This window comes from Ambystoma mexicanum, chromosome 10 (assembly GCF_040938575.1).
Source record: "Ambystoma mexicanum isolate Mex_15411 chromosome 10, UKY_AmexF1_1, whole genome shotgun sequence".
Lineage (NCBI taxonomy): Eukaryota > Metazoa > Chordata > Amphibia > Caudata > Ambystomatidae > Ambystoma > Ambystoma mexicanum.
The window spans coordinates 372,341,572-373,495,004 of record NC_090932.1 but is presented as its reverse complement, the minus strand read 5'-3'; the positions used below and the strand labels follow the sequence as shown (position 1 = coordinate 373,495,004).

The following is a 1,153,433-nucleotide window of genomic DNA, read 5'->3' as shown; positions in this document are numbered from 1 at the left end:
TTCAATAACCACTCTTGAACCTTGCATCTTTTGTTTCTGTCTTCACTTGTGATACCATGCCTTCCTTACACATCTGACGGCATGTCTGGAAAAAGGACAATCCAGGTGTGCATCTTAATGCAGGGCAGTTGTGAAGCCAGAGAGCGTAGGGTGGTGACATCGCCCTTAGGTCCTTCATTCATGTCTGGTGCACCCCTTCTACCTCCCACTTAGCTGGCACTGCTGGACAAAATCATTTTTACTGATTTTGTTTTATTTGTTTTGGAGAAACCAGATTCAGACATTAATTTCAGATGATGACAGTGTTATTGTTGTTTTGCAAGGCAAGAAGACCAGCTTCCTATGTCTATTGGGAGCTGATTGTTTGAACCTGGCACATCCTCCAGACTCCTGACCTTCATAGGTCTCTTGTCATCTGACCAGTTTGCAACCTAGGAATATTCTGAAAATTACTACAAGGCATTCTGGCAAAACATCTTTCCTCCCACCCATTCAATGCATCCTTTTATTCACATGTAGTCCTTTCTCAAGATCAACTTCTGGTCCTGTGGCTGTATTACATACATGAGGAGTCTTCTTTGGATGCATCCCATTGGGGGTCATTCATCACCCCCCCCCATCATGTTGTCATTCGTGCTCACTGAGTGATTCTTTGTCCGTAACCATCAGAGCCAGTCTATGCAATCATGTGTACCTAAAAGTTCATGGCTGCAGTTTCTGCAAAGCATCGGAGGTATGGAAGGACTTTCCGAGTATTTTAAACTGAAGGTACCCTTTTGGAACATTGCACTTACTTGTGCTTCAGCAGACAAATATGCTGATATTGCAAAACCCAGGTTCTTAACCATAGAGACTGGTGTAAGAAATGGACAAAGAGAAGGGGGACAAAATAAATGAGTCCATTTGTATTTGTATTGTACTTTATATAGCGCCTTTGTCCAAAGCGCTTTACATAGATAAAAACAATGGTACAAAGCAATGATACATCGTGATTGTCAAAAATCAAACACTTCCGGTAACAGATAATCAAGGGCAATGAAGCAGGTGAATTTTCAAAGAAGAGCGGAACAAAGAGTAAGTGGTAATGGAACAAAGAGACTCGTGATGATTGTTCAAAAGAAGAGGAGCAAGGAGCTGAAAAGAACAAAAACGGGATTGAGCACAGGGGGTGGCAGGGGACATTCAGCCTGAAGAGACAGGAGGAATGAAGAGAATGAGATGGAGTATAGAAAGAAAGAAGAGAAGCAAGGTAGTCAGGGGCAAGCCCATAAAGAGATTTAAAAACTAAACAAAGAAAGTAATATTTAAGTTGGGAATGAAAGGGTAGCCAACCAAGAGAGACAAGAGATGGAGAGATTGAGTCCCGATAAGGAAGAAGACAAAGTAGACAAATAGAAGAGTGCTAGATTCATTTGAAAGGAGCAAGACGTGAGCAAGGAAGACCAAAAAGCATGACAGAACAATAAAATAGGCGAGAAAGAATTAGTGAAGGTATGAGACGTTTCATGGCATGAATAGTGGGAAAGGGACAAACTCTGCGAATATTCTGGAGATGAAAGCGACAGGAGCGAGATGTCAGAGAAATGTGGTAAGCAAAAGAAAGATTAGAATCGAAATAGAGACCAAGGTTACGCTCAGTAGGAGAAATAGGAAGAAGGGAGGGAGGAAAAGAAATAGACAGAGGAGTGCGATGTGGAGGAAGAGTGTTAGCAGGAAAGAATAAGACCTCAGTCTTCCCTGCATTCAAAGTGAGGAAATGAGAAGCCATCCAAGATTGGATGCCAGAAAGACATGTTGAAAGAGTGTGATGAATATCAGGAGTGAAAGACGAAAAAGAGAGAAAAAGCTGAGTATCGTCAGCATAAATGTGATGCGATATTCCAAAGGAAGAAATTACAGAGAAATTACAGGAGCAAGTAGTGAAGTGTATAGCAAAAATAGAAAAGGGCCCAGAACTGTCCCTTGAGGGACACTGTGATCAAGAGAAAGAGGTGCAGAAGTCGTGCCACCCCTGGAGACAGAAAAAGTTTGATTAGATAAGTAAGAAGAAAAACAAGATAGAACAGAACCCCGGAGACCAAGAGAAGAGAGCGATTCCAGAAGCAAAGAATGATCCACGTTGTCGAAAGCTGCAGATAAGTCAAGAAGAATAAGTACAGAAGAGTGTCTAGAATAATGAGCTGTAAGGAGAGAGTTAAGCACACAAGTTAAGGCTGTCTCGGTAGAGTGACGAGGACTAGAACCGGACTGAGAAGGAGGAAGGAGAGATAGATCAGTAACAAATGTTGAGATTTGTGAGTATAGAAGGCACTCTGGAAGCTTGGATAGATAAGGTACAAGAGAAATAGGATGAAAGTTTGAAACAAGAAGAGGATTAGCGTAGTCATTTAAGAATAGGAATAATGATAGCATGTTTGAAAACAGAAGGAAAAGTGGAAGTAGAAAGGCAAATATTAAAGAAGGAAAGAAGAAACTGTACTGGGAGCATATAGACTTAAGGAATAATCATAGAAGGAATTGGATCCGTAGGGGCGACAGTCGGGTGGGCCTTAGCCAAAAAAAGTATCACATCAGAGTCGGAAGCAGGGACAAAGTTAGAGATAAAGTAAGAAGGAGTAGGAAAAAGTAAAGGAGAAGAGCTAAAAGAAGATGAACATAGAATATCCTGGCATAGAGAGTGAACTTTAGAAGAGAAGAAATGTGCAAAGTCAGATGCTGATAGAGATGAGTTAATAGAGGGATCAGACATAGGGGGGGAGAATGCCGATTTAGAGTTTGAACGAGACACCGAGGGTGAGCAGATTGATTGTGAAAGTCGAGATAAACATCAAGTCAAGAGTAGAACCAGAGGTGTGAGTAGGAGAAGTGGAAAGTGGAGTGAGTAAATGCGAGTGAAGAATAGAAAGAAAGGGAGATACTAGATGAGTAGAGGAAACATGTAGATTAAAGTCCCCAAGTAAAACAAGCTGAGTCGGACTAGGTAGAATGTTGCAAAGAAGGTGGTCAAGGTCCTCACAAAATGACCAAAGTGGGCCAAGTAGACCGTAAACAATAAGAAAGGAAATGGCATGTGGAGCAGTAAAAATCTTAAATATAAACTCAAAAGAAGAATAGTCTGGAATAGGAACACGAGAAGGAATGGATAAGTAAGTAGAACGATAGAGTAGACCAATGCCGCCACTGCGACCATTGGCTCGGGGAACATGGCAAAAGGAGACAAAAAAGAAGTAAGGGAGGCAGCAACAGTTGAGTTGTGAGAAAGAATCCAAGTTTCAGTAATGCAAAGAAAATGAAAACGCAATGTGAAAAGAGGTCCAGTACTGCAGAAGTCTTATTGCAAAAATACCTAGTATTGCACAGGCCCAGGTCCATGGCAGTGGAGGTATCAGTAAACTGTGGATAAATGAGGTTGGGATCATAAATCTGTGGCTGAAGGGGGGCAGACTAGAAGCACCTCCGTCTTGTAACCATTCAGCATGAGCCAATTATTGCACATCCAGGCTCCAACGGGTGCCAGGAAGATTCTCAACCTGTAAGCTGTATCAGTAAGAGACAGGTATAAATGCACAAACACTTGTGTATAGGCGCGTATAGGCGCGTTATAAATGCCATATCATATCATATCACAATGATCTGCGTGCCATCCACATAGGAATAGAACAGGAAGTCGTGGGAGAGGATGAGCTTGGTCAGAGGTTGAATATAGATGTTAAACAAGACAGGTGAAACAGCGAAACCTTGGGGAACCCCACAAATAAGCAGGGTAGGTGTAGAACGAAAAGAACAGAGAGTCCGTTCTGGTAAAAAAGAATGAAACCAGGACAGCTCTGCACCTGAGAGGCAGGCCCCAGCCAGTCGCTCAAGAAAGAGAGAATGGTCAATTGTATCAAAGGTAGCAGATAAGTCGAGCAGAATCAAAGCCCCCTTTCTCTCTTGATAATAAAGCTGAGCCAGATCATCCACTGAGACTAGCACACTTTCAGTGTCAAGCCCTGGATGAAATCCAGACGGAGAAGAGTCAAAGAAAAAAGATCCTTCCAGAAAGGTATTTCACAGAGGGCGAACTAAGGATTCAAGAAGTTTCATAAGAAAAGGAAGCAAAGATATATGATGAAAATTAGAGGGAATAGTGGGGACCAAGGAAGGCTTTTTCATGAGTGGTTTCACTAGAGCGTGTTTCAAGACTGGGGGTATAAAGCCAGACAGAAGCGAATGGTTGACTGACTGAATACCATTGGGGCAATCAGAGACATTGGGCCTCATTACACGGTAGGCGGAGGACCAAGGTGCTATTAGCACCTTTTCCATGCCGGTAAAATACCGGCACCGCCTTGTTGGAAAGGGGAATTACCGCCCTATTCCAAGGTTGGCGGGGCGGTAATTCCCCCTTCCCCCATTGCCCTTCCCCATTCCCATTTTTGCCCCGTAGGGCATAATGGGAATGGGGAAGGTGCTAATTACGGCACCGCAAATTGCGGTGCTGTAATTAGCTCCCTGGTTCCTTTGCGGGTTGGTTTTTAACACCTGCAAAAAGCAGGCGTTAAATTCTCCAACCCACAAAGGGACCTCGTAGTAAGGCGGTAAGGGTTTACCGGTACCGGTAAAATACCGGTACCGGTAAACCCTTACCGCCGTCCGTGTAATGAGGCCATTGTCTCTGTCAGCACCGAAAGAGGAATAGGGTCGAGGGGAGAGGCAGATTTCAATCTGTTAGTAGTTGCAATGATATCTGCAGGAGTGAAAACAGGAAAACAAGACCAGTAAGAATGGCTGTCAGCAAACGGCTCACCAGTCACTTGTTCTTCATACCTCAGGAGAGTATTTTCTCCTGGATGGTTTCAATTTTCTCAACAGAGGTACTGTGAAGGAGAGACCACTTCAGATGGAACTGAGAGAGAACATCCTGAAAGGTTCCTTGGGTTGATTCAAAGTGGACTCAAACTGTTGAGTATAAAAGCTTATTTAGCTTCAGCAATGGCTGTATGGTAAGTAAAAGAAGCTTGTTGTATAGTGCTTTGACTGCAGGGCAGTAGGCGACCCACCATTTCTGCTCAGCCTGTCTCTGCCGAAGCTGAAGTATCCTAAGGTTATCACTGAACCAAGGTTCAAAAGGGTGGGACCTTAGCTTAGAAATTCTAACAGAATCAAGGCAGTCAGGCCTAGCAGTACATTTCATTTAATTTTGTCTTTTGTAATGCACCTTTCGCCATAGGTATGGTCCCAATGCACTATAGGTTGAACCCCCTAGGAGGGTCTGAAAATCCAAAGTACTGGAAATTGGTAGGTGCTATTATGCATGTGTGCATACTGGCCATTAAAGGTTACGAGGGGTGGCGAAGTCCCTGCTAGCCACCCATGTCTAAATGGAATGTGAATGGGAGGTGAGTGGTATACTAGAGAAATAAACGGGAGTGGTGTGCAAGAGGATAATCACTTATGTGTGTAGCCACAGTTTGATTTTCTTGTTTGCGAAAGGTAGCTGCATTCTTGTGGTAGAAGTGTTGTGGAAAGTGTCATTTGAGTTGTGTGTGAAAGCGGATGCGTGCCTGAGTGTGGCCGCGCCATTGGCTAATTCCATAAACATGGGGTTTGAAAGACTAAATGTAATGGTTATATTCAAAGGAATGTTTAGAATTGTACATTCGGCAAGATTCTAAACATCTGGGTAGATAAATTACGGTGGAATCATTCTGCATGCATCCAGCTATCATAAAGTGGCTACATTCTAAACCCAAAATGACCATAAAGGCTGCATTCTGCCAACACCTGCATTGCATGCATTAGACGTGTTCTACAATTGCCTAGAATCAATAAATTGGATACGCTTATAGGAACGACTAGGTGCAGCACCCTGGCCAGCTCCACAACTTTTCAAGTGCCATGTGGAGGCTGACGCATGAGATCTTCTAGGTGTAATGGCTGCAATCTGTGCAAAACAATGACTACCCTCAAAAATCTTCAGAGAGCAACACTCAGGAACCCCCTCATGAAATTATTGCAGGTGCATCACCTTAGCCAACTGCTAAAATCCTCTAAATGCAACACGTTGGATGTTCCTCGTGGATTTTGTAGAGCATTACCTTGGCTGCACTTATACATCATCTAAGTGCAATACATTGCCCACCCCAATAATCCTAGCAAGTGCAATGCATTGCCCATCCCCAATCCATCTAAGTACAATACATTGCCTACCCCCAATAATCTGTCTAACCGCGACACATTGCCTACCCCTAATAATCAGGCTAACCGCAACATATTGCCTACCCCTAATAATCCATCTAAATGCAATGTGCAATACATTGCCTGAACCTAAAATACATCTAAGTGCAGAACATTGCCCACTCCCAAAATCCATCTAGGTGCAATACATTGCCTACACCCAATAATCCATCTACGTGCAGTACATTGCCTACCCCTAATAATCCATCTTGGTGCAACACATTGCCCACCCCCAAAATCTAAGTGCAATACATTGTCTACCTCCAATAATCCATCTAAGTGCGATACATCGCCTACCCCCAATAACGCCTGGATAATGCAGTTCAGATCAAGATCTTGATGGTTCGTACAATAATCTTCCATCTGAGCAGAATTGCTAGAGCAGGAAACTGCATGCCATTTACGTTGGGGCAGAGGACACACCTTAGAGCTAGTAGAAGAATACCTTACCACCATAACAAATGGGATAATAAAATGATCCGTCCAGGGAACACGAAGGGCCGGGTAGATAGTGGTCGAGCAATATGATTAAAAGATTAGGTCTAATGGTTTGCCTTATTGATGAGTAGGGCCAACAGCCATCTGGGATAGAGCAAGATCATTCATAGCTGAGATAAAGCGGAGAACCTGATGGCCAGAAGGATCATTACGTTTAAGATTAAAGTCACCGACCACCAGAAGATTAGGGAAATAAAGCTGTAGCTTGACAGCTAATTTCAAAAAGGAATTATCCTAAACCCAGAATCAGAACGAGGGGGACGATCAGAATATGTAGAATCATAGTAGCCAAAATATCAAAGCAAGTTAAAAGTGCTTTGATTCTGATGATATGACAGAAAGTTAACCTGGAACCTGTAAAAGCAGATCTGTGTAAATCATGGCAACCCCACCACCAGGATAGGCAGAGATGCGATCTAAAGGTAAAATATTAAAATTGGCCAGTAAAGACTGTACCACTGAAGGACGGCTGACTCACAGAACTACGTTTCTGTGATGCAGGCAAAATCCAGAAGGCTATCATGAAAAAGATCATAACAGTGAGCTGCATGAGCAGCAAAGGAACGAGCATTAAATAGAAAACATTTCAGTTCTTTAGTCAAAGAAGGCTGAGAAGCCAGGCAAGGCACCAAAGAAGTAGTAAAACTGACCGGACTTAGTAGTAAAACTGATTTGGGTGGGGCAAGCTGTAGCTGAGCACTCCGGGAGAGTGACTGCTTTGAAGCAACATCAGGCTTGGCCCATGGACTGGTGGTCCGTGGCATGTTTGAGCCACAAACGGGAAAAGAGGGGCTAGACTTCGGCACAACTTCAGGAACAAGGTGCGTTCCCGCTGCACTTGTCCGCTGTGCTTCTGGGTACCAGACTGTAGATAGGCGCACATGATATCGCAGGAGCCAATCCGTGTGTTCCTGACAGATAGGCAGGGAAGAAAGACTGAGCAGAATGCGTGCCTGTCTGAACTAAAACAGTAAATACGATGGACGCCAGCGAGCACCCGGAGCGTCGAGGGAGGTCAGGCACCCTCCGGCGACCTATGGTTAAACATAAAATAACACCAACTAAATGTAATGAAGATTCGTGCAAAGAGAATGCAAACAGGTAGCCAGTCTCCCGCCAAGGCATGGCATTGATCCGTAACCTGAACGGAAAATGTATAATATAATGTAATAAAATGAAATAAAAGCAAATCGAGACAAAAAAGCAGAGAGGCTGACATATCCGTACCGGCCGAGTAGCTGGTTGAGGGATTGGCGAACTAAAGAGCCAGTCAACAGTCAATCCGTGTGTTCCAGCCAGATATGCAGGGAAGAAAGATTGAGCACAGTGCCTGCCAGTCTGAACTAAAACAGCAAATACAACAACCGGGAACAAAACCCAGGAAAAAATAATAAAATAATAAAATATAAAATAACACCAACAAAAATAATGTATATGCGTCACCCAGTCACCGCCAAGACACAGGAGTTATCCGTAGCCTGAAAGGAAATGAAAATGTATAATATAAAGTAATACAACTAAATAAAAGAAAATTGAGATTAAAAGGTAGAGAGGCTGACACAGCTGTACCTGCCTCTGTATTGGAGGTACGCTTGTCATCCAAACCATGCATTCCATTAATGATTGTGTGCTCTTGCAGGGGCATGACTGGCACTCACTGAGGCTAGTTTGACACTTACCATCAACAAGTGTGAATTTCTTAAGCCGCCATTGAAATTCTTTGGCCACATATTGTCGTGCGTAGGCATGCAGCCAGACCCTGACAAAGTAAAGACCGTTACAGAATCCCTGCACTGTCAGATGTCAGTGGAATTTGTTTTTTGCTAGTTATGGACATTTACAGTAACATGTACATCAGTGACTTTGCTACCACAAGTACACCGTTAAGAGAACTTGCCATACATACTGATGGTCAAATGAATGTGAGCATGCCTTCAGACATGTGAAACGCGGCATTGCTTTAACGGAACACGTCCTATTTAAACCTGTCTCTTTGCACCTATCTGACAGTTGATGCCAGTCCTGTTGGTGTGGGAGCTATTCATGTTCAACATATTGTGGAAGTGATTCCTCAGGGCATGTGGTTGCACATAAAACAGAAAACATACACCAGGTGTTGCCAGCCGGTAACCCTGTGCTGCACTCTAAATGGGATATCATTCTGGGTACCTTTATGGCCAGTTGAGAACAGGGGCCTCCTCCCTGGAGACCGCTGTCCCAATTGGTCAATGCGACTGAGATATTTGGCTGTGTGGATTTCAAAATTAAATTTCCTTATGTTTGTCAAGTGATGCACATCCGTGCAGAGATAAACCTGTCCTCCTGATTGATTTTGCACAGTCAGGAACCAACAAGACTGCAGATACAGGTCGAATAGGTAAACAAAATATTAATTTATTGCAAAATTCATAGACAACAAAGAACACACTGATTAAGCGTCAGTGTGCAGAACACAAAGTAAAACAAAATAGGCATTCAACAATATAGTTGAAAACAGTGTCATATCCAAGCTGCTAGTCTACTCTAATAAACCAAAAAATTAAATTGAATTCATGCATTCAGGATAATGACAAAAAAGTAATTAATCAAATTGATATATGTGCATCTCATTCATATGTGCAGAACATTTCCTTCTCCTTAATCACTCATCCTAAACACTCCTATATATTCATGAGTGCCTACGCGTTTCGGATTTCAGCAAATCCATCTTCAGGGTAGGACGTGTTAAGTTTCATGCTATTTTTGGGACAAAATCTTAAGTGATCTTCCTAGAAAAATGAAGATAGACTAATTAGCGCTATGTCGTTCACTGGTAAGATGGAAATATGGTTTCCTTTAAAAAGGCACTAACCTTATCGTTGAAGCAATAGAAGAAAATCACCTCAACCTGCATTAAAAACACAGAAATAGCCTCTCTCAGCTATCATTCACATAGGATTTAACTCACGTAGGTAAAGGAATGTTGGTAATACAGGTATCCGTACTCACCCCGTCTGAAGGTAAGCTCCTCGCCCGAGTATTAGTATGCTGCAGGACTGTTACTCCCAAGTAAGTGAGCTAAAAGAGTCAAAAGAGATATAGGGCACTTGAGGGGAGCCCAAAGGGTCACTCGTCATGTCTCAAATAACCTGGATATGCTGTTAGAGCAATACATACACAGTAATATCACCAAGTGCTGTAAACAGATCAGTACACACATAATACGTGCGTATAACAGAGGTCTGGGGCTTATCATGCAATATCTCATTTGTATGCGGTAAGTAAACTAACCGAGCATGATCTTCACGCTCGTACATGTGAATTCTGAATGTCGCTCAAAAAGAGCGCCCTGGATATGCTGCTAGAGCTATACATACACAGTAATGTCACCAAGTGCTGTGAGCGGATCGGTATACACATATTACGTGCGAATAACAGAAATCTGGTACTTATCACGCAACATCTCATTTGTATGGGGAAAGTGAACTAACCGAGCCTGATCATCACGATCGTACATGTGAATTCAGAATGTCGCTCAAAACGCGCGAGTTTGGAGGGAATCAAGCAGAAGGGCAAAGCAAGGTATCCTGCCGTGACATCTGAAGCATCATACCTTAATGGATTCCAAAGAACACTAGACTCGAGCCTCCCGTCAGCCAGACGCGCTGCTCAATTCTGCATTGTGTTTGTAGGTTTCCATGGGAGCGGCACGCACGTGCACCGTGACCATTGTCGCCATGTTGGTATGGGCACCTGTTCTGAATTGATGCAATCGCATAGAATTAATAATCGACGTGTGGAGATAACATAAATGTAATCATTTAGTCATCCACACCGCACCGGCACAAATGTTCCAAGTGGTAGAAGGTAACTAGGTGTCACAAGTGGAACAGGTTGCCATGGGAATGACACGCGCATGCATCGCCGGCCACGGATACCCTCCTGTGTACAGAATAAAGTACAGCGGACTGCCCATAAGTAAAGCGCCAAACAAGTACAAGTTGGTTCGAGAGGGGGAGATGTACACATGCGACTGTTCGAGAGGGGGAGATGTACACAAGCGACTGTTACAGAGGGAGATTGTTTGGATTGATCTATTAGATTGTTTGAGCCCAAGAGGCATGAATTGCGAATTTGACCTTATGTGCTTTGTGTAACAACATGTGCTTTTCGCTTGATTGAATTGCCTTTTAGAATACTACACTCTGATGTAGAAATGGATGCATGACTCTAGCGTATCACAATATTTAGGATAGGTGAACCAGTATGGATAGGTAATATGCTCCTTTGGTATTGATACATTACGGATGAGTTTACTCCATGTAATTACCACCTATTGTATTGCACAAAATTTATTGAATTACTGTAATCACTGAGTCTGTTGTGACATAGGAGAGTTGGATTTACTGTAAACACTAAGTCTGTTGAGATATACGAGAGTTGTATTTACCGTCTATGAATTTGATGTATCATGCCACACTTAGGCGGACAGGGACGTGGGAATTCTCTCTCACTTAGCCCGGTGTCCAGCCTCAGTGGGCTCCTAAATTACGGGTGAGAAGTGGGGCACCACGCAGTCACTGACTGTGGTGGTGCCCTGCCACCCGCGTTTGTATTCTCCATCAATAACCCCCAAAGTCCTCACTCCATGCTGTGAGGGGCTGTGGATGGTTTATCCGCTTTAATAAATAGGGGGGTCAGTCCCTTTACGCTTTTCTTTTCTTCTTTTTCTGGACCTATTTCGGTAGTTCTGGAGAACAGCGCTTTACTTATGGGCACTCTGCTGTACTTTATTCTGTACACAGGAGGGTATCCATGGCCGGTGACGCACGCGCGTGTCATTCCCATGGCAACCTGTTCCACTTGTGACACCTAGTTACCTTCTACCACTTGGACCATTTGTGCCAGCGCGGTGTGGATGACTAAATGATTACATTTATGTTATATCCACACATCGATTATTGATTCTATGTGATTGCATCAATTCAGAACAGGTGCCATACCAACACGGCGACCATGAACGTGGCACGCATGCATGCAGCTCCCATGGAAACCTACAAACACAACGTAGAATTGAGCAGCGCGTCTGGCTGACGGGCGGCTCGAGTCTAGTGTTCTTTGGAATCCATTAAGGTATGATGCTTCAGATGTCACGGCAGGAACCCCTGCTTTGCCCTTCTGCTTGATTCCCTCCTAACGCGCTCGTTTTGAGCGACATTCTGAATTCACATGAACGAGCTTGACGATCAGACTTGGTTAGTTCACTTTCCCCATACAAATGAGATATTGCGTGATAAGCCCCAGACTTCTGTTATACGCACGTATTATGTGTGTACTGATCCGTTTACAGCACTTGGTGATATTACTGTGTATGTTTTGCTCTAGCAGCATATCCAGGTTATTTTAGACATGATGCGTGACCCTTTAGGCTCCCCTCAAGTGCCCTATATCTCTTTTGACTCTTTTAGCTCACTTACTCTTTACTTACGCGAGTTAAATCCTATGTGAATGATAGCTGAGATGTGCTATTTCTGTGTTTTTAATGCAGGTTGAGGTGATTTTCTTCTATTGCTTCAACGATAAGGTTAGTGTCTTTTTAAAGGAACCCCTATTTCCATCTTACCAGTGAACGACATAGCGCTAGTTAGTCTTTCTTCATTTTTCTAGGAAGATCACTTAAGATTTTGTTGCGAAAATATCATGAAACTTAACACGTCCTGCCCTGAAGATGGATTTGCTGAAATCTGAAATGCGTTGGCACTCATCAACATATAGGGCCTCATAACGAGGTAGGTGGTAAGGGATTACCGGCACCAGTAAGGGCACCGGTGCCGGTAATCCCTTACCACCCTACTATGAGTTCCCTTTGCGGGTCCTCCCTTAACGCCTGGTTCTACCAGGCGTTAAGAACGGGACCCGCAAAGGGACTTTGTAGCTAATAACGGTAGCGCAATTTGCGGTACCGTTATTAGCGCCTTCCCCATTCCCATTGAGCCCTATGGGGGCTCAAATGGGAATGGGGAAGTGCCCTGGTGAATGGGGAATTACCGCCCCCGCCAACCTTGGAATGGGGCGGTAATAGCTCCATTCACCAGGGCGGAGCCAGTAAGGATTTGGAGGCCGCCATGGCGCTAATTGCGCCATGGTTACCTCCAACCTCGTAATGAGGCCCATAGAAGTGTTTAGGATGAGTGATTGAGCAGAAGGAAATTTTCTGCTCATATGTATGAGATGCACATATATATCAATTTGATGAATTACTTTTTTGTCATTATCCTGAATGCACGAATTCTAATTGAATGTTTTGGGTTTATTAGAGTAGACTAGCAGCTTGGATATGACACTGTTTTCAACTATATCACTGAATGCCTATTTTGTATTACTTTGTGTTCTGCACACTGACGCTTAATTAGTGTGTTCTTTGTTGTCTATGAATTTTGCTATAAATGAATATTTTGTTTACCTGTTTGACCTGTAGTTGCAGTCTTGTTGGTTCCTGACTGTGCGAAATCAGGAGGACAGGTTTATCTCAGCACGGATGTGCATCACTTGACAAACATAAGGAAATTTAATTTTGAAATCCACACAGCCAAATATCTCAGTCGCATTGACCAATTGGGACTGCGGTCTCCAGGGAGGAGGCCCCTGTTCTCAACTGGCCATATAGGTACCCGGGATTATATCCCATTTAGAGTGCAGCACAGGGCTGCCGGCTGGCAACACCTGGTGTATGTTTTCTGTTTTCTGTGTTTGGATCTCGAGTGGCCTCAAGGTTTACCCAGCTGCACCTGAAGTTGAACTAACTTACGACTAGGAATAGATACGAAGGAGGTCATCACTCCTTATTTACCTTACAAAATATCTGTGACTTTTGTTGTGCCTCCCACCCCACATTTTCTCCCCATGTGGTTGCATATGCCAGCAGAAGTCTCATGGATGGTGAAAGGGCATATTCACAAGCAGAGAAAGAAGGACTGGTTGTGGTATGGGCATGCAAACACACATTTGACTCTTTGGAACATCATTTACAATCATAACTGATCATAAGATCCTGGTGATGATTGATGGCAAACTGTGAAATGTCTCCATGAATTGAAGCATTGGGCTTTTGCTCCCAAGAATATAACTTTCGCACCATCCATACTCCTGGTAAAGCGTTCAGCCCTGTGGACTTCAGTTACTGGCATCTGGTGCTACACATAAAGAACAATGGTCTTTATCTGACGAGTATGTCAATTTCCTCACACACACCCTCTTCCACTGGGGCTTGTGTCGCTGTCCCAGCTTATCAAACACACACAGGCTGCTCTGAACCTATACAAAGCGATAGCAGCTATTTTCCTCTGCCAGTTCCGGACGATGTTATTCTGGTACAATCTCTAGCTTTCAAACATGCACATGATGAACCGTCTGTGTCATCATGAGCATGAGAGGATCTCATATGGACACACCAAGGACCCTAAGCAATACAATTGTGGATACTGCACATCAGGGACTTCATGGAGTGGTGGCCAACAAGCAGCAAATCAGGGACACCATATGGTTCCCAGGACTAGATGCAATGGTAGAGAAAATAGTTAACACCTGTCATTTGTGTCAGTGCACTATGAATCCTGGTAAATCACAACTGATCACGTACAAATTGCCTGATGCTGTATGGAGTGAGGTGGATATTGACTTTTTGTGAAACTTGAGAGATGGTAAATATCTTCTATTGGTGCTGGGGGCGCAGCCAATCAGGTTCCTCAGATTGCGGGCTGATACTCCAGTTCTCAGCTCGCGTTCCATGTAACCTGGTGGTTGCTTCCCCAGCCCTGCACTGCCATCTACTCCCCACCCTTCCTGTCCTTTTTTAACTAATTCCAACCCCCCTCCCCAGCCCCATTTACCTGATTGTGGCAGCAGCACCGCCGACCACCACCGCAGCTTTCCTTCATCTTGCTTTGCCGGGCACCATGGAAATGGAAGAGGGGCTCCATAAAGAGCCCCTCCTTCCACATCCATGATGGCCATCTTGTCACAGTATTTTCATTTGTTGAATGGGACGCTGCATGCATCCCGTTCTTTGAATTAGAATACATTTGTTTTAACACCCCGGGTTACCGCTTTGGTAACCTAGGGTGCTACTAACGTTAACTACCGGCCTAGCGTTAACTACCTGGGCTATACCGGGGTTAACGTCCAGGTGCCTTCGTTATACGCCTTTGATTCACTTGGGCCTTTAACTCGGACTGCGGGGCTGTTACCCCCTCCCCCTACCGGAGTAACCTGTGGAACGGGTAGTTCACACTATATTCTTAGATGATTTCTTGGGTCCTATCCAGTTAAAAGCTGATTGATAGTGGTGAGATAAAAGGTAAACCACTGTTGTATTGAAACCCATGCACCTGGCGAGGATGTTGAGGAAGGCTTTGTGGTCAATAATATAAAAAGCGGCACAGAGGTTGAGTAGGGTGACTAAGCCGGAATGCCTTTTGCCTAGGATGTGTAGAGCATGATCATTTACTTGGATGGATGCAGGCTCTGTGTTGCATCAAGCTCAGAAACCAGATTGGTAGCCTGGCAGGAGATTGTGCTGAGTAAACCTTTCATGCAAATGGATAGCGATGGTATGCTTAACGACTCTGCTGAGGAAAGGTAGATGTATGATGGGGCAATAGTCGGACACGTTATGAAACTGTGGGTTTCTTTAGCAGGCAGAGGGTCTATCCCATTTTCAGTGTGTCAGGGAAGTTTCCTTATGTAAGGAATGCTTTGATGACGTTGCAAATTGGGGTGAATGCTACAGCTGTGATGACCTTCACAATGCAGATGGGGAGGAGATCGTTTTTGTAGATGTTGGCTTTGAAGGCTACAAGAGTTTGGGTCAGTAATTGACCTCCTTTTGGTCAATCTAGATATGCTGCAGGAAGGTACGGGTTGTACATCTGTTGCATGTTTGGATAGGTCAACATGTTGCCTTATCTAGTCCATCTTGCCTGTGAAGAAGTTGTTGATGGCGTTGCATTTATCAGTGGATTGCGGTATTTCAGGGGTGAGCAGGGGGGCAAATCAGGTGGACAACACTATACATATTGCTTATACATCAACGGAGGTATGGTGGGGTTAAAGCAAGCACATGATTGGCACTTGGTTCATATTAAGACAAAACAATGCAGTTTGCTACATTACTCAATTTAAATCCATTGTGTGTTTAATATGCTGAGTATTGTGTTAATCTAGAAAAGAGCTCAGAATATAGGCAGCCACAGATTCATAATGAAAAGTGTGTGCACATTCAGAAATGTGGCGGATGCAAATGCAGATATCAAATGCATGGTGATTCACAAAGAATTTCCATATGTACCAGGCATAGTTTGGGCCAGTGCATTTTGGATGCGCAAATAGGCCTGATTGTTAAAATAATCTCAAATCACAAGGCGCAAATCTTGGAAATTAAATGTTAAGATGGGAAATTTAACAGTAGAACAAAAACCCGCATTTTTGGTTGTCACACTAAGGGAGAAGTGTGCCACTTTCAGGGAATGTGTTATAATGCATTCCTGCTGATTGCCTGCATCTCAAATCTGAATGTCCCATGACAAACAGGTATGAGCATGAAATTGTATGTTTGTGTGAACCTGCTTTACATTGCCCGGCCATTTCCTCTTCTTTGGACACCGGCCTTTTGCGTATGAACAGTGGAAGTGCACTCCTCTCCGCTGATTAAGTCGCAGATGATTTTTATTATTATATAACTGGTCGCAAATGGCCTTTTTCACTATTTTGTGAATCAGATACAATTTGTACCAGGAAAAAGGTGTGTTTTTTTTCCAGCTGCAAATCAATTTGTGTGTGGAAAATATTTTGTGAATTGGTCCCTTAGTGTTTGCCGAAGATCACAAGGCTACAATTCAAGGCATGCCCACCACTTCCCTGAGAGGGCTGTTTTCTTCTTTGAGCTATGCACAAAGGGCCTGATTTACAGAGAGTTTTACGCAGTGCATAATCAAATTGCTCCAGAAAAAGGCACTATGCGTCGCGCAAATATGAATCCACCGATTTGCAGATCGGACATGCAGCATGTCCGCGAGTCTTGCGTGAGGCGGGCGGGTCTGCCCAGTGCAAAGACCAAGAAGGGGCGGAATATGCAAACGCCCTTATTAAATCAGAGAAATGATGGATAACATGGGCGTGGGAAGGGAGGCACTGTGATAATGCACAAACACGCCCCATGAAGTGCAAACAAACCGTATTTACAGATTCACCTCTGCATCTGTGCAAACAAAAAAGCAAAACAATCCTACCGCCATCCATGACCAGGCGCAAGGTGAGACTGCACCATGCATTTACAGGTTTAGAACACGACATGCAATCATAGCTAAAGCTTGGCACCATGCCTGTCCCGGCTTTGCTCGCATACCTACTGCTGCATGGAAGGAAGAGGCGAAGGAGGAGGGCAGAATCTACCATACACCCACAACAATATTTGTCATGCCCGATGAGGAAGTGTATGGCACAAATCGCTTCTCCCCCAGGTCATCCTTGAATTGATCAGGGAGTGGGAGAATGACCTGGTGTCACGAACCATGTGCTCACAACCAATACCACCCGTGGGGAAAGTCCTAACTGCAATCCGCTTCCTGAGGACAAGCACATCCCAACGGACCAGAGCCATTATAGGGGGAATTTCTCAGCACACAGAATCACACTGCCTCAAACAGGTCACAAGCTTCATCATTGCACGTGTGCACAGTCACATAGGCATGCCATGCAAGGTGCAGGCAAGGCAAAGTGTGACACAAGAATTCTATGCAGTTGCCCAGTTCCCACGGGTACTTGGGGCAATAGATTGCACACATCTTGCACTACAGCCTGCACGAGCCGCTGAACACATATATCGGAAAAGAAGAAATTGGCATTCACTGAACACGCAGGTCATCTGCGATGCCAAGGGTCATATAATGCATGTGAGTGCAAACCATCCTGGATGCACCTACAACAGCTACATCTTACGACATTCTCTCATCCACCAGGCACTTTCATCGGGAACATTCAGTAATAAGTGTCTCATTGGTGAGTATCAGCCAGCTCACACACAAAACCACACTGAAGGGGGTCACATGCAATACAAACCACCATACTGTTACATCCCATAACAAAATTCTGTTGTTGTCATCCACAGAGAACAGTGCATATCCGCTATCACCATTCCTGATGACACCTATGCAAAATCTCACCACACCAGCGGAGACCTGCTACAATACAGCACACATTGCGACCAGAGGCATAATTGAGCGGACATTTGGAGGCTGAAATCATGGTTCCACTCTCTTGACCATTCAGGTGGAGAACTGTTGGATGCACCAGCTGTGTCATGTAAAATCATATTGGCATGTTACATCTTGCACAATGTAGCCACACATTGTGGCATATCAATGGAGGTGCATGAGGGGTTGTAGCCGCAGCCACATGCAGTACCCATACCAATAGCAGGCCAAAGCGTGATGGACCAGCACATACACAATCAGCTTGTCCAAACATACTTCACATGAAAAATATCCAGTGTGAAAGTCACACCATAGCCACATCCCTGAATGCCATTGACAATGAAACATGGCAAGTCCAGTTGAGCTATACACAACTACCTGAGATTGGCATGTCAGGGTGGACATGTGGTGTGTTCCCCATACCTGTAAAAACACACAGATGTCCTGCATCTACAAATTCATAGAAAAACATGAAAACATGGACAGTGTCTATTGTATTACACATTGCATACCCAAAGTCACTCACAAAAGCATACAAACACAGATAACAAGGTCACTTGACAACACACATCAACTAAAAAAGTAACATGGACATGAACCATCAACCAATGATAAACCAAGAGCATGGCACACCATCCCATATTGAGTCACTACCATTACTTGTTGACGAGGTATTAACCCTCAATGAGTACAATGTAAACTGACTGATCCTGACCCCGATAATGAGCATGTACCACTGAAATTCCACTAAAAGCACCCCAGGCACCCCTGGCGGGGGGCCATGGGCTTGTGCGGGCTGTTACCATGGCAGCAGGAGAACCGGCGGCTGCAGGCAGCATCCACCCAAGACTGGCTGGGGGCAGCTTTAATGCTGTACCAGCAAAACAATGCATGTGCAGTTTCTGACTTGGTGGTTGTGAGCCAGCTCACCATCACACTGGGTGTGCTGGTGCCTCATCGGCAGGGCCACGTGTGTACAGGTGCCTCCATGGCACCCTCCCAGGGGCGTCCATAGGGCACCTATGAACTTGGCCCTCAGGATTGGGTGGGTTGGAGCAATAACCTAGGCTGGCAGTGGGCTGCAGAGCCAGGGAGAACTCCCACAGTAGGTTTACAGCATGGCATGGCAAAGAGACGTAGCTCACAGGCTGTACTTTGCCCTGCACTCTTCAAGAAAATAAGAGCAAAATTCACACATCACGGCCATGCAAACACCTGAAAGGTCAAAGAATGCTGCTGCATGTCACTGAAAAAAACTCCCCCATGTGGAAGGTGAGACTCGGGTGTGCAGGATCACATGAATGATGGACTGGCTACCCGACAACAATCATAGCAGGACATGGCATGCAAGGAACACAGGACATGACACCTAATAATCCAAGAACAAACCAAGATATCAGTGAATGGGCCAGCACCAGAAACACGTGCACATAAGCCCTACAAGTGGGCAGGTTACCACCAGCATGCAGCAAATTCCTAAACAACGTACAGCATAATGAAAATGGTACCACGCCCATGTGAGCTGCCTGTGACAATCACCCAAATAACACCAAAAAGACACATTCATGCACAACCCTACCTGTGCCACATCAGGAGATTACTGGAATGCATAGGACAACAAACATGCCAAATCCTGGCATGCACTACCATACCTTGTGTCACTGCCGTTGTGTTGTGCATCCCCACCACCTCCACCTAACACTATGCCTCCTATTTTGTTTCAGGAGGGTCAGTGTCCAACAGAGGAAATGGGGAATTGGATTAAAGGAGAGTGTCCTGTTTGCATTCACAGGGTGGGTGACCTGAAATGAAAACAGATGCATGACCATTAATAATTCACATCATGGGTCCACATTCTGTTTACCTGTATGTCCAATCATGTCATTTGGGAAACCAGCATGCCATTTAACGTCACTGAACATATCAGTCTGAACATGCCACCTTCAGCATCACTTGCAAGTTCCACCGTGAGAGATCCAGCTGCACACGGTGCAAGATGGCAATGTCCATCAAAGAAAGAACATTAGTCCACCCTGGACAGCAATTAAATCATTAAAAGAAAAATATCCATGATCGTGCACATAGTCAGCAGGTGTAAAAGTATATTTTGCATGAATACCGCCTGATAGTAAACGATTGGCCTAAGCACATTTGCATCGCACTATAAATTGCATTGAATGAACCTGAAACAGGCTGACTACGCCGCCATTTTGAGTTATCCGCCATTTTGATCCCCTCTTGCTTTCTGTCCCATGTTTAGAATTGTGTGTTTGGCTCCAGCAGAGCAAAATGAACTTTGTACTATTTCCAAGGATGTCAACGTATATAAGAATGTTGAAGCTGCTAAAGTGGATTGTTTGTCCTACACTGAGAAACCTTGGAGTTAAACAAAAGCTGTACTAATCAGTAATTTAGATACCATCTGTTCCAATAGTGCCTTCTCTGTTCAAACAGCAAAGTAGAATGATGAATAGTTGAACGTGCTCTTCTTGCAGAAATCTTTGTTTTCGCTCCTTGAAACCAAGCTGATTTTAAACTCAAGAACAAATGATAGACAAATATATAAGCGAGCAAAATAAGGAATGTTATCTTTGTGTCTTATATTTGGAAAACATGTCAAAGATGTTTAAGCATGACTTAGTTATGTGGATAGGCCATGAACCCTAGGTAAATGTATTACATGAAGAGGGGCTGGACGATGTGTCCGGGCTTGTGGAAAACTTAAATATTTGTGTTTTTGAAATGTCCAACACTCTCTCATCCCACGGTGTCTGCTTGCATGCATTGCAGGGTGTTGAGAGCCAGACAGCTGCCTGCTAATAAATGTACATTATACTTTGACCTCATGACCGGCGTATTTCTATTATGTGGTATTAACCCTCGACATTCTTTAATCTTTCAGATGGTGCCTGAATAGGGACCCTCAAGATTGATGCCACATCGCTAGACGAAGACGAGGCTACCGGACCGGGATCGGAGAGTGATGGGGCGCCCTGCAAAGTGAGACACGATTCCCCTGCAGTACTGCATGCCCGATCCCTGGACGGTGAGCAGCGTTTCGTGGGCATCACAACGAGGGTCCCCGTATCAAGGCCTGTTTGTTGAAAACGCCAGCCATGACGATTTGATGTCCGATTGGACCTTTTGATTGATTTGAAATCAGGTGAGTCGTACCCCGATTCCTAAAATCCTGATATTTGTTACAAGCGTTGTCTCTGCAGAAACAAACGTAGGCAGGTAAGATCGCGATTTAAATATGCCTGGGAAATTGTCATCCTGTTTCAGGGTATTATTCCGCAGGGAAAGGAAATCTTTGAAACAAGGCCAACCGGCGCCACCTGAAGGGTCGCAGGCTTATTTATTGTATTGTAAGTATGGCCTGGGAGCTATCGTATTTAATTAAATTGTGCACAGACAGACCAGACATGTTTCCGAACTTCAGTGGCCAGTTTATGGTAGTTTTGAAATTACTCGCCTAGATCATTTAGAATCTGTATTGTTGAGAAAAAAGGCTATGCCTGCAGCATTTGATACATTTAAAGATTGGATAAAGGAAGCTATGCAGCAACTCAAAAGTAGAGAAAAGCATGCACGTAGACACGTTACGAATGCTGAGAAAGCATTATTGCATGATCAGCAGAGCAGTCAGAATCCGTTAGAGGTATGGATAGGGCCTCCAACTAGATGTGCAAAAGATATATCCCTCTCAGGATTTTCATACATCAGACGAGTTAATTAATACATTATTGAATTAATGTAGAACTGTTTCAACTGCACCACCTGCTAACGTGCCTCCCCATTGTTGTTCCTCCTCCTCCCATTCTTGTTCCTCCTCCTGCACGTCCACCCGTGCCAACAGTTGCCGTCCCCATAATTCCGTCTGCACCACCAGCGGTATTGCCTCCGCTACCTATTGAACAAGAATTGTATGAACCCTCTTTGCGAGGTGGTTCTGCTCCACCTGTTGTGGTTGAGGGGGCGGGAGCTGATCCAAGAATAGTGACTTGTGGCACATTATCTAAGGACAGTAAGAGAGAATTGTATATGTGCGCTAAAAAGTAGAAGAGAGTGGTGAATTGGCTGTTTTAGTTGTGATTTCTGATCAAGGGGGTATTCCTGAACAGAATATTTTTATAGAATGGATGGGAACGTATTTAGTTGATATATGGAGTGATACGACGGATTTGAATGTCCCACAGGGGTTGAGGGATTTGAATGTCCTTGCCCGCTCAAGGGACACTGCGGCGACAGTATATGAGCATGTAGAGAAGGTATTTGAGTTTAAAAGGGAGCTTGATCGGTTACAGAAAGATGAGATGGATGATAATCGACGGCAGACTTCATATGTGCAGAAGCGATTTCTTCCCCCATTGAAACCAATGAGTGAAGAAATGCACATTTGCACAAGGACGCTCTTAGATGGATTTCGGATGTTTCAATTTCTCCCATTGAAGTGCATGACACGTTTAGTCAGTATGCTCCGGCAATGCAAAGGAAAGTGTTACAGGTGATGGTTGAGTATTTGCAGGATGAATATATGAAGAGAAAGGAATGTTGTCCCGCAGATTTGATGGTTATTTGTAAAAGAGCATTTTCGCCCGATACTGCATTGACTTCTTTGTCACTTGATTTAGCCTTGTTGCTTAATAGATGTTCAGATTTGCATACTTTACAATTGCGGATGAGGGAGTTTCCCCCAAAATTTGTTCCGAAAGTAGAGATTCCTGCTAATGCTGCAGCAGGAACACCTGCCACTACTATTGAAGCACATTATGTCTCACAGTTTGTCCATGTCCCGTTTTCTAGACAGGAAGTGAATACCACTAGGCAATCAATTCCAGCTATTAGGAAGAATCCAACAGGATTTTATAAAGAAATTGAATCTGTCCTGCATTCGTCAGTTTTCACGCTGCGTGATATAGATTTGTTGTTTCCTGTGATCCTTCCTGCTGATTTATGGATGCAGATTAGAACTGTAGGTGATCAGGCAGGGAAGGGTGATACATGGGATGCCTTAGTACGAGCAGATGGGGAAATGAATGCCGGTGAAACCCGCCACAGGTGATATTGATGTTGCCAGACAGAATAGTGACTAAATTAAAAACTCTGGTTCCTGAAAAAATAATCATATGGGATAAGCTTACGGCTTGCATGCAAGGGAAGTCAGAGGGTGCAACTGAGTATTTTAACAGATTTGAGCAAGTATTTTCAGATTTTAGTGGTCAAGATTTAAGTGCAGAGCCAGGAAAGATGCTATTTGTTGATAAGTTTGTGTGTGGATTGTTGCCTGAAATCCAATCACAGATCATGACTTCTGAGAGTTTGTGGCAAGCGAAATCACAATCTGAAATGTTACACATGGCTCAGTATTATGAAAATAGGGTTAATACAGAGAAGGAGAAGGTGGAAAAGAAGAAAGAAGACCGGAAGACTAGAGTGTTATTGCAACAGATAGCTAGAGGAGCCAGAGGTGGGAATACACAGTTCAGAGGCCAACTGGGTCCCGTACACATAAACCAGTGTGCATATGGCAGACAGGAGGGTCATTGGCGAGCACAATGTCTGACCCTATAGCAGAGATCAAATAATACGTATGGTGCCATGGGTAGACGATCCAGAGGCCATCCTGGTATAGGGGGTCCTGGTAGAAATCAGTTTGCACAGAGCCAACAGACACCCTCACAAGATAATCAGCAACAGAGTGTTAGTAGTGGTAATATTTTTGATAATCCTTTCGAATGTCTATTTGTCTGAGGATTTTGCATCTGACGACATACTGTTCTGTTAGGACAGGCCGAAGCAGGGTCTGGAACTGATACCTATTCCCGTCGAACAGAAAGGGCCCTACGTTGAAATGAAGGTGGGGAATAGGGAGCTTCTCTTTTTGTTAGATACAGGAGCACAGAAGTGTTCTATTGATCATTCACGGATTTCAGATATTCCACTGTCAGGGCAGAACAACATTTCTGTAGGGTTCTCTGGTACGCCGGTGGTTAGGCTGGTCTCTCGACTGGTACCAATTTCACTGGGACCATTTACTGATTCTTGTCCATTTCTTCTGACGACAAATTATGGTGAAAATTTGTTGGGATTGAATTTATTATAGAAATTGAATGCTGTGATTTACTGTTCTCCAGATGGAGTGTACTTAGCGATTTTGCCCCAACAAACTTCCGTTCCACAATTTTTGTCTATGCCTTTACCAACTGAATTGAATAAGGTTCCGACATGTTTCTTGGCAGTTAATGACAATGATGTTGGAATTTTACAGGTTGAGCCAGTTAAAATTGTGTTGAAACCAGGTGTTAAATTTGCCACGTATTCCGCAGTATAAGATTTCAGTCGAAGGTGAACAGGCTTTGAAAAGTATTATTTCTGATTTCGTACACTGAGGTGTAATTGAAGAAATTACGGGGAGTGTGTGTAATAGTCCGATTTTACCAGTCTACAAGAAAGGGAATAATGCGATTCCTTTTTGTTTTATTATTGATTTGCACGCAATTAATAAGGTGGTTGCTCCACAGCTTCCGATTGTACCCGATGTCACCACAATTCTGTCTATAATTCCAGCCATGGCTATACATTTTAGTGTCATGGATTTGAAAAACGCTTTCTTTAGTATTCCTGTGCATGTTGATAGCAGATATGTGTTCGCGTTCACCCTAGGGGGACGCTCGTTCACATGTACTCGTGTACCGCAACGGTACACTGAGAGTCCATGTATCTACAAGAGAGCGTTGAAAGAGCAGCTTGATACGCTCTAGTTGTCTTCCACTTGCACGTTTGTTGCAATATGTTGATGATCTACTTCTAGCTTCTAATTCTGAAGATGCCTGCAAAGAGGGCACCGTGTTGCTGCTAATTAATTTAGCAGAACATGAGCATAAGGCTTCATTGAAGAAGTTTCAGTATTGTCGACAGGAGGTCGCCTGTCGAAGGAGGGAAGAAGACTGACACCTGAACGGATACAAAGCATCTCTGATATGTATGTTCCAAATACACAGAAAGAGGTCAGAGCTTTAATAGGCATGGCCTCATATTGTAAACGGTGTATCCCAAATGTTTTGCTGTTGATAAAACTTATGTTGGCACTGACAAAGAACGACATTTCTTTGCCTTTACCGTGGAACATGGATTGCCAGAACACTTTTGATTTGCTTAAGGCTGCGTTGCGTTTAGCACCAGTTTTGGGCACACCAAATTATGAAAAAGGGCTTTGTTTTGTATGTGCATGAACGTGAAGGATGTGCTTTGGCTGTTTTGACACAGGAACATGGGGGCAAGAATAGGCTGTGCGGCTATTTTTCCTCCATGCTAGACCCTGTTACATGTGCTTTGCCGAGATGTTTGAGAGCTGTAGCTGCTGCTGCTGCATCTGTGAAACAATGTGAGGGTATGGTTTTAAGTCACTCTTTAACCGTGATGGTACCCCACTCCGTAGACGTTCTATTAAACAGAAAGCAGACACAACATCTCACATCAGCTTGACTAACAAGGTACAAGCTGATTCAATTTGCTCTGCATATTGAAATTAAGAAATGTTGTTCATTGAATCCGGCTGAACTATTGCCTTTGCCACAAGAGAAGGATTGCAGTGATGAAATGTCACATGATTGCCTCTTTATTACAGAACAAGAAACAAAGGGCAGAACTGATTTAATTGACACACCTTTAGCGAATCCACAAGGGGAGCTATTCTGTGATGGCTCCTGTTTTAAACTACTGGATGGTACATCTACCGAGGCTTATGCACAGGCCCGGCTCTAGGAATTTTCATCTGGGTGGGCCAGGGTTGTGATCAGGGGGGCCCACATTCCATTGGGTGTGGGTCTAGGAGTACCCTAAACAAAGTGCTGCCGTTGATCCAGATTTCCCAGATCCGTGATCCAGCAGAAAATCTCTTCTCAGATAGACTGTACATAGCAAAAGAGAAACAAGGAAAATAGTGTTGCAACATCAATCTACCTATGTTCCCTTCCCATCTGCTCTCCCCTTTCTGTTGTATCTGATCCTCCTTCACCTTTCACCGTCCAGTCACCTTCCTTCAGCTGCCCTAACTACGTTCTCATTTACCTCCCCTCCCACCCATTCACACCAGCACCCAGCATGCCATTCGTGGACTGGCTTGGGAGAATTGAGGGTGATGCCACCTCCCCCTCCTACTCTTCCTCTGAGAGGGCTGAACATTGAGGTCCCCAGTCTTTGTACCATCTCAGAAGGTGTCCGACCAACAATATCTTCCTGAGCACTGTGGCTACTCCCAGCAGGCCCCAGAAGAGATGCTTGTGGTCCCTCCATCTTGTTGTGACCCCCCACCCAGAATACTGAAGCAAGGAATAGGAGATTTTGTTTCCTACAAAATTACATATTTTTCAAACTTCTTTAAATTTCAAGAACAGTACATACCATGTCCAATAAATACAGGTAGTCTTGTGGATCTTAACAATATTTCGAGCACAACTACATATCCTCCAATAACATACACATGTATACAATCCACCCTTCACTCACCCATTCCACAGCCCCCCTCCTTTCCAGCTGAACCCCTACAGTAGTCCCACTCTGAATGTCTCCCATCAATGGTTCATGTCCAAAATTACATGTTAAACACAAAATGTTATTTTTTGTTGCATTTTTGCAGCACATTTTAATTGAGTTGGGTGCAAGGGAGTGCTAGGGCTGTAAGGGCTGTATCAGGAGGCAGACAGTGCTGGTTTAGGGGTTTGTGGCCTCCTGGTATCGCTCCTGGTGGGGCGTGTCCCTGTACATCATTGTTTGGTATATACTGTTTACATACTGGCTATATAATATGCAATTGTCTATGGTGACTCTTTGTTTGATGTGTTTACTTTGATTTCCTATTGAATGACACCAATGTGTTCAATAAAATGGGGCCTGGATAGTTTCAAAGTTGGATGTGTGTGTGTCCTAATTCCTGTGCTGCCCATCTATCAAACCATGAGTGAGGCTTTTTAGAATAGCTTATAATGCGAACTGAATCACTTCTAGTGGAACCTAATTTTAACAGATAAGGCATAGTGAAATTAAAAAATATGCCCAGGATCACACACTTTGGTCAATTGGTAAAGCCATAATTTGAGCCTAGCCGGAAATGTAGCTACTTGACCACACATCTTCCAAACTCAAGTTGGTACAAATATGTGTTGAAGATTTGCTTTGAATACCTAAAATAATACTACATTTTATACAGATTACTTTAAAAATGCACAAGTCACATGATACACCAACCTGACAATGCATTCATCATTGTAGAAACATGTTGATGAAAAGATTAGGGGGTGGCGGGGCATTTTGTTTTGAATTCTAAATTGCACGGATCAGAATTCTCCTGTTTGCACTTTTTTGCAAAAGGGGACATTTATTAATTTTAATTGTTTCCACCAAGTGCTGGATGAGTAAAGAGTAAAACACAAGCGAAAATCGCCTTTGCTCTTGAATTTACCACTACGTGTCTGGAAAAGTGTAAATCACTTCCACAATTAACGATTGTGGGAGCCATCCACAGTGGTTTCCTTTGGACTCTGCCTGCTTTTATTGCAGGTGTAACAGTCAGGCAGGTCCCATAGGAATCGATTGGTTTTCTGCCAACGTAAAAATATATGCTGGTGGAATACCAATCTGATTTGGTAGGGGGACCTTTTTTAAGTCCTATCTGCTCTCCAACTTCACCTGTCAAATCATACAAAATCTTGCAGCTCATAAAAAGTGGAGCTACATGCATTTAGCACCACTTCTTCCACTCCGCTTGACCTGGAAAATTATCCCCTATGACTGTAGCTTTATTTCCCCCATCCTGAATGGAAGCCTGCAAGCTCCAGGTTATTGTTTCACAGAGCTTGTTCTGTATCCCCTTACTTACTAATCACCCAAAAATCACACTAAAATAGCTTCTTAAAAACCTATATAATTGTTTTTTTTTAAAGTGCCACAGCAATGGTCACTGCCTTTGTACCTTTTCTCATCTCTAATCACTTCCTGTTGTAAATAATCTGTCTCTCAGACAAGTTAAAAAGATAAGATATCACAGGTAGGGCCTGATCAACCCTGCTGTTTGTATTTGAGGGCAAAGAGTAGAGCAGTGGGGGGTGGGGGGGCGGGGCATTGGCATTTTCCCCTTGTCCAAATGTTAAATCCACCTCTGATTGCACTCTTTAGAAAATATTTAAATACTGCTTTTTAGTAATAAAAGATGTACACATTTTATACTTTGCCCGCAACATTATAGAAAACGCTCTTCTTTTTTGTTATTTTACGGGTGTTTATGTTTTATTTCTGGCACTGCCTAAACACCCAGCACCCATGATTTACATCATACTTTCCAAACAAATCCCACAACACACATGACATATTCTGTTTGCATGCAAACTCTGTAAAGTTACTCAAACAGAATGAGGTTATCAAGTCAGTACTCATCAGTTTGAATCATGAAATGTCCAGTCAGAGTAGACTAGGCTTCCAAACAAACCTACATTGTATTTTGGTTGGATCCCCACTGGTAAGTATGCATGAGAAGATCTGAAACTGGTCAATACTTGCCAACCTAGCCTGATTTTCAGGTAGGACCTTGTTGCACCAGCTTAGTGGGGTGCAGCTTGATTCCCTAGGCGTAGCAAGCAAGACACCCACATCTGGGCATATACACATTCACTTAGGGAGACAAACGGAAGCCAGCATACATTGGCAAAGCCCACAGCTTGGGCTTGTGATTAGGCATGGATAGGCATTTGCCAAGCACTGCCATAAGGGTACCACCTGGCATAAAATGGGAACAGCTGGAAAATGGTGCCAGTAACTGGGCATATGATGGCATTGCCTGGCAAATGTCTGCTAATACCTATACGCAAGCCAAAACTGCTGGGTCTGTGATTTCTTGTTTAAGACAGGACTTCAGTGCAAGTCACAGAGGCATTGACAAATATATTGCTTATTAAATCAACTGGCTGAAAACATCAAGAGAATTGTACTACATCAAGAGCTCATATACAGAGGCAATTAAGTAATTAAACACTCAAAAGAATGCTTAGATATACCACTGGCAGGCCCTATACAGAAGCACATTTGGTGTTACTTTGTGATAGAGCTTGCTCAAAGAGTTTGGTTAGGTTTTGGTGGTGAGGCATTGACATAGCCATGGCTAGTCGTTAGGTGGGTAAATGACCAGACACACCCATAGGATGTGTGTTTCTCCTCACATTTTATTGCCATTCTATCTGTGTTCCACAGCATGCGTTCTGGTTGTATCTAATAGGTAAAAAGTCTTTGAATCAATTAGAACCCCCGTCATTGCTCTGGCCATCCTTCCATACCATTGTTTGCATATCAGCCATAGACCTTTCACTAATGTCAGAAGCCCTTCCCAAACTGCTAGACAACAGGGCCTAAAAATGCATGTGGTTGCTTGTCTTCCAGTGGAAAGGGAACATGGCCTAGCCATTCAGATTGAACTGCACCTTTTGGTGGCAGCACCAAAAGTAATTTGCTGATGGCTTGTCGCCTTCTGTAATCGCACAGACATACTACAGAATTATGGCATGGAATATTGCAAAGGGCAACAGTATGGAAATGTTTAATTCAAAGCCTTGCATTGATCACTTTTTGATTTTACTACACTCTCCCCTCCAGAATTACATTTTTGTTACTACCAACCCTATCGTTTCACTTATACTCAAGTAGTTAAAGCCGCAGAATATATATTTTGAATGGAATTTGTAAGGGCCCCAGTCAGTTGACGCACCTTCTGCAGAAATCTGTGTTCAAGCAACCTTACCTGTCATTTATTGTTTGATATAGTTAACCCTTTTATTAAGCATGATGTGAAAAAACATTATATTCCCACAAAAAATAAACATACTTTAAATTACGGAAACCAACATTGTGATTTTAGGTTTGAGAAAATAGTTGTAGGCAGCCTGCTTGAATAAGTGCTACCTCACTTAGAGGTGTGACTGGGCCTCCATCTTCATGGTCAGTTGTACTTTTATGGCTGTGGGTCATAAATCATTGTCTAGGGCAAGAAAACAAATCCTGGCTGGGCCTCCTGCAATTCAGCCTCTCATAATGAAGTCTCTGAGGTTACTGATGAATGATTAGAGTGACATCTACCCCCACTCACTCGGTTACCAGTGCTGACATGGTCTCCTTTCTAGGGGGGCCAGAGGCTGGCTCTGGGGGGGCCTGGCCCCCTGGCCCCCCTGCTGGAGCCGGGCCTGCTATCGATGCGGACGACCGCACAGTCAAAGACAGGGCTCTCCCCCTATGAGATTGTCATGGGGAGACCAGCCAACGTATGGAATGCACCGATGCCCAAACAGTTGAAAGATATTGAGTATCTGCTTTTGTCTGATTATTGTGACCAGTTGAGTCAAAACTTGCGTTTGATTCACCAACAGGTACGAGGAGCCCTCCCTGTAAAATACGAGGGTCCAGGTCACTGACTCAGACCTGGTCAGTGGGTCTTGGTGAAAGATTTTGAGGGGGGCACCTGCCTTGCACCTCATTGGAAGGGACCCCAGCAGATCCTTTTGGCTACGCAAACTGCAGTACGAGTGACCGGAAAGAAACATTGGATCCACACGACAGATGTGAAGAGGATTCCTTTTCCTCTGCCCTATGACGAAGGGGAGGAGAAGGGTATTCATGATCCTGATGCTCATAACGAGCCTGCTTTGAGTAACACAGAGAGTGCCACGAAAATTCTTCCTGAGCCTGTGAGGCCTGGTGAGATTGTTGCTTCTTCTTCGAAAGTCCTTCCTGAGCCTGTGGGGCCTGGGGAGATTGCTTCTTCTTCTTCAATTTCTTCTTCACCGTCGATCGAACTTGTTTGTGCTTCTTCATCTTCTTCAGGAAACAATAACACTTTGTTCCCTGATCATTCTGTACCTGGAGTTTTAAGGTACAATCTGCGACCACGGAACAGGATTTATATTTAGGGCCTGCTGACATTACATTAATGTAAATAGAATAGGAAAGTGGAGCTAGGATTCTGTACCCACAAGAACCCCAAAAGAAAGCAACGTTCAGCCAGTCCCTCGTCATTCCTCTGCTGCATACGATAAGAGTCAGGGACCAGCAAAGTTACCTTCAATCAAGATAGGCTACGTGGGTGGTTAAGTGCCCCCACGGATGAACTAAAAGAGCCTAACAGTGAGGCTTCTTAATGAACACTGAGAAACTATGCCTGTGTTTGGGGCAACTCGTACTAATAAGGATACTGATCGTTTTGCTGATAATGAGTCCGCCCATCAAGGGCCATGGTACCCTAGGACCAAATGGATACTGATCACAATAATAGCTTGTATTGTAAATTACATTGACACTCATATTTTGGTATCTGGAGAGTGCAAATCCGCTTGATATTGTATTGCAAACTTCAAGTGTCTCCACTGTGTCTCCATTTTATGTGCATTCGCACACTCTTCATCCTCGAGACCTTCAACACAGAGGGGTTTATCATAACAACACCCTCTTGATGATTATGAACACCACACATGCCATTCTAAATAAGACCAATTGTTGGATATGTGCACATCTGCCACAACATGGGGAAAAAGTATTGGTCTGGTATGTACATACTCTCCCCCTAACTACTGCTTGTTATGCTTTATTTAGGGCATTATTCTTAGGCAGGTGGAACGATAATGTCAATGGGAATTTTGATGGGACTAATCTCAATGAGTTTGAAAAAAAATCCAAGTTTTAGTGCCTTTAGGATGTTCTTTGTTTACAAATAGGAGCAAGCTAAAAGTTGCTTCTATTAGGCCTTCTGATAGACTCTCCAGACCTTTCCAATCTATGATTACCTTTAAAATGGCTCCCGTAGGTAATAGGGATGCCATGCCTCCTTCCTATACCATTAACCATAGTCCACACTCTGTTCCAATTTGCATACAAAGAGAGGGTTCCCAGCCAATGGGTACATTTGAGGGATGTATGAATACTGCCGTACTAACCAGTGAGGATAGACCTTTGTATGTTGGAGATCCCATTTACTTTGTTTGCGGTAATGAAGCGCATCCATGGTTGCCAAGAGACTGGGAGAGTACTTGTTATTTAGGAATACTGTTACCAGGTGTATGTGTCGCCACCACTGCTGAGGTTTCTAGAACTCATCCCAGGCGGTATGAGGATGGTGACACTCCCTCACAGATTCTGGTTGACGTTGCTAAATCCTTTGTACCATTTTGGGGACAGATAATAAACTCCCAAAATATTAGAACATTTGCAAGGGTTTTAGAGAAAACCATCAATGAAACCACTGACATCCTATATAACCCTATATAACATGACATTAGAGCAAAAGGCTATTAGATTAGTGGCTCTCCAAAATAGAATGGTGCTAGACATCATTCTAGCTGAGCATGGTCGGGTGTTCAAAATGGTGGGATCCACGTGTTGTGTTTTTGTACCCGATTCCTCCCCCACCATATTTAAGGCAATTGAGAAATTGCACACTTTAAGTATGGAAGTACACATTCCACAGGGAAACTGGGATATTGGCACATGGTTATGGGACTTGTTACGATCCTGGGGCTGGAAAATCTTTGCAGTCCTAATGGTGATCCTTGGCATTGTACTGTTTTGCTGTTGTTGCATACAGTGTCTTCCTGTCATCTGTTCCATGATAGGGGGAGGTTGTGCACAGGCAGTTGGTAAAGTAGAACCTAAGACACATAGGCTGGGAAAAATGACTAATGCCTTGGTAATGCAGGACATCGCCATAAAAGAATTAATGGTGATCAATGTTTTTGAAGATAGCGATTCTGGATGCTCTGATGATGATGCATGGTTTTCGGATGATGCTAATGCTAATGTTTGAGTAATGCTCTTGGCTTAGGCCAAAAGGTGGGTTTGTAAAAGTATATTTTGCATGAATACCGTCTGATAGTAAACGATTGGCCTAAGCACATTCGCATCACACTATAAATTGCATTGAATGAACCTGAAACAGGCTGACTACGCTGCCATTTTGAGTTATCCGCCATTTTGATCGCTTTCTGTCCCATGTTTAGAATTATGTTTTTGGCTTCAGAATGTTGAAGCTGCTAAAGTGGATTGTTTGTCCTACACTGAGAAACATTGGAGTTAAACAAAAGCCGTACTAATCAGTAATTTAGATGCCATCTGTTCCAATAGTGCCTTCTCCGTTCCAACAGCAAAGTACAATGATGAATAGTTGAACGTGCTCTTCTTGCAGAAATCTTTGTTTTCGCTCCTTGAAACTAAGCTGACTTTAAACTCAAGAACAAATGATAGACAAATATAAGAGAGCAAAATAAGGAATGTTACCTTTGTGTCTTATATTTGGAAAACATGTGAAATGTTTAAAGGAAAACAACAAACTATTCAAAGATGTTTAAGCATGACTTAGTTATGTGGATAGGTAAATGTATTACATGAAGAGGGGCTGGACGATGTGTCCGGGATTGTGGAAAACTTGTATAAACACTTGTGTTTTTGAAATGACCAGCACTCTCTCATCTCACGGTGTCTGCCTGCACACATTGCGGGGTATTGAGAGCCAGACAGCTGCCTGTTAATAAATGTACATTATACTTTGACATTGTGACCAGCGTATTTCTATTATGCGGTATTAAGCCTCGATATTCTTTAATCTTTCATGGGGGTGATGAGGAAGGGACGTGGTGAGGTGAGAGGTAACATAAGAATGTAGTACAGCGAACTCAAAAGATAGTCTAACTTGGCAAAATCCCAGCTGCAACCCACCCTGTGGATCATCATGGGAAGGGTGCCCCTGGCCACACAAGGAAGATGCCTTGTCCTCCTGTGTGGCTGCCACACATGACACAGAGCCATACAACTGGCCGCCCAATGCAACATGGTCCCGGTGACTCTCCTTCCATGTCTCACTCATGTCTGGCTGCATAGCAGCCCTTGATGCATCCATCTGGACGTTGATGGTGTTATTCAGGGAAGACATCTCAAGACAGAGACTCTCCCTTGAGGCCTTCATCTCATCATGCAGGCATGCCCTCAAGGCAGAGATCTCCCCACACAACAGCTGATATTCTGTGCACATCTTGGTATTGAAGGCAATTATGTTGTCAGGGAGGTGATGCATGTCTCTGCCAATCTCCTGCATTATCTTGCCCTGCTGCACGATTTTGTGGATCACCTCCTCGTCCCAGTCAAGGCATGGAGCAGGCATATGTCACCCAAGTGTGCCCGGGCACCAAAAATGTGATGATGCAGTGCATCCCTGCCTGAGTGGTTGCACTGGCACAGCCTGCATGTCTACATGCCTCCCATTACCAGCACACATCTCCGCTGCCACCAGGATGGGTGTTGGTAATGTTGCAGGCACAGTGCCATCCAAAGATGCATGGCTCACCACAGACAGGACCATGGTCTCCTGCCCCACCCACCCCAGGCTCAGTTTCCTCCATGAACTCAAGGAGGAATGTGGGGTTGGGACTGCTCAGTGGTTGCTGACCCACCACCTGCCTCAAAATTTCTGCAAAATGATCATCCCCATCCTCTGCCATGATGATGCCTGTGCATACATGCCGAGGATGGCCTGCAACAGCTGCAGGTTCTTACCACACAAAGCAGCTCGCCCACTGCTGGTGCCTGGTTGTGCATCCCCTGATGAGCCCTCTGACACCTGCTCCCCCGCAACTGCAGCTTCACCTACAAAAAGTAAGACAACACAAATTAGAGCTGCATCTGGAAATACATCCATGCCTCACATGAAATGCATGCAGCACAAATGGCCTACAGACTCATGCAACAGAATCCCAAACGGGTCCCTTAGTTAGTCCTGTACCACATCCATGCCAACCCTAGCATAATCCATACAACTACGACATGCCATGTAAGCCTCCAGGATGCACATTTCGTACACTGTCAGTGGCATGCATATGAATCTGGGCCACATAATCTGGAGATGCAAGTGCCATGTCCTATACAGGCAGACACTATCAGCTTGCCATTGAATACTTAGCAGTCATGACCGTGCCACTATGATTGGATGCGCATTTCAAAATATGCATGCATGTGTCTGTTACATTATACACACATGTGACCAGGATCATGTAGCTACACTGACAGAGCTGAAATGTGTAGTAAATGCACAATTTGATGATCAATGGGACGTGCAAGTAGGGGAATAAATCTGGTAGGAGTATGAAATGGAGACACTGTGGCATAGTTGCAAATGCAAGAACTGTGTGCCAAGGCAGCAAGAGATCGGCCGAGTTGGATACGAAACCATGCAACCCGTCCAACAGATAATCAAGTCTACATGTGTGGATGTGGCCATGTATAGTCAGGTGCCAGTGTAATCAGAATACTATCCCTGTGTGGACAGGCAATGCCAAGGTGACAGTCATCCTCCCTGCAAAGGTTACAGTCGAGGTTGCATCAAGTGACAAACGCACACATGTACCACAGCAAGTTGTGCCAAGGACTGACAGAGAGGTCACTGGTGTGCACTTCCATGTTCAACAGAGCATGGACACTCCAAATGCCCGAGCATCCTGAATATACATGGCCATGCTGTATGCTACCAGCATAAGGGCTGCAGTGGATGCACCTCCGCCCCCACACTACAATGGCATTACACCTGTCCCTGGGTCACTGTATGACCAGAGCATTGAATGACACACACATGCATGAGACACTGCCAGTGGAGGAGTCATGTGAGTGCATGCAACATTGAGAAAACACACTACATAGACATGGCACAGATGCTGTGCACGCTGGTATGCAGCACCTGGACACATTGCCAACTAGGCAATGCCATTCACATCTACACCTGCAAGGTGCAGTGAAGTGTCCTCTATGCATCCAACATCCACACTGCATTTCACATGGATTGGACCCACATGCATGTACAGCTGGAATGTCAATCCCATGACGTGGATTCCACTATGCAACACCAAATCACTCATCCCTTGTCATGCACAGTGGCATCATGATCACTTGTATCAGTCACACATATCAGTCACCTGCAGCATGTCCAAATGTGTCGATGCCTCCGACGCCAACAACCTGTTCACTTGAGATGAAGCCAGAGGCTACCTCCTCAAAAGGAGTGAGATCTTCAATATGTAGAGAACCACCACCAGTCGCCTGTGTAGAGGACACATTTGCACCCAGCTTCTCCTTAGTACAGCTGGTTAGGTCATCCATCCACTTATGCTCCCCTTTCACAGTGCGCCTCTCCACCCCACAGGCATTCACCAGGTCAGTCACCTCCTGCCACTTCCGCTGATGTTGGGCCAGTGTCACGGTGCTTCCAGCCCAGGGGTACAGCTCAGACTGGTGTTCGTCCACATAGTCCGTGAGGACTTGTAATTCCTCATCTGTACATTTCCTCTTCTGGCTCTGCCCATTCCCAGTGACTGATGGCTGGCCCTAGGTTGTAGGGGTACCAGTGGCACCTGCAGTGACTGCACTGGTGCCTGTCTGTGCGAGTGGTGCTTCTCCAGCATGTGGTGGTTGTGCTCTCCCCCTGGCACATCCTGGTCCCCTACCCTGCCAGTTTCCCTTCCATTGATGTCAGGAGTCTGGAAGATGGATATTTGCAAATCCTGCTGTTCGGCACTTGCACCGCGTATTCTCCGCTTACACCCATAATGCCAACAAGGAATTGCTTTGCGTCCTCCGACCATTACGATTATGCACTGCAGATGCATCCTGCGCATGCGCCCATATTCCTTGTAAGCCGTGCATGTGTGGTTTGCATGGCGTGACACGCAGAAATTACGTGACACGGCCCAGCTTGTTTTGGCATACAGAGTTGCATGAGTCCAGAGACAGCTCCCTGCCACTGGTTCATGACCCATCTTGACCTGCTCTCACACTCCTACAATCCCTCAGGTGTGGACTTATCGGACAGTTTGCTGTACATTGCCAGTGGCGCATTGGTACAACTTCACTTCATTGCTGCCTTCTGCTACTCAGTACATTTGATTGGGGGAATAGCAAAAGGGCAACTGGTGGCTCTGTGGCTGCATGCAGGAAGATGCAGGTGGGATGGTAGCACTCAATGGGAGGGGGTACTGATGTGGGGGGCACAGTGTTTTGTAGGTGTGTGCTTACCTATGCAATGATATGCACATATTGCATGGTTTCTTTTGCAATGCGTTTTAGTTAGCTACAAATTGTACCCCCGTGCATATGGGAGCTGCTGCAGCAGATGCATGAATTGTGATGGCAAGGTGCCTGAGTTGGCTGTCCTGCATGACATGTACAACTGGTCATTGTGTGCGCATGTGTGAGTGTGTCAGTCCATGCCAAGGTGTCACTTCTGACATTGGCAGTGGCTGATTGGCCATGTATGGCTGAATCAATATTGGGGCAGGCATGGGGGACCACATCCTGGGAGCATACTTGGGGCCATGAAGTGTGGGCGCGCTCTGTGGGGATCAAATGGAGTGTTGTACGACGTCACATTGAAGGTTGTTACAATTATGTATCTGTTACAGGTGCATCCCAGACCCTGTACCAGTCCACCAGCGTCAACATCAACATGTTGGCCACCTCCACCTCAACCTCAAGGGTTGCGCAGATGAGGGCAGCTGACTCTCAGGGGCAAAAGTTGCTATAATATCATTCCCATCTTAAAGAAACCCACAGCCAACCATCTTCTTGTTTCTAACTTTCGTCCTATTTCTCTTCTACCCTTTCTATCTAAGCTTCTTGGACACCTTGTATATTCACAAATCTCTTTATTCGTCTCTGATCTATCTCTTCTCCTACCCACTCAGTCTGGTTTTCGTCCCATCATTCTACTGAAACTGCCCTGACATGCGTACTTGATTCGCTTCTCACAGCTCGTTACTCTTAACACTCTTGAGTCCTCATTCTTCTTGATCTATCTGCTGCCTTTGACACAGTGGACCATTCTCTACTTCTGGACTCTCTCTCCTCCTTTGGATTTCATGGGTCTGTTCTGTTTTGGTTCTTGTCTTATCTATCTAATCGCACACTTGCTGTTTCCTGGGCCAGCAACACATCTCCTTCCTTCTCTCTCGCTCACAGTGTTCCTCAAGGGTCAGTTCTTGGCCCATATCCTTTTTCCTTATATACTTCCTTTCTTGCCACTATTATCTCATCCTTTGGAGTATCACACCATTTCTATGCTGACGATACTCAACTTTTTCTTTCTTTCTCATCTTTCACTCTTGACATTCATCACACTCTCACATCCTGTCTCTCTGGTATTAAAACTTGAATGCCTTCCCATTTTCTCACTTTAAATGCAGGAAAGACTGAAGTCTTATTCTTTCCTGCCAACACTCTTTCGTCACTGTTTTCCCTTCTTCTCTCTCATTTCCCCCATCTAGTCTTCCTATTTCTCCGACTGCCCGTATTCTTGGTCTTTACTTTGAATCTAATCTTTCCTTTGCTCATCACATTTCTCTTACATCGCGTGCTTGTCGAGTTCATCTTTACAATATCTGCAAAATGTGTCCACTTCTTACCTTCCACGCCACAAAACCTCTTGTTTGCTCGCTAGTTTTCTCCTGACTCTACTGTTCTGTCTTATTCTTTGGTCTTCCCCGTTTACATCTTGCTCCTCTTAAATCAGTCTATCATTCTTCTATCCAATCACTTTTTCTTCTTTCCTATCGTGACTCAAGTTCTGCCTCTCTAGTCTCACTTGGATGGCTGTCCTTCTACTCTCAGATCAAATATAATTTTCTTTGCCTATTTTTCAAATCTCTCTATGGTCTTGCTCCTGACTATCTTGCATGATATGATATGATATGGCATTTATAACGCGCCTATACACAAGTGTTTCAAGGCGCGACGAGGCAGGAGTGGGGGAACAAGGGAGGACAGACAATGACCCTACTATGCCAGGTGTCATTCAGATTGCAAAAAGTGCATGGGAAGGGGAAGGAGGAGAAGTGCGAGGGACAAGGGGGAGAGGACAGTGCAGTACATGGGATAAGAACCAAACAAAAATAAATAAAAGATAAATAGTAAGTAAAAGTACGGCCCACAGGTGGCAAGTGCAAGGATAAGTGCAGACATCAGGTGTCAAGTGCTGGTGGTGGGACTGTAGGGATACAGAACCAGTCCCCAAGTGCGGGGGTAGCTGGGAAAGCAGTGCAGGAGTGCGACTGGCAGGGGAAGGGACCTGGGCCCGAGATCAGAGGGTGACCAGGTAACCAGTGCAAATTCAGTGTCAGCCACGAAGACAGCAAGGGAGAAGGGGAGAAAAACCAGAAGCAAAGATAAAGGTTTTGAGGTGCTTCCGGAATCGAAGAGGATTCTCCTCAAGTTTCAGGGAGGAAAGCAGGCTGTTCCAGAGGGAGGCAGCAGCTGAAGAAAGAGATCTACCACCAACTCGTTGCTTGGAGAAGCGACTGACACTGAGGGAGTTTGAGGTAGATGAGCGAAGAGCTCGAGAGGGAAGGTGTTTAGGGAGAAAGAGTTGAAGGTATCTAGGCCCCAGGCCCCAGAAGGCCTTATGGACGATGCAGAGGGTTTTGAACTTAATCCTCGCAGCCACTGGGAACCAGTGCAGAGATTTCAGTCCTGGAGAGATACCATCCCTGGGCTTGAGGCCAAAGACAAGTCTTGCGGTCCTGTTCTGGATAAGTTGCAGAGGGCGGAAAGTAGAAGCAGGCAGATTTAGAAAGAGGCTGTTGCAATAGTCCAGCCTAGAGAGAATCAGAGCTCTGGAGACAGTGAGCTTCTGGGGGAAGGAGAGGAAAGGGAGTATACCTCTGAGGGGGTGCAGCTGGTAGTGTGACTTCTTAGAGATGTCAGAGATGTGAGGAGAGAAGGAGAGTATAGAGTCGAAGATGACCCCAAGATTTTTAGCCTTGCAGGTGGGAATAGGAAGATGGCCAAGGGAGGCTGGCCAGAGAGCTGAAGGGAAGGAGGGAGCGAGTGTGCCGATGAGGAGAATCTCAGTCTTACTGGCATTAAAGCAGAGGTCATTGGCAGCACACCACTCCTGGATAGCAGACAGTCAGAGATGAGGGAAATGGAGGAGGAGGCAGAGGTTAGCCTGAAGATGAGCTGGGTGTCATCAGCATAGCACTGAAAATTGGGGCAGAGAGAGGTGATGCAGTGAGCCAGGAGTGCCAGGTATTGGTTGAACAGCCAGGGAGAGAGGTTAGACCCCAAGGGGACACCACAGGTAGAGAAAAAGATAGCAGAGAGGAAGGACCCAAGTTGGACCTGGGAGGGTCGGTCGGAGAGGAAAGAAGTCAGTCACTCCAGAGCCTGACCAGTGATACCCAGGTTATCACAGAGACTGTTGAGCAGGATGGCATGGGTGACTGTGTCAAAGGCAGAAGAGAGATCAAGCAGGATGAGAATGCACGGGGTGTTAGAGTCAAGGTTGGAGAGCAGGTCTTCACGGATGTTCAGGAGAGCAGTTTCTGTGCTTCTGCAGCTCTGAAGCCAGGCTGATGGTCATGAAGACAGCCGATAGATTCAGTGTGATTCAGTGCATCCCTTCTCTTGTTCTATTCTCCTTTTCGTACTCTTCGCCCTGCTGGTCTTTTCAAACTCAGTGTTCTCCTTCCCCCCTGTGCTCAATCCCGCTTCCTCTCCTTTTAGCTCTTAGCTCTTCTTCACTGTAATCTCCTTCCTATTTCTCTCTGTTCTATTACTTCTTTCTCTCTGTTCCGCTCTTCATTTAAAACCTTCTTGCTAGAGCTGCCTTATCGATCGATACTGGCTGTCCTTGAGTACTGTTTCTCATTGCTGTTTTAATGTACCATTACTGACCTATGTAAAGCGCTTTGGTGAAAGGCGTTATATAAAGTAAAATAAAAATACAATACAAAATACAAACACTATGTGAACAGGTGCCCTGTTCCACCCGGAGCAGCAGCTTGGGACGGTTAGTCGCAGGGGGATATGGTGGGACATCGTCACAGCTATTAATGTTGAGGATGTGGCCATACAAACCCGTGAAAACATTAAAAAGAGATGGGACGATATGGGACGATGTGAGGATCCGGGATTCCAATAGAAGGCCATTGCGACCATCGAGGCAAGGAGCATGCAGAGGTGCACTCAGGCAGACGCCATAGGATTTTGCCTTTCCATCTCAGAATCCAGCAGAGGGTGAACTTGGATCTTCACACCTAGATCCTCGTACTGCAGGACAAGATCCAAGCAGCAGGTGAGTCCACATGGTCAGTTCAAAGGAGCAGTATGTGTATGCAATGTGATGGGAGTGCATTTTGGGAGGACGCTTTTCGATGGACACAGCAATGTTTTGTAACCTAATGGCGCATGAATGGTTGCACTCTGTGTGGGTCCTCTGGGTGTGAGCACCTTAGGAGGGTGTGCCAAGGGCCTCTGTGTATTCCGCCGTGGCCTTGTGCAGTTGCAGGTTGATGTCAAGGGTGTTGGGCCATGTGTTACAGGTCAAGGGACATTCACCATTCATGCCCACTTCCCAGTGGTATATTTATGGATGGACACATGTGGTCCAATTCATGGCTGTGTGCCCTGGCCGCAATCTGCGTTGCAGGATGTGTGTTTAACTTTGGTGGATTTGAGGGCTTGCGTTACTCATCTGGTGCGGGTGCATAATCGGTTGTTGACTGGTCTATTGCTTGTGAGGGGGTATTGTGCCCTGGATGGCCATTGATTAGGATGGGTGAGTGATTGCTGACTTGCCATGAGGCAGTGGTAGTCTTTGATGGGGAGCATGGAGTCTGCCATTTCCACCTTACCCATGGCCATGTATCATGGTCATATGCGGGAGGAGGGTCCTGGGTCAGTGGAGGGTGAGGAATGTTTCTGTCGATAGTGCAATGATGATGGCTATGTGTCTTAGTAATATGCTCCAGTCCTCACGTGTGCCCCATCCATGTTCCCAGTTGGCCATGATGACTGTTGTGCCCTTGGGGTGGTGAATGCTCATTCTCTGCAGATCCATGCATGCATTTGAAGGGGGATGACATGTTGTATTTCGTGCTCGCATGTCTCTGTTCACAAAGATTTGTTGCAGGCGTGTTGTGAATGGGCTGTGCCATTTGTGTGTGAGATGGCGGCATGGTACCATGCAGATCTTTGGACATGCACATGTGCACACACATTCTGAACTACCTCTCTTCTCTCCCTTCCCATCCAGTGTCGCATGCAGATGGGGAGACCAGCAAGGAGGACGATACAGTTACAAGGCCAAGGCATTTCCGAAGGCTGCATAGACCACGACAACGGATACCATCATTCACCTCATCTGAGGGACAGGTGACTGCCGAGGGTACATCTTCTGATGGCACTCGGGATGACATGAGGGATGTTGGCATGAACCTGGAGGCTGGGGTGCTGGGGGATTCAGCCATCCCCACAGGCAGGCCAGTTGCCACAGAGGTGCCATCTGGTGTGTCAGTATCAGGTGTGGTGGAGGGGGAGGGTGCAATTGGGGGCCTCGCCATGGTGTCTGCTGGAAGTATATCATCCGATGTGCAGGCTTGGGACATGTGCCTGGGACAGGACGTTGTGCAGGACACATTGGTTGGGTCAGCTATTCATACTGTCCTAGTGCCATCGTCTACAAGGCTGCACACATATGTCAATGCCAAAACACAAACTACCCCAGCAGTGAGTGCTGCTGAGGAAATTCAGGATGGCGTGTTGCCCATTCTCATATCGGGCCATGCCCGGTAGGTGGCTGCACTGGAGTCATGGAGATGATCAGTGGCCAACTGGTTAGCCATCACGGGCAGGTGTACCACATCCTGTCGTAGATGGCTGGTACACTGCTGGGTGTGGTGAGTATGGTACAAGCAACACAAAGGACACCCACCTCCTCCTCAGCATGGCACCTCCTCAGCATGGCACTAACAGGTGTGGCCTCCATGATGGCAACCGTCCCATGCTCCTCTGCCCACTGTGAGAAACCTGAAGGTGTCTCACCCACTAGTCCCCGGGGATCTGTCATCCAGGTGGCCAGGACATGGCCATCGCTTTTGGATCTAGTTACTGGGGGTGAACCAGTGTGGGAGGATCACCTGGATGAGGGGTGTTTGGGGAGTGGGAGTGGGACACCGGATGGTGAGATGCGGTATCCCCTTCCCTGTAACACATTTTCCCCATCCTACCAGGTAGGATACTTAGGAACTCAACCCCCACCCCCTTTCCCGACACAAACACTCTCACAGACAGCTTACCGGGAGCGAAAACAGACTAACACCAGAGCCGTATATCTGACATGTCCCAATTCAATGGCCCGGCAAGGTGAGGCAATTATGGATCATTACACACACCTGAGTTGCATCACAATTCCCCACACGGATAAAAGGCGGAGCATGAAAGCACACACTGAGCAAGACAAAGCACACGAGGAAGCAGCAATTTCAAGATGGAAGTTTAATATGAGGAGAAAGACGGCAAGACCAGAAAGGGGTGCAAGAAGGGAAGTGACCTTGGCTTTTCTGATCATTGTTTCGTGAGCATTGGAAAATAAGAAACCTAAGACCTGGGACTAAAGGTGAAGAAACCTGCATTGTGTGTTGGAGGTACCTCGGGCTCTACTGTGTCGATAACCAAGGTGTGAGGAGCGGTTGCCACTGTGGTACTATTCTTGGCTCCTACAACATAGCAGTGCCAGTAAAGACAGCAAAGCTGGTGAGTCGAAGAGACTGATACCAGACCAGCCTGTGTAAGAACCAAGGTTGCAAGCAGCAACATTGTATGAAGAGATCTAAAGAGAACAGTGTGTGAAATGTATGTGAAGAGCAACACGGATATAATTGGAACCCAGAGGAGAGATTGAACTTTGGAGGCCAAGAAAGATACCGTAGACAGAATGGTCCAGGCACAACCTGGGTGCTCATTCGAAGGTCTCTGTTAGGTATCCAACTGGTTTGCAATTGTGAGAAGGGAATCCTGAGATTGAAGTGGTCCTGCCATGGGTCAAGCTAACCCTTGTGCACATTCGAAATTCTTCAATAGTTTTGATGCAAACTGAAATTGGTCCAAGCCCAGCTGAGGAAAACTAATTGTTGTAAAGAAGAAGGATCTGAGCCCAGCTGAGGGGGGATCCGGGGTGAACCATGAGTCACCCAAGAAGGAATATTCTCTGAACCTTGTACAGGGGGATCTGAGCCCAGAAGAGGGGGATCCAAAGTAACAAGCATTGTAAAAGGGTTATGAGCTCGGCTGAGGGGGGTCCACGGTGAAGAGTGAATCATCTGAATTGAATAAGTGTGAGAGGATAATTACTCTTTTGTTTGTTTTTGATACATCGGGATCTCTGAATCAAGAGACTTTAATAAGTAAAGAGACTTGGGCACAGAAGGCCCTGATGCTGGTAATGGAACTGTATCCTCGTGCCAAAGAAGCCAGAGTGTGTGCTTTGATCGAGTTAATTGCCTTGTCCCGTGCTGAAAACCTGGGGAAGGGAGACCAACGGCCTGACTATTCTGACATATCATTTTGTGAACACTTCCTTCTTTTCATGAACACTATCCCACACTATTTGTATTTAGCGATAAGGATTGGCAATAGGCTTTTTTAGTATAGGCCCTTTTATTTTGACGAGACTCCACTAGGACTACATTATTATTTGATGGCCGTAGCTTGCTCCCATCTGTAGATTTAGGATTAGATAGGCGTTTATCACACCCTTGTTGAAGTTCAATAAACACCCTTGAACTGTGGTCACTTGCATCTCTCTTACTGTTGTTACCATGCCTTTCTTACACCACATACACCCATTTGCTTGTCTGCTGCCTGCTTCACGATCAGTGGGGGTGCACATGGCCACGGAGAGCATTCCGGTAGGACACGGCTCTGTAATGTCAGTCAGGCAAGATTAGGCAACGCTGGTGGAGTTGGCACTTGAGGGAAGTGGTGGGGCAATACACCCCTCCAGAAGTCGGTCATCTTTCCGCAGGCAGCCCAGCACCATAGGCGGGCTGCCAGGTGGCAGGAGCTGTTGCAGCAGCAGAGGCAAGCACAATGGCGGCTCTTGGCATGGAGGGCACAGCAGGCATTCTTGCTCTGGAAGGGGAGGCAGGTGGCAAGGCAACGGATTCATGTGGCCACAACATGCCAACTGCAGCATATGTGGCAGCAGGAGGCAGACAGCCTGCAGGCTATTGAGGAGGCAGCTGCCAGGGATGCAGGAGTTATGTGCTGCCATTCTGGGGGAGAGCAGGACGGCTGCCGAGCAAATTGATCAGTCTATTCATTAGACCCTGCAGCCCCTCATTGACAACACAGAGGCATCATTGCGGCAAGTGGAGGCAGAGCCAGAAGCAGCATTGGAGCTTGAATTGTCAGGACTTGGACTGCAGCAGTGACTATTTATGTTTATTGTTTTGTGTGTTGGCCTCATTATTGTTGGTTTTTGAAGGAATATTCCGGTACATTTATTTTAGACTAATAGTTCCATGCTTTTTGTTCAGCTTCAATACCAATACAGTTGTGTTATTTGTTGAATCAGAATCATGTGGTTATTTTGTCTTATTTTTGGATATTCACTTTCTACAATGCTTATGTGTATGTGCAGTCATCTTTTGTAGTGCACGTCACACTGGTCTGTTTTTGAGGGTGCATGCCACATAATCATGTGGTATGCCTCTTGGGGTTCATGTGCCATCACTCAGCCTATCCTAGTTTTTGCGTTAACAAGGTTCTGTGTGGAGTTTGTACATGCATCTGTTCAATGTGCATGTAGGATTCGGGCTTATGTGTGCACATTGTCAACAAGCGACATGTGTGCTGTGTGCACGTGTCAGGATCATAGAGATGCACTGATGGCTCAGCATATGCGGATGTATTCATTGTGGCCTTCTCAGTCCATGCATGTAATTGATGCATGTACATGTGCTTGGTACATGTATCTGTGTGGTGTGCAGACTGTTATGTGCATCTGTGGCTGTATGTGTGTGAGGGTGGTGATTGTGTGGTATTTTTATTGTTCGGCATTGTAGATGTCAGTGTTGTCCTGCATTATATTCCTTGCACAGATGGTCATGTATCCATGTGTGTTGCCTGTACGAGACTATGTTTCACTATGTGTGATGATGATGACTGTGCCTTGCAGTGGGCATGGATGTTGCACTGGAGATGCATGTTTACATGTAATGTGGTTGATGTATATGGCCCCACTACTCATATTTGTTTGGGATTGTGCCATGGATATGGGTGTTCTATCATGGGTGATGTTGCTATCGCCAAGGCTTTGTAGATGTTGCATGGGTGTCACAGGTGTGTTGGGTGTGGTTATGTTGCCAGTGATGGTGTTTGTTGCTCTGTTATTTTGATGATCCCAGTTGTGGTCACTGTCATGCTCAGTATATGTATTGAGAATGTCTGTGCTCACGGATTTGTACTTTTGTGAAGGGTTGAATTCTTTTCACGCGCTGTGGTTACTGATGCATGTGTTATTCACCAAACGGCTGTCCAACATCTGTAGGTCTTATGGGTGTGTGCATAAGAGTGTGTGAGGCTGTGCTTGTGCTTCAAGTGAATGTGTGTCAACACCATCACATGTGCCTCTGATGTATGTGGCCATTGATTCCTCCATGGCATACATCATGTGAGACACATCTGTGCATTATTTGTATCTGTCCGACTGGTGTACTAAGGTTGTTGGGGATGTGATGGACCACTGATCACTCACACTTCTATGGATAGTGTGACGACACATTCATGTGGATGTGCAGATACACTCGGGTGGTAGTCCTCCCCCATATTTTTGTGGTGGGACATATGGGGCCTCATTACAACCCTGGTGTTAAGGGGTTAACGGCGCCGTAAAAGGCTGCGGCGCCGTTAAACCCTTAACGCCATATTCCCACTTTAACGCCTGCTGTTTGCAGGCGTTAAAGTCGAAGGCGCTAAGCGACCTTGGTGCTAATTACGGCACCGTAATTAACGGTGCCGTAATTAGTGCCTTCCCCATCCCCATTGAGCCCTATGGGGCAAAAATGGGAATGGGGAAGGGGCAATGGTGAATGGGGATTTACCGCCCCGCCAACCTTGGAATGGGGCGGTAAATCCGCCATCCACCATGGCGGAATCCGGCATGGACCATGGTGCTAATAGCACCATGGTCCTACGCCAGGGTTGTAATGAGGCCCATGAAGTCAATTTGCTCAGGAGTGGTATTATTGTGGACCAGTAGTTACACCGGATATACAGTGACAATGTCAGTAATTGGGGTTGTGACAAATACACGTTGCGTTAGTGATTGTGGACACTCATTTGTATAGAAACATGTGCAGGTTGTAGTTTAGATGATGTTTGCTCAATGTTCATCAAAAGGTTACAGCAGGGTGGTGTGGTTGCACACTGGAGGTGGTGACACCTCTGGTGGAATTTGTTGGGTATTGGGCTGTGTACATGCATGCATTGTATTTTTAATTGTTGCACAGGGCTGAGTTCTTGTGGGATGCAGGCCCAGGTGGACTCTGCCTGTTGTGGCCCTGTCCAGGGCCACGATCCAGCCCACACTACATTGTCCTTGCATATGCGTCCACTTGATGTGCTTAGTTGCGACTCACATTCAACACTGCTCATTTTGTTCAGCTTGGTGGGTGCTCAGTGGTCAGGATTGATGGCAGAGTGTGTCATGTCCAGATCACAGTGCACATCAAGCTGTTCTCCTGGACTCCTGCCAGGGGCAGGGACCCACATGAACCACACCTTCGGGTCTCACTTCAGCGTCAATCTGTCCAATGGGGTGGTGCATGCGCTGGGGGCACACAAGCCTGGTGTGTGGTGGTTGCCTTACTGCCTTCCTGTTGCACGCATACAGGTGCAGGTGGGGCATCCACATGCTGCACCACACAACCGCTGGGTGGGGTGGACAGTTCTCATCCACCGTTGAGCCCCCACTGGTATGTGATGATGGTGATAGCCATGTGACATTTATATGGTTTGGACTTGTGCCCTATTTTTGGATTCAAGGGGCATATATGGGTGATGTGTTGTGCAGTTTTGTGGTGCACCTTGTGTGTGCTGGTCCTTTGAGGGAGATGCGTGGGTGTGGGGTTATGTGTGTGGTGATTGGTTGTGGTACAGGGGTTATGTTTGTTGTGTGTAGGTGCACTTTGCATGTGGCTGGCTCTGTTTCATGGGTGTAAAGGGGGTGGGAATAGCAGGTGTAGGTGCTATTTGCATGTGGCTGGCTCTGTTTCATGGGTGTACAGGGTGTCAGAATAGTGGGTGTAGGTGCACTTTGCATGTGGCTGGCTCTGTTTCTTGGGTGTACAGGGTGTGGGAATAGTGGGGGCAGGTGCACTTTGCATGTGGCTGGCTCTGTTTCGTGGGTGTACAGGGTGTGGGAATAGTGGGGGTAGGTGCACTTTGCATGTGGCTGGCTCTGTTTCGTGGGTGTACAGGGGGTTGGAAAAGTGGGTGTCGGTGCACTTTGCATGTGGCTGGCTCAGTTTGGTGGGTGCACGCAGAGTAAGAATAGTGGGTGTAGGTGCCCTTTGCATGTGTGTGGCTCTGTTTCGTGGGCAGGGTGTGGGAATAGTGGGTGTAGGTGCACGCTGAATTTGGGGTGCGCAGATTTATTTAATTCATGGGGTTGTTGATGGTTGGTATGGGTGCTGCTAACGGTGCTTGCTTGTGGCTACTTGCCATGCTATTTGTGTTTTTTTCACTGCATCTGGAGTCACAGTTCGTAATGTGCGCAAAGCGAACGGTTTTGGTGGCTCATTGGTTTGCACTAGGGGCGTGCCCTGGCATGCCAGGTGCAATCCTATTTTCTTTGCACTGTTGCTTACTTCTGTAAATCACCTTGTCACACAATGCATTTGCGCTTTGCAATCCTAGCGCACGCACTAACATTTTTTGCAATTTATGTAAATCAGGCCCAAAGTCTTACGAGGGGAATGCCCGTTACACGCTGATGGCTTGGCCAGGCAACTGTGCAGCACTGAGTTGAAACTACTGACACGTCGTCTTGTGTCTTGGACCGGCGTCAAAGCACCAATAAACGATGAAGGCAACATCCACAGAACCTACAGTTACCCAAACATATACAAGACATTTTAGGAGGGCTGCAATCATTGCTCCCCACCCCCATCCCTCCTTGCCAGTGGACTCCTCCCAGGCAGCAGACAACATTGTCCCTCTATAAGACTGGAACAGCTGAATACAAAGTAACAATTCTAAGTTCAGCTGCGAGGGCAAACTGTCAGACATTTAATTTAACAAATCATAAAAAGGCAAAACATAGTTTCCATCACTGAACGCAGCTCAGGAGAAACAGCAATGCTTGCCCTTGGCAGGCCTGGCTTATCTGAGCATTTGATAAAAATGATTTACGGCCTTCCCACTCATTTTTAGTTTTCATAATTATGGGGAATTAATAAACTCAATGCCTCCCTTTATGGGTCAAATACGATTTACATGGGAAAACGTCTTTTTACAAACGTTCTTTTCATAATTTCTTCTATGAAGTAACTCTACGTTAAAACTACTTGCACGCCCAATGCCACACTTTCTTACATGTATCACAATGAGGGCCTTTGAATTCATAGGCTATCATTCAAATCAGTACAAGGAGTTACAAATACGAAGAATAACAGCATTAATGTGGATAGCTATTCAAAGACGCCTCCACGTTCTTTGTTTTGCCTCTTAATGCATGTTAATTTCTATATATCACTTGAAATTGGGCAGCATGTAGGTATTTAGTGTAGCTATGAGTGGCCGTTCACAGTTGCAAAGCCAATGAAAGACTGACACCTTGAAACTATGTGTGAGAGTGACACAAAGGAGTTCATGTTCGATGTTGCGCAAAATAAGCAAAATGCGTCATAACGTTTTTTTACGCATATTGCTTATGCTGTGCAACACTTTTATTTATTTGGATGGTGGAGCGGATGGGCGGAGCGCAACTTGCGTTTCCGCTGCACGTTTTCCTCTCCACCGTACAAATGCCTTAGTATTTGGCCCAGCATATAGCAGGTGGAATCTATAGGGATCCCTTGTAAACGCTGCCTACCATGTTCGTATGGTAGGCAGCGTTTACAATGAGATGCCTCCTGCCATGCTTGCATGGCAGGTACCGTTTAATTGTAATTTAAAACACTGGTAGGCAGTGTTTACTCATTTGCACGGCAGAGTGCAAATGCAAAAGACAGTGTGCACGTGTGCATGCTGCCTTTTGCCCTACAAATTTGTCCTCGGCTGCGCATATGACCAAAATTTGGCAGTGGGGAACCGCCTACGGGTGTGTCTACATGTAAAGGTTCCCCACAATCAAATTACGAGCTCCAAGAAAATTAGCTCCAAAGGGGTCCATTTTTATAATGGGTGGAGTGCAACAGTTGGGGACAAAAGCAAATAGTAACCTGTTTATGCTTTTCTTTTACACTTCAGAGCATTTTTTATATATTTTAATCAGGATTATTGGCATGAAGATGTAGAAACAAAACAAAAAGAGGATGAGAGAGAATCACAACCATCCCACAGGGAGTTACAAGGGATACCAAAATGGAGAGAAGAGGATACAGATACTATAGGGACAAGGATTGAGACTTTATATAAGCAAATGAGGGATAAGAGAGGATATAAAACCCAAGAGGGTGAGCAAGAATCTTCCTTTAAGGAAACAGGAGGAAGACTGGATGACGTCATAACAGACAACCATAGAGCAATGTCTCTAACCAGGTTACATCTTGACGATATATAAGAAGATAGCAGTCATACGAGTTGGGGCATAATGATGTTAGATGAAGAAAGGAAGAAAAATGAGAAAGCACGAAGAAAAGACACATATAGATTTTCAAGAGAATCGAGTGTAGATAAAGGGGTAAAATGGTCAGATTTAGAAGACCCCATAGAAAAAACACCAGAACCAACACCATATACAGAATGACCGCAATCAAACTGTGCAGTACTGAGAATGTATCACTGCCTTATAGAAGCTGATTAAGGGCATTGCCAGGACCGAAACAAGCAGGCGAGGGCAACACTGCTTGGAACACAAGTAGTGTGGGTGGGTATGATTATGAATCAGGATGTTCACAATTCCCACTATTAGGGAAAGAGGGGGGTCGACCACAATATATTCCATGAACCCAAATGGATAAGGGAAATTTAAAGCGCACACTACCAAGTTTATCTTTAGTTGTGGGGAAAATTAATTTCTGAATTAGAGAAAAGGACGCCAGGAGTGACTTCAGCCATAGGCAACATTAAATGCCTATTATCAGCCATTCTAGGGGAGAGAGCTGACATTTGGAAAAGAGCAGGATATCTGAAAGTCACTGCACAAAACACAGTGCACGATGGAGCGCCATTTAATAATTGTAGAGCAGATGTATGGCGATCACTTAAAATATCCTGATACATCATATACTGGGCCAATAATGACTAGGAACATTGGAGAGGATGAAGACCCCATTATCTTAATGCAGGAGATTCAGGGCAGATTTAATTTGGAGACACATGAATCCTGCGATAAGATGGTAGCATTATTTTACCACATTTTATGTCAAGGTCTGCCAGAGCTGGTGCAACATCAGCTAAAGAAACAGGTGGGAATGGAAGCAAGGCCATGGCCAGAGATACCATTGGCAATTGTGTATTACTGTAGAATATTAAGGGATAAAGATAAAAAGAAAGCCGAGAGTAGGGAACAGGAAGAGGCAAAGGTGGTGTAAAAAGAAAGTATCAAAATCACCATAGAAGGAACGGTATTGACAAGTAATGAGGGAGTGACGGCACAAACAGTACAGTTACCGCAGCAGAATAATAAAGCATACGTCATGGATCAGAATGGGTATCATTTTAGGTCGAAATGCAGAGGGAATGGGCCACGAGGAGGATGGTGAGGTGGATTTCAAAATCCTCAATGAAGGGGCTGATTTAGTGGCAGACAGCCACTGCAATGTCGGAATTGCAGTAAATTAGGGTATTTAGCTAGAGTATGTAGAAGCAGGGAGGCATGCCGCAACAGAATTGGCAATCTCCAAGAGGAGGAATGATATATTCTCCACGGTATAATACCGATTCACAAGGATATTATGCCCAATATCACATGCAAACTATACATACGCACGCAATCACAGGAAATACAACAAGTCACAATGCAGATGCAATCACCACAAGGGCAACAACAGCAAGCACCTATGCAGGTGCAACAGGCACTGAGCCAACAAGTACAATACATTCCAATGCAACAGGCTGGTGTGTTGCAATGGCACATGGATACAGGAGCCGCGCAAGTAGCCCCACCCAAATCACGGCATGTGACTATGGTAGTAGGAAATCCTTTCACAATTATGTTGATGATTTTATGTCCACAATAGCACAGCCCAAAGAAGGACCTGATGTGTTCAGTATTATCTGTAACACTGGACCGCTAAGAGGAGCCAAGGGTCAAGGTGACAATAGGAGGCAATACGTTTTTATGTCTGGTGGACACTGCAGCAACTTGTTCCTGTGTCTGTGAGGAAAAATATCCAATGTCAGGCAATGCCATGAATGCGCAGGGATTTTCTGGCACGATTAATTTAGTTCCATTTACAGACGAATTACCAATTTCTATAGGTGAACACGACCTGTCTGTGTCATTATTATACTCTAGACAAACGCTGGTAAACATATTTGGGCGTGACTTAATGACGAAACTTAACATGACAATATCTTTTACTGTATAACTAATAATGTGGTCTACTCCAGGTATACATTATGTAAATATGACAGAGCTCATATTAGCATTTACAGGAAAGAAAGCTTTACGAGGAGTAACTCAAGATGAGGAGGTGTTTTCATATGGAGTGACTGTCTTATTATCATAGTTGCCTAAATTGATCGGCAAGTTATTGAGAATACCTGATACATTTTTGTTATGGCCATAGATTCCTATGGAGGATGAGGAAGGGCAAATTATCCCTTTAGAACTAGAAACAGAAATAGTCAGAGAAGAAAGGGTGATGCTTCATGGGACAGATGATGAGGGAAGGTGATGGAGAACAGTGATAGCCCTGTATGAAGGTTATAGGTTGACACGTTTGACATACAAGGAGTTATTTAGGGATAACTATTCAAATGATGAGTTAGTATTTTTCATAAATCTCACTTATTGAATCAAAGTAGAGAATGTAGAAATACCACAGAGAATGGCATTGGTAAAAAAGAAGACACCATTTTTTCAGGAAGACCTGGAAAAAGTACCAAGTATCTTATGGACTACAAGTCCATATGACATGGGACTGTTGAAAGGAGTGGGAGCAGTTCATATTAAGCTCATACCAGAAGCAATTCTGCCACATGCTAAACAGTATCCAATGTCCAGAGAAGAGGATGAAGCTATATTCGAAACCATATCCGCTTTAATGAAGCAAGGCATTTTGGTACCATCTGATTCTCTGTGTAGCACGGCCATGTACTCTGTCAAAAAATGAATGGGGGGTCATGGAGATTTATAGATTTATCCAGAAACTTCATCCTATGAACAATATAGTCAAAGCAGCGTTGCCCTTTGTTCCAAATCCTGCAACATTGCGCAATATCCTATCAAAAGTAATTTCACTGGTGTAGATTTAAAAAATTCATTTTTCTCAATTCCCCTTCATGAAGACTCACAAGATTTGACTTCCTTTTCATATAGAATGAGCTGCCTGAAACATACTCATTTGCCCCAGGGGTAATGTGAGTCCCCATCCATTTTTAATAGAGTCCTTCAGATGGTCTTGCGTAATGTTCAACTTGAAATACCATAATTCAAAATGTTGATGGCATTTTAGTGTGCAGTTAGACAGAGGAAGGATACAGAGATGAATCTGTGAAACATGTGACTATAATGGCAGAAAAAATGGTACAAAGTAGATAAGGAGAAATGACAATCTTATCAAGAAGAAGTACTATATATAGGACAGTTGATCCAACACAAAGGAAGAAAAGTGACAGCTAAAAAGGCAGAGGCTATTATGAGGACTGAACAGTCAAGAACATTGAGACAAATGCAACAATTTGGAGGCCTGTGCAATTATTGCAGTGCATGGATCTTTGATTACTGTACATACATCTGTCAACCTTTAAAAGAACTCAAAGAGGCACAGATGGCAATAAATAAACTAATGTGGACAGAAGAGATGACTGAAGGATTTCATTAATTAAAAAAGGCAATCAGCACAGCTCCTGTTTTAGGGATTCCGAACTACAGTGAAGAGTTTTACTTATTCTTTCATTCAAATTCGAAAGTCATGACAGCAGTGCTTTTGCAGAAAAGAACATTAGGATAGGGTCATAAACCAAGCTGCATTTAGGATTGAAAAGGCCTAGCATAGAACCATGGGGTGTCCAGTAAAATTGTTCATAGAGCATACATTATTTGCAATTTTGGAGAAACCTAAAAGTACATTGACCACACAAAGAGCATCCGAGTATGAGGAAATTATCTCAAACTGTAATCAAAATTGTTAGGTATAGCACAGTGAATCCAGCAATGTGTATAGCTGAACCAGTGAGAAAAGATGATGATGTGCATGACTGTACAATGTATACTGAATGTTATGATGATATTTCCTGAGTTAGAGAAAATGCTCTACGAAGAAGGGAAGTGGCTTTTCTTGATGGGTCATCGAGAATAGATCAAAAGATGGGGGTGAGACATATGGATCGGCAGTGGTAAAACTGAACTGAGAGTGTAAATTTAAGGTAATGATAAGAAGGAGATTGTCACCAAATTACTCAGAACAGACTGCAGAATTAGCAGCACTTATTGACGCTCTGCAAAGCTTTGAAGATGAGGAAGTGATGGTGTACTCTGACTCAGGTTACGTGACATCAACTGTACATGAAGGCATGTCACGTTGGAAAAGGTGGGGATTTAGAGGCCAGAAAAGCAGCATAATACCCAACCACATTTGAAAATGAAGTAAAAAATATAAGGCAGGCAACAGGGCGATGCATGCTGATTAAAGCAGGATTTAATATGACATGCATTGTGCAGTTAATTGAAATACAAGGATGAGCATTGTCAGGGTAATTTCTGGGACCGGCAGAGCCGTGCCAAGGGTAAGCGGACTCCCAGCTCACGTAGGGCCCTAACTCCCTCCCTGGTCCCAAGAAGTCGAGGTACACACAAGCAGCAAAGGTTTACTGTGGTTTATTAGAGAAACGCACAGGCGTAACATGCTAAACAAAATCCAGGCACATCTCGGCACAGTCTGGCTTGCAGGCCAGTTTTGTATTCTTGTGACATAACAACCTTCGTCACTTGGCAGACTCCCTCCTAAACCTATCGAGGCCTGGGATTGGCCCCTGACTGGTAGGTCCAGTGTAGGACCCTATAGGAGAGGAACATGAGTGGACAGCTCTGCGTCAGGTGGTATACTTGGATCATCCCCGAAAGTTGTTACTCTAAAAAGGTTACAGTGAGGAAGCCTGGTAATTGGTTGGCAACCCTCGCTGTCTGCCCCCGAAACTTAGGGTACTGATTGGTCAGGCTGTGGCTCCCCAAGTCTGGGACAACCGTTGTTCCCAGCCCACAAGACACCTGTTCTAAGTGCGTGTCTACTATGTCACAGAGATTGCAACTATGTGTCTGCGTATAACAATAGTGTGAAGATGACTAATGCCATGAGAGTTCTCCATTCCCATCGTAGATGGTGTCTGGTAGGTAACAATTGTGTTGCGAGCCGCTGTCTAGCAGTGGGGACGCTGCTCGTTCTCAGCCTCTAAGTCTTGGCTTGTTCAGAACTTGGCCGGGTCACGTGGCCAGAGACCACTCTCGCAGGCACAATTGCCCTGAATTAGTGTGTATTTTACAGGGAATACTTGGTGCTGCCGCCGATGTCATCTTGGCTCAGGATATAGAATGTCGCTTTGCAACATGATGTTCTAGGTAGTCTGTGCTTACATCGTAGGCTATTCTGCTAGCGCAGCACCTTACAGTCTGGGATTTCTCTGTCATCACTGCGGCCTACTGTTTCCTCCTGGGGCCTGCACTGGCTTCCAGTATGGAGTCGTCATAATGTGCATATGTTAGTAAGAGCTTTACAGTTGGTCAGGTCCCTTGAGTGCTCCTGTCCTTCCATAGGGTTAGCTGCGTAGAAGCATCAGCAAGTGTATATGAGCTCTTCTTGCTTCTTGCGTTTCTGCAGTGCTATAGTGAGCCTAATGGCAAAATAATAAATGTGCTGATAGTGTAGGTATCACAGTCCTCTATCTCATGAACTGGACACGTTCTTCGTGTAGATTGCTGTGTGTGTGTGTGTGTGGATTGTGCGGATGGGGCGTGTGCTTCGTGTCTAACTGATCTATGTCATCGGGATATCTCTAACGACCTGCATCATGCCGGCTTTAGTACAGTGCCTTAGCCAAGTCGGTCCATGCGGTTCTCCTCAACTCTGTCTTGTGTCTCTTCATCCATTGTTGGCAGAGTTCATATTATGGCAGGATCGTATGGCCGACTGGCAGGATACCACTCGCAGTAGTTGTTCCTGGTTGGAGCAGTGGGGAGTGGCATAAGTTCATATGATCGGCGGCCATGTTGCTGCTGGTGCTTCTTCCGGTTAGGGGGTCATCCTGGACTGAGAGTCTGCCTGGAATTTTCCTCTTCAGCATCGCAGGAAGAAAAAGAGTTATAGAAAAAACAGGGATGTTCTCTATCCCCCACTGAGGCAACTTGGAGACAGGATAGCACTGGAAAGCCAATTATGTCTCTAGCATTATTGAGGGTAGCATTGGAGCTGCTTCACTGCCTGGCGCATGTGACTCAAGAGAGTCTAGCTGCTACTATTGCAGAAGAATGGTTCTTACCGAACCTCTGTGAACATGTAGCACAGTTAATTATAAACTGTATTATCTGTGAGAAATGTACTGCAGGATACACTTTGCGAACAGTGAGAGAAGTAATGCCCAGACCTAATGGATCATTTCAACATCTACATGTAGATTATGTAGATATGCTGCAGACTTCAAATGGCTATACATACATGCTAGTTGTAGTATGTCCCTTTTCTAGATGGATCGAAGCGGGTCCATGCGCACACCGCGGTGCCGTGTGCGCCACCAGGATGGACTATGTGTGAGGTTTTCCTATACGATAATGGAATGCATTTCGAAAATGAGCTATTTGAAAATATAGTTCGGCTATTAGGCATAAGACACAAGTTTGAATCAGTTTATCATCCACAAGCAAACAGTATTTGTGAGAAATAATGTGGTTGTTTGAAGGAAAGGATAGCAAAATTAAAAGTTACTTTTAAGAAGGGATGGCTCCATTGCCTACCCCTTACGCTATATGCACTGCAGAACCAGCCTGTCTCAGATCACCATCTGGCTCCTCATGAGTTGGTGACTGGATGCCATATGAGAACTCCTCTCTCCCCTAAAAAGGACAAATATGATATGATATGATATGTCATTTATAACGTGCCTGTACGCAAGTGTTTGTAGGCGTGAGATACAGATTCCCATAGTGTAGCGAGGGTCTTAGGTGATGAAATGCATGATTACTTGAAAGCAACGCCTGCAAGTGTTTCTTGTATGTCTCAACAGCTCCAGAACCGGCCGGTGGGGATAAAGGGAAGCAAAACTGACAACCAGCCTATTGATTTGGAGGAGACACTCAAGCCACTGAGCCTGTACCCAGTGCACAAATTCACACACACCTGGAGTACCCCCCACTTTGAGGGCCCCCATACAGTGGAGGAAGTAAGTCCTACTGCTGTGATACTACAAGGAAGGTGAGTGTGGATACATTTACATGATGTCAAACCCTACAAATGAGAAACCTTGACCTCCCCACAACTACCCCTACTGAAGCAAGTGACAAATTTCAGCATGGATCTATAACCAAATGCCAAAGCAAGACAAGGGAAGAAGAAGCAAAGCATTTAGATCAGGGTTTCTTGAGGACTGATGGACTTGCAGTGATCCTGCAACACCTTCCTGAGACTAGGATAAAAGAGACAATGGGACAGAAGCGGTAAAAGCCAGAAGTTACCTATTGTACACACGCTATTAGTTCCTGTTTTCTCTTATATACTACAGTGTTATCCAGCTTTAATAGGAATACCACAAACATTGTGACATTTCTCAGAAACCCAATAAACAACATTATTGTTTTAAGAATTATATTGGCGATTATTCTGCAGTTTTTGTTATAAATTCATGTATCATCAATAACCGATAAACTTCATATATTAAAAATAATTGGAGAAATGGAAATGATTCAAGAAGTAAAAACTGCAGCTCCACAAAAGAAATGTACTCTATGTAGGATCATTATTGGAGCTTTTTGTGGCATTTTGATTTGAGCTGTTATCCTTATTACGTTGGCATTCACACATATTAGAATCAGTGATGAACAAGAAATCAAGACCTCTACCATTGCCCTAATTGCCCCCATTGTCCTCATTAAGAGTACAAAAACCCCACTGATCTCTGATGTTAAAAGACATTTTCCTTCAATAAAGAGAGATGCTGAAGAAGACAATTAAAGTGTACTTAGACAAATCAGCTCATCTAGCTAATAACCTGCTTATGAAAGAAGTGGGAGAGAGAACATCAGTAGAAAGTTGTTATGTCTGTTCCTTAATACTGTATGCCATGAATGCGGCAAGAATATTTATTGCAAGAGAAATGCCCTCACATGTCTCAGTCACCTGGCAGCATGAACCACCAGAGGGCAATTCAAAGGAAAATGGGCAACTCTAAGATGGTGATCAAGACAGACCTTCCCATACGAAGATACATATGTGAAAACAATGAGAATGGAGCCTCGAATGGGGTGGACAGGCAAAGAACGTATATACCCGCCCTAGTATGGAGAACAAATAAAAACTGTTGAGATGAAAATAATGAATTGCTCAGACATCACTGAGAACTCAGGAGAGGCAGGATGGTGGTAAAGAGCACAGCTGTTGATGTATGGGTGTGTAGGAAACCAGTAGTGGATGGTAAAATGGACTAATGTCATGCCCTGCACACTTATTGAAGAAGGAAGCAGTTCACAAGGTGCAACAGGTGAATGATGAGTGCCTGGAATCATGGGCCAAGTAGTCAAACCTACTAACCTGGTTTGAAAACAAAGCAGGACCAGTGCATATATTACAATTGCAGAATGCAACAACATGCTTTAAGAAATATGGCAAGGTCTGTGTTGGCAAAAATAAAGGTTGTGGAGAAATAATCAAAGTGCCAGGAAAATGGAGGAACTTCAGTACTAATGGATCAATATTGGGTCTGTCGATCCATAGCCTACATGCAGTTGCCTAAAGACTGGGGAGGAGTGTCCTCCATTGTGATGGTACATGTGCCAGTGGTAGTAATTCCTCAAAGTAACCTCTATATTGAGGAGTTTCCAGAAATGGATGAACACCAAACAAAGACGAGATCTGTTCATCTTCATCGACTAAAAAGAGAGAACTATTTCTTATCAAAATCAACAGGCTTATGAAGACATTTCTGATTAACACAAATTATTCAGCAAGACTGCCATGATAATGACATCTATACTTATGCCAGGACTCCAAGCTGCAGTGAATGCCAAGTGGTTGCAGATAACTAGGTGGGAAATGCTTCAGATGATCAATGCAAAAATAAAAGGATTTAGTGCAATCAAAGAAGAATTGAGAGCCATCAGGCTGATGACCCTCCAGAGCAGCTATGTTCTGGATCAAATAACATAACAGCAATGCAAGAAGGCGTGTGTGCCCAGGCCGGGCCATCTTGCTGTACGTTAACACCATCTCATGATGGAGACAATGGTACCCTAACAGAAGCAATAATCATGCTTACAACCCTGCATACAAAGATGGAAGAGGAAGCTGATGAGACGATTGGTTCTCATCTCTGTTTTTATGGATTGCATCTTAGTTGGTGAATGCTTTCAAATTACTTGGAGGCACACTAGTGTTAGTGCTAGGATTCTGTCTAATAAGGATCATCTTGGGACAATGCCAGAAGACAGCCAAGAAAGTTATTGGAATGAAGATAATGATTGACATTTAACAGTGGCACTGGAGAAACAGTTTAGACATAAGAAAGTACTTGAGAAAACATCAAGAAGAGTTCTCTTGGACCTCCAAGAACAAGGTTTTACTATAAGCAAGATCAGAAGAGGTATGTTGTACGATGGATATTCTGCTCATCAGCCTGCGTGTGTCGATCTATAACCTGGAGTGTGGATGAACATATAAAAAATGCAGGTCACCTGGGGGGGTTGACGAAAATATGGGTCCCGAAGAAAAGAAATTATGATGAGATGATAGAAGAAGATGAATGAGGAATTGAGGAAGATGAGGAGAAGAAGGGTATGGTTGAATATTCAACAAGAGGGGGGAATGTAGAGGAGCAGGTGGATGCCTCTCTTTGGTCCTCACCCCCTCACTACCATCCTATTGGAATAGCAGATGAAGAGATACATTTGGGAACCCATGCATGAATCCATGCAGCATTTCTATAGCGCATCAAGTGTACGAAAGACGATATGCACTCAGGCAGCCATTCAGAATGTACCCTCACTTTGAGGCAGTGGAAGGATGCTACCAGGAATAATTTTCACTTCCAAGATGCCAGAATGCGGCGTGTGGTAATATAGATGAACTCTACGTAAAGTCTGACTACAACAGAATAATGTCATAAAGAAGATGCATGAACCTATGCCAACAATACTTAAGACTGATGATGTAACTGGAGCACTAAGAGAAACATGTACCTAAAGACGAAGTAATCATGAATATAAGAAGATGAAGTAACTTGCTGACCAATAACTGTAAATACGCCGTAACGCAAGGTAGAAAAGGCAGATATAATCTTGCTAAAAAGAGGTATATACATAACATTTAACGACCATTGGAAGAAAATGAATGACGGCCCATGTTAAGAATCAACCTTGCTACCTCAAAATACAAGCCTAGGATTGCAAATTGAAGAACTGATAAAGAAGCTGTTTTTGTATGCAGAATAAGGGAGTACCTTGGCCTGGGGTCAAGGAGGCTATTTTGACAGATGGGTGCAAGGCACAAAGGGAGTTGAATGAACAGCCAAGGTGCGTAAGACATGTTTCCACTAAGATTAGGAGAGACAAGGGCATTTGCAGGTGCCAAGTGTTGAACAACCATGAAGGGAACAAAGGCTTATGTGAGGTGGAGTGAGCAAGTCCCTAAAGTCCAGCAAGGGTAATGACGCCCTGTTTAATGAAATCAAATAGCAGTAAATGAGAGGCTGAAATGGACAAAATCATAGGGGCCGATTCATGGAACAAACGTGCGCCGAAAATCTTCGCGCAAGCAGGCGCAAGCAGGCGCAAGCGGAAAAAAACAGGCGCACGAGCACGCGTGCGATTCATGGAAGTCCCTGCGCGTGTACACCTCGGGATGTGCGCCAAACCCGTGCATGGCGCACAAGTCACTGCAACATCCCGAAAGGCGTGCGCGACGCGCACTGTGAAAGCGCACAACCTCGGCGCATACACCAGAAAGTGGGCGGGACACGGGGCGTAACGCGCGGAATGGGGAACAACGCGCGAAAATAAGGGCATAACTGGGGATGTACTGCAGGGAAGCAGACGGAACGCCCACACGCACTCGAACCACACGTATTCATGGAATCGAATAGGGCAAAGCCACGCACAGCCAAAGACACGCACAAGCTGAAACACGTCCGCCATACGAAGGCAGGCGGTAGAGTCCCAGCGCATCACAAAAGTGGCAACATATAGCAATTGGGCCTGTGCGAGCGGGGTACGTGTATTTCGGGGGCGCGCGGGAAGTTACACACGCAATTGAGCGGGGTACGTGTATTTCGGGGGTGCGCGGGAAGTTACACACGCGATTGAGCAGGGTACGTGTATTTCGGGGGTGCGCGGGAAGTCACACACGCGATTGAGCGGGGTACGTGTATTTCGGGGGCGCACGGGAAGTTACACACGCGATTGAGCGGGGTACATGTATTCCGGGGGTGCGTGGGAAGTTACACACGCGATTGAGCGGGGTACGTGTATTCCAGGGGTGCGCGGGAAGTTCCACACGCGATCTCATCAGGGTACGTGTATTACAGGCGTGCGCCGGGAGCAGCACACGTGAATTGCACGTGTGGGTCCTCCCAAGTGTTCCCTCTACACCCTCCACGGCCCCTGCAGGTGGCTCACACCACAGGGGCCTACCCAGCACATGTCCTGCAGGCACCCCATCCACCATGGCCATGCCCACCAGCCAACCCACATGTCAACTTGCACTACTGCCCACCAACGCATGTCCCCCTGCACCCCCAGCCACCAGGGGCACCCACCACCAGGCCCCCACCCATGTCTCCTACCACCCCCGCCCCCCAGCAGTGCAGGGGCAGCCTCCACCAGGCCCCCACCCATGTCTCCCAGCACCCCCACCCCCCAGCACTGTGGGGCACCTGCCAGCAGGCCCCCACCCATGTCCAACTCATGTCTCCCACCACCCCCACCCCCCAGCACTGTGGGGCACCTGCCAGCAGGCCCCCACCCATGTCCAACTCATGTTCCCCACCACCCCCACCCCCTGCACTGTGGGGCACCCACCGCCAGGCCCAAACCCATGTCTCCCAGCACCCCCACCCCCCAGCCACCAGGGGCAGCCTCCACCGGGCCCCCACCCATGTCTCCCACCACCCCCACCCCCCAGCAGTGCAGGGGCAGACTCCACCAGGCCCCTACCCATGTCTCCCAGCGCCCCCACCCACCAGCCACCAGGGGCAGCCTCCACCAGGCCCCCACCCATGTCTCCCACCACCCCCACCCCCATCAGTGCAGGGGCAGCCTCCACCAGGCCCCCACCCATGTCTCCCACCACCCCCACCCCCCAGCACTGTGGGGCACCTGCCAGCAGGCCCCCACCCATGTCCAACTCATGTTCCCCACAACCCCCACCCCCCAGCACTGTGGGGCACCTGCCAGCAGGCCCCCACCCATGTCCAACTCATGTTCCCCACCACCCCCACCCCCCAGCACTGTGGGGCACCTGCCAGCAGGCCCCCACCCATGTCCAACTCATGTTCCCCACCACCCCCACCCCCCCAGCACTGTGGGGCACCTGCCAGCAGGCCCCACCCATGTCTCCCAGCACCCCCACCCCCCAGCCACCAGGGGCAGCCTCCACCAGGCCCCCATCCATGTCTCCCACCACCCCCACCCCCCAGCAGTGCAGGGGCAGCCTCCACCAGGCCCCCACCCATGTCTCCCACCACCCCCACCCCACAGCAGTGCAGGGGCAGCCTCCACCAGGCCCCCACCCATGTCTCCCACCACCCCCACCCCCCAACACTGTGGGGCACCTGCCAGCAGGCCCCCACCCATGTCCAACTCATGTTCCCCACCACCCCCTCCCCCCAGCACTGTGGGGCACCTGCCAGCAGGCCCCCACCCATGTCCAACTCATGTTCCTGACCTCCCCCACCCCCTAGCACTGTGGGGCACCTGCCAGCAGGCCCCCACCCATGTCCAACTCATGTTCCCCACCACCACCACCCCCCAGCACTGTGGGGCACCTGCCAGCAGGCCCCACCCATGTCTCCCACCACCCCCTCCCCCAGCCACCAGGGGCAGCCTCCACCAGGCCCCCACCCATGTCTCCCAGCACCCCCACCCCCCCAGTCACCAGGGGCAGCCTCCACCAGGCCCCCACCCATGTCTCCCAGCACCCCCACCCCCAACCACCAGGGGCAGCATCCACCAGGCCCCCACCCATGTCGACCACCACCCCCACCCCCCAGCAGTGCAGGGGCAGCCTCCACCAGGCCCCCACCCATGTCTCCCACCACCCCCAACCCCCAGTCACCAGGGGCAGCCTCCACCAGGCCCCCACCCATGTCTCCCAGCACCCCCACCCCCCACTCCCCAGGGGCAGCCTCCACCAGGCCCCCACCCATGTCTCCCACCCCCCCCAGCCCCCAGCGTTGCAGGGGCAGCCTCCACCAGGCCCCCACCCATGTCCCCCAGCACCCCCATCCCCCAGCAGTGCAGGGGCAGCCTCCACCAGGCCCCACCCATGTCTCCCACCCCCCACCCCCCAGCAGTGCAGGGGCAGCTTCCACCAGGCCCCCACCCATGTCTCACACCACCCCCACCCCCCAGCACTGTGGAGCACCTGCCAGCAGGCCCCCACCCATGTCCAACTCATGTTCCCCACCACCCCCACCCCCCAGCACTATGGGGCACCTGCCAGCAGGCCCCCACCCATGTCCAACTCATGTTTCCCACCACCCCCACCCCCCAGCACTGTGGGGCACCTGCCAGCAGGCCCCCACCCATGTCCAACTCATGTTCCCCACAACCCCCACCCCCCAGCAGTGCAGGGGCACCCACCACCAGGCCCCCACCCATGTCTCCCACCACCCCCACCCCCAGCAGTGCAGGGGCAGACTCCACCAGTCCCCCACCCATGTCTCCCACCCCCACCCCACTTCCCAGCAGTGCAGGGGCAGCCTCCACCAGGCCCCCACCCATGTCTCCCAGCACCCCCAACCCCCGCCCACCAGGGGCAAGCTCTACCAGGCCCCCACCCATGTCTCCCACCACCCCCACCCCCCAGCAGTGCAGGGGCAGCCTCCACCAGGCCCCCACCCATGTCTCCCACCACCCCCACCCCCCAGCAGTGCAGGGGCAGCCTCCACCAGGCCCCCATCCATGTCTCCCACCACCCCCACCCCCCAGCACTGTGGGGCACCAGCCAGCAGGCCCCCACCCATGTCCAACTCATGTTCCCCACCACCCCCACCCCCCAGCACTGTGGGGCACCTGCCAGCAGGCCCCCACCCATGTCCAACTCATGTTCCCCACCACCCCCACCCCCCAGCAGTGCAGGGGCACCCACCACCAAGCCCCCACCCATGTCTCCCACCACCCCCACCCCCAGCAGTGCAGGGGCAGCCTCCACCAGGCCGCCACCCATGTCTCCCACCACCCCCCCCAGCACTGTGGAGCACCTGCCAGCAGGCCCCCACCCATGTCCAACTCATGTTCCCCACCACCCCAACCCCCCAGCACTATGGGGCACCTGCCAGCAGGCCCCCACCCATGTCCAACTCATGTTCCCCACCACCCCCACCCCCCAGCACTGTGGGGCACCTGCCAGCAGGCCCCCACCCATGTCCAACTCATGTTCCCCACAACCCCCACCCCCCAGCAGTGCAGGGGCACCCACCACCAGGCCCCCACCCATGTCTCCCACCACCCCCACCCCCCAGCAGTGCAGGGGCAGCCTCCACCAGGCACCCACCCATGTCTCCCACCCCCCTACCCCCCAGCAGTGCATGGGCAGCCTCCACCAGGCCCCCACCCATGTCTCCCAGCACCCCCACCCCCCCAGTCACCAGGGGCAGCCTCCACCAGGCCCCCACCCATGTCTCCCACCACCCCCACCCCACCAGTCACCAGGGGCAGCCTCCACCAGGACCCCACCCATGTCTCCCACCACCCCCACCCCCCAGCAGTGCAGGGGCAGCCTCCACCAGGCCCCCACCCATGTCTCCCACCACCCCCACCCCCCAGCAGTGCAGGGGCAGCCTCCACCAGGCCCCCACCCATGTCTCCCACCACCCCCACCCCCCAGCACTGTGGGGCACCTGCCAGCAGGCCCCCACCCATGTCCAACTCATGTTCCCCACCACCCCCACCCCCCAGCACTGTGGGGCACCTGCCAGCAGGCCCCACCCATGTCCAACTCATGTTCCCCACCACCCCCACCCCCCAGCACTGTGGGGCACCTGCCAGCAGGCCCCCACCCATGTCCAACTCATGTTCCCCACCACCCCCACCCCCCAGCAGTGCAGGGGCACCCACCACCAGGCCCCCACCCATGTCTCCCACCACTCCCATCCCCCAGCAGTGCAGGGGCAGCCTCCACCAGGCCCCCACTCATGTCCAACTCATGTTCCCCACCACCCCCACCCCCCAGCACTGTGGGGCACCTGCCAGCAGGCCCCCACCCATGTCCAACTCATGTTCCCCACCACCCCCACCCCGCAGCACTGTGGGGCACCTGCCAGCAGGCCCCCACCCATGTCCAACTCATGTTCCCCACCACCCCCACCCCCCAGCACTGTGGGGCACCTGCCAGCAGGCCCCACCCATGTCTCCCACCACCCCCACCCCCCAGCCACCAGGGGCAGCCTCCACCAGGCCCCCACCCATGTCTTCCAGCACCCCCACCCCCCCAGTCACCAAGGACAGCCTCCACCAGGCCCCCACCCATGTCTCCCAGCACCCCCACCCCCCAGCCACCAGGGGCAGCATCCACCAGGCCCCCACCCATGTCGACCACCACCCCCACCCCCCAGCAGTGCAGGGGCAGCCTCCACCAGGCCCCCACCCATGTCTCCCACCACCCCCACCCCCCCAGTCACCAGGGGCAGCCTCCACCAGGCCCCCACCCATGTCTCCCAGCACCCCCACCCCCCCCTCTCCAGGGGCAGCCTCCACCAGGCCCCCACCCATGTCTCCCACCCCCCTCCCACCCCCCAGCAGTGCAGGGGCAGCCTCCACCAGGCCCCCACCCATGTCTCCCAGCACCCCCACCCCCCAGCCACCAGGGGCAGCCTCCACCAGGCCCCCACCCATGTCTCCCACCCCCCCCACCCCCCAGCAGTGCAGGGGCAGCCTCCACCAGGCCCCCACCCATGTCTCCCAGCACCCCCACCCCCCAGCCACCAGGGGCAGCCTCCACCACGCCCCCACCCATGTCTCCCAGCACCCCACCCCCCACTTCCCAGGGGCAGCCTCCACCAGGCCCCCACCCATGTCTCCCACCACCCCCACCCCCCAGCACTGTGGGGCACCTGCCAGCAGGCCCCCACCCATGTCCAACTCATGTTCCCCACCACCCCCACCCCCCAGCACTGTGGGGCACCTGCCAGCAGGCCCCCACCCATGTCCAACTCATGTTCCCCACCACCCCCACCCCCCCAGCACTGTGGGGCACCTGCCAGCAGGCCCCACCCATGTCTCCCAGCACCCCCACCCCCCCAGTCACCAGGGGCAGCCTCCACCAGGCCCCCACCCATGTCTCCCACCACCCCCACCCCACCAGTCACCAGGGGAAGCCTCCACCAGGCCCCCACCCATGTCTCCCACCACCCCCACCCCCCAGCTGTGCAGGGGCAGCCTCCACCAGGCCCCCACCCATGTCTCACACCACCCCCACCCCCCAGCCACCAGGGGCAGCCTCCACCAGGCCCCCACCCATGTCTCACACCACCCCCACCCCCCAGCACTGTGGGGCACCTGCCAGCAGGCCCCCACCATGTCCAACTCATGTTCCCCACCACCCCCACCCCCCAGCACTGTGGGGCACCTGCCAGCAGGCCCCCACCCATGTCCAACTCATGTTCCCCACCACCCCCACCCCCCAGCACTGTGGGGCACCTGCCAGCAGGCCCCCACCCATGTGCAACTCATGTTCCCCAGCCAACATGTCATCACAATCTAGATCCCTGGTCCCTATGGTCAGCCTCCAAATGCAAAACACCCACCCGAGTATTGCATCCACCCACTCATAATTTGTAATTACATCACAGAACACCAATTGCAAGTTCCGAAACAAACACATTTCCCTCACATACACCCAATGGGTTTCAGTGAATCTCAGAACACATATCATGAAATGCATGAAACCAATGAGATACCACACATTGAAGTTAAAAAAAAAATATGTATTAAAGGAAACATAAATAGAATAAAAAATGAAGAAACATAAATGTGAATGTACAAAAATGAAAAGAAGCATGTCCGTTAAAAAAAGCAAAACCAAAAATAAAATTCCAAAGTAATGTTGTCCAAAGTCAATGGGCCTCATTACACGGATGGCGGTAAGGGTTAACGGTCACCGTTAATGGCAACGGTGACCGTTAACCCTTACCGCCGTACTACGAGGTCCCTTTGCGGGTTGGAGGATTTAACGCCTGCTTCTTGCAGGCGTTAAAATCCAACCCGCTAAGGGACCTCAGAGCTAATTACGGCACCGCAAAATTGCGGTGGCGTAATTAGCGCCTTCCCCATTTCCATAGAGCCCTATGGGGCAGAAATGGGAATGGGGAAGGGCAATGGCGGAAAGGGGATTTACCGCCCCTCCAACCTTGGAATGGGGCGGTAAATCCCCTTTCCGCCAAGGCGGTGCCGGTATTTTACCGGCATGAGCCATGGCGCTAATAGCGCCATGGCTCACCGCCTACCGTGTAATGAGGCCCAATGTCCACAAAACAAAATCCAATGGGAAATAAAAAAGAAAGCCATTGCTCCATGGTTACATGGGAACAAGCCAGGGTCCATTATCCCAACAAAATAAAGGAAACCTATCTAACTACACTAACTAATAAAATAAACTATATACAAAAATGTGGCCAATGTCCGAAAGGTCCAAATAAAATAAAAACAAAAATGAAACCTAACACTACCTACATAACCATGTACAAGGGCAGCGGGCTAGTTTCACGGCTCACTTGTGGATGTCCCGGGCCAGGGCATCATCAAACTCCTCCTCAATGTCCCGGAGGCGGTCCTCCCCCATGGCCCCGAGGGTCCGCAGGGCCGTCGACGTCTCCACCTCCAAACCCCTGCGGATTGCCTCGAGGCACTCGGCCCGCCTCAGGGCCCTCCGCATGGAGTTCTCCGCCCTGACCATTGTGAGCCGTGCCTCTTCCGCCCGCTGCCGCTCCGCATCTATGGCGTGCCCCAACCGCTGCCACACGGAAGACACTCTCTGTCCTGGGTCCTCCTGCCCTCAGGCCGATGCCTGCCCCTCCGATGTTGAAGGCCCCGAGCCTTCATGGCTCCCACTACGTTGCTGCTGCTGCTGTGCCTCTGCCCGTGCACTGCCTCCTGCTGCCTGCACATCCTCCGCCGGCTGGGGTGCAGTCGTAGATGTGGCCACCCCTGCTGGACGTCCGATTCCCGACTGTGGCAGGGATGCCTCCTCTACCAGCCTGGCCGCACCGTCAGAGGCAGCTCCACAGGGCACACAGGTGACTGATGGGTGGGAAGATGGCACAGAGGACGACTGGCGCGTAGGGGGTCCAGTTGAGGAGGGGGTCGTAGCAAGCCCCATCAGACGGAGGAATCCGGCCTGGGTGGCCTGTCCCAGCAGGCTGACATGGTCAACGAGCCATTCGAGATGACGTGCAGTCTCTTCATGAAAAGACTGCAGGTCACCTTGCATGGCCCGTTGACGCAACGCCACACCAGCCAGGACAGGCTCAACCCGGACCTGGATAGCCACGTCCGCAGGCAGAGGAAGGCCAGTTGACGTGAGCTCATCCCCTGCCTGAAAACGGGTCTGGACGTAAGCATCCCTGCTGGTGCAAGATGATGCAGGGACAGGATCAGGGACAGGATTGCACACAAGCACCTCTGCGGCGGCCTGTGCTGCCTCCTGTCCCTGGTCCTGCACTGCACCACTAGCACCAGTGGGATCCCCACCTCCAGACCCCGTCTCTGGTGCTTGCATGGCCTCCTCCTCCACCAAACCCCCCACCAACCTGGATGACTCCGTGCCATCTTCCCCTGTTGGGCCGTGTGGGGTCCCAGCTGCCCCTTCTGCTGCTGAGGAGTCCAACTCCAACCTCCGCCTCTTGGACCTCCCCCCGGCAGCTGCGGCCTGGGACGCGGCACCGGACTCCTCACTCCCCGACGAGATGACAACATGGGAGGGGAGCCGGGCCTTGCGTCTCCTGCTGGCGGTGGGATCCCCGCCGCTGTGCTCCACAGCACCTTCTCCGCCCTCTTCATCAGTTGACGCTGCAGACAGGGAGAAACAAAACACAGGCATCAGGGCACTGTACAATGGACACATACACACATGACAGTTGTACATGAGTGGCATTGGCAAACCTCAGACATGTCATCACAATCCCCAACACACATGTCATTACAACTCGCACACATGAGCCATACCACAGCCATATCGCAACTGCCACCACCATCCATACACATACAACAGCATGAGCAGCCAAAGGTGAGCCAGACATCACATGCAACACAGGAAGTGCACCACACATGTACACACACCACCACACTTGCATGCATGTGTACACCTCTGCCAAGTGTCGCAGTGTTCAGACGGGCATCCATGTCACATCTGCCAATCAGGCTTCCACATACCGCTGTCACATGCATCCATGTTGCATAACTGTTGCACTCTTGTCAAATACACACACATGCACATGTACACAGTGCTGATACATGCAGCCAAAAACAACATACATGCGTGACATCACGGACATATCTACTTACATACACATTCATCCAAACATGTGTGCCCACACAACTGCATTTGGCATGCAAGCCTACACACACAAGCACCATCCATGTCTCACACATTACAGCCCTCGCATGTGTAAGCCCCACGGCCCTGTACACCCCCACCCATACTCGACCCCATACAAACAGATGTGCAACCTGCACACTACTGAATAATCACCACACGCACTGCTCACAATCAGGATGCATGTACACTCACCGCTCGACTCCATCCAGACGGGTCTGCTTCTCAAGGACCTGGACGTGGAGCGCTTTTGATATGTGTTCCAGGACCCTCATCTGTTCTTCCGACAAGTGGCCCCGGCGCCCCTTGGCATCCGCTGCCTTCAAGAGGCGCCGGGCCTTGTTCAGGGTCCTGGACCTGAAGTCCTCCCAGCGCTTCTTGACATGTTGTAAGTCGCGGACTGCCACCCCCTCCGTGTTGATGGCAGTCACGATGTCAGTCCAGATCCGAGTCTGTCCTTGCTTGTCAGCGTGGGAACTTCCGAAGAGGGCATCATACTGTCCCAGGACTTGCTCCACCAGGACACCAACTTCGGTGGCACTGAAGCTGGTGCCCCTCTGCCTCTCTGGCCGGGGGTTGTCAGTGGTCCCAGATGGTGTTTGCCCCGACATGACAACCCCAGAGGCAGGAGTGGGTGGGCAACTGGGTCCTGGGGCTGGGCTGTGGAGCGATGGAATCCCAGTCGGGAGTCTTCGGTTCCAGCAGGGGTGGTCACAGCAACAGCACCCCTGGCTGATGTGCAGGCAGCAAATGGCAGGGCACGTGGGCAGCAGGCAGTCAGGCAGCAGCAGATGGCAGGTGGGAGCGTGCTCGGGGCTCTGGGGGGGCAGTAGTTCGGCCTTCTGGGCAGGAGCGTGGTCTTCCGTGTGCATACGCGTGGCCAGCTTGATACGGAGTGATTTGGCACGTGAAAAATCTGCACGTCAGTGTGTAATTCGAGGAAAGGCCCTTAGCGCGTAAGCGTGTCTGCACGCATACGCATTTTCATTGGACAGAAGGCCCCTCAAGCGCAAGCGCCCCTGTGACGTGACGCGTACATACGTGCATGGGCATTTCAGCGCGCATGAAAAACTGCACATCCGCGTGTAATACGAGGAAAGGGCCCATGCGCATAAGCGCGCGTGGAAAACTGCACGTCCGCGTGTAATACGAGGAAAGGCCCTTAGCGCGTATGCACGGCAGCACGCATATGCGATTTCATTGGACCAAAGGCCCTTAGCGCATGAGCGTGTCTGTGATGTGACGCGCGCAGGTGTTTCCCTCATTGCACGTGATGACAGAACACACGTGGATTTCCACCAATCGCGTGTGAAAGTTCCCGGCACCCCGGAACACACAAACCCAGGCTAATCGCGTGTGGAACTTCCCGCGCACCCCGAAACACACGTACCCAGGCCAGTTGCATGTACGCTCACTCCACTCCGATCACACGCGATGACACTCGGACCGTATCCGAATACGGGAAACCTGCGCACGGCAAAAGACGTGCACAGGCGTCAACGCGTCCGCCCACATGAAGGCAGGCGGAGCCGTCCCCGCGCACAGCATAAAAGTGCGCGCAAACAACAAACGCGTATATACAGCTACGATGAATGCCCCATTTGTCGCTGCACTGATCGTGGGACACCGCAGGAGGAGGAGAATAGCCAGGGCACGCATTTTCGCACCACGGACAAGCCTTTTTGGGATGCCTGACGACCAGGTCTATGGCAGGTATAGGTTTCCACCCCATATCATCCTAGACCTGGTCAGGGAGTGGGAAGATGACCTCACATCCCCCACCCTTTGCTCCCAAGCATTGAGCCCCTTGGAGAAGCTGCTCAATGTCCTGCATTTTTTGGCCACTGGGTCATTTCAGCGGACCACTGCCATAGTGGGGGGGTCTCACAGGCCACGCAGTCACGCTGCCTACACCAGGTACTGGCAATCATGACAGCGCGCCCCTCAGTCCGCAGGCACATATACATGCCCAGAACACCCGCAGAAAGGCAGGCCGTTGTCCTGGATTTTTTCAGGGTGGCACACTTCCCCAAAGTGCTCGGTGCCATAGATTGCACCCATGTGGCCCTACGTCCACCTAGGGCCATTGAGCACATTTACCGAAACCGCAAGCACTGGCATTCCATCAATGTACAGGTGGTATGTGATGCAAAGGGAATCATCACCTCTGTCTATGCAAACTACCCTGGCTCCACCCATGACAGTTTCATATACAGAATGTCCGCCCTGAGCCGGGCCCTGGAAGCTGGGCAGCATGGCGACACATGGCTCCTAGGTCAGTACAAATGCCCTTGCACATGCATGCAAGTCACACACAGACAAATATCCAAACCCTAATAATCTCTACTATTATCACCTCCCCAGGGGACAGTGCCTACCCTCTGAGCAACCACATGATGACGTCAATCCGGAACCCCACCACACCACCCCAGGTAAGATACAACACCGCCCATATTGCAACCAGGGGCATAGTGGAGCGCACATTCGGAGTGCTCAAGTGACGTTTCCGCTCCCTTGACCGCTCTGGTGGGCAACTACTCTATGCACCACCAGTAGTGTGCAGGATCATTGTGGCAGCATGTGTCCTGCACAATGTTGCAACACGGCAGGGTGTCCCGGTGGACATGGTGGTGCCCCCACATCCCCAACCACAGGCACAGGCGCTGCCCATGGGAGGGGACAGGGCACGTGGCGAGGAAGCCCGGACCCAGCTTGTGGCCACATTTTTCACCTAAACTCCCACCCCTGCGGAGTGCGCACAGGCCTGGCACATACCAGGTGACAATCGATGATGACAAAGAGACAGTCAACTGTCACAACCCTACCACCCTGAGATAGTTGCCATGGAAGTGCCACATAGTCTGCATCCCTAGCTACTTAAACACAAGCTATCCTGTGTGACCAAAAGGCACACATATGACATATGACATGGTATGGGCCATACACAAGTATTCCAAGGCACAATGAGGCAGGGAGGGGGGAACAAGGGAACACAGAGAACGGTACTACTAGGCCAGGTGTCATTGAGATCGTGCAAGTGCAGGGGTAGGGGGAATGGGAAAAGTGCAAGGGGAAGGGTGGGGGGGAGTCCAGTACAGGGGAAGTAGCCCAAAAAAAGAATACATAGGTCGCCTCGTGGCAACTACAAAGGTAAGTGCAGACAAGTGCTGGGAAGGGAGGGCTGTAGAGATAGAGAGACAGTACTGCAGTGCAGGGGTTGCCAGGGAGGCAGTGCAAGTGGAGAGTGGCTGGGCCAGGGACCAAGGTCGGTGAGAGTGGCCCAGTTGCAGCTCCTGTGCAGTTCCAGTGGAGAATTCTGCAAGGGAGAGGCAGACAGTAAGCAGAAGCAAAGAGGAAGGTCTTGAGGTGCTTCCAGAACTGGAGATGGTTCCCCTCAAGTTCAAGTCAGGCCGGATGTCTGTTCCAGGGGGAGGGCCCTGCTGCGGAGAGAAATCTACCCCCAGCTAGTTGCTCTGAGAAGCGGATGACACGGACATGCAAGGTGTGCATCACACACACCTGCAAAACAGGCCATGGCCATCACTGTCATGTCACTCAAACCCTCCCAAACATCAACATGACATGGCAAGCAATACCCATACACCAATGCAGTAACGATAAGGTACACATTGGCGTGTCCTAAATGTACAGTGGCATCGGACACTGCTGCCTGACCTGGAATCAGATGAAATGACAGACCAACAAAATCTCCCACCCAAAATAAGTCATTTCCAAATGCATTACAACAGTCGTAGACGTAACATCACAATGAATGCCTGTCTACATGCACATTATGCATTGCAAAATCAACACTGCAGCTCATGTGTGCAGTGTCCTACTCCTGCATCACACTGCTCAGCGCACAGCACAGTGAACAGCCATTGTGTGTGATGCACACCCTGAGCATCACATCTAAGTGACAGACCACGTCAAACATCAAATTAGGCATGTACTGGATCCATGATCGGTCACAGAACATGTGCTGCCGGGACACAGTGGGCACCAGAAGGCAAACAGTGTACACGTGGATATGCAAGGGTGGGAGTACATGTAGTGCATCAGAGTGCAAGTGTGTGGTTCTGCAAGGACATGCACTCCACATATGCATGTGTACTCAAGTGACCATCAGTGTTCCCTACACATCACATGTGAACATCCACCATGTGTACACCCCAGCATGTCAAACCACAACTATCCCCTTGCACCTGAAAGGAAAACACAACACATGAACAGGCATTGATCAGCAGAACACAACATGTACATAGGATACCACCATTACTATGTCAGAGTTCCCATCACACTGCAGGGCAAGGCAACTATCAACAACAACCCCCCCCCCCCACCCTCACAAATTACCATGACCCACTGAACAACTGCACCTGGGTCATGGAGCCTCCAAACCTCAATTCCACCTGGCCACAGGATCACCTTTACCCTTCGTCACCATCTCCCACCTTGTGTGTAAAAAGATGCCTGAACCCTCAGAATCCACACTCATTTCCAAAATCACAAAATCCAAGGCATAAAAACGAACCCGAACACCCTCCAGTAGATGACTTGACGTAGCAGTACCTCACAAAGGCCAAGTACTACCACAATGATGCAACAACCAAGGTAGCACAGAAAAACAATGTCACGACAGGATGTGAGACATGTGTGGTACATGACTTAGGATGATGCACCATGAATGGATGTGTACTGTCACAGGTCCCCTGTACAGGCGTGGGAGTGTCACGAAACAACCACCCCCACCATGTCCCGGGTGCCTGCAAGGTCAAACTCACACAGGCCCCTGAGACCCTGGTGGGGAATGAGGTTCAGGGATATGCAGTCGGGACAGGTGTTGACACACTGGATGACTGGAATGAGTGGCAGGAGAGGGGAGGAGGAATGACACATGAAACTAGGGAATGCACGAAAATGTACTACCTGCATGAACACATACACAATCCAAACAAACTTGGACATCATTGTCATGGCCTTCTGTAGTCCAGGCTCAGGAGTGGTACGAACCAACCACCCCCTCTAGGGTTTTGGCGCCTGTAAGTTCCGGGCTTACACAGGCATCCGCAACCCCAGTGGGGAAAGAGGGTCAGGGAACGTTGCTTGGATAGGCACGGGAAGCAGGAACACCGGGTATAGGGTACAGGTTTTAAAATTGCATAGGATCACGGGTGATTAGGGAGAAAAAAACATACCAAATTGAACCACACATACATCCATGCATCAGTACACTCCCCAGCAAGCCTATGCAGAGCAGTTCGTAAGAAAAACAACAAGACACTTAGCTCTGGTTTTGAGTGCTGGCCTCCTGCCTGCACACTCTCAGGTCCGGTTACAGGAGCACTGCAATGCTGCAAAGAGAGCCACAGTCAACAACCTGTACGTGCCAATTACACAAAAACACATCACCAAACATGCCTCATAGCAACAAACTACTCTACAAACAGACAATCTGTGGTTGATGCTTCGTACCCATATATAACATCACCCCTGTGACGGGTCATACACAGTCAATGCAGTAAGTCAGCCGCTGGTCGGTGCGTGGCAAATGGAACACCAATGTGTCACAATTCACACAACATGCAATGTTCCCTGGGTAAGCAGACAGACCCATATAGCAAGCCGTGACTACAGAGCAAGTTGCATACCACCATGACCGAAACAAAGTTGGCAGTGCATTTATCATGAAGTACGTGGAAAAGACATGCACTGCACCCGAGTATGTCCCTTGCTGTATGTCCCTGTGAGCTGCCCCTTTCCATGTCTCGGAAGGCTACATGGTTGATACAAGTGCCTCAATGGACCTTGGTATACCGGAGGGTATGTGCCACTGCCCCTGCATGTGTCCCAGACAACCCTACTATCAACAGCCATCAGTCCACAAACACATCTGAGCTGCATTGTGTGCTTCAACACCAATATTCGTCTAAGCTCACCCTCAGTGCTGTGACTAAGCCTGCATGTGCAACTCGCCTGGTGCAAGCTTTGCTGTGTCGTGGCCCCCCTGTGATGCTCACCTTGCCTGGAGTTCCTTGGAACATGTCAGCAGTTCTAGGATGTGGGTCTGCAATCACTGTGCCTCTGCTTGTGCACACATGTGCATGTGGGCACCAACAAACGGGTCCAGAATTCCGTCGTCCAATGGGCCATGTCTGCTGGCAAAGGTGCTCTGGAGGCTCATCCCCCTGCAGAAAGGGCACAAAACACATGATTAATGCTTCAAAGTCATCTGTGTGTGTCTCATCAGGCATCTCATTACTTGACCATGTCAGAGAGTCACATCACAAATCACAGCATCAGTCCGTCTTTCACCTCCAAAGTGTGGAACACTATCTACAGCATGAATTGCAACAAGCACATGTACAGGAAAGATATGAAACATACTACACAATGCATAGCAATCAATGTCCACATTTATCATGATACATCCCATCTAGCAAAAGCTGAACAGTGGACAATGACACCTAAATCATCCCCACTAGGGGTGTCAACACAAGTCACACAGCACCAGACATGCCACAGATATGACAGTCCAAAGCCCTTGTATAAAATGCTGTAACACCGAACCATCCTTGCGAGCCCATGGATAAGGGAGGCAGGAGTGGCATATGTGAGTCAAGGACCCCAAGCAGCAAACACATACACAAGACAACCATGAAGGGCCCAGCTGGAACAGACAGTGGATGCCTTCAAAAGCCACAAAGCACCGCACCGTCACATGAAAGCACAATAGACTAGCAATTTTAAACTAACTCAATTATTAACTAATTACACTAACTATGGAAAACCTACATTACCTATTTAAACTAACTATCAAACAGAAACTTAACTAACTAAACTAAATGAAAAATCAAAAATGGCCACATACGACCCGGGGGGGAGGGGAGGCACCCAGGAGGGGGGAGGTACAGGGTGCTGCTCAACATCCACATGCGATGATGCTGAGGCAAAAAAAAAATCCTCCATGTGCTCAACGCCTGCACAGCACGACCTATGTGGGAGATAGATGGTCGTCCGAGTCTGGCTCATCCTGGAAAGGAGGATGTGGCACAGTAGCCTGGCCACGCCTAGTCGCAGCTTGCCCCTCGTCGGCAGCAAGTCTGCCGGACGGGTGAGCCTGGTTCTGTGTTGATGTGACGTAGGTCTGCATGCAGAACCTCACGTGATACACGTGCTTCCTCTTGCAAGGTAGCACATGTAAAATGGAGTTCCTCCTGCAAGGCCTGGCTGGACAATCGCTGCACCTCCCGGCAAGCCTGTAGCTCAGCCGAGATGGTACGCTCAAGCTGTACAAACCTCTCCTCTGCCTGCTGCCTCTGGGACATCATAAGGACACCCAGAGTGGATCTGAGGGAAGCATACTCCTCCCTCAGGGCATCCATGTGCGCCTCTGCATGAGCAGCAATTGCTTGACACAGAGACGACATTTCAGCCTGGCGTGCCCTGTCTGAGGCCGCCATGCCCAGCCTGAGCGAGTGGGCTGTGGACCGTGCCGCCTGCTGCTGGAGAAGCACCTGCCTAGCAGTGGGGAGCACAGATCGGGCCACACGCTCCATGCTCTCAGCAATGTTCTCCATTGCTGCCCCCTGCCGTTCGGAATTGGCAGTCATGTCTTGCTCCCACTCAGTATACAGCGGTTGCGTGCGGCGACCACGTTGCCGGGCTTGACCCCTGCGGGACCCAAGGACCGGGGGTCCTCGCTGTGTTGGCACCGCCTGCGGCTGCACGACTACATGCCCCCGTCGACGTGATGTCCCAGGCACATCAGTGACTGGTGTGGAGGGTGACCCTGCGTCCCGATCCACCACGGGCAGAGGAACCAAGACTGTCTGATCCCTCAGTGCAGGTGTCGCAGACAGAGGAGTGTCCACATCAGAATCACTCACCCCTGACACATGGACTTGATGCTCATCCAACTCAACATGGACGTCAGAGTCGTCATCAAGGCTGGACTCATAGGCAGCCAGAGACAAGATGGACTGCAGCACTTGGGGGTTTTCGTGGCCTACCACCCCACGACCCCCACTAGTGCCGGGTTGATGTGGTGTTACCAACCCTGTGTCTGGCATGACAACACCATCCTCCGCCTCCATTGCGTCATCACCTGAAAAATAGAGAGAAAAAGGTCAATACACATGTCAGAAGCACACGACACACACACACACCGACATCAAAGGCATCCGGCAGACATGTGACACACAACATATGACCTGGCATGCATGCTGGGTCTATTTTGAATAGCTTCTGTGATCAGACCTGTTGAAAGGTGGCAGTTTCCATGGAAGTGGGTCTATGCAGTGCAGAAAATGTGTACGCCACTCACTACCTACATGTACAAGCACTACATGGTGTTTGCCAGGAAATGTGAAGGCAGTGCAATGTCAAATTCAGACATCACATGCATTGTGCATTCAATGTGTACCATGTCTAGAAGCCAAGCACCCCTCCACCCCAGTACCAAAGCAGGGATGCCTAGCATTGGTATCAAAAGGCTGACCATACACCTGTGTATTGACAGGCAGTGTTGACTGGCATCAACAGCTTAATGTGATTCAAATTACAACACTGCAAATGATGCTGGGACAGTGGGCAGGACACATGATGGAAACTCCGGAGGCCGCCCACGTGTGAAGAAGACACAACAAGAGTTGGACAGAGTCATTGGCCATTGAACAGGCTGAGGCCTGTGAGCCACACAGATTGTCAGAGCCTAAACATGTGTGCAACGCAGGACTGAGCCACAGTTGACATGGGAAGGCTGATGAGATGGCAGGCAATGTATGTAACCAAGGACTTATATTACAGTGATCATCCAGTCAAGGACACATAGGGGCATGCGTGCAATGCACATGGAGCATGAATGGGCACTCATGTCCCTGCAGGACATCTGACCCATGCACAGTACAAGTGAGATACCCTGCATCGAGTACTAAGGCTGTACCACACGGCATATGTCTGGCAGATTCTACGCTGGAAGTTAGCATCTACACAGGACACATGAACAAGAAAGTACACATTGGCAAGATTGAAGCAGACCAGTGCAAAGGTGGAACTGGGGTGCAGAGTGGCGGAGGAGGGGCAAGGGAGCATGCCTACATGGAGTCCCACATGCAGGCAGAGGAGACATGCATGACGGTAGCATTGCATTACTTACACATCAGAACCATGTACACTTCACATGTAGCAGCAATCATGCACAACACATCCCACAAGTGAAACACACACGTCCTCAACAAACACGCATCAACACTCACTGGACTGGGCATCAAAGTCCAGCATCTCTCCCACTCCTTCGACCAATTCAGGTGGTATGAACTGCGCAGCGAGAGCCTCATGCCGAGTGAGTTCTTCCTCCTCTGGTGCAGGCCCACCGCCAGTCACCAGAGTCAAGTTGTAATTTGAGGCATGCTTGGCCTTAGTGCTGCGCTTGATGTCATTCCAACGCTTTTTGCACTCCTGCGCCGTGTGCACCTCATGGCCGAATGAACTGACATGTTCCGCAACATGCTTCCAGTGGGTGTCACGTTGGGCAGCCGTAGTCTGACTATTGGCACCCACTAGCATGTCACAGCTGTGGCCCCGCACGTAGTCCACGAGGTAGTCCAGTTCCTGCTTACAGAAAGGCTTCTTCCTCGACGTGCAGGAGGTCGTGGCTGTGTGTGGGGTCCCAGCCTGTGCTGCAGGTGCAACCTTCCTCCTCTTGGAATGTGGCGCAGACACTGGCTGGCTAATGCCGCCCTGACCAGTATGGCCAGTGGGTTCGGTGGATTGAGCCAAGGGAGTGGCAGGTGGAGGGATGACCAAAGGCCTGACTTGTGTCAGTGGCAGCTGGGTGCCCACTAATGGACCCTGCGCAGCAACATCAGCTGTGGCAGGGTCATTGACCGCAACGGTCCTGGTTGGCAGACTCACAACCGGGGTGCTGTTGGGTGCATCTGCCCCTGCACTTGCCAACACCCGGCTGTTCGGGGCAGCAGATGACATGACTGCCCTAGGGACACGTGTCTTGGTCTGAGCAGCCCGGCCTGCCCCTATGGTTTCCCCCCTGGCCTGTTGGAGATCTACCAAGGGCTCTTCAAGTGCCAACGCAGCCTGCGCTGGCAGACCCTGAGCCTGGGTGGCGGTGTCCACAGCTGCACCTGCAGCTACCACTACCCTTGGGCCCGTGGCAGTCGATGGAACGGACTGCCGGGTCATATGGGTGCCAGTGCCAGATGCAGGAGCTGCATCCCCCGGAACCACAGGGGGTGGTGGCATGGCTGCACCGACACATGGCACAACATTGTGCTTAAGTGGCGCACCCCTGCCTCTTCCCCCTCTGTGGCTGCCCTGGACACCCTGGAGTCCCCCTAATCCCTGGTCACCATGGCCACGTCCCCGATCACGCCCGCCACGAGGAGTACACCCAGCTGAGGCGCACCTCACCTTTGGTGGCCTCCCAACCATGGCACAGCTGTAGTAGTGCTGGCACAGATGGAGTGGTGCCAATGGGAGGTGTACACCACAATTGACCTGGGCAATTGGGGTGAAGGTGGTGGGAAGCAAGATGTTAACAGCCCCCCTGCACCTGCAAGGCTGTATGTGACCCCGGTGATGTGGTGACGGGTCACGCAATGCTCAGGCACCCCAAAACTGCAGTAAAACCCTGCACGCAACCCTGCAGCCTATGTGCGTGGATTCAACCTCCCGCAGTACGCGGTGGCACCCAGTAACACGAATAACGCGTACGCGTGGGACACGCAGGCTACTATGACATCGAAAATGGGTGCGATACACAGGGGCACCCGCAGTGGGAAAAAGAGCATGTGCGACTCACCGTCTGACTAGCGCGATGCAGAAAAACACGCGTAGCCAATACCCCCGCTAAAAGAAGAGATAAGTCCTTGATAGCTGTGAAGTTGTGATGGCGCGCAAAACAACAGGAAGCAGCAACACACGTCTGTCTCCACGAAAGGCACGTACAGCGAACTGCTGGGCCCGCTCACCTTTAACCCATGCTGAGGGAAACGCATGCGCGCGTCACGTCACTTACGCGCATGGGCCCTTTCCTCGTATTACATGGGGACGTGCAGTTTTTTACGCGCATGGGCCCTTTCCTTGTATTACACGCGGACGTGCAGTTTTCCACGCACGCTTACGCGGATGGGCCCTTTCCTCGTATTACACGCGGACGTGCAGTTTTCCATGCGCGATTACGCGTATGGGCTCTTTCCTCGTATTCCACGCGGACGTGCAGTTTTTCACGCGCGCTGAAATGCCCATGCACGTCTGTACGCGTCACGTCACAGGGGCGCTTGCACTTGAGGGGCCTTCTGTCCAATGAAAATGCGTATGCGTGCAGACGCGCTTACCCGCTAAGGGCCTTTCCTCGAATTATATGCTGACGTGCAGATTTTTCACATGCCAAATCACTCCGTATCAAGCTGGCCACGCGTAAGCACACGGAAGACCACGCTCCTGCCCAGAAGGCCGAACTACTGCCCCCCAGAGCCCCGAGCACGCTCCCACCTGCCATCTGCTGCTGCCTGACTGCCTGCTGCCCACATGCCCTGCCATTTGCTGCCTGCACATCAGCCAGGGGTGCTGTTGCTGTGACCACCCCTGCTGGAACCGAAGACTCCCGACTGGGATTCCATCACTCCACAGCCCAGCCCCAGGACCCAGTTGCCCACCCACTCCTGCCTCTGGGGTTGTCATGTCGGGGCAAACACCATCTGGGACCACTGACAACCCCCGGACAGAGAGGCAGAGGGGCACCAGCTTCAGTGCCACCGAAGTTGGTGTCCTGGTGGAGCAAGTCCTGGGGCAGTATGATGCCCTCTTTGGAAGTTCCCGCGCCAACAAGGAAGGACGGACTCAGATCTGGACTGACATTGTGACTGCCAGCAACGCGGAGGGGGTGGCAGTCCGCGACTTACAACATGTCAAGAAGCGCTGGGAGGACTTCAGGTCCAGGACCCTGAACAAGGCCCGGCGCCTCTTGAAGGCAGCGGATGCCAAGGGGCGCCGGGGCCACTTGTCGGAAGAACAGATGAGGGTCCTGGAACGCATATCCCCAGCGCTCCACGTCCAGGTCCTTGAGAAGCAGACCCGTCTGGAGTCGAGCGGTGAGTGTACATACATCCTGATTGTGAGCAGTGCGTGTGGTGATTATTCAGTAGTGTGCAGGTTGCACATCTGTTTGTATGGGGTCGAGTATGGGTGGGGGTGTACAGGGCCGTGGGGCTGACACATGCGAGGGCTGTAATGTGTGAGACATAGATAGTGCTTGTGTGTGTAGGCTTGCATGCCAAATGCAGCTGTGTGGGCATACATGTTTGGATGAATGTGTATGTAAGTAGACATGTCCGTGATGTCACGCATGTATGTTGTTTTTGGCTGCATGTATCAGCACTGTGTACATGTGCATGTGTGTGTATTTGACAAGAGTACAACAGTGATGCAACATGGATGCATGTGACAGCGGTATGTGGAAGCCTGATTGGCAGATGTGACATGGATGCCCGTCTGAACACTGCGACACTTGGCAGAGGTGTACACATGCATGCAAGTGTGGTGGTGTGTGTACATGTGTGGTGCACTTCCTGTGTTGCATGTGATGTCTGGCTCACCTTTGGCTGCTCATGCTGTTGTATGTGTATGGATGGTGGTGGCAGTTGCGATATGGCTGATGTGTGCGAGTTGTAATGACATGTGTGTTGGGGATTGTGATGACATGTCTGAGGTTTGCCAATGCCACTCATGTACAACTGTCATGTGTGTATGTGTCCATTGTACAGTGCCCTGATGCCTGTGTTTTGTTTCTCCCTGTCTGCAGCGTCAACTGATGAAGAGGGCGGAGAAGGTGCTGTGGAGCACAGCGGCGGGAATCCCACCGCCAGCCGGAGACGCAATGCCCGACTCCCCTCCCATGTTTTCATCTCGATGGGGAGTGAGGAGTCCGGTGCCGCGTCCCAGGCTGCAGCTGCCGGGGGGAGGTCCAAGAGGCGGAGGTTGGAGTTGGACTCCTCGGCAGCAGAAGGGGCAGCTGGGACCCCACAGGGCCCAACAGGGGAAGATGGCACGGAGTCATCCAGGTTGGTGGGGGGTTTGGTGGAGGAGGAGGCCGTGCAAGCACCAGAGACGGGGTCTGGAGGTGGGGATCCCACTGGTGCTAGTGGTACAGTGCAGGACCAGGGACAGGAGGCAGCACAGGCCGCCGCGGAGGTGCCTGTGTGTAATCCTGTCCCTGATCCTGTCCCTGCATCATTTTGCACCAGCAGGGATGCCTACGTCCAGACCCGTTTTCAGGCAGGGGATGAGCTCACATCAACTGGCCTTCCTCTGCCTGCGGACGTGGCTATCCAGGTCCGGGTTGAGCCTGTCCTGGCTGGTGTGGCGTTGCGTCAACGGGCCATGCAAGGTGACCTGCAGTCTTTTCATGAAGAGACTGCACGTCATCTCGAATGGCTCGTTGACCACGTCAGCCTGCTGGGACAGGTCACCCAGGCCGGATTCCTCCGTCTGATGGGGCTTGCTACGACCCCCTCCTCAACTGGACCCCCTACGCGCCAGTCGTCCTCTGTGCCATCTTCCCACCCATCAGTCACCTGGGTGCCCTGTGGAGCTGCCTCTGACGGTGCGGCCAGGCTGGTGGAGGAGGCATCCCTGCCACAGTCAGGATTCGGACGTCCAGCAGGGGTGGCCACATCTACGACTGCACCCCAGCCGGTGGAGGATGTGCAGGCAGCAGGAGGCAGTGCACGGGCAGAGGCACAGCAGCAGCAGCAACGTGGTGGGAGCCATGAAGGCTCGGGACCTTCAACATCGGAGGGGCAGGCATCGGCCGGAGGGCAGGAGGACCCAGGACAGAGAGTGTCTTCCGTGTGGCAGCGGTTGGGCCACGCCATAGATGCGGAGCGGGAGCGGGCGGAAGAGGCACGGCTCACAATGGTCAGGGCGGAGAACTCCATGCGGAGGGCCCTGAGGCGGGCCGAGTGCCTCGAGGCAATCCGCAGGGGTTTGGAGGTGGAGACGTCGACGGCCCTGCGGACCCTCGGGGCCATGGAGGAGGACCGCCTCCGGGACATTGAGGAGGAGTTCGATGATGCCCTGGCCCGGGACATCCACAAGTGAGCCGTGAAACTAGCCCGCTGCCCTTGTACATAGTTATGTAGGTAGTGTTAGGTTTCATTTTTGTTTTTATTTTATTTGGACCTTTCGGACATTGGCCACATTTTTGTATATAGTTTATTTTATTAGTTAGTGTAGTTAGATAGGTTTCCTTTATTTTGTTGGGATAATGGACGCTGGCTTGTTCCCATGTACATAGTTCACAGTTGGATTGTATTTTTTTTTCACTTTTTAACCATGGAGCAATGGCTTTCTTTTTTATTTCCCATTGGATTTTGTTTTGTGGACATTGACTTTGGACAACATTACTTTGGAATTTTATTTTTGGTTTTGCTTTTTTTAACGGACATGCTTCTTTTCATTTTTGTACATTCACATTTCTGTTTCTTCATTTTTTATTCTATTTATGTTTCCTTTAATACATATTCTTTTTGGTGAACTTCAATGTGTGGTATCTCATTGGTTTCATGCATTTCATGATATGTGTTTTGAGATTCACTGACACCCATTGGGTGTATGTGAGGGAAATGTGTTTGTTTCGGAACTTGCAATTGGTGTTCTGTGATGTAATTGCAAATTATGAGTGGGTGGATGCAATACTCGGGTGGGTGTTTTGCATTTGGAGGCTGACCATAGGGACGAGGGATCTAGATTGTGATGACATGTTGGCTGGGGAACATAAGTTGCACATGGGTGGGGGCCTGCTGGCAGGGGCCCCACAGTGCTGGGGGGTAGGGGTGGTGGGGAACATGAGTTGGACATGGGTGGGGGCCTGCTGGCAGGTGCCCCACAGTGCTGGGGGTTCGGGGTGGTGGGGAACATGAGTTGGACATGGGTGGGGGCCTGCTGGCAGGTGGCCCACAGTGCTGGGGGGTGGGGGTGGTGTGAGACATGGGTGGGGGCCTGGTGGAGGCTGCCCCTGGTGGCTGGGGGGTGGGGGTGGTGTGAGACATGGGTGGGGGCCTGGTGAAGGCTGCCCCTGCACTGCTGGGGGGTGGGGGTGGTGGGAGACATGGGTGGGAGCCTGGTGGAGGCTGCCCCTGGTGACTGGGGGGGTGGGGGTGGTGGGAGACATGGGTGGGGGCCTGGTGGAGGCTGCCCCTGGTGACTGGGGGGGTGGGGGTGCTGGGAGACATGGGTGTGGGCCTGGTGGAGGCTGCCCCTGGTGACTGGGGGGGTGGGGGTGCTGGGAGACATGGGTGGGGGCCTGGTGGAGGCTGCCCCTGGTGACTGGGGGGGTCGGGGTGGTGGGAGACATGGGTGGGGGCCTGCTGGCAGGTGCCCCACAGTGCTGGGGGTGGGGGTTGTGGGGAACATGAGTTGGACATGGGTGGGGGCCTGCTGGCAGGTGCCCCACAGTGCTGGGGGGTGGGGGTGATGGGAGACATGGGTGGGGGCCCGGTGGAGGCTGCCCCTGGTGACTGGGGGGGGTGGGGGTGGTGGGAGACATGGGTGGGGGCCTGGTGGAGGCTGCCCCTGGTGGCTGGGGGGTGGGGGTGCTGGGAGACATGGGTGGGGGCCTGGTGGAGGCTGCCCCTGGTGACTGGTGGGGTGGGGTGGTGGGAGACATGGGTGGGGGCCTGGTGGAGGCTGCCCCTGGTGGCTGGGGGGTGGGGGTGCTGGGAGACATGGGTGGGGGCCTGGTGGTGGGTGTCCCTGCACTGCTGGGGGGTGGGGGTGGTGGGAGACATGGGTGGGGGCCTGGTGGAGGCTGCCCCTGGAGAGTGGGGGGTGGGGGTGCTGGGAGACATGGGTGGGGGCCTGGTGGAGGCTGCCCCTGGTGACTGGGGGGGTGGGGGTGGTGGTCGACATGGGTGGGGGCCTGGTGGAGGCTCCCCTGGTGACTGGGGGGGTGGGGTGGTGGGAGACATGGGTGGGGGCCTGGTGGAGGCTGCCCCTAGTGACTGGGGGGTTGGGGGTGCTGGGAGACATGGGTGGGGGCCTGGTGGAGGCTGCCCCTAGTGGCTGGGGGGGTGGGGGTGCTGGGAGACATGGGTGGGGGCCTGGTGGTGTCTGCCCCTGCACTGCTGGGGGGTGGGGGTGGTGGGGAACATGCGTTGGACATGGGTGGGGGCCTGCTGGCAGGTGCCCCACAGTGCTGGGGGGGTGGGGGTGGTGGGGAACATGAGTTGGACATGGGTGGGGGCCTGCTGGCAGGTGCCCCACAGTGCTGGGGGGTGGGGGTGTTGGGAGACATGAGTTGGACATGGGTGGGGGCCTGGTGGAGGCTGCCCCTGCACTGCTGGGGGGTGAGGGTGCTGGGAGACATGGGTGGGGGCCTGGTGGTGGGTGCCCCTGGTGGCTGGGGGGTGGGGGTGGTGGGAGACATGGGTGGTGGCCTGGTGGTGGGTGCCCCTGCACTGCTGGGGGGTGGGGGTGCTGGGAGACATGGGTAGGCCTGGTGGAGGGTGCCCCTAGTGACTGGGGGTGCAGGGGGACATGCGTTGGTGGGCAGTAGTGCAAGTTGACATGTGGGTTGGCTGGGAGTCATGGCCATGGTGGATGGTGTGCCTGCAGGACATGTGCAGGGTAGGCCCCTGTGGTGTGAACCACCTGCAGGGACCGTGGAGGGTGTAGAGGGAACACCTGGGAGGACCCACACATGCAATTCACGTGTGGTGCTCCCGGCGCACCCCTGTAATACACGTACCCTGATGGAATCGCGTGTGGAACTTCCCGCGCCCCCCTGGAATAAACGTACTCTGCTGAAATCACGTGTGGCACTTCCTGCGCACCCCTGAGATACGCGTACCCTGCTCGCACGGGCCCAATCGCGTGTGGAAATTCCCGCGCACCCTTGAGATACCCGTACCCTGCGGAAATCGCGTGTGGCACTTCCTGCGCACCCCTGAGATACGCGTACCCCCAATCGCGTGTGGAAATTCCCACGCACCCCTGAAATACACGTACCCTGCTGAAATCGCGTGTGGCACTTCCTGCGCACCCCTGAGATACGCATACCCCCAATCGCGTGTGGAAATTCCTGCGCACCCCTGAAATACACATACCCTGCTGAAATCGCGTGTGGCACTTCCTGCGCACCCCTGAGATACGCGTACCCTGCTCGCACGGGCCCAATCGCGTGTGGAAATTCCTGCGCACCCCTGAGATATGCGTACCCTACGGAAATCGCATGTGGAACTTCCTGCGCACCCCTGAAATACGCGTACCCTGCTCGCACGTGGCCAATCGCGTGAGGTATTTCCCGCGCACCCCAGTGATACATGTAGCCCGCTTGCCGTGCTGGTACAGGGTTAGCACAGGGTATATTGATGGCTTTTCCCTGCGCGAGAGGCGTTCTTGGGGGGCGTAACTGGCGCTGCTGCAGGGTCGCTGCGCCACTGTGCGCCACGGCTGGTTTTGGTGGCTGGAATCCATGAACACGCTGTGCGCGGAAATGGATTTTAGCGCACGCGGCTGGCGCAGGGATTCGCACGCGCACACTGTGCGCCAGCCGCGTGCGCCACTTGTGCGCTGAATTCTATGAATTACCCCCATAGTCTCCTAACACGTGATGAAGAACTCAAAACAAGGGCTATTCATTAAACTGCCCAGATGGAGATAGGGGTGCTCATAATCCCTTGAATGTTACAGAACAGTGAGCAGACTATGATGTCAACTGCAAACAGAAGACCGTGGCTAAGGATTAGATTGATAACATATGATGGACTAATTGGGAAACCAAGGAATGAACTGACACATCTCAAGCTCACGTGCTGCTAAACAAGCCAAACGTCCAAGGTTGGATGGGGTTGCCAATGAATCATAAAGCATGCCACACACTTTTACATAAAATGTTGCATTTACAAATCCGCTGCCATATTCTATGCTATAATCAATATATTACGTGTGTAGAAGTAGCTCAGGGTGTGTCCTACAGACAAGGGGCAGCCAATGAGATATTAACCCATATATAATTCTATAAATCAACATGTTGCCCTAATCCAATCCCTCCCGCAGAGGCATTGCTGGGGGCGCTGTGGGGGCTATAGCCCCGGGTCTTTTGGTTGTTGCCTTGGATAGAAGCTTACGGGTTACAACCAAAAAGGCTAGCTAGCCCCCAGTCCCCACAGTCCCAAAATGAGCATAGCCCTGGATCTTTTCCAGACCTAGCAACACCCCTGCCCTCCCATTAATGGGTTTTGCAAATTCCACGCAGGATGATGTCATAAATGATATATGTAAAAGTATATAAACTCTGTACAAGCAAGATAAAGTGTAAATACGCATGCATCTATTTTGATAGCTGTATTATCTCGCTGCTTTCTTTCACTGATATATTTAAAGCAGTATTTTACCATCTTCCTTGGGTCTGTCAGTTTATTTGGTCTAAGATGTTTACTGAAAATTCCCTCTAGCACACAGAAGACGCTTCAAAGTGCTAGGGCACAAAGAGATTTAGGGGGTTATTCATGGATTATTTGCGCAGAAAAAAATGGGATTTGTGCGCCATTCTGCCCGCAAATCCCCATTTGTTAAACAGGGATTTGCGGGCAGAATGGCACACAAATCCCATTTTTTTCGGCGCAAATAATCCATGAATTACCCCTTAGCATTTCTACTGAGAATCTCTCCTTCTTCAAATATCGCCTAGTATAGATATAAAACAAGTGGATTCCTATTGAATCTGCCTGTATTTTGCATCTTCTAAAAGCAGGAAGATTCCAAGCAATGCGTTCGAAATGCCATTGCAAAGACGAATTTACAGACAGCATTTACACCTTTTACAAAACGCTGGGTAAAGTCAAAAAGTAAAGGCAATTTCTCCTGTTATGACTCCTTCATTTTCCACTAGATTTTGCAAAAGTGGAAAGTTCCATAGCAGGGACCCAACAGCATGTGCCTAGGATGGTGTTGGTGCTTACTGGGTCATGCATGTGTTGGGTGCAGTGAACATATTAATGCAGGGGGGTAAATCTTTTTGGGAACCGTCTCTGGTTGGCAGGTCCTATTTGAAGAGGCATATTATACACCTCAAAACCAACAAAACCACAGAAGCTGTATGAACAGGACCCATGCTTCATGGCTTGCACAGGGTAAGAGGGGTTGGTAGCAGTTGTGGAAATGTGGATGAACTGGAAAGGGGGTTAGAGGATATAAATGGATGGCTAAGAGGATTTGTTGGGGAACACAGTATATGCACATTATGCATGCAACGATATGTTTTGCTTTATCGCCTTGAAAAACACACGGAGGAGCTCATTTTATAAAAAAAGAAATAATTTGGTGACAGAGAGTTGTTACGTCTGCACTTAGGTCTGCACTGCAACATAAACGGCTGCCTACTGCCATATTTTCCATCATTTCCACGGTGGGGTGCAAAAGTGCAGGGAAGAAAAAGGCGACGTGCACATGTGTACACTGCCTTTTGCACTGCATTTTGCACTCCGCTGTGTAAACAGAGTATACGTTGCTGGCGAGTGCTGCTTGCTGCTTAAGCATGTCGGGGAGGATTCAATTTCAGTTGTGAGCACTACTTAGCAATGTGCGCATGGTAAGCATTGTTCACAATTCAAAACGAACGCTATATGACATGCAAACATGTCAGACAGCATTTATTTGTAATTGTAAACTCTGCCTGCATGGATCCCTATGGGGTCTGCCTTCGTTATGCCAGTGCATAAAGCTTGCAGACCTCATAGGGGTCTCCAGCATTTGCGCCTGCATTAAAATGCATGCCGGTGCAAATGCTGGAGCATTTATATGGTGGAGAGGAAGGAAGGAGGTGGAAATGCAAGTTGTGTTCCGCCTCTCCTCTCCACTATACAAATGAATTCAAATGTGGCATGGCATTTTACGACTGCCATTCAAGTTATGCCACAACGAGCAGGAGCTCCTGATTCACTTACTTTCATAGGGCCTCATTACAACCCAGGCGTTAAGGGTTTAACGGCGCCATCGGCGCCGTTAAACCCTTAACGCCTGATTGCCATTTTAACGCCTGCTTTTAGCAGGCGTTAAAATGCAAGGCGCTAACCCGCCTTGGTGCTAATTACGGCACCGTAATTTACAGTCCCATAATTAGCGCCTTCCCCACTCCCATTATGCCCTATGGGGCAAAAATGGGAATGGGGAAGGGTAAATGGGGAATGGGGATTTACCGCCTCACTCACCTTGGAATGGGGCGGTAAATCCGCCATCCACCATGGTGTAAACAGAGTTTACACCATGGTGGTAAAGTAGGGAACTTACCGCCTGGGTTGTAATGAGGCCCATAGTCTCTGTTAGGGAGAATATTAATTTCTGTGCTAATTCCCTTCAACCTTCGAGACCCCTAGCTCTTTTGCTGGATTGAGGGTTTGTGATGTTTTTCTTCCTGAGTGCGTGGGACCTTTTTCTCACTCTCTCATGTATTTTTCCTGACTAGGATTTTTTTATTTTACTGTTTTGTGCAGTCTGACGAACTCCATAGGCATCTGCTTTTTTATAGTGACACACAGCACCTTAGGTGCAGTGCCACTAAGAAGTCCCTTGGACTTCTCTTAATGTTTAATTACATTTTCACGGGTGAACTACCATTCCCAAGTATAGGAAGATGATCCCTGTTTTACTTACCTTTCTCTTTGTGGGACCAGCTCACACCACCCTATGTGGTGTGCTGGGGGGTTACTTAGTAATTCTCTATCCCACTTCTCATGTATATTTTTTTGGGTTCCATGTGTTAAAATACCCGCAAAAATATTGCCATACAAGAATATCGCCATGTTTTTGCAGCAATATTAAGCCATGGAAACTGCGGGGGACACCCCTGCAACCCCCATAATTCTTTTAATGGAGCGGGGGACACCCCCGCAACCCACAGTCCCAATAACCCTATAAATTATCCCCACTAATAATATCGCCTGTGGCCTTACCCCACGACCATATATATGGCGATATTATTAGTGAGGATAATATTACCTGATACCTTTTTTTGTTACACTAACATACTTTAAATGGCTGGTGGCAGTGGTTTACCTTTACTACCAGTGTGCATTTTACCGCAGGCTGAATCCTCAGCTACAGTACAGCACCCATAGGTGACCATTTTCCCAAAATGGCCCCTGTCTTTTTTCCCCACCATTTTCTGTTTGTTAGTTTCTTCTGTGCTTTTACTCTATTAGTTGAAACCAGTCTGAGCTCTTTGTGTGTGTGTTTTGCTTTTGGCGGGCTTCGCGTCAGCCCTGAAGCCCCCCAGGCTCCAGTGTGTCTGGAAAGGCAGGAAGTGAGGGAGGGCCTCCTAACTCCCTTGCTCTTTGTCTCTAGGTGTGCCTGAGTCCCCTCACCAGAGTCCAGGACCGAGGGAGCAAGCTTCTTCCAACCAGAGTTTTTGTTTTTCATTGATGCAGAGGAAAAGGTGGCAAAACAATGAAGTGCCACTGAAACAAAGGAAATCCATTGCTGGGGAGTCCTTCTCCAAAGTACTGCTGCAGGAGCCTGCCAGACGTCCTCCCTTTCATCACCACGACGAAGGTCCAGGAACAAGGGTCTACAAAGCTGTAGCAAGGAGGAATCCAGCTGGAACATTTTTCTTCAAATCACAGGTACTGTGGGGTTTGGGGGTTTCACCTTTTAGCCATAAATCATGATTCCTTTCTTGCAAAGTACTTTTTGGAGTTGATCTCAACTCACCTGCATTGGCCTAACAGCTTGTGCCCCCTACAACATAGCTCACTTGAGTTATAGTGATTTCTTCTGAACTTAGTAATTTTTTCAAGACTTTATCTAAGAAGAAGTGCATCAGAACTATTAACTTTGTCCATTGACGTTGGCTGTCGTGGCTTCCTAAATGCACTCCTCTGAACATACTGGCTTTGGCAGTACTTGTTCACTCATAGGTTATAATTGTTGACACTATTATTGCTGGGATACATGTTTACCTGCCTCCATTTAGGAGATTGTAATTGTTTTACAAACTGTTGAAAGTATGTTTTAAATCTTATTCTAACCTGCCCTTCCTGTAACTGAAATAAGTGCAATACTGACCTTTACTGAAGTCACTCTGTGTGCTGTAAAATTTGTAAACAAAAGCAAAGTATTTACCAACTTTTATTGTCTTTTAAAAACTGCATCCTAACTTTGATTGAATGTTACTAGTAGATTAAGGTTTTTAAAGAATGCTTATTTAAACCTTGTGTATATTATAAATAAATATGTATATATAGCTTTAAGTGTGTAAGTGTTACTTGGCTACTTGCACTTGCTGATTTCAAATGTACAGATTTGGAGATCACATTACCCTTCTTAAGGTAAGCCTGGCTGCTCAGTCACATTACCAACTTGTGTAATACCGGTCTATATTAAAAGGTGAGTTACCTAATACCAAGAAGATACATTGTGTGTAGTTCTCACGAGTTGGACTGCACTCATTCTTACCTAATAGTCTCACAATAGGTTATTTTGACCTCGGCTTGCCCATACAGATCTCCTTCATAAGCCATGAATGTTTGATCTACCTAGTCTTTTAGTTTTCCTTAAGTTTCATTAGTATTCTGTGTTTAGATCATCATTGTCTACTTAACATTTTTTTTTAAAATGCAACATATTACATTTAGCACCGATTTTCCAATATCTATATCAGGACAATAAACTACCTTTTATCTAAGAAGATTTTGGCATCCAGCTTTATGTGAAGTCTATTAGAAGAACATGATGTAATCATTTAACAACAACAATTATATACAGCCGCTGAACTCCAGGTAGAGCTTGAGTGTTGATTACATCAGGTTATCAAATTCAGGAATTGTTTCTTTGCTTGTATTGTGAGCCCGATGTACTCCTATTCTAGTATGACGGGTTGTCTCTTCACTCTTGTGCTTTGCAGACCCTCACTTTTAAATGTTGGCCACTCAGGCATCTGCTGACCGGAGCTAAATCACAGACATGGAGCAAGGGCAGAGTATTACTTAAGCAGTGGCAACTCCAAGATGGCCATGTCCTGGAAATTCTGGGTGATGTAGTTCTGCGCTTGTTCCCTAGCCAACCACCTTGTTTCCAAGGCAGTATGAAGAGGCTAAAGCCAAGAAATGTATCCTCTTTGTGTCACAAGCTACTTTCACTTGATAGTTGTGGTAGGTAATTGCTGATAACAGCCGTGACCTGATTGCACTCACCCTAACTGTGGTGAGAAGTGGGTTAAAGTTAGTCTGTATGCGTTGTATGATATTCACACTGAAGACATGGAGCAAGGATTTTGCTGGTTTGTTGTCAAGACCTCTTCTCTTGTTCATATCTCACAAGTGAAATAGCACAAGTTACAACTTCTCTATTTAGAATACCATGTGCTTTGTGTTGCACATGTCCTTCCTTCATGATTGGTAACAGTAGTTGTAGACATACGCGTTGCTGGTCAGGTTGGTTGCATACTCTCTGTCAGTTGTCATTTTAGCACAGTTTGTGAGAGGAATTTTTTCAATAAAAAATGGGCCAATACAAATTGGAGGAGGTACTTTAGGTTCCAGTGGCATCCAGCATCCCCTAAAATATATCAAGAATTGTCTGATGGCATTCAGCCATGAAGGGAAATATGGTGGTGGCAGGTAAAGCTTTAGTAAAGCATCTGGGATGCTACACCTAAATGCACAAAAATGGCCACGCCCTTAAAGAGCTCAGGGCGTTAGTAACAACATTTTGCAATCCAAAGCAAGTCCATCAAAAAATGATGTCTTCGTGAGAGCAAACAATGCAATTGATGTTAGACTGTCACAGGTTCACACTTTCTGCCTGCTCATCTCTCTGGGATGGGAGCTGTAGGACAATTTGTGGTCCATTCTGTGAGAAACCAAAGGGTGTCTCCCTTACTAGTCCCAGTGGAACTCTTTTTCAGGTGGCCAGGGCACGGCCATCGCCTTTGGATCCAGACCGTGGGGGTAGACCAGTCCGGGAGGATCACCTGGGTGGGGGATCTTCAGGGAGTGGGGGTGAGGCAACTGATGGTGAAACATGGTATTCCCCCCTTTCCCATACCCATAACCCATCCTATTATATCAGATCCGCCCCCCCATTCTACACAAACACTGGGCTGAGGAAGAGGGTGGCTGAGGGTAGAAAGGCTCACACTTACATATCTCATTGGACATGTCCTGCTAATCAGGTCAGGCAAAATCAGGGAATTGACTTTAACCACATCCATCTGATACCCATTAGCTCTCCCCACATGGATAAAGAAGCATATCTTCTGGGGCGAAATCGAACCCACTGTAGCAGGACGGCGGTTCGAGGGACTAGAGCAAAGGGCAGAGAAACCCAAAGTTCCCTGCAGGCGGTCGTTTCCTCCGGGAAGCCATGAAGGAAATGCAGAGAAAGACAAATTGCAGACAAGAGGAAACCTGCATTGTGTTTCAAGGACACCAGCGACCCTCCTGGGTGAACAACAGAGTTGGGGAGGCGAGGCTAAGGCTGTGTTATCAACCTTGACTCATGAATCAAAGCCACAGAGACAAGAAAGGAAAACGCACAACCGGTGAGTTAGTGAAAGACATGAAAGGCCAGATTGTGTCAAGGAAAGATTGAAGCCACAACAGTTTATCTCACAATTGAAGGTTGCGCATATGTTGATGAGACGTGAAAGAAAGCTAACCAGGGATGAACTGATAACTGTAAACTCAGAGATGCAGAGTAGCGGATTGGTGCGGCAAAAGGAAGTAGCCCACTCGAAAGTCTCTGCGAAATGTTTCATGTCTTGTTTGATGTTGTGTTACAAAGCAGCAAAGTGAACAAACTATGAAATGCGCAATGGTCAAGAATAAACCCAGCGAAAGAGGAAGTGAAAAGGTGAATGCTTTAAGAGAAAATTTCTTTGATCTTTTGTGCTTCTGATGTGGAACTACAAAGACCAAGAGACACTGGGGCAAACAACATAAAGGGAGAGCTGGAGTGAAAATCGAATGGTCCTGCAGTGGTCTACAGTAAAAGTCTTGCATATTCAAAAGTCTTTGATGTCAGTGAAAGGTCCAAGCCTGACTGAGGGAGATCTGAAATATGAAATAAGTTAGGGTAAGAGAACCCCTAATGAAAGTGACTAAAGATTCGGTGAGGGAACCCCTGCAAGTGCTGTGATTGTGAGGTCCGAACCCGGCTGAGGGAGACCTACGTTGCATCAGGTACTTTTTGTTTGAACGGTCCGAGCCCGGCTGAGGGAGACCTGCGTGAACTATTCATGCCTTTAGAGGTCCAAGCCCAACTGAGGGAGACCTATGTGAACTTTCGCTGAACTGTGAAAGAACTTTTCAAAAGCTGGTATAAGTGACTTTAACGTGGAAGGCCAAGCAGGCCTCGACCCACATTTTGAACTGTCTTTTTTTTGATAAACTGAGCCAGAGTGTGTCATCCTGTCGACTGGGCCGCCTTACTCTGTGCTGTCCAACATGGGGAGGAGAGATGTCACAGCCATTTTAATCCTTTATGTTGTAACAAACACCTTCCTTTACATAGACATTCTCCTTTCACACTTTTTGTTTAAGAGCTAGGGCAGGCATTAGGTTTTGTTACTATAGGCCATTTTGATTTGACAAAGACTGACTAGGACTGTGCTTTCTTTATTATTTGATGGTAGAGACTACTCCCATCATAGCTATAGGGCAGGTAAGACGTTTTTTCCAACCCCAAGAATTTAATAAAGGTTTTGAAACTTGTAACTCATGTTTCAGTGTCATAATTGTGATACCATGCCTCCCTTACAATTCCCAGGACTTTAAACAAGGCTCTCCAGAATGTTCTGTAAACCGAAGTCCTAAATTAAATGATATGCCTGGCAGTAGTCCATATAGGTAACTATAATCTTTATGAAAGATTCTGTTCATTTCCGTCAGTTGGTATCCTCTCACATGGTATAAAAGGGCCATCTTTGTCAGATAATCTACCACTGCTCAGATGATGTCCCATCCCTCTGCAGAAGGTAAATCATACATTAAAACTATTGAGACTGTTTGCCTGGGAATGCCGGAAGTAGGCAAAGTCTGCAGTTGGCCTGCAGCTCTTGCACAGTTTGTATGCATCAATTTACTTGATAATTTATTTCTAACCATCTAAAATAATAGAAACGGAATGTTTTTCCGTTCCCTGGATATTCGACAAAAGTGTTGCATGACACCTGTGACAGGTCAGAAATGAATGCTGGACACACCATTGTCATGTTTTTGGTTAAAGACTTTTATTGACATCAACGGGTTGGGAAAATGCCTCTCTGACCCTACTCTAAGAGGAATTTCCCTACCTATAACCAAAAACGAAGGATATGGCTTTGTCAGGATGTCAGAAATCAAACTGTCCTTGTGTCCAAAACTTTCTATCCTGACCCTCACTCTTATACTATATATTAAAGTGAAAATAGAAATGTGTTTAACCTGGTATTTTCAAAATGTTCTTAAACAAAAATATAATAGCTCTAACACAAAAGTTCTCCATGGTAACAGAGCCTTGCTTCCAGAGGGTGGTCCCTTCCCCTGGATTATTTAATGGGATGGCAATGTCCCTTGATCTAACAGTTCTTTGTACTTTTCCTTCATTCACAATAATTCTGTTAGGTATAGCGTTGTTTAGCCTTGTAATTTCCCTCTTTAAAAAGTTACTTCTTAACACAATATTCACAGCGAGTGACAAGCCTTGATTCCAGAGGTTTACTCCCTTCCCCTGGATTCTTCTTCAGGCTTAATGACTTGTGTGTTTCTTTTCCAACCTCAATGTCTCTGGTGGTTGTCTGGTCTACTTTGTCCGGTTTAACGTCAGCCAGGATCACATGACCTGAAAGGACATGTAGGCCAGGCATGCAAAGGGCACATGGTGAGCAGACCGACAAAAAGGCAGCCTTTCAGTTTCAGCTGCTCCATTAAAAAAGCTGCATGCAAATCAAGGGAATGATACTGATTCAAAAGGGCTTTGCATGTGATTGACTAAGCCCAGAAATATTAAAGGACGATTCTACACGGAAAGCAGGGCTTTGCGAACACTGAAACTGCAATGTCTAAACGTGTGTGCATTTCGCATGATAATAAAGACAATTGGGCCTCATTATAAGTTTGCCAGTCCGGGAACTACGGTACCGGCAAGCATGCCGGTACTGTAGTTACCGGACCGGCAAACTACGAATTGTGATTGCGGGTGCCTTTCTGCCCAGACCTGGCGGGCAGAAAGGCACCCGCGAGCACAGCATGTCGGATGCACCGGCACCATTACAAAGAGGTGCCGGTGCATCCGACCTCCCCATTCCCATTCGGCCCTGTGGGGCTGAATGGGAATAGGGAGCATCTTTTTTCCAGCGCCCGCAAATGGGCAATTACTGGGTCCGGCAGGGCCGTAATGACCCGGTAATTGCCCATTTGTGGGCGCCGGAAAAAAATTGCAAGTTTGGCGGCAACCTGCTGGTTTTACCGCAAGGCTACCGCCAATCTTGTAATGAGGCCCAAGAAGAAAAAATGTCTTTTGCTAAAATGAACATTTTATTAAGCAGGGCCTTGAGCAGTGACAGTGAGATACAATTTAGAAAAAATACATTGACAGCCTCATTTGTAAAGATAAATGTAACATTCTAAATGTGTGTTTTCAGGCATTGAAAAGGAGGGGTCAGCCCAATGGACTAACAGATCTGCTTAGCTCTCTATCTGAAAGATAATCTCTTTGATGTTTCAGGGCCGGAGAAGATCTGCATTCATGCATGACAGATAGCCAGCCTGGATGCGTATTTGTAAAAAAATACATTTTTTCATGAAGGACTTTTTCAGTGCAAAATTACATGTGTAAAAAAATATGTAAATGCTAGTAGGTGTGTACCTAGGTCCCATCAATTCAATTTCAGAACACCAAGATCCTATCAGCACGAGAGGGGTTGAACCGTGGGGGAGGAGAAGGGGATAAGCCTCCAATGAAAAGTCAGAACCAATAAACTAGCACCCTCCACTTTTAATGTTTCCAATGTGTGGCTTATAGGGTAAAAGACCCTGGCACTATGGGGAAGGAAAGAGCTGCCTAAAATTCTTCAACATCAGACTTGCCTAAAAATCATCTGGTTGAAATACTATAGGAAGGTGGCAGAATTTAACTTTGCCAGGACAGATGCCTAACCATCATCTGGTAGCCAGTATTCAAAGCTGGGTGGAGACTTAACATTGTATGGGCAACAGCAAATGGGAAAGAGAAAAAGAGACTGTTTTTATTAAAGGAGCGCAGAAACACAGGGATGAAGGTTGCTGGCTATCTATGATGGAAGTGCCTCACCAGGCCTCTGTGCTTCTCCAAGAGAGGGTCCTGAAACACTGAAGCCTTTCCTGCATGCCAAACCCAGAGAAATCCAGTGTAAGTAGCATTACACATAGAACAAAGTGTGTGAGTGATCTATTTGACCTAATATTTTCCCTTTAATAGTGGGTGGGAGGATGGGAGGGGAAACTGAGTAGGCCCATAGCATATTTTACTGAATAATAATTTAATTAACTCCTGTAGAGGAGGTCCCAAGCAGGTTTCATACTCCAAACGCCCATTTTTGAAGTACTAGGAACGTCCACACCGAAATATGTGACGTATGATGAACAAATAAACCAGCAGAGAGCCGCAGTTGGGCTCTGCCCAGTACCTATCAGACTGACAGCACCTATTGAAGTACCAACACCTAAGAAAACCTGGACCGTGAGGTACCTATTGAGAAAACCATATCGAAAAAATGAGACAGAATGATGATTGTCAAAATGCAATACCTGAAGAAGCCAAGAAGAACCCAGACTGACTCACATATAGAAGATATGACGACCTATGAATGATGAAAAGAGACGAAACACCATGGATAAGTGACATCCTGAGTTTAAAGTGAAATAATTGATGTCAATTGTCAGAAACTTATGCCGTGAACATGATGAGGATGGATATTCAGCAAGTTAAAACATGTACATATGTAAGGAACCGCAAGAAGCAAGAATTAATGAGGCTTGCTTAAGCTTAGTACTAAAATAGATTGCAGCACGTGCCACCTATACATATCTACCTCAAAAGGAGCACTTTATACAAATATACTTCCACTATGCACAAGAGCAGAATCAACCAAGGGTTATTAAAGGTCTCAAGGAGAGAGCCTTGCAGCAAGCAAATCAAGAATTAAAGACAGAAAGAAACTCAGACGAAGGCAAGTCATGCCAAGAAGCCAAGGTCGTATCAGCTGAAATACCCCAACAGTGAATACAATTAATGAAGAGAAGAACAGAGTATCCTATTCTGAAAGGTCAAGATAAGCCACAGAAGGCAGATGGCTGGCAAAATTAAATCAAATAGACAAATTGCATGCAGAATAAGACGATTTCACAGTGTCAAAATCACGTGACTGAGCAAGCAGAAGTGATGAAACTTTCACACCTACGCATGGACTTGTGCCATGCCCAGACGCCTTAACTTTTCCAGACGAAGAAGCAGTCTCGAGGCCAAAATACAAAGAAATAATTGACACATGACCACTGAAGTGATGATTGATTGTTTCAATAATTGGAGGAAGGCTGGGGGTGCAGACAAACTCCCTGCACCTGGCTGGCTATTCTGCAAGCTTCTAAGCTACTGGAAAAGTATGAGTAGGGTTGATACCAACCCAATCGTAGTGGACCAAATAATCTAGGGTCCTATAGTTAGTAGAACCAATGAGACGTTGTACTTTTAGTGATGTCTACAGTAGCCATTTTGAAGGAAGGGCTTAGAAGCCCCACCTGACACTGTTTATCCAATCCCCTCACTTCGTTACCATATACAGATATAGCACCTATATTAAAGTTACCTTCCTAGAACCAATAGAATTGCATGCCAGATTTTAAGTGTTACACGTCAGCGATGATGAGTTTTTAGTATAAATTATGTGTTTTTTATTAAATTAATTGATCTTGAAGCGTGAAGGAAGATCGAGCGATTGCTGATATTCATGAACTCCCCGTTTTTTGTACTTGTCATTAAACGGACTCCCTTTGCCAAACCATTGAGTTGTCATTATTGATTTGATGTGAGAATATTAATCTGCATCCCCATCCATCTCACGGGTGCTGCTGCCTCATTTTAAAGTGCTATTGGGTAACCACCAGCTCTGTGGGCTGGTGTCCTGGTGCACACTCCCATATAGACTGATGCAGGGGGAGCTGGGGGCGTTTGAAACCTCTGCCCTCTTTCATAGTGCTAATTCAAGTTATATATGGGCCTCATTACGAGTTTGGTGGTATCTGGGTGGTAAATCCACTCATATACCACTAAACTGAATTATCGTTACCACCTCTTTGTCCAGCAGAATTACTGCCAGATTACAAGTGGCGGTGGTGGTGTAAATCCCCCTATTTTCAAGTCCTTAGCACTCTATGGGGCTTGTTTGCTGAAATGCCAGCTGGTAATTCCACTGCTGTAATTCTGCAGATCTTGACTATTTTTTGGCAGAGAGTTGGAGGATTTACCTCCAGCATTTTGCTCGAGGTAAATCTTCAATTCCAGGACCATACCTGTAATATGGCGGAACAGGAAAAGTGGCGATAATTCCATTATCACCAATGTATTCCCGCTCTGCCATACTTGTAATTAATTGGGTACATCTATTTTCCTGTCAACCCCAGATTTCCATAAAGGAAAGGGGTGTCCTTGTCCAAAAACGACATTCCTAACAGTCAGCAATCCCCAGATCTGGCCTGTAAGCGGAAGGGTGCTGAATGTAACTGAAGTTGGGGTTTTTGGTGCCAGGTAGTGAAGTGCTGTGTTAAATGAAACAAACTGTAATTCCTAAATGAAAATTTCACACTCTCTCCTGAGAGTGAGAAAGTGACCTTGAGAAAAGAAAAATGTTGTATTGCTTTGGGGTGAAGAAGGGAGAAGTGTGCTACCAATTCAAAGTAGTATCAAAAGTCTGTTGTGTTTTCAAATCTGCTAGAGTTTTTAGGTGTGCTGGAAAACTAAATACACAAAGTGCTGCATGTTTGCAATTTCTTTTTGAACACAGAAAATGTTGCCGTTGTTTTAAATCTAAACCTTATCAAGAAATGCTAATGCTCATGATTTGGTAACGTTCCACAGAATTGTTCAAATTTTGACATAAAGGGGTTCGTGGGACAAGAGGATTACACTGTTTATTTGGCCTGTGTTCCATGTACCTGAGACAAAAAGGAAAAAGTGTGTTTTGTATTGAAGCTTTGTTTTCTGCCACAGAGAAGGTGGTGGGTGTAATCATGTAGGGCAGCTGTTCAAGGAGCCTGCTATTTAATAAATATATATTCTTTCTATACCCTGGCCTGGTTCTTGGCTCATTGGTGGCACAGGGGGAGGAGTCTACATGGCTCTTTATGAGTCAACGACAGGGCTAGCTGAACAGAAATAACCAATGTGTTGTGTGTCATCTTAATTAGGGGGTGGGGTACTTCCCATGTTAAGGTTTGTCTCCCAATATATCTTTACACCGTGTTTACCAGGATTTCCTATATGCAATAGCAACATTTCTTTCTTTACTTCCACAATCTTTATTTTACAGATACTTTATTTTCTTGAGATCTTTTGCTGATCTGTAGTTGCCTGGTATACTCCCCTGCTGCCAGGACTTCATATGCACTTCCCAATGGCTGGTGTATTCCCTTGCTAGGACTTCTTAAATAAGGTCCTTTTTTGTTCAATCAAAACACAGTACTTTCTTGGGATTTCTCTGTAGGTTTACAGTTAGCTTGGCATACTCCACACCCAGAGAACCTATGCACTTCCAACTGCCTAGAGTACTCTCCTGCCAGGAATTCTTATATAGTTGTAGCTGCCTAGTTTACTCACCTGCCAGGAGTTCTTATCTCCATACATGTGTAATTGTTTCTTTCACAATCGTATACCCCTCTCTCAATTCAGTATTTCTGATCTCTTCAATGCTCACTTTCAGTTTTCCCCATAATGGCATTCCATGCACTCATACATTGTTAGGGTTTGCCTTTGTATTCCACCTTTTTGTCTCATAAACGTGTTCTTATCGTCTCCCACTCTGTGGCGTTACAAAGTTCAAATGGTGTTTGGCACGGTTGCCGAAACATCCCGGGGTCTCCAATACACTTCGGCTGACTCACTGGCTCTGTGTAGTGTCTTCAGTTGCATTTGCACTTACGTGGCAGAGCTTCGTCTGCTTGCCTCCAGGTCCTGGTGAGGGTAATGCTGCTTCCTCCAGCGACGAAACGCCCAGGAATTGTCCTGCGATTCCTGGCGTTTCTGTGGGCTAGCTTGCTCTCGCAACAACACCTTCCCTCTATGCTGGCGAACCCCTTGGCTCCACCACAGTGGCTCGTGCCTCCGGCTGCCACCCGGCTCCATGGGAGATACAACGTCTTCTCCTGAGCGCCTTCTCACAGACCGTATTCCATTTTCAAAAGCCCCATGCACCGGTGCTTCCACAAAACAACTAGCACGCTCATTAACCATGAGGCTCCCATTGCTCTGCATTCTTCCTTTCATCGTCCTCATCTCAGTACCTAGGTGGTGGTGGGACAGTCCATTGATGTCAATTAATGCATAGTACTTGGAGAGACTCTCTCAAAGGTCCCATTTGTCTATCCAAATGAAAGATCAGTTCTAAATTAAGGCGAATTAGAACAAAAGAAATGTTTTCTTTGAGCTAAAGGGTGAAACAGATGTATGGCAATAGGCCATTAGGGTATTGGATATCAGGGGGACTCTTCCATGGGCACATGGTTGATGCCATGTCTCATCCAATGAAGCCATGACATCTCCCCGGTGGATGTCTCCTCCCATGTGATCCACCCTCTTATAACTGCTCCCAGGATCAGGTAGCAGCTGCTGTCCCCTGGCCACATGGGAGGAGGTACCACCTGGGTTACTGGGAGGTACCATTGGATTCATCACACATCCCTGTGTAGCCTGTGTCAGCTGACCTCTAGTAGATAGATACAGTTTTGGCCCATGATATGACAAAACCAAACATGCGGAATGACAAGAGTCTTGTGCCATCAGTTTGTGTAACTGTTGTTTGAGAATGTGTATCTAATTTAGCCAATATTTGTTGAGGCTGTCTGAGTGATGATGAGACTAGACTCTTGTTAGTGTCAACAAGGTACAGTGAGAAGGTAATTGCCTTTCCAATGTTCCTCCCTGGACAATACGTGGTTACAAAACTGTATTCTGCAAAATAAAATACATTAGTGTGGTTTCCAAGTGCTAAACATTTTGACTTTTTTATTGAGTAATTGCTGTTATAGTATGCTGTGGCCCTATTAATTATTGGAACCAGTCATAAAATTCTGCCTTGTCAGGCAGCAGTTATTTATCTGCGTTTTAGTACTTTCTCTCACACCCAGTGAATTTATGAAAATAGAATGAAATTGAATGAGAAGTCCCATTCTGGCCTGTTTAGGACAGTTTAACTCTGTTAGGTTGCCATTTTGCATTTTGTCTTACTACATTCCATTATCTTAAAGCTGCACTCACATAAGCCTAAATAATGCTTGCACTTAGAAAAGTTGTTTTTTGGGAAATGTGCACATGATCACAGGCTGATACAATGGGAACCAAAACCTGATGTCGCTGCAAAGTCTATCTGTCAGTAGATGATAAAGCAAGGAGTCTCCCGAAGCACAGTTCAGCCCAAGGCCCGACATCTTACTTTTAGAATAAAATGTCACAAGTCAGGATGACTCGTATATTATGTCCTCCCTAAGAACAGTTCAGCCCAAGGCCGGACAAATTTCTTTTGTATAAAAATGGCACAGTCAGATGAGTTGTACATTATGCCCTCCAGCTAATCTCTGTCCTTTGAAAATGTAGTCATCTGACAGGAGTTGGTGGCAAGGGACACTATGGGCCTCATTACGAGTGTGGCGTCCGGAAACAAGGGTGCCAGTAACCTTACTGGCACCCTTGTTTCTGGACCGCCATACTACAAGTCTGCCTACCGGGGCCGCCACGCCTGGCAGGTCTGACCCTGCCAGTCGCAATGGCCCCGGTAGGCAGAGTTGTCATGGAAGCACTGGCACCATTAGCAATGGTGCTGGGGCGTCTGAGTCCCCATTCCCGTGGAGTCCTATTGGACTCCACGGGAATGAGGACTTACCGAATCCCTGTTGCACCAGGAAGTCAGGTGGCGGATTCAGTGTTTTGAGGTCGGGGGCAACCTGCTGATAGCACCGGCAGGTTTCCGCTGACCTCGTAATGAGGCCCTATATCTTATCAAAACATGTACTTTACTTCTGCAGATTTTGTGTAAAAATATGCCTTTGAAAATAAACGAAGTGCATACACACTTGTTATCTGTGTGTGGAGGTCGTTATTATGGAAATTAGAGTATAGCCCTTCTCCAAAGAAATCCTCTTCAGACTGACGATCACAGAGATCTTGTACCCGACAGTGCTGCCCCGTGTCTCTGATAACACATGACGAGTCAAGTTGCTGCTGGGGGAAGCATAAACGTGTACTCCAGACGGATACGTCTTAAAACGGTTGGCTTCTCCATTGCTGGTGTGTAAGCCTTATTTTTAATCCCTGCTGTCGTTTTATTTACACAACACACTCTCTAGTCCGAAGGGAAATGTTTGGGCTAAAAAGGTGAAGTTTGTTAGAATTGGGGAACTAATTGGGTTTAACAGCTTTCTCACTGCTTAGTTTGTTTCAGGGGTGTTTTTTTGCCAGCCCCTTCCCTTGTTGTCTCTGATCGATGTTCGCCAGCCCCTTCCCTTTTAATTATGAGAAACAAACCTCTGCACATTTGTTATACCCAGTTTCAGCAGGACACTCCTGCTGGACAGATAGAGACAGTTTATGGGGAGGACTTAGTCAGATTTGTTACTAAATGGAACAAACACATTTTCCGCAGATGTACACATTTCAGAACCACATTTGAACTCTGTATGTGTTTTACTGGACTCCAAGGGGTATAAACCACATCCAAAAGAATGGTTAGTTTGTGCACTCTGGACTAATGAATCTGTAATACGAACTACTGCTGGAATGTAGGGAAGAAAAACTTAAGTTATAAAAATTGGATTGGTTTAAACTGCCCAATCCCTGATAGTTTAGTGGGTTGCCCTCCTCCATTCCTGGACACTGTGGTGATATAATGAGCCTGCTAGATGTTCATACTTGAAAGAATATGGTTGTAGGGGCAGGAACCATCTCAAAACTCAGGCATTTGTGTCCGTGTTTCTAGCCATCCAAACCAACTGTGCATGATCTGTTGCCAGTTTGAATTGTCATCCAGCCAAAAAATTGTTCAAGCTAGAGATGGCCCATTTCATGGCCAGGCACTCAAGTTCTAAAATAGGATAGTTTTTTCCCTTGGAAACAGTGTGCGACTTATAAATATGATGGGTCCTCACTGTCACATATTTGGGAGAGGACTCCTCCCAGGCTGACTCCCGAGGTATCTGTTTGACTGTTTGAAGGACATATTCTTGGTTAATGTTTGACATAACAAAAACTGGACTCTTATATAAGGCTTGCTTCAATTCCTCCCAGGCAGCTTGAATCTTGGGATCCTAGTGCAAAGTATTAGATTGGTTGTTGGCCAACTTGTCTGTAAAATGGGCTGCTTTTCCTGAGAAGTTTGCAATGAAACACTTATATTATCCCACTAGTCGGAGAAAGGCTTGAATATACCGCTTGTTCATGGGTCGTGGGACATTCTGTATTGCCTCTAGCATGGCTTGTTGAACAATAGTTGGGGATTTTCAACTTAAAAATTCCAAATACTTGACCGAAGGTTGGGCTAGATGATACTCAACTGGGTTGGCTGTTAAGTGGGCTTCATGTAACCAATTACAGATGCTGGTTAGATGAGCTAGTTGTCCATGTCAGGTGTTACTGTAGATGACAATATCATCCAGATAATATATATGTTGAAAATGAGCAGCAAGAGATTTGATCCCTTGTGAACTCCACAGGTGATAAATAGGCTTTGTGTTTGAATTGGAAGGGGAGCACCAGATGTTCTGTTGTGTCTGTTAGGACAAATCCCATTGATTGTAGAGTTTTGCTATGGGGTACGGTTTCTTTAAGCCTTCTAATTAGTGTGCTTTGTCTCAGGCTTTAATGGCTTATTGTAAAAGTTCCCTCCCACTGCCCACAAAACCTGCTAAAGACTTATTCCAGTGTCATGTAGAAAGAAAACCCAGGAAAGCCCAACATTTCCATATGTGTAAGAATACTGAGACAACGAGGATGAAGGGAGCAATGCAGATCAACGATGCAGAGAACTACAGACCATGCTGTAGTAGTTATGAGTGCTTGACAGGTGCGGGGAGAATTAAAAGGCAGAACCTGAATGAACACAGAGAGAGCTACCTGTGGAGGCCGTGCCCACTCATGGTCGATCGAGGGACTGCTGAGCGACTGTAGAGGAGTCCATGGAGCCAGCCACCAAAAGCAGGAGGAGGAAGGCTGCAGCAACCGGTGTGCTGCGCTGGGACCACACCAGAGGAAGAAGGCAAGTCTGGTTGGTAGTCGCGGGAACTGGAGAACAGCACCTCAGCCACAGGAATGCAGAGAGAGGTTCAACCACAAGGCTTGAGCCGCAAAGGATGTGGATGCCGCTGAGTGAGCCTGGTGGACCTGCAAACTGGAGGCGAAGCACGGACCGCCGCTCCCTGTTCACCACTAGGGATCCGAAGAGCACTGCAGAAAGCTGGTGAGTCCTATTGAGAGATATTGGTTCACCAAGGAGCTTTCGCAGCGATACTGAAGAATGCTAAACAATTGTAACTGGAATTAAAGAGAATCATATTGGGAGGCAAAGTCTGAGAGAGGTCAAAGGGGGAGGAAAAGAGAACTCACCCCATGAACATTTGCAAAACCATAAGCGTCAAGAGTCTGGGACCCGAACCCATGAGGAGCAAAGCCAGAGAGAGGTTAAGGGGAGAGAAAGAGAGCCCTTCACCTTGAGAACGTTTGCAAAACCACAACTCTGCAAGTGTGTGTAAAGTTTACCACACTGAAAGCCCTGGCAGGAGAGTATACCAGGCAAGTCCAGGTCTGCAAGTGTGTTTAAAGTGATGCACGTTAAAAGCCCAGGCAGGAGAGTATATCAGGCCAAAGCTAAAGTTTTTAATTGTTGAAAATAAGACCACCCAAAGAAGTCCTGCCACAGGAATATACAAGGTAAACCCAAGACAGTGAATGAAGTGAAATTGAAGTGAAAAGAACCTGACAGGGGAGTACAACAGTCATCCTGTATAGTTGGAACTCATATCTAAAACTGTTTTGGCAGATAAGTATGGGTGCATACAACTCAAGCACTGGGTGACAAATACAAGGCTGGTGAATCATGCCAAAAGGAAACGTCCAGGTTTGAGGACTTGTTCATAGGAGACTCCTCATCTGGACTGGTCTCATCTATCTATAGAGTCTTGAACGCTAATATGTTTAACCCCCCCCCACACATATATGAGCAAATGGGAGGAGGATATTGGAAAACCCATGGGTGACCTGGCATGGTATGACATCTGGACAAGAGCTGGGAAATATTCTAAATCAGTTCAATTTAAGGAGAATGACATCAAATGGATGCTTCTTTGGTATTTTAGTCCAGAGCGCCTGCATAAAATGAACACAGCATATTCCCCTACATGTTGGCGGTGTTCTAATGCTATGGGGACCCTCCAGCACATGTGGGGGACATGGTCTGTTACCCAGGTGTTCTGGAAAGAGGTGTTAGCCTAAATTAATATAATTACTGGAATTGAACTAATGGCAGACCCTCAAGTGGTGTTACTGGGCGATGAGAATCCACAGGGACATTACACTTTGGGGACCAAGCTATCCAAATTAATAACTCACTTCCTGGTAGCAGCGAGACTGGTCATAGCAATGAACTGGAAGTCCCTGATTACCCCAGATATTAAGGAATGGCGGACTAGAGTCTGGTATGTGGCAGCAATGAGTAAAATAGACGCAACACTTAAAGGGGAGATGGATCCGTACCTCCAGGAATGGGACCCCTTCATTGCATATGTAAACCAGCATGATAACCCTGGGATACACCACAAACCTCACATGATGACATCCTTCTCATGGGTTTAGAGTTTTGTACTAGGCAATACAACATCCCCTCCACCCCCATTTTATTTTGGGTCTCCTTTTATTTGACCTCAGTTTTGATCTTGCTACATCTGACTGTTATTGGGTTGTTCTGGTCTTTGTCAAATTGATGTCTATGTTATGTTTCAGTACAGTATTATGATGCAATCCTACCGCTGGGACTGTCGACGGCAGTGAACCTTACAGAAATGGGGTTACTCTGTCTTAATAAAATTTGAATTGTAAAAAATAAAAATGTTTTGCAATACAAAAATGTTCGTTATTAACCAGGAAACCTCCAAGGAGGTTTTGTGCCTTTAGGAGTTCAGGGAAATCATGAACAGCAACCTGGGGAACGAAGCCATCCCCTGGAACTGTGAACCTTATTGATTGGGAACTTTTGTGTGGAGTGCATTTATATTTCTTTTGAACTTGGACAAATGTTCACTTTTCAAGACCAGAGACATTACCTCCTTTGCACAGTAGAGTTAGAATGTAAGGGCAAGGATTGGATTTTGGAAAAAGGACAGTTTTGCTTTGGACATCTTCACATTGGACCGAACCTTAGTTTTGGTTCAGGTAGGGAAATACCTCTTAGAAGTAGGGACAGTGAGTCCTTTTCCAACCCCTTATCATTTCATAAAAGTCTGTAACAAGAAATATGACTTCTCTGTGCCCAAGTCTCATTCCTGGCTCCTCACAGTTTCCAATGGCGTTTTTCAGAAGTGGTTTGACTTAAGCATTCTTTAATGCTTTTGGGGCAGTTCCTGCTTTGAGGTTGTAGTTTATTCATTTGTGAAAGTAAAAAGTTGGTGTTTCCTGGTTAAGAATCTCTCTAAATGTTCAGGGAGCATGGGGTAATCAGTGACCCGGCTCTGTTGCTAAAATACCAATTTTTTAAAGTCTGTTTTGGATATTGGTTTAAAGCTATTCATCGACATCATTAACTCATATGGGTTTGACAAATGCCTGACTATGCCTTACGTAAAGAGGATTTCCCTGCCTATCAAAATAAACAAAAGGAAAACACTCTAATAAAAAGGAATATGTCCCTCACACTTATACATACATCAAAATCATAAATGTAATATATGGCAATTCAAATTTAACAGTAATAACAGTTATATTCAACCTAAATCTAATAACTGTGTATCCTTGTAACCTGGGTCAGATCCCCTTCCTCAGATTCAAAGCAGGATTTTCAGTCAAAATTTCAAATAGGAAAGTTCCTTGTTGTAGCCATGTTTTAATCATAAATATCTTCTTACTCCAAAAGTCTTTCACTTGAACTTTTAACAAAGGTTCAACCCAAACGAAAAGTCTTTATCTCTCCACACACAGACAAACGTTCAACACAACTTCTTCTCCTGAAGCAAAGAACAACACTTTCACAATTCTTCTGTATCAACAAAAGTGTTTTGTCAGGATGATTCCACCACAATATATTGAACACTTTAGTGGTCTTGTCAATTCTTCTTCTCCACAACCTTGAAACACAATACAGTACTTCAATGATTTCTTCCAGGTCCACTAACCTGCCAGGACTACCACTAAAAGGTTCCTTTCCTGGTATACTTGTCTGGCAGGACAAAAGCTACTTACAATACTGCAAGTTCTCTGTGGTGAGGTTTAATTTAAACATTTTGGAAAAGTCTTTTAACCTTCAACATCATTGAAATTCATAACTTCTTCTGGGAAGACGTGATACACATTGGTGCTGTTTGTTCCACGGTTGTCTTTGCAACATGCAATGCAGGTTATGCTCATCTTCCCTTGATACTTTCTACCAGGAGGGCTTCTCTCCTGCCACTCTTGCTTTCCCACTTACACATCAAATAACTGCTGACAATGGGCCTCATTACGAGACTGCCGGTCCGGATATAACGGTACTGGTAAGTTTACTGGTACTGTTGTATCCGGACCGGCAAACTCTGAGTTGTGCTCGCGGGTGCCTTTCATTCCACCAGGCCTGGCCTGGCAGAATGAAAGGCACCCGCGAGCACAGCAAGCCTGTAGCACCGGCACAGTAATGAACCATGCTAATGCTGCAGGCATCCCCATTCCCATTTGAGCCCTATGGGGCTCAAATGGGAATGGGGATCTACCGGCACCGGCAACCGCCAAAGGGCAATTACTGGGTCTGGCGCGGCCAGAATACCCTGGTAATTGCCCATTTGCGGGTGCTGGATGTTCTTGCTGGTTTTATCGGCAAGGCTACCTCCAACCTCGTAATGAGGCCCATGTTTCTTTATTAATCTTGCCCCTCTTCAGCTTAGGCAATGCGTGTTGATGTATTGTTCAACTTTTGCCTCCTCCTCACTTTGGCAATAATGGTCACAATCTTTCTGCAATAAATTGCTCTGGTTATTTAGCAAATATGGATTACATGCCTTTTCAAGTATTGCACACTTTTTACTTTAGCAATAGTTATTGTTAGCTTGCTTCAATACTGCAGTTCAATGATTGTCTTTGCAATAATGTTGGCTTTGATAGCAATGATTATAACCTTTCTTTTCTTGTCTTTTACAAAGTTCTTATTACACCTATGATAGTTTGATATTAAAAATTGTTATTACTGGCCAGTGGTTGATTACGGAGTTTAACAGGATTACCTGACAATGGTAAACTTACTGGTGTCGGCACACGTGTCTGTTCAATCCGCTGCCACTGTTTGTCTGCCTCTGCGGCCTCCTTCACGGCGAACTGCTTCAGTTTTCCCACAGCCAATGCCGATCAGTAAAGGAGATTTTCTTGCTCCTAATGCCCTCCGGTGCTCGCCAGCGACCAGGACACAACACGCAAAAAGGAGAGCCTCTCTCGCCAAGGGAAGAAGTTGCTACAGCACTGCTTCCCGCTGTGCAACCTCTGCATTTAAGGCCATCAATCTTGGAGACCCACTAAGGCCCACCATCCACTTCAAAGATAGCAGTGGCTCTGGCGTTTCCGTTTCCTTTCTTCTTCCACTACAACTGTGCCTGGCAACCTCTGCAACTACTCCATCCCCTTGTTCTAATGGCCTGCACCTGACGGTGCCTTAAATACCAACAAGGACTGCTCATTCTTGTGTCATTAGGATCATTTAACTGCACCTTGCAGTTTCATGCCTCTGAACCCCTCTTCTTCGTCGAAGTACCTAGGGAATTGTGGAACTTGAAATCCCTAATGTTCTGATTACTTTCTATGTTCTGAATATTGCATTCAACTTTACTCAATTATTAATTAAACCTTTAAGAAGAGTTTTTAGAGGGATCAATGGTTGATTCAGACTTAAGCGCGAATTGTAGTCATCAGAAGGCAAAGAATTGAGCTACTTTTTTCTATGTTGATCATAATAGTTTTCACAACCAACAAGATGGGTAGCTTTGGGAAGGGATGCCTCACTCTGACAACAAGCCATTATATATTCTGGTATCATAGAAATCTCTCTGTTTGAGGAAGACAAATAGTGCATCTCTCCCAACTGAGTCCTCCTATTCCCTTGGTGCCCTTCTTCTCCCTGCTAATCCCACACCAGGGTTAGTATCAGGTAGCAGCTGCCCCCGGCCACCTGGGAGGAAACTTTAGCTAGGGGTTCTGCGAGGACTCTGCAGGATTCATCACAGTGGTTGTCTACCCTTTGCAAATCGGGAGTTGACAAATGGGCATGTTGGTAGTAAAAGGAATCATTGGATGATAGTATGTGAATGGGGAGGTGGTTAGAAGGCCATCCTCACAAAAAAATTGATTACATCAAGGGGATGGCCTGCAATGTATGTTGCTCCTTTCACCGTTTGTTTGAGCTGAAAGCTGGTCATGTAAGAGCTCAAGATTTTTGGGTTCTAACTATTTGCTCATCAAACACCAAATGTTGAGGTCTCCGAGGACCATTAGATAGTTGGGTTGTATTGATAGGTTAGCAGTTACATCTGAATTTTTTCTGTGAAGGCTGGGTTGCATGATGGTGGTCTTTAAATAAGTGGGAAGGAGAGGTTGCTTTGGTGGTTAAGTGTGAGGGGGATCAGGAGTCCTTCACAGTCCAGGAAATCCATGTGATGTGAAGTTAAGATTTTGAGGTGTTCTTTGTGTCCTAAGGTGATTTCTCCTCCTCTCTAGCCAGTCCGGTTGACTTGTATCAGTTTGAGGTTGGTGGGGATGGATTTGTGTGCTTTTATCTTGTCTGACAACCAGGTTTCTGTTATAAAGAACATGTTGTTTGTTCTTTTGCTAAGTATTTACTGAATCTCAGTTTCATGTTTGGAGATAAAGCAAGCATTGATCAGACTGCTGTGAATCAAGTCTCCTGCCTCTGATCCCGTGTTAGTGACAATGGACGCCCTATGTTGCTTCCATGTTCTCTGTGCATGAGAGACATCCAAGATGTCAGATGGTAGACTGGTTGTGGTCAGCTGCATAGAGTCTGATGTTTTGTTGTTAAAAATGTCCAGAAGGTTGCGGGTTAACCTATTTGTTTTGTCTGATTCCAGCAAGAATGTGGCCGCTGGGTTCTCTGTGGGGATAAAGGCAATGTATAGGTTGGGGGGCTTTCTAAGGTCATGTTCTCTCTGGCATCTGTGCTGTGATAAGTGGTCCAAGGTTCTGAAGCTGGTGTTCTAAAATTGTATTCTTCAGTTGGTGGCATGTAAGGTTGGCTGTGGGAGGTTTCCATGGTTCTGCTTCTGGTTCTTGTCCTCATGTATCCAATTTCCTGAGCTGTTTCTTGTGGTGTGCTCCATGAAAGACACTGAGCATGCTGGCAGGTCGAGAGGGAGCATAAAACAAAGTGGCCTTTGGATCTGGCTCGTACTCTATCTCCCCGAGCGGCACGTGGGTTATTGTTGCTCGGTGTTGTATATCTGAGGCAGTTGGTCGAAGGTTGGGCAGTGTTTGTAGTATTGGTGGTGTGCCTGTAGGTTACTTCTCTTCTGACTCTGCAATACCTTAATGGGTGTCACATTGCCACTGCAGAGTACCATACGCTTAGGTCTTGGAAACTTAAAGATGGAGATGCTGACAATGTTTCACTATCATGGGCTATATCTTATCTGAGGATGCCTGGGTTTGTGGGGTGAGATATTTAGATTGCAGCAGCTTTTACTGTAAGGAAGCCCATATAAAAACAGACGGCAAGGCATTTTCTATATGTAAACACAGAGTATGATCTAGAATGATCATGATGTAGAAGAAAATACTGCTGGTGTAAAACAATGCAAGGGCTTCATTTAGGGTTATGTAGGTGATCGAAGTGTGGACGCTGTGATCTCGTGGAGTGAGATTCCCTAGTTAAGCATGTGTACATTCGAAGCAAGCAATATACAAAGAATGTATGGGCCACACTAAGGGGGTGGGGATCTGCTCATCTGCACTCAATCTGGGTATGAGGTTTTGGACATGCAGACTGGATCTTCAGAGAGAATGCCCAGCGAGGGCGGTTAGGGGAATGCCATGATAGTGAGACATGAGATATGACTCTCCACCAGTAACATTGGCACCATGTGTCAGTAAATAGGGGTACCCTGTTCGGTGTGTCTGGGTGAGACAATATGAAATGTAAACAAATCAATGCTGGAGTGTTTCTATAATACTCATTAATATAGGCCATTTTAAAGGTCATTGGGGTCATTGTAGTGGCAAGGGAGTCAGAGTATCTGATTCTTTTCAAGAGGGTCCAGTTATGCAGTGAGGTGGCATTACTTCTTGTCTTGGTGTATCCAGTCAATATTGGTCCAAGTCAATGTATGGTCTTGATAGTATTCATCAAAGAAATGTTGGAACAGGACGTTTGGGTGTTGAGTGTTCCAATTTTTGAATGTTGCTCACCAATTTGTGCAGTAGCTGGGCGAGTTATCATGTGAATGCATATCATGCCACCTGGGCGTTTTATGAAAAAGATTACATTTTTGGTTTGATAGTGTATGTGGTGCAGTTGTACATCAGGGCATTAGTTACAATGACCACAAGGATAGTGACCTTTCACTGGACGTAGATTAAGGAAGTACTTAATTATGCCACCTCTTTTCGTCTTGGAAGGGCATGCATGGATAAGTCTACGTTTATTCACTCATTGCAATGCAAACATATGTTTAGGCATTGTTTTTCATGATGGCAAGAAGATGCCAATGCTTGTGAATAACTTGTTTTTGAGGGTGTGTTTAGAACAAGTTGTGGCATGCAAGAGAGTTGTGGAATCTTTAGAAGGTTTGGCGGATAACCCATCTCAGCTGGTGCACCACTCTCTTATATCTGCCTATATTACTAAGGGGGTAATTCATAGAATTCAGCGCACAAGTGGCGCACGCGGCTGGCGCACAGTGTGCGCGTGCGAATCCCTGCGCCAGCCGCGTGCGCCAAAATCCATTTCCGCGCACAGCGTATTCATGGATTCCAGCCACCAAAACCAGTCGTGGCGCACAGTGGCGCAGCGAACCTGCAGCAGCACCAGTTACGCCCCCAAGAACGCCTCTCGCGCAGGGAAAAGCCATCAATATACCCAATCCAGCGCAAAGGGCTGCGGTAACCCTGGACCAGCACAGCAAGCAGGCTACGTGTATCACTGGGGTGCGCGGGAAGTACCTCACGCGATTGGCCCTGTGCGAGCAGGGTACGCGTATTTCAGGGGTGCGCGGGAAGTTCCACACGCGATTCCATCAGGGTACGTGTATTTCGGGGCGCGGGGAAAGTTTCACACGCGAAATCAGCAGGGTACGTGAATTCCAGGGGTGCGCGGGAAGTTCCACACGCGATTCCATCAGGCTACGTGTATTACAGGGGTGCGCGGGAATTTCCACACGCGATTGGGCCCGTGCGAGCAGGGTACGCGTATTTCAGGGGTGCGCGGGAAGTTCCACACGCGATTCCATCATGGTACGTGTATTTCAGGGGTGCGCGGGAATTTCCACACGCGATTGGGCCTGTGCGAGCAGGGTACACGTATCTCAGGGGTGCGCGGGAAGTTCCACACACGATTCCATCAGGGTACGTGTATTTCGGGGTGCGCCACGCGATATCAGCAGGGTAAGTGTATTTCAGGGTGCAGGGGAAGTTACACACGCGATTTCCGCAGGGTACGTGTATTTCAGGGGTGCGCGTGAAGTTCCACACGCGATATCAGCAGGGTACGTGTATTTCAGGGTGCAGGGGAAGTTACACACGCGATTTCAGCAGGGTATGTGTATTACAGGGGTGTGCGGGAATTTCCACACGCGATTGGGCCCGTGCGAGCAGGGTACCCGTATTTCAGGGGTGCGCGGGAAGTTCCACACGCGATTCCATCATGGTACGTGTATTTCAGGGGTGCGCGGGAATTTCCACACGCGATTGGGCCTGTGCGAGCAGGGTACACGTATCTCAGGGGTGCGCGGGAAGTTCCACACGCGATATCAGCAGGGTACGTGTATTTCAGGGTGCAGGGGAAGTTACACACGCGATTTCAGCAGGGTATGTGTATTTCAGGGGTGCGCGGGAATTTCCACACGCGATTGGGCCCGTGCGAGCAGGGTACGCATATCTCAGGGGTGCGCGGGAAGTTCCACACGCGATTCCATCAGGGTACGTGTATTTCGGGGCGCGGGGGAAGTTTCACATGCGAAATCAGCAGGGTACGTGTATTCCAGGGGTGCGCGGGAAGTTCCACACGCGATTCCATCAGGGTACGTGTATTACAGGGGTGCGTGGGAATTTCCACACGCGATTGGGCCCGTGCGAGCAGGATACGCGTATCTCAGGGGTGCGCGGGAAGTTCCACACGCGATTCCATCACGGTACGTGTATTGCGGGGTGCGCGTGAAGTTCCACACGCGATATCAGCAGGGGACGTGTATTTCAGGGTGCAGGGGAAGTTACACACGTGACTTCCGCAGGGTACGTGTATTGCAGGGGTGCGCGTGAAGTTCCACACGCGATTTCCGTAGGGTGCGCGTATCTCAGGGGTGCGTGGGAAGTTCCACACGCGATTCCATCAGGGTACGTGTATTTCGGGGCGCGGGGAAAGTTTCACACGCGAAATCAGCAGGGTACGTGTATTCCAGGGGTGCGCGGGAAGTTCCACACGCGATTCCATCAGGGTACGTGTATTACAGGGGTGCGCTGGAATTTCCACACGCGATTGGGCCGTGCGAGCAGGGTACGCGTATCTCAGGGGTGCACGGGAAGTTCCACATGCGATATCAGCAGGGTACGTGTATTTCAGGGTGCAGGGGAAGTTACACACGTGACTTCCGCAGGGTACGTGTATTGCAGGGGTGCGCGTGAAGTTCCACACACGATTTCCGTAGGGTACGCGTATCTCAGGGGTGCGCGGGAAGTTCCACACGCGATTCCATCAGGGTACGTGTATTTCGGGCGCGGGGGAAGTTTCACACGGGAAATCAGCAGGGTACGTGTATTCCAGGGGTGCGCGGGAAGTTCCACACGCAATTCCATCAGGGTACGTGTATTACAGGGGTGCGCGGGAATTTCCACACGCGATTGGGCCCGTGCGAGCAGGGTACGCGTATCTCAGGGGTGCGCGGGAAGTTCCACCCGCGATTCCATCAGGGTACGTGTATTTCGGGGTGCGCGTGAAGTTCCACACGCGATATCAGCAGGGGACGTGTATTTCAGGGTGCAGGGGAAGTTACACACGTGACTTCCGCAGGGTACGTGTATTCCAGGGGTGCGCGTGAAGTTCCACATGCGATTTCCGTAGGGTACGCGTATTTCAGGGGTGCGCGGGAAGTTCCACACGCGATTCCATCAGGGTACGTGTAATTCGGGGCGCGGGGGAAGTTTCACACGCGAAATCAGCAGGGTATGTGTATTCCAGGGGTGCGCGGGAAGTTCCACACGCGATTCCATCAGGGTACGTGTATTACAGGGGTGCGCGGGAATTCCCACATGCGATTGGGCCCATGCGAGCAGGGTACGCGTATCTCAGGGGTGCGCGGGAAGTTCCACACGCGATTCCATCAGGGTACGTGTATTTCGGGGTGCGCGTGAAGTTCCACACGCGATATCAGCAGGGGACGTATATTTCAGGGTGCAGGGGAAGTTACACACGTGACTTCCGCAGGGTACGTGTATTTTAGGGGTGCGCGTGAAGTTCCACACGCGATTTCCGTAGGGTGCGTGTATTCCAGGGGTGCGCGGGAAGTTCCACACGCGATTCCATCAGGGTACGTGTATTACAGGGGTGCGCGGGGAGCACCACACGTGAATTGCACGTGTGGGTCCTCCCAGGTGTTCCCTCTACACCCTCCACGGCCCCTGCAGGTGGCTCACACCACAGGGGCCTACCCTGCACATGTCCTGCAGGCACACCATCCACCATGGCCATGACCCCCAGCCAACCCACATGTCAACTTGCACTACTGCCCACCAACGCATGTACCCCTGCACCCCCAGTCACCAGGGGCACCCTCCACCAGGCCCCACCTATGTCTCCCACCACCCCCACCCCCCAGCAGTGCAGGGGCACCCACCACCAGGCCCCCACCCATGTCTCCCAGCACCCACACCCCCCAGCCACCAGGGGCAGCCTCCACCAGGCCCCCACCCATGTCTCCCACCACCCCCACCCCCCCAGTCACCAGGGGCAGCCTCCACCAGGCCCCCACCCATGTCTCCCACCACCCCCACCCCCCAGCAGTGCAGGGGCACCCACCACCAGGCCCCCACCCATGTCTCCCACCACCCCCACCCCCCAGCCACCAGGGGCAGCCTCCACCAGGCCCCCACCCATGTCTCCCACCACCCCCACCCCCCAGCAGTGCAGGGGCACCCACCACCAGGCCCCCACCCATGTCTCCCAGCACCCCCACCCCCCAGCCACCAGGGGCAGCCTCCACCAGGCCCCCACCCATGTCTCCCAGCACCCCCACCCCCCAGCACTGTGGGGCACCTTCCAGCAGGCCCCCACCCATGTCCAACTCATGTTCCCCACCAACCCCACCCCCCAGCAGTGCAGGGGCAGCCACCACCAGGCGCCCACCCATGTCTCCCAGCACCCCCACCCCCCAGCCACCAGGGGCAGCCTCCACCATGCCCCCACCCATGTCTGCAAGCACCCCCACCCCCCAGTCACCAGGGGCAGCCTCCACCAGGCCCCCACCCATGTCTCCCACCACCCCCACCACCCCAATCACCAGGGGCAGCCTCCACCAGGCCCCCACCCATGTCTCCCTGCACCCCCACCCCCCCAGTCACAAGGGGCAGCCTCCATCAGGCCCCCACCCATGTCTCCCACCACCCCCACCCCCCAGCACTGTGGGGCACCTGCCAGCAGGCCCCCACCCATGTCTCCCACCACCCCCACCCCCCAGCACTGTGGGGCACCTGCCAGCAGGCCCCCACCCATGTCCAACTCATGTTCCCCACCACCCCCACCCCCCAGCACTGTGGGGCACCTGCCAGCAGGCCCCCACCCATGTCCAACGCATGTTCCCCACCACCCCACCCCCCAGCAGTGCAGGGGCAGCCAACACCAGGCCCCCACCCATGTCTCCCAGCACCCCCACTCCCCAGCCACCAGGGGCAGCCTCCACCAGGCCCCCACCCATGTCTCCCACCACCCCCACCCCCCAGCAGTGCAGGGGCTCCCACCACCAGGCCCCCACCCATGTCTCCCAGCTCCCCCACCACGCAGCCACCAGGGGCAGCCTCCACCAGGCCCCCACCCATGTCTCCCAGCACCCCCACCCCCCAGCACTGTGGGGCACCTGCCAGCAGGCCCCCACCCATGTCCAACGCATGTTCCCCACCACCCCCACCCCCAGCAGTGCAGGGGCAGCCACCACCAGGCCCCCACCCATGTCTCCCAGCACCCCCACCCCCCAGCCACCAGGGGCAGCCTCCACCAGGCCCCCACCCATGTCTGCCAGCACCCCCACCCCCCCAGTTACCAGGGGCAGCCTCCACCAGGCCCCCACCCATGTCTCCCACCACCCCCACCCCCCCAGTCACCAGGGGCAGCCTCCACCAGGCACCCACCCATGTCTCCCACCACCCCCACCCCCCCAGTCACCAGGGGCAGCCTCCACCAGGCCCCCACCCATGTCTCCCACCACCCCCACCCCCCCAGTCACCAGGGGCAGCCTCCACCAGGCCCCCACCCATGTCTCCCACCACCCCCACCCCCCAGTCACCAGGGGCAGCCTCCACCAGGCCCCCACCCATGTCTCTCTGCACCCCCACCCCCCCAGTCACCAGGGGCAGCCTCCACCAGGCCCCCACCCATGTCTCCCACCACCCCCACCCCCCAGCAGTGCAGGGGCACCCACCACCAGGCCCCCACCCATGTCTCCCACCACCCCCACCCCCCAGCCACCAGGGGCAGCCTCCACCAGGCCCCCACCCATGTCTCCCACCACCCCCACCCCCCAGCAGTGCAGGGGCACCCACCACATGGCCCCCACCCATGTCTCCCAGCACCCCCACCCCCCAGCCACCAGGGGCAGCCTCCACCAGGCCCCCACCCATGTCTCCCAGCACCCCCACCCCCCAGCACTGTGGGGCACCTGCCAGCAGGCCCCCACCCATGTCCAACTCATGTTCCCCACCACCCCCACCCCCCAGCAGTGCAGGGGCAGCCTCCACCAGGCCCCCACCCATGTCTGCCAGCACCCCCACCCCCCCAGTCACCAGGGGCAGCCTCCACCAGGCCCCCACCCATGTCTCCCACCACCCCACCCCCCCAGTCACCAGGGGCAGCCTCCACCAGGCCCCCACCCATGTCTCCCACCACCCCCACCCCCCCAGTCACCAGGGGCAGCCTCCACCAGGCCCCCACCCATGTCTCCCACCACCCCCACCCCCCCAGTCACCAGGGGCAGCCTCCACCAGGCCCCCACCCATGTCTCCCTGCACCCCCACCCCCCAGTCACCAGGGGCAGCCTCCACCAGGCCCCCACCCATGTCTCCCACCACCCCCACCCCTCAGCAGTGCAGGGGCACCCACCACCAGGCCCCCACCCATGTCTCCCACCACCCCCCCACCTCCCAGCACTGTGGGGCACCTGCTAGCAGGCCCCACCCATGTCCAACTCATGTTCCCCACCACCCCCACCCCCCAGCACTGTGGGGCACCTGCCAGCAGGCCCCCACCCATGTGCAACTCATGTTCCCCAGCCAACATGTCATCACAATCTAGATCCCTGGTCCCTATGGTCAGCCTCCAAATGCAAAACACCCACCCGAGTATTGCATCCACCCACTCATAATTTGCAATTACATCACAGAACACCAATTGCAAGTTCCGAAACAAACACATTTCCCTCACATACACCCAATGGGTGTCAGTGAATCTCAAAACACATATCATGAAATGCATGAAACCAATGAGATACCACACATTGAAGTTCACCAAAAAAAATATGTATTAAAGGAAACATACATAGAATAGAAAATGAAGAAACAGAAACGTGAATGTACAAAAATGAAAAGAAGCATGTCCGTTAAAAAAAGCAAAACCAAAAATAAAATTCCAAAGTAATGTTGTCCAAAGTCAATGTCCACAAAACAAAATCCAATGGGAAATAAAAAAGAAAGCCATTGCTCCATGGTTAAAAAGTGAAAAAAAAATACTATCCAACTGTGAACTATGTACATGGGAACAAGCCAGGGTCCATTATCCCAACAAAAGAAAGGAAACCTATCTAACTACACTAACTAATGAAATAAACTATATACAAAAATGTGGCCAAGGTCCGAAAGGTCCAAATAAAATAAAAACAAAAATGAAACCTAACACTACCTACATAACTATGTACAAGGGCAGCGGGCTAGTTTCACGGCTCACTTGTGGATGTCCCGGGCCAGGGCATCATCGAACTCCTCCTCAATGTCCCGGAGGCGGTCCTCCTCCATGGCCCCGAGGGTCCGCAGGGCCGTCGACGTCTCCACCTCCAAACCCCTGCGGATTGCCTCGAGGCACTCGGCCCGCCTCAGGGCCCCCCGCATGGAGTTCTCCGCCCTGACCATTGTGAGCCATGCCTCTTCTGCCCGCTGCCGCTCCGCATCTATGGCGTGGCCCAATCGCTGCCACACGGAAGACACTCTCTGTCCTGGGTCCTCCTGCCCTCTGGCCGATGCCTGCCCCTCCGATGTTGAAGGCCCCGAGCCTTCATGGCTCCCACCACGTTGCTGCTGCTGCTGTGCCTCTGCCCGTGCACTGCCTCCTGCTGCCTGCACATCCTCCGCCGGCTGGGGTGCAGTCGTTGATGTGGCCACCCCTGCTGGATGTCCGACTCCCGACTGTGGCAGGGATGCCTCCTCCACCAGCCTGGCCGCACCGTCAGAGGCAGCTCCACAGGGCACCCTGGTGACTGATGGGTGGGAAGATGGCACAGAGGATGACTGGCGCGTAGGGGGTCCAGTTGAGGAGGGGGTCGGAGCAAGCCCCATCAGACGGAGGAATCCGGCCTGGGTGACCTGTCCCAGCAGGCTGACGTGGTCAACGAGCCATTCGAGATGACTTGCAGTCTCTTCATGAAAAGACTGCAGGTCACCTCGCATGGCCCGTTGACGCAACGCCACACCAGCCAGGACAGGCTCAACCCGGACCTGGATAGCCACGTCCGCAGGCAGAGGAAGGCCAGTTGACGTGAGCTCATCCCCTGTCTGAAAACGGGTCTGGACGTAGGCATGCCTGCTGGTGCAAGATGATGCAGGGACAGGATCAGGGAAAGGATTGCACACAGGCACCTCCACGGCGGCCTGTGCTGCCTCCTGTCCCTGGTCCTGCACTGCACCACTAGCACCAGTGGGATCCCCACCTCCAGACCCCGTCTCTGGTGCTTGCACAGCCTCCTCCTCCACCAAACCCCCCACCAACCTGGATGACTCCGTGCCATCTTCCCTTTCCTGTTGGGCCCTGTGGGGTCCCAGCTGCCCCTTCTGCTGCCGAGGAGTCCAACTCCAACCTCCGCCTCTTGGACCTCCCCCCGGCAGCTGCGGCCTGGGACGCGGCACCGGACTCCTCACTCCCCGACGAGATGACAACATGGGAGGGGAGCCGGGCCTTGCGTCTCCGGCTGGTGGTGGGATCCCCGCCGCTGTGCTCCACAGCACCTTCTCCGCCCTCTTCATCAGTTGACGCTGCAGACAGGGAGAAACAAAACACAGGCATCAGGGCACTGTACAATGGACATATACACACATGACAGTTGTACATGAGTGCCATTGGCAAACCTCAGACATGTCATCACAATACCCAACACACATTTCATTACAACTCGCACACATGAGCCATACCACAGCCATATCGCAACTGCCACCACCATCCATACACATACAACAGCATGAGCAGCCAAAGGTGAGCCAGACATCACATGCAACACAGGAAGTGCACCACACATGTACACACACCACCACACTTGCATGCATGTGTACACCTCTGCCAAGTGTCGCAGTGTTCAGACGGGCATCCATGTCACATCTGCCAATCAGGCTTCCACATACCGCTGTCACATGCATCCATGTTGCATCACTGTTGCACCCTTGTCAAATACACACACATGCACATGTACACAGTGCTGATACATGCAGCCAAAAACAACATACATGCGTGACATCACGGACATGTCTACTAACATACACATTCATCCAAACATGTGTGCCCACACAACTGCATATGGCATGAAAGCCTACACACACAAGCACCATCCATGTCTCACACATTACAGCCCTCGCATGTGTCAGCCCCACGGCCCTGTACACCCCCACCCATACTCGACCCCATACAAACAGATGTGCAACCTGCACACTACTGAATAATCACCACACGCACTGCTCACAATCAGGATGCATGTACACTCACCGCTCGACTCCAGACGGGTCTGCTTCTCAAGGACCTGGACGTGGAGCGCTGGGGATATGCGTTCCAGTACCCTCATCTGTTCTTCCGACAAGTAGCCCCGGCGCCCCTTGGCATCCGCTGCCTTCAAGAGGCGCCGGGCCTTGTTCAGGGTCCTGGACCTGAAGTCCTCCCAGCGCTTCTTGACATGTTGTAAGTCGCGGACTGCCACCCCCTCCGCGTTGATGGCAGTCACGATGTCAGTCCAGATCCGAGTCTGTCCTTCCTTGTCGGCGCGGGAACTTCCGAAGAGGGCATCATACTGCCCCAGGACTTGCTCCACCAGGACACCAACTTCGGTGGCACTGAAGCTGGTGCCCCTCTGCCTCTCTGGCCGGGGGTTGTCAGTGGTCCCAGATGGTGTTTGCCCCGACATGACAACCCCAGAGGCAGGAGTGGGTGGGCAACTGGGTCCTGGGGCTGGGCTGTGGAGCGATGGAATCCCAGTCGGGAGTCTTCGGTTCCAGCAGGGGTGGTCACAGCAACAGCACTCCTGGCTGATGTGCAGGCAGCAAATGGCAGGGCACGTGGGCAGCAGGCAGTCAGGCAGCAGCAGATGGCAGGTGGGAGCGTGCTCGGGGCTCTGGGGGGCAGTAGTTCGGCCTTCTGGGCAGGAGCGTGGTCTTCAGTGTGCTTACGCGTGGCCAGCTTGATACGGAGTGATTTGGCACGTGATAAATCTGCACGTCAGCGTGTAATTCGAGGAAAGGCCCTTAGCGCGTATGCACGTCAGCACGCATATGCGATTCCATTGGACCAAAGGCCCTTAGCGCGTGAGCGCGTCTGTGACGTGACGCGCGCAGGTGTTTCCCTCATTGCATGTGATGACAGAACACACGTGGATTTCCACCAATCGCGTGTGAAAGTTCCCGGCACCCCGGAACACACGTACCCAGGCTAATCGCGTGTGGAACTTCCCGCGCACCCCGAAACACACGTACCCAGGCCAGTTGCGTGTACGCTCACTCCCCTCCGATCACACGCGATGACACTCGGACCGTATCCGAATACGGGAAACCCGCGCACGGCAAAAGACGTGCACAGGCGTCAACGCGTCTGCCCACACGAAGGCAGGCAGAGCCGTCCCCGCGCACAGCATAAAAGTGCGCGCAAACAACAAACGCGTATATACAGCTACGATGAATGCCCCATTTGTCACTGCACTGATCGTGGGACACCGCAGGAGGAGGAGAATAGCCAGGGCACGCATTTTCGCACCACGGACAAGCCTTTTTGGGATGCCTGACGACCAGGTCTATGGCAGGTATAGGTTTCCACCCCATATCATCCTAGACCTGGTCAGGGAGTGGGAAGATGACCTCACATCCCCCACCCTTTGCTCCCAAGCATTGAGCCCCTTGGAGAAGCTGCTCAATGTACTGCATTTTTTGGCCACTGGGTCATTTCAGCGGACCACTGCCATAGTGGGGGGGGTCTCACAGGCCACGCAGTCAGGCTGCCTACACCAGGTACTGGCAATCATGACAGCGTGCCCCTCAGTCCGCAGGCACATATACATGCCCAGAACACCCGCAGAAAGGCAGGCCGTTGTCCTGGATTTTTTCAGGGTGGCACACTTCCCCAAAGTGCTCGGTGCCATAGATTGCACCCATGTGGCCCTACGTCCACCTAGGGCCATTGAGCACATCTACCGAAACCGCAAGCACTGGCATTCCATCAATGTACAGGTGGTATGCGATGCAAAGGGAATCATCACCTCTGTCTATGCAAACTACCCTGGCTCCACCCATGACAGTTTCATATACAGAATGTCCGCCCTGAGCCGGGCCCTGGAAGCTGGGCAGCATGGTGACACATGGCTCCTAGGTCAATACAAATGCCCTTGCACATGCATGCAAGTCACACACAGACAAATATCCAAACCCTAATAATCTCTACTATTATCACCTCCCCAGGGGACAGTGCCTACCCTCTGAGCAACCACATGATGACGCCAATCCGGAACCCCACCACACCACCCCAGGTAAGATACAACGCCGCCCATATTGCAAACAGGGGGATAGTGGAGCGCACATTCGGAGTGCTCAAGTCACGTTTCCGCTCCCTTGACCGCTCTGGTGGGCAACTACTCTATGCACCACCAGTAGTGTGCAGGATCATTGTGGCAGCATGTGTCCTGCACAATGTTGCAACACGGCAGGGCGTCCCGGTGGACATGGTGGTGCCCCCACATCCCCAACCACAGGCACAGGCGCTGCCCATGGGAAGGGACAGGGCACGTGGCGAGGAAGCACGGACCCAGCTTGTGGCCACATTTTTCACCTAAACTCCCACCCCTGCGGAGTGCACACAGGCCTGGCACATACCAGGTGACAATCGATGATGACAAAGAGACAGTCAACTGTCACAACCCTACCACCCTGAGATAGTTGCCATGGAAGTGCCACATCGTCTGCATCCCTAGCTACTTAAACACAAGCTATCCAGTGTGACCAAAAGGCACACATATGACATATGACATGATATGGGCCATACACAAGTATTCCAAGGCGCAATGAGGCAGGGAGGGGGGAACAAGGGAACACAGAGAACGGTACTACTAGGCCAGGTGTCATTGAGATCGTGCAAGTGCAGGGGTAGGGGGAATGGGAAAAGTGCAAGGGGAAGGGTGGGGGGGAGTCCAGTACAGGGGAAGTAGCCAAAAAAAAAAATACATAGGTCGCCTGGTGGCAACTACAAAGGTAAGTGCAGACAAGTGCTGGGAAGGGAGGGCTGTAAGGATAGAGAGACAGTACTGCAGTGCAGGATTTGCCAGGGAGGCAGTGCAAGTGGAGAGTGGCTGGGCCAGGGACCGAGGTCGGTGAGAGTGGCCCAGTTGCAGCTCCTGTTCAGTTCCAGTGGAGAATTCTGCAAGGGAGATGCAGACAGTAAGCAGAAGCAAAGAGGAAGGTCTTGAGGTGCTTCCAGAACTGGAGATGGTTCCCCTCAAGTTCAAGTCAGGCCGGAAGTCTGTTCCAGGGGGAGGGCCCTGCTGCGGAGAGAAATCTACCCCCAGCTAGTTGCTCTGAGAAGCGGATGACCCGGACATGCAAGGTGTGCATCACACACACCTGCAAAACAGGCCATGGCCATCACTGTCATGTCTCTCAAACCCTCCCAAACATCAACATGACATGGCAAGCAATACCCATGCACCAATGCAGTAACAATAAGGTACACATTGCCATGTCCTAAATGTACAGTGGCATCGGACACTGCTGCCTGACCCGGAATCAGATGAAATGACAGATCAACAAAATCTCCCACCCAAAATAAGTCATTTCCAAATGCATTACAACAGTCGTAGACGTAACATCACAATGAATGCCTGTCTACATGCACATTATGCATTGCAAAATCAACACTGCAGCTCATGTGTGCAGTGTCCTACTCCTGCATCACACTGCTCAGCGCACAGCACAGTGAACAGCCATTGTGTGTGATGCACACCCTGAGCATCACATCTAAGTGACAGACCACGTCAAACATCAAATTAGGCATGTACTGGATCCATGATCGGTCACAGAACATGTGCTGCCGGGACACAGTGGGCACCAGAAGGCAAACAGTGTACACGTGGATATGCAAGGGTGGGAGTACATGTAGTGCATCAGAGTGCAAGTGTGTGGTTCTGCAAGGACATGCACTCCACATATGCATGTGCACTCAAGTGACCATCAGTGTTCCCTACACATCACATGTGAACATCCACCATGTGCACACCCCAGCATGTCAAACCACAACTATCCCCTCGCACCTGAAAGGAAAACACAACACATGAACAGGCATTGATCAGCAGAACACAACATGTACATAGGATACCACCATTACTATGTCAGAGTTCCTATCACACTGCAGGGCAAGGCAACTATCAACAACAACCCCCCCCCTCCCTCACAAATGACCATGACCCACTGAACAACTGCACCTGGGTCATGGAGCCTCCAAACCTCAATTCCACCTGGCCACAGGATCACCTTTACCCTTCGTCACCATCTCCCACCTTGTGTGTAAAAAGATGCCTGAACCCTCAGAATCCACACTCATTTCCAAAATCACAAAATCCAAGGCATAAAAATGAACCCGAACACCCTCCAGTAGATGACTTGATGTAGCAGTACCTCACAAAGGCCAAGTACTACCACAATGATGCAACAACCAAGGTAGCACAGCAAAACAATGTCACGACAGGATGTGAGACATGTGTGGTACATGACATAGGATGATGCACCATGAATGGATGTGTACTGTCACAGGTCCCCTGTACAGGCGCGGGAGTGTCACGAAACAACCACCCCCACCATATCCCGGGTGCCTGCAAGGTCAAACTCACACAGGCCCCTGAGACCCTGGTGGGGAATGAGGTTCAGGGATATGCAGTCGGGACAGGTGTTGACACACTGGATGACTGGAATGAGTGGCAGGAGAGGGGAGGATGAATGACACATGAAACTAGGGAATGCACGAAAATGTACAACCTGCATGAACACATACACAATCCAAACAAACTTGGACATCATTGTCATGGCCTTCTGTAGTCCAGACTCAGGAGTGGTACGAACCAACCACCCCCTCTAGGGTTTTGTCGCCTGCAAGTTCGGGGCTTACACAGGCATCCGCAACCCCAGTGGGGAAAGAGGGTCAGGGAACGTTGCTTGGATAGGCACGGGAAGCAGGAACACCGGGTAGAGGGTACAGGTTTCAAAATTGCATAGGATCACGGGTGATTAGGGAGAAAAAAACATACCAAATTGAACCACACAGACATCCATGCATCAGTACACTCCCCAGCAAGCCTATGCAGAGCAGTTCGTAAGAAAAACAACAAGACACTTAGCTCTGGTTTTGAGTGCTGGCCTCCTGCCTGCGCACTCTCAGGTCCGGTTACAGGAGCACTGCAATGCTGCAAAGAGAGCCACAGTCAACAACCTGTACGTGCCAATTACACAAAAACACAACACCAAACATGCCCCATAGCAACAAACTACTCTACAAACAGACAATCTGTGGTTGATGCTTCGTACCCATATATAACATCACCCCTGTGACGGGTCATACACAGTCAATGCAGTAAGGCAGCCGCTGGTGGGTGCGTGGCAAATGGAACACCAATGTGTCACAATTCACACAACATGCAATGTTCCCTGGGTAAGCAGACAGACCCATATAGCAAGCCATGACTACAGAGCAAGTTGCGTACCACCCTGACCGAAACAAAGTTGGCAGTGCATTTATCATGAAGTACGTGGAAAAGACATGCACTGCACCCGAGTATGTCCCTTGCTGTATGTCCCTGTGAGCTGCCCCTTTCCATGTCTCGGAAGGCTACATGGTTGATACAAGTGCCTCAATGGACCTTGGTGTACCGGAGGGTATGTGCCACTGCCCCTGCATGTGTCCCAGACAACCCTACTATCAACAGCCATCAGTCCACAAACACATCTGAGCTGCATTGTGTGCTTCAACACCAATATTCGTCTAAGCTCACCCTCAGTGCTGTGACTAAGCCTGCATGTGCAACTCGCCTGGTGCAAGCTTTGCTGTGTCGTGGCCCCCCTGTGATGCTCACCTTGCCTGGAGTTCCTTGGAACATGTTAGCAGTTCTAGGATGTGGGTCTGCAATCACTGTGCCTCTGCTTGTGCACACATGTGCATGTGGGCACCAACAAACGGGTCCAGAATTCCGTCGTCCAATGGGCCATGTCTGCTGGCAAAGGTGGTCTGGAGGCTCATCCCCCTGCAGAAAGGGCATGAAACACATGATTAATGCTTCAAAGTCATCTGTGTGTGTCTCATCAGGCATCTCATTACTTGACCATGTCAGAGAGTCACATCACAAATCACACCATCAGTCCGTCTTTCACCTCCAAAGTGTGGAACACTATCTACAGCATGAATTGCAACAAGCACATGTACAGGAAAGATATGAAACATGCTACACAATGCATAGCAATCAATGTCCACATTAATCATGACACACCCCATCTAGCAAAAGCTGAACAGTGGACAATGACACCTAAATCATCCCCACTAGGGGTGTCAACACAAGTCACACAGCACCAGACATGCCACAGATATGACAGTCCAAAGCCCTTGTGTAAAATGCTGTAACACCGAACCATCCTTGCGAGCCCATGGATAAGGGAGGCAGGAGTGGCATATGTGAGTCAAGGACCCCAAGCAGCAAACACATACACAAGACAACCATGAAAGGCCCAGCTGGAACAGACAGTGGATGCCTTCAAAAGCCACAAAGCACTGCACCGTCACATGAAAGCACAATAGACTAGCAATTTTAAACTAAATCAACTATTAACTAATTACACTAACTATGGAAAACCTACATTACCTATTTAAACTAACTATCAAACAGAAACTTAACTAACTAAACTAAAAGAAAAATCAAAAATGGCCACATACGACCCGGGGGGGAGGGGAGGCACCTAGGAGGGGGGAGGTACAGGGTGCTGCTCAACATCCACATGCGATGATGCCGAGCCAACAAAAAAAATCCTCCATGGGCTCAACGCCTGCACAGCACGACCTATGTGGCAGATAGATGGTCGTCCGAGTCTGGCTCATCCTGGAAAGGAGGACGTGGCACAGTAGCCTGGCCACGCCTAGCCGCAGCTTGCCCCTCGTCGGCAGCAAGTCTGCCGGACGGTTGAGCCTGGTTCTGTGTGGCGATGTGACGTAGGTCTGCATGCAGAACATCACGTGATACACGTGCATCCTCTTGCAAGGTAGCACATGTAACACGGAGTTCCTCCTGCAAGGACTGGCTGGACAACCGCTGCACCTCCCGGCAAGCCTGTAGCTCAGCCGAGATGGTACACTCAAGCTGTGCAAACCTCTCCTCTGCCTGCTGCCTCTGGGACATCATAAGGACACCCAGAGTGGATCTGAGGGAAGCATACTCCTCCCTCAGGGCATCCATGTGCGCTTCTGCGTGAGCAGCAATTGCTTGAGGCAGAGATGACATTTCAGCCTGGCGTGCCCTGTCTGAGGCCGCCATGCCCAGCCTGAGCGAGCGAGCCGTGGACCGTGACGCCTGCTACTGGAGAAGCACCTGCCTAGCAGTGGGGAGCACAGATCGGGCCACACGCTCCATGCTCTCAGCGATGTTCTCCATTGCTGCCCCCTGCCTTTCAGAATTGGCAGTCATGTCTTGCTCCCACTCAGTATACAGCGGTTGCGCGCGGCGACCACGTTGCCGGGCTTGACCCCTGCGGGACCCAAGGACCGGGGGTCCTCGCTGTGTTGGCACCGCCTGTGGCTGCACGACTACATGCCCCCGTCGACGTGATGTCCCAGGCACATCAGTGACTGGTGTGGAGGGTGACCCTGCGTCCCGATCCACCACGGGTGGAGGAACCAACACTGTCTGATCCCTCAGTGCAGGTGTCGCAGACAGAGGAGTGTCCACATCAGAATCACTCACCCCTGAAACATGGACTTGATGCTCATCCAACTCAACATGGACGTCAGAGTCGTCATCAAGGCTGGACTCATAGGCAGCCAGAGACAAGATGGACTGCAGCACTTGGGTGTTTTCGTGGCCTACCACCCCACGACCCCCACTAGTGCTGGGTTGATGTGGTGTTACCAACCCTGTGTCTGGCATGACAACACCATCCTCCGCCTCCATTGCGTCATCACCTGAAAAATAGAGAGAAAAAGGTCAATACACATGTCAGAAGCACACGACACACACACACACCGACAGCAAAGGCATCCGGCAGACATGTGACACACAACATATGACCTGGCATGCATGCTGGGTATACTTTGAATAGCTTCTGTGATCAGACCTGTTGAAAGGTGGCAGTTTCCATGGAAGTGGGTCTATGCAGTGCAGAAAATGTGTACGCCACTCACTACCTACATGTACAAGCACTACATGGTGTGTGCCAGGAAATGTGAAGGCAGTGCAATGTCAAATTCAGACATCACGTGCATTGTGCATTCAATGTGTACCATGTCTAGAAGCCAAGCACCCCTCCACCCCAGTACCAAAGCAGGGATGCATAGCATGGTATCAAAAGGCTGACCATACACCTGTGTATTGACAGGCAGTGCTGACTGGCATCAACAGCTTAATGTGATTCTAATTACAACACTGCAAATGATGCTGGGACAGTGGGCAGGACACATGATGGAAACTCCGGAGGCCGCCCACGTGTGAAGAAGACACAACAAGAGTTGGACAGAGTCATTGGCCATTGAACAGGCTGAGGCCTGTGAGCCACACAGATTGTCAGAGCCTAAACATGTGTGCAACGCAGGACTGAGCCACAGTTGACATGGGAAGGCTGATGAGATGGCAGGCAATGTATGTAACCAAGGACTTATATTACAGTGATCATCCAGTCAAGGACACATAGGGGCATGCGTGCAATGCACATGGAGCATGAATGGGCACTCATGTCCCTGCAGGACATCTGACCCTTGCACAGTACAAGTGAGATACCCTGCATCGAGTACTAAGGCTGTACCACACGGCATATGTCTGGCAGATTCTACGCTGGAAGTTAGCATCTACACATGAACAAGAAATTACACATTGGCAAGATTGAAGCAGACCAGTGCAAACGTGGAACTGGGGTGCAGAGTGGCGGAGGAGGGGCAAGGGAGCATGCCTACATGGAGTCCCGCATGCAGGCAGAGGAGACATGGATGACGGTAACATTGCATTACTTACACATCAGAACCATGTACACGTCACATGTAGCAGCAATCATGCACAACACATCCCACAAGTGAAACACACACGTCCTCAACAAACACGCATCAACACTCACTGGACTGGGCATCAAAGTCCAGCTTCTCTCCCACTCCTTCGACCAATTCAGGTGGTATGAACTCAGCAACGAGAGCCTCATGCGGAGTGAGTTCTTCCTCCTCTGGTGCAGGCCCACCGCCAGTCACCAGAGTCAAGTTGTAATTTGGGGCACGCTTGGCCTTAGTGCTGCGCTTGATGTCATTCCAACACTTTTTGCACTCCTGCGCCGTGCGCACCTCATGGCCGAATGAACTGACATGTTCCGCAACATGCTTCCAGTGGGTGTCACGTTGGGCAGCCGTAGTCTGACTATTGGCACCCACTAGCATGTCACGGCTGTGGCCCCGCACGTAGTCCACGAGGAAGTCTAGTTCCTGCTTACAGAAAAGCTTCTTCCTCGACGTGCAGGAGGTCATGGCTGTGTGTGGGGTCCCAGCCTGTGCTGCAGGTGCAACCTTCCTCCTCTTGGACTGTGGCGCAGACCATGGCTGGCTAATGCCGCCCTGACCAGTATGGCCAGTGGGTTCGGTGGATTGAGCCAAGGGAGTGGCAGGTGGAGGGATGACCAAAGGCCTGACTTGTGTCAGTGGCAGCTGGGTGCCCACTAATAGACCCTGCGCAGCAACATCAGCTGTGGAAGGGTCATTGACCGCAACGGTCCTGGTTGGCAGACTCACAACCGGGGTGCTGTTGGGTGCATCTGCCCCTGCACTTGCCAACACCCGGCTGTTCGGGGCAGCAGATGACATGACTGCCCCAGGGACACGTGTCTTGGTCTGAGCAGCCCGGCCTGCCCCCATGGTTTCCCCCCTGGCCTGTTGGAGATCTACCAAGGGCTCTTCAAGTGCCAACGCAGCCTGCGCTGGCAGACCCTGAGCCTGGGTGGCGGTGTCCACAGCTGCACCTGCAGCTACCACTACCCTTGGGCCCGTGGCAGTCGATGGAACGGACTGCCGGGTCATATGGGTGCCAGTGCCAGATGCAGGAGCTGCATCCCCCGGAACCACAGGGGGTGGTGGCATGGCTGCACCGACACATGGCACAACATTGTGCTCAAGTGGCGCACCCCTGCCTCTTCCCCCTCTGTGGCTGCCCTGGACACCCTGGAGTCCCCCTACTCCCTGGTCACCACGGCCACGTCCCCGACCACGCCCGCCATGAGGAGTACGCCCAGCTGAGGCGCCCCTCACCTTTGGTGGCCTCCCAACCATGGCACAGATGTAGTAGTGCTGGCACAGATGGAGTGGTGCCAATGGGAGGTGTACACCACAATTGACCTGGGCAATTGGGGTGAAGGGGGTGGGAAGCAAGATGTTAACAGCCCCCCTGCACCTGCAAGGCTGTATGTGACCCCGGTGATGTGGTGACGGGTCACGCAACGCTCAGGCACCCCAAAACTGCAGTAAAACTGTGCACGCAACCCTGCAGCCTACGTGCGTGGATTCAACCTCCCGCTGTACGCGGTGGCACCCAGTAACACGAATAACGCGTACGCGTGGGACACGCAGGCTACTATGACATCGAAAATGGGTGCGATACACAGGGGCACCCGCAGTGGGAAAAAGAGCGTGTGCGACTCACCGTCTGACTAGCGCGATGCAGAAAAACACGCGTAGCCAATACCCCCGCCAAAAGAAGAGATAAGTCCTTGATAGCTGTGAAGTTGTGATGGCACGCGAAACAACAGGAAGCAGCAACACACGTCGGTCTCCACGAAAGGCACGTACAGCGAACTGCTGGACCCGCTCACCTTTAACCCGTGCTGAGGGAAACGCACTCGCGCGTCACGTCACTTACGCGCATGGGCCCTTTCCTCGTATTACAAGCGGACGTGCAGTTTTTCACGTGCCCTTACGCGCATGGGCCCATTCCTCGTATTACACGCGGACGTGCAATTTCCACGCACGCTTACGCGCATGGGCCCTTTCCTCGTATTACACGCGGACGTGCAGTTTTTCACGCGCGCTGTAATGCCCATGCACGTCTGTACGCGTCACGTCACAGGGGCGCTTGCGCTTGGGGGCCTTCTGTCCAATGAAAATGCGTATGCGTGCAGACGCGCTTACGCGCTAAGGGCCTTTCCTCGAATTTCACGCTGACGTGCAGATTTTTCACGTGCTGATTCACTCCGTATCAAGCTGGCCACGCGTAAGCACACGGAAGACCACGCTCCTGCCCAGAAGGCCGAACTACTGCCCCCCAGAGCCCCGAGCACGCTCCCACCTGCCATCTGCTGCTGCCTGACTGCCTGCTGCCCACGTGCCCTGCCATTTGCTGCCTGCACATCAGACAGGGGTGCTGTTGCTGTGACCACCCCTGCTGGAACCGAAGACTCCCGACTGGGATTCCATCACTCCACAGCCCAGCCCCAGGACCCAGTTGCCCACCCACTCCTGCCTCTGGGGTTGTCATGTCGGGGCAAACACTATCTGGGACCACTGACAACCCCCGGCCAGAGAGGCAGAGGGGCACCAGCTTCAGTGCCACCGAAGTTGGTGTCCTGGTGGAGCAAGTCCTGGGGCAGTATGATGCCCTCTTCGGAAGTTCCCGCGCCGACAAGGAAGGACGGACTCGGATCTGGACTGACATCGTGACTGCCATCAACGCGGAGGGGGTGGCAGTCCGCGACTTACAACATGTCAAGAAGCTCTGGGAGGACTTCAGGTCCAGGACCCTGAACAAGGCCCGGCGCCTCTTGAAGGCAGCGGATGCCAAGGGGCGCCGGGGCCACTTGTCGGAAGAACAGATGAGGGTCCTGGAACACATATCCCCAGCGCTCCACGTCCAGGTCCTTGAGAAGCAGACCCGTCTGGAGTCGAGCGGTGAGTGTACATGCATCCTGATTGTGAGCAGTGCGTGTGGTGATTATTCAGTAGTGTGCAGGTTACACATCTGTTTGTATGGGGTCGAGTATGGGTGGGGGTGTACAGGGCCGTGGGGCTGACACATGCGAGGGCTGTAATGTGTGAGACATGGATGGTGCTTGTGTGTGTAGGCTTGCATGCCAAATGCAGTTGTGTGGGCACACATGTTTGGATGAATGTGTATGTAAGTAGACATGTCCGTGATGTCACGCATGTATGTTGTTTTTGGCTGCATGTATCAGCACTGTGTACATGTGCATGTGTGTGTATTTGACAAGAGTGCAACAGTGATGCAACATGGATGCATGTGACAGCGGTATGTGGAAGCCTGATTGGCAGATGTGACATGGATGCCCGTCTGAACACTGCGACACTTGGCAGAGGTGTACACATGCATGCAAGTGTGGTGGTGTGTATACATGTGTGGTGCGCTTCCTGTGTTGCATGTGATGTCTGGCTCACCTTTGGCTGCTCATGCTGTTGTATGTGTATGGATGGTGGTGGCAGTTGCGATATGGCTGTGGTATGGCTCATGTGTGCGAGTTGTGATGACATGTGTGTTGGGTATTGTGATGACATGTCTGAGGTTTGCCAATGCCACTCATGTACAACTGTCATGTGTATGTGTCCATTGTACAGTGCCATGATGCCTGTGTTTTGTTTCTCCCTGTCTGCAGCGTCAACTGATGAAGAGGGCGGAAAAGGTGCTGTGGAGCACAGCGGCGGGGATCCCACCGCCAGCCGGAGACGCAAGGCCCGGCTCCCCTCCCATGTTGTCATCTCGTCGGGGAGTGAGGAGTCCGGTGCCGCGTCCCAAGCCGCAGCTGCCGGGGGGAGGTCCAAGAGGCGGAGGTTGGAGTTGGACTCCTCGGCAGCAGAAGGGGCAGCTGGGACCCCACAGGGCCCAACAGGGGAAGATGGCACGGAGTCATCCAGGTTGGTGGGGGGTTTGGTGGAGGAGGAGGCCGTGCAAGCACCAGAGACGGGGTCTGGAGGTGGGGATCCCACTGGTGCTAGTGGTGCAGTGCAGGACCAGAAACAGTAGGCAGCACAGGCCGCCGCGGCGGTGCCTGTGTGCAATCCTGTCCCTGATCCTGTCCCTGCATCATCTTGCACCAGCAGGGATGCCTACGTCCAGACCCGTTTTCAGGCAGGGGATGAGCTCACGTCAACTGGCCTTCCTCTGCCTGCGGACGTGGCTATCCAGGTCCGGGTTGAGCCTGTCCTGGCTGGTGTGGCGTTGCGTCAACGGGCCATGCGAGGTGACCTGCAGTCTTTTCTCGAATGGCTCGTTGACCACGTCAGCCTGCTGGGACAGGTCACCCAGGCCGGATTCCTCCGTCTGATGGGGCTTGCTCCGACCCCCTCCTCAACTGGACCCCCTACGTGCCAGTCGTCCTCTGTGCCATCTTCCCACCCATCAGTCACCTGGGTGCCCTTTGGAGCTGCCTCTGACGGTGCGGCCAGGCTGGTGGAGGAGGCATCCCTGCCACAGTCGGGAGTCGGACGTCCAGCAGGGGTGGCCACATCTACGACTGCACCCCAGCCGGCGGAGGATGTGCAGGCAGCAGGAGGCAGTGCACGGGCAGAGGCACAGCAGCAGCAGCAAGGTGGTGGGAGCCATGAAGGCTCGGGGCCTTCAACATCGGAGGGGCAGGCATCGGCCGGAGGGCAGGAGGACCCAGGACAGAGAGTGTCTTCCGTGTGGCAGCGTTTGGGCCACGCCATAGATGCGGAGCGGCAGCGGGCGGAAGAGGCACAGCTCACAATGGTCAGGGCGGAGAACTCCATGCGGAGGGCCCTGAGGCGGGCCGTGTGCCTCGAGGCAATCCGCAGGGGTTTGGAGGTGGAGACGTCGACGGCCCTGCGGACCCTCGGGGCCATGGAGGAGGACCGCCTCCGGGACATTGAGGAGGAGTTCGATGATGCCCTGGCCCGGGACATCCACAAGTGAGCCGTGAAACTAGCCCGCTGCCCTTGTACATAGTTATGTAGGTAGTGTTACGTTTCATTTTTGTTTTTATTTTATTTGGACCTTTCGGACATTGGCCACATTTTTGTATATAGTTTATTTTATTAGTTAGTGTAGTTAGATAGGTTTCCTTTCTTTTGTTGGGATAATGGACCCTGGCTTGTTCCCATGTACATAGTTCATAGTTGGATTGTATTTTTTTTTTGCTTTTTAACCATGGAGCAATGGCTTTCTTTTTTATTTCCCATTGGATTTTGTTTTGTGGACATTGACTTTGGACAACATTACTTTGGGATTTTATTTTTGTTTTTGCTTTTTTTAACGGACATGCTTCTTTTCATTTTTGTACATTCACGTTTCTGTTTCTTCATTTTTTATTCTATGTATGTTTCCTTTAATACATATTTTATTTGGTGGACTTCAATGTGTGGTATCTCATTGGTTTCATGCATTTCATGATATGTGTTTTGAGATTCACTGACACCCATTGGGTGTATGTGAGGGAAATGTGTTTGTTTCGGAACTTGCAATTGGTGTTCTGTGATGTAATTGCAAGTTATGAGTGGGTGGATGCAATACTCGTGTGGGTGTTTTGCATTTGGAGGCTGACCATAGGGACCAGGGATCTAGATTGTGATGACATGTTGGCTGGGGAACATGAGTTGCACATGGGTGGGGGCCTGCTGGCAGGTGCCCCACAGTGCTGGGGGGTGGGGGTGGTGGGAGACATGGGTGGGGGCCTGGTGGAGGCTGCCCCTGGTGGCTGGGGGGTGGGGGTGCTGGGAGACATGGGTGGGGGCCTGGTGGTGGGTGCCCCTGCACTGCTGGGGGGTGGGGGTGGTGGGGAACATGAGTTGGACATGGGTGGGGGCCTGCTGGCAGGTGCCCCACAGTGCTGGGGGCTGGGGGTGGTGGGGAACATGAGTTGGACATGGGTGGGGGCGTGCTGGCAGGTGCCCCACAGTGCTGGGGGGTGGGGGTGGTGGGGAACATGAGTTGCACAAGGGTGGGGTCCTGCTGGCAGCTGCCCCACAGTGCTGGGGGTGGGGGTGGTGGGGAACATGAGTTGCACATGGGTGGGGGCCTGCTGGCAGGTGCCCCACAGTGCTGGGGGGGGGGTGGTGGGAGACATGGGTGGGGGCCTGGTGGAGACTGCCCCTGGTGGCTGGGGGGTGGGGGTGCTGGGAGACATGGGTGGGGGCCTGGTGGAGGCTGCCCCTGGTGACTGGGGGGTGGGGGTGCTGGGAGACATGGGTGGGGGCCTGGTGGAGGCTGCCCCTGGTGGCTGGGGGGTGGGGGTGCTGGGAGACATGGGTGGGGGCCTGGTGGTGGGTGCCCCTGGTGGCTGGGGGGTGAGGGTGGTGTGAGACATGGGTGGGGGCCTGGTGGAGGCTGCCCCTGCACTGCTGGGGGGTGGGGGTGGTGGGAGACATGGGTGGGGGCCTGGTGCAGGCTGCCCCTGGTGACTGGGTGTGTGGGGGTGGTGGGGGACATGGGTGGGGGCCTGGTGGAGGCTGCCCCTGGTGGCTGGGGGTGGGGGTGCTGGGAGACATGGGTGGGGGCCTGGTGGTGGGTGCCCCTGCACTGCTGGGGGGTGGGGGTGGTGGGGAACATGAGTTGGACATGGGTGGGGGCCTGCTGGCAGGTGCCCCACAGTGCTGGGGGGTGGGGAACATGAGTTGCACATGGGTGGGGGCCTGCTGGCAGGTGCCCCACAGTGCTGGGGGGTGGGGGTGGTGGGGAACATGAGTTGCACATGGGTGGGGGCCTGCTGGCAGGTGCCCCACAGTGCTGGGGGGTGGGGGGGGTGGGGAACATGAGTTGGACATGGGTGGGGGCCTGCTGGCAGGTGCCCCACAGTGCTGGGGGGTGGGGGTGGTGGGAGACATGGGTGGGGGCCTGGTGGTGGGTGCCCCTGCACTGCTGGGGGTTGGGGGTGGTGGGGAATATGAGTTGGACATGGGTGGGGGCCTGCTGGCAGGTGCCCCACAGTGCTGGGGGGTGGGGGTGGTGGGGAACATGAGTTGGACATGGGTGGGGGCCTGCTGGCAGGTGCCCCACAGTGCTGGGGGGTGGGGGTGGTGGGAGACATGGGTGGGGGCCTGGTGGTGGGTGCCCCTGCACTGCTGGGGGGTGGGGGTGGTGGGGAACATGAGTTGGACATGGGTGGGGGCCTGCTGGCAGGTGCCCCACAGTGCTGGGGGGTGGGGGTGGTGGGGAACATGAGTTGGACATGGGTGGGGGCCTGCTGGCAGGTGCCCCACAGTGCTGGAGGGTGGGGGTGGTGGGGAACATGAGTTGGACATGGGTGGGGGCCTGCTGGCAGGTGCCCCACAGTGCTGGCGGGTGGGGGTGGTGGGGAACATGAGTTGGACATGGGTGGGGGCCTGCTGGCAGGTGCCCCACAGTGCTGGGGGTTGGGGGTGGTGGGGAACATGAGATGGACATGGGTGGGGGCCTGCTGGCAGGTGCCCCACAGTGCTGGGGGGTGGGGGTGGTGGGGAACATGAGTTGGACATGGGTGGGGGCCTGCTGGCAGGTGCCCCACAGTGCTGGGGGGTGGGGGTGGTGGGAGACATGGGTGGGGGCCTGGTGGTGGGTGCCCCTGCACTGCTGGGGGGTGGGGGTGGTGGGGAACATGAGTTGGACATGGGTGGGGGCCTGCTGGCAGGTGCCCCACAGTGCTGGGGGGTGGGGGTGGTGGGGAACATGAGTTGGACATGGGTGGGGGCCTGCTGGCAGGTGCCCCACAGTGCTGGAGGGTGGGGGTGGTGGGGAACATGAGTTGGACATGGGTGGGGGCCTGCTGGCAGGTGCCCCACAGTGCTGGCGGGTGGGGGTGGTGGGGAACATGAGTTGGACATGGGTGGGGGCCTGCTGGCAGGTGCCCCACAGTGCTGGGGGTTGGGGGTGGTGGGGAACATGAGATGGACATGGGTGGGGGCCTGCTGGCAGGTGCCCCACAGTGCTGGGGGGTGGGGGTGGTGGGAGACATGGGTGGGGGCCTGGTGGTGCGTGCCCCTGCACTGCTGGGGGGTGGGGGTGGTGGGGAACATGAGTTGGACATGGGTGGGGGCCTGCTGGCAGGTGCCCCACAGTGCTGGGGGTTGGGGGTGGTGGGGAACATGAGTTGGACATGGGTGGGGGCCTGGTGGAGGCTGCCCCTGGTGGCTGGGGGGTGGGGGTGGTGGGAGACATGGGTGGGGGCCTGGTGGAGGCTGCCCCTGCACTGCTGGGGGGTGGGGTTGGTGGGAGACATGGGTGGGGGCCTGGTGGAGGCTGCCTCTGGTGGCTGGGGGGTGGGGGTGCTGGGAGACATGGGTGGGGGCCAGGTGGTGGGTGCCCCTGCACTGCTGGGGGGTGGGGGTGGTGGGGAACATGAGTTGGACATGGGTGGGGGCCTGGTGGTGGGTGCCCCTGGTGCCTGGGGGTGCACGGGATCATGCGTTGGTGGGCAGTAGTGCAAGTTGACATGTGGGTTGGCTGGTGGGCATGGCCATGGTGGATGGGGTGCCTGCAGGACATGTGCTGGGTAGGCCCCTGTGGTGTGAGCCACCTGCAGGGGCCGTGGAGGGTGTGGAGGGAACACCTGGGAGGACCCACACGTGCGATTCACGTGTGCTGCTCCCGGCGCACCCCTGTAATACACGTACCCTGATGAGATCGCTTGTGGAACTTCCCGCGCACCCCTGGAATACACGTGCCCCGCTCAATCGTGTGTGTAACTTCCCGCGCACCCCCGAAATACACGTACCCCGCTCAATCGCGTGTGTAACTTCCCGCGCGCCCCCGAAATACACGTACCCCGCTCAATCGCGAGTGTAACTTCCCGCGCGCACCCGAAATACACGTACCCCGCTCTATCGTGTGTGTAACTTCCCGCGCGCCCCCGAAATACACGTACCCCGCTCAATCGCGTGTGTAACTTCCCGCGCACCCCCGAAATACACGTACCCCGCTCAATCGCGTGTGTAACTTCACGCGCACCCCCGAAATACACGTACCCCGCTCAATCGCGTGTGTAACTTCCTGCGCACCCCCGAAATACACGTACCCCGCTCAATTGCATGTGAAACTTCCCGTGCACCCCCGAAATACACGTACCCCGCTCAATCGCGTGTGAAAATTCCCCCGCGTCCCTGTTATACACGTACCCCGCTCAATCACATGTGTAACTTCCCGCGCGCCCCCGAAATACACGTACCCCGCTCAATCGCGTGTGTAACTTCCCGCGCGCCCCCGAAATACACGTACCCTGCTCAATCGCGTGTGTAACTTCCTGCGCACCCCCGAAATACACGTACCCCGCTCAATTGCATGTGAAACTTCCCGTGCACACCCGAAATACACGTACCCCGCTCAATCGCGTGTGTGACTTCCCGCGCACCCCTGTTATACACGTACCCCGCTCAATCGCGTGTGTAACTTCCCGCGCGCCCCCGGAATACACGTACCCCGCTCAATCGCGTGTGTAACTTCCCGCGCGCCCCCGAAATACACGTACCCCGCTCAATCGCGTGTGTAACTTCCCGCGCACCCCCAAAATACACGTACCCCGCTCAATCGCGTGTGTAACTTCCCGCGCACCCCCGAAATACACGTACCCCGCTCAATCGCGTGTGTAACTTCCTGCGCACCCCCGAAATACACGTACCCCGCTCAATTGCATGTGAAACTTCCCGTGCACCCCCGAAATACACGTACCCCGCTCAATCGCGTGTGAAAATTCCCCCGCGTCCCTGTTATACACGTACCCCGCTCAATCACATGTGTAACTTCCCGCGCGCCCCCGAAATACACGTACCCCGCTCAATCGCGTGTGTAACTTCCCGCGCACCCCCGAAATACACGTACCCCGCTCAATTGCATGTGAAACTTCCCGTGCACACCCGAAATACACGTACCCCGCTCAATCGCGTGTGTGACTTCCCGCGCACCCCTGTTATACACGTACCCCGCTCAATCGCGTGTGTAACTTCCCGCGCGCCCCCGGAATACACGTACCCCGCTCAATTGCGTGTGTAACTTCCCGCGCGCCCCCGAAATACACGTACCCCGCTCAATCGCGTGTGTAACTTCCCGCGCACCCCCAAAATACGCGTACCCCGCTCAATCGCGTGTGTAACTTCCTGCGCACCCCCGACATACACGTACCCTGCTCAATTGCATGTGAAACTTCCCGTGCACCCCCGAAATACACGTACCCCGCTCAATCGCGTGTGAAAATTCCCGCACACCCCCGAAACACACGTACCCCTCTCAATCGCATGTGAAACTTCCCGCGCACCCCCGAAATACACGTACCCCTCTCAATCGCATGTGAAACTTCCCGCTCACCCCCGAAATACACGTGCCCCACTCGCACAGGCCCAATCGCAGTATGGGACATTCATCATTGCTGTATATTGCCACTTTTGTAATGCGCAGGGACGCTACCGCCTGTCTTCGTGTGGCGGACGTGTTTCGGCTTGTGCGTGTCTTTGGCTGTGCGCAGCTTTGCCCTATTCGATTCCATGAATACGTGTAGTTCGAGTGCGTGTGGGCGTTCCGTCTGCTTCCCTGCAGTACATCCCCAGTTACGCCCTTATTTTCGCGCGTTGTTCCCCATTCCGCGCGTTACGCCCCGTGTCCCGCCCACTTTCTGGTGTATGCGCCGAGGTTGTGCGCTTTCACTGTGCGCGTCGCGCACGCCTTTCGGGATGTTGCAGTGACTTGTGCGCCATGCACGGGTTTGGCGCACATCCCGAGGTGTACACGCGCAGGGACTTCCATGAATCGCACGCGTGCGCGTGCGCGTGCGCCTGTTTTTTTCCGCTTGCGCCTGCTTGCGCCTGCTTGCGCCTGCTTGCGCCGAGATTTTCGGCGCACGTTTGTTCCATGAATCGGCCCCTTAGTGTCATGGATAGCCCCAGTCAATTTACCCATGAGATGATTGGTGTGTGCAGTCTACTCATTTTTTAAGGTACTGTTCCTTTTGATTCTAAGGAATTGACCATAAATTATCGAGTTGGGTTTTAGTGGAATAGCTAAAATAGCAAAGTCGACTGTTTCTATGAGTGCTTTTCCTGTAAGGAGTCATGTGTAAAGTTCCATCATGATGTCCAGAGAGGCTATTCCCACTGCATGGTATGGAAGCGGGACTCTAGGGACTCATTACGAGTGTGGGTCCGATAAAAACGGTGCAGGTAAGCTACCAGCACCGTTGTTACCAGACCGGCACACTCCGAGGTCTGCGAGCGGGTGCCTTTCCGCCCGCCAGGTCTCCAATGGGACTCGAATGGGAATCGAATGGAAATGGGGAGTAATATTTTCTGGTGCCCGGCAATAGGGAATTACCGGGACCGCCGGGGCTGTAACGCCCCGGTAGGTCCTATGTCCTTATTATGAGAAATACAACAAACATTGAATTTCAACATCATTTTAGTGGGACCTTGCAAGTGTATGAAAATATAATCAATAGATATGCTCCAATAAATAAAATGGCTGTAAAAAGAATAAATGAAAATGAGCCATGGATATATCAGTCAAACTGACCTCAAACCCAGTACTCAATGAGGTTCCTTAGATCGGCAAGTAAAATGTGTCTAATATGTGAAGAAACTCTTACATAAAGCAACTTTAAGAAGTTTAATTTTAAGATCATTAAGGAGTTGACAGAGCACATGTGCTTATTTGAGCCTTGTCGTTATGGATTGAATGCCCTTATTTTGGGCATGTTAGAATGTAACAAGTTCAAGTAAAAGGGAAACAGACCCTTGACTTCCTTGATAATGCCTCTGGTGCTCTCTCCATAGGAGCGGACAGCCACGGTCACAAGTTGTAAACATCTATCTACATATTTACCCTCAGGCTGAAGGCATGATCCACATAGGTATAGAGTAGGTTGAGCCAATGGATTTGTAGGGTTCTTTTATAGCTAAGGACATTCATATAAACACTCACATCTGGTGCACATGAGAGCTGATTCCTGTTGACTGACACTAGTTTCCAATGCACCCTCACTAGTGATGTTGATTTAGTTCAGCAATTATTGTGCAGGGTTGGAAGGATATCTTGTATATAGGTCAAGATTGATTTTAATATATTTGATCAAATACATCAGGTCAATAACTTTGCCTTCTTCAGCCAGTTTATTGGGCATCGTGCAGTTTTTCTGCAGGGATGATGGTTCTGTCTCACATCAGAAGATACATTCCTGGAGACATGGAGGAGTATAATAATTGGCCATGGTGTCTTCCCTCATGACTCTATGATTTGTAAGATATTGTGGCAATAAGACCCGAGGGGGCGGGCCAATACCGCCCAGGTAATACACCCGGAGCCCCTAGTTACAGGCCTGAGCATAGCATTGGCCCACCGCCGAGGGTCTTATAGCCATTAGTACCCCTGCCCATTAGACTGGGGTACTTATGGCATTTTTTTCTGTTCCGAAACACTGCCGCGTTTCAAAACAGAAAAAAATAAACAAATAAAAATGTCAAATAAAATACCCGCCGGGAAAGGGAAAACGTAGTCCGTTTTCCCTTTCCATGGCGGCCATCGGGAGCGGGCGCGCTGGGAGCAGAAGTGTTCCCAGTGCATTCACTCCCGAGGAAAAGAAAAAAGAAGGTAAGTGGGGGTGGGTGGGTGGGGAGGGGATAGTTTGCGGGGAAAGTGGGTGGAGGGCACGGCTACCTCCAAACTCGTAATGAGGCCCATTGGGTCCGGAAGAAAGTGGGACAGAAGACATAAAAACCCACTGAAACTGGTCGACCACAGATAGATAGAATGTCTAACTGGTAATGAGACATCTTGGTGGAATAACCCTCAAGTTTTTTTAACTCACTGTGAGCAGATAAGTAGGGAGGAAAACAATTGGGTTTACTCCCTTCTGTGCTCCTTTTTCTGGTAATTCCGGATTTTAGTATTTTTTTGGTATTTAGTACTAGTGCAGCCAATGAATCTTCTCTAGACTTTTTCTAGTCAACACATCTAGGGCTAGTCTCTTCTTCTATCCCTTAACCCTAGATAAGCAGCGCCTCAGCACTTACTAGGGTCAGTCACCACACGAGGGATATTTATTAGAGGTTGGAGGCCAGGAATAGCCCATATTCTAGCTTAAAAATATTCAAGTAAGGTTTACATGCCTGGACTTTTTTGCGTGTTGACATATTGGGCCTTTGGTCCAGGTCTCGTGGCCCCTTTGGTCCCATGTTGTATTTTGTGTCAGAGAATGTATGCCACTTTTTTCTGCTGTGTAGGCCGCTGCCCACTGGTTATTGCCTTGGTATCCCAGGGAAGTAAAATGTAATTGGCCGCAAGATATGGGCAGACCCCACAATTCCAAATAAAAGCACCTTTCCAGCCATTTGAAGGATTCCCTAAATAAAAACATAGCACAACTCAACCACGACGCCAACATAGGAGCACTCCCCAAAACGCTATCTAACAGTAGATCAAACATTGTAGACATTGAGGATCACACAAGCTGGAAACAACCTTGTATAAAACAAAGCACCTGCAAGTGCTTTTTCATCTCAAAAGTGCCAGAGCAAAACACCACAAAGCAATCTTCAGTGTCCAAAATAAATATGGTTTCTCTATACACATAAAAGTCACACTTCCGGTTTCCTCAAAGTCCTCAGTGGAAACCGCTATGGTTCCCCTTGCACGCTGAACCTCGCCTGCTAGTTTGGGTATCCTGACTTCTCTATTTCATACCCTCCGTCGCCTATTCCCTTCCTGCTTCTCCTGTATCTTCATTCATTCCTGCTGTTGCTTCTGTGTCCCTGACTCCTCAGTATCTGCCCATACTTCCCTGCAGCTGCATTCTGCTACTTCACCTGTGCAGTACAGATCCTCAGGACCACAGAAGCATTCATTGAGACATCACTGTCTTCCATCCTTGCAGTGTCCAGGGGTTTTGCCTAAACTCCTTTTCCCCTTGGACTTAGTGTCCCCCAAGTCACCTTGGCTCCTGTGCACCCAGAAACAAAGGTGGCTTCTGGGATTCTCCACCATTACTTTCTAGCGACAACCAACAGAAACAAGGTAAGAGCAGATTTGTGGCCTGCCCTTAACAATACAAAAACATCATCAACAGCCCAATGGACCTGTTAAAAGTGTGCAGACATTCATATGACCACAATGCACTGCATCCTCTAACCCACAAAGCTGTCTGTGATAGCCTATCCTCCTACAAAGAAAATTTGCAGAAAATGAGGACATAAACCCCAACTACTAAGCATGTCTCTGGCCCAACACCAAAGAACCAAGCCAGAGGACAACACAGTCAATAGCTTCTTGTTCCCAGAAACATAATCCACTGACATCTTTCCACTCTTCAGAGGCTCAGACCTGGCAAGGACTTGAGTGGCCAATGATGTGGGATATTTTGACCCACTCAGCTGAGCTATGCTACATCACTTTGCTGGATTGGTGCAAGAAACAGCAAAATGGCCGCGCTGACTCCTGTGCGCGCCAAGATCTCTAAACTGCGTTTTTGTAACAACCAAAAATGGCTGCACCACCCTGCCACACACATTTCAGGTGGGGTGGAACAGAGTACTCACTGCAGGAATGTGCCAGTGTGCTCTGCAACATTTCACATGTAGTTAAGTGAAAGAGGCAGCCTTATTTTGCTGAAAACCCAAAATGCCTCTTTAAAATGACACTTTCCCCACCTTAAAAGTGCTGCTTGGTGCTAAATTCATCAATTTCTCATGAACAACTGTGATTAAAAAGGCCCTGCAATGCCCAGGATCATTCATTGTGTCTCAGAGGAACCAGGCCTCATTTGAATGACTGCTCCTGTCAAATGTATCTTTGAAGAATCAACCAGGGGCTTTGTTTTGATTTTACATGGGAAACATGACAATTTTCTTTGCAATAGTATCAAGAATCAACTGTCCAGAGAAAGACTCTAAATCGATGATTGTAACTGTATCCATGCTGCAAAACAACTCCAGCACTCAGGAAAAGAACTGGAGCTTTAGAAAGTGTATATTTGCTGGAGATGAAAACTGAATTTAAAGAAATAGTACAATGTGCTTTTTCCTGACTGAAGGGGGGGAAATCGCCTATTTAAAAGTACATTGTTGTGTAAAGGCCAGCTTACTTAGAAATGTAAAAGTATTTGTTACTGGTAGAAATACACCTATAAACTGCTTTAATTCCATAGGTTTAAAGTAAAGATTTAAAAGGAGAAAATAAAAGCTAAAACCCAGGCTGAGTTGGCAAACTATATATAAAAAAGAACTTGCTCTGCCAGTTGCTAGCCCTGAGAAAGGGTGACACCTCATAAACTTCTGGCACAGGAAAGGATAATTGCTAGCTTGGAGTCGTTGAATACCCAGGACAAAGGGACTTCACAAATTTCATCAGATATTCGTGTTTGCTCCAGGCTGGGACAATAGCAGGCTGAGGCTCTCACCTTTCAAGTGTGAGGGGCAGTAACTTTCAATCAAGAGAGAGGCCCCTCCTCCTGCTTCAAAGGAATTGACATTTGCTTACAATTGGGGAAAAGAAAAAAAACTGATTAAGTGACAATAGACTTCCTTTGGTTTTAAAAGCCTATTTTGTAACTAAACTTTAAAGACATTTACCTTTGCAGCAATAATTAGGAAAAATATGAAACATTTGTAGTTTTAAATCTATTTTTATGCTCTTTCTTTGAAAACTTGGTAGAACTCCTTACTGCATAAGGAACAGAAGTTATAAAGAATAGCAGATTGCGGGGAAAGTATTGATATTGTGAACATAACATTTTGTACACACATCCCTGGGGTAAAGCACATCTGTGTACCAAGTTGGGAAATTTTAGGCCAAATCTTTTGTGGTTAAAATTGCCAAAATGTAGCAGAAAGGCTAAACCAGGTCCCACAGTTGGGGTTTGGATTGAATTATGACCCACAAAAAATGTCACCTGTGTATCTGATTTACTCAGAGGTTATAGCTGTATAGATATGTATTTGTGGGAAAATTAGATTTTGGTTCCAGTGGCTAGGAGAGGTTTCTAGTCATTGTAAAAATCATCCCATAAACATGACATCCTTTTCTGTGATCCAATCAGTGAAGAGCAAGGCTGAAACTATGCTCTTGCCCAATCCTAGCATTATGGGTGTGGGTAGTAAGCCTGCCCCTGCCATATACTTTAGTGATGTCATTTGGCATGATAAATAAGGGAACCTGACAGCACACAGATAAACAATGATTTCTGACTTTCTTCCTGAATTCCCGTGTGGCGTCATGTTCCTGATTTCTTCATCCTGCTTGATCCTGATTCCAGATTTCATTGCAAAGCCAAGGCCTATGCATTGCTGAACCCCTTTTCAGCTAGGCCTCAAATTCTAAAAATCCCCAAAACCCAAGGGAAGCATCCTGATCCAGTCTGGCTTGCTACTACTAGATGCATGCCTGCTGCAAACTCGCCATCCCACTGATCTCCAGTCTCCAGTAACCAGAATGGCCAGTCCATTGCAGTCCATTGACCAGAACTGCCCAGATGATCCTGTTCCGCCAGATTTGTCCAGCTATCATTGGTTAGACCTGATCCGTGTGATGACCAGAAACCTTGATGGTCTAAAATCCTAAATTAAAGTGGACTGCAAGTAGGAATCATAGAAAACCTTAGCATACCTTGCCTTGCCTTGTCCTATCCCAATCTCTAAACCATCCTTACCATAATAACTTGCAACATTGTTAGAATCCTTATTGCAATCCTGTCTTTGTTTTATCTTGCTAAGCACCATTTCTTTAGTCATTTCTATATTGTGTAAATCTTAAACTATCAATCCTACTTCGAGTGATCCGACTGGTTCCACCGGGGCGGACACTGGGGATCTGGTGTTGAAGTCATGAATCAACTCTAGAGCTTACTGTGTCCTTCCTTGGTATTCTGTCCGGAATGCTCTAGCATAGAGTAAAACTATAGTAAATATTTTTTTGTCCAAACTGAGTTTCTTTTCTGTTTTCACTACCCGTTTTTTCTAAAAACGCCTCTCATTCAACCTTGCATATCTTCCTCAGTTTAATAGCTAGAGACTTTATTTCAACTCTGGATTATACCTAAGTCCTATAGCTACATCCCAACCCAGAAACTGCTCTCAAAATCAGTGTATTTCACCCATTGTTCTTAAAAACCGTTTGGTTAATTTTAGGCTGGATCCACAATTTTGCAAAGTTTACATGTGTGATTTTTATTCTAAATTATTTTCAACCTTCCATTCAGATTCATAGCTCATGATTGTTAGTACTTTTCCAATGTTGCTCCCATAGAAATGTGTACTGATTTAAGGATTTTTGAACACCTTCAGTGTTTTACTCAGCCATTTCCAAATGTCATTTTAAAGTGTTAGATTTCAAATCTGTTTTTCTCTCTTTTTTGGGGAGGGAAGGTTGGATTCGAATTCTATGTTCTATTCCTTATTCCTGATTACCTGCTGCTTCCTTATATCTATTTAGAATTGTTTGTTTATGGGTTGAGGAATATTGCAGGATGAAATCCTAACTTAAGTGCTATTTTTCCAAACAAGCCAATAGTGTTATTTTCTCTGGTGTTTTATATTTTGTGTTGCTAAAGAGTGAATTTAAGTGTGTTACATACCTTCCTATCTGTTATTATCACTGCATTGGTAATTGCTGCTCCCTATTCAAAAGTATATGTTTGATTTGAATTTTAAATAAATATTACCTTTACCAACCGGCCTGATTCCTCGTCCTTCGTGACCTGAGGTATTTGAGAAGGGGTGTGTATGGGTGGTATATCACTCAAAATATTGAACCTATATATAAAATAAAATAAGCATTTCAGCTGTGCGCTGCATACTAGGCTGAGACCAGGGTGTATCGCTTGTTAACAGATTTGGGGGCTCGTGCCGTGATTTTGAGTTTGATTACCACCCGTGACAGTCTAGCACAGTGGACTAACCTGCAGGGTAGTGATACTTTGCGTGGTTGGTATACTGTGCTACACTGTACAAGCGTCTCCCAAAACAAATACTCCAAGACCAGGCCGGTCTGTAAAAGTAAAAATAAATCAACCCCGAAATAATTAATAAAGAAATTGATATTTCCAAAATGACTGTTTCTGTAGAAATCAGTATGGCTAGGGAACACCCCATGCACAAGCTTTTTGTCAGGGGTGAGTGGCCAGAACAGAATGAACCTGTCTGGCTGCAAGAAATCACAGAACAGGTCACTGCAAGGGACCTGGATATATGGCAGGACAAGGGCCCATTACACCAAGCTCTCAGTGAATTGGATATGGCCCCAAAAGTTAAAGAGGAGCAAAGCGAAATTGCCAGAATTGCAGCCTATCTATACCTCTGCATAGGAATGATGCGGGAAAAGCATGCTGAAAACATAGGTCTGGCACAGAATCAAATTGAATCACTAGAACCTGCAGAACAAAGGCTACTGAAGAGCCAAGAATTAGAGGCAGAATCTAGAAATTATGTCACCAAATTAAAAGAAGATCTGGCTCTCCTACAGAAAGAAAATGCAGAGCAAGGTACCCAATTACAGGCACTAAAAGAGGAGTGTCAGGAAAGGTTTGACTCTCTGCAACAGAGTCAACAGAAACTGGCACAGCAATTAAATTATAATAGAGTCTGCACAGAACAGATAGTTACCCTACAAAACCAGATGTAAACCTTGAAAGAGGAAAATAATAAATTAATTATGAGAGACCTACACTCTCACACAGAATTTGATGAGGAGCGCCAGAAATCCAATGCCATCAAAAAACAAAGGGACGACCTGGCTGAACAGAGAGGCATCCTAAGGTAGGAGAGGGACGCCTTAGGCCAGGAAGTAAGCCAATTAAAAACCGAGTTAGAAGGAAGAAAGCTGGAACTCCAGGAGCTCAATGAATTAAAGACAGAGTACGGGAAGCTACTGGGGCACACCAGATGGGTAGAAGGTGCTCTGGAAGAGAACACTCAGACCAAATGTGCTAAAACTCAGGAGGTGAGTCTCCTGCAGCAGAAATTGGCCCAGTATTCGCACACCATGCAGGAAGTGCAGAGAGACAATGAGGCTCTATGTGAAAAGAATGATGGGCTCCACCAACAAGTAGCAAGCAAGAGCGAATCATTGAGACCAGTAAGGCCTTGATAGAGGAACAAAAGGCTCAGATGTTTGTTTATCATCAGGAAGTAGAGGCTGACAAAGAAAAAGTAGAGAGGGACAGAGCAACCCCTGATCATAACATAAGGACCCCTGTACTCAGGGACTCTAACCCCTTCAATACCATGAACTCTGCCAGCTTCATGACTACTGGCTCATATGAACCAGGGGCCATGGGGATGGTAGAATTGAATAGAGTTGGTAGAATGGAACTGAATGATCAGCACCGCCCAGAAATTGATGGACGGCGTCCCTGTACAGATCCCCAAATGTTAGGGCTAATATCTCTAACCAGGACGACTTCTATGAGGGAGAGTCAGGGAACTGGACCCACAAAAATACCGCCTTCCAAAAGATCAGTTTGTGAAATCTGATGGGGAACTCCAGGAAATAAAGCCCAAAAAGAGTATCCTGAAGACCTCTACCCAGTTAGGGCAGTGGGGGGGTGTACTCTGCCAATCCTAGGAGTAGGGGAGAGTCAGAAGACTCTTCTGAGCACCACAGGAATAAGGAAACTAGGCCCCAACATTCTGCAACCCCTTCTCAAGCTCACATAATTGGGGAGTGCCTACAGGATCAAGAAGCCACCTCCAGTAGCAGTGCCTCTGAGTCTGAGGATGAGTGGACTCGGATGACTAAAACCAAAAAGGCAAACACAATTAAGAGAGCTATGCAAAAAGATCCCCTTTAGGAGTGTTATAACTCCATATCATAAAAATGGCAAATATTCTGTCTGGGAACACCTCGAATTATATGAACAGATGATGGACACTTTTCATCTGAAGGACACCCAGAATAGCATATAGTACGTGAAGCGGACATTCTCTCCTGAATACTCAAGTTTCTTTGTGGGACTGGAGGATCAGAACCACTCAAGATGGCCCACCTACAGGGTGGCCATCTTAAACCATTTCTCTGCACATAGAATCCCCCAAGAGGCCTGCAAGGCAGCCTACAATCTGCAGTGTGGGGAAGATCAGGCCCCACAAGAATTTGTGCAGGATCTCAAACAGGCCTTTGCGCAGACCACCAGGAGGGTGCGGACAGATAGTCGGGAGTTCATCACCACCTTCTTCCATGCACTCCCCAAATATATAATGACCCAGCTGGTGAGGGACTTTCATGAGAAGAGATCACTGGATTGGGTCATAGAACAGGCGACCCACATTTATGAGGTACAAAAACCTGTAGATAGCAAAAACACAAACAAAACCCCCAAACCAGCCAACACCCCTGCTGCTGCTAAGGTGGTGGAGTAGAAGGTTGCCCCCATTTTAGATCTGGAGATGGGGGACCTAAAAATATACCTGTACAAAATCCATCCAATCAACGAACCAGAAGGCCCTCGGGCCAATCCCAGACAGGCGGTAATCCCACAAATGGGACCCCTAACTCCCCTGATTACATCAGCCCCCGATACAAGAGTAACAAACCCATCCTTGGGTATGTGTGGACTCCCCCAGCCCAATGGGGAGGATCCAACCAGGTAGGTACCACCCTAGGAAACTTCCCTCCTAACTTTCCCCAGGAGGGCAGTAATCCCCCAAATGCCGGGTTGAATTTCTTTCCCCAGTACCCTCAAAACTTTAACCTACAGAACAACCCTCCTTTATTTTCCCACTTTCCAGAGCCCAGACAGCCCAATCCGGGAGAGGGGAGGCCAAGGGTGGAGGGTTACCCACATTTTTCAAACTAGGGTACTATGGGAGAAGGGATAGTTACCCTTCCCGTGATTCCTCTAGGATTGACCAGAGACCCCCGTACCAGCCAGAACGGGTGTCACAACTGGAACACCAGGTCCAGAACCTGTCCCAGGACCTGGGTCGCATGTTGAGGGCTCAGCAGAACCCTCAGATGAACATGACGGCTCAGAACCCCACAAACCAAGGGTCTGGTACTCAAGAACAATGACGGGGAGAGAACCCTGACAACTCACCAGTTCCAGATTAGGAGGCAAGGGGGAAGGGAGGTGTAAAGCTTCCTTCCCCACCTGTGAAAAGCCCCTTGGCACCCAGGAACCTGAACAAAAATCTCTTGCCCCCGAAAGTCTGCAACCCAGGGAACAGAGGGTGAGTAGGAGAAATAAAGAACCCAAAAAGGCCCATTTTGTGGAGGAAGTTAGTGTCCTCCAATTTGAAGGGGAAGGACCCTTAGAGGATTCCGGGAAAAAGATCTTCGTCTTCAGGAACTCCTCCCAAAGAAAATGGGACCCAAGAGATCCTAAAGAAGACTGGGCGTATGTGGGGACTGAGTCAGAATCGCCCATTATTGAACCCCAGAATGATAATCAAGAAAACCACACTGCCCAAACCTATTCTGGTGACTGCCTCCAAATAGGGGGGGTGGCCCAGAACCATAACCAGGGGAGCCCAAAACTCCCCAAATATCCAACTGTCACATTTTTCTTGCAGATCCCCAAGCTCCCACACAGAACCATGCCCAAACTACCCAAGTGTTGGAATCAAGAATCAAGAAACTGACCAACCAACTGGCCCAAAATGCACATTATCTCTGCCCCCTTGAGGAGAAGGAGGGAAGATGTTATGCCCCGGTCCAAATACAAGGGCAGTGTACAGTGTTGGCACTGGTAGACACTGGATCCCAAGCAACTCTCTGTCAAAGAGGGCCTTTGATCAGCTGAATTCAGGAAGGGGGGAGATATAACAGATTCCTCTCACCCCTCTTGCTGGACAACTTCAGAACTTCTATGGGAATGAAATTCCTGTCGAGGGGACTGTGGATCTGGAAATTAAAATTGGGTGACACAAGGTGAAACACCCGGTCATAGTCGTGACTCCGGAGGGCACACCTTGTCTACTGGGGAATGACAATAGACTGGGTAAACAAGGTCCTCTGGACCCAGACTAACCGGCCAATAAAATTAAAACATAGTATCAACCATGTTAGTTTAAATGGCACATGCCACATGGTTGAACAAAATATTGAGTTCCATTTTCAAAACCACCAAAATCCTGACATGACAGTAATTGCTATAGGGCAACAAACTGGTGATGGGAACTCCTCTCCATTTCTGAAAATCACCAAGACTCCACACCAGCCTCTGCAATATCTCCAAAGTGACAGAATCCAGCCCGGAAATGTGAGTAATTCCAGAATTACTTCCTGGATTCTGTCAATGCACGGCTTTCCTGTGGAGGTCATATATGGCCAAAACAAGAAAAGCCCCCTCACACAAGGTCTGGCTGACTTGTGCAGAGAAAACTGTCTCGATGATGAAAGTCTTAAAACCCAGAACAACATGGAGGCGTACCTGAATTCCCTGCACAAAGTTTATGAAGAAGACAAGTGCGAGGGAATGCCCACTGTTTATGTGGATGGCTGCTCCTACCATGTTGACAACAATGGGAAAAGGAACTGGTGGCCGGCGTTGGGAATGCCTGGGTGAATTATGCCCTGGAACCTTCCGCTGGGTACAAAATTGGTCCCTATAGTAGTCAGGTGGCAGAGCTGATGGCAGTTCATCAAGCCATCCTCACTGCCATCCAACACCAACTCCACGAACTGGTCACAATCACCGATTCAGATTATGTCCGAAACGGGTTCATCGAGCACCTGGTTAATTGGAAAACCAGAGGCATGCTAGGTTCTAAAAAACAAACCACTCAAACATGGCAAGCTAAAACAAAATATTGATGATCTGGTCACCTCTACTGGGATGACCATCTACTGGAAAAAGATCAAAGGTCATTCCAGAATAGAGGGACCAGACAATACTGGAAATGACCTCGCTGATCAGCTGGCCAAAACCTGAGCCATTCAGGGGGATCTCCTTGAGATCAAGTCCCTGTTGGGGGAAATCCAGGTCACTGCTATCACTAGGTCCCAGAAAAATGCTCACAATGAACTCTCAACTGCCCAGTGGAGTAAGGAGACCCCAGATGCTGATTTAATCATGGCTCAAAAAGGGGATCCAATCATTGGTAAGTTTTATCAACACATTGAGGACCCTGAGAACTTCCCCTGATCGATACTGATTGCATTGGGAAAGAGGACCTCAGAGTATTGATGAAATGTCCAAAAATGTTCCTCATCCAAGATGGTTTGTTGGTGAGGAAATACATACCTGTGGGTATGTATTTCTGGTTAATCAATGATTGCTCTTTTCATTTACCTGGCGGTATATATATCTTGTTGATGAATTCTTTTAAAATGCATATACATTTGGTATTTATTGCATTATAATACATTTCTGTACATATCATAGCCCTGATGATGGTGCACAGCCCCGAACTGCATTGGCACAATTAGCTTAAGTTCTGATTTGAGGAATCAATGATTCGAAAGATGTGTGAATAAACACAGAATTGTCTTTTTACACCACGCTTGGGAAGAATTATTGATGAACATTTGGAAAAATGTTTGGAAGCGCAGCATTGAAAAAAGATTGAAAAAAGATTCAAAGAATGCATTACATTGACTAATGACTAAAAACTGAAATAGAAGCTTCAGTAGTGAAACGAGGAGGAGCACAGGGTCTGACAGGGAGGTTCCCTCTCCGTTTCTTTATGGCTATGCATTATAGAGCCCTAGTGTTGTTGTGCTCGTTTTTTTACCCAGTTGCTCCACATACTTCCATAAGTATATATAACTAGATTTACTGTATGAAGATGAACAATATTGAATGAAATAGTAATTAGGAAAGTAGTGGCCACCTCAACTCCACGTTTTTCTACAGTTTCTTCTTGACACAAGGAGGTGGAGGCACACACTACCAAAGATTGGATAAACAGAATCTATTGAAGACTACACACGACATAGACATGTCGTTTGCAGATATTGGGGGTCATTACGACCCAGGCGGTAAGTACACCAACTTTACCACCATGGTGTAAACTATTTTTACACCATGGTGGTTGGCGGATTTACCGCCCCATTCCAAGGTGAGTGGGGCGGTAAATCCCCATTTCCCATTTACCCTTCCCCATTCCCATTTTTGCCCCATAGGGCATAATGGGAGTGGGGAAGGCGCTAATTACGGCACCGTAAATTACGGTGCCGTAATTAGCACCAAGGCGGTTTAGCGCCATGGATTTTAACGGCTGCTAAAAGCAGCCGTTAAAATTGGAATCAGGCGTTAAGGGTTAACGACGGCGTTAACCCTTAACGCCTGAGTTGTAATGAGGCCCATTGAGGCACTCACAAATAATAAAGCAGAAACCTTAGGATTTTCTGCAGAAGAGGCAAACAAAATTTTGGGTTTGATAACTGATTCCTCATTCAGCACAAGCTCGACATCTGGACAGGATCCAGCCAGGAAGATAAAACAATTAGAATACTTGATTAGAAAATAAATAAATTGTAAACTGCACACAGTAACCTTGAGCAGATTCTATAAGAACCAAAGGATACCACGTGGTTTACGTATACAACTGTGTCCCACACTTTGTAAAGAAAGTAAAGAGTTTGTAAGAAAATGGGAGGCTATCCTGAATAAGTGCTCCCTTGATCTAATACTCCTCACCATCCAAGAATTGGCAAATGACCTGACCGTATTACATACAGAAATAGTAGAGATCGAGAAGGAACTGGTAAAACTATTAAATCAAGAAGAGGTACAAACAATCCTTGAGGATATAAACAAAAAGCTTGAAGAATATACAACTGAGCTAGAAGCAAAGAAAGTAAGGAAGTTCCGACGGGACACATATGATTATTTGAACAGTGAAGTTCATACGTGGATGGAAAAATACGGCCCCCTAGGAGGCAAACCCAAGTCCAGACCCAGACCAGGAAACGCCAGTGAAACATCTAGCTCTGGATCAGAGAGTACCCCACAAGAGACCGGAAGAGAGAAAGATCAAATATTTGAGAATAGGAGTACAATAGAAAGACCAGACACATCCACGAATAATTCTGCTTCTTCTTCTTCTTTTTTAGAAAAGAGGTCGGAAAGAACTAAAAGAACCAGGACGGGGAAGAGGAAAACCAAGAGAGGGACCGGAAACACGACAGAAGCAGAGAAAAGTCTAGTACTGAATCTGTCTGCAGGGGAATTAACAGAACAAGAGATAAATACATTACACAAAGGTTTGAATTTCGTGCCTACATATAACAGTTCCTTATTTGATACACGCATAGAACTGTTCAGACTTGAGAGTAAAATGAAATTGAAAGTATTTTTCAATGAATTGGAGCAAGCAGAGGGGAGAGAAGCTGAAGAAGAGAATTACAAGGAATTCAAAGGGAAGAGTGGATTTATTCCACTAATCAGTGTACCATCTATTGAGATTTTTAGGAAACAGACTATCAAAGATCTTTAAAGATTTAATTTTAAATCCAAAGGAAAGAAAAATATGAAACCGCACGAATGGGAACTTATCAAAAAACTGTATACTGATGAAAAACTAACTATAAGGAGTGCAGACAAAGGGGGAGCACTGGTAATTCTAGATACAGAGAAGTACGATACAGAATGCAGGAGGCAGTTGAACGACTACAACACATATGCTAAATTGGAGAAAGACCCCACTGTAGAAATAAAACAAAACTTGGAGGAGTTACTTACCTAGACAGAAGAATTGAGTTGGATAAATCACCATACCAAGATTTTTGACTAATAACTTTCCAAAGATTCCACACTTCTACACACTACCAAAGGTGCATAAAGATCTCACGAATCCACCAGGCAGACCAATTGTCGCAGGAACTAACAGCATATTACAACCATTGGGCATATTTATTGACCACTTTTTGCAACCGATAATACAAAAGACTGCAGCCTATGTTAAGGATACCAGTCATTTTTTTAAATACCTAAGGGAAACTGAATACATAGCAACAGACATTCTCTTTACTATTGATGTAAAAAGTGTTCATACGTCTATCCCGCATGACCAAGGGAGAGCAGCGGTCGAGTGGTTGCTTCTTCAGGAAGGTGACATTCCGGCTCAGAAAGAATTCATAATGACCCTTTTAGAATTTATTAGTGAAAATTCTTATTTTCAATACAAAGATGAATTATTTTTACAAACAGCTGGGACCTCAATGGGTGCGACAATGGCACCGTCCTAAGCCAATGCATTTATGCACCACTTTGAAGTGGAGCATGTAATGAAACACGAAGAGTGGAAAAGCAAAATAGGATTATGGATCTGTTACATAAATGACATTTTCGGAAAATGGCATGGTAATGAAGAAGAATTGATGTAATTCTTAGAGTATTTGAACAAGATAGATGAAAGGATCCAGTTTACATCAGAATTCTCTAGAAAAAGCATTCATTTTCTGGACGTAGAGGTCAACAAAGAGATCTCGGGATACATAACTAACATTTATCAGAAACCGACGGATAGGAACAACATTTTACACAAGTTGAGCTTCCATCAACCAAGTCTAATTAGGAATTTGCCTTATAGTCAAATGTAAAGAGTGAAAAGAATCATCAGCGAACCCAGAGATTTTGAAGAAGCAAAAAACAATATGGGAGAGAAATTTCTAAATAGAGGTTATACTGCTGCAGAAATTGCTGAATCAGAAAAGAGACTTGATAAGAAAAAAGAGAGAAGAACTACTCATGAATAAAGAAAAAAATATTGAAACACCTCTGCTAGTATTTGTCTCTAAATTTTCGAAGCAAGTAAGCGGATCAAAAAGATCATCAACAAGAATTGGAATATTCTAGCATTGGATGAGAGGGTTGAAACATTATTTAAGGAACCACCTACTTTCGCCTATAAAAGGAGTCAAGATTTAAAAGACAAACTAGTAAGGACAAGGGAACTCAGGACGAAGCACAACACAACCAGAACTGGAACTTTCCCATGTCTTAGTTGTTCTAACTGCGGATACATACTGAAAGGAAACACAGTTAATCATCCACATACTGGTGAAAAAATAAAACTCAGAAATTTTGGGACCTGCAATTCTACCAACATTATCTACTCAATAAAATGCGCATGTGGGCTTTATTATGTGGGCCAGACTATAAGATCTGCAAAGATGAGATGGAATGAGCACCGCTCATGCATACGGAACCATAATAAAAATTTGGCGGTGGCCAGATATTGGGATCTGAAAAAGCACAATCTGTCGCAAATAAAATTTCAAATTCTGGAAGTAGTGCAAAAAAGAGAACCACACATGAATCTGCAACAGAGACTGGACCAGAGAGAAACATTCTGTATCGATAGACCTGGAACACTTACACCGAAGGGATTGAATGAGGAGATCAATTATGCAAGTTTTCTTTAACAACCACAAGGGTGTCTACATTACAAATAGAGGAGATCTGAATAGATTTTAGAAGAGGAATTCAGTGTTATATGTACGCCCTTTTTTAACATTTACATTAGGAATTAGTGATTGATTTATGAATTACAATGAAAATATCAACTGTAAGGCCAATGTGGGTTTTGGGAAATTAGTGAGCAATTGCCTTGTGATTCGAGCTTGGAGATCAGTGTGGGTCTTGAGAAATCAGTGAGTAAATACCTTGGGGCACTAATTGGGAGAATTTTGTGTGTGTTTTGGTAAAGGATTATGGGAATTGGTGAACTTATAGGTACGTTTAATAATGAACATGGACAATATGAATCTGTGTTGAGTATTCCATAACAGAACTAGCCGTGTTATCAAGTATCTCTATCTTCGAAACATCTTGCGGTTTTCATCCGCATTTGCAGTACACTACAGTCACATCTAGAGCCACCTCACAGTGTGCGAGGGAGATCTAGTTCTGCATTTCATGTTTGGAGTGGCACTATGACTTTAAGTAAGTTAGACATAAACATAGGTGTGCTCACTTAGCTATAACGTCCGTGACACACTAGACTCCGCTTTTGTCGTTTTGTTTATTTGAGCTGCTGCCGCTGAATATACATGAGAGATTTGCATTTTCAATATAAATGCCCAAGTGATTCCCTCCCCGTTGCCATGGCGCTCATTCCCGTCCTTCGACGGCTTGTTGAAGGGTGGGACTGGAGGCACGTTCATTTGGTCCAATCAGGAACCAATGACGCTGCCTCATTTGCCACGGCAATGGTATAACAGATCCTCTTGCAGGCGCGTGCATTCGCATTCGGTCCTTCGAGACACGAGGCGGCATTTGCATTCAGGTAAACTTCGCTAAGCTCACACGCCTAATGTCATTAGAATACTCTGCAGTGGCCTAAAGAAGTAGTACCTTACGGCATGTTTAACTTTACAGGGAAGTCCTCCCGTAATGCAGACAGGTAGAAACAAATCCATTTGATGCCCTGAAAGAAAGCTATGGTAATGCTGCATTTTAAATACATACACATAGTAAGTATTGTTTCATTGACAATCACGGAGATGCTAATGGGTGATTTCGTTTTCCTTTTGCTTTTACTTATCCACACGAATGGACGAAACGATTATTGTAATTTCAACTACCTGTGGGTATGTATTTCTGGTTAGTCAATGATTGCTATTTTCATTTACGTGGTGGTATATATATCTTGTTGATGAATTCTTTTAAAATGCATATACATTTGGTATTTATTACATTATAATACATTTCTGTACATATCATAGCCCTGATGATGGTGCACAGCACCGAAATGCATTGGCACAATTAGCTTAAATTCTGATTTGAGGAATCAATGATTCGAAAGATGTGTGAATAAACACAGAATTGTCTTTTTACACCACGCTTGGGAAGAATTATTGATGAACATTTGGAAAAAAATGTGGAAGTGCAGCATTGAAAAAAGATTGAAAAAAGATTCAACAAATGCATTACATAATGTGTTGAACTCATGATTGACTAATGACTAAAAACTGAAATAGAAGCTTCAGTAGTGAAGCGAGGAGGAGCACAGGGTCTGACAGGGAGGTTCCTTCTCTGTTTCTTTCTGGCTATGCATTATAGAGCCCTAGTGTCGTTGGGCTCATTTTTTAACCCAGTTGCTCCACATACTTCCATAAGTATATATAACTAGATTTACCGTATGAAGATGAATAATATTGAATGACATAGTAATTAAGAAAGTAGTGCCCACCTCAACTCCACGTTTTTGTTGGTGAGGAGATCCATATCTTGCTGTGACCAGTGGGTGGTCCCTACCTCATTCCAAAGCCTGATGCTAAGTCACGCCCATGATGCAGCCACAGCCGGTCATCAGGGGTTTCATACTAGATTAGAAAACTTGCGAGAGGTTGCATACTGGCCATACATGGGGCAGAACCTCAACCAATACTTCAAGGGGTGTCTTGTGTGTGCACAATTTCAGCCAACTTCACTTACACACCGAGCTCCCCTCCAAAAGAGGGGATGACACTGCCTTGGTCAGATTTACAAGTAGATTTCATCTGGCCCGTGATTCGCTCCTCTGGGGGGAACAAGTACAAGTTGACGGTAACATGCTTGTTTACTAAGCGGGTGGAATGTCTCCCGGCCCCAAATTGCAAGGCAGAAACAGCAGCTTCCCTGATGATCAATCACATCTTCTCACGTTTTAGACTACCCCAAAGGATTGAGTCAGACCGAGGTAGTCACTTCACCAGCAAAGTGATGACAAAGATGTGGGAGATACCTGGGGTAAAAAGGAAACTACACATTGCATATTGCTGGAATGCTTTGTGTGTTGTTGTGTGTTTTGCCTCACTGGGTTCTCGTGGCACGGCCATTCCAAGATGGCTTTTTCTTGTTGGGCACCGGAGTGCCTTCTATCCTACTGCTTGTGGTATTGGCCCTGGCCCACTACATCTTGGCCAATGAGGAGGCCGGCAGGCTTGGCTGGCCCTCCTCACAAGGCCTGCTCCTGGCCCTGTAATCTCTCTTGTTGCCTTCTTCCGTCACTTCTTCCATCTTTGGTGACCGGAGCTGCGACTTGATTGCCTCCCCACTTCTATCTTGAGGCCCTGCAATGCACACAGTGCACTTTCGGAACTGCAGGTAAGCCCCCCTGGGCTGATTGTATCAGTGGATGATGGCACCACAGCACACTTTTAAAACATTCTGCTAATTTCACAATTTGACTTTGCCATCAGCCACATGTACTTTCTGGGCTATAATTTGCAGATTGCAGGCATGCTTTGTGTGTTGTTGTGTGTTTTGCCTCATTGGGTTCTCGAGGCACGGCCATTCCAAGATGGCTTTTTCTTTGTTGGGCACCAGAGTGCCTTCTATCCTGCTGCTGGTGGCCTGGGATTGGTCTTGGCCCACTACATCTGGGCCAATGAGGAGGCCGTCAGGCTTGGCCGGCCATACTCACAAGGCCTACTCCTAAGGCCCTGTCTACCCCTGCCCTCCATGGTATCCCTCTAGCCTCCCCTTCTAGGTCCCTTGAGGGTGCACTGGCTCTCCACTGCCCCCCTCCAGTGTCCCCATGTCTCCCCTGTTCCCCGCCAGTGTCCCCATGTCTCCCCTGCCCCGGCCAGCATCCCCTTGTCTCCACTGCCCCCTCCAGTGTCCCCATGTCTCCCCTGCCCCCTGCCAGTGTCCCCTTATCACCCCTGCCCCCTGCCAGCATCCCCTTGTCTCCATTGCCCCCTCCAGTGTCCCCATGTCTCTCCTGCCAGTGTCCTCTTGTCTCTCCTGTAACCACCTTTTCCATGCCCCCTTCTTCTTCACCCTCTATTTTCCCTTTTTCCCCTTCTCTCCTTCCTGCCTTTACACCTTGCCCCCTCTCCCCTCTCTCTCCCTCTCCACCACCTTTCCCTCCCCCCCTTCTGTCTTCCATCTGTCTTTTTCGGGCACTACCCCAATTGCCGCCAGGCATTGTAATTCGTAGCCACCTGTCTTGTACATGTTTTCCCCTCTCCCTCCCTCTCTCCACCCCACCCCTTCACCTCTAAACTTTAATGCACTTACTTTTATCATCGGTCCCTCGACCATTGATAACAGCTCCTCTGCCCCCCCTTTCCTTTCTGTTTTGCTCCTCCTCCTCCCTCCCCAGCACTATCTGGAATAGTCATCGACCTTCAACTGATAGTCACTTGTTTTGTTCCTCTCCTCACCTCTACTCTCCTCTCCCCTCACCCTCCTCCCTCCTCTCCTCTTGTCACTCTTGCACTGCAACAATTGTTGTCAGGCATAGTAATGTTACTGCTTGTTTTGTTTTCCCTCCTTCCTCCCTCGAATCTCCCTTATTGTTACATACACTTGTACTATCTATTATGATTTGATAGTTATTTCTCACATTCTGTACTGTTTCAAGGACTTGTATGAATGTACTGAATTTCTCCCATGTTCCCTCCCTCCTTGAAGCGCTTCAATCAATCAATCAATCAATCAATACCACCAGTCCTCTAGTGGTGGAGTTGAGAGGTACAATAAAACCATTGTGAGCACACTAAAAAAGTTTGTGGCAGATTCTGGGTCAAGTTGGGATATCCGATTACCACTTTTCCTAATGGCCTTCAGATCTACCCTTCTTCTGCAACTAAAATGTCTCAATTTGAGCTGATGACTGGATGAAGGATGGTGCTACCCCAGCATCTGCTCTATAGAACACAAGAGCAGACATTAATAAATGCCTCCACAACTCATGAGTATGTTGAGAATCTGACAAAACACCTTCCACATGCTTTTGCATCCGCTCAGCGGAATCTAGAAAGATCTGCAGACAGTATGAAGACCCACTATGATCTAAAGACAACCAAAAAGGAATACCAAGTAGGAGACAGTGTCTACTTGTACAATTTCCATAGGAACCAAACCAAAGAGCGAAAATGTTTGCCTAGCTGGTGGGGACCTTTTGAAATTGTGGACAAAATCTCACCAGTTGCCTACAGAATCTGCATCCCCAAGTGCGACTTGACAGAAGAAAAGTGGGTCCACATCAATCAGCTAAAGAGTTGCCACCCCAGGCACACTTTGCAGCAAATAGAGGAGTCTACAGAAATCCCAGTGGGAGATACTTCTGAAGCATAGGAATATTTCAAATTGTCACTGAATGCATGTGTATATCCCACTGCTGTCCTCCCGATTGGAGGACAGTTAGTGGGAAAATTGTCATAACCGGTTTGTGTTTTCTTTTATAGATTTGCACTGATTATACCGTCCTTAACAAGGAGGACCTCCTTGGGGACTCAGAAAAGAAAACCCAAGGAATTCCGGGGTGTCGCTCCACACCAGAAAAGAAAACCTGAGAGAAGGCTGGGGGAATCGTTCCACCTTTCATACAGAGGCAGTGAGGAGTGCATGCAACATCATTCGCTGTTGGAAGAAGGACTCATACCAGACTGAACCTGCTTTTTGAAGAACTAAATCCCACTTGCCCGACTCCCCCATGACTGGAAGTCCAGAAGAAGTAAGCGGAGGAATCTGTTGGATATTTTGACCCACTCAGCTGTGCTATGCTACATCACTTTGCGGCATTGGTGCAAGAAACAGCAAAATGGCTGCGCTGACTCCTGTGCGTGCCAAGATCTCTAAACTGTGTTTTTGTAACAACCAGAAAATGGCTGCACCCCCCTGCCACACACATTTCAGGTGGGGTGGAACAGAGTACTCACTGCAGGAATGTGCCAGTGTGCTCTGCAACATTCAACATGGAGTGAAGTGAAAGAGGCATCCTTATTTTGCTGAAAACCCATAATGCCTCTTTAAAATGACACATTCCCCACCTTAAAAGTGCTGCTTGCTACTAAATTCATCAATTTCTCATGAACCACCATGATTAAAAAGGCCCTGCAATGCCCAGGATCATTCATTGTGTCTCAGAGGAACCGGGCCTCATTTGAATGACAGCTCCTGTCAAATGTATCTTTGAAGAATCAACCAGGGGCTTTGTTTTCATTTTACATGGGAACAGCGTATATTTTCTTTGCAACAGTATCAAGAATCAGCTGTCCAGAGAAAGACTCTAAATAGATGGCTGTAACTGTATCCATGCTGCAAAACAACTCCAGCACTCAAGAAAAGAACTGTAGCTATAGAACGTGTATATTTGCTGGAGATGAGAACCGAATTTAAAGAAATAGCACAATGTGCTTTTTCCTGAAAACTACATTGTTGTTTAAAGGCCTGCTTACTTAGAAATGTAAACATATTTGTTACTGGTAGAAATACACCTATAAACTGTTTTAATTCGATAGGTTTAAATTAAAGATTTAAAAGGAGAAAATAAAAGCTAAAACCCAGGCTGAGTTGGCAAACTATATAAATAAAATGCTCTGCCAGTTGCTAGCCCTGAGAAAGGGTGACCCCTCATAAACTTCTGGCACAGGAAAAGCTAATTGCTAGCTTGGAGGCTTTGAATGCCCAGGACAAAGGGACTTCACAAATCTCATAAGACATTCGTCTTTGCTCGAGGCTGGGACAATAGCAGGCTGAGACTCTCACCTTTCAAGTGTAAGGGGCAGTAAACTTCAGTCAAGAGAGAGGCCCCTCATCCTGCTTCAAAGAAATTGACATTTGCTTACAGTTGGGGAAAAGAAAAAAAACTGATTAAGTGACAATAGACTTTCTTTGGTTTTAAAATCCTATTTTGGAACTAAACTTTAAAGACATTTAACTTTGCAGCAAGAATGAAGAAAAATATGAAAAGTGTGTAGTTTTGAATCTAATTTTATGCTCTTTCTTTGAAACTTGGTAGAACTCCTTACTGCATAAGAAACAGAAGTTGTAAAGAATAACAGATTGTGGGGAAAGTATTGATATTGTGAACATAACATTTGTACAAACATGCCAGGGGTAAATGCACATCTGTGTACCAAGTTGGGAACTTTTAGGCCAAATCTTTCATGGTTAAAATTGCCAAAATGTAGCAGAAAGGCTAAACCAGGTCCCACAGACTTGGGGTTTGGATTGAAGTATGACCCACAACATATGTAACCTGTGTATATGATTTTCTCAGAGGTTATAACTGTATAGATTTTTATTTGTGGGGAAATTAGATTTTGGTTCCAGTGGCTGGAGCAGGTTTCTAGTCATTGTAAAAACCATCCCATACACATGACATCCTTTTCTGTGATCCAATCAGTGAAGAGCAAGGCGGAAACTATGCTCTTGCCCAATCCTAGCATTATGGGTGTGAATAGTAAGCCTGCCCCTGCCATATACTTTAGTGAGGTAATTTGGCATGATAAATATGGGAACCTGACAGCACACAGACAGACACTGATTCTTTACTTTCTTCCTGAATTCCTGTGTGGCGTCCTGTTCCTGATTTCTTCATCCTGCTTGATCATGATTCCAGATTTCATTGCAAAGCCAAGACCTATGCATTACTGAACCCCTTTTCAGCTAGACCTCAAATTCTAAAAATCCCAAAAACTCAAGGGAAGCATCCTGATCCAGTTTGGCTTGCTACTGCTAGATGTATGCCTGCTGAAAACTCGCCATCGCACTGATCTCTAGTCTCCAGTAACCAGAAGGGCCAGTCCAGTGCAGTCCGGTGACCAGAACCACCCAGATGATCCTGTTCCACCAGATTTACCCAGCTGTCCTTGGTTAGACCTGATCCGTGTGATGACCAGAACCTTGGCGGTCCAAAATCCTAAATTAAAGTGGACTGTAAGTATTAATAGGAATCATAGAAACCATAGCATAACTTGCCTTGCCTTGTCCTATCCCAATCTCTAAACCATCCTATCCTTACCTTAATATCTTGTAACATTGTCAGAATTCTTATTGAAATCCTGTCTTTGATTTATCTTTCTAAGCGCCATTTCTTTACTCATTTTTATCTTGTGTACATCTTAAACTATCAAACCTACTTCGAGTGATCCAACTGGTTCCGCCGAGGCAGACGCTGCAGATCTGGTGTTTAAGTCATAAATCAACTCTAGAGCTTACTGTGTCCCTCCTTGGTATTCTGGCCGGAATGCTCTAGCATAGAGTAAAACTATAGTAAATATTTTCTTGTCCAAACTGTGTTTCTTTTCTGTTTTCACTACCTGATTTTTCTAAAAACGCCTCTGGATTATACCTAAGACCTATAGCTACATCCCAACTCAAAGTCAGTGTATTTCACCCATTTTTCTTAAAAACCGTTTGGTTAATTTTAGGCAGGCATCCACAATTTTCAACGTTCCATTCAGAGTGTTTACTTTTGCTTAAACTATAGCTCATGATTGTTAGTATTTTCCAATGTTGCTCTCATAGAAATGTGTACTGATTTAAGGATTTTTGCACACATTCAGTGTTTTACTCAGCCATTTCTGAATGTCATTTTAAAGTGTAAGATTTCAAATCTGTTTTTCTCTCTTGTTTGGGGAGGGAAGGTTAAATTCAAATTCTGTTTGCTATTCCTTATTCTTGATTACCCGCTGCTTCCTTTTATCTATTTAGAATTGTTTGTTTATGGGTTGAGGAATATTGCAGGGGAAATCCTAACTTAAGTGCTATATTTCCAAAACAAGCCAATAGTGCTCTTTTCTCTGGTGTTTTATATGTTGTGTTGCTAAAGAGTGAATTTAAGTGCATTACATACCTTCCTATCTGTTATTGTCACCACATTGGTGATTTCTGCTCCCTATTCAAAAGTATATGTTTGATTTGAATTTTAAATAAATAAATAAATATTACCTTTACCAACCAGTCTGATTCCTGGTCCATCGTGACCTGGGGTATTTGAGAAGGGGTGTTATATCACGCAAATATTGAACCTATATATATAATAAAATAAGCATTTCAGCTGTGCGCTGCATACTAGGATGAGACCAGGGTGTATCGCCTGATTGAAATACTTAACAATGACAAGCAGCCGTTGCAGCACATCATCCCAGCATTCCATTACGGAAATCACCAATAGCTAACTATGGAGAGAACAAATACTTAAAATCCACAAATACTCCATTGACACACCATGTCCAAAGTTTTGAACAATTATTGTAGAAGTGTAGGGCTGCAGTGGGAATCAAAGATTCTGAATCACATTTTTACTTCAAGCACACATCGAATCCAACAACATACTGTGCACATACCAGTCAGGGTCCCATCCCTAGCACGCAAAAGAGGGACCGGCGTGGGATCACTTTCTAACTGGAACCAGCATCAAGTGCCTCCAAGCATTCTCATTATGCTTGATCCATCTGCAGACTTTGATATAGTTGACCATATAATCCTTCTACACTTCCTACAAAATGTGATCAGCATCTTACCTCCCACCTGAGATTCTTCAAGTCTAATATGGTTCATGTCCTTCTTGTCTGACTGGAGCCAAAGTCTATGGCTAAAAACTCACCGTCCAAATCCTTTGCCATGGAGTGTGGAGTGCTTTGGTACTCTCTCCTCTTCCCAGTACTTTTTAACTTTGATGTAATACCACTCATGGAACGCCTTACCAAGCATCAACTCCATTTATACTCCTAGGCCGATCAAATTACCTAAGTGTCATAGGCCAACCAGACAAATTTGCGATTGTGATAAATTGACTTAAAGCCACACCAAGATGATTGGGTCAAAACAACTTCAAGCTCAAGGGTACTCACTTTAAATCCTAGCCTTTGGACTTACTCAAAACAAATCCTCATACATTCTTTGGATAAATAGTTCCTATGAAAACCCAGGTTCTCAGCATGAATCCACATGTCAAAGGAATGGTTAAATCAACATGCTTTGCAATGAAATGCCTAATAAGAGCCTTTCTTATTTTCTAACAGGAAACCACCCATTAGCTGACAGCACTTGGAGACTTTGTAAACTCAAGACTGCACTATTTCAAGGCCCTCTGTGAGGGTCCCCTGTTATCAAATGAGAATACTACAAAATGTTCGGAACAGACTTGGAAGGCCACCCATTGAAAAGCCTACACTGTCTTCTGGTATTGGCTTCGGTCTTTATCAAGATCCTGTAATTGCCTACAAATCCCTAGAGTGTTCCGCACCTCAATACTATTATGACCACCTGGTAAGGTGGAAGGACAGGCCTGTTGTCTGAGGAAGGAGAGTCTCCAGGCAGCATGGATAGTTGTGGAGGACTGTCCCTCACCGTTCCCTATGATTCCTGTAGTAAATAGGGCAACCACGAAACCATAAGGGCCATGTCCCTTAGGTGGGAAAAAACCCTGTGAAGGGGAAAAACCCAGTGTTCTTGTAGGTGGTATCAGGAAGGAGTATTTCATGGCAAAAAAGTAGGTTGCTGAAGAGAAATGGTTGCAGGCCCGAGGAGGTAGCTGTGAGCAGCGAGAATCAGCCGCGATGAAGCAGAGGGCGGACGGAGCCACAATGACAGCTGAGGACAGAGAGGAGCAGTGAAGTTCAGCAAGCGGCAACAGCCACGAAGGTAACAGATGGCGACGAGAGCTGTGATGGTCTTAGGGAGAGAGCTGAGAGTGTCAAGAGCCGCGATGTAACTGCAAACGGAGGAGCCACAGGCAGTGAGAGAAACAGCCCGGGGGAGATAGGTGAGAAGGGAAGCCGGGAGATTAACAAGGGAGGCAAAGGCACAGGAGCAAATGCTGAGTGAAAGGGGAGACAGAAGACCTAGAAGAAGCAAGGACGGATACGAACAACGAACAAGTGTTGGTGCTTCGTGGAAACAAGAAGTGATGCAGTTTCCTTACTGCTGGTTATTCCTTAAGTATGGACTTGATGGTGAAGTTCCACGATAATGGGTTCCATCTTGAGAGAGCGCTAGAGCAATGCTTTCAGTTTTGAAAAAGGAGACAACCAGCGGCCATCTTGAATGGTTCAAAATGCTGTGAAGGTGTGTTCTTCGCCACTTATGCTAAATGGACCAAGAGCTGGCCACGGTCCTAACAACTACCTACAAAAGGAACATCTCACAATATCGACCCAAATAAGCACTAGGCTCCACACAGGCAAACTGTCTGATAATCTCAAAACCGGATGCAAGATTCAAAGGGATAGGTGATTCACTGCAATGGCTCTCTACCCTTGGAGTAACTTTCTAGAAGACATGGCACCCTGCCCTACATCAATGTCTGTCAGAGTAAAGACTCATCAGTTCATACAAGACACATGGGAGGAACCAAATAAACATAAACAGCACACAGCCATAGCTAGTATCACTTTTGTAAATAACACACTTATCAGGCTACCGAATCATGACAACAAACCATGCAATCTGAAAACCCTGAGGCAAAATTACCTCCACAGAGTGCCAACCGAAGTGGACTTTAGGAATGTGGGCCCTGACTGACTGGGGAGCAGAAGAGCAGCACAGCAATGAGTCAGACTATCCCCTCTGGACTGAAACATGACAGAGAGAAACTGTCACCTCTGTCGGGTAGGTACACACAACTCATGCCTACATCTTCAGGGGCTTTCCCCCAGGGCAGTGACATGGCCAACTATCTCTGGTGTCTGCCAGCTGTGGTCGTAGCTACGGCACAGGATACAGGACAGTCACCTGCACTTCTCCGGGCTTGTCTGGACAGGTTTATGGGCCTCATTACAAATTTGGTGGTGCAGTTAAAAAGTGGCATTCATTCTGTCATCCTAGAAAAAGATACAAAGTGGGCACCACCTAATTATATACAAACGTAATCTCCTAGTGTCCTGGTATCAATCTTAAAGGGGAGTACTACAGATAGGCCCAAGGCACCTTGGGTTCATAGAAAACCAAAGGAAAACTCTGAGAACCTCTCAGAGTGCTGCGTGCTCACCAAACGGCAGAAAACGTCCTCACTGTATTTGTTAATGTGTAAGATTACATAATGTAGTCCATGATAAACAAAATGGTGTGATCCAAAAACTCAATTTGTAATCATGTAGTCCAATCAGAGGAAGCTGACACAGTTGTGCCTTGCGTTGCCAATGCATTTCGGACTGCTGTTCGTCATCAGGACAATTAAGTACTGTGTCCACAGCAATTGTAGCACACTCTGTGTTCTGGATAACTATGTGTTCTGTCTCATCCCATAAGGGATAAGGTTCTCGCTCAAATCAATGATGCCTCTCCCTTCAAGACAAATGAAAGCCAATTCTGTTACTGCACTTTTCCTGCACCCTCACACTAAAATGTTTTGGCGGACTACCCATTGGCGGAATTACTGCATTGTACAGCCACCCATTTTTGGAGGAAAAGTAGGGAATTCACCTCAACCTTGTTGCTGAATGCAAATCCTCCACTTTACCTCCAGAAATCGTCAGATTTACCCTGTAGTAATTCCACTGGCAGTAAATCCACCCAAAAATTGTCATGGAGTCCAATGGACTCCAAAAATGGGAATTACGACGACTTGTAATCCTGTGGTAACTCTGTGGGACCAAGTGAGTGATGGTAATGGTATTTGAGTTTGGTGGTAATTTGGTGGCTTTACCACTGACTTACCGTCAAACTCATAATGAGGCCCTATGCACTTTAATCAGCACTTAGGTTCTGAAAAATCGTTTTTCAGAATATTGACATGTTTTTACCTCCTATTCAGAATAATGAAAACTTTTTTAAAAAATGCTTTTATGAAGAGAAAACAAACAAAAGGACAGTTTAACAAAATGTATATATACAGTGCTTGTGTTGGGGCTGCAAGGGAACATTTCAGTTTGCATCAGCAGGCAAGCTGAAGCATGGCAGCAAAAAAGACGGACGTCATGGTCGAGGGAACGTAACCACTCCACATGAAGGGAGGGTCAAAGCTGCAGGGCTCAAAAGCAAAGTGTGACTTAGCCAATGGGAAGTGAAGTCACAGAAAGCCAACCTATCCTAAAGTGAAATATGCACATTTCTTTCAGTGGGCCTCATTACGACCCAGGCGGTAAGTTACCGCCTGGGCCGTGACTTTACCACCATGGCGTAAACTACGTTTACGCCATGGTGGTTGGCGGACTTACCGCCCCATTCCGTCCTTGGCGGGGCGGTAAGTCCCCAATCCCATTTACCCTTCCCCATTCCCATTTTTGCCCCATAGGGTATAATGGGAGTGGGGAAGGCGTTAATTATGCCACCGTAAATTACAGTGGCGTAATTAACTCCATGGTCCCTTAGCGCCATGGATTTTAACACCTGCTAAAACCTCGTACTCAGGCGGTAAGGGTCGGCGCTGTTAACGCTGCCGTTAACCCCTTACCGCCTGGGTCGTAATTGTGTCTTTCCCAAGTGAAGAAAGTGCACAGGACAAATAAGAATGTGTCAAGTGGAAGAGTTCTCCTTTTAACATTGTTGACTAGAATAAAAGGTGCACACCATTTATGTCTAGGAATATGTAAAAAACATGCCCTGTATAGCAGAATATCAATCTAAGACTTTCTCCAGCCAGCTTCAGGCGCGTAATTGGATTGCTCTTGTGGCTAAGTGCTTGGCCTTCTGGGCTCCAACCCCAGCCACGGCACTGTTTAACTGGGGGCAGATTTTATTTTAATTATTTGAAAAGACACAGGGGGACATTTTACACCCATTGTCCACCAGCGCGGCCCCTCAACTTGGGCCCTGGGCAAGGGGCAGATTTAAAATGCTGTGCAAAGTGGTGGCAGGGAAAATCGTATGCAAAGGTGTGCAGGGGGCATTGCCGTGGTTTCATGCCTTACTAGGGAGAAAGGCTATGCAGAGTTTTAAGACAGGGTTGGACGTTCGGAGAGGCTTAGGGTGCATGAATAAAATTGGCAGCGTGAGAAGGTGAAAAGAAATGTTCAGAAAAGGACATGTTGCACATTCTGTAAACAGCGTCCACAACAACAGATTTTCAGAGATAGGTCCAGGATTCATGAATGTATATAGGGAAACATGCTTGGCGGAAAAGAGAAAAGAAGGCCTCATTACAAATTTGTTGGTGTTTCAGCTGCAAATGTGCTGAAATGCCACCGAACAGATTTACCGTTACTGCCACTTATTAAAATTGGTGATAGGCGGTTTCACGACCCATTTATTGCTGTCCTTAGGACTTCATGGAGATTTTGGAAGAATTTCCACCAACAGTAAAACCTCTGATGGTAATTCTGCCGATGTTGCTGATTTATGGGTGGTAAAGTGGCAGATTCTCCTCAAGCTTTTAGCTCCATCTCACTGCTAAAGTTGTAGTACGGCAGTGCTTTAATGCGATGGTAATGCAGTAGTAACTGAGTTACCAGTGCATTACCACTGTTTTTTCCACATCACCGTACTTGTAAGGAAAAGGCGGCGATATGGTTTGCACACAGTCTGGATATGCTCAGTGTGATGGGGTCGATGGTCACAAATAACCACACTGACTTTTAGAATCAATTTAAGGGTGTTTATTAGAGACTTCTCATGGTCAGAATGGTTGATTCGCAAGGTTCTTTGGTGTCTAAAGGGGCTGGGGATGTTAGTGCTAGGGCCGGCCCTTTCTTCTCTCGACTTCCCCGGGCTTGGTTCCCACTTCCCTAGCCCAGATATCCCTATCGGGTGGTTAGTAACTGTTAGATTGGTGATACCTATCTGTCTTTCTTCTTCTCTACACTTTAGGTGTTTGCCCTGAGACGATGACTACCTGTCTCCCTAGGGTAATTCTAACTTTCCCTCTCCTGTCATTGGTTAGAACTCAGGGAATAGGGAACGGTGCCTCATTTCGCCCAGTTTCATGCCCACTCCTTTTACACCCTCTCGTACCTGACCCTTCTCTACACTTATCTGTTAAGCTGTTCTCCTCCCACCACGTTACCGTCCCTCCAAGTACTCCCTCTGCCTTTCCACCTCCATCCTTCAATCTTGCTTCCTTTCCCACTGTTATTCTTACTCTCACTTGTACCTTCAACTGTCCCTCTAGCTCTGTTGTTTCCTTTTCCCTCCTTTCTCTCACTCTGTTTCCCCGCCTCTTGCTATTCCTAGCGTTATCATTTTTATCTCACTTAACGTCAATAGCCACTCAACTCTTGTTATTCCTTGAGTTATAATTTCTATCTCACTTAACGTCACCAGCCACTCCTACTCTCCCACTCACCGTAGCTCTTCCTGCTGTACTACTGTTCCTATTCCGCTACTGCCAGTACCTCTCTATTATCACTGTCTTCCTCTAACCAGACCTCCAGGGATATTGTGCCCTGCTCACCTTTCTTGCTAAGCCCTGGTCAGCCAACAGGGACACCAAGGGAGATGGTGGACTGCATACCCCTCTACTACCCACTACCACCTGTCTCCTTCACTCGCTACTCCCGCCACCTACTTTACTTACTTCCAGTTACTACCACCACTTCTAGCACTACCACTACCACTACTTCGGTCCACCACTACTCCTATTCTTCCTCTAATACTCACACTCTCCCTCTCTCACACAGAAACACTCCACAGACCACCTCCTTAACAATAGCCTCTGTACTCCAATCAATCTCACCTCCACTGCTCTCTCGAACGTTTTCTACCGCTTCCTGTACTCACCCAACTAACCCACACCGACACACTCACACACACTTCCTTAAATATCCCAACCATCCCAGGATTGGCTACTTACCTGTCCAATCACTTACCTGCCTCCAAGTGGTGTGGCAGGGGAAGGACATGGGAGGGCTTAAAAGGGCTGGTAAACCCTGCCCCTTTTTCAACAAGAACCATACAGGGTTCCTGGGATGCTGGAACACTCAAGGCCTGCAGGGACTTTAATAATAATAATTGATTATATCCCTGGTGGTGAAAGTGGTTAAGGCCTCTGTGGGGCTGTTATTCCATTAAAACCCCAATCCCAAGTGGCATAGTGGTTATGGCCTTCACAGGGTCTGTATTTATTAATAAAATCTCCCTGGTTGTTAAACCATATTCGCATACTACTGTCTGGTTATGAACATTGGCCTAAGCATATTCGCATTGTACAGATAACCTCATCTAAAAATGCCCTGAATAGAATTGACGAAAGCCGCCATTTTAGAAACGTCTGCCATTTTGATTCTAACCACTGCTTTCTGTCCTGAAATGGTTAACTGTGCTTTCAACTGCCACTGAGCAGAGTGAACTTTGAGCCTATGTCAAAATGAAGGCTGCTGAGAGCAGAATGTTTGTTCAGTGCAAAGAGACCTTGTAATCAAGATGAACTGCCATTCAAAGTGTTATCTGTGTCTACAAGCCTCATCTTCATTCAAACAATGGAACACAACGCAAAGCAACTAAAGCTGTGTGCTTAGGGAGAAACCTTTTGTGGTCATCTCTTGGAATTAGACTTACCCTAAAGCTCAAGAACAAGGAAGAGTCAACATGGCCAAGAAAAGCAAAGAGAGCTATCGGCTTTCATATTTGTAGCTGTACAGAATAAAAGTTATACTTATAACTTTGACTTTGTGACTGTCAGATTTAATCTTTGGTGGTATCAAGCCTCGATATTCCTTGCTGATCTATCAGATGGCACCCGAATAGGGACCCTCAAGATTGATGTCACCTCACTGATCAAACATGTGGCTACCGGACCGGGATCAGAGTGTGAAAAGGGGCCCCTTTTTGTATGAGTTTTACAAAGTTGTATACACCTCTACAGTACTGCACGATCCGATCCCTGGACGGTGAGCAAGCGGTTTGAGAGGGCATCTTGACGTGGGTCCCCATATCGAGGTGGGTATTTTTGCCGAAATTACCAGACATGTTGATCCTTTGTAATCCAATTGGACCCTTGGTATCTTTGAAATCAGGTGAGTCGTGCCCCAGTTCCTAAGAATCCTGATATTGGTTGCAGTTTTGCACTTGCAAGTACAAACGATGCCAGGTAACACCGGTGATCTGACATGCCCCGGAAATTGTCTTCTTGTTTCAGGGTTTTATTCCATAGAGAAAGACAATCTTTTGGACAAGGCCAACCGGCGCCATCCGTTGGGTCGCCAACTTGTTTAATGTACTGTAAGTAGGGCCTAAATAGTATTGTATTTAATGATATTTGGCACAGACAAACTAGACATGCTCCTGAACTTTAGTGGCCAGTTTATGGTAGTTTTGAAATTGCTCACATAGAGTATTTAGAGTGCATATTGTTGAAGAAACAGGCTAGGCCTGCAGCATTTGGTGTAATTAAAGATTGGAGAAAGGAAGCTATGCAACAATTTAAGAGTAAAGAAAAACATGCACGTAGACATGTCAAACACTGAAAAGGCATTATTGTATGATCAACAGAAACAGTCAGAATCTATTCAAACTATGGATAGGGCTTTTCAACTTGGAGTACAGAAAATATGTCCGTCTCAGGATTTTCATACCTCGGATGAACTGATTAATAAGTTATTAAATGAGCGTAGAAATGTTGCAACTGCACCTCCTCCTTATATGCTTCTTCCTGCTGTTGCACCTCCTCCTATTGTTGTTCCTGCTCATCCTGCTGTTCCTCTTCTTCCTTGCTGTTGCTCCTCTTCCTGTTGTTATTCCTCCTCCTGCACCTCCACCCTTACCGATAGTTGCTGTTCCCATAATTCCGTCTCCACCACCAGCGGTAGTGTCTCCACTACCTATTGAACACGATTTGTCTGAACTTTCTTTTCCAAGTGCTTCTGCTCCACTTGTAGTGATTGAAGGGGTGAGTGCTGATTCAGAATAGTGACTTGTGGTACAGTATCTAAAGCTAGAAAAAGAGAATTGTATGCATGGGCTAAGAAATAAATAGAAGAGGGTGAATAATCAGCTGTTTTAGTTGCAATTTCTGTCCAGGAAACTATTCCAAAACAGCTATTTTGATAGAGGGGATAGCAACACATTTAGCTGATATTTGGAGTGATTTGATGGACATGAATGTCCCAAAGGGGTGGAGGAATATGAATGCCTTTGCCCACTCAAGGGACACTGCGGAGAAAGTACATGAGCATGTTGAAAATGTATTTGAGGTTAAAAGGGAGCTAGATCGGTTACAGAATGATGAATTAGATGGTAATAAATTGGAAGCCTCATATGTGCAGAAACGATTTCTTCCTTCATTGAAACCAGTGAGTGAAGAAACTTGCATTTGCACAAGAGACGCTCTTAGATGGATTTCGGATGTTTCAATTCTCCCGTTGAAGTGCATGACATGTTTAGTCAGTATGCTTCGGCAATGCAAAGGAAAGTGTTACAGGTGATGGTAGAGTATCTACAAGATGAGTTTATGAAGAGAAAGGTTTGTTGTCCCGCAGATTTGATGGTCATTTATAAAAGAGCATTTTCGCCTGCTACTGCTTTCACTACTTTGTCACTAGATTTAGTTTTGTTGCTTAATAAGTGTTCAGAATTGCCTACTTTACAATTGCCTATGAGGGAGGTTCCTCGACATTTGTTCCTAAAGTAGAAATTCCAGGTAAAGCCGCAACAGGCGCAGCAGCCACTGCTATTGCAGCATATTATGTCTCACAGTTTGTGCATGTCCCATTTTCTAGACAGGAAGTGAATACCATTAGACAAACAATTCCAGATATAAGGAAGAATCCAACAAGATTTTATAAAGAAATTGAATCTGTCTTGCATTCATCGGTTTTCATGTTGGGTGATATAGATTTGATGTTCCCTGTGATCCTACCTGCTTATTTATGGAAACAGATTAGAACTGTAGATGATCAGGCAGGGATGGGTAATACATGGGTTAACTTGGTGCGAATAGATCGGGAAAGGAACGCTGGTGAAACAATCGCCACAGGTGATATTGATGTTGCCAGACAGAATAGTAGCTTAATTGAAAGCTTTTGCTCCAGAAAGAAGAATAGTTTGGGACAAGTTTACAGCTTGCATCCAAGGGAAATCTGAAGGTGCTACTGAATGTTTTAATCGATTTGAACAAGTGTTTTCAGATTTCAGTGGTCAAGACTTAAGTACAGAGTCAGGGAAAAGGCTGTTTGTAGATAAGTTTGTGCGCGGATTGTTGCCTGAAATCCAATCACCTATTATGACTTCTGAGAGCGCTTGGCAAGCGAAATCACAGTCTGAAGTATTACATATGGCTCAGTACTCTGAGAATAGGGTTAATACTGAAAAAGAGAAGGTAGAAAAGAAGAAGGGAGACTTGAAAACTAAAGTATTGTTGCAGCAAATACTTAGAGGAACTAGGGCTGGGTATATGCAGTTTAGAGTTCAATTTATGCCACAGACTAATGCACAACTGGGTCCTGTATACATGAACCAATGTGCCTATTGTAGACAGGAAGGCCATTGGCGAGCACAATGCCCGGTCCTTCAGCAAAGATTGAATAGCACATATGGTGCCATGGGTAGACGATCCAGGGGCTGTTCTGGGATAGGGGGTCCTAATAGAAGTCAGTTCACACAGAATCAGCAGTCATCTTCACAGGATATTCAGCAACACAATAGTGGGAACATTTTTGATAATCCTTCAACTGTTTATTTTTCTGAGGATCTCGCATTTGACGACATAATGTTCCGCTAGGACAGCCTGAAGCAGAGTCTGGAACCTGTACCTATTCCCGTTGATCAGAAAGGGCCCTACGTTGAGATGCAGTTGGGGAATAGGAAGCATCTATTTTTGATAGATACAGGAGCACATAGGTATTCTATTGATCATTCACAGGTTCAGGATATTCCTCTGTCAGGGCAGAACAACATTTCTGTAGGGTTTTCTGGTACGCCAGTGGTTAGTCCAGTCTCTCAGCTGGTACCTATTGCACTGGGGCCATTTACTGATTCATGTCCATTACTTTTGATGACAAATTGTGGCGAAAATTTGTTAGGATTAAATTTGTTGAAAGGATTGAATGCTGTAATGTATTGTTCTCTGAATGGAGTGCCGTTAATGATTTTGCCCCAACAAAATTCCGTTCCACAGTTTTTGTCTAGACTTTTACCATCTGAATTAGAAAAAGTTCTGACATGTTTATGGGCAGTTAATGACAATGATGTTGGCATTTTACAAATTGAACCAGTTAAAATTGTGTTAAAACCAGGTGTTAAATTACCGCGCATTCCACAATATCAGATTTTGGTTGAAGGTGAGCAGGCTTTGAAGAGTATTGTTTCTGATTTTGTACACATTGGTGTGATTGAGGAAATTGCAGGGAGTGTGTGTAATAGTCCAATTTTACCTGTGTATAAGAAAGGGGATAATGTGATTTCTTTTCGTTTTATTATTGACTTGCTCGCTATCAATAAAGTTGTTGCCCCACAGTTTCCGATTGTACCTGATGTGACTACAATATTGACAATGATTCCAGCTTCAGCTACTCATTTTAGTTCTGTGGATGTAAAGAATGCCTTCTTCAGTATTCCTGTACATGTTGACAGTATATATTTGTTCGCATTCACCCAAGGTGGACGCTTGTTTACATTTACTCGTGTACCACAAGGGTACACTGAGAGTCCAGGCATCTCTAGTAGAGCATTAAAGGAACACTTTAATACACTTGAGTTACCTTCTACTTGCACGTTGATACAGTATGTAGACAACTTACTTTTAGCTGCTGATTCTGAAGTTGCTTGCAAGGAAGGCACCGTGTTGCAGCTTACTCCTCTAGAAGAACATGGGCATAAGGCTTCACTGAAAAAGTTTCAATATTGTCAACAGGAGGTTGCTTATTTAGGCTACCTCCTGTCGAAGGAGGGAAGAAGACTGACACCTGACCGGATACAAAGCGCCTCTAGCATGTATGTCCCAAATACACAGAAAGAGGTCAGAGCGTTGATAGGTATGGCTTCATAATGTAGACAGTGCATCCAAAATGTTTCATTAATGATAAAACCAATGTTGGCATTGACAAAGAAGGGCATTTCTTTGCCTTTATTGTGGAACATGGACTGCCAGAAAGCTTTTGATATGCTCAAGGCTGCGTTGTGTTCAGCGCCAGTTTTGGGCACACCAAATTATGAAAAGGCCTATGTGTTGTATGTGCATGAATGTGAAGGATGTGCTTTGGCTGTGTTAACGCAGGAGCATAGGGGAAAGAATCGACCGTGCATTTATTTTCCCTCCACACTGACCCTGTTGCATGTGCTTTGCCGAGATGTTTGAGAGCTGTTGCTGCTGCTGCTGCATCTGTAAAACAAAGAAGTGAGGGTATGGTTCAGGGTCACCCCCTAACTGTGATGGTACCTCACTCTGTAGACGTTCTATTAAACAGAACGAAAACACAACATCTTACATCAGCACGATTCACAAGATACAAGCTGATTCTATTTGTACCGCATATTCAAATTAAGAGATGTTGCTAATTAAATCCGGCCAAACTATTGCCTCTTCTGCAAGAAATTGCTTGCAGTGACACGACGTCACATGACTGCCTCTATACCACAGAGCAAGAAACTAAAGGCAGAATTGATTTAAATGATACACCCTTAAAGAAACCACAAGGGGAGCTGTTTTGCGATGGTTTCTGCTTCAAACCTCCGGATGGTACATCCACTGCTGCTTATGCAATCACCACTTTAAGCACGATAGTGGAAACCAAAAGAATTCTGCAAAATTCTGGCAGGCCGCAGAGATTATAGCACTGACCAGAGTTTGTGAACTTTCTGAAGGGCTCAGTGTGAACATATATATACGGACAGCCAGTATGCCTTTGGAGTGGTTCACAACTTTGGTCGACTATGGGCAGAGAGAGTTTTCTTGACCTCGCATGGAACTAAAATACAACATGGCACCTTGATTGTTCAGCTACTTTCAGCACTTGCACTTCCTACACAGTTAGCAATAATGAAGTGTGCTGCAAACCAGAAAATAACAGATGATGTGGGAAAAGGAAATGCTTTTTCTGATAGAATAGCCAAACAAACTGCCATTGATTTTCATTCAAAGCTGGATGTGTTGTACCCTACAAAAGGGATCACTAACACTTGTGTGATAGATGAAGGAATTGGATGCATAAAGGACATTCAAGCTAATGCTACTCCAGATGAAATTTAACAGTGGGCTGAGGGTCCACCAAGTTTAGACGATGAGGGTTGTTGGGTAGACACTGAAAAACTAAAATGGATGCTGCCCAATGCTTAGGTTACCGCTATGGTGACAATGGCTCATGGTCAAACTTACATATGTGCCAAAAAGATTTACAAAATGTTAGAATCTGTCTGGGTTAATATAAATATTCCAAAAACTGCTGAACGTCTTGTCCAAAATTGCATGGTATGCCTACAGCATAATATTGGTAACAGAACTTCGACACCAAGGGGTAGTTTTGGTCCCCCCTCCTTGCCTTTTGAAGTCCTACATTTTGAAGTCATCAAAATGGAGCGTTGTCAGAATTATAAATATGTTCTGGTAGTCATCTGTGCCTTTAGTAAATGGGTCAAAGCTTTTCCTCTAAGAGATGACACAGCAATGTCAATGGCGAAAGACATGCTTAAGGAATATTTTCCTAGGTTTGGCTTGCCGAGGGTCATATGGTGTGATAATGGCCCACATTTTATCGCTGCTGTCCTCCTGCAACTATGTGCAGGATTACAGATCGATAAACAGTTCCATTCGGCCAGGCATGCTCAGAGTGCCAGACTTGTAGAATGCCATCACGGCATACTGAAAAATAAGATTGCCAGGATTTGTGCACATAGCATTTTGAAATGGCCAGACGCCTTACCAATAGCCCTACTGTCGATGCGGACAACTGCACAATCAAAGACATGACTCGCTCCCTATGAAATCATAATGGGAAGACCAGCCAACTTGTGGAAGGTCCCAAAACCCAAATTACTGAAAGATGTTGAAAATGTACTTGTTTCTGACTATTGTGACTAGTTAACTCAGAACTGGTATTTGATTCATCAACAGGTGCAAGAAGCCCTCCCAGTAAAGTTCGAGGGTCCAGGTCATCGACTTTGACCTGGTGACTGGGTGCTTGTGAAAGCATTTCAAAGAGCTTCCTGTCTCGCACCATGCTGGAGAGGACTGCATCAAGTCCTCCTGGCTACACAGACTGCCATCCGATTGACCGGCAAGAAGAACTGGATCCACGCAACACATTTATAGATTCCTTTTCCTCTGGCCTATGACAGAGGCGAGGAGAAGGGAACTGGTGACCCTGATGCTCACAACAATCCTGTTCCAACTGACACAGAGGGTGTCCCAGAAATCCTTCCTGAGCCAGTGGGTTCTGGGGAGATTGTTGCTTCTTCTGCAAGCTCTTTTTCACCATCGAGCAATCTTGCTTCTGCTCCCCCATTGTCCTCATTGACTTCAGGAAATGACGACACTCTGTTTGCATATCACACCGTACCTGGAGTCTTGAGGTACGATCTGCGACTGAGAAATTAGACTTACAGTACAGCATCGGCTGTACCTACAAGAAGATCATCGTTGAGTCAGTCCCCTGTCATTCCTCTGCTGCATCTTGGAAGGGACCGACAAAAGCCACGTGGGCGGAAGCCACCAACAGATGAGCTAGAAAAAATGCCTAACGGAGAGGATTCTAAACAGACTCTGAGAAACAATGCCTATTCCTAAATTCGTTTGTGCTGAAAAATCTATTGGTCACTTGTGTAATGATGAATCTGCACATCGAAGGTCGTGGTCCCTGAGGACCTAATGTTTTATAGTCATAGTAGTAAGTTGCTTAATAATGGTATTTACACTTGGGTTTTGGTATCTGGGCAGAGTGCACCCGCTTGATATTCTGCTACCCACTGAAAAAAAATCCCCACTGTGTCTCCACCCTTCATGCATCTGCACACTCTTCCTCCTCGAGATTTCCAACATAGACAGGGTTACCATAATAACACTCTCTTAATGGTTATGAAAGCTACCCATGCAATTCTGAATAAAACGAATTGCTGGGTGTGTTCACACATGCCACAACATGGGGAAAAGGGACTGGGTAGTATATTCATCCTCTTCCTTTAACCACTGCCTGCTATGCCTCACTTAGAGCACTATTCTTTGGTCGTTGGAACGATAGTATTACTGAGAATTTTGATGGAACTAATCTCAATGAATTTGAAAAACGAGTCTTAACACCTTTAGGATGTTCTCTCTTTGCAAATAGGAGCAAGCTCAATGGTGCTTCGATTAGGCCTTCTGATAGACTTTCTAGACCTTTTCAATCATTGTTCTCCTTCAAAATGGCTCCCGTAGGCAACCGGGATGCCATGCCTCCTTCTTATATTATCAATCATAGTTCCAATTCTGTTCCTTTCTGCATACAAAGAGAAGGTTCTCAGCCAATGTGTACATTTGAGGGGTTTACTAATATTGCAAATATAACTAGTGAGTACAGGCCTTTGTAAGTAGGAGACTCTGTGTATTTTGTTTGCGGCAATGAGGCATACCCTTGGTTACCCAGAGATTGACAGGGTACTTGTTACTTAGGTATATTATTGCCAGGAGTATATGTTGCTACCACCTTAGAAATCTCTAAAGCTCATCCAAGGTGGGATGAGCATGGTGATACACCTTCACAAGTCTTGGGTGATGTAGCAAAATCCTTCATGCCATTTTGGGGCCAAAAAATGAATTCTGAGGATATCAGAAGACTAGCAAGGGTACTGGAAAAGACCATCAATAGGACCACTGATATTTTGTACAACATGACGCTAGAGCAAAAGGCATTAGGTTTGTAGCCCTTCAAAATAGAATGATGTTAGAGATCACTCTAGCTGAGCGTGGTGGGGTATGCAAAATGGTGGGATCTGCATGTTGTGTTTTTTCACCCGACTCCTCCCCTACTATATTCAAGGCAATCCAAAGTTTACATACCTTGAGTACTGAAGTACATGTCCCAGAGGGAAACTGGAATCTTAGTACTTGGCTCTGGGATTTGTTGCCATCATGGGGTTGGAACATCTTTGCATTCCTTATGATAATCCTTGGTATTTTCCTGTTCTGTTGTTGTTGTGTACAATGTTTCCCTCTCATATGTTCCATGATAGGAGGATGGTGTGCACAAGCAATGGGTATACTAGGACCTAGGATACATGTGCCTGAGAAAGCTACTAATGCCTTAGTAATGCAGGATATTACCAACAAAGAGCTAATTGCGATTGATGTTTTTGAAGAAAGTTATTCAGGATGTACGGATATTGATGCATGGTTTTTCAATAATACGAATGTTTGAGTGATGCTCTTGGCTTAGGCCAAAAGGAGGGTTTGTTAAACTATATTTGCATAGTTATGAACTGTCACGTCACTTACCTGGGGTGGGGGCGTGCCTGCCGGTCCCGGCGTGCCCCGTCCTGTCGTGTCTACCCCCGATTCAGGTTGGGGGGGCGACAGTTTTCCGTGGCTCTTGCCGCTTCCGGGTCTCCCATTTGTGTGGACTCGCGCATGCGCGGGAAGCTGTGTTTCGCCCTTCGCGCATGCGCCGTCCACAGAGCGCTTGGAAAGCCACAAGCTTGCTTCCCAAGCCTCGTTTTGGGCGCGTCAGCAACCGGTGACAGCACGACTTGCGTTCCAAGCCTCCCGGGTGCTGCCTGCCCTATATTAAGGGCCAGTTTATCAAAACAAACCACGTCTCAATGCAGTTTGTTTCCTGATCGTGTCTTCGCCTGTGCAGCTTCCTGAGTTGCACTTTTTTGCCTGCCTCAGTCCTGTTTTCTCTGCCTCTCCTCCTGGTTTCCTTTGCCAGTTCCTGCAGGGGTAGTTTCCTGTTCCCTTCCTTGCCATTTGGTTTCCTCTGGGGTTCTCCTTCTCTGCTCCCTTCCTGACTCCAGTCACCCCTCCTGGCTGCCTTTGGGTACCTGCCTTGCCCAGTCCATCTCAGCCTTCTGCTCTGTGCTTGTCCACCTGCCTCCTCTGGGGGGTATCTGCCTCCAAACCTGTCAACTGCTCCTGCCTCCTCTGGGGGGTATCTGCCCCCAAGCCTGTCAACTGCTCCTGCCTACTGCTCCTGCCCACTCCAGTTCTCCTATTCAGCATGTTGTTACTTCCTGGAGTCTTTGCTGCTGAATCCTGTTGTGGACCTTCTTTGTTTAGTCAAGACCCGCCTTCGCTGTCTGTGCTTGCACTGTCCTAACATCACGTAAATCAGGGAAGTGTGCATCCGTGGTGTTGGGAGCCGGTTCACCTCTGACACTGTTAATTCCAGGGTGGGTGTTGTGCCGGTTCCTCGCGTTGCACATTCAGCAATCATCAGTCAGACAGCCTGGCGACTTCACCACAACCATGAACCGGAAGCTCAGGTACTCTGCACCCACGGGACGCTTTCCTTAACATGAACATTGGCTTAAGCACATTCGCATTGTATAGAAAACCGCGTCTAAAAATGCCCTGAATAGAATTGACTAAAGCTTTTAGAATAGTCTGCCATTTTGAGTCTAACCCCTGCTTTCTGTCCTGAAATGATTAACTGTGTTTTCAGCTGCCACTGAGCAGAGTGAACTTTGAGCCTATGTCATCATTAAGGCTGCTGAGAGCAGAATGTTTGTTCAGCGCAAAGAGACCTTGTAATCAAGATGAACTGCCATTCAAAGTGTTATCTGTGTCTACAAACCTCATCTTCATTCAAACAATGGAACACAATGCAAAGCAAGTAAAGCCGTGTGCTTTGGGAGAAACCGTTTGTGCTCATTTCTTGGAACTAGACTTACCCTAAAGCTCAAGAACAAGGAAGAGTCTACATGGCCAAGAAAAGCAAAGTTTGTCATCATTGTATTTCTTGTGTAAAGGATTGTATCTTAAACCTGTAAACAACAATGCTGTATTTGCTATGTGAACTGAGCATGAACTCTAGCAACTGTGTAACTTGAAGAGGGGCTGGACAATGTAACCAGGCTTGGGGAAGAAAGTATAAATACTGTGAGTTTTGTAATGTCCCGTACTCTCTCCCCTCACAGTGTTTGCTGGTACACACTGCGAGGTGCTTGAGAGCCAGATAGCTATCTGCTTTCATATTTGTATCTGTACAGAATAAAAGTTATACTTATAACTTTGACTTTGTGACTGGCAGATTTAATTTTTGGTGGTACTAAGCCTCGATATTCCTTGCTGATCTAACATGGTGGGTTAGTGGTGGTTCCCTGTGTAGGACAGACTCCAGCAGACACTGGCCCTCATCACAAGTCTAGCAGTCTAGAAATAAGGGTACCAGTAGCAACGTACCAGCACCCTTTCCAGACTGCCAGACTACTAGAATGCCTGCAGAGGCAGGTGCTACCGGCAGGTCTGGGAGCACCGGATCCTGCAGGCATGGCTTTCACTGAAAGCACTGGCAATGTTAGCAACAGTTCTGGTCCTTCCGTGTCCCCATTCCTGTGTGTACTATGGGACTCCACGGGAATGGGGACATACACTTTTTCCGCCACCTGACATCCTGGCAAGATGACACCTGGAATATCCTGGTGGCACCGGGATATCAGGTGGCAGACAGTTGTTACGAGGTCAGCGGCAACCAGCCGGTAGCAGGTTGAATAGCACCACCATAAAGGATGTGTACATTGAGAAGGAGGGAGGTGGTGATGAGCGAGCGGGAAGTACGGGGTACGGGACAGTGATCTCTGACAGGGACGCAGACAGGGAGCTGAGGGAATACAAATGTGACACTGTAGATGAGATTGAGGACAATGAAGGGATGTACAGCAGGCACCAGAGGTTACGCTGCGGTTGGAAAGTTTGTGGGGACCAAGATTAAGGAATAGGTTTGGTTGGGTGGCAGTGGCAAGGAAAAAGGGAAGTGCTGGATGGAAAGAAGGGAGAAGTACAGGTACCCAGATGCTGATGTTGCATAAAGGCTTAGGCAGGATGTACTATGTGCCCTGGGTGCAAACTGATAAGAAAAATGTGATTAAGTTGTCTCTGGCCCTTACTGCTGGGGCTGGCAAGTGGATCTATGCCTTTGAAAAACAGACAGCAGGGATTCCCTTGGTCATGGGGGATATGAAAAGCCAGCTTGCTGCGATTGTGGGGGACCAGGCTGGAGACATGTGGGTAAAGCAGGGTATTAGGGAGAAAAGTTAGACGATGAGTTACACAATGGTGCGCCCTTTAACAATATCAGGGCGCAGGTGTGGGACACGCTGCGGCAAACGTACCTTGACAAACCATACCTGCAGTCTACCATGCAGTATACCATGGGGGACGAAGAAGACCTTGTGCGATACATTATTAAGGTTCAGGAGATGTGGCGTGCAGAGACGGGAGACCAGTTGGGCTGGTCAGTTCCTCTTTTTTATTTTGTTAATAAAAGGGGTTTGCTAAGGAAGTTCAGATGGTGCTTGACAAAATAGTAGGCATTGAATCGAAAGGGTGGGCTGAGATTCAAACCAAAATCATACACCATTGTAAGACAGTAAAGGAGCGAGAAAAGGAAATGGCCCAAAGGCTGCAGGCTGAGGAAGTGAAACAAGTACAGAAAAAGCTAGCAAAAATAGCAGTTGAAGGGCCGGTATCATCAAGTGCACAAACAGAGGTGGCTGAACAGACCTTGGCAGGGTTTTGGCCAGGGAGAGGACAAGGACAGTGGGCAGCTGGACCTCAGTACCCCTGCCCTGAGTGGCAGCAGGGAGGTCAGTAGCGGAGTAGGGGCAGGTTCAGAGGGGAAGAGGGGGATTTGGAAGTATGGGGCCTCAAGGAGCAGGTATGGGTCCCTCACAATGCTGGAGCTGTGGTAAGTGGTATGTTCAAATAGGTATAAACAGTCCCTATAATAACATCCTACTCTACTGACAGGGATATCAATATGTATAATACAATAAAGAGTAAGATAACACGTCTTGTTTTACTTACATCCAAACCCCTTTTACACAGGAACTCTATAAGGTTTTCCGGCATCACTAGTCCTGACAAAATGGACCGTCTGCTATGATTGATTAAAAAATGTGTATAACAAATTTTTATTCAAATAATTCGAACTGAATTTAAACATAAAACACTACCCTCACCTAACACAGTGTACTAAACACTAAAAAACAGTTACTAAAACATGAAATACAAAATTCACTTATTTGCATGACACAAAAGATATCACATAACATAACACAAAAAAATCTCAATGTGTCTCTAAAACACCAACCATCCCAACATGTTTCTGTTCTTCACTGCCCAGTTCGGGCGAACATTCTTCAGGGGAAATTTTTTTAAAAAAAGCATCCACTAATCTCTTCAACACCGTGCTGAAAGGGTAGATTCAAACTTCTATACAGGCAAAGGAAGGAAAGAACCTCCGAGCCTGTAAGAGTAAAAGGAAAAACTAATGAGTTCCAAAAAGAGGGAAAGGAAGTACTACAAAATGTAGAAAAAGAACATGGCATAGAGGTTATGCCACACTCACACGGGTCCCAACAGGGCACCCACAAATTTACCTTTAAATGGTGAAACTTCAAAGCGCGTCACAGGATGACAAATTCGCTGGTTTCTCGCCAAATGAGAGACCACTACTTCACAAAAGCGTCACAGTCCGCTAAAGTATCGCCACACCTAAATGAGACAGAACCAATACACAGAGACCACATGCTCTGTTATATCCAGAAAGGGGCTTCAAAATGCAATTACACATGAAAACAGGGCTCCAAATATCATAAAATAAATTACCTTCACAGATGTAGGGATCAAGACTGTAACAAGCAAAGCAGCAATCAACGTGTTTGCAAAGGAGAAATCCACACAGTCAAGCCGTAAAGTATCAATCTGGAAAACAATGGATGCATGGCAATGAACACCATATGTCTGGCATCACCCTTCAACATGTACCGATGGGAGTGCTTTTATTTCACCCTCGTGATTAAGACTAAGTGCCCGTACAATATATAGAATGCAGAAAAAACTTCCATGCTGTCCATCCTACACAACGTGGGAAACCCATGGCAAAAGATAACCAAACTACCCCACGCGTACAGGAAGGGAATGTACCGGCAGTGGGAAAATTATCACACACAGAACCACAATGCTAATGACTCACCTGTACACTCAGAGGGATTAAATCACTCTAATGGCAGCTTCCAAACGCACACAGCCAACACTGAATTCAGTGAAACCAAAAACTGCTGCACACTAACAGTACGTCTATGGTCGTGCGGCAACACAAAGGAAGGACTACACTACTCAGTGTAGGAAGAAAAGTCCATCAAAAGGAAGGGCCATGTTGGAACGGACCCGGCAACATAGAAAAAGGACTACACTACTCAGTGTTGGAAAAAAAGTCCATCAAAGGGAAGGGCCATATTGGAACGGACCTGAAGCCTACTGGTGTAGAACAGATTAGTGGACACCACGAGCACTAAACAGGTGTTTTTTTAAAACAATGATATGCTGGCACCAACACAATATGGTATATGCATCTCACACTGTCAAAAATCATACTTGGCTGACCAAATGCCAATCAATGCTTTCGTTGAGACCTAGCACATTACTCTGTAATTTAAAAATAATTTTTTGCTCTACATTCAATAATTTTCAATCCGTTTCAATTTTGGTATGTCCATGCACCTTTTTCAAAATCAGCCATGTGAAATCATTAAAACCATGTTTCTTTTCAATAAAGTGTTTGACAAGGGGAGCAGTAATCACCTGGTTTTTGAGACAGCTGCGATGTTCCACCATTCGAACTTTACATTGCCTATTCGTTTTTCCCACATAATGTAGGCCACACGGGCAAGTGATTAAATATACAACATTGGCTGTGTTACAATTTGTCATTTCACTGAAGACCCACTTTACATCAGGTAGAATTTGCAATACTCTAGTTTCTTTTGTTTGTCCACACATGCTGCAATTCCCACATGGAAAATGTCCTTTCACTTCAGGCATACCCCACAGTCTAGTTTGTCTAACCTGTGGAGTTCGCATTTCTGTCACATCATTTCTGATTAGAATATTCCGTAGATTCTGACTTTTTCTAAACGCCACTAAAGGAGGCAACACTTCTTTACCACAATAGACTTTCTTCCAAGTTTTCATCACAATGGTTTTGATTTTATAGGACAAATTCGAAAAGGTGTTAACAAAAACAGTGCCAATCTTTTTAGTAGTCTTGTTATTTTTCTCCAGCAATGCCTCGCGATTGTTATTGTAGGCTCTTTTTGAAGCATTTCTTATTACTCTAGACGGATAACCCTTGGCCAACAGTTTGTTGGTCAATACATCCGCACTTTGAGCAAAATCATCTTTTAGACTACTGTTACGTTTCAGCCTCAAAAATTGTCCGAATGGCAAATTATTCTTTAAATGTTTGGCATGATGGCTGTTGAAGTGTAATAAAGAGTTCCTATCAGTGGTCTTATTGTAGGGCTTCATTTTCAAAAAACCATTGTGATGAAAAATGGTAATGTCTAAAAAATGGGTCTACAAATCACATATAGACCCAGTAAATTTCAAAAACCGGTTTTGTTGGTTGAGCCATGTCACAAAACTATCAGCCTCTTCTCTTGAGCCATCCCATACAATCAGTATATCATCTATATACCTCAGCCACTTCCTCAAATGATGGATAAAGGGGTTGGTGGCTGGGTATATCACTGCTTTTTCAAAATACTCGACGTAGAGATTAGCTAAATTAGGAGCCATGGCAGCACCCATAGCAGTACCCTCAATCTGTTGAAAAAAAGTACCTTGAAATTGAAAAAAGTTTTGGGTCAAGGCAAACTCCGTACACCACAAAATAAATGCATTGCTCACAGGATGACCATCCTCTCTATTCATCAACACTTCTTCAACCACCTCTAGTGTGGCTCTTTGGGGTATCACAGTGTACAAAGATTGAATATCCAAGCCTATCAGTAGAGAATGGCCCGGAATAAACTCTATGCTTTCTATTTTGTTAATAGCATCAGTGGTGTCTCTCAAATAACTTTTCATTTTCAAAACAGATGGTCTTAGATAAAAGTCTGCAAATTTGGACAAGGGTTCCAAAATTGAATTAACACCAGATACTATGGGTCTGCCAGGGGGATCAACAAGTCTCTTATGTACTTTGGGCAAGATGTAAAAAACAGGTACCCTTCCGTGATCCCTAATTAGAAATTCACATTCCTGCTTACTGATCATTTCAGCGTCAAACGCTGAAGTCACCTTTTCTTTGATAATATTCATAAGTTTAGCAGAGGGGTCATTAGCAAGTCTCAAATAGCTCACATTATCTTATAGTAGTCTTTCACATTCTCTTACATAATCACTACGATTCATCAACACAATAGCTCCTCCCTTATCCGCTTGTCTGATAATCAAGTTATTATCTTTTGCTAACTTTAGTGCAGATGCTTTTTGTAGCCTACTAAAGTTAGAGTTGCGAGACTTTTCACTGGATTCTAACTTGAGAACCTCTGCCAAAACCTGTCTTTCAAAGACAATGGATTCGGCGGTATGGGAATGACTAGGAGCACAGAACGTAGATGCATTACGCAACCCACTGAAATTGTTGCTGACATATCCTTCATGTTCACTGAAGTATTCGTTCAGACGTACTTTGTGCATAAACGCAAAAAACTCCGTTCTAAATTCAAAAGGATCATGTGATTTAGTAATGACAAAGCTCAGACCCTTATTAAGGGTACTTTGCTCTTCCGAGGAGAGGACATGAGAAGACAAATTTATCACCATTGATTCCTTGTACGACTCCTTGTCCTGACCTGGTTGTCCCAGTCTCCCCGATTCGGGCCTTGTCCTAAAAAAGGCATCCTTTGTCTTTGTCTATTGCCCCCTCTGGGACCCTTTCCTCTTCCTCTACTCACACTTGCCTGTGCTCCAGGATCATTATCTCCTGTCATGCTTTCTTCACTCGAACTGTAGGAAGTATCTCGAAAGTGTACCCATCTATTATTTCGCGGAGTTTGAGATGTATTGCCAAATTTGTAACCCTCTGTAACAAATGGAAAAGATTTCTCGTGAGAGAAATTGGTAAGATCTTTCTTCAATCTTTTTACCCTTTCTAAAGTGGTATCATTTTTAAAGTCAACTAGTCCTTTTAAATGTTGTTCAAGTTTTACTTTGAAAGAGTCTAAATCAAGCTCTTTTTTAATTTCTTCTTCAAGTTTAGTAATGTCTATTTCTATTTGTTTAGAAACCTCTGTCGCAGTATCAATAATAAGAACTAGCCAATCTCTCCCACACTTATTAGATATATAACTCCATTTCAATTTAAACTCCTTGTTATCTAAAAATAGACGTGGCTCATTTCTAAACAAATAGAAATAGACATTACTAAACTTGAAGAAGAAATTAAAAAAGAGCTTGATTTAGACTCTTTCAAAGTAAAACTTGAACAACCTTTAAAAGGACTAGTTGACTTTAAAAATGATACCACTTTAGAAAGGGTAAAAAGATTGAAGAAAGATCTTACCAATTTCTCTCACGAGAAATCTTTTCCATTTGTTACAGAGGGTTACAAATTTGGCAATACATCTCAAACTCCGAGAAATAATAGATGGGTACACTTTCGAGATACTTCCTACAGTTCGAGTGAAGAAAGCATGACAGGAGATAATGATCCTGGAGCACAGGCAAGTGTGAGTAGAGGAAGAGGAAAGGGTCCCAGAGGGGGCAATAGACAAAGACAAAGGATGCCTTTTTTAGGACAAGGCCCGAATCGGGGAGACTGGGACAACCAGGTCAGGACAAGGAGTCGTACAAGGAATCAATGGTGATAAATTTGTCTTCTCATGTCCTCTCCTCGGAAGAGGAAAGTACCCTTAATAAGGGTCTGAGCTTTGTCATTACTAAATCACATGATCCTTTTGAATTTAGAACAGAGTTTTTTGCGTTTATGCACAAAGTACGTCTGAACGAATACTTCAGTGAACATGAAGGATATGTCAGCAACAATTTCAGTGGGTTGCGTAATGCATCTACGTTCTGTGCTCCTAGTCATTCCCATACCGCCGAATCCATTGTCTTTGAAAGACAGGTTTTGGCAGAGGTTCTCAAGTTAGAATCCAGTGAAAAGTCTCGCAACTCTAACTTTAGTAGGCTACAAAAAGCATCGGCACTAAAGTTAGCAAAAGATAATAACTTGATTATCAGACAAGCGGATAAGGGAGGAGCTATTGTGTTGATGAATCGTAGTGATTATGTAAGAGAATGTGAAAGACTACTATCAGATAATGTGAGCTATTTGAGACTTGCTAATGACCCCTCTGCTAAACTTATGAATATTATCAAAGAAAAGGTGACTTCAGCGTTTGACGCTGAAATGATCAGTAAGCAGGAATGTGAATTTCTAATTAGGGATCACGGAAGGGTACCTGTTTTTTACATCTTGCCCAAAGTACATAAGAGACTTGTTGATCCCCCTGGCAGACCCATAGTATCTGGTGTTAACTCAATTTTGGAACCCTTGTCCAAATTTGCAGACTTTTATCTAAGACCATCTGTTTTGAAAATGAAAAGTTATTTGAGAGACACCACTGATGCTATTAACAAAATAGAAAGCATAGAGTTTATTCCGGGCCATTCTCTACTGATAGGCTTGGATATTCAATCTTTGTACACTGTGATACCCCAAAGAGCCACACTAGAGGTGGTTGAAGAAGTGTTGATGAATAGAGAGGATGGTCATCCTGTGAGCAATGCATTTATTTTGTGGTGTACGGAGTTTGCCTTGACCCAAAACCTTTTTCAATTTCAAGGTACTTTTTTTCAACAGATTGAGGGTACTGCTATGGGTGCTGCCATGGCTCCTAATTTAGCTAATCTCTACGTCGAGTATTTTGAAAAAGCAGTGATATACCCAGCCACCAACCCCTTTATCCATCATTTGAGGAAGTGGCTGAGGTATATAGATGATATACTGATTGTATGGGATGGCTCAAGAGAAGAGGCTGATAGTTTTGTGACATGGCTCAACCAACAAAACCGGTTTTTGAAATTTACTGGGTCTATATGTGATTTGGAGACCCATTTTTTAGACATTACCATTTTTCATCACAATGGTTTTTTGAAAGTGAAGCCCTACAATAAGACCACTGATAGGAACTCTTTATTACACTTCAACAGCCATCATGCCAAACATTTAAAGAATAATTTGCCATTCGGACAATTTTTGAGGCTGAAGCGTAACAGTAGTCTAAAAGATGATTTTGCTCAAAGTGCGGATGTATTGACCAACAAACTGTTGGCCAAGGGTTATCCGGCTAGAGTAATAAGAAATGCTTCAAAAAGAGCCTACAATAACAATCGCGAGGCATTACTGGAGAAAAATAACAAGACTACTAAAAAGATTGGCACTGTTTTTGTTAACACCTTTTCGAATTTGTTCTATAAAATCAAAACCATTGTGATGAAAACTTGGAAGAAAGTCTATTGTGGTAAAGAAGTGTTGCCTCCTTTAGTGGCGTTTAGAAAAAGTCAGAATCTACGGAATATTCTAATCAGAAATAATGTGACAGAAATGCGAACTCCACAGGTTAGACAAACTAGACTGTGGGGTATGCCTGAAGTGAAAGGACATTTTCCATGTGGGAATTGCAGCATGTGTGGACAAACAAAAGAAACTAGAGTATTGCAAATTCTACCTGATGTAAAGTGGGTCTTCAGTGAAATGACAAATTGTAACACAGCCAATGTTGTATATTTAATCACTTGCCCGTGTGGCCTACATTATGTGGGAAAAACGAATAGGCAATGTAAAGTTCCAATGGTGGAACATCGCAGCTGTCTCAAAAACCAGGTGATTACTGCTCCCCTTGTCAAACACTTTATTGAAAAGAAACATGGTTTTAATGATTTCACATGGCTGATTTTGAAAAAGGTGCATGGACATACCAAAATTGAAACGGATCGAAAATTATTGAATGTAGAGCAAAAAATTATTTTTAAATTACAGAGTAATGTGCTAGGTCTCAACGAAAGCATTGATTGGCATTTGGTCAGCCAAGTATGATTTTTGACAGTGTGAGATGCATATACCATATTGTGTTGGTGCCAGCATATCATTGTTTTAAAAAAACACCTGTTTAGTGCTCGTGGTGTCCACTAATCTGTTCTACACCAGTAGGCTTCAGGTCCGTTCCAATATGGCCCTTCCCTTTGATGGACGTTTTTTTCCAACACTGAGTAGTGTAGTCCTTTTTCTATGTTGCCGAGTCCGTTCCAACATGGCCCTTCCTTTTGATGGACTTTTCTTCCTACACTGAGTAGTGTAGTCCTTCCTTTGTGTTGCCGCACGACCATAGACGTACTGTTAGTGTGCAGCAGTTTTTGGTTTCACTGAATTCAGTGTTGGCTGTGTGCGTTTGGAAGCTGCCATTAGAGTGATTTAATCCCTCTGAGTGTACAGGTGAGTCATTAGCATTGTGGTTCTGTGTGTGATAATTTTCCCACTGCCGGTACATTCCCTTCCTGTACGCGTGGGGTAGTTTGGTTATCTTTTGCCATGGGTTTCCCACGTTGTGTAGGATGGACAGCATGGAAGTTTTTTCTGCATTCTATATATTGTACGGGCACTTAGTCTTAATCATGAGGGTGAAATAAAAGCACTCCCATCGGTACATGTTGAAGGGTGATGCCAGACATATGGTGTTCATTGCCATGCATCCATTGTTTTCCAGATTGATACTTTACGGCTTGACTGTGTGGATTTCTCCTTTGCAAACACGTTGATTGCTGCTTTGCTTGTTACAGTCTTGATCCCTACATCTGTGAAGGTAATTTATTTTATGATATTTGGAGCCCTGTTTTCATGTGTAATTGCATTTTGAAGCCCCTTTCTGGATATAACAGAGCATGTGGTCTCTGTGTATTGGTTCTGTCTCATTTAGGTGTGGCGATACTTTAGCGGACTATGACGCTTTTGTGAAGTAGTGGTCTCTCATTTGGCGAGAAACCAGCGAATTTGTCATCCTGTGACGCGCTTTGAAGTTTCACCATTTAAAGGTAAATTTGTGGGTGCCCTGTTGGGACCCGTGTGAGTGTGGCATAACCTCTATGCCATGTTCTTTTTCTACATTTTGTAGTACTTCCTTTCCCTCTTTTTGGAACTCATTAGTTTTTCCTTTTACTCTTACAGGCTCGGAGGTTCTTTCCTTCCTTTGCCTGTATAGAAGTTTGAATCTACCCTTTCAGCACGGTGTTGAAGAGATTAGTGGATGCTTTTTTAAAAAAAATTTCCCCTGAAGAATGTTCGCCCGAACTGGGCAGTGAAGAACAGAAACATGTTGGGATGGTTGTTGTTTTAGAGACACATTGAGATTTTTTTGTGTTATGTTATGTGATATCTTTTGTGTCATGCAAATAAGTGAATTTTGTATTTCATGTTTTAGTAACTGTTTTTTAGTGTTTAGTACACTGTGTTAGGTGAGGGTAGTGTTTTATGTTTAAATTCAGTTCGAATTATTTGAATAAAAATTTGTTATACACATTTTTTAATCAATCATAGCAGACGGTCCATTTTGTCAGGACTAGTGATGCCGGAAAAACTTATAGAGTTCCTGTGTAAAAGGGGTTTGGATGTAAGTAAAACAAGACGTGTTATCTTACTCTTTATTGTGGTAAGTGGGGACATTTTGCAAGGGAGTGTAGGAGCAGGCAGGGATCAGGATGCAATCCTTACAGCACTTAATGTGCATTGTCCTAGCCCCAACCACCAGTACGGCTCCGAAGGCCAACCTCCATACCCTATGAGGTACATCAGGCCTATGCACAATTACCACCATGAACCCCAGGTGTACAAGGGCAGAACACACAGATGACACAACCACCAATGCCCCAACAGAACACCATGTACAGAAGTAACCTGCCAACGAATGATGCAATGCCGAACGGCACTGTCGTGCCCTGCCAAGGAGTCAGTGTGATGCGGAACAAAACTTTAACGTTTCCTGGCACTAACACATACCCTGAGTAGGACAGCCGACAGAGAACTCTTGCATGCCCAGTCCTATCCATGACTGTCCACCCAGATGAGGAACCTTTGCTGGGCATTGAGATAGGTAACAAGCAATTCATCTTCACGGTTGACACAGGTTCCACTAAATCATGCATCAGTGATGGAAACTTCCCAATATCAGGTGAAACTCTTGAGACACAGGGCTTCTCTGGGGCTGTTGCCACGGTTCCCTCCACAAAGGTGGATATCAAAATAGGAGGGAAGTTGATATATGCACCCCTATTGTATTATGAGAGCTCCCCTATACATTTGTTGGGGCGAGATCTGTCCAGTAAATTGAATATGAGCATCTCCTTCACAGACCAAGGAGTAGTGCGTGCTACCCCGGGCATATGTGCTATTAGAGCAATGAACATAATACATGCAAGGGGAGGAGAAGCAGTGGTTTGCGGTATTCCCGTGGACCCAGATATGTTTTTGTATGGCATAACAGTGCTTCTCGAGACATTGCCCCAAATTGGTAAGGCTTGTTGGCGAGTGCCATCTGGCTTCATTTTCTGGCCTGTGGTAACACCTGAATTGGTTGCAGGAATTATACTGTCCCTGGATTTACAGGGCCTGGTGGTGCCAGCTAAGTGAATTGTTGTAATTGCAACCGACTCAGAAGGGTGCTAATGGTGCACACTGTTGTGTATTGACCCTACAGAGCCTCTTAGAGAAGTAACTGATATAGACTTAATTGAGGATCGACTAGGTGATGGTGAGATTGTGCTAGCGATTTCTATCCCTTGTGACATTATGGTGCAGTATCAAAAAGTGCAATGCCCCTTGATGGCTCTCATAGCCCTGCCCCCCCCTCATTGACACAGACTTAGAGCAGGTGTAACGCTCACCTGATTCTCGCAGAGGCGCCGGTCTTGACTGGGCGACTACCGTATCTTCAAAGGTGATGTGTAGCACCCGGTTGGCTCTTTGGGCTGGACCTCTGTGCACTGTATGCCTGACGTGTAGAGTAAGATGTCTGCAGATAGAAAATATGGGGTTAATGAACTGGGGTTATTGGGGTGTCCCTATCTCTTTCCTCTTCTCCTCTCCTGTAGACCCCCAAAGGTTAACGCTCTCACCTTAGGTAAGTGAATGCCGAGCTCTCCATCTGCCTCGGGGCAGGGTGCTGTAACCAGTTTCTTCACTGGATAGGTAGCGCAGGCCTCTTGACTTCAGAGGACTGCTGTCCGTCGTTTACTGCACGAACGGTAAGTTTCGAGTCATTCAAATGTCTTTAAAGTCTTTAGTAATGATGTCTCTTGTTTTGCAGGGTTCCGGCGATGGCGGATGACGGGCTGAAGTGAGTTGAAGATGGAGCCCGTGTGATGAATAGAAGCGCCTGGAAGCACGTAAGTAAGCGCTTGTTGCCTGCTTCACTATGCGCTCTAACTGTCTTTTTATTTTGCAGGTACGAGTTCGGAGCGGCTGCAGGGTGCCGGAATACCCACTGGATTAGATGTGGAAAGGAGTAATGGCACGTGAGTATTAAAGTTCCCCAATGTCTTTAAACGCACCTTGTTTTGTCTTTCAGATGCGGGATGCAGCGCCGAAGGCCTCCGGAGCGTGCGAAGAGTTGGTAAACTTGCCTTTCAGATGCCGGAATGCTAACCTGTTCTTTCTTGTCTTTATAGGTGTTGCTGAAGACTGGATTCAGGATGGTAAGCCTTTGCCTTTCAGATGCCGGAATGCTAACCTGTTCTTTCTTGTCTTTATAGGTGTTGCTGAAGACTGGATTCAGGATGGTAAGCCTTTTTCCTTAGGCCCAGGACCGGATGCAGAAGACACGATGAGCGTTCTGCTGCAGAGGTTGCAGAATAACGCAAAGCAAGATTCATCCACCGGGTGTGGTTTAAATAGCCTCCTGTAGTGCTTAGGTGTCTCCTTCCACAGCCACGCCTAAGTAAGAAAAGAGTTCCTGGTAAGAAAAGAGTTCCTGCCTTCCAGAAGAGTTCCAGTGTTCTGAATCTAGGGAGTGGCTCCAGCCCCACCCAACAGGAAAAGTAGTTCCAAACAGAAGAGGATCAGAGGCTCAACTGGCAGGCAAGTAAGCAGCATGGTCTGCTGAAGGTAAGTCCACCCAAGCATTATGAGCCCGGCGCTTCCAGCGCTGGGACTGGGCATATTTATGAGCCTGGTGCCACTGGCGCCAGGACTGGGTCCAAAAGGTCCCAATTGGGACTGGTTGGCACTCGGAACCTGGGTTATGGATCTGCTTCCAAGGGAGTTGGGAAAACCCTGACCTTTTGGAAGCAGAGATCATGACAGTACCCCCCCTCAAGGCCCCTCCCAAACCGGGCTTCTCCAGGGGTTTTGGCTTGTCAGGAAATGTTTGGTGAAATCTTTTGATTAGGCGAGGAGCGTGGACATATTCAGCAGGTTCCCAGGATCTCTCTTGGGGGCCGTAGCCTTTCCAGTCAATTAGGTAGAATAGTTTAGATTTGGAGATCTTGGAGTCCAGAATGCTTTTGACTTCAAACTCGAGTTCTCCATCCACTAGGATAGGTTTTGGAGATTTGGTTAGTCGGGTTTGAGGTTGCACGGGTTTTAATAGAGAGACGTGGAAGACCGGATGTATCTTCATGTGCGGGGGCAAGTCCAACTTGACCGCTACTGGGTTTACTATGGTAGTGATGGAATAGGGACCAAGGTATCTTGGGTTGAATGTGCGTGGCCCTTTTAGAGATAGATATTTGGTGGATAACCAGACTTGATCCCCTACTTGATAGTGAGGGGCTTCCTTCCGATGTTGATCTGCTCCTTTCTTGTATTGTTCTTTAGCCCTTTGAAGGTGAGAAACAGCTTCCTTAAAGGCTTGGGTGATTGTAGAATGCAGGTAGTCTACTGCTGGTGTTTCAAGATCTTGGAGGGGATCCAACTCCGAGGTTCGAGGGTGACTGCCGTACAAAAGAAAAAACGGGGTTTTCCCAGTTCCCGAATGGACAGAGTTATTGTAGGCATACTCGGCTATCCAAAGGATATCTTTCCAAGTTTTTTCAGTTTGTTGCAGCATGCAGCGTAAATACTGTTCCAGAGTTTGATTGGTCCTCTCGGTTTGTCCGTCGGTCTGAGGGTGGTGACTGGTCGATAGTCTCACATCAATTTGAGCCGACCGACAGCAACTTCGCCAAAAATGAGAAATAAATTGACTACCTCGATCCGAAATTAGAACCGAAGGAAAACCGTGCAGTCAGACGATGTTTTTGAGAAATTCTCGGGCCAGAGTTGCTGCTGTTGGCAAGCCTTTGAGCGGAATGAAATGCGCCATCTTGGAGAATAAGTCCACGATTACTAGAATCGTATTGTATCCGGAGCATGGAGGTAGATCGGTGATGAAGTCCATAGAAAGCGTATGCCAAGGGCGAGGTGGGATGTCAATAGGGCGTAAGAGGCCTGCTGGTCTTTCCTTTTGACTCTTGTTTTGGGCGCATACTCCACAGGACATTATAAAGTCTCTGATATCTTTTTTCCAAGACGGCCACCAGAAGTAGCGCTTGATCTTTTCTGAGGTCTTGGCTATACCGGGATGACCTTCCATTAAAGAGTCGTGATAACAAGAGATTACTTTTTTCTGTAAATCTGTGCTGGGTAGGTATAATCGTTCTTGGAAATACAATAAGTTGTCCTTTACTGCAAAGTCCTTTCCCTGCAGATGCCAATTCTGTATGTCTGCTGGAGTTACAAGTTGCCTGGCTTTATCCTTAACTTCCTCTATGGATTCTGTGGCGATTACACCCAGAATTCTTTGTTCGGGAATGATTGGTACAGGTTTAGGGTTGACCAAGTGTTCTTCCACTCCCATCCGAGAAAGGGCATCGGCTTTACCGTTCTTTGTACCAGGTCGATAGGTAATTATGAAGTCAAACTCGGCAAAGAATAATGCCCAACGGAGTTGTCTAGAGGATTGGGCTTTTGCGGTCTTCAAATATTGCAGGTTTCGGTGATCCGTAATCACAGTAACGGTGTGTCGGGCCCCCAGCAGATAATGCCGCCAAGCCTTAAAGGCAGACTTGATAGCCAGAAGTTCCTTGTCAGTAATCGTGTAATTGATTTCAGGAGGCGAGAATTTGCGGGACCAAAATGCCACGGGATGCAACTGATTGGTTACCGGGTCCTTTTGTGATAGAACTGCCCCCATGGCAAGGCTTGAAGCATCAGTTTCCACGATGTAGGGGAGTTCGGGGCGAGGGTGTTTTAAGATTGGTGCAGAGATAAATTTAGTCTTCAAATCCTGGAAAGCTTGTTCCGCCTCGGTAGACCATTCAAAACGTTTGTTTTTCTTTAACAAGGCAGTGATGGGCTGGACTATTCGAGAGAATTCGGGGATAAACCTGCGGTAAAAGTTAGCGAAGCCTAACATGCTTTGCACACCTTTTACGGAGGATGGTGATGGCCATTTGAGAACTGCATCGACCTTCTTTGAATCCATACGCACTCCGCCAGGTGATAATATGAATCCCAAGAATTCAACTTCAGTCACGTTGAAAACACATTTTTCCAACTTAGCGAAAAGTTTGTGTTGACGCAATCTTTCGAGGACCATTTTCACGTGTTTCCGATGTTCAGATTCCGATGAAGAATAAACGAGGATGTCGTCAATGTAAACAATAACACATACATCTATGAGCTCTCTGAGGACATCGTTCATAAAATATTGAAAGGCGGCCGGGGCATTGCAAAGTCCGAAGGGCATGACCTGATATTCAAATAGCCCATACTTGGTGCGGAAGGCCGTCTTCCATTCATCGCCCTCTTTTACTCGTACCAAGTGGTAAGCTCCTCTAAGATCCAGCTTTGTATATATGCATGCTTTTCTGACTTGGTCCAGGAGTTCAGGGATCAAAGGTAACGGATATCTATTCTTAACGGTGATCTGGTTCAGGGAGCGATAATCGATACAAGTTCTAAGGTCTCCTTCCTTTTTTGGAATGAAGAACAAAGCTGAAGAAGCAGGGGACTTGGAAGGACGAATAAACCCATTTGCCAGGTATTGATCCAGGTATTGTCGAAGGTGAAGGTTCTCAGGCTCGGTGAGGGCATAAATTCTACTACAAGGAGGAGTAGATCCAGGTATCAGGTCTATCTGGCAGTCATAAGACCTATGAGGAGGTAGAGAGTTAGCCTGATCCTTCCGGAAAACATCTTGGTATTCTAGGTATTCGGGAGGTAACTGGGGAGTCTCTGAAGAAATTGCGGCCAGTGCAACACCAGGTGGAGGGTGACAAGTAGAGACACATTCTGGAAACTGGACCGTTCTTGCTCGCCAATCGATCAGAGGATTGTGTTTCTCTAACCAAGGTATTCCTAGAATAATCTGAAACTGAGGGGCCTTGATCACATCGAACACGATCTTCTCATGGCGTCCATCTTGACTTACTAGCGTCACCTCTTGAGTGGTATGCGTTACTGGCCCGGAGGCTATCTCCGTCCCATCCACCGTAGTAATGACGTCCTTTACAGCCTTGGGACAAAGAGTTAGATTCATCCTCAAAACCATTTCATGATCCACATAATTGCCGATGGCACCGCTGTCGACGTAAGCTTCAATTGCATGTAATCGATCCGGATTATCAGGGCTAATGAGGACCATAGGTATCACGAAATGCGAGGTCACGGAACTGGTTTTCACGCTCGGCAAGAGGACCTCTATTCTTGTCGAGCGAGGTCGTTTCCCTGCTCAGAGTTTGTAACTTTGGTAACTGCAGCTCCTACTGCCTTCTTGGCAGGTTTCACCGGACAGTCTCGAAGAAAGTGCCCTGAGTTTCCGCAATATAGGCATAATTGCAACTGTTTCCTCCTTTCCCGCTCCCTTTGTGTTAGAGGACCTTTCAGACCCCCTATTTGCATGGGTTCCCCCGAGTCTACTCCTTTGGAAGGAGTTGGCGGTTTGGAAAATACTCGAGCATCAAACTTGGAACGATCGGCCTTCCTGTTCTGCAGCCTGTGATCTATTTGAACGACCAAGTCTATATAATCCGAACAGTCTTGTGGGGGATTCACTACTTGGGCTAAAACGTCTTTGAGCTCTCCACGTAGACCTCTATAAAACAGCGTAATCCTTTTGTCCTCAGGCCATTGAGTTTCCACTATTAGTCTATTGAAAGATGCAATATAAGCCAAAAGGTCTTGATTACCCTGTTGCAACGAAAGAAGCTCATTGTCCAAGGCCTGCCCCTGTGAATGTCTTGCGAACAGTTTTTCCATACTAAGCTGAAAGGCTTGAAAATCATGGAGAACCGGATCATCTTGATTAACTAGAGGGATCGACCAGTCTGCCGCATTGCCACTAAGGTACGAAAGTACAAAAGCTACTTTTGCTTGATCAGTTGGAAAGGCTGCTGGCCGGCATAAGAAGTGCAACCGGCACTGATTGATAAATACTGCAAACCTCTTTGGGTCACCAGAAAATCGTTCGGGCGGAGCCAGAGGTACATTCCCAGGTAGGTTGATCTGCACTGGATTCATAGAGGATGTTGAAGGAAGATTTGCCCCTGATGCGGGTAACGGGGTCTGTCCGGCTTGTGACTGTAGCACTTGTCTAGCAAGATTGTCTGTTCTCTCCTTGGAAATAATTAGTTCCCTTCTTAGAGCATTCGTTCCCTGACGAGCTGCATGCACTTCTGCCCTTAGTTCCCCAAGTAACCGGGCTAGGGGGTCAGTATCCGAGGTTTCCATAGCGCCTGGGCGAGAGTTTTGCGGTAGGCTTTGCGTTCTGTAACGCTCACCTGATTCTCGCAGAGGCGCCGGTCTTGACTGGGCGACTACCGTATCTTCAAAGGTGATGTGTAGCACCCGGTTGGCTCTTTGGGCTGGACCTCTGTGCACTGTATGCCTGACGTGTAGAGTAAGATGTCTGCAGATAGAAAATATGGGGTTAATGAACTGGGGTTATTGGGGTGTCCCTATCTCTTTCCTCTTCTCCTCTCCTGTAGACCCCCAAAGGTTAACGCTCTCACCTTAGGTAAGTGAATGCCGAGCTCTCCATCTGCCTCGGGGCAGGGTGCTGTAACCAGTTTCTTCACTGGATAGGTAGCGCAGGCCTCTTGACTTCAGAGGACTGCTGTCCGTCGTTTACTGCACGAACGGTAAGTTTCGAGTCATTCAAATGTCTTTAAAGTCTTTAGTAATGATGTCTCTTGTTTTGCAGGGTTCCGGCGATGGCGGATGACGGGCTGAAGTGAGTTGAAGATGGAGCCCGTGTGATGAATAGAAGCGCCTGGAAGCACGTAAGTAAGCGCTTGTTGCCTGCTTCACTATGCGCCCTAACTGTCTTTTTATTTTGCAGGTACGAGTTCGGAGCGGCTGCAGGGTGCCGGAATACCCACTGGATTAGATGTGGAAAGGAGTAATGGCACGTGAGTATTAAAGTTCCCCAATGTCTTTAAGCGCACCTTGTTTTGTCTTTCAGATGCGGGATGCAGCGCCGAAGGCCTCCGGAGCGTGCGAAGAGTTGGTAAACTTGCCTTTCAGATGCCGGAATGCTAACCTGTTCTTTCTTGTCTTTATAGGTGTTGCTGAAGACTGGATTCAGGATGGTAAGCCTTTGCCTTTCAGATGCCGGAATGCTAACCTGTTCTTTCTTGTCTTTATAGGTGTTGCTGAAGACTGGATTCAGGATGGTAAGCCTTTTTCCTTAGGCCCAGGACCGGATGCAGAAGACACGATGAGCGTTCTGCTGCAGAGGTTGCAGAATAACGCAAAGCAAGATTCATCCACCGGGTGTGGTTTAAATAGCCTCCTGTAGTGCTTAGGTGTCTCCTTCCACAGCCACGCCTAAGTAAGAAAAGAGTTCCTGGTAAGAAAAGAGTTCCTGCCTTCCAGAAGAGTTCCAGTGTTCTGAATCTAGGGAGTGGCTCCAGCCCCACCCAACAGGAAAAGTAGTTCCAAACAGAAGAGGATCAGAGGCTCAACTGGCAGGCAAGTAAGCAGCATGGTCTGCTGAAGGTAAGTCCACCCAAGCATTATGAGCCCGGCGCTTCCAGCGCTGGGACTGGGCATATTTATGAGCCTGGTGCCACTGGCGCCAGGACTGGGTCCAAAAGGTCCCAATTGGGACTGGTTGGCACTCGGAACCTGGGTTATGGATCTGCTTCCAAGGGAGTTGGGAAAACCCTGACCTTTTGGAAGCAGAGATCATGACAGCAGGTCCCTGAAAGGCTCGGGATAGAAAAAATGCCCATGAAGTGGGGCTCCTACAAGGAGTGATGCCAGTCCGAAGAACACTCAAGTCAGGCACCGTGGGTAAGGCAGTATCCTTTATCAAGAAAGGCAGATGAGGGGATATGAGATATTATCTTGTCCCTACTGGATCAGGGGATAATTGTTCCATCCACCTCCCCATGCAACATGTCTATGTACCTGATAAAGAAAGCAAAAGGGGGGAGCTAGAGAATGATTCAGGATTTGCCCCCTCTTAATGACATTGTACAGGTAGAATTTTCAGTGGTCCCAAACCCTGTGACAATACTTTGTAACATCCCGAAATGGGCAACCCACATTTTGGTAAAGTGGTTTGCCTTCTTTTCTGTTCCCTTGCACCGACTCACAATACCTCACTGTGTTTATGCATGGGGGCTGCGCTTTGAACACACAAGACTGCCTCAAGTGTACTGTGAGTCCCCCAGCAGTTTTAACAGGATACTATACGCTGATTTAGGCAATATTCAGGTGCCCAGTACAATTTTTCAATATGTTGAGGATTTACTGGTGTGCAGTGTCAGCAAGCGCCAGGGCAGGAAAGACTCCATAACACTCCTACAGCTTTTGGCCTGCAAGGGATACAAGGTTGACAAAGCAAAATTGCACAGTACTGCCTCCAAGAGGTACTCTATTTGGGTCAATTGATCTATGTAAATGGCAAAAGAATAATCCCTGATCACACCACCTCTGTGCATGCCAACCTGCAACCCAAAACAGTGAAGGAGATACAAACAATCTTGGGACTATGCAACTACTTACTTTAGGGCATGGATACTTGACTATGAAGCATACACAAGGCCCCTTTTACAGGGCCTTAAGGAGGTTCATAAAGATGACTATTACAAAAGTATGAATGGAGGATAAACTTCCAAATGTCAATGACATAAAGGAAGTCATATCCACAGCACCAGTACTAGCAACTCCAGACTACACCCAGGAGTTCTATTTATTTTCCTACTCCAACAGGCAACTGATGACTGCGGTGCTCAAGCAGAAAAGCTTGATGGACTACAAGCCATTGGCCTAATACAGTGGCATTTTAAATTCGGTAATGCAGGGCCAATTTGCATGCAAACAAACACTTGCTGCTGGGCCATTTGCCATTGAGAAGAGCTCCACTATCTGTATGGGATGCTTGGTAACATTGTACGTTGAGCATGCCGTTTTTGCTATTTTAAAACACTCCAAATCTACACTGACCACACAGCAAGCTTCTTCATACAAGGTTATTTTATCAATCCCAAATATTCACATAATGCACTGCAAAAACATCAGCCCTGCTACATTTTTTACAGAAAGGGGTTCTGACAAAGATTTGCCCAACCTTGACTGTATAACTTTTGAGGGAGAAGAAGATGATATTACAAATGCCAGTGATAAACCACTCAAAGGGAGGGCATCTTCTTTGTTAATGGGTCAGTCATAATTGATCAGGATACAGGCTTAAGGCACACTGGTGCAGAAGTTGTCCACCTGGTGGATTGGGAATATGAAACACTAGTGCAGAAGAGATTACCAATGCACTTTTTGGCTCAAGCTGCTGAACTCGCAGCGCTTATTGAAGTGCTATAAGCATCCCAGGGGTACCACATGACCATTTACTCAGACTCAGCATATGTTACTACCACAGTGCATGCAGGTCTTGCACGGTGGAAGAGGAGGGGATTTCGGAGAGCTGATGGGTCCCCAGTTCAACATGCTGCATTACTAGACAAACTTATTCACGCGCTATCACAACCATCTGTAGTGGCAGTCATCAAATGCTCCACCCACATTAACAACACAGAGGAGATATCACTTGATAACGCTGCCATGGATGCAGTACTGAAAACTGCAGCATATATTCCAGTGCCACACATCTCAGAGTATCCTGTGTTGACACCGAACACTGGACAGTTGCTAGCATCATACAACTTCTTACCAATTTGAACAGCTGATTGATTTGCAGGGACGAGCAACACAAGAAGAGAAATAACTTTGGGTAAAAGACGGTGTAAACAGTCCCCGACTGATCTATTGTGGAGGCAAGAAATATCTGGAAAAGATGTTATGCCACTTGAATTACTACTGGTCGCATTCGACCTGTTACACATCCATCACACATCTCTAAATAGAACATTGCAGTAAACATACAGGAGGACTGGTTTGTCCCCAACCTACAAGAGAATTTAAATAAAATGGATGTGTGTTGCACCACATGTCAATGTTACAATACCAGGTTTACATTGAGAACCATCAGAGGCACCTTGCCCCACCCCACTGGGCCGTTCCACGAACTATACCTTGACTATGCGGACATGGGTGAAATGTGCAGTGGATCTCATTATCTCATTGTGGTCATGTGTCCCTTCTCACAATGGGTGGAGGCAGGACCTTGTGCACACCCAAATGCTAAATGTGCCGCAAAACATTTAGTACGGGAGGTGCATGTGTGATGTATCAAGATCAGATAACGGCATGCATTTCTTAAATTAACTGTTTAAAGAGGTTTTGGCATTACTGGGCATCAAGCATCAGATCTGCACCATTTACCACCTCAAGCCAACAGAATCGTGGAACAGATAAACAGCCTATTAAAAAGCAAGCTGTCAAAGCTGTGCACCACATTAAAGAAAAATTGGGTGCATTTCCTACCACTTGCAGTATTCAGTTTGCGCACACAGACCTGCAAAGATAACCAGAGACTGAGGAAGCAACTGGCACTGTAACAGACACGCCAGCAACGTCACCACCTCTGCAGTTGTTCTCTGGCGATTGGATGCATGTAAAATATTTTGTGCACCAGTGGAGTGAGCCCAGATATAATGGCTCTTTCCAAGTAATTTACGCCACTCCCCTTGCTGTCAAAGTTAAGGAACTGTATTACTGGGTGTACCTGTCTGATGTACGCAAGGCATGCCAAGGCCGCGAGCCCACACCAAACCAGTATAGTTCCCCACATCCATAGCACCCGGTGCGCCCCTCCAGAATTGCCCATGTTCCTCTTTTAAAAAAGTGAGCAAATATACTCCAATATCTCCACACAAGCCCAAATACAAAGCTGCTATGCATTAAACTTGCACAGGGGGTGCACTATTATGCTCTCCCATACTCTTTTCTATTGTCTCTTTTAATAAGTCTCTCTCTTTCCCTCTCTCTCTCTCACACACTCTCTCTTTCTCTCTCGCTTTCTTTCTCTGTCTCTTCTCTCTCTCTTTCTTTCTTTCTCCCTCTCTTCTCTCTCTCTCTCTCTCTCTCTCTCTCAAACATATTACTTTCCAGGAGTTTTATTGCAATGGATTCAACTGGTTCTAATGATTGCATTTATATTAAGAAAACGAATGTGTATAGTACTGGACTTTAGCACTTTGAAGCATTTGTTGTGCTAGATGGAATTATCAAGAAAATACTTCGGTCCCAATAACCGGACAGACTCAATGGAGATGGTAAAATACTGGTTTAATTTCAAGAAGTAAAGCAGGGTGAATAAACACTCATCAATCGGAATTCATGCAAGATCACACTATCTTATCATTTAGTTGTAGTTTATATAATGCTATATGCGTCATCTATGACATCATCCTACGTGGCAAACTTAAAAAAACCTATTGAGGGGTGGGATTGGATTAGGGGATCATCTCAACATATAGAAAATGTGTGTGTTAGTTACTCATTGGTGGTCTCTGTTCTGTAAGCACACCCTGAGATACTTCTAATTACATATTGTATGGTATGCGTCATAGCAGAAAATGTGGCAGCGGACTAATATTTTGCAACATTGTATGTAAAAGTGCATGCAGGCTATTCTAATTGGTTGGTAACCCAAAAACAACCTTGGACATTCGGCTTCTTAGCAGCACGCACATAGAATCGAAACCAAGGTGGTTGGAGATAGGTTAGCTTTCCTTTTGTTTCCCAATTAGGCCACCCTCTCCCATCAGTAGGCCTCATGTCAGTATCTTTTGTTTGAAAGTTGACCTTGCCAGTCTGCACTGTCTCAGGCAATTCCAAGGAGTATAGTTACACTGCTATCTTAGCTGCAGGTCTAATGAATAGCCCTTGTTTGCCAGGTCTTCATCACATGTTGCAAGACCATGAAATTGTCTACAGTGCATTTAACCTTATTTGATTCAATTATGCTGGGTGCAGTGTCTCCTCTTGGCCTTTAGAGACTTGCTCACTCCATCCCATATTGACTCTATGCCTTTTAATCATCCAATATTTGGCATCATTAAAGGTTTTTATTCCTCCTAATCTATTGGAAATGTGTCCTTGCGCATTATCTGCTCATAGACTCGCTTTGTACTTTTCCTCCATTTCTCTAAATAGCATCTTTGGTTCAAAGCCAACGTACTCCTCTTTTTTCACAATTAAAACAACTTCTGCGTCGTCTCTCCATGTTTAAGATCCTGGGCTCGTATTTCTGAGATAGTTGGGTTGACTGACTTGAGCCATCGTCCATCTTGTTCTGATGGTAGTCTGAAACATTGCATGTACGCCTCTCATAATCAAGCTTACATGTATTCTTTCTACCTTGCGTTTCAGCATATGTAACATTTTTGACCGGGGGGGGGTCACTTCATTCTTCTTTGTATTTGTGAATAATGCATCATAGAATACATGTTTCTCTTACTGCTTCAGTTAGATCGTCATTCTTAAGTATTTTCTTATTTCATCATAGATTCATACATCTTTGTTGGGACATTCTTTTGCTGTTAGATTTTATTTAATGTACATCCATGTAGCGCACCATTTTATTCATGGCTGCTTTCCAACAGCTCTGCAAGGAACATCCTTCTTGATAGGTTTCCTGTATTGTTTCAACATGAGGATATCTTCTGAATGTCTGCCTGAGTGCATATCGTTTTTCATATAGCCTACCTGGTAAGGATATGTCGCATACATTTGTGCATTGGTTCCCAATTGTGGCTACTCATAGGTCATTCCAATAGGGTGGTGGTGAGGGAGAATTGGCTAGGAAGAATGCATCCACTTGTTCCTCTACATTCCCCCCTGGTTGCATTCTCGACCATACTCTAAGTCGCCTGCTCCTCAATTCCTGCTTCATCTTCTTCATTCAGCTCATCATATTTTCTTTTCTTTGGAACCTATATTTTTGTCACCCTCCTCAGGTGGCCAGCATTCTTTATGTTTTCATCCACGCTCCAGGTCATCAGACGACAATCTTCTGCCAGTGCACAAAATATCCATCATCCCACATATTTTTTCTGATCAAGGGGGTAATAGAACTTTGTTCCTGGAGGTGCAAGAGAACTCTTATTTATATTTTCTCGAGTACCTACTTCTGTTTGCATCTGTTCTCCAGTATGTTTGTTAATGTCAATCATTATTTTCATTCAAATAGCTTTCTTTTGCTGTTTTCTGGCATTGTCTCAAGGTGCTCCTTATGAGACAGAATCCCAACATTACTAATAGTAATATTGCTCCAAGTAGTTTAAAGGCATTTGCCAACCAAGATGGAATCCATCCAATCAATGATGAAAACCGGTTGTCTCCTGATGTTTTATCAGTTTGATCTTCCATCTGTCTGTGTAAGGTTGTCAGCATCATTATTGCCTCTGGAAATTGTCCCATTTTCTCCATCATGAGCAGGTATAAATGTACAGCATGGAGGTCCAGCCTTGGCGCGCACACCTACTTCCATTGTTATCAGATCCAGAACATAACTGTTCTGGAGTGTCATCAGTCTGATAACTCTTCACTCTTCCTTTATTACATTGAATACTTGTATTGTTGCATTGATCTTCTACAACAGCTCCCATCTTGTAATCTGGAGCCGCTTGACATTTACAGCCATTTGAAGTCCTGGTATGAATATAGATGTCAATATCATAGCGGTTTTTCTGAATAGTTTGCACTCATCCAGAATGTCATTGTGAGCCTCTATCGACTTCGATGCAAAGTAATTCTCTTTCTTTAGTCAGCAAAGATTGAGTGATCTCTTCCTTCTCTTATATTCATTCATTTTTGGGAACTCTTCAATGTGGAGGTCACTTTGGGGAATCACTATTGCTGGGACATGTACATTTACTTTGGAGCACACTCCTCCCCAATCCTTAGGCAGCAGCATATAGGCTCTGGATCCACAAGCCCAATATCAGTCCATCAGAACTACAGTTCCTCCATTCATTCCTGGTACTTCAATTGTTTCTCGACATCCTTTGTTTTTTCCCACATAGACCTTGCCTTCATTCTTGAAGCAGATTGTCACATTCTTCACTTGCAATATATGCATGGGTCCTGTTTCATTCTCAACCCAGGTTAGTAGTCTTGAATGCTTGGCCCATGATTCTAGGCATTCGTCATTCACCTTCTGCACCTCTCAGATTCCTTCTTTCTTCAATAGGTGATATTAGGCCATCTTCCCATTCAGTGCTGGTTGCTACACGCCCATACACCAACAGCTGTGTTCTTTCCCAGCATCCTGGCTCTCCCGATTTTTCCGTCATGTCGGAGCAATTAATTCTCTTCATATTAACAACTTGTATCTTCTCTCCAAATTGGGATGGAAGTACAAGGGTTGTGTCTGTCCACCCTAATCCACTCTCCATCCTCTTTATCTTTACATATGTATCCTCGTATATGAAAGTCTGTCTCACTTGACATCTTACATTTTCCCACTTCCCTTCGAATTGGCTTCCCATTGTTCAGGCTGCTAGATGACTGAGATATTTTGTATTGTGTGGAGACATTTCTCATGCAATAAATGTTCTTGCCATATTCATGGCATATGGTATTAAAGAACAGACATAGCAACTTTCATCTGACGTTCTCTCTCCCAACTCTTTCATGTGCTGATAATACACATTATTTGCCAAATGAGACAATTTATCTAAATATGAGTTAATACTTTCATTATCTTCTGCGGCATCTCTCTTTATTCAGGATTTTTTTTTTTTTAAATATCAGAACGTAATGGGGCTCTTGGTCTCTTAATTTTGAAAAAATGAATAATGGGACTGGTAGGAGATGTCTTATTTCCTGGTTTCTCGCTTCCAACGTTATAAGGTGAATAGTCAAAATCAGAATACCATAGAAACGTCCACAAATTATTTTGCATTTGGTATATCTCTCACCTCTTGGAACATTTCTATTGCCACCAGTTTATTTTTAATACATTTCCGTTTTTTATCGTTTTAACTGTAAATCATACATTTATAACAAAAACTGCAAAATGATTGCCAAAACAATTCTTAAAATGATGAAGCCATTTGTTGGATCTCTTAAAAAGGTCACAATGTTTGTATTTCTTCATATTAAAGCTGGATAAGATTGAAACATGCAAGAGAAAACAGCAAGTAAGAATATATGGAAAAGTAGCAACATAAAAAGCTCAAATATGTTTGTTCCTTTTTGATTATTTCATAGTTTTCTCTATTTCATTCTAGAGATGATGTTTCAAGATTATTGTAGATGAATAAATCCATAATTCAATTCTAATCTGAAAGTGTTTTGCTTTCTTAATCCAAGTTCTTGACCATCGATTTGGTGGTCATTCTTTGCTATTCTTCTCTGGTTTCACTGTGGAGACTTGCTTCACTGGAAATGCTTGCTTCACTGTGGACACTTGCTTCAGTGCAAATGCTTGCTTCACTGGAGACCGGTACAAGAGAGGTCAATGTTGCTTCACTTTTATAAGGTTTGACGTCATGCAGGTGGATCCAAACGTTTCTTCTTTTCAGTTTGGCGGCCGTAGGGCCTATGTCCTCCACCTCACATGGGCCTTCAAATCGAGTTGGAGCCAGAGGACCGAAGGACTCTGGCTGGCAGGTATTTAGGGAGGGAAAGGTGGATATAGAGAGGTCCCAGGCACACGACAGCCTTGTGGATGATGCAAAGGGGCTTGAATTTGATCCTTGTGGTCACCGGGATCCAGTAGAGAGATTCTAGGCCTGGGGTGATGGGGTCCCTCGGCTTGAGGCCAAGGATAAGTCTAGCAGTCCTATTCTGTATTAGTTGAAGGGGGAGAAGGGTGGAAAGGGGAAGATTGAGGAAGAGGCTGTTGCAGTAGTCCAGCCTAGAGAGAACCAGGGCACTGGAGATGTTGAGCTTCTGGGGGAAGATGAGGGAAGGTAGAATGCCCCTGAGGAGGTGGAGCAGAAAGTTGGACTTATTGACAAGGTCCGTGATGTGTGGAGAGAAAGAGAGAGAGGAGTCAAAGATGATCCCAAGGTTTTTTTGCCTAACCGGTCGGTTAGAGGAGGGGACCCAAGGAGGATGGCCAGACAGTGGGAGGGAAGCAAGGAGCAGTTTTTTTTGAAAGGATGGAAGTCAGCCACGCCAGTGCCATGTCCGTCATGCCAAGGGTATCATGGAGACGGTTTATGAGGATGAAGTGGTTGACTGTGTCAAAGGCAGAAGAGAGATGAAGGAGGATCAGAAAAGAGGGAATGTTTGAGTCCCGATTAGAGAGTAGGGCCCTCATTACAACCTTGGCGGAGGACCATGGTGCTATTAGCACCATGGTCCATGCCGCTAAGGTTACGATTCCGCCATGGTGGATGGCGGAATTACCGCCCCATTCCAAGGTGAGTGGGGCGGTAATTCCCCATTCACCATTTGCCCTTCCCCATTCCCATTTTTGCCCCATAGGGCATAATGGGAATGGGGAAGGCGCTAATTACGGCACTGTAAATTACGGTGCCTTAATTAGCTCTAAAGTCCCTTTGAGGGTTGGATTTTTAACGCCTGCTAAAAGCAGGCGTTAAACACCAACCCGCAAAGGGACACTTGTAATCAGGCATTAAGGGTTAACGGCGCCGACGGCGCCGTTAAACCCTTAATGCCTGAGTTGTAATGAGGGCCTAGGTCTTCTCAGGTGTTAAGGAGGGCTGTTTCCATGCCTCTGGAAGCACTAAAACCAGAGCAGTGGTCATGGAGGCAGCAAGCCATATTGATGTGGAAGGTCAGTTGGGGGTTACCACCTTCTCCATGAGTTTGCCCAAAAAAGGGGTGACAGATATAGAGTGATAGTTAGCCAGGCAAGAAGGGTCAGCAGACGGCTTTTTTAGGAGAGGGTGCACAACAAAGTGCTTAAGGGGTTGTGGAAAAGAGCCAGTGGCAAAGGAGTGCTTGAATAGGTCACCCAAGAATGAGGCAAGAGAGTCGATGTTGTCTTTGATGGTTCTGGAGGAGCAGGGAAGCACTTGTTTACAGGAGACCTTCATTTAGTGGACAAATCTAGAGATCTCATCAGGTGCAATGGGAGAGGAGGAGAGTAAGGGAGGGAGAGGGGGGCCAAGGGAGGAAAGCGAAGGGGGAGTTTGGGGTGAGCAGATGAAAGAGAGGACAGGGTGTCAAGAGTTTTTGAGGAGAAGTGGGCATTCAGTGCAGTGCAGAGAGCCTGAGAGGGTGGAGCAGACGAGGAGACTGCAGTAGGATTAGCAAGTGCCTTGCAGATTTTAAAAAAGTTCAGCCGTGTTATTGGTGGCTCCAGAGATGCAAGCTTGGACATGAGCCCTTTTCTTGGAGCAGATGGATAGACAATATTGCCTTTTGTCAGAAGATGGGCTAGATCCCTGCCACTTCTGCTCTGCAGCTTTGCACTTGCGCTTAAAAGCAGCCAAGTCGGAGTCATACCAAGAGTTGCATTTGGAGGCAGGCTTCATGTGGATCCTCATGACGGGAGCAAGGATGCCCAGGGTGATAGAGATAGAGAAATGGAGGTTAGCTTGAGCAGAGTCAGAAGGGGAGTCGAGTGAAGGGGAGGAGGAGGGATTAAGGAAGAGGCAAAGTAGCAACTGACACACACTTCATCTGTCGAATGACAGAGAAGGAGACTGGCAGTACGGCTGGAGGCATAATCAGGAGACAGGGGAGGTCAAGGTGGGAAGAGAGGAGAGAGTGGTCAGACCAGGAGAGAGGGGTAGTTAGAAGGCTGGACAGAGGGATGTCTGTTGAGATGAGAGCATACAAGGTGTGTCCGGCAGAGTGGATTGGGCCAGAGGGAAGGATAGTGAGGGAAAGCGTGTCACACAGGTTGCGAAAGAATACAGTAGCCATATCTGGAGAGTCGAGATGGATGTTTGGGTCCCCAAGGAAGATAAGTTTGAGGGAGAAGAAAAGAAGGGATGAGGACAGTGCTGTCAATTCTGAGAGGAAGACAGAGGTTGGTTTGGGTTGCCTGTAGATGGTAGTAAGAGCAAAGGAAGGCAAGACAGATAAACTGCAGATTACGCTTTCAAAGGATGAGTAGGTTTGAGTGGGGATGATGGAGGCAGGAACCCACTCAGGGAAGATCAGAGCCACTTCGCCACAGGATCTTGCAACCGTAAGGGAGAAGAGTGTCAAAAGAAGTGATGGAGATGGCCCTGAACCACGTCTCATGAGGGCAATGACGTCAACGTCAATGTCTTCAAGGAAGTGACAGATGTCAAAGGAGTGTTTGATAGCAGAGTGAGAATTGAGGGTGGCTTATGTGTGTTCATTGATACCACACATATCAGGAGCACCCAAAGTATTGATACCACAAGAAATACCAATTTCAGAGGGTCAATGCCTGGTTCATCTGGCGCTGTGTAGGCTGCGAGGCACTTTCCAGGCACCAAGTGTGTGACTAGAAGTTATGGACCATGATCAGCTGCAATGCACTCAAATTCCTAAAAGCATCCAGTGTTTGCAGAGGCCATACCGGAAATTGCAAGGAGAAAAGTATGTGGCAAGCAAGTGGCAAGAAACATCAATGAGCTGCATTGCAGGAGGGCTACTGGGGTTCGGAGACGAAGTGATGGCCTGAGTGAATACTGCATGTGCACTATTCTGGAACTAACATATAGCAAAGAAGACGTGGATCGAAGCAATGGAAAAGCCAGTTAAAGTGAAAGAACAAGAGACTTGTGAACTGTGTTTTTATAGAGAAGGAACTGTTTTTGTAGTGGCCAACAAAAATGCAATAAAACCGTGCTCATTCCAGATCTCAAGAAAGGCACTGCTGCAGTAATGGACTACTACTGGGTGTGTGGCATTCTTGCAACTCACATGGAGGGGCTATTGCTCACCGGTCGCATAGCACTCACTGCTTCTCGTGATCCCTGAATACCATCAAGCAGTGGGATCGAATCACTTGCTCGCAACAACCGCAGGCTCAACAATAAGGGGGCCTACCAGAAGCTCATTGCAGGCCCCACTCTTTCACTTCTTACCTGAAAAAGATAAAGAACGAAAAGTTGCACAGCAAAAGTAGACCGAGCTACCTGTCTCAAGACTCCTCTGACTTGCTCAAAGAAGTACCCAATGAATGTAGACTGTATAGTAAAGAAGAAACTTTTTTTACATCACTATTGCTGCCCGGGGTCCAAAGAGCCACAAACGCCTAGTGGCTGCAAATTGTATGATGGGAGATCATACAGCTGGCGAACGATATAGAACAAGGTCTTTACGCAATCAAGGCCTAGATTCGTGCCATAAGAATGATGACTCTCCAGAACCGATATGTGCTCGACCTGCTCCCGGCGATGGAAGGAGGGATTTGCCGCAAAATTGGAGATTCATGCTGCACATTCGTACCTCCAAATGACACAGTGAATGGCTCCCTGGTGCAAATAATTGGAGCACTGCACACCCTTGGATTGTACATGCAAACTGAAGCTAGCATACAAAAGGATGACTGGTTTGATGACCTTTTCTCCTGTGCACCATCCTGCATGGGAGCAATCATAAAACTACTGGTACTGGTAATAGTGTTTGTGTTGGTACTCTTCTGCACTTGTTAGCTAGCACTCTGATGTTCAGCAATACCTAACAGTGCTAGGATGATGGTTTCAATGGGGGTAAGAAATACACCTTGCGGTACCAAAGACAGTGCTGCCTAAACAGATGCTCCAAACAACCCATGCATGGTTGCAATAGAGCAGTGTTTGCATCCCCTGGCACTATCACTACACCCCCACCTGACTCTGAGCACTACACAGAACATTGGGTTGATCTAGCAGGTGATGGGGATGCATATATATGACTTGCACCCCTGAGGATTGTGTTCAATCTGGTCAGAGTTTACTTCCTGTGTGTAGAGCATGGGTTCTAAAAGGGGGTCAACACATTACTTAGAAGCTGAGAGGTTGGAGGAGGAATGCTGGCAGGGGACAAATAAAGGTGGGATTTGTGGGCAGTTTGTTAATATAGAATTAACGAAAAGGGGGACTGTTGGGAAGGGGAGACAACCGTCGCACTCCACCAAGCCGTTTGATGTAATGTAAGACACCAAGGGGACAGGGGTGCTTATAAAGTTCTTTACATGACCATATTATTGCATGCTTCTTAGACATAGTGCATATGCGCGAACAAACACCATCTTAGATATTTGCAACCAAATTAGAATACAAGGCGCAAATGTGGCGCAGTGTATCACAGGTTAAGACTGCAAACAGGAGGAAAGGAATAGGTTATATCACAGGCACTGATGAGAAAGTCCAGTGCCACTGAGTTTCATAAAACCTTAATTGTTCTAAAAGTTGCCAGCCTTCATGCTCTGGGAAGAATGTGCCCTGCAAGGTCACAGGAAGAGGGCTGAATGTCTCTGTACAATACAATCCCACAAGAAGGAGGGCACGGGCCTCTGACCCCAACCAGTGCCAATTCTAAGTTATAGTACTCAAATGCCCTAGTCTTAAGACCCCTGAATTCCAAGGTACCCCAGAACACTGATCATAAAACTGTTAGACCCCTGATCGATCAGGACGGATCAGAAAGCAGTGCTTTCTTGCCTTCACTTCATGGGCACGTGATTTGTGCTGCTCGGTGCAAGGAAGGATTAAAAGTATAGTCCAGAATGAGGTTGGGAAACCCTGGAGAGATGCTGGTCTGTCTGGGATCGAGTAATGTTTGTTAGTGTGACCTCAGCTTTCCCTCGGGCCCCTGTCTGCTTATACCAGGTGCACGGCTACATAGAGATGTATTGTTTATTTTTCACAAAATTTCCAATTAGCCGCCACCTCATGACCGATGACGTGTGTAGCATCACCCGCGTGGAAGAAGATGGACAGAAGGGGTTGGACCAATGGCTTAGCATCCCCTATGGAACACACAGCCTATGTATATGGTCTCACCAAACAGTCATGTGGGTTTCTACTGTATGTAATGATGTCACTGATGATACGATGTACCTTCTTAAAGTGTTGCTCATGCAGACTTCGGCAGAGCGTTCGGCAGCAGCAGAGCTCTTTGCTGGTGCACTCCCATTTTGTAGGAATAAACTACTTGTTATCCTTGCAAGAGGGGTCTTGGGTCTTTTTTCTCAAGTGGGTTGTATTTGTTCTGGTGTGAGCATTGAGGGTCTTCCCTACACCTACTTCACTTAACACCTTTGTAGCTCAAACTCTGTCACTAAGTCCCTTCTGTCTTGTATTAAGTACTGCCTTATTCACATCCCTTTTCGTGTTCATTTATTCTGTCTCTGGAATCCCCCCTCCACCCACATCCCCTTCATCTTTGTTTTTACTTTGCCTGAATCTTCCAAGCCTGTGATGATCAGCTGTCCCACCATCCCCTCTGCTCTCAACGAGCTATAACGTAACTGTGTTCACAGCCTGCCTCATATAAACCACCAGTCAATATATAAATACATGCCGGGAAGGACTAGAACAAAGTTCTATGATGAAGGAGAAGGACTAGGAAAAAGAACAAAGGCAATTTAATATGATGAAGGACTATGGTGAAAGATAAGGGCTATAAATAAGCATGCTGACAAAAGAAAATTATTATGATGAAGGGGACTACCAGGACAAAGGATAACAACTATGGCAAAAAACTCGGATAAAGGACTATGACAAATGCTATGACAAAGAGAAACACTATGGCAAATGAGTATGATGGGGAGAAAGCCTAGGATGAGGAATATGATGAAGGAGATGGACTGGGAGGAAAGACTTAGATGAAGAATTGTGACAAAGGAATGTGAAGAAGGAGAAGGGCTATGCCTAAGGACTATGGTGAGGGAGAAGGACTAAGAAAGGTCTACAATGAAGGACTATGATGAAAGAGAAGGTCTAAAATAAAGGACTATGATGAAGGACAGTAATGAAGGACTGTAATGAAGGAGAATGTCTATGATGAAGGAGAAGCACTAGGATTAGACACAATGATGAAGGACTGTGATAGAGGACTCTGACAAAGTACCAGAACAAAGAAGGATTATGATGAAGGATTACAATTAAGGAAAAGGTCTAAGGCGAAGAAGGACCAGGCCAAAGGAAATGATTATGACAAAGTGCCATGACAAAGGACAAGGACTATAATGGAGGGGAGAGGGTAGGAAAAAGGACTATAATGAATGAGAATGACTATGACATAGGACTGTGACAAAGGAGAAGGACTAAAATGAAGAAGGGAATCCAACAAGTACTATGATGAAGGAATATGATGAAGGAGAAGGACCACGACAAAGGAAATGAAGGATGATGCAGGGCTATGGTGAAGAACTATGACAAAGGACAAGGTCTATGTTGGAGAACTTTGATGAAGGATTAGGATGAAGGACTAGGATGATGGAGAAGGTCTGTGACAAAGGACTAGGATGAAGAACTATGATGAAGTCAAAGCACAAGGACAATGATGTAAGACTGTGACAAAGGACTAGGATGAAGCAGAAGTATTAAGATGAATCACTATGACAAACGAGAAGTAGTAGGATGTTAGGCCTTTTTATAAAGCGCACTGGCAACATGCAAGGGCATCTTGGCGCTAAACTATAAAAGGAAAGAAGGTCAAGCAACGGAAAACAAACCAGACTAAAACAACAAAGTTTTCAGCATTCGCTGAAAGGAAAGATGGTGTGCCACAGCCCACAGGGACATAGGTAATTTATTCCATAGTCTGGCAGCAGCAACAGAAAAAGAGCAGCCACCAAGTCTAGTCCGATTAAATCAAGTAACTTGGATCAGGAGTGCCTCCGGAGAACATAACGAGTCAGATGTAATATAGTGACAGATTTTTTCCTACATATACTCCGGGCCAACCTGGTAGTTTGCCCAGTGTACAATACATAGTGCCTTAAATTCTACTCATTTGGAAACTGGAAGCCAATGTAGATGGCGAAGGATAGGTAACATATGGACACGCAAAGGGGTCAAAGTAGCAACTCTCACAGCTTTGTTTTGAAGTATCTGCAGTCGGAGCAACAGATAAGCCAGTTGAGAGAAGTATAAACAATACAATAGTCCAGAATACTAGACATAGAAGAAGAAAGCACTGGTGCGTGAAAACGATCCGGTATAAAGGGAAGAATTTTCCACAAATGTTTAAGTTTGAAGTAGCCCTTTTGGCAAACCACACTTACTTGTTCCTCAATAGATAGGGAGGCCGACACTTTCACACCAAGATTTTTTACAGTGACTTTCAGCATTGGTAAGGCCCCAAGGGAGGGGGGCCAGAAGTCTGGCGCCGATAGGCAAGAAGCCCAGGCGAGTCAGCCAAAAGAACTTTGGTTTTATAACTGTTTAGACACAACCAGTTGTTGTTCATCCATAGGTGGATTTCCTCCATACATGAACACCGAACTACAGTTTCCTGATGCAAAAGCATGAGCTGCATGATGATCTGTGGTCATCAGCATATGAATAGCACCAAAACCCAAAAGATTGAATAAGCAAGACCAAAGGCAAAATGTACACATTGAACAATAAAGGCAAAAGGGCAGAGCCTGGTGGGACACCACAATAAATAGATGGGGCAGAAGAGAAACGGGGTAAAGAAAGGGACGGCGTATGATCCAGAAAGAGAGAGCTAAAGCAGGCCAGGACAGAGCCAGAGAAGCCTGCGGATGATAGCCGAGAAAGAAGGATGGAATGGTCTATGGTGTCGAACTCAACTGAAAGATCTAAGAGAATCAGTGCGCCGACAACACCCAGATCAGCTATCATAGTAAGATCATCTACTGCGGCCACAACTACCGACTCGGTACCCAGGCAGGATGCAGTGCTAGGATGAAGTAGGGCTCCAACAAATGACTAGGATAAAGGACTACAATAAAGGAGAAGCACTAGGATGAAGTCGAATGATGAATGAACGTGATGAAGCTCTATGATGGAGATGGAATAAAACAAATTAGAAAGATTGTGACAAAGAACCATGACAAAGAAAAAAGACAAGAAGAAAGGCTAGGATGAAGAGCTATTATGAAGGGGCTTGGTTAGGATGAAGGACTATGGAAAAGGAGAAAGACTAAGATGAAGGACTATTATGAAGGAGATGGACAATGTCAAAGCACAATGATTAATGAATGTGATGAAGGAGCAGACAAGGACAGAGACAGGAAGGACAATGGTGAAGGAGTATCACAAAAGATATAGGGCCTCATTTTGAGTGTGCCGGTTCGGTAACAACAGTACCGGTAAGCTTACTGGCACCGTTGTTACTGGACTGGCACACTCCAAGTCTGCGTGCGGCTGCCGTCCCTCCCGCCAGGTCTGACCTGACGTGCGGGACGGCACCCGCACACAGACTTCCTGGGACTCAAATGGGAATGGGGATTTACATTTTTCCGGCGCCTCACTTCCAAGAACACCAGGGTTGTAATCCCCCAGTGTTTCCGTGGAGCCAGGCCGCTGGAAATAATCACAACTCTGGTGGCAGTCTGCCAGTTTTACCGGCACAGCTACCGCCAGATTTGTAATGAGGCCCATTGACTCAATTGACCCATAGTCAGAGTCAGGGGGGTCTGGGCTGGCCATGGGGGTGACTGTGGCTGTCTGGTGGTGCGGAGAGGGGGCGCTCTGCCACCGGCTCCACAGCGCATGTCAAACTGACAAGCACAGGGAGCGCGAGGCAGAGTGGCCCTGTCACCAGGCCTCCGGCTCCCGCCCTCCAAGAACACATGAGAGCTTCCTCCAGTCTGGTTGGTGGGCGGAATCCAGAGGACTGGAGACGGAGCACTGCAGCTCACCCAACATGAGAAACAGGTAAGAAAGTATTTTGTTGTGTACATGTAGTGTTTGTATGTGTGTATGATGCGTGCATGTCGGATGTGTATATATGTTTATATGCACACGCGCATGTGAATGGTATGCATGGGTGTGATTGGGCATCTCGTGTAAATGAGAATGCAATGTGTGAATGTTCTTGGTGCTTGAACATGTAGAGAATGCAGTATGACTGTGAGAGAAGGTGTATGGGTGAGTGACTGTTGTGTGAATGGGTATGAATGTGATTGTGTGTGACTGTTCTGGGTGGGTGTGCATGTGGCAATTTCAGTGTGACTGGATGTGAGCGAATGTGTATGGGTGAGTGACTGGTCGCTGAATGGGTATGAATGTGATTATGTGTGTTTATGGGTGTGTCTAAATATTCTAGGTTGGAGCCCTTGTGGAGAATGCAGTGTGAATGTTCTGGGTTTGCATGTGAGTGACTGTGCGAGAAGGTGTATGTGTGAGTGACTGGTGGGTGACTGAGTATGAATGCGATCATGTGTGCGTGTGAGGCGCTTGGGGGCTTAGGGTGCACTGGAGCATTGTTGACATTTCCTTAGAGTCCCATGGCATTTTTCACTGGCATTTTTGGGCAAAGCAAACTTAATTAGTGGTATTACATGGCCAGGCTACCATTTTGGTGCAGCCAGTCTAGCCATTGCTTACTGAGTCTTGACAGTTTGTACAGATCAACTGTGACATATCAAGCAAGAATGGTAAGTGTCAGTTACTACATTGGCATTTTGGTGAAGCCTGGCAAGCCAATATTTATTGAGACCTGAAATGTAGTACTGGGCATCTATCAGAAAGCAAGCAAGTATGGTAAGTGTTATTATATGGCTATATGGGCATTTTGGTGCAGCCAGACTAGACATTTCTTACCGCGGCATGATATTTTTACTGGGCATTTATTGTAAAGCAAGCATGGTAAGTGTTATTACGTGGCTAAAATGGCATTTTGGTGCAGCCAGTCTAGCCATGTCTTGCCCCCTAATACTTAGGTCCATGCACCCTCTAGGCCAAACCCTACCTGGGGCTGCGTGATCTACTCCCACTGACTCCCTCTTGGTTGATTGTAGATTCCTTGCTGCCAAATTGCCAGCCCACCTCTCCCATGTGCTCCCGCTCCCTAGTTTCTCTTCTTCCCTTACTGTATTCTCCCTGCTATGTTTGTAAAGTTTTTAGTTGCTTCCACAGCCAGTGTGAGCATGTTTTTTTTACTTGCATATATTGTGGGGGAAGGCATGAAAATGTGTTGGAAAAGGCTATATTCCAGTGGTTTTGTAGAGGAGCACTTAGATGCCTCTGCAGGAAATCCCACCCACTACCTCTTATATGTTGGAAGGCTGAGATTGTGCCATGCTTAACACCAGCAGTTCTAACCATACCACAGCGAGTATTCGAAAGAAGGTACCCACTGAGACAGCCGTATCGAATGTATCCCAGAAGAGTCGATAATCTGAGGGTGGAACACCCTGAAGGAATATGAAAAGGAACAAAAAGGGGAGCTGGTGACGTCACGAAAGACGAGCGTGACACCCTGAGGATTCTGGCTGAAGAGAATGCATGGATCCTACAGAAGCTGATGACAATGTTAAAAATCGAGTAAACAATCATATGCAAAAAGAAGATTGCATGTGTGCGAAGCACTGCAGAAAATGCAAGCCGTTCAATAACTGTACAGATGCTGTAATGCAAGTAGATTAAGTAATCTTAGAAGCTGGTTAGATCTAGTGAATAGACTTCAGGCAAAGCTGACATTGTATAGAAACTGAACATCAGTGTCATACATTTAGTAAGCCAGGATCCATGGAGAGAAAAGGTGAGAACTGTGTTGCAGCAAGAGTAAGCTGAGATTGTGAAAAGGAATGGCGAGGCTGTCCGCCCTGGTATCAAAGTGGAAGCAGCTATGGTCGGTTATCTATTCTTGAAGGCATTGAACGTGCGAAGCTGAATCATTCCTTGTTAAGGAGCAAAGAAAGAACACCAAGCATGCCATGTTTTATTCATTTAACACATTTAACTGCTGCAAAGTGGACCAAATCGTGGTCTCCTGTTAAGTGAGCCAAGGATGGAAATAGAGTTGAGCATGGAGTCCTAGTATAACGATAGTGAGTGCTCGCACTCCCGTATATTCCCAGGAACAAAAATACTTTGCAAGGTCAAGTTGAAAGACAGTCTTCATGGCAGAAGGCATGGGTGATAAGAGGTGTTGGGATAATTGCGTGTGGAGGTAAAGTCAAGTCCACCTCCTGGCACCTGGGTCTGAGTTTACATGCTACCAAGTGAACCGAATGTTCCAGACATGGCACGAGCGTGCCAACCAATTATAGAGGGCTGTATAATGAAGGGCTTTATAGTTTGAAGGCCAATGATAAACTGTGTACTTTGTAGTGTTAAAGATGACATGTTTTTAGAGGTAGGCATAAATTGTCCACCTGACAGTGGGTAGCCAATCACATTCCTAGTTCCTATGCAATGTTTACTTAGATGTTGCCCTTAAGCCTATCACAGCCTTTGATAGATTTTGTATTATTTGCCACGCAGTATGACGTCACGTCTGACATATTTTTTCCATATAAGGATGTTTTCATGAGAAATGCACTGAGAGCTCGAGCGAACGTCCATTTATATTTGATATTTGATATTTTATTTATATTGCACTCGTACACAAGTGTTTCAATTGATTTCCGTTGTAGCTCCCTGTTTCAGATAATTGTTAATAAAACAGCACCTTTCACATCTTCCTGAGTTGGCTAGATTATTTGGTGTCAGAATTATTCTGCATCCCCATCCATTCCATGCACGTTAATAAAAGGGCCATATGCTCACGTGGTAGTGGTGTGGGTGGTTGGAAAAGATCCAGACTAGTTTGTCTCCAGATTTTCGGACGATCGGGCATCCTCCACCATTAGCTGGAAGATCGCAGGGTTTCCTCTGGAGAGCGGCCGATAGAAATAAACTTGCAGGAAAAACCGAGACAGTGGGCAGGTCTCCCTTTGGCGAAATCCCTGCCCGGATTCCACAGGTGTTCTGTGGACAAACAACGAAGGTGTCGGATTGGAGGAGTAGTCGATACCAAAGGCCTCAAGTAGATTAACTAACGAATGGTGAGTAGACTGAGGGGAATGGCAAATTAAGGGGATGGGAGTGTGATTATTTTTAAGTCACAGGAAAAATTGTGTGAACAAAAGGTAGCGTCTAGGAGTCCTGGCTCGAGGGAGTTTCAGAAGGAGACATTTCAAATCCCAATGGGGTAGAGCAGAAACATATAACGCGTAAACAAGTTTACATAAGGTGACGTCTCAAACCCTGTATAGGGTATAAAGTAAAGGCGAGAGAGAAAAAGGTGATCACAGTGTTTATTAATGTGTAAATGTCAACTAGTCTATATATTGTTTGAGTAAAAATATCAAAGAGCGAAAGAAGTTATGAAGTAATTGAAAATGTTGAGGAGCAATAGTGATTAAGCATGGCAAAGTGATTGGTAGCAATCAAAAGGTAGAGACAGCTAATTAAGAAATTGGAGGCTTGAGTGGCAATTGATGGTGCGTGCTGATATTTGTTGTTTTAAAGGCGTTGAAAAAGTGTGGCTTAAGCAAAAGTATAAAAATTATTTCATAAGTCTGGTAAATATTGACAATCAATTGAGACTTGTCATTATCGGCGATACTCCTCTGATGCACTTATGTAAAACAATACCAAAGCATATGCCCAAGCTCAAACTGTATTGTGCAGAATGGGTGAAAGGCATGGGAGATAAAGGCCTCAATTTATAGAATTCAGAAGTAGCGCAAGTGCCGTGCGCCGAGAAGGAGCAAACCAGCAATTGCGCGGCACGCGTATTCATGGATCTTCCGAGGCATGAGTAGACGTGGTGCAATGAACACCAAGGAGCACCAGTAACACCTCCAACATGCCCCCGTGCGCAGGAAAAAGCCAGTGAAATGCCCAATATGGTACAAGACCCCACGCCATATGTCACCCAGCACACAGCCTCTGCATCGTAATCGCGTGAAAAATGTGAGTGAACCCCGCTCACACCAGCCAAATCACGTGGAAAGGCCCCCGCGTACCCCGTCTGCACCCAAGCGTAATCGTGTATCCCGCTTGCACCAGCCAAATCGCGTGGAAAGGGCCGCACGTACCCACACGCACAACTCCCCTGGAAGCAGACGCCTCCTCACGGGACAGCCAGACCCCAGCAGCCATCACCTGTGACCATACCCTGCAGGCAGCCCACACCACATGGGACCCCCATCACCCGTGTCCATACCCCGCAGGCAGCCCACACCACAATGGGACCCCCCATCACCTGTGTCCATACCCTGCAGGCAGCCCACACCACATGGGACCCCACCATCACCCGTGACCATACCCCGCAGGCAGCCACACGACATGGGACCCCCACCATCACCCGTGTCCATACCCCGCAGGCAGCCCACACCACATGGCCCCCCATCACCCGTGACCATACCCTGCAGGCAGCCACACGACATGGGACCCCTCCATTACCCGTGTCGATACCCCACAGGCAGCCCACACCACATGGGAAGCCCCATCACCCGTGTCCATACCCCAGAGGCATCCCACACCACATGGGACCCCCACCATCACCTGTAACCATACCCCGCAGGCAGCCCACACCACATGGGACCGCCACCATCACCCGTGTCCATATCCCACAGGCAGCCCACACCACATGGGACCCCCATCACCCGTAACCATACCCCACAGGCAGCCCACACCACATGGCCCCCCATCACTTGTGTATATTTCAACAAAAGGAAGGAATATACAACAAACTATATAAAACAGTGAACTTATCCCCTCAGAAAGCAGAAATACATAACAGCCGCTAAATCAATATGGGCTGCATTATGTATTCTCAATAAACATAAAACAGTATTATCAGAAAATATCATTTTTAATATATTAATCTCTAATTCAGCACAGGTAATACAAAAATAGTTTCAAAAACATATACACATAACATAGTCATATACATGTTAAAAACATTCCACCTCGCAGTATAGAAACATTTATGCCGACAATTAGATCAGCATAGCACCAGAATGGCAACTTAATTGATCTCATTTCCCATTGTGTGTCACAGCCCAACTTATATAAGTTTCTGTCCTCTGTGTTCTCAATAACCGGACATTCATCAGGGGCAGAGGTAATCCTGTGCTTCAGGTACATTCTTCCTGTTCAACCAACAACTTGCTATTTCTAAGGAAAAAAGAGAGAAACATGTATCACTGACACCGGCATAATCGGTTTAATTACTCACCAAAGCCACGCCCTAATCACCAATAGGGTACCAAGATATAGTAAATCATATACCTGGTCTAAGATCTCAAGAAATATATAACTTGGACCTCAAAAGCCAACCCATTTATGGCTCTTCACTGCAGAAGCAAAAGGGATTCAGCATCAAGTCCTACGAAATACCTACCCCAACGCTAAAATGTAGAGCTCTCTTACTCATAATAGCTGTTCTTTTCCCCTGAGTAGAAAAAAATCTTAGCATCTCAATCATCGGTTGGATACTGATACAACCCAAAATTTGATGTTCTAATATATAATTTGCTCACCATGGGATGTGGAAGCTGAATTTTTCCTAGATCCAACCAAGTCTCAGTAGTGGTAACCACCCATGGACCCTTTCCAATTCCTCTAGACCTCCAAGTGCCTGAAAAACAGGTGGAGGAAGATAGATTACATTAACCCACCAAATATCCATTATTCCTCACCTCCAACTCAACAAAAAAATCTTACCTATCTAAGGCTTTTGTGAGCCAACAAATATGTTTTGATCGGAGTACTATCTGGATACGGCCTCTTCCTCTTAACGGATGTGAACCTCTCGCTCTTGTGACCATTCCCAGCAGGCAGCCCACACCACATGGAACCACCCCATCACCGGTGTCCATACCCCGCAGGCAGCCCACACCACATGGGACCCCCACCATCACCCGTAACCATACCCCGCAGGCAGCCCACACCACATGGCCCCCCATCACCTGTGACCATACCTCACAGGCAGCCCACATCACATGGGACCCCCCACCACCCATGTCCATACCCCACAGGCAGCCCACACCACATGCTCCCCCATCACCCGTTACCATACCCCGCAGGCAGGCCCCGCCTCATGTAGTCCCCCACACCTGTGACGGCAACCTGCAGGCAAGCCTCACCTCATGTTGTCCCCCCCACTTGTGACGGCAACCTGCAGGCAGGCCCCATCTCATGTTGTCCCCCCCCACCCAAGATGGCAATCTGCAGGCAGGCCCCACAACATGTCTGCACCCCTACCCCCCCAACACACTGTGGACTGATAGACATAAATGCAGCAGATGTAAAATGAAATGCCACCACACGCTGCACATTCAAAGTGCACCTTAATACACATCTATTGGTCATGCACACCACAAAATGCCACATGCCATTGGAAGTCAAACAAGACACATGCATGCATGTGTGCACAAACATGAACAACATAGGCCAGCATCATGGACATAGAACAGAGTAAGAAAGGGTGAATTTTGGCCAAAACCATCGAGACCCGACACCACTTTGATTTTCAATACCAAAATATATTTTAAAAAAGGTATTGAAGTCATACCCATATAAAACAAATAAATGAAACCAGCGTCAAATGAAACAATAAATAAAATATCAGCCAAAAGAAAGAAAATTCTAAGTCAAACAAATTAAGATGAAAGCAAACATGTGGTCCATGTCCATAAAGTAGCTCAAAATGAAAACACAAATAAAAAGAAAACCATTACTCCATGGTGAACTGAAGATGATCCTTGGAAAAGAGAACTATGTACAAAAAACAAGGGTCCATTGTCCCAAACCATGTCCAAAAATGATGACAAATAAAAACAACACAGAACTATATACAAAACGTGGAGTAAAGTCCAAAAACTCCAAAGAAAGAAAAAACAAAAGGGAACTTACCCCAAAAGAACTATGTACAATGGCAGCGGTCTGGTCCTGTGACTCACCATTTCCTCCCCAAGGTCTCGGCCAGGGCATCATCGAACTCTGTGTCGATTTCCAATGGGCGGGCCTGTGCTCTCCCCTTCAGGGCTTGCAGAGACTCCAACGTGCTCCTCTCAAACTCCCTTCAAGACTCCTCAAGGAACGAGGCCCTCCTCTCTGCCCAATACAGGGTATTCTCCGCCCTGGCCATGGTGAGTCCTGCTCCCTGTGCCCGCTGCCACTCTGCTCCGATCTGCTAGCCAAATCGTCCCAACACGGAAGATATCCTTGTTGAAAGATCCACGTGTGCCTCCTGCCCGATGGCCGATACCTGCCTCTCCTCCATTGGAAGCCCTGTGTCCTTTCGCCTCCTACGCCGAGCATGCTGCCGGCGAACAGCCCGGTGCCTGCGCCTCCGGGACAGCCTCCGGGATGATGACAACCCCCGGGGCTATCGTGCATGTGTCCTGCTGCTTGGTGCCTGCTCTTCCATCATTGACACATGTCCTGTCGCGGCTGGATCTCCGTGGTGACCACCTCTGCTGATCCTCCTTCATCTCCCGACTCTGGCAGGGATATGGTCTCCACCGGACTGGCTGCAGGGGTTGGGACAGGTGCACGGGGGGCCCTGGTGATATATGGGCCAGAAGACGGCAGGGAAGACGACTGGCGCACAGAGGAGGCAGACGAGGAGGGGGTCACATAAGTGGACATCCCATGCACCCATTGCGATACAAGGAACTGTGCTAGCCAGTTAAGGAGACGGTAGACCTCCTTGTGATGATGTGCAAGCCCCATATTGGAAGCCTGCACATCATCATGAATGGAGTTTGCCCGCCTCATGATACCGGCTAGCACAGGTTCCACCCTGTACTGAATGGCGACATCCGCAGGCATTGGTGTTTCCGTCTGGGTTTAAACATCCACCGCCTGCGGACAGGTCTGGCCTGGGGCATGCCCGCAGGTGCATACTGGTCAGTCACAGTGCCAGGGACAGGATTAGGCACAGGCATCTCCATGGCGGCCTGCACTGCCTCCGTCTCCTGACCTTGGACTGCACCAGTCACACCTACATCATCAACCCCGTCGGGCTGCATGGGCTGGCTGATGTGGCCTCCTCCTCCTCTCCCTCCCCCGTCAACCTGAATGCTGCCCCACTTTCTTCCACAGTGTCTTGCCCCTGTCCCTCCCACTGCTGAGGAGTCTTCCACCACCTTCAGCCTCTTGGACGTACCCTCAGCAGCTGCGGCCGTTGAGTCGGATGCAGCACCAGTCTCCTCGCTCCCAGAAGATGACAGTACCTGGGAGGCAGACTGGGCCTTGCGCCTACGCCTGGTAGAGGCATCCCTGCTGCCGTGCTCCACAGCACCTTCTCCGCCCTCTTCATCCATCGTCGCTGTGGATAGGGAAACATAGAACACATACATCAGGGTAGTGAACCTATGTGTGTTTGTCACAATGCAAATGTACATCAGGGGCACTGTCAAAGATCACAACCATCAATACCGTCCACTACACACAGGGAAGTGCCATTCACACACATGCAAAATCATGTCTGTCATTCACAACAGACATTCACATCCTTGGGCAAGGCATTGCCAGCTAATCAGAATTGTGCATTCAGCTCACACGCATCATGGGAAATACACGTCTCATTCACACATATCTCCTGACAGTCATGAGGCAGGCCATAGAACTATCACGTCAGAGTGCACTCGAGGTCAAATTGGCAGCGTGAGTCAATCACACAATCAAAAGCTCAAGTAATATACATCACAGAGTGTTGTCCAGTCATACACCAACTACTCAGACACATGCACATGTACACCATGAGGTTGCCCAAAGCACCCATGTGTCAAACCTCTGGCATGCCCCAGTCCAGACTCAGGGATGCAAAATGTGCACGTCGTTACATGCTGATGCGCATCACGCATTTCAACACAGACACCATTGATGTGGCACACGCTTCAATGGACTCACATGAAGCTGTGACTGGGACATGCACACAGAGATCTGTACAGGAGGCATGCCAGACATGAGGCCAAGGTGCACACTCTAACCACACGTCAACATGCACATGCACTATGGTGGACAAGAACACATGGGGCCTCATTACGACCCTGCCGGTCCGGAAAGAACGGTGGTGGTAAAACCGCTGCCACTGTTGTTTCCGGACCGGCTGATTCAGTGTCCTGAAGGCGGGATGTTTCACTCCTGCCAGGTCTGACCTGGCGGGATTAACACCACCCGCCTGCAGGCGGACATGGAAACACAAGCTCTGTCATAGACGGAACCGGTGTTCCATGGTCCCCATCCCCATGGAGTCCTGTGGGTATGGGGATTTACAGAATTCCGCCTCCGGAATTACGGGTCACCGGGGTTGTAATGCCCCGTTGATTCCAGCAATCACGCATTTGGAATGGTATTCCGGGTCCGGTTGTAGCCTGCCGGTTTTTCTGGCATGGCTACCGCCGGACCCATAATGAGGTCCATGAACACTTAGTAGTCGACTCCAGACGGAGCACCAACTCCAAGACTTGGGCGTGCAGCGCTGGGTAGAAACGCTCCAGGAACTGCATCTCGTTGGTGGTCAATCGGCACCGGTGCCCCCTTTGGTCATCACCAGCTCTGATGAGGCGCCGGGCCTTGTTGAAGGTCCTGGACTGAAGTCTTCCCAGCGCTTATGGACATGTTGGTAGTCACGTGGTGCCACCCCCTCCACGTTGATGGCACCCACCATGTCCGCCCAGATCTTCTTCTATCCTTCATTGCCTACCTGCGATGGTCCGGGGAAGAGGGCATCATAATGCCCCAGGACTTGTTCCACCAGGATGCCAACTTCCCTGGGTGAGAAGTTGACAGCCCTCTGCCTCCCTGCGGGGGGGGTTGCCACTTGCCTCAGATGGTGCTGTGTCAGACATGGCAACCCCCAAACCAGGTGTGGGTGGGAAAGGTGGTCCCAGGGCTGGGCTGTGGAGCGGTAGTATGGCAGTTGGGAGTCTTCAGGATCAGCAGAGGTGGTCACAATGAAAGGATCACTGCCAATGGCTGATGAGCTGGCACAGAAATGCAGGGCACGTGGCCAGCAGGCACACACAGTGGGCAGGCAGCAGCAGATGGCTCGTAGGAGGCAGCTTTGGGAAGTTGGAGGCAGGTAAATTGGCTGGTAGGCAGGAGCGTGGGTCTTCCGTGTTACTTGCATGGCCAGCCAGAAACAGAGTGACTGCGCACATGCAGAAACAGCATGTTAGCATGGAATCAGAGGAAAGGCCCTCAGCCCGTAAATTACGTGACACGCGCTGAACATTGGGCGTTGCCATTCAGGATTGGGTTAAAGGTGTGCGCAGGACATTACATTGTCATTGCATTTCGTGGTGGACGGACGGGTGGACTTTGTTTTGTACGAGGCAAACGGTGAGTCGCATACGCATTTTCTATTTTATAGGTCATAGTACCCTAAGTGTTCATCGCATATGCATTTTTTGTGTTGCTGGGTGCCACAGCGTACTGCGTAACGTGTTTACATCACACGTGGGCTACCGAGGGGTCGTGTACACGTTTATTTTTGTTTTTGGGGTGCCCGCGCGTTACGCGACCCGTTATTTTTTCCCAAGGGGTTACATTGAGCCTTGCTGATGCACAGTGGTACGTTTTACATCATGTACCCTGCCCCTTCACTCAAATTGCCCAGGACAATTGATATCTGCACCCCCCATTGCACTTATCCATTAGTGCCCTGGCTGTGAGGGCAACAAGTGGGAAGGGAGGCGAAGGTGGGCGACCTTGCTGAGGTGGCCCAGATGGCCGAGGTGGCCAAGGTGGGCGAGGTTGGCGAGGTGTCCAAGGCGTCCAGGCCCATGCAGGGAGAGCTATGCCCCCCACCCAACAGGGTCAGGGAGATGCAGCTGATGCTGACGTCCCCAGCACCCAGGGTGCCGGACCAGCAGTGTCTTCTGCTGTCCGGAGCAGCAAGAGTGTGGAAGCTGCAGGGGCAGCTGTGGCTACCACCCCCAGGCTCAGGGTCACCCAGCCAGGACTGCAGTGGCCCAGGCCCAGAGTGACTCTGTGGCTGATTTTCACCTCCCTAAGGCCAAGGGACGTGTGGTGCAGGCTACTGTCACCAGCACCCAGGGTCGAAGACCAGCAGTGTCATCTGCTGTCCAGAGCAGCCAGGGTGTGGAAGCTGCAGGGGCAGCTGTGGCTACCACCCCTCAGGCTCAGTGTTACCCAGTCAGGATTGCAGTGGTCCCGGCCCAGGCCCAGAGTGACGCAGGGGCATACATGCGGTGCAAGGTACTGGCACCAGCACCCTGGTACGGATACCTGCAAGCCAGCCCACTGTCATCCCATCAGTGGCTGATGCCATGGCCAACTCCACCAGTACTCCAGCCCCTACTGACCCAAGTGGTCCCAGCCACTCCGGGTCTGCACGACCTTGCAAGAAGCAAAAGCATGCAGTAGCGGGACAGGCTCCAACCCCAGGCATGGTACAGGAGCCCCACATGTCGAGGAAGAAGAGCTTCTGTAATGAGGAGCTCGACATCCTCATGGACTACATGTTGGAGCAGGAACGTGACATGCTTGTGCGGGCAGGGAGCACACATACGCCTGCTCAGCGTATGGGTCACTGGCAGCGCCTCACGGATCATATTAATGCCATGGGCCATGAAAGGCGCACAGCTCAGGAGGTAGTCAAGCGTTGGAATTACCTCCGATGCAGAGCCAATGATAAGCTGGGTGCCGCCTACTCCTCTACTCTGGTGACTGGAGGTGGGACATGAGGAGATTGTCAGTGATCTCATTGATGTGGAGCAGATCCAAGGTGTGGGAGACCTGCCAATTTATGATGGTATGTCCGGTGAGTGGTGATGCGTGTTTGTTGGGGACATGTGTATGACGCTTGGATAAAGTGTCATGATTGTTTTGCAGTTATGCCTACATTTACCTGACTGCCATAGGTTGACTATGTCATGGTGGACTGGCAGGTGCTTGTCATGCAGGCTGCATACGGACGATGTGCTGCACACTGAGCCAAACCTCATCACCACTTCTGCTCACTCATTCCATGTCACTCTCTGTCCAGCCTCTCTTGGCCGGCCCTCTTCCAGCTACAACTTGTTATGGCGTATTGCCTGTGATGATCTTCCTATGCACACTCGCATTCTCTCGTCACATCTCTTCACATCTCTGACAGGTCACCCTGCCAGATGTACCTCCTCAGAGGTATTCTCCCTTTCAGCTCTTTTCCCCAGCAGCACACTGGGCCTCATCACGACCCAGGCGGTAAATTACCGCCTGGGCCGTGACTTTACCACCATGGCGTAAACTATGTTTATGCCATGGTGGTTGGCGGACTTACCGCCCCATTCCGACCTTGGCGGGGCGGTAAGTCCCCAATCCCCATTTACCCTTCCCCATTCCCATTTTTGCCCCATAGGGCATAATGGGAGTGGGGAAGGCGTTAATTACGCCACCGTAAATTACGGTGGCGTAATTAACTCCATGGTCCCTTAGCGCCAAGGATTTTAACACCTGCTAAAAGCAGGTGTTAAATCCGCCATGGCGCTAAGGGACCTCGTACTCAGGCGGTAAGGGTCGGCGCTGTTTACGGCGCCGTAAACCCCTTACCGCCTGAGTTGTAATGAGGCCCACTGTCTCCAGGGGACTGGTCATTCCTATGCTGGCCTACAGCGACAGACTATAGAGAAATGTCTGTGCTTCTACTCGCTTCCCTCTGCAACTCATCCAGGACTGGACTGTGTGAATGGTCCTTTTGTTTTGGGGCCAGGTATTCCGATAGGACTGTGATCATGGCACTGGCTCCCAGGCACCACCCGCACTTGGGGGGTATTTACTATATCCCTCCAACCCACTGACAACACTTTACACCGGATTCATGCACTTGCCCTTACACTGACGTCAGCACGCAATTTTGCATTTCCGGGTTATGTAGTTCTATTGTATGTTGAGCACGTTCCCATGTACTGCAAGGCCCCCTCCCATTTCCAAACCCAGGTCTCCACTTCTACATGCCTATTCACTTGCGTTATGTCAATGTGACCTGGATTTATGGAATCAGTGTGCCTGCAGTCACTCTGTTCCACCACCCTAGCATCGTAGCACCGTGTGACACTTGTGTTATTGGTAATTGTTATTTCCATATCATGTCATGTCATCTCACAAGCTTTGTACATGGATCAGGGATAGTAGGCATGAACTTACATATCATGCTGTTTGACAGTTCAGGCATGGACATGCTACTGACATATGTGTATTTGCATCAGTGATGCTGGTAACTCAACTCTGCCTGTCTGGTGCTTGTGTGTGAAGCAGCTGCTATGCTGTCAGGGCTGGAGCTATTGGCAGTGTTGTGGGGGGCCTGGGAGGAGATAAGGAGGCTTTTGGTGGTACCAGCAGCTTGTCCAGGCATGTTCTCCATCCTTTTTGCAGGAAGAAGGCCCAAGGATGGAGAACCGCCCGGAAACTACATCTCCCAGCAGGCGGTGTGCTTCACGGACCTGCTGGGAGCAACAGGACCACACGCGCGCTACTGCGCATGCGTGAGCCGCGCCCAAGAAGCACCGTTCGCAATCCTGGTCACCGGCAAGAGAGGACGTGTTCTTCCCGAGCTCCAGGAGGCACGCCTACGCGGGGCACGCCCACCTGCTACATCCCCGGCCCCGCGTACATGAAAAGCTAAGTACACGTTTAGTCTAGAGTAAGCTGATTTATTCTGTTGGAGGGAGATGCGCTACGCGCTACAAGACCTAAGTTCCTAGGCTGATTTGAAGCACGGGAAAACCTGATTGCTAGTTGCATGCAGAGCGGGCTGGAGTGGGCTAGGCGGTGAAGTAACCGCACCACTTAACAATCTTAAACCCCGCAGGGAACGTTCTAAAGGAACGACTTTTTCGCACGCACGTGCATTGACTTTGTTTTACTATTCACAGCCTGTTGTTGAATCGGATTCGGTGAGACGTATCACACCCGTCAACACGAAAAGGCCAAAGGACCTCGAACTCACGCAGAAGCCAGAGCTAAGTGTTTAGCACCTTGTGTGCATGTTATTTGTTTGCTGCCTGCACATGGGTTAATGTGGGGTACTTGTGATTTGCATACCATTCATGATATATTAGGCAAGCATTGTGAAACCTAACGTAACACCAGAGCAAATGGTGATTATTGGTTAGAGGCTCCAATACAAAAGCCTTCCAAAAGAATAATCTCAGAGCTGAGTGTGTGATACTAGGATGTGAATGTGTGAGAGGGCGGTGTACCTTCAAACGATTTCCTGCAAGATCGGCACAGGAGTCGAGGAGTACGTTACCCTAATTTCCCCCTACCCATCCACTGTTCTTCCCTGAACCTCTTTCCGGTCATCCTGAACTCCCTCTACCCATCCACTCAACGGGCCCTAACCCTCTTTCCCCAGAGGGTTGCGGAGACCTGCGGTGTCTATTTCCCAGGTGGCAAGACTCAATGGGGAGGGAGGGGTTTGTGCTGCTTCTGCGCCTGTCAAGAGGAGTGAGGACCTGACAGAATTGCGAGCCCACGTATCTTCTGGCGCCCAGGCAGCACAATAATGGCAGACGTAGTAGCCCTTCTCCAAGACTTGAAAGCCGAATTAGCGGCAACCAGGCAGGATTACCAGAATCTAGCAGGCCAAGTTCATAACCTGACTATCCAGACCCAGGCCCAAGCAACGCCTTTGCCTAGACAACCCCCACCAACTCCAGTACAAGTACAGGTAGCTACGGAGCCAACTTTGCCGCTTGCTGCCCCTGAGAGGTATCATGGGGATCCACAGAACTTTGACCAGTTCATCATGCAGTGCCAATTACATTTTTTGACCAAACCCATAGTGTTCAGAACTGCTCAATCTCGTACCGCATTCGTGATATCCTACCTGACGGGAGATGCAGCTTCATGGGCAACACCTTTGGTGCGCAAGGATGATGCCTTGTTGTACAGCTGGGATACATTTTTTGAAGAGTTTGGTAAAATATTTAACCGCAGGGCTGCGACCTTGCCTAAGGATCAGGAGCTGTTGCAGCTTAGACAAGGAAGCAAGGACTTGGTGACGTATGTGAGAGCCTTTAATCGGTTAGCAGTAGAGACCGATTGGCCTCAGGAGAAAAGAATGGCCCTGTTTTATCAGGGTCTAAGAGAGGAGCTGAAGGATTTAGTGGCACAAGTCGACCCCCAGCCTGAAGACTGTTCTACCATGATTGATTTGGCATTACGATTAGACCAGAGACAAAGTGAACGTCGCCAGGACCATCGTAAATGGGACAGTAAACCTATGGTCCGGCTAGATCAACAAAAGCCCAACAAGGTGTCGGAAAAAGGAACCGAAGAACGATGCAGATCGGAACTCTACGAGGCCCTTTGACTAAAGAGGAGAAGGAGAGAAGAAGAAGAGACAAATGATGTCTCTATTGTGGTAAATCGGGCCACTTTGTCCGAGAATGTACAAATAAACCACCCATCAAAGGAATCTCATCGGGAAACGCGGCAGCTCGTCCATGAAGGGGGTGAGGGCGAGCAAATCTGAAGATACCCCAAAGATGCTAGCAAATGTACATCATACTCCGTCTGTTCACATAATGCTGGCCGGTCATCTAAATGTGCAAGGAAAACGTATACCAGTGTCGCTAATGGTAGACTCCGGGGCCACGGGTAACTTTGTGGATGACCAAGTAGCAAGAAGACTAGGACTTCCATTGAGAACTAAGAAACAGCCAGAACCAGTAAAGTCAGTGGACGGATCGCCATTGGTTTCAGGCCCAATCACCCAACACACGCAACCCATGGACCTTGAGTGCGGAAAAAGACATCGAGAGATCATCGATTTCGATGTGATCACGGCACCTCAATTTGGGTTCATTTTGGGCTTAGCGTGGCTACGACTCCATAATCCAGTCGTGGATTGGGTCACAGGAACGCTACAGTTCTCCTCGAACTATTGCCAGACTAGTTGTAGCGTGGAGGAAAATTGTCCCCATTTCGTAGGAGGCAGTACTGATGTAGTTCTACCTGAGTAATATGAGGAGTATCGGGATGTTTTCAGTAAGGTGGCCGCCGAGACCCTACCACAACACAGGCCTTTTGACTGTCGCATAGATTTGGAAGCGGGTGCGGTGCTACCTTGTAGTAGGATTTATGCACTCACCGAAGCCGAGAACGAGCACCTGAAGGAGTACATCGAAACCAACCTGGCAAACGGTTTCATACGGCATTCAACATCCCCTGTATCCTCTCCTTTGTTCTTCATACCAAAAAAAAACGGAGACCTAAGAACTTGTATCGATTACAGGGCGATCAACCGCATCACCATCAAGAACCGTTACCCGCTGCCTCTGATTCCCATGTTATTAGACCAGGTATGGGGATCCACTATATACACGAAGTTAGATTTGCGAGGCGCGTATCATTTAGTGCGCGTCCGAGAGGGCGAAGAATGGAAAACGGCCTTTCGGACCAAGTTCGGCCTGTACGAATATCAGGTCATGCCCTTTGGGCTGTGTAATGCCCCCGCAGCATTTCAACACTTCTTAGATGAGGTGTTACAGGGTTATCTAGATGTTTTTGCCATCGTATACATCGACGACATCCTAATCTATTCTCACAACGCTGCGGAACATCAGGGTCATGTGAAGGCTGTTTTACAGAGGTTGCGTGAACATAGGCTATATGCGAAACTTGAGAAATGCCCATTTCACCAAACCACAGTTGAGTTTTTAGGATTCATTTTATCACCTCAAGGAGTCACCATGGATCAAAAGAAAGTGCAGGCCATTGCAAACTGGCCCTCCCCGAGTTCCGTGAAAGATGTGCAAACAGTATTGGGATTTGCCAATTTCTACCGCCGGTTTATCGAAGGGTTCGCTAAGAAGGTACAACCCATCACTCAATTGTTGCGAAAAGGTGTTCCTTTCTAGTGGAACGAAAAGGCCGAAGCTAGTTTCCAAGCCTTGAAAGAAGCATTTGTGACAGCGCCTGTCCTGCAGCATCCAGACCCTGCTAAGCCTTATATCATAGAAACTGACGCATCTAGTTATGCGGTGGGTGCTATCCTGTCGCAGCGAGACAATGCTGGACAATTACATCCAGTCGCTTATTATTCATGAACATTACTACCAGCTGAACAAAATTACGTGATTGCAGATAAGGAGTTGTTAGCTATTAAAGTAGCCTTCGATGAGTTGTGTCATTACCTCATGGGAGCTCGCCATCCAATCACCATCTATACTGATCATCGAAATTTACAATTCTTGAAATCCGCCAGAGCCCTTAGTCCGAGACAACTTAGATGGGCTATGCAGTTCTCAGAATATGACTTCGTCGTCACATATCGACCTGGAGTGGAAAATCGGAAGGCGGATATTCTATCTCGGTATCCAGAGTCAAATTCAATTCTGTCAAAAAACTTAGAAGAGCCAAAACCAATTGTGGACCCAATCCGCGTAGTGGGAAGTGTGGTGGTGGACATCATATTTGAAAAAATTCGGAAAGCTATGTCTGCACAGGATCTGGTACGATGGGCTAGTGGAGGTCAAGAACAGACCATCAAGGAAGGATTGCCATTTTACAAGTCTGCACTATACTTGCCTACTATACCACTCCGACAACAAGCTATTAAGTGGTGCCATGACTCCCCTTTCGTGGGTCATCCTGGAGCATTGAAAACTAAGGAGCTACTCAAGCGCCATTTCTGGTGGCCTAGTTTACAAAAGGACGTGCAACAATACATATCAGGATGTGAAACTTGTTTGAGAAACAAGACCGAACACAGGAAACCTGCGGGAACATTGCAACCCCTTCCTACTCCTCCAGCACCGTGGCATACAGTGTCTTTGGATTTAATTGTTGATCTGCCACCTAGTGAAGGATTTTCAGCTATCCTGGTTGTGGTGGACTATTTAACCAAGATGGCTCATTTTATACCATGCAAGGGCACTCCAACCGCCACCACAATAGCGGACTTATTTCTACAACATGTGGTACGACTCCACGGCCTCCCTTATGGGATAGTTTCAGATCGGGGACCCCAGTTCACTTCACAATTTTGGCAAGCGTTTTGCAAATCTGTAGGAATAGAGATTCGGTTATCTACCAGCTACCACCCAGAAACTGATGGTCAAACCGAGAGACTAAACCAAACTTTGGAACAGTATTTGCGGTGCCTAATACAAGGAAAAGAAAACGAATGGGCAGAAGTGATTTGGCTGACCGAACTAGCTTACAACAACACAGTACACGCATCAACCAAGGTTACCCCGTTTTATTGTGCCTACGGCTATCATCCCCGATTTCAGCCTGTGCCTCAGGGATCAATACCCGAGGTACCCGCAGTCTGTGAGAGGCAGAAACAGTTGGAGTACATCTGGCGAATTGCACAACACAACCAAAATCTTGCCAAAGCAGCTTATAAACATCATGCTGACAAGAAAAGAAGATCAGGTCCACAATATCAGGTCGGGGATCGGGTGTGGCTTTCGACACGCAATTTGCATATACAAGGTTCTCGCAAGTTATGTCCCCGTTACATTGGTCCATTCCCAATTGAGGCTCTGGTTGGTCCTGTGGCAGTGAAACTAATCCTACCCTCATCCATGAAGATACACCCAGTGTTTCACATCTCTTTGATAAAACCAGCCCCAGCCTCCATAAGATCCAAAAGACCCCCACCTATCTTAATAGATGGCGTCCCAGAATACGAAGTACACAATATCCTGGATTCACACCAGAGGGAGGGGTCCCTATGGTATTTGGTGGACTGGAAAGGGTACGGCCCAGAAGATCGTTCTTGGGAGCCCGCAGGTAACATTCATGCTCCTCGACTCCTCCGCCAGTTTCATCTGTTAAATCCTGCTAAACCAGGGCCTGCTGGAGGGAGGGGGAGTACTGTCAGGGCTGGAGCTATTGGCAGTGTTGTGGGGGGCCTGGGAGGAGATAAGGAGGCTTTTGGTGGTACCAGCAGCTTGTCCAGGCGTGTTCTCCATCCTTTTTGCAGGAAGAAGGCCCAAGGATGGAGAACCGCCCGGAAACTACATCTCCCAGCAGGCCGTGTGCTTCACGGACCTGCTGGGAGCAACAGGACCACACGCGCGCTACTGCGCATGCGCGAGCCGCGCCCAAGAAGCACCGCTCGCAATCCTGGTCACCGGCAAGAGAGGACGTGTTCTTCCGAAGCTCCAGGAGGCACGCCTACGTGGGGCACCGCCCACCTGCTACATCCCCGGCCCCGCGTACATGAAAAGCTAAGTACATGTTTAATCTAGAGCAAGCTGATTTATTCTGTTGGAGGGAGACGCGCTACGCGCTACAAGACCTAAGTTCTTAGGCTGATTTGAAGCACGGGAAAACCTGATTGCTAGTTGCATGCAGAGCATGAATACTAACCCTAAGTTGGAGTGGGCTAGGCGGTGAAGTAACCGCACCACTTAACAATCTTAAACCCCGCAGGGAACGTTCTAAAGGAACAACTTTTTCGCACGCACGTGCATTGAGTTTGTTTTACTATTCACAGCCTGTTGTTGAATCGGATTCGGTGAGACGTATCACAGCCCGTCAACAAAAAAAGGCCAAAGGACCTCGAACTCACGCAGAAGCCAGAGCTAAGTGTTTAGCACCTTGTGTGCATGTTATTTGTTTGCTGCCTGCACATGGGTTAATGTGGAGTACTTGTGATTTGCATACCATTCATGATATATTAGGCAAGCATTGTGAAACCTAACGTAACACCAGAGCAAATGGTGATTATTGGTTAGAGGCTCCAATACAAAAGCCTTCCAAAAGAATAATCTCAGAGCTGAGTGTGTGATACTAGGATGTGAATGTGTGAGAGGGCGGTGTACCTTCAAACGATTACCTGCAAGATCGGCACAGGAGTCGAGGAGTACGTTACCCTAATTTCCCCCTACCCATCCACTGTTCTTCCCTGAACCTCTTTCCGGTCATCCTGAACTCCCTCTACCCATCCACTCAACGGACCCTAACCCTCTTTCCCCAGAGGGTTGCGGAGACCTGCAGTGTCTATTTCCCAGGTGCCAAGACTCAATGGGGAGGGAGGCGTTTGTGCTGCTTCTGCGTCTGTCAAGAGGAGTAAGGACCTGACATATGCACCATGCACTACATGTTGTGCCCTTTGACAAACATCCACGTCTGCTTTCATGTTACCCTTGACTTCCATTCACAATGCGTACGTGGCAGAGTTAGTGACCTCACTGACATGGCCGGTTGATATGTTGCATGACTACATTCTGATACCTATGTGGGTTGTATACGAATTGTTCGTTTTACAACTGTTCGAATTACAATTGACCTTTTCACAATTGACCGAATTGTGAAGGTCAATTGTAACATATATGTGGGGGGAAACCTCCCACAACCCCCCACCTAACGCCAAACCCCCCAAAACCCCAATATATATAAATAAATATATATTACCAAACATATATATATATATATATATATATATATATATATACGGTCAATTGTGAAAAGGTCAATTGTGACCCTTTAAATTCGGTCAATTGTTCATTCGAACAATTGTAAACGAACAATTTGGGTAATACCCCTATGTGTGTGGGCTATGCTATTTACAAGTCTCTTCATGTATTCTTCTGTCCATGTCCAGGTGATGAAGCACTGGATGCAGAGGACAAGGTGGAGGAGGTGCAGGAGAGTGGTCCTCAACCAGGCACCAGTGGAGGATGTGGTGTGGTAGCCCATGAAGATCTACTGGTGCTACAGTCCATCCTGGCCATGACTCACTCTGACTCCGCCTCTGAGGAAGCCTATGACTCTGGTGGTGAATCGGACATGGATTCCTTGGAACTGTCGCAGGTGAGTTAATCAACTGTGGGTGCTGGCCTATCCCAAACATCTGTAGTGGGGGAAGACCCCTCACAGGGCCAGTCAGTGTTGGAACATCGGTCTGTGGTGGTTACGGGTGCAAGGCCACACTCCTGTTGGCTCCTGTTCCTGGGACAGCTGTTCAAGGGAGGGATGCAATCCTGCAGCCACAGACTGCGCCAGCACATCAAGGGCCAGGTTTCCTTGGGCCCAGCAGGCCTGGGGCTCACCCAACACAGTGGCCCTACACCAACAGGCGATAATGTGTGAGAGCAATCCATGTATTCAGTTGCACAGCAACAGGGGGCTTCATATGAAATGTTGGCGCAGGGCATGGATAGGGTGGCCAATTCCATTCTCCCCTCAGAAAAACAGATTGAGCTCCAGCAGCAGGCAGTGCGATCCATATGCCGCTCACACATGCTCCAGATGCAGGCCAGCAGCAGGTGCCGACGGGCAGAACTGTGGTCTCTGCAAAAAGCCATGGCTGCAGAGGGTCGGCCCACAGGGCTGCCCTGAAGGAAGAGGCTAGTTCACTGCAACTTACACTGACTGCACTAGAGGCAGCACGCAGTAGACGCTCAGATGAGCAGATGCAACAGTTGACACACACCATATCTGTGGAACAGTGAGCCAACCGTGAGGTGTTGCACGCAGAACTGCGTGCATTCCATGACGTGGTACAAGCGGAACTGCATGCATCCTGTGAGGTGTTGCATGCAGACATCTGTGCCATCATGTTGCAGATGCAAACATCTGAGTCCTGCATGGCCGCTGCCATGGAGGACCAGACCAGGGCTATACGTGGTCCACCTTCCTTACCACTGACACCTTCTATTGCTACACCAGAGTGTGGCGACAGCAATGACAGCTCTCCAGATATGTGATAGCCGTGCAGACCACGAACCCATGGAGGGGTTTTCTCTTTTTTTTTCTCGAGATCAACAGATGTGGGTGTTGAGGTGCACCATGTCCCTCCACCCTCCTGGGTGGCCCCCCTCACTCTCCTGGTCTACCGTGGGCATTTTTAATTTTTTTTAATAATTCTTTGTCTATTGTGCATTTATGTGACAGTATGTTGCATTGTGTGGCATCCGAGGGCACCCACTGTAGATTCCAGCTGGGCCCTTATAGGCTTGTCTCGAGTTGGTACACTCCTTGTTTGTGCCTTAGGGTCCAGACACATATGTGGCTCCTGCTTCCCCTTTACATGGGCTTGCAAGGAGTGCAGCGTATGAAAGTAACTTACACAGAGGCATTGAGGTTCTGTTCTATCTGTGGGCAGTCTCAAGTCCCACCTATGAATACACCCCTAGTGGGATTCATGATTGTTTGTCCAATGCATGGTTCCCATCCCTTTTTGTTTTGACATTGGGATCCATCATGTTTTCATGTTACATATTGATGTCTTAGCTTGCCGGTCTCCATTATCGTTGACGTTTCTGCTGTATGTGCTTCCCTGCCCCCTATAGTTGGCAGGGACACACTACCAATAGAAGGGTGCAATGGGGTTGTTACAGCACATTGAGGCACTTCTGGTGTTCTGATTGGTGACTATCAGACATATTCACTGTTGGGTCTGGTGTTTCTGTTATGGTATACTGGCCAATTCATGTTCCGTTTTTCGTTGAGCACTTTCTGACAGTACTGTTGTCTGTTGGCCATTAATGTGTCACTTTTGACATTGCTTAGCATGGCATGTTGTGGCAACCGGGTGACATGGATTTTGGGAAGGTTTAGGTTACACACCGGCATTTGGATGTGTATTTTTTCATGGGCTTGATGGCATACTGCATCTTCCATGACTGCCTTTTGTGCACACCATATTGAGTTAGTGTAAATTCTAAGGGATGCACACAATGTAGCACTTCCAAGGACAGATTCTCAGGGTGGTAAAGTTGGGACAGATCATTCTCCCTTTGTCATCATCGATTGTCACCTGGAATGTGCCAGGTCTGTGTGCACTCTGCAGGTGTTGGATTTTAGGTGAAGAATTGTGACACAAGCTGGGTACGGGCAGCCTCGCCACGTGCCCTTTCTCCTCCCATGTGCAGCGGCCGTGCATATGTTTGGGGATGTGGGGGCACCACCATGTCCACCGGTACTCCCCACCGTGTTGCAACATTGTGCAGGACACATGCTGCCACAATAATCCGGTACACTACTGGTGGTGCATATAGGAGCACTCCACCCGAGTGGTCAAGGGAGCGAAAATGTGACTTTAGCACTCCAAATGTATACTCCACTATGCCCCTGGTTGCAATATGTGCTGCATTGTATATTACCTGGGGTGGAGTGGTGGGGCTCCGTATTGGCGTTATCATGTAGGTGCTCAGTGGGTAGGTACTGTCCCCTGTGGAGGGGAGATGTTTTGTCAGTGGTGTGGTTTAGTCTGTGTGAGGCATGCATGCATTTCAGGGCCATTTGTACTCACCAATGAGCCATGTGTTGCCATGCCTCCCAACTTCCAGGGCCCGGTGTAGGGGTGACATTCCGAATATGAAACTATCATGGGTGGAACCTGGATAGTTAGCATATACAGAGGTAATGATTCCCTTGGCATCACATACAACTTGCACATTGATGAAATGCCAGTGCTTGCGATTCCGATAGATGTGCTCAGTGGCCCAAGGTGGATGTAGGGCCACGTGTGTGCAAACAATGGCACCAAGCACTTTAGGGAGGTGCGCCACCCCGTAAAATGTCCTGGACCACAGCCTGCCTTTCTGCAGGTGTTCTGGCCATGTATATGTGCCTGCGGACTGAGGGCCGTACAGTCATGATTGCCAACACCTTGTGTAGGCAGCGTGACTGCGTGGCCTGTGAAACACCCCTGACTATGGCAGTTGTCCACTGAAATGACCTAGTGGCCAAAAATGCAGTACATGGAGCACCTTTTCCAAGGGACTCAGTGCTTGGGAGAAAAGGGTGAGTGATGTGAGGTCATCTTCCCACTCCCTGACCAGGTCTAGGATGATTCGCGGTGGGGACCTATACCTGCCATAGACCTGGTCATCAGGCATCCCAAAAAGGCTGGTCCTGGGTAAATAAATGTGTGCCCTGGCTATCCTCCTACCCCTGCGTTGTGTCCCACGATCACTGCTGCAATAAATGGCACATTCATCGTAGCTGTATACGCGCGTTTGTGTTTTGCGTGTCTTTTTATGCATTGTACTTGTCTGCAGAGACGCTTACGCCATCTTTCGCTTGGCGGATGTGTTTCCGGATTAGCGTGTCTTTTCCTCTGCACCGGTGAGCCCTGTTTGATTCCATGAATACGTGTTGTTAGCACGCGTATGGGCGTTGCGAGTATTTTACTGTGGTACTTCCCACGTAATGCCCACATTTACGCTTGTTGTTCCCCATTCAACGTGTTCTGCCCCCTTTTTAGGTGACTGTGCAAGACGGTATGCCCCTTCGCTGGGAGTCTTGCGCAAGGCGTTCGTAGTGTCACAGTGACATGTTTGACTTGCGCAGATTCCTCGCAACTGTCCGGTAAACCCCACGCATAGTGTTCTATGAATCAGCAAATGGGCGCTTGCACGTATTTTCATGTGCAAGTCCCCCTTTTTACGCGCAATTTATTCCATGAATCGAGCAGAAAATGTTCATGCCGTGGTCACATGGGAGAATCATTGTCAAAAGCGGTATTGCAACACATGACTAAATACTTGCACGCTGTGTACACAGAGAACATATTTGAGAAAAGATTAGCAATTCTAGAGCTCTGGAAAATGTACCAAGAAGAAAGGGAAGATCTTCCACCTGAGGAGTGGATGCTTAGTCAGCGTAAGGAGGAAGGTGTTGAGCCCTCAGCTCCCCTTACCTCACCCGAAGTAAAAGGTGCTAGTATGGAAGAAATAGGGTTATATCCTTTTAATGAGTTGAAAGCAGTGACGGGGTATAGTAATCCAATATGTGAACCCCCGCTTATGGTAGCGATGATAGTCCAGAGGAGATTAAGAGAAAAGAATAGATCTATAAGATCATACAAGACACAGAAGAAAGGAGTGAGTGTCTAATCTGTCAACAGAAATAGATTGGGAAATTAAGCGATGGAAAGGAGAGAAGGATAAAGCTGATGAGATAGGCCTCGTGCAGAACGAATGGATGGGAGGACAGATATTACTTAAAATAGATGGGAAAAGCATTGAGGAAGCTACGCAAAGATAAGATAAGGATGAACAAGAAGAAAAGGCAAAGAACGAGAGAAGAGATTGAAAGACGACAAGCAAAAATGAAAGAGCAGGGAGTGATGAGAACAGATATATCAGGAGGAGCAAGAGAAAAAAGAAGAACAGGCAGAAGAACAAAGAAAGTATGACAATAGACAGGGAGCGATAGAAGAAAGGGATGGAAGAGAAAAGAGTGGGAAGTGTAAAGACTAAGTGACAAAAGATTACAGAGACGAAGGGAAGAAGAGGAAAGAAGGGGAGGAGTATAGAAAGAAGAACAAAGGCAAGAGGAAGAAAGAATTTAAAGGGATGCAAGAAAGCAAAGAGAACTAGATGAAGAAATAGAATGAAGAAGAAGACAGCTGGGTCTTGACACTAGTCTCATTCGTAAGGAACCAGTAGAGCCAAGCCCAGAAATACGATAGGAGAGAATAAAAGAGATTCCTCTGATGAAGGAAGCAATGCCAACAGCATCTAGAGGGGTATTGAAAGAAGAAAGCTTTGATGCGGTGAACATCGGAGAAAAGATCGATAAGGCCTTTCAAGAATTAAAGGAAGGTAAGAAGAAATCTTGTTCACTCACGGACGTAGAGCACTGTCCTTAAGTAGACTGAACTTAGGCAAAGGTGAAGAAGATAATAGTCACACTAGTTGGGGACCCGACATGTCAGACGAGGAAAGAGAATCCAGTCTTGAGGTAGAAGGAGGGAGCACGTGCGCCCCTGAAGGAAGCCTGCAAATGGATAAAGAAGTAAGATGGTCGGATCCCATATCATATCCAGAGCATACCTGAAGACGATCGTATAGTGAGAAGGGAGATTCGCCACCATATGTGAGCAGGTTAAGGTTGTTACAGACAATGAGACAGACAGGGACGATTGTCCCTGTCATGGATAGACTAATGATAATATGATATGAAATTTTATTTGTATCGCGCTCATACCCACATGTTTCAGAGCGCGATGAGGCAAGGGAGGGCAAAACAACGATAGGCCCAGTGATATTGAGAACACCCAAATTCATGGGAGAGGGAAGGGGGAAAATGCAAGGGAGAGGGGAGAGGTGGAAAGTGCTTAGCAAGGGATAAAAACAACAACTGGTAGTGCAGCCAGCAAGGTGGCAAGTGCGAGGCTTAAGGCGCAGACAAGGGGTGTCTGATAAGTGCAATTAAGGGGACTGTAGGGTTACAGATACAGACTCAAGTACAAGGGTTGCCAGGAGGCAGTGTGGTGTGTGCCTGGGTGGGCAGGGACCTGGGTCCAAAATGGGAGGAGACTCTGGGTTGGGGTTTACACAGTTTCCCGTACTGGAAAAAGGGGGAGCAAGACCACATTATATCCCATAGCTGCAGATGGACAAGGATAATTTATGGTGTAAGCTCCCGATTTTGACTTCGGGCATTGGGAAATGGATATATGAATTAGAAAAAATGACAGGAGGAAACACGCTGGCCATATGGGAAATAAAAGGTCTCCTGGTAGCTATTCTTGGGGAAAGGGCTGATGGCATATGGAGGAGTGCAGGCTATTCAAGTGTGATAGCACAAAACACAGCGCATGACGGAGTGCCGTTTAATAATTGTAGAGCAGAAATGTGAAGGGCTCTCAGGGTGCAGTACCCCAATACATCAGATATGGGTGCAATTATGACACATAAGATGAAGAAAGATGAAGATCCTATTGCTTGCATTCAAGATATTCAGGAGAAATGGCAACTTGAAATTCGCGAGCCGTGGGAAAAGATAGTGGCATTATTTTACCACATTTTATGCCATGGGTTGTCTGAGCCAGTGCAGAGGCAGATGAAAAAACAAGTCGGGATGGAAGTGAAACAATGGGCTGGGATACAGCTGTCAATAGTACACTGTTGTCGGTTATTACAAGAGAAAAATAGGAAGAAAGATGAGACTAGGAAAATTGAGGGAGCCAAGTTAGTACAGAACAGAATTATCTAAATTTGCCATAGAAGGGGTGGTATTGACAAGTGGAGAAGGATTGGGATTGCAGGAAGCAATAGGTGCATCTCAGGTGAGTAATCAGCGCCCGATGGATCAAGGTGGATATGCGTTTGTGCGACGAGGTATGGGCTATAGAGGAAGAGGAGGGGGATTCCAAAATAATCAAGGTGGGTTTCAGAATACACAGAATGAGTAACCAGGGAGGATATAACCAAGGGGGACTTGTCAGACAAGCACCCCCATTATGTTGGACGTGTGGGATGACAGGGCATATTTCAATCGTATGTGGAAGCCAAGGGAATGTACAAAATTGCCAATTTTCAGCCTATCCTCCACCATATACCACACAAACTAGAGAAGGGTTCACCCAAGATTACACATTTTACCAGACATATTTTATCAGACACATGAGGAACAGCAACAAGAGCAAGTGCAAATGAATTCATTACAAAGGCAGTCGCACAGGACAAGTGCTGACACCCAGAATAGGAGGTGTCACTGTGGCAGGAGGAAATCCTTTCACCGGGACGGGATGAGCCTATACCCACAATAGGACAGCTCACAGGGTGACTTGATGTGTTCAATACTATCCGTGACACCAGACCCCCAAGAGGAACCAAGGATCGATGTGACAATAGGAGGAACATTTTTTTATTTTCTAGTAGACACTGGAGCTCCTCGTTCATGTATACGTGAGGGAAAATAGTCAGGAATTGCCATGAATGCTCAAGGGTTCTCTGGAACTATGAGTCTAGTTCCTTTTACTAATGAATTATCAGTCTCTATAGTAGAGTTTGACATGTCTTTTCCTTAGTTATATTCAAAACTGACCACGGTTAACATTTTGGGAAGAGATTTGATGACAAAACTAAACATGACAATTTCATTTACTGGTTAAGGAATAGTATGTTCCACTCCAGGAATACACTATTTCAACGTGGGCGAATTTATACTGGCATGCACAGGGCAAGTGGCTCTGTGCGGCGTTCCAGTAAATCCAGAGATTTTTCTATATGGAGTGATCATTCTACTGACATGGCTACCATGTCTCGAGAGGCTGATAAAGGTATACTTTAGACCATTTGAGCATTGATGAAACAAGGGATTCTGGTGCCATCGGAATCATTGTGTAATACCGCGGTGTATCCAATCAAAAAATCTCAAGGAGGGTCGTAACTATATTGTAGATTCAGAATTTCCTCTAGTTTCTAATCTGGTGACAATACTATGCAGTATCCCAGTGGAAGCCCGACATTTCACATTGATTGATTTAAAAAATACATTTTTCTCGATCCGTTGCACAAAGACTCACAAGACTTGACTTCCTTTACAGTCCGCCAAACTCGATTGAAACATATTAGGCTGCCCCAGGGGTACTGTGAGTGCCCATCGATCCGTAAAAGAGTCCTACAGATGGATTTAGGTAATATTGATCTTAAGAGTGCGGTGATACAATACGTTGATGACAGTTTAATTTGTAGCACCATGGAAGATGAGTGCAGACAAGATTCTATTCAGTTGATGACTATTCTAGCAGATAAGGGATATAAGGTAGACAAGGAGAAGTTACAATACTGCCAAGAAGAGGTGTTATAAATAGGGCAGCTGATTTCAAAGGAAGGAAAAAAGGTGACACCTGAAAGAGGTGAGACAATTATGAAAACCTCAAAGCCAAATACAGTGAAACAGATGCAAAGTTTTTGGGGTTATGCAACTATGTTAGAGCCTGGGTGTTTGATTACAGTACACACACAAGGCCCCTTTTGCAAACTTTTAAGAAAGCACAAGTGGATAAAGTGAAAATGGAATGGACTGAAGAAATGGAGGATGGGTTTGAGGAGCTGAAAAAAGCAATTTGTACATCCCCTGTTTTAGGAATGATATGATATTATATGGCATTTATAACGTGCCTATACACAAGTCTTTCAAAGCGCGAATTCCCAATTATGCTGCGAAATTGTATTTGTTTTTGCACACAATTGGGACAGTTATGACAACAGTGCTTATGCAGAGAACTACATTGGGGTACAAGCCTTTGGCGTATTACAGTGGGATTTTAGACCCAGTTATGAGAGGACACTTTCCTTGCGAACAAACTTTGGCTGCTGCTGTGTTTGCATTTGAGAGGTCTGCAAGTATTATGGGCTGCTCCATGACATTCTTCATGGAGCATGCTCTATTTGTCATTTTAGAGAAACCCAATGGCACATTGACACCCAAATAGCTTCAGCTTATGAGGTAATGATTTCTAATCCAACTATTAAGATTGTAAGATGTAAAATAGTGAATCCTGCCATGTTTATAGCTCAGCCAATAGAAGAAGGTGACTATGTGCATGACTGTGCTAATTATGTTGAATTTTATGATGGTATACCCAGAGAGAAGGAGAATGATTTGGCGAGAGGGGCAAATCTCTTTATTGATGGTTCTTTGAAAATTGATCAGACTAGCGGGGAAAGGCATTCAGGTGCTGCGGTAGTGAGACACAGATAAATGGAGAATTTGATGTTGTAGCAAGCACAAGGCTACCATCTCACTTTTCAGCACAAGGAGCAGAATTAGTAGCGCTTATTGTCACGCTCCAGAAACACAAAGCGCAGGAAGTGCTTGTGTACAGTGACTCCGCCTATGTGACGTCAACTGCACATGCAGGAGTAGCACGTTTGAAAAGGAGGGGCTACCTCCGTGTGGAAAGCACTCCAGTGCAGCATGAATCCTTATTGGACAGGATTATTAAGGCACTACAACTCCCAGTGGCCATAGGGGTCGTTTAATGCGCAGCGCATACTAGTTTTTCTCTCTTCTGGGAACGAAGCCGCAAATGAAGAAGCCAAAAGGGTTGCATATTCCCCAGATATTTCGAGTTGTGATACTGGGAGTATTAAAGAAAAAGTAGTTACACCCATGTTAGTGCAAGAAAGGTTTAATAAATTGTAGATAACCCAACTAATGCAGATTCAAGGGAGTGCACCACAGGAAGAGCTGGAATTGTGGAAACACAGGGGATGTTCTTTATCACCCACAGAAGCATTATGGCAACAAGACAGCACTGGAAAGCTGGTGATCCCAGTAGCATTATTAAGGTTCGGGCTTGAACAGGTGCATTACCCCGCGCATGTAACTAGGGAGAGTCTTGCTGCTACAATTGCGGAAGACTGGTTCATTCCGAATTTGTTGGAACACGTTGCACTATTTATGGTAAACTGCATTGTGTGTCAAATGTTTACTGCCAGGCATACACTGAGAACTTGACTGAATAGTCTATTTCAGCATTTACATATCGACTATGCATAAATGCAGCAAGTATATAATGGATATAGGTATCTATTAGTGGTGCTGTGTCCCTTCTCTATGTGGATCAAGGTGGGTCTGTGTACACATCCTGATGCCACTTGCGGAACAAAGTTTTTAGTTCGCAAAGTTTTCCCGAGATGGGGTATGTGTGTGAAGTGCTGAGATCTGTCAATGGGCCACATTTTGTTAATGAGCTATTTGAACAAAAAGTGCTTCTATAGAATATAAAGCACACATTTTCTTTTGCTTATCACCCGCAAGTGAACAATATATGTAAGAGACTCAATGGCCTCCTTAAAGAAGGATTGCCAAGAATAAATTGACTTTGAGGAAGGGATGGCTATATCACCTACACCTAGGTGCCCTTCAGAATCAGCCAGGATCAGACAACCACCTCACCCCGCATGAACTAGTAACTGGGCATCAAATGAGAATGTCCCTCACTCCCCCATCTAGAAGTAAAAGTGACACCTGGAGTGTAGCTAAATCCTTAGGGGATCAGACGCACAACTATGTGACATGTATGAACTCTAGTATTTCTCTCATTTCAGATCAAGTCAAGCGCAAGGGGGGGTTGGCCTCAGAACACAGAAGAAGACAATTCAACAACCAACCCAATTCAACTACTATCGGCACCTACGTTATATGTTGGAGACTTAGTTCTCATTAAAAACTTTACTAGACAGTGGCATGAGCCACGATTCAATGGTCCCATTTGCATTGAGAATATAACCCCTTCAGCTTTAATGGTCCAAGGAAGACGAGCTTGGCTTCACCTGGGTGATGTAAAGGCCTATAAAGGTGAGGACCACCCTCCCACCGTTGCTGATCCAGAAGCAAGACAAGAAGAAGAATTTCAGCATGTGCAGTTTCAATCTATGACGAAGAAGAAGGACAATGAAGCAACCAGCTGATAATACAGATTTTATATTGAACTGAAATACAGTGGATACTACATATAGGTATTTTAGCAGGAGTTCAAAGACTTGCAGAGAATTTCAGGAATTTTGAAAATGAACTTTTAGAAACACATTGAAGCATCAAAGTTATGCCTAAACATCAGTTCTTGATGAGAAATTGAAAACGAGATCCGAATCTGGATTCATTTCATGGTGAATTCCTCTTCTAAACAGTTAAACATATGGTACTTACTGACAGTGATGTTCATCGGCTTGTGCTTGCTATCTTTGTGTTTATACTTTGAAGAGGGAAAATCAGAAACTACCTTTCGTTCTGAAAGACTCCCCAACTGGAAGAAGCACCAACGTCAACATGGCCGCTGATCCTATGAGCTCACACCAATCCCCACTGCTCCAACCATGGACAAGTACCACAAAAGGTACCCTGCCAGCAGACCATACAACCCTGCAGTAATACAAACCCTACCTAGAGTGGATGAGGAGAGGCAACAGAGAGATGGAGACGATTACATGGACAGAATTAACTAAAAGCACCAAGAAGCCATGCCTCAAGTCATTAGAGACATCTCGACGACATAGCTACGTTAGACAGGAAGCACACCTGCAATCCGCACATTCGGGACACTCACACACCCAATCTACACGAAGAACACATGCATACAGCCCTATGAGTTAGAGGACAGTGACATATTCATACTGTTGGCACATTTATTATTTTGTCATTAGGCTTGCTACAGCAACGCAGAAACGCAAGAAGCCAGAAGAGCTTGTGTATATGTGTAGAGAAGGAGCCAAGCACCCCCACCTCAACCACTTTGCCCATATTGCCTATATGTTGGGAACCAGAGTGTGAGACATGTGCAGTACCAGTGAAAATACTGATATCAAAGAGAATCCTGGAAGCAAGGTTCCCATTGAGAAAGCCATACCTACATACGAGACAGCATGATGGCCATTTGAATGAATTCCCGGAAGAAGCAGGACCAATGAATGAAAGGAAAGAATGTTGACATCACATGAAGCAAAGCTGACGTACATGGAAGAGATACAGAGACAAGAGAATGCAGATATACTATTAGACATCATATCAAAGATAAGTGACATCTTCGGATCAAGAAGAAGAAGCTTATGCTGCAGAAATGATGAAGATATCAAGTTATTTTGCACATGTACAGATGCAAAGAAAAGTATTCTTGAGGCTAGCTTTATAGTGAATAGATTGCAGCATGCACCAACATATACATATATATATTGAAGTGGGTAACGAATGGATGTTTCCACCACGTATTATAGCAGAACTGGACCAGTGAAGGAAGGCCTCTTTTCCAGTGTGTCACAGTTAAAAAAGCAAGTGAATTACAGAAGTAGATCTCAGAAGAGATAATGGGGTGGACCAGCAAATGAAGGATGACAAGTCCTACTAACTCAATATATTAAATGCACATTTTATTTCATCAATACAAAAATATATGCGACACTTACTATAATACTAATACATATTCATAACATAAAATGAATGTTTCAAACATAATTCCATATAATCAGGCTCTTAATCAAATAATCTCCCCCATTCATTCACATGCACAATCACAAATCGGCAATGGCTTTCCTTCTTTTTTTCTGTAAACAAAACTTCATATTACACATATCTTAGAAAGGTACTTGTACAACATATTCCGACACTATCCTTAGTACTGGTGTCGTTAGTAGTTTGTTATAATTTCAAAGAGTTTATATAGTCAACACGTGTTTTGTCATGGGTCTAGTAATCATGTCCCTTTCTTTCGCAGACCTTCCTCAGGACGTGAACCCATGATCAGATGTCTTGCCTTTCATGGACTGGAGTAATCCACATCATCTATACAAAAAACATATGATAAATACTCAGGTGACCAAAAAACGAGGGAGCCCTGTGCACCTCGTGGGTCCTGTATAAGAGTACTATTGCTGATTTGGAGTTTCTCCACATTTGTGAGATACTCGTGACTGATATTGACCCACTGGCAATTACTAAACTTTGGAGTACTATACAATTGTGATAGGTTCTTGTCTATGTGTTGTAATAATGCTCTCTGATGCGGAGGAATCGTGAGAACTAGCGTATGATCTGATCTGAGTAAGATGAGCAGATGAGGGGAAACACGATTAAGCCTTTGCTTACTTGGGCTGTATCTACAATGAGATAGGTATGATTGTGATCTGCCTGGATAGTGCATATAGTATAGTCAGGTGGACTGTCAGGTCTGTCCTTTACCTTTTTAGAGCATTACAAGGGTCAATATCCTTATGTGAACATATGGCTGTACTTGTCATACTGTGATAGTAACATGTTATTTGGAAGTTGTGGAAGATTACATATTTGCCTTTGTTCCAGGATTGGTAAACCCCCCCCCCCCCCCAGGCCCGTCAATAGATTCTTTCCATTCCAGTGTCTGACTTTACACAATAGGTACATTATACATTAGCTGGTTTCACCAAACATGTAGAATAATGGATTTTGGCCCATTTTCTGTGCTTATTACTTTGTGCTTAACCGTGGTAGGATTGAGTCCTTTCTTTGTGTTTGACAAGGTGGGATTACGGAATTCTGTTTACCACATCCGGGCAGTCTTCTTTCTATCTCTAATAAGAGTGACCGTAGAAAACTCAGCTGCAATGCTATACACCGTGTCCATATTCTGGCAGTCCCCTTTCTGTCTCTTATGAGACGGCATCATAGTAAACAAATAAAATCGCAGATCACTGCGCGAGTGTCCGGATTCATTGAATATTGTGCATCACAACACGGCTGACAATCACGCGAGTCTTTGGGATACATTGTGACCATGGCGTATGGTGAGTTATCCAGCACCGGGAAGTACGTATAAAAAGTGTACGTGTGATCATTTTTGTTATGGTTTGGCCAAATGATCACTAGCCCTATTAGCTATGCGGGGGTGAACACACACGCTGGTGGGTTGTGAGGTGTAGTAGTCATATCTGGTAGGTGAATGAGTGTATCTGTCACCTTCATGTCTAAATCGCGGCTCTAGACTAAGATTAGGCGGGTCCTTGTAGAAATGTGAATTACAGAGACTATCACAGGCTTAACATAATATTTTTCATAACTGATACAAGAATCTATGATATTCGCCTATGAGAAAGGGCGACTATTGGATGTGCCCAATTTTGAACAAAGGTCATGCTGGACTACTATACACAATGCGTAACAGTGTATCAAGGTGTTGGCATCCATAACATTAATGGACATTGATACTAAGTTCTCTTTTGCCCATAGGAAAAACTAAAAAAGTCAAATCTATCAGACAATGACACATTAACAACAGAAAAACGAAAAAACTGAAACTTTATGGGAAGAGGAAGGACACATCACTAAGAAAATATTTGTTCTGTAACCCGCTCAGAGTGGGTAAGTCCATAATAAGTTCAGTTGAACTAAAGAGTGGTGTATCCATAGTATGGAGATACATGACTCCTTTACTATATTATGCCTCCAGGATACAGAAACAGAGGGCACATGTCAGTTGTTGGTCCGGTTGGAGCACTCATCTCCAGAATAGAACATACTATGGAATACTTATATGGCTCTGTATTGTTGAATTGTAAGCATGTCCGTATTGATTGTTTTTTAATCAATGCTACCATTACTAATGAGTGTAGTTAATTTTGGCTGTCACTCTAGTGAGTAAACGGGCTGTCCCGTTTTCTCTTCTCACATGATCTAAAGTAACCAGGTACCAGTGAGGGATTTACTCCACTACATCTGCTACATCTCCGGATTTATTACACGGAGGTAGGATGTGTGCATCCATTCTGTGGATTGTTTTCGAGTCATTAATAGCGGCTATAAAGAAATAAGGATGACGAGATAGGTTTTATTGATTTTATTATATGTTTTTTGTTTAGATGATGTGGCTTACTCCAGTCTGTAAAGACGCCGGTGGGGGGTGTCTGTAGTTCCGCTCTCTATATGGTAGAGAGGAGGCACAGAGGACCCCTGCCAAGATTCTCCATTATTGGTATCATGGTCGAGCAATCAAGGCCTAGCTTCTCAGGAGGTGATGCGGGTTGGTTCTTAAGTACAGTGTAGTCCCCAAGCACCCACAAAGGAATGTCCACACACTGTATCGATTACAACACAGGCTTTATATAATTAATGTTCAAAGGTATATACAATATCACGATAGCTCACTTTGTACTCTGAAAATCAGCAATGGTAAATATATACAGTTTCTAAAGTGGTACCACTAACGTTATTAGATCTCATTAAAATGCATATGGTCAGAACGACTCACAGATCAGAATAAAGAGGAAACCAACAGTAGAGAGAGGAAGGAAAGCAAGATGGTTGAACAATTGGCAGAATGCTGGCCCCGTACCACTAGACACAGTTCTGTGTGGAGATCCCCCCACCTGGGCAACCTGTAGAAGAAAGATACAAGCCCAGTCCATATATTGTTCCCACTAGACTTTCCAAGAGTTCTGCAACCTACTGTACCTTGCGTTGTAGCGTTCCGCATCGGGGTATCGACGGCCCTTCTTGAGTGTCCTCCCTTTCAGGCAGGACTCACGAGTCGTCGAACGTCCGACGAAGAACAGGTCAAGATACGACAGTGAAGTGGCCGTGTCGTTCCTAGCGGTGCTCGTTGACAGGGAAGCGTAAACTCTTGCAAGGAAGAGGCGTGCGGGGCACCTCGGTGTCGATAGTTCTGGACCGCAAAGAGTTTGAAGAACTGTGGCCCAGCAAGGGCGTCGAGTCATCGGCGTCTCTGTGGTCTTTGGGTGGCGGGAAACCCACCGGTGGATGCTCCTCGGCGCGTCGACGGTCAGGCCTTCTCCAGCAGGATACAGCGCCGACGATGCGGTCGAGAGCGTCCTTGGATCAATGAAGTTCTTAGGCAATGGGAACACGGCGGCCCCAGCCGGCGGTCAGCGACAGTGGTGGACAACAGTCCGGGCGCTTGTCGTTGGAGTTCCGCAGCAATCCCCGTATCGGGTCGGCAGCCTGTCGAAGGTCTGTCTACCAGGGAGATTAGGCAAAGATCAGTTGTGCACGATGGTCCCTCGTAGCTCGGGAAGAGGGCACCTTACCAGGTCCTCTCTGGGTCAATTCTTGAAGCACAGCAGCTTTCAGATGGTAAAGGAGAGCAACGGCAATCCTTCTCTTCCAGCAGGGCCTCAAGGTCAAGCGTCAATTTCACTCCAGTTACTCTCCGTAGTTTGGACTTCAGCTCTGAACACTTCTGAACATGATTCCTAGCAGTGAGTGGTCCCCAGATATACTGTTGATCTCACATTCATTCTGCTGGTCACACTGAAGCATCCAATCACTACAAAGGGCATTCATGCAGCAGGCAACCAATCAGGCACACAGTGCATTCAGGCCATTCACTTCTCTCCAGACACTCACAACAAGGTATGTGTATTGGGACAAGTACCGAGCCATTCAACACTCCAAGCTGCATTCATACCGGTTTCGTGCAGGGCTGTCTCAACCATTGTGTCAACCACCAGATACTAGACAGCCACAACATAGAATGCATATTCGTCACACACTCCATTCACCCAGGTCCCGCCCACAGGCGTACCCACAACATACGGTCGTTGAGAAGGGTCCAGCCATTCTGGTCGGTACTTCCCCACCATATATTGAACTTCCACCCAACAGCCAGTCAGGGGGAAGGGACAGAGGCAGGGCTTACCGGGACTTCGGGAAGATCAAGGTAACAGGCAATGGAAGGCAAGAGGCCATGGGGGCCATTTTGTCTCCATCAGGAATCTACCGATTCCAGTGACAGGGCCTGGGCATCCCAAAATGGAGGACGCTCAGGGCACCAGTCAGTTCAGCACGGAGCTGCCACCAGCCCGTACCCTGCTCTGTGGGCCACACACAGGTGCCCAAAAACATACACTAGGGGCACAGGGTTGTACCCCCACTCATGGGTGCCATAAGGGTATCCCGTGGGTCTGTTCACCAAACCAAAAGGAGAGAGCTGCACCGCCAGGAGTCCCACATGAACTCCTGCGCAGAAAACACAACAGAACACACGATACAAGGCAGTAAAGGACAAGGATACAGAGGCCCTGCCCCTCCGATGCATTTCCAGCATCACACAGTCCATGAAAGGCAAGACATCTGATCTTGGCTTCACGTCCTGAGGAAGGTCGGCGAAAGAAAGGGACATGATTACTAGTCCCATGACCGAAACACGTGTTGACTATATAAACTCTTTGAAATTATAACAAACTACTAACGACACCAGTACTAAGGGTAGGGTTGGAATATGTTGTACAAGTACCTTTCTAAGATATGTGTAATATGAAGTTTTATTTACACAAAAAAGAAGGAAAGCCATTGCTGATTTGTGAGTGTGCATGTGAATGCATGGTGGAGATTATTTGATTATGAGCCTGATTGTATGGAATTATGTTTAAAACATTGATTTTATGTTATGGATATGTATTAGTATTATAATAAGCGTCGCATATATTTTTGTATTGATGAAATAAAATGTGCATTTAATGTATTGAGTTAGTAGGACATGTCATCCTTCATTCGCTGGTCAACCCCATTATCTCTTCTGTTCATTTACCTGAAAGACCAGGAATTCTAGGGCAGGTAACCCCTTTATTGTATAAAGAAGCAGGTCTCAGAAAGGCAAGACTGGATGAGCCAAGAAGCCAAGGTCTTATCAGGTTGGAGTGAGCATACTTTGGGCCTCATTACGACCCAGGCGGTAAGTTACCGCCTGGGCCGTGACTTTACCACCATGGCGTAAACTACGTTTACGCCATGGTGGTTGGCGGACTTACCGCCCCATTCCGACCTTGGCGGGGCGGTAAGTCCCCAATCCCCATTTACCCTTCCCCATTCCCATTTTTGCCCCATAGGGCATAATGGGAGTGGGGAAGGCGTTAATTACGCCACCGTAAATTACGGTGGCGTAATTAACTCCATGGTCCCTTAGCGCCATGGATTTTAACACCTGCTAAAAGCAGGTGTTAAAAGCACCATGGCGCTAGGGGACCTCGTAATTGGCGGTAAGGGGTCGGCGCAGCTAACGCTGGCGTAAACCCCTTACCGCCAGGGTCGTAATGAGGCCCTTTGGATACAAATGGTGTGAAAGAATGAAACTCTTCTTCAGAAGACATGGACAAAAACAAGAAAGACGTCAGCGGTCTATTAGAAAATAGTATTTTAAATACACTATGGCTCTATTTTGTGGTCTTCAGTCACGTGGAAGGATGAAGTTGGATGAACATGATGGCCACACCTACACATGAGGGCAGAGTGTGCCTTCACTTCCCTGAATTCTTCAGAGCAAAAGAACACTCCCAAGGACAAGCTCAAAGCCTTAATTGACAGCAGACCACTGCAGTGATAATAGATGAATATGCTAATTGGTGGGAAGCTATGGTTAAGACTAGCTCACCAGCACCTGGAAGGCCAGCCTGTGTGCTGCTAAACATAGGTGGAAAAGTACTGACAGAGGTTAGAGTGCCAACCAATGGTAGGGGGGGGCGTGTGATTAAGGGTCCTATAGTTTGTGTAACCAATGGGACGTTGTGTATTTAGTGACGTTCATAGTGACCTTTTTAGGGGGAGGGCTTAGTTGCCCCACCTTATGTTAAGAAACCAATCACTTTTCTTCACTCTCTTAGATGAGTATGGATCGTACACTTAGAGGTTCCTTAAGGACCTATCACAATTGCCACTAGGTTTTTGTAGTTTGCCACGTAGGATGACATTAGTAATACGTAGGTTGACATCATCAATGATGATTTTTTGCTATAATAGAATGTTTTTTTTAAAGATGCATTGAGAGATCTTATGCTGAGATGTCCGCTGATGTCCATTGTACTCCCTGTTTTAGATAATTGATATTAAAACAGTTACCTTTTTGAAAATACCTGAGTCGTTTCGATTATTGATGTTTCAGTAACTTCTGCATGCCCATCCATCTCATGGGTATTTCTACCTCGTCTTAAAGGGCTGGAATCCACCAGTTCACGTGGTAGCGGAGAGGATGGATTAAAATCCATGGACCTAGTAGGCTTTGGGCTCCTGGAAATATCGCAAAACCTCTGCCATTCAGCTGAAAGAACGTGAAGCTCACTGTGGATAGCGTTTATTAGTTTAAGGCAAGTCTTGAAAGCTAGGTTAAACGGGTTCCTTGTTTTCAGGCAGAAATCCCTCCCGGCGTCTACAGGAAGCTGAAAGAACAGAAAGTTGAAACGGCTGTTAAAGAGGTGCACGATCCCGAGAGTCGAAAGTTGAAAAACGAATGGTGAGTAAAACTTAGTAAGGTGGCAACATTGTGAATGGGCGCTGGGTGAAGAAAGTGATAATTGAAAAAACGAGTAACGGGGGAGGTTGGGTTAAAGCATGGGTGCACAACATACGGCCCGCGGGCCAGTTGCGGCCCGCCATGCTCTTTTGTCCGGCCCGCGAGGCACAAAGACTTTCCTAATGGAGGGCGGCCCGGGCCGCCCTCCATTAGGAAAGTCTTTGTTGTCTTCCGGGCCGGACAAAACGCTGGCCGTCATTGGCTCAGCACACATGCACCAAGTTGCTCCTACGAGCCACGTAGTGTGTGTGTGCTGACCCAATGGAGGGCCAGCACTACGGCTGGCGTGGTCCATAAGGCTTGATGCCGGAAGGCATTTCAGCCTTGGACCACGCCAGCCGTAGTACGATTCCAGCGTTCCTGCCGCTTACCTGCCTTCCAGTTCCAGCACGTCTCCGGTAAGTGCTCTGTTTGTGTGTCGGGTCTGTTTTACTTTGTTTGTGTGTGTATGTTGCGATGGGGGGGGGGTCGGATGTGTATAAATGTTGGAATTTTAATGTATTTTGTGTGTATGTTGAGATGCGGGGGTGGGGGGGTGTCGGATGTGTATGAATGTTGGAATTTTAATGTATTTTGTATGTATGTTGAGATGCGGGGGTGGGGGGGTGTGGGGGTGTCGGATGTGTATGAATGTTGGAATTTTAATGTATTTTGTGTGTATGTTGAGATACGGGGGTGGGGGGGTCGGATGTGTATGAATGTTGGAATTTTAATGTATTTTGTGTGTATGTTGAGATACGGGGGTGGGGGGGTGTCGGATGTGTATGAATGTTGGAATTGTAATGTATTTTGTGTGTATGTTGAGATGCGGGGGTGGGGGGTGTCGGATGTGTATGAATGTTGGAATTTTAATGTATTTTGTGTGTATGTTGAGATGCGGGGGTGGGGGGGTCGGATGTGTATGAATGTTGGAATTTTAATGTATTTTGTGTGTATGTTGAGATGCGGGGGTGGGGGGGTGTGGGGGTGTCGGATGTGTATGAATGTTGGAATTTCAATGTATTTTGTGTGTATGTTGAGATGCGGGGGTGGGGGGTGTCGGATGTGTATGAATGTTTTGATTTGAATGTTTTTTGTGTGCTGAGTTGGGGGGTGGGGGTTCGGGTCTGTATGGGTGCATGTTTGTGTGTGTGCTGAGTTGGGGGTGGGGGATTCGGGTCTGTGTGTGTGCTGATTTGGGGGGTGGGGGGTTCGGGTCTGTAAGGGTGCATGTGTGTGTGCTGCGTTGGGGGGCGGGGGGTTCGGGTCTGTATGGGTGCATGCTTGAGAGTGTATGTGCTGAGTTGGGCGGGGGTTCGGGTCTGTATGGGTGCATGGTGTATGCTTGAGAGTGTGCTGAGTTGGGGGGCAGGGGGGTTCGGGTCTGTATGGGTGCATGCTTGAGAATGTGTGTGCTGCGTTGGGGGGTGGGGGGGTTCGGGTCTGTATGGGTGCATGCTTGAGAGTGTGTGTGCTGAGTTGGGCGGGGGGTTCGGGTCTGTATGGGTGCATGGTGTATGCTTGAGAGTGTGCTGAGTTGGGGGGCAGGGGGGGTTCGGGTCTGTATGGGTGCATGCTTGAGAATGTGTGTGCTGCGTTGGGGGCGGGGGGTTCGGGTCTGTATGGGTGCATGCTTGAGAGTGTGTTTGGGGTATAGTGTTTGGTTGGGGGTCAGGGGGCCATGGGGCATAGTGTTTGGTTTGGGTGAGGGGGCCATGGGGCATAGTGTTTGGTTGGGGGTGAGGGACAGGGGGCATAGTGTTTGCTTGGTGGGTGAGGGACAGGGGGCATAGTGTTTGCTTGGTGGGTGAGGGACAGGGGGCATAGTGTTAAGTTGGGGGTGGGAGCCATGGGGCATAGTGTTTGGTTGGGGGGTGAGGGACAGGGGGCATAGTGTTTGGTTGGGGGTGAGGGACAGGGGGCATAGTGTTTGCTTGGGGGGTGAGGGACAGGGGGCATAGTGTTTGCTTGGTGGGTGAGGGACAGGGGGCATAGTGTTTGCTTGGTGGGTGAGGGACAGGGGGCATAGTGTTAAGTTGGGGGTGGGAGCCATGGGGCATAGTGTTTGGTTGGGGGGTGAGGGGCAGGGGGCATAGTGTTTGGTTGGGGGTGAGGGACAGGGGCATAGTGTTTGCTTGGGGGGTGAGGGACAGGAGGCATAGTGTTTGGTTGGGGTTGAGGGACAGGGGGCATAGTGTTTGCTTGGTGGGTGAGGGACAGGGGGCATAGTGTTAAGTTGGGGGTGGGAGCCATGGGGCATAGTGTTAAGTTGGGGGTGGGAGCCATGGGGCATAGTGTTTGGTTGGGGGGTGAGGGACAGGGGGCATAGTGTTTGCTTAGGGGTGAGGGACAGGGGGCATAGTGTTTGCTTGGTGGGTGAGGGACAGGGGGCATAGTGTTTGGTTGGGGGTGAGGGGGCCATGGGGCATAGTGTTTGCTTGGGGGTGAGGGACAGGGGGCATAGTGTTTGGTTGGGAGTGAGGGACAGGGGGCATAGTGTTTGCTTGGGAGGTGAGGGACAGGAGGCATAGTGTTTGGTTGGGGGTGAGGGACAGGGGGCATAGTGTTTGCTTGGGGGGTGAGGGACAGGGGGCATAGTGTTTGCTTGGGGGGTGAGGGGGCCATGGGGCATAGTGTTTGGTTGGGGGTGAGGGATAGGGGGCATAGTGTTTGCATGAGGCGTGGGGGCCATGGGGCATAGTGTTTGGTTGGGGGTTAGGGGGGCCATGGGGCATAGTGTTTGCATGAGGCGTGGGGGCCATGGGGCATAGTGTTTGGTTGGGGGTAAGGGGGGCCATGGGGCATAGTGTTTGCATGAGGCGTGGGGGCCATGGGGCATAGTGTTTGGTTGGGGGTGGGAGCCATGGGGCATAGTGTTTACTTGGGGGTGAGGGGGCCATGGGGCATAGTGTTTGCTTGGGGGTGAGGGACAGGGGGCATAGTGTTTGCTTGGCGGGTGAGGGCCATGGGGCATAGTGTTGCACTCCATGAGTGAACTCAATAATAAAGCTAAAACAGGCACAGTTAGGAGATGTACATCCTTTGCTTTTTTGAGGAAACCTGACTCAACGAAGGCCATACTCCTCTTGGGCAACCCAAACAGCAAACTATAGCAGTCCAAAATAACGGAATGTCAAATCAATGGTCAATAAAATATATATAATTTAATTAAACAGACGATATACAATAACTAAATCGAAATAAATTATAACAATGGAAAATGTGTAGTACAAAATGTAAGTTTGAAATGCAATAAAAATCGTTACCCCTCAAAAACATATTCTTTTACCATGTGTTTAATACAAATTGGGGGTTGAAAAAGCCTCCTGACATGTCCCGCCTACCGCCCCGCCCACTTTTACTTTTCGGCCCACTATAGCCCTCATGTAAGGTACTTTCGGCCCTCTGTTAAAATCCGTTGTGCACCCCTGGGTTAAAGTAACTTGAGAAATGTTGAGCATTGAAATATTAAGGTAATTGACTTGAGGAGAGGCCAAGCAATTAAAAGGTATCATGATGGAAGGTGCCATGGTAAAGGATACGCCCAGTTTCCTGTATTTTAAAGAACGTAACAGAAGGAATCATTCCTAGTGCCCTATAAATGGGTGACGTAGACTACAAACTCGATTAAAGATGAGTTTAAAAAGAGTGGTTCACATCCCAATCGGGGTATTTTTTAGGGGTAGGTAAAGGTCGATCTTTAGGAGAGGACTGAAATACACGTGGCCGTCGAGTATGTCCATTTGTCTGTTTGTTTTATGTGACTGAATATGGTGAAAAAACAGTAGAGGAACAGATAGATGTGAAAAGAAAACACAAGATTTGAGAATTCATTATTTATTTAGTGGAAATTGAATTGATGGTGTTTAGTGAAAAAGTAGATTAAAGTAAAAAATGTATTATAGAGGATTTGGAGCCTGCGACGATTGGTGCACGCTCATATTGTGTTGTTTTTGTGAAACGTATTTTTGAAATCTGCAAAGCGTAAAGGAGAGTTTTGACAGTCAAGTGTGATGAGTCAGAATGGAGGATATTACTCCACTTAGGCACCTCTGCAAACAGTTGCCGAAAGGCACACCCAAGCTTAGACAGTACAGTGCGGAATAGGTTAAAAGGACGGCAGACAAGATGTTCATGCCGTGGCCACATGGGGTATCCTTATCGAAGGCAGTTTTGTAGCATATGAAGACATATTTGCATGCAGCATATAATGGAAAAGAAATTGATAAACGACTGGCGAGCTTAGAGCTCTGGAAAATGTACCAGGAGGAGAGAGAAGAGCCACCTCCGGAAGACTGGATATTGAATATATGCAAAGAGGGGGGTGGAGGACAAGGAGAGACCCGCAAGGAGAGAAGTGATCGACCAAGTACATCCGTAAATGTAGGATGGGAAATAAAGAGATGGAAAGGAGAAAAAGATGAGACAGATGAGTTAGCACTTATACAGAACGAATGGATGGGTGGACAGATTTTGCTCAAACTCGATGGTAAGAGCATTGAGGACGTAAGACAAAGGGAAGATCGAGACAAACAGGACACAAAGGATAGAGAAAGAGAGGGGAGATTGAAAGAAACTGGAGCGAAAAGGAAGGATAGACAAAGACGGGAATCAAGAGGAGCAACTGAGAAAATAAGGAAAGAGCAGAGGAACAGAGAAAGTATGACAATAGACAGAAGGTATTCGAAGACCAAGAAAGACAAGAAAGAAAGAGAGGAAGAGGAGGAACAGAATTAAGGGATAAAAGAATACAAAGATGAAAAGGTGAGGAGATACGAAGGGCAAATGAGAGGAGAGATATGAAAATAAAAGAGGAAACAAGAATAAGAGAAGAAGCAAGGAAACAAAGAGAGTTTTATGATGAACTAAAAAGATAGAGGAGGCAGAGAACATGCGATCTTCAACGCGTGGAAAAGAAATTAATAGATCCTAATCTAGTAGTGGCATGTGAAGACATAGAAGAGTTCTTCCCAGCACACAAGGCAATAGCAGGTCTGTCTAGGGCAAATCTAGAGGATGACTTTGATTCTAAAAGCATTGAGGATGCTATCGATAAAGTCTATCATGATATGAGGACTAAGAAAGTGCTGCAGCAGAAGGGTAAAAATGATTGACTAGAAAGAACGCAGTTGTACTACAAAGAAGGAGCCTTGTGCAGTTTTGAGCCAAAGGAACTGTCTTCAGATAGAATGACTCTGAATAGAGATTAAGAGGAGAGAAGTCACACGAGTTGAGGACAGGATACGTCAGACGAGGATAGGGAAACCTTCCATGGGGAGGAGAAAGGGAATGCATGTGGCCCTGAAGGGTGCTTTTCAATGAATAAGGAAGTAAGATGGTCGGATCTAGACCTACCCAAATTCTGGGCGTCAAAATCATTGATACAGCTAGACCCACCTAAATTGCGACCTCAAGGTGAGAGGTGTTACTCGCCACCTTATGTGAGTAGGATAAGGTTGCTGCCAGGTAGAAGGCGGAGCAGAACCAGATAGACAGACAATGGGAGATGAATGTGAGTTTGGAGTCTCACAGTTCCCTTTGTTAGAAAAGGGAGGAGCTAGGCCACAGTATAAACCTTGGCCACAGATGAATAAGGATTATTTAAGGTGTAAACTCCTGAGTTTAACTTCTGGTGCAGGGAAATGGATACATGAGTTAGAGAAAATGGCAGGAGGAAACATGTTAGCTATTGGGGACGTTAAAGGTCTCCTGATTGCCATCCTTGGGGAAAAGGCTGATGACGTATGGTCAAGAGCAGGGTATTCTAGTGTTACCACAAAAAACACTGCTCATGATGGAGCACTGTTTAATAACTGTAAGGCGGCGGTCTGGAAAGTGCTTAGAGTACTGTATCCGGACACATCCGACATGGGAGCTATAATGGGAAAGAAAATGCAGGAAGGGGGGGATCCTCTTGTTTACATTCAGAATTTCCAAGAGTAGTGGGCTTTGGAGAAACCCGCGAGGCTTGGGGGAAATCCATACCTGTATTTTATCATATATTGTGCCAAGGGCTGCCAGAAGCAGTACAAAAGCAACTCAAGAAAATAGTGGGCATGGAAGCAAAGCCATTTGCAGAGATTCAGCTGTGCATTGTGCATTATTGCAGGCTTTTGCAAGAGAAGAATCGAAAGAAAGACGATACTAGGAAAGGTGAAGAGGCAAAGTTAGTGCAGAAAAAACTATCAAAGAATGCCATTGAAGGGCTTACAGTAAATATATATACCGATAGTCAGTATGCTTTTGGGGTGGTCTACAATTTCGGTAGACTTTGGAAAGAACGAGGTTTCTTGACCTCGCACGGAACGAAAATTCAGCAGGGCACTTTAATAGTGCGATTACTTTCAGCACTCGCACTCCCTGTTCAGTTAGCTATTATAAAATGTTCAGCACATCAAAAGGTTACAGATGATGTAGGAAAAGGGAATGCTTTCGCCGATCAGATAGCTAAACAAACTGCCACTGATTTCAGTTCAGAAATGTATGCTGTAAGAGAAACTGTAAATATTTGCACTTTGGATGAAAGTATTGATGCTGTAAAAGACATTCAAGCAGATGCTACCCTAGAGGAAACTAAGAGATGGATCGAGGGTGCAAGGAGACTGGATGATGATGGGTGTTGGGTGGACAATATTGAAGGAAAATGGTTACTCCCTGACGCCTACATTACAATGATCGTTATTATGGCTCATGGTCCAACACATGTTTATGCGCGTAAATTGACTAAAATGCTACACAGTGTATGGGCCAATGATAAGATTTTCAAAACTGCGGAGCGTTTTGTCCAAGGCTGCATGGTCTGCTTGCAGCACAATGTAGGAAAAGGTACCTCGACTCCTAGAGGAGGTTTCGCTCCACCTTCTGTTCCGTTTGAGGTTATTCACTTTGATTTTATTGAAATGGAACGTTGTAACAATCTTAAATATGTGTTGGTTGTCATTTGTGCCTTTAGTAAGTGGGTTGAGGCCTTCCCGGTTAGAGATGCAACAGCCATAACCACGGCAAAAACTCTGTTGAAAGAGTTTTTTCCTAGGTTAGGGCTGCCGAGAGTCATCTGGTCGGATAATGGGCCACACTTTATCGCTACTGTAATCCTATAAATTTGCAAAGGATTACAGATTGACAAACAGTTCCATTCGGCCAGACATGCCCAAAGTGCCGGATTAGTGGAAAGGCATAATGGCATTATAAAGAACGCTAAGACATGTGCTGGCACCAAGTTAAAATGGCCGGACGCCTTACCAATCTTGTTACTGTCGATGAGAGCAACCCCTCAAATTAAGACTGGGCTCTCTCCCTTTGAGGTGGTAATGGGGAGAACTGCTAATATTTGGGGTTTGCCAAAAAGCAGTTCACTACGGGACATAGAAAATGTGCTTCTTTCAGATTACTGTAACCAGTTGACTAAAAATCTGTTTATCACCAGGTGCGAGAGTCATTAGCTGTACGCTACGGGGGTCCCAGTCACAGTCTATGACCGGGGGACTGGATCCTCACGAAGGTTTTTGAGAGGTCGTCTTATCTTGCACCTCGGTGGAGGGGTCCCTACCAAGTCCTGCTAGTCACTCAGACTGCTGTGCGGGTAGCGGGTCGTAAGAACTGGATCCATGTGACGCACACCAAACGGATCCCACAGCCTGTGCCATACGATACAGAAGATACAGAATCCCTTCCCACTACTGTAACTAGCGTGCCTGAAACAGCAACAACCAACAAGGGAGAATCGGAGACCACTCCGGAATCCGCAAGGCCAGATAAAACGGCCATCTTGTCTCCGCACTCCCCAACAGTGGAACTTCCGGATCAATCCTTTTCTGATCCCATTTCCGTTCATTCGCCACTTCCAGGAGGAAGTGACGACACTTTGTCCTCACCAGAAACTGCAAAATATAATTTGCGTCCAAGGAAGTGAACGTACAGCATGGTCTGACTGTGCGATTGAAAAAAAATCATTTGAGGGCTTGTCTTTTGGCCCGACTGTACGGGAAGATTCTTTTGGCTAAGGGTTGTGCGAAAGATATTAAGAAGACGCGCGACTGGAGTCGCCAGCAAATGAACAATTGGTGTTTTTTCGGTTGAAGACTACAATGCCTGCACCCGCTACCGCTCGTACCGAACTTTTAGATAAACATGTGACTAGCAGAGACAATGATCAAGCATGTAAGGGGACCCCCAAAGTGTATAGTTGCCTTTTTGTGATAATTACTGGATTTTTAGTAACTGTTGGTTTTGGGTTATGGTATCTGGAGGAAGCATATCCGCTAGAGGACTTTTTACCTATTGAAAACTTATCTGTTATCCCCACTCCTTCCGTGCAATTGCATACTTTATCGCCTAGAGATTCTTCGCATAGATGGAGCTATCAGAATAATACCCTTTTGCTAATTATGAATGCCACTCATGCAATTTTAAATAAGACCAATTGTTGGATCTGTTCACATCTACCGCAACATGGGTATAAGGGGCTAGGTTGGTATATTCATCCTTTACCTTTGACAACTGCCTGTTACGCTTCTCTTAGAGCACTATTTTTTGGCTGATGGAATGACAGCATCTCAGGAACTATGATGGTACAAATTTAAATAGCTTTGAAAAGCATGTTTTGATGCCCCTGGGATGGCTGCTTTTTGCAAATAGAAGTAAACCAAACGTTGCTTCTGTTAGGCCCTCTCATAGATTGTCTCGTCCTTTTCAGTCTTTAATCTCTTTCAAAATGGCTCCTATAGGCAATAAGGATGCCACGCCTCCATCTTATTCTGTTAACCATAGCCCCGATTCAGTATCCTTCTGCATACAGAGGAATGGAACACGGTCAATGGGTAATTTTAGAAAGTGCGCCAACATTGCAAATTTGACTAGTGAGAACAGACCTCTGTACGTAGGCGAACCTGTCTATTTTGTTTGCGGTAATGTGGCATTTCCATGGTTGCCCAGGGATTGGTAAGGAACCTGCTATTTAGGGATTCTACTACCTGTGGTATTTATTGCCAGTACTGCAGATGTTTCGAAAACTCGCCCACGACGAGGTGTGAAAGGGGATAGCCCAGCGCAAACTCTAGGAGATATCATGAAATCCTTTGTGCCATTTTTTGGGCAAATTACGAATTCAGAAGATATCAGGGGACTAGCGAGAGTATTGGAGAGAACCATCAATCGGACCACTGACATACTCTATAATATGACGATAGAACAGAAAGCGATAAGATTAGTGGCTCTTCAGAACCGGATGGCATTAGATGTCATTCTGGCCGAGCGTGGAGGAGTATGTAAATTAGTGGGCTCCGCTTGCTGCGTTTACGTACCAGACTCCTCTCCGACAGTCTTTAGGGCTATCCAAAATCTACATGTTCTTAGTTCAGAAGCACATGTTCCTGAGGGAAACTGGGAACTTAGTGCATGGTTTTGGGACCTCCTACGGTCATGGGGATGGAAGTTGTTTTCGGCCCTGCTGTTTATCTTGGCAACTTTTCTGTTTCTTTGCTGTTGTATCCAGTGTCTCCCTGGTATATGCTCAGTATTAGGGGGATGTTGCGCGCAAGCAACAAGTGTATTAGGGCATAAAATATACACCCCAGAGAAGGTTTCCAAAGAGTATGTGTTAAAAGAAACTCTGGTGTCAGATCTAATGGCAATAGATATGTCAGACAATGATTCGGGATGTACAGATATTGAAGTGTGGAGTTAGTCGCAAAGTGATTGAAGGTAGTTTAGCGCTTGGCATAGGCCAAAAGGAGGGTTTGTTAGAACTGATATAATATTGTTTCGTCCTCATTGTATATGTTGGCCTATGCCCAGTCGCTTTGCGAGGAAATCCGTATTACAAGGTCATGACCTCAAGTGAATCGAGCCTCCATTTTAGGTTAGAACCGCCATTTTAGTTTATTGTACAAAGTCACCCTGTAGTCTAAAATGGCAGTCTCGTGTGCTCTTGTTCTTGCCTTAACCTCTTCAACCTCTGTAGGAGGGTTAATGTCCAACCTGACTTCAGCCTACATGTTAGGGTACTGTGGACCTTGTCCTTTTTTGACCTCGGGATAAGGGGATTACTTGAATTAGCAATATTAACTTACAAGTATACAAGAACAATAATGCTATCCATATACGACATGCGAAACATTTGTTTGATCTGTATTAAAGCAATATGTAAAGAGTGTAACGTTAAATTAGAGAATAATAATGTCTGTTAGTAAATGTATTTAAAAGCAAACTGCATACACGAGATATGTAAATTAGGAAACGAACCTGGCGCGACCCTAGCCCAGTGTATAATGAACTTGTAAAAGGCTGGATCATTATAACAAACCGTATAAATACGCTGATGTCCAGCTAGCAAATTCTGCTCACTGCTCACATTTAACCCTGCTGGTGGTCTCCGTGATGTATTGACAGCCAAATATCTATTTGTGTACTTTGTTCAATACTGTTCAGTTTTGTAATAAAGATTCTGGGAATCTTTACAAGCCTGTGTCGGTGTATTTTCCTTTGCTTGGTGTAAAAGCCTTAATATTGTATTTTTCTGATTCCGCAATGAAGTCAGAGTCACTGTGTAATAGTGCAATTTTTCCTGTGAAGAAAGGGAAAGTGGGGGTTGTGGTTTTTAATTCAAGATTTAAGACCGATTAACTAGATTTTAGAGGCCAAATTCCCTCTAGTTCCTAATCCTGCGACGATCTTATGTAATATCCCTGTTGAAGCACGATATTTTACTGTGATTGACTTGAAAAATTCATTTTTTCTCAATCCCACTGCATAAAGACCCACAAGATCTGACATCATTTACGTTCAGACAGACTCATCTGAAAAGTACCTGTTTACCCCATCGATTTTCAATAGAGTCCTGCAGATAGAGTTAAGCAATATTGATTTGAAAAGTGTGGTGTTGCAATATGTGGATGACATATTGGTCTGTAGCACCGCAGAGGAAGAGTTCAGACGCGATTCAGTTCAACTGATGATTATTCTTGCATACAAAGGATATAAAGTAGACAAGGAGAAACTACAGTATTTTCAAAAAGAAGTACTATACATAGGTCAGTTAATTTCGTATGAGGGAAAGAAAGTTATTCCTGAGAGGGTTGAGGCTATTTTGAAAACAGTAAAGCCACTCATGATAAAACACAGACAGAGATGTTTGGGATTGTGTAACTATGTAAAAGCATGGGTCTCTGATTACAGGTCATACATAAGGCCCTTGTTGCAAGTTCTGAAGAAAACACAGGCAACTCAGGAGAAAATTGTTTGGACTGAGGAAATGGAAGAAGGGGTTGATGAACTGAAAAAGGCAATTTGCACAGCTCCAGTTTTAGGGATTCCCAACTATGCTGAGGAATGCTTTTTGTTCTCGCACACGAATGGCACTGTTATGACAGCTGTACTTACGCAGAGAACCACGTTGGGGTACAATCCCCTTGCATATAACAGTGGGGTCTAGACCCAGCAATGAGGGGTCACATTCTGTGCGAACATTCTTTGGCTGCCGCTGCATTCACCTTTGAGAAGGCAGCGAGCATACTAATGGGGTATTCCATGACGTTATTTGTTGAACGTGCATTATTCGCCATTTTGGAAAAACCTAAAGATACGTTGACTTCTCAAAGGGGTTCTGTCTACCAGGTTGTCATATCTAATCCAGCAATTAAAATAGTCTCATGCAAAATTGTGAATCCTGCCATGTTTGTAGCAGAACCACTGGCAGAGGACAAACATGCACATGATTGCTTGAGTTATGAGATATTCTGTGATGAACTCCGGAGGGTGAAGGAAAATGCGTTGGCAGCTGGGAAAATTGACAGTTCTTCTAGAATCGATCAGAATGATGGACAAAGATATACAGGTGCAGCTGTGATGAAACACATGGCAAATGGCGAGTTTGAAGTATTGATAAGTGCATGATTACCATCTCACTTTTTGGCACATGCTGCAGAATTAGTGGTGCTGATTATCACGCTCGAGACACTCACAGATCAGGAAGTAACAGTGTACAGTGACTCTGCCTATGTGACATCAACAGTGCACGCGGCGCTAGCATGTTGGAAAAGGAGGGGCTACCTCCGAGCAGACGGCACTCCAGTGCAACACGCAGCCTTATTGGACAGGCTTATTAGAGCACTACAACATCCAGTAGCCATTGTAGTAGTTAAATGTGCAGAACACACTAAGAGAGCAGATTTTATCTCACACGGAAATCAAAAAGCATATGAGGAAGCAAAGCGAGTTGCACGTACAGATATTATGTTGTTTGATACGCCTGATGTGAAAGAAAGCATGGTGGTGATGATGAGTGTGCCTGAATGTTATAATAACTTGTCTAGAACTCAATTGGCAGAGATTCAAGGAGAAGCACCTCAAGATGAGAAAGACTTGTGGACGCGGAGAGGGTGCCCTTTAAACCCCTTCTGAAGCATTGTGGTGACAAGACAGCACGGGTAAACCAGTAATGCCTGTAGCCTTATTAAGGGTGGCGTTGGAACAGCTACACTACCCTGCGCACGCAACTAGAGAGAGCCTCGCTGCAACTATTGCGGAGGATTGGTTTGTTCTGATTATTGTAGAACACATTGCATTTTATGTAGTAAATTGTATCAGATGTCAAACGTTTACTTCTGGGCACACACTGCGCACAATTAGAAGAGTTATTCCAAGACCTAATGGACCCTTTCAGCATTTGCATATCGACTATGTTGACATGCTGCAAGTATGTAATGGATATAGATATATGATTGTAGCGGTATGTCCTTTCTCAAGGTGGATTAAGACAAGAGTGCTGGGCTTAGGGTTACAGCTGGTCTGTTGGGCGACTCGTTCAACATTAACTTAATGCAAAAAATAATTGTAACCAAATCCAAACTGGAGACAGGAATTACCCCTCTGTTTCTCACATTCATTTATGTGTTGCAAACCACTGGACCAATGGTAGGCCACAAGAAATCTTTCAAAAATAGTGAAAAAGATATGCAAAAGCATACAAAAAGATCCAGGATATTGCGCCTTTATAAAGGTAAATGCAGATGTATTTTATTCTCATCTGTAACATGAAAATTGCCCTTCTAATTACAGGTGTTTCGGCCCTTATCAGCCTTTTTCAAATTAGGGCTGGTGTAATCAAACTGATACAAAATTGGATATAAAGAACAATTATTATGGCATACATATTCGAGGCAAAATGCAAAAAAGAAAAGGCAATACATGCATTGAAAGTAATATAATATAAGAACGATAAGGCGGATATACAATTTATTGGTTTAAAGCATGTTACTATGAACAAGAGGGGGGGTAGAGTTCGAGCATTACGCCAAGCAGAAGCTAAAATCAATTGTTTTTTAACACAACTGTACTTGGCTTAAATCTTGATACTGAAATGGCATCATTCTTATAGTTACTTAAATATATATAACTTCACCTATGTGTTTATAATTGTGTGACATGCTGATAATGACCTGTTATGGTATAGGTACCAGTATTTTTTAAAGTTGTAAGGCAATTTCTGTCTCAACTACAATGTAGATTAACATTTGACCCAATACACTTTTTCTGAATGAGAAGTCAAAGACCCCCGGTGTGGGTAAGTTTTGACATGAAGTAGCCGTGGTTTTTCCTGCACATGTTATTTAGTGAATAACCATGACTAATGCATTACTTGTCTTTTGTCTCCTGTTTTATTTGTATGTCTCCCCTCTCTACCCCTTCCCATTCAACAATTCTCTTACAACTTATAAATGAATGTTTTTGTTTGTTATCTATACAATCATTTTGATGGTCTTATATTATATTTCTTTCAATGCATGTATTGCCTTTTCTTTTTTGGTTTTGCCTCGAATATGTATGCCATGTCCTGGATCTTTTTGTATGCTTTTGCATATCTTTTTCACTTTCTCAAGGTGGATTGAAGCTGGACCGTGTACACACCCAGACTCCACCTATGCAGCAACATCTTTAGTATGAGAAGTATTTCCTAGATGGGGAATATTGAAGTATTAAGATCAGATATTGGCCCTCATTTTATTATTGAAGTCTTTGAACAAATAAGCGTGTTGCTTGGCATAAAGCACAAGTTTTCATCAGTGTATCACCTGCAAGCGAACAGGATCTGTGAGGCACTCAATGGGCCTCATTAGGAGTTTGGAGGCAGCCATGCCCTTAATAAGGGCATGGCTGCCTCCCTCCAAACTCTGGTCCGTGGTCCCTGAATGGGGAAATACCGGGCCATCCCAACCTTGGAGGACCCGGCATTTCCCCATTCAGGGAACACATCCCCATTCCCATTTGAGCCTCCATAGGGCTCAATGGGAATGGTGAGGGAGGGAGTTAATAACGGGCCTGTTGTTAGCTCCCTGGTCCCCTCGCAGGACCTGCAAAGGATGTCTGGTCTGACCAGACGTCCAGAGCGAATTCCCACAAGGGAACCTAGTAATAGGGCAGAATGGGTTTAACGGCAACGGCACCTTTACCGGCGCCGTTAAACCAATTCCCCCTGGGTCGTAATGAGGCCCAATGTCTTGCTTAATGATAGAATAGCCAAATTGAAGCTTACCCTGAAGAAAGATGGTTGCATTGTCTACCACTGGCATTGTACGCGTTGAGATATCAACCAAGTTTTTACCACCATCTTACGCCCCATGAAATAGTGACAGAGAGGCGAATGAGGACACCTCTCACACCTCCGTCTAGAACTAGAAATGATGCCCAGACAACAGCAGAATTGATAGGAAAGGATTTACGTGATTACTTAACATTCATGACCTCAAGTATCTCTGTCATTTTTTATCAACTCAAGCGGAAGGGGTGTGGGGAAGCTCAGAACACAGAAGGAGATGCTACAACAACCGGAGTTGAAAAGTTATGTCTTCCCAAACTTTTCCCTGGATATTGAGTCCTAATCAAGAATTCCACCGGGAGGTGGCACGAGCCTCGTTTTAACAGCCCCTTCATAGTGGAAGACGTGACACTGTCTGCCGTCATAGAGCAGGGCAGACGCGGTTTGATATTTCTTGGAGACGTGAAAATATATGTTGGAGAACCCCCTTTACTCCCACCCCTATCGGAAGCAAGCATTTGGGGAAGAACCACAGCACGTGCAGACTAGGTCTATGATGAGGAACAATCACGCAGAAGCTGTTGAATAAAGATAAAGAGTACATTGAAATGTGGCTTATTTCGGGACACTCTTTTCAGTCACTAAAAAAGGAGTTAAGAGAAGCTATTTGTTCTTGAGCCACAGGAGTCTGTTGACATTGGACGGAGACATGTTTAAGTCTTTATCATAAAGGAGAGCATACCAGATTTGGAGATCCTTTTTCGATGACTGGAAGAGGCAACCGCTCCCTGATTCCTTTCGCACTGAATTTATTTTCGGAGGTGCCCATGGTGGTGCCCCATGACAACATTTCACGGATCGTTCTTGCAGTTTTCCTGTTTATTTTACGTGCATACCCTGCTCTTGTGGGGAGAACTACTACCATTCATCTGTTCCTTCAAGATCCTAAGAAAGGTCCAATCATGCAGAGATTGCTTGCAGCTATCATTGAGCATATCCTTCAGCTTCCTGAGTACAGTGGGGAAAATGCAAATGCCCCTATCAGCGGATAATGCACACAGACTGGTCTTTTTGGTGTTCTATTATTTGATTGAGGAATGCCCGTATCTCGTTGGGAGACAAACTGATGTCTGAAAGTTCCTGAGGGTTCTGAGGAATAATGCTGCACTTAATGAGATACTAAGGGACATCATCACGCAGGTGAACTTTTACTCTGAGAGAACACTGCAAACTGAATGAGACTTTCAAGGGGAGAGATCCAAGAGTCTACTGGTCAAAGTACTTTGTCTCATGCTCAAGAAGAATTGTCATGTCTTCTGGTAAAAGGCCAATTTGTGGTATTCACTGGGATCCTTTGTTCACCATCGCATAGTCAGCCAGCCGAAGCTGATCGAGGGAACTTGTGGAGCACATGCAGCAGCTTCCAGTGTATTGCATAATGTAGCACGATTAAAGTTTATTTTTTCCTTCCTTAAAAAAGAGTAAAAATGGGCAGTATTAATAGTAATATTATTATGGCAGATCCTGAGAGACGTTCACGATGTGCAAGAAGCTATTGTTGTAAATGGACTTATCCGTATGTAATTTACTCTTGTATCCTGTTCATAGTGATACTTCTCTCACTTACATTATGCACTACTTACTATATACACGTAAGTGGAGCAAAGACTCCTGTGCATCTTCCTGTAGAGAAGGAGGGTACTGATGTGGCAACTACAAGGCAGCCGAGACCTTATGTGATTTTTACTACACTAGCGATACACACACGGGCACCTGGTCCTGTGATAGATAAGCCTGGGTTACCTTTTGGAGGGAGGTCACATGCGGAGATTATAGCAGACTCCATATGGCCGGCCTTAGCTGCTGCTAAAATGAGGTTTCAGGATAGGAAAAGGCTTTTACATCCTACATATAAAAACACCCAGTCCACTGACAAATGTTTCTAGGGTTGGTCCAGTGAGGAGAAACTATGCTGACATATTGAATGAGATGGTTAGAGAAACTCGCAAGAAAAGAACGAGACCTAACAGAAATGCTAGGGAGGATGATCATGCACTGAATGTTTACCTGGATAGTACAGCACATTTGGGTAATACCATATGGTATCAGCATATGAAAGAAGTGGAAAGAAGAACCTCAAATGAGGAATGCTTTGTATGTGCACCTTGCCCTATAGCATGGGGAAGTCTAAGATCTTCATAGCTATTGAAATAGATGTGCAGACAGTTCACTGTCTATCACACATAGAACTCTGCCATAGAAGAGGCCAGTTCATGGGTCGAGATGCCTATCTCAAATGGGAAACTGAATGGACAGATCCAGATGAAGATGATTATATCCAAGACATGAATATAAGAAATGGGAAGTATACTAAGAATCTTGTGATACGATACGAAACTCCTGGAGTGAAAGGAGCTGAAATCAGACGGCAAGTAAACAAAAGACTGGAGAGTCCAGGAAAATCTGCAGCAGAAATTTGCAGATGGAAGAACAGAGGCCAAATGCAGATCTGAGGATCAGTGCTATCACCGATGGGTGGGAAGAAGGAGTGGTGATCTGCAGAGCCTGGGTGGTTATTGGTTGTTATCAACCAACCATTGACATAGTTCAGAATGGATGCAAGCCACTATGGCCAAGACTTGCTAAGCTACTTACCTGGGTCGAAGATAGAGGAGGACCCTTGCAGATAGTGCCTTTGGAGAGTGCAAAGCTGTGCTTCAGAAATAATGGCACAAGAAAAGTTGGAGAAAATCTGAACTTTGGTCGAATCTTTGATGTACCAGGGATGAAACTTGGAACAGCAGTGATCATGGATCACTATTGAGCTTGTGTATCCAGAGCATATATGAGGCTACCAAAGGATTGGGGAGCACGATGCTCACTAGTGAATGCTAATGTTCCAGTGTTGGTGATTCCTTAAAGTGAATTAAGTCTTGACAGTTTCCCGAAAGCAGATCCTCACCTGAGGAAGAGGAGATCTGTGGAGCTTATTAATCAAATGAAGAGGGAGAACTATTTCTCATCCAAGTCAATAGAAGCTTTTGACTCCATTGCGTATGAGCACAGGCTGTTCAGCCAGACTTTGTTGTATTCACTCTGATCTTCATGCTGAGAATCCAGGTTGGAGCAAATACCAAATGGCTGCAGATTACCAGATGGGAATTGCTGCAGACAATCAACACCAGAAAGGGATTCTATGCTATCAGAGAAGAGATGAGAGCCATACGACTGATGACTCTTCAGAATAGATACGTCCTGGACATGATTACAGCTATGGATGGAGGTGTTTGTGCAAAAATCGGAAAATCATGTTGCACGTTTATACATTCTCATGATGACGAGAATGGCACCTTGACAGAGGCCATAGAGATGCTAACGAAGCTACACGTCCAGATGGTAGACGAAGTAGAAGACATTGCTGATGACAGCTGGTTTGGATCGCTTTTTTCATGCGTACCACAATGGATGGCAGACATGTTCAAGTTCCTTGGAGCCCTGATCCTGTTGGTATTGCTTGGATTTTGTGTGATCAAGATAATAATTACAAAATGCAAGAAGACAGCAAAGAAATCCATAGGGTTGAAAATCATGATTGATGTTGAATCAGGATGGAAGGCCAGAGACTTGACAGACAAAGAAATCTGAAACTTTGTAAAGCCCAGTAACCATGCACCTGAGGGAACGAAGTTCCTGTATCCCAAGAATCATAAGATGTATGTGGGAAAGTGGATCTATTGCAGCCCAAGTGGACAGTGCATGCCTATGACTTGGAACAAGGATGAGCATGTGAAATCAGCTAGATGCCTGAAAGGAGTCATAAAAATATGGATCCCAAAGAAGCATTTCTTCAGACAAGGATGTCTAAATATGAAGGATGATGGAAGAGTGGTTGATGAATAACCCAGAGGGGGAAGTGTAGAAAGGGAGCCAAGTACCCCATCCCAACCACTTCACCCATATTGCCTATATGTTGGGAACCAGAGTATGAGACATGTGTGGTACCAGTGAAAATACTGATATCGAAGAGAATCCTGGAAGCAAGGTTCCCATTGAAAAAGCCATACCTGCATACAAGACAGTGTGATGGCCATTTGAATGAAATCCCGTAAGAAGTAGTACCAATGAATGAAAGGGAAGAATGGTGACATCACATGAAGCTAAGCTGACATACCTGGAAGAGATGTAGAGACAAGAGAATGCAGATATTCTATAAGGCATCAAAAGGTTTCAAAGATAAGTGACATCTTCGGATCAAGATGAAGAAGCTTATGATGCAGAAACAATGAAGAGATCAAGTTATTTTACACGTGTACAGATGCAAAGAAATGCAAGCAGACAAAGTATTCTTGCGGCTAGCTTTATAGTGAATAGATTGCGGCATGCGCCAACATATACATATATATATATTGAAGTGAGTAAAGAAGGGATATTTCCACTATGTATTATAGCAGAGCTGGACCAGAGAAGGAAGGCCTCTTTTCCAGTGTGTCACAGTTAAAAAAGCAATTGAAGCAGATCTCAGAAAGGCGAGACTGGATGAGCCAAGAAGCCATGATCTTATCAGGTTAGGGTGAGCAGACTTTGGATGCAAATCGTGTGAAAGAATGAAACTCTTGTTCAGAAGACATGGACAAAAACAAGGAAGACGTCAGAGGTCTATTAGAACATTTTATTTTAAATACACTAGGGCTCGATTGTGTGGTCTTCAGTCACGTGGAAGGATGAAGAAGGACGAACACGATGGTCACAGCTATGCATTAGGGCATAGCGTGCCTTCACTCCCCTCAATTCTTCAGAGCAAAAGAACACTCCCAAGGACAAGTTCAAAGCCTTAATTGACGGCGGACCACACTGAATATACTAATTGGTGGGAGGCTATGGTTAAGACTAGCTCACCAGCACCTGGAAGTCCAGCCTGCATGCTGCTAAATATAGGTGGAGAAGTACTGACGGAGGTTAGAGTGCCAACCAATGGTAGGAGGCCGTGTGATTAAGGGTCCTATAGTTTCTGTAACCAATTGGACGTTGTGTATTTAATGACATTCATAGTGACCTGTTTAAGGGGAGGGCTTAGTTGCCCCCCCCCTGATGTTAAGAAACCTATCACTTTTCTTCACTCTCTTAGACGAGTGTAGATCGTATACTTAGAGGTTCCTTAAGGACCTATCACAATTGCCACTAGGTTTTTGTAGTTTGCCACGTAGAATGATGTTAGTAGTACATAGGTTGACATCATCAATGACATTTTTTGCTATAAAAGATTGCTTTTTTTAAAGATACATTGGGAGATTTTACGCTGAGACGTCCACTGATGTCCGTTGTACTGAATGTTTTAGATAATTGATATTAAAACAGTTACCTTTTTGCCAACTACCTGAGTCATTTTGATTATTGATGTTTGAGTCACTTCTGCATCCCCATCCATCTCAAGTTTATTGCTATCTTGTCTTAAAGGGCTGGGGTCAACCAGTTCACATGCTTGAAAATGCTTACATGCAACTAACCCTATGGAAGGACAGGAGCACTCAAGGGACCTGACCGGCCATGACGCACACTAACCTATGGACACCATGAAGAATACATAATAGAAGCCAGAGCCGGCCTTAGGACAATACAGTAGGCTATGATCGTCTTAGAGAAGTATCAAGCCACATGATGATGTGCAGGCAGAACAGCCATGGCAGGAGCAACGGCAGCCAAGGCCACAATCCTGTGAATGACATTCCACACAGAGAGCCATGGTGACACCGGCCGCAGAAGAGAATATTCCCTGGAAAAATACAGACTAATTCAGAGCAATTGATCCCTCAAGAGTGGTCTCCAACCATGTAATTCGGCCGTGCTGATACTGGGCCAAGGCTCGGAAGCTGGGAAAGAGCAGCTCTCCCACGACCAGACAGCGGTTCGCAACAAACTCGCTACTCTCCGGCTACCTTGTACGATGCGAATGGAACACTCTCATGGCATTAGTCTTCTGCACACTATTGTATAACGCTGACACATAGTTGCACCTCACTGACACATAGTATACAGCTATTACCAACAGGTGTCTTGCGGGCTGGGAACAGAGTTCTTCCCTGGCTTGGAGGCCCGCGGCCTGACCAATCAGGACCCTCGGGTCTAGGTGCAGATGGCAGGGGCTACTGACCAATCACAGGGCTTAACCAATGTAACATTTTAGGAGTAACAATTGTGGGGCCGATCTAAGCACACCACCTGACACAGCTGCATTCACTAATATCACCTCTCTATAGGTTTCTATACTGGAACTACCACTCAGTGGCCTATCCCGAGTGGCGTTAGGTTTTGGGGAGGGAGCCTAACGAGTGACGCAGAAAGTGATGTCACATGTCATGAACACTGGCCTGTGAGCCAGAATGCAGCAAGATGTGCCTGCACCTTACTCTGTGCATATGGCCCCTGTGTGTTTTGTTGCCTGTAATAAATCCACAGTAACCTTTTGCTACTTGTGTGGACCTCGACTTCTTTGGGACAAGGGAAGGAGTTAGGGCCTTCCGTGAGCTGGGTGTCCATGGACTCCTAGCACGGCTCTGCCTGTCTAGAGGTCCCAATAACAACTTCAAGCTTATCCTGCTCTTGTCAGAAGAGACGTTGATATACACACTTTTTTAAAGGATCCTAAAAATGGCCCTGATATGAAGGCTTCTCATCGCAATAATTGAGCAGATTTTACAGTTGCAAATATAAAGAAATTTGATGATTCTATTGTAGATGAGAATGTAGAAGCTGGCACGGTTCTAGAGAATTAGCAATTGCAACAAGTACCAGGATGGTGCGATAAATGTATGCCTATGTTGTATGCATAATATATGCCTGTATTATTACTCTCTTTGTCTTTCTGTCATTTTTCACAGTCTCTATCGTGTTAGTACTTCCACTGAGGTAGAGGTCCCCATGGTTCTTACTACTATGGGAACTTCCTTTGATATATTTCATGAATGGTAGAAGGCTTCTAAAAGACACAGGACAGATGCAGAGGAAGATAATGAGGGGATAAATGCCTATCTAGATAATGCATCACACTTGGGTAATAACAGGTGGTAGCAGCACATGAGGGAAGTAGGGGAAACACATCTAAGGAGAGTTACTACACCTGTGCTCTCATCCCCTATGCCATGAATACAGTGTGAACTTGTGTCTCCAGAGAAGTCCCATAACACGATGCCAGGTGCCTCATCCATCTTGCAGCATGTATGACCAGAGGACAATTTCTGGGACGTTGGCCCACTTTACGATGGAGATCGAAATGGTTGTTTCCATTCCAGGATGATTACATCAAGACTACAGAGATGGAAAGGGAACCTGGTTGGGGGAGGAAGATGCTTGTGTATCCTGCATCAGGACAGGAAGAGGTAGTCATTGAAGACATGAAGAGAGTGCATTGCCCCAATGTAACAGAAATAGCTGGATCACCTGGATGCTGGAAACAAACTCAAGTCTTAATTTATGGACAAGTGAAGTCCAAGAAGGGATGGGAAGGAGGACTGATGGCCCATGCAGCTCATATACTGAAGTCAGAATATGTGTAAGAGGTGCAGAGAGTGAACAATTGATGTTTTAAGTCATGGACTAAACATGCCAAACTACTGACATGGGTAGAGGATGAATCAGGTCCAATTGTTGTGATCCCATTGGCGAATGCAAAATTGTGCTTCCAGAAGAAATGGAAAGAATCGTGTGGGAGATAACAAAGATTGCAAAACTACAGTTGACGTTTCCAGGATGGGAGAAAGGCCAGCTGTCCTCGTGGATTGATATTGGGCTTGTGGGCCTAGGGCCTACATGAAGTTGCCTAAGGATTGGAGTGGAGTATGCTCCTTGGTGCTCATCCATGTTCCAGCATTAGTGATTCCTCAGAGTAACCTGAACATTGGAGAATTTCCAAAAGTAGATGCCCATTTGAGAAAAAGACTCTCGCTTGAATTTCTTAATCAAACCAGAAGAGAGAATTACTTCTCAGGCAAGTGAATAGAAGCATATGACTCCATTCCTTATGAACACAGGTTGTTCAGCAAGACTGCTTCAATATTGACGACTATATTCATGCCTGGGATCCAGACGATGGCCAATGCCAAGTGATTGCAGATTACGAGATGGGAGCTTCTGCAGTCAATCAACATCAGCATTCAATGCTATAAAGGAAGAGCTGAGGTCCATACGACTAATGACTCTGCAGTACAGATATGTCCTTGATATGATCAAAGCAATGAAGGAGGAGTTTATGCCGAAATAAGGCCATCATGTTCCACATTCACACCTTCTCACGATGACGAGAATGGGACCTTGACAGAAGCCATTACGTTGCTAACAAACCTGCGTTACAAGATGGAAGACGAGACAGAGGACATTACGGATGACAGTTGGTTTGCTTCCATATTCTCAAGGATTTCACAGTAGATGGCAAACATCTTCAAGTTTCTTGGAGCAATATTGGTGATGGTGATGTTTGGATTCTGTGTAATCAGGATAGTGATTGCCCAATGCAAGAAGACGGCAAAGAAAGCAGTAAGAATGAAGATCATGATCGATGTCGAATCTGGGTTTGGACCCAAAAATTGACTGATGAAAATGTCAGAAAATAATTAGAGGCCAGCATCGTAGCACCTGAAGGAACCAAGTTCCTGTATCCAAAGTATCATAAGAGGTATGTTGGACGATGGGTCTATTGTAATCCAAATGGCCAGTGCAACTACATGACCTGGAGTGTAGATGCGCATGTCAAATTAGCCGGCACCCTGAGGGGGCTTATGAAGATCTGTACTCCAAAAAAGCACTTTTTCAAGTGACAATATCAAGATGTGGAGACAATTGAGGAGGAAATTAGAGGCGCAGTTACATGCCTCTGCAGGAAATTCCACCCCCTACCTCCTATATGTTGGAAGTCTGAGATTGGACCATGCTTAACACCAGCAGTTGTGACCAATCCATCGTAAGTATTCGAACGAAGGTACCCGCTGAGACAGCCCTATCGAATGTATCCCCGAAGAGACAATAATCTGAGGGAGGAACTCCCTGAAGGAATATGAAAAGGAGCAAAAAGAGGAGCTGGTGATGTCACGAAAGACGAGTGTGACACTCTGAGGATACTGGCTAAACAGAATGCATGGATCTTACAGAAACTGTTGACCAAGTTAAGAATTCAGTAAACTTTCATATGCGAAAAGAAGATTGAACATGTATGAAGCAGTGCAGAAAATGCAAGCCGTTCAATAACTGAACAGATGCTGTAATGCAAGTATATTAACTAAACTTAGAAGCTGGCTAAATGTAGTGAAAAGACTGCAGGTGAAGCTGCTATTGTATAGTAACAGAACATCGATGTCATGAATTTAGTAAGCCAAGATCCATGGAGAGAAAAGGTGAGAACTGTGTCGCAGCAAGAATAAGCTGAGATCGTGGAAACGAATGGTGAGGTTGTCTGGCCTGGTATCAAAACTGAAGCATCCAATGTCGGTTATATATTCTTGAAGGCAGTGAACATGCAAAGCTGAACCATCCGTTGTTAAGGTACAAAGAAAAAACAAAAAGTGTGCCAAGTTTTATTCATTTAAGATATTCAAATGCTGCAAAATGGACCAAACTGTGGTTTCCTGTCACGTGAGCCAAGGATGGAAATAGAGTTGAGCATGGAGTCCTCGAATAACGATAGTGAATGCTCGCACTCCCATATATTCACAGAAACAAGAATACTTTGCACGGCCAATTTGAAAGACAATCTTCATGGCCGAAGGCATTGGTGATGGGCGGTGTTGGGGTAATCGGGTGGGGAGGTAATTTCAAGTCCACCTCCTGGCACCTGGGTCTGAGCTTATGTGCTGCCAAGTGAACCGAATGTTCCAGACATGGCACAAGCCTGCCAACCAATTATAGAGGGCTGTATAACAAAGGGCCTTATAGTTTGAAGACCAATGATAAACTGTGTACTTAGGTGTGTTAAAGATTACATGTTTTTAGAGGTAGGCATAAGTTGTCCACCTGACAGTGGGCAAACAATCACAATCCTAGTTCCTATGCAATGTATACTTAGATGTTCCCCTTAAGCCTATCACAGCCTTTGATAGGTTTTCTGTTATTTGCCACATAGTATGACATCACGTCTGTCTTTTTTTTTGCATATAAGAATGTTTTTTCTGAGAAATGCAATGAGAGATTGAGGGAACGTCCATTGATGTCCCCCTGTTTTAGATAAGTGTTAATAAAACAGCACCTTTGCCCTCTTCCTGAGTTGGTTTGATTATTTGGTGTCAGAGTTATGCTGCAAACCCCATCCACTGCCTGCATGTTACTAAAAGGGTCATATGCTCAGTTTACAGTGCAATAAACGACAGTAAGGATTCTAGAATGCCTCCTCATTTGAAGATCTTTGGGTGTGTTGTTAAACCTCTTGTGAAAATATTTACTGGAAATCTCCTTTCTGCAAATATAACGTGACCGACCCAGTCCCAGCCATGCCGGTCTCTCCAGAGGAAGGCAGGACGTCATTCGTGTCACGTTAGGCCTCAAGGGTCTTGCATTTTTCCCAGCTGAAAGCATACTGAAAAACTAACTCACACGCAAAACCCTTCGGGCGTCCATCATCGGCTGCCCTGCACTGGGTGGAAAGCGAGGCGAGACCACGCCCCTCTATAAGTGCTTCCTGCTCTCAGACTTGCTGCTGCAGCCGTCTCTGCGGGAAAGGAGTTATTAGAAGTGGTCAGCAAAAAACAGCAAACCCCCTGCAAGACTGCGCTCCAAGAGGTCCTTGAGCAGAACAAAAGATAAACCTTGCAGCACTCACTGACCCACAGCTCTCCCGCGGGGTAGACAGGTATTGAGGTATTTCGCCTCAGAATCTAGGCCCATTGTGAAACTAGAGGCTAGCAAAAGGCCCAGAGCCATACCCGCGTGCACAGGTGATATCGCGACTCCTCAACCAATCGTTGGCGTGCATTGGGTGGTGTTGGTGTAGTCACCTACTTTGATAGGGGCGAGTGTTCAAGGTCAACTAACACCATACTACGCCGGCAGGTCGAGGAAACAAAATGGAACCCACACATCCAGTATAGTTCAGTCAGGAACGATCACATTTCGGCTTCCACCTGTGCAAGAAACAATCTGTGCCTCTAGTAATTATCTAAAACAGTGTTACGTCAGAAGTGAAAGTGTCGTCTCTCAATTTGCAGTGCTGCAAGAGGAGTTTTGCCCTGTTTGGGGTGGGGGGTGGGAGGCCTGGGGAATTCCGCATATAGCAGATACTTATTGACGTCGTTTATTTTAGGCATGGCACCTCAGAATGAAAGATATGCCGGTCGCTGTGGGTGTGCACATATTCACACATAGTTTATCTTCAGTAATCCCAGGAGAAAGGCTCATGATACTATCTTAATGTATAAACAGAGTCACTATACGGACCAGCCTCAAAGATATTGCGCAATCACAGACACACTCTGGTTTGTTTGTGACTTTGTCATTGCGATGGAGCGACATGCTTTGAGAGTACTGTGGCGAGCAAGGGGGGCTAATACCGAACAGCCTCAATAGAACCCCTGTATGCGTGACATTGTGACTCCTGTCTGAACAGGGCCCAGTGAGGAACTTCAGAGTGAGGGCTTTTCCGCGCACCACAGGGTTGAAGGCTGCAGGGCTTCGGGGCAAAGGGAGGAGGGCACGGGCTGCTTTGTGCCGTTGCATTGAGGAGCCCCCGTCTCTTTGGGGAGGGGGTAGTTTTTCATCCTTAAAATCAGCCTATACACAAAAAAACCTTCTGCAACAAGGAGGGGGAGGGAGCGATTCTGTCTAACAAGGGGGGAAAAGTACACTTCAAACAGAGAACTTTCCTCGGCATAATGAGAGACAGCTGAGCTTGGAAGGTCCTGGTGTGCTAAGGTTATACGCAAGGGGGAGAAGGAGGGGGCTGGGGGGGGGGCAGGGCGACCAGCTTTAGGACCCGGAGGGATCCAGCAGGCGGGCAGGCAGGGCTGAGGGGCTTGCGCTGCCAGGAGAGAGGCTGCAGCTCCGGGCTCGCCTGGGATGGAGTGTGTGCAGAAGGCAAGGCGAGCAGAACCGCTATGTGCCATCATTTGAGGAAGCAGGGTTTGAGGGGCAGCTGAGGAGGCGTAGGGGGGCCCGGAGTCAGCCAGGCTTGCACACTCCCCCAAACGTGCAGAGGCGGAAGGAAGGACTCCATTGGACGATAGTGGAAATAGGATATTTTAACGGGAAGTCCTCTCACGCCGGTCAGGGGCTATCGTAAATGGGTGCCAACGCTGCTATCGGGCTAAAGCCCTTGGCCACGTTATGCGGATCTACAGTGTGCCAACTTAGCACCCAGGTGCCTCCGAGCCCCAGACGCGTGCTAGTTTAAGGACTTTCTGGGAACCGTTATTCGAGAAGGGACGCTGCCACCGGGACAGGCGTGCAGAAAGAGCAGTGCCCTTAGCCTTTGCCCGGGGTTAGATGATGCCCGCGGATGCCCTGATAAGGGTACCGGGGTTTCTGCGGGGGCGCAGTCCTCAGTACTGCTGAACTTTCGTGAACATTGTGTTGTTGCAGATGGGGGTCCCCAAGCCATAGCGTAACCTACGCCCCCATCGGACTCTGCCTTTTGCACCACTGTCTCGGGAGATTGGCACCCCTGGCATCCCGCTCTGGGCAGAGGACTGCATCGGCCGGAGCCGGGTCCCCGACGATGGGCTGACAGAACCCGGGTTGCCAGGATGCTGGGGGCGGCCGCGGGGCGCTGGCCGTTGGTGCTGCTCGCCCTGGCATCCCTGGGCGCGGGTGGCCGGCCGTGCCCGGTGCCCCTCCACAACTGCAAATGCGTGGAAGAGCGGGCAAAGCCAGGGCTCAGTTCCCCGCACGCGTCCCGCAAGAGGATCGTCTGCAGCAACGAGGACCTGCTGGAGACCCCGGACTCCAGCCTGATGCCCAACAGGACTGTCACGCTGTGAGTATGCGGAACTTTTACCTTCTTAATGCTTAGTATTTCCCCCAATGTGTCCCCGATCACCTGATGCCTTGTTTAACACCTGACCTTTGACCCCACCCAGACTATGTCCAGTGGAAGAAGTGTACCGAACAAAAGTAGTGGAACTGTGGTCTGGGCCGGGGAGAGGGGAGGTGGCAGCATAGTGCAGCATGTGACACGTGTTGAGGCCGGGGCATTGCAATAGTCTTAGTGACTAGTAACTAAGGCTCCCATTACAACTTTACACTTGCACAGGGACATGAATGGACAAATCCTACACAGAGAATGGGGAATATGTTCATACAAACTAGAGGAATAGTAAACAGAACAAAAAAAATGAAAGTAGTGGAACACCACTCTGACCGTTCCCACTCACTTCGATCGCTCATTCTTTGTTTGAGTTTCAAAAGGCCACTGGTCGAAAATGTGGCATGTGCAAGTACACCCTGTCACCTATCACAGAGTGTCCCGGGATGTGTGTGCGGCCCCTCAGCACAGCGCCTAGAAGAAGAAAAAAATCGTGCTAGACGCTATGTGCATGTGTCATTTATCAGAACGTAGGTGTTTTTTTCGGGTTGTTTGGTTGTTAACCTTGTTTTGTGCCCTCCAAATATTCAGAAGAAGGACACAAGGTAGAGAGAAAGTTCACGTGATTTGCACAGGATCATACGCGTTGTTCAATGGAAGATAACGCGAGTGGAACTCTGGGCTCCTGGGTCCGCAGGCGACAATTTAGCGACAATATCTAAGCTCCTTCTAAGTTCCATGGAAACGACTGTTGATTTTTCATAACTCTATTTTTGTCCCATCTGCCCCTCTGTTTATTCATTTGTGTATTGTGTCATCCCGTTATCTGTCTCGTCTGCCTGTGGTTCTTTCTGACTCGATTCCGTCCATCAGTCACTCGCTGGCGCTCGTCCCTTCTCTGCCCCTTGCAGACACTGGCCTCATTTCCCTCCTTTTACCATCGTCCATGGCATGGTTTCAAACGACACCCCGCAAAGACAGCCTTTTCCATGCCCCCGCAACCACCATCTCGCTCCACTCAAACCTAAAGACAGGATTTCGTCTGTCTACACCAGTGAGATTCTTACATACATAACATAACATACACATGTGTAGGGGAATGCCAGAGTTTCCCGCTTATTGGATTCTCAGCACAGGGAAACCAAAAGCTAGCTGACCACACTCAGCCAATGATTCCCAGTCAGCAGCTAGCGCCAAGAGGCCCACTGATTTTCAGACAGGGCGCCCTGTCACATAAAATAAAGGGAACGCGCGTCGTTGGCTGGGTTTCTCCTGCCCCAGGAGGGAGCCCCAGAGTCTTGCAGCGCGTCCGCCCCTCCCCCAGAGCGCCCCCTGCTGCCACCACTGCATGGCATATCAGCGACAGCTGTCAACACTGCCCCTGCTGGGGATGCACGTGATGTTTGCCTTGGGCAGCGCCCACCTACAGTTGCCAGCTCCCTCCACACCACCATCCTGCTTACCATATTGTGACCAGGGCAGCCTGGTCTACAGGGCAATAGGGTAATGTCCAAAACGCCGACCCGCCGATCCAGTGTTGTCGGCCAGGTTGCCAACTCAGTGCACTGTGCATTTGGCATTGCTGACCAATGTCCCCTGTCAAGTTTATAGTCCAAATGTTCACAATTCCTGCTGATAGCGCCCCTCAGCTACTACTTGAACAGTATGGTATGAAAAGTGGGGAACTGTAGTGCACAACATGTGGGGCACTTTTCTTTTGGTGCTGGGTGAGATTATTGAAATGTCATTTTGAATTTGTTTAGCGCCTCCAGCCACGTGTTAGGGTGTCGAAGCGCTGCGATAGCGGGTATAGTGCCCGAACCGGATTTTGTCCCCGCCTGACTTTGCTAATGAATATATAAATTACCCAGAAATGGGGAGTGACGTGGCCCTCAATATGCTCCTGGACGTTGCGTACTGTTGAAGCACTTTTCATTTTCAATAAAGGAATACCATTGCAAATTGAACACAAACCAGCACACGAGTGCGAACCCCTTTACACATGTAATGTGCTTGGCTCCTGTCTTTCTACGCTTCTCCGCCCATCTTTTGCTGAGATTAATTCGCCAGCAAATCTGCGTTTGCTTATAACTAGCCCTATCCATGAATCCAGAATAAACTGGCATCTTCCTTCACCCTGGCCCTGAATCCCCCCCCCCCCGCCCCCCGTGTTTTGACGCTAGCCACTGGACAGTTTGACTCTGGCTGCGCCCGTTGCATGCTATGACAAGGACAACATTCTGACAACAAACAGCACAGCGGCAACGCTGCACACTGTTTCCATTTGTGGTGGTGGTGCATGGCGCCTCATGGGGGACGTTTTCGAAGTCATGATCTGTACAGACAGTTGTCAACCAGCAGGGACATTGGGGGCAAGTCAGTTTGCACCATGTTTGCTGCTGCTCACGACGTTTTTTTTTTAACCCCTAACGTTGGCTGAGCGAGCAATGATGAAGCGAGTGTTGCACCCTGTTCCATGCCTATGTAGTGAAATAAGGTGCTGAACACCAGGGGCACTCATGGGACAGGGGAGGGGGCACAGGATACTAGTGAGGTGATGGGGTCTGCCACATCTTGATACTACTGCCTTCAGGTGCGCACTGGCCTATATTGGCAATTACATGAGGGATGGTCCGACATGCTGTATGGGCCAGTTCCGCCAGCCATTGTGGGCCAGCTCTGCAGGCCAATATGGGTAAGTTCTGCTGGCCATTGTGGGCTAGCTCTGCAGGCCAATGTGGGTAAGTTCTGCTGGCCATTGTGGGCTAGCTCTGCAGGCCAATGTGAACCAGTTCCACAGGCCATTGTGGACTAGCTCTGCAGGCCATTGTGGGCTAGCTTTGCGGGCCATTGTGGGCTAGCTCTGTAAGACATTGTGGTCTAGCTCTGCAGGCCGATGTGGTCTAGCTCTGCAGGCCGATGTGAGCCGGTTCCGCAGGCCATTTTGGGCTAGATTTGCAGGTAAATATGAGCCAGTTCTGCAGGCCATTGTGGTCTAGCTCTGCAGGTCGATGTGAGCCAGTTCCGCAGGCCATTGTGGGCTAACTCTGCAGGCCAATGTGAGCCAGTTCCGCAGGCCATTGTGGGCTATCTCTGCAGGCCAATGTGATCCAGGTCTGCAGGTCATTGTGGGCTAGCTCTGCAGGCCATTGTGGGCTATCTCTGCAGGCCAATGTGAGCCATTTTTGCTGGCCATTGTGGGCTAGCTCTGCAAGCCAATGTGAGCCAGTTCTGCTGGCCATTTTGGGCTAGTTCTGCAAGCCTTTGTGAGCCAGTTCTGCAGGCCATTGTGGGCTAGCTCTGCAGGCCAACGTCAGCCAGTTCCACCGGCCATTGTGGGCTAGCTCTGCAGGCCAATATGGGCCCGTTTTGCTGCCCATTGTGGGCTAGCTCTTCAGGCCAATATGAGTGAGTTCCGCAGGTCATGGGCTAGCACTGCTGGCCATTGTGGGCTAGCTCTGCAGGCCAATATGAGCCCGTTCTGCAGGTCATTGTGAGCTAGCTCTGCAAGCCAATATGGGTTAGTTTTGCTGGCCATTGTGGGCTAGCTCTGCATGCCAGTGTGAGCAAGTTCTGCAGGCCAATGTGAGCCAGTTCCGCTGGCCATTGTGGGCTAGTTCTGCAGGCCAATGTGGGACAGTTCCACAGGCCATTGTGTGCTAGCTCTGCAGGCCATTGTGGGCACCAATGTGAGCCAGTTATGCAGGTCATTGTGGGCTAGCTCTGCAGGCCAGTGTGAGCGAGCTCTGCTGGCCAATGTGAACGAGTTCCGCAGGTCATTGTGGGCTAGCTCTACAGGCCATTGTGGGCTGGCTCTGCAGGCCAATGTGAGCCGGTTCTGCAGGCCATTGTGGGCTATCTCTGCAGGCCAATGTGGGCCAGTTCCACAAAGCATTGTGGGCCAGCTCTGCAGGCCATTGTGGGCTAGCTCTGCAGGCCAATGTGAGCCAGGCCGGCAGGTCATTGTGGCTAGCTCTACAGGCCATTGTGGGCTAGCTCTGCAGGCCAATGTGAGCCGGTTCTGCAGGCCATTGTGGGCTATCTCTGCAGGCCAATGTGGGCCAGTTCCGCGGGGCATTGTGGGCTAGCTCTGCAGGTCAATATGAGCGAGCTCTGCTGGCCAATGTGAATGAGTTCCGCAGGTCATAGTGGGCTAGCTCTGCAGGTCATTGTGGGCTAGCTCTGCAGGTCATAGTGGGCTGGCTCTGCAGGCCATTGTGGGCTAGCTCTGCAGGCCAATGTGAGCCAGGTCTGCAGGTCATTGCGGGCTAGCTCTGCAGGTCATAGTGAGCTAGCTCTGCAAGCCATTGTGGGCTAGCTCTGCAGGCCAATGTGAGCCAGGTCTGCAGGTCAATTGTGGGCTAGCTCTACAGGCCATTGTGGGCTGGCTCTGCAGGCCAATGTGAGCCGGTTCTGCAGGCCATTGTGGGCTATCTCTGCAGGCCAATGTGGGCCAGTTCCGCGGGGCATTGTGGGCTAGCTCTGCTGGCCACTGTGAGCGAGCTCTGCTGGCCAATGTGAACGAGTTCCGCGGGGCATTGTGGGCTAGCTCTGCAGGTCAATATGAGCGAGCTCTGCTGGCCAATGTGAATGAGTTCCGCAGGTCATAGTGGGCTAGCTCTGCAGGTCATAGTGGGCTAGCTCTGCAGGTCATAGTGGGCTGGCTCTGCAGGCCATTCTGGGCTAGCTCTGCAGGCCAATGTGAGCCAGGTCTGCAGGTCATTGCGGGCTAGCTCTGCAGGTCATAGTGAGCTAGCTCTGCAAGCCATTGTGGGCTAGCTCTGCAGGCCAATGTGAGCCAGGTCTGCAGGTCAATTGTGGGCTAGCTCTACAGGCCATTGTGGGCTGGCTCTGCAGGCCAATGTGAGCCGGTTCTGCAGGCCATTGTGGGCTATCTCTGCAGGCCAATGTGGGCCAGTTCCGCGGGGAATTGTGGGCTAGCTCTGCTGGCCAGTGTGACCGAGCTCTGCTGGCCAATGTGAACGAGTTCCGAAGGTCAAGTGGGCTAGCTCTGCAGGCCATTGTGGGCTAGCTCTGCAGGCCAATGTGAGCCGGTTCTGCAGGCCATTGTGGGCTAGCTCTGCAGGCCAATGTGAGCAGGTTCTGCAGGCCATTGTGGGCTATCTCTGCAGGCCAATGTGGGCCAGTTCTGCAGGTAATTGTGGGCTAGCTCTGCAGGCCACTGTGGGCCAGTTTGGTGCCTTAGTGCACTGCGCAACTGATAGTTTTCCACAATGCTACTGGCCAATGTGTTCCACAATGCGCAGTTTGTCAGGATTAACAGCAGGTCACACTTTACATTACTCCCGCACGCTTGACTCAGACATGCATCCTGCAGCGGTTGCTAAAAGCAGGGCTTTACGCTGGCACAGAAGCTCGGTGATGTAAGTACTTGCCATAGAAATATGTTAAACCCGCAGTCGCAGGTTTGAACCTCGGCCGGGCCATCTCGGGCTTTCAGCCTCCTGAGGTTGATAAATTGAGCCCCGCAACATTGGAGTGCAATGCCTTTCATTGCAGTGCTTAGAAGTAGGAGGAACCGGCATGAACCATTGTATTAAAATAGATTGTTGATTAAATTAGACATTAACAGCACTTACTATCAAAAAGAGTTGGTGCTATTCACTTTGAGAGGCGTGGCATGGAATGAGTGAGAAATGCTGCCATTGTAAGTCATGGCTCTAAGAAGTATCTATCGTGTGTTGTGCGGTACCAGATCAGAAGCGACCGGCGCTATTCTGACACTGAAGGAGTCTGAAGGTTTTTTATATATATATTGCGTTGCAGATTGTCAAAACACTTGAGGTTCACTCCCTTTCTCGTTTTAAACCATTGTCCGAGTTAAATCATAGTTTCGCCTGTAAATGCGGCAGACAAAATCAACTGGTCATTATTTGGCTAAAACCACGAACTAACACACATTGCATTGCTGGGTGCAATAGTCACTGCTGCCTTCTATGTTGCTATGATGACTTGACTTTTATAATACTTATTTCAAAAATGACTTTTTGGCTATGACTTGGTGCTTAAGTGCCACCTATAAAGCCAAAACTATTGCCCTGGGTCGGATTATAGGCAGCAGTTAGATGGGATGTGAGGAATGACACACAGTCTGTGGCTGGTGTTTGGTTTAATCCAACCATTTACTGCCCACGGCCATGCTGATACCTGGAACCAGCTCCACCCACTGCTCAACCTTCCCTGACCAACATACCCCCTCTCTTTCAGCTACTTCTATTGTGCAGTAAAATCAAACTATGGGCTTTTATGGGCTGCCATTGTCATTTCTAGGCAGTCTTGGTAATGTCTTAATGGCAGCTGTAAACGAAACCCGTGTGTAATAAAGCTTACTAACCAAGTGTGCCTTCAGACAATTGATTCTTAAAACACACGTGTCCTTGCATTTTTTTTATTGAATTGAATTTCTGTTAAAAACAAGCATTGGGAAAGCCAACAGCTGTGTCTCTTATATGCACTAAATAGGTATTTACAAGCTAAAACCATCACATGTCTGGAACGGTTACCAGACATTTGGTCGAAAAAATTGGTCGACCAGACAAATGGTCGAACCAATTTGGTCGAAAACCAAATGGTCGAATTTTTTTATTTTTTTATTTTCACCCCTTTTTTTAATTTTTTTTGGGGGGTCCCCCCCCTCTTTTTTTCTCTAAAAAACCCTTTTTTTAAAAAACGAAAACCCGAAAAATAAATATATAAATAAAAAAAAAAATTCGACCATTTGGTTTTCGACCAAATTGCGTCGACCAAATGTCATTCGACCAGTTTTCAGTCGACCAAATGACTGGACACCGTCTGGAACCATTTGCCGGTTGTTGCCATCTTTTGGCTAGCTAGTATAATTGTGGCGGTGCCCAGTAAATGGCTTTCCCATGTCTATACAAGAGCCAAAGCTGTTGGCTTTTGCCAATGATTTCTGTTCCTAATGTTTTTCATTTAGGGGTCTTGCCTTTGTTCTTCTCTGCTTCCTCCATCTTTTGTCTTTGTTTCCCTTTCCCATGGATAACCCTAACCCGCCAACCCTCAACTTTAAATGTACTCACGTTTACCTTTCCATACAACACGCTTCAATCTGTTATTTCACCACAATGGGCCTCATTCCGAGATTGGAGGTAGCCATGGCGCTATTTGCGCCATCGCTGCTTGCAATACCGGGTCCGGCACCAGTCTTGTTCAATGGGGATTTACCGGTGCATTCCGACCGTGGAGGGACCGGTAAATCCCCATTGAACAAACCATTCCCCATTCCCATTTGAGCCCCCATAGGGCTCAATGGGAATGGGGAGGGCGCTAATAACGGGCTCGCGACTAGCAAGCTCGTTATTAGCGCCCTGGTCCCTTAGCGGGACCCGTAAGGAACGTATGGTCAGACCACACGTTCCTTACGGTTCCCGCTAAGGGACCTCGGAATTGGGGGGTAAGTTATTACCGGCACCGGTCTCCTTACCAGTGCCGGTAATCCCTTACCGCCCAACTCATAATGACCCCCATTGTCTCGGGAGGATAGTTCAGGGGCAATGCGCTCGTTTTGGAAGCAAAACGACGTGGAGCAACACAGGTCCGATCCCTGGGTCCGCGCTTAGAAACCTCTGGGTATTCGGTGCGTTAAAATAACCAATTACAAAGGTACTTTTTAAATTCACTTCACCATAGTGGTATTACCGCTGTGATAAAAACATAAGGCCTGAGGGCAAACTGAACTGTGATTACAGCACAGAACTCCGTAGATTATAGGCCAGTTTATGGAGGCTAAAATGGACTTGTTCAAGAATAATACCCTGTTGGGTAGATAGAGAAAGCTATCATGCAGTACATGAGATAAATGCCCCATGGCACTTCTTTCTTGCTGCCACAAACACAACAGCACTCGTTCACACAGGCACTCGTTCAAGCAGTATTTTTTTTTTGTTGTTATGTTGCTTTCTTTAACACAAGGCGCTGTTACAGGAATAGCTTGTTTTTAATTGCGTATTTTATAACGTGCTTAAATACCCTGAGGTTTCTAAGCGCGGACCCGGGGATCGACTCTGTGTTTCTTCGTGTCGTCTTGCAAGCACGTTGCCGCTGAGCTATCCTCCTGCGACAAATTAAGACCCTCTGTCCCCATTCCCGTCGCGAGAGCTTTTTATATTTAAAAACACTTGCCGGTTTTGGGGAAATAGAGGGTGACTTCTTATATCTTTACAATCTACAAACTATTTAACGTAACTTTTATAAACAAACATTGTAATCGTTGTAACCATATCTCTGGCCTCCCGCGAGGACCCCCAACCTTTCAGGGAACATCCCTATGCATTAACTCCACAGGATGTTTCCACAGATAGATGTCAAGGCATGTCAAAGCAAAGGCATCTTTATTTTTTCATGCTTACATTTACAGGTAACGCAGCACAGTTTATATCAAGGATCAGTGCTGCCATTGCCATTGGAAAGTATTTATTATTTACTGTGTGATTCCACCAGTGGCAGCTGGGGAGGGTTGTGGGGGGTGGGGCATGGGGGGTTCTTGTAGTCCTACGTCTATGTTTGTAGCCGTCCAGGATTTTTTATTTTGAATATCTGGTCACCCTAAGTATACCTGTTGCATCACCTGAACTCTCGCGGTGTCCCCTTACTGTTAATAAATGCATCCGCTTGTTAAATGGAAGGTCTGTTTTGCCAACGTAGTGTCCAGGCAACATGGACGCTGCCCGTCACACTATGCCCATACCTCCCTTTTCTTCACACTACGTACGAAAACATTTGCTTTTGCAATGGTGCTAGACCTCTTCATGTCTTCTTACCTTTCATGCCTGGCTATGACAACTCCCTGTTCGAAGGTTTCTTTTTGTTTATTTTATTTGTATTTAATCAATAAAAGTTTTTTACAAAGTCTTTTGCCTTTTTTAATAAACAGCTGTATAGAGAGTACTTAGGACACCACTTTCGACTGTCGTTTTCTTTCAGAAATCATTTGAGCAATCATAATACTGATCCATATCCGTTAGACTTTTGCTGGGTTGGCTTGTTTCAATGCAATATCCAAGAGTTTAGCTGCGGCCCTCAACCATCTAGCTGAGTCACCAGCAATTGGCCGACACCAACCCGTTTCTTCACTTAATACTGATGGCTGGGATAATAGTGGTGCCAAGTACGCCTCTCTTTCTTTAGACATTTCTGGACAGGACGTCAGAAGGTGTCTCACTGTTTCAGGCTGATCTGGGTTTTCACATAAACAACATGCAGATGTTGAAGGTTGTGATCTAATGGCCAAAATTTATCTTGTGTGTAAGGTATTTAACCGAGCTCTCATGAATGTTCTTCTCAATTCTTTCTCAGGAAACTTTTCACAATATCTCAGTGGTGTTTTTGGTTTAGTGTGGCCAGGCGGGAGATCTTTGAGTAATTTGTAAGACAGGATGTTTTCATTGGTCAAAATCCAATCTTGCTGCTCCATTCTTTCTTTCACTCTGCCTGGATTTGAAATTAAGAGTTCTTCTGTAGAGGCTATCACTTCCAGTTTGTCTTTTAATTTCTTTACCCAGTCATTTAGAGGTTTGCACCCGTCTCTTTGTATTTCTTCTGCTACAACCTGGAAAATAGGGAGGGAGTCCGGTAAAATAATTTTTCTAAAAAGTTGCAGCGCACCTTGCTCGACTATTGATGCAAGAGACATAAGACCTAGGTCCCGTCGAATCGGGCTGACTTAGGAATACCCAGCACCGTCTTCCACACAAAACCTTCCAGCTTTAACCACAGATCTTGAGGAAGGGTTAGGTTTGCACTCATTCCATATAATGGTGCTGGAACTATTTTGGACTTGTAGAATTGTAGAGTTGGTGTCCACGAAAACTTTCCAAATTTGTATCCACAGCTTTTAGTTGCGCTGTCAGATTTCTTGTTTTATCCCACAGGGTCTTCGTGATGGTGTTTTCTTTCAGGGAATTGTCGATCCAAACCCCAAGATATTTCTATTCTTTCACCACTTCCAGTTTGGTGTTTTCCAGGAACCAAGCCGGCGAGCTTTTGCGGTCGACTGTCGATTTTGTGAAGAGAAGGATTTTTGTTTTCTGAGTGTTAATTTCCAAGTTGTCACTCGGAGGTTTCCGGAATGCACACTTCTGTGTCCTACGGTTCACCCACAGACCTCTGCCACAGCAGCAGGCGGCCATTGGTACTCGATCCATACAATGACTCTGACTCATATCCCGAACAGTGTTTGATGAGCAGAAGCTGCTACTCGCAGCTCCTGGTACCCAGCATCACCCCGTAAGCAGGGGCTAGAACGGGGAACGAGGAACGAACATTTAGCATGCTGCAAAATGTAACTCCCACAGGCAGCGGTGGAATGAGAACCAAAAGAGGCCCTGGAAATAATGTTCTAAGTAGCCCCATATTACACATTTTCAGCAAGGACAACCCTTTTACTATGAGAAAATGTGGAAATAAAATAGGTTACCACACAAAAGAGGCCCAGGATACAGAGGCCTGCTGGGAAATCTCCAGAGTTCCCTATAGGCCAGTGCACCCTTGCCCACATGTGATGCAAACTATAACTTTGTTTGCCATTATATATGGCCGATCGTTCATTAAATATCTTCTAGATGTGTTCTAAGGTTCTTTTGTACACTTTCCCAAACTCACAGAGTTAATGTCACATAGATATGAATTCAATGAACCAGATGGTGTGGTGGCCGGGGAGTCAAATGAAGCTTCTGGTAGCTGTTGGTTATTACCAGGAGTTAAGTAGCAGCTCCACCAATTTCCAACCCTGTTGACTTCACTGGCTCTCCATCAGCATCACATTTCAATTACCTTTTCTAATACATGCATACACACATACACTTGCCCACAGCACACAAACAGACACACGTGCACACCCAAACACATGTGCACCCAAACTCCCCTACACACGCGCGTGTACACTCACACACACACACAGACACACACACACCAGTCCAACGAATCCTTCAAGTACGGACCCTCTCGGGAGAGTGATCAGTGTGGCAGGGTCAGTGAGTGACACCAGACACAAATATTCTTTGAAAGGCATAAGGCCGCATTTCTTACATCATTAAAGACTGCGACGAAGCCATACAAAAATAACATCATCAAAACTGTTATGTCATCAATTACGTCATCATTATGTCATAATTACATCATCAATTACGGATCATTATGCACTTGAGCGTGAGGGAGTGGCAGTGGCTATCGCCCCCCATGCTCCAGGATGGGCCTGAGTGAAATATGTGACCCCCTAAATCTACTAGAGCCCCAGGTCTGTTGCACCCTTGCACGGACCAGTGAGGAGCGCTATATGAGCCCCTGGCATGACGCCTCACTATTCCGCGCCGAACCGAGGACCATAACCTAAATCAGCAATAAATCTCCCTTCCAGTGACCCAAATGGTTGAGCCATTAGCTGAATTCAATTCAATGTGCCCCAACCTGCCGCCACATGGCCACTGGCCAACCAGCCAGGGGCACTCCCTCCCTTCCTGAACAGTACTTATGCTCATCTCTCGAGACCAACTATGGCCAGACGCCATGACCTCCGACCCATTGCACACCCGATCACCATCAGAACCACATTGCCTCTTTCCTGATGCACCCTCACATCTTCAATCCTACAAATATATACCACAAACTCACTCCCATGCTCCAGGTGCATCAAAGGGTGTTGCATTTGCAGCTCAACGGTCCTGGGTGGGGCAAAAGTGCGGGAGAACCCTTGCACCCCCTCTCTGTATACCCGCCCGAACCCCTTGCCTCTATACTTCGGTGCCGAGCATTAGCACCTGCCAGTGAAGTCGCTATGGCGCTCAGCACCAGGATGGTCCACCCCCTTTCTGGTGTCCCTCCCTTCTTGGTCCGCCCCCACGCTTCCCAATCCACTACCGTGGCTACACGCCAGGACTGCCATTCTTATCTCTCTACCATCTTACAACTATGCACTTGAAGTACCACTGAATAGCACATATGTATCTGCACCCAATCTGTGTAGTTATTATTTTTTTTTTTTACCACAGGTACATATGTCCACATCTCAGTGACTATAACTAGTCATGCGCAGCACTGTGCATTGTAGAGAGCTCCAAACAATCCGTGCAGCTACACTTAGGCTACCAAATTACGGCATGTAAACTGGGACACCAAATCCTGTCCTGGGCTTTGCTTTTACTTCAGGTTTACTTGCGTCCATTTTAGTCAACTGACATTACCCAAAACTACAACTCCCAGAATGCAACTGATAAAAAAGTGAAAGCACAGGACTATGGTAGGTTGTTCCTGATGACATGCTATGAGGCCTTTGCACTGCCCCAAATCACCACTGCAGTTGTCTCAGATGGCCCATGCTTGTCCGTAAGTTGGCCCATTGTGCCCGAGCCATGGGTCTGTGGAAGAAAAAAGAGCACCAGAAAGAAAAGAGGACAGGAAAGAGGAAATAGAGGGTACAGACAAAAAGTAGAGATGGATGCAGCTGGGGGAATAGTGTTTTTTGATAGCATAGGTGGGTCCGGATTAAAATGTATCAAAGCTCGTGGGGGACAATTTTATGTTTGGGGGTCCCCTGACCTACAGCTGTGAAAACGAGTCTAAGGCACTCGTGGGGTGTCAAAGAAATGCAGCGAGGATATTAATAGCTCCGGGTTATCAAGGCACAGGCAGCCAGCAGAGAGCTGAAACACTAAGGGCCTAATTCATGGAGCTTTTAGCACGGTGCAAAGTGACTTTGCACTGCCAACAAACACCCTTATTCACGGATCGGTGTAAAGTATTTTTTTGCAGTGCAAAGTGAACTACTCTTTGCACTGTGATTTAGGCCCATTTAGCGCAGTGCAAATAGTACTTTTGCAGTGCAAAGATTATTTGCAGTGCAAAATGCACTTTGCACCGCTCTGTGAGTCAGGGTGTTTGTTGGCAGTGCAAGGTGACTTTGCACTGCGCTAAATGTTCCATGAATTAGGCCCTAGATGTCCACTGAAAATCTATTGCACTTCTCCCATGCACTTGCGCGTTCTCAATGTCGCTGGGCCTAGTAAGATCGTTGTTTTGTTCTCCCGTGTTCCCCTCCCTTGCCTTGTCGCGTTCTGAAACATTTGTGTACGAGCGCAATAGAAATAAAATATCAATATCAATATTAATCACTCTTTGCCAGCAAGGGACAAATGAAGTGGAAATCGGGGTAAAAAGGCAACAAGGCTATAAGAACGCAGGTGGGTACTGCAAGAGGCAAGGAGGAGGTGATGGCCTGAGGCTACCAGTAAAGACATCCTGTAACATGTGCGCTTTAAAGCGCACATTTAATGCCCTGAATTAAAGGAGCAGGAGGCTGTCTCATAATACTATCGGTATACACGCATTTCGTCGACCACTTTTTCATCGTGGGACTTTTCATCCCCAACCCTTTCATCGGCAAGATTTTTTTTTAAAAACATTTTTTTAGGGGGGTTGTTTGTGCGGGTTGGGGTATGATTATTTAAGTAAGGGGGAGGGTTTGGGGAGGCGCACCCCCCATAAATTAAAAAAATAAATAAATAAAAATGTTGGCGATGAAAGGGTCGGCGATGAAAAGTCCCACGATTAAAAAGTGGTCGACGATATAACGTAGAACCATACTATCCACCTGGGGGCAGCTGGGGATCAGTCCCATTTCAACTAAAACGTTCGAAAGCAGTGACGCCGTTCCAGAGCATAGGTGTATGTCAGTTCTTTTAGGTGGACTGTAGGTATATGAAATAGGGAAAAAGTGGATGTCCTAAAGTGTAAGCGACTCTTTGGACTGTTTTGAGGAAGATGTAGTCATTATATAACCTTAATATGCTTAAGATAATCCTACATTCTTGAGTTAAGCTCAAGAGTCTGCATACGTTGCCCCCATTAGTAAAAATCTCTTCTGTAAAATCGCGCCTGTTTAGTTACCTCTTCGATTGCCCCCCGCCTCGTGTAGCCGGCCTCCTATGCCCCTGGCCGCATGAAATGTGGGACGATAGAGGGTCTGGGAGTTTAGGCGCGGGGTGGGGGGAAAACGGCGCAAAAGCATAGGGAGGGGCGTCCGAACGGCGCCACAAGAAACAAAAGCCCAGGAAAGGGCAGGAAACAGCACCTGGGAAGGTGCGAAATATAACAGCAAGGGGCCAGGGGGGTAACCCGGCCGCCCCCAAGAAGGCACAAAAGGCCGGGGGTGTATAAGTAAGCCAGGAAAAGGAGAGGCGGCACAAACCAGGTAAGAGCTCACCTCTCTCGGGTAGGCTCTTAGTGCCTGGATAAGGGGAAGGAAAAACGTTTGCCACCCAACCCACCCTACAATAATAACAGAAGAAGAGGGGTGCAGGCAGGAGCCGGTATGCAGAGTACTCTTTCGGGACACGGTCCAAAAAAGGAGCAGGCAGAAGTGGGAACACCGAGTACTCTTTCGGTACACGGTCAAAAAAAGAAGGAGCAGGCAGAAGTGGGAACGCCGAGTACTCTTTCGGTACACGGTCCAAGACATGTCGTAGGCGGCATGTGCCCAGGAACGAAGGCCCAGGGATAACAAGGACTCAGGAGGAGCCTTGGGAAACTTCGGGACTGGACACAAGGTGCCCAAAAGCATATGGCAGTGTATTGATTTTTGTTGTGTTGTATTTTTTGTCTGTGATTTATTACTTAGGTAGGGATCTGGTAAGAGGAGCAAAGCGAGCCCACACTACTCAGCCTATGTGATTCCCGGGGCCTCAGCACTTGCAGTTTGTCAGGGGTAACTGCTCTCAGCAGCCACTCCATTTCAGGCATGTGGGCCCCTACGATGATCAGCAGTGGGTCTGGGTCACAGGAACATATTTTAATATTTCTAGGATGTCATGGCATTGTCATTCCATTAAAGAAATACTCTACATGAGGAGGACTGGTCATAAATATCTGCACTTAAAGTGCAATAATAAAAATGATAATAATAATATGTTCTTAGACAGCACTTCATGGCAGACCTCTCCAGCTTTTAAGCGCTGCAATAGCAATGTCATTCTTACCCCATTTTGACACTTCATTTATCGACCTCAGACGGATTTGCACTTGCAAGTGAGGGCGTGAGCTCAAAGCACAGCCAAGCGCTTTGCTCCTGTAGCAGTCCAGCCTTGTGCACAGCTCCCACACGTTTCCTTCTTTTCCTTAGGACTCAACGCTTTGCTGCACACCTCATGTCGTTTTCCTGGGGTTTACCCCCTAATGGGGATCACTATAGTTGTATTTAGGTTGGATGAGCGCAGTGACGTCAAGGGATATCCAAGTGCTGAAAAACTAAGAGCAATACAAACAGGTTTTCAGGAAAACATTGCTCCAACTCCAGGCCTCTAGGGCCGGATCCATGTCGGGATTTCAGGATCCCCCTCATACATATTCATGAGATGAATTTGCATACAATGATTCTAAATGTATGCCCATTTTTCCTCATGAATATTAATGAGGGGTATCCTGAAAACCCATCAGGATTTGGACAACCCTAGAACAACTGTGCGTAGAGCACACAATATCCCGCAGCCAAGAGTGGTCTGCATCCAGATAGTTTGAAGTGTGGGGTGGAGATCGTAATGGCTCTCCAGGGCTGTGAAGAAGTTTGCCGTTTGATGCACAGTTTGAGGCAGGAGGGCGTTTGGCCATAGAGAGTTTTGTACGCAAGAGTAAGAAGCTCAACAATGATTCTGACTCAACAGGCAGCCAATGCAGTTCCCCGAGAACAGGGGCTATACAGGTGCATCTTGGAGGGTTTGTGACTGTGCGCTCTGCTGTGTTCTGCAATGCCCTTAGCTGATGAGTGCAAGATGTATTAGAGAGAAATAGTCAAGCTGATAGCATATGATTGCTCTAGAAATGCTGCACAAGTTGTGCTTCAGAGTCTAGAGGTCTGGGCTTCCTGAATAACATTAGTTGGTAATCAGTAGAAGTGAGCACAACATTGACGTGGGAGTCTACAGTTTAGCCATGAGCATGACCTTGATAAAGGGGGCGCTAGTAATGGAACCTCGCATACATATTGATTTTTTTTGTTGCACAGTTTGGGTGGCGGAGACCAGTATAAAGTCCATTTTATCCTGGGTCCACCTGAGCCAATTGTCCTTCGTCTCTTGGCACGTGCAAAGCTAAACTGTATATGGTAGAAGATGGCCTTGGAATTTCTGTCTAGGCAAGGGATGACCTGAGTGTAGTCACCATAATTTCGAAAAGCCACACCCAGATCCATAAAGAGGTTGTGTGTGTGTAAGGGTTTAATACAGATGTTGAAAAGTAGTGGGGAGATGGAGGTTCCGTGTAGGAGACCACAAAGCACTATCCAAGGTTGAAATACGAAAACCTCCCCTTTGAACTCCACCCTGGTGCGAAATCCTCACCTTTAACTACTCTGATGCCAAGGAACAATGTAAACCAGGCATTATTGACACCATAGTCTGGATGCTTTGGAAGAAAATGGAGTGGTGAAGAGTGTCAAAGCGGCCAAGAGCTCCAACAGCATAAGATGTTACTGTATGTCGCTGTCAACAGTGTAGTTAATCACTGAGGTCTAGGGCGGGCTTCGGTGGTAGCGGCCCAACGCCTGAGCCTTTAGGCCCCACTGAAGCAAGGGCTCAAGGCGGTTACCACCGAAGCGTGCCTCAGACCGAGGAGGAAATCGGCTTCGCTTCTCTAGCGAGTACTGGCTTCCCATAAAAAAAAGTACAATAAATACTATCCACCTGGCAAACAGAAAAGGGGCGTAGGTCCTTTTTTTATTTCCGGGAGTTGACGGATGTGCCAGAGTAGGACTGGGGCATCAGCGTCAGATAAGGCGAGGGAATGGCGGGGTGGGGAGGAGAGGGAAGGCGTGCAAGGTGAGGGGGGGGGTTGTACAGGTGCAGTGGGGCTCTGGGAAGAGTGGGGAGCGGATGTAGTGCACCGGCAGTGGCAGAAAACAAGATGGCGGCTGTGGACCAGCTGGCTCAGAAGAAATGTGGGCTTATACTGACAGATATAACCTGCGTTCTTCCCTGGGTTGTAATATACTAGAGAGGGTCTTCTTTATCTATATGGGCAAGCACAGTACTTCTGGATGGGTGAAATGCTGACTTCCAGTCGCCCAACAGCTGGGAAACTTCTAGAAACGTTCGACTTTGTATAGTGCATTCTCCAATATGTCCAGCAGAATAGCTACCATTGTTATGAGGTGAAAGTTAGCGCGCTTTTCTGGGCCAAGGGCGAACTTCTTCAGAAGAGGATTGACGCAGGCTTGTTGAAGAGAGTTTGGGACGGTTGAGTTTCTGAATGAGGTGTTTATGTATTCAGTGATCATCTGGCTCAGGAAGTCTCCATGTTCCTTGCTTGTGCTTTGAGGGCAAGGATTGCCTGTGGTGCTCCTTGGATTGAGGCTATGGATAATAACCCTGGTGCCTTGGGTCGGTCACTGGGGAATGGATTTAGACCCTGTTAGGACGAACGTTGTCCGCTGTACCGTAATTGTAATTGGTTATTTATAACGCACTTAATACCCAAAGGTTTCTAAGCTGGGACCCGGGGATCGAACCTGTGTTGCCCCACGTCCACTTGCTTTTAAGGCGAGCGCATTGCACCTGAGCTATCCGCCGAGATCTTTCATTGTAAGATTATCACTTCTTTCTCCATGGGGATGTTTTATTGAATTCATTTTCTATGTTTTCTTTTTGTTAATGTTATAGAATATTTATACCGTGCACTATCACCACCGGAGGGGCCCCCTGGCACTCTCGGGCGGATCTGAAAGGTAAGAGGGTGGGATCGGTTAGTACGGTGTAGCGGGACAAAGGTAGAGCGAGATTTGTGATGTCCTGTGGGCAGCTTCAGTTCGGTTAACCCCGTTCACTGAGCATGGGTGCAGTTTATGGATCCGTGGGCACCCACCCATGTGCTGTTCTGCGAGACCATGTGTGGTGTGTTTTGTTGTTGGAGTGTAGTGAACTGCTTGCGGTTTGCTGTGCAAGAGAGTGGTTGCGTTTGTTTGGGGTTTGAGTGGTGCGTGCAGCAAAATTGAGGTTTTAGCAGATGGGTAAGTGTGGATAAATCGGGTAGAAACCTGGACCGGATTCTTTCCATTGCCATTTTAAATATATGTTTCATGTCTGCGGAAGCCAATGAAAACGCAGCATTGGTGCTGCAACAGACGGTGCTTTTGTCTATTTCACCGTAGATCTAGGGGCCTGGAACAGGCGGCCACAGTCTGCTAAACCCAGAGTGCAGCCTGTGTGAGAACTCAGCTAAAGTTTTTTTTTTAACTTTGTATTCCCTTTTCAATGTACAAAGGGAAGCCAAATGTTGCTGAACCCATTCATCTCTACGCCTTTACGTCATCATACATCACCCACTGTGTACCAGCACATCCCATGTGCTGTGCCATCATTTCCCCACCTCCACAACTCCATCACTGTGTACTGTTTCATCTCAATCTTTAGATGGCATTTTATCTCCACCTCTGTGAGCTATACTATCTCCTCATTTGGGTGCTGCCGGCCCATCTTATTCCCTGTGTCACACCTTCTCCCCTGTGTGTCATCACAGCTCCTGCACTGCATGCCATTGCGGCTCCTCCAAAATGTACCATTGTATCGCAAGAACTACTTCCCATAGTATTTCCACTACTTTGTGCCATCACATTGCCTTACTACATGCCAACATATCTCCCATTCCAAGTGTCAGCATCTCTCCCCTACCGTATGCATCACATATTCAAGTATGCGTGCGGTCTCATCGCAAACTTGGTATGCTATCTCATCTCAACATTAGACCCGTAACATCTCCTGCACTGCAGGATTTTGTCATTTCTCGTTCCTGCGTGCCATCGCATCTTCTTCAGTGTGCTCCATCGCAGCTCCTACACTATGTGCCATCACATCTCCTTCATCGTGTGGCATTGTGTCACCTTCACTGCTTGTCAGAAACATGCCAAGCAAGAAATGTACATGTCTTATTCTGGTTCAAAAATCTATCCACTGTAAGGCCCCACTATATCTATCCTCCTCTATCCAACTCTACAAGCCTTCTCGTAATCTCTGCTCTGCCTCCTCGACTACCCTTGTGGCTTGTCGCCCTCCATGTGCTTCCTCTCGCTTCCGCTCTTTCTCTCATCTTGCCCCACTTGAATGGAACTCTCTTCCCACGGACATCCGAGAAACAGTCTACATGGATTTGTTTGAAACAAAACTAAAAGCCTACCTCCTTGCCTCTGTGTTACCCTCTTAAATTAGATCTAATCTACCTGCTAGCTAAAATTTTTCCTTCGCCTCCAACCTGCCTCTGTCCCTCACCTCCTCTGTCTCCAATCTAGCACTTCACCCATCATGGTCACATCCCAAGCATAGATGGCCATACCGCCTACCTGCACTTAAAAATGTTCAATTTTCATTGGCCTTTATGTATCTCTACTTATGTATTGTCCCCGGGGACTGTTCCATTTATTCCCCTCCACAGCCTGGTCAGATTATCCCTCAAGCTCCCCCCATTGTAAGAAGCTCATTGCTTCGGATTCCCACCACTGGGTGCGATCAAAATTACTTACCTTAGAGGAATTTCGATTAATTAAATTGTAACAGGGAGATCCGCAGCCAACAAAACAACTGTCCAAAGACACCCCACACTTTTGGAGTACAGAGTCCCCTTTCTATGTTTGCCGCAGGGCTCGCGGTCAGGGAAGGCCAGTGAAGGAGTATGGACTGGAGTGGTGTTATAAACAGACATGCTGGGTAAAGTTGAGAGTCAATCTGATCAGACAGGCAGGCTGCGTGGGTCGGGGGGTGGAAGTCTGAGGGGTGCATCCCCTCAGTAAAAGTGGATGAATTTGTGGGGCTGACCATCTGGGAATTCGGCAGTGGGGGGAATAGGGGAGTGACTCAAAATAAGGAGGGTTGGGAACAGTTTATTCGTTCTGTCAGAGTTGGTGAGTTGGTGGATCAGGAGGAGGTTTGAGGGTAAGGTTTTGACTGGCGGAGGAGGGCAGGCCAGGAATTCAATCATAGACCCCACACCACTCACTTCTATTGTCAATTACCACATGGTGACAATTATCGCTGTTTTGTAAATTTAATATATACAAAGCATTTCTAATTAATGGATGGTCACAGGAAACTTACACGATTACATATAACATCTACACATGATACAAATAGTACTTCCCCAAAGTGAATGCTTTGGCTGGTAATTTACAACAGATACATTCTCTATGTTTCTACACGGACTAAAATGAGAAAACAAATGTGTGAGAGTCATATTGACTCTCTGTCTCAGTGTTGTACATATGCACTGTTTAAATTAGCGCTACTAGCACTTTATATCACGAACACACATTTGTAGAAACATGGAGAATGTATCTGTTGTAAATTACCAGCCAAAGCATCCACTTCGGGGAAGTACTATTTGTATCATGTATAGATGTTATATGTAATCTTGTAAGTTTCCTGTGATCATCCATTAATTAGGAATGCTTTGTATATATTAAATTTACAAAACAGCGATAATTGTCACTATGTGGTACTTGACAATAGAAGCGAGTGGTGTGGGGTATATGTCCTTGCTCAGTTGTGTTTAATACGTTCACCCACCTGGGTAGAGCAGGGCCTTAACCAGGAGCCCCGTTTATTACAAGAGGAATTCCACCAGCCAGTATTTGACCCAGAGACATATATCTATACCATTATCCCTCATCCAATAGGTCCTGTGTGTGCATCACAACTCCTTTGCTACGTCTCATCATATATGCATCCCCATGTGTCAACACCTCTCCCCCTCTGTATGTGTCACATCCCAACCTTTGTATGCCTTTCCATCTCCACCCCTTACAGCCATAATATGGCCTCCGTTGTTGGTGCTCATCACTTATCGTTCCTGTGTTGCAGCACCCCTTCTCAACTGTGGACCATCACACCTCTCCCACTACCTCCCATCACATCTCCTCATCGGTGTAGCATCACATCTCCACTTCTGTTTGCCACGGCATCGCCTCACAATATGTGCCATCATACTTCATCCTCTGCTTGCCATCATATTGACTTCCCTGTGTGCCATCATATTCCCCGCCCCTTTATGCCTGCCATCATATCTCTACTGCCACACGCCATCATATCTCCACATTTGTGTGTCCTTTCATCATCACCTTCACTGGGTGCCATTAGACCTCCACCTCTGTGTGACCACACATCTCCTCTATCGTATGCCATGGCACAACCACTTTGTGCCATTCCATGTCCTCTTATGTGTGCCATCTCATCTTCTACACTGCGTGCTATCTTACCCCCACCTGTGTGAAATCTTCACCGCATCTGCATGACAAATGATCTCCTTCCCTGTATGCTACCTCATCTTTTTAATGTATATGTATGTTTTGCACCTGATGAAACGTTGCCAGTCATATACCATTCTCGCTACGTAAACTACATTGATGACACTTAACCATCGCTTCAACCTGATCCCACCTCATCCACTGCCAAGACCATCTTCGTCTGATTGAAATTGACCATTGGATGGTGGCTGATACATTGAAATAAAATGTGGAAAAAACAAATATTATGATGGTAGGGTCCATAATCATACTGGCCACATGCACTTTAGCCAAGGGAGCTAGGATCTGTCCCAGTTTACTGGGTGAAATTTGGGAGTTTTCCTATCTGTCAATGAAACAGGAGATTGCAGTAGTTTTCAAATCGGAGTTTTATGCAAGTAGACTTTGCAAAAGATCTTCCCCTTTATACAAAGGCAACCTCAGCCCCAGTGCTCTCCCATTTTGATGATGCAAACTGTGTATGTGCATGTCCGGGTCTCCCAGCATTCTTGATCACTCGCCTGCAAAGATTGCAGAACTCAGCTGCCTATATGGTTACTGCACCAATAGAAGCTGATGGGGTATAGGGCTATCCACATTTCTGCTTCAACTCATAAAACAGGGAAAGGATAAACTGGGCGGCATAGGCTTTGCTACCTAAGGCGGCTGCTACGTCAACAAACGTCCACTTCTCCTGCCAATGCGTCCTGATGAGTGTCCAACCGCAGGCATCAAGGCTTGGAATCCTGACGGGTTTTCAGGGTGTCCCTCATAGAATGTGCATGCTTTTAGAATATTTGTATGTAAATTTATCTCATGAATACTAATGAGGGGTATCCTGAAAATCTGAAATGTTTCCGGCCCTCAAGGCCTAGAGCTGGACAACCAGCATGTTCACATATTTTTAGCACTGAGAAACTTCCCAGCAGTTGGTTGCACTTTGCAAGTGATTTATAACATAATGTCTCCTGCCCTGATTGCGCTCAGACCTCTGTATAGCCGTATGATATCACCACCGGTGTGTACAACGATGTCCCCATGTTTGTGTGCCATCATATGTCCTCCTCTACGTGCCATCTCAATGCCTCTATTTTATGCCAACAGACGCCCACGCCAGTGCAGCAACTGCTCTGCTCTAATGCATGCAATCACATCTCTGGCTGTGTATGCCATCATATCTATCCTGCCCTATGCAATTTCCACATCCGACCCTCCACATATTCGACCCTGCGTGACATACCATTCCCTCTATGAGCATTTCCATCTCTAACATTTATTCCAGCTCATCCGCACTATTTGTGCCACCACATTTTCACATCTGTGTGCCATCTCATCTTCCCTTATGTGAGCCCTGCCCACGCCAGTTTGTTTCCTTCTATGTGCTCAATCTCATCTCTTGCCACACCTCTTCTACTGCGTGCCATATCATGCCTCAAATGCCATCTCGTATCCTTCTGTCTGCCATCTCTGTGCCATCTCATCTTCCCTTCTGTGTGTCATCACATCCTCTGTGTGACATATCCTTTGTCCCTCTGTGGGGATCTTAGCTGCTAGTCTGCTTGCCAGCTCATCTCATCCTCCTCTGTGGGCTATCTTACTCCACCTATGTGTAATGTAATCTCTGCCACGGTGTGACATATCCACTCCCCATCGCTGGTGATCCACGTCTCTTTATGGCATTACAGGTCCTTCTCTGTTTCTATTCCACCTTCTGATCTGTGCGTTGTGTTATCTCTTTCGTGTGCCTTCCTATCAATTCTTCAATGTGTTATCTCATCATCCTCTGAGTGACATCTCTTCACCCTCTGTGGTCATCTAATTCGGCTTTTCTTGCTGGCATCTCATGCCTTTATCCATGTGTCATTCCATAACCTGATGTGTGTGCCAGCCTGCACCCTCCTATGTGGGTGTGTAGCGTGTGGAGAATTGCATAGCATGGGACTAGATGGAAAGCAGGGAATGGCTCTACGAGTACATAGTAGTGGTAAGGGTGTTGGGACTGGCAAGGAGGTATCACGTGTCATCATTAGTCAGTGCAATAATCCTGAAAGAGCAGGGTCCTCAGTGCCTTGGGAGGGAGCCAGCCTGATGTCTAGGCCTACCCTAATTAGACTTCTTGGATTCCAGCGTGGAAATGCTCTCCCTGAGGGACTCTTGTTCTTCACTACATTATAGCCGGCCCTCTGGCATGACACCCCCTGGTTTCTCACCATTTACACCACTTCATGCAGTCAGTAATGGTGGCTGCCAAGAACAAACATGGAGAAAGTTGTTACAACTGTATCTTGAGGTCTGCAAGAATCAGGCCTATCGGTGAGATCAGACCACTGAAGCTTTCGGTGTGAATTTCACACAAGGATCACTGCTCTGTGCCGGAAATCATGTCCAGAATGGGACGGTGTCAGGAAACCCTGCAGGAAACACAGTTTTCCATGGATTTCTTCCTCCCATGCCCACCTCCATTACCATCAGGCTAGATGTGTTTACTTAGCAATTTTATTTTCCATTTGCCCATCTTTCCATCTTCATCACTATGTATTGATTAGCCCATCAGCCTGCACATCTGTCTGCCAATCTATCTGTCCAACCAACCATCCATCATTCTATCTATCTATCTATCTATCTATCTATCTATCTATCTATCTATCTATCTATCTATCTATCTATCTATCTGTATCTAGCTATCTATCTGTCTATCTATATATCTATTTGTCTGTATCTATCTATCAATCTATCTGTATCTATCTATCTATCTATCTATCTATCTGTCTGTCTTTGTGTGTCTGTCTGTCTGTCTCTTTACCTGTCTTTGGATCCATCCATTCATTTATGTAGCTGCAGGACCACCTACCTGTCTGTCGGTCGGTTTGTTCTTTTCCCCTACTGCCTAATTATACTTCAGTCGCTATGTTTGTCTGCTAGAATGTCTAGCTATTAGTCTGTCCGTGTGTCTGTCGTGTCTATCTGTTATTCGCTGTGTCTGCTTGCTCTATCTTTTTTTTTTTTTACATATTTCGGTTTTCGACCATCACGCCAAACTGGGGGTTCGCGTTGCTTTACACGAGCCAAGCAAAGGCTGTTGAGCTGCTCTACAGTGTGGATGTGTGTCACCTTGAGTGACGTACCACGAGTGCACGGCAAGCGAGCTGACCCTGACCTATGGAGGGCCATCGCCAATCCTGCTCAACCCCCAGCCATAAACGCAGGGTACATACCAGCCATGTTATCTGTCCTTGTGCCTCTGCCGGTACCCGGCTGTCAGTCTGCAAGGCTCCTGGTCTGACCTCAGAAGCTGCCCTGTCTGCTCCGTATTCTCGAGCACCTCCTGCTTGGCATCAGAGGGCTGGCTGACAGGGGTCAGGGCCTACCGCTGCCCTTTCAAACCCCTCTGAAGTGCAGTTGGAGATAAGTCACTCCAGGGCCAGGGCCTGGCGCTATCCACGAGATTATGTTGTGAAGTGTGTGCCTCTTATCTGTACCTCTGCCCTGGGGCACCAGGGAAGCTTCCCAAGTCCAGGGCCTATCAGGAGACATCGTCTTTTACTTGAAATGAGTAAAGCCCTCCCCCTGCTGTCCGTCTAGCCTATCAGGACGCCCGGAATCGAGGTGTGATTAGCTGGTGTCAGATCCGCGTTCCGAGCATAAACTAGCACTACGCGTCCCTCCACTTGCTTCACCCTCATCACGCCATTGCCTAGAAAAGAAAACAAGGACTTCCTCGCACCTTCTCGTTCCGCTGCGTCACTTCTTGGCTCCAATCCTGGTATGGAAAGCGAAAAGGCTCTCCTTTTCTCTAGTGTCCTTTTCTTGCCACTATGAAAGATGCTCACAATCGAATGTACGGATGCGCACCTTTGAATGTATTTTCATGAATGGAAAACTTAAAAAAAAAAATTATATCTGCATCCCAGCGGAGCAATTGGGCCAGAACAAGACGGGAAAATTGGTGTTGACGGACCACCGTTCCGTGTAGAAACGAGGCCCAAACACCCCCGATTTAAGGAAGCTCACTGCTCCTGACCGCCATGAGTCTCGCGAAAGCTGTGTCTGCATCTAAAAGTTGTCCTTTGCTCAACAGCCCAAACAATGAAACTGTCTTCTTCTTCTTCTTCTTAATTATCGGAGGCGTGGGCGGACCCACGCAGGCGCTTCCCCATCCTAAAGGATGATGTACACCAAACCCACCAATCAATACTTAGCTCACATAAACTCACAACTCCTCCCACCTCCCAGTCTGCCTCACAATGAAACTGTCCAAAGCTGTCCATGTGTCTCATGCTTTGCAAACCTTTTACTATCAGGGTGACTATTCTGACAGAGGCAATCAGCGCGAACCAAGTTTGCAATGCATGCTCAGAAGGAATGCACATTTGAATGAATTACTAGCACAGACATGTTTGATAAAGTGGTGGTCCTTCTTATGTTCCCAAATTGCACTTTGTCTTTTTGCAAAGCAGCCAGCATCCTATATTCAGTGTATGCACATCATTTGACACTGAGCTCTGCTCCTCAGTCCTGCCCTCACCACTGACAGTATGGCCCAATTCCCGCCCACCTCACTGACAACCCACTATCCCTCCACGCATGAAGAGGAGGAAGAGGTTCCCCTCCTAGAACATGTTGTCCAGCACTGCTGCAACCCGGACATTGTGTCAGAGTTCCAAACAACTGTAAACACCTGGCTGTTCTTGGTAAGGACTAATGGCTCTCGCCAGGGGTGTAACTAGGCATCAGTTTCATGGGGGAGCTAACCATTCAAATGCTGGGAGAGGGATAACCTCAGAGACGGTGATGGAGGGGCAAACTTACTTGCAAGGGGGCATCTAACTTCTTTACTAATGAGACTATTCTAGTGCAGCTTCAATGCCAGAAGCAGTTAACTCCCTCCTTCACGTCTGAAACCACACACTTAAGAACTGCTGTGAAAATGAGCTGTCTCCTTTTCCGCCCCTACCCTTCTAATCACTCCCCTGAGATGAAAGTTCTAGCACCCCAGCACTATTTCACTTGCCTAAAAATGCATGCATACAAATGCAGGTGCAAACAATGAATCGCTTCACATTAGAAATTGACGGGGTCTTTGTTAAATGTGCAGCCACTGGCACCGTTTATTGTCTATGTCCTGTTCTGGTATGCCACGGCTCTGTAGGTTAGCCAGGCAAAGTCTGCATAACCTCAAAACATTTTTGTGGGAGGCTAAAGCCCAATGTGCCCAATGGTAGTTCCTCCACTGGCTCTTGCCGTGTTCAGGCCTTTACTACCTCAGGCTAGTTGGTCCTTAACAGGTGGCACGGCCTATCACTGAGGTGATTATTGCCTTAATGTTGAATGCCCCTGGAATTAAGTCCTTTGTTCATTTGATGAGACAAGCTGAGGGCTATATTCTCATATCTACTCAAGAGTCAAACAGCAGAAGATTTTTAATTCTCTCTCCTGCAATGCAAAAATCACTGTATAAGCCACCCACTGATGAAGACTTCACTAACGTTAACACTACTCTTAACGCTGCCTTCGCCTCTCACTTCCCTTTTACTACATTCACTCCTAAACCCTTCCCTACATGGCCTTGCATTACACCTTCCATCTGCACTATTCAAATAACAATGAGGGAAAATCATGTAGTTTCCAACCGGCTCACTGAGTTCCTTGACACACTCGTCTTCCTCTTCAATCTACTGAGTCAGCTCTCCTCAATGTCAGCAACTACATCTCCTCCGCTCCTCATGCTAACCTTTCATCTAGGCATATTCCTCTCGACCTCTCTGCTGCCTTCAATACCATCAACCCTTCTGTCCTTCTTTCAGCACTATCTCTGCTAAATATCAGGGACAACGTCCTTGCTTGGTTTTCTTAATATCTGACCCCAGACACTTCCAGGTGTACTGGAAGAGCTTTACCTCCCCAGTCACCCCTCTTACTGTTGGTGTTCCCCAAGGGTCATTCCTTGGTCCGCTTCTCCTCACTCTCTATACCTCCGCTCTTGGCACATTGATCTCCTCCTATGGCGTCTCCTATCAACTGTTTGCCAGTGACACTCAGATCTTCTTCTCCTTTCCCTCCTTATCTAACGAGGTACAGTAAATAATGTCTAACTGCATTTCCGCAATCAAATACGGGATGGAATCTCCCTCACTCATGTTCAACTCCACTATGAGCGAAGTTCTCTACTCCCCACCCAAGCAGACTATGTATTCTTCTCCCCCTCTTCTATTCTTCTCCCCCTCTTCTATTCTTCTCCCCCTCTTCTATTCTTCTCCCCCTCTTCTATTCTTCTCCCCCTCTTCTATTCTTCTCTCCTGACCATCTTGCAAGTTCTTGCTCGTCATCTACTACTGTGACAAGACTTAATCTCCTCAACATCAGAAAAAGAAGAAATCTTTTCCCCTTCAACACCATTAGGCATCTCATTTCTTCATTAGTACTCTCTCGAACTGACTATTGTGCCAGTCTCCTGTGTGTCCTTCCCAACTATGCTTTGTCATCTCTCAACAAAGTCCTCAACTTTGCTCTCCATGCCTTCAATCTTCCCTGTTTCACCTCCACCTCCCCAGCCTATCGTCAGTTAGGCTGGGTATCTATGAGACAGGCGGAAAATTATAAACTCATTCTTATCTTCAAAACTATACACTGGCTTGCTTCACCCTACCCATTGGCCAATTTCACTCTCTACTCTCCACCTTACTCCCTACGATCATCTTCGGCTCACCTCCTTGCTGCCTCTCCTGCATCTTGTGCTCCCTCTAATTTCCCCCCTCTCCCTCTCCTTGCTCCCTTACTGTGGAATGATATCCCTCTACCTCTCTGCACCCCTCTGACTCTCTCACTATTTAAATCCAACCTCCTAGCTGCCCTCCTTTCTGACGAAGCACTTGCATAGTGCTCTACGCCACCACAACTCCCTTTTCCCCTCTCCCCTTACCTCTCTACGACAACCCCATGGCGCTTATCCCTCACTGCATCATCCTAAATTTAGCACTTCCTACACTACGTCATGCTCTACTCTCCTCATCCCTGGTTCATGTTTCTACCTCCCCTGCATCATCTTGTTCTTATATCCACATAATTTAACCCTTTGTTAAGGACACTGGTCTTCTGTTCTGTCACTCATTAGTAACATTTTGTATGCATTTTTTGCTTCTCCTGTAATTTCCATAAATAAATAAAATAATAAAGGTTTGGGTGCATTCTACACATTTTTCTGACACATATTTCTTTGTAGCAGGCTTCTAAAGAGAAGCGTTCTAGTGAGTGGGGAACATCACTTCAAACGAGCAGTGCACCCCACTCGATAAATAATAAATGTGATTAGGATGAATTGCTGCATGCCAGTCCATTCCACACACTTCCTCATCTACTGTCCACATGAGCTCTGCGCGGCCTCTGTCATTGTTTGGTGCAATCTGTGGGCCATTGCTCTCCTGTCTCTGTCTTGGGAATCTTGGGATTAATTCACTACTTTTTGTGTATATACTCGTGTGGTGGATCTCAGAAACAGAACATTGCAGCTACTAGTCTTTTTGTTTATGTATGTCAAATGTATTTGTTTAATTATTTATTTACATTTTAACAAACATTACAATATACAATCTAAAATCTATGTGAAGAAGGTCAAATATCACAATTAATATATATGAAAACAGTACATTGAAAGAAAAATGAAACTCACCCCACCATAAACCACCCACCAAAAATAAAATAAAAAAGAAGCAGCAAAAGTCAGTGAATTTCCCCCAAATCCTGTCATATGAGGACAATATAGACATTTCCAAATTCCATGTATATCTCCCTGTCATTCCTTTCGCCTACATTGAGTCTGTCCCTGATTTACGGGAACCCCTCTTGAATCTTAATGCCTCGAGGTCAGAGATCAGTTGCTCGGAGTCGCCCACATTTAAACATTATACCTCTTACCACTGACGCACGTCCAGCAGCAGAGTTTTGAATGCTGATTGGTGGATGCTGAATGTGGGATAATCGATTCCATTTGCATGGCACTGCCCCTTTGTGCTCCGACCAAGCCATGACCATTGCCCCCTTGGCTGTTGAGATAGCTGGCATCTCCATATGAGAAGAAGTCGGGCACTTTTCCTCTCTGACGTTTCCTCAGCATTTCGGGAACCCTGGCAATTTCACACAATGTCATCCGTTTCGGAATCAGAGAGATAACTGTGAATCTAACACAACCTTAAGTGCCAGGCTGTGGTAACTATGTGTGGCAGAGGGCGACATGTAGTTATCGTTGCCATTGGTGCACTGTTACAGTGTGACGATGTTGAAGCTCTTTGTGCCAGAGGGCTACATGGAGTTAGCATTGCCATTGGTGAATTGGAGCAGTGTGTGGATATTGGAGCTCTGTATGGCAGAGGGCTACATGGAGTTAGCACTGCCATTGGTGTATTGAAGCATAGTGAGGATGTTGGGAATCTGAGTGACAGGGATGTTGGAGCTCTGTGTGGAGGAGGGCTACATGAAGTTAGCATTGACATTGGTGCATTGGCTCAGTGTCAGGCTGCTGGAACTTTGTGTGGCAGAGGGCTACACAGACATAGCATTGCTATTTGTGCACTGGAGCAGTGTGAGGATGTTGCGGCTCTGTGTGCTGCAAAATGATGCAGCTAGGTTTACTAATGGCACTGATGCACTAGAGCAGTGTGAGGATGTTGGAGCTCTGTGTGGCAGAGGGCTACATGGAGTGAGCATTGTCATTGGTGAACTGTGCAGTGTGTTGATATTGGAGCTCTGTGTGGCAGAGGGCTACACGGACTTAGCATTGCCATTGGTGCATTGGAGCAGTGTCAGGCTACTGGAACTGTATGTGGCAGGGGGCGAAATAGAGATAGCATTGCAATTGGTGCATTGAAGCAGATTGAGGATGTTGGACCTCTGTGTGGCAGAGGGCAACACGGATTTAGCATTGCCATTGGTGCATTGGGGCAGTGTGAGGCTGCTGGAACTCTGTGTGGCAGATGAATGCGTGGCTTTAGAGTTGCCATGTGTACACTGGAGCAGTGTGAGGATGTTACCGAGCTGTGCTGTGCAAAATGAAGCATCTAGAGTTAGCAGTCACCCTGATGCATTGGAGCAGGGTGCGGGTTTTGGAGCTCTTTGTGGCAGAGGGTGACATGGAGTTAGCATTGCCTTTGGTGAACTGGAGAAGTGTGGGGATGTTTGGAGCTCTGTGTGCCAGAGGGTTATATGGAGTTAGCATTGCCTTTGGTCCATTGGAGCAGGGCCAGGTTGCTGGAACTCTGTGTGGCGGGGGGATACATGGAATTGGAGTTGGTGTCAGTGCACTGCAGCAGTGTGAGGATGTTGCGGCTCTATGTGCCAGAGAGCTGCATGGAGGTCGCATTGCCATTGGTGCATTGGAGCAGTGTTGTGCTCTTGTAACTCTGTGTGGCAGAGGGCTACATGGAGTTAGAATTGCCATTTGTGCACTGGAGCGGTGTGAGGAAGTTGCGACTCTGTGTGGTGCAAAAGGATGCAGCTTGCTTTAGCAGTGCATATTATGCACTGGAGTAAGATGTTGGAGCTCTCTGTGCCACAGGGCTACATGGAGTTAGCATTGTCATAGGTGCATTCTAGCAGCATGGTTCGAAATTAAAGGGAGCTATTGTTATGGCTTGCTGCCATTTACTTGTTGGCACCGGGGACGCGTTTGCATTGCTTTGACCCGTTCATGTGATCTCTTGTCATTTCTGCATGTTTTGCATACAGACAGAATGCCATCCATTTGGCTTTCAAGACATCCACCTTTAAATGCTATTTTTCACTCAAGCTAGGTGATTTGCCCTACGATCTCCAACGTTCAAGGCTCTGCTGCATTATTTTGAAGGAAATTACGAACGTTCCGCCTTCTAATGCGGAGTACTGCTCTCTCCCCCCTTTTTCATGGGAATGCACAGAGGCCCGACTGAGTTTTTACCTGCGGCTTCAGTTGAGAACTACATTACACTCTGCGGACTCACCGTCGTCATTTTCGAATTTTCTTTAATTCGACTACAGTTGGAGATACTCACTCCTTTTCGCCATTCCATCGAGATCCTCCGACCACTTGCAGACTAGCTCAGAAATGTGGAAAGGGTCCCCGCAAAGCAATTGTCTATGGGTCCTGAAGAAGGCATCGGTCATAGAATTTTAGACACCAGCCGAAACGTCAATCAATCATACGGAGAAGCGGCCTGAGATTTGTATTAGGCACCCACTATATGAGTTTATTACTGTGATACTGTATAAGGACTAGCAACACATTTGATATTGTCGTCAGTGTAGGTCCTTTTGACGAAGACCCGCAGAAAGATTTATGTTTTTGTTGAGCTGGCAAATAGTGGTCCTTCGCCTCACTCTTTGTACAGTCTCAACTTATTTACATAGAGTTCTTAAGTTATGCAATTTATGTTATGGACCTATGGTATCTTATAATAATTAAGTGTTGAATTGATTCACATGATTGTTTGTTTGATTTATTTGCATTTCTATGCAATGTTCTTTCGTTATTTTTTTCTTGGCTTTTAATGTTTAAAATTGATTATATGTATTGACACATGAATCACGTTTAATGATATAAAATGTGTTCACGTGTGGAAAAATGTTTGGATTAAATCTGAACATTTATGTTTAGAAAAAAATTGCAACAGTTTAGACTGATTTCTTTGTCAGCTATTTAAGTTTTCGGATAATTGATATACCTGCAAGGGTTTTACTTCATGACCTAATTAAGATACAGGTCCTTAGTCTTTCCTGTTTTTCTTTTTAAAGCGAGGATGGGGTAACTTCCCACCTCAGCCCAAGCTTTAGTTTTGTTTTGAAGTAGGTTTTCCGCTTGAAACTTGATGATATATGTTGGGAACCCACCCTTGGTTCACGATTGTTATAGCCCAAGACAGCCTGGTTGGCTGGACACCAACAGCTACCAAGAGCTACATTTGGCTCCACAGGCTTTATCCCTGTTCATTTAGGAATGTGTATAAATGAGCATTAGGACACATTCAGAAGATATTTAAAACATAATGGCTCAAACATATATAATAAACACAAAACTATAGTTTGCATCTCATGTTGGCAGTAACCCTGGGGCACTGAGGAGTTTTAGGCCATATCTCCTCTGTTGGCCACGTGGCACAAGGGTACAGACCTTAAGTAGTAAAGGATGTTCTAACATTCAGTATTGGCCCTGCAGGTGAGGCTGCGGAATATGCATATTCAACCAGGGTCCCCCAGGGCTGCAAACGCGTCTTCAGGATATCCATCACAAATATGCATGAGATACATCTGCATACAATGGATTCAAGTGTGAAATCATTTGCATATTCAGTAGTTACCTGACAACCTGATTGGGTGGTTGCTGTGAGGACCAGAGTTCTGCACCAGAGTGATGGAGGCTTTGGGCAACTCGAGTCTACACGGACGTAGAGCTTCACTAAGCAGGCCTGAATGCTAGTTTGTGTATTTATTTATTTATTTATGTAATGCATTTATAAAGCGCATCAAACCCATTGGCATCAGGGCACTAGTTACAAAGTTAGGTGAAAAAGGGTTACAACGGTTACACAGGCTAGGTACATGGAGTCATGTGACACAGGTCAGTCCGGCAGGAGGCCCTGTGAGAAAAGCAATCTCTTGAGGAGTTTACGAAAGGTCCAATAAGATTGCTCAACTCTCAGAGCGAGGGGTAGAGAGTTCCAGTTGTTGGTGGCCATGACCAGCTCTTCCCGCCAGCTCTTGCTAGTCTGAATCTTTTAGAGGGGGCGTGTAATGGATACAGCTGCCCGCTATTTTCCCACTGCTCACATTGAAGTACTGAGGGCTTATCCTATGTCGTCGTTTTGCCTTTGTTCTCAGCTTAATTCCTTTCCCAGCCACAGAAATACCTCTCCTCTCGGGAATTTCTGGGTGCAGTAAGGGAACATCTGCAGGTATTACAGCCTGGCCAGTGTCTTTGTTCTTTCCGAAAACCCAGCTCCCTATATAACGGCTGTGCCAGCGGTGCCTCCATCCGTCAATCCAAGTTCGCTTGTTTGGAGCTGAGGGGGCAGGGTAACATCTGCAGACATGATACCTTCAGCCATCCATAACTGTCCTGAGACTAACGCTGCACTCTTTCTCCTCAATCCATGTCTTCGAATCCCCCCCTTCCCCCCGCCCCTCAACCACACCGCGGAAACACGTGCTCGGGCTGGACGCTAGCCGTTTCTGAACCTGGGGCGAGCATGCTGTTTAGGCGAGCATGTCTTTCCCGACCCCATCTTGTCTCTCACCGTCTAAGAGATCACTTTTATGCTAACACGCTGCTTGGGGGAGCGGATGTCTGCAAGGCGACGCACAGGGACGGAGAGCCTTTGACCTCTCGGTGTCAAGGCGCCTAGCAAGGCTTAGGTGTTGGTAGCAGAGTAAGTTCATGCTCTCCTGGCGTGTGGTGCATCGAGTCTGTGGCCATGGAATGAGTCTGCGGTCAGCCTTCCTGACCCGCCAACGGACTGGCTGATGAGGACCTCACCCAAAATGAAGCCTGCGTCACAAATGGCACCATTGTGCGCCAAGAGGGCAAATGCTGGCTCTGCTTAGCGCTGGGGGCATCACGTGACCTTCGTTTGCATGACAGATTGTGGCGCCAAACAGTCTATTGTTGCCGCCTGGTTCTGGGGTTTCAGAAAATAAATTGTATATGCTAGCGTGACCATCCTGTGAACGTTTGTCATGAATTTCCTAGCATGTGTATATCCAGGGCTGGAATGGCCTATGGGGAACTCTGGAGATTTCCCGGTAGGCCTCTGCATCCTGGGCCTCTGTTTTATTTCCAAATGTTTTCATAGGAAAAGGGTTGGACTTGCTGAAAATGTGTAATATGGGACAACTATGAAAAATATTTCCAGGGCCTCTTTTGGTTCCCAGTCCACCCCTGTGTATATTGCCACATTGACACCACAACATCCTTTAGTTTCAAATTTGTTTGGGCATAAAGTCCTTCACAAAACAGAAGTGTCGAGGAGGGGGTTAGGGGAGACATAATGTAAGTGTATCATCTGCTTTGCATTTTCCCCGTTGCTTCTTCCACCACCGGGAGCTGGTGCAAGAATTCACGCATCCCCAACCTGACACCCATTGCCCCTTTAGAATTGAAACAGTGTGGTGGGATTGGTGCCCAAACAGCAGCCCTGAGGCCCCTTCACTTATGAATCCCTAGGCAGTCGTCTACAATTGGCTTATTGTAGCACCGGCCCTGTCACCATGACTAAATAAATGGAGATAAATCATCTACCAGTCCTGCTGGAGAGCATCCAGTTTGACTTGCTCCGCCCAGACTTGACTTCGAAGCCGGTATTGTCAGACGCTGCGATACACTCATTGTCCCTCACGCTGTCAGCCTGATTTCATCTTGCGTCTTATGCTGTCAATGCAATCCCAGCGCTTAATTCATGGGGGTGTTTGCCAGGCTCAATCCTGGCACTTACTGTCTCATACTCAGTTTAATTATGAAATGGTGATAGTGCATCCATCAAACACAATGAGCCGGTGAGAGCTGTACTGTAACCCCACATATTCTGTCATTGCGCGGAGCAGCATCAGTGGTGGAGAAGTGCGCACCCGCAGCATCGCAGGAGTGCTAGGGAATATTTGGAACCTAGCACTTATTTTTTTGTACAAATTAAGCACTGTAGTAATCCAAAGGCGCTTGAAGCATGTACATAAGGGCCAGAGTGTAGGTGAGGCCTAATCAGAAAAAATCCGGCGAGATCAATGGGTTAGAGTGGAATGCATTGTCAGTAGCCCTGATCAGCGTATCATACGCCAATCCAGCACACTCAGCCCCTCTCGCTTTCTCCGTTTCTCTCTGTCTCACTCTATGTCTGCGTCTCTTTCGATGTTGGCGAGAGCAATATTGTCAGGTGAGCGTCGGCTAGAGCCGCTGTAGACCTTTTTTGCGAATCTTAGCATGGTCATTTATAATGTTCACTGCCAGAAAATATTTTAGCTGTAGCAAGACTGTTAAATTTGTCTCATTTTGAAGGTCCCGGGGTTTTGTGTCCCTTCTTTTGTTGTGCTAGATGGCTTTGTCAAGGGATACTTCTAAGCGTGGGTGCTTTCATGGAGACAATGGCTGGTTTGTTCCCTGCATATCACGGTCCCATTTTAGAATGCCCCAAAGTTTTTTAAAGGCTTTGAAGATTTGGTGAGTATGTGTGTTGTCCTCGTCAATCTTTATGCAGCTAACCAAGGGGGCTCTCTTATGTTTAAGATGACAAATGTACATATGTGAATACATTGAATATGTTTACAATTACATTAATATGTATGTCTCGGACGGTTTGTATTGAGGGGTACTTAGTTTTGTGATTTTGAAATGCTGATTTTTACACTTTCTTCTGAGCTGCCCCCAAACTTACTTCACCTTTTTTGCTCGTTGTTTGTTACTGTCTTGTTTAGTTATAATAGTTATCATTCTGATTCAGTTTAAACTACAGGATCATTGCATGTCTACAGCTTTGAAGTGTTTCATGGTTATTGATTAAGTAGCACCCCCCATAGGAACAGGCAGAACTACAGATAAGCAGCATAACAACCACTTTTAATCACTAATCTCAAGGAGTGAAACTACTCCCAACTAAAACAAATTGAAATCAGGCGCATAGAAGCCTGGCCCGTGGTTTCAAACACTTTTCCACGAAAATGTTCAGATGCGTGATACCAGCAGAGCAGTTCCGCAGGAAGGAGCTTTAATGACATCACTGCATCATCTGACGAGGAACTGTAAGGTAAACAGGCTCATATCAATTTCCATGAATTACTAGGTGAAAAGAAGAGCGCGTTATGAAAAGGTATCAGTGTTAAAATATTTATTTACTCACCTGAAAAGTCCTCCATTTAGCGATGGAACGACTTTTTATCCACTAAAAATGATTTTACAGTTGTAGACACTACCTCTTGTAAAAATCACTATGCGATTCAAACAAGTAATTAAAAAATGTTTTAAAAATGATTTCACTCCAAACTTAAAAACATAGAGAGTAAAATATTCCCACATCAGAATCTTAGGACGAGCACCTTTTACATCCATTCAATGAAATTGCAGATAACATCCCTAAACGATATACATCCAACTCCAAATTGTTTTGGAAAGTTTGAATTTCCACCAAGGGGGTCAAATTAAAGTGTTAGGGGAGTGTGCAAAGATGGCATTTTTTGCTCTACCCCTACAGCAAAATACAGTTGTACATATTTACACCAAACCTGCACCAGCAGCTCACATCTGGTCCAGCTTTTTTAGTTAAGGGAAGAATGAGTTTTTAAGGGAAACATGAGTTGGGAATATTTCATGTCCGCAGATATTCCAGGGACCCAAATGCTGAGAATCCAGAGAATGCGAATAATTGTAGCTAAGTGGAAAAAAGGTTTTCCTGGCTGACATTTTGAATGTAGGTAGGTTCTGCACTTGGGAAACGTTTGAAACGAGCATACAGCAGCCCATTGAGGGATAGCCTGACCCAGGAGAGGGCAAGGCCATGCCCCACTGGATTTGCATGTGCATTTTTCAAGAAAACATGAAAGCTAACATTTTGCCATAGGTTCTGCAGGCCCGTAGATAAGTCCACTGACTGAAGATGGTTTGAATGTGCGCATTTTTGTATCTCGTAAGGCTTATAACTTTGGGTCGCACAGGCAGAGTTGCATCAAACTTGACATAATATGCATAGACCCTACTTTAATTCTCTTGAGATGTTTTGTGAGGGTTCCACACAGAGGGGGGAAGTAATAAGGGTGATACCAAGAAAACATTTAGCTTTTAACTTTCCCGCAGTGGGCGGAACTGCATGAAGCATTTCACACACTAGAACCCTGGGAGGCGCCTTCCACCAATGAGAATGCTCAGAATGCAGACTGTATTCACTAAGGAATCTCCACTTTCAGAGCAGTCTCATTGGTGTTGGCGCTTCTTCCCCACTTCCCCCTTCACCTTAGCACACGTGTAGTTACCTACAAGCAGGGACGTTGCTAGGGGGGGCTAAGGGTGCTATAGCCCCTGATCTTTTGGTTGAAGCCCCGGATAGAATCTCAGGAGCTACAGCCAAAAGACTAGCTAGCCCCCAGTTCCAACAGTTCCGACATCAGCATAGCCCCGGGTCTTTTCCAGACCTAGCAACTCCCCTGGCTACAAGTGTGGTAATGGTGTTTTCTTTTTTTTTCAAAATGAAAAAAAGAAAACGTACCTTTCTCTCGCCACCCGATGCTCCACAGTGCTGTCAGCCAGGCAGTCCCTCTTCAATGTCTATGACATTAGTTATCAGCATTGAAAACGGACTTCCTAGCTGACAGCACTGTGCGGCGTCAGGCAGCGAGAGAAAGGTACGTTTTCTTTCTTTTGTAAAAAAGCCAAAATAAAACCATTAGCGCCAGTGCAGGCATCTACAGAGGCGCTAATGGCGATATGCCCATTGATGTCGGGCCCACCATGTAGGTCACAGCCCATCACCTTCGTTAAGGGACTGTCGCTGCGCACAAGCCCTTTACTTGGGCGGAAGGACATTACCTACAGGGTAGGCCCACCACCTCGGGGCATATTGCCTCAACATATGCAGCCAGCTTTACTTATTGGTGGAAAGTTTCATAAAGTGCCAAGTTGGAGGTGAGGAGAATTTTAGAGGGTTGTCATAATATTTATTTATTTATTGTTTGCTTGTTAGGCACTTATACAATAAGAAAATACTGTAAAATACTATAACATTTTCCAGTGGCACATTTTGAGGAAATGTAGCACAAAATAGTCAATGAATTGTTGTCAAACTTAAACAGGAAGTTGCCGGAAGGCTCCCTTTTCCCGTATGGCTGCATGACTTCTACCGGGCGCAGTGTGCAAGGGTCATGGGCGTAGGCCATTCTCAGTGTCAACAATTTCCAATGGGCATAGCCCAGGCACTGTGTCCACTGAGCACTGCTTGTGTGTTTGCTTTGGAGAGGCATGGCTGCAGGTGTTGCCCTGCAGGTGCTGTGAGAAGGTTTGATGAGCCCAGAGCCCCATGCTCATTATTCATTGGACATGACCACATGCCTTGCCCAAAATGCACTGTGATTATGTGTGATGTACCCGATGAGCACTGTGGGTGTGTTTGATCTGACCAGCCTCGGGTCACAGTTCGCACTCGGCATAATATGCCTTTTGGGGGTATCTGGTCATTGCATCGAAAGCAATAACATCAAATACCTTTCCATCTAATAAATTGCATGAAAAAAGCATTGAATGCATGTTTTTTAAAGGTAAAGGGTTTAGTTTAATTTTAATGGGTTTTAAAGGGTAAAACACGGAGAGCTGAGATAGAAGCCCCCCATTAAATAAAAGAAATGCATTTGATGCAATTTTTTTTCGATGCTTTTCTTTTTAGATGGAATGGTCTGTCGATTGTTAATAATTCGATGCAATGACCATAAACCCTATTGGACAGTGCAGGACTTTCTGCTGTGATTGGACCTTGTGTAAAGGCTATGCCATGTGACTATTGTCTACTGGGCATAGCTGCAGGCCAAATACAATTAGCACCATGGGTATGTTTGTTGTGCCCGTGCACAGTTTCCAATGCAGAGTGCAGGGCAAGGGGGCAAGGGCAGGGGAATAACAGGTGAATTCTGCTGGAGGGAAGATAGGTCAGCAATAACCAGAGTCAGGACAGGGAAGTTTATGCGAGTACCCCAAAAAGGAAAATGAGTGGTGGCATGGAAGAGAGTAGGTGTCACCGAACAAGAAGCTTTGGAGGCTTTGGAGAAGACTTCCCATATAAAGGAAAAAGAGAGACTTCATTGCCCTAGCAGAATTTGTTAGGAATGCCCTGTGAAAAGACAGTGCAGTGGCATAAAGGGAACATTAATTGGGAGGCAAAAAGAAAAGCGTGTTGTGTCGAATGGGTGGCAAGAAGATCTAGAGCCTGCTTAACCACAAATCAATGCATACAAGAGGTAGACGCTTTCCCAATGCATGTTCCCTTCTCACTCTGCACATTTGATCAGCAATCATGGCTATAAATAGCTAAACAGTTTGCGAAAGTGTGGTAGGTTTATATTGTGCTACTTCAAGTGGTACATGATCAATATTTTCATCTCTTTTTCTCCACTCTTGCCTGGAGCACTGGTATGGACATACCAAGTCAAGAACGTCCTATTCGACAGCCTCGTGGTCTAGCTCGTAATTTAATAGTGAGTAGAAAACACTGACTCATGAAAAGCATTAGTAGGCAATCATAGCCAAGTGATGGACTGCACATATGGGATACAGGGATTTTTGGTCGTAGACAGCTGAGGATGGGGGGTAGTTTTGGCTGTTCCCAGTGCCATGCCAGTAGTGAGTGGGCAATCCACCCAAAACAACCAACCACACTTATTAGGGCAGCAGGAGGTTAAGGGGGTGTGGTGGGCTGGTTAGTTCACATTTCCCAGGAATGCTTTTGCTTCCCTAGCGTTACCCTACTGGATCATCGACTCTTGTCAACTAAGGCCAGAAATGGTCAACACAATGCATCCATTGTTGCCCCAATAGACAACAATAGGTTGCAGATTCAGCGCGAACATCTCACCTAAACAGTTTAGCTTTCTCTAGTATAGATATGCAGTGGCGATCTTGCATTAATCCTGGCTTGGAAACTAAAAAGATTTGCTCAGTGCTTCTGAAACCGTCTTCATACAGTGCCACCCAACTCAGTATTTCATTCATGACTTTACTATTGGATCACACTCTCTGGCAGACTACCCTTAAAAGACATTAGCAAGTTACAAAGGATCCTACCACCCTTAAAAGACATTAGCAAGTAACAAAGGATCTTACCACCCTTAAAAGACATTAGCAAGTTACAAAGGATCCTACCACCCTTAAAAGATATTAGCAATTTACAAAGGATCTTACCACCCTTAAAAGACATTAACAAGTTACAAAGAATCCTACCACCCTTAAAATACATTAGCATGCTACAAAGGATCCTACCACCCTTAAAAGGCATTAGCAAGTTACAAAGGATCATACGACTCTTAAAAGACATTAGCAAGCTACAAAGGATCCTGCCACCCTTAAAAGACATTAGCAAGCTACAAAGGATCCTGCCACCCTTAAAAGACATTAGCATGCTACAAAGGATCCTACCACCCTTAAAAGGCATTAGCAAGCTAAAAAGGATCCTACCACCCTTAAAAGACATTAGTAAGTTACAAAGGATCCTACCACCCCTTAAAAGACATTAGCACGCTACAAAGGATCCATTCCGCTGCTATCATCGCTTGTCTCAAATAGGCTCAAACTTCCCTTGCTCCTGGTGCTAGACATTAGTAAGTTACAAAGGATCCTACCACCCCTTAAAAGACATTAGCACGCTACAAAGGATCCATTCCGCTGCTATCATCGCTTGTCTCAAATAGGCTCAAACTTCCCTTGCTCCTAGTGCTGGGGAGAATCCGGTGACCACCTCCTCATTAACTCTGCCAGGTATGAGAAAGCTAGGAGCTGCCAGTATGGGGAACCTCTTGTACGATCCCTGACTTCACAAAGCTTGTGACGAGCCAAAGAGTTGCAGCATGCGAGGGAAAAATTCAGAGATGATTGAGCTACGTCGCAGAAAGACAAAGACCTGTAGATGCATAGGAACCCCACGCTGGCAACATTGTCAAGCCCACAAGTCATGCCAATGAAGCATTGTTCCATTGTATGTTTGATCTTATGTCCTGTGCACTGACGTACCTCAACGCCTCTGCCACTGACATAAAGCGACTACCAACGAAAAACAAGTCGGTGTAGCTGGGAACACATTGAATCTTCAACAATAGCACCCTATCCTAAACCACCAACAGCGCCCACCCACAAGACTGACCTTTGGGCTGCTTAGTGGAGCCTAGCCAGCCACCTAAGTCCTAAATCGGTGAAAATTCACACAAGCATCTCTCAATCTAAGCTCTCAGATCCTCCACCACATTGACTGCGGTCACCGAAGGCGTTCCAGTCACAAAGCGTATTGAGGCGATACAAATGGGGAAAGAGCACTATATAAATAAACAAATACAATACAATACATGCTTGTTGTGGAGGCCATACAGCCATATTGAGGAGAGCTTGCCTGAACACCATGTAGGCAGAACTCTTGGCGCGCTCAATGCAGAAGTAACTGACCACGCAGATAGATTCCTGGTGATTGGACCCAAACTCTGGGTGAAGCTGCCCATCACTTACAGATTCATTCATTCACAGAGTTTAGGCTTTAACTGGAACAATCTCACCGTCCAAATGCTTGAACCAGTGGGGGTTCAGGGCATGTACTGACACCACCCAAGGGGTGATAAGAAGGGATCTGCTGGCGACTCAGTTTGTGTTTTACTCAATCAGGTTTGACTGCTCCTCAAATTTGGGGAGGGGGTGGAACTTTAAAAAAAAGGTTACATGTCTGGATGTGGAGATGGGTAGAACATTTTTTGGGGGGTGGTGGGCCATCACGGAAATGTTAAAAAAATAATTGTGAAAATGTTGGTGATAGTACATAAGCAGGAAGAAAGGAATTCACATTTCTATGGCTCCCTCTTCTCAGTTGAAAATCATGAAAAATTGAAACCCGAATGGAGAGGAGCATGGAGGGAGGGGAACAAAACGTGTCATTGTTTGGATATAGACTTTTTCAGGCATGTTCTCTCCGTCGTTGGCTAGCTATGCTGTTGCACTTCGCAATGTTCAATGAGGTTGTTTGGTGCGGGCATGGGCTAGCACCTGTGCCTTAGGCCTTAAGTCAGGGCACTCTGAATCTTTCACAATTTGGGTAAGGCAAAAAACTTGTTAGGGGCCAGAATAGTTGAAGACCACCTTAAATGCATAACAATACGGTCAAGCAGGCTTGCTCCGTTAGCCATATACGTATGATGTTCAAAATGTATTTTGCAATCCCAGTGTCACCACGTAGCCACGCCTTCAGCGTCCACATGTGACATCCACTTCCAGGTCATTTGGAGCTAGTGTCTTGATATCTTTCCCATCTGAAGTGCCTTAGTCCATGGGCTTCCATAGCCTCTGCCAAGGCTCCCAGCCCCAAACCTATCAAGCCAACGACCTGGGCATCTGAACCCAGGTGTATTGTCCACACACAACCGCTTAATGTCACACCCACATCAGAGTCACTGGCATGGGTGTAATTTTAGGGGGGGGCAGGCGTGTTTGTCCCTCCCCCCAACTTTCATGGCACACCATTTTGTCCCCATTAATTTGGCTGGGGCACCTTTTCATCAGATGTCATGTCCCCCCCAACATTTTCAGCAAAGTTACTCCACTGGTCACTGGCATCTGCATTCAAGGTGCCCCGCTCCCAGGTTACAGGTTCTTTCATTCTAGACCTTCACAGGCAACCATGGGTCTGACTCTGGAAAGGCTTCCAGTTCTGTCTTCCATCACTCTTCTCAAACATCATTCAGAAGGCACACACTGCTCACCATTGCATGAACACTCGGGTGTGTATGATAGGTCGGTCATATAAACACATGCAGGGTTACACTGGACATAGCCTGTAGGGGCTGATGCCTCCAAGGATTATGACAAAACTATGATAGAGAAGCCCTGGGCACAGCCATGACAAGGTGTCCCAAGCTCGCTCCCGCAGCATCCCTCACGCTGGCAATTAAGTCTTTTCACACAATCTCACCATATTAAACCGAGCTTTTGTAATAAAGGGCCGCATCAGCCACTTATATCAGCCATTTATGAAATTTGGAAGCAATTCCATTTTATTACTAGTTGAAGCGTTTGTCAAGTGTTAATGTGTGGTAGTTATTTATTTATTTAATCGTATTTATAAAGCGCACATCAGCCTTTGGCCATCACAGTTAGCCCTGTGATGGCATGTATCAATTTCAAAGCCTCCAGTTGGCTTTTCAATATATAACACCTTCAACGTAAAATGCAATTCGGTGTTAAATAGTGACTAAAAGCAGGTGACTTTGTCACACATGTTCTTCTGGTGTTTGTCTTTATATCTCAAAACTAGAATAATCCATAGGACAGATTTACCACAATCTCCAGTTTTCCGATATCAGGTGTAGAATAATCAGCCATACCTGGCTTTTAACCTAATTTAACCTAAGTTTATTCCAGTATTTATAATCTGAAAAAACGGCAAGAAATTTTACAATAATACAGAAGGACGTTGATAAAATGCTACGGTGGCAGATTAAGACTCACAACCTTTTCTGCCAGCTGCTTCATCACTGCTGCTTCTCACTAGAAATGTTTGTTGAGAAAAGTAGTCGGGGATTTGTCAACATTATTGACTCTGCTAGACGTGGGAGTTATGTTACGCTTCTTTACATGCAGATAACTGCTGTGCAGAAAACCACGCCTTATTTACTACAGTTTATGAAGAATGTTTAGAGCTGGGCGAGACGGTGGGGCTCGGGCTGGCCTAAGGCCCACCTACGCTTCTGGCACGAACCTTCTGATTTGATGTGATTTGACTTAATGTCTACATTTGTAGTGCGCATATCTCAAAAAGAACTTGGCAACGAACTGCACCTAGATGCAGATATTAATATAGTTCTGGTAACCTAAGAAGCCAATCAATCAGAATACTACACAAATAGGTTTTTAGGTGCTTACGAAAAATGGTTAAAGAATGTAATTGACGAAGATGTATCAGCCAAGAATTCCAGGCTCAAGTGGTAGTTCTGGAAGGAGGAACCACCAACAAACATTTGTCTATCGAGCGCAGTTTAAACTGTATTTGCTCCTGAATTGGGAGCCGATGAAGGCTCCTCCGAAATCCTGATATTGAATTTCTTTGCGATAGTGAAAAAAATCAGTCGTGGTGTGGAGTTCTGTGTCACCTGGAGCCGTTGAAGTTGGTATTTAGGCAAGCCAATCGACAAGGCATTGCAGTAGTCCAATTTAGTATTTATGAGAGAACCCACCACAATAGGGCGGTCCCTCTCGGAAATGAGTGGAAGCAGTGGCGTGAGTAGCTTCATCTGGTAATAGCAAGATTGTATTATCTGGTTTACCTGTAGTTTGCCATTTGTGTTTGATTGCCAGATAACACTAAGATTCTTTACAGTCTGAGTGTAATCAGCAGGTTGTCCAAACAGAGTAGGGCAGGGTATTAAATCCACCTCATCCTGGCAAAACAATGCTGGGGCCTCAGTGTCGGAATGATGGATTATAATGGAGGCATTCTGGCACAGGGTCACTGGCCCTAGAGATGGAAGGATCCACATTTTGGCAGGATGGAGAATGCGAGGAGGTTCTTTCCTGGTTAGGGGAGGCTGGGCTCTGGTGATGGGAGGGACATGTTGCGAAAGGCTCTGCCCTGGCGATGGGATGAAGGTTGGGGAAATCTGATGGTGGCAGGCTGGTCCTGAAGATGAAAGCAAGATTCCTGTATACACAAAGATGGATGCTGTGAAGCTGAGCCCTGGTAATAGAAAACTCTGTCTTGGTTACAAGTGGCCGGGCCCAGGTGATTGAAGGCAGGGTTGGTTGTTGACTGGGCTGTGGTGTTGAGACTGAGAGGCAGGGATTGTTGGAGGCTGGACACGGGCGATGAGAGTGTTTGTAGAAGGCTGGGCCCTAGTGATGGGAGACAGACATTGTTAGATGCTGGTCTCTGCTGCTATGGGACACAGGGGTTATGGGAGGCTGGGTCCTGCGGTTGGGACATTGGAATTGTGGGAGTCCTGTCCCTGGTGATATGATACAAGGGTTGTGGGAGACTCGCCCTGGGGATGGGACACAGGGGTTGTTGGAGGCTGGGCCCTGGAGATGGGACACAGGAGTTGTTGGAGGCTGGGCCCTGGAGATGGGACACAGGAGTTGTTGGAGGCTGGGCCCTGGAGATGGGACACAGGAGTTGTTGGAGGCTGGGCCCTGGAGATGGGACACAGGGGTTGTGGGGACTTGCATTGGGAATGGGACACAGGGGTTGTAGGAGGTTGGGTCCTGGGGATGGGACACAGGGGTTGTAGGAGGCTGGGCCCTGGAGATGGGACACAGGGGTTGTGGGGACTTGCATTGGGAATGGGACACAGGGGTTGTAGTAGGTTGGGTCCTGGGGATGGGACACAGGGGTTGTAGGAGGCTGGGCCCTGGAGATGGGACACAGGGGTTGTGGGAGACTCGCCCTGGGGATGGGACACAGGGGTTGTGGGAGGTTGGGTCCTGGGGATGGGACACAGGGGTTGTAGGAGGCTGGGCCCTGGAGATTGGACACAGGGGTTGTGGGAGGCTCAGCACCTGGGATGAGACACAGATTGCAGGAGGATGGGCTGTTGTGATGCGACACAGGAGGTTTTGGAGGCTGGGCCCCATTGATGTGATGCCGGGGTTGTGGGAGACTCATCCTGGGGATGGGGCATAAGGGTTGTGGGAGGCTGGGCCCTGGGGATGGAACACAGGGGTTCTTGGAGGCTGGGCTCTGGGGATAGGACACAGGGGTTGTGGGAGGACGGGTCCTGGGGATGGGACACACGGGGGTGTGGGAGGCTGGGCACTGGGGATGGGACACAGGGGTTCTTGGAGTCCGGCCTGTGGGGATGGGACACGGGGGGTTTCGGAGGCTGGGCCCTGCTGATGTGGTGCAGGGGTTGTGGCAGAGGGGCAGTTGTTGGCTGCTCTCTGGTGATGGGAGCCACTAGTTCTTGGAGACCGGGCCCTGCTGACTGGAGTTTGGGCCCTGGAGATGTGTGATTCTGTGCTCTGTGTTTCAGCTGCAGTTAGACTGCAGTGGGGTGGGGGGGGGGGGATCGGGCAGCCTCATGTCACAGGCCCAGAGCTCCAAACCTCTTCCAGATGTGGAATTTGTGAACAGGCCCCGGTTATGAGGCTGATTGCAGTGAAATCAGATCCCGTCTGGGGGAGGTGCAGCCCCCATGTCTGATCCTTCTCCAGAACTGCTCACCCGTCTTCTATAGGGCGCTTATTTACTCTGCGAGGCACACGTCATAAAGCAGTCACCAGCACGTGCTCGCTTTCCAGAGCCGCTCCACTTTAGGAAACCCGAGCCTTCCAGTGGAGCTGAGCACTGAGGGGCGCGGGTCCCCCCAGTATTACGGAATTTAAATAGCGGCACGAAAGGCTTCAAACGAGAGGACGGGCTGAAAGTACCGATGACCAGTCGGAGCATTCGGTCTTGGCCGGCCTTTGCCCGGTGTGTCTGTGTGCGTCCATTATGGACCCGCGTGTGCCGCGTGTGAAAAGTGACGCGCTAGTGTGCACGTCTGCATAGGAAAGCGCCCGGCAATTTGCCACCATTCTCCTCTCAGCTTCAGCCTCTGCGACTTCACGACCCTTAAGCACAACCTTAAAGTGTGTGCCTACGCCAACTATACCCTTCTCCCCACTGGACCCGCGAGTAGCACCTCAGCCTGCTATGCACCTCAGCTGTGCCACGCTCTTGTTTTGCCGCCCTCCACTCCACCCACTTGCCTGTCTGTGAACGCAGTGCTAGCCACATGGCCATCACAGATGAGACGTGTGCAGCATGGGCTAGCTGTCTCGCCTCAGGATGGATCGGCCCATTGCCGAAGAGGGCAGGAGGAGGGGGGGAGGGCAGATGAGGCTGCAGCTGATACAGGATACAGATGTGGGTCGTCATCACAGTGAGAATTCGCAGATGCCTGCGTGACTTCCCACTTTGAGTGTCTGCATATCACAAACAACCGAGCGGTATGCACCCTGAAAATGTTAGTCTAGTTGGGATTTTGTAACATGTTGCTCATGAAACATCAAGCACTCGCCTGCCTCGTGGTGACATGTGGCATCTTGGCTTGCCCAATGAAACCTTAAGTAGCCACTGATAGGGAACTGAGTAGTCATCAGGTTAGGCAGAGCCACAGTACAGTGCATATAAGCCACTGCTTGTGGACAACCCAAGGAGGTGATGATGACCACGTTTCAGCATTTAGGCAATGGTCTATGGAATGATTCATAATAAGATTCAATGACCTTGGCGGTAGCCGTGACGGTAAATACCAGCACGACTGCCGCCAGAATCATGAATTTTCCAGCACCTGGGAATTGGCAATTACTTGGGCATTATAGCCCCGGTGGACCCGGTCATTAATGATGCTGGTGCATCCGTCAAGGTCTGCGAGCGGGTGCCGTTCCGCCTGCCAGGTCAGACCTGGCGGGCTGAGAGGCACCTGCTCGCAGAACTCGTAGTTTGCCGGTCTGGAACCAACGGTACCGGCAAGCTTACCGGTACCGTTGTTTCCGGACCGGCAAACTTATAATGAGGCCCAATGAGTCAAAATAAAACTGTTGCCCATATTTTTCCAAAATGTATTGAAGGAATTTAGTGTGTGCAGCGTCAATAGCTGGCTTACCTCTAGGGACACAAAGGGGGTCATTCCAAGTGAGGCGGTAAGGGGTTAATGGCGCCGGTAACGGTGCCAGACCATCAACCCCTTACCACCTCATTACGAGTCTGCCCGTGGGAATCCGCTAAGGAAGCCTGGTTTTACCAGGCGCCCTTAACGGGTCCTTGCGAGCAGACCAGGGTGCTAATAACGGGACCGTTATTAACGGGCCCGTTGTTAGCACCCTCCCCATTCCCATTGAGCCCTATGGGGGCTCGAATGGGAATGGGGATGTACTGGGTCTAGGTTCCTTGAATGAGGAATTACCAGGCCCTCCAAGGTCGGAATGGCCCGGTAATTCCTCATTCGAGGAACCCGGACCCGGTACCCCCTACCTCGTAATGACCCCCAAAGACTCAAGTTGTTCATATCTTGAATGCCTTTACGGCTTTGGAAAGGGAATACTTCATGGCTTTGTAGAATAGGCCATTTCACCTAATAAAACACACGCACAACATAGGGCTTCCGAGTAGCCATCACTGAGCAATGCATCATGGGTATGTAGATTAGTAGAGATGTAACGGTATAATGGTATGCCGTTAAAGATACCCTGAACAACTTAATTGAACAATAATAACCGCCACGTTGTGTATACCGGTATACCGTTTATAACGTTAAGTGAGATTTTCAATCTGTTTTGGAAAGACTGCAGTAAGCAAGTGCTGCGCAGTCTTGGTCTTGCACTGTTGGATGTGCTGTCTGCCAAGGGGGCCTTGTTTGGCAGAAAAGAGCATAGGGAAAGTGAGGCCGCATTAGTAAATACAGATTTGCTGCTGTCACAGCTCTTTATCTGTGATCAGTAGAGTCGGGTCAAAGATCAGCCGACTTTGCGCAAATTGTGTTGAAAGCTGCGCAGTGCTTGAACCTTTGTGTTCCCCATGCAAAGCTGGTAACGATGAGCTGACTGACTTGCTCTATTAGCATACAGGAGACTCGAGTTCATAGACTCCGCCAGACCCAGATTTCATGGGCAAACTAGAACAAAGTTATTTTGTTTCAGGCATTATTTATTTGAAAGGCAGCATACAGATTATAAATGTTTTCACACAGTCATGCTGCTCCGTGCTATAGGTCAGATCTTCTATGGTGATTGTCCCAATTTTCAATTTGCAATTAGCAAGACCACAGGGACATCATGAGGGTGAGCTTAGGCCCTGAACTAAAAGTGAGCACTTTATTTTTCCTTTTGTTCGTATGTAAACAAATGTAATAAAACGTTCAGTGACTTGCAAAACAGTGGAGCCAGGAGCACTTTGCTTAGCAACCACTCAGCAAGCAGGTGCAGAAATGTATCGATTCAGCTTGACCCGGCATCATGTGCTATTAGTTCAGTAAGTTAAGGTCCTACAGCACTGAGCAAACACACATTGAAACAGCTCTTGCTCTGGCTGTGCAAATTGTAAAAAAAGGAATGGCCAATGAAGTCATGCATATCGAATTACTCTCCCCAAGGTTTAGATTCAAGAAACTTAAGTTTCTTATGGTCATGGATCATGGATCGGATAGCCATCCAGTTATGTTTTAGCTTAGAATTATGGGATTTGTAGTTTTCCCACCAATTTGAAAGATGTGGAACAACACATCCCGGAATTCAAAAGTGGGAATGAACTGGATGCCCTTCTGATGCATGTCCACAAACAACTTTAGCTCTGTAGACCAGGCATGGACTGGCCTTTAGGGTAACAGGTCCATGGTCAAACCAAAAAGGAACCAAAAACGCAAAATGCTTGTGTGGAGCAATATTTTGGCCAAAGTGGGCCAGTTTGATGAGTGACTTCACTATGTGGCTAATAGTTTTGACCACTGTTGCTGAATAAATAGTCTTTTAAATGTACAATTTGCATCACATTTTATCAAAACAATCCCCCTTGGGTAATATTCAAACAGTGTTCCAAAATGAATGAATTCCCATTTGCAACTGTGTGCCACTTTTATGTTGGTGCCCGAGACAATTTTATGCCCCAGTCCGACCCTGCTCTAGACTGTGTGAACACTGGGCCTATCAGTGCTTTCTGCTAGTAAATAACTGCCCCCCCCACTGTCCTCTGTGTAGATTTGCACATTGGCACTAGAGTTGTTGCTTCGCTTGATCCTTCATCTACCTGCCTTCTGCATATGGCACTGGACTCAAGCAGGCAGGACAGATTCTACATTCAATTTGAAGTATACAGTGCAATGGAGGTGAAATATTTCTTAGGTCTATTCTTTATTTGTGACACCACCCATGAAAGCATTCCTCCCTCTGAACTTGCATCACAAGGGTCCTAATGCATTCAGACCTTGGGGATATGGTGAGGTGGTCTAGGCCATATTTGTGCCAATATGTATTTGAACTTTGTCATTTTCAAAGTTTTTGTTTTGCCACTATCTTTAAGAAGGTAAATGAACATGTGTTGCAAGAATCGAGAAAGAAATCAACAGCGCCCACTGAACGCTGTCCCTTTAGGATTACATGGTCAGTGGTGACTCCAACATCAGAACTTCATAATACACCAGGCAGATGGTAAACAAGCTATAGTGATTAGATCACTATGCAACCTTTCGGTGTGTCTGTGTTGGCAATGACATTTTGACAAAAGAAACACAATGACATGGGCTTTTAGACCTCACATGAGTGACTTTTTTTCCCTTTAATGGGATAAAGAGTTGCCAAAACAAACTTTTTGTCGCAGCGAGGGGTCATGATGCCCATGCTATGTGGTTCCAAAAAAAATGCAAGTCAAGGCCAATTTTCTAAGCGATAACCTGTGACTGAGGAGCAAGCTCTATTCTCAAAATGTGCATTATAACACTTCCACTAGTCACTCTTTCATTCAAGGCGATCAACGAGTGAGCGCCATGAGAGACCAATTCTGCAGCCACCTTAGATTCCTGGAGGATCAGCTAAATCTGTGCAGAGACAAGTTTCAAAATGCTACCTTGCTACAGCTGGAAAATCCTGCCTGCATATTCATAAGTTAACTAAAAAGCATTGACTTAATGGTAAGTTAAAGAACTTCAAATTTAAAAAGGCAATGTAAAAAAAAGTTCTTTTTTTTTGGTACACGTAGTTTCAGTTGGAGCAGTTTTTAATGCCATTTCATAAACCACACGTGCCTGACACAAAATCAATATGTTAGCAATAGGAAGAAGAAATACAGTACCAAGAATGAAAAGGATTTACTTTGGGTTGGCGGCTTTGGGGTTAATATATTTATAATGGATAATATTTTCTAAACATATGACAATGGGGGATTTCGCTGGTTCTATCATTGAATTTACATATAATAAGTCACACCACGAAATTCACTCATCTCTGCGGGTATTCCCTGCTGCCATACCAAAGGGTAATATGTCTGCGATTACTGAACACCTTTTGGCCCGCAAGTAAACTAAAGGCTGTAACGTAAAGAGAGAGAGAGTGTGTGTATGCGCACAAGCGCATACTACCATCAGCCTCCATTGATCTGTGGCATGCAGATTATCAAGATGGCAACATGTTCATCTTCACCAATAGCCAGTGGGGGAGCTAAAAGCCTAAATGATCAATTAAGAAAAGCAATTAAGTTTGCTTTGCCAGTCGCAGCAGCCCCCCCCCCGACCCCCGTCTCCACACATGTGTTTGTGTTGTTTGGTGGAAGCAAGGGGTGGATTTTCAGTGGAAAGTATGTTGCAAAAAGCCCAATTCTGGCCCTCGGTGTCTGGTTTTGTTTGTGATGATAAATCTGCCAATTTATGACCTTTTAAGAAAATATTTGTTAAGATTAGTTAACACCACCTGCTATACCGCGATAACCATGATATACCGTCATTTGGCAAGAAGGTTATTGTACCGCCATAAAACTAATACTGTGACACTCCTATAGATTACCTGAACATCTTTTTATTTTGCTCCATGTAGACATTTTCTGATTACCTTATATGGCAGAACTATTTCATACGTAGCTTTATGAACCCATGAAGGAGAGCTCTCGAGGGTGCAACATGCAACCACACACAAGTTTCATCCTAATTGTGGCTTTGTGGAATTCCCAATGATTCTTTTTTCTTCAGGATTAAATAGTTGGGTGCCTTCAAGCATTGCTATTGTAAATCCTGGGTGGGAGTAGAGCGATGGGTGGTTGAGAGGGTGTGGATAGGATAGAAGATTTAGGGCTTGGCAAAATGGTAGGAAGGTGCAGATCCACACCTGGCCCTGTAGAGGTCAATCTGTAAACTTCAGGGAGATGTGGGGATGTCTAAAAGGTTCTCCCTGCCTCCTGATGCTTAGCCATCATTCAACCACGGTCATGCAAGGGGTTTCCAGGAACACAGGGCTAATCTGTTGGTAGTGAGGCTGAATGCTCAGCCTGAAAACTGCAGGCAGTGGTTAGTCAGGTGCTGATAGAGCAGTGTGCAGAGGCAAGCACAATAAATCAGCAGGGTCTGAGCGGGTTTGTATACAAAAATAAAGAGAAACTATCACCCAATAACATCATTTCAATAGTACAGATAATAAAAAAATATCAGCATTGAATAGCACTTAACAATTTTCTTTTAAAAAAAATCTTTATTTTGCATTTTTCAAAATACAAGCAGTGTAAATAACGAACAGTAACTCCAAAAGCAGGCAGAATGTTTAATAGCAGCGTAGGCACAATATCACAGCCAAATACAGGTCTTTATAAATTGAGAAGGGAATAGTTTCTTACCTGTAACTCCATTTCTCCAGCATTGGTATCTTTCATGGATTCACATGCTTTGAATATTCCCCGTCGTCAGGCTGGGAATCCCCGGTACATTATATAGACCCTTTCCCGTAGGAAAACTTTTTCGACGCTTATGTGTCCTATCCACCTCGTTTTGTATCATGCGTGCCCGTACCGTCAGGACGTCATGATATAAATACAGGCCCCGCCCCCGCGCTCCCTCAGATTTCGGCCCCCAAAGTAGTGGGGAAACCGGTTTGCATGTTCAGGGGAGGCAGGTGGGCGCATGTGAATCCATGAAAGATACCAATGCTGGAGAAATGGAGTTACAGGTAAGAAACTATTCCCTTCTCCAGCATTGGATCTTTCATGGATTCACATGCTTTGAATAGATTACATAGCAGTACCACCCCCAAGAGGAGGCGTGCATGCAAACCCATATACTTTTTTCACAAAGGCCGTTCCCTATGATCATGTATACATCAGTAATAGTTAACATAGGAAAACGAACCACATACAGTCATAAATTCCACAGGATGCAACCCCGCAGCCGGGGCTTACCTTATTGGAATAGGTGTCGAAGCACTGCCTGTCCCATCCGGGTGTCTTCGGCATGTTGCTGCGACAGGCAGTAATGGCGGGTAAAGGTGTGTGTAGCCGCCCAGGTAGCCGCCATGCAGATGTCCCCTAGAGGGACTCCGGCCCACAGTGCCGTCGACGATGCCGCTGCTCTAGTTGAATGAGCTCTTGGCCGTCGTAGAAGAGGCTTCCCTGCCCTGGAATGGCAGTACGAAATGGTAGATGACACCCATCTTGATAGTCCTTGCTTTGAAATGGCTTTTCCTCTAGCACCCAACCCATAGGCCACAAACAGCTGTCTCGTTTCTCTGAACGGTTGCGTACAATGAAGATAAAACTTGAGAGCCCTTTTTACATCCAATGTGTGTAGCATGCGCTCCGCTCCCGAGCATGGCTCCGGAAAAAACGTAGGCAACACGATAGAAGAGTGTTTATGAAACACCGAAGGAGCTTTTGGTATGAACTGTGGGTTAGTGGCTAGGACTACCTTGGTCTTGAAAAATCGTAAGTATGGTGGGTCCACCATTAGAGCCTGAACTTCTGAAATACGTCGGGCTGAAGTGATGGCCACCAGGAAGGCCAATTTCCACGACAGAAACTTTAGAGACGATGATGACATTGGCTCAAACGGAGGTTTCATAAGAGACGTTAAGACCAGATTGAGGCTCCACTCCGGTGGAAATTTCTTCTCTGGAGGGAAACTCCGAAAGAGGCCTTTAAGGAAGTGCTTAATCAGGCGGTCGCTGAACAATGGTGCCGAGTGCCGTCGACGAGTAAACCTGGAAATGGCTGCTAGGTGTACTTTTATTGACGACACCGACAGGCCCTTTTGAGCTAATAACAGCAAGTATGGAAGGAGCTGTTCCGGCCTAATCGATTGCGGGGCCAAACCTGGTTGATCCTTACACCATTGACAGAACCTTTTCCATTTGTACGCGTATGAGGCGTTTGTGGAAGGTGCTCTTGCCGCTTGCAGGATACGTCGACAGTCCTCCGGAATCGTTAGCCGACCAAATTCGGCGAAGTCAGGAGCCAGGCCGTCAACTTGAGGCTGTCCGGGTCGTGATGCCAAACGACACCCTCCTGTCGAGACAGAAGGTCGGGGGTCTTCTGGAATCTCATCGGTTCCGCCGCCGCTAAGTGTAGTAGGTCTGAAAACCACACCTGTCTGGCCCAGTATGGGGCCACCAGAATTACCCGACATGGATACCTGAGGATCCATTGCAACGTCCTCCGGACAAGGGGAAAAGGAGGGAATGCGTACAGGAATTTGTTCGTCCATGGGAATGAGAACGCATCCCCCAGTGAGCCCTGCTGAGGCCATCTGCTTGCGTACTGATGGCATTTCTTGTTGTTCTTCGTTGCAAACAGGTCTATGGAAGGGTGTCCCCATTCCTTGAATACTTGTTGAAGTTGTTGGTCGTTCAGCACCCATTCGTGAACTTCGTTCATTTCTCTGCTGAGGGCATCGGCTTCCACGTTTTTCACTCCTGGTAGGTGAAACGCTAAGATTTGCATGTTGTGTTGCAGGGCCCAATGCCAGATTTTCTGTGCCTCCGTCGATAGGGACCTGGAACGTGTCCCTCCTTGTTTCCTCAAGTAGAACATCGTAGTGGTGTTGTCCGTCATGACACGCACCACCGAGTCCCTCAGTTGCGGAAGAAAAGACTTCAGAGCCCATCGCACTGCTCTCAGTTCTAGCAGGTTGATATGCAGGGAGGACTCCTGCAAAGACCACTGGCCTTGTACCTGTAACATATCCAGATGAGCTCCCCATCCGCTCAGCGATGCATCCGTCACCACCGTCTTTTGGAACTCTGGTTCCAGTAGAGGCATCCCTTTCGTTAGATGAGTAGACACTTTCCACCAGCCGAGTGCTTGAACTAGTTGTTCGTCGACGACCAGTCTGTCGGACCAGCGACCTCTGCTCTGCGCCCAACGGTCCGCTAGAAATTCCTGGCAAGGCCTCATAAACAGACGGCAGTTGTTTATTAACGGAATGCAGGACGACATGGTCCCTAGCAGGGACATGTACTTGCGCACAGAGACTTTGGTACCGCCTCTCCATTCCGACGCCTTGTTTTGAAGTTTCTGAATTCTTTCGCTGGATGGTTTCACCAGGCTTGTGTGTGTATGAAACTCCGCTCCTAGAAAGACCAAGGTCCTCGAAGGCTCTACTGAGGACTTGTTGAAGTTTATTGCGAAGCCCAGTTCCTGTAAGATGGACATTGTGGCTCGTAGACTGTCTCGTGTTTGTTCCTTGGATGACCCTCTGACTAGCCAGTCGTCTAGATATGGATAGACATGATGACCATCCTTCCTTAAATGGGCCGCTATAGGGGCCAAGCACTTGGTGAACGTCCTGGGGGAGGACTTGAGCCCGAACGGGAGGACCTTGAACTGAAAATGCTTTCTCCCGACGACGAATCTTAAATATCTCCTGTGTCGTGGGCGTATTGGGATGTGAAAATAAGCATCCTGAAGGTCTAGTGATGATAGATAGTCCATGGGTTGCACCGATCTGATAACCTCTTGGAGTTTTAGCATTTTGAATTTTTGGCTCTTTAGCCCCTTGTTGAGTACCCTCAGGTCGAGAATGGGCCTCCATTTGCCGTTTGGCTTTTTGACAACAAAGAACCTGGAATAAACTCCTTGGCCTTCCTGTGCCACAGGAACTCTCTCTACCGCCCCTTTTCGCAACATAAGCGCCGCCTCTTGTCGTAGGATTTGGAGGTGGGGCTGTGTCGAGAATAAAGGAGGAAGACGCGGAGGCTTGTCTTTGAATTGCAGCGCATGACCCATGCGAATCGTGTCTAGGACCCATCGATCTTTGGTGATGCATTTCCATCGGTCGAAGTGATGAGAGACTCGACCCCCCAGGACGTTCCGAAGGCCGTCATTGGTTGCTGGTTTGCTTGTTCTTCGTTGACGACGGACCTGAGCCTCGCCGCCTGGAGGCTTGATAGTCCCTGCTTCCACGTGCCGACTGGGACGCTCGTCTGAACCCTTGTGAAGAGTACGAGGGCCTGTTAAATCCACGGTCCCTCGAGGCTCCAAAGCGGGAGTTTCCAGAAGCACCTCTGAAGGGGCGAAAAGAGCGAAAATTTCTACCCGTTTGAAGGGCGCCGAGGGACCTAGCAGTATCCGTGTCTTCTTTCATCCCTTTCAGCGCTTCATCAACCTTTTCGCCAAACAGGTGCTCCCCTTCGCATGGCATGTCCAGGACTTTGTACTGTACTTCAGGACGGAAAGTAGTACATTTGAGCCACGCTTGTCGACGAAGCACTACTCCATGGTTGATTTGTTTGAAACCAGACTCTGCTAGGTCAACTGCGATATTAATAGCGTGGTTCGAGGCCTCTTCGCCGTCCCGCACCAGTAACATAGCTGCTTTCCGGTGTTCGTCTGGCAGGTGTTCTAGGATAGGGGCTAATTTGTGCCACATTTCCCTATCATATCGTGACACGATCGCTAAGGAATTGGCTGCTCTTACTGTCGTCGCTCCGACCGAGAGCACCTTCTTTCCAAATGCGTCCTGCCTCCTAGCCTCGCTTTCCGGTGGCGTTGAACATTTTTGCTGGACCCTGGCCTTCCTAGCCGCTGCCGCCGACACCACCGAGTCAGACAGAGGCTGTGATGTTAGACATTTTGGAGTGGACTCCGGAGCTTTAAACTTTTTCTCGATCCGTCCCTTTATGGCTGGTTCCGAGAACGGATGGCGCATCGTCTTGAGACCTTCTTGCCACACGTGGTCAAGGATTGGGATGGCAAATACCGATTTTCTCCTTTGACCCATATGGTCAAAAAGGAAACAGTCTTTCCTCTGCTCCTCAGGAATCAAGCCGAATTCGGAACACGCTTTCCCCATCATTGCATGGAAGGCTCCCACATCATCAGGGGGAGATGGCTGTGTCTGGCTCCTCGTAGACTCCAATTCTACATCCGAATTCCATGTCGGGTCCCTCGACGGTGACAGGGAGATGTCTGACCCCGAGTCATCACGTATAGAGTCGGACTCCGACAACTCACCCTCCTCCTGAGCTCGAGGACGATCTTTCACCGCCTGGGGAGCCGATGGGTGATTCGTCGACGAGCGAGCCGTACAAGTTTGCTCGTCGACGGAAGGTACAGACAAAAGTGACGATGACGTCCCAGGTTGAGGGAACTGGGTATCCAGCCGCTGTAGTAGCTTCTGAAGAGTATTAAGCACATCCAGAGACAAAACTGTCTGGGGGGTCAGTAACGTGGATGATATAGGTACCATACCCCCGCTCGCACTAGTCGCCGTCGTCGTCGACGTGGAAGGCCGTAAGCCTAAATCCGATGGCTGCAGAACCATGTCACCTTCCCCTTCCGCCGAGCAGGCCGTGTCTGGCTGCAGTAAGACCTCAGGGGGGATCGGGTCATAGACCTCAGGCAGCCAAGCCATAGACTGAGTCTCCGTCGACGAAGGAATCCCAACCGCTGCTGCTTGAACGGTAATAGGCATCGTCAATGACACCGAGGTCGACGAGGAAGTCGTCGTCGTCGAGCCCTTAGACTTCGTCGTCGATTTCGATGCCGACTTCCCGGCTGAAGCTTCTCGACTCACGGAAGACCTGGGACGGTCCCCTGAGGAGGATTTAGACAGCGCTAGCCTCTCCGTCTTAGATGATGAGGAGGAGGAGGGCTTTTTATGTGATGAGGAGGATCCAGCATGTTTCCCCTTATGCTTGTCCTCAGCGCGAATTTCTGCTGGCCGCACCTTCTTCGATGGAGGCTCCGACTTGCTCCTGGAGGCCGTGGAGCCAACTTCCGAAGCCGGGTAGGCACCCGCTCCGTCATTAAGCCAGTCGACCAGCCTTCTTTTACGGTCCTTAAGGGTTTTTTGGGAGAAACCCTGGCATATCTCACATGTATCCGCCGTGTGGTGCGGGTGGAGACAGTAGATACAGTCCATGTGGCCGTCTCCTTCATAAACCTTTTTGAGGCCACAGGTTGCACATGGGCGAAATAACGCCTTTCCAGACATAATTCTCCAGAATTTGAACTTCGCTTACGCGAAACAGACAAAAAAATAAAAAACAACCTAGTTTTCACTAGTAGTAAACACGAGGATCCCACTGCTTTGAAAGACGGTTGAAATCTGAGGGAGCGCGGGGGCGGGGCCTGTATTTATATCATGACGTCCTGACGGTACGGGCACGCATGATACAAAACGAGGTGGATAGGACACATAAGCGTCGAAAAAGTTTTCCTACGGGAAAGGGTCTATATAATGTACCGGGGATTCCCAGCCTGACGACGGGGAATATTCAAAGCATGTGAATCCATGAAAGATCCAATGCTGGAGAAAAGGTATAGACAAGTAAATGACGAAATAGTTGAGAAACTCCATCAATTACCCACATAACATCTGGGGATTATATCAGGGAAAAATGTTTGAGCATGTGTGGTCCAACAGAGCGAAGAGGGTACCTTTTGCTAAACTCATGGGGTGGGGGGAGCCAAATTCTGATATGACCAGGGTGGCAGCCCAAGGAGGTAGCACAGATCTTTTCTGCTGCAGCTATCTCCCAAATGTGTTACCGTCACACTGCCTCCCAGCTTCAGTCCAGTGCCATACGGGCAGCCAACACCAACTGTACCTTGGCTCGGTTCATAGGATAAACATTTGCCACTGCATCCGCTGGGGCGGTTAGAAATGGATACAATGGTAAGAGAGATCCGGGGATCTCTTTTATTAAAGCTAGCACTTCCTTCCAAAATGTTGGAGCTTTTCCGCAAGTCCACCAGAGGTGTATGAAATTACCCCTCTGCCACAATCTCCTCAACATTGGGCGGGGGGAGATGGGCTGATCTTACAGAGGCGGGTGGGATACATGTCCCATCTAAGCCAAAGATGATGCGCAAGCTATTTGTTGGTTACGCTGAAGGATGCAGTAGCAGCTCTCATCCACATTCTTCCGCAGGGTTCCTCAGCGATTGGTCACTGCATGTCCCTTTCCCATGAAGACATGTAAGAGAGTTGGGCAGCCGGGTCTGATTTGTCCAGTAGTTGGCAGAGCCTAGTGAGTTTCTGTTTAGGGCAGCCCTCCTTTGCAGTAAGCTCTAGCGCAGTACGTGTCTGTGTTCTGGCATTTTGTGTCTCCGGATTTTAAATCCGGTGTAGATGAGCACTCCTGTATCCTTCTCTACCCGATTTCAGTTCAGAATGTACTCTCCCGAACACCCCTCTATTGCAACGATGAGCATCAAAATGCTCTACAGCTGAGCCTGACACAACATCTCTGTGGTCAGTTTAGGCTCAGTGCTGGTTGTCTGGTAACGGTATAACGTTCTTTCATCGACGGGTGCAATTTCGATGGGTATTATTTATGAGTAGATTTTACTGAAAAAACTCATCGAAATATATGGTGGGGGTCAGAAAAGTATATATAAGGGGTGTTGGGAGTCGGGAATAGGTAAAAAAAAAACATTAGGGGATGGGGGCTTGGTGGGGAATCCCCCCAAAAATAAAAATAAATCAATTTCGATGAGTTTTTTCGGTAAAACATGCTCGTAAAAAATACATCGAAATTGCAACCTTCGATGAAATGACATAGAACCCTGGTAACACATCAAACAGGGTGGACTTGTAGTTCTTCCTGGTCGAAAGGAGGGATTCACCTGGGCAGAGGCTAATGGTGCAGAAGTTGGAGATGGCCAATGGAAAAGTTGCGCTAAGCAGGCTTTGGCCAACCTTGCCTTGGCAGTTCAAAAGATTAGGCAATAGAGCCAAAGGTGATGTATCATGGGATCTATCATAAAGGCGCTCTGTAATACTGTAGCAGTCACCTTAAGAAAAGGATGCACCACAATACAGTCAAGCCTCAGCATTCAAGCCAATCAGACGCTGGCCATGGGACGGGCAGAAGCCGATAGACGTGTGGGGTTCTTTCCCGCCCGCAGTGTGGCCAGGGCACAGTCGGAGTGAGCTGGAATCTTTTTCCCTCACACCATGGACAGGGGGAGCTGAGTTGCGGAGTGGTTTCCTCAGGCGATGGGCAGAAAGCTGATGGGGCTGATGAGGTGTTTTCCCATTAGAATGTGAACAGGGATAGCTCAGAGAAGTTTGGAGATGTTCCTTCTGAGAATGTTGGCAGCGCAATCCACGAGTCTTAGGGATGTCTTGCCTCTCAGAATGTAGATGGGGATATTAGAGCATTGGAACATTGTTTGTTCTAAGAATTTGGAAGGGGGTGTAGAGCAAAGAGATGCAGTGGAGTCCAGATTTGGCTTCCAGAGATTGGTATTGACGCAAACGTCTCACCTTTGTCATCAACTGAGACCTCTCCCTCAAAACGCACATTGCAAGGAAGATCCAGACAGCCTCACTGAAACCCCGGTGCTCCCTCTCCTGAATCAGAGCAACACTCTGCGGGTGTCCCTGCCATCAACCCAACCCTACAGAAAGCTGGCCGGCACTCTGAAGCCCGCCTGGTGACAGGCCAGGTGAAATTCGGCCGGATCACCCTCACCAAGGCACACATCTTCCTGCCCACGGAGCTCGCCACCTTAGGAGGTGAGTGCTGCACCAGGAGCCAAGACAGCTCCAGATTGGAATCCAAGAAGTGCAGGCAGGAGAACAAGCCGAAAACAACAATTGCCTGCTAAGCTTCCACACTATGAACAACACACCTGCAAACATCAGATTGCCCACCCCTTCCTGCGCTTCGGTAAGAAAGTGAAGACTCCACTTTCCAAGGAATCCCACAGCAACCAGTCATGATGGAAGTTCATTCACGACAAAACCCTCAGACCTCTCCCACTCCTTCCCCCACACATCTCCCTGTACAGCTAGCCGGAACTTTCTAGCTAGGTTTGTTTTACCTCTTCTCTCCTCTCGTCTCCTCGCCTAACCTCTCCTATGCTCGCCTCTCTTTGCCTCTGGTCTCCTCTCATCGCCTCTCCTCACCTTTCGTCGCCTTTCCTCCCTTCCCCTCTCCCATCCCCGCCTCTCCTTGCCTCTGGTCTCCTCTCATCGCCTCGCCTCTCCCATCCTCTTCTCTCTTCTCCTCGCCTATCCTCGTCTCACCTCGCCTCTCCCCACCTCTTGTCTCGTCTCCTCTCCTTGCCTCTCCTCACCTAACCTCTCCTATCCTTGCCTCTCCTCGCCATTGGTCTCCTTCCTCCTCTCCTCTCATTGCCTCGTCTCACCTTTCCTCACCTTTACTCCCCTCTCCTCTCCTATCCTCGCCTCTCCTTGTCTCTGGTCTCCTCTCACCGACTTGCCTCTCCTCTTCTCTCTTCTCCTATCCTCGCCTCTCCTCATCTCACCTCTCCTATCATCGCCTCTCCGTGCCTCTGGTCTCCTCTCCTCTCATTGCCTCTCCTCAGCTTTCCTAGCTTTTCCTCCCCTCTCCTCTTCTCTCTTCTCCTCTCCTCGCCTATCCTCATCTCACCTCTCCTCTCCTCACCTAACCTCTCCTCACCTCTTTTCTCCTCTCCTCTCATTGGCTTGCCTCACCTTTCCTCGCCTTTCCTCCCCTCTCCTCTCCTCTCCTCGCCTCCCCTCTCCTCTTCTCTCTTCTCCTCTCCTTTCCTCGCCTATCCTCGTCTCACCTCTCTTATCCTCGCCTCTCATCACCTCTGGTCTCCTCTCCTCTCATCACCTCTCCTTTCTTTTCCTCGCCTATCCACCCCTCTTGTCTTCTCTTCTCTGTTCTCTTCTCCTCTCCTCTCCTCTCCACGCCTATCCTCGTCTCACCTCTCCTATCCTCGCCTCTCCTCTTCGCTCCTCTCCTCTCTTCTCCTCTCCTCACCTCTTCTCGCCTATCCTCGTCTCACCTCTCCTATCCTCGCCTCCAGTCTCCTCTCCTCTCATCGCCTCTCCTTTCCTTTCCTCGCCTTTCCTCCCCTCTCCTCTTCTCTTCTCTCTTCTCCTCTCCTCACCCCTCCTCGTCTCATCTCTCCTATCCTCGCCTCTCCTCGCCTCTCATCTCCTCTCCTCGCCTCTCCTTTCCTTCCCTCCCCTTTCCTCCCCTCTCCTCTTCACTTCTCTCTTCGCCTCTCCTCGTCTCAACTCTCTTATCCTCACCTCTCCTTGCCTCTGGTCTCCTCTTCTCTCTTCTCCTCTCCTCTCATCTCCTCGCCTATCCTCATATCACCTCTCCTATCCTCGCCTCTCCTCGCCTATGGTCTCCTCTCATTGCCTCTCCTCTCCTCTTCTCTTCTCTTTCCTCTTCTCCTCTACTCGCCTATCCTCATCTCACCTCTCATATCCTCGCCTCTCCTCTGGTCTCCTCTCCTCTCATCACCTCTCCTCACTGTTTCTCGCCTTTCCTCCCCTATCCTCTTCTCGCCTCTCTTCTCCTCTCCTCGCCTATCCTCACCTCGCCTCTCCTTGCCTCTCCTCGCCTATCCTCTCATATCCTCTTCTGTCTTCTCCTCTCTTCTCCTCACCTCTCCTCGCCTCACCTCTCCTATCCTCGCCTCTCCTCGCCTCCGGTCTCCTCTCCTCGCCTCTCCTTTCCCTTCCTTCCCTTGCCTTTCCTCCCCTCTCCTCTTCTCTCCTCTCCTTGCCTATCCTCGTCTCACCTCTCCCATCCTTGCCTCTACTCTCCTCTTCTCTTTTCTCTTCTACTCTCCTCTCCTCGTCTCACCTCTCCGACCCTCACCTCTGGTCTCCTCTTCTCTTCTCTCTTCTCCTCTTCTCCTCTTCTCTCCTCGCCTCTCCTTGTCTCATCTCTCTTATCCTCGCCTCTGGTCTCCTCTCCTCTCATCGCCTCTACTTTCATTTACTTGCCTTTCCTCCCCTCTTCTCTCTTCTCCTCTCCTTGCCTCTCCTCGTCTCTCCTCTTCTCACCTCTCCGATCCTTGCCTCTCCTCTGGTCTCCTCTTCTCTTCTCCCTTCTCCTCTCCTCAACTCACCTCTACCATCCTCGCCTCTGGTCTCCTCTCTTCTCATTGCCTCTCCTTTCCTTCCCTCGCCTTCCTCCCCTCTCCTCTTCTCTCCTCTCCTCGCCTATCCTCGTCTCACCTCTCCTATCCTCGCCTCTACTCTCCTCTTCTCTTTCCTCTTCTACTCTCCTCTCCTTGTCTCACCTCTCCTATCCTCTTCTCGGGTCTCCTCGCCTCTTCTCTCTCCTCCTCTCCTCTCCTCACCTCTGGTCTCCTTGCCTCTTCTCGCTTCTCTTCTCTGCTCTCTTTGCCTCTCTCCTATCCTCGTCTCACCTCTCCGATCCTCGCCTCTACTCTCCTCTTCTCTTTCCTCTTCTACTCTCCTCTCCTTGTCTCACCTCTCCTTTCCTCGTCTCGGGTCTCCTCGCCTCTTCTCTCTTCTCCTCTCCTCTCCTCACCTCTGGTCTCCTCGCCTCTTCTCTCCTCTCTTTGCCTCTCTCCTATCCTCGTCTCACCTCTTCTATCCTCGCCTCTTCTCTCTTCTTCTTTCCTCTCCCTTAATGACTGTGCAGCAGTGACACCTGATGCTGGAGTGAACCACATCCCCACCTTCTTTACTCTCCAAGCTTGACGAGTGCACCATGCCACCGAATCCCACAGAGGAAGAAGCACACCTGTGGTTGCTGGCCGTCTTTTGGAGGAGACCATTGCTGACAAGGCAGCGTGGAAAGTGGCACTGCCAGCAGCTGATCACATCATTCCGCTCTTCGCTTGGGCGCAAATAAGCAGTTTGTTGACCGCTGGGAAGTAGGTCTGCCCACTGTTTCTGGTTTTACATTGATTCTGCTGTGAAATGGGTCAATTAAAAAAGCTGCAGTAGCCTTTGTGCTGTTTTTATCTACCAGGAAAGCCATAGCCTTTTGTATGTCTGGGCAAAATACAATGTCCCCTAAAAAAATATGATGAAAAATAAAATATGAGTTGGCAGTCTGAAAGAGTGGCGCAATAGTACCCAGCAAGCGAGAGCAAAGTTGGGTAGAGTGTACGGCCTCTGAGTAAAGAGCAGCCAGGAAATAAACAGACCAGTCAGGCCAGGTGGTGAAAATCTGCTGTCACATTTTGTTTTGCTTCGAAAATAAACACAATGGCCTGCTTTGGTTTTGACTTCATTGTGATTTAACACTCTGGTGCGAAGACCTTTTGCTAATAATACTACAATGTGGTGACAGCGTGTCTACGACGGGTTTCTTCATTTACAGCTGGTGGCCAGCATATGTTTCTCGTTAGCTTGCAAGAAAGGGCCTGGATAGCTAAGCAGCCACGTGCTGCAGATAAGGACCAGCAGCGCCGCCGAATGACCCATCCCCGGGCCCACTGAAGACTCCCAGGCTCTACTTAGTCTACAACCCCGTCTTTGTTCTCGCAGCTAGCATACATGCTGTGTCGATCTTGTGAAATCATTCCCTTTAAACGAATTACAAAATGACAGAGGACGAGCGAGTCACCAGTCACTGCCTGACGAGTGACCGATCCCCGTGCTGCTGAATAGCGGATAGGGCTGGGCCAGAGGACGTGAGATGTGTCACCCCCCCCTCGCTCCCCTCCCCCCGTCTCGCCCCCTACTCTTACTAGCACTTCAGGTGCAATGGCTGCTTGTCAATCGCCCAATTCCCTGAAAGGTTAGTCGACGTCCCCACGGTCCCTGCGGAAACACCCTGACTGGTGCCTGCACTCTCGGCCTCTGCTAGGGAGGATGTTTTATTTTCTCGTTTCTATAGCAGGATGTTTTCTTTCCCTTTCCCCCTCCCTCCCTTACCCAAGATGTTTCTTAAAATATTTAAGTTTGTTGATGATGGGAAGAGGGAAGCGCTGGGGTGCTGTGAGCGAATGCACACAGCCCTGCCAAATCCCCCAACCAAATGAATTCCTGCAGGGGGTTCAAGCACCCTGGGTGTGAATAGTGTTGAAACAACTTAAAACAAAGAGTTTGGAACCCGGTGCAAAACCAGCCACACATCTCCAGCCCACAGGTACCTCCCAATGCCCTTTCTTCCTTGTGGCACCCGGTAGTTTAGGCCACATGTGAAGTATGGTGCCCACTGCCGACGGGGCACGCCTTCAGCATTATTAACACTTTGCGGGGAGCAACAGGAGTATTGGGTATGGTTCTGATGGACAGATGACAGCGCTGTGCCCACTTACAGTGCTCACATTAGGAGAAATGCACCCACTTTTGGAAGCCACCTATGTAGTATTGTGCCTACTTTTCAATCACACATCTGGGCTAGTGTGACTACTTAGGACCACATTTGGAGTATTGTCTGCAGTTCCAGAGTTCACATCTGGAGTATCTGCTTACCTTTTGAAGCCACATTTGGAGCAATGTGCCTACTTCTTAAAGCCACAACTGGAGGGTGTCTCCAGTTGTGCAACCCTCACATGTAGTATTTTCCCCAGTTCTGAAGCTTTCATCTGGAGTATTGTCTCTTGTTCTGGAGCCATCATCTGGAGTACTGCCCACAGTTCTGAAACACTCACCTGCAGTACTGCGCCTACTTCTTACAGCCACATTTGGAGTATTGTCTTACATTCTAAAGTCACCATCTGGAGTACTGCCTCTAGTTTTGATGCTCTCCTCTGGAGTATGGCCTCCAGTTCTGAAGCTTTAATCTGGAGTATTGTTTGTCTCTTGTTCTGAAGTCATCATCCGGAGTACTGTCTCCATTTCTGAAGCACTCATCTGAAGTATTACCCCTAGTTCTGAAGCTTTTATCTGGAGTATTGTCTCTTGTAATGGAGCCCTCACGTGGAATACTGCCTCCAGTTCCGAAACACTCATCTGCAGATTACGCCTACTTCTTACAGCCACATTTGGAGTGTTTACATTCTGAAGTCACCATCTGGAATACTGCATCTAGTTCTGACACACTCCTCTGGAGTATGGCCTCCAGTTCTGAAGCTTTAATCTGGAGTACTGTCGCTTCTTCTGGAGCCATCGTCTGGAGTACTGCCCCTACTTCCGAAGCACTCATCTGAAGTTTTGCCCCTGGCTCTGAAGCTTTTATCTCGAGTATTGTCTCTTGTAATGGAGCCCTCACGTGGAGTACTGTCTCCAGTTCTGAAGCACTCCTCTGCGGTAATGCGCCTACTTCTTAAATCCATATTTGGAGTACTGTCTTCAGTTCTGGAGCCATCCTCTGGAGTACTGCCTCTCGTTCTGACGCCCTCCTCTGAAGTGCGCCTCCAGTTCTGAAGCTTTAATCTGAACTATTGTCTCTTGTTCTGGAGCCATCATCTGGAGTACTGTCTCCAGTTCTGAAGTCCTCATCTGGAGGACTGCGTCCAAACCCGGGTTAGCATCTGAATTATTGCATCTAGTTTTGGTGGTTACATTTCCAGACATTCGGAGTGGCATCATTCCAGGCAGGCTAAGTACCTTAGTAAATATGTACGGTTATTGAAATGAGTAGTGTACAAAGGAATATTAAAAAGGCGTAGCAATTCTCCATGGGGATAAACCAAGTATACACCCATGATTCTTAGCGTGCAAGAGCACTTTTAGAGCTAGCTGTCATACTGTGTGTCTGGAGTAGGGGATCATGGAAAGGGTCTTGTGAATCATTAGCTGAGAAAGGATGGAAGTGGGAGATGGGGACGTATGGAACACAATAATCATAGAAGGACAGAATCCAGGAGATGAGAATGTATAGAGTTACAAGTCAGAAGAAGGGTAGAACTTGGGGGCCAATTAATGCTGGATATCAGAAGAAGACGAAAAGCATAACTCGGAAGCTGAAGCAGGAAGGACCTTAGAAAGTGGGGAAAGTCTGAGTCTGGGATCAGAGAAGGGATTGGACTCCAGAGCTGACAATTATGGAACTCAAGAGCCAAGGAACGAGAAGGATCAGCGCTCAAGGAGGGATTGAACTCGAGCGCTGAGAAAACGTGGAACTCATGAAACGAGAAAGAAGGGCTCTGACTAGCTGATGGCAGAAGAAACACCAGAGCTGTGGAAAACTGGAACCTACGAGTCGGTGAAGGCTGGCACTCCAGTGCCAAAATAAAAGGCTGGAAATCAGAAGCAGAAGCTAGGGGATGAAACTCAGACGCTGATGAAGAATGGAGCGTGCGAGCTGTGCAGGGGTGGAGTGTAAAAGATTACCATTCATTTAACTTTTAAATTAAAGCGTATTACAGCTAGGGATCTGAGGAAGGATTAAACCCAGGAGTTAGGGAAGGATGAAATCACAGAGTGGACTAGGATTTAAAAACTGGTGAGCGGAAGAAGTATGAAACTAAGGAATTGAGGAAGGATGCATGGACAGAGCTGAGGAAGGATGAAAACCACGAACTTTGGAAGGAGAGAATTCTGACACTGCAAAATGTGCCCTTTTGAATTGAGAAAGCATGTAACTTGATAGCAGTGGAGTAACTTTGCTGAAAAAGTTGGGGGGGACATGACATCTGAAGAAAAGTTGCCCCAGCCAAATGAATGGGGATAAAATGGTGTGCCATGAAAGTTGGGGGGGACAAACACCCCTCTCCCCCCTAAAATTACGCCCATGCTTGATAGTTTAGGAAAGATGGAGAATGGGCACAGAGGAAGTAGAAAGCCCGTGAAAGTCTGCCCCTAAGGAAGGGTGGAACTCCGAGGAGCTGAAATTGGGTTGACATCTGAAGCTGAGGACGGATGAGACCCTGGAGTCAAGGATGGATGGAACCTGAGAGCAGAGGAACGCTCAAACTCAAAGCCGAGAAAGGATACAAGTCGTTAGCTGACGAAGGATATAACTCACATCTGAGGGAGAATGGAAGGCGCAGAAATCGGGAGCCAAGTGTCTGGTGATTTCCTTGGCGTCTCGGAGAGACGCGCAGACATGGGGACTACATGCCCCAGAATCCCCTGTGCACCGGCTCGATGTATGCTTCTCGGCACGTAGACCAATGCATGACAGATGACGATGTGTAACATCCTGGGGGCAAAAAGCACTTCATAAGCAGGCAAGACAGGGCAGTCGGTGCTTCTCAGCTGTTTCTATGCATTAAGTTGCTCTTATGTTCGATTTTGTATGTGACTTTGTGTTCTGCTCTTCTGGCCCCTGCTTTCCCTCTACTGGATTGTCCTTGGATCATGATTTTGTACATGACTCTGTGTTCTGCTCTTCTGGTTTTTCACCACTGCTTTCCCTTTACATGATTGTCCTTGGATCGTGATTTTTTTATGTGACTCTCAGTTCTGCTCTTCTGGTTTTTGACCCCTGCTTTCCCTTTACTGGATTCTTCTTGGATCGTGATTTTGTATGTGACCCGCTGTTCTGCTCTTCTGGTTTTTGACCCCTGCTTTCCCTTTACTGAATTGTCCTTGCATTGTGATTGTTCATGTGACTCTGTGTTCTGCTCTTCTGGTTTTTGACCCATGCTTTACCTTTACTGGTTTGTCCTTGGATCGTGATTTTGTATGTTACTCCCTGTTCTGTTCTTCTGGTTTTTGACCCCTGCTTTCCCTTTACTGGATTGTCCTTGGATCGTGATTTTGTATGTGACTCCCTGTTCTGTTCTTCTGGTTTTTTACCCCTGCTTTCTCTTTTCTGGATTGTCCTTGGATCGTCACTTTGTACGTGACTCCCTGTTCTGCTCTTCTGGTTTTTGACCCCTGCTTTCCCTTTACTTGATTGTCCTTGGATCATGATTTTGTACGTGACTCTCTGTTCTGCTTTTCTGGTTTTTGACCCCGGTTTCCCTCTACTGGAGTATCATTGGATCATGATTTTGTATGTGACTCTGTGTTCTCCTCTTCTCGTTTTTGACCCCTGCTTCCCTCTCCCGGATTGTTTTTGGATTGTGCTTTTGGTACGATTTTTGAGCCGCTTGGCTTTTGAACCTTGGTTTTGTCTCTTCGATTGCGTTTGGATCACTCCTTGGTTTTGGAACTTTACAGGAACCCTCTTTACCGGGATACTCTTATAAGACAGCCTTGCTTTGGAACTCTCTGGACCTTTTCTACGCTGATCTTGCACGGGAAAGATGTAATTAACCTAAGAGTGTTTCAGTTTAACCAAAGACTCAGGAGTCCAGTCGGGATCTAATTCCCAAGCACCAGTCCAAATAAACGAAGAATATTTAAGTGCATGTTTTCACTGCATGGCACAGGAAAAATGGCACACTGCTTTTTGGTAGTGTTCATGAGCAAATGAAAAATGAATGCAGTAAATCAGTATCCTATGTAAAAACAAAATCTGCAGCATCCCAATGCATCCATTTGATAACTATAATACATCCTACCTTAGAAAGTACCCTGGACAACAGACCACATTCTAGTTTGGCTATTGCTTGGGGCTGTAAGCACTCCTTATAGGCCAGCACTGTTGTCCTAAGCAGTGAAGACAGAAGAGAGATGGGATGTGAGGAGGGACAGGATGCCAAGTATAGGGCTTGTGCTCTGAGTGTTGGGGAGCCAGGAGCCCAGGTATGGTACTTGTGCTCTGGGTGGGGGACAGGATGCCAGATTTGGGGATTGTGCTCTGGTTAGTAGAGGGGCAGGATGCCAGGTATAGGGCTTGTTTTCAGGTTGGTGAGGGCCGGCCGACAGGTATGGGGCTTGCAGTCCTGATGGTAGGGGGCAGTATGCCAGACATAGGGCTTGTGCTCTGGGTGGTGGGGGGATGAGGTGCCAGGTATAGGGCTTGTGCTCTGGCTGGTGGGGGCAGTGTGTCAGGTATGGGGCTTGTGTTGAGGGTTTTGGAAGTGCTGGGTCATTTTAAGTTTGGACTTGTGGGGCTATATTTCATATATGGTGACTCTTCCAACCATAACATGGCCTTATTGGGGCATTTAAAGCTGGGTGTGGCATAGTAATGCCGTCCGTGCAAGGCTACAGATTACATATAATGGCTGACCAGTACCCTGCAGCATTATTTTTGTGGTAACACCTTGCAACTAATTCTGTTATATTGTGGCACTTCTAAACCCAATGATGTGATATTCTGGCACAATATTAAAACTGGTGTCATTTATGCTGACCTATGATGCATGACCGGCATCATGCTTACAGTTGACTCCTAGGTATCAGAAGTTTTAGAATATTTAATTTTGCCTGCAAAATGACTTGTAAATGTCGTTTTTTCAAACTTTTCCCCCAGAAGACATTGCGCTGTAGAAATGCAGCGTTTTTACCTCCCCGGGGTTCACTTTGGGCTACTTCGCCCATGTCAATTTGGGAAAAACATTCACATGTCCAATTTTAGGTGCCCCACCCCCCATACTTTTGCCTGTGGCACCTTCTGTGCCCTCCCCCCGCCCCACCCCACCTTAAATGTGCTTCTTGGAGACGCTGCTGCCCGTGTGGTCATCTCTCGGAGGTCTGCGCTCTTAGTGCACGGGCTTGGACCTATTTGTGTAACTGAACATCAGTCTGAGCCTTGAATGTATAATTGTGGGTTTCCATTCAAACCTGCCAACTGCTGCGTGCTGATTTAGACACTCAGGAATTGTGGGAACGGGTAATGGCACCCCCTCAGTTTCCACCACAGCTGAGACTAAGTGATAGGGTCTATAGATGTTTAGATGGTAAGCTCTAAGAATAGTCTCATTTTTCGCTTACATATTCCCAAAAAAAGCATATGAAATGTGTGCCCTGTGAACCGCAAATTGATGTTAAAACACATTTATCTCCAGCTGGGAGAGAATATTCTGCCCGTCGGGCACTCGAGGCCAAGTGGTTGCATGGTGCTTAGCACTGCAGCCCGTCTGTCGCCGCATAAGATTTCTGGCAGCGCCGGGGAGCTGTCTGGTGGCAAGGATCAGGCCATTAATGGCACGGGAGCGACTCCATTTATGCCCAGCTGAGGCTTCTATAGACCTATTAGGCAGTTTTGGAGGATGGACCGGTTGTGAGATGGCTTCCTCCGGGAAGGGCCTGTGTGGGGTGACTTTTGCTCCTCCATACTGGCCAGTGCAGAGCGTGAAATGGCTTCGGATAGCAACACGTTTTACCAGACCGCTCGACTAGGAGTGAGCCCCTGAAATAGGTCCCACTGCTTCTTATTCAGCATTGGATGGCTCCGGCTACTCCCTCGCATGCAGAGTAGATGGCGGGAGGGCCTCCATTACTCGTTCTGGTGTATTCCATCATTCCTTTGTGTAGCAGCAGTAGTCTTCACTCACTCATGAGGAGTGCAGAGTTCCCGGACGGGTGTGATGACTTCCACTACACCTTATTGGACATGGAGAGAGTAGAACAGCTTCCATTGCTATCTCCTGGCGTGGCTTTTACTACTCACTCTTGGGCATGGGGGGAGCAGATTGGCTTCCACTAATCTCTGTTAGGTATGGAGAGAGCTGGATGGCTTCTATTATCTGCTGGGCTGGCTCCCCTTCTCACTCTTGGGCATGGAGAAAGCTTGACAGCGTCCACTGCTATAGCCTGGGCTGGCACCCACTGTTCATTTTTGGGCATGGAGAGAGCTGGATAGCTTCCACCACTATCTCCTGGGCGTGCACCCACTAATCACTCTTGGGCATTTAGAGGGCTGGATAGCTTCCACCACTATCTCCTGGGTGTGCACCCACTATGCACTCTTGGGCATGAAGATGGCTGGATGGCTTCCACCACTAGCTCCTGGGCATGCACCCACTAGGCACTCTTGGGCATGAAGATGGCTGGATGGCTTCCACCACTAGCTCCTGGGCATGCACCCACTAGGCACTCTTGGGCATGGAGAGGGCTGGATGGCTTCCACCACTATCTCCTGGGCATGCACCCACTAGGCCCTCTTGGGCATGGAGAGGACTGGATAGCTTCCACCACTATCTCATAGGCATGCACCCACTTCGCCCTCTTGGGCATGGAGAGGGCTGGATGGCTTCCACCACTATCTCCTGGGCATGCACCCACTAGGCCCTCTTGGGCATGGAGAGGGCTGGATGGCTTCCACCACTATCTCCTGGGCATGCACCCACTTCGCACTCTTAGGCATGGAGAGGGCTTGATGGCTTCCACCACTGTCTCCTGGGCGTGCATCCACTATTCATTCTTGGGCATGGAGAGGGCTGGATAACTTCCACGACTATCTCTTGGGTGTGCACCCACTACGCACTGTTGGGCATGGAGAAGGCTTGATGGCTTCCACCACTATCTCCTGGGCGTGAACCCTCTACGCACTCTTGGGTATGGAGAGGGCTGGATAGCTTTCACCATTATCTCCTAGGCGTGCACCCACTACGCACTCTTGGGCATGGAGAGGGCTTCATGGCTCCACCACTATCTCCTGGGCGTGCACCCTCTACGCACTCTTGGGTATGGAGAGGGCTGGATAGCTTCCATCACTATCTCCTGGGCATGCACCCACTAGGCCCTCTTGGGCATGGAGAGGACTAGATAGCTTCCACCACTATCTCATAGGCATGCACCCACTTCGCACTCTTAGGCATGGAGAGGGCTTGATGGCTTCCACCACTATATCCTGGGTGTGCACCCTCTACGCACTCTTGGGTATGGAGAGGGCTGGATAGCTTCCACCACTATCTCCTAGGCGTGCATCCACTATGCACTCTTGGGCATGGAGAGGGCTTGATGGCTTCCACCACTATTTCCTGGGCGTGCACTCTCTACGCACTCTTGGGTATGGAGAGGGCTGGATCGCTTCCATCACTATCTCCTGGGCATGCACCCACTAGGCCCTCTTGGGCATGCAGAGGACTGGATAGCTTCCACCACTATCTCATGGGCATGCACCCACTTCGCACTCTTAGGCATGGAGAGGGCTTCATGGCTTCCACCACTGTCTCCTGGGCGTGCACCCACTATTCATTCTTGGGCATGGAGAGGGCTGGATAACTTCCACGACTATCTCCTGGGCGTGCACCCACTACGCACTCTTGGGCATGGAGAGGGCTTGGTGGCTTCCACCACTATCTCCTGGGCGTGCACCCACTAATCACTCTTGGGCATTTAGAGGGCTAGATAGCATCCACAACTATATCTTGATCTGGAACCCACTATTCATTCTTGGGCATGGAGAGGGCTGGATAGCTTCCACCACTATCTCCTGGCCGTGCACCCACTACGCACTCTTGGGCATGGAGAGGGCTGGATAGCTTCCACCACTATCCCCTGGCCGTGCACCCTCTACGCATTCTTGGGTATGGAGAGGGCTGGATAGCTTCCACCACTATCTCCTGGGCGTGCACCCACTACGCATTCTTGGGCATGGAGAGGGCTTGATGGCTTCCACCACTATCTCCTGGGCGTACCCCCACTACGCACTCTTGGGCATGGAGAGGGCTTCATGGCTTCCACCACTATCACCTGGGCGTGAACCCTCTACGCACTCTTGGGTATGGAGAGGGCTGGATAGCTTCCACCACTATCTCCTAGGCGTGCACCCACTACGCACTCTTGGGCATGGAGAGGGCTTGATGGCTTCCACCACTATCTCCTGGGCTTGCACCCTCTACGCACTCTTGGGTATGGAGAGGGCTGGATCGCTTCCATCACTATCTCCTGGGCATGCACCCACTAGGCCCTCTTGGGCATGGAGAGGACTGGATAGCTTCCACCACTATCTCATGGGCATGCACCCACTTCGCACTCTTAGGCATGGAGAGTGCTTGATGGCTTCCACCACTGTCTCCTGGGCGTGCACCCACTATTCATTCTTGGGCATGGAGAGGGCTGGATAACTTCCACGACTATCTCCTGGGCGTGCACCCACTGCGCACTCTTGGGCATTTAGAGGGCTGGATAGCATCCACGACTATATCTTGAACTGGAACCCACTATTCATTCTTGGGCATGGAGAGGGCTGGATAGCTTCCACCACTACCTCCTGGCCGTGCACCCACTAAGCACTCTTGGGCATGGTGAGGGCTGGATAGCTTCCACCACTATCTCCTGGCCGTGCACCCTCTACGCATTCTTGGGTATGGAGAGGGCTGGATAGCTTCCACCACTATCTCCTAGGCGTGCACCCACTACGCATTCTTGGGCATGGAGAGGGCTTGATGGCTTCCACCACTATCTCCTGGGCGTGCCCCCACTATGCACTCTTGGGCATGGATAGGGCTTGATGGCTTCCACCACTATCTCCTGGGCGTGCACCCACTATGCACTCTTCGGAATGGAAAGGGCTTGATGGCTTCCACCACTATCTCCTGGGCGTGTACCCACTACACACTCTTGGCATGGAGAGGGCTTGATGGCTTCCACCACTATCTCCTGGCGTCCACCCACTATGTTCTCTTGGGCATGGAGAGGGCTTGATGGCTTCCACCACTATCTCCTGGGCGTGCACCCACTACGCACTCTTGGGCATGGAGAGGGCTTGATGGCTTCCACCACCATCTCCTGGGCGTGCACCCACTATGCACTCTTGGGCATGGAGAGGGCTTGATGGCTTCCACCACCATCTCATGGGCCTGCAACCACTAGGCACTCTTGGGCATGGAGAGGGCTTGATGGCTTCCACCACTATCTCCTGGGCGTGCACCCACTATGCACTCTTGGGCATGGAAAGGGCTTGATGGCTTCCACCACCATCTCCTCGGCGTGAACCCACTATGCACTCTTGGGCATAGAGAGTGCTTGATGGCTTCCACCACGATCTCCTGTGCGTGCACCCACCACTCACTCTTGGGCATGGAGAGGGCTGGATAGCTTCCACCACTATCTCCTGGGCGTGCCACCACTACACACGCTTGGCATGGAGAGGGCTTGATGGCTTCCACCACTATCTCCTGGGCGTGCACCCACTATGCACTCTTGGGCATGGAAAGGGCTTGATGGCTTCCACCACTATCTCCTGGGCGTGTACCCACTATGCACTCTTGCGCATGGAGAGGGCTGGATAGCTTCCACCACTATCTCCTGGGCATGCACCTACTAGGTGCTCTTGGGCATGGAGAGGACTGTATAGCTTCCACCACTATCCCCTGGGCGTTTCCCCACTACACACTCTTGGCATTGAGAGGGCTTGATGGCTTCCACCACTATCTCCTGGGCGTGTACCCACTATGCACTCTTGGGCATGGAGAGGACTTGATGGCTTCCACCACCATCTCCTCGGCATGAACCCGCTACGCACTCTTGGGCATGGAGAGGGCTTAATGGCTTCCACCACTATCTCCTAGGTGTGCACCCACTATGCACTCTTGGGCATGGAGAGTGTTTGATGGCTTCCACCACTATCTCCTGTGCGTGCACCCACTACGCACTCTTGGGCATGGAGAGGGCTTCATGGCTTCTACCACTGTCTCCTGTGCATGCGCCCACTACTCACTCTTGGGCATGGAGAGGGCTGGATAGCTTCCACCACTATCTCCTGGGCATGCACCTACTAGGTGCTCTTGGGCATGGAGAGGACTGTATAGCTTCCACCACTATCCCCTGGGCGTTTCCCCACTACACACTCTTGGCATGGAGAGGGCTTGATGGCTTCCACCACTATCTCCTGGGCGTGCACACACTATGCACTCTTGGGCATGGAGAGGGCTTGATGGCTTCCACCACTATCTCCTGGGCGTGCACCCACTATGTTCTCTTGGGCATGGAGAGGGCTTGATGGCTTCCACCACTATCTCCTGGGCGTGCACCCACTACGCACTCTTGGGCATGGAGAGGGCTTGATGGCTTCCACCACCATCTCCTGGGCGTGCACCCACTATGCACTCTTGGGCATGGAGAGGGCTTGATGGCTTCCACCACCATCTCCTGGGCCTGCAACCACTAGGCACTCTTGGGCATGGAGAGGGCTGGATAGCTTCCACCACTATCTCCTGGGCGTGCCCCCACTACACACTCTTGGCATGGAGAGGGCTTGATGGCTTCCACCACTATCTCCTGGGCGTGCACCCACTATGCACTCTTGGGCATGGAAAGGGCTTGATGGCTTCCACCACTATCTCCTGGGCGTGCACCCACTATGCACTCTTGGGCATGGAGAGGGCTGGATAGCTTCCACCACTATCTCCTGGCCGTGCACCCACTACGCACTCTTGGGCATGGAGAGGGCTGGATAGCTTCCACCACTATCCCCTGGCCGTGCACCCTCTACGCATTCTTGGGTATGGAGAGGGCTGGATAGCTTCCACCACTATCTCCTAGGCGTGCACCCACTACGCATTCTTGGGCATGGAGAGGGCTTGATGGCTTCCACCACTATCTCCTGGGCGTGCCCCCACTACGCACTCTTGGGCATGGAGAGGGCTTCATGGCTTCCACCACTATCACCTGGGCGTGAACCCTCTACGCACTCTTGGGTATGGAGAGGGCTGGATAGCTTCCACCACTATCTCCTAGGCGTGCACCCACTACACACTCTTGGGCATGGAGAGGGCTTGATGGCTTCCACCACTATCTCCTGGGCTTGCACCCTCTACGCACTCTTGGGTATGGAGAGGGCTGGATCGCTTCCATCACTATCTCCTGGGCATGCACCCACTAGGCCCTCTTGGGCATGGAGAGGACTGGATAGCTTCCACCACTATCTCATGGGCATGCACCCACTTCGCACTCTTAGGCATGGAGAGTGCTTGATGGCTTCCACCACTGTCTCCTGGGCGTGCACCCACTATTCATTCTTGGGCATGGAGAGGGCTGGATAACTTCCACGACTATCTCCTGGGCGTGCACCCACTGCGCACTCTTGGGCATTTAGAGGGCTGGATAGCATCCACAACTATATCTTGAACTGGAACCCACTATTCATTCTTGGGCATGGAGAGGGCTGGATAGCTTCCACCACTACCTCCTGGCCGTGCACCCACTAAGCACTCTTGGGCATGGTGAGGGCTGGATAGCTTCCACCACTATCTCCTGGCCGTGCACCCTCTACGCATTCTTGGGTATGGAGAGGGCTGGATAGCTTCCACCACTATCTCCTAGGCGTGCACCCACTACGCATTCTTGGGCATGGAGAGGGCTTGATGGCTTCCACCACTATCTCCTGGGCGTGCCCCCACTATGCACTCTTGGGCATGGAGAGGGCTTGATGGCTTCCACCACTATCTCCTGGGCGTGCACCCACTATGCACTCTTCGGAATGGAAAGGGCTTGATGGCTTCCACCACTATCTCCTGGGCGTGTACCCACTACACACTCTTGGCATGGAGAGGGCTTGATGGCTTCCACCACTATCTCCTGGGCGTGCACCCACTACGCACTCTTGGGCATGGAGAGGGCTTGATGGCTTCCACCACCATCTCCTGGGCGTGCACCCACTATGCACTCTTGGGCATGGAGAGGGCTTGATGGCTTCCACCACCATCTCATGGGCCTGCAACCACTAGGCACTCTTGGGCATGGAGAGGGCTTGATGGCTTCCACCACTATCTCCTGGGCGTGCACCCACTAGGCACTCTTGGGCATGGAAAGGGCTTGATGGCTTCCACCACTATCTCCTGGGCGTGTACCCACTATGCACTCTTGGGCATGGAGAGGGCTTGATGGCTTCCACCACCATCTCATGGGCCTGCAACCACTAGGCACTCTTGGGCATAGAGAGTGCTTCATGGCTTCTACCACTGTCTCCTGTGCATGCGCCCACTACTCACTCTTGGGCATGGAGAGGGCTGGATAGCTTCCACCACTATCTCCTGGGCATGCACCTACTAGGTGCTCTTGGGCATGGAGAGGACTGTATAGCTTCCACCACTATCCCCTGGGCGTTTCCCCACTACACACTCTTGGGCATGGAAAGGGCTTGATGGCTTCCACCACTATCTCCTGGGCGTGTACCCACTATGCACTCTTGCGCATGGAGAGGGCTGGATAGCTTCCACCACTATCTCCTGGGCATGCACCTACTAGGTGCTCTTGGGCATGGAGAGGACTGTATAGCTTCCACCACTATCCCCTGGGCGTTTCCCCACTACACACTCTTGGCATGGAGAGGGCTTGATGGCTTCCACCACTATCTCCTGGGCGTGTACCCACTATGCACTCTTGGGCATGGAGAGGACTTGATGGCTTCCACCACCATCTCCTCGGCATGAACCCGCTACGCACTCTTGGGCATGGAGAGGGCTTAATGGCTTCCACCACTATCTCCTAGGTGTGCACCCACTATGCACTCTTGGGCATGGAGAGTGTTTGATGGCTTCCACCACTATCTCCTGTGCGTGCACCCACTACGCACTCTTGGGCATGGAGAGGGCTTCATGGCTTCCACCACTGTCTCCTGTGCATGCGCCCACTACTCACTCTTGGGCATGGAGAGGGCTGGATAGCTTCCACCACTATCTCCTGGGCATGCACCTACTAGGTGCTCTTGGGCATGGAGAGGACTGTATAGCTTCCACCACTATCCCCTGGGCGTTTCCCCACTACACACTCTTGGCATGGAGAGGGCTTGATGGCTTCCACCACTATCTCCTGGGCGTGCACACACTATGCACTCTTGGGCATGGAGAGGGCTTGATGGCTTCCACCACTATCTTCTGGGCGTGCACCCACTATGTTCTCTTGGGCATGGAGAGGGCTTGATGGCTTCCACCACTATCTCCTGGGCGTGCACCCACTACGCACTCTTGGGCATGGAGAGGGCTTGATGGCTTCCACCACCATCTCCTGGGCGTGCACCCACTATGCACTCTTGGGCATGGAGAGGGCTTGATGGCTTCCACCACCATCTCCTGGGCCTGCAACCACTAGGCACTCTTGGGCATGGAGAGGGCTGGATAGCTTCCACCACTATCTCCTGGGCGTGCACCCACTACGCACTCTTGGGCATGGAGAGGGCTTGATGGCTTCCACCACCATCTTCTGGGCGTGCACCCACTATGCACTCTTGGGCATGGAGAGGGCTTGATGGCTTCCACCACCATCTCATGGGCCTGCAACCACTAGGCACTCTTGGGCATGGAGAGGGCTTGATGGCTTCCACCACTATCTCCTGGGCGTGCACCCACTATGCACTCTTGGGCATGGAAAGGGCTTGATGGCTTCCACCACTATCTCCTGGGCGTGTACCCACTATGCACTCTTGGGCATGGAGAGGACTTGATGGCTTCCACCACCATCTCCTCGGCGTGAACCCACTATGCACTCTTGGGCATAGAGAGTGCTTGATGGCTTCCACCACGATCTCCTGTGCGTGCACCCACCACTCACGCTTGGGCATGGAGAGGGCTGGATAGCTTCCACCACTATCTCCTGGGCGTGCCCCCACTACACACTCTTGGCATGGAGAGGGCTTGATGGCTTCCACCACTATCTCCTGGGCGTGCACCCACTATGCACTCTTGGGCATGGAAAGGGCTTGATGGCTTCCACCACTATCTCCTGGGCGTGTACCCACTATGCACTCTTGCGCATGGAGAGGGCTGGATAGCTTCCACCACTATCTCCTGGGCATGCACCTACTAGGTGCTCTTGGGCATGGAGAGGACTGTATAGCTTCCACCACTATCTCCTGGGCGTGCCCCCACTACACACTCTTGGCATGGAGAGGGCTTGATGGCTTCCACCACTATCTCCTGGGCGTGTACCCACTATGCACTCTTGGGCATGGAGAGGACTTGATGGCTTCCACCACCATCTCCTCGGCATGAACCCGCTACGCACTCTTGGGCATGGAGAGGGCTTAATGGCTTCCACCACTATCTCCTAGGTGTGCACCCACTATGCACTCTTGGGCATGGAGAGTGTTTGATGGCTTCAACCACTATCTCCTGTGCGTGCACCCACTACGCACTCTTGGGCATGGAGAGGGCTTCATGGCTTCTACCACTGTCTCCTGTGCATGCGCCCACTACTCACTCTTGGGCATGGAGAGGGCTTAATGGCTTCCACCACTATCTCCTAGGTGTGCACCCACTATGCACTCTTGGGCATGGAGAGTGTTTGATGGCTTCCCCCACTATCTCCTGTGCGTGCACCCACTACGCACTCTTGGGCATGGAGAGGGCTTCATGGCTTCTACCACTGTCTCCTGTGCATGCGCCCACTACTCACTCTTGGGCATGGAGAGGGCTGGATAGCTTCCACCACTATCTCCTGGGCATGCACCTACTAGGTGCTCTTGGGCATGGAGAGGACTGTATAGCTTCCACCACTATCCCCTGGGCGTTTCACCACTACATACTCTTGGCATGGAGAGGGCTTGATGGCTTCCACCACTATCTCCTGGGCGTGCACACACTATGCACTCTTTGGCATGGAGAGGGCTTGATGGCTTCCACCACTATCTCCTGGGCGTGCACCCACTATGTTCTCTTGGGCATGGAGAGGGCTTGATGGCTTCCACCACTATCTCCTGGGCGTGCACCCACTACGCACTCTTGGGCATGGAGAGGGCTTGATGGCTTCCACCACCATCTCCTGGGCCTGCAACCACTAGGCACTCTTGGGCATGGAGAGGGCTGGATAGCTTCCACCACTATCCCCTGGGCGTGCCCCCACTACACACTCTTGGCATGGAGAGGGCTTGATGGCTTCCACCACTATCTCCTGGGCGTGCACCCACTATGCACTCTTGGGCATGGAAAGGGCTTGATGGCTTCCACCACTATCTCCTGGGCGTGTACCCACTATGCACTCTTGGGCATGGAGAGGACTTGATGGCTTCCACCACCATCTCCTCGGCGTGAACCCACTATGCACTCTTGGGCATGGAGAGTGCTTGATGACTTCCACCACGATCTCCTGTGCGTGCACCCACTATGCACTCTTGGACATGGAGAGGGCTGGATAGCTTCCACCACTATCTCCTGGGCATGCACCTACTAGGTGCTCTTGGGCATGGAGAGGACTGTATAGCTTCCACCACTATCCCCTGGGCGTTTCCCCACTACACACTCTTGGCATGGAGAGGGCTTGATGGCTTCCACCACTATCTCCTGGGCGTGTACCCACTATGCACTCTTGGGCATGGAGAGGACTTGATGGCTTCCACAACCATCTCCTCGGCATGAACCCGCTACGCACTCTTGGGCATGGAGAGGGCTTAATGGCTTCCACCACTATCTCCTAGGTGTGCACCCACTATGCACTCTTGGGCATGGAGAGTGTTTGATGGCTTCCACCACTATCTCCTGTGCGTGCACCCACTACGCACTCTTGGGCATGGAGAGGGCTTCATGGCTTCTACCACTGTCTCCTGTGCATGCGCCCACTACTCACTCTTGGGCATGGAGAGGGCTGGATAGCTTCCACCACTATCTCCTGGGCATGCACCTACTAGGTGCTCTTGGGCATGGAGAGGACTGTATAGCTTCCACCACTATCCCCTGGGCGTTTCCCCACTACACACTCTTGGCATGGAGAGGGCTTGATGGCTTCCACCACTATCTCCTGGGCGTGCACACACTATGCACTCCTGGGCATGGAGAGGGCTTGATGGCTTCCACCACCATCTCCTGGGCGTGCACCCACTACGAACTCTTGGGCATGGAGAGGAATGGATGGATTCCACCACTGTCTCCTGTGCATGCGCCCACTACACACTTTTGGGTATGGAGAGGGCTGGATAGCTTCCACCACTATCTCCTGGGCGTGCACCCACTACGCACTCTTGAGTATGTTGAGGGCTGGGTGGCTTCCCCTATGATCTCCTGCGATGGCACCGCTATCCCTCCTGAGCAAGGGAGAGGCTAAAGTGGCTTTCGCTACCAGCTCCAATGCAGGACAGACTGCGGATGGATTCCAATACTGACTCTTGGTCAGTTCAGAGCATAGGATTTCTTCCACAACTACTAGGCAATTCGAACAGGGTGTGAGGGGCTTGCCACGTATAGACAGACAGGCAGTGATTGGAAGTAGAGGCACATACACAGACTGGGTGAGAGCGCCTGGCACTTGGCCGAGATATGTTTTGTAAATAGTCAAATGAAAGTATGTTTCCATTAGGAAACCAGGATATTTTGTTACTCGGAATGAAATAAGGGATTTAACCCGGAAGAGCACGCAATATACTTTTTCTGCCCATACTTATGTTCAAGTCAAGAGATTTATGAAATTAGATTGGGATACTATCCAGCTTTTGGACGATGAGACTGTTCTGTATGAAATATGACCTGATATTTCCGACACCTCACATCCTTTATGCTTACTATTTACAGGGATTTGGTCGGTGAATACAGACTCAATTGCCTTGAGGACGACCCAGTGGCGGTCGAAACGCCTGTCGGCTGAGAAACTTGGCCTTATAGATAATTAAAACTTCTCTGTAAACTTGCATCTCTGTGACAAATGTACTTAACTTATCATCTAAATACTCATAATACTACCTTCAATCAGTAGGGAAGAGACCTGATCTCCAAGACCGGACTCCTTCCTTTTCAGAGTTTGATACAGATAATAGACCTGTACGGGTGGTTTATAGGTCTTGGAACACGCGGACTCCCACCTCACCAATTACTTTCTGGGCCCTAGCGCCTTCCACTCCAAGACCGAACACCTATTCTACTGCTTCTTGAAGTATGTGATGGGTTACAGTGGAACATTTCAAATATTCAGAACGCTTGTTGAAAAAAGATACGATAATTAAAGTCATTTTTAAATAAACAAGCATTGGCAAAGTCAGCAGTTTTAGTTTTTTTTGTAGGCATGTTGCAGAACTGACATAATGGTTACACCAGACCAAAACGTGACATCTACTAGCAAATGGTGGTAGTACATGCCCAAATTAAGGTTCTGCCTGGCAAATGCCTATTGAATGCCTTTCCAAGATCCGAATACCTGCAGGCTAAATTCCCCCGTTACCAACCCACCCGTGTCCTCTGCTCTCAAGGGACCTGCCGACTGATGGTGCCCCATTTCAGATTTGCTCGTAAAGGTGGCTGCGCGTTCTCAGTAGCGGCCGCTAAGGGATGGAATAATCTGCCTCTCCCCTTGTGTCAGACCACCGACCATCTCACCTTTCGGCGCAATCTGAAAACTCTGCTGTTTTAAAAAAACTAGTTCTCTGCCTTATGTCTGCTCTCTTTATCTTGCTCCCTCTCTCCTAGCGCCATGATACCTTAGGGTGTACGTGTGCTTAACAAATTTCAATAACATACACATAACAAAACAATTGGCCTTTCCAATGCTTGTCTTTTACAAAAATTCAGTGCACGAAACAGATACAAGGACAAACATATTATTTTCCAATTAAGTGGTTGAAGACACATTTGGCAAAGTCAATTTTATTACAGAAAAAGCTGGTTTACATCTGCAAATAACCAATTACCTTACAGAAGACTGCTTAAGCATTCCCTTACAGGCACAAAGATACAGCAAAGAGATCTCGGTGAGCGGTGAAGGGTGGGTTTGGGCAGAGAAGGCCTTTGGGTGGTGAATGGGTGACGAAAAAGACCACACAGGCTGGTTGTACCTCCTCAAGTCCCATCCCTGTCTAATTTTCACGTCCCGCACCAGGGAGGAGTGCTATGTCTCGGGAGGATAGCACAGGGGCAACCTGCTCACCTTGGAAGCAAGACGACACGCAGCACCACAGGTTCGATCTCTGTGTCTGCTCTTAGAAATCTCTGGGTTTTAACGCGTTATAAATAACCTATCATATCATATCGATAGTTTTGGGTTATAGGCAGCACTTACAGTTCCACCTTATAGCCAACACTAAAAACCATTAGAGGAGTTGATAAATCACTTGACCTGACTGAATAGAGTGTGCGGGCATCACAGCCATGGTTCTGCTTGACTTTTGACAAGTTGGGATATAGAAGTATGCAATATGCAATATGCAGAGATTAGGGCCCATGGAAAGCATGACGCATGCATTTCCAAGAGGAAGAAAGGTCGCCCTCAGTACTTCAACTTGCCTTCGCGTGGTGGTGAGGATGGGCATAGTCCAAGCGCATAGAAGCGAGCTTTGCACAGTGCAAGAACCATAGACCTGTACTTATTGTTCCAATACCTTTCCATGCTACATTGCTTGCTGACACCACTTGTTACTCAAAAATGTCTGTCACCTGCCTCGTGTAACTAAGTGCATCACCTGTAACAGAGGCAAATGTAAACAATAAATAAATAAATAAATACTGTTGATGCTATGCATTCAATAAATACATACAATTAAAATTGACTCTGGGGAGGCGAATGCCTCTGAAATAGGGACAGAATTTCATCTGTTGCATTTCATTTTATTCTCCTAAATTTTCTCGATACTGACAGAATGAAACCTAATGAAATGCAAAGTTTTGGAAAATGAGGTTCGCAATAAGAGCACTAGAGAGAAGGATGGGGGGAATGTGAAGCAGAACCAATGGGTGAGAGCCAACAGTTAGAAACAGCGATTGGCACATGCAGGCTGGTAAAATAGCTCAGGGAGTTAAATACTTGGTGTGAGGATCTGTCCCACAAGCCGTCACAGTCGGAATCCTGGAAAGGGCTGATTTAGTATGTAGGTTGAGAAGTGTTATGAAGAGGACTCGACAGGAGTCTAGCACGCATGCATGGTGTCCCAGTGGGAAATAACCCTGCATGTGTGTGCATTGTGGAGATAGGTCTTGCCTGCCTCTGTCCTCCATTTGATCCATAGAACAATTGCTAAAAATCAGGGGTAGCTTGCAGTGGGAGCTGGGCGCCTGTATGAGGCCATCACTGCGTGCGCAAATGTGCACGGCGTAGACCACTAATGGCGGTAGGTATGTTTGTGAGGGCTGCTGCCATGGCCGCAATGGCTGCAGCCATCCTGCCACTCAGAATAACAGATGGCTGTTTTGGGCAGTTACCTGTTACTGTTTGGGCAGTGTATCCTGCAGCCCACTGTCTAACACATGTTATGGTAATGTGATTTATACCGCACACCGCGGCCATTTTCATGGTCCACAGGCACACTGGCGGATCTGAAAAGAAAGAGGGTGGGGAGGCGGGAGTATTCAGCCAGAGGGAAAAACAGGGAGAGACATTTTCCCAGTTGTTTTGGTTTTTGAGTGGGACATCTCACTAAGGGACACTAGCCGCCCTACCCCCTCCCCCCACAGAACACCCCCCTCCCCCACCTCCTCTCCGGCCCCAGCCATCCCCCAATTGCAGTCTTTGCATGTGGCAGGGCGACATGCGTCAAGAAGCTTCCATTTGGCGAGGTGGGTCGCTGAGAATTGAATCCCGAGCGTGTTTTCTTCGGAGCACTGAGTGGGGTCAGGAGGACGCCATGTTTGTCCAGCTGTGGACGTCCGGCTTTCTTTCTCCGGTCAGATGCGGCCGTCTCCCCGACAGGATGCTTCCTTCCTGCCGGGTTACAGTAAGACGACTGAGAAAGCTGTCAACGAAACACATCTTTCGTTGGTTGCGATTAATACAAAGCTTGCGTTATCCAGGTGCTCCATGGCAGAGCTATAGGTGGGGAAGTGGGGCTGCTGGCGATACTCAACCAGGCCCCGATGTGCCAACGGTCCTGGGCCCCACAAAGTAGCAACTGGTATGCCAAAGCCTGCCACTGCAGGGGCTGTGTGTACACAGGGAGGAAGAAGGTGTGATTCCGAGTTGTTCCGTGTGGTGTGTGAGTGCTGGTGGCCAGTCCACATGGCTCGCCTGGAGGGAGGGGTGGGGGCGGGGCAGCATTGATGTGGAAACATGCACACCAGAAATTTGCACGTGTCACTGAAAACATATCACTTCATGTCATTGAGCCTCGCATAGGGCATGGCTCTAAATGTACTGTACCAGAGGAGGCAGGAGATTTTCAGGCCCGGGCCCAGGACTCTGGAACTCCACACGAGAAGCACTCAGCGTCTTCTCAGCCTGTACATCCCGGGAAGATCGAAATCATCAGCTGCTCTCTGTACAACATCGCGCTTCCTACTGCTCCTTGTTCTACCGCTCCTAGTCCATGCCCTAGAGAAGAAATACCTCAACGCTCAGAAAGGCAGAGGATTGGCTACCACTGACATTTCTATCTGTGTAGCAAAAAGTTGAGTAATTACATTGAATTGTATCTGTCCTGCAGTAGTGACATAACGACGGCGGTAAAAAAAAATGAAGGAACAAAGATCTCTCACAAAAATACAATTCTTTGTTTCTGCAACGATGTGTTTGCCATACAATGCCATGACAGAGTGGGGGACTATTGAATACCTCTATTTGGGCTAAATACTCACTCATGCACTAAAACACACTCATATTACCGGGAAAGGTTTCATCATGTTACCCTCAGGAACTCAGCCGGACAACAGTACACGAGTTGAACATTGGCCTCTAACCTTACCCCCTTTTACCCCTCCTCCCGCTTTGCCTAATTTTCCAACTTAATCCCTGCTTCCACTATCACATTAATGAGCCAAATCGGGATTTTTTTAAACGTATTTTTCACTCTATATTTTTACCCAGTTAAAATGTTCAAGTGTTAATTTGGACCCTCTTGATATTTAACTCGACAGCCTGTTCTCAGAGAAGGCACATGCGATTGGTTCGATTCCGGACCAATGACAATCATCTCGGGAAGTTTGTGTTCATCTGCTTCCGGGTTTAGAGACCTATTGCGTCGTCGCTCCACAAACAATGGATAAGAGGCAGACTGGGAGGTACCCAGCTGGAGGCACGTGTCTGCGGCCTGTGCAGGGAATCCCATGCTTGAGAAAAAAAAACGTGTCCGCGAGGTCCGTGTAATCCCCTCGTGTCCCCCTTGCTTCTGTAATCCCTCCCTAGGCCTCTTCCCAAAGGGTGGATTCCCCCCTCCAATTGACAGATACAAGTGTCATTAGCTGCTAATCCTCTGCCTTCCTAAACGCTGCGTAGCTGTTACAAAGCGTATAATCACGGGCCCTGCGTGCACACAAAGCCACGTCTCCAGTTAGCCGTGCTAAATGAGCTTAGGGTTACCGTGGTTTAGGCCGCAGACCCTCTCTGGGAGTATTCATCTGTGGCAAAATAGGGAAAGGTTGTGTCCTCTGGGCCCAGGGACAAACCACCCTCAATGGCGGCTAATCAGATTATCATTTTAAAGCAGCCTTCTTTCTTTTCATGATGAGCAGTGCTTGCTAGGTGTTTGTTGGGAACGGAAGTGTGGGGAGCAACGCATTCTAGGTGTTTAAGCCCCTCAAATTTAGTTCCAGAGATAGGAGGGTGAAGTTGGAAAGGACCAGCAGGACAGATCAGGAACTATGCACTGGTCTTGTAAGCAAGATTGGTTGTGGTAAAATAGTAGTATGATCTCGAAATGGACCCAACCCTGCTGCATCAGGAAAACGTTTTCCTCTTAAGAAAGGCATTCTGAATCTAGTCTGTATCCCCGTAACTCCATACAAAACTCCAAATAAATAAAGACAACCTTTGAGGGTTTACGCTTCAATTCACATTCAATTTCAGATAAGAAATGATCAGTTTCCTATTGTGAAACTCAAAAAATCTTCAAGCTCTACCCGTGCTTTCATGTCAAACGACGGACCGTGACTACTATTACAATGTCTGCTGGGGTTAATTTGCTCTTTAAGTATAGATTTGAACAGGTGACCACTGTCTATGGCCACTGTTAGGAATGTTTTCTCTTTTATCAACCTTCCCTCCATTTTCTATGGAACCCCAATCTGTGAGCTTTTGTTTTTCACGCTGACCTGACGTTTTACAGTGAAGTGAAGGCTTCAGCTTCACTCTACCAAGCTTTTGCTCACATGTTGTGGGGAAACTGACTAGTCCTTCTGGCTGTCAGTACTGGGAAACTATGTTTTCCATAGTCTTTTGCCTTTGTTACTTTTTTGGTAACTTTTTATCATTGCACAATACATCTTCCAATACAATGCAATGGTGCTTCTTTTGTATGGCCCTAATCTACACTCACAGGGATTTTTGCTTACCTATAGTGTGCCTAAGGACAATCTGGTGGCAGCAGTTACTTTTTCTGACTTTTTACTGTACTTTTTGTTAGCCTTACCACATTTACTGCATTTGGCTACTAACAGTGTCTAGTATCCCAACATGGCAGTGATATGATGTTTTTTGTTTGTTCCTTGTCCATCTTGTCCCGTGGCCTTCTTCCTGTCCTGCCAGGTCAGGAATGTCCTTTTATGGGCATGCACTTGCCCAGGAAAGGCTTGCTTTTCGCAGGTGAATGCATACCACGTGAGTGGGGTCTCAGGAAGTGGGCTGACAATTTCTTGTCCCAATCCACGTACTAGTGCCCAAGGGTCTGGTGTGCATGCTTGCCTGAAACCCAAAGTGTTCCTTGATTGGACCGCTGCTGGTGTGCATGTGTGGGGCAGATCTTGCCATTGGAGGGCTGAGTCTGATCACTCACCTGACTTTGGGATAAGAAGAGGTGTCCTGCAGCCATTCCAGCAGATCTGAAGAGGAGCCAAGTATCCTGTTTTAGCTGGAACAAACGTGGAAAACCCATGGATGATCCCTGAAGAGGCCCGATGACCGAATCTGGCTGGAGTCCCAGTGGAGTCCTGTCTGGCTACTGATCTCTGAAGACCCTTGTTGGTCCTCTAACTTCTGGAATGGTAGGAACAACAGGTCCCGGCGTCTTCTGGTACCCAAGAAAGTTGGAGCCTTTGGAAGTGTCCCTGCACCACCCAGTGGCTACCCAGCTCCAGATTGGGTTACCGCGACAGAAGTGCCGTCTTTCTGAATTTCAGCACAGAACTCCAGGGGTCTTCAGCTTGTGCAACAAGAGGTCTCCCTGCTAAATTTCAGCTCCCTGCCATCAACGGGTCCTGAGATAGGAGGCTTTCTTCGACTACAATTGTGAGCTCTGTAACTGGCTTTCCCGTGCCTGGGTGAGTGCCTTGAGAAGTGCTGCAGTGTTGGTTCTTGCATTGTTCGTCGAGAAGAGGTTGCACCAAGCTTCCATCCACAACCAGCACTCTTCTTACACCCGCAGCTCCTGGGTTTGGCTTTGGCACAACATGTTGCTAAATGCCCTCAGAAAGCTGCTGTTTTATTCACTAAAATACGACTTCATCTAACTTTTGGACCCATCTTCATGTACCCGGGACTCCTCTGCTAATTTTTTCCCACCTCCTAAACAACTGGAAAACTTTGAACTTTTGGGCACAAGGCCCCATACATCTTAGGGTTGGACTTCGAAAGTTAGGATTCCAGTCCTGTGGACAGTTGGTGCAAACCTAATCACTTGCCTTCGTTTACAAGTATTGGGGGGTGGTATTGTTTTATTTTGCACCAACTACAGTGACCGTATGTTTACCATATGTTTTATAGTGTTTAGTATTGTGTGATAATATTACTTGCCATTAGGCATCGTTCATGTGTTTTCTCGGTCTATATTAAATGTGCTTTTTTTTATAACTAACTGTATAAGTGCAATCCTTGGTGTTTCACTGTGTGAACTCATTGTGGACTCATAAGCCCACTCACCTCTCCTGAGATTTAACCTTGGCCTCACTCCATGCTACCTTGAGTGGTGTGGTTGAACTCCTAGAAGTTGCTCACTGTTCACTAAAACAACTGTGTCCTCCTAAACATTTGTCCACCAGGACAGAGTTTGGAAATCCATTCTAAGAGCCACCACTTTTGCATCCCTGCAATCTGGGCACATGTTAGACCTATAACCACTACCAAATCTGAGTGCTTAGAAGCCAGACTAAAAGACCCCACCTTAGCATTGTCTAAAAAGTGCAAAGTAAGCTACCAGTGTTTGTCCATGTTTGTGTATGAAGGCCTAGTTTCCTCCGAAGCCTGGACGGCTGGGTTGTTATCTACTGATCCCCAAACCAGAGGCACGAATGCCGATTTCTGAGTGCTGTGGGCTTACGAGGTCGGTTGGGACCTGGGCCCTTGCTCAGACCTATCATCTCAAGCTAGTGTGCCTTTATTTGACTGGTAAGACCACAATGCATTATTGACACCAGTTAAGAACTTAAGTACATTGCAGACCTTCAAAACAACTCCAAAATGGCCGCCGGCACACAACAACGTCATCACATTAATGACGTCATCACGTTACGTGCCGACGCTATTTTGCATGTATAAAAGCAGTCAGGGCAACCAGCAACGCGTGTCCACGTGAGCGAGGTGCTCTGCTGCTCCAAGATTCCACTAAAACAGGTAAGATTCCCCATTTGGGGAGGCAAATCTTTAACAGTTGGATACATTATTGAATTAGGTAATAGAATTCTACAAAATTGTATACTTTTTATTATTTAGATTACTCATCATGAACTGTCACATGAGAAGCATTTCTGTTATTATATAACAGAATTGAAAGGTGGAAAAGCTTGAGTGGATAAAAATGTGGACATTTTTTCCAAAAGAAAGAACATACAAATAAGGCCAGGGATTTCAAGAAATACAAACAAAGGTACATTCTTGAACAGATTTTTTGTACTAAGAACATTGAATAATGCGTAAAACACACGTTTGGTTTACTTTCCATTTATTACGTTGGTTGTCATTACATTATCATTTTTTACTTTTATTTTTCTTTAACAACAGTCCCTGAAGAAGGTCTTGAATAGACCGAAATGCATTGGACAATACAATTTTTGCAAGAGGCCTACTGGAAAGGGTAATTGAACAATAAATGTAACTACATTTGAACCAATCAAGTTTGTCAAGATTTCTTAATGAACATTAACATATAATCAAATTAACTCAAGTAACGACTAGTGGGGGTGCCCACGTAGGTCCTTCCAGTGGACTGGAAAAACCAATCCAGTAATTCGTTTACCATTAGTTCTTACCACCCCTCGCAAACTGGGCGGCATCTGGCGACAGGACCAAATAACCTTTTTTCAATTTTGTGTAATTTATACCAAAGTAAAGAAAATCAGTTGTTCTCACTCATTCCTTTCTCCAGACAACAACGCAGGCCACTGAGGCAATAGTCAAAAACACGCCATTTCTGAAGAGCTGAGAAGCAAGGAAATGGCTGCTCAAAGGTTTCGAAAAACGTCATTTCTCACCTGGCAACGCTAGGGTTATCTGAGACAAGTTCCTAGCATTCCTTAACATGAAGACTATTTTGTATGTTTTTTGTTATAGAGTTTGCAGCGTTCCTTGCCTATTTCCAAGCTCTCTTTGCATCCTTCGCACGCGCCAGGAAAAACAATTTGCAAATAAACTGTCCTAGCTCGAGACCAAATAAAAGAGGGGGTCTGGGAGTTGTGAATGTCCCAGGCCGAGCCCCTCTCACGGCTGTCACGGGAATCCTGCAGCCCCGAATCCATCAAAGCTGTGATGGCTGACACCTGTCCCTGCCAGGCAGTCCAGAGCAACCTCTAACCCTCCTGGGGTATAACCCCAGGGAGGTCAGGAAGGGGTCACAACATGAGCTGCCCTGAGTCTGTTAAGTTTGTTTTCTCAAATGTGGAGGCTGACAGGTCCCCCAATCTTGTAAGTTATGGCAGTTGGGGCGGGTTGGAGGGGGTATATATATATATATATATATATTATTTTTTTTTCTTTTTCTCTGTAAATTGTGTCATGATCACAGACGACAATTAGTTTAAGAGAACTTCAAATTGCTATAATTTTTTTTGGCCATATCTGGTTTGTCTTGACGTTTTACCAGTGGCAAGGCTAGGCGCACCATCCAGGTGCACTCTTTGAGGTCCCTTCCATTTTTCATAAAGCTGGGACCCTACTCGAGGCAGACTGAGCTACAGATGAATAACATGGTTTCTTGACAGACCTGCATCTCTGAAAGGTCGGTATGACCGGTCAGAGTCAGTCAATTGTCGTCAATAGTCGCAGCCCCACTGGCTACTGAGGTCGCGCGCCAATGTGTGTCGCATGTGTGCGAATCGTGTGTGGTGTGTGCACGAGGGGAGGTATGCTTGAGTGTATGTGGACTTCTTTTACAGCACCTCAGTTTCAGATCCTTGTTTGTTAAAATAGGTTGAAAGAAGCCATCATTTTGATACAAAATTCACAAGTTTTAATAGCATCTTAAAAAAAGAGGTCAAAGCAGATTTCGTTTTTAAAATTATTATTATTATACGTACTTGCACGTATTTAGGCACTTGAGTGGTTTTAAAACAATTCCTAAATGTAAAATGCATGGCATGAGGCCATCAAAAGTAGTTTACCGAGCAACAAAGTCTACTGGTTTTAGCTTTCAGAAGAAACGTGAGTTTTTCTTGATTCCCACCCAGAGCACTCAAAAAAGCGCTGCAGTGTTAAATTGGAGCGAAAGGGAGAGGGGCAAATAGGTGAGAGGGAACGATGGGGAGGAGGGGAGGTTGATTTCCAAAGGGGGTTTAACAGAGCAGAGAAGCAGGGTCTGGCCCAGGGTTTGGGTTTAGTTATGGAGAAAATACTCTGGCTAACGCAATCTCCTCAAAATGGAAGACTTTCCAAGCCTGCAGTCAACCGAGCAGGAAAGGGTCGCAGTCCTAATTGCCAAGATCTGGAGCAAAATCTTGATGACCACCAGGAAGCAGCCCGTGACTTTTAGGAAACAACCTCATTCCTCTCCAGGTGGTCAGTATCCCGATTGCGATATCCTGTCACCTTCTTTCAAACACCTATAACATCAGGCAGAGGCCACCAAAATGGCGGACGTCACGCTACAGAAGGCCCAGCCACATTAGATGTTATCGCAATTCATGGAGTGCCTGCTTACCGTGTGGGTTTTCTGCTCTGATTGAAGTACAATTTCATTTTTCTTAAATCAACATTTCGTTTGAAATACTTCCGATTTCCTGTACAGAGGTGCATTCTTTTTGGAATGCCCTAGTCATAGGCTGGAAGAAGCTACTTGAAAGGAACACATATACAGTCATGGGCTGGAAGATGCTACTTTGCATGAGTCACTCAACATGGCCGTCGGGTGGACTGGGAACCAAAAGAGGCCCTGGAAATAATGTTAAAGGTATCTGCATTTTCAGCCAGGACAACCCTTTCCCTATGAGGACATTTGGAAATAAAATAGGTTACCACACAAAAGAGACCCAGGGTGCAGAGGCCTACTGGGAAATCTCCAGAGTTCCCTAGAAGCCAGTTACATCCTGATGGCCATCTGGCATCTAGATGCTGGGCCAGTGCCACCTGAACACGCTTCCTTTCTTTTTCAAGCTTAGTCCACCTCTTCGTGTCAGCTCGTGGGAACCAGCACCTGCCAAACAAGGCCAACGCTGTCGCATTTTTCAGACAACACTTTCTTTGGCATAGGTGTAATGCTCCCTGGAAAGGCAAGATTATCTACAATCTGCATTCTTTCTGGTTGCAATAAGAGTCAAACTATTGTTCATTGGATGTGACCACTCTGCAAGGATCTCTGAGTGAAGTTCTGACTGGCATTTCTACTCGAGAGAGTGGGGAAAAAGTGGTCATCCTTTTCAAGTGTCCACAAATAGTTGAAATATAGACCAGTGTTTTTTGTCCTTTTGTCCTTTCGTTGTATCACTGAACTTATTTTAGAGATAAAACGGGGCCAATAATCTGAGCCTACGGTTTGCTTGGACCTCCAAGGGCTGTTACCATCCATGTCCGTCTCCGAACACAGGGGTTATTGCTTTTAGCAACTCGAGGCTTTCATCCAGGGTATTTACTAGGTATAGGAGAAGACCAACGCACTGACAACCCCACGAGCAGTTGCTATGCATAGAAGGTCAACGCACTGAAAACCCACGTGCATTTATTCAAGTGAAGTGTGAATGACATTAACATTTCTGAATCTACTGCAGGACTGAAACGCAGTAAGGCATGGGTAAGAGTCAGCAGAGGAATGCCTCTGTTGAGCATTTTGTTCCACGTGCTACGATAGCTGCTGTATGTGTTGGAGAAGCGCAGTTAGTGTGTGGGTCACTGCGCTTGTCGCACACCCATCTGCAAGGAACAGGGTTATCAAATGAATCTGGTACTTCAGGAAGAAATGCAATCGTGCTTGAACATGCATAAGATGTCTGAGGATGAAGTTCAGGAGGAAGAGGCGGGATAAGTTTAGCTGCCAGCAACCAAGGCGTTCGAGGGAGAAGGGATGATATCAGCAGATAAGGAAGCTGACGTGATTCCTGGAAATGCCCTACTCCTGAAAATGCCCTACTTCTGATGACAGTTAAGACCATACCAATGTTATGCTCCATCCCCTGATTCAAGATCGAGACTCAGAGGCATCTATTTTGACAATACCACCTACAGAGAGGGAGACTAAGAAAAAGAACAAGAGGGTGCAGGCATTGATAAACTCATGGAATTGTCAAGTTCAAGCACTGCAAACAGGAAGCTAGGTTCAGACACTCCCTGTGTGTCGGTCTGCAGTATTTTAAAAAAACGTTCATAAAAAACACACGCTGGTGGTCCTACAATGTTGCAGTTGTCACATTAACAGCACAGCTCCTCGGTCAAGAGCCCCCACACAGCATCCAGTGCTTAGAACACCAAGCAGACCCCGAGAAGTAGGGGAGTAAAGGGCCCATGTCAACCCAACAAAAAAAATCAGCACTGCAGAGATATTTTACTTTTAAAGCAAAAATCCCTTCGTGACATCTGTCATATATGCACGAAAAGTCTCTTGCAAAGGAAGCCACGTACACATTTGGGCACCTCTTCCCTGTGAGCCCATATGAGAGGCAATCATGCATGCTTGGCAAAAGGAAAAAAGTGCAGGGCCACTGCCCAGCACTCCTCGCCTACAGGCCAGTGGCCATTTGCACTGCCATCACACACCACTACACTAGATAATCTTGTTGATTGACAGATTTTCAAAAGCCCAGATCCATCACCATCTTTGCTTGCAGTTCACATGGTACACAAATTGTTATTTCTACCACGATGTGCCAATCCACAGGTCACAAAATATCACAAAAGACAATAACATCTGTGTTATTCAATGACAACCTTGATGTAATGTTGGCACTAGATATACTGCTTTATTCCTTTGTAGGAAACCATGGATTCAGACGGCTCTTAGGCCTCATTGATCCCTTATGGGAAATTCTGGGTTGCCACTACTTCAAGAGAATCTCAGAACCACACATCTATGACTATATTGTGGAAATAGAGGGAAAACAATTAACCACTGTGAAGATAAGCAACTCCACCCGATAATGGACATTTGATCTAGTGATCAAGGCAAAGATTTCATGGCCATCACCGGCCACTGGATCACCTTCCAGTGTAAGTCTAATCAGCAACGTCCAGGACAGCAGTCCCCAAGTGTCATTCACCAGCAGCCCAACCTCTGTATGGAAGGGTTTTGGCAGCAGGTGCCACATGGGAGTTTATCTCTGTAAAGAATGTTGTGGCACATTGGCTCACTCCTTGTGCTTTACAAGTGGGCTTTGTGGCAGCTGACAATGGGTCGAATGTTGTAGCTGCCCTGAGGATAGTCGAGACCATGCACACGCCATGCTTTGTCCATTTCATTCCTCTAGTGGTCACTCACTTCATTTGCCAGTACCCAGCACTATATGAGATAGTAAATGTGGCCCAAAGGATCTGTGACCACTTTAGCCATTGCTGCAGTTCCTGGAATATGTTGGGGAAGCTTCAGTCCAGCCGCCATCTTCCTTACAACCAGCTGAAAACTGCAATGCTGACTCCGTGGGACTCAACCCTACATATATGCCGGAGCGTCTGTGAGAGCAGTGCAATGCAGTGATAGAGACGGCACATGGGTGGTACCTGCTTAGCACCTACACAGTGGCAAAATAACAGACAACAAATGTTTTTTTCTGCAGCCATTTGAAGATGTCGACCAGTGAGTTAGCCTGAAGTGAGTGTGAGGAGTTTGACCATCCGCACAGAGGGTGTGCGCTCACCTGAGCTTTATTGACATTTTTAATTAAATGGAGTGATGGTAGTCCAACCTTAGAAAAATGTGGTGGGCTAAACCACACACATTTTCCTATGCTCACACCATGACAAACGCATGTGTACTGTGGGTGGACACAGCCTACGAGCACAGTCCGCCCTGTCATACTTAGTTGGAATATGACATCCAGAAGTACTCTATGCCATCTCCAGAAATGGGCAGGGGACCAATCTTCCCCCTGCCACGGCCAGCCTGATTAACTAACAAAGGATCCATGGATCCGCCCTGCTCTTTTGTTGGGCACTGCAACTGGTGACAGCGATTAACATGCATTTAGAGGGTAATTCAAACAGGCCCAAATGGGACCTGGCTGCAGAGGTTAACAAAGGAGACAAGAAACCCAAACAACCTTTCATATGTAACTGTGTCAGCCTGAAGCAATCACCGGCCCTTAGCATCATTGACAGTGAGCTGCCATGTCTGGGACTGCATGTTTACAGTAGGCCACCCCAGTAGGGGAACCACATTCATAAGGTACACGAATGTGGTTTTCAGGAGCAAGAAAGTCTGATTTCACTGCAGTTTCAAGAGACACATACTGCTTGATGGCCCCAGACTTTGAACTCTACTACCTGAGCGCGCAGGCACAACATGCGAACCAATGGGCGACGACATTTATCAACCCAGCGGGCCCAGTACCTAACCAACTGGAAAAAGAGGCCACACTAGCACTCCACCAAATTACACGGTCAGGTGTTAAGCATTATAACTCCCTGAGACCTTCTAAAGTGGTGATCACTGCGTGGTCCAGGATTGTTGAAATGTACAATACTGAAAGGATATACCACCCTAGTATGCCGCTCTGGGGTATGCCGCAGACTCCTTTTACGTCAGAGGGAGAGACGGCCCGCCACTGGTCTGCTAAGGGCATAACACAATGGGGGCAGATATTTGTGGACGGGCAGTTCATTCGATGGGAGGATATCAGGGAGGAGGTGGGTAACACACCTACGGCTAGGCGACAATACTCTGGTCTGCGGGCAGCTACACAAAATATATGGCCAACCTTCCCTGATGAACCCCCAGTCAACATGGGACTGGGATACATGTTTATGGGGGGACGCCAAAAAATAACAGCTTCCACACTGTACAAGACCATACTCCACACACGCCCACAAGAGCAGCGTCCGGCAAGGGCAAAATGGGAACAGGACCTTGGAGAAGAGGTGGGGGAAGAGGAGTGGTCTCAATACTGTGCACTCGTGAAACAGATATCCTGCAATTCCAAATACAGGCTAATCCACTATAAAATTCTTCAGAGAACACATTACACCCCAGAGAAACTCAAACGCATATACCCAACCATGACAGGGGAATGCCCGAGATGCCACGCGGACAATGCTGGCATTTATCACATGCTTTGGGGGTGCAGTGCACTGAGGGGATACTGGGAAGCTGTATGTCAGACGATAGACGAGATGGCAGACCACCCACTAGAGTGGACCCCACGATTATGCCTGTTGGGGTCAATTGAGAAAATAAGCCCGAGTTGGCGAAAGCTTCTGAATGTAAGTCTGCTCCTCGCCAAAAGGGCGATCCTCCTCAGATGGAAGAGTGCGCACTCCCCTACTAAGGCGGACTGGGAAAGGGACATGGCATGGGCGAACGACATGGAGGAACTGTATATTGATACTGTGCTCCCAGCCTCGCGCCCGAAAAACATTTGGGGCAGGTACAAACAGTATCTCGCCGAGAAAAGCGGACTTGAACAACTTGATGCTGTAATGTGATTCATATTGTAAAATGTAATGTCTATAATTATGATGTCTCTGTAACCAAGTGAAAGTAGTGACCAAGTGCAACAAAAATAAAGGTTTTAAAAAAAAAAAAAAAAAGAGACACATACTGCTTTAATCAGGAACCACAGAGAGATCAATTAACCAGAGAGGCTCTTTGATCAACAACAGACAGAAAGATGGGTGGAACACAAGTTTTCACCCCTTTACCTTTTCTGTTGCAAAGCACTCTGGTTATGACTTCATGCATACAGGAGATAGTTGGTAGGGAACCCAGGATTGATTCATTAAGGTAGGCTTAGCCTACACCAATCACTGTGGCCCACTTGACTTTAAAAGAGGACTGAACCCCTTTTTTGGCAGGTCATCTGAAGACTTTGCAAGGAGTAGCAAGAAGAACTCATCAATGTACCCTGTCTGAATTTACAGTCTGCCTTACATCTTTTTGCCAGTGAAGGAAGGCCAGGACCTCCAAAGACGGGACACAAGCTCCCTCCCCAAAACATCTTCCAGGGAATAGAGGGAGATAAAGATCTCAGAGGACCCTCCAGCCGCTCCAGAACCATTGCACAGCCAGCACACAGCGTGCCCTGCTAGGCTTTGCAGCAAGCTTCCTAGGCAGGAAGAGCCATAAGGCCTCTGAACCTTCAACAAAGGACAAGGCAGCTGCCTGCAACGCACGCCTCAGCTTTGGGCTGTCTGCCTTAAAAGACAACACAAGCCCATTGAAGAAGCTGGGAGAAGTGCCTCGACAAGCATCTACCGATGTCAACCTTAAAGGACAATTTCGAGCGAGTCGAATTCCTCGAGCTGCAACCGACTGCAATGCTGACCATTGTCAAGCCACAGTCGCTTAAACACATTCGAGACATCTTGACCAGTGCTTCAGAACTGCCGACCAGTACTGTGACAACGATTCCTGACCCTGTACCACTGTGTAGGCCAGCCTGCAGCCGTTTGTCCCGCTTTGCTCACTGAACCATTTTGCTGCCTGATACCCGCAGCGGACTTCCGTATTGAACTCTGCCACAGAAGCCTCCATAGTGCCATGAAACCGATTAAGCTGACTCGACCCTGTCGGGCATCAAGAACACCTACGGCACAAGGTACATTGTGATTCTGTCCCCCTGGTCCTTCCCAGAAGGTTCCTTGAGATATATTAGGACCCATTGATCCCTTTGTTCTGAAGCCAAGTAACTTCTAACTGTTGTGGGTATTAACCATACCGACTACCCGCCTCTCAGCATCCAGAGTGCAGCCCTTTTCCTTCTTTGAAACTGTCTGTCCTCTGCATTCCTATACAGGATGGGTTGTATTTCTTAGTGTTGCTAGAACTCTCTGTTATGATATAAATTAAGTAGATATTTGTATGCAACCTTGACTGGACAGTCCCTTTTATCATTGGGTAATAATAGTATTTTTGCTAAGGTCGACCTTTTGAAGATAAGCCTGACGTTCCATCCACGTTACCAAAATTGGACAAGGAGGTTTATAATGTGCTTATCATTCCAATCTGTTCGTATCCCTTCTGGTGTATTAGAGCTGTGGGGCTGATTAATAGTTTAGAAATCGATATTCGCCCCTGGACCACTGGTACCCCGGGAGTTGATTTGTCACAGTGAGGTTCTGCAACTGGAGTAACCTTTAGAATTAGAACTGTCAAACGTAATTCAAGAACATGAATTGTCTGGGGATGCAGAACCAGGGCAATGGGATATGAATCATTTGCTCTCACCCTTCCAGCAGGATACATACATTTTTGGGATGGAGGGGAATGATAAATCTCCCCTGTCATTGTTTCTTGACCCAGGGTGTACATTTCAAGTGGCAACTTTTAAACAGCATGTGCATCAAGAGGGGGACAATACACAGGTTGTAATTTGCAAGAGGATATTCTAGACCTCTGTATGGATACGCTAACGAAACATATAAAAGCCCGGCCAGAATGAGAAGCGAGAGCAAAAAATCAAACAACCCAATCCAGGACTTCACCACTGCAAAGAAGGTTATTGGGCAGTGCACACTCATTCTCCACAGCCCCTGCCATTAGTTCAGGGTGCAGCGAAGGGGGCTTTCGGAGTGTGGAAAAATGTAAGAGGCTTTGGGAGAGACTCCTCCCCAAGTTTGTCTTATTTTGCGTGTGGTTGCCAGAGAATTTATCAGGGCCCCTGCAGACCAGATGCTTGATGCCTGTGTTCTTGACATATGTCAACTGGGCAGTGATGATGATCTGCTGCAAGTATGTCTTTGCAAAAGGTCAGTGTGGCCATCTGCATTTGTTCAATTAACTGGGGATAGCCTAGGTTGCCCCCCAGCTAGTGTGCAGTGTGAGTAGGCTTTTAGCACTACTGGGGCTATTGTCTCATTTTCCAGGCGACACTCCATTCCCACACATGTGAGGGAGCTTACTTATGTGAAAAAGAATGAGCATCTTATTGCCGAAGATTCAAGCAGGAGGAAACACCAGGCCCGTCAGTTGAAAGATGACAGAACAGATTCCTGTGGTGATAGATAGCTGCTCGAGAGCCCGCTACAGTCATGTGGATCGAGTGCCATGGGTAAAGGTGGTGGAGACTTTAACTCTGACAGATGTGGTTGAATTCACTGCAAAAGTACATCTTTAGATTTTCCTTCATCCTCAGTGTATTTGGCAGCACCAACCAGCACAGCCACTCTCCAAGTGCCAGTGCCATGTTCTATGGGTTCCATGTAATAATGTCCCCGCAAAAATGTTTCCTGACAAAAAAATTTCTGTTTTTTGCAGAGACATTATTACATTGAACATGCGGGGACACCCCCTCAACCCCCAAATGTTTTACAAGGGGAGCAGGGGACATCCCCGCAACCCGTCCCGATACATAATGTCAAAAAATATAATGTTGCCAAAGGCTTTTCCCGATGACATTATGTAAGGGGACATTATGTATGGGGACATGATTACCTGATACCGTTCTATGGCGTTGGCTTCAACCTCCTTGATAGAAACACCTCAGAGAAAACCAAAGTATTCCCACACCTATGACCAGATATGTGATGCTGTCATGGGTGGGGATGTCCTCTACCCTGAATTCATGCTCTCGAGGAAAGCCTGCCCATCTTACCCCGATTCCCCTGCATCGGGTGGCAATGTGAGGTCCTGCCAGTCTACTTTTCCTGGGCCAACTGCTGATGGACCATCTTTGGCTCCTCTGCCTGGTGCTCTTTGATCTCCTGCAGCAGCTCCTCCTCCTCCCCTATCTGCCTCTCTGCCCCCTGTAACACTGTGGATACCTCTCCCTGCTGCTCCTGGAGTTCCTCCTCCTCCATGCCAGCTCCAAAGTCAAGGTACTTGCCCATCCCTGCAGGCACTGCGGGTGACTATGCCTCTACCAAAACCTCCACCGGATTTATAACCACATCCTCCTCCTCATCATCCAGCTCCCTCTCCCCATGTCCCCTTCCTCATCCGTTGCCTCCCCTTCCTAAACGACCAGCTTCCACTCCTCAACCACTGCCCCCCACTGTGCACTTCATCTCAACCTCTGTCTGCTCCTCCTCCCGGGTCCCGTCTCCTCCTGCTGGCTGTCTTCGTCCACTTCTGACACAGAGGCTCCTCGCCATCTCCCGCATGCACTTCCTCCAAATAAAAGGAAATGTTGCCTAAAGTCTCAATGTGCAAAACACACGTGCGCCTAAGGTGCCTAGCGTACCTAAGGTGTCAATGTGCAAAACACAAACCAGGTGAGTGAGACAAAGGCATTCCCGCCAGACTCACAAGACGGGGAAAGGGTTCTTGAAACACAAGAACAGTAGAGAAGGTTACTGAGCACAGCACAGGAAGACTTCTCGGATTCACACACAAAGGATTCTCTACAAACACAGGAGAGGAAGGGTGTTAAAAAAACGTATTATTTTTAAATGGACGAAGGGTAAAACAGGAAGGCTGGAGAGGGAGCCTAAAGAACACACACGAGGAGACAAAAGAGGATAAAATAGGGAACAAGAAACCGCAAAAAGCACCACCATCAACTAACAAACTCCTCCAAAACATTCTTAAACTGTCCCAAACTCTTCAAAAGCCTCAAAACGACCAAAGAGTGTAGAACTAGCTCCGGCTGTGAAACTTGCGAATACAGCTCTAGACATAATTACAGTGCCAAATGTTACCCAGCCTTGTCTTCGGCTGTCCCCTTATCTTAAATGCTGTGTTTTGATAACACGAATTAGATTTGTCTGCCAACTAATTCTGTTCTTAGCAGGGGAGTTGCTAGGTCTGGAAAAGACCCGGGGCTAAGCTGATGTCGGAACTGTTGGGACTGGGGGCTGGCTAGTCTTTTGGCTGCAGCTCCTGAGATTCTATCCGGGGCTACAACCAAAAGATCAGGGGCTATAGCCACCCTAGCCCCCCCTAGCAACGCCCCTGGTTCTTAGTGTAAGATACAAAGAAATAGATGTATAGTGCCCCGTCTGTGAGAACGTAGTTGCATCCTCAATCCAGTTAGGGTTTTTCTCTCCTGCAAACCCACTTGTTTCATTGTTCCAGAAATGATTTGTTGTAACAAAAGGCTCCTGTGTGTTGTTGCGATCAGACAACTGAATTAATGTAATTTGAGTTCCTCTCCATTTTCTGAGAAGCTGCAAGATCCACCGTTTTTACCCCTTTTTAGGAACCCTTTCTTGGTTGAGTAATGCTCTAAATTCCCTTTGGTGGCTCCAGGCCCTCTCACTGCACTAGGTTGTGTCCGTTTCGGGAACATGCTAATCCCAACCACTTAAAAGAAATTCATTAGCTGTCACAGCTCACACACTCAGCCAGGGGAAGGACGACCCCAATCCCACCCCCTACGACACTGCAGGTCATTTTGTATGGGCAGTGAGGGTATGAGAAACCTCTATAGTGCTCATTTCCTCACTAGGAACAAAGCCCCTACTGTCAGTTCAAGAGCCACTCCCACCCGAAACCTCACGCTAGGCCTAAATCAGGTTTCACCAAAACACACACAGCAGAGGCCTAACTCATTGAAAGGTGGATAGAAAGAAGACTATACCCCTTGCACTGGCGCCAAATGGCCCCGCAAGGCCTCCATAGCCATGCACATGCACCCTTCCTTCTCCCAACAGATGCTGTGTGGCCCCCCTATGTGTAGGCTGACCAGGCATCCCAGTTTTGCCGGGACGGTCAGGGTATTTGCGCCTCTGTCCTGGGGTCCAGAGACTTTTTTAAAGTTTAAAAACCCCATCCCGGGATTGGTTGGATGCTATCCCATCCCGGTGTTTGGCCCGATGTCAAGATTTTTCCATAGGTTTGGCCAAAAAACGGGATGGTATCCACCAGATCAGCAAATCCCAGACGGGTTTTTGAAACTCAAAGGAGTCTCGGGTTCTCCTCACTCGATAAATATGACACGGGACAGGCCACCCATGTAGAAGTAGGGCTAGTTTCACAGCTGAAGCTTTAGTCCTACTTCTGTCAGTGGCATGTCATGGGTTTTTATTTTGAAAATCTGTTCACCCTACATATGTGTGCGCTGGGCGTCACAGGTGTCTAGTCCCCGTTCCAGGGACTTCAGAAAGAACCAGAGACAGAGGATGGCCACGTGCTGTAAGCTAGGCCTGCCCCAGCAACGCAACATCTCCTAAAGCATCGGAGTAGTGAGGGCACGCCTGGGCAAGAGAAGGGCAAGGGCGGGGGTGGCAAAAGCAAGGGGAGAAATGTAAGGGGACCGGCGGGCAAGGACTGGGATGCAGGAAGGTATGGGAGAAGGGCTAGAGGGACGCTAAGGGAAGGGACGCGATGAAAGGGAAGGAAAAGGATGAGCAAGGAAATGGGGGCGGAGAAGGGAAATGATGAAAGAGAAAGGATCAGTGTACGGAAGTGGGCGGGAAGAGATCTGAAGGGGAGTGTAGAATCCCACACGACTGCAAGCGTCCATTTGAAAGATATAAGGCCAGGTTAAAGACGGATAAGGAAAGGGCTCTGCGGTAATTAGTGCTCTAGAGCTCCCCAGCACTAACTATCATTCAGCAATGGCGGCCATACGAACACATTTAACTGTTTTTTGTTTCTTGTAACCCGCCCTCACTGAGGTAACTCGAGATGTATGGATGGTTTTGAGTTAATGGCATTTAATTAAGGCCCTCTTCCCCCGCCCGCCTCTGTACACAGACAGGGAGGTGAGCTCGGGGAAGGCAGAGCGGGAAGTTGTGTTGACTGGAGAAGCCCCAGGAGACGCGAGAGGCCATTTTTAACTGAAGCAATACGACCAGAGGTAGAAAAAACGTCATGTTTTCATAAGGAAACTGGCGCCCACTTGAACAAATAAATCCAGCAGGAACAATAAACTTCCCAGAGCACACGAGCAAGGCCTGTTGCATGCGTTATTCCTGGACTTTGGCCCCTATGAGGTTGGAGGCACAGGTGGGAACGGGCGTTTTTCCTGTCTGTTCTGGACCAGTCTGAGTATGGTTTCTCAAAATAAAGTACTGTTCTCTGTGGAATGTCAACAGTCACCGAGGCTGTGCAAAGCTGCACATATCGTCCGTGTGTGGGACGAAGGGCGAAAATAAAGTAGAAAGAGCGGATCTTGGTGAAAACAATATGGCATTAGAAACCCGTTCCATGGGCTATACCAGGGGTGGGGTGTACATAACCGCCCGGCAGCCAGAAATCAAGTTTAACGAGGGCCCTGGGACATTACCCCTGGTAAATCCAGTAGAATGGGTTACTAACACCATAAGCTCCCCCCCACCCCCCCCCCCCCCCCCGGTTGCCAATACATTAACCTGGGGTGCTGTTAGCAGGGCCTTTTGAATGAATGAACAGAAAGCTTCACGCATTCATAGAAAATACTGTTCCAAGATGGCCACCAGGGAAATGGAAGTCGAGGCTCTTTACGGAGCCCCTCTTCGATTTCTGTGGAGGCCAGGAAACAGAGACGGAGAGAAGGTGTGACGGGGGGGGGGCATCTCGCTTGGTGATATAAAAAAAATAGGGAAGAGAGAGTGGGGTGAAGATGCTGTGTGGGGGTAGCAGTCTGCGGGTTCCATGCTCCCCCTGCCCCAGGTGCCAATAGAGACAATGAGCGAGGAGAACAATAGAGAACAGAAGGAAAAGATAAAGATGAGAGAAAGAAGAAATAGTGGAGGGTGGGAGAAAAGGCAAAGGCGAGACAAATATAAGACAGGTTTAGATGGGGAGTGAGGGGCAAGAGGGGAAGGTGAGCAGTTTAGAAGAAGAGCTTAAGTGAGAGCAGGGCAGACAATGCAGATACGAAGGGAGCGGGGGAAAGGATGGAGGAAGGAAGAGGATGGGGGCGTGAAGACGGTGTGAGCCCCGAGGGTGGGGAAAAGCACAGCACTCAACATTTCAACTTTGCAACGCGGGTCATCTGATATTGCAATATTGCTTTAATTTAGTTCAAGAGCCTGTTATTCTCCAAGTCTCTTAGAAAGTATATATGCGTCCTAAAGGCTGTGAAGTGGTTCACTTGCACTTTAAATTGAAAGGCATTTGACTGAAAGAATATTATTAAGTGTTATGACAGGGCAGTAACTGATATTTAAATTAGAAATCAGTGCCTGCCCATCAGTGGAGTAACTTTGCTGAAAATGTTGGGGGGGACATGACATCTGAAGAAAAGGTGCCCCAGCCAAATTAATGGGGACAACATGGTGTGCCATGAAAGCTGGGGGGGGACAAACACCACTGTCCCCCCTAAAATTACGCCCATGCTTCCCATCCAAAGGCTGTCTTCCTAAGCGCTGTGCGATAGGGGGAAGAGGAAGGATGAAAGGAGGTGGCTAGAGAACAGAATGAAAAAGTGAGATGTGTGGTTGGTGAATTAGATGAAAAAGGGGGAGGGTAAGGGGCATAGAGCGAAGACGAGTTTGAGTGGAAGGTGGGGAATGCAGAAGGGAAGGATTACAGTCAAAGAGGGAATGGAAGAACAGTCCATGAATTATAGTGGGGAAGGAAGAGAGAAATACGCGAAAGCGTGGGAGAGGTTGTGGTTGTGCCTAGGGGAAAAGTGGGCATTACTGCACAGTGCCTTAAGTGGCACTGAAAAGTGTGCCGGGGCTCATTAAGGGGGCGTGACTTAACAGTGGCGTGGTGAGTCGCTTGCAAGCTCGTTAGGGCCACCCCGTTGACATGCCCCAGCACAATGGGCTACCGGGACCCCCCGCCAGGCAGCCTTTTGTAGAGATCTACAGGTTGCTAATAACTGCATTTATTTGCTAAACGCTTGCCTGACATGGGCAGCGCCACCATCAAGGCTGAAAAGGAGAGGCACTGGAAGCCGAGGCCTTTTTTCGTAAAGCCTGAAGCTCCCGCGAATGAGCGGGAGCTTCAGGCTTTTGAAAAAAAAGGCCTCTGATTTCAGAGGCCTGGCCTTTCTTCCATAATGGTGGCACTGGCCCACGGGCATCTCTTGCTTGAAGAGATGCTGTGCAGGTGTGGCGCCACCATTATGGAGTAAAGGTATTTTTATTCCTGAAGCCTGAAGCTCTCGCACATGAGGGAGAGCTTCAGGTTTTAGGAAAAAAGACTTGTCCGGTAGCGGCCGGGTCTGCCCGGGGAGTATAGTGAGCCCTGGCAGGGCCCCTCCTCAGAATGCTATTTCTGAGCCTGCCGGGGCTCAGCCGTGGCTATCCCCAGCTGACTTAAAGCCCTGCCAATGCAGGAAGAAGAGAGTGAGAAGTAAGAGTGCTGGACGGAGGATGCTGTGATAGAAAGCAAGTGACAAACTCAACAGAGGCAGAGGAAAGGGAGAAACACGTAGAATGAGGGAGGGGGAGGAGAGGTAAAGGAGAGGGGTGACAAAGAGAGTGAGACTGGAGACTTAGTTTCACCTCCATGGCACCACCACTCCCACACTGACTGCAGCACGTACACTCCTGTAAGCATAGAACCTAGGAATCCATCCCACCGTGACAACTGGGCAACCATCCTGCCCATGATCTGCCCGTGTAACCTTTGGCCATCTGGCCTAGTGCCATAAAGTGTGACTCCTGTGAGCACCTTGTGACCCTGATCTTGGCTTCCAACTTGCCCCTGTAATTCATTTATGATCCACCTGACTCCATACAGCCCTAACTTTTAGGGATGATCCCTACTCCCCCAAACACAACCACATCCTTGAAACCGAACATTGATGACCACTTAGGCCATGCCATCTTCAGTTTTGACCCTTTGGGTTCCATGAACCCCTGACATTTCATGACCCCTTGGACATCACACTGCACTTTAACATACATTACCACTTAGGCACCATCTTGCCTTGCCCTTCCCCGTGACCACTGTGGCCCCATTATCCCCCTGGCTCACTATCAGTCCACTAGCATGCTATCATGACCCCTAAGATTGCATCCTAACAAGTCACCTAACTCGTGAGACATGGTGCACCATCATGCTGTCACTTAATTGCCACCACTGTATGTGCTTGATATTCACCCATGAACACTGTTGTTCCATCACACCCATTGTCCCCTGGGGCTCCATCCTTCCCCTAACTTAAGCTTGCGACCCTTATGGCTGCATCACACCTCTGACCTTGAATTGGCTCTGCAGTTCCATGTTCCCTCTGACCTGCCAACATAACCAGTGAGCACTGGCAACCCGGCTTGTGATTTTAAAGGGTTACTCGCAAGACTCCTTCTTGCCCCTAGCCTTTCTTGGCAGCCCTTGTGGCTCATTATAGCCTCTGACCTTGATTTAGAAACCCTACATCTGCAACCTGGCTCTGATGTTTCTTAGGCCCTTGGGCTCCGCCCATCCCTCGTTTTCATCATGGGCCCCGGGGCTCCACCTGACAACCTTCTGTGATGACGATGTTGGCTCCATCCTTCCTCTGCCCTTCTTTGGTGACCCTTGGTCTCCACCCAGGCCATGACTCTCCCTCCTAATCCTTTGGGACAACCCTGCTCTTGAACATCAAGGCCCTGAGCTCCATTCTTCCCCCTAACTCCCTGACGCTCCGTCTTGCGCCACCCCCTTCCATGTTACCCCCTTTCCTTCACTCCGCTCTGCACGCTCCATGAGTCCAAGTAGCGCCATCGCCTGCTTGACCATGCCTAGTTCCTCATGGCGCGCTGCGGTCCCCTACAGTCCGCTGCTGAGGTGGTCTGACCCGTTCTGATGTGACTAAAATGCAGACTGTTGGGGGAGATTGTATCTCACTGCACAGGAGTGCCTCTTCCGCTCTAGTGTTGCTGTGTAGCAGCCATCCTTCACTTCAAATGGGGAGATATGCTGCATTAATATGTGTGAGATTACTTCTTAAAATAGGCCCAGACACACGGCCTTCACCCCGGCAGCTTTTACGTCAGAACGCGCTATTTTGGTTTTGCCCGAGGCTCGCTTTTGTTAAAAACAGGAAAAATAAACCCAGAGAGGGAGAGTTTGAAAATCAAAAGGACAACACTGGGGGGGGGGAGTTTTACACAAGAGACCTTGCTTGATTACAAACAGATGAATAAGTGATGTAGTGTTAATGTTCACAATGAAGAATACAAAAAAAGAACTGAAAAGTTGTGGCGCCGCAGCGCATGAGCTCATTACCAGGAACTTCACAGCTGACGTCACAGACGGCATTACCTGTTCATTGCAAGGAAGTGTGAGATGCTGGAAACTGGCAAGCGACAAGCCTTCTTCCAGGAGCCACAGGTGGCAATGTGGTAGCATCAGGCACTACCCTAAAAACGCCTGGAAGCGCATTAAAGGACAGTACATCACTGGGAATACCCCTATATTTGGCTTACCTTTCATGTATTTGTTTATTTACACATTTCTGTTATCTACCTGCAGCCCCGTACACTCATGTGATATGCATACAAGTGAATACACGTTTAGCCCAGGGAACTCTACTCATCTAGATTCGGTGAATGCAGAAACAGCATTGTTGTTAGCAGTCAACTCAGCTATCCCAATGCTGCACCCGCATTGATAGAATGCGACTGTGGAGTGAGTGCCCTTTCCAACTTAGACATGTTTGTGTATGCATCTAGGCTCCTACTGGCCTATAGGGCAATGCCCAAACCAACACAAAATACAAAAAATGCGAGTGTGGCACAGTTTGTTGGGTCAAAGGGAGCCAGTTGTGTGGCCCGTGTGGGCCAGTTTGATAAGTTACTTCACCATGCGGCTAGTAGTTCTGACCAGTGGTACTGAATACATATTCTTTAAAATGCACAATTTCCTTCACATTTTATCAAAAACCTGGGGTACTATTCAAACAGTGTCAAAAAAGGAATGAATTGCCATTTGCCACTGTGGACTACTTTTTCATCGGTATGTAAGACAATTTTATGCCCCAGAGCGACCCTGTATGAAACAGGCAGGGGAGGTGTCAGAAATCTCGCGTGAGACTCAGTATATGTCTTAATATAGCTGGAGAAGTGTGCTCACCTCTCATGGGGTAGGCATTCCGGCTGAATGCCCGTGTAAGCAGGGGCCACTATATAGAGCCCTGGCTGGAGAATGAGATGACATTGTACAGTGGTGATGATTAATTAGAGCACATGCTTCTTCCAGTAAATTGAGAGAACTTTTTCCATCTTGGAACTCAGGACTTGGTCTTCAGAAGCAGTTCATTCTGGTCTTGAAGCTGATTTTGGGCACTAGCTATTGGCCCTTCCATGGGCATAATTTTGGGGGGGAGGGGCAAGTGTGTGTGCCCTCCCCCCAACTTTCATGGCACACCATTTTGTCCCCCTCATTTGCCAGGGGCCCCTTACCTTTAAATGGCATGTCCTCCGCCCCTAACATGTTCTGTAAAGTTACCCCACTGGGCCCTTCCCCTCCTTATGCATCCTCACCGTGCTGGCCAATAGTTTGTTTGAGGGAGGGCACATAATGTAATAATTGCTCTTACTGACATGCCGCCAATAACATTACATCGAGGGTCCTTCATATTCGCACTACAAGGACAGCTCTGTGAGGTGTGGGTTTATCTCCAGAGGAAGCAAATCGTGCGACGAAATAGATGAAGGAATTATTTTAATGTGTGCGACTAATCAATTAATCTTTTATAACGCGCTTAACATCGGAGACCAGCCTCTAAGTGAAGGTCCGGAATGGTATACAGTGTTTATATTGAATCCTATATATTGAATACCCATATAACTAATCTTTTATCATGAAAACCTTTATGGTGAATGTATTTAGGGTGGTGGAAAGGGTTAAATATTTTCGGGAAACGGTCGGGATGGGTTATTAGGGGTGGTAAAGGTGGGTTATAAAAATAAGGCATTCACTTAAAAAAAATGTCAAGATAAAAGATTCGATATATATGGGTATTCGTTATAAATTACCTCGATATAAAGACATATATATAACTGACCAGAATTCAAGCCTCTTGCCATGCTTCCAAGACAAACCCGTTGCTTCCGAGCTCTCCTCCTGCCCTGAGTAGAAGCCGAGGGTATTGCTTGCAACGTAGCACTTTCAAATCGGTGGCAACCTGCACGATTATTCCCCCTTTGCAGCGCTTTGCACTTCATCTAATAGAAAGGGTTATGTTACGTTCCGCAGCATTCCACGTGAGTCACGTGGACGAGGTTTAAGCGAGTCGGTGCAGCTGAAGGGAGCAGCGAAACATGTGGGAGAAACCACAGCGTTGATTTACATCAGCAGGGGCAGCGTGCTCGCTGCAAACATGTGGGCTGTGGTATAGCGCAATGGCAGGGCCGTCGCTTTTTGAGCTTTTTTGTTTTATTCTCCCTCGCCTGGATTACTCGACACTGCTATGAAAGGGTACACCTGCAGCCGCCAGCACTATATAAACATAATATATATTTTGATACTATCATGCCTGTTATTCGTATTATTGTGTTATTAGTTTTGTATATTTATTTTTGAAGCAGGAGGAGACCAAGTTGCAGGGGTGTTGCTAGGTCTGGAAAAGATCTGGGGCTAAGCTAATGTTGCGACTGTCGGGACCCGGGGCTAGCTAGCCTTTTGGTTGTAGCCCCTGAGCTTCAATCCGGGGCTACAACCAAAAGACCTGGGGCTATAGCCCCCTGAGCCCCCCTAGCAGACCCTCAGCTAAGGTGGCAGAATGCAGCCCTTGCATCGTCCAACGGGGATGGTACACATGCAGTGTCTGCTGCCTGGACCCTGCAGTGTGGACTGCGTATGGATCTGGTCTGTTGTTTTGAGGTTTCCAATAGGGTACAAGAATGGATGGCCCCTGTGCTGCACCGGCAGGATGGTTCTGTCCGACAATCACTGATGCACTTGCAGAAAGCCCATTCCTCAGTTTCACACATGTCAAGCCTGACATGACACAGGCCATCCCTGCCATGCATTAGGAGCTACTCCACTCTCACAACACTGGACAAAGCATCATAGGCCCAGGACCACATGCAATTGTAATTGTTTATTTATACAGCGCTCATATACAGGTGGAGTGCTTCAAAGCGCTTCAAGGCGGGAAGGGAATAGGGTAATCATTCTTCGGCCTTGAAGTATCCGAATGATCTAACTCAAAAACTAGCATACTAGGCCTGATGGCATTTTTCCTAGTCCAAGTGTTTGAAGTGTTACAGTTGCGACCAAGGGGGAGGGAAAAGGGGGGTGGGACAATTGCGACCATGGGGGAGGGAAAAGGGGGGTGGGACAAAGGACAGGCAAACTAACTAGTCCTAATGCATTGAGGTCATGCATGCGTACAGATGGAGGTGGAAGGGGGGGAACCAACTAGTCCAGTCAAGCAGTTAAGTGAAGCAGTTAAGTGCACAGAGGTTGCCCCGCTCATGGAGCGTAAGATGAAAGTGCAGTAATGCTGAACATAGTGCAGTGGCCCAGAGGCAAGTGGAAAAGACTGGCAGGGAGCATGGGACCTGTAAGGCTCTGGTGGTGAACCAATCAGCAAAAACCGAGCAGAGTTAGAGAGGAGAAGGAGGGTGCAGAGAAAAAGAACAGAGGTTAGCAGGATAGAGGGAGAGAGAAGGAGGAAGAGAAGAGGAAGGTCTTGAGGAGTTTCCAGAACTTAAGGTGCTCCGGCTCAAGACGGAGGGTGGCAGGGAGGCTGTTCCAGAGGTAGGCACCTGCTGAGGATGGGGATCTACCCTCAAATCTATGTTTGTGAAAGTGGCTCACCCGGACTCTAGAGGGAGAGTATTTAGGAACAGAGTGTTGTAGATAGTGCGGGCTCCTCGTCATGGCAAGAATGGAGAGAAAATAAGCTGTCCGAGCACCAGGGAGAAGAGTTCCACACTTTACCACACAAGGGAAATGTACGTGCATGCACGTGAGGCAATGCACATGGAGTCAGCCCGAATGGGGCAGCAATGCTGGCAACCTTACCGTGGCATGTGAGGCAACTTACATGGAGACAGGAGACCTCAGCCCCAGTCGGGACACAATGCTGAAAAGGTTAATATGGCATCTGAGGCAACGTGCATGGAACCGGGAGACTCCAGTTCCAGCTGGGCCGCAATGGTGGCCACCTCAATGTGTCACATGAAGCTTCAGTGTCCATGGAGCCAGATGAGCCAAGGGCCATTTGGGTAATGCTATTAGAGAGTGCAAAGCACGACGGCGTCAGCTGTCGAATGGGTGGACAAGAGGGGGAGGGGATTGGACACACGTCCATGAGGGACACTTCTTTCTTTACGCCATCTCTTGTCACCTGATTGATGCTCACGCATGGCTGACATGATCTCAGGCGACCTGCAGACTGCTCACACCTGTCCTCTTTGGGCAGGGGCATGAGGGGCCCAAAATGTGTGGTAGGGCGCCGTCCATGAGGCCACTGTCCTGACATGATTCTCCTGTGTGCGCGACCGGTCATGTGTGCTGCAGTTCCCCTAAGGTAGCATGTGTACCCATGCAGAGATGTTCCACTCAGTGCCCCTCCATGGGTGGGCACTACCGTGCATGGCTGCCAGCTCCCCCTTTAAAGTAATCACGGATTATAGCCTGTCGCGTCATGGCAGTTGCTTTTGTGAGTGTGTGGGTGATCCCTCTTCTGCTGTGCCCTCAGGGATTTGCCCCTTATCATTAGTGTCTTTGGCCCTCATTACGACCCTGGCGGAAAGGGGTTTACGCCAGCGTAATGCATGGCGTACCTTTCCGCCTTACTACGAGTTCCCGTAGCGCCATGGTGCTTTTTTCGCCTGCTTTTTCCGGGCGGAAAAATCCATGGCGCTACGGGACTTGTTGTTAATTACGCCACCGTAATTTACGGTGGCGTAATTAACGCCTTCCCCACTCCCATTATACCCTATGGGGCAAAAATGGGAATGGGGAAGGGTAAATGGGGATTGGGGACTTACCGCCCCGCCAAGGTCGGAATGGGGCGGTAAGTCCGCCAACCCCCATGGCGGAGTTGGCAGCTTTGCGCCATGGACCATGGTGCAAATTGCACCATGGTTCTCCGCCAGGGTCGTAATTGGATGGCAGCGGCACGCATCCTGATGCAAGACAGTATGGTGGAGGATACCGACAGTGGGGTGATGCTGCACACCTTACTTGATGCCCCAAGTGCGGTGTAGACCATGCTACGTGTTCTTCAACAGAACCCATACTCTATCATGTGGGTCTTTGCACAGGGTCAATTGTAACTGTGGTCTGCAGCTTTTTAGGGACTGTGCACTGGGTCAGAGGCCATGGTCTGGCGGTCAAACAGTCACCTATCAGCTAGGCTTGCCCATTGCTCATTCTATGCATCAAACACAGCACACTGCTGTTCTGCACTGCCATGATGTCATCTGTCCATCCAGGGATCTTGGCACACATTTTTGCAAATAACATGCTAGCATCACATGCAGCATGCATGCAGATGCTGTTGAACCCCTTTGTATAGTGGAACGCGCGGTCCAGGGCTTTCAGGGAGTGTAGGCCACATGTGTGCCCCCAATCATGACTGCAATGGTGGGGATTCCTGCCGCGCTGTAGAAGTCACACTTGAACGCATTGTTTGTGTTGGCATCAGTGGGGAAGATGGGATCCACAACACGGGACAGCATGCCAACCGGCACGTGGTTGAGAATACCACAGAACACTGGTTGCAACATACCAGTGGTCTGGAGAGACTCAGTCACATAAAAGTGCAGGATGCTAAGCACTTTAAGCACCAATGGTATGTATCTCACATAAGGTCGACTGCCAGGTCCAGGATTGTGTGTTGGTTGAGAAACAACACCAGGAGTGTGTGCTCTGCCGTCATCACCAGCAGGCATCCCTTTGGTTGGTTGGTTCGGGGTCTGTAAGGGTGAAGGCAATATCGCCCGTAGTGGTTGGATGCCTGTGTCAGTCAAGTGGCATGTGTGAAAAAGTATGTACTGCTTCTTCAGTCACGGGACACATCACAGGGGGTTGTTAGACTTCTGACATATCATCACATTGACCGTGTAGCCTGTTGGTGTCTGCATACATACAGGTGGATGGCCACCAATGCCAGGTGTGTTCTCCTACCGCCATCTTGCTGTGGTGTGTGCACTGTGAAATGTGCAGTGCTTTTGAGCCTTAGATCGGCAGTGCTTTCTTGCATCATTTACAATGGGTTTCTGGCAAAATGGCTGCTTCCTTTTTGATGGGGATGCTTCCACTGGCAGTTTATGTAACGAACGGGTTTCCACCCGTTTTCGGCGGATCAGCGTTCCTGCAAGAGGTGTAGTTTGCACCGCTTTTGACATATGGCGGAACCACTTCAGTGGGTTTTTGATAGGTTTTTGGCAGATTGGTATCATATTTGTATTTTAGACTGCACTTTCAAGGAGAGACTGCAGCCCCTTTGTGGTCTCTGGGTTTCATTGACCATGAAGAGCTCTCTCACACGCCCCCATAAATAGCCTGGGCTGTAGTGTGTGGCCCACTTCCCCCTTAGGCCCAGGCTAGAAGAACGTGAAGGCTCTACTCGTGCCTCCCTCCCAAGGCCCAGTGGTAACGTGCGTGCGTGGCTCTGTGTACATTGGAACCTGCTGACGAGGCCTAGGTCTGCGTCGCTCTCCCAATGGGACCACAGCGGATGAACATTCCAGAAGCGGCCCGGCTGACCCCTTTTGCTGGTCCAGGCAGTGAAACATGCTGCAACGCTGGCTCTGCTCCATGGTCCCTGAAGGGGGTCCTTTAAGGGCGGGAGGTGTGAGGGGTTTTGTCGTTAATTCAGCAATCGCATTAACTTCACCTTAAGCAAAACTGCAGACGTGGCCTTTGTTTTCGAATTCCTGTGTTGTACCACAGCTTACGATGAGAACAGGGTATAAACCTTTGGGCATAACTCTGCATAATTGTATTATTAATCCGGCTGAGCACATAACCCGTCGACTCATGCAGAAAGGAGGTGGAGTAGGGTAGGAAGGCAGAAGACGGAGGAGTTGGAGACTAAAGCAAAACAAAACAGGTGATGGTGGGAAGCTTCTGAATGAATCATAACCTCTGGCATTGCTCTGAGCAACCCTCCAGACCACCCTTCTTCACCTGCCAAGCCATTACCAAAGGGGGAAGACCATATGCAAATCAGGCTTGGTCCCACCCCAAAAGGGGCAGCTCAGCCCAAACTGCTTGGTTACATACCTTCTGCATGAGACCACAAGCATCTCCAGACATGTTTCGGCCTCATTGGGCCTCATCAGCGAGGAGTAGCTTGGGTCACTAGGCCCAGGAGGCACGGGACCCACGTCTGGGCATACACTTCCTACTCAGGGTGACGACAGCAAAACAAAAGAGGTGATGGCCATCGTTCTTCACCTGCCAAGCCATTACCAAAGGGGGAAGACCATATGCAAATCAGGCCTGGTCCCACCCCAAAAGGGACAGTCCAGCCTGAACTGTTTCGTCACATACCATCAGCACGAGACCACAAGCATCCCAGGACATGTTTCAGCCTCACTGGAGTTGGGGACTACCATCTGATCAAAAACACAGCCCTGTACAAAAACAGACCCTGCCCTTGCACAGACCAGATAGAAAAATTGTGGAAACAGAAACTTCTGTGTTTTCATTCATTTTTGAATGATGGCCTACTTTACGGTGTCATACTTGTGGGTGCTATACATTTTCCTATCTTACTACCACCATGGTTGTTCCTCTTTCCTGGCTTAAGTATGCGTACTGGCCAGAGACTGGTGCAAGTGTAATACTTAGAATGGTCACTAGGGAGCATTGCTACACCTGGTAAAGGACATTGCAATATCAGAGTATGCTCTTTCACCAGGTACTGTGTCCAGTGTGATGCCCATAACAGCAAAAAACACTGAATGCTTCGCTTGTGTTTCTCTGCTTTCTATCACCTACTGCTATTGTCATAGGGCAATTTTTTGCTGGAGGTAAAGTCTCTGCTTTTTCTCCAAACTCAGAATTTGGCAGAGAGGTGAAAATGGCACCAATTCTGTTACTGCCAAAAATGTGGAGGTAATGGAATTACAATCACTTCTGTACCTCACCACCAAACTTGTAATGGGGCCCAAGATGTTTTGCCGGCTGATACGTTGGCATGCAACACGGGGAAAATAACCCCCTCCAGGTGAGCTGTTTAGGACCCATCAGTGCCCCCTATGCTTTATAGTTATTGGATCTGATTCAGGAAGACCTGCAAATGAGGAGGTGCCTGTGAGTCCCACAGATTTGCACCTGATAATTATACTTGATTCACAAAACCCAAAACTGGAGCAAATCTGAGAATGCCTGCAGCATCCCAAGGATGCCTTTGAGCACATCTTTATATTTTCAAATTAGCATCTCAGAAATCCTCCAGGCATTGTCAGGTTTGCTCTGATTGGGTAAGGGTACTACGGACAAATCTGAGATGCTTGCCGACATCTCACAGTTTGCCCCAGACAAATCTTTGTGAATCCGGTGCATCGGCGGCACGACGTAGTGATCCCAACACGATGGATACAGGGTGCAAATGATTTGGGAAGACAAGCGTGGCAACTTTTTGTTAACAAAAAGGTTATACACATGTCAAGCCAAAGCAGTGATTACAATAACCATTAAACAGTTCGATTCCGGGTTTCCCTTATGTCGTGGCTGTCTCAGGAGGATAGCTCAGGGACAACGCGCTCGCCTTGGGAGAAAGACGATGCACAGGAACACAGGTTTGATCCCTGGGTCAGCGCTTAGAAACCTCTGGGTATTAAAAGCATTATAAATAGCCATTGATATAAGTATATATAATTATATATATGGAAGAGTGTTCCAATTCAATTTGATACTGAGGCAACCATTCAGCTACAACCACACCTAGACCCACCAACACCTGCACAGACAACCATGGCTACTGCATGAGAGGCAGTACTAAAGAGCTATCCTGGACCCCAGTGCAAGCCCTTAACCCACTCCATGAGGGAAATTAAATGAAGTCATCATTACTTTGCTAATTGTGATGATGTTGTGTACTTAACATCAAACGCAGAAATCTTTCCAGAAGAGAGAAAAGGAAAAAATGGTCACCAAAAAAAAAAAAAGGAAAAGACTACCTCACAAAAGTACTAACCTACAGCCCCCTCATGATACTCAAAAAAAGGCGGCTTTCTGGGTTTCAATAAGGTGTGGGTGTGCTGGACCAGGTGCACGGAAGCAAGCTTTTGCTTTGTGAATGGGAAAACTTATTGGTACCTTGTTTGGGTGTATTAGCAGCCAGGGAAGCAAGAAGGAGAAATTATGCACCTTGAACAAAATTTATATTTTATTGTATTGTATTTTATTTATATAGCGCGCCAAGCCCTTGGGCATCTGGGCACATTTCTTATGGTAACATGGTTACACGGTTACATAGGCATTATTTACATTTTTGGTATTATATTGCATGATATCCATAATGTTACATAAAATTTACACATATACATAGACATTATTTACATTTTTGATATTGCATGATATACGGTAAGTGTTTATATAATATTTACATATATACAGTGAGACAGGATCGCGCGAGTGCAGTTAGGCTTCATTCGTAATAAGCCACTGTATATAGCACATAAATACAGTGTTTATAAGAAGCATTTTTAGGTCTTGTGGTAGAATGCTTTATCTCTCTGCCAGAGATCTTGAAGGTATATTTTACAGGGACACTGGTGCCTACCAGCTGCTCTATGACGCAGAACCAATACACCATGGATATGACTCTGTTATAGTGGTAGACATTTTGCATAGGCGAGTGGAACAGTTCAGGGAGAGAGTTGTTGAATGTTGCTTTGAGAGATTCTTTTGTTTCCATTCTGTTTGGTATAGGGATCTGTTTTCCCCGTTTCTGCTGCATTCCCATGTGCTTTTTATTCATGTTGTGTTCATTATTGTAATAACTAATGTTTATGGTTGCCACTGTTCTTGCGGTTAAAGAATACACCCATGATGGATTGGGAGCCGCCTATGTAAAACTTTATGATGCTCCGAGTCCAACATGGCCAACGTCATAACAAGCATTGGCGTAAACAACAAGTATGGCTTCGTTTAAAAAGCGTTTTTTTTAAGCCCACACAGGACAAAACAAACCTCCATTACTACATGTGCAATGCCAGGCATATTGGCAATGCCGATGTGTTTTTTAAAAAAGTTTTACTTCTCAGGTTGGTAGCTATATTTGTTTATGTAATACAAAATATGATAAAATCAGAACAGGCCTAAACAACCAGGTGACGGCACTCATATCATTAAGCTAGACCTAGATAATCAGAGAAGGTCCTCAGGCCATCCAGACTAGGACAGTCCCCAAAGATGGGCAATCCTACACCATCCCCCACTGACAGCACTGCCGCACCTTAGACGTCTCCAGCGCTCTTACACCATCCCCCGTAGCAAGTGCACCTACTCCGCCAGCACTCCTTAGACCTCTGGCCACGCTCCTACACAATCCCCTTCATCCTGCAGTCAGGACACCATGACCAGTAACCACGGCCTACACTTCACCGCTAGTGCGTCTACACTGTCCTCAAAGCCAGAAACGTCACACACGCCACCCGAGCTAGCACCCCTAGACTACTCGCTACCAGCCTCGGACTGGCCTGTAGGGCAATGCCCGAACCAAAAACGCAATATGCTAGTGTCGGCCTGTTTTTTGGGTCAAAGTAGGCCACTTTTTAGGCCAATGTGGCCCAGTTTGTTGAGCTACTTCACCATGTGGCTAATAGTTGTGACCATTGTTGCTGAATAAATATTCTTTAAATTGCACAATGTGCATCACATTTCATCAAAAAAACTCCCCCTTGGGTACTATTCAAACAGTCTATCACAAAAGGAATGAATTGCATTTTGCCACTGTGGCCCACTTCATCATTAGTGCCCGAGGCAATGTTATGCCCCATTCCGACCCTGCTCACTACAGCTAGCATTTTGTGCACTGCGCAAGTGCTTTTACACGAGGAACTACATCTGCGACCCTTACACAAGCCAGTACACCCAACGGCCCTACACTATTCCCCACAGCCAACACCGCTCACCCCCACCTCCTCATGACCATTCCGACAAGTGTTAATAGAAAATAAAGCCAATTCTTTTGTGCTTGGGTCCCCCTTCCTACCAGTTCCCCCAGCATAAGGATCTTGGAAGGGCTGCCCTCTGTGTGCCCGTCCTCTGCATGCTTTGCGGAACCGTCCATGCAGCAGTCCTAGAAGTTCACTGCATGGCTTGCAAGTATGGAAATAAATGACGGACTCCAACTCCACCCATATACAGCTTTGCAGGAGGCAGACAGACGCCCAAGCAGACACCACGGGTATTCCTACTCTTTTCACATGGAATTTGGTGCTCTGGACAGACAGGCCCATGCCTCACTGTTTTTGTTATAGGGCCCCATTGTCATACCTAAAAAAAGAAACGAGAGCAGGAAGGTGCCCGAATTCTACAGTACTCCCCACTGGCACTCCCTCCTATCCCTTCCCCATCACACTTGCACGATCTAAATGACACAGGGCCTAATAAGATCATTGTTTTGTCCTCTCTATGTCTCCCCTTCCTTGTCTTGCCTAGAAACACTTGGTACAGGCGCCTTATAAATGACTTATTTATTCATTTTTAAAGCACTCACACAGCCCAGGAATATGTCTCTTAGTTGCGTATTTATAACGCACTTAATACCCAGAGGTTTCTAAGTGAGGACCAGGGAATCGAACCTGTGTTGCCTCCTGTCATCTTGGTTCCAAGGTGAGCACATTGCTGGTGAGCTATCCTCCCAGGACAATCATATCCTATTTATTTAATCCAGTTTTCCTCCACAGCTAGGCATCCAAAATACCACTGTAATGCAGAAAACCTACACACATTGTGACATCAACTCAGAAGTAGCTGTTTGCGGCCTCAGCACGGGAATGTTTTAGATCGAGTTATCACGTTGTTTTTTTTTATAGAGCATGCTGCGTGCATCCCTGTGGCTTCTTCAAAATGTGGTTCCATCCGAACATACGGTGACGGTCAATTAACCATAAAACCCGCAAAAGACGTCTTGAAAGGTTCTCCAAATTGAATCGCGTGCTTCTTTTTAGGCATAGTCCGAGGTGGTTCAATCCAGAGGATGGGACCTGGAGCAGCAATTGTGCATCCCCCAAGGTTTGGATATTTTGCATTCGGGTATGCCCAGCATTGCTGGACCTAATTGGTGACATTGGTCTGTATGTAATGATAGATCATTTTGAACAGCCTGCCTTTTAGACCACAGGGCACTTATGAACAAACCTAGTTTCTTTAAATCTATTATTTCACACACCAGGAAACAATGAAGATCAAATAAATCCAGTGATAGAAGCGTACCTGTGACTGGGGTGGACTGGCCTTTAGGGAAGTCTGGAGACTTCCCAGTAGGCCTCTGTGGACCCTGAGTATCGTTTCAGTGGTTACCTATTTTATTTCCCAATGTTCGCAAAGGAAAAAGGTTGGGCTTGCCGGCAATGTGTAATATGGGGCCACTTTGAACAGTATTTCCAGGGCCTCCTTTGGTTCCCAGTCCACCCCTGACTATGACTGCGATGGAGGACAAATCAGGAGCAACGTCCAAAACACATTTTTGAAGGGATGCAGTCATGCTGGTTGATTTGCCAATTGAAGTGAAATAGATTGCAGTTTAGCTGTAACTGGTATCCAGTGGTAAAGGGGAGAAGTGTGCTTTACCTTCTTAAAGCACAGTTCCGGAATGGTGAAAAGGGTTGCAAAAAGTAATGGAGCTATTATCAGTAAAAAAAAATACAAGTAGTGGAACACCGCTCCCGAATTTGAAAAAAGCCAGCTTTACTTAGAAGACAATGCAGCCTGGCGATGGCATAGGCATAGGCAGCCCTGACACGTGCGGGGGGGGAGGGGGAGTGTCTACGTGGATAGACTGAAATAAAATGCTGTGTGGTCATTTACTTCAACTTCGGTTTCCTCATGGCTTTTGTTTTTTTCTTTAAATGTTGGGGTGCACCCTGATACTCCCTCCACCGACTACCTTCCCCCAACCCTTTCCTGGCCCTCCTTAGCCCCAACCTATCTAAACAATTGTTTTCATTTAGCCCAATGAGGAAAAGTTGGCTGCATGAAATGACTTCACAGTAATTTATTTCCATAAAATAATACTGTGTGGATTAGGGAGTTCTTCTCTGGCCATGGCTAGCTGCTACTTGCTCACTTTGTCCAGATTTGAAGGTTGCTTCTCGAAGGATACGGGTGCAACCAAAACAGCAAGTTGTTCACTTGGAGGGTTGTCGTCGATGGTGGTCCCAGGGCCTCCTACCAATGTAAATGAGGGGGGGGGGGTTTGCAGGGCGTGCAGATTCATTTTGCAGTATTTCAGTTTTAGGGCTGTTGTATGGCATTCGGTTATGGATATTGCATACGATTTTGACAATTCTGTCTCTCATCCCCTCACTCAGCTGGCTGCCATTTTCCTGGGATCCCATGGCACTGGGACTCCCAATGATGATAGTTTCTATTCATTCTCCTCGTTCACCAGAAAGTATATGGACCTAATATACAGTGGCCTGCAGATTTTTCTAATCGGTCGGACCTTCATTCATCGGCGTATTATTTTTTTGAGGCTTTTTTTTACTAAATGCTTTTTCTGAAAAATACAGGGGCCGTGGGTAATGGTATATAAAGGGTAGGGAGGGTTGGGAATAGACTTTATACTATAGCAGAAGGGGCGCCCAGGAGAAACCCCCCCAAAATTATTTTCAGTGAATTTAAAAAAAAAGAAAAATGCAAAAAATGTTGTCAATAATAATCCGGCCATGTAGGGACATAGAACCTTCTGAACAGTGGCATACAGCTATGCCCTTACCAATATGGCAGAGACTATGGGCCTCATTACATGTTTGCTGTTCCGGTAAATATGGTACCAGTAAGCTTGCCGGTACTGTAGATTCTGGACCAGCAAACTACGAGGTCTGCTCGCGGGTGCCTGTCAGCCCAGCAGATCTGACCTGCTAGGTGGAACGGCACCCGCGAACAGACCTACCCGGTAGCGCCGGCACCGTTATTAACAGTGCCGGCGCTACCGGCCTCCCCATTGCCATTGAGCCCTATGGGAAGTAATAAATACTGGCACCTGGCAACGGGCAATTACCGGGTCTGGCGCCAGTAAAAAAAACGACTCTGGGGCAGCCATGCCAGTAATTACTGGCACGGCTACCGCCATAGTCGTAATGAGGCCCATCTCTCTTCACTGAGATTTTCAGCTCGTTGTCCTCATCAGCATCAGAAGACTGACTTGGTCCCACTGACTGTTGGCCCCGATTATTAGTGGCCAATGTGGGTAGTGAGGATGTCTTAGCAGGGATACTCATTCTTGCACGTCTGAACTGAAGTAGCCTGTCCCACAGAGCCAGTGCAAGTTACATTGGATCTTGTATGGCTTCCCCAGACTAATCGAAGACGACTGAGGGGGAGAGGCCGGGGAGGGAAGCCAACACACGCAAAGGCTCAAAGTACAAATATTCTTCATAGACTCATAAACTGCTTCCGCTCTGCTTTTTTTTTTTAAGAAACATTTTTCCTGCGTTTATAGCAAACCCATTTATCTGTATAGCTGAAAGCAATCTCCAGTGCCGGGCGAGTGAGATCTCTGGGCGCACTGCCTTTCATGGTCTGCCAGCATGTGTGCTGAGCAGATGCAAACAGCTGGAACCAGACAGAGGTTCTTGGCCAGGGCCCACACCCTGCTGGGTCAAGCAGAAAACTTGCCGCTGACATGGCAGAAGGTAGCAAGAAATGACACAATTGGGCCTCATTACGAGTGTGCGGTCCGGTAATAACGGTGCTGGTAAGCCTGCCGGCAACGTTTGGTGTTGACTGGCACACTGCGAGTCTGCCTGCTGGAGTCGCTGTGCCTGGCAGGTCTGCCCTCCCGGGCATAGCAACCACGGTAAGCAGACCATAATGGAGGCACCGGCACCATTATTTATGGTGCTGGTGGCCCTCTCTTCCCCATTCCCAAACAGGAATCAGGAATAGCATTTTTCCGGCGCCTGACTTCCCAGACCGGCGCAGTTAGAATCCCCTGCTGTTACCAGCAGGCCAGGCGGCAGAATAATTTGCAAGTCCTTGATCCAACCATCCAGTCTTAATGTTATAACCCATGTTCTCCACCCATTCTTGGTCGACTGGCTTCTTCGTTACTCTTTCAGTGAACTGCCTGGCCCCAGGAGCCAGCCTCATACCAGGTCTAGAAGCCAGTCTGGAAATCTCCCTGCCTCTGATGTGTGCATGCGCTCTCAGTATGCTCTGGAGCGGGGACTGTTTGGTGAGTTAGAGAAACTCCCTGCCACTGAGGTGCGCAGGAAACTTGCAGTAGCCTCTGGAGAGGGGATGATGTATTATGGAGAGAAGGTCTCTGGCCTGGAATGTACAGGCACACTGCACTGGGCTCTGTTGTGGTGCATAGTCTGCTTGTTACATTACCACCTTGACCCATATAAGTGGACATTGGGTTGGGCGCTGCTATCACAAATGTCATTAGATGCCTACAGCTTTCATCCCCCTCATCTGAAAAGCTATATTTATCCTTCTCAGGTGCAAGGGCAGCTCCATAGAATATCAGTCATCTCATTAAGGAAGAGAGCACCACTCACTCCTTTGGAGGCAAACATTTTGCATTAACAAGTCACAAACAGGACCAAATGTTGAGCAAGTGGCCCAAAGGGCAACAACTAACCTTTCACTGCAGTGAGGCTGGCTGCAGGTATGTCTGCCATTCAGTGAAATGTGTGGGGTTCCATGAAAATACACTGTAGGGCAAGAGTCTGCAATCTTTAACTCCCCAGATGTTTTGGACTAGAACTCCCATCGGCAATAGCCAGCATAGTCAATGGTGAGGGATCATGGGAGTCAGAGTCCAAACCCTCTGGAGAGTTACAGATTGCAGACCATTGCTGTAATGACACTTACAGAAAAAGCGTTCTTCAGGTGTTTCATTCTAGTATACTGGAGAAGGCAGAATGCCACGCACTATAGTGTTTTTTCAATGCAATGTTTGGCAGACTAGCCATACACTACTTTCTACCCAATATGTAATTCACTAATTTCCTGACATGTCTAAATAATTGTACTTAATTTTACAAAATGTTCTGTGAATTAAATTGTGGTCATTCCACCTGGACCCACTCATGAAAGGCTTTCTGCTGTAAAGGAATAACACCTCACCATGTGAACCCAAAATGTATTGTTGCACATTGAACAGTGAGACCATGGTCTGGAGTGACCAGATAGTTGCTGCTGTTTTTTTTATTTATTTATTCAGAACCCTCCATCCATTTCTCTTTGGTGTTGCACAGTCAAATTCTCAAGTGTTGCTCTCCTGCGTTCAGGGCCGCCCAGTATGCGGGTGCTCCGGGGCTCCAGCATCCCCCGGGTAAAGGCCACCTGCGTAAAAGTTCCTATACATTAAATGGGACTTCTTTTATTTATGGGCGCCGGCACCCCCTCTCCTCCTGGGCAACCATGAAGTCGGTGCCCCTGCCTGCATTGGGTCCAGTCCCTCTGGATCTAATTGTGATGTAATCAGGGGTATCTGGCCGGCCGACTTTCTATCCCTGGTGGGCCAAGGGTGTTGCCAGGCAAAAAGCAAGCTGGCTAGCTACCCTATACTCAAAGATGCAGTGGAATCTAGAACAGGACCCCTCCAGCCGTTCTCCTGCAATCTGGAACTCTAGAGCCGTCTCCGTGGAGTTGTGCAGGGCTGCCTCCGCTACCTTCTCCCAGGGAAACCTTCAATGCGTGCTTTCCAAAATGCGTGCCATTGTTGAGGCGAATGGAATAATGGCAAAGACACCTCTTGCACTTCATGATTTCTGACTTCAGCCTCTGCTAACCTTTTCCACTAACCGCCCACGTGTCTGCGCACAAACTCAACAACCAGGAACCGATTACGCCACTCACACGTGGCTCCTTGGTATCCCTCTCACCAGATGACAAACAGCAGAATTCTACACCTTTAAAACTAACTTACTGGCACGGCTGCCGCCGGGGTCATCTTTTGACCGGCACCCGGCAATGGGGATGTTTGTTTGTTTGTTTTGTTTATTTTATGGCGCTGTCAACCGAAAGGTATCTGGGCGCATTTCATAAGGAAGGTTACAAGTATATTTTCTGCTTGGTTGCAGATGATACAGTGGATACAGACGATACAAATTACGCATACAATAAATACAATTCACTATACAAAATTGGTGAGGGGATAAGAACAATAATACAAGTGTGGAGGGAATGAATGGGTGGTCAGATAATGGTAATGTAGCAAAGTCGTACGGTCAGATATCCTGATGGATGCACAGGGGCATTCCAGCCCCGCTGGATCCGGTAATTCCCCTTCACCAGGTGCCGGTAAAAATTAGTCCCCATTCCCATTTGGGAACGGGGAGGACGGTAGCCCCGGCACCGTTATTAACGGTGCCGGTGCTACCGTGTAGGCCTGCAGTCGTAGTTTGCCGTACCGGTAATAACGGTACCGGCAAGTTTGTAATGAGGCCCTGGGTCTCTTTTCTGGACACAAAAAACCTTGATGCTCTTAAAACAAAACCCCTAGAAACTTGCAAGCGCACAGAATTCAGGGTGCTTCCGATCTGCATGCATCAACACAAGAGTACATCACTCTTGCACTTTCCCTCTGCTCGCTGCTAATCATACCCCACCCACTCTCCTTCAGAGCCACCTGAGGGACCGGAGATCATGCAAAAGCCAGTGACATCTGGTACAAATCCTTACAACAAATGCAACCTTTCAATCCGATCTCTTCTCTGTGGGTGCGATTTCTCGCCGTCACCATAACCAGTACAATGAGGGACCCTGCAATAACTCAGACAGAAAAGAGCCAAGTAAACATTACTTTATTAATGCACAAGCATTTGCGAATGGGCTGCAAGTTCAAACGTCTCGCTAAGCAAGTCGTTGAAGTGCCGCGCCTTCCTCTACACATCATGCTCTTTTATACTTTTCTGTTTACATTGCCTTGCACATAGAACACGTCCACCCCAGGGCGGATCTCCAGTTGGAGTTTATCTGAAGTATCCAGTTGGAGTTTAACGAACAACCATTGCACATTTGTTATCGTGGTCTATCGTGGTTTCCTGTTATCCCGGTCTTCACATTCTTTCGTGCCCCTTTGTGCCCGTATCTCTGTGCTCAAGGCCATGCTTACTCATTCCTTCCCCCACCCGTAATCTGCAGATAGTTTTAGCAGGCTCAGCATGCTTCGACATACAGTGACCAAACACAATTCTTCTGTTAAAAACAAGTTCTTGCCAGGTCAGCAGGTCTTAAACGCCGCTGTATAAAGAGAAGGCCTCTTCTTTTAGCAAAAGGTACATTCTTTTAACGCATATGGTGATTAGTACAAACTCCAAGTGTGAGCACAACATTACATATGTATGCGTACCTTCAATCCACCCTTTGCTCACACTTGAGCATCAATCTTAACAGTCCTAGCATAAGCAGATGGCAGGAAAGCAACATCATTACATAATGTATGTACCATAATCTTCTCCAGGCCTCCCATGTCAAAAAATTCCTGTTGCACATGGCTTTTATCCATTGGATTTAGGCGCGTTATGCTGGAAGAACACATGGAAACACAGCACGACACACATACCGGGAAGCATTGGATGCAGAGACAAATTCCTACAACTATTGCCGCTAGAACCAGTATGGGCGTAAGGAGCTGCCACCCGATTTCTTTTAGGAGCTTCATCCACCAGCTATCTCCTGACCCTTCCTCCTGGTGGATACTATCCGCTATTTTATGTAGTTTGTTTATTCCATCTAAGATTCCTGTACTTTCTTCTGGTATGTAAACACAACATTGGGACCCCACCATGAAACAGACCCCGCCCCTTTCTGCAGTGAGTATGTCTAAGACATACCTATTCTGGAGAGCCACTAGCCGAATTGCTTTCATTTCATAAGTGATGTTTTCCATTAGGTCTGCGGATTCTTCGATTACGAACTCAAGGGCCCTGCTTAGCTTTTGGATTTCTTGACTGTTCATAAAGATGCCCGCTGGAGGAACCAGGGCCCCCATCAGATCTATAAACGTTTCCCATCCTGTAGGTTGATACGTAGGAATTTTTGGGTTTACTGCTCGTTTATTTCTGCTGTGTATTTCTTTATGCAGAGTAGACGGGGCATATACCATCACAGCCGGCATTATTCTGGCTATGTAACATACCCCAACAAAATCTTTCGCTAACCACAAATAAGCCCTCTTGTTACAGACGTAGGCATGTCCTTCTATCTGTAACAATCCCTTCGTGTAGTTATTTAGATTCACCATTTGACTGCACCCCGAGATCATTCTTTGATTACCTCTTGCGTTTCTCTTAAAACATATATTCTTTGGCCTAAACTCTTGTGTGATGGTGATAGGGGGAGGAGGTTCTCTTACTATCTGTACCATAGCAGGTGCAAGCCTGATTCCCTCAGTTTTGATTTTATAGCGTATCTTTTCCTTTAGAAGGGTTTTGTTCTCTCCTCTAACATAACAAGCGGTATTCGGTATCATGTATTGCTGTGCTGACACTATTCTCATGTAAATTAATGTACACCCGGCATCCTCAGTAACTGGCGACGCGTACACTGGGATGCCTTCACTGCTATGTCGGGGCATGTGGGTGCAGATTCAGCAATCAGTTTTATTCACTACCCCATATGTTGTGTTTATTATCTTCACGTATTCATTTTTAGCATAGTCTTCCGGGTCGTGTTGGTCATAGGCATCTCGATTCCTGCTCTTGACCCGATCTATTCTCCCTGTTCTGTTTGACACGGGTAACAAGTTCTTTAATTCATATCTAGATGGATGTTCCAAATACCAGAATAATATGGCGAACGCTATTAATACTACTATCGAGCATACAAAAAATAAGATTTTGTTCCTTGTGGTGCAAAGTGGTGTTTTTCTCTTACCTTCTGTGTTTGGGGAGCATACATTTATCTGCTCAGGGATTAAACCAGCATATACGGGTGCAGACATAATTCAGTATGTGGCTCAATTATAGGTACGTATGCGTATCAGATGCAACCTAGCGATATAGCTGTATTCCCTATTTAAAGCACCAGTGTCCTTATTACTCTAATAGTGGTAGGTCTGACTGAAAACCTTCATCCGATCTGATCCACGTCTCGTAGTGCCTGTCCCATGAGGGGAACGCCGGAGGCCCATCAGGCTACAAGCCCGTTGTCTTCAGTAAGGCACAATCCTGCTGAAACCAACAAGAGAGTCCAAATGTTCATCTCCCTAATGATCAAAGTTCAAAACAGTGTCCTTACACGTTCTTGGCACATACACGTCACGGGATCGGAGACGATGGGCACACCTACTAATGGCGTCTGGCAGTACTGTTGCAACCTGGGGTTGGTTGGTTCCCTTTTCTGGAGGAATCAGTAATGGAAGCGTCTTCTTGACGTGATTCACGTGGTACCAGTGCGATTTGCCATCAACTTTTACCGCAGTTTGTGTTGCGAGGAGCACCTGAAACGGGCCCTTCCATCTGGGTTGCAGTCCGCTGGTGCGATCAAAGGCTTTTATAACAACCCAGTCACCGGGCTGCACGTCGTGACCTTCTCCTATCAGAGGAGATGGAGCTACTGCGTTCACCTGTGCATTAATAGAAATCAGTCTATTAGTTAACCCAATACAATACTGTTGTAATGCAGGCCATGCTTGCTCAGACAATCTCTTAGGTGATATGGGGGTCCCAATACTTGGTGGACGCCCCATAACAATTTCGAAAGGAGATAAACCATGTGTACGCTTAGGCATAGTACGCATACTCAATAATGCAATAGGCAATGCATCCGGCCATTTCAGTCCCGTTTCAGCACAAGCCTTTGCTAGTTTGTTCTTCAGTACCTTATTTGTGCCCTCTATAATCCCAGCTGATTGAGGATGAAAAACTGCATGGAAGCGTTGATCAATACCAAGGGCCTTGCAAACTTTGCGTACTACTTCACCAGTAAAATGAGTCCCATTGTCAGACCATAGATATCGGGGGACCGTATACAAGGGCACCCAGTGTTTCAATATGCATTGTGCTGTGGAGGTGGCACTATTGTCCCGCAGGGGATATGCTTCCACCCATCCTGAGAACCCACATCTCATCACCAAACAGTAGGAATGTTTATTTACAGGCTCCAGCTGTATAAAGTCCATATACACCACCTCAAAAGGGCAGGTGGGTAACTTACTGTGGCCCGCCGGGGCTGGTACACCTTTACCCACATTGTATAGAACACATATTTCACATTGTTTTGCCCATTGACGACAATACATTCCCAATCTTTTGTTGTACCACACAGCACTCAAAACTTCTTCCATAGTCCTTGCGTTAACGTGAGTTGGACCATGAGCAACACTCACTATCACAGGTAAGTATGCATCAGGTAGTACCCAAGTATTCGTATTGGTATGTGCCCATAGCCCATCTACCGTCTCCTCGTATTGCTCATCCTTGTGCCAAGATAGTCTTTCTTCAATGGTTGCATCTGCTTGGATTTCCTTTACGCGCTCCTTCGTCCCTTCCATAGTCACATCCTTCCCCACTATGAGTTGTCGGGCCTCCCACCGTGTATCCCTTGTGGCAGCTAATTTAGCCATCTGGTCGGCTAAGGAGTTTCCTTGCGTGACATAATCTAGAGTCCTTTTATGCGCTGGGCATTTCACTATGGCCACCATCTTGGGCAACGTAAGGGCTTGTAATAATTCAGCAATCAATTGGGCATGTTTAATAGTATCACCTTGGGAGGTTAAAAACCCACGCTCTCCCCAGAGTTTACCAAAACTGGAAACCACCCCATGAGCGTAGGCTGAATCAGTATAAATTGTCACTTTCATACCGCTGCTTAACACTAATGCTCTCGTTAGCGCAATCAATTCTGCTGCCTGGGCCGATTTTTCACACACTTTCCCACTCTCAATCAACCGCTCCCCTGTGGTTACAGCATACCCTGCTGTTGTCTCCCCATTTGGCAGTTTGAAACAGGAACCATCACAGAATAATATACCCTCATTATCAACCAGCGGGGTGTCTTGCAGGTCTGCTCTACCCTTAGTGTGTTCTTCCATTTGGATCACACAATCATGCCTAATGTCATTAGGTGAGACGGGCAAAGGAAGCAGTGTCGCTGGATTCAAAGTGTTACATCGTTCGATTTTTACATTACTGGCAAACAGAATCATCTCATACTGTGTGAGTCTAGCTGTGGTCAAATGCTGTGTATGCACTCTATTCAGGAGAACGTCCACCGCATGTGGGACTTTTACTGTCACTTATCATCCCTAGGATGATACCTGCACTTTGTTTTAGGGCTGCCGCTGCTGCGGCCACTGCTCTCATGCATGGGGGTAGGCCTCGAGCTACTGAGTCCAGAGCACTGGAGAAATATGCACATGGTCTCTGTTTACCCCCTTGTTCCTGCGTTAAGACTGACACAGCACAACCTTCCTGTTCATCAACGAAAAGGCAAAATCTCTTGGTATAATCAGGTGTGCCTAAGGCCGGTGCGTGGCATAGAACATCTTTCATAGCTGTCAGGGCTTTTTCCATCTCAGGTGTCCATTCTAATGGTCCGTTTTCTTGTACTTCTTTTAAGGCTTTTAGCATGGGCTGGATCAATACAGAGAATTCAGGAATCCAGTGCCTACAATAGGATAAAACACCAATTATCCTTCGGAGACGTTTTGCCGTGTCGGGGCCTTTTATGGACTGTATCAAAGCGATGCGATCAGTAGACAGAGTTCGCCCCTCTTCGGACAACTCAAAGCCTAAATAATGGACCTTTTGTTTTACATACTGCATTTTGGCTAGGGCTACCTTGTGCTTATTCTCTGCTAAGTGCATTAGCACCAATCTGGTCACATAATAGCATTCCTCTTCGGTGGCTGCACATAATAGAAAATCATCAACATATTGTATCAGAGCAGTGTTAGGGGTAGGGCTAGGTTATCCATCTGTGTTTTTAGTGCTTGGCTGAATATGGCGGGACTTTCTGTATATCCCTGCGGGGCTCTAGTAAATTGGTACTGTCTATCTCGAAGAGTGAAACTAAACAGGTACCTGCTTTCTTCGGCAATAGGAATGCTGAAGAAGGCATTTTTCAAATCAATTACCGTAAACCATTTAGCTGTTTTGGGAATTAAAGTGAGTACACTTGCAATATTAGGGACAACTGGATATCTGGGTTCTACTATTTTGTTTATCTCCCTCAAATCAATAATGAAACGATAGGGTACCGCTTCATCACCTTTCTTGTGTACTGGAAGGATCGGAGAGTTACAAGGGCTATCATTTGTTGGCTCTACCACCCCTAACCGTATCATATCCTGTACTATTTGATATAGTGCCTGCTCTCCCTCGTGTGATATGCGATATTGTTTTATCCTGGGCAACCTGGCACCGGGCTTTAGTTTGATTACTACTGGGGAAACATCCAACACCCCTACATAATTCCCATGAGTGGCCCATAGTTCATTCGGGATGTCTTGGAGTTCCGGGGGCAGGGTTTGCGTTACTCCTATCATACCCATAGGTTTGCTTATAGTCATTCTCACCCCCTGAGGGGAGCAATATATTGTGGCCCCTAGTGTCTTTAATACATCAATACCTAACAAGTTTTCTGGGCAGTGATTGGTCAATAGCCACCCATTCTCCCATTTTACCCCATGAAGTTCTGCCTCTACTATTTCACTTACAGGAGTCTTTATTGGATTCCCCCCAAATCCAACTGATACCTTGCTTTTATCCGATAATGGGACAGCGGGGACGGCTCTGATATTCACGGAACTGTTTCCAGCTCCCGTGTCTACCAGACATCTCAAGTTTCGGTGGGGGCCGATCCTAATGGAAGCATAAGGCCCCCTCTGATCTATAGGTACTTGTACCACTCCCGCTGTCTCATTTCGGCCTCCTCAGGACATATCACTTGTGTTATCCTGGAAGTCGTCATTATAGTATACCCCTTCCCCACATCCTTCGCCCTGGCATACACCTTGTACTTGTGTTGTTTGTTGTGGCTGATACAGTAGATTGGGGGGAGGCGGGGCCGGCCAGGGAACATCCCCTCTTGCTTGTCCGTCAAAGGCATTGGGTTGAGGGGGTCTAAACATTCTATTGTCTTGATTGCCGTACCCACCAGTCCTATTTCCTGGGGCAAATGTTGTCTGTAAAGGGGGCCGTACGCCCCGTCCTCTCCCACCACTCTGGGGACACTGGGATTTCCAGTGTCCGGGTCTCTTGCAGAAGGCACATACATCTTGGGGTAGCCCATCCCTCCTCCCATATAGCGCACCTCCTTGCACTGTACCTCTACTTGTCCCTTGGCCCCCTATCATGTTGCTACTATAGCCCTGTGACGGGCCGTTACTATTGTAGTTATACCTGCCTTGGGGCCCTTGATGCAACTGTTGCATCAACACTTTGGTTTTTAGATCCTTCTCTTGTCGTGCCTTTTGTTGTCCCTTTACTCTTTCCCCTCTTTCATAATACCTGGCCATTTCGAGGAGATCCCGGGGGTTTCTAGACATCCACGTACTTTCTGCCTTCCTAATGTTCTCCTGGATTGGCCCGTGGAGCCCTTCTATAAAGTTTGTGGCAAAGTACCGTTGGCCCGTCTCCGACCCTATCTCTAGCCCACTGTGTGCTTTAAATGCTGCTTCGTAACGCAGGAAGTACTGTGCTACTTCCTCACTTGCGCCCTGTATCACAGCAGACAGTTTCTCCACATTCACATCAAATGGGGGTAATACCTTTTCTAGAGCCCTCAGGACTGCCATGCCATGCCCCCTTAGGGGTTCGGGATATTCCTCATGCAGTTTCCTATTTTTACTCGCCTCCATTACATCTTTCCATTTTATTGTATCATTGTCTTTGACACGAAAGGGGGTCCATATCTCCTCTGGGACAATAGCTAACAATATGTTATCTACATCCTCTACAGTAAATAACCCGGGTCTGAATAGCTTTCCCACTTCTTTGTAGAATCCTGCCGGGTCTATACGGGGGTCGGGGATGGACTTGGTGATATGCATCAATTCTATTCGAGATAAGGGGACATACACATAGGTGCGCATCATGTTACCAGTAACTGCATCTATGGTGGGTTGACACTCTCTCATTGGCATTGATAGTAACTTTTCCGTGTTTGTTTGTTCACTTACAAGGGCCTGCACTGGTGATGAAGCAGAGGACTGGTGACTAAGGTTTTTCTCTTTTATTTTTTTATAATCTTTTAACAGTTTCTCCACCTTAGCTATTCTCCATTCTTCCGCCCCAGAATCATCCACTCTTATATTAGGTAGCAGTTTCTTATCCAATTCCGTCTTAATCCTATTCCACTGGGACACATATCTAGGCTCCTTTTCCTCTTCTATATCATCCACCCTAATAAGAAGATATTTAATTACGTTTACTTGTATAGGCCAGCCAAGGCCCTCCATCAGACTCACCAGGGTGGACATGGACTGGGAGTGTATGGATGCTATCATACGATTAGCTACGTTTTGGCCCGCCTGGTCTGCATCTTTGAGTTTAGCCTCTCTTTCCCTCACCTCTCTTTCCCATGCCCTCTTTTCCTTCTCCCATTCAACACCGCCCCTTATGACTTCCGCTATTATGTCGGACATACATCCCCATAACTGAACACTGGACGCAGTCACTGGTAGTAACGCGACAGCGTCCTGATATGCTGAGGGCAGATTCGCAGTACTCTGTCCTCTCAATTTACAGTTACCCTCATGAAAGGTATATAGTTTAGTGGCCACTGTCCTAAATTCCAAAGGTGTCAAATGCCCCAATTGGTCCCGTAGGCTGTCATTGAGGGGCGTGCCATACAGCCCGGTCATAAGGATTTGCAAGTCTCCATCTCTATCCTTTTCTACAGTAGTCGTTCTCCTATGGTCTATCAACCTATCTGGGTCTCCATACTTCATTGGGAATTCCGCTCTCTCACCCTCACCTTCTCTCGGAGGAGCTGTAGCCCCTGGAAATAACAATTCAGTCGTTGTTTGTTCTGCTTCTAGTCCTATCACATCTTCATACCGAGGCGCCGGCAAGGCAGGATACATACCCCCGCTATTCTTAATCATAATACGTCTATCCAACTGGTCTAGTTTCTCATCCTTCTCTTTTATCTCTAGGTCACGTAATTTTTGATTTACTGTTCTCTTCTGCCCCTTTGCCTTTTGTTTGTTCTGAGCATTGCGCCTGCGCATTGCTTCTACCCTCCATAGTCGTATAGCCTCAAACTGTGCGGGTCTGACCCGTCTTTTTACTAATTCTATTTCTACTTTGGATATGCGGTCCACATCAAAGGACCCGGTGTCTGGCCATTTATGCTCAATCGAATCTTTTGTATATTCAGACCACTCCCTTAAGAACAATGTTGAATTCAATCCATGTTTAATCAACATATCAAATGCAGGGGTTCCTTCAAGAGGGGCATAGTGTCTCTTGCCTATACCACTCTTGCTGGAAGCCGCTTGACCCATTTTGTTGGTATACCGCAATTGCCTAAAAACACTCACCTTTCCCAAATGTGCATTAATGGGCTAACATTAACAGTACATCCTCCTGACATATATCGCCATACCAATATCAATACATCACCCTTTCATCATTATTATTCCATAGACGGACATACCACTGTCCTCTTCATAAACCCTAAATTGTTATTTCCTTATTCCATCATGCATCCATCCATACCACTTACCTTAAGGGTCCCGCCAGAGTGTTCCGGACCCGAAGGGCGACAGCCTGCTGTTCCACCGCCGACGGAGCCGGAAAAACAAGGATGACGCGTTGGTTGCAATCAAAGGTGTGGATTCAGTTGTTGGGGCCCCGTGATCAATTCCTTCTCCGATTCCGCCGCGGCGTTCCTCACCCAGTGACGGACTGTCGCTCCTTCGCATCCCACTTCTGACACCAAAATTGTGGGTGCGATTTCTCGCCATCACCATAACCAGTACAATGAGGGACCCTGCAATAACTCAGACAGAAAAGAGCCAAGTAAACATTACTTTATTAATGCACAAGCATTCGCGAATGAGCTGCAAGTTCAAACGTCTCGCTAAGCAAGTCGTCGAAGTGCCGCGCCTTCCTCTACACATCATGCTCTTTTATACTTTTCTGTTTACATTGCCTTGCACATAGAACACGTCCACCCCAGGGCGGATCTCCAGTTGGAGTTTATCTGAAGTATCCAGTTGGAGTTTAACGAACAACCATTGCACATTTGTTATCGTGGTCTATCGTGGTTTCCTGTTATCCCGGTCTTCACATTCTTTTGTGCCCCTTTGTGCCCGTATCTCTGTGCTCAAGGCCATGCTTACTCATTCCTTCCCCCACCCGTAATCTGCAGATAGTTTTAGCAGGCTCAGCATGCTTCGACATACAGTGACCAAACACAATTCTTCTGTTAAAAACAAGTTCTTGCCAGGTCAGCAGGTCTTAAACACCGCTGTATAAAGAGAAGGCCTCTTCTTTTAGCAAAAGGTACATTCTTTTAACGCATATGGTGATTAGTACAAACTCCAAGTGTGAGCACAACATTACATATGTATGCGTACCTTCATCTCTAACCACCCACGAAGACGAGTGATTGACATGCAAGGCGTGTTAGCCATAGCCGACCTTCACCAAACGTATGTGTGACCAGGCTCGGCTCTAAGATAGCATCATGTTCCATGTCCTGTTTGCAAAAGGCCACCCCCTTTTCCAGAAGGGCATTCTCCCCACATGTTCCTTGGGAGCCCTCATTATCACTCACCATGTTGTCACCCTCTCAACAGCTCACCAAGGTGTCTCTCTGTATCTTGGATCCCCCTCCCGATAATACAATACTCATGCTGACTCCTTCAGATTGAGGAATTTACAGTCATTTATGGGTTAATATAGCACCTCGTGCCAGATTCTTCCTGCTTCCAAATGCTTTAATGTTGTGTGTCTTTTTCCCCTCCAAAATGTAAAGGAACTCAATTATTGACCTCGACTTCAATGTCATAAAGTGCAGGCTGGCCCTTTGTGAGTATCCAGCACTTAACACTTGAGCTATTTCTCCAGTTAGAAGATTGGTTAAATCCAACAAACTATTCTGGCTGCCAGAACCATGCCAGGCCTTCCCAAATGAACCTGCAAATACTTGTAAGCGGATAACATGAAACCACCCAAGAGTGTTTCCCGTAGGATTGTACTCATCCTTCGAATGGTGCTTCGGAATGACGTTTTTATATGTTCCCAGGTGGACTGGCCTATAGGGATCTCTGGAGATTTCCTGGTGGGCCTCTGCACCCTGGGCCTCTTTTGTATTGTATTTCCACATTTTCAGATAGGAAAAGCATTGGGCTTGCTGAAAATGTGTCATATGGGGCCACTTTGAACATTATTTCCAGGGCCTCTTTTGGTCCCCAGTAATTATTTCCAGGGCCTCTTTTAGTTCCCAGTCCACCCAACCTGGCAATCTTGAATCTGCTGGTGGGACGCCAGCCGTCATGAGTGGGCCTAATGTGAACATGTAGTGTTTGTACCCTGGATCAGTGTTATGGTGCTCTGTACATAAAAGGACACGATGGCTTGCTTCTGGTGTGATAAAACCTCTTAACCAAGTGTCCCTCAGTCACTCTATCACTCAATTTCCAGGCAGTACAGCATTGCAGCGCACAGCCCTTGGTCTGAGTACTTAAGCTGGTCTTGTTTTTAAGAACATTTTTAAGGTTAAACCCTTTATTGAGGCTCAACAGCAACCAAAGGCAACGTTTCTGTTAACTATTGAGTGTTCAAAGTGTCGAGCCTTTAGACATAGTATTCTCTAAGCATGCAGATCTGTGACCTTTCTTGTTACAGCGCACAGGCGAGGAGGTCGGAAAGGTGAGATTGGTGCAAGTGGATTCCAATAATAAACACAATCGACAGTATACTAATGAAATCAGCATATGCAAGTAGAGGCCCTACAAAGGAGGCCATTAATGATTGCTTCTTGATGTTCAAAGATCGTGTCTTTGTGTCTCTCTAAGCATAAATCACTTCTCGGTTTCCTTAACACTCTGAAGTCTGTCACTGTTTGTCTTTGCATAGTGAGTGTGTCACTGTGTATTCATATTTTGTCACCGATTGTGAAATGTTTGCCTCTCATGATTGAGTGATTTTCTCTTTTACTTTGAGGATACGGTGTACCTCGGTTTCACTGTGACTCTAAAGTGTTCACGTTTCTCTCTCAAAGGGGAATCGTCATTTTTCTTTCATCAGAGGGTGTCTCAGTGTTCAGTGGTATTAGAAGTGCCCCGCTGCTTTGTTCTCTATGTAAGGCACATCATTTTCTCTCTGTGTAGTCATTCCTCGTTTATGGTATAGTGTCTTTGACTGGCATAATGTCTTCCTCTGTTCCACTCATTTTTTAGGCATCTTTTCTATTTTTATAACATGCTTGACTCTTTCTTTTTGAGGACCCCATGCTGCTAGGTTGTTTGCAATTGTATACAGCACCATTATTTGTCTTTGATAATAAGAGGATTTGATGTTTCTCTTTCATTATAAACTGTTTTATTGTTTCTGATTGCAAACTGCTCCTTGTTTTTCTCTTATCCCTGAAAGATTGTCAATGTTTGACTCATTGGAGAGGAGTTCAATGTTGTTTTCCAGTTTCTTTTTGATTGTGAAGGTGTTTCAGTGTTTCACTGTTTTGTGAAGGTGTTCACTAATTACACAGTTTTCAATGAGTGTTTTAGAGGAGCTCTGTGAATATATACTATTCACTGTTTATCGCTGGTTATTAAGTGCCTTCCTTATGTCTGCGGACACAACTTGAATGCAAAGTTGACAAGATGTGCTTACATGTAACATTTTAGCATTATATCTAGGCCTGCTGTTCATAAATAAAATCTTCCTTTTCTACTGTATTAGAATAGAGGTATATTCGCCATTAATCTGGTGCACACAGATAGGCCACAGTTACAGAAGAACCAGTGCTCATTTGTGCAAAAACATAATAGGCCTTTCCCTATACATTTTGTCATTTTATGTGCTGAAATGAAGTCTCTTTATTCCTCATGAAGGCAGTTTGTCATTCGACTTTATTTCTTAAATGTAAGGCATCATTCCTCCTTTTTAGCTTCCAAATGCACAGTCATTCAAGAATATTTATTTCCTTCCATGTGCACTTCTGCATCCTTAAATCTGTCACCTCTGCCTTTACACAAAGTCAGCATCTGCAATGCCACATGTCCCTGGAATCCATCAGACGCAGTTAATCATTTTCCAGTTCTAAGTCTCACTCTTTTCCGGCTGAATGCCTGTACATTCTGAGCGAGGCCCATTCTCGCTCATTCACTAGGCCACACCATCTCTGTCGCCCTGGGGATGTCTTTTTACCCCACATATGTCTGTCCTTCACTCTCATTGTAAGTAGCTTCTCCACATAGATCAGTTTCTGATTATAAGCTGCCTTACAGCTGCTCTGTTATTTGATAACGCTTTAACGTATCCATCTCATTATAGAGAGTGCCACGGTCTTATCTTGTGCTTCTCTGGTTCTTCCCGATAATGAGGTTGACCACTGCTTCTCCCAAATTATCGAGAGCTTGACTGCACCTCTAGTGCTTCTTAGGTTTAGCTAGGCCTGTTCATGATACTAGCCTCCAGGGAGGTAAGGGGATTGTCATGCTCCGCAATCGTGTTTAGCATCTATATAGCTCTTGGCTTCCAGGTGACTGCTGATGATCCCTAATTACCCCTAGAAATTACTCAAAGATCAGTGGGTCATTAAAAGAGGGCAGGCTGCCCCCTACACATCCAGGAAAGGAGGACTGGCAATCATGTCTGCCTAAGCACATCGAAAACTGAGATTCGGCATCAGGTGAGCCCATGCCCAGAGCATTCCCTTGCGAGCCCCATCCGTGCTCCGCATCACGCAAGCATGAAATCCGTGCCTAGAGAGATCCCTTCTATAGTGAAGTGACGCTGGTCAGAAAGTCAGTCACCTGAAGCCCCTGTGCAGAATCCTCCCTCTCCTTCGGCTGCTCCAGAGGATCCCATTTAACAATGCAATGGTCATTTCCCAACATTATTCTGCAATCCAACGTATGTTGCCTTATGCACAATTTAGACGGGGCACTGCCCAGACTCATGCTGCTAGCCACATCTTGAGGCTGGAGAAATCTAAATACATTGCCCTGGGCATGTAAGCGCCATATTGGCTTTCACAGTAACAACCCATCGATTTCAAGATGTTGTATCTTGCTCACAAAGTGATCCACGGCCAAGTACCCCTACACACCACCAACGCACCACCACACCATCAGCTGGCCAAATGCATTAGATTGTCCTCCCAAAACATGTTGGCTCCCAACCAATGTACACACGTTTCAGAGAAAATTGCTCCAACACCCAGAATCTGCCATTTGCAATTAATTGCGCTACATGTCAGGCTTCAACCAAATTATATGAAGTTCGGACACTGGAAACCCATTTGCTGTCTAAAGCTCCTACACTTAACATTATGTTCACTCTTCCTGGGAGAGCTGTGTGCTGTGAAACGGTTACAGCAGCCTAAACACTTCTCAAAACGCAATGCACCTATACAAACCTGCAAACAATGTTCTTATTACAGTCTAGTTGTGAAATGAAGACTGAGCTGTAATAAGAAAATGGCATCACTGTAGCAACTGTAATCAGTTATTACCGTTGGATTGTGATGTCGCAATAACTCTTGGTTTATTTAGCACAGAGCAGAATTCCAGATGGTGCTGCAGCACTTAAAAGCCAAGCTTTTTAGATTTTCTTCTTCTAAAATAGTTTTCTGTGACACTGTACAGTCATTCATTGATGTGGAACATGTATGTGCTCCGCTGGAGTTAACATGGGAGGGAAAGAATCTGTATGTATGTTATCATTTCTTTCAAACTACATAAACTATTGTTATGCAACACATTAAGAGTGATCTATTCTTTTTTGTAATTTTTTTTTTTACATAGAAACAGATATATAACTGAACGGTTCTGTGTTTTTACCCTGATTTTGTTACTGTCTTTTTACTGCAACCTCATTAACCCCTTACCTCTTCTACCTCCAAATGCTTCTACTCCCCCCAAAAAAAACTATTTTGTTTTTTATATCTATGTTGGTCGCTGATTGTGGTCCCTGAATACTCTTCGCTGAACATTATGTTCGGTGAATATTCAGCGATAAAATCCCTGGATGCCCAACTGAGCATTTCTTTCATTAGATTAGGCAAGAAGCCAGGCAGTGAAAGGGATGACCGTGCCGGGGCCATGTATTATAAGGAATGAAACACCCCTTACCGTACATATACCTCGAAATTCCATGACCGTATAAAGGAACTTGGCTTTCAGCCTCATTCTTCTATTTGGTAATGACTTGTGAGAGCCCTGTAAAGTATGGCAGGGGGTAATATAGCCTATATATAATTCATCTCACTGATTCATAATATTTGCTGAACAATTAGTAGCACTTGGGGTGGAAGGTTCGAATTCTGAGAGCCAATCAGGATCTGTAATGGTGGGGGCTTTGGGCTGCACAGTGCTCCATCCATACCACCCCCTTACCTGCGGCTTACTATTTACACTCACCCACTGTAACCACCACCTATGGCATAGTCCCCGGCAGCTCCTCTGACGACTCCCCCATTTCCAGTTGGTTGCTTGTCACCTGCCACCCAGCCCCCCATGCTTCCCTCATGCTGTTCCTCTTCTCTGAACTTCCATTGTCTTTCCAACACTCACTGCCTCAGCCAATTGACTGCCACCGTGCCCCTGTTGACTCCCCTGTTGCCAATCCACTATGCCAACAATCTAACCTCTACAGACGGCCTGACAGCAAGGTAGGACTTCTGCCCCAAAAGCCACCAATCACCCGTTGCTCAGCAGCCATGCCAGAACGGAATTTTGTATCTCCAAAACCCAGATCACTGGACATCACATAGCACTCATCCTGAAAAATGTAAGGGCAATTCCATGATAGGCCGGTGCCCTTGGGCAATACTTGAGGCTATGAGCTATCTTTGCTCAGGTCAATAAAGTAGGGTATTTGGGCACATTACCATCAGTATTGCCTGCGGGTACGGGCCGTAGTTCACAACTCTCCTCCCATAGTACTCACATCCAAGCTCTTTCCACTGGTTTTATGTACATCTTTGTTAATCCAATTCAAAGGCATTTTTGTTGATTTACTGTTTTTACTGAAATCAGTTTCACTTTGGCAACATGCTGCGTGTCATATTATATAGTACTTTGCTCACCTTCATGTCTTTCTCTTTACTTATAAGATGCTTTTCTGTTTCTCTAGCCAATTTCTTCAATAGATTGTTTCATTGTTTCTGCTCAGCATATGTAGTGCTTCATTGTTTCCGCTGATTTTAATAAGCATCTTTGTTTCTCTTTGCCTACTGTGGGCCTGCTTTACAAAAGCTTTTTCCAATGGGGTTGTGCCATTGTGAAACGCTTTTATAAAGCAGGCCCAAACTGTCTATATTTGTTAACAATTACTAAGTGCTTCCCTAATTCTTTCTGGCTTTAATGTGTTTAATCTTTTTCTCTGTTGTTAAACAGTGCATCGCTATGTCACTGGTAAGGCGTTGCTAATAGTTCTGGATGATTAAAGTGCTACATTTTTGCTCCCTGAGTTTGCGCTGCTTTTCTGCTTTCCTATAATCTTTCTGACTTGGCAGCACTCCGTTCTTGCATTCTGATTGCACAGTTCTTTGTTATTTCCAGCGGTCGAAGCGTACGAAAAGAAGTAGTGGAACTAGGTTCCCTGCTGGGGTGCCCCGCTCCCCACAAACCCAATCACCACACTACCTCCCACACACAATACACACACCCAGATACTTGCACCTGCTGTTTAATGGAACGTGCAGTGCAGTGCACTGAAAGTGCAAGTTTCAACTTCTTCCTACACTTTTATTTTAAAACGAAACCATTCCGGAACGGTTTCTTTTTAAAATAAAAGTATAGGAGCTGTAAAAGGTAATTTAAAAAAGTAGAGGAGCTCCCGCCCACTTGGACCACTGGCTATTTCTTATTTTCCAGTGCTTTGCTTTTTCTCTTTGCTTCCGTGCTTTTTCACTACGTTTCTCTGCTTTCGCTGGGCTGCGCTGTTTCATTCAAATTGCAGCACTTTTCACTGCTTCCACACGCTTGTGCATTGACTGCTTCCCTTCGCTCTACACGGCTTGAACGTTTCCTGGCCTCTCTCTTGTCTTGAAGTGCTTATAATTCACTTTTCTGTGCCTAATCAGTCCACTTAACTCTTCCCCTCTGTTTTTTTCAGCGCTTCGCCCTTTCTGTCTTTTCAGAAAGACGTTCCAAGCTGATTTGAACATGCTTCTATGGTTATTCAGTTTTACGCAGTTTTTCTCTAATGTGAATGTACTTTCTGTAAGTCTCTGATTAAAGGAATTAACGTAAAGGCACACTCTGGATTCAGGGAACAACAATATCAATACAGAAAAGCGTCCAGAGGTGTATTTCAAAACATGAAACGGATTTATTGACATGAAACTGATTTAACCATAAATCCTCCTGTCTGCTGGTTTCTAGATCTATTGTTTTTCCCGAAACGCTCCGTTTTGGCTGTTGTGTGTGCACGCTCTGCGGCCCATAGACATGTGGCGCAGTTTACAAGAATTTGTAATAAATAAATGATTTTCAAAAGACCCTTTCAATTCCATTCAGGAGGAACAAGATTACAAAAATCACATAAACATAAACATTCATAACAATCCCCCACATCCAAACTACTCACTCAACACCGCTCTACACCCAACAATCGATGACCATTAAAATCATATGACAATTCCAAACCACTTTTTTTTCAAGATAGCCGAACAGGAGCTGGCTTGTAGAATACATTTTTCGATCGTACGGCTATTTGTCTCTGATTAAAAACGGATTCAAGTTGCTTGCTGTTTCTACACGACCATAGTATTTCAGTTATAACGGTTGTTAAGTGCTTCACCTTTTCTCTCTGATCTTACAGTGCATCACAGTGCTGATGGTAAAGTGTTCCGCTATTTCAACATGCTTAAAGCACTTCTTTAGTTCTCTGCAAGTTTTCACTGCTTTGCTGTTTTAAGATGGTTATACATCTTTTCACTGTTTCTGATTTTCCAGTGCTTCATGCAATCATTCTGGTTGAAAATTCCTTCGTTATTTTGTTTGTTTCTTTATCTTTTAGCTTATAGTGGGCCTCATCACGAGTTGGGCGGTAGCGCCGGTGCTAATAGCGCCGGCGCTATCTGCCCTACTGCCAAACCCCCGGCGCTATTAGCGCCGGACCACGGGTTTGGCGGTATTGGAAGTCCCCATTCCCCACTGAGCCCATTCGGGAATGCCCCATTCCCCATTGGGCTCAATGGGGAATTTTCGCTCTCATACCGCCGGCGGATTTCCCGCCGGCGTTCTGAGCGCACATTTTTGGCGGATTTCCCCCCAGCTCAGAGCTGGGGAGAAATCCGCCGAAGCCGTGATTTGGCGGACCCTTAAATCCGGCGGTAATATCGCTACCGCCGGATTTAAGCGTTACCGCCAAACTCGTGATGAGGCCCAATGTGTTTCACTGTTTCTCGCTGATTTTGCACTGCTTCGCTGTTTTGATATGGTTATACATCTTTTCATTGTTTCTGATTTTCCACAGTCATTCTGGTTGCAAATCCCTTTGTTATTTTGTTTCTTTCTTTATCCCTTGGCTTAAATTCCTTTGTTATTTAGTTTCTTTCTTTATCCCTTGGCTTAAAGCGTGTTTCACTGTTTCTCGCTGATTTTGCACTGCGAGCATTCTGATTTCACTACTTCTCTCCAGTTGGGCACTGCTTCCCTTCTACTCGAAGATTATTCAACGTCATTGCTCCTCTGTGTTATCTTGCACTGTTTCACTCTTGTGTCTCTGATCTTACACTGCTTACCTCTTCCACTCTGATTTTGCACTGCTTCTCCTTTTTCTCATTTAAGACTAAGACAGCACTCCAATGTTCCACCCTGATTTTAATATTCTTTATTGTTTCTCAGTTTATAAAGCTGCTTGCTGTTTTCCCCTAATTATTAAGTTATTTTTGCTTCTCCCACAATGTATTCTAAATCACTGCTTCCCTCTGATTCTAATGTGATTTGGTGATTCTCGCCAGTTATTACGAGCCTTTCCGGTTAGGCTGCACCACTGGTAAGTGAAGTGAGAGCCTAACTGTGGGTGCTGGGATGGGTGCTGGGACATTACCAGACGGTAGAGCCCACCTAGAAGGTCTAGTAGCACGTGCCAGGGTGGTTGAAATTAGGTGGGGTCAGTGGGATGAAAAAAGAGGGGAAAGGGTATCTTCCGGAGACTGTGCGACACGCATTCTGTGCAGCATTTGCACTGTGAGTTGAGTGACGCCAGGAGTGCGGTAATGCCATCAGAAAGAGCAGTGCATGTGTGGGTCGGAGCGGGTGATGGATGCGTGACGCAATCGGAGCGCAAGTCAGGTGATACTGGAGCATCGGGAGTAAACAGAAGCACGGGGGGGGCAACAAGCTGACCTGTAGAAGCTGGGGGTAAAGGTAGATGTAGGACTCGGGAGAAATGGTGAGAATGCAGGCTTGTCTAGGGTGGCCATATTTAAAAAGTAAAAAACTGGGACAGTGCAACTAACATAAAAGTAGGACTAACTCTTGAAAATGGCTGTCAAGGCACTACAATTCAGTAGCGCTTGGAGGAGAGGGGGGTTTAAGTGTTATTGTTCAAAGAAAAGCATATTATAATGAATTTACCACAAACTAACACTATCTTAAGCTGCAAAATGCAGCATTTCTTCTGTGCGAGATTGTACATTCCTGCCTGCCAGCTGTGAAGACCTACTACAAAAAACCGGGACCACTGCAGTTTCCAATGGGAACATAATCTTGAGAAAGGGGGAAAGGGCAGCAAAAACCAGGACAGTCCCAGAAAAACCGGGACACCTGGTCACCCTATATTTGTCCCAGCAGATGAGGTCTGAATGCCCCACATCCCGATTGAATGGTAATCATGCCAAGGCTGTTAATATATAACATTGACTCTCTACTAAGCCAGTGAGGCAGATGGTACATGTTTAGATCTAGTGGAAAAGCCTGGTGGAGTTGGATTTTTTTAAAAGTAATCTTTTCCACTGTTCTGGGATGAGGAAAGAGAGCTGAGTGGTTCGCGTGGTGGTCATCAAAGTGGAGGCAGGCCATATGGTCCCCTCTGGGAAGGATGGGTTGAGGGCAGAGAAGGTCCCTTGGGGCCAACCCACATCCCACGGCTTTCTGCTGGCCCTTGCAACATGTACTCAGGATCTCCTCCAGCTCAGAGCAGTGACGGTCCTAAAGTAAGCAGATTGCACCAAGGGACTGCCAGCTCTGCAATGCCTATTTGGCCATAGGAGGCACAGGCATGGAAGTCAGATTGCCATTGGGCATGCCCCCATTCTGAGCTGGCCATCTGTCATTGGCCGGCAGCATTTTCAGGTGACGCTTCAGTTTCTCTCTACTTTCACTGTGTGCCTCTGTTCCATGCTGCTTATCAAGCTCTCTAAAGTTTCTCGCTGATTTAGCAGTGCTCCACCTTTGCACATTGATGATACAGCTGTTCATTATGCCACTCTGATCTTGCAACATTTTGTTCTTTGGTGAGCACTGTGCTGTTGCTTTCTGATGTTGAAGCACTTCTCTGGTTTTGCAGTGCTGCACTTTATCCCCTGAGCTAGACCTTGCCGCCTCTTCCTGATGTTGAAGTGCTTGATTTTTCTTTCTGATAATAATTCTCCCCTTCTCAGTTTCTATCTTACTTGTCAGTGCATCTCTTTCCCTCCCTTATAATAAATCTTTCCAGTTTCTCTCTGATTTTGCAGCGCTTCCTTTTTTCTCTTTGTTCCTAAAGCGCTTCACTCTTTCTGCGTGATTATATGGCACAGTCCCAGATTTCCTGTGATTGCTTAGACCAGGGTTGCCCAACTCCAGGCCTTGAGGGCTGGTATCCTGACAAGTTTTCAGGATATCGCTCATTAATATTCATGAGGAAAAAAAGTGTATGCATTTAGAATCATTGTATGCAAATTTATCTCATGAATATTAATAAAGGGTATCCTAAAAACCCGACAAGGATCCGGCCCTCGAGTGCTGGAGTTGGACAACCCTGGCTTAGACCTTGAGCAACTGGCGTTTCACGTTTTTCTCTGATTTTGCCGTTATTGGCTTCGTCTCTGCATTACTATTCTCTGAGTGTGGAGTGCTCTGCCGTCTGCTTCGGATCACTTCACTGCATGTATGTTTCTGTGCACTAACTTATGTGTCTCTAAATCTGCCTTGGGAACACACCCCAATGATTGCAACACCGTAGGACATGCCTGCTCACTCCCGCTTAACATGATGGACAAGCGCCCATGCTAGTACAAAACACTCTTTCCCCTCTGCAGCCCTCCATTCTTGTGTGCATTGCACCTCTCGCCGACTTCCACATCCTCTGATCTTCCCCTCACTCAATTTATTTCTCCCAGCAGCAGAAGGTCTGGATACTCCTGGGGGGCCGGAAGGATACCAGGGGTGTTGCTAGGTTTGTTAAAGAAACGGGGCTACGCTAATGTCGGACTCAGGGGTATCTAACCTTTGGGCTGTTGCCCCTTTGCTTCAATCCGGGGCTACAACCAAAAGACCTGAGGCTATAGCCTCCTCTGCCCCCGCCCCCCTAGAAATGTCTCTCGCGGTTTGGGTCTATTTGACCTAAAACCTTTGACCTAATCACATTTGATCAAATTTATTTGACCTTTTTTCAGTCTAAAATGGGATGAGACCTCCCCAACCCGACTCCACTTCCCCTCAACCTAATCTATACCCTTACTCACGCCATATATATTTTTAATAAAACTTGACCGAAAAAAAGGAAAAGAAAATTCAATCAAATGTTTTAGGGCAATGTTTTTAGGTCAATTATGCTAATACCGCCTCTGGCCGGGGCACAGTATGGTATGGCACAGGCAAGTTTAGGCGCCCTGACTACGTGGTGATTTGACGCAGTAAAAAGCACATGAACATAACATAACTCATCCATCCTGCTTCCTCTGGTGGATAAACCTAGACACACATTAGGTTGTTCCCATCTGGTGAGCTCATGCTTTCCATGCGCCACTTGTTCAGTGTTAAGTATCCAAGGCTTGCAGAACCACTCTCTTGCCTCCTGAATGGGCAGATCCCCATGGGCTCTTCAGTCTCCTCGGGCAGCGTGGCATTTGCTGCTGATTAATCGGGCCCATTAGAGCGCACGGAAGGTATCATGGTAGCCTGTTAATCAGGAGCCTCCAGGAGAGGTTACCCATAAACTGAGGAATGCCCCCCGCCGAAACATCTGTAAATAACTACAGAGATGATAAGGCGGTGCTAGTCAACATACATAAAAGTCAGGCAGCCTTAATTATACAATGAGTTAAACATGTTGAACATCCGGCTATAATGTGCCGTTCAGATTATGCAATCCTCCAGAATGTTATGGAAGGGGTGTGAAACTTTAACATCTCCAGATGTTTTGGACTACAACTCCCAACAAGCCTACTAGTCATCATAGTCAATGGTGAGGGATAGTCCAAAACATGTGGAGAGCTACAGAATGCAAACCTATATGTTATGGTATGGATACTAGTGCTGGAAATTGACAAAATGTACTGTGGAAGTGGGGTTTGGCCGGGGCATGGGTGGCACTTGGGCTGGATTGTCAGTGGTGGGGGCGGGACTAGGCGCGGAGCTAAGTTTCGAATGATGTGCGTGTCCTGAATATAGGATGCTGCCTGCTTTGCATACAAACAAAGTGCACTTTGGGAACATTAGAATGACCAATTTATTAAACATATCTGTGCTAGTAATTCAAACGATCATTCCTTCTGAGCATGCAATGCACACTTGGTATGGTGCTCATTTTCTCTGTCAGAATAGTCACCCTAACCGTAAAATGAGTGCAAAGTATGCGACATATGTACAGCTTTGGCTGGTTTCATTGTTTGAGATCGGGATGATGAGCAAAGGACGACTTTCAGTGTAAATTAGTGGTGAGATGCAATGGCATCTCCAAGTTGAGGAAACTCTCTGCTCCTGCCTTATTGGCTGGGCAGTTTCCTGGGCTTGGTGTCTACATGGAGCAGTTCTCTGGTACGACAGTTTTTGCCAGAGTGCAGCTTGATCTTGTTCCGGCCCAATTCCTTCCCTTTTTATATAGTAAACATCTGCCATTGGCATCCTGTGCCCTGTCTGGAAAGTGCATTCCAAAACAACTCTGGGTTTTCATGCCCACCAGTGTGTGTATTGCGCATGATTATTTTGACTTTTGTTCTATGAAGCTATCTTTAACAGTCAGTGTTACTGGCAGTAAATCCAAGGAATGGACTGTATTGGGCCGTGTTTGTCAGGAAGAGATCTGCTTGGGTGTTGTCTTAGGCCACTGGCGTGCGACTGGGCACTGGCCATTAGTTTTGGCTATTAGGTAGCATGTATAAGCCAAAACTATTGCATTGGACTACTGTTAAGAGAAAGATGGGATATGAGGAGGGACAAAAAGCTTGTAGTTGTTGTTTGGTTATTTAGCCACCCATTGACTGCCCATGGCCATGCTAATCCCTATGCCAACACATTATCTTCCCCTCCCCACACAAACCCCATCCTCCTAGGGTTTCTTTGAGATATTTTTAGCTGTAACATCAAACTTTGTGTGCAAAGTGCCTGTCAGTTTTACTGCAAATAAATCTTATGACTGGTAATGGCTTACTTGGAGAATTAAATGTGATACTGGTGTAATAAAATGTCTTACCTAAGAGGGCTTTTAGCCACTTAATTTACAAGCAGTATGTGTGTAGTACTGTTAAAAACTAGCATTGGCAAAGCCAAAGGGTTTTGCTTGTGTGTAGGTATCAGATTAGGCATTTGCCAGGCACTCCGTTTATATTTTCAGGTGCTGGCACCCTTTTGCTGCTGTTTCCATCAATTGCCAGTTGGTACCATTACCACGTTGCCTGGCTAATGCCTATCCCATGCATACACAAAAGCCCAAACGTTTGGCATTGACAATGCTTGTTTTTGGTTGCTATGCTGTGGTTTTTTTATCAACATAAACTGTGTCCAGTGTTGCAGATGTAGCTGTGTGCTATGAGGGAAGGCAATTGGCAGCTGCCAAGTGATTTGTATGGATGTTAGTAGTGTCTGGGGTGGTGCTGGCTCATTATACAGTGGCACTCAGATAAAAAGTATCAGCTGACGTGTCCCGTTGTGGCAGATAAGTGTGACTAGTACTACTGCTTTGGGTCTCTTTTTGGAGATGTATGAAGAATGCACTTTATGCATATTGTAATATTTGTTTATTTTTAAATGTTAAAATGGCCCATATTGTAGTACAGACCAATTACAGCATGGAGTAGATGTAGTGTATGGAGTAGAGGAGGAGGGGCTTGTCCAGAAAGTGTGTGGGGGGGGTATTATCACCCCTTAACCATGGAGGCTTGTTATTGCTCCCCAAGGCACTGGTGACCTAGATATTGATGAAGTGATAGGTAACCAGCAGGCTAGCTGTGACACATTAACGCTGATCTATCTGCAGGAGAACAGAGATGAGAGGTATATAAAACCCCTACTCAGACTCACACCACTATTAAACCAGCAGCAATCCCAATTATAAAGACGAAACAAGCACCGCCCAATAAGTCTACCTCTTTCCCCTTGTGCAGTAACATGGTCTGAGTGCAGGCTATACGCTTCAGAGGGATGTGAGCTAGAATAGAAGCATCCAACAAAAAAAGTACTGGGATCCCAAAATAAAAGAATGTCTTTCCAAGGTTCAATAAAGGAATGGGAGACTTGAAGAGTTCTTTAAATAGGTAATGACTGCGGTCTTAAACGTCACTAAGTCCCTTTAAGGTAGGCCAGGTGGATGGAATCACTACAAATACCTTTTAGACTTGACATTATCAAGACAGATTGTAGGTGCTTTACAATGGGTCGAGTCAGCACCATGAAAACCGAGTGTGTGGTTCCCAATGGATTGTGTGTGTCAAGATGGTTGAGTGGGCTTGAAACAGTCCAATGATGAGATGCAGTCCTGCAGCAGTAATCAGTTCGATTCAAATGAAGAACAGGCAGGAGATGGTCAAGGAGGCATGCTGAAGCAGTCAGGTCAAAGAGGTCCAACGGTGCAATGCTGTTCTTCAATGGCAACCGGCTCAAAAATGGCATGGGCTGATGATGATCGAGTCAGCAGCTCATTGACTTGAATATGATCGAAAAAGTGGTGAGTGTCAAAAGCAGCTCCAAGGGGCCTGCAGCAACTTGAAAAAGACTGAAAAGTGGTTGTATCAGCTCAGAAGTGGTTTGAAGGTGGAATGAGAGCCCAGAGCTGTTCCTTGACTCTTGGATTGATGAAGGACGTTGTACAGGGTCTTCAATGGTGAAGGGAGTCCCTGTACTTCCTTTCCCAGCTGGGAGGGTTGCCAGAGAGCCCTTGCAGGGGCTGTCAACTCTAATGATCAGGATTCTGGTTTCAGTGTCCGTGCAGCAGGCCGTTCACCCCAAATGTTCCTCTGAGATGAGCGAGGCAAGGGTACTTCCCCCTTCCTTGGTGTCATCTGTGGCAGAGGACTTTGAGCAGACTGTACCCCCAATAGAGGTTCAGGCCGAGATCCTTCATATTAGGTCTGCCCACAGTCAAAGGCACTGCTTGGACCTTGGAACTTTGCGTTCCATCACACTGTTTGCAGGAATGCACATGTTACTCTTGAACCGCATGTTTCCAAACTACAAGGGAGGGTCAGCAGAGTCACATGTTTGCACCATACTGTTCAGCATGGAGCATTTATGAAAATTAGTTTGATCAGCAGAGCTCTCTTTCAGAGGCACAGTTGCCAGCATCGTTTTGGGTTACAAAAATCAAAAAAGTTCTGGCTAGTTCAACATCACAGGTGGCATTCTGTCACAGTGGCATGTTTATCGTATGCAGGGGTCGAGTCCTAAAAATTAAAGTGGGGGGTCTCATCAACAAGTGCAATGAGATGTGACGTCGTACATTCGAAGAGGATATTCAATGTTCTCATTTTAGCTGGGAGGCTGAGTCGTACGTGACCACTTTGAGGAGCAAAGCTATTGAATAAACCACTTCCCCCTCCACATCCAGTATACCTTTAGATACTCAACCGTTTGGTGGGAAGTGGAAACTCTTTAGTTGCAAACCCTATCAAATCTAAGCCAAGAGCATCTTCTTGATCTCCATTGGATCTATTTGCAATTAATTTGCATCTTTAAAGTAACAGTGTTAGTGGGAAGTGCTGGGGTGGAAGGGTGTGTTTAATAAATGTTTGCATTATAGAGATATGCATTTTAAGGAGACTAATTTTCTGAGTCGTATTTCTTTTTTTTAAATGTACAAAATAAAGTAAAACAAAAGAGGTGATGACTGGTAGGTTTTGAATTCCACTGGGCCTCTGACATTGCTCTGGGCAACCCTCCAGACCATCGTTCTTTGCCTGCTAAGCCATTACAGAAAGGGGAAAGACCATATGCAAATCAGCCTTGGTCCAACCCCTTAAGGTGCAGTCCAGCCTGAACTGCTTGGTCACATCCCTTCTGCTCAATGCCACAAGCATCCCCAGATATGCTGTGGCCTCATTGGGCGTCATCAGTGAGCAGTAGCTTGGGTCTTAAGCCCCAGCAGGCACAAGACCCAAGTCTGGTCTTTCCCTTTTCCGTAATGTCAGTTGTTTTCATGTGGTGACCCTATACAAAGGAGAACGTGTCAGTTACTGCACTGTAGGTTGCTGTTATCCCAGGAAGAACTCGTCAGAGGAATGATGGCCCAGAGAGATGTCAATTGCTCCAGTTGGCATACTTATCTACTATGTCAACGATGATTCTCAACTGCCTCATCCACAAAGCCACATATCAACTCCATCCCCCCCCCCTCTTCCTTCTATGTGCTCATCCCCATCACCTCATCCCATTCTCTTCCTAATGAACTCTCTCCCATTCCCACCTCTATACCACCCTCTACCCTCTTCAGCCTCAAACTGCCTCAATCTCATATTTTTCTGACTCAGTCTGATGCTTTTCCCATCTGATCCTAATCCTCTTCCCACCCCCTCTTTCTCCTCTTACCTCATCTCTCCAATCATCATGTCTGCCCGCCCCATTTCTCTTCTAAGCTCAGTTGCATCCTCTTCACACTTCCACTTCATTATCTTCCCATTCTAATTCGTTTCTTTTCTCGCCTCATTCTATCCTGTTTTCGCTTCACCTTTATTCTTCTCCTACCACACTCCCATCCTTGATGCACTACAACCCCATTATAGGTACACCTTCCTCCTTCCTTTTCCCACTTTAGTCAAATAACCTTCCGCCAACAACCCACTCTCCTCTCACCACCTAATTTCCATCACAATACCAGCTCTTGTTCCACTTTTAAGCTCACACCCCTCCACTTCTCAGCACATTCTTATCCTCATGTACAATCCCACACATTCTCTTACCATCTCACTTCCAGCCTTGTCATGTGTAACTCTCATACTGAACCCACAACCCTCACACCCAATTCGAACTAATTCCAACCTTCCTACTTCACTCGCAGTTTTCAAATCCCACCCCCAGTGCCTTTCTCTCTTCACTCCTATGTGCTTTTCATCTCGCTCCTAATTGCACCACCTTCCTACACTCCTCTTAGATGTTATGCGCTTCCTTTTCTCACTTCACTTTCATTTTCTTCTCATCTAACCCCATCCTTCTCCTTCTTACTGACCTTCCTCTTTGCATTTCCCGACACAATCATCCAACTTCACTCCCACTATATTGCCACCTCACTCCAGTTGTGTCCCCTTCATTCATCCTACCATTCCTCAACCTCATCCCTTCTGCTTCTCACCTCACTCCAATGTTTTTCCCACCTCCCTCCCGTGTTTTCAATCTCCCTTCATCTTTCCACCTCTCTTGCATGTACTTCCTACTAAACACTTCCATTCCTCTACCTCAACCAATTCTCTTTTCATCTCACTCACATCCTATCCCCCTGCACGTCTATCCTCTTCCAAATTCGCTCATATTCTCTTTCCAAAATACATCATCTTCTTTACACACTTCCATTGTCTTCACACTGTACTCAATCCCTCTTCCACCTGCCTTTCATCTCACCTCACTCACATCCCCTTACCATTTCGCTCTCCTCCTGTTTCCATCCTATTTGCATTCCCTTCCTGCCACCCTCCCATTCTCTTCCAAACACTCGGATATTTTTCCCAGCACACTTCTATGCCATTCTCTCCTATAAATATCCTCCTACCAGCTCAAGATTTTTCCCCCAACACACTCTTATCCTCCTTCCAAACCACAATTAAACCTTGCGGAAAACCTGAATATCCTCTTCAGGATTCAATCCTGTCCTTCGACTTGCGTCACTCCTCCGGTTTCCTACCTCACTTTCTTACTATTGATCGTGGTCTGCATTTATACCATGGCCCTGGAGACGCACGAGTTTTCATTCACTCCATGAAAGTCCCACAGCTTGCATCATGGTCTTACTCAATGGGTTGCTGATGGAAATCCCACCAGCTTCTCTGACTTCAGTGGAGCCTCACATCCGAGAATAACCATTTTCCTGTTAGAACATGTTTGCTCCAAGCCCCTGCAAACCTCACCTTGTCAACAGTTTCACATTGAGATCTTTGCCAATGATACAGAAACAATCTGTCTTTTTTGGGCAATTTCTCAACAGTGCAGGATGCATTCCATGAAGCCAGGCCTGACACTGCAGAAGATTTACTAATCCAGGTGGATATTTCCTTGGCTGCCTCTGTTTGATGTTGCCGACATCCCCATATTCCAAAAACATCTGGATGATAAAAATATGGCACTGACTGCAACCTCTACATTCAGCCAACATGCTCTCGTCTGGGCCTTTTCTCTATGTGATTCTTTAGGTGAAATGTCTTCTTTCTGGCTCCCTTCAAGAAGTCCATGGGACCATTGGATTGGTACAAATATACAAACTGCCACGGACGGGAGATTAAATATTCTGGCACTGATATGTAGCCCCCAATCTGAGAATGGCTGACTTTGAATGTTACCCAATGGCCACTCTTACTCTCCTACTCTCCTTCAGGCAGACCCCTTTATGCGGTGACAAAATATTTCAGGGTGCCAGTGCATAATTGACGGCCAAGAGCTGCCCTTAGCATAGTGTAAATAAACAGCTGTTCAGAGTGAGGATACATAGGACATAATGGCTGTTAAACAAAGAGGTTTAATTAAGCAAAGTTAATTGAAAATAAAATGTATGTTCTTTTCAAGACACTTCAAAAGAGTGATATGATATGGCATTTATAACTCACCTATACACAAGTGTCTTCTTATTTTTCGGTTCTATGTAATAATGTTCCTGCAAAAATGTCACCTGGCAAAAAATTTGCCAAAAAATGTCCGGTTTGCAAAAAAGATACAAAAAAAGGGCCGACATTTGCAGGGACATTATCAAATTGAACATGCAGGGGACACCCCCGCAACCCCTGCTCCTCTTGACTCCATATAAATGGTCGCCATGGCCTTATCCCGGCGACCAAATTTATGGTGACCACATGTTTGGGGATAATATTACCGGATACCTATTATTCAAGATTCTTAGTGATTTTCTTTAAAACTTACTTCTCTATATGGCCTGTATATAGCCCGTTATTGACAAAAAGAATGTTTGTTTATAAGTAAGGTGATTCCTCCCACGTTCCAGTTGTTCTCTTAAAACAAGATCAAGATAAGTAGAGTCAGCTTTTAAGATGTCCCGAGGGAGCTTGGCAGACCAGGCCTGATTGACCATGGGCTGGCTGTGAAAGAGAGATATACTTTGTTGTCCTTGGGTTGGTCTAATATAAGTAGGTAACCCTGACCCCTATTGTTCATGAGGTGGTTGAGACACTTCGTCAGAGATGCTCTGCAACTTCCCTTGCATACTTCCACAGTCCTGTCATTCAATGGCAGTGATAGCCGGGAATAGCCGGGCAGTCCTGACCATCATTGCTGCTGTAGTGGCTGAGCGAGCCTGCAGTGCTTTGTCCAGGAGGCTGTATGTGATAGATAGAAAGTCCTGAGATAGCTGAGCACTCCTAGCCTTTATTGACTATGAGGTCACCTGTGATAAACGGCCAGGTCTGGCCTTGTTTATCCATGAGGTGACATAGGATAATTGGGCATGGCTGGAAAAGGTCCCCCTTCACTGTCCTTGAGTCTGTGGGTTATCTGAACAGGTCTGGACTACCTTGTCCATCCACAGGATGGCTGGACATGCATAACAGGCCTCATTGGGATTGCTGGATAGATCAGGACTGCATTGTCCATTCACAGGATAGCTGGACATGCATAACAGGGCTCCCTGGGATCGCTGGATAGATCTGGACTGCATTGTCCATTCACAGGGTGGTTGGACATGCATAACAATCATCGGCCAGAGGCCTCCATGGGATTGCTGGATAGATCAGGACAGCATTGTCCATTCACAGGAGGGCTGGACATGCATAACAGGCCTCCCCGGGATTGCTGGATAGATCTGGTCTGCATTGTCCATCCACAGGATGACTGGACATGCATAACAGGCCTCCCCGGGAATGCTGGATAGATCTGGACTGCATTGTCCATTCACAGGAGGGCTGGACATGCATACCAGGGCTCCCTGGGATTGCTGGATAGATCTGGACTGCATTGTCTAAAAGTAGTTGTTCATAGAAAGAGAAGCCTGTGTCTTTCACTGTCCTTGAGGTGGTGGCAGACTAGCATGGCCGCTTTAGATGGTCTTAAGATCTGGAAAGACCAGGGCTTGTTGGCACTAAATCATGGGCTAGGCGTTTATGTTTGTGTTCACGAGGTTACCTGGTGTAGGTAGATATATTGAGCAGTATTTTTACAACTGAAATTGCAACACAAAATAATGTGCTTTATGCTGCAGGAAAATCACTCATTGGTAATACTGCCCCAGTTACCCTCAGGTTGGACTGTGTTATATTGTAGTCTTGTCTTGTCACTGGACTGGAGTGTTTGCTATCAGAATGTTGGTGTATGAATGAGCAGCTCAGTAGAATGTTGTGTGGATCTGTGAGTGAATGTTCTAGGAGTGTCAATTCGGGCCTGAGCTGAGTATGGTAGGATGGCCGGTGGGTCTGCTCCTTTGTGTGTAGTGTACTAACCTTTCCCTGTCCGTCCAGCCATCAATGTCACTGTATATATATCTGAGAGTAACAGGATTATGTACATACTGCCCATATTGTATAATAACGTCTACCTCAACCAATCTGAGACTCCACAGCTGGTCTGTGTCTGAGTGACTACAAAGAGACTTTATAACACAGTGACGCTCTTAAAGCCCAATTCAACAAGGTGCACCAAATGTGTTTTTAAGCATTTCTTTTCAGGATTATAGTAAACATTATTTTTGTTAAACTCCTAAATTTATTTCCAGCTCATAAACCAAAATAATACCTATATAGTTAAAGGATATTTTGGGGATTGCTTTGTTTTTTTGATTTGTAAAGTATTATTTGGTGACTAGATTTATTGCTTTTGGATTTCAAAAGGTTTATTTGGGGATTGCATTGCATTGCTTTTGGATTTCTACGAGGAAGGATTTCTAAATAACACTTTGTGTGCATTAAGCCAAAAGGAAGCCAGATGTAATCCATTGTTTTTGGATTTATTTAGGGATGGCATTGCTTTTGGATTTTTATAGGATTGTTTGGGGCTGGCATTGATTTTGGATTTTTATAGGATTGTTTGGGGATTGCATTGTTTTGGGATTTTTGCTGGATTGTTTTGAGAATTGGATTGCTTTTGGATTTTTATAGGATTGTTTGGAGATTGGATTTTTAGTGGAGTGCTTGTGGATTGTTTGGGGATTGGATTGCTTTTGGATTTGTAGTGGATTGTTTGGGGATTGGATTGCTTTTGGATTTGTAGTGGATTGTTTGGGGATTGGATTGCTTTTGGATTTTTAGTGGAATGTTTGGGGATTGGATTGTTTTTGGATTTTTAGTGGATTGTTTGGGGATTGGATTGCTTGGATTGTTTTGGGATTGCATTCCACTGAGGATTGCTAATTAACATATTTCAGGGTGCATGAAGCCAAAAGGAAGCCAAAAGCAATCCACTGAGTACAATGGGAGTTTCTGGAGTTAAAGAGGATTTAAAGAGGATTTAAATGTTTGGGAAAATCCAGTAGCAATCCACTTTCAATCCAGATTTTTTTGGTAGGGAAACTATGTCAGGAGGTGCTATAAAAATTCAAGACAACAACATAACATAATAACCCGCATGTACAGAGCCAGTCTCGTGGCAGGCTGCTCCTGACATGTCACTGACTCTGCCCCATTTCTACCGGCCCTTCTGTAGGTCCTAGTTTGTCATACATTTTGCCTGTAGGCCACTCTGTCCCTGCATAGCATACCGCTCGAGAGTGAGCCGCAGGCCGGCGTCCTTGGGGAGAAAGCTATTATGACGTGTTGTGAGCACAAGGGCCTGTTTTACGTTATTCTCGAGCAACGGTTCTTATCTGAGACCTTTTCGCACTACTTGACCGCATGGCCTCGTTGAATTAATATTTGCTGCATTACCCTGACGGGCCCAGGGCAGAAGCACTCTGTCATGCTGAAGGCCTGTCTCGCGCTGGATTCCTGGCAGCCTCGCGAGAGCCAGTTCCTCTCTGGCGGCGCCGCTGAAAGGGCGCTTCGGGAAAATCAGCCTTCGCCCATGATGAGTCTTCTAGTTGCCCAAGTGGCTTGGAGAACAGTCTTTAAGAAACAGAGCTCTGGGACTGCCGGAAGTCATACTTTATTAAATATATGTATCAGTGCCCTTGCTGCTCCACCCTTTCCAGTTCTCTCATATTTAGGATACGTATTGTTTTACAGTCAGCCCACAAAAAAAACTTTAGTTTTGCTACAGGTTTGCTCTAGAAAAGTGTGGAATGTGTTTGATGAATAAATGATTAGTTTGTGGAAAAAAGCAGCCAATTCGCAAATTGTAAATCTGTATGACGCTGCTCCTGCACATTCCCTCTTTGCATCCTTGTTTTTCTGCTTTAGTGTGCTGTTGTCCCCCCCCCTACTGAATATGATAAACCCCATGAAAGCGGCTGAATTCCATTTCCCACCTTTTAACTGATATTTGCTGCAAACTACTGCTTCCTGCATGTAATTGACAGTCCAATGCCAAATTCCCAACCACCTTTGTGTGTATGAATCTTACCAACTACCTGTAACTGTAATTATGCACTTTCACCAAGCAACATGTACCAAGTAACTTTACTGTTGCGCCGCAAGCGTTGTAACCCTGAATCAAGCTTACCTACTTTCTTCTGTAATAGCGCCTCGATGCCTGCGGGCTGTAGTGTGTTCTATAAATCCCCCCCAAAAATGATTCCTCTAAAACCCGCCCCCTCTGAAATGCAATGTGATGAATGTACAGACCTGCAGTTTGGGCTGATTCGTGGATCATTTTCTTGATTACGTTTGTTTTTTAAACAGTAGCATCTATCTCTAGCGAAGCAGATGCAGCAGCACTGTTAGGCCCACCGCCAGCCCAGCCCCGCTGTCTGACTGCCGGTAGTGTCGTGCGAGAGGATTTCACGATGCGACCAGGCTGATGGGGTGGCGGCATGCAATGCTGCAGTGATGCTTTGCCTGTCGCCAAAGGAGCATGCACTCAACACTCAATGAGTGTCGGGACCAGTGGTAGAAGTGGGACAAATAAAGTAGTGGAACTGTATCTCCGACACGGGATGGGGTCGGTGGGAGGGAGCAAGAAGGAGCAACACATGTTTCACAGGGTTGTGGAGGGGCCAGGAGAACTGCCAAGTGGGTGGTACATGCAAAATGAGGTCCTCTGTCTTGTTTTTCATTCGTTTCTCTTAGTTGGCCAGTCATTTACACATGGCCTTGTGAAATCAATCACTCTACTCGCTGATCTTAACTCTGCTGGAACCCATACCTGCATCTACCTAAACAACAGGTGCTTCAAAGGGACCAGCCACTAGAAAAATGTGTTCTGTCATGGATAGAATTTGGTAATTTATTGCAAAGCCTGGATCCCAAGACTGAAACTCTTCTCTGGTCTGAAAATATGTGAGCGATGACTGGTCTGTTGTCCTGAAAGTATCCCACTTGAGTGCATTACAGGGGTCCAAGCGACGAATCATGTAGGCTCCTACTATAACTGCACACTTGTCAGTGGCGCGAGGAGGCAAAGCGCATGTAGCCGCCTAATTTTAAAATAAAATCCTGTGGAAATGCCTTGACATTTATCGACTGTAACATCTAAGCATGTAACCTGAAATAACAACTTGACAAGTTTTCAAAAAATCAGGAGAGAAGGGGTGTTGCAAGAGATCATTTCTTAGTGTTAGCAGAACTTCAGCTTCTGATAGTTCAGATGAAACCAGATCTAATTCATGCAGGGTGCTACGTCATTCAATCTTTGTGAATGTATGGTGAAAAAGATTTCAGTTTACCTGTGACTGCTGTAGGGTGGTAAAATGAAGAGGTTTGTTTTAACTTCAAAAGGAACCTTTCCGAAATGGTGACAATGATTGTAAAAAGTAATGGAACTGTTAACAGTAAAAAATAAAAGTAGTGGTACTCCGCTCCGGATAGCTCCCGCTCACTTCGACCACTGGTCCTGATAGTATTTGATTCAACCAACAACACATCTAGCAACGCCTTGCTTTGATGGGGCCAGTCTTTAGTTGGCATTGTCAAATGCAACAAACTGACCTGACCATCTGAAAGTCAATATAGTATTGGTTACGTCCTCCCGGTGCTAAGTAGGTGAAATGTTCTCCGATTTTCTCCTCCATTTGATATAATCTGATCATGTTTCTTGTTTTAAGTCTATTTTCCTTCTAGCTAAAAACCTTTTATTATAATTAACACTGTGATTTTGTAGTTTGTTTTAAACTTTTCTGATAAAGTGCTTAAGGTTTCATCTAACCAAATGCACAATAAAATAAAACATTTTTTTAAAAGAAATGATCAGTGAGATTGAGAGGAGGGGTGCTTGAAGAAGGTAGGTAAGAACACAGTCTGAATTAAATTGAACTCTGAGACCCTTTTAGCGAGGCACTGAGGGCGCACTGTGAGCAGCACTGTGTGGTGATAAAAAGGTGTTGATGGCTCTTTAGCAGAGAACATCTGTAGGTCACTTTACTGCAGGAATACATAATAATCACAATGAAGCAATCTGCCAAGACACTATTATCAATGTTGATCTCCGCACGGGTTTAAATGGAGGCTTTGCAAGTCTAGGAAGCTCTGTATTAAGCTCCCATTAAGCCACTGGTGTATAGACTGGCAGGTAGAGGGAATGTAGACCATTGAGGAACTGCTCAACCAGTGGATGAGTGAAAACGGGAGACTGGCCCACCCTCTCGGTGTGTTATGATGTGGAAGATAGATGGCGCTGCAAAGAAGACTGGTGGAGCCATCTTCCGGCCAGCATGAGGCAATAGTGCATCCGATGCTGGTCCTGAAACTGGAGGATCGTAGTTAGCAGAAGCAAATAGATGCACAATCATTTCTATGTGTGCTGGTAAGATAGTCTTGCGGTGGAGCATGGACTATGAGCAAGACTTGTAAGCATTCCTCTAAAGGTGTCTGAACCACGCATCAGATCAGGTACCTTGCTCTGAGTGCCAATGACTTCGGGTCATGATATAGAACATGTCCTGTTTCCTTCATGAGCAGGGGGGATTGAACAGAGCTTGAAGTGGGGTTGGGTGGACAGTTTAAAGACCTCTGCACACCAGGGAATACACACTTATGCCATGCCAGGAAAGGTGCCTCAAGGCCACTCTGAGAATTAATAGGATTGGTGGAAAGGCATACAGAAATGTCCTTAATCAGATCACTGATAAAGATTCCCACTCTGCTACCGTGTGGTGAAATTTTGTGGTGACAATGCAGGATTTTGCTTCTACGCTATGACAGAAAAGTCAATCTATGGGTGGCTCTGTTTCTATAACAGCAATTACTATTGATCTCCCTTTGGAGTGATCTCCCAGCATCCCTGCTCCATGCGTTTGCCAGGGTATTCACTGTCTTGCAACGGTTTTCCACCAGGATGTTGATTTAATTGGAAATTGGCCAATTCAAAAGACACTGAGCCACCAGTGGCAATGCCGGGCGGGCTGGTGCTCTCCAATTTACTTATGTAAAACATTGATGTGTAGTTGTCTGTTTGTATCCTGGAACTTGTGCCCTTGACAGTGGGAGGGAAGGACTTGAGAGTCAGATGAATGGCCATGAGTTCTAGCACATTGTTTTGAAGGACTCCTGCTGCAGAAGCTACCTAATGATCATTGAGATGTATCCCACAAAAGGAAAACAAAGCATCCATTTTGATGGTGTAAATTGGGTATGGATCGTGGCATGGCAAGCCTGCGTGGATCGTGGCATGGCAAGCCTGCATGGATCGTGGCATGGCAAGCCTGCATGGATCGTGGCATGGCAAGCCTGCGTGGATCGTGGCATGGCAAGCCTGCATGGATCGTGGCATGGCAAGCCTGCATGGATCGTGACATGACAAGCCTGCATCTAGGTTCCCAGTACCTTGCAACCTGAATCCACTGGGGATTCAGAAGCTCCTGCATATGCCTATATTTGGAGATAATTGTGAACAACTAGCCCTGTGCCACAGAGCTTCATTGTCAGGGGAGACTTCTAATGTCTGATTGAAAAGGCCTTTATGGCTGGAAATCCTTGACCCAAAATAATAAAGTGTAATTGACAATCCTCTGAAGGGTGAACTTTTGGAATGGAAGTGTTCAGATGTGCTCTCTGAAAGGATGTTCAATGCAAGTTTCAGGAAATGTGTGAGCGCTGGCCATCCAGTCCTCCATGTACAGGTGCATTGACAATCCTTTCTTGAGGAGATGCGCCCCCACCAGTGTCAGGCCTCCTGTAAACTCCCACAGGGCGGACCTTAGGCCAAAGGGAAGAACCATGAACTGGTACTTTTGCGGCCCACCATGAAACCAATGTATTTCATGTGGGCCTGGCGAATGGCAAAGTGAAAGTAAGCATCTTCAAAATTGATAGTTGCAAGGTAGACATTGGCTGAGGAATGGACTAACTCATTTCAGGTTGAATATATGGAAAGACTGCTTCATGATTGATTTGCTGAGGGTGCAGAGGCCAGGGTTCTGCCTCTACTTGGTTTTATTCTTGAGCAATAGAAAATGTCTGAAATAAAAATCTTGAGCCTGTTCATCTTCTGCCAATCGTTATACTGCTCCTTTTCTAAGCAGGACTTCCACCCCCAGTCACAAACCTGGAGAGGTCCTTGAGCTATGGCTTTGGGGGCGCCGCTGCAGCTTTTATGACAAACTCCAATGTGAGACTGTAGTGGGTGATTTGGAGCAACCATATGTCTGAGGTCATCTGATCTGTACCTGAGGGAATCAGGTAATCCTGTCTCTGACTGGGGTGCCGAATTCTGGGAATTGTTCTGTTCTCTGCTGGCTGCCTCTCGTCTGGTAGTGTGTCTGAGGCTGGTGATACCTGGGGTAAGATGCCGAGGACTGGTAGTACTGATACTACTGGTGGCATGATGATCAAGAGGTGCATGAGCCCGAAAACCTGGATCCAGGAAAAGACCAAAGGGGACAAAGAGAAGACATGGCCTTGACAGTATCAGTGTCGCTGCTCTTGTTGTTCAGGGTCTCGTGTATTTGCTGAACAGTTTGTTGCTCTGAAACCCCATCTCAAGGACCATAATTTGGACTTTGGGTCTAAAGCGTGCCACTTTCATCCCAAAGCACTGGGGCAGGACCATCTCATTAGCCAGGTGCCTGAATCCCTAACTAGCAATGTCAGATGCTCCATCCTTAGCATGGTGTGATACCATTTTCCCCCTTGATCAATTCACCTGGACGATCTTTGGTGGTACTGTATCAGAACAGTTGTATCTCTATGGTGTCAAGCTTTCTCCACTCTACGCCAGGTGGGATTTTAAGCGCTGATGTTCAGTTTAAGGATCATCTCAGTATGGGGACAATAACCACTGAGCCAAGGTTTGGGGTGCCTTCTTAGGCACAGTGGAGAGGAAGTCACGGCATTATATATTTGTTTTACGGCATACCCGGAGTGAGGGTTAGAGAGGTCTTTATGAGTTGTTTCCCCATCTTCCATAATTCACACATTAGGGAGATTGAGATAGCGGCTCGCCTGATTTTATCTAGGTTGAGCCATGTTCTCCTCTACAGGAACATTAGTGTCGAACAATCTGGAAGTTTTGCTGACCATTTGATGGAAAAAAGCAATATCATCAGGTGGGGAAGGGGACAATACAGAAGGACTCGTATCGTGTTTTTCCAATATATATTCATCAAATTCGTCTTCTTGATCTAGTGAGATTTTTTCCCTTCTACTGGGACATAAGAATTGTTTATCTCATAGAGGTCCTGATCCCCATCTGCGTACCTTTGTTGCCTTTGCCCTATAGGTAGGCCTTTCTGTCACTGGTATCCTCAGCCAAGATAATAGCACGTGCACATAAGTTTCGTTTGGAGGAACCAAGTCTTGAAGGTCCATCTCCAGCAAGGAAACGGTGTGTGAGTATTTTCTAATTGATGTTTGTGTGCGTCGAGTTATTAAAGGGCTTGCTTCGTTCTCAGATGAGGACCCCCCAAGTTCTTTGGGGTTGTCCTAACCCATTTGGATCCGGTAAGAGACAGGAAGTTTGCACTCCTTTGAATACCTAGGTCTCTCGTGCTGGGCCACTATTCTCATTTGAAGGAATTGTTATTCTTCCTCAGAAGGGCTATCCTTCTCTGCGGGAGGAATGTCACAAATGTCCTCCTCTGACGCCTAAAGTATGTCTGCCATAATCTATTCAGGCATACTGGTCTGTCCTTAATGTGAGAGATGTGGGGACCAGTTACAAAAAGGCTCTGACCAGTGGTTTTAGCTGGTGACTTCACTTAGCCAGGAAAGCTTCCTGTAAAAGGCACCGATCTACCATGCTGGCCAACTGCTGACCAGTCACCCACAATCATTGCCAATGATAGCTCTCTGGCTGTGATGGGGGGTCTTCTCGACTGCAGGATCCTTATTCGTCGATGAGACCCCTGATGGATAGTGCACATTGATGAAATGTTCATTGCTCGGTTGCATTTGCCAGTGGATTGTCTTCTTTCCATTGAGGTAGCTTTTGATGACATTGTTTCTTTCCATAGAGGGAGCTATGACCACTGGATCTTGTGACATTGATCCTCCAGACAGGGTTTGCCTGTCGACAGCAGTAGCTTGGACTGAGCTCCTGATTTTATCGCAGCATCCATTGATAGAAAGGAGTACGAACCGCTCTTTGCTGTTGGTTTCTTGAATGCAGACGAGTGCAACGATCCCATAGACCATGCATGTTTTGCGGGCATTATCCCCAGAGACGGAAGACTTTAACAGTATTTTAACCACTGCATGTGGTTTGTCTTTTCCTGCTCTTGTCTGTAGTTTAGCAGAAGGTTATTGCCTGGGCCCCTTCTGTGTTATGTGTCTCCTCATAATGAGAATTGTGTCACGAGGAGCCAGAATGCTTCCTGTCTGATCTTCCCACTGCGGCAGGCATTTTCTGGTCCGAATCATCGCCTGAGGGCACTAACTACCAATCACTCACATAAAGCAGCAGTCAGTCTGGGTCGTTCTTTGAGGGTTTTCAAATAGAAACAGCGAGAAATCTAAGCCTTCTGGCGTTTGATCAGGGAAAGACAGTAAATGCATTCCACACGACCACACGAGGATCTTTAAATAATATATTCTTGTTACCACAGGACATACTGTCTTTCAACAGGGATGTATACATTTTTTAGATCAATAGTTCTACTTTAGGTCTTGTCCTGGTGGACAGTTATGCGATGATAGCTCCTATATGATTCTAGGAGAGTGGGTGATGAAAACACTCAGACAAAGGTCGAAAGATGAAACCAAATGACCAACTGAAAAAAAAACGTTTGACAGTTTTCAAAAGCAGTAAACACATTTAAACTTGGGTTTGGGGAAAACGCGATGACTGCCTAAACCTGAAAGCTCTTAGAAAAATCTAAAGTTGAATATGACCCTCTGATGAGGGGCTGGGGCATTGTTATGGGTCATATGAACCCAAAGGAGGTAGATAGGCTGAACAATTTCACTTCTTAGATTGCTATTGCAACTGCAACCGTGGGTGCCTAATGATGGCATGTGTCAGGGGTCTACAACCTGTGGGCCTCCAGATGTTTTGGACTGTTGACTTGTGCTGGCTAGGGCTGACAGGAGTTGTAGTCCAAAACATCTGGCAAGCCAAAGGTTGCAGACGCCTGGCATATGGAGATAAGAAGCATCAGACAGCCGAGGACATGTGGATATCAAGGAATCACGTCACACAGCTGTTGACAGCAACATCAAAAATCAAAGGCAAGGTTCTGATGGGTTGTGAGTCAATGAGCTATGCTGCATGCAGAAATATTTTGCTGATTTTATTCTGGTTTCGCTGCAGTTATTTTGGGGTTGTGATTTCAGCAAGTGGTAGACGCAGTTCATTTGTGGGAAGCAGCCAGCGTGGCAGCTGAATGAAAAGACCCCCAAAGAGCTGACATTTGGGGTATATGATTCCATCAGTGTCCATAGGGGTGCTCACTTCCATTCACAAACTTGCCTAGACCTAAACATAGTAGTGCCATGGTGTCAAGGAACCCACATGTCCTAGTGGGGGGTGTCTGGGATTATGTGGTGCATTGTCAGCTGTGGGGGAGTGAGGGATTGTATGGCTGCAGTTACTTTCCCCTTCATAAGACGGTGGAGATCACAACTGTGGCCTCTTTTCCGCCTCTCCCTCACCACACTCCTTCATGCCTAACTTGAGTTCTGCTACTTCAGCCTATCACCACACTGCTCCAGTTGGACGACCATTGCCAGTTGCTCTTTCCCATCACCCCACATTAAAGCAAAGACATGTCTTCGAATGAAATCCAAGTGGGTTAGTGGTAGGGCGTGTGATTGTCCCTACAGGGTCAGGACATACAATTCATGTTTTTCCTGTTGACAGATTTCTGGCCTTTTCCTGTTAGCGTCCCCGGGTTCATGGGCTGGGAGATTACAGCGTGGGTTTCAGTAGCCTTTCCGATCTAGGCCTCACAGCTAGCAGGTTAGGTAATCCAGGAAGCGTGTGGTGGCCTTTGGGGTTCAGCCCCTAGTTAGTTCACCTAGTACTAACCCATAGATTCAAAAGGAATAGGCACAAGGAGATCGCAACCTGAGAAAGATCACACGTTGTGTCAGTGTGCGTACAATTGGTCTGTAGCTGATTAAGAGCTCCACCTTACTTGAATGAGGAATCTACACACAGAAGATAAGCGAATGGGAATAACAATGTGATTACAAAATGACGTCGCTAAAAAGGAAAAGAAACATAAGTGAAGTGCCCCTATTTAAAAAAAAAAAAATGATAAGACATGTTATTTTAAAAAACACTAAGCAATGAAAATGAATTGAATATTTGCAATGGGTTAACTAAACATACGCTTTATAAAAAGAAACGGCTGGAGTAAAGCTTGAAGGTCAGTATATTAAGAGGTGTGGGAGGTACAGACAGCTGTTTTCTGTCAAAACTGAATTAAGGCACTTGAGCTGCATTCATATTCATTTTAGTTTTGTTCAATGTTTTTATGAACTGTAACCCATTGTTATTTTACTCCTTCATTACCTTGGGAGCATTGATTCTGGCCTATTATCACATCAAAGCAATACATCCATGCGCACTGCTGGCCGATCCCCTACACACAGACAGTTACGAGCCAAACACCATGTGTAATTTACACATAACATTGCCTGTCCCACTTCTAAACATTGTTTGACATGTTCCTGTGAGGGATGCTGTTGCCTAGACAATACTGCTCCCAAGCACCTGCGCCACTGATCATGTTGGAAGATGCTGTTTAATTGTCGCAGGATTTCTTCCTTGCCTCTCTACAACTCTATCACATTGTATGTTGTATAAATGTATTTTCGCTCTTTAAATATTCCTCTGAATCTTGGATTTGGTCTTTCCATTCATTCTTCATGAATCTCCCTCTTGATGTCTTTGCTTGCTACTTCTCTAGTCCTCTCTTTTAAGCTCACTCGATGCTCTGTCCCGCTATTTCTTTCTGTCTTGCTATTTTTGTATTAGTTTCTCTTTTTTGTCAGTTATTGTTCTTTCTTGATGTCTACTCTCTCCCATTCTCTGGGTTGGTTTTTCTCATCTCACCTTGTCCTGGTGCTGTAATTCTCAGAACATTCTCTTTATTCTTGCTTCGGTTATTTGAACGCCATCTTCCTATTGATAACCATTTTCATCCTCCCTCACTCTTTCTCTCCAAATCCTTTTACTTTCTTCCTTTTCCATCCTCCTTGTCATACTTTTTTTGTTCATCTTTTCTAAGTAACTCTTTGTCCTTTCTTCCTCTTGCTCTCTATTTCTTCTTTCTTTCATTTTATCATTCACTCCTCTTCCTCTAACATTTCTTCTTCCTTTCCTTTTCTCACAGGGCTTTGAGTGGTCCGGGCCAGCTGGGTCTCATCCCCAGGAGTCTCAGAGATGCCCTTGAGCCAGGGAAGTTCTGGGACTCTACAAAATGATTTCTCCAACCTGATTTCCTAAAGCGCTAAAGTAAATTTAAAACACTGATTAGTGACAGTACTACTCTTCACTAGTATTTGTCGCCATCAGCCATTTTTAGAATCAGATCATCATTTAGAAACACTTAGAATTAAATTAGTTATTTTCTAAGACGAGGGAAGGGAAATTATAATATAGAGAATATATTGTTTGATTTTTTTTTAAACAAATACTGACTTGCCATTAAACTGATTTGATAAAATTAATACATACAAATCAAGGATTCCTTCAAAAAGTCTGAGGTTTGGAAGATGCATTCACTTATTTCTATGTTATTTTTATTTCTATCTTTATTTTAATAGAATTTTTAACTACACATTAACTATATTTAGCACTCCTGTGCTCTAGCATCTTGAAACGTCACATGTGCTACATGGAATAACCATTAATGATCTGAGACCCAAATAACCAGACAGACTCAAAGAAATTGCAGAGTACTACTTTATTGTCAGCTCAAATAAAGTATGGCAATCTGGCGAACAACAAACTGTAGCCCACACACTACCACTTCAATGTTGATTACACAAATGCTTTATACCTCAAGGTCTCTGGAGGATAGCTCAGGGGCAACATGCTCGTCTTGGAAGCAAGGCGACGCAGAGCAACAAAGGTTCGATCCCCGGGTACACGGTAATAAACCTCAGAGTAATAAGCGCGTTATAAATAACCAATTATAATAATGTACGTCAACTATTACATCATCCTATGTGGCAAACTGTAAAACCTATTGGAGGGGTTGGTTATGGGAACATATATACCTATATATCATATAAGTATTAGTAATATCACTGGATATCTGTTATCTAATAGGCACACCTTGAGCCACCTCTAAGTATGTATAATACGCATTATAGCAGAATAACAGCAGCGGGTTGGCCTGTGCAACATTACATAGCATATTGCTACATAAACCCTCTAAATTGATTGGCATTCTCTCACAACCTTCGACTTTCGGCTCGTTAGCAGCACGTAAGCAAAATGAAACTCGGGCGCAGAGGGCAACTTCAGACTACTACCCACTTGCCCAATTAGTTCCCCATCTCTCATTGGTCAGGCCCCAAGCCAAGGCTTCTTCTTTATAGTTGACCTTGCAGCCTGTTCTCTGTTCTGGGACTTTTAAGGGAGTGTAGGTACACCATTATCTTTTTTCTGGAGCTTAATGAATAGCCCTTGTTTTTGTCTTTCTGAGTCACGTGTGAGACCATGATTTTGTTAATTTTGTCCTTTTATTTACTGCTATTTGATTTAATTATACTGGGTGCCATTACTCCTCTTGGCCTCTGGAGACTTGCTCACTCCACCTTGCATATGCTTTTTGCATCTTTAATTGTCCAATAATTGGCACTTGCAAATGTTTTCTTCTTTGCTTAATCTAAGAGAAATTTGTCTTACCTATATGGCTTATCCTCTCGACTCCCTTTGTGCCTTGAATTCCTTGAATTGGCATCCTTGATCCGGAGCCAATAGACTCCTCTGTGTTCCTCACACAATGCTGTTTTTCCAGCATCTTCTGGCTCTGCGGCCCTGGCCTGTCTCTGAGGTAGCTTGACTGGTTTTAGGCATGTTATGTTTTCTTCTGCATTAAGCAACTATATATTTCAGCTACCTTGCGTTTCTGAGTATAAACCTTCACTTCATCTCTTCTCACTTATTTTTTGATACATATGATTTCTTTGTCTTTGATAACATGTTTCTCTCATAATTTCCAGTTACAGCTTTTTCCTTTAAGTATATGCATATCGTTTCAGTGTGTCTTTGTGTCTTTCTTTCATGACATCACTCTGCCCTTGTCAGATTTCACTTAAAACTTTTCGATGTACAATGGTGTGTGCAGACATCCTTCCACCCTATCAATGCGGGGGCACATTCGATACAATTGTCTGAGTGCATATCGTCTCTCATACACTCAATACAGCATTGGGACAATATCTGGTTCCCTGCATAGGGCTCTTCTCCTGTTCCAATATGATGGAGGTGAGGGGCGGGATCTTGGGATGACGTGACCACCTGCTCCTCTACACACCTTTTAAAAGAGATTTTGCTATCTTTCATCATAGGTACAAACACTTCCCCACAACCTTCGGGCCACGCCATTAATGACAATGGCCCCCGAGTCTTTTAAAGATGCCTTAGCTACTTGGGATAATGAGTCCTCACCAAACACTTCTTAAGCCATTCCCCCTGATGTTTGTTTGGGACTTCTTCGCAGGCCCTTAACCCCAGACCAGTTTCTTATCGCACAAAGCAAAGGATGGCGCCAGGGATTTGAACTCTTTCAGATGAAATGGGCCTTGGGATTCAGGAGGGGCCCTGAGCTACTGCCCCCATGTGGCAGTTTTATCACAATGCCAAATACTTATTTCCGCTGGTATATTAAAAGTGCGCTTTGCAGCACACATGTAACAGGTGCCCACAGGCTGTCATCTCCCTCTGGCTTTGCAATATCCCCCAAAATTGCCTGTTTACTCCTATTTTGACTACTTTAGCATCTTGCTAACAAAGAGAGCTTAATAGCAGACATTTAGTGTTTCAGTTCACTGCAAGCTACCTTTCTTTGTTCCTTGCTGAGACCAATAAACCTGTCCTGTGATAAATAGATGCTACTCACCCAATCGCAGGAAATCGTCCAGAACAAGACGGAGTAGCGCTCAGCAAAACTTTTCTTGCCAGAGCGCTATTCTGCCCCAGACCCAGGACACTCACAGATCTGTTCTAAAGACGAGCTCTTGCACACACGAGCAACACACACTTTAAAAGAACACACCTGTCCCCGTCCTAGGTTAGCAAAGGACCCCCCAGCAGGATCTGATCTGAAGCCGAATTTCTGCATGCACAAGCAACCGATGTTTCAACGAGCAGACGGCTTTCAGTAGAACTAGCACGGGAGACTGAATACAGAAACTGCCAAAGCCTCACATATTATGTTGCAGTTGCCCAAATTGGCATATATGTCCTGCAATTTGCAGACATTTTTTGTTAGGGTGAGTATTGTGGCCAATCAAAACCGCAGAGTCCACCTCCATTATGAACTCAAATAGGTTTCTTACTATATGATTATTATTTCAAATGTAAAACTGTGGGCATTGTTATGTTCCAATAATGCCCTTTGCATTTGTGCCCCCAAATCGCCAGAATTGGGTTCTATGAAGGAATAATGTGTTGCATGACCCGGCCTGAGGCCACACAGCTTGTCCTCACCCCTCCTCCCTGTTGCCCTGCCCCTTCAAGGAGGAGAGGGTTCCCCCAGTAATTCTTTTCCATTTTCAGCACTGTATTCACCCCTCCCACCATGCATTTTACCCTCTGTTACAATCAAAGCACTCCAGTTTCCATGTGGACATTTGTGAGGCCATCCAGACCTATTTTCCTGGAATTCTGGGGCTTGTAGTTTTACTAAATTTCAAATGGAAAACCAAAAACTATATGTCACAGAAACAAAACAGACTTGATGGCCTTCTCATGCATGGCCAAAGGAAACTTGAGAGTGCTCTTATTAATCTATGCACACCACAGGTACTTCAAACGTTTTGAAATGGGCACAGCTCCCCTGTTTTTTTACTTGTCTCTCGCGAAATGTATCCTTCTCTGCTTTCCACTCACTGCCAGGCCTCTCTCTCTGTCGCTCTATTTTGTTTTCGTTTGTGTCGCCGCTTCCCCTCACGTTCTTCCCGCGTTCTTCTCTCGGGTGCCTGTGAAACGTGGCAGCCAGCGCAGAGCCGGCCGCCTGCGGTTTCTCAATGCTCCTCTCCTTGTGGAAACGATTTGGGGCCTCGCGGGCCAGCCCGCGACCTGCACATTAGTGCCTGCCCGGCATTTCCTCCTTTGCTCTGGCAGGACCTGCAGGGGGGCTCAGGTTGACACAGCAGAAGCAGGCGACAGCTGCTCATTAACACAGGATGAGGCCTAGCGCCTCTTTGGTACCGTGCAGACGTCTAATTGGCTGCGCGCATTCACACACAAAAAAAAAATGGCAGCGGAAAAGGGAGTTTGTTTATGGAAGGAAATATTGTTTATTGAACCAGCTGGGAGAAAAAAACAGCCCGCGCGGAAAACAGAAAGCCAAACCGCATTCATTAATAACAGGCATGGATAATTAAAGACTGGTAAAATGCGGCCGCCTTGGGTTCGCCGTAAATCAGTTTCTTTCATATGTTTGCAGAATCGACTTGCAAACTGTGGGAATTCGGAGGCAACGCGCTGCCTGTTGGCAAAAAATGCTTGCCAAATAGGCTTGTGCTTCCAAAAAAGACGATTTGGGACAGGGCAGAGTCAGTCGCGTGTTTAGGCCCAGCGGCCTTTCTCGTGCGCAAGCCGCCAGGAGGTGTGACAAACATCGGTGTGGCCTAGAAATGTTTACATATTGCACCGCTCAAGAATAAGGTTCTTTTGTGTGACTGCACGTGCACAAAGAAGAAAAGTTATCTTGTATAGGTGCATTGCCGCCAAGTTACATGTCATGTGTGAGCGACAATGTAAGTCATGTTTGCAGTCATTCTGAACCTACATGTCGGAGCATTCCAATTACTGTTAGCTAAAAATACCTTGGTTTCACTTGGGTAACACACGCGAGGTGGATCATTTCGCAAAGGTGCATGTTAGCACATGGCTGGGAGTTGCGTCCCTTTGTATATTACACCACATGCCAGTTCTTTTGTTGCAAAGAAGCCTTCTTACCCGACAGTTGCAAGTGAAAATAATGGTGAAAAGTCCAGTTACAAATATCCACTGGATCCAGTTGACCCATGCTTGTTTTTTTTTAACAAGTACTGAGCTACCATAGGGAGCATTCTAGGTGATTTTGTATACCAGTGCAATTGCCCTTTTTCTTCCGTTGAATAGATATAATCACATTTCCAGAATGCCATTTGCTGCAACTGGACATAGTAGAATTCATTTGTGACTGGTGAACTGCTATTGCCAGCAGTGGTGCAGCTTCATGGTAGCTGGCAGAGGTGCAGATTCAATGTGTTTTCTCGCAGTTCCTAGCTAGGTGTCTACTGTGAGGTCTAATGATGTGAACAAGTGCCTCGTTTCAGCACTCACTTTCCTCTTCCCAAGCGTACATTTGGTACATGAATTCGGCGGGATCCCCGGAGTCGCTAGTGCCTTGCAAATGGTTTCCACTGGATGCACTGAACTGCTATTCAAGTTATCACTGTCCAATAGTGTCTATAGGTTTTGGTTGCTAAATAAAAACATACAGCAGCTGGGTGTCACGACCCCCATCCAGAAGACCCCCTGGCAAGCCCTTGGGCCATGAAGGGTCTCCACTAAAACCAGGCATCCTTGGCCTAGGCCTTCTTGGGGCCAGTCCTGGCGCCTTTGGCGCCAGGCTCATACTTGATAAAGGACTGGTATTGGGAACTACTTTATTTTAGTGTCAATCAACATGGAGGCAACCACATAGCTTGGCTCCTTGGAACCAAGCTATGCGGTATAGTATTTTTGGGTGTGGTACCACAGGAACTATTTTACCTGGACTACTTTCTTGAAGCTATTTAAACCACACCCGACTAGGATAACATGCTTTGCGTTACTTTGCAATTCTGCAACGTGACGCTCACCGTGTTCAGCTGCACCCGCGAACCTCGGAAGAACAGCATCTGTAAAGGAGAAAAAGGACATCGTTAGCAGCAGCAGCAGCTTACCTGTAATTTCATCGTTAGCTGTCCACGGCTCTTGAGATCAGCATCCTGGAACCAGCGCTCCTCCCGAACCGACGAATCTGCAAAAAAGGAAGAAACAAGGCATTAGACATTTTTTACAATTAAATGAACGGTTGAAGGCTCACCTCGCAAGCCGCTCCTCGACCAGCATCGCCTCAGGAATTCCATGCACCGTGTGATCACCGCGACTTGTGGGAAGACAAGACAACAGGTTAGCAAGAGGCAAGGCATCATAGCGCTGCGCTTAGCGCCTACTCACCGCATCAAGGCGCTCTAAAAAAGCCATTACTTACCGGCGAGAACCAATTCAGTCTATGCCACATGTTGGACTTCCACGCACCTAAGGAAGAGAAAAGACAGTTAAACCGAAAAGGCATGCAAGGACTATAATACAGCACAGTAGTAAGACCTACCTGAAAGACTCAAAGCGGGCCGGCATCAGTGAAGTAAACCGATCGGAAACGCCCACCAAGCACAATGCGCCCCTGCCAAGAAGGCAGGACGGAGAACACACCTGCATTAAACAAGGTGAGGAGAGGTCCAGTGGGGCCGCGGGTATACAGGGTGGTGGGGGACTGTTTACCCCAGTTGCCCAGTCTTGAACATTGCCCATCTGTATTCCAGGCAGAACCCTCCTTCTGGTCACACCTGGAACCGCAGAGAAGGATACCAGAGTCCCAACTGCTGGGTGGTGTCCCCGTGGAACCAGGTGAGCGTAACACTGGGTTCGGTCACATCTCTCTAATCTACACCCCTAGCCCCACTCACTGGGATTTCGTGATCTCATAAGGACATTCTGGGAGGTGCACCAAATCTCTGGGATTCGGAGGAGAAAGGGCCTCCTCTGCTTGATGCAGAGACCGAAGCAGCAAACCAGATATCTTGTCTGGTCACTGTGCAGTAAAAGGTTCTACCCGTCCTCCTTATCTGTGCTCTGCCAGATACTGCTCTGACCTGTGCACACCAAGTGGAGGTGCCCACAAATCATATTCTCCCACTACCAGAGAGGCCAAGTGAGAAGGGTGACCTGGAGGGGCTGGGGGAGCTATAGTGGAACAAAAGGGAGACCTGGTAGGGAGGACTATGGGTGTAATTTTAGAGGGGGTGTTTGTGGCACAGTCTCAGGAGGATAGCTCAGGAGCAATGTGCTTGCCTTGGAAGAAAGACGGCATGGAGCACCACAGGTTCGATCCCATGGTCCGCGCTTAGAAAGCTCTGGGTATTAAGCGCGTTATAAATATAATATATCACACCATTTTGTCCCCCTTATTTGGCAGGGGCCCGTTTCCTTTAGATGTCATGTTAGCCCCCCCACCCCCGCCCCCAAACATTTTCAGCAAAGTAACTCCACTGAGGAGGTCCACACTTGCGGTTGTGAGAGGGCGAGACAAAACAATTGAGGAAGAAGCGAGGGACTAGGGAAAAGAGTTTGAAGTAAAGGCAAGACAATATGGAGGAGGAGCGGTGTTAGAGGAAAGGAAGAACTGGGTAGGGTAACAGTGATGAGAGAGTTGAAGAAAGCAAGCAGAGGGAAAACAAGTTGGTGAAAATTGGAGAGAAGGAGCGGGGAGAGAGATGAAATAGGGGCTATGGGTGAGTGAAGAGGTGGAGATTGATTTGGCGATAGCAGAGAAATGATAATGTTTAGAAAATGTTAGCCATTTTCTTTTGCGTCGGTAGTGTTAATGGAATTAGGGGTTGTGCCGCGAGCGATGGGAGTATCGGGGCCTTGATTTTCAAATGCAGGCATTCCTGGATCCAGTAGAAACCGTTTGTGGATAAGCTGATAGACATTGCAACAGTCTGTTGCTTTGCAAATGCAGATGGGCGCAGGGAAAGTTCAGATGCAAGTTAGGCTAAATACGAGGCTTAAATATGAACAATGTCTCTTGAGTGGTGAATACATTCAGAACGGTTTCTTCAAGGTTTCACTTGTGGCAAGGTGCCTTGAACGCCTGAAGAACCTCTACGGGTAGCCGGTCTAGAAGGCTTTTGAAAACCGCCTTACTCCAAAAAATACCATTTATTGATCACGTACCACCAAAAACACATTAAAGAGGAAAGGTTTAAAGGTTACCAAAAAAGAATTAAGAAAGTGTGGCAGTTGTTTGGGTGCAAATATAGAGCATTAGCACCCGGCACGCGCGGCGCAACGGGAATACTGCGTGGTGATTGGCTCATTTGCGAGCCATACCACACGGTATTCCCTTTTACTCCGTGCGTGCTGGCTACTCTGTTCCCGGCAAGGGGCGTGGCAGGACCTCAGCCAATGAGGAGGCTCGAAACAGGGAAATCCCCGCTCTGACCCTCCCCATGGCTGGGAGGCTTCCTTCGTCCCCCGCCGGGGACTCAGGTAAGAATTTTTTTTTCTTTTACCTTCCTCCTCCCACCCCACCCGACTTACCTTCTATCCTGCGATCTCCAGCGGGGGACGATGGAAACCTCCAGCCGTGTGGAGACTTGGAGCGGGGCCATCCCCGCTCCAAGCCTCCACACGGTTGGAGGCTTCCATCGTCCGCCGCCGGAGACCGCGGTACTTATTTTCTTTTTTTTCCCGTCCCCCTCCCTTCCGCCCTCCCAACCCCACTTACCTTCTTTTTTCTTCTGGTCTTGGGAGCGAACGCGCTGGGAACACTTATGTTCCCAGCGCATCCGCTCCCGATGGCCGCCATGGAAAGGGAAATCGGACTATGTTTTCCCTTTCCTGGCGGCCATTTTTTTCATTTTTTTTTTTCTGTTTCGAAACAAGCAAAACAGAAAAAAAAATGCCATTAGCACCCTGGTCTAATGGGCCGGGGTGCTAATGGCAATAAGACCCTCGGCGGCGGGCCAATACCGCCCACGGTAATGCCCCTGGGGCTTCGTTAAGGCCCTCGCTGCGCCCGGGGGCATTACCTGGGGCGGTATTGGCCCGCCGCCTCGAGTCTTATTGCCACAATATGGGTGTGATCCTGCTAAACTCCCCACCACCCCATGAAGAACAAAGAGGGAAAAAAGACAGCCTTAAAAAAAAAAGCTGTTATTGAGAAAGATGTTTTCACATAAGGCCCCACTAAATCCACTCACTGGCATAGCCACCCACAGACTACGATCGCTGAGGCAGCACCGTGAAGCCACCCACAATATTTTGTGGTGCATGGCGCTCTCTGGGCCCCAACAACCCCACGCCTCTGACTCCTAATTAGAACCCGGCCCTGGCTATTGGATTTTATTTTTTTAAGTCTCGGCGTTGCCAGAGCCAGTGGGAGCTATGTGCTCTGTGACACAGTTGTCAACCCGGAACGTTTTCCTTAATCCCTCCTGATAGAGGACTCTGCAAATGTGGCCCTAATTCGGCTCTAATCATCAGCAGACGCCAGGAAGCTTCTGGTGAGAAGTGGAATTCCACTGCAGCAAGTGGCGGGGACATCTGCCGCCACCGCAAGCGGGTTTTATGTGAGGTTTCGCTGTCCGGAAAAGCTGCTTCCAATTGTTAATATTGCCAGCATTATCTGCTGGAGCCGACCCTTGGCTTGAGGCAGTTGCTGAAATCACTGAATCCAAGAAACACCAAGGTTCCCTTTTTGACTGAATGTGGAAGTTGGGGAACCTCCCCCAAGGGCGAGCGAAATGTAATTTTACAGTGTATTATATCGTATTCTATTGGGTTGTTTATATAGTGCTCTTCCCCATTTGTATGGCCTCAATGCGCTTTGTGGATGGAACGCCTTTGGTGACCGTAGCGAATGTGGTGGAGGTTCTAAGAGTTTAAGATTAAGAGATGCTTGTGTGCATTTTCGCGGGTTGGCTCCACGAAGCAGTGCCCTATTCTAGGATAGCTAATGGATCTGTGACTTTGGGAAAACCTGCACTTTGCACGTTGGAATCCTGGCAGGGCCGGCTCAGGCCACCATCCTTCTGAGGACAAAGAACTCAGTACTATAAAGTCGAGTGTTAAGGCTAGCTATTATTACAGTGCTTGGAAGCCAGCTGAATCTTGCATGAAGTGCTATATGACAGCATCACTGTCTATTATGGAAGAAACTAAACATAGGAGTGGCTTATGAGGACAGCCTGATTGTCCATGCATAGGGGGGCCTCGTTTACCAGTACTTTGTGTTTCTGCATTCCTGGTGCATGTGGCCCATGGATTGGAGACCCAACAGAGGGCTAGATAATCTTCCTGGGGTATGAGAGGTCAGCTGTCATTGCAGCTTGTAAGATTTGTGCTCCAGGGGCACCATTAATGGCTGATTAGGAGGGTGGAAACATGATGGGGGCATCCACACACACCCACAAAAACAAGCTGCTGGTGGCAGCAAAAAAGGTAGCCTCAGGCTTGCGGTGGCAAATTGAACATGTTAGGGGCCCATTTCAAAATAATTGTTGGGGTCCCCCTTGCCTAGAGCTGGGAGAACCCACCGGCATACGTCAATAACAAAAATGCATTGATATAGTACCGTTTAAATTATTCAAATACAAAAGAGTACCAGGAAAACAGTACATTCGTTTTTTGGGGGTGCACACGCAGTGTTAGTTGGTGCAGTTTTTAATCCCTGGAGTAGCCTTGGGGGCACTTATATCCTAGAGCCTAAAAGCCTAAAAATTCCAGGTGATTCGACCGGTTGAACTTCGGGCAACGTTTCAAAAAGTTAGTCCGAAGTTGGGCCTCATAGGATTCCAGGGTGGCATGAAGTTTGGGATCTACGAGATTTTTAGATTTCATCTGGGGTTTTTAGGTACATTTTGCCGCAAATATATGCGGGCGAGACCCCTCTCATCTCCCCCACATATCCTTTCCACATTAAGGGGCGGATTCATGGATTATTTGCGCCGAAAAACAGGGATTTGTGCACCATTCTGCCCGCAAATCCCCATTTGTTAAACAGGTTTTAAGTTAAACCCCGTTTTTCGGTGCAAATAATTCCATGAATTAGCCCCTAAATATTACCCTAACCCATTTGCCAAATATACTGCAACCAAATTCGTTGTAAAAATTGCGATGAAATCTTCCTCGATGTAATCTTCTGCGATGTGATCTTCCTATACCGTGGTTTGAGCTCCTTTCCAGGACCAGTTTAGCTGTCAGAGGTAAAGGAGGTCTTTTCTGTGGGTATGCTTGGGGCATTTAGAGAAGGGAGGAATACAGTGGAGTGTAGTTAGAATAGTTGAGCTGAAAGAAGGATGGGGGAGGTAGTGAGTGACTAGGGACTCAGAGTTAGATTGTGCCAGCGATGTGTGACACATGCAGTTGGCAAATACACCAGTGTCATCTGGTGTGAATTTAGGGAGAGGGAATCCCTGTGGAGTAGTGCAGCGTGGGTGGCTGTGACAGACACACACACACGCGCGCACACACACACACACACACACACACACGACTCTTGATTTCACAGAGGGCAACTTGTGGGAGTGTCAATCTTGCCTAAGTTGGTTTGCAGGATGCAGCAATGATTAGGGGAGGTGGATGACACACCAGTCTGTGTGTGTCTCTTTAAAAGAGTGGTGGACAAAAGACATGCCATTGGGTGACGCCGGCAGAGTGAGCAGGCATGAATCCCTTATAGCAGTCTGTGAGAGAGTCGCGCTTGCCTGATTCTGGTGGGAGGAGCAACAGATTCAGGAGGGAGGTGGAAAATGAGTCAGCATCCGTCTCTTGATGTGAGTGGGCGAGACATGTGCCTTCAGGTGACACGTGGGAGGAGGGGCAGGGAGGGTCACCCTTGCCTGGTTTTGGTGGAAGAAGCAGCAGATATTCAGGAGATGTGTGAAACAACAGTCAGTGCCTGTCTTTTGAAGTGAGTGGACAAGACACATGCCATTGGGTGATACCTGTGAGGAGGAGCAGAAGGAGCCGCAAATCCCTGCGTTAAGCTTGTAGTGAAGTCAGGCTCATGTGACATGTGGACGAAGCAGCAGAGATTCAGGGAGGTGGATGACACACCAGTGAGTGCCCTTCTTTTGAAGTGGGTAGACGAGACACATGACATCAGGTGACACTTTGGGAGGAGCAGGAGGAGACAGGGATCCTTGAGGCCAGCTTGTGGGTAGTTACACTCACATGACGTTTGTGGGAGGAGCAGTAGATATTCTAAAAGTTAGGTGGCAGAGCAGTTAGTGCCCTTCGTTCGAAGTGGGTGGATGAGACATATGCCATCAGGTGACCCTTGGTTGATGAAGAGTAGGAGGGCAGATTGTTGGAGTGTCATACTACCCTGACTTTAGTTGGAGGATAAGAAAAGATTCGGAAGGTGGGTGACGTACATCAGCGTTTGTGTCGAGCAAGACACGTGCCATCACATGCCACTTGGGTCGAGGAGCAGGAGGCGCCGGGAATCCTTGAGGTTAGCTTGTGGGAGAGTCACACTCACATAACCTATGATAAATGTGGGAGCAGCGTTGGGTATTCTGAAAGATAGATGACATAGCAGTAAGTGTCGTCTCTTGAATTGAGTGGAAGAGACACATAACATCAGGTGACCCTTGGTTGGGAGTAGAAGCAGACAATCCCTGAGGGCAGCTTGTGGACAGTCGCACTCCCATGAGTTTGGTGGGGGAAACAGCAGACATGTAGGGACGTGGGTGGCACACTAGTTAGTGTACGTATCTTGAAGTGAGTGAATGTGGCACATACCATTGGTTGACAACTGGGCGGAGGAGCAGGGGAGGCGGGAAAATACTGAGACCAGCTTGTAAGAGATTGACACTTAGGTGCAGAAAAGCATCAGAAATTCTTGGAGTTGGGTGAGACACCAGTCAGTGTCCACCTCCTGAAGTAAAATTACGAGACATGCATGATCGGGTGAAACCTGGGAGGAGGAGAAGGAGCCAGTAATCCCTGAAGGCAGGTTGTGGGGGTTCGCGCTCATGCCATTTTGCTAGGAAGAAGTAGGAGAGATTCAGGGAGGTGGGTGCTACACCAGTTAGTGTCCGTCTAGTGATGAGATTAAACGCATGCCATGGTGTGACACCTTGGAACAGGAGCCACAGGATCTGGGAATCCTTGACAGCAGCTTTTGGGGGAGTCACGTGACTTTGGTGGGAGGAGTGGCAGATATTCGGGGAGGTGGGTGACACAACAGTCTGAGTGAATTACACATTTGGAACTAAATGTCAACATCCAAACGAGCTAGTGGCAGGAGAAGACTTAAGCTCCTGGTCTTTCCACTTCTGCTGCCGCACTTGCTGTGTGTAGTGAGGTTGCCAGAGTTCCATGTGGTCATTTGAATCCCAGTCACAGGTTTCTCTTGAGTACATGCACCAGTACAAGTACATGTGCAGATATTGCACCGTGACAATGAACACCCAATGAGACCTACCAAGGAGATTTCACCATCAGTCCCATCCACCGACGCAGAGCAGGAGGAGGTGTGCAGATCTTATGTACTGAAGCTCATGGAAGGAGAACCTATGGTGTATTAGATCAGTGGTAGGGGTTTGGAAATTCCCGTTCTCTCTCTCTCTGCCACACCCTCCCAATCACCAGTTAGACACGTATGAGGATAATATGTATGAGGATCAAGACAAAGAGCCTGCTCCATCAGAGCCCAGACGGTAAGGTACATTGTGGCTGCAAAGCAGTGATATTGGAGTGGACATAGGGGAGAATGACACCACAGACACAAAGGTTGTAGCAGTAGTAGACATTCACCCCCACATGTATACAATATCTTTGAGAAACAGCCTCCCTATCACACACCAGAAAGCCCATTGCAACATTACACAGCAATCGGAGTGCCACCAGCACCACCACAGCCTTTATCATCATGCCCATATGAGCACGACCTGAGTGTTGTGAGCCCACCAAGTCAAAGGGCCTCATTACACGGTAGGCGGTAAAAAATGTGATTTACCGCCATGGCGCTATTAGCGTGTCCGCCATCGTAGGAGACCGCTAATAGCGTTCCATTACGAGTTAGCGGACACGCGCATAGGGCCATGCCGGTAAATGACCCTACCGCCATGGCGCAAAAGCACCTTACCGGCTCCGACCAAAGTGCTGATAGCACCTCCGCCCTCATGCTGCACGCTATTAGCGGTCACCGCTGTTAGCGGTCACTGCTATTAGCGGTCACCGTAAAACACCGGAACCGGAAATAGCGTCATCGCACCGGAACGGGAAAGAGCCCGGCGGCCATCTTTAAAAACACAATCCATTGCCATCCCCTGCACTCAGGACCTGCAGCAACACCACGACTGGCAAAACCACATCCCACAAGAACAAACAATGCCCAAGGCCCTAAAGAAAGCCGATGCGCGCCAGCGCAAAGAACGCTTCTCAAATGAGGAATTGAAAATGCTGGCAGACACCCTGGCTGCAAATGCAGACGTAGTGTTCGCTAGCGACATGCGGCGCCCGGCACTCCTGAGAAAAAAGGAAATCTGGGCTGAGGTGGCGCAGAAAGTCAGTGCGGTGGGCTCCACCCCCCGCACCGTAAAGGACGTGCGCAAGCGGTGGGATGATCTGTGCCTCCGTGTACGCAGCATTTTATCGGCCAACAGGAATCTGGCCATGGGCACAGGAGGCAGAGGTGGATCCCCGATGAAGATGCAGGAGTGGGAGGAGACATGTGCCAGCACCATTGGCATAGAATCCATCGAGGGAGTGGGCCGAATGGAGTGTGGTGTGGCAACAACGTCAGACGGAGGTGAGTGACCACGCAAAACACAGCAATGCTAAGCATGAGTCCCTCCCCCAAATGTGAAATGGGAATTAGCTAATGGATGGGGTCATCACACACACATGTACACAACCCTGCATATATGCCCTGCACATCCCCACACAACCACATGCATGCAGCACCTCACACACGTGTCACCCTGACACATGTCCGGATGACCCACCCATCTGGCCAACAACCTGCAGGCCCAAACTAGATGTCCAAATCCAAAGAACTGCAGCAACAACAACATATGCATGATGCACGTTGACCCATCACTGATGTTATCCCTGTCTTGCTCCCCCACAGGGTCACAATCTAACAGTGAGGAGCTGGACTCTGCAACGCAGGCCCCACCACCCAAAAAGCAGGCCAAGGGAAAGGATGCAGGCACCAGGCCCAGTACATCGAGGGGCACTGGGATATCTGGAGTGGCCCAGCGTTCAAAAGCCACACACGCAACGACCACACCAAGGGTCGAAATGCCATCCGACACTGTGGCAGCCCCCCCACCACCCACCCCCACCACTCAGGAGCCAGTGCCAGAAGGCACGCCGTCCGCAGCCAATAGCTCCGTCGGGGAAGCAGCAGCCACGGCACCTATGAGTGATTTGGACGACCCATGTCCGACACCGGAAGGGCAGCGTACACCCAGCACCCAGCTGTCCCCACTCCACAGCCCATGCAACACATCCAATGGCAGCATCCATGAGGTGCATGCCGGAGATGCAATGGATGGGTCATTCCGTCCCGTGGCGAGCTCACCTGATGTCGGCCACATGCAGCAAGCTGCGCCGAGGAGTAACAGGGGCAGGGCCGCAGACGACACCATGAGCCTGATACGCCAGCGCCAGGAGGAGCTCAATGCCCTGGTTGCCCGGCAAGTGAGCGAGGCTGCCTCGACCAGGGAGGAGATCCGGGTGTTGTCAAGGGACATGAAAGCTGCCATGGACAGCAACACGACGCGCCTATGTGACGAGATGGCCGCTGTGAGGCAGGTCCTAACGCGCACTGCTGAGGCGATGGAGAGCATGCGTCACTCACAGGGAGCAGATCAACCAGCCACCCCCTCGTCTACTAGCTCCGACCAGACAACCATCCTGCGCAGGTCCAGCCGGTCCTTGTGGCGGTCAGACTCACAACCCCCCAATGGTGGTAGTGGAGGAGGGAAGTAGGGCCAGCCTGTCCCTGTTGACACTTGGGAACTAATGCAGCACTGATGTGCACACCATGTTCGGTGGAGTTGTGGGGGGAGGGGGGTGAGGGTGTTTGGGGGAGTTGTGGGGGGAGGGGGGTGAGGGTGTTTGGTGGAGTTGTGGGGGGAGGGGGGTGAGGGTGTTTGGGGGAGTTGTGGGGGGAGGGGGGTGAGGGTGTTTGGTGGAGTTGTGGGGGGAGGGGGGTGAGGGTGTTTGGGGGAGTTGTGGGGGGAGGGGGGTGAGGGTGTTTGGTGGAGTTGTGGGGGGACGGGGGAGGGTGTTTGGGGGAGTTGTGGGGGGAGGGGGTGAGGGTTGTTGGGGTGGAGGGTACATGCACGTTTGAATGTCATAATGCTCAATACACACGTAATGGCATGGATAATCACATGACTGGACATTGATCATTGTGTATGTGTGCTTTATTGTTGAAGGGTGCACTGTGTTTATGTCCTCCATACACCCCGTGCCCTGAGCTGAACACCAATTGCACCCTCCTAATCCATGTGCATCAGAAACAATGGTCTATCAGGTGCTGCCGCACAGCACGTCCCTCATGGGCATCGCCACCTGCATGACCTGCAGCCCCCTCTCCTCCATCCTCATCCCCGTCATCATCCTCAGACGGTGGTCGCAGTTCTATGTCAGGGGGCATTGGCACATTCCGTCTGATACACATATTGTGAAGCATGACACATGCCATGGTGATCTTGGCCACCTTCTCATGCCCGTACAGGAGTGCCCCGCCCGACCTTCTGAGGCACCGGAAGCGTTCCTTCAATAGGCCGAATGTCTGCTCGATCACCACGTGGGTACGGGTGTGTGCATGATTGTAGTCCTCTTCGTGCCTGTTCTGTGGGTTCCGCACAGGGGTAAGGAGCCACCTCTTCAGGGGATAACCTGCATCACCTGCATGGGTGCAACAATGGGTATGTGTAAGTGTCTACATAATGTGGAGCGTGCACATATCACACAAACAAACATTGCATATTCAACGACATCCACAGATCTAAGCACGCATGGCAATCAGGGTAACTGCAATGTGGGAAGGTGAGGTGGTCCTTGCAAGTGGACATGCACCATGCATGCATACGGCAGGGATTGCCATGTCCCGCCTGAGATTAAGTGATTTGTGTTTCCTGGCCCTGGCAACGTTAGTGCCACACTGCTAGTACACTGCCATTCCTTAGTTGATGTCCCCATGCTGTTTGATGGCAATTCTGTGGTGGGGTACGGGTGTGCCTCACCGCAATGGCTACAGGGGATCCATTTGTATGCACTCATGTGCGCGGACCATTTCTGATGTTGTTCAGCGTACATTTCAGTTGTGATTTTGATATGCATGTTGCTGATTTGTGTAATGGGGGAATGGTGTGTTGTGCGGTGTGCATGTTGTTTGGAATGGCCTGTTTGGCGTAATGGATTGATATGTTTGTCGTGGCACTCACTTCCAGCATGTGGTTTTGTCTCTGGTCCATTGTGGGCTGCCTCACTGTACAGTGATGCAAATATGTATGTCCATTCTTCTCATGACACCAGTTCACGCCCAGTTGGAGTATGCATCTCCCCCCCCCATTCACGCCCAGTTGGAGTATGCATCTCCCCCCCCATTCACGCCCAGTTGGAGTATGCATCTCCCCCCCCCCCATTCACGCCCAGTTGGAGTATGCATCTCCCCCCCCATTCACGCCCAGTTGGAGTATGCATCTCCCCCCCCCCACTCACGCCCAGTTGGAGTATGCATCTCCCCCCCCACTCACAATCCACATCACACTGACATGTGGTCGGCCTGCTACTCACCAAGTAGCCACGAACGTTGTCCAGCATGTCGCTCCATGTATCGTGGTATTGTCGAGTTCCGCAGGACCATTGCATCATGGGTTGAACCGGGATATCGGGCACAGCAATGTGTGATGATCTTGTTGGAGTCACATACCATTTGGACGTTGATGGAGTGGTATAGCTTTCTGTTACGGTACACTGCCTCATTGGCATGTGGGACCACCAGTTCTACATGGGTACAGTCGATGGCCCCGATGCAATTTGGGATGCCTGCCAGTGAATGGAAGCCAACTTTGGTGTTGGAGATCTCCTGGGCAGTCCGTGGCATGTATATGTGTTGACTTGTGTGCTGCAGGAGGGCATCGAGCACCTGGTTCAGTGTGCGTGAGAATACTGGTTGTGATATGCCATGCATCTGACCTACCGTATGCTGGTAGGTGCCTGTGGCCAAGAAGTGGAGCACTGTTACCACCTTCAGTAGAGGGGGGATGGCAGTACGGATGTCAATGAGACTCACAATGTCGTTGTATATCATGTCTACTATGGTGGTGATGGTATCCCAGTCCAGACGGTACAGGGTGTGTATCTGCTCAGGGGTTAGGTTGACTGGACTGGCTCTGATCCTGGGAATTGGTGGCTGCCTCTGTGGTATCACTAGGTGCACTGGTGGTGCTTGCTGCGCCTGTCTTGCCCTCCTCCTCCTCCTCCTCCTGCGTCTCCTCTGTGCTGCCTGTTGTTGTAGCTGCTGCACTGCAATCATGTCCTCTAGCCCATGTAATGCTGCTAGTATTGCATCCATCTTGGTGTGGGAATGGGTGTGGGGAGGGGTGTGGTGTGCTCTTTTGTGCTGCCAGTCTCCATTGCCTCCACCTGTGCTGATTTTGTCCACCTGTGGCAGGTGGGAACTCTGCTGTGCTCTTTTAACGTGTGGTTCGCGATGCCGGTATTAGCGCCTTGCGGGTAAGGGTTCTTTGGGTCTACTACATGCCGGTATTGCCATGTACGCATGGCTCGTGATGCCGTGATATTAGCGATATGCCGCTATTTCCGGTCTGAGGGGGCGCGCGCTCACGGACTTGCCGCTAATAGTGCCACCGTACTTAGCGGTGCCGCTAATAGCGGTATGTCCGGGTCGTGATTGGGGAGGGGATTTACCGATACCGGTAATCCCTTACCGGTAACGGTATGTCCCTACCGCCTACCGTGTAATGAGGCCCAAAGTGTATAGTACTTCAAGCGCAGCCAAATATGGCCACATGCACATTCTGCTGGCAACATGTGTGCTCAGAGAAGATAGGTAATCAGCTTGGTACTGCATCTTGCCCTATTCTTATGCAGCGGCACCATTCACAGACTTGGGGGGGGGAAGAAGTCTTCAAATCTAAAGTGCATCCCTCCCCATACCATCAAGCAAGAAACATACCTCTGTCAGTCTACATATTACCCAGAAAATACTGCAGTTGTGTCCGTGACGGAGAGTGAGACACAAAGATCTACACCCATACCTCAACTCAACTATCCATAACAGTGATCACCCACTGCTTCAGGACAGTGTTGTGGAAGCGTTTACTCGCAAAGTCTGCTTTTTGTGTGATTCCTTTACAAGAGGGGCATGTTCATGTTTTTAATTAGTTGTGTGCATTGTTAGTTTTATTACAGTTCCTTTATTTATTGAACCTTAAGTGGACATTTTTCATGTTGGTATTTCGTGCTATTGTAGTTTGTGTTGCATCCATGCCAGCTCATACCCTACCTGAAGACTAAAGCCTTCCCTCGGCCCTCATTACCAAAAGCGGTGAAGGCGGTATACCTGTCAGACTGTGGCTGTTTCACCTTTATGATTGGGATCACTGCTGGTTTAGTAGCAGCGTGGAGCTGAGTAGGCACTTAAGCCACTACTCATCCCTGTACTCCTGCATAGCAGTAGTCACACAAAGCTTCTGTGTAGCCCACGTCCGTATACCAGCACAAATGAGCAGCACGAAGATCACTTCCTCATGCATCATGGCGAATCCTCCTCTTCCTGTAAGCAGACACTAAGCTCTTCCTCCTCACTGCACACATTCTTCTTGTCAATCATCCAGACACACTGTGTCACAAGTAGGGAACGACAAACTGAGGTGGACCCGGAGAAACCTGAAAAAACACCCAGCAAAACCAAAACCGATAAAACGCCCCAAGAAAAAAGAACACCCTTAACTTTTAAGAACACATGATCTCCCAGTTACTGCTCCATAGTACAAACAACACAGCTCTACAGATAACAAACACAACTGCAAGTGGGGAGGTAATATGACAAGTTTCAAAAACAAAACATGGGGGAACTGGGAAAGGGGATGTACATATTTGTTGTTTTTTGGGGAAAGATCAAAGAAGAATATTTTTGGGGCATTTTAAATGTTATTAGGTGAAACAAAAGGGAAAAGGGAAAAGATAAACAAGCAAAACATTTTTCTTTTTTTATATGCTGGAATGTAACAAAACACTGAACAAACACTAAAAGAATGTGGCTCAAAACTAGGCAACAGAAACACATCAGAGACCAATAAACTAGACAAAGATCAAAACTTTACTTCTTAAACTCTTCAACACTCTGTTCAATGCAATGCAAATATCACCAAATCACAGTGTGAGCCTCACCTGTGTTCTCCCACCCTAAAAGACTAGAAAACCCCACAAAGAAACATGAATTGAGCTGGGCATTTTATTGTTTAGAGAACTTCCTTAGGAAATTCAAGGGTTTAGATTGGCTGAACTAACTCAATGACTTAGTCAGAAGGTATTGATCAGCTGAACATTCCAGATAACTAAGCCTGAGATTCGACCCATGATCTGAGCTCCCCAAATGGACAATTAATTATCCCGAGCGAGGAGGACACCCACTGCAAATTCCATCCATGATTCAACCTATCCTACACTCGAAGTATTGGACAAACCGTGACAAACGAATACAAAGGGCTTGTAGGTCGGTTTTGATGAAGTTATTTCATGACTACTCTGAGTACAAATCTTATCAGACAATCAATATATTATGCGCAATGGCAAGAATTCTTGGAGAATTATCTGTTTCTTTCACTCTCCTAACTGGCTAAAAAACAGTGACTCTAGATAAGGACAATTATTCTGAGCGTTTGTCTTTCATCCTCAAAGCTAAAGAAACAGCTACTCCTTGTTCCACTTTGTGAAACTAAAGCTTCTGAAAGCAGAGATTATGTGAATCCTTGTCTGGTAAGAGTATTTCATCCAGTGATGAATTACTTCTTTGCATTCTGACTCTTTCTGTAATTAATGTCTGATGACAAATACCAGAATGAAAAAAAAAAATGAAGATTGAAGGTGTTACCTGGGCCAGCTTGAGATGAGACCCCTGTCTGCTTGCTGCTGGAATCTAGCGAAACATGGGTGTGGTGGGTGGGAGCGGGGAGAAGTAAGCCGTGGGGAGCTGCCCACAGAATCTTTGAGATGTTCCTTTGCAAATGCGATTCACAAAGATCTGCTGAACTGCACCCATAGCCCAGGCAGCTTGGTGCTCTAGTTTTTTATTTTTTTGTATTCACATTTTTATTAACGTATTTACAATAAAACAATGGGAACAAGCCATGTGAAGGGAGCACAGATCATCAGATCACGTTAGATCTAGAAATTTCCCCCTGATTATCCCGAATTCCCTGGTACAGATTAATTTTCTTCTGCATACATAAAATTACTCTTTCAAGTAGTGACATCTTGCTCAGGTCCTCAACCCAACTCGACCACGTAGGGAAAACAACACTCTTGCAATCCCTCTGTATGATTTTCTTAGCCTACGAGGGCTGCCCTAAAAAACCAACACTTTTGCCGATATCTCAGATCATCTAAAAGATGGTCCTGTCCAAAAATAAGGGTCTGAAAATCAAACTCCAGGTCTGACAGTAAAAGCTTGGCGCTCTAGTTTCAGACTTTGTGAATCAGATAAGAGGCAACAGCAACAAATCTGACATGCGTATGCATCCCCTGATTAGCTAAAGTGCAAACCTTTTTGAATTGGGTCCCATAGCTGTCCACAGGCTCCCTTTACTCATGGTCACCTGTTCCCAATCCAGGATTTTCTAACTTAAAGCACTCTGCGTGCTTGGGGAAACAGGCCCATAGTAAAATACACTTCTTAGCCGAAACTCGCAAAAGTCAAAGGGAATTGAATCCAATCCAGCAAAATAATGTCTGCTAAAAAGCCGGGCTTGAAAAGGGGTAAACTTCATGCTGCGAGGCCAGTTGGTCGCTACGGGTACAATGAAGCCTTCTCTTTGTACTGCGTGAGCAGATGAAATACTTTTTGGAACGAGTGGCGAATTAATCTTTAAAGCACAGTGGACGTTGAGCTGCGTGATTTGTCGACCAGATTCACGTGAGCCACAACCAGTTGGCAAAAGTATTTGCCACAACGTCGACATGCCACCAGACTCATCCATTGGCAAGTCCGTTGGTTGATGGCATCAAGGTGTGCGCTGGCCAGTGGTCCAAGTGTAGGAAAAGAAGTAGTGGAACTATGTCCGCTGCTGGTCTGTCCCCGCTCCCCACAAACCCCATCGCCACACCCCCCTCACACATGCCATACAAACCCCTAAACATATGCACCTGCTGTTTATGGGAAGGTGCACTGAAGTGTAAGTTTCAACTTCATCCAACACTTTTATTTTACAACGAAACCATTCCGGAATGGTTTCTCTTTAAAATAAAATTACAGCAACAGTAAAACTTAATTAAAAAAAAGTAGAGGAGCACCGCTCCCAACCAATCCCGCCCACTTCGACCAGTGGCACTGGCCATTTCAGTGAAGCAGCTGGATTAATGCAGGCAAGATGCACTTAAAATAAAATGATTGTTGCCCTGATTTTGTTATCTTAACATGACTTATGAATGCAATAATAGGATCAAGTAGGGGAAATCATCAGAGCATATTCCAGGCACTGGAATCCCATAGAAGGGTAGCATGGGGAGAAGGTGTAGGTGGATCTAGGTCACCTGGCCTAAACCCCGACCACCTGGTGCCTTCCTGGTTGCCGCTCTTTTTCACCACTTAACAAGCCCCGCCCACCTGGTGCTTTCCTGCTTGCCGCTCTTTTTCACAACTTAGCAAACCCCACCCACCTGGAGCCTTCCTGCTTGCTGCTCTTTTTCACCACTTAGCAAGCCCCGCCCACCTCGTGCCTTCCTGCTTGCCGCTCTTTTTCACCACTTAGCAAGCCCCTCCCACGTGGTGCCATCCTGCTTGCCACTCTTTTCCCTACTTAAGGAGCCTTCCAGCCTCTTTTCCTTTGCAGCTGGGGACCAGGTGTAAGTGGATCTAGGTCACCTGGCCTAAGCCCCAACCATCTTCTTAGCCCTGCCTCTTCCTTCCTGCTCTTAACTCTTAGATCAAGGGCATCTCTCACCCGGGCGTCCAAAGTGAAGGGCAGTCAAAGAAAAGGGAAATTCCTGTTTGGACCTGTTCGAACCAGGAGGATCCAGGGTCCGACCCCCTGCTAAAACAGTAGGTAAGCATGCACCAACATGTGTTTACACCCTCTGTCCCTACAGGCCATCCCTACCCTCTCTGGTCCCCCCGTGCTGTTCCCTTGTGCCCCCCCTTCCTGCACACAGGAGTCTGTCCTGATACATTCTGGTTTCACCATCACCATCTTGTGGCCAATGCTGGATTTGACTTTTATAGACTTCATTGATTAACGGTGCGTCACCCTTCTCAACTCTCATGCTGGACTTCCTTTGCATCTTGTACTCATGGTGGTCCTGAATCATGCTGATCCCATCTTCATCTTGTATCCAGACATGCAACATTGTATGTTACTACTGACTTCTGCAATTGTATTCGCTCTCTCCTCTTGCTTCTCCACTCTTTTTGACTGCTTACTCTCTGTTCTCTCCTCACCCTCCCCTCTCCCTTTTCCTATCTCCTCCCCTCTTCCCCTTACTTTCTTCTATGCACTTACTCTATCAGAATTGTCCCTGGACCTAGTATGAAAGCAACCTCGTCTGCCGCTCCCCCATCCCCTTAGTGTCCCCCCTCCCTCCAGCACTATCCGAAACGTTGTCAGGCCTAGTACGAAAGTCCCTTGTTTTGTTCCTCCCCTCCCTTGTTGCACCCCTCTCCCTCACCTTTTGTTTTCCTCCGGCTCTACCAGAAATGTCATCAGGCCTAGTACGGTAGTCGCCTGTCTGTTTCCATTTCCTTCCCACTCTCCCCCTCCCTTCCTTATCTATGTCTTAGCTCTTGCACTATCTGAAATGTCTGTCACGCCGAGTACGATAGTTAACTTCACATCCTTACTGTTCATGGCCTGTAAGAATGTCGTTGTATTTTCCCTTGTTACCTCCCTTGCCGTGAAGCGCTTTGAAGCACATTGTGTATAAGCACTATATAAATAAACTATCATATCATTATCTGCTCATGTCCTCACCCTAGACCTTACTCTAGGTGCATGTTATCTAATATCCCAGGATTGGGCGATGACACACGTAGGGGGCAGAGGTCCTGGCCATTGGGGAGGAATCGTCAGAGAAGATAGACCTTTTTTAAACACACGTAACGTGCCACAGTGCACTCCAGGCAAACAAAGAGAAAGCGACAAAAGAGAGACAAGGAAATGCAGCGGGGAATGCAAAGAGCGCAAGGCGCTAAACTAAAGACATAACCTGAAAATCAGCCCCTTTAGCCTTGGAGCAATCAGTGGGAGCTCGGCCACATGTCACAGAGGAAGTGGTGATCTTATGGAATAAGGGCCGTGCTCAGTGCAATACTGAGACACTGTTCGCGTACAATTGGTGATGTTGGAAAGAGATGGTTTTGGTCATGTGTGATTTTGCCGAGTGGTATTTTTCACTGAGGTAAACGAATACCGAAAAAATACCTAATTTTATATTCTTTTTTTAATTTGGGGTCTTCCCCCCTCAGCCCCCCATTTTCCAAACCTTTTAACCCCATCCCCACCCATTTTTACCCCTTACCCCAAATATATATATTTATTTAAAATGTTCAGTATTTTTCGGTAAAATGAGTGGATACCATGGTTACTAAATGTCCTAATGCGGGTGGCTTTCCATGAAAAGGAGATGGCGCGGACAGCTTCGTGGTAAGCTTCTAGATATGATGCAAGGATTTGAAGCCTCTGGGATCAGGATCCACTGCAATGGGGGAGCAGGGAGACATCCTTTTAAGGTAACTGCCAGATTGGTGGGATTCCGTGCAAGTGTTATGTTGTAGAAGAGCGGAAGCCTTTTGTTCTCGAGCATAGAGGAAGAGGAGGATTTTGGGACGAGAGTAGGAGAGCTAACTTTGGATTTTCCAAGGGGCGGCGCCGGTGGGCAGATTTTTAGGATTTCCCATTGAAGGTATCGGGACTTTCAGCACAGATGGCTTTTCCAGGGAGGTGCCCGAGCCCCAGAGCACCTGCGTACTCGCCGCCCGTGGACAAGAGGTTTAGTGGTGGGATACTCCAAAAGGCATACCAGGCATTACATCATGACTAACATGATGGGCTGCCACAGGTTGGTGAGAGGGGCGGCGGGGAGGGGGGCAGGTTCAGATTGGCCTATAGGGCAATGTCCGAACCAAACACACAAAATGCTTGTGTGGGCACATTTTTTAGTCAAAGTAGGCCGCTTTTTGGCCAATGTGGGCCAGTTTGATGAGTTACTTCACCATGCGGCTAGTAGTATTGACCAGTGTTTCTGAACGAATATTCTTTAAAATACACAATCTGCATCACATGCTATCAAAAAAATCCCCCTTGGGTACTATTCAAACCGTCTGCTACCAAAGGAATGAATTGCAATTGGCAACCGTGGGCCACTTTTTCATTGGTGCCCGAGACAATGTTATGCCCCAGTTCGACCCTTTGGGTGGGGGAAGGGTTAGTGAATAGCATGCTGATAAAATTCTGTCAAAGATTTGCTTTATTTGGGATTTTGCTATGTGCCAGTTCCTGATGGCATCATTCGTGTCCCTCTGTCCCCTCCACGTCCACTTTTAAGGTAATATTAGTGGCAAAAGTCATTTTAGCACATGTGTACAGCAAGAGCATATAAAAACATGATAGGACAGTTATGCATACAGGGCACTGACCTTTTAGATTTCTCCTCAGGGCCTGCCCTGCCATTTCCAGGGACCTTGACAGAAAAAGCCACGCAGGCCCCACTAATTTACGTACGTACTAATAGCATCAGAAGTGCCATCACAGGCACGTTTCCATGTGTAATCCAAGAGAAAGAACTTTGTGGGGTTCAATATATGATTGGACATTATTTTTAATATGTAACAACCCTAGAGTTTAGTAAAGCATGAGAGGGGCTTCTTTTTTTATATCACCAGCTACAAACTGAGTCACTTCTACGAGCCCCACATTTTGGCACGGAAGGCGCTTTTCCACCATGTAAGCAAAAACACTTTGCTTCCGTGGTGGAACCAGGATTTGGGTCCAGCCGCTATGTAAGCACTTGAGCACATATTTTACCCGCTTTCTAAAGCAATGCCTTAAAAGTTACAAAATTCACCCAAGAAACGAATCTGATATTACAGAGCTATGTTCAGCAAAGAAATATATACAATTATAGCTCTTTTTTTTTACCACCCTGAATGGAAGCCAAAGTAGCAGCCTTATGATATGATAGTTTATTTGTATAGTGCCTATACACAATGTGTTTCAAAGGTATGTGGGCATAAACACATTTAATTGGATTTTAAAGCAGTATTCACAGTGGAGAAAGAAATGGATCGTTAAATATGTTAATTGAGTAATTATTTCACACAGCATGCAGCGTTATGTTCCCTTTCCACAAGTCACACCTCTTACGGGACAATAGTGCTTCCACAGGCACACGTGTGTGGACCATCAGCCAAGAAGGTCTCTAAGGGCCTAATTCACACAGGCGTTTTATAATGGGAAACTCTATTGGAAAACGCTCTGTGAATAAGGGCCTTAGGGCCCGATTCATGGAAAAGTATGCATAATAGATCCTGCAAAGCCTGTGCACAGAGAATGACACTGCGCAAGCCTGTGCGCATACATTTTTCCACGCGCTCCGCGTATTTATCAAATTGTTCCCACAAAGTAAGCCTAGACGGAAGTCGCGGCTGGAACACCCTAACACACCCCCACGCAAAACAAATTCAGCCATATACACCTACCTCTGGGGGCTCCTCGGGCGTAAACTCATGCACACTGGTAACACTTCAAGGGGTCCCCCAAACAGGGCAGCACCTCAGCGACACTGCGCGGGGTCCCCCGTAACTGTTACCGGCACCCTGACAACATGCGTGCCATTTTCAGTAACTCTGTTAAAACTCTGGTCAATCTGCATTGCGAACCCCTGTAAACCGTTCCTGCACCCCGCTACATGGTGTACCACATCCAACCTCACCTCTGCGCAGGGATTCCTATGCGCAAGTTCTGTACGTCTGCCTTTGTGTGGAGGATAGATTGAGAGCTTTGCGTGGGCATTTCCCCGTCGAGAGGTTGCGTGGTCAGATACATGAATATGCTTGGTTGTGCGCATTTGTGGGTGTGCGATGGACTGTCTGCATGCCGCCCCTCGTGACGCCCACATTTCCCCGTTTTCTTCCTCATTTAGCATGTTCTGCCCTCTACTCTGGTTCCTGGGCAGGCCACACCCATGCTCTGCGTGGAGTCTCATGCAAGGCACTCGGCCGCTCGCAGATAAGTGCCGAGCCTGCACGAAGTCCCCACAAAGTACGGAAAAGTCCCATGCAGTCGATTCCATGAATCGACGGAGGAGGTTTTGTGTGCGGTTTGGCCTGCAAAGTCCCTAATTACTGTGCAAAAAATTAATTCCACGAATCACCCCCTTAGTGTGATACTTTTTCGACACAAAACAAGACCTCTGGAGGGGACATTTGACTTTTTTTGCAATTTGAGCTATCACTCAGGGAAGGGTTTGATCAGCTGACTGGCTGCAGTGGAGCAAAGGCAAGACTGTTTACCAGTCCCTTTTCAGGCTGATTGCGGGACCTGGGACAAAACGCCTGAAATAGGAGCAGTCCCACAAAATACGGGCCACTTGATGACCCTATTCCTGAGGGCAGCTTGGCACTTTCAGTGTTCTTAAGCCTTCCTGCTTGGTTCGGACCTTTGCACAGTGTGCTTAATGAAGTTGGTTACTGCATTGCTATCCTGAAGCAGGAAGGACATATTTTGTACTGTAACCCCAATTTTGCTGGTCTTCAGCAGTTGTTTTGTCCAGTCCCCTTTTCTCTTAGCTGGTACCTACTCACTGGAAGGCGATGAACCAGCAAGTACTCTTGTTCCTTCCTGCACTTTCACTGCATTGTGTAACCCCGTAACTGCTGGGCTAATATGCATGTCTATGCAAATAGGACGAGCATGCTCAACCTCAGCACTTTAAAGTCAGGCGGCTTTCATTCATAGCATCTGGATGCAGGCTCTGACCCAACAAGCCATGCTCAAAGGACAGGCCCAGTACACTTGTGGCCATCCCTCATGATCAGGGGTATGAGCTCTGTTTTCACCCCTCTCTCCTCCTTACCTCCACCTCTCCCGATTTGATAATCAGTCTCCCACTTTTAGGTCAAGAGCTGCTTGTGATCCCGAGAAAAAGCACCAATCTCTTCTCTTTTTTTAGGAACCAGCATGATCTCTGTTTTATTTTTCTTATTTACTTTTCTATATGTCCATCCATTAAGCGTCTGCTGATGTGGAGGTTGGGAAAGCAGAGTGCAGAGTCTATGGAATGTCTTTTGATTTGACAGTGCAAGTCAAATCATCCTTGGTTTGACCTCGATTGAGGGTCTTCTTTGTCTCCGGGGCCCATGCCCTCGTGGCCCCTGAATCCGCTGAAAACACTCAAGGAGTAGCTGACCTCTGGGGAAGAATCAGGTTCAATGACAGCTAGCTATCGCACAAGCATTGAATAACAGCAGGTTGTCATGGTCCTGCCGGCATCCAACTGGACGGATCTACAATTGGAGAAGTGCATTCACCAGACCCCCCATTTCCCCAGTTTCTGCTTTATACGTAATGATATGATATGATGGGTTATTTATAACGTAGTACCAAGAGGTTTCTAAGTGCGGACCCGGGAATCGAACCTGTGTTGCTCTGCGTCGTCTTGCTTCCAGGACGAGCGCGTTGCCCCTGAGCTATCCTCCCGAGACAAAGGAGTCGAGTTTGAGATAAGGGGTGCTACGAGGCAACCCACTTTGCTGATGCATTTGCGCAGCCACTTGAGCTAAGGCCATGAACAGATGATAAACTATAGGCGCCTACCAGTCACACAGCCAGAACGATCTGCATAATGCCAAGCTCAAGTACCAGAAAAATAGTTCTCTCCCGGCCAAGAAGCTTTCCTGATTATTGTGCCTTGTCCGCGGATCAGATCTTTTCCTAGGTCTTCTTGAAATTCCAGGTCAGGGTTCAAATGAGTTGCCCATTTTTGGGGAAATATTCACCTTGATGGGCCTCCAGGATCAGAACCAAACATTGTGGAGTACACATGCCTCCCTATTGTCAACCCCAAGAGCACAGAAGCACTCACGAGTCAGTCACCATGTGCCTGATGTCTAAGGACATGGCTCTGCAACACTGGTCCTCAAAAGCCAAATCCACTCCACATTTTCAGGTTATCCACACCCAAGACATTTGAGTGCAATCTACCTAAACAGGAGCTATTTATATAGTCATTGCGTATCCTGAAATCCACGTCTAGTTGGGCATCTCATGGACCAGACTTGGACACCTACCTTAGGAGGAAGGAACAGTAAGGAGTCAGTCGGACGATTTCAGGGATAGCTTAATGAGACCAGACACTTGTTTCCAGAAATTGAAAGCTCGGACCCTAATAAATTATGCTGGAACAAGGTAGAGCAAGTTGGCGGCATTACTGTGGTGGTGGTGCCCAACAGGCTCCATATCTAAATGTTGGGGCAGTCTAGAGAACTCTGGAAATTGACTAGGCGCATGCAGAATTTGTGTTCTTCATCCTTTTCATTTCAAGACCCTATGTGCAGCTGACATGGAACCTCTGCTGCCTTGAACCCTCCACTTCATGTCCACAATGGTCTGCATCCACGTCAAAACTGTCTGGAAGCCCATGGATTCCACACAAACACCACATCACTTCCCATGTCCCGTGCTGCCGCCCCAACGCCAGCATACACCTGATGCTGGCAGCCCCTTTCACCTGCTAAAGACTCAGAAGCCCATTGCGCCCCATGGAGATCACATTGTACTTGTCTGATCCTCAATGATTCCAGCTGTTGCCTTTGGGGATATTTTCTCCCCCGGTGAACCCCCTTGCCATTCTTCAAATAAATATTAATCCATTCAGTTGCATACTCTCACGACCCTGGAGCAAGTACCATCTCCAAAGGACGACCATCCAACTGTTAGCATCAGCAACCCATCAATGCCACCATTCTATGCCAGAGAAAATATGTAAATCATCTATTTGCCTTAGGCCCTGAAGACGTTTCAGCTTCAGGGAGCCATTTACAAGCTTTACGTAACCACTGCATACATAAACAGAACCAGAATGTGATCTGTGTACACGATGAAACACAGTACTCCATCAGGGTTCCTATCTTGCCGATCCAAGACTGCAGTGTTCAGTGTGAAAAGATACCATGACTGCAGTCCCTCTCTTCTCGGCCAGCCAAGTGACTCCTTCTGCATCCTGACCTGGATTGTGTTGACCCAGAGCAAGAAACTGGGAGAGATACCTGGAAGAGAGCCCAATGTGCAGCCTCCCCTAGACTCCACCGAGAACCACAAAGGTTCCTTACTCTAAAGTCTTTTGGAACTTTTGTAGTGTACAGTTTTCACTCTAGTCTTTTATGTGGACACTAGTTAATACATTCGCCTATATTATAGCTACTGTAGTTTTCACCCTACATTCTTCATTGCTCATATATATTGCATATGTGCTGTGTCAAACCAGCTTATTTGACCCTGGTCAAAATTCGGCAGTAAGGGTTGGCGCAGCTCTCATTGGACTGAATGGGAGCAGGAGCGCACTATATAGCAGGAGACGGTGGAGTTGAAAAGTCAGACAAGAGTTCCACAGAGAGGATAGGGATAATGCGGTGTGCCCATCTAAAAAGAAAAAAAAAACAGAAACTCATATGTGTGTCTTTGTAAATCCCACACCCATCCGATAGGAGCACAGCCGGCAACCAGGATAGAATACTGCTGCCGTCAAGCACAGAGTGCAGAAATGGCTCTGTGAGCAATGGGGGTGCCGATCAGTGAGGAAGAAGAGGTAAGGAGGGGGGCAGGGATGGGTGGGCAGCGAGAGGACGAGGGCATGGAACAACCCTGCCAAAGAGGAATGGAGGGGAGCGTGCAGGTGTGGAAAGAGATTTTGCAAAGTTATGCACTGCAGCAACATGCCCCATGGTACATAATGACACTGAACCATGCGTGCACCGTGTATCCGCCAGGACCAATGGTGCAGTTTAGCGTTGTGCTCATCCTGGGCTACCAAAATGTGAGCCAACAGCACTTTATGGTCACTTTTGGCCTGCCTCCCTTGGAAACCAGACACGCAGGTTGCTGTAGCAGCTCAACTCTAGTGCATGAAGCCTCCTAAGATCTCTCCCACTTGCCTCCTCACAGTACGAGCTGGTAAAATGCAGCTCATTATTTGTATCTGCATCTCTTCGTTTTTTTTGAGTTGTTCACATGATTTCTTCGTTTAGAATTCTGACACACGAACTTGATGGAATCGTCCTGAAACAAAAACAGAAATTGAAAAAATAATCACTTTAAAACCCGGCTGCAGGAGGGATAAACATCTCGCTCTCCCGTCTGCTTCAGGACATTGCGGCCTTTCACTCCTGCTGGACGTCGGCCATGATATAAACATCGCGGCCTCGATGGAATAACATCTTAAATATCAGGTTTTTCAGGACTGGGGCCTTACTTGGAAGTGTCTCCAGTTCCTCGATTCTTGGCTTTTCCTGCTTAAAAACAGACCCGAAGGAAAGAAGGGAAAATTGTCCATTTTTTGCTCAGACAGACTTCTTTTTGTTGGGAGGGAAACATTTTCATGGAAACAAAAAATACAGCCCTTGACAAGCCACATTTTTCCCTGTGGGTGTGGCTAATGTCTCTGTGGTGACGCGGCCAGTGCTACTTTTTGTTTAAACATCCCCCAGTCGCTGATTTCAGGTCTAGGTTTGTGAGGCTGAAGTCGGATAAAGCCGAAATACCTGCCTGGCCTCCTTTCTCCCTCGGTGCCTATTTCCACCAGTGTTCAGTAAACAAATAGCTAACACAACGCTGATCCAGGCGCTGTGGAGAAGGCAAGCGGATCTTCTCTTCCTGAACCAAGGAAAAAGAAAAATAGGTAATACACTATAGAGGATTACCCACTGAAGTTTAAGATTCACATTGAAGACAATCCTCCAACATAAAATAAGAAGTTTATAAAACCTATGGTATCTCTCCTGATGAACCATAGACTATGGGGAAACACGTGTTGAGGGAAGAAAGTACAAATGTATGAATTAATACCGATCAATGAGGGTTGATTGTACAACTGTATGAAAATTCAAGAAAGCATTGCTGTATGAAATTAATACAATAAGATACGAAGGAAAAAAGTATGTGCAACCAATACAAATAAAACATTGAAAGGAAGGATATTGTATGAAAAACAATACAATACATCAGATGACCAATGGAATAAATCTGATTCAAACACCAAAATTAAGCATGTATATGTTCCTTGGAATTACAATTCTTTCAATTTAGCACTGAGAGCGCACAGTCTAAAAGTACGAAACAAACAAAAGCACTAACTGGGGTGGCCAGGACTTTTATGAGTAGTGAAATATCCACAACAGCCGTTTCTGCTTCATTCAGTAGACAAAAGTACACAAAAATAGTCAAACTATATCCTCCCCTGCCCACCTGACCTCCAATCACTCCACATAAGGAGCCTGACGCGTTTTATAATGATGCAATCCCATAGAAAACGGTTCTGTGAATCAGGCTCAAGGTGTTTGTCATGGGTAAGCCTTACTTCTAATATGTTTGTAGATTCTTGCTCCTGGCAGACCCAGTGTTAGGCAGAATCACATGCAGTACCCTTTGGGAACACTATATGCAATTAGGACTACAAGTGTAAGCACAATTTCACCTTTGGTACAAGCCTGTACTACACAGTAAAGTGGTAGCGATGGCTGAGCAGCCAGACTTATCTCAAGAGTAAAGTGAGCAGTACAAGAGGTTACACAGAGGGGCATCAATCACAGTGGTTCAAACAAACACTTACTCAAGGTTTCTTGGTAAAAGAATATACATTTATTTAAACAGTCAGTTTGAAAACATTACACTAGCAAGAGCAGCTCAATATCACACACTAATAAACCACAAATACGCAACCGGCAAGTAAATGAACAAGTTTTGCTCTCCTGTGAAGTGGGAGCAAAATGGCACTTCATATACTTTAAAAAGGGGTAAAGAGACAAGGTTATATGAATCAACAGCACAAATGCATTCATAGGCAGGGCAAAGGGTTTCAGTATACTACAACCAGCAATTCACCTCATAGGCCTGGGCCAAAGTCAATGGTTCAGAGTCTTTGTATTGGATAGCACAGTTCTGGTAGTAACGGTTAAGTCTTTGCCACAGAGTTTAGAAGCATTTGGCTAGGCGAAAGGTTTGACGAATGTTTAGGGTAGGACAATCCTTCGAAGTTCAGCAAAGTTCCACGGATTTTAGCGATGGCCGAATAGATTTCCGGACCGCTTTTGCACAGTACCTTGTTAGTAAAGAAGAGCTGTAGCTGAGGCAGTTGTTCCTGGCAGTTCAAGTAGACCTCGCTGTTCGTGGGCTTCAGTCGTGGGGACAAGAAGGAGAACGTCGAGAGGTTCCTGCACTGCCCAGGGATGAGGCCAAAAGATTAGCAAGACGTCGGTTTAAGGTGTTTGAGTTGTGAGTGCCTTAAAGACCACAAGCTGGTTTCCTTCCCTCTGGCTATCCGGTTTTCAACAGCACTCTGGTGAAAATTCAACCAGATGGGGACGGTGTCCAGGTGGCTTGCGAGTTGGTTGTTCCCACCAAACTCAAAAGAAGAAGTTAACCTTGAAGGTCTTCTCTGTCGATTGGAGTTTCAGGCGATTCGGACCTGCAGCAGGGCTTCACCGGTCGTCCAGGAGTTGCAGCAGTCCTCTTCCTTCAGCTCGTCTTTGGTTCTTTCGTTCCAGTGGTCGACTCTGCTTTCCAAGTCCCAGAGACCTGCTTTTAAACAGTTTTCCCCCATTCATTCCAACCTGCCTGTCACTCACACAGCAGGGTGGCTGTCCTTTCCGGACAATCAGCCAGCCAATCAGGCCAGAGTGCATTCAGGTCTCCTAGGAGACTAAGCACAGGGAGTTTCGGGCACCTCCCTCACATCCTGTCTGCCCTCAGGCGTCAGAGGAGGGCTTCAGCACTGAAGCCCACCAAAGGCCAATGAACAAAGGGACCAAACCTGGTTTGGCGCGCAGAGACAAACACAAGAAGGACCTTTCCTAAAAGAAATGGCGAAGAAAGATGACTTGAGTCTGTTTTTATAGATAGGTCTGGGACGCCATATTGAAAAACATGGTTGACCCGATATTTAGCTACCGTTGTTAGCGGTCGGGAAAAATCATGGTAGTTGATCTAAACCACTGCCACCAGCCATTTAAAGTAGGAAAAGGTAACATTTTACTGTTACATGAGTGTTTTGACCCAGGGGAAGCTAGGCAACCCCTCCAGCACTCTATAGGAAGATAGTGTGTGCTGGGTCAGTAAATTTAAAAAGACTAGTAAAGCCAATTTAACTTTACATGCTATGGGAGATGGTAGTCAGTCCCAGAGAAGGCATTTAAACCTTGGGGAGTCTGAAAGACACCCCTGTGCCACTGTACTGAAGGTGTTGTGTGACACACAGAAAAAGATGATGCCTATGGAGTTGTTTTAAAACTCCATAACCAAAGAACACAAAAGTAAAACACATTGAAAATGAAAAGTTCAAAGCCCCAAAATATAGCAAAAGAGCTGGAGGGCTCTAAGGTAGAGGGAATTAAGCACTTGTGTGAGAAATCTCCCTAACACCCTGGGCCACTCCTTGTCTTGCCACTTCTCTCATGTGCCTGCCACTATATCCGTACTATTCTCTGTACATGAGTTCTCGGTGGGGTTGCGGGAAGTGGGTAGTGTAAGGATACCTCGAGGGGTGCACTGGGGAAGGTCCTGCACAGAAGGATGGGTAGTGTCAGGGTGACCAGGTCCTGGGGAAGGGGTAGGAAAGATGCATCGCAAGACTCGAGAGCCCCCCTCTGTTACTGGCTCTACCCTGGAAACCATTAGAGCTGCCACAGTTAAGGAAGGCTGGCAACGGCAAAATCAAACTACACACAAGAAAAATGCCCTTCACCCATTGTGTAGAATGTGTAATTCAGAAGAAAGAAGTAAGGGAACGATGGGTCATATTTAAAAGATTTGATGGACGTCCTACCCTGTATTAGCCGTCAACTGTGACAAGTGTGCTCATGCTGTTCTATTTATGCCTCCATTTTGGTTATGCCCAGCTGTCAATTGCCCCCAATCTCTGATCACGCCTTTAAGTAACGAGGCCACATGGTGTTGACAGCACATGGCTTGTGGTTAGGTGGAGAACTATAGATCCAGCCAGCCCAACAGACACCACATGATTCTTCAAATGAGTGTGCAAGAGTTGTGATGACTGCAGAACAAATGTCATGTGTCCCATGGGTATACCAAGCAAATCCCCTCAAATTCACCCACCAACACTGGCTAGACGACCCCTCACTTCTCACTAATACACAAGCCAAGTTTCTAGGTATGGTCCGCTACAGCTGACACAGAGCAACTATCCACAATCGTGAGGAAACAGGCTGGACGCGGAAACTGTACGTCTTTAGCATGTTTCATGCTGATATCATAAGAGGTCTTTCACTCAGATTTGAAGATACTTACGGCGTCATTAGGCATATGGTGGTATTTTTAAATCCCTCCTACTTTTAAATTAGCGCCTAAATATACGTTGGGGCCACATTGGCTATTTACTTTACTGTTCGGTCAATAGGATGTGTGGCATGGGTTGAATATGTTAATTCATAATTGTCTCATGCAGTACTTTCCATTCAGTCCAAACTGATATTTGGTTGGTGTTTTAAAAGTAAGTGATATTGAAAATACCACATGGTTGCCACTGTTTGCAATATGGCACTGTGTCATGAGCACAGGTAGGTTTCATACTGATTTGAGGTCATTTCATTATTCAATTTTCATGGTTTAAACCCGTGCATTGATTGTTTCTGCTGCATTTAAGTGCTTTGCTGGAAAGATGAATTTAGATGTGCCTTTAAACCTGCGCATTGATCGTTTTCTGCTGCATTTTAGTGCTTTGCTGGAAAGATGAATTTAGATGTGCCTTTAAACGTGTACATTTATTGTTTACTGCTGCATTTTAGTGCTTTGCTGGAAAGTTGAATTTAGATGTGCCTTTAAACGTACACATTTATTGTTTACTGCTGCATTTTAGTGCTTTGCTGGAAAGTTGAATTTAGATGTGCCTTTAAACCGGCGCATTGATTGTTTTCTGCTGCATTTTAGTGCTTTGCTGGAAAGTTGAATTTAGATGTGCCTTTAAACCTGCGCGTTGATTGTTTTCTGCTGCATGTCAGTGCTCACCCAGTCTGGGTACTTAAAATTCTGCTACGCTTTGCATACCTTGTTTAAAGCACCTCCTTCTTCAGTGCCTGCTTGCTTGGCTGCTAGGCCCCGCAGTTAGTCTATTTGTGCACTGTGCAGCTCCCCTGTCTGGCTGTCCCTCCTGCCCCGCTACTTACATGGCACTCTCTATCTCCTCTATCTATTCCAACTGTTACTCTATATCTTATCTTGTCGCTCTCATGAAGTCTGGAAGAAAAAAGCTTAAAAAGGATCTCCTGGCCTCTTATCCAGGCCTACCTGTTGATGACACCTACGTCAATGCTACTTTCAGCCACACTATTACTGACATCCTCTTTTCTGTCCCCTCCTTGGCCTGACGGACTCCACACCTGGTCTCCACTCTCTCTCCTTTCTCCTCTTCACCCATTAATGGTGGTACTAGATGGGAAGTACTCTTGTGATACTTCTCATCCTCCATGTGCTTCATTAATGTCTATCACAATGGCACCATCATGGCCGAAGGGTATCAACCTACTCTTCTCCTACTTGACCGGTGCCTGCCCTTTCTCATTAACTTCCTCCCTTCTCCTGCTACTCCTCCTTCCTCCTCTCCTCTATCCTCTCCTACACCACTGATGGGAGTACCACGCCCCTGTACCCCTCCTTGGAAAACTTTTTAAGGTTGTAATCAGCTTCACTTAGCTACTCTGAACGCTTGTCCTGCTGTCAAACACTGTTCTGACATTTGTCTCCTTCTTCAAGACTTTGACCTCGACATCCTCGCCCTTACCGATACATGATTCAATGCCAGCTCTGTCATTGCTCTTGACACTCTCCTTCCTGAGGGCTACAAACTGCTCTCCAAACCCAGGCCCAACCAGCCCAGAGGTGGAGTGGCCCTGATTTTGCCTGAGTGGATCCCTGCTTCTATCATACCTACTCAATCCTACTCCTCTTTTGAATGCCTCGTCTGTAGGCACAGGATGTCTCCTACGCTCCCACTCACCCTCGCTGCCATCTACAGGACCCTCGGCCCTATCTCTCTCTTCCTCTCTGAATGGGCTGACCTCACCTCCTCCCTCTTGGCCTCTTCTTCCAAACCTCTCCTCCTCTGTGACTGCAATATCCACCTCGACTCTCCTGAATCACCCACCTCACTGTTCTGTGACCTCTGTGACTCCCTCTCTCTCACTATTCTTCCTTCCAGTCCAACTCACTCAGTCAGACACACTCTGGAAGCCAACATCTCTGGAGACATCCCTATCTCTAACCCGGTCACCATCGCCCCTCTTCTGGTCTGACCATTCTCTCCTCCTGCTTGGGGTCCCCTCTGCCCTCTATCTGAGACTGCTCCCCTACACTGCCAGCCTCCTTCGTCATCATTTGACCGATGAATCAAGGGTCAGTCACTGCTTTTGCTTCCACTTTCATCCCCCACCTCTGCTTCTGACTCTCCCTCTGACTATGTCCTTGCTAACGTTCACCACTCCATCTCTAACACCCTCGACATCCTTGCCCCTGTCACGAGGATCCGCCTGAAACCTGCCTCCAAGTGAAATGGCTGGTACGACTCTAATCTAGCATCTCTGAAACATAAGTGCAGAGTTGCTGAATAGAAGTGGCAGATCTCATGTTAATCCTCTGACAAACTGGCCTGTCTCCTGCTCCAAAGGCAATATCGCTTCTCTATCTGCTCCAGGAAGAGGGCCCACACCCAAGCCTGCATCTTCCGGAGCCAATAACAACACAGCTGAACTTTGGAGGAACTAGCCACTCCAACTGCAGTCTCCACCTCTCTCCTTCCTTCAGAGGTGCCTTCCCAATTCTCCCCGCTTTGGCCTCTCATTTCACATCTAAAACTCAGGACATTGCGTCCTCAATCTCCACCTCACCCACTTCCATTCCTGCTCCTGATTTCCTTCCTCCCTTGGCTCCCCTCCCTCCACCCCCTGTACTCTCCTCCCTCCTGCCCATAGCACCTGATGAGGTCTCTAAAGTCGTCTGCTCTTTGAAGGTCTCATCCAAACAGCTGCTCCCCTGATCTTCTAGAACCATTAAGGACAACATCTCCTCTCTCGCCATGGCTCTTGCCAATTTCTGTAACCGCCCCTTCACCACTGGCTCTTTCCCTCTATCCCTCAAGCACTCCCTTGTGCACCCTCTCGTAAAAAAGCTGTCTGCTGACCCATCCTGCATGGCTAAATATCGCCCTATCTCCTCCACCCCCTTCCTGGGTAAACTCTTGGAGACGTTGGTCCTCCTCCAAATGATCCTTGATACTGAACTTGCTGGTTGCCTCCATCCCCATCAATCTGGATTCCGGGCATCCAGAGGCACGGAATCTGCTCTCCTCAACACCCATGAAGACATGCTCACAAATCTTGACTCTTAACTCTCCTGCTGCTCTCATTCTCTTCGATCTCTCCTCTGCTTTTGACAGGGTCAAACATTCTATCCTCATAAAATGGCTCAATGATACCCTCAGCATCACGGACTGGGCACTGGATTTGTGGACCTTTCCTCACTAACCGCCCCTCCCATTTGCAGCTGGGCCCTCTCTCCTCCACCACTTCACTCTCTACCTGAGGCGTCTCCCAGCGCTCTATCCTACCGCCATGGTTCTTTATCTATCTCGCCCCTCTTGCTCAACTAATCTCTTCCTTCTCGCCTCATTTCCAGTGTCGTGTTGATAACACACATCTTTCCTTCCGACTTCTCTCTACTACCTCCTCTTCCTCCTCTCTCAACCCTGATTGTCTGACCTCTATCTAAACATGGTGTGTATCTAATGACCTCTGTCTTAATGCCAGTAAGACAGAGATCCTTTTTATTGGGACATCTGCACCCTGTAACCCTCCTACCCTCTGGCCGCCTTCCATGGGCCCTCTAACCTCACCCTCCTGTGAGGCAAATAGCCTTGAGGTAATCTCTGACTCCTCTCTCTCCTTCACCCCTCACATCTTGACCTTGTCAAGAAGACCCACATTCTCCCTTTCTTCACCTCCCCCCAATGTGTCAATGTGTCCAGAGCTCTGGTTCTCTCTGCCCTGGACTACTGCAACAGCCTCTTCCTCAATCTCCCCCTTTCCTCCCTACACCCACTTCAGCTAATCCACAATAGAGCTGCAAGACTTATCCTTGGCCTCAAGCCAAGGAATGGTATATCTCCAGCCCTGAGATCTCTCCACTGGCTCTAAGTGGCCGCGAACATCAAATTCAAGACCCTCTGCATCATCCAGAAAGCTTTCTGGGGCCAGGATCCACACTATCGCCAACTTTCTCTCCCTAAATAGTTCCCTGCTAGAGCCCTGCGCTCCTCTAACTCCAACTCTCTGCTTGTCAAATGATTCTGCAAGCAGAGAGTGGGGGGCAGGACTCTCTCTTTGCCTGGTGCCTCTCTTTGTAACAGCCTCCCTGCTCCTCGCAGACTTCAGCCGGGCCGCCTTGAGTTCCGGAAACTTCTCAAAACTCTGATTTTCTCTACCCCTTTCCTTTGCCTGCTAATCACCCCACTGCCGCTGAGACTAGCAGCCTGGACCTGCATGAATCTCACAGGTTCCCAGGCCCCTGCCATTAGACACCAGCACCCTCCCTCCCAGCACTGTCCTTGTGGCCCCCGTACCTGGCGGCTGTGTATCCCACCCTTGGGATTCCCCTGCCCTAACACTTACCAGCAGGCTCCTCCCCAGGGACCCCTTGGCACTTCCCTCCCGGGCTATCACCAGCACTTACTCATACCTTGCTCCCTCCCCCCTCTCCTCCCTCCCCTATCTCCTGCACTTCTCTTCACTGCACTTGCACGTCTGAATGTCACAAGGCCTGGTACGACCACAGCTGTATATTAACTGGGTTTTTGGGGTTTTTTTGCCAATATTATTTACTCCCCTTGTTCCCTACCCACTTTGTCTTGTGGTGCCTGGAAACACATTTTGTTGTATAGGTGCCCAACAAATTCGCAATAAATAAATAAAAATAGTTAAACCAGCTCAGAAATGCTAGGTGAAATGACTCTCTTCTCCAGAATTCTATGTAGAAGAGCCACCCAATCTTTCTTATTGATTATCTCAACATTCAACATGTTTGTGAACATGTTAAAAATGCATTGTACTGCAAATTTTCCCCATGTGTTGTGTGTGTAAGTAGATGTCTTGCACATTGCCTAATGCAGCAGTCGTTACGTGGTAGCTTCCCCAAAGCCCTATTACACTATACATATGTAAAATGTTTTTTTTTTTTACTAATTAGTGTTCTGTAAGTACTGTCATATCACAGTTATTTTCTTTTTACTAGCCCCACAAACCATGTCTCACCTCACAGTGCAGGGCAGTGTGCGCAGTTTTTAATTTCTCCTCTAGGCATGTCCTCTTAACATGAGGGCACCTGTTTCGACCACATCAGTCTTTTTCAAGGTGAATTAATGATTCACTTGTCACGTTGCAAATTGCATGGAAGTGTGTCAGATTCTTGATGCTGCTAGGATGCAGAAAACTTGTGAAACGGTGGTGCTATTCCAACTGGTTACAGATGTTGAAAACCAAGTTGGGTTGCCGATATCAACAGTTATTTCGAGTCTGTCCAGCTCCTGACCCTGCCATCGTCCAGCATACACGTTGGCAAGGTGACAAGTGGAATCATGAGTTCGCCTTGAAAAAGACTGATTTGGTCGAAACACGTGTCAGCACAGTTTTTTGTTTAATCAGGACCATGGAATAAACATTGACAACTCAATCCACCAATGCAGATTAATTCTGTCATATTATTTGCTCTCCAAACATCAGCGCATGCACATCGAACAATCTCGTTGTCTGTTCTCTTACACTATGCAGGGGTAGCCCAGAGTTCCATAGTCTGCAGCGGATAACTTACTCTGTATTTCATTTTTCTCATTAGCCTTTTTAGTCACAGCACCCTCACACCTGGTTTCCCCAAACTCACTTACTTCCTCTTAACATGAGTCTTCTTTAGTTGCACGCTTGACCTGTTTCTGCTGTGCGGCATCTGCGTCTGACCTGTCAGTGTGTATATATCTGCCTGACACATCAACACTTCTGAAATTACAGAACAGGGAGCATAACTTCCTCTAGTGCAGGACGGTCACACCTTTAACTCTCCAGGTGCTTTGGGCTACTGCTCCCTTCAGCCATAGAAGGCATGGTCAAGTAGCGCCATGATGCTCACTGTTGGTGTAGGATGTGCTTTACAAGTAAATAAATAAATGGTGAGGGATCATGGGAGTTGTAGTCCATAACGTCAGGCGAGCCACAGGTTGCAGACCCCAGCTTCAAGGAATTATTAGCATATTTATTACAATTACTTGGAGGAACGAGCCAAAGGACGCAGCGAGGCGGTTTTTATCCAGCAATTGTTAGTCAATACTAATTCCCTGCAACTGAATACTAGTTATTGATAAGGAAGCTTTCCGGATGTGGTGATTTTTAACAAGGCATATTTTCAGGATTGCGCAGTTTGAGTTTGCACAGCGCACTACCGATGTTGCTGATTTATAGATATCCAGATCATGTGTTGTGTTATCCAGTATTTCTTAGCTGTTTATAGACCATTTCAATGTTCTTGGGAGACTTTCCTGATATTGTTTGGAAGCCTACCCTTTGAAGGGGGGAATTGAAGTATATCATGCGTCTGCAACCTTTTGCTCATGAGATGTTTTGGACTACAGTGACCATCAACCCTAGCCAGCATAGCCAATGGTGAGGAACCATGGGAGCCGTAGCCCAAAACATCTGGAGAGCCGAAGGTCCCAGACCCCCAAAGTGGTGAAAAGCAACTCCTAGTGTTTGCCATTGCATGTTGCCGTTGCATAACAAGTATATCTCCATTTAGCATTTGTGTTCAGGAATATTCTTCATTTGTACTTGTAGGTGCCATAATTACATAACAGCTTGTGGTACTACATAGCCATTACTGTGGTTGCCAAAGATATTCAGTAGCATAGCTCTGTGCAGAATCAGTGACAAGCTAGCCATTTCATTGGGCTTTGTCAGACTGGTGGGGATTCAATCCTGTAACCAGTTGGCTAGCATGCACATGTCCACCACAGACACTTCACAGAGATATCTCAGCAGGTACCCCAAATAAATGATCATCTGGTTTCTTTAAGAAATCCACTTGATTACTTCTTGATTACCTTTGTGCAGGTCTGATTCGGCTTTTTGGGAGTCTATGGGCCTCATTCCGGGTTTGGAGCTAACCATGGAGTAATTAGCTCCATGGTTGCCTCCGAAACCGTCCCAAATCCGTCATGGTGAATGGAGTAATTACGGTCCATTCCAGGGTTGGAGGGACCGGTAATTCCCCATTCACCTTTTGCCCTTCCCCATTCCCATTTCTTACCAATAGGGCTCAATGGGAATGGGGAAGGAGGTAATTACGGCACCGTAAATTACCGTACCGTAATTACCTCCGAGGTACCTTTGCGGGTCCCGTACTTAACTCCTGCTAAAAGCAGGAGGTAAGGAAGGACCCGCAAAGGGAACTCAGAATACGGAGGTAAGGGATTACCGGCATCGGCACCCTTACCGGTGCCGGTAATCCCTTACCTCCAACCTCGTAATGACCCCCTATGTTTGTGAAGGATTCCTGGAGTAAGCCCATACTGGGACCCATGAGTCGCTGTAAATTTCCTGTTAGGTGCCATATTTGCTGCCGGTCTGCTGTGTATTTACCCTGCACAAGGTTGACTCGTCTCGGTGGCGCAGCGAGTAGATGTCCCCAGCTTCGGTTTTACATGTAGGCCAGTGTGAGGGAAGTTTTCTAATCTGTAAGGCGATAACAGAGTCTCATCTTGTTTATTGATACCATGGCATGGTGCTATCAGTATTATTTTCTTTCAAAGATTAGCTTTGTCCTGCCTCCTTTCCCATGGCTGAAGTTACGTTGAGTCAGGGGCTATATGTCTCCGTATGTGCACATCCCAGGGCCTACTCCAAGAACTTCTGTACGAAAATGTGACAGCCTCTCCGCTGAGAATAAACAGAGGCAGAATAACTTGAAGGGCAAACATGTAAATTTGCAAGCAACAAGCCAGGCATAAAAGTTTCTCACCCCCTAGCATGAATGCCAGCTCTTCATATGCACACAGCACACCATTTCTTACTCGCTTAGAGTGAACTCGTACTCACCTATGCTAGTTTTGAGGTCTGAGCACCTGTACTATGAAATGATAGGTTATTTATAATGCGCCTAATACCCATCGGTTTCCAAGTGTGGACCCGGGGATCGAACCTGTGTTGCTCTGTGTCGTCTTGATTCCACGGTGAGCGTGTTGCCCCTTAGCTATCCTCCCGAGACTGGGCTGGTTCTCAGAGCTGTAGGCTAGGTAGGAAGGATTGGGCTCCATGCAGACCATAGACTGTGCAAAATGGGGCTGGTGACTTCCTACCACTCTCCAGACCCTCCTCGGGATCCTTCTGGCTGACAAAAGATTCCCTGGATTACTGAATGGTGATTGCCCCTGGATTGTGTATAATTACGCACCTTTAAGTAGAGAGATTAGTTGGAGACCATTTGGCAGGATGAGGTCCATAAGCAAAGGTGGGTTGTACCATTTGGAATGAAGGCACTGTACAAGGTGAAGCTGGAAGCTGATGGTGGAATAAACCAAGCGCTGCCTTCCTTTGGTCCTTGCTTCTCTTTCTATTCTATTTAATTTCAGTGGCCAATGGTAAATGACTTATTGACGTATGCCGTTAGGAGCATAGGAATTCTGAGATTCCTGTTCATCGTCATATGTATTTCTAGGTTATAGGCTGTACTTACGGTTAATACTGCATTCGGCAACAAGATGTTAGGCATGATCTCTGGGTAATAGCATGCAGGAAGGGAAACGCCCTTCTCTGGACCATTCCCATTGGCTTTCTGGGGTTACCTGTGCACCTGCAAGGCCACAAGCTGACTGTCCTTATTCTCTGCATGCACTCAATGTGGGCATGTCTTACTGCCAGGCTATATGTCAGTGGACTGTATGTTTGTTTGTTTGTTTGTTTCTTTATTTGTAATACGCAAGCCGGACCCAAAGGTATCAGAGCGTGGAGATAAGAATACTTTAGGCTTACAAGTTACAAGGTTACACAATCACAAAAACGTACAGATCAATGACAAAAACGTACAGATCAATGACAAAAACGTACAGATCAATGACAAAAACGTGCAGATCAATGACAAAAATGTGCAGATCAATGACAATATAGCAAGTAATACATTTACATAGCAGATAGATACAGTGGAAAGGTCAGAACATGCTGCCATCTCTAAATCATAGAGTTGCCTTGTGTCTGTCCCTGGCCTGCGCTCACTGGTCTAAGTGCCGCTCAATGTGCCATGGTGTCCATCACCAGTTCCTGCATTTCAAGCTGGGTTACAAGAAACGCCCGGTGGGAAGTTGCCAGCGGAGCGAAGTCTGCAGGCGCTCCAGATGTGAGGAGGCAAGTCACAAGGATGAAGACAAGGGGAATCGTTGAGTTCATATCTCCAAACATTTGGACTCGTCAGTCCCTCAGCACAACCAAAATATAAAAAGCACTGCATACACTGCATATTGTCTCGGGAGGATAGCTCACCGGCAACGTGCTCGCCTTCAAAACAAGGTGACGTGGAGCAACACAGGTTCGATCCCCGGGTCCGCGCTTAGAACCCTCTGGGTATTAAGCGCATTATAAATAACCTATCATATCATACTACAAACACTGCAGTTCTAAAGCTAGGGCTATGGAGCCCTCTCAGTGCTTCTTAGCAGGCTTGGCCTCTGCAAATATTACATTGTGGCAAGTTGAAAAATATAGGGTGTCAGATTTATGGGAAACTAAAGTTAACTTTGAAAGGCGTCATAGGTGATATAAATATCGATGGTGACTGATAACCTTTTTTATTAAGAACATATTTCCCTTGCACTAATGTTACAAATCATTTTCAGTGTTACCAGAAAGCAACAGATTTCCCCCTTCATCTGCAATTGCCCCCAAAATCCTATCCATCAGGCACTTTGCGACAACACCCCATATATTTTTAATTGGCTAAAAAACATTCACAAAGATACAATGGCGGCTTCCCTGGAAGAAACCATTCATACACATAACTTAGTCACTGAGCAGGCTGGACACTAAGCGTGGGGTAGATCTCTTTAATCCTCGACGTGTCGGCAACAGGGGCTCCTCGTGAACGATTCTCAGCCAAGTGTGTTGTCGCTCACATTTGAAGATCTAAGACTGGAGACACATCTTCCAGTAGTATCGTGCCAGAGAGACTGCTACAAGCAGCGTTTTTTCCAGCCTTAAAAAAACCTTGGCTTCCATTGGAGAGAGTTAATTTTCTTTGATTATCTCAGACACCTTTCCTTCCTGGAAAACTCTGTTCGAAAGGCATATACCACCCAGTTACAGTCATTCTCAGATGACCATGGCCTGCTGGGACATCTCTAAATTGTTTTTTGCCTAGGTGGGATCATGGAGTCTGTTATGGCGCTAGGAGGCCACAAGATGACGGCAGCGTCGGTCTTCTCCTTTTAATAAATCTATCGCAAATATTTGACCAACCGAACCAGCATTTCCTCCTGGCGGTTCGATGTCCCTTCATCGCCGGGTAATTTATCGATGAGATTTTTGCTGATTTTTTCTCTCTAAAAAACTCATCGGAATTTGCTTTTTTGGGGGGTTCACCCAATACTCCCATTCCTATAGTTTAAAGTCTATTCCCCCCCCCCCCCCGCCCCAACCACTTATATACCCTTAGCCTATATTTTCCGATTCGTTTTTTTGAAATAAAAAATAGTCAAAAAACGAATCAAAAAATAATCCGGTGATGAAGCAACGTCATACCCTCCAGGCTTCCATTAACCAATCAGGTGATTTGGGATTTGATGTATGGGCTTGATTTCAGCCTCCATCCGAGGTCCCTGTTCAGAACCCTTTGAAACACTGGCCCTCATTACGACCCTTGCGGAAATCGGAAAACGATGGCGGAAATGCAATACCGCCATCGAATAGCGCTCGGTGCGACTATGACCCGTCACCGCAAAGTACGAAGCCATTAGCGACACCGTAGTGAACGCCAACGCTAACTGCACCAAGCACGCGCGCGCGCGCCATGCCAAACCGCAAACACCACCATGGCGCAACGGTACGCCAATTCCGACCCTAGCGGACATGTACCTAACGCCATCAGGCATGGCGTAATGTACCATTCCGCCATGGTGAGAAGTACGGCATCGCGAATCAACCGTAAACGGCCCCACTGAGTGCCTGTACACCGCTCCCTGCCCACAAAGTACAACTCCCCGTAGGTGCAATGAAGCCACAATGCAACCATTGAAATGTACAAGTCACCCATGCATGGCAACGAACAAAAGAAACACAAGAGGGGCCAATGGGAGCTGCAGGGCACAGATGGCACGAACACAGAAGCCATCCCAATGGACATGACCACAGTCCCCCACCAAGAAACGCACGCAAACACAGGCACCTGTGACCAGCCATATTCCGAGAATCACATCATTCCACCAGTCCACCTGGCTGACCGGCATCTGTTACACAAAACCCAATCCCCCGCCCCTGAGCATGACAACATTCAAACTGTCATATTGGCAGCCCCCATCCCTGACCTCACGGGCTTAGTAGGCAAACGCGCCCAGTACAGTACCACGCAACTAAACTCCGAAGCTGGAACCCAATGCAGATCTCCTCACAATACATCGCCCCCCAAATAGGCATATGCCACATCACTTGCAAAGAAAAACGCTACACGGGCCAAATCAGAATAGAAATTTAATGCACATCAAAGTCACCAAGCCCATACAGCCATCAGGCCATGAACTCCTAAACACCAATCACCATTGTGGGCTGCATCCGCAAGAAATGACCAGCCACTACTTGTGTGTCGTCCTGTTCCCTCATGGTACACAGAGCCACATTCACGTACGAAAAGGCAACATGGAAGCGCACAGAACCGCAGGGCCGTCCCAATGGGGAGGCACTAGTCCAGCCGAAAGGCCGAAATGTTGCTCCGAGCCACCAGTACAGCGTAAGGGCATGTGGGCCATTGGCGATCGTCCCATAAGATCGTAATGCTGCTCCACTGATTAACACGAAGCAGCAGGTGTCGGGAGTAAAACCCATCTGCAGGAGTGGCATACAGATGGCAGTGGCAAAAGGGGAGGAGATACCTGTCAACCAAAAGAAAAGAAAAAGAACAGAATGGCCATCAGAACTACATTCCAACAACTCACTTCAATGATCACACGAAATCCACAGCCATATGCATGCTAGCCCACTCCAAAGGATCATCACCACCCCAAAACCACTTGCGACTCATAACCATCTATATCGAGGTGCAAACACCATCACAAACGAGTGTACCTGTGCATGCGTCTGTCAAAACAGAATCCATCAGATGGGAATGTTAATGTGCATGGACACAAGTGTCTGAGGGCGTGTCGAGACAGGGAGGGCTCAACAAGGCCAGATAGACGATGGTCCCACCATGGCAGCCCTGCATCACATAGCGTAGGGGAGGCGGATAGATCCCAAGAAGCCCTGTACATGGCAAACTCTGTATCAAATCACCTGCCCATGCATCCATTCATCATTCCCTCATCCCGGAATCAAAACGCCTGAATAATTACTCACATAACATTAGAAACATCCATTGAGTCTGTGCATTATGCAGCCTGCAAAATCCACAGTGCCCCAGCCCGTAATTCCAGTGTTGTGAAGCAACATGTATCTGGGAACGGCCGGCCTCATCGCCCACGTAGCAATTGCGCATCCCAAACTATTCATATCAATCATTGCTTCCTCGCCATGGGCCCTGTCTCAAGGACATTGAACAACAGAACGTTATATTTGCAGTCAGACCTGTGGGCATCTCCTCGCCGCTAGCTGGAAACCGAAAGCGCCGCCCTTGGAATTCCACATTTGCAACATCACGCCGAAAAGGCATCTGTGGCCGTTTGAAATCACTAATTATTCCATCGAGTGCGGCTGTGTGTGAAAATGGCAACTGCCTTCACCCACAAATGGGACGCCCCGCCCGTCATTGCAACTCGGTAAAGTGATGCATGAGGGCCCACCGTTACTCGAGTACTACGTTCCACTGACCCTTCACAAGTCTGTTCGCGACTGCACAGATAGTATGTGCAACAATGGGACCACAGCAGAATGAACATGTCAACCAATGTTACACGGCCATCGGGTACAAATACATGATTGCAATAGCAAGATGCCATTCCCAGATTTGCAGCGTTGTGCGCGGGACGTGCTCGGCCAAAGGGGAGAGCAGCTTGCACAGGTGGAATTAATCACCACAGGTGGAGGCCATACAGCCTGAAAACACATAAATTGCACAGCCAGTCTCCTCCCACAACCACACCGAAATGCTACCGGCAGGACTCGCGATGTTGGCCCTGGGGGACCTGATAGCACTGCAAGTACTCCAACTCCAAGAAGAAGACGAACACCAACTGCAACCGGCCGCACGAAGGAGACGCAGGAGGAGGAGGAGGCCAAGGCAGGGCCAGCAAGGGCCGCCAGCACAGCCACTACCACCACGCAGGCAGCCCACAATCCCACGCCTCCGAGCACATCCGTTCAACCTCACTGATGAGCAGATCCACACCCTCTACCGTCTGGACCGGGACACCATAGCCGCCATTGTGGACATGACACAGGCTGACCTTGTCAGCATGATAGATAGCCCAACCGCCATCCCACCCCTACTGAAGGTGGTGTCTGTACTCCACTTCCTGGCCACAGGCACCTACCAGCACACAGTCGGACAGTTGCATGGCATTTCTCAGCCACTGTTCTCACGGACACTATTGCAAGTGCTCGATGCCCTCCTGCAGCACGCAGACGACTACATCTCTCTACCACGCTCGGACCAGGAAATTACCAACACAAAAGTGGGATTCCATGCACTTGCCGGCATACCGGGTTGCATTGGTGCCATCGACTGCACCCATGTGGAATTGGTCGTCCCACATGCAATGGAGGCCCAGTACCGCAACAGAAAACAATTTCATTCCCTGAATGTACAAATGGTGTGTGACTCCAACAGGATCATTACACATTGTTGTGCCCGATTCCCTGGATCTACCCATGATTCTATGGTCTTGAGGAACTCTACAATACCACGCTACATGGAGCGACACGCAGGGAACAGATCCTGGCTACTCGGTGAGTCTCATTACATGCATGATTATGTGGGGAATGTGATTTGGCAATGACCTGGCAGGAAGGGGGGGGGTGTGCGTACGTAGCAATGGCATTCCACATCATAGGTTTCTCGTCCACATACAGGTGATGCTGGATATCCACTGAAGAGATGGCTCCTCACACCAGTCCGGAACCCACGGGACCAGCATGAGGAGGACTACAACCATGCCCACTCACGTACCCGTGTAGTCATTGAACAGGCATTCGGCCTACTGAAGACTCGTTTCCGCTGCCTCAGCAGGTCTGGCGGGGCACTCCTGTACCGCCATGAGAAGGTTGCAAAGATGGTGATGGCATGTGTCATGCTCCACAACATGTGCGTACGTAGAAATGTGCCCATGCCCCCTGACGCAGAACTGCAAGCACCTGATGATGGTCATGATGAGGGTGGGGATGTGGCAGCACCTCATGGAGTCTGCGAGGCACCGGAGGCCCGTGACATTCGTCAGCATCTCATTGATGTATGCTTCTAGCACTCACGCCTGGTGGCTGATACATGGACACGGGACTCGTGGCACTGTGCGTGTCTGGGACATGCACAATATGGACTGTACGCCTATGATGGCCTAGTACACAAAAATCAATGTCCACACATCTCATTGGTTGATCGTGCACTTTATATGGCATATGTGATGTCATGTTGAACACCCTATCGACCCGCCACCCAAGTGAGCCCAACACACCCCCTCCACCCTCATACCTCCCCCCCGAACCCCAGTGTCCAAAGATGCTCATTGTCAGTGGGCTGTCGCTATTGCAAGCCCCCTCTGCGGGTATCAGGGGCACCCCTGCCTGTGGAGCGCAGGTTCCTTCCAGATCTACGTTGGGGGCTGCCCTGGACGGAACTTGCAACGGATGATGTGTCTGCCTGCTCACGTCCATGCATGTCCCTAAGGGTTTGCGAGAGCTCAGTGAGCACACGGCGCACTGCGGCAAGTTCGGCACATACGTCTTTGGACGTCGCATGCAGTTCCCCCCTCAGGCTCTCGGTGCTTCTCTCCATTTGGACTCTCAGGCTCTCGGTGCTACTCTCCATTTGTGCCCTTAGCGTCTCTGTGCCTCTCTCCATTTCTGCCCTAAGTGTCTCAGTTGATGTTTCTATGTCTGCCTTAGTGCCCCCACATTCATCGGCATGGTCCTTGAGGAGCGTGGCCATTTGCTGCTGTTGCACGATTAACTTGTCGAGGGACTGTTGCCTCTGCTGGGCCATGCCCATTTGCGGGGGTGTCACAGAGGGGCTGTTGTCCTCATGTTGCCTTGCCACAGGGCTTGTGGGGGATGGCCAGTCGTTGTCTTGTGGGTGCCCCTGCGTGGTATCCTCATGTTGTACGGGATGGGACAGAGAGGGGGATTGGGACAGGTCATGGATGGATCTGACTTCGACATCCCCGTTTTCTGTGTCGGAGCATGCTGCCATCAATGGGGTGTCACCTATGGTGCTGCTGCCACCAGAGGCAGTGCCTTCTGTGGCATCCATTGGGGGGACCTGTGGTGGTGGTGTTGTGGGCATGCTGGCTGCTGGGGTGCCTGTTGATGTTCCCTCCTCTGTGCTGCCACCTGATTTGTGCTGCTGCCGTGTCTTGATGCGTGCAGCTGAGGTGGAGGGTCTCTGGCCGTTGGTCTTGGCCCTCTTTGCAGGTGTGCTGGTAGGGGTGTCCTGTAGCTCGTCGTTTGGATCGGACCCTGTGGTGGAGTAAAGGAGGGCGAGGGTTAATGATGGGTCTGTGGGAATTGGAATGGCATTGTATCACATGCTCTGGGGTGGTACCTGAGGGTGATTTGGGTCGGGTCCTTGGAGGTGCTTTGATTTGTGTGTGGAGTGAGGGTGCAGTTGTTTGGCAGCCTGCAGTTAGGGTGTGCCTGCTGCACGTGTAGTGCGTGTATTAGGGGTTTTTAATTATTTATGTATTTATTGTGGGTTTTAACGTGCGCTATCAGGCCGATGTGTGTGGCCGTTCTCCTGGACATGTGTTTCTGTTGCACTATGTGGACGCATGGTACTTCACATGGATGGACTGTGTGGATTTGGCATTGTTTTATCTGGTACACCTACCTGAATCTTCGGATGTCTGCACTCCTTTCTCCATCCCTCCGACTCCCTCTATGCTCTCCATTCCGATGGTGGAGGCACAGATTTCTTCCCAGGGGGTCAACTTGATGGGTGATTCAGGACCTCCCCCGGTGGCTGTGGCAATGTTGCGGTTGGCAGAGAGTATGCTGCGGACGCGTATCCGCAGGTCGTCCCATCGCTTGCGGCATTGCTGTGGGGTGCGGGGTGCGGTCCCCACCGCACTTACCCGCTGTGCCACCAGAGCCCATATGGTCTTCTTGTTTGCAAGTGCCGTTCTGGTCATTTGCGTGGAGAAGACGACGGCAGCATTCTCCTGGAGGGTCTCTGTTAGCACGGTGAGTTCCTCGCGGGAGAAGTGGACCTGCCGCTTGCGGTCGCACGCTTTCTTCGCTACTTTTCCCATTTGTCTTGGTTTCGCTAGGGTGGGTGACGGGTTGGGGTGTGTTTCAGGGTAGTGATTTTAGTGGTTGTGTGGTTTTAGTGGTTTTATAGGTGTACGCCGGGATGTTTCCCGTTCCGGGCCCATGTTTTAACTTCCGTTTCCGTATATTTCCGGTCACCGTACTTTCCGGTAGGCGCACAATGCGGTGACCGCTAAGAGGGGTGGCGGTATTGCACCTAGGGCGCCGTACGGCGGCGGTGTGGGCCGTTTTGGGGTCATTTCCGCCATCGCGGACTTTGCACTTCCGCCGTGGCGTGGTGCTCGTGCCCGATGTGTCGGAATGGGCCGCACTTTGCTCCTTCGTGCAATGGCGGAAACGCTATTTACGCTGTGGCGCTCCGGTCAGTCGCTTTCCGCAAGGGTCGTAATGAGGGCCACTGTGTAGATGTACAAGCGCATTACAAACGACCACGAAATAAATGAAGTAGACATTGCCCTCCCATAAAAAATAAGATATTAGTGAAGCATCAAAGTCAAAATTTGACAAACATAACTGCTTAAAGCACATCCTTTGCTGCCTGTCCCTGGTTCCAACCTCACTTTCCTTACAGGAACCCCTTTGCAAAAGCTGCACCTTCTGCCTGATTTGATTATTGAAATGCAGCTTCTAATAACTCTCCAAAAAGGGAAACCATAACACAAGAAAGGTTCTCGTTTAGAGGTTTGAACATGCGGATATGGACTACTGCCAAGGTGAACACAGTTCGGTAAAATGTGCAGTAACTTGTGCCCTCGTGTTAAGGGCATTCCACCGATTTCTGAATATAGCCTTGTGACTAGTGAGCCCAGAATGCTGCAGCCTGGATTCTGCTGCCACGCAGTCAGCGGGATGACGTCACCACTTCCCTTGGGCCCTTGCACTGGATGCAACAAGGCAACCACATGGGATCGAAGTTCCTTTGTGGAACCTACAAAGCTTTCACTGGTCCAGGCCACACGTTTTTGTGCCACAATATCTTGCAAGATCTGTCACCTAAACCCCTAAAATATAGTAAAGTTCTGCTTCGATAAGGCCCAACATTCAAATGATCACATTGCAGGCTGGGTTTATTCTTCTTTTGCCCCACCCAGAAGCACCGACTTCTGGTTTCCCTGGGTGGGTGCCGCCCCCCATCCCCCCAAAAAAGTATAGGGACTCATACACAGATGGTCTTTCCCGGTACGCAGGTGGCCTTTCCTGGGGGGTGGGGGCTGCGGGCCGAGGAGCCCCCGCGTACTCGGCGCCCCTGCCACCACCCTGAGAACTTCGAATCTTGTCAACATCAGAGTTAAAGATGGCTACTCAGAATCCCAAAGGGCAGTAAGAAGTCGCTGTGTCCAGAAGGGTAAGCGGTTCTTAATCTGCTGCATTAGTATGTCACTTACTCTTGCACCCAGGTGCCCAGGGGCTGGATGTCGTGCTCCCAAGTATCTAATAAACAATATAACCAAAATCAAAACGTGCCCCACAACCATGAATCGCATTTTACTGCTTTTTGCCAGAATCTATTTGAGTGCCACCAGGGACACATTTATGGGATCATTTAAGACAAAAGGTAAATTTTAAAGCACGATGGGCCAACACCATTTGTTAAACTACTGTCTGCACTAGGTCCAATTGCAGGTCTCTAGGCCAGCTGGATGCACTAAAATCAACGTCACGTCCGTGTGACGCACAGTGCATCGAACTTCCCGTCTAGGAGCATGGTGAGTGTCAGAGGAGTCAGCAGGGGCTGAAGAGCACATGCAGTGGTTTAAGTGGGCCGGGGCCAGCTGGGACCCGGGCCCGGCAGTCTCCAAAAAGTGGGGCTGAGCCGGGGCCCTGCCGGGTCCCCCGGCCCCACCACAACATTGGCGAGACACATTATCCTGCCACAGCCACAACGGGAGATGCACCCACCATTAAGTCAGGCAAGCTGGCAAACGTGCCAGCCAGCCACAGCGATGCTCTGGCTGGCTGGCACTTCTGTCAGTCACAGTAACTTCCTCTGGTGACCCCCTGCACCAGGGGTCACCAGAGGAAGTTACTGTCTATTTGTTTCCCCAGGTCGCTGAGGGTGGACCCTGTGCTGATTTCTGTGTTTATAAAAGATGGCTTGAATTGTCTACTTTTCAAGCCATCTTTTATAAACATAGAAATGTTTAAACAAGATGGCTTGAAAAGTACGCAAAACATAAGGTACGTACACAAATATATACATTTTATATATTTGTGTGCATACCTCACTATGGTTTTTGTACTTTTCAAGCCATCTTGAAGTACACATAACACAGTAAGGCACGCAAACACCTATATAAATGTAAGCATTTATTTATGTGCGTACCTCACTATGGTTTGAGTCCTTTTCAAGCCATCTTTATAAAAAATGGCTTGCATAGTACACACACCATAGTAAGGTACGCACACAAATATATAAATGCTTACATGCATTTTTATATTGGTTTGCGTTCCGTACTGTTGTTTGTGTACTTTTTGAGCCACGCCCCCAAATTAGCTCCCCCACCCCTTTGAATTCTTACCGCACTTAAAGATCAAACTGGGTTCAATATGCCCATAAAACCAACCCGCACTGGCTTGATCGCCTTCTGATTCTGCCCCCTACTCGTCGCGTGCCTTCCGTACTTGCCTCGCCCTCTGAAAGGCAGGCCCAAAAGTCATGACTTTGTGGGCGTGGGGGGCAGAAAGAGGAAAGAATATACGTTTCTGGAAGTATCTCTGACGACAGGACAGGTGCGTGGTCTGTTTACAAGTCTTCCCGCTTATGGAATGTCTTCCTGCTTGAGGGGTCAGGACTCGATATGGCGGGGGATGGGGCGGGGATCATGGGGGGGGGGCATCTCCAGGGAAAGATTTCAAAATGCACGCCAGCTGTGGGGCCAGGAGAACGGAAATAAGCGTGGGCTCTGTTTTAAAACTTTTTTTTTTCTTTTGATGGGGTCGTGATAGGTCAGGAAAGCGAGTAGGACGGATTTTATAGGTCCTGAACCGGGTCACATTGTATGCTTCGTGTGGGCGGATCCCTTAAAAAAAGCCCCTCTGGGCACCAGAGAGGCCCTGCAGGAAGATGCTAACTTTAGTATTTAGGCTATTAATCTCTGGGGACTTCAAGGGCCTGATTCACAGAAGCCTTTTATAATGGCACAATCCCATAGGGCAACGCTCTGTGAATCAGGTCCCTAGTCTCATTTCCCTGAAGACGATCTGTGTGACCCTGAGCACATCATATTAGCCCATGGCCAGAGATCACTTCTCGTCAGTATGATTATGTCAGCTCCTTAGAAGACATTAGTGATCTGTCTGACTAGGTGCTCCTCCTTGAAGCCAGGCGAATCATTAATATGAACAATTTCTCTAGTGCCCATCACTAGCTGAATTGTCTCCTGCCATTGCTTTTTATTATTACCCAATGACTGGCGCGCCTCATACAGACCTCTGAAGGATGACGCGATGCATTGAGCGTGCAATCTGCACACCACGCACAGAGCACGGCAGAGGGTTCTCCTCTCATTGATGAGCAGGTTCCAGTGTTATTTATTTATTTATGACATTTCTTATACGCCCAGACCCGGAGGTATCAAGGCGTAGGTTACAGCACATTTAAGTATCTGGTTACAGGAAAGAAACAATGTTACAGCTCAATACAAATCATAATATTACTATATATACACAGGAAGGCAGGTTACCCAACACTACTGTGGCCATTACAGCTTGCCAAAGACAAAGGGCCGAAAACGGGGGGCCCTTGCATCTGCATCATTCCTTTTGCATTAAAACCGAGGTCTCATGAAGCTGCCCAGGCGCTAGTATTTCCCATCTTTTAGAATCTAGCCTGTGCCTTTTCGCCTCGGGCCAAGACACACCTGGAAAACACTTCTGAGAGGCAGCCCGCCATCCATCACCTAACAATTCCCATCAGAAGGTCCTCCCAGATTGCAACTTTTTAAAACATTTTTTATTTTTAAAGTGCTCACACAGCCCGCGGGCTTCGAGGCGCTGTTACAGGAATATTTTTTTGGGAGTAATAGTTTATTTTTTGTCTTAGTTGCGTATTTATAACGCACTTAAATACCCACAGGTTTCTACGCGCAGACCCGGGGATCGAACTGGTGTTGCTTAGTGTCGTCTTGCTTCCAAGGCGAGCACGTTGCCGCTGAGCTATCCTCCAGTGACAACTCTTTCCCTGGAAGCCCTGATCCACACAACATAGATTATTTCAAGATATGATATGATTGATTATTTATAACGTGCTTTATTCCCAGAGGTTTCTAAGCGTGGAACCAGGGATCAAACCTCTGTTGCTCTGTATCGTCTTGCTTCCAAGGCGAGCACGTTGCCCCTGAGCTATCCTCCCGAGCCTAGAGCTAAATGAAAAGGCCGCCCGATGAATGGTTGATCTTTTGTAATGATCAAAGGAAACACCATGTGTACCTTACAATACAGCAATGGACGTGTCCAAATGTCTTAATTTACCCCACAAACCAAGCGACTTCTCTAACTTGCCCCCATGCAAGCCATTTACAGTGACTCTCCCCAAGTCTGATTTACTCTCAGACTCTGTCTGCAGTTGCTGCAACATATCAGTACTAGGCCTCCCTGCAGGAAGCACATCCTTCCACTCTGAAGTGCAGTGACACATCTCAGAGCTAAAGGATGCGTTTCCTGCACTCAAGCCTAACACCGAGACATGGCAACCAGAGAACTGTGGCGGGAATCTGAGAACAGAGTCATTCATTATAGCAGGCCTCAATACGGAGGCAAATTGAAGAACTCATTCTTGGGGTGAATTAGGGATATTGGTGCAAGCCTGTTCCTATTATCTTAGGTCCAACAGCAATGTCCAGAAAAATGAGTATACCTGGCCCACCAGGATAGAAGCAAACTTCTTCCCTGCTTAACTTTGCACCCCACTGGTATTGTTTGAAGACCAGATTGTTTGTACGAGACTTAACATCGCGAGCACCATGCTTGTATCTTAATGTTCTCTATTTTGGCAGTAAAAGGAACGGAGGCACAGGGAGGTAAAATGGTAAGCCCAGGATCACACCATCCGCTCAACGCGTCGGCCGGGATTAGAAGTCAGATCCCAAGGCTCAACAGTCAGAAACCTACCCGCTTCTACAACTAAAAAGAGCCTCACCTCCTCCGTCAAGAGCAGGTTCAAGAACGACATGTACAGCATGAATATGGGTCTGTGCCCGGTCCTGTGGAGGCACCATGGCAGGAGATATGGGCAGTGAACATTTGAGGTTTGGGGCCTGAGCTCCAGCGACAGTGTGCTGCATGGAACACAATTCCCTTTTGAGTTGCCTTGAAAATGGCAAAGCAGGGTCAGCTGCATTGCCCACCTAGATAGACTGGATTAGCATGATGTTTATGAAGGACACAAAGAGAACTAGCCAAAGAATGTCTGAAAAGGAGCATTAAACACACATTTGCAATGCCAATGGTTTTAGCTTTTGTGTGCACGTGAGAAAGGCATTTGTCAGGGGTTCCATGTCATTTCGACACCAGTAATTAAAGTAATTTACTTCGAAGTAATTACTTTAAAATGTTACTTCGAAAAAAAATGTATTGGCCGGCTCCCACCCCCATGCTCTGCATTCCCCTACACTACTACTCCTACGCATAGTCTCTCCCACCCCCCTTTAACTCCTTTACCTACAGCCCCTTCTATTTTTTCAATGTATTTTAAAAGTAATTACATCGAAGTAAATTACTTAGAAGTAATTCCTGGTGTTGTAACGACAGGTTACCTTGCCAGGCACTGCCATAATGGTACTAACTGATTGCAAAATGGTGCGTGTACTTGGGCATATAACAGTAGGGCCTGGACAATACCTATCTAATACCGATACTCAAACCAAAACTGTTGGCTTTGCCAATGCTTACTTTTAACAGGACTTCAATGAAGGATACCTGTACAACTTATAAATCAATTGGCTGAAGGCACACTTGGTTAATGCATTTTTGTTACACCAGTAGCCATTTACAACTCCACGAAAACCATTAATTCTCAGAAGACTGCTTTGAAATAGCACTGGCAGGGACTTTGAGCACACATTTGTATGTTGCTTCTTGATAAAGCATGCTCAAAGAGATCCCAGCAGGATATGCTTTGGGTGGGAATGGCCACAGGGTTTACCATGATCGTTCAATGTGTAGGTAAATAACCAAACAACACCTACAAGTTGTGTGTCCCTCCTCATATGGTATTGGCCAATTTGACCAAATATTTTTTTCTGTATGCCCCATTTTACCGAATTTAGGCTGTACGAAATGATTGTATAACCAAAATGTCAGTCAAATGGGCCATAAGGTTCCAGTATAGCAAACAAGGGGAACGGGGGTTGCAGGAGTGTTCCCCACTCTCCTTGCTCGCTATAATGGGAATAGGGGCTGCAGGGGTGTCCCCCGCTTTGGGGACATTGGAAGCGGGGGACTTAAAAAATGTATTTAAAAAAAAAAACAGAGTAAGGGACCCTGCAGCGCCAGTTCTGACCCGTGTTGCATGGACGGATCTGACGCTGCAGATTCAGATGGAAAGCGGACGGTGAAAGGTAAGTGGAGGAGGGGAGCTGGGGAGGGAGGAGGGATGGATTGGTATGATTTTGCCCACAGTAAAATTGGGTTTGTGGCAAAATTGACTACGGTCAATTCCGCCATAAACAATTATACAACAGTCATATCATACCAATTCCCTCATATGCCATTTCCCTACTAGCTGGAATAGTTTTGGTTTATAAGTGGCACTTTAGCACCACCCAATAGCCAAAACTGATAACAGCTACATTAAGAGCAAAAATGCAAAGTGGCTTTGTTGCCAACGTCAGCGGGCACGAGATGCCCATACCATATCTAAAAGAGAGCTTCCCATTAAAGCTGTCCTCCTCCCTTGCTTACACTCTAACCTACACTGAGCACAAATACTGTAGAAATGAGCACTCGACAGCCTGATGTTCTGCTTTCTCACCACTTTCGATCACTATAAAAATGGGGCTGCGTCTGGGTACGATGTGAGGCTAGGACCTAAATGGTGTCCAGTCATACTTTTGAAAAAAAAGTTTCAACATACAAAAGTTTCTTATACAAAGTTTAGAATAAAAAAGATTCGAATGCATTTTTTCTCATCTTATGTTTTTTTTTTAGTTTCGTGTAGAAAAAAAGTTTGTTTTAAAAAGAAAACGGAGGGTTGGGGGAACCCCCACATTAACTCCCCCATCAAAAAAAAAACAAAAAAATGCATTAGAAACTTTTTTTTTATTCTTTTGTGTCAGAACTTGTGCATGTCGAAACTTTGACTGTCAAAACTATCACTATGAACCGACCTAAATCCCTGTCAAGCTCACAGTCGGTCTGTTGTGAGTGTGTGGACTCTGCTATTGTTTTCCAGTTGTGTTTACGGCGGGCACGAGGATCCAAGCTGATGGTCTACAGGAAACCCTGAAATAAAGAAATAATGGCCAGAGGATCCTGGTCTCTCTTCCCTCTTCTCTCTTCCCTCTGGCTAGCTCATGTAAATTCTAACAGTCCAATTTGCCTGGAAAGGCTTCACACATGTGACTTGTGACATAGCTGAGGACCCAAAAGTGAAAGTCCCGCCTCCAACCCGGTAAGATCACACCACTGCCGTTTTCTCTGAAGCAAGATGCCTGTGTGGAATACCGAGGGCGAGGGGTGGCCATTTATACCCCCCAACCATCATCCTGGTCCTCCCAGCTCCACATATAGGCAATGTCCCTTTACCTGCTGCAGAAGGACCTGGAAACCTCAACATGAACACTCTCAGTCCTTGGATCAAACCCCCCGCAGGGTGAACATTGCTCCACTACTTTGACCCCTGTTCCTGACATCTTTATTTTCCTTGAAGATCTCCCAAACCGCCACCACTCCTCGTTGCCCGTGCCCACATTGATACTTCTTTGATGTATTCTTAATCATGAAAAACAAAGGGCAGGGAATTAGTTCTACCTTTCCGATCGGGCAATTGAGTTCACTTTGTTTTGTCGGTTAAGTCATTTGCTCCCTACATTTAAAGCCAGGAAGTATTTTGACTTCCAAAAGCATGGAATGTCACATGCATTTTTTAGGCATCGAATGTCATCACTTTTCTCCCAGAAACTTAAGTGAAGTTCTGCTCTTGAGTTAACCAAGCTTCAGGCTCCCCACCCCATGGCTGCTTAACCAAATCACGAAATGTTTCAAGGACAGCCTTCTTTCTTATGTTATGGCCAGACAAAAAGCGGTGCTATCTCTCTCTAGGGATTCACCACCATAAACACAAAAGGTCCTTCAGTCCCGCTACTCCTCCAGAAATGGCCAGTCAAACCGTGAGCCCGGTTCCAGAGTGGGCGCTGCTGAGTGGGCATTTAGAGATTTTGGGTGGGCCTTGTCCGCTCAGGCCCTACCTGTCTACGCCTCTGACTGCGAGTGCTATTCTCTATCTTACGGCGTTACAAAGAGACACTCATCCAAAAGCAATTTGTTGTGGAGGGTGATCCGTAGGATGCGCCCTTGTACAAAGCGGGAAGTTCACAGGCCCATTCTCTTAAGGGTCCCACCGTTGGTGTCGTCGTGATCTTAATTTCCAATGACATTTCATGTCCACCTTGTCCCTGAAAGACCCCCTTTGCTTCATTGAGTTTTTGTCTTATCGCAAGTGGGCCATTGGCGAGTACGCATGCACCTCTGCAAGCTGTGGTCCCTGAAGCGGCCACGACGCGCCAGGCGTTCTATATCCACTAGGGACCACTGACAGTAGATCGTGCTCTGCAGAGGTGTGCGGTATCAGTGATGCAGCACCCATTTGCAGCGGTGATATGAAATGCCTTGATTCTGCTCGACTAGCATACAGCACTGTAGTGCACACACTGTCCGATACGGTATTGGTCACAGTTCTTTCTCTCCATTCAGTGTACAGTACAGCGTATGGTTCGAACTTCTATTCATTTTCATTTCAAGAAGGGTCTACCAATCAACAAGCTACTGTATGAGGGGTATCGTTCAGGTTCAAAGTAGAGACAAAGTAGAATATCGGCCGCGATGATACATGTCCATGACTAACATTAAGTAGATGAGCGGGTTGCTCTTCAGCTCTTTTTATTTTATTATATATTTGATTTATCTAATTGGCTCGTCTTCACGGAATGAAGGGCTGAGGCACGACATGTAAAATTCGACTGCTCGCGTCCTTGTGAAATGGAAATATTAAATGCCCATTGTGTTCTTGGCAATCTTTGATGTGCACTTTATTTTTTATATAACTCTACCTTGGAGCATGTTTTGGCCAGTGGAAGCCTAAGCTATCCAAACCAGGGTGCAGTACAGCTTAAGGCAACTCCATGGACACCCCCTTGCTTTATTGATGGTGGTGGGAACAAGTGCTAACAAATTCATTGCGGCTGCCTCGAACTCACGGAGACCGGATTGCCTCCTAATGTGGCCTTTATTGGTGGCGCCACACATGCTGGGATATGTAGTCACTGCCAGATACCCTCAGTGAGTTTTGTGCTATTAACAGAGTGCATGCTGGGACGTGTAGCCACTGCCAGATATGAGCTCACAGTGAGTTGTGTGCGATTACCCCAGTGCATGCTGGGATGTGTAGTCACTGCCAGATATGCACACAGTAAATTTTGTGCTCTTAACGCTGTACGTGCGTAATTTTGTATATTTGGGCAGCGAGTTTTGTGCTGTTAACACAGTGCATGCTGGGATATGCAGGACTGCCAGATACACGCACACAGTGTGCTTTGTGCTCTTAATGCAGGTACTGGCACCTGACACCCGTCTGCGGACTATACACCACATCAAGAATGTCCTCCCTATTGTGTTGGAGCGAAATGGTGGCGCAGCAAACATGTAAACATGGAGTAGTGTCTTTAGCTTAGCGGCCTTGTGGCGCTAACGTAGAGTACTGTATATGTACTTGTCGTGTTGTCTCAATTCATTTTCAGCTGCTGCTACCCCACATTAAAAAGTGTGCACTATAAAGAGTAAAAGATACTGGTACTTTATTTTGCAATTTGTATTGCATTTACAAAGATGCTGTAGACCAGTGATATCCATTACATACAAGTGGGATCAGAAATTAACTGGGGACCTGGTGATACTTAACAAATTATTTATTTCGGGGTACAACCTACTGTAAGGAGTGGGGGGCATGGCTGTTTACCAGTGAAAAGCCTAGGCTCACTAGAGATGAGGAGGGGAGGTGGGTCTAGGGCAGCGGTGGAGGGAGGGGGGTTAGACAGGGAATACTATCATATTAGTAAAACTATTTTACAAATCATCAAGCTTTTTTGTATGATGTACCAAATTTTAATTCCTGCCAGAACAAAACTCACACCTTGTACCAGAACAGAGTAGCCATACTTTAGATGTTATGGGCAGTGTTGTGTTAACCGTCATCTGGTTACAACTAAGTCCCCTATTCACAAAATCACGAACCCTACAACCATTACCTATTGTGTCAATGGCATCAATCCCTTTGGCTACAGCTTATTTTCCTAAAGTGAGAAAGTGCAATAGTGACAATAATGGAGTTGTGTCTTCCCATAACGGGTTAATATTAATCATGACATTGCAGTTCTAAAAGAGAACAAACTAAAACATTATATATACGGTTCTTCTAGCCTACTGTACAGTGCTTTCATAAAGTGAACAAGTGCAATAATAATGGAATTGTGTCTACCCACAAACAGAACATTCCACAATATTTCACGCTGGTCAGTTACCATATCTTTAAGATATATACTAAATCAACGTTCTCTGCCCGCAACAGTTTTTGGGCTAAATAAGATACTTCCATGTTTCACTCCTAAATGTACAGAGTCTGCACATTCTGTCATGGGATAAACTATCCCTGCAAGGCCCCATTGTGTTTAAAGTGCACAGAAGATTTAATCCGAATCTAAGGTACGTCATCCAAATTCCTGGCTCTAGGGGATATGGTTTGGTAGTGGGGTAGGGTGTTAATTCTTCTAATTGCTGCTCTGTAATGCTCATAAATCTTATAGTGCTGTAATTTCTCATGTTCTTTAACCCGAGCCTACAAAGCCACTTTAATTTTTGTGTCCGATCAGTTAAAGATTAGCTCTTCTAATTAAGAACCAGTAACATCCAACATCGTCAGGCTTTTTCTATACAGCTTTAATAAACCTGGAGCGCTGTCAGCCTGACAAATACAATGCAGATGTTTGAATATTGTATTTTTGTGCAGGGGGTTCAGGAGTTTATAGAATATCACAAGCCTCCTGTATAGTGTATTACAGTGAATGGATTGCAAACCAAACTCAATTCTAATTAAGGATATTGGAACTCATTGGGGCAGATGTAAAATTATCTTTCATATAAAGCCTTCTAGTTTGTCGAGGGAAGTCTGAATCAGAACATCGAGAATTTGTAATCCATTCAGGATGCTGAGAACGACCTTCTACATATAATATTTAAGCAAAAGTTTAATCGAGAAAGCACAATATTTTTGGTAGATCTTAACCATTTACCATTTGAGCCGTTAAAAGTATCCCTTCGTTTTTCGACTTCAGCCTTTCGAGTATGAGTTTTGGTTAACTTCTGGAGCATAAAGGGAAGCCCAGGTGGTCTGTAATGGCTAGTAAGCTGTTATTTAGATACCATTTGAACTTGTTGGGTTTCCTACTAGTCTTGAAAATCATCACCAATGTTTTATCCTCATGAATCTTCAAACCATTACTGTTCATGTAGTGCTCCAATGCCAAGATCGTTTTTTGTAATCCTGAAGGTGTTGAGCCAAAGATCATTATGTCATCAGCAACGGCTAGGACGTGCACCACTAAGTGGCCAATTCTTAGTGGAAAAGATCTTGTAGTCGTAAGGGTAGTGAGCAAATCTTGTGCTTGTGTGACATGTATATATACTCTATCGTGCTGCAGCTTGACCCCCGAAACCAAGTAGAAAGGCTCGGGTCGTTGACAACTATTTTGCCATTTAACCTACATAAATCCCATGCGGCTATCATTGCAGCCCAGGTGTGCACTCTTTGTTAGGAGCAAGTCATTGGATTTGTTAGGATAGTATCATCCACACGATCACAATTGAGATTGCCTGCTAGAAGCACTTGATTAGGTTTGGTAGTGCTGTGCCAGGCATTTAGGAGCTCCATAATATGAGTGAACAGTGTTGATTGGAAAGACTTGACAGGGTTCAATACACATTTATAAATAATATATGGATACCATTCAATATCATATTCGCCACTACAACAGCATCACACATAGTTGGCCACTCTGTTACCTCTGTGCAATGCGCGTTATGAAAACCAATGAACAAGCCGGCAAATGCAAAGGCCATCAGACCTTTAGCTGCTTTTTTTAATTACTGAGGATCCATCTATATGTTGTATGTGTTGGAGAGCAGTTTGAGTGTGAGCAGGTGGGTGGTAGGAGCGCAGTGCAGCATAAACATGTCATTTTGGGGAAACAGTATTCCTTCTGAACTGTTGTGTGTTGCACAAATGCATTATTTTATAAAATATACCATTAATTAGTGTCTAGTATACTGAGAAGCAAGCTACATTGTCTTTTCTTAAAATTGCCAACTGTCGATTGCCATCTCCTACTCAGGCCCCCCACTTTAGAGTTATTTGTAAAAGTACCTCCTTTGATTCGGGCCCATAAAAAGTGATATGGGCCACCACAATTATGTCGTTTCGCTCATGTCAGGGGGCACATTTGTGATGATACTTCGGAAAACCGGAGTTTCAGTGTCTGGTACGTACTGGAATCGGCAGCAAGGGGAGGTGTGCCAAACCTTGTACTCCCAAGCAATACGGTTCTCCCACTGTCCCGAATAGTGTACATTGCAGGCACCGGGCATGCTGCACTCTGTAACCTTTGCTAGGTAGAAGCACTTTGAATGTTCACATCTCACATGTTGTAGAAAGGTCGGATATTGGTGGCCAGTGCTTTATGTTTCTCTTAACTGGACAAGACTGCATGGCAGAGCCTTCTCACAAGAATAAGAATGGCTCAAGTACAAGATTATAGACACATGCAGGGAGTGGAACATACCTGTGCACCGGAAGCATGCTAAGCGATGTAACATCAATGTACATACCTTTTCATTGTATCTGTATTCTTTTGTTGTATTGTAATCTGTCACTCTTATTACTGTATGCACTTTGTTTAAATGTATATGAAACCACCTCCTCTTCATTTGAAACTCGTAAACTTGCACCTAGATACCTTTGGGTTAAGATCGCTATATAAATAAATAAAGAAATAAAGAAATAAAACAGATAATCCAAACTCAACAAAACAGTTGGACGGGGGGCGTCGACATCATGTAAGTGATATATGATACAATTGCTTATTTATAGGGTGCTTAATACCCAGAGGTTTCGAAGCAGTAACCGGGGATTGAACCCGAGTTGGTGTGTGTCGTCTTGTTTCCAAGGCGAGCACGTTGCCGCTGAGCTATCCTCCTGAGATACACAGTACACTGTGATGAGACTTGGCATCGAGTTGGCCGAGCTCTTGCTGATAGGCTATTGTGGTGCCTGGGGGTGGAGGCGTTGTCTTCAGCATTGCAGTTGGGCGTGTTGGTGGTCCTCTAGAGTACTGATTAATGCATCACAGGCTATTGTGATTCCCAGGGTTGGGGACACTGTCTCTGTTATCGTAGCCGGTTGGGTTGATGGGCTACTAGAGGACTGATCAATGAATCATATTAAATTGAATGAGCCTACAGTACGGGTACTATAGCAGGATGACTTTGGCTGATAGGCCCCCTTGTGCGCATAGGTTATGCAATTTCTGACGGGGAGGGTTTTTTCTGTAATATGGCAATGCTCCAGCTACCAAGAGAAGCCACCATAATAACACTTTCTTCTGCAGGTGGAAACCCACCATGTCCAGAAGTTGTTCTTGGTTCAAAAACCAATACTGCTATCAGGCCACTTTCTGCATCATCACCTGCGCTACAGCATCTATCGCAGCACACAGCGCAGTCTGAGGAATTGGACAGTGGCTACTTAAGGAGTGTCTTGCATTCTGCAACCTGTCTGTAATATAAAAAAAACATTATGAAATGCCTGAACAATCTCTTGTATTCGGGCGCTCACTCACCCCCTCCCAAGTTTCAGTTTGGGAGCCGATGGCAAGAGCAAAACGCTTCGGGAAATTCAGGTGTGAACACAGAAAGATGGAGGTTGTGCTATGCTGTTGCAAACATCATTATGCCCTATGGTGCATGTGCTGTACAGTAATAGTCCTTTTGAAATGGCTACGGAAGGGATGTAAGCAATACAATTTCAGTGGAAAGTGGACATCTGCACAGTACAGCACACTTTCTTTACCTAATACTGCCTAAAAAAACATCCTGTTCAGCAAGTGCAATATACAGTATACAGTATCTCCCCTCTTTTGCAGAACCTGGCACACCCACCCAAATACTGGCTTAATTTTAAAACTAAGCATGGCGACTAACATGTCAAAATATAAATGGCTATTTTTTTCCCGCTGCATGCTGGACTCCACCAGGATTTAAGTGCGGGACTTGGTCCCAAATGCATGTTGCTTGGCGGTGCCTTGTTCCCAAGACAACCGCGTTGCCCCTGAGAAATCCTCCTGGGCTACGTGTACATACTGTACAGTATCGGATATCAAGTACGTAATGGCCCGCTGAGTGAACTATCCATACAATTACGCAAACATAAAATAAAAAACAAAAAGGGAGTGTGGTGGGGGCATCAAGTAATGAAATACATTGATCTGGGTCACCCAACTTAAAATGCATTCATACTATTGATTGGCAAGCAGCAGCCTTGTACCTTTTCCTAAAATTCTATTGCACGGAGCAAGGCAGTCATAACTCAGAGCCACCACCACCAGTGCCATCATGCAGAGTGTTCGACTATGTGTGTGTGATGTATGTAGCCCTCCTCCTACTCAGCCCATCCTTGTGCAGGGACGTCATTTAGGGGTCGCCAGAGGTCGCAACTGCGACCTCTGAGGTCTCCCTTGCGACCTCTGTGGTCTCCCTTGCGACCTCTGTCTTAAAAAAAAAACGAAAAAAATAAAACAATGTTTTTTTGTTTTTTGGGGGGTAATGCAAGCTCCTGGGCTGTGGCCAGCACCATGTGGCTTTTTACTTCTGGAGTGAATGAGTACCAACACAGGTTGGGTGATATCCTGTGATGTCATCGGTGGTCAAGGGTCGTGTGATGTCACTTCCGCTATCCCTGGCATTTTGGCGAAATGACGTCCCTGTCCTTGTGGCAAGCACCATGAAGGCAGAGACTCTCCGGCACCATTCAATGCAAGGATCTTCCCAGTGGTGCAGTGAGGAACAGCATCACAAAAGGTTGCGCGCGGCCAGCGTCGCTGATAGATTCCGGCCAAATCTTTGCCGAAAGTGGTGTCTGATGCTGCTTTCTTTAGCCAATAAAAACAACAAAACTTTTAAGAACTTCATGATGTACTGTACAAGATGGTGGCGCTTCATGGGGTGCGTCACAAAAGAGCTGCTTTCTTAGGATCAGAGGGACCACCTCTTGTAGGCAAGACGGCATCCTTTAAGAGGAGAGTCCATAGAGTTTACAGGCAGGAGAGCCTCCTCAAAGATAGTTTTACTCAAAGCACACAACTATGCTAGCTACACTCAACAATTGCCGTTCAAGCATGAGATCCATCCACATGATATGATAGGTCATTTATAACGTGCTTAATACCCAGAGGTTTCTAAGCGCGGACCCGGGGATCGAACCTGTGTTGCTAGGTGTCATCTTTCTTCCAAGGCAAGCACGTTGCCCCTGAGCCATCCTCCCGAGCTCCAAGTTTTTCCAATCAATAACATTTCTTTCATACTGTACATTTTGTTTCAATTGGAACATCTTTTCTTCTGTGAATTGTCATATTTGTTTTAGGCTCCCTGGAAGTTCGACAGGATTTCGCCTGATCAGGAAGAGTCAGGCAGCAGAACAAAGAATCGTAAGTGGGTGTTAAAATCCCACCCGCTGGAGTTGGTGGGATTTTCCACCTCAAGACTTTTCATTGCAGTGAACTGCCACTCAGCATATGCAAGAAGCCCATTGGATACAAGCCGGAAGATCACAACCAAACATCATTGGGCTTTCCCAAGCTTATCAAAGGACAACACAAGTTCACACCAGGCTGGAAGTGGGACCTATAACCGCCGGGCCAATGCAGCAAAATGCTGTGACCTCTTATTGAATGAAAACCTTTCCCATAATGATCTTGGACCTTTCACTAAGCGCCACCACCAGCCCACTCCCTCTATTTCTGGGCAAGAGATAGATATGTGCTCGTCTCTGAACTGCAGCAACAGAATAAACCCATGCAGTCCTCACACCCTGTTGAATTGGAAGCATAATGCCACATGCCCTTCTTATCCGTGCAATTTTCACTCAGACTCTAGTAATCTTCAAGACGATGGGCCTCATTACACGGAAGGCGGTAAGGGTTAACGGTCACCGGTAATGGTACCGGTGACCGTTTACCCTTACCGCCTTACTACGAGGTCCCTTTGCGGGTTGGTACTTAAACGCCTGCTTTTTAGCAGGCGTTAAAAACCAACCCGCAAAGGGACCAGGGTGCTAATTACGGTACCGCAATTTGCGGTACCGTAATTAGCATCTTCCCCATTCGCATTATGCCCTATGGGGCAAAAATGGGAATGGGGAAGGGCAATGGGGGAAGGGGGAATTACCACCCCGCCAACCTTGGAATAGGGCGGTAATTCCCCTTTCCTCCAAGGCGGTGCCGGTATTTTACCGACATGGACCAAGGTCCACCGCCTACCGTGTAATGAGGCCCGATGTCTTCATCCAAAATCGACTTTGGTTGCAGCCGCTACTTTGTGCCATGTCAAGTTCATAGTGCAACCAAGGCAAACCCAACACTTTGCACCCTTTACTTGCTTCAATATCGAGTGGGTTCACGACTAATCCCTGATTGTCACTAAGTGGTGGTAGAAGGATCACTGAAGATTCATGTTGGAGTAGCCAGAACATTAATGTTCTCCAATCATGCAGTGTGGTCATGTTAAATTGAAACAAGAAGAAAAACACCTTTGAAGGTTTTGTAGCATAGTGAATAGCTTGCATCAAAACAGTGGCAATGAAGACCCTATTCTAAGGACGATCATTTATTGTGCAACGCAGCGTGTGGCATTCGCTGGCACTCGCTCATGAAATTGTCAAATATGGTTCTCATTTGTCACATATGGTGTTGAGTTATACCAATAAAAGTGAAAATAACCCTGAAACCACCAGGCCATTCAAGCCTTAAACAACAGTGTGTCACAAGAGTCACCTGAAAACGAAAACCCTTGAAAGATATCAAAGCAAACCTAAAACCCGGAATCGAATACAGGCTGAGATTAACTGGGACAGACAAAGAGTCCTGTCTAAGTGTGCTGTATTGTGCGGCACCAAATTTGATCGGGGATTAGAAAGCATACGCATGCTTGATCATTAGGATAATTGCAGTACAGGCTTGTGTAGAGTGGCAGTGACTACAAGCAAGGTTAGGAAGAAGAGCATGTGAAACTCAAGAGAAGGTGTACCGCGCACAACATCTCGCAACCAAAGGGGCATCAAGGCGCAGAATAATGCCAAAACACACTGCTGGCAAGACTCATTCATGATGCCATGGTGTCATTACCGAGAAGCAAAATTCATGTCTTCTGGTTTTCCCTAAAATCAAGATGGTCTTCAAGCAGGCAGAGTGGAAGAGGCAGGGAGTTCGTGCACAGAGAAGGGATGCCCACCCGACTTTGGATGTCGTGATTTGGGAAATGTCAATAAACTGGCAGAGGCCGATCTGAGCTGACGGTTGGGCGTATAGTGTCTTAGACGCCTCTGCATGAAAGACGGTCCTTATGATGACAGGCTTCTATGCGTTTAATCACCAGAAGCCAGTGTAAGTCACTCAATGCCAATGTAATGAAAAGACACACGAATATAGAGATAGCCTGAACTCTAAGAAGAACTAAGTTCCAAGCAAACTGAGACATGCTGCCCAAGCAGCTGAGCATGCGCTTCTCTTACCCATACCCTTTTCCATGCACTTGCGCGTTCTCAACGTCACTGGGCCTAGTAAGATCATTGTTTTTGTTCTCCCTTGTTCCCCTCCCTTTGCTTGGTTGCGCTCTGAAACACTTGTGTATGAGCGCGATATAAATAAAATATCATGTCATATCATATTTTAGGATTAATCAATTGCGGCTGATGCACACCAAATCTGCGCAAAGTGAAACTATGACTAAACTTCGCAGGACCATCACCAGCAATCATGCGATCGTTGCCAGGGATGTTGGGGGCACACAGTCCTACTATACATCCCACCTCTGCCTGAGTGGCAATTCCACTACTTTGTGGTTGCATTTCTTCCTCTGCTCACCTGACCTCAGGACACCTCAGATAATCTATGGTAGATGTGCTGATCAGTCCGCCTCCTTAAAGAGTGGGGAAGGAGCTGTTCATTGACCATGTCTTGCCCACAATGCTGCAGCCCCTGTGGCGCTCAGCTCGGTCCCTCAAGAATGCATCACCACCCTCAATGTCCTCTTGCAGATTCTAGCTTTTTTTGGTGATGCATAGTTGTGCATTTTAGCGCACTTAGACGATATTGGGGCCATGTTGACACCTCATAACTTCTCATACCTGTGCATCCACAAGACCTAAATCTTAGTAACGTTTACTCCAAGCAGTATTTAATATATATCTATAGCGCTTTAATCTAAAACACTTTACATAGGACATATTAACATACATTACTATATGCAGTAGCTCCTGATCTCCAGCAATGCCCTCTAGGTGCTACACAGGGGATCTCCATGCATCCACTAATTAAATACGTCATAGCAGGGTGATGTATTTTGGTAGGTCTGAAAAAGATCCGGGGCTGTGCTAATGTCGGGGCTGTCGGGACCCGGGCTAGCTAGCCTTTTGTTTGTAGCCCCTGAGCTTCTATCCGGGGATACAACCAAAAGACCTGGGGCCAAAACCCCCTAAGCCTCCCCCTAGCAACGCCTCTGAGCGTATCTTTTTTTTCTGCTATCCTATACTTGCAGGTGGGTAGTCCGCACTGCTGGCCGTAGTCCTTGCAGGTTGCAGGGTGTACGTCTGCATCTTCTGATTGCCCCTAATTGGCGCTCCCATTGAGATCCTTTGGACGCGCACACATGGGACTGCGGCTTGCAATTCAAATCTCTTGTTCCCATTGTGCTCCCAGCGTTGATAGCATCCAGAGTGCACATGCCAAATGAGTCTGAGGGTCTCATAATTGTAGACATCACAGTCCAGGCATTTCCTGAGGACTGATTCCAAGAGCAATGGCGGGCGGCCAGCAGCTAGAACATACTGCAGGCCCACCTTCCTCCTCATTAGTTACATCTTCGTCATCCTCTTTTATTTTTGGAGGTTTAGCTGCCGCCTCCTTAGTGCATGGTGGAAGTTCTGAGAATGTTGTGGCAATACGATTATATGTATATAGGTGTTCAGTAATGCATACCATTTAAGAGGAAGATTGGCAAATACGGTCTCAGTGAACTGGGTGGGGGAAGGGCAGGACAGATGCATTGTGTCCCATGAGTCATTACAAAGTATTTTTGATCCGGAATATCTATCGTTTAGCCGCGTCCCTACTCCGAAACATCCGTGGATTCACCGCAATGGAAATCAAGTTCGATTTTACAGGAAGATTTTTGTTTACAAATTGATTCTTGTTTTTATGAGGCAATTCGTTTTTGACATGAGTCTGTTCATTGTTTTGGTCGATACATTTTTATAATAAAACACAGCCCAAATTTCAAGTGCTGCAGACTTGCGATGCTGACATTTTTATCCGAGGGTGCAGGTATGCGCAAGTTGTCAGTGCAAGAAAAATAGCCCAGGCCACAGCACTCCAACTTTCCTCCAGTTACGTGTGGTTCTCTTTGCCAATAACATAGAATGTTTCCTTATATCAGAGTCAGTTCCTGACCAAACAAATGGATTTGGGGTGAAAAAAATATTTTTACCAAAAAAAGTATTTCTTGGGAGAAACCGTTTGATGCATAATATTGGCAGCAAAACCAGAAAAAGGGTCACACTAAGCTATTGATAGAGATCACCTGTTAGAACTATGTGGATGACGCACAAATCACATACAAGATGACAGACGACAGAAACTCCTGCACCACGCTAAGCAACTGCTTCACACCAATACGCAAACAGATGATGGCCAATGACCTAAAACTCAACCCAGAAAAAACACAAATCATGATAGCCTCACTGCATGCCGCGCATGCTGCATGGTGCATTCGAGGCACCAATACCCAGGCCTTTAAAAATGGGTAACTGACCTAAACCATCTAAAGCAATCCAGAACCCAGGCATATTAATGGGAAGAAGACTCACTCTAGAACATCAAGTCCATGCGATAGTCAAACAGTGCTTCAACCACCTCTGTTCTAACTGACAGGTTATGTCCTAACTCTTCTTCACTCGCAGAGTGCTAGTATCATCTCCCTAATTCTTTCAAGAATCAACTACTCAAAGAGCATTTACCTGGGTAGCCTGGACTACCTCACCGAAAACTTCCACGGATCAGCTAGAGTACCACTCAGTCTCAACAGGAGGGAGCACATGACACCGGCTCTCATAATACTCCATAGGTGACCAAGTCAAAAACATCAGTTCAAGGCCCTCGCCGTCACCCAGAGCACTTAAAGATCAAGGAGCAAAATTCCCCTAAAACAAAATCCCCCTCTCCCAAACAACCATGTACCTGAGATCAAGAAGCAATCGACTATTGGAAATCAGAAGAATTTGTAGAGAAAGTTACAGAGGATCTGCCTTTACTACTGTGGCCATGCACTGGAACCTGCTATAATGCAAAATCCACCCCGTACAGGAACACCTGAAATTCAGGAAAGGTCTCCAAGCCTGGTTCTTCTATGCTTAATAGACAGAGGGCCTCATTACGAGTTTGGCGGCAGCCATGGTGCTATTAGCACCATGGTTGCCGCCAAACCGGGCTCCTTTACCGGGTTCCCAGAATGGGGAATTACCGGGCCATTCCAAGTACAGAGGGCCCGGCAATTCCTCCCTCTGGGGACCCGGGCCCATTGTTAGCTCCCTTCCCCATTCCTATCTGAGCCCCCATAGGGCTCAATGGGAATGGGAGAGGGAGCTAACAACGGGCCAGTCGTATTTACGACTGGCCCGTTGTTAGCTCCCTCTTCCCCTCACGGGACCCGGTAACGACGCCTGGTTTTACCAGGCGTCCATACCGGGTCCCGCGAGGGGACCTCGTAATCAGGCGGAATGGTGTTAACGGGTCCGCACCCATTATCGGAACCTGTTAACCCATTCCGCAAGGGTCGTAATGAGGCCCAGAAAGTTTTAACTACACCCATCAAGCAGCAGAAACTTCACTCCTCAATAGCCTGCCTTTCACATGCATATCAGCTCTTGACCGTCTGCCTAGAACACAATGCACGATACTCATGAACCTCAGAAACCTATAACACCTAAAATACATCATATCAAGACACAGCCAAAACCATAAGAGAACACCTACCCTGTCCCCAAGTATATCTAAACCACATTTTCACACATCAACCTCAAAAGCCAATTTCCAGTCACTATAATGTAACCGACACAAAGAAAAAGAATTTGAAAGTAGTATGGAAACCCAAGAACACTCCCCACCTTTTGACTATGTAACAGTTTATTGAGAAGCCACCCTCAACACAGGGAGACCCTTCCCTCCCCACTCACATGGTTATGCAACAAACTGTTTAACAAATATTATTTTTAGCCCTATCTCAGACACATATCATGCGCTTTGCATCCCTCTCTCCAGAGCTAACAATGAGCCAAGAACCAGGCCGATGTACGGGAGATATATTGGTATTTATTTAAATTAAAAGCAATAGAAATGAGCACAAAAAAGGTCAAAACACCACTTTATCCGTGGCACAACACAATCAACTTCTCTCAGCATAAATAAATCACAAAAGTGTGTTAAATAGAACACAATCACAATTTTTACTTTCTGCAAATTTCACTTCACAAAATAATTACACTGATCAATAACAAAGGCACTTATGTAATGTTGTGTGATTTTGATTTTCCTGCAGACTTAAAAGGATGTCAAGATTGGTAAAAGAATACTTATGGAAATTATAATTTCACCCACACTTTTGGTTTAAAATAAACACAGGGTGATTTATCGGTTTGTTTTTCAGACTCCCCCTTGCTTTGGTCTATGTTGGGAAGTCAGACAGAAAATTTGGAATGCTTTTGGGGAATTTTGGATTTCAGACCCCCTTCACTGAAAGGCCTGTGTTGGGGAAGCTGGAGAAAAAGGTTGGACTGATTTAAGAACAAAAACACGCCTCTTCCTTATTACCCAATTAAATTATAGGCTATAGTTTGCAGCGCACACTGGGAAGTGAGCTTTGTTAATTTCGAATTTTAACAAAATTCACCCCGTAGTATCCTGCCAAATGGTCAATTAATTAAATTAATATTTTTGGTTACATAGGCTAAGGATCTACACAGTTTTGCCCTGTACCCACTATAAAGGGAAAGGATTCAAGGTAAGCAGACTCCCCCACCTTTTGGTTTCCCAGGGCTCAGTTCTACTTACATAGCAAGCCTCTGTTTAAGGTTCAGGAAAGCCAGCTGCATCTCAGGACACTCTGGAAAGATAGGGCAGGGGCTGGTCACTCCACTCTCAAAGATGGCCTCCCACTCTCCACCATAGGACCAGAAAGCTTTGAGGCCTTCCTAGAGATAGACAGCTCCACCCAGATGCACTCTCAGCAATCTCCTCTGGTGTGTCCTTACAGCTGTCAGAATGTAAGTTTCAGCAGCCTTCCTGATGGTCTATCTCTTCTCTCTATCCTCCTGTCTTTCTCCCTTTTCTCTGTCCCTCTGTCCTAGTGCAGTCCCCCTTATATAGCAGCGATGACACCACCAATTTTACAATCTTGGGGAAGTACACTGCAATAATCCCTGCCACTAGGATTGGACACTTAGCCTTCTCTCTCCTTCCAAACCCAGCCTCCAAGTCAGGATTGGTTTAGGGTTCTGGCGCAACATATGGCAATTCCCATTTGTCATTATCTTTTGTTCTGCTTTCAACATTTTGGCAAAAACGAGTTATATATCACAACTTCATAATTTTACTAGCAACTTCCAAACTAAACATATTTTCTGTTTCAGCTAATCATGAGGAATTAGATACGCCAACCACCAAAACTGTATCATGTAGCACAGCCATGTGGCACTTTTCTGTCGTTTCCATTAAAGCACAACATTTTCCACCCACTCACCAACTCTCACATTTGGAACATGTTCAGATCAGCCAGTAACCTAGTTTAACTGGCCATTATAGTTCCCAGAGGCACAGGTAGATGCATTTTATGTCTCCAAACTTGCCTGGAAATTACATAGAACATTGTACAAAAATAAAATCAATCTGCCTTACGATGGCTGAGAAAAAGGCCGAAATGATAATAGTCTGTTTAAATACATTGTCAATCTTCATGTGGGACAAATGGTCCTGCTCCTGCTTCCGGCCATTTGTTTTCACTGGGCCCAGTTTTTTTTATTGAATCTCATTTGTGTTGGAAGCTTGCTGTTTGAAGTTAGTGACCACATTTTCACACATATCAGTCATGCTCCAGCCAAGGGTAACTTTTGCTTTCAGAGCCAGCAGGTATGGAGAACACTGAATTTCGATGCCTTTAGCAGGACATTTTTATTGCAGTTGGTCATTAGATGGGAGATGTGACCTGCAGGCTGGAAGTGGGAGTTTTCCTTGTGAATTTTGCCCAAAGCCAGCAAAAGGGTCTGCCTTGAGCTGACATTTTTTTTCATGAAGACAAAGCGGCTCTTCAAATGTGACTGGTGTTTTGTGGGTGAAACTTAATATAGATTTCTCTATCTGTCAACCCAGACATTGTGTTTTGTTTTCCTGAAATTATTCTGTGAGAAGTGATATTTTTGCCACTTTTACTTTTTCAAACCGTTTTTATTTGCACACACATATGCAGGCCATTTTTGTTTTCAATGTTTAAAAGCCCTGTTTTCTGTGTGACAGGGATCTTTGATTCCTCCTTCTTTTGTAAATTAAAATGCTGCTTGTCCATTGGTAACGACAGGTAGGCCCCTTTCCACATGGCTCTTTAACTTTACTTGAAAAACAAAAACAAATGCCAGGCCGTTTTTGTTTCAGTGTTTAAAATCTTGCTATTCATGTGAAAGAGACTTCTGTTTGGGGCCTTTAAATGTACCCCACAACTAACCGTCAACCTTACCCTCAATTTTTGTCCTCCTTACAAATGCAAATGAGATCCAGCCCCTTGTGTATGGCTTTTTAAAAGAAGGCCTTCTCCTCAAACTTCGAGCATCACAAAGTTGCACCTCTAACTACGACTGATGTACTCAGCCCTTTGCCAACTCATGCCCACACTATAAGCATGAGACTGCCCCTCTGGACACAAAGCATTCAATGCCTCCTACATTTCCCACCTTGTAGGCTTACAAGCACATAGAGTTCAGGGTACTTCTGATCTGCCACCTCCACATAAAGCACCGCAAAATTGCCCTCCCCTCTCCTCCCAACTAACCAAACTCACCCATGCTCTTCATAGCCTCAGGAGTGCCTGAAGAACAAGCAAATGACAGTGGTGAGCAGTATAAATCCAAGGATGCTGGGGTGTTGTAAATGCTCCTCTACATTTTCCAGTGTGCTAAAGAGCTGAGGTGAGGTTCCTCTACTGTTGTCAGTGGAGGAAGGTGGGATGGGAATATTCTATCGCAATCAATTTGGTCAACTGCAAAACCTTTGCATTTGTTTGACCGAATGTCTCCCCCCACATATAATGACGGCCAAATTAATTAAAAGAAAAAACAATTAGATGGTTTTGCATTCAACCACATCTCTACAATCAAATCACAAAGAACCAAGAAAGGCACCTCCACCTTTGTCAGTGGTGCTGGTAAACTAGTGTATGGACAGGGCTCCTCCATGTTCAACAGTGGCAGTAGGGAGCTGGGGTGTGGCATGGGCTCCTCTAGCATTTGCCAGTGGCATTAGAGAGCTGGTGTGCGGCTAATGCTCCTCCACCATTGTCAGTGTTTCTGGAGAGCTGGGGTGTGGCCAAAACTCCTCCAACTTTGTCAGTGGTGCTAGGGCGTGGCTTTCTACTGTCACACGCAGCTGTGGGATATGAGTGTAAGCTAAGAATCCTCCACAACACTCCGTGGGGACATGGATATGGGGTGGCAGTGGTGATCTTCAAACATCCTTCACCGAGTTCTGGGGTGTAATTGGGCTTGATTTAAGATCTTCCACAAGCCTGCATGAGAGTGTTGTGCTGGGGTAAAGCCAAAGATCCTCCACAATTCACTGTGCTGGATGTGGAGGGCCACACTACAGTGCAGCCAAGCATCTTCCATCCTCCTCAACAGTGGAGATGGAGCAGAGGTATGCACACTGCTCTTCTACCATCCTCCACAGATTGGGGAAGCTATGTTGTGATGGAGCATCCTCTACCATCCTACAGAAAATCAGAATTTATTGTGTAGCACATCCTCCTCCTCACGGAGCTAGGTTATGTCAAATGAAGGTCCATCATTCTCAACAAGATGGGAGTACAGACTAGTTTATTAATCTCCCTTTTCATGGAGGGTGGGTCTGGAATACGCCTGAGGACAGAAGACTGCAATCTTCAGCTCTTCAGATGTTTTCCACTGCAACTCCCATGATCCCTCACCATTGTCTATGCTTGCTAGAGCTAATGGGAGTTGTAGCCCAATACATCTGGAGAGCCAAAGTTTACAGACCCCTGCCCTAGGATCTTACACCTTTCTCCATGATAAAGAACAAGGCGGGAGAGTGTTTCTAAGATACTCCAGCATCCCCTTTTTTCCGATGCTGGAACACAGCAAAGGATCTTCTGGCATCCTATGTGGGTAAGCAGAGTGCGAACAAGCATCTTCCACCCACATCTGGCAGTGAGCTGGGGTCCCAGATAAATATCTCCCACCATGCCCAATGTTGCAGAGTGGACGATGTGGAGAACAGCTGAGAAGTGCCCAAAGATGTTCCACCTTCCTCTGCTGTTAGTGAGGTGTATGCAAAAGCCCAGGTGCACTCAACTATCTACCACAAATCTCGTGTGTCTGTATTGCTTGGACACATCCATCAACCCCTATTGGAGATGGAGCTGCGATGCAGCTAAGTACCCCCCACAGTTCTCCGTGGAGGTAAAGAGCAGGTGCTTAATAGGATCTTCCAGAATTGTGGGAAGGGGGCTGTGGTGCGGACCATGATTTTCTGCAGAGCCGGGCAGAAGTGTGGAAGGAAGACCTGGGGTTCAGGCACAGACTCTCTCTACTCACACTGTCACACCATTCTCGATTGATAACCTGCTGGGGATGGAATTGCGGTAAAGGTCAGAACCTTGCTTACTACTCTAGTGATGAAACACGCCTACTTCAGTTCCTCTTTTCCTTCCCTTAACATGTTGCTGGCTTCAGACAATGTTGCCAGTCAGCTCCCCGAGCGTATAGAACTCTGGCTGCAAAGGTTATCTCTTCGGCTATAGGCTGCGTTCCAAAATGGACCCTACAGGAACTAGCTGTTATAGGATGTAGGGATGGAAGGTCTTAATTACTCAAGCAGGCATTACGGCACCACCATGTTCACGTGTACGTATGCAGATTTCAGCAGCCTTTGCAGGCAGTGCAATGGTTACCAGGGGGACATGGAGAAATAATGGAGGATTGTGTTGATCAAGCATATGTGCATATGAATAATAATGTTTATGTCCCTTGCTAGTCCCCTGGTTGTCACGTGTCACCAGATGGTTGTCCGTGGTGCTTATCAGGACTACACCTGCCCTGGGGTACCTAGACCTGAGTCTGTGGAAGTAAATACAAAGACAATATGATATAGAAAGGGGTGGGGTGCAGGTAGCACTGAGGGGGTAATTGGGTAGATTAGGATGAAGGGGGAAATTATTGTTTCTGCTTGATTGTGTGTCGGGGGAACATACTGTTGCAAATATTGTTTTTGTACACAAGCATGATTTTAGATGTGCTATGCAGATTTGGCTACCATTTCATGGTGCTCTTCATCATGTTGTTTGGTATCCCAACTACATATACAGAGAGGCGCAGCTCCACCTCACTGATGAGGCCCAACAAGGCTGAAACACGTGTGTGGGGTTGCTCTTGGTACTCTCGTTCAGAGGGGAATTGCCATAGCATTTCGGTGCTAGACTGCCCATGTGGGCGGGACAAAGACTGATATGCAAATGGGTAGTTCCCATCTGTGAAAGGTACAGTGAGCTCAAATATGGCTGCGGACTCTACAGTGGGTACCATCCCATAGAACAGGCCATTTCTGCCGTGTTCGTTCTCATAGAGAGGCGCCCATGACTACTTCTTGATTTTCAACTACATGTATAGTTAGAGAGCACTTTTGGGGTATGCTATAGGAAGCTGTATGACTGGTGGGGAGACGGGAGCATGATTGGTGCATGTGTAGGCTTTAATGCGATGTGTGCCTCACTGTCTCCCCATGGTTTAGGCTCCCAGAGGGCTTTGTTTGACAGTTTCACTCTGAAGGGGGGTTTGCTTCCACTACTCCTAGCAGCCCCTCAGTGGGCATTCTGCACACACTCCCCAATGCCATGGCTTCATTTTGAGAGGGCCACGGGCAGAACGGCCTTGGAGGGAGCACTTTGCTCAGACTTTTACTAGCAGGTCTCTGAAGGGCATTCTACTCGCAATACCCCTGACATCCCTAAAAACATGCTCTGCCCAGACAGCCCAGGCAGGACCATGCTCCAAGGAGCACACTACTTATAGTGCCTATTGAAGGCACCGGAGAATGCTCTACACACACTGCCCCAAGCAGAGGTCTGTAGGATACTGTCCTCTCTCTGCGATGGGCACTCCACTCACACTACCCCTCACCTCCCTCATAAGCCACGCAAACTGCGCTGCAAGGACTACTCTGCTTGTACTCCCCTGAGGAGGCTATACTCACACTGCCCGATACTGAGTTCCGTGGGATGCTAGCTTTGTCCTGCCACTTGGGGGCAGCAGCACTTTCCGGGGGACTCTACTAACGCTACCTGTGACATACCTCAAAGGGCACTCGGGCCACCCTCCAGGAGCACTCTATTTCTTCTCACTTTTGAAGGTGCCAGAGGATGTTCTGCTCACACTGCCTCAAGCAGAGGACTGAGGGTGCTGTCCCCGTTCAGCCATTGGGATGCGACAGTCCTAAAAGGGACACTCTGCTTACCTACACAGCCCTGGAAGACCACTGTGTGTGTCCGTGGCACACTTCCGGTAGCCACTCTGCAGACACTAGGGAACTCTGAGGGAGCTTTTGACATCCTTGAGGCGGCCTGTGCTCACATAGCAAGGGTCATTTTCCTCAACTACCATTACTGGTTACCCCAGGTCTCTCTGCTCAAACCACCTCTGCCAGCTCTCGATGGCACTCTGGGGAGGCTCTGCTCGCACTACCCATGACACAGGCTCGCCCTGGCCTATAGGGCAATAGGGCAATGCTCAAACAGAAAACACAAAATGCTGGTGCGGGCCAGTTGTTTTGGTCAAAGTGGGACACTTTTTTTGGCCAATATGGCCCGGTTTGATGAGTTACTTCACCATGTCGCTAGTAGTTTTGACCAGTGTTGCTGAACAAATATTGTTTAAAATGCACAGTTTGCATCACATTTCATCCAAAACAAAACCTCCCCCTTGGGTACTATTCAAACAGTGTGTCCCAAAAGGAACAAATGGCCATTTGCAGCTAATGGCCACTTTTTCATTGGTGCCCGAGACTGCCCCAGTCCGACACTGCCATGACAGCCCTCTCATGGATGGTGTACTCTCTCCAGAGGCGTAGACAGGGTAGGGCCTGGGGGGCAAGGCCCACCCAAAATCTGTAAATGCCCATTCAGCCGTGGTGTCTGGGCATTTACAGATGTTAATGTTGCTGCAGTGGGCCCAACTACATAACAGCACACTCCGACTACTGACCGTAAAACACCTCAAGCCCAGCCAAAGGACCCACCGGGCAGAGGCCGCCAACAGCACATCACTGCTCTCTTGCACTTTTCCAGCTTTTGCCCACTAACTCACCCCCCACCCTTTTTCCCTTTTTCAGAGCCCCCAGAGTGCCAGCAGAACCACTCCGGTGGTGATAGTGTGCACTGCAAATATCCTTTAACATTAACATTCAGGCCGCACTTGTTAGACAATCCTGGCTACACCTCTGACTCTCTCTGCTGCCACATATTGCCACACGCCGAGGTTTGCTCTGCTCAGCACCCGCCTAGCAGACTGCCTCTTCAGGGTGGGTTCTGCTGACACAGGTCAGATCTTCCTTTCATGGTGCTCTGCACTTAAAACCAGGGGTTTGCCCGAAGGAGTGTGCTTTCGAGGGTGTGCACTTCCCCCTGGCAAGGCAAGCCGGAAAAGGCCCCTGGGCCTCGTTCTGGTGTCCTTTCCATTGGGTGGTGGAGAGCTCTTGTGCTGGAACGCTAATGTGATATGGTTTGATGAGCAAGGCACAGCGTCTTCCGATAGAGGGCCTTTGTTTGGGTTGGGAATTATGTCGTCCAATAGAAAGGTTCTTTGTTTCGATGCAGAACAGTGTCCTCCAATTGAGAGAGCCTTTGTCCCTTTGGGAATGAAGGCACCATGTCTGCGCCACCTCCCCCAAACCCTCAGTTTTCGAGCACCCTAGAATACAAGGGAGGCCATGGGCTAGGTCATGCGTCCGTCTGGCAGCGCTAATTGCCCATTAAAAGCCCTTAATGAGCTTGTTGATGAACTATTGCTCGTTTGTTCCAATTTCCGCCCAGGCTTCCAGCTCCCCTGATAGTTAACCCGACCCGAGAAGCCTTTGTATCCAGCTGACACTGTTTAGGCCTAGGCAAGCCCCCTGGCCCCACTTGAAAAAACCAACCCACAGTCGCTAATTACACCAGAGCACATCCCATTTCCAAGCGCTGTTGTTTTTTGTATTTTTTTTTGTTTTTTTCGGAACTCATGCTCTGTCTTCCCTAAATAGAGAATTACACATTCCATTGTCGGAGAAGAATCATTTGTGTAATGAGGTAACAAAATGCGGCAGGCATTTTGCCTAAGTGCATTGGCAATGGCTGGGGTGGGGAAGAGCCAGTGACCTCTCAGGCCCTGCCTGGCATGTACCCTGCACTGTACAAGCAAGAAGCCTTTCTGAGGCACCATCCATTTAGGAAGGCAGGACTTTCCCTTCCCACTAACCTTCCTCTGGCACCAAAGAGCAAATCAGGCTCTCAGTAAGCTAGAATTTCGGGATCAATTAAATTGGGCCAGCAGACGATGCGCACGTTCAGTTCACATTTTCAGTCAAGTTCACACTGGACCCTTTGAAAGTGATTTTGATGTTTCATAAAGCGCCCGAATGCAGGGAAACCAGGGACGTCATTTAGGGGTCGACAGGGCGTCGCAACTGCGACCCCTGAGGTCTCCCTTGCTATCCCTGTGGTCTCCCTTGCTACCTCTAAAAAAATGTAAATAAACGTTTTTTTTTCTTTTCTTTTTTAATGCAAGGTCATGGGCTGTGGCCAGTGCCATGTGTCTATTTGCTTCTGGTGTGGCTGGCTTTCTTGTTCAGGCCTCTTAAAAAAATGAAATGTTTTTAAAAAAGAGCAGGGGTTCCACAAGTCTAACACTTTCACCAGTGACCCTAAATAAGAAAGAATAGGAATACCAAATAATTTGTCTTGCTGAAATTCATTACAATAATTGCTGGACTCATTAAAGGTTTATTTCAGGCACATTTCAGGGGTGAGTCACTGATTTAGTCTATTCTTAAACACCTCAACTCAGCCTTTCATCCTTCTGAGGTCAATAAATGAGTATTTTGGGTGATATTGTATTTATATTTGTTCTATATTAATCACTTAAGTGTAAGTGCTATATAATAACACATCATTATCATTTGGCCATGGACATCTGCTTGCATTCACAGTAATTTGGTAGTATGGGCTGATGTACACTGATATTAATGATAAATATGGTGATCCATTCTGGTATGAACTGTATATCACAATATATGGATATCGTAAACATTTTCTCAGTGTACTTAGGACCAATGCTATGTGATGCCACTTCCTGTTTTGTCAAAGGGTGAAAAGTCGTATTCCATCACTTCCCGTGATATCGTTTTGGGGTGGGGTCAAATGACAGATGTCATCGGAGGTCAAGGGTCGTGTGATGTCACTTCCGCTACCCCAGGCATTTTGGTGAAAGGATGCCCCAGAGGAAAACTACTTCAAAGTGCAGAAAACAACATGTTTTCAAAATGCAAAATGTGACTATCGTTAGCTACCCCGCAAAACATAACTTCCACAAATGTACTATTGAGGACAGGAGGAACACAAACTAAAATGTGAACTCGTTCGACTAATAACATCATCTGACCCACATTCCAGAAATGCATCCGCCCATATTTCGCAGTAAATCAAAATATTTGAAAAAGACCGCTGGGCGGTCTGACGAAACATGGCGAAAAAGATGTGTTGACGTTTGGAGCACATTGTAGATGGGGTGGATGTCTGCGTGCCTGCTGAGCAGTGTGGACATTTGAAAAACATGTGTGTGATCTCAATTGGAGAGCAGGCCGCAGAATATATTAATTACAGTTGCAAACTTTGTGATCAGAAATCCAGTGGCAAATGGGCCTCGTTGCCATGTTTTTAAATGTGTGCATTATTGACATGTTTCATTAAGCAAGGTACTTGTTTGGTTAATGCCATTGCTAAACAAAAGTCCTTTTGCAAGAGCTGCTGAAGGCCCACTTCCCATCACATTCCACAGCTTCTGTTTGTCTATTATTGGCCTGTTTGTGTATTGACTGGCCTGTGATGTCATCAATATCAGCCCCAGCTGCCTGATATGGACGCTTGGCATGGAAGTAGCTTTTGTCATTACACCTACCACCAAACCCAGTCATATAATCTGGCCAAACAGAAAATTGTTTTGGAAGTTAGGAGTATCTGCACGACCAATGGATCTTTAAATCATTATGGTGAGTCTGAGTGGTTTTTGGTTGGCAAGGTCTTTGTTGTCATCACTCATGTCTTTATTTTATAATTGCTCTGCTAGCACCCTTCATTGAAGCGGTGAGAGGGTGGTAGTGTGTGAGAGAGAGCGAGTGTGTGCATATTTATGTGTGTGTGCGTGTGTGGTTGTGCAGGCTCGCACCCCACGTGACCTGCCATGTACTGTGTTCCAGCATTGAATGGACCCCAACAGGACTGCTTTGGTCAATGTGGTTGTGGTCCAGGGGACTCCATGCAGCATAAAATGCAAACGGAAGATGTAACGAGCTGGATACATTTTCCATGTGGCGACGCAGAGGTGTTGCTAGGGGAGGGCTGGGTGGTGGGGCTATAGTCCCGGGTCTTTGGGCTGTAGCCCCAGATAAAATCTCACGGGCTACAACCAAAAGGCTAGCCCCAAGTCCTGACAATCCTGACATTATAGTAGCCCCAGATCTTTTCCAGACTTAGCAACACCCCTGTCAGGCGACCCATCATTCTATGAGCATTTCCATTCCTGCGTGTTCAGTGATTTTGGACAGGCAGTTTCTACATAATCTCAAGATTTCCACAAAATGGTTCATAAGGGAATATTTCCCTGATTTTAGTTCTTTCAATTTCTTCTACAACAGGAATATGTGCCCCTGAATACTTCCTTCATATACACAAACACATATCCAAAAGAATGCTACAGTGTAGGTTTAATAAGACATTTTTTTAAAAATTTAAATAAAATCAATATATTTTACTTCACACTTAAAAAAATATTTGTTTTACACAGTGCCTGAAATCTATTTATTTCTACCACAAAGCAGAGTCAGAGATCAAATCGGTAGTCATATTGAAAAAAACATTTCAATTTGTGAATTTCAATAACACATCGCATTATATAAACAATAATGACATACACATATAAATTGTAATATACAATGTACAAATATAAAACACTTCAGTTGTTTTACACTTAGTTCACACTCTTCAAATGAGTGTTTGTAGAATGGTGGATTGCAACAAGAATAGACTCCAATATGGTTCTAGTCTAATGCCTACTCATTTCGGCCACAGAGTATCCTCAGTTCATATACCCAGCCTTCCTCAGGGCAATAATCAATTTGGTGATCAGTACAATTTTGTGCATCTGGCATTTCATGATAAATCCAGTGTCTTTTTGATTGATTCCAAATAGCACCAAACCGGGATGACTTTCATTATTTAATTCTACAACTCCCATGAAGGAACGTTTGCCGCTTTCTTACATATGCGCGCTCCAATTACATTTCTTATGCTTTTCGTATGCATGATGTTTTGAAGCACACATAAGTCGTTTCACATGATAGTTACATTTTCGTTCCTCTTGAGCATCATTCATACAAATGCTTATTCGACTGAAACTCACAATTGTTCTGCCCCGTGAACATTCATAGACCAGTGCATCCTCTTAGTATCCCTGTTGAGGTCGTTGTACAAGCTCAAACCCATCCCCTTTCCCAAAGGGATTCTTGGGTTTTCATACTCTGCTGCTCCAGAAGATCATGTGAGCGAAGAGGTGATTTCTTATTTGATAGTGTCAAAATAGTGAATTATACACCCGTAAGATCTGCTAAAAGCTTACATGTTCAATTGAGTCTAGGGCAGGCTTGTCCAACTCCAGGTCTTGAGGGCCAGAAACCTGAATGGTTTTTAGGATATCCCTCATGAATATTCATGAGAAAAAAAGATCATACATCTACAATCATTGTATGCAAATGTATCTTGTGCATATTAACGAGGCATAGCTGAATATCCGGCATAGATCAAGCCTTCCAGCCATGGAGCTAGACAACCCCGGTCTAGGGGATGGACGGTAACTATATCCATTATCCAACCTTGCCTTACCTTTGAAGAATCCGATTTGTATTTACTTTAATCAAGAGCTGAACAACAGTAAGGCCCGGAGAGAATTATAAATGTACCATGTGTCCAGATCCCTTATGTCTTCATGAGTAGAATCAATCATTTGGATCTGCAGGAGTGTATCTGGAGACCATTAATGACCATGTTCTGGAAGGAAACATGAAATATATCCCTGGATTCACAACTAGAAATCCGAAATAAATATTCACAAAGTTTGAAAGATGCTCTGATTTTGTCATCATTAGATGTGCTCTTCAAAACTAAAAGCTCTGCATAAGGTTCAGGCATTTCCCTCCTCCCAGCTCACCTATCAGTCAGTAAAATAGCTCAGTGGGTTAAGTACTCCCTGTTGAGATCTGTGTGTGATAAGCAGGTCATATGCCTGAATCTCAGCTAGGTCAACTCAGCCTTTCTTCCGGCTTAGTTGGTTAAATGAGTACCAGTTTCAGCTGTGTAATAATGATTGTTATATAAAATTATTATAATGTACTTAATATGAGGTTCCAGCTTCCAATCATATCATAGTATTTTCTATCTTTCCCAGTTTTCCACGCAACAAAAAATACTAGGAACCTGCTTCGCATCACATTCATGAGGCTCTTTTCTTCGTTCCTTTAACGTTGGTTGCTCTGGTTACTTCATCTGTTATGCCTGTACATAATGATTTCCTTTTGGTTACTTTTGATTGTTGTCCTGTCCATGTAGTTTTCACTAATTTGATGATAATTTGCATATTTTTATTATGAAAATAGATGTTGAGTCTTAATGGTTCGATTTTAAATGGCAACCAAAATAATGCATCAACACAGCAGCAGCACCATTTTGCATTCGCTCTTCTTCACTGCACTAGCCAAGCCCTCCAGCCCCCCTCCAGTCTTTCTGATCCACCAGAGCGCCTACAAGCCGTGCAAATGGCAGTGCTGCAGAGTATGACTGCCAGTACCATAACATAACAATAGGTGGCTGCCTTCTAATGACATGCTCTAGAACTGGCCCAGAGGGGGCCCTCTTGCCCTTGAACATTCTTCCTCCCTCGTTGACTCATGGTTCCTGCTTCTTGGTGCCACCGTTGTAACTAGGGCATTTCATTTGCGGTGGTCGTCCAATTTTTGGGACTTGGCCGTTTGTACCTTGACATAATCCATTGAAATTTGCATTCCAAGGTGGGCATATCCATATCTTGGGGTTCCAGTTTAACACATTTTTCTCATATATTGTCCACAAAAAGAGAGTGATTTCCAGCGGCCAATCATTAAAAATCATCACTAGCACCTGAAAACAGGAAGACTATGCCAGTGAATGAACCTGTGTCTGAAAAGCAAGACCATGTGACAGAAAATCTGACTTGGACCTTAATGCTGTACACTTACTTTTTTATTAAGCAAACTGTGCACGGAATGGGTGGCTCAATGTTGCATCCTGTATTCTGCACATTATGCCCACGCCCAACCCTTGGAACCTCAGGAACCAGGCAGTGATGGCACATTGAGGATGAGGATGCTGCCTCTGTGCTAGTGCATTTGCCCTAGCAAGCGGACTAGGGCATACAAAGCTGAAGATAATAATGTGTGCTCTCATATAGCACTGCATAGCAGATTAACCAGCTTCTAAGCGCTACCATTACATATATTAGTATTACGTAATTTCATGGCAGCTCACAATGAATTGCTATGTAATCTTTGTGGTTTAATTATCTATCAGGAGGACAGTGGAGTTATATTTGCACAGCGGAAACGACATGTTTATTTTTACAGAGTCACTGCTAGAAAAAAAAGGTGTATCACAGAAAAAGTTCATTTAGTACTAGTGCAAAACTTGCCTAGTACAAACACATATCCTTCAATGGATTTTTGTGCACCAATGTTTGCCCTCGTCCTGGCACTAGTGTGCAATTTGTCCTGGTGTTAAAATGCATTGAAAGAGTATGGTTTTTGCACTATGGTAATTGCACTCAACTTGCACCAGTGTAAACAGGCTGTAATACCACTTTGGGCCTGATTTACAAAAGCGTTTTTCGATGGGAACGTCCTATTGAAGCAAGATCTGTAAATAAGGCCCTTTGAATCTTTAGCTAGGTTTATGAAAACCTCTTGAAATATTTATTGTAAAATAAAAAAAAAATGACATCTTCTTTATTGCATTGACAAACCATGTGTGGATGGTATTATTTCGGTGAAATAAATGATAGCATCTCGGGGCTGGGGTAAGACTCTAATAGGTAAATCTTTGTAGAAATCCTCTAGTTCTTATGCATCCCTGAGGCAGCTCCTCCAACTTCGGCAAAGCGAAACTCACGCCCAGCTCATGGACGAGCGATATGTGATACATCTATGCATCCCTGAGGCAGCTCCTCCAGCTTCGGCAAAGCGAAACTCACGCCCAGCTCATGGATTAGCGATATGTGATACATCTATGCATCCCTGAGGCAGCTCCTCCAGCTTCGGCAAAGCGAAACCCACGCCCAGCTCATGGACGAGGGATAAGTGATAAATCTATGCATCCCTGAGGCAGCTCCTCCAGCTTCGGCAAAGCGAAACTCACGCCCAGCTCATGGACGAGCGATATGTGATACATCTATGCATCCCTGAGGCAGCTCCTCCAGCTTCGGGAAAGCAAAACTCACGCCCAGCTCATGGACGAGCGATATGTGATACATCTATGCATCCCTGAGGCAGCTCCTCCAGCTTCTGCAAAAAAAAACTCACGCCCAGCTCATGGAGGAGGGATATGTGATACATCTATGCATCCCTGAGGCAGCTCCTCCAGCTTTGCAAAGCGAAACTCACGCCCAGCTCATGAACGAGGGATATGTGATACATCTATGCAATCCTGAGGCAGCTCCTCCAGCTTCGGGAAAGCGAAACTCACGCCCAGCTCATGGAAGAGGGATAAGTGATAAATCTATGCATCCCTGAGGCAGCTCCTCCAGCTTCGGCAAAGCGAAACTCACGCCCAGCTCATGGACGAGCGATATGTGATACATCTATGCATCCCTGAGGCAGCTCCTCCAGCTTTGGCAAAGCGAAACTCATGCCCAGCTCATGGACGAGCGATATGTGATACATCTATGCATCCCTGAGGCAGCTCCTCCAGCTTCGGCAAAGCGAAACTCACGCCCAGCTCATGGAAGAGGGATATGTGATACATCTATGCATCCCGGAGGCAGCTCCTCCAGCTTCGGCAAAGCGAAACTCACGCCCAGCTCATGGAAGAGGGATATGTGATACATCTATGCATCCCTGAGGCAGCTCCTCCAGCTTCGGGAAAGCGAAACTCAGGCCCAGCTCATGGAAGAGGGATATGTGATACATCGGCAGTAACCGAAGCTAGCCTTCTAGGAGATCCTGAACCAAACGAAAAAAGCAGCAACAGAGTGTGCCTTTGTATGCATCCCATGCACCAATCAGATTGCAGCATTCCCCGTCCACTCCTTTGCCCAGTGTTCTCTGTGCAGGGGTCATCACCCTCTGGCCACTTCCTGCTAGGGAGTGGACAAACCTGGACATAATAGTCTCATTCTGTTAATAATAAGATAAAACGGGGTCTAGTTCCTGTTCTTAGGGGTGAATTATTGTGTATAAAGGCATTCTAAGACGGACTGGTCCATTTAATATTAGGGTGACTTCCTCAAAAGGACAATGCCTTGGAACGGCTGGATAGGATGAGCCACAGACAGTCGGATGTCGGGCTAATGGAAGGCACACATTTTTGCTGACTGGCCTCCCCATTTATCAGAGTGACAGGACTATCAAGAAATCTCTACAAGTCTGAGTGGATAGCTCAGGAGTAAAGCGCTGATCTCTGCCATGCGGCAAGCCTGCACTTTGAAAGTTCGAATCCTCCGACAGGGCCAACTCAGCCTTTCATCCTTTGGAGGTCGATACAATGAGTACCAATAAATTATGAAATGATAACACCTATTAGCATAGTGCTTAGAAGCTTGTGGAATCTGAAGTGCTATATGGGAACGCAAATTATTATGAGTCGGAGTAGCCCATTCCGTATAGACCACGCCACTGCTTTATCAATGGTCAAGCAGCACAGTCCACGAATGGTATTGCTTCATTGAAGTCCATTAAGCTCAGTCCACCCTTGGACTAGATGCATAGATATACATGTTAGTCAGTACTAAGCTGGACTTGCTTTGCCGATATCCATATAGCCCAGTCAGTTAATTGATTTACTTCATCGCTGGGTCTACAACCCAGTCCACTGTTGTCCTTGCTTCATTGAGGTCCCTATAGCCAGTAAAGCATTCGTTGTCTTTGCTTCTTTGATGTCCACACACACCATGGTTCCATTGGTATCACTTCAGTGACATCCATATAGCCCAACCCAAAAGTAGTCTTGCTTGATTGATGTCCCATTATCATCAGTAACCCTATAGCCCAGTCTCCTACATGAAAATATGGCCTATGTCACCCAGAAAGTTCTCACATAGTCCATTTTTCTTTACATTCTAGGACTTGTATTCCTGGGTTTGTAATGGGGAAAAAGCAAGTTCCAGAATGCAAAGTAAAGAAACAATACTGAATGAGCTCCAGCTTAATGACATGAGCCTGTTGCCATGTGTGCAGGACCACATTGGCATTGCTTAAGCCATATTTTACACGAGCGGGGGGGGGGGGTGGGAGACGCATTACACGGCAAGGTAATGCCCCTGCCCGTGAGGGTATTATTGCTATTAGTATCCGGCACGATGTACCGGATACCAATTGTTTTTTTTTTTAAGTTGAGAAAGGACGTGGTTGTTTCTCAACTTAAAAAAAAAAATAGGAAAAAAGATAGCCACCATGGATCCGAAGGAGGGACTACGTAGTCCCTTCTCCATTTCCATGGTGGCCATTGCTGGGTTGGTGGCACACCAGGAACACTAGTATTCCCGGTGCAGGAGAAGGACAGAGAAGCACAAGTAAGCGGGCTGGGGTGAGGGGGAGAGGAGATGTGGAAAAGGGGTTGGGGGTAGGGCGAAGGAGAAGGGGGCACGGGCGGAGCACACACTTACCAGTGATCTGGCGGGGTAAGAGGACGGCCTCCAGCTCTGATGATGCTCGGAGCTGGGGCTATAACGTGTGGTAAAGCCCCCTTCTGAGCCTCCTCATTGGTTGGGAGGCCTAAGCCATGCCCCCGATGGGTCCTAATTGGCAAAAACATCAATAGCCAAGCCTAAGCTTTGCTTCATTGCTAAAGCTATAGCCCAATCCGCCATTGCCATTTCTTCATGGATGCCGCTCCAGTCCAGTCCACCATTTTCTTTCAAAGACTGTTTTATCGTCGGTCCTAAACTGTGCAAAACCAGTGTCCTTGCTTTATCAATACTCCCATGACCCAATTCATCACTGCATTGCTTCATCAATGTCATTGATAGTGTGAATCCCACCATTAGCTTTGTTTTATTGATGATCCTATTTCCCAATCCATCATTCACATTCCTATATCAATTCACAGTGCCTCAGTCCACTATTTATGTTGCGTTTCTATTTCCCTAGCCCAGTCCACCATTGATGTTGCCTCGTTGATGTCCCTATAGCCAAGTCAACCAATGATATTGTTTCACAGATGTCCCTAGCGGCTAGGCTGTCACTAGTCTTGCTTCGTTTCAAAAGTCAAGGACTTGGGCCCAAGCCAGCTCCGTGGACCTCAGAGCGGAAAAAGGGACTAAGCACCTGATGGCTGCTCTCAGCCCTTTGACACACGGGTTCCCTTATCGTCTATTGCAGGAAGCTCTTAGGCCAAGTGGCTGGGCCTGTTCAGCTCTGCGCAGTCTGATTGCAGCTTCCTGCAATAGAGGAATATTGCGTCTCAGCTGGGCCGCCAACTTCCTGACCATATCGTCATTTCATCGCCCGCTGTAAGCAAGCTGTTTCCCCCTGTTTGCGGGTAAAATAAATATTAAAAAATCATACTTTCCAAACAGCCATGCTCCTGTGGGAACCTTCATACAAAGGTCTGGGAGCCCCTCTACCGGGAAGGATTACGGCCAAATAACCTGTTCTATGGGGAGGTTCCCACTTGGGAGGGTCTGAAACCACGTTTTAGCTCACTGTAACTTTCATAGAAGAGAAATAATCATGTGCCTCCCAATCTGGTCCCACCCACCTCGGTAGTCCAGCGCCAAAATGCTAGGCAATTCTCCTCTGAACAAGAGCAACCATCAGCAACCCCAGACACATGTTTCTATCTAGTCGGGCCTCATCAGTGAGGTGAAGCTGTGCTTCTCTAAGTGCAGTGAGCATGGGGTCCACGTCTGGATTACTCAGGGTAACTTAAGGTAAAACCTCACTCAAGTCAGTAAACATTCATACATGTTCTATAATCTTGTGAGAACCTCCTTTATTTTGGAAATTCCTTTTGAAAATGTTGTGATTTTTCCATTCACTAACTCTCATACATATGTTATTTTTATACCCAACGCAAAATTTAAAAATTAAGTTTGAAAAATAGCCTGAAAATAAAATGTTGACATATCCAAACTTTGGAAAATAAAAACTGGAATATTTTTGAAAAAGTTATAAAAAAGGCAGTTTGGAAAAATAAAATGGAGGAATAGACCACAAGGCTTTGTTATTTTGGTATCGGCAAAATGGTGCCTCCCCCCCACCCTCCGCATTCCACAGGTAAAGTATTAAAATAAAAACGTATTTAAAGGGAAGAAGGTAACATCATGACTGCAGGGAAAGGATTTGCCCACTTTTTAATGCTTGAAAGGAAATATTTGACTGTGGGGTGTGGATGAATCAAACTTAAAAATAATATTGAAACTTCAGAAAACAAATTAAAGGCAAATATAAACAATATTTTCAGTTACAGCAAGGAATTAAAGAGGAATTAAAGAGTTAAAGATCTTTTTTCAAACTAATATATTTTTTCAGGCGACTATATTTAATGCCATATTTTCACACTTTCTTGCTATCTAACTTGCTTGTTCATACTAAGGACCTATAATCATGTGTTAGGCTGCCAATCGAAGATTAATAGATATTATTAAAGGCATGTCATTGGGCATGTATACAATGCACACCACAATCTCCCTGGTGTGGCCTTCAAATGGCCCAGAATGCAGTTCCCTAACGTGTTTTGAGATTTGATGTAACCTGATCTGTGAACGTTTTATCATGTATAGTTATGCACTCAGAATTATTCCATGGTGTGAGTACCAAGGCACGTGATAGCAATGCCTAGAAAATGGCGAATGGCTATAAAAAAAAGCACAAACTCTTGTATTTGCAAATTCTTGTTTTTAGTAATTCAATGCGAGGAACGGGTGTGAGGACACATATTGCTTAAAAATCAAGTGACTGTAGGCACACTTTGTAATACATTTTCATTACACTAAGAGCTGCTTTACTACTGGCATTAAGACATAACCATTCAAAAGGCTGCTTAGAAATAACAATAGCAGCCCAAAAAAAGCCCATGTTTCAATGTTACTGAATGATAGAGCTAGCGCAGAGAGATCCCAGGAGGGGGTGTTTTGGGTAGAGGTGGTAGTGGGTGGGAATGGCTAAACTGGTTATCATGACCATCGACAGTCAATAGGTGGACAAAATCGCAAAGCATATCTTCAGCCTGCGTGTTCCTCCTCATATCCAGTTTCCTGCATGTCCGTAATCTATAAGCCTGTGAAAATAGTGTTGGCCTATAGGTGGCACTGAAGCACCACCTAATTGCCAAAACTAAAAAAAAGAATTTTTGAAATGTCTTCATAATTTTCTAAATCTTCTTGGCTAGGACTGGGAAAAAAAATGTCACGCAACAAGACGTCTTCTCCTTTTCTCTCACGTTTGCTCCTTTTTTTCACAGGCCAGGGCGCAGGGGCCTGGGGGTGGACACAATACACTACATTATCTGGCAAGCTTTGGAGCCAGAAGACTACTACTGTGGTGATGTGCACAGTATACATTTTTTTAAAATTAAAACAAAACGTGTAGTGGAAGGAAATGAGGGTCTTGGATTAACATAAGCATGTTCTTCTCCAGATATGGGAGGATATCTCAGGGACAACGTGCTCGCGATGACACAGAGCACCACAGGTTCGATCCCCAGGTCGCGCTTAGAAACCTCTGGGTTTTAAGTGCGTTATAAATAACCTATCATATCATAAGGGGTGGTACATGCATGAATAATCTGTTCAGGAACAGACAAAGCTAGTCATAATTTTCAGAGGAAAAGTGACAACTTTTTTTACCACTTCTTTTTACCGTAAATCGTTACTTATAGATTTTGCATCACACTACCGTTGGCAATTCATGTGTTTTTACTGCATGGAGTAGTTATGCCTGAAATGCCACATACGGTAAATCTGTCCAAGTACTACTGCTGTACCACCATGAAAAACCATGAAAAAACATAGATTGCCTCCCCTGCAAAAACATCAGCTAAAGCCAGACGTGAAATAATAGCACCGCCTTAAAAGGCTCACAGCAACCGTTGCCACTGCAGGTGGCATCGTTACATGTCAAATTGTCCGCGTCATGTAATGGACAAGTGAGTCAACTAGGATTTTGTTGCATGTTTGAATATGACTCAAGGGCCGTCACTTTAGTTTGGCTGTCATGCAAACAGAGGCGCAGCCAGGATTGTCTAACAAGCGGGCCTTGAAGCTAATGCAGTTGGGTCTACCGCAGTGGCATTAACATCTGTAAATGCCCGCCCAGCGCTGCTGAAAGGGCATTTAGGATTTGGGTGGGCCTTGCCCGCTCAGGCCCTACTCTGTGTACGCCTCTGCATGCAACACGGATGACTTGCACATGCATGCTATGTTCGTGGGTCTTTACCGCAGGCAAAATCAACAACAAACACATTTTTTTTTATCACAGCTCTGGAGCCAGATTACCCCAAAATATTGTTGCGGGAAAATTCGTTTACCACACGCTTTCTACGCACCCCATGCAGTGTGTGACCGCAGCCCATAATTAGCCATTATTTTAAAAGCAAGTGGTATTTCCAATACCCCATTTTTAACATTACTAGCATTCTCAACATGAGGACAGCAGTCATAATGTTGGGCAAAGGGACGTAAAGAGCCTTGACCAGAAGCACACTCATTTTCAGTCACATGCTGTAGCTGAGTCTAGAACCCGGGTCTCAGAAGTCCACAAACATAGTAACCCTACCCCTCGCCCTCTGGAACGGCCCTCTCCCTTGCTCCACCTAGTAACCCCCGCTCCTCTGCTACCCCTGCGGCCCCCGCACCCTAGTTGTAACACCCTGGGTACCTCTCCTATGTACATTGCTCCGTAGCTTCCCAGCTAGGTTTCCATTTTGTAAATACCAAACATGCAAACCCGCAGAAGCGTTGCTAGGAGGGCGGTGAGGGGGCTATAGCCCCGGGTCTTTTGGTTGTAACCCCAGATAGAAGCTCAGGGGTTACAACCAAAAAGGTTGGCTAGCCGCCCGTCCTGACAGTCCCAAAATGAGCGTAGCCCTGGATCTTTTCCAGACCTAGCAACTCCCCTGCAAACCCGTTAACGTGTTTTGATCGCAGCAATTTTCTCCACGGCTATTTTCACTGTGGTATTTTCAGCATGGCCGTTTTTCTTTTCTTTTTTAAAAAACTATATGTGTTTGTGTAGGGCTTTTGGGGGTGGCTGGTGAGGTGGTGGGGGCCCATTTAAAAACAACAAATGTCTCCAAGTGGCTGGGGTGAAAATACCACGGCGAAAATAGCCGCGGCATAAATTGCCGCAATGAAAACAGTGTAACCATACAAACATATGTCTTTGTCCTTTTACTGCATTTGTAACATTATGTTTCTCTAGTTGCTTATTTTGAATTATTCTGTATGATGGAAGACTACTGATGAATCAAAAAACATGTTTTATCTTGATGTGCATAATGTGGCATAGAAGAAAAAAATTATATCCGGCACGTTCTGCAGGCCACGTTAAATGGCGAGGACACGTGCACAGAGTAGGACGTAGTGCAGGAAATCAGTGCTGTGCGTCTCCCTCTGCATGCAGGGAATCCGCTAGCACAGGGGCCTGCATCCTTCGGCTCTACCAATGTTTTAGACTACAACTCCCATGATCCTTCACCATTGACAATGCTGGTTCGGGCTGATGGAGAGCCAAATGTTGCCGACCCCTACCTAGCATATCCATCTGTAGCACAATGTTGATGCGCGCGAGCAGGCATGGACCCATGTGAATTCTGCCAACATATTTATTTATTTGGGAAGAGCAGTAGGATACCGGGCCGGGAGGATAGCAACACAGGTTCGATCCCCTGGTCCGCCCTTAGAAACCTATGGGTAGTAAGCACCTTATAAATAACCAATTACAATTATAATACCACGGGGATCCACAGTAACGTTGAGAACCATGCCTTTTAATGGAAGTTGCCATTAACAATAACTGACAGTGATCTAGTCAGATCTGCATGGAGCAGGGTCAGGGGTTCCCACTGGATTCCTGTGCCTCCATCCGGTCTGTTTCAATAATCAAGAGAATCCAGCGGAATGGACACAGATGGGGTCTGGGTCTTTCTGACAGATTCTCTGGGCCAATGAAAATGAAGCTGCAAGTGGATCTCTAAGCAACAAAAGATATAAAGAGGGGACGATAATAAGCTGTTCCGTTCAGGAGCTCAGGGTACTGTAACCAAAGATGGTGAGGCACATCTTTTGGGATCACCGGATTCCCTAGATCACAATCATTTAGTGTCTGTGATTACAGCAGTGATCTGCAAACTGTGGGGCTGGGCACTCGAGGCGGGCACGAAGGATGCCCAGGGGGGGCACAAGGCTTTTCAAAAAGGGATTGTTGTGTCTGCTTATGGTAGAAAATATAGCAGGTATGGCATATGGCAGGGGGGGGCGCATCCACATTTTTACTCAAGGGAGGGCTCAGCAGCAATATTTGTACTCAAGGGGAGGGAGGCTGAGCATACAAAAGTTTGAATGGTACTGGATTACAGGGCTGCGGAAGGGGCTACAATGGCACAAAATGGCGCTGTCTGGTTCCATTAATAATATGACATCTTTTAGTTGTCTATCGCAGCGCACTACATATGGAGTCCATTGTCAGGCCAGCGTGGAGCCAACTGACCTTTCTGACCTTGAATGAATAATAGTGAAACAAAAGCAGTGTTGGCAGTTCAGGACATTTCAGGGAGACAGTTATCTAGCTATGATCTCAAAATACTTGGTCAAGAGCGGGCAATGGGATGAGAATTTAAGATGCCTGGTTCCGGGGTTGGCTTTTCTTCCCTAGAACATTGTTAGCCAGGATTGGGGGGGCATCTATCTCCTGTTTTAGTTGAGAACCTCCATGTTCGCCCCCAGGCCACGCAATCAGAAGGCAAGCGCCCATCAGAAACTGCGAGCCTACTCATTTCGTCTCATGCTTCCTCCTTAATAACTCCGAGCCCTCCTGTCTTTCTTCCTTTTTCTCACAGGATTTTAAGCAACAACAAGATCACGGTGCTGCGGGATACGTCTTTCCTCGGCCTGCAGGCCCTCGAGAAGCTGTAAGTATCCATTGTGCCCACAAAGAGCAGGTCCGTAATGAGGGCGATTGGCATTTCATAGCATTGGGCTGGGATAAAAGGACAAATTAAAGTGTTGGTAGTGGCAGGGTGGGCGTCTCTAGCCTGGATGGAGAAAAAAAAAACCTCTATTATGTGAATTTTGGTACTGAATGTTCTGTTTTTGCAGCTATATCTATGTCTGGGTTGGTCGGAAGCTCAGGCACTGTGTTTTTTTGCAGGCAAGGTTTGAAGCTGAGCCCAAGAGACTAGCTTGTGTACCACGCACTCTCCATTGTGCCTTAGATTACAGGTGCAGGAAACTTGTTTTTTTCCCACACAAAGCTTTACACAAAGTTTAAATTCCATGTGTACCGATGGGCTCGAGACTTCATGATGTGTTTTTTGCGGGAAACCTGGAGCAACAGTCCTATTGGTGGCAACACAAAATTGGCAATTAAATATTCTCCCCTGTTCCTCCCTTTAAATTTAAATTGGTATCTGGTAATATTGTGCCCATACATAATGTCGTCGGGGAAAAGCCATTGGCGACATTATATATAGTGGCATTATATATGGGGACGGGTTGCGGGGATGTCCCCAGCACCCCTTGTAAATAAGAAAAAGGGGAACATTATTGCGGGGACCTTATTACATGGAACATTTAAATTACCATATGTTTAAAGGTAAGCTAAATCCTTCCTAAAGTTTTCCACCCTTCTACACATTAAACCCAGGAGTGTCTTAAAGGGCTTTTAAGTGGGGATCAACACCTACCTTTCCCTCTATAGCAGGCTATTCCAGGACCGCTACCACCCTCGGATGAGGAGACGAGAAGCCTGAATCGGAGTTGCTCTCCTTCAGATTCCTGGTGAAATCACGGTTGTTGTTATACCTCTTGACTAAACAGGTTGCATTCGTTATGTGTATATTGCATTGTGTGTATGCTACATCTTGTCTTTATGTCATTGGTGTATTTAAAATAAATAATGTAAACCTAAACATTCCAGGTGAAATAATTAATTCCACTGATTATAAAATAAGGGCAGCTAATCAATACGAGGGTCGGGCTCCACTGGGGCCCTGCCCGAAAGGTGGACAAGTGCTTTGAAGTGGCCGAAATGTGGCATGCAGCCGTCTATAAAAGACACAACCCCAGCAGAGAGGAGCAAATCTAGAATAGCACAGGTGGGGGCTAGAGGGTTCTTAAGCACTCAACTTCTTCGCCCGGTCAAGTGTACGCAAGAACGCTGGTATGTTCAGACGCATGAATTTAAAGCACAATAACGTATTACTAACAGAGAAGAGCGTGGAAGAAAAGGAACAAATAGGTGCATTGACTGGGCAAACCTGAATCTAAAAGCTCAAAGCTTGCAAATGTTCTGGCTAGTTTGTGAAGAAAGTTTGGATATTTAGAGCACCTGGGTTAGGGTGACCAGACGTCTCGGTTTTCCTGGGACAGTCCGGGGAAATCGTCCTCCGTCCCGGGGTCCCGATAGTTTTTTTATTTTGCAAACCCCGTGCGGGGTTTGCAATGGTGGGTGCCCACGGTCACTGTTTGTGCCGGGAGCCGATTTCGAAATCCCGAAATCGGGTCCCGGCGCAACTCTAACTGTGCGAATGGGGGCCTGAAAAGCATTTCACGCCCCCCATTTCCTCCCCCTTCCTGTCCCCGGCCACTTTCCTCCAATGAGAGGGGTGTGCATGTGAGCAAACCCCCGCCGCGCCCCCACAACAGGCCATAGACATAGAAGCAGGACTTTATTATTGTATTTATTTATGTTAGTCCTACTTTTATGTCTATGGCCTGTCTGGATTTTTTGTGTGAAAAATCTGGTCACCCTAACCTGGGTACCCAGCGGGTACATGGCATTTTAGGAAGGAATAGCCAGAGTTCACCTGTGAAGAGCAAATTTATAAGGGCCTTCCTGATTTCCAGGTGGTTAGTGATGGACATAATCATCAGTGGAAGGGAGTTCCAAAAGGAAGGGTCTAACACAGAGAAGTCCTACCCCACGGATCCACGTGCTCCTGAATCAAGGGACTGATAGGCATTGTCACTGCTTTAGCATAGTGGCCATCCCGGAAGACATGTCTAAAGTTTGCCCAGGAGGAAAAGCGATCCCATCCGGTAAGAAAGACCTTCACGGAATGGCCTGCTCCCTAGAAAAGCAATTCGCATCGAGCTCTACACCTGTATTAATCTGGCACCAGAAAGCTGGCCATTCACGGGGAGAGAGGTTGCAGCTTCAGTTGCGAGTGGTGAGGTGCTTTGTGTACCTTTGTGCTTGTGCTGATGCTGCAGTGGCACAGGAAGCTCTCTGCTGGTGATTGGCTGGAGTCCAGGTCGAAACTTCCTGATGAATCTTTTCTGACCGCTTAGAAACAAAAGGTTTCCCATCCCCAGTGGAGTAACAAAGAACACGTGTTATTTTTTTATTTTTTTATGGTAACATCTATTTATATAAGGCACACCACATGCAAAATTTCCTCTGGGTATTCTAATTATAGTTTTTGTTATTGCTCAACTAAATGGTCCTCATTTTATCAACCCGGGTAGGATAAAAGGTTGAGGCATCCCAGACGGGATTCACGCAAGCAGCCTGTAGGTGTCTGGACGTGTGTTCAGCCCATCAAGCTATTTTTTATTTGAAATATTTTTCTTGGCCATGTATCAGACACAGCTTACTATCCTAGGGGCAGCAAGTTGACTGTAGGGTAACCTTTTATTTTAGCTGTAGCTCCTTGACACCCCTGCAAAGATGCCTGAATTTCAATCTGGGCCACAAGAAGCCATCTGAAGCTGCAGTGAGGTCCCAGTGACACAATTACTACACCTTTACTAGAGAAGCACAAGTGTCAACAGGAAGACCTTCGGCAGGCCGCTATGGAGCACCTACCAGGCATTACTACTCGGGGAGGGGCAATGAGAGGGTTACAATCAATCTGATTGTCCCTTAATGGGTTGTTACCCTGCCAGGTAGGTCTTACCTGTTCCTTTCCTTTCTCTGTCTGGCTGTCATGGAAAGGGAGAAGAGACTACATGTAGTGCCTTCTCATCAATCCCTGGTGGCCATTTTTTTTGTCGAGTTGAGAAACGGCCTCAACCCCGTCACTCAATTCGTGAATAATTGACTAATAGCAATAGAACCCTCGGAGGGGGCATTACCATTCACGTAAAGCCCCCTGGGCTACATTAAAGCCCTCGCTTTGCTCAGACTTCTATCGCCCCAGGGGCATGACCCTACCGGTAATGCCCCTTGCCTCCTCAGGCTCTATTTCTTCAATGATACCTTTGTATCTTCCTTGTTTAGTGAAGCCATTTGGAGGAAGCTGCCAGCCAGCCTATCAAAAGCCCCTTGATGTTTTTAAACAAGGCAATTCCTAGAGGGACAACAGAGAGCTACTTTGGCCACTAAAAACAAAACGTGCTTGTTGCAAAGGATGACAATTTGTCAAAATCGCACCTTCACCAAACCAGCATAAATCGTTGGCCCAAGCCTGCCTTTAAAGTGCATCTTGAAAGAAAAGGATGGCGAATCGGTGCCGCTGCTTGCGCTCTTTAACTTTTCACTTTAACCCTTGATTAGGCTGCTTAAAACATAATTTAGAGAGCAAACCACACCCTCTCAACGCCATAACTTCTCGACCCCCTCTAAGTACTGCACGAAAAACGGGACGGCTGCTGAATTACTGGACAGCTCTGCATTGAGCAAGAGAGAAACCATGTTTAAAGTAGGATTCCTTGATCCGAGTACGAGATTGGCTCGTTCGAAGACTGTATTGGAATCCGTAGAAGCGTAGCTTACATCATAGGCCAACTTTCAGGTCTAGAGGCAAATTGAGGACAGAATAATGGCACAGTGAATGATGAACAGAGCTCATTTGTCTACATGTATCGTGGTGTGAGGCAGTGTCACAACACTGGCGAAGCCTGGCATGCTATAGGAATAACCATCAGTTTCGGATATGGACTAGGACTTAGTGTGAGGCATTTCATGGGATAGAACTTAATCGCCTCTTATCGCTGGGTAGATGTCTGCCTGGCAGGTGGCCTCTTAGCTTTCAGGAGATTTGGGCAGCCAAAGGGGTCCTCTCCTAAGCACATTACTAGTGTTAAAAACAATTGAACACTGATTTAAAAGATAATTGCACTTGAGTACTGTCTGGCAAGCCTTTAGGCTGGTAGGGTAGCTCAGGAGGTTAAACGCTCACTATTGGGATCTGTGTCTAATCTGCAGGTCCAAGGTTCGAACCGCAGCAAGGCAAACCCAGCCTTGCATCCTTTCAAGGTTGAGAAATGAGCAGCGCATTTGTTGGGTAACAATCGTATTGACAAAAATTACACTCTTTGGATGAAAGTGCTATATAAGTAACAAGGTATTATTAGTAAACCTGGAGACTGAAGATCGTTACGGCAATCTAGGTTTAGTTGTGGATACTTGCAGAATGAGTTGTCTTGGTCACGTGGTGTTTCACGTGGTGTTTCACTTTGACAGTCAGCGGGAAGGCATTTAAAGACACATTCTGGGGACCTTTGCAGGATCTCATGGTGATTCAGCAACAGCTCACTCAAAAAAGGCAGCATCTTCTAGTCCCTCCACAAGGCTGTTCTGGTTGCCTCAGGAAACGAACAGTTCTCACATCGAAAGATGCGTATTGTTTTCCCTCAGACATGTGGAGATCGGTAACGCGCAACTTTATCTTTGAGGCACACTACATTACCAGATCTTCACTTGATGGAGTGGGTCTAGACAACAGGGCTTTCTTGACCATGAGGACAGCATTTAATGTGGGTGAGAGAAGTTCTCTTCATAAAATGAGGGGGTACCCGGGATCCAGAAGAATGTGTAAGTGGGTCAGTGAGCACACGCTGCACCTCTGAAAGGGCTCCTTATGGAGCGCACTTCCATGGAGATGCCAGACAATAACACATCATGTCCAATGTAGTCCACAGGCAGCTTCAGATTTTGGAAGGCTTTTTGAAGAAAGACACAGTTAGTCAGTATGAGGAACTGGTTTGCGAATATCGGACAGATGCCAGTCAGTGCTATCTCTTCAGTGATGTATCCAGAGCATGTAGGAATGTAGCTGACCTTCAGGCCCTCCAGCATTGGATTAAATGGATCTCCAGATTTCTTATTATAATAGAACACTGCTCGAACAGAGGAACAGTACTGCTGAGCGTGGTGTGGCTTGACGATTACGTCTGTAGGTTATTTCCTCTAGTGGTGCTCGTGGCGGAACAGGAGCGCTGCAAGCAGACTCTGAGGAGACGAGGAGAAGAGTGGCGTTTGCTCAGCTGAGCTACGGTGAGGACGCGAGGAGCAGCGTTTTCTCCGCTGGGCTGATGGTAAGGAGCGGTGGTCACTCGGTGGAGTCGGGGGGTGCTGAGCTGCACTTTCCATGCCTTGGGATTCCTCCTCCTCTGGGTATTTGGTGTTATCAGGTCTCATTGGACTCTCTTGCACATTGCGGGTAGCACTTTGAAAGTGACTGAACCATATGTGACTGAACCATATGTGGAAGGGCTGAAAATTAGCATCGATTATAGCTAATAACAGTCCAGATTGGAGTCCTATGGTGCTCTGCCTTTTGGTTTGCCTATTTGCTGATCTGCTTTGATTTTAGAGGCACGTTTGGACAATCTTCATGCCACGTATTACAATTTGCTGAATGCCTATGGTCCCCTTTCTTGTCCGATAGCTGTTACCTGTGGGTGTCTGGTGACTGTGGATCTGTGATCTTTGAGCCACTGCTCCCACTGGGGTCTGCTTACTACGACATAGCACTATTGGCAGACTGATAGCTGTGGATGTCTGGCGACGGTGGTCTGTGAGCCAATCGCTCCCATTGGGGTCTGCTAATTGAGCTATAATGACAAGCTTGATATTAGTAGGAATTGTTGTCCCCCCCCCACTGGTGACTGTGGATATTCCATCTTTGAGCCTGTGAGGGAACGGGGGATATATCAACATTATATTATTCCTGCTGAGCTTTTGGTTTATATCATTCTATTGATATTATCTTAAAGGGGCTCTAAATCTTTTTCTATTATGAAACTAAGAAGCAAACTTAAAAATGGCAAAAAAATAAGAACGACATGAAAGATGTGGACACAGTGGAAATTAGCACTCAGAAGGTGGCTGCCAAAGATAAGAAGATCACTGATCTCTTTGGGGAGCAAGTGGTTGTTGTTCAGCTATACATAGCGCCGCTGGATGCTGACACTCCGTCCAGTGAGGAGGCCTGTACCTCGCTGGAATTTGATAATAATAATTCACTTCTTAACCTGTTCTATAGCCTGGAAGGACAAATAACCAATCTCGAGCGGCTGAAGGATCCTAGACCTGAACTAGAGACTTTGGAGAGTGTCAATCAAGATTTAGCGGGATCAATATCTAGTATCCCTCCCATTGTAATTATGGACAGACTCTCATGCTCCCCTCGACTTACCGGACTGGCGGATAGTGTGGTGAATGTGAAATACAAGAAAATGCATTATTGACTTCTTATCATGAATGTTCTAAATGTAATATAGAATCTAAATTGAAAAAATTGGACACTCATAATACTGCAACTAGTTTTGCATTGAAAATCCTATTAAGGGTATGTTACACCATTTTCTCCCAAGTGAGAAATAATGCAGATGCACTTAAGGAAATGTCTAAAGCACACAATATCACTGACATGGTGGAGAATAACACACTAGGTGTTAGTGTGCCTGCTAAAGTAGTCATTGCTGATGTAGAAAAAGAGAACCTGGAATCAACATTGGTCGAAATTACGGCTGGCAGTGATAGTGAGAGTGCTGATGATTGTCATCTATCAAAACGAGAGAGAAGAAGGAGACAAAATCTTATAAAGAAATCTGAACAGGAAAGGGCGGTGGAAGTGGTGGAAACTGCTGATAAGATGATTGCTGAGGGGCCTAAGTCTACTTCCAAAAGAGGCAGAGAGAGAGCAGCAAGGAAGGCAAAAAAGCGTGCCCAAAAAAGGGGTAATCTAACTACCTGGTTAATTGGATCAGAAAAGCCAAAAACATAGACTACTGTTCCGCAAAGTATTCCTGTGATGGAGGGGCCAGCTGATACTGATGTACCTGGTGATAGTACCCTAGATACAAAGGATACTTCTGTTGATAGCAGTGATGCTAGTGATGCGGAATCTGTTGAAATCCAAGGGCCGATTAAGAAATCTAAGGTTAAGTTTTCTAAAATGACCAAGGAACTACCTGTAAAATTATCTATGAATATCAATGGATCCTCAGGGGGTGTACAGCCCTTGACGGCCCTATTAATGTGCGCCTGCCTAGAAAACAGTTTACCGTATCTGGCAGTACTAAGAAAACCAGAAAGCTCATAAATCGAGGCAAATTACTTGAAATTCTAAATGCCCAACTCCCTTTGAGAATGCTAAAAATTGGGGATTTTAAGTTTGCAGAACCCCGTCAGAATCTGTTCAGCCGAGTACATTGCTATTCTGAAGCTGTGGTTTGCCTTGTAAGACAACACAAGGAGGCGTTGAAAAGGGGTGGCTATCTGCTTGATGTCAATGAGGAGGTTGATCACCGGTATGGAAATAAGATTAATCCTGATAATGCTAGAAACTGTGCCCAGAGTAAAGGCCTGATGATGGGTAACAATGTAATAAAATCTCATTGGGAATGGCTTTGTTGCTTTTTGCCACCTGTCCATAATACTCATTGAGATGATCCTACTATTATATCCTGGAATACTAGAGGCCATTGTCATCTTCTTGCGGAATCAGGTTCCTATGATCTTCTCTGAAATGCACAAATTCTTCTTTTACAGGAAACCTGGTTCATGCAAAGGGTGATCTTTGATGGATACACAGCCTTTCATAATCTGGCAAGAAAAGGAGATAAGGGCAGGCCATATGGTGGCCTGACGATTCTGGTATCTAATGTTCTATATGCCTATGAATGTGTATTTCTCTGCCCTAATCCCAATGTAATGATGGTAGAGGTGCAGTTGGATAATGGTAGTTGTATTATGTTGATCAATATATATGACCCCCCAGGTATTGATCATCCTGCTGACATACAACAAACCATTTACGAGTGTGTATCTGATAAATTCATCTCTAAGGGGATGAAGGACATTATATTGGGAGGTGATTTAAACTCTAATATTCTGATTTCCAATATAGGGGAAATGACGACGGTCGAGAGGTGGAATACCTTTATCAAGGATATGGAATTAGTTGTGGTGAATGGGTGCAAACATGATAAGTCCACTACTCGTAGCACATGGACAAATGGTCTGTATGCATCTATTTTAGACTATATCTGTATGAGTGACAAGATGTTTGATAGCCTCACTAGCTTTGAACTATTGGAAAATGAATTTAGTGACCACGCTCTGTTACAATGCGTGGTGACCTTGGGTGTCAGACCGGCTGATATGGATGCCATGGGAGGGATCATTATATCTAGCCGTGGCGGCAGGATCGGTTGGTCTGACACCAATCTTGCTAAGGCTAAAAAGTGGTGTGGTGATATATCAATAGAACATCTGACCACTCGCTCTGCTGATAATATAGTGAGTTGGCTGTCTAAACATATATATAGTCTTATGCCTATTACAGGGAAACTGAGACCACATAGGAAGGACCTTAGTAAATCAAGAGCCTATGATAGGGTTATTAGGGATATGAAAAGAGCAACGCGCAGGAAATTGCGGATATGTGATTCCAATGTCCAGAATCCTGAGTTGCTACATAGGAATAGGAGAAGGATTATGAATATCTATCGTAATAAGATCAGACGATATTTCCTCTCTGAAAATAACATAAATTGGTAACACATGGTCCGACTTCTTATAGTCGGGAATACCGGGACATTTTGGGCCAGTTTTAGATCTCTTGGCAATATAGGAAATTCAGAACTCTCCATTCCTATTAATAGTCATACTTGGATGAGGTTTATTGCTAATAAATTTGAGGGTGATACGTCCAAACTCGAAAAGAGACAGATATTCAATTTAATTATTCTGCGGGAGGATAATTTAAGGGCAATTAAGAATTTAAAATCTTCCAGAGCACCTGGCCCCGGATGAGATTTGTAATATCATAATAAAAGAAAACCCCGAAGTTTGGCATGATATTTTGGGGATTCTTTTTCAAAAAATGATTGATACAGGTATGATGCCCCATTCCTGGATGATGTCTAACATCATTCCGGTCTTTAAAAGTGGACCACGTAATCTACCTGAAAGCTATAGGCTCTTGGCACTCACGGATGTGTCTAGTAAAATATTTTGTTCTTTAATTCTCCAGGATATAACTAAATGGATAGACTGTTATAAAATCTTGGATAAAGCCCAAACTGGCTTCCGTAAAGGGTGCTCAACAAAAGATAATGGCCCTCATTACGACTCCGGCGTTAACCAATGGCGCTAATAGCTAATAGCGCCATGGTTAACGCCGGTAACTTACCGATTCCGCCAATGGTAAATGGGGAATTACCACCCCATTCCAAGGTTGGCGGGGCGGTAATTCCCCATTTACCATTGGCCCTTCCCCATTCCCATTTTTGCCCCATAGGGCTCAATGGGACTGGGGAAGGCGGTAATTACGGTACCGCAATTACCTCAAAAGTCCCTTTGCGGGTCCCTACTTTAACGGCTGGTCCAGACCAGCCGTTAAGGTCGGCAGCCACAAAGGGGCCTTGCAATCAGGCGTTAAGGGTTTAACGGCGCCAACACCTTTTACGGCGCCGTTAACCCCTAAACGCCAGGGTCGTAATGAGGGCCAATATCTTTATAGTAAATACCTAAATTGAGCAGGCCAATGGTAAGGACAGGCTTCCATTGTATATGGCATTTATCGATTTCTCCTCCGCCTTTGATTCGGTTGAGCGTAATAGGCTGTGGCATAAACTTGAGTCCCTATGCATGCCCCCTAATCTCCTGTATGCATGTATGATGATATACGATGAAAGTAAGGCCAGGATTTGACTGGATAATATGGGTACCCTGTCTGAACCTGTTTCTATAGCAAAAGGTGTAAGACAGGGATGTTCCCTGGCACCTACTTTATACAATCTGTTTATGGCTGATTTTGGTGGTATTTTTAAAGAAAAAAAGAATGCCTTTCCCAGAATAGGCTCACACAAAATTGGGTGGATCTGCTATGCAGATGATATTATTATTTTTGATAATACCTATAGTGGTATCTGTAATAGCGCTAGTGCCATTTGTGATTATGCTAAGAATAATGGTTTAGCACTCAATCTTAATAAAACTCAATTTATGGCGGTGGGCCGAAATTGTTGTAAAAAGTTAAATATCCTCTGCCCATTAGGCTTGATAAAAAAATTAAATTGCTATAAGTATTTGGGCCATGAGGCATATGGCGGGGGAGGGGAAATGAATCCAATGGTGCAACAGAGTAAAAGATCTAAAGTTATGGCAACTCTAACAGCAGTCACGTCCTTCTCCAAAAAGACGGCCGGCTTCAGCCTGTTGGGAATAACTAATATATATATAAGCAGAAGCTGGTGTCTATGTTCCTATATGCCCTGGAGACATCGTTTTCCGACTGGTCTGACTGGGCGGATGTGATGGAAGGTATAATATGGTGTAGATTGCTTGGCCTTACTAATTACACTCCGGTCCAGGCGATACGTCTCGAAATGGGGCTTATCTCTTTGTCAACCCAAATTGATCATAACAGAGCTAAGTTCTATGTGAAAATCAAATTTGCCCACCCAGGTACTCTGTTGTACATCCTTCAGGAAGGTCTGGAGGGAGGTAAAATGGAGGCCCTAAATACATTTAAGGAGAAAAACTACCATCTTTTTGATAAAATTGGTTGGTCACCTAAATGGGATCATGGTGAAGGGGCAGTATTAAAATCGTTGAAGGATGTCATAGAGAAGTGGGATTGGACTAACAGCCATGATAATATCTCCACTATGAGCTCTCTAAGAACATTTACTAAGATGCCTTTCATATTCAAAGAGCCCCAAAGCTATCTGAAACCTATGCCCTCTCAAGCCAATCATAGAATATTCTTAGATATTCGACTCAATCGACTTAATGTATTGGGGGTTTGGGGAGCCTGGACTAATGTACCTGCTGAGAGTAGGATCTGCAGAACATGTGCTATTGATTCTAGAGTGAAAACAGTCAGCCATGTTCTCACCTGCTGTCAGGGGATGAGATCGATCTATGACAAGTACTTTGCCAGATTGATTATGATCAGATGTATATTGAAAGTGATATTTTCTGGTTGAGGTGCTTATCAGGGAGGAGTAATAGGTTGGTTATTGCTATCACCCAGATTTGGAAGGTGGCAAATGAATGCCTACGAAAATTGGAAGAGGATGTTAAAACGATGTTGGGCCTGGAGAGTGGACCTGAATTGGTTTCTGATACATATGACCATTGAATAAGTCTGTGATGTAATTAGTTTTGTGTATCAATGTGGCATAATAATTTTTATTGGGATATTTGTTTCTATTGTGTTTTTTAATTATGATAATGATCTCTTTATATGTTGTTGTTCTACCTAAGCTTGTATTCTCATATTCTTCCCTTCTCCTTGTTATGCTTTTATCTGAATCTGATGTAATTTTGAGGTAATGTGGTTATATAATTTTGTATGATATGTCTCTTCTGTATATAACATTTGTGAAAAGTTCTATGAACTGTAACACAATAAAAAAATAAAATAATAGAACACATGTTTTGCCACAATTCCTAACACAAACGTGTTTTATACAGTTGCAACATGGCAATCTCAAAGAAAAGCAATCCAATGCACACACATTTCAACAGTAAACATGACATCCTCCCAAGGGATTTTCCAGGTACAAAAAGCAAAACAGTTTTGAGGGAATTTTTATGCATACAGTTAGGTAATTACACAAATTACAGGTGTCCTATTACCGTCTGTACAGAGGGGGTTTCTTATGACATTGGTAACACCAGTCTTTGTAGGCTAGGTTGTGTTACAAGCACCTGTTATCATCTTTCTTGCAGTGCACTTTGTGTTCGATTCCACACGACACATAAAAAGTTCTACCTGACAGTTTGGATTTCCATTCAGCACTGACCCAAAGTGGCCACTTGTCACTCAAAGAGTGTGGTGGGGGGAATATAACCAAAGAACTAGAGTAACAGGGGATACCAGGAATATCCAACTACTGTGACCTGGCCTGGATAGAAAATGTATTAGAAAAACATCAAAGGTCAGAGTAGTAAGAGTGTTCAGGTGGTTGTTGTTGGTATAGCAACAAAATCTACATACTCAAACTAAATATAGAATCTGCATCTATCACTATCTCAACAATCAATGAGGAGAAACAATTAAATTCAAACCTCTAGGCAATCAAACAATTTAATATTTTTATTTATTAACATTTGTTAAATAAATCTCTAGAAAAAGTATAATTTTAGTAAAAAACATACAATAACATTGGTATCTACAATATTATTAACAATAGTTCATATGGATCAATCCCTCCATTTCATTGTCGGATTGATCTGATACAAAATTCTCATCCATAAATCACATCCAACCACACTGCAACCATACCACATACATACACAAGCCCAATAATAGAATCATTCATAATACAAACAATGATAAAACAATTTATCCTCAAAAATATCCAACAATCTAAAACATCATCATACAATATCTGGTCCATTATTAATGTAGACCATCAATATAACACCTAAAAGCCAGTTCCTTGTAATTATGAACTCTACTGGCTCGGGTGGGCTTGACTTCTAATTTTGTTCATAAATAACAAAACAACCCCAACCCGACATGTTTCTTTCTGTATCACGTCCAGTAACCAGAAATTCTTCAGGGGTGTTATGGTCCAGCAGAGTCAGATGGATTGTACATGGACAAGAAAGAGATATGTAGTATGCCCCAACAACACACACATTGCGTCTCTTATAATTATGCGGTGTACGACCCGGGACAGGGGTAACCTACAAGGTCACAGAGGTAAAGGCATCGTGTCGCCACAATAGTCATCCGGATTCCAGACTCTGATTATCAGAGGGGAAAACTCTCAACCTGTGTTCAGTACAGGATAAAAGGCGACTTGATACCTTTATAGAATAATCAGATTCTGTTCAATATATGTATAAGTCTTAACCATATCATGGCAGAATGTTTCTAAACCATTGATATAGACCGCGGCAACGGGGTGAGTCGTGGTCATCAGAATATCGATATCTCAATGGTTGTATTCCAACTGACGGGGCAGACGCGTGAATCCGGAATGACGGTGACGGGGAATATAACGTCATACATTCAATCTAACTTCAGAACCACATATTTTACTATTTTATTGGAGGATGAAATCATATACAGTATTGCTTTGTTTAAATGATTTCTCAGTTATCAAGGCCATTAGATCTAAAGTTGCAATATAAAAATAATTTAATATAAATATAATGGTTTTAATCATTCAGTTGTCATCACCACCAACCCATTAAAATGGATGTCAAACAATATTCACACCTCTCTGTTCAGCATTCCAGCCATAGTTGTAGGAAGACTGTCTAAAAGGAAGGGAAGCACAGCTGAGACTTTATAGGAATTGAATATGTTATCTATAACTACACCTTGTTCTCAAAAATGCAAGACCTAATGCAGATTGTAGCTGTTCAACTGGTACTCAAGACACAAGAGTGCCAGGCCATGTAGATGTGCGAGCAAAGCAGCCCGACCTAAACACAATCTGATGGCTGATCAGAGAATTCATATAAGCATAAACAATAAAGAAGTGATGTACTTCAGAGCAAAAGCTCCTGCAGCGCTGCGGGCGAGTTAAACAGCTCTGAGACTGAACTTATGTTGCTCATTGCTACATGCACTTCCAACTTCCTTAATGAAAAACATCCTCCACTCATCTCCAGCATCAGCATCAAAATGGTAATGGGGTCATCGTCCACTGGAAAAGGACTTGATGATCAGATGAGACATAATTCACAATTACCTGTTATTACAAAGATTCCCACCTCTACCCTCACAGAGCCCTCAACAACAATCAACGCCCAGCTTTACTCTGCCAACCAGCGATATGCCAAAAACACCACCTGCCTTCAAAGGTTCTAGGGATTAATTCAAAATGGAAATCATCTCTTCAAACATGTTGTCACTTCACAGGCTACCCTATCCACTCCAAGCCATCATTAAGGCCCTCTACCTTACCGGTGAAAGCCCGCTAACTACCTTAACAATAATGTAAAGTATTTCATCATTGGACCCACTAACCAATCATTGAACAGAAGCCTAGATGCCACAAACACACTGCTTTTCAAAAGAGGTGTTGCTTTGCAGTTGGATACCAGGCTAATGCGCTGACTCCCAGTGGATAACTCAGTGACCTTTCTTCATATTTGTATTCATTTGCATCTACTGCATTTACATTGGTTTTGATTATTTTTCAGAGAACAGGTAAAACAGATGTAAACAAGCGTTGTCCATCTCAAAAGGTTTGACTTTTGTGTTGGTATGGGCTAGGATTTGCCAGGCTCTACCATAATGGAAATAGCTGGCCATAGATGGTAACATATGGAAAATTGTTTATCTGAGTATATGATAGCAGTGTCTGGCATATGCCTCGCTAATACCTATGGATAGGCACTGTTGCCTTTACAAATCCCTGTTTTGACAGGACTTCAGTACAAGGAACAGGTGATAGAACACACATACTGCTTATAAATCAAGAGGCTGAAGGCACACTTGGTTAAACATTAGCTTAAACCAGGAGCCACAATTATGCCATTAACTCTCAGAAGTCTGCTTAGCAATAACACTGGCAGCTCTATACAGCAAAACGTGTAATGTTACTGTGTGATAGGGCTACCTCAAAGCGATCCCTGTAGGATGTGTTTTAGGTGGGTAAGAGCCTGTAGAGGGTGGCAATGGCCATAGAGATTTCCATGGTCGTATACAGTCAATGGTTGGGTAAATAGCCAAATAACACCCACTGGTTGGATGTCCCTCCTCAGAGCCCATCTGCCTCCTATCTTTACCCCAATGGATATATTTAGGTCATAGTTTGGAACAGGAAAAGATAAAGTGGATAGCAAAAGAAAAAGAGAGGGAGGTAAGGAGGCAAATGCACAGATGCGCGTGCTGTAGATGAACGTGCAGAAAGATGCACATTCAGTAGATGTAAAGGCGCGGCACGACCGTCTCTGTCATTTCAATATTTGTTTGCTTTTTGTGTATTCTTCTAGAATCCAGTGCCATCGTTAGGCAACTTGCTTAGCAATTCTTCCCCTGGCAAGTCTATGCATAACTTCATTCATTCATTCATCCCTTCATTCACGGTGACACTATAGAACGACTCCCAGGCTGAGCTGCAGTAAGACCACACTGACTCAGAGCATCTTAACCATTCATGGGGCACCACTGCTCTTCCGCCTCAAACTGGGTTACTACACTCTCATAGTAAAATAAAGCTTAGAATGGACTGTACACCCCTAAAGTGTTACTCTCGGGCTGTGGAAACAACACTGAAAAATACAGGTGTCTTCAGGGAAGGTGGCAAACGCACACTCACATCCCAGTGTGGCTATAGAACATCTGATACCGTATGCCGTCGTTTCATCGTCCTGTAGTATTACGACTGCCTTTTAAACATGATTAAAATTACGAAAAATGTCATCGGAATTTTTTTGGGCCGGAGGAAAGGGTAGATAAGGGGTTGGGGGGTCAGGAATAGTTAACAATAAGTTGGGGGTGGATCCCCCAAAAAAACATTTGATGACATTATTAGAAATTGTATACACGGTTAAAAGGCAGTCGTAATACTGCCCGACGATGAAAGAACATAGAACCCCTGAGACAGTTGATGCCTGCCTGTTCCCACCTTCCAACCTTACTCGGTCACATTCCACATAATTATGTTGCACCCCATTCATATCCCTTGGACAGGCCAGGACACAACACCCCACCGTCAATAATTTAACACTTGAATAACAAAGTTATTGAAGTGCCATGAAATAACTTTCCCACAAGATATATGAAACGCACTTCGGTGGATATCACTCTTACAGTTATAGTGCCTCCCAGGGGGCACCTAGGGTGGATTAATCATTAATCTCTTTGTGAGTTTCTTGACCTATTTGAGTTCATTGACGCCTTGCGTTATGGGTGTGGGTGATGGATACAACCCAAATTATTATTATTACTATTATTATTATTATTATTGTATTTATTGAACACAGACCAAGCTTCGGGAAGCAACGCAGTGCTTTACAATCATAGGGGGAAGAACACAGTGAGGGAAGCAGAGAAAAGGGGAGATGGAGGGCGGGCAATTGGCAGCCAGGGCTCTACAAGTAACCAGGGGAGAAAACCGTGATGAGCAGGTCATGGAATTTAATGCATTCATCTTCCCAAAGCAGAGAATCAGAAATTGACAAGCTTCAGATTCAGAACAAGCCTGCCAATGTTCAGCTGGAATTTCTGAATGCCCAATCGGAACCAGCAATTGACCAGTCTTTATTCACAATGGCCCATTGACTGCTGATCATCTAGATCTGCAATTGACTCCTTGATGGATCCTGGTTGATCCCTGGGAAATCTGACTACGAAGCCTGAAACTATTGGGTAACGAGTAATCATTGTCCACTATTCCACTTGTATTCATTTCAGTTCTGTGAAGAATTGATGTTTTTTTTGCCGGCATACATTTTAGACCATTTTATTTTACTGACGTTTCCACTTTTGTTACTGTAAAAGGCCTCCCCTTATTGCCCCAAACCCCCCACTCCTCCAAACCCCGTCTTTTGTGGCAAAAAATGTTTTTTAAAAGTCAGCAAAAATGCATTTGCTGAAACTGTAGGTCGCTAAAATCGGGCTTGACCTTAATTTCTAACACATTTATAGTTTTTGTGGGTTTAGTTGCTGCTTGGCCAAGCCATCAGAGACCATGCGTTAAAGTCACAATGGGGAAATGGTTTGGTGGCGATGTTTCATTTGTGTTGCACAGAATTCCTACAGTGCAATGCCTTCGCCCGGCCTCTTGCTACCGATGCCTGTGTTGACCTCTTTAGCAGATTGTCGTCCAGAGTTTATAGACTTCCCCATGGTGGGAACTCTTAGCGGGGCTGAATCGGGCAACCTTCTCCAACAGCCTTGAGTGGCAACTCTGTTGCACTGTATTCTCAAACGTCATGGTTGTGTGTGTCGAGGTGTGTCAATTTGTGCAGGATGGATTATCTTCGGATGTTGTGGGTGGAGATCTTAATGCTTGTGGTGGGTTATTGTGAAGTTGTGTGTTTTGCATGTGGTTAGGTTTCACTGGCAGAAATCCAAATACCAAATAAACAAACCATTAGGGCTTTGAAATAATATGGTTCTGTTCATTGAAAAGAGAAAATATGTCTTTCCCAACACTTCAACGAAAATATCTCTTTTATGACAATATTCTCAATGTACGATTTATGAGATTTTAGGAACACTAAACTAATTAGGGGTAATTATTGATCTCTTATTTGTCTGTTTTCCAATACAGTGCATCATGTAGTGCCTTAAGGCATATTTCTTCTGCCTCGAGGCATTGCACTAGTCGTCATTCCTGGGGCATTAATATGATTAGATAGGAGTAGTTGGGTGACAAAGGAGAAGCACAGATCTGCCCTCCGGCTCCCTCTTAAGCGAAGGATGGACATATCTTGGAAGCTCATTGCTGCTGAAGGGATGGGAATACATGGGCCAGCGGACGGTGTGAAACTAAATTGCTTGACCGAAATAGATCAAGTACAAAAGGACATGCTTTCATTTGCCACTCTGTTCTTTCAGAGAACATGTTTTTTATTGTATTTATTGAGCGTGGACCTGGCTTCGAGAAGCAATGGAGTGCTTTACAGAAGTATACACCAATACAGATACATAACGGGGTGCTTTACAGAGGTATACAACAGTACGGATGCATAACGGAGTGCTTTTCAGAGGTAACAACAGAAGAGATATACAGCCGGGGTAGGATACAGAGGGGCACAGAGGAGGGGTACAGCTGTACCAGGTTGCCTTTCCTTTATGAACTTTGGGGGCGGAGGGTCCAGAGGATGATCCTCCTCCTCCCCTAACCCTAAGCTCCTTTGCATGATTTCCCCAGCCTGTCAACCCAACCCACCATGTCATCACAAACCCCGACTGGAAAGTTACTGAACACCCTGCAGGACCATCTCCTTCCTTCCCTTCATACATACACCTTGACTAGAGCCCATGCCAGGACTCTTCAACTCACTGACCAACCGCCCGTGCTACAGCTACATACAGGCACGGGTCATGGGGGCCTATCAGCTTATTAGCCCTTGACAGGATCGCACCCATCCAAACACGCACTGTAAGATGATGGGTGAGTGGACTTGCAGGCCTTCAAGTCTCTGCTAGAACCATCCCTGCAGCCATCAGTCAGATATATTAACCCTAACTACCCGCCACATTACAAGAATTTCAGTGATCAAAGGACGTGTTCACAGCAGAGGTTCAACTTACAAATCCCACCTTACATAACATAAGATCCACATCCAAACTTCACACCACTCACAGCAACAGACCTTACATTCTCACACCCCTTAATACAATTCAGACTATCCGGTATCGCTCCACCAACAGACACGCCCTTACTTTCAGAATCACATCCAGACTTCACACCAGCAGCAGCAACAGACGAGATCTCTTCCCCCACAAATGCAGACACAATGTTCCAAGCATAAATCACCCAAGGGCATCCCCACTCCACCATCATTCTGAAAAACCACAACCATCACACCAACAACGCTACCCACACAATGCTATTGTGCCGGACCATAATCCTTTTCATGATTTCTTATGCAACAGTGACCTGACGCCCCACTTACATCTCCCACTCCCCCTTCACTTCTCTTCACTATCATTTGCCTTAATTAATCTTTCATCACATCACTACCTCGTCCATAACTCTAACACCACCCACCCCGAAAACCACAAAATATAATTTCACATGATCCGTCCCTCTGCTTCAGTATCCTTCCTCTCCCTTTGCCTTTTGCATCCCCGCCACTGAATTGCCTCCCACATCACTTAAATAGTAAGCTGCAGGTAAGAAGGTAGTGTACATGGAGCACTGTGCAGCCCAAAGACCCCGCCATTGCAGATCCTGATTGGCTCTTAGAATTCGAACCTTCCACCCCAAGTGCTACTAATAGTTCAGTAAATATCATAATGAATCAGTCTGACAAATTATATATAGTCATGGAAGACCCAAAATGTGATCATTCTATGCCAGTGAAACCAAATTCAAATAATGCGCAAATTAACAAACTTGTACTAACAGTGACACATGGGAGTCATAGAAAACCCAATGCATGACCATCTTCGCCATTGAAACCAGTTTCTGAGGATCCACAAATGAACAAACTCACACAAACCCTGACAGAAACCCTGGAATGCACAAATCTTGACATCCGTGTGCTATACAACCCATTTTAGAAAAACTGTGTCTCATCCACAGAGACCATAAGCAGCGATATAAACTCACAAAAATTGCGAAGATTGTGCTAAACATAAACTTCCTAATTTAGCATAATTAGCTTTCCTTCATATCTTCTATTTATCACCTCAATAGAAATAGTAAACAGACTAGCACCCTCTGATCCTAAGTCCAATTTCCAGCTCCCACCATGAGATGGTAGTCCGTTAGCTCCTGCCTCATGCTGGCAGGGGTGGACTGGCCTATAGGGAACTCTGGAGATTTCCCGGTGGGCCTCTGCACCCTGGGCCTCTTTTCTGTGGTAGTTCCATATTTTCTCATAGGAAAAGCATTGGGCTTGATGAAAATGTGTCATATGGGCCACTTTGAAAATTATTTCCAGGGCCTCTTTTGGTCCCCAGTAATTATTTCCAGGGCCTCTTTTAGGTCCCAGTCCACCCCTGCATGCTGGCATCGTTTTTCCTTTCGTTGCCCTTCAGATGGGTGATTTTACAACTCCCATGATCCTTCACCATTGGCAATGCTGGCTATGGCTAATGGGAGATGATTTTCCAAACATCCTGAGGGCACTTAATTAGAACCCATAAAACATAGATATTTTAGCTGCTTGCAGCTAAGGTACAGGGGATGGTGGCAGGCCTTCTTGACAGCAAGCGGATTAGGGAAACAGAATGAGTTGCCAACATGATCCATTCCAATCTGTAAGTGCTTATCCAGTCCTGCTTTTTCTTTGCATTCTGGGACTTGTAATTCTGCTTTTCCCTTTTATAAAACTCAGACTACAAGTTTCATACAAAGAACAAAACCGGGACGATGTAAGCTCCTACAGAATGGAATGGATCAAGTTGACAACTACTCCATCATCGCCTTTTACTTTAAAGTGAAACTAAACACAACCACTTTAGTTTGCTTTTTTTTTAAAATCGACCTTTTTCACCTCCGCTTTTAAAGATGAGAATGAAGTCTCGAAATTGTTACTGTATCGCGAGAAGTGAATTCGGGTTGCCAGGCCCTGCCGGTTTTTCGGAGCCACCGACCTTCAAGAAATCGCGATTTTTCCTTTCGTGCTGGCTGTGGGCCTCTGGCAGAGCCTGCCATTGGCTGAGAGGTGAGCTCTCGTGCGTTTCCCTCCTGCAGCCAGCCAGCCAGCAGAACGCCATGGGCTAAGCAGATGGTAACTGAAAATGGCTGTCATCTGTGGTCTTTTTTTTATTTTTTTAAGATCACGTTCAGAAACATTCTCATTAGGTTCTCTGTACGTCCTCCTCGGGGAGACAAGGCATCTAACATGAACAGCAGCTGTTCCTGAGTCCTACCCCACTTAACTTTCCTATATATCACAGAAATGTGCGTGTCAGAGCCTCGGGGAGGGAGGCAGGAGGTGAACTTGGACCTTTCAAGTCAGCGCAACAAGGAGACCCTCCTCCCTTCGCCCCCACCCCAAAAGCCCCTGTTGAGTTCTGGAATGCTTGGCTGACTTGAACAATCCCCCCAGTGTCCAGTGACTCCAGTCTTAATTCGGCACACTTATACCAGCTATGCCATATGGGGGACTGGCCATAAATCCCCCTTTAAGGGGCCATAAAGATGTCTTTCACAAAAAGATAATAAGGCTGGCGGTTTTCTGCAAGCCCTGGAGTCCTCTTTGGCAAGACTGCGAGCCCACATCTTTAAAAAAAATCCCCATCCACACCAGCAGCCCAGCAGTGGAATGACTGACACTCCTAGCAAAAACGCCACGAAATGAATGAGCACTAGTGAAAATGGAAGAGGAGCGAGGTTGATGATTGGCCGGGCAGTGCTGCTCAGGAGCCAGGGATGAACCATCTACAAAGGCAAACAGAAGCCTTCATTTCTCGGCACGCTCCATCTCCTCACAATTTGGGTCAGTTTCAAGCAAGTGCAGGCCACACTGACCACAATGCACCAAAATGCCAGAGGTACTAGGGGTGGCATTGTGCTTGCGGTGACACCACAGGAAGTGATGTACTGCGACTTTCAATTCTGCTGGCATTACAAGTAGTGACATCAACTAGCAGGCGTGAGACGCCACTCAAATGATCAACTGGGTTGAGAGCCTCACTCTAGAAACAGAAGACTTGCTCAAAGTCACGATGGACATTGAAGCCCTATACACAGCATACCACAACAGGACTCCGTAGCCATTATTACAAATTGATCAGGATTTAGTTGATCAGGAACCACCAAAAGAAGCCTCAAGAGACTTCATTATATGGTGTGTGCACGCAGCACTGACAGAAAATGGCTTCCGGTTTGACAATGCATTCTATCAGCAGGTTGGCCAGACTGCAATGAGGGCCACAATGGCCCAAAGTGCTGCAAACCTATATGTAGAAAGCTTTGATATGAAAAGTATATTTAACACTATGATCCCATTTGATGTACAACTTTACAGCTGGAAAAGGTACATCAATGATGTTTTTATCTTATCGAAAGGATAATTGACGAATCTAAATGATCTCCATCATTGAGTCAGCGAACGTGACCCCAATCTCAAATTCACATGCATCTCTGACCCCAATGAGATCAATTTCCTCGATATTACTATTTATGAAATGACCGAACGACTCGGGATAAAGCCCTTCAGAAAACCAACTGACAGAAATTCACTACTACGTTTCGATTTCTTTCATCCTTTGAGTCTAACAAATAACCTTCCTTATGGACCATACTTACGGCTACACAAAAACGGCACAAATAAGATGGATTACAAAAGGGAGGCACATGAATTAACAGAAAAACTCAGGTACCGTGGCTACCCAAAAACACTAGTTAGACAGGCATACAAGAGGGCAATGAATGACAACAGAGAAGGAAGGAGCACAAAAGAGAAGGATAATGACACACTCATATTTGGGAACACGGTCACTACTCAGTCATGGCAGATTAAGAAAAATGTGGAAAAGAACTGGCATATCCTCAACAGTGGATTCAAACGAATAAAACCTCCCCTTGTTTAATATCAGTTTACGAGGAGTGATATGAGCCGAAGAAAGAACAGCGGAAGAATACCCACACACTAAGGGACGAGCCATGCCCCCTGTGGTGGTTGCTCTGTTTGCAGACATACAGAGAGGTCCAAGTGCATAGACATAGGACTTAGATACCCATGGAAACAAACACTATTTTCCAACTACAACAACACCATGGTGATTTAGGCTATGTTCTACCCCTGCAACCTAATCTATCTGGGCAAAACAAAAAGAAAAGTAAAGCCATGGATGTGCAACCACAGGATTTGCATGTGCAATCAGATAATTGCGGGTCCCCCGGGCAAAACCCTATGTTGATAAAAGCCATACAGAAGACGATCTGAAATGGACAGTGATCAAGAGGATTGCCCATAATGATCCTCAAGCAGCAGAAAGAATTCTCGAAATTGAGATACAGAAAATAATCTTTCTAACTAAAAGCCATGTCATAGGTTTGAATGATAAAATTGAATGGCTTTAGGACTACCTCATATATAGACCGATGTGCACATAAGTGTGTCCCTAGAAGTTTATTGGGACATGGGATAACAACCGTTCTTTGAAGCCACAACATTGACTTGAACAACAAAACTATGCTTTGTGGATCTCTTCCATTATTATATACACATATGTATATATTAGTGCCGTCTCTTTGCTCATACACCACCCATTTGAGAATTTACTTCGAAATACTGTAGCAGTATTCAAGTCTAGAAGATTTTGAGCAACATGATAGGACTAGTCGTCCTTCTGACGTAACGAGTTGATTTCGGGACCTAACGCATGCAAGCAGTGTCGTCATAGAAGTCGTGATGTCAGGCGCATATACCATACGTGGCCTGCGGTCACATAGATATAAATACATTACTTCCATGCATAACGGATTGTTTATAACTTTTCACTTCTTAGCGAGGCATCCTTACAGCATTCACCCATGGGGTAACTGCCGCCTCTAACGAAGATGATAGAGTCCTTGTAGGGATCCTGGTTATTCACATCAACATATCGCTCTTTGCTTCTTTCAGGTACTGTTCGCCTTAGTGGAACTGCTTACTTCATTTTATTTACTCCACAAGGCTTTCCTAACAAGGTCAGTACATGGCCAATTCATATAGAAAGGAACACACAAAGACACACACACACACACACACACAAACACATATCACCTGAGCGAGGCCGGAGTTGATGATAAAGGAGACGGCTGTTAGCCCCCCCCCACCCCCATGCCCTTGCAGCCCTTACCCAAAGCGGGACTAGAAGATAATGGGTAGGGTGCTAGGTTTCTGACACCCTGCCCAGAACATCCCTGCACCTGCCCTCATATACACGCCATGAGTGGCCACCGCAGCTCAAGAATTCAGCAACCACACAAGAAGATTGGCAGTGACAACAGGATGTGTAAACGGCAGACGGTACAAATGGAGCACTATACAAATCCCAGCTAACGCAACATAGCGATGAAAGTGGGTGGAGCTGATGGTCCAGTATCCGCATCAGAGTCCATTTTGGGTGTAATGTCACAGACAGAAAAAAGACACCCGTGACTGGCTTCCTTGGCATAAACACGCATTTAAAATCACAGAAGCAAAAGCTCTAGTGCTGTGTTTGACAGGAATCCTTGAATAGAAGTGTCCAATGATAGAACTACAGAGTCGCTGCCATCCATATCGGTGTAATAATTCCAACAAGAAGATCTGGTATCGGGTAATAAAATTGCAGCAAAAATGACACCGGTAAAAAGAATTGCGGCAAAAATGCTGTGGTTTGACCCGGTAAAGGTATACCCCATTATACCATTTAAGGGGAGCAGGGCTTGCAGAGGTGCCCCCCGCTCTCCTTAAATGGTATAATGGGTTCCAGGCTTGCAGGGGTGTTCCCCACATCCTTCACATGATTGTGGCGGCAAAACCGCAGCATTTTTACCACGATATTTTTTATACACAGCCATTTTTGCCACGATTTTAAGACATGGAACCAAGATTCTGTGTGGAATTGCTCCATAAGAGTTCGTCCCAGGCCACTCAAACAACCCAAGATTTCTCTCCATACCACCAGGCATTCTTCCATCCCAGACAGTCACAGGGCACACTGCAGTCCAAAGAGGACATCTTCAGCCCAATTCCTGATCCACCACACTCTTGCAGGAGATATAACTGACCGATCTTAGCCTTCCAGGAGTCTGCACCGGACGCCAGGTGCGTGCCACTGGCTGCTTGTTGTGTGCACCACATGCATACACACCTCAGCGTCTCAGGAGCCCACCACATTCGTATCCGTAACCCGCTCACCCGGCCTAAAAAGAGCCAGTCACAGCTTTGCCAGCAGTTCATCCCTGCCCACGAAAAAAGACCCACAACAGCTTGCCAGAAATCAGGTGCAGCCTCATGATACCCTCCCACCTCCACAATGTGTAATCCAGTACCTCCCGCACAGGCACACCCCGAGCGTGCTCCATAGTGGCACCACTGCACATATCCCCTGCCACAATTCATCATATCTCATCGCTGCCAATCAATAATGATATGAACAAACACCTGATGGCAATGCTTCTGCCTTCCTTAAACACAGTTCTTATACAGTGCTGGAAATGAAAATGATTTACTGGGGGATCCCACCAGTGATGTGAGGAGTGGGGGGTTAGGATGGGAAGGGGGATTTTTCTCAACGCCCCCTCTCCCAGCACAAATTAAGGAGAGGTTAATCATAAGCCCCTGGACAATAACCCAAGAGAGGGGTGTTTAATTTCCTATAGTGCTACAAGCAAAGTTTTAACAGTGCACACTTTTAACACAAAAGAGACTGTAGTTAAATGTTTTCTGCAGATCACTGTCCTAACAAGCAATTTCACAGGAATCCTAACGTGAGGCTCAAGGGGTCTTGTGGTTACGTGACTCGCGCCGTGGGTTCGAATCCCGTCTCGATAATGTGCAGGTCGAGAACACAGAAACTCGCTGCAATGTTTAAATAGATCATGAACCCTGAGATACTTGAGAGGGGCAAATAGATTTGCCAGATCTGCTGAAACATTTTTTGCCGGATCCCAGGTCCGGTAAAATCTGGTACAATGACCAGGACTGCTTATCTAGCCTTAAACAGCACGTGCCCCTACGTCCCTGTTCTTATTTATTTATTTTCATTTTTAAAGCGCTCACACAAAGCCCGCTGCTACAGGAATATATCTTAGTTGTGTATTTATAATGTACCCAAAGGTTTCTATGTGCGGACCCAGGGATCGAACCTGTGTTGCTTTGTGTTGTCGTTTTGTTTCCAAGGCGAGCACGCTGTCACTGAGCTATCCTCCCGGAACGATTCCCTGACTCCTTCTTAGCTGTGCATGACCTCTGCGCCCAGGTGCCAACATCTCATGTAAGTAGACATTTAGAAAAAGAAGAAAAATCCTCTCTTAGGAGGTGAACAAAGCATTCCAGGTAATGCGGCCTTGGTTTTTGGGGAGCAGCAGCAGGGAGGTATGTGTGTGTCCATAAATTCAGAGAGAAGGAAGAGCCCCCCCCCTTTACTGTACAGTGTCGGGACACATTGACACGTATGGTACCCCCCAGAGCAGCTGGCACTGAGCTCACACAAATGGCCTATTCATTGGCTGTCCTCTGAATTGGCGCTCTGCTAAGAAGGCCCTTAATGACTGCTGGGCCGGGAGGCGAGCGGGTGCCTCTTTTTTTCTGGTCAGACCAGGCCGCGGGGAGGGCGGCCATTACTGCACAAAGTGGGCGCCTGCCGAGCTGTTCATAACCCTCCCCTTCTTCCCCAATTTTCATCTCTTGTGTCCACAAAGCAAAGGCTTCTTTATGGAGCAGAGCTGCTTAGGTGGGCCCTGGAGGAGGGGCACAGAGTTCAGGGGTGTGGGGAGAGGGATTTTTTTGGGGGGGGGGGGGCGCTACCCTCCCGCCTCCTCATTGGCTTTGTTCGAGGGAATATGTGCCCTCCTCGCCTCTCGTGACAATGTACAATAACTCCATTTAGCGACCCAGAGAATAGGGCATAAACTCAAGAGCCTTGAACGGGGCATGTGTGTTGCCATCAGCAAGGACAGCGGCCCTTCGCTGTGAGGTGACTCGGCCTGCAGCGGAGTCTGGGGCTCCATGGAGCGCGGAGGCTTCTGAAGGGCCGCTGCATGGGGCCAGGGGAAATCGGTCACCTTTCAAGGCACCAGTCTGTCTCGGACATCTTGTGAAAGTCCAGTCCAGCTGAGGCCATGTCACGTTGTGGCAACACCAGCATTCACTTGATTTTGATAGCTCTAACCTATTGCTGTTCGACCACTTCTGAGCAATTGATGGCATAAATGTGTTCAGTAGAGGATAGTCTCCCCTAAGAGGGGTGCGGGGGTGCACCGCCATGTCACATTTCCCAGGGCTGTGACTATACACCCAAGATAAGAGGATATAGTCGCACAGCCTCACCTTTCTCTATATCCCTTTCACTCCCACCTCATTGCATTCCAAGTCGCAACCTTGCTTGGTGTGCCACCCTGTCGTCCCTATTTACTTTGGACCCTTTTGGGTCTGTGAACACCACCAGATACAATAAATGGTGGGGGAACCGAGGTGGCAGATGGTAGTTATTCACAGGGTGGGGGGGGGGCATGGACTGTTTGATCTAAGTCTATAACTTTGAGTCTGGTCAGCCTTCGAGTGGGGCATCCTCGTCTACATTACTCCATCACCGTGGCACATGTGGCTTGCTTGGACCTTTCGATATGTGAAAGGGTAGGTGGCATGAGCCTGCGGCCGGTGTTGGACTGAGGGCATGCCAGTGCCCGGGGAGCAGTCCTTCAAGGGTTGGAGGTGAAGAGCTGGGCTTTTGCCGGGGCTAAATGAAAGGTAACATGAACATAGCCATGTTGCACATACCACATATTCAATCATTATTTCCATCATATATTGCAAAGATAACACTGAGGCGGATTTATGGTTAAAGGGATTTCATGGCACGGGACACGACTGAGAGACGTATAGTCCAAACTCCAAATGGAATTATCCCAGCAGTGCACACCATTCCATTTGCCACATTCTACCATCCAATTGATGCGCGTGCGCACACACACACACACACATATACACACCCCACTCACACATTTTACATGCACTTGCCCTAAATTCGACATACAAATCATCTCCCCTCAACTGAAGACCCACGAAGCCAGACAATTGCCCTTGAGCTGCACCCAAATACTATCATGATCTTAAGCAAAATCAAATATCATGACCCCCAGAAAAAGTAGCTTGCAAATCTATCTGGCATGCCAACGCACCTACGCCTTGCTTCTAATTTGGACATTATCTCGCACCACTGTGTTGCACATGACACTTCTCTCTAGCTCAATGCCTCCATCCCAAAATGTCTGCCAAAATCTTCCAACCTGTCAGTCCATATGCCCTAGTTCATCGGGAATGGGAGGTTTGATCGCCGTAGAATTTGTCGAATTTGTTGATTGTTTTGGCCGAATTTGACCGCAAATATATGTGGGGGGCGTGGGTAATCATGATCATGAATGTAGGGAGTAGTTGGTGAGGTTGCAAGGGGTCTCCCCTGCATATATTTGCAACCAAATTGAATAAAAGAAAAATAAATTGTCGAATTTGTTGGAAAAAGCTCGACCAAATCACCTAGAATCTCCTTCATCATCTGTGCATCACCTCCCACACTGACTTGCCTGCTCTCCACCACTAGCCCATCCAGTGGCACCCCCAGACTTTTTTCATAAGGGTAGCCTGATGGAAATCTTGGGGTGGCACACGAATTGCATTCATAAAAGGCAGGCGGACCGGCAGGGGGGCCACCGATTTTAGAAGGGTGTCTATGGTACCCCTCAGCCACCCCTTGGTGGCGCCTCTGAGCACATCCTCTACCTTCAGTGACTACTTCCCCAAACACATCCTGAATTGTTATCATCCCATCTGCCAAAAGTGTGCTCTTGGTTCACTATCTTTTCGAATCTGCTGCTTCCGTGCAAGCACCTTACCCACCCTCAGCATATGTCTCCATCTGCCACCCCCCTCCACAGCATTACCTTTACCATTGGCTGCAGTGACTGGATACAAACACTTTGATTCTCCCTTCCTCAGTCATCTGGGCAATCCAATCTGATTTCAGCCTTGTTTTGGCCCAAGCACCGGATCGGAACATCTTCTTCCATGATGTGCTGCACCCTATGCTTTGCATTTCTTTTTTCATCACCTACCCTTTTTTGCAAACTGTACTTATCCATCCAAGGCACATTCTAAGATCAACTCTAAGATGACACACTTGTTCAAACGATTTAGGGCCTGATTCATGGAATCATTTGCACAATGTCAATTTTTACTTGTGAAAAGTGACTTTGCAGTGCCAACAAACACCCTGATTCATGTAACAGTGCAAAGTCTCTTTGTACAGGATACAATACACTTTGCACTGCTCCATGAATCAGGGTGGAGCAGTGCAAAGTGTATTTTTGCAGTGCCAAGCGAGTTTGCATGGCAACAAGACACTTTGCACTGTTCCATGAATCAGGGTGTTTGTTGGCAGTGCAAAGTCACTTTTCACGAGTGAAAAGTGACTTTGCACCATGCAAATAATTCCATAAATCAGGCACTGATTCATTTTGCACGGTTTTGCACGGTTTTGCACGGTTCAAAGTGACTGCACTGCTGAAAAGTGACTTTGCACTGAAAACACAAACACTGATTCATGGAACTGTGCAAAGTGTATTTTTACAGTGCAAAGTCAGTGCAAAGTAATTTTCGCACTGCAAAAATCACCTATCGTCAGCTGCTCATTTCTCCCCCAATGCCATCCTATGGATCCAATAATTTCTATCTGACAGAACTGCAAGAGTCTTCTCCCCTAGCGCAGAAGCCCCACCCTCTCGGGTCACGTGTGGAGTGCCACAAGGCTCCTGTGTCTCTCCCATACTCTACAATATATAAACCAAACCACTTTTTGACTGCCTTGATGATTTGAGTGTCACCTACACTAACTACGCAGATGACACCCAAATCCTCATCCCGATCACAGGTGACCACGATACGGACTCGAAAACCCTCAACGCCATGTACCTAACTATTCAGACGTGGATGGCACACCATGGCTAGTGCCTAAATGATGACAAGACGGAGTTGCTCCTTTTAGGCTCACAACTCTGCCTTGTGAAAGTTAATGACGCCTTCAAAACCTTCTGTATAGACGGCAACATCATTCAAGTTGCCAAAGAAGTAAAAACTGTATGTTTCTACCTGGACTTGTCCCTCACTCTAAATAGACAAGTAAATGTGACAGCGTCTGCAAAGGCATGCACTTGTAAGCTAATCAAAGCCTGTAAACATTTCCTGACCACCGACAGCCGCATTACACTGGCCAGAGCCCTTATATTGTCAAGACTGGATTATTGTAACGCCTTGTATGCCGGCCCCAAGACGCAAAACATCAAAAAGCCCCAAGTACTTCAAAACAACGCCCTTAGGGCGCTCTCTAAGCATACCAAAAACGTCCCATATATCACAGATTAGACAAGATGTTCACTGGCTACCAATCCAGTAACGTATTAAATTCAAAGCTCTCACACTTACCCCCAAATGTGTAAGCATAATTGCACCGACCTATATTGCTGACAAAATAGTTAGATCCTAGACTAACAGGCACGTTTGGTCAGCCAAACAGAATCTGCTAGCCACACCCAGATTCAACCTACAGAAAGCAGGTGGGAGTCGCTTCCCTACACTAGCCACAAAACATTGGAATGTCCTACCACCTAATCTCAGATGTGACAACTCATTCTGGAAATTCAGTAAACAGCTGACGACTCACCTCTTCACACAAAGCCTCGACACTGACCTATGTAATCAGGCTATGTAACCTAATGATTACTCCCCATATCTGTATATTTGTAAATGTAACAAAGTATCTTATACTAACAATGTAATGTACCACTTATCAGTGACCAATTTGTTTAACCTGTGTAGTACTATGTAAGTTGAGTGCCTAGATGCCTACGGGTTAGGTGTGCTTTACAAACACAAAAATAAATAAAAAATAAATAAATGAGGGCCATAAAGGAAGACATGGTCCTTCAACCCCTCCATCTAGCTACCAAGACTATGCCTCCGGTTTTGAAAGTGAGAGATATCCATAAGGCTGGAGAAGCCGACCCACAGAAAAACACGAATTACGGCATATATTGTGCTGTACATTGACCTGTGCCAACCCCCCCGCCCTCCTCCGGACACCTATTGTTCTCAATTTTTGATGAGATCAAATAACAAAACATGGAATGGCCCCAAAGCCAGGGTGCATGCAGTGCTTAAATTGTGTGTGACAGTGTGGGGGGCAGTGGGGAGGAGGACTCGGCAGGGCTCAGCTCAGGCACGTATTTGTGAGCCTCTGAACTTATTTTTAAGCCCGACTTGATGATGTTGTGTTTTGGCACCTTTATTATTTTAACTGTGTGTCAGTCATAGTAACATAACAATCAACAACAGTGTGCACTGACCAGGGTCTCTGCATCCTGGGCTGGCACATTTTTATTCACAAACCTGATGACCCAGGTTTGCAGGGCAGGACTGTCTATCAATTTTCATGAATAACAATGAAATGCAAGGTGACAATTCTGGGCACTGATGCTGGCCATGTCCACACACTGCTCCACACATCCTGCATGACATTGCTGCACATTCTCTAGTGTAATAACTAGCAGGGCGGGTTGCCAACTTAGGAAAGTCACCAGGCAACAGCCCCAACACAGGGGCAAAGTCAGTGGAAAGATCCATATCGAATCGAAAACGAGAGCCAGTCATGAGTGCCAACCTAAGCAAGACGATCTTGCTGCAGTGACAGGCACCTCATCGGTACAGTAATGATTTTGCCTACATTCGTCCAACAATTTACAATAGGAGTAAAGCATTTTTGCTCTTTGTTCCTGTGGTTAGATGGTTAACATGCTCCACTTGATACTGATGGGATTAGAGCTAAATGTTAACGATGATGGGTTTTAAAGAAACACAAACATTTATTTTATTTCAAGACACAACTAATAGGTTATGTTGATTTCCCCCTCAATGAACGCGTGAGAGATGGAGCTTTAACCCCAAATATGTTGACACCGTATAGAGCAGCTAGGTGACACTGTATGGAGCAACAGTGTGTGGTGTCAACAGTAGACGGAGAGATGCTCATATGGTTCCATATCATTTCACCGCGGGATGTTTTTTAGCTGGGTTTTTTACGGCGATTTTTTTTACGAAAAAACCATCGAATTTTAAAAAAAATCTTTTTGGGGGGGTTCCCACCCCAACCTCCCCATTTTCTTTAATTTGTATTTATTCCCAATCACCCACACCCCATATATTTCATTTACTAACCCACCCTAAACATTTTGATGGGTTTTTTCGAAAAAAAAACTCACAGTAAAAAAAAACTGCGAAAAAACATCCCGCCATGAAAGGACGTCGTACCGCCCAAACATGCAAGAAAATATTTGAGCCCTGGCACTTATTTTCGTACAAATTAAGCACTGGGATTATCAAGCCGCCGCGAGCCATTTTCCAGAATCTCTGAGATGTGGGTTTCATGGCAGGTTATCTTTTCAGGTCTTGCACCTCTAGTAAAGGTTAGATGACCTCAGTGCAGGTGCACTTGTGTTTGCTCCCCACTAGGTGGCGTGGGGAAAGGACTCATACTGTGTGCCTTGAACAGTGGATTTCATGAGTACGGCCAGCGTGAGGCTCTCAACCTATGGCGTGTTCCAATCATACACTGGGTGTATTTGCTGAAATGTGTGCCAGGAGGTGAACCAGCCCCATATGCCCTGGTGTGTCATAATGTTGGACTGGTTCTCCGGTCCACACACATGCGCAAATGAACCAGGCCATGCATTGGATGCAAGGCCAAGGTGGAAGAAACGTTTGGTGTGCAAGTCTCGTGCTAGCTGCGAGTAAGGAGGCATTTTGTAGATAGTAGCGGGTAACAAGAACCAGCTGGCAAACTCTTTGGTGTCTACTGCGTGCCTAATTGTTTCGCACGCACATGCTTCCGTTGTTCCGCTCACCAGCAGCTCCTTTTTTGCCTGTCAGCGCCGTCAGAGGTGAAAGTGGGTGGGAACTAAAGGGTACGACGTTCCCTTACTTTTCGGGGTAACTTGTCATCGTTCCCTTACTTTATGCAGCCTAGAATACCGTTTAAGAACGGCAACTTTAAAAAAAAAAAATTGTTTTAAGTTTCGTCCTTACTGGGGACTCGAACCGGAGCCCAGCGATATCAAGCCGGAGTAACGTTGCTGCTCTTTGTCTCAGGTGTTGAAAAGGGATTATTTATTTTAATAGACTGCTTGGGATATAAAACCTATTCCCAAGCAGCCAAAAAGCCCAGCTTGATCAGGAAATGGGAGGGGTGTGTCTGTGGCAGGCCATGTTCTTTAAGAGGTGATTTGACATGATAGGTTATTTATAACGTCCTTAATATCCAGAGGTTTCTAAGCGCGGACCCAGAGATTGAACCTGTGGTGCTCCGTCTCGAGCGTGTTGCCCCTGAGCTATCCTCCCGAGACACCGTGGGAATGGTGGGTGGTGAAGGGGAAGGTGCATGCTGAGTGGGACAATGTCACACTAATGGTAAGTATTTGAATCCATTTTCTTTCCTTGTGTTTTCTTCACTTTCACTTGAAGTGTTGTACAACACAATGTTGCAGGGTGGAGTTGAGGGAAGGAAGGACCCAGGTAGGTGTTTGAATGGGGGGAGGAGTGACGGCGATATTGGGGCAGTGGGCAGAAAAGGGGGCGATACAGATGGAACACAGTTCCACTACTTTTTTTTTACACTTCGGCCACTGCTGGGACCTTTCCTTTCCCCGGAACCTACGGTTTCGAAAATGACCTAAAACTCATGTTAATAATTATTATCGTCCTTTACATACCAGGCGCGCATCTCGAGCTGCATGGCCTCTGGGATCTTAAATGATGGGTTGTATACTCTAACGAACTCAACTGTGGTCACTTTATAGGCTCAGGAGGACGACGCAGCGATTTGCCCACTCCAGGATTCAGACATACGATGGGGACGAGCCAATGCATTTTATTAAATACGCCCGGCCCTATTTCTGGACCTTTCTTGATCAGTATTGTAAAACGCGAAAGTAAATGTCTTAGCGTAATATCGAAGCAATTGACAGTAGTTCTAAACGAGCCACAGTAAAACGAAGGCAGCGATGATCTGTAACCAGTGAAGCCTCACGCACAGGCGTCTGCCGCAGGTACTAAACCAAGGAACTATCTATCACACTGATATGCTGACCAAGAATGACGGTTGCCAGGGACAGGGCCGGCCTAAAGAGCAGCAGCACCCTGGTCGAATTGGCGCCCCCCCTAGCCCACCGCGCGCCCCTGGTTAACAGGGGGCAGGGTAGAAGGGGGCGGGGCCAGGATGGGCCACTTTTAAAAAAAACATTTTTTTTTAAACCTCCTCGCTTCAGTGATGAAGTTAAATAGGGCACGTTAGCACGTCATTGTATTTGAATGAGCCCGCCGCCACAGGTTTATTCAATGACAATGAGGCGCCTACCACGCCTTCTGCCACTATGCCAGCTCGGGGGAGCCCTTGAAAGACTCCCCCGAGCTGGCGTGGTGTGGGGCTAATGGCGCCTTTTCTTATGAAAAGTACCTGCGGTGGAGGGGTGCATTTAATTGCACCCACCACTGCAGGCACATTTTACAGAAAAGGCAGCCTGCCGCGCCTTCTCCCACAACGCCAGCTCGGGGGAGCCCTTGAAAGACTCCCCTGAGCTGGCTTGGCTGGAGCCAATGGAGCCCTGGGGGGTGTGGCACCCCGGGCGGTCGCCCGGTCCGCTCCCCCCAAGGCAAGCTCTGGCCAGGGATATAGAAAAGCCAAATGATCACATTATATTATCACTATTAATGTCTTCTAACTATAACACTGCCAACTGTCCTTCTTTGGTAGCTTATCGCTCGAATGAACAGACACAATTCCAAACCAAAGCAACGGTCCTCCTTTCAACTTCTGAAGGATGAAAGACTGACTACTGGAGAAAGGATCCTGGGTTCCTCATGTTAAATGTTAAATGTTAAAGGTATTTTTATCGCGCACCGTCACCAACGGAGTTGGTCCCCAGGCGCTCTGGCGGATCTAAAAGCGAGAAGGTGGGATGGGTTAGTAGGTGAAGCGGGAGTAGGATAGTGAGAGGAGTGGTGTTCTGTTGGCAGCTTCTTCAACTTGATATACATCGGGTGCTGAGCTTTGGTGCGAGTATCGGATCGATGTCAGTTCTCGTGTGCTGTTGGTGCAGCTTACGTGTTGTTGAGGTGTTGCGAAGTGCGTGCGGGTTGTTGTGCGAGAGATGGTTGTCTGAGATTTATGAGTGAGATAAGTCTTCAGAAATGCTGACTTTTTTGTTAGTGGGTTATATGAAGTTTAATATGCTAACATTTAGAACTCTGTCCGAGTGTGGCGCTCGCTAATCCTCCCAGTCTCATCAGGATGGGCGAAGGGGTTACGCATAGCAGGGTTTTAGGTTTGTGTGAGGCGTTCCCTGTGCTGTTCTAACGCGCTCTGTAAGTGTTCTAATTCTGATGGAGTGTGGGTTGGCTTTTAGTTGGTGCGATGCGCTCGCCGTTCTATTCTAGCGCGCTCTGTAGGTTCTCTAATTCTGATGGATTGATTAATGTGGGTTGGGTGTCTATTCTCCTCCTTGAGTGTTGGAGCAGGTGTTGTGGTCTCCTTTTACATACTTTCTGTTTGGCACACTTTGGCATACTTTCTGGCACACATCGCAACGGGTGTAAGCATCAACCCTTTGTGCCATATTACTTACTGTTCCAGAGCGGAAAGTGTTGCAGGAACACACTCAGGACAATGGCAGAAGCGGGGGCTTCATAGCGGTTTCTGCCTCCCAAAATCTGCTGTCACAAAGCATTACGTGCACCGTGTATGCAGATCTTGTGCAAATTGATCCCGAGCGTGCAGTGCCTCTACTTCCTACAGATGGCAGCAGAGAGCCAGGTCCTCTTGTCTCCCGGAGGGGAGACTCGGCAGAGGGAACTGCGTCACCTGTCGCGAGATGAGCCAGCAGCGCACAAGAAACAGAGCACTGACGCCAATGCGTGCATAGGACCCGAGAAACAAAAATAAATTCAATTTTTGAAAAATGTCGGAAATGTCGGAAATGGATAAAAAATGCTACATTTTTTATGATAACCCTTAAGTTTAATAACACTATTATAAAACATTTTGTGGGGGCTGTTTAAATCTGCGGCCTGCCTTGCAATGCTCCAACTTGCATGCACCTTTTGAGAGGTCGACGAGGTCATGTGAAGGCAATAGGCAGTGGCGGCTGGTGAATTCATTATTAGAGGGGTGTAAATATTTGGACTTTTTGGAATAGGCACGTAAAATGGTGTATTATAAAGCAAAATATCAGTGACAAATTGGGTAAGAAAACAAATAGTTTGCAGTCGGCTTTTCATGCAAAGAATCCAATAGGTGTAAGTCACCAGCAGTGCACTGGATCATTTCGCAAAGCATTTTCATGAGCCTTTTCCCAAAGTATATGCCAGTATTAAAAATATTCTCACATTGGCTGCACCTACACATGCCAGTGTTCCATTGTAAGAACATACTCATGTTTGCTTTGGGCATAATGCCGGTAATGATACGATAAAAATACATCTCCGAACTGACTGCCAATATATGCCTGTACCCATACATAAGAAAATAATCTTGTTGTCTTTACCATTAAAACAGCATGCCGCAAGAAGGCAACATGTTCAAATTAGCTGCCAATCCAGGCACATAATAAAACTTATCATATTTGCTTCATCATGGATGCCCCGTAAAATATGCTATGCCACAGTAAGATATTATAGCTAGACTGGCTGCACCAACATGCCACTCTAGATACGTAATAGCACTTATCATACTTCATTCATCATGCATGCCCAGTAAAAAAAATGGTATGCCACAGTAAGAAATGGCTAGGCTAGCTGAGCCAAATTGCAGATCTAGACACGTAATAAAACGTATAATGCTTGCTTCATAATAGATAGATGCTCAGTAAAAAATGTGATGCTGCAGTAAGAAATGGCTAGACTGGCTGCACCAAAATGTCAGTCAAGCCATGTAATAACACATATCATGCTTTATTCATCATAGATACACGCACAGTAAAATAATTGTCATGCCACAAAAAGAACTGGCTAGCTTTGCTGCTCCAAAAGGCCTGACTTGCCATGTAATAACAATTATCATGCTTGGAACATTGTAAAACATCATTAAAAAAAGAAACATAAAGCAAAGAGGAGAACTCTTATAAATGTGCACATTTCCAATAATACAACAATTAAACAAGTCCATTAAATTGATTTGTGGGAGGAGTACATTTTTGTTTCTTTGCTCCAAGTACAGTATGGGAAAAATATTGTCTTATTGGCATGGACCCTGGGAGTTGAAAAATCTGTACTCCCGAGAAGTTTGCATATGTAAAATGTACATAAGAGTGCAAAACACTACTAATGTAAGTCATGCAACACATTAGTGATGGGCAATCATACTGCAGCCCGCTGTGCGTTCAACAGGCTAACAAAACCTATACCAGAAATCCTGATATCCAATCAGAGTGCAGCCCCACAAAAATGTCACCCAGCTAATGAAAGACACACACATACTGGCAACGTCTATCAGAGTGTAGTGAAATCAACTGTTATATCCGCCCACAAAGGGCACATGATACACACAGAGGTACATTACACCGCAGCTCACATGAGTGAGTATGCCCCTAATGAAAGCCACATCACACATCCACGTCCAATCAGAGTGCTTAGTGATGCCCACCAAGCTCTGTTTTTCTTGGGTTAGTTCTTTCTACTTTCTACTGGGTGATCAAGCCGCCGATGAAGACCACATATCAAATCAATGACGTCTGACAGAGTTCACCCTGCTGGGAATCAACCCACCAACAGAGGCCACATTACACATCAATGACATCTACCAGAGTTCAACCCACTAGGTGTTGACCTAGTCAGAAGGGTTCCATGTAATAATGTCGCCACAAAAATCTCGCAATGCAAAAATATCGCCGAAAAGTGGCCGTTTTTTGTGGCGACATTATTGCATGGAACATGCGGGGGACACCCCCGCAACCCCACATTTTTTATCTGTTTTTTAAAAAAAATGTTTTGCCCCTGTCCCCATATATATGGTCACCCATATAATATCGCTGCAACCTTTTCCTGGCGATATTATTTACGGCGACCATATATATGGGGATAATATTACCTGATACCATCAGAAGGCCACATCACACAAGCACATCTTTAAGAATGCAGCTAAGCACGGTGATCAACTCACTAGCAAAGGCTATATTACATATTGTTGATGCCTTAGAAAGCACAACCTTTTGGCTGTTCACACACACCACCAAAGACCACATGTTACATCAATGATGCCTACCAGAGCTCACCCACTGGGCATTTAACACGCAAACTAAGATCCCATCACACATCGATGATGTGTCCTAAAGCATAGTCAAAGAGTACTCAAAACAACAACAAAGCCCAACATCATACATCAGTGATGCACACCAGCCACAAAAAGGCCATTTCACTCATTGGTGACATGCAGCACAACTGAAGCAGGTGGGCCCACAGCCTGAGCCACATCACACAACCACCTCTGATAGAGTGCAGCCCTATAGAGCGTTCTGTCTGTTAACAAAGGCCTTATTTTACTACAGCAACAGTGGTTTTCAGCCAAGGGGCATGCTGGTTATTGATCCCATGAAGAAAAGCCACACCAGACATCGACCATGTATAAACAAGTGCATTCCCGCTGGCTGCTCAATCCCCACAACAGTGGAAAGTCAAGAGATTTGAAAATTAATTGCACTTGACATGGATTCTAATTGGTTTTCATCAACTTCATTGAAAGTCATGCAGATCAAAGTGCGGAGTACATGAAATGGGGCAAGGGATCAGGGGCCACTGTGGAGCAGGGAGGGAGGAACAGCAGGAGGCAGAAAAATAGCAAACAGCAGATAAATGGAGGGGGCGGGCTGAGTATGTGGAAAGTGAAACGGCCGGGGTACAGAAGAAAAAAATTAAAAGGCGAAGGGGGAGCCGAGAAGGGAGTGATTAAAAGTAGAGTGGAAAAACAAAGACGAGGGGAAGACAGCAGCCATTTGGAAGACATGAAATCCATTATAATCTCCTAACAATGAGCCCAAAAACCAACATTACATTCATCCTAGTGTACAGACCACCGACATATGATGTGACGACACAAACTCAAAAACATTCCGGAAATTTCAGCAGAGGCATTCGCAATGCTGGTAAAACTCAGCAAGAAAGCTGGATCACCCATGGATCCCTGTCCCCCAGACATCTACAAATCAATCCTCGCACAAGGAACGCCAGCAGAATCCTACAGAAACCTTCTAAATTTATCACTAGCAACAGGGACCGTACCGAGAATCTTCAAATCGGCATATATCAAGCCACTTTTAAAAAACACAAGTGGTGATGTAGAAGACCTCTCCAACTACAGGCCGATCTCAAACATACCCTACCCGGCAAAACTCCTGGAAACCTACGTATATAAACTTACCCAAGAATACATAGAAAAACACCACCTGCTAGACCAAGCTCAAGTCGGTTTCAGACCAGCAAGAGGAACGGAAACAGCACTACTATCCATCTGGGACGACCTAAAAATGAACACAGACTCAAACACAACCTCAGCCCTTATTCTGCTCGACCTCTCCACAGCCTTTGACACAGTTAGCCATTACAGCCTGATCAAAAGACTAGAAGACATAGGCATAACAGACACAGCACTACTCTGGACTAAATCATTCATAGCAGACAGAACAGAAACTGTATGGATTAAACCCTTCAAATTCACTCCATGAGTTAACGACTGTGGAGTGCCACAAGGATCTTCACTGTCACCACTAAATTTCCACCTCTGCCAGACTCCGGTCATCAAAATCTTCAAAAAATACATTACTTGCTACAACTACACAGATGACACTCAAATCATCTACCAAATCAAAGATTCTGAAGTGGATCACTCAGTTCTAACCGACTGTCTGAAAGAAATCTTCAACTGGATGAATGCCAACAACCTGAAAATCAACCCAGGAAAGATAGAAATCATGATCTTATCCAAAGACCAAGAGAACGAAAGCGCCATCCCGTGGCCAACGGAATTACGAACTGCACCAACACCATCTAAGGTAGTAAAAAATCTGGGAGTCCTGATGCACAACACCCTAACCTTAGAACCACAAATAAATGCAACAGTGAAGAAATGCTTTTTCCTCCTCCACACGGCAAGAAGAATCCTACCTTTCCTCTCCTTCATGCACAAAACCTCACTATCGCCGCCCTCATCATGTCAAGAATCGACTATGCAAACAGCCTCTACCTCGGAATAACAGAATACCTCCTGAAGAAACTACAACGGATCCAAAATGCTGCAGCCAGACTACTCCTCAAGCTATCCAGAAGAGACCACATCACTCCTGCCCTAAAAACACTACACTGGCTCCCAGTCAAACATCGCATCACCTTCAAAACCATGTGCATAACGCACAGGGCAATCAGTGGACAAGGAACAGAATTCCTACAAAAGAAAATAACAATCTACAAACCAAAGAGGCCCCTCCGATCTAGCAACGAAATCCGCCTGGAACAAAAACCATACCTTATGAAAAAACTTGGAGGCACCTCCTTCTACTACTTAGCCGCAAAAACCTGGAACAACATCCAAAAAGAGATCAGAAACACTGAAGATCACCATAAATTCAGGAAATTACTAAAAACCTGGCTCTTCAAGACCACAGACTCAACCTGAAAAATCGAAACAACAGGGAAAAAGGATGACGGAACTGGAAAGGACACCAACATCCCTAGAAAAGACAGGGAAGCTCCCGCAGTGCCGGACAGGTGACAAAGGATAAACAGAAACACATGTGACACCCATGGAGACAGTCAACTATCCCAGCCAATCCCCCTTCACTCCACCTCAGTTGCTACCATGTACCAAAACATCAATTGAATTACAGAGACACTGGCAATCTCCACACTAGCTGATTGGTGGACATTGGCAGGTGCACTGGCCACAAGTGCAGGTAAGGAGGTCAGGAGGGGTTATGATGGAGGCTTGAGTGAGGTGGGGGCCAGACGTGAAAGGGAGCTGAGTGCAAGATGGGCCCAGATCAGGACAGAGGAGCATCAGGAGAGACTTCTAAAGATGCCAACTAACCAATGCTACTAACAATTTCCACCTCTACACACACCTCTCAAACTCCAAACCAAACACAAACCTACAGCACAACAAACAGCACAAAACTCACTACACTGCAACAACAAAACAAAAAACACACATAGACCGCCACAACAGTACACAACAACTACCGGTTGCAAACAATGCAGGCCCAGCCAACAGGCCCACCAGGCTTTGGCCATCAACAGCACATCACTGCTCTCTTGCACTTTACCTGCTTCCTCCCACTAACTCACCCTCCCTTCCTCTTTCAGAGCCGCCAGTGCGCCAGGGGACCACTCCAGTGGTGATAGTGAGCAGTACAAATGTCCTTTAACATTAACATTAACATAATATGGGCAGTGGAGTAAGAGAATCTACAAGAGAGAAGAGAAGGTAAGAGCGATGTATTAGAGATGTTGATAGTAGAGAGAAAGAGAAAGAGAGAGTTAGAAGGAGAACTGCATTGGTAAAATGGCTGAAAGTTGTGAGAAGTAAGACAGGGGCGACGCATAATCAAAAGACAAACAGTGAGAAAAGAGACTGTGAGGATAGTGGAAAAGCGGCAGAGAAGTGATTGGAAAAGGAAATTTGAGGACAGGGAAGGGAAGGTGAAGGACTGATAGGTCAAGGGCGCGTAACCGTGAGAAGAAGAAGAACAGGGAGAGTGGTAGAAATTGAGGTTCCAGCCACGGCCCCCTGCGGCTGAATAATTGATAACCGTTTGCATTTCACTGAGCTCACGATTTTCCAGCTCTCAGCAAAAACCAATGTCCAACAAAGGTGTGGGTAAAAGCCAATGACCATAATGAGATAAATATCTTATCTTGATCCCAGTCATGATCTTACACCACCTACCAAGCCGTTTGGTCAAAATGCAGTTTTTGGTTCTGGATCCGGATGGAGAGCAGCATGGTTACACATTTGTCGGGCAAATCTTTGCACCCTCCACATCACCTGCAAAGGTCTGTGTATACTCTGAGATGGAAGCCCTGGGACCTGGTCTTCAAATAACATAATAAACTGAACCACAAAAGTCTTTGAACTGAGATCTGAATCTATCCATAACCTCACCAACTACAAGCAATAACTAGACGACAAACAGCAAAGACTGAACCCAAGGACCAGGAAACACACAATTCAAAGAGGATGCCCACTCAAAGGAATACATCTCACAACCCAAATATCATGCCTCTCCACAAGAAAGACAAACCAGAACAGACAACAGAAACAATAAGGAAAACCAAACCGCTCAGGAAGATAGCAACCAACATGATCCCACTATTCCGGAAAACTAGACAATAAACATCCCAGACAGCCTGAGGAGACATACAAAGAAAAGAGCAAAGACAGACTACATCGCTCACTACCTCTCCACATATGACGTGCGGCAAGCAAAAACTTCCCAGTAACAACAAACCGACAGCCAACAAGCGTTACGAATACAGACCCTACCAGGACCATGAACGCAACATGACAACTAATAAACCACAACCAGGCCTACACCATGGACAATAACCCAACCAGAATTGGGGACAAGTTTCAATCCATCACCCTCTGTACACCGTGCACCACCAAAGACTAGACCAACAGATGGGCACCTACACAATTTACCACCCAGAATGAACCAAAACCAACCAACCCTGCCATAAACCTTATCAATCTACTTGACAAAGAGACTGATCACCAAAGAACCACACAGCCCAACAGGTTCAACCAGGAAAAACCCAACCGCCAACACACCAGTCCAAACAAACAATACAAACAACCACCCAAAAGGAAAATTAATCAAAATACACTGCAGCCTTCTCAACGTTAGATCAATGGAAATCGAAGAGGGCGCTAGAGGGCCATCCAGGATGGGCGACCTGGTCTAAAGCTCCCGTTCGCCCCGTATTAATCCTGCGGAATCCGTCAAGTCCCGGCGAATCTGTGCAGCTGCCCACAGATCCTTGTCCTCCCGGTCTCCCCAGCGACCGTTCTGCGAAATCTGGAGCCAAATCGGTGCCGCCAAGCCAGTGCACGGCCCACGCGGCTCTGTCCCCGAGCCCCGCGTGGCTGGCTGACGGGGCGCCAACCATCCAAAGCCCCGCTTCCTCGCCAGCGGTAACCCCCCCACCAGGAGCCGAGCCGGGGCACGGGCGCCAAGAGAGCCGACGACAAGTCCGGGCGGGCACCCGCCAGCTGACAGGGTGTCGGCGTGGTCACAGGTGCCCCCCCCCTCCTTCCTCCTGCACCATCAGACTCCGGCAGCCGTGCAAGGACCGCGGCCACAAGCTACCTCAGCGCCCGGCGTCGGCCTCAGGGGTGACGGCGCCCCGAGACAGGAACAGCGGCTCCCCCATGTCGTCACCGCCCGCCTCTGCCGCGCCCGCTCCGGCACCCAGCTCCGAAGCTGGGGGCCGTGGAGAGAGGGCCGTAGCAGCAGTCGGAGGTCTGCACCTTTTCCCGCCTCCAGTGCCCTCCTGCCAACACGGCCTCTGCAGAGCCCGCGGAGATCACCGTTGCCCCAGCGTCGACACCAAACCAAAAGCCAGGATCCCCCCCCCCCCCAAGGCTGGAGTGCACCCAGCGCGGAACACGCCCGGAAGAAAGAAGAGGCTGAGCGGGTGTGGAGGTAAGGAGTCGAGGGGAAGACTTCATCACTCCCCGTAGGGCACCGGACCAGCACGCGGCCGCCCCCTCCCCCCTCCCCCGGCCTCCCCTCAGGCAGCCGGGATCACCATAGAGCTGGGAAGTTGCCCATCGTGACCCTGCTCCTGCTGTGACTTGAACATCGCTGACTGAACACTTTAGGCCTCACCGCATTAAGGTGGGCAACTCCACCCCGCAGCAGGAGTGTCAACTGCACCGGATTACATAGCCCTCCCCACTGAAGCTCTCAGAGCCCTTCCCCACTGCCCGTGAGTGCCGGATGGTGTCGCTTTATCCTGCGCCACCCGCAAGGCCACCACCCACATCAACCGGCGATCAGGCCAGTCCGGGGAAAGGTCCCGCTGGCGCCCCTGGTATAGTCTGGATAGAAGTAGCCGACAACAACCATCCCCACTCCCGCTGCCGACACCAGTCATTCCCACACCCGCGGCCACGATGGGGAAGACTGACAAGTACCAGAGGAAGCTAAACTTTGAAAGTGGCACGACACCCAGAGCACCACTCCCCCAGGAAGACCTTGCCTCAATGTCAGTCTGCCCGCAACAAGAAGATCCTAGTGGTAACCCCTCCGAAATCAAAGAAATCCTCCTCGACTTGAAGGCGGGAATCGGCAACCAGAGCAATAAAATGGATGGTCTTGCATCTAAAGTCGACCTTTTACAACATCGGATGGACTCACAAACTGAACGCATGAACGACATAGAGCAGAGAGTGTCAAATCTCGACGACAGCTCAACGACTCTAACCAACAAAGTCTCCCTTCTGGAATCACAACTTAAAACAACCATTGCTAAGTGTGAAGACTTGGAAGGTCGATCAAGAAGGAACAACCTTCGGATAGTGGGAGTGAGAGAACAGCAAACGCAGGAGAAAATGGAGGTATTTGTCGAGTCCCTTTGCATAAACCTGTTCGGACGGGAGGCTCTATCACATCTCTTCATCATAGAGAGGGCTCACCGTGTTCCCACATCTAGACCAGCTCCGGGCTCGCCACCCAGACCAATAATAGCAAGGCTGTTGAATTACAGAGATCGGGACTCCATACTCCGGCTGGCCAGAGAAAGAGGCGAGCTGTGCCACGAGGGGGACATTATTCACTTTTTCCCCGACTTCTCCCCATCAGTGCAGGTACAACGGAAAACGTTCGCCAGTGTCAAGCAGAGACTCCGAATCAGTCAAATGAAGTACTCAATGCTATACCCTGCGCGCCTTAGAGTCCAGCACGAAGGGAAGATCCAGTTCTTCCAAACCCCGGATGAAGCAAACCTTTTCCTGGACCGTTTGGGATGCCCGGACCAGAACCAAGCTCGCCCCAGACCGCAGAGAGAAAGAAACCCCAGGAATCCTCCATAAAGAGTGATGCTGGGCGACGACTCAGTAACCAGCCCACTGCACAGAGTTAGCCGGAACTTTCAAGCTAAGCTAAAGACGGGGCAGGGACACCTGGAGGGCCCCGGGCGCCCCTAGCTCAGCCACTGTTAAGTTTAGTTTTAGTTGAGTTTATTCCACTGAGGTGGAGGTTCATTCCCCGGCATGGAGATGCCATGGGCCGTTTGGGTTAACAGTTGGACAATGAAGGGCCTCTCGGTGGGCCAGTTTGGGGTTGCCCACTCTTCGGAGAGGAAAGTTTCGGGCCAGTTGGGGTTTGCCCGGGGATCGTGCCCTCAGAGGGCATTGGAAATGTTCAGCGCCGCCAGATCCCGACCGTCCAGTCCCCCGCTTGCTCCCTGCTCAGCGTCAATCCCGCCGCCTCAACTGGGCCCTCCACCCCAGAACACTAAACCTGGCACTAGACCATATATTGCTAAATCAGCACAGCAGATCGGAAGGACAACGTGGTCTGATATAACAATCTACTCATCCCATTCAACGTCCTAACGTGGAATATAAGAGGCGGCAATATTCCAGCAAAAACCAGAAAAATCCTGCAGTACCTCAGACGCCATGAGGTGGATGTGGCCCTGATCCAAGAAACGCACCTCGGCCCTGGGAAAGATCATCAGTGGGCCAAGAGCTGGGGGTGCCACAGATATTTCTCATCCTATTCTACGTACTCGAGAGGAGTCGCTATACTCATACACAGGAGGCTCGGTTTTCGTCTACTCCATTCGAAAAAGAACGCCGAGGGAAGAGCTGTACTGGTATGCGGCATCGTCGCAGGTCAAAAAATGACCTTCATTAATTCTTATGCGCCGAATGTGGACGGTCCCGACAATTTTGGATGGGTGATGACACAGCTCTCCGCTCACGACCATGCAACAATAATTTGGGGCGAAGACATGAACTCTGTTTTAGACCCCATGAGAGACAGATCAAGAGCCACTCCGCTGCCGCCCTCGAAGGCCAGTCTCCAAATAAAGGAAATTTGCAAAGCATTTAATCTTCAAGATGTCTGGAGAATTTCTAACGGAGAGCTGCGGGACTTTACCTTCCACTCTGCGGTCCACAACATGTGCTCCCGGATCGACTATCTCTTCACCTCAGCAAATGGCCCCTGGACTCGTGGCCGGTGTTGCATTAATCCGAGAACGCTTTCAGACCACTCACCGCTTTTTCTCAATCTCAAGCCGTCCAACCCCACGCCACCCCTGCAGCGCTGGCGCTTCAGAACGGGCTCTCTACGTGACGATGCCTTTGCCTCCGAATTAAGAGAAGAGATGGACGTGTTTCTTGAAGCCAACCTTGGCTCTGTCCCCTCATCAGGCACAATCTGGGAGTCCTTTAAATGCTTCATAAGGGGAGTCTGCCACGCCAAAGAAAACGGCATCCTCAAGCTCATCAGGAGCGAGCTTACTGCCATCGAAAGTAAACTAAAATCTCTCGAGATCCAGAACACGAACTCGACCGACCCAAAGACAGCGGCAGCTTTGAAAACAGAACTGCAAAAATTCAATGCCACCGCAGAGCGAGAGGTCAAATTTCTAAGCCGCACCAGTCGAGTCCGCCAATATGGCGAGGGTCAAAAACCGGGTGCACTTCTAGCGAACCTAATCAGAGCCGACAACAAACAATCCCAAATCGAAAGGATCCGAACCAAACAAGGCGAGGTGATCCACACCGACGATAAGATTGCAGAGGAATTCAGACTATTCTACCAAGACCTCTACAGTGCGAAACTCCCAAATGATTCGAACGCCCCATCGGAATATTTAGAAGACACCGAGCTCTACTGGGTCGAACAGCACCTGCGGGAACCTCTTAATGAACTGATCTCGCAGGAAGAGATTAAAGCAGTTATAAAGGCCCTACCCTCTTCCAAGGCGCTGGGCCCAGATGGCCTAACGGGAGAATTCTATAAAGCATTTGCGGACACCCTGGCTCCTCTCCTGGCGGCGGTGTACGAAGAGGCACTGGAAGTTGGGACTCTCCCTCTCTCCGCCTGTGAAGCCAATGTCATCCTGCTGCACAAACCAGGCAAACCGCCAGAAGATTGTGCATCGTACCGCCCTATCTCGTTACTTAACCTCGACAACAAAATACTTGCCAAGGTCCTAGCCAATAGATTGATGCCCCTGATGCCCGCCCTTGTACTAGCAGACCAAGCCGGCTTTATCCCAGGCCGAAACACGACCTTCGGCATCCGGAGAATGTTCGGCATCATTGAGGCACTAGACCCCTCAAGTCAGGCAGCTGCAGTACTTCTAGACGCAGAGAAAGCGTTCGATTCAGTGGAGTGGCCGTTTATGTTCAAGGTCCTCACCAGGATGGGTCTGGGAGCCCGTTTCATCAAGCTCGTCTCTCTCCTGTACACCAAGCCACAAGCAAACATCATTGTAGGCTCCGCAAAATCAGCCTCAATAGACCTGCAAAGAGGTACGCGACAAGGCTGCCCTCTGTCAGCTTTAATCTTCGCCCTGGTGATGGAGCCGCTCGCCTCTAACCTTCGGGAACTCAGACAACAGAGGTGGCTTATCATCGGCCCACACAGGCTCATCGTCTCCCTATATGCCGACGATGTGGCCCTATTCATTCGTGACCCCGAGGTCAACCTGAACCCAGTCATGAGGGAAGTCATTAAATTCGGGGCGGCCTCTGGGCTAAAAATCAATCATTCTAAATCCGTCGTCTTTCCACTGACCAGGGCCACAAAACAGTTTACAGACGAATTCAATCTGACGTGGAATACTGCCAGTATCCGGTACCTGGGGATACAGCTGTCCCTGGACAAACACGAGGTGTTTTGCAATAACTACGAGGAAGTGGTCAAGGCCCTCCAGGACAAAGTCGCACGCTGGAAGACGCTTCCACTAACGCTCTGGGGCAGGGCCTCCCTGGTCAAGATGGTGGTCCTCCCGAAACTACTGTATCTCTTTAACAATATCCCCCTGTTACTACCGAAAACCTTTCTGAAAAGGCTGAAAAGCTTGGTTCTTGAGCTTCTCTGGGCAGGAAAACCAGCCAGGGTGGCATACTCAACATTGACTCTTCCAGTGCCCAACGGGGGACTGGCCCTCCCAGACTTGGAGAAATACTTTTGGGCTGCCCAGGCACAATACCTCAGCCATTGGTATGCGACTCACACAATCCGCCCTCATGTACAAGTGGAGCGAGCCCTGGCAACGCCCAATCTTCTGACTGCAGTAATCTTTGGCCAGATCCCCGTTCCTAGCCACACAATGAACGCGATGCTCACGACGTACAAAGTCTGGTCAACCTTAGCCCAAAGACTCGGGGTGCAAACACGGTACTCCCCCCTTTTACCAGTCAAGTTTATACCGGGAATCCCCCTAACCTCGGAGAAGGTCTTTCATCAATGGGTCGAGAAGCTTCATATTCATACTCTAGGAGACCTCTTCACGGAGGAAGGCTTTCTGACACCAGCCCAAGCAAAAATGAAAGGGGGCAACACTGCACTGGACGTCTTCCTCTATTTCCGAACTCGCTACACATTTCAGTCCCTACTGCCGGGCTTCCCAGGCCAACCGCCTACCTGGCAATTGCTGCATGATGTTATTCAAGCGCAAGGTGACGGCAGGCTGGTGTCACAAATATACAAAGCACTAATCTCTAGCATGACCCCCGCCATCACTCGCGCAAAATCCAGATGGGAAAGTGCACTAAACACAGTCATTTCAGATGAGGATTGGTGCTACGTCCTGAATCAGAATCAGAAAATCGCACTTAACTCACGACTCAAACTCATCCACTTCAACTTCCTCCATCAAACCTACCACACGCCCGAAAAGACCAACAAACATCACCCTGACGCGCAGGCAGAGTGCATGAGATGCGGTTCCCTATCCGCGAACTTTGTCCATCTGGCCTGGGAGTGCCCTGAAATAGCCCTTTTCTGGGACCGAGTGCTAGATACGACGACGGCGATTGTTGGTGAAACCATACACCCGAGAGATACAGCAGCGTTGCTCGACATGACAAGGCTGCTTTCCGTCCCATCCAGGAGGTTGACGGGTGTCCTGTTGACACTTGCTCGAAGAAGAGTGGCTATGTCGTAGGGCCGGGGTCCCCCTCCTTCTTACGCAGCCTGGCGCAAAGACTTGCTCTACTACCAGGATGTAGAAGCGGACTTTATAAAACTCCTACCTCTACACGCTCGCCCACCTGACATTTGGGGCCCGCTGACATCATTCCTGATAAGTGAGGCGGAGCCTCCCTCAATTGGCACCTCAGAGTCAAGAGACACACCCTGACGGTATCTCTCCCTGGACAACCCTTCCTCAAGCCATGGTGCAGGAGTGGAGAGACGAACTTCTGCAGAGACTGGGCACGGGCGGGGCGGGGGTGGTGGGGTTGGCGGGATGTTCTAGGACGACGGCGCAAAGTTACTTTCCACCCTAATGTGGGTGTGTAGTTGTATAGTGTGTTAAATACCAAAAATAAAGAGTTTAAAAAGATCAATGGAAATCACTCAATAGAAATCCATGACCTTCTAAGCCAAGGAGGAGCATACGTGTTTTTTCCCACAGAATCCTGGTTATCAGACAACTACAAAGCCATCACAAACAAACCGATATCGGACAATTATAAATTAATACACGTCAACAGAGAAAACTGAAGAGGAAGCGGAATTGCAATCATACACAAAGAACACATCAGAGCATCTCAGCTCATTGCAAGCAACGCAGAAGACTATGAATCCCTCCTCATTCAGATAGAACTCAATCACCAAACCAACACAGTTATTCCTCCTGATCTACTCTCCACCTTCTTACAACCCTAACTTTAGAACAAAACTAGCAGCCGTGGCCCCCATGATATCAACCCACCACGACATGTTAAGTATTTCAATCAGGCGATTCACTCTGGTCTCAGCCTAGTATGCAGCACACAGCTGAAATTCTTATTTTATTATCTATATAGGTTCAATATTTTGAGTGATATACCACTCATATCACACCCCTTCTCAAATACCACTGGTCACGATGGACCAGGAATCAGGCTGATTGGTAAACGTAATATTTATTTATTTATTTAAAATTCAAATGAAACATATACTTTTAATAGGGAGCAGCAATCACCAATGTGGCGACAATAACAGAAAGGAAGGTATGTAATGCACTTAAATTCACTCTTTAGCAACACAAATATAAAACACCAGAGAAAATAACACTTTTGGCTTGTTTGGAAAGATGGCACTTGAGTTAGGATTTCCCCCTGCAATATTCCTCAACCCACCAATAAACAATTCTAACTAGATATCAGGAAGCAGCAGTTAATCAGGAATAAGGGATAGAAAACAGAATTTGAATCCAACCTTCCCTCCCCAAACAAGAGAGAAAAACGGATTTGAAATCTTACACTTTAAAATGACTTTCGGAAATGGTTGGGTAAAACAATGAATGTGTGCAAAAATCCTTAAATCAGTACAAATCTCTATGGGAGCAACATGGGAAAGATACTAACAATCATGAGCTATAGTTTGAGCAAAAGTAAACACTTTGAATCTGAATGGAAGGTTGAAAATAACTTAGAATAAAAATCACACATGTAGAACTTTGCAAAACTGTGGATTCCCGCCTAAAATTAACCAAATGTTTTTAAAGAAAATTAAGTCTCTCAAGACTCAGGCAGTGACATTACCAGGCTTGTTTTAAGTAGGCTGGGCCTCTAAGGGGCTCGGTTCAGGTAAAGAAAGAAAACAGATCTTTAAGGCAGGTCCTTGCCGCATCCTACACAGGTCAGAGTTCCACCCAATGTTAAGAGGAGCCATAAAAGTTTCATCTGCAGAGACAGAAAGGGGCACATTTTTCCAATCCAATTTCTCAGTTTTGTTTTAAGAACCAGTAGCTTTGCGGGTCAGCGGGTCAGCCGTTCCTGTCCCAAACAATGTGCTGGTGAGTGCACAATGGGCAGCTGTGCACATATTGACTTCTTCGAAAGCATCCGCTTATTCCCAGTGATTTACATATTCCCCCCTTACTTGACATTATTTTATTTAATTTTCTAAAAAGCCCTTGCTTTTAATAATGCACAGAAAGTACCTCTGCGGGAAGTCAATCTCACTTGTCCTGGAGACACATCAATGTATTCTGTTGGGACTCTTATTCATATTGTGCTGCATATTGTGCTGCATGGTCTGCACACCAGGCCATTGGCAACTATTTCCCTTTCTGAATGTTGTTTCCTCCTACTGCCGTGTCACTGTGCAGGAGTTTGGGATTCACAATCCACTGCCGTGATGTCGCAGCAGGGGGATGTGGCATTTTCACGGCCATGATTGTTCCCCCTTTTTCAGTTTCTGTGGGTTTAGGCGAGATGGAATCCGGTTTTTGTTGTTTTATAACGTCCCCCTCATAGCTCCTCTCTCCACTCCTGCAGTGTGTATTTTTGCATTGCAAAGTCCAGGCAAAGTCATTTTTACAGTCGAAAATTAATTTTCCATGGACTTTGCGCGGCAAACATACACTTTGCACAGTTCCAAGAATCAGGGTTTGTGTCAGCATTGCAAAGTCACTATTCAGCAGTGCAAATTCAATTTGAACCGGGCAAATATTCCATGAATCGGGGCCAGAGTGGGTAATCTATTTGCAGAACGTAGTGCAAATAAGTATAAAAACAGGTCAAATCGCATTTACAGAACCTTTTTCCACTCCATTTTGCAAAACGTGTAAATGCCACCTCTTGCTTACTCATGCAGATAACTTTTACAATAGAGGCCTACGGATTCAAAACCATCCGTTGTGTGAAAGTAAACTATTTACACCTTGGTTTTATGCCTTCCTTTTACATTCCTGATACTTAGAAAATACCAACAAAATTAAAGAGCTTGGATTGGCAGCAGTGGTCCCAGCCTCATATTGGGTACCTGATCATGGCAAATAGGAGCACATGGGTTAACCAGGTCCCTTATACGTCTCCTTCTGAGGAGCAAGTACACACAGTTTAGTTTTGCTTCCTAGGGGACCCAGCCACTAATGTGCCGCCAAACAGTTGCCAATTGTAGTCATGGTGGAGGGCTGAGGAAATCTACTCGACTAAGTACTGCATTCTAAACATTCCCTGCTCTTTGTATCCTTCCATTTGCACAGTAATGCATGCAAAAGGATGCACACAGCGTGCAATGAAGTGGAAGACATATGCAGGCTCAGAACACCAGGGGAGTGGAGGGTTCAAGGTGCTCAATTAGAGTATAAAGGGAGGAAACGCTTGTGTATGGGCGTGATATAAATTACATATCATATTAAGGGTGCTGTAGCTGTGGTTATTTTTTGCACTCGCCTAGCCTCTGAGCTTCACAATACCTGGTGAGTGATATGAGCACACAAGCATAATATAGCATTATCTAGCAAATGGTAGAATCCGGGAAATTACCTAAACAGGCAGCATATGGCTTGTCCTCATGCTGGCGCTTCTTTGGACCCTAGGTTGCTGTTGCCGCTGCTCGTGTAATTGTGCATAGATGTTTGAGGTTTGGTAGTTTGGCAGAACAAGCTGGCAGGTGATTCAGCTACAATGCCTGAGAAAAGTCACAACTATTGGCGTTATCTGTACTTGTTATCACTTCAGAAAATAACAATGAGGCAACTCCCTCACATTTGACTTCCCATTACACTGACCAGCTGGATAGCTCCCTGCAGGTTAATGCTAGTATCTCTATCACTGTATTAGACGTAATGAACCTCCTCAAAACCTCAAACCCTCTACGTGTAAAGGGGACATATGTCCTCCTAAGCTCATCAAGGACTGCACAGACAGTTTTGCACCGCTCCTGGTGACGTTTTTAACGCTTCCTCCAGAACAGGCATTATCCTGACAGCCTCAAAGAGGCCTGGGTCTGCCCCCTTCTAAAAAAAAGCCTACTCTGGACCCTCTACAACCTAATAACTACCTACCCATAACCACCGGGCCTTTCCGCCTTAAAATATTGAACAAAGCTAGATCCAACACTTCCTGGAAACCCACTCTATCCTCGGGACTAGGCAATCTGGTTTCCGAAAAAGGACACATCACTGAAACAACCCTGGTGGACTTAAAGAATCAGATCACCCAAATCATGGACAAAGACATGCCAGCCCTATTGTTACTCCTAGACCTCTCGGCTGCTTTTGATCTGGTGGACCACAAGACCCTCGCATTGCACCTTACTCACTCAGCTAACTTCTATAAAGAAGCAGCTCTCTGGATAACCTCCTTCCTTGAAGGCAGAGCAATGAAGGTATTCTCAAACATAGCAAACACCAATCCTACCACCATCCACTGCGGCATAGCACCCACTTTATACAACTTGTTCACGAAGCCTCCCTTCGATAAGCTTGACTCACTTGATATTGCGTACACGAATTACGCTGACGATACTCGGGTACTCTTACCTCTCTCTTGCTCACACCACAAAGACGCCGAGGCACTTCACACAATTTACTCCACCATCCAGGCCTGGATGGCAGTCAATGGCTTTTACCTCAATGGGGATAAGACCGAAATAATTATACTAGGTCAAAAAAATACTCTAGTCAAACTTGATAAACTGTACGCCAACTTTACCATTGACATGACTATCATCCCTGTGTCGACATCTGTCAAAACGCTGGGGGTCTACATAGACTCTACACTATCCATGTCTAGACAGGTTAGCGCTATCACATCCTCATCCGCACACACCACCAAGCTCATAAACGCCATAAAACAATACCTATCCAAACCCAATTGTCTATCAATAGCTAGAGCAAATATTGGTGCTAAATTAGACTATTGCAACGCTTTACTAGCAGGTACATCTGAAAAAAACCTAAACAGATTACAAGTCACGCAGAACAATGCACTTCGTGCAGCTTGAAGCATCCCAAAAAGGGAGCATATCTCCCAAGCCAGACATGATTGTGTGCTCAATGGCTCCCGGTCAAAGAGCGAATCACTTTCAAAATTCTCACCCTCACACATAAATGCCTCACTCTCTCTGCACCATCATACCTATCAGAGACAATCACCAAATCCTCCTCTACACGACCCAATAGGACACAATACACCAATCAACTTCACATCCCACAAATCAATAGGGCCAAAGCTGGCAGCCTAGTCTTCCCCTGCATTGCCGCCAAATCCTGGAACGCACTACCCACAGACATTAGAGCAGGGAAGTTGCTCCTTGCCTTCTGAAGAAAACTTAAAACCTCACTTTCTGTACTGTAAATTGCAACTGTTGTTATTTATCTGTAACTATAAATTGTCTGTGACAATAGCAACCACACTGTAAATTGCAAATGTTCATTAATCTGTAACTAAGAACTGTCTGTAACAAGCGTCACGATGCCCCTGGGCTGTTACACGCTCTACAAATCCGAATAAATAGATAAATAGGCACTGTGCGCAAAACCAATGTTGACTCTGCTGAGTTGGTACCAGGCCGGTGGTTTGGCAGGAATCGGTCATCTGGCCGTGGCGACCGAAGACATTTGAAGTTGCCATTTAGCTAACAGACCTCTTTTCGGTCCTTCCAGCCTTTGTGAGGAAACTCAGTCCCTGAGTCCTCCTGGTCGACATGTGATATCTTGAGGAATTGTTTTTGTGTGATTCATTTTTCTGAAAACTATTTCTTGATCAATCACGGATTTAACCATTTGTACAATACGCAGATTAGTGATATGTGAATGTTGAGACATGTAATGTATCAGAGACTGGAATTGAATATATGATGTAATGAAATTCAGAAGTAATAATTATTTCGTAGTTAGTCAACACAAATCGGGTGTGCGAGGGATGGGAGAGTTCCACAAGTTTGTGGACATCTGTTGTTTTTCTGTTCGGTAGTTCAGCCAGAGTATGTTAAACCTCGAGTTCTTTCCTCATACGACATCAGAAGAATAATTGTGTGCCCTGGGGTGCATTAGATGGTAAGTGTGTCTTCCATGCAGTGCTGTGGGAGCCTGGCATACCTCTGCTACTGGCCTGCCTCGCCAGAGAACCACAGGGACCGTAGTTGCCCAGCTACCCGAGCCCCCCCCCTGAAAACTCTGTGCCTGACCTGCCCAAGACCAGTGACTGCTGAGGTCTGGACCTGACGTTCCATCGCTTAATTAGAATTAATGAGGAGAATTTCTGGCGACAGACTTACCCTGGCACTCCTGCTGCCTCCTACGTCCACAGACAGAAAAGTCTTTGGGGAAATTCGTTTTGTTGGCAGACTAAAATCTCTGAAAGGCTGTCACGGCTGGGGCAGTTAAGCTGTATGTTACTCTATGGCCTGAAACTATGTTTACAAAACTCTCTGTACCCCAGCCTCATTGTGAACGCCTCTGAGAGCTGAGTGTGTTTACATTTATAGGTATGAGCCTAATTGTTTCTTATTAGTTGATCGAAAGGGAAATTTGACCGAATTCTGCCAGTAGAATTCGATTGATTAAAAACGAACAATTAGGCTAATACATACTGAACATGTGGAGCAGGTGTTGTGAGGGTGTCCCCTGCTCCCCATGATAGGTATGTATAAGCCTTGGTGGGTCGCAGGGGTGGCGCCAGCTTCCTCAACATGGGAGGCAGGGGACCAGAAAAAAAAAGAAGAAAAAAAAGAAAAAGGGACCTTACAGCATCAGATCCGACCTGCGTTAGAGGGACGGATCTGATACTGCAGGGGTGAAGGAGACCTGGTAGTGGACAAACAGGTATGTAGGGGAGTGCAGTGGGGATTGGGGCGGGTGCATTTGGTTTGCAATTTGATCCTCTGATAATTGATCGCATGCAGGCAGTTTTTTTCAGGACAGTTCTCCGCAATCAATTATCAGACAATCAAACAACACCAAACCCATTTATAAATATCTTATCGACGTGTTTAGTCCCTTAGGTTGGTGTAGAGGAGTGCGCCATAAACCCGCCACCCCAGTCACACACAAGATAACCGAAGGCCATGCGGGAGCTCGTAGAGATTAACTGATTATACATGTGTTGCTAAGATGCGTGTTTCTGTCTCCAGCTGATTCCACGTTGGCTGCCCTTGCTGGCGTCTTAACCTCACTGTGGTGCGCCCTCTCTCCGAGCATCGAACAGCCTCTCAGCAGGAGATGTCCATGAATGAAAATGGCGGTTTCCGCAATAGTTGGCAGTGTAACGTTGGAGGGAGAGCAAGCAGTACCGTCACGTGCAAATCATTTTCATGTAAAATGCATATTACTGTACATTGACCTTGACTACAATGTTCAAGCCAAAGAAAGGGAGTTTGCTTTTTTTCTTAGCACTGAAAGTTCAAATTCAACTGATTCGTGGTGCTTTAAATATATTGTCTCACAGGTAACAGCAACAGACTTTGCTGGTGTTCTTAAGTAAATCGCCATTTTATTTTGGGCTATTAAGTTAAGTGGTGTTAGAGCACCACTTATAAGGCAAAACCTTTCATTGGAGTGTAGAGAGAGAGATTGGAAGTGAGGAAGGAGACGCAGTTTGTGGGTGTTTTTCGGTTATTTACCCATGCATTGACTGTCCATGACTGTGCTATTCCTGTGGTCATTTACATCTATTACCTGCTGCTCTCCACCAAAAACACATCCTCATGGGGTCTCCTTTAGCTATCTTTATCAAACAGGACGATCACACCTCGTGTAAGTGCCTGTCAGTGTTATTTCAGAACAGCCTTCAGCGAATTAATGGGTTTATTGCAGCTACAATCACACCACTGGTGTAATAAAAATCTCTTAACAAACTGGGCTTTCAGCCACCTCGTTTATAAGCTGCATGCATGCCCTTGCACTGAAGTCCTGTTAAAAAACAAGCACTGACAAAGCCAAGTGTTTTGGCTTGTGTAGAGGTATTAGCTAGGTATGTGCCAGGCACCTCTTTCATTGGCCCTAGCACTCACACAATTTTGCAGCGGTTACCATCCTATACCCAGGAAGCACCATTATTTCAGTGCCAGGCAAGCCCCTGTCCTATGCTCACACAAAAGCCAAGACATTTGGCTTTGCCAATGCTTGTTGCAATTGGGTGCACTTCCGGGGCATGTTTGTCGAACATTACAGCTATCCCACAGTCTTGACCCCTGAAGCACTGTCCCTATTTTTGGAAGAAGTGTATCTCCTCATCTGGAACATCCTCACTTGTGTTCCATCTCATTTCATAGCGTTCACTGGCATCTTGACGCCATCCACTAGCATATTAAAATGATCCCAAACACTGCATTATAATTGCCTTCAAAAGATGGTGTCCTCAGATTTGGGTTGCAATGTCTGACTTCTGCAATCACTCCTTTGCCTCCGGAGTCTTCCCATCCCCCCATAAGCACTCCCTTGTGCATCCTCTTCTTAAGAAACCCTCTTCCGACCCCTCCTGCCCGGCTAACTATCGCCCAATCTCCATCACTCCCTTCCTGGGCAAGCTCCTGGAGAAACTGGCCATCTCCCAGCTTAATCTCCATGCTGAATCTGTTGGTAGTCTTCATGACCATCAGTCTGGCTTCAGAGCTGGCAGAAGCATGGAAACTGCTCTCCTGAACATCCGTGAGGACCTGCTGATGAACCTTGACTCTAACATTCCGTGTGTTCTCATTTTGCTCGATCTCTCTTCTGCCTTTGATACTGTCAACCATGCCATCCTGCTCAACCATCTCTGTGATAACCTGGGTATCACTGGTCAGGATCTGGCGTGGCTGATCTCTTTCCTCTCCAATCGACCCTCCCAGGTCTAACTGCGGTCCTTCCTCTCTGACATCTTTTTCTCTACCTGTGGTGTCCCCCGGAGATCTAACCTCTCTCCCTGGCTGTTCAACCAGTATCTGGCACTTCTCACCCACCGCATTGCTGCTCTCTACCCCAACTTTCAGTGCAATGCGGATGATACCCAGCTCATTTTCAGGTTACCCTCCGCCTCCTCTTCTCCTTCCCTCATCTCTGACTGTCTGTCTGCTATCCAGGAATGGTGTGCCTTCAATGACCTCTGCCTTAATGCCAGTAAGACTGAGATTCTACTCATCAGCACACCCACTCCCTCCTTCCCTGCAGCTCTCTGGCCGGCCTCTCTTGACCCTCTTCCTGCTCCTACCTGCAATGCAAAAAACCTCAGGGTCATCTTCGACTCCACACTCTCCTTCTCTCCTCACATATCTGACATCTCCAAGAAGTCACACTACCAGCTGCACCTCCTCAGATGTATCCTTCCTTTCCTCTACTTCCCCCAGAAGCTCACTGTCTCCAGAGCCCTGGTTCTCTCGAAGCTGGACTACTGTAACAGCCTCTATCTAAATCTGCCTGCCTCTACTCTCCACCCTCTGCAACTCATCCAGAACAGGACTGCGAGACTTGTCCTTGGCCTCAAGCCCAGGGACCGTATCTCTCCAGGACTGAAATCACTACACTGGCTCCCAGTGGCCGTGAGGATTAAGTTCAAAACCCTCTGCATTGTCCACAAGGCCTTCTGGGGCCTGGGGTCAAAATACCTTCAACTCTCTCTTCCTAAATATCTTCCTTTGCGAGCTCTTCGCTCAACCGCCTCCAACTCCCTCAGGGTCAGCCGCTTCTCCAAGCAACGAGTTGGGGGTAGATCTCTCTCCGCAGCAGGGGCCTACCTCTGGAACAGCCTTCCTGCCTCCCAGAAACTTGAGGAAAACCATCTCCGGTTCCGGAAGCACCTCAAAACCTTCCTCTTTGCTTCTGCTTTCTATCCCCCTCTTCCTGCTAATTACTGAAACTGCTCTGAATCTGCAACTGGGCTACTCACCGTTCTCGGTCCTTGGCCCAGCCACTCTCCCCTGCACTGCCTCCCTGGCAACCCCTGGACTGCAGGACTTTCTCTGTATCCTTACATCCCCCCTTCCCAGCACTTGTCTGCACTTACCTTGCACTTACCACCAGCGTCCCTTATTATTTATCTTGTATTCTACCAACCCTGTACTGCACTTTCCCCTCTCCCTTTCCCCCGTGCACTTTTCCCTTCCCCTCTACCTTTGCACTTGCGTGATCGGAATGACACCTGGCCTAGTAGGATCATCGTCTGTCTCCCCTTTGTTCCCCCCACCCTGCCTCGTCGCGCCTTGAAACACTTGTGTATAGGCGCGTAACAAATGCCATATCATATCAATGTCTTTGCAGCTTCTTGTTAGAGGTAGCTATCGCCTATTAGTACCTGCGAGGGGGGGGGGGGTGTCGCAGCCTCCCAGCCAATGGGGAGGATCAGAACACAGGCGTTACCAAACGGTAACCCCACCACCTTGAGTCTCCTCAGGGCTAGTGGCTGCCATCACCCCTTGCCGGGGACGCTGGTAAGTCTTTCCCTCCCACCTCCCCCATCCACAGAATTCCATCCCATCCCCCCTTACCTTCTTTACTGCCCATTTTGGGAGCGAACACGCTGGGAACACTTCTGTCCCTAGCGCGCCTGCTCCCGATCTGAAAAAAAGCTGGTTATGGAAAGGAAGAAGGGACTACATGTAGTCTCTTCTTCTTTTTCATGTCAGCCATTTTTTTGTTTACTTTTTTCCTATGCCCCGGGGCATTACCTAAAGTGGTAATGTCCCCCCTGCTCGGGGATTATTGTTTAAGTAAGCTTCCCTATTGTTGACTCACCTTGAGCTGCTCTGTCATCACAGGTTCATCGAGGATAGCTCTATTTACATGAGCTGCTTGGTATTTCTTGCCTTTTTGTGTTCGATTGTCCTGATGTCTTGGCTCGCTTTTTGGGGGGTATTTCACTGACATATGCCTGTTCTACAGCTGTTCAGCATCAGCCGATCTGGAAATCATTCCAATTTCCATGAAGACCCAGTTTACCTCTGTTATGCATGACGGGATCCTGTGATTTCAAAACTGTTGCAACAGTCACACCACATGCAAGTTGGCTGTCCTCTTTTAAGAAATATAAGTATAAACCTGGTGTTAACTATTAGACGAGAGTCCATCTAAATCTCAAGGCTGCGGGTCGCGCCTCACGGCTGGGGGGCACAAGCCTCATCTCTATGGGCACAGCCTCAGAGCTGCAGGGCCAGCCTCAAGCTGGTGCCTCTACATGAGGTCTGCAGCCCTAGCTAAGGAATGCTCATACTCGCTGGGTCAATGTGCACCAGGCCTGGCCTGCAGTCCTCGGCGACCAAGGCGGTGTCTGCAGTAAAAACACTCCCTAGCACGAGCTGCGACTGCAAAGCAGTGGGAGGGGCACCGATTGGCCAGTCTCTCAAACACCAAGCCCTTGAGCGTGTCGGAGCTGATGGGTTACATATGTGCCTCGGGGATCAGCCTTGGTGCAGACAGACGTGTTTACACTGGCCAGCAGGAGGCGCTGAATGGGCGTGGCTTGATTGCAAGCTGTAATCTAAACACAGAGGCCAGGCTTGCTGCCTCCCATTCTGCGTCTGGGCCTTACCGGTCCACATGTGTACCATATATTAATCATGCCTTGTTGTCATGAGAGAACAGTCCACATTTCCCGGTCCCTCTGGGAGGATTTGAATCAGTGACCTATTGCCCAAATATAGAAATGCCTAAATGACTTACCATTCTCCTCAAATGCTCCAGGCACGACTATTCCTTGGTATAACCCTAACAATGTGAGCAGTCTCTCACTTCAAAAACATGCACCTCTGCCAGGGGGGTTGCTAGGTCTGGAAAAGATCTGGGGCTACTCTTATGTCAGGACCCGGGGCTCCGGACTAGCCTTTTGGGGTGTCAACTAAAAGACCCAGGGATATAGCTCCCGCACCCCCACCCCTTAGCAGCGCCTCTGCACCTCTCTGTAACCCCATTCCCACCTACCACCCTCCAGCAGGTATGATAAAAAAAAGTTGACACCAATCCTCCAGTTTCATACCCAAGCTAAGATTTCAACTGAGACAATATCTGGGCGGCACGCGCTCACTCTAGGACAGATGGAGATTACCCATAAAAACCTGAGACATCACCCTACACTCCTCTTCCTCGTTCCAGTCTGTGCTTTTTGGGGAGTTTCCCCAAGAAGGAACTCCGCTCTGTACTAGATGTGAAAGAAGTACACCAGACACTGAGTCGCTGCTACACCTGTGAATTCGATGACAACAACAAATCCAATCCAATCCAAGCAACTGGGGAATGAGAGTAAAGCTTCGCCCATCTGCTGGCAGAAATGCTGATCACAAAACTGAGGAGATGTGGCCGCCCTTCAAACATATAGAAGGGAAACCCCTTTGAAATAGTTACTCCTCTTGTCAGGGCCGGCCAGAGTCGAGCAGGCGACTGCCTAGGGAGCCATTAGCCCCCTGCCACGCCAACTCTAGGGAGTCTTTCAAGGTCTCCCCGGAGCTGGCGTGGTGGGAGAAGGTGCGGCAGGCGCCCTATTGAAATTAAATGTGCCCCGCTCTCGAGCCACCTGCTATTACATTATTTACTTCTCATTCGAAATACTCAGCCAACTACAGAGAGTGAACAGCGATAGAGCGTTTCTGGAGAGTGTTGTTTCTGTGTCTCAGATATCTGCACGGGTGAGCCCTATATAGTCTCGGGAGGATTGCTCAGGGGCAACGTGCTCGCCTTGGAAGCAAGACGAGGCGGAGCAACACGGGTTCGATCCCTGGGTCTGCGCTTCGAAACCTCTGGCTATTAAGCGGGTTAAACACAACCAATCATATCACATATAAGCCTAAGAGGCTGTGCATAGAACTTCTGTGATTACTGCTGAAGGAGCTAATGTACCTGCCAAGGAGATATTTGGCTAACTTAAAAGTCAAGGGGTACATTCTAGATGTCTTGGCCTACAGCTGTCATCAGCCCAGTCAACGTAGTCACAGTGTGGGATTCTGGGGTGTCTCATGGTCGCACACCTCTAGTGACGACCATTGGCACTGGTGACAATAGGGCCATGAGACCTTGCATATAGTTATGCATGGGCTGTGAGCATGGTACTACTCCATGCAATGCAGACATTGTGCATTGTCCTCTGAATGATCAATACTGAAAATATTAAGTCCTCTGAGTCTTATCAGTTATTTTCCCCACCCTGACGCCAAATCCGAGCATGTGTGGACATTAATTAGACCCACTAGTGCAGCAGACGGTTAGTTATAAGTCAAAAGGAGCCACTTTCTTCAGAGGAATTTGTGCACGTGAATTTTTAGCCCCTCACATACTCTGAAAATTGCCTTAATGTCCCTTTTCCGGCTAGCAAGACAGCTCAGTTGGTTCATGCATCCACTCACCAGATCTCCATGTAAACTGGTTTGAAAGGTTAAATTATTGAGGGGCAGTCGGCCATGAGAGACACCAAGCTTGGCAAACGCTTGTTCTTGGTGCCTGGAGGCCATGTCATTTGTAGGGTGTGCTATATAAGTGCATGCATAATTATTATCATTCCATTTCCTGTCTCACTCGCGAACTCTCAGACACCTCAAGTATTGGGCGTCTGGGAGTTGTGGTCCAAAACATCTTGCTGACCCCATCTCACACCTCGGAGCACTCTTGGGCCATCGACTTTATTGGAGGCTCCCCTCTGGTAATCGCTGTGTTTCCCGCCTAATCTTTACCTCTCTGACCGCTCTCTTCAGAGCCTGGAAGCAGCGATGTTCTGTGTACGAAATAAATATCTCGCTCACACTCTCGTAGCCCCACGAAAACGTCAACCCCTGCGGCTGCAAGCGGCCCCTTCCTACCACCGCTCCCCGCTTGTACACTGGAGCCCAAAGAAAACCCAGGCGGGCCCCCGCCATTACACCTGGCAGAACTACTAAGCAGCAGTGTTCCATTACCCAGAATGCTGGTGGTTATTTTAGGCCCCATGTGTGGAAAGATATACACATATAATAACGAAACAAAAACAGCGGCTCTGAAAGGGCCTTGGTGTGCGGTGTGAGAGGTACAGTGTGCGCTGAAACGAGTTCCAGGTTCAGTCAACACTAGTTGGGTGTACACCTCACAGAAAGGAGCCATTAACTTCCCAAAACATGAAAGAGGCGGAGCGGCCAGCCAAATCCTCCCTCGGGATCTATTAATGCTGCATAAATATCGGAGAGAGGAAGAAAGCAGGAGCAGCGGCCCCTTATATACATACCTTTACCGGACAGGGAGGTCGGCAGGGAGCCCGGGGGGGAGGGGGGGTCCCATGCCATGTGCCACTAGTGCTCTGCATACAGGAAACCTTAATAAGTACTAGTATAGAGCTAGAGAGAAACACGTGTATTGCTATTCTCCATGCAGGGCAGTATTAACTAATAGGCACACTAAGCACATGCCTAGGGCTCCCCAGTGTAGGGGCCCACACCCTCTCTTTGTTGTTTACATTGCTACAGCAGCAGCCTGTCTGCTGAAGCGTTCTTCCCCTTATTACAAAGGCGATCCTGTGCAGACTGCAGTCCTGCTGCAACACTGTGTAAAACAACAACACACGCCACAGTGCGTTCCTCAGCTTTTAAACTGCGCCAGTCACCATTCTAGTGGTGTTAGCGCAATGAGGCCTGCCCAAAGAATGGCGTGTTGCGCCCCTTAGCATGGATCTCGACACCTTAGGCCCGAATCATGGAATATTTGCCCTCTTCAAAGTGACTTTGCACTGCTGAAAAGGGACTTTGCACTGCCGACACAAACCCTGATTCATGGAACTGTGCAAAGTGTATTTTTTCCGTGCAAAGTCCGTGCAAAGTTATTTTGAACTGCACAAATAAATGTGCGCTGACTTTGCCCGGACTTTGCACAGCAAAAATACACTTTGCACGGTTCCATGAATCAGGGTTTGTGTCGGTGGTGTAAAGTCACTTTTCAGCAGTGCAAATTCACTTTGAACAGGGCATATATTCCATGAATCGGGCCCTTAGTCTTGCAGAGAAGTGGAAGTGAATAGGAGGAGAGGAGAGGTAAATGGTGAGCGGATTTTAGAATGGTGTAAGAAATGTGTCAGTCCAGAAGGGGAATGGAAAGGAAGGCATGGAGCGTGTGATGGCGTCAAAGCATGTGGCGTCAGTACAGAAAGGTCTCCTGCAAAATGCTCTTGAGAGTGAGTATATAACACAAGAGGCCAGTCTCTAGTATATTCAGTTAGTGATTGCCTGATGGGCTTTACTTGTGCTGAGGCTTGGACTGGCCTAGAGGGTAACAGGGCAATGGCCGAACCAAAAATACAAAATGCTAGTGTGGGAGAATTTTCTGGGTCAAAGTGGGAACCTTTTTGGGCCCATGTGGTCCAGTTTGATAAGTTACTTCACTGTGTGGCTAGTAGTTTTGACCAGTGTTACGGAATACATATTCTTTAAAATGCACAGTTTGCATCACATTTGATCAAAAACCTTCCCCTTGGGTATTAATCAAACAGTCTGTCACCAAAGGAATGAATTGCCATTTGCAACGGTGGGCCACTTTTTCATTGGTGCCCGAGACACATGTATACCTCAGTCCGACCCTGCATGTGCTCCAGTGCACCTTTCAAGTATGGCTGCTTGATTATTTGCTTGGTGCTACTGTAATGTGTTAGAGCCCCAGATGGAAAGATCAGGAATTGCCCTAACCGCTGCCAGAAGTGACAGAGCTCAGAGTGGGCTGTGCCAGTGCACAGTGAATGCGATGGACACAAAAGCCAAGAGGAATAGGCAAGAGGGAGTGCAGACATACCCCAGAGTGCCAAAAACCTCCATGGCTGCACGCTGGGTTCTGGGTGAGGTGGGAGTGGAATGCTGCAACTTCCTGTTACACTCTGAGAGAATTAACTTAATCGTTACAATTGTTACAAATGAGGCATGCAACAAAAGCATGAACAGAATCTTCAAAGGTTTGCTCTGGCTAGGGGAAAACAGAACATATTGTCTAGCTAAATGCATGTGAAAGTTTAAAAAAAGACATTAATAAAAAAACTTCAAAGGTTTGCTCAAGCTAGGGGAAAACAGAACATATTGTCTAGCTAAGTGCATATGAAAGTTTAAAAAAAGACATTAATAAAAATCTTCCAAGGTTTGCTCTGGCTAGGGGACAGCACAACATATTGGGCCTCATTCCGAGATTGGTGGTAGTCATGGCACTATTTGCGCCATGGCTGCCACCAATAACGGGTCCGGCACCGGTATAGTTCAATGGGGACTTACCGGTGTAGTCCGACCTTTGCGGGACCGGTGAGTCCCCATTGAAAAAGCAATTCCCCATTCCCATTTGAGCCCCCATAGGGCTCAATGGGAATGGGGAGGGCACAAATAATGGGCTCACGAATGTCAAGCCCGTTATTTGCGCCCTGGTCCCTTAACGGGTCCCGTCCACAACGGCTGGTCAGACCAGTCGTTACTGGAGGGACCCGCTAAGGGACCTTGTAGTAGGGCGCTAAGGGATTACTGGCACCGGTCTCCTTTCCGGTGCCCGGTATCCTCTACCGCCAACCTTGGAATGAGGGCCATTGTCTAGCTAAATGGATGTGAAAGTTTAAAAAAAAGACATTAATACAAATCTTCCAAGGTTTGCTCTGGCTATGGGACAGCACAACATATTGTCTAGCTAAATGGATGTGAAGGTTTAAAAATACATTAATAAAACAATTCAATAACCCTGGTTCTCACGAAAAAAAATTATACAATTGAAAAGAAATATAGTTTTCAGTATGGTCTAGTTAAAAAAAAAAATCAAACTAAAGGGCCAGGGTCCCAAAAGTCCTAGTGCATAGGGTCCCCAGAGCAACCCAATCTGACATTACCCCAAGGAGTGGAGCTTTTATGGTGCTATTAGGTGGCCAAAAGGTTCAGAGGTTACCCAATACAAGATCTCCTTACATTACATTAACCAATAAAGTAATATTCAATGTGTGCCGCCCCGAATAGGGTGCGGGTTGGAAGTCAGCACACCATACCACCTTTGAATTTCGGGCAGGATTCATATTTTTGCTGACGTACAGTCTCTTGGTTTGGTCCAAAGCGTGGGATGGTTGGAAGGCTTTGGATAAGACTTTTGAGTCTTCCCTCTCAGCAGCTGCCGACTTGTCGATATAGCAATAGGCCAGCGACCGAAGGGCGTACCAGTATTGGCGGCTTTCATTGGCCACTTTGATGGCCTTCTGCAGTGCTCTGTTGATCTATTTCTGGCAATGTTTCCATGGATCTGCCTTAACGTGCACCATTTACCACAAGGTTTTGGTAACAATGCGCCCCCACTGCAACTTGAACAGCATGTCATAAAAAGTCAGAAACTAAGATGCACAAATGTGCGGGTCCTTTTTGTTGGTTCCACTTTTTTGGGTTTCCCGTCCAGACTATTAGTCCCAATCTGTCCCTGCCCTTCTGCTCTCCATGAAGATCTGGACTTTGAGGGTGCTTAAGCTCTGGCTATATTAGATGTGTGATTGTTTATTAAGAACAAATGCACTGCAAACTGTGTACAACTACGTACCTTATGTTGGATTTAGAGGTTTCAAGTTGCGCTACAGGCTTTTCTCATTACAGTTGATCGTGTTATTGCGCAGGACTTCTCCCAAGCAGCTATGACATGGTTTTGTGTCCGGCTGTAAATGCTGTGCCTTGGGAAAGAGGACTATTTGTCTGCTCCCACAGCAACCTGTGTGCCATGGAAAGTCAGTGCAAAGTTCGTTTTGTACTGCAAAAATGACTTTGCACTGACTTTGCACTGCAAAAATACACTTTGTACAGTTCCATGAATCAGGGTTTGTTTCGGCAGTGTAAAGTCACTTTTCAGCAGTGCAATGTCACTTTGAGCCGTGCAAAAAATTCCATGAATCGGCCCTATATATCCGGCTGACTAATGATGTGCTCTTCTAATATAAATGAAGAAGAAAGGCTATCGTTGGCCAAAACTCAAACACTACTGTGGATAGCCAGTATATAGTGTTAGGTGCCAATTACTAAAAAATGTGTGAACGGCAGACAGCATAACGAGGGTTTGACAGTATGCCCTGGATGAGTTGTGGCAGTAGGAAACGTGTTAATAATAGCATACGTGCCAGACGGTAATGCATGTCCCATAAGAGTTTGCTGAACCAAATGGTACATGTGACAGATGCAGAAATGAACATCACTTGGCCAACTCCAGTGAATCTTCAGCTCTGAAAGATCTGACCAGATATCATGGCCATCACAGGCCCTTTGCTACTGAATGCAAGTCAGTTGGGATCTATACGACACAGCAGGTAGTGTGAGTACACAAATGGCATCACAAAAGGGAAGATTTGTTAGATCAGCACAGGTGTGAAATGTGGTTGGATATCAAAGTTTTCAGTTCCTTCATATATTCAGGATCCCTGCCCACCTTATATCTATATATAGAGCATATCCTCTAAGTCAACCCGCAAGAGCTGAAGGAGTCTGATATCACTCCTGGTACTTATTGTAATAGCCTAACATCACCTAGAAGAGTGTGTGTAAAGCATTAGATGTAGCAAGAAGGGGAAATGATAAGGTTTCTCTGTCAGGCAGTGCATATTTATATAGGGTGAGAATACCAGAGTTAATGATGATTTTAAGGTATGGACAAGTGAGCACATAATGTTGCAGAAATAGGCTAATGATGTATACGAAAAAGTATTGATAGAAACACCTGCCAATTTGATTGGGTTCACCCAGATTAATATTATGTTGCCCATGTTACACAAAGTGTGCTGGATTCCTGTACCGTCAATACAATTGCTTAGGACCGAAGGGTCCAAAATGGGAATTCATTGTGTTATAGAAACAATTGTAATAGCTGTGCCCATTGTTATCGTGCCTAAGCGCAAGGGCTTCTTTAGAATCTGTGTTGATCTTAACCCCTTTAAGTGCTAAGGACGAGTATGTTTGTCCTTTTTGCATAGACTTGATTAAAGCTCAGCAGTTAAAGGGTTAATGAGCTTAATAGTTACACAGGGATGTAAAGTTGCCTAATGCTGAACCTCAACACATGTTGGCAAACCAGGGGAAAAGCGAATGGTTGAGTCATGACCTTTCCTCAATCTATCATCAAATTAAACTGTACTCCGAATCTAGATATATACATATTTTGTCACTCTGTAGGGCTCATATTTATTTTAAGAATGTGCCATGTGATGTAGGTTCTGCAGTAGTTTTTCAGTGATCTGTCCATGTAATGTTTGGACACATCAAAGCAGTCTTGTTTTTCCAGATTGACATTCTGGCATGCAATACCACGGAGTAGCATTAAAGAAGTCTGCCTGTGGTCCTAAACAAGGTCCTAAACAATTACAACATTGTGTTTTGATAATTGAAATGGAAAATTGTCAAATCAAACTGAAAGATTGTACATGTTTGGATGCGCGATTTTAAGAGAGTGGGTACAGATAAACAGGTGGGGCTATGATAAAAGATACACCTGCAGCAGACAAAGAGCAGCATGGGCACATTTTAGACAGGACAAGAGTACTGTGCTAAATGCACCTTCATTTTTAGGATCAGATGGAGCCATCATGTGCAGTTTAATGACTGCACTTTATGGGAAGGCTGCTGCCAGAGTTTACCCACACTGTTGTAGGTGGTCTGACCATTGTTTTGGCAAAATTGTGGTCCCTATCTTGCAATTACGCAATACTTTTCTGTTGTTATTGAGAATGTGCCATAGCCTCCTCTTCTAGGATGTGTCTCTCTCTCTCTCTCTCTCTCTCTCTCTCTCTCTCCACTCATATGATGAAGACACATACATTTTACAGTAACAGGAAGTTGTTGAATCTTATGCTTATGAAATGCCCCTTTTTGTATAGAAATACCCAAGATAACTTTAGAGTTGCATGTCTCGAGTGACTTTTGCCTAATCCAGGTATCAATACACTGCTTGCAAGTTCTAAGACTGTGTACAATGGACGGAATGAATGGAATCCCTGAGCAAGTAGCTGTGACCATTTCATTTTCATTTAATTTCGTCATATGCATAGTGCCTTTCACCCTGGGTATTGTCCCGACACGCTGTAGGTTGGGTTCCATGTAATAATGACCCCACAAAAATGTCCCCTGACAAAAAAGTTGCAGTTTTTTGCAGAGACATTATTACATTTAACATTAAAATGGGAGCAGGGGACACCCCCGCAACCCGTCCCCATATATAATATCACCATATATAATGTCGTCAATGCCTTTTCCTAGCGACTTGATGTATGGGGACATTATTACCTGATACCGTTGGTTGAAAGCCATCAGAGGGGCCAAAGTATGTCAAGGAGATGCTAGAATGCGTGTGTGCATAATGGCCATTAAAGGCTATGAGGGTTTGGCCCAGACCATGCTTTGCATGATACCGCCATAGGATAGTTAAGAAGGATCCTCCAGGGGCTCTACGGAGCTGAACGTTAACATAAACAATGGCCCCCTTGGTGCAGCTCAGGAAATCCTGCCCTGCACTAATAGCTGATGCAAGCTCCCACAGAATCCACTGCCTCCTGACTCTCCGGATCCTAGGCAGTGACAACGTGTATGGACTCATCACATTCCATTATCGAGCCTTAGCTTCACGCCAAAGCAGGCTGTGATCCGCAGCACAGAATCTTTGTGTGGGGTAACGGAGGGTGTTTAACCCAGCATTCTCACCTTCCTGCCCAGACCTCACAAAGATCAATGTAGAGGTACACTGCAGCATTTAGTGTTTTTGGTTCGGCCATGGGCCTTTTGTCCTATAGGCCAGTCCGAGCCTGACTGCCAGTGTGATTACTTTTGATTGGTTCATTTGAAATGAAAGCATTTCCCATTTCACGCATTGTTGGGGAAGAACTTCAATGTTATGAGTACCAATGTTGGGACTCTTTCTCGGGTAGAGCGTATGGTTAGGGCTTCTACAGTAGTACCGGGACCAAGAATGGCACCAGCTTCCTCTCAGCTTAGTGCCCTCCAAACCAGAGACAGAGGGTACAGTGGTTTCTATTTGTACTCATTTAGTCAAGGTGAATACGTTTTTCAAAAGGAAATTGATGATGAGGAGGCGGTCCCTTTATTGTGAGTGAAAGAAGTGTGAGTGCTTTTGCCAATGAATGTTATGTTTGATGTGGGACCCAATTTAGAGGGAGTTCCCAGGACCATTAGCTTCCGGGTAAGTGAAGACGACAAGTTCAAGAGGTTTACATTGCTGAGCAAGGAGTGAGAGGCTTGACTGGACTGTTTGGTCAGCCAGGGAACATTTTGAGGATGGGGGTGAGAGTGGCTGCTTTAAATCAAGCTGGGAAGATGCCAGAGGGCACTTCAAGGTTGAAGAGGGAAGAGAAGTAGGAGCAGGTGAAAGGTCCATGTTCCTTCACTGTTTGAGTTGTGAAGGGATCCCCCAGATGGGGTTGCTCAACTGCAGGATGGATGCCAGTTGAGCCACAGTAGCGGATGGAGAAACTAATAGGTAGGCGAGAGGACGGGGTTGATAGTAAGAAAGCGAGAGGGGGAATGGATAAGGAGTGAGGGAGGCAGTGACACATATTTTCAAGATTTTGAAGTACACAATAAAGTCATCACTTGAAAATAAGTGAAAGAAGGAGAAAGGTCAAAGCGGGACAAGCGTGCACTGTGGGATCATGGATAACGTGCGAGGACAAGCGTGGAATAAAGTGCTCAGGTAGCCGGCGGTTACCCGTCTGTCTTTGGGAGACCAAGCCACATGACAGAGTACCTTTAAGCCCTTACAGTGTGGAGGACGCCGGTTCTGGTCATGCGAAGGAAATCTCCTGTTGCCAGCATCTCAACTTCATGGTTGCTCTAGTTTGGCAGCACCAAGAAGTTACAGCACGAGCCAAGAACGTCCTTTTTAAACCCAGCATGTGGGTATTCACTCAGGCCATGCTAGAATGGCGTCTGTCTCTGTGCACTGTTCAGGCCTGGGTTGCTTCTTGAGACCTCGGGCTCTGTAGATGGAGCCCAGCCAACAGGCACAATGCACATACACATAAGTGTCACATCCTTTGCCAACCTTTAATGAAAGCCATCTTCAATTTGTGGATTTCGTTATAATGTATTTGTCTTCATCCTTCAGTACTTGTGATGGAATTGTGTATTCATAATAAAATGAGTCATACACTTAAGTCCAGCTGCCGCACAGGTTTGTTGCAAAAGGTAAGTCTGAACCTATTAAGTGGCCCATCCTGGTGAGGAACCCCTCCTCCTGTGGTTCTTGCATCCCTTCTTGGAAGCTCTCTGAAGCATTTTGGACATGTCATTGAATAACTTTCCCCATTGTTTTCTATAATAGTTTCAGTCGTGGAATGGCAGTGTCCCTCGCTGCTGTCGGCAGCCATCATGGCGACTGGAGAGGAATCATGGCTTCCCAGTAGGGATGCTCTTGCTTATTTTGATGTTAGGAATCTTTGTAAACTGCATCACATTAACTCTTGGCTATTTTGGTAAACTCTTGATTTGAGCAGTAGTTAAGAGTTCCTTACAAATGTATAAACACTGCCAGGCTGAAACCTCTTTCTTTATTTGGAATGATGTTTTTGGTGCTGCACTGCATTTCACCTCCCGCAACTCACTGTCTTGTGTTTGATGGCATTGCTGCAGGTGAACCAGTGAAGCCTCGTTTATCACCAGGTGTACCTGGCCTATCATATGCCGATCTAGTATTCCCCCCCTCTCTCTCTCTCTCTCTCTCTCTCTCTCACACCCACGCACACTCTCCTCTATGTCTCCTCTCCCTCTAGCCACTCTCTCGCTGTCTCCTCTATGTCTGCCCTCCTCCACTCTCTCTTCTCTCTGTCTCCTCTGTCTCCTCTCCCTCGCTTTCTCTCTCTCTATCTCTCTCTCACTCTCCTCTGTCTCCTCTCCCTCTAGCCTCTCTCTCTTCTCTGTCTCCCCCTCTCTTTCTCTTCTGTCTCTATCTCTGTCTCCTCTCCCTCGCTTTCTGTCTCTGTCTCTCACTCTCCCCTGCCTCCTCTCCCTCTAGCCTCACTCTGTCTCCTCTGTCTGCCCTCCTCCCTCTTTCTCTCTTCTCTCTCTCTCACACACTCTCCTCTGTCTCCTCTCCCTCTAGCCACTCTCTCGCTGTCTCCTCCATGTCTCCTCTCCCTCACTTTCTCTGTCTCTCCATCTCTCTCACTCTCCTCTTCCTCTAGCCTCTCTCTCTGTCTCTCCTCCTCCCCCACTCTCCCTCTTCTCTCTCTCGGTCTCTTCTATGTCTCCTCTCCCTCGCTTTCTCTGTCTCTCTCTCTCCCTCTCCTCTGTCTCCTCGGTCTCCTCTCCCCCCAGCCTCTGTCTCCTCTGTCTGCCCCTTCACCCCTCTCTCTTCTCCCTCTCGCTGTCTCTGTCTCCCCTCCCTCGCTTTCTCTGTCTCTCTCTCTCTCTCTCCATCTCCTCTGTCTCCTCGGTCTCCTCTCCCCCTAGCCTCTGTCTCCTCTGTCTGCCCCCTTCACCCCTCTCTCTTCTCTCTCTCGCTGTCTATGTCTCCCCTCCCTCGCTTTCTCTGTTTCTCCATCTCTCCCACTCTCCTCTGTCTCCTCTCCCTCTAGCTTCTCTCTCTGTCTTCTCTGTCTCTCCTCCTCCCCCTCTCTCCCTCTTCTCTTTCTCTGTCTCTTCTATGTCTCCTCTCCCTCACTTTCTATGTCTCTCTATCTCCCTCTCCTCTGCCTCCGCGGTCTCCTCTCCCCCTAGCCTCTGTCTCCTCTGTCTGCCCCTTCACCCCTCTCTCTTCTCTCTCTCGCTGTCTCTGTCTCCCCTCCCTTGCTTTCTCTGTCTCTCTCTCTCCCTCTCCTCTGTCTCCTCGGTCTCCTCTCCCCCTAGCCTCTGTCTCCTCTGTCTGCCCCTTCACCCCTCTCTCTTCTCCCTCTCGCTGTCTCTGTCTCCCCTCCCTCGCTTTCTCTGTTCTGTCTCTCTCTCTCTCCCTCTCCTCTGTCTCCTCGGTCTCCTCTCCCTCTCCTCTGTCTCCTCTGTCTGCCCCTTTCACCGCTCTCTCTTCTCTCTCTCGCTGTCTCTGTCTCCTCTCCCTCGCTTTCTCTGTCTCTCTCTCTCTCTCCCTCTCCTCTGTCTCCTCGGCCTCCTCTCCCCCTAGCCTCTGTCTCCTCTGTCTGCCCCCTTCACCCTTCTCCTCTCCCTCGCTGTCTCTGTCTCCCCTCCCTCGCTTTCTCTGTCTCTCCATCTCTCCCACTCTCCTCTGTCTCCTCTCCCTCTAGCTTCTCTCTCTGTCTCCTCTGTCTCTCCTCCTCCCCCTCTCTCCCTCTTCTCTCTCTCTCTATTCTATGTCTCCTCTCCCTCGCTTTCTCTGTCTCTGTCTCTCTCTCTCCCTCTCCTCTGTCTCCTCAGTCTCCTCTCCCCATAGCCTCTGTCTCCTCTGTCTATCCCCTTCACCGCTCTCTCTTCTCTCGCTCGCTGCCTCTGTCTTCCCTCCCTTGCTTTCTCTGTCTCTTTCTCTCTCTCTGTTTCTCCTTTCCAATGCATAGACATCCTAAGCGTGTAGTTATATATTCGTGGTATCCCTTAAAGGGTTTAATAATGCCCAGCTGGAATCCACCCACCTGGTGCAGTATCTTCCCCTCAGCCCCCAAGGAAGGTGCTACACAATTTGGTATATGATGCCAATTTAAGATGAAACAGGACAGGGGGCGTCATATTCCTAAACCCATCTTTATTATTGGGAGGTTTGGGGAAACAGCCGATGCACCTGTAAGGCCTGAGACCGTGTCAGGAAATGCACCTCTCTTTCACTACCAACACACGCGAAACATCTGGCAGCAAACAACAGTCCAGGGCAGGATGTACATTAACACAAACCACGTAGTGTACATTGTGCTGAAACAGCACACATGTCTAGTTAATAAGACATATGCTTGCAATGTCGGTTTCACCCATTGGCAACAGTGTCCTGCTGTGTGCCCCAGCCCCAAGGAATCAATGAAATGCTCCTGGTCTGAATGTGCAGTACTGCAGTGCGCAAAGTTCTGTCTGTTGAATCCTGACTCACTAGCGAATGCAGCACGTGATCCTAAGCGCAAAAAGGGACCCAAGACACACCATGCAAGCAGAGCCGGCCTTAGGGGGGGCGAGCCGGGCGACCGCACAGGGCGCCACGCCCCCCAGGGCGCCTTTTGCCCCTGCCACGCCAGCTCGGGGGAGTCTTTCAAGGGCTCCCCCGAGCTGGCGTTGTGGGACTAGGCGCAGCAGGCGGCCTTTTACTGTAAAAGGTGCCTGCAGCGGTGGGTGCATTTAAATGCACCCCTCCGCCCTGGACACTTTTCACAAGAAAGGGCGCCGTTATCCCACCACCATGCCAGCTAAGGGGAGTCTTTCAAGCGCTCCCCCGAGCTGGCGTGGTGGTAGAAGGTGTGGCAGGCGCCTCTTTGTCATTGAATGAACCCGCGATGGCAGGCTCATTCAATGACAATGGGGTGCTAACGGCACCTATTTAACCTCCTCGCCGGAGGTTAAAAAATAAAAAATAAAAGTGCCCATCCTGGCCCCGCCCCCTTCCGCCCCGCCCCCTGTTAACCAGGGGGGCGCAGTGGGCGAGGGTGGGGGCGCCAGTTCACCCAGGGCGCTGCTGCCCTTAAGGCCGGCCCTGCATGCAAACATAGAAGGGAGAGCTGGGGGTATTTTCTTTGGCTAGATATTTTAGCGGGGCTGAAAGGGCAGGCGTGTTAAGGAGGAACATGGGTGGGAAACCCAAAAGTCACAGACAAATATAAAATGTAGAAAGGATACCAGAAGCACAGCAGAGTGGGACCCGGGGGCAGAAGTAGTGTCACTTTGCTCTTCCTTTTCATTGTGCTGGCTCAGAATTTAATGGAGAAACGGTCTTCAGGTGTTGGTGTAGTAAGGCTTTTTTCAGACACAGTTGATTGAAACTTGGTTTAGTTTTAATGTGGTAATGCCGCTTATGAACCAAAAAACACTGACAGAAAGCAATAGATCAGAATATTTAAGCAATAACCCCCAACGTGTGAGGGCTTTACTGGGCCAAGTAAAGCCCTGTGGTCAAGTTAGAAGCCCGATCAAAGCGAGGGCTTTAACGTTAGCCCCTGGGCATTACCTGCCCTGGTAAAGGCACTGCCAGGATGGGTTTATTGCTATTAGAATCTCGGCATGTTGTACCGGGATGCTAATAGGTATTTTTTTCAAGTTGAGAAACGGTGTGTTTGCTGTTTCTCAATTTGAAAAAAATCTACAATGCAAGATGGCCGCATGGATTAGGAAGAAGGGAACTACAAGTCGTCCTTTCTCCCTTTCCAAGTGTATGCCGACCTCCTGTCTGCCAAATTGTCCCTGTCCCCCAAGTGCACCATAAATTTACCAGTCACCTACAGACCGCCCAGCTCTGCACCTGACTTCCAGAGGCATGTCCTCCATGTTCTAGGAAACAACCTAAAAAGCTCCACTAAGACCATATTACTCAGAGACCTCAATTTAGATCTCAATGACCCCAAGGATAAACCAGCCTCAGCCCTAGCCAAGGAATTCACTAACCCAGGGTTTTCCCAAAGAGTTACAGATCCAACCCACTGTAAAGGTTGCACCCTTGACTGAGTGGCAGACCACAACTGCTCATACACCATCACCACCATCTCAGTCTACCCGTGGACGGATCACTCCTGCATCCAATTCACTATTCCCACTGAACCTACCTACAAAGTAATGCCCTATGCCCCACCTGCCAAGGTCAGGAGCTCCAAAAAATTAACTAAGCACAACGTCCTCCCTTTCCTGGACGTCCCAGAACTCATACCGCCCTTCCTAAGCGACCCCACCGCTCTCGCAGACATCTACGCTCACACTCTCACTAAAGCCATTGATGGAATAGCCCCGATTGAAGACAGCAAAGAGAAAAAAATCCATGCATACCAACTCCTGCTTCATGGAAGAGCTATCATCCTTTCCGCTATAAAAAAGCCATATTGAAAGCTATCTCCGAATACTTCAACCTTGATCGCCAATGCCAACTCTAAATCTAAAGAAATGTTCTCCATTTTTAAAGATCTCATCGCTCCCTCCCCCAGTCCAGACGAGATCATTAAAGATGAAGCTTGGTGCTCCAGCATACGAACAGTCCTCCTTAACAAAATCAAACTTCTCCAAGACAAAATACAAACGTAACGCAAAGCACTACCTAAACCTGACCGGCATACCCTGCCTTGCAACCCTCAGCAAAATCCTTCCATACCTCTCTTCTCCTTCAGAGACGTCTCTGAATCGGAAGTCTCAGATCTTCTACAGCATCTAAAACCTTCCACGTGTAAAGGAGACATTTGCCCACAGGACATCATTAAAGATTGCACTGACATACTGACTCCAATCATCAGGGCATTCATCAATGCCTCTTTCTCCACATGAATCGTACCACTCAGCCTAAAAGAAGCATGGGTCCGTCCTCTTCTAAAAAAAAAACTTCCTTGATCCCTCCTCCCCTAACAACTACCACCCCATCACCACTGTCCCATTCCTCCTTAAAATCTTAGATAAAGCAGCCCACAGCCAGATCCAACACTACCTGGAATCTAACACCATCCTAGGTAAAAGGCAATCAGGCTTCCGCACAGGCTATGGCACGGAAACCGCCCTCCTGGATTTAAAAAAACAAATTACGGAGATAATGGACAACAGCAAACTAGCCCTTCTACTACTCCTGGATCTCTCAGCCGATTTTGATCTCATTGATCACAAGATTCTTACCTCCCATCTCTCCAATGCAGCTCACTTCTCCAATCAGGCCTTCTCATGGATAACGTCCTTCCTAGAAGGCCAAGCCATGAAGGTTTACTCTGACCAGGCTAACACAGCCCCCGCCACTATACACTGTGTTATATACACTGTGTACTATACACTGCAGAGTTCCCCAGTACCCCAGTTCCCCAGTTCCCAGTACCCTGCACTGCACCCACACTCTACAATCTGTTTACTAAGCCCCTCTTTGACAAACTTGACTCCCTCTGCATAGCTTACACTAATTATGCTGACATTACACAAGTACTCCTCCCTCTCACTGGATCATACGACCAAGATGCAGCTGCCCTCCTTCAAATATACGCTACCACCCAAGCCTGGATGGCAGCCAATGGACTGTGCCTAAATGGAGACAAAACAGAGATCATCCTCCTAGGCCCTAAAGAAATTCTGCCCAAACTCGACCAAAAATATTGCAACTTCACCATCGACAACACCATCATCCCTGTCTCCTCCTCGGTTAAGACCCTTGGAGTCAACTTGGACTCCTCCCTATCAACGACTCGACAGGTCAATGCCATTGCCTCCGCCTCCGCCCATACCACTAAACTAATAAATGCCATTAAATCTCTCCTCTCCTTTCCAACCAAAGCTGCCTCTCCATCGCCCGAGCCACTATTGGATCTAAATTGGATTACTGTAATGCTCTCCTAGCAGGCACATCAGCCAAAAATCTAAACAGGCTCCAAATAGTCCAAAATAACGAGCTGCAAGCAGCCCTCAGTATCTCTAAAAGAGACCACGTCACGCAGGCTAGACGGGTTCCTAGACATAAAATCGAAATCAATAAAATCGAAAGTCAAAATGTCGAAAAAATAATCTCGAAAAAAAAAAGTCGAATTTTTTTTTAATACGTTTTTTATTCGAAATGGGGGGGTTCCCCCCCAACCCCCCTTTTTTTCTATTTTTTTTTATTTTACCCCTTTTTTTTACTTACCAAACCCAAAAAAATATATAAATAATAAAAAAACAAATTCGACTTTTTTTTTTTCGACATTATTGATTCGACTTTTTTGTCATTCGACTTTATTTTTTCGATATTATGACTGGACACCGGCTAGACGGCCGCCCACTAGCTACCAGTAAAGGAGAGGATCGCCTTTAAGACCCTCACCTTAACACACAAATACCTCAGCCTCACTGCCCCACCCTACCTATCTGAAACTATCACAAGGGACACCTCCTCTCGGCCTAAGAGAAGTCACTATGCCAACCAACTGCGCATACCTCCCATCAAAAGAGCAAAGACAGGGGGAATCGGTTTTCCACACCTCTCCCAAACTTTGGAATGCCTTGCCCAACGAACTCAGTGCTGAAACCTCCCTTGCAGCTTTTCACAAAACCCTCAAAACTACACTCTTTAATTAACCTTTCCCTAGCCTCCCTCTACCCCTTCGCCCACTCTACACAGCATGTTTTGTCTGCCAACCATTGTTATCTTATTATACTTCATTGTCATGTAACTAAGTTTTTCTTTCCTGTAAACTGCAACAATCTCTGCAACTATGTAATTTTTTTCTCCTGTAACCAGCAATTATCTCTGTAACAGCGCCACGATGCCTAAGGCTGTAAATGTAAATAAATAAATAAATATGCAGAAATTGGGGTTGGGGAGAAGGAGGGGAAAGAGTGATTGCTGCACTTACCTAATTCCCGAAAGGGAAGATGGAGGCCTGCCGCTTCCAAGGAGGCTCGGACCAGAGGTTTTACCATGTGGTAAAGCCCCTATTCTGATCCTCTTGATTGGCTGGGAGGCCAAATCCGACACTCCCCACCTGGTACTAGTTAGGTTTTGCCCAAGAGCACAAAGCTGCACTGCAACACCTCCTGCTTGATTAACTCTCCCATGTTAATCCATGTAAACACTTTTGGAATACCCCATACCTTTTGAAAGAATGGTGTGAATGATGTATAGACACAAAACATGGACAATTGACAATTGTCTACAAACAACCCCACTTACATTGATCCTAAGGTAAATAACTTGTTGGTGTAGTGGCCCTACGCACTAGATCGCATTGAAGATTTGACTCTGTTAACACTTTTCTTCCAGCCCGTTTTGAGCCTCCTGTGGTGTTTTCGAGGTCGTTTTGGCCCTCATTCCAGTCAGGAGTGCACAGGGAGGCATGCCTGAATTCCATAGGTCTGTGAAATGCCTTGCTATAAGTTGGCTGCTTGAAGCAAAGCTGCCTACATGTCAACCCTCTACCAAATTATAATTTAGTATTTGTCGGCCACTTTTAGCCAGGTAAGAGTGCCGCAGTCACGAAAATGAAGTGATTTGAACAGGATCACACAATTTGATTAAGTGGGAATTCATGATTAACACTCAGGTTTCCAGTGAAAACAGTTTTGTCCAAAATGGAGGCTCTGGTATGGTCGCCAAAAGGACCTGCAACATTCTATCTTAAATGCTTCATGTAGTGGGCACATGGACCATTCTGTGGCGCTAGAGGTGTGTTATGCAATCACATTTCTTTTTGCTTTTTAAAAATGTTGTTCTAAGAGTGATACTAAATGTAAATATGTATGCCTGAGCCTAACATTTGACTGCAGTCGCTAAGTCGCTGCATTTGACATATGGTTCCGATGTTCAAATTAAATAAAGCAGGAGGCTCCAGTTTCCCTGTGCTTGCAGCTAAGACATGGAATTAGATCCCACTGGCCTTAAGAACTGACCCTGTATTCCTCTAATTTCGGAACAAAACAAAAGGCTGGTTACTCTCACACAATCTAACTAAATAACCACCTAGCTCTATCGTGACTTCCTGACCTTAGCTACCCCCCCTGACCTGCCTAACATCACGGTAGGACACATTCCCACGCCTTTACGGCTTGTCATACTCTCACCTAAGCTCTATCCTGAACATGCTTTTCTGTACCTTTTGTAAATATTCCATGATCATGTAAATACGTGTAAATGAACTTATAACTTACTGGGCGTCATTACGACCCAGGCGGAGGACCATGGTGCTATTAGCACCATGGTCCATGCCGGTGTCCGCCATGGCGGAATGGGGAATTACAACCCCTTTCCAAGGTTGGCGGGGCGGTAATTCCCCATGCCGCCATGGCCCTTCCCCATTCCCATTTTCCCATTTTTGCCCCATAGGGCTCAATGGGAATGGGGAAGGCGCTAAGTACGGTGCCGCAAATTGCGGCACCGTACTTAGCACCAAGGTCCCTTTGCGTGTCCCTACTTTAACGGCTGGTAAAACCAGCCGTTAAGGTCGGGTCCCGCAAAGGGACCTCGTAATTAGGCGCTAATAGGTTAACGGCGCCGCAGCCTGTTACGGCGCCGTTAACCCATTAGCGCCTGGGTCGTAATGAGGCCCACTGTATTTTTGTGCATTATATTGTATATAAATCTGTATTGTATTGTATATAAATTTGTAACCATGTACTGCAAGAAAAGCGCCCAGATGCCTTTGGGTTTGGCGCGCTATACAAGCAAATAAATTAAACAAACAATACCTGGGAAATCATGGTACATTTTGTCATGCGCTGCTATCCATTGCATGTGATGTTAGTACACAAGAGGTTGCATACAGGTTTAGGAATCTGCACTTGCCATGTGATGACACTAGATCACATATGGCAATTATGCCTATCATACATGGCTTTATCTGGCATAGCTTTGCAGTACTTTGGATTTTTTAAGGCTCCTCCTAGCACTTGATGGTTGCACATGGGCATTTGAGCCGGTACCTTGCATATTATGTCGGCATTGGGCAGTTGAGTCTGTAAATGGCACAAGATTGCAGCACCTGGTATAGAAGGCTGACCCTGGCATATAATGGCAGTAACTGGGCATGTGAGGATGTACTTATCATACGTAGCTATTAGTGGCTTAAGAAGATCATACATGGCTATAGGAGGCTATACTGGCAGTTGAAAGCATTGTCCCTTTGCCTATGATGTCTCTACTGGGGGTGCCTCTGGCATATCACGACTGGATCCTTGGAACATGGGTAAATAACTGTCCCCTTGTCTCCCTTTGTAACAATTTCTTATGTAATGAATACTGCGCTATAAAAGTTCAGTAATGTCACATACTTGAGGGGGAAGGTTATGTGACATTGCTTCCTGAGGGAATGCTGGAGGTCAAAGGTCATTTGATGTCCATGCCCTTCATGTCATCGGGTGTTTGACGTCCCTACCACTATCTTCTCTTCCACCATCTCCCACGCGTTGTTGAACTGACGTCTTTGGCCAGACGCCGCTAAAAGTCCAATATGGCTTCTTCAGGCATATGTTTGCGCAGAGTAGCCTTTGCACCTGAAACCACGTGCCTCTCCCAGAAGGACATGATATGCTAGGAGTGCGGTAGGCAGAGTGGTAGACAGGGTAGGGCCTGAGCGGGCAAGGCCCACCCGAAAATCTGTAAATGCCCACTCGGAAGCACTGCGTGGGAATTTTACAGATGTTAATGCCACTGCGGTGGGCCCAACTACATTAGCTTCAGGCCCCACTTGTTAGACAATCCTGGCTACGCCTCTGTCGTCTCAAAACAAGTATTGTGAGGCACAGCAGGATCAGCAGCAGCCAATCATAGAATGCCGTGTTTACTTCAGCCATCTTGCAGAGCACTGGAGGCACTAGGCCCTCAGCAGGATTTAATCTCTGATAACCAGAATGTGAGTGAAAGCTGCACGTACAGGGCGGCGCAAAGTCTTGAATTCAGGTCATGCCCCAGAGACAGGGTTGGACTGAGGCATACAATTGTCTCGGGCACCAATTAAAAAGTTGCCCACAGCTGCAAATGACAACTCATTCCTTTTTCGAAAAAAGACTGAGGGATCCCTAAGGGGGAGTTTTTTTTATCAAATGTGATGCAAATTGTGCATTTTAAAGAATATTAATTCAGCAACACTGGTCAAAACTCCTAGCCGCGTGGTGAAGTAACTCATCAAACTGGCCCACATTGGCCAAAAAGGTGGCCCACTTTGACCCAAAAAACGGGCCCACACTAGTATTTTGCGTTTTGGGTTCGGGCATTGTCCTATTTATATATAGGGCAGTTTGAGCCTGCCCAGGGACACACATGGCGTTCGTCGAGATATCTATTGTGCATTGTGGGTTTTGTGCTTATCCTATGTTTGTGCTCCATAACAGTGTCAATGTTTGCTTTTCTGTAAAAGGCCTTTTAGTAGTGTTGTAGCACACTCGTCAACTTCTAAGCACCTGTGGTTTTGAACACAATTGACTAAGGCAAGTAACACATGAGCTTGCTTCCTCACAATGACCCACATGTAGGCACGTGGTCCACGTCAGTGGTGTACCGCACTGCGCAGATCTTTTTACAATACAGATGGCCCATCATGATATGATAGGTTATTTGTAACGCGCTTAAGATAAATAAAGAATAATTCTTCCAAAAGAACTTGAGTAATTTGTTCGCTCGGGTTCCCCCAGAGCTAACCCGTTTGCCCAGGTACTAAGCACTTGATGTTTCTAAGCGCGGACCCAGGGATCGAACCTGTGGTGCTCTGTGTAGTCTTGCTTCCAAGGAAAGCACGTTGCCCCTGAGCTATCCCACCGAGATGCTTGCTTTAAAGTGCATCATTTTTGACTCATTGGAGCTTACTTTCCATGAGCTCATGATGTCAATTAATGGCGTTAAAGCCTTATGTAAGACTTTTATGCCATTCATTCGCGTCATGGCTCATTTTAAGCGATTTGTATGGTGGAGAAGAGTGGCTTAAAGTTGCTTACGTTTCTGCCGCTGTCTTCTTCTCCAGCATACAAATACTACAGCATTTAAGCCAGCACGGATTTTCATGCTGTGGATTCTTATGGAGTCTGCCTGCATTTTTCACCAGAGCAGGCAGACTCCATTGGAATCCATTGCAAACGCTGGCTGCCATGCGTACATGGTAGGCAGCGTTTACATCATTTGCACGGCAGATTGCAAAAAGGGCAGTGAACAAGCCTGCACACCGCTTTTTTCGAGTCCCCTTTTGCACTCCACCGTGCAAAAGTGTAAACGTACAGGTCCCCGCTACCGAATTATGACAGAACTCAAAAATAAGCTCCGTTGTACCAAAAACAATGTGCCCTCAGATACTTCACAAACACGTTTTCATGAAGATTCACCAATTGTGATGTTAATGTGGGCAACTTTCTCTTAATGCCAATTACCATTTTTTTTGTTTTGCCCTAGTCCGACACTTCACATTTTTAGCGGTGAGAAAATGTGTTTTAATGATTTTTAAGCAGATTAACTAGTGACGACAATGGCGGTAAAAAAAGTACCCTACCTGTCACAATGGGTTCTCGGCCCCATCGCATAGGCAAGAATTGTGGGGGGCCATTCACGAGACCCCGTCCTTGTCACCTAGGTATGAATTTTGGGGGGCCATCCACGAGACCCCGTCCTCTGGGCTCTCCCAACGCCATTGCACATAACACAATGGGCCTCATTACAAATCGCCCGGTATGGAAACAACTGTGGCGGTAAACTCGCCGCCACCTTTGTTTCCATGCCGGGCGATCACAACCCCTGCAGGCGGGAAGTGATGTTCCCGCCAGGTCTGACCTGGCGGGTTTAACACCGCCCGCCTGCAGGCGGACGAGGAAACACCGGCAGCATTACGAGATGCTGCCGGTGTTTCCATGATCCCCATTCCCATCGAGTCCCATAGGACTCAATGGGAATGTGGATTAACACCATTCCGCCTCCGTGATTCCCCGAAAACTGGGGTTGTAATGCCCCGGTAATTCCGGGAATCACGGAGGCGGAATGGTAATACGAGTCCGGCGTTAACCAGGCGGTTTTACCTACAACTTGACTTGGTATTAAATGGCAGCAACAAGGTCATTATAATGATTAGTAAGAGGGTGAAAGTGTTGGGGAAAATTCCAAAATTACAATAACAGCTGATTTCACCAGCCACCAACATAGTGACTGCTCTGAAGGAGGCTTCAGGGCAATGATCGAGTGCCGTGAAATCTGCCGGCATTTGCCTATTGTTTATTTCCTTAGTACCTCGGCTTTTGGGTTCGCTCAATGGGTTAAGCCATACTAGGCAGTCAAGATTAGAGCAACACCTATTCCTTAGGGTCTTCGTGTGGGGGCTGCATATACAAAAATGCCTCATAAGATAAGAAGCTTATAAGAATTTCTGAGAAACTAGTCGTTTCTTCTGAACAATAATTAGGACATTAAAGAACTTTTTTGGCCCCAAAATACTTTCTGAATTTTGTTTAATAACTTAGTAGTAGGATTTTTGTAGTTCTTGTATAATATTCTGATAAAATCCTGACAAGAACATCAATAAGAAATGATTGAATGGGTGGTTTTTCAAGTCAACCAAAATACTTGGTAACATAGAGTTTGCCCTATCCTTGAGAAGTTGGTGCCACCGGTTTCCTCGACTGATGCCAACTGTTATGTCGTGGCCTGGTGGCACCCAGGCCAGGCAGACTGAATGAAACTGGGGCACCCAGAAGACAGGACCACTGCGATCACGCAGCCGAATTGGAGGCAGGGGTCACTCTGCCTACGTCAGGACCACCCGATGTGACACCCATGCTGGGGGCACCCAGCAGACACCTCCGGACCCGAGGCACCCAGTCAGCCGATGAACACCAGCGTCCGCATGCTGAGTTGCCCAGCAGGGTCTCTGCATATGATCAATGATGGAGGACGGTGTCGCCCAGCAGGGGCACCATCCTGGTGTTGGGCCCTACATGGCAGGCCCTCTGCCTGGTACGCAGCACTGCGTGCTGCAAAAAAGATACGTCAGGCAGGAGTCGGCTCGTTCCAAGTCTGATCAGCTGGAAGCTGCTCAATCACCTTTATTAATTTAGTCACGCGCCCACTGCCACGAGACATGAGCACGAACCCCTGGGAGATACCATGCTCCCAGGAGGGGTAACACACTACACCAACCACCCGATACCAAGGTACAGCAATTATCAGACACCGCTGAGCCTGGATAGTTCCAAAGGAGGTGGCTTGAAAAAACAGCACCTACCACTCCCTGGAAACTGAACGGCCTAGTTGAACGCTGACAAGCCCTAAATCGGCCATGTCGCACAAACATGATGTCACTTCCGTCCAGTGCAGTTACCACTCCAGAGTACGGTCCCAGGGAGGAGGACCAGTGCTTCCCCTTCTTCTGCCCCCGGACCCACACTCCCACACAGGTCTCACACAGTCAAGAAGCCCGTGTCTGGGTCGCATAGTTCCCTCCCCGCGCCCCTCTCTGCACCCTCACCCACCCCACCCCCCAAATTGTCAGGTTGCCTTGACACAGCTGGGGCTGTGCGTCTGTTTTTTCCAGCTCCGCAATATTCCAGCCAAGGTGTCCAGCTCTGCGAAAGATCAACGGCTGGAAAACGGCTTCCAATCCAGCCCCAGAACATTTCAGGAAAAACAAACATAATATGAGCAGAGACGCTGCGGCCATAAATCAGGGGTCTCGAAACGGCGGGGGAGGGTGAGGCAGGATTCTGATATTCTTGGCCAGCCATGAAAGCAAGTGACCATTTCAAGAACGCCTGTGGAATGGCCTTGAGGGAAATAAGGCGATTTCCTGACAGGCCGGTGCTTCTGAAGGCTAGTCGGGCTGAGGCCGAGTCAGACGCATGTCAGTGACTCTCCTGTGAATTACGAATGGTGCATGTGTGTACGGCACGTGTTCTCGGTGAACATCTGGGTTCCACCTTCTCTGCCTGGCGAGGCCTCCAAGAGTCCTCCACAGGACTACGCAGTTTAAAATGTGCCTGTTGAAAGCTTTGAAGGAACTTCATCTCAACATAGCAAGTTATAAAACACACTTAAATGAATACATGTAGTGTAGAGTGGGCTTGTAGAGCGGAGCTTCTGCCACTTTGGTGCCCACTTGGCACTAGATAGATAAATAAATTAAGCACCTATGGGGGGAAATCCTCAGGAAGTCCTTCCCATAGAATTGTGTTGCACCCTTTAAACGAGAGGGTGAGGTCTAGGTGACAACAGCACCCTTGGTTTGTCAAACTCCAGGCCTGGATCCATGCAGGGTTTTCAGAATACCCCTCATTAATATTTATGAGATACATTTGCATACAATGATTCTAAATGTATGCACCTTTTTCCTCATGAATATTAATGAAGGATATCCTGAAAGCCCGTCAGGATCCCGACCCTCGAGGCCTGGAGTTGGACAACTTTAGGTACCAAGCCAACTGTCCATCTCCTCCAGTCACTCCAATGCAGAGGTCAAAGGGGGTGGCAACTAAAGGGTACGACATTCCCTTCTTTTTGAGGAAATCCGCCATCATCCCCTTACCTTATGTGCCTTGCAGCACCCTTACAAGATAGCAGAGAAGGGCATCTTTGCTTTTTTCTGCTTCTCCCCTACTGGGGATTCAAACCTGGGCCCTGCTGGCGACACTCCAGTGTCATATCATACTGTGCTATCTCACAGATGCCGACAGATTTTGTTTCTTTGTGTGGACTGATTGGGGCAAAAGACCCATTGCAGAGCTGTGGTTAAACTATGCTCTGCAGTGATGTCTATCTTCTGCAGTTAAGCATGGATTGCTGCAGACACAGTGTCAGTACAGGTAATGGGCGGGGGTGTGTGGCTATAGTCCTGGGCATGCCCTTAAGAGGTGGGAACGGTTGGTGATTGGAAGAGGGAGGCTGCTTAAAGCTGCATTCTGTGGGCGACAATGAAAAACTAATGGGGATCATTTAAAGGCATTTTCTTTCATATGGCCGCGTTCCAAGTACGGTGATGTGGATGAAAATATCAGGAAACAGATGGTAATTCCATTGCAACCGTATTGCAGCCTCATTACTGCACCGCCATACTGCAAGTTTGCTTATAAGGCAGAGGATTTGCACCAAAAATGGCCAAATTGGCAGAATTACCACCGGTGAAATTACCTCCTGGGTGGAGTCGACGAAATGAATGACCAACATATGGGGTTTGAATTGAATTGGGGAAGGTGAATGTGGAATCGGTAGGAAGCAGGGGTGGCAGGGGAACATAGTTTCACTACTTAGTTTTTTTACACTTCGACGACTACTGCCACCATTTTGACACCCATACCCATCTTCCAATTTCTTTTATAAGAAAATGCAGTCGTGCCAGAGCCTGGCACCTACTAGCCTGTATCAACTAGTTCCTTTCGAACAATGTATATCGGTGTAGGAGAGCATGCGCAGTGGGGCTTTGGGAAATGGTGTGGGAGTGCACTGCTTTTTGCAAAATCAAAGGTGGAGTCAAGGAGCATAGCTGCAGTTTCAGTGTTTGCAGTTCAGCCAATGAACTGCTGCCGGCTTTCTGATGTTTTCTCAAGACTACTCTCTGTGCATGGCCACCAAAATGCTTGTGTTACGGTTAAAAGCCAAACTCCCTCACTGACCCACTTACCCCCAACTCTCCTCTACAGCCAACATCAACATTTCTTTCCTTCCCAAAATAGACATTATTCAAATGTCACAGTTTGCATGCCATGGTGTAATGCTGGTGGGATTACTTCTTCGTTGGCCACTGCAGTGTCCACTGGATGCCAAAAGGCATCTGTCCAATTTCATGAGTTCTGGGGCAGCTTGATCTATATTACTTGATATATTTTTGGAAGATACAGAAGTTTTGCAGGACTGGGTTACAGTGGAGTAACTTTGCTGAAAATGTTGGGGGGGAAATGACATCTGAAGAAAAGGTGCCCCAGCCAAATGAATGGGGACATAATGGTGTGCCATGAAAGTTGGGGGGGACAAACACCCCTGTGTCCCCCTAAAATTACGCCCATGATGGGTTATGCATTAAATTTGCACGTCTAGTTCCACAGTCTATAGGGAAGTGGAGAACAGCATCTCAAAGGACAGCCAGTGTCAGACAAAGCTCTAGAAAAAGGAGGCCCTGCAAACTTCAGCTCTCCATATGTTTTGGGCTACAACGCCCATAAACCCTAGCCACCTTAGCTGATAGGGCAGGATTATGGGAGTTGTAGTCCAAAACATATAGCTAGCCACAGGTTCCTGACCCCTGCTCTTGAGGACTCTCATTTGAAAGCTGCAACCTCTGTTTGACACTTCGAAATATGACAGTTTTCCTGTGACTCAAACTATTCGTCAGTTCTAAGCAGACTCAGGCAAGGAACAACAGGACACCTAATCAAAGGGGCATGCCTTCACAGAGGGCATCACCCAAAACCCCTATGTTCCAATCCATCGATCCCAGCAATAGGGATTCTTACACTAGCCCTAGATATTTGGGAAATTGCCCCCGAGTGGGATTTCGTCCCGATATGTCAGGCTTAAATAACAATCAAAATCAAATGTACAATGGCCCATACCAGACACTAGGGACTCAGAGTAGATTTGACCCTAATACAATGGTGTATGGCCACCAAAAAGACCAAGATATGTGGAAAGGTTCATTGGAAACCAGCATAGGGGACAATTCCCAACAAATGAAAGACAAAATATGAATTATGTCCCTCGTCAATATAACCAATCAAGGGTAGTCAAGTAGGCAGAGCAGCGATTAAGCGAAGGCTTATAGAGTTGGATAGATGAGGATAGATACAGTGGTGCCTTTCCATGAATAGATTTGTGAACCAGGAGCAGACATTTTAATCTGGCCCATTTTGCATTGTCAGCCATCGGTTGCCAGAGATTTGGTCGAAAAAATTTGGTCGACTGGACAAATGGTCGAACCAATTTGGTCGAAAGCCAAATGGTCGAATTTATTTTCACCCCTTTTTTTTGGGGGGGGGAGTCCCCCCAACCCCCTTTTTTTTCTAAAAAACCCTTTTTCCCTAAACGAAAACCAAAAAAATACATATATAAATAAAATAAAAAATTCGACCATTTGGTTTTCGACCAAATTACGTTGACCATTTGTCTTTCGACCAATTTACAGTCGACCACTTGTATGGACAGCTCAGCCATCTAGCTGTGTGACGGTATGAGGAAGTAGGTGTTAAGTGAGGTAGTTCAAAGAGAGTCCAGGTAGAAATGTTAATGATCTTGTTGAGAGGACAGAAAGCATATTTTGTGAGAAAAAAAAAGATGTTGGCACAGTAGTCCAATTTAGATACTACAAGAGAGGTTTTGGCCCATGAAGCGAAAAGGGCGGAATCCGCACTGGGTTCCGCTTGCTGTTCAGCTACCACTGAAATTTTGCTCGATTTTGTGCAGTTTCATGTGGAGCGTGGTGTTTCATTCCCATGTTAGTTTTGTGTAGTGTGACGAGAAACTTTGCACAGGTCTTTTTTTTAATCTATGTTAGTTTCGTGCAGCAACACCAGAAACATTGTGTGGTTTTTCAATCAGTGCTAGGTTCACAAAGCATCTTGAGAAACTTTGTGCAGGTCTTTTTTCGATCCATGCTAGGTTCTCGACACGAGAAGCTTCGTGTGGGTCTTTTTTCAATCTGTACTAGTTTTGTGCAGTAGCACGAGAAACTTTATGCAGGTCTTTTTTCGATCCATGGTAGTTTCGTGCAGCGGCACGAGAAACTTCATGTGGTTTTTCACAATGCATGCTAGTTATACATAGGGATACAAGAAACTTTGCACAGGCTAATTTTAGATCTGTATTAGGTTCGCGTTGCGGCACAAGAAACTTTGCATGTTTTTTCAAACTATGCTAGGTTCATGCAGTGACACCATAAACTTTGCGCAGTCTTATGTTCGATTCGCGGTAAGTTCGCACAGCAGCATGAGAAACTTCGTGCTGCTATTTTGGATTCGTGCTAGGTTCGCGCAGCAGCACAAGTAACTTTGTGCTGCATGTTTTGATCCATCCTAGGTTCACGCAGCGGCATGAGAAACTTTGCGCTGCTCTTTTAGTTTCGTGAGATACCACGAGAAACCTTGCACTGCTCTTTTTTTGACATGCAGGGATGGTGGAAGGGTGGGTTTTGGCAAAACCGATCAAAATCTTACAGATTTCACTTCCGCAGCTGGCAGAACAGGATTTCACAATTTTGCCCAGCCCTAGTTAAGAGATGCTTGCTGGTGTTGAAAGGAAGGAGGTGCCTGATTTTCCTAATATTTAGGCGGTTGAGGTGAGCCAACGTTTGCAGTTTTTGAGATGTAAGTAGAAAAGGGGTGAGAGGGATGATACATTACACCAAGGTTTCTAGCTGAAGAAGAGTAGGGGAGAGTTTCAGGTTGAAACTGGATAGGCAGGTGAAGAGATGAGCGAGCATATTTTTCAGGGAAGAAGAGCCCTCTGTTTTGGTAGAGTTTCACATCAGAGAGTGTGAAACCATCCAATATTTAATGGCAGAGAGACCGTTTGAAATTTTGATAGAGAGATCAGAGGAGAGTCCAGGAAAAGAGAAGAAGATTTGTGTATCATCCACAAAGAGTTGGTACGAGAAGCCAAAAGAGGATATTAGTGACCCAAGAGCAGAGGTGTAGACTGTAAAGAGGAGAGAACCCAAGACACAGCCCTGTGGAACAGCAACAGTTAGAGGAGTGAGTTGAGCGGCTTTGTTGCTACAGGAGCCAGAGAATTGGTGAGGTGCATGGTAGGATTCAATCCAGGCAAGGGCTTGATCGAGAATCCCAAGAAGAAAGAGAGTATTAAAAGAAAGAGAGTATTAAGGAGATCAGAGCAATATACGGTGTCAAAGGCAGTGGACAGGTCAAGAAGAATTAGGATAGAGAATAGGTTGGAGTGCTTATCAGAGGAGAGGAAGTTTGAGTCATTCATGATAGCAGTTTCAGAGACAGGAGCAGAAATCTGCTTGTCGGGAGTCTCGAATGTTGTCGATGTGTAACAAACTGGGAAGATGGTTGAATACAACCCTTTCAAGCACTTTAGAGAAGTGTAGATGGAGGGACACAGGGCGAAAGTTAGCCTGTAGATTCGGATCAGCCCCTTGTTTTTTTTATGAGAGTGATGACTGTGACTGTTTTAAAATAGAGGCAAAGCAAGAGGAGTCTAAGAACACGTTGAAGACTTCTGCGAGGTATTGGTAAGGCGGGACAATCATCCTAAGGCCCTCAGTGCTTTCGGATGAAACAGAGACCTAGGAATGTGCACTAGGGGAGGTTACACGGGTAGTGGGGTGTCACTAGAGGTCATAGTACGGGGAGGGTGGTGCACGTTTTTGCCTTAGTATACATGTGGAAACAGACGCCATTTAAATTGTAGTAGCTATATTGGAATCAAGGCCTAATTTTGCGCTGAAGCCAGGGCTGCAGACCCTAACCACACACATAGAAATAAAGTGCATGCATGCCAGAATAGGTTGTAGTTTGGGCACTGGTGAGAAAGGCCAGAGCTGCAGAGATTCATAGACCCTTCTTTGTCTCATGTTGCCAAAATCACGTATCCCAGAAGGAATGTGCCCTGCAAGGCCACGAGAGGGTTGAGAGGTCATTGTGAAAAGCAATTCCACGCGAAGGAGGGATGAGCCTCTGACCCTTCCTGTCCCAGTTCTAAGTAATAGCACTCATAAGCCCACCCGCAAGACCCCCATCATTCCAAGACACCAGTCAGTCCCAGACTATCAACTATAAAACTGTTAATCCCCAATCGATCAGAAATGATCTGAAAACAGGGATCAGGTGCCTTGACCATAGGTCGCGTGGTTTGTGCTGCGACATGCCGAGAGGGAGAAACCAACATAGCTAAAACGAGGGTGGGGAACATTGGTTGGGTGTCAACGTGTCTGGAATCAGGCTGTAGTTTGTTAGAAGCAATGGCCTCGAAGTATTCTGCAGAACCAGGTGCACATCAGGTTAAAGATGGGGCCAGTGTTGTTTTTCTTCATATAATTGCCAATTATCTACAGCTCCATGCCTGATGACGTGCAAGGAGGAGTCTACGTGGAAGAAGATGGACAGACAGGGCTGGGACCAATGGCCTGGCACCCGTTATGGAGCAGGTGGCCTATGGGTCTTGACCAACGAGCCACGCCGGTTTGCACATTACGTAATTTACATCACTGATGATGCTGTATGCCTTCATAAAGTTTTGTTCGTACTGATTTTGCCAGAATGTTCTGTGGCAGCATAGTCCTTTGCTGGCACATTTCTATTTTTGTGGAAATAACTTTGCTTTTCTAGCAAGAGGTGTGCTGGGCCTTTTTCCCTAGTGAGTTGTATTTGTTCTGCTGTGAGCATTGAGGGGCTTCTCTAGTGAAGTGAACGGTCACTAAAGGGGCAATAGGCTTGACTAGCCGAGGAGCAAGAGGGTCTGATGGGACACAGTAAGGGTTCGCCTTCATCAGTAGAGATAATACTTCTTCAGCATCAGTGCGTCTAAAGTGGGAGATAGAGGCAGAGGATGATGGTAGAGTAGCAGGAGTGTAGAATGTAGGAGGAGCGAGTGTGAGGAAGGTCCGAAGAGAGTCTCTAATTTTGTAAATGTTTCCAGCAAAGTATTCAACTAGGTCATTAGCTTTGAGAGTGGAGTTGATAATCATAGGTTTAGGAGGAGTGTGTTTAGGGTGCTCTGTGGTCAGGGAGGATGGTTGGGAGTGAGAGGTAATGAGGGTTCAGTAGAAATCTGTGTTTGCTCTATCAAGAGAGGACTTGAGAGAGTTCAGAGAATAGAGGTAAAGTTTCAGGTCTGCATGCGAGTGGGTATGCCTCCATTTGAGCAGCAGCCCACATATGTCTGTGCGGAGAGTGCTATGATTCAGGTGACCAATGGTTGCGGATGCTGAGACTTAGGGGTGAAAGTTAGCAGTGGCAAGTGAGGGGAGAATGAGTCATATGGTAGTGATTGGAATCTGGAAAAGGCACAGTTAGTGGAAGAGGCAACAGGTGTGAAGGAGGAGAGTTAGAACTAGGGTAGAGAGAAAGGAAGGAATGGCAGAAGGTTTAAATTTCCTTTTAGTAATAGGTGAGGCAAGTGGTGAGGAGAGGTCTGAGAGAAAGGCAAATATAATTAAGAGATCCAAAGAGCTGGCCCCGATGTGGGTAGGTAGGTTATGGATAAAGTGGGGATCAAGGTCATTAGGAAAACACTGAGGTTCAGATTTCAGAGAGGTGGTTGTGGAGGGAAGGTTAATGTCATGGGCGCTACTCCCGAGGGGCCAGGACTGGCCCAGCGCCCTCGAAGCAGACCCGTCTTCCACTACTCCGGACCCAGCAGACCCCTACAGGGGCCCTTTGGACCGTGTCCTGGCGCCTTTGGCGCCAGGCTCATGAAGGGTTTCAGTCCCGGCGCCATAGGCGCCGGGCTCATATTGATAAACAGTGTAATAATGCTTGGGTGGACTTACCTGAGGCAGACCATGCTGCATATTTACCCAGAACAATCCAGTCTGGTTGAAGTCCCCAGCCATCAGGGCTGGGAGGAACTATTCCCTCCATTCAGGAACTCTTTTCTTACCTGGGTGGAACCGGTGGAAGAACACACACTGGAAGCACTTCTCTGCTATTTAAACCACGCCCGATGGAAAACACGTGCTTTGCGTTATTCTGCAGCAGCAGCAGGACGCTCACCGAGTCGGCTCCTGCATTCCATGTCCAGAGTCATCTTCAGCTTCTGCGCAGCAACCTGTGGATGAAGAAAGACACAGAACAATACTTACCAGATCCCGGAATCCAGTCACCGGCAAAACCTGCAAAGAATAAACATAAGGTTAGAAAAGTGCAACTCGCTCGCAGCCGCGCCCGCTTACCTGATCCATCCGTGATTGCAACGGAGCTAACCGTGGCCTTCTCTTCGGCAGCTTCTCTGCACCTGAAAGGCAAAGGACATAATTAAAAAGGGGTTCGGGTGAAGGCAGTCGCATTCATCTTAATTTATCTGTTTTTGCACGCGCAGAAGCGGCCGCATCAACCGCAGCATCCCGGCACCTGAAAACTAGAAAAAGGACATTATTAGAGGTGCCATTAAAAACGGCCAACGAACATTATACTTACGTGCATCGGCACATGCAGCGGCAACGGAAAATTACGCCCACAGCATCCCGAGGCCTGAAACAAAGGAAAAGGGACATTATTGAGGTGCCCATCTTTTAAAGCCTAAAGACTACAGTATACTTACAGGCATCCGCTCGTGCAGTAACGGCGGCATCACTCTTCGGCATCCCAGCACCAGTGCCACAACTAAGGCCGCAAAAGACTTGAGCCTCAACAATGAACTCATCCAGTGACGTAACTGGAATCCACGCACCCCTGCACCAGACGCAGGATGGAGAGCTCAGCATTTATACGCCTAAGGTGAGAGCTCGCCGAGACAAGTAGAAAGCTAGGCTGTGGGAGAAACTGGCGATTGGTGGGAGAAGGAATCACATCAAACGGTGATTAACCCTTTTTCTTCCACCTGCAGAAAACTTACCCTGCAAGTCAGACATTCGATAAGAGGAAGCCCAGTCCTGAGAGTCGTCCGAGCTCTACGCTTCTCAATTGAAGAAACGATAGCAGCCCAGCCGGGATCAGCGCCTCCGTGGGAATCAGGTGAGCGTTACAGAACGCGAAGCCCACCAATAACCTCCTACCCAGGCGCTATGGAAACTTCCGACGCAGACCAACTGGCCCAGTTATTAGGGGAATTAAGAGCTGAAGTTCATGCTGCCCGCCAGGAAACGAATGCCCTTAGGAGGGAATTGATAATATCAAAAGAACAAACTGATGATCTCGACAGACATTTATTACAGACACAAGCGGGGCAAACCCCGCTACCTAATTCAGGAGGGAGCTATACCCCAGCGGCTTCAGCCAATCCTGTTCAAATCAACCTACCCGGAAATGTGCCATTGGCACCGCCTGAACGCTTCTCTGGTGACCCTAAAAGGTTTGCGGTGTTTATAAATCAATGCCGATTGCACTTTCTTTGTAGACCTGCAGCCTTTCCGACTGACCAGACTAAGGTAGCCTTTGTGCTTTCGTATCTTAGCGGCAGTGCCGCTGATTGGTCGATCCCTCTGGTTACACAGGATGACCTGATCCTTTGTGATTTCCCGACCTTCCAGGCAAATATGGAAAGACTTTTTGCAAGGCATTCCCAGGGGCAGGCCCTGGACAATGAACTCCTTTCCCTACGACAGGGCAATCAAGATCTTTTGGCCTACATTGCATCATTCAATAGGCTAATCGTGGAAACCAGATGGCCTGAGGACAAAAGAATCACGCTTTTTCACAGGGGTTTGCGTGGCGAACTCAAAGACGTCCTTGCCCAGGTAGTGAATCCTCCTCAGGATTGTTCAGAGTACATTGATTTGGTGGTCCAATTGGATCACAGACTAGAAAACAGAAAGGCGGATCGATCCAGGTTTGAAACACAAGTGTTCCCTAAGCCTCAAAGTCACACCAAAGGAGTTGAAGCCGTCGAACCTATGCAAATTGGGGTTGTAAAGGGTCCCCTAACCCAGAAAGAACGCGACAGGAGACGACAAATGCAACTATGTCTCTATTGTGGAAATTCAGGACATTTTCTTCGAGATTGCCCGGTGAAACCACCTAAGAAGACAGTGGGAGCTTCTGATAAGAGTTCTGAAAAGCCTGAGCCGGGAAACGACCTCGCCCGACAAGTGTAGAGGTCCGCTTGCCGAGCGTAAAAACCAGTTCTTTGACCTCGCACTTCATAATGCCAATGGTCCTCGTAAACCCAGAGCAACCGGATCGTTTGCATGCAATTAAGGCATACATTGATAGCGGAGCAGTTGGAAATTATGTGGACCGCAAATTGGCTTCCAGGATGAACTTACCTCTTTGTCCAAAGGTGGTTAAAGATGTCATTACCACGGTGGATGGGACGGAAATCGCCTCCGGACCAGTGACCCATACCACTACTGAAGTGACGATACTAGGCCAAGACGGGCATCAGGAGGTAATTGTGTTCGACGTGATCAAGGCTCCTCAATTCCAAGTAATTCTAGGGATTCCTTGGTTGGAGAAACACAATCCTCAGATTGATTGGCGAGCAAAGACGATAAAGTTCCCAGAGTGCACACCAACTTGTTATCCACGACCCAACATTGGCCTAGCGTCAGTAACGGCTGACGGTCCACAATTACCTCTAGAGTATCGAGAGTTCCAAGATGTTTTTCAAAAGGAACAGGCTAACACCTTGCCACCCCACAGATCATACGATTGTCAGATAGATTTGCTACCCAGTGCAACTCCCCCTTGCAGTAGGATTTACGCCCTTACCGAGCCTGAGAACCTTCATCTGCGACAGTATTTAGACCAGTACCTGGCCAATGGCTTTATCCGTCCGTCGAAGTCCCCTGCATCCTCGGCTCTGTTCTTCGTACCAAAAAAAGAAGGTGACCTCAGAACCTGTATAGATTATCGTGCTCTGAACCAGATAACAGTAAAAAAACGGTACCCCTTACCTCTGATCCCGGAACTCCTTGACCAGGTAAAAAACGCCTGTATTTATACTAAGCTTGATCTCCGGGGAGCTTATCACTTGGTACGGGTCAAGGAAGGAGATGAATGGAAGACGGCCTTTCGCACTAAGTATGGGCTATTTGAATACCAAGTGATGCCCTTTGGACTATGCAATGCACCGGCCGCCTTCCAATATTTTATGAATGATCTCCTCAGAGAGCTCATTGATGTCTGCGTTGTCGTCTACATAGATGACATTCTTGGCCGCTCATCTTCAGAAGCTGACCATCGAAATCATGTTAGGGCGGTCCTTGAAAAACTTTGCCAACATAAACTTTTTGCCAAGCTCGAAAAATGTGTTTTTCATGTCACTGAGGTCGAATTTTTGGGATTTATTCTGACACCCAAAGGAGTCCACATGGACTCGAGAAAAGTAGACGCTATCCTCAAATGGCCGTCTCCTACTTCCGTGAAAGGCGTTCAAAGCATGCTAGGCTTTGCCAATTTTTACCGTAGATTTATTCCAGAGTTTTCACGAGTGGTACAACCCATCACCGCCCTCTTAAGAAAAAATAAACGCTTTGAATGGTCCGCAGAAGCAGAACAAGCCTTCCAAGAGCTAAAGGCTAAATTCACCTCGGCGCCAATACTGAAACACCCACGCCCGGACCTCCCTTACATCGTTGAAACCGACGCCTCCAGCTTAGCAATGGGAGCAGTCCTATCACAAAGAGATCCAGAGACTAACCAACTGCATCCTGTGGCATTCTGGTCTCGGAAGTTCTCGCCGCCTGAGATCAACTACACCATCACAGACAAAGAGCTTCTAGCGATTAAATCAGCCTTTAAGGCATGGCGGCATTATCTCCTCGGGGCCAGACACACCGTCACAGTGATCACCGATCATCGAAATCTGCAGTATCTGAAAACCGCCAAGGCTCAATCCTCCAGACAGCTTCGCTGGGCTCTATTCTTTGCTGAATTTGACTTTGTGATCACTTTTCGCCCCGGCAACAAGAACGGCAAAGCGGATGCTCTTTCCCGAATTGGAATGGGAGATAACGTTGCCAATCCAGAACCTGTACCAATAATTCCTGAACAAAGGATCGTGGGTCTGATTTCTTAACAATCCATTGAGGATATTGAAGAAAAAACTAAACAACTTGTAACTTCACCAGACTTACTGAACTGGTTACAAAAAGGAAAAGATTTCACCGTAAGCAATGACTTGCCTTATTTCCAAGGATGATTGTTCCTACCACACGCCGATTTACAAAGACAGGTAATCTCCTGCTATCATGATTCATTAATTGAGGGTCACCCTGGCATTGCCAAAACCACAGAAAAGGTGAAGAGACACTTCTGGTGGCCTTCGTGGAGAAAAGACATAAAGGAATTTGTGATGTCCTGCGGTGTGTGTGCTCAAAACAAGGGTCAGAAGAAGAGGCCGGCTGGTCTTCTGCAACCATTAGACATCCCACCGTGTCCCTGGCATACACTTTCCATGGACTTCATCACAGACTTACCCTCCTGTTCCGGGTACAACACCATTCTTGTTATTGTGGACCTGTTTTCTAAAATGGCCCACTTCATTCCGCTAAAAGGCTTACCTTCAGCATCAGTCCTAGCCAAAGTATTTCTTGAAAACATCGTCCGGCTACACGGCTTCCCGTCAGTACTAATCTCAGATAGGGGGAGCCAGTTTATTTCCCACTTTTGGCGTAGCTGTTGTCGATTAGCTCAAATCGATGTAAGACTTTCAACCAGCCATCATCCCCAGACCGACGGGCAAACCGAGAGAACAAACCAGACTCTCGAGCAATATTTACGATGCATGCTACAACAGTCGGAGAGTAACTGGAAGGACATCCTTTGGATAGCTGAATATGCTTACAACAATTCAGTTCATTCGGGTACCGGGAAGAGTCCCTTCTACATCTTGTATGGGATTCATCCTCGAACCTCCAACCTTGATCCACCTCAAGATCTTGGAACACCCGCCGTGGATCAATTGCACACCGTTATTACCCAAGCTTTTAAGGAAGCGACTGCACATCTACAACAAGCTAAAGAGAGGTACAAAAAAGGAGCAGATCAACACCGAAGCAATGCCCCTCAATACCAGGTTGGGGATCAAGTCTGGCTGTCCACCAAACATTTATCGTTTAAAGGGCCTCGCACCTTCAACCCCAAATACCTGGGACCATATCCAATTACGGCCATAATTAATCCAGTGGCCGTTAAATTAGAATTGCCAACCCATATGAGAATACATCCTGTATTTCACGTATCTCTTTTGAAACCCATGCGACCTGGAACCAGTTTGACCAATCCTCCAGAGCCCATTCAAGTGAATGGGGAGCCCGAATTTGAAGTAAAAGACATTTTGGACTCTAAAATCATCAGAACGAAGCTATACTACCAAATCGACTGGAAAGGCTACGGACCTCAGGAAAAGTCATGGGAACCCTATGACCACGTCCATGCTCCTCGTCTAGTCCAGAAATTTCACCGAACCTTTCCCGATAAACCAAAACCCCCGGGGAGGACAAGTTTGGGAGGGGCCTTGAGGGGGGGTGCTGTCATGGGCGCTACTCCCGAGGGGCCAGGACTGGCCCAGCGCCCTCGGAAGCAGACCCGTCTTCCACTACTCCGGACCCAGCAGACCCCTACAGGGGCCCTTTGGACCGTGTCCTGGCGCCTTCGGCGCCAGGTTCATGAAGGGTTTCAGTCCCGGCGCCATAGGCGCCGGGCTCATATTTATAAACAGTGTAATAATGCTTGGGTGGACTTACCTGAGGCAGACCATGCTGCATATTTACCCAGAACAATCCAGTCTGGTTGAAGTCCCCAGCCATCAGGGCTGGGAGGAACTATTCCCTCCATTCAGGAACTCTTTTTTTACCTGGGTGGAACCGGTGGAAGAACACACACTGGAAGCACTTCTCTGCTATTTAAACCACGCCCGATGGAAAACACGTGCTTCGCGTTATTCCGCAGCAACAGCAGGACGCTCACCTTGTCGGCTCCTGCATTCCAGGTCCAGAGTCATCTTCAGCTTCCGCGCAGCAACCTGTGGATGAAGAAAGACACAGAACAATACTTACCAGATCCCGGAATCCAGTCACCGGCAAAACCTGCAAAGAATAAACATAAGGTTAGAAAAGTGCAACTCGCTGGCAGCCGCGCCAGCTTACCTGATCCATCCGTGATTGCAACGGAGCTAACCGCGGCCTTCTCTTTAGCAGCTTCTCTGCACCTGAAAGGCAAAGGACATAATTAAAAAGGGGTTCGGGTGAAGGCAGTCGCATTCATCTTAACTTACCAGTTTTTGCACGCGCAGAAGCGGCCGCATCAACCGCAGCATCCCGGCACCTGAAAACTAGAAAAAGGACATTATTAGAGGTGCAATTAAAAGCGGCCAACGATCATTATACTTACGTGCATCGGCACTTGCAGCGGCAACGGATATAAAGCCTGCAGCATCCCGGCACCTGAAAACTAGAAAAAGGACATTATTAGAGGTGCCATTAAAAGCGGCCAACAAACATTATACTTACGTGCATCGGCACGTGCAGCGGCAACGGAAAACTACGCCCACAGCATCCCGAGGCCTGAAACAAAGGAAAAGGGACATTATTGAGGTGCCCATCTTTTAAAGCCTAAAGACTACAGTATACTTACAGGCATCCGCTCGTGCAGTAACAGCGGCATCGCTCTTCGGCATCCCAGCACCAGTGCCACAACTAAGGCCGCAAAAGACTTGAGCCTCAACACTGAACTCATCCAGTGACGTAACTGGAATCCACGCACCCCTGCACCAGACGCAGGATGGAGAGCTCAGCATTTATACGCCTAAGGTGAGAGCTTGCCGAGACAAGTAGAAAGCTAGGCTGTGGGAGAAACTGGCGATTGGTGGGAGAAGGAATCCCATCAAACGGTGATTAACCCTTTTTCTTCCACCTGCAGAAAACTTACCCTGCAAGTCAGACATTCGATAAGAGGAAGCCCAGTCCTGAGAGTCGTCCGAGCTCTACGCTTCTCAATTGAAGAAACGATAGCAGCCCAGCTGGGATCAGCGCCTCCGTGGGAATCAGGTGAGCATTACAGTTAAAGACACCAAAGAGAATAAGGTGATGTTTAGTGGAAAGAGAATGAAGGAGATCCCAAAGTTCATCAAAGAATGGCCCAGTGGGACCTGGAGGGCGATAGATGGAGATGATGTGAACCGAGTAAAGTGTTGCAATAGTGGAGATGGAGAATTCAAAAGAGGTAGGAGAAGATGTGGCATTACAGATTTGTGAGGCATTGAGGCATGAAGGGAGTAGGTGTCCAACACCTCCACCTCTGTCAGTCAGGCAAGGAATGAAGGATAATTTGAAGTCATGTAGAGGGAGGATAGCTAAGGAGCAACATACTCACCTTGGAAGCAACACAACACTGAGCAAAACAGGTTCGATCCCCGGGTCCGCGCTTAGAAACCTCTTGGTATTAAGCGTGTTATAAATAACCTATCATATCATATCATGTAGGGCTGCCAGGGTGGCAGTGTCAGATGGAGAAATCAAAGTTTCAGTGATAGGAAACTGGTCTAGCGGAAACTCTGCACATATGATAATAAAAATGGTGATTCACTACATATCCCAGACGGCCTCAAGCCGCCGACACACGGGGAGCCGCCCACTTAGAAAAACATAGCCCTGCAGCGAATCGTTACGGCTGGGCCAGATACACGTGACGCTATTACGCGATCACGTGATACAACAGCGCTGATCACGTGTCCGTGCGCCAGGATATAAAAACACACCAAAAACAAGATGGCGGAGTACCGGATACGCTTTGAAAACGGACAGACCAGCACTTAGAGGTAAGCCACATTCACGCGCAGTATGCTGAAAAGAAGCCATTGGAGGGTGGATTAGACTCTGGGGATAAACAGCAGAGGCCATTTGGGAAAGAATTTAGCCATTAACTTATGGACAGCATTTTTACAGGAAAACCTAGGAGGTAGATCTCCATAGTACATAGCACAACTTGAGTTGTTTTCCTAAACAAGAAACGAGACTCCAGAAGATGATAGTGTAATGGTGTCAGACAAAATCAATTAAAAATTTGCATATGTCTATTGTTTGACCACAGGGATAGGAGTAAGGAGAGATAACCAAATAGATCCCCTGACCGGATCAAAAGAAAAGAAGAAAAAAAGAATTTCCGCTACAGTGGAGACCATTGAAGATACACACTTCATTACTAAGCCTGGGACTCCACCACAGAGGTATGATGACCATTATCTCCCACAGGTGGTACTCCCAGAAGTTTCCGTTTTAAATAGACCAGTTAGTACTTGAGACTGATACCAGTCCCCTTCTTTCTTGTCTTTTGTCCATATAGGACTAGGAATCGATTACCCTATCCAGTCTTAGACCCTAGAAGACACCCTCTAATACTTCACAGTGCTGAAGATATTGTTAAAGAATACAAGAATTGAAAAAAGTATTCGTCCTGAAGAAAGCGGCCACTAGAGAATCCCGCTGAAACCGGTTGACTATTCAATAGGCCTGGTGGATAACCCAGACCTTCATCCCCTTATAAAGAAAACTAAGGGCTTGTTTAAAGAAATTGAACCTGTTATCCACACACATTGTGTTTTCACCTAAAGTTTGGGCTAGCAAGGAATATGCGATTTGCCCCTTGTAAATCTCTCCCACTGACAACTGTTCTCATAATGAGTTGCTTTGGGTGTTGTATTCTTGTGTTTTTATGATAAGACACACACGTTGGGGGAGACAAATTAAAAATAAAAACATCGACCTCCAATCTGTGTGCATGTACTAGACACCAGGAAAGTGTTTTAGAGAGTTTAGGGACAAGATCTCTACACCACTTGTAGTCGGCCCAGCAGCACCAACTAGGGCCCCTATTCAATTGGTACGAGATTATGCACAGATAGGGTCATTTAAATGTTTGGCTAGGGACTTAGCTATAGGAATAACTCTATAATTACTTTATCTTCTGTTGTTTGAGTGTTACAAACACTTTTTTAACCCTTACTCATTCTGATTGCTCTTTTAGAGGCACCAACCAATCCAAAAATCTCTCCACTTCCTCATAGTTAAGTACAACTCTGAGTTTTTATGTAGCACTTACGAAAAATGTCTGAAGGAGGCAACAAAGATTTGCATATGAGTTCTAACTATCTGCATAGCAAGTTCTTTTGATGCCAATATTCCCTATACCCAAAACCTCTAACTCGGAGAAGGGCCTTGAGGGTGACACTCAGTTAAGCAAGTGTCAGGCTAAAGGCAATGATTTTAAGAAATGTTAAGAAAAGACTGCCAGGAAATGTATTTACAACTCCAGGACACAGGGTTAGAAAAATGTTAAAAACTTGTAGCAGATAGATGGCAACACAATGAAAGTTGCGTTCACCACAAATGGATCTATTTGCCAGAGCAGAACAAAACAAGTGCCAAGTCTTTGCACCAATTTACCGGAAAAAGGGATCCTAGGACAGTTCTTTCTTGATCGATATTTGTATATCATTGGAACATGATTTCCACAGGTCTGTCAAATTATCAGAAATAATCAGACACCATCCAGGATCGAGTAGGGGTAATGGGCCAAAATGTCACCCTCACAATTATAACATCTGAAAATTGTGATTTTTTGTTTAAGACCTCCCTTACACCATATATATACGTGGGGGATATGTGATATAATGGTAATATGGGGGGCTGTGAGGGGGTCTGCCCCCGCATATGTATTTGGTGTAAAGAGGGTTTATAAAAAATAAAAAAGAATCAGCATTTTCGGACATTGTAATTATGGGGGTCGCAAAAATCGCATAGATCCTTGAGTAGTAGCGGTGGCCACAGGGCCCAGGCAATTAGTTGTTAGAGATTTCTATAGACCCACACACGTAGTACACGTATATCGGTCACTTTTGTCAAAGGACAAGGGACAAGACTGCACAGGTCAACCTGCTCTCATAGAATTGAGCATTATGGCTCCTGAGGCCATAGAGTTTGCACGCTTAAATAACCCCCAGGAATGCCCAGAAGTGTTAAAAGAAGAGAGCAAACCTAACACACATCAGGGAACCGAGGAAAGTTTGTAATAGGAGGTGTGCAATGCATCCACTGTAGACTGTGGGCACGCAGCGCATTACCATACTTTGTCTAACAGACGAGGGCCCATCTTTCATAACCACCTTTTTGAAATGCCTAAATAGAATCCTGCATCCAACTTCAACACCAAGCTGGATACTAAATGTGTTTATTTAATACAGAGATCTGCAACCTGTACCTCCCAGATGTGTTGGGCTACAACTCCCATGACACACCACCATTGACTGTGCTAGATAGGTCTTATAAGAGTTGCAGTCCAAAACATCTGACAGCCAAAGTGTGCAGACCTGTGAGCAAGTCAGTGCATCCGTCATCTGAAACAATACGTAAGAGTAACAGGGGTTATCATCGAAACCTGTTTTCTGATACTGAATATTTCTCTAAGAGGTTAAGCGAGACCATGCAGCGTGACCAGCCACTCTTTTTCTATAGTTTCTTAATTAATGCACATGTTAAGAACAGGGTACAGAGTTATCCCCCAGTGGATATCTCCTTTTCATACCAATGAAACCATTGAACTATCAATTTTCCACCAAGATCTGCTGGCCTCAGAATTCGCAGTCTACGTGCATTATATGTTAGAATAGCCCTGAAATATTACAGGTGTGGTCCGAATTCACCTCTACACAGACAAGGCTCGGGGAGTAAGAACACTGCAGTGGTTATATATGTAAAAAAAAAAAAATAATAGAACACTGCATGACATCATGAATTTAACGGACGCTCTGAAACATTTATTTGCATGAGCGTGTTGGAGATACAGGTCAAAGGGTTAAGATGCATGCAAAACACATGGGTAAATCTAGGGTGCGAATCCCTGCGGATCTCAGTCTTTTTTCCTTTTGAGTAATAGTTTTGCTAGGTATCCAGTCTTTATAACGAAAATGTTAAGTAGACATGCACATATATCGAACATTTTACAATGACAAAACATAACGAAAATGTATGTGGGGGTGGGGTACAGCTTGTGGGAAAACGGTTCGGTTTTAGGGGGGACCAATTTTCAGTATATGTGCATTAATTATGATAGGTTGTTTAATACCCAGAGGTTTCTAAGCGCGGACCTGGGGATCGAACCTGTGGTGCTCTGTGTTGTTTTGCTTCCAACGCGAGCACGTCGGCCCTGAGCTATCCTCCCAGTACGTCGTTATAAAGACATGTAACCGTTCTGCTACACACTGTGTAAAGTCCAGAGTACTGTGAGTTTGTCTTTGTTTCGCCTTGTCCAACAGTGGCCCTGGCTCTTGGCTCTGTGTGTAAATGTGCCCATTAGGTGGAAAACCCAGGAATGGAGAATGGGGGGCTGCACACAGACCACCGGCAGGGGGCAGATGCAGAGTATGCGTTTCCTTGGCGCTTTGAAGCCACACATACAGGCAAGATGCTTGCGTAGACGTTCTGCTATTGTTATTAGTGATTATGGGATGGGGGGCTCCCCCCAGGAAGTCTGCACTGGGCCTTGAGGCCAGAGACCAAGGTACAGCCTGTGTCTGGCTTGTCCTGTGCTGATGTCAAGGCGAAGGGTTCATGCAGAACGCTGAAATATGTATACTCTCCCAGGGGCGCTGTGCAGGCACTGCAGGGAAAGTTTAGATTATCTGCTCTTGTTTATTTTCCAGGCCTGCAAGTATTTGGGCTTGCTCCAAACAGCCATCCTTCAGTCACTTTTTTTGTGTGTGGCATTTTCCACTCTAGCCCATAGTTTGTGAAAGGGTGGGGGGAGGAGAGCGCTTCTACAGACAAAGGACCTAAAAGTAGGGCCATGTCCTTTAGACACGTGACTGACTGAGGGTATCTATTCCATTGCATTGGGTTTAATATAGTCTAGCGGCATCCAGTGGCGAACCAACAGTGCATTGTACAGCAGAAGGACACTGTAAAAATAAACTACACAAATATGAATACAGTGAGCACTACTGGCCTTCCAAAAGCACAAGCCGCCGTCTAAAAATGTTCTTTTCATTTTTACTGTAGCTCACAGATTTTACAGAAACCATGGAAAGAAACTGTTACTAATATAGATAATTTTATCAACCAACCGGTCATTTGCTCATACAGCAGTAGGGTGCACACGTGGGTGCAATTAGAATATATTATTGGAAGGTATAATATGAATGGCACATTCATCAGTATAAGAAAAGAGGAGCTACAGAGGAATGCAGGCAGGGGATGTAGTTTAGGGAAGACAATGAAGACCCCCTGTATATTGTGGAGAATATGGGGATTATAAGGCCTATAAGCGCTTTGTTGGCTCTCTTGCCCCCTTTCCTTGCCTGCACAATGGCCCGCATAACATCTGTGGTCCGGCTTGTCGTCCTGAGCCAGCAATGATGTATCCTTCCATGCCGCAGCACCTTTTCTGCACCGTCAAGCGCCCAAACTGCACCCAAACCAAGATGGCGGCCAGGGGGCACAAACCGCTGTGAGTTCTGATCACAGAGTTCTAAAATACAACTAGACGGCTAACATTTCACAATTCATGAGATCAAAAAGTGAGACAGCGGTTGCCAGTCAGTTGGCATCCAGGGACGCTATGCTGGTGGAAAAGGTGAAATTGGCTACAATGGAAAGTGACGTGTTCTTTCCACCGGCATGGCGTCCAGGGCTGACACTGTTTCTGGTGGAATGTTGGCCCTCTAGTTCTTTATTAGAACTCGGTGGTTTTGATGCTGCCTAGGGCCGCAACATGATTGGCAGCTGGCATCTCATATAATCCGGTGGAGCTGTAGCCACCAGGAGTTTAGTTTATAAGTGTTTCTTAGGCCCCTTGTCCACTTTCCTTGTGTACAAGATGGCCCACACAACACATGGGGTCCGACTTTACTGAAATTCTGCACTGGAGTGGGTAATATTATGTTATATGTTACTTGTATAGCACCTACTGCCATTGGTATGGCTTCAAAGTGCTGTGGAGATGAACACCCTTCGGAAGACAGTAGTCAGAAATGTAAGAGGTGAAGGAAAGATTTCTAAAATGCGTGTGTGCGTTTTTAGCCAGCACAAAGGTGGGTCGGGGTGTCTAGGTCCCTGGCAGCTACCCGTAGTTATCCGGTGAGAGAATGGGTGCCGTGGAGTGGAATAGTCAGAAGGGTCAGATTATGTGAACGACTAGTCTGAATTTTTGCATGGGTCTCAGCTGTATTCTATAGGATAAGATAATGCGTAGTGTGGGTGTGTGTAATCGAGTAGAGTTTATTGACAGATATGCAGGTGAGTGGGCCGAGCCAATGCGCATGTGGATGCATTTTGTTGTGGATGCGTGCTTGCCGTTCCATAGAAGAGATACTGACACCTGTCTGGATATGATGGTGTATCCGTGTATGCTGTGGCAGCTATAATATAAGATCAAATGCCCAAACTGCAACCAAGCAGAGATGATGGCCAGGGAGCACAGAGGCCACCAAGAGGCTTTGCCTACAGGTGCATGGTCTAATACTGCTAGGGTCAGAACGGGATTGGAGCCTGGTGTTGCCTGTGACTGTGGTCTGTGAGCGCATAACCTTTGTCATTAGGGTAGACTTTCCAAGGTGGCCTGGCGATGGTAGGTAGGCCAAGGGGAAAGCCTCGTTGCTTCCACATAGCCCAGCCATGCAGGAATCTGGAGCACGCCAGCGGAGGGTTTCTGGACCCGCCTCCTTGTCTGTGAGCACTTTGCAGTAGCTTTTCCATAGGTCCTTCCCTCCTTTAATGTATTGATTCCACTAATGCGAGACTAAGGTTCCGTGCCACCGGAACACAATGTCTTGACTTTCAACCCTGCCTTAGAGGCGCCCCCCCCCCCTGTTTCGAACATATTTTTTAATTGTCCTTAGGAGTACCGAACACATATTCTTTAAAATGCCCAATTTTCAAACCATTTTACCAAAAACTCCCCTAGTACTACTCAGTCTGTCAAGAACTGAATGGATTGACATTTGCAACTGTGGGCCAATTTTCCAATGTTATGTGCCAGTCCGACCCAGAATGTGTTCTATTTTTCATCTCTCTTGCAGTTGCACCCCTTGCCAACCCGCTTCTGCCTGGACTCCCTACGTGACCACTCTTCCTCTTCCCCATTGTTCCCTTTTCCTGTTTCTCTGGCTAGCAGCATATAAATAGTGACCCTGGGCGGTTGTGACAGTCCCCTGACATTGTACTTTCCATCTCTAGCCTCTGCTCTCTCGCCCTCCCCTGTTTTAGGCCCGAATGTGGCTTCAGCTGCTTCCATGGTCCTGATCCCTCTTTCTTGCCTCTTGAAGCGACTTTGCTTTGGCAGGGTAGCTTGTTATAAAGCACCTACATGAAAATAAACAATGGACTAAAGAATCCTATAAGAAATGTACAGAAGAAACCCAACATCATCTATGATAACCTGCACCTCACTTCCACACTTCTGGTACACATCCACGCTCGCTTCCGCCTCGGTGGAGAAAAGGTGTCATTCTGATCATTCTAATTATGGGAAAACCCACCATAACCTTTAAGGATGACAATGAAATGTCTGGAAATCTACATCAAAATCTGAGACAATCTATTCTGAAACATGCCTGGCACCTCCAAAAGATGGTCACTAAACACATACATGGCACGCCCCCGTACCCGAGTAATGAGGTTTGGGGGAGAGGGTGTAGACAGGGCGGAATCATATGAAATAATCTCAATGTAATAGTCAGTAAAGGAAATGCAAAAATCACATTCGGTGTAATGTGCTCTAGAGAAGAAACCTTTGCCAGTGTTTCAACACCACATGTTTAGCACAGTGCCACATCCAGGAATTGTTTCCCAGAAGGCAACTAGAACGATTCACTTTTTAATTTTGGGAGTTAATTTAACTTCAGCTGACATGGGAGGTTCTAATTGGTGGTAGGTTTTGAGGTCAGTAGACTGATCTTGGGGAGATGTATGTTTGAAATCATTATTTGGGACAGTGTAAAGCAATCCAGGGGACTCCTTTGGGAACAGGGAGTCTGGGGAAGGACGGGTGAACCAGGAAGTTTGCCACTATGGATCGTCTTCTAACTGCAGCCGTGTAATGCCCTGGAAAGGCCTGCGTCCATGGCCCCATTTGGTTATTTATTGATTTTTTGCATTTATATAGCGCTACGAACCCTCAGGTGTGTGGTGCTCATTAATCGACTTCGGAAGGATGAAAGGCTGAGTTTGGCCCTATCTGACCGGCTAATTGGTTGAGTGGAAAAAAGGCATAGGAATTTGGATGGTCCTTGGGTTTCCAACCTGCTTATAACCAAGCGGTATTGCCAGTCGCCATGTATGGGTATGTCAGGTATTGCCAGTCGCCATGTATGGTTATGTCAGCAGCCATTTCAATGAATCCTTAGGGATTCTGGCTTATTTTGTCATTTTCAAAAAGCAGTCAGTGATCCTTGGGCATTCAGACTGCTACACCACACCGGCATCAAAATTAGGTTTGGGAGGGGTCCCCGTTGCTTTACCCTCATGCAGTGCAGAAACGATTGAAACATGTTTCCAGCCCATGGCACTGCTCCATCAGGGAAATCCAGACAAAAATGCCATGCAAAGGAAAAATTCAAAAAAACAAGCAGTGATCTTTTTTGTTGCCTATGCTTTTGCCATCTGGGCCAGATATCCTCTCATTGAAAATGAGCCCCAATTGGCCGATTCTATTTTTCAACCATTATTCGCTGCCGTGGAAGCCCTACGAATGCTCATTGATCTGTTGTACTGATTTTTTGTCAGATTCTCAATTTTCCTGATGCTTTTCTGTCCGATATCCTTAATTCGTAAGTGCCCTTTAAAGTTGCCATTCTCCATGTCGCCCATGAGCACCCCACCTCTTCACAGACACACATGGACACAGTGTTGTTGGTGTGGGCTACTCGGTCGCTCTGCTGAGGCCGGGAACACCCCGTTTATTTATACTGCACGCGACGGAGTGACACGTCACTCCGCCGCGTGCACGCACCCGTAAAGGGGCAAGGCCACAATTACCTGTAACTGATCACAAATAGAGTGACAGAAAACACATCAAAACAAAGTTTCGACCAAATCTGGCATTCGGCTTCAGAGGGTAGAATGCATCAGTGTGCAGCATTGGACTTGCAGCTGTGGATTGCCCTGGACGCTGGCGGTAGAGCTTAGTTTGAAGAGTTTGCTCTGCATTTCTATCATATGCAGATCACAGGTGTGAATCTCAGCGGGCTGCAGGAGTGGGTCTTGCAGGCTCATTTTGGATGATCGAATGTGACACAAATTTGTGCATTATTCGTCAAGATCCCTTTGATGGAGCAGGGCATGGAGTGGGGCCTGGAGTTGCAAATAGGCTATCCATGTTTCCCTGCCCAGTGAGGGGGAAACTGACAGCGTCTCTACCAGTGGTCAAGTCCTAAACATTAAAGTGGGGGGACTCATCAACAAATGCAATCGGAGGTGATGTCCCCAGAAATGTGCCTAACAAGGGGAAACATGCACATTTAATTAAATTGGTTTTGCATTACCACCCAAATTGCACAGGACGAATGGCATTTGCCTTTCATTAAATCAACACACACACAAAAACCAAGAGAGGATATTTTCCTCTAATAGTGTTCTTCATAATGTTAAAAGGTGTGCATGTTTTAAACTCCAAGAACCAATGCATATGTTTTCCCTGGTACATTTAGTACCGAAATGGGACATTTCACCTTTAGTTGTTTGTGATTTTTCATCAGGTTATATAGTGCAGTGGTGAAATATCCTACAAACCTGATGACTGAGGTTTGATCCCTGTGGTCAGCTTTAACGCATACATTCAAAGAGGACATTCAATGTTTCTAATTTTAGCTGGGGGGGGTCTGAGTCCACCCTCTGAAAAAAGTGAGTGGACTCTGTCCCCCTGCGTGTACCCTCGACCTGAGCCCTGGTCTCCACCCGTAGCCCATTTTGATGCGGGCAGAGAGGCGCCATTGCTCATTGAAGTACCTTTGTTTCTTAAGACTGAAAAAAAGCAGCCGTTTCCCATAGGCAGGGGCGGTCGTAGTTCAGGGCCGTGCGGGCGACTGCCCGGGCTGGCATTAGACTCCTGCCATGCCAGCTCGGGGGAGTCTTTCAAGGTCTCGCCCGAACTGGCGTGGTGGGAGAAGGCCCGGGAGGCACCCTATTGAAATTAAATCGCATTTAATAAAAATAGGGTGCTGATGTTTTCGCATCCACGCCTATTGAAAAATGTGTTGCCCCCTTTCCCGCATGACCAGGGGTACGCGGGGGGAGGGGAATATTTGTTTTGCTGCCAGCGGGGCTGCCCCCGCCAATGCTAGCCCTGCCCATAGGGATTCTTTGTAATGACAGTCCCAGGCACGTGCACAGTGGCCGCCATTAGCGCTTATTTCCAGGTCGGGCGGTAAAAGGGACGGGAACCTGCGAACCACCAAGATTCCCGTGCTCTTTCACTGCCAAAACCTGGGGGTAAGGAAAATCCCCTGGAGTGGCCGGGCAAAGTAGTCTGCTCCGGGGATTATATGTCTCATATAAAATGAGCATGTTACTCCTCCGCCCCTACGTAGCTTTACAGAATGAGTACCACTGATTTAAATAAAAGTGGAGCCTGCAATGAGAGGCCACTCACTCGGTTGTGTATCCTTTCGCGTAAATGGCCAGTACTACTAATATAAACACTTTTGGGGCAGAAAAGACAAGCAGCAGGTAAAGGGGACTTGAAATGACAAAATAGTTCTTTACTACGCTCCACTTTTTCTGTCCATCTTCAAAGTTTGCTCCTGGAAGTGGAGAAGCTGCTATAGGCCCTTTGCGGTGGTCTGCCACACATGGGGTGGGGCCTGTGTTGCTACTACAATATCAATGTTGGTTTTTTTGCCCCTACATGGGAGGAATAATTCTCCCGCCAGCTCATGCACAGGCTTTCGTGATGATTTTCAGCTTCCTCTTGCGCTCATTAATGGGGGCAACTTGCCAGTTGAGGTCTGTGTCGGCAGTGTGGGATTGAATTGGTCACAGTGCTATCTGCGTGTTAAAAATACGGCCAGGCAGGCTGGGTCCGCGTACCGGGAACACAGCAGCGGTTGTTCGGACCGGTCTGGGAATTTCAGGCAACCGAGTGCATCCGGAACACTGCTCTGGTTGTTTGCAGCAGTGTGGGAATACGTGGTGGCATTGAGTAAGAATGTATCAATGGGTCTGTGCTATTGCTAAGGAGCCCGGGATCCGGGCAACTCTCGCTTGGCATGTGACCGACTTGACCTAGTAGTAACTCAGATATCACAAGACAATTGCGTCAATTATCACAGTATAGGACAACCGTATATTAATTCATGAAAAAATCCCCCAACAATACAGCCAGCATGTGATTCCTTCAGAAAACTAGGCAATTGGAAACTGGCCTTTGCGGATATTGGCTCCATCACAAAAAGGTTCAATGCAGCAATTGGCCCTCGCCAGCAAATCGCCCCACATCACCCTACAAACCATCAGCAAATGTCTCCTGCTGAGAAAAGACGCAATCAACAAATGGCCTAATGAGAAATCGCTCGCCACATCGCTGTCCTGGGCAAACACGCACTTCTGAAATCTAGACAATGTCTCCTTCTCAAGGCCCACAAAACAGAATATGCTTGACCGTATTCTCCTCTCCTCGCTAATGACGCAACTGCAGCAAATCCTCAACTGCTCATTCTAGGGTTCCATGTGATTTCATCGCGGGATATTTTTTCGTGTTTTTTTTACTGCAGATTATTTTACACCCCGCAATCCCTGCAATCCCCCATCCCCTTTGATTTTTTTTATATATTCCCGAACACCCACACCCAATTTATATATTTTTCTAAACCCCCCACAAAAATCAGATGAGTTTTTTTCAGCAAAAAATTTACGGTAAAAAACCCCTCGAAAAAACATCCCACGATGGAAGGATGTCACAACCATTCTAGACTGGCGGATGCCAACGCTGTTACCGTGGAAAAGGCCTGTGCATTCCTAATCCAATCAAACTCCTATGCGAAAGTCTTATCTCTGTTTTTTTCTGAAACCATTTCAAGAAAATCCGTGTCGATTGAATCTCACATGAATGTAGTGACCTCACCAATCCATTTTACTCACCATTGAATGCACGAATCTGGTAGGTTTAAAAGGAAAATGGTCAACGAGAAAACAAATGAGTTCCATACTGCACACCAGAGATCTATGTGGAAAAGACAGCTGGCCACCTGGAAAAGAATTTGGGCAATCGCACAAAGACTAAACGGGCTCCCTTCATCCAATCTGACGCTGAGTGCTTTAAACAAGAAATTCACAGTCTTATACCTCACAGATATCACACTTCAGAAACCACTCTGACCAATCTCGTACCATGGCCTATCCCTCAATTTACAGAGCACAGGACCCAGAACTGCATTCACAGCAAAATGCAGACCATCCGCACTTTCTCCTGTGCAGACCTCAATTCTGGAACTCTCTTCCCACTCACATTAGCAGGTAGGTACACTTGTGTGTCCCTCAGTTAAATCCTTTTTGGACATGTTTAAGCCCAGAGAAATCCCCCCAAAAAACCCCAAAGCTATGTGACACTAAATCAAAGCCTTGCATACATTGTTCAGGGTTCAAAATATTCCTTTGCAATGTCCGTGTTCAGCGATAGGCCGGAGGGAGTCAACGGGCTTCGTCTTCTGGTAAGGTCTGTTATTTGATGCTGGTCAATTACACGCATTAAGTACACGCATAGTAGATAGGTGAGCCCACTGGCACACAGCACCCAGGCAGCCCAGTTCCAACTGAATCTTGGGGAACGCTAGGTGGAGGAAGACTGCATGGTGACACCACATGTCACATGACATCACCCACACTGGCATACCGGCATGCACGCGGGCAGGTGTGGGAGGATGTCACATGCTTCCACTGGTGGAGCAACAGAGGTATTCTAAGACAGGTCCATGGTATTTTTATTTTCCACGAACATGTCCCAAAGTCCCTCCCACAAACCACTGTGACCAGATTGAGACCTTTCCAAATCATTATTGCTGTCATGGAAGTCGCTTACTCCAAAAATATAAAGCATGGAAGTATCTTGTCTTCTAAAAACAAGGGCTGATTTGGCCACAGTTTTAGACTCGGAATTGCAAAACGTTCTCACCCAGAAATGTTACTGACACACTGGTCTCTTCTCTGCACAACTGTCAAAAAGATGTAAAAACGGGTTACCAGACATTTCATCGAAAAAAATGGGTCGACTGGACAAATGGTCGAACCAATTTCGTCGAAAACCAAATGGTCGAATTTTTTTTATTATTTTTGCCCTTTTTCTTTGGGGGGGGGGTTCCCCCCAAACCTCTTTTTTTCTAAAAAAACCTTTTTTTCCCTAAACTACAACCTTAAAAATAAATATATAAATTAAAAAAAAATCGACCATTTGGTTTTCGACGAAATTACGTCGACCAAATGTCCTGTCGACCAATTGTTGTCGATGAAATGTCCGGACACCGTAAAAACGTTCTTCTTTCATTCTCCTTGCATAAGAAATCTAAAGTCATTTAATGTATTTTCTTTAGTTTTAATCATCACGGCACCCTTGCTACAGCACCTGGTGCCCTCTGTTGACAGCCAGGAGGTTTGGCTACACCTGGTAAATGTTTGCCATTTGCGTCCTTGTGGCTAGGTCTGAGCAATGGAAGAATTACCAACAAATAGACATGCACACACACATGCCACCCGTGTACCAATAGTTACAGCCACCGTCTCAATGATCCACTATCACCCTACCAGCACCCTAACAATCCAAAGTACTATGCAGTGACACTTCCATCCATTGACCCACCTGTGGCCCCCTCAGTCGCCTTTCCCCGTTCACAAGCCCACATTAGCACCCCCTCACACATACCCCAGCCATCAACCACCTATCCTTCCAACATTCATATGCCCACTTACCAAGATATCCAACCGACTCCTATACCCACAAGCCGTCAAGCCAGTCCTACAAGTATAGTATTGTGTGGTATTGTATATTTATATAGCGCCTATACACAGGCAAGTGTTTCAAACTGCTCAAGGAGGGTGGGAACATGGGGCAAAACAACAGTCGCTCAGAGCCCTTGAAATTATTTAAGTGTATAAAAAATACATTTAACAGTTTGGGATACAGCAAATAGGCCTGACAGTGATTCTGCAGTTTTACCAGTACAATTAAGGGGAGAAGACAAGGGAGAACAGACAGAGGATCTTCACGCACGGTGCGTACGGCTCGTGCAAGTGCACAGACGGTCACAGGGAGGGGGAGTTCCAAGTGCACCCAGTCGGTGGCTGCATTACTGTTGTTGTACTGAACTGTGGTAAACCTGTGCCTGCCGCTCTATTCCTGTCTGCGGGCTCTCACATCGTCTGTCTTCCCTCCCTTCCCCCCCTCCACTCCCTCCTACTCCATGGTGCTCTCTATCTCGCCTATCTTCTCTAACTGCTTCTCCATCGACTATCCTGCTCTCCTCACTAAATCTGGTAGGAAAAAGTTTAAAAAGGACATCCTGGTCTCCAACCCAGGCCTCCCTATCGCTGACACCTATACCAGTGCCTGCTCCAAGGAAACTCTTACTGACATCCTCTTTTTTGTGCCTTCGCCTGACCTATGGACCCTTCATATGATCTCTGTGCTCTCTCCTTTCTCTTCTTCTCCCATTAATGGTGGCACCCGTTGGGATGTCCTCCTGGCCCCCTTCTGCTCCTCTAAAGCCATCATTAATGTCTATGCTAATGGGACCGTCTTGGTCCAAGGTCCTCAGGCCAACCTTCACCTCTTTGATAGACGCTTCCCTCGCCTCATCAACTTCCTTTCCTCTCCCGCTGTCCCCCCTCCTCTGTCCTCGGCTACCTTGCCTCTACCCTCCCTCCCTGCCCCCTCTAGTGCTCCTTCTTCACCTCCTTCTTCTACACCTCCGCAGGGCGTACCTCTGATCTGTACCCCCCCCCCGGAAGTCCTTCAAGGCTGGCAACCTTCTCCACATTGCCACTCTTAACTCTCGCTCTGCCATCAAGCATTCCCCTGATATCTGTCACCTTCTTGAGGAACTGGACCTTGACGTCCTCGGTCTCACTGAGACATGGTTCACAGCCAGCTCTGTCACCAGCTTTGACACACTCCTTCCTGACGGTTACAAGATCTTCTCCGTGCCCAGGCCCAACCGTGCAGGTGGGGGTGTTGCCCTTATGTTCCCTGAGTGTATTCCCGCCACTGTCACTCCTACGCAGACCTACTCCTCTTTTGAATGTCTTGTCTGCCGACTCTGTCTCTCTCCTAGCCATTCCTTTACTGTGGCTACTATCTATCGGCCACCTGGTCAAATTTCCTCCTTCCTCTCTGAGTGGGCTGACCTCTCCTCCTCACTCTTGTCCTCAACCACTCAACTCCTCTTTCTTGGTGACTTCAACATCCACCTTGATGCCTCCTGTCCCCCCACTGGACTCTTTCGTGACCTCTGCGACTCTCTCTCACTCTCTATTCTCCCGTCTGGGCCTACTCATTCTGCAGGGCACACTCTTGATGCTCTGATTTCTTCTGACCTTCCCCTCTCTGTCCCTCTCTCCACTCCTCTCTCCTGGAGTGATCACTTTCTCCTATCCTCCCACCTCACCCTCCCTACCCCACAAAGCCACCCTCATCATTGCCACCCACCTTCTCGGTCATCCGACCCATGAAGCGCGTGTCAGTTGAGGCTTTCGCTGCCACCTTCTCGCCCCCCTCCCCCTTCGGCTGACTCCCACCCTGACACAGCCCTCTCCATGCTCCACTCTGCTATATCTGATACTCTTGATATCCTTGCCCCTGTCATGAGAATCCGCCTGAAGCCCAAAGCCAAATGTAACTCCGGGTATGACTCGGATCTCGTCACCCTAAAACGCAAGTGCAGGGTGGCTGAGAGGAAATGGCGTGCTTCATGTTCATCCTCTGATAAACTGGCCTGCCGCCTGCTCCAAAGGCAATACCGTCTCTCCTTTCTCACCAAAAAGAGATCCCTTATCCAAGCCCGCATCTCTGCGGCATCCAACAACTCGGCTGAACTCTTTAAATTCTGCAAGGAGCTTGCCAACCCTGCTGCAGTCTCTACCTCTCCTGTCCCCTCCCAGGCCCTCTGCACTGCACTGGCCTCTCACTTCATCTCAAAAACTCAGGACATCCTGTCCTCACTCTCCTCCTATCACCTCCCTCCCTCTCTTCCCGACTCTTCCTCTGGCCCTTCTGCAGCCACCCCTCCTCCCTCCTTCTCTGTCTTTCCACTTTTTTCTGCTGACGAGTTTTCCAGACAAGTCCGATCTATGAAAGTCTCGTCTAAACAGGTTCACCCCTGTTCCTCCAAAACTATCAAGGACCACATCGACTCCCTGGCTCCTGCCCTGGCTGACTTTTGCAACCACTCCTTCGCCTCTGGAGTCTTCCCTTCCCCCTCAAGCACTCCCTTGTGCATCCTCTTCTTAAGAAACCCTCCTCCGACCCCTCCTGCCCGGCTAACTATCGCCCAATCTCCATCCCTCCCTTCCTGGGCAAGCTCCTAGAGAAACTGGCCATCTCCCAGCTTAACCTCCATGCCGAAACTGTTGGTAGTCTCCATGACCATCAATCTGGCTTCAGAGCGGCCAGAAGCACGGAAACTGCTCTCCTGAACATCCGTGAGGACCTGCCCTTGAACCTCGACTCCAACACTCCGTGTGTTCTCATTCTGCTCGATCTTCTTCTTCTGCCTTTGACACTGTCAACCATGCCATCCTGCTCAACCGTCTCCGTGATGACCTGGGTATCACTGGTCAGGCTCTGGCGTGGCTGACCTCTTTCCTTTCAAATCGACCCTCCCAGGTCCAACTTGGGTCCTTCCTCTCTGACATCTTTTTCGTCACCTGTGGTGTTCCCCATGGATCTAATCTCTCTCCCTGGCTGTTCAACCAGTATCTGGCACTCCTTGCCCACCGCATCGCCGCGCTCTGCCCCTACTTTCAGTGCTATGCGGACGACACCCAGCTCATTTTCAGGCTACCCTCGGCCTCCTCCTTTCCTTCCCTCATCTCTGACTGTCTGTCTGCCATCCAGGAATGGTGTGCCGCCAATGACCTCTGCCTTAATGCTAGTAAGACTGAGATTCTACTCATCGGCACACCCACTCCCTCCTTCCCTGTAGCTCTCTGGCCATCCTCGCTTGGCCCTCCTCCTGCTCCTACCTGCAAGGCAAAAAATCTCGGGGTCATCTTCGACTCCACACTCTCCTTCTCCCCTCATATATCTGACGTCCCTAAGAAGTCACACTACCAGCTGCACCTCCTCAGAGGTATTCTTCCCTTCCTCTCCTTCCCCCAGAAGCTCACTGTCTCCCGAGCCCTGGTTCTCTCGAAGCTGGACTACTGTAACAGCCTCTATCTTAATCTGCCTGCCTCCACTCTCCGCCCCCTGCAACTCATCCAGAACAGAACTGCGAGACTTGTCCTTGGCCTCAAGCCCAGGGACCGTATCTCTCCAGGACTGAAATCTCTACACTGGCTCCCAGTGGTTGGAGGATTAAGTTCAAAACCCTCTGCATTGTCCACAAGGCCTTCTGGGGGCTGGGGCCTAAATACCTTCAACTCACTCTTCCTAAATATCTTCCTTCCCGAGCCCTTCGTTCATCCATCTCCAACTCCCTCAGGGTCAGCCGCTTCTCGAAGCAACGAGTCGGGGGTTGATCTCTCGCCGTGGTAGGGGCCTCCCTCTGGAACAGCCTTCCTGCCTCCCTGAAACTTAAGGAGAACCATCTCCGGTTCCGGAAGCACCTCAAAACCTTCCTCTTTGCTTCTGCTTTCTCTCTCCCTCTCCCCTGCTAAAGTCTCGACATGAATCTGCACCGAATCTGCAACTGGGCCACTCTCACCGACCTCGGTCCTGGTCCCAGCCACTCTCCTCTTGCACTGCCTCCCTGGCAACCCCTGCACTGAGGGACTGTCTCTGTATCCCTACAGCCCCCCTTTTCCCAGCACTTGTCTGCACTTACCTTGCACTTGCCACCAGCTGGCCCTATTTATTTACTTATTCTACTTACTTGTACTGCACTTCCCCCTTCCCCTTGCACTTTTCCCTTCCCCCTACCCCTGCACTTGCGCGGTCTGAATGTCACCTGGCCTAGTAGGATCGTTGTCTGTCTTCCCCTTGTTTCCCCCCCTCCTGCCTCGTCGCGCCTTGAAACACTTGTGTATAGGCGCGTTACAAATGCCATATCATATCATATCGGTGGAGACTGGGGTAAGTGCAGAGAGAGCCTCTCTCTCGGGTTATTCTAAGTGCATTGAAGGTGGGTGGGTTTAAGGACCTGAGGCAAGTGCGAGACAGGACTGGCGGAAGAGTCGGGGACCAGTGAGACTCTAAGGTACACCAGGCAGCCAGTCAGCATGCTGTAGGGAAGAGGAGAGAGAGAGGGAAAGAACAGAGAACTAGGTTAGCAGGGTAGAGGGAGAGAGAAGGAAGATGAGACGAGGAAGGTCTTGAGGAGTTAGAGGAAGGTCTAGAGGAAGTCATGAAACAGTCTACTCTCTGTACCACTGATCCATATAATCCACCCAACGCTATAGTAGCTCATCAAGCAATCCACGCGCCAGTCCATCCTTCTATTCACACTTCTGGCATGCATATGCCCACCATACCACAAGCAATGAAAGATCAGCACATCCATCCTTTGCCATTCCATCTGCACAAGAATCCTTTTTGGCTCTCAATCAAAGGCTGAGTGCCACCTCCCCCAATCTCTGTCATTTCTGTTCTGTCTGCACTATGAATGAGCTTGATTGCAACAAGGAGCTCTCCTGACAATGGAGTCCCCGATGGAGGGGACGTCAGGATGGGCAAATGGCTGGATTCCTATCCTGGTACTCTACGCCCAATTTACCGGCACGCCAAGGCAAATGCGTTACCTGGGAAAGCGTCCAGATGGTGGGGAGTTTGAGATGTACGAGATTTCTGTAACACGTATCCAACCCTACCAACTACCATGCTTTGGCATGGAAACAATTTGTGCATATTTCTCTTCTTTGCAACATCCTTTGCCTCATCTCTGCTTAATGCACTTCAACGAGGGTTGAAACCTGGCACCTGCAACGTATTAGGTGGAATCGGAGCCAAGCTGCTCCGTGTTTAAAAACCCTCAGGGGGCGCTATCCCACCACAGTCCGGCGCCTCCTGCTGACTGCATGCGTGCTATTGCAGTGAGCTCATGGAACATGATCAGAGCCGAGCAACCCTATGACCAGCCTAGCAAGACCTGCCTTAATGAAGATCCATTGTTTAATGAGGCTTACTCACCCGCGGGCCAAACCACAAGTAAAGTGAGCTTTCCTATGTATCGCTGCAAAAATCCAGTGAACTTGTATGCCATGTTGCGTTCCAGCAGCCCCCATGCTGTTGCCGCCAGGGTTTAACTTTGCATTTTTTTTTTAAATCGGAGGATTTGATTGCATCCGTCACTTCCATGGCACTGCTCGCGCCGCGGGGTAAAGGTTGGACAGAGTGGGAGGATCTATTGAGAAGGGGCTGCAAGTTTATGTGCTGAATTCCAGTTAATCTGCCAACAGGGAGATCTAAACAAAGAACTGAGATCTGCATGCACGGACGGCAAGAGACTTGCCTCCAGTCCTATTTTGAATTCTCCCACCATGGTCTATAAACACAGAGAGGCAATGATAGGATGAGTCTGCCAGCGCATCATCAAACGATTAACCAATGCTATGCGCCAGCTTCATGGCAACCTGTATGTGACCCAGCATATATGCAAGCCCTGTGGTTTGACTGTAACATTATGACCACAGCAAACTAACCTGTAACCATAGCCTTACGTTAAGCGCCAAGATGCCTCAGGGCCTGGTTGCCCGCTACAAATGTACAAATAAAATAAATAAATGGATGTAAATGTACTGACTTGACATATATTTACTGACCCAAATATAGACCATAATGTTATCCCTGGAAAATTGCACACATACCTAATGCTGTGAGACCTTTTGTGGGGTAGGAGGGGGTGCTAGTGTGCGTAATACAGGATGGCAAGTTTTCTTTAGGGCGTCGACCATCCTTGTAGAATAATAACATGTGTGCCCCATAAAGAAACTCCTCAGTGCACTAAAAAAAGGAACATCATGAATCGCACCGCCTTGGGAACACGTGATGCAGAGAACTCTTAAGCAACGCTGCACTATAACGGATGCCGCTTCAAGAATGGCAGTGAGCCGCTGGGTCTATTACTTCTGAGGCAATGTTAGCTATCTACACCGATCCCCTCTCCCTGTCTGCCTGCATTTTCAATGAACCCGGACCCCCCCACCCCTCCACTCCATCTTCCTATGCCAAATGTTTGCCATGCATTTGCAGAAATTGTCTTGTTGCTGGGGGAGAAAAGGGTACTACGCGCCAATTGTTTTAGAGCATAAAGTTGCGCGTCATGTTTTTTAATGACTTTTTCCTCGTATACCGTGATTAAGGGAGAGTTGGTAATAACGTGGCCTTCTGGGATGTTGCAGCTATGCTCTTTCCTTCTATTCGCCTACTCTCCTCCATGGTATGTCCCATGCTCTTTGTACAAACCCACAGATTATGATACGATAGGTTATTTATAATGCGCTCGCGGACCCGAGGATCGAACCTGTGGTGCTCCATGTCGTCTTGCTTCCAAGGCGAGCCCGTTGCCCCTGAGCTATCCTCCCGAGATTAGTCCGAATGCTACCATTTTACTTCTCCACAAGAAAGTGTGGAGAAGGGATATTGCTAAATTGGATCTCAGTTACTAGGCTGGAAATCTGATAAGACTAGATATTGTATGACTAAGATATAAAGATGATTCTAAAATCATAACATTTACGATTATGTCGCTGTATGTAAATGAAATTCTACACACAGCCAACAGATATTAAATTTTACATTTCTTTCAGAGACTTAAAGCTGTCAGCATAATGTGTCAGAAGTCCCAGACAAGCTGCAATGATGCATCCAGGCTTTACCATAGTCATAGATCAGTAGCAACATTGACAGTATGACATAGAAACAGAGCAGCGTTTCAGCTCCCAAAATCTTGCAATGAGAGAATAATTGATCAAGGCACTGATAGAAGGCCAGGTATGTCGCTGTTAAGATATTGACTCGTGGTTTAGATATGCATAACATAAATATCTACGACCCTGCTGTCGATGAATCTAAGATTTGGGACCATGCATGAGAACAAGCTATTGAAATTGGGTAATGACAAGATCATGGTTGGAGGCAACTTCTATCTAGTAACACACCCTCTCCTTGACAAACAGTCAAGAGAAAAGATTAAGTGCCCAAAAGCCCAAGCTGCCCTAAGGACATTTTTGAAACTCACTAATGTAGTAGATCTGTGGCGAATTTGTTATCCGAATGCCAGGGGTTTCACTTTTCTAGTTTGCTTTCTCATCAAACCCACTCCTACATTGACCACCTACGAATTCCCCAAAACACGCTATCATGCACGATCAAGCCCCAAATATGCATCTCAGATCATGTGGCTATACAACTATTTACCCAATGAAACCTTCCACAAGGCAAGAGCTCTAGATGGTGGATCAAAACAGATTTAGTGCTTGGCAAACTCCAACTTAATTTCCCAAGGACTGAAATTATAGAGGTACTTCAGTAATACACCATTGGTTACTAGCCCCATTACAAATTGGGATACCCATAAGGTCAGAGACAGGAGCCCTACAAGTTCAAACATTGAGTGCAACAATAAATTCAGTGTGAGAGTCCAGAACCTACAAAAGGAACTTTCATGAGTGGAATGGCTACGTGACTATACACTAGGGAAGAATACAAATGTTATGTGGCAGTGGCAAATGCAACAAGAACAATATCTGTTATGGGGGGGTGGAGGCAGCTTGAGCGCAAACTATCAGAAACCAAGTGCAGACACGGCTTTAGTCTGATCTGTGCTGCAGTAGTGTGAGGGACTGGCTGTCTCCAGAGCGAACAATGCTAACAAGCTCATCAATATTTACACACATCGAGTCCACTTACCCCTTAAAGTCACATATTGACCAATTCCTAGAGAGGGCATTTTTACCAGAACTTGACCCTCAACCTGGCCAGATCTTTTTCTCCTGAGTTATGTTAAAGGCTATCCCTTATGCCAAGGTGGGCAAAGCATTCGGTCCTGAGGGCAACCTAGCCCATTTTGGCACTATACTACCACCACACCTTTACTCACTATTGCTCACAATTCCAGCAATTCACCTCATTATGCAAAGTGCTTACTTGGGGATGCACTGACTGTTATGATTTTTAAACTTGCACATGATCTCACTCTGGTGGTCAACACAAGCAGAATGTCATAGAAATCAATGGTGTGGGATTAACATATTGCTGTATAATTACAAGACCCTTATATCTGCTAATCAGATTGGATGTGATATTGGTAAACAGCCAAAAGTTTCAATCATAGATTTGTTTGTTCTTAGTAGCTGTTACAATACGACGGTGCTGAGGGGACATTGGAAAAAATCAATGGTGCTGCTCAGCCAGTAAAATATCTGCAAGTGCACGTTATTTTCTTTTTTTTAACATGTTTATTTAATGATTTCAAGTTAAACAAGTAAAAGAATACAACAGTGAACTCTTTGAACAATATATAATCAATTTGCTATACACCACTGCACAGGCAACTATATCAAATCAATCTTAACCCTGTTAAATCAATTGTACATTCCTTCAATGGAGTGCACTTTCTGAAACACATTCATGGTAAAATTAGACCTAATGTTAAGAACATTTTGGACTACATCACCAAAAATTGAAAGGGTGTTCTCTGTTCTTCCACCCCATTTAAGGTAGAAAGTCCAATAGAATGATAATCGCTAGTCTAATCTATCTGTCTAATATACTGCCTCTCCCTCTACCTAGATCCTCTCTTCAACAAGATGACGAAGCTTTGGTTCATTTTATTTGAAGAAGGAGTAGGGCAAGGGTTTAAAGACTAAATTCTTCTAAGTCAATGGGCAAATACAAAATCTCATATTTTGCACTTTACCACAAAGATCCTGTAACCAACAGATGCACTCCTAATGCACTACCCTCCCCCCAGTTGGACATTCTAACTCTCTCCTGTGAATTCTTTAGTTTGCAAAATGTTATCTTTCCTAGGGATCTGCTCTTGGGTTCTCTAGACCTCAAAGCGCTAAGCAGTCTGGTTATTAGAGCCACTAAAAGGGCCATGGTGTCTCCAAGAAAATGTATTAACAGTAAACAAAAGATCTCTCTTGAGGATTCGCAATGGGACACTAGTGTGTTTTCATATATAGCTCTTTGGTGGGCAACCTGAGACCCACCAGATGTTTTGCCTTACAACTCCCATCAACACAAGTCCTTATAGGCAATGGTGAAGATCGGCACAGCTTTTCGTACCTGCTTCTATAACAGCTTTCCCAGATCCCCGGCCCTCAATTAGTCCCCATCATTTCCAAAGTCAGAGGGGCAGGTTCCTAAGGATTTAACACCAGATAAGATGCAGAGTTGACTAAAGGGAACCAGAAGCCATGGAGGCGAGTGTCAGAGAAGGAAGCAACTAGCTGACCACAACTCAACCACTGGCTGAATTGGAGTTTGTAGATAAAGCGGCCAGGACATGGAATAATGCTTACAGGAAAATTGATGCCAGTGTTAGCAGACCTCCTTCTGGAGTGAGTAAGCCTAGTGCACTGGCAATTGGCAACAATATATTGTTTGAAAAACATCATTTTCCCGATGTTGTTATGAAAAATATTACAAGGTCTCCTTAACGTTACCTTTTTACGCATAATGTAGGAATTTGGTTGTATTTGCGGAGAGTAATTGAGCATGTTTAAATTCATATTTTTAGCAAAGGTTATGTTTCTCAGACGACCACAAAGAGAAAAGAATTTTGTTTTATTCATTTATTTTTTTATTAAGGTTTGGCCCTTTAATCTGTGCTTCTGCTATATCATCCAGCCAAAACCAAAAACCTAGGGACTGGGATTCTTGGAGGTTCTTGGGGCCTGCTAGGAACTTTATGGTGTGGGTACAGGGGTGTGTGAGGCAAACCTTCTCTTGGGAAGAGGCTAGGCTCTTCTGCGAGTTAATCTGGATAATTCAGCCTTGTATATTGTTCTCAACGTAGGATGCAGTTACCTTGCCCTGTTTGAAGAGGGCAGCATGCAGGGGCGTTGCAAGAGGGAGGGTGGTGCAAAGGGGCTATAGCCCCGGGGCTTTTGGTTGTAGCCCTGGATAAAAGCTCAGGGGTTACAACCAAAAAGCTATCTAGCACTGGGGATCTTTTCCAGACCTAGCAACACCCCTCCCTGGCAGCATGTGAATCTTAGGTCAAAACAGGGGGTTCAAGGTCTACTTTGGGCATCTGGACACCCTTTTCATAAACTAAGTGCAGCTGCAGTGCTTCTTTTTTTATTTGGGTGTTTTGGGGAGTGCTACCTGCCACCACATGTCTTCTTCGAAGCATTTCAGCATTAAACCTTAAAGCAAAACAGCTTAACGAAACATCACACAATGGAACCTGACATGACATGACCGTTCCAGTTAGTATAACAGAAACCAGGATCATGACACAAAAAATAAAATAAATGCGGTGAGTAAAAACATAAAGATGCAAATAAAAATGTGCAAATCTCCCTTAAAAAACAAGAAATACAAATTCGATTAAAAGATTGCAAGTGGGAGGGGAGAATTAGAGAAAGGAAAACACAAGGGAGGAGCTGGGTTAAGTTTAAATGCAGTGAGCAAGGTAGTAGCAGAGTGAAAGGAAGAGAGAGAGAGAGAGAGAGAGAGAGAGAGAGAGAGAAAGAGAGAGGGAGAGAAAGAAAGAGAGAGAGAAAGAGAGAGGGAGAGAAAGAGAAAGACAGAGAAAGCGAGAGAGAGGGGGAGGGAGGGAGGGGATAAAGAAGGACAAGAGACAGAAAGAGAGAGAGAGAGAAAGAGAGAGATGGGAGGGAGGGAGCGAGAGAGAGATGGTCGGGTGCCGGAATGGCACCTACCAAGAAGCAAAATGTTGTAAATCAAAAGCATAAATTCAAGTTAACAAGCTTTTCGATCTGGGAACAAGAATGAATAGATCTTAACATGCAAACATTGCGCAACATGTTCCTGCAGTTTAAAAAACATTGCACGGTGTAGCATAAATGAACACAGTGGTGCATACCAATCCCAAGAGAGCATAATATTTCAGTGCCGGGCACATAATAGTGAAATTAGCTTAGCGCTCACACACAAGACATATTCCCTGGTCTATATTCACGATTTCTACATTTTAAGGATCTTGCTCTCGAGGATGAATGCACACAAAGCAACAAACTAAATAAATGAGACATGGTGGATGCATTTGGGGATAGATCTCTGTCTTTGGCTGGGGCCTTCCTCTGGAACAGCCTCCCTGCTACTCTAAAACCTGAGGAGAACCATCTCCGGTTCCGGAAGCACCTCAAGACCTTCCTCTTCGCTTCTGCCTTCGCTCCCCCCTCCCCTGCTGATCTGTTCTCTATTGGCACCATGCACCTGGCCACCCTCTGTCCTTTGGGCCCAGGTACCTGTTCACCCGGCCACCCTCCTGCACTGCCTCCGGGCCAACCCTTGCACTGGGGTCTGTATCTGTACCCATACAGTCTCCCCCTTTTTTCTTCCTGCACTTATCAGACCTACCTTATCTGCTGCCTTAAACCCAGCACTTGCCACCTGCTGGCTGCACTACCACTGTTTGTTGCCTTTATTATTTATTATTATTTATCTGTTTCTCCTTTGCACCGCACTCTCCACTTCTCCCCCCTTCCATGCACTTTGCCCCTCTGCCTCTCCCATGCACTTGCTTGTTCTCAATGTCACTGGGCCTAGTAAGATCGTTGTTTTGTTCTCCCCTGTTCCCCTACCTTGCCTTGTCACGCTCTGAAACACTTGTGTACTAGCGCGATAGAAATAAAATATCAAATATCAATATCACAATTGCTTGCAATACAGTGCATAGTAAGACAAAACAGTGCAATGTGTTATGTTAGCCGAATGTTTGTGTATGGTATCCCAAGAAATCCATTCGTATGGAACACAACAGCTCTGAATATAGAATGATTGCCCAAGGTCTCAAGAAAGATGCAATGTGCATACCCACAATGCTTTCCTCTGTGGCTCTGGAATGGAGGGGAACATCCAACTATGTCTGCTAGGTGGCATTGGGACATCTGTTGCTGGTTAAATGAAATGATCGACTCTCCTTTCACTTTACATGGTAGGTCTGTTATTCCTTTTATTTTTAAACCTACAATACTGATGGTGTTTTTAAAGCAGGGTCAGTGGATCCGTGCGCCCCTCTCCCATCCCTCCCTGTTACCTATCTAAAGGCTCAGCCCCTACAGTACAAGTTGGTTTTGGAGCGGGAGTGGGGCGCCGCATGGAGGTGCCATATTGCAAATGCTTGTGCTTTAGCTCCACAGGAGATCAGTGACATCTTACACACTAGCGCTCTTTAATAACTGTGTCAGCCCAAGGCAGGCTGCTGTCAAGGACACAGCAACTGCATGTGTTTCATCCTCACTGGGGATCCTCAGTGTCTCCAATAGTTGGCATCTTTGTGATTGGAGCATTGGGGCATGCATATCAAATGCCATCGTTATTATGGTGGATTTATAAAATGCAGGAAAACACTCCTCTACTGTGAGAACTGAAAGCAGAGGCGGTCATTTCATTTACAAGGCCCCCATGTCAAAGGCAGCCTCAAACATGCTCGCGCTTGTGGAAGACCCCCTAGCAGCCCGAGTGACCGGGGTGAAGGATTGCAGGCACACACACTGGGCCTCATTACGACCCTGGCGCTAAGGGATTACCGGTACCGGTAAGGGTACCGGTACCGTTAATCCGTTAGCGCCTGATTACGAGGTCCCTTTGCGGGTTCCCACCTTAACAGCTGGTTTTACCAGCCGTTAAGGAATGGACCCGCAAAGGGACCTTGGTGCTATTTGCGGTACCGTAATTACCGCCTTCCCCATTCCCATTATGCCCTATGGGGCAAAAATGGGAATGAGGAAGGGCCATGGTGAAATGGGGAAGTACCGCCCCGCCAACCTTGGAATGGGGTGGTACTTCCCCATTTCACCATGGCGGACTCGTAAAAATACCGGCAGCAACCATGGTGCTAATAGCGCCATGGTTTAGCGCCGGTGTTTTAATGAAGGCCACTGTCTGCAATTATGCCAGTTGGTGACTCTCTCCAATAAATAATAACTTTCACTGCTTATTCAGAAGAGTTACATACAGGCATACTCATTTGAGCTCATAGTAAATGATTGAAAGTGGTGCCTTGAGCTTAAGGTCTTTGAAATGCGCGCCCAAGAACCTTAAGCCCCTGCTTAGTGAGAACACATCATGGATAAAAGGGCTTGAGCCAAGTCTCCTGTACAATTAGGAATTCCTCTTGTTGCCTTCCATTGTTAATTTAGCGTGACTTATCTTCCCACTGCCAGTCCCTTTGCCCCAAGTTCCCGCCACCGCCTGTATTTGCACTTGGGTCTGTATCTGTAACCCTGCAGTCCCCTTACCAGCACTTTGGACCCCTGCTGTCTGCACTTACCCTTGCACTTGCCACCAGCTGGGCGCACTTCTTTTATTGTTTGATCCCATGTACTGCACTGCCCCCTCATCTTTCCCATCACACTTTTCCCCACCCCTCTCCCCTGCACTTATACGATTTCAATGTCACCTGGCCTAGTAAGATCGATGTCTCTGTCGTCCCTTTGTTCCCTCTCCCTTGCCTCGTCGTGCCTTGAAACGCTTGTGTATAGGTGCGTTATAAATGCATTATCGTATCATATCCAGGTGCCCCAAACTCCTCACGCTGTGTGCCCTGCGCTCCACATATTGTCCACCTTGCTACCATAAGCGGTTCATACAGTTTGTCCTTGGGTCCCAGTCTCTATAAATGTTCCAGAGCGTCCAGCAAAGGAGACAACAATGGGAGCATCCGAATTTGCCTGAGACACAAGGAAGCTGTGCAAGGCACCTTACTGTCCCCCATACAGCGGGAGGCAGTGGAAGCCATAATATTCTTCCCTGTCAGGGAGAGTCTAGTGAATGGCAGCCTACTCCCTTGAAAGCCCGAGAGAAATGGAAGACACCCTATGCCCCCCCCCCCACCTTCTGAACCTCTGAGATGGAGAGGGAGAGAGAAAGAAAACCCATCCCATGAGAGAAAAATAGGATCCAACATGCTCCCCATCCCAGGAGAGAAAAATAGCACCCACCCACCACCCCCACACCCAGTCTCTAAAAAGAGAAATGACACCCCTCAAACTCGCTGTCCCAGGAGTGGGAAATTATATTCATCGTTTTAATTTAATTTATTTATTGGATTCAATTGATTTATAATTTTTACAAAATAAATGATCCTTTGGTTTCTTCTTGATAAATGATTTGATTTTTCCCTTTCATTGCAGTCAGTTTCCAATTCTTTTTCAATCACTTTTACCCTGGATCCTCAAATGACATGTTTCAATTTCAAATTTCTCGTCCATTATTCCATATTCTATGGTTTTCTGGGAGTTCTTCTACATAGCATTTACGTCCTTGTTTATTATTCTGTTTTCCGTGAGTCTTTACGGACTGTTTTTTAAAGATCTTTATGAAAAATAAAACTATGGCTATCACAAATGATGTCTTATCTCTGTTCATCAATACCACCCACCGGTCTTCTTCATTGATTGACTGGAATTTTAAGAAGTGTTGGCCCAGAAAGGTTTTTCTCTCCTCGGTTATTCCTGAGCAATAGAGTAGTAGGTGCTTCAGAGTTTCAACCTGATCAGGTTCTTTAGAGTAGCAGCACTTGTTTTGGTAGGATTTCTCCCTGATTTCAATGATCTCTTTGGTTTTAGAAGGTGCAGGCATATCCTCAAGAAGTTATCTCGAAATACTCCGTAGGAGTGGGAAATTATATTAATTGTACTACCCGCTCAAGAGAGAGCAAACACACATCCCAATCCCTTCCTCCCTCCCTCCCTTGTTTCCCCCCATTTTGCAGGACATAGAAATAGCACCCTTCATAATCCTTCTCCCAGTAGAGAAAAATAAAACTAATTGTAATTCCTGTTCCCAGGATAGGCAAATGGAACCCATCCTACTATATCCCTCTCATTCCTCACTCCCAGAGAACCAATCATAATCCTACCAGGAGAGAAAAATAAAAACTCACCCTATTCCACCACAAAGATGTGAGGAATAGAACTCATCCTGTCAAAAGAGACATTATATCGTGCCTCCTATTGCAATAAATATATGTATATTGGCCTAGGCCAAACGTCTCGAAAGTCGCTTGTGGAAGAATCCGTGTTGCAAGGTCCTGACCTCTAGATCAATGTAAGCCGCCATTTTAGGTCAATCCGCCATTTTAGGTTCACTTTGTAAAGTCACCCAGTGAGTTAAAATGGTGGACGATGTAATTCCAAAAAAATACAACATGGCCGTCTTGACCTCTGTACGTAGCTAATATGTAACTTGCCTGCAGGCCACTTATCGAGGTCGTGAACTGAGGCCTTGTCCTTCGTTGACCTGTGTGTAAGGGATTACTCGTGTAATGAAACTAATCCACGAGTATACTATAAAGACAATGTATTCAAATACTGAACATAGAGCACTTGTTTAAACCACATTGTATTCATGTTCAAGAAGACTTACATGGAAAATCCCAGAATACACAGTTGCCGTATAGGCTTGTTGATATATGTATTAGAAGCAAACCAGCTATATGCGGATGTTCGAAACTTGGCATGAACCCTATATCGGTGATGTATTAGTGGAATAGTAACCCGAAGTGGGGCTGTACATCGTGCTCACAAAAAGTATAAAAAGCCAATGCATTGTAATGTACAGCATCTCTCACTGAACACATTGAACAACGCTGGAGTTCGTTGTGTTGTACTGAGGGCCGATAGCAATCTGATTTTGCTCTGTTTTTGTAACTGGATTCAGTATAAAATAAAGTACTTTGTATGTTTCTTTGTAACCCGTGTTCGGTGTATTTCCTTTTGGGGTACTCAGCCTCCATATTTTGATTTTGTTTTCACAATCCAACTGCCCTATCCCAGACGTAAGCGATAGAACCCATCCTATTCCCTCCTTCCAGGAGACAGAATTGAAAGCAACCCTCCTGCACCCTACCTTCTAGGGTAGACAGTATTTCATCCTTTTCTACTTGCACAGCTAAAGCCATCCAACTCTCCCCACTCAATGGACACCATTTAAAGCCACCCTTTTTCTGCATGCATTTTGCAATCCTCGTTAGGGAAAGATTAGTGGAGACCAGTCCTACAGATAAACAGCCTGCTGGCCACTTTTACTCCCTAATAACTGGCAAAATAGCCCAACAAAATGGATATTATTTATTTATTTTTTTATTTATTCGGATTTGTAAAGCGCGCAACAGCCCTAGGGCATTGTGCGCTTGTTACAGACATAACTTAGTTACATATAAATGAGCATACATAAAATTATAGGCCAGAGAAATTGTACAGAGAATTTGCAGTGACAGTTAGAAGATAGTTACATTTTACAGGTCAAAGAGTGAGGTTTTGAGTTTTCTTCAAAAGGCAGGGAGAGAGTTATCTCCACTGATGTCTGTGGGTAGTCCGTTCCAGGATTTGGCAGCAATATATGGGAAACCTAGGCCACCAGCTTTGGCTCTATTGATTCATGGGATGTGGAGTTGGTTGGTGTATTGTGTCCTTGTGGGACATGTGGAGTAGGATTTGGTGATAGTCCCAGATAGGTATGATGGTGCAGAGAGAGTGAGGCATTTATGTCGGAGGGTAAGGATTTTGAATGTGATACGCTCTTTGACCGGGAGCCACTGAGCTGATTGTCTGGCCTGTGAGATATGCTCCTTTTTTGAGATGCTTAGTGCGCCATGAAGAGCATTGTTCTGCCTGACTTGTAGCCTGTTTAAGTTTTTTGCGGATGTGCCTGCCAGAAGGGCATTGCAATAGTCTAGTTTGGCTCCAATGGTTGCTCTGGCTATTGATAGACAATTAGGTTTGGATAGGTATGGTTTTATGGTGTTTATGAGTTTGGTGATGTGCGCAAAAGAGGAAGTGATAGCGCTAACCTGCCTGGTCAGGGATAGAGTGGAGTCTAAGTAGACCCCCATTGTCTTGACAGCTGTGGACACTGGGATAATAGAGTTGTCAATGGAAAGTTGCCGTATAGTTTATCAAGTTTTACTAGGGTGTTCTTTTGACCTAATATCATTATTTCTGTCTTGTCCCCATTGAGGCAGAGGCCATTGACCACCATCCAAGCCTGGATGGTGGAATAAATCATATGAAGTGCCTCAGTATCTTCGTGGTATGAACCGGAGAGAGGTAGGAGTACCTGTGTATCATCAGCATAATTAGTTTACGCAATACCATGTGAGTCAAGCTTGTCGAAGAGAGGCTTTGTGAACAAGTTGTATAACGTGGGTGCTGTGCAAGATCCCTGTGGGAGTCTGCAGTGGATTGTGGTGGGTGTAGCATTTGCTATATCCGAGAAAACTTTCAAACCTTCATAGCGCTTCCTTCGAGGAAGGAGGTGACCCAGAGAGCTGCTTCTTTGGAGAAGTTAGCTGAATGTGTAAGGTGTGATATGAGAGTATTGTGGTCAACCAAATCGAAAGCTGCCGAGAGATCTAAGAGAAGCAGCAAGGCTGGATTGCCTTTGTCCATAATTTCGGTGATCTGGTTCTTTAGATCCACCATGGCTGTTTCGGTGCCGTGTCCTTTCTGGAAATCAGATTGCCTAGTCCCTAAATTGGAGTGGGTTTCCAGGAAGTGTTGGATCTGGCTATGTGCGGCTTTGTCAGATAACTTAAGGAGGAAAGGCACAGTGCTTATAGGTCTGTAGTTATTTGGTTGTAGAGGGCCGAGAGTCGGTTTTTTAGGAGGGGGTGGACCCAAACCTCTTTGAGGCTGGCCGGGATAATTCCTGTTCTGAAGGAAGCATTAATGAAAGCCATGAGGAGTGGTGCAAAGCAGTCTGCGCAGTCCTTGATGAGCTTAGGTGGGCATATGTCCCCTTTACATGGAGAGGGTTTGAGGTTTTTGAGTAGGTTCATAACTTCTAATTCAGTGATGTCCCTGAAGGAGAAGCCGGGTTTGGTGGAGTTGGTTGAGGCGGGAGTTGAGTTGGTTGGCTTAGTTCCTGTATGCGGTGGTAGGGCTTTGCAGAGGTCCAGAATTTTCTTTTGGAGGCGGTCAATTTTGTGTAAAATGGCATATTGAATACTAGCACACCAAGCTTCATCTTTGACTAATTCATCAGGTGTATTAGGTGGGGAGATGAGCTCATTGAAAATGGAGAACATTTCTTTTGAGTGCGATTTAGCATTGGAGACGCATGTGTTAAAAGCGTTTGCTTTGGCTATGGTGATGGCTGCTTTGTATTGGTGGGAGATTAAGTTGAAATTGTTGTTGACACTGTCACTTGGATTAGTTTGCCAGTTTTTTATTGTTACTCTTTTACAAGAGCGCAATGACTGGAGTTCTTCAGTAAACCAGGAATTGGTGTGTAGTGATTTCTTTTCTTTTTTGCATTCAAATGGTGCTATTTCGTTAATGGCTTTAGTGAGAATATCCTTGTAAATGTCTGCTATGGTGTTAGGATCGTTGGCAAAAGAGGTTGCTAGTTCAGGGATATTAAGGTATGGGCGCAAGTTATCCTTGTTGAGCTTCTTGGAGCTTTCTCACTTGAGCTGGAGTAGCAGGGGTGAGAGTTTTGTGGCTTTTGGAGAATGGTATAGTGAATTCAATACAGTGGTGATCAGTCCATGGCATGACGGTATTAGAGGTGATAGTGGTGAGGCAGTTATGGTCAGCGATCCAATCTAGGATGCAGCCTTTGGAGTGTGTGGGACTCAAAAGCTTTTGAGTGAATCCTAAGTCGGTAAGTTCCTTAGTGAGGGCATCAGCAGGTTTGTCTTTCGAGTCATTGAGTCCTAAGTTAAGGTCTCCTAATAGGAGGGTCTTGGTGGAGCTTTTGATGTTATTACTGAGTATGTGGATGAGGTGTTCCTGTAAGTCTAAGGGGAGGCCTGGGGGGTGGGTTAGTATATGAATGTTGATTGCGCTGTTGGGGGACTGTGTGAGTTTAGCAGATAGAAGGTTAGAGTTGCTGGTCAAGGGGTGACTGACAAGTCGAAGAGGGAGGCTCTCTTTGTAGATGAGGGCTACTCCGCCTCCCATTCATGTTAGTCTATCTTGCCTGAGGATGGCGAAGACAGGTGGCAGTGCAAGTGCGACAGCAGTGGCCGGAAGCTTCCTGTAGCCAAGTTTCTGTGATGGCAAGTAGGTCAATGTTATTGTCGGTTATGAAGTCGTGAATTTCAGGTGTATGAGCTGGGAGGGAGCATACATTGAGGGGGGCACATTTGATGTGAGGTGTATGTGAGTTTTTTGTGTTGGTGAAGGTGGTGGTGTAGTCTGTTGTGGTGTGTGTAATGGCAGTGTGGGGCCTGATGTAGTTGGTGGGTAACTGTTTGCATGTGTTTGTGTGTTCGATGAGGGGGGTGTGTTTGTGGGTCGAGCGGGAGCCTAGTCTATCATTTCAGAGTGCTGTGGGATTGGTTTGAAAGCTGTATTCTATAGGCAGAGTGCGAGCTCTGAGTCTGTTCAGTCTACATATTGTGGTGAGGCATGGTGGTGTAGAGGATGTGTCTGCTAATGAGTTGTGTGCTTGTTGTGAAGTATCCATGGCAGTGGGTTGAAGGGGAGCAGTAACGGGGCTTAGCGACGTTCGTTGCAAAGGGGGGAGTGCGGTGTATAGGGCGAGAGCAGAGAGTGTGAAAAGTAAGGTGAGCAGAGTGGTCGTGGTAGGAGAGTTAGAGGTGGAGAGCTTGCTGGTGACTATGGGCATCATTATGTGCGTGAGTCAGAGACAGTTGGTGGTAGTAGTGACCATGTGGAGTGATAAATATCAACAGTAGGATATTAAGGGTGGCCTCAAAACAGCAATAGGCAAATTCGATTTTAAGCAGAGTGACCTCAAAACAGCAATAGACAAATTCGATTTTAAGCAGGGTGGCCTCAAACCAGCAATAGGCAAATTTGATTCTAGGCCGGGTGGCCTCAAAACAGCAATAGGCAAATTTGATTCTAGATTCTAAGCAGGGTGGCCTCAAGACAGCAATAGGCAAATTCGGTTTTAGGAAGGGTAGGCAAATGTAGCTACATCCTGAGCCTTGGGTGGTAGCCGGGAAGTAAATGATAGTAAGGAACAGTGGTGCCCATAGCGGTGAGAGGGGATTCAAGTGTCAGCCACTATGCAATAGGGATGAATTTAACAGATTGCAGTATTACCTTCAGCGGGAGGCAGCAGAGTCATGCATCCGTTGAGAACAACTGCGTACCAATACATCAGAAGTACATGTGGTCAGGGACAGTTAGGGCCTCATTAGGAGTTTGGAGGTAGCCATGCCCTTATTAAGGGCATGGCTACACCCAAACTCAGGTCCAGGTCTGGGTTCCCTGAATGGGGAAATACCGGGCCATTCCGACCTTGGAGGGCCCGGTATTTCCCCATTCAGGGAACCCGGACCCGGTCCATCCCCATTCCCGTTTGAGTCCCCATAGGGCTCAATGGGAATGGGGCGCATGCTAACAACGGGCCCGTTACTGACGGGCCCGTTGATAGCATGCTGGGCTGCTCACGGGACCCGCTAAGGACGTCTGGTAAAACCATGCGTCTTGAGCGGGTCCCGCGAGGGCACCTCATAATAGGGCGGTAAGGGATTAACGGCTCCGGCACTGTTACTGGTACCGTTAACCCCTTACCACCCTCCTCGTAAGGAGGCCCTTTGTCCTTCCAGACATCGGGCAGCAACGCGTTGAAAACGCTTCGCGAGCACATCCATGCGCAAACAGAGGTAGGTAGGAAACCAAGGAGACTGCCTCTCTCCCTGCATCCATTCACACAGCTGCACAGATATTATTTGCATCAATGGTACCAAAAGAGCGGTGCTGCTGGAAGGAGCTGTGTTATTATTACCAGCTTCCCAGGAGAGGAGCATTACGGTAAAGTGCATATTTTAATTTGCATGAATTACTAGGTGCAAATAAATATGGATCATAAAGGTATGTCTGTTTTATAGTCAGAATACATTATTGACACCTAAAATAATATCCTATCGCCCTTGGCCATTAGTTGTATGCTCCCTAAAAAATAATTTTACTCAAAGCTTCAAAATTAGGGAGTTAAATACTCCCATTTCAAAACCTTTTCTGGAGCCCTGTTGGAAGCCATTACATTCTCCCACAGAGGAAATTGCTTTGGAAGACATTTAACCATGCCCTCAGTCAGGAGGAACTAGTAGTGGGAGCCTTCCTACTCCATGCAGCTCAGTAGAGAGCAGTGAGGATCACCCTACACTCCCCTGACAGGGAGAAAGTAGCGAACACCCGCACAGGGTAGATCAATGGACCACACTCATGCCCTGGGGTGTTGCTAGGTCTGGAAAAGATCCAGGGCTACGCTACTTTTGGGACTGTCAGAACTGAGGGATAGCTAGCCTTTTTGGTTGTAACCCCTGAGCTGCAAACAAAAAACCCGGGCTATAGCCCCCTCAGCCCCACGCCTCCCACAGCAACACTTCTGCTCATTCTCTTCCCCTACTACTGTTTGGAGCTTGGGATCAGCCTGGCAGAAGTACTGCGCGCTTAGGCAAGGCCCGTGTTTTCCATGGCTGCTCTCTCTGCCATAGACAGTTCACCATTCCAAAGCTATGCACAATAACATTTGGAAAATCTCCCATTCATACCCTAGGCTGATCCACCTCTGACCCGCCGATGGCTCCTGCCCTAGTGACCGTGTTGAAGTCCTTCTCACGTTGCGGCCATTTCCCCTGCAGACATTGGAGGACGCCAGCATAATAAGAAAGGCGTCCAGGGCTCTCCACGGGCCTCATGGGAAGCCATTGTTGATGCTGGCTGTTGAGTGAGTCCGACCACTCCGCCAAGCGGACTTCGACCAGCCCCAGGCCATGGAATTTCTGTAATCCTAACTTAAAAAAATAACGTATTTTCCAATCATTTGCTCTCGTGGCTCTGAGGGGAATGGGAAGAGGGCCTGTGGCGGAAGGCGTTGTGAAATGTGTAGGTTATCAGTGAGTGAAAAGAGAAAGGAGCTCAAATAATCGCCGGCAAAGCAAAATCTCTAAAACCCTCGTGACCAATGCAAATCTTCCTGATTGGTTAACCAGCTCCCTTAGCACTGACATGTGTGAATGTTTTCATAACTCTGGAACAATCCTATGACACCAGTCGACAAGGCAACCACATGCCATTCTTAAAATGAGCCCATATTTTTCAGAGATTTACCGCAAAATAATTCACATTAATGACAACATTACGAACAAGAAAGGTATTCTGGATTGAATTATTTATGTAATATTGTCAACACCTTTCTTCCCTTGATTGTTCACAATCAGCCATAAATTAGGAACAATTAAAATAGTTCAAATCTACCTATTATACGTACACCCATATTTTTCATGCGCAATATTCATTGCCCAGAAATTCGCTGAAAATATATAATTTAAGAAAAAGGCACAAATGGTGAGTTTGGATGGTGTTTTTAATAGGGGTGGGGCGGGGATTGGGATACTGTGGTACTCGGGTGGGTGCGCCTCACGTTACACAGTTGCTCTGAATTTAAAAATGGTGAAAATTCAAAAATGCAACATGCTGGCCTGAAAAAAATGATCAGGGGTGAAAACGCACGAACCAACCCAGCTCCTGCCCAAGTAACATTCACTAAACCGTGCAATCACCATCCCCCATCTAATATTCCACTGAGCTGCCCGTCACTGGCAAACACCAAGATTCTATCAGCATTCCTGGAGGACCTGCACGACAAACCCTACGCCACACCACATCTGTGATCTTGTGGGATTTTACTGTGGTGGTCATGGAGCTGCCAGGGGGTTTAACTCATTGTTGTGGTTTTGAAAACCACGGGGTTGGGACAGTGCCCCAGGCACGACGCTGTACTGCCCTAAAATGTTGTGCTATCAATCTGGGGCTGCGTTGGATTGCGACCTGGACTATTTGCTCTGCTGGGGGCATAGGACCAAGGATCGTTGTGCAGCACTATCGCCTGAGTATTTTCCATAGTCATTATAATCAAGTCATAGGCCCTCATTACGATACTGGCGCTAAACCATGGCGCTATTAGCACCATGGTTGGTGCCGGTGTTGGAACGGGTCCGCCATGGTTCGATGGGGAATTACCACCCCATTCCAAGGTTGGCGGGGCAGTAATTCCCCATTGAACCATGGCCCTTCCCATTCCCATTTTCGCCCCATAGGGCTCTATGGGAATGGGGACGGCGCTAAGTACGGTACCACAAATTGCGGTGCCGTACTTAACACCAAGGTCCCTTTGCGGGTCCCTACTTTAACGGCTGGTGTAGACCAGCCATTAAGGACGGGTCCCGCAAAGGGACCTCGTAATCAGGCGCTAATGGGTTAACGGCGCCACAGCCTTTTACGGCGCTGTTAACCCATTAGCGCCAGGGTCGTAATGAGGCCAGTAGTAAGGACTCAGGGTATGTTTTAAAATCTGTGCTGGGTTTGGTCAGGTTTTGCCTGTTGTGGCCTCATGAACTGTTCAAGAGGTTAAGAATTGTAGCTTTAGGGATTTTAACACGGGTGTATCTTTGGTCTTTTGTTTTTGGCCCTACGCAGGGTCCTGCCGAAGGCTGTTGTCTTGTGACATATTTAAGAAAATAAATTGGCCTTTTTTTATAGGCTGGGGCTTCACTGTAGGTAGGTTTATTTATTTTATTTCTAAAGGCCATCATGGCGCTAAATGCACGAGATAGGGCAACAGAGAGTCAAAAAGAAAATTCTACAATAGAAAGGTTTTTAAGGCACAACGAAAAGAAAAATGATCCTGCAGTCAGCAGGATCAAAGGAAGAGAGGTTTGGGGTGGCACTGTGCTCTCAAGCCGCTGCTACTCTTAAGATATTGTAAAGTTGCTGTCGGATTGTTGCAGTGTTAAGTGCTCGATGAGTTTATGCATTGTACTTGCTTGGTGTGTGCTTTCAGTTTTAGGATTGTATGTTACATTTAGCATTTTACAATTTACCTTTTATCGTGTTTGATTAATGGTAGAATGGCATTCAGCTCATCATGCAAGTGTAGGGTAACTCCACAACAAACAGGCCAAGGAAATAACCCGATACGGTAAAGGCTAGCTGCACCCTTTTTCGAAAAGAACAACAGCTTTATTTTGTATCCAAAAAGGAAAGGGCGACAGGGTATTATTAGTCTGCTGTCACAGAACTCTCTCGTCCTCAAAATGGAGTCTGACTTTTAAATGTAAAAATGGTCATTCTTGATGAACCCAATATACAGTATTCATCCCCCACCCTCATTGGCTGCTGCCTATTTACATGCTAATGATTGTATGTAGCCCCTTTTCTAATTAGCCATGTTGTTTTCTCCTCCATCTTTACCACACGTGGGTGACGGCCACTATCACCGTGAAGTGCTGCAAAGTAATTGGTTAAGCTTGATAGACACCACCCTGCCTTTACTCCTAATCATGTGATATGCATCTGCTCATCAACATCAACTCAGTAGATAACTTCGAGTTCAGCCTGGTCCTTGCGAACAAAACAACTCTTTTCTCATCCCAGGTGCACTGGTGCCCCCATCATGCCTCCCCACTATATGGGCATCATCCCTTTCTCTTCCTGATACAATTCACAGATTGTGTTGTCTCTGCTCCACTCTGTATCAGTTCCCCCTCCCCAAAGGGTAGGCCTGGTGTCCCACAAATTCATTCAGTTCCTGAAGGATTTAAAACTCATATTCCTGCACATGTGCTAGGTCAAATAGAGTGACCATCATTCTGGTGAGCGCTAGTGTCCTAAATCTTAGTTTATGTTTTGGCAACCCAAGACCTCTGCCTCAGCTCCCATGAGTCTGGCCTTTGTCCTGGGCCGCAGCCCTTCCCGTATTTGACCACACGTATTCCTGCCTAAATGGTCAAAGACCTAACTGGATACATTTATATGTGGGTGTATGTGCGTGTTCCTTGCTGCGACTGAGAATCGGAATGTGATAATCAAACAAGAGATGAGGCCTCATTGTTCTTTGTCTTCAACACAGCCTGCGAGGGTTCAGGCCTACTCTTAAATGTAGCATTAGTTCTTGTCATAACTGTTGCACACATGCAACGTATTATACATAAAACTATCACAAGGCAAATGGTTAGCTCCCCCTTTATAACTTCCCACTCTCGCCAGTTGTTTCCGCCCATAAAGCTCCCCTCTACACCACCCTTTACTCATTCTCTGTGTTTTAATATATTTTCCGCAATCTAAATCATTTGGGAGGCATGGTAACTTGAACATGCACCCAACATTCCCCCATTTAGTTAATCCTCCATTAGCTAACTTCTCCCTTTCTCTCTGTCCACTTCATCCTTGGGAACCCATGCCCTACATACATGACATAAACTACCCCTTCCCGTGCATATTTCTCTGGGGTGCACATAAAATATATTCAATCCTGCTAAAATGCCTGCTAAATCCACAGAGTGCTCAGTGTAGTTTTTGGGATCTGGTGTGGGTGAGGTTAATGTCCCTGTGGGGTGTATAAGCATTTCAATCCTAACCATTTGTGGCTTATTTGGGTCCTCAGTTTGAGCCTACCCATCCTTTCTACCCGGGAGAGCCATTCCTGCCCCAATAGTAACCATCATCATTGCACTGTTCGGAATAATCTTGGCACAGCATTGAAGCATCTGGCACGTGCAGAACAACACCAGTAGGAGCACCACAATCAGAAACAAGTATCATCACCACTGCCCCAAACCAGGATGGCCACCATGAGAACAACGTGCCAAACCAAACTTTGACCTGCAAACCCGCCTCACTTTCCATACTAGTCTTTATCTTGTGCAAGGCCCCTATGATGTGTGTCAGGACCCTTTCTCTGCATCATTTGGGGGTATGTGGGTGCAGCAAGATAACCCTATCTTCTTGCACATGACCACTTCCATCACTGTTAGGAGAGCCAGGACTTAACAGTTTTGAAGCGTCATCAACCGGATCGCCCTCAGCTCACACTTGTTCAGTGTCATTTGCTAGATGGATCACTTCCCACTGGATAATCTGCAACCACTTTGAATTTGCTGCAGCCTGGATTCCTGGTGTTAGAAGAGATGCAATGGACACCTCTGTTTTAGTATACAGCCGATATTTGTCTGGAATTGCTTTGAGCAGCTTGGATGAATCGTCCACATATAATTCGATCTTTTGCTTCTCAACTTCACCATCACTTCTTCGTCCTCATTTGGGGGGTTGGATGGAGGATGGGATATATTGCGACACCCTATTCTTAGAGGCTATTGTCAAGTGTGCTTCAGGCACCACCAGGATAGCTGAGTGCAATGTTGTTAGTGCACACGTGCCTCGCAAGGAAGATGGAAATGCAGATATGCTTGTGGGCCACATACCTAGAACTGATCCATCAGTGCCTACAGAACAGTCCCATGCCCTCAAAAAACAGAATTGATATTCTTCTGGTGGTTGCACTTTTACTGGAGTTTCACATGCTTCAATTCATGTCAGTTTTGTTATACATGCAGTCCATATTGCGAAACAGTTATTATTTGTATTCCATATAACTTCTTCTCCAAACCCTGCCAAGCCCCCTGCTGCACAGCTCACCACCGCCTTCTCCCGACATAAACTACACTACAATCAGTTTCAACATGGGCCTTGGCTAACATTGAGGTGCACTGTCGTCTTTAGCACACTTCTCTCCATCTTTGTCCATGAGTACAACTTGTACCCTGTACCCCTGGAACAAACTGCAAACCTGACACAGTGCTAAATGCACCAAACACTGGGCCTCCAAGGGCAATATTTCTTGGGATACTAACATTTTGGGTGCCCCAGATACATGGGGACGAGGGAGCAGACATAACAACTCCTGTTATACCTCCTATTTCCCTACCAAGTTCATATGGCTGTGCCAAATGTTACTCAATTCTGGGTGGCGCACATCAGACATTGTATCAAATACAAAACCTTTATACTGGTTATACTTATTTCCTTTGTCTAAACTCTCCCTAACTTGCATCTTTATATCCATATTACATTATATTGTATTCTCATTCATTTAAGGTTCACTGCCGTGGTTATATACTCATCACTTGGTGTTGTGGCATCAAGAAATGTGTCAGAAAATTGATTATTTTTATATCCCCTTTTTCTACACCCCCACCCCAATTGTATGTGACCTAACCATTTAAACTCACTAGAAACATATAAAAATAAACCAAGAACATAACCACACAGAAGTGGAAAATGTATCCTTCGGCAAAGCTTTCTAAAACATATGCCGTTAATACCACTGAAAAATGTAGAACTTTGCAAATACATAGTAGACATTGGCCCTCATCACAAGGTTGGCGCTACGGTAAGAACAGCACCGGTAAGGCAATACCGGCATCCATTACCGGGCCGGTGTATCATGACCCTAGATGCCGTTGCTACCGGCATCGTCAAGGACCCGCTGTGGCCGTGCACCACCGTACCGGCATGCGGGCACGTGCACAGATGAGGAGGCCTTAATACCGGCATGCCGCAAAGAAGGGGACACCACGAGTCGCACGTACAAGTACATACCGGCATCGAGATGCCGGTAAGAAGGGCCACAATGATGCCGGCAATACCGGCATCGCGGACCACCCGTAAGCTGCAAACTGCTGTGTAACCAAGTGCCACAGGTGCACACAATCAGCACTGGTGGAGGCAATGGAGTCAGGGTCAGCACAAAAGGAGCACACCCACATATCACACCCCCTTCCAAGCCAAAATGCTACCACTTGTACTACTTGCCATACTGGGCCAGGAGGACATGCCTGCACTGCTACTCCTTGAGCAGGCAGTACAACAGGAAACACAGAGGAGACGCAGGAGGAGAAGAAGGGTGAGACATGCCCAGCAAATCCCATCAGTACAGGCAGTCACTCCCCGCAGACAACCAGCAATCCCACGTATAAGGGCCAATCCATTTGATTTAACCCCAGCACAGATCCACACCCTGTACCGCCTGGACAGAGACACCATCACCAACATAGTGGAATTAATACAGGATGACTTGGTCAGCCTGATCAACATCCGCACAGCCATCCCCCCTTTGCTGAAGGTGGCATCTCTGCTCCACTTCCTGGCCACAGGCACTTACCAACACACAATGGGCCAAATGCATGGCATGTCCCAATCATGCTTCTCTGTTGTGTTAAACCAAGTGCTGAATGCACTACTGAAGCACGCAAGTGCCCACATATCCTTACCAAGGACACCACAGGAGGCAAATGCCACCAAAATAACATTCCATGCACTGGCAGGCATGCCCAATGTAATTGGTGCCCTCGACTGTATCCATGTAGAGTTGGTAGTCCCACAAATGCCGTGGAGGCGGTGTACCGCAATCGGAAGCTATACCATTTGATCAATGTGCAGATGGTGTGTGATGCCAGCCAGATAATAACACATTGCTGTGCCAGATACCCAGGATCCATGCATGATGCCATGGTGCTGCGGAACTCCTCACTACCCCGCTACATGGAAGGAGACGTACGAAGTGGCTGGCTGTTGGGTGAGTCTGCCTTCTGGGACATGGGGGAAGATGGATTGGGGAGGGGGGTACATGCATATGCAAGGGGAATGCCCTCTGGGCCATGGGGGCAGATGGATTGGGGGGTACATGCATATGCAAGGGGAGTGCCCTCTGGGCCATGAGGGCAGATGGATTGGGGGGGGGTACATGCATATGCAAGGGGAATGCCCTCTGGGACATGGGAGCAGATGGATTTGTGGGGAATAGAAGTTTTTTAAGTCATCCGCCGACACACAGCACTCACATTTGCATGCAAAATGGCCCTAGCCAAGACATACATTGGGTGGCCTGGTGGTTTAAAAGACTAGGACTCTAGGTCGTGTATGTCACACAAGGCTCCCTCTATGGATTGGCATGCACTGTACAGGGCTGACAGTCATGTCGATGTGGCTGCCAATGACGAGATTGTGCATATGAACTTGAATGATGTACAGGCTGAGCACACCTGTCAACTGAGTCTCATCCTCACACAAAGCTCCTTCTGCTCCCATGTAGGTGATGCTGGATATCCTCTGAAGCCGTGGCTACTCACCACTGACAGGAACCCGCAGAACAGGCACGAGGAGGACTTCAATCGTGCACATACACGTAGACGTGTGGTCATTGAGCAGACGTTTGGCCTTTTGAAGGCATGGTTTCACTGCATCAGCAGGTCTGGAGGGGCACTCACATACGGGCCTGAGAAGGTGGGCAAGATCATCACGGCATGTGCAATGCTGCATACCATGTGCATCCGGCAGAACATACCCCTGCCACCTGACATGGAGTTGCCACCACCTGGTGAAGTAGAAGGAGAGGAAGGAGTAGAAGTAGTACATAGGCCAGGACGCGAAACACGTGAGGGTTGCGCAGTGTGCCAAATGGTCATAGACCAATTATTATGATTTACTTTGATGCAGAGGGTGCCATGTGTTGTGAACTGTGGGCACTGGGTGTGTGGGCACATGTGCACGAATCACCATGAAGCAATAAATTGACATACAAAAAATCAGCAATGTCCACTCATGTGATGTTTGCTACACAACTGGTGTATTTGTGAGGAATTTAATACAACATGATTCAACAATCCACACCCCCACCACTCCTTCAACTCCCCCCACCCTACACCCATGCCCCCAAACACCCCAGTACTACACACTACACCCACCACCCCTCCAACTCCCCCCACCCTACTCCCATGCCCCCAAACACCCCAGTACTACACACTACACCCACCACCACCCTCCACCCACCCCCTAACACCCAAAGTCAACTATGGAACGACATGTGTCTGGATGTATACCCAAAGAGTTTCTGCAGGGTGGCCCTGCTACTGTTGAGCCGCCTTCGGAGGTGGGGGTTGGATCTCTGAGCGGCGGGAACTCCGCAGGGACATGAGCACGGGGCTGGTCTGCCTCGAGCTCGCTGGCGTGGATGATGCGGATGACCCAGATGGTTGTGATCCCAGGGGCATGGTTTGTTGTTGGTCAATGCTGTTAGCAATCCTGGTGAGGATCTGAGCCAAGGCATTGAAGCCATCACGCACTTGCTGTGCACTTGAGTTAATGGCCTGGATTACGGCCGCAGTGCTGTCCTGGATGATATGGCTTGTTGTCTTCCTTTCAGCATGGTACTGCTGCACATAGCCTTGCATGACCTCCTACCGGGCCTCCATCCTGGAGAGACATCCCTCAAGGTCCTGTATGGCAGTATGGGTTGTGGTCGGTGGGTGATGTGGTGGCACAGCATGAATAATGGGGCTGTGCATGGACGGAGACCACTCTCCATGGGTGCCCTGCATCGACCTCATTGTCCAGCTCAGCTCCCTCATCAACACTATGATCTGCCGATGCAGCCATCTCCCCAATTGTGCTGGCAGCAGCAGACTGTGTGCCTTCCTCCATGCCTGCTGTGTCCTCAGCCAGTGTGGATGGTGTGACCAGGGGTGCAGGGGCAGGTGTCTGCTCGTCCTGTGTGGTTGTCTGTGTGGCTGTATTGGCACCGGTTGTTGACCCGCTTCCCGCTTGGCCCATCCTTGGTCCACTTGAGGTTGATGGTCCTGTGCCATCAGCTTGCCTCCTACGCCTTTTGGCTGCTGTTGTGCATTGTGCACTCCCATGTGCTTCATCACTGTCTGCATCTGTACCTGTAGGGGACAGAGAGTGGCAGGGCATCAGTGATTGTGGTACTTGCATTATGCATGCATTGGTCTTTGGGCATGTGGCGCCATCTGATCAGTTGCATTCCTAGCTTTCTAGGGGACTGTGTACATGCAATGTTGGAGGGTGCATTTTGAAAGCATAGTCATGTTCAAATGTGCACCATGTTGGCTGCTGTTGGGCCTTGATGTGTGTTGGGAGTGTCGTCCTGGGTGACACATGCCCGTAATATGTGTGTCGGGTGTGTATTCGTGTATGGGCGCAACATGCATTGGGATGGGATAGTGGTGGACTCGGCATGTGTATATGGATATGTGTAGGTGTGCATGATGGGCCATGTATCGGCTGGCAATTCTGCCACATTTGGGGGACAATGATTTTGATTGGTTAATTTTTTTTTTAGGGACACTCACCTTCATCTGCCGATGTTGGCACGCCAAACTCTGCTCCACCAACTCCTTCGATTGACTCCACGTCTATGATGGAGCTGCAGGTCTCCTCCCATCTGGCCAATTTCAGTGGTGAGTGTGGTCCTCCTCCTGTTGCCAGCCCCTGGCTTCGATTGGCCGACAATATGTGCCGGACTCTCAGCCTGAGGTCGTCCCACTGTTTTTTACAATCGCGCACTGTGAGTGCGGTGGTGCCGACTGCACTTACTTTCTGGGCAACTTCTTCCCAGGTGGCCTTCTTCTTTAGCTGGGCTGGACGCCTGAGGTCATTGCAGAACACCACTTCAGTATTTTACACTAGGGTGTCGGCTAACATGTTGAGCTCATCGTCCGTGAAACGTGGTTTGTGCAGGCGGGCCATGCCTTTCCGGGTGGACTTCGACATGTTGTCCGTGGTGGCCTAGGAGTTGTGGTGTAGAAGGTCCTGTAAGTGGAGGATGGCAATGGATTGTGTTTTTGAAGATGGCCGCCATGGCATTTCCCGTTCCGGCGCGATGACGTTACTTCCGGGTCTGGTATTAACGGACCCGTTATTAGCACTATGTTCATAACGGTAGCGCTATTTAGGGGTTTCCGAGGCCGGAGGCATTCTGTGCGTATTGGTCGATGCTGCTATCTGGGGGTTTGAGGGTGGTTAACGGCATGTCGGTACGGCCGTTACTGGCATGCAGGGGTGCGCGTGCTCGCGCACTCTTGATCTCCCACTATTTGCGGGTTGGTGACAAGCCGGACATGTTATTACCGCCATGCCGGTATGGGCTGATTTTTAGCGCCAACCTTATGATGAGGCCCATTGTCATTTCAAAAATCACACAATCCCAAATATCAACAAAATGATCAGCTACACAATGTAAACATGCAATAACAATAAAATTTAACCAATATTGTTTTTTCTCATAAAAGGAAATTACCAGATAAGATCACCAAATTAAAAACACTGAGATAAAATACTTGTGGGAGGCAATGGTTGCGGGGCCTTCCTAACATCAGCCAAATGCACCCAATACTGCAATTCTTTTACTTTGAACGCAAGCATAGTAGCAGACACCACTGTATAAGGGCGGTTGTAACAAGGATCACTCCACCTGTGGACAAAATTCTTAACATATACTCTGTCACTAGGGAACAGTTGTTCTGGTGGCAAACTCACAGATGCTGGTACAGCACTGTTTTCAGCTTCTTCCAATCGGCGTGGTACAATCTGTTGCGAAAGGTATTTAATACCCTTTGATAACTGAGTCAAATATGAATTAAACTCATCCCCCAAAACTGACACAGTCCTGTGAGCATCAGATGCACTAAACACAGGTGACGGTGGTGTGTGCATACATCTCCCCATCACAATTTCATGCAGGGAGAGGTGATGGTCTTAACAGGGCTGAGTCCTGAAACTGAATAAGGCCAGGGGAAGGCAGTGCACCCAGTTATTTTTCAGGGTGACACAGAGCTTAGACAGCTTAGTATTCCATTACCCATTCATCCTTTCTACAACACAGTTGGCCTGGGGATGATAAATGGAACACATCTTGTGTTTGATTCCTAAAAGAGCTGCAATTTCCTTGGTCAGCTCATTGAACACTCCCCTTCAGGAGGAACACTTCTCTCACCAAAAACTTGGTGGACAACTTAGTGTCAAGATGTGCACATGGACCTGCCTCGAACCATCGGGAGAAAGGACATGCCACAACTATGAGGTAACAAAAAGTATTACATCTCTCACCCATATCTGCTAAGTCTATGTGGAGGTCTCGTAAAAAGGCTGATTGGGTGAGCCAACATGCCTCTCATAGTTTTCAAATGTCTGCCCAGTAGTAAATGTCTGACACACTACACAGTTAGATGTAAACATGGACAACAATTCCGGAATATTAGGCACATACCAATCTTCTTGTATGTCTGTGGCAAAGTGCTGCTTGTACACGTGGGTCGGGCTAATAAAGCTGATTTAACGCCACTAAGGCCAAATCTAGGGGCATTACCACCTTTCCTGTGTTTGTCTGTCTCCACACTAAATCAGTTGGGGATTGCACACTCCCCCTTCTTTGCCACAATAACTTCTCACTGTGCACTGCCTGTGTTTGTATCTCAATTACTTCAGTGAAAGGAAGCGCAGTGTATGGAATCTACAACTGCAACTGCATTTTCACAAGTGCTGGATGCTCAGGGATGTCTGGTACTGGTAAACATGTGGCCACATTTGCTGCCATGTCTGCTGCTTCGTTCCGAAGGGAGACAAAGTATACGCCATGTGTGGGTGGCACACTTGACAACTGTGACAAGTGTAGGCTGCGCTAAGGCATGGATCAGCTTATCCAACAAGACTGAATGCTGCACTGGGGACCCATCTGTCCTACGAAATTCACTTCTCATCCATCTGGATAACCCAGAATGAACGGTGGTAGTAACATAAGCCGGGTCAGAATAAGGCATTACTTGGCATCCTTGCGCTGCCTCAAGTGCTTCACTGAGAGCAATCAATTCTGCTGCCTGTGCTGAATAGTGACCTGTAATCTTCGCTGCACAAAACCCTCGTACTCCCTGTCTACTAATCTCATGACTGCTGCCCCAGTATGCTGTTGGCCTCTCTCCTGGTCGATAGTTGAGGACCCATCAATGAAATAAATACCTGTCTGGCCTCCAAAGCATTGTCATGTCCCTTAGGAATGTCATCCTCGGGACCCTTGTATGTAACACAGTCATGCACTTTGTCATCATCAGTAATAGGTTCAGTAAGAAAGGTAGCTGGGTTCACTGTTTTACAATGGGCAATATGAAAAATGGGCTTGACAGAATCACTTCTTCCGCTGGAGCCATTTGCGTAGTCAACGTAGATTTGGACCTCTCCAGTATTGCAAATACAGAGTGCTCAACATAAAGCATCAAGGAACACCCCATAACAATAGTGGTAGATTTCTCAATAGCAAAATCAGCAGAAACCAATGCTTGTTCAGACAGAAACTGTCATTGAATAACAGAATCCAGCATGCCACTTTTTTTATGACCCATAGTACTGTGCTGAGTAAAAACTGCAGTCATCATCTGGCCACGACCACTCCCTCCTCAAGTTCCATTTCCTAGTCTACAAAGCTCCTCGATACCTGTCTGATTGTGGCTCTCTTTACTCACCAGCCTGTTCCTGTCAATATCCCTCTGCATGCAACCTCACTTTCCCATGACCCCCAGACCTCCTCTCACTTCTGCTCTTTCTCTCTACTCTCCCCGCTCCACTGGAGCCTGCTGTCCATCTCAATCAAAGCCAGCCCAACTGTGCATCTTTACAAAGCTTGGCTTACATTTCACTTACTTGTTAAAGGCAAATTCCCCCTCCCCTCTCATCATACATCCTCTCAACCTGACCCCACCACCTCCTTCAATTACACTTAATAATGTAATTCTGTATATTTATATAGTTCTCCTCTTTAGTTTGAAGCATTTACCTCACAGGTTAATGTTAGCTTTGCAAGTCATCTGTTTACTTGCATATATTATTTTTTGTTTGTTTTGTATTGTCCAGGTATATGTGCCACATTTTTACACCCTCGGAAACTGGCTCATCGCTTGTTCTCATCTTTGCGCTGTTCTACAGGCACCATTTGCTGGAATGTCTCCACCATCTGAAAATATGTTATTGTAATTATTCTTCTCAACTGCAGGAATTTTGAGTAGTGTGGGACTTTGTTAAAGATTATAGGTGATAAAGAGTTTAATGTGGTAATGTTAATTTGTTTAACTAATTTACAGTAATGTGTTATTTTTTTTACAAATTGATAGTTATTTAAAAAAAAGAAATTGAAGAAAATAACACCTTCAGAAACACAACTGGAGTTTTCAGAGTTGCTAAATGATGCTTTTGTCAATGTTATTGGCTGTTGTTTATGGCATTAAGTAGTCTGAAAATAAATCAGGCAAACAATTCAAGTCATCCCAAATGAAAAAAAAACATTCTTTGTATTTCAGAGCCGCATTAGGCCGCCACGCTTCCTTGCCTATGATGACATAATAAACTGGTCTGTGAGACTTAACATATTAAAGTATCGTATATAGGACTTCTGCAGGACTCTTCTATCACAGTTTGTGGTTTTCTGGTGAGCCAGGTCAAGTACAATTCTATCAGGGATACATTAGCTCTCTGGTCCTAGATTTGGAAACCATCTGCAAAAAGATACATTTTCATCTTTTCCTGAAGCTAAGGTTATCCCAAGTAGTTGTTAGCTCACTTGGCAGCATGGTTTCATTTTGGTGGCCTTCACCGAAAAGTCGCAGTCTCCTATTTTCACTTTTCTGTATTTCTCTGCAGACTTTGGATCTTTTATTTAGGGAAAAAATGTGCCCCCACGGAGTTCATAACCTTCACCTCAAAAGGTAAATTGGAAGTGTAAATAGCTCTTGTTGTTGGGAACTAATCCTGCTAATAATAGTAGGAATTCATGTGAAAGCCCCAACAGTAGGCATTTTTCCAGCAACCTTAAGGGGACCTTTATTCTTTTAGAATGCAAATGTGCAATCTACAAACACTTGCGGTTAACAATCCAATGGTGTGCAAAAGATATTGCAATTTTTCAGTTTGTTGAGTTAGATCTATGGTATACAATTAATAACAATCGTTCACATTTTTCAGGAGGGACAGTAAACATGTGTCTATGGAAAATGAAATGGATTCAAAGCGGCTGAATTTTGGGCAATAAAGGGCTTCCCAAGAGGGTTTTGAAGGTCTTTGTGATTTGTCATCAGGAAATATTGGACCCGCATTCTAGGATGTTTCAGGGACACATTGTTCAATATAAGTAGGAGATTCTTCTATTTGTAAAGGCCTGTGTTGATTTCAATCCATTTTGTTAGCTCTGTGTTGCACCACATCACAATACTGCACTGTTATCAGTTTCATGCATTTGATGTATGTGTTCCCTGTGGGAGTTTAGAGATTGTATAGTACTTGGTAAAAGTGTGATTACAGATTTCCACCCACCCACAAGAATTTTGACTAAACCTCTTTCTATGACCCTGTGGTCTCGCCAGTTATCCCAGCTTTATCGAAGGTAGGAGAATGATATGATATGGTAGTTTATCTATATAGTGCCTATACACAATGGGCCTCATTACACGGTAGGCGGTAGCCATGGCGCTATTAGCCATGCTATTATGCATGTGTGCATTTCAGCCACTAAAGTTATACGAGGGTGGCCAAGGTCCTGATAGTCACCCATGTCTAAATGGAATGTGTGTGGGCGCAGCAGAGGAATAATAATAATAATAATAATTTGCATTTATATTGCACTACGAACCCTCAGGCATCTGAGCGCTGCTTATTATTACCCATGGTGTGTGGTGTAATACTATGGACTAGGGGGGGGTTGTGTTTAAGGAGATAGTTATGTGGGAAGCTATAGTTCGAATTTTTGTAGCTTCATTCTTATGGTAGAGGTGATGTTCAAGAGTGTTTGTGTTATATGTGTGTTCATGGTCTATGGAGTGAAGCCGTGCCTTCCACTAAGCTAGGAAGGTGCGGTGTGCGAGGGGAGAAATAGATTAACTGTACAAACAATGAGTAATTCCTGGGTTCCATCTATGTATAGTTTGCTTTACTTCTTCTTACAGGAGATGTAAGTGCTTGCAGTGTCCATAATGCTCGACCCCCGCAACCCCCCAGGACAGGTTCTTAGAGAGATTGCCATCCCGCGTTCCTTCTAGTGCGCAAAACATTGAAACAGGGTTGACCGCAAAACAGTAACAACTTAAAAAGTTTAGCAAAAGGGAGGAGAGTACGGACCAGATTTCTTTAACAGGCCACCAAATAGAATTAAAGTCTGTGGGGTATTAAGCAAGAAGAATTGACTCATCCCGTCAGCAGCAGGGCTCAGGTTGAATCCAACCACTGGACTATAAAATGAAGTGTTTTTTTTCCGTGTTGGGGACCTTCCAGGCCACACCCATTATTTAAGCCGGTCAAGTGGCACAGCGAGTAGAGCGCTCGCTTTGACATCTGTGCTGAGCCTGCTAACACAGGTTCGAATCCCGGCAGGGCCAAACTCAGCCTTTCATCCTTCCGAGGTCGATAAATGAGCACCACACACCATGGGTAATAATAAGCAGCGCTCAGATGCCGGAGGGTTCGTAGCACCATATAAATGCCACATTATTATTAAGCCACACCCTCTAGTTACAGCCCCCCCCCCCCTTGATTTTCCACCCCACTTAAAGCACTGGCAAGGGGGTATGCCGCAGAGCATTATTAAGACTTTCAAAAACTCCCTTGCTGCATGGCTGAGAGAGAATATTGTCAGTTTACAAACAAATGTGAAAGAACAGCTTGAATCCAGGGAATTCTGAAAAAGTAGGGCCAGTAGACTGAGCTGACCCGCAGAGCTTCTGTTTACGGATGAGGGATGTAAAGTGGCCCCCACCAGATTAAGTTTAAGTAGAGGTCAGAAAGAAGTTATTCCATTGCACAGCATATTTGTGGGGCAACCCACAGAGGGAAACCGGCAACTCCAACTGATACAGAATAAAGCTGTATGTCTCATTTTGAAAGTCACACCAACAAGGGCCAGATTACAGAAACGTTGCACGGTATTAGCACCAGGGCAAACTTTGCCCTATTTCTAAATGCACTGGGACACATTACAAAACTACTGCACCTTGACAAGTGCAGTTTAGCATATTAAAAGCACCAGGGCAAAACTTGCCCTAGTGCAAACAAGATAATTTTTTTTATGCATGTTTGCGTCAGGGCAAAGTTTGCGCTAGTGCTAATACAGAATGTTATTAGCACTAGGGCACACTTTGCACTGGTGCAAACATGCAGTAGAAATACATATTTTTTGCACTAGGGCAATTTTTGCCCTGGCCCTTTTAATGTGTCAAACTGCCTTTGTCATGGTGCAATCGTTTTCTAGTGTGTGCCAGTGTTTTTAAAAATAGGGCAAACATTGCCCTAGTGCTAATACCGTGGATTTTGCCCTTGCATTGGTGCAAAATTTCTGTAATCTGGCCCCAAGAGACAGATTACAGACACTTTGCACTGGTGCAAGTGCAAAGTTTGCACGGTATTAGCACTAGGGCAAAGTTTGCCCTTTTAAAAAAAAAAAACACTGAGACACATTAAAAAAACATTGCACCTCAACAAGTGCAGTTTGCACATTAAAAGCACCAGGGCAAAAATTTGCTGTGGTGCAAAAAAGATGCATTTTCACTACATTTTTGCACAAGGGCAAAGTTTGCCCTAGTGCTAATACGGAATGGTATTAGCACTAGGGCAAACTTTGCCCTGATGCAAAAATGCATCAAAAATGTCTCTTTTTAGCAGGAGGGCAATTTTAGCCCTGGTGCTTTTAATGTGCAAACTGCACTTGTTGAGGTGCAATGGTTTTTTTAATGTGTCCCAGTGTTTTTAAAAATAGTCCAAACTTTGCCCTAGTGCTAATACCGTTCAAACTTTGCACCAGTGAAAAGTTTCTGTAATCTGGCTCCAGAACACCTACCCTGCCAAGACAGCAGCGTCTCCTAGCTGAGGTGAAAGTGACATTTTAAATATTGTGGTTCTGGTTTTCCCCTTTTGTCTCTATCCATAGGGCTGTGGGGACCATAGCACCCAGATTAGTTGGATTATTGTCTGGCATACAGTAGTCCTGGGTGAACGTATTCAGCCAAAATATAAACCGACTGAATATTTAATGATTCAAAGTTTGCCAAATCACCACACTTTTGCCTTAATTCGGCCAGACTAGTGGAAGTAGCCAGACTACTATACCCCGTCGGGCCCTTACGTGCCCCACAGCCCAGCAAGAGCCTGACTAGGACCGTGCCGGGCTGTGGGGAATCTTTTTCAAGCCTTTTCATGCTAGAAATATAATGAAGCACGATATCTAGAGATAGGATTTTGAAACAGTGTTTTCTTTTACGTCTAGTCACATAGAAATAGAAATTCTATATGTAGTATTAGTATCCAGCAGGGAGGGTGTGGTGGCCTTCCCGCCAATGAGGAGGCTTGGAACGGGGGCATTACCAGATGGTAATCCTGCCGCCTTGAGCCTCCTCAGGGCTGGGGGCCGCCATCCTCCCCGCTGGGTAAAAGTTAAGTGCCTAACCCCCACCCCCTTTCCCCTCACATTTTTCTTGCTTCTGCTCCGGCCCCACTTACCTTCTTCATTGCGGTTCTGATCGGGAGCTGAGGCGCAGGGAACACTTCTGTCCCTTGAGTATCCGCTCCCGATCCACAACACAGCCATGGAAAGGGAGAAGGGACTACATGCTGTGCCGTCTCACATTCCATGGCGGCCATGTTTTGTTTTTCTTTTTTTCAATCGTTTTAATGGACACTATGGACAGGAAGAAGTGACTACATGTTGTCCTTTCTCTCATTCCATGGTGGCCATATTTTTTTTAAACTATTTTCAATGTCCGCCATTGAAAGGGGTAACGGACTTCGTTTCCCCTTCCTTGGGGGCCATATTTTTTTTCTTTTTTCTTTTTTCAGCATTACCGCTTCAGGTACTGCACCCCCTGCGAGGGGCTTATTGCTTAATAAGGCCGGTCTGCACTGAAAATTGAAAGACTTTTTTGGGGGGGTTTGGGGCAGCGGGACATGCACTTGAAGTAGCAAAAGGTTTACTGCATCCATGAGGACTGCACATTCTGGAAATATGTGTTTTTTTATTTCTTGGCCGAACAAGTCTTGCGCTAGGCAGGGCATTGTTTGCATTTCTATTGCAAAGCCAGTTTGTGCTAGAAAAACTTTTTTCTCTAGTTAAAGTTCACACACAATAGGAATAGTAAAAATGCTAACATTAATTTGAGTCCCTTCTAGAAATGGTATTGTTACTATTTCTATCATGTGCTCGTGCTATCTTCCTGGGGTTCATTGGCTTACAGAGTCTTGCCAATACTTGCTGGTCATTTCTATTTTACTGGGAGCCACCCGTGAAGATTTGCCCAGGGATACCCCTCAGTTTAAAAACCAAACAATAGTTGGTATCACCTGTCAGTGTAACAGGCTCTCTGGAGTGCCAGTGTTACCCGAAATCATATTAGTTGGAGTTCTGTGCGCTCAATTCCAAAGGTTTTCCAGTAGTAAGTTTGGATTGCTCCAGGAAAAAGTAGTGATTTATTCATGAGTAAGTCACTATGAACTCAAAAAGGACTTTCAAGTGATTCACAGACGGATTCACACAACTATTCTGTTTCTGTCACATTTGTTGTAAATTGCGAACATTTGGGTAAATTACGCATGTGTAACTTTTTCCAAAACGAGCAAAAGTGGGGATTCTCTAGGATAGGGTGTAGCGTTTTGGGTGTGTGAGTGAATGTTCTGAATGGAGAAGAGGTGCCTGCCCACAAAACCTAACCTTACGTGCATTTGCAAAACTTCAAAGTTTTCTTAAAGACATTTGTGATCACACCCGAAAGTTCTTGATGTAATTTTTGAGTACAGCGACCACCCACGTTTTCGGGGTCACAGAGGGCCAGTAATGTATGCGGGAGTTGAGAGAGGGCCTGGGCAAGTGTTCTGGGCTGTAACCAGCCATATTTGCCCCTGAAATGGAGGTAATTGGCATTCGCACCCTGCGGCTGCTTCCGGGGTCCGAATACCGGTTATTTATTTATTTTTTTAATGGGAAGTCGGCTCCATGTGCATTACGCGTGCCTATTTCCCCTAAAAAAAGAAAAAGGAAACTAAGATAGATGCTGTCATGGAAAAAAGAAAAGGGACTAAGTAACTCTGACTTACTCCTGGAAAGAGAAGAGTAAGGAGACAATATAAACAGAAGTTACCAGAAGTAACTCTGAGTCAATCATGATGCGAGACTAGCCAATACACAAAATATTTACCATTAGCTCCCTATGGGTGGGAGCTGGCCAATCAGGAGGCTAGACACACGGCTGATACTCCCGATCTAGCCCGAGTTCCAAGCCACCTGATCGCCATCTCCCCAGCCTGCCATCATCCCCCACCGCCACCGCAGTAATTTTGCGCATCACCCCTAATCCCCACTTACTTGTTTACTGAGGTGGCTGTTGCCGCCACACTGCCTTCAGCTTCTCTCCTCGCTTGTTTGGCCTCCATAGAAAGGGAAGAGGGGCTTCGTACAGAGCCCCGCCTTCCTCAACCATGACGGCCATCTTTGCACAGTATTTTCATTCAATGAACGGGATGTCACGCGCATCCCATTCTTTGAATGAAAATACTTTTTTAACACCCTGGGTTACCGCTTTGGTAACCCTGGGTGGTAATGGCGTTAGGAATCCATTCCATGGGCAACACTGGGGGGTAAGATCTCGGGAGCCCTTGTTAAACGCCCTCGCTTCGCTCTGCCTTTCATTCGGGCTGCCGGGCCGTTAGTCCCTTTATAGCCCATGGAACGGGTTAATAACGCCATATTAGTGACTCTGTCTTACCCTGACTTACTCGTCTCTTTCCAGAAGTAAATCAGGAGCAAGTTAGAGATACTTTTAGTATATTCTGTGTGTATCAGTTTTGACTCTCTTCACAAGCAAGTTAAGAGTAAGTTAGGATTAGTACCACACTAGCCTCTTCACAGGAAATTGAATAGTCTTTCTCCAGGAGTATTTCAGAGTTACTCCTAGTAAATTCCTCTTAAATGTATAATTAAATCAAATAGACAACAGAATAAAAGTGGAGCTCCTATTTTGACTATTAGGTAAGCGCCACCTATCGGACAAAACTATTGCATTACAGGTAGGAGGGAGAGGGACTCTGAGGAGGGACACACAGCTTGTGGGTGTTTTTTGGCGATTTATCCACTGATTGATGTCCCATAGCCATGCTAATCCCTGTGACCATTCTCACCCACTGCCAGCACGTCCCCACCCAAAAGACATCCTCCTTGGATCTTTTTGCACTAGCTTTATCAAGCAGTAACATCAAAATGTGGCCTGCCAGTCTTCTTTCTAAACAGTCTCCTGAGAGTTGTCTTTATTGCAGTTATAAATGTGTTACTGATGCAATAAACATAACGGAACCAATTGTTCCTTCAGCCACTTCATTTATAAGCAGTATGCTTGTGCTTTCACAGAGACCTATTAAAAGCAAGCATTGGCAAAGCCAACAGTTTTGGCATATATGTAGGTATTAGATATGCATTTTCCAGACACCGCTATCATATGCCCGGGTACTTGCACCCAGCTGTTTTATGGCCAGGTGGTACCATTATGGCAGTTCCTGGCAAATGCCTATCCCATACCTACACAAAAGCCCAAACTGTTGGCTTTGTCAATGCGCGTATCCATTTTGTCTAGAAATGATCAGAGCTGTTCTTGATCATAATACGGAAACGGATAGCAGGTGCCAGCCTAGCTTTCTGACTAGCACACAGCAGCAATTTGCTTCTTCCTGATCACTCGACGGGGTTGCAGCCCAGATGGAGCTCCGGGAATAGGAGTCTACTTCTTCCTGAATGCCAGCAAGTGGAAAAAGGGTGCCCCTTGTTATGGAATGCTCTGTGGTGAAGTTGGTGCTCCGGGGCTCTTCTGCCTTTGTGGGGCGCATCTGTACACCATTATCTTCACGTAAACCATGCTCTTTGGCTCTGAACTGGATGCCAGGCCTGTTTCATCTCTTCGGCGGCTCGAATATGTGCTTATTTGAACTCTCTTAAGAGCAGATTTGCTTCTAGTGTTTACACTAGAACTTCCAAACACTGTTCTCTGATTTGTCCCCATCAAAGCTACTTTATTACATTTTAAGGCGGGTTGTAAGCACTGTAAACGCATTCAAGCTACTGCTCCGTTCTTGCAAAATCACTGTGTTTCGTTGTCTTTCCAGGACCATGGTGGCCTATGTCTAGGAAAACACTGCACATGTGATGCGCTTTTCCAGAGCCGTTTTATTATCCTCTTGATCTTTTTTTTTTATCGAGGCACCATATCTAGGCTGACCAGACGTCCCGGTTTTGACGGAATGGTCCCGGTATTTACCCCTTGGTCCCGGCGTCCTGAAAGTTTTCAGAGTTTTAAAACCCTGTCCCGGGATTGGAGGGACGAGTGGCTACGGTCCTGTTTTTTGCCGGGAACCAATAAGAAATCATGAAATCGGGCCTGGCGCTGCTCTTCCTGCTTGCATGAATGTTTTTGACGAACCCATTCCCCCCCCGCTCCCCCTTCCCTTCCCTGGACTCTCTCCTCCAATGAGAGTGGTGTGCCTGTGAGCACCCTGCCTGTTACCAGCCGCCAACATAGAAGTAGGACTACCATTGTATCTGGGTCCTGTTTCTGTTTACTGTCGTCTTACTTCTATGGTCATGGCCTGTTTCTTTTTTTTATTTATGTACAGGGAGGAACAATGCTCTTTTGATCACCAAAGAATGCACAATAGATAGCTTCTTACAACAGGGAACCTATTGAGGTTGGTCAGGAGATGAACTGCCACAGTGCCCAAGCAGCCCGCTATGGGGCTATTTCTCAAAATAATCTCCTTTTTCTTGTCTGTAGCTAGAGGGGTAAGTTTACTCTTAAGTGTGCTCATGACTTACACCTCAAAATGGTTTTCACAACGAAATCAAGTGAAACCTATTACTGTTGAAAAGCCTGTGAAAGTTGATCTTTTTCAATAAAAAAAAACCACTTGCACCGAAAACTGGTGTTTGTTTTATTTGCTTATATAGCGCGCCAAACCCAGGGGTATCTGGGCGCATTTCTTAAGTACATAGTTACATAGTAGTAGTTACAAGGTACAAAATGCAATACAGTATTGTTCAAGGAGACAGAAGCGAGAAAATTACAAAATGTACAAGTGATTGCAGTAAATATAATAACAATTTACAATATAATATGCAAGAATATACAATGCACTGGTAGTGCAGGTGTCTGTTCAGGTTAAGCTAGGGCAAGGGGCGTTCAGCTGGTCTGACTTGGAATAACGCATGAACATTAAAAAAAGAACACTTTTTTCTCTAACTCCAAAATATTTTCCCACCACATATCACGTCTTACTCAACATAGCCCACACTTTTGCATGCGTGCCGTTCTTTCCCTTTCACCTCTTGCATCCAACACTCACCCCTGAAATGGCCAGCTGCAAATGAAGAGTTTTCATAATAGTTCCTAAAACAACTTTGACGTTATGCCAATCTACGTAAATGTACACTTTTGTAGGCGTGTACCTCTTCTCTATTCAGACCTCCCGTTTGGCACACCACTGCTGCCTCACATTCTGGTTGGGACACTCAAGTTTGCCGGTTTCTGAGTAAACAAATAAAAACATTGCATGACCTCGCGTGACCTTCCGTGATTTATAAACCCCTTTGTGAATTCAGAGTAGCTTACTCATAAGTAAGCTAGAATGACTCCTCGGAAAAGCTTTGTGAAACAGCCCCTTGGAGGCCTCTGCTGGAGCCCTGCGCTGAGAGCTTGTACGAATGGTGAGAGTGGATGATACTGTGGCCCAGAGAACAAGCCAGTCTAAGTGTAACAAGGGGATGGTATGTGGACCACTTGGCGAGAGACAGATCTATGCGGGCAAGGCAAAACCCTTTACTTTATATGTCCCGGGAGGATAGCTCAGTGGCAACGTGCTCGCCTTGAAAGCAAGATGACACAAAGCAACACAGGTTCGATCCCCTGGTCCGCACGTCGAAACCTCTGGGTATTTAAGCGCGTTATAAATATGCAACTAAGACAAAAACATTCTGTAACAGCGCATAGATGCCCCAGGGCAGTGTGAGCGCTTTAAAAAGGCAAATAAATAAAAAAAGTATGGAAGGAGGGCATGCACGCCAGGCAAACAGGAACTAATGATGTTAGCAGCCACTGCCATGATGGTATCTACACTCGGCACTGCGGCAGGACTGCTGAGCACAGTGCTGGGGGCAATGCAGGACTCAGGCTAGGAAGAGGTGTTGGGCTAGCCTGCAACCCTGCCCAGATGGTTAGAGTCCGAAAGAATAGGACACTATCAGGTCTCCCCCATGTATGGTGAAGGTCAATGTCTCGGGGTTAAAATAATTTCGCATTTATATAGTGCTACAAACCCTCAGGCATCTGAGCGTTGCTTATTATTACCCACAGTGTGTGGTGCTCATTTATCGACCTCGGAAGGGCTGAGTTTGGCCCTGCCAGGATTCGAACCTGCGTTAGCAGGCTCTGTACGGAAGTCAAAGCGAGCACTCTACTCGCTGTGCCACTTCACCTGCTAAGCCAGGGCCTTTACTACGCCACTTTACCTGGCCAGTGAGAGACTCTCGGGACTTGTCAGCTTGAACACCCTGTGGGTGAGGTGGGTGTGCTCAATGGGAAGTCACCTATAAAGAAGCAATGTTCAGATTTAACTCCCTCACCCTCGGCCGGGCTGACTATGTGAAGCCGATCCACAAGGGTTGTACCCGTCTGTCAGGTGAGTGGCAAGCCCAGTACAATCAAATACAATGATTTAAAATGTTTACAAATCCATCCCTATCCATAAACATGCACAAAGTAACTCGAAGAATAAACACAGAAATGTACACTTCCTACCCTATAACTCAAGGATGGTGGATAGGAGGGGTGTCGGAAAAAAGTTGGTATGGAGGGTAGGGATAGGCTGAGTGGCAATGGGTGATCACAGCACTGCCTTCAGAAATGAACAGAGGTGTACTTGGCGAGAGACAGTTTTGCAGTAGCACCCTTGGGTGCTCTTATGCGTAGAATGGGATTACCATAACAAATGATCGCAGGCCCAAATAACCGGACCGACTCAAAGAATATGGCAAAATACTACTTCAGTATCAATTCAATAAAGTAGGGAAACCTGGTGAACAACAAATTGTAGTCCACACACTCTCAGTTAAATTTCAGGTACACAAACGTTTTATACCGCAAAATATGTCAGCTATGACGTCATCATACGTGGCAAATAATAAAACCTATTGGATAGAGGGATTGGTTAGGCGAAGATATCGACTTATAGTTTCTATAAGTGTTAGTAACATCATTGTCTGCCCCTCTTCTGGTAGGCATGCCTACAACCTCTTACTAGCTATAATACAGATAATAACGTAATACTAGCAGTGGATAGGCCCAGGCAACAATGTATGCTCACCATTACAAAGGTACACTGATTGGTTGGCATTCTCCCCCAACCTTGGACATTTGGCTCGTTAGCAGCACGTAAGCAAAACGAATCCCAGGTGCAGACAACATCGTCAGACTACTGCCCATTTGCCCAACCTACCATCTCTCATCAGCCAAGCCTTCAGCCAAGGTTTCTTCATTGCACTTGACCTTGCTGGATGTTCTCTTCTCTGGAACTTTAAGGGGAGTTTAGATACATAGTTATCTTCTGTTATAGTCTTGACTCACATGTGTGAAGACCATGATTTCATCCATCTCTCCTTCTATTTAGTGCTGTTTGATTCAATTATGTCAAGTGTGATTACCCTCTATAGCCCCAAGAGACTTGGTTGCTCCGTCTCACATATGCTTTCTCCATTTTAAATCGGCCAATACTTGGCACTCACAAATGTTTACTCATTTAGTTCATCTAAGATAAATATGTCCTACATATATTGCTTATCCTCGTTGATCCCCTTTGTACTCTGCAATTTGCTTCTTGGTGTGGCATCCTTGATCTGTGGCCAACAGCTATTCTTTGTTCATGCACAAATTCACTTCCAGTGTCTATCAGCCCCCAGCCCTGGTCTCTCTCCAAGCTTTTCGCTTCCTATTATTCCGAGCCGCTGTCCATCTTTTCAATATGGCCGCTTTACCCATGTTATATTTTCTACTGCAGGAAGCTTCTATGTGATTCATCTTCCTTGTGTTTCTGCGTATATACATGTACTACTCATCTGGTTACTTATCTTTTGTATATATATGGTTTCTTGTCACTTGTGTATATGTTTACTTTGCTTCTTCATTTACATCTTCATTCTTTAAGTGTTCTTATATCGTTAAAATGCGTCCAGTCTTCTCCTTATGACATCATTTTGCACCTGTCAGATTTCCTTCACAGCTCTTCGATATTCCGTGATGTCTTCAAATATCCGGCTACCACTTCAGTTTGAGGGTACATTCGTTACGTCTCTCATACACCCAATGCAATCTTGGAATGATACCTGGTGTCATGCACAGTGTGTTGTTCTCCAACCAATACGTTGGAGGTGAGGGGGGCGGGTTCTATCAATGACGTACACGTGTGCTCCTCTACACAGTTGTAGGAGGGCAAGGTATCATATCCCATCTCGACTGCTGCCACGGCGTCTATGCTGGACTACCGAAAAAACTCCAGAAGAAAACGGCACCAAATGCAGTGGGTGCAAAACTCAAGTGATGTGCTCCAATCACATCTGACGGTTATTGAAGTCCATGATATGGCGGATGGTGAAGCACCACATTGCTTTGTTTCTTTGCCTGGCCCACAGTGCCTGCCGACCATGACCATGTGCCACACTGCATCATGTGAGCCTCCGACCAGTCAGCGAGGCATCTGAGGGCAGCCTCCCTGCACATCATAGAGGCCAGCGTTTTCCCGTCAGGTGGACAATGGGCTACCACAGCTGGCAGTCTTTCATTCTAGCCTCAAGTCTGCAGAAATTCAGCACAGTGTGAAAAGACGCCATGACGTTGACCTCCTGCGTCAGGCTTTTCCCGTCAGCCACTTCTTTTGTTGCACTTCGCACTCTGAAGCTGCCTTGCGCCAGTACTATGCGTATAGTGTGTTGTTGTACACCCCCTGATACATTAATATGATAGTAAACCCTCATATGAATTAACAATAATGTATCTATAAAAACACCGATGTAGCCCTTAAAAGTCAGTGTAGATCCCCGCGATGCCTGCAGCAGATAAAGGATGGGCAGGGAGTATATATACCGTGTGCCTACTAAGGCCTCCAGCTGTCCCAAGCCGTTACCTGGCAGACGGGCAGTGACAGGTGGGAGGGAGAGGCAGACGGATGCTGCAAGCAGGGCGGCAGGGCTGCGTGTAATCAAAGCTTCACAGAAGACACATTGCCGCTGCCCGCCCCGCTGGGCTGCAGCTTGAAGTCTAGGCAACTAGCATGAAGGCGATCGTTCCAAGGCCAGCGGGCTGCCTCCAGGTGATTAATACGGGGCCAGCGGGCAGACTCCCGCATAGCTCCCTTTGAAGATCCGGTGTGTTAAGGACAATGCTATTGATAGACTGTCTATAAATTCGCTGCCCCTGCAGAGGACCTGGGACCGGCGGAGAAAGCGAGGGTGGCAACCTGGAGTGTGAGTGAGCGGCTGGCACTCCCCCCGACATCCCCCCCCCCCCCCCACCCACCGAGCACTGGCGCTGATGTGAGCGTCCAAAGTACAACAGAGTCCAGGGCTCTTCCCACTGCATTTTTTTACGTCTTTTGTCGCCCCTCGCTCATTCCCTCCCTTCCTCCCTCCCTGTATCCATCCCTCGCACCCTCCCTCCCTCCCTTCCTTCCTTCCTTCCTTCCTTCCGTCCTTCCTTCTTTCCTTCTTTCCTTCCTCCCTCCCTTCCTTCCTCCCTCCCTTCCGCACTCCCTCCCTTCCTTCCTTCCTTGTTTCCTTCCTTCCGTCATTAGTTTGTTTTCTTTATCGTCATTAGTTTGTTTTCTTTATTCATCTGTTTATGTATTCTTTTGTTTTTCCTTATTCTTTCTTTGTCAGTTTCAATCGTATTATTATTCTACGCCCTTCTGCTCGCCCTTCTTTCCTTCTTATCGCTCTTTGCTTTTTCTTTTTCTTCCCGCTCTTCCTTTCTACCTCTTCTTTTCTTTTTCCTTTATTTTCTTCTTGATTCTCTTTCTTTCTTAAGCAGCAGCTTAGATGGACAAGAGATTTGTTCTTCACTGGTTATTGATTGGAGCCAAAACAGGAGCAGATATTAGTATCTGCCAGCACAGCACTGGCACCAGTATAAGACCATGCCCAATTGTGAATGTCTTAAATGGTGGCGTGGATTTGGGGGCCATGTGGCTATTTGATGCAAAATGTATCAGAGCAGCAAAAGCGCATCATTATTAAGAGAGTGGAGGGTAGGACTCAGTGATAAAAAGAGAAGGTAAGAGGATAGATGGGTGGATGATAATGATGGGTTGATGATGCTGATGTAGATGGATGGAAATGATGATCATGAAGGGTGGGGTGGATAGATGGAGATGATGATGTGGTTGGATGGAGATGATGGGTGGGGTGGATGGATGAAGATGATGGTGATGTGGATGGATGGACACAATTATATAAATGGATGGAGGTGATGATGAGGGGTGGATGATATGCATGGATGAATGGAAATTATGATGATGATGATTTTGAGAGGGGTGGATGGATGCAGATGTAACTGTTTATTGAGAGGCCACCCTCAACATGGGCAGTTCCTTCCCTCCCCAATCAAGGAGTCACCCAACAAACGGTTTAATGCCAGTTCTTTTTTCAGCCCTTTTCTGGTCCATCTCATACCCCCTGTATCCCTCCCCCCGAGCTACCAATGAGCCAAGAACCAGGCTGGTGTACAGTAAATATATTTGTATTTATTTGAATGATAAATGATGGAGCTCACACTAAAATGACCCGCACCACTTTCTTTGTGGCCCACAATTAAACTTCTTGTTACACAAATAAATCACACAAGTTGGTTGGAAACACACAAATCACAATTCTTTACTTTATCCCAATTTCACTTCCAGAAATAATTAATACTGGTCAATGAACAAAATCAATCTACATATGTAGTGTTGTACAATTTCAATACTTTCCTGCATGCTTAAAAGGCTAGCATTTGGTTTACAGATTGGTACAAATGCATATAGAAATTATGATTTCACCCACAAGTTTGCTTTAGCAGTTTGTGTTTCAGACCTCCCTCCACTTAAAGGCCTTTGTTGGGGAAGCGGGACAGAAAGATTGGGATGATTTTGAGAAATTTTGGATTTCAGCCCGCCCCCCCACTTAAAGGCATGTATTGGGGAAACTGGACAGAAAGACTCGGATGATTTTGAGGAATTTGGGATTTCAGACTCCTCTCCACTTAAAGGCCTGTGTTGGGGAAGCTGGACCCATAGGATTACCAAATTAAAGGACAGTCTATAGTTTTCAGCGCACACTGGGAATGAGCTTTGATTACTTCGAATTTTAACAAATATCACCCTGTGGTTTTCTGCCAAGGGGAATTAAATTAATATTTGTAGTTAAATAGGCCAATGATCTACACATATTGGCCCCTCCCCCCACTATAAATGGAAAGGATTTAAGGCAAGCAGAGTCTCCCACATTTGTATTCAATTGGCTCCATTCTACTTACATTGAACGCCTCTGTTTAAAGTTCAGGACAGTCAGCTGCATTTCAGGACCCTCTTGGAGGACAGGGCAGTAGTCTGGTCACTTCACTCTCAAGGATTGTCCCCAGCTCTTCAACATGGGGCACAGTCAGCTTTTTTAGGCCTCCCCAGCAATAGACAGCTCCACCTTTTGCAATCTCAGCAATCTCCAAGGTGTTTCCTTGTAACTGTCAGATGGTCATTTTGATCAGTTTCCCCCCTTCTCTCACAGGGCATCCATTTTATATACCAGTGATAACATCATCAAGATCTCACTATTGGGCAGTGCCCTGCAAGAGTTCCTTATACCAGGATTGGGCAGTTACCCTTCTCTCTCCTCCCAAGTCCAGCCTCTCTCTAAGAATTTGTTTAGGAGTCTGCAGCAGATATATGTCAACTTCCATTTGAAATCCCCTTTTGTTCCCATGTCAACTTTTTGGCAAAAAGTAGTTATGTGGCAAAACCTCCTAATTTACTAGTAACTGCCATAATATTGATATGTTCCGCTTCAGCTAATCATGGGGAATTTAATAAAATGACAGCTGGGTCTACACTATGTTGCACAGGCATTTGGCAATTTCCTACTGTTTATACAAAAAGCATAATAGTTAGGAACATGCAATTTACTCCCCACATTCCTAATTTTACATTCCACCCGTCCACAGGTTTCCACGGGACCTGTTCATAGCCACCAGGAACACCTTTTAGCTGGTCATTACAATTCCCTAAGTCGCAGGTGGAGCAATTTTATTTCAACGAAATTGCCTGGAAATTATCTAAACAAATGACACAAAAATGAAGGCAGTATGACTTATGGTGTCTGAGAAAAATGCATAATTATAAGTCCTTTTAAATTAATAGGCAATCTTCATGTTATGCAAATTGTAACTCACCTGTCTCCTGGTCATTTGCCACTCTTGGCCAGCTTGTGCCAGATTTAATTTTTATTTTTATTAGCATCTTTGTGTTTGAAGTTGGTAGGCTGCTGGTTGTAAATATTTAATATGATATGATGAGTTATTTATAACACGCCTGTACACAAGTGTTTCCAGGCACAACAAGACCAGGTAGGGAGACATAGGGAGAATGAAACAAACAATCTTACTATGCCTTGTGACCTTTCAAATGTGCACATGCAGGGGGGATGCACAGGCAAACACAGAGATTCCTGTAGAGGAGCAGATGTACACGTCATCTGTAGCTCCCGTCCCCTCTCTTCTGTCATACTGGAACAGCAGTCGAAGAGCCCTATGTGTGACAGCAGGTATTGTCCCAAGACCACTTCGAGTGTATGAGAGACAATATGCACTCAGACAAACGTATTGAATCTACCCTCACACTGAATGGGTGGAAGGATGTCTGCACACACCATTGGACATCAAAGAGCTATAAGTGAAATCAGACGAGGGCAGTGTGACATCATGAATGAAAGACACGAAGATGCACTGAAACGATATGCAAACACTTCAAGAAGGAAGAATTAACTGAAGTAACAAGAGAAACATGTAATCGAATATGAAGAAATTGTGCACAAAAGAAATAAGTGAGTTGAGACTAAGTGAATGTACATACGCAGAAATACAAGGTAGATGAGGCATATAGAGGCTTGTTGTAGAAGAAAATGTAACGTGACTGAAGTGGCCATGAGAAAAAGATGTATGCCGGACTCATGTTAAAACCAATTAAGCTACCTCAGAGACACACCAGGGCTGCAGGGTCAGGAGACGCTGGAAAAACAGCTTCATGTGAGGAATAAAGAGGGTCTATTGTCCTGTGATCAAGGATGCACATCAAGGAATAGTTGCAAGGCACAAAGGGAGTCAAGAGGATTGGCCATGTACATAAGACATATTTCTGTTAGATTAAGCAAAGAAGAAAACATCTGTAAGTGCCATGTACTGAACAGTCAAGGATGCAGAAAGCTTATGTGAGGTAGAGCAACCAAATCTCCAGAGGCAAAGAGGAGTAATGACACCCAGCTTAATTTAATTAAATAGCACTAAATTTAAGGTTGAAATGGACAACAATGTGGTCTCCTCACACATGATTCAGAAGTTGAAAACAAGGGCTATTCATTAAGCTCCAGACTAAGATAATGGTATGCTTACGCTCCCTTGAAAATCTCAGAACAGAGTGCAGGCTGCAAGGTCAACTACAAAGGAGAAACCTTGGTGTGGGGCCGGATTAATGAGAGATGATGGACTAATTGGGCATATGGGTAGTAGTCTGATGTTGTTCTCTACACCTGTGTTTCGTTTAGCTTACATGCTGCTAACAAGCCTAAAGTCCAAGGTTGGGAGAGAATGCCAACTAATCATAGGGTCTATGTAGCAGCATGCCATACAATGTTGCACAGGCCATCCCGCTAAGGGTCATCCAGTGATATTACTAATACTTATATGATACATAGGTAAATATGTTCCTTTAACCAAACCCTACCTTCAATAGGTGTTATAGTTTGCCACATAGTATAAAGTCATAGATGATGCATATTGAAGAATGAAGCCTGTGTATAATCGAAACTTAAGTGTGTGTGGACTACATTTCGTTGCTCGCCAGATTGCCCTACTTTATTTGAGCTGATAATAAAGTTACATATTTTTTGAGTCTGTCCGTTTATTTGGGTCTGAGATCATTACTGGTAATTCCGTCAGGCACATGAGGTTCTCCAAGGTATTAGTGCACCTCTCCTACAGCAGATAATGAGCTAGCCCGGCTCTCTGATGTCATGAGTGAATGTCCTTCACAGAAATTAGCTTTCAGAGACACCAAGTCTGGGAAAAGTTTGTTTTCAACACCTTTAGCAGTCACACTTTATTGCAGTTGTAAACAGATCAGATGTAAACTAGTCTTTCAGTTGGGGAGTCCTTTGTGAAGTTTGCCCAACAACAAGCAAAAGAGTCTTGGTAAGCCTGGCACTGGTAACAGGTGCTATTCCCACTTGATACCTGATTAATTTTTTTGACACATGCAATCTTGTCCTTTGTCAAGCTTGGGGTGACACAGACCCACAGGCGCTATTCCAACTTGATATCTGATTTATTTCTTTCATTCACTTGTTGACACTGGGCGTGTTATATTCACCCTTCGTGTAGCATGGGGGGACATGGTCCCACAACATGCTCGCACCCTGGCGGGGGCATGGTTACACATGAGGAAATTAAATGAAATAATATTTTATTTATATCACGCTCGTACACAAGTATGCTTGTACAGTACATCATTTATGCCAAACAGGGAGCACAGCATGCAGAACTTCACCTGCATGCACCAGCATGTATGATATAGAATACATAGAGCTGGCCATTTCAGTTGACAACATGCAATTTCTTTTATTGACAGAACCCTTTCTTGTGAGAAGTTGCTTTTTGGGACCCTGATGAAGGCAGGGGTCCTGTGAAAATTATACAACCTCCCAGCCGAAACTCGAGTTGGCCTACATCAAGTGATCCTTTCATTGAAACACTGTTTTCTTTGAATTGATTTGCCCAATTGGTGGATACATTCACCACAGGCCTTTGCATTGTTCGGTTTTGTTGATTAGGCCTTGAGCCAACGGCTGACAGGATTATTCACTGTCACTGTGTTACAATATGATTTTGTTTAAATGTGTTTGTTTTTATGTGTATAGTTTTAAGCAAGTATGACTGAGATATGGGTTATGTATGCAAGGATGGGGTTTTGTAGGAAAACATGAGCATTGTGTTTTTTTCCCTTGTGGATTATTTTTTTATGGGTTTTTCTATTAAGATGTATTTTTCACAGTCTTTTTGCCTTAAATGAAAGTCTTTATTGATTTGTTGCAGCTCCTTTATTAATGTAATGAAATGTTTTGCGTGGGTCTTTTGCTTTGTTGCCCCCCCATATCCAAGCGGCCATTAAAAGCAGCTCATGCAGGCTCAGACTGGCTTACGGGACAATAGTGCAATGCCCAAACCAAAACACAAAGGTTTTTGTGGCCAAAGTTTGATAAGTTATTTCACCATGTGGCTAGTAGTTTTGATCAGTGTTTCTGAATAAATATTCTTTAAAATGCACAATTTGCATCACATTTTATCAAAAACCTCCCCCTTGGGTACTACTCAGTTTGTGACAAAAGAAATGATTTGCCATTTGCAAATGCGGGCCACTTTTTCATTGGTGCCAGAGATAATTTTATGCCCGAGTCCGACCCTGAGTTCAGGTCATATTTTAAATACCGCCAGTTTTTCCCATTACCGGTTTACTCGTAACAAGACCCACAGGTAATCTAGCTCTTAATGATATGTGCATTTTCTGTCCCCTTTGTGATGTGTAGCCCTGTGACGTCAGTAGCTGATAAATGCCCAAGATGCAAAATAACGAATGAATTTTCATCCACGACCTTCTCTCAGAGACTCTCTCTTCTGTTTTCTCGTTGCAGAGATCTCAAGAACAACCTCATCAGCACCCTGGAGGATGGAGTCTTCCTGGGCCTGACCGAACTTAAGAAACTGTAAGTTTTGGGCTCTCAGTGGGTCAGGGAAAGGGAACCCCTCCTCTCCCCCACAGGGACAGGGCAGGTAACTCTTCTGGGGCGTGACATGTTTATATCACAGCTAGAGGGCCTACATACCTCACAACATGTTGTGCCTATAGGGTGATTGAAAGAATTGAATTTAGTTTTGGCGTTTGAGAGCCCATTGAAACGAATGGACAGATTAGGTTGCTTCACGGGTGAGTGAACAGATTCCTTGGCGAGTGACACTCGCTAAAAACATTTGAGTTGAGAGGTATGGGTCTGCCGCAAGCTAATGAAGACTGCTGGTGGCTGTGTGGGAAGATAAATGGTGGGCAGGTGGGTCTGGCTCCGAATCGCGCACCCACCAACCACCAAGATTTGATAGGTGACTCACTGTCTCCTGGACCAACCGGCCTAAAGCTGTATGGCTCTGTCAGAATGGTCCAGGCCACGTCTTTCTCATGCTTTTCCTTCTCTTTGCAGAGACCTGTCAAACAACCGGATTGGCTGCCTGGCCGCCTCCATCTTTCATGGCCTTATCAGTCTCATACGCCTGTAAGTAATCCTGCCAACACATGATCATTACACCCGGTGTGCAGTCATTTTTTCAAAAACATAATGTCGAAAGACAATGTTGAACAAAAAATATCGAAAAAAAAAGTTGAATTCTTTTTTTGAAATTATATATTTATTTTGGGGTCCGGGAATAAAAAAAAAAGGGTAAAATAGAAAAAAAGGGGGTTTGGGGGGAACCCCCCCATTTCGAAAAAAAATACGTATTGAAAAAGAAATGTGACTTTTTTTTTTCGACATTTTTGTTTTCGAAAAAATGACTATGAACCCATTACACCCATCAAACAACTTTGCACTTAAGAGGGAAGGCACCCACATCCCCCTGCTCTCGAGGGAGCCATGTGATTGGATAGCAATCGTCCCAATGATGATTTTTTGCACCTAGAAACACTTGTGTACAGGCGCGTTATAAATGCAACATCATATCATATAATATCCTCTACAGGCGCGTCATAAATGCAACATCATATCATATCCTCTACAGGCGCGTTATAAATGCAACATCATATCATATAATATCCTCCCATGCCCTAGAGACTGTGTTACATAAAACATCTCTACAAACACAATACAATCAAGTCATGAATCTGGCAACTGGCTAAATACAGAAACAGAGAATGTGGTTAAGATAAACGAAAAAAATTGTAAAATGTTTTCTTTGAAAAAAGTCTGTTAGGTTGCTGTAAAAACAATCATTGTCCATGTTCCGCTGGTGACGTGTTTCTGCGTTTCCTTCTTTTCTCTAGGAATTTATCAGGGAACATCTTCTCCAGCCTGCTGCCTGATATCTTTGATGAACTGCCAGCTCTCAAGCAGGTGTAAGTACAGAATTAAGGAAGAAATGGAGAGGAGAAATGGGAGAGGGTACAAACCAAGCCCTTTTTAGTTTGGGCTATTATGTGACCCTAAAGTGCCATCTATGAGCCCAAGCTATTGCATTAGAGTACAGCTGGGGAGAAATGGCATATGAGGAGGGACACAAAGCTTGTAGGGATTGTTTGGTTATTTATCCACCCATTGACTGCCTATGCCCACGGTAATCTCTATGGCCATTCCCACCCACTTCCTGCCCCTCCCCGCTCAAACCACACCCTCGTGGGATGCCTTTGAGCTAGCTTTATAAAGCCATATCATCAAACGTTGTGCTCGAAGTGCCTGCCAGTATTTCTTCAAAGCAGGATTTTTAGAGTTAATTACTTAATTGAAGCTATAAACGTGCTACTGGCACAATAAAAATGTTGTGCCCAGATCTGCCTTCAACCACTCAATTTATATGCACTACCCATGCACTTCACTGAAGTCCTGTTAAAAACAAGCATTGGCAAAGCAAACACTTTTAGCTTGTGTATAAGTATTAGGCATTTGCCAGGCACTGCTATTATATGTCTAGGTACTCACACCATTTTGCATTTGCATCCACTGATGGGCAGTTAACAACACAACGGAAGTGCCTGGTAAATGCATTTCCCATGCCTACACAAAAGCCCAACCTGTTGCCATTGCCAATGCTTGTTTTATAAAGGTTGAAGCCCTCACTTGGAAAACAAAATCCTTGGCTTCTAGCGGCTTGATCAGCAAGGGACTTTAGGGAGCCCCGGGGGTGCCCCATCTCCGAAACTCTTTTTTTCAGAGACTGCCAGAGCTCTGCCCTGGATAGCCCTAGTCCACGTAAAGTCCTGGTAGTAATTCTGGCTTACTCCTAGGAAGAGAAGAGTATGCCTGAATTACTCATGGTAACTTCTCTGTGAATGAAATAGTCTTTCCCCAAGAGTAAGTCAGAGTCACTACTGGTAACCTCTGTGTGAATCAGCCTGCAAGTCCTCTGCAATAGCAAGAGCTTGTTCGAGGCAATCATATTGCCACTGCAGGCTGTTATCTGAGGGCCAGGCCCAGAGTGAGACTGGTAATGAAATGTTATGGCTGGGTCATAAACCTTATGTTGCAGGTCATATGCAAAGCGCTTATTGGCCATCTGTAAAGCATTGTAGCACTTCACAAAGTCTAAGGGTGCTGCCAGGCATTGTCCTGAGTTTTGCGAAAATGCATAGTCCAACATTGCATAATAAATAGTATTGCAGAATGGTAAATATTTGACGAGTTTATTCTTTCAAAATGTTAATTAACAAAACAGAATAACATAGCACATCTTCAGAATGTAGCTCGTATTCATACCTATCAACATGTGTGGTTAGCTGCTTCAGTAACTAGGGCATGGTGTGTTTCCAACTGCATTGTAATGTGGCCCGCTGCATGAGCAGAGATAAGACGATGAAGTAGTAAAACCATCTATCAGAAATCACCTAATTGTCAAAAACGACGGATGGGATTGGAGGGTATTTACCCAGGGTGATTTTTTATTTAATTGGTTATTTATAACATGCTTAATACCGAGAGGTTTCTAAGCACAGAACAGGGGATCAAATCTGCGTTGCTGCGCATCAACTTGCTTCCAAGGCTAGCGTGTTGCCCCTGAGCTATCCTCCCGTCCCAGATGACTGTTAGGCAATTTTCTTTTTTTTTAAATTACATTGGCAGCAATAACTTGGAATATGGGAATGGGAGGATGAGCCTGATGCCTCATGTTTGCATGCTAACACTAACACATCTCTGGAGATGTTTAAGCACTTTGCCTTGTTCTGACCAAAAGGTGCACAATTAAGGGAGCAATATGTTTCGTCTTTGTTAAAATCAAGGTGCCTCATTACGAGTTTAGCGGTATTCCGGTGGTAAATCTGATGAAATACTGTCAAACTCAACTATCGTTACCGCGACTAGACCCTGTGGAGCTACCAGAGGATTGCAAATGATGGTAATTTCCCATTTCTGGAGTCCATAGAACTCCATGGGGATTTTTGGCGGAGTTACCGCCATTTTATTAAATGATCTGATTCTATGTAGTGCTGTTCAGCCTTATTTCTTACTGAGCATACAAATAAAGTGATAAACAGTGTACTTACTGAAACCACTTTTTAGATGACTTTTTCAATATTCTATATTGCGTGGTTTGCATTCATGATTTTCAATGTCCCTTAAGGTGAACTCTATTAATTATATTTTATTGTATTTTATGTCAATGTCATTGTATATTATGCCTTTATTGAGTTTTTTCCGTGGAATAATACATGTGTGTACTGGCCTGAAAGTGGAATATTGCTCAGAAATGGTAATTTAGACCAGGGAGAACCATAATTGACAACTTTAAAGAAGAGAGAAAGAAATGTGTCACGTAATCATTTAGAGGAGATAAGTGACGGGAGAATGGTAAGGGGGTTGACTCAGAAAGAAGTTGCTATGAGTAACTCTGAAATACTCCTGGCTTACTGAAAGTGACTCAGGAGTAAAGTAAGTTGGGAGTATGTCAGAGTTACTCATAGTAACCCCGTTGTGAAGCAAATAGCTCTCCCAGGTTTAGGGCAAGAGTAAGTCAGAATTTCTTATAGTAAATGTATTGAGATGTAGCCTCAACATCTCTGGAGGGATGCCTGGAAGGGGCATCCGCCCTCACAGAAAAGATGTATTTTCTAATATCCTTTATCCTTTCTGGTTCTGTAGCGCCTGATGCTGTCCACCTCTTCATTGGACGACATGTTTCATTTTGAAGAATCGACCTCCATTTCTGGAGCTGAGCATCGATCCGGCACACAGTAGCTTTCTAAATGGGCCATAGAAGACACAGATCTGTCCAAAATCACTCACTCTCTCATTTGCCTGCGGTTAATAAAATGAGTATCACCAAGTTTGGTACTCGCACTGGGCCTCATTACAAGTTTGGCGGTGTGGGAAAAAAGTGGCAGTAATTCCGGCATCAAAGAAATAGGAAAGGCGTCCACTTTATAACTGTACAACAGGGAAGTATGAGGCCTACACCCTGAAGTGATTGTGCCTAGGAGCAGAAAACTCCATCATGATGGACAGATGAAAAGACAAAGCCCTCACGCTTCCCATTGAGCAGTTGTACTGTTATAAAGTGGTTCAGATCCAAGGGAGAAACACCATAGATAGAGATAGTTTGCCTTGAGGAGGGACCAGGTGTCTGAAATGCATTGGCGAAAATTGTCGAGAGGTGTCTGTTCTCTCTTAATAGTTGGATTAAAGGAGAATCTGACCACATTTAGAATAATTGTTTATTTCATACAAGCAGGCTTGTGTAGCCATATTGTGAGCACACAACTCTGGATTTGTTTTTCTTGGTTTCTTTTGAGTAATTTCGGCATCACAACATTACCACATTACCACCACATCATGGGCCTCACTGCAAGTTTGGCGGTGTTGGAAATAAGTGGCGGTAATTCTATTACCACCACTTTTTCCACACTGGATTTGCCACCGGCGGAACTACTACATGGTAAAACTGCTGATTTTCAGCTTGTTGCTGGAGGTCAATCCTCCACTCTATCTCCAAATCTCGGTGGATTTACCACATTATGATACAGCCTGCACTAAATCCATCAAAAGTCCCCTTGGGTTCATATGGACTCCAGAAATGGGGAGTTACCACCACATATAATCCTGTGGTAACTCCACAGGACCAAGTGGCAGTAACTGTAATTGAGATTGGCAATATTTTGGCAGATTTATCACTGGAATGCCTCTAAACTCGAAAAGCGGTCCTATTGATTTTTGGCAGTGGTCGAAGTGAGCGGGGGAGCGGTGCTCCTCTACTTTGTTAAATTAAGTTCTACAGTTCCTATACTTTTATTTTAAAAAGAAACTGTTCCGGAATGGTTTCATTTTAAAATAAAAGTGTAGGAAGAAGCTGAAGCTTGCACTTTCATTGCACTGTACTGAATGTTCCCTTAAAAAGCAGGTGCATGTGTTTGGGAGTTTGTATTGCGTTTAGGAAGGGCATGGTGATGGGGTTTGTGGGGAGTGGGTGCAGGCCAGGAGGGAAAATAGTTCCACTACTTCTTTTCGTACACTTCGACCACTGATTTTTGGTGAATTTAATGCTTGTGGAATTCCTGTGTGGTTAATCCACTGGCAGATTCTCCCCCAGATTGTTGATGAAGGTAAATCCTCCACTTTACCTCCAGAAATTGGTGAATTTACCACACAGTAATTCCAGCGGCGATAAATTCTCAAAAAATCCCCATGGAGTCCTATGCACTCCAAAAATGGGCAAATACCAACACTTGTAATCCCATGATAACTCCTTGGACCAACTTGAACAGTAATTGAGTTTGGTGGTATTTTGGGGGATTTACTGCCAGAATGTAACCAAACTCGTAATGAGGCCCAGTTTGTCTTTTATTTCAGCGCACATAAAATGAATTATGGTGTGCACTATGGCAGTTATTATTATTATTATTATTATTATTATTATTATTATTATTATTATTATTATTATTATTATTATTATTATTATTTTTATCAATTATATCATGTTAAAGAAGAGTTGTAATTATTGTACCAGTTACCAAATGCCAGTCCCGCAGATATAGTCATATCTTGCCGCATGTAAAACTATGCCTGATTAAAATGTCGGCGATAAAGTGGAGAAATAATCTCCAGGTATTTTATCTAGGTGAATCCTTCACTTCACCCACAATCTCGAAATTCAGCCATGCAGTGAAATGGATAGTCATTATATTATCAACAAAAACGTGGCAGTAACAGAATTACCACCAATTATTTACTGCACCTCCAAAACTCGTAATGAGACCCTTCGTGTATTGTTATACCCTGACAAGGTGATAACACTAAACATGACATAAATCTGTGGGAAAGTCCTGGGCAATAGAGCTTGTATCTCCTAGCCCAAAGAGCTGCCCCCAAACACTCCCCCACCACCTCCCGCAGACAGGGAAGGTCAATGTCTAAGGGCCCAGAACCAGAAGGTATTTGCACCCATAACAAGAACATCTTATCCATATTAGGGGGATTTTAAAAGGACAGCTGAAAAACATTAAAACTAAAATACAAATTCCCATCTCGAAATTGTGCTTAGAGGGCTGTCTCAGTGCATACACGTGTCAAATTGTTAACGAACAGGTCACCAGTGGCGGATGGTAAATTTCTTTGATTGGAAAGGCATAAATATTTCCCATGATTGTACGATAGCAACCAAGCATAGTAAGGATCCCTAACCAACCAAGAACAGATCAGGACAGTGGGCTCTCACCTGAGAATGTGTTTTTAATAATGGGTTAAAATACAGTAGGTGCATTTTACAGCACAGTTTTTTTGAAAAAGTTGGTATGAAGCCACACGGTTTACTATCGGATTTGTGGTATAACACATGAAAGAAATCTAATAGATACCAAGTCATTCAATAGTACACAAGAGCATTTCCAACATATATTTATGATGCCTTTGCCTACCATACATGTCTGTATTCTGCCATGGTAAAAAGCACAATGTTCATGCTGGATGTATCTAAACATGCATATGCCTGCTGGATGCAAATATATACGCTATTATTCCCACATAAGAGCCTACTCATATTTGCTTTGCCAATAATGGCAGTAATAAATGCCATACCACTGTAAGAAAACATGGCCAGACTGGCTGTACCAATGTAAATCAGTATGCTCACATAACAACACTCATGATGTTGGCTTTGACAGCAATGCCAATGACAATGCTATTGTACTGTACGGAAACATGTCTATACCGACTGCTCCAATGTAAGGCTGTATGGCCACATAAGCACACTCATCATGTTGGGTTTGCCCATAATGCCAGTAAAACATACCATGCCACTGGAAGGGAGCATCCATAAAGGAGGCAACAAAGTAGTCCAGTATTCCAAGTAAACACATTACTCATGATGGTGTTGGCCTCAATGTCATAAAGTGTCATGACACTGTAAAATAAAGGTCCATGGTACATGCCCCAATGTAGTCCCCCACCTCCTCCCATACGTGACAACACTCATCAAGTTGGCTGTGCCTATAATGTGAGTAAAACATGCCATGCCACTGTAAGGAAAGATCCATGTTATCTGAGCCAATGTAGTCCCTCCCCCTCCTGGCCCCCTTCTTCAGGTAAGAACACGTCCATACTGGCTGCTCCAGTGTCCCCCAAGCCTCATTCCTAGGCCTCCATGCAAACACACATTCATACCTATTCTAACATGCAGTCACACACCCATTCAACTTTTGCCTTATTCACATGCACCCCCATACTGAACATTCACACTGCTTTCTCATTCACATGTGCACACACTCACTTCCATACAAAACATTCACAGTGCACAAACATTTGCATTACCTCTTGCATGCACACACATACATTCCTAAATACACACACACCTTGACACACCTTGACATGCAGACATACATGCATACAAACATGGTTCTTTTCTCACCTGATCTGCTCCAGCTGTGGTAGGCACCACAGAGATACTCCTTAATGGGTGGTGGGTCGGCACCTTGTACCCCATTATGGACAAGCCACTACTGTTGACTCACCCTACAACCTTGGTCAGTTTCCCAGGGGAAGCATCACAGCTGAGCTGTGTAATAATTGTGAACACGATGGGACGAGCCACCTCCAATGTTCAGAAAGAGTGGGACTCCTGGCCCAGTTCTGTGGTAGTGGCAAAGCTTTGAAGCATGGAGTGGCGGCAGCAAAGCAAAAGAGTTAATGGCCATGTTGCATACTGCTGTTTAGTTTTGGATAGTAATTTGTGCTTAAGTGCCATCTACTAGCAGAGATTATTGCAATGGAGTACCGACACTGCTTATGGGTGTTCTCTGGTTATTTGCCCACTCACTGACTGTTCATGTCTATGGTATTCCCTATCACCATCCCCACCCATTAACTGCCACTCCAACCTGAAAAAAACCCTCCTGTGATCTCTTTGATCTAGCTCTCTCCAGCACTAACATCAACTGTATGCATTGAATAGCCTGACAGTGTTATTTCTAAGTTGTTTTCTGAGAGTTATTTGCAGCTGTAAATGTGCTAATGGTGTAATAAAAAAGTCTTAACCAAGTGTGCCTTCAGCCACTTGATTTATACGCAGTACACATGTACTTTGTTCCTTGCACTGAAGTCCTGCTAAAAACAGGCATTGACAAAGCCATCAATTGTTGCCTTAGTACAGGTATTAGATGGGAATTTGCCAGACACTGCTCTCATATCCCCAGATACACACAGCATGTCCACATCTTGCCATCTTATGGCGAGGGAGTATCATTATGTCAGGGCTTGGAAAAAGCCTATCCCATACCTACACAAAATCCCAAACTGTTGGATTAGCCAGTGCCTGTAACAATAAATTCCAGAGCCTGGATTCCCATAGAGCTTTCACATTCAGAAGTGAGGCAGTATGAAAAGCTAGCACTTCCTTGGATAAAAAGCTAGGATTGAGTAGGTCATCAATACACCACCAAACTATCCGGTGGCAGACAACCAATCCAGCACATGTGTAGACCTTCAATCAAGCCCAGATCAGGACTACAAAAAAGGCTGTGGTGATGGTCAATGGCCCTCATTATAAGTCTGCCGGTCCGGTAGCAACGGTGCCAGTAAGCTACCGGCACCGTTGCAACCGGACCGGCAGACTACGATTTGTGCTCACGGGTGCCAGACCGGCACCCGCGAGCACAACACGTCGGATGCACCGGTACCATTCACGAATGATGTCAGTGCATCCGACCTCCCCATTCCCATTGAGCCCTATGGTGCTCAAATGAGAATGGGGAGTAATGAATACCGGCACCCAGCAGTGGGGATGGACCAGGACCGCCGAGGTCGGAATGCCCCTGTACCCCATTGCCGGGTGCCGGTAATTTCACGACTTTGGCGGCAGCCTGAGGCCCAATGACTCTGCCTGAAAAAGCACTGAGTGCTGTCTCTGAAAGTAATGTGCCGGGCAAGGGTCCTGCGGACTCCTATTAACGTTGTATGGACAGCAGGTGGAAGATGAAGCTTATTGTATCTTTTCTTTCCAAGTTCATCCTTGGGATGTTCCCACCTTCATCGACCCTGACCAACTTGGTTTTCCTAAATACTTTTTGCCATTTCGCATCGCATCCTTTACACGCCTCTTACTGTTATGGCAGACTTTTTTCCACTGAAGATTCCTGGGGTCTGATTACAGAAACGTTACACCGGTGCAATTGCAAAATTACACGGTAAACGTTTGCCCTATTTTTAAAAACAATAGGACATATTAGAAAACGATTGCACCATGACAAGTGCAGTTTGGGATGGCATAAGCACCAGGGCAAAAGTTTCCCTTGGACAAAAAAAGATATATTTTCACTGCATTATTGCAAGAGGGCAAAATGTGCCCTAGTGCTAATCCAGAATGGTATTAGCACTAGTGCAAACTTTGCCCTTGTGAAAAAAGAAATTGAAAATGTATCTTTCTTGCACTATGGCACGTTTTGCCCTGGTGCTTATAGCATGCCAAACTGCACTTGCCATGGTGCAATCGTTTTCTACTAAGTACCAATGCTTTTTTTAAAAAAACAGGTCAAACTTTGCCCTCGTGCTAATAGCGTGCAGTTTTTGCTCTTGCACTGTTGCAAAGTTTCTGTAATCAGGCACCCGCTGACACTGAAACTGGCACAGGGTATTGCTTCTGGTTGCGTGGAGAAGGGATCTGGCCAAGCAGTTCACTTCCCAGTTTCCACACTGGGGCATAGAGTGAAATACCCACAGTGGAGCATTTTCAGGCAAGAGGGATGGAGCAATGTTAACCTCTCCCACCCAGAGGATAACTGGAAAACCTATTGCGTTTGTTGGCCCAGTCCCACCGACCCCCCCCCTCTCTCTCTCTCTCCTGCTGGAATGACAGAGCGCTGGCTGCTTCCTCTGCAACCCGCCATGTTTACAGACATTTGGCTCCTAGCGACATAGCTATGCAAAGTTCAGACATAATACCATAAACAATACCCAGATCGCAAGGCGCACATTTCCACGTGACCAATCCAAACACATGCGATGGGGTGGGGTGGAAAAGAAACACCAGCATGGCGAGCGAATCTGTGAGCTTTGAGATGGCCTGGAATTGTTGTCTTTCCAAGGGCCCAAGCGAGTCAGGTCAGTTTGGGATGGCTAGCAAGGCCTGAACTGAAGGTCGTGATCAGGAACAACGGCTAACTATGCCTTTCCAACCGGTACTCACTCAGATGTTTCCATGATTGAAGGCAGTCTGCACATTAAGAAAATCGAGAATTTTCTAGAAGGTGTCATCGCATCTGAAGACTGGTAGGGCTGGGATAGAGACATTTTACCTGTCATGCCTGACGTACGCACCAATTCAGTGGCTGTCTGGCCTGCCCTGTCGATATAAGTTGCGAGATTCAGAACACTCACACTGACTCCTGAGTGTAAGTTTCAGAACTAGGAGAACACGTTTGCTCTTGGCCACCCGTAATGGCCCCATTGCCTTTAATGGGGTTGCTCTCCTCAGATTCAGAAGCCGCCACCTGTGCAGAGACTAAGACACTGCATATGCTGCGTCACTTCCACTATGTCACATCCCACTTATGCACGAAGGTAGACATTTCGTCGTCAGGTCGCGACGCTGCGACAAGGCCTACGCGTTTAGATGCGTGTGCAGTGGCTGGTTTAGCAGGAGTCGCCCTGTGTCTATAAGCGCGCCAGGGCTTGCCCATAACACCCTCTTCAAGGCAACAATTGTTTTTGTGAAGGGCCTTCGAGCGGCCAATCAGATCTTGGTGCCTTCTTTGCCATTGGTGAGAACTAACAGATCGCACTCTTAGGCGACCAGTACAGCGGGCAAATTGGGGCCAACTGCCCCATTACTTCTCTAGCAATGGGGCAGGAACCACACGTCGCGCCAGTAGACATCTTTACACTTTTCAGCTGCCGACTGTAATTCCCAAGTGGGGTTGCAGGCATTGTCAAAACTGCAGGAGATGAACAGGTTAGGCTTTTGAAGGTGAAGTGCAGAGTTGCTAATGCAGCGTTTTAGAGCAATATCGTGGGAATACTTCAAAGTTGAGTGAAATCTCCAAAGTGAAAAGCAGCACGGTAGCACAGCAGGTTATGTGACTGTTGCTGAGATATTATACGTTGATTTCAACCTATACATTTTTCAGTTTTTTAAAAAAGTTTCAAATTCCTTTTGTATAATGTGCTTTAAAATGCTTACACCCGCAAAGCGGTCGAGCTTGGTTGCTTGTTCTTATTCATGGGTGAGGGGATAATTTGTGTCCCGTAGTGAAAATCAAAAGTAACCATATACTTTTTAGCGATGGACTTCATCTTCGAACATTGATGCAAATGTAAGTTCACCCCACAGGTTGCATTAAGCTCCTTCACTCCAAACACAGGCAGTCAGATTGACAGGATCATTTCAACCTGTCTACCAACACTTAAGCAATAAGCCCCACGCTGGGGATGGAGGCATTACCGCTCCGGGTAGCGTTAATGCAGGCCCTGGGGCATTACCTGAAGCGGTAATGCCCCCAACTCAGGGCTTATTGCTAATGGTACCCTGCCCGTTAGACCGAGGTACTAATAATGTCTTTTATTATCAGTTGCGCGTTTCACAACTGAAAAAAAGAAAAAAAGATGGCCGCCATGGATCGGTGAGAAGGGACTATGTAGTCCCTTTTCCCTTTCCATGGCAGTATGTCATGGATCGGGAGTGGGAGGCGCTGGAAACATTACTGTTCCCAGCACAGGACAAGAAAGGAGCAGCTATGTGGAGCGGGAGGGAGAGAAATCTGTGGGAAATGAGGGTGATAGAGGCGGGGAGCATTTACTTGGGGTACCCGACGGGAAGGTGGTGACCTCCAGCCCTGAGGATGCTTTGAGCTGCCCGATTACCATATGGTAATGCCCTCACTGCGATCCTCCCCATTGGCTGGGAGGAAAAATCTACGTCCCAAATGGGTACTAATTTGCAGTATTCTTTTGCCTCTGTTGACTACATCCATGCTTTCTTCTTAGGAATCATCAGACAGATGCCAAATCAAGATACACCCCTCAAAAAGCAACAGATGGACTTTTCTCTTCCCTTAGATGAGCTCTGAGTTCTTTGAAAAACGTGTCCTGCTTGGCCTTCACCTGTAGAAGAAAATAAACAGAACAGCACACCAAGTTTACAAATCTTAAGCAACGAATATACTTCATTCAGCTCAATGTGGATGAATCTTACGGTGCGGGCTAGAAAACAGCTGAGCCCTGGCAATGAAGCTGTACATATAAAGCAAAAAACTCAAAGTGTCCAAGGGTAATGGACACTCATGTCCCCTGCGCACTGTCCAAAGTTGGAAAACCAACGAAATTCTTAATGGCAATTAAACAATGTAATGCTTTCAAAGTGAAGACATAAATAGCAAAAACTTTCTGGGGAAAAACAAATTGTAGATAACAAATTCAAACAAATACATTTTAATATCAAAGAAAGGAATCCATAAGATGAGCTCAATGTGTTTCGGGAATCAATCCCTTCACCAGGAGCATTTTCATAGTGAAAGGTTTCATGTGATCACAGTTCACTCTGGTTGTAGCCAAAACGCTTTTCTCAAAGAACGATAAGAAAACTCGTCCAACCCTAGTCATTAATCTCGCACCAAATAGTGCAAGTAAAATAGTGTCTCCATAAGGAAAGAAACAGTAGCAAAACCTTCTGCATCTCACTTCCAACTATGGCGAGTTCCAGATATATGTGACCACATATAAAATCAAACAAGATATCGAACGTGTCTCCAAAGATTAGCAAAAAAAGGTTTTTGCTATTTACCTCATCATTTTGAAAGCATTAAGTAATTTAATTGTCATTAAGAATGGAGTTGTTTTTCCAACTTTAGACAGTGTGCAGGAGACGGGTGTCCATTAGCTTTGGACACTTTGAGTGTTTTGCCCTTCACGGTAGCCATGGTCCATTGATGCTGGATGTCCATTGATGCTGGATGTCCATTGATGCTGGATGTCAATCTTCAGTGTGGCTTGAAACTGCAAGCTCGATACGCTGCGGAGAAGCAGGTCCCTAGTACTTTGTCTCCTGACACGACTCCAAGATATCCAGCAGGACGATTCCTGCTCATGCAGTAATTGTTCTTGTTGTTCTTGGTTTCCGCTTCAACTCTGTTGGTGGTCTTAGGAATCCATGACAGATGAGACATGGTGGTCATCAAGATGGATCTGCCATGCAACGGAGTTGAGAGCAGCCAGTGAATGGCTGCAGGGTTCATTGATCATTTTTCATGGACCAGTGTACCTCCATATCTAGATCCCTTGCCACTGTCGGGCAAATAGTCTTTGACATTGCTGTTGGCTTGCGGTCAGCATGGCGATATCCATGAATCTTGGATAACCAGCTGCTCTATGTACCTTTCCTTAAAACACCCTGTCATTATCAGTTTGTATGACTCTCGCGATAACTTTTGTGTGGATTCTTTTCTACGTTTTGAAGCAAACGTGTGTATCTCAACACCCTTACCTTTGAATTGTCCACAATGTCTAAGAGAGGTACCATCATCAAGGCAGTGCAAAGAAGTCTGACTAAACTTTACTGCGGGTTTGGCACCCTCTAGACTGCGAGCATATGACATAGGATGTATTTCTCAACTTGGATCACTTGGCACATGACATATGTGGCCAGAGACTTCTTTCCATCTATGCCTGTTACATGGAAGCACAACCTTTTCCAGAACCACACTTCAGTCATGATCATCCCCTGGCACCCTTTGTGCACCAGCAGGACCAACTGGGCTAAGCGCGACAATGATATCACAGTTCTGTAACCACTTAAAAGTGTATCCTTCTCAGCCGTGGACAAGTCTATCTTCGCTCTCACCACTGCATCCACCGCTGCCTTAGCCGATGGTATTCTGTTACTGTTTTGATTCAGGAGGTTCCTCCGCTGTCAAGTTCCAACTGCATTTAGAATGATTTAGGCGTATTCATCCTTGTTGGCCTTCTTTATAAGGTCTGAAGTTTGCTTGTCAATATCACCATCATCCCTTTAGCCTCTTTGCTGTGCTCCTCCTGTATTTCCTTGGTTGTAGCTTCTCTGGAGTAGTCGGAGCGAACATATACATGGATGTCTGCACCGGAGCAGTACTCCAGTGAGAAAATATGTATCCGCAGCCACAGCCTCTATTTCTCGGCCTGCACTGGAGGTCTAGGCACCTAACCTTGGCATCAGCAGCTGGTGGTTGGAGATCATTTTGAACATTTGTCCAAATATACAATATACAAGGGAAAGTGTTTGATTCCAAAGGACTGCCATAGCATCCTCCTCTGTTTTCAAACAAGGCTGTAAATTGGGAGACAGTACCCGGTTTGGATACACCATGATTATGCTATATTTGTTTACATGAAGACAACAAACTTATCATGGGATAATGACCTGCCCCCAAGTCAAAGCTTGAATTACGTCAAGGGCCATAAGTTGGGGAAGAGTAATTCGCCCATTTGATAATTACCCTTTCTGGGCCTAGATAGCTATTAAACATAGGTTTTGAAGTTGTGGTGGCCCTCAGGGAGATTTTCCATAGATCAGGTCAAGTTTAGGGATGACTTCCTTACTTAAACAGCCTGATGGAACTTCTGTGGCACCTAAGTGGTAGTGTAGCGGAGCAGCTCACGTTTAACCCGTAGTGGAGAGTGTGGTGGTTAACCACAAATACCCAATGTGCATATCCACACACTTTGTTTTAATAGAAAAATATTATTTACACCAGAACAGGCAAGTGATGAAACATCAGAATTACAGGTAAGTAAACTTCAAAAAATAAATGCAACAGCGGAACCAATAGTAGGAATAGTTTCAAAGAGATTTTCAAAAGTCAACAAAGTCTTGTCTACAAGAGAAAAAAGCAGTTAAAGGTAAGTAAAATGCATTTCCTTTTTAGGCAGTGAAGAGTTTTTATAGTGGCCATTGGCAACCAGTTGGGCAGATGTGTGTCCCGGCTTTTGAAAAAAAGTTACCTTTTGCGAAAACATCCAAAAGAGCAGTTCCTTGAGGTCTGGTGGAGCTCAAGCCACAGAAGACCCTTTTCGATGAAGAGGGGACCCCAGTTGGAGATAGAGCTGAAGAAGGGGCTTGCCAGTAGTACTGGAGAGTCAGGAGAGCACAGCCTTTGGTCCAGGAAGCAGGTCTGTAGCTTCCAGTGACAGTCACTGTGAACGTTGTTTGGTGACCACCATGAGTTTCTCATGCAATGACACACTAGTGCAACAGCGACCCCAAGACCTCGACAAAGGATTGTTTCTAGGGTGGAGGGTCCATGCAAGTGTAGCTGGAAGAGCAAGATGTTGCAGTCAGCAGTAGTCAACAAGTAGGCATTCCTCAAAATCCTCATTCTAAGGATTCAGCATCTTAGGAGGAGGTCGGCTTGAGAAGACTTTTGAGGATGAGTGTTGATGATTCGCCCATGGAGACAACCGGAGAGCAACAGTGTTGGAAGAAGTACCTGGAGTTCGAGACAGTTTCAGGACAAAGGGCAGCACATGCCTCTGCAGCTTGCCATACGGGGAGATGAAACCATTGTGCATGCCTGATGCCCTGAAATGAAAAGAACTCAGGATCACATGGCACAGAGCGTCCTCCGAGTACCATCACGGAAAGTGCTGCCCCTTCTAGATCCTGCACTGCAGATGCTGTCAGGAGCTTCAGAGAGCCAAGGCCTTCAAGCAGGAGTTGTGATCCAGTTGTCCCAACTAGAACAAGGATAAGGGGTGCAGCAGTCAGTTCCATTTAGTCTTATGGTGATGCGGAGCTTCGTTGTTGGATTCGGTAGAGCATCAAAGGGTGTGGTGCAGAGCTTCGGTCCTTCCCCGAGCTGCTGAACTTCCAAGAGTACAAGTTCAGAGTTCGGCCAATAGACAAGCTGAGTAAGGGGGGTTTATTCTTATCCCTTTCGAACAATGTGAGGAAACACTGCACCCAATTGCACACAAAGCATCATTCAAACACATGGGTGGTCATCCAATGGCCGTTGGTCCCTTCATGCCCACCCAGGCACTCAGGAAGGGTTCCCATGCACAAGTGAAGGGAATCCACACTGTCCCAGATAGGCTTCTGCATGTCAGACCTGGTTTCAGGCTGGCTGCAGCCCCCCACTCCTGATATAGAGGCAACCAGTGGCCGAATATGGCCACTACCTCCCACACATACAAAGAGGGACATGCAATAGTCATGAGAATCCTTTGAGGCAAGAAAGACAGCCACCGTGTTGTGACTGGAGGAGGGGGTAAATCTACCGCAGCCAGGTAAAATGGTTTGCATGTGGTGGGTGCCATTTTATACAAAGGAAAAAAAACATCACCCACTAGCCTTGACACATGACTAGCAGATAAGGGGATCCCTCTCTGGCACACTAACTTTGGGGTACTGTGCCTTAGGAGTCCGAAGGATCATTAAGGGAATTCACAAACACAGAGACACCCTCTCAATCAGACTTTGGAATAAGCCTCAGTGTGAGAGAAAATAAAGTCCAAAACCCAGAAAATTCAGCAAAAAGTACAGGGGCTACTACAGCAGGTTAAAGAGCGGGATTTCCACCTTACAGCGCTGAAGTAAAAATACTAGTTTAATAGTGAGTAAAATAAACGGACAAGACATGTTAGGAAATAAAACGTGGTTTGAGATTGTAGTATGTAAACAAAAAATATATCTTTGGAACCTACGAATTTTAATCTTAAATTTGGTTGAAGTTGTAGCATGAACATGCTCTGTGTGCAATGTAAAAATGATTAGTTTTCCTGTATAAAAGCAGCAGCAACGTTACATGTTTTAGCTTTCAGTTTGGTGCATTAAATTGGATTGTGACTGTCAGATTGAAGGTGCAATGAAAAAAAAGCTTCTTTCAGGGAAGCTGAAGAGATCCTGGTAGGAAATAACACGGTGGTTTCTTGAATATAGAAAAACATACTTTGTTTTGTCCTTCCTCTTGTGCTTCTGAAGTCCGACTAGGTGGAATGCAGTCAATATCAGTAGCTATTGACTGCATTCCAACCATTCTGATTGGCTGAGAGGAGGTCAATAATGATCTCTATGTACCAAGAGTGACTATTAATCAACTCATTTGCATTCCTTTTATATAGATGAGAGAAGGTCTGACCTTTAGAATTGTTGGGGCCTGGAACTGAACTGAACATGTATCTTGCAAGTTGAATACAGCGTGTATAGATCTTTGGGTGCTCAGCCCTCACCCACCAAGCAGGCATGCTGGTTTACTTCCACTTAGTTCGGTAATTTGGGGTACTGCTGTGCATGGATCTATGAATCCTTTCTTCGCCCTGTGTTCATGGTGCTCCTCTCGCATCCTCTCACACTTCTCTCTGCCCCTGCCTCGTTCTATCATTTTGTTCGACACATAGCTGGAACCTTCCTTTGTTTCCTTAGGGACTTTGCCACAGACTACCTGACGTGTGACTGTAACATGCGTTGGATAGTTGCCTGGTCCAGGAACACCTCTGCCCAGATCTCAGACCGGACGCTGTGCATGTACCCGAACCTGCTGCAGGACACGCCCATCAGGATCCTGAAAGAACGGCAGCTGACCTGCGGTAAGTGAAGCCCCCTGTACCCGGAGCGCGCCTGCTCATCGAGGGTGGGGAAGCTGACCTTCGTTCAGGGGAACCCATTGAGCCAGCCTATGGGAGTAGCCCTGATGAAGCCCTCTCCACCATCCTCTGAGGGGGAAACGGGAAGTGGCAGCTGTTCTGCAACTGGTGAAGCCCATTGTGTCAGCTCATTGAAGTAGCCATTGGAAAAGCATTGGTTTATGATTTAAAGCACACACCCCACATGTATTGTAACTTAACTTTGCCCCAAAGAAACAAAGGCAGAGGGGTTTATGATGGACACATCACAATTCGACAAAGCCACAAGAGGTATCCCTAGAAAGTACATTTCGTTATTTGTGTATCTTATTTTGCTGGTGGGTTGCATACCTAGCAACATTTTGAGTGGCCAGAGTGGGTGAAATCAGACCATTTTGCTTTTGGCAGGCGAGGGCCTATTATAATCTATGGACGGGCAAGGGTTTGCTAATTGTATAAACTGACTCCACGGAAGGGGGTGATTGCCAAAGGCACAAGAGTTGAGAGGCAGGGCGTTATACAGCGCCAACAAGCAAAGTAGCCCACTCCAGGGCACTCAGCGGCAGTTGGGGCATGGCCTGAGGGCTACGGGTGAGGAGAATAGGTAGGGTTGCCAGATGACTACAAAGCATGAGAAACACCCTAGTCCAGTCTTGGGCTTTGGTTTTTGCTCAGTTTTAGTTTAGTCTATTTTATTTAATTAAGTGAGGCAACATTAAAAGTCTCAGCCTTCAGCTGATGGAGAAGTTAAAGTCCAGTACTTGGCCCAGGTGTCTCTACTGTCATGGAATCCTCCTGCAACCCTAGGATTTCAAGGAAGACTAGTGCTGCTGTAGCAGCATAAAATCTGGAGGGAAAATCCATTAAGAGGTGGTAAAAGGCATTGAATGAGCTGTATTTACGACCTTAATTGTGCAAACTCAGTCTTTTGTTCCGGGTGTTTAAACCCCCAACCGAAAGATTCAGGGGATAAAGAGATAGGGTTGAAGACCATTAGGCATTATGCAAGGGGTTGACAGTCTTTGATTGACGTCAGTTTCTCAAAATGACAACATTGTGCAGCCAGTCGGCTTTTGTAGATTTCAGGGAAATCTGGAGATGGTTCTGGGATGCAAAGAACCAGAATGAAATGGCCAGTTGCCCAATATGTTGGGCAGGAGGAATGGCTTGCAGGATTGTCCAACCCCTGGCCCTAATGGGGTTTCAGGAAACCCCTCGTTAATATTCATGATGAAAAATGTGCATACATTTAGATCATTGTATGCAAATGTTTTTCATGAATATTAATGAGGGGTGTCCTGAAAACCGACATGGATCCCGCTGTCGAGGCCTGGAGTTGGACAACCCTGCGTTCCTGGATGGGATGCTAGCTAAAGAATGGAGAGGACTAGGGCTTCCCCTCTGACCAAGCAGGAGCCCCAGTTGTACCTCTACTAGGAAGGGAGAGATGTAAAGGTATCCTAGCCACAGCAAAAGACAGCAAGGTTTGGCTCGTCATAAACTGCCTGTGGACCCTGAACTGGGTGCCATCTTGCTAGGTTTGTCAACTCGAGTTAAAGAGAACAATAACCAGAGCCATAGAGAGCAGGTGGCCCTGGCAGGACTTCAATCAAGCCGGGTCATAGGGCATTTATCTACAGGATTGCATATTACATCTCCGAGCCAATGAACTTTAATATTAACCCCTGTATTTAAATCTTGGAGCCCTTGATTTCAAGTGTGCTCCCCACTGAAGTTACCCAAATGCATCTGTATTACTTGTGACAAGTTGCACATGCCACACGAACACCCTGTAGCCAGTCCTGGTGGTTTGCGCCCAGTTCATAGCCACTGGGCCATGAATTGGGGATTTGCAGCTTAGTTCAAAAACATGCATTTTGCTCCAGAACATTGTGCTTGTCTTATAGGCCAACACTATTTTTGCATTGTTCAGTTTGGGTTTTTTGGGGTTAATAGCGGTCCCTCGGGCAGGGGCGCACCCCCCTCTACATACCCTACTGTAGGGGTCCCCTATCCTTCATGTTTGGAGCCGTACGTTAGATGTTCAAGGGACTGATGATGGCTTGTACAAGCCAGCACTGCTCAGAAGTAGGTGTCTGTCGGATACTTTTACCTACATGGAGAAGTCTGCATCACGTGCCATTTCATTTGGAGAGAGAGAAGCTTATTGAACTGTAATTGGTTGCCAAGTGATCCCCACGAAGGTTCCCTTCCATGATCTGCATTCTACACTGAGACATGCGATCAAATGTAGACCAATGCTGGGAATTGTCCACGCCCCCATTCTCCTCGCTTGCCATTGGCTTGTCCACAGCAGCGGTGACTGCACATCAGACAGCCACATTGTTTAATCAACTGAGTTCCGATGTGTTCTAAGATAGGCTCTAACCAGGGGCACTGTGGGTCTCTGGAACTGGCTCTTAGAAGGGTGTTTGTGGGTGTTGTGGGCCTACATGACTGGCTTTTAGGAGAGCTGCCAGTGCCCTGCCAGCTTGCTAAGATTCCATAGAGTCATACTTCATAAAGTCGCGAGAAGAGACAAGGTACATCAACTTCAGATTTCTGAAAAAAAAACAGAATCAGTTTTCCATTTGTGAACCAAAAGAAGCACCATATGACTTATGGAAATGGAAACCAGTCTTTTCCAAAATAAGGAAAACCAAATTATGTATTCGGTTCCATGTGATATCATTGAATTTTTATTCAATCTGTTCGATTTTTTAATTTTATTTTTACATTTGCCTACAAATAAATGTGGGGGAGACCCCCGCAGCATCCCCCCCACCTGACTATATCCTTATATATATACTTATCCTCCAAAAAATTCGACCAATTCGAATTTGACGAATTCTGCCGCGGTGAAATCTCCTGGTACCATTTATTCTTCTCCTCCATTAGGACCATCAGAAAAATTTCTGGTTTCCACATTTTTCACTCTGTTTAGTCACAGACTCATCCACCCTTCACGCGCAGCCCAAACGGAGTTGCTGCAGCTCACCTTGGGTCACACCTGTCCTTTCAAGGTCGGAAAGGCCCGGTAATTCCCCATTCAAGGAACCCGGACCCGGTACCCGGTAAGGGGGTAACCATGCTGCAAATAGCGGCATGGTTATCTCCAAGGTCGTAATGACCCCCAGTGTCTTGAAGAGGATTCTTTAATGTATTGGAAGCCAGTGTCCTGCTTTCCTGGCCTCAGATATGCAGTGATGCCAAGGCAGGTTTAATGCTGCTCCTGAGGCGTTATTTCGGATTGTCTGAAGCCTTTGAATGTTGTGTGAGGATGTGCCTGGCAACATAATAACACTGACAAATGTAAAGTGTGTTATGTGCCATCATTTTTAGCATGCATTTCAGTAAAATAATATCAAAAAGGAATCAGCCCCATCCTGTCACGAGCCCCCACCCACCTTCTCAACCACTGAATGAGGCCGCTAGCATCACCTGCAGAGCAATCCTATTGCATAGCGTGATTGTTCTCACTGTAAAACATCCTTTCAAGCGACAGTAAAGTAATCACTCACCTTAAAGCCTCAATGCATGATAATGTATCATTCTGTGACTGTACAAGTTTTCCCGTAAAATCCTCATAAGACCCACTTATGCACTTAACCAAGTGACTAATTGTCCTTTCTGTTCCTATGTGACAGCGGGGGCCCCAGAGCTGCACACCCACCAGCTCATCCCATCCCTGCGTCAGGTGGTCTTCCAGGGGGACCGGCTGCCATTCCAGTGCTCTGCTAGCTACTTGGACACCAGCACTCATATCCAGTGGTACCACGATAAGAATCCAGTGACGGAAGATGAGGACGTTGGCATTATACTGGAGGACAGCATAATCCATGACTGCACCTACATCACCAGGTTGGTATTTTACAGAGGAATACTTCCTGATGCAATCAGAGAGCCTTGCTAGGGGGGTACTCTTAGCTAGCAAAATAACTCAAGGCTATTGTTAGCACATATCACAGTCTCCAGTGTAGCCCATGAAACCACAGCCAAGAACTCCACGGGTCAGATTCCAGAACCTTTGCACCTGTGCAAGTGCAAAGGTGCCCTGTATTAGCACTAGTGCAAAGTTTGGCCTATTTCTAAAAACAATGGGACATATTAGAAAACCATTGCACCTCGACAAGTGCAGTTTGGTATGGTATAAACACTAAGGCAAAAATTGTCCTAGTGCAAAAAAGATATATTTTTGCACCAGGGCAAAGTTTGCCCTAATGCTAATACCATTCTGTATTAGCACCAGTGAAAACTTTGCCATGGTGCAAAAAAGGCAGTGAAAAGTTTGCTTTTTGGCACCAGGGAAATGTTTGCCCCGGTGCTTGTAACATACCAAACTGCACATATCTTGGTTCAATGGTTTTCTGGTATGTTCCAGTGTTTTTAGACATAGGGCAAACTCTGCAAGTTTGCACTTGCACTGGTGCAAAGTTTCTGTAATCTGGCCACAGATGTGAGAGATCCAGAATGCTAAAATTCGCTGATGCAGCTGCCACCCAAAAGGGGGCAAGCATCTAACGAGGGGAGCGATATAACTTGCAGAAAAATATTTCGAACTCACAAGAGCTCACAAAAGCACTGCATGACATCATGATATAATTATCATGATGTCATGCAGTGCTTGATAAAATAATAAAGAGATCTGTCTGCTATTTACACGTGCCTTTCATCTTTTCCCTTTGCGCTGCTTGTTTCACACCAATCCCATTATTTGCCTGGTTGAAACCACCTTCTTCCACCCCTTTCTCTGCACTTGCACGTTCCGAATGTTACCAGGCCTAGCAGGACCGCTGTTGTTTTTATGATTTACTTACTGTCATTTTCATTGCTTATTTGTTCTCTTGCTCCCTTCCCTTTGCCCTGCGGGAGCTTTGAAACGCTGTCTTGCTGTATAAGTGCCTTATAAATGCCCAATAAATAAATAAAAATAGCATATCTTGAACATTTCTCCAATTGTATCTCATCTCCCTGTACTCCGGGCCTGCCGTGTAAAAAAGAACACTTGTTTGCCCAATCAGATGTGCACAGATAATCCCAGGAGCCAGTGTTTATCTTTGCCTAACCTGTTCTCAGGTTCTTTCATTTATTCGTAGACCCCACATCATGGCAGAGAGAACCTTGCAGGCTGTTAACCATGCCCATACTCTTATAGCCAAATTGATCAGATAGTGCCATGCCACACTGCCCAACTCCCTTGGTAATAACTCTGAACTGAAACAATAATGGGTCCTAGAGAAGTAGTTTTAAGTTGCAAGAGAAGATGAGATGTTCAGCTCCAGTGCCTGAATAAACCGTGTGAAGGCCCCTAGGCAGTCGAGATGTCAGGCCCCCCCCTTGCAAATTATCTCCTAATACGTTTTTAATTTTCCGCACCGCTTTATTTTGATCTGTTGTCGCGGGGCCCATAAAAGGAGTGTGGCCCATAGGCCAGTGCGTACTTGGCCTAATGGATAATCCTGCACTGCTATAGGCCAGCAAACCAGCAGCATTAGAGTGAAATGCCTAAAACTCAGTAGAAAGTTACCATTTAAGCAAATAAGCCTAGACTTTATTTTGCTTGAAAATGTAGTCTCCTTATTTTGCAGCAATAAGGGCAGGTCCTGAGCTTCGCTTGTCGCCATTTTTTATTGGCACCACCCACTCTCCCCTTCTCACAAGGCAGGTAATGCTCTTATAGGGGGTTATGTCTTAATGTTGTCTGATGGTGTCACATCCTAAAGATCAGGTGTGTTTTTAAGTGGTTGGTTTCCCTGGTAAGTGATGGGGAGCAACCCAACATTCAAAGTTTAGTATAATGGTTTTATTTAATGGCATTATCCAGGGTGTGCCCTCATGACTCACTCGATGCTTCTCTTCACATGGGTGATGGCCTGTCACAAGACCCAGCAATGACAATGATTACAATAGAACTCTCAACACAAAGGCATATATAATTCACACTTGTGTTATCTTTTGTTAGTGATGCTGGGAATACTTCCTCCAAATTTACGGTCTGATCAATGGCTTGTTACGCTTTTTACGCTTTCACCCTCTGGTTCACTCACCTTGTGCACATGATTTCAAAAAGGTCTCGGTTTTGCATCTATTTTCTCTCTTTTAAATTTCTTGCTGCATTGTAGCGCTAATCAGGAATGTGAGTGTCGGCTTGGCGGATAACGGACCGCTATCCCAAGCCATGATGGGCACAAGCAAAGCGATGGCCTCGGCTAAGGCTTATGGCCTTTACCAGCCAAGCACCCCCGCCATCCCCTACAAGCGTTGATTAATACCATTAGCACCCAATGGTTAATTCTGGGGTGCTAATATTCTTATTTCACTAATAAAATTGGGGCCTCGCCTACAGCGCAAGCCCAATTTCCTTTAAAAAAAGAAAAATACAAGCCAAGATGGCCACCATGAAATATAGGAAAGGGAGGGAGGAAGAAAGGGAAACACATAATTTAATCTCCCATTACGTCTTGTAATATGTTTACCTAAGCAAATGCTGTTGCTGGGTTTAAAAAAATCATAGCTGTAATCCCCCTTTTAAATTTGGAGAATAATCCACATGGCTTCATTCACCTCAAAAATAAATTATCTAATTGGCATCTGTGGGTTCACCTCAAAAATAAATTCTCTGGCATCTGTGGGGAGACACTTTAGGACTCTGGCTGCAGTTCTGTTGTTAGAATGTATCTAATGTAGGCCTGACTACAGGAATCTAACGTTTCTACTCATATCTGCACCACTGAACAATGTGTTTTCTGTAGGTATGACTCATATCGAAACATTGCGACAACAGACCCACAGCCAGAATCTTAACCGCAGACATAGCTGGGGAGATTCTGCAATTCCAGCACTTTATCTGGCTAATGGGATGAATTACCTAATTATGCAAGTGACTCCTCCATATCTGGATTGCCAGATGACTCCCACATCAATGGGGCCCCAATGCTGAGGTACTGGGCTTTCCATTCTCAACCATTCAAATCTGGCACTTGTCTGCAATCGATACCATTATAGTGAGCCAACTCCCAGAATGCATTAACTTGTTCCATGAAAGCCCAAGACTGGCAGTATGGTGTTTCTGGTGGCATGGGGTGAGCTTGTTAAATTATCCAAAATCATTATACAGGTCAATGATTTGGCTGAGATCCATAGAGCTTATGCTTAAGGGGTTTAGGAGTCAATTCTCTAAACACTGCAGTGCAATTCTCTTTGCAAACCGTGGTGTGGGGAGAGTTGACACTATTTGAACATTTACAAGGGATTCTCGTCGTTTGCAGTTGTTGTGCAAATACCCTCTTTACACTGCTTATGCAATGGCTTCATCTGCACCTGTGTTATATCCTAGCAACGGCGATGGGCATCCGGTGCAGCGTACATGAGCATTGGCTTTACTGCCATAGTCTAGATCTGGGGTGCGCAACTTTTGGCTTTTCAGCTGTTGGACTACAACTCCCATCAGGCCATGCTAGTATAGCCAATGTTGGGGTATCATGGCAGTCATACGCCAAAACACCTGGAGAGCCACAGGTTGCAGCAGACCTCGTGGGAAAGTGTGTGAGGTGTAAACATCAAGTGCAGTTTCCCTTCATGGATAGTACTGGTGCAGTGTCTTCCAGAGTGCTGTTTTTTGCTTGATTGTGTGTGGGCAGGTAGGCAGATTTGTGCCACTGGAATTGGGTTCTACTTTCTAATGTGCATTAAGAATCTGGGTTTAAGTGGTACCATTTGTGTTGTTGTTCTTGAGGGGGGAGGGGCTCCTGATAGAGACTTTGAACTCAGTGATGACAATGATGACAGCTGTAGCCATTGTTGAACCACTAAAGAGCCTTTTAAAAAGTGCAAACAACCTTGTTAATACAGCATCAGCCTAAGGTGGCAAGAACCAAACACCCACAGCACCTAAATATGCAGGTGGCCACCTCCATAACTTGGAACCAAAATACAATGACCACATTAATAGTAGGTATGCATGTGTAAGGCAGCCCCTTCACCAGTGCTCAAAAGAGGTATTTCAGCCAATTCCTTCCACTGCATGGTGATGGGCCAAGAATCCTCGGCACATGGGCCATCACGAGCACAGCCACAAAGCACACATCTTAACTCACTCCGTGCTTGGCGGGTGTCACCCACTCTGGACTCAGTTAACAGACACAGCAGTTCCCCTTCCACTCTATAGACTTCAATGGGATCTCGCCAGCCAAAAATCGAAACATCAGATGTTGCCCACCTTGGAGGTGTAAAAAAAGGCAGGGCGTTGCAAAAGAACTGTTCCCCTGTTCACCTTGTGATGCTTGCAACCCTTTTTGCACCGCCTTCCCCTCCCCCGCAGCAACGCTGCTGCTAGAAGATACTGCTGCAATATGGTTGCATGTAAAAATCTCAACCTCCACTCCAAATTCCCCTAAAAAGGCTCAGGTCCCTTGGGGGTGGTCCTCCACCAGCCACCTGCAATGTCCACCACTCCTCTGGCTCCAAATCCCCTTGGCCTTCTCAACCACTAGCACGCCCTTCACACCTTTTAAGCTTGATCACTCAGTATGCAGTGATGTTAACGAATCGACAATAACAAATAACTTAAGCCCTAAATAAGGAAAAACACTGAATTTTATAACAAATAACTTTTATAACAAACCCTAAATAATGGAAAACGCTGAATTTTCTGTCAAAGGTTTATATGGGGGGCGGGGTAAGGGAATAAAACGGGTGGGGAGGAGGCTGGGGTGGGGTAATAATGCTAGGGAAACAGGGGTGGTTTGGGGGGACCCCCCAAATTTAAGAAAAAAAACGCTATCTTTTTGTTATTTATAATTTGTTAAAAAATATTTAGTTATTATTTTATTCGTTGTGATTGCATGCACCCGGACACTCTACCACTATGTCCTTTTTGTAAGGGCAAACGCTTAGAAAGGCTTCAGGCCTAATCACTTTAGGGACCAACTTGCTGAGGGTTGGCTACATACAGCCCGCCCCCCCCCCCCACTCCCTCCTGCCGGATGAACCACGGTTAAGAGAAGAGAAAGCCAGGCGCCTCTGGGGAAAGCAGAGAAGTAACTGCCCGGGCAGTGCACTCCTTATCCAGACAGCAGTTATTAGCAGAGCAGGGCGACGTGTTTACATTTAGTGTCTGTGTTTAAATTTAGAAAATGGTTTACGGATTACGGCTCTGCTTCCTGGTGACGCAGCCCAGGCGGCACTGAGAACGGGATCCAGTGATGGCGGAGAGTCGCTGCCCTGCTCAAGGCTCAGTTGCCTCCGCGCTGCATGCTGGGAGGTGGCGAGCGGGGATCTGGAAGTTCAAGGGGGGTAGAGAGGCGGTGCAAAGTCACTGACCTCGCCTCGTTCTCATACAGGGGAAGTGTTGCTTAATGTGTAGCCGTCGCAAAGAGGCATTTTGCTCCCCATTTTCCGCTTATACAGGACAGGGGTATTATTTGTGGCTCGTGGGAGAACCTCTCAGCTCTCCACCTAAGTCTTTTCATCTATGCAAACACACTCTCTGCTTGAGAGGGATAGGGCTTATAGTCAGGGTCTGACTGGGGTATACAGTAAGCTAGGCCACCAATGCAAAAGTGGCCCACAATTACGGGTCACTTTTGGTACAATGGCCCTCATTACAAGTTTGCCCCTTTTCCGCACTGGCTTACTCCGAGTCTGCCAGTAGGCGCAGTGAACTACTGGCAGGCCTGACCTGCCGGGTATTTCTGTCCCCCATCGGCAGATAATTCACTGAAGCCCCTCCTATGGGACTCCATGGAAATGGGAAATTACTGTTCCACCGCCGCCCTTAATATCCTGGTACTACCGAGATATCAGGCAGCGAAAACGGTAAGCCGAGGTTGCTGGTAACCCGCTGGTACTACCGGCAGCCTACCGGCAACCTCGTAATGACCCCCAGTGTGTTGCAAACAGTGCAGCTTGAATCTAAAGCACGTTTCGTCTGTATCATTGGGCACAAAACGACCCGCTGCACAGTGCAGACACTCGTAACACTTGCCCACTTTGGTCCCCAAAACTGGTCTACAGTATAGCATGTTGGGATGGACCTTTGGGCATTGACATAGAGACGAGTCGAAACCTGCCCATGCAGGATGGCAAACTTGGAAATAGCATTTGATGGCCATAACATTTGGAAAGCAGCAACATCAACAGGTAAAACATATACAATAATAAACAACAGTGGCAACCTCTCTTTACAGAGGCAGGGGCCATTATCGCAAGAGCGCAGGGCGTGAAAAGATGAAAGTGGAGTAGATCCAGTAGAATATCACACCACAGGGCACTGGATGGTGTTGTAGAGTCCCCATTGGGTGGTGGAATTAAGGTGCTTTCTGCAAAGACGGTGCTGTGTACGTATAAGAAAAGATGTGCTCAATTGCTTAGCTTCTCGGGGTACCCACCTTTTGTGCCAAGGGAGCAGGAATCTTGCTATATTGCCCCATGCTGACATGCACCCTGCACTGAGAAGCAAATTCACCTTTCATCTCCACGTCTGCAGATCTTCCCTTTCCCTCAACGCGGCCACAAAATGGAAATAGCGCATGCCTTAATCTTTATCAAAACTCGATTCTTGCGACGGCATACATCGGGGTCTTGCCAAGGAAGACATTCAGAAATTGCAGCAAATGAAAAACAAAGGTACTGAAGTACTACTGTGAGAGGTTGGTTTCCTGTTTGTGTTTTTTTCCCCTTCTTGGTTTGTTTTTAGGGAAAGGGGCGGGGTCTGAAGGAGACAAAACATGTCACCGGATATGTTAATATTTTTATCGTCTTGTATTATTCTAAGTCTGCATTGTTCCAGAAAAACAAAATAAATCTGTAAAAAAAAAAATGAAAAACGGAACATCCTGATCAGCACTGGTGCTTGGTAAAGGCCATCATAAGTCAAAGGCCTTGCAATAGGCGCAGCGGTTCAAAGGCCAAAAAAGGTTAGACTTCAAAAGGCTGCACGTCATCCGCCGAGCCATTTGGGACATTGTCCTTAAATACCTAAATAACAGGTACAAGCAGTGAGTCTGTGGTCCTCTTCCACGAGGAGTCTCACCCAACCGCTGTATCTGGATGAAAGCAATTGGGGCGGGATGGTCTCCATTAGAGGCCTGAAGCTATGGCACAGATCTCCTTAAATGTTAGGACGCTTTCATCATTACTGATCCGCTTTTTCATCTGACAATATTTATCTTCATTTGTGGTTCGGCGATGCAACTTACCTCTCTCTGCGTCTACAGAATCCTGCCCTACTCTGCCTTGCATGCTCGGCTTCCTATCTCAAGCCCAGCCCTACAGATAAGGGGTGTATCAGCCACTTTTACTCCCTAGACATAGGCAAATACTCCCACAACATAAAAATAAGGAGTAAAAATAGTAAACATACACGTAGGACCTTGTGCCCTTGCTGTCCCTCACACTGCTCCATGGATATGTTTGGACCATCAGTGCACATCGTCCCATGGACATAAACTACTACTATGACTGCCCTATCGGAAGAAGTAATGTGTATGAATACCTAGGTGGAAAGAAATTATCATTACAAAAGCATTTTAGTTTTCCAGTTATAGCATATTTTTTACTCGGTTATAAAATACTCCCATTGGGAATTGGACTTATAGTTTTACCCTCTAAAAAAACCTTTTACTCCCAACTTTAAAAAATAGGTAGTGAAATACTCACACTACCAAATCTTATCTCGAGCACTGCTTTTTACACTGTATTTATGTGTTAGGTTGAACACATGGAAAGCTTTACATAAGCATTATTTGACAGAAAACAGGGGAAAATATACAAACATAAGCATTATCGCAGATATTACTTATAGCAGCATATGGACCATAGATGACTTCATCTTCTCCTTTCTGATAGTTTTCGAGCCGAATGGATCACCAAGACCGCATAAGGTTTAGATGTTAACGATGGGAACTTTTGGACAAACTCCAAAAACGGAGACCAAATCTTTGTGAACCGGCCTAATCTACCCTCCTTGACTGAAGTGATTTTCTCTGCCACAACAATGTCCCATATTTCTATCCACCAAGGCGTTAACAGTGGGCTCTCGAGGGATTTCCAGTTTGTTGCTATTGTGATCTTAGCAGCAAGTAGGAGTTGAATTATTAAACTAGCAACGTTCCCATTTTTAGGGTAAACTCCTGCAACTAGAGCACCTAGAAGAGCGACCTTAGGGTTCATCGGGATCTTACTACGTGTAATAGATTCTATTATGGACATGATGGTCACCCAAAAAGAATTAATAAGTGGGCACTCCCACCAGATATGACATTATGTCCCTTGTGCTCCACACTTCCGCCAACATGTAGCCAGTGAGGTAGTTTGAAAATGGTGTAACTGAGACTGGGAGTAATACCATTGAAATAACAGTTTCAGAGCACATTAATTATTAGTTATACATCTAGAAGAAGAATTTCTAGTCCAGATATCCACCCAATGTTGATCATCCAGTAAACTACTTCCCAGGTCATTCACCCAGTGACTCATATAGGAAGGGCGACCCTTCAACATATACAATTTATAGATTTTGGATTTTGAATTGACTTGTAGTGCACTGTAAGACTCCATGAAACAAATTTTTTTGCCAAAGACCTTCTACTGTAAAGTGCTTGCCCCCAAAGCAGGGTCCAAGATTGTTGTTTTGCATTTCGTTATCGCAGTATCCATGTCTTATCACTTCTTTTTCAGCATTAGTTTCAATTTTTCCTTTAAGTTTCATTATATGGTTTCTTCGTTGATGGGGAACTGGGTCTTGACTGATTTATTCGGGCATATTTGCTTCTCTTTAGACAATCAGAAAGTGTGGACTCCAGGCTTTCATATGTCATTGCAGAGCAGCGGCCTAGATAGACAAGAAATGCTTGGGGTTTCTACAAATGTTGCTAGTCATGTTGCAGGGGTGCAATTAGGCCCCTCAGAGCCAGCATGTTGCTGTATAGAGTAGGAAAGATGTAGTATTATGGGCCTTGTTTGTTGAACAAGAACTGCGTGCAGATGTTGCCCTATAGCCTCCACCACGGTAGAGAAATTGTACAAACATCATCTGTACAAGACTATGTCTTTAAAAGGATCTATTCCGTCCGCTGAAAGACCGCTACAGTGGTGATGAGCGTAGTATAAATGTTGGGTAACATAACATAAAATAGTGATGAAAGTGAGTCCCTGATGGGGAGGTGCATCCCTGAGGTGGTTTTCTTTTGGCATGCCTGTATATAGTGCTTAAGTCATGTGTAGCACCAGCATCTAACCTTGGCTCTTTAGCGAACATCGCTTGGCATTATGTTGGGTCTTCAGGTCATAGTTAGAGTTGGGAAAAACAAGCTTCAAGTGCCAGAATGCAAAGTTAAGTTTGCTGAAAAACCCGGACTGGCTCAATGTGTAACACATGACTTGGGATCTGTTAGCAGCTAACAGTTGGCGCAGTACTGTTGATGGGTGTCCTTAGACCAACGAAAACAGCTTGTAAATAGTGTCTGGCACACATATAGTTTACATGACTCCTTGAGTAGAACGAGTGATTCCGTGAATACAGAAAATGTACAATTATCATATAGTAGAGCACCACCAGTCCTGTTAAGGTTTCCCATCGTTCATCATTTAGAGTCCCCATTGGAGCACCCTATAGAGGTGGTATGGCCGCTGAGTTTGTAGAGGGGTTGGCGTAACTTCTCCAGCCTATATGATGACTGCTTTTTCACAGCTGTGTCTACTCTTCGGAGGAGACCTAGAAACATGAATAACGCTTGACTTTCCTCCTGCAGCGAACTCATACTCTCAAACATCCGGTTATCAGCCAATGGTGAGTGGGAGTGCATGGTCCTCACCGCACATGGCAACGCAAGCAAAAAGGTAGAGCTTGTGGTGCTCGAGACATCGGCGTCATACTGCCCAGCGGAAAGAGCCAGCAACAACCGTGGAGACTTCAGGTACAGCCCAGCTGGAACTTTACTGATTTATTAGACCATGTTTTCTTCTCTTTAGCCAATCAGAAAGCGTGGAGTGTAGGATTTAACCATTAGGAGAAGTCTGCATTCCATGCTTTCTAATGACTTCTCACTGATTCCAGCTCTCTGGCCAATCAGCAAGCTTGGAATGGGGGTGTTAACTACCTGTAAAGGGTACATGTCAAGCTTTCCTTTTTGGTGTATACACACTGGTCACTAGGCAAGGCTCATTATGAGTCGGCGGTAGCCGTGCTGGTAAAAACACCACGTCATTTTTTTTCTGGCGCCCGGCAATGGGGACATACCGAGGCATTACAGCCCTGGCAGTTCCGGTAATTGCCCATTGCCGGGCACTGGAAAATATTGCTCCCCATTCCCAATTCGAGTCCCATTGGATTCAATGGGAATGGGGAGGACGGATGCACCGGACCCATTCCTGAATGGTGCCGGTGCTCCCGTCAAGGTCTGCGAGCGGGTGCCATTATGGTCAGACCTGGCGGGCTGAAAGGCACCCGCTCGAGGAACTCAGAGTATGCCGGTCCGGTAGCAATGATGCTGTTAGCTTACCGGCACCATTGTTACCGGACCGGCACCCTTGTAATGAGGCCCATAGACTAGCTCTGTCACTGGACGCCCACGGGGGGGGGGGGGTTCCATTGTATCCCTCCTGCAGAAGCTCTAATAGTGTTTTACCAGGCACAGAGAGCAAGCGCCTAGAGCCGCACAGGACTGGCCTCCCTTTCACTTCCTGTGCTGCCAGGGACACAGTGACAGCCCAAGACCAGCTCAGGTACGTCATGGGATCCTAATCTTATTTTTCACAATTCATTGCACATTTACTGCTAGAATCCTTACACAAGCTCATTACCACCCTGGGGTGGACAAATTGAGCCTGTTCCTGTCCTTTCAGCCGCTTCCCAGCAACGTCATTTCAGGGTCGCCAGGGGTCGCACTTGTGAGCCCTTAGATCTCCCTTGCTACACCTAAAAAAAGAATGTAAAGAAAAATGTTTTTTTTTTTTTTGTTTTATTTTTTAGAAATTGAAGCTCTTGGGCTGTGGCCAATGCCATGTGGCTCTTTGGTTCTAGAGTGGCTGGCTTTCTTGTTCAGGCTTCCACAAATGTAACACTTTGAGCAGTGACCCTAAATAAGAAAGAATAGGAATAACAAATGATTTGTCTTCTGGAATTCTATACTTTAATTGCTAGACTGATTAAAGGATTATTTCAGGCACACTTCAGGGGGCGAGTCACTGTCTGTTCTTAAACACCTCTAATTCACAATGCAGACAAAATTCTCCAAAAAGCGTTTAGAGTAGAATAAGCACCCACCCATGTTGGACTATGTATTTTGATTTTCACAAGTTGCAGTTATAGCATGGTTTTTTCGGCTGATACATATAGTGATCGTCTTGTATGAAATGTACATCACGTTACAGGGATAGTGTAACCATATTTTTCATAGTGTACTTAGGAACAATGCTATGTGATGCCACTTCCTGTTTTGTCAAATGGTAAAAGGTCGTGCTCCATCGCTTCCCGTGATGTCCCTTTGGGGTGGGGTCAAATGGCATCACCTCATTTGATGTCATCAGAGGTCAAGGGTCAATTGATGTCACTTCTGCTACCCCTGACATTTTGGATGTTTTCTACTTCTACTAGCTCCAATTGTTGTCGTATTGGTTTTGAACAAGCACTGACTGGACACTGAGCACAGTCCAGTTGTATCCCACTTATGGATACGGGTGTGCAAATACTTCTAATATATAGAGGACACGCTTCAGTTTCATGGCCGTTGTCGCGCCAAAACATCCCTGCGCCCAGTGGTCCCCGTGCCATACTGGCTGCGATCAACTGGGTGCATCGAAACGGGACGTGCAGCAAAACGGCCACGCCATAACGGCGTGCGGCGAACTGGCCATGCCAAAACGTCCTGCTCAGAGCGGTGTCAAAGCACACAAACACAACCCTCTCTCCCCTGCTAGGTATATTTTACCTGTAGCACCCCCCTACGCCCACGTAGAGCAAAAATGTAATCAGTTTTCAAACACCTGTTAAGTTGCAGCTGGTGGGGGCAATCTGCCCTTCCACTGGGGCCTGAACTACGGTGTTTGGGAACTGCAGCGCCCTGCTTGTTAGTGCTTAAGGGTTGTGCCCACCAGTTTGCATTCTGTGTTTTTAAATCCTGTTTTTAACACAGTGGGCCTCATTAGGAGTGTGGTGGCCACAAATGAACGGTGCCGGTAAGGGACCGGCACCGCTCCTTCCGGGCTGCCACATTACGAGTTCTGCAGCGGGTCCTGCTCTTCACGCCTGGTCAGACCAGACGTGCAGAGCGGGACCCACTAGCAGACAAGGATGCTAACAATAGGCCCGTCACTAACAGACCCGTTGTTAGCATCCTCCCCATTCCCATTGAGCCCTATGGGGGCTCAAATGGGAATGGGGACGTACTGGGTCCGGGTCCCGCGAAAGGGAATTACCAGGCCCTCCAAGGTCGGAATAGCCCGGTAAGTCCCCTTTTGCAGGACCCGGACCCGAGTTTGGGGGTAGCCATGCTGCTAAAAATGGCATGGCTACCTCCAAACCCGTAATGAGGCCCTAGTCAGTCTGAATATGCTCGCAGCACCATGACACTCACGTATGCAGCCTCCAAGACACTGGGCATGTACCTGCCAATGGTTGAGAGCTTTGCCCCACACAGGTCCGAGTGTTTGCCTTTTGAGTGGCCAGAGCTTCTCCAGCATTCCACGGCACCTGTTTGTAGTGTACAGAAATCATTTCCCTATCTGAATGCTTTATTCTCTGGTGTGATGTCATGGCAGGTGATTATGAAATTCATTAAGCCTCTGCTGTGACTCCTCAGCAGAAGGATACTGCATTTTCTCTGCCAGATGGTTGCTATGGGGTGTAGGGAGACGAAACCTTGAAGTGTTGATGGTGTGCATAACTCCCTCGTGCCTGCCCTCTTCTCCACCAGCAATGCTGGCCACGGGGGTGTTGCAGGGGGTGAAAAAGGGTTGGATGGCATGCGCATCATAAAATTATAGACTGATAGCTGTCAACTATGGAGTGCATTCCAAATCGGAGTTCTGAGTAACGTCATGGATATCAGATGTCATGAAGCACCCCTTGGTGGCAAATATGCCTGTAGTTGATAGCTACCTACCAATAACTCTGTAATCTGAGGGACCTCAAAGCATGAAGCACCATGGGTACAGTAGACGTCACACTAGGGATAGCATTACTGGCACGCCCTGTCGACGTCCGTTTTCGAGTTTCAAAAACAACAACTGTAATACTCTGCAGCTTTCACTAGATGTCGGCCTATGCATAGCATGTGGATCTAAGCAGATACAAGCCTCAGAAATACGATTACGGTGAGTAATATCCCATATTTTTGATAGAACATGGGTTGATGCATTTCAAGGTAACATGTTTTTAGTTTTCAGGGTCTGAATGAGTGCACTGCATAGACCTGCTTTTCCTGCTATGCACCATGTCTCTCAATTTACCAGCACAGATAAGACTGCAAGAAGGACCCGACGACTCTCCTTTTCAAAGAACATCTCAACAGTCACTGATTACTCCACTCACCCCTACTTCACCCCTCCACTGCTTCCCCTACCCATCCTGGCTCCTAAACCCATGGGTGTTTCCCCTGTGTAGTGCTCAGTTGCTTCCCTTATATGCTTGTGGCTTATGAAACCTATGCATGTATACATATTTACAGCGCCTAGATGCCCTTGGGCTTGGTGCGCCATACAAATGGTTAAATAAATAAATACAAATAAATATATATATATTTACGCACCTGCTTGCACTAGTTCAATATTTAATGCACAGCAGAGACTTGGAATACTGGAATTTACAGTGCAGAATGTAAGCGCGCAACCTTAAAAGGGAAGCTTGGCCCAGCCTTTTATCAGGACTTTAACCTTCTACCAGATTGGAAGTGAATATGCCTTCTAAGCCTTTGCCCTACATCTGCCACGAGTGTAGTGGAAGCAGATGGGCGTGCTGCTGTCTGTGAGCGAGGGCACAGAGAAACCGTGGCACGGAATGGAATGGAATGTATCGGAATGCTGCCCGGAGGAAATACTAGCGCTTTACAAGCATTTCTAGTCACTAATTGTTGCTTTTGTAAGTCTTGCCAGGGCAGAGGAACAGGCCCAAAAGGGTGCCTCAGCTTGCTGTGCCCAGGAACTCCACCTGTACGACAAAGATGCAGCTCAGTTGGGCCATACCATGTCTTGAGTTGATTGTGTTCTGTGCAGAAGGGATGTGGCCTAGCACTTTGGGGTGGACCTCTGCTTTTGCGGGCGAGGTCAGGACGGAATTGCATGGGTTTATTTCCATTTGGTGAAGTTGCAGTATCTGTTAAGACAGCTGCTCAGTTGCAAGAAGGCTCAGCGAGTAGGCTTTGAGATCTGTGTGTGATCTTCCGGCCGCAATGTTGAATCCTGGCAAGGCTGACTCAGCCTTTTATCCTTCCACCGTCAATAAAACGACTACCAATTTCAGTTGGGTAATAATAACTGTGTTTAAAATTGTGCCATCTAAATTGCATTGGTGAAAGGGCTATATAAATAGCAAATTATTCTTTGGGGTACCCACGCCTCTATTCCTCCATGTCATAATTCTGCATGTGCCGATCCGATGCCGGCCATCGCAGCATGAAACGCTTCATATAAAGGGTCACGTGCCCCATGGGTGTGGCCCCACTCTGCTCTTCAGCCTGTATTTGCAGACCCTGCCTGATTTCCTTTTCAACACCAGGTGACGCCCACCTAGGTTACAAACTGAACCTGCAAATTGTGTCCTGGACACAGACAACCCTGTTATTTTGAATGATACTGGGGTATCAGTCGTGTGCAGCAGCGGAACAGGCTTGCAGACAACCTTCTGTATTTACAGACCTCACCCTTTTTAAAAGCAGACCGAGCCGGCATACAGTAAAAGCTATGCTAAAGGCCCATAATATGGCGTTTTGCCCATAGGTTATATAAGGGGCTGGAACCTGGGGCACGGGTGATTTCGCTTCCTCAGGAAGTCTCTGAAGTTGGCATGTGGAGACAGCTCCTGGGGCACTGTGGAGAGGCACAAGCATGGTGGGGCGCTGCACATGGAGCTGAGTGTGATGCCTCTGACCTGTCAGGCCCGAGTACCTAGATTGGACAGATGTGAAGTTAACTGTTATGTTAATATGCTTTTATATTGCGCTGAACCCCCACCGCAGCAGTTTCAGAGGGACTCGGGTTGTCCATGGAGTGGCATATCGTGCCACCGCCAGGGGCATCCAGACATTAGTCTGCTGGAGGAAACAAAATGAGACCGGGGGAGATAAGAGAACGGGAAAGCGGGACACAGATGCTACAAACTTAGGGAAGTGAAGGAAGGAGCCGGAAAGAATACCGGGATGGCATGGGTGCATATCGGTCCAATTAGTACAATTCATTGAGCCATGTGTTTTTCTATTTGGAGTTCAGGGCACCCACTTGATCTCTTCGGGAACACAATATTATTTTTTATTATGAGAATGGTTGGTCCTCACCAAAAAGCTGCACCACAATTTAGATCCAGTTTCAAACTATTTATTTAATTCAAGTATCTCAACTCCTGTAGGAGAGCCCATCTCATGACACCTGTTTCGGCACACCTAGTGCCTTTTCCAAATCTGGGCATTCATTTTAACAGTACTTTGCATGACATACACATATATTTGTCTTTCTCACGTCGTTTGCTGCGCAGTTTACCGGTTACTCCCGCCTTAAAAATTGCAACCTCTTGTCTCAATGCGTCGGCTCTCTATTATGAACACACTGGTAAAAGTCTAATCTTGGGTCCCATGGGAATCCCTGTAGGATCCATGATTTCTGATGATTCCTCACATCTGTCGCATTGCCTCCCTAACCACACCATCCACTTCATCCCCATGAGCCAGGTAAGATCCTTTCTGAGTCCAGACTAGTTGTGTTGAAGACTCGGGTGAAGGTCCGGCCTTTGGCCCAAACCACCAATGAACAAGCAAGTCAATTTAGTGCACAGGGCATATCGTGTTTGGGGCTTCAGGCCGCGTTTCCTGGACCCCTCCCTAAAAGAGGCTGCTCAGGAAATACTGCCCTCAGATGACCGCAACAGGAAGAGGGGTGGCAGCAGGTTCAGAAGACAGGCAAAGTCAAGGGTGCAAGCAGGGCAGCAGGTAAGTGTTTTGTGGTGGCAAGGGTATTTGGGTTAGAGAGCGGCTTGGAAGAGAAGGGAGCGTATCAAGGTTGCTTCGGGCAGGGAGGGTTGGAGGCGGGTGTGTGATGGAGAAGATGCAGTGGGGTAGGGAAAGTGGCCAGACCTGACATGAGGGTTTGGGGATGGGGTTGAAATCCCCCAAGGGAGCCATAAAAGGACCCTTGGGATGCGTCTCGGAGGCAGACAAAAAATGGTGGTCTTTTGAAAGAGCAGTCTCTATTTGGTGGGATGATGAAGTAGTACCCACTTTAGTTTAAAAGATTTACTGTGCTTTTTTTTTCAGGGGCTGTATGCCGTCCATCCCCCCTCTGTGTATTCAAAGAATTCATCATTTTTTTACCAAAAAGTGATACTTCCTCTTGATAACCCCAGCACCGTGTCCAGTGGCAGATTTAAGGCGAAGGGCTCCATGGACAGCACCACCTGACACAGGGCCCTAGCTGGGCGGGTCATGGAGGCGGAGCTTTGTGTGGGCGGAGTTAATTGTGGTCACAAGTACACAATGGCAAACTTTAGGGACAAAAGATATTTTTTATTAAGTTGACTTTATTACAGTTACCTAGGGGTCTGGCTAACTGGAAACAGCTGGGTCTCCTCAGCAGGCTTTGTTATCAATGCTAAATAGTGTAAACCTAGAGAACATTTGCGTCCTTGTAGCAGAAAAGTGATGTCATTCTGTTTGTGCGGGCGTTGCTGCAGCCATGCATTGCAAAACGGCAGAATTGCATAGAAGCTTTTGCTGCACGGGTTGGAGAGTGATAACCTCGGATCTGTATACGGGTGCACTAGTATGGAATTACAGAGCCCTTTACAATATTTTGTATCTGTGTGTACTTTAGATGCAAAACAGATCAATGTGGACGGTGTTAAAAAACAAACAAGAAGATTATTGATGTTTGTGAGAATAGTGTGATGATCGCAGCAGGACCAGATGCTGTATCTATTAGTTTATAAAAAAATAAATGTGTAAGATAGAATACTGTGACACTCCCCAACCATACCACACCCCTAGGTGCCCGATTTACAAAACGTTTCCAATGGGATTTTTCCATTGAAAAGTGCTTTTGTAAATGAAGCCACATGGTGCCTTCTAGGATAGGGCTTTGCTCCGTTAACTTCCTAAATAAAGGAAAAGTAAAAAAAAAAAAAAAAAAAAAGCAACACAGAGCAACTGCTAATGTGGATTGTCGTAAATATTTAGAAACATTCGCATTGCGGCATGTATTTTGAAGGAGACCTTCAGATTTGTATATAACAAAGCCCTAATGCTGTGACGACTAACATTCAAAACACGCCACAAGATCTACGTTTTATTTTGAAACAGTGACCAAACCCCTCTTCATTGCTGCACCAACCTTGTTTGGCTTTGTTTATACTGTGAAAGCTGTCCCATAAAAGCCTGCCATGTTCCCTCAAGGTTGACAAACAGCGTTAAGATCCACACTGAGCCATAAGGCGATGGCACTCGTGCTCCCTGGCAGCAGTGACGGGGAAAGTGAGCAGAGAACTCGCCAATGCAAAGCCGGCCCGTCACAGCAGAAAGGGCCCTGTGCTGTGTGGAAGGGACGGGGCCTAGCCCAGGGGCCCGCTCGCCATTTGTCTGGCTGGCGACCGTTAAATTCGCCTCGGACCGTGTCGTGGATTCGAATTCGGGTCGCGCAGCATTAAATTTAACCAAGCGACCACACAAATCTCTGTACAGATTGTAATTAAATACTCTGGTATACAAGACATTTCATGTTTTCTTACACATTTTGAGATGTAAAGGGTGCGTACCTTTTCTATTTAGCAAAGCAACATATTAAGAAATCATTGTCTCTTGGGAAATGATATGATAGGTTATTTATAAAGCGCTTAATCCCCAGAGGTTTCTAAGCGCTAACCCGGGGATTTAACCTGTATTGCTCCGTGTCGTCTTGCTTCCAAGGCGAGCACGTTGACCCTGAGCTATCCTCCCGAGAATGCTTGTCATGTGGACTTTGAGTTGGGAAAGACATCTTTAAACTAAATATGCAACTGGTCTTCAATTCATGTCCCTTGCTTGTGACATTGCTTCCCACTGCGTACGCCAGAGTCCCCCCACTTTTTTTTAGGACTCAAGCCCTTGTATGTCCTTAACAACACCTACTTGCATAGCTCTCATCTCATCCGGTTTTGGCAGCTGTAACCGCCTTGCAAGCAGCTGACTCACCCGCCAAACCCCCTACACGCCCATTCACTTCTAGGGGCTCTGACCCGCCCCCCAGAAAATCGGGTGTTTTCACCCACCTTGGCGACACCAAAGTTGAGAGCTACGCACGTGCAAAGTCACAGCCAAGGTTATCAACGCCTGCACGTGCTGGTGGAACACACACCCCCATGCCCCTAGAAGCTCTATTGGTCCACTCTACTTTTCTGCCCTAACAAGGAGGCCTTCCTGGTCCGATCCGTGTTGAATGCAGGTGACTGCACATCTGGCCGCCATTATCCGGTGATTGATAAGCAGGGTCCGCGGCGCACTTCCTTCTTGGCACCGCGCCCGAGGCTGGAGCAAGAAAGGTGTCGGAATTTTCACTGGCAAGAGAAGAAAGACCATGGCCGCAGAAATGCAGACGTTGGCCGTTTCTTTGTGTAACACAAACGGCCGGGGCAACGAATCTGTCTTGAATTAGCCCTGCGCCCGCACCATACTTAAGTTTATCTAGGGAAATCAGGATTTTAACATAAAACGTGCTGACTTCGCGTCCAATGTGTGAACTGAGAAAGGAGAACGAAAGGGAGATTTCCAGACGGGTATTTTATAAGTGGAGGGCACCATCTACCGGTCATAATTGAGATTGTCATTTGTTTCAGACGACTCCTTCAACCTTTTTCATTTTATTGGAAAATCGTGGGGCGCCCGACTTCAATGAATTTGCCCTATTTATTAACTGATTGATATTGAAACATGCCGATAACATAAGTAGCTAAATTGTATCTATGTGCTCGCCTTGGCTGTACTGCAATGACCAGACCCATTCGGCTCATTTTAGCGCTTTAGGAATGACCAAGGTTGACGGGGCTCAATGTTCAAACCTGGAGGTGATAACAAATGCAATTTGGCAGCACCCCCGCTCTCTTATCTACTGAAATACACCCATGGCTCCTTACCCAACCCCCGAAACGACGGCCTCGTTGTCGCTCCGGTGCCTTTTTGCGCGCGTGTGTGGGAGAAACTGCCCAACTCCTTCACGTGGGAGCAGAGCGCGTAGGAGACAGGGGCAGGTTCAATAGGCCAGGAGCCAACCCTGCGCATGCGCTTCAGGGGGACCTTCACCGGTCTTCCCTCGCCTTTGTCTGAGACCCTCTTCGCTTCGTTTGCTGTTTTAGCCTGCACAGCGTCTGCTGGGAGGTTCCCGGCCTTCACTCCCCTTTTAGTGAAACATGTTTGATGATAGGGCTCTGCTGAAGGGGGTGCGCCTCTGCTTATATTCCAGGGGATGCAGGGGATGGGGAGGGGGTGTTCGTGGGGGGAATGGTGGAAGGTAACCGTTCAAATGTTGGGAGAAGCGCTAGCTTCAGAGACTGTGGGGGAAGGGCCAAACTGACTTGAGTTGGGGCCTCTAACTTCTTTACACATTCGAATGAGAGTATTCTAGTGCTGCTTCAATGTTACAAGCAGGTAACTCTCTCCTTCATGTCTGAGACCGGACACTTAATCACTGCTATGAAAATGAGCTGTCTCCTGTCCCTTCCTACCCTTCCAACCGCCCGTGTCATGCATGTACTAACACCGACCACAATTTCAATTGCCTAGAATGTATGCATAAGAATTCAGGTACTAACAATAAAAACGATTTACATTAGTAATAGCCGGTAATTGTTAACTATGCAGCAACAGGCACCGTTTATTCTCGTTGTCCTTTCCATCCAGTTACGGCTCTGCAGGCCCGCCTAGTTCAGTCCGCATAGCCCAGAATTTTGGGAGGGGGAGACTGGGGGCTAAAGTCTGATCTGCCCAATGACCGCTGTGCCACTGTCTACTATTGGCTACTTGTCATGTGATCCCTAACTATTCTTGGTAGGGCTGATGGGACGTGCATTCTTGGCGCTCGCGCCACCTAAATATAAAGCCAACTCTTGCACTGTTATGTTCACATTTTTGGGATTTTGGGGATTTAAATGTCTAATATCTCACACTCACTCCTCGGAGCACGGTCACCCTCGTAGGGGTCAGCCTCTCTCATGCAAGGTTAGGGTCTTTCAATGGGAGCGAGTCTTATTTATTGGGTATTAGAGTCACTCATTTGGAGGCTTTTTTAATTATTAGAGCTTAGTCTCAGTCATTGCAGAACAGTTTACTAATTTCACCTTGATTTCGCTCTCATGGGCTTGTTTGTGGTCACAGTGGCTCAGTCACACTCATTGGGTATTGGCCTCACTCCTATTAGGCCAGCCTTTCACACCGGATGGCTGTCTCAGTCACTGACGTTTGGCGTCAATCACGGGAGGCTTGGTGTCACTCCGAGGAGGTCTGCTTAATTCCATAAACACAGAAAAAGGGGACGCCTGGTAAATCTAAAGTCCAGTCATACCTGGAAAGAACCAATATATATCAGAGTACGAAGGGACCGAAGTAGTGTAAGCTTCTGTCAGGTGAAAAACAAAGTCACAAAATTGTGATCTACATGAACCCTATTACACTCAAACAGGACATATGTTGCAGTAAAGCAGAAGGTGAAAGAATTCAATTCACATCCAAACCACAAATTATTACAATAGATGTATTTATTCCATTAAAAAAATTCATAAAAATCCAGACCTGGATTGTAGAATTCAATGTAACAATTAATATATGTATATGTGAAAAAAATAAAAAAAATAATGAATACCTAACATATTAATCACAAAATACACAATGAAATAATTCAAATAATGCATCAAACCAAGAAAACAGCTACCACAACTCTCAGAAACTCCAATCTCACTTCACTCATGCCACACCACCAAACTCACTCAAATAATACAAGCAACTAATCAAAACAATGCAAAAGACAAAATATATCACCACTACTACAAATAAATGTGTTATGACAAGTTAACAAAAATAAAACAGACTAAACTAAGAGAGTATAAACACTGTTAAATACTCCGATTGGTGTGATTGTATCAATAAGTCACTAATTGATAAATCATTAGTATTTTATTAATAAAATAGGAAGACCCAACATGTTTCTTTCCCAATCCCTTATTGATTGGATAAGTGGAAATTCTTCAGGGGTTGTAAGATGTGGAGTCATCCAAAAGAGGGCAATCTATAATTATTGCTGATTCGCTGGCACCTTCCTGTTATCACAACACGAAAGGACACAGACGCCGACGCTTCACACTATTCATATTCCGTTGGTAAATGAAAGCATTCCATCCCAGTCACTTAAAGATGGAAGCTCTCACTCGAAAAGAAGCATAGCTCATTCACACAGTGATCCCCCAACCATCTATATTACAAGTGCAGTAAGGATTCACTCACCCACACAGTTCATTCTTGACAATAAACAGCTTCTCAACCACATGCACCACTCTTATGTATGCACATAGGGTCCAAATATCTTCAGCTATCACTCCGCAAATACTTCCCCTCACGGGCTCTTCGCTCCTCTACCTCTAACTCCCTCAGGGTTAGTTGTTTTTCAAAGAAACAAGCCTCCCTCTGGAATAGCCTCCCTGCCACTCTAAAATGAATGTGAGGAGAACCATCTCCGGTTCCGGAAGCACCTCAAGACTCTCCTCTTTGCTTCTCCCTTTGCTCCCCTTCTACCCTGCTGACCTTTTCTCTTGGCACTGTGCACCAGGTCCCCTGGGCCCAGGTACCTGCTCACCCTGCCATCCTCCTGCATTGCCTCCTGGCCACCCCTCCCACTGGGATCTGTATCTGTACCCATACAGTCCGCCACACCCCCATGTCTTCTTTGTCTGCACTTATCAGACTTACCCAGTCTGCTGCCGTAAACACAGCATTTGCCACTTGCTGGCTGCACTACCACTGATTATTGCCTCAATTATCTATCTATTTATTTGAATTTATTATTATTTATCTGTTTCTCCCCTGCCCCACACTCTCCACTCTCCCCCTTCCATGCACTTTTCCCCATTCCCTTTCCCATGCACTTGCACATTCTCAATTTCACTGGGCCTAGTAAGATCGTTGTTGTGGTCTCCACTGTTTCCCTCCCTCGCCTTGTTGCGCTCTGAAACACGTGTATGAGCTCGATACAAATAAAATACAATATCATATCACCCAACTCTCTCACACACCTTGTTGGTCACCATTTATTCACAACATCAGTGGTGTATCATGTGGGGTAGTGGGGAAGGGGCAACTTGCCCCCCCAGTGGGTCTTTTAGGGCAAGACCGAGACATTTGGCAGTGGGACACCTCTCCCGTTCGGTATCCTACAGGGGTACCGAACGGGAAAGATGTCCCGCCGGCAAGACAATGAGGGTGCCAAGCACGGTGTTCCTGCTCAGCACCCTCGCTGTTCTGGTACAAAGCATTACAATGGGAGCCATTCGACATTGATGAGAGGGAGGGGACTATTAGCAGGGACCGTTGTCCCTTATGAAGTGTGAATAGTGTGATCAGAAGTGAAAAGGGTGGATAATGGTGCATGCTTTATGAATGGCTTTAAAACCCAGTGGGGATTTGTTAGGCTCACATTAATCTGCATGATGCTGTTGTTACTTCATTCAGGATGGGGAGAATAAAATTAAAGCCATACTCTTATTGCCCAGCATATTTCTAAAATGATGCACATAGTGTATAGTTAGTTTATTATGAAAGGCTAGTTTATTATATAGTGCGGTTTGTTTCCAAGGCATTGCTATAAAGTATTATTTAAGCACATTGGGCCTGACTCACAGAGCATTTTCCTATGGGACTACACCATTATAAAACGCTTCCTTGAACCAGACCCTTAATATGCAAAGAAAAACCTTAATAAATATCTATATCAACTAAATCTGGGAAGATGTGTTCAGTTGCTTAAATGGTCCACAACCCAGTTTCACCATTTAACCAAACTGTTTGATCCTGGGCAAATAATTTAATTGCACTGTGCCTTATCTGCAGCTCTGTAAGTGATTCAATCCATAGCTTATGTTAATATATCATGCTATTATTAAAAAAAGCATAATGACTATCGCTTTGCTCCATATATAATAATAATGCAATTTAGGTATTTTGCACCACAAAGTTATTTGCCACTCGGCTTACTTATGGCAAATTATTCTAAAGTCACTTCCATGGTGCCTCCAAGTATCAGACTGATGATGCTCCTTGCAATGTCCTTTTTTGTGAAGTCACTTCTGTTGGTGCAGTCCATATGCACATTTGGTGGTTTGCATGTATTTTGCCCCATAGAGCCTAGGCAGGCTCTAATAAATGAGCTTCTGCATCTGTAAGGGTCCTGCTGGTTTCTTTTTTTTCTTATGTGTATGCGATAGAATGCCATCTGCCACTAATGTTACCAAAAATGTTGATTGGTGTGGGGTGGGGGGCACGAATGAGACCGTATAGAACCGCGCGCACTGCAGTGGGAGGAAAAGTAGCAGGACTTTCTTTGTGGCTCGTCCCCGCCCCCACTCTTGCAATGCTGGATACTCCCCTGCACAACATGCATGCACTTTGAGACCAGGTTCGTATTTTTGCATTAGCACATGCGCACTACTGTTCTAATGGTTATAATATATCAAATTTAGATGCTCAGAATAACAAATAAAAGATTAAGGGACGGATTCTCAAACCATTTCTTGGTGCAAATCTGAGATGCATAATAAATGCGTAAGAAATAGATTTGCGCAAATTCTCAGAAGTGCACCTCTCAGAGATGTGCAAGCACAAAAAGGAGCACAAAAGATGCACAAAGTGGATGTTAAGCATCTACATTGAATAAATTAACCATTGAAGAGGGCAGTGCCCACCTAAAGTACACAAAAATGCTCCAAAACACAGATTCTCAAAATCTGAACACCTGATTAGTTCGAGAAAATGCTCGTCAATATTTGCTTTAATCACAAAGTAGAGCAATTTCGCCAAAAAGAGGGCAACTGGCTTGTTCTCCCAAATAAGTGACACACGGGTCACTCTTATCACAACACAGTATACACGCCCAGCACAGTGAGGTCGGCACATGACTCCGAAATGGCCAATTCAGTATGTGCCTTGCTTCTGTGACGTCTGATGAGGAGAACGATAAGGATCTATTGGAGGAAGATCACCCAGTTCCAATTGACAGGGGAAGAGGTCACTCATAGGTGCTTTTTTCCTACTGCAAGTAATCATGAAGATTTAGAGACAGTGAAGGGGAGTTTTACCACACCCACAATATGAGGGTAGGCCTTATCACCACTAGTGAAGGTTATATCAGCCTTGCCTTTCTATGCTAGTGACTCGCCCATTGCTAGTGACTCGTTCTTTGCTAGTGACTCGTTCTTTGCTAGTGACTTCTTCTTTGCAAGTGACTTCTTCTTTGCTAGTGCCCCTTTCTATGTTAGTGACTCTTTCTATGCTAGTGACTCCTCCTTTGCTTGTGACTCTTTCTTTGCTAGTGACTTTCTATGGTAGTGATTTTTTATTTGACAGTGACCCTTTCTATGCCAGTGACTCTTTCTTTGCTAGTGACTCGTTCTTTGGTAGTGACTCAATCGTTGCTAGTGACTCTTTCTATGCTGGTGACTCTTTCTTTGACAGTGGCCCTTTCTATGCCAGTAACTCTTTCTTTGCTAGTGACTCTTTCTATGCTAGTGACTCTTTCGTTGCTAGTGACCATTTCTTTGCTAGTGAGCTTTTCCATGCTAGTGAGTCTTTCTATGCTAGTGACTCTTTCTATGCTAGTGACTCTTTCGTTGCTATTGACCCTTGCTGTGCTAGTGACCCTTTCTTTGCTAGTGACCCTTTCTTTGCTAGTGACTCTTTCTATGCCAGTGACTCTTTCTGTGCTAGAGACTGTCTATGCTAGTGACTGTATGCTAGTGACTCTTTCTACGCCAGTGACTCTGTCTTTTCTAGTGACTCTTTCCAGAGGACCAGTGGCCTTACCCAAGGGATCTCCCAGTCCTCACCGCCAGGGGCACTACAGCAGGTCCTCAATGTGATCCTTTCATCTTCCAGACAACATATAGCAATGCCCCATGATGCATGCATAAAGGCAGGCACTGTGAGAAATGTTTTTGACATAGCGGGGACCAATGGGGGTGCATGGGGTGCATTTAGATGCACCTATGTGGCCTTCATACCCCTAGCAGACTCCAAACACTGGTACATGAACAGGAAGCACGGGCATGTTGTTTTTGTAGAGTTGGTGTCCAACACAGCAAATATCACCTTGAGCGTGGATGTTACCTTTCCAGGGTCAAACCATGAGAGCTACATGTAGTGGCGCTCTGCCGTAGCGCATCCATGTCAGGTAGGAAATGATGCAATGACCTGGTCGCTTGACGAGCCCTTTCCCACAACACTCTATGCGCATCCATCAGAACACATAAAGCGAGACATTACGTGATGCTGTTTTCATCCACTGGGGACAGTCGGTAGCCTCTGAGAAGAAGCCTACTTACACTTTACAGGAACTCAGTGATTCGACCTCTGCGCCTCGAAACACTTGTGTATAGGCGCATTACAAATGAACAATAAAAAAACGGTACAATGCACCGCACGTATACAGCCAGAATCCCATGGAGCATACATTTGGCGTCCTCGAAATTCTTTTGTTGCCTGGGTCTGTGGGGTGACAAACCAAAAACCAAGAGGTGATGGCTGGAAGGTTTAGACTGAATCTTAACCACTGGCATTGCTCGGGGCAACCCTCCAGACCATCGTTCTTCACCTGCCAAGCCATTACAGAAGGGGAAAGACCATATGGGAGGGGTGTACTGCATTACCAACCCATCCCTAAATGCAACATAATAGATGCCGGGGCAGTGCTACAAAATGAAGTGCAATTCGAGACCTGTCCTGAATCACACCCACAGCCGCCTGCTTGTCCCACGTGATGCAGTTGCTGGGCAGAGGGATGCCGCAGCTGGATCATGGATTCATTCACTGGAGCAGGCATGTGTGCAGGACCGGCCACGGGCCATTGAGTGCATATGACATGCAAGTGTCCTCAGAGGTGTGACCCCCATCCCGCATGCAAAGGCCCCCCCAGCCCTCGTTCAGATATAGGGCACCTTCAAATCAAATGGTTGGGGCAATGTGGGGGCAAACATAATCGCATGAACTTTCCAAGTTGGAAACCAGTGATGTCGTAATGGGGAACATTGTTGCTGAAACCTGTAGGTACAACCTCCTTATCCCACTGTACAGCTACACCTGCGTATGTAGCTATATATCACACGTTACAGGATCACCGCATAAGGAATGAGAGGCAGAACACTGCTGCAGAGAAAATATACGTATGGTTTCTAATACCAGACATTGTTATTTGGAAAAAAATAATTTGATGGACTAATGTCTGGCAGAGAGACTTGCAGGACCCCCCTTAATCTCCTATATAACTTGACATCTGAAAAACTGCTCCACCCTAGAATTCCTGGTTTTCCACTTACACCTCCCATGGCTCATCATTCTCTTCCAGGGGAGGCCTGTCTGCCTCACCCCTTTGTATGTGTCATGAGGCCATGCAATATCTGTGTTGAAAAGGGAATTTGTGGGGTTTTTTTGTCTTTCACTTTATGCATCAGGGTCATATCACTGCCGCTGTGGATCAATATTGATTCCTATTGTGAGATACTGGCACCTAAATAATTGGTCCACAACCCACATTGTCACTTCAAATGTAATCACATACGAGGCACATTGGGCCCTCACACACTACTTTGCATCATTTTATGGGAATTGATGTCCAGGTGCCATTACAAGCCTTTTGAATGATACGTAAACCAACATGATGAACATGCCAACATTTCATCATAGGTGTCTGTCCATTCTCGTGTCTACACTGTGAGGGTTGGGGCTACTGATGTAAGTACCTCAAACGTAAACCCTCCATGACCAAATTCATTCCCATCGGTCCCCCACTAAACAACAACTGTCCAACATTGGCTCAATGATATGAACGTAGATAGATTTAATCCACAACTCTCAGACACAGCAGAATCCTTAGGCTTCATCATTGAGAACAGCCTGTCCTTACACACATAGTCAAGAAGGCCCATGCTGCCTGGCTCCAAATCGCCACCCTTCACCAAATCAAACACTTCATCCTGCCACAGGTCTTCTGGACCATAGTGCACGCTCTTGTGGTCATGCAAATCGTTGTGGGAAATGTCCTCCTGATGGGGCACGTAGCCACTTGCTTGGCTCCCCCAAACGTAGCCCACCACGTTGCAGCACATCTTATCATGGATGCTTGAAAATGTCACTGAATCACCCTGTCCTACGCAAACTACACTGGTTTCCTCTCCAGGCCTGGATACTGTTCCAGACTGTGTGTATAATTTACAAAGCAGGCACGAGTAGCACACCATTGTACCTGGTGGCTAAGCTCCATATATCTGGTGGCACAGGCTCCGCACACTGAGAACGGGCCAACTGGCTCGAAATCACAACTCATCTGCAAAGAGAGGACATGCAAACATTCCCCTCTTCTAATTCACCCACCCTCTGGAACTCGAGCCCGGTATTGGGTCGGAATGCCCCCACTAGTCTCCAATCTTGCCAATCTGCCCAATGTGCCTTTTTCAGCACCCGGTGGTGGCACTCTCTGTCTAAAGTTGTCCCCATGCTCCTCTCCTTTTGTTCAAAACACCTCCTTTTCCTTGTTTTCAACATTCATTTGAAACAACCCTCATTCCCGAAATCAATGAGTCTGTAAAACAATTGCAATACTCTCATGCCTGACATTTTCTAACCTGCACAAGACAACCAGACATCTGTGTGTTGCCCTACTTGTCCTCACATCACAGAATTGTTTCACACAAGCATCTTCGAAATAAAATGTAAGTGTGAATGCATTATGAATGCATTATTACCTCACTGTTTTGGTTTCATGTGATAATATCCCTGCACAAATGTCACTCCCATTTACCCCATATATTGTCCCCATAAATAATGTCGCCTATGCCGTTTCCTGGCGACTATGCCGTTTCCACACGTACTTCTTGTGCTCCGACACACATTCGAGTAATAAGCATTCGAGGGAGACAGTTTTTACTCCACACACTCGATTTGGATGAGAAATACATGGTATATCCAAGTTGAACCTCAGATAAAGCATATTACGTTATGGTTTTTGCCCTGAGGAAGGAGCTAGTCTCCGAAATGCATAGGCACTGTTAACCATATGTTTTTGGCAATCAACTTGGATGATGTTGAGCTTACTATGCATATTGATCAACACAATGATCAAACATACTTTGAATATTCATTAAATTGTGAAGAAATACGGTACAAATGGAACTCGAATTAACTTTATTTAGAAAATAATCACACCACGCAGTTCTTGGAACACAAACGTGAGCACCAGTCTTGGCTGGATGGTCCATCCAGCCTCTTCTTTTTTGTTTAGACTCTATGTATGGCGACATTATTTATGGGGATAATATTACCTGATCCCACTGTTTTTATGTCAACTTAGACACATCACAGAGTAGCTAGTACAACATCAGGTATATGTGATGCAGGCATTTACTGTGGCAAATACACAGAATTGGGGGTTTTGTGGTGCTAATGGCCCCTTCCCAGTGAGCTGTAAATTGTCAGGGAAAGGGGCCATCAGCACTCTCCATTTCACACTTGTGTCTGCGCCAGCCCAGTAATAAAAGACAAGACTTAAAGGAAATATGAAAAAAAAAAAACCTTTATCCAGATTTCACAGAAGCAAGCCTCAGTGTTTTCAGGAATGAGGATGCGTACCACAAAGCAGTTTAAGCACAACCGAGGTTCAGCAACACCTGACCAAGGACTAATCCCAATGGATGCACAGACCGATGCACAGACCACAACTCACAGTTCTGCACTACTGTTTAAAGACACCAGCCCAAACGCTGGCTACCCACACCCTGAACAGCGCTATGCATCTCACAAGCTAGGTCCGCGTTTTAAACAATACATTCCCTACTTGTGATTTACATGTTACTGTACATATCATGCATGCCACTTACGCTTGGTGCGCTGTGTGGCTGCCCACTCCTCTGCACATTGCCTTTCCACACACTGAAGAATCTATGAAATGTCACATATCTCACCTGAGGAATGTCTTTCAGTATCGGGTCCAGCAATGCTCTCTGCAGCAATGGTCGGCAGCAGTCTGGTACTGAAAATCTAATGCAGCTGGGCACCGCTATGATACATTTTTCTCTGTTCATGAGCTTATAAAAGTTTGTTATTAAAAAATCTTCAACCTTATTATTCAAGGCATTCAGAGCTCCATGGAGAGAGAAAAGGCACTTGGCACAAGGCCTAACTTAATCACAAGAAAAGCTCGCAGGGTAATCCCTGTGACAACCACACGCTTGCACTTTGCCCAAAATCTGGGCTAAATGTTCCCCAAAAAGCTTCAACTATACTCCAAAAGGCATATTGAATGTTTATGCATCGTTAATTTCACAGATTCAAAAGTCATCTATTCAACAAAAAGAATGACAGTCTGGTACTGCCTCCTCCACTGGTGTGAGTTTGCGCATAGGGCATTTTTGACAGCAAGATTTGCCCCTTGGCCTTGCGAGATGAAAATGGAATCCTCATGGGCAGTCATGTAGTTGAGGATAACTTCCACCCCTTCAGCTGGGGGGTTCTTGTCACGCTGCCTCTTCTTCAATTGTCCATCCTCCTTGTCCTTAGGAGCAATCGCCTGGGTTAGGATGTCTCTGGGTGATACTCTGGGCCTTGCAACTGCTCTCTTTGTGCAGGAAGCTGTTTCAAAGCTGCTTTCTGGCTTGCCTATTGTTTTTAGGGTAATTGCGCCCATTTCTTGTGCATTTGACACAATGGATATCTATTTGCTACACCATCTTGCACCTTAGTGCATTTGCACTTCTGTTGTGTGCATGTAACTGATGCACTTGTATCATTGCATTGTATTGCAGTCGTCATTTATGAGATGTCCAATTATGTACCCCATTGCTTGTGCTATTTTTGCACTTTTTTTGCACATAGCTGAGCAAGACACTTTTTTTGGTTTCTTTTTGATACACGCAGTGCAATGAGATGCTGGATGGTGAAGGGGCATCTTTGTGCTAGCAACACATCTTAATGAGATGCACCTGTTTTTGAGGATCTATCCCATGCACGCGTGTCCAAATGAACGCCCTGCTCACATCCTCTTGCACTCCTAAATGACCTCAATGTCGCCTTTTTCTTGCAGGTGGCCGCGCACCGTGGCAGGGATCACAGCATACCAGCCCTGCTTGCAGTACCCATTCCCATCTGTCACCATGACTGGACAGACCCAAGAGAAGCGCGCCTCTAGGCGCTGTGACCGGTCCGGTCGCTGGGAAGAAGGCGACTACTCCAAATGTCTGTATACGAATGACATCACCCGGGTCCTGTACACATTCGTCCTGGTAAGTGCTGTCATTACTGACAGCTGATGGAGATGATGTTTGGAGGCCAGCTTTTTGTTTTTTAACGACTGTGAATAATGGCAGACGTGCCTGTGGAAAGTTGGCCATAAAATGTTGCCAGGGCTCCGGCAGCTTAGGGCAACATTCAGTCAAATAATCCGAAGGGAAGCTGGGTCTACAGATGCTCAGCCTTTCTCAGATGCTCTCTTTACAGTTCATATTTATCTATTTATTTATTGCGTGATATAGCTTTACATAAACATTTCACACAGTTACTAACACAGACCGAAAGTATATATAATCACACCAATATATATGTAAATCAATCAATGAACAAGATAGCATCGCACAATATCAAAATATACACAGATAAAATATACTGATTAAATAGTACACAAAATTAACGAAGACAGAGGAGACATTTCATCCATAAACAAACAAATTAAAAATCTCATAGCAGCAGTACACATCGAAATACTAGGTTCACACAGCAATCGATGCCAAAAACATACACACAATTATCGTATACCCCCGGCAGAAAGCTGACCCCCCTGGGATCTTCCTATGTGTAGCATTTGTATGTATCATTGTTGGGTCTTTTTCTTGAAGTATGTTTACTGTTGTGCGTTAGCTTTGGGCAGTGTCTTGCTGTCACCACCCTGTGTGTAGAAGTGGGGGACTCGTCCTCTTGCTGATTCAATTCCAGCATGTGTCGGGGTGCAGCCAGTTTCCCTAAGAACCTCATTCAAGCCTGTGTTCAGGGGCCACTTTCCTCACAGGTATACATTTATTTTGTGAGTCAGGCCTGGAACAAACGCATGTCCAGGTCTGGCTCTGGGTCGCTTGATTGTCTCCCAATTGATAGTTGGGTCAATCTGGTCGTCATAAACTGGTCGTTAGGGTCAAACTGCTTGTTGACTGGTAAAGGTGGTCAAGCTGTCAGCATGATTGACCTCTCATGATATGGGGAATGGAGGTGGTGGCAGGTAGCCGGGGTGACGGGCAAAGATGGGGAGAGCTGGGCGCAGGAAGATACATTGTAGAGGAGGTGGAACAATGGAGTCTCGGGTGAGGGGATAGGGACTGAAAGGGGAGCAGCAGGGAACAGGAGTTTCGGGTGCGCCCCTGAAAAGCCAGACCTGGGTAAGGTGGTGAGCAGGTTGCGGAGGCACCAGGCAAAGATGGGGCTGAGGAGGTGGTAGGGAAATGGAGAGGCGAGGAGGAGGAATAATGACGTTCGGGATCAGTGGGGGTTCAGGGTACGAGGAAATGAACACGACAAAATGATCAGCAAAGATCCGGGGATGGGGGTGTCAGAGGGTACGCCCCCTGTTAAGCTAGAAAAGGATGAGTGAATTAATCCACACCATTCCATAAAACAATTCACAATTAAGGACATCCTTTTTTAGGCTGCAAGGTGTGTGGATTAATTTTCCCGACCACTAGGTGGGGATCAATTCCACCTTTTGAGTTTTATAAATAGTCATGTTATCCCGACGACCGGGGAAGTCAAACAGTATTAAGGTTGATCTGTTTAGGACCATCAAAAGACGTAGAACCCATATCTTGTTCTTGGTCATGTTTGTGCTAGCTTTAAAATATAGGTCTTATCTGATTTTCACAGCTGGATCATTGTTCTTAATAGCCCTATTCCTGCGTTATTCAAAGTAATGGGGTGATAAGATTTCCTGTTTATGCATGGGCTCAATTTAGTTTTTTAATAAACCCTTTTTGTGCTTTGTGTGAGGGTGACACCGATCATGTGGGAGATATCTTGCCACTGGGTCTCAGGGGTTTTTGGAAAAGTCATTCCTGTATGTGTCCTGGCTTGGCCCTAAAATCTAAGGGTACCTTAGTTACCTTAACTTTCGATAATGGGTTTCTAAAGGTTTTTCAATGTTGTACAAGTCTTGTGGGGATCTCACCTTTTCTATGTTTATCAGGGTTAGAATGTGTGTATGCAAAGGTTGGACCAGAGTAGTTTGGGACCTCTCCGATGTAAGTATCAGGGTGCTTGGACAAGTCTTCCTAGCGACCCCGCTCCTCTGTGTCGCAGGCTTAGGGGAGTGTACTTAGAGCCCTCTTGAATTTAAGTGTTATGGTTAGTTAAGGCCTCTGTGTCCACAGGCATGGTAGCATATCTACAAGACTACTTTCCTCTATTGTCATAAATATTTAATTCCAGGGCGTGTAGATGTGTGTGCGGGTGTGTGCAAATGTAGACATGATCTTTTCAGGGTATAATTCTTGTATGTCTCCAATTGTCACCAATGCTGTGCAGGTCTCTGCATCTTTCAAAGTCCTGGCAACCCTCATTTACCCTCCAGACTTCCTGTCAGGGTACGAACCCCCACTTTCCACTGTCCAAGCACCTTCTAGAATCGTGCCCAACATTACTACCAGGAACTATTAGAAGTGAAAGACAGGCAAAGTAAAGGTAAGAGGAGGTGAAAGTGACAGTGAATGTAAGGCGAAGTGAACGCAGAAGAAGTAAAGGTAAGAGGAGGTCAAAGTGACAGTGAATGGAAGGCGAAGTGAATGCAGAAGAAGTAAAAGTAAGAGGAGGTGAAAGTGACAGTGAATGTAAGGCGAAGTGAATACAGAAGAGGTAAAGGTAAGAGGAGGTCAAAGTGACAGTGAATGTAAGGCGAAGTGAATGCAGAAGAAGTAAAGGTAAGAGGAGGTCAAAGTGACAGTGAATGTAAGGCGAAGTGAACGCAGAAGAAGTAAAGGTAAGAGGAGGTGAAAGTGACAGTGAATGTAAGGCGAAGTGAATACAGAAGAGGTAAAGGTAAGAGGAGGTCAAAGTGACAGTGAATGTAAGGCGAAGTGAATGCAGAAGAAGTAAAGGTAAGAGGAGGTGAAAGTGACAGTGAATGTAAGGCGAAGTGAACGCAGAAGAAGTAAAGGTAAGAGGAGGTCAAAGTGACCGGGAATGTAAGACGAAGTTAATGCAGAAGAAGTAAAGGTAAGAGGAGGTGAAAGTGACAGTGAATGTAAGGCGAAGTGAACGCAGAAGAAGAAAGGTAAGAGGAGGTTAAAGTGACAATGAATGTAAGACAAAGTTAATGCAGAAGCATTAAAGGTAAGAGGAGGTCAAAGTGACAGTGAATGTAAGGCGAAGTGAAAGACAGACGAAGTAAAGGTAAGAGGAGGTCAAAGTGACCGGGAATGTAAGGCAAAGTGAGCACAGAATTAAAGTGAAAATCTAAACAAAGAAACGCTGAAGGGGTTCCTTAAGAAGCGCTCAACCCTATTCTAAGAGTTCAATAATTATGAACAAATACATGGATTGGATTCTAATTATAGTTTATTCAGTTCAGATTTCTTAATTCCCTTAAGCTGACACGTGTTTCGAGCCATAGCTCTTCCTCATGGCTCTGTAGGTATATACAAACAAGTTTTGTACGTTAAAGAGTTGCATTGCATTTAAACATTTGTTTGAATCTTGTATGTGACATAGTGTTGTTATTGGACATATGTGACGAAATCATGTGCACTAATTGAAAAAATAACCATAATTAATTATTTAAAACAACACAATCATGAATATTAGTTCACAAAATAGAGAATCAACTGGTATCTAGCCTCCAGCGCATTGATTGGGGATAGATCCCCATTCTGCAATTTTACTAATGTCAGAATCTACTTTAACTAATTTGTTTGCAGTTACGGTTGCCGACCCCACAAGCAGTCAATTGTTGTTGTCACCGCTCTCATCTCTCTCGTCTCTTTGACTTCATCGCCGTCCAATGATGTCACAGAGATACAGGGGTTAGGAGAAGGGAGCAGAGAAGTGGGGAAGGAAAGAAGACAGCGAGTGTTTTGACAACTTACTCGACACAATCCCTTAGTAGCATGTTCGGCAAAGTGCCTGTTGTCTTTGCCTGGGAATTTTGTGTTGCCTAAAAACTCCAGTCCCTTCTCACCTTGTAGTTTTCTGGTGTATTTACCCAAACTCCTGCTTTCAATATCTGGACAGGTGATTGAAGTCACTTGGCCACGATGTTGGCGCTCCATATCTGGCCATCGACCGGTCTTACAGCTCTAAATATTACCCCCATCACTCTAGCCGGTTCAGAACATGCATCGGATTGGCTGATTAAAGCCACTGGTAGTATGATTCGGACTCAGCCCCCTTATGCACACCAAGTTTTCTTTGCCTGCTTTGCATTGGTCATATTCCACCTCATTGCTCTCTTGCCAGGCTAGCCCTTATTCTGTCTTCTATGATTTCTCATTCACTGCCACCCGTCCCTTGTTGCGGGCCATGTGTCTGCTGCCTATGCCCTTCATTGTGCTCTGGAGTAAATATTTATTTTGTGCCTTAATTCTGCTTTGTGGCTACCACGCACATATGTTGCCTTCCTGTCTGTTCACACCCTGGACAGCTGTCTCTATGCTTTGTTGCTGAGCAGTGTGCAGTACTACAGGAGGCTTCAATGATTAGTTCACTTGGCAATGTCATCCCCTTACAATGCATTCTGGGATGCTAAAATGCACCTGACATACCTGCCGCATGCCTGCTCTGAGTTTACCAGTGTGGTCGAAGGCCCGCGCTGGCCAAAGCCATGTGCACTGGCTGGCGTGCAGCTACGATGGCTCGCATCATGCCCGTTTCCCCTTTCTCTTGCTCTGCTGCTTTCCGGTCCTCACCTTCCCATAAACAAGGGCAGTGCCGGTCATTGTCCCGCTCTATCCTTTGCCGGCTGTCTGTTCCTGGGGCCTCTCTATGCCTGCACATCTGGTAAAGTTCAGAGTTTGTCGCCATGTGAAGTAAGTGTGGGAGCCAGAAAGTTACCCTAAAGAAAGTTACCCTAAATTGTTTTTTCGCCAGTTGGAGTTTCTGTCCATTGTTGTTCGTTTGATTATTTCGCTAAGGGTCTCTCAGAGAAGATTGGCATTGTCCACATCATCTCCATGGTTACAGCTTTTTTGATGCTGATTCTTCTTATGGTCCAAGATCTCAGTGTCACCGGAGAGGAGCTGCTATGTGGAAAGTCATAGCAATCAGACATACTTACACATCTACCATGCCGCATCACCCGTCTTGAAGGAATGGGTACGCTTGGTTGTGCAAAGTGGCATTCCAGCTCTGCAAGCTGAGTAGGACACATAGTGGCCCTATTGCAGCATAACACGCATAATTACTGGGTTGCCTCATGGTCCGCTACTTCGTGGCAGGAGAGTAGGCCTGGATCAAAATGTGTCTGACAGTTGTTGACGTGAACGGCGTTTCTTCTGGAATTTGAACGTGAAAGGTAGGCGTACCAGAGAAAGATTGCACCATGTTGGTGATGAATCGATTGCATGGGATAAAGTGAGATCGAGCTGCAAGTGTGTGAAAATACAGTTTGTTGTCTTGCTGGACCCCTGGAGAGTGAAAATTTGATGGCTGTTCCTCCAATGGAAGATGTTCCACTGGCTTAATACATGGGGTTAAAGCAATAGAATGCCTGAAGGAGTTCCCGCGAGCTCTAGGGCTGGCCTTGAACGCTTATCTCCTTCATCCGGTCACACGGTTACCTTTGTCGTCTTGTCGATCTGTGACATTCGCTTCTCTTGTATGAGTGACACTAGCCCAGGTTTCTGGTGGAAGGCTTTTCTGTGCAGTTGTATCTTGTGTGTATTTCCTTTGCGCTCCTTTTGTTTGGGTAAAGGCATATGCCCTAACATGGTGCATCCGAATGTAAAAGAGAGGTGGGAGATTTGCTTGTTGTGGGAAAATGTTGGAAAGGCCATTTGGTGGTGATGGCCATCTCATAAGTTGTAAGGTGCTTTGCTGGTGTGAAGTAGAAGGACTTTTGCATATGTGTATTGCTGTTTAGTATTCACATTTCGATCTCATGGTTCTGTGTGTTGGGCTTGGTCTAATTTTCTGTGTTGTTTCCTTCACTGCGTGTGTTCCCAGATGCCCATCAATGCCTCCAACGCCCTGACCCTGGCCCACCAGCTCCGCGTCTACACCGCAGAGGCAGCCAACTTCTCAGACATGATGGACGTCATCTATGTGGCACAGATGATTGCGAAATTCATTGGCTACGTGGACCAAATCAAGCAGGTAAAGCTGGCACAAGCGGGGAGCTTTCATGAGGGTAGGATCCGGTGCAGGATGAGAGATGGCGCTCCAGCACCGTACAGTAGCCATTGGCTGGAATACAGGAAGTGATCTTCATTAGATTCACTTCTTTACTAGCCGGTTGGTTTATGATAAGCAAACCAAAACCAAAAAGTGATGGATGGAAAGTTCTTAATTATACTGTCACTGGCATTGCTCTTGGCAACCTTCCATATCATTGTATCCAGCCCATGTGTACTATTAGAGAAGGTAAGTAACCATATGCAAATCAGGCTTGGTTCTATCAACCGGAGAAGGATTGCTGCCTAAATGATGTGCCATGTCCCATCTGTACAGGCCCCAAATCACCGGAGACATGTTTTAGCATTGTTGAGATGCATCAGGGCTGTTGAGCTTGGTTACCAATGGCACAGTTGCCTAAGGGGGGGGGGGCTCTCCGTAGGGTGCGTGGCCTAGGTATGGGTGTACTTGGCCACGCCCCATACAGAGAGCCCCCCCCCCTTGATTTCATATCCTAATTAAAGCACTGAATGTGACAAAGCAGTTCGTGCTGGTCTGCCCCTTTGCAGTAAAACTATGCTGGATGTGGATATGTTTTTTCCCATTCTGTGATGGTTCCGATGGCAGAAAAATGATGGAGTTGAACGCCCGCCCACCCAGAGCAAGTACACGTGCTTATGAATAATCCCAAGCCTTTCCATCCATCACTCTTCAAAGTTGCAAAAGGTACTCATTGAAGATATTTTGCTTTGCTTTCTTTAGCCTGAAAAGATGGCCAGTGGAACCCACTAAAGCTAGACAGTAAAGACCCATGTCAGCCCCTATAAAAGTGTCAATATTTTATTTCACTTAATGTAAAACATGAATTGGGGGCTTATTTCACTCATACAACTCGGTACATTGTTAAGGCGCCCTCCCCTCCTTTGACTCCTCTCACTTTCTAGCTGGAAAGATATCTCAGCGAGTTAAGTGCTTGCTGCTGAGATCTCTGTGTGACATGCAGTTCAAATGTGGAGACGGCCAACTCTTCTTTTTTGTGCGCCTGGGACCGAAACATGGAGGAACATTAAGATGAGCAATGGTAACATCTGTTATTTATAGTGCTACAATGGAGCAAAACTGCAACAGCAAGTGATATATGAAAGGAACAAGTTACTTACCTGTAACTGTTGTTCTCCAGCATGGGTCTGGCATGGATTCACATGCTCATGAATATTCCCCGTCGTCGGGCTGGGAATCCTCGGTAAAGAAAAAACCAGTATCAGTTTCGTTTCTGATCTGTCTTTCGTAGTAATAACCAATCACTGGTCTCTGCGTCATACTGACCACAGCCAATGACTGCCCTCTACCTAAGCACTGCCTCTGGCAGCCATCTTCAGATTTGGAAGCACGTGAAGTGGCAGTATGACCAAGTGAAGAGCCGCAGAGGGGTAGGCGGGAGGGTTCGCATGTGAATCCATGCCAGACCCATGCTGGAGAACAACAGTTACAGGTAAGTAACTTGTTCCTTCTCCAGCATGGGGTCTGGCATGGATTCACATGCTCATGAATAAAGAATACATAGCAGTACACACATGCACAACCACGGGAGGTGGCAAAGGCTTAACATTAAGCATTGCATCAAACTCAACATTAAGCATCTTACCTCCTCACCAGGCTCACCTCAGGCGAACAGGTTGTGCAGCACTGCTTGGCCGACCCTGGACTCCTCCCTGGAATCCCGATCGACGCAGTAGAACTTCGTGAAGGTGTGCGTCGACCTCCACGTAGCAGCCCTGCATATGTCCAGCAGGGGCACACCAGAAAGGAACGCCGTGGTAGCTGCGATCGCTCTGGTGGAATGGGCTCTCGGATTGCCAGGCAGCGGTCGGTTTGCCAACCGATGACAGTACATGATACAGCCGGAGAGCCATCTGGAAATGGAAGCCTTCGAGAGAGCCTTCCCCTGATTGACAGGTCCAAAGTTCACAAAGAGTTGTGACGTCTTCCGAAAACACTTCGTGCGGTCCACGTAGAACTTCAGCGCTCTAGCCACATCCAGCGAGTGCAAAGTCCTCTCAGCCGGCGACGAAGGCGACGGGAAGAATACAGGCAACACCAAGGGTTCGTTGAAATGGAAGTCCGACGATACCTTGGGCATGAAGGAGGGGTGCGTCCTGAGCACTACCCTCGTGTCGTGAAAAGTCAAGTACGGGGCCTTGCAGGAAAGGGCCTGGATCTCTCCCACCCGTCGTGCGGAGGTGAAAGCCACAAGAAACGCTGTTTTCCACAACAGAAACTTCAACGGGGCCGAGTGCAGAGGCTCGAACGGAGGTCCCATGAGCTTGGTCAGCACCACGTTGAGCTCCCACGCCGGGGCCGGAGCCTTCACCGGCGGGAACGATCTGAACAGTCCCTTCATGAACTCTTTCACCAGACGATGAGACCACAAGGACGTCCGCCCCATGGTTCTGGTGTATCGGGAGATCGCAGCAAGATGAATCTTGATGGACGCGTGTGCCAGTCCTGCTTTGGCCAGCGTCAGCAGGTACAGCAGTACTTGGGGAGCCGTAATCCGTAGAGGGTTAATCTTCTGTGCGTGGCACCAGACAGAGAACCTCTTCCATTTGTGTCCTTAGCATTTAAGAGTCGAGGACGCCCTGGCCTTTGCAAGAACCTCTCTGCAGTCGGCCGGTATGTCGTATCCTCCAAACTCTAGCGCTGCAGGAGCCAGGCCTGCAAGTTCAGCGATTTCGGGTCGTGGTGGAGGATGGCGCCTCCTTCCCTGGAGAGCAGATCCGCGTCCACCGGCAGCTTGATTGGCGGGGACGCTGATAAGTCCAGAAGGTCCGGGAACCATATCTGCCTCGGCCACGCAGGTGCGACGAGGATCATCCTGCACCGTGACCTCTTGAGCTGGTTGACGAGCCGGATTAGCAGTGGCAAAGGAGGGAACGCGTAGAGGAACAGGCCATCCCAGGGAAACGAGAAAGCATCGCCCATGCTCCTCGCCTGGGGAAACCTGCTGGCGAACCTCCGGCACTTGGAGTTCGTCGCCGTCGCGAACAGGTCGATCTGGGGTGTGCCCCACCGTCGGAAGAGGCGATCCACTAGATCCTGCCGTAGTTCCCACTCGTGGCACGAGCGCAGCTCCCTGCTGAGTGAGTCGGCGATGGTGTTTTTTATCAATGCCAGATGAAACGGCACCAGAAACATCCCTTGGGCGACTGCCCAATGCCACAGGTCCTGCGCCTCCTTGGACAGTGCTGGGGACCTGGTTCCGCCCTGTTTCCTGATGTAAAACATGGTGGTGGTGTTGTCAGTGAAGATCCTCACCACCTTGCCCTTGAGGGACGGAAGGAAGGACCTGAGGGCCCAAAACACTGCACGGAGCTCCAGGACGTTGATATGTAGGGATTTCTCCGTCAGGAGCCAAAGGCCTCTTGCGTGCAGATTTTCGGTGTGCGCTCCCCACCCTTCCAGGGAGGCATCCGTGGTCACTGTCTCCTGGTGGGCTGGGGTCTGGAAGTCCATGCCCGCCGTCAGATGCGCGTGGGTGCCCCACCACCGGATCGCTCGTCGGAAACTCTCGTCGAGTGTGATCCTTTCCTCGAAGCTGCCCGTCGTTTGGATCCAGCGCGCGTCCAGGAACTCCTGCAACGGGCGCATCCGGAGCCTGCACATGGGAATGAGGTAGATGCAGGAAGACATCATTCCGAGGAGGGACTTGATGGACCTCACCTTGGCCGCGTCGGCCACCAACATCCGCTGCACCTTGCCCAGGATGGTCCTGGTCCTCTCCTCCGACGGGGAGGCCAGAAGGGACACTGTGTTGAGCCTCGCTCCCAGAAACAGAGCGTCTTGCGCGGGCACCAGGTGGGATTTGGCGTAGTTCACGGAGAATCCCAAGTCTGTGAGAAGTTGGACGGTCCTTGCCGTGTGAACCACGGCGAGCTCCCTTGTCTTGGCTCGGATGAGCCAGTCGTCCAGGTAGGGGTAGACGTGGATCCCTTCGCGGCGCAGCTGCGCCGCCACCGGTGCGAGGCACTTGGTGAACACCCTGGGTGCCGACCGTAGTCCGAAGGGCAGGGCTTTGAACTGGTAATGACGCCCTTGGACCACAAACCTGAGGAATTTTCGGTGCCCCTTTAGGATGGGAATATGGAAGTAGGCATCCTCCAAATCCAGCGACGACAGGAAGTCTCCTTCCTCCAGCTGACCCAGTACGTGCTGGAGGGTGACCATCCGGAACTTTTGCGCCTTGATGAACTTGTTCAGACGTCGCAGGTCCAGGATGGGGCGCCCTCCCCCCGTCTTCTTCTTCACGAGGAAGTATCTCGAGTGAACTCCGGAGCCCCGAAGCCTCTTTGGGACGAGTTCGATGGCGCCCTTCCTGAGCATCGCCTTTACCTCCAGGAGAAGTTGAGGGACGTGAAGTTCTTTCCCAGCCACGGGGGGGACGCGCGGACACTTTCTTTGAAACTCGAGCGCGTGGCCCCGGGCCAAGGCGTCCAGCACCCAACGGTCGGTGGAGATGGACTCCCACACGCTGATGAAGCTCGCCAGCCGGCCTCCCACCGGGGTGCTTCGGTGGGGGCCCGACCCCACGCCGGTTCAATCCTGCTTCGACGAGGCTTTGCCGCCTTGACCTCCTTGGCGACGACGGCGGGGTCCGCCAGACTTGCCTCGTCCTCTGTAGGCCTCCTGAGACGACGAGCGGGCCGCTTGACGGTAGGAGGAGAAACCGCCGCCGGAACCTTTGGAGGCGCCCTTGCCTCCGCTGCTCCGAAAGGGCGTCCGTAGTTGTTGCAGAACTCCAAGGGCCTGGGCCGTCTCGGTGTCCGCTTTAATGGCCTGAAGGGAATCGTCCACTGTTTTCCCAAACAGGTTGTTCCCATCGAAGGGCATGTCCAGGACTCTGGTCTGAACGTCTTGACGGAAGTCCGTAGCCTTGAGCCATCCACGCCGCCTAAGGCAAACGCCGTTGCCCAACTGGCAGAACCCAGTGTCGGCGATGTCCGTCGCAACGGTAATGGCGTGGTCCGAAGCCACCTCACCTTCCTGCAGGATCTCCAGGGCTTCTGCCCTCTTGTCGTCCGGCAAGAAGTCCAGCAGGGGAGCCAGTTTGTACCAGAGCTCCCTGTCGTATCGGGCCACGATAGCCAAGGCGTTGGCAGCTTTAATCGTCGTCGCTGCAGACGAGATGACTCTGCGTCCCATAGCGTCCAATTTCTTTCCCTCGCCGTCCGGTGGGGAAGTCGATGTGGAGGCCGCACCCCCCCCGCTTTTTTCCTGGCCGCCGCGGAGACGACGGAGTCCGGGGTAGGCTGCGCCCGGAGGCACAGGGGGCCGTGTCCGGGACCCGGTACTTTTTCTCGTACCGGTCTCTTCTAGCTGGCGTCGTGGAAGGGTTCTTGAGGAGGGTGAGGCCCTCATCCCAAATGTCGTCCAATAGAGGCACTGCGAGGACCGTCTTCCTCTTGGCCTCGCGCCGCTGATAAAGGAAACCTTCCTTCTTCTTCTCCTCAGGGCAGAGTTGGAAAAGCTCGGATGCCCTGGTGATCATGGAGTGGAACGATCCAATCTCGTCGGGCGGAGAAGCCCTGGTGGGAGGCGACGACAGTACATCCTCGTCGTATACCTCGTCGTCCGTACCCGTCGCTGCCGTGTCAGTCCCCGTATCATCCCCTCGGGTGGACGGGGAGGAGGGCTGGAAGGGGCGCGACGGCTGAAAAGGAGGAGGAGGGTGGATCCTTCTTTTCTTGGTAGGGGGAACCCCAGAAGGTCCCGGTTCTGGGTCCCCCGACGGGAGAGGGTCCGTCGGCAACGGTAGTCTTGTCCTTATCTCTGAGCATAAGGACTGTATAGCAAACAAAATGGCCGCCGAGCTGTCTCGCGGCGCTGGCAGAGGGGAATCCGACGGGCGATCAGGGGCCCCGTCGGTACCCTCGACGATGTCGTCGTCACCTGCGTCGGGATCCAGCCCGACGGACCGCTCTTCTTCCACGCCGAGGCCGTGGCTTAAGACCTCGACCAGCTCCTCCTCCGAGGTTGAGGCCGAATCTACGACGACGCCCTGCCCCCCCTTCTTCTTCCCCACGGGGGATTTCACGGGGGTCCTATCGATGGGCACAAAAAAGGACTCCCTCCGAGGTGGCAGGGAGACTCTGAGCCCCGAGGTCGCCACCACTGGTGTAGCCTCCACAGGCTGAGCCAGGGCCGCCGCGACAGTTTCGATAGAGGGCTTGGCCGGATGGATTAAGGCCTTCACCACCTTAGGTGCGCTCACCGCCTTATCCTTGAGGGGGGGCACAGTGCCTCGCTCCCCCTCCGCCTTCGAGCTCGACCGGGGCCTCTCCAGGAGCCTCGCCGGGTGCTCGGCCTTCCTCTTACCCGACCCAGAGCGCTGGCTCGTGGTTGATGGTGCCGGGGAGGGTGCGCCCAGCCTGGCGCCCGTAGAGCCCAACCGTTCGGCGCTCCCGGTGCCAGCGGACTCGCGGTGCTTGGCCTTATGTTGGACCCCCGTCGCCGGGGCGTCCTCAAAGGTCTTAGAAGACCGCTCGGATTTCTTCCTCTTCTTCTCGCCGGACGGGCTCTTCCCTTCCAGCCAGTTGGCGAGACGTTGATGGCGGTCCTTCATGGTCCGCTCCGACATGTTGCCGCAAAACGCACAGTCCTTCTCCACGTGTGTCTTGTCCTCATGTAGGCAGTAAAGGCAAAAAGAGTGTTCGTCCTCCTTGAAGACGTTCTGCAACTGGCATCCAGGGCAGACCCTGAACAGCTTTCCGGGCGTCGAGCTTCCCTTCTCCTGGGCCATGACCGGGCCTGAGAAACTTCTGGAGTCCTCCAAAAGCGTAGCTCGACGAGATCTTCACCCTTGAGGGGCGCAGACGAATCCGACACGGGTCCCCGTTGATCGGATGGAGAGTTGGTGGAGCTTGAGGCTCTTTTGACCGAAAAAACGAAGTTTTTGAGAAAAAACGTGAAAAAAATAGCACTAACGCTCGAGAGCAATAGCACGAGGATCCCAACACATGAACGTGCGGTAAAAATCTGAAGATGGCTGCCAGAGGCGGTGCTTAGGTAGAGGGCAGTCATTGGCTGTGGTCAGTATGACGCAGAGACCAGTGATTGGTTATTACTATGAAAGACAGATCAGAAACGAAACTGATACTGGTTTTTTCTTTACCGAGGATTCCCAGCCTGACGACGGGGAATATTCATGAGCATGTGAATCTATGCCAGACCCCATGCTGGAGAAGGCAAGTTATCGGTATCTTCATACTGTCCATGCGTTGTTCTTATTGTAGGTGAATGATATCCGCTTAGTTGTGATGGATGTGATGGATGGGTGTTGCACTCTTCCTTCATGATAAGGGGCGATCTCATCTTTCTGTTTTCAAGCTGAGAGTCCTAGGATGATGGTGGGAATCCATGATTGCTTTTTGGGAAGCAGCCTCAGCACCTTTGTGCACTCTGCTTGAGTGGAAAATTGGAGGATAAATTGCTTCTCATATTGATATTGATATTGATATTTTATTTCTATTGCGCTCGTACACAAGTGTTTCAGAGCGCGACACGTTTTTCAGAGCGCAAGTGTTTAAGTTTCCTTCCACCACAGCATCTTGGACCATATAGACCTGTAGGCAGCCCTTACTGATGAGGGGTGTACCGGCCACTTTTACTCCCGAATCAATTGGCAAATGCTCCCAAAAAATCCAAATAGAGAGTGAAAAAACTCCCCCCAAAACAATAGGAAAAAATCATGTAGAATCGTGAACCCCTGCTTTCACCCTCACAGCTCCATGGCTATGTTTGGGCCAGTAGTGCACATCGTACCACAGGAAGAAGCTACTATTGTAACTGTCTGACTGTAAGAAGTAATCAGGCATCTTTTATAATGTGTATGAATACCTAAGTGCAAAGAAATGATGATTACAAAAGCATTTCAGTTTTCCACTTTTAACATACCTTTACTCGCTTATAAAATACTCTCTGTGGGAATTGGACATACATTTTTACTCCCTAAAAAATAATTTCCCACTTCCAAATCTTTTCTGGAGCTCTGCCTGCAAGTGACGAGTGTCCCAGCCTCTAGTTCCTTTTTTACAAGCATAGATTACAGCCCAGTGGTCTGATCACTGGCGTAACACAAGCTGTTGGGGGCCCCCTGCAAACCCTGCTGAGGCTCCCGCCCCACTGCCACTACCCCCACCCACCACTGGGCTTGGGCAGCATGGGGCCCCCTGCTCCGCAGGACCTGTAGGGGCCCCGTTACGCCAGTGGGTCTGACTTGTAATGCTGTTCCCGCCTGTTCCCTAAAGCACCACCTGAACCTTATCCCTCCTCTGTATCGTCCGCCGGCCTTTGCAAGGGAACTGCTTGCTACCGTTTTCTTGCACGTCGGGGTCTCCACAGAAGATTGCATGCTCCAGAAGCACAGGTTATCTACCTGTACCCATGGCTTTCCCTCATGGATATTTTCTATAGAGAGGATAGAAATCTTAGGGCATTCCAAACATCTTGCAAAAGGCAAAGCTGAAGCCATGAGTACGGGGGTGACACTTTAAATCCAGTCACTACAATATGTTCAAATATTATGCATGGGCCTATATTGATGTGAATGGGCTACAAAAATCTTTCAACATTTACCACAGAGAGCCATAAAGTAGAAGCGTTATATAGACAAGCGAAGATGCGCATTTCAGTCATCTTTTGTTGCTGTTGGCATGTTCCTATCACATGTTCTCAGTCCTGTCTCTGTAAAAATGGGCACATGTCAGTTTCAAGTATGTGGAAAGGAATGGCGGGCACAGATGAATAGCCATGAAATAAAACATACATGTAAAGTTATTTTACCTTCATTGGGTGAATGCAGGTGTTTCAGTCTCATTGGGTTCTGGCTTAGAAAGTCATTTTCCTTCTCTGGAAGTACAACACTGTCCATGTCTTGCGCACATGAACAAGCCAAGTGGATCATTGAGCTCAGCCTGATAGCTCCACTGGAGTGATGTTGGTTTGAGGGACTTTTCCGGCCTTCTGATGATACATCTGACATTTTCCCATACTGGGGCTGTAAAGTGTGGACTATGTAGATGATCCGAAGTCTGGTAGTTCCATGTGATAAAATCGCGGCAAAAATTGCCGTGGGACAACCCCCGCTCCCTTTAAATGGTATAATGTGGCACACCTTTACCGGGTCAAACCACAGCATTTTTGCCACAATTTTTTTTTACCGCAACATTTTTGCCTCAATTTTATTACCTGATACCAGTCTGATCCCATCCTGAACCCATCCTTTCCCTTCTCCCTTTTTTGATCCCTTCCCCTCCTCCCCTTACTTTCTACTATGCACTTACTCTATCAGAATTGTCCCTGGACCTAGTATGATATCAACCTCGTCTGTCTCCTCCCCCCTCCCCTTACTTGTTTTTTCCTGCTCCCCCACCCCAATTCCAGCACTATCTGAAATGTCGTCAGGCCTAGTACGATAGTCACTTGTTGTGTTCCTCCCCTCCTTTTCTGCATCCCTCTCCCTCACCTTTTGTTTTTCTCCGGCTCTACCAGAAATGTTGTCAGGCCTACGGTAGTCGCCTGTCTGTTTCCATTTCCTTCCCACTCTCCCCCTCCCTTCCTTATCTATGTCTTAGCTCTTGCACTATCTGAAATGTCGTCAGTTAATTTCACATCCTTACTGTTCACGGCCTGTAGGAATGTCATTGTATTTTCCCTTGTTCCCTCCCTTGCCTTGAAGCGCTTTGAAACACATTGTGTATAAGCGTTAAATAAATAAACTATCATATCATATCCCGAACTTGATTGCTTATTGGCCAGTGCCTAGGTTGCGATGGTGAAAGCATGGTTGTATGTCAGTGTAAGTACTTATGTTGGGCTTGATGCATGAGCAGGAATCTACTGTAAACCCACAAGCTTTACTTGCTATGCCATTAGATTCATCTGATGGCCTCACATAGAATAGACCTGAACTTTGACTTTAAGGTTAGACTATTCAACATTGAACTGCTGGATTACAGACCATACTAAACAATTAAGTCTATGACAGAGAACCGCCTGCAGAACTGATGGAAGTAAGTCACTTGTTTTTGCCTCTTGCTTTCAGCTGGGAGAGGTGATTGTTGAGATGGCCAGTAACATCATGCTCGTCGATGGGCACATTCTGTGGATGGCTCAGGTGGAGGACAAGGCCTGCACCAGCATTGTCCAGTCTGTCGAGAAGATTGCTGACCTCACGCTTCACAGCAACTCCCAGGACCTGTCCTTGGTATGATATGCCTAGAACAACCAAACCTTTAATTCACCATTTTTTTTAACCATAGCTTGTGGGCCCCATGTTATCTTGCATAATACTTTTCATGGTGAAGAGTCAAGCACTCACATGAAAGACAGACTGCACTGTGCATAAATCATACGCGGACCAAATGTTGTAGAGTGAGAAGATGACTTGGAACGTGACACCGCCGTTGAGTGTTATCAGTGCATCCCTGTAGCCTGTACTAGAGAAATGTTCTAATTCATGTATTTAGTCCTTCCATTGTGTGGTGGGCAGTAGACATGCAAAGTGAGTAGCACTTTGTAAGACCCAGGGAACATTATGTGAGAATCCTTACCCTATTTCCCTCTCCTGCTTTCCACAAAGCCCCAGGGAAGTTCCAAGTTCATTGTGAGAAATGAATTACGCCATTTGAAGGATTGGTACAAAAGTTGGGTGTGTGTGGCGAGAACATTGATAATATTGTCTGGTGAGAAAGAATGGGATTTGAGAGGATTTCATAAGGGGATTGAACACTAAGGATACAAATATGGCAAAGGGGTTTATTAAATATTACAGAAAAAGGTTAATCCTTGAAAAAGATTACTTTGAGCTGGTGATGTCTGTGATGATGGAGCCCATTTGTGACATTATAAAGTTCTGGAATCTATGGTTAGGAATCCACTTATCCACACATTGTGAAGGCTCGGCCTTTGGCCTCTCTGTTTCCATGTTTCTTCCTGTCGCTGTATGTTCTCCGTTCTTGTTCAATGCCCTTAAAAGGCCAATTGAGACTTCAGGAATTCTATTTTCTTGTCCACTTAGGTTTTAACAGATGCGAACCTTGGCAGTCCCGAACAAGACTGGAGATAATACACAAGCATAGCTCAAGTACTTAATAGCCGTCAACAGATAATAAGCCGAGCAAGAAATAGAAAATAAAACGAAAATATGCAAGGGCAACCAGTAATCACTTAGGTTAAAGTTATAGGAAATAAAAACAGTGGTAGTGGGAGCCAAACAGAAGGCAACAGAGGCGAAATTCCAGAAGCGTGGAGCGGAAATAGAAAAATCCTGCTTCTGTGTTTGGGTATTTCTGGATTCATGTATAGGTAGTACTCGCTGGCCACCACTAAGCGATAAGCGAGATTCACCTGTCAATCGCAGTTTAGTTAAAAGAGAAGAGGGTTGATAGAGGATCTACGCTTTATAACTGTTTACACAAAACCATTGACTTCAGAGGCAGCCCATCAAGAGCTGCCACGATGGGCAAGACACGATCAGACTTGTGGCCCCTGTAATCAGACCGGCGGCTAAATGAAAAGCCGATGTCAAGTGTTCTAGAGCTTCACTGGGAATGACCATTCATAAAGTGTTCCCCCAATCACCATGCGACAACACCAAGAATTGAATCATCGAACAAGATCATTCGGAGGGCAGGACATTTTTCATTTTCTGTTGAAGGCTCAACTGGAATTGAGCCAGATGGGCCTTTTTGGATACATAGGCTTGAAAATTACATTTCAGATCAAGCCAAAAGCCCAGTCAACAGGCCAAGTTCGCAAGGGAGGGCGTTATGCCTTGATTAGATAACTCAGAAAGCCAAGATTGTGCTTGAAAGCTCGATTTATTAGAACAGAAAAGCAAAAAACTCTATTTCGGAAGAATTCAATTTAAGATTCAAGATGTCATCCAAGGTGGCGGAGAACCTTTAGGGCTGACACCCGTAGATGTGATTGGGTGTCACCAGATTACTGATGAAAGGCATGATCTGAGCATTGCACCGATGATATGCACCCCCCTATTTCAATGACCTGTCATCAGAAGCTTGACATTCAAAGCCCACACTCCTCCTGAAAGCCTTTCCTAGTTGCAGGAAGAGACAATAGGGCGCCAATACAGTAATAGAAGGCTCTGGTTATCCCTGCTCGTGACAGTAGCAGGACTACGGCTGTCAGGGGCGTTCACTTCAGAATCACAGGGCAATATGATGTCGGTCCGTATTGTCCAGAATTCTGTCTTACACCAAGGAGTATGCTAAAACCATATGCTATAGTTCACTAATTGTACTGGGGAATACATTGCAAGAATGGGCAACTCAAAGGAAAATGGTTTCTTTCCAAATAAAACAATAGTTGGGATGGTTCCCTTCCGATTGGGATTGGGCCATTTTAATCTCAGAGACCATCCCAGTGTCCAAAGGTTTATCCACTGGATGTGTGTACCTGGGCCTTCCCAGCCTCGTAAGTAAGTGTGCCAGTTCCTACAGTTTGAAAGGGCCTTACTTTTATTGCGGTTTTCAGAGTGACCCAAACCGTTCTTCACAAGCTGAAGTACATGTCGGCAACCCAGACCCCGTAACTCACTCTGTTATAATGTCTCGTGAGCAGACAGGTCAGTGGATGTAGATGGCAAGGGAGAGTTAGCGAGGGGTCCCTGCTGGCCTCCTCTTGGATTCTCGTGTCCAGGCTCTTTGATCTCACACTTTCCCGCCTGCCAGTACTGTCCGTTGCTGCCACCTCGCCACTATCCTCCATTGCTCTAGTCGCTGCTTCTTCCAGATCCCCTCAACCTTCTCCAAATGTGTGCCTTCTATAGGGTGACCAGATGTCCCGTTTTTCCCGGACAGTCAGGGGAAATCACCCTCTGTTCCGGGAGTTTTCCCCATCCGGGGTTTGCAGGATTGGGTGGCTACGGTAATTAAAATTGTAATTTATTTTCACAACTCTTACAGAATTTTGAAGTTGGAGAATTGGCTCGAACCCCCAACCTTTCAGGTACAAGTCACAACACTTACTGACTGTTCCACAGAGACTGGCTTGGAAATACGTGTACAGCAAGCCATGTACTATCAATTAGAGCAAACGCCTGTTTTGAATTAACATGCCAAGATTCACAGACAAAACTGCACAAATGAGATCATATAGAGTTTATAGAAAGGAGAAGTGCTTGAAATATAATTGGGTGGTGGTTGTGGGGGCGTGTTGGGTGAGGGGTGGTAATTGTTGCGCTGTCATGGGGTAGTCCCTCTTTAATGTTGTTGGCCGTCCCAGTTTTTCGTTTTGGAAATCTGGTCACACTAGCCTTCTACCCCTGCAACGCACACTGAGAAAATGGGGTGGTGTGCTTGCGTACTGTGTTCGCGTTTCCCTCCCGTATGGACTTTTTACTGAGGACTGCACATGTTGAGTGTAACGGGGCTAGAGTTGGAATTGGCTGTCTTCCACGAGCGCACGTGAGATTGTTTTGGGCTCAAGGAGCTGGACCAAGCCTATATCTGACCTGTTTACCTTCTTGAATGGCTGTTTGCCTCCTCTAACCATGCGACATGTTGCCTGTGCTAAATTGAAGGCTTCAGCGATTCCACCAGGTGAATTAGAAGCTGGAAACACACAGGGTAAGCGTTGGGAAAACGATGCCTTCAACTGTCCATTGTACATGCTTGGAAATGAATTCCCACAGGAATCTCTTGCCGGTGGGCAATGCTTTGGTCATTTTGTTTCTCTTACTGAATCGTCGGTGCTCTGGACGTCATGAACTGGCCCCAGCGAATCTGCAGAGCCAGAGAGTCCACGACAGGTGTGCGAATTTAGTGATGTACCAAGTTAACCTGCAAAGGTGACAAGGCACTCCCTACCATTGTCGAGTGAAGGGAAATGACTTCCCTTGAAGGGAGAGTGGTCCTTTTCTATGTTGGAGCTTTGGGTGTTTGGGTCTTTTATGCTCTCTCGTTAGGGAAGGCTGTGCACACATATTACCATGCAGGGTCTTGCCAGGGCTTGGAGCAGGATCTAAGCTGCCAAGGCTAGCCTCCCCCAGGGGGCTAGTGGTGTGGGAGGAAGCCAGGCCCTCGAGACTGGCTGTGCTGGGCCACTGGGATTGCCCCCTGCCATGTGACATTGACCAGGGAAGGGTGACCAGGGCACCTGGCTTACACAGCTGCCGGGTCCAGCCTTTAACCACTGCCCTCCTGAGTCACCACCTTGGTGGTCCCCAGAACCAGGCAGGAACTTCATCACAGTATTTATTCTTTCACAGAGGAGCGGAGCGCATCATAACCTATAGCTGTGCATTTCCCAGGAAGCATTACCTAAACGTGTGCCGCTGGGTGAATGGGTGGGAGTCCGTAAGAGCGGGTTATTCCTTGACTATATAGCGACATCCATTGATGAGGCGTGTCTGAAAGATCAGACATCCATTGATGAGGAGTGTCTGAAAGATCAGACATCCATTGATGAGGAGTGTCTGAAAGATCGCAAAGACACATTCTTCCTCCACAACAGACACACATATTGAGGAATGGAGGTGCACAGGAGAGCACAAAGTATATAGCTCACAGACTCCCAGTTGTCTACAATCCTTTTTTAAATGTCACTTGTCTGAACCAGGGCTGTCTGGAATATGAGCATCAGGCCTCATTTGTGGGCTTCAGGAGGCCTGGGTGGTGTCAGAGACCACAGGGTAACAGCAGACAAGATGGAATTGTGGTAACTCTTCTGCTGACACAACGCCTGCCCTGTGTCTAGGGCTTATCCTTGTCTAAACTCAGTTAATAATCAGTCTATGGGTATAAGGGCCAGATAAAGGTGATTTACCTTAATAACAGGTGTTGCTATATAGTGCTTAATGCTTGATTCCTCCCACTTCTAAGTGCTGTAATTACAGGTACTGTTATTGCCTACTTTAATGGTTCTCTGGTTACCAACCCTGGCAGGCTGAAGGGCTAAGTTGGCCCTGCCAAGGGATTTGAATTTGGGAAATGTAGGCTGGGCCCATGTTTGAGGTGAATATTTTTGGTGTATGCTATAAACCAAGGCCTTTACGTCTTAAATCAACATGATAAGGTGATGAGTGTCATTCAATAAATAATTAATTTAATAAAACAACCACACTGCACTAACCACTAACCACCTGGCTCCTCGCTCCACTACAGCATACCCCTCACAAACCTCACACAAACAAACAGCCCAGCCCATCCACACACAAAACAAAGCACTCACACCTCAGACAAAAGAACAAACTGCTGCAAACAAACAGCCCAGACACTGGATGTTTCCCCTCCAGACACAATAACCCCAGTGTGCACAATCCAAATACACTCAGAAAGCCGACACGCACAGACACCAGTTTCTCCTGGTTCTACAAGCACCAACAAAAGAACACACCATCTATCCTAGCCCTCTTCCCTCAATAACCAACCCCACCCACTTTCTTACAGAGCCACGAGAGCACTGGGAGACTGTGCAAATGGCAGCAGTGTGCAGTATAATCAACGCAACGTAACAAAACATTCATTTCTCAGTGGATCCGTATGTAGCGCGAAATGCGTTAGTGTAATCCCAGGCATCATCGCCATGTGGGTGATTATTGCAATGTTGGACACCACAGAAATGCTCTGCCCTGCTCTCTATTGTATTCCTCTTGCCCAATGGGAGTCTAATAAGGTATTTTGGAAAGGGTGATCATTCCTTTCACGTGTCACGCGCCATTTGGCGCTTGTTAGTTCGTTAGTAAACAGGGGTCAAGCCGGCGGAAAAAGAAAGAGAAGGTTCACTCAAAGGACAACGTCCAACCGTGGAGAAAGGAAGAAAGTCCCCTCAGCTGCAGTTCAGATCACTATACATGAAGCAAGCAATAATTTAAAATACTATATTTATTTATTTATATCAATTTTGAATCTTTGTAAAAAAATTATTAAATCATCTCATGTGCTAATACAACATACAAAAATATATGTCACACAACTATAAAAGAGTGCATACTATGTTAAAGTGCTAGTTTCAAATATTGGCTGCTGCAGGAAATCACAAAAGGATGAATCACATTAATCCTGGAAGTTAGTCTGGGCATGCCGTAAGGGGTGCCTCAAGCGAGTGAAGGGGATCACTCTAATGAGGAAGCCCCCAGTTGCCCTGACCAGACTAAATATATAGCAAACAAATTGTATATCAATGGCATGACCTGAACAATATTAATGATCAAGGAGACATCAAAATACTATTGATATTAATAATTCCAATAATCAATTTAGAAGCAGACAATAAACTAGAAAAGAGTTCATATTAATTCAAAAGAAAACAATAGAGCACACACACTAAAATCTAACTATGGGATGCTGTGCTCCGACTACTAAAGTGTCATGTGGAAAGGAAACAAGATAATATGGAAAACATGGCACCGTTCAAAATTAGTAGTTTCGATGGAAATAACACATCTAACAATAAAATGCAGGTGGTATCCATCTTCGTCAGGACATAGCATTCCCGTAAACTTCATAAGTTCTTGGTCATTCATCTGTGTCTTTCTGAACGTGTTCAAATTTAAATTCAGTTTAAAAACTGTCACATATACATTTCAGCATTTTTAAGAGAAAAATACCTAAAAATAAGGTGTCAAGGAAAAAGAAGAAAAAGAAAAACACATAATCAGTAACGAATTCAACACTAGTTAAAAAATCAGTGATCTGTGAGTGCAAGTGGGACCTCTCCCATATCGATCGGTTTTAACATGTCAAGTGACGCTATATGTAATTGGGGAGAAAAGGTAATTACCCTGATCTCAACCCTTTGGGGGGCTGATTCCGCAATCCTGTTAATGAGTCCAGAAATTAGCAATTCGGCCACACCGGAAGGAGATCGCAATCAAATTGGATCTAAACCGCAAGGTATCAAATGTATTACTTTAATTTTTATTTAAATTGACCATAAAACATCATAGTCAAAACATTGCTTTGTTTTCAAAGAATTCTTATAGAGTGAAGTGAGAAAAGAGAAGTCCATCGGGGTCATACAGAAAAGTGATGATGAATAAAATGGAAAGAGTATTTGAATGACTGAATCACGGGTGAATTCTGAAATAATAAAAGATGTGTTAAATAATTAATGTATAAATGAATAATGAAGGGTAGCGGCTGAATACCCAAAGCTAAAGTTTAGGCTTATCAACTCACCTTTAGACCAGTTAAATCGTCCAAATGATGGTGAGCAAGAGTTGAAAAACATTCTACCATGTCCACAAAATGAAGTGAGATCTGGCTTGGATATAATCAATTCATTTATCCGTTCTGTCCACTGGTATCGGGCTTCTGTATCATCAGATGACAGAAAAGTGACCTAATAAAAAAACGGGTATATATAAATAAGTAAATATAGGTAAATATATCCCGTGAACACAATCGTATGGCATCTCTACTAGTGCGATTGCTACTAGAAGAGCAGTTTGATAGCTCTAAAACAAACAAGCTCTGCAATCTACATATTAGAAGCATGCAACGCCTGCCGGCCTACGGCTAAAACTGAAAAGTGCAAATAACCATTAGCAATTAGCTGCCTATGTAAATACAGCCGTATATCATTTCCACAAGTACGGTTAATGCTAGAAAAACAGTTTGATAGCTCTAAAACAGGCGGACCCTATGAGCCACATATAGAACACGTGGAGCGCCTAGCAAACTAGCCGGCTGGAAACGAGAAGTGCAGTTGGAAGCTAACTGCCTGTTTGAGTACTAACTCAATTGACAAAAGTCAGGTCTAAATGACTTATACTCCGAAGGTCTCTAATGTAGCCCGTTAGTGTCAATCCAAATAGAATAAATAAAATAAGTAACGGCTCCAACTCAAAAAGTGCCCTAATCTGACCACAAGCAAGCCTAAATGTTAAGAGCGGTACATGTTACCTGTGTTAGTTCACAAACCGGCGTGGACCCTGTTCAGGCGGAGTCGGAACCGGAAATACCAGACCTTTGTTCATCCAATGCGTCCCAGACTAAATACACATCTCGCAACGTACAACGTGTGACGTGTCTCGCTGGGCGTGTAATGAAACGGAGGGCTGGAATACTCGTTTGGCTAATAGAAACAAGCTAATCAGCTAATTGCCCCCTTGGGGTTGCACCAAAGGAAGGGAAGAAGACGGAAGCAGCGAGTTGGTAATGGATCACAGGGCAATTTAATGCCAAACTGATCTCTGTGTAAGGCGTACCCGTAGGCCACACACTAGAAAGAAAAACCTTATCTATACTAAGGGGTAACAATAGATAAGGCACAGCCGGCTCTTGGCGTCTATATTATAGAGTAGTTGGTATGTTAAATACTCATCGCCATTCTTCTTGGGCATGTAGGTCCAAACTGACGCTTGAAAAGTTATTATTATACTGGGCGGGCAGCTCTTTGTATCTTCATTCTGAAAAAAATCTATTTGTTAAATACTGATTGCCATTCTTCCTGGGCATTCAAGCCCAAAGTGTGGCTTTGAGTGTTATATATCCACCAATGTTCACGTGAGGCAAGTCTATTGGCCGTGGCATATTGGTCTGATCCTGCTATGCGTTCCAAACACCACCATCGTAAGTCTTCGCAATTGTGAAGATACTCTATAAAATGAGTAGCTAATGGTGATGTAAGGTTGCGAGTCCTAATTCTGGACTTGTGCTCAGATATTCTGAGTTTAATAGGCCTAGATGTCTTTCCTATGTATGTTTTATTACATGGACACATTACGGCATAGATCACATTTTTAGAGTTGCACGTCGTGTGGTTTCTAAGCTTCCATGCCCTATGGTTAATGGTAACCGTATTGGTCGCGGTGGTGGATCCACACTGGCAACATGTGCCACATGGATAATGACCCGTGATTTTTTCCATGCCCCACAACTCGGTTATAGTTTTCGCTGACTGTGGAGTCCGCAGTCTATCCGCCTGTGATAGCCAACTCTTCAGATTCCTGCCCTTTTTAAAAGCATACATTGGATGTGCCAATTCTGGTATGTTCATTTGAAGCAAATGCCAATGCCTGCCAATCGCTTTCTTGATTTTGGCATGATGTGTATTATAAGTCATGGCACAGACCATGTGCGATTGATTCAAATTTTCACAGGTATTTTTGGCCAGCAATATTTCACGGTGTTGATGTCTTGCTCTTTTTCGCGACTGTCTTAATATATGAGGCGGATAGCCTCTCTGAGATAGTCTTTCCTCAATAGTATTAGACTGTAACGCAAAATCTTTTTTCTCTGTGCAGTTACGTCTGGCCCTTAGGAATTGTCCATAGGGAATACTTTCTCTCAGAGCTTGAGGATGGAAGCTATCGAAATGCAAGATGGTGTTCCGATCTGTGGTTTTGCGATACAGGTCCACAGAGATTGTTCCATCTTTAGTTTTTAACAGGAGATCTAAAAAAGGAATAGATGTGTTGCTGGTGGACATAGTAAACCTAAGGTGTTCATTCAGGGAGTTAATCCATGTTAGGAATTGTTCATGGTCTCCCTTGGTTTTGTCCCAGATGATAATAATGTCATCTATGTATCTCTTGTAAAAAATAATAGATAGCAAAAAGGGATTCGAGTCATCAAAGAGGGAAACCTTTTCAAAGGCCCACATGAATAGAGTCGCATAATTTGGAGCAAATGCAGCGCCCATCGCAGTTCCCTTCACTTGTAGATAAAAACTTTCTTTGAACCTGAAGTAGTTCTTAGTAAGAGCAATTTCTAGTAGATCAACAATAAATTCACTAGGAACTAGCTGGGGGTCACTTCTGAGGTCCAGAAAGAATTTAATAATGGGCAATGACTCCGCTTGTGGGATGTTGGAATATAAGGACTCTACATCCAAAGTAATAAACAGATTGTTGGTGGAATCGAAGGGTAAGCCTTCAAGATGAACAATAGCTTCCGTGGTGTCTGCCAAATAAGTCGGAGTGTCAGCAGCCAAGGGTCTCCACCTTTGGTCTGAATGCTTTCCAAGAGTCCCTGCTTACCTGCTTACCTGTTGCTCTCCTCTTTTTATCAGCAGCATCTCAATAATAGATGCAACCGTCTCAGATAGCCTTGAAATATCCCAAACGTGACCATTTGAGGGCGGTGTTTGACCGTGTTTGAGTTCCAGTCGCACGTACAAGATTCTGTCGCACAGAATTGATGCTTTTCTTCCAACTTTAGACCATTTCTTGGTACATGTTATGGGCACTCCAAATCTCCTTCTCAAATCAGGCCTGATTCTCCAAAAATCACGCAAGTAAAAAGCGCACAGAGGAGGTCCTTCTTTTCACTTGCATGCTCTAAAGAAGTGCAAATGTCATCGTATTCAGAAAGGTGACTTGCACATTTCTGGAGGGCTCTGCACTAATGCAAATGATGCGTTGGTTAGTCCCTTTGCATACATCAGTGTCTGGAACATGCTTCTCTCACCTCCAAGATGGGTTCTGGGAGCACATATCAGGGCGACTGGCCGTTAAAGAACATGTTGCTGTGAATAGTTAAAAAAAAATTAAGCTCTATAGCCTGTTTTTGAAATATAAATACAAACTGGATAGCTGAAATTCATTAAACTTCTGTCCATCTTTTATAAAATGCAAGAAAGTGGGATCCCAAATGCATAGTGCACCCGCTGCGCATTTTAAAGTGCATTTTAAAGTGCGCCCCTTTTGTGAATGCAGATTGCACTTTGAAAATGTACGGAAACACCCCTTGATTTGTGCAATGTGCAAAGGGGTTGAAGAAGGGCATCCATGATGTGCGCATTCAGGTGCCCCTTGCGATACTTGCACACAACTTCTTATGAGAAGAGGGTGCCAACAGTCATCCACAAATATATTTCCAGAATCAAGCCCGTAGATCACAATAGGAAATGTTATTGCTGACACAAATGCGTATGTTTTCATCTGGCTCCTGCACTTCCTAACTGCGTGCCTTTGTTTCTTCCACACAAAACTAGATCCAGGCTCCAAAGTTCATACCTTTTCAAACACGAAATATGTAATGCCAGAGCCCCATTTTTTTGTTTCACAACATAGTCAATACTCATATCTAGAAAAGCTAACATACGTCATAGGGCCTAAACACATCCTGTGGTAAAAGTATTTCAGAACTCAAAATAGCATATCTTTCTTCCCGCTATAGGTAACTCCTGCCCAATGAGGTGTGTTCAAAAATGCACAGCAGAGGCCCCAATACCACAACTACGAGCCCTCTAACAGCTCAAAAAGCACCTGTCGCATCGCCCTTCCCCTGAGGTCACACAAGGGTTACATTTCCCCTGAGGCTGCTCGATAGACCTTTGTAAATGCAGGCATTGGCATTGCCTGTGCTATCTGCATGTATGTTTTATATACACAAAATGTACATGCACATGTATTCATCTATAACACAAAGTTGATTAAAAGTCAAACACTTGAAATGATTTGGATCCTTCTAGTAGCTGGATTATGCGAAATATGTAAATATATTACAAAGTTCAAACACGCCTATTTCTAAAGGTAAATGACTTTGCATTTCTCTTGCCAGCACTCAAGAAACATAGCTTTGGAGGCTTTCCTGATCAAGCCAGATAGCTACATAGGTCTAGGCTGCACTGCGTTCCAGAGGAGAGAAGGCCACGGCCATCGGTCAATTATTCAAGAGGGCGCCCAGAGAGAGCAGGACGGTGACGCGCATCAAGACCAGAAGTTGAAGTTCAGGTGCACCACCGGCGGGTCCAACAGCTCCCTCGGGAAGCTACGCATAAAGGTAAGGGACACACGCATGCATCCACGCTTGGAATTTACACAGGGCGGCGCAGTAGGCCATGGCAGACTACTATGTGGACCAGAGTAACAGTGGGGTAAAGTATTCAAAGCAGGTTCGTTAGAGGGGGTGTCTTATGATGATATGATATGTTATTTATAACGCGCTTAATACCCAGAGGTTTCTAAGGGCGGACCGGGGATCGAACCTGTGTTGCTCCGTGTCGTCTTGCTTCCAAGGCGAGCACGTTGTCCCTGAGCGGGGTGGGAATAGCCCACAGAAGTACGCGAGAGAGGCCGAGAGTTCTCAGCGGGGGATCCCATGTTTGTTTAGTGAAGGTGGCTGGGAGAACCAGAGATATCTATTGTATAAGGGCCTACCCAAGAACAATCATGACAAAGGGTGCCCATAGAATGGATTAGAGAAGAGGACCTTCACTAGCACAGAGACGGTGGACACGGAACCCAGATGATGAGTGGATTAGAAAAGAGGACCCTTAGAAATACAGAGATTCTGGTGAAGAATTCAAGAGGAGTGGAGCAGACGTGAGGTTTTACGCAACTGCAGATCGAGTGATGCTGCGAGTGAGAGGGGCGCATTGCAACAGAGGTAGCAGAAGAGTACCGAGAGGCTGGCGAGGAGTTCTAGGTGACGTAGGGACTGGAAAGGCACATAGAAGCAAGGGGATGCGTATGGGGGAGTTATACAAATTATACACTATCTCCTAAAGCTGAAGGTTTCAGGCCTGCATGCACGCACTTCCATCTTTACTGAGAGTCCCGTCAGAGAGGTCCCCGGGAAGGAACATCTGGGGAGCCTCTTGCTTCCACATGAAACATTGTACATGCAGAACTCTCCCAGGGTTCAGCACGAGTCTGCTATGAAGTTTGTGTAAACATCTTAATTTCAGTTTAGAAAACACAGGGAAGGAAACCACAAGGCAAACCTATTGAACTTTTCAATCTTAGCACACTTCAAAGGTGAGATTCTGTGTCAGCGTAGTTCAGGAAGTTGGAAGATGTTAATTTATTCCGGTGGTTTTAGTGACTGAGAGCCTAGAGTGTCAATTAGGCTATGCGACTGGGTTTTAATCTAGTGGGTGAAAACATGAGGCAGCACCATTGGAGTACCGGGGCAAGAAAGAGGGTGAGTCCTTTGTTTAATGTTATTGGCTGGTCAACATGTGGTCATTTACATTTCACTCCCGGGGAAGGGCACTCAGACAATCAGGTGGCTGGAAACATGGGCAACAACACAGTGTACGGCCTGCGTTTTCCAGCCACTCAGAGGCCCTTCCCTGGGTGGTGCCATCTTGATTGTGGGGAGGCAACAGGGAGCTTCTCTCTGTTGCCTCTACACATCCCCACCCTATCCCCGCCCCTCTGAGACATCCCTCAACAGTCCCTCACCCCACTCTTCCCTCCCCACTTACCTGGCGCTCCCTCCCATCCTTGGTGCCCACAATGGAAATAGAAAAGGGACTCTCATCTTGATTTTATTTTGTTTTCATGGGAGATGGGGCTTGTGTAATACGCACAGAGCTCGGTTCTCCCATGAAAACCAAAAAGAACACTATGTGCAGCCTGGACGGAGCCCTGTGGTGCAAATAGCATTCACCCCCTTGTCATGGGGCGTGCATAGTCAGTGAGGGCCCATAGCCCTCACTTTGCACAGACCTGCCATGTATGCCCCCTGACATAGGCGGACAGCCATAATCTGTCATTTACTGGTGAACTGTCTACTGTGTGCCTTGCAGTTACGTGATGGTCTCTTTCTCTCTCTTCAGAACAGTGTGGCACTAGCTTCCATCCAGTTGCCTGCCAACCTCTTCTCAACGCTGGTCCCATCTCCGATCCCCTCAGACTGCAAGCTCCAGTTTGTGGCCTTCAGGAATGGAAAGCTCTTCCACAGCACTGGGAACTCTTCTGGACTCGCGGATGATGGCAAGCGACGGGGTCTCGCCACACCAGTCATCTACGCTGGCATACGTAAGGAAAAACTCTGGATCAAAACTTGAATCCATTGCTTTCATTTTCAATATGAAGGGTTCATCATTGAAGTACAAACCGGTCAAGTCAATATGAATATGTTTACCTTTAACTGGTGGAGAAAGGAAAACTGGTAGACCTGGATATAAAATACAGCGGGCCCGGGTGTATTCTTGACAGGCAACTGTTTGCCTGTCTGTTTTGTATTAGTCTGGTACTGGGTGTAGTGCTTGTGGAAGGAAACCTGAAGAGACTTCAGATGTCTTGCAGGCTGTACAAGAAACCCATAGCTGAATAAAGCAAGCTGGATCAAAACGATACCCCCTGCATGTAGAGGCAGCGCAAGACTGAAGTGAAATGAGGGCCTTGTCGAGGGCTCAGGGCTGTGCACCCCGAAGGCACGTGTTATCGCCATTCACACCACAGTGTGCATGACCAATCGCTCATTAGAAAAACTAATCAAAGATGGCCGCTACATGGGGAATAGAAACGGGAGTACGTCAGGTATCTATTATCATTAATGTGGTGAGGACAGTCAGGGAGTGTGGGGGCCGAGAGGGAGATGCCTTAGGTGAGCAAGTAATTCGGCTGGGGTGAAGAGAGTGGAGACATGGGTGCAGACTGTCTTGGGATCCAGGGAAATAATGGCACAGGTGGGTGTGGGGAAGGGGGACGAGGGGTGCCATCGGGAAAAAAGAATGGCAATGCCCGGGGAAGCGCTCGGGTGTCCAGGAGAATGCAGGCAGTCACTGGCAGATTCCACATGCGCTCCCGCCATGTGATTGGCTTACCGCACTCCCTGGGTGCAAATACAAATTCACCCCTAGCAGGTTCAGCGTGAAGAGATACAAAAATTGGACAGCATGATAGTTTGGCAAGTCATTCTACCCGGTGTATAGAGTGTATGTACCATGCAGAGACGTCATTTCACCAAAATGCCTGGGGGTAGCGGAAGTGACATCACACAACCCTTGACCTCTGATGACATCACAGGAAGTGATGTCTGTTGATCCCGTCCCCACTTTGCATCACAGGAAGTGATTTCACACAGCCTTTCACCCCTTAACAAAACAGGAAGTGGCATTGCATAGCATTGCCCCTCAGTATATGCTTAAGATCACTATAATATGATATACATTTCATACACGAATGGATCACCATATGTAGCGTTACTATCAGTGTGTATAGGCCCATATTACGAAATTACTGTGAATGTAAGCAGAAGTCCAACACAGCAACCCAGACTATTGTACATCACTCGGGGTAAACTGTAAACAGACAAAAGTATATCGCAGAAACTAAACACAGACATCCAGTGTCTGGCCGCAGACTGGAAAAGGATACTGACCAACACAAGTCCAACCAGAAGACAATCTGAGGCTTTTGCCACTTCATACTTTTGCACTTGAACAGGGTGCACGTGTCCCAGCTGCCCAAGGTCAGTGCGAGGTCAGGGCTGCGCACGCTCATTTCACTGATTGCTCAGCATTAATTTTCCTGATTTGCATTTGTCTTCTTTGCTTCAGGAAAGCAGGAGTGAGGAGCGAGATGTCAAAATAAGTCCACCATGTGACATTTCTATGCTTTGAAGGCGGTTTATTTTTTTAAAGTTGAAGCTTCTGATTAAAAAAAGAAAAAGAAAAAAAATGTTTTTCATTTTTAATACTGTAGTCGCGGGGCGGCGGCAGAGGTCATGGCCAGGACAGCAGAGGTCGCAGTTGCAACCTCTGGTGACCCCTAAATGACGTCCCTGGTGTCATGTCGATGTTGTACCTAATACAAGATAGGGCAACCTGCCGCTAGCACAGTGCTGCCAGACCCAGAAAAGATGCCTAATGTCGTTTTAAAGCATAACTCAGTTATGGTTTAAAACACGGTGGTCAGTCATAATGTAGAATGCAATAATGTCGAAAGTCAAAATGTCAAACATTTTTTAGAAAACAATAATGTCGAAACCAATAATGTCGAATTTTTTCTACATTTTATCGAATTGTTAAAAAAAAAAAATAAATATATATATAATTAAAATGAGGGGTGAAAGGGTGGTGGGGGGAGGCCAGGGGGTGTTGGGTGAGGGGACCCCCCTAGAAAATGATACTCTTCTTGTTTGTGTATTTATTGATAGTGCTAATTGACATTTTTTTTCGACATTTTTTTTTCTAAAAATTGGCTCTTTTCATTATATGTATAGGTTTTCGACATTATTGTTTTCTACATTTTTTTTTGACATTTTTGTAAGTCGACATTTTTTTTTCTACATTATGACTACAAACTGTTTAAAACGTGTTGCACTCTCTTTCCGTCTAATGTTTGAAAGCAACATCGTCTTCTACTTGATATGATATGATGTGGCATTTATAACTCGTCTGTACACAGGTGTTTCTTATGAAGACCGGCCTGCAGTGTAATGATAACACTATGGAAACACTACCTGACTGTCACAATAGCAGCTGTGATGGAGCAGCCAGACTTCACTCCTAGGATGGGAGAGGGCTAGTCATAAATGACAGTGTACACACACACACACATCATCGCACACTAAAGGAAGGTACCAACAGAATATTCCAAAAATGATACCCTTTATTTAATCAAAGTGTCAAGAAATATCTGCATAATTGGTAAGTACTTTGAAATAGAAAGCATGCATGTAAAAAAATAGCACTACAAACATGCCAAACCAAACGCTAGACAAGTATTATCAAAATTCACAGCTATGTGAGTAGTTGATGGGACCCCGTTTCCACATCAAGTACATTTTCACAGGTGGCCTTAGTCACGCCTTCATTTTGATATGGTTTTGATGTAAACTTTATATACATCTTATATTAAAAAAAATATAAAAATGTTTGATATCGCTTTTATATCAAATGTATATTTGATATCAAGTGCATATCATTTATAAGACAGGATTGCAAGCCCTAAATTGCACTTGTACCAGTAAAAAGTCTTGATGTAGTTGCAATATTGCAGTTGCAACTTAAGATCATGTTTTTCTTTGTTCTAAAATATTTTTCCTAGTAACTTCTGTCTAACTAATAAATGACATACTGAAACTCTATATTGTCTACATCAAGACTTTTTACTGGTACAAGTGCAATTTAGGGCTTGCAATCCTGTCTTAGTCACTCATAGTCCTGACCAGTCACAGGACAAAGCCCTAGTTAGCAGCTCACCTAGAAACTACACATAATTTATTGTATAGCACCAGAGCTGTTGAAGACTGACACATTTTTCTTCTTTGCATATAATTTATATCTGTTTTGATATAAAGTGAATATGCATTTTATATTAAACGGTTGTGTTCCTTTGTCGACTATGGAGGGCGAAGTGGGCTCTGGAGACAGAGACTGTGAAATTAGGGTTTTGCTGCATGACGCAGGAGTGGGTTTGGTCTTTAATGTTAAAGGAAGTGGCTATAAACTTTATAGAGAATTTAGATGATGCCATTAAGTTATAATTGGAAAGACACAGGCTAGAGAGTATAGATGGATATAGTTTTGATATAAAAAGCTATAAATAGGTCTAGGCAGGGAATAAGGCTATAACGAGGCCTGGGGGAGGGATTTACAGCACGAATATATCATTTTTGCACTAGGGCTGAAAAAAAACAAGAGCGCTCTTTTAGCTTTCTAGGGGCTATAGGGAAGTGATAGTCTGGAAATGGCAATTATGAACAGCTATAGTTACGACGAGGGGAAAACACCCCCAGGAAGCCACAAGGGTTTTGAGGACAGTCTAATTGTTTTATGGTGTATGATGGGATGGAAGCTGCTCAGGATTTGATGCCGACAATGAACCCGAAGAGTTTTGGGAAGCCGACAATGTGGTTTTGGAGCAATCATTTGTGGCCGATGTGGGCCCCAAAGTCAGGGACTCTGAATCTACAAGGGTTTATGGCCATAGTGGCATGGGTGTGTTTAAAACAACACTTTTACAGATGTTGCTAGGGACATAAAACTGATGATCACCAGCTACATTCCAACAAATGTTTAAATATATCTTATGCTGATAATTTGCTACGTAAAATATGTTACGTGTTGAGCTCTAAACGTCTTGTAGATCTGCTGAGCTTGATGCAGCTGCTAACACAAATAAGAATTGGCGTAGGGACTGAACAATGCATGTCTAAATCATTATGGGCTATAGAATCTTCGAATAACCCTCTTTTGAATATGAAGCAGTTTAGACGCATGTGTCCTATCAGTGTTAGAAACATTGTTGAGAAAACAACTCGCAAGTGGGAGGGGATAAAGTATATCTAATTGAACACCTAACGGAATGTCGACATGTTTGCTTATGGCGGAGGCGATGTGCAATGTGTCTGTACAGTAATCCCATGTATTACGGAATCTGTACAAGGACTGATCATCGTGCAAAAACTGCCAAACCCCAAACTCTTAAATGCGAATACATTTTGAATAACAATACACATTTTAAATGTTAATACAAATCTGTTGTTTATGATGAATGAGGTGTTGGTAGTTATGGAGGAGTTGACAGCTTGTGACGTAAACTGCGAACCGATGGCAAGATGTCACAGGGAGATGTCAAGGCATGGCCTTTGGGGAGGAGGCTTACACACTGCACAAGCCAGCCCTGAAACATTTAAATGATGAATGACCGTGGTATCTGACATCGACCAACAATGGCAGGCAGATATTGTGGATATGAGAAAGTTTCATCAAAAAAGCGATGGTTTTCACTATATTCTTGCTGTCATCGATGTTTTATCAAAATACACCTATGTTGAGGGTTTAAAGAACAAGACTGGCCACAGCATTGCAACGGCTTTTAAATGCATATTTAACAAAGGCAGAGTCCCCACTAAACTACAGATGGATCCTGGTAAAGAGTTTTTAAATAAACTGCTGCAGGGTCTTCTAAAGCAACACAGAGTGCATCAGTTTGTAAGACACTCTGAAGTTAAAACCTCTATTGTAGAAGGTTTTATATGCACCTATAAAACACGGCTCTGGCAATTCTTCATGGCTAAAAACACCCAGATGTATGTGGAGGTGTTAGCCACATTTATAAATGTGTATAACAACAAGCATCATAGATCTATTAAAACCACCCAGCTGGTGTAACCCTGCAGAAGTCTCTGGAGGTCTGGAAAAACTGTACAGTGAAAGACTTTTCAAAAAGATTACACTTACGCCCCTTAAAAAGGGGGATCATGAGGGGATCTCAAAACACAAGGCCATCTTTACAAAGGGGTATGAACAGAACTAAAGCACGTAGATATTTATCATAGATGGAGTGGCTCAGTGGGAGGGCCTTTATACATATAGTTTAATTTATTATGCGGGCAAGGCGTTTGAAGGTGTTTTTTATAGGAAGGAGATCCAGAAATTGAGTAAAGATAAACAACGAGTTTATGGAATCGAAAAACTCATAAAGAGTAAAGGTTGTGAAGCCAGGAAGCAACATCTAGTCAAATGGCTGGCCTGAAAAATTCAACAGGTGGGTACTGCAAGGAACTCATGGTGGCAACCGTAAAGAAAGACACAAGTGATCACAGTTCAAGGGTGTTAATTAGACTGTAAATGCAGAGTGGAAAAATGCCTTGCCTAAACCTAGATCAAAGATGGAAGCAGGCTTCAACCATCAAATGAAAAATAAGGGCCGTCCTTGTGGCGTCTTGTCAAAGTAAAAGGCTTATACTAAAAAAGAAAAAACGATTGCCAAATCCTTGCATCTAATTACAGAAAGAGTGTGGGATTGAGTTCTCAATAAAAAAAGTGTTCACAAATAATAAGTCAGGATGTGATTGCCAGGGGTCTCCCTTCCCCACATTTTCAGCACAGGACAAGATGATCTCCTGAGCACAGCACACACTCGAGCTTTCCCAGCACGAGCCACAAGTTCCATTTCAGCTATCAGGTTCTTCGATGGTTAAGTCTCTTTTCAATAAATGTTTCTTGCCTCCGACGGCCTTTTGTTTTCAACAAACAAACACAAAGATCTGTTCCACAGATACTTTGGGTGACGGCTTCACCCCTGGGTCCCCTCCGTTCCGGGCACAGACCCCCACCAGTCATAGCCAACAAAACAACTAAACAGTTCCTGTTCTCAATGAGCTTTGGGTGATGACTTTTCAACCCTGGATCTCCCTTAGCCGGGCTCTGTCCCAACTGACAAGGGGGACAATTTACTTCCCCTGGTCTTCCAATACTTCTTGCCTTCCTGAATCTTAATGTCTTTTTAAACAGTTCTTCGGATTCGCCCCTGATTGTTGGCTTCCGTCTGCCGGGCTCAATCTCGACAACCTTTGCAGACAATTTACTGTGGCCCCCGCTTGGTCAGGTTCACTTTGATCAACACACTATTCTGGTTGTTGGCTTCCCTCTGCCGGGTTCACTCTCCACAACTTCTGTAGACAGTTCACTGTATTTTGTGACATTAGACTTTGCCCATTTTTGTTAGCATCCCTCCGCCGAGTTTACTCTAGCCAATCTTTACGCCACACAGTTTATATGCTAGTCCCATCAACACACCAACTTTCATGGGACTTCATACTTTGTCCCGTCTTGTTAACATCCCTCCATCGGGTTCACCTTTGCAACGCACTGTTCATCTACTAATTTCACAATGCAGGTTTAATTTCCCTTAGCTTTCACAATCATCTGTCAGTCAAAGACTTTTGTCAGTACAGAGAATTTTACAGGTCCCCTGTATGACCACTTTGACTTCTCTTCGCCTCTTCCCACGGATTTCTGGTTATGGTAGTCTCTACCATTGGGTAATTGCCCAGGGTTTCTTGTGTGAGCACCCACGTGGTGCTGGACGCCTCTGTTGCTGTGGTTTTCCCCCTCTTTTATCAATTGTTTCTTATCGAGGGCTTGCTTCTGGTGGCACTATCTCCGCTAGCCCACATACAATTCTTTGTTTCGGGGTCGACTGACATGTATCTGGATTTGAACGACACTCAGCTGTAACTGACTTGTAAAATAACAAAGGCGGACAGGACTGACATCGCAGCTACCGCACGCATGGCTTTGATCGCCCATCCCATCGCCACCATGTTCAACCAGGTGGACATGATGTTGGGTGATCGAATGATAATGCAGAGTGATAGCATGTACGCCTACAGAGCCTATATAGAAAACCTATTACATTATGTCCCTGATACACTGGATAAGCAGCCCTTGGCAGACCACTTTTATCGCAGCAAAGCGGGTCATTTTGACTCCATAGCTTTGGATGGCAAAACACTGGGTTTACGAAGAGAGCCTGCTTCATCAAAACTAGCAGAGTATTCGATTTACTAGGCCATTTACATACTGAACTTTTCTTCCAGGATACATTATTGATCAACAGCATTGACCTTAAAATAAAACTATCAAGAAACATGGACGCTTTTTGTCTCATGAGCAGAGATGCCACAAAATGCAAGCTAGTCATCATATGAGCAAGTGTATTCATTAAGCGTGTGAGCATCTCTTCGACTATTAGACTCGCGCATGCAGATATGCGGAAAAAATAGAATATAAAGTACCCTGTGGAGAGAGTCGCCCTTAAGGTTTTCAACATTCCTAGCCATGGTACTAGTCAAGACAACCTGTTTCTGTGGCAGGCCCAAAAATAAATATCACGGGAATTGTTGAAACAATGGTGCTTACCAGTGCGTACGATAAAAACCCCTTCAAGTTCAAACACAGTCACATGAGCTATGCGACGCGGCATAAGGACGGTGTCCTGATCCATGCCAAAGCATACAAACCTAACTTTGGAGTTCCGAACATAATCCGGGAATTCATGGGCCTGATTGCTATCACAGGAAAGCACATGCGGGATACGCCACTTTCAATCACACCAAACGAGTGTGCCTTCAGCTACACCCTACTGGCCTTCGATTTAAGACCCCACAACGCATCAGCGGGTCATTTCAACCTCCTGAGAAGCATAACCCTATGCACTGAGATAAAGATTGAAAGAAACCTAACCGCCACACACTCGTTGCTAGTGTGAAGCATTTTCGAGAGCGTTCCTAAAATCAACCCACACAGAAACATACTGATATTTAATGGTTACTCTACAGATAAAAGGATTTCCCCGTAAGCAAAGACACACTCGAAAAATATTTTATGGTGTGTATGCCAGCGATACATGCCCCGGTGACCTACCCAGGGATCGACCAGATTGGATAGCTTTGTGGTTGGTGGGGGATGTGCTAACAGTGTTCACAGTTTAGCACACTCCCCGCAACAACCCATATATGCCAGAGTTTTAAATAACTATGTGAAAAGCATTACAAAGTATTTACGTTATACCAGTGTGCCAGTTCAAGACTCTAAAACCATGACCTGTGGTCAGCACTGTATATTCTTTATCAGTCAAATGTCTGAATGGAGATCGCTGTTTTGAAAATGTATTCGAACATTTGCAATCAAAATGATCAAATGGTGGCCAGATTTGTTAACAAGACATTATCTAATGTGAATAGATCTCGCAAAATGTTCACAGTGTGACAAAAGTGTAAATGTGGGTTGTCTATCTAGTGATACATGTATCAATAAAATAACTTTTTAAAAATCAACAAACGTCATGTGTTATCATACATAATAAATAACGTAATAAAGAACGAGTCGGTTTATGATTTGAAAACATTTTATGTTTGCAAAAATAAAAAAAGACATGGTTAAATCAGAAAGAATGAAAGTTATACCACAACCCTGCTAATACAGAAAAAACATATACATTCAGACAATGATGGGTCTCGCATGAATAGAATTGCCATATAGAGGGGACTCGTCTCCGGCGAGGCCTAGATGCTTCGGAGGTATGGATGATGGGGTGTCATAGATTTGTGAGGGGGTGGGTAAAGATTCCTTATACCAGCTGGTATTCCACCCCTCCTTGGTGTTGGGGGTATAGTGGCTGTTCTTCGGGGCATCGGGGTATCTAGAGAGCCGTGTTGTTGGCAAGGAGTATCGGGGCACCATTTTTTTTGTCGCTCCAGATGACGTTCTTGGCCGACATTATCCACAACGGATGTTGGAATATTTAAATCAGCGACCTCTTGCATGAACTCGTTCCAGCCAATGGGGGCAATTATTTTAGATGTGGGGTGTTGATTTGTAACACCCCGTACTAGATCATGCAGGTTTGAGCCCCTTAAAACCCAGCCTCTGTAAATAAACTCTCCCCTATCGAGAGGAAAAACCCACCCAATTACAACTAGCTGAGTGGCTGCCCTAATACCCATTTTCAGAGTCCTTTGGGCTCCATTGGGATTTTGGTGGAATTAGTGTGGGTGGTAATTCTGTTGCAAAACCTCCTCCATTGTTGGGTGCTAATGTGGATGAAATGCCTCCAGCCATGTTCATGGAGTATCTCCTGCAAATCTCTGGCAAACCACTTTTTTACCACGCTGCCATGCTCGTTCTGAGTCCCATTATTTTGAGCTCTTTATCTGATCTTTCGATTTATTATCATCTAATCCGCATAAGCGAGCATGTGTTCTTTGAAAACAAATACCTCTGCTGACGCGGGCAGATGGAAGCAAGTCGATCTCAGGCTATTTATATTGGGTTTTTTTTGTCCAAAGATTAAAATCTGTTTCAAACTATCTGGGGGCAAGCGTATACACACCAGTGGTTCCTTACGCAGGACACGTTTACAAGAGGAGGAAAAAGGTAAAAATCGAAGAATCCGCGTGCACCTTGGTAAATAGATTTTGTGACATTTCACCAATCCGAATGGGTATCCAGTAATTGCTCTTTTGGCAAAAAACCATGGCAAAAAGGCTGTGGTGTGACCCGGTAAAAGGGGTTCCATTATACCACACAAGAGGAGCAGCGGTTGCAGGGGTCTCTCCCGCTCCCCTTGTGCAGTATAATATGTCCAGGGGTTGCGGGGGTGTCCCTCGCATCCATTACATGGATTGCGGGGGCCACACCACAGCCTTTTTGCCACGATTCTTTTTTAAACAGCCATTTTCGCAGCAGCTTTATAACATGGAACCTCCGAGTGTGGGTTGTGCATTGAAATGTGTGGGGAAAAGCCACATCTTTGCTTGCACCTGTTTGAAGCCTGCGCAGGGGACCCCTTGTCCATAGCAGGGCCATTTCGGACCTATAGTGCGTTATTATTAAATCTCTACTGCAGCGGTATGCGATAGGTTGCTGTCCTGGGACCTTCTATTTCTATCCAACAAACAGGGCGACAAAAGCTGCTTCTTTTCCAAACATTTCGCCTTTACCAGGGCCTTTCATGGTCAAATTGTATATAATATGTTTGTTTGTTTGTTTTATTCACTTTTTATGCGCGCCAAACCCAAGGGTAGCAGGGCGCAGTGGCAAGGAAATGCAAAACTTACAGGTTACATCATATCATAACATACAGTAGAGAATACAATAGGTCTCGGGAACACAAATAATTACAAAATATACAAAGTTCAAGTAAGGTCAATCAGAGTTGCAGATGTATAGAGTCACAAATTAGTGCAAGTAATTCCAGTAGGAGGTAGGTGACACAGGTCAACTGAGGTCAGTCGAGGTGAGGAGTTGAATGACATTTTTTCTGAAACGAAGATGGGCAAGTCCGCTCTCAAGTCTTGTGGTAGTGAGTTCCAGGTTTTTGCAGCCTTTACCGGGAAGCTATTTCCTCCAATCGTAGTGAGTCTGAAGTTCGGTATTGTCAAAAAATTAGAATTAACAGTTCTGGTCGGTCTGAGAGATGTTCTCCCGTGGAATTTGTCAATCAGGTATCTAGGGGCGGAATTATTAAGGGCTTTGTGGGTCAGGGATAACATCTTGAGTTTTATTTTATTCTCCGTGGTCAACCAATTGTGATGGCGTCTGGCGGAGGAGATGTGGGATCTTTTGTTTATGCCTAGTGCTGCTCTCAGGGCATTATTTTGTAGTATTTGTAGTCTTTGAGTTATTGTTTTATTAGCTCCAGAATATAGAGTGTTGCAGTAATCAATTCTGGAGAGTATTAAAGTTCTAGCCATGATTAAACAGTTCTTATTGGAGAGGAATGGTTTACCGGCTCTTATCAGTTTGCACGTGTAGGCCGTGGAGGAGGCAAGGGATTTTAGCTGTTTATCAAGTGAAAGGGTAGAATCAAGATAGAATCCCAAGGTTTTTACATCCTTGGACACTTGGATGATATTCCCATCTATGTTGAATGAGGAGAATTCCTGGCCTAGTTTTTTTAAATTGGCTTGGGTGCCCAGGATAATCAACTCTGTCTTATCATCGTTCAGACAGAGGCCATGAGTGGCCATCCATGCCTGGATGATAAGATATACCTTGTTCACCAATTCCATGTCTTTCGCATGATCCCCAGAAAGCGGGAGGAGGATCTGTGTATCATCAGCATAATTAGTGTAGGTGATACCGAGATGGACCAAATCATCTAACAAGGGCTTGGTGAAGATATTGTATAGAGTTGGGGAGACACAAGAGCCCTGGGGGACACTGCATGAGATGAGGGTGGGATCTGCCGCTGCTGAGGGGGAGAATACTCTCATCGTTCTTTCACTCAGGAATGACTCGATCCATCTAATGGCTTCCGGGGAGGAATGGGCGGCGGAGTCCAGGTGACTACAGAGGACTTTATGATCCACCAAATCAAAGGCAGCTGAGAGGTCCAGGAGTAGCAAAAGTACTGGTATCCCTTTGTCTCTCAGCTCGTCAATTTGGGATTTCAAGTCAATAAGGGCAGTTTCTGTTCCATGTAGGGGACGGAAGCCCGATTGTCTCTCTCCTAGGAGGTTGTGTAGTTCTAGATGCTTTTGAATTTGGTTGTATGCAGCTTTGTCCAGAATCTTGAGAAGAAATGGTACCATAGTAATAGGGCAGTAATTAGTGGGGATGAGGGGGTCTAGTGTCTGCTTTTTAAGGAGGGGGATTACCCAGGACTGTTTAAGGTTGGCAGGGATGGTGCCTGAGGCAAAGGAGGCGTTAATCAATTTAGTGATAAAGGGAGATAATTCTCTGGCAGCGTCTTTTATTAATTGTGCTGGGCAGATGTCACCTTTACAATTAGATGGCTTAAGCGACAGGATAATTTTTTCTACTTCCAAGGTGGTCATTTTGGAGAAGTGGAAGGTATTACTACGCACCATTTTAGGCGAATCCTGAATTTTGAGTACTTCATTTTTTTGCTGGATTTTATTTTGGAGTGTGATAATTTTATTTGTTAGGGCTTGCTGGATATCTGTGCACCAAGGTTTGTCCTTGGTACAGGCGTCCATGTGGCGATAGGAGACTCAAGTTCCTTTAGAATGGAAAAAAGCACTTTCATACTGGAATTGGATTTGGTTATACGATCATCACACGAGTTACGTTTTGCCTGGCAAACTTCTTTTTTGTAAAGTGAGGAGAGAGAAGTTAATTTAGCTTTGTTATCGACTGAGGGGCAAAACTTCCAGGTGGTTTCACTCTTTCTTTTCAGAATGCGTAGGTCTCTTAGCTGTGGAGTAAACCATTTATTTTGATGAGCTTTCGGTTTGCTTGATCTAAGTTTGAGAGGTGCCAGTTTATCTAGAGTAGAGAGCATGATATTATTAAATTCTTGCACTAGGGTGCTGGGGTTTAGATTAGCTGATAATGCGTTGAGGGTCGGTAATATAGCTGGGATCACTTTCTCTGCTGTGATAAATTTTTTTATTTCTGGTTAAGCAAGGTGGCGCTAGTGGAATGGCCGTAGGGTTAGGTCTGGAAGTAGCTAGGTGAAAGGACACCAAAGAGTCGTCTGTCCAAGGTAAGGGCATTATGGACGAAATAGTGGCTGAACAGTTACAGTCAGCTATCCAATCTAACGTTCTTCCCTTCAGGTGCGTAGGCTTGTCAACTCTTTGAGTTAGGCCTAGTGCGTGAATAGTATCGGCTACCATTGTAGCATTAGTATCCGTGGTGTCATGGAAACCTAAGTTAAAGTCCCCAAGGAGGATTAGTTGAGAACAAGGTTTGAGGTTATTAGTGAGTAGGTTGGGGAGATCCTCTTCAAAGATGCCTAAGGGGTCTGGGGGTCTATATAAAAGGTGGATGGTGAGTGCTTGATTATTATTTATCTGGAGTTTGGCAGATAGGGTCTCGCAGGATTGCATCAATTGGGTGGGTACTAGTCTGAGTGAGAGGCTCGTTTTAGAGATTATGGCGATGCCACCACCTCTTGCACCTTCTCGGTCGTGTCTGATTATCATGTAGCCATCCGGGATGGCTAGCATGAGTGAAGGTCCTGCTGCATTGTGTAGCCAAGTCTCTGTGATTGCGAGAAAGTTGAGGTTACCTTCTGAGATTAGGTCGGCATGGGCGACAAGCGATCTCACGTTAAGGAGTGCTCCAACGATACTGGGGGTTTTAGTGACCTCTGTGGCTTGGGGGGATAGAGTAGTAGATGTATTAGGTGTTTTAGGCTTGTTATTCTGAATTGGGCAAATATTGGAATTGGGTTGAAGAGGTAGCCTATTATAACGAGGTTTACAGACCTGCTGGAAGTTGGTTTTGATGTTGGTAGGGGAAGAGACCTGCGGAGAGGTTCGTGCAGTTTAGCTAGTCTCGCACGGAGTCTAAGGTTTCTACTAAGTGTGTCACATGGGAGTGATACAGAGGTGGCTGTCTCAGGGGACCCATGGCTGGGATGTAGATATTGGCCAGGAGAGTTACAGTTCAGATGTATTACAGACGTCAAAGGAGGCAGGTGTTAGGTAGGTTAGCATCTAGCATGATAAGAGAGTGTAGGATAGTCCTCAGTAGGACTGTGTAGATAGCTGGTAGATACATAGTTATATAAGGAGGCCTATCTAGAATACCACATTAGTAGTCGGTGGGAACCGTTGGCAACAAATACAAAGCACAGTATATGCTAGAAATATCAGCATGTAGGAACAATTTGGTACCAGGAGTCACCCAAATACTAAATCAATGTAATGTATGTAATCAATGACTCAATGGCAATGATTCAGCTATGCCGGCTAGGTAAGTACAGGAGCAAAAATACAATCAATGACTCAAAGGTAATGGTTCAGCTATGCCGACTAGGTAAGTACAGGAGCAAAAATACAATCAATGACTCAAAGGTAATGGTTCAGCTATGCCGACTAGGTAAGTACAGGAGCAAAAATACAATCAGTGACTCAAAGGTTGTGGTTCAGCTATGCCGACTAGGTAAGTACAGGAGCACAAATACAATCAATGACTCAAAGGTAATGGTTCAACTATGCCGACTAGGTAAGTACAGGAGCAAAAATACAATCAATGACTCGGAGGCAATGGTTCAGCTAGGCCGACTAGATGAGTGCAACAGGTTACAGGTAGGTGGATAAACATCGCAACTGTGCGGGTGGTGAGCAAGTATGCGCAAAAGCGGCATACATATGAACAATTTAAAGAACGAGGCAGTGATTCAAACCAAAGTAATAATATGAGCGTGATGGCCACTTTGGAAATACACTTCAGGGATATGTAATATGGCATCTGTATTTGTACTCTTGTATATACTTACCTATTTTTCAAATAACTCTTCTGTATCTGTACATTTGTATACACATACTTACCCTTATCGCATAACATACTGCATCCTTCTTATTCTGGCTTCTACTGTAACTAAGCTGAAAGTATCCTTGTAACCTTCTGTGTGAAAGGCACCCAGATACCCCCGGGTTGGGTGCGCCATACAAATAAATAAACAAACAAACAACAAATGTGCTTTGCCTGGGTGGTGGGAGTCTATCATCCAATACTGTCGGGCATGGGATCCTGACGCTGGTTTCTGCCAAGGGCAACCCCCCCTTACCATTTGCATTGGCTCCCAGCCCCCATGGAATGGGATGTTCACTTTTGTGAATGCACAATTCATAGAATCCTTTGAGTACTCATCAGGCTTTCTCTATCTCCATTTGATACGATTCATCTCTCTGCATTGAGAGAAATCCCCCCCATAGCTCTCTTGCACTCTACTATTATAGAAATGTGCACTATGTGAAACTTAGGGCGCCCCCAGTGTGTTCATGTTGTAGGCTAAAATATCTATTGACAGTTGCGCTCATAACCATACTCGAGTTGTGCCATAGTTAATTGCAGGGTGGGTTTCACTGACCAAAATGTCAAGACAAAACCTTGAGCTATTTGCCACAATATATCATTGACTCTCCTAATGTGCACCTTTTCTGTACAGCATTCGGTTTTGCACTTACACTACTTACACTACTTACACTACTTACATGAAACAGATTAGTTTGCAAACCAGAATTGTAAATAAGGAAACATGTTTCCCCTCTAAAATGATTTCAACATTAATGTATGCCTACGGACTACCGGCGCATTATAAATACAAAAATAAATAAATAAATAAATAATGGGTTGTGGTTAAAGCGAGCAGCGGTCGGATCCACCACTAGCAGTGCTCTGGGAATCTCTTCCATTACTATATGTGTGCAGCATCTCTCTCCTAGATGAAAAGGAGACACAGTCTACAGCTTGTGAGATGTCCACACCTGGCCATGCGAGTTGAAAAGGTGGGAAAGTTTGGCTTGAAGAACATTTGGACACTACAGGAGGTGCTGATGATTCTCTAAGAAAGAGAAGATATTAAACCCGATTCCTCTGATCACCCGTAGAAGGACTCCTAGTCCGAGGAGACCCCTTAATATATTCAATCATCATACCATGTGATGTTAGCAAAGAAACTGTAGCTCGCATTGTCTCTGATCATAAAATTGAAAAAAATGTACCCTTGCTAGAAGTCAGCATGCTAGAGACCGCAAATGAGTGTTTGAAAGGAGATGACTACGCGTCAAGAGTCATTGGCTTCAAAGCCAGCATTGTATTCAACCTGGAGCGAAGGCCTCACGATCATAAACCACACAGCATGATCACAGCCCAGAAAAAGAAATCTTGGGGGGAGCTGTTAATGCTGAAATTAACTATGGCATTGAAACAAGACCTGTTGGGTGAGTGCGTCATCGTTTCTATGGCAGGCACATCTTAGCACTGGTCTTCATTGCACAGTTTTCAAGGAAAGGATGACCCACAGATTAACCGCTGAAAAAGTGAGGTTTGAAGTTGGAAATAAATGGCATCGAAACAAGATTTGAAGTGAGTGAGTGAATGTGATCATTTCTATGGCATACGCTTCTTAGCTCTGGTCTTGATGGCACAGTTTTAGAAAGAGATTTGACCCAGAATTCACCCTCAGAGCCCTGTGGATTTTTTCATCGACTACGTGGGAGAAATGATCCCATGCTTACACGGAGTAGTATTTTGACACACTCCAGATGCTTGGAAAAGTACCAAGACCAAGGATAATTTATCCTACAGGGAGTGTTCATATCAAGTTTCGCACCGACGCAAGAGCATCACAGTGTATGCAATGACTTCACCATTACATCTTCTTCCAGCATGAGTAAGACGCTCATCTATTACGGCCATCACCACCGCATGACTTGGCGTCGCTTCATGGCTTCGTGCAGGAGAGTTTACAGACCTGTCATGCTGAGTTATAAACACTTTTCTCTCAGAAAACTTTACTGCATCAAGTGTGTTATTGTGTTTAGGTCGAGATGTTTGGACTTAGCAAACCATACCTATCGAATATCTGCAAAGTTAAGGCCATGGTTATATGTATATATTGTATATACGATATACGATATATATGATATATTGTAATGTAACTGTATATATCTTTTAATTGTACTGTAATTCTATGTATCACCAAGCCTAAAGTCTCCTTGTACTGCTCGCGCCCAGTTACCCTTGGGTTTGGTGCGCCATACAAAAACAATAAACAAACAAACATGGTACAATGAACGGTAAATTAATAATGTTCAACGGCACAAGATCTTATGTACATTTCGAAAGGACTCCAGGGGGGTCTGTTGATTTTACTATGCTTCACTACTTTTACAGCTCACGTTATCTTCCGATAATGAAACTTCAATTGATCAAATGTTTACAGGGATGCGCAACATTTGCAAATTAGGAGGGGACGACTCTGGTTGGCCTTGGTTTTAAGTAATGCACACTTTGTGATGCGCACTCCAATCGAAGGGCAGCGGCCCTGCAGTAATGCCCTATGTGGTCTTCTGAAGTATTTGGATTTAGGCCAAATCCTGAAACATTGGGTTAGTGAAAAACCAAAGACCACGAGACCCAAAATGGCGTATAGATTAGAACTTCCAGGTAAAGGGGAATAGCCCCGTAACAAGGAAAAACCAACCTATATTTTGAAAACACTTGTGCATCACTGTAAGCTCTATTCCCCAACTCACCTAGGTCCAGTAGTACTTTCTCTGTTGGTCCAAAACGTTGTCTCTAATTGCAGGGGCCACCGTACTTGCTTCAGATCATCAAATCCCCCCTACCATGTTTCTCCATAGGGCATGTCAGGGGACTACGCTAATGATCTGTGTTCCCTGCAGGAAAGCTTCAGTACAACGTCCTAAATATGAAGGCAATGTTGCACCCTCCATGTAGGTGAAGGTTGTTCTGAGTCAGGCAGGAGCCTGAAATGTTTCACGTCACCAATCATGGTGGGGCACCTTCTCATTGTCTGTGCCCCTGGCAGGTAGACGTGTGGATGCGGGCGATTCAATATAAGTTGTGTCTTTCTGGCTTTCATCTATTAAGCATTGAGAAGTCAGACTGCTTTTTCCTGTACCGCTCATATATGGCGCTTTGAATATCTGTATGTCTCTAGTAGGTCAGGCCGCCGTAACATAGTTCGCTCGCACCGCTTCAGAATGTAGGGCCTTCCAAGCGTTGATCTGTTTGTGTCTGGAGACAGTTATACAGTTGGTCTCTCGAATTGGCAGGGAGACATCTTCCCACTGCCTTCTCTTCCCCTCAAAATGGTTGGAAAGCCCTGACACACTCCCTTCTGATAAAGGATTTTGGTGGTTCCTTCTTGGCCAAATTAGTTTTGGTTCTCAGCACAGCTGGACGTAGTAGTGTTCCCCTTTTGCTTTTTTAGTGTTGCTGTGCAAGGGTCCTTTCCTCTATTATTTTCCTTTTTGGGCAAAAGGATCACGGTGCGGCTTCTCACACCAGGGTTCCGTGCCCATTTTGTTTTATTTATTTTTTGATTCCCCCACAGGAGGTTACACTGTACATTCCCCCCTGCTTCCTCTTCTCAAAATGATGGCAAAGAGGATTTTGGTGGTTCCTTCTTGGCCAAATTAGTTTGGTTCTCCTCCGTGCTGGACGTCGCAGTGATCCCGTTTTGCTTTTTTAGGGTTGAGGGGTATAGCTTACTAGCCACAGGGGTGATTCGTTGCCCCTCTGCTCAACTATTTGCATTGGCCACATGGCTTCAGAGGAAGTACATATGGATGTTTGTAAAGGAAACTTTGACTACCTTCAAAGAACGAAGAGTAGCTCCACATGAAGCTTAAACAAGAGTAAGTATCTCTAATGTATGTCATTGGGTAGCAGACAAGCACAATCACTACCTTTTTGTTTTCCCAAGTCGGCATTCTGTTATTTCAGCCCACCTGGAAAAGACCTCTATCGGGGTGAAGCTTTTAATAATTCCCAAAATTAGTGTTTATTTTTTATTTTTTATTATAGAGTGGTGGTGTAATGCATCATTATGAAGAGTTCTACTTGACCCCATTGATCAAGCAGAGTCCAGGATGGGGTCTGTATGTTGCTTTTCTGTGGGTGCATAAGCCATTTAAGGCCATCGTCACACTGACCTTAAACTGTTGACCCGGGAGACTGTTCTTTGGTTGCAGTGTATTTCAATTCTAGTATTCAAAGCTATCCCTTTCACCCCTACTGTGAGGGAAACGCTGTTTACAAGAGTAGCTTCTTCTGTCCGAGGCATCTGGATAGAGCCTTTGCCTACCAGCAACCTCGCAGAAGCCAGCAGTCTGGACAACCTTTACAGCTTCTATAATGGGTCACTATAATGCTGTCTATCATGGCATTGCAGTTTATATACTGTGAAGACAGCAGCGCAGACAGAATGCTGCTCTGTGTCTTGCAACAGGCTGGATGGAATACGGCCGCATTTGGCCAGCCCTGGTTAAGTTGTATTGGATTCCTGTAGTTCATAAGATGGAGCTCAAGGCCCTCTTGATGTTAGTTTGTAACCAACCCCCTTGACTGCTACCATTCGTATACACTACCCTACTTCATAGATGTTTGCTCCAGATCAGCTGCTTAATATGTCAGGCCCTCCGGAAACATTTTCCCTATCAAATGAAGTTCTCAAAAATATCCACATTGTTGTGGTGGAAAGAGGCAAAGAATGTCATTGTGTACTGTACGCCATTTTTAGTTTGGGCTATTAGGTGTTGCTTGACACCTATAAGACGAAACTATTGCAGTGGAGGACAGATAGGGACAAACAAGGGTGGACTGGGAACCAAAAGAGGCCCTGCCCCGAATGACATATGAGGAGGGACACAGAGTCTGTAGCTGTTGTTTGGTTATGTGCCCACCAATTGCGTGCCCATGACCATGCTAATCCCTGTAGACATTGCCCCCATTCCTGCCTCTGCCCACCCAAAACACCTCCTCATGGGAACTCTTTCAGCTCGCTTTAATCAAGCCCTTCCATCAGACTTTGCACTCAACGTGCCTGCCAGTGTTTGTTCAAAGCATTCTTCTGAGAGTTAATGGTCCTCATTAGGAATATGTCGGTCCCTAAAAAAGTGCCAGTATTTCCGTAAACCGGCACGTTTCCAGACCAGCATACTCAAGTTTGCTGGTGGGGGTTGACTGACTTACCTCCAGCCAAGAGCAAAAACAGCTGGTATTTGTCGCACTAGTATTAGCGGTGTCGCAAATAGCGGCAGTTTCCCACAAACGGGACTTCATGGAATGGGGAGCCGTAAACATACTCCTGGTGTAATAAAAATGCTTAGAAGGCCTTCCTTTAGTCACTCGGTTTAAAAGCAGCACTCTGTGTGTCCTTCACTGAAGTAAAAACAAGCATTGGCAAAGCCACTGAAGTCCTTTTTTAAAACAAGCATTGGCAAAGACAACATGTTTGGTCTGTGCATAGGTTTAAAGCTTTTGCCAGGCACTGGTATTAGATGCCAAGGCACTGACACTATTTTGCACCTGCTACCAACAATAGGTAGTTAATACCACTATGGCTGTGCCTGGCAAGTGCCTTTCCGGTGCCTACACAAAAGCACAAACTGTTGGCATTGCCAATGCTTGTTCTTCCTTCCCGCAGGAGACCTACCCACCATTTGTAAGGCACATCGAGGGCAGATTCTCATAAGTCATGTACTTCCATTTGCCCAGTGTGCCGGGAGCCTTGATTAGGACCCTAGCAGACCTCTATGTCCCTGCTCCCAGCTAGTATCCCACCAAATTATTTCCCATGAATCCCTTGCTTGTTTAAGGGGGTACTGCGTGCAAACACCCATGTTTGTGCTAAGCCACAAGGCTTCAAAGACTCTGCACAAGACAGCGGGTCACTAGGGAGTGCTTAGACGGCACAGCCCTTAGTGACCATTTAATGCAGCCAATGTGTATTTAGTAAACTATTGAGGGGGCATGACTGGAAATGTGTTATTTTATTAAGGAAATTAGGAGCCTTCCATGTCGGTCTGTGGGGCTTTGACAGAGTCACTTGCGCCATCTGAATGACACCTGGCCTAGTAGGATCGTGGTCTGTCTTCCCTCTGTTCCCCCTCCCTTGCCTCGTCGCGCCTTGAAAAACTTGTGTATAGGTGCATTATAAATGCCATATCATATCATAAATCACATGTCAAGTATGCATCTGACTCTGCATAGCTCTACTGGCCTTCAAGGCTATCTGGTTGATTTATTTATTTATTTTGAAGCTTGTAAAGCGCGCCAAGCCAGGAGATGGGCGCTTTCTTACAGAGTGGATGAGTTAGTTATTCCACAAAACAGGTTTCCAAAGACATGTTCGTTCATAACTTTACTAATTCGCTGATACTGATACTCAGTCACCAATGGCCCTCATTACAAGTTAGCCGGTCCGGATATAACGGTGCCGGTAAAGCCGTACCAGCACCGTTTTCCAGACCAGCTAACCACAAGTTCGGTGGCCATGTGGTGTTATACCCGCCAGGTCTGACCCAGCGGGCGGAATGCCACCAACCGCAGATGGACACGGAAACACCGGCACCATTACCACATGGTGTCTGTGTTTCCACTTCCGATTTACAGAATGCCGGCTCCAGACTTATGGAATCACACAGGGCTTTAATACCCCGGTAATTCCAGCAGGTCCAGAGCCAGTAAATCCCTAAGGTCCAGCAGCAGCCTGCCGGTTTTACCAGCACAGCTACCGCCGGACTCGTAATGAGGGCCAATGTGTTTTTGCAACAGTGCACCACTGTTCGGCAAGAGTAAGTTTAGGTCCTGCTCAAAGCTTGGTGGTGAAGTAAATGTCTCACCAATGGCAAGGCGAGCCCATGTGTGCCAGGCAGCTGATCTTTCCACAATGTCACTCATGCCCGGTGTTTACTCTCCACCAGGGGGATGCAGCAGAAGTAACCTCAGCGAGCCTGTGCTGGTCTCCCTCCGCCAGCTGGTAGAAGGTGGGGACCCCGTGGCGGCACACTGGAACTTTGACCTGCTGGAGGGCTATGGGGGATGGAGTTCAGAAGGGTGCCAGCTGGTGCGAGAAGAAGTGAACATCACCACTATCCAGTGCTGGCATCTGAACAACTTTGCCGTCTTGAAGGTAACAGTGGCTCATTGCACGCACCACCATTCATAAATGTTTAACACTGTGTGCAGCTTAACCCTTTCCATGTCTTTAGGGAGTGTATAATGATTTCATAATCCCCTAGAAAAGCATTGAAACCCCAACAGCACAAGGGTTAAGAGAGAGGTCACTGGGCCCATTACATAGGTGATGGTCATTATGGCTAGCATAAACTTTAATCAAGGGGTCAGCAGGAACCATGCAGAACACTCTTTCTAGTCGATGCCCCCTACAGGTTGTGTATTTATTTTGTGGTTGTGTATTTTCTTTGATGTTTCAGTCATGGTATGGAGGAGCACTTCCCTTGGGGTCACGTGGTTGGAAAGGAGCCAATGGAATGTTTATCCTTTGCTGTGCGTGTTTCTGGATATATGTTTTGGAAGTCAAGCCTGGTACAATATTCAGTAAGGCTGAGTATCAATGCACTGCCAGACTCCCCATGCCAGGTGCTGTAGTCTGCCATTATTAGAATGTTGAAAGTGTTGGTCCAGCTTCATCGAAAAGGGATACATGGGCCTCATCACAAGTTCGGCAGTGCTGGCAAAAACAGGTGGTAATTACGCTGCTGCCACTTTTTTGGCTGGTAACAGAATTACCCCTGCTTTTCCCGCACCACCTAACTACAAGTTTTACCTTTAAGTGGAGGATTTTCCCACGGCATCATGCTGGAGGTAAATTCGCCACTTTAAGGTAAAGAAATCATGGGAATTACCGCTCACAGAAGTTTCTCTGAAATACCCATGGAGTACTATGGACTGCAAGAACAGGGATTATCTCTGCCCTACCACCTCTAGTCCATCCGTTGTAAACCCATGGGACCAAGTGCCGGTGCCAGTAACGGTAAACGGGCTTGTCAGTCATAGGCCAGGTTGACCACTAAATTACCAACAAACTCATAATTAGGCCCAGACTGAATAAAGTCTAGAAGAAGTGATGGTGGTTTATACAGGATGACTAATGGGGAGATTTGGTGGAAGATGCCCCCCCCCCCCATATCTGTAAGAGGCGGATGTATCTAAATGACTGCCAATAAACCACGGCACCGTCATGGCCGATGCCCTCGATTTCATTGATCACAGGCTGTGCTGCAAATAGTGGAAAAACAATTGCATAATCGGGCCTGGGCACATCACCTAACCAAAGATCCACTGCTTCTGGTGGCAATGCTCTGGTATTGAATAAAACACCAGAAAATGTGAAGGATCCTTGATGTTGACCAATGCCTATGCCACATTTTCCGAATGACGCATGTATTTTGGCTTCAATCCATAGGTAAGGGCCCTGCTGCCAGTTGAAATCATGTTAGATGAAATATCCTAAAAAAGCAAGGGACTCGCCTTCAGCAGGAATTCCAGTTGTTTTCAATTACTGTCACTGAACCCTGGGGATATGCTCAAGGATTATGTGCAGTGGAAAAGCAGTGTTAATCCCCATGTTTGAAGTCCATAGGAGTACATGTGGATTTTGGCAGGTTTATTGTCAGCAGTAAGTCCGATGCAGAAAATCCGAAGATTTTCCTTTTTTTGTTTAAGGTAAAGTGGAGGAGTTACATCCAGAAATTTGCTCCACTTCAGCGATGTGGTAAAATTGTGGTGGTAACAGATTAAGCATAAAAAATGTCCAGTGCCACCAAACTCATAATGGTACTCTGAGTATTTGATTTTAATTACACATGCAGGTTCTCATTATTGTACTATATCAAAAGGATAACAGGAGTGATGTCAAACTATATGAGAAGTGTAAACGCTTTTAAAAGGAGTGCTCATAACCAGTCAATTAGTTTGCGAAGGAGCTTTTAAATATTTCAAGGAGGCACACACTTTGAATAGTTATCAAAGCTCCTCGAGGCCCTTCTCAGAACTACTAAGTGTGGTTGGCACTAACATGTAAATCAAGCTACAGCCATGTCCTCATATTTCACTCACACAATCTGAAATGGTGGTACTAATGAGGCCTAATGAAAAATAAGCGATGGCTGTTCAGCTCCGTTCAAATACATTTTCTAAATGAAGTCAGTCAAGCATTCTGATTCAAATTAATGCCTTTATGCTCCCGTTTAATATTTAAACATTTCACAAAAATAAATGATTAAATAAAAGATAGGTTAAATATCCACAATTATAAGTCAATAAGAGTAATCTTAAATTAACTCAAACAAAATCATGCATAGGGTATCACAATAATGGAATTCCTTCTTAATGTTCAATTAGTGAATGAGATGTCTCACCTAGCAATTCATAAAGCTAAAGAAAAGGTTTAATCATGCTATTAGCAATGAGTCTTGGACACCTGGCATTATTCTATTCCAAAAGAGGTCGGAGACAATAAAAAAAAAAGGATCATTAACAAAACACCTAAAATGTTCTATTCCAAGGGCCAGTGTCTTGCCGTAGTGGAGAATTAAATAAGAGTCTGCAACAGTCCTGTCAATTTACAAAGGTGAAAGGTATGTTCTTCTTATCATAATCTGGGGGCTATTATATGAAGCATTGATAGTGGATTAAAACAAAACCTCATAAACAGATATCTATACTGCTAGATGGAAACGTACATAAATTAGTAGTAAGACTCTGCATGTCTTTGGAAAATTAGTATAGTCCTCCGAAGTAGCATCTTTACATATCAGCAGTCTGGTGTTAGATCAATCATGACCGCATAACTAATGTTTGCTGCTCCACCCGAGATCTGATATGCATGCCAGCTTTGCACTGATTTATGAATGTTACCACAGTATGCATGCTTTTGTTTTGATAATTAGTACACAGCGATGGACAATGAGATTTGTAACAAGCAATCTCATTTGCCTTCACCGAATCCTTGCTAGCCCAACAAAGCCTTATGATTCTCATCACATTTTCGAATTGGCCACAATGGAAAGGGAGAAGGGACTACGTGTAGTCCCTTCTCACTGTTCTCTGGAAGCCATCTTCTTTGTTTACTTGTTTCTCCACTTTTGAAGGGCCCCCTAGAAAGGGAGAAGTTAGTGACTTTTTATTTTGCTTCATGAATCTTTCATCGATTCACATGGTTTCCATTCTCGAGCCAGATGGCCGGAATATGCAATGCAAGAGTATTTACATCACAGCTAAGCTACACATTAATGTGATAGGGCAGTAACTGTATCTATGTTTTTTAAATGCGGAAATTGTGAGTCATTAGTATGTTATGTTAAACCTACTTAACAAAGACCTTTGTGATCTAAACTAACATCTTTTGGTGGTAATCTTTAATTATGCTTTTTTTAATGTTACGGTATTTAAGGTGATGTATAAAAATGCCAACATTAAATCGCAACATACATTGAAGATCTCTTACTAGAGCATGGTTGTAAGAAGTAACATACTGTATATACCGACTGTCCTTTGTATATCTGTATACCTGATGTCGCCCCCTGTACCTTGAGGCGTGGCTTTCCTGGCCTGTACACTTACCTGATTGTCTTTTGTATATCTGTATACCTGATGTAGCCCCCCCCCGCACCATGAGGCGGGGCTTTCCCAGCCTGTACACTTACCTGATTGTCCTTTGTATATCTGTATACCTGATGTCGCCCCCTGTACCTTGAGGCGTGGCTTTCCCAGCCTGTAAATTTACCTGATTGTCCTTTATATATCTGTATACCTGATGTAACACTGCGCACCATGTGGCGTGGCTTTCCCAGCCTGTACACTTACCTGATTGTCCTTTATATATCTGTATACCTGATGTAACACTGCACACCATGTAGCGTGACTTTCCCAGCCGGTACACTTACCTCATTGTCCTTTATATATCTGCATACCCCGTACCGTGCTTGATCACAACTTTCTAGAACAACCTGTATTCTGCGAAAGGTATGTGTGATCTTGCACTTTGAAGAATGTCACTTCGCAGTTACTGTAACTAGCGAGGGCCCTGATGCCTGAGGGTTTGCTGCGCTGCTATAAATGCAAAAATAAGTAAATAAAATGAATAGGTGTTTACAGGTAATTAAAGACGAACCGGGGAAAGACAAACACTTTGCTTGTAGGTGTTTCCACGCACCTCGAGAGTCAGACAAAGCAGGGGCATCTAGGGGCAAGGTCTTGGAGGGAGAAGGGAGGCACCGATGCAACAGTGTTTCCCCGTGTCCAGTTGGAGCACTGCACACACAGAGACTGAGGCTGCACTGACACTTAGCGGCCAGTCAGAGTAGTGATTTAGAACTTTGGAAGCAAAAAGTGACCTCTGTTGACCAGTGTGAGGCGACACTGATTTGGTCCCCGATGTATTGTAAAAAGGCATCTTGCAATATTCTCTAGTGATCACAATGACCTCAGCCAGCTCCGTCCCTTCTGCTTAAAATTCATCAGCTTCAGGAGGTGCCTTAGAGCCAAAATCCGGTTCCAGAGCCTAATCTAGCAGTATTTGCCAGCCCTCCAACGTGCTGTGTTGCTCCTTGTAAAGATGAAAGCTGGAATGGACACTGAACAGACTCCGGCCCAACGTCACCGTTATTATAGCTTCCAAACCCAGAACAATCTGTAATCGTTAAAATGATTTTGTAAAATGCATTTTCTCCAATTCCCTGAGCGGTTCAGGGCTGTATGCCAGATGGCCATGAAAAAGAGGCGTCACACAATCAACACCTGGCCCCTTTCAGGGACGGAGTTTCCAAGACTGCTTGTTGATCGAGGTGGGCAAGAGTAAGGGGGCGGAGGAGGGGCGGGGGGAGACTCACAACTCTCTGTCCTGTCCTCTACTGAACTCTGCTTTCTCTAAACTGCAGGAATTGAGCAGCTTCTCCAACGTGACGCACTGCGCTGCTGAGTTGCCGCACTCCGTCATCTACACCTGCACGGCGGTTCTTCTGCTCTGCCTGTTTGCTACCATCATCACCTACATCATCAATCACAGGTGAGACCTGAGGTGCCCCCGTCCGCAGAAACCAATAAGTAAATGGGGGTCATTCCAGGGTTGGCAGAAGCCGTGCCGGTAAATACCGGATTGGCTGCCGCAGGAGTCATGAATTTACCGGCACCTGGCAATGTGGACTTACCGGGGCATTAAGGCCCCCCCACCCCCCGCACCGAGTAAATTGCCGGGTGCCATTAATTATTACTCCCCATTCCCATTTGAGTCCGATTGGACTCAATGGGAATGGGGAGGACGGATGCACCAGCACCATTCATGAATGCTACCAGTGCCGTTACTACTGGTCCGGCAAACTACGAGTTCTGCGAGCGGGCGCCGTTCTGCCCGCCACGTCAGACCTGTTGAGCTGAAAGGCACCCGCTCGCAGAACTCGTAGTTTGCCGGACCAGTAGTAACGGCACTGGTAGCTTACCGGTACTGTTGTTTCCAGACTGGCAAAGTTGTAATGAGGCCCACTGACTTCGAAGTGGTGACGGTCCAGATGCTGGAGAAAAGGTTCCTGGGCATCACTGCTGGTTGCAGTCATGCCTGTGCTGTGTCACATTCTAAAAACGCATTTACTGCGACCTCGTGCAGATGTAGGTCCTTTCCTATGTCGCTTATAAGACCTGACGCTGGGACTTCAAGATGTAAAACATGGCATATGGCAGTTTGGAAAATGTGGATGTAATTCTGTTTCTGATTATTTACCACACTAGCAACCCCCTCATGAGGCCCACTATGTATCTTATAACATGTGTTCTACACTAGAAAAGCTGGAGCTATAGTTGGTTTTCAGTAGACTGGAGCCAACTCTCCAGAAAGCTGAAATGCTTGTTCCGCAAACACCATTGACCAGGCTCCCAGGTCATTCCTAAGAGGCCTAACTCAGTCATAGTGTTGCCATGTGAGTGCTCCAGACATACAAATATATTTTAAAGTCACTTCAATAAACTGTTCATCACATGGACGATGAGCTAAGTATTGGTGCAGCAGATGCTCAGAGAACCCAAACAGCTCACTCTTTCCTGGACTGGCACACTAATGTGCTGTCTTGGATAGGAACTTTCTAAGGAAGACTAGCCTGTCTGGAAAGCCACCCATTTCCAGACTTTGGGCCTCATTACGAGTGTGCCGGACCAGTACAAAATGCTGTTTATACCCGATCTGACATGTTGACTGGACTGGCACACTCCGAGTTTGCTGATAGGAGCAGTGAGCTACCAGCAAACCTGACCTGCCTGCAGATCAGTTTCCTACCAGCAAAGAACTGTCCCACTCACTGGCACCGGTACTGCCGGTGCTGGGGATTGGGGCAAACCCATACCATGGAGTACAATGGGAGTCCATGGAATGGAAACTTACCACTGTTGCCGGCACCCATAATATCCCAGTAACACCGGGATATCGGGTGCCAGTTATGGTAAGGCGCGTGTGCTGGTAACCCGCCGGTGGGTTACCAGACCACTCGTAATGAGGCTTATGTTGTTCCTTTATGCCCCATGAAGAACATGTCTGTGATTACCATTCCATTAATAATTAAGTGCACTGTCTGAATGTTGAATTTTCCCCCCTGCTTATGGTGACCCAGTGGACACCTTCCTTTAAATGTGGTACTCCCCATTCAGACCAGTATCCCCAGAATGTAAGCATGTATGTATGGTATTTATAAAGCTCAAACCCAGCTGGGAAGCAACAGGGGACAAGGGGACACACACCTGGGGGTTACAGGCAGGGCACAGGGGTAGAAGAAAAGCTGGAATGGGTAGAGTGGGCAGGGGGTAGGTGGGAGTTTAGAAGGGGAGAAATAGGGTGATTGTAGCGATCAGCCATTGATGAGGTGTTCTTTGAAGAGTAGGGTGTTCAGGTCCTTCCAGAAGGCTAGGATGGAGAGGGCCTGTTTTAGCTTAGCCTGCTTGTATGGGAGACAGCACTAGATCCTGCCTCTAAAATCTTATGAGTATTACTGCAATCCCTTCCTTGGAAACTCAAAGCTCAGATTGGGGGAACGTTCTTTGCAGGTGAACAATGCTTGGTTTATGGGAATTTGCACTGAATTAAAGTAAAGCTACGTGACTTCTTTACTTTCTGTTGATGACACAGTGATACAAGGCAGGGCTGACCACTGAGGGACACTTGTGAGGCACTTCATTCCAAATCATTAAAGTGATGTCTAATCTTTTGGGGAGACATTTTTCCGTCCTATAGATTGGAGTCTCGCCAAATGGTAAAGCAGAAGAGCAAGGACTAAGAGAATCTGAATTACCATATTGGCCATTTGTCATCTGTTGCACAGGCATGGTTTTGCACATGTATCTTCTCTGGGACCCCTACTTTCATCTTTCACATTGTAATAAAAAAGTCCAGGGGGGCAAAGTGAAATGTCAAGACTGGCTACAGGTGTCGCACCTGACCTGGCTCTACTTTACATCAATATGAATTAGGGTAAGTGCTACATTCAGGAACTCAAGCATAACAATATTAGTGGCAGACAGAAAAACATAATGAAGTTGACTATCTCAATTAACTCCCTCAAGCCAACTCTGATGTGCTTCCATATTTATAAAGGAAAAGATACATGTGCAAAATGAGAGCAGTCAAACATAGATGCACATTAATATGGTGCCTATTTCAAACTCTCTCCAAATGATCACCACCAAACATTTTGCAGTGGTCCAAAATCGTTTTATGTAATCTGATTCCAAGGCTCAGAAGCATACCTCGCCCTCTTTTCAGTCAACCTGTTTGATCCATTTCTGATTTCTCCCTTCACCACCCCCAGCCTGATACCTCTATCTTCGTGCAATCCGCAATATGCATCTCTTGTAGGTATTGGCTTGAGTACGAAGGAACGAGCCTGAGGCTTCGTTACCAGCAGGTGAGCTTGGGGAAGTGTCCCAACAGCAGACTCGTCTATTAGCAAATCTGGACTGTTCCGCAACAGGTCCGTTGTTCTGTAAGGGTGCACATGCCGGGCCACAACTTACCCACCTTTCTGAGACACAGCTGGATCCGTTTGGAAGAGGCTCGGTTGCTACTGATATGGGAGGTGCTTTCCGCTATCGTAATCGTCAGTACTTTAAGTAGTCGCTGGTAAACTTGGCGTCCTCTGATACTTGCCGTCAGGTTGCGAACCACAGAAAAAGGCTCCTTCCTTCTCACACTGGTTTTCTTTCCCCAGCACCATCCACATTTCTCGGAAAGGCTGGCACATGGTCCTCAACCTCTGTTTCCACATCGCCATGACATCAGCTGTTTTCGCTGGAGGAATCACTCTCACAAACTACCTGGCGGTCTGTCAAGCGGTAAGTAGCACCGTGGATATGGGAATCAAGCTTGTGGAAGAATTTACTATTGAGTCGCAATGTCCTGAATTGTACAAATTAATCCTCAATGTTTATGCCTCGTTTGGTGTCGGCACAGTTGGGGGAGCCCGGGCGGTGGGAAGCACAAGTAGACTGGCCTGTGGGGAGATTTTACTGGCAGTTGCCTCTACAACATTACTGATGCACAGGCAATCCTTTGGACTTGTGACTAACTCTGCACCAGCTCTCCCACCGCTCCAGAAACATTGGCAGGTTACGTAATCCCCAATCCCTCATAGACCTGTTGGCTGTGGTCTAGGTCAAGAAGTCAATCGTACAGTACAAATAGCAACCTGCATCACCAAGAATAGGTTGGGAGATAGGTGTGCGTTTGGGGCTCAATTCAAACTCCTCCACACTTGCCCTCTTCCCGTTCTATGGCCACAACTGGGCATCCGACTTGATAAGATGTGTCAGAGGTGAATTTTAAGTAGCTATGTGCATTGTCTTTTGTGTAAACACTATAGAACTGTGACAATACTGTAGTTTAACAAATTGACGAAATGTTTACCGCGTATACATCTATTGGAATCGTACCAAAATGTCGCCCTCACAATTACGACGGCCGAAAATGCCGACTTTTCTTCTTTTTTTGGACCCTCCATTATACCACATATATATGCAGGGGTTATAGAATATAATATTAATATGGGGGTGCTGCAGGGGTCTCCCCCCGCATATGTATGTGGTGTAAAGGGGTTTTAAAAAAAAGTCTGCATTTTCGGCCGTCGCAATAATCACATAGATCCCATCTATTTGTCTTTGTCGGCTGTCTTGAGTCATTTAGCAGCAAACTCACAGTGAATCCGCACGCTAAAAGCCACTCTAATAAGTCCCAGAAACTTTACAAAGACAATCATTTATTACATAGGGCCTCATTACGACCCTGGCGGAGTGGGTTTACGCCAGCGGTATTCGCGGCGGACCCGTCCGCCCTACTACGAGTTCCCGTAGCGCCATGGAGCGTTTTCCGCCTGGTTTTTCCGGGCGGAGAAATCCATGGCGCTACGGGACCTTGTTGTTAATTACGCCACCGTATTATACGGTGGCGTAATTAACGCCTTCCCCACTCCCATTATACCCTATGGGGCAAAAATGGGAATGGGGAAGGGTAAAATGGGGGATGGGGATTTACCGCCCCGCCAAGGACGGAATGGGGCGGAAAATCCGCCAACCCCCATGGCGCTATCGGCAGCTTTCCGCCGTGCTCCATGGTGCATTTTGCACCACGATTTCCGCCAGGGTCGTAATGAGGGCCATAGACTTTTATAGGAAATTTAAAATAATCTAACCGATATAAATCAGATTATATTTCATATATCTACAGAAACATTACATTGTAAACTCCAATTCCCTAACACAAAATAAAACTTTAAAAAATCAGCTCAGTATGAGAAGCAACGATTTGCAAGCAATCGTTTGTACATTTGTGTGAGACAATAACCAGAGTTCTGAGACAGTGCAGTTGGTTTAATTGTCAGAAACGCGTCTGTATTTGAGGTTGGCAAGTTGCAATCTTTTTCACGTCTAAGGCGGAGGGGTTATTGTTGAAAGGGCAACATTGCTCAAACGGTCGAGTCACGTGGGGGAATTTTGGGTGCGATCTGTACATTTCAAGTTCAAATCCCTGCAGTGCAGTCCCAGCACTAGCTTCTCTGGAATTTCCTTACGTCCATATAAATACACCAACAGAGGGGTCATTATCGTGGTATAATGACCTGATCCCAAGTTATGGCCCGAGGCGAAGCATCATTATCCCAACCAATATTGACCACTCCCTAGGTCTACACATATTAGCACATAATGCTAGTAGCTATAGCGGCTTTGAAGATGTAGGGGGGAAGTAAAACATGTTAGTTTAACAGTGATGAAGTACACAAAATGTGTTGGTAAATTAAATGTGATTTCATGTGGCTTTATAAGGTAAGCTTTTTAATTGTACATTTGGTTGAATTGGAACAGTTTTAGCAGGGGCTGGATTCGGACACAATGTTAAAGTTTGAAAAGTTAAAGTATTGTTCCATGTTTTGGCTTTCACTTTGGCATGTTAAACTAGGTTGGCGTGTCTTGCTGAAAGAAACATTGGTGGGAATTTGCATTGCTGCTTTGTGACTGCATATAAACTCTTTCTGCTGTTTCTCTGGCTGCTTTTGAAGTCAGACTGTCTGGAATGCAGTCAATATGAATAGTTATCACAGGTGGTAGGGGGTTGGGGAGGGTCAGCCAGTGAGGTTGCTTGCATCGTGGGCTGAATCTCACGATCCAAGTAACCTCATGGCTGCTCCCCCACCCTGCCATCTTCCTCCTCCTTTTCCCTCCCCACTGTTTCCTTCTATCCCCACCCCACTCACCTTATTCTATTGGCGGCGGCACAACCTGCTGCCTCCACTCCAGCCTCCCGGGCCGCCAATGAAATGGAAGAGGGGCTCTTCATGGAGCCCCGTCTTCCATCTCCAGGGCGGCCATGTTAGGTACGTTTTTTGTATGAAGGAACGGGACGCTGCGAGCGCATTCCATTCATTCATACAAAATACATTACTGTCAGCACCCCCGGTTTCCGGATTGGAAACCTGTGGTGCTCGTTAAGGCCCTTGCGCTGTAACCTGGGCCCCATGCCGTTACCACCCAATCCGGCCCACCGCATCAGGTGTTATTGCTTAATTATTCACTGCATTCAGAACATTCTGGCTGAGAGGAGGTCAATAATGGCTTCCATTTGCTAATATACATTAGAACATGTATTCTTCTCTGGAAAAACATAGGGCCTCATTACACGGAAGACGGTAATGGTACCGGTGACCGTTAACCCTTACCGCCTTACTACGAGGTCCCTTTGCGGGTTGGTACTTTAACGCCTGCTTTTTAGCAGGCGTTAAAAACCAACCCGCAAAGGGACCAGGGTGCTAATTACGGTACCGCAATTTGCGGTACCGTAATTAGCACCTTCCCCATTCCCATTATGCCCTATGGGGCAAAAATGGGAATGGGGAAGGGCAATGGGGGAAGGGGGAATTACCGCCCCACCAACCTTGGAATAGGGCGGTAATTCCCCTTTCCTCCAAGGCGGTGCCGGTATTTTACCGGCATGGACCAAGGTGCTAATAGCTAATAGCACCTTGGTCCACCGCCTACCGTGTAATGAGGCCCATAGTGTGCACTTCAGGCTCAGACCATAGTAGAAGCCTGCATCATATGCTTTACCTTCGTTATTCTCACAACTTCCAGTTCCCGAGTCAATAAGCAAGCTTGGAATGGAAGCTCCAACTACCGGTAAAGGCTGCGTTCCAAGCATACCTCTGTGATGCGCACACACCAGGCACTGGTCTTAGAGACTTAGATACGCTGTGCTACAGGAAGCCCCAGGTTAGGCTGCCCTTTTCTTTATCCCTGCTTCAACCTGGTCTCGGGAGGATAGCTCAGGGGCAATGTGCTCACCTTGGAAGCAAGACGAAACGGAGCACCATGGGTTCAAACCCCGGGTCCCCGCTTAGAAACCTCTGGGTATTAAGCGCTTTATAAATAATCTATCATATCATATCACAAGCTCTAATTGTGTTAGAGCCCTTACCATCAGGCGTATTTGGTGATAAGTGACTTTCACGCTCGTTAGAGGACCTCACCTTCGGGTTGTGGCCTCTGGCACAGGATGTGATGCTTCAGTCTCCCTCGCTCTATGTTCAGACTCCCTAGATCGTGCCATCAGCCCAGTAACAGGATGTTACACTGCCAGGGAAGCCAGGGCTATTTGGGGATCATCCAAGTCCATTGCAAAAATAAAACTGTTTAATATTAAAAACAATATATAAACAGTTGGACTCCTTTTGAGAGGCTAGTCTGTCAGGCGACACTTAGTTTGTTAATGCTACTAATTTTAGGTTGATATTGATCCATTCATTCTGTCGCGCCTTATCCGAGTTGGGTGGTAAAAGAGTCTGCTTAACCACCTTACAAATAGTATTTTTTCCACATACTCAGAATGCAAGAAATGCGCCAGACTACGTTGCTCTGCTACTCAAGTTTTTAATATTCGCCATTAGTCTGGTGCAATTTTTGCATTCTGGGTATGTGTAAAAAATTATATTAAAAACACGATTCTGTACATTACAGGAATAAAAGTAACCAAATGAGAGTAACATGTGCATTTTAAATTTAAGTCACTACACAATGCCCTTTCAGATGATTGTGGGAGGGGTTATGAGGGCAGCGGCATATGCTGATGCTGCCCTCTAGTGGACACAAAGGGTATTGCGTTAAATAATCTTTCTCGGCTGGTCTACAGGTTGGCATCGTGCTGCATTACTCTACACTCGCAACTCTTCTGTGGATGGGTGTGAAGGCGAGAGTGATCTACAAAGATATGAACCGCAAGCCACCTCTGCCCCAAGAAGGTGAACCTCCGCAGCCAGCACACAGGCCCATGCTAAGGTAACCACGTGATTTATGCTGTAGCAACATGTGCTCTCCATCATGAGGGGTTTAACACCTGCACCTATTGTGCTGTTTGCATGTCTTTAAGTACGGCCACGCTACCAGACTCCAGAAATCTCTCTGCACTGAGCGCTGGCTGCACAGGCGTAGCCAGGACTGTCTAACAAGTGGAGTCTGAGGGTAATGTAGTTTGGCCCACAGCAGCGACGCTAGCGTCTGTAAACCCACGCAGCACTGCTAAGTGGGCATTTACAGATTTTGGGTGGGCCTGTCCCACTCAGGCCCTGCACTGTCTATGCCTCTGGGCCGCCTGCACTGCAATGGCTGACAAAGAGTTGGGAACAAAGCAACAGTCAAAAAAGTGATGGACAAGGAAGCGGTCATTTCCATAAAAGCTGAATGAGTCATTACGGTTGTGCATGTTCTTGTCCTGCTGCTGCGGCATAACACTGTTAGAGTTTTGTGCTGATACTTTGTGTGTTGATCGTTTTTCTAAGTCGATCTAGTAAACTTCATGTATACATTTTATGGTAGCTGTTTGCTATTTTGACTGTGTTAGGAAGATGCTTATTTGTGTGTTGCTACTGTGTTGTTGTAGGTAATCTGCGAGGATCGTGTGTGATTGTTCATCTATAGACATGTACAGGTCGCCATACGTATGTTGGACTGTGTAACTGTGAATGCAAAAGCAGGTGTGATAGGGCGACCTACAGGAAGTAGAACAACGGTAGCTTCTTTATCGCAGCTACAGGTGTCAAGAAAGTGTACACTACCGCTCCTGGGAGGATAGCTCAGTGGCAACGTGCTCGCCCTGGAAGCAAGACAACACGAAGAAACACAGGTTCGATCCCCAGGTACGCGCTTAGAAACCTCTTGGTATTTAAGTGCGTTATAAATATGCAACTAAGACAACAACAAAAAAAAAATATTCTGTAACAGCGCCTCGATGCCCCCAGGCTGTGTGAGAGCTTTAAAAAATGCAAATAAACAGCAGCTGAGAGCAGTCATGGCGCAGACTGACAGTACGCAGAGTACTGAACTGCATGCCATTCCACAAAATGGCTGCTCGTCACATCATGAGTCACCGAGACAGTATCTCGGACAGTAATGCGCCTCCCTCTGCACACAAACCAACAACAGAGAGCGAAAGCAACACACAAAAGTTATGAAACACCATCCTCTGCTCCCAAACAACATACAGCCACAAAAGAGGGGAAACTTCCCTGCTACACTGTATGTCACCTAACAGTGTACATCTACTGCAAGCCATGCCCAGGCAGCTTCCACCCAGAAACAAAATGCTATCCTCTGTGGTTTCTCTCAGCCCTACGACAAAACTGCCTTCTGATCCAGAGTAGGATACATTCCTGTAGCCTGTTGGGGGTGGGTCAGAGCCCCCACGCGGTCCCGTAAGCCCCTTCACCCAAGGACTCACACGGGCACCAGTCCTTCCAGTTCGGGCTTCCCGGTCGCTCTAACGCGGCCGGGAACGCCCCCTTTATTTATACAAACTGCGGCGGCGTGATACGTCACGCCGCCGCGTGCGCCCGTCATCGGGCGGCGCCACACTCCTCCTTTTCCGGGAGGAACAACAGAACGCAATAACATTAACTTTATTAACCAGAAAATCACACATCTACTTTAAACGCTACTGCACACCCAAAGAAAAAACCCCTTTAATGTCATCCACCCAGATCTGCTCACCCCAGTTCACTAGCCATTTGTCCCACGACATATTTGCTGAGGTAGGCAGGTTTCCCTCGCCCAGCCCTCTGGGGGTACCTCCTGCCTACCTCCGGCACGTGACGTCCTTCCACCGCCTCTCCCCGGACGGGGTATTCGGGCGCCGCTTCATAGAGGCCTCCGTCAGCCGGCGGGTCTGGTGGATCCGGTTCAGGTGGGGTGTCAGTTCGTGGATCACCCAGCTTCTTGAAGAAGCTCACGTTTCGGGTGACAGCTGATCGTCCATCCGAGGCCGTCACCATGGACCCCTTCACCGCCACTACATCCAGGGGCTCCGGTTCATAGGGGAGTGATAGCATCCCGTGGGGGTGTCGATTACGGATGAGGACCTCATCCCCTAGTTCAAGTCTCTGAGGGCGGAGACCCCGGCGCAGGTTTTCTTGTTCAATTCGGACTCGCCTTTGAGCCTCTACCCGCTCATTATCGATGACCCCCGGTTCTTTCTCCCCAACTTCCGGCAGCAGCCCCCGGGGGCATCTCTTGGATAACACCTCTGCCGGAGCCACTCCCGTGGCTGCATGTGGGGTGGTGCGGTACACCCGAAGGAACTGATAGAGGGCCCGTTGTAAAGATTGTCCCTGCCCTTGAGCAATCCGGAAGGTTTTGTTTAGGGTCTGCATCAGTCTCTCTGCATCCCCGTTCGCTCGAGGCCACAGGGGGGGGTATCTTCCGGTGTTGTATTCCGCAGCTCTCCAGCAGCTCGGAGAATCGCTCACTTTGGAAGGGCGATCCATTGTCGGAGCATAGGGTGTGGGGAAAACCATGGGCCGCAAACATTTTCTCCATCGCTACCACCACATGCTCAAAGGCCACTGAGTCAACGAACTCCACTTCGGGGTATCTCGAGTATTCATCGACTAGCACCAGGAAATGGGTACCCACTGATGTTGAGCCAAAGTCGGCGTGGACGATCTCCCACGGCCTCGTGCCTCGGGGCATGGCCTCAATGGCAGATTCACGTTGCAGAGGGGAGGCCGCCTGACACCATACGCAGGCCGCCACAAAGTCATCCACCCTTTTCTCTAACTCTGGAAACCAGACCTTTGAGCGGAGCCGCGCCTTGGTCTTGGCGGCGCCCTGATGTCCATGGTGGGCGAGATGGATCACCTCCGCCACCTTTGCCTGTGGGACAACAATCCTGTCACCCCGGAGCAGCAGCCCAGAGTCCGAGAACGACAGCTCCTCCTTTACCTTCCACAGCTGCTCCAATACTGTTTTGGCTTCTTGCGTGCGTCCGGCCCCTGCTTCGAGGATGGACTTCCACGACCCACTGTGCATCGAGTCTTTTAGAATTCGAAAGCACTCGTCCTCAGCTGCCGCAGCCTCCAACTCCTCTAGGGACAAGGCGTTTGGTGTTGCCGCTTCCACCACCATGCGAACATGACTGTCCGCTTCCTCTCCGCAGGTGTCATATCCTTCTCCCCCGCACACTCCCGGGTGACGAGATAGATAGTCCGCGGCATTGTTGGCCCCGGGCCTGTGCACCAGGGTAACAGAATATTCCAGGAGGGCGAGCATCCACCTCTCGATTCTCGCCGGTGGTTTCGAAGGGGAGCCCACCAGGATCGGAAGCAGTGGTTTGTGGTCAGTAACCACCGTCACCGGGCGTCCCAGGACGTAGAGCCGGAAGTGCCTGCAGCCCCACAGCACCGCCAAGGCCTCCCGCTCGATCTGGGAGTACCTCTGTTCAGTCTCAGTGAGGGCCTTGCTAGCATATGCTATAGGTCGAACACTCCCGTTGCGGTCCACCTGCGTCAGCACTGCTCCCAACCCGAAGGGACTTGCATCGACCACGATTTCAGATTCTAATGCTGGGTCGAAGAATGCCATCGTGTCCTCCACTGTGAGGGCACCCTTAATGTCCTCGAAAGCGGCTTGTTCAAGGGGGCCCCACTGCCATGGTGATTCTTTCTTGGTCAGCGCCCGGAGTGGCTCAGATCTCGACGCCAAGTTCTGGATGAACCGCCCACAGTAAGTTACCATCCCCAGGAAACTCCTCACGTCGGTCACCGACTCGGGGGCTTTCGCCGCCTTGATGTCCTGGACCTTTTTCGGGTCTGGCGACACCCCCCCTCCTTGAAGATGAATCCGAAAAACTCGATGGATGAGCGCATGAATTCACATTTTTCCCGGTGAAGGGTGAGGCCCAGAGATTGGAGTCGTTCTAAGGTCTTTCCCAGCCTCCTCATGTGATCCACTTCAGTTTTGGCGAACACCAGGATGTCGTTGCTAATGTTAAGGACGCCCTCCAGGTCTGCTAGGGCGCCCCTGATGATATTTTGGAACACTTCAGCGGCAGACGACACCCCGAAGCTCAACCGCTTGTATCGATACAGACCCCGGTGGGTGGTGAAAGTCGTTATGTACCGGGAGTCAGGATGAAGGACGACCTGGTGATAGCCAGCTCGGAGGTCCAGCTTGGAGAAAAATCGAGCCCCTTGAACATCCGCAATGATGTCATCAATCGTCGGTGTAAGATGCCGCTCCCTTCTGATCGCTTTGTTCGGGAGCCTCATGTCCACGCATATGCGCACTGAGTCAGGTTGCTTGGGCTTTCTGGCCACCACGATCGGGGACACCCAAGGGGTTGGGCCTTCCACTTTCTCGATGATATCCAGGCTCACCAGATTGTCCAGCTCCTTATCCACCAGCCCCCTTAAGTGAAAGGGTACTCGCCGGTGTTTCAGTGCGATGGGTTGCACCGACTCATCGATGTGTAGTTGAATGGGTTCCCCCGTCATCTTTCTGATGCCGCTGAAGAGGGCAGCGTACTTGTCCAGGAGGTCATGTATATCCTCAAGGTGGACGGAGTAGGCGAAGCTCACAATCCCTAATGCCTCTGCAGCTGCACAGCTGAGCAAGGTATTACTGCTCACCGGGGTCACGTAGAATCGAGCCTTAATGTGTGAGCCATCATGTTCCACGTCAGCCACGAAGGCACCGTCCAGCGGTATCGGTTCCTGGCCCCCAAATGCAAATATGCGGGCTCTCGGTGTGGCCAGACCCGGGAGGGGTTTGAGAGAGTCAAAATGCCCTCTGGCCATCACATTGACGGAAGCACCAGTGTCCACGAGCACCGGGACTGGGGAGTGGTTGATCTCCACTACACATCTTGGCTGTCTCCTGCTTTTCCTTTTGAGCGTTTCTACGCTGGAGACAAAAAAAACGTTCTCTTCGTCTTCCTCCTCAGCTCCTTCCGCCTGGGGCTCGACCTCACCCTGTTCCACCTGGGCTACACTGGGCGGTTGGTTCTGGCGCGGAGTCCACAACCGTGCCTGACCCCTCGGCACCATCACTGGCATGGCCGCACGACATACCCGCGAGAAGTGATCGGCCAGCCCACACCTCCCGCAGGTTTTTCCGACCGCAGGGCACTCTGTCATGTGGGGGAGGTCATACCCGCACTTCTGGCACGACTCCCCACTCCTTCCTGCCCTGTCTCGGGGTCCTCCACCTGGGCGTCTCACACCTCGGCCACCTCGCCACACCACACACACTTCCTCAGGCCTCCCCGACCGAGACCCTGCTTCCATCTTGCTGGCTCGGGCCTCCGCTACCTCATGGCATCTGCCCAGCTCCAGTATGCGGGGCAGCGTGATGCCTGGCTCTCTCAGGACCTGCCTCCTGAGCTTGCCAGAGGAGCATGCCTGGATCAGCATCGTGCGCATCATGTCGTCTGCGTCTCCCCATGCACATCCGAGGGAGAGGCGGCGTAAGCGACCGTAGAAAGTGTCCAGTGTTTCCTCTTCCTTCTGCTTAGCCGAAAGCATAACGAACCTCTCATAGTCCACGTTCGCAAGGGGGAGGAAATGCACGAGGAGCGCCGCCTTGGCCGCATCGTAGGAGTTATTGATGGGAGTAAGTGATTCAAATATTTCCTGGACTGCCGGTCCGGCCGAGTATAGCATGGTGGCAATCCGGCTGTCGTCATCCGTCACCTGAGCAGCCCTGAAATACATGTCGAGGCGACTCACCCATCTTCTCCATCGGGGCCCCATGCTCGAGGGTGGGCCCGATGCATCGAACTCAGGAATGGGCTGCAGGGCGGCATGGGCCGCAGGTGCGCGTGCTTGGGCCATAATGGGAAGCCCTGGTTGTCCAGGCAGCAGTCCTGCAGGGGCCTGGATCACCGGTGGAAGGACAGCCTGTTGTTGAGCAGCAGCCTGGCCACGATCGCGGGGACGTGACGCAGCTGCACCACCACTGTCCGAATCATCAGAGTCACCCATGGGTTTGAGCGCACAGGCACCCCCTACCTACTGTCCTGAGGGCCGCAACTCAAACTTCTTCCTCTCCAGGCACCCAACTTGAGGGAGGTTTCTAGGCAGGGCACCAATGGAGGCACAACATGCAGCCAAACCTGATGATGAAGGAGCCAGCGAAGAAAAGAAACCACAGCGCTTTGATGATGAAGGAGACAAAGAGAAAGCAGTGAATTCCCCTTGTCAAAGTCCATATAGGCCGGGGGTTCCACAAATTCAGCCTAGGCACTGGATGGGCCTGTACAGGCCCTGTGATGTTGGTCCTTCTCCTGGCTTTCACACGACGTAAGAGTTCCAAAATTGTGTAAAAATGCACAAAACCAGCATGGGCATGCAGGTCATAACTCCCACTTCCAATTTTTCCAAAAATTAGGCCCGTGATGTACTCACGCTCCAAACCGGAGCCTTGTGAAGTTTCACGGCCTACAAGACAACATGGCCGCCGGCCGCGTGTGCGTCCCGCGACCCGGCATGAAGCGAAGCGATGCTTCGTTCCGCTTCCATTCAAAAATTCGGAATAAACAATTTCACCGCCGGGCCCGGGTCTCCCTCATCACTCGTCGCCACTGTTGGGGGCGGGTCAGAGCCCCCACGCGGTCCCGTAAGCCCCTTCACCCAAGGACTCACATGGGCACCAGTCCTTCCAGTTCGGGCTTCCCGGTTGCTCTAACGCGGCCGGGAACGCCCCCTTTATTTATACAAACTGCGGCGGCGTGATACGTCACGCCGCCGCGTGCGCCCGTCATCGGGCGGCGCCACATAGCCCACACAAAAAACTGTGCAGTAACACAGCTAAGACCAAAAAGAAGAAAAAAAACACTTAAAAAGTACAAAGAAAAGCATTCACTACTCCAATTGAATCATCAACACAAACAAATCACTCGTTACACCACCAACTTAACACAGGCGGTGCTCATATAACAGAACACAAAAAAAAGGATAGAACACAAACAGTGGCAACTACCGCAATGCCATCCTTCCTGCTCAGATGTGTAACCTCACACCATTTCTCAACACATTGTCACTGGCAGCAGGACTCTAGTGCTAAGATCTATCCAGACCAAAATGTGTTCCTTGTTCCTGTAATGGTACCCAACCGTTGAAGTAGGTAGCAGCCACGATGAAAGCGTCCATTTTATCTCGTCTATTTGTGTCAACCCCAGCAATTGACTGCCAACACACCGATACATTCCCCAGTCGTCAAAATACAATGGCACACGGTACTGCAACAAACAACACCACAGGAAGTCTGCCACATGCATTCTCAGGATATGACACACGCCTTTCGCCATGATGTACGCTTGGCCAGTCTTGGTCCAACAGAGACGCACCACCACGATGCACTGTTTCCAGGCAACGCTAGTCACGATTATGAATGAGGGTGCTCAGGTGGCCCAGTGAACCACTGCTACATGAGCACAACTCCTCCAAGACCAACTGCAATGGAGGTGCATCTGTGCACCTGCCTTCAAAGTTATGTTCTGACCTTGGGGGACTCCTCAACACAGTGGAAATGTCCCCAAAAAGGAAGAACATTGAAAAGTCACAAACAATGCTCCCCCCAAGAATGTTCAGGAGATTTCATGAAACGTAATCAAAGCAGAGAATGTCTTAGTGTAAGAATCAGAGTGCTGCAGCTATAGATGCTGATGCATGGAAGCCCCTATGTTTAGCCATAGCAGGGCACTAATCACAGCCCCAGCACACCAGGTACTACTGTAGGTGTGCAACAAAAGCTTGAACAAAGCTGTCAGGAAGACACGAGTACAGCAAGAAAAAACCCAAACGCTGCTGGGTGCTTGATGGCTTGTAACCAACCTCCCTGGTGACTAGCCTCCTCGCACCCTGATCTCCTTCATGGGGTTTATGGGTTGGTTTTGGCTATAACTCTCTCGTGTGAAATGCGAGGGTCACACATGAGCAATTTCCATTCACAGGTGTAATAAAGTAATTTCCAATTAACGGTACAATAGTTATGACATTGATGTTGTTATGATTGGTTGGACTGCCTAGGAGTTAATGTGTTGTTTCTATTAAAATAATCTTAGTATGCCCTTTTTGGGAGTTGTACAGCTTTTGTATTGTCCATTTGTGAGGTGGTACAGACGGTCATGGCTGTCGTTAGCTTAGTCGAGGATGTGGGTGGTTTGGAGGATGTATCCCTCTGTGGATGCACACAATGATACGGTGCTATACATTCATATATGCAGACTGTTCAAACTGCTTTGGAGTGTGCATATGTGATGGTTTATTTGTGCCACCTCTAATAGATGTTGTGTGGATGTCTGGGAATAAGGTTGCCGGTAGCAAGGCACCGTCACCCTTTCCAGACTTTCCAAATTGCAGGTCTGACCTGCCACTCGTAAAGGTCCCGGAAGGCAGACTTGTCACAGAAGCACCGGCACCGTTAGCAAAAGGGTCCCGGAAGGCAGACTTGTCACAGAAGCACCGGCAACGTTAGCAATGGCACCAGTGCTTCCGTCTCCCCCCTCCGATGGATTACTCCACGTGAATAGGGAACAATATTTTACGGCGCCTGACTTCCCGATCCACCGGGACTTGTAATGTCCTGGTGGTACTTTATTATCAGGTGCTGGAAAAGTGTTACGTGTCTGGAGGCAAGCCCGCCGTTAGCACTGGCGGGTTACCGCCTGTCTAGTAATGCGGCCCAGTGTCTGGATGCGTGTTAAATGCACAGTACACAGAAAAGGCTGCGCTTTGCATACAGTCTTTGCAGAATGTGTTGGTAGATGCACCACACCCAGGAGTGCAGCTTGTTGCTGTACATTCACCCATACACACAGCACAAATAAGCCTTTGACTTTCAGGAAAGCCAAAGACCAAGCTCAGCAGCACAGAAATGAACACTGATGACAGAACATGGACTGTCCAGCCTCCTATTCCAACGTAGGTGAATGGTAACCCTTCACCGGGAATGTAGTCAGAAGGGACACAAGATGGGCCACAAGACAGGCTGTTGACTGTGAATAGGGGAACATTTGGATGGCATCTTCATACATCTCACATATATCCCTCTAATGGTGGTCTAATGCCATAGTCTGAGATCGCAAAGAGTCAATGATAATATTAGCTTTTAGAATTCAAACAACACAGGGGTGGGATTTGTTGGGGAGATCAATACATAAATCTACTCTATGGGCACCCTGTATTTCTCTGGGCACGTTGCCGAGGACACAGGTAAAACCGTGCTAACTTTGTTTCAAACTAAAGTGCAAAGTGCAGTGTTTGACTCAAGATTCCAAACATACAAAAGGCTGTAATTGGCTAAAGTGCATGCAGATTTTGTGGGCAGACACCCAAGAGCTTTAGTGTGCACATTGACCGATGCACACAGCAAAACGGTGATCACCCAAAGGCAGCACAAAAACAGTGGCATGGCCATTCTTCGATGTTTTTATCTAAGTGTGTTAAGGTTGTTGTAGCAGGCTTGAAGCGCTTAGCAGGGAGAGAAAGAGAGAGAGGGAGAGAGGGAGAGAGGGAGAGAGAGGGGGAGAGAGATAGAGAGAGAGAGACAGAGAGAGAGAGAGAGACAGAGAGAGAGAGAGAGAGAGAGAGGATGTGGGTGTGTGTGTGTTTGTGTTTGTGAGGCTTCTCTGCTTTTACTGTGCATAGTCTTTTGTTGGTTTGTTAACACGTTTTATAGATGATTTCTTCAAGTTTTTTAACTTGTGTTGCATGTTTGCTAATCACTGGCTGTGTTGTCTGGTACAGTTTCTAATCCCTGAAAATATTCAGGTTGGTGTATTTTCATTGAACGTCTCACTTTTAGGTATAGATGTGGGATATTAATGTTTGCTGACATTCATAGTCCACATTGCTAAAGAGATACCAGACAATACTTACAACCCCAAACAAAACAGAATTGCCCTATTCATGTTTTTGGAAGAAATCGTTCGTTTCTATGGCAACAATAATAAAAAGGAAAACATTCTATGCATATTAAGATATTTTTAATCAACAAAAATGTAAGTAAAGTGAAATGCATGGATCCAGGAAACATATACAAAAATATTTCTACATAGCATATGACAGGATGACAAAACAATCACAATGTGACACAGTGCAAGTTCATATTCCCTAAATGTGACAAAAGGTCACACACTCAACCCAATCCTTCAAAACTAGAACTAGCAACACAGACATACCAACAACACTACTGGAAATGGACCACAGGAAAGGACAATTGAGTAATCCTAATGCCAATCGCAATAAAAAACCACTGCATTAACTCATTTTTGAAAACAGCCATAGTCACATAATGTCACTTAGTATGGCCTAATATATGTTAATACTAGATCACGTCAGCACAGTGGAATTCTTGCCAACTCGAGTTTCGGCTCATGGGTCCCTTTTTTCTAACCAGCCCAGCCTTCTTCAGGACCGAGATTCTTTAGATCACAAGGGAAGGCATCTTGTCATCTTATTCAAATTCTGCACTATTTAGTTCATGTTGTTTTACATTTTTGTATTCCTATTTATAATATAACTATTTTAAATACTAATAAGAGTAACACTGGTTATTAATAGTAATTATTTAATTGAAATGCCAATCCCCTTGTCAAATTGTTACATATAAAGTCTGTAGTCAACTTTCAAACACTGATTTATTCAATTATACCCCTTTTTAATACTCTCCATTGCATTTTACATTTGCTTCATATTTATTTATTGTTAAAGTTTGTCATAAATACTTTTCTCCAGAAAATAACATTTCTCTGATGGATTTCTAAATACATTTATCTTCGCAGAATACCACTTTGGGGTGGCAAATCATCTCTATGGGTGCTCGCTCCAAAGTGTGCGTTACTGCTATTCTGTCAGTGGTATAGGGTTTTGCCATGCAATATCTTGTGGCTAGGAGCCCTTCTGGGACCCCCTTAGGTCTGTGATGGCTGCTGGCCAAGACTCCCTTCGGCAGATCCCTGTAATATGTGATTATAATAGAGCTGGAGTCCCTCGGGCTCTTTCCGAGTCTCTGGGGTCCCTTTGGCTCTAGAACTCTCTCCGTCTACGTGAGCTGAAGCGTGGGCGGCCGCCTGTATTTCTGTTAGTCTGTTTGAAGTGTAGGGCAGAGTCCCTCTTGATTCTACTGGTCTGTATGGACACTTTGGCAGGCTAATTCCTCTGGATCTCTCTTGGTCTGTCTAAACTCTAAGTAAAGTCTACATTTTTCTTGCACGTTCTCTCGCCCTTTCTCTCTCCACCTCTCTTTTCTCCTCCTCCATATCTCTCTCTCTCTCTTTAATATTTACAATACATTTTGTTTGGGAACTAAAAGATCGGCGAGTGGAGTGTGTAACCCACTATAAATATCTCGGGTTGCTCATAGTACATGGATATAGCCAACGAAGGAAACTATTCACACTATGCATCAACATGTTGGGGGGTATTAGATCCATCGTCCATTGGTTATTCTCTCGCCTCCTTAATCACCATATACACACCCAAACTTATCACTATGATTTTATATGGTGCAGAAGTATGGGGAAATAGATTTAGGAATGACATACATACATTGGAAAGCTATTACTTGAGGACTCTGGCCAATATGCCACGCAACCGTCCGATAAATTACTTACAGACTGAATTGGGCATATGCTCAGTTCAATCCTTAAGTTTCATGCAAAGTTTAAAACTATACTGGACGATGATAAATTCAGACCCTAACACATTAATGCATCCTGTGGCCAGTGAAGGAAATAGAAACAGACAATAATATTGTATTAGAGACAGCGTTATGTTGGATGGTTTGAAATGGTGGCAACGTTTACAAATGGATACCTACATGGCAAACAAATCTAAAAGTAGATAGGCTTCTTTATGTGGACAGCGTGGTTCTCATCGATCAGACCCAGGTTGGTCTACAATAGCGGCATAGTCCTTATGTCGATCAAATGTGATGTGGAATTTGAAAGTTAAACTTGAAGCTCTTATGAGTTGTCACTGATGTCAATTGTGCTATTAATGTTGACAAATGGAATTTGGTAAAAGGTTATATTTTAACCTAGTGCTAATAAATAAAAATAAAAAAGTAATCAAAGGATACATGGATTCTCTAGATTAGGACAGAACGGGGTCAACCTTGCCACCCATTATCACTGTAGGTACTGCATCCCTCATATTCCAACTGATTACTGTATACCGGGTTACCTACGAGCATTCCCTAACCATGTCATTAGAAGAGAGTACATGAGATTAAAATTCAATATTGGAGAGACTGTGGAAGTACTGGGAGCAAGGTCTCAATTTAACATGGATTTTCAGTCATGTAGATTATGTGGTCACCATCAAGTTAGAAACACCAAAACATTTACTTACAACAAGTGCGGCTTTGCTATATATACAAAGAAAACAAAAGTTACCATATGGCTATCAGGATGTATTCTTGTTAGATGGTGATCTCAATGGGGGTGATTTCTGTAGGAAAATGAATGTTGCCTAATTTATATTTTACTACACTTTGTATGCCATAAAGCAATTATTGTATGATTTGATGAATTAGGGAATTACATATGGTATAGTTGTATATTTTATTTTATGTGTCTGTGCAATTGAGATATTGTATTGTATAAAAAGTCATTTTATATTTATATGTTAATGTTATTGTTAAAGGGTATTTGTACCGCGCACTATCACCACCGGAGTGGTCCCCCGGTGCTCTTCTATAATAAAGAAATATATATGTACAATGCATCTAGACAATGGAGCATGAAACTCTATGATGATAGCAGTGAACGGATGAATGGAGTGAATGGAGGATAGCACAGGGGCAATGGAGTGAACGGAGGATAGCACAGGGGCAACGGGCTGATCTTGGAAGCAAGACCACGCAGAGCAACAGAGGTTCAAATCCCAGATCCGCGCTTAGAAACCGAACTCAAGTCCGGTATTAGGCGTGTTATAAAACACAATTTTCCAACCCCATACAGCTACAAAACTGTAGGGAAGAAGGGCCTGTGGTAGAGAAGCTATTCTGAATGTCTCTGTTGTCTCTTCTTGCTCTACAATGAATTGTTCTCTCTATTACACTTCTCCAGGTTTTACCTAATTGCCGGTGGCATCCCACTCATCATCTGTGGTATCACGGCAGCCGTCAACATCAACAATCCGCGAGAGAACGACTCCTAGTAAGTAGACACTTTTCTACCTAACAATCTCGGGTTCTCCACCATCAATGCCATGTCAATTGAACCAAGGCTCTTGCCATTCGATGCATTGCGCTTCTGAACATGAGGGCTGTGCCAGAAAAAGAAGCCGACACTGCGGCCCCCATGTATAGCAGCAACACAAAATGTCTGCAATTCTCAATGATGTTACAGCAGCCACGGGTGATGGCGTCGCTCATATGGTTCCTATCATTGGTTGAATGGGGTTCAAAGGTGCATGTCTCTAAGAATAGTAGCACCGGGTAGAGTCAGTCGGGGGTTTTGGAGGTCCTCACTTGATCTCCTCCCTTCTGGACTTCGTCAACAGCACTTAGAGCGTTTGTTGGGCTTGCAGAATGTTCAGAACATGGTGGCGTGGCTTCGATCACGTGACCACGAAATCTGCCTCCTTGCCTTGGCTTCCATAGGCTACCATATTGCTTTGGAGCCTATGGGCCTGTTCTACGAGGCCTTTGTTAATGCCAAATCCGCGGTGCTGACGGGCAGCCTTTGTCTGCATCATGGTGTAAGAAGTCTGTAATCTGGTGCTCCAAGGTTACAGGCAAGAAAAAGACAGGAGGCAAACACGCCTCCGCCAACTGTTCGTCACAATGAAAAGAGCGAACTAGCGTTCAGAAGTTCATTACAATCCTGCTCCGAAAAACGTAAACATGGCTGATCTTTGGCAATTTAACAGTGCAAGGATGAATTCTGTCGAACAATGCTCTCTACAAATACCCACACAAAACTAGCACTCATTATGTACACACACACACACCTACACACACATCACCCAGATGCATATTCACTCCTGTGTCCAAGCACTGACAATATTTTCAAAGTGGCATCTCAGAGTACAATTTACCAAGTCTAGCACCCATGCTCTCAGGGCCCCTTCTGCTAGACCATGAAGTTCCCCACCCCCTAGATTAAAATACCAACTCCCCAGTGTGTGGACATGTGCCCTATGTACAAAGTTCCCCGCACCCGTAGCTCTCAATGTTTCATTTTGCGCTTTCCACCTTCTAATAGTCACTTACATCGTCTACTATTGAATTCCCCATAAATCTACGATCAAAACTGTCACATGATTGCTTCTCCTATTGGCAGTCTTTGAAGTCAGTTCAAGGACTGCGGAGACAGGAAGTGTGGTCTCACTCACCTGAGCAGGTTTAGCGCCCACTGCTGTGCTCAGCAACCAGCTCCTTTCATAACCACCATATCAAGGCACAGAATTCATCAAGCTCTAAAAAAGACTGTGCTTGCAGAGTTTGGCATATTAGAAGCCCCTTTACCCATTGTCAGATGTGTTCTCCCTCAAAGGCGGGTGTACTGCTGATAAAGAAAAAGTTGGCAGTGGCCTGTAACATTTCCTGTGAATGGTTTTATGAGCATATTAACAACGCTCACCAAGACTATTCCCCCGCCATCCACCATTCACCTAAGCAATAATCCCTGATGTGGGAGAGCATTACCGATCAGGTACTGACCTAGGGTCTGAGTTACAGTTACATTACCTGAATGATAATGCCTTCTCAAGGAATGGTTTATTGCTGTTAGCACTCAGTATGCTTTCTGAGGTGAGAACAATGTCTCTTTAAGTGCTGAACCAGCGTGGTTTCCCTTTCTCCCCCAAAAATCAACTATAAAACAAAAGGGGCACAAGCAGTCTCTTCTTCCTTTCCATGGCGGCCATTGCCTTAGAGGAGAAGCCCCACCACAGAGTGCTGTGGGACTGACAAGTGATAGGGCAGCCACAGGTAAGTGGGCCTCGGGGGTGGAGAGCGTGTGGGATAGTTGGAGATGGCGAGGGTGCTGGGGGGCACAGGCGCTGAGCTCTAACCTGCCTGTCAGGGAATATGGCAGCCTCCCGTTTCTGAGAAGGCTGGGAACGTAGGCAATAGCATGAGGTGTAGCCTGCCTTCTGAACTTCCTGGTTAGCTGGGAGCCGCCTCCTCCCCCGCCCTGGTGCTAATATTCTGGATAGTGCACACTCAGATGAAATGTGGACATTTGCTAAGAATATTTGTGGAAAACAATGAGGGTTGAAGGAAGACCCTGCAAAGATACATTTTGGTAAGCTTAATTATTATTGAAATTATTTTGTAAAACCCTGGCCCTTAGAGACATTTAGGACGAACTCAAATGAGTAAAAACCAGCTCCAGGTATGGAGCGCTAATGCAGTGTTCAGTGTATAACATACAGCTCATAGCTCAAAATCCAAGTAGAGCCAACCCATCCTTCTGACATCAAATGAAAAGCACCACCAAGTTGGGTTATAACAACACCTGGTGAAATGTCTCTTTATGCCCGTGAACAGGTTGCGGTGTGTGCTAAATAGGCAGCGTCTATGAAGAGACCCAAATTCCTGCAGGAACAATACAAAACGTAACCAACATTGGAGTTGCACTCTCAAGGGCATGAGCAGGGTCTTCTCAACATTCTTTCTCTGTTTGAGTGCCTGTGATTGAATCTGATGGGTCTTGTCAATTACTAACCCATAACCTGTCCGTCTTCTTCCCACAGCTGTTTGGTGTGGCAGCCGAGCCTCGCTGCCTTCTACGCCCCGGCGACTGTGATCCTTCTCGTTACGTGGATCTACTTCCTGTGCACAGGGATTGCCTTAAGACATAGGCCTGCAGAGCATAAAGACCCGCTGGAGCAAGTGGAGACTCCTGCTCGGCTGGGCAGTGGTGGCAGCAACCCTTTATCTGATTCATGCTCGCTGTCGGTGAGCCCCGTCTCTCAGAACCTGGACGCGGACAGCGTGCACTCACTGAAGGTGCAGTTCTGGGCCTTACTGATAATTCACTTTCTCTACATTGCGCTGTGGGCCTTTGGGGCTCTGGCGGTGTCGCAGTCCTGGTATTCCAGCGTTCTGTTCAGCTGCCTCTACGGTGTGGTGGCAGTGGCCCTCGGGCTCTTTGTGTTCATCCACCATTGCATTCGGCGACCTGACGTGATGGCGACCTGCTGCCCCTCAACCAGCCATGCATTGCCGATACAAGGTTACGTGCATCCAGGCATTATAGTGGACGACACTTCCCAGGTCTTCATTGGTTGCAGCCCAGAGGGAGCCAACTCTGTCAAGTCCTCTTCTTCTCCTTGTAGCAGCAGCCACTCAAATTCTGGGCACTGCAAGCTGACCAATCTCCAGGTGGTGCAGAACCAAGGAGAAAGCTGTACTCCCAAGACCACATGTTTTGAAGAGCCCCAGCCAGTGAATAATAAGAATTCTACCATACCCAGCAGATACACAAACAATTTACATGCCCGCCGGAACCACAAAAGCAGGACTAAACAATACCGCGAGGGAAAGCACCATAGGTTGAAGGTGTTAAGGGGTCCATCCTCAGACCTGCCATCCAGCGAAAGTGGCAGCCTCCACAACAGCCATTCGGAGAGCTACCAGAGCAGCCGAAACAGCCCCCTGAACAATGGCAGCACTGAGGGCACAACCCGGGACCCAGATGGTACTCTGACGCACTCCGAAGGAAGTGATACCAGTGGCCAACAGCCGCATGTGCAGGACACAGAACGGTCACCGGGAAGGAGTGCCAGCCGGGACAATCTCAAGCAGGCCAACAGCATGGACCGTGACAGTAAGCGGCGCTCCTACCCTCTCAACATGACCAACCAAAATGGCGTTGTTAAAGGGAGCAAGTATGACATGAACCTCACCAGTACCGAGAGCAGCACCGGCATGAAGACGGGACTCTGGAAAAGTGAAACCACGGTATAGCTTGCGGCCACGTTTTGGCCTGTTGATCCCCCGAAAAGATCCGCACTCAGTCTTCTGCATCATTTTGGGGAGTTATAGATTGGAGAAGTAACTCGCCCAATACAGTCGCCTTGTGGCGAGTAAGCCATTAGTTTCCAGGCAACCTAGGTCTTCTAGGTCTCAAGGTATTTGGACTCTTCCAATTGGAAGATGTGTTCTGCAGAGTAACAACCCTAACTCACAAGGTGGTGATGGCATGGGGTGGTCTAGTGCCGTGGGAAGCAACAGGTTCTGCCGCACAAAGGCAAGACAATTGCAACAAAAGAAATAGACTTCAGTATCAAACTCCCCTCACAGTGAAATACAATCACGCTCTAAACTCTATAAGAGACTGGAACAACACGTTTTTTACACCATTTTTGCATGGTATGTTTTTTATCTGGTGACAGATTTTTTTCTAAAAAAAATGCTATATATTATACAGAAGAAAATGTTTATTTTTCAAATATCTAAATATATTATATTATATATGTGTCTAAATAGGCTATTGTTTGAAGGACACCGATGCCACGTCCCTTTTACTGTTTGTGGCAATGCCACAGGGAGCCCTTTTAAGGTTACCGATATTCCCTCCGAGACCAAAAAATTGTGATTAATGCACATTACCCGCTGGGACACTGCTTCGACTGTCAAACAGTGAAAATGTTCTCAAATGGTTATTGTCATTTAATGTTCGTAAAAGGAGCAAACATTGCTTTCTCAATGTCCGAGCTTTGCACGCAACAAGGTATTTAGCCCTATGGGTTATTAAGCTATACAGAGTTAGCGCCATTTTAAACGTAACAGAGCGGCGCTGTCTACAGAGCAGTGCGCGCAGCAAGATCACTTGGCGTAATTTAGGGGACGCTGATCCTTGAGAGAGTATAAATGCACTTTCCTGTAACAGGCATCCCTCTATTGCGCCCTTTCAGACCCTGTACCTCTGTGGCGAGCTTCTCAGTCACCAGACTTAGGCCTGTGCCATGGATTTCCTTGCAAGATATTTGGTAGTGTCACTTGCTTGCATCTGCCGACACCTGCTGTCAACATAACCTAGCACTCCTTTAAAAATGAGTCCCTTTTTAGTTTTGGTTCTTTGCACAGCCACCAATTGTCAATCGTGGTCATGCACATAGTAAAAGGAAGAGGAAATAAAAGGAACCAAGTGCTTCAGTACAAGCATTTTGTTCTGTATGTATCCTTTCTAATACTAAGTAAAGTATTGTGTTGCACAAACCAGTCATCAAATCCTAAAAGCCTATATGTCGTAGGTTTTGCACACTGATGCCCATGGGCTATGGCGGGGTATACATATTTAAAAAAATGTAATTTAAAAAAACCAAGGGATCCCACATCATGGAATGCTGCGGTGTGCGTGCTGTCCAAGTCAGTGGGAGTGCAGGGTCTGCTGTTCTATTATAAAACGTGATGGTGTGCTGCAGCCTTGCAGGTGTTCTTTTTGGGGTTCCCATTCCAGGCTCCACAATACTTGGGCAATGATGTAAGCATCTGGGCATTTCCTGGCATATTTGCTATATGATAGCACTACCTGCAAATCCCTCGGCCAATTATAGGAATAGCCGAAGAATGTTGTGTGTTTGGCCAATGCCTATACAAAAGCCATAACTATTGGCTTTGCCAATGCTCGTTTTATGTTGTGACTTAACTTAGGAAGAATGCCTCAGTGCCTATGCGTTGCAGAACTTTGTTTAAAAATAAAGACTATGTGCAGAAACTCTACGGAGGAATTGGCGATGGGCGAATTGAATGTGAATTATGGACATCATACTACATCTGAAGGAATTACAATTCTAAAGAGCAGCCAACATAAAGATGACGTGATACTTCACATTTTCTTTGGCCACGTTATGTGTAGTTAGTTTGTTCTCGTGCATTTTCTATTGTTATACGTCCATGCCAGCAACCGTCAATGAAGATCACGCAGTGTGATCCTGAAAACCCGTCAGGATTCCAGCCCTCGATTCCTAGAGTTGGATATTAATGAGGGATATCCTGAAAACCCATCAGGATTCCAGCCCTCGATTCCCAGAGATGGACAACCCTGTTAGAGAACACAACCGTAAGTGCCTAATAACATTTGTAATGGTAAATATGGAAAATCAGAACAATGTGTCCCTCCAGAGGCCCTAGAGCTTTAGCTGTGAGTAGTGTGATTGTTGGTGCGTGAGAGAGTGCAGTTCAGAAGGGAAGGGTGGACAGGGAGAATGACTCCCGGCAAAAGGACAATTCCAAAAGGTGCCTTACTTTGATAAAACAAAACCAAAAAGTAAAATAAATAACTAAATTCTAAACACCCTTTCTGAACACTCCACCAGCTGGGATGTTCTTTTGGAGAATTTAAAGAGGCGGTGCAGCAAGCGATAATTGTTAGCACTGGCAGTGGTGAACTTCCTGTCAGAAGCCACGCCCTCTCCATGTTATGGTAAATAACCATAAACATGGGGGAACGTGTCCACTGCAGTGCACACTGGGAAAATCGACAGTCTCTGTGAACATGTACACATCAGGCACACCGCTTTCTAAATGCAAAGTTCCCTGCACTCATTCTCTGTTCCTGCCTCCCTTCTGGGGTGGCTTGGCTTTTTAATTGTGAAACGTTTACATCTATACCCCGAGGAAACACACAATGGACAAGCCAAACCATGCGACAACCAAGGATAACTGTGGGTTGCCAGTGAGCATAAAAACAGGGAAAAACCCCAGAAGCGTCGGCGTTGCCTTTTTCTGGTACATTCCTCTCTTTAGGACAAAGTAGAATGGCATTCCAAGCTTCAGGTGGTCCTCCCCCAGCCCTCCCAAGCCTAGAGCCCATCCTTTTGACGCCAGTCCTGACCCTGCATTCATGCCGTTCTTGGTTCAAGAAAGCGAGGGCTCGCCGATCCTTCCTTCTAGGAGCACGGCGATGACCCGATCCAATCTACAAAGTACACCCAGGGCGGTTGGTCTGCTCGGAACACTTTGGACATGAAAAGAAACAGCCTGTGCTCATGAGATGAAGAAACAAATGGCTAGTTCCGTGTGCTCTTTCCACCCCTTTGTTTTTAAATCAATAAGACACGATTGATTCACAGGAAATTGTAAACTTGTCTCTATTCAGTTTGACTCTTGCCGGGTCATGTCGCCCACACAGTCGCGCGGGAAAAGAAATTTCCAGGGAAAGGCTAACAGACTTGGATCCACTTCACTTGGATCAGAGACTATTCTTAACAGTGCAGGCGCTTAATCAAGACATCAAAAACTGTGTGCCTGATTGTATGATCTTTCCAAGCCTGAGTTTCCTGCCATGACATGTGAGGAAACAGGGCGGCCATTTTCCTGGGGATAGGCAACAACTGGACCGGATATAGGATATAGGTATCATCCCCGTTGTTCTCACGCAGCACCACACATTTGAAAGGTGGGGATTTTAGGATCTGAAATAGGGCAAGTTCCAGTTTCCCATTAAAGTACCTATGACCAATGCCCTTTTAAATGGCACAAGAGGGAACAAAATCCACTTTAAGGCCTCACACTCAACGCTCTTTATTAAAGGGAGACAGTTTGGGCCCACATTTCCAAACTTTGATGTGTACAGTTTTAAAGAATCTGTTTCAGTTGCATTGAGCCTAGGCCCTAGAGTGTAAATGATCTTTTTACTGTATAGTAATTATTCCACAGTTACAAATAGTTTTGTCATCCTATATGCCTGGGCCCCCATCCCAAGAAAGTGTAGATTGTTTCACGTGTTTCACCCTCCATGTTGCTGCAAACACTTCAGGCTCTTCTGCAGGTTAATGCTGTATGTCTTTCACTTTCTGATGGGGGAGAGGGTTGCTTTGGAGGAAAAGGTCAAGCCATTTCTGTGCCCCCATGTCACATGATCGAAAGAAAGATGAAATTAACTGGGACAGGGTTGAACGATAAGCGAGCTAATTCCATTGGGAAGGTGGTCAGGAATAACAGACCAAGAATTCCAGAGTACGTCTAAATGCTGAGAGCAGCAGTTGCCAATTGTGCCTTTAAGCATTGAGTAGAGTGAAGGACAATGTGCGGCCCTCCAGATGGTTTGGCCTACATCATTAGTCAGTATAGCTAGCGGTAGGCCGAAACACCTGCAGGATCTAGGTTGCCCTCCACTGATTTTGCACCACAAACCTCAGTCTAAGTTGGGCCCGTTCTTCTTCGCGTTGAAATGACATGAGATATTGATAACATGCAGAAAATTTGTTTCAACAGTAGTTAACAAATATTATTGGCCTTCTGAAAGGGGCCCACTAGGGTTGTTCGATTCTGCTTAATTTGGGTCCTCCCATTTGCCAGAATGTGTGTCCAGTGCACGCAATGACAATCTAGGCCTCGAACACCAGCAATGAATGCATGACAATCGGTCCTGCAGCCTATCCTGTTGCCGATCTCGAGGCTGTGGGCAAGCGGATACAAAAAGGATAAACACGTATTATGATCTGGTATAGATAGTGTGAAAGACCCTGCTTACATAAAAAAGTATGAGTCTATGGGCCATGGTTTGCAAATGTCACCAGAACTCAAACCCATAAGCTACCGATTAAGTATTATTTATATTTAATGTAAAACGTTTTTGGGGTTGTAAATCTATAATTCAAGGGAATAACATCACACTCCTGAATTATGGCCCACAAGGGACGGCATGCCATCATGCCTATACATCTCATGCTTGGAATCCACTGGTTTGTGCAATATCAGTGACGTCACGTGTGACCTTTTCCCTCCTAGTGATGTGCGGCTCTCTAATCTTCATGTCAGTCAAGCATTGTGGGACCTGCTGAATACAACCTCTCAGCATAGCAGAAGTGAACACCGAAAGACACATATTGCTGGTGCATACCATCAGAGTGGGGGAGGGGGGTATAATATATGACTGCCTCTCCCTCTCAAGCCTTTTTTTTGGTGCCAGGTTGTCAGAAGGGGTCACAGTGTGCCAAGGCTATCGTCCTCTGTGTATTAGACTAGACAAATTGTAATGTTTTAACCATTCTCATTCATTTCTTCACTTAAATTATTTTAAATATCACTTGTGTATGATAAGCGATATTCAATGTGCCTTTGGGCTAAGGATGTTCCTACCCAGCCCTCGAAGATCCAAAAGAGCCACCCACACCTTCAGAGATCTCCCATTGGGACTCTCAGAGTAGCTACTGGTATGCGTTGGTCTTTGCGTCATGGCCACAATCCCCTCCCTTTCTCCCCCACAACACACAAGCATGGAATCTCCATTCATAGTATGCTGTGGTAACCAGTTGCACGAGACTGTTTGACCAATCATAGTGCATTACCTGATAAATATGTCCGCAGTGTTCAAACTACATGCCCACATTCTCAAATAGGACCAATTTACAAGGCAAGTGTGGAACTAATGCATCCAATACCAACATAAGTCTTAATTTAACTCACACTGTTTTCATTGATTCTAGGTTCTACCATACACGTGTAATACTACCAAACGCCGGTTACTGAACATTAGCACCCTTGGCAGGTGAGACAGCCAATCAGGTTGCTCCAAACTTGGGCTTAATCTGCTGATACAAGCCAGGGTTTGGAGCAACCCGAGTGCTCTACGCACCTGCCCTCCACCCGGCACTGCTGTTTTCCCTCCTCCCCTGCCTCCAACCCCCAAATCCAGCCCCTGAACACCCCCACACCCCCTCTCCTTACCCGAAAAGTGCTTCTCGGCTCAGGTCACACCGTCTGCCTGGCTTCCTGTTCAAGCCATGGAAATGAAAGAGGGACTCCGAGCGGAGCCCCACCTTCCATTTCCAGGGCAATCCTTACTGTCATCGCTGAGAAAGAAGCAGCACGACCTCAATTGCTATTATCACCTTGAGGGTTTGCCTCAGGGTGCTAATAGCAATGATAATATTTTCTCCGAGCTTCACCGACCCGGTAACGGCACCAGGGCCTGGTGTTAAGGTGGTAGTAGCACAGGCCGATATCGTCTGGTTAAGCCAGCAGAACAGGTTATTATTGTTTAATTATTATTATAATTGACTTAGATCACACAAGATACAGAGGAGAATGACTTCATGTTCCTTCTTGTTTTCTCAAACACAAGGGTTTAGGGCAGGTATTCTATGTGGGGGATAAAAGGGCTGGCCATCTGAAACTCTTATCCGCACTGCCACTTTGTTTGGGAATTTGCGACAAAATGTAATACAATTGCCAAAGAAATTATTCAACGTCCAAATGGACTATTGTCAACAACCAAACATATATTGCAATATTGTTATCCAAAGGAATTTTGTATCAGATTAGGCAAATGCCTAAATAGCGATTTGGGAGGAGCTGGTTGGGGGGTGGGGGGGGGGGGGGGGTGGTGAGCTTACAGAAGTGGAAAAACAAATAGGATTCTTTTACTGTTAATAGGTAATTTTGTACAGATATTTTTCTAGCCCAGCGAGCAGGTGTATGGCTTGTCTGCTGGCGGCAATACATTGTTATTAAAGCGAGAAAAAAACATGAACTCTACAAAAAGCTAATGAATCGTGTACCGCCGATGTTTTTGGAATCTGCATGTAAATAATGCTTTTCTATATTTCTGTACTTTTTCCACACACGTTTCAAATTATCAACCGCAGAAGCCTATTGCCATTTGCATTGTATAGAATTATGTGCCAAAGAAAAATGAAGTCTAGGATTTTCTACCCAACAGAATGAAATGTTTTTTTATCCAGCAGATATATCTTGTTAATATATTAAAGATATGCAAAATTCACATAAGAAAATTGTCTGGTGGTCTCCCGGCTGACTTTATTTATCGGGTCTATTTTTTTTTAATGAAGAATTCTATTATATATAGATGAGTTATTGCTTCCCCTCCGAAAAGTAACATTTGTGCCAAAGTCCAATAAAAAAAAACTATGGCCCTCATTACAACTCTGGCGGTAACCGTGCCCTTATTAAGGGCACAGCTGCCGCCGGAGTTGCATTTTTTCCAGCACCCGCGAATGGGCAAGAACCAGGTCATGCCAAGCTCGGCGGACCCAGTAATTGCCCATTTACGGGTGCCGGAATCAAGGGTCTCCTCATCCCCATTCTGCCCCATTGGGCTGAATGGGGATGGGGTGTCGGATGCACCGGCACATTCAGAGTTGTGCCGGTGCATCCGACGTGCTCTGCTCACGGGTGCCGTTACACCTGCCAGGAAGAACCTGGCGGGTGAAACGGCACCCGCAAGCAGAGCACATAGTATGGCGGTCCGGGAACTACGGTACCGGCATCCTTACCGGTACCGTAGTTCCCGGACCGCCATGCTTGTAATGAGGGCCTATGTATGGAAATAAGAACAACATCTTTGCAGGACATCCTTCAGCACCTGATAACCCCAGGGAAGCAAACCAATTGGAATGCATTTAAAAATTGCAAAGGTGGGTTCTCATTTGCATCTGTTAGTGCAGCATGAAAATATAGTAATCATTATTATTACTAAAATCACACATAGACCTCATTACAAGTGTGGCAGTCCGGAAATAAGGGTGATAGCAGCGTAACGGCACCCTTTCCGGACTTCCACACTACAAGTCTGCCTACAGGGGCCGTTGCACCCGGCAGGTCTGACATGCCGGGCGCAACGTTCACTGTAGGCAGGCTTGTCACACAAGCACCGGTGCTGGTGCTTCCATGTCCCCATTCCCATGGAATCCTAATGGGCTTAATGGGAATGGGGACTTACACTCTTGCCGGCCGGATACCCCGGGCCGCCGGGACTTGTAATGTCCCGTGGCACTGGGACATCAGGCGGTGCAAACAGTGTTACGAGTTCGGCGGCAAACCCACTGGTAGAATCGGCAGGTTACTTCCGAACTCGTAATGAGACCGATATCCATACTTTGAAGCCTTTGCAAAAACACAGTCTTACCAAGTACATGGAAAAAGTACTCTCGATTGCAGAGACCTATGCAGCATTACTCACAATTCATTCAGAGGGAATTCATAATGTAAATGCCACTGAACCTGTTGAATGGGCTTCTAAGCTCTTTGAGTTATTCAACCCTCCAGTGCCGGAATTAGGCCAGATATCCCTGTATCTAGAATCTGGCAGCCGAATCTTGTATGTGGAAAACAAAACACCAGCAATTTGACACAGCCGTCACGCAGCACTTCACCCGTAGTTATCTGCTATTCATTTTCCAGCTACTGAACGGGAAGCCGCAGTGTCGGACTGTTGACGTGTTAGACCCTGACATGCGCATGTTGTGGCTCTGAAATTTGACTTTCTGATTGGAGGCAGCAGCATTTTTCATGCCTGGTGGGATCCTTGCCTGAGGCAAATCAGGAGAAGGCCCCAGTTGAATGTCAGTGTGTTAAAAACTATATGGGCCTCATTACGAGTGTGCCGGTCCGGTAACAACGGTACCGGTAACCGGACCGGCACACTCCGAGTTCTGTGAGCGGCTGCCGTCCCGCCCACCAGGTCAGACCTGGCGGGCGGGACGGCATCCGCTCAGAGACTTTGCCAGAAGCACTGGCACTGTTGCACACGGTGCCGGTGCTTCTGTCCTCCCCATTCCCATAGCGGACTCAATGGGAATGGGGATTAACATTTTGCAGCGCGTGAATTCACGGACCGCCGGGGCTGTAATGCCCCGGTGATTCTGTGAAGTCAGGTGCAGAAAAAAATTACAACTCCGGTGTCAGCCTGCCGGTTTTACCGGCACACCTACTGCCAGAGTTGTTGTGTGTGAGCCTGAGGATGAGAGGTGCTGTTGTCTGTGAGTGTGTGTGTGTGTGTGTGCGCGCACGTGTCTGGGTGTGAGAATGAGGGTGAGATGTGCAGGTACCTGTGAGTGTGCATATGCATGTGAGCATGCCTGTGTCTGTATGTTTATGTGGATGTGTGTACAGGAGGGGCTTGACCCAAGGCAAGCTCATGTTCTCATTTATAGGCACCAGCTTCACAAAGTGGTACTGATGGCACCAGCATCCTGAACATGATTTAAAGTGGCAATGCTGATAAATACTGTAGGCTCCAGCATCATGAACGTCTTTTACAATAGCAATGATGGCATTCAATGTGGCATCAGCATCATGAACGTGTTTTGGGGTAGTAATGAGGGCATAAACCATGTGTCCCAGCATCAAAGACTTTTAAGGTGGCATTAATGAAATATAGTGTGAATAAAAGCATAATGAAAGTGTTTTACAGTGGCAATGAGGACATATATTGGTGGTACCAGGGTTATGAACATGAAGCAGCAATAATTAACTGCATTAGGGCAACACCGCCCAGAACACAAATTAAAGTGGCAATGATGATGCATACTGTGGGCACCAGTATCAGGATAGTGATTTACAACCACAATGATAAGATATTTGGCCCGATTCACAGAAAGTTTTGCATGGTGCAAAAGGGAAGAAGAACACTTTGTGCCACGCAAAACGTATCCTTGCTGATTCATGGTTTGGACTTTGAGCTGGACTTCACCTACTTTGCGCTGTGCTATGTGCTTTGCGCGACAACCAGCACAAAGTGTGGGAATGACCAGAGCAAAGAAATAAATAGGAGGCAGAACATGCATATTCCCCATTCTTTGCACGAAATGAGGAAGAATGAGGAATAATGTGGACGTTTTGATTTTATTGCATAATTGCCCAGAGTCCAAAGGAGAACGCAAGTCTCGCGATCTTACTGCCACATGATATGTGTCGCAAAGTATAGAGCGCAAAGAAAGCGTAAGTATAAAACCATGCAATGCAACCTCATTCAAAATAGGACTACAACTGATGTCGGACCTCATTTTAATAGCACTGATCATACAGCATGGAAGAACGACGAGGAAGATGATGACGATGGCCAGAATCTTTTACCCTCGAACAACATTATTTGGAATGCCAGATGAGGAGATGTATGCAAGATACATATTTCCTCCCCATGTCATCCTTGACCTTGCCAGGGAGTGGGAGAATGACCTTGCATCACCCACCATTGCTCTCATGCACTGACACCCCTGGAGATGGTGCTAACAGCCCTACATTTTGTGACATCAGGCTCTTTACAGCGCACCACTGCCAGTCGCGGGGGAATATTGCAGCCCATGCAATCTGGGTCCCTACACCAGGTATTGCACTGCATAATAGCATGTGTGTGTAGTCAGATATAAATGCCATGCACTCTGCAGGCAAGGCAGAGAGTGTGCCAGGAGTTTTATCCCATTTCACAGTTTCCACCGATCCTGGGAGCCATCGACTGCACCCATTGCACCCATGTAGCGCTACAGCTCCCCCGTGAGAGCGAGCGCATGTATCGCAACTGGAAACATTGGCATTCCATCATTCACAGGTGATCTGTGACGCCAAGTGAGCCATCATGCAGGTGAATGCCAATTATACCCGGGAAGCATGTATGATAACTACATTTACTGCCATTCTCCCCTACACCAGGCACTGGCATCAGGGGCATCAGGAACCTTTGGGAACACCTGGATCATAGGTGAGTATCAACTATCACACACATGCAAACAGTAACATCACACAGAAAAACAAGCCATGACAATAAATGTTAACTATACCCATTTCCACCTTTGCAGGGGACAGTGCCTACTTGCTCTCACCATTCCTGCTCACACCATTCAGGAATACAGCCACCGCAGGTGAGGTAAGGTACAGCGCAGCACACATAGCCACCAGGGGCATAGTGGAGAGCACACTCAGGGTGGTAAACACATGCTTCCGCTCCGATAACGACTCAGGTGGTATATTGCTATATACCCCGCCAGTACTATGCCAGATCATCATGGCATGGTGTGTCCTCCACAATATTGCCACACGTCGTGGCATAGCAGTGGAGCTGCAGGAGGGACAGTGCCCTCATCCACAGGCACAACCCATCCCCTTGGCATACTTCACCTGAATTGCAACCCCAGTGGAGCACAGAGTGAAGCCACATCCCTAATGTCCTTCAATTATGATCCAGCTTGTCCATAACAACACCCTGAGAATATGCATCTGGGAGAGGCAAACTGTGTGTGGCCATATACAACTAATCAAGTGCACAAATCACAGACACAGTTTATAGCAAGCGGAAACATCAATATCCTTGTTGCGGACACAAAATCACACAACACAAACAAATCATCCTGTTACCAGTTTGACTTTCTCCCCACCAATGATTGTGCACGCAAACACCCAATAAGACACAGGAGACCAGATGTAGAAAGGCACAGCATATAATGTAAGCAGGAACTAATGCCTGGGGGGACTGCATTCCCCACACTAGGTGTGTCTCTCCCTAATATACAGGCTGAATGGCTACTCCATTCTCTGGCAATAAAACACATATCTACACATAAGGAGCAATATAGACAGAGAAAAGTGCAATTTTCGTTGAACAAGAATGTCCCTAACATGTGGCAGAATTTGTCCTTAAGAGCGTGCTCCAACTGTCCTCAGTCATGTAGCAGTGTACTTCTCTGGAGGATCCAAAACCAGCCCAGACTGCCCGAGGTGTGGTGTGCAGGCATTCTACAGCCCTGTGAACTTGCTCAGCAGCAACCATCTCCCCTTGTAAAATGCCCCAGAAGAAAGGAAAACACAAGGTTAGTATAGGTAACACATCATCGCACCCAATTACACAATACCGTGTGCTCCCCTGAGTGCAATGCAACAACTGCAAGAAATTACTCACCTTCCTCCCATCTTCATAAGGTTTTCCTCCGCACCATTGCAGCTGGACCCGCTCATCTCAGGTCAACGCACACAAATTCACCTACACAGTGATCACACCCCTGCACACAACATCACCATACCATGTGATCCCCTGAGTGCCATGCCACAAGTGCAAGAAATGGCTCATCTTGCTTCCATCTTCATTAGGGCTTGCTAAATCCCCTTGTCAGCTTGCATAGACATGCAGATTAATCTGAAACAAGTGGACAGTCTTGAATTGAACAAGGAAAGTTGACAGCAATGAACGACCCAGCAGCACCATGGCTGTCCGGGCCCTGCCCGTGACACCCTTGAGCTTTGTCCTCCATAACGGGTTGGGGCCCTCGTGAAAAATACTGCTGAGCAATGTGGCTGGCGCACTGCATCAGAGGCTGGTTTACAATAGCAGAGTTAGCACCCATGGATGCTCTGGCTGGGACACATTTGAGCCATGCCCTCCCTCTGAAGAGGCCTGGGGTCCATGACCACCTGGCTCAACCTTAGTAGCACTAACCTGGGACACCTAATGGACCCTGGCACCAACCCGGGCCTTTAGCTGCTCTGCTGGCTTAGCCTGGACAAATGTATGGGACAGCCGTGCCAGCTGCGACTCAGGTTATCTGGTCTGACCGCTGCAGCATATGGCAAGTTGGGTCCAGCTGAAGGACCAGATGGCCCGACACGGTCCTCGCCGACCACATGGATGTGCAGCCATGAGGCTGGGCTTAAGCTGCCATCTGCAACCAAGACCAGCCTTTCTTCTCTGTCTCACAGGGATTGGATCCTGCCACTCTGTTGCTGGCTGTGCCAAGGCCATCTGCTCTACCAGGCTCACCAGAAAGGGAGAAGATCACCCGCTGCCCAGCTTGCATACCCGGAATGTGCACTCAGGGGGTCTGGGAGTTTCCCGTGCACACTGTAGCGCAGCAGGAGGATGAAAGATACAGACCCTTGTGGCACTGGCACCACAGCAGCGCCTTTGACAAAACCATGCCTCAGCAGATGATTCCAAATAGATTGCAGCAAGGTAGCTGTTCTGCTACTTACAAACCACTGAGCCACAATCAGATCTACAAATTATTATGCACCACATTCCCCACAAACATGTGGTGCCCCGTGGGTGTGAGAGGTTGCCCCTGTATGTCCACACTGAAGTTCTGTGGCAAGCAGCACCTTGCACTGGCACACGGGCTGGCTATCTTTGGCCAACTGAGGCTTCACAGTGCTGTGTTGTGATGACAGTTTAGGGGGGATACTGACTTAAAGGCATTCGGTCACAATCCCACAGAAGACTGCTTCGCCTAATTGGCTCCTCACCTAAATGAAGACTGAGAATAATCTGAGAATGATTTGGGCCCAAAACCTCCAATCATTTGCATCACCAGATGAAACTAGGGTATCCGAGCGCCAACTATCCTGAGTGAAACGTCTGAAGGAACCAGACAACATATGGTTTGGTTGTTGATCTGCTCCTATACCCAGGTTGGACAAACAATTAGCATGGCAGGACCTCTATGAACCTCCACCACAGTACCCTCTGGCTTTACCTTGCCCAGGCATACTGCACCATGTCTTGGGTTCTATCACACATGCTCATGTGACACCTCCCCCAAAAGAGTGGAAGAGAGGTGGTGGTGGTGTGCATGCTGCAATGGGATCACACCTTAGCTGGTGTATGCTGGCCCTCACCTCCATAGTGCTGCAGTCTTTGGTTTGGCTAACCAACTCGTACATGTTGGTCTATGTTACAAGATGGGTTTGGTGGGCAACCAACATCAATGCAGAAACCTGGTGCCCTTTGTGGGCCTCCATGCCTGGCGTTCAGCGTAGCCGGTGTACACAGAAGACAGTCCATCCTAGTTGACAGATGCACTGGGAGCAGGGGGCTCTGTCCCCTGTCTCTGCTCCGGTGACCCCCAAAAGATGCTGGGATGGTTGTGTGGACATGTTGAAACTGCACCACTATAGAACTACAGAAGTAATACCCCCTGCATGGGCTGGATATGCCTGGGTGACGGTCATGCAAGGATCCGCTTTTTGGGGTGGCCAAACTGCCCACCATGTTAAATCTCTACCCGTTTACCTCTTGATGGTAACATGCCCTCCTTAAATCACTCATCAAAGCACACTTCATCTTTCACTTACAGTACTTGTTGGCTAGCAGTCTCACCACCATACTCATCCTTGGATGAAGTCAACCACCCGCTTTGTGTTGCATTCCCATGTACCCGACACAGAGAAGACCTGATTCCGCTGAGCTGGGGGACTCTACCAGCCATACACCATTCATGCGGTGTTACCTGAACAGATGGACCCGTGCCCCATGCTGATCTGAGGCCATGCTGGGGGAGCCGAAACTCGGGTGGCTGGGCTTGGGCTCGGACCAGATGGGGTGTTGGCTCAGCATGGTACCTCCAGCATTGTCAAGTGTGTGCTGTCCGGATCCGCAACAAAGACCACCCGGAGAGTGGTTGCCTGATGGACATGGTTGATTGGCCTATGCCCCAGGCTAGTCCTATGCTGGCAGCCGTGGAACGCCACAGACAGCCACATGTGACCAAGCCAGCTGCCCTGGGGCAGGGGAATGTGTGTTGGGGTGTTCTGCGCACCGCCACCTGGTGCATGCTGTGTGCCTAGCTCACCTGACCCCACAAAGTGTGAAACGGGGAGGCCAATAGGCGCTGGAAACAAGTAACTGAACCAGGTCCATGGATCCATCGACAGTGCTGATCGAGATCTTACGGGGGCCCTGTTATCGCCCCAGTTCCACCCCAGGGAGGGCCCTGGGGCAATTGACATTGAAAACTACATGAAAAATTCAGAGACATTGAAGTAACCGTGAGACAGACATAGCCTCAGAAGGAACCCGGAGCTGCAAGGTGGGATCAAAGTGACAATGATCAATGTGTCCCACTAGATATCATGAATAAAGTGCAGCTAGCTAGATGCGTGAGCCAAGTGAACCACCGACAAAAGTCAGACAACTGTCATCCTTCCAGATGTCAGCCTGAGTCTGCCAGTGCAGGAGAGACTGGGGGGAGGACGCGAAACGTGTCCTGCCTTCAGGGTGAGATGACCCATGCCCTCTCTAGCATCCCAACTTGGGAATGCAACAAGACCATTGTGGAATATAACAAATGGGTTCCTGGTGCACTGCTCATTAAGTCTGCCTGCTGTCCTCTGTAGTTGCGTGATGGACCTTCACGTGTTGATGGTGGCCCAGGGCTGGGACAGGTATTTGCGTGCCTCGTGCCAGACCACCAGCTCAATCACAAGATCCAACTATGAGCAATTTTAAGTGCAGCAACTATAACATACGCATTTGGAGCTGGAATTACGGCTGCTGCCACCAGACTTACCCGTCAATGATTCCTCCTTAAAGGATGTGAAGTGTCCACATTCCAATCACAGTGCATCGAAAGAGTCCTGTGACATAAATGTAAGTCGCTACCTCCCCAAATTGGGAGTGTGTCATTTGCATGCCTGCTGCTTTCTTTGGATATGGTAGCTGTTTGTCTGGTTCACTCTCTGGATTTCAATCCTGATTCACCCTTACCTATGATCACCATGGTAGTTACAGGAAGTTGACAAGGCAGACGTCACAATGTATGGTTGCTGTCATGGGGAGGTGCGAACTGACCAAGTATAGCTACAGTCACCAAAGCAGCATTGCTATGCCATATTGGTCTAGGTCTGATTAATGCACGCATCCCAGGAGGTCAGCATTTGCTGGCATGTATTTTCTGTACATTCACCACAGTAATCCAAGTAACAGATGCAGCCATCAAAGGGAACATCACTAATTCAAAGAGCCATTTGCATTGTCACTTTACTGGCCAGGTGTACAAACACGTGTATGGCTCAATCTTTGAGACAAGCAAATGCCACTGGCAGGATCTACCCGGTAGCTGCACCTGATTGGGGGTTGCAACGGGGTGAGACTTGCACCCACCTTGGGCCTATCTTCACACGGTTGGGGCCATCTGCGGGACAGAAGCAACAGAGCAAGCACTCCCGTCCCCTCAACAATTGAGGCATGGACAGGTCAACCACATGGGCACCGGCAGGCTAGCCTGCTCCTGTGGTGGTGGTGGAATGGGAGAGGCTGGGCTCAGGCACAACTGAAAGCGGTAGGGGTTAGTGCATCCGCCACCACTGTTGTGGTGCCAGGGGGACTGGCATCCCACAGAACGGTTGCTCTGAACTGCTGCACATTTATGCTTGGTGGAAAAAGGTGAACAGCATAGCAGAAAGGGCCCCCACCGGGGCTAACACCACCCTACCCCATCCACTCTGATCTGACCACCAGTGAGTGACCAGGATGCTCAGCCTTCGCTTTGTTTGGAAGGGAGCCACCCACATAAGAGGGCCCGCTGAGGGGGGCATACCCTTGACATGGTCCTATGCCAGGTAGAAGCCAATTGCTCAAAACAGCAATCTCTGGCTGTGAGAGGCATGCTAAAATGTGGAAGGGCATGTGAGAGACCGCAGACAGAGCCACAGTTTTAGACCAGAGATCAACAGACCCGGTAAAGGTGCATTGTATGTGCAGACTGGACTGGGTCCCCCCTCTGGCAATAACAGGTAGGTCACACCAAAGAGTGCGAGTACCAAAGAAGACACCAAAAATCAGAACTCAGGAACATATTAATCATTATGCATACTGGAAACGGGAGTTTGTCTGCCCTGATCTGCGGGCACAAGGTGTGGCATTGATGACAGGCATACAAGTTAGGCACACCCACTTTCCAGGGACCTATCGGGTACTCTTGGAAGGAAAGTGACACCAAAGGAGGAGGGGAAGAGGTTGGAGAGGGAAAGTTTAAGTGGGGAGGCTGCTGGGAAGGAGGTAAGATGACGAGAGGTACTGGGGAGAAACAGAAAAGAATGGGCAGCTGGGGAGCAGAGAGAGGGAGGGGGGAGCAAAGGGGCGATTAGCTGGTGGGGAGCTGAGGGGAGAGAAGGGGGCTGGGAGCGATGGTGAGGGTTGACAGAAGGGGAGAAGAGAGAAAGAGAGAGAACGAGAAGGAAGCAGGGGCAGAGAAGCCAGGATGCCTGTTGATGGAAATATAGAGCATGTTGGGGGTGAATGAGATCAAAAGGGGGAAAGGGTGATGGGCAGACAGGAAAAACAAGGGTACCTGCTAGAGGGGCCTCCTCAGCTTCTCTGCCACCAGCCCACATGGTCAGCACACCATGGCAGGCAAACGAAAAAGAGACCCAGGCTCTCGCACCCCACGCATATAAGGCTGTGGCTCCCCCACTCCAGAGTCTGTTTCCCCCACCTACCCACCACCCTCCCATTTAACGTAATAGTTCAGGGACAGGTCCTCTCTCTCCAGCTGTCGCTTCCCCTCATTCACAGCCCACCCCCAGGAGGAGCTCTTCCCAGGAAGGATGTGGAAATCCTAGGGTGTAGTGCAAACAAATGTTATGTTATATAGACTTATAAAGCACAGCATACCCCAAAGGAAGGTAGCAGGTGAGACAAAGATACTACAAGAGTCTTCAGAGCACGTCTGAAGGCCCGATGGTTAGTGGTAGCGTGAAGAGCCAGAGGAAGTTGGTTCCATGCTTTGGCTGCTGCCACCGGAAAGGCGTGGCCGCCAGTTCAGGCGCGTTTGAAGCGAGAAACCAGAAGTAGTAGCGCAGTCTGAGAGCGCAAGGAGTGCGCAGGTACATAATGGATGAATTTCTCCTGCAGATACTCCGCTCCCACCTTATAGAAGGCCCGGTGAACCAGGCACATGTATTTAAATAGGATCCGTTGTTCAATAGGGAGCCAGTGTAGCTGTATCAAAAGGGGAGCCACATGCATGGGCAACAGATGCTGTGGGGAATGGAGGACGTTTTTCAGACATGTACTCACAATATGCAGTCACTTACAGTGCAAGATGAGAACAACATTTGAGAAATGAAAAGTCATGCAATACATTGAAGATAATTAAAAAAAAAAAACCTACAGACGACCAATGCTAAACAAGTAACATATGTGAAACACAGGTAAAGGCTGTCAGGGGTCCACATGTGCCCAGCATTCCAAACCAAGATGGTTCAAGTGCGCTAAATCAGTGCTGTGGAGTGAAGGTGGGCATACAGGCAGGCCACCCTAACATCCGTGTGCAATTCAGCTGAGTTACTCCTTTTGTCCAGGCACCATGCTGGCCAGAAAAAAGCAGGACCCTCTGAAAATCCACCACAGCCATTACATATACTACAACACTGCCATGAGCCAGCAAGCTTTGCTGGGATGTTGGCTGGGGTGTGGCCTTTGTCCGCCTTGTGGAAGGGAAGAGCCAAGGTTTGAGTGTCCAGAAGGAAAGGTGCTCCTCTGCGTAGCGAATGCTGAGTAGAAGGGAGTTCCAGACTGTGGTTGCTTGGACGGAGAAAAGAGGATCCTCACATTCTAGTGGAATTGAAGGAAGGGATCACAGGGCAGAGTGCAGAGCCTGATGTGAGGTTTCCGTTTGGTTGGTAGCCTGTGAGTCAGAGTCGTAGGAAGTCAGGACCTGTCTTGTGGAGGGAACAGTGATTGATGCACATGGCCTTGAAGGTGGCACCTTGGCCAATGGCAAGCCAGTGGAGCACCCGGAGGGCAGGAGTGATTTGTTCTCTGCGGGGCGAGGACAGGGAGGAGGAGCACAGCTCCGGAGTTCTGGATCTGTTGGAGGTCTCTGAGCTGATAGGCATGGGTGCCCAAACAAAGGGAATTGGCATAGTCTAAGATGATAGCCAACATTGCTGTCACTCTGAGGGTAGGAGAGGTAAGGAAGGAATCATCGAAGGAGGCAGACATGTAGATTACAGGATATACATACAGCATGGATGTGATAAGAGAATGTTCTGTCAGAATCCATGGTGCATACCAGGTTCTTTATTGAGCTGGATACTGTGGGCTTGGGGCCTAGGGAGGTCGGCCGGGGGGTGGGGAGGGTCAGTGGAAGAGTGTTGTTTTACCGCAGATCAGGATTTCAGTTTTACCAGCATTATGGAGCATTAGGCGGTCAGCCGTCATGTAGTGGTTGATTTCTGTGAGGCATGAGGTGAGATTGGGATGGGGAGAAGCTGGTGTCCTGGGGATCTTAAAGATGATCTGGTTGTCATCTGCGTAGTGGTAGCAAGTTAGGTCATGTGAATGGATGAGGGTGGGGAGGGGGAGCAGGTAGAGGTCGAAGTGTAGGGTGAATAGAGAGTCCCTGTGTGGGACACTGTTGTAGGCAGGGTGGGGGGAGAGGAGATGGGTGGTAGGATGGTGATTTGTAAACAGCCAGTGAGGTAATAGGAGATTGAAATTAATGAAGTCCCTGATGCATACAGAGTGAAGTCTGTCAGTGAGGATGCTGTGGTCAATATTGTCAAAGGCTGCTGACAGGTCAAGGAGGATGAGTGCAGCACAGCCTTCTTTGTCTGCAGTTCTTTGAGGCTGTTGTGAGGGGTCATAAATGCGAGTCGGACACAAGATATTCACATTCTCAACTAAAGATATTTATTAAAATAAAAATGGGATGGGAAAACTGCCTAATTGGCCCTATTCTAAAGAGGAATTTCCCTACCTAGAAATCAAAACTAAGGATCAGTCTGTTTCAGGAAATCAGTAACTGAAAAGCGTCCTGACCCTCACACTAAAACAAAACAACAGAGGGGTGTAAGGAAATGTTTTTTTCTTGATGTTAGCAAAAGTGTTCAAAATCAAAACATAATAATGACGCCAACAAAAATGTTCACCAAGATAGAGACCCTTGGATCGAGGGAGTTGTCCCCTTCCCCTGGTGCCTTCTTAAAATAGGAGGGCAAAAGTTTCACTTTAATTAATAGTTCCTTTGTGTCCTCACTGGACTCACAAAGTTCTTGTTTAAACCGCAAGTTTTGCAACAGTCTTTCTGTAGGATTTCTTTGAACTCTGTAGATTTCCTGATGTACTCTCCTGCCAGGAATCTTCATTCAATCTCAACCACCTGGTGTACTCGCCGGCCAGGACTTCTATTATAGGTCCTTTCAATTCACCTGGTATACACTCTCCTGCTATGAATCTTTACATGACTTCTATTGCCTGGTATAGTCGCCTGCCAGGACTTCGCTTAATTGATTCACAGTTCCTTGGTTACACCACAATGACTGACACCATGAGGTACTTGGTATATTTGCCTAAGATAAAACTTGCTCAGACTTCTCCCTCACACTGGCATCTCATGCATCTGAACTGGATTTGGGTTTGTACCGTGTCTTGTCTGCATTCAAACATTGTTCTTATTGGGTGTTGAATTGGCACTTTGCCTTGACTACATTCAAACAACCTTCTTCTGCTCTTTCCAGCATTAGCAAACTCATAGTTATAAATACTTGCTGGCGCGCTTGTTAGAATGCCTCAGGGTCCCTAGCTGCTTTGGGCAGATTCACTGGTCTCTTCCAGTGTTTCCGACTCTGCCCGCACCTTTGTGGAATAGCTGCTTCACCCATTTTCCACTCTGGAGTCAGCAGAAATATCTCACATGCTGGCTTCTGCTCTCAGCCAGGACTGACAAATGCTGCTTCCACGGGCGGCCAAACAACCGGGAGCTTCTGCGCAGCTCCTGCCATCTCCACGGCTTTTCCTGTTCAACTGCAGCATCTTTCCTCCTGTACCGGTACCCTTCTCTGTGTTTCTTGTGTTCGCGAGCCTCTTCCTGGTGTTCCCTGTCCTCTCCTGCACTGCCCGACTTGTTGGTATGGTCGCTAATGGGGGTTTTTGTGGCACTCTGCGTTTTACCACTTGGTTTATAAAGTACTTGGACTGTCACTTTGAGCGATGTGCTAAGGTATCCCCAAACCTTACTCTTTTAGAACATTATAGGGCATGTCATCCCTGTGTAGCACCTTTCCACCTGGATTGTAATTAGTAACTTGACTCTAGTATTTGTACAGCACATAAAGTTTTTTTTTTAAATTGTATTGCCTCTGTCGACACATGTTTCAACCATTCTAACTCGAAATAGTGACCAAATTAAAGTCTGGAGCAATCTCTAGCTCTCTTCTCTAAGTTCAGGATCCAGTTAAAAAAAACAATGTTCTCAAAAGGAACTTGTGGCTTTTTTCCCCAAGCTGCAGTCACTGGCTCACCAAAAAAAAGTTCTGAAAGTTCCCATCACAACATTTTAAGCCTCGATGCACAACACAATGTTCCAGAGGCAATGTTTCCAAGGAGCTCAGGATTCCCTTCCCCAAGCTTCAAGCCCTGGTTTATAACACAATGTTCCAACAAAGACACAGGGTTCCTCCCCCAATAACAAAACAAAAGTTCCAAAAGATAATGTTCCAAAGAAGCTTAGGTCTTCCTTACCCCAAGCTTATTGACTTACCTCACCAACAATCTCACAATGTCAATAGGAGCTTCTGTTTCTGTTTCCCCAAGCTTGTTGCACTGCTTCAAAACCAATATTCAGCTCTTTCTGGTTTCTAGCCTGCTTGTGTATTTATTTTTCCTTTGTTAGGGCTCATTGGTCTAGGCGCAGTTAACAGACGGCATGGTCTACCCCCTACAGGTTGTGCAAACAGTTGCCTTTACCCAAGCACTTTATCCCCATAACTTAAGATTTCTGGGTTATTCACACTTGGAGGATTCAAATGCAGCTCTTTAACTTTCAATACAGTATTTTTCTCACACTTCGCTACTCCCCTGAGCTGCTCCCTTGCAGAAAACTCTTATCTCACCATTCGGGTTTAAAAAAAAAAAACATTTTTATTGCTTTCACATTTTAACTATGTGCAATTTAACCGAACAACCCTCAAAGCCCCCCCCCTCCCTCGCCCTCTCCCCCGGAAGACATGTTCCATTAGTTCTTGGCAAAGCCTATGAGCTGCATATGTCTGTAATTTTGATGTTGTGCGGGCACCATTGTTCCATATAGTCTGACTGTAAGTATTCCAGGACCCCACCCCATTCCTTCATGAAGGATTCCTTCAAGACCTGCAAGCGGTGTGTCATCTTTTCCATGGTCATTTGTGACCAGACCTTCTGCAGCCATGTGTATACCAGAGGTGGGTCTTGCTTTTTCCAGTTTTGGGCAATTGTTGCCCATGCCGCAATGACCAGGCCCATAAAGCTCCTCCAATGCGCTTTGTTGAAGCCTTTGGCCTGTTGGTCTTTCATTCTGCATAGCCACACTTTCTCTCCCAATTGGTCCACCTCTGGAAACATCTTTTTCGGTTCAGATTTCACTTCTGACCAGAATCCTTTGGCCCCTTGACAGTCCCACCAAATGTGCTTCCACGTACCAGGTTCTAAACAGCCACTCCAGCAGCGATTGGATGTTTCCGGATACATAGTGCTGAGCCTCTCTGGTGTGTAGTGCCATTGGGTAATTATGTTTAACCACATTTGCCTGGTTTGCACTGCTCGGGTGAGTTTTGGGATGCCAACCCACAGCTCCATCCATTGCTGCTTTGGAATCTCTTCCCCAAGCATTCTCTCCCATCTTCTCATGTATGCCCATTTAATTTCTTCTCCCTGTGTGTTTAGAAAGTTATAGAGAGAGGAGACTAGGTTCTTGGCTTCAGAGTTGGTTATTAGGTACTTTTCAAATGGGTTTAAATCCCTCGTGGCCGCTTGATTGACCTATGGTGTTGCTAGCCAATGTCTAAGCTGCTCATATTTATACCTGTCCCCCTCTGTCAGGTTCCACATATTTTTACATTCATTAAAAGGTCTTACTTCTTTGTTTTGGAACATTTCCCCAATTTTTTTGCACCCTGCGACTTCCCATTTCTCGAAGACCCCCGATGTAGTACCAGTGGGAATTGAGGGTTCCGACAGATGGGCGTGAAAGGGGCCATCGATGTGGTCATGATACCCTTCCATGATTGTTCGTCCCAGGCATCCAGTATGGTTTTCATGACCTCGCTGATACGGAGGTTTGGGTGTCTGTGTTGCTTATGCTTCCATAGAAGATCCTCCATGGGTGTTCTGGCGACCGCCCTGTTTAGGGTTGCCCAAAACGTTTGTTGATATTCCCCCAGCCATTCCTTAAGCACCCATAATTGCGCTGCTTGATAATATTTTCTAAAGTGTGGAAGTGACAGACCCCCCGCTCTGATATGTGCTGTGAGGACGTTCTGGCAACCCTTGGGGGTTTCCTGTTCCACATATAGGACGAGACTGCTTTTGACAGTGCCTTAAAGAATGAGTTTGGGATTGTTGTAGGGAGGTCATGGAAGTAGTACAGCAACCGGGGGAGTATGTTCATTTTGACCGATTGAATTCTACCCCACCATGAGACCCTTAGCGGACACCATCGTTCCAGATTCCTTTTCACTTGAGTAAGGAGCTGGGGATAATTACCCTTAAAGAGCATGTCCACCTTGTGTGTAAGTATTACTCCCAGATACTTGATACCCCCGTCAGCCATTTTTAGACCTAATGATCCAACCACCCTTTCCAGTGCCCCTCTCTCCCCTGCTAAGTGCAGTATCTCTGATTTTTTCTTGTTTATTTTTAAGCCAGAGATTTCCCCAAAAACCTCCAGTTCTTTTATGGTTTGTGGTAAGGTCCTCCCCGGGTCTTCCAGGGCCAGTAGCAAATCGTCTGCATAGGCTATTACTTTGTGCTGTCTGCCTGCCATCTCGATCCCCCTTCCCTGGGTAGATTCCCTGATTCTAATAAGTAGTGGCTCCAGGAAGATGGCATATAGTAGGTGGGGTGTGTCCAGACCCCCGGTGATTCCCATAAGCCCCCAGCACACAAAGGACTCACACACACACGTCCTTCTGGCTCAGGCTTCCCGGTCCCACTGCCGCAGCCTGGAACGCCCCGTTTATTTATAATGCACGCGGCGGCGTGCAACGTCACGCCGCCGCATGCACGTCCTGTCATCGGGCAGCGCCACACTCCTCCTTTTTCGGGAGGACAAACAACAAGGCATTTAAGAACTACACACTGCAAACCAAAACAACAATGCAACTTTAACACCCAACTTCAAAACATTCCTTTATTCGCATCCACCCGGGTCCCCTTACTTAATCGTAATCAGCCTCGGGCCGACCAAATAAGTGTCCCAACATGTAGTTGCTGAGGTGAGCGGTTTTCCCTCGCCCAGCCCTCTGGGGGTACTTCCCGCTCACCTCCGGCACAGGTGATCTGTCCATGGCCGTTCCCCGGGCCGGGGACTCAGGCAGGCAAGGTGCATCTCCTCCGTCCTCAGGGACCACCAGTAAATCCGGATCGAGGGGCGGGTCAGTCCTTGGGTCCCCTAGCTTCGTGAAGAAGCTCACATTGCGTGTTACTGCGGACCTTCCGTCGGAGGCAGTCACCATAGATCCCTTGACTGCAATGACGTCCAGCGGCTCCGGCTCATATGGAAGGGACAGCTTTCCATGGGGGTGTCTACTTCGAATGAGGATCTCATCGCCCGGCTCCAGCCGCTGTGGTCGAAGCCCTCGCCAGATGTTTTCTTGCTCGATCCTCGCTCCCCGGTCTGCCTCGACCTGCTGGTTGGCGATCACCCCCAGTTCTTTCTCACCCACCTCTGGTAACAGTCCACAAGGGCACCCCTTGAATAACGCCTCATCCTGTGCCACCCGGGTGGAGGCATGTGGAGTTGTGCGGTATACCCTCAGGAACTCAGAGAGCCCTTTGGAGGGACTGTCCCTGGCCTTGGGCAATTCTAAAGGTCTTGCTGCTCGGCTTCTCTATTGGCCCTTGGCCAGAGGGGTGTGATCTTCCAGTGGATTACCCCGCAGCTCTCCATCAGCTCTGAGAACCGCTCACTCTGGAACGGTGCCCCGTTGTCCGAGCACAGTGTGTGGGGGAATCCATGGGCCGCAAACACATTTTCCACGGCCACCACGACGTGTTCAAACACCACAGACTCCACAAACTCCACTTCCGGTTATCGAGAGTATTCGTTGACCAGCACCAGGAAGTGAGTGCCCATTGTGGTGGAGCCAAAGTCCGCATGAACGACTTCCCATGGTCGCGTCCCACAAGGCATTGCTTCGATGACTGGCTCACATTGCAGAGGAGACGCCGCCTGACACCAGACGCAGGCCGCCACAAAGTCGTCCACTTTCCCTTCCAGTTCCGGGAACCATACTTTCAGTCTGAGGCGGGCCTTGGTCTTGGCGGCACCCTGGTGGCCACAGTGGGCAAGAGTAACCACATCCTTCACCTTGGCTTGAGGCACAACAATGCGGTCTCCTCTGAGCAGAAGGCCGGAGGCTGAAAAGGATAGCTCCTCCTGGACCTTCCACAGCTGCTCCAGACTGATTCTGGCCTCCTGTGTGCGACCCGCCAGAGCCTCCAGCACCGACTTCCAGGAGCCCTGCTGCATGGAGTGCCTCAGGATTCCGAAACACTCGCCCTCTGCTGCAGCTACCTCCAGCTCCTCGAGGGGCATTGCATTAGGTGTGGCCGCCTCCACTACCACACGGACATGTTCATCTGCCTCTTCTGCACATGTGTCATGGTCTCCCTGATCTCCCTCCCCAGGCGCATCCGGGTGTCGAGAAAGATAGTCCGCCGCATTGTTCGCCCCCAGGGTGACTCCGTATTCCAGGAGAGCGAGCATCCACCGCTCAATCCTTGCCGGCGGCTTGGACGATGACCCCACCAGGATGGGAATCAGCGGCTTGTGGTCCGTCACCGCGTCCAAGAACATAGAGCCGGAAGTGTCTGCAGCCCCAGACACCGCCAGTGCCTCACGCTCAATCTGCGAATATCGTTGCTCGGTATCCGACAGTGCCTTGCTGGCGTAGGTCACCGGGCGGACACCCCCATCGTGGTCAATCTGCGTCAGCATGGCTCCCAGGCCAAACGGGCTGGCGTTGACAATGATCTCCGACGGTAACGCAGGGTCAAAGAATGACATGGTGTCCTCTGCAGTTAGCACACCCCTGATGTCGTCAAAGGCCGCCTGCTCAAGCGGGCCCCAGTTCCAGGTGGACTCTTTCCTTTTCAGTGCTCTGAGCGGTTCCGACCTGGAGGCGAGATTCTGGATGAACCGTCCACAATATGTAACCATGCCCAGGAAGCTCTGCACATCGGACACGGATTCTGGAGGCTGCGCCTTTTTAATGTCTTGGACCTTCTTTGGATCTAGGGACACCCCGCCCTCTTTAAACACAAAGCCAAAGAATTCTATCGATGGTCGCAGAAATTCACATTTTTCCTTGTGGAGGGTGAGGCCCAGTGACTGCAACCTCTCAAACGTTTTCGCCAGCCGCCGCAGGTGGTCCACCTCAGTCTTTGCAAACACCAGGATGTCATCACTGATGTTCAAGACGCCCTCCAGATCTGCCAGGGTGCCCCGGATGATGTTTTGGAAAACTTCCGCCGCCGAGGACATGCCAAAGCTCAGTCTTTTGTAGCGGTAAAGCCCTCGGTGGATGGTAAAGGTGGTGATGTACCTCGACTTGGGGTGAAGAACCACCTAGTGATGGCCTGCACGGAGGTCCAGCTTCGAAAAGAAGCGAGCGCCCTGCACCTGTGCAATGATGTCGTCAATCGTCGGGGTGAGGTGCCTCTCTCTCTTGATCGCTTTATTCGGCAACCTCATGTCAACACAGATTCTGACGTCATCTGGTTGGGCTTCCGTGTCACCACAATCGGGGACACCCAGGGAGTCGGACCCTCTACCTTCTCAATTATGTCCGAATCGACCAAGTTGTCCAGCTCCTTGTCCACATGTTCATGTAGGTGAAAGGGTACCCTGCGATGTTTCAGGGCGATGGGCTGCATGGATTCATCAATATGCAGTCTTACTGGATCACCAGCCATCTGTCCAATCCCACTGAACAATGCGGCACACTTCTCCAGCAGGTCATTAATGTCCTCCAGATAGACGGAGTATGCAAAACGTACGATGCCAAGGGCCTCCGCCGCTGCACAGCTTAGCAGGGTGTTGGTGCTCAACGGCATCACGTAGAAGCGTGCCCTGATCTGCGAGCCGTCGTGTTCCACTTTCGCCACAAAAGCACCGCCCAGAGGGATGGGGTCCAGACCACCGAAGGCAAATATGTGCGCCATTGCATTGACTGACGCCCCTGTGTCCACCAAAACTGGGACTGGAGACCGGTTGACCTCCACCACGCACCTCGGCTGTCTCCTGTTCTTTCCTGTCAGGACCGACACACTGGAGATGAAGAAAATGTTCTCTTCCTCCCCTTTGTCTGCTTCTTCTACCTGGGCATCCTCTTCACCCTGGTCCACCTGGGCAACATTCGGCGGTCTACCCTGACGAAGAAGCCCGGATCGGGGCGGGCCTCGCGGCACCATCACAGGCATGGCCGCCTTACATACCATTGAGAAGTGAACCGGCAGCCCACACCTTCCGCATGTTCTTCCTGCCGCAGGGCACTCCGTCGGGTGGGGCAGGTCGTACCCACACTTTTGGCAGGCCTCCCCTGCCCTTCCAGCTCCGTCACGGGGTCCACTGCCAGGCCTTCTGGTACCTCTGCCGCCACGCCACATGGCACACACTTCCTCGGTCTTGATGGAGCGCGAGCCAGCCTCCATTCTGGCTGCCCTTGCCTCAGACACCTCATGGCACCGCCCCAGTTTGAGGATACGTTGGAGCGTGAGTCCGGGCTCCCTTAATACCTGGCGTCTGAGCTTGCCTGAGGAGCACGCCTGGATGAGCATGGTCCTAATCATGTCATCCGCATCTCCCAATGCACAGGCCAGCGACAGGTGCCGCAGGCGTCCATAGAAAGTGTGCAAAGTCTCGTCCTCTTTCTGTTTGGCGGACAACATCACAAAATGTTCATAGTTCACATTGGCAAGAGGCAGAAAATGAGCTTGAAGCGTGGCTTTTGTCTGATCTCTGATCTTATGACCCATCCCCTGGTGGAAGTGATTCAAAGATTTCCTGGACTGAGGGCCTTGCCGAGTACAGCATGGTTGCCAGCATGCTGTCGTCATCTGCCACTTGAGCAGCTCGAAAGTACATGTCCAGGCGGTCCACCCACCTCTTCCATCTGGGCCCCAAGCTAGAAGGAGGGCCCGAGACTTCAAACTCCGGGATGGGCTGCAAGGCCGCATGAGCACGTACCTGGGTCATGGCAGGAAGTCCTGGCTGGACAATAGGTGCAACTGCCGGCTGCGCTGGAGGTAGAGGGCCTGGGGGGCCTGCTTGAGTACATAGAGGCTGCTGAATTGGAGGCCACTGCACCACTGGAGGCTGCTGCACCGCTGCTGCTTGTCGCCGTCTAAATCCTCAGTGTCACTCATGAGTCTGAGCGCACAGGCACCCCCAGCATGTGAATTGGGGGCCGCAACTAAAACTCCGACCCCATCCAGGCACAGGAAAGTTCACCAGTGGAGTGAAGATGGGAAGGAGTACATTTCAAACCTCACAAACAACCACCAACAGTCCAGCCCCAGCCACCGGGCTTGGCGATTCCCAGGATGCACAATGAAGAAAACAGCTGCAACACACCTTGTGATGATGAAGAGGACCAAAAACAGCAGAGCCACCAGTCTGATGAGTGAAAAAACACAACTGCAACACACCTCCGTGATGATGAAGAAAATTAAGAAGAACAGGGCCACCAGTCTGATGATGAAGAGGATAAAGAAGGCCCCAGCCTTCAGCTGGCCCAAAAATTGAGTCAAGAAAGAATTGTGGGCTATGCAGGACCAGCCATTGTAGCCCTCCTTCTTGCTTGCACTTGACGTAGGAGACCCAAAATTTGAAGAAAAATCAAAAATCGGGCATAGGCATGCAGATAGAACTGCCTGCTAGCAGTATGTCCAAAACCTAGGCCTGGATGCCACTCACCGCCCAAACCTGAGCTCTGTGAATTTCCACAGCCTTGTATTCAAAATGGCCACCAGCCACGTGGGTGATGCACGGCCTACGGCACGAAACGAAGTTTCAGCAAGACTCAGTTTCAGAGAGAAAAATTGCAGAATCGTCACCGCCGGGCCCAGGCATCATCTCCCCACTCCTCGCCACTGTTGCGGGGGTGTACAGACCCCCGGCGATTCCCGCAAGCCCCCAGCACACAAAGGACTCACACACACACGTCCTTCTGACTCGGGCTTCCCAGTCGCACTGCCGCAGCAGGAAAAAAACATTTATTTATACTGCACGCGGCGGCGTGCAACGTCACACCGCCGCGTTCGCGTCCCGTCATCGGGCAGCGCCACAGTAGGGGGGACAGTGGGCATCCCTGTTTGGTTCCTCTGGTTATTATTACCCTATCCGTGACTTCCCTGTTTATCGCTATTCTTATTGATAGGGAGTTGTAGTTGGCCCTGACCATGTTTATGTTGTGATTTCCATATCCCATGTGCTTTAATGTTTTAAACAGTATGGACCACTCTATCCTGTCGAAAGCCTTTTTGGCATTCAGTGAGAGCAAGATTACAGGTGTGTGTGTGATGCCTATTTTTTCTACCAGATGAATAATTCTTCTTCAGTTGTTATGCATTTGCCTGCCCGGAATGAAGCCCGATTGATCAGAATTTATTAAGGTGGGCAGAAGTGGGGATAATCTGGCGGCCAGGATTTTGGTGTATATTTTAGCGACCAGATTTATCAGTGCTATGGGGCGACATGAGCCAGGGAGGGAGGGGTCTTTATCTGATTTATGGAACACCAGCACCTTTGCCTCGTTTATGGATGGGTTACGTTTCTGCTTTCATTAAAGGTGTTTAATAGTCTTGTTATAACTGGTGTGAGAATGTCCGCATATTTCTTGTAGAAGGTGGCCATAAAGCCATCTGGGCCAGGTACTTTGTTGTTTGGAAGTCCTGCGATAGCCCTCTTCACTTCTTCTTCGGTTATCCGGGTTTCCAATGCCTGTTTGTCTTCTTCAGATATTTATGGAATAGGGAGAGATTGTAGGAACCTGTCTGGGTCGCCTTCGTCCGGGCACTCCGTCACGTATAACTTTTGATAGAATGCCTTAAAGGCCTCCCCTATTCCTTTGGTGCTTGTTATTGTCTCTCCTTGTGCGTTTTTAATGTTTAGTACGGTCATTGATTTTTGCTTTGCGCAGAGTTGTCTTGCTAGGTATCTGTCTGTCTTATTGGCTTTGATATAGTATCTTTGCTTGAGGTATAAGAGGGATTTCTCTGCCTTTTTATTGCAAAGCATCTCCAGTTGCCCTTTCGCATGTCTCAGCGCCTTCTTGAGACTTCTTGCGGAGTGAGTCATTAGTTCCTCTCAAAAGTCTGTAACTTTCTTTTCCAGTTCTCTCTCCCAGCCTTGCCTCTGCTTGTCCTTGGTGGTTTTCAGAGCTATCATATGACCCCGGATCACCGCATTGAAAGCCTCCCATACTGTTCCCAATGGGATATCCCCTGTATTATTTTGTTCAAAATATTCTATGATTTTGTCCCTTATAGCTTATCCCCTGACCAGGTCTACAAGAAGATCTTCTGGTAACCTCCACCGCCAGAGGCCTCCCCCTTTCCCTGGGGTCTGAACGTCCAACCAAAGTGGGGCATGATCCGAAAGTGCTATTGGGCCTGTTTCTATTCCTTGAATTTTGCCCATCAGTCCCACTGACACCCAGAAATAATCAATTCTCAACATCGTGTTGTGCACGTGCGAGTGTTATGGAAAACCACTGTCTTGGCCCTTCTGTTCCCTCCGTGCATAGCATAGCGCCATCTGGTCCATCTTTTGCATGAGATGCTTGGACGGAGCCCCCTGGCTTTGGGGTCCCCCCGCAATCCTGTCCAATCGAGAGTCCCAGGCCATATTCAAATCTCCCTCCAGTACTACCTCTCCTCTCGCAAACCCCTCGAGTTTCACTATCGTGTCCCGCAGAAAGCCATCTTGCCCCGAATTAGGTGCGTATATCGTTGCCAGGGTGAGCCGAAAACCACCCAGCACAACGTTTGCGAAGGCGAACCTCCCTTCCCTGTCTGTCTACTTCTCTCTGAGTGTTACGTCCATTCCCCCTATTATTGCCATCAGTGCCCCACTCTTTTTCCTATGGCATTTGATTGTGCCCAGATATTGTACCCTCTGAGACATACCTTCCTTTTATGCTGGGCTCTTATGTGCGTTTCTTGGAGCAGCAGAATGTCCGCCTTCTCCCTCCTGAGCATAGTCTCTATCTTTTTCCTCTTCACAGGAGAGTTCAGGCCCCTTACATTATATGATAAAATTCTGATCTTCCCCATCTCATCTAACCCAGATTGAGTGCCATAAGATCCAGAGAGTTGTGATCCCAACTATTTTCCGGAGTACCCCTCCCCCGTCCTTCCCCCCCCCCAAACTCCCTAACTCCCCCCCAACTACTAACATTGAACCAACTTTGGTCCCGAGGAGGGCCTGGGTACCTAAGGATGCTAGGGCATTGCACCTATCGCTCCCTGCCCTCGGTGAACTCGGGATGAACTTTGCAGGAAGTCCTAAAGCCCGCGTCATCCTCAGACCTTATTAAGTATCTGTTCCTGTTCCCTAGCCGGGCCACTGGGTATCGCGCTCTCCGAATATCCTTTTCAGAGACTTTCGAGAACCTGCTGCCTGAAAACGACCACTCCGATACAATGTTGCTTCATGGACTTTCAAACGTGCACCGGGTCTTTCATTCATTGGCTCTCAACGCTTGCGTAAACTGTTCTTTCTCTGTTTCTTAGTTAGCACAGTCATGATCTCAATGCCTGCCCGCAGACATCACTCGCTTGTTGCTTCCAGTCAGGCAGCAAGCACTTATCTGCCACAGCTTAGGGACTGCCTACTTCCATGTCTCCCTTTTCTCGCTCTCCCCGGTTCCTTGGAGACACGGCTCCCTCACTATGAAATGACACTCTGTGCGACTGTGTCCTTCTGCAGCGTTTCGTTAAACCATTCCTCTCTGGGTTTCTCGTGGACTGTACTGGCCTTCCTGCTCCTCTTCCCCACAGGCTTTGAGTTTCCCACAGGCTTCTCACTCTTCCAAGGCTTTCCTCTGCTGTTCGTGGACTTTTAATACACCTGCAGGTGTAAAGTCTCAGGCTCAAATGCCTGACCACAATTAGCCCAATTAACAGGACATGCCTGACCTTCAGCTCTATAGCCTGCAGTCTCCCTCTTTATCATCTCAGTACTCTAGTGGTGTCTCCCATAGGTAATCTTCATTACTCTTTGGGTTAGTTTCTTCTTCTCAGTGCTTAGTCTGACTTCAGGAGGAGAAGGATAAGGGCAAAAATATCCTACAAAGGCTGAGGGAGGGTAAGATAAATCACTGTTAGGAAATGGGAGATACCATGTCTTGCCCTCTGACACCCTCTGCCCAATCCCCAAGGACCCTCCCTCCAGATGATCCTCCCTCACTAGTCCACCCCCAGGGTTAAGATCCAAAAGCGATGGCCCTTCCCTGGCCACCTGAACAGAAGATCCCTGGGGAGAGGAAGTGAGAATAGCTTCAGGTTTCTCACACCATCCACATCTACTCCTCTCTGGAAGACGGCCTCATTCGTCTTTGCACCAACATTGTTGCTCATCCATGTCCACAGGCAGCCCGGGCCAGGGAATGGATGGCTGTGACATCATCCACACCTTGCTGTTATTCCCTGTGAGTCATGATTTACATTCACAATGAACTATCTGCATGCATGACAATGTGAAGGTGTTGAATGAGATATGTTTTGCATGCTACTGCCACACAGAGGTGTATTGGCACAGCAGTGAAATCCTGTATACTGTGATTTGCACTGTGAGATCAACGTGAACCACACAAAGACACCACGCAACCACCTCCCTGAAGGCGGATCATGTGATGGAAGTGTAGACAGTAGTATTTCTGCAGTTCCCATGGATGGCAGAGGAGGACTCCAGCAAACTCTACCACAACATTTGTGAGCATATCATGCAGAAATTGAAGCACATATGAAATGCACACATGGCACTCAGCTGAAGTGGCTGCATAGGTCTCCACGCCTCCTGCTCCAACCACCTGCTCACTGCAGATCAGTCGGCTTGCACCTTCTTTAAATGGAGTCAGCACCTCTTCCTGTGGTGAACCTCCTCTAGTGGCCTGGGCAGAGGCCAGGTTCCCACTGAACCTCTCCCTGGTCCGTCCCTGTGCTTCTCCATGCCACAGACATTGATGAGGTTTGTGACCTCCTGTCACATTCTCATCTACTGTGCCAAAATAAGGGTACTGCCATAGAAGGGTAGAGCTCCACATAGTGTTCTTCCTCATAATCTACAAGGATTTGCAACTTCTCATCTGTGGAGTACTTCTTCCTCTGTGGCCCTTTCTGCTTCACCTGTGCCTCTCCATGGGGTGGTTCCTCTTCCTGCTTTGCAGGCCAGCCCCTCTTGGCCCTAGTGGACCTTGGTGGTGCAGGGGCACCTGTGGGCTCACCACTCTCCTGCCCTCATACTTGTCCCCATCCTCTCTGTCAAGCCTTCCCATTCCTGATGTAGTCAATAGCAATGCACCGCTAAACAATATGCTATGTGATGCATTAAACAGATAAGTGGTCCTGCAAGGCACCCCCAACAATAAAAATAGGATAAGTGATACCCAACATAGGCTGCGCGCACCCCCAACAAAAGAAATGAGGATATGAGATAGCCAAAGTAGGCTCATGCACACCCCCAACTAAAAAATTGTATACGCGATACCCAGGGCAGGCTGCACGTACCCCCACTGTGTAGTAATCCTCCATCTCTGTACCTTGTTCCACACAGCTGGAAATATGAGTCACAACTCTTAAATATCCCCGTCACTATATCGGGCCATGTAGGCATGCAGCGTGTAGTGTGTAATATGTAAATTACGCACTAGGGCCCCTTACTCCAATTTTCATGCTGCTGCCTCCCGTGAGTACATGAGCCACACCAGTTCCTCCTGTCTCGTGCCATTTTGTGCCTGCTGCTGCCTTGTATTGCCTCCTACCCTCACCATATGCAGTGCCTGATAGAGTGTACATGCCTGCTGACCACCAGCATTGCCTTGGAGTGCCTGCTGTTCACCCATTGCCCATTCTCCTGTGGCTCACCTGTGAGAGTCTGTGACCACCTCATCTGCCATCCTGGGACTCCCACCTCTTTTCCACCACCACTGTACATCATCGGTGCCCAGCTCTGCCACACCTGCCTCAAGGGGGGCCATGTCCGCTCCATCGTCCTCTCCATCGAGCAGCACCCCCAAGGCGAGGCAGAGGGCTGCCAACTTCACCTCCACTGAAGTTTGCATCCTAGCAGATCGAATCCTGAACAACTATGATGCCCTCTTCAACCCGCAAACACAGCTTGGGAAGGCCTGATGTATAGGATGTGGGAAATCATCACGGCTGCCATCAACGCAGAATGGGTGACAGTTTGTACCGTGAAGCATGTGAAGAAGTGCTGGGATGACCTCAAGCACCGGTGCTAGGAGAAGGCGATGGGACCCTTGAGGCAGGTGCTACTATGGAGGTGCACCATGTGGGCCACCATTGGATAACATCCATTCACATTCAGCTCCTGGAGAGGTTCTACGCAGCACTCCACACCTAGATCCTTGCAGGAAAGGATCCAAGCTGCTGGTGAGTAGCCATGGGGTAGACTGCTCTATAGAATTTGTATCTTCTGCATGGATATGCATGATTTCAGATACTCCCTGCTGTACACAGCATGTGTGTTGCACTAATATTCACCGGCATGGGTGAATGGGATAGCAAACATCTGTGAACTGGACAAGCATAAGTATGTCCACTGTCAGCTCTTTGTGAATAAGTGCACTTATGTGCGTACAATGTGAGTTGATGACAGCAAGTACTTAGACAGGTACAGATGTCAGATTGAAATGTTGGGGGCACGTGAGAGACATACATTCACAACACCACTATGGGTTTCTCATTTGCAAATGATGATTGCATCATCCACAATCAGCAGCTGAGACTGACACGTGTATGGATGTCTGTTATTGACAAGTTGGTCCATTGAACTCTCAGGGACGGCTCTGTGATCTAACATCCCACTACATGAGGGGCCAGACATGAGGTGTCATCATTGCATTTGATAGTGGTTGGGTGCAACAGCATTGCTGCTTGTACCTCTGCAATGGGTGCTTGTACATGTTGTATGCTTTCAGGTCAAACTGTCAGGGGTGCATGTTGCACATGTTACTGGATGTAAAAGTGCCCAAACAGGTCTCATGAGACCCCTACACCCACTCACAAGGCCATGATGTGCAGAATCACTACTATGAGTGGCTCAAGGGGTCCTGCATGGAACAGGGTAGCCTGACAGTTATAGTTATAGCAGTTCACTCTGCTTGCCTGGGGAGGTCCCCCGAACCAGCTATGCTCCCATGCAGTTGGCAGTCACCCAGCCTAACAAGAGACGCTCTGCTCACCCCCTACCCCTGTGTTCTGCCTCACAGGGCCATGTTGCAGAGGGGGTCTGTGCAAGGAGGCCAGGGGCATGGGACGGCTAAGCACATTGTGATGCTTTGAAATGACAGTTGTCAGCTCTTAATGCCCAGTAAAATAAAATATTAAAAATAAATAAATCAAATAAAAAAAAGAAATCCGATGGTTGATGTTAGGAATGCATGGAAGGTCCAGATGGCTGGCCTACTCCGGAAGTCCAATCTGGAATGTACTCCTGTTGTGTCTATGAGGAGGCATGACACTTTTAGCCAGACATACTCCTCTGTCACCGAGGGTACACAGATTAGGAGTAAGCATAGTTGCCTTCCTCTGGCTTACTGTTGACAGTGTGTAAGGATCCTTGCTGTGCTCCACTTAGCTCTTGCTGCCACAGCAAGGCTCTGCACATCCCCAAGACAACTAAGGGCCTTGCCCCACACAATGTGCCAGCATAGCTTTGCCTGTCAGTGACGCTCTTCTGAGTGGCCAAGTTCTTTTCTGGCCCAGCAGGTTGCCTGGCTGACAAATGTACCTCAGATGACTTGCACCTCAACGTCAGGGCAGTCTGTCCATCTGGATCCCTCCAATCCACCAGATTGTTTGGCACACTTTGTTCATCTAGGGTTGGACTGCTTGGCCAGCCTTGGCCTTTGTGACATGCAATGACCAGAGCATGCCCCCTCAGGGAGGGCCCCATTACATGGGTGTCTCTCCCCTTCAAGCAGTGCAAAGTCCACGCAGCCGCCAACTCCCTAGCAGTCAGATCAGAGTGGAAGGGGGCTGGCTGGCTACAGGCCCAGGCTGCCATGCGGCGGTCGCAGGCCCACGTGAGCCATGCCCTCACCCATCGCCACCAAGCACATTTTCCCTAGCATTTCTGGATGACCACCATTCCTTGAGGTGCCACCACACCTGGGAACCACACCGGGTAAGGAGGTGTGTGCAGCAAGCCATCCAGGTGGCAGAGCAGGCTGGGCATGCGCCACAGCTAGATGAGGCATCCCTCCACCACCTGGGGCAGCGCAGACTGTGGACACGAGCCGGGCCCTTCCTGTAGATCACCCCAGGTGTGGTGGTGGTCTCTCTCTGTTCCACACCCAGGGTTTGGGCCAGCATTCTGCCTCGGCTGATGCCTAGCAGCAGACTTGGTACCGTTGTGGACCAGGGGAATCCGAATGTTTAATTTCAACAAAGGATCGCAAAGGCCCACCGCAGGTGTTGACGTGATGTGATTTCTAGCCAGTGCTCTGAATATCAAAGTGCAGTATTTCAATAAAGTGCGGCTAAACAGCGGGAGTAACTATGAGTCTCTTAACTTTCTCAGTCATAATGGCCCTTACCTCCGCGTCGTCCCACTGGTAACTATCGCTGTTGGACGAGTCCTTATAGGAGGAGTCTGTTTGGGGAGAGGCAAAACGGATATAACATCTCCACCTATGCATGACCAGGGTCTGGTAGCTAGGTGTGCCAAGAAAAAGGGTGAATCAAAACCAATAAATACCAGATGAGGTATTTCCTGGATCAACAAAACCTTGTCAGGAAGTTGGGGTTGCTTCCTTTCACAAAATCAAACACCACACACTTGTTTTGATTGATACAGATCGAGCCGATGGAGTAGGTTGACACAGATGGGCATCGTAAATCACTTGCGAGACACGCTCAATCACCCAGTCTAATTGGTAATTTCCAAGGCATCAAGATCTCAGCATTAAGTGCACAAAGAGATCGATGGAGTAACTTTTGACGGAGGAATACCAAGAGATGGATTAGGAATTGACAAAAGATTCCTGCTTACACTCATGGATCAGATACAACACACCAGGATGCCTGACAGACAGAGGACAAACAACAAGCTCCAGAGTCTGGATTGTTAATGAAGTCCATAGCCATGGAGGTATAACCGTACCCGTAAACCATGCTCTCTCGAAACTGACTCCTAAATTGATTCTGTTGAGGGATCCAGAACTTTCATCCCAATGGTTTTGTTAGACCGTGACTCCAATGGAGCACCGTCCCGCCAATATTCTAGACTTTTGTAAATGTTATAAATGTATATATATTAATAGATAATATTGTTAAGAGGTGTCTCAAATGATTTATGGTTATATATGTTCATCTGTTGTATGTACTGCACCAGGAATGCCTATAGTATACTCTGGTGTTGTATATGTAAGAAACTATAAATGTTAGCTGACGGGTAACCAATAACCCAGAACTAGCCAGTCCGGTGGCACAAAAATAGCCAAAGGCCTCATCATCTAATTAGTGACGTGCATGAATGGATGAACGAGATTCCCACTGTCCTTACATACTATCTAGCAGAACCAAAATCAAGGGTACAGGCTTGGCAGAATCAGCAGTGCATGGAGACCTTGTTGAGCTTGAGTCTTGTTTGGCTCTGTGATGGGACATGAGATCTGTAGGATAAGTGGGAGGACCTCAGGCCCCCAATGAAAAACCACTGCTCATATCGTTTATTTCACGTGCCCAGAGAGATGTGGGGAAAGCCCTGTTGGGCTCTTGCTTCTGCAAGTGCCCGGCACCTGCCGTGCTCGATACTCTCTGGGGACAGTGGCTGGTGGAGAGCTTGACTGGAGTGGTATACCTATTAAACGATAATGCAAGTATCCTGAGGGGAGCTCAGGGAGGACAGGAACCTCTGGCGGAGCTGAAGGGCAAAAGAGCGCTTGATCTCAATTATCTGTATGAATACAGACCGTGAAAGCAAGGCCTCATAATCCTTCTGACTTTTTGGGATTCAAGCAGGAGGTGTCAGAAAAGTTACCACAGGGATAACTGACTTGTGGCAGCCAAGCGTTCATAGTGACATCGCTTTTTGATCCTTTGATGTCAGAGTTTACAATCATTGTGAAGCAGAATTCACCAAGAGTTGTATTGTTCGCCTACTAATAGGGAACATGATCCCGGTTTAGACCGTTGTGAGACAGGTTGGTTATACCCTACTGATGATGTGTTGTTGCAATGGTTATTCTGCTCAGTACGAGAGCAACTGCAGGTTCAGACTTTGGTGTATGTGCTTGGATGCGGAGCCATTTGGTCTACACGACCAACTGCAGGATTGTGACTGAATACCTCAAAGTCAGAATCCCCTGTTAACCGCAATGATACCGCAGTGCTGTAGAACCTTGGTTGTCCTAGGATAGCCGGCCTCTGGGCCGGTGCATAGACCCGCTTGCCTTGAGACTCGAGTGTACATGGAAAGGGGCCCCCCTCTCTCACCCATAACGCATGTGCGTGGGGAACCTGGTGTTAATTCATTCGTAGATTACCTAATTCTGGGTCAGGGTTTTGTAAGTAGCAGAGCAGCTACCTCGCTGCGGTCTATTGAAAGTCATCTTCTGAGCACCGCCACAAAGGTCTCCATCCTTCCTGCTGTGCTGCAGGGAACAAGGGAAACTCTCACCCACCCTGGGTGCCCCAGCGGGGATGCAGGTTGGGCAGAAAGTGCTTGTCTCCCTTTCCAGTCAGCCTAGTAGACCAGATGGCCTTGGCCCAGCCAGCAGAGGCCGAGTGTCTCGGCCCAGCCCATAGGAGCTAAGGGGGAGAGAGGCTGGGCCTTGGTTCACAAATGGCAGCTTAAGACCTGGCAACAACAACAAAAAACTACCAAATAAGTGATGGGTGGAAGGTTTTGAATAAATAATAATAATAATAATAATAATTAGGCTTTTATATAGCGCTACAAACCCTCAGGTATCCGAGCGCTGCTTATTATTACCCACGGTGTGTGGTGCTCATTTATCGACCTCGGAAGGATGAAAGGCTGAGTTTGGCCCCGCCGGGATTCGAACCTGCGTTAACAGGCTCTGCACGGGTGTCAAAGCGAGCGCTCTACTCGCTGTGCCACTTGACCACTTGATCCACTCGCACTGCTCTGGGTAACCTTCCACACCACTGTTTTTTAGCCTGTCCACCCCTTTGCAAAAGGGGTCCAGCCCTATGCAAATCAGTCAGGTACTGCCACCAATGGTAGCAGCCCATCCAAAACTGCGAGGCCAGGTCCCCTTTGCACAGAAACACAAGCAAGCCCAGACATGGTTCGGTCTTGTTGGGCCTCCTCAGTGAGGTGCAGCTTGGTTTCCTATGGCACAGTGAGCAAGGAAGCGGCACCAGGGCGAAAAGGTGGCAGCTTAAGCCCCAGATCCTGGACAGTGGCCTTAAGGCAGGCACTACCTCATGGTCAGGCCAGATGGCCCGAGTCATGTCTCACCTGGCTGTTTCCAACAATTGTCTGCAGTCAGACTCCATGAGACTCCACTTCATAGGGGCTTAATAATAGTTGTTGGGAAGTGTCTCCCTGTGGGACCAATGTGTGGAGGGACGGACGTGTGGTGGAGCAGCCAGACAGGCTCTTCTGTGTGCAAACCAGGGCCCCAGAGAAGGTGGGGCCAACGGGCCTGGTCGCAGAGAAAGAGGCTATGCAAGCCAGCAGCTGAAGGCCCAGGTGGTCGGGGTACTCGGGGCTCTTGCAAGGGTACTGCTCTAAGGCATAAAAGGCATAGCCCCAGATGGGTGGGTTGCATCCCCACACTTAGGTGCTGCCATCTAGGCCATGGCTGTCAGGTTTCCCTGTCATGTGCTCGTGGCAGTCCTGTTTGTATCCTTTCCCACACTGCATGTCTATGTGAGCAGAGAAGGTGATATTTTGAGCCATTACCATATGCCCAGGTGCACTATGGCCCTGCCTGCAGGTTACAGTTGGATCACTTGTATTGTGACTTGTAATATTGTTGCAATGTGCATGTGGCCACACGTCAATGTGCCGGGTTGACATGTGCGTGTCTCATGAATGTGGCTCATCACTGTCCCTACACTTGTGTGACAGTATTCAAGCTGATTGCAAGGGTGTTTGTGTGGCAGTTGCTGGTTGACGCATGCTGTTGATGTTGTGTATGTCACACATGCATCGTCACTGCTGACTGATGTCTATATTAACTGTCCCCTTTTCTACACTTGATGCATTTGGGGAAGAGGGCAGCAGCAATGCTGTGGAGTGTAGAAGCAGAGACCTGGCCTCCAGACCCAGGTGCACATCCCAGCCACACACAATTGACACCTCCTCTTCTGAGAGCGATGTAGATGGGGAGCACCAGTACCATCGGGTAAGGCTGCTGAGGGTAAGTTCCCAGAGGTGATTGTCGTGGGGGACATCTCAGCAGCAGTGGGACAGAGTGCTGCCACACAGGGGCCAATGACAGAGGCCTCTCTAGAGGCATCTGGGTTGGTGGAGGTAGAGGAGGAGGCCATTGCAGCCCAGCCCATGGGGTTAGGTGGCGGCATTGAGTCGGGTGTTCAGGCAGCACCCCTGATGCAGAGACATGAGGATGTGCAGTCCACCAACGAGGGGTCAGCACAACCTCCTGTCCCTGGGCCATCTGCTGCAGCAGTGACCACCATACGTGATGCCTCCACTCGGACCACTGCCCAACATCCGGCCAATGTGGACATCCGAGATGTGGTGGGTGTCACGAGGCAGATGGCATCAGTTTGTGATGCTGTTCATGCATCTCATGAGGAGCTTGTAAGGCATCCCGAGCAGATGACCTGCTTCCTGGCACAGTTGGAAACTGCACTGCTCTTATGTGTTCTCTGGGCTGGACTCTGCAGTGCCCCCCTCCTCCACTTCCTCCTCAGCGCATCTGTCGTCCTCAAGTCAGGATTCTGTGCCACCTCTCACCACAGCCCCCTGTGCACCAGTCCCACCACCACTGCCCTGTCTGGATGTGCCCATGTCCCTGTTCGAGGTGGGAGTCCATACAATGGCATATGTGGTGGTCACTGAGCCTGGCCTGGTGCCCACACATAAACAGGCAGTGGAGGGACAGCAGGTACTTCAGGGCAGTGCAGGTGCTATACTCCCCTGAAAACGACTGTCATCTGGTCAGAGGGAGTACATTTGTAGGGCATACACTTCAAGGCAGCAGCAGATGGTGCAAGTGAGAAGGCTCCTTCTACAAGGCATTGCCACCCAGAGGAGTCAAAGTGGCCAACACATCTGCGGCTATGGGCTCTGGTGTTGGCCAGGGTGCAGTATGCGAGTCAGCAGGAGGTGAAGAGGTGGCGGGCAAGGCATGCGCCTATTCAGAGGGCCAGGTCCGACGTAGAGGAGAGGATTGCAAGGGGGCACACTGCCATCCCAGAGGAGTCTTGTAGGATGGCGGAGGTGGCAGAGATGCACATGATGGAGACCATGCCAGCCCTTCAGGAAAAAAATGGAGGCCCTCCTACAGGGTAAGGAGGTGAGCAGAGAATCGGCCCTAGTTGAAGACCTAGCTGACATCCCATCAAACTAGCCCACTGCCAGTGTAAATAGTCTGATAGTGTTAGGTTTCATTGTGGACTTTTTAAATTTGTATCCGTGGACATTATTACCCTGCCTCCTATTTTATAGTAAATATTCTGAATTCAAGTTTTGATATTCATCATACCACACTTCTTACAGTCTCTTTGTTCATGTGCAAATTTACTTTTTCCATGTTTTCCAAGTGCATTTGTCCTATGGTTGTCATGTGGCTTGGGACCTCACTGTGTGTATGTCATGTTGTTACTGTGATGTTTGCTGGGGGACACATGTGCATGCTCCATGTGTGTGATGGATGTTGCATCTGTGCTGGATGAACATGGGTGATGTCTTGCAGATGTGGTGAGGTGATTTATGTTTTTGACAGCTTTGCCATGCACATGTGTTGCTTGCCTCCTTGGGTGGTTTGCAATAGAGGCATGCTGTTCAGTTGCGTACATGGTGTGGGTGTGTGTAATAGTTGCATGCTGTGGTTGAGTTTGTACTCCATTGCTGAATGTGTTCATGTGTGTTTGGTGATGTTGTGTGAAGTTAGTGCTTGAAATGGTGGAATTCTTTTGATTGACTTGGACATGTGTTTCACATGTAGGCGTGGGGCCATCAGACGGCTGGAGGTGGCAATGGCTCATTATCTGATTCCATTCCTTGTGCAGGGGCACTGCATGTTTGTTGTTGGTGTTTTAGTGTTGTTGGAATGATGTTTTTTGGTGGGGGTGTGTGTGTGTAATGGTGAGCATACAGGGATACTTGTGGTGATGTGTGAGATGTATCACGATGGTGTTTCGGGTCTCTCATTGGGATGAATACTCACTTGTCCATGTGTATTACCACACATTCCACATGGTTTAGTTGTGTGTTGTATCTGGTGATAGCTCATTCACTTCTGCACATTTGCTACTGGAGGTTGTGATGAATCAAAAGTGTCATCACTTCTTTCCCTGCGGTGACCTCTCCCCATGTAGCTAGGGTACGGCAGCCACTACCTGATCCCAACCATGGGGGCGGCTATATGAGGGAGAATCACATAGGGGAGACAACCTGCGGGAGACTACCATGGCGCCATTGGATAAGACACAGCATCCCCTTCTTCTTTTGAGGGTACCCCATCCCTGCCCAATGCCTTAGTGGCATACTGTTACACCAACCCTCATCCACCTATCAAGGATGCTGAATACCTTCTAATGAGAGCTGTATGTGAATCATCAAGATCTAGCTTACCCTCTAGAATTAAAGAGAACACCTTCTGAACCTCTACTAACAAGTCACCCACAGCTGACTTGCCTGTAAAGAACAATTACCCAGACCTTACCTGCAAAACAAAAAGAATGGATTTATATTCCCATAAATGCCAGAAAGCTGCAATGAGGAAAATGAACAGAATAATGATCAACCAAGGCCAGAAATACAGGCTGCGCTGTAGTTGTTGCGAGCGCATACCTGTGACTGGTAGATTTAAACAAGTGGAGCAGCTGACTGAGGTGCTCTGCTGCAGGGAGAAAGCTGCATCTCTCGATGAGACCCGAGAGACCGTGAGGCTGGAGAGAGAGCTGTGGAGCTGACCGGCTCAGGAAACAGAAAAGAAAGGGAAGCAGACTGCGAGCAGAAACACGCTGCAGAAATGCCAAATGCCAATAGAAGGCTCCTGGGCTACAGGTGTTTGGAGGCACCCTTCGCCTTACCAGAGCCTGAAGACACAAAGCAGAAGAGTCCAGCAGGCACCGCGAGAGGCAGAGAAGCAAAGAAACTGATGCAGCAATCGAGGGTGAAAAACAGAATGACTGTTACTGGCTTACCAAGGGAGAAGCAGAATATGCCAGACAGAGATGGTGAGTCCACCCAAGGGAAGGGGGACACCGGGGTGTATTGCAGAGATGCCAAAACCGAATAAGTAATAATGAAGAAGCATATGAGAGAAAGCGTGAAAGAGGATTTCTTTAGAAGGAAGAACAGAAGGGAAACACAAGACTTTCAAGTTTGTGAGTGTAATCAACACACATATAAAAGTCCTGGAAGGATAATATACCAAGCAGATATAATATCAGGAAAAACAAGTGACTATCCATTTTGGAGGGGTGTGCAGAGCCTATATGAGAAAAGCCCTAGCAGGGAAGTATACCAGGCAAAATAAAGGTGTAAGAAAGATACCTATATGTGATAGCCCTGGCAGGAGAGTATAGCAGTCAGTTACAAGTGTGGGCATCTGAGAAAAGCCCTAGCAGGAAAGTATACCAGGCCGTTGCAAGTGTGTGCATCTAAGAAAGCCCTGGCAGGAGAGTATACCAGGCAGTTGCAAATGGGTGCATCTAAGAAAGCCCTGGCAGGAGAGTACACCAGGTATTTGTAAGTGTGTGTATAAAAGAAAGCCCTGGTATGGAAGTACACCAGGCAAAGACAAGTTGAACTATAGGAAGTACATGACTTAAAGAAGCCCGGAGAAAGACATATAAGGATTAGCAAAAAAAAAGGCTGTGCAGATCACGAGAAGAGGAGTGAAAACCTGGCAGGAGAGAGGGAAAAACTTTTATTCGGTGTTCATTTACAAAAGACAAATTAGAATACTCTACAGTACAGAAAGCAAAGAGGACGTGATTAGCACCAATTAAAAGACAGTACAGTTCATAATTCAGGACATAAATATGATAAAACATACAATAAACATTTGTTAAAAGCTTACATTTGAAGGCCTCAGTGATGTGCTCTGATAGGTCATTGATAAAAACAGGAATCAACACACGACAGAACAAAATTTGTAGCATCAGTAAGGGGTGTACTGGCGATAGTGAAATTTGACCAACTCCACCCATTCCCCCTGCACAGGGGTAGAGCGGGTCCGGCCCTGTTTCAGTGTAGGCGATTTCGGAGATTGACGATTTTGCAATTTTTCAAAAATAGGAAGTTATGACATAATAAAACATGCTCAAGGCTATAGAAGACCCCCATGTGCATGTCAGCAACAGACCCGTGCAACGCCGGGTGGTACCACTAGTGTTTTTCATATTAATGCCCGAAGGTCAACCATTGAACATTTTTCAAAGGCTTACACTACCCTAATCAATAGAGATACTGTTGCTTTTAAGGTGCTCAATCCACTGAGAGGAGACCCATTGGAATAACATGGCATGTCATCCTCATTAAAATACACTAACATGGCGTACAGAATCAACAGTGATTCTGTGTATTCTATTCCGAATTTCCCTTGTTTGAGGAGTTCAGCATCACCCTCTATTCCCTGACAATCAATTATTTTCAAGATGCAACAGCTAGAAAAACTCACATGCTTTATGCAAATCTGTTGGGGGGGGGGGTTGTCCTCTGTTCGGGACCTACGCCACAGGACAAATTCATAACCGCATTTGTAGGTTATGTAAAGGCAACTTGGATTTGTTAGCACATTTTTTTGCACTATGTTAAGAGAGTCTGGAAATCATTTTATTGGTCATTTTGAACAGAATATTTTTTTGTACCATTTGGGCAGCAAGGAAGCCATTTCTTTCCACTTTTACATATTTATAGAGCACAATTATAATCAATCATCAGAATGTATTTATGCGCTAAAACAAAAAACAGGTAAAAGATAGCGTAAACATGAAAATCCAAGATTTAGCGGTGTGCTAAAAATAGACAAAAGCCAGATTTTAATCAGCCCATTGGATTTTTGCTTCGTTGGGAGTATCGTTGATTGATAGCAAAAAGAGTGCCAAAGTGCGACTGCCTGCCAGGAAAATCCTCTGCGTCCTACTCAGGACAGAACAAAATGCCCAAATCCCAGAAGTTTGTGGTTGGCGGGCCAAATATATGCAAATAAAGAATAAGGCCTTCATTTCCTCGTGAAGCATATTCCAAATAAGATTGGTTTTTAATATTGTTCAATTTACGAAAGAATGTGAGATCCTAAAGAACTGATCCGATATAACGCACTTCATGAAAACCTGATTTGTGTTTGAGGTTGAACTGTTTTTGCTGGATTTTATGGTAATGAAATGAATGCCAATACTTTACTGTTTTAGTCGCTTAATGAATAGACATTTATTTTTTTATTGCCTCTTTGCTCTTTGACCCCCTTTGGTCCTTCTGAACATTTATCCCCAATAGCCCACTGGCCCTCAAGATCTACCCCGTTAACTCTTCCCTAGAGGTTAGTCTCTGCTACAATCACCTCAGGGTAGCACTAGCACCAACAGTGAAAGCCACATGACTCGGAGTCCCCCTCTTTTTCTACAGCAAATCAAAATGGGTGTATGGTAACACAGGTTTTAGCTTGCGTCTTGATGTGATCTTAGATAGTGCGAAGATCAAGGAGCATTGCAATGGATTGCGCTTGAATCTGAATGTATGCACCCACCATAGCCCCAATCAAAAAACAATCACACAGCCGTAATTAAAGTTCTAGTATTTAGCAGGGGGGGGAGGGGAAGAGCTGTGATATGAAAAGAGGCAGTAAGGGCAGGCCAGAATGTAAGTAGGGGTGTGATGAGACAGAGAAGGACGAGAGCGAGAGCGCGCGCGCGTGCGTGCGTGCGTATATATATATATTTTCTTTTTTTTAAAACAATCAAAATGTAGGTCTCAAAAAAATGTGTGCTATCTATGTCCGCTCCGCGGAGACACTTCCCCGTTCGCTCTGCGGGCAGGACACCGATTGGCTGATAGGCACGCGTCATGACCACGGACACGCGATGTGTCCGTCGATTGGCTGGAGTGAGGTGTGATGTGCGCCAGATTGTTCGGATGCGCCCGCCATCTTGGATCCGCTGACAGCGCGGCAGCGAACAGAGGCAAAATGCAGTTTTGGGGAGTGTTTTGGTGCGTCAGAGTGCTTGGGGAGGTTTAGGGAGTAAGATATGGGTGAAATACTGTATTTGTTTAGGTGGCAGGTGCTACTGATGTATTTGCCATGCCCGTGCTGTCCGGGATGTTTGTAATTACTGAAAATGAGGGGTGTCCTAAGGATAGTATTTCCGTCCGTGCTGTACGCAGGCAAGTCGAAACTGTTCTAAGGACACGCGTGGTGTCGGCGGACATTAAAATTGAGTATATGCCGCAGTTAACATTTTTGATTCTATGGGTGTGATACTGAGTTATAAGCCACCATGGGTGTGATATGCTGCAGTGGTTGTGGCCAAGGCGTAGAGTCTTGGGTACATGGCCGCAGGCGATACACCCAAGACTCTAGGCCCTGGACGCAACCACTGCAGCCTATCACACCCATAGAATCGAATATCTACGGCCATACACCCAAGACTCTAGGCCCTGGCCACAACCACTGCAGCATATCACACCCATAGAATTGCATATCTATCAGGTGGTTGTGGGAAGGGCCTAGAGTCGTGGGTGAAAATGTTTGATTCTATGGGTGTGATAATGAGTTACAAGCCAACATGGGTGTGATATGCTGCAGTGGTTGTGGTCAAGCCCTAGAGTGCGGTGGTTGTGTGTATGGCTGAAGGCCTTGCACCCAAGACCGAAGTTATAAGTACAGAACTTATAAGGTAGTATGGGTGTGATATGGTGCAGTGGTTGTGGTTGTGATATGCTGCAGTGGTTGTGGCCAGGTTTTGGGTGCGTGGCCACAGGCCATACACCCATGACTGTAGGCCCTGGCCACAACCACCGCACCATCACATCTATATCACATCTCTAGATTTGAATATCTATCAAATGTTGGACATTATACTTACTGTTTGATTTGTTGAGATTCGATATATTTTTTACGTGACTTTGGTACCAAGAGGAAATACTCTTTTTCAATTTCTGTGATAAAAGAAAAGAGCATGTTAGTGTGTGTATTTTATAAAGACTTATTACATTGAATAATAGACATTTCAGCTTTTTTTTGTACCCTCATATTTGGTTTACAAAGCAGTGCACTGTGCATTTCACTCAGTTTCTGTGTTTGTTTTTCAAATCATTTGGTCTGTGGGGGGAAAAAAATCCTTGACAGATTATTATTTTTAAAAAAAACCCTTTTTTGTTATGCTACAGTCCGTTTGTTTGTTTCCTTTCAGTGTTCACTTGTTTCAGGTTTATGTTCCATCTGTTGGCTTGTTGCAGATTTCTGAAGCAGTTAGATACCTTTTGGCGTATTCTGTCTATTTTTTTGTTCCAATTTAGTGGTATTCATTTATCTGTTTGGTTGTTATAGAATCTTGGGTCAGTTAGATACCTGTTGGCGTATTCCAACTGTTTATAGTTTTTTAATTGAATTTTTGTTAATCTTGAAGTACAGATTAGTTATTACATTTTGGTTTTAAGAAGATTAAATAAGCGTTTGTAAGATTTGCTGTTAATCTCTGCTTTAGAGTAATGGTACTATCATTACATTCGAACCATCTACATTTCTTTTTAATATATGCAGTGTAGTGACCTGCATTGGTTGTGGCTCCTGCGTGGTAGATTATACCTATTGTTGTGAAGGTTTTCTTACCAAGTGATACTTGACCGTGTGTGAATGCAGTCAGCTTCCAGTTGTTTTTGGTACCATCTGCATTGTAACGTAGAAGCATTAGTATTACGTAGTTACTATGCGTTTGTTTTAGTAAGGTGGAGCGATTATCTGAATTGCAGGTAGTACATAACCTGCCATGGTTTGCATTTTGTACCAGTTGCTGAAATGGAATGGATTCAAAAGTAGGTATGGATACATACACAAAGCGCTCATTAGGGATTTGTTCCTGTGTCACATTGTTGCAGAGAGTGCATGTATGTTTCCACATGTATGAAATCTGGGAGATTTCATTTATAGGTATGTTTTTGTTTTCCAGTACTTGTAGTAAGTACATTAGAAATGCTTGTGGATCTTCTTGTGAGTTTATAGTGAATTTCACCAGTCCAGCACAGTAGTCCAATTTTTGTCTTATTCCGTGAACACTATATGTGTTGTCAGGATTGTTTGTTTCGTTTCTATGAAGGACTAACATTTGCAAACACAATTGGTCTGTACTGTGTAAGTAAATGTTCTCAACAATTGGTGGCAATTGAAATAGAATATTCATTGCTACATTTGCGTAGCAACTTACACCAGTTACATTTGAAAATTTGAATGGACCAGATAGTTCTGTGTCCAAGTAATTTTTTCGGAGTGTCTGTTGCTTCTTTGAAAAAGTACCCGAGTTACTTTGTCTAATAGGTTCTTCTTTGGTTGTGGTAATTGATGAAGTATTAGCTTCTTTTACTCTCTGAAGGATTTGCAGTCCAATCCGGTTGCATTTCAGTTTGAATTACTTTTCTTTTACAACATTTTCCTTTCTGTGGATCAGGATATGATTTTAGATGGGGGGGTGTATAGTGAATGTAGTCTATTGTATTCTAAAATGCAAGGAATATCAGCGTTAACTTTACTTGCATCAAAGTTGATTAGACATATACCCTCAAGTGTATGCAAGCGTGATAGTGCTACGTAGCTCATGCCTTCTTTAAAGACTGTGTTACAAATATCTATCAATGCTTTGTCTAGGGTAAGACCTTGGGATTTATGAATGGTGACTGCATATGCAAGAGTTGCAGAAAATTGTTCTCTGCGTACATACATGTCTTTGAAGAGACGGAATCGAGCAGTTGAGCACCCTATCCTTTTTACTTCTGAAAGTTTGTCAAAGAGAATATTGACAAACTGAATGTTGTAGTCATGTGGGTATGTTTGAAAGCAAGTGCTCCATTAACTAGTCCTTGCTCCACATCAAGGTTAGGTTTAAGCATTACTCTACAGTTTAAGGATAATTTAAATATTTTCTCCAACCCAGCTGAGTTGGAGATATAATTTTCTAACGTATTTAGTCTTGTTGTGGCTTGTTGACACATGGGTAGTGTAATAACATGTACGCCCAGTTTATCTGTGGAGCAAATTTTTATTATTGGTTGCATTTCTTTTTTCAACATTGTTACATTGAATTTGGAACAGCTTGCAAGAGTTGGCATCAAGGCCATTCAATTGACATTTTTGTGCACCAATTGTTCCATAACATCAGCAGCACATGCGTTATCGTCATAAAGTGCATGGAGTTGCCAGGTTTTCAATATTGCTTGTGCTACTTGAGATAGTACACCAACTCTAATACTTTTTAGAATGTTGGCGTAAGTGAGGTCTGCAGATTGACGCATGTTTTCTGTTAATTCTCTGTATTGGAAATGTTGCCAAAAGGTTGACATTTCCTATGCTGCCAACAGTTTTACGCAGAGTTTGTGTCCCAAGGTTTTAAAAATAGGTTCACCTTTCACTGGTGTCAATTGCAGAAGATCTCCGAAAACAATAATGGGTTTTCCTCCAAAGAGTTCTTTGTAGTTTGTTTTAAGTACTTCTTGTAATCTGAGGTGAATCAAAGCTAACATTAGGTTGGAGACCATGCTCACTTCATCCATTAGTAGCATTTTCATTTGTTTTAATACTCTGCGTAGTTCCATTGCAGCTTCTGTAGAAAGTTTGTAATAGTCTAATTGGTTTCGGTGTTCTACTGGAAGGAGTAGTAATCGGTGTAAAGTGACACCGCCTATGTTGTAGGCAGCTAAACCTGTGGGGGCAGTTACAACAGCTGACAGTTTGTTGTTTGTCAGTTGTTGAAGGAACTTGCTGATGATTTTGATTAAGATTGTTTTGCCTGAATCAGCTTCACCACTGACATATAGCAGTATAGGTTTGTAATTTTGGCAGGTACATTCTTTATTTTCATGTTGTAAAGCATGTGCAATTTCTTTTGTTACTTCTTCAAAAATGGTGCGCTGGTCTTTGTTAAGTTTTGATTGTAGTACAGTTAAGTCTTCTGTTCCTTCTTCATTGTGACACATGGTGTTTTCTGTCATAGCTAATTCTGCCACATTTGCTCTTAGTGGCTGTCCCAGTGGTTCTTGGCTTCCTGTTACAGAAGGTTGACTACTGTCGGAAGTGTCCTTATCTAGTTGGGCCTGGAGTTCTTCTTCATGTTGCTGTTCATTGTGCAACATTGTTTTGTACTGCGTAAAGTTCACATAGGTGATAGTGCTTTCATTTGCTTTGAAAGCGTCTTCATAGCAATCATGGTTATCTAGTATCTCTTCTTCTGTTCTCCATGGTTTAAAAGGTTGTAGCAGGGACATGTAATATAGTTCTTTCTGTTGAGGAGTTTTTAATGACAATTTGACATGATTAAGCTTTGTATGGTAAGTTTCACTAAGCTGCCTTCACAATCTGTCACTCTATATCTACCTTTGTTTTCATTGGGTTTTATATTATTTTTGTATGCAGTGTTGGGCTATGTGGTATAGACACATGGTTTCCAAAGTGGTACTCCTGTTCGGGTAGTATGTGTCTAGTAAATTGTTTTTCGAAATGTCTTGGCTGTTAGGATCATTTTTGGCTATTGTTTCTATGTCCTCATATGATTTGAGAACTCTTTTTCTAGATTTAGCAGGACCAAGACTTAGCCATACTATATTTTCAGATTTTCCATACAAAGCAGTACCTGTTAAACGATCTGCAGCTTCATAGGCACCACATTCTCGATGAGAGCATTTTTATGCCTAAGCTGTACAATTTCTGAGATAGTGTTTTGTCTGATGATAGGTCATTCCAGAGGTCTTGAAGCTCTGTTATTTCTGCTTTTTGTTAAGTAGGCTGTAACATATCGTGCAACTGCAGTGGAAGTGTCTGCAATGTACTGCACATCTATGTTTGCATTCCATAAGAGGGCAATGATTGCATTGTAATCATTGATATATTTTGATTCTTCTGTTCTTTTTATGTAATACGTGTTCTTATGTGATTTACCTTTAACACTAGATCTAATTGAAGACATGACGTTGTTCACTTTACCTGTTTCTGTAACTGGTCTAGGGAAACCAAAGCAGCATTTGGTGTAGCATTTCCCTTTGTTTTTGTATTTGCGACGACAATATTTGCCACATTTGTGACTTTGAAATTGTACAATTTGTGCACGAGGGTCACTATGTCTCGTTTGTCAAGGGATTTCACAAGTGACATATTTTTGGATGAACTGCAAAACAGTGGCATCACTGTCCTGACCAAATTTAGGAGCACCTTTAATCCATAAAAGCATGTGGATATGAGGTGCTCCTCTGGCTTGGTATTCTTTTCTCCAAAAGAAGTGTTGCACTTCTCCGAGGGGAGGAATAGTTTTATTACAAATAAAGTGCAGCATAGCAATGAAATGATGGTGGAAATATCTTAAAACATTAACAGGATCTAGAGAGCAAAGTTCTCCAGGTGTTATTATATCTATATTTGTTTTGTTTTTGTTTGATATGCGTAGGAAATCATGTAAATCTTCCCATGCATATTCTGCACAACTTAATGTATCAAACCAAGTGGGTGGTCCAAGGTTTCTGATCATACAACGTACATCTCCGGGACGTCGGAACCAGTAGTCTTTCGTACCACGCATGTTTGCAAACAGATTTATGCTTGATTGTAAAACTTCATCTTTTTCTTGCACATTTTGTATTAATTGCATAGCTGACAAGTGGGTTCCCGATTTCAATGTGTGTGCAACTCCATAACATAGGGTTGCTAGTTCACTTTCAAAGAGTAGGTGGAATATGTATTCCACATTTTGTCTAAATCTGGGATCTTCAGAATACATTCGTAATGAGCGGTATTCTGATACTGTTATCTGAGTGGGTCTATCATCGTACCTTCCTCCTTTCCCAGTAGGAAATAGTAGAGGAAAAGCACGTGCTTCTATACTTTTTTCCCATATGCTCATTGGTGAACCTTTGGTTTGTCACATTTGGTAAGTTTCTAGTGCATCATTTATTTTGCCAGAGTGCAATGGATGAAATGTATAATGGTCCAAAAGAGTGGATACTGCAGCAGGATCCAGAAGTTCAAATTGACCAGTTTCTGGTGACTCTTGAATTATTTCAGTCGTTTCCCTTAAGCTTTCTTCAATATTTATTTCCTTGTAGTATTCATTATTGTCTTTCAGATATTGCAAGGCTTGTCTAACTTTATGCAAGTCCATGAGTTGTTGCCAAATTGTTTTGTCTTTTGTTGGTACACCATTTACTAAGACAATTAAAGATTGCTCTATTGGACGTTGCACTCCTAGATTGTGCACATTTTCTGTCAGATCTAATGGTAAATAAACTACTTTGCCCTGAATACCTTTCACCAATTCAGAAGGAGGTAATTTTGATGTTTTTGGTTGAAGGCGTATTATTGCTTGAAATGGGTGTACTGTTTCAATTATGAGGCTCTCATACAAATTGAGTTGTTGCAGGGATTTTGGTAGTGGGAATAATTCCAAGTTATTTGTGATACCTTGTGAAGGAGTTTGGTTGTTGTCAAGTTTTATAGTGCAGTAACTGCAAACTATTAAGGGTTGACTTATTTCGTATTTGTTTTCTGCTAAAAGGTAGAGAGCTAATTCAAACCATTTGGAATCTTCATTGTCTTCTATTTTGTATGTTACGTCTATAGTTTTTGTGCTACTTTTGTAAAAATGTCTGCGGCAACACACGGTTTGGTACTTCAGCGGATGTACTTTAACATTTTAGTATTTCTTTTTCGTATGTGTGTAATAGAAGGTTGCCATGTGCAGAATTGTTGCTAGTCTGTTCCAAAGCTATTGCATTTTGTAAGTGGCTTTCACTTCCAAAATATTTTCTCTGGATACGGTTGATTTCTTCTTGTAGGTATTTGGGTGTACGATGCAGAATAGTGTTATTTAAATTGGCTAGTTCTAAAGCAGGACTTTTTGCATAGTACAGTTTATACACTAGATTCCTTACATTTGAATAATGTGTTGATATCATTTTGATATCATAGAAGGTGCTTTTGCAAATAGGTCCTGAAATGCAGGCTAATGAATGTCCTTGTAGTCCTGTGTATTTGCGCACTGGACAGGTATCCATATTTTGCAGCACTTTCATTTTGATTTTGTCTTTAGCTTTCACATACTGATTGAGGAACTGGCGTAAAGATTTGAAAGATTTGTTGGGAATGTTTACACATTGACGTGCACAGCCATTTGTATCCTGGACGTTCTAGTCCAGTCGAATGGAGAGGTAATTCTGAGTTTTTTGGGGATATTTTTGTAAGCAGTGTTTCTTGTTCCATGATGGTATTCATTTTTTCATACCCCCGTCCACTGCTATGGATGGCAATTGTGTTTGTTTGGTTTTGTTTGAATGCTTCTTCATTAAAATATGGTTCTGTGGTCGTGGTGTGACTACATTCACCTCCACAGATATTTAAGAAGTTGTTTTTGTTGACATTTTGTTTATTGAGAAGTTTTTTTGTAGTTTAGTACTTAGTTTTGTTAGTGGTTTCATCCTGTTTAAAACTTAAATAACTTCCTTTTGAGAAGGATTGCACTGTCTACGAGAGCTTCTAGGATTAATTTTCTACGGTAGGTTTTAAGGGTTGTGCTTGATTTTGCTCCTGTTCTTATGGTTAGTTGCTAGTATATGTGGATTTATAGGAGCAGTGTTAGTAGTAGTGGTAGGCGAATTCTTGTTAAGCATTTTCTGTTTCGTTTCACATTTTGATAGGAGGCGGCAAAGTTTCTGTAGTAGAAGTTTCTTTTGTTTCAGTAAATGACTGCATTAGCTGTTTTGTTTGAATGTTTTGTACAAACGCTGGTAGAGATGGATGCTTATTTTTGGACACTTATTTTCATTTGCTCTACTTATGCGTTGCTTTATACAGACTTGCTTTTTGGTAGGCATTCTTTGGGGTCTGTTAAAAAAAAAAAGGTATGGCTTGGTCCATTTTACAATGTATGTGTGCATGCGTGTAGGAGTTCGATGGGGAAGATGTATGTGGTGTTGTGTGAATGTGCATTGGGCAGTTACAATGAGTTGGGAAGGCTATTTTTCTGTTTGTATGTTACTACACTGTGGTTCAGATGAGAGTAGAAAGTGAGCTAGTGGTGAGGAGAAGCATTAATAGTAAACGTAATGGTATAAAATTAAAACAGTTCTTTGTTTTGTAGTACTAACATTCTAATGCTTGAGTATGTTGCGTTCCAAAAAAACGGGGATTTGTGTGCCATTCTGCCTGCTAATCTCTGTTTAATAAATGGGGATTTGTGGGCAGAATGGTTCAGAAATCTTTTTTTTCTTTGGTGCGCAAATTACATGAATGAACAACACACAGTCTCTTTGAGGAACAGTAAGAATATAAAGGTAGTATTGTACTTTTTTTGTGGAATGAGCAGGTTTTTTCGGATATGTTGTTTGTAGTTTAGATGCTGCTGATTTTCAGTAGAGTGGTCTTCACTGCAATTGTAAAAGGAAGAAGTTAGTAATTTTGTGCGTTTATAGCACTGATGTTACTGTACACGTTGAATTTTATGTTTTTGTGGAAGTATTTTTGTTTGATATCTGAACATAGTGTATGCATGCATTTCATTTGACTATGTGCAGCCTTTATATGTTATTTGCAGTATGTTAGTTCAACCTGCATCGCAAATGGGTAGAATTTTAAGTTCATGAAATTCACTTGTTTTTTTGCAGCTGTGTTGTAGATAGCAGAGAGGTTTGGAAGTGATAGTTCATTATAGTAGATGGGAAAAATTTGAATAATTTCATATTATAACTATACATGCAAACAATCGGGAGCATCTTAGAGGGAGATTTCACCACAGCAATCTGGAACATTTATTTTTCTCATACGATTGCATTGGGATTAGCATTAATTTAGGCAGGAGACTGTAAAAAAAAGTGACACTTTTTAAAGAAAAATCAAGTTTCACGCATAAATCGGGAGGGTTGGCATGTATGTATAGGTTATGCAGGAGACAGTAAAAAGTAGTGCAATTTTTCAATGAATAACCGGGAGTCTCGCGCTTAAATTGGGACTGTTGGCATGTATGTATTGGCTATGCAGATTTAGTGGCATTACTTTGTTTATGTGGAATCATAAGAGTTGTACATGTACTCTGAATAAAATATGCATACCTGTACTTTGTAATCATGCATGTGGATATGCATGGAGCTGTAAGTAGAAATCCTATAGTCTTGCACAGTAGTTTTTGTAGTAGGTGCTTTCCAATGATGTGAGACTTGTATTCAGAGTGATCAACAGTACATTTAAAGTGCGGAGCTCTGATGACGGAGTTAGATGTAGAGGTCTTGGATGTGATTGGTGGATGGTTGTGTGAGTGCTTAGCTGTGTCCAATGAGGGAATGGAATCACGAGTGATGTGGAAAAGGTAGCAGGGCTGGCTAAAAGTTACCTCCTGCGCAGACACTGCGGCTGTCCGCGGGTACGGCGTAACACATACGGGGGTTTTCCAGCAAATCCAGCAAGGAAAGGGGACTGTAGGGATCAGCCAATCAGATGTTGACGTTGTTGATTTGTGTAGAAAGAGTGTGTGTGTAGTGAAGATGGTAGCAGTGGAGACAGTCAGGGTGTTGGTGCTCGAAGATATGTTTGTCCATGGTTTACAGCAGTATTCTCAATGCAGGCATGTGGCAATTTCAATGTGAGTGGAGGTGGTGTGGAGCGCTGCAACTGACTGCAATGTAGAGGCAATTCTCCAAGTTTGCAGAGATATGCGTAGGATGAACAGTCCCCATGTGGTAGTTTTGCACTATGGTGCTTTCCATTTGGCCTACGCGAGTTCCCCTACTTTGTTGGGAGATTTGGAACAGTTGGTTCAAGCAGTAATCAGCATCCTTCCAAATGCGAAAGTAATTTTTTCAGGATTATTTCCTAGATCAAAATGGGACAACAGTTCCGTTTTTTGTCCTGATCAAAGCATTGCTAGGTGTGCAATCAATCGAGGCATGCATGCTTTCATGGTAAGAGCTGGTATGTTTTTCTGTAGCAACGAGAACATTGTTTCTAGTAATGCGCCTTATTTTGAAGCAGATGGTGTTTATCTTTTTTGGGAAATGCTATGTTCTTTTGGAATGTAAGGGTTGCTTTGGAACAGGTTTTGTGAAAATTTTAGGAGTAAACTAAGAAGAAACCCCCCCGCCCCAAAAATACAATATAACAGGTGTCTGTCAGGCACCTGCAAAAAAAAACAGCTCTTTTCAGAGCCCACCTTAAAGGGGAACTTGGGAACACTATTTAAATGTACATTGACTACGCTCAGATCTTCTACATGTCCGCGGACCTGGCGATAGTCTGCGGACAGCGCATATTACATACAGGCATTCTGGGGTGGAGAGGCATGCAACTGAGAATGAGCCGAGCTAGGGATTGGTCAGTAAAGTTTAGTGGGTGTGTTGTGTAAGGAGAGATTTATTGAGGACTTCGTTTTCCTGAGAGAAGAACAGATAGCTATGGCTCTGGGTTTTCGAAAACAGATTATCTGGTTTTTGGGAGACTCATGGATACATTGGTTGGAGGTGCGTGCAGAACGTTGTGGAGTATCTGCAGATCTTGGATTCCCTCATGTGGAAGTGCACTGGCATGGAGTGCGTGGAATGAAGTGGCTGAACTTGGTACCCCTCTGTGCTACTTTACAGCGAGCGTCATCCTGACATAATTATAATTCATTGTGGAGGGAACAGTTTAGGACATGTGTCTGGAATTTCTTTGCAATTTGCAATGAAAGAAGGACTTGAGAAGGTCATGGACATGTTTCCAAATTCGCAAGTAATTTTTTCTCGTATTGCGCATAGACAAACGTGGCTGCGTTCTTCATTTGGGCCACAAATGGAGAAAGTGAGGCCCAATGTCAATAAGGCTGTTTGTGACTTTCTAAGAGATGTTGGCATGTCCTCTTTTCACAATGAAAATATGTTTCATCAGATTTTCCTTAGAAATGTACAAAATACATTGCAACCTTTTTTGTAATTATAGTCCTCTATTTTGCATTAGATGTTGATGAATCCAAGTTTTTCAAACACACAAAACACCACCAAAAGGCTCTTTTCAGAGCCACCACTTACTCCCAGAGAAAAGTGCATTGGATTTGCTAGGGCAGCACCCCAAAATTGTATCTTTCCTAGGACTGTCAGCGAACTTTTAAAAATGCGCGGGACCCTGCAGTCTTTATTTGACACTTCTATTTTTAAACTGTGAAAGGCGGCTCTGAAAAGAGCCTTTTTTTTATTTTTGTTGTTTTATATTATTTTTGCTTTTCTATACACGACACACTAGGAGAGGAGGGGAAAGGAGGGTAAGGAAGGGACACCAACAACGGGCATAAGAAAGGGCAGGTGGAGAGAGGAAGATGTAGGGTGGGCCTTATTGAGGTAGGTAGCAGGTCTTCTGGTGCTCCATGACCGTAGTCTCCAAAGCACTTTGAAGACTCTTCCCCTCCCTGCAGAGTACTGCATTGCAGTACATACACAATATTGTGACCCTCGAAAGGTAAGGGTCAACAGCATCGGCAACGGCCTGTGAAGCAGCTGGAGGGATGTGCTTTCCCCTACAGGAGTGTCTCTTGTGGTGAGAGGAGTGGAAAAAGAGGATGCTGTGGAGGAACGCAACCTACTACGTTCATCACACAGTACAACCTTGCGAACGGCCACACTGTGGAACGAAGATAGGTGTCACTTCTTGGATGTTGTATCAAAGCTGTATGCACCACAACTCAGCACTAATTTACACTGGTTACAGGTGACCTTGTCCGCACATGCTTTTGGTACATTACCATAAACGGTAAATAACCGCCACACCAAAGACTCCTGGAGAGTGCTGGTAGTAGGGAGTTCCTCGACCTCATTCTCTTCATCCTCGTTCTCTACATCCTCAAGCGTGTTCCCCTCTGCAGGCCCTTGGGGAGGTGGTGGTGGTGGTGGAAGAGGAGGGTTTGGGGGTGGTGCTGAGGCTGATATAGCAACAGCAGCTATGGATGCCCTTAGGGTTGATGCGGTAATCTGAGCTAGAGCACTGAAGGCAGCAAAAGTCAACCTGCAATAGCCAGAAGTAGAATGAAGATCAGCTCTGAAGTGTGGCCTTTTATAGGCGTGGAGGGGTGCGCCTCGAGAACATATCGAACACTCAAAAGCCTTCAAAAAGTTACAAAAAATATGTGGAAAGCCAGGGCCATTGTCTGGGACATGTGAAATGGGATTTTTTACTGTAAAATCATTTGAATTGTCTAAATAAGTTCTTTTAAAATGTTGGGCATCCAGACAGAGTTTGCATATTAGGACATACGCTCAGCATGGGTACGGTCACAGGATGACATCGGGAACACATGCGCAAAGGGAACAGAGTAATGATTTTCTAGGAGTACAGTAGGCCAGCTCGCTAACCAGCATAGGCACTTAGAACACAACAGTGATGATTTGATGCAGCATTAACACTTTTGTTGTCAAAAACATTTTTATTGATTTTCAGCATTTTAAACACAGCATTAGGGAAACACTTTAGTTTGCCCCATCAACATAAAGACTTAAACATTCTTATACCCACCTTCCCAGGTCCCCCGTCCCGCCAACCTCCACCCCCTCCTTCCAGGCCCTTGCATGTTCAAAAAACAATTCTAGAGTGGATGGTAGCAGAGCATATTCGGTCCCTACTGTGCCAGTGTCATACCTTATAAGTCTCTAATGAAAATTGTCGTTGTGGGCATGTGAAAGATGCATAGCCAGAGGCTAAGAACCTAGTCAGTGGCTCTGCATTTCTCTGCAAAGACAGCACGGTTCTCAGGTAAGTCCGCCAACAGCTTCTCCATGGCCATTATGTTCCGCAATCTGGCCCACCATGCCTGGATGTCTTTTCTTTCTGTGAAGCTATTACCACATTGGCAGCGACAAGCATTGTTGTAGCCATCTTCCCCCCTTGCAGTGAACAGTGGATAGATTTTCTTGACCGGTGTACACAGAAGGGTTTACTCCTGGGTGATAGGGGAAATGTTTTTCAGTTACCTGTGAAATATATGAAAGAACCCTCCCCCCAAAAGGTTTTAACTTCCCGGCATCCTGTAATATTCATACTACGGTATAGTTAGCACGAGAAGGATGAGGAGCACGAGAAGCAGCAGGACAAGCTGGGAGCGTGTCACCGACATGACGGAGTGAGATGGAATGCGGAGGACGAGTTGAAGATAAACCGATGCCAGCCGGACTGAAAGACGTGCAATCTCCCTCCTCCCTAATGTTCACGTATACTTGTTGTTTAAATTAAATCACACTAAAACTTACTCCGTAGTCATCATTGTTTCCTGCCGGACACTTCAGATGGCGACGAGGATCACTAATCATCTGACATCATAGGCCGCTCCGCTCATGCCCGAGTGATGCAGCGGCCCGAATTGTCAAACGGTAACGTTTATTGATGGTATTTACACGGAGTACATTCATGTTTGTGGGCTGCCGTTGCTTCGTTTTCTCTCTGTGAATTACAGCTCGGTCATGCCCAATTACTTCCTGGATGTCCACACGCATGCGTGTGAATGAGTTAGTCTTAAAGGGACATACACATCAATGTTGCCTGCATAAACCAAACAGAAAAAAAAAAATAAGAAAAAGGGAAATTGCTGCAGGTCGTTGGACTTGTCATTAGTGAAGTAATTATCCTACTCAGTGGATATGTTAATGTAAGGAAACAACACAAGTTTCAAAGCAATGCGGATGTCAAAAAAAAATTTAAAAGCAATAATAAAATATAGTGTGATGCAAATATACATTAAGGAAACTATTTAGTCAGTCTATATGGTACTAGTCATATGTGCTGAGGAGTTCTCAATTGAACATATATATATCAACCACATCAATTGTAAGTGGATTAATCGCCATAAACAGTAGAGTTATGGCATTTAGCAGTGTGCCTCCTCCAGCATTGTTTATGCCTGATACAGATGAACCTATTATTCCGTGGAAAAGATGGATACGATCTTTTGAACACTATGCAGGTGTAGTGTGTGGACCAAATTGCAGTGCTGACAAGAGAAAGTCACTATTATTGCATTGTTTAGGACCTGCTGGCCAGGAAAAATATGAATCTTTGCCAGAACTTACTGCTGAGGAAGATGTAAATATTAATGAATATGAACGCACAGTAAAGAAAATAAATAAACACTATGAAAAAAAAGTGAGTATTATTCTAGAGAGGTACAAGTTTGGTAAAAGAACACAGGAGGAGGGAGAAAGTGTTGAAAAATATGTGACTGCTTTACGTAAACTTGCCAAAACATGTAACTTCAATGAACAATTAGATGAAAGGCTAAGAGACCAATTCATGTTGGAATGCAGAAGTACTAAAGTAAGAGAGAAGCTATGGTCGGAAAATGATCCTTCATTAGATGTTGTGATTAGGGTAGCAAAAGAAGTGGAGCACACTGAGGAATGTGTGAAAGAACTTGAGAACAAGATGAAATCCGTCAAATTAGAAGCAATTGGTCTGAAACATGCTAAAATAACATATGAGAATGTTGATGAAAAGGAATCCATAGCTATGGTGACCAACTCCAGGATGAAAAAGAAAGAGCACAATAAGTCGCATCAATCATCATTGGACAAAGGGAAGTACAAATGTAATCAGAAAAAGAATCCAAGCAACTATAGCGGGAAAGAAAATTTCAATATCAACTCAAGAAAAAAGAGTAATGGCAGATGTTACAGATGCGACAGTGCAAATCATTGGGCAGATGATCCTGAATGCCCAGCATTGAAGATCATATGCAGTAGTTGTAAAGGAAAGGGACATTATTCCAAGTGTTGTAGATTTCGTAATGTGTCTACCAACTGGATTGGTGGTAATTCAAATAGTGACCGCAGTGATCAAGATGAAGGGGAAGAATGTGTCTTGGTGGTCATGGACGATGAAGATGAAAAAGTATTAGACAGTCCTAAGGCCAAGATTAATATTGATGGTGTTGAAATTGACATGATGATTGATACAGGAGCGAAGTATACATTAGTACCAAAACAACTATGGGATAAAAAAAAACATGAATATCTACATGAAACAGATATTAAACCCAGGGCATATGGAGGTGTAAAAATTGATACCATAGGATGGTTTTGGGGAAATTTGAAATTTAAAGGAAGAAGAGCCAATGGTAAGATATACATCACTGACGCAGGTCAAACTCCCTTATTAAGTTGGACACATCAAAGCAAATTAAAGGTGAAAATTGATTCTATTGCTGAAGAATCTGTGTTTGTTGTTCATGATGAATTGAACAAGCGGACAAATAGTACTGTAATGAATAAGTATAATTCACAAGACGTCATGACAAAAGTGTTTCGTGAAGGGATCGGATGTCTTCAGGGATATGTGCATGAGATAAAAATTAAATCCAATTATACACCTGTTGTACAGAAGTTAAGGAACATTCCTATTTCCATGAGAGATGAAGTCAGGAAAGAGATTAAGCTCATGGAAAGTCAAGGCATAATTGAAAGCATAAACGCTAGTGAATGGGTGTCACCATTAGTAGTTCTCAGGAAGAAATCGGGAAAATTACGAATCTGTATTGATCTGAGAGAGCTCAATAAATGTATCATACCAGATAGGCATCCCCTGCCTAATATTCAAGAGCTGATATCTACCATTGGACCTGCAAGTCATTTCTCCACTCTTGATCTTACGTCAGCTTATCATCAAGTCAAGTTACATGATAAGTCGAAGCATCTTACAGCATTTATTACACCAGATGGATTATACCAATTTAGGAGGATGCCGTTCGGTCTTGTGTCAGCAGCATCTGTCTTTCAGAAGATTATGCATAAGCTATTTGAAAGAGTGCCAGGAGTAGTATGTTTCCAAGATGATATTTTAATTTATGCTAATAATAAAGAACTTCATGATGAAAGGTTGAATTTTGTGTATGGTAAACTGTGTGCAGCAGGAATGACATTAAGTAAAGAAAAATGCAAAATTGACCGTGCTGAGATTGAATATTTAGGGCATAAGATTTCAGCCAAAGGAATATCTCCGAAAGAACAACTGGTCAATGCAATCAAGAAAATGCCCAGACCAAGCAACAAAGATGAAGTACGTACATTTTTAGGTATGGCGGAATACTACTCTAAGTTTGTTCGTGATTTTGCTGTACATACTGTTCCTTTACGTGAAGTCAATAAGAAGAAGAATTTTGATTGGAATAATGAATGTGAGGAAGAATTTGAATTTATCAAAAATGCAATTGATAAGGCTCCAGCGTTAAAAAATTTCAGTAGCGATAAGAAAGTCATAATCACCACAGATGCCAGCAATGTTGGATTAGGAGCTGTTGTTACTCAGGAACATGAAGGACGTGAGATGGTAATTGCATTTGCTTCAAGAATTCTGAGGGGTGCTGAAAAATCGTATGCAGCAATAGAAAAGGAAGCTTTGGCAATTAAGTGGTCGGCAGAAAAGTTCAGAAGCTTTATTTGGGGACGTGAAGTGGAATTTCGGACTGACCACAAACCGTTGGTTCATGTTATTATGTCCAAAGGATTGGACAAAGTATCCAACAGGATTAGAAGATGGGTGATACTACTTCAGGAATATAATTGTATTGTGAGATATGTACCAGGTACAAAAAACATTACAGCTGATTGTTTGTCACGTTTGACTAATACATCAGAAATTATAGATGAGGATGACGATACTGAAAATGTTCTTAATATTGAGTCCACTTCTATTTCAAGGATGGAATGGAGTGATGCCGTAAAAGGGGACAGTGATATGAACAATCTTAAAGGTTTGATATGCAGTCAAACTCCATGGAACAAGGCGTTGTTTGAGAAAGCCAATCTGTCAGAATATTGGCCTATTGCTGAGGAATTACATACACACAGAGACATAGTCATGAGAGGAGACAAGATAATCCCGCCTACCAGCCTGAGAAGAAGAGTCATGGAATTAGGTCATGAGGGACACCAAGGAATGGTGAAAACCAAACAACGAATAAGAAATGACTACTGGTGGCCAGGATGTGACCTGCAAATTGAGAGACACATTAGGGATTGTATCCGTTGCAACAATAATGATAAAGGTTGTGTGGGAGTAAAACAAACTATGGTGGTGACTGAAATACCAGATAAGGCATGGAAGGATGTGGGAATGGATGTGTTAGGCCCAGTATGCAGTGCTGGTGCACAAAAATATTGTCTAGTACTAATTGATCTTCTCACTAGGTGGGTTGAAGTACTTATTGCACCAAAAATCACAAGTAATATAGTGATCAAATTTTTATCTGAAATATGTGAAAGGGAAGGTTACCCGAATAGCATTTTAACAGATAATGGTACTCAATTTAAGTCTAAAGAGATGAAAGAATTTTGCGAAAAATATTCTATACTACATAAAAAGAGTGCCATTTATCATCCTCAGACAAATGGCACTGTGGAGCGCTTTAACAAAGTGTTGAAACAGACCATTAGATTGGCATGGTCTAATGGCATGGATTGGGAAAAAGCAGTTAAGGAGAGAATTGTTGCACATCGATTCACTCCTCATTCGACTACAGGTCTTTCCCCGTTTGAGTTAAGTAGGGGTAGAAAGGCGCACACAAAATTAGCACCTATATGGTTAAGCAATGAGAACAATAGAGTTAACAAGGATTTTGGGTTGGTGTGTGAAAATATAAGAAATACACAATTGAGAAACAAAAGAGTTTATGATGAGAAAAGACCTACGGGCAAGTATGATAAAAATACCGTGGTAGGGAAAATGGTAAGAATTAATTTACCCCCTGTACTCAGAGAGGGTCCCTGTAAATGGTCCAAGCCCATCAGAGTGTTGGAAGCAGGCAAACATTCTGTCAGAACTGAGGATGGCAGAATCTGGAATGTGGAAAGGGTATGGATATGTGGTGACAACAAATGTTCTGATGGTGGTAGCGGTAGTATAATGATGAAGCAAAAGGAGAGAAAGAAAGTGGATCAAAGAGAAGTAAGAAATGAAAAAAATCAGAATGTTGTATGTGGGATGAAGAATGTGCGAGTGGTGAGATCCAACAAAAATGAAGTAATTTCCTTGCCCAGTCGAATCAGTGAGATGTCATGCAAATCCAGAAGTGGGAGAACAATTCGGAAGCCCAGAAGGATGGAGGACTTTGTGTGAAGTTGTATATAAGTTGTATATAAGTTAGTGTCAACACTCTTGGTGTTTTATATGTTTGGTATATAAAGGAAGGGAGATGTGTAATATTCATACTACGGTATAGTTAGCACGAGAAGGATGAGGAGCACGAGAAGCAGCAGGACAAGCTGGGAGCGTGTCACCGACATGACGGAGTGAGATGGAATGCGGAGGACGAGTTGAAGATAAACCGATGCCAGCCGGACTGAAAGACGTGCAATCTCCCTCCTCCCTAATGTTCACGTATACTTGTTGTTTAAATTAAATCACACTAAAACTTACTCCGTAGTCATCATTGTTTCCTGCCGGACACTTCACATCCCCACCATATAGTCATAAACATTGCTTTCTCCTCACACTCTTTCCAACAATCTCTGCAGAGTCAGGGTTAATCTTTATTTAGACGCGAGGGTGCCATACCATCGAAATGTTATTTTGTGACCCTCCCACCACCTCGGTCCATTGCACAGATGGAGAGACAGCCTTACTTCGTAAGCATATTCCCTTTGGAGATCTCGTTCACCAAGTCAGCCTCAGACGTCTTCAAATAAGCCCATTGTGTTTTACGTAGACTTAAGAGGATCAGATCGATGTTGGATATCAAGCCATTAACTAACAGAGTTAACAACCAATTTACCCAAAGACGTTTGGTCTCTCGCAGCTGCTTCTTTAGTTGGAGTATGAATTGCCCAATGTCCAATCCGACCGTATTGGAATCGCTCTTGCTCACGTAATTGAAATTATTTTTTACTCACTATTTTTGTATTTTTTCAGCAAGAAAAATAGTTCAACAACAGGGAAAACATACATAATGTTTTTAAATCAAATCATTCCATTAACATAAGTCTAATAATTTCTTAAATCTTATCCAAAATTGAAATCCTAATTTCAGCTCCCAGCTCTTAAACATGTCTGAAATACACTATCCCCCCAAACCCTCCCCTCCCCCCCCCACCCCCCCCATGTTCTCACCCTCCGATAAATGATCCGGGGGTGACTGCTGGAGAGAGGTTTGGGTTATCAGATATGGGCACGGGTTAGTGGTGAGGGGAAGGAAGTCAGCTGTCCTGCACTGTTCGCTCTGTCCCAAGTGGCCCATGTTGCCTTGGTTAACAGGTTAATGGACAGGGAGCTTGGTCTCTGTTGGGCAACCAGAATGCCCACCATAATAGAATGCAACTCACTGCCGTGACCATCACCCACCCTTGTTTACTAGATTCCACCTTAGCACCACTCCCCCGGGATCCTGAGATGCGATGCATCACAGTATGCTTGCACATTTGGAGATTGTAGGTCCCTCCTATCATACGGAGATGCCAAAATGTTTCTAGCGATCCTGCTTCTCCCACCGTGCCACATGAATCATTGGACATCGTTCTGTAGTAACATTAACTCCTGCTTTCGTACTTGTAGGGGCTGGGCCTGAAACAAATGTAGCAATCATGGGAGCATGTTCATCGTAACTTTCAATTCTGCCTATCCAAGAAATAGTCTGCATTTTCCACTGTCCAGGTCCTACCTAATCCTTGAGAAAAGAGCCCGAAAACGCATTAACACTCTTAACAGACTGCAGGAACGCACTTGTCCAACAGTGTTTTTAAAGCGTGTTCCAATACTCTTGCTGACACGCAGCAAACCTAAGAGAGAGTGGCTCCAGAGACCTCCCTTTTGACAACCTTTGCTCACTTGCACTCTGTTCTGTCTCTGGGTCACGTAGCTCTGTATACATTGGACCCTCCTGTAAGCACAGACTCCTTGCTTTCTACAGTCTGTGCCCGCCAGTACTTTTTACCTGCCTTCCTACATTCTACCCCTTCTTCCACCCATATCTCACCCCTGCATATCCCACCTCCTACTCCTTCCTACCTCCAAGTCTGTCACAAATGTTCTCCCTCCCCACAATCAATATTTCTTTTGACAAGTCGCATGGATCAATTCACTTTGAGAAAAACAAAAAATGCCCAACTTCACTATTTATCGAGAACGCTCTCTGGCACTTAGTAAAACTATGTACAATTATGATACATGCTTTGCAAAGTAGCCGTAACGGAGAAGAAATTACTTTACCAGCAGATCTAAAAACGTTTAAGTGCTGATGAATCAGCCTACCATGAAGCAAACAATCAGAATCCTCCCATGAAGCAAGCAATCAGAATCCTCCCATGAAGCAAGCAATCAGAATCCTCCCATGAAGCAAGCAATCAGAATCCTCCCATGAAGCAAACAATCAGAATCCTCCCATGAAGCAATCAATCAGAATCCTCCCATGAAGCAATCAATCAGAATCCTCCCATGAAGCAATCAATCAGAATCCTCCCATGAAGCAAGCAATCAGAATCCTCCCATGAAGCAAGCAATCAGAATTATGTTCATAGTAATGCGGTGGTGTATTTAACATACAGCCCCATTCACTAAAGGTCTAACTGGTAGGGTCCCCTCATGTCATGCTTAGACCGCACATGAACCCACCAACATGCCGACACTGGTGTTTCCGGTTACCAAAAGTGTGTGCATTTTTGTCCAGAACAAGTTATACATTCTTTGAACCATACGACTGGGATTCCTTCCAAAATAAGACCCTTCAAGTTTACATTCTAGTCAAACGAATGCCACATAACATTTCTATTAGTTTCTCCAAAAGATACAACTTGCTGTTTACCAACTAAAAATTCCCTCCAAACTATGCCTCGGATCGCCAATAACGTATGCATGGCGGCATGGGCCAGATTAATGAAGATACATGCAAGACATGGACCCAGCTGTCCGCTAGCTGTTCCCTCGGGCTTTACTAGTGGAGCCTGATGAAAGCCATCTTATATCAGCTTCTATTTTGTAAGCGCCAGTAGAGTGGGTTAAGTTGGTGAGAGCTGTGCTGAATATTGCTTTAAAGACTTGTTTTTGTTTCAACAGTATTTCGTACAATAATATGTTTACCATTTTGTATTCATTTCATTCTGCGTGTTTTACGCCATTTTGCAGATAAGCATTTGCCTACAACATTGCTAAAAGCCATAAGAATATACTTCTGTTCAATAGGCTGAACAGAAGCATTTTTTTCTATGTCTATTATTCATTGTCCATCAGTATAAGTGACAGTATAGCTTTGGCCAAACAGATATAATTACAAGGCACGCAGGGTCAAATAAATTATTATGGTAACCTCCGTTGCATGTTTTGAGATGTATCTCAACACCTCAAAACATGCTGCTAATGACACCATAATCAGTAACCTCAGCACTACATACCTAGTAGCTATTTACAATAGCCCTACAATATGTGAAAGCTATTCCTTACACACACTCTAAAAACTAATAGGCATACTAAAAGACTTTCATCCAGGTGGGGATAGAAGTCTTAATAAGTATTAGTTTTGTCACATAGAATAAAAGTACTCGCATGTTCAGATTCCGTCACCAGTGTTTCATCTATTCCTAAAGCCCCCTCCCCCCCTTGGGCCCAACCCACACCACCATCTTCCAACACTCTGCTCCCTGCCTACGTCCATAGCATGCACCTTGGTTTAGATCCCTGTGTCCTCACTAGCCCTCCTTCGCTGCCGCTCATATTGCTCCTTCCACAGGGGAAAGGCTTCAGCAGAGCTTTCTTGGGTGACAGTCTTCTACAGCTGCTTTAGTACGAGTACCAGTGATTGACAAAATATATGGTACAGTTCTTGGGTACTGGATGTGCATGAAACTTCCAATCGGGTGCACTGCACCTTTCTAACATGTGTCATCCACCAAATCAAAGATGGTACCACACCAACACATTCCTGGGCAAACAGGGTTCCCAACTTGAGTCATAGGAACAACAGGACCATATACCCTTGGGTAAGGTGCATTATACAAATAATCAAATAAATACATATGCCCATGGAGTAGTTTCCATCCTTGTTATAAACTTCTAAACCAGTGTGGACAAATTAATAAAAATTAATAAAAAATTCAAGGGCATCACAAAGAGAGATTAGGATTACTTGCCAACATGTGCAGGCACTAACTGTTCCATTGCATGCATTTGCGATCTTTTATTTCAACCCAGCTTGATGGTCCATGGTGACATACAGCCTTACACACTGATGGACTACCTCGGCAGTTTAAGGTCCTCCCCTTTGTGTTAATAAACGAAGCTTGTTATCTCCTTGTATCGTAAAGGAAGAGCAAGTAACGTAGTTTATGAAAGTAATGCCTAACATTATTTTGCTAACATAACACTTAACTATTCTGTTAACTGGTGAAAGTGATGGGGTAATCTCTGCCTTTCCAATCCAGCTGCGATAGTACTGTTACGGTGCCCTGATGCATTACTTTGCAGCAAGACGGGTTTTGAATAGTAGGTGCCTGTTGGCCTGGAGCTATGCACATGGCTTCCTTCAGTCCCTGGAATGCCATCTGGCAAACATCCGTTAACGAGACCTTTTCAGGGACGCTGTTGTATCAAATTGCTGAGAAAGGTGTAGCTACAGCACCAGCGTTGGAAATAAAATTGTGGTAGTACACAGTGAGTCAGAGAAACGCTTGCACTTGGATCTGACCAAATGGGTGTATCTCCCAATAGATTCCAGCTTGTGCTTTGCTTTTGGGATATTAGTCCTCCAGCTACCATATGTCCAAATTAGACCAGAGAGCTTTGACCCATCTGGTTTTTGGATGTCTTGTTTCAGAGTTTGGACTGTAGGCCTGCAACACCTTTTGGCAGTGGTGCATCTGCCTGTCCTAGGTAGAAATGAGGACTGCTATATTTTCATGGTAGAAGCACACAATAGGACCAGTTTACAAGACTCAAGCCACTGGAAAGCAACTGTGCAGCCTTTAATCGAAAATGAACTATGCATAATTATGCCAAGCCTTCATGGGTGGAGAGTGTGGTTTTCTTCTTTGTACAGTCTGTAAGAGCCAATTGCGCAAGGTGACTTCAAATGTGTTAAAAAACGTGCGTCTTTTGCCTCAGGATCTTTGCGTTTTATCAAGGAATCCAGGCAATCAACACTCATGCTACATTCAAACTTTGTGGGGTGTCTGCCCTTCCTGGACAGCCAACCTCCTAGTTGGAGCTGTTCAAGGTAGGCATCCCGCAAGACAAATAACACTAGATTTTGACTCCTCCCAAGCTTTCTGTCCTCACAGACACACTGGAGCCTTGGCAGGCTTCATAAAGGATTCCTGCTGAAGACAAAAATCAAACCAGCAACTCATCCACCCAGGTTGGCAGAAGGATCTAGAAAGGACAAGCACACAAGAAACGGCAAGACAAAAAAAGAAAGGAGACACAATTTTGGGTCAATGGTGACACTTCTGTGCATAGCCGCAGCTGTAAAGACAACCTGCAAGTAAAAATTACACAAAGGTCAGTCAAACAAGTACACTGCCACCATTCGAGTACGCCTGTCACTAACAGAAATGTTACAGGCGCACTGGGAAAGGGGATACAAGGTAACCCCTCAGCACTCCACACAGGGTTGTGAGCTCATCTCACAAAAGGAAAAGCTAAGAAGATAAAATGTATCCCTCTAACCTTCAGCACAGTAGCTCTTAAGGAAAATGCAATATAAAAAGGGGAGCCCAAAGGGCTCACATAAATTCTGCAACAAAGGTGCTGTGTGCTGCAAAAGTGAAACACAGATGCCTTAAAGTATGGAGGAAATTAGGACTACAAAAAAACAAACAGGGCTCCCATGGTCAGAGCAAAACACTGCATATATGTAAATGTTCTCTCTACACATAATTCTTGACACAGGATACATTTGCAGTATTATTAAGCATAACATTTTAGGAATAGTTTGTAGAGTAGCAGCTTCCACAGAAGCCACACAATGTTCAGGAATCAGTTCTCCAGTCTATATGCCACATTTTCAGTTAATGTTCGAGAAAAACCCAAAACTAGTCAACAAAATAAATTAAAGAGGAAAGTACCACAATTATGGAGACATTTAGCTGTCAAACACATTTCTGTAAGCACAAGCTACAGTTTTAGACAGCTTATGCCCATATGCTTTTGTATGGGCAATGCTTGCCATAAGCGCACTGATCGGAATGCCTCGCAGTTACGCAGAGAAAGGTACGATCCAAGACCCTATTCAGGAACCAAGGTGGAGCGGTTATTAGCGCAGGAGGAACCTAGACAAGAATCACTTATGGTTTGCGGAGGTAGTTGTGATGCTGGAAATGCATTGGAGGGACAGGGCCTCCCTGTCCTAGTTCTGTAGTCCTTTTTCGTGTATCCTCTGTGGTTTTTCTCCACAGGCAGCCATGTGGGACTCCTGGCAGTGCAGCTCTTCCTCTTTTGTCTCCTGCCGCAAGATTGATAGAGGCGGCTACAACACCGGCTGCAGCACCTTCATTGGTGGAATAGGGAGTTGCGGCCACGGAAACTCCAAAGATTTGCCATAACGTACTGCATCCAGCACCCATCTGTCCATCGCAATTAAATGTCACTCGTCGATATGGTGCGCCACCCTGCCCCCTAGTTGACTGCCTATATAGCAGTCATTGCTGAGGCTTGGACTGCCAGCCTTTAATAGCCAAGGCCGCCGTACTCCTCTTCCGCTGGGCTTGAAAGTCCTGGATCCTCTGTGCGGACTGGAAAGAACGTCAGAACCCTTGGGAGGAATAACTGGGGTGATCGTAACACCTGTTGTGGGGACCTGCAAATCTGGCATTCCAAAGGATCCTCAGAATTCACGAAAGGGGCAAAAAGAGCATCCATTCTGCAGCATGCCCAGTGACCACACAGTATCCGAGTCTTCCTTCATCCCTTTCAACACCTCATCAATGTTTGCACCAAACAGGCGCTCCCCTTCACATGGCAGGTCTACCACTTTGTGTTGCACCTCAGGCTGGAAATCCGTACAGCGCAGCCAGGCCTGCCTACGGAGAACCACACCATTGTTGATCTGCTTGAACCCTGACTACACCAGGTGCACAGCAATGTAAATGTCGTGATTGGAGGCTTCCTCCCCTTCTCGAACCAGCAGCATTGCCACATTCCTTTGTTGTTCAGGCAGATGATCAAAGAGTGGAGCCAACCAGCGCCATCTCCCTGTCATATCAAGACATAATGGCCAAAGAGTTGGCTGCCTCGACTGTCATAGCCCCCACCGAAAGCACCTTCTTGCCAAACGCTTCCTGCTTCCGGGCCTTATTGTGCAGGGATGTTGCACACTTGTGCTCAGTACGCACCTTACGACCAGCCGCCTCTGATGCCACCGACTCCGGTGTAAGTTGTGACGTGTGGCACTTGGGTGAAGACTCCAGCGCTTTAAACTTCTCCAAGCGACCCTTGACCGCAAGCTCCGAGAAAAGATGGTGCATTGTGCGCAGCCCCGCTTGCCACACGTGGTCTAAAATGGGGACAGAGAAGACCGCCTTCCACCTCTTGCCCATGTGAGTGAACAAAAAAAAAAAAAAAGCTGTCCTTTCGCTCCTCTTCTGGAGTAAGGTTAAACTCTTGGCAAGCCTTGGCCATCATCACATGAAAGGCGACATCATCATCCGGTGGAGAGGGTTGAGCGAGGCTGCTCTGGGGATCCAGATCAGTATCCCAGGTATTCGCCCACCTGGGCGACAAAGAGTGTCACACAGAACACTATCAGGATCCACCAGCACCCCTTCTTCTGGATGTGTCTGGGGAGGGGTGAAACCAACCAGAGACCGCACCAGCAGCTGAACCGTAAGTGACATACGCGTGAGGCCTGGGTGAGGAGCACCTGCACCCTTATCTTGTCGTGGCACAACCCGCACCTCCTTCTCCACAGGACCCACTAGGCTCAGCGGGACTGGGAGCCGAGCATCCAACTGCCACAACAGTGACTGCAGCATAGTCAGCACCTGCATTGACAGCAACGAGTGCGGATTCACCAATGGGTACTGCAGCAGGACAGCACTCGGGCCTGCCGACGTGGACAGCCCTGCCAGCTGCAGATCCAACGCAGACTAATCGAAAAACAGATGACTTTCCTCTTCCAGACTCGAGTCCAAGTCGTACATCATGGGGTCTTGCTCCAGAATTTCCATCGGGAGTAACGGCCCAAGGCCGAACCCTGAATGCCACGGCACCTCTGAAGTAAACAGTGCACCTGCTGCCATGGTTGTCGACAAGGAATCCAGTGCGGTCGACGATGGGGCAGTCACCACCACAGTCGACGAAGGAATAGAAGGCAGCAGTACCACCACCATCGGCAGAGGGACTTCCGTAGACAAGCCCCTCTGCGACAGAACCAAGGCCGCCACCGGCCTGACCTTCTCCGGCTAAGTGGACCGTTTGGACGTGTAGCTGGATCAATGTTTGGAAGATTTACAGCCTGAAGAGGAACGGTGCATGTCCTGCAACGACAAGCGCTTTGTCGCCAAGGAGGATGCTCGAGACTTCGCCTTCTCCTCATCAGCCACCGAGGACTTGTGCGACAGAGTCGCTGATCATGTCCTTTGACTTTTTAGCCCTGGGACCCTTGTCCTGAGAGGGACTGCCCGACCCTTTACTCTGATGCACCAATCTGGTGCCAGACGAATCCCTGCCTTTCCCCACCTCCGACACCGGCCCTGCTTTGATTCTTAGAGGGGGGGGGGGGAGTGAAAAAATCATCTCTGCCGTAGTAGAGTAATTGCCCCCACGGGCCAAACCAACCTCCGAACCTGGGTAAGTCCCCTCGTTTAGCCAGCAAATCAACCCATGATTGCGGTCAGCATCTTCTGTGAGAAGCCTCGACAAACCTCACAGTTGTCTGTGGAAGGATTTGGATATAGGCAATAAAGACAGTCTGCATACCAATCACCATCAGAGACGTTCTTCAGGCCGCACACAGCCAAAACAACAATTTCTTCAGGCCCACTGATGACATACTGGGCCTGGAAAGAAAACCAGCGAAAGCATGTGTTGAACACGAAGATAATTTTTTAGAGCAAAAACACGAGGTGATCCCAACAGTTTGGCGACAGTTGAAATCTGATGGGAAGCCATGGGGGCAGGGCTATTTAGACTAGACCTGCTATTGGTGCAGCCTAAAGCAGCCAAAAAGACGTCCATAAGACACTCCATGGCAATTTTTTCCATAGGAAAACGCTATGTTATGGTTGCCGAGGTTTTCCCAGCCGGACGACAGGAAATATTCACAGCATGTGAATCCATGAAAGATCCAATGCTGGAGAATGTGAAATGAACTATCGTACTCGGCTTAGCAACATTTCAGATAGTGCAAGGGCTAAGACACAGACGGGAAGGAAATGGGAACAGACAGGCAACTACCGTACTAGGCCTGACGACATTTCTGGTAGAGCCGGAGAGTTACACAATATGAGGGAGAGGGGATGAGAAAGGGAGAGGAACAAAACAAACTACTATGGTACTAGGCCTGACATTTCAGATAGTGCTAGTGGTGTGGGGGTGATATTACTAATGTCCTACTAAGCATCATTATTTCTACAAGGATGGCTTTGTTCTTTAAGTTCAGTCACTGCAAACTACTGCCTTGGTTTGGCCATCACCCTATTCAGAAGTAGGAATTACCATATGCGGTCTTGCCCTTTTCATAAATTGTCTCTTGAGCGTGTGGTTGGAACTGGGTTAATCCACAACCTTATCTTAATTGATCTCACAAATATCACTGAGCTAACCAGGATCACACAATCTCATTTGGATGGTGCACATTCTACGATGTGGGGGATGGGGTCACCCCCAGCTCAGCATTCAATACATCTGGGTAGGTTTTGGAGCCATTCGTTATTGGACCACCAGAACTCCCATGCAAATCACATAGGATGTTGAAGAACTGCCACTGCAAACACAAATGGGCAAGCCAACAAGGAGATGCTGCCTCTTGACAAGCTAAGTCTACCATTGGATTCCCCACTCTACTTTGAGGCAGGACTGGTTCTCAGTCCCTTTCTTTCGACAGCCTTGGTCTGTTGTAAGAGCCACAGATGTGCTTCAACCTAGGTGGTCTGCATTCCTTTAGAACCACTGTGGGTCTGCTGTTGCTCGTGGTGCTCCCAGGCAGAGTTAACCTGTCGGACCTCAAGGAACTTGGCCCCTCATTCCATCAGGCGCACAACAAAGTTGCTCCGTGCAGGTTGCATGGTCTGACCTTCTCCACCATAATTGGAAAACAAGCAGCCGTTTTCCTTCACCAGGATCCCAGGTCCAGCTATAGGCACCTTCTGTGACCGCAAACTCAAACAAAGAACAGAACCGCCATCAACCCGTATCAATCCCAAAATCTACCTCTGCATCCATGACCCCTGGACCTTCTCACAGAAACTTTCCACCTGTATGGACTCTCCCAAGTCTTCGGTCTTACCTGGAATCACTGTTCTCCCTAGTTGGGTTTAACTTGGTGCAAGTGGACACCCTTTAGTCTCCCTTCCCCCACCCCTCAAACCTTCGCACCACATACACCTTCTTGGTGGGACAAACTCCTTAGCCCTAATCTTTAGTGGTGGAAGCTAGACAGACTCCTCAGACCAGGGGGTTGCCCACTTTCTTCAAGAAAGGTGTAACTACATACTTATCAATTTGTATCACCATAATCACAGCTCCCTATTGATTTTGCACAATCTTAGCCTATGGGAGAATGCTTTGTGCTGCCTAAAACTCTAAAAAAAAAATAACCTAAATTGTCTACTTACCTGTGAAATTGGTTGGAAAATGGCTCAGGGGCTATATCTTGTCTATACGTCCATGTTGGTAATTCTATTTGGAGTACAGTTTATATTTTCCAACGTTCATTATACATTTAACCACTTTCCTCCATGTTTCTTTCATCATAGATTAATTATCTTGTAGTTCCCAACTTGATGCACATTAGTCTTGATAAACACCTGTATTCTTCTCAGTAGACATGGGACCGGATACATTTATTTTGTTGCCAATACAAGCGATCTGCAAGTAAAGCTCAACTGCAGGGTCTAGTTAACAGGGTTTGATCAAACATTCTATAATCCCTACAGCTGCCGGGGGGGGAAGGGGGTTTAGCAAAATTCTAACAAAACCTGTTACTGGTGCAAGGTTAACCCGAGTCCCCATACTCCATAAATGTGGAGGTCTCAGTTATCACCTGGCAGAACTGATGGAATGGGCCACAAAGAACCAATGTCAAAGCCAATCTAAAGGCCCAACCATAAGGAAGCCCTGCCTGAATCTGCAGTCTTAGAATGACATCCTAATGGCAAAGTTCTTCTCTGGTGACCAGCTGTACATGGCTTTGGGATTGTGGGGGGTTGTGGGGGGGTCCCCATTGAGTTTTACTGTGTAGCACTACTACATCCCTTATGGACAATAGACAGAGCACAGGATTCCCTTTCTTTTGAACTTTGTGTGTCTCCCACCCATACCCATACATGGTAACCCAAGGATGGAGGCAGTTGTTGGATTCACTCCTGCACAACTCCTTACTTCAAGATAGATTTTTTTTTCCCCAGTACTTTAACCACTAGAGTGGCCAACATGGCTAACCTCGTTTAAGCTCTTCCTCCTTATCTTACTGGCAGACTTTCTCTTGTGTAGGGGTGGAAGGGGCAAACATATGGTCATGCTTTTTACAGTCTCTTGCCATAGCCAATTGGCATGCACCCGTAAGGAACTAGAATGCAGCATTGTATGATCCCCTCCCATCACTGGGACCTTTTCCTGGCATCTCAGAGCTCTGCTAGAACCTCACCAACCCGCTGTGGTCATCTAACCTGAGGAAGGCCTTCTGAAAACCGAAGTCCGAACGCGCTACAGACCGTATTCTGCGTCACACCAAAGTCTGCTTTCCATCTGCTGCTCCTTCAGGAACTAAAGCTACAGCAAGACCAGGTTTATCCCCATCAAATACCTGTACTGGGATGTTGGTTTCGCAAGTCAGAGTATGGGGGGTTAAGGCAGCTAATATTTACTCAAGGGGCCCTTATCCCCATTTCATTGGGCATAAAGCACATACTTCCTTGGGCAATAGCAGCTACGCCTGTCAGGAGTATGCTCTATTATGCCTAGTGCCTGGGGATTACTGGTCTACCGCTTCAGTGGCTGAAGAACAGAATTTGAGATTTCTACATTGAAATTCCACAAGAAGAACCTTCTCAATATGGCTACCTGCCAGTAACATGCTGAACTGCAAGAGGGTATGAATGGACGTCTTAGGAGCTTCTTTTATATGTACGAGCATACTAGCCACTGTTAAGACTTGTGAATCTACTTTAACCTTTTTCCCCACTTTAGCTACTTTGCAGTGTATATACCCATGTATATACCCATGTCCAACAGTTTTAAATTCTAAGGTGATTGGTAACACTTTGGGGGATAACAGACTGTTGATGTGCCTACATTTTAGTGATGTTACTTGTGTTCAACTTTATGCTTTCTTGTGGTAAATAAATACTATACATTTGTACTTCCTTGCCTGCATCGGTTCCTCAACAGGGAGTTTGTTACCTGTACCTCACATAAAGCAGATATACAGGAGAAGCCATGCTCTTCTGATCACAAAAGCATACAATAGAGAAGAAATCAGATTTGACAAAGCACAGAGCTTCTTACAATGGGGCGAGTTTGAGGGACATTCTGCAGAGTTTGTGGAGGTGAGCAAATGAAACAGTCCCCAGGAGCAGTACATAGATTAAGGACAACAAACATTAGACATGTTTAAGTGCAGGTAAGTGGGACAGCTAGCTGTGGTCGGGATATGAGCATGATGGGTGAAGTGCAAGAGTGGAGAAAGAGGAAGTGAAGAACAGGCAGGTTAGAGGCAAGGGAAAAACTGTTAGCTAGCAGTCAGATGAGAGGTAGCTGAAGAGTAACTCACAGGCGAGCAGGTAGGCTTTTGGTTTAGAGAAAATTCGTGGATGGTTTCTTGGATGTCCTAGGGGATAATTCCATGCAAGTGGAGCAAGGGGAGAGAAAGAGCAGAGCGGCAGCACAGACCCACAAATGTAGTCAAGGAGGCAGAGCGTAAATTACGAGAAGACTTGTAAGGTTGGATAGAGACAATGCTGCTTTACAGTGGATCGAATTAATGTACCGCCTCATTAGTTTAAGCCTGAGCTGCTCAGTCACCAACTTTGAGAGTTGGGCCAAAGACAAGTGCAATATGGTTGTCGCTTTACATTTGCTTGCACAAACCACTCACCAAGGTAGATACGAATAAAACCCTCTAAAAAGTCACCCAGGGTTTGTGAATTGGGCTGGGAGACAGCAACATCACTCGGTCAAGGAGGGCGGGGAATACATTTTAAAAAATTCAAAAGTCCAACTAATGTAGTAGCGGATTGGGGGCTGTGCCGCTTTAAAACTAAAGTGCAGCCAATGCACAGTGCAAAAGCTACCCTTACGGCTAACAAGGTGCTGATAACAGAAAGGTTTGAACTCCCAACTGTCCATTAAGAAATATTCTTCCCTTCGTGTTCACTGCATGCAGTCATCCCGCGCCATCGCCCCCCCCCACCCCCTGCCCCATCTTGCTCTCTGATCACCTACTGTTCTTTTCCTGTGCTAGAGTATTAATAAAATGTAACATTTTCCCCAACTTTCCCTGTAACTTTAATTCTTCAACTAAATGCCCCAACTCCTATTCGACACACTCTGTCCTTACAGGCTAAATTTTGGCACCTCTCCATGCATCTTTGTGTCTTATTTCCCCTTCCTCACCATGCTCATATTGATACCCTTCTTGCCGGTCTTCAATGGCACCCATATATAGCCTTTAATTCCCTTCATGACCTTGTCAATCATCCTCTACACACCCACCCGATACCTCTGCTCCCCTTGCCTGTGAAGTCCACTTCTGCCTTCTCCTTTCGAACCCACCCCACTACCAGCTCTTCTGAAAGAGCACTTATTCGCCAACCTCTAATTGCTTGGCTGGATGCCTTTATGATGCAATTGTTAAGCTGCAATTAATCGCTATTTTATGTTCAAATTGTGTACTATTCAGTTGCTATTGATCAGCACCATGAAAGTTCAATAAAAAGATTTTACACAGGTGACCCCCAACTAGTTATCAAGAGGGCTAGAAGGTCACCTAGGACATATAAAAAAAAAGTGAACCAGCCTCACACTCCATGGAGGAGCGAGGTCACCTCCTGGGTGGTCACTGGATCCCCTACGGGTCACTTTAGTGATTTTCATGTAATCCAGCACAAGATTATCTTCATGTAAAAGTAATTCGCAACCATGCTTGTAGTCTTGGGACAGAGCGGGAGGCAGCCTCTCCCTGACCTACTAGAAGGTAGATGATCCACGGATCACTGGGTGGGAGACAACAGCCACATCCAGGTAGCAGCAGGAGGACTGAAAAGCTTTCCTTAGAGCACAAGGTGAGTGGATGATGAAACATGCAATCACCTGCGCTGGGCATATGTGCCATATTGATGAAGGTTCAAGAGGTTCTATGACATTCTCGAATATTAAAAGGTTGCACAAAAAAAATAAAATTTCTTCCAGCTGCTATGGTGTGGCCTATAATATTCCAAATATAGCACTCCCCCGCTCCCATCCCCCAATGAAATTGGGGGGCAGGGGTTACAACCCCCCACCATGACCATGGCTGAACCCCCCCCAACCCCCTCATTACAAATACACGTACACCTTCTCCCCACCACATGCACGCCAACACTTACCTGTCAGTCGTCCTCCCCTGGCCCGTCCCAAATCACCTGTAAACCCCTGCACACAGGACAGTTATGATTTAGAAAGACCACTCCAAGCATTCCCAGAGTGGTCTTTCTGAACCTGGATTTTCAATTTTCGCTTAAATTAAAAACAGCCTTCACTCCATACAGTACAAGAACGCATGCTGCATGTGCCTTTATCTGGGGCCACACCCTAAGTGCGCTGAGGAGTCAACTTGGACAAAAGAAGGACCAAAGGATACTTTGCGTTTGCAGTATTTGTCTAGGCGTTCTGTTTTGTCAGTAAGGTACCAGCACATTCAGTAGATGCGTCAGTGTCCGTCTTGTCCTTGTGACAGGTTAAAATTAGAATCACAGTAGTGCATTGGCAAAGGAACAGAATAGCCAACATGTGGTTCAACCTAGGGGTATCAAAGCTGTGGCAGTTAGTGTGATATTTTACCAGAGTGACAAAGTAAATTTGCATCGACTGATACAAGAGCATAGTTTGAGTGTTAATACAGCATGCATTACTCACCGTAATCGTCATTACTCACTCTGATGCTTATATCTGCTTAGATTCACATGCTGTGCATAGGCCGACATCTCGTGGATGCTGCAGAGTATTACAGTTTGTTTTTCTAAACTCAAAAAAGGGATGTCGAACAGGGCATGCCAGTAATACTATCTCTAGTGTGACGTCCCCTGTACCCATGATCCTTCACGCGTGTAGGACCCCCGATTTTAATTTTTCTGACAGGAGGTAGCATGAGCACAGAGTATCCAAGCAGATAAGATTACAAGCATCCATGCGCCTTCTCTCAGAGGGAGGGCAGGGCGGGGCGGGCGCGCGCATGTGAATCTAAGCAGATACAAGCATCAGAAATACGATTACAGTGACTAATGTATCCCTTCTGAGGCTTGTGGAATCTGCTTAGATCACATGCTGTGCATAGACTAGCGAGCAGCGTTAGGAGGAGGTGGGATGTGAGAAGGGTCACGAGCGAACAAATGTCTTAGGACCTCTTGTCCCACTTGTGTATCTGTCTTGGAATGAGTGTCAATGAGGTAGTGCTGAGTAAAGGTGTGAACAGAGCTCCATGTAGCTGCTTTGCAAATACTGTCTAAAGGGACATTTGCAATGAAAGCCAGAGAGGCTCCAGTACCTCTGGTTGAGTCGGCCATTGGAGTAAATGGCAGTGTTTTATCTGAAAGGGAATATCACAGTTGGATACATCTGACTATCCACCTAGAGATGGCATTTTTAGAGATGCGATCTCCTTCTCTGCCTGGCGCTATGGAGACAAACAGTTGATCTGTCTTTCTTAGCAGTCTAGTCTTGTCTACGTAGTAGAGGACCGCCCTCCTCACATCCAGCGTGTGGAGTTTTACCTCAGCAGAGCTTTTGGGTTCCTGGAAGAAAGCCGGTAGCTCAATAGACTGGTTAACATGGAATTTGGAAATTAATTTAGGTGAGACTCTAGGGTGAGTGCGTAAAACCAGTTTGTCCTTATGTATAGTAAAGAAAGGATCCTGCACGGACAGAGCTTGGATTTCACAGACCCTTCTTATGGAAGTGATGGCTACTAAGAAGGCACTTTTATAAGTCCGGTGTTTGAGACTAGACTTGTGCATGGGCTCAAAGGGTGGTCCCATGAGTTTAGCAAGTACCACATTAAGGTCCCAACCTGGAGGTGAGTTAGAAATTTGAGGGTGGAGTCTCTTTACCCCTTCCATAAATGCTTTGATGACAGGTACCTTCCACCATGACACGTTATGGGAAGTGGTGTAGGCTGACAAAGCTGCCAAGTGTACCTTTAGCGAGTTGAACACTAACCCTGTATCCAGTAAGTGGAGCATATAGATTAGAAGGAGTACAATCAACGGGGCGGATTTGCTTATTCTGGCACCAAGTTACAAATCATTTCCATTTATCATAGTAACAGTGCCTCATGTTTGTCTTTCTTGACTCTTTCAAGATATCCATACATCTCTGCGGTAAATTGAGATGTCCGAACTCTATGACTTCAGGAGCCATGCTGCCAAGTTCGAGTTGGGCTGAGGATGCACTGTTAGCCCCTTGTGCTGGGAGGGGATGTTGTACCTGCACGGTAGTTTGATAGGGTCGCACACCACCAGTTTGCGCAGGTGTGGATACCATGGTTGTCTCGCCCACATAGGAGCAACCAGGATGAGCGTCATCAGTGCCCTGTGGATCTTGTTCACCACTTTCCTCATTAGAGGGGTTGGTGGAAAAGCGTAGGCAAATATCCCCGACCAATTCATCCATAGGGCGTTCCCTTGGAGCCTAGCTTGGGGAACCTGGATGCGAAGTTTGGGCATCGCCTGTTTTCACTTGTGGCTAATAGGTCTATACTGGGGACCTTACTACCCATTGAGAGAAAAGTCTCCTGCAACCTCTTCACGTAATCGCCACTCGTGTTCCTCCAGGAGGGGATCTCTGCTCAGAGCATCTGCCAACGAGTTGAGTTCCCCTGGAACATGTTGGGATGACAGGTAAATCTTCTGAGTGCCCATTTCCAAATTTTCTGGGCAAGCTTGGACAGATTTTGAGAACGAGTGCCCCCTGTTTGTTTAAGTAAAACATTGCAGTCGTGGTGTCTGTTACGATCTGCACTGACTGGTTGGATAGGAGGGGTTTGAATGCCCGAAGCACATCTGAAGACTGCCAGAAGTTCTAGCAGATTGATGTGGTTCTGAGCCACCATGTGAACCCAGAGACCATGAGCTGTGTGGTGAAAGTAGTGAGCTCCCCACCCTGCCAGGGAGAAGTCTGTTGCGACAACGGCCTGTATCTCAGGATCGTAGAAGGGTTTCCCCATTTGTAAGGTTCTCACTTGTCCACCAGCGAAGACTCTGTACTAGCGTTGGTGAAACCACTAGATCGTCCCACTGACCACTTGCCTGAGACCACTGTTTCGCCAACCATTCCTGCATGGGTCGCAGGCACGCGTGGGGAACCAGGTAAATGCAAGATGCCATTATGTCTAGCAAATGCATTGCTTTGCGCACCCTTATTTGGTGACTGGCTTGATAGAGTAATTTACAGCAAACACATTTCGAATTCTTTCCTCGGATGAAAAGTCCAAACCCTCTTGGGTATTTAGGACCGCTCCTAGGAACTGTTTTGGAGGTGCTTGGCACCAGGCTTGACATTCCCATCGATTGAGAAGCCCAATTGGAAGAGGAGGTTGTTTGTTCTTTGGATGTTTAATCTGCAAATTAGGGGGGGGGGGGGGGACTCCCCTGTAATGAGCCAGTCGTCCAGGTAAGGGTACACTGGGATTGCCTCACTGCGTAGGTGCGCCACCAGCGCCAGTACCTTGGTGAATACCCTTGGAGCCGAGGCTATTCTGAAGGGCAGCACCTTGAATCGGTAGTGCCGGTTGTCTATCTTGAAACGCAAGAATCTTCTGTGCGCTGGGAACATTGAAATATGAAAATAGGCATCTTCCATATCCAATGTTGACATGTAATCCCTTGTTTAGTAGTGTAGTCAAGCACAATTTTTGTGGCTTGTCATACTTGTTTGCAGGACGCGAATCTAATGCTGGGCACATTGTCAGATCTTTTTTGGAACAAGGAAGTAGGTTGAATAAATACCCCTGTTTACCCGGTTGGGCGGGACGACTTCTATGCCATCCTTGGCTAGCAGAATGGCGATCTCCTCGAGGAGGATTCTTAGATGTTCCGACGAGTGTACTCTGTCGCGGAGGATGGTCGTGGGGGTGCTCTAGCAACTCTATTCAGTACCCTCCAGACACTGTGGATAGCACCCATCTGTACGAAGTGATCCCATCCCATGCGTGGGTGAAGGTGGAAATGCACCCCCCTATTGGGGATGCATGGGAGGGGACCTGAAGCAGAAGGTCACTGCTTGTTGTGTGGCGTACCACCTCGAGTTCGACCCCTACGCTGCCCTCTGGGGTAACCCTGTGAGGATTGGGAGCTACCCCATGAAGTTCCTTGGTTTTTGTAATAATTGGAACCCCTTTGGGAATTTTGGCCCCGAAAGCGGCGAAAATTGTTGTTACCCCTCTGTCCAGAGGGTTTGTTGGTAAGTTGGCCAAGAGATTTCAGGGTCTCGTACTCATTGCTTTTTTTAAAGCTTCCTCGACTGCCTTGCAGAATAGTACATTTGGGTCTACAAGCATATCTATTAGGGTGCCTGGGTTTCAGGTTTGAAACCAGACTGTCTAAGCCAAGCGTGACGCTTGATAAGTGCCTTCAGCGATTAACCTCCCAGCATTATCCGCTGCATCAAAGTTAGTTTTTAACATGCAGCCTGACACAGATATGCCTTCTGCTGCCACCCGAGCCAACTGGCTCTTTAAAGGAGTCGGGTGCGGAGAAAACCAAAGCCGACTTCCTCTCACTGATGGCAATTATAGCTTGCTAAAAGGGTGGCACTGTTGGCAATTCTTGCCTGATCGGCCGCAGTGGAGGCAACTTTCCTTCCCAAGCCATATACAAGTTTGCTCTCCTTACCAGGAGGTGTTTCTGAGGAAGCCAGCGGGGTGCCTGCCCTCTTCCTGGTGGTTGTTACAACCAGGGAATGAGGTTTTAATTGACCCCTAATGTACAGGGGATCAGAGGGTGCAGCACAGAACAATTTATCGACCAACGGATTGACTGCTCGAGTGAGATTTGGGGTTTGCAGCGAGGGATCAATACTGTGCTGGATGGATTTTAACAATGGGATAGCCTGAGTAATGGCTTTCTTATCCCCTAGGATTTCTTCAGCAAAATCCCAGTCTTCAGGAACACCCTGTGTGTCAATGCTAAAGTGGGCAGCTGCCTTAGCCAGCACCTCATTAAGGAGGGGTTGGTGGTCTACAGGAGAGTCATGCACAGGGGAGGGGGAGGGGTCCTTAGGAACCCGGGAGTCAATGTTGTAAACTTCTGCTTCATCATCCTCCTCCTCCTGCTCTTCGTCATCCCCATAATAAGGGTCACCCGCCTGGTCATCTACATATTGAAGCTCCGTTTCGTCACAAAATGAATCTGGGTGGTAAGGCTCCACCACGAAGGGGTTTGTGACCAAGCCCTGGTAAGGGGAGTCTAAACGGGGTATTTTAGTAGGGGGTTGAGAGGACACGGGAGTTACCCTGGACCCAGAAGGGGCAGAGGTAGGAGGGGTGTTGGACCCTACTTTCGTAGTTACTCTTTTTCATAAAAGTTGGCCATGAATGTTAACCTTTTCATGACCCTGTCAATGGGCCTCATTACAATTGTGGCAGCCACGGTATGAACGGTGCCGGTAAGGGACCGGCACCGTTCATACCAGGCCGTCACATTACGAGTTCTGCAGCGGGTGCCGCTCTGTACGCCTGGTCAGAACAGACATGCAGTGCGGCACCCGCTAGCAGAACAGGACGCTAACAAAGGTCCCGTTATTTGCAACCTCCCCATTCCCACTGAGCCCTATGGGGGCTCAAATGGGAATGGAACTACCGGGCCCGCAAAGGACAGAATGGCCCAGTAATTCCCCATTTTTCAGGACCCAGACCAGAGTTTGGGGGTAGCCATGCCAGTAAAAACAGCATGGCTACCTCCAAACTCGTAATAAGGCCCAAGGTCTTCTGAGCTCCACTCTTTAGAGCTAGGAATAATAACATGTTCTGGTTCCTCATCAGTGCCCATATCCTCAGTAGTGGGAGGAATGAGTTGTTTTTTGGGATAGGATCTGAAACTTTGGACTTTCCAGTTCCCTTTGGGGCCTTATGCTTCCCCCTGTGAACATGGGGACCTAAAGAAGTCTTTATGTTGTTTATCCCCTTTCCCATGGCTAGAGGGGTGTTTCCCAGTGTTTTTAGGGGCCTCTGAGGGGTTTGACACCTCGCATAGAGTTTCAGAGGAGGGATTCGAAGAAAGACGTTGAATCTCAGGTGTACGGTCAGACGTCTCGTGTCTAGCCTCTAGAGGGTACAGGGCGGAATGCCTCGGGGACTATAGTGCAACACCTTTCTCAACCGAAGACGGTTGGGCCTTGCCATGAGGCGAACGGGAATGCCCAGAGGACAAAGATTCGTTGGACTGCTCTCTCGGTGTCATCCAGTGCCAATCGATTGACACGCATGTCGAGTCACGGCCGGGGGAGATGTGCTTAGCGGTGGTAGAATGTGTAGCGCTTTTGCCGCCGGGTGTTGTCCCCACAACTCTCCGCTGGCCAGTCCTTCGGGGTCGGGGGCCTGCACGCGGATGTCTGCAGTCACCCCTTTGCCCTCTCGCTGAATGTCCCCTCCACATCCATGGCCTCTAGTTGCCTGGCGTAGTGGGCCCAGCACTTAGTTGAGCGGTCCTTAGTTTTTTTTTGGCTTGATGAGCTTGCAAGCTCGACAGGTAACATCGGAGTGATCTCGTGGGAGACAGATTGCATGTAAGGTGCTTATCCACCCAGGGAAACTTATTACATTTAGGGCAGAACTTGAAGGAAGTACTCTCGATATGGTACAATATGGCAGCTGGGCGAATATGTATATGAAAAAAAGGGGGGCATAGAGAACTTATGATCACCCCCCACTCTCCCTACTGTATAGGGCCGAGGCCAGAGGCCTTCCAAGGCCTGGAGTCCGTTGTGGCAGTCTCAACGGTTGATTTCTCCGATCTTCACGAGCGGTCGGTCGTCGGGGGGTGGAGGGAGAATATTAACGGTAAATGAAGTACAAAGCACCGAAGGAACTCCGAAGCATGTGTTTGACTAGTATGGCGGAAAAAACTATGAGGGTTCTACACCCGTGAGGGATCATGGGTACAGGGGATGTCACACTAGGGATAGTATTACTGGCACGCCCTGTTCAATACCCTTTTTCTCGAGTTTCGAAAAACAAACTAATACTCGCAGCTTCCACTAGAAGTCAGCCTATGCACAGCATGTGATCTAAGCAGATTCCACAAGCCTCAGAAATATGGTTACATTTAGTATTGAGCATCGTTCAAAATGGTGATATATACAGGTTATTGGATTCCATGAATCATGGGCATATAAATACAAGCAACATTGGTTACTGCCAGTTGGCGTAGTAGGAAAAGAAAAAAAAAAAAGGAGGAAAGCAGGGAGAAAAACAGGATTTTCAAACAATGTTTTAGGTTTCTATGTTCCAATTATGTCACTTAACAGACTGAGCCTTGGCCTGCATGTGGTTGGTGTTAGGCAGAATCATATGGAGTACCCTTTGGGAACACCACACACAATTAAGACTACAAGTGTCAGTACAATTTCACCTTTGGTACAAGCCTGTACTACACAGTAAGGTGGTAGCGATGGCTGAGCAGCCGGACTTATCTCAAGAGTAAAGTGAGCAGTAAAAGAAGTTACACAAAGGACAACAATTACTATGATTCAAACAAACACTGATTCAGGCTTCTGAGTAAAAGAATATACATTTATTTACACCATCAGTTATAAAACAATTCACTCTTATAAAGCAGCAGAAAATCACAATCTTAATACACTACAACACCACCCAATCAACTCTGGACAAGTTAAGCTCAAAATGAAGTGTGATCAAAATGGCACTCCAGCAATTTAAAGGAGAGGAAAGACAAGGTTATTCAAAAGCAACAACCCCAACGAGTTATAGACAGGGCAATCTAGAAAAGGCTTGGGAGTGTTCTATGTGGCTGACCCTCTGCTGGATTGCTGTGCAGTAACTCTACTACCTCTACCTTTTGAGAGGAGGAGCTTCGTGATAAAACCATTACCTCCACGCGGAGCGTAGCGGAGTGTTTGGGAGTGTTCGGGAGAGTTCGGTGAGAGGCCGGTGTACTCCGTACTCCCGAACTTCTGCAGTAATGGACCCGAATCACACACCCGGGTTTAACCTCCGGACCCCCGTTTCCAGAGCACGGTTACGGAGACTTCACTCCGCCCCCGCGCAATCAGACCGCTACATGCTCAGTCATGAAACATCATCTGCTGCGACAGATCAGCGCAACGATGCGAGAGATTCCGGAGACTCCATCGATCAAACGGTATGTGAATATGTTGAAGGAGGGGATGGAGCCGCGCCCTTTTTAGAGGTCTTGATTAACACTAACATTCAAAATGTGCACGAATGTGTTAGCGATCCTACTTCACTACGGAAAGTTGGCTCCTCGAAGGGGTATGACGACATTCAGTTTGGATCTTGCAGAGGATGTCTTTTGTCCGTTCTGCACTCCACTGAAGCGACTAATAAGATACCCCTAACTCCCCCCCCTTTCTCACTGTACCCTCGTCCGTGTCCCCTGTAAGGGCTGTTGCCTGCGAGCCGGCTGGCTCTACGCTTGCTCCTCCTACCGCTGCGGCTCCAGTGCTATCGCTAGGGTCGGCTAGCTGTCGCGCGCAGTCCGGGGGAGGACGCGGTGATCCCGACAAGTGCCATTGTGCGTGTGTATTAGAAGTGCCACGAGTCAGCAAGACGATGTCGTCTGTCGAGAAAGTGGAGGGCGCGGATGCGGATAGCCTAACGCAACATCCTGGTGAGGCTATGAATTCCTCGAACGATAAGCTAGATGATACCCATCATGAGCATTTATGGCACGTAAATACCGCAATCACTGCGCAAACAACCTCGCACACGCATCTCCCCCCATCTGTCATCCTCGACCGGGCGATCGCCAGTAACGACATTAATGACCTCTATAAGCTGCTGTCTAAGCCACTCACAGCTCCCCCTCCTTCACTCAGAGTGCTAGCCTGGAGAGTCATCCAGAAAGGCAACGAAGAAAAGAAAACAATTAATCTAGAGATAAGCAAAAAGGCTCACCAATCTCTGCGAGATAATAGCCCAAGTCAAGCGAACCCGAGTCAAGCTAGTGTTATCTCTGTGCCTTGCTCCGAAAATGATGGACTAACAAGCTTATCGATGATCCTGCGAACTGAAAACCCCACACACAATAGCTGGAATCCTGAGCGCGATCTTCATATAGGGGAACCTGATCATCTGTCTAAGGAGTCTCTGCTTATAGAGTATAACCCCCAAGGCGAAAACCGGCAAGAAAGGCGAAATTCGCTATTCCTGGCTGACAAGCTACTCAAAGACCTTAAAACTCTAAACGCAAAAATGACTCCGTCACCATCTATGAGGATTGAAAAACAAATAAATGGTTTCACTGAAAAAACAAAAAACGCCGTATGTCAGAAAGACAGTGGCATTCTAAGTTGTGAGAACCAAGAAGAGATAAGAGCAGCCCCTCGAAGCTTGCAACAAAACATTTATCGCCCCAACAAAAGGCGAAGAGTAACGTCAAGCGTAGCACCCATTGCGTGCTCACAGAAGCGATTAAAAGCAGGTGATTACCCACAAAGGAAACAATGCTCTACACAAAGTAGAGTCATTCAGCACAAAACACAAGGAAACCTGAAACCGATCTTAACACCATCTGACTCAAGTGACTCAAGTGATGATTCCTTCTCCGACGCAGAGTACGAAAGCCCAATAAAAGGCCCGTATAAACGGAGACTCCCAACCCATAACAAAAACAGACTAAGGAGCCCAAAAGCAAGAAGTGACCCACAAACAGAATGTTTTGATCTAGTTGAACAAGTGATAAATCAGCTGAGACCTAACATCATCTCTGCACTAACAATCACAGTTGCTCCATTAATAAAACTCTATGAGCATCTGAGTGAAAGTCTGAAAGATCAAATATCGCTCCTGGGATCAGTAAATGCAAAATTAATAAATATGGATTCGGAGCAGAAACTAATGAAAAATCAAATTGTAAATAACACCAGTAACAACGAGGCCTTTGTTGAACAAATAAAGGAGCAACTAAAAAATAGTGCTGATGATAAACGCCTCTTAGCGGAACTAGCAAGAGAAGCAATTCTGATTCTAAAAAATCAACAAATGACAAACGAAGAAAATTGTGAGCTACGAGTTGTGGATGGAGTTACTCCGTGTAATGCAAAAACAAGAAAGACCTCCCAGCGCTACCAAAACCATAAAACACAAACGAATCCAAGAGCGGAAACAACTCATGAAACTGATTTAATTCTAGCAACAACAGTAAACACTGAGCCATCACGTGTCGAAGCTGCAAACAGCTTGGATAACATGCTTGAAAACTCTATTGTGATGATACCAGAACCGAATTTTATTGACCTTGAAGTGATCGAGGAGCCGATGGACACGATTGTGTCTGATGTAGTCGCAAGTCTCGAGCTTCAAATGGGAACGACAGTACCCGATGAGAACAGCCTTCAGCAACTAATACCAAAACACACTGAGAAAAAGGAAACATTTGCCATTTTCGACAAAACTAGAAGAGAAAGCTCACTCAAAGAATGCGCAATCAAAACAACTACTGCAAAACAGACTAAGAAATCAAAAAACATGCCAAACAAAAGGAAAGCTAACAACAAAAACGTGAAATATTAAATCCTTGAATGTGACAATTCAAACTGATTCAAATAAACTACCATCAATGGATAAGATCCCTGAGCAGAGAATTCCACTAACCCAAGTAAGAGGTGCAGAAAAGAACGAAGAAAAACAAGTCTTGACAATCGATTGTGACGATGAGGAGGACAAACGAATGATAGAAGAACTAGCCAATTTATCAATTTATGAATCAATTGATGGCGACCTGATACTTAATCAAGAAAGCGCAAGTGATGAGAATCTGTTGACAGGGTCGCCTATTAGTAATGAAGATCCAAGCAACCTCCCTGAAAAAATAAAATCATCAAGAATATGTATAATCGAAGAGTCACCAGAAAAGAGAGAAAAATGTCTAACCCAATCTCAGACTTCCGATGACATAACACATATAACAAAAAGGCATATGACCTTAGACGAAAGATGGGCCATAGGAAACTTACATCTCAATGAGAAATCGGCCGATGTCAAGAACAAACAACAAACTTTAAAAACATCTACACGAGAACCATGCCCCGAAAAAGAAGTGAACATCAAATCGATACTATTAACGAAGGAACGGGATCTAACCCGTCATGAAGAGGCACAAGACTCCTGGAGACAAGACAAAAGAGTATCGTTCAAGAAACAAGAACCGCTGACGAAAAAAAAGCAGAACATAATGTCTAATTTTTGCATACTCTTAGAGAGAAAGCTCTTATCGAATGATGGCCTGATCCTGAACAGATATAACGTGCTTCAACTCTTGAACCATCTTCCTCGACTTCGTGCCGTAACAACTAACGACATTAAAACTGTCGAATTTATTCACGAAGACACTACTGACCGTGTGCTATTGCACATTCATTCTCGTGCAATTAGAGATATAATTGTTGAACACTCATTGGACCTTGATGACCTGGGTTTTGCGATATCAGAGCCGTTGAAGGAGCAATCTTATTCCGATGATAAAATCCTTAAACCAGAAACCAATAAAAAATCTGTAGAACAGAAGGACCAAAGATGTACCAAATCTCCTCAAACCTTGGAAAAATACCTAAATGCAAGAAAATTTGAAGAAAAATCAGGTGTCCAGAGAAGACGGGGTCCCTAGCCAAATCAAAAAACAAATAAAAATCACATTTGATTGTCATAAGAATGAAAACTACTCAAAATGTTCGAGTGTCAGCAATCCCGAGCATAAGGTAGATGAAACCTGCTGGAATTGGGTAGCCAAGTCCTTAAATTCCAAAGAGTACCAATAACGCCAGCAAGAAATTATATCTTCATTTTTACAGGTTGGCGTATGGAATACAAGAGGTTTCACGCACCTGTTTAACAATAGTTTAGGGTGCCTTAAACCACTACATATCATCTGCCTGCAAGAAACATGGCTTCTGAATGAACCAGTTGTGGGAGGTTACGAAATTGCCTGGAATCCAGCAATCAGACAGCCAAAAGGAAGACCAATGGCAGGGCTCTTAACACTTGTGAAACAGAACCTAGCGAATATTGACGAGCCTAAATGTGACCCCTTATATTCAATATGTGAACGTTACCACAAATTGGAATCTCACGACAAAGGCATCATTGCATATAATAAACCTTTATTGGCAACATGAAGCCTCTGATGAATGGGGGTACCTTGATGCAATAGGGGAACTGTTAGATTCTATTTTATCAAAGGAAGACTATGCTAGAATCATACTGTGCGGTGATCTTAACATGGAACTTCTTAAAACACCGAAATCACTAAGTCAAACAGCAACACCATGGATGCGATCTAAACAAAAAAAAGCCAGTTTAATCCAAGCATGGGAAGAAGAGATGGAAGTAAGAAGCATGATAATGCTAAATGGATGCACGAAAGACGATATACCTCCTATGGCGACATGGAGAAATGCCAATTCGGAATCAATCCTCGATTACTTCTATGTCTCAGAAAATCTAATCGCTGATACCGAATCAATAAAGGTAATTAATATGCAAAACAGTGATCATGCCCTGGTAAGACTTACACTCCGATGCACTAAAAATAATGCACAAGAAACATGGCGTCAAGATGTTACCAGTACTCCAGGCAGAAATCGACTAAAAATAAAAGATCAAATCACCTCTATGACAAGAACATTAACAAAGGATCCCACAACAGCCTTGGATCAAATTGAATATATAACCTTACTCCAGGACTTTAGTGAAACCCCTGGCAACGGGAGATTAAATAATTTTAAGAGGCTACACGTTTACGATCAGGAAATAGTGGCAAAGAAACGTGAATTGAGGCAAAAAATTAGAAGGCTGCAAAAACACCGAGATGAGAATTATCTCCACGATATAAAAGACTTGCATAAAATTTATAAAACTTGGCTACGAACACATAAGATTACGATGCTACAGAACGATGCCGAAGAAATGCTCCGAATACTGCGTAGCAAAAATGGAAGGATGTTTTGGGATGTGATAAACAACTTGGCCACACCCCAACAAGCTATTCAGACTAATATGGTGAATGAAGCGACATGGTGTGAACACTTTACTAACCTATTCACCAAGAACACGGATAGCCGCTACGTAGAGCCAAAGCAATCGAAAGCATGGGAGATTACAATTGAGAAAGAAGATATTCTCGATAACATTAAACGGCTAAGTTCATCTAGGGCCCCCGGCCCTGATGGCCTCACAAACTACTCTCTGAAACTACATCCTGATGCATGGGCTGAGTTCTGTTTTGTCTTATTCAAAAACATCATCGAAGAAAAAAGAATTCCCACATCGTGGAAAAGAGCAATAATTGTTCCCATCTTCAAGAAGGGATCGCAAACAGATCCGAAAAATTACAGACCGATAGCCCTCATGGACGTTGTTGGAAAGATCTTCGCAACCCAACTACTAGTAAAATTGACTCAGTGGATAAAGGCTGTAGGTCTAGCCGACCCTCGCCAAACTGGCTTTTCTAAAGGAGTGGGCTGTGGGCTGAACATCATGATCATCAATTTGCTGAAAATGGAGGCGATCAGAACAAAATCGAAAGTTTATATGGCCTTTGTGGACCTAGCACACGCCTTTGATGGAATTGATCGAGAGCTATTATGGTCCAAACTCAGTAAATGGGGTTGTCCCTGGAGTCTGCTCGCGGCAATTAAACAACTATATACTGACACTACCATTATGGTGAGGCTCGACACACAAGGATCACTAACCGATCAAATTAAAACATCGCGAGGAGTAAAGCAGGGCTGCCCTCTTGGTGCAACATTGTTTAATGCCTTTATCTCGGATATTGGAAATGCGTTCGAAACCACCAGATCCTTTCCACCAAAATTGAATAGAATAAAAATTGATTACATTCTATATGCCGATGACATTGTGCTCATGGACCTTACTCCGATTGGGCTACAGAGAAAACTACGAGCTCTCAAAGAGTATACTGATGCAAATGGTCTTGAGATAAATCCTTCTAAATCTGAGGTACTTATATTGCAAAATCTTGTTGGAGCAACTAACAAAAGAAAATTCAACTGGAAACTGGAGAATCAACCGATAACACTTGTAAAAGAAATCCAATACCTCGGTGTAACCATAAATTCCAGTATACAAGATGCAAACATGATTAAGAAAATTCGGCGGAAATGTAATTCATTAACAGCACAAGGAGTCGTACTTAACAAAAAGTACGGGAAATTCACCTTGAAACCGGTCATCGCATTTTATAATTTGAAGGTCATTCCGGCCTTGATCTTTGGTGCAGAAGCCATGTTCGGTTGTCCAGCTGAGACTTGGTCCTGGTGTGAGAACTTCTTCTGGGGAAAGGTACTATCATTGCCGAGGGGGACCCCAACAGCTTGTATTCGCTACGAACTTGGATTAACCTCAATCAACGCAAAGATAATGTGGAACATGTTGTCAATCTACAGGAAGGTCCTGGGAGCAGATGATCTACCACAATATAGAATCCTCCGAAGTGATGATGGTTCATCTAAAGCATCCGTGCTCCAAATGTGGAAACAATCTGGCAAGAACATCCTAACCAAGCTACAAACTGACCAAGAAACACTTCTACAGAACCCAGTTGCCGTTAAAAAAAAAAACTGTGGGAGCAAGATTGGTGTGAAAACCAAGACAAAAGAGCAACACACAGACGCATGAAGGAAAATGCAACGGAAGAAAGGGCTTATAACACCTTGCCAAAATACCTTCAATTGTTTCCTTGCCATAAAAGAAGATCCTACTATCTTAAATTTCGGATGAACTTATACAAAACTAAATCAATTCTAAAGATACAAAGCAAAAACAAAGACGCCGTTGAGGACTGCAGATTTTGTAAAAAAAAGAAAGAAACGCTCAAACATTTAGTCCTCTTTTGTGAAGACCTAAGAGGTCTAAGAACGGCCTTCTTAGGCTCGGAAATACACAAAAGGCCGACCTTAGATGGTGAAGATTGGTGGAATGTGTTCTCAGTAGGAGTAGACTTCAAACTTATAATTCCTTTAACACTATTGCTAGAGAAATTGGAACTGCAAATGCTACAGTCCCCAGTGACGTAACACACATAGATATTAGCACAACCAGAAAGAAAACAGCCTATTTACCGCTTATTCTGTGTTACGGTTTTAACGTTTATATGCTTCTTTTCTGTCTAGTTTTGTATTTTCTTTTGTTTGTTCTTCCTTCTTTTCTGCTCTTACGCATTTTTCTTTTTTCCTTTTTTTCTTCTACAATTTTTAAATCTAAGTGGAAAGTCTTGGTTTGAAATATATTTTGGAAAGTTCTTGATTTTTAAAAGTTTGTAATGAACTAAATAAAAAAAAAAATAAAAAAAAAATTAAAAAAAAAAAAAAAAAAAAGGGCTTACTACAACTAGGATTCAAGTCAATAGGCCTGGGTCAATGTTAATGGTTCAGAGTCTTTGCAGAGGATCACACAGTAATGTAGTTGACGGTGAAGTCTTTGCCAAGAGTTCAAAACGAATTTGGTCGGCGGAAACGTTATTCAAAGGAGAAGAGAAGGTCAAGCCTTTGGCGAGGCGAAAGATTTCAAGCACTTTAACCACGGTCAGATGTAACAAATGACCAGATTTGCACAGGACCTTAAAAGCAGAAGAATTCTGTAGCTGAGGCAGTTGTTCCTGCAGGCTCATGGTTCCTGAAGCTTCAGTCGAGGTGACGAGAAGGCCGACGTCTGGAGGGTCCTGCACTGCCCAGGGAAGAAGCCAGCAGCGAAGCAAAATGTTGAGTAAACGGTGCACTTCTTAAAACCCAAACAGGTTCTCTTCTTCCTGGCTATCCGGTTCACTGCAGTGATGTACAGCAAATTCGACCAGGAGAGGGAGGCCTGCATTTGGTGTTTGGAGAGCTAGTTGGTCCCACCAAGCTCAAGGGGATAAGACTATGCAGATCTCCTCGGTCAAAGTTTCAGGTGATTCAGACCTGCAGCAGGGCTTCACCGGGATGTCCAGTAGTTGCAGCAATCGTCTTCCTTCAGCTTCTCGTTGGCTCTCTCGATCCAGTGGCAACTGCCTTCCAGTCCCAGAGAGCGGCTTTTTATGCACCAAATCCCCCATTCACAGAGCCTGGCTGTCAATCACACAGCAGGGTGGCTGTCCTGGCAGGACAGACAGCTAGCCAATCAAACTAGAGTGCGAATTGGGTCTCCAAGGAGACCCTGTGCAGGGGGCCCAAAACCCCTCCCTCACATACTGTCGCACTCAGACGCCTAGGGAGGGCTGTGCAGAAGCCTGCCAAAGGACAGCGAACAAAGGAATCAAACCTGGTTTGGCACGCAGAGTAAAACAAGAGAAAGACCTTTACAAAAATAAATGGCGAATAAACCTGACCAGAAACGAATAAAGGGTTCAGCAGGTTAGAGTTTGAGGCTACCACCATAGCCTCCAATGGTACCGAGGCTATTTTCATAGCACGCGGTAGAACGAAAAAGGTAGATACCACTGCCACCAGCCAAATCTTAGAGAAAGGGGAACAAAATAATGTTCCATGAGAATCAGACAAATGGGAATAACTATTAACCCCTCCAGTACTCTATTGGAAGATAGGGTGTACTGGGTCTGTATATTTAAAAAGACTGTCAATGGCAACTTTACATGTTCTGGGAGACAGTCAGTCCCAGAAAATGGAGTTTAAAGTGGGAAGTCTGAAAAGACAACCCTGTGTCACTGCACTAAAGGTGCAGTGTGACCAGGGCTTTAAGTGGGTCGGGGCCTGCTGGGGCTGGGCCCCGGCAGGCTCCGAAATTTCGTTTTGAGGCGGGGCCCTGCCAGGGCCCACTAATCTCCCCTGGCAGCCCCGGCCACAACACAAAAAAAAGGCATTTTTTTCTACAGCTTGAAGCTCTCGCTCGTGTGCGAGAGCTTCAGGCTTCTGAAAAAAAATGCCTTTCAGCCATAATGGTGGCGCCGCACCCTGCGAGGCATCCCTTTAATCAAGTGATGCACGTGGGCCGGCGCCACCATTATGGAGAAAACGTGAGGCCGCTGGAAGCAGAGGCCTGCTTTCTAAATACTGAAGCTCCCGCGGATTCGCAGGAGTTTAAGTCTTTAGGAAAAAGGCCTCTGCTTCCAGTGGCCTCACCCTTTCAGCCTTAATGGTGACGCTGCCCCTCCCCAGCTGGCGAGGGGCAGCACCACCATTAAGGCTGAATAGGCGAGGCGGTGTCCCCTGCCAGGCAAGCCTATACAAAATAAATGCAGAGATCAGCACCCTCTGCCCCAATAGGGGAGAGGGTGCTAATCTCTACAAAAGGCTGCCTGGCAGGGGTGCAAGTATCCCATTGAGCCGGGGCTCGTCAAGGGGGCGTGGCCTAACGGGCCATCAAGACACCCGTTGTTAGGCCACGCCCCCTCGATGAGCCCCGGCTCGATTTGTAGTGCCACTTTAGGGATCATTTTACTGTGTCGCACACAGTGCCTTTGGAGTTGGTGAGACTCCATATCCATGAACACGAAAGTAAAACACTTTGAAAATGAAAAGTTCAAATCCCAAAAATATAGAAAAAGAGCTGGAGGGCTGAGCACTTGAGTGAGAAATCTCCCCAACACTTGGATTGATGAACAAAATAAAAGGGTGCTCTCCATGGGGGGGGGGAGTGAGGGGGAAGGGGAAGTGGTTCCGTATGATTAATTCACATTATACGTCCCATGTGCAGAATGGGATAGATTAGGCCAAGATAAGTCGACTCCCCAGAGCACCGCACAGTATATTTAGACTATACTGCCACTGCAATTTGCAGTAGAAATGTACACGTTAAGTGCAGAGAACATTTTAATGCAGGGTACCTGTGCAATCTAGACCAAGAATGTCTCCCCATATTAGGAAATTGACATTTACATAACTGAGTTGGTCACAATACAACAGTGTGCTCTCCGTGCTAAACCACCATAAGACGACGAGGGCATAAGGCAAACTAGCTAAAGTCTCATAAAACAATGTCAATTCAGTACAATTAGATACAGCCATCAATGGAATCTGTAAATAATATGAATAAGCCAACTCAGTCTAAACCTGTGTCATACTGGGTACAAGACCCACGCTGCCTTTACAAGCAAATGAGCAAGTAATCTTTCTTCTCCACTCTAAATTAATAGGAGTTTAAACAAACAGCAAGATTAAAACCTTTGAGAAACCCGACTAGCGAACCACTGACTTTAAAGCATAGAATCCTGCAACTATCTAAACAACCAGTTATCCAACCATTGGGAGCAGACCACTGAACAGGCCGGTTCCTCCCATATCCAATGAACACATTGTCCATTTAATCTTTTTAAATTCAATTTTCTTCTCAGAATTTTGAACTTCGACCCCTTGTACAAAACCTTGGATCCCAGAAACCGTCTGACCAACCCCAAGCAGGGGAACACTGTTCAGTAAGATTTGTTCATATTTAATGATAAATCTTCCTGACCCATGTCATCCCCAGAACATATTGCTTGGACAGAGCCTTGTCCCTAGGTGAGTGGGAATCTTGTTTCTCCTCCCCACCTCCCACCTAGTCTTACTCTTTATGGGTGACCTTTGTATGTCTCTCCATAATGTAAGATTGCAGTTCTAATTTCCTATAACTTTGGACTGACTAGTGTACAATGCAGTGGCTTCTTTTTTGATCAGCTTATTTACTGAGTGAACTACTGTCCAAGAAGTAAAGGGAGATTTCCAGCTCCTTTACATCGACCTAAGTGAGCCAGCACATCCCACCTTATGTGGAGTACTAGGGGGGGATACAATGCATTCCCCTTCTTACCTAGTAACTTTGTTACACTTGCAAGTTCAGTTGAATGACTGGTGGCAGTGGTTTTACCTTAGTGGCTTGGTAGACTTCTTACTCGCAGGCTTTTAAAAATCGGGCGCGGTAATGCACAGAAGGGCCACCATTCTGCTAGAATAGTGGGCTCCTTTTTTCACCATTTCTCATTTGCTTGTTTCCGAGGTCTTCCCCTGCCCTTCTAGGTTGGAACGTTCTGTGGACGTTTTATAATAATTTGTGTTTCCTGCCAAGGCTCTAGAGGGTGAGACGACAGGAAGCAAAGTAGTGGTCCAAAAATCTGCAGCCTTTTGTCCTTCACCTTCCCTTAAAGGAACCAATTCCAAAGGGGGTGTGGGGGGAGCCGGAGGCTGGCTGTCCCGATTGGAAAAGTTGTGCTGTATTTCCTGATAATTACTCAGCCTGAAAGCTGCGGACCAGTCAACCACTGGAGCGGAATCTGAAGAGGAAGAAAAGACAGTTATTTCCAGCGAGCGGAGAGGCTGCTGTGTAACCAGAGCCTGATGCCACTGGCATCAGGTAATATTAACCCCACCAAAAATAATCGCCGTATATATGGTCGTCGGGAACGGCCATAAGCGATATTTTTAGTGCAGATATTAGGCTTTTTTGGTGGCAGGGGTGTCCCCCACTTTTTTTCTGGCAATATGTTTTCAGAGATTAACACATGGAACCATGCAACACTTCCTTCCAATAGACCTAGGGGTGCCAAAAGCAACGACTTCCACCTAGAGGCTGGCGAGTCTCAAGAGGACCTGCATTTTGAGCAATCCCATGACGTGCTTTGACCTTGCTGGTCTGCAAACCGCTAATAGACTGCAACCTTGAGCCAGAGTGCGGTGCATGGTCTTCCAAAGTCCGAAAGATTTGAAACCCTCAAGTCCCCTCACAAGAGTGCAGGACCGAGAAATTGAAGAGAATCTGACAGCGATATTCTTTCTTCATCTGGCTACGGTAAAACGGCACCAAATCCACAGAGCCACAAGAATCTGAGGAAACCTTTGCTGGAAGCCTCGCCAGACGACTGCTGCAAGTTCCCATCCAGTATCCGGTTCTTTCATCTCCAGGCGAAGAATCCAGGGTCAGGGTCCTGTGCTGCTGCATCCTGAAGGCATCCGCTCCGAAGCTCTTCTGGTCTCAAAAGGTACTGTGTGGGCTTGGGTTATACTTACGCTAAGTGTGGTGTGAATCCTGTGAGGCTGATGGTGATGTGTGGTTGGGAGTTTGCCCATACCACTTGCCCTGGGCCAATGCTAGAACGCATATAGGAAGCCTTCTGCAAAGGCCCTGAACACTTTAACTCAGAAAGTTAATGCTTATTTGTTTAAGAAGATATCCTATGGATTTTCGCCTTTCCTGCAAATTAACCCCATCTCACCCTGCCTACATTTGACACCTAGACCACTAGGGTTCCTTCTCCTGCGTCAGAATTCCTGCAATAGGCTAGGGAAGGCCTGGATAAGAACAGGATTAAGTTTATGCTTACCTCTGAGTTGCATTCAGCCCCTCTAAAAAAGTGTATACATTGCTTTACTAACTTTGAATGGTGTTTCCCACCCTAGTAATGTGTTGGTACCGTTTTATCATTGCTTAACCGAATGAGTAAAATCTTACCAATAGGGCTTACATGCCTTGAAATACATTGGGCCTCGTCAGGGCCCTGGCAGTGTCCCTGCGGGAATTGCACTGGGATACCACCAACGCTATTAAGGTTACTACAACTCGGCCTGTACAATTTGCGTCAGATTCAGAATTGTGGTGGCCCTGTAAATCCCCATTCATTTTGAGTCCATAGCACTCTATGGGGCTTTTCGACACCATTACCCACCTGCAGTACTAGTGCCAAAAATGGGCTGAAAGCTGGAGATTTACCTCCAGCTTTCCGCCCAAAAACTCTGGATTGGGCAGAGTGGTAATGCAATGGTACAGCATTACTGCCTGTTCCACCCAAACCCTGATGAGGCCCATTGTCTCGCTTTAAATTTAACATTGGGTTTTGCTTTCCCTGGTGTGCTTCATACAGCTCTAAACTAGTCTTAGGGTTTATACATACCAATAAGTAGTTGGAGGCTCCTTTTAAAAAAAAAAAAATATATATATATATATATATATATATATATATATATATATATATATATATATATATATATATATATATATATATATATATATATATATATGGCCTTACTCACCTCGATTAGCTGCTGCTCTTCTAAAATTGTAGCCCTGTGATGCACTTGCTTTGGTGCGATTCTAAAACAGATAAAGTTCTTACTTACCTTAGAAACTGTATTATGCAGTTCTTAAAAGTATACTGGGTATAACTAGTTATTAGATAAAGGATAGTCATGTACCAAAAGGTCAATGGCTTATCTTGAAATACATTCGTAATAAGGGTTTGCTTTCCAAGATTTGCTTAGTGCATTCTAAAATAGTTGAGTGTTCATACTTACTGAATAGCTGAAGGCCTCTCCAGAAATTATAGGAGTGGATTTACTAGCTCGGAACTGGGTTCTATAAAGTAATGTTGCAAGGTGTACACTTGTAATAAAGTTGTTTTATTATGTGATTCTATAACTTAGTCACTGCATGACTGACAGGGTCAACTACCCTTGAATTACGAATGGTATTCTAAAAGTATACCTAACCTGGTCTATTACTATCCTGAATATATGAACCATAGATTTGACACACCTTGACTTGCCTTTCTAAATAAGGTTATATCTTGGTTTGCATACCATGGTATTGAGTTGTTTTTTATGATTGTGTTTATATGTTGTTATAGTAGTTAGTTACCCAAGAATTATCTTGGTCAACTTGTATTTAAATAACCTTTTATTTTTACAATATAGTGGTTCCTTGGACTAGATGTATGCTACAATTCCTTTGCTAAAGCTACAGCCCTCGCTCCTTCCTAAAATACGCCCGGGATGCTCTGCCTCACAAATGTTCTCGGGTGGTACGGCCTTATACTAAGTGGATTTATGTACTGCCTCAGATGTAGGATTTCACAAAGCCCTTAGTTGGGACTTTAGAGAAACTGTCCTAACAATCACATATTAAATCCACCTTGGTAAAATAATGAGACCCCCTTATGCACCTCTGTCACCAGCCTAGCAAATCAGCAAGTCCAAACCCACAGGTATCAATCAAGCCCAGAGGCACAACTCACTGCCCAATCGATCCCATTCTGCACAGGAGACAGATAATACGACCAAATCCAGTTCCTCTATGGAGCGCACTCATTAATTTTGTTCAACAATCCAACAACCCGCAGACAAAGGCTCAATCTGTTTAGTGAAGCATTACCTAAGCACTTCAGAAAAAGGTCACATACGTGGACCAGTATTGCATCATTGTATACTAGGCACCAAACGATGACACCATCACCTGCTCACCAGTAACAGGCATACAGAAACCTAAAGCACTGTTGGTGAATCATCAGATCAACTCCCTGCTTTCCTCTCTCCCCTCCTTCCATTTTTTTTAAAAAAACTATTACGCCAATTGGCCTCAACCAATGTCAATTGTATGTATATATGCCCATGAATCATGGAATCCAATAACATGTGTCACCAGTTTGAACGATGCTCTACACTTAATATGTATTAACACTCAAACAATGCTCTTGAATATGCGAATTTCCTTCATCAGTCTGGTGAAATAACACTGCCAGAGCCTTGATAAAGACCCTTCAGTCGAAACAGGTCGTTCCTTCGCCTATGCACTACTACATCTAGGATTACAATTGAAACCCGTCACAAGGACAAGTCAGACACCGACACTGCACCGCTTGAATTTACAAAATGTGCCATCATGTTACCCACAAATAAAACATAGGAGAGAACTGCTTTACAAGCACTAAGCACAAGTTTCCTTTGGTCCTTCTTTTCCCTTTAGATTGTACCAAGGTGCAAACACGAAATTGGCAGGCTCTATGTGCAAAGGAGAAAACAGCATTCTCTAATCTGTTTTTTTCAAAGTAATGTCTTTTGGTTTTCAGAAGACACCTGCCACAATACAAAAGCTGGTACATCACGTGCTCACTGATCTGGAAAAGGAGTGTTGCCTACACGGATATCATCCGTTTTTACTGCCAGCTCAGAAACAGCATTTGGCCCATCCATGGTCGGGCACGCAAGACCATAAAAGCATTCAAATGTCATGTGGAGCAAAGCTGAACCATTTGCAGGAGGATGGTGGCAGCATGTTACAGCCTTCCAATCCCAAGATCAACGTTCTGTGGGAGCCACCTACCACTCAGACCCAGCTGAAAACCTTGGTAAGGGTTTCTGGGAAGTACAGAAACTGTATGGCCAACTTGAAACCGTAACATCCTCACAGAGCCCAGATCCCCTAAAACGGTCACAGATGATAATTTGGACTTAAGAGAATTAGACCGGCAGGCATTCCAAGGGCTGAATGATGCCGTGTAGTAAATAATGCAGAGAGCAATGAATACGAACTAGCAGTTGATCATTAAAGCTGACAAATCTGACATTGGAGTAGAGATCGGATTTTACAGCTTGCTCAGAACGGCAGAGAACAGACGCAGCATTCATAGTCAACAGGTTCAGACAGGCCGTAAATACTTAAAGCCCTGTATACCAATCAAGAGCTTATCCCAACTCGTGATCCATCAACCTGCCAGGGCTTGGCTTCACAGTGGAGCATAAATCAATGACTAGTCATGGAAATGCAGATTTTCATGCGATCATAAAATTAAGACCATCTGTAATGGTGAAGGAATTGTAGTTTAATCCAGACACATGACGCCAACCTAGGAGGTTATCTTGCTTCAACTTCCACCATTGGAATTTCTGCAGGAGATCACACCATGGAATACCCATAGGAGAAGCTGGAGAACATGGACAAGATAGTCACAAACAGCATGAGAATGACACACCAGTCTACCCCAGGTCCTACTAGAAGTAAGGAAATAGTGCAAAATATGCATTTGCACAATAGGAATACCACAGCTCCTCATTTGGGTTCAGCACCACATACTCCAAGCAGGGATGTGCTTGCTGGGAGTCCAAAGTGCAATATATCCATTCCACTGGATGCCAGGTAGGAGGGTTACTCCATTTCTCACTGCTTTCTCAGACTCTCTCCCACACCCCAAAAGGTACTCCTGAGGCCCCTAGTCAGGAGGCATGTACTAATTTCTCTGTGGATGTCTTTTCACAGCCTTGTAATTTTATTGTAATCCCCTGTGAAATCAAATACAGAGTTCAATAGTGAGAAATTGTTCAGCTCGGATAACAAAGGGGATATGGATGAAGCCATGAATTCAAGTGCCTGGGGGCTGCACTTGCCAGTATAAGCTAGGGCCAGTCTGGAAATATCCTGGATGCATCTTTCAATTCACAAGACGTGAGTGGCACCCAAATGACTGGGCGAATACCCAAATGGTTGAATTGATGAGACCTACTTAATTATCTGGCCAAATATGGGGACCTGTCCTGAAGCAACGACTACACCAAATTGAGTTTTCATTTGGAAACACGGACTACAATGCCCTGCTACTAGCAGTACCAGACTTTAGTCGAATGACTAAAGACCACTGAGCTTTAGGTGGTTCAAACTTCCTTGAACTGCAATCGGTTTCAGCGTTTTATGGTTGACAACGTTGAAGCTTTTAAAGCAGACATGATCCCTGCACATAAGACAGGCTGCCAATCCTACCTTTCCCTTGGTTTGTAGCTATCTGTAGCAAGATCAGGCCCTCACGCTCGGGCTATTGAATAAGAGGATTATAGTATGAATGGGATGCTGGTGGTAGAAATAGTAAATCATATTTTGGGCACGCGCTGGATATGGGGGGACATTTTTTTCTATTTTCAGCATGGATGCTCACCAGCTCGAACACTATTAATCTGAGCAGGAAGCACCAGTCTGCAGGTACCAACTAAGACAGCGACGGCCAAGTTCAGAATAATTTGCCTACTCCCACGTAGCCCACGAACATTGGCATGGCACCAGATTTTTAAAAGGGTGGCTCATGAATATGTGCGAGTCACATGGGCGGAGAGTTCAAGCACACCCTTTAAGGCATGGGAGAGCAGGAAGCTGCTTTGTAGACTCTGCTTTACAACGCCCAGTAACACTGCAGCAAGTGCACTGCCCCGTGGAAGCATATACAGCCCTCTAATGCCCATCATAGGTAGAGCGGGTGGGCAAACATTAAAGATCTAGGTTTGACAACAAAAAGTGTTCAAAGTCTCAGATCGTCTACTGAACAGGGTTTGATATTTTGAAAACAGAATTTGGTCTAAAACCTAATCCACTTAAACGAATCTTGGACATTTGACAATCCTGGAAATCCAACATATCAAGGTGGAGTTAGTTGATCTGTAAACACGGCTAGTCATCCAGCGATAAAAGGCCACCCAGTAAGTGACAAAGTACATTCAAGAGTCTACCTGTTAACTGCTTTTATTGCCATTTTAAGGGACAGGAAAACTGCCAGAAAATGAACACTGTACAAGAAGATGTGAAAATAGTGCAAAAGACCAACGAGTGGATAAGATCACAATGCTAAGCTGCTGGAGTGTCACACAACCAAGTCTCCATAACAATACTGCCCGACCATTCTGCATCGTAAGGCAGAGCATCTAACAAACAAGTTTCTAAAAAGCTTGGGAACCCTTGTAATGCAAAGCTTTGGGTCAGAGATCTGAATGTGGCCAGTTCCTTTACATCTGTTCGAGCTTGACTGTCACCCATTACATTTTTGCCATTGAAAATTAAAGGGGAAACAGGATAATCATCTTGCTCCAGTCCTGGCCGAGATATGCTCCTCCATCTGATCCAGTTGTAGCCTTTGGAAGGAGGTGGCGGCCAAGGACTTATCCAGGCCCTGCAACTCGCTGGGCTATCTAGTGCGTCGAGGTATTGGCAGAGGGATAGAGAACTAAAGGGAAGGAGGTAGTGTCTGTGACAAAGGTATTTATGTGTGGGTCAGGGAGGGGCACTGCAAAATTCCCATACATGGCCAGGTGTGTGCCTTCATCCAATATCTGTGGCACCAGCAGAGATCTGATGAGTCTCTTAAAGTAATCCACCTCTGCCATAAAGAAAATCTCCCCATTGCAGTTCAGAAATGTGCCATATGCACATACCAATTTAGCACCATAACCAGTTCAAAACCATTCAGGGTTTGCCTTACAGTATGCAGTCATTTCTTCCTCAGTACGCAGGCACTGTTCTATTTCATTGTCAGAAATTTCCTCGTCCCCTGTAACAACTTGTCCCTCAGAAAGTGGCTGAGTTAGCAGTCTTTTACTGGGGTTTTCAAGGCACGGAGGGAGAAAAGGCCTTTTCACAAGAGACTTGTGTGACTTAACGCGTTTCCCTACATTGCGGGCCAGGTCTTCTGATGGCCCCTGTGTTTCCAGGGACATGTTCTCTACATAATCAGGGCAAGAGTCATTCTCTAGTCCAAGCTTTCCAGTGTCGACTTCAAGAGACTGTTTAAGCAAGAAGTTACGATGACGCAAGATATCTCCCAAGTTCTGAACTACTGTCTTTGCATTGATGGGGAGCATTTTCAGCCAGGGGAGCTGCAACCCCAACCTTGTTAGCACACTGTAAAGTTCTTTCAGTCTCGGTGGTGAGGGCGGAGGCTGGTCAATTTCAGCTAGAGCACAGAATTTGCGGAAGGGGCACATCAAGCGGGAGGCTGGGTGCAGAGACTGCCAAGCTAAGTAGGCAGCCGCAGTGATAATTGGAATAGGATGCCGGCCGGTCACCAACCACGTGTCACTGGCCACTTCCACGATCAGCAGGGTCCTTTCCACCACTTTGTCCATGTTCTCTGAAAACTGAGCCGGAACACCGCTATTTGGTTGAAACAGCCTGAAACTGGAGAGATAAATCACAAGAAAAGAAATCCAAATCAATTGATTAGCACAGCCCTACCAAATTGCTTTAGCTTCACAAATCGTTGATACATCAGCACATTCCATCAGTCAACAAATGTAGTGCAAGCAACTGAGGGAAGCATACTGCTGTAGAAGAGAATGTAGTTCTTAAGTGTACATAAGTCAACTCTAACTTAACTGGACAGCCAGGTTTTCATTTAATGCAAAGTTAAAAAAAATAAAAAAATAAAGGAGCACAGGTAAGGCAATCGATCATAATTTGGATAACGAAGGTCATTGCTACATGTGGCCTACAGAAGAGAATTTACAAATACAAGTTAGCGCATAATATAACCTTGCCATTGTCAATTTATGCGTAATGTGTACTCTCCAGAAGCGCCAAATGAGTGAAAGATTAATAGCTAGGTGTTCAGTCAAAAACGCCCATGTTGCTACTTATTTAGAATACCTGGTGAAACCACCATTAGAACTGTATATTTATATAGCGCCTATACACAAGTGTTTCAAAGCGCTCAAGGAGGGTGGGAACACGGGGGGAAAAAGTCGCTCAGAGCCCTTGAAACTCTGAGACAATAGTCTGCAAAGGCAGAGTAAGTGCAAAAAATACATTTAACAGTGTGGGATATAGCAAATAGGCCAAACACTGCAATTTTAACAGTAGAATTAGGGATGGAGACAGGGGAGAAACAGACAAGACTATCTTCAGGCGTACGGATCGAGAAGTGCAAAGAGGGTCACAGGGAGGGAAGGGTCAAGTGCACCCAGTCGGTTGAGACTGGGGTAAGTGCACACAGCCGCTCTTGGGTTAATTTCTAGTGTTGGGTGGTGTGTAGGGCCCTGAGAAAAGTGCAAGGGTGCCAAGGACTAGTGAAACTCTGGGGTACACCAGGCGGCCAGTCAGCATACTGTAAGGAATAGTCATGAGAAGGAAAGGAGAGCGAACTACGTCAGCAGGGTAGAGGGAGCGAGAAGGAACAGGAGAAGAGGAATGTCTTGAGGAGTTTCCGGAATTTCAGGTCTGGCTCAAGACGGAGGGCAGCAGGGAGGCTATTCCAGAGGGAGGCACCTGCTGAGGAAAAGGACCTCCCGCCAAATCTCTGCTTGGAGAACCGGTGCAATTGCAGAAGGTTGGAGGTAGATCAGCAGAGGGCTTGTGAGGGACAGCATTTAGGTAGGCAGCGTTGCAGGTAGGTCCCAGGCCTCAAAGCCAAGGCAAAGGGTCTTTAATTTGATCCCTGCAGCCACGGGGAGCCGATAGGGGGATTTTAGCATAGGAGAGATGCAGTCCCTGGGATTGAGACCAAGAATAAGTCTTGCAGTTCTGTTCTGGGTGAGCTGCAGAGGGCGCAGGGCAGAACAATGGCAGTTGCAGAAGAGGCTATTGCAATAGTCCACCTTGGATAGACCCAGGACTCTGGAGAGTGACCCTCGGGGGGGGGGGGGGGGGGGTGGGAGGGTAGAATACCTGCAAGGTTTCTTGATTCACAGGTGGTTGCAAGGGAGGCCAGCCAGAGTGGAAGTGGGAAAGCGGGAGCAGGGGTCCCGATGTGCACGTTCTAAGCATTAGTGGCGCTGAGGCAGAGGTAGTTTGCAGAACACCATGACTGAACTAGCGGACAGTCAGATGTGAGTGAGGAGGAGGCAGCGGCTGAGGGTAGCCTGAAAGATAGTTGCGCGTCATCCACATAGCACTGGAAGTTAGAGGTGAAGGAGGCAATCACCCTTGCCAGGGCAGCCATATAGACGTTGAAGAACCAGGGGGATAGGTTAGATCCCTGGGGGAACACCACAGGTTGAGCGAGTGAAAGGCTGCAAGTTCCACCTGGGATGAGCGGTCGGAGAGGAAGGAGGTTGACCATGCCAGAGCTGGACCTGCGATTCCCAGGGTGTCACAGACGTGCGATCAGGATGTTGTGGTTAACCATGTCAATGGCAGAGGAGAGGTCAAGGAGAAAGAGGATAGATGCGGTGTTAGTGTCAAGATTTGAGAGCAGGTCTTCACGGGTGTTCAGAAGAGCAGTTTCCAAGCTTCTGGAAGCTCTAAAGCTAGATTGATGGTCGTGTAAGCAACCAATTGATTCAGTGTGTAGGGTCAGCTAAGAGATGGCCAGTTTCTCCAGGGGTTTGCCCAGGGAGGGAGTGATGGCGATAGGGCAGAAGTTTCCCAGAATGGAGGGAGGTGGAGGGGCGTGGGGGGTGTGTAGGAGGAAAAGGGTTTGAGCATAGGGTGCACAATGGAGTGCTTCAGTACAGGTGGGAAAACTGAGTGGAGACGGAGCAATTGCATGGATCAGCTGAGGCGAGGGAGTCGATATGGTCTTTAATGGTTTTTGAGGGGCAGGAGTCCACCCGTTTGGATGAAGCCTTCATAGATCGGACCCGTCTGGTAAACTCATCCGGTGTGACAGGTGAGAGAAGAGAGGTTAAGTGGAGGGGGGTGCGAGTGTGGCCCAAGGGAGGCTGCAGTGTTGTATGCGGTGGTGTGGAACAGTCGGTGGAAAGACGATCTAGGTTTTTTGGAGTGAAGTGTGCAGTCAGGGCTGAGCAAAGGTCCTGGGTGGGTGTGATAAACGAAGATGCAGCTGCAGGATTGCCCAGCTCATTGCAGACTTGGAGTTCAGCCTTGTTGGATGCCGTGGAGATGCAGGCTTGAATAAAGACTTCCTTGGTGCGGATGCAGTCCCGATAATGCCTTTGAATGAGGCATCTGGCCAGTTTGTCAGATGGTTCACCCGAGACATTGCATTTCCGCTCAGGTGCCCTACATTTGCGTTTAAGGGCAGCCAGGTCAGAGTCTGACCAAGAGTTGCACATTTTGGAAGGCTTCATTCGGACCCTCACGACAGGGGCAAGTGTGTCAAGGGTGTTGAGATAGCCCTCACTAACCTCAATCGCTCTGTCAGGGTGGGAGTCAGCAGAAGGAGTAGGTGGAGGTAAATGCAGCCAATGTCACTTTCTTCACGGGTCTGGTAACTTTGAAGCCCAGTGGCTGTGCCGGATGTATTGCTGCTTAAGCTGTGTAGAAACTGGGCAGTCCAGGAAAGTGAGGTAGTGAGAGGGATGTCAAGATGAGAGCATCCAAGGTGTGGCCCGCCGTGTGCGTGAGGCCAGATGGAAGGATAGAAAGGGCGAGAGAGTTGCAAAGGTTGCGGAAAGGACGAGGAGTCAGGAGAACCAGGTGGATGTTCAGATCACCCATCATGTGTATTTGAGAGGAGGAGAGTAGAAACCAGACCAGGTCAGACCATTCTGAGAAAGAGTTGACTGTAGGACAGGAGAATACATTAAATAACTGGCATTAATAAAACACCCCTATGTCTGATGGCTCCTGCCGTCCAATATTGGATGCAGCGTAAATGCACCCCTGCAATAGATGGTGCCTCCTCGTTAACAGGTCTGCACATACCCTTTCATAAACTAGGTCAATGCATGATGTGCTCATACATTGAAAACATAGGAGTGCCCTACCTCTAGTTACAATCAACATGTGGTTGAGAAGAAATTGAGACATGGAGACTGCCAAGTGTTTCAAGAGGCGCCAGAATAACAGCACTTGATTCATGATTTGTGCTTTTCGCCAGCTACCACGGAAATGGTGCACTTATGAGACAGATGTAGTTATCTGCTTTCTTGAGACTGCACCCCACAAACAGCAGCATCGCACATACTAGGAACACTCATGTGAACTGGACCTAAGAGTTTTGAATAACTTTAAATCAACAGCAGGCAATGCACCTTACAAGTTATGGCACATTCTATCCAAAAATCAGAACTGCCCAAGTGTGTCAGAAATGCGACTAAGCAAACAAGAGAACACTGCCTGTTCTACTGAAATAACCATGTTAAAAAGTTAAAGTCAAGTGTACTGTAATTTTATTAGAATGTTGGCAAGTTTTCCAAAGGAGCACCTTTCGCTCAAGAAGCAGTTACTTAAATGCAGATTCCAAAAGTTACACTCGAGAAGATCTGCTTAAAAGAACATTTTATGTAAACTACAAATATATATTGTGGAATTCACATGGCCATTCTCACACCAATTTTTTTTGTTTTCAGCGCTGCAATGTAAGAGTTGGATCTTGTATTAAAGCCATCTGCTATTATTTCATACAGAAATCAATTGTGGTCTTACATCTACATGGCTCAATAGTGGGGGGCTGCGGGGTTTCAATGTGGCTGTTGCAAATGTTAATTTGAATAGTACAGCAATTTTGAACTTTCCATGAGCCAGGGTTTGCATTAAAGCCCGGCTGTCATCCGACATCGCTGTCCTGTGGGGGGATGGGGAGGGGAGTAATCACATCAGAAAACACCCTTAAACCCATAAACAAAAAGGGCTATCTGAAAAATGTCCTTGCCACAGAAGCTTAGTTTAAGGATAAACACTTAGAACATTTCATTGATTGAAGAAAACTGAAATCCACAGTGTTTGCAGAGTTAGAATCTGAACAGATATGTAGTTACAGCCTGGTTCTCGCCACGCCCACTTACAAAGAAATGTAATTGCACTTAGCATGACCTTTCGACCCTGCCTCTACAATGTCAGCCAAATGGTCAGCATAATGGCAGGACAAAGACTCGTCATATTACTCATTTACTGAAGGCATTAGAATCAAACAAAAAAATCTTTAATATAACCCTGAAATGGTATGACATTAATATGGTTATCCTTAGGTTCCCCTCATATAAATTAGAATGGCTCATGTATTAATAAAAACAAAATCATCATAATAACTATGGAAATAAATTCCACATAATTAGGTCACATTTCCAGATGTGTTTGGACTGAGGAATTACAGAAATCAGCATTTGCCATGTAAAATATGAAATAAATTCTTATTTCACATTCAGAAGTATACAGAGCAAAATAGGCCTCACTTTCAGACATGAACATTCAATGAAGATTGGGGGCCGGGGGAGGAGGGGAAAGTCGAGAGGGGGGGGGGGGGGGGGGGCGACATTGTATCTTTTGGTAGTGTCAATCTGTTGGGTCAGTCAATGGAAAGACTTGACCAATCTGAAATTGTGACAGAACTAAGACAATGCGTCGTAATGTGAGCGGTTATAAAAAGCAGGAACACAGAACATGGGAGCCAACTCTGGAATGTGTCCCTTCTGTGCTTGATTCCAAAGGGATGAGTGCAGCACCCAACAAGAAATGGGCCGTACCCAAGAGGAAAATATTACATAAAGCAGACTTGCTTTTCAAGAGGGAGGAGAGACTGACTGGGAATTCTTTTGAAGAGGGCCCAATCTGACGCCAAGCATTAAAGAATATTTGAAATGGACTGAAAACTCCACAAATGTTATTAGATAAACCCCCAAGAGTAATTAGCCTATGTTCCTGGGGCGCAAGGGGATAGGCAAGATACAAAGGGGTATCCATTTCAAAAAGAATATCTTGATATTCTGCGTGAAATGCAACAGTCACTTCTCACTATATTAAAGCCAAGTGACAGTGCCCTGCTTGTAGAAAAAACATTTCCATTTTCTGCAGATTGTTTAAAAAGATATGTCAGAATAGGGCTCTGTAGTGTGCTAGTGTGAATAGGGCTCTGTAATTTGCTAGTGTATAAGTGAATGCATACTGTCGTTGTACTAAAGCGACGTGAGATGCATTTAATTAAAAAAAATGCTTATTCTGAACTGTGCGCATGCAGTGTAAAACCGACAGCATTTAAGTGGAACGTAAGCACAGTTTAGAGTACAATGGAATTGGATTTATTTTTTTTCAAAAGCATTGGGCTGTGGTTCGAACGTTGGCTCACACCATAACCCACTCTTGATCTTGCAGTGTGACCCAGTTTGTCAAGTGAAGCTGTAAGGATAATAATCCTACCATGTTCCTAGATTTGGTGGGTGAACCAATATTCTGTGCATTCAACAGCACTGTTCCAACCCAAACTTTCAGAATTAGATGACTCATAATAAATGCACATGAACACAGCATATTCACAAAGGGGCAGCAGGAAATGGGACTAATTAAAATATGTACATTAAATGCAGCCCAATACTTTTGTACTGCAGATGCAAAATGTTCTGGGCTTGGCCGAAGTCGATTTTAGGTAAATGTTAATTGAAGAGCGCTTTAATACACTGGACAATAAGGCCTGGGAAAGAGGTACTCCTTAGAGATGGCCTTGTATTACGTAGGATTAGGAGTGCTCCAAATATATATACTAGGCATTATGGTGAATGAATGTGCATGCAACACCACCTAGCGAGACAGTCACAGGGAGGCCAACATAAATCCATGTTAACATATTTCAGGCCTTGTGGAGACTTGCTCTGCATAAAGTATAGGGACCACACTTTGATTGAAGAGAATGGAGTTCCTATTGATAATAGGCACTCCCGTCCCTTGCACACCTTTAGGTATTGGAATATATCCAAACAATTTTCTGTCGGTTTACTTAACTTGTCCCAACAAGGTTTCAAAAGTTATGGTGCATAGACACTAATACTTCGTACTATTAATTAATTTCCCAAATCCCAACCAAGAATGAAGGAAATTATAATTTTACAAGAACAATTTAGTCAAAAAGAGAAATTTTACTCCAAAGAGATTTTTTATCGAACTTTATAAAAAATATTTGCATAGCATACCGGAGTTATATTCACTCCTTATTCAACATATGCTTATAGTAATACTTCACCATGAATCAAAACAAATTAATCAAATGAAATCAATAACCAAGAGCTCTACGCGTTTCGAGAGTGACTCGGGAGCAGTGATTTATAAATAAACAATACTTTTCTTGTAACACCGTTTCATCAACAATAATTTTCAACAATACTTTTCAAAAACAGTGAATTTTAAAAAGTCGTTCTTTGTGTCTTGTGTCAAGCTTTCTGTTGTGGAATTAAGGAAACGTCATCCTATGGCATATTTGTTCTTTTTCTGATGCTCTGTAAATAGTATTGATGTATGCGTTAGTGGTTTTTCTAATTAAAGCAGTTTGTTTAATTCAAACATCTCTAGCATTAACCAGGTTCCTACCTGTTCACTGACGAATGATATTCCCAGAATGTGATGGCTTGTCAAAGCGATGGATCTCTACAAAGGTAATTATGGTACGTGTGATTATCCCCTTAGGTATGTTTCTTTAAGCACATTCTCTAAGCAATTAAACAAACTGCTTTAATTAGAAAAACCACTAACACATATATCAATACTATTTATAGAGCATCAGAAAAAGAACAAATATGCCATAGGATGACGTTTCCTTAATTCCACAACGAAAAGCTTGACACAAGACACAAAGAATGACTTTTCAAAAACAGTGAATTTCAAAGTATCGTTGAAAATTATGGTTGATGAAACGGTGTTACAAGAAAAGTATTGTTTATTTATAAATCACTGCTCCTGGAAGAGAGTCATACTCTCGAAACACGTAGAGCTCTTGGTTATTGATTTAATTTGATTAATTTGTTTTGATTCATGGTGAAGTATTACTATTAAGCATATGTTGAATAAGGAGTGAATATAACTCCGGTATGCTATGCAAATATTTTTTTTACATTTCGATAAAAAAATCTCTTTGGAGTAAAATTTCTCTTTTTGACTAAATTGTTCTTGTGAAATTATAATTTCCTTCATTCTTGGTTGAGATTTGGGAAATTAATACATTAATAGTACAAAGTATTATGGTGCATAGGCACTAACTTTTGAAACCTTGTTGGGACAAGTTAAGTAAACTGACAGAAAATTGTTTGGATATATTCCAATACCTAAAGGTGTGCAAGGGACGGGAGTTCCTATTATCAATAGGAACTCCAATCTCTTCAGTATATAGTTGACTTGTTGATAGAGTCATTTCCTCTCTCCCCGGCACCCATAAAAAAAGTGATAAGATCTGAGGAGCCACTAATAGCTCGAAATTATTTAAACCTATGGGAAAGGGAAAGAAGGGTGTGCTGCTTCTCTTTTGTGAGTTTCTACCACCTTTAATTGAGCCATTGCCAAGTGAAGTCAAAAGGCAAATTAAGAGTGCTTCATTGCAAAGCATACATAGGAATGCAAAGGTGGTCACACATTGTGACAAGAACTAAATTCTTTGGGACCATCAGTGTGGAAGACATACAGGCTAGAAATATTAGGCTACTTTTTAAAGGGTGGGTGCTGGTGCAGTATCAACAAGTAAGTGACATATCAAAGAAATAGTTCTCCAGTGTGGGCATTTTCCCCAGATTCACGTTTAGAATTGAAAGCATTCTAGTTAGTATACTAAATGCATGCTAATCTGCCCTGCTCTCAAAAGTGCCCCCGAACCTACCCAAAAATAAAAAGTGCATCCAAAACTTAGAAATTATTTTGATTGGGAGACACCACCTCCAATAAGCCAAGTTAAGTTAACTGGTTTCTGGTAAAGAGACATTACCTAACAATTAAGGGTCCTCTGAAACTGTCATACGATTAGCTACAAAAATAAAAACTTAACTAGTGCAGCCGATTCTGTCAAATTAATGTAGGGGCAGTAAAAGCATAAGACGGGAGAGTAAGATTTGTGTTGAGGGAGTGAAACATTGGATATTACAGGACAGTGAATGTTTCATATATACTCAACGATTTAAATAAGAATGGTTGTCCGATATTGCAGTCTGCTGCTATGAGGTCACAAAAAAAAAAAACTAAAAAAACATTGGCATTACAAAAGTAGTAACAGAAAAGGGGTTTAATCATTACATGATGCACCTAGTGGACTCGAAAACAAAATACATACTAAACAAGACCAATAGGTTTATGTTTATATAAAAATCCAAAGGAATCCAAGAACTACATACCAGTAAGCACAAGAGAGGCAATGGTATGAAATGAATGTCAGTACATAAAGGATTCTCTAAAAAATATTTAAGGTACATACAGGTTTGGTGCCAATATTTGCCCCTATAATTAACAAAGCAATGCGCCATAAGTAGAGCAAGCAGGACCCTCCATCGCCTGTACCCTTTTAAATATTTGCAATGGATAAACCCAGTTGGCTGCTGGCTGATATTTGTTTGTTCCTTTATGGGCAATGCTTCCAATTAGTCCAGACGTCCTCAACAAGACAAATATACACCACCAATAATCACTTACATTTCAGTTTAGTTTCCGCAGCGTAGCTTAATAAGTACAATGGGAGGGCGGAAGAGTGCAATTGTGAGATTTCACAGCAAGCAAGGGGTGTACCACACAAAGTTATTTTAAACTGTACAATAGCTATATTTTTGAATCACGGAATGTGTCCCTTAGAGGAAAGCTTAGCATTAAAAGATTTGGGTAGTTGGAGGTTTAGGAACTTCATGGTTGAAAACCAGGATTTAAACTATAGTGCTAGAAAGAGTAAAAGCAGCCCCCATTAACTAGAAACAAAAACATTGCATTTAAAGGGTGACCATGCCACTCGAGCTAAACATAGTAGAAACCTGGTTTTCTACTTCAACCATGAGCTGGATGCTTGGGCAAGGGCGGGCAAGGATGTCAAGTTCCGACATCTCTTTCCAAGATGGTTGCTCACCAGGACTAGAAATACTATTTTTTCTAACCAGCAGACAGCTCCAGCACCACCCTGCAGGCAGCAAAAAGGAAGGATGGAGAGGGCAAGGTGATTTTGGTGAGGCGACCAAAGAGTCACCAACAGTCGTAGGCCATCGTTCAGGGTATCTCGTGAAGATTTGAGTCACTTGAGCAGACGCTTCAAGCCCTCAGGTCATAATGGCATCCTTTAGTGCATGCACTCATAGGGAAATGTATGCCTTCGTCCTGCTTTTAAGACTCACTTTGTGAGTCCCCTCCCCCCAACCCTCCCACCCCCACAGTCTACTTTTCTTTTGAGCGAGTTTCTCTCATTCACCACTACTTTTCTGGGAACACCTTGTGTTTCCTATGGATGCTAGGTACAGGGATAGCCTTTTAACCCTTTCACTTTTCCCAGAGTCAGTCTTCTAAGCCATGCAGTGTGTTTGGTACAGCAATTTTTTACACTTACAGGCAACACGTTTCGACTGCATGGTAGTGTTTTGTAGAGCATTGCTGGCCAGAATGACGCTAGATAGTCCCAGTCTTTCACAGGCTCTGAACAGAGCCCACAAAAGCGGGTTGTGTGAATGGAATTAACAGAGGCTCGGTAGGGATCAGTTAAGACACTCATTACAAATCCAGGAAGATTGTCACCTAGAAAATGCAGAGTTTAACTGCGCCAAAAGACCCAGAGAAGGTTTGCCAGGGGTAGAGTGAACGCCAGTGCCAGCAGGAAGGCCCCAGAGGTACTGCAGGGGAGAGCTGCAAGACGCTTCTGCATGCCGGCTAGAGCCACCCAGAGAGGCTACAGGAACGAGGAAGCATAGCCTCTGATGGCAAACAGAGCCCAGTGGAGAAGTCACGTAAGAGACTCCATGAAGACAGAGCTGCAAGACCGAGGAAGACAAGCGGCTCTGCAATGGGATGAAGACAGAAGAGCTCCAATGCTCCTCCAATGAGCACCACTCGACAAGCATACACTGTGGCTCAGCTGGAGAGGAAGGCTGGCAAAAGGAAGAGAAAGACGACAAGGAGGCCGGAGTGGGGGAAAGAAGAGGAATATCCCAGAAGAGCAGAGTAAGAAATACCTCAGAGTGGGGAAGGAGTGAGAATGCCAGAGTGGAGAGTGAGAACTATCAGCACCCCAGAGAAAGCTGCAGAGTGGGGACGGAGACTGAAGAGAGCCCCAGAAACGGAGGAGACCACAAGAGTGGGGAGCGAGGAGAAGAGCCCCAGTGTAGGGGCAGAGAGGGAGGGGCGGAGAATGGAAAATGGACAGAATCCCAAACAGGAATACCAACAAAAAGGCCTGGGCTGGGGACCTTTGGGCAGCAGTCCAGCCCATCAAGAACTGATTGAACCTGAACTATGGGCCCAGCGTGTTACTAAACAGAACAGGGTTGGTGGTGGGGGAGGGGGTTATCAGAAGCCATCGGCCAGCCCTTCCAGTCCACAATTCGCCTCAGTCTTGCTTTTGATTATGCTCTGTTGATCGGTAAAGCAGGGAGATTAGAACAGGATTCCAGACCGACTTGTGTAGTTTTCATTGGACATCTTGACAAGCACCCATGTGATGGGGCTTAAGGTTAGGGAAAGATTATTTTGACTTGACAAAATAAACACATTGAAAGGATATCTGGTAATCAGAATCACGTTACTGAAATGCCACACAACCCTAATCTACATCTGTGTTTGTGGTTAAAGTGGGCGGCTGGCTATGCCCGATTAGATGGCTGACAAAACCCAAGCCCCCAAGTTCTGAGTTTGAAGAATGGCTCTAGATATTCACCATACATACACAATTCACTACAGAAACTGGAATCGGAGGAAAGCAACAGAAAACGTGGGGGCAGTTTCGGCAGCTCATGCCAGTCTCGTGTCACAACTCCATTCACAGTCAACAGCACGCTTTGGGCTTAACATTCCTGTGATCCAGGCTGAAAGTGAATGTTTGTACCTGTGAACACTAGTGATCGAACAGACAGTATTGGGCCAGCAGGTATTCAGGGCCCAAATGGCTTGGAGCCATGTTACCTTGCTCCTATGCTCCTGCATTAACCTCAAGTCACCAGATACATATTTCTCCAGCTGCTCCACTCAACTGATAAGCGCTACTGGACACTAGTGTCAGTGCCACATTGCATCAGTCTACTGCCGCAGGATACACTTACAGGTCAGTGCCAGAAGACAGGGGGCTCATCCGACAAGCGCCCAAGGGAGTTAGGACCATTCAGAATGGGGAGGTGGGCTGTATATGCAGTATTTTAAAAAGATCTGCAATGAAGTATCTACGAACATTTCCCTCGTTTGGTTTTTTAAGACATTACTGATTGAGTTGTTTTTAACTGGCAGACTGTACATTGTATGATGTGGTAGCACATATTGACTGAGTAGACAACTACTGCTACGTTTTGGTAGTGAGTTTTTTTTATTAGAACTTAAAATATTGAACTGTAGAAACCCTGAAACTGAGACGGCCGTTAGTACAGAGCCGTCAAGTAGGAATTTGTGCAATACGTTTAGGTGTCGCAACTGCTGCTGTGCAGATATTGTTGTTCCAACTTAATTTGCAATTATCAGATTTAACTAGCTGAATATTCTTTTGAGCATCTCAAAAAAGAAAGTGCAGGAGTCTAGGACAAAGCAGGAACCATCAAAAAAGAAATAACGTACCCAAATTGATGGCATCACTGAACAGATTGAATAATTAATAAAACCTACTACGAAGCCCATAAGGACATTAGATGAGCAGCCGGTTGACAGTTTCAGCAATTCCTCTCGTTCCTGAATGAAGCATGAAAAAATTAAGGATGTTTTTCTTATTGGTACAAGTAACAAGGGTAGGAAACTGGTGATCAGCACTCTGCCTGAGCAAGACAGTTTACAGAGCAATGCCAAATTATCTGTACCAACCTCCGATTAATTGAATTAAGGTTGCTCCAGAGCTCAGACAATATGAAGGAGTCTTCAAAAGGAGAAGAAAAAAAAAGGTTTAGACATGTTAAAAATACTATTGATCAATCATTCTTGATGACCTAGAATCCAATGAGTTTCTGCTATAGCAGATGTAGATCTCTTGTCCACCCCCTTCTCCCAGACAGTGGACGTGACTGGTTTCCACAGGCCCAGTACAGTGTCTTGTTGGGCACTCGCAAGTCTTACAATACTGCGGCAGAGCAAAGTTGGCTACACACAAGACACAAAGCCCATGGCACCTCTCCAGTGAGGCCAGAGCCAATAACCAGCTCAGGGCCAGTGGGCTGCAAGGTGGTTGCAGTGCTCCCACAAACAATTGCATGAATATGTGCAAGAACGCAAGTTTGCAGGGTCTGCATTGCCCCAAGGCCATAGGCAAGGTTATTGTAACTCAAAGTCGAAGCCACAGGTACAAAACAGCATGCTCCGTCAAATAGTCGCAAAATATGGCAGAAAGTTCGCTTGTGGAGAAGGGCAAAGTGGAAAGAGACAGCACAAGCCTGGCGTTCCAATGCCAGGCGAAATGCACCCGGGAGGAACTGCAAAAACATCAAAATGATCTTAATACCAGCAAGTGGTTCCTAAGTGCGGGATCGGGATTCAAACCTGTGTTGCGCTCCATTATCGTGCATCAAAGACAAACGCGTTGCCCGCCCCCCACCCCCTGCTGGTGGAAGTGCTTACCTTTAACGCCCAGCTCATGCTTGTTAAGTATAATTGAGTACAAAGCATATCCACTTATGAAAAGGGGAGTAGCTTGAGATGGGGAATAACCAAACACATCTGTGGCTTCAAACACAAATGGGGAACACGCTATGGGGAGTCAAAGAGGAAGTTCAGTCCCTTGCAGAGAAGTATAAAAGGGTTGGACCACCACAATAAGAGGGAGGATCCTGAAAGAGGTAGACAGACACTACCACGCCTACTCAGTTGCTACAGCGTACAGAGCGAAGAAGCTGAAGCACACAGGTGGATGGAAGCCCGACTGAGCCCTGGAACTTTCTGGATAAGAGTGCAACCCTGCACGCCAAGATTCATCTTCAAGGGACTGAAACAGGGAAAGGTACAACAGGTCCGTTTTCTTTGCAGGGAGCTAGCTCGTGGCAAGCCTTTGTCTACAAACATAAGATTAATCTCAGACTTAAAAAAATTGTTGCATCTAGCTGCTATGTTGAAGCCTTGTACAAAAAAACTCCTGCTGGGTAGATTAACCGTGTTAAACTATACAATGCTAGGTTTTATGTAATGGTTTCAATTTGGAGTTATTACAAAGATTCAGGGGTGTTTTGGTAAACCAAGAAAGGAGATTTTGCAGGACTATCTGGAAGCTTTTCTGCTACATGGTGTCCAACTTGGAGCGAGATGCTGCCTCAACCAGGGTAAGCCAGTTACGATTGTTCCTTACTTTGAGTCAGCAGGTACAGTGGACTCGCCATCTTTTATGGCTTGCCATTGCTCCGACGAGTCTCTTGGACTCTAGGGCGGGAGTGTTCACTCGACTGGTACTTGGCAGCCACAAAGTCATTCACCATCACTGTTCAACACAAACAGTACACCAGTTCTTGCCAAGAGACAGTTATCACTAGACAATGGCTAGTGCAAATTGAGCCCTGCGTAGGACTCATCCTGAGAGGAGGATCCTGTTGTGCTAGACTAGAGTGGCTGTTGCGTGCGTGTGCGTGCGTGCGTGCGTGCGTGCTCCGCCTTTGTGCTGTGGGGATATCTTTCATCGTGCCTCTGCTGCTGCACCAGTCACCTGGACCAAGATGGCTTTTGGTGCAGAGGCCTTGGTCTTCTTTGAATGTTCAGTTGTGTAAGGCATCAGAAGATTGTGCCACTGTTGCCGCATATGTGGTGCCCTGCTTTGCCACAAGTGGCCTGACAGAGGTGGCCCTGCAGTGATGGAGGAGTCAGACTCCGAACTTAAGCATCCAATGACAGAGACCGACCACAATCAATGCTAGCCAGGCCCAATTCGGGCAAGAAAGCCTGCACCTGCATCCATGATCCCGGAGACTCTGCACAGCCACCTTCTGCAAGTACTCTTTCCCAGGTCATTAGACCCTCCAGAAGTCCATTAGTCCTCTCTTGTTGAGCTTCTCGGATCCGTCTGCATACCCATTTTTGAAGTCCTTGTGACATTACCCCAAAAAGGGAGGATGTCTTTCTCGGCAGCCATCCCTTAGACTTTGGTGTTGGAACCTGGCCTGGAAAATCAGTCCTTTTGACTACCCAAGTGGATGGCTGCCTTCATCTTGTAAAAACCTGTAACTAAATACATATCTTTGGTGACCCTATAACTAAGATTTAACTATTGTTTCACCCCCTTGTTTTTCATGGGAATACTCATACAACCTCACAAAGGTGAACTAAAACTTTATCAATGAACTGTCACAGAACACTTGTTCAGGGACTTGGGCTGGGAATTTGAAGACAGTTGGTTGAATTCTAAATGCTTTGCATTTAACGCTTTCCTTGCACCATATCACACAGCAGATGCACTTTTAAAGTGTCGCTGGGGACCCCTTTGAATAAACCGCTAACAGAGCTAACTAAAGTAATGTACCTTATGGACAAACTGTATATAATGGCTTATACATACATTCCTAAATTCCACCTGGTACAGTAATGATTTGACCACCCCCCCCACCCCTTACCCCATTAACACCTTTCACTACTGCTCAGTAACATTTACCTGTGAAAGCTTGGCCTACATTGGTGTAACGCACTGCCCAAACACTAGAGGTTGGTCTCTCTGAAACCCTCAGAGGAACTTAGAAAAATCCAACGCCTTCCAAAACGCTGCAGTATGATATTTTTCACTTATCTGTAAGGCTCACATGTGAGTGATTAGAGAGCTAGCCTCTTGTATGCACGATTAGATATCAAACTCCCTCCTTACTTCCCCTACCTACCTACCACATACCTCATTCCTTCCCTCCTTCCTACATCTACCTATCCTCACCTTCCTCTCATTCCTCTTTCCCCTCCCCATGAAATCTCATCTTCCCCCGCCTTGACTTCCCTTACTCCTTCCCAATTTCCTTCCTTGGCCCTACTTCTCTTTTATTGACCTTGGTAAATTGTTCTATATACTGTTTTTGATGGTTTGTTTCATGTTTTGTATTTGTATCCTTCTTTTGTATTCTTGTTGTAATGTAAAGCGCTGTATAAACTTAATACACACTGTAGTCTATTGAACCACGCCTGATCGAATACCTTTATATAGTACACACTTCCAAAATTAAAAAAAAAAAAAAAATCACTTCCAGGTGGATCCCAATTTTGGCAGTGAATGTATATCAGGCACAGCGATGCAAGAGACTTGATCAGGATTGCATACTTGGGTCAAAGAGGTATGGCAAGATTGGAGGCCAACATTCTTAGTTACACATTTAACAATTTAAGCAGTATGCTGTGTCGCCTCCAATCACATCTGAGGCTTTGCACCAATGTTCAATGCTTTCTGCACAACTAACTTTACAAAAATAAATTTGTATTACGATAAAGGGAGCATTAAAACCACTAAACCACATGACAAACCTACCTGGCAACATAGACATACTGTAGTGACCTATGGAGCAAAGTATCTATACAGTCTGAAAGGGGGGGATTTTTTTTTTTTAAACATAACCTACTGCAGATCTGCAAAATATAAGGCCATATAGCAGTAGGTGAATTAAAAGTAAAAAAGTGCACCATTCTCCAAAATACAATGTCAAATAGAAGAATGGAAAAATCTGATAAAATTGGTGCACTCCACTAATTTACAACTAATAGAGAAGATGACATTTGTGAAGAAAAAAAAAAGCAAGACTTCCAAATAGGATTTAGTGATAGATTGTGTCGTGTTCAGATGTATGCATTAATAGATGCCAACGTGCAGGTAAACCTTGGTAACATAGCACAGCTGGTTAAGGCCCACGGCAGAGTGTAACCTCTAGGTCACAGAATGGAATCTTGGGAGGGCTGAAATGGGGTTTCATTATCTGTGTCAATAATAGGTTACCAGGCAATCCTTTGCAGACAAGATCCCGTTCCTCAAGCTTACGGGGAAGCAAAGAAAGGCAGATTTATTGGACAAAGTACTAATGCCAACTGGATGACATTTTCCAAATAGCAAAGTGGGGAAGTGGTATGCTCAGGCATAAAATAGTAATCTGAATACAAAGAAACTGAGAAGGAAAGAAAATGTAGTCCATCACTTCCAACAATGTCGGAACTGCCCAACTTGTCATAAGAGAATGTCTAGGTGTTCATTATTGAAAGATCCAATAGTTATTATATAGTGTTCCAAGGTTCAACCTCATTTTCAATTTTAACATATGAAGTAATTGGGGGAAATCGCAATTAACCATTAAGTGCATATACATCAGTATGCGGAGGATACACAGCTATAGATCAAGGTATTCTTTACAGCACCAATTTGAGGAACTGTTGCGAGGAGATCAGGCAACCACATTTCAAAAGTTTCTCAACAAAAACAGTGTTTTAAATGTTTCTCAGAGCATCAAATCCTCCAATTAAAGACTGGTTGAAGTAAATGGAAATTCAGGATGTTGAGTTAAAGATGCATCAAAATCCTTATGCTTTACTGATATTTACTACCTCAGCAAAGATGGCAAACTTTCATCTCTCAATTAAGATCACTGAACTTTTACTACTAATATCCGCCTTCTTGCTCACTCTGCTAATGTCCAGCATTGATTTTTGAAATGCATTATAAAAAAATAAAAAATGTAAAAAATTCGGGCTTCCGAAAAACACTTCAGCCCCATTGACACCATTTCTTTTTAATGCAGCTGTCCGGATGATTTTGGCAAGATGAAATGATCGTGTAACGCCAATTTCTGAAAAAAATGACATTGGTTGACTGCCTATAGAACAGAGAACATATTTACATTTCTTAGCATTACACACAACACTTACTCCTCCTAAAATGTTTTTCTGCTAAATAAGACAGTGTTTTAGATTAGAGGTTTGAGGAGCAGTGAATTTTTAAAAGTAGAAATACCTAAATTCAAAAAGGTGGAGTACTCTATCATTCTAAGGAGCAGCAGCAAGGTATTGGAACTAACTTCCAAATGAGTGGAGAACGACAGACTACTTAAAATATCGTAAACTTGTGAAATCGTGGCTGTGGAAAAAAAGTTCTTGATTTAGAGGAAAAAAATAGGATTCTACATTTTATGATTTTTAATGCATGAAATATTTTACTATGACTGCTTTATAGATGTTTGAGAAATTGATTGCATTTTATTTCCAAAATCTCTGTAAAGCGCTCAGTCAAGTTCACGCTATATAAAAACTATAAATCAATCATTTATTAAGACAGACAATTGGATCAGCTAGGTTTTGCCAGCATTAAAGGAATGGTTTGGTCAGAAAATATTGTCCCTATGGTTCGGCCATGTGCGTTTAACCATAATTCGATCGTACAAACATTTCCTACGCACCTTACCAGAGTTTTCGTCTCTCGAACACAAGCAAAATCAGGCAGCAGGGCGCAGCCATCTTGTGATAAGATTATCACTTGCCGCATCGCCCTGGTAGACCTGCGTTTGAGGCACTAAATCATAACCCCCGCCCCTGAGCCTGACATCACTAGACGCGTACCGCCCATTTGACAACACCATAACATGTCTCGTGTCAAAATTCTCAGCGCCTCAGCTAATGACATGTCGCCATGGGACCGGCAGGAAGCCCCTTTCCACGACAAGTATAAGCAGAGCGTTTCACAACACACAACAGCAGATTTTCTTTTCTTTTCCATTCCTCTCGCTGTTTTTCTTAGAGTATTCTGTGACTCGTTTCTGTGCTCTGGTCAGCTACTTTCGTTGCTTGTAGCCCTTGCTTGTAGCCCGTGTGAACAGATACCAGTGGTGCAACCGCTATAAATTATTTTAGTTTCTTTAACCCTTTAAGTGCCAAGGACGAGGTATCTCATCCTTGACAGTGCACACTCAGTGCCAAGGACGAGATAGCTCGTCCTTTTCGGCACCTTGTTTTGAGCGATCCCTGCAAAGCAGGGATCGCTCAAAACTGTAATCCAACCCCCGGGCTATGTGAGGGGGAGGTCCCCCCTCACTGCCAGGGGGCTGGATTACCTTCAGTTTCATGTCGGGTGCGTAACGCACGTCGGCGTGAAACTGAAAGTAAATCCACCGCAGCAGCCATTTTCGGCTGCTGCGGTGGATAAAGAAGGTGAGTTCCCTTCTTTGTCAGCCTCGATCTCCGGCTGTATTTCAAGCCGGAGATCGAGGCAGGTATCGTTGGAAAAGGGGAGAATCTCCCCTTTCCAACGATACCAATTGTGTGGCATTGCTGCCCGCGGATCCGGCGCAGGGCGCCTCGATCCGCGGGCAGCAATGTCACGGATCAAATGAAGATCCGTTTGGACGCGGGGGGAGAGGGGCTGCTTACTAGGTAAGCGGCCCCCTTCCCCCGTGGCCCCAAAGCATGGGGCCACAGCGCCTGAGACCCCTGGGGGCAGATAATCACTGCCCCCAGGGGTGAAAATAAAAAAAAAAACATAACAAAAAAATCGAGGGGAGGTGGGAAGGGTTTTGGGGCCCTGGGGCCCACTGGACCACCAGGGATGGATCAAAAAGTGGTGTATCTGGAAAGGGGACTTTCTCCCCTTTCCAAGGACACCACATATGAGGCATTGCTGGTCACGGATCGGGCGCAGGGCGCGTGATCCTAGTGAGGGGCATCTGACCCCAGGGAGGGATCCAAGAGGTGGGGCCCCCCTATCTGCCGCCAGGAAGGGGGGCCCCCAGGGAGGGTTGCATGAGGTGGGGCCCTCCATTTGGGGTGGGGGGGGTGAGGGCCACCCTCCGTTGCAGTACATCATTCGCTGCCAATTTAGGGTGCCCCTCAGCCCCCCCTAAAAAGCAGCCTATGAATTTGTATTTTGTTTTTTGTTTACCCAACTTCGCTTGGTGCAGATGGCCACATTAGTGTGGCTATCTGCCCCCAGGGTGCACAAACCCTACTGCCCCATCTATTGGGGGTCCTGCCCCACCTTTTGGGGTGGCCCCCCCACCCCAAATGGAGGTGGGGTGTACCTCACGCAGCCGTTTGTAGGAGGCCCAGGGAGGCCTGCATGAGGTGTCCCTGCCACCCATTTGGGGTGGGGGGGAGGAGAGGGCCACCACAAAAGGTGGGGCAGGACCCCCAATAGATGGGGCAGTAAGGTTTGGGCACCCCGGCGCCAGATTGGCACACCAATGTGACCCTCTGCACCAAGGGGAGTTGGGTTACCAAAGGAAAAAAATGAAAATGGTGGAACGCTTTTTAGGGGGGGGCGGTGGGGCACCCCAAAGGGTCAGGGAATTTTCTAATGGGATGGGGCGTTGACCCCCTCCCCCCCACCCGCAATGGAGTGGGTGCCAAGTCATGCAGCCCTCCCTGGGACCAGATATCTGCTCCTAGGAACGGACGCCTGAGCCCAGGGAGGAGTGCAGGACAGCCCCCCTCCTTATCTGCCCACGGGGAGGGCTACATTTTGCTGGTGTGACCGTAGGTAACATGTTCTTTGTTTTGTTTACAGCTTTTTCTACCCGAGCAGCTGCAACGTTGCGAGTACTGTTTTTTATTATTCTATGGTTAGGGCCCACTGTCAGTGGGGTGGGTGAGACTGGGGCTGGATTGTTGGTGGTGTGGCTGGGAATGGCCCGTCTGGGCAGATCACCTCCAACTGTCCTGGAGTTGCGGCTGGGCTGCATTACAGCTTTTCCCTTCGGGGAGGTATTGGCACACTGCCGAGACTCCTTGGTGGGGAGAAGCTGTAACGCAGGGCAGCCAGGGCTCCAGCAAAGTCGGCGGTAATATCCCTGGCCTTGGGCACCCTTCTCCCATGTGGGTCTTTGCTGGTGGTTCTGGGTATTACATTCTGGGCCGATTTGCGTAAGTCAGTCCTCTGTGGATTCCCACGGGTGTCCTCATTTGGGAAATGCCTGGGGTTCTCCGTTTCCCTTGCTGGCTTCGACACCCTAGGCCCAAATCTGTAGGGTGCCCACATGAACAAAATGGGTAGTGGCGAATGGCTTGGGGTTCCCAGTCGGTTACCCTTTTCCTTTTGCGCCCCCGGTAGGTGCACCCACACATGCGAGGTACCGTTTTCATCGGGACACGTGTGGGGACGCGAGAAGGTAGGCCATGTGTTGTTGGCAGTGTGTTTCGGTGGGTGGCCAGAGCGAAATGTCTGAGAATTGTCTTCATTTCCGGCCAATTTCAGAGACATTTCCCTGTGGCCACTCACCGAAACACGTCGCCAACAGCAGATGTCATACCTTCTCGTGTTCCCCACAGGTGTCCTGACGAAAAAGGTACCTCGCATGTATGGGTGCACCTACCTGGCTGGCAAGGGGCAAGCCGAAAACGCAAGCAACCCCCAGTCTGTTTGCAGAGGGGAATCTCAGCCATCCTGCCGACCGGCACAATATACAGATATGGGCCTCGGGTGTCCAAGCCACCAAGGAAAACAGGGAACCCCATGCATTTCCGAAAAGAGGACACCCGTGGGAATCCGCAGAGGTATGATTTGCGCATATCGCCCCAGAATTTATTACCCAGACACCCCCGCAAAGTCCAAAATGTGGGGAAAAAAAACGCATTTTCCGCACATTTCGCTCGGCGCACCCATCGAAACACGCCCCCAACACCACATGGCCTACCATCCCGCGTTCCCACAGGTGTCCCGATGAAAACGGTACCTCACATGCATGGGTGCACCTACCTGGCTGGCAAGCCGAAAACGCAAGCAACCCCCAGTCTGTTTGCAGAGGGGAAACTCAGGCATTCTGCCGACCGGCACAGCATACAGATATGGGCCTCGGGTGTCCAAGCCACCAACGAAAACAGGGAACCCCATGCATTTCCGAAAAGAGGACACCCGTGGGAATCCGCAGAGGTATGATTTGCGCACATCGCCCCACAATTTATTACCCAGACACCCCCGCAAAGTCCAGGGCACATTTTGGACTTTGCAGGGGTGTCTGGGTAATAAAATCTGGGCCGATGTGCGCAAATCATACCTCTGCGGATTCCCACGGGTGTCCTCTTTTCGGAAATGCATGGGGTTCCCAGTTTTCCTCAGTGGCTTGGACACCCGAGGCCCATATCTGTACGTTGTGCCGGTCGGCAGAATGTCTGAGATTTCCCTCTGAAAACAGACTTGGGGTTACTTGCGTTTTAGGCTTTCCCCTTGGCGGCCAGGTAGGTGCACCCACACATGTGAAGTACCGTTTTCATCGGGACACCTGTGGGAACGCGGGACGGTAGGCCATGGTTGTGTTTGTGTGGTTTTCATAACGTTTTGACCCATTTGCTGGTGCCCTTTGTCTCATAACCCTTTCTTTTCCCAAATGTGACCTACATTTAGTCACTGCACTTTTGTAACCTGCACAAGTCACCTACCCTTGAAAAGGTCTGCCTGTGCTCTTTCAAAAAAATGTATGGCTGCCGTTCCTCACCACATTGGTTTTCCCAATTTACACATGCTAAGTGCGTCTGGTCAGGCCGTGAGTGTAAAACTCCTGTGTACCATGGTTCAGTGTTTGGCTTGTGGTATTGTTTGTTTTGTAAAAACACTACAAAAATGGTATGCTCTCCTAACTGCAAGAGTCGGGGGAATGTAGCGGAGCATTGCTTTTCTCAAAATTCATAGAAGCCATTGCCGTACCAAGCCAACCATGTCCAACACATACCTTTTTATTCAGTCATTTTCCCGCTTTTCCCCCCATTCGATGGCAGTTTCCCCTACCTAGTTGTTGCCTGACCTATGCAAATCACCCCTTCCTAAACTTGGAATTTTGTCTACTTTTCAGAAATATATGCCTTTGTCCTCCAATTTGGCTTTCCTGCCCTTTTCTTCCATTCCGTCCATGCATGTCCAATTGGCCAAAAAAAAAAAAAAAAAAAAAAAAAAGCCTACCTCTCACAAAACGGTTGATAACCACATCAAAATAATTTTTTTCCATTTCCACTCAACCTGTTCATGAAAGCCACGACATTGGGGAACTCAGCACAGCAAACCATTTGTTCCTAGTTCTAACAAGGAAAAAACCACAGGCTTCTTTGTACATCATTTTATTGGCATTTTTTGAAAAAACCCAACATTTTCGCACTTTTTCCTTATTTTCTCTCACCCCCCTACAGCAACCTGGGATTCCTGGGTGGCGTTACAACCGCCTACATGTGGGAAAAAAGCCAAATTTGGCCGAGATCTCTCATGTAACAAAAAAGTTACAAGCCATTGAATGGCCACATACCAAAATCACCAAAAAAGGCTCTGGCACTGGGGAGAAATCCCCATGGCACTTAAAGGGTTAACACACAATGGCAACAATAATGCCCTACCTGTATGAGCCTAAGTATTCCGTGGAGGAATTAATGGAAACAGCAAGCTCTCTAAACGATGGGGATTTGGACAACAGTTGGGCCGATGTTTCAACAGATGAAGAGCCTGGGCCTAGTCACATGGACAGCGTTTCCACCTGGTGTACCTGCAATCAGTGCGCACTAAGGCCAACCGAGGTGGAGAACTGCTGCTGCCGAGAAAACTCTGAATGCTTGTCCTACATACCCGCAAGGTGATCCACAGCAGCAATGCGTTACCGAGCTGCCAGACTTCATGGCAGTCGGTCTCACACAGTCCGTGTTGAGGATTCTGATGGTGCTTATGCACGATCTTCGCCCAACAGTTCGCCCTTGTAATCCAAGTAACGAATAAGTGTAGTCTGGTTTGATGTCAGTTAGGCCACTACTATTTCTTGGTTGTCCCCTATATTCTCGTAACTTCAAGATATTGTCATATCCGTTTAGTCTTGCAATTCTCTAGTAATAGTCGCATAAAAGTCGTTCAATATTGTGCAGTGTCTACTTTGCATTTATCCTGGCAAAAATGCTATTGCATACAAGAATTGTCATTGACAACTAAGGTTTAATACACTTATCTTGGCCATTTAAAAACAGATTGCATCTTTCCATTTCATAGGTGGTCCCGGCTGGTGGCCTATCGTTCGTACACATGGTGGCTTCATGGGAGGCTTGGCCACCGCGTTCGACGAGTAATATCCGCCTGTGTCATTGGCGCCATTAGACAAACTTTCCCCAGCGACAGTGGTCAGTACAGGGGATTTTCCCCCCTCGCTGAGCTGCAACCAGACCTTTACAATGTCTAGTATTTTTGTGCCATCAAAATAAGAAACCAAATAAAATGCAACATCTTTTTTATCAATGGTTGTTTCAGTTTAAGTGAATCAAGTGTGTCTCCATTCAGCAGTGTTCGGTGCCTTGTCTGCACGCCTCCAGGCCCATCCATCCCACCCCCCACCATCAAAGGCAGTTCGCACCAGTAGATGCATGCAGCCATGGGGGCCTGTCTGGGGTGCAAACTGCCAAGGTGCCAAACATGTACACTTCAAAAGGTATCCCACGCCAGGGGCCATTGCTCACATGGCCTCCTCAGACCCCTGTGTCTCCATGGAAGGCCTCCCCTGAAGCAGGCCGCTCCCCTGCAATGTACATAATACCACTACATATACATGTCATTCTTTCACAAACACACCCCTTTTTGTTATTCTTTATAAACCACTGGATATTTACCATGAGAACATCTTTGAGTACTAAAAGTCAACTCGTGAACGTGCTACTCTGACTGCTTCGAGTGAAATCAGTGCGCTACCTGTGAACATCTCCCTGTTCTCCTGCCACTAATTACTCTGCTTGCTGAATCCAACTGTTTGTTGGTCAAGGTAAGGGCATGTATCCTACTCATATCTCCTTCATTTGTAAATTTATATCTATTCCGAAGTATCTAACTCCGTAGTGCCATGTTAATTTGTATCATTGCTATTGACTTGAGTTTCTTATGTTATTGATATATCAATATTTATCAGTGTCAATAGGCATCGTATTGCATCCTTCGCCGTCTGTGCCTATAATATAAGCAGGTTTCCTTTTCGTGCATGATAGAACATTCAAGGGACGAGTAACATGTTCTGATTTTCAATACATCAATGAATAGTTTGTGAAATGTATCCTATAATACAGCCGCACACGCTGCACTGGTTTTGCTGTGGTGCCCAAAAGAAAGTGTGCAATGAACAATGTATGGTCCAATTCATTCTTTCTTTCTCACATGCTTATGCAAAATAATTTTCTAATAATGTTGACCTTTATTTTGCAGAATTTACAACAATGCCTGCATGTTCCATTTTCGGTTGCCCTTCGAAGACCCATGACAAATCCGAAGGCAATACAATGCATGTATTCCCCAAGACTGTTGACCGAATAAGAGAATGGGTCAGACGTTGCGGATATCCACCGTAAGAGCTTGAAAGTAGAGTCAAAGAAGTCTTGGAGGACAAAAGGGGTCAGATACCGCATCTGCAGCCTGCACTTCTCCCCGGATATGTACAACACATCCTTGTAAACAAAGAGGAATCAACTGAGAACAACTCGGAAATTGCTCCCAAACGACTTTACTCATGAAAATGCCGTCACAGTTGTGTCACGCATCCGGATTTAGCTTTACGCCTGTATTTTCGGTGTAAATGCCACTTATAGTACTTTACATATTTATGTGATTGAAGAGCTGTTGAAATACTTTTTTGCTAAACATCAGTCCTTGTTTTGTAGAACCCACATAGAAAAAAGTTATGGGGACGGATAACTATGCTATATTATGCATTTCAATAAGTGTAATTTTCTCGTATTCAGTCTCCTTACATGCCATTTTGTAATATTGGAATTTGTAAATCGAATAATACTTTCCCTTTACCACTCCATGACTATCCACCGAATATGAAGGAACAAGATTCAACATTCATGTCTTGCCTGGAGTCATCAACCACTTAGAGCACGTATCAGGTAATCTTACCTAGCTATTCTGTTCCAGACTGGTTTTATGCACGGCATTCTAGATAATGTGATCATATTTTCGCGACGTATCATTGAATTACACAATGTTTCTTTCCTACTTTACTGTTGATATGTACCTTTGTCGTCTTTCCAAATTGTGTGCCCTGTTTCCAATCTTTTTGTCCTTACTAATGCAAGTTCTGTGTTTCAGGGAGATGCTGCAGCGTCCTCTACAATTACATTATCCATTGTGGTTGTTCCGGAACCAGACCTTACAGTTGATGCAGAGCCAGAGGTATGCGCACTTATAGTACCATCAAATGAAAAAAAGTCGGTCTAATTAGATTTGTAATGCCAATGACTTATTTTAAATGGACACTATTTTTTTTGTAGGGATGTATACAAGCTCCGTATATTGAACCGGAGGAACGTGTATCTGAGTCAGTGCGCCAGTTTGCTGAATTTGGGAGTAAAAAAGGTTTCAAAGAAAAGAAATAAAAATAAGGTTAGTTATAAACACTTTCTATTGTTGGCAATAGTTTTGTGCTAAGGCCTTCATAATGAGCTTTTTTTTAAAATGTCAATTGTACAACACTGTATGTTGGATTTACACTGAAGCACCCTTTTCCGATCTGTCCTGTAGTTGCCTGATGGAGTACGGACAATGCAGATACAGACAGTGCTACAAATGACAGATGATGCTTGCCAAACTGTTTTCACCATGGAGAACTATTCATTGAGGCGTGTCGTGTTCACACTCGAGATGCCTATGTCCAATGGCCAGAAAATGAATTTAATAAGACCGGCGATTCCATCAAAGTGTTCTTGGACAATTGCTACAATGCGCCCGCTCCGCCAGAGGAAGGTGACTTTGAATTTATAGATGATAAATTAACATTACTAGATGAGCACTTGACACAATCGACACCCGCCAAAAAAATGCCCCCCAAAAAACAGTCCACATTGATGTTTTCTCCTATCCATCGTCAAGTAACAGATGTTGAAATGACAGAAACTGAAGCAGCAACACTATTGACCGACGAAACAGACAGATATGGACTATAGTATGTCCGGTTTGGCTGATATGTCGACAACGGGTCAGTCCAAAACAGTGTTGCCAGATGACAGTATTATAAAAGAGGCCAAATACATAGTATTTAACAGCAGCTTGATTGAGATTATAAAGATGCTGAAATGTGTGCATTCAGCGGGAGGGGAAGTATTTGGAAAGCCATTGGTGAGCGTGACTCGTCTAACAAGGCAGTAACCTGAAAATACAAGCCACCTGTGAAAAGTCAAAGCATTTTCATGGTCCGCTCAACCGATGTTGGGGAAACTGCCAGCCAGCAGTTACCAGCTGGCAATCTACTGTGAGCAGCAGCTTTACTTTTCAGTGGCTCTAGTTTCACGAAGTTATTCAGTTTCTTTCAGTTTGTGGGACTACATTTCATTTATAAAACGCAATACTACAAATACCAAGGTGATTATCTATTCCCTGCCATTAGTGATGCTTGGAAAATTGAACAATTGGCTATTCAAAGTACATTCCCCGACAAACGGATCAGGCTAGCCGGCGATGGACAGTGACAGCCCTGGATTTTCTGCAAAGTACTGCACCTACCATCTTCAGGACATGGAAAGTAAGAAAATTGGGACACCTGCACGACCACCGAACTCACAATGTAAATCCTTGGTGGCCATGGAGAAACTTGGTTTTGTAAAATCAGATGGAAGATCTACAATCGAGGGGGAATGCAAATCGACCTCATAGCCACGGACAGACACGTGTCAATAGCCAAGACAATGAGAGAGCAGTATCCAAATATTAATCAATTAGATGTATGGCATGTTGCCAAATCAATCAAAAAAATCTCGGCTGCAGGGGAAAAAAAAAAAAAAGGTTTGGAAGGTATTTCGCAATGGTCCCAGTCTTTCAGCAACCATCTTTGGTGGAGCTCCAAAACATGTGATGTGTCTGGAAATTCTACTGGAAAAATGGCGGTCACTAATGCACCACTGTTCCTACATTCACCACTGGACCGAAAACCAACATTTCCACCAATGTGAACATGGCCCTTTGTCCCCAGAGCAGGCATGGAAGAAGTGGTTGATTCCCATCTTCACCTCCACACAAAGCCCTTCAGAAGATTGTGTTTGATAGAAGTCTATCAACTGATCTTAAGGGACTCAGAGTTCTGTCACACAGGAGATTTGGAGGTGTTCCACAATATGTGCCTAAAGTACAGGCCAAAGAGATTGCATTTTGGCATCCAAGGGATGAAATGTAGGACTTGGTATTGGCGCATAACGAGAATGTAGGCCAGGAACAATCTAGGACTGCAGGAAACTTAGGGATGCTGCGATACACTATGGCCTTTACGAAAAGAAGCAAAAAATGGGGTTGTCAAACCAGTATATGAGAAAATGGAATTCGATTTTGTGAAAGATCTTGTTAATGTCGTCACGATGCATACTCATAGAATCGCGCACAAATCGTTTCAGAGCACACATACATTGCTACATAACATTGCCAGCATGCCATGTCCACCCAAAGCAGAGCTTGTTAAATCGTTCAAATCCCAGTTGAAATGATTACCGTCTGTTTTTATTTTTGCAAAATGTTTTTCTATAAACTGTACTAAGTATGCAGTTTCCCTTTGGAAATCTATCCTCTCAGTCCTTTTCTTAAAAATATATTACAATTATTACAATTGCTTTCACATTTCACAGTTTAGTCTGAGATACTGTGGGACCTTCATTTTTCATGTTAACGATCAATGGGTAACAGTGTGCAAGAATATTTGGGTTTTGGCAGTTGACTTGCAATAAAGTTCGCAAAAAGCTGAATATCTGCTCGTCATACAAAAGGGATTAGACCTAGGCCACAAAACATTCTAGGTACGCAAGAAGTACTGACTGAAAACATGCCATGGGGTAGGAGGCCATGAGATAAGCAGAGGTGGACCTATCACTAGACACTGACTAATTTTATGTGTTACATCGAACATAATTTCGGAATAGGGGGAATTCTGCCGTTTGCAATTTTTACCCTACAGCTCAGCAGCGCCACGAAAAACCAGCAGTGACAGCCCCAATTTCCATGTGCCAGTGCTTCAAAATTCATGCTCTCATGGCTGCGTTGACCCGGGATGTTGCGAAGTAAGAATGTATGTTCATTTTGAGTGAAGGACACCAGCTTTGAATTTTTGCTGGGGAGCTGGGAGGCCCAAGCGTCCCGCACACTATAAAAGGTTCTATTGTTTTAGGATCTTGAGAGGCAGGGACCATTCCTAAAGGGATTGAATTGGATATGATAAGGTTGCCCATTCCAAAACTGCACCTAGTTACATATAAGTTCAGTTTATGAGAAAACGTTGACGTGAACCGAGGAGTCTGCATTACGACCAGAGAATGGAAATGCCGAATATAATGTAAGTTTCTCTTTAGACGCTTTCATACCAGAAGTAATCGAAATACGAATAGCTGACCGTTACTGCTGGGTGACATTGCACTTGTTTGTTCCGTTTGGCATATTACAATGAAGTGCTAGTACAACCTTTGTGTGCAGGGCTATCTACCGGGCACATGGACAGGCCAGCATCGAGACGCATGTAGATCACCACTCGTTTCTCCCTGGCTCTATGCTAATAAATCATTACATTGTTTTTGCACGTCAAATTCTTGCCCCAGTTTACGCATTACGTTTAGTGCTCAACATTCTCATTCACACTATCCTCGGAAGCAAATAGAGTACTTTGATATTCCACGTTGTATTCTCTCGGTTCACATTGTGTCACCTCTGCGCTAATAAAGGAAATGATTAATTGTAATAAAGATCGGCACTGAAACACTTCGATTTATATCTTTTGCAAACAGGTACATCGTGCCGTTCTGCGATTGTCATCTATTCCAGACCCCGACCGATCGCTTCTTCAACCGCCAGCTGCTGCTACATGTCAATCACTGGATCTACTTAAACGTATTTTGGGACGACAGAAAAGGTCCAATATGTCTGTACGCGGGACCGGCGATTAGGAGCAACATAACGTTTTCGGTGGTCTAGTGCCAAGTTCATGCACCAGCCTTGCTATTCACCGAGCAACCGAACTGCTTTGTTTTAGACAAAACGAACACCCTGTGTACCCAAAAGGAACAGCGCGTGACTCATGATAAACATTTGCGGATTTATGAAACGAGAGCAAAGAAAAAGTTAAATTTTAATTAATTGGGTCACACGCCGAATGTTATCGAAACATTTCATGTGAAATAAATGTACTTTACCAATTGTACAGTCTTGTTTTTTCCTTTTAAAGTACAGTTTCATATTCCTAATTGAGACGCGCTGTGAGACGATGTGTGTTTTCCGGGTTCCGCATCTAGTCGCGTAGGTGACGACTGGGCGCATTTGGCCACGCTGCCCAGCAACGTCACGGAGAGAGGCGGAGAATATAAATGATTTGGTGAGGTCAGGCTCAGGGGTGGGGGATATGATTTAGTGCTGCAAACGCAGGTCTCCCAGGGCGATGCGGCAAGTGATAAGATTATCACAAGATGGCCACGCCCTGCTGCCTGATTTTGCTGGTGTTCGAGAGATGAACTCAGGTAAGGTGCATAGGAAATGTTTGTACGATCGATCTTGTAGTTAAAAACACATGGCCGAACGATAGGGACAATAATATTTCTGACCGAACCATTCCTTTAACATCTTGATTCAAGTCACTTTGCTTTCTTTTCACCATTATAAATGCAGGATTCAAAGAATCGTATTCTATGAACAATTTGGGTGTATATTTATTTAGACCATTGTAGAGCGCACCAAACCCGGAGGCATCTGGGCCCTGGCAGGACGTGGAGTTTGAACACCAGACATGAGTACCCTGAAAGATCTACAGAGCGTGATCTTAATTCCAGCCCTGGCTTTATTCTATAGCTTGCATTCTAGGGCATGCAAAATGTGCTTAGCCCTTAGGAATGGACTCACAAATCACCAAGTGCTACATGTTAGACAGCAAAGACTGTTCACAGCAGCCATTTTCCTAGAAGGCGAGGCTGGATTCACTAGTTACACATGACGTTGGACCTCTTATGCTGGCTGTAAGCTTCGTTTTGCATCAAGAGAATAATCACATGTTTTTGTCATTAGGAGGCTTGTATCAAGTAAATATAGTATGCAGGGAAAAATACAATCGCTTGTGAAACCAGGAACTTTATTTTATGGTTTTAATATATTTTCACAAAAACAATTTCAAATATAAAACCATTCCATTAAACCTTAAGAGTAGGCATAGAGGTAATAGTTATATTAATAAATACAAATGATAAGCAAAAACAGTGGGCCCTGGTTCAAACATTCGAGCTCAGAAGATCTTTGGCAAGGGACAGGATAAAGGAGAATAATGATCTCAGTTAAAAAAAAAAGAAGCTAAAAAGCAGTAGAATAGGATAAATAAAGCACTCCGTCTTTACCATACATTTTCAGAAAACACAACAGCCATAGAATGACTAAAGAGACTAATTCTCTAAAAGTGTTAGATTTTAAAATCAAATTATGCAGGGATTCAATCTCCAGATTTACAGAGCCAACAGGACGGATTGTGAGGTTCCAGACCGAGTCAGTGACCCATTACCTCAAGGGTGGGATAACAATTCAATCTGAATCTCATCAGACTCGATCTAAGTGAGCGGATTGGTGCCTTGACGATGTAAGTTTGCAGGTAGTGCAGTAATGGAGGCTCTTCCATACCCTGAACATAGACCCTGTATAGTCCCAGCTTAAGCTGCTCCATGGTTTCAATTCCATTTAAGGAATGCAGTTTTTTTCTTTACTAGAGAAGTCCATCTCACTCTCGGAGAGATTGTTCACAATCTCGTGAGAAATCTTAACAAATCCTTGACCGAATATAGTCGAGAGACTAATTTAGAAAACCCTCTTCATAGAGTTTGTGGTATAGACTAAATGTTTACCTATCATGCAAGAACCACCAAGATTAAGACCAATCGAACTGCTTTGATCAGAACAAACAGTGGGAAGTTCAGAATGCCAGATTTTGCCCACATAAATACCCAGACGTTTTTGAATGGAAGTGTAAAGTAGTTCACAGCCATACAAAATAGCTGGAGTCACTTTGGCCTTTTAGAAATGAAAAGCTGGTGATAGATTAAAAGCAAAACTTCCTCTGAATCGCCCTTATTTGTGCAATAGGCAGCCACTTTATCATCAAGACTACTTAGCAAGGAGCAAATGCTTTTAGGTGCAAAGAGGAAACCCAAATGGGGAATGTTCTTACCATTATGTGGAATGTTCATACCATTAATTTCGAGAATTATGACTGTTTTTCCATGAAGCGGTTCCCAAGACACAGAGCCTCTCAGAAAGTAATCGTTTCTGTCCTTAGCACGAGACAGACACACGAGAATTACTGAAAGGCATTCTTCCAGTAGGAGCGAAGACCTTGTGTAGAAGGGATTCCAGACAGTAATCCAGGCTGCAGTTTACTGTCTCCTAGCGAGTCTAGGACTGCTGGGCACATGGTAGGAAACACAAATAGGAGAATGAGGTGGGCTGCCAAAGAGGACATGTCCCATGAGAGAGACGCTGTTTCAAGTTTGTTGCTACAGGGGTTTAGTTTCAATTTTTCCGCCGATTATATAATAAGGGGGCGTCTGTAGGGGGATGCACTCACTACATCACTAGGATTGTACTAACCCAAGGCATAAAATAAGCGGTATCGCATTGCAATTTGCGATACTGCTGTTTTGCTGTGTATTTACACAATCATGTCGCACTAACTGCGAGATGATTTCCACAGCTACAGCTAATAAAAAAAGATTGGCGAATAAAAGAAATGGTGCGTTAAGTCTGCCTCTGTGCACAGCGGGCACTGCAGGCGAGGCAGAAGCAGCCGGGCTGGGCTAAAAACATTGTATCAATGTTATTGGCCCAGCCCGGATGCGGCGTCATTATGTCGTGAGAGGAGGATCTCAGCCCTCCTCTCACACTCTGGCTTCGGACAAAGAGGTAAGGTGGAGTGGTGCTAGGGGAGGTTTGGGTGGGGGAGCCGGGCCCTTTTGAAGCAAATCCTTTCGGTGCTGCTGAGGCTGGGTGTAAGTTGCTGACAATAATATTTCTCCCGCCCATTCAGGTGGGAGAAATATAATTCTCAGCCACTTGTTAACAACCAGCACCCGCCATAATAACACAGCCTGCTGCTCGTAGAAGAGGCCTTCTACGAGCAGCAGACTGCGTTATTACTGCAGGTGCTGGTGTTAGCAAGTGGCTGAGAAAATAATATTTCTCCAGCCCGAATGGGTAGGAGAAATATTATTGCCAGCTACTGTAACACCCAGCACCCGCTGTAATAACGAAGCCTGCTGCTCGTAGGCAGCAGGCTGTGTTATTACAGCGGGTGCTGGGTGGTAGCTGGCAATAATATTTCTCCCACCCATTCGGGCGGGCGAAATATTCTCATCCGCTCCATACTTGCCAATATTCTGTGACCAATGTAGGATTATCATTTTTGAAGTTTCAAAAATAATTCCCATAACAATGACATCACAGGATAATACAAAACATACATTGTTGGCACCACTGAAGCATGCCAAAGTTCAGCTCTTTATCAGAGTACCATCATACCAATGCCATACGGCAACGTCATTTCCAAAGTAATGCAATTAAGGACACATGGTCATGCCACTTTCAACAGTGGCAAGCTAGGCACAGAAAGGCCAGATTAGAGTACGTTTTCCCGGATAACAGCATTGTAATGCCAATTTGTACATCATTAGGTTTATAAAATGGCAATGGCAGCAACTGCTAGTTGGCCACCAGTTCCGAGTACACAGCAGCTCTTCACTGGCTGTACATGCACCGAGCATCCACCAGAAGGGGCCACCAAGATGAAGGGGCAAATTAAGCACATGCCTACTAGGCAAGCCAGCAGGGCCTAGTATTCTACACAGGGTGCAACCTCTATAGCAGGTGTCTGTAACCTGGGGTTATCCACATGTTTCAGACTACAACTCCAATGATCACTCAGCATTGATAATGCAAGTTAGGATTGATGGGTGTTGTAGTCCAAAACATCTTGAGAGCCAACGGTTGCAGACCCCTGCTCTATAGCTTCCATTTAAGGCCACTGGTCAGACATGATCATGTTTTCTCCAGCCCAAGTCTCCTGCTGGCGGAGACTGAGATTTAGTGACACTTGCACAGGCATAGGTGAAGGGCTCGCCAATATTGAGGACTTGGTGCTGAGAGATGACTTTGCACATTAGTGAGCTTTACACGCTGTGCTGTTATGAAATGGATAAAGCAGTCGAGAATAAAACAAGAAGTCTGTGCCACAAGTGAGCCTTAGTATGTTGGTGTAACCTTTATCTAATGCGCAACCCATCGAACAGCACAATATGGAAAGATGTTCAAATGTTAAAAATGTAAAAAATGTAAAAATCTGAATGGCATCTTAGCACCAAATTCAAAGACCTAACTTTACAGAAGGTATAAATTACACAGAGCTGGTAGGCGACGTTTGCCACTGCTCTGTAGCAGCAGCCCAGGCAGTTACATATTTATTGCAAGTTGAACACTGAATGACATGGTGATCGATACCCCCCCTTGGTCTGAGATGCAGATTCTGTGTGATGGTGTTACACTCTGCCACTTGACTTCACTGGTGGTTACCTAAGGGTTGTCCCGGCAAGAGTGCAGGACAGAGTCAAGTAGCTGTCAGGTGAGGTCAGTGGATTGGTCTGAGCCCAATCAAAGTAATCACCTACCAGTCCACTGTACAGGCAGACTAATGTGTTGCATGCTTTATCCTGGCGCTTGCCTTAGAGTCACATTAATTACTTACCACTGTAAAAAGCAGTAGAATCTGTCACTGAAATCTGTAGTCTGGTAGGACTGCTTAAAAAGCAGTAGCCTAGTGCCTAAATCTGTAGGGTTGGCAAGTGTGCCACTCTACACCCAGCACCCACAGTAAGCAGCATCAGTCCTGGGTGAAGATGTGTGCTCCCCGGACCACCCACTGCTGATGGTGGAAACAGTGGGGCAGGGTCAGACTGAGGCATACAGTTGTCTCGGGCACCAACGAAAAGTGCTCCAAAGTTGCAAACCAATGGGAATTCATTCCTGTGACGCCATTTGAATAACCCAAGGGGGACGTTTTTGATCAAATTTGATGCAAGTTGTACAAGAATATTTAGCAACACTGGTCAAAACAATTAGTCACATAATTTAGTCCAGTAACTTATCAAACTGGCCCACATTGGCAAAAAAGGTGGCCCACTTTGACCCAGAAAATGGGCCCACACAAGCATTTTGCGTTTTTGGTTAAGCCATGGGCCTATTGCCCTATAGGCCAGTCTGAGCAGCCTGCAGTGGCGCATGGAGGTTAGCTGCCTAAGTGATCACGAGACAGGCAGCCAGAGCCAGTAGGAAGCTTTACACTGGCCATAACCTTAATGTGAGCACTGCAAACGCATATTAAAAGCCCCAGAACAAAAATGGTGACATTTTTGCTGTGCTTTGTGGACTGGAAACATGGGGGCAGTTGCTGGAGCCCCTGCCCCCAGAGGCTCAAGGCCTCTTGTTTGTAAAGGCGAAAGGCCCCAACTCTGTCCCCGATTGATGGGCTAGGTGTTAGCAAGTGGCTGCGCTGGCATTTGTTCGGGTGGGAGAAATATAACGTTCACTCCATAGCGGGTGCTGAGGGGCCATGTCGATTCTCGAGGCACCCCCAGAGTGAGTGAGTTAAATTGGATAGGGATTAATCCTTAGATTTTTCAAAAAAATATATTAGGCCCGCTTGTTTGACGGAGTGCATTGTGCTCAGAGTCCCCGTCTCCACTCGTTGTGTAGACCTTGTTAATAACGCAGGTAAGTTTGGACACGGGGGAGGGGGGGGTGGCGGGGGAGAAGGTTGGGGTGATGGGGGTAAAGCACTTAACTTGGAGGCAAGGGGGAGGGGGGAATAATGCTTGAGGTAAATCGTCTTACAGACATGGGATAGGTTTAGGTTGAATCATAATGCAAAAGAATACTTCCCATTGCAACCCACCTGGTAAGGACCCTTCTATACCCCCACAATTGATTTTATTTATATCTCCAATTTTAATTTGAGGCTAAACTCTGTTGTGAACAGTAGTCCGTAATAGTCTGGCTGAATCAGCTAGGAGCACATTTTCTATCTGCTTGGATAGAGGAAGTTGTTTCAACCTTTGTCGCGAGCCAGAACGCCTTTGGGGAATCTCATGCCACCCCATGGTACGCAAGCATGCCACCTGACAGGCTGTGAACTATTATGGCTGCTCCAAATTAGGGAAAATATAAAAAAGGTTTAGCCTTTAGAAGAGGGAGACCGTCCAACATCCTATGAAATCCAAAAATATCAGAAGGAACCAATCTGTCATGCATACATTAATTACCTAATCTAAGGGAATATGGCGGCTGTTGAATGTTATGGCCAATTGCCATATTTTCCTAGATAAATTGTATCCCGGAATTGGAATGGTTAGTATTGTATACCAATTACTTCTGTAAAGGCACAGAGTGTGGTCATCTTTAATAATTGAGCCTAAGGCTCCCTAGAAAACTAAATTTGATCGCAGCGATTTGAAAATGGCTCTGTCAAAGCTAAATGGGGCATATGGTCTGGACGGACTCTCTAATAGGATCTTGAAGAGCAACACCAAACTTCTGGTTGAATATTCTATTATGATTTGGAGATACCACAGTTCTGGACTGTTTCCATTAGCCTACCTCATAAAAAGGGTGATCGGGTATCCCCTTCTTATTATAGACAGATATCCCTAATCGACTCCTCTTCCAAGGTTTAGCAAGTTTTATTCTGAAAGTCTTAGTTAAATGGGTTGGGGATTCGCATAGGTGGAGCATTTTCCAGAATGGTTTTTAAAACAGTTTGGGTACTATTGCAAACGGATTTATTGTATCTTTTACAGACAAATGGCAATTCAAACAGGCCGAATTCCTTGTATTTTGCGAGCCTGGATATTCACCTAACCCGCCCTCCTTGATCAGGGTGATGGAGGTTGTTTGAGGCGTAAATTAAGAAATAGAGGTATACCATTGCAGATCCTTAGTGAGTAACAGGAAACAATGAGGAAATGCAGGAGTTGGAAGAAAAGTTTTAATGCCAGTTCAGACAAAAGACAGGCTTTTGTGAGGTTGGTCTCGTAAGGCAGGAAGACAGACTCTTCAGCATGCCCACATTACATTGTAGTATTTAAGGACAACAAATATAAGATTAGCATACAATACAAAGTATTGTGTGTATTAAAATTCCTTCATCCTCATATCACCTATGAGTACAATGTAGGTTCTGGCATTTCATAGGTTAGCAAGGCATAAATTAGTTTTCAAAAATTGATTAGCAGATTTTGCTAATTAAAATTTATTTGAATAGCAAATGAACTTATTTGATTAGCAATTTTGTACTAATATTAATGTCACCAGAATTTGTTGTACCAAAGATATAGAATTTGCAAGAATGCAGAAATGATTTCTATGTACCTCCTGAAGTTTAACATCAGTGCAATGTCTGTAAAATGTAAAGTTCGCTGCATGATTGGCATAAGCTGCCCCTGCCACAAAGTAGAGCTGCAATTTTTTGCTCAAAGCTTTCTGTAAAGGAGGTTTTTGAGCCACAATGAATAGAACGTAACCAATGCTGCAGAAGGGGTGGCTGATTATTTCCTTGGCATCTCCCAGTTACTCCACCTCAAACAGCCTGTGTTGAGGGCATCATTGCTGAAAGGTTTGTGTTTACAAAACAACTTTGCTAGTATGAGCGCAAGCCTCCTCACCAGATGAAAAAAAAAAGAAAAATCCTTGTTTTGCTAATTGTGTTGCACAAAATCCAAGTACTTGTTGCACATGAGCAACCAAAGTAGATTGACAACTTCCATTCCCCATTACTTCACTGCCACTTCGAGGATACGCTGCCAACGAAAGAAGTAATCGGCCATCACCAGGCACAATGTCTCAAGTAGTGCAGCAGAGTGTTGCCTTCAACAAGAACTAGTTTCAGGCATTGAGAGTCTTGACTATAGCCATTTCCTAGGATTATCTGGGCATCAGAGGTTGTACACCTACAATTTTCAATGCAACTACCACCATATGGCATGCATTACATTCCGTAATCGTATTTCTGATGCTTTTATCTGCTTAACATGCTTGCATAGGTCGACTTCTAGTGGTAGAGTATTGCACAGGAATTTTTCAAAGTTCGAAAAGGGACACCGACTGGGCAGGTTTGCAATTCGATCCCTAGTGGGACGTCGACTGTACATGATCCCATCAAGCGTTGAGGTCCCTCAGATTATTTTTTCCGCCATTGTGGGTAACCCTCCCAGCCAAGTTTCCCAGTTCCATTCAGGACACTGAGCCAGTTTCTACTTCCAATTGCATGCATGTAGTGAGAGGGGGGGGGGGGAGGGGCTTTTAGGGGAACCAAGACCGGCTCAGAAATTCCACATGGAAGCCAATGTATGGCCATCCCTCCCCAGCCAGAGCTCCAGGACAGCCGGGAGTGCTTCCCATCACTTGGGAGCCTGCCTCACACATGGGTCAACTGTCCCCCTACCCAGCAGAAGTCCCCAGCATGTCCTGTGGCCTGCAATTCATTTGCCAGAGTACATGGGGCCCTTGCCAGCCCTGGCCCATTGCAATGCAGGACACTACCAGATGGTAGCACTCAGGGCCTGGACATACATAGGAAGTAACAGATGGTCCGGCTGCTCTGGAGGTCTGTACGGGCGCCAGTTTTACATGGTCCTCAAGTTGGAAGGCTGGCCACCCGTCCAGACCTCCTGTCACCCAGCATACTCAGATTACAAGAACCTTCCGCTGGATTATTGTAGACTGTATGGGTCCTGTCTGAGCTTCACCTGGTACTGTGAGGTACTCTCTGCCCCACCTGGGATCTGTGGTGTAACCCTGGGACAGGGTCGACTCAAGCCAGGGTATGCTCCCTACATGTGGGGGGTGGGGGGCCTCTTCAGATAGAGCCAAGGCCGAGCAGTCAGGCAGCTCTCTAGTGGTCATATCAGACCGGACCAGAGTCGGGTGATGTTAGCCCCGGCCGCTACATGGCAGTGTGGTTCCTGTAAGCCAATCTGCTGCCCCTTCGCCACCAAGCACGTTTCCCCAGCAGTTCAGAACAACCATTCTGTGGGGTGCCAACCCCTTATGCCTTGTTATGCCTGGACCTAGCCTCCACCACGGCAGAGCAGGCTGGGCAACCAGTGCCAGTGTGGTTGTCCTGTCCACATCCCTCCCTGGGTGGCAAGGCTGGCATAAGACAGGTGAGCAGCTCCCCAGTGGCCACCCTCCAAGTGCGACTACCTGGTTGATCCGGCCAGTAGCATATGCTCGTCTCATAAAATAGATCATATCAAACCATGCACATGTAATGTACAGTCGGTACCGTGAAATTGTGAATGGCTCATTAAACAGTTGTCTCTTTAATCGCACCATCGGTTACTCAGATAACTGGTAATTCTGGAGTGAATACATGCCGACCTCAAGGTATGTGTGCATTGATCGGCCCAAGACCAATCCAGGCGAGCGGGGCATGAGCCAGATAGATGCAGCTGCAGTGCTGACAGAGCAAACCTAATCCAAATAATCCAAGCTCAGAACATGGCACACACCTCTCATACCAGAGCATGTGCATCTTCAGACTGCACCCAGCACCACAGACGATGGGCGCCCGCAGCGCTCAGTACTCCAGAGACCTTGTTCAATATTGGGACCGGGTGCATTCGGCAGACAACAGGTTCTGGTAAGGCCACCACACCTTTTGTAGAACAATCCCTGGGAATTCACCCGGTCTCCTCTATAGAACATCTGTGAGATCAACAGGCACAGGACGTCCAGAAGCCAAAAGGTAAGTAGCCGTGTGGACGACTAATCACAGTTCTCTTGCATGTTACTGCTGTGAGGAAAGAGCCAGATCGGTTTATTTAGGGACCAGGTTAAAATGTGCATGATGTAATGCGTATGCTCAGACTTTTGCACCATGTGCGTTTGAGTAACTCAGTAATGTAAAGTATGGTGGGTTTCCAGCACATGTGTAGAGTACAAGTGCAGGATTGTGGTGCACAGTCACCACAGGACAAAGGTGCCACAGGAGTCTATCCCACAGACCCCCACCCCAACTAGCCATAATCTCTCCCCAAGCCTCTACCCGGTTTCCTTAAATCCCCCCCCAACCTATCCAAACTAACAAACACCAACCCTCCTTCCCCATGGGAGTTGCAGTTACCCGTATATAGGAGTGTGGGTGCCAAGAATCCTGAGGGGAGGAAAGGGTTTGTGCTATCTCTGCGCACCCAGCACATGTAAACCAGACAATGATACATTCAGGAGGTCTGCCCGATGAACTTTCAATGGTACTTTGTGCCTACCATGGTGACCACGGGTAACGGGAATCAGGTTTTGATTCCAGAGGGGAGCCAGAGAACTACTACCATATCCAAGCAGGTGCGCAAATGACCCAGTCCCAACTCGGGGAAGTAGTGACGAAAAATAAGAACACAGGACTCAGAGGGCCTGTAATTGGAAGGAGTACACTTTAATTCTTTAACAAGGAATCATTGGAGGACAGGTCCGGTGCCAGTAGCTCAGTTATACCAGCAGCAATAGCGTATATTTAAGTTACTGCAAAAAAGTATGTAGTTGCATCTTGGGATAGAGCTGCCATGAGCAGAGCTAGCACCTTTCCCATGCCCTGCCTCTTGGAGCACCGTAATGCTCGACTGAGAAGACTGGGACAGTTTGAGGGATCAGAAGAGTTTAATCAAATGAAATAAAACATTTTTTTTAAAGTTGAAGCAGGTGGGTCGCCTAATACTTCATCTTGGAATAATTGAATAGGATTGTTCCATTTCGAACTGGGGCCATGATTAAGAGGGACAGCCAGAGGCATTCCTATTGTGCCGATAGCGACATTCTTGGCCTGGTGTAAGACAAACAAAGCAAAAGCATTGGCCAAGAATGTTTTCGTTAATCAAGAACGAAAGTCTGAGGTTCGAAAAATAGTTCCAACAAACTATGCAGCATAGCGATCGGTAGCGTTATTGCCATGACCCGCTGAGCAGATTCCAGCAAACCAAAGTCTTTGGGTTCCGCTGTGGAGGAAATTTGGGGGAGGGGGGCTGGAGGGGGAGGAGGGGGGATTACAAAGTTAGAACTTTAAAAAATTAATGGACGGGCATCTTATTTGGCTCAATCAGAGCCCAGATAAAAGGATCGACGGGCCGATAGCTCCAACTCAATTCTGTGGGTGGTGCTTGGCTGTATTACTTGGTGGAGCAACTGGTCTGGTTAATCGGCTAACAAACTAGACTCCTCCGTGCAAACTAGATAGACGACCACCAGCCGTGTGTTCACAGACCAGTTCTTGCTATATTTCATGTGGTTGATGCCCTTCGATGTGCGGAGCTGCACGTGCACTACACTGAACGGATAAGCATCAGTCTACCATTCACTGACAGGGACGGGTGACCTGCTGAAGCCAGTTTATGATCAGGATTAAAATGATTTACCATGAACGAGGATTACCCTGTAAGTGCGCGTCAAGCTCTGTTGGGGAGAATTCTCAGAAATGTGCCAATTCCTCTCTACCTTGGAGACGCTCAGCAACTTTTTGAGGACTTGAATTTTTAACCCTTTTTCCCCCCACTCACTCGTGTATTTTAATGTGATTTTGAATACGGTTTCTTTTGGTTGTGGAGTCTGAAACTGGCATCATCTTTTAAATTGTGTCACACAGCACCTTCGGTGCAGTGGCACAGGGAAGTCTTTCAGATTTTCCAAAGGTTTAAATACCTTCTCTTGGATAAAATCCTGCCAAGAGCAGTAAAGTGAAATTGACTTTCCTTGCATTTGTAACTTTCTAGACCCAGCACACACTATCTTGCAATAGGATGCTGGAGGGGGTTACATAGTATCCCTTTTGTTTAGCTTCTCATTAACATTTTTATGTTACCCTTTACTCGAGGAATGGCTGGTGGCAGTGGTTTACTTTGAACTACCATGGTGTGTTTTTACCACGGGCTGCGTTCGCAGCCATGGTAAAGCACCAATGGGTGCCATTTTTGTCAAAATGGCCCTGTCTTTTTTTTCGCCATTTGTTTGTGGAAAGGTACTTCTTGAGATTTACTCTTCACGCCAAACCAGGTTTGGTCCCTTTGTTCATTTTGCCTTTGGCGGGATTTACAAGTGAAGCCTGCCTCTGGCTCCAGGATGTCTGGCAGGGGCAGGAAGCGAGGGAGGTGCCTGAAACTCTGTGCTTAGTCTCCTAGGAGACAGGGATGCACTCTAGGTGATTGGCCGGCTGGCTGTCCGACAAGGGTGGCGGACAGCTAGGCTGGAATGAAGGCAAGGCTTTTTGGCTTGGAAGGCAGAGTCGACCAACGGACGAAGGAATCCTAAAGAAGAACTTTAAGAGGACACCTGCTGCCACTTCGACCGTTGGTTTGCCCAGTGAAGCCCTGCTGCTATGCTAAAACTCCAAATTCGTATAAACACAGAAGCCCCTGCAAGGTCTGGGACCAATGCCACCTGAACATCCTCGCAGCTGGTTGAAATTCCACTGCAGTTGCTGCTGAACTGAATAGCCAGGGATAGGGACACCAGATGGTGTGCGTTGCTTTTAAGCTGGCCAAGAGCTCCGGAAAGATCCTCCCGACTCGAAGGAAGCATGACTGACCGAGCCCGAGACCCTCAGAGTGCGAGACCCCAGATGCAAGGAAAGTCCATCGACAGCCAGGAACTGCAGTGGTGCCATTTGCGGTAGACACGGGGAGCTGAAACAGTCAAGTGCCACTTGTTTGAAGATTGCCGGTTGCGGTCGGTGACCGTCCCATTACAGTGCAGGAGTCCCCAGACGTCCTATCTCTTGTCCCCACGACTGAGGCCCAGGACCACCAGGATCTGCAGAGCTGTACTGAAACCTTTCTTCAACCTATAGGTACTGTAAAGTCTTAGAGAACTTACCTCTTGTTGTGCTGCCTTGCTTGTCCACGTTGGGAAGCTGGTCTCGGTTGCTCTTGTAGAGTTGCTTGCAGCTGCTCTACCTCACAAGCCCAATCAGCTTGTGGCCCTACCTTGATTTCTTCTATTCAACAAAGACTTTTTAAACACTGTGAAAATATTTCTACTTACCTGCAAGAAGTGCTTCAGTTCACCTTGCGCTTTGCTAACTTAACATTGGCTGGCCTGGCTCCCAGAATGACTCTCCTCTCTCTTGCTTATGTGTTTTGCCTTCCTTACAGGTAAGGGTTAACTGACTTTGCATTAGGGGTTATTTTGAAAGTACTTACCTGCTTAAGGATAACTGAATATGTTTTATTCTGAACTCTTTTCTTAAACACTCCTCAAAGAGCTTCTAAATGCAACAGTGTTATATTAATGTCAACAGCACCCTAACTATTGAAGTTACCCGAGGGTGTAGGTAGTGCCTGCAGGTCATCCCAAATGGGTATTTACTGATTTAGAAAACTAAGAGTGTGTATTGTTGGAGTGCATATATGTTACTATATATTGCTCACTTCTGAAGAAGGCTTATTCAAACAACTCAGGATGATCGAATCACACACAACCTTCCGTAAAGCCCTGAAGACCAAGCCTTTTACCTAAATTGCCTCCCACTACTGTCTGTCTAGGACTGTCTATGCTTACTGCACCTGACTTGTAACCCACTGTATTTGATGTAACTGTTCTATCAACTGTACTGGGCCGCTATCTTGTAACCCTCAAGCAAGCCTGCATATGTATTCTTCTCAGCGCCTCTATGCCCACGGGTTGCAGCGCGCTATACAAATACTAAAATAAAATAATTTAAGAAACCTTGTGTGTAAGAGTTTAATTGGATACTTGTCACTGAATCCCTGTGCAACTCCCCTACAGCTCACATTGACCCATCTTGAGATAAGCCTGGATACTTGACCACATTACCAACCTGTGTAGTACAGACTTATACCAAAGGTTGGGTTCCTATTGCCAGGAGGTCAGGGTTGTTGTAGTGCACCCAAAGGGTACTGCATACTATCTTGCCTAACAAGCTTGCGTTGATCAAGTCGGTGCCCTTTGTATACACCGCCCGTCACTACTACCGATCGAAGGGTTTCATGAGGTCTTTTGATTAGCCCTCCCAGGGTCGTTAGCCCTGGTGGACCACTGAGAAGATCAAACTTGACCATGTAGTAAAAGTCTTTACATGGTTTCCATGGGACCATGGATGGTGGGCCATCCGGCGGGAGAGCCGCGTGCCCAACCTCAATGTCTGGGTGGGCCGGCAGCAGAGTAGCCTACCTCAGTTGCCACGGGAAGCCTCTCGCACTGCTGCAGATGGCACAACTTCCTGGGCCAAGCACCTGTAACTTTTTTTTGTTTAGATCACGATGGTCTCTGCCCACTCCAAGTGGGAAAAATAGACAGGGTTTTGGGCCTTTTCACCGCGTGGGTGGGACCGGCAATGCTGCCTCCCCAGTCTCTTGTGCGCCAGCAGGTTAAGCAGACATCTGGATCAGGAGCGTTAGGTCAGGAAGATTTAACATAAATATGAAAATCTTACCTGTGTCGACCCCAGAACATTTTGCTTGGACTTGGTAACTATTTTACCTTGTCCCTAGGTGACGGGTGATTTCCCCCCCCCCCCTCCCTCCCTCATCTAGTCTTCGACTCTTTATGGGTGACCTTTTTAATATATCTCCATAGTGTATGGTTGAAGTTATAGTTTACTGCAACTTTTAGGCTTGGGTTGCCCCTTTGGGCAACCCCTGTTCATTTCTTTTATACTCGGGTGAACTACTGTTCCCAAGTAGTAAAGAGGGAGTTCACCCCCTTTACATGTTGTATAACCCCCACCTTATGTGGAGTGCTGGGGGGGATACAATGGTACCATTTTGTTACAATTCCAAGTTTCCTTGAATGGCTGGTGGCAGTGCAACAACTACTTTTATGACTGCAGACTTCATTATTCGCAGGCTGTAAATTCAGCCTCAGTAACGCATAGAAGGATTTTTCTAAAATGATGGTCTCTTTTTTGCCATTTCTTGTATGCTTGCTGTTTGAGGTCTTCCCTGCCATTCTAAGCCGGAACGACCTCAGTGGAAGTTTTGTCTTTGGCAGGAATCCTTTGGATTCCCCGTCCAGGCTCTAGAGTGTCTGAGGAGGTAGAAAGCGAGGGAGAATTCCAAAACTCTGCAGCCCTTTGTTTTCCACCTTGCCTGAAAGGAACCAACTCCCAGTGGGGGGGGTGCTGGATTTCCTGACTGAACAGCCATACCGCTCCTTGCTGTAAAATTGAGGGAGAGAATGCAGAGTTGTGCGGTAGTTCCTGATAAAAGCTCCAAACCTGGAAGCTGCTGACAAGTCGACCACTGGAGCTGAAACTGACAGCCGTAGCGATTTCCAGTGACCAGAGAGCCTGCAGTGAACCTTCCGTCCAATCGACCTGGGGGTCCCAAAAACAACAACCCTGAGCCTGGTGAGATCCGCTAAACTCAAGAAAACATGTGTTTTGATCCATCTCATATCATGCTGTGAACTTGCAGGCTGCAATATCCCAATACCCTTGACCGCGAGCCATTGTGCAGTGAATAGTCTTCCGAATCGAGCTGAAACTGATGGCATCCTGCTGGAACTCCAGAGACAAGATTTGAGTCCAAAATGTCCCACCAGAGAAATGGACCCGATAAATGACGAGAATCCGACCGGCAATATGGAGTCTTCACCTGAAAAGGGCGCCAAAAAATAAAAATCACAGAGCGCATCCAGCCGCAAACAAACCCTGGTCTTGAGTCTTTGCCGTTGATACCTGCTGCAAATTCCCTTCCGCTGTCCAGTCTTCAGTGATCACAAGGAAAGGACCGGATTTTTCGCTGCAGATCCTGAAGACATCCTGCTGCAAACTTCTTCTGGGCTGAGGTACTGCATTGGCTAGAGTATTAATTACCTTAAGCCTTTTGTGATTCCTGTGAAGCTTTGGAGGCGATTCATGTGTGGAGTCCTCATCCAGTTCGCAGGCGCAATGCTGGAATCCGCTAGGGTGTCTTCTCTGAAGTCCCTGCACCCTAACTAACTCTAAAGTGAACTACTTACTTGAATAGAATTCCTCAGGAACGCTGACTTTACCTGCAACTGAACCCAATCTCAACATGCATACAGCTGGCACATAGACCACTAGTGTCCCTCTTCTGCCTCAGAACTCTTGCAACAGACTAAGGAAGGACTAGATAAGAAAAGGATTCAGTCTTGAAGTGTTAAAAGGTTACTTGTGAAAGAGTTGTTTGGCAACTGTCCCTGAGCAGTTACAAAAGTATCCTTTAAAATGTTGTTTTGCCGTTCTAAGAAGAAGAAAATGTTTTAAAAAACAAAAGGTTTTTTTCTTACTTGCCTGTGAATTGGTTCACCCACTTCCCAAAGGTAATGCTGTTGGCTTCAATTTACGATTTCTGTTAGAATATAAATGTATATGTTCACCTGGGTTTTGCTTCCCCTGACCTGCTGTTTAGCCTCTCTAGAATAAGTCTGCCTTGGGTTTTACCTACCTTGAATAGCTATGTACCATTCTGAATAATTTGTACTGTGAGTTTAGCAGATCTTGGCCTGCGTGGTGCAATCCTAAAATAGTGTAAATACTTGCTTACCTCCGACTGTTCCACTGAAACGCAAAAGAGTATTACACCAATAGGTTTTACTCACCTAGTAGAACTGAGGTTATCCTGAATGTAGTAGGTTCATACTTTTCCATGCATTTGTTGTCCTCTATTCAGAAAGTTATCCTGGCAACAGGGTTGGTTTACTAAGTGATTCCTTAACTGAGTGTCACGGCATGACCGACAGTCAGTAATTCAAGGGTAGTAGACTATTCAAAAATATATGCAACCCGATTTTACTCACCAAGAATAGCTGATTGTATTCTGAATGTGTTCTAGGTTTACCTAAACTTGAACTGCCGACTGCTAATCTTAATACTTTGGTTTTATAACCCAAGTAGAGTTTTCTGAGGATTGCATCCGCTTAAATTCACATGCTGTGCATATAGTGGTAATCGCAGAGTATTGCTTTTCGTCTTTCGAGAATCTAAAGGGGGACGTCGACATGGGCGTGCGTGTAACACTATCCCTAACTTGACATGTAGTGTACTCAAAATCCTGCACGTGTCGAGGTCCCTCTGGTTGTGTTTTTTCTGCCGTGAGGGAGCCTTATGACTATCGTGAGGGAGTACAGATAGGCGTAAGATGCCTATGTTCCTTCTACTCTCCGCGGGGAGGAAGGGTGGGCACATGTGAATCTAAGCAGATACAATCATCAGAAATGCTATTACGGTAAGTAATGCACGTCTTCTGATGCTTGTCAATCTTCTTAGAATCACATGCTGTGCATAGACTAGCGACCAGTACCCAGAGATGGTGGTGGATGTGATGGAACAGTAGTAAAGAGATGTCTTGGTACCGCTTGTCCCACCTGAGAATCGGACCTAAAGTGTGCATCTAGGCAGTAGTGTTTTGTAAAGGTGTGTACAGAACTCCAGGTTGCCGCTTTTCAAATGGACTCGAGAGGAACATTTGCAATGAATGCTATGGAAGCCCCAGTGCCCAGTGTAGTGTGCTCTAGGCTTGAAGGGCAGATCTCTCTTGGCAAGAGTGTAGCACAGTGTGATGCAATTTACAATCCACTTTGAGATGGCCGATTTAGAGACAGGGTCCCCCTTCTCTACCAGCTGCCACTGAAACGAAAAACTGGTTCGTTTTTCTTAGTGGTTTCATCTTTTCCAGATAATATAGGACTGCCCTCTGCACATCAACTGTGTGGAGGCTTCTTTCTGCCATGTTAGTGGCGCTCTGGAAGAAGGTGGGTAGTTCCAATGATTGTTTCACATGGAACTTTTAAATGAATTTAGGCGCAATCCGTGGGTGAGTGCGCAGAAGCCCCTTATCTTTGTGAATTGTGACAAAAGGGTCGAACTGAAAGGGCCTGCAGTTCCTCCTCTTATTGAAGTGACTGCCACAAGGAAAGCAGTCTTAAGTCAGTGCTTTGAGGCTAGCCTTATGCATAGGTTTGAAGGGAGGGCCCATCAGTCTAGTGACCACATTCAGGTCCCATCCGGGAGCTGGGTTAGGAATAGGGGGGTGAAGTCTTTAAACCCCTTCCATAAAAGCCTGGATCACTGGGATTTCCCACCACAAAACCTTTTGGGACGTAGTGTAAGCTGAAAGTGCCGATAAGTTGACCTTCAGGGAATTAGAAACCAGGCCCGAGAAGTCGGTGAGTCAGGGATAAGACAATATGTATCGGTGAGTAGTCTATGGGATTGCTGCTCTTAGAACCGCACCAGATGACGAAGCACTTCCATTTGTTGGAGTAGCGATGTCTGGTGTTAGACCTTCTTGCTTCTCCAAGTATGAAGCTGGAGGTGCTGGACTTCAGGAACCAGGCCGCTGAGTTGAGAGTGCAGGAAAAGAGAAGTGTTTCCACCCTGTCTTGTGATAAGATGTTGTATGGGCAAGGTAGCTTCCTTGCAGGGGATACGGATATTGCCATGAGATCAGAGATCCAGGGTTGGCAGGCCCACATAGGGGCCGCCAGAATCATCAGGACTGGCATCTTGTTGAGACGGGGGGTGGGAGGGGGAGTCAAAGGGGGCAGGGATAGGAGCATATACAAATTTCCCTAACCATGTTATCCAAAGACTGTTCCCCTTGGAGCGGTTCTGTGGGTACCCAGAGGCGTAATCTGGGCATTGTGGCGAACAAGTCGATCTCTGGAAGACCCATTCTGCACCGCCAGATTGAGTTCCCCTGGAACATGTTGAGACAGGAGAACATGTTTGAGAGCACACTTCCATATGTTCCAAGACAGTTTGGATAGCCCTGGAGAATGCATGCCCCTGTGTTTGTTCAGGTAATACATGGCTGTGGTGCTGTCCGTGAGGACCAGTACTGTATTTCCCTGTAGTGTCTGAAAAGCCTTCAGGGCTTTTAACACTGCCAACAATGCCAACAGGCTTATATGGTTGGATGCTACTGCTGGGGACCAAACGCAGAGCCCTGTGTGAGGGAGGTGAGCCCCCACCCCGCGAGTGGCTTCTACTTCTACTGCAGAAAGTTTTCCCCTGCAAGAGGTTTTCCCTCAACCACCACTGCAGACAGATAACGAGGGACAACCACTAGACAGTCCCTTTGTCCACTGGCCTGACACCATTGGCTGCAGAGCCACTCTTGCATGCGGGGGTAGAGGGAGGCATGTGCAAACGTGCGTGTGGGACTAAATAAATGCAGGGGGCCATCATCCCCAACAGTCACATGGCTTTGAGTACAGTCACCTCGTGATTGGCTACATAGTGCCGGATCTGGAACAGCATGTTCTGAACCCTCTGAGGAAAAGACGAGGCAGTCTTTGGTCCGAATTGGAGCCCCCAGAAATTGTTGGACTTGGCTGGGGTCTAGGCTGGACTCTCCTTGATCGAGAATCCCCGTCTGAAGAGTAGACTGAAGAGTAGACTGAAGAGTAGATCTACCATCTTCTGGGTATTTGAGAGGCATGTTCCGTACGAATTCCTTGTTATTAGCCAGCTGTCTAGTAAGGGTAGACTGGGATGGACGGTCTGCGCAGGTGAGCCGCTACTACCGCCAGTACCTTCGTAAAAACCCTTGGGGCTGAGGCAATGCTGAAGGGGAGGATCTTGAACTGATAGTGCTTGTCCTCTATCATGAACCTTAGGAGGTACTCTGCACTGGCAGCATTGAAATATGAAACTATGCATCTTTCATGTCCAATGTTGCCATGTAATCCCCTGCGTTAGCAGTGGGATTACTTCCTGCAATGTTGTCATTCTGACCTTTTGTGGCTTGACCAACTTGTTCGCTGGACTCAAGTCTAAGACAGGGCGCATGGGGAGATCTTTTTTGGGTACAAGGAAGTACACTGAATAAATACCCTTGTTTAGCTTTAGAATGGGGGAGACTTCTATCGGGCCCTTTTCTTGAAGGCTCTGCACCTCTTGCAGCAGAATTCTTAGGTGTTCGGGCGATGGGCATCTGGATGTTAGTGGTCTGTAGCGAGGTGGCCAGCTGAACTCGATACAGTAACTGGGGGCGGCGGTCGTGAGCACCCACTTGCCAGTGACCCTTCCATGCGCGTAGGATGAGATGTTATACGTTCCCCAACAGGGGAGGCATGGGCGCGGACGTGGACTGGCGAGTCATTCTTGAGCAGAGGGGTTTCCTCTAAACTGACCCCTTTGTTGGTACTGTCCAGTGGCAGCTGCGTTCTGTCTGGAGGACCATGGTGCATTCCCAGTCCCAAACTGGTTGTGGAGGGGCGGCGTGGGGGCGAGAGGATTGCCCCCAGAAGGAACGGCGAGCCTCCTCGCTGTTGATAGGGCCTTTCTGTAATCTGGTTCAGAGAAAGTCTCATGCTCCTTTACCGTTTCCAAAGCATTGTCTACTATTTTCTCAAACAAATTAGTGTCCTCGACTGGCTTGTTTATAAGGGATGCCGGTGTCTCTGGTTTAAAACCTGAATCTGAGCCAGGCGTGCTTTTTTTAGAAAGGGCAGCTGTTTCACTGTGTCTAAGGTGTTTTCTAGGATATTCTAATTGACCAGTCTCCCCTCCGATACAACCGCCAGTAGGAGTGAGCGTACCAGTTCTGGGACTTATAAGCCCTCCTGAATTATGTTCCACTGAACGTCATAACTTGCCAGCAGTGTAGTGTTGTTGGCAATCCTGGTGGAATATGCAGCTGACGTAGTGATGCGCTTTCCTAGGGGGTATCATTTTTAACAATTATTATCTGGTGGTGCCTCTGATGTGGACAACGACACCCCAACCCCCTTTCTCGTAGTAGTGCCTACAAGAGAGTCTGGATTAGCATGGCCCCGGATTTACAGCAGGTCTGAAGGGGAGGGACGAAAGAGCTTCTCTACCCGATGGTTGACCGCTCTGGTAAGAGATGGGGACAACAACGAGGGTGTGATGCGCTAAGAGCTAAGCAGTGGTATTGCTTGGATTGTGGGGGCTCTCTCTTTAAAGATACCTTCCACAAAGTCTGTGCCCTGTACTGCCTCTTTTGTAGTGGTCTGCTGCCCTCTTTAGTATTGCGTTGAAGGCCATTTGGTTGTCAATGGGTGAGGCTTGCCTCTGAGGAGGGAGGGTCTAGACAAAGTGCGTCTGGATCTGGAGTAGTAGTGGGGAGAGCCATGGTGCTTCCCCTGCCGGCTGTTCCTGACCCCCCCAGTCTGGGCACTGGTCTGGTGCTTCAAAAGGATTTTCTTCCAGACCATAAGGGTCATCATAGAGTTCTTCAGGTTCTGAGAATTCCATGCACCTTAAAAAGAGTAGGGCAGGAATCCTCCTCCCTTGGCCTTTTTGGGGTGATAAACTTATCCGAGAAGTCAAATAGAGTTTGTCCATATATCCTTCAAACCCAACTCTGGTCCATAAGGATGAACCAGAGGGATCAAGGGAGATGGAATATAAAAAAAAAATAAGAGATTTGTCAGTCATAACTTTAGAGATTTGGCATCTGGCTTTTTCGACAAATCCGTCAAGGAAGCTTGTGGGGTTGGGCTTTTCTTTTTGTGGTGCAGGTGTGTCCCTGTCACTGGGATGTTTTCTCCCCATAGCAGAACCAGTGGCCTGCTTCCCGGGGATGGACCAATATTAAAAGTCCAACAGTCATGGATAGTGAAATATAACTTATTTACGAGCTCTGCATAAGGCAACCAGCTAGCTGGGCAGAAGAAAAAAAAAATAAAACACGGAGGGACCTCGACGTGTGATGGATTTTGGGTACACTACACGTTACGTTAAGGATAGTGTTACAAACACACCCATGTCGACGTCCCCATTTCAATTCTCAAAAAACGAGATGCAATACTCTGCGATTACCACTAGGTGTATATGCACAGCATGTGATTCTAAGCAGAGTCACAAGCATCAGAAATTATCTGATCGTACTTATTTACCCAAGATTCATCTTGGTCTACTTGTATTTAAATAAACCATTTATTTTTACAATGCATAGTATTTCAGTGCTTCTTTGGATCATATGTAGGCTATTTTTGTACCAAGCTACTGTTATGCTCACCTGGTATCCACGGGGATGCCACTCAGCCCTGGTGGCTGGATTCGCCCTGGACCCATTCTCGAACCCGGATGGTGCCTTCAATGGAAGTTGGGCCTGAAAGCACAGGAGGACTGGATTTCGGTTCAGATTTAGTCTCCTCCCATGTGCCCCTGGGTTCGACCCGATGGCCCTCTCCTTACCTTGTTGTGAGGTCTTGCGTGCTCTCCGTCCTGCTTTCTGTGCAGGGGTGCGTAGTCTTCTGCGGGCTTGAGCTACCAAGTTAACTTCACTGGTACTAGCCCATTCAAGTGCCTTTTAAGGGAGGCAAGTCTGGTTGCAACAGTCTGTGTGCTTAACTTCCTTTCTTATGATTAATGTCTTTCTTATTCCCCCCCCTTAGGTGCACGAAGGTGCACTAAGAGTGGAGTTGTATACTGTCTGGTTTTACTAGGCCCTTAGATGGACTTCAGAGAAACTATCCCAACAGGGAGGGCCAGGAATGCCCCAGTGATGGCAGCGGACTCACGCCGCCCATCCTGGGGAAGCTGGCCATGCTGCGTGTGGCCGTTTGTGGAGTCATGTCTGCCTCTGTGGGGCAGCCATGGAGTACAGGCCTCGTGACCGGGTCTAGCGGGCAACCTCTTCCATGGGGAGGGGGCGGGGTGTAGGGTCTTTGGTGCAGTTCAAGACAGCGCACACTCAAGAGGTAATTTCAGGAGTAGGTGCTATTCATTTTTTATTTAACGGCCATGTGATAAGAATGGATTTCAAGAGTCAGCCCCAATGGGGGCGCGAGGGGAAATTCAGAGACTTTAGGAGGCCACCCTAGTTTTGTTAAGCAGGGAAGACAGAGGCTGACCAAAATCCAATGGAAGGAGTATGAACAGTCAAGGCTTCGTCTCAGGAAACATGAGGGGGTAGTATAGGGCTACAGAGAATCCACACAAGAATGCAAGTTAGACAGTCAATGTACAGAAATTCATTAGGCCTTTAAGAACACACTAGAAGAAAAAAAAAAAAAGAAAAAAAAAAAAAAATCACAGAAGTGCTACAATCAAGAACCAGATCACATATGCACACATTCACTTACAGGTATCACCTAGTCATCAGTGAAGGAGTCAAATTTAAGAAAAATCAAATTAAAGAAATAGAATCTTCCAAACCCCCAGTTACCCCCTTTAAGAAGTCCAGGCCTAAGAGGTCTGAGCCTAGTCACCAAGGGTCACAGTTTTTCGTTACAAAAGGGGACTTCAAGAAAGCTGCAATGGGACTTCAAGAAAGCTGCAACTTCAAAGGAGTTCAGAAAATTTCTGAAGTATTTCAAAGTGAGATATTAGTTTGCCAAAATCAGGTTAGCCTAGCCCCAAGGTTAGTCCTAGCGCGAGATCCTTGACCCAGGTATGACGAGCAAAGGTCAGGCCAGAGGACATTAGGGTACAAGGGACTGTAGACCCAATATTACCCTATGGAGGGAGGTTCAGGGGGTTGGAACAGTAACAGTCATGTTAAAATACACCCACTGTTCGTCCATAAGACCCAATCTGCTTCCTTTGTTTGGTGAGAGGCCTAGGGGTTGCGGTTGCAGGCCAGGTTCCAGTTAGAGGCCCTAAAGGATTAAGAATGAAATCCTATCCAGGCAGACCTCCTTGCGACACAAAGGATGGATGCAGATAGGTTCCTGCGACAGTCACTGCAATCAGACAGCGGCACGTGATCTTAAGTGATGAGCACAAAAATAGCCAATTTATGGCACCGGCTGAGGACACACCACGTTTCTATTCTGAAAACAGCTCAAGCAAGGTAGCTGGTTAGTCCACGTCCAACAGAGTCGAGGGACACTTCCAAAAGGCTCTGCAGGCATGGGCCCTTGACTAAGGGGATGTGGGGGTTGAGGATAGTTTGTCCCACTAATCAAAAAGATTGAAGCACCAACAAGAGCAGGGCTTCACCGGGCCAATCACTGGAGTTGATGCCGGATAGCTGCAGGCACCACCATCTGGTTGTCAGCGGACGGCTCTTCTTTGTGTGAATCCTGGCCCTAATGTGGAACTGAAAAATGGCTGCAGGAGTGATCCTTTCTCAAACAGCCAGTGGTTGTCCAATCCTGTATAGCACCGAATTTACTGGCACCAGGAGATGGGCGATACCAGCTTGTCTAAGGCACATATAAAAAGTGAACAAAAAGCCAAAAAGATAAAAGCTAAGGATACGAAGTATTAATTGCATTCCACATTAAGGAGGTGTGTGCAATTGAATATAAATACAAGAATTCCAAAAAGAGAAAGTGTCTCAATGAGTCTCAGGGACTAGTCAGTTTCCCCATAACAATGAACAAAAGGGAGGTAAAGCAGAGGACTTTGTTTTTTATCTATCCTAACTTTTTGAAAGTAAGCAAAGCAAAAATAACAGCCTATATAAAAAAAGAAATCTATGAGCGAAAGGTGCAAACAATTTTTTTTTTTAAAACACCATGCGAATGCTAAACGACAATGAAGAATAACGGGTGTTCACCCAGCTGTACAGGATTGTGGTGGAAGTTGTACAAGGTTGGTTGTAACACGAGAGATTGGAAAATTTAGTCGATGCAACTGGTAAAAGAAAAAAAGAAATTGAAAAAAGGGGAGGCAAAGCAAATTTACATTTAAAATATGTGATCTGCAGCCTTTTGTTAGGCGGAAACCTGTGCAGTTCCCTCTGGGACCACTGCAAAAGATTTAGGACTACAGGTGTTTGGCAGTAAACCCACTTGGTAGCAGTCTGTACCACACAGATTCACGTGGTAGCTGTGGCTGAGCAGTCAGACTTCCCTCAAGAAGAGTTAAGCAGCATGTGGAGTATACAACATAGGGCAATTCTTCACAGTAAGACAAGCAAACATGCAACAAGGCTTCAGTGTAAAGATATAAAGGTATTTATTTATAACAACATCTGTAGAAAACACTGGCACTATTACGGCAAACACTTCAATTACTCTATGAAGAAAAAGATCAATCCCCTAACAATAGTTCGACAAGTCAAGGTTTTACCAGCATCACTTATTTGCAGACAGAGGTGTATGCCTCAACCTAGATGGCACTCTAGTATTAATAAGGACGGGAGAGAAAAATAAGCAGGTTACGAAATCAACACGGTTCCAATACTTAACGGACAAATGCAAGGCAAGAAGACAAAAACCATGGTAGATCATAAAGTTCAGAGGCCAAGCCCACTCGGAGAGAGGCGAGGCGATATGTCCCAAAAAGTATCTTAGTGGAAATGCATTCGAGTCTTTGTAGCAAATTGTTATCGGCAGATTGGACCGAACAACACGCTAGAGAAAGCTTGGAGGCGACCCTATGGAGAGGCGAGGATTAAGACACCTCACTCTATCCGGCAACAAGGGAAGCCAGGCGGACACAGTACCTTGATTGTGGAGACGCAGCTACGGCGGGGGCATTTGTTCCTGGTGTTGGGTGCACATCCGGTCTTTGCCAAGAGAAGAGAGGATCTCGTCGAAGGAAAGTTGAAGATCGTTGCACCACCAGGGAAGAGACCAGCCGCGGAGTGCTCCGTCACAAGGCACCACCTTTTGGTCGCGGTACAGGGGTAGTGGCTATCCGGTTGCTGAGGTGCTCTGCACGGGCAATTCGACCACTGCGTCCTGAGGCGAAAAAAAAAGTAAAAGGGACTGGTTGTTCCCACCAGTCAGGGGAAGAGACTCTCCGGCAGGTAGATCTCCTCTGTCGTCGGGAAGTGGTGAGTCGGTTCAGCAAGGCTCCACCGGAGGTGTCGTCGTTGCAGGTCGGCTCAGCTTTACCCTCGTCGGATTCTTAGGTCCTGTAGCGACTTCTGAAGATCCAGTCCCAAAAGCCCTGCTTTTATGCAGAAAACCCCCATTCATTCAGCCTAGCTGTCAATCAACACATGTTAAGTGGTGAGCGGGGAGGCTCACCACTTGGGCCAATCACACTAGAGTGCGACCGGAGTTGGCAAGGCAACTCGGTCCAGGGTGCCTAAACCCCCTCCCACCCCCTGTGGTAACCCAGACAGAATGGCACCACTTTGGAGGGTCTCTGTACAGAAGCCCGCCAAAAGTGGAACAAAGGGCACAACCTTTGGTTTAGGAGTCACAGAGACGAACACAGATCCCACTTTAAAAAGCCGAGTTCTGGCAGAAAATACCATCTGATAGACTTATTTAAGATAATTAGACCGGAGGTATGTTAGAGATTAACGAGAAACAGCATCAATCTCCAACAATGGGACGAATCCCATAGGGTTATATTCGGGGTCGAACATAACAAGTAGTTTCCACTGCCACCAGCCAAAACTCGACGAGGGGGGATGGGACAGTGCCCCCTCAAATAACAGAGCTAGGAGTAATCGAATTACCCCTACTAGTACGTCCACAATAGGATGGTTTGTACTAGTTCTGTTAGTAAGTTTAGGTCTAGTAAAGCCAATGGTGACTTTACATGCCCGGGGAGACAGTCAGTCCCCGGGTATGGAGTCTATGATGGAGGTCCACTAGGACGCCCCAGTGTTACAGCACGTAGGGTGCGGTGTAACACACATAGAAAAACATATGAGACCCTATGGAGTAAAAGACCCCATAGCCCATAGAACACATTGACAATCAAAGGAATTACACACATTCATGTCCAAGAGTGGGAGAAAAAGAGTCTCACTCTTGGCAGGATGGGAAAAACAAACTCCAGAAATCCAGCAAAGCTGCTGGGGGACTCACTAGGTTAGGAAATTCAGTCTAAACAGAGAATTCTCCCTAACACCTTTGCACAGCATCTGATAAGACAGTTATTAGAAATCACAGGAAAGCAATGTTTTTGATAACAGAAGAGAACATGGGTCCTTGACAATGGGGGTCCAAGAATGTATGCCAGATGTTGTATAGGAAGGTGGAAACAAGCCAAGGATGAGCACAGGACAGAATATAATAGGAACTGGATGGTGGAGCAACTGCTACATTAAGGATTGAGGCATAAAAGAGTGCTGTATGGTTGTTTGGGGGTATGGCGAGAAGGAAGCAGGGGGATGGGCAGTGCTACGAAACCGATACTTCAGAAAATAGGAGGGCATTGAGGTTGGAGTTGTAGAGGGAGAGGCAGAGCATTCAGGGGCGGGAGGAGTGGAAATGAGGGGGGGTGCAGAGGGACTCGACTAGTGGCAAGGAGATGAGAAAAAGAGGATTGTAGCAAGTGAGAGGGATAGCAGGGAGTGAGAGGAGTAGATATGTAAGGTGGGTCAAGTTCATAGACGAGAAGGACTGGTTCATACTTGGCTCTTTGTTTTATAGGTATACAGCCAATCTGGCAGAGAAGGTAGAGGTAAAGCAGACTTTGTCCAGAGGTGAAAAGGCATGGTTGGGAAGGCCCAAGAAACTGGCACAGGAGATTAGCACCATTGAAAGGAAGATAGATTTTTCTGAGGTAGAGTCTGGATGGGTCAAAGATGACAGGTTACAAGTGGAAGCAGAGTAAGGAAGGTAGTCTGAAGAGAGGAGGTGGGGGGGAGGGGTCGAAGAAGAGTGTTTGGCTTGAAAGTATAACCGGTGGAGCATCAACCATCTAATATTCGATGGCAGAGAGTTTGACAACCGCTCATTAGAGACGAACTGTAGTTAGAGAGTGAAGAGAAGTGGGCCATGGACAGACCCCCTTGGGGAGCAACAGAAAAGGGGTGAGCGAGAAGGCAAGGATTTTCCATGACACCTGCTAGAGTCTTGGGGCAAGTTATAAAACAAACTAAAGTAGGGGCCTTAGCTTTGATGCCAAGGAGAGATAATGTAGTGAGAAGGTAAGAAGGGTGTACAGTATCTAAGGCAGCGGAGAGGTTGAGAATAAGAATAGATGAACAGTTTGCGTGACGTGCAAAAGTTGAAGTTGCTGATATTGCAGAGAGCTGTCGGTTGACTGCAGAGGTCGGAACCCAGCCTGAAGAGGGTGCAGAGGTTTATTGTGGCAAGCCAGACGACTCGGACCAGGGGACAGGGTTTTCAAGTAAATTTACTTAAAAGATATCAGGTAATATTATCCCCATATATTATGGTCCCCGTACATAATATCGCCTGGAAAAGGTTGTGGCAATATTATATGGGTGACCATATATATGGGGATAGGGGCAGCCAAAAAAAAGCCATTTTTCGGCGATATTTTTGCGTGGCGATATTTTTGTGGGGACATTATTACATGGCACCAAAGAAAAGGCCTCACTAACCCCATTGCTAAAAGGCGAGTTCCCTTCCAATCAAAACTAAGGCGCTCATCGATAGTCAAAAGAAATCATGCTCCGTCCAAACCTGGTAGGGCCAGTTTAGGTAATAGCAGGTCAAAAATTAGGTAGAGTGCCCTACACTCAGTGTTTTTCCACGATCTCTCTCGGGCGCCCCATTAATTCCTCCTGGTTCTGGATACCCTAATTATCTGTAATTAACAGTTTTAATTTAACAGTTCTTGGCAGGCAGTCTAAAAGTTCCTCAGGTGTCCCCAAGTTCATAAAAAAAAAATTTCACGTTTCTTTAGGTGGAGGGATATTTACCCAATCCCTCCCCACCATTTGGGCTGGTCTCTTCACTTGGTTGCCTCTGTGCTCCACTCAGATCTGCTCTTCGCTTAGCTTACTGGGTCCCTCTGGCTCTTTTGTCCAAATGAATTCTCTGGGTATTCATAACCCTAATTGTCCCTGTTAACTCGTGTGGTCCTGAACCATGAAGTTTCAGGGAATCGCGTAAGGCTAGAAAATCCAGGAGCAAGCACATGAAGCACGAGTCCAGTTAACAATGGCAGCACTTGGCATCAGGAGTCACCAGCACAGACAGCCTGTAGGATATACAGCTGTGTCATCTCTCCAGCACCTTTCACAAAGTTCCAGATAAGTATCTGCAGACAGACATGTGGATTGAGGATACAGAGACCCTCATCTAAACTAGACTTCACTCATACCAAAGGGCCTTTGTGAGCTCTCCACAGGGCAAGTGGGCATTCCCTGTGTCAAAAACACAAAGGACCACAGAGAAAATAGCCAGGTCATAGGATTTAAAAAGTGCAATAGTAGTGAATTTGCTCCTGTACATGGAGCAAGTGACTTCTAGTCGAGTAAAGAGGCCACAGAGTGGTGTAACCAAAAGTGAAAATCAGCAGCCACCAGCCTATAACCACCCCCCTTTCACTCCTCCAAAAATAGGTGAAGAAAAAAAAAAAATACGCCCTCAACCAATCTATTGAGCACCCCTGCTCAGTTGGCCATATAGTCTGCCGAGATGCGCACATGAAAATTAAAAGGAAGGAAAGTTTCAGGTAGGCTTCAGTAAGTCGTTTAGAAAATAAAATATTTGGTGCCGTAGAAGTATTTGCCAAAATATATGACACCCAACATCCAAAGAGCATGAAGAACAAGTTACTTACCAATTGTAACGTTCTTTCGACTGGATGTTCCTCCCACGTATTCCTCATCTATGATAATCTTATCTCCCAGCTTCGCTGCTTCGGAAAGAAAAATGGCAGAGGGCGCGGTGCACGAGGTCGAGGTGTTGATGTCCCTTGGAGGTCGCTGCGGCGTGTCGACACTCGTGGTACAAATAGCTTGTGCCGTGCCCATTGGTTTCAGTTCTGTTTTTTCGATCATTAGAGGAACCAGATAGGCGTGCTCCAGAAGGAAAGCTCTTGGCAAACTCGTAAATTGTACAGCGGGGTAGGATAGGGACGATGAGGAATACGTGCGAGGAACATCCAGTCGAAAGAACTTTACAGTTGGTAACTAACTTGTTCTTCGAATGGATAGTGTCCCCCCCCACGTATTCCTCATCTATGATAGACTCCCAAAGCAATAAGAAATTTGGAGGGAGTACCATTTAACTTTCTTCATGTACAGAATGAAGTACTACTTTTGCGAATAAACCTTCTTGGAAGAATGAAGTATCTAAGCAGTAATGCTTAAATGTGCGAATTGAAGTCCAGGTTGCGGCTGAACAGATGCTGGCCACTGGGACTGCCCTCTGAAGTAGACATGCCCCTCGTGGAATGAGCTCCAAGCCCTTCAAGTGGATCTTGCCCAGCCAGTCTGTAACACTCCAGAATGGCTAGAGTAATACAACGGGATACAGTTTGTTTTGTGACTGCTAATCCCAATTTGGGAACAGTATAACCAACAAAGAGCTGGCCGTCTTGACGTAATCTTGACATTCTCATAATATTAAAAACTCAGAGCCCTTTTAGGGTCAAGTCTGTGCAGTCTCTCCTCCTCTTTTCCCAAATGAGGGGGTGGGTAGAAAGTTGGAAGTATTATTTTCTGCAATAAGTGAAAGTCAGAAATTACCTATGGAAAGAAGGATGGTTTAACTTGTCTTTATGAAAAGTAGTATAAGGTTGTTCACACGAAAGAGCTTGCAACTCTTACCCTGCAGGCTGATGTTAGCGCTACAAGGGCAGTTTTCCAAGTCAAGAGCCTTAATAGACCGGAATGTAAAGGCTCGAGAGTTATACCAGTTATACATTTTAAAATAAGATTTAAATCCCAGGCTGGGACATGAAATGGTATTGTTGGGAACACGTAGTGAGCCCTTTTAGAAACGGGGTGAGCCCTTTAGAAACGGGATGACTAACGGGATCTTGAAATATGAAACCTCCTCAAAAGGAGCACTTGAAGATTGAAAGTGCGGCCAAATATACTTTTATTGTTCCAACCTGGAGCCCCAGATTGGCTAGATGTAGCAGGAAAGCACACATTGAAAAGGGTCCACATTCTGGTCTTTGCACCAGTTACTGAATTTATTCCGACACCGGTACAAAGATTTAGTTGCTGGCCTCCTCCCTTACGTCGTCCGGAAGGGCCCACAATCATCTCTCAGCCTCCCAGAAACCATGCGTGAAGGCTGAGTGTTTTGACCTCTGGATGGAGAACCAGACCTTCCTCTTGCGAGAGAAGATTCTCTCTTTGTGGAAGACGTATTGGAAGGCAGATGGACATGTCCAGAAGGTCCGGGTTCTTCTGGCCCAATCCAGGGAAATTAGAATCATTTTTTCCTGAACCTTCTCAACCTCCCGATTACATGAGGCATCACGGGGACTGGAGGGAACGCATACAGGAGTGGACATTCCCAGTCCATCACGAATGCGTCTCCTAAAAGTCCTCTTGGGGGAATACCCTAGTGCAATATTGTTCGCACGTCCGGTTGGTACCGGTCACGAACAGATCCAGTTGAGGGGTTCCCCAAAGTGCGAAGATCTCTTGAAGGACTTCCACGAGTGGGAACTAGCTCAGGGACTGTGCTCTGCCTGCTCAGAGCATCTGCCGCCGTGTTCTTCTCAATGGCTAGGTGAACTGCCGATAGAGATAATCCTTCTTGTATTGGCCAGAACCAGAGCTGCATTGCCTCTCTGCACAGTGGTATGACCCCCTCCCCACCCCCTACTCCTCTTGTTGAGGTAGTACATGGCCACAGTGTTTCCGTCATTAGGACATTTTTTCCCCGTACCAAGGGCAGAAAGGCCATCAACCCTAGTGTGATTGCCCTCAGCTCCAACAGGTTGATATGTAGTTTGGACTCTGATGGAGACCAACGACCGCTGATTGACAGATCATTGGTATGGGCTCCGTGGGGTCCCCACCCTGTAAGTGAGGCGTCTGTCACTACCCTAATCTCCGGCCATGGTTGTCAAAAACATTCTCCCTCGAGGACATTGTCCTTGCAAGTCCACCATAGAAGGTCCTGAGCCACTCTGCTTGGAGCTTGCACAAGCTCCGACGTATTCCCCGAAAACTGGGACCACTGAGTTATGAGGGCCTATTGAAGGGACCTCATCCTCAGTCTGGCTTCCGGCACCAGAAAAACGCAGGATGCCATGAGACCGAGTAACCTCAGAAAACCGTAGGCCGGCAGATTCTAGAACAGTGTTACCATCTGCAGAATGTGCTGAGCTCTCATTTCAGGTGGGAAGGCTTTCCCCGAGGAAGTGTCCAAGACCACGCTGATGAATTGAAGCTTTTGAGAAGGTATCATATTGGACTTCTTGTAATTGAGGGAGAAGCCCAGCCTGTGGAGGAAGTGGAAGGTGATCTTAAGGTGTTCCTGGGCCGGTTCGGTTGAACGAGCCCTGATTAACCAATCGTCCAGGTAGGGGTAGACGTGAATCTTCCCCCCCCCATCCCCCCTCCCTCTACTGAGGCTCGCAGCCACAACCGCCATCGGCTTGTGAAAACCCTCGGGCGGAGGTGAGCCCGAATGGCAGAACTCTAAACTGATAGTGAGAACCGCGAAGCCTCAGGTACTTTGTTCTTGAGATGGATTGGCACATGAAAGTAAGCATCCTAAAGGTCCAATGATACCAACCAGTCTTGGAGTTGAAAGAGCCTGAAGGATCTCAGAAAGGGTAACCCATCTTGAACTTGTCCTTCCTGAGGAATTTGTTCAAATTTCTTAAGTCCAAGATGGGTCTCAGTCCTCCGTCCTTCGTGGGGATAAGTATGGGGAGCACGAGCCCTTGTTGCTCTCTACTACAGGTGCATTTTCTATTGCACCTTTCTCTAGCAGGGTTAATATTTCCTGCACAAGGAGCAGGTCTGGAATTTTGGCAGAGCTGGCTCCCGATGGATGATCTCAAGGGCCTTTTACTATAAATGGAAGGCAGTAACCTTGGTTTACCATTTCCAGTGCCCAAGCATCTGAAGTAATGCCCCATCATACCTTCAGATGTCGAGAAATCCTGCCTCTCACCAGGGTTTTGTGGGTTAAGGCCTCAAAGCGGTGTAGGGGCTGCTGCAGCAGTGGCCGAGGGCACAGATGCCTCTGCTGAGGCTGACTTCGCACCTCTCCCTCGTCCACCTAGAGGAAGCTCTTTGTTCTTTCCCCCCCCCCCCCCAACAAATTAGTATCAAAAAGAACGACCTCTTCCGGAAGATGACCCCGAGTAGAGGTGTTGAGGTTGTCAACCCTGGAGGTCTGCAGCTTCTCCAAAATGTCATCTGCCTTGCTGCCGAACAACCTTGAACCGTCGAAAGGCATGTTAAGAAGCTTGGCCTGCACTTCCTGTTCAAATCGCAGATTTGCGTGGTTAAGAAAATCAGGTAGTACTGCGCTCGCAGCCATTGATATGCTGACGCTGTCAACCGTATCCAACCCTCATCGGAGGTACTCTCCCATCGCCTCATTGCCGTCTTTTACAATATTCAGAAAGCCTTCCCTTTCTTTACCTTCTGGAATATGTTCAGCCGCCCCTTTAATGCAGTCCAACAGGGTATGTGTAAACCTGTCCAGGGTACAGGTGACGTTTGTGGATTTTAGAGCCATACTGCTTGAGGTAAATTCTTGCGGGCCCAAGCGTCCACCTTCTAATCTTCTCTATCAGGGGGGATAGAGGGATAAGATGACTGTCTGGAAGCAGTCGCAGCTTGGATCACCAAACTTTCAGGTGGGGGGGGGGGGGGGGGGTTCCAGAGGTAATCAGGGTCAGTAGACGATGGCCTTTATTTCCTAGTGAGGTTTCTATCTATAGCAGGTCCAGATTCAGGCGTTTCCCAGTGTGTCTCTACCTTTCTCTGCAAAGCCCTGTGGAAAGGCAGTATTGGATCTTTTCGCTGCCCATGATCCATAATATCTGTCATATCGTCTTGCTCGAATGTTGGCGAGGCCCTACTCTACCCCATGTAATCCATCACCCTATTCATGAGGTTTCTGTACCCCCGAATCAACATGATCCGTAGTGTCAGGTTTAGTAAACCCCAACTCAGGGGACGTATCAATGCCACTGGCAGAGTGGAGGGAGTCGCAGAGATCTTTTAATGACTCAGGGTCAATCAATTCTTTAGGCACATCTCTAGATACCATACCCGACTCCCCGAGGAGGAACTTCTGAGGCCCTCTCCTCCTCAAATATTGAGGACATAGATCTAAAAAAAAAAAGTCAGACTAGGTACAGGTTTGTACATTTTTTCTTTTTCCTCGAGGAACTCGACGGAATCATCGAGAGCGCCAATGGTTTACTCAATGGCACTGTAGGCGTCGAGGTGATCAGTGCTGATGTAACTGTCAAGGTCATCGACATTTGTATCTTCGAGGATGTCAGAGATGTACTCTATTCTTGAGTACAAGACTTCGACGCCTTGGCGTCGGGTCGACGAGGTTTCTCCCACTTGCTACTTGCAGCGGTAGCTTTTGACCTGCCTGCGCCATCCAGGGGAGCGACTGGGGTCATGCTCTTTTAAGGCTCTTTCGAGGGAAGGGGGGGGAAGGGGCGTTCGAAGTCGCGTTCTCAAAGATCTGCATCATTTTTGTTCGAAATGCCTCCTATTTTCTGGGGGAATCCGATTTGGTCCGACATCGAACCAGCTCCGAGGAGGAAGAGGGAGACCTACGACGTCTCTTGATTTCTTGGTGGAAGTCGAAGAATGTTCCGATCGACTCCTCGATCTAGACCTCTTCTGGCGTTTATGTTGAGCAGAATCTTTAGATTCCTCTGACGAGAGCCCTTCGAAGCATCCCGACCCACCGCCAGCTTAACTTTACGTTCACGAAGAGTCATCGATGGCAGGAGCCACAGTCCCCAGTCGGGACCCAGGCACCAAAGGCAAACTGAGTGGGGATCTGTGATAGACATTTTTTGCCTCACAGTCTTCACACTTTTTGAACCCCGATTTCGGGGGAGAATGAGTTGGTGAAGAAAAAACGAAGCGCGCAGAGTCTCGAAGCAAAGTTCAGAAAAATGGAACTGAAACCAACAGGCGCGGCACAGGCTATTTGTACCACGATTGACATTGACACGCTACAGTGACGCCTTTACTTCGTGCACAGCGCCCTGTGCCGAACATTTTTTTTCCGAAGCAGCTACAATTATCATAGATGAGGACTACGTGGGAGGACACAAACCATTCGAAAGATGCAGTTTATATTAGGTTATAAAGAACAAAAAAAAACCAGGGAAATAAAGTAGGGTGGGTCAACTCTGGTAAGTATAAACATGAAACAAAGACCCAGCCTACTAACCCTGCAGGCACCCAGAGGCAGAGGCTCCACAAGACAATTTGTCTATGAGCACTTCGAATAGCCACATACAATGCAGCGTACTAGTACCGTGCAATTGTGCACAACTCTTTAGATATTTTTGTCTTTAACAACAGTTGTTACTGGTGGTGAACAACTTTAAGAACTCCGAGAAAGCCAGACAGTGTGGCTTCTAGCTTTCGCACCTATAGTGTCAAGTGGGCTGGGTCTTTGTATCGTTCTCATCTGCCACTAATGTTTATCAAAATATAATCAGTCTACCTACAATAAAACACCAGATGCAAGTCTAGATCCTAGCTTTGCTCTTACATTGCTTTGGCTAAAATCACTGACCTTGCTAAAGGTTTGTAGCACCATATCTCAGACTTCAGTCGTTACCTATACATCATCCAAAAACATTTTGTTCACAAGTTATACAATAAATATGTTCATGGTCCAAACATACATTTTTGAAAAAAGTAAACAGTGATGTTAGTGCCTTCTAAACTAGTTCTACTCTCTACAGCTAGCCATTATAGAAGTGCATCTTTTTTTGTCACCAGGGGTTTTATGCAGGTTAAAAGAGGGATTGGAGGAGGCGGCAGAAGCTGTTTGCCATGACATGCACTCACAAAACAGGAAGCAGCGGATCAGTTACCTCTTGCAATGAGCCTTCACCATTTCAGTCAAGTTGAAGGCAGGTACATCCAGTCCCAGCACATTTATCAGATGTCGATAGGTGCTGGCAAACATTGTCCAGTTGGCGTACAGAAGGGAGCAGATTGTGGCCATAGTCAGCGGCCAGGTGTGCTGTCGGCAGGTGATGTAGACGCAGCATCCCACTATGATCTCTTTCTTTGGTAGAGGGGCCTGGTGAAAGGTAGGGTGGTGGAAGGCGCGTTCAAAATAAGACACAGCTGTATCTTCAAAGGCATTGGGAAGTCGGAGTGCCTTGCAGAGAGTTCGCACACGCATTATCCCTGAAAACAATAGGCACATTTTTTAAATTTAATGACTTTTGGGCAAGAGAAATGGGAGCAAAATTAGAGGAAGAAAAATTGAAGCAGTAGAGAAATAGAGGAAAAAGAAAGCCAACACATGTAGAAATACACGAGAAAAAAAAAAAGAAAAAAAAAAAGAGTAGCAAGAGTATGTATGAAAAAGCATGATGAAGTGAGAAAAAGTGGAAGGGCAGAGCATCTGGAAAAGAAAGCAGCAGAACCGGACAATAATCAGGCCAAAAGTAGGTGGTGTATCACTTTCGAATTTTAAGGTCCTTTCACTTCTTTTAAAGGTGAGATGTCAAACCTGCAATTCCAAAATTACAGTGCCAATGGACAGGGGCTACATCTTTCTCAGAGGTGCAAAGTGCCAAGTAGATTGCAAACGTAAAAGCAAATACAACTACTACCAGCATACTTAATATATGTGTTGCAATCTTTCAAGACCATTTCCTATCCGAGAAAGGTGCCAGTGTGGTATTTAAAGCTATCAAAAAGAAAACATGTGTACTTTTTATTTGGTATGCCTCTACATAAAAGTAATAAAAACGGAAAGATAAGATTAAAAACAGAAGTTAACAATTACAATTAAAGAGGAGCATGACAAAAATAGAATGTTTTGGGCAAAAGATGCAGCAGCACATTATACAAAGGACATCTGCATGTGAAAGAGCATTCAGGTAGGTTTGGTATAGCTTGGATCATGAATCAGTCATGTTAAACTTGTCTGCCATAGAAATGTAGTTCTGTATTATAGAAATGTAGTTCCGTATACAACCATGTACACTGGACAACTAAATCACACTGAAGAGTACCCAACAGTAAAGCAAGCCTGCAACTGCTGATCATCTTTTAGAGAAGTCAGTCTTTAGTTCACCATGTCACATTTAAAGTGCCAATTCGGACATGAATAGCAATCCCAAAGAAAAGCCCAGAACATTTGCCGTTCCTAGTGAATATTTGCTTCCCTGAAACTTCCGCTTGCATTTGAACTACAATTTGAATCACTAGCGCAGGACTCACACAAATCGACACACTGAACAATGAACATTTGGATGACATCCAAGGAAAAAAAAAAAAGAAAGAAGCTCAAACCAGTCTCTAAAAAAATACAAGCTCAAAAGGGAAAAAATAAATAAATAAAAATAAGTCAACACTCCTCTATGGTGTCGCAAAGACTTGACATGGAGTACACCAGCTCCTCCTTATGTCCCATTCCTGACCTACTAGAGTCCTTTTCCCCTCAGTAGATCAGTCCCCAGCACTGATCAGTGGCTAAACGGCCTCACCGCCAATCCCCATAATTACATTAGAAATCAGGCGAGTCATTGAAGGGCATGTAGACACCAGGCTTTATTAGAAGTCAAGGTCACTAGATAAGACAATAACTACAGAGTACCCATTTTTCAACTGTTTTTTGAAGCAACATGGCCCGCCCTAGCAGATGAGGGATGAAGCAAGTAAATCTTGTTTAGCAGTATGGTGTAACTGTTGATGAAGGGGCCACCATCTCCCAGCATTAGTCTCTGGTGACCACCAGAATGGGTTCCCCTTAACAGCCGGGGCCAACTTGAGGCAGTAACTGTAGGCACTCTTCAAACTGAGTGAACATTAGTTCTACAATCTTAATTCTGTGCACATGTCCATAGTATGCTTGCTTTGCAGTAAAAACATCCCTCACATTTATTCTTGGAACAGGCTAAGAGTGGTAATAACCCATATCGCAGCTGTACTACAGTAGTCTGAGACTATGACTCTGTTCATATTTAGCCTGCGATTTACGACCTGTAATGAAGAAACATAGCACCAATGTTTCCTGAATAACCTCAGTTACGGACCAAACCTTACTGTCACTTTACCCTCTAAAATTGCATTTGGTTTGACTGCCACACAGCGCTGCGCCAGTATCTCATTCTCTTGGATATGTGTCCGCAAGCGGGCATTCGGACTGGATCATTTCCCACAAAGGGCACCCCTAGATGGGACCTCATCTCGGATAGGATCCAGTTGTACAGTGTGCCACGGCAGGGAATAAGCAGTGCACGGCAAAAGGACATGGGGCACACTGCAAGAGGGGGAACAGGTTTCCTGCAACCAGGGATTTCACCCGCCAGCTGATTTACTGGCCACGCCGATCCCCGCTTGTTGGAAAGAGGGAAGCCGGCACAGACAACAGAATTGAGCTAAACAGTTCTGGGTGCAGTATGTGTATAATGTGATGAGCACGCTATGATGTAATATGGATGAATCACAAAATGAGTGCAATGTTGTATTTTCTCTATGGGAGCATTGTGTTAATGAGCCACAGTGTAACACACCTTGTGTCCACTAGTTGAAACCATGTGATGGTTGCATCATGAAATGAGCATGCATTTTCTGTGGGAGCATTGTGTTACATGAGCCATCGAGAAATACACCTTGTGTGCACGAACTGAAACCATGGGTAGTTCATGCACAAAATCATGTGCTGGGGGCTGAAATGTTCCAGTGCTCTGGAGCAGTATGTTGTATGCCAGAGTGGGAATGGGCTTGGGGTGGTGTTCTTGCTAGAATGGCGAAATACACTGCCACCAACTAAAGTTAGTTTCCTGTGCATGGATCTTTTGACCTGGAGAATAGGGTACCTAAGAGAAGCATTAGCAGCTAAAGATAAGGCATTTAGACCCTTGCAATGGAAAGATGCTAGACAAAAATCTATGAGAGAGGCATAGAATAAACATAAACCGCAATTCAAAACAAAGTGCGTGCATGTGATCATAACGAGATGAAAAATGATTGGGAAGAGGGAGACTGAATATGAGAATTAAGGGAGTGTATGTTGCCAAGGCTTGCCCCCCCCTCCCCCCTCCCCTACCCCACCCCACCCCAACAGCCCTGACACCTGAATCAGGAGTGACCTGCGAGGATGAGACAGACCAGTTATTAGAATGTTTAATGGCCTCACCAGACCACTTATCGGGTCTGGTGATAATGTGCTCTCCTTGCCACCTCTTGCCCACAGGATTAAGACCCACAACATGGAAACCGCAGAAAGGATAGGGTTAGCATGGATCAAAAACAGGATAGAAGGAATAGAACAGGCCAAAGCATATACGCCCCAGCAACGAGATACGCTTACATTCACAATAGTGCTTGGACATTACATAAACGGTGAATGAGGAGGATGAAGTGTACCCCCTCCCGAGCGATTAGAACAGCAAGCAATCCAGGAGTGTAAGCTTGATTCACACACCTGTCCAAAAGGGGTCTCAATTCCTATTTTGGATCACAAATGTCCCAACAAAGTCCATAGTAACAAATGTTCCCTATGAGAGTAGTGCCTGGGTTTGTACGAAGAACACCACACACCAGGTCCACGTACCGTGAAACAGATGGGAGTTACTGTCTTTTACTAAAGATTACCCAGCTATCGGGCAAAATCCTGAGCAGTGGTATACTCACACTGATCGTGTCTGAAAGACAGGTCAGCTAACGCTTGGTGATATAGATAAACTTCTCATGTATACTGCCGGCAGACAATGTAGAATGCAAGACAGTTTAAATCCTGTCATTAAGTGGGATGAGCTGACCTTGGCAGCAAGCGAAAGGGGGAATACTTGGGAATTGTCCACAACGCTATTCCAGCACTGCTGATAATGCATATCCAGCAAGTGGTTCCCAGCAAGCAAATGAATTGGGATAAGCGGACTCCTTGCAGGCAGGCAGAAGGGGAGTCAGTTGAAAAACATTTTGCACAAGGAAGAAGCATTTACCTTGTATAGTGGGATGGATAGGACTACCCCGGAGGAGCAAAAGGTGATATGTTCCCATTTTGTTGAAGGGTGGTTACTTCAACAATGACATTCAGACATAGTACCCACTGGCCAAACTAAAGCGCTACTCAAACATGGAACATGGCTAGGTATTCTGCAAATCGCCATGCTAAAGACAAAGGGGGAAAAGAAAAGAGTTAAAAGACCAGTGCATTAATAAACCAGGCATTTCCCGAAAGAGGAAGGGGAACCTGTGCATGCAGAGAGGAAGCGGCATGTACAGAGAAAGGAGAAAGCGCACCACCAGGTGGTAGAATACTAGGACACGGGTTGTCACTATTGTAAGGCTGAGGATCACTGATCAGAGAATGTCCGCCAAGGAGAAGAGGCCATGGCCGAGCGGAGTCGCAGAATGTAAAGGGGAGCTTTTATATTCAAACAAAAGGTGGGGCGCATGAGGCGAATAGCGACCAGCTCAATTACTTTGACCCACGACAGGGTCAGCAGTATCCGGCTAGGGAATATTATGTCGACTATGCAGTGTGGAATGGGGCTGCCCAGGAGAGAGAAAGGGAGGTGTGTATCCCTGTAGATTCAAAGGGGCCATATGTTGAAATGGCAGTACACGGCAAGCAGACTACATTCCTGCTAGACAATGTTGCTTCCAACACATCGCTATCCCACAAAATAGTGTATTAATATTTCAAGAGAGGGGAATGGAAGAAATCAGTGGGTTCCGCAAATGAACCTATTCAAAGTCAAATATCGGAACTAGTGTTAGTCACCTTTGGTCCCATCTGTTGCAAGGCTCCACTGGTTGCCACAGACAAATTTGCTTTGAACTGGTTGGTCATGGATCTACTTCGCGCTTGCATGCCAACATTAATTGGTCGCCTGATGGAGTATACAGGACGTGTTGTGCAGAGTCCTTCTCAATGCGCTTTGTTGTTGCCACTAACAACTTATCTCAAGCATTAAAACAAATTAACCCCGTTATTAGGGCCACTGGCACGAATGGTGTAGGCTGCATCGTAGTGGAGCCCATTAAAATCAGTGTAAAACCAGGGGCATTGCTACCCAAAGTAACCCAATATGATAGCAAAGGAAGGGTTAGAAGGGATCAAACCAGTAATACAGGACCCATTGATGAAGGGGGATATTAAAGAAAGTGGGTAGTCCCTGTAACAGTCCTATTTTACCCATACAGAATTGAGCGGAAGTCAGATTCTCCTATCAAGGCTTCGAATTGATCAAGGCTTCGAATTGATCTCCACGCCATTAATAAGATCGTAGTTCCTCAGTTTCCTGTGGTCCCTGGACATGATCTCCTTTTTGCTACGATTCCACCATCGGCAGAATATTTTACTGTCTGTGATCTTAACAATTCCCTTTTTAGCATTCCAATCCACAAAGCCAGTCCGTACCTTTTAATGTTGAACAGCAATTTTATACTTTCTGTAGAGCACCACAGGGATACACTGAGTGTCTGAGCATATAAAGCCAAGCTTTAAAGACACAATTTGATATGATCACTCACACTACGCACAATGCTTTTGCAATATGTTGACAATCTTTTAATAGCAGCTGACACACAAGAGCAATGTGCAGATTGCACAGTGAGTCGGTTGCAGTTCCTAGCACCCCTTGAGCAGGAAGTGTCTCACAGCAAGTTGTAGTTTTATAAAACAAGGCCACTTATCTGGGACATTTATTGTCAAAGGGGGAGAGACTCCTGCACCCGCAGTGCTTAGAAGCCATTATGAAAATAGCTGCCTCAACCACGCAGCAAGAAGGGAGGGAGGGTTTCTAGGGGCGCCATTGATTCTGTAGGCAGTGGATCCCTAATGTTTCCCTCTCGACTAAACCATTGCTAGAACAAAAGTTGAGCCACACTCAAAAGCTTTCCAGGTGAGCAATGGTCCATAGCAAAGTAATATTAACACATTAAAATCAGCACTTTGTAACTCGCCTGCTCTGGGAACTCGACGATATGAAACCCTTTACCCAGTTTGTGCATGGTCTGTGCAAGGGGGTAAAAATAGGTCATGTGCATATTTTTCCTCCACTTGCATGCAGTAGCAAAGGTATTACCAAATGGTTTGCCAGGTGTTGCTGCTGCAGCATTATCCATGAAACAAGCAGATGCTATATTGTTAGGACACCTCCTCACTCTTTCAGTACCTTATACAATAGACATATTGCTGAATAAAACCAAGACCCAACATTTAACCAATGCCAGGCTCACTAGCTATGAATGGACATTGGCACCTCATTACGATTCAGCATTGTACTACCATGAATCCAGCCATCCTGGTACCACTCCCTTCTGATGGTTCTGTTGAAATGCAGGTTTGTATACTAACCACTGATGAAGAGACGGGTGCATCTGGTGGGCGTCCCTGTCAAAAAGCCGGATGGTACTTTGTATGTAGATGGGTCTCGTTTTAAATTACCAGGTGGCACTGCAACAGCAGCAGATGCCATTACAACTTTAAAAACCATATTTGAAACCTGTCCGATTCCTCAACATTCAGCCCAGGCAGCCAAAATGATTGCCCTTACCAGAGCATGTGAACTCAGTGCAGGGCTTACGGTAAACGTTTACAGATAGCCAGTATGCTTTTGGTGTAGCATACCATTTTGGCCGCCTATGGGCCGAAACAGGGTTCCTGACTTCACATGGCACAAAAAACACAAGTTTTATTTTTTTTTTCTCTTGAAATTACTGAATGCCCTGACATTAGCAAAGAAATTGGCCATCAATAAATGCAGTGCACACAAAACAATTGTAGATACAGGAAACAGAAAAGGCAATGCTTTTGCTGATCAGCCTGCCAAAGCAACTGCTCAGCCTTCTGGATCACTATGTAGGTTTGCCACGCACAAAAAGAGGACACCGACAAACACAATACAGACTGTTCATTCAGTTTGAGGCCACTACCCACGAATTACAGACTGGGAAAGATGGTGGTTGGCTAGACACGCAATATGAGGGGAAAATGGAAATTACCACATATGCATTTACCTTTAATGTTGTCCTATGCACATGGCCCGTCTCATGTAAGTGCAGAGGGAATGTACAAGTTGCTCACTACAGTGTGGAGTAACACTAAGCTAAGACCAGCCATGGTTGCTTTTTGTAAAAAGTTTAGTATGCGAGTCCTATAATATTGGGAAGAGTGAGGGAGCCCCAAAAAGGAATTTTTCGCCCACCTGACTTTCCCTTTTAAGCGTTAAAAAGGATTTCATTAAATTACCTCCCTATAAAAAGGGAGATGATTTGTTATAGCATGCATTTTTAGAACATGGGAAGAGGCATTTCCCTTAAAAGATAATGCATTAAGTACTGCTAAAATAAGGAGTCTTTACCCCGATTTGGCCTGCCTCACACGGTCAGCGACAACGGTGTCCATTTTGTTAATACCACAATGGAATTTGTGTGTAAAGCATTAGGCATACAGCACACATTCTATCATCCTCAAGGAGCAGGATTGGTGGAGAGGACCAACTCCTTTAATAAACAAATTATCCAAAATATGTGCTAGCAGTTCTCTGGGTTGGGTGGATGCGCTCTCACTAGCACGATTTTCTAGACTGACTGTTATGCACTCATGTATTGGATTGTCTCCTTACGAAGTAGTCCTGGGCCGCCCAGCAAATGTATGGGGCGTGCCAAATCCAAAGATACTGCAAAATGTGCCATATCCGCTGTTATCGACCACTGTAAAGAGTCAACTAAAAACCTGTCAATTCTCCACAAACAGGTTGCCGATTGTCTACAAGTACCATTGGAGGGGCTAGGACACTGCATCCAGATAGGTGACTTTCAGCAAACATCAGGACTGCAGCACAGGTGGAAAGGGCCGGTGTAGGTATTGCTTGCCACTCAGCTGTGAAATGTCATGGCTGCAAACATAGGGTTCGTGCTTCACATATAAAGTGAGCACCATCATCTGTTACCCACACCATTGCCTGCTGTGTCCCATGCTGAAAGCACCCCTTCCGCTTATACATTTGGCACTCACATCAGTGCTTCTAGCCCCAAAGGCATTGCTAGAACAGTAGAGGGGCAAAAGTACAATCTGCGACCAAGGAAACTAGAAGGAATCCCTTTCCGTGAGAGACAACTGCCAGGCGGTCAAGACTGCCAACTTTAAAGGACTACTTAGGGGTGCAGTAGCACAAGGACTCCAAGGAGCAATTAACCTCTGGGAAACCTAACTTGTTGGAATTCCCTTTTGCAGTTTTGTTTTGCTCCATACACAAGCCATGCCAAACCTCATGTATGGCTCTCACCCCAGAGAGGGTCCGTGCATCTCTATGCTCCTGTCAGAGAAGAATAGGAAACTGTATTGTTCCAAGGGGGGTCGTATGTGCAGTACTGTTAGGATTGATTTGTGCGTTAGGTGGGTGGTTATTACTGGATTATTATGTAACGCCATCCTTGTTTGGTACAGTAATGTGTTTCAATGCCACACTGTCCATCCAGTACTAGCAGAAAAGGATCATAGCGAAAAATACTTTTGTGCAGAGCATTACTGACCAAGCTCAAGTTCCTACTGGCACATTGGATAAAGGTGGTTCCCTGTGGACTATGTTCACTTCTTGGAAGTTGCTATACATTCTCATGGTAAGAGAGATAGCCTTCCGTGTCAGACAATAACTGTGCCTCAAACCACCAGCCACCTCGGTTGCAACCACAAATGCTTTCATGATGCAGGAAAACGCCATTATGGCCATAGATGTAACAGACCAATTTACATTAATACAGCATAATAGAACCTATGCTCAAAGGGGTGAGCAAAGCAACTGTAGGCAATCTGCACATTTAGTAAAAATTAGTTCTACAATGTTATTCTATGCACACGACCATAGCATGCTTGTCTTACAGTAAAAAAATCTTGCTTCGCATGTATTTTTTTCTTGGAACAGGCCACGAGTGGAAATAGCTTGGTAGCAGCTGCACTAACAGCAGCCGGAGAACCGGACTCCCTGTTCATATTTAGCGGTCTGTCATGAAGAAATGTAACACCAAATGTATAAAAGTTGTTAGTTTCCAAAATAACCTCAGAGTTACGGACAAAGCCATGCTGTCGGTTTAAACGCATTATGAATGAACAAACTGACTGCTAAACAACACACTCCTCACAGCAGCCATCTACCATCTTGAAGCCCATGTTCCTTTGGTCCCTTGGTGCCCCAACCAGCTACTACTGGAGCCTGCCCAAGCCCATTTAGTCAGCACGTTTGTAGTTACCAGTCAGAACCCATTTCTTCCATCGAACCACAGAGATAGCCCAGTGCATTTAAAGTTATGTTAAAGCATTTTTCTCTTGCATTACTGGCAACAAGTTTACTTATCAAAGATGCTTTGACAAAAGGGATTACCATCATTTTTCAGAGTCTGGGTAAAGGAAAAATTCAGAAGGATGGTCTTACCTCTCAACTTATAGCGACTTATGCCATCATTTTCTCCTGTGCTTGCTGAATACCTCACAGCTGCAAGAAATACAATGATAGCCATTATCAGCTAAAGGATTAATGATATGGGGCGGTTAAATGTAACCTACGGGTACACAGTTTTAAACCTTTTTTTTAGCATTTTTCCGAACTTATTACATTAACATTCACACCTCAAAGGCGTGTGCTCCCAAAGTGCCCGACCCACCTCACCCACCACCCCCCTTCCACTCAGTCTGTCAACCCTTGCCGTAGTTCGATCCCTCCTCCATGTGGGCAAGTATTTATGCCGGGGCTTTCATTTTTTTTGGTTTTGCAGTTTGTGTCCTGCATCAGGTGCAGCGTTCCGCTGTCGAGGACGATGCGTCATCAGCAGTTTCGTGGATTAGGAATGCCACGAACAGGCCCCAGATGTGGTGCGTGTTGTGGCAGTGTTTTGATGAAATCAGACTCGACGTCTTGGCAGTAAAGGATGTCTTTCCGCCAGTCTGCTACCGTTGGGACTGGCCCCAGTCCCCAGGTCATGGCGACTCCCCTGCGGGCCAGTAGCACACCTGTGAGTTTCCTCACGGCTGGTGAAAGTTGTAAGTGCCACCGTCAGGACGGGTTGCGCTTTTTCCCCTATAATTGTCGACGTGGTCTGAAGGACTTGGGACCAAAAGGGTGATAACTTGGGGCAGTCTCATGCGAGGTGTACAAAGTCTGCAGTTAATTTTCCACATTGCATTTTTCCGGCGAGTCTGGATGTTGTTTGCTCTTTTTAGTGGGGGTAAAGTATGTCTGGTGGAGAATATTGAAATTAATTTGCTTGAGACGCGAGTTTAGTGCTATGTTTTGTGTTTGTCGTAGTATAAATGTCCATTCCTCCTCAGGGATCACTGCTTGAAGGGATTTCCCCCCCCCACCCCATCTAGTTTTCGTGCGGGGGTTAATGGTTGCTGTGTCAGTTAGGATAGATTTATAGATGGTTGAAACTAGTCTTCCCTCACCCTGCGTTTGAATCACGTTGTGCAATAATTGCCAAGTTGAGGGTTCACGTGGGAAGGTGGGGATGAATGCTTGGAGGGTGTATCTAGTTCTAAAATAAAGAAACTTATCTAAAGCGGTAGTGCCTCCTCTCTCAGTTACCTGTTGTAGAGTCATAAAGATACCTTCAGTGAACAGATCACCTAGGGTGTTTAGATGTAATTTGGCTACCCAGGTATGGAAGACTTTTTCAGAGGTCAGAGGGATCCAAGTGATGAATTTGATCGGGAGGAGGGGTGAGTATCTCAGACTATTTTAATGCAAGTCTCTTCCAGACCGTGTATGTCGTGAGGACAGCATTCATAGTGTTACAGGGCACTGGGAGCTGGCTAATGACCACCACCCTCAGCAGGTTAGGAGTCGCCAGGGCTCGCTCGATTTGTACATGGGGTCTGACAAGGTGGGTATTGTACCAGTGGCCGAGGAACTGCGCCTGCGCCGCCCAATAGTATCTCTCTAGTTCCAGGAGAGTGAGTCCCCCGCTGGATACCGGGAGTATCAGGGATGAATGAGCCGCTCTGACGGGTTTGCCTGCCCATAGGAGTTCAAGGACAAGACTCTTGAGTTTCCTCAAAAAGGGTTGCGGGATAAGAATGGGGATGTTAGAGAAAAGGTAAAGAAGTTTCGGCAAAATTAGCATTTTAACTAAGGATGCCCTGCCCCACAGGGTTAGCGGGAGAGATTTCCAACGGTTAACCTTCCTACGGGTACACAGATAAAAAGACAAAAGATAACTAAGTGTGGGCTATGGCAGAGAAAGTCACACTTTACTTAAGTGAAGAAAGAGGGTTGTTAGAGAAGTTTAAAATACACAGCACAAGTGTAATGAAAGGAAGCACAAAATAAAACTATTTGGAATTACTTCAACTACTAGTTGTGTGTGGAAGTATTATGGGTTAAGAAAACATTAAAACTCAATATGTATAAAAACAGTAAAGAGCCAACTAAGACAATTTCCACTCTGAAACTAAAACGTATGACCTACACATGGTGGTAAACTCAGCACATTTTAACGCTTAGGGGTGAAGTGGGAAAATCTCAAAACATTACTGCATGCAAATTTAATGAACATGTAAAGCAAATAAAGTTTCCAAGCAATGCCCAAAGGAGCCACTAAACAGTCAGAAAAGGCTTAGACTTTCAGTGCCAGACCAATGTAGTCTGTACTGCAGCAAGTCTTGGATTGAAATTAGTCTTTCAATGCCAAAATAAAAAATAAAATTGCTACAAAGCAACTCAATGTGACACGCAAGCGTGTCACATTTGACAGGGACAAACGTGAACAAGTGATCCTTCCTTTACCACCTGCAAGCCCAACTTCCACTGGCTCGCAAGCAGCAATATCCAACCCTAAAGTATACAAGCCCAGTAGTTTCCAGAGCCAGCCAAGGGAGATCAGTCTTTGTGAGAGAAGGGTTGGCATTAGTGGGGATAAGAGGGAGATGCAAGATCCGTTTACTACTGCATGTAATCCTGCCCGGCAGATTGCCAAGTACTTCAGCTCTGTGGATATAGATAGGCTGGCAGTGCAAATTGGGCTACAGTTAGCTGGGTGTTGGTGTACAAGGTGTGTAGGTTGTGGATGTATAAAAAAAATATTTGTAATAAAAAAAACCTTTAAAACATTTGTAAAAAAAAAAGAAACAGACCACGTCATTGAGGGATGGTGCGGGGCATAAACAGCAGTCCACCCAACATTGTTCTAGATTGGATTGCAAGAATTGCAATCCCCAAAGGGATACCATTCAACAAATGGTAGAGCGAGCATGTTCTGGTTGCTCCAAATTGATCTCCCAGCCATTAATTATTCAGATTTGTAAATTTTGTTCTTAGTAATGTAGGAGTGGGGCAACACCCTGTCTACTATGTGCATTTGTTGGTGCCTTTTACTGCCACCGCTGTGTGCGAGCGTGCCAGTTCTATGACGCGCCCAAATGAGTAATCTTGATACGCCAAAAAACAATGTGCTAGCTAATCTAATAACCTTAACTTTCCAAAATCTGAGTGTATCACCCAGTTCAAAAGAACAAAATATATATAATACAAAACAAAAACACATTTAAAATAAAAGGGTAGAGCATATTTTTGCAAGATCAGAATAGGTATAGACTAAAACCAGACAGACAAAAATCTCTAACTCGATAAGCAGAAAGAAATATATCATTCAGGGGCCACTTTGCTTGAATTCACTTGCTGCTGCATTGCTTCTTGCACTACCCATCACCAAAAAGTATGAAATCTTGATACCACGAGGGTCGAAAAACATAGCTTTACAAGATCATAAATCTATGCACGATAAAACATTCTCTTATGTACAGACAATTGATCACAAAAGACTGAATCTAAATTTGATTACAAGCCAACCAGTTCTGAAAGGACCAGAAAGGGAACTTCACATCGAGGCACAGTATACTGTGTATGCTTTTGCAATGACATAGGCGCAGTCGCAATGCGACCATCTTCTTGCCTGACCTTAAAGAACCATGTACAACTAAATGATTGCAATGGCCAGAGCACATAAGTCTGACCCAGAACACCACCAAAAGGGAAAAACACATTTAGGGTTTGCATGTAAGAGACAGCAGAACACCCAAACGTTGAATTATGCCTCAATTCCTATGAGAAGAGAATAAATAGCAGTGATTTATATATTAAATCAGTATTCGGCGAGGAACTACAGGGACCAAAAGTGGAGCCAAGAAACATCCATGTAAGTATTGCTAATAGTTCATAGTACTTGATGTTTGTAAACGTTTTATCCATAGAAAATAATGGGACAAATGCTAGATACAAGTTGTAGTTGTGCTTCAGTGCTAGGCAATTCCCAGTTCGACTTGACAAGAAGCAAGGAACATCAGAGCTCTACCCTGCCCTGTACCAGCACCCCCCACTCCCTTTAAGAGCTCCAGGGTCAAAGCCAGCCAGAGGAGGAGGAGGAGGAGGAGGATGGACACAAAGCAGGATTCAGGCTGTTGCGTTTGGTGGCCGGGGGGGGGGGCTGTAACACCCCACTATTTTCTGACTCTGGGTGATTCCAAGACGATTGTAATGAATAGATCAGTATCCCAGGACAAGTTGTTAGGGTACATGTCACTGAGGGTTAGGCTCACGAACAGCAGGAGACCCTTGTAAGCGCAGGGTTGGCCAACAATCTGGTAAAGCAGAACTTGAACACTGGGCCGCCAACGACCCAGATGGGTGAAAAGACGTACAGTCTGTGTTCCCAAGAGGGCAACTCACCAGCCAGCAGCAGCAATTGAGAAGGACCCAAGAAGACAGAGTTACCTAGTATCCATAGGGCTTGAGGGGGCAACACATAGCAGCCAGCCAACAAACAGTATAGTGACAGAAGAAATCAATGGAAGCAACATAACAGCCAAGACACAGCTGCAGTAGTGACTACACCATGAGGAGACTGGTCAAGGAAAATGTCATGGACACAACACAAATGGCCACGGCATGGGACAGAGGCTCCAGCCAGGAGGAACACAATGAAAGTCCAGCAGCCAAAGAAGAAACCACTGACAGACAAAGGGGCTAGATTGCAGCCAGCATTGCCAAACATGGTCACCAGATGCAGCAGCTCATTTTCGTGGAAATTCGTGGCAATGTGGGTACAAATCTGAGGCAATGGCAGGGTTTCCACAAGATAAAATAAGCACATTCACCCAGACTTGCCTAAGCTAGCTCTTAATCATAAACCAGGCAGACATACAAAGGTTTTGGCGGCCAGCCAATCAGGTAGTCTCCAAAATCTGCTAAATGAACAGATTCACCTCTCTGCCCCTCCCACAAAATACGTAAAGAGCAGAAAAGCAGGCAAATCAATTTTAAATTAGGAGAGGGTTTAGGGATTTCAACACAACAGCCATTTTTAGGCCTGCATCATGGTCCATTCATACAAAGGGATGGCCCAAAACATAATGGCCAGTAGTAGGACTGAAATGCAATAACTGAATGGCTACTATACTGTTCCATTGGGATGTCCTAGTGCCCCGACGGCTACTATACAGGTACATACGATACTAATAAAGTACATGTAGCTATAAGGCTATCTGGGGCCAGGGACCACTATCCGCAATGCTTCCTGACCAAATGCTCTCCTAGACTCCTCCATTCCTCCGGTAACTCCTCCCTGCGTGTTAAGCGATTTGCTAAACAGAGCTGGTGGGCAATCACTTTCCTCAGCTGGCTCCCGCCTGTGGAACAGCCTCCCTCTCCCTCTGAGTCTTGAGAAAGACCTCCTTAAATTCTGAAAGCCTGAAAACCTCTTTACCTCCTCCTTCTCCACCTCTTCCCTGCTAATCTTACAGCAGCGTGACTGATGTGCGGGGCCCTTGTGTGTCCTCGGGGCCATGACCCCCCCCCCCACCCCCTCCTCCCACAATCTCATCCCAGCCGCTGTTATTCTACTGCACTTACTTGGCTCACCCACTCCTCAGTGTTTGCACTTACGTTCTTCTCCTAGCACTTACCCCGAGCACTTCTTCATGAGCATCAAAGCACCTCATCAATCACCTCCTCCCCCCCCTGCTCGTTCTGAACACTCAAGGCATAGGTTTGTCTCCCCTTTCCTTTATTTGTACTATTAATGCAATTATTTATCATTGCTGTAATTCATCGTCTACCTTCCCCTGTCCACACCCAGTTTGTCCTGTAGGTGCTTTGAAACAGTTTTGCTAATTGGTTAAGCGCCTAATAAGTGACCAATAAATACCCCAGTTGATGCAAACATATTACAGCTGCCATATTCCTCAATCCCCCCCGTCCCCCCACCCCCAAGATCCACTGAAGAGCAGTTCGGGGTGGTGGAAGGACTTCAGTAAAATCCCTCAAAGTCAAAAGATCTCCGGAAAACCAGCAGCAAGTCAAAGATCTCCGGAAAACCAGCAGCAAGTCAAAGATCTCCGGAAAACCAGCAGCAAGTCAAAGATCTCCGGAAAACCAGCAGCAAGTCAAAGATCTCCGGAAAACCAGCAGCAAGTCAAAGATCTCCGGAAAACCAGCAGCAAGTCAAAGATCTCCGGAAAACCAGCAGCAAGTCAAAGATCTCCGGAAAACCAGCAGCAAGTCAAAGATCTCCGGAAAACCAGCAGCAAGTCAAAGATCTCCGGAAAACCAGCAGCAAGTCAAAGATCTCCGGAAAACCAGCAGCAAGTCAAAGATCTCCGGAAAACCAGCAGCAAGTCAAAGATCTCCGGAAAACCAGCAGCAAGTCAAAGATCTCCGGAAAACCAGCAGCAAGTCAAAGATCTCCGGAAAACCAGCAGCAAGTCAAAGATCTCCGGAAAACCAGCAGCAAGTCAAAGATCTCCGGAAAACCAGCAGCAAGTCAAAGATCTCCAGACAACCAGCAGCAAGTCAAAGATCTCCAGACAACCAGCAGCAAGTCAAAGATCTCCAGAAAACCAGCAGCAAGTCAAAGATCTCCAGAAAACCAGCAGCAAGTCAAAGATCTCCGGAAAACCAGCAGCAAGTCAAAGATCTCCGGAAAACCAGCAGCAAGTCAAAGATCTCCGGAAAACCAGCAGCAAGTCAAAGATCTCCGGAAAACCAGCAGCAAGTCAAAGATCTCCGGAAAACCAGCAGCAAGTCAAAGATCTCCGGAAAACCAGCAGCAAGTCAAAGATCTCCGGAAAACCAGCAGCAAGGAAGATAAATGTTTAGGGGTCCCATGAAAAAGGAACTAGAAAACAAACAGAATTCAGTACCAACACCTTCTCTCCTTTCATTGCCTACATCTTGTCTCGTAACAAACGCCTGTGCTCTATTGTACACAGAAAAGTGATTGCTAAATCCAATTAGTATAAGGTAAATCCTTTATTCATTGGTGTTTTTCCCAATTAAATATACCTCCCCACAGATTAAACGTCATGGTTCAATTTGTGATGACATGTTTACCAATTAGTGAAACTGAAAAGACTAGTGCAATATTGATGCTGCTGTATATCCTGCCTCGCATACCATCTCTAGCCTAGCTTCACTTCCCCTGCCAATTGGCTTATAGCTAGCGCCTACATTGCCACTTTATAGACAAAACTAAAAAGGTTCATGTTGGGACCAGGTTTAGTATGTGGGGTTTCTGTTGCATTGTGGTCTGTGTTTACAATTCTCAAAGCTTAAAAGGCACAGCATGTTTGGGGCGGTTGAATCCAAGAATATATGGTAGTCAGGTCAGTGTCTACAGAGACATTTTTGATGTCGTTTGGTCGAGTGCAGATTCAGTAAATTTAGGTTTAGATTGTTAATTTCCAAGTTTAATGTAGTGCCAAAATGGTATTGTACCAACATGGTATCTTCACACGCAAGACAGGCAAAAGGAAAAAAGTGATCCTCAGGCAAACACATAAGAGGGCGGATTAGGGAGAGGCGGGGAATTGTAAATAGCAAAAAGGAGAGTTGGCCCCCTCCTTACTTTAATAAAGATACATCTAAACAAAATTTCAAACTGCCTCTGAAAAATATGAAATTCTGGGTTTCCTGCTTGCAAGCTCATAGAAATAAACCCTACAAATAGCCACCATAATGCAATGGAAAATCTATAACTAAAGGATATGAAATCTGTACAGATTAGCCCCAGTCCTGCGGCTCCCTCGCCCATGCAGTTTCAGAAATGACCTTCATTACTACTTGCACCAGAGACCGGACAGAGAACATAAAATGATTTAGTATGGGTCCCTGCACAAGCTGTCAAAATTGCCATGGTGTGCTAAGAGCAATAACTAAACCAAATGACAAACACAATGGACCTCACTATTTTGCGATGTGGGAGACGTGCTGGCAATTCTGTGACAGAACTCACTACACCGCAAAACTACAAGTTTGCTGGTAGGTGGCCCCAATTTACCTCAGTCAGGCCCCCACAGGTAGAAACTACTGCTATTATAACAGCAATCCCATCCATGGCATTCCGGACTCCATGAACTGGGGATTTACCACCCTTTCCACCACCTGTAATATCCCGGAATTTTCAGGATATCAAGCAGCGAAAACAGTAGGTCAGTTTGCTTGTATCCAGTCAGACTTTTCCGGCGGGATACCAGCAGCAAACTTATGAGGCCCAATGTCGAATCCACTTGCAATCAATAGTGGCACAGCACACCTAAGAGAAGCAGGGGCTTGCAACACAATCACGGTTACTCTCAAGCTTTCGGTTTTACTCACCTTGAGAAAAGCCTTCCTCCGCCTGTGTGGTAGTCAGGAGGCCCTCAGTCAGGATAAAACCACAAGATGCACACACCAGCTGGCTTTGAGAGTAGTGGGTGTCATCGACAATGTCAGAGGACCCACAATCTGGGCATTTACTAAGGTCCATCATCTTGGACATGGACATCTGAAAACAACAAGAACGGAGTTTCAAATAAACAAGTATGCATTAAACATCCGATTTGGCTATTGCACTACATATAGCCGGACAAAACACATTGCAAGCAGGTCTGGCCACGTGGGCCAATGGAGTATTGTGCCTCCCATATAGAAAACCCTCTCCTCTGTAATGCACTGTACATTTAATTGAATGCTCTGCCCACTACAGAAATGTACACTCTAAACCATTCACATAATCAAAAATTACACAATTATTTAAAAACAAGACAAACCAAGCACACAATGGCGCTTAACTTACTAACGCCCTCTCTCGTCACCGCAAAAGTCACCTCTCACCATGGCTTCATCACCATTATCAACCATGTTCCAAATTGCCATCCTGGTCTCATGCATACGACATCACCGATGCCAGCAGACTAGTACTCTCACATCAGGTCTTTGCGCAAATTGCACTTATTTCCACACCCATTTAATTGGTCTCAAAGCCTTTACCGACTCCCCCATGATCAGCCCACAGAGCATGCCACTCCCAGCCATTGACTTTAAACCATTGCTCCTAGAAATCTCTCCATTGGCTCCGAGTGGCTGCAAGGGTAAAATTCAAGACCCTCTGCATTGTCCACAAGGATTTCTGGGGTCTGTGTCCAAAATACCTTCAACTCTCCCTCCGTAAATACCTTCCCACTCAAGCTCTTTGCTCTCTCCACCTCCCTCAGGGTGATTCGCTTCTCCAAGCAACGAGTTTGGGGTTGATCTCTTCCCTCCGGAACAGCCTCCCTACCACTCGGGAAGCACCTCAAGACCTTCCCCTTTCCTTCCGCCTTTGATCTTCCACTCCCTTGCTGATCTGTCTGCTTCGGCTCTGTGGACTTGGCTACACTTGGATTTCAGGCCCATGTCCCTGCCCACCCAGCCGCACATCCGCACAGCCTCCTGTCAACCCTTGCACTTGGGTCTGTATCTGTAACCCTACAATCGCTTACCTGCAGCAGACAACCCCCCCCCCCCCCTTGTATGCGCCCTTGCACTTGCCACCATGCTGGCTACACTACCAGTTCTTTTTATCCCTTGCTCCACACTTTCCAACTCTCCCCTCTCCCTTGCAGTTTCCCCTTCCATCTCCCCTGCACTTGCGTGTTCTCAATGTCACTGGGCCAAGTAATATCGTTGTTTTTTTGTCCTCCATTGTTCCCCTCCCTTGCCTCGTCGCGCTCTGATGCACTCTTGTATGAGCGCAATATAAATATTGAGATCAGCTCCATCCTTTCTTGCATCCTCATATCAACTAACATAACAGATGAGCCTTTTACTGCTCATTCTGCAAACCGACCATGCCAACTTGATCAATTGCCTGCGAAGTGTTGCGCTGGGAACAGGCAGGACACTGCCACGCAGAGCCCAAGGCATGCCATACAAGGATGTACCAACACAGCAACCTGAAAATCATATGCTGGTCCCACATAGCCAGCTCACAACAAATATTCAGAAGTTGTTAGTGTGATCTACCTTGGCTCCAGATTTATTTGCCCTCCACTTGCTCCTTGACACTGGGCTTTCTCAGACTTCATGCAGCTCATTGATTTGTTGTTCACTTGTACTGAACTTACTGATTTGGGATAGCCCCTAGATTGTCCCCGATGACCTCTTCCTCTCCTCCACAGGTTTGCTCTTGTAATGGGGCATAAGCTTGTAGAAGGAATTACCCACACCTTGTGTTAGCCTGTGTCCTTCCCTTCTTTTTCAGCCTATGGGAACCATTCAGTTCTCTCCAATTCTGTTCAATCCTGTGACACCTTTTAAATACATACCAAATGGTGGAAGTGTCCCAACTGCTTGGGCTCACCATCTTTTGTAAGGGATTGTGACACCCAGGCCAACTTTTGCTCAATCTCAACAATCCGGAGGCCACTTTATAGCAAGCCACTGAAATCATCAGAACTCTTCCGCCCCATACCTCAAACCTAATTACTTCCCTCCACTAGCCGCTGCTCAGAAATAGTTGCCATTCTAAAAGGCTCTTTATGGACACATCCACCCCCCACATTTACTGTTCAGATACTCTACAAAAAGTTGCAATGTATGTTTTCCAACAGTCTCGTTCAGTACCCTTCCACAAACAATCCTTTTCATAACAGTTCTAGACCGCTGTAGTAAATCACCCCACCGACTCAACATCTCCACTCACATTGTTCTTCATACCCTAAACCACAACCCTTTTGCCTCTATGCTGTTCAACCTTTAGGCACAGCTGATCATGGCATCCAGCACGTTTAGCATTGCGCTTCACCTTTGCTATCCTACCCTGCATCAGGTCGCTCTTCCACTTCAGCTGCCTGTTGTCAAACATGCTGTCTGTCATGCTAGCTTGGTCCCAGTTCAAAAATTTAATGTCCAAAAGGAGGCTAGTGTAAAGGCCTTTTTCAGATTCTCTTACAAGAAATGTGCCTCTATCGCCTAACTTCACCCAGTTTTAACTCACCAACTATACAATCCCCGGTGCAGAAGCAAAATTGGCATTCCATATGCTCAGCCACCATACCCAAACATTTTGCCTCCAGGACAATATTCCAGAGCCCCCTCACTCAGAGTACTGGTTGAGCATGATGAATTTTACCTCCATCATGAAATCAGCAGCTATCGGGAGAACCGAACCCTCCCTGTGCACCCCCGCACCCCATACCCATCTCTGAAAATACTGGTAAATACTCTTGGCATTACCAAACTGGAGGCAGAAAGTCATTGACTTAATCAATCACTGTACTCTTCCAACAGCTCAACAAAAAGTACTCAAATTCTCAACTTGGGCCACTCCACTGCTTCCACATACCAGAACCAGGCTGGATGTGTCATTGCTCAGCCATGTTCATACTTACCCTAGTCGCCAGACTGATAACACCACCCTTTACCTCCCACTTAACCCTGTCAAGCACAACATTGTTCTACAACCCTTTTACTGATCCAACCAGAAGAGGTTACCAGCTTAAAAAATAAAAACTATACCTATGTGCTCAATGTAAGTAAGCTTAAAGAATATTCAGATGGATGGCCTCCAAATGGACAGCAGCAAAGGTCTAATCACAGCAGGTTATTACAGGCCATCGGCACAGAAATAATGCTGCATGCATCAGCTGTAACTATTTAAAATAGCATCCCTTTCCTAGCCGGCAACCATCTGGTCCAAATTGTAGTTTTCATAATGGCCACCAAGACTACCTTTCTACTTCACTGGCATAGGACAGGACATGGGGCAAAAGAAACACTTGATCCAACTTTTCTAGTTTATATATATTTTTATAGCCACTTTACTTTTTGCAGGGCCACATCACAAGCTGTCTGGGATGTATTTACCCATGCATCCGAGCCCTACCTCAAAACTGTGCAGTACTGACATGAAAACATCATGATGGCCAGAGCTTCCCAGAAAATGCCCAGGGAAGTGCATGAAGAATAGGCTGCCACCCATTTTTGCCGATGTTATGGGCACAGAAGGACACGGCCTAAAACCACCATTGGACTACCCACACAGTAGTCTGAAACCATTGGGAATGGCAATGCTGATTGCCAAAAGCAAACCCATAACTGTTGGGAATTCATTTTCTTAAATCCCAAAAAGGGTGCAGTACCAGTACTCACCACTATCCAAAAGCCGGCATTTTAAAACACCAGATTTTACTTTTTTGTAGAAAACTGAATAAATGAACCCAAAACATGCCAAAGAAAGACTTACTGAAAGGTGGATCCAATGTAAAGTTATATTCTGAAGTGACTTGAAGGTTTATAACAAGACTGGCTGAGCTGTGGATTTCAGCAGTTTAAGTAAATTTGGACTGAAAGACATTAAAAATCTCAATGTTTAAGAGAAATGAGTGACCTACTTTTGAGTGTCACATAGGTTGCAATTGTTTAAATGTCATAGTTTTAAACTTAGAATCAGCATTCTAGCTGCATATGTGAAATTGTTAGTTTATTTGAATGTAGAAACTGGGGAACAGAAATGACATGTAGCTAAAAACTGGCTTAAAGAGATTCCAATTTGCCTGGCAACTACCCCCATCAGGAGTGAAACTTGAGTCACAGCTGTGTTCCCAGGCCTAGCTGCCCTTTTGCTGCTCACACCAAAAGGGATATGACACTTCCCTGATTGAATTACCTGGGCTCTGCAGGAAATTGAACAAAGCCCTGTCTTGACTCAGGCAAATGTTTTATGGCGGGAGTCGTAAATGGAGATTTCTCCTGGAAGCAAAGGGGAGGGGCACTGCCTGTGAGAGCAAGCTGGCTTGGCAGAACTGGAAAAACCAGAAATTCAACCTTGTGCTGGAGGAAAACCACACCCCTTTGGGGCCAGAACATAACTCTAAAAAGATGAATAACTCATAGTACGGACTTGTGAAAATTTTATAAATGATACCATAATTCTTGTGATTTTTCTGCCCACATTTTAAGAGGTTTTTAGAACCGGTGGTATGTTCAGGGGAGTTTTAGCGGAAAAGAGGATATTACTCAAAATGTGTGCATGTGAAAAATCTGACACTTCATCAACTAATGTCCATACTCCTTGCGCACATGTGTGTAAATTTGGGGTAATGTCCGGTATCGCAAACCAGTTAAAAAGTGCAAAATATTGCCATTTCTGAATGCAAGCCCCCAGGAAGAGCAAGAGTTTGAACAGGGTATACCTCCTGTAATGCATGATGGGTGCATGTAATTTTAAACAATATGTACCTCTGCAAATATGCATTTGGTTCAAATCTAGATTTGTGTGTAAGTTGACAGGAGGAGTGGACTTTCTGCAGGCTGTAAAATGACATCACTCTGACACAACTTAGCTCCCCCAATCAGGGGAGAAATGAAAGCTTGGCCAATGATAAGTGGAGAGGGGCTGGCTAGTGATGCTGCTCACACACACCCATTTTAAAAAAACACATAAAAGCAGACAGACAGGACAGATGGGGACCTTCAAATCCATTTACAGCTGGAAGCTCTGCCGGGAAAATCCATACTTTACCTCCATCAATCTCCAGAGAAAGCTGTGCAGAAAGACCCAGAGAAAGCAGAGCAGTATCCAGAACCAGAGAGCTGAACCGGAGTGCAGTCCAAACCCTGACCAGATCCGTGGCAAGGCATATTTCTAAAGATATTGTGAGTACCCAGCAAAACTGTGCAGAACCAATCTCTTAGTTAAAATAATATAATTCAATCTATTTTAATCTAAGCAGAACTGTCTCCTAACTGTCTCCTGTCATTTGTAAAGCTGTCACTTGTCATTATCTAGTTGCAAGCTGCACTTGTCTTTTTGAACTTTAAAATTTCAAATCTGAAAAACGACCTTTATTTAATCGCTCATATCTCCGTGACCGTTTGTGCTAGAGACTTGCAGTAACTTTCATCTGGGAGCTGAGATCCTAGGCTTTCCTAGGATAGTGATAGTCCTTGTAGTTCCTCTGTAATCGCGCTCGGCGCATTCGCAAATTTAGCCGCGATTTGACATTTTACCGCGATTTGCAAATTTCTTCACGTGTAAAAATCTGCTGCTGCTTGCCTTCCATTTGCCAAAAATTCGTTTAACCTACCAATTACTCCTAGATCCTTGCTAAAGTGAGCCTGGACTAATATTAACTTGATTTCACTCACCCTGAACCTCCTAGAGGGAATTAAAAGCATTTTAACATATTTTCACTCCATTGCCAGCACATATCAAAGCATTTTGCCTGTGTTTTAAACTTCTGTAGTCTAAGTTGCTGGGGTGAACTGAATCACATTTAATTGCATTTCTGAGAACTGTGTGCCTTCCTTCCATTTCCTTGCATTGCATAAAAGGGGGGGGGGGGTGAATTGTCCGAGAAAGTGATTACATTGTCTTTTGCTGAAATCCTATCAAGTTATTTTCTGTACTGTATTTCATTCCACATTACATCCATTTGAAACCATAAAAGTATTGTTGCTATCTTATCCATTTCATGTCAACTCCTTAGTGATTATCAAGAAGTGTGCTAGTGCCAGATTCTTCGTTGTTAATCTTTATCATATCAGATTAAGTGTGCTATTCAATTATTAATTTATTATAAAGCGTGATATAATATATATTGTCTAAGTTATCAAATAAACCTTTAAACTTGCAAAACAGAACTACTTCTTGGCTCAGTGGGGTCAGGGGGATTCCAAGGGAGGGGTGTTATATAGGGGTAGTCATCCAGAACGCATGAACTGGACATAAAGATATATCAATAAGGGTTTTCATTCAGTATTATAGACTAGGCGTTGACTTAGCTGTAGTGTTGAATTGAATCCTCTTACAAATTGGGGGCTCGTGCCGGACGTCTGGGTTAGAATACCACTTGTGCAGCTTAATACAGTGTGCTAACTGACGGGATACATACATCCAGTCGGATCACCACGCTGCATTACGCTGTGAAGCATTCCTCAAAAGGGACACTCCAAGAAAAGTTCTGTTCTGCAAAAATAAAATACTAACTTCTGTAAGTCAGGACAGAGACCAATCTCTAGAATGACGACCTTGGTAGATATGAAAATAGCCAGAGAGCACTTCTTACATAAACTATTTGTGAGAGGTGAATGGGCTGAGCAGGGCCAGGATGCCTGGTTGCAGGCCATCACGCGACAGGCCACTGAAACAGGGTCAGACTTATGGAGAGATCAGGGTCCATTACATGTGGCCCTGAGTGAACTATATATGGCTCCTAAGGCCAAAGATGAACACGACAAGATTGTTAGGATAGCGGCATATTTATATTTATATATGGGAGCCATACAGAATAAATGTGCTGAAGGCCATGATCTGGCAAAAAGGCAACAGATGGCGTTAGAGAAGGCCCAATCTGATCTGGACTCTTCTGAGCAAAGGCTGCACAGAAGCCAGGAGTCAGACAATGAGACCAGGCAGTACATCACTAAAATAAAGGAGGATATGGATGTGCTGCAAAAGGAAAAGTCAGAACAGGATACCAGATTTCTGGCCTTGCAGAAGGAACACCAAGAAGGTTTGGACTCCCTACTGCAAAGCCAGAAAAAGCTGGAGCAACAACTGGACTTCAACAGGGTATGTGCTGAGCAGGTAGTCACCCTGCAAGGCCACCTAGATAGGGAAAAGGCAGAAAGCAATAAACTGATTCTGAAAGACCTGGATACCCAGGCAGTTTGATGAAAGAGCGCCGGAAAGCTGGTGCCCTTCAAAGGCAGAGGGATGACCTGGCGGCACAGATGCAGGCTCTTAGTCAGGAAAGGGACACCTTAGGCCAGGAAGTCTGCCAGTTAAAAAGAAAAACGGAAGAAAATCACTTGGCCCTCCATGGGCTGGGTGATCTCCAAAAAGAGCATGCAAACTTGTTAGAGCACACCAGAAGGGTGGAAGATGCTCTGGCAAGAAAGGAGCAGGCCAGTAGGGATGGGAATCAGGAGGTAATCCTCCTGCAGCAAAGACTGGCCCAGTTCTCCAGGACCAACCAGGAAGCACAGAGGGAAAATGAGGCCCTCTGTCAACACAATGATAGGCTCCAACAACAGGTAGCGATGCAGGAGAGACTGATAGAGTCTAGTAAGGCCTTAACTGAGGAACTGAAGGCACAAATGCAGGCTCTTGCATTGCAACAGGGAGCAGGGGCGGATAGAGATGAGGTTCGCTGGGAAATGGAAACTCCGGAGCATAACCTCAGGAGCCCTAGTACCAGAGGCCCTCATACCTTTCAGTCCCTGGACTCTGCCACCCCCATGTCCCCTGACGCACATGAGCACAGGGCCACAGGGATGGCAGGTTACTATCCAGCCAGAAGCATGGGGCTCATAGGCCAGTACCACCCAGGAATGGAGGGGCGGGCATCCGGGTATGGGCACCCAAGCACAGTGCAATTTAATGGGGAACCCCAGGAGAGTAGGCCCATTAAGGGCATCCTGAAAACCTCTGCCCAGTTAGGTCAGTGGGGTGGGGGGGGGTACCCATCAAATCCTGGCAGCAAGGAGGAATCTGAAGACTCCTCTGAACTGCGCAGGACACAGGAGACCAGGTCCCCACATTCTGCCAGCCATTCCCAGGCTCGCAGAATCCGGGAAAACCTGGAAGAGCAGACAGGAACCTCTGGGAGCAGTGCCTCTGAGTCAGAGGATGAACGGACAAGGGTTACCCGAACCAAAAAGGCCAATAAGGCAAAAAGGGCCTTACTTAAGGACCCCTTAAAGCAGATTAAGACGATCAGGAGCGTCATCACGCCTTACCATAAGAACGCTAAGTATTCTGTTTGGGAGCACTTAGAGTTGTTTGAGCAAATGATGGAGACTTTCCATTTGAAGGACAGCCAAAGCTGTATTCAATATGTAAAGTGGACCTTCTCCCCGGAATACTCCAGTTTCTTTGCGGGGCTGGAGGACCAAAATCATTTAAGATGGTCCACCTATAAGGCGGCCATCTTGAAACATTTTTCTGTTCACAGAAATCCTCAAGAGGCTCGCAAGGCAGCCTACAATTTACAATGTGGGGAGGATCAGGCCCCACAAGAATTTGTGCAGGAGTTAAAGCGTGCTTTTGCACAGACCACAAGAAGGGTGCGCACAGACAGTAGAGAATTCATCAATACATTTTTTCATGCCTTGCCCAAATACATAATGACCCAGCTCGTGAGGGATTTTCACGAGAAAAGATCTTTAGACTGGGTCATTGAACAGGCTACCCGGATCTATGAGGTGCAGAAACCGGTAGATAGCAAAAGTAATGCCCAGAAAAACCCCAAAGCCAACAGCACCCCTGCTGCTGCCAAGGTGGCAGAGGTAAAGGTCACCCCCGTTTTGGATTTGGAGATGGGGGGGGCCTAAAAACCTACCTGCACCTAATAATGCAAGGCCCAGAAGGTCCTCGGGCCAGTCACAGACAGGGAGCCAGGGAGGCAGCCCCACAAATGGGGTCCCTCGCTCTCCTGATTATGTAAGTCCCCGTTACAAGGGAAATCGACCCATCCTGGGTTATGTGTGGACTCCTCCAGCCCAAGGGGGGGGATCCAGCCAAGCACCTAACCCAGGGAACTTCCCTCCTAACTTCCCACAGGAGGGCAGAAATTCTCCAAATCCTGGGCAGAACTTTTTCCCCAGGTATCCACCCAATTTCCAGCCCCAAAATCCTCCATCCTTCTTTCCCCAATTCCCTGAGCCCAGACAACCTAATCCGGGAGAGGGGATGCCAAGGGTGGAGGGGTACCCAAATCTTCCCAATCCGGGGTATTACCAGAGAAGGGATAGTTACCCTTCCCGGGATCAGCCCAGGGGAGAAAACAGGGCCCCGTATCAGCCTGAGCGGGTGTCCCAGTTAGAGCGCCAGGTCCAAAATATGGCACGGGATCTGGGTCAAATACTGAGGGCTCAGCAGAACCCTCAGATCGGCATGCCGGCACAGAACGCACCCAACTCGGGACCTGGTGCCCCAGAACAATGACGGGGGCAGCACCCCGATAACTCACCGGTTCCCAGGGAGGAGGCACAAGGGGAAGGGGGGTGTAAAGCCTTGGAGGAAGCTTCCTTCCTCACTTGTAAACAGCCCCTGGAAACCCAGGAACCAGAAACAAAATCTCTTGCCCCTCAAAGTCTGCCTCCTAAGGAGCAGAGGGTGGGTAGGAGAAACAAAAGACCCAAACAGACTCAGTTTGAGGAGGAGGTACAGATCTTCCGATTTGAGGGAGAGGGATCCTCAGAGGATCCTGGGAAAAGGATCTTCTCCTTCAGAGAGGGGGGGGGGGGGGGGGACTCCTCCCAAAGAAAAATGGGTCCCTAGGGATGCAAATCCAGACTGGGGAGATGTGGAGACTGAGCTACCGCCGCCCACCATCTCATCCCAGAACCAACAGCAAGAAAATCCCCCGGTTCAACCCCATCCTGGTGACTGCCTCCAAAAAGGGGGGGGGGGCGGCCCGGAACCGGAGCCAGGGGAACCCACAATGGCTCTGATCTCCAGTTGCCAACTTTTTCTTTCAGATTCCCAAGGCTCTCCACAGAATTCTGCCCAAATCTCTTCGCTAGCAATGTCCAAAACCAGAAAGTTAGCCCACCAGTTGTCCAAAAATGTGCATCATCTGTGCCCCCTTGAGGAGAAGGAGGGAAGATATTATGCCCTGGTACAAGTACAGGGGCAGGGTACAATTTTGTCACTGGTGGACACTGGATCTCAAGCTACCCTTCTGTCCAGAAGGGCCTTTGATGAATTGAATGCAGGAAGGGGAGGGAATTACCAAATTCCTCTCACCTCACTTCCTGGACAACTCCAGAACTTTGACGGGAAGGAAATTCCCGTCGAGGGACGGCAGATTTGGACATTAAAATTGGGCGACACAAGTTGAAACACCCGGTCATAGTTGTGACTCCAGAGGGCACCCCTTGTTTACTAGGGAATGACCTCCTGAGAAGGTTGTCACCCCTAATAGATTGTGTAAACAAGGTCCTCTGGACCCAGACTAGCCGACCAATAAAATTAAAACAGAGTGTCAACCATGTTAGTTTAAACGGCACCTGCCACATGGTTGAACAGTAATCTGACCAAGTAGAATTTCACTTCCAGAATAGCCAAATTCCAGACGTGACAGTAATAGCAGTAGGGCAACAGACTGGTGATGGGGGGGTCCTCTCTATTTCTGAAAATCAACCTTCCTTCCAGTCTAAAGTGGTACTCCACGCTGGAAGGAAACACTGAGATTCTATACTAATCCACAATCAGAAACTCCCACTCCTATAGTCCAGAAAGATGTGAAATCAGCTCAGAGCCTGGCTGATATTCAGCAAATTGGAGAGCAGCTGTTCATCCCTGTCCAATTAAATGATGGGAAGGACTGTTCTCGCTCGAGTGTGCGTGAACAATGGTAAGAGCTTCATCAGCGAAGCCATGTTTCGCCAACTCCCAAAAGATCCAGCCATTCCCACCTTCAAACTGATAGACAAATGGTAAATGGACCTGGAAGCACCCAATTCAAAACATCTCCTGCCAAGCAGGTGTATGCTCAAAATCTCCATTGGCAACAAGAGCATAGTCCATAATTGTTGGGTCGTGCGAGACGTCACTGCCGCCTTTTACTTAGGCAGTGACATTCTCAATCGCTTTACCATTAGTTTGGACCTAATAAACTTCAAAGCTTGGTCCCGATTAGCGGATAATCCCATGGGCTTTGATGATCCAGAAAAAGCATTTAGGTCAGCTCAATTGCTACCTTATGCAGTTGAAATTCAGATTAAAGAGGAAGTCACCATCCCAGAAAGGACCCGACAATTCTCCCTGGAAGTGAAAGTTAAAAGAGGACAAGAGTTGAAAAACCCTGATGCTTACATACATCTAAATGCTTCTCTCCAACAGCAAGGGTTGGGGGTAAACCCAACTCCATTAGTCAACATAGAACATGACACCATTCCAATAGAGGTGGATAACAGCGACTTAAATAGTATTACTCTAGCCGCAGGCACCATTATTGGAATGGCGGTTGATGACCGACATTTCTCCATTGATCTTGGAAATGAACTGTTAGGACCAATCCCCAAGACTGTTTTGACAGTGACAGGGATGACAATACAACACCAGACAGGATTTTTACCCGGCATGGGGGGGGGGGGGGGGGAAGACTTCCTGGTGTACACTTCCTGCCCTTATGGTAAGGAAGATGTGACTTGTGACTTCAGGAGGGATGAGGTGATTTTCCAGGTCCATGAGGGCTGCCTTTCCCACCTGAAGCCTCCGGTCCAAATCAGCACTCTGACCAGGGACTTCTCCACCCAGCTGGAGGAGGCCGCGGAGATAGCCAAACCAGAAGTCTTTCCAGGCTTCAGGAAGATGGAAGAGAGTCAACCTAGCTGATGCCTGTGTGACTCTGGAACAAAAGCAAAAGTTGAAACAAATTTTCTTGGATTTCCAAGATCTTTGCGGTAGACTCATATGACTGTGGTCGCACTGACATCCACACAACAACAATCCCCACGGACCCTGGCATGACTCCTGTGTTTGTGAAGCAATATTGCTTGCCTCTCGCATCAATGGAGTCCCTTACTGAAATAATTAAGAACCTTGAGTCCCGGGGAATAATCCGTCCAGTCCACAGCACCTTCAATAACCCGGTGCTGGGAATATTGAAGCCGAACGGCCAGTGGAGACTCTGTGCTGACATTAGGGAGCTCAACAAACAGGTCCATACTTCCCGATGGCCTCTGCCCTACATTGACCAAGGGCTGGCCCAGATCCAGGGGTCACAGGTATTCACTGCAATAGACCTGACAAATGGATACTGGACCGTGCCTGTCAGTAGGGAGGACCAATACAAACTGGCTTTTACCTTTGGGGGCTAGCAGTACACATGGACCCGGACTCCCTTCGGATACCTTAACTCCGGTAATGAGTTCAATATTTTCCTACATAAGGCCATGCCCGACCTGGGTGCGAGGGGTAACCTGGCTTATGTAGATGATGTCCTCATCAAAAGTTCATCTGTGGAGGAACACATAGCGGAGATCCGTTATGTTCTGACGCAGTTGAGGGCCGCCGGAGCAAAACTTTCCTTTCAGAAAGCACAGTGGTGTAGAACCCGTGTTAATTTCTTGGGGCATGAGATTACTCCGCAGGGTCTCTGTCCCCAGGAAAAGAAAGTGGAAGCACTTCAGAAACTGAAAGACCCCACAACTCTGCAGGAACTAAGAAGCCTCCTTGGACTGACTAATTACAGCAGAAAGTTCATTGAGGGCTACGCAGAGATCACCAGACCCCTGATTCATCTCCTGAGGGGGGGGGGGGGGGGGGGTCAAGTGGGAATGGGGTCCAGAACAAGCCGAGGCAGTAAGACAACTCAAGAGAAGCCTCTCACAAGCGCCTTGCCTAGCTTACCCTGTCAGAAACAAGGAGTTCTTCCTGGAGGCGGGGTTCTCGAATACGTGCTTGACGGCAGTATTATACCAAAAGCATGACAAGGTCAATAAAGTAATCTCCTATGCAAGCAAAACTTTATCCTCTGTGGAGGAAAAATTCAACGATTGTGAGAAGGCACTCCTGGCGACGGTGTGGGCATTGAAGAATTACCGCCCGTTTATCCAGGGGGAACACATCATAGTGGAGACTCCACACCAGCCTCTGCAATATCTCCAAAGTGACAGAATCCGGGCCGGAAATGTGAGTAATTCCCGAATTACTTCCTGGATTCTGTCAATGCAAGGCTTTCCTGTGGAGGTCAGATATGGCCAAAACAAGAAGAGTCCCCTCGCGCAAGGTCTGGCTGACTTGCATGATTGTGCCAGAGAAAACTGTCTCGAGGACGAAAGTCTAAAAATCAAGGACAACACGGAGGCATACCTTAATTCCCCACACAAAGTCTTTGAAGAGGACAAGTGTGAGGGAATGCCCACTGTCTATGTGGATGGATGCTCTTACCATGTTGACAACGACGGGGAGAAAGAACTGGTGGCTGGCGTAGGGAATGCATGGGTGAATGAGTCCCCAGAACCCTCCGCTGGATACAAAATTGGTCCCCGAAGTAGTCAGGTGGCAGAATTGATGGCTGTGCATCAGGCCATCCTCACTGCTGTCCAGCATCAACTCCACGAACTGGTCATAATCACAGATTCGGATTATGTACGGAACGGGTTCGTGGAGCACCTGGTTAATTGGAAAACCAGAGGCATGTTATGTGCTAACCACAAACCCTTGAAACATGGGAAGTTGATCCAAAACATTGATGATCTGGTCACCTCGAAAGGAATGACCATCTATTGGAAGAAGATCAAGGGTCATTCCAAAGTAGAGGGACCAGACAAAACTGGAAATGACTTAGCTGATCAGCTGGCCAAAACCGGGGCCATCCAAGGGGATCTAATTGAGATGGAGTCCCTGTTGGGGGAAATCCAGGTCACTGCTATCACTAGGTCCCAGACAAATGCTCACAACGACCTTTCAATTGCACAATGGAGGAAGGAGACTCCTGATGCTGATTTGATTACCGCTCAGAAGGGGGATCCAATAATTGGTAAATTTTACCAACACCTTGAGGACCCTGAGAACTTTCCCCTGACGGATACCGATTACATTGGGAAAGAGGACCCAAGAGTGTTGATGAAATGTCCAAAAATGTTCCGGATCCAAGACGGTTTGCTGGTAAGGAAATCCAAAGCTGGCCATGACCAGTGGGTGGTTCCTACCTCATTCCGAAGCCTGATGTTAAGTCACGCCCATGATGCGGCTACTGCCGGTCATAGGGGGGTTTCACACAACTTTGGAAATCTTAAGAGAGGTTGCATACTGGCCACACATGGGGCAGGACCTCGACCAATACTTGAAGGGGTGTCTTGTGTGTGCAGAATTTCAGCCATCATCCCTCACGCATCGTGCACCTCTCCAAAAGAGGGGGATGACACTGCCATGGTCAGATTTACAAATCGACTTTGTAGGCCCCGTGATTCGCTCCGCGAGAGGGAATAAGTACATGTTGACCGTCACATGCTTGTTTACCAAGTGGGTGGAATGTCTCCCAGCCCCAAATTGCAAGGCAGAAACCGCAGCTGCCCTGATGATTAACCACATCTTTTCCCGTTTCGGCCTACCTCAAAGGATTGAGTCAGACAGAGGTAGCCACTTCACCAGTGAAGTAATGGCAAAGATGTGGGAGATACTGGGGGTCAAAAGGAAGTTACATATTGCTTACAGGCCAGCTTCTTCTGGAGCAGTGGAACGCTACAACCGGACAATTGTGAGCATCTTAAAAAAGTTTGTGGCAGATTCTGGGCCAAGTTGGGATATCCGATTACCTCTGGTCCTAATGGCCATCAGATCTACCCCTTCATCTGCAACCAAAATGTCACCATTTGAGTTGATGACTGGACGCAAGATGGTGCTTCCGCAGCATTTGCTCTATAGGACCCAAGAGCAGACACTGATAAATACCTCCACAACTCATGAGTATGTGGAGAATTTAAGGAAACACCTTCAACATGCTTTTGCTTATGCTCAGCGGAATCTAGAAAGATCGGCTGATAGCATGAAGACCCACTATGACCTGAAAACTTCCAGGAAGGAATATCAGGTGGGGGACCGGGTCTATCTATACAACTTCCAAAGAAACCAGGCAAAACAGCGGAAATTCTTGCCTACATGGAAGGGACCCTTTGAGATCATCGACAAGATCTCCCCTGTGGCCTACAAAATCCACATCCCCAAAGGTCCTTTGGCAGCGGGGGAAGACAAGTGGGTCCACATAAACCAGTTGAAATGTTGCCATCCCAGGCACACTCTGCAACAACTGGAGGAATCCTCTGGAATCCTAGCGGGTACTGTCTCAGACTAATTCAGTTCCAACCATAAAACAGACCACATCTAGTCTCCAAAATATTGTGATTTGCATGAAACTGTCTTAGTTATAATGTTTTGTTATGATGAAATGCATATGCTGCCCCACTATCTCAACAGTGGTGGAAAAATGTCTACGAATAGGTATTGCCGCTCTTCCTTTGTCGTCCTAGGAGAAAGAAAACCTGGAGACGGGCCAAGGAGGATGATCCGGAGACTGGGAGGATGACGCAAGGGGGCCCAGCGTACCGCCCAATATTCCCATCAGGACCGGCGAGGAGAACCCATCGATCCGACCGGATGGAGGAAAAGATGCTGAACTGTGCCATCTATTGGAAGAAGATGAGGAAACATCCCAGGTCTTGCGAGTCCCATCAGTGAAACCGAATGGCCATTGCAAGAGGGGGGCTTGTGGGATGTATTTACCCATGCATCCGAGCCCTACCTCAAAACTGTGCAGTACTGACATGAAAACATCATGATGGCCAGAGCTTCCCAGAAAATGCCCAGGGAAGTGCATGAAGAATAGGCTGCCACCCATTTTTGCCGATGTTATGGGCACAGAAGGACACTGCCTAAAACCACCATTGGACTACCCACACAGTAGTCTGAAACCATTGGGAATGGCAATGCTGATTGCCAAAAGCAAACCCATAACTGTTGGGAATTCATTTTCTTGAATCCCAAAAAGGGTGCAGTACCAGTACTCACCACTATCCAAAAGCCGGCATTTTAAAACACCAGATTTTACTTTTTTGTAGAAAACTGAATAAATGAACCCAAAACATGCCAAAGAAAGACTTACTAAGAGGTGGATCCAATGTAAAGTTATATTCTGAAGTGACTTGAAGGTTTATAACAAGACTGGCTGAGCTGTGGATTTCAGCAGTTTAAGTAAATTTGGACTGAAAGACATTAAAAATCTCAATGTTTAAGAGAAATGAGTGACCTACTTTTGAGTGTCACATAGGTTGCAATTGTTTAAATGTCATAGTTTTAAACTTAGAATCAGCATTCTAGCTGCATATGTGAAATTGTTAGTTTATTTGAATGTAGAAACTGGGGTGACATGTAGCTAAAAACTGGCTTAGAGAGATTCCAATTTGCCTGGCAACTACCCCCATCAGGAGTGAAACTTGAGTCACAGCTGTGTTCCCAGGCCTAGCTGCCCTTTTGCTGCTCACACCAAAAGGGATATGACACTTCCCTGCTTGAATTACCTGGGCCCTGCAGGAAATTGAACAAAGCCCTGTCTTGACTCAGGCAAATGTTTTATGGCGGGAGTCGTAAATGGAGATTTCTCCTGGAAGCAAAGGGGAGGGGCACTGCCTGTGAGAGCAAGCTGGCTTGGCAGAACTGGAAAAACCAGAAATTCAACCTTGTGCTGGAGGAAAACCACACCCCTTTGGGGCCAGAACTTAACTCTAAAAAGATGAATAACTCATAGTACGGACTTGTGAAAATTTTATAAATGATACCATAATTCTTGTGATTTTTCTGCCCACATTTTAAGAGGTTTTTAGAACCGGTGGTATGTTCAGGGGAGTTTTAGCGGAAAAGAGGATATTACTCAAAATGTGTGCATGTGAAAAATCTGACACTTCATCAACTAATGTCCATACTCCTTGCGCACATGTGTGTAAATTTGGGGTAATGTCCGGTATCGCAAACCAGTTAAAAAGTGCAAAATATTGCCATTTCTGAATGCAAGCCCCCAGGAAGAGCAGAGTTTGAACAGGGTATACCTCCTGTAATGCATGATGGGTGCATGTAATTTTAAACAATATGTACCTCTGCAAATATGCATTTGGTTCAAATCTAGATTTGTGTGCAAGTTGACAGGAGGAGTGGACTTTCTGCAGGCTGTAAAATGACATCACTCTGACACAACTTAGCTCCCCCAATCAGGGGAGAAATGAAAGCTTGGCCAATGATAAGTGGAGAGGGGCTGGCTAGTGATGCTGCTCACACACACCCATTTTAAAAAAACACATAAAAGCAGACAGACAGGACAGATAGGGACCTTCAAATCAATTTGCAGCTGGAAGCTCTGCCGGGAAAATCCATACTTTACCTCCATCAATCTCCAGAGAAAGCTGTGCAGAAAGACCCAGAGAAAGCAGAGCAGTATCCAGAACCAGAGAGAGCTGAACCGGAGTGCAGTCCAAAACCTGACCAGATCCGTGGCAAGGCATATTTCTAAAGATATTGTGAGTACCCAGCAAACCTGTGCAGAACCAATCTCTTAGTTAAAATAATATAATTCAATCTATTTTAATCTAAGTAGAACTGTCTCCTAACTGTCTCCTGTCATTTGTAAAGCTGTCACTTGTCATTATCTAGTTGCAAGCAGCTGTCTTTTTGAACTTTAAAATTTCAAATCTGAAAAACGACCTTTATTTAAATCGCTCATATCTCTGTGACCGTTTGTGCTAGAGACTTGCAGTAACTTTCATCTGGAAGCTGAGATCCTAGGCTTTCCTAGGACCCCAAAACGATAGTGATAGTCCTTGTAGTTCCTCTGTAATCGCGCTCGGCGCATTCGCAAATTTAGCCGCGATTTGACATTTTACCGCGATTTGCAAATTTCTTCACGTGTAGAAATCTGCTGCTGCTTGCCTTCCATTTGCCAAAAATTCGTTTAACCTACCAATTACTCCTAGATCCTTGCTAAAGTGAGCCTGGACTAATATTAACTTGATTTCACTCACCCTGAACCTCCTAGAGGGAATTAAAAGCATTTTAACATATTTTCACTCCATTGCCAGCACATATCAAAGCATTTTGCCTGCGTTTTAAACTTCTGTAGTCTAAGTTGCTGGGGTGAACTGAATCACATTTAATTGCATTTCTGAGAACTGTGTGCCTTCCTTCCATTTCCTTGCATTGCATAAAAAGGGGGGGGGTGAATTGTCCAAGAAAGTGATTACATTGTCTTTTGCTGAAATCCTATCAAGTTATTTTCTGTACTGCATTTCATTCCACATTACATCCATTTGAAACCATAAAAGGATTTTTCGCTATCTTATCCATTACATGTCAACTCCTTAGTTATTATCAAGAAGTGTGCTAGTGCCAGATTCTCCGTTGTTAATCTTTATCATATCAGATTAAGTGTGCTATTCAATTATTAATTTATTATAAAGCGTGATATAATATATATTGTTTAAGTTATCAAATAAACCTTTAAACTTGCAAAACAGAACTACTTCTTGGCTCAGTGGGGTCAGGGGGATTCCAAGGGAGGGGTGTTATATAGGGGTAGTCATCCAGAACGCATGAACTGGACATAAAGATATATCAATAAGGGTTTTCATTCAGTATTATAGACTAGGCGTTGACTTAGCTGTAGTGTTGAATTGAATCCTCTTACAACCTCTAAGCGTGTACAGACCCCTAGGGTGCTAACACTTTATAAATGAGCATATACAAGTGAGGTTTAATTCTAGGTAGAAGACAGCAAATCACATGGTCAGAGAGTCGATCAGTTTCTGTTACGATTTAGGGATATGAAGTAACCCAAACTACAACATGGTAGCACAGTTGCTTTGTTAAGTCGCATTCAGCAGTCACTATCCTTGCCATGCACAGATAAGGAAATCTGTAACACCATCTGTATGCAAGATCAACATTTCCCTTTGGAGAAGGTACTTGGGCACCCACAGAGCATACAAAATCATCTCGGCCACTAGCATAGTTTAGTACCATTTTGATGGTACTCCAGCATGTGGTCTGGAGACCAGTCAGAAATGGTTGTATGCACCAATTGCAATTGTCTGTACCTTCACTATAGAAGGCAGCAGTGAATCAGGCTAACCCCAATTGCCTAAAAATGAAGCCATGTCAGTCTGCCATTCAAGGCAGTTGGTAAAGTTGGTCTGTGTGATCAGAGAGGATGGTTAGGCTATGATTCAGCACCAAGTGGCTGTACTGAGAACTAAGGAGTCAGCCGGCCTAGGAGGCGATAACCTGCTTCTGCTATCAGAAAAAAAAAAATATTATGTGATCTAGAACTGGTGCAATACAACACATATTTTGCATTACACAAGTCTGTATGACAAAATACTCCACATCAACCTGAAGTCCATCCCCCACCTCAGCCCAGAATTTCCTCACTGCAACTTTAGAAAATGTTCGGCTATGCGATCTAGGCCAGCACAGAATATCATGTCCTAATCATTGGAAAAAGGATATCAATGTTTGTATCCTTGGAGATTAAAAGCTTGAACCCAAGAGGATGCTATATGTGGTAGCCCAAGCACCGGTGTGAAGGGAAGCATTGGATGGGGGTTGACAAATTAAGCATTGTTCATAATAGAGTTCTTTAATGCACCTCTGATGGTGGAGACATGAAGCTGGGAAAAGGCAGAAGCCAAGGATGGGGGCTACGCATTGAGGCCTGATATGTTCCGTAAGCCTCTGCCTTCAAGACACAAGATCCACAGCAAAGCTCTCCCTCTCTCAAATTCCTCCCGTTTTGAACAGAAAACAGTTTATATAATGCTGACAAGTCACTCAGATGTCATCATAATCACTGAGCTATGAACTCTACTGCTCATTGGTCCGAATTCCTAAGCTACATATAGTATCTATACTATTAAGGTCCCACCCATAAAACATCTCATAAAAATGTACAACCTCATGCTTGAATATTATTGGTAAGCTCTAAATTACTTCTACGGTGAAAAGGACATATGCTGATTGGTTAACATGCAGTCACACTCACGTGAACTGGTGCATGACGACATGTTTATGTAGATGGGAGGACAGGCTGATCGCCTTTGTTCTTAATGAAATAAAACAGCCCATGTTATCTCCACCATGATGTCCGAGTTTCAAGGACCCTACCTCCAGCACTATCTGAAGTGTCGTCAGGCCTAGTGCGATAGTCACTTGTTTTGTTCCTTCCCTCCCTTTCATGGCCTGTAAGAACATCGTATTTTCCCTTGTTCCCTCCCATGCCTTGAAACACATTGTGTATAGGCGCTATATAAATAAACTATCATTTCATATTTCAGTAATTCCGGACCTCCCTGTTCTTCCAACAGTAAACGTGCCATTCTGTTCTTGACACATTTATGAATAACTATTTTGTGAGTCATGCTACTTCCACCATGTTAAGATTCAGTCGCTGCAATTTGTCTTTTTAGCCACATCTGCGTTTCTCTGTCACGCCTAGCCGATGGCTGAGACATTAATCTGTCAACTACTTATGAAATGTCTTAGTCTGCAGTGTTGTCATAACTGATTCCCCTTCATGGTTGAGCGGTCAGTGCCCAGATACTGGCATCTTGTTTCCGTTATGTAAACTTGGGGTCCTCAGCTTTTGACATTCCTTGGAGGCAGCTATGTCCAGCCACTGCAGCATTTTCCTGAATTAAATGGATTGGTTTCAAATAGCGGGCTTAGCTGCGGGCCTCTCAAAGCTACAGAGCTTAATTCTCTGCTGGTGCAATTTAAAATGGCAATTGCTCTGCAGACACATTTGCTTTGCGGTCTGATTTCCTGGTGCATGCCCGTCACATAATTTCCCTCCCTATGTGTATGCAGCAACCTCATCTACCTACAATTTTCTGCCCTACTTGTGTAGAGTCCCTATCTTGTGTACACGCCTTCCTGTCACCTAATCTATTCTACGAGCAGCAGGCTGTGTTATTACAACGGGTGCTGGGTGTTAGACAGTAGCTGGCAATAATAGTTCTCCCACTCGTTCGGGTGGGTGAAATATTCTCAGCCACTCCATACTTGCCAACATTCTGTGACCAATATAGGATTATCATTTTTGAAGTTTCAAAAATAATAATACCCATAACCATGACATCACAGGATAATACAAAACATAAATTGTTGGCACCACTGAAGCATGCCAAAGTTCAGCTCTTTTTATCCGAGTACCATCATGCCAATGCCATACGGCAACGTCATTTCCAAATTAATGACACATGGTCATGCCACTTTCAGCAGTGGCCAGCTAGGCACAGAAAGCCCAGACTAGAGTAAGTTTTCCCGGATAACCGCATTGTAATGCCAATTTGTACATCATTATGTTTATAAAATGGCAATGACAGCAACTGCTAGTTGGCCACCAGTTCGGAGTACACAGCATCTCTTCACAGGCTGTACATGCACAGGCACCGAGCATGCACCAGAAGGGCCACCAAGATGAAGGGGCAAATGAAGCACATGCTTACTAGGCAAGCCAGCAGGGCCTAGTATTCTATACGGGGTGCAACCTCTATAGCAGGGGTCTTCCACCTGGGGCTATCCACATGTTTCAGACTACAACGCCAATGATCACTCAGCATTGATAATTCAAGTTAGGATCGATGTGTGTTGTAGTCCAAAACATCTTGAGCGCCAAAGGTTGCAAACCCCTGCTCTATAGCTTCCATTTAAGGCCACTGGTCAGACATGATCGTGTTTTCTCCAGCCCAAGTCTCCTGCTGGCGGAGACTGAGATTTAGTGACACTTGCACAGGCATAGGTGAAGGGCTCGCCAATATTGGAGGACTTGGTGTTTTGAGATGACTTTGCACATTAGTGAGCTTTACACGCTGTGCTGTTGTGAAATGGATAAAGCAGTCGAGAATAAAACAAGAAGTCTGCACCACAAGTGAGCCTTAGTATGTTGGTGTAACCTTAGCCTAATACACAACCCATCGAACAGCACAATATGGAAAGATGTTCAAATGTTAAAAATGTATAAATCTGAATGACATTTTAGCACCAAATTCAATGACCTAACTTTATAGAAGGTATAAATTAAACAGAGCTAGTAGGCGACGTTTGCCACTGCTCTGTAGCAGCAGCCCAGGCAGTTACATATTTATTGCAAGTTGAACACTGAATGACATGGTGACTGACAGCCCCCCCCCCCCTGGTCTGAGATGCAGCTGCTGTGTGATGGTGTTACACACTGCCACTTGACTTCACTGGTGGTTACCGAAGGGTTGTCCCGGCAAGAGTGCAGGACAGAGTCAAGTAGCTGTCAGGTGAGGTCAGTGGATTGGTCTGAGCCCCATCAAAGTAAGCACCTACCAGTCCACTGTACAGACAGACTAATGTGTTGCATGCTTTATCCTGGCGCTTGCCTTAGTCACATTACTTGCCACTGTAAAAAGCAGTAGAATCTGTCACTGAAATCTGTAGTCTGGTAGGACTGCTTAAAAAGCAGTAGCCTACTGCCTAAATCTGTAGGGCTGGCAAGTGTGCCACTCTACACCCAGCACCCACAGTAAGCAGCATCAGTACTGGGTGAAAATGTGTGCTCCCCGGACCACCCACTGCTGATGGTGGAAACAGTGGGGCAGGGTCAGACTGAGGCATACAGTTGTCTCGGGCACCAACGAAAAGTGCTCCAAAGTTGCAATCCAATGGGAATTAATTCCTGTGATGCTGTTTGAATAACCCAAGGGGGACGTTTTTGATCAAATGTGATGCAAATTGTACAAGAAAATTCAGCAGCACTGGTCAAAACAGTTAGTCACATAATTTAGTCCAGTAACGTATCAAACTGGCCCACATTGGCAAAAAATGGGCCCACACAAGCATTTTGCGTTTTTGTTTAAGCCATGGGCCCATTGCCCTATAGGCCAGTCCGAGCAGCCTGCAGTGGTGCTTGGAGGTTAGCTGCCCAATTGATCACGAGACAAGCAGCCAGAGTCAGTAGGAAGCTTTACACTGGCCATAACCTTAATGTGAGCACTGCAAAGCGCATTTTAAAAGCCCCAGAACAAAATGGTGACTTTTTGCTGTGCTTTGCGGACTGGAAACATGGGGGCAGTTGCTGGACCCCCATACTCCAGAGGCTCGAGGCCTCTTGTTTGTAAAGGCGAAAGGCCCCAACTCTGTCCCCGATTGATGGGCTAGGTGTTAGCAAGTGGCTGCGCTGGCATTTGTTCGGGTGGGAGAAATATAATGTTCACGCCATAGCGGGTGCTGAGGGGCCATGCCGATTCTCGAGGCACCCCCAGAGTGAGGGTGCATTGTTGTGGGTAGGTAATGAGTTGCTTTTTGCTCATCTTGTAGGAATTGGTCTGCAGTGTAGAGGAAGATTAGGCAGAGAGGACCTTCACACTGTGACTTGATAAACGGCATGAGAGGTAAGCAAAGTCTAGCCAACTTTTTATTCTAAAACTAACGGGAGACCATTTAGCATTAAAGCTGTCAAGAGTCCCACAATGTGTAAGGTAGATACCTTAAACACCACATTTGCACAGAAAGTGACTCAAAGCTAGTTCTTTTTAAAGCGGAGTTCATCCATGAGATCAAACATGGTTTTGCATTCTGAGAGGTGTAGTGTTCGGTTTGGGTGGTGCAAGTACTCCAAGGAGGTTGCTTTGGGTGTACTTTGCAAATAAACTAGACCATTGTGGCTCTTGTTTAACCCAAAACAAATGTGTACTAATTAGAGCTTGGAAGTTTGTGGCAGGTAAGTTAAATTGCTGGTAATTCTGGCTTCACTGCTTAACCAAAGCATGTGATCCTGGGCAAATCATTTGACCCACCAAGTGCTGGCAAGAACAGAAATTAGAATTTTCTCCATAGGCAATGTTAGTGGTCTCAGCCCCTTTTACTCCCTTTAAAAAAGGCAAATACACCCAACAAAAAAAGTGTGCCCCTGCTTTCACCCACACAGTTCCATGTAGATTAGAGTTGGACCATTAGTACCACATGAAGAAACTAGCGTTATATATGTAACTTGATATCATAAAATAAAAATTGCACATGCACACACTATTGAGCCTTTAATTGAGGTCTTGTTAACAATATGAAGGACACAGCACTGTGCTGCAGCACTGACTGCATGACCCAGCCACACATCCATGAACTGAAAAATGTTTAGAGCGTTATTTGTTTGGCCATTCATGCAGCGAACCTTTACATTTGACAGACATTGCACGGATGTTAAACTTCAGGAGGTACATAGAAATCATTTCTGCATTCTATATCTTGGGGTACAACTAATTCTGGTGACATTAATATTAGTACAAAATTGCTAATGAAATAAGTTAATTTGCTATTCAAATAAATGTTTAGCAAAATCTGCTAATCAATTTTTGAAAACTAATTTATGCCTTGAAATTTGGTGACAATCTGTGCAGTACTTTTCTTTAAAATGACCAAAAAGTAGGTCTCAAAACATTCGTGAAATCTATGTCCGCTCCACGGACACACTTCCCTGTTCGCTCCGCAGACAAGATACCGATTGGCTAAGGGGCTGGCGTCATGACCGCGGACATGCAACGTCACTGCCGATTGGCTGCAGTGAGCCGTGTTCTGCATCAGATTGTTTGGATGCGCCCGACATCTTGGATCCGCCGACAGCGCAGCAGCGACTAGCAGCAAAATGCGATTTTGAAAACTGTTCTGCTGTGTCGGAGTGCTTGGGGAGGTTCAGACAGTAAGAGATGGGTGAAAAACTGTATTTGTTCATGCGGTAGGTGTTAATGATGTATTCCCTATGCCCGCCTTGTTCAGGATTTTTGCAAGTACAGAAAATGAAAGAGGGCGCTAGAGATCCGACCAAGATGGCTGCAACCTAGCGAGCTCCGTCTGAGCACCCGAGATTAATCCTTTAAAAAGCCATTTCCAGGAGCTGATTGCAATCTGACGGCAATAAATACAAGACTGGAGTCCCCGGCACAGTGCATTGTCCAACACCGGCGACGGAGACCAGCCAGAATAGCTAGAACTGAAAGAGGCCCACCACGAAGGAGACATCCTCCGGAGGCGGAGAGGACCAAGCCCATACTGAACCAGCCCAGAAGCCGGAGAGCCGCGTGAGGTCCAGGCAGCATAGAACTGAGGAGAAGGTGGACTCCGCGCAGTGCCCCGGCGAGGGCCGGGCCCGACTCCTAACACCGGGCATCGGCTGCGAGAGTGGGTGCCGCACCGAGGCAGTCCAGCGGTCTGGCAGGCGGGCGGGCGGAGACGACGGCCGCAGGTACATTGCAAGTTTTGCCGCGGCGCCTCGCGCCCAATCAGTCCTTTGTAAATGAGGTGCTGGCCCGGCGGGGATTCGGCATGCGCTCGCCCCTAGCGGCCGACCCTGCAGACCACATCACAGCAGAGGAGACGGCAGCAGAAGAGCCGGGAAGGGATTCCTTGAACGAGCGGCATCCAGAGCCACAGCCGCGCCACAACCAAGCGACCTCAGGCCCAAAACAACCAGGATCAGGCCATACCACAGCCATATATCAACAGGAGGAGATGAGCCGCTCATTGAGCCTGTGGCCCAGGCACCCTCCCTCCCCCCTCCCCCGTCCCCCGATACACTGAGGCCCTGAAGACACCCAGGGAGGGCCCGAGGGTGAACAAGAATCAAGCTTTTGGTCAGACCCCCTCCAAGATCCTGTCAAAACATGAACTCACGTGACCCAGTGGGTCCCAGCAGCAAGACCGCCCGGGACCCGTGGACTGAGTGAACAGCCACCCCTCTGCCGAACCTCACGAGAGGACAGAAGACAAACCACGACTGGACAGCAACCCGCGCCGGCCCCAAACCCACAGAACACTTGTCACGGCACCCACCGGCTTGCACCCACGCGTCTAAGACTCCACACCACGGCAGGGACCACATGGGCCAACCTCCAGATGGTAGCCAGAGCGGCCCGGCCTGGGTGCCCACTCATCAGCAACATCCCCAAAACAGAAAGCGCCAGAGGCTAAGGCCCACCTAAAAAACTCACAGCAAACACCGCCCGGATCGGTCCCACTTGATCACCACCAACACCCAGGGAAGGGAAGAATTAACATCGAATAAGCGGACACCGGACAGCAAACTCACCCAGGATGGGAAAATCCGACAAATCCCATAGCAAACTGACGTTTGAGGGCGGGGGCTGTGTTTAAGACCCCCAAACCAATCAGCCCACCAGACGCCCCCGAGGCGACACTAGATCGAGACACAGGAGCCGATCAAGTCATTGATATTAGGGGATCCTTTTGGAACTGAAAACCAGCATTGGCAGCATAGACAGCAAACTCGACACTTTAGCCACTAAAGTGGATCAGATACAGCATGGCTTAGATAAGCACGGAGACAGGCTGGACACTGCTGAACAGAGGATATCCGACTTAGACGACAGCACCCACTCTCTGGCGACTAAAGTATCCACACTAGAATCTCCAATAAAGGCCATAATAGCCAAAAATGAGGATCTTGAAGGGCGCTCCAACATCAGGATCAGGGTAAGAGACCACAACTCCATGCTCAAAATGGAAGACTTGTAAAAAGTTGTTCGGGTACTCCTCGTCAAACATGTTCGTAGTTGAAAGGGGCCCACAGGGTACCCACCAGTTCCTGGCACGGCCCCCGCCCCGCCCGATCATAGCCAAACTCCTGAACTGACACAATCCTACGATTGGCAAGGGAGAAAGGAGCTCTGAACTACAAAGGAGACAACATACAGTTCTTCCCCGACTTCTCCCCAATGATCCAGGTGCAACGCAAAACCTTCTTAAAAGTAAAACGACAGCTACAAGAAAATCAAATGCTATGCTCCATGCTATACCCAGCTAAACTTCGGATCCAGCACGACGGAAAGCCTTTCAACACACCCGAAGAAGCAAACTCCTTAGACGGCCTAGGCTGCCGGCAAGCTGCCAATAACCCACAACCTCCCAGACGAGATAGGGCGGGCAGGGATCCACCACAACCTCTCTTTCAGAGCCTCAACGATCACTTCAGACCATGAAATTGTCCTCCTGGAAGCTCACTAAAGCAGGAATAGGGCAAAGGGTGCTCTGGATCTTGGAAGGACACTAGCGCCCCGAGCGCAGCTTTAGTGGATGTTTCAAGGAACGGGGTGGGGAAATCAGACCGGCATGCATGTTGGGGGTTGCCTGTGTAGGGGAGGGAAGTTATTTCGATTTCAGGAAACACTCCAGCAACAGGTCTGCGCCGCACCGCTCGCACCCGCCGCCGTCCGATAAATACACCAGAGCCTCGTGGCCAGGGGGAGCCTACCACTGCATCCCATCAAACAACAATACAACTCGATCAATACCAACAGCACACAAAACGCAAGATAAACAAGCTGCAAGGCCGACACATTCAAGCTAGCCACTTTGAGCATTCAGGGAGGCAACAACGCGGCTAAAACAAGAAAGGTAACCCAATACCTACAGAGGCACAAGGTGGAGATTGCACCAATTCAAGAAACCCACCTCCTCCTTGAGACGGAGAGCCGATGGGCACAGGAGTGGGGATGTCAGATACTTCTCATCATACTCCTCATACGCCAGAGGGGTAGCCATCCTGATTTTAAAAAAAGCACTGAAATTCAAAGTAATTGCATCCAGCAAAGACACAGTAGGCAGAACAGTCCTCGTACGCGGGATCCTAGAGGGCACAGAAGTCCACATTGTAAATTCATACGGCCCAAACTCAGACAGGGCCAACAACTACGACTGGGTGCTGTCACAGCTAGCGGGATCAAGCTCAGCAACAATCATCTGGGCGGGGTGACTAACACCGTATTAGATCCCATCAAAGACAAATCCCCTGCAACAGAAACACCAATCCCCAAAGCAGCACTACAAATTCAGGAAATATGCAAGGTGTACGGCCTGAAAGACGCCTGGAGACGACAACATGGCGGCACCCGCGACTTCACATTTCAGTCTTGGGTGCATAAAACAAGCTCACGCCTCGACTAATTTAGTGTCCACCAGCAGCCATCTACAATGGAACTAGTGTAGTATCCTCCCAAGAACAATATCGGACCACTCGGCAGTCACGCTTGAATGCACCCCACCAGACCCATCGGAGGGTAGACGCCACTGGCGCTTCAAACCGGGAGAGCTACAGGACCAAGTATTTGCAGACGAGCTCCGCACAGAGATACCTCCTTTCTTGAACTGAATCAGGGTTCTGTTTCGTCGGCCGGAACGCTCTGGGAAGCCCTGAAATGTTACCTTAGAGGGGTATGCATGACCAAAGAACACTCAATGTTGAAACTCAGACAAGAACTCGCTCAAAGCGAAACTCTCCTAAAAACACTTGAGCAGCAGCCCTCCTCATCAAACGACCCCCACAACGGCAGAGCAGAAAAAAAGAACTGGACAAATTCAGGGAGGCAGCAGACCGTGAAGTAAAATTCCTATCACACGCCCACCGTATCCGGCAATATGGGGAGGGACAGAAACCAGGCGCCTTGCTCGCGAGATTGGTGGCAGCCGACAGCCCCCCCGACAGTTGATCAGATACGTGACCTCCCCCCCCAAACCCCCCCCTAGGCAATCTGGTCCACACAAACAAAGAAATTGCGGAAACTTTCCATATCTTCTACCAGGAACTGTATCAATCCAAATACTCTGCCAGTCCTGAAGAACTGAACAGATACTTGAATGACATTGAACTCTACTGGGTGAACGAAACGCTGAGAGAACCACTGAACTAACCCATCTCGTTAGAGGAAATCCTTCACGCAATTAAAGAGCTCCCGAACGCCAAGGCCCCTGGCCCAGATGGTTTGATCGGTGAGTTTTATAAATCCTTTGCACCCCTCCTTGCCCCTATACTACAGCAGGTCTTCCAGGAAGCGCTTGAGACAGGGTCCCTGCCCACAACCCTCTGCGAGGCCAATATGATACTACTGCATAAAACTGGGAAACCCCCAGAGGAATGCAGCTCATATAGACCAATCTCACTGATCAATCTAGACAACAAGATCCTAGCAAAAATCCTGGCTACCAGACTATTACCCCCCGATGCCTGCACTGGTACTAGCAGACCAGGCGGGATTAATTCCTGGCCGGAACACAACATACGGTATAAAGTGAATGCTCAGAGTCATCGAAGCGCTAGACCCAACCCTGCAAGTGGTAGCAGCCCTTCTCGATGCGGAAAAGGCCTTCGGCCCTTCCTCTTCGAGGTCCTGAGACGTGTAGGCCTCGGTAACTACTATATCAAATTGGTCGCCCTCCTCTACAACCAACCGCGATCACACAATACTAGCCAGGTCCAGGTCAGCGCCTATAGACTTACAACGTGGGACCAGACAAGGATGTCCCCTGTTGCCCATCTTATTCGTGCTTGTAATGGAACCCCTTGCCTCAGACCTACGGGCCCGACACATACACACAGAGGCCGGTCCTTTGGCCCACATAAATTATTAATATCCCTATACGAAGATGACATCGCCCTCTACATAGATGACCCCATAGAGAATCTGAACCCAATACTTCGCGATAGCATTAAATTTGGCACCTTCTCAGGGCTTAGATTTAACCATAGCAAGTCGATAATATTTCCACTAACCTCAGCAACACGAGAATTCCTAGACGACTATGGCTTTAAATGGGAACACAGTAACGTTAGATACCTGGGCATTCAACTGTCCAGATCCCACCAAAACCTCTTTCGAGACAACTATAGGTGTGTGACAGAAGCGCTCCATGCAAAAATCAATAGGTGGAAAACGCTACCACTCACCCTCTGGGGAAGGGTGGTGTTGGTTAAAATGGTAATCCTCCCCAAGCTTCTATACCTATTCGGGAACATCCCAATACTAGTGCCCCAAAAATACTTCCAACAAATTCGTAGTATGGTCATGGAACTACTCTGGGCGAGCAAACCAGCCAGAATAGCATACAAGGCTCTAATCCAACCAGTGACAAAAGGAGGGATGGCACTCCCCGACCTAGAAAGATACTACTGGGCAGCACAAGCGGAGTTTCTGGGCAATTAGTACGCCACCTGCTTTATTCATCCTCACGTCCAACTAGAAAGAGTTCTTGCATCTCCCAATCTGCTGAGAGCATCATTGGCCAAACATATACCCCGCACAATGCCCTAAATCCAATGCTATCCACCATCTCAATCTGGAAGAAAATAAGTACACCAAGCTTACTACACCCCCGTCAGAATACACTCTGACCACCCCACCATAATGTAGCCGCTGCAACACCCCACAAGCTGACTTCATACATCTTGCATGGTCGTGCCCGGCCATACACCAATTCTGGGGGATGGTACTGGAAAAGACAGCAACAATCATCGGCACACCCCTTGAACCCGATCCCAAAATAGCGCTACTTGGCCTGACCAAATACCTGTCACCCTCAATGCATAAGTTGTGTGGACTGATACTGGCTCAAAGGAGGATTGCTGTGTCATGGGGAAGAGGAACCCCCCTCCCAACAATATGACAGGGGCAAAACGAAATACCGTACCGTCAGGACATGGAATCGAACTTAATCAGACTCCTCCCGTTGCATGCCAGACCCCCTGATATTCGGGGCCTGTATATTTCATATCCATCTCAAACGATAACTCCTCCCAAGACTCCTCCCCGGGACCTATCACCAGCGAAACGGCTCAGCCCACGGGTCATGAATGCGACGGTAAAGAACACTGATCATAAACTCAGTAGAACCACTTTAGCGTTGGGTGGGGGTTGGGGGGGGACGGAGGCAGAGCGGACGCAAGAAGTGCTGGTAATGAGGTTTCCTGTTGTGTTTTTGTTGTATGACCTGTTGTAAATACCAAAAATAAAGGTTTTAAAAAAAAAAAATGTTTAAAAAGTACAGGTAATGAGGGGTCTCATAAGGGTAGTATTTCAGTCCGTGCTGTGCGCAGGCAACTTGAAACTGTTCTAAGGACACGCGTGGTGTTAGCGAAGATTGAAATGGAGTACATGCCGCAATTAATTTTTTTTTTCTATGGGTGTGTCATTGATTTGTACGCCGCCATGGGTGTGACATGCTGCGGTGGTTGTGGCCAGGGCCTAGAGTCTTGGATGCATGGCCGAAGGCCATACTTCCAAGACTCTAGGCCCTGGCCACAACCACTGCAGCATGTCACAGCAATGGATACACCGGTAGGATTCATTATTGATCAGATGGTTGTAGGGAGGGTGTAGAGTCTTGGCTGCATGGCCAAAGGCCATGCACCCAAGAAGTTATAAGCACTGGAGTTATAAGCCACTTCACACCCATACATTGCAATATGTATGGACATACACCTAAGACTTTAGGCCCTGGCCACAACCACTGCAGCATATCACAGCTATAGATACACCCGTAGTATTGATCACTCAGGTGGCTGTGGGGAGGGCCTGCAGCACCCAACAGCACATTTTACGTAGCGTAGTTACAAGCCACAATGGGTGTGATATGGTGTGGTAGTTGGTGCATGGCCATGCACCCAAGAACAAAAGTTATAAGTACTGCAGTTATAAGCCACTATGGATTTTATATACTGTATACCCATACATTGCAAAATCTACAGCCTTACACCCAAGACTGTAGCATATTACAGGTATAGGTACACTCGTACTATCAAACATCATTCAGGTGGTTGTGGGGAGGGCGTAGCGTTTTGGGTGCATAGCCGAACGCCATGCTCCCAAACCCAACTTTATACGTAGTGAGGTTAGAAGCCACAATGGGTGGGATATGCTGTGGTGGTTCTGGCCAGGACCCAGTGTCTTGGGTGTATGGCCAGAGGCCATGCACCCAATACTGAAGTCATAAGCAGTGAGGTTATAAGTGAACATGGGTGTGCTGTGGTGCGGTGGTTGTGTGCACAACCTAGCGTCTTGGGTGCATGGCTGTAGACCATGCACCCAAGAGTAAACTTATAAGTAGTGAAATTACAAGCACCATGGTTTGGATATGCTGCGATGGTTGTGGGGAGGACCTATAGTCTTGGTTGCTTGGCCGTAGGGTGTAGGTGCTAGGTTATACATCCAAGACGCTAGGCCCAGCCTTCAGCCACTGCACCACATTACTGCCATAGATTAAACGTGTAGATTTGAATATGTATGATATGACTAATTATACTTACTGTTTACTTTGTTCGGAATCCATATATGTCTTACATGACTTTAGTACTTGGCGGAAATATCCTTTTTTAATTTCTGTGTTAAGAAAAAAAGCATGTTAATGTTTGTATTTTATGAAGACTTATTACATTGTATAATAGACAGTTTAGCTTTTTTTTATTTTTGGCCCTCATATTTAGTTTACAAACCAGTGTACTGCGCATTTTGCTCAGTTTGTGTTTGTTTTTCAAATCCGTGGGTCTGGGGGGGAAAGAAAAATCCTTGTTGGATGAAAAATAAAAAACCTTTATTTGCTATGCTACAACCTATTTGTTTTCTTTGAGCGTTTCCTTTAAGGTTATGTCTGTTGCCTTGTTGCAGATTTAACAACAGTTAGATACCGGTTGGTGTATTCTAACTGTTGAGTCTTTTACTTGATTTTTTGGCAATGTTAAAGTACACATTAGTTATTACATTTTGGCTTTAAGAAGAATACGCATTTGTAAAATTAGCTGGCAATCTCTGCCTTAGAGTAATGGTGCTATCATTACATTTCGACCCATCCACATTTCCTTTTAATGTATGCAGTGTAGTGACCTGCATTGGTTCTAGCTCCTGCGTGGTAGATTATACCTATTGTTGTAAAGGTTTTCTTCCCAAGTGACACTTGACCGTGTGTGAATCCAGTCAGCTTGCAGTTGTTTTTGGTACCATCTGCATTATAACATAGAAGCATAAGTATTATGTAGGTACTATGGGTTTGTATCAGTAAGGTGGAGTGATTGTCTGAATTGCACACAGTACATAATCTGCCATGGTTTGCATTCTGTACAAGTTGCTGAAATGGAATGGATTCACAATTATGGATACATACACAAATCACTCATTTGGGATTTGTTCCTGTATCACATTGTTACAGAGAGTGCATGTATGTTTCCACATGTATGAAATCTGGAAGATTTTCATTAATAGGTATGTTTTTGTTTTCCAGTACTTGTAGTAAGTACATTAGAAATTCTTGTGGATCTTCTTGCGAGTTTATAGTGAATCTCACCATTCCAGCACAGTAGTCCAATTCTTGTCTTATTCCATGAACATTGTACGGGTTGTCAGGATTGTTTGTTGCGTTTCTATGAAAGACCAACATTTGCAAACACAATTGGTCTGTACTGTGTAAGTAAATATTGTTAACAATTGGTGGCAAATGAAATAGAATATTCATTGCTACATTTGCATAGCAATTTACAGCAACTTACACCATTTTCATTTGAATGGACCAGCTAGTTCTGTATCCGAGTGCTTTTTTCAGAGTTTCTGTTCCTTCTTTGCAGAAGTACCTGATTTACTTACCCCAATAGGTTCTTCTTTGCTTCTGGTAATTGATGAAGTTTTACCTTCTTTTGTTTTCTTTGAAGGATTTGCCGTTAAATTCTGTTGCATTTCTGTTTGAATTAGTTTTCTTTTACCTCGTTTTACTTTTTCTGGAACAGGATTTTGTTTCAGATGGGGGTGTACAGTGAACGCAGTCTATTGTATTCTAAAATGCAAGGAATATCAGCGTTCAGTTAACTTGCATCAAAGTTGATTAGAAATAGACCGTCAAGTGTACGTAAGCGTGATAGTGCTACGTAGCTCAGGACTTCTTTAAAGACCGTTTCCTATATCTATCAATGCTTTGTTTAGGGAAAGGCCTTGGGATTTATGAATGGTGACTGCATATGCAAGAGTTAGAGAAAATTGTTCTCTACGTACATACATGTCTTTGAAGAGAAGGAATCCAGCAGTTGAGCGCCCCATCCTTTTCACTTCTGAAAGTTTGTCAAAGCGAATATTGACAAACTGAATGTTGTCACGTGAGTATGTTTGAACGCCAACAACTGTACCCAGTGCCCCATTAACTAGCCCTTGCTCCACGTCAATGTTACGTTTAAGCATTACTCTACAATTTAAGGATAATTTTAATATTTTTTCCAACCCAGCTGTGCTGGAGATTGAATTTTCTAAGGTATTTAGTCATGCTCACACGTGGGTAGTGTCATACCATGTACATCTAGTTTGTCTGTGGCACAAATTTCGATTATTGGTTGCATTTGAAACAGCTTGCAAGAGTTGGCATTAAGGCCATACAATTGACATGTGTGCATCAATTGTTCCATAACATCAGTAGCACATGCATGATCACCATAAAGTGCATGAATGTGCCACTTTTTCAATATTGCATGTGCTTCTTGAGATAGCACACCTACTCTAAGATGTTGGCATAAGTGAGATCTGCAGATTGCTGCATGTTTTCTGTTAATTCTTTGTATTGGAAATGTTGCCAAAGGTTGACATTTCCTATGCTGCCAACAGTTTTACGGCAGAGTTTGTCCCCTAAGGTTTTAAAAATAGGTTCACCTTTCACTGGTGTCAATTGTAGACGATTTCCAAAAACGATAATGCGTTTCCCTGCAAAGAGTTCTTCGTAGTTTGTTTTAAGTACTTCTTGCAATCTAAGGTGAATCAAAGCCAACATTAGGTTGGAGACCATGCTCACGTCATCTATTAGTAGCATTTTCATTTGTTTTTAATACTCTACGTAGTTCCATTGCAGCTTCTGCAGAAAGTTTGTAATATTCTAATTTGTTTTGGTGTTCTACTGGAAGGAGTAGTAATCGGTGCAAAGTGACACCGCCTATGTTGTAGGCAGCTAAACCTGTGGGGGCAGTTACAACATTGTTGAAGGAACTTGCTGATTATTTTGATTAAGAATGTTTTTCCTGACCCAGCTTCACCACTGACGTACAGCAGTATAGGTTTGTAATTTTGGCAGGTACATTCTTTATTTTAGTGTTCTACACCATGTGCAATTTGTTTTGTTACCTCTGCAAAAATGGTGTGCTATTTGTTAAGTTTTGCTTGTTGTACAGTTAAGTCTTCTATATCTTCTTGATAGTGAGATGGTGTTTTCCACTGTCATAACTAATTCTGCCTCATTTGCCATTAGTAGCTGTCCTAGTGGTTCTTTGCTTCCTGTTACAGAAGGTGGACTACTGTCGGAACTGTCCTCATCTAGTTGGTCCTGAAGTTCTTCTTCGTGTTGCTGTTCATTGTGCAACATTGTTTTGTACTGCGTAAAGTTCACATCAGTGATAGCGTTTTCATTCGCTTTGAAAGCATCTTCATAGCAGTCATAGTTATCTAGTATCTCTTCCTCTTTTCTCCATGGTTTAAAAAGTTGTAGCAGAGACATGTAATATAGTTCTTTCTGTTGAGTTTTTAATGACAATTTGACATGATTAATTAAGCTTCGTTTGGTAAGTTTCACTAAGCTGCCGTCACAATCTACTTTTGCTTTCATCGGGTTTTAGATTATTTTTGTATGCAAAGTTGAAAGCTATGTGGTACAGACACATAATTTCCAAAGTGCTACTCCTGTTCGGATAGTATGTGTCGAGTAAATTGTTTTTTAAAATGTCTTGGCCGTTAGAAACAATTGCCAGAAATGATCCCATGTCCTCATATGATTTCAGAACTAGTTTTCTAGATTTAGCAGGACCAAGACTTAGCCATACTATGTTGTCTGATTTTCCATACAAAGCAGTACCGGTTAACCGATCTGCCGCTTCATAGGCGCCACATTCTCTATGAGAGAGCATTTTTATGCCTAGGCTGTACAATTTCTGAGATAGTGTTTTGTCTGATGATAGGTCATCCCAGAGGTCTTGAAGCTCTGTTTTTGCTGCTTTTGTTAAGCAGGCTGTAACATATCGTGCAACAGCAGTGCATTGTCTGCAATGTACTGCACATCTATGTTTACATTCCATAAGAGGGCAATGATTGCCCTGTAATCATTGATATATTTTGATTCTTCTGTTCTTTTTATGTAATACGTGTTATTGGGTGATTTACCTTTAACACTATGTCGAACTGAAGACATGAAGTTGTTCACTTCACCCGATTCTGTAACTGGTCTAGGGAAACCAAAAGGGGCATTTGGTGTAGCATTTCCCTTTGCTTTTCTATTTGCGACGGCAATATTTGCCACATTATCTTTAAAATTGTAAAATGTGCACATGCAGGTCACTAGGTGTCCGTTGTGAAGGGATTTCACATGTGACATTTTTGGATGAACTGCAAAACAGTGGCATCACTATCGTGACCAAATATAGGTGCACCTTTGATCCATAAAAGCATGTGAATATGTGGTGCTCCTCTCGCTTGGTATTCTGTTCTCCAAAAGAAGGGTTGGACTTCTCCAAGGGGAAGAACAGTTTTATTGCAAATAAAGTGTAGCATAGCAATGAAACGATGATGGAAATATCTTGACACATTAACTGGATCTAGAGAGCAAAGTTCTCCAGCTGTTAGTATATCTATGTTGGTTTTTTTTGTGGTTTGATATGCGTAGGAACTCATGTAAATCTTCCCATGCATATTCTGCATAACTTAGTGTAACAAACCAAGTCGGTGGTCCAAGGTTCCTGATCGTACAACGTACAACTCTGTGCCGTCAGAACCAGTATTCCTTTGTACCACGCATGTTTGCAAACAGATTTGTTATACTTGATTGTAAAACCTCATCTTTTTCTTGTACTTTTTGTATAAATTGAATAGCTGACATATTTTGAAAGTGGGTTCCAGATTTAAAAATGTGTGCAACTCCGTAACTGTTACGCTCACCTGGCTCCCACAGAGGTGTCGAGTGGAACTGGACAGCCATGGTCTCCACCAACATGATGCGTAGTGCAGAGATGACTGACTAGACTGGCCCACCTAGCTTTGTCTGCTTGACCCGTAGAAGTAGTCTCCTAAAGATGGGAAAGGGAATTAGCCACCCGTGGATTTGAGTATTAACACCTCACTGCGTCCCCACTTACCACTTCCGACATTGCCTTTCACAAAGCTCACCTTATAGTTTTGTATGATGAGCTCTCCATCCCACGAAGATTGCAGGGGCGCGTTGATGGCCAGTTACTCACTGGCTTGAGGATATTGGAAGAGTTCTGGACAAATCCTGGCTCCAAACCTCCGGGCAAAAGGCCATAAGTATAGAGTTCAAAATGTCCGATTAATCACTCTTGTCAAATGCCTTGTTTCTTTTGCAGCTTAGACTCAAAAGATGATCGTCTTGTAGCAGCTGAAAGCGTTCAGGTAAGAGTCTGTATTTTATAACACGGTCGGTAAATGATGGCAAGGTTTAACTCACTGCTTTCTCTTTTCTTGCAGGTGCAGCGTAGAAAGATTTGGCGTGCTGGTGGATAATACCTCCTGTGATAAAATAAGGTAAGCATATGGTGGCAAGAGATTGTCCTCGTTTGTTCCCTTGGCTACCCCTTGTTGTTTTCTTGCCCCCCCTTAGGCGCTGGAATGCGGCAACCAGGTGATGGAGACAGCACCGGATCGTAGAGATGGTGCGAGGAACGGCAAGTATGGCGCGGCGCTGCTGCTGGCGATGAGTTTAAAATGAAGTCTGTTTCTGGTTCGAAGATGCACTGAATCCGAAATCAGGTAAGAAATCCAGTAAAGTTCTTGTTCTAAACTTTCTTCGTCTTTCCCTTCTTTCTAGGCGCTCTGGACTCGAGGCGGGCGTGGCAGGATGACTGCAGACACGGTGAGCGTTACGCTGCTGGATGCAGAATAACGCGTAGCATGTGCTGCTCTTCGGGCGTGGTTTAAATAGCCTTTGAAAGAAGTCCGAGGTAAGTATTCCTCCACAGCCACACCCAAGTAACAAAATAGTCCCCAAGATAAAATAGTCCCTTCAAGCCTCACATGGGCTTGGATGCTTGGATCCCTTGCAGCATGGTCTGCATCAGGTAAGTTTTAACATATGAGCCTGGCGACCATGGCGCCAGGACCGATATGATCCTGGTGCCATAGGCGCCAGAACTGTACCCAGGTTTGCTCCAGGTAACATGATGCCTGCTTCCGGGGTTGATGGACTGGATGCCTGGGGGTTGGCATCATGACCATAGCATAGGGTTGCTAGTTCACTTTCAAAGAGTAGGTGTAATATACATTACACATTTTGTCTAAATCTGGGATCTTGCGAGTACATTCATAATGAGCGGTATTCAGATGCCATAATCTGAGTGGGTCCATCATTGTATCTTGCCAGTAGGAAAGAGTAGAGGAAAAGCATGTGCTTCTATAGTTTTTTCCCATATGCTCATTGTTGACCCTTTGGTTTTTTGCATTTGGTAAGTTTCTAGTGCATCATTTATGCTTTCATTGGAATGCAATGGATGCATTGTGTAATGGTCCAAAGAGTGGATACTGCTGCAGGATCAAGAAGTTCAAATTGACCAGTTTCTGGTGACTATTATTTCAGTTGTTTCCCTTAAGCTTTCTTCAATATTTATTTCCTTGTAGTATTCGTTATTGTCTTAGATATTGCAAGTCGTGTCTAACTTTATGTAAGTCCAACAGTTGTTGCCAAAGGTTTGTCTTTTGTTGGTACACCATTTACCAAGACAATTAGAGAATGCTCTATTTAACATTGCACTCAGAGTATGTACATTTTCTGTTAGATCTAATGGCAAATAAACTACTTTGCCACAAATGCCTTTCACCAATTCAGAGGGAGGTCATTTTGCTGTTTTTGGTTGATGACATAATTGCTTGAAATGTGTGAACTGTTTGAATTATGATGCTCTCATACAAATAGAGTTGCTGCAGGGGTTTCGGTAGTGGGAACAATTCCAAATTATTTGTGATAGCACGTGAAGGAGTTCGGTTGTTGTCCAGTTTTGTAGTGCAGTAAATGCAACATATTAGGGGTTCACTTATTTGGCATTTGTTTTCTGCTAAAAGGTAGAGAGCCAATTCACACCATTTGGATTCTTCATTGTCTTCTATTTTGTATGCTATGTCTATATTTTTTGTGCACCTTTTGTAAAACGTTCTGCGGCAATACACACATGGTTAGGTACTTCAGCTGATGCACTTTTAAAATGTTAGTATTTCTTTTTTGTATGTGTGTAATAGAAGGTTGCTATGTGCAGAATTGTTGCTAGTCTGTTCTAAAACTATTGCATTTTGCAAGTGGCTTTCACTTCCAAAATATTTTCTCTGGATACGGTCGATTTCTTCTTGTAGGTATTTGGGTGTACCATGCAGAAGAGTGTTATTTAAATTGGCTAATTCTGAAGCTGGACTTTTAGCATAGTATATTTTATACACTAGATTTCTTACATTTGAATGATGTATTGATATCCTTTTGATATCATGGAAGGTGCTTTTGCAAATAGGTCCTGAAATGCAGGCTAATGAATGTCCTTGTAGTCCTGTGTATTTGCACGCTGGACAGATATCCATATTTTGAAGCACTTTTTTTAAATTTGGTCTTTACCTTTCACATACTGATTGAGAAACTGATGTAAAGATTTGAAAGATTTGTTAGGAATGGCACACGTTGACATGCACGGCCATTTGTATACTGGACGATCTGGTTCAGTCGAATCGAGAGGTAATTGAGTTTTCAGGGGATACTTTTCTAAGCAGTGTTTCTTGTCCCATGATGGTATTGATTTTTTCATACCCTCCTCCACTGCTATGGATGGCAATTGTGTGTTTGATTTCGTTTGTACGCTTCATTAAAATATGGTTCTGTGGTTGTTGTGTGACTCCATTCACCTCCACAATTATGTAAGAAGTTATTTTTGTTGACATTCCATTTATTGATAAGTTTCTTTTGTAGTTTAGTACTTAGTTTTGTTAGTGGTTTCAACCCATTTAACACCAATATAAACAACTTCCTTTTGAGAAAGATTGCACTGTCCACGAGTGCTTGTAGGATTAATTTTCGACGGTAGGTTTTAAAGGTAGAGGATGATTTTGGTCCTCTTCTTATTAGATTCTGAAGGACTCTGGGGAAACATTTTTGCTAAAATACTTTTTTTAACCTATGGGTTCTTGTTACTATATCAGGATTAATAGGGGCATTGTTAGCAGTACTAGCAGCCAATTTTTTGTGAAGAGTTTTGCGTTTAGTGCCACATTTTGATGGAGGAGGTAAAGTTTCGGTAGTTGAAGCTTCCTTTGTTTCGCTAAACGACTGTATTCGATGTTTTGTTCCAACGTTCTCTACAAACTCTGCTACAGATGGATGCTTAGTTCGGACACTTATTTTAATTTGCTCCATTTCTGCAGTCATTTCTACGGACTTGCTTTTTGGGAGGCATTCTTTGGGGTCTGTTGAAAAAAAAAGAAGGCATGGTTTGGTCTGTTGTACAATGTGTGTGCATGCATGCATGAGTTTGATGGGGAAGCTCTTTGTGGTGGTGTGTGAATGTGCATTGGGTTGTTACAATGATTCGGGAAGGCAATTTTTCTGTTGTATACTACAATGTGCTTCAGGTCTGAGTACAAAGTGAGCTAGTGGTGAGGAGAAGCATTAATAGTAAACGTAATGGTAAAAAAAATGTAAACCGCCATTTGTTTTCTAGTACAAACATTCTAAGACTTCTGTATATTATTGGAGTTCCAAAAACACAGGGATTTGTGAGCCATTCTGCCTGTTATTCTTCGTTTAATAATGGGGATTTGTGGGAAGAATGGTTCAGAAATCAATGTTTGTTTTGGTGCGCAAATTAAATTACCCACACAGTCTCTTTGATGAATAGTAAGAATATAAAAAGGTAGTACTGTACTTACTTTTTTTTCCCCCCGGAATGATCAGGTTTCTTCGGATATGTCAATTGCTGTGTAGATGCTGTTTTCAGGAGAGTAGTCTTCACTGCGATTGTATAAAGAAGAAGTTAGTCATTTTGTGTGTTTAAAGCAGTGATGTTACTGTACACGTTAATTTTGCATCTTTCGTCGGAGTATTCTCCTTTGATATCTCAACACAGTGCATGTGTGCATTTCACTTCACTATGTGCTGTCTTTGTATGTTATTTGCAGAATCGTTGCACAGGATTCAGAAATGAGTAAAATTTTTAGGTTATGAAAATTTTAAAATGGTCATCCATAGCAGATAGGGTTGTAAGTGATAGGTCATTATAGTAGATGGGAAAATGTTCACTACTTTCATATTGTAAGTACGAATCCGATCGGGAGACCCTCAGAGGGAGACGTCACCACAGCAATCGGGAGCGTTTATTTTTCTCATATGATCGCATTGGAACTAGCATTAATTTTGGCGGTACACAGTAAAAAAAATTGTGGCATTTTCTAATGGAAAATCGAGTTTTGCGCTAAATAGGGAGGGTTGTAAAGTATGTATAGGTTATGCGGCAGGCAGTAAGTAGTGCGGTTTGTCAATGAAAAATCTGACATCTTGCACTTACGGGAGAGCGTTGGTATGTATTGGCTATGCAAATTTAGTGGCATTAATTTGTTTAAACGAAAACATAAGGGTTACACATGTTCTCTGATTAAAATATGCATACCTGTACTTATACTCATGCATGTGCGCATGCATGGAGCGGTACGTAGAAATCTGCGACCTTGCACAGTAGTTTTTGAAGTAGGTGCTTTGCAATGATATGTGACTTGCATTCAGAGTGATCAATAGTACATTTGAAGTGTGCGAAATGTTGATGACAGATGTAGAGATGTTGAATGCGATTGGTGGAGGGTTGTGCGACTGCTTAGCTGTGTCCAATGAGGGAATGGATTCACGAGTGATGTAGAAAGGGTAGAAGGACTGGCTAAGAGTTATGTGCCGCACGTAGACAACGCTTGTCTGCGGGTAGAGCGTGTCACATGGGGTTCTACGGCAAATCCAGCATGGAAAGGGGACTGTAGGCATCAGCCAATTAGATGTTCACATTGCTCTGTTGTGTCGAAAGATGGTGCGTATACTGAAGATGGCAGAGGTGGAGAGGATCAGGGTTTTGGTGCTTATTTTGTCCATGGTTTACAGCACTATGCCGAAAGTAGGCATGTGGCACAAAATTTCGATGCGAGTGGAGGTGGTGTGGAGCGATGAGACTGATCGCAATGTTACGGCAAGTCTCCAAGTTTGCAGAGATATGCGTAGGATGACCACTCCCCTTGTGGTACTTTTGCACTACGGTGCCTGCCATTTTGGGCTACGCGAGTTCACATACTTCGTTGGAAGATTGGAACAGTTGGTTCAAGCAGTCATGAATATCTTTCCAACTGTGAAAGTCATTTTTTCGTGGGTTACTCGCTAGAGGAAAATGGGACAACAGTTCCGTTTTCATGATCAAAGTATTGGGAGGTGTAACATCAATCGCGGCATGCGTGCTTTCATGTTACGAGCTGGTATGTTTTTCTGCAGCCACGAGAACATTGTTCCCAGTAATGCAGCTCATTTTGAAGCAGATGGTGTTGCGTTATCTTCTTTGGGAAATGCCATGTTCTTTTGGAATGCAAGGCTTGCTTGGAGAAGGTTCTGTAATGGTTATAGGAGTAAAGTAATAAGAAAAAAATATTTTTAAAAAAGTGTCTGTAAGGCATCTGCCCAAAAAAAACAAACTGCTCTTTTCAGAGCCCACATTAAAGGGGAAAAGGGGAATAATATTTAAATGTACAGTTGTCACGCTCTGATCTAGGTGTCCGCGGACATGGCATTCGTTTGCAGGCAGCGCTCATTACCAACGGGGATTCTGGGGTGGAGACGCATTCAAATGAGAATGTGCAGAGGTAGGTATTGGTCAGTAAAGTTCAGTGGGTGTCTTCTGAACGGAGAAATTTAGTGAGAAGGTCTTTTCCCTGACAGACGACCAGACAGCCATGGCTCTGTGTGCTCGAAAACAGATTAACTATTTTGGGAGACTCATGGATACATTGGTTGAAGGTGCATGCAGAAAGTTGCGGTCTATGTGCAGATCTTGGATTTCCTCATGTGGAAGTGTACTGGCATGGCGTGCATGGAATGAGGTGGATGGACTACAGAGCGTCATCCTGATATACTTATTCTCTGCAGAGGAAAGGCCATGTCTCTGGAATTTCTTTGCAATGAAGGAAGGACTTGCGAAGGTCATGGACAGGTTTCCAAATTGCCAAATTGTTTTTTCCCGTATTGCACAAAGACAAATATGGCTGCGTTCTTCTGCATTTGGTCAACAAATGGAGAAAGCAAGGCGCAATGTCAATAAGGCGGTTTGTGCCTTTAAGAGATGTTGGCACTTCCTCATTCCACAATGAAAACATTTTGTTTCGCAGCACTTCATTTTTCGCAGAGATGGAGTCCATCTCACATATGCTGCCAATCAGATTTCTTCGCAAAGTACAAAATGCATTGCAACCTTTTTTGGATTCATAGTAACCTATTTGGCAATCCGTTTTTTCCAATCTACAGTTTTTGAAACACACAAAACACCACCGAAAGGCTCTTTTCGGAGCCACCACTTACTTCCAGCGAAAAAGTGCATTGGTTTTGCTCCGCTTGCACCCTCCATTTTTGTGCGTCCTACGACTGTCTGGACATTTTGAAAAATGCACGGGGGCCTACAACGGTCCCTTGATATTTCTATTGGTAAACTGAGAAAGGCGGCTCTGAAAAGAGCCTTTTTTGTAGTTTTCCAGTTTACTACTTTTGAGCACACGACACACTAGGAGGGGAGGGCAAAGGAGGGTAAGGAAGCGACACCAACCACGGGGATAAGAAAGGGCAGGTGGAGAGAGAAAGATGTAGGGTGGCCTTTACTTAGGTAGGGGGCAGTTCTTCTGGTGCTCTGTGACCGTAGCCCCAAAAGTACTTCGCAGACTCTCCCCCTGCAGAGTACTGCATTGCAGTACATACACAATATTGTGACCCACAGCATCGCAAATGGCTTGTGAGGCAGCTGGAGGGATGTGCTCCCCCACAGGAGTGTCTCTTGTGGTGAGAGGATCGGACACGCAGGATGCTGTGGAGGAACTCTATCTACTACTTTCTTCACATGGCACCACCTTTCGAATGTCCGCACTGTGGATCAAAGTTAGGTGTCGCTTCATGGTTGTCGTACCAAAGCTGTATGCATCAGGTCTCCCGCGACTCAGCACCAACTGGCACTGTTACACCTGACCAGGTTTGCATGTGCTTTTAGTACGTTCCCAAAAACAGACCACCACACCCAAGACTCCCGGCAAGTGCTAGTGCGGATTTCCTCCACCTTTTCTTCCTCGATCTCTACATCCTCACCCGTATTTCCCTCTGCAGGTCCTTGGGGAGGGAGTGGTGGAGGGTTTGGGGTGGTGCTGAGGCTAATGAAGCAACAGTAGCCATGGAAGCCATAAGGATTAGTCGGCTAAGGGGCGCTACAGCAGTAAAGGCAGCACAACTCAATGTGCTATAGCCAGAAGCACAATGAAGATGAGCTCGGGGGTGTGGCCATTTATAGGGGTGCGGCTCGTGACCATACTGATCACTCAAAAGCGTTGCAAAAATTCTAAATATGTTCAAAGGTAAAGCCATTGTATGGGACATGTGAAATGGTGATTTTACATTGTAAAATAATTTGCCATGTTTGTTTAAGTTCTTTTGAAATGTTGCGGAAGCAGCCACACTGCGCAAATTAGTCCACACGCTCAGTGTGGGTGCGGTCACCTGATGAGATCCTGAACACATCGCGAGGGAAATGGGTCCCCGCTGGACAGCAAATGCATAGTAACGAACGTGCGCAGGTCTTCTACGGACAGTGTTCGGTCCTGAAACTTAACACAAGTGACACAGACAGTTACGGACAGGCGCGATGTTCGCAGTACTTATGGGTGTAGTGCTTATGTGCGTACATGATCTGCTGACTGTACGGCCAGTTACAGTGTCCTTAGGACACCTCCATTTTGTTTGACTACGGAAATGCCGGCCACCGCGCCTGTTCTACAGACGGTTCCATCTTAGCTGTGGACAGGTATAGTGTCCTTAGGACACTCCCATTTTGCTCATTTACAGACATCCCGGACACCTGGTGTGTTGCAAGAACATGTTTTATCTCGTTTGTGAGCCGTACGGAGAGGTATAATGTCCTTAGGACGCCCCATTCTGTTCATGTACGCACAACTTGAAACAGATGGTGCGTTCTAAGATCAGCTCCATCTTGGTTGCCATTGGTATGGGTAGGTGTATTGCTGTTAGAACAACCATATTCTATTGCTTACGGCTAGGTCGAACAGGCACGCGGTCGGACATTTTCAATCATTTTTAAAAAAAAATTGCTTCAAACTCTTCAACTACAACTAACAAAAAAAACTTTCAATACACACGCACACACACCAATCAACAGAAATACAGGGAGAAGCAGATACTGAAACTATTATAGGGGAATTAGGGTTTAACACGGGCTGGTTGTGAGGGGATGAAGGGATGGATGTTTCATCAAAACGTTTATTTTCTTCTTGAAGGTTTGGGGATGGTTGACTAGGAAATGGAGACGGGGCAGGTACAGGTGGGACAGTGATATCGTATTTTTTCTCACAAATTCCTCCACAAATTGCCTTAAAATGTAAAATTGTCATTTAGTATGTCCATTTTCACTTCTATCCTTTTCAGCCCGTCTTCCTCTGTGTCCTTTGTTGGCGTTTCTTCTTTTTTTACCTGGTCTGTTAAAAATAACTTACATGTAAATGCCCATAAAATACTGACCATTAATTTGCTTATGTAGAGTAGTGTGTACCATTATTATCGCCATCTTCGGACATTTCCCCATGCGGAAAATTCCCCTCCAGCTACTCAAAAGTACTGCACATTTCTGTGTCAAAACAGAAAGAAATTGTTTTTTCTGTCCCGATACAAAAAAAGTACACGCATAAGAAAAATGAAGTTCACTTACTATTTTGTTGTAATTTGTCTTTGTTGTACTCTGTGCGTCTACTGTCGCACCTGCCTGCACAGTTTGTGAGGTAATTACTTTGGAGGCATACCTTTTTTTGTTATGGTATAATCAATTTCATTCTACATGGTCATTAAATGCATGGTTGTTTCAGACGTTTAGGTTTACCTAGTACTTATAATGTCTTTTTGTGTCCTTTTTCAAAGTTGTGCATTTTTCATATAACACAATAGTACAATTTCAGATACCCCCTGATTGTTTGGGTACTGTTGACCTCGTCTGTGCCTGTCCGTAGACATGCGCTCAGTCTGTGCCTTTCAAATATCATTAGCGAGGGGGTTCAGTATGTGCTATGTTACATGTATATAAAGTAAGGAAATTATACTACATATCTCCCAAAATCACATAATGAAAGTGTATATTTAGTAAAAAAATAACGAGATGTTATGATTAAATTCCCCTTCAAAAAACCTGTGAAATTCAGTTAAAAAAAATTTATATATATATATATATATATATATATATATATATATATATATATATATATATATATATATATATATATTAAAAAAGAAAAAATATATAACCTTGACGTTATGGTTCAAAGTAAAACCGAAAAACCACTGAAATTCGCCAGTTATGGTAAGCTAAGCAACCATAACTCTCGCCACCACCGTGCATTGCTAAGACTAACACCCAGGACATCAAAAATGACATCACAAATGTCATTGATGACATCACATGTGCATTTACTTTTCATGAAAAGTCTGTACAAGGGATTATTGGCTATGTTGACCCAAAAAAAAAAGGTAACTGCAGTAGTGACTAAATTAGTATTCAATTCTATTCTTTCTGTGCCTTAAGCAATATCTTCCTGCCTTTCCCCATCAAGAAATAAAAGGTATTTAGTCATGGACATCAAATAGTCATGCAACTGACTGAGACATGGTTCACGGCCAGCTCCGTTACGAGCTTTGACACTCTCCTCCCTGATGGCTACAAGATCCTCTCAGCACCTCCCGGTCCGGTGGGGGGGGTAGCCCTGATCTTTCCTGAGTGGATTCCTGCCTCTTATCATTCCACCTCAGACCTACTTCTCTATTGAATGCCTGGTCTGTAGGCTTTCTCTCTCGCCTACCCATTCTCTTACTGTGGTTACCATCTACCGGCCTCCTGGTCAAATCACCTCATTTCTCTCCAAGTGGGCAGACCTCTCCTTCCTCCTGGCCTCTACCACAACTCCTCCTCCTCCTCTGTGACATAAATATACATTTAGACTCTCCTTGCTACTCCTCTGTACTCTTCAGTGACCTCTGCGACTCCCTGTCCCTGTCCATCCTCCCCTCTGGCCCGACTCACTCTGCAGGGCACACACTGGATGTCTCGATCTCCTCCGACCTCCCACTCTTATCCCTCTGACCACTCCTCTCTCCTGGAGCGATCACTCCCTCCAGTCATCTCATCTCTCCCTCTCTCACCCCCCCCCCCCCAAGCCAGGCCTACCCCAACACTGCCACCTACCTTCTCGGACATCCGTCCCATGAAGCGTGGGACAGTTGAGGCTTTTGCCGCCACTTTCTCCCCCCCCCTCCACCTTTGGCCGTCTCCCATCCTGATACAGCCCTGTCTCTGCTCTACTCTTCAATTTCTGATACGCTTGATGCTCTTGCCCCTGTAATGAGGATCCATTTGAAGTCCAAAGCTCCTGGTATGACTCTGACCTAGCTACACTTAAACGTAAGTGTAGGCAGCTGAGAGGAAATGGAGGACTTCCTGTTCATCCTCTGACAAACTAGCCTGTCGCCTGCTACAAAGGCAATACCGGCTCTCTGTCCTCACCAAGAAGAGAGGACATATTCAAGCTCGTGTCTCTGCGGCATCTAACAACTCGGCCGAACTCTTAAAAACCTGCAAGGAGCTGGCCAACCCTGCTGCAGTCTCTACCCCTCCTGTTGCCTCCCAGGCTCTTTGCAATGCCCTTGCCGCTCACTTCATTTCAAAAACCCTGGACATCCTGTCCACCCTCCCCACCCACACTCCTCTTCCCTCCTCTCCATCTGTGCTTGCTGACCTTCCTTTAGCCACCCTCCCACCATCCTTTCCTCTTTTCACCCCTGACGAGGTTGCTAGACAAGTCCGATCTATGAAAGCCTCTTCAAAACAGGTTCATCCCTGTTCCTCTAAAACCATCAAGGACCACATTGACACCCTCGCTCTGGCCCTTGCTGATTTTTGCAACCACTCCTTTGCCTCTGGATCCTTCCCCTCCCCTCTGAAGCACTCCTTTGTGCATCCTCTTCTCAAGAAACCCACAGCTGATCCTTCTTGTCCAGCTAACTATCGCCCAATTTCCATTACTCTCTTTCTTGGCAATCTCCTGGAAAAGTTGGCCATCTCCCAGCTTAACCTTCATTCCAATTCTGTTGGCTTTCTCCATGACCACCAGTCTGGCTTCAGAGCTGCCAGAAGCATGGAAACTGCTCTCCTAGACATCCGTGAAGATCTGCTCACCAACCTTGACTCTAACATTCCCTCTGTCCTCAATCGCTCTTCTGCCTTCAACATGGTCAACCATACCATCCTGCTCGACCGTCTCCGTGAAAACCTGAGTATCACTGATCAGGCTCTGGCCTGGCTGACCTCTTTCCTCTCAGATCGACCCTCCCACGTCCAACTTGGGTCCTTCCTTTGATCCATCTTCCTCTCTACCTTTGGTGTTCCCCAGGGGTCTAACCTCTCGCCCTGGCTTTTCAACCAATACCTGGCAACTCTTGCCCACTGCATTGCCATTTTCTGCTCAAATTTCCAGTGCTACGCTGACACAGAACTCATTTTCAGGCTGCCCTCTGCCACCTCCTCTCCCTCTCATCTCCGATTAACTCCCATTCAAGATTGGTGTGCCGCCAATGATCTTTGAATGCCAGCAAGACGGAGATCCTCCTCATCGGCACACCTTCACCATCCTTTCCCCTCTCTCTGGCCGGCCTCCCTTGGCCCTCCTCCTACCCCCACCTGCGAGGCTAAGAACCTCAGGGTCATCTTTGACTCCTCTTTCCTTCTCCGCCCACATCTCTGAGGTCTCTAAAAAGTCACATTTCCGACTGCACCTCCTCAGAGGTACTCTGCCTTTCCTCTCCTTCCCCCAGAAGCTCATGGTATCTCAATCTCTGGTTCCCTCTAGCTTGGACTATTGTAACAGCCTCTATCTAAATCTACCTGCCTCTACTCTACTCTCCGCCCTCTGCAACTAATCGAGAACAGGACTGCGAAACTTGTCCTTGGCCTCAAGCCCTGGGATCGTTCTCTCCAGCTCTGAAATCTCTCCACTGGCTTCAAAGCCCTCTGCAATGTCCACAAGGCTTTCTGGGGCCTGGGTCCAAAATACCTTCAGCTATCTCTCCGCAAATACCTCCCCTCTCGAGCTCTTCGCTCCTCTACCTCCAACTCACGCAGGGTCAGTCCTTTTTCTAAGAAACGAGCTGGGGGTAGATCTCTGTCTTTGGCTGGGGCCTCCATCTGGAACAGCCTCCCTGCCTCTGTAAAACTTGAGGAGAACCATCTCCGGAAGCACCTCAAGACCTTCCTCTTTTCTTCTGCCTTCGCTCCCCCGCTGAACTGTTCTCTCTTGGCACCGTGCACCTCCCGCACTGCCTCTGGGCCACCCCTTGCACTGGGGTCTGTATCTGTACCCATACAGCCCCCCCTTTTTTCCTGCACTTATCAGACCTACCCTGTCTGCTGCCTTAAACCTAGCACTTGCAAATTGCTGGCTGCCTTACCACTGTTAGTTGCCTTTATTATTTATTTATTGTTATTTATCAGTTTCTCCTCTGCTTCGCACTTTCCACCTCTCCCCCCTTCCATGCACTTTCCCCTCCCCCCTCTCCCATGCACTTGCGCGTTCTCACTGTCACTGGGCCTAGTAAGATCGCCGTTTTTGTTCTCCCCAGTTTGCCTCCCTTGCCTTGTCGCGCTCTGAAACAGTTGTGTACGAGCGCGATATAAATAAAATAGCAATAAAAAAAAACTAATTTCCTAACAGTCACAGGGGCCGATTCATGGAACAAACGTGCGCCGAAAATCTACGCGCAAGCAGGCGCAAGCGGAAAAAAGAGGCGCACGCGTGCGATTCATGGAAGTCCCTGCGCGTGTCTTCCTCGGGATGTGCGCCAAACCCGTGCATGGCGCACACGTCACTGCAACATCCCGAAAGACGTGCGCAACGCGCAGAGTGAAAGCGCACAACCTCTGCGCATACACTAGAAAGTGGGCGGAACACGGGGCGTAACGCGCGGAATGGGGAACAACTCGCGAAAACAAGGGCGTAACTGGGGATGTACTGCAGGGAAGCAGACGGAACGCCCACACGCACCCAAACCACACGTATTCATGGAATCGAATAGGGCAAAGCCACGCACAGCGAAAGACACGCACAAGCCCAAACACGTCCGCCACACGAAGGCAGGCGGTAGCGTCCCTGCGCATTACAAAAGTGGCAACATACAGCAATAGTGCCTGTGCGAGCGGGGTACGTGTATTTCAGGAGTTCGCGTGAAGTTTCTCACGCGATCGGGCCTGGGGGAGCGGGGTACGTGTATTTCAGGGGTGCGCGGGAAGTTCCACACGCGAATAGCCTGGGCGCGTGTATTTCAGGGGTGCGCGGGAAGTTTTACACGCGATTTCAGCAGGGTATGTGTATTTCAGGGGTGCCGGGGAGTCCTACATGTGATTTGACAGTGTGGGTCCTCCCAGGTGTTCCCTGTACACCCTCCACGGCCCCTGCAGGCAGCCCACACCACAGGGGACTACCCTGCATCCCTGGTCATGTCCCACAGGCAGCCCACCCAACATGGGCATGCCCCCCAGCAAAGGCACATGTCTCCTTGAACTAATGAACACCAACTCATGTCCACCACCCCCACCCCCCAGCACTGTGGGGCACCTGCCAGCAGGCCCCCACCCATGTCCAACTCATGTCCCCCACCACCCCCATCCCCCAGCACTGTGGGGCACCTGCCAGCAGGCCCCCACCCATGTCCAACTCATGTCCCCCACCACCCCCACCCCCCAGCACTGTGGGGCACCTGCCAGCAGGCCCCCACCCATGTCCAACTAATGTCCCCCACCACCCCCACCCCCCGGCACTGTGGGGCACCTGCCAGCAGGCCCCCACCCATGTCCAACTCATGTCCCCCACCTCCCCCACCCCCCAGCACTGTGGGGCACCTGCCAGCAGGCCCCCACCCATGTCCAACTCATGTCCCCCACCACCCAGCATTGCGGGGCACCCTCCACCAGGCCCTCGCCCATGTCCCATCCATGCCCCCCTGCACCTGGGTCCCAACAATCCCCAATCATGTCCGTAATGGCCATCCTCCTCTGCCAAAAGGCCCAACCAACTATCACATCCACCCACATATCAAAGGCAATTACATGTTACACACCCATGTAAATAATGCAAATGAACATGTCTGTCACACACAATGGCTGCAAGTGAATGTTAAAACACCCAACATGACATGCATGAAAGCAATGAGATGATACGACACATTGAAGGATGAAAATAAAAATGTATTGAAAATCAACTAGAATGGAAATGAAATTAGAAAAACCACAAAGCAAAACAAAAAGAAGATGAATGTCCATGAAAAAGAATCCAAAAAAAAAAAAAATCAAAAAATCCATAGAAGAACTATATACAAGACAATCCCGGGTCCATGAGCCCAACCAAATGAAACCTAACTATGTCAACTAACTAAAAACTGAACTATATACAAAAAAGTGGCGCATTGTCCAATCGCAACCAAATAAAAAAAATTTAAAGGAAACCTACCACTAACTATATAACTATATACAATGGCAGCGGGCAAGTCCTGCGGCTCACTCTGTGATGTTGCCGGCCAGGGCATCATCGAACTCCATGTGGATGTCCTGGAGGCGGGACTCTGTCCTGGCCCCGAGGTCTCGCAGGGATAACCCCATGTTCACCTCAAACTCCCTGCGAGCTTCCTCGAGGCACTCAGCCCGCCTCAACGCCCGACGCATGGAGAACTCGGCCCTGACCATGGTGAGCCGCTCCTCTTCCGCCCGCTGCCGCTCTGCACCTATCCGCTGGACCAACTGCTCCCACACGGAAGACACTACCATCCCAGGGTTCTCCTGCCCTCCGGCCGATGCCTGCCCCTCTGATCTTGATGGCCCCGAGCCATGATGCCTCCCACGTCGAGCCTGCTGCTGCCTCCGACGCCACTGCCTCTGCCAGCACGACGGCATCCAGGATGATGGAAACCACCGACGCCGTCGTGCACGTGCCCTGCCCGATGATGCCGTCACATCCTCCATCTGCTGGGGTCCAGTTGCTGTGGTGTCCACCCCTGCTGGACCTCTGACTCCCGACTGTGGCAGGGATGGGACCCCCACCGAGCTGGCTGCATTGGTCAGGGCAGGTCCACAGGGGGCCCTGGTGGCATCTGGGCCGGAAGACGGCAAGGAGAACGACTGGCGTATAGTCTCCACAGAGGAGGAGAGGGCCGGCAGATTGGCCGACACATGCAGGAAACCCCCGAACATGGACGATCCCAATTGGGCCACGTCGGCACGGTGCTCTTCGTGATGACGTGCATGCTCCTCCTGGGAAGCACGCACGGCATCACGAATCACAGCCGTGCGCATCGCGACCCCAATCAGGACCTTCTCCACACGGCCAGGGGTCCCCTCATCCGCAGGTGGAGGGGAGTCAGATGACATGGACATCCCCTCTACCTGCGGATGGGCCTGGGACGGGGCATCCCTGCTGGTGCAAGGTGGTGCACCCACAGGTTCAGGGACAGCGACATGCACAGGCCCCTCCACGGTGACCTGTGCTGCCTCCTGCCCCTGGACTGCACCACTTGCACCAGGAGGGATGCCCCCACCAGGCCCCATGTGCGCCTCAGTGGCGGCCTCCTCCTCCTCTCTGGAAACCACCAACCTGGATGGCTCCTCGCCGTCTACCGCCGTAGCAGGCCCCTGTGGGGGCTCACCCACCCCTTCCGCTGCAGCCGTGGGGGCATCCCCGCCGCCTTGCTCCACAGCGCCGTCTCCGCCCTCTCCTTCACTAGCCGCTGCGTAGAGGGAGACATAGAACACAAGCATCAGGGTACTGTACAATGGTCCCCTAGACAGGAAGCAATAGCAGATGAGTGCCACTGTCAAAGTACACTTCCATCATGTCACACCACAACACATGTGTCAGTCCAGGCAAAACACACACAGTGACAGTCATGGTGCGTGCCATGGACATTTCAATGCATGTCCAATGGACTCTCGAATCATACAATGTAATGGGACTCACATGCATCATGGGTCATGCCTATCACATGCACACACTTCACCTTAGTCACATCCATCTGGCCCCGTACACCACAATCACAGTGCACACAAGGATGACTGGGCTGCATCAGTGAATCTGTACATTGTCACAGACATGTGTCATGCATCCATGGCACTCACAAGTCACAGACACGCAGGTCAGGCACACAGACATGGATACCACATATGTATCTGGCATCAGCACCCATCCCTCCCCCCCACCCATGTCCAGGAACAGAGACTGCCATGCTCTCATGTGTGCAATCTGCACAGGGCTCCCCATGTCGCAGTCAAACACATGCAACAACCGTGCGGTTCACACATTACAGGTCGCACATGCATTCCCATGATGTCCCTGCACACATACATGCGTACATGGCCTATGTCACACATGCAGGCAAGTATCAGACAACCAGCACACTGCAACATGCCCTGTCTCACACAGCAATGCTTGGCCACTTACCGCTCAACTCCAGACGGGTCTCCCTCTCAAGGACCTGGGCGTGGAGCGCTGGGTGTGCGCGTTCCAGGACCCTCAACTGGATGGAACTCCTGTGGCCCCGGCCCCCCCCCACGAGGCGCCGGGCCTTCATGAGGGTCCTGGACCTCAAGTCCTCCCAGCGCTTCTTGACCTTCTGGATGGTGCGGGTTGCCACCCCCTCCGCGTTGATGGCAACCACACAGTCGGCCCAGATCCTATCCCGTCCTTCCCTGTTGGCGCGGGACGATCCGAAGAGGGCATCATACTGCCCCAGGACTTGCTCCACCAGGACACCAACTTCGGTGGCAGTGAAGCTGGTGCCCCTCTGCCCCTCTGGCCGGGGGTTGCCACTGGGGTCAGATGTGGATGTGCCCGACATGGCAACCCCAGGGGCAGGAGTGGGTGGGCAACTGGGTCCTGGGGCTGGGCTGTGGAGCGATGTTATTCGAGTTGGGAGTCTTCTGTACCAGCAGGGGTGGACACAGCAACTGGACCCCTGCAGATGGCGGATGTGCAGGCACCAAATGGCAGGGCACGGTGGCAGCAGGCAGGCAGGCAGCAGCAGATGGCACGTGGGAGGCTGCTCGGGGCACTGGGGGGCAGTGATTCGGCCTTCTGGGCAGGAGCGTGGTCTTCCGTGTGTTTTCGCGTGGCCAGCTTGATACGGAGTGATTTGGCACGTGAAAAATCCGCACGTCAGCGTGTAATTCGAGGAAAGGCCCTTAGCGCGTAAGCGCGTCAGCACGCGTACGTGATTTCATTGGACCAAAGGCCCTTACAGCGTAAGCGCGTCTGACGTTTTGCGCACGGGCGTTGCCCTGGCAGGGCTTGGAGATCCCGCGTGCCTTTATGTTCTGTACGTGCTTTTCGTGCGGTGCGTGTGTTTTCCATCCGTTGGGGTTCACACGCTATTACTTCACAGCGGGTGTTGGCTACGCGTTCTACTACACGCAAGGCAGACGGTGAGCGGTACCCCGCTACCCAGGCCCGATCGCGTGAGAAACTTCACGCGAACCCCTGAAATACACGCGCCCAGGCTATTCGCGTGTAAAACTTCCCGCGCACCCCTGAAATACACGCGCCCAGGCTATTCCCGTGGGGATCTTCCCGCGCACCCCTGAAATACACGCGCCCAGGCCAATCGTGTGTGGAACTTCCCGCGCACCCCTGAAATACACGCGCCCAGGCTATTCGCGTGTAAAACTTCCCGCGCACCCCTGAAATACACGCGCCCAGGCTATTCGCGTGTGGACCTTCCCGCGCACCCCTGAAATACACGCGCCCAGGCTATTCGCGTGTGGAACTTCCCGCGCACCCCTGAAATACATGCGCCCAGGCCATTCACGTGTGGAACTTCACGCGCACCCCTGAAATACACGCGCCCAGGCTATTTGCGTGTAAAACTTCCCGCGCACCCCTGAAATACACGCGCCCAGGCTATTCGCGTGTAAAACTTCCCGCGCACCCCTGAAATACATGCGCCCAGGCCATTCACGTGTGGAACTTCACGCGCACCCCAAAATACACGTACCGTGCTGGAATCGCGTGTGTAACTTCCCCTGCACCCTGAAATACACGTACCCTGATGGAATCGCGTGTGGAACTTCCCGCGCACCCCTGAAATACGCGTACCCTGCTCGCACGGGGCCAATCGCGTGAGGTACTTCCCGCGCACCCCAGTGATACACGTAGCCCGCTTGCTGTGCTGGTACAGGGTTAGCGCAGCCCTTTGCGCTGGATTGGGTATGTTGATAGCTTTTCCCTGCGCGGGAGGCGTTCTTGGGGGCGTAACTGGCGCTGCTGCAGGGTCGCTGCACCACTGTGCGCCACGGCTGGTTTTGGTGGCTGGAATCCATGAATACGCTGTGCGCGGAAATGGGTTTTGGCGCACGCGGCTGGCGCAGGGATTCGCACGCGCACACTGTGCGCCAGCCACGTGCGCCACTTGTGCGCTGAATTCTATGAATTACCCCCACAGTGTTTTGGGCATCTGTCTGCGCGCGTGTAATACAGCCAGTCCTTACACAGCGTGTCACAATCTTACCCGAGAGTTTCATGCACTTTAAATGTAAAATAAATCTTCACAACCTGCCGAGATTTTTTCACTATGTATATAGCAGCGTTAGGAGACTAATAGCACCATCACTCCCTGCTTAATGAGTGAATTGATGGTTCCAAAAATATCCTCATCTGCTTCTTTGGACATTAGATACGGTTTCACTCAAGATAAAATTGCCCCTTAACTTAATTTTATTTTTACTGCTCCTATCCCTTTTAACAACCCTAAATCCTATGGACTGGTTGTCCATAGTGTGCCGGGTACCCTTGCCAAATCTTACATAAATGATGGTACTTTTTTTGCTAGCATTACTTGCTGTGGCACCGCTGTATACTCTATTCTCAATTGACATGGTATATTCATCTCAAACAATATATCAGTCACTGTAGTCAAACATCTCATCTGTTAAATGGGTCAGTCTGTGTGATGCGTAAAGTGCCATTACTGTGCGCCAACTCACCCCTTCCTCATCAGTGCTGTGTAAAATCACTCCATTGTCCCTCACTACAGCCATCTCTAGCTCAATTGTAACCAGTTCCCCTTCAGTTACATCTGTTCTGAATAGAAAGTCTGTGTGTAGTCTCAATAGCTGTCCCTCAATGCGGGGAAGCCATGCTAACATCACTTGTAATCCATAGAAAAATACTTCAGGATCCACTGGTACTCCCCTCTGTACTTTCTGCCCATGAAAGGCTATGTATTGCTTTGCTGCCTGGAAATATATGCCTGGTGTAGAGCATAGTATGCCAGCCTTCCACTGTGAATGATATTGACATATTGTGTTTGGCCATAAAATCTCTTCCCAATATGTTAACAGGTGACTTTTGAATACAGGAATAGGATAGCTACATTTTGCTCTCCTACTGTCAAAAGCACAGTGTCAGTGAAATGAACCACATTTGTAGGCCCCAGAAAAGACATCGGAAATCTGCCCTCCGACAAAATCCGACACAGGATTTTGTTGCCCCAGTGTCAACTAAGAAGAAAGTCTGGTTGCCTATAGATACCTTCACCCTCTGTTCCCATTCAGGGTCTCTGGTTACTGATAGGATAGGGCACATCAAGATATTCTGTGGGCTGTCCTATTGGGGTTAATGTTCAGTCCTGTCCCTGTAAAAGGGTAACCCCCCCCCCCCAAACCCCTTCCAAACCGTTGCCACACCTCCTATGCTGGGTGTCTGTGGCAACAATGTTGTAGCCCACTGACACTGCTTGCTGTGATTGTACTGCATTATGTGGCTGTACCTGTAGCCCTTGTGGTTGTTGCACTTGTGTCTGATCTGGTCAGTATTGTGTGTAGACATAATAACCATCGTCATGCTGTGGAGCATCATATGGTGCTGATAAACCATCCCTCTCTTGGCCCATACTGCATTGAACCTTGCTGATTTGCTCCTCTACTTCTACACACTTGTGAAATGTGTCATTCTTTTCCAGATGTCCAACATACTGCTCCAGTACCCCCAGGTCCTCTGAAGCAGGGTTATCCCCCCACCAAACCCAAATCCTCTTCCACCTCTGGGGTAAAAACTACTCTCCCTGCAAAATAACCACCCATGCCCTGCTGTGGCATGACAGCTCCCTGTCCATTATTCGCAGTCTCCTGCATTTATACTGCTCCTTCTACCGCCATTTTGCATAATTTCTTGTACACCAATTTTGCCTCTTCCTTTTGATACTTCTCCTGCTTTAACCTACAGTGATGGACAATAGTCAATTTTATCTCTGGCCATGGTCTCATTTCAATCCCCACAATCTTTAACTGTCTGTACTTCTTCAGGTAGGCCCAGAAAAAAATAAAAACTCAAGATAAAACACAGATATATTTATATCCCAATGGTCTTCAGTTTCCAAACGCCAAGGTTCTTGAATATAGGTATCAGGGTCCTCAGTAGGCCCAATCTTCCTAGTGATTATGGCACTCATGGCAGATTGGTCTGGAAATGGCACAGTCAGTGCCTTCCTTACATTAGCTCTACAATTATTGAATGGTGACCCATCATATTTAGTGGTGTTTTGTTATGTTCTATCACTGCAAAATAGCCTGCTCGCTTCCACACGTCCTCTGCTTTGTTACCCAATATGGATATAAATAGGCTTTTCATGTCAACTATAGGTAATACTATCCCAGCTGTCTCCCGCTCTAGCTTGTAGATCCACCTGCACGGCCCTGCTGTCAGTGATGGCAACTCATCCATCAAGTTATTTTTTGTCCAATTCCTTGGAGTATAGTGGGGCTGCCCTAATCCCTTGTGGAGCAGTGGGCTGCGCAGGTTCTTTTCAATGTCCCAGTTACACAGTGTCCCTGGCGTTCAGGCAAGTTTGTTAAGAAATATGGTGATTTATGGTCCTCATTTATGAGGAGTAATGATGTTAGGGGTGGATACAGGCTTAAGTTTTGCCCCAGCATCTGCCATCTTTCCTACGCTTGTTCCTGTGGTATACATTTGTGGTGCATGTGCCGCCTCCTCTCCCCCCTCTTCTTCATCAAGGTATACCCATCTGTCTCCCCGTCACTTTCTCCACTCTCGTCATCCTCGAGTATGAGATCAAAACTCACTCCCTTAACAGGCTCCCTTAAATCTGTCACTCCTGTCCCTGGTCTCTGGGGTTGTTGTCCCACTCCCTCTCCACACATCTCTGGCATCATAATTCTGCTCACCTTCCTCATTATTTCAACTTCTCTGCCTTTTCACATGCCATTCTCCTGTTCTTTTAGCCTCTTTACATACTCATCCCTTTCCCTTCCTTGGGGGCCATTTTGACCCTGGTGGTAGCAGATCCGTTGAGGTCTGCTCACCGATGTTACCGGACTGGCAAATTTTAATGAGACCCTTTGCCTTCCCCGTTCCTCTCTCTGCATCTTCTCTGCCACTTCTCTCCATTACCTCTTTCTCCCTTTGTGCATCTGCTCTCTACCCGCGTCTCCCTCCTGACTGCCTCCATTTCTTCATACTCCACTACCTTCAGGTGATTACTTTCTGTACCTTTCCCATCGAGTTTCAACAATATTTTTCCTCCTACCCATTTCTCTGGTTCCATCAGCCTCCACTATCGCCATTACCCATCGGTAAGCTTCTCACCATGTGACCATCTCTCTGCATGCCTCACACTCTCCGGAGCTCATTCTTAGCTGCTCTTCTAAGCTATGTAGCCCTCTACACTCTTCCTCATCCCATATCTGAGTCTGAGCTGCGCCATGCTCCTTTCTCATGTACACGAATAGCACCTTCACCAATCCTTAGGCCCCTCCATCTCTATAAGCTTCCTGCCCTTGTGTATGGTGTCCAAGTATGTGTAAATATGTTGGAGTACATCTTTACAGTGAGTGCCTCCTTGTGGCCATGACATGTACATCTTTCCAGCAGTCCCATTCACCCACTCAGCAGGATACTTAAAATCATTAAGTACTATATCTAGCGAAAGCTTTGCATAGGTGAATTATCAGGGTATCTGACATGGTGACAACTTTTAAGCAGCGCAAAGAACACAGAATAAACAATACCAATAGTGGCCAGCAGTTTACCAATAATCAGAACAAAAATATTCACAATTTTCACATGTTTCCCTTATTCACACCTCCTACCCACTTCAAATATACATTACCTATTAAATCAGTTTTCATTGTCTGTGGCCAAGCCCCAATATCCAAATCCTACCTCTGGGTCACAAAATCTGCTTGCAATCTAAATCTTCATACTTACCCCATCACCTCTACCAAACTTTATCTGCTATGCTCACAACACACAAGGTAAAACACCTCTACAGGACCTGCCTTACAACAATGCCAGCAACCAACAATTTAATCAAAACACAATACAACAATAAAACAGCTGTCTGTTTTTCTTTTGCCCCGGGGGATCCTCATCTCTCGATCTCTTTAGGGCTCCACCTTCTTTTGAGGGCAGAGTTACTGTGCAGCCTTCCAAGACCTTGTCAAGAGACCCTTTTATCAACTTCACTGTTTCTTAAAAATCATATACATTTCCCAACCGTTACCATGTACATAGCATACTCCCTTTGCATGGACCTTTGAGGATTGTGGGCACTGGGGGCCCCACAATTTACCAGCCCCTTCTTTGCATCCAGCGGGCGGTGGAAGACCAGACAGGATTCCACCCCAAAGCTGGCTCCTGCTGTCATTGGTTAAGTTGTGCACAAAAAAGGAGGGTGGCTGTGGGGCACTTCAAAGTCCACAAAACTCCAACCGTACTCTGCTAACCAGAGGTTCAAAACAAAACAGTCCTCTACCTGGTATTTGCCAATAAAGAGACAACACAAAGTGAATTGTGGTATGCCAAATGCAAGGTAACCCACCTTTATTGGAAGAATGCAAAGCTGGGGAGAACACAAGATCAATGGCAAAGCTCTCTCAAATTCCTCCCCATTTTGAACAGAAAACGGTTTATATAATGCTGATGAGTCCCTTTGATGTCATAATCACTGAGCTATGAAACCCTCCCTCTACTGCTCATTGGTCCCAACTGCTAAGCTACAAATTGCATCTATATGTCCCACCCTACTGATTGAGTAACCTTCTCTAAGGTCCCACCCATAAAACATTTCATAAAAAATGTACAAGTATTATTGGTAAGCTCTACATTACTTGTATGGTAAAAAGGACATATGCTTATTGGTTAACATGTGGTCACTCTCCGTGAACTGGCGGCATGATGACAGGTTTATGGAGATGGGAGAAGACAAGCGTATCGCCTTTGTTCTTAAATAAATAAGACAGCCCATGTTATCTCCGCTATGAGGTTTCAAGGACCTGTTCTTGCCCAGATTCCAATAATTCCAGCCCTTCCTGTTCTTGCAACACGGAACGAGCGATTCTGTTCTTGACACACTTATGAATAAATATTCTGTGAGTCATGAGACTTCCACCATGTTAAGATATTGTTGCTGCAATTTGTCTTTTTAGCTGCATCCGTGTTTCTCTGTCATGCCTAGCTGATCGCCGAGACATTAATCTGTCAACTACTTATGAAATTGCCTGCAGTGTTACTGATTCACCTTAATGGTTGAATGGTCAGTGCCCATATACTGGCCTCTTGTTCCGTTATGTAAACTTGGTGGCCTCAGCTTTTAACTTTCCTTGGAGGCAGCTATGTCCAGCCACTGCAGCATTTCCCTGAATTAAATTTATTTGTTTCAAATTGCTTAGCTGGGGGCCTCTCTAAGGTATATAGCTTAATTCTCTGCTGTGCTGGTGCAATTTTAAATCTACCGATTTCCTGATGCATGCATGCCCGTCGCATTATTTTGCTCCCCATGTGTATGCAGCAACCTTATCTACCCACAATTTGCTGCCCTACTTCTTGTGTAGGGAGTCCCCATCTTGTGTACACGCCTTCCTGTCACCTAATCCATTCTAGGATTAGCAAACACAGTAATTGTGCAAGCTAATGCTTTATCGGCTCCCTACTTGTGTAGCTCAAAACAACTATTGTGTCAGCTGCATTTCCAGGAGAATTTAAAGTGCAGTTTCAAATGTGTCCTTTCTGATCTTATGATTTCATATCTTCTGAGAAAGGCAGGGGAGGGGGGGGGGGCTGAACATGCTCTCTAGTCAATAATTGCCCCACTACACAACACACCAGTGCGTCATTGTGGGGAGTGAGGACCCCGAGTGGAGGGTAGATAAGCATCCATTAGAAGTTATGTGCCCTATAGAGGCTAAACAAAAAAAGTATATACACATCACACTCTGAGGAAGGGATAAGGACAAAGCTAAGTCATAGGCTCTTTGTACATTCCCGACAGCACAGCGCACCCAGCCCCTTGCCCTGGGGAATGGATGTCAAATTACCCAATTTTGACCATCGAAAACATATGTAAACTGTTTGTCCTTCAAACACAGAGACCGACAAATCCGGCACATTTATACTCAAGAATAGCACTGCGAATCAATTTTCATTAGTGTATTATATTGAGCCTCTTCTTCAAGTCTCTACTACTGCCATTGTGCACAAGACACAGAACAGCAACCCAGTCAAGGGGACCTGTAACCCGGACAAACTAGAGGCTTTCAGGCAGTCCCTTGAGGCTCAAAGCGAGAACGTAAAACCAAAACAAAGCAGGTGGGCTGGGAGGGGGTACGCCATGTGGCTATAGGGGGAGACTGTGTGGAGAAACGACAGCAAAGTCCAAGACCAGTTGACTGGGCAGATAAGGATGTCGAGGGGGACAGAGGACAATACCACCCAATATGCCCACAGATCATAAAAGAGCAAGATCAGGATGACCACAATAGTAAATTTGCAGAAGATACCGTAGATTTTTTTTCACAAGTATGCAGGAGACTGTCAGGGCAGGAAGACCTGTAGCCAGGGCAACAACCTCAGAGGAACCTCTAGTTCCAGGCAAGGTGCCCCTCTTAACTTCAGTCCCAGTACTACCAGGTCAAGTGGTCAATACGCTAGAGAGGGACACGAACCTCCCTCATACACTTCGTCTGGGATGAGGGAAGGGAGTGCTTATGGGAGAAACTCTCAGTTCTAAAGGAGCCTCTTAGACAAATTCCGGCAGTTAATGAGGAGGGGCAGAAACACTAAATGTCCCATGGACACCCGCAGACTTTAGCTTAAAAGTTTCCAAACAGAGTAAATGCAGCAACTTAAAGAATTATGAACAGTCTGGCAATGCTACCTCTTCTCCTGGGCAGACAAACAGCTGAGAATACTTAAAACTGCAGGTAGAAGGCAGTTTAGTGGAGCAGGCTGCATAGCCAGCGCTTGGAAAGCCAATGGTGACGCATTGGTCAAGAAGGGGGAACTGATAGTGACTGAAATAACTCTGCAGAAGACTGATTGGCCTAATATCAAACTACAAGCAGAATAAAGGCAAATAAAGCGCAGATTAGTCTGGACAGATTAAAAATAGTTTTTACCCAGCACTCAGTATTTCTAAACTAGATAAAACTGCAAGGTATAGTCAATTCGTTTGTAGCTTAACCTTTTACCTAAAGTTGAAACCCAGCTCAAGAATACATGCACGGTGAGGCAGACTAAACTGCTCGGAACCAGTGGTTTTGAGTAACGTGTCAAAAAAATAAAAGAAATAACACATTTGAGATCAGGTTGATGGCTCTGCAGAGGCAGAGACTAGAACAGTGGTCTTCAAACGTTTTGTCCCCGAGCCCCTCTAAGAAAAATGTCTCCCACTCAGGCCCCCCTAAACACATGGACTGCAAAACTGTATTCGGTTGTGAACGGTTAACGCACGCTTGCATAGAATGGTGCCCCTAATGCAGGAGTGGGTGCCAAACACTAAATTGTTTCAAAAGCATTGCTTGCAATAAATCAAATCAGAAGACATTTGTGAACACAGCATTCAGATTATTTTGCTATAATACAGAGGACTCAACTGAAAATAGTGTTGGATATAGTCAAAGAACGGGAAGGCGAAAGTCTTCTGGCTGGTGCACGTTCTGCAGCAGCAGGGTGGAGGGGTCTGGGCGGGGAGGGGAGATGGCAGGCGTTACAGCAGAGGTGTGGGGTGGGATGCAGGCCATCACTTTTAAAAAGCAGGCTTTCTACATGGCAAGCACACTATTGCTCCCCAAATGAATGAGCATCTTACATTTTCACAGGATTTTTTTTTTTTAAATTAATTTCCAAACTGGAAAGTGCTGCTTGAACTTGCATTCACTAGTTTGCCTGGAAATGTGTTCCTTTTTTGTCAAGACTACCACACAAATACCCTGTAATTTTTGTGCCTCGTCCTTTGCGTTTTATCACTTTATGTGTATAAAGACGTTATATGATTGTCAAAGTGCTAAATCACAATATAAATGCTCCTGTTATGCTGACAGCATTAGTAAATGAAGCACTGGGATCACGGGCGACAACTTTTGTTTTTTTCTACGGGGCAGAAATACCCCCACTTTTGGAAAGAAACATGAAAAAAAAATGGCACCATTCTAAATATATTATTTTGAACGCTTCATCAGAGCGGAGTTCAACTGCCAGCTCGGAAACTCCTGCTACCGGAGTAGCAAGGGTTTTCTAAAGTGCATATTAGATGTTGCACTTGTTTGCTCCAGGTACATGGGGTGAGGAAATAAAGGGGTATAGAGGGGGACCCCAAAGCAGGGGGTGCTGGTGTTGTGCGATACCCGGCTTCCCCATGGCAGATTGTGGGAGCCTAGCAATCTGCCGTGGGGGAGACAAGTTATGAAAATACAGCAATTTCAGTTTCGGTCCCTGCTCGCCTCCGCTCCCCCACGCCCCTCAATGTGGGGGCGCAGATGGATGGGGTGCAGGGGGAGAGTGATCACTTACCACAGTGCAGCAGGTAACTACAACGCAGCCTGGACGCAAGATCCAAATGCAGTGAAGCGTGCGGTGCGTCCAGGCTGCGTTTATTTCCCGTTTCGTGGCCGCGCCCCCATCACGTCTCACTGACTGAGCATGTGCATGGGGTCCGTGGTTCCATATTGCGCATGCTCAGTTTAGTGCAGGAGGAAGAAGAGATTTCTTTTTAAAACAGAGTCCTGCATTGCGCGCCCCGTAACACCCGCACACCGCCCCCCCCCAGTCATGTGGCTAGACCCCCTTGGGGGTGCCCCCCCCCAGTTTGAAGACCTCTCGACTAGTAGAGGCACAGGTACAGAACACGCAAACCAACTTCCAAAGGAGAGTGTGGTGGGCTGAGAAATCGAAACGTGGATCAGCCTGTATAGGTCCTGTAATGCCATTGGGGCAAGTGGGAGTTTATCAGGACATCAACCCCTGCCGAGGCAGTAGGGGACCCCAGATCAAAAGGACCCTTGGGCCTGGTTTAACCAGCAGGGCTAGATGGCTGCTTTATGCATGGCAACCTAATCTGGAACTGCTGCAGGCAGGACAGATTTGGAAGAACGAATGACCATATTTGTAGTATAACACGCCTGAATGAAGACAGGATACAGGCAGGCTTTTGTACAGGACTTTATTCCTCACAGGTCTGTGTAAAAGAAGACACACAAATAAGTCCTGGATCAGCAGGGCCAACGTGGCCAACAAAGGTTTGTGTGCCGTGATCAGTAAAGAGTCTTTATCTCTCTTAAATCTCCCGTGCTCGGAGGAGCCGGGAAGACGCTGCTGGGCGCGTCCTCAGCTCGTCCCCCGTGTGCCGCGTAGCGCGCGGGGGCGGAGCTCGTCGCGCGAGCGAGATCTCGCGAGAGCGGTGCTCTCGCGATACCTCTACACACCTCCCTTCTCCCAAAAACAGAACAGGTTCATTGTACTACATAGTCTTTGTATCTCACCGGTCTTCTGCATTCCCTTCGGGGCCTCTCACTGATTTCAGGGCAAGGTCTCTGCTGTTCCGGTTCAAGAGTTTCACTTGGTTCTCCCCGTTCTCCTACGGTTGCTTCTCCTTCTCCTTCGCTTCCTTCTGCTTCTCGCTCCTCGTTTCTCCTATTGTCATTCCCAGTTTCTACGTGGGGTGTCTCTTGGGTCCTCGCTTCTTCTTGCCTTCTCTGGTATACAGCTACCCTTTCCAAGTTCCACGAGCGCCCGTCTTCAGTGCGGACGTGATTGGTCCCTTGGTGGGCTACTTTTATGGGCCTACTGTATCGGGATCCTGTGTCGGGGTCCTTTCTCGGCAATTTGATTTTGATCCAGTCCCCTTCTCTTAAGTTGGGCGCTTGCTTCGTCCTTCTTCTTCCATCACTCCACGCTTTCATGCGTTTCTTGTTTCTTTCCATGCGCCAGACTACTTCAGTCATGTCGACTGCTTCATCTTCCCTTACTTTCGCCAGCCATGGAGGAATGAGGGTGGAAGCCGCACTCCTCCCTCTCAACATTTTGAATGGGGATATTTGGGTAATCCCATTTGGTGTGAGTCTGTGAGCCGCTATGGCTTCTTTGGCAGTTTTGAGGGGGTTCATTCCTGACGCTGTTGCCAGTTGGATGGCCCCTTTTATGAACCTGTTTGCCCTCTCCACCAGTCCATTTGCTTGGGGGTGATACAAGGCCGCCTTCTTTTGTTTGATGTTGTTCTTTCTCATAAATGCTTCCATTTCTTTGGATACTAGTTGCACCCCATTGTCCGTGACGACTTCTTTGGGGAGGCCTTCCCTCTGGAAAATTTCAGTGAGTACGTCTATGACCGTCTCTGTGGTTATATTCGGGACAAACACAGCTTCGACCCACTTGGATAAGTAGTCGACTAACACAATGCCATATTTATGTTCCGTTTCCATGGCCTCCAGGGGCCCTATGAAGTCAATGCCCACTTTGGACCATACCGCTTCTGGTATCTCCGTGGGAATGAGAGGCGCTTGTCGGACCTTAAGTCTTTTGTCACTGTTCAGGCATTCATGGCAACGCTCTATCATGGCGCGTATTTCCTGGTCCATAGACGGCCACCAGTAGGCTTCTCTCACCCTGCGGCGAGTCATCGTGTTCCCCAGGTGACCCGCATGGGCCCTGCAGAGTATGGTGCGCCTCATTCCTGTGGGGGGGATGATCTGATCCATTTTCATGATTATTCCCTCCGTTTCTGACAACTCATCCTGCACCTTCCAGTAGGCTCTCATGCCTTCCGGCAGCATTTTCTCATTGGGCCAACCCTCTTTGATCCAATTGCGTATCTTGGCCATGATCGGGTCCTTTCCATCTTCTTCTTCCCAGTGTCTTTCGCTGAGTTCCAGGTAATCTGGGGTCCTTATGTCTGATATGGACGCAACTATGCATTCCCCATGTAGGAAGGTGGTAGCCCTTTCCTTGTTTTCTGGCAGTCTCGACATGCAGTCGGCTTGCAAATTTTTCCAACCCGATATGTGATGGATACTGAACGTGTATTCTTGTAGCTTTGCTGCGATGCGAGCCAACCTGGGCGTGGATGTTTTGGTGCCTCCCGGGCTGAGCATGTGGATGAGCGGCTTGTGATCTGTCACCAGCTTGAATTTTGTGCCCCACACATATGTCCTGAAGTGTTCGACTGCCCATGCGCATGCTAGCATCTCCTTTTCAATCGTCGAGTAATTCTGTTCTGCTTCTGATAGTGCCTTGGACGCAAAGGCCACCACATGTTCGGTGTCACCTCTCCTCTGCGTTAGCACTGCTCCTAATCCGTACGCACTGGCGTCCGTGGTAATGACCGTGTCCCACTCTGGGTTGAAAGGTTGCAGACACGGAGCTTTCATGATATGGCGCTTTATGGTGTCCATTGCCATCTTCTGCGGTTCACTCCACGAAAATTCTGTCCCCTTTTTGAGTAGATCGCGTAGTGGTGACGTGGTTTCCGAAAACTTAGGTATGAATTTCGCGTAGTACTCAGCCAATCCCAGAAATGACCTCACCTCTTCTTTGGTGGCTGGTTCGGGAGCTTTGGTGATAGCTTGCATCAGATTTTCTTTCGGGCTGATCCCCTTTTCCGAAATTTTGTAGCCTAGATATTCCACTTCTTTCACTCCAAACGAGCATTTCTCGTGACGTAAACGCACTCCTGCGTCTTGTAGCTTGTTAAGAACCAATTTATGTAGTATAACACGCCTGAATGAAGACAGGATACAGGCAGGCTTTTGTACAGGACTTTATTCCTCACAGGTCTGTGTAAAAGAAGACACACAAATAAGTCCTGGATCAGCAGGGCCAACGTGGCCAACAAAGGTTTGTGTGCCGTGATCAGTAAAGAGTCTTTATCTCTCTTAAATCTCCCGTGCTCGGAGGAGCCGGGAAGACGCTGCTGGGCGCGTCCTCAGCTCGTCCCCCGTGTGCCGCGTAGCGCGCGGGGGCGGAGCTCGTCGCGCGAGCGAGATCTCGCGAGAGCGGTGCTCTCGCGATACCTCTACAATATTCCTGGCAATATTGATACCACAACAAGGGGGACAGACACAGGCTCCCGAATGCCCCACCTATTTTCCAAACCCCCAACTCGACTCCAGGGGCTAGTTACCTTGATGACCCAGGACCTCCGACAATCAGCAGAAGCACTGGAAGTCCTTTTAATCCTGATAACATGTTGCTCCTACTGGTCTCAGTGTCAGGTGGGGGCGTAAGGAAGTAGCCAGTCTAGAAGATCCCAGAGCCAACAGGTTGTCTTTAAAAGACAACACTTTTCGATTTTGCAACCGTTATGGAGACTGTAAGGGCTACAGAAATCTGCAACGGAGCTCCTCACAATCACTTTAGGCCCCATCATGGATCAACATTAATTTCTTTTAAGCCCTGCCACTTTCGTGAACCTGTTTGCACATCAAAGCTTTCCCAGTATATCTCGGCCTATCGCACCCTCTGGATGTGCGCCCCTTGCGATCGCGGAGGTAATCATGCCGTGGCCATACTTCTGGAAGAAGGGGAGCCCACTGATCTTTCCAACTCTGCATAGGGAAGCGACATACAGGCACCGATGGATTGTAGTCCACATATGATAATGAAGTAGACTACATACATATGGCTGAGCCAGTAAAAATGAATGTAGATGCCTTTAAGTGAACCATGGATACCTCAATACCACTTGAAACACTATAGGCTGAATTTGGCATTACCCCAGTCATTAAAGCACTATTAGACCAGGGAATAATAGTTCCTGCTAGTAGTCCCTGTAATACCTTGATGTTCCTGTTGAAAAAGCCCAGTAAGGCATCCTATAGATTGTTCGAAACTTAAGGGCAGTTAATAATGTGGTGGTGCCAGCCTTCTGAGTTGTACCCAACCCTGCCACCATACATTCCTTATCCCAAGCCACCCACTTCCTTGGTGGATAAGTGTTCAGCCTTCTCTGTGCTTGTGCACCCTATAGTCAGTATCCATTTGCATTTTCACATAAGGAGACTCAATGTACGTTGGCCTGTGTACTACAGGGATACACAATGTCTCACTCTTCACAGGTTTGGGTCATGTAAAGCTGCCAGAAAAATCTATGCACGCCCAATAGGTGGATGACTTGCTGATAGCTTCTCCCGCATATGACCCATGTAAACAGGACACGCAGGTGTTGCTGACTGCACTAGCCATGAAGGGGCATAAAGCCACTAAAGGAAAATGACACTTCTGCCAAGAGTGCATAATTTAGGCCATAACATCTAAAGGATATCAGCTGATAACCCATCACAGAGGGAGGCCGTTTACAAGATCCCAAAGCCTCCAATGGCTACACAGATTAGGGTGTCCTTGTCAGTTATTGTGGGACGTGGCTATCTGGTTATGCAGAGATCATTGTGTTCAGCCTCCCTGGAGGGGTATTTATGGACACCTGAAGGGGAAGAAACATTTACCAAATAATTGTCTTGCCAAACACCTGCTTTGGGGTTACCAGACTAAGAAACCATTTGTCCTATACTATCGAAAGAAATTGATTGGGATCGGTGGTGCCTGAGCAGCGACACAGGATTCACTTCCGACTAGTGCATTACAGCAAGGAAGAGTAATAGTGTTACAATCCCCAGTGAGGGTAGCCGTGCCAAAGCTGAGACATTGTAAAAAAACAAAGACAGAGCATGTCCATTTCCAGAGCCAACAAGTATGAGATACTCTTGAACTCCTCCAATATTACCCTGATTCACTGTACCATTCTGAACCCCAGCCTCTCTCGTCAGCACCCTGCATGACATTGTGGCGGTTGGCCACTGCCTGTTGGCGCCTCGTGCTTATTTCACAGACATACCCTTGTTGGGACCAGATTTTGAATACTTTATGGCTAATGTATGGTCTTAACCCTAGACCTCCCAACAGGGCATGAATATTTGCACTCTCTAACACTGTGCCTTTGGAGTAGCCCATGATTCGACCAACTCTGGCAGTGCGATGTGACGCCAACTGGAACCCTGTTATGCTTGAGCTAAAACATGGCGCTGGTGCCCAGTGTATTCTGGGAGCGCTCAGAACCATAATGGATATTTACTTCATGCCGCAGTGAAAAGCTGTACTTATTTCGCTGAGAGCTGAATTTACTTTGCTGAAGAAAACATGCTTTACAAACCTGGTATGCAGTCAAGGACATTCTGCTGGGAAATCTGGCTTTGTTATGTCTTATCATGAGTTATGGGACTGTTTTCCGGGGCGCTTGTTCTTAGAGGAGGGAAGCTCTTTGTTCCTTGTCATTATTGTCGGTTGACCCAGCTGGCAACCAACGGTTACCCATCAGTGCGCAAGTGCATTTGCCAGAAGGTTCGAGAAATTACCACCCCTTTTTGAGGAGTGCATATATGCGGAACCCCTCAATGGTCAGACGGGACAAGTACAAAGACCTCAGTCAGAGGGGGGACGCGTCCGTCCGGCATACCTGTGGGCTGTTGTGCTCTCGGCCTGGCTGTTATCGGGTTCTTCCAGCCGCTTCTGGCGAGATGAGGGATTCAGTTATGCCCACGGTGATGTATTTTCTTTTGAATTCTCTGTCTTTTCTGTGATTTATTTCTGTGTTATCACTTGTTGCTTCCAAGCTTTGAATAAATAGCCGTAAAAGTGCACATTATTTTCTAAGATGCGCGTGGTTGTAAGTCATTGCGTCGTCTACCTGCGTTTAAAGTATTGGCTCTGCAATTGCATTGGTGATTAATGACTGTCCGTGCACTCTGGGGGAGCAATACAAACCCCCAATTAAGAATGGGCAATATGTGGAGGGCCTATTAGAGGCAATTTTGTTATCTGCTAAGCTAGCTATCATGAAATACACTGCTCCTCATTACCTAGACGATCCTGTAAACTGCCATAATGATTATGGACCGCACAGAGAAGGTAGAGGTGTGCATAATACCTGCTAAAGGTTCGCCTGACATTTCCCCTTACAAGAAGAGCTTGCACAAATATCGGAGGGTGCTCCACCTCACAACTAAAGCAAATTGAAGGAGACAGTTGTAAGAAAACTCACTGTGGAGAGATGGGCAATGTTGTCTAGCAGCCCCCAAAATATTTCTGTCTCACCTTTTTAGGGTATACCACAGTAAAACATGTGAGGTGGGATGGAATGGTACTGTTACTAAAGAGATCCTGGTTGGCGCCAACACTTGCTCCGCCACCCCACTGAAAGATGTGTGCAGTAAAACCCTAGGCTCAGCACTGAAGTTACTGGGTGAAGGCCACCCACTTTGGTTTAGGCCAGTTATAGGCGTCACAAACAACTGATATTCCTCCCCAGGAGGAAACAAGTCATGGGGCGGTGGACCTACACCCCTCACCTAAGCAGAACCTGACCAGAAGTTAACAGCATGATTTGAATGAACCAGAGGAATATGGACACATAGTGAGGGGAGGGTGATGAAGAGCAGTGACAATCAATTCAGCTTATGAAAGGATGTTATTGTTCATGGGGATGGTAATAAGACGGAAATTACATTGCAATTGATTTGGGGGGTTGGGGTGGTATGACTATCCACTGGGCAGATATGAGATGAAGTGAATTAGTGGGTTGGGTTTGCTTTGGTAGCAGGGAGCAGCACTATGCTGCGTTCTCTTGCAAGTAAATTGGGACTGCTTGTACATCTCAAAGGAAGATGTGTGACGTATTTCTAGTATGTAATAGATCAGCTGTGACAAATTTGCCCAAAACCCCAACGGGTTGAAGAAACCAATGCTGTGGATCTGCTTGATAAAATCTGGGACAGAAAGATTTCTTTCAAAGTCTTGAGATTCTACAGACAAGCGTGCATTCAGATAAGTCCGAAGGGGATCGACCTGGCACCCTAGAAAAACACATCATGCCAATTGACACTAAATTAATGTCCAGGGTTTGACGTTAAGATTCATGGAGCAGGAGTTTAAACTGGCTCCTGGATGTCAACCACCAACCGGTAGGCAAGAGCTACTGTTCGGCAACTAGGAGCGAGGACACTGCACATCACAAATCTAACTTCCACTTTAGATGCAAACATTAACTTTCTGCCTATTATATACGATCCATTATGTTTTAACGTGTACCCCAAAAATTCTTTATTTTTAACGTTCTCAAACACTGAAAGTTAAGGGAGGTTTGTAGGGCCTCAGTGGCCTGGGGAACAAAAGTAGCTCCTAGTAACTGTTGCTTTCAAGCAATCCAGGCTCTTCTAGGATAGAAGCCGCAGATAAATATCCCCCAGCAATGACAAACCCCGAAGATCCTCATCCTAATCGTGGCTGCCCGTCTATAGAAATCTTGTCATTGAGTCACCCTTGATGATTCCTCTTCTGTATGGCATAATGCCTTGAAGAGTATGGAACGTAACACAAATGAAGTAGAGGTTTTGGGAACAAGACGGGTGGCGCCCCCCACTCAATTTATCAAGAACCCGTTCTTGGTTTTGGAAGTGCAGACCACAACTGTTTGTCTGCACCCACTGAGTGCTTGGTGGAATGCATGAGCCAATCATGGTCTCATGAAGAACAGATCACATGCCCCATAAAATGCAGGCAACCCCAGCGAAAAGAACTTCGTAAAAACGCTGTGGACTTCTTTCAACAAAAATATTCTCAAAATGAAAGGTCTATCCTTCCTAACATATACAAGGCATAAAATAAGCAGTGTGCATAGCAATTTGCTATGCAATTCTGTAGGTTTGCTAATTAAATTGCCATTCCTCTCTTGCTCCCAGTGCTCTCTCCAACCTCTTTTCGCTGTCCACTGCAAATTCAAAGGGGCAAATGAAGACTGAGTGGAGTAGTACTCATCTCCTCCCCTCTTAAGTGCCAAAGGCCTCAGCGGGAGTGCTAGGCAAGATTTTGTTAGTCTTTTTCCAGTAATTGAAAACCAGAGGTAATTGGGATGATACTTTTATTAAGCTAACTATATCCTCTCTGGCAAAGTTGTTTTAACTATAAAAAGGTAATCATGCAATTCAATTTCTAAATCATAATTTACATAATTACAGTATTGCTGCTGCAAAACACTTTTCTTCATGCTTTACAGTAAAGATTAGGTTAGTGCATCTAAATCTCATAGTGTAAACCATATTTATTTTGTTTGGGAAGATGCATCACATTGACGAGCAAGCACCTTTGACAATGTACATGATCAGACAGCCAAATGGTTTTGATGGCAAACCTAGTTCGGAGACCTACTGGTTGCATACATCTATGCAACTGGTACTCAGCTCATGCGCCGATTCCATTTTTATTGACATTTTATCTTAGCACCATGTTTCTTTATATTAGCTACTCAGAAAGTGAGATAGCAGCAAATTACAATATTCCATCTGGTTTTCCCAGTTCTGTGCCTGCTACGCCATCCACTCTTAGTCGCTTACTTTCTTTCCTCCTACATTATGAATGCACAAAGCTAATTAGGTGTTTAGGCAAAGTACTAATCCATAGTTCCATCCAGTCAGTACATCTATAGATCTACCGCCATACCATACACTGTAGTTAGCCTCCAAAGCTCATTTTGCTTTAGGATTATGATTGCACTATTCATTAGAACCTGTGGGAGAGAACCTCCCAAACTGTTTTCAGAGCCTCTATCATATTTATTTATTTGTGTCCATTCATGCAGCTAACCTTTTACATTTTACAGACATTAATCCAGGGCATGCAAAGTCTACCTGCGCACTCGTATAGTCGGGTAGATTTTATGGCAGGGGCGTTTGTAGGGGATGTTGTAAACTTTTATGCAACATACCCAAATGCAGGGCGTTTCGGGCACCTCCCTCATTTCTTGCCCACCACAGACACTCAGAGACCATGAACGGACTTCAGTCCTGAAGCCTGCCAAAAGCTCACAAACAAAGGGACCAAACCTGGTTTGGCACGCAGAGTTAAACACCAGAAGGACCTTTCCACAAAGAAACGGCGGAAAAAGATGACTGGAGTCTTTTTTTACAGAGTGGTCTTGGGTACCATATTGAAAAACATGACAGCCCCGATTTTTAGCTACCGGTGTTCGCGCTCAGGAAAAATCATGGTAGTTTCTTATAAAACCACTGCCACCAGCCATTTCAATAGAAAAGGGTAGCTTTTGACAGCTACAATAGTGTTTAGACATAGGGATACTAAGTAGCCCCTCCAGCACTCTATAGGAAGATAGTGTGTGCCGGGTCTATGAATTTAAAAAGAAAGACTAGTAAAGTCAATTTAACTTTACATTCTCTGGGGAACAGTAGTTCATCTCACAGAAGGTATTTAAACCTTGGGAAGTCCAAAGGACATCCCTGTGCCACTGCACTAAAGGTGCTGTTTGGCACAACAATAAAAAGATGATGCCTATGGAGTTGTCTAAAACTCCATAACCAAAGTAACAAACACAGAAAGCACATTGAAAATAAAAAGTTCACAGTCCCAAAATATAGCAAAAGAGTTGGAGAGCTCTAAGGTAGAGGGAATTAGCACATTTATGAGAATTCCCCCTAACATGCGTCCCCCCCAGACTAAGGGGCAGGAGGATCTATTTCCCACCAGGATGGATCTCCTGTTGCAAGTCGGTTAAATGGTCTGCTGAGTACACCAGCAACCTTTTGTAACCCCTGCTATGAAACTTTTTGTCAGTAGTTTTCATTTGTAAGTTATATGACCTACAAACCCTGGTTTGTACATTTTTCTTATTTAGAGTAGATTGGGTCTCAGGCATCTTGGTTGGAGGGACAATGGTCAAGCAAGGTACATGCACTTGCTTGACCATTGCTCTGAGATCTTAGTTTACCTGGTTTAGAAGTTTCCCTCCTAACACTAGGATTTATACTAGAGTCTTCAGTAGACGGTCCAACAGTCTTCAGGGGTTTAGGCATAGACCTATTTTTCCTGTTTTTCACCAGCTTTGAGAATTACCAGTTCTCACAGGCCTTGAGAGGGGTCCAATCTGTCTTTCCACCTCTTCCTCAGAAGCAGGATGGTTCAGAGACTTTACAACTGGATGGGCAATGATGGAGCTTGGTTGGGGCTCCCATTTCCCTTTTATTCTAGCCTCAGATTTGCCTTGGTTAGAAGTCAATTTACTAACACAAGGGCTTTGAGTGGGGGTCTCAGTAGAGGATCCCATAGGCTCAGAGTGGTCTCTTAAGGTTGCCTCTCTTGCCAATTTGGAGGCCTGGGGGTACTGGACACTACTCCTAGAGTTTTTAAATCATTCCCCAACAGGACTCTCCCAGGCACCTTATTCTGGACACTGACAGGAATCCTCACTGTCATATTATTACACTGGATGAGAGCTGGTAGAATTGGAACCTACTGGACAGGGCCTCCAGAAAATCTAGTGGGGCCTTTGTGTGCCTTAGCAAAATCCTCAGGCTTGAGGAAGTTTCATCCACAACTGATCTGCTGGCCCCAGTGTCTCTCCTGGCAGGGGTGTCCTGGCCATTTACAAGAACACTGTCCATACAATATCCTTTTGAGTCCTCTGGAATGGAGTTATACACATCCATATTCTGTTTCCTATACAGCCCCATGGGCTATAAGGATGTACTGGCTTGAAAACCCAAGGGTTCTTCAGCCATCAAGTGAAAGTGGGCACTAGCCATTTCTACTTCATCTTCAGGGATGAAGGATAAGGAGGCAGTGCCAGCCCCTGCAGGTTTACCCTTGCATCTGGGATTCCCTTTCACATGGTCAGTAGACGCGCTGTCATGATTCCTGCAACTCATGTCCCCAACCCTTCAAGATGTCAGGCTGGAGCCAGGCCACGATCACCTACATGGCCCTCAAGGGCCTCTCCATCCCTCCAAGGACCCCCTTGGAGTCAGACTTGGCGCGTGTGGCACCAGACTCACGCACTCCCATAGGATAACATTGGGGATTGGACTTGTAGTGCATTGATGGGGACAAGATAGATGCCCCCACGTATTTCAGTTCCCAGAACTGCATGTGCGGTCTAGGCTTTTGGGTGTGGTTCAGCCCAGAGACACCTGTGATACCCGAGACTATTTAAGCCACGCCCAGGCTGAGAAACATGCTTTGCGTTTTCTGCACCTGCACCGTGTTCGGATTGGTCTCCAGTAGGCCTGCATCCTTCTTCTGCGCTCAGCTCCTGCAAGAACAAGAACACCGTTAGGAACAGCCTTACCTTGCGGCGCATCTGCCCATCAGTCATCGCTCCTTCTGTTCTGCGGGCATCTTCGGCGGTGTCATTCCCATCCCGGCACGCCGCTTCCTAAGGAAAAGGGAAAAGAACAGAAAAAAGGCATTAGTAAGCATTCTGCAAATCTTCGCTTATTTTTAAATACTGTACGAGCTTCAAACGCTTACCTGAATCCCAGCTGCTCTTGGGGAACGCTGTCTCCGGAACTTCTCATCCATCTGCAAGAGGGAAAAGGCACTCCAGGTTAGCGTGGAAACATCTAGAGGCGCCGGATACCACGCTTACCCACTGCATTTGTTCTTCATAAACAGCATCCACGCTGAAAACATCATGGCACCTAAAAGGCACAGAAAAAGAACGGAGTTCGATGCAAATACGAAAAGGGTGCATCGCCCCTCACGCTCTCACTTACCTTCAGCGCTACTCATCTCAGCAGCACGCCGCCATCCCCGGACACCGGCCATCATCTAAGGAAGGAAAGGAACGAAGTTAGAGAACTGTTCAAAAGACTCATTATACTTACCTGTCGGACTCTTGCCAGTGAAGTAACTAGGCAGCAACGAGCCCGCATCAATCAATGTGCCCCTGCGCCGAAGGCAGGACGGAGAGCACACTATCCAAGAAAACAAGGTGAGCTGTGGATCAAAGGGAAGGGTTGGACCGCGGGGAAGAAGGGGTTCAAGCACACAGAGACAATAGGGAGTTAAACTCTACCAATCATGTGTTTCAGGACCAGTCTCCAGTCAAATAGCCTCCAGGGAAGGGTTTGAGGTCGTAAGAGGTCAGAACAGGCTGAGTGACGTCCCCGTGGATACCAGGTGAACGTTACACTCACAGACATAGCATTTACCAAATGCTCTCTGGAATGGGGGTTTCTGCTGACCTTCCTCTGTTTGGGCACCAGAGGGTTCACTAGACCTACCAGGTTTCCCATGGGGTTTACCCTTATGTTGTTTGGGGGGCCTCTTCTGGTGGGTTGGAATTATACTTATCTTTATTCTCATTTTGGTGCTGCTTCCCCTCATCCTTTTTATGAGTGGCCCCAGAATCCTTATGAGTGGCCCTGTTTGCCATACATGAGTCAGCTTCTCTAGCTAACTCTTTGGGATCAAGTTCCTTAGAGTCAGCCAAATGCTGTCTCAGCTCAGGAGAGCAGGCATCAAAAATAGTTTCCAATACAAACAGATTTCCCATTCCTTCAAAAGTGTTAACTCTGTAACCCTTTACCCAACCATCTAAATTCTTCAAACATTCACACACCCAGGTAGCCCAAGGGGTACCATCAGTCTTTTTGAGGGTCCTAAACCTCTTGAGGTACTGGGAAGGAGTTTTCCCAAATCTAGCTATCAAAGCTAGCTTAACATTTTCATACTCCAATCTTTCACGTTCCCCCACCTCCATTACAGCATCAGTTGCAACCTGGGGAGCCTAGACAAAAGCCAAGGAATCAACTGATTCCATGTGAAACCCTGAATCCCATAGTTATACTCAAAAGCAGCCAACCAATCCAAAATATCAAGTCTCACCTCATACATACTTACAGCTTCTTTAGGCATGCAAGGCCTCTTAGGAATGTAAGACCTAGAAGTCTCTGGGAGAGAACCATTTTCAAGAGACAATTTCTTAATTTCAAGTTCTTGATTCAATTCCACTTCTCTGCGACTGATTTCTTGATGTTTGTTTTCAGCTTCCATTTGGAACCTTTTGAATTCTAACTCAAGTCTCATTTTTTCAAGAGAGACACATTTTGGACTCAGTACTGGACCTGGTAGGGACCCTGTGGCTAAAGGTTGAGGCCCGAGAGCAGGTAGAGTGGTAGAGGGGCTCATTTCCTGAGACTACTCTGACTCTTCTGTCTCTTCAACAATATTAGAGTTAGACTCTACATCATCATTTTCCTCATGAACCGTATCCACATGTGGTGAGGCATTAGGGGTTACTGCCCAATATCTCAATTTTTTGTGTTCCAACAATCTTTCAATTAATTCATTTTTCTTTCCTTTAACAGCCAGGTTCCTAACTTTAAACATTTCTTTCAGTTGATCTACTGTAAGAATTACTAGGGCCTCCTGTTTGTAGTTATCCATTTTGGGCATTATAAAACAATTGATTCGCTAGTGGAGCTTAGCCATGTGAAGGTTATTTTGAACAAAGGTAAGAGTAGCACACTCAATGTAACAACTATACTTCATTCCACCGCTGCCACCAGTGTTAGGCAGAATTGCATGCAGTACCCTCTGGGAACACCACACACAATTAGACTACAGGTGCTCAGCTCGCTACCAAAAGTGTGTGGTACAGACTTATACCAAAGGTTGGTTTTTGCTTACACCTATAGTCCTAATTGTGTGTGGTGTTCCCAGTGGGCACTGCATGCAATTCTGCCTAACAACTGGCACATAGGCCCAGTTCCCTACTGAATTCATATTAGGCAATGAAAGCAAGTAATAAAACTCCCCTTCTAAAGCTTAGTTTACAGCTATTATATCTGCTAGTTTGATAGTTAAAAAATATAGTCTCATTTTATATGGATATTTAAACTTACTTAACACAAGGCATAACAATCTGGAAGTTTGTGTGAAAGGATCCCAGATACACTGCTTTAGGAAAGTGTATGATCTTTGGCACATAATTTAATGTCCCCGGCCATTGCCTGCAAACAGCAGGGTGAGCCTAAAAGAGACCTGTGCCCAAGGTACCGCATCAAAACCGCTGCACTGGTATGACCAGCTTCGTAGCTTGGTGAGTACCTGCACTTAACCCATTTGCACCCCCTGTCCCCCAATTTAAAGCCGTACTCCTGGTCTATTGTTAATGCTGGATACCCATCTAACCGTAATTTTGATCAATGCAGACAGTATCCTCAAAAGCATAAATAGAACAGAAAAAAGGCTTCAATATCAAACACTCAAATCCTGGTGCCAGCCTCAAGTCTTTTAAGATTTCTGAAACAAGGCCAGGTCCTTACATTGTTGGCGAAAACTGCAGAGGCCGTCCCAGCAGAGAACTGTACAAGCAGAGGAAGACCCTTTCAGGGTCGAAGTCAGGCAAAAGCCAGGAAGCTGGTGCAGGCACAGCAACTCCTGCAGAAATAACTAGCTTAATAATAAGGTAACTGAGATCCTCTTACTGAACCTGGCAAAGTTAATCTGGATGCTGGAGCCCCATTCCAGTCAATGGGTAATGTAGTCAATCCTGCTGGCTCCGACAACCAGCCTGGCTGCAGGAGGAAGAATTTCCCTAAGTAGAGGCACGAGGGGACAATGGGAGAACTGCCAAGTCAGAGATCCCAGGGGCAACAAAAGACAAGAGTAGGATTTCAACTATACAAACATTTCCAAGAAATACCTTTCAACTGAAAAAGAAGACAAAGAATCCATTGCAAAGCTAAGAGATTTAAGAGTAACGGATGGAACAAAAGGTAGGGGGCCTCGAACAGGGTTTGCTGTACTCCGGCACTATCCCATGAAATGACACCAAACTCTCGTACCGTAAGCGCCCCTCGATGCAGCGGATTCCAAATATCAAAAACATTGTTTAGGAATGTCCAGAAATCATGATCAATCTATTTCTAAATCCCTCAGTGCCGGTTAAAGTCACAAGAGGACACCAACTGGTGGAGCTCAGTGGCATCGGCGTTTTAACGCAGTAGATGCCCATCTAGGACTATGTTTCCGGGAGATTTAATTGTGTCATTAAATGGCAACTTTTGCAATGGTATGAGGCGTTAAGGTATCAACCAGACTAAGCACTAAATTCAAATCTACCCTGATGAAAAAACTACAATTAAGCAATAAGAATGCAAAAGGAGAGAAACAGGATCATAGCATCCTCAATGGGCGCAATAAATCTCTGTTATAACACCCATGAAATGTGACTTTCATCCCTCACCTGTGTTGCAGCCCCCTGTTTCTTTAAGGCAGAGGCCTCCCTGTTGGGGGCATGCCCTGTGACGACAGGCTGGAGGGAGGAGTGCCGGTGTGAGTACGCCAGTTAGAGATTGTACGTTAATAAAGAAAGTTGATTCCTAATCCTCTCCGGCTCTGCGTCTTTTGTACATGAAGGTAGGCCCAGCCCGGGCTACAACTGGCGACGTAGGTGCAGGCCGGAGTCCTACCAGCAGGTGATCCCACCATGCATATCATTACGAGCGGCTGGTGATCCCACCGAGCCGCCTCTTCCTCCTCTTGGTGCTGCCCTCCGCACACCTGTGACTGGCAATCCCTCCAGATCACATTCTTCCTGCGACGGTCAGTCGGCCCTTGTATACTCCTCGCCTCCAGTTCGCTCAAAGCACGTGCGGACCACTTCCACAATTCTGGTGCGCACTTCCAGCGACGCCGAGTGAAGCAGCTGGCAACAGACACACACGCGGTCACGACTGCCGGTCCAGTAGACAAGGGACTAGACAAGCCTACTCCTGCCTCGCAACATTCTACGTGAAGCTGGGCCCACAAATGCATCCGCGCGCAGCGGGCACCTGAGGTCAGTGTGACACTGCTATTCACGCAGAGCAGCATCGCCCAGCACAGCCCCTGCCCCACAAGCTTCCACAACATTCCAAGTGCTTGTTGGTGCACTGGGCCTACAAAGTGCACCCACACCGGAGCCCCAAGGAACCTCTACGCATCAGACCACTGAGGAAAATAACAATCAGTAACTCCTACATACTGCACCACAAGTGGGTCTCCGGTTATTCCACCTACTGGCGGACACACAACTTTGGGAGTGGGTCAACTGAGAAAATAACCCACTAAGGAGTCGCATCCACTAACATGGGCAAACCTGCGTCACCGCCCCCGCACGCATCATGAAGTCTGTCCAGCTGCATATGCCCCTTCCATTTTCTATGACGCCAGAAGCTAACAAGCGGCCACGGTGGACCGAATTGATGGAGGACTTCTACCACTTTGTAAGAGGATCTGGAGAAGGCGACTCGACCCACCTACGAGACGTGTTCCTCAATTTAGTGGGCGGAGGTGAAAACAAATGTTAAAACCATCCCGACTGCCGAACAGCCTGATTACTGCTCTTGACAGACTAATCATCATCGAACCCAACAGAGATTACGAGAGGTACCTATTCAATCAGTGCATGCAAAACCCACAAGAAACAGTGGACGAATATATAACCCACCTGAGAGTTAAAGGGGCCCATTGCCAGTTTGATGCTTTTTCCCTGGATGAAGCCATACGTTTGTGCGTCATCGAAGGCTGCCTGTTGCCCACGCTGAAGAAGCAACTGCTAAACAATCCCCTCACCATCCCAAAAGTCAGCTAACTTGCAAGAATCTTTAAGAGAGTCGACGCTCAAGCCGCTTTGATGGCGGGCACGCCAGCACTGAAGCATGACTCTACTGAACTCATCGCTGCAGTACAGCAGGCAGTCCTGCAGCAAGGGGAGTCACTCCATACAGACAACCCAACCAACCTGGCCCCAGGCAACAGAGACAGTGCTACTGATGTGGCATGGTGTTCCCTCACTTAGGGTCTTGCCCAGCTTTGTCACACAGGTGCTCCAACTGCGGAAGAGAGGGACATTTCCAGTGCGTCTGCAGGGAAGGCAGACTGTTCCCTACCCCGAGACCCCACATGCCCATCCGGATGCCGTATCGGCCGCCACAACCACCATATTTTCAACAGAGGTTTTACCAACCCACTCAAAGGCGTTATTTCCGAGCCGTTGATGAATACCAATACCCAGACTATCCACAAGCCTACGGGTATCAGGAGCAACCATCTCACCTGGTGGATGAATATGACGAACCTCCTGACAGGTACCGAGCAGAAGAAAATCAATACACATTCATGCCCAACACGGGCGCTCCATACTACGACCAACCAGCGCAAGATGATTATGTCAACCTCCTCCAGGACAGCGAGTAAGTCAAGGAAGCCCCACGGATTACTGTCAAGATAGGCAACAACCTTTTTCACTTCCTGGTTGACTTTGGCGCCACAGGAAACATCATGGGGGAGCAAGAATATTTGAGAATCCTGGACAAACCAGCACTAGAGACGACACAGTCCTGAATTTTCCAGTGGGGGGCAGCAAAGCCCCTTCTTACCATTGGCCTTTTCAAGCGCCGCCTCCTCCTCAAAGGGCAGCAGACCGACACAACCATCCACGTCATTTGATGCCCCACCAAGGGACGGTGCCTCCTTGGTTACTACACAGCATCGTGCCTGTGGCTCATTGACATTCATTTCAGCGCTGAGGATGTGATAGCCATAGGCAAGAGGACGCTGTGAGAGCCGTTGCTGCTGGCGACCCCCAAGGCCTCATCACCAAACATGACATCATGGAGAAATTCCCTCAATTATGTACTGGCCTGGGAAAACTAAAGGACCCACCGTTCAAACTACATATTGACCTATCAGTGAGACCTGTCCCACAGCAACCAAGGCGTGGTGGATTCCATCTCCAAGAGGCAGTCTCCAGAGAACTCAACCAACTACTCACAGATGGCATAATTGAACCAGCCACCGGGCCCACTCCATGGGTCTCTCCCGTAGTCATCGTGCCAAAAGAGAACGGGAGACTGCACCTGTGCGTCGACATGGGGATGGCTAACACCGTCATCCAGAGGGAGAGACAGCCGGTCCCATCCAACAAAGACATGATTGTCCAACTCAAAAACGCCAGAATGTTCTCCAAGCTCGACCTGATACAGGGTTACCACCAACTGGAGCTACACCCCGACTCAATAGTCATAACAACATTCGCCACCCATGAAGGACTATTTCACTATTGGCAGTTGAACTTTGGAATCTCTTCAGTGGTGGAGATCTTCCAGGAGGCCGTGCAGCAAGTAATGAGACCAATCTCAGGTGCACTAAACTACAGTGATTACATCCTCTCTTTGGGGCGTCCATAGAAGATCATGACCCTGCGCTCCTCGCCACCTGTACGGTCAAGTCCGCATGACTAACACTTAACATGGACAAATGTTGCTTCAGCAAATCCAAAATGAAATTCTTTGGACACATTTTGTCAGTCGACGGTATGTCCCCAGACAAAGTCGACACATCACTAAACTGAAAAAGCCTCAGCAGTCAGCAGATGTCCAATCCTTCCTAAGGATGGCTGGATATTGCACAAGATACATCCCTCACTGTGCCTCCATTACTGAACCTCTCAGGAAACTACTACAAAAAGAGGCCATGTTCGAATGGTCCCCAGCATGCCAGCAGGCATTCGACACCCATCAAGAAGGCCCTAACAGAGGCCCACACCCTGGCATATTTAGACCCCTCCTGACACACAGAAATAATCGTGGATGCCAGCCCCGTAGGCCTGGGGGTCATCCTGGCACAAGCAAGCAGAGCAGACATCAACACAAGACACATTGTAGCATATGCTAGCAGGGCCCTGTCCACGCCGGAGTAGCCTACTCGCAGGCCGTAAAGGAAAGCCTAGCTGCTGTCTGGGCCTGTGAAAACTTTCACAACTTTGTCATTGACAAGAAATTCACCTTAATCTCAGATTGTCCGGCGCTGCTATCCTTATTTGACAACCCACGCACCAAGATGCCCCCAAGGATCGAACGACGGGGCATCAGACTGCAAGAGTATGACTATGACATAGTACATAGGCCTGGAGGCGAAAGGAACCAGGAAGACTACCTCTCCCGCCACCCTGCGGTCCCTCCAGTCACGAGGGTGGGTGACGTCGCATATATCGATTACGTAGCAGCCAGCTCGCTCCCACCTGCTCTGTCCTTAGACGCAGTCGTGTCAGCCGCTGATCCAACGACCTCCAAAGCCATCAGCATAATGAGCAACAACAGATGGAAGGACTAACGTCGCGCAACTTTGGACCACCCGGGGGTGTGCAAAGAGGAAATGGAGAGATTGGCAAGGGTGCAGTCCGAACTCGCTGTAAAAGACCACAATATTTTACTGAGAGGCTGCCGCATTGTCATCCCCGCAGCACTCAGGGCCGATGTAGCCCGGACAGCTCACAAGGGGCACTAAGGCGCCGAGAATACCAAACGGCAACTACGCTGCCATGACTGGTTCCCTTTTCTGGACTTACTGGTCGACAAGTGGATCAAGAACTGCCTCGCCTGCCAGTGCACAGCAGCAGCAGAGCCCCCAGTACCCCTTCAACTGACCCAAATCCCTGAACAGCCGTGGGAGAGAGTCGCAGTTGACTTCTACGGTCCTCTCGAGTCTGGGGAGTACCTTCTCCTCCTCATTGACAAATACTCACGATTTCCCATTGTTAAGAGAATCGCCACCATGGCGTTCCCTCAAGTCGCGGCCATCCTGGATGAAGTGCTTAGCGACTGGGGCATCCCACGAGTGATAAAGTCAGACAATGGCCATCCGTTCAACAGCCACGAATTTGGCACTCTGGCAAAGCACCTAGGGTTAAGACAACTAAAGATAACGCTGCGGTGGCAGCAAGCGAACGGCATGGCAGAGCGGTTCATGGCATCAATAATGAAACCCTCCAAAGGGCCCGCATAGAGGCCACCAATCCACATCAGGCTTTGTGTAGACTCTTATGAAACTATCGCAACACCTCACACAAGGCCACCAACAAGACCCTAGTATAATTGATGATCCAGTACGATGTCCACACTCGGATCGTACGAGACTCCTCGACTCCGGGAGAAGCAGAAGCTGAAATCGCCCAGAGAGACGCAGAGATGGAAGAGAAAACGAAACAAGAGTCAGACTGAAGGCGCCGGTACGGTGCCCAAGGACTTCCTGGTTGGGAATACAGTCCTAGTCCAACAGCCCATGGTCAAGAAGACAGATCCTCGCTATGCCCCGAAACCCATGAACGTCACTGCCGTCAAAAGGACGATTGTGACTGCCCAAAACTAACACAAGGAAGTCACGAGGAACAGCTCCCTATTTAAACACTTTGTCAAAAGAGAGTACTGTGAATCGACCCCGCTGGATTCAGAGCTGCGGGAGCCACGGGATGAACTGTGGGTCCCGTCGAGTGAGGACACAGAACAAGGAGGGGCACTGTTTGACCCTCTAGGAGGGAGTGAGCTGGGTACAAGAGATGCCAGGCCTCAGCGAGCAATGCAGAGGCCCCTACGCTGGGTCAAAGAGTGCTAACCCAGAGGTTTGAACATTGGTCCGGGGATGGTGTTGTAGCCCCCTGTTTCTTTAAGGCAGAGGCCTCCCTGTTGGTGACGACAGGCTGGAGGGAGGAGTGTTGGCGTGAGTATGCCAGTTAGAGGTTGTACGTTAATAAACAAAGTTGATTCCTAATTCTCTCCAGCTCTGCGTCCTTTGTACATGAAGGTAGGCCCAGTCCGGGCTACAACCCATTTGCTCAGGTCACGCTAGCCTCCTACTGGGCTGCTCCTTGTTGCGGCGAGCCTTATAAATTACGGCATCAGTCTATTGTGCCGGTTCATACTATTTAAACCATTTGGACCTGCACGTGACTTGTGCTTTGTGTGAAGAAAGTGTATTCCTATTGGCCCACATGGGCCCCTAGGTGGACCTAATAGTTTCCTTAATATGGGCGCCATGTTAGAACGGTAGTGTCTAGTTCCCATCTGAGAAATGGACCATAGCAACGGCCCGCCTACTCTTCTTCACGTGACTTCCGACTTCATCATTGTGATTTTCGGGAGCAATTTTAGTGAGCTGGAAGCAGGAAGGCTCTGGCTGCCGGAGTGCTAGTGTAAAGTCAGAATATGCTTTCGTAGCCAACCCTATATTGTACGGGGCAGTGCAGCATTAACCCTATGTTAGCAACATTTACCCAATTTTTGTATTATCCCCATGTTATCATTTTTAAACCTATGCTGTACAGGGCAGTGCAGCATTAACCCTATGTTAGCAATTTTTACCCAGTGTTTGTGTTAAGTCTATGTTAGATTGGTGCCGTCCTTCCCGGGCAATTGGAGCTGTGCCTCAGCAATTTTAACCCTATGTTGCGCCATTTATGTAGAGATAGCTAAATCTGATGGCAGTCTAAACAGAATATGACAACAGCGTAAGCAAAATCTGACGGCACGTAAAGTAATTTTTTGCTGCCCAGCAAAGCCGCCTGTGAGGACTTTTACCAATTCAACCCTATGGTAGCCCTAAAGCTGTTGTTCCAGGGCAATTGGAGCTAGGCCTCCGAATTTTGAACCCTATGTTGCGTCATTTATGTAGAGATAGCAAAATCTGACCACGCAACCTCAGAGAATTGAAGGCCAGTAGACGCTGGGCATTCTGGAATTTGGTCACCATCTGCAGAATGTTTTGAGCCCTCAACTCTGACTTTTCACAAGGATGCATCCAATGAATTGGACCCTTTGAGATGGTATCATGTGAGACTTCCTGAAGTTGATGGAGAAGCCCAGTCTGTGAAGGGAGTGACAGGTGGAGCTGAGAGGTTCCAGGGCCTGTTTGGGGGAACTGGCCATGATCAGCTAATCATCCAGATAGGGGTAAACATGAATTCCCCCTCTCCTGAGACTCGCTGCCACAACCACCATCAACTTGGTGAAAACCCACGGGGCGAGGTCAGCCCAAATGGCAGAACCCAAAACTGATAATGAGAACCGCCAACGGCGAACCTCGGGTACTGTCTGTGCTTGTGATGAATCGGCATATGAAAGTAAGCATCCTGAAGGTACAATGATACCATCCAATCCTGAAGCTGGAGGGCCTGAGGGATCTGAGAAGGAGTTACCATCTTGAACTTGTCCTTCCTGAGGAACTTGTTCAAGTCTCTTAAGTCCAAGATGGGTCTCAATCCTCCATCCTTCTTTGATATTAGAAAGTATGGGGAGTACCAACCCTTGTTCCTCTCCTCTACAGGTCCTAGTTCTATAGCACCGTTCTCTAGCAGGGTTAGTATTTCCTACATAAGGAACGGATCTGCAACTTTGTTAGAGCTGTTCCCGGGTGGATGACTCTGAGGCTTTTGTAGAAAGGGAAGGCAGTAACCTTGAGCATCTATTTCCAATGCCCATGCTTCTGAAGTAATAACTTGCCATTCTGTCAGATGCTGTGACAGTCTGCCCCCCACTGCAGTCTTGTGTACTAAGTCCTCAGAGATGTTTTGGGGCAGCTGACGCAGTGGCTGATGGCAAAGTAGCTGCTGCTGTTGCAATCTTAGTACCTCTTCCCCGTCTACCACAAGGAAATCTTCTCTGGCATCTTTGAACTGACTGTCCTCTGCCTCTTCCAAATGTGGAGTAGTGACAAAAGGACCTACCCCTCCAGGGCGTACCTGTGGGGCGATTTGGAGGTTGTCTGATCGCAGCACCAAGGGATTTGGCTTCTGCCTTTGAAGTTTGCAGTTTCTCCAAACTCTCATCAGCCTTGTTTCCGAATAAATGAGTGCTGTCAAAGGGCATGTTGAGCAATCTGGATTGTATGTCTGGAGAAAATCCCGACTTTCTCAACCAGGCAAACCGGCGCATAACTGTACTAGCTGCCATTGCTCTGTTGATACCGACAGCAGAGTCGAGACCAGTCTGGAGGGATTCATACATCGCATCTTTCCCATCCTTGACTATATTTAAAAACATGTCTCGTTCTTCCCCTTCGGCGATATGGTCAGCCACCATGGGCATACACTTCCAAAGGGTGTGGGTGAAACATGTCAATGTGCACGTGGCATTAGTCGATTTCAAGGCCATACTTTCAGGCGAAAAAACCTTTTTGGCTAGGGCGTCGTAACGCTTGCCATCCCTATCAGGAGGGATTGTAGGGTATGCATTTTGTCGAGTGGTTGAGGTGGCAGCTTGAACCACCAGACTTTCTGGTGTCAGGTGTTTTGATAAATAAAAAGGGTCACTACTTGATACCCTGTATTTTGAGGTCAACTTCTTGTTGGCAGCTGTATTGAGTTCATGGGCCTGTAAGGATATTTGGCGTGTTATAGCACAGAGTACAGCACTACTGCACAGGTAGCAACCAGCACAGAGTACAGCACTACTGCACAGGTAGCAATTTTTTTTTTGATGCAGCACCAAATGCCTATGGTGCATTGCTATATGTGTTACCAGATTAACAAGGAAAGACAGGCTATTCAGTCAAAAACGATTTTAACATATAAGATGCAAATCTATTTTTACAGTTAAAAGCACACGTACACATTCAAAAATGCACACTATTTTTCACCTGAAATGCCTATGGTGCAAGAGACACATTTGAAAATTAATAACTAACATAACTCATAACTAACCTGACTAATGAAACTGAAGTTAACATAATCCACTAATAGAAATGTGTCTCCACTGCAGAATTAGGCCTACTCTGAAAGTGAACTTTTAAACGCACATCCATTTTTTTTTCGTTTTCTCTGCTGCCCTGTCCACATAACTACAGAAAGCAAAAAGGGTTCGAAAGAACAGGAAATCAGTTGGTTACAAAGTATTACTATAAAAATGAGCCATTGTGTAGAGAAGGAGGAGATGGCATGATTGATTCTGAACGGAGCAGCGTCATAGCAAGTATCATGCTAGAGGGAGTGATCAGAGTTTTGCTGGGGGGAGTTTGAGGAGAGAGAAGGAGAGTCAAGATTTGGCAGAGCTGGGAGAAGGACCTTTTTCCTGCCTGGAGCATTCCTATCTGCAAAAGCTGAGAATTCCAGGCAATGACCCCGGTTTGAGAAGGAAAGGCGCTCCTTTTCACTGGGGTTAATCTTCAAGGGAGCCACATTCAGAAAGAGAACAGCTGAAGAAAACTCGGCTGAACAGATAAGGTAATTACATAAGTGTGGGAGCTGAGTGTGTACGAGAATATTCAGTCAGAGTAGGAAAGGAGATTCCGGTGCCTTAATCACATGTTAATGTTGCAAATTGGGTTCTGTTCTCCGCCACTCTTTTTTCAGTGTATCACAGACAATGCTGTTACTGTGTTATTTTATTTATTTCTGTAAAGAGTGAGATCGTGTTTAAATGCAACTTTTATAATACAGAAAAATATTTGAAAGCAGACGGGTGGTGTATTTTATATTTACCGATACAGTGCTGATGATGAGGGGAGATGTTTAAACAATGCAATTGTCATTTTAAGACAGATGTGTGCATGATCATATTCAGTATGGACAGTTGAGAGTGATTGTTTGTAGCATAGCTCGTTGGAGGTACATGAGCCAACGGGAAGACGGACTCTCTGAACATAGTTCCCTACCGTATATAAGGTAGTGGAAATTACCACAAAATTACCACATATAGCTCTCTGTCGTAAATAAGTCAGTGAGATCGCCCATGGTGGCACACTAACACTAACACTGAAAATGTGGTATTCCTGAAATGTAGGTCTGAGGTCTCTCTAGTGATTACACGAAAAATCTAAGCAAAGATAAGGGATTCTGGACATTGGGGCCACAAATAAAACAAGGGAATTATGCTCACCAAAATACCACCAACCACGCATACCAACCACGCATACCAAATATGCATGTCTGGGTGCTGAAATAATGCATGTCCACTGTATTATTGTTGCACATGACCCAATCTGAATACAAGGAGTGATTATTGCTAAGTTATTTTTCGGCTGTAATAAAATACCGTCAGGCCCCAAATCTCCACAAAATACCCTACAGGCCTCCCAATTTGTAGCTAGGCGCTTTTGCAAAACTCTGTGGAAAGGCACAATAGAATCTTCTGGAGGTCCCCTGTCCAATTATTCTGTCAAGTCATCTTGATCAAGCACTGGGTTTGGTCTAGCCCAACCCATATATAAAATAAGACTTGACATCAACTGTCTGTAGGTAACCTCTGCATGAACACTGGGGTCTGATTTGCTGAACTCTACCTCTGGTGAGGTTTCTAAACCACTGGCATCATGCAGGCACTCTTGCAGATTCTTTATTCTGGACTCTTCAGAAATGAATGCTTCAGGGACTGATGGCGTACCATATTGGAGGCCAAAAAGCCTAGATTCATCTGAAGATGGCTGTGCATACTCATAAATAGTGGAGAGTGGCTTGAAATAATCAGCCCTGGGAAAAGGGGTTTATGTCTTCTCCATAAAACTCGATGGAGTCCTGATGTTTGTCGACAAAGGAGCCGAAATCGACGACACTGTTGACGTCCAAGGCTTCGATGGTTGCATCGACACCTGTGGCGTAGAGTAGCTCGACGCTCGAAGGGACGATGGCTTTTCATGAGTTATCGGTGCCGATGGCTTCGATGTAGAATCTCTTGATGTCGATGATTCAGTCCTCGAAGAGACTTTTCCTCGACTCGAGAGATCTTTCGAATGCTCTCTAGGAGTTTTACCCGCCGGGCCCGACAGCGCACTGCTTTTATGCTTTTCAGGTCTTTGGACTGGAGCATGGCTTTTAGGTGAACTCAAGGGGGTGGTCAAGGCCACATTCTCTAACACCAACATTTTACGCCTAAACTCTTCCCACTGAGCTGGTGAGGCAGATTTAGTGGGGCATTTGAAACCGTTCTGGAGAGGTCCTCGAAGACGTGGAAGATGGCGACCTATGGTGCCGTTTCTTTGAATGTCTAGACGATGATGAGTGGTGGAAACCACTACATGATCGGGATCATTTATTTGTCTTACAGCAAGGAGAAACCGTTCTCGACTCGTCAGAAGTTAGTCTTTTTGACGGAGTCGAAGAGGATTTATGGGTCCTACCTGCCGCAAGCTTCCCTCTGTGCTCTCTCAGGGTCTTCAACGTCATGGACAGGCAGTCCTCCCACTTTGATGATGGATGAGCAGAACCCAGACACCACAAGCATATACTGTGAGGGTCCGTAATGGACATCTTCGAACCGCAGTCACAGCACTTTTTGAAACCCAACTTTGGAGTGGAAGACGCTGATGAGGAAGCCATCTTTCGAAGATTTTCTCAACGTTTTTCAACTATTACTTGAAGATTTCACAAGGAACGAAGCGTACCATATCCGAAGCGTTAGCGCGGAAAAACTGAACTGAAGCCAATGGGCTCTGTGAGTGCTATATATCCCTTTGGTGATGTCGACATCGAAATGGAGGCCTCAGAGGGACATTGATTCGACAGGCATCAATCTTTTGTACAGTCTCAGGCCTAGGTGTGTCAAAAACATCATGATGTATCTTGAATTGTGGTGTAGCTTCAACTGGTGATATCCAGTATTGAGATCTATTTTCGAGAAGATACTGACTCCTGTGAGGTCTGTCACAATTTCGTCCAACGTGGGTTTAATGTGCCGTTCTCTTCTGATGGCTGCATTAGGGAGACGCATGTCAATGCAGATTCGCACTTTCCCTGGTTGTTTTGGTTTCTTAGTGACGATCATGGGGTCACCCATGGTGTAGGGCCTGATACTGGTTCTATGTTGTTTGCCTTCTCCAGTTCACGTAACTCCTTGGCAACTAGATCTCACATGTGGAAAGGTGTCCTTCTGTGCCACACCGCTCTGGGTTGCACTGTTGGGTCAATATGTAACTTGATGAGTTTACCTGTCAGGCACTCAGTGCCCTGTAGAAACCTGGGATGTTTTGTGAGTAAGTTGCTGATGTCTGTGGAGTCAGAGATGTCGCAGATGAATTTGATTTTTATTCCCAATTCTTCTGCTAACTCCCAGCTGAGTAGGAGGCTCAATGCCTGCATTCACAATGTATACTTTAGACCTGATGGCTTTCTCTCCTCTGCTCAGCGTCGTTCGGAATGGTCCCGCGAACAATAAAGTTTCAGTGCATTTGAGTTCTGGCTGCGGTTGCATCCACTTAAATATCTCGACTGGCATCACATTTATGGAAACACCGTTAACAATCGTCATCACGGTTTCCTGACCTTGTATTTTTATGAGGCACTTTGGCATCCTCTTTTTCTTGGATGCATTTCCACTGTGTTCTAAAGCTGAAATTAGGTGAATCTTGCCTTTCTTCTTTGTGCAATCTGTTTCAACTGCTGCCGCTACCCTGTCATGTTCATCCCCGGATTCATCCATGGTGGAGATTTTTCTTCTTGGGGTATGATTTTGGTGGTTGATGTTGAGCTGTTTTAGATTGAGCAGGTTGCAGTGGTTCTGACGACCGACATATGCGTGCGTAGTGATCACGGAGTCTGCATGCGCCGCATGTGGTACCCTGGGCAGGGTAGTTTCTCTTTCCATGTCACGCTCCTCCACACCACCCACATTCGGCAGGTCCAGGTATCCTTGGTTGCCATCTTCCTCAGTGTCGTTATATCTTACATTCCATTACCATTTCAAATTTATGTTCCCAAATCATCCATCTTGGTCCTAATGATGAGGGATTTCAGGGCTGGAGAGATACAGTCCCTGGGCTTGCAGCCAGGATGGGTCTTGATAGGTCTTGCAGTCCTGTTCTGGATTAGTTGCAGAGGGCGGAGAGTCGAGGAAGGCAGATTGATAAAGAGGCTGTTGCAGTAGTCCAACCTAGAGAGAACCAGGGCTCTGGAGACAGTGAGCTTCTGGGGGAAAATGAGAAAAGGAAGAATACACCAGAGGAGATTCAGTTGGAAATGGGCCTTCTTAGCAAGGTCCGTGATGTGGGGAGAGAAGAAGAGAGTGGAGTCGAAGATAACACCAAGTTTTTTTGCCTCACACAAAGGCGAGGAAGAGGGCCTAAGGAGGGCGGCCAGAGTGAGGGAAAGCGGGCAAAGTGTTCACAATGAGAAAGATATCTGTCTTACGTCAAACGCCTTGGGGCCCCCAACTTAGGGAATCTTATAGAGCCTGTCTTTCCACCTATTGGCTGACATCAATATTGCCAAAGCAGCTTTTTTCTCCCATAAGATCGAAACAGCGCTGTGTCAACCCAAAACGCTGTTCTCTATCATTAAATCGCTTGCTTCCTCACAAACCCTTACTTCTAGGGTTAAACCTACCCAAAAATTATATGATGACCTTTCTCTTTTTTATTAACAAGATAGAGGTCATCCGGACCAACATGGCCAAATCTTTAGTGGTATCTGACACTAATGCGAGCAAGATGCCACCTGTTACTCCTTCTGAAAACTCTGCCAACTGGTCGACTTCCTCTCTCTTCACAGAGGGTGAAGTATTAATGGCTATTCAAAAAATTAAATCAACTTTCCCGGCCGATGCCATTCCTATGGAGATCATGAAAAAGAATGCACCCGAATTGTTGGAAGCCCTTAATGCGGCTGTCAATGACTCTTGTCAATCTGGAATTGTGCCTCCTGAGCTTAAATCTGCCAGAGTTGTCCCACTTCTTAAGAAACCCACACTTGATCCTACCGTTCTCACTAATTTCCGCCCATCTCTATGCTTCCTTTTCTCTCCAAACTTTTGGAATCTTTAGTTACACCTCGACTGTCTTCTTTTCCTGAATCCTCTGAAATCTTTAAACCAGAACAGGCAGGCTTTAGACCAGGTAGATGCACAGAGAGTGTTTTAGCTTCCATGCAGGATGATATGTCCAGGCTGGTTGATTCAGGTGGGGTTGAGGCCCTGATTTTATTAGACCTATCAGCGCCATTCGACACTGTCGACCACCCCATTCTGTTATCTCGCCTGTCTCAGATAGGAATATCTGGCCAGGTGCTTGCCTGGTTTACTCCTTTCCTAGCGGACCAGACACAGACCCTTGCCATGCATCCTTTCCTCTCATCTCCCTGCTATCTCACCTGTGGTGTTCCCCAGGGCTCGTCTTTATCGCCGATTTTATTTAATATCTACATCTGGGCATTGGTGTGTCTCATCCGCGCCCATGGCCTCCGACAACACACAGATCCTGATCCGGCTTGACCAGGATCATACTGAGGTGTCGTTGTGCCTCCAAAGCTGCTTGAGGGCCGTGGGCGACTGGATGGACCACAACTCGCTTAAGCTTAACGGAGATAAGACGGAGGTGCTGGTGGTTGGGTGCCCTACTGACCCTTGGCTCTGGGCCGCTGCTTTCTGGCCTTCCACCCATGATCCCCTCCCTTGCACAGTTGGCAAGGTGAAAATGCTTGGGGTCATCCTCTCCTCCTGTCATCTATGGCAAATCAAGTTGCTGCTGTGTGTCAAGCAGGCCACTACCAACTCAAGGTCTTGAAGAGGGTTCTCCCTATGATTCCCGAACCGCTCCGTCCTCTGGTGGTTGCAGCGTTGTTCTTATCCCGCCTGGATTATTGTAACTTGTTGTATTTGACTCAGCTATCTGGCCTCATACGGCGGTTGCAACGTATACAAAACCTAGCTGCTAGATTGGCTACTGGCACCCCTTATGGAGCTCACATTACCCCGGCGCTGCGCTCTCTCCACTGGTTGCCGGTAAGCCAACGTATCAGATTTAAGGCTATGTGCATAGTTCATCGGGCCATTCCTTGTCAAGGGGCGGAGTTCTTTCAGGCTAATTTCTCGGCTATCAGCCTAAACGGTGTCTTTTTCCTCCACCGCTGATCTTCTTGCTGTCCCGAGGTTTCGCCGTACCAGGATAGGTGGCCGCGACTTTTCCATAGTCGCTGCCAACCTATGGAGCGGCCTACCTCCGCCGATGAGAAAAATGTCTAATCATCTCGCCTTTAGAAGAGAGCTGAAAACCTTGCTCTTCTAGGTTTCCCCTGTGGCTCTATACCTGACTAACACAATCTCCCTCTCCAGCGCCATGATGCCTTCAGGCGACTGTGCGCTTTAGAAGTGAATATAACATAACATATTTATATTAGAGTCACCTTAAATCACTTAGTACATATAACTAAAACACATAGGAATACATTACGATACTTTTCAAAGGCCACTGCTTAGTTGGTAGTTGCTCGAGCAGGCTCAGACTCTGGTGAGGGGGACTGGGCGAGTTCGATCGGATGGAGAGGGGATGAAGCATAAAAATGATAAATCTCCATAACAGTTCTCATTGCAATATGGACTGCCGCAGGCCTCCGTCCACATCAGCAAAGGATCACCAGTGCCCCCAGCAGCTCCACCCGCCTCCTCAAGCAACGTGGCAGGCTACTGCAGCCTCAGAGACACAAGGCCACACTACCTGCTTCGGGTGTCCGGAGCTGTCAGGCAAGCCCCTACAGCACAAGTGCCCGCAGATGGGAGCACAGCAAGAGCCCCCGCCGGCCACAGCACAACAGATATGTGGGCCAGAGACCACACTGGGAGTCCTCCACTCGACCAGCAGACGAGTCCACTGAGCTGCTCTGCATCTCCTGCTCACCCACAGCAGGCCACCTCCTAGCCGGGAAGGCCCCGCATCGCCATCACCAAGAGGCCCACAGTCGCATTCGGCTATATAAACAGTGCAAACACCGCCAGGAGTTTGCAGGAGTATAACTCTGCAATGCGGTCACCAGTGCCTGCAGATAATGGTGTGAGCCTACAATAGAGCTGCCGGTGTTGTTGCCTCCAGCAAAGCATATTCCAGGCATAATGGTGCTGGTGGGGGGGCACTCACATGTTTTCACGCGATAGTCAGAACATGATAGGCTGTAGGGCCAGTGCCATTGTCTCTGCAATGTTAGACTGCACACTATTGCCCTCACGGACCCTCCGAGACATGAGGACAGTGGCACAAGCTGAACGCCCAATGGCACGGGCAACCCGCCGTCCGATTGCCTGATTGCTCTCCCTCTGAAGGCGTGAATCTTCTAAGTGCTGCTGCACCAGGGCAGTTAGTGTGTCCTGTCGCTCCTCAATGCGTTGGAGACGCGCATTCAGCTCCTGTAGTGAGGGGTTGGGCGAGTGCAGAGGACTTCCGGGGCTCATGGGGCTGACTCTGCCCAAAACCTTTGGGGTGTGCTCTGTATCCTCCCCGGTGTTTAGGCCTGCCTCGACAGCCACATCGCCATCACTGCTGTCTGTGGCATATGACTCGGCCTGCTGGGGTGGTGGTGGAGCACATCCCTGTGGAATTCCACTTGGGTGGAGCAAGCAGAGGGGCTGCATGTATGACGGCGCAGAAGGTGGAGCAAGCAGAGGGGCTGCCTGTGTGGCGGGGGCAGCAGGGGTGTCTGCCGTCTCCGCCTGGTGTACCGTTGCAGTTGCCACTCCTATGACGGCTGAAGTGCTTCCACCAGAGGTTGAGGGACGGTGTGCTGTGGCCCTTGCACCTCTGCTGTCCCTTGATGTGAGTGGTTGACTGCCGTCCGTGTCAGATGATGTTCCTGTGGGTGAATGAAAGGCATGATGTTAGGAAACTGACTGGCAATTACATGCAACATCGTGCTATATTACATTGTGGGGGCAGGCACTGCTGCATGGTATGTCTAACTCATGCATGTGTTGCGTAGACTCAGCTGCAGGCACTGTGCAGACGGCACATGTGACACAGCTTTGCTGGGTATGATGACATGTACACCCACGTTGGGCTGCGGGCAGTCCCATGCATGTCTGCCCATGTGCAGATATTTGGGATGTGTTGCAGAGGTTGTGGGGGGGTGTGTGTCTGGAGTCGATGTGTGACCTGGTTGCATGGCCAGGATGTGTCTGGTGTTTTCATGGTAGGGTTGGCAGGGTCATATGAGGAACATGCACTCCCCAATCAGTGTGTGCCCATGTGTACGTGCAGGTGAGGGCGTACCAGTGTTGTTATTTGCTGGCAGTGGCAGACGGCAGAAACACATGCAGTACTCGTGACCAAGATGCACAGTGTTGCCTTCATGGATTATGTTTTCTGGCGAAGAGTCGAAAGTTGTTCATCAGTGTTTGGATGTGCAGATGGGGGGGGGCCTGTGTCACAACCCTCGCCCAAAACTGCCTCTGGCAAACCCACTGGCCAGGTGGAGTCAGGACTCGGGCCTCTAGAGCTTGGCATCCTCTTCAAAAGCCCTCATGGGGCCAGTCCTGGCGCCTATGGCGCCAGGCTCATACACCATGAACAACAATGTGCTTGGGAACTACTTTATTGTATTGTCAGCCAACATGGAGGCATCCACATAGCTTGGTTCCTAAGAACCAAGCTATGTGGTCTAGTGTTTTGGGTGTGGCAGGTCTGGAACTACTTTCCCTGGTACTACTTTACCTGGGCTATATAAACCACACCCTGACTGCAGAACATGCTTCGTGTTACTTTGCAGCTTGCAACGTGATGCTCACCATGTCCAGCTATTCCCTCGAACCTCGGAGAAGCAAAACCTGCAAGGAGACAAAAGGAACATCATTAGCAGCAGCATCTTACCTGCAGTCTTCATCTTTAAGCACTCGCAGCTACTGAGAACAGCTTCCTCGAATCTGCACGCCTCCCGGACAGAACGACCTGAAAGAGGAAGATAGAGGCAACATTAAAGAAAGCTGTAGAGACATTTACAAATTACAAACTGCTTAAAAGGCTTACCTGGCTGGTCGCCTCTCGGCTGGCACCACTCTGGACATTCCACTCGCGCTGAAGAACACTGCGACCTACAAGGAAGGAAAAAACAGGTTAGCAAAGGCAAGACTTCACAGCACTGTGCATAGCGCTTACTTACCGCATCATAGAGCTCTTAATGCGCCATCATTTACCAGCGGGGCTCAACCAAGCCAGTTCGCTGCGCTGAAGCTCTGCATACCTAAGGGAGAAAAAGGAGACATTTTAAACAAAGAAAGGCATGCAGGATAGCAAAAAAACTAAAGAACAGCAATAAGACCTACCTGAACAATATCAAACGGGCCGGCGTCAGTGAAGTAACTGGACCGCACTCGCCCATGAAAGACAACGCGCCCCTGCAAAGAAGGCAGGATGGAGAGCACGCCTAATTCTACCACAAGGCAGAACCTTCCCCGCAGACCACATCAGGGCAAAGCTGAGAAGCATACCAGGGAGTAACCCAGCTGGGTGGCGTCCCTGTGGATACCAAGTGAGCTTAACAGAACACAAAGCCTACCATAACAAATCCACCTGGGCGCCATGGAGACATCAGAAATGGACCAATTGGCCCAATTACTAGGAGAGCTTCTTGCTGAGGTTCATTCTGCCTGACAAGAGACTAATGCCCTTCGGATAGACCTAATAGTGACCAAAGAACACACTGAAGAGATTAGCAGGCAATACTTGCAATCACAGGCCGTACAGGCGCCTCTACCTGGAAGCAATCCAACAATGCAAAACCCAGCCATACTACCCACTCCGGTACAGATCACGTTACCTGAACAGTGCCCCTGGCACCACCAGATAGGTTCTCAGATGACCCACGGAAGTATGCGGCTTTCATCAATCAGTGCTGCCTTCCTTTTCTTTGTAGGCCTGGAGCATTTCCAAACGACCAAGCTCGGGTAGCTTTTGTCTTATCATACCTGAGTGGTAGTGCAGCAGATTGGTCAGTGCCGTTGGTAACCCATGACGATCCTCTATTACATGACTTTGGGGGGTTCCAGAGAGAAATGAAAAAACGTTTTGCTCGCCATACCCAGGAACAAGCAGTAGACAATGAACTCTTGTCCCTCCGACAGGGGAATCAGGACTTGTTAACGTACATTGCTACCTTCAACAGACTGGTTGCCGAAGCTAGGTGGCCAGAAAACAAAAGAACCAAGTTATTCCATCAAGGTTTACGAGGCGAATTAAAGGACGTCTTAGCCCATGTGGTTGATCCACCCAGAGACTGTGCAGAATTCATAAATCTGGTCATGCAGCTAGACCACCGGTTGCAGGACCGAAAGGCAGACCAGTCTAAGACGGACCCTCGGACCGTGTATGTTCGACCAAGGGAAAACACACCCCGTGTACCTGAAAATGCTGTAGAACCCATGCAGATTGGAGGGATACAGCCTCCATTAACAAAACAAGAGCGGGACAAAAGAAGACAACAACAGCTTTGTTTGTATTGTGGGAAACCAGGACATTTCCTGAAGGACTGTCCAGTAAAAACCCCAAGAAGAACAGTCGGGGCCACAGAGAAGGATGAAGCTAAGGAATCGAGAAACTACCAAGCTCGACAAACGTAGAGGTCAGTTTGTCGAGTGAGAAGAAAGAGTTGCTGACCTCGCACTTTGCAATACCAGTGATCTTAATTAACCACCAACAGTCGTCAAGAATGCATGTTGTTGAAGCATACATCGATAGCGGAGCAGTTGGAAATTATATTGATCAAGAACTGGCAGCAGAGATGGGGCTTCCTTTGTGTTCTAAGCCAACTATGGACAAGGTAACCACCGTGGATGGGACAGAAATCGCTTCCGGACCAGTAACCCAGTGCACAGCCAGGGTAACCTTGCTGTGTCAGGACGGACATCGGGAGTCTATTTCATTCGATCTCATCAAGGCACCTCAGTTCAGGCTAATACTTGGGATGCCATGGTTGGTTGCTCACAACCCTTTGATAGACTGGCGGCCACGAAAATTAACCTTCCCCAGTGACTGCTCCCCTGCCTGCTATTACCAAGAGGAGAAACCCGAGGTCTGTATCCCCATGACTCCCGGAGCGACAGTATCAACCCTGGGAGCAACTAATACCTTGCCAAGTGAATACCATCATTTCCAGGATGTTTCCCGAAAGGACTAAGCCAATACATTGCCGCCGCACAGGCCCTATGACTGTCAGATCGACCTTGTTCCTGGTGCACAAATCCCTTGCGGCAGGATCTACGCTCTCACAGAACAAGAAAACCTTAATTTGAAATCCTATTTAGACCAGTACCCTGCAAACGGATTTATCCGTCCTTGGAAGTCCCCCGCAGCCCGTCCTTTGTTCTTCGTACCAAAAAAGGAAGGAGACTTGAGAACCTGTATTGACTACCATGCATTAAACCAGATCACCGTGAAGAACCGCTATCCCTTGCCACTTATCCCTGAGATGCTAGACCAAGTTAAAGATGCCCAGATTTATACCAAATTGGACCTTCGAGGAGCGTACCACCTGGTCCGAGTCAGAAAAGGAGATGAATGCAAAACCGCCTTCTGTTCTAAGTACGGCTTGCTTGAATATCAAGTCATGCCCTTCGGGTTATGCAACGCTCCTGCGGCATTCCAATATTTCATGAATGACGTCTTAAGGGAGTTAATTGATGTGTCCGCCTTAGAGTACATAGACGACATCTTAGTATACTCAGCCTTGGAACAAGATCATGTCAGGCATGTTCGTTCAGTCCTCACCAAGCTCCGTCAACATCGCTTGTATGCAAAGCTTGAAAAATGCTTTTTTCACGTCACCGAAGTAGAATTTCTTGGTTTTATCCTTACTCCAGGAGGCATCAGAATGGATGTGCACAAGGTAGATGCCATTCTGAAATGGCCTTCACTGACGTCTCTGAAAGGGGTACAAAGCATGCTGGGCTTTGCGAACTTCTACTGCCGGTTCATCCCAGACTTCTCTCAGGTTGTGCACCCAATCACAGTACTATTACGAAAAAACAATAAAAAGTTTGCTTTGACCGGAGAAGCAGAAGAAGCCTTTCAGGAACTTAAACAAAGGTTTACCTCCGCTCCAATCCTGCGACATCCTCGTCCAGACCTCCCTTATGTCGTTCAAACTGATGCGTCCAGTCTCGCAATGAGGGCTGTCCTTTCACTGAGAGACCTGGAAACTGGCCAGCTACATCCTGTGGCCTTCTGGTCGAAAAAGTTCTCACCTCCAGAGATCAATTATGCCATCACGAACAAGGAACTCCTGACTATCAAATCCGCCTTTAAAGCCTGGAGGCACTACGTTCTGGGGGCTAGACACACCATTACAGTCATCACAGACCACCGAAACCTGCAATATCTCGAAACAGCCAAGGCCCAGTCCTCGCGCCAATTACGGTGGGCCCTTTTCTTCGCCGTATATGATTATGTAATCACATTTCGACCAGGAGTCAGAAACGGAAAGGCGGATGCCTTATCTCGCATGGGCATAGATGAAATAGTATATACAACTCCAGACCCAGTACATATTATACCTGAAGACAAACTCTTGGGTATCACGACAGCCTTAACACAATCAGAACTACGAAAAGAAATCCAACGGACAATGAATCCTGATGCCTGCCTCTCATGGCAAACTCAAGGAGAACAATATACCATCAAGGACCACCTACCCTTTTTTAGGGATCGTCTATATGTACCCAAGAAGGAATTACAACAGCATATTATTTCAAACTATCATGATTCACTGATCGAAGGGCATCCTGGGATCGCCAAAACCCTAGCTAAGGTGAAAGAGAACTTTTGGTGGCCTACCTGGCGTAAGGACATCATTCAGTATATTCAGTCCTGCGGTGTCTGCGCACAAAATAAATCACAGAAACAAAAACCATCTGGTCTCCTATAACCATTGGACATTCCTCCAGTTCCATGTCACACTCTTTCCCTTGACTTCATCACTGATCTACCTCCAAGCCAAGAGTTCAACACCATCCTTGTAGTTGTGGACTTATTCTCGAAGATGGCCCATTTTATTCCTCTCAAAGCCCTCCCAGACGCAGCCACTTTAGCAAAAGTGTTCCTGGAGGGCGTGGTTAAGCTACATGGCTTCCCTTTGGTTCTGGTCTCTGTTCGAGGCAGCCAGTTTGTTTCAAACTTCTGGAAAAAATGCTGTGCAATGGCTCAGATCGACATTCGGCTATCTATCATTCACCATCCCCAAACGGACGGCCAAACCGAGAGAACCAATCAGACACTCAAGCAATATTTACGGTGCATGCTGCACTATGAACAAAGGAATTGGAAAGACTTACTATGGATAGCCGAATATGCATATAACAATTCTTTGCATTCAAGCACGGGACAAACGCCCTTCTATACCCTTCATGGCAGACATCCACGTACCTCTGAACTAGACCTTCCAGCCAGCTTGGAAATGCCAGCGGTAAAGACTCTACACACAACCATTACTCAGGCTTTCAAAAGGGCAAAGGAACACCTTATTCATGCCAAAGAAAAACAAAAGAGATTCGCCGACCAACACCGGAAAAAGGCCCCTGATTATCAAGTAGGAGACAAAGTTTGGTTAGCCGCTAAATTCGTACCCATCAAGGGAACCCAGACCTTTCATCCCAGATTCTTAAGACCCTATACCATTAAGGCAATTATCAACCCAGCAGCCATGAAACTGGATTTACCACCTAATCTACACATCCACCCGGTATTCCATGTGTCCCTCCTGAAACCAATGCAACCTGGCACACGGATTGGGACACCACCTAAGCCCATACTTGTTGAGGGAGAACCAGAATTCGAAGTCAAAGATATCTTGGACTCTAAATACTCTAGGACCAAGCTATATTATCTCATCGATTGGAAAGGATTTGGACCACAAGATAGATCCTGGGAGCCCAGTGAGAATATCCACGCACCACGTCTAATCAGAAAATTCCATCGGAACTTCCCAACCAAACCTGGGCCAGACAGAAGGAACACCATGGGAGGGGCCTTAGGGGGGAGTGCTTTCACAACCCTCGCCCAAAACCGCCTCTGGCAAACCCATTGGCCAGGTGGAGTCAGGACTCGGGCCTCTAGAGCCTGGCATCCTCTTCAAAAGCCCTTGTGAGGCCAGTCCTGGCGCCTATTGCGCCAGGCTCATACACCATGTGCTTGGGAACTACTTTATTGTATTGTCAGCCAACATGGAGGCATCCACATAGCTAGGTTCCTAAGAACCAAGCTATGCGGTCTAGTGTTCTGGGTGTGGCAGGCCTGGAACTACTTTCCCTGGTAATACCTTACCTGGGCTATATAAACCACACCCTGACTGCAGAACATGCTTCGTGTTACTTTGCAGCTTGCAACATGACGCTCACCGTGTCCAGCTATTCTCTCGAACCTCGGAGAAGCAGAACCTGCAAGGAGACAAAAGGAACATCATTAGCAGCAGCATCTTACCTGCAGTCTTCATCTTTAAGCACTCGCAGCTACTGAGAACAGCTTCCTCGAATCTGCACGCCTCCCGGACAGAACGACCTGAAAGAGGAAGATAGAGGCAACATTAAAGAAAGCTGTAGAGACATTTACAAATTACAAACTGCTTAAAAGGCTTACCTGGCTGGTCGCCTCTCGGCTGGGACCACTCTGGACATTCCACTCGCGCTGAAGAACACTGCGACCTACAAGGAAGGAAAAAACAGGTTAGCAAAGGCAAGACTTCACAGCACTGTGCATAGCGCTTACTTACCGCATCATAGAGCTCTTAATGCGCCATCATTTACCAGCGGGGCTCAACCAAGCCAGTTCGCTGCGCTGAAGCTCTGCATACCTAAGGGAGAAAAAGGAGACATTTTAAACAAAGAAAGGCATTCAGGATAGCAAAAAAACTAAAGAACAGCAATAAGACCGACCTGAACAATATCAAACGGGCCGGCGTCAGTGAAGTAACTGGACCGCACTCGCCCATGAAAGACAACGCGCCCCTGCAAAGAAGGCAGGATGGAGAGCACGCCTTATTCTACCACAAGGCAGAACCTTCCCCGCAGACCACATCAGGGCAAAGCTGAGAAGCATACCAGGGAGTAACCCAGCTGGGTGGCGTCCCTGTGGATACCAAGTGAGCTTAACAGAACACAAAGCCTACCATAACAAATCTACCTGGGCGCCATGGAGACATCAGAAATGGACCAATTGGCCCAATTACTAGGAGAGCTTCTTGCTGAGGTTCATTCTGCCTGACAAGAGACTAATGCCCTTCGGATAGACCTAATAGTGACCAAAGAACACACTGAAGAGATTAGCAGGCAATACTTGCAATCACAGGCCGTACAGGCGCCTCTACCTGGAAGCAATCCAACAATGCAAAACCCAGCCATACTACCCACTCCGGTACAGATCACGTTACCTGAACAGTGCCCCTGGCACCACCAGATAGGTTCTCAGATGACCCACGGAAGTATGCGACTTTCATCAATCAGTGCTGCCTTCCTTTTCTTTGTAGGCCTGGAGCATTTCCAAACGACCAAGCTCGGGTAGCTTTTGTCTTATCATACCTGAGTGGTAGTGCAGCAGATTGGTCAGTGCCGTTGGTAACCCATGACGATCCTCTATTAAATGACTTTGGGGGGTTCCAGAGAGAAATGGAAAAACGTTTTGCTCGCCATACCCAGGAACAAGCAGTAGACAATGAACTCTTGTCCCTCCGACAGGGGAATCAGGACTTGTTAACGTACATTGCTACCTTCAACAGACTGGTTGCCGAAGCTAGGTGGCCAGAAAACAAAAGAACCAAGTTATTCCATCAAGGTTTACGAGGCGAATTAAAGGACGTCTTAGCCCATGTGGTTGAGCCACCCAGAGACTGTGCAGAATTCATAAATCTGGTCATGCAGCTAGACCACCGGTTGCAGGACCGAAAGGCAGACCGGTCTAAGACGGACCCTCGGACCGTGTATGTTCGACCAAGGGAAAACACACCCGGTGTACCTGAAAATGCTGTAGAACCCATGCAGATTGGAGGGATACAGCCTCCATTAACAAAACAAGAGCGGGACAAAAGAAGACAACAACAGCTTTGTTTGTATTGTGGGAAACCAGGACATTTCCTGAAGGACTGTCCAGTAAAAACCCCAAGAAGAACAGTCGGGGCCACAGAGAAGGATGAAGCTAAGGAATCGAGAAACTACCAAGCTCGACAAACGTAGAGGTCAGTTTGTCGAGTGAGAAGAAAGAGTTGCTGACCTCGCACTTTGCAATACCAGTGATCTTAATTAACCACCAACAGTCGTCAAGAATGCATGTTGTTGAAGCATACATCGATAGCGGAGCAGTTGGAAATTATATTGATCAAGAACTGGCAGCAGAGATGGGGCTTCCTTTGTGTTCTAAGCCAACTATGGACAAGGTAACCACCGTGGATGGGACAGAAATCGCTTCCGGACCAGTAACCCAGTGCACAGCCAGGGTAACCTTGCTGTGTCAGGACGGACATCGGGAGTCTATTTCATTCGATCTCATCAAGGCACCTCAGTTCAGGCTAATACTTGGGATGCCATGGTTGGTTGCTCACAACCCTTTGATAGACTGGCGGCCACGAAAATTAACCTTCCCCAGTGACTGCTCCCCTGCCTGCTATTACCAAGAGGAGAAACCCGAGGTCTGTATCCCCATGACTCCCGGAGCGACAGTATCAACCCTGGGAGCAACTAATACCTTGCCAAGTGAATACCATCATTTCCAGGATGTTTCCCGAAAGGACTAAGCCAATACATTGCCGCCGCACAGGCCCTATGACTGTCAGATCGACCTTGTTCCTGGTGCACAAATCCCTTGCGGCAGGATCTACGCGCTCACAGAACAAGAAAACCTTAATTTGAAATCCTATTTAGACCAGTACCCTGCAAACGGATTTATCCGTCCTTGGAAGTCCCCCGCAGCCCGTCCTTTGTTCTTCGTACCAAAAAAGGAAGGAGACTTGAGAACCTGTATTGACTACCATGCATTAAACCAGATCACCGTGAAGAACCGCTATCCCTTGCCACTTATCCCTGAGATGCTAGACCAAGTTAAAGATGCCCAGAATTATACCAAATTGGACCTTCGAGGAGCGTACCACCTGGTCCGAGTCAGAAAAGGAGATGAATGCAAAACCGCCTTCTGTTCTAAGTACGGCTGGCTTGAATATCAAGTCATGCCCTTCGGGTTATGCAACGCTCCTGCGGCATTCCAATATTTCATGAATGACGTCTTAAGGGAGTTAATTGATGTGTCCGCCTTAGAGTACATAGACGACATCTTAGTATACTCAGCCTTGGAACAAGATCATGTCAGGCATGTTCGTTCAGTCCTCACCAAGCTCCGTCAACATCGCTTGTATGCAAAGCTTGAAAAATGCTTTTTTCACGTCACCGAAGTAGAATTTCTTGGTTTTATCCTTACTCCAGGAGGCATCAGAATGGACGTGCACAAGGTAGATGCCATTCTGAAATGGCCTTCACTGACGTCTCTGAAAGGGGTACAAAGCATGCTGGGCTTTGCGAACTTCTACTGCCGGTTCATCCCAGACTTCTCTCAGGTTGTGCACCCAATCACAGTACTATTACGAAAAAACAATAAAAAGTTTGCTTTGACCGGTGAAGCAGAAGAAGCCTTTCAGGAACTTAAACAAAGGTTTACCTCCGCTCCAATCCTGCGACATCCTCGTCCAGACCTCCCTTATGTCGTTCAAACTGATGCGTCCAGTCTCGCAATGAGGGCTGTCCTTTCACTGAGAGACCTGGAAACTGGCCAGCTACATCCTGTGGCCTTCTGGTCGAAAAAGTTCTCACCTCCAGAGATCAATTATGCCATCACGAACAAGGAACTCCTGACTATCAAATCCGCCTTTAAAGCCTGGAGGCACTACCTTCTGGGGGCTAGACACACCATTACAGTAATCACAGACCACCGAAACCTGCAATATCTCGAAACAGCCAAGGCCCAGTCCTCGCGCCAATTACGGTGGGCCCTTTTCTTCGCCGTATATGATTATGTAATCACATTTCGACCAGGAGTCAGAAACGGAAAGGCGGATGCCTTATCTCGCATGGGCATAGATGAAATAGTATATACAACTCCAGACCCAGTACATATTATACCTGAAGACAAACTCTTGGGTATCACGACAGCCTTAACACAAGCAGAACTACGAAAAGAAATCCAACGGACAATGAATCCTGATGCCTGTCTCTCATGGCAAACTCAAGGAGAACAATATACCATCAAGGACCACCTACCCTTTTTTAGGGATCGCCTATATGTACCCAAGAAGGAATTACAACAGCATATTATTTCAAACTATCATGATTCACTGATTGAAGGGCATCCTGGGATCGCCAAAACCCTAGCTAAGGTGAAAGAGAACTTTTGGTGGCCTACCTGGCGTAAGGACATCATTCAGTATATTCAGTCCTGCGGTGTCTGCGCACAAAATAAATCACAGAAACAAAAACCATCTGGTCTCCTATAACCATTGGACATTCCTCCAGTTCCATGTCACACTCTTTCCCTTGACTTCATCACTGATCTACCTCCAAGCCAAGAGTTCAACACCATCCTTGTAGTTGTGGACTTATTCTCGAAGATGGCCCATTTTGTTCCTCTCAAAGCCCTCCCAGACGCAGCCACTTTAGCAAAAGTGTTCCTGGAGGGCGTGGTTAAGCTACATGGCTTCCCTTTGGTTCTGGTCTCTGTTCGAGGCAGCCAGTTTGTTTCAAACTTCTGGAAAAAATGCTATGCAATGGCTCAGATCGACATTCGGCTATCTATCATTCACCATCCCCAAACGGACGGCCAAACCGAGAGAACCAATCAGACACTCAAGCAATATTTACGGTGCATGCTGCACTATGAACAAAGGAATTGGAAAGACTTACTATGGATAGCCGAATATGCATATAACAATTCTTTGCATTCAAGCACGGGACAAACGCCCTTCTATACCCTTCATGGCAGACATCCACGTACCTCTGAACTAGACCTTCCAGCCAGCTTGGAAATGCCAGCGGTAAAGACTCTACACACAACCATTACTCAGGCTTTCAAAAGGGCAAAGGAACACCTTATTCATGCCAAAGAAAAACAAAAGAGATTCGCCGACCAACACCGGAAAAAGGCCCCTGATTATCAAGTAGGAGACAAAGTTTGGTTAGCCGCTAAATTCGTACCCATCAAGGGAACCCAGACCTTTCATCCCAGATTCTTAGGACCCTATACCATTAAGGCAATTATCAACCCAGCAGCCATGAAACTGGATTTACCACCTAATCTACACATCCACCCGTTATTCCATGTGTCCCTCCTGAAACCAATGCAACCTGGCACACGGATTGGGACACCACCTAAGCCCATACTTAGGCTGAATTCTGAGGGAGAACCAGAATTCGAAGTCAATGATATCTTGGACTCTAAATACTCTAGGACCAAGCTATATTATCTCATCGATTGGAAAGGATTTGGACCACAAGATAGATCCTGGGAGCCCAGTGAGAATATCCACGCACCACGTCTAATCAGAAAATTCCATCGGAACTTCCCAACCAAACCTGGGCCAGACAGAAGGAACACCATGGGAGGGGCCTTAGGGGGGAGTGCTTTCACAACCCTCGCCCAAAACCGCCTCTGGCAAACCCATTGGCCAGGTGGAGTCAGGACTCGGGCCTCTAGAGCCTGGCATCCTCTTCAAAAGCCCTTGTGAGGCCAGTCCTGGCGCCTATTGCGCCAGGCTCATACACCATGTGCTTGGGAACTACTTTATTGTATTGTAAGCCAACATGGAGGCATCCACATAGCTTGGTTCCTAAGAACCAAGCTATGCGGTCTAGTGTTCTGGGTGTGGCAGGCCTGGAACTACTTTCCCTGGTACTACTTTACCTGGGCTATATAAACCACACCCTGACTGCAGAACATGCTTCGTGTTACTTTGCAGCTTGCAACATGACGCTCACCGTGTCCAGCTATTCTCTCGAACCTCGGAGAAGCAGAACCTGCAAGGAGACAAAAGGAACATCATTAGCAGCAGCATCTTACCTGCAGTCTTCATCTTTAAACACTTGCAGCTACTGAGAACAGCTTCCTCGAATCTGCACGCCTCCCGGACAGAACGATCTGAAAGAGGAAGATAGAGGCAACATTAAAGAAAGCTGTAGAGACATTTACAAATTACGAACTACTCAAAAGGCTTACCTGTCTGGTCGCCTCTCGGCTGGCACCACTCCGGACATTCCACTCGCGCTGAAGAACACCGCGACCTACAAGGAAGGAAAACACAGGTTAGCAAAGGCAAGACTTCGCAGCGCTGCGCATAGCGCTTACTTACCGCATCATAGAGCTCTTAATGCGCCATCATTTACCAGCGGGGCTCAACCAAGCCAGTTCGCCGCGCTGAAGCTCTGCATACCTAAGGGAGAAAAAGGAGACATTTTAAACAAAGAAAGGCATGCAGGATAGCAACAAAACTAAAGAACAGCAATAAGACCTACCTGAACAATATCAAACGGGCCGGCGTCAGTGAAGTAACTGGACCGCACTCGCCCATGAAAGACAACGTGCCCCTGCAAAGAAGGCAGGACGGAGAGCACGCCTAATTCTACCACAAGGCAGAACCTTCCCCGCAGACCACATCAGGGCAAAGCTGAGAAGCATACCAGCGAGTAACCCAGCTGGGTGGCGTCCCTGTGGATACCAGGTGAGCTTAACAGCCTGGGTACGTGGCCTAAGCCGTAGCCATGCTATACATGCAGCTCTGTATGGGTGTCCCTGCATGGGTGTGTGTGTTGCAGTGTGCAGGTGACACTGTGCCTCATTATGGATCCGATATTAACCATGCCAGTGTTACCGGCAGCTTGCTGCTGGAGCCATTGACAATGTACATATGCTGACTTCACAGTGCAACTGGACTAATCAAAGTCTAGGGCGCAGGAAGTTAGGTGGCAGGATGTTCTTGATTTACATTCACATTGAGTCCCATACGGTCCCATGGGAGTGAGTAGGCAGGAGCAGTGGAAACGTTGAAGGTGGCAGTGCTTTCATGGCAACTCAGCATGCCAGGACCACAGCACCTGCCACGGACAGGCCTGTTAGGCTCTGCAGCATTAGCAGCCAATGTAATGGGGCATCATCATGTATTGGCTGGTCCTGTCACATGTGTGGCGGTCTACTTACAGGCACCATAGTTCACACGCAGTCATGTGTGGTGCATTGTCATGTGGTTGTGTATGGGGAATGTTTCGGGCAGGGCATGTGACTTGCTTAGCACTTCATTCAGTGAGGGGGGGCAAAGGAATGCTGCATCTGGTCAGGGTGATGTGGCCAATGCTATGGGCATTTATGTGCATTGATAGTAGGGGGGCAGGATATGCTTGTGTGAGCTTTATATTTGTGCAGTTTCTCTACACACCAGCCTCAACAGGTGTCCCAGCTCCTGCCTCTGCTGCGCTGATGCCCTCTATTCCCTCCAGATGCAGCACACTGCTGCACTTATCCACCCATGGAAGCAGCTTAAGGGGTGAAGGTGGTCCGCCACCTTTAGCTGTGCATTTGCAGCAGTGTGCAGCCAGAGGTTGCGTACCCTTAGCCGGAGGCCATCCACCGCTTGTGGCAGTCTTTCACACTCTGTGCTGTCACCACCACAGCTGTCACCTTCCGACTGCTTCTACCGAGATTGCCTTGTGCCAGAGCTGCATGCTTCAGTGCTGGTCTGCTGAAAATAGCTCCCAGCATTGTCCACTATGTGGTCCACCAGCATGTTGAGCTCTGCCTCACTGAAGTGTGGCTTCCGCTGGCAGGTTTGGGGAATCCTTGATGACATGTCCCTGGATGTGTTGAGACAGTCAGTAAGGCTGGATGGCTCCAGGAACAGGGAGACTGCAGTGAAATGGGATTTTTGTAATGGTTGCCGGGTTCTTTCTGGTTCCGGCGATCACATTATTTCCGGTTCTGGTGTTTCCAGCTTTGTGTATGCGGTGCCGCTAGGTCCGGCATGCACGCGGCAGAGGTGGATGTGCCACCAACATTGGTGACGGTACATCTGTCTACACCAGTGTTACTGTGATGGCGGAGTCTCCGGTTCCACTGAAAAGGGATGCGCGCATCCGACAAGCCGTAATCCTACCTTGTTTCCGGCACCACATGGTGGCGGACCTGGTAGGACCGCCATCACGGTAACACAAGATTTTAACCACCAAACTCCTGTGGATCACCACAGCTACGGTGGTCGCCTACCTCTGTTCCATTCCCAGGGTTGGGGGCCGGCATTCTGCCTCGTCTGACACCTAGCAGCTGACTTAGAACTGGTATGGAACAGGGAAATTCGACTGTTAAATTAAAACGAAGCATTGCATAAGGCCCACAGTGGGTGTTGACGTGATACAATTTCTGCCCAGTGCTCTGAATGTCAAAGT

The 1,153,433-nt window shown here is 46.7% G+C and overlaps 2 protein-coding genes across 2 annotated transcripts; one reads left to right on the top strand and one right to left on the bottom strand.

Moving 5' to 3' along the window:
* Positions 1 to 287,248: 287,248 nt before the first annotated feature.
* Positions 287,249 to 861,758, top strand: ADGRA2 (adhesion G protein-coupled receptor A2). Its single transcript, XM_069617958.1, has 19 exons — positions 287,249 to 288,218; positions 552,511 to 552,582; positions 721,106 to 721,177; positions 721,667 to 721,738; positions 722,503 to 722,574; positions 739,041 to 739,204; positions 742,888 to 743,101; positions 752,992 to 753,156; positions 773,738 to 773,936; positions 779,848 to 779,997; positions 790,115 to 790,276; positions 801,543 to 801,764; positions 803,548 to 803,749; positions 825,168 to 825,376; positions 830,148 to 830,275; positions 833,454 to 833,577; positions 837,917 to 838,062; positions 851,129 to 851,218; positions 853,764 to 861,758. The coding sequence occupies exons 1-19, from the start codon at positions 287,989 to 287,991 to the stop codon at positions 854,977 to 854,979; spliced, it is 3,909 nt and encodes a 1,302-aa protein (XP_069474059.1). The 5' UTR covers positions 287,249 to 287,988; the 3' UTR covers positions 854,980 to 861,758.
* Positions 861,759 to 958,824: 97,066 nt separating this feature from the next.
* Positions 958,825 to 1,107,322, bottom strand: BRF2 (BRF2 general transcription factor IIIB subunit). Its single transcript, XM_069617959.1, has 5 exons — positions 1,107,217 to 1,107,322; positions 1,043,107 to 1,043,275; positions 1,034,896 to 1,034,955; positions 1,025,362 to 1,025,683; positions 958,825 to 960,268 (listed from the first exon to the last, which is right to left on the bottom strand). The coding sequence occupies exons 2-5, from the start codon at positions 1,043,273 to 1,043,275 to the stop codon at positions 959,548 to 959,550; spliced, it is 1,272 nt and encodes a 423-aa protein (XP_069474060.1). The 5' UTR covers positions 1,107,217 to 1,107,322; the 3' UTR covers positions 958,825 to 959,547.
* Positions 1,107,323 to 1,153,433: the final 46,111 nt, after the last annotated feature.

Coding starts and splice junctions, on each gene's coding strand:
- ADGRA2 (XM_069617958.1), top strand. CDS start 287,989: ATGCTGGGGGCGGCCGCGGGGCGCTGGCCGTTGGTGCTGCTCGCCCTG. Junction 743,102..752,991: donor GACTGCACCTACATCACCAG/GTTGGTATTTTA, acceptor TTCCTCCTGCAG/CGAACTCATACTCTCAAACA. Junction 801,765..803,547: donor TCGGGAAGCTACGCATAAAG/GTAAGGGACACA, acceptor CTCTCTCTTCAG/AACAGTGTGGCACTAGCTTC.
- BRF2 (XM_069617959.1), bottom strand. CDS start 1,043,275: ATGTCCATGTCCAAGATGATGGACCTTAGTAAATGCCCAGATTGTGGG. Junction 1,034,956..1,043,106: donor GGAGGAAGGCTTTTCTCAAG/GTGAGTAAAACC, acceptor TATTTCTTGCAG/CTGTGAGGTATTCAGCAAGC. Junction 1,025,684..1,034,895: donor AAGTCGCTATAAGTTGAGAG/GTAAGACCATCC, acceptor TATTGTTTTCAG/GGATAATGCGTGTGCGAACT.